Below are 1,153,433 nucleotides of genomic sequence, written 5' to 3'. Positions count from 1 at the left end.
TATCTATAAAATGAATAAGAGTATCTACTTCACACAGTTGTTGTAAAGATTAAAATGAATGAGTAAATGCCAAGATTTAGAAGAGTGTAAAGTACTCTTCTGAATCTTGTAAAAATGTAAAACTATCCATAGTTCATGGGTGGTACAAAAGGAGGCAGTGGCTGGATTTGGATCATGAACTATATTTTGCTGAAATTTTCATCTTCCCTTAAATTACCATTATCTTTGTATCAGAATCAAAATGTAAGAGTCAGTCTGGGAGCAGTGGCTCATGCCTGTAATCCTAGCACTTTGGGAGGATGAGGTGGGTGCATCATCTGAGGAGTTCAAGACCTGCCTGGTCAACATGGTGAAACCCCATCTTTACTAAAAATACAAAAAAATTAGCCAGCATGGTGGCACAAGCTTGTAGTCCCAGCTACTTGGGAGACTGAGGCAGTAGAAATGCTCGAGCCCGGGAGGAGGAGAGGTTGCAAGGAGCCGAGATCATGCTACTGCCCTCTAGCCTGGGCAACAGAGCTAGACTCTCATCAAAAAAAAAAGAAAAGAAAAAAAAAAAGTGGGAGCCAGAATGAAGCTTGAGCTATCCCTGCCCTGTCAAAACTATCTCACTCATTATTCAGATTAAAAAACTGAGACACAGTGAGGAACTGACTTTCCCTCATCACTTAATTAGTGACAGGTCCTGTATTGGAACTCGAGTTTCTGAGACTTCCTACAGTTACAAGCCAAAGGACTGAGATGATGCTTGGGACAGCATGGCAGGAGTTGACCTGAGATAGAATTGGTGAGTTCAGACATTTAGGTCTTAGTGATCACTTAAAAGGAGATCCAGTATTCTGGTCTGCTGCCTGAGTCATAGCAGTTGCAAGAGTTTAAGAATTACTCCTACAGGAAGGCATGATTTGCAATATGTAACTCTTTCTGTTCTAGGATCCAAACTCTCACAGGTTCTGTATTAGGTTGCTAAGGCTGTCTAAACAAACAACCGTGGACCAGATAGCTTACACAATAAAAATTTATTTCTTCACAATTCTGGAGGCTAGAAGTCAGAGATCAAGATGTCAGGAGGATTGGTTTTTTTCTGGGCCTCTTTTCTTGGAAGACAGCCATCTTCCCTCTGTGCATGTTTGTGTCCTAATCTCTAAGTACTTTGCATTAGGGCCTATCTTAATGATCTCATTTTAGCTGAATTATCCCATTTCCAAATAGTCACATTCTGAAGTCATGTGGGTTAGGATTTCAACATGTGAATTTTAGGGGAACATAATTCAGCTCATAACAGGATACAAATACTAATACTTAAGTATCTTGTACGTACCTAATTCTGTTACACACCGAGCACTGGAGAGTGTATTGGGAGGAAATGGATGGCAAGTCACTTCATATAATCTTTCCCTTTTCAGTGTTAGAAGTAAGATGGGCTTTCATGAGCAAGTCTCCCAGATACTCCATGGGTCTTAATTTTCTCACCCATAAATCAAAAATCCTGACCTAATTCACAGAGGCACAGTAGAAGTGAATAGATGTTTGCCAAGTACCTCAGGGTTCTAGAGGAAAGTAATTCCATCTGCCCAAAGCATTCGGTTATGTATTGTAGTTTCAGAATTATATTTTTAACCAAGTAATATTTCACAGGGATAACATAATCACCTAACGAAGTCCCCTTGAATGTTAATTATATAGAGAAATTGAAATGCACCAACATGATTTATTTTGTCTGAAATATCTTTTACTTTTTTTTACAATATAATTCAGAGCGTATTTTGCCTTCAGCACTCCATTCAAAGTCATCTTGGTCCTTCACAAACTTTTGTCTTGCTAGAAATGCATTTACATTAGTGCATGGTATACAGATTTTTATCTTACAGAAATTTGTGAGCATTTGTGATTAAAAATCAGGGTTAGAATAACTGTTTCTAGGAAAAGCGTCAAAAGGCAAACTTTTGTCTACATTACTCTATACTTCTCTTTTTATAAGAATCTCTTACTTTTGGTAAAGCACATTTACCTTCATTTGAAGTAGACTAGGAGGATATCTTATAGATGAGGAGATAGATGTTTAGTTATCTGCCCAAGGTCACAGAGTTTGTAGGTGGTCAAGACTAACTTCCACATTTGTTTGACTCTATTCTAACTCTGTCATGAAAACATATTGCTTTCTCTTTCAGAATCCTTTTCACTGGAAGAACCTTAGTAACCTGAAGTACAAAGAGTTTTATATAATGTATGTTGTATGTCTGTAAGTCTTGAAGTACCCCAAAGACTCTCCACTCAATGATCCTTACTTTAGTAGTTAATCCTTCTGATCATCTTCTCATATTTTCTTCCTCCATCTAATAACTTGCATTTCCTGCTTATTAATAAGAGCCAACACTTGAATAGCATTTGATGGTTTACCAAGCATGTTCATGTAATATTAACATCGAAATTGTGAAGTGGATTTCATTTGTGTCCCCATTTTGCAGAACAGAAGCTAATGTTCAGAGAGGTAAATATCCTTCAGCAAGGAGGTCCAAGGTCCTTCAGCAAGGAGAAGATAGAGACAAATCTGTACTCAAGTCTTTTATTTTTTCCTACTTTATGATAATGCTTTTACTCCAGCATCAGAATATATTCTTCAGTAGAGAAGAGAATTGTCCTCTGGGCTATTATGGTTGAAAGATATGGAGTGGAGCAAATGTCATGGAAATTTGAAATCAAAGGAAGCTATGCCTGAAAGATGGTTCATGCCCTCTTGTGGCCTTTTCAGTCTTCTCATGGGAACTCCAGGCTGCATTTAGGCATCCTCAGGAGCCAGGAGAAGAGGATGAACTGGAGAGCCCTCAGGCTTTCCCATCAACCAGCGGAGGTGCACTCTCATTTCTTTTACACATTGAACTTTGGCTGCGTGTTTTTTTAGATGCTGGAGTCTCCAGCTTAAAAGCTGCTGCTAAAGCAAATAAGCAAAAGAAAAAAAAAACAGAATGAAAAAGTTCTGGTCGTCTTCTAAACTTCAGACAGGTAAATAATTTTCCCCAAATCACACCGCTCATAGCAACATAGAACCAGCAAGGCCATAACCCAGTCCTCCCAAGTTCCATCTCAGGGCTCTTACTACCGCACCATGATAAATGCTACCTTCCTGAAGAAAAGAGTCATTTAAAAATCCATTACAGAAATGACAAACTGGGAGCCAGGAACAAAATCTTAAGAAAAAAGTAGGCCAAGTGCTGTATTGAGGTCTGAGAAGGCCATTTTAGCCTACTCACGCATGATTCAATTTTTCATTTTGGCATGATTTGAGCTTTCTTCTTTCTCATGTCCAGGTACAACTCTTTTTCAGGAAATTCTCTATGGATAATTATCTACTTGGGGAAATAAATGAGACTCTTTTTAATGGTGCTTCTTGCCCTGCTATGCAGAAGGATAAATCAGAATTTATCCCAAAAACAAATTACCAAAGACATGAAAAATATACTTTAATATTTACACACATCCCTGGGTAAATGTAAAATAAAATATATACATAATATGCATGGAAAATGCAAGTGATCAAAATTTAAAAAAAAATCATAAAATGCTTAATTTACTAGAATACTCAGGTAATGAAATAGGCATATTAATATAATTTTCTAGTGAACTGAAACAACTAAAAAGTGATTATTTCAGCCCTCACAAAAGTTTTTAATGTAATTTTCCTCATTCTTAAAAATAACTATAATACTCCTAATGTAGATTATTTGACAATATAGAATATTACAGTGCATTTGGATCATCATTCTGAATATGAATTCTCATTGAGTCCTTACAAGGTGAAGGAAACTGGACTTAATGAAGCTGACTCCAAAAGGATATTTTAATTTTAAAAATTTCTAAAATTTTCTCCTTAAAAGTTTTAGTTACTTTTCTATCTGGCTATGACACAAAAACTGATACCTGAATTGCTCCCTGCTCTGCAACCTCCATAGTAGAAAAACTAGAAAACTAGACAAAACATATTGAACAACTCTTTTCAGACATTGAGTAACAGGCAGAGCAAGATTGTGACCCTCTAAGAAAAGGAAAACAAATGAGATTATTTTGATAATTGCCCTAGATTTCTGGCTGGAGGCATTTTTCATACGGTGGCAAAAGTAAGATGGACCCAAACAGAGCACAGAGGTGTCACTGAATCGTGCAATCAGAAATCAGAGTTCAAGAAAGATGAAGCAGTTGGAATTTGGGGGTTGCTGCAGGAGAAGACGGAGTTGCCCGGAGTAGTAGCTGCAGAAATTTGCATAGGAATCCATTGTGTCTTTTTTTAAAAAAAATACTATGCTACATAATCATATGATGGAATTATACTGTAATAATCAGAGACTATAGGCACTATAAACAGATAATTCTGAGATCTGAAACAGGGCTGGGAAATGTTCAAGCTCTGACTAGCTTGATAGAGAGATCGCTGAGCAACTGAAACATTCAGTAGAGAACCTAGAAGGATCACTTTTTAACAGTAGGACTAAACCAAAACTAGAGTAAATGCTGCTCCAGTACTATGTTGAATAGGAGTTGTAAGAATGGACATCTTGTTTTATTCCAGTTCTTAGGGGGAATTCTTTCAACTTTTCCCCATTCAGTATAATGTTGGCTATGGGTCTGTCATATATTGCTCTTGTTATTTTGAGTTATGTTCCTTCAATGCCTAGTTTGTTGGAAGTTTTTATTATGAAGCGAGGTTGTATTTTATTGAATGCTTTCTCTGCCTCTATTGAGATGATCATATTTTTGTTTTTAATTGTGTTTACATGGTAAATGACAATTATTGGTTTGCATATGTGGAGCCATCCTTGCATCCCTGGAATAGAACCCATTTGATCATGACATATTCTTTTGATGTGTTATTGAATTTGGTTCGCTAGTATTGTTTTTGATAATTTTAGTACCTATGTTCATCAGGGATATTGGCCTGCAGTTATATTTTCTAGTTTGTCTTTTGCCTGATTTTTGGTATCAGGGTGACTCTGGTTTTGCAGAATGAGTTAGAAAGGAATCCCTTTTTTTTTTTTTGATTTTTTGGAATAGTTTCAGTAAGTGGTACCAGCTCTTCTTTGCAACATCTGGTAAAATTCTGCTGTGAATTCATCTGGTCCTGAGGTTTTTATGTTGGAAAATTTTTTATTATTGATTCAATCTCATTACTTCTTATTGGTCTGTTCAGGATTTTTATTTCTTCCTCATCCTATCTTGGGAGGTTATGTGTTTCCAGGAATTTATCCATTTCCTCTACATTTTCTAGAGAATTTCACAGTAGTCTCTGATAATCTTTTGAATTCTGCTCCGATTTTTGTTATTTCTTTTCTTCTGCTAGTTTTGGGTTTGGTTTGTCCTTATTTTTCTATGTCATTGAGGTGTGATGTTAGGTAGTAAATTTGAGATCTTTCTTTATGATGTGGGCATTTAATGCTATAAACTTTCCTTTTAGCATTGCTTTTGCTGTGTCCCAGAGGTTTTGGTGTATTGTGTCTCTATTTTCATTTGTTTAACATAAAATTTTAACTTTTGCCTTAATTTTGTTGTTTACTGAAAAGTCAAGAGCAAGTTGTTTAGCTTCCATGTACTTGTGTAGAGAGTTTTTCTTGGTATTGATTTCTAATTTTAGTCCACTGTGGTCTAAGGAGAGACTTGATATGATTTTGACTTTTTTGAATTTGATTAGACTTACTTTATGGTCAAGCATCTGGTCAATTTTGGGGAATATTCCAGGCACATATGATAGAAATATTTGGGGGTGCAATATTCTGTAGGTATCTATCGGCTCCATTTGGTTTGGAGTCTCTTTAAGTCTAGAGTTTCTTTGTTGATTTTCTGCCTTGATGATCTCTCTAGTGCTAACAGTTGGGTGCTAGCACCCTCCACTATTATTGTATTGCTGTCTGTCTCATTTCTTCGGTCTGTAGTATTTGTTTTAAGAATATAGGTGCTCCAGTGTTGGGTCATATATATATTTAGGTAGTTAAATCTTCTTGTTGTATTGAACTCCTTATTATTAAGTAATATCTTTCTTTGTCTTTTTAAAATTGTTGTTGGTTTAAAGTCTCTTTTATCTGATATCAGAATAGCTACTCTTGCTCACTTTGGTTTTCTATTTGTGTGATATATTTTTTTCTATCCTTTTTCTCTGAGTCAGTAGGTGTCTTTACCTGTTAGGTAGGTCTCCTGTAGTCAACAGATGGTTTCATCTCGGTTTTTTTTCAAATCCATTTGGCCATTGTGTCTCTTTTACGTAGGCCATTTAGGCCATTTACGTTGAAAGTTAATATTTGGTATGTGAGGTTTTTTTCTGGTCATAATGTTTTTAGCCAGTTTCTTTGTCTTCTCAATTGTGTAATTACTTTGTAAGATCTGTGAGTTTTGTACTTACATGTGCCTCTATGATGGTGAGTTTCATCCTTTCATTTCCATGTTTAGAACTCCTTTAACCATTTCTTATAGGGTCAGTCTAGTGGTTATGAATGCATTCATTTATCTAGGAAATGCTTCTTCATTTATGAAGCTTAGTTTCGGAGGATATAAAATTCTTGGCTGACTTTTTTTCTTTTTGTTTTCTTTAAGAAAGCTAAACATCAATTCCTATCTCTTCTGGGTTGTAAGGTGTCTGCTAAGAAGTCTGCTTTTAGTCTGATGAGGTTTTCTTTATAGGTGATTTGACACCTCTCTCTAACTGCCTTTCAGACTTTTTTCTTTCAGATTGACCTTAGATAGTCTGATAACTATATGCCTTGGTGATGTTCATCTTACATAGTGTCTTCTAGGTGTTCTTTGAATTTCTTGTATCTGGGTGTCTACATGTGTAGCAAGATCAGGGAAATTTTTCTGAATTATTTCCGCAAATACGCTTTCCAAATTTTTTACTTCTTCTCCCTCAGGAATGCCTATTAGTTGTAGGGTTAGTTGCCTCACATAATCCTGTATTTCTCAAAGGGTTTATTCAGTTTTTAAAATTCTTTTTAAAATCTTTTTATTTAACTGAGTTAATTTGAAAGACTGGTCTTTAAGCTTTGAAATTCTCTCTTCTGCTTTGTGTAGTCTATTGTTAAAGCTTTCAACTATATTTTGAAATTCCTTCAGTGAATTTTTTATTTCTAGAAGTTCTTTAAAAAAAAAAAGCACATCTATCTTGTCTTTCATATCCTGAATTGTTTTTCTAATCTGTGTTTGTTTTCAACTTTCTCTTAGTACTCATTAAGCTTTCTTACAATCCATATTTTGAATTCTTTGAATTCTGTCATTTCAGAATTTTTATTATTTTTGGTTAGGATTCATTGCCATAGAGCTAGTGTGATCCTTTGGGCGTGTTGAAACATTATATCCTTTGGTACTGCCAGAAAACTTGTGCTGATTCCTTCTCATCTGTAAAAGCTGTCACTTTTTCTTTTTGAAATTTCTGTCATTTGGATGAGACTTGTAAAGTTTTTATTCTTTTCTCTCTTGGGGGTGTGACTGTAGTGTAGGTTGTGTAAGACCATTTGGCTACTATTTTGGATTCTGTCAGGGGGCCAAGCTCTGTATGGATTCCTTGGTTATATATAGTTTTTTATGGTAGCAGATCATATGATCTGACTCACTATCTTCTGTGGGGCTGGAAGTGCAGAGGTCTCAGAAAGCTTATCTTGTATGCTGGCAGGTTTTTATTTGGTGATGCAGCTTAGTATCTAATCCAGTAAGTGGTACTTAAGAGGAAAAGTTGGCTCACTCTTGAGCACCCTGATGAAGAGGGGAAGCATCTACACTGATGAAGGTGGCAGGGGGAATTTGTGGTGGGATGCACTAAGGTCTTGGGGGGAATGGGAAAGGGGCTGCACCAGCTCCCCATCCTAGGCAGGCAGGGATACTATCCAGTTCCCTATCACCTCCCTGTCACAGAGTTTGTGACCTTCAGTTCACATAGTCAGTGTCCTTTATCTCCAGGCTGCATTACGACTGAGGTTCACAGGAAATTCCCATCTGGCAGCTTACTGCAGAAATGATCTCTGGGCGGAACCACTTCCCCCAGCCCAAAACAGACAGCTCTGTAGCTGGTCCACTTTCTATTCTAGGGATATTGCAACTATATGTGGGGAGGGGAAAATGAGCCCTACTCTTGTGTGAGCATGTGCAGGAGGCATACTTTCAGCAGGGATGCAGATGCTGAGAATAGCACTGGAAAGGCTGTCTCTAAGCGCACATAGACAGCCCCCAGTTGTGTGGGAGATGGGGGGTGGACAGTAGGAGGTGACCCTCTCTCTACATTTGTTCCTAGACACTGATGCTGCCTATCAACTGAGGTGCCACTGTCCCCCACCTTCAGAGATCAGCACCGTGACTGCATTTCCTTTGTTCCAAGGGGTGCTTTGGTGCCCCTTCCCCTAGAGGCAGCTTATGCTAAGGACTAGATCACCAGGGATCCTGTAGTTCACCAACAACCTACTGATCCTCTGTGGCTGCCAAAATCAGAGCAGATTTTGGGGTATGTTTGTGGGCTATTTGGTGATGCAGCAATTCAAGGGCTGAGATTCCCTGGGCAGGGTAATTGTCCATAATAGATGCACAACCACTTTGGTACCTGTTGCCTCTGTTTGGATTTGGGGTGAGTGTGAATGCACCTGCACAAATTTGCTTCCCAGTGCTCTGTCCCCAGGAAGTTCCTAAATTGCCACCAACAGGGTTGCCCAGACTGGCAATGGCAGAGGGGCTCTCCAACAATTCCAACAGTCAGCAGTTTGTTGCAGGGGTGAGGGGAATAAAGAAATACCCCCACCTACCCTTTTCATGGGACTCCAAGTTCCTTGGGGGTCAATCTCTGCCAGACTTTTGCTGCCTTCATTCTCTGCACTCCAGCTTCTTCTCATGAGTTCTCCAATAGGTTTCAGCATCCTTCCCTTAGAGTCCTGATGGGTTTCAGTTCTCTTTCCACATAGGCCATGACCATATACCTGTAACTTTGATCTTCTTTCTGAGGAGAGCTGGCATTCAATGTCTTTAGTCAGTCATCTCGAAAAACAAAATAAAAAACAAAACAAAACAAAAAGCCAATAGCAGTTCTTGAATTTTCATTAGAAATAATGCAAACCAGAAGACAATGAAACAATATAAAGTTCTGAAAAAAAAATCTGGCAACCTGAAGTTCTACTTATAGTAAAAATATTCATCAGAAATAAAGTGAAATAATGATATCTCAGGTAAACAAAATCTGAGAGAATTTAATTATTAACAGATCTGAACTATAATGTGAAGTCTTTCAATTAGGAGAAAAATGATAAAAGCTGGCAACATGAATCTGTAAAAAAGGAATTGAAGTCCTAGAAATGGTAAATGTTTAAGAAAATAAAAATGACATGTTTTTTCTTAATTAAAAAACATAATTGACTTAGAATAAGAGTTAGAGCAAGACTAATGTTTTCTGGGGTTTATGGAATATGTAAAATAAAATGTATGACAATAGCAGAAAGAACTGGAACACTTGTACATTGTGAGTGTGAATATAAAATGGTACAACCACTTTGGAAATTTGTTTAGCAGTAACTTCTGATGTTAAACATGTATTTTGCTCCTTATTATTTACCAGAAAGAAATGAAAACATGTGCTTCACAAAGACTTTAATGCACAAATGTTCATAGATGCCTTTTTCGTTTAGAACAAATGTGCATAGTAGCCATACAATGGAAACAAACCAAAGGTATATCAACTGTTGAATGATAAACATATTGTATTATATTCATGCAGCAAAATACTACTCAGGCCTAAAGGAATAAAGTACTCATACATGAAACAACCTGGGTAAATCTCCAAAATACTATGCTGAGTGGAATAAACTAGAGACAAAAGAGTAAATTCTGTAACTTCCATTTATGTGAAATTTTGGAAGAGAAAAAAACTAATCAATATTGACAGAAAGTAGATTAGAGTTACATGAGGCCAAAGTTTGTAGATTAACTACAAAGGGATCATGGATGAACTTTTGGGGTAATGGAAATATTGTATATCTTGATTGTTGTAGTAGTTAAATGGGTATAAACATTTGTCAAAAATCACCAAACTGTATAGTTAAAATGAGTTGTTTTTACGGTGTGCAAATTATAATCAATGAAGTTTATTTTTAAAAAACTAACATATAGCAATAGGAAGATCAGACACTTCTATTTAATGAACAATTTTCTTTAGAACAAGTTAATGTTATAAAATAGTTGAAATAGAAGTTTTACATTTAGGTTAAATGAGAAACTTTATGTTCCATCAGCATTCTTGTCTTTTTCATTAATAGATTTGTCTGAAATAACTCATATTCTGACCTGGTTGTATACCTCTGATTTTCTCATTTGATATATGATTTTCTGATTTATAAAGGAATATTTAAGTCAAAGCTGCAAAATAAATTTAATTATTACATTTTCCTTTTTTGATTGATGTGAACTTTATTCATTCATTCACTTTCTAAACGTTTGAATAAGACAGCATAACCTAGGTTTTGGAATCAGCCAATCAGACTTGGGTTCTAATCCTGGCCAGTTATTACTTACATGACGTTGGGTACCTCAGTCTCTTGTTGCTGTTGTTCTACACTATGGAGTCAATAGGTAGCAGAATAAGTCATAAAGAAAAAGGCACAGTCACTTCCTTTAAAAAGGTTATGCTTGGAGAGAAAGGCAAAGAAACAATTGTGAAATACTTTGGTCATTGTCAGGATGAAAGAATATATGTGGGCAATGGAGGCTCAGTGAAGGTCCATTTTAATCTTAAGGTATTGGAGAAGGTATCAGAAGTTCATATTTGAGTTCAGAGTTGAAGAATGACTAGTTCTTCAACTAGTTTACCTAGTTGACAAGCAGGCAGAGGCCATTTTAGGTAACGGAAACTAAAGTGCAAGTGGAGCAAGGCTTGAGAGGCATGATGTTTTCATGTTGTAGGGGTATAAATGTAAGGGTTGTGGCTAAAAGCCGGGGGAGATGAAGCAGCACAGGCAAACACACACCATATCATAGACGTCATTGCATTCTATCTGTTTGAGGGCTTTATGGGATAGGGGGCTAATTCATAGAAATTTTATCCTCCTTATCTGGATGCAGAGATAATCAGACAGGAATCACAATGCTGACCAACACAGTAAGCTATTTTTCCTTTGTGTAAATCTGCCAATTCTAGTAAAAGCTTCTACTAGGTTGTTTAAAGTTGTAGTTAATTGTTATAATTTATATTAAATGGTGCTAATATTTTATCCACATATCTACTTTGCCTTTCAATGTGTGATTTTAGAATTTTCTATATTGTTGGATGAACTGATTCCATTTTTCACTTCATTGAGAATAAAGTTTGCCAATTTTGAAATGATAGTTCATGGAAAAAAATTCAGTCTTATAAATGGAAATATAATTTATAAATAATATATGTACATAATAAAATCAAGTTCATGTTTAAAGTGGCTTTGAAGCACCACCTTCCTCATATTTTCCCCAAATATTTTAGAATTTAGTGACCAATAAAAGAAGGTTAAATTAGGCCCATTTTATCTAACGTCCCAAATAAACAATAGGCTTAAAACTCTGTTTTAAGACAAAACTCAGAAGGACAAGAAACCATTGATCAGGGCCATATCTAGAAACAAATAGTATTCACCAAAGTTCAGTGCAGGAAGTAGAACACTATGTATTTCAAACAGTAAGGGGTATAATATAGGGTATTAGAAACTTACATACATTATTGGAAAGGTTGGAGAAGTAGGAGTTGGGAAGTGACTATTCAATTAATGGGTTTAAGGATATATCACCATAACTTCAATCCAGGAGTCAGAAGGATGCTGCTATCTCATCCCCCACCACTGCAACTAATGCTGCCACCTGACTCACATAAAGCCAAAGACCAGACACTGAGAAGTTGAGTCCAGCCACCATAACTGCTTCTGCCCCATAATCATGATTGTCAGCACCCATTAACAGGAAGTTGCTCTCTAATTCTCTTCCACCTTCCAGACCCCAGAGAGTGCACCTAATTGGTACCTAATTGGCAGAAATTAATTTGCATTTATAGTTCTAGCTACGAAGATATCTAAGGAATGAAGATTGTAGTTTTCCTTCCTCAAAGTGCATAAAAAGGAAAACAGATAAAAATGAATGCTGAGGACCTATTAGACCATAGCCAACACCTCCTTTAATCCTTAGAATGTTATACCATTATGAGAAAATGTGATGATTTAATATTGAAATGGAACATAATACAAAGAAGCATGGTATTGGAGACTGATGTCCTACAATGTGAACTACAAAGTAATATCTCCATTAAGACTGTAGGTGAGCTCCTTGGGGGCAGGGTTACTATCTTATTGATCTCTGTATTTTTAATCTGATTAAAAAATACTTGATATAAGATGTATTTATTCAATAAGAATTTATTGAATAAATAAGTAGAATAAAATACATTACTCCAACACAGCTGACCAAGGCTGTTCATTTATTTATTAACATTAGAATTTCAACTACTCAGGCTAAGTGCAGTGGCTCACACCTGTAATCTTAGCATTTTGGGATACTGAGACAGGAGGATTGTTTGAAGCCAGGAGTTTGAGACAAGTCTGTGTAACACAGTGAGACCCCATCTCTAGAAAAATAAAAAAATTTATCCAGGCATGGTGGCATGCCTCCCAAGTAGCTGGTGTCATCTCAGCTACTGGGAGGCTGAGGCAGGAGTTTTACTTGAGCCCAGGAGTTTGAGGCTGCAGTGAGCTATGATCATGCCACTGCACTCCAGTCTGGGCAACAGAGAAAAACAGAAAAAGAACTTCAAATATCATAGTTTAAGTAAAAAACTTTTTTTTTGGTCATTTTCCCTCTAACTTACATATATGTAATCTATACATATGTATATGTATTTATATACATATGCATACATACACCATTGGACAGTTAGTTACTAATATTGTGCTATATTTATCTTCTAAGAATAGAATATTCTTCAGCATAAATAAATTTCAGGTATCAAATTTAGGAAATTGAGCTTTGATATAGCACTATTATTTAATATACAGTCTATATTCAGATTTCCCCTTTTGTTTTAAAACCTAGGATTTGATAAAAGGATCATATATTGTATTTAGTTGTCACTTCCCTTTAGTCTCCTTTAATTTAGAAGATCTCCAGTCATTATCTATCTATCTATCTATCTATCTATCTATCTATCTATCTGTTCATATCCATTTATTTTCATCTTTCATAACATGGTCAATTTTTTAGTCTAGGTTAGATATTTTGCAAAATGTCCTTTGGTTTGCATTAGTTTGACTGTTTCTTCATAATTAGAGTCAGGTTTACGTTTTTTACATTATGATCAGTAGTACTTTGTGGGTGATGTTGTATTTTCAGTGCATAACATAACATAAGAGGCATTAATGTCAGTTTGTCCTGTTATCAGTCATGTTATGTTTGATCATTTAGTTAATGATTATTAGTAATTTTATTTCGAGGCCTGCATATGTCCTTAATATAGGTGTACTGTCCTTGTGCCAAATGTCTCCTAGCTTCTAGCGACTTACCTACACAAAGGGATATGTTTTAAATTATTTCTCAGCAATATTAGAAAGTGTTAGGGAAAAAACTTTATATAAGATAATTTTGACAATTTTTACTTGAGCAAAAAATAGCTCATGAATTGGGCAGCACTCAAAACCATAAGAGGTACCAAGAGCTCTGCTCTAGCAGCATGACCAGCAAGATTTTACAAGTTGAACATGGAAGTAAAATGTAATTACCTGATTTGGCTGGAGCTAGATGTTTGCCTTATTTGAGCATGGTGTGATGGAGATCCCTAGTTATATAGCCAATGGCTGATTAGCTGTCTGTGATTGACTAAAGATCAATGCAAAATTAATCAGTTACAAGGAGTGCCTCTAAATTAAGTTTCTGTTTGCTTGTGGAAGAGTTCCGGTTGCAGAAACAACCCCAGGCTAACAGCATCCTGCTTATCTTGCTTTAACAGAGATAAATAGAGAATGTTTCTCATCAGCTATTTTCTCTAAGGTGTTTGGCACCCACTTATTACAGTACTATAACTTACAAATTCAACAGATAGGAGATTGAATAAAGCAGAAAACACTAATGTATGAAAGTTCTGAGCGATGCCATGAAAATTATCTCTGTAAACAGATTTTCAAGTAGAGGTGACTCTTCCTGGAAGCTTGTTTCTTTACTTCGGATTCTGTTCTTTGCCTCAATATTTAAATTGAAATGGTGATCTGCACAGAATTTCCAGACCCGAGCCAGGAAATAGCCAAGGTCTGCAGCATTTCCCACTCACAGGACTTTTCTCTAAATACTCTGATTGTCTTAATCCAGAACTCAGTTTGGATTAGTATTTTTTCCTTTTTTTTTTTTTTAAACATTTTTGGAAAATAGGTCTCTTTACTAGTAGGAAAAACATGCTTCTCTGAGATTTACTGTCCTACATATAACCCAGTGAACTAGAAGCATTTATGGAATGTTTAGAGCTAGAAACTAGCTTTGTCACAGATAGAAATTTCACTTCAAAGAGGAAGATTGATATAAATTTTTCTTTTTCTCAGATACACTAGTCAGATTTTCTGAATGTGTTTACAGAATGACTTTAAGAATACAGTTTGTGAGGAAAACTTAAATATATAAAGCAAATATTAGCAGAAGTGAAGGGAGAAATAGACAGCCATATCATAATAGTAGGAGACTTCAGTACTCCACTCTCAACAATCGATAGATCATCCAAACAGAAAATCAATAACAGAACAGTGGGCTTGAACAACACTATAGACCCAAATGGACCTAAAAGACAAACACAGAACATTCCATCAGGAGCAGATACGCATTCTATTCAAGCTCACATGGAACATTCTCCAGTACAGATTATAGGTGAGTTCACAAAACAAGTCTTAACAAATTTAAGATTGAAATCATATCAAGTATCTTTTCCAACCACAGTGATATAAAGATAGAAGCCAATAATAGGAGAAAAATTGGGAAATTCACAAATATGTGTAAATTAAACAACACACTCCTGAACAATCAAGAAGAAATCAAAAGAGATATTTTAAATATTTTCAGATAAATGAAAATGGAAACACAACTTAGCAAAACGTATCAGATACAGCAAAAGTAGTTCTAAGAGGTAAGTTTATAGTTATAAACACCTACATCAAGAATGAAGAAATATCTCAAATAACCTAATTGCGCACCTCAACAAAATAGATGAGATTGGGTGTGTCCAGCATGTATGACTATATACCAACAAAATAGAAAAGAAAGAACAAACTAAACCCAGGGTTAGTAGAAGGAAGGAAATAATAAAAATAGAAATCAGAGCAGAAATAAAGATTAGAAAAATAATAGAAAGGATCAATGAAACTAAGACTTGATGCTTTGAAAAGATTAAAAAATGGACAAATATTTAGCTAGACTAAGAAAAAACAGAGAAAACTCAAATAAATTTTATAAATGAGAAAGTAGGCATACAACTGACACCACAAAAATACAAAGGATCATAAGATACTACTAAGAACAATTACATACCAACAAATTGTATAACCTAGAAGAAATGAATAATTCATAGAAATATACAGACTACCAAGACTGAAACATACATTAAAAAAATAGAAAATCTGAATAGGACAATAATGACTACAGAGATTGAATCAGTAATCAAAAACCTTCCAACAAAGAATTGTTAGGGTAATGCTGACCTCATAAACAAGTTTGGAAGTTATCCTCTTCAATTTTTTGGAAAAGTTTGAGAAGGATTGGTGTTAATTTTATAAATATTTGGTAGGATCTGATGAACTTTAGGTTACCAGCATTACCCTGTGTATTAGAGCGTTCTCAGGCTGCTATGAAGAAGTACCTAAGACTGGGTAATTTACAAGGAAAAGAGGTTTAATTGACTCACAGTTCTGCATGAATGGTGTATTAGTCAGTTATCATGCTGCCAATAAAGACATACCTAATACTAGGTAATTTATAAATGAAAGAGGTTTAATGGACTCACATTTCCACATGGCTGGGGAGGCCTCACAATCATGGCAGAAGGCAGAAGAGGAGCAAAAGCACGTCTTACATGGCAGCAGACAAGAGGGCTTGTGCAGGGGAAGTCCCATTTGTAAAACCATCAGCTCTCATAAGACTTATTCACTATCACGAGAACAGTATGGGAAAGACCCATCCCATGATTCAATTACCTCTTATCAGGTCCCTACCACTACACGTGGGAATTAGGGGAGTTACAATTCACATCTCATGGTGAGATTTGGGTGGGGAACATAGCCAAACTATATCAGCTGAGAAGGCCTCAGGAAATTTACAATCATGGCAGAAGGCATCTATCTCTGAGCAGCAGGGGAGAGAAAGAGTGCAAGCAGAGGAAATGCCAGATGCTTATAAAACCATCATATCTCATGAGGCTCACCCATTATCGTGAGAACAGCATGAGGGAACCACCTCCATGCTCCAATTACCTCCACCTGGCCCCGCCCTTGATGCATGGGGATTATTGCAACAGAAGGTGAGATTCGGGTGGGGACACAGAGCCAAAGCCAGACAAAGAAACTGCAAGAAGCGAAAATTACAGGCTAACATTTCTGATAAATATAGATGCAAAAATCTCCAACAAAATACTGGCAAACTGATTTCAACAGCACATTAAAAGGATCATACACCATAATCAAGTGGGATTTATCCCTAGGATGCAAGGATGATTCAACATACGTAAATCAATGAATATAATACATTACATTAATAGAATGAAGGATAAAAATTATATGATTATCTCAATAAATGCAGAAAAAGCATTTGACGAAATTTAACATCCTTTCATAATAACAATTCTCAACAAAATAGAAGGAAAGTACTTCAGTGCAATAAAGCCATATATGACAAATCCAAAACTAACAGGTTTGTGCGAACATGAATGTACCTGCAAGATGTTATGCTAAGCGAAATAAGCCAGGCACAGAAAGACAAATACTGCATGGTCTCACTTTTAAATGGAATCTAAAAAATGTGAAATTCATAGAAGCAGACTGTAAAATGGTGATTGCCAGGGGCTGTGGGTGGGGAAAATGAGGAGATGTTGGTCAAAGAGTGCAAAGTTTCAGTTAGGCAGGATTAATAAGTTTTAAGATCTAATGTACCTGTTGGTGATGATAGTTAATAATCTGCTATATAACTGCACTTTAAATTTGCCAGGAAAGCAGATCTTAAATGTTCTCAGCACACACACACACACACACACACACACCATTTGAGGTACTGGGTATGTCAATTAGCTTGATTGTGGTAATCATTTTGCAATGTATACACATATCAAAACATCACATTGTGCATAATAAATATATACAATTTTAATCTGTCAATGGTTCCTAAACAAAGCTGGGGGAAAAGATAGTGAGACTAGTGGACTACATAGAAATTTCTAGCTTTCCATCTTACTAGTGGTGAGCCTGAGTTCCTCATCTGTAAAATGGTGATAATATGTACTTTCCTCGTGGATTATGAAGATTAATTAGATGATGTTCTTAAGGTGTGAAGACACTTCTAGTAATAGTGTCAGGCACGTGGATACCAAGAATACAGTAAGAATATTATCATAATCACCTTCAATTTAGATATCATTTCCCAAGAATGTGGATGGGGTCATGTCCAGGCTTTGATAACTCAAGCTTCTAATATGAAGATGTTACTGGTGATGTTAAGCATTAGAAAAGCCAATGATTTGGCAGAAACAGAACGTGATTGTTTAGGGGAAAGATTAGTGGGCTGTGGAATCTGACAATGTGAGGTATGATCTTTACCAGTGATGTCTGTGGGCATGTTATGTAACTCTCACCCTCAGTTTCCTAATATCTATAATTTGTAGGCTTGTTATGAATATTTGAACTAATGCATAAAAAGGTAAGAAGGACAACCTCTATGGCTCTGGGTTTTTCTCTTCACAGGGTAATAAAACTTAAGAACCTCCAGTCTCCTGACTCTTCAGACTCTCATGTCCTCCCTGGAAAAGGATTATACAGGGCTGCTCACCACCTCTGTCTTATACTCAGCCCTGTGACAACTCTGGAAAGACAAACAAATAACTTACATAGGACAGCACTGAACAGGTCTTTAGATCTTTCTGTTTCGCTTGATTTCCTATGAAATAATTGTCTTCTCTTGTTACTGTTTATTTATTTAGAGACAGAGTCTCACTCTGTTGCCCAGGCTGGATTGCAATGGAACCATCTCGGCTCACTGTGCCTCAGCCTCCCGAGTAGCTGGGACTACAGGTGCACACCACCACGTCTGGCTAATTCTATTTCTTATTTCTGGTAGAGATGTGGTTTCACTATATTGGCCAGGCTGGTCTCGAACTCCTGACCTCAGATGATCCACCCGCCTTGGCCTCCCAAAGTGCTGGGATTGCAGGCATGAACCACTGCACCCAGTCTCTTGTTACCTTTCAATGAGGGGAGAAACTTTGCTGAAATATATTGCCTTTTTTCAGTGAATAAAAGTTCATTCAAATAGTGCTTACAAGAAGTATTCAAGAGGAAAATAAGATTCCAAGTTTGTTTCTCTGATTTCTGGGGCTGTGGCCAGCTCCTAGTTGTTCAGTGATCTCAGAATACACACACACACACACACACACACACACACACACACACACACATTTTTATTAGTTTTGTGAAAGTTAATTACATTACAGATCTGAATATTTAAATATTAGAATTCCTAAATGTTCAAGGATCTTTGTATATGAAGAATTATTTATAAGCAGATCCCTAATAAAATCTTTTTCTGGATTTTTACTGAAGATGTAGATAGAAATCTACCATCTAAGTATTTATTAAGCATTTATGTATTACAAATGAATATTCTAAATTCTAAGGGGTAAGAAAGAGTAATGAGACATGAACTCTTCTGAAAGAGCATGTAATACAACTTAAAAGAGAAAGCAAACACAGGCAGATAAAATGATAACTGACAAGAGTTCTTGGAAGATAGCCTGATAGATATTCACTACGTTTCATCACCAAGCTTTCCAATCCCCCTCTTTCTGTATATCCAGTTCCAAAAATGGATAACTTATTGTAATCTTTATGATTTCATAATTTATAGACTAAATAAAGACTCCAGTGGCTAAGTTGGATGTAATTAAAATTAAAAACTTCTGCACTGTGAAGTACAATATCAAGTGAATGGGAGAACAAGTCACAGAATGAGAGAAAATATTTGCCAAAGACACACCTGATAAAAGACAAAATATACAAAGAACTCTTAAAATTCGGCCGGGCGCGGTGGCTCAAGCCTGTAATCCCAGCACTTTGGGAGGCCGAGACAGGCGGATCACGAGGTCAGGAGATCAAGACCATCCTGACTAACACGGTGAAACCCCGTCTCTACTAAAAAATACAAAAAAAACTAGCCGGGCGAGGTGGCGGGCGCCTGTAGTCCCAGCTACTCGGGAGGCTGAGGCAGGAGAATGGTGTAAACTCGGGCGGCGGAGCTTGCAGTGAGCTGAGATCCGGCCACTGCACTCCAGCTTGGGCGACAGAGCGAGACTCCGTCTCAAAAAAAAAAAAAAAAAAAAAAAAAAACTCTTAAAATTCAACAAAAAGAACACAAAACTACCCAATTTAAAAAATGGGCCAAGACCTTAACAGACATCTCATCAAGGCAGATATACAAATGGAAAATAAGCATCTGAAAAGATGCTCCACATCTTATGTTGTCAGGGAAATACAAATTAAAACAACAATGAGGCACCACTACACACCTACTAGAAAGGCCATAATCTGGAACACTGACAACACCTAATGCTAGCAAGGAGGTGGAGCAATAGGAACTCTCGTTTCTTGCTGGTGGGAATGCAAACTGGTGCAACCACCTTGGAAGACAATTTGGGAGTTTCTTACAAAACTAAACATATTCTTACCTAAGATCGAGTAACTGCACTTCTTCGTATTTACCCAAAGCAGTCACAAATTTGTGTTCACACAAAACCCAGCACATACATGTTTACAGAGGCTCCATTTATAATTGTCCAAACCTGGAAGCAACCAAATGTCCTTTAGTAGGTGAATGGATAAATATACTGTAATTCATCTAAACAGTGGAATATTATTCAGCACTAAAAGAAATGAACTATCCAGCCACAAAATGCCGTGAAGGAATCTTAAATGCATAATACTAGGTAAAAGAATCCAAACTGAGAAGGCTACATACTGTATGATTCCAACTACATGACATTCTTGAAAAGACAAAACTATAGTGACGATGAAAAGATCAGTGGCTGCCAGGGGATGGGGAAGGAATGAATAGCAAAACAAGAGGATTCTCAGGGCACTGAAAATACTCTGCAAAATGCTGTAATGGTGGATACATGTCATTATACACTTTCCCAAATGCACCGAATCTACAAAACCAAGTAGGGACCCTAATGTAAAATGGATTTAGGGTGGTTATGATGCATGTGTAAATGTAGGTTCATCAATTATAATAAGTGTACCACTCTGGGGTAATGGTGATAATGGGGGAGGCAATGCATGTTTAGAAGCAGGGAGAATACGGGAAATCTCTATACCTTCCTTCAAGACTGCTCTAGAAAAAGAAAGAAAAAAGAACAACCATGGACGAGTTAAAAGGATGATTAGCAAATTGGAAAAATATAGTCATATATGTTAAGTGGGGGTAAAGTACTAAAGTATTATTAAAACTGAGATGGCAGCCATGTTAAAAAATATATATGTTCGGAAAATTTGGCAATAAACACAACGCATTCACACACACACACACACACACCCCCCACACCCAAATATTCCCCAGCTAATATTCAATAGTAGTTGAAAAACAAAACAAACAAAAATCTCACTAAAGGGAGAAAAGGCAAGGAAACTTCAGGTAAACACCATATACTCGTCATCTTCTGCATCCTCTGGATAGGATAATAAAGTATATTACAGGAAAAGAGACATCCACGGGAGATAGTTTATCAGATCCCTTTCTGGGCATTAGAATGCATTCCCTGGCAGGAAATCTTGACTTCCTGCTCCAGGCTGGCTAGGTAGTTTTCTCTAGCACAGTATTTTCTATAGGTCCCTTCTTAATAGGGCACTAGGAATACTTTTAACCATGTATGTATGTGTCTGAATTGCCATAGTAGTTCAGTTGTTGGTGGTGGCAGTATCCACTGTATTCTGTCTTAGTTTTAGCATAAATGACAGATTCATCAGTCAGATGAATCAGTTATAAGCCACTACTCTCTAAGCTTGGGTTTTTTACTCATGTTTCAACCTCTTGAAACCTCCCCATTCACTTTAGAAACTCCATTTAATTTATTAAAAGCCACTTCTAGGGATCTCTGCCTCTCAAGCCATCCTTCCCAAATTCTGTTTGCCAAGCTAATTTGATTGCTTATTTTGAGGATCAAGCCTACTTTCATGGGATTAATCTTTGCTATTTGGGATCTGTTCATCCACATTACATGTTGTTCTGTGCTTAATGGCCCTTGTCTCAGGGCAGGGATGAAGGAAAATGGATTGGGAAGAAACAGATGGAGATTTTTTTGCTTAATTTGGCTTTATCATATTACCAGTCATTGCACTGAAAATCCCAAATCTAGTAGTAGAATAAGGTGGTAGAAGATTACTGCCTATCCACAATTTTCTCTTTCCTGCAGGAAGGGCAAATTGGGTAGAAGGAGAAGATAAATTTAATTTTGCTGGTTTGAATTTGAGCCTGTCAGCAAATTTCCAAGAGAAAATGTTTTGAAGATAGTTTGAAATAAGAAACCATAGTAGATGTAGGGGATTTGAATTTCAGAAATAGTTTTGGAATCTACTTTCAGCAGTTTTACAGTTGGAATTCTGAGTGTACTTAACTTCAGAGAGGAAGTAAATCAATGGTGAGAAAGAGTTTTGGGGAATCAAAGAGGTTAAGTAAGCTAGCATGTATCGTATATACTAAAGTGCAATGAAATATCGGTTTTGGTTTTATGATAATAGCTATTCTTATTAAAAGGAGGAAGAGGATACAGAAATGGATTACTTATAGGGAATGAGGAGAATAATGACAGTTAAAAAGCCAAGGGAGGATACTAGAGACTTCCAATACTGTCTCTAGTATCGAATGTGCCAGAAAGGTCAGTGTCACTGACTGACAGACATTCATGAGATTTGGTAAACGAGAGAGTCATCAGAGATGATGTTAGGAGTAAGAGTAAGAGTACACGAAATTACAATGAGAATTAAGGCCAGCAACGGAGCATTTGTTTAGATTGTTGGCATAAAAACGGAGGGTGCTATGGACTGGTAAGTAGAAAGGACATTAAAATGAGTGAAAAAAAATTATCAATCAGGAGGCATGAATATATTTCAGGATGGAAAGGCAGGGGAGAGAAGGGGAGATGCAGCTTGTAGTGAGGAAAAGATTGAACTGTTGTAGGGTAGGTAATCTTACAAAAAAAAAAGGAAGCAATTTTGGGGTTCTCTCAAGAATTCCCTTCATCGGAACTCAGCCAGAGATGGTGTGGAGCCTGCCATACCACACGAGAGCTTGTTCTCTGTCCACTCTCACTAGTTGATAGATATTCTCTATCTATTTCATAGATTTTGTTTTCTTTCAATATCAATTGAAACTTTCCACCTTGCTTTGGCATTGTATTTATATTCTATTTGCCTACACATCTCACAATATGGCTTGCTTATGCTATACCACATAGAATTGTGTCATAGACACATAAGAAGGGTGAAATAACTGTGCACCTCATGCCCAGTAATGCAAGTGTTTGCAGGAATTGAATGACTACGCTTACTCAATATTCAAATATATATAAAAAAACAATTCTTTTCATAGCTATACAGAAAGTCTTCATGATGAGTAACTTCAGAATTATGAGTAGATACAAGAAAAAAACGTATTTTATTCTTTTTAATGTAAGGGTTTTAAAAACAGGATTATTTTTCAGAATTGCATTATCATGTGAAGTTTTTTTTGTTTGTTTGCGTGTGTGTGTGTGTGTTTGACTCAAGTTCAATAGACTTCACAAAATCAACTTCAAATTCTGTTATTGCCCTCCTTCACTCACCTCCTAGTGTCAAAATATGTGCAAAGGCTGAGATTTAGGTTTAAAAACATGGATATACACTTGAAACATCTATAGAGATTATCAGAGGAGAGTGTATTTTCCTAACCCTCTGTGATTTTTGCATACAGTGTGGACATAGGGGATTTTAAGTTGGTGCAAGTACTTTTTCAATTATAATTAGAACTGAACAAAAACAACAGTCAATAGTTGTGTTTTTTTGTTTTTGTTTTTTTTACTCCTTGGGGCTATAAGACGTCTGCAACAGGAATTACATTGTGGGACAGCAATGTGAGGAAGTTATTTAGGAAAAAAATAATTAATTATAGCCATTATGATGATTTGATCTGAGCGAAAGAAAAATTTTTAAATAAACTTCTTATTTAATCCACCTGACTCCAGTCTTCTTTTGTACAAGCCCCAGAGGGATATTTTCATGTGGTTTATGTTATTCTCTCATGTTTGTTACTTCACAACTTTGTGATATTTATGTCAGTGCCAATGCCAATGACCAGAGAGAATTTGTTCACTCCATTCTTTCTCACACTCTGGATTGATTCACACAAATTGAGGCAGCATGTAGAAAAAGTTTCAGTAATTTCAGACAGGTCATGGATTGAAGAAACATATAGAGTGTTAATTGAAAATACTAGATTGTATGCTGTTTTCTTCCTAATTTTCTAGTTTAAAAGCTGGCTGGAGTTTTCTTTTTTGTCACATAATGTATGTCCACTCTTTTTTTACATTGGCTTTGGGTTGTTGCATGATTGAAACATCATACTGAAACTTGTTCTAAGCCAAATTATTATAAAGCATTTGATTGTGTGTCTCATGTGTCTACCACTTCTTTTGTCTTGATTATTTAGTTTGAAAAGATAAATTCAAGTTCACCTGGATGTAAGATAATTCTGGAGTCATATACCTAACAGAATGTCACAGTCTGTTTAAAAAATATTTTGTTGTACAGTTTTATGAGAAAATACGTCTATAATTTTTCATTTTATAGAACTATGACCTATATTTCTCAAAGAAAGCATTGGAAAACATAAGGCTTCTTGATCAAATGGCTATCATATTCATGGACCTTATAAATAATCCTGAATATGAGTGTGTATAGGGTAACTTTAAAAATATCTGTGTAAAAAGCTATAAATGTGAATTTAAAAAAATTATCTATTTTGTTTTTAATTAACACATACTAATACATATTTGTACATAATTGCACATATGTATGATGTTTCTATACATGTATATGTTGTGCAAAAATCAAAGGTATTTAGCATATCCATCACCTCATACATTTATCCTTTCTTTGTGCTGAGAACATTCAAACTCACTCTTCTAGCTATTTTGAAATATGCAATGCAACATTGTTAACCATGGTCACTATACTGTGCAATAGAACACCAGAACTTCTTCCTCCTACCTATCTATAACCTTTGTATCTGTTGACCAGTTTTTCCCTATCCTCTTTTCCTTCTTCCCTCCTAGCCTCTGTTAACTGCTATTCTACTTTCCACTTCAGTGAGATCAATTTCTTCAGATTTCACATTTTCGTGAGATCATGCCATATTTGTCTTTCTGCACCTGACATATTTCATTTAACATGATTTTCTCCAGGCTCATTCATATTGCTGCAAAGGACAGGGTTTCTTACTTTTTTACGTATGACTGAATAGTATTACATTATGTATATATGTCAGTTTTTTTTATCCATTCTCTGTTGATGGACACTTAGGTTAATTCTATATCTTGGTTATTGTGAATAGCAAGCAGTGTAACAAACATGGCAGTGCAGATATTTCTTGAACATGCTTATTTCATTTCCTTTAGTTATATGCCTAGTAATGAGATTATTGGATCACAAGATAGCTCTACTTTTAATTTTTTTGAGGAGTCTGCATACTGTTTTCCATAATGGATATAGCAGCTGACATTCCCAACCAAAGCATATGAGTTCCCCTATCACCACATCCACACTAGCTTTTGTTATTTATTTATTTATTTTTAATAATAGCCCTTCTCTTTGGAAGGAAGTGATAGCTCATTGAGGTTTCAATTTGCATTTTCCTGATGATTAATGATCCTGAAGATTTTTTACAATGTATCTGTTGATCATCTTATAAACAGATATGTCTTCTTTGGAGAAATGTATATTAAGGTTTTTTGCTCATTTTAAAATTGGATAATTTAGTGTTTTTGTTATTGAGTTGTTTGAGTTTCTTATATATTGTGGATATTAACCACTTGTCAGGTGCATAGTTTGCAAATATTTTCTTCCATTCTGTGAGGTGTCTTTTCACTCTTTGATTATTTACTTTGCTGTGCATAAGATTTTTAGTTTAACGCAATCACATTTTTCTGTTTTATTCTGTTGCCTGTGCTTTTGGGGTCTTATCCAAAACATTTTTGCTCAGATCAATGTCTTGAAGCATTTCTGCTATATTTTCTTCTAGTAGTTTTATTGTTTGAGGTCTCACATTTAAGGCTTTTTGAGCTGATTTTTGTATTTGCTGAGAGATAAGGATCTAACTTTATTCTTCAGCATGTGGATATCCAGTTTTCCCAGCACTAATTATTGAAGAGACTGTTCTTTCTCCATTGTGTATGCTTGGCAACTTTGTCAAAAATCAGCTAGCTATAAATGAATGAATTTATTTCTGTGTTCTCTACTCTGTCCTATTTTTCTATGTATCCATTTGTATGCTGGTACCATGCTGTTTTGGTTACTACAGCTTTATAGTATATTTTGAAATCAGTGTAATGTTGTCATCTTTGTTCATTTTTCTCAAGATTGCTTTGGCTTTTGGGTCTTTTGTGATTCCATAAACATTTTAGGATTGTTTTTTCTATTTCTGTGAAGAATGTCATTGGTGTTGTGATAAGAATTGCTTTGAATCTGCAGAGCGCTTTGAGTAGAAGGGCCATTTTAACCATATTAATTCTTCCAATATATGAGCATGAAATATTTTTCCATTTATTTTTATCATCCTGAGTTTATTTAATCAATGTTTTATAGTTTTCAGTGTAGAAATATTTCACTTATTGGTTAAATTTATGCCTAATATTTTATTTTTTGTAGCTATTGTAAATGGGGTGTTTTCTTAATTTCATTTTCAAATAGTTAACTATTAGTGTATAGAAACACTACTGATTTTTGTATGTTGACTTTATTTTCTGCAACATTTTGAATGTATTAGTTCTAAGTTTTTAGTGGAGTCTCTAGGGTTTCTATATATAAGATCATGTCATTTGCAAACAATTTACCTTCTCCCTTTCCAATTTGGATGTCTTTTATTTCTTTCCTTTGCCTAATTGCCCTAAGTAGGACTTTCAGTACTATCCTGAAGAGAAGGATTATAGATATTCCCAATTTAATAACGAGGAGGTTATTAGAGGTTTCAGCATTTCCCCATTCAATATGATACTGGGTTTGGGTTTGTCATGGTTTATCTCTATTGTGTTGAGGTACATTTCTTCTATATTTATTGAGAATTTTTATCATGAAGTTATGTTGAATTTTATCAAATTATTGTTGTGCGTCTATGGAAATGATTACTAAAAAAACCCATTTTTGTTTTTGGTTCTGTTAATGTGATGTATCATGTTTATTGATTTGCATATGTTGAACCATTCATCCCTGGAATGAATCCCACTTGATCCCGGTGAATGATCTTTTTAATGTGTTGTTGAATTTGGTTTGCTTATATTTTCTTGAGGATGTTTGCATCTATGTTCAGCAGGAATGTTGGCTTGTAGTTTTCTTTTTTATTGTGTCCTTGTCTGATTTCGGTATCAGGGTAATGCTGGATTTGTTGAATAAATGTGGAAATATTTCCTCCTCTTTAATTTTCTGGAATAGTTTGAGTAGAACTGATATTGGGTTGGTGCAAAAGTCATTGCTGTTTTTGCATTAAAAGTAATGGAAAAAACTCCAATTACTTTTGTACCAATCTAATATTCTTTCTTCTCTTAATGTTTGGTAGAATTCAGCAGTGAAACCATCAGGTCCTGGGCTTTTATTTGATGGGAGACTTTTTATTACTGATTTCATTCTGTTGCTTGTTATTAGTCTGTTCAGATTTTCTCTTTTTTCATGAATCAATTTTGTAGGTTGTATGAGCCCATGAATTCACCCATTCCTTTTAGATTAACCAATTTATTGGTATGTAATTGTCTCTTGTGCTACTTTGTATTTCTGTGTTATCAGTTGTAATGTCTCCTTTTTAATCTCTGATTTTACTTATTTGAGTCTTTTTTTTTCTTACTCTGGCTAATGATTTGTCAATTTTACTTATCTCTTCAAAAAATCATCCCTTTGTTTTATTGATCTTTTATATTTTTATACTGTATTTTATTTATTTCTGTTTTGATCTGTATTATTTTCTTATTTCTATAATTTTTAGGTTTAGTTTACTCTTTCTTGTCTAGTTCCTTGAGGTGCAATGTTAGGTTGTTTAAGATCTTTCTTTTTTTTTGATATAAGTCTTTATTGCCATAAACTTCACTTTTAAAACTGCTTTTGCTGTATCCTATAGGCTTGTCAAGTTGTATTTCCATTTTCAGTTGTCTCAAGAAAATTTTAAATTTTACTTTTAGTTTCTTTATTCATGCAGTGGTTGTTTAGGAGCATGTTGTTTAATTTTCATGTGTTTGTAAAATTTTGAAAGTTCAAGACTCTTAGTAGGTATATTACATATTTCTCAGAAAGTAAAAATTTTAATAAATGTTGTGATTACTTGAACTATAAAATATACAGTTTACTCATTTTTTATCTTCTGAAAATGAATAATTGAAACCGCTACATATTCAATGCTACTTGAATTAAATTGAACCCCTAGGGAACTTAGGTGCTTGCACCTGAAAAATCTATTTGCATTCTAGTTTGTAATACTGTAGTCATTTCAACTAAATGGAGATTACTAATTCGTAGAAGCCTGATAGAATCTTCTAATCTCCCCAGTCATTTGTCTTATTCAGGGTAGTGGACTTCTAGAAACGATGTTCTTCCATAATCTCTTCTGGCAATACAAACACACAGAGAAGTATCCCCTCTCCCCTCTTTCTTTGTTCCTTCCCTCAACTTTCTCCTCTTTGCTGGATCTCTCCCTGTTCTTTGTTAGTACTAGTGGAAATAGTTCTACTTTTTCATTTCCCTTTTTGTATCTACTTTAGATCTAAGTCTCTACTAGAACTTTCTTTAGGGGAAAGGGAGCCACAAGGGTGACCTTGTTTCCCACTTATGCAACCTACCTTCTTAAGGATTTCTCATGTGGCTGCCACTTTGTTTATTTTTGAAATGAAAACAGCTTTATGTTTTGTTTTAATTATTAAAATAATACATACTCATGAAAAACACATAATGTGAATTAGAAAAAATAAAATTTGCAAAACAAAATATAATAAAAATCAAAATAGAAAAAAATAAAATGTAAATTACCCAAAGATAAATACTGTTAACATTTTTATAAAAATCCTTAAAAATCTTGTAACCCAATAACATAATCCCTTTTCTGTAGGTGTGTGTGCCTGCACATATATATCTCTAGGCATGTGCAGACATACATATCTATAGAAGAGGGATTATGTTATTGGGTTACTTGCTTTATCCACTTGACAGTAGGTTATAGACATCTCTCTTTATCAATAAATGTCACTCCATATAATTGCTTTAGATTTCTACTTAGTATTCAAGAGTACTGATGCACCATAATTTGTTTAACTGAGAAAGATTAAGATTGTTTTCAATTTTCTCCTATTATAGACAATGCTGCTGGTATATCCCTGCATAGATATCTCTGCATGCATGTGTGATCATCTCCACAAAACACATTTCTACAAAGGGGATTGTTGTGCATAGGGTGTATTTTAGGATCACATTCAGCTTGTGTGTATGAGAAAATATAAGTAACTATAGTTTATCTGAGTACATTATTTGCTTGTCCTTCATAACAAAGTATGGAAGATGAAGTTCAGACTTGGAGCAGATATCGGAAGAACCAGGTTCATTTTTCTCTTCCTGTTCCACCAATTTAACATACAACTTTTTTCTTGCAATTGCAAAAAGGCTGCCTCATCTCTGAGCATTGCATTCCCATTTTAAACAGGAAAATAGTGGGAGGCAGTGACAAGGAGGAAAGGGAAGGATTTCTGTCTATATCAGGAAAACAAAACTCACAGAATCTCCCATGGATTTCTGTTTATGCTTCATTGACCAAAATAGTCTCACAAGACAAACTCTAACAGCAATGGAGACTGGCATACACACACACACACACACACACACACACATATATATGTATACACACACATATACATACACGCACACACACACACACAAAGTCTGGGCACATTGCCATTGAGAAGATTGCCACTGAAAGAACATTGGGGGTTCTGTTAGTTTGGAGGATGGATATAGACAGGTAGTTAGCAGCATCTGTTACAAAGGCTCTCTGTGTTAAACATTTTCCAACACACAATAGTCAACTATCGTGACTCTCGAAAGAGTGTCCCAATTTACCCCTCTCAGGTATTAGAGTGTGCTTCTGCTATGTCTGAAAGTATAGGAGTAGGAACAGAGTTCTTTAGTGAACTTTGTTCTTGAACTTTCGTGGGAGGAAACGTTTGCCACTTGGGGAGGATGATCACTGGTCGCCAGACATGAGGGCAGGTCAGTTTTTACGTTGTGTAAATTTTTTCTTCTTAAAGTTTTGGTTATTTATATTAGAAACAATGACACTGTGTACTCCTGCTTCTAATCATCAGTATCCTTGGTGCAGGCTGCAGTGGAAACCTAAAATGGAACTGAAGCAGAATCAAGGTGGTATGAGCTGCCAAAAACAGGACTTTTCTTTATTGGTAAGAAGTTGATGATGGGGAAGGCTATGTGGTAACATTTGGAAAAGTGTTCTAGGGATCAATAAGGTTGCCCTTCTCACCGATTCTAGACACTGTATTTAGGATTGCATTTCTTGCCAACCATTAAAGAAGCTTACACATATTTTTTGATTTACTTATATAATCATTTCTGTTTTGCATACAAAGGAATAATTGTGCATGAGAGAAACTATAAAAATGGTAACCACTTTAACATTCTGGTACATTTTTTCACATGTATAAAAACTTATCTGTGCACACACACATATAAACATGCTGAATCACGTTGTATATTTAATTTGGCATCTTACATTTTATACTTCACATTATTATAATAAGAATTTCCCCCAATTCTTATAATTATACTCTAAAAACATGATTTTAATGATTATATATTATTTTATTTCATTATTCTCGTATTGTTTGATTTTTAGTTTTTTCCCCTAATTTTTCTATGTTATTTAAATTTTAATATTAAGCATCCTTAAATTATAAAAGCCATTTAGTAGACTATTGGGTCAAAAGATAGAAAACATTCTGAAGCTGTATGTGGATACATTTATAAAATGTTGCATATACATAAATGTTGCCAAATCTTTCAGAAACTTTGTGCCAGTTTACTTTTTTGCTAGTAATGCAAGTACCTCTCTTTTTGCACTTTTGCACCCAAATATATCCATTTTAAACCTTGCTAAATTTGGTGTCATTATTTTTCAAATTATAAATTCTGTTGTTACCATTGAGTAGAAGTTTTTTCATTGTTCAACTCCCACTTAAGAGTGAGAACATGTGGTGTTGGTTTTCTGTTCTTGTGTTAGTTTGTTGAGAATGTTGGTTTCCAGCTTCATCCATTTACTTATTGTGTGAAGTTCAAATGACATATCTAAATTGGGACAATTTTTTTTTTTTTTTTACTTTAAGAAACTGAACACATTTAAATTGTTCATTTGAGTGTAGTTTTATTATTATTATTACACTTTAAGTTCTGGGACACATGTGCGGAACATGCAGGTTTGTTACATGGTATACACGTGCCATGGTGGTTTGCTGCACCCATCAACCTGTCATCTGCATTAGGTATTCCTCCTAATGCTATCCCTCCCCTAGCCCCCCACCCTCTGACAGGCCCCGGTGTGTGATGTTCCCCTCCCTGTGTCCACGTGTTCTCATTGTTCAACTCCCACTTATGAGTGAGAACATTCAGTGTTTGGTTTTCAGTTCTTGTGTTAGTTTTCTGAGAATGGTGGTTTCCAGCTTCATCCATGTCCCTGCAAAGGACATGAACACATCCTTTTTCATGGCCACATAGTATTCCATGGTGTATATGTGCCACATTTTCTCTTCTTTTTTTTTTTTTTTATTGTACTCTAAGTTCTAGGGTACATGTGCACAACGTGCAGGTTTGTTACATATGTATACATGTGCCATGTTGGTGTGCTGCACCCATTAACTCGTCATTTACATTAGGTATATCTCCTAATGCTATCCCTCCCCCCTACCCCCTCCCCACAACGGGACCTGGTATGTGATGCTCCCCTTCCTGCGTGCAAGTGATCTCATTGTTCAGTTCCCACCTATGAGTGAGAACATGCGGTATTTGGTTTTCTGTTCTTGCGATAGTTTGCTGAGAATGATGGTTTCCAGCTGCATCCAGGTCCATACAAAGGACACAAACTCATCCTTTTTAATGGCTGCATAGTATTCCATGGTGTATATGTGCCACATTTTCTTAATCCAGTCTGTCACTGATGGACATTTGGGTTGATTCCAAGTCTTTGCTATTGTGAATAGTGCCGCAATAAACATACATGTGCATGTGTCTTTATAGTAGAATGATTTGTAATCCTTTGGGTATATACCCAGTATGGGATTGCTGGGTCAAAGGGTATTTCTGGTTCTAGGTCCTTGAGGAATTGCCACACCGTCTTCCACAATGGTCGAACTAATTTACACTCCCACCAACTATGTAAAAGCGTTCCTAGTTCTCCACATGCTCTCCAGCATCTGTTGTTTCCTGACTTTTTATTGATAGCTATTCTAACTGGCTTGAGATGGAATCTCATTGTGGTTTTGATTTGCATTTCCCTAATGACCAGTGATGATGAGCCTTTTTTTTTTTTAATATGTTTGTTGGCCGCATAAATGTCCTCTTTTGAGAAGTGTCTGTTCATATCTTTCATCTACTTTTTCATGGGCTTGTTCATTTTTTTTTTCTTGTAAATTTGTTTAAGTTCTTCGTAGATTCTGGATATTAGCCCCTTGTCAGATGGATAGACTGCCAAATTTTTCTCCCATTCTGTAGGCTGCCTGTTCATTCCAATGATAGTTTCTTTTGCTATGCAGAAGCTCTTTAGTTTAATTAGGTCCTGTTTGTTAATTTTGGCTTTTGTTGTTATTGCTTTTGGTGTTTTGTCATGAAGTCTTTGCCCATGCCTATGTCCTAAAGGGTATTGCTTACGTTTTCTTCTAGGGTTTTTATGCTTTTAGGTCTTACATTTAAATCTTTGATCCATCCTGAGTTAATTTTTGTATAAGGTGTAAGGAAGAGGTCCAGTTTCAGTTTTCTGCATACGGCTAGCCAGTTTTCTCAACATCATTTATAAAATAGGGAATCCTTTCCCATTGCGTGTTTTTGTCAGGTTTGTCAACGTTCAGATGGTTGTAGATTTGAGGTGTTATTTCTGAGGCCTCTGTTCTTTTCCATTGGTCTGTATCTCTATTTTGGTACCAATATTATACTGTTTGGTTACTGGAGACTTGTAGTATAGTTTGAAGTCAGGTAGCGTGATGCCTCCAGCTTTGTTCTTTTTGCTTAGTATTGTCTTGGATATACAGGCTCTTTTTTGGTTCCATATGAAATTTAAAGTAGTTTTTTTTCTAATTCTGAGAAGAAAGTCAATGGTAGCTTGATGGGGATAGCATTGAATCTATAAATTACTTTGGGCATTATGGCCATTTTCACGATATTCATTCTTCCTATCCATGAGTATGGAATGTTTTCCCATTTGTCTGTGTCCTCTCTTACTTTCTTATGAAGTGGTTTGTAGTTCTCCTTGAAGAGGTCCTTCACATCCCTTGTAAGTTGGATTCCTAGGTATTTTATTCTCTTTGAAGCAATTGTGAATGGGAGTTCACTCATGATTTGGCTCTGTTTGTCTGTTACTGGTGTATAGGAATGCTTGTGACTTTTGCACATTGATTTTGTATGCTGAGACTTTGCTGAATTTGCTTATCAGCTTAAGGAGATTTTGGGCTGAGATGATGGGGTTTTCTAAACATACAATCATGTCATCTGCAAACAGAGACAATTTGACATCCTCTTTTCTTATCTGAATACCCTTTATTTCTTTCTCTTGCCTGATTGCCCCGGCCAGAACTTCCGACACTATGTTGAATAGTGGTGAGAGAGGGTATCCTTGTCTTGTGCCAGTTTTCAAAGGGAATGCTTCCAGTTTTTGCCCAGTCAGTATGATACTGACATTGGCTGTGGGTTTGTAATAAATAGCTCTTATTATTTTGAGATACGTTCCATTAATACCTAGTTTATTGAGAGTTTTTAGAATAAAGGGGTGTTGAATTTTGTTGAAGGCCTTTTCTGCATCTATTGAGAGAATCAGGTGGTTTTTGTCATTGGTTCTGTTTATGTGATGGATTACATTTATTGATTTGCATATGTTGAACCAGCCTTGCATGTTTCCCAGAGATTCTGGTATGTTGTGTCTTGTTGTCCTTGGTTTCAAATAACTTATTTATTTCTGCCTTAATTTAGTTATTTACCCAGTGGTCATTCCAGACACTTTTTTGAGAGTCAATGATAGTTAACTATTGTGTTGCTTTGAAAATTGCTTGGCCCATATAATGGGTTTACTTAATTATTACTCACTCACATGCACAGAACCACATCGCCAACACCCTCCAAAACACACACACACAGAGTACCCTTTGGATTGAAATCTAATTTTTTTTAATATTTAATTTTATAGTAGCTACATGATATTCTCTTACCTGAATGTTTTTACGAATCTCCTTTGTAATATATTTGGGTTGTTTCAAGTTTTTTCAAATTCTATATGTTGCAAATACTGAAGCAAGGAAGATTCTTGTGGTTACAGCTTTGACAGATTTTTAGTTATTTTCTTATGATAAGTTCACAGAATTGTTGAAATCACTTATTTTTAAAATATGCAAAATTTAATCATTTTATATGTACTCCCAGTTATAATACTACAATGATTTTTTTAATAATGTTAGTCACGTCTTTTTCCAGGTAATTATTTATTACATTGAGATTTTCCAATGTATTCACATTCTTTTATAATAATAATTATAATAAACACTCTATATTTGTTTCAGTGTCCTCTTTCTCATTTGTCATTCTTATTTCTTTCCTTCTGTTGTTCTACATTGACTTTTTAATAAGTTGATTTGGTTTATTCATTTATTATATAGCAGAAAACTTTTAAGGTTTATTAATTCATTTTTTATGTTTTTAAAATAATTCATTTATACTATTATTTGTGTTTATTTGTATTTTTACTTTCCATGGTGTTAACTTCATGATTTTTTTTTAACTTTTTGAGTTAAAGCTTGAGTTTTTAGATTTACATATTAATTCTATTTTTCTATTTTAAAAATAATTCATTTATGTTATTTTCTTTTACCTTATATTTTTTATTTCCTTGGGGCTTATTTCTTGTTTGTGGTAATGTTGCTTATTCTTATTCCTTGAGTTGAAAACCAATAAATCAGGATTTAATGACCATTAGGTATATGAAATTAGCTAGAAATTAGTATAAGGTTTTTATTTTTATTTTTAAAAATATTTAATTCTGTATCTTTATTTTCTGCTTGTTCCATTCACTGTTTATGGAGTATGTTTCAAATTCAGTTGTTTAGGATTTATATTAAAACTTTTATATTAATTGTTTAACTTCACTGTAATTGGAGAAAACTGTCATTAGGGTTTCTATATGGGCGAGGTGACATCAGCAAGTTGGTAGACTAGGAAGCCCCAGGCCCTGCTTCCCCCATGGAAACACTGATTCAACAACAATTCACGGGCCCATCTCCTTTTTGAGAAATCCAGACACCAGTTAAGAGGCTCTTGTATACCCAGGGGAGCACCAAAACAGTTGCATTCAGGTTGGTGGAAAAATTCACAGCACTCATTCTCCAGAGCCCCTATCTCTGGCATAATATGGTGACTAGGAGGAACCTTCCATCTCTCAGCTTCTCCTGGGAATGGAAAAAAAAGACTGGAATGTACACCTAATATGAAACTTTTCTGTCTTACCTGAATCTAAGTGGTGACAGAAATGAATGTCAGGTTGAGGGCCACTGAGAACAAAGGTGATGTGAACTAGCTACATACTCATTCACCATTGCCCCTTCCCCTAGCTCAGTGCAAAGTCAGCAGGAGAAAACCCCCAAGTTGTGGCTTCTTCCTGGTTAGAGAAAGAGTTGGAACACGTGTCCAACATTCCAACTTTTTGTTGGGGTAGGGGAGTGGCTGACTGAGGACTGGTTACTATCTTGCCTGACTAGGAGAGCTTATAGGACTTTACATGCCTGGGGCACTCTAAGAACAAAAAAAGAGCTGGAAAGCTTGCTGCTGCTTCAAAAGACTTATAGTATAATATACAGGCTGATACAGCTTGGTAGCTTCTCTGTTACTTTCCGGCTTCTGAAGGGCATTGCCTGAGGGATAGTATCTTACCTGCCTGGTGGCATGACAAAACCAGCATACTCTAGATGCCAGGTTGCCAGTGAGAGAGAGAGAGAGAGAGAGAGAGAGAGACAGAGATCTTACAGTAGCCCCAGGGAACTCAAGAGAGATACTAGGGGGTGCAAGAGATTGCAAGCTGCTGAAAAAGCAACTCTGCAAAACCACTCTAATTTGGAATTTACACATGTAAGTCAGAGAAGAATCATCCACAGAAAAGATTTGAGAGTCTGTCAGAATCTCTAATGGGGCTTATTGGTGAAAGTCTTTCCTTACAGAAAGCCAGTTTGTAAACACTGGGAGAGGTGCCTGTTTTTTCAAATGTCTATATCCCAACACAAAGTAATACAGCACATAAAGAAACAGGGAAACATGGTCCAAACGAAGGAACAAACTAACTAAATCTCCAGAAGCCAACCCTAACAAAACAGAAGTATACAAATCACCTGGCAACTAATTGAAAATAATTATCATAAAGATAGTAAACAAGCTTAGGAAAATGATGTATGAACAAAATGAAACTATTAACAAAGAAATGGAAAATATCTAAAAGAACCAAACAGAAATTTTGGAGCTGAAAAATATAATAACAGAATACCATATATCTAATAAGAAGTTAATCACCAAAATACATCAGAATCTCTTACAACTCAATAACAAAAATATACAAAAAACCCAGTTAAAAATTGGACAAAGGACTTTAATAGACATTTCTCCAAAGGAGACATATAAATGGCCAACAGGTGTATTTTTAAAATGCTCTACATACTAATCATCACAGAAATGCAAATCAAAATCACAATAAGATCTCACCTCACACTTGTTAGGATGACCATTATTAATAAATAAATAAATACACAAATAAATAACACATTTTGCCAAGGACATGGAGCAAATGGAACCCTTGTGCATTGTTGATGGAAATGTAAAGTGGTGTAGCTGCCATGGAAAATAGTATGTGCTAGATGCAGTAAGAAATTCTTCTTCAAAGGTTTAGCTTGTTTAAGTTTCCTTGTCCTTTGTTCTCTGCTATCAAGGCCAGATTTCTTTACTCTTTGTGTCCCCTTATCCTGGTAAACAACCTTTCCACCAGTCCTTATCTATAGAGCCCAAGTTCCACATCTGTTACCCACTCTGTGAATTACCCCTCCCATCGCAATGGCCCTTCCCGCCGAAACTGTCCTCCTGTCAGGGTAACCGCATTCCTGCATTTTCAAGTTAGCCAACTGGGTTCAACTTAGATTACGCGGTCCAACTCTAGCCAGTGGAGGCAGGACACAGTAGCAGGGACAAGTTTGTGTTAGGAATAAAACCCCTTCCCTCCTTTGTTCCGTGTGCTCTCCTGACGACCCAACCTATGAGAAGCACTCTTCTGCAGAGGTAAATTTGCCTTGCTGAGAGATCCTTTGTCTCAGTGCCAGTTTTTCTTTGTGGCACTGAGCATTTGTTTCCAACAGTATGATTTCTCAAAAAATTAAAAATAGAACTACAATATGATCCAGCAATTTTACTTCTGGATATTTACCAAAAAGAACTGAAAAGAGGAAGTTGAAGAGATATTTGCACACTCGTGTTTATTATAGCATTATTCACAATAGCCAAGAGGTGGAAATAACCTGTTTCCATTGTTGGATGAATGGCTAACAGAAATTTTATACATACACACAATGGAATATTATTCAGACTTTAAAAAGAAGGAAATTCTGTCATTCGCAACAACATGGATGAAATCTGAGAGCACTAATAAGCCAGTAACAGAAAGACAAATACTGCATAATTCCACTTATGGAAAGCATCTAAAGTAGTCAAATTTGTAGAAGTGGAAGATAGAATGTTGATTTTCAGGGACGATGGGGAGGGGGAAATGCAAATTGCCATGCAGTGGGTATAAAGTTTCAGTTATGCAAGATGAAAAAGTGCTGTTAGGTTGGTGCAAAAGTAATTGCCGATTTTTGTCCTTAAAAGCAATGGCAAAGTGGCAATTACTGTTGCACCAACCTAATATATAACGAAGTATACACTCTGCTATGTAACAAAGTGCATATAGTTAATACTGTACTGTACACTTAAAAATACAATAGGATAGATTTCATGTTATGTGTTCTTTACCTCCCTCAAAAAAGTTTTCTATATTTGAATCTTGCTGAGTTAAAAAATGGTTTAGTACATATTTAATGATTTTAAATGTCCTATGGATATTTAAAAAATTATATATATATTTAAAATAATTAGTAAATCTTATTACTTAATAAATCTTATGAAATCTATTATTTGAACCATGGATATCACAATTTTGGCAGCCGAGTTTTCTACAGATGGACAGTGGCTCATGAAAGTCTTCTATAGTTAAATACAGTCCATTTCTCCTGAAAATTTTAAACAGCTTTCCTTTATAATTTTATATTATCTGCCCCATTTAATGCTTTGTTTTGGCCTGCCTTCTCTTTTATGTTTTTGCCTTTTGCTCAATATGTATTTAATCATTCTTATTTCTTTTTAGCTTTATCTTTGCTGTTTAAACAGCATATAATGTGTTTTTATTTATTGTCTTTTGTTTTGTTTTGTTTTGAGACAGGGTCTCACTCTGTCACCCAGGCTGGAGTCTGGTGCCAGTAGCATGATCTTGGCTCACTACAACCTCCACCTCCTGGGTTCAAGTGATCCTCCTGCCTCAGCCTCCTGAGTAGCTAGGATTATAGGCATGTGCCACCACACCTGGCTAATTTTTGTATTTTTGGTAGAGACGAGGTTTTGCCATGTTGCTCAGGCTGCTCTCGAACTCCTGGGTTCAAGTGATCTGCCCACCTCGGCCTCCCAAAGTGTATTGTCAGTTTCAATATCTTACGTTTTCAGAGTGTTTTGTGCTTTCTAGTTTCTTTTTCTCTTCTCATAAGAATATTTTATTTATTTTTATTTTCTTTAATATTGCAGCCAGAATATACTCTATTCTAAATTCTACCTTTGGTTGCTTTTAACTTATCAAATAAATGCATAATCCCAATTTCTCTATTTATTAAAATCAAGAGCCAAATAGAAATGACACTCCCTTTATGTACTGAGGAATTTATGCCATTCTATTTCTTCTCCCTAGTGTAATTGCTGAAGGCTGAATGTAGAGTTATTGTGGGTGTGTTTGTGTATAATTTTTAATGTAATTATTGTAAAAGTATCTGCAGAAGTTATATTAGTTGGTTTGAATTTTGCAACTTTGCCATTCTTGATTTTTTAAATTTTGATTAGCTCTTAGTAATCAAGAAGATCTTTGAATAATTTTTTCTAGGGAGATTTGTAAGTGGCATAATTTGGGAACATCTTTTTATTTCATTTTCTTAGGTGTTAGTGTTGCAGGAAAAGTTAGAGGCTGACCTGATGTTTGTTCTAAGTAGGAAGCTTTGGTATTTGCAGAAATGTTGTTATCGCATAATTGGTTTTAGTAGCTGAGCTGTGGTGAGGTGTGTACCTTTTTCATTAACCATGTCTGGGATATGGTGAGCTCCTTCAGTTTCACAACACAGGTTTTGATCTCAGGAAAAGTTTCTCTGAAAACATCTTTGATTACTGTGTTCAATGACAATGAGAATGGTATTGGTAACAGTTATTCACTGAGTGCTTAAAATGCCTATGTAAAAAAATGTATATGCATTATCTAATGTAATCATAAGAATAGCTACTATTCTTTTTCTCTTAAAGAGAAGCAGACAAAAGTCAGGGATGTTAATTAACTTTTCCAAGCCTCTAAGTCAGTAAATAGCAGAGTTTCAACCCCAAATGCCTCACTCCAAATCCTAAGCACTAGGTCACTAGTTTATACTGTCTCCTCAAGGGTTCTAGGTTTCTGATGTTTTTCTTTAGGACCTATATGTGTATTAGCTTGGATCTCAGCCCTTATCTTATATCATATTGTGTTCATATTCATACCTGTATCAAAGTCATTCTTTTCAAATTCTAGTAGAGCATCTCAAGTTGAACCATTTCCTCAAATATTTGATTTTACATAGTGTAGCTTTGCTTTATATTGCTTATTTTTTTTAGATTTTAAACTATATTTTAGGACTCATTAAAATCCTGTCTTATTTCATCAGCCTCATTTTTGCCTGGCCCTGATTTAATAGTGTTTTTCATCATGCTTTGCGACCTGTTTCACGAAGGCCTTGTTTTACATCTTTCTGAGAGCACCAAATAGACACTCTTCTAAAATGGTCTTATGATTTCCCGAGTTTTCAGCATACATTTCCTTTTCTCATGTGTTGCTTTTTGTTGTTTACTTTTCTTTGGTTGGGGAGAAGACTCTCTCTGTCTCACATATGTCTGTAGACATGACATGGGGATGTATTTTTCGCAACCCTCCTTGTCTACTGGTTGTTGGGAAATTCCTCCTCAGATTTAGACCTTAGAGGCAGATTAGTTTGAATAATCTCTACATTTAGTTTCTAGCACTTATTTTTTTCAGGGTGGGTCTACTGGGGTGAGGTGAGATTTTTCTGTGGTTGGGATCTCTACCTTTGCTGGTGAGACAGCAATTCTTGGCACAAGTTTAGGATAGGGGAGACTAATCCCTGCCAGTGTACACTTGTCCCATTAATCTTCATGTCCCAGCATCTCATGGTACACGTTTTTTCGAGGTGCCTACCTCTCTGAAAATGCTGTACACCATTGAGTGTTCTCATCTTTTTCTGGTAACATTGTTTGTTGACTTTCATAGCCCCTGAATATGTAGAAAGTGGCAAGCATATGGAAGCAGGGAGAGACGCATTATTTTGGTCAGCTAGATTTTGTAAAGGCTACCATGTATATCATGGCTAAGGACTAATATTGTGAGTAAGTCAAGGTTGTTCTTACGGTTTTCTAGTGTTTTTGGTATTGTATATGTGTAATCTAAGAATATGTTTATGAACGTATAAGTCTCAGTGACAGATTTTTTTAAAATCTCCCCAGAATTTAACATATATGCTTTTAGGAACTTTGTTTTATACTTTTCTTGCCAGTTTTTAACTTTTTTTCTTTGATAGGACAATTTAATTGCAATATGCAAAGATGCTGTCTTCTATTGGGTTCCCTAAAAAGTAGAGCCTGGAACCTATGCTTTATTTAGATGGGGCCTTCAGATAGCAGGGTCCAAAGCAAGAAAGGAAGGAGAGCCATTACAAAGAGGGGTTATGGAGCTGGTCTCAACTACGGTGACAAGTTGATCAATCTTGTGGATAGCTGGGAAGCAAAATGAAATGTGTCTTAGCATCTAGTGTAAATTAGTTCCCACCTCTCATTAGTCAAAAGTTTAACCCATGGGACATTAACCCATTGGTTGTACGTGTGTGAACACTGACTAGGTTCCTGCGATGTCACATGCCACAGTATCAACCCAGGAACCCCAGAGTAAGAGGACAAGACATACAGCACAGGCCTGGGCTAGGTGCTGTCAAAATGCTCCTCCCTGAAGCAGATCAGGGTCCATGTAGAACCATCACTGACCAGGGGCTTGAGAAAGATACCGCTGAGGCTCAGAGGATGTGGAGTAATAGACAAGAGGGGCCTATTGGGGACATTTTAGGCTGCCCAGTAAAGGTTTGAAGAAGCATCAGACGTAATAATCTGGGATGAAGCATAGTTATTTTCAATTGAATTTAACATTATCTTGGATTCTAATAAAATTGAAATCGCGTACATTGTTCAGGCATTTGCTGATATTCTGAGATTTTTCATTTTCTGATATTGTATGAATTAAGGAATCAATACCACATCTATTAAATTCCTCTGGTGTGAGCCTACGTGCCCCATGACATCTCCTACCACTCTAAGTAGAGGCCTTCATCTTATCTTTTATGTGAAACACATACTGTCTTCATGACATCAGTTAATGGACAGAGGTGACATGGAGACTTTATGCAAGGGAATTTTAGTGTAATTCAAGCAGAAGGCTTGGGGGTAAGGACTGAAAATACTACGTTCTTAAGAAAGGAAGGCAAGAAGAGTGGAAATTCCTGTGCACCCATTTCAGATGTTTGCGTCACCCTGCTACCTGACTTTTCTCAATCATAAATTAATCCTGAATATAAGAGAGCTGATTTAGCTCTGGAGTTCAGACCCATGCAAAGAGACAGATTAGTTAGCAAAAATGAATTATGGAAATGCTTGTATACCATGTGCTGCTTAACCACAGACATTGAGCGATTTCTAACTTGCTGTGTTGCCTGATAGTGTAATTGTACCCCACATACAATTTTATGGCTGTCACTACTGTGCTGAGTAGACCAAAAGATTGGGAGGATTTTAAACTATTGTAAACCCGCATGCCTATATGTATTATAGAGGTGATTTTTAAAAACTTTTTGTTTTGAACTTATTTTAGATTCATAGAAAACTTGCAAAGATAGTACAGAGAGTAGCTATATATGCCTTATCTCACGTCCCCTAATGTTAACATGTTAAAAAACCATCATCCAATTGTCAAAACAAGGAAATTATTGATTGAATGCTCTTATCTAAACTTCATACCTTATTTTAACTTCCAATTTTCCCAATATTTGTCTTTTTTTCTGTTCCCGGATCCTATCCAGGATCCTACATTGCATTTAGTTGTTATGTCTTGTGTCTCTACATTCTGCAACAGTTCCTCAGTCTCTCTTGGTCTTTCATGATCTTTCCACTTTTGGAGAATACTGGTAAGTTATTCTGTAGAACGTCCTTCCATTTTTTTTTTTTTTGTCTAATATTTTCTCATTCTTGGAATAAACCTTTGTATTTTTGGCAAGAATACCAAAGAAATGATGTTGTATATTTCTGAATACATAGAGGTGATATTTTTATCTTCTCTATGTCTAGATAAAACTTGTGGAGTTTTCAGAAGTGTCCAAACAGTGACTAGTCGATGCTCAGGGATGTTGTCTGTAAGATTCTTGGCTTTAGATGTGAAATCAAAGCAGATAATTTCTAACATCCCTTTCTATTTGTCATATTTGACGATTCTGCCTTATCCATTCAGGCAGTATATATTTACTGAGAAACGAGTATTGGCCGAACACTGGAACATAGACAAATACTTACATTTTAAAAAATCCAATATTCCAGAAATACATACATATAAATACAGATACACATAGAGCAAAAACAATTAGTGTATTAATAGAGGAATGTGTAAACTTAATGGGGCAGGCAGGAGAGTTTGGGGTTAAGAAAATTAAGTTGGGGAATATTAGGGGAGACAATTATTCTTTCCCTGTTTCCCATCTTTACTCATACATAAATAAACTTCCTCTAACAATTAAGGTCTCTTGAGGAAGTTATGGGGAGGGAGATATATTAGTAGTTAGAGTTCTCCAGGGAGAAAGAACCAATAGGAAATAGACATACACATATATTATGTCTAATATATATATATTTGTATTGTGATTATACAGAACAAGACCTTTCAAGATCTACTGTCAACAACGTGTAGAAGTAGGAAAGCAGGTGGTACAATTCAATACTAATACGAAGGCCCGAGAACCAGGAGCACTGACCTCTGATGGTGGGAAAAGAGGAATATCCTAGCTCAAACAGTGAGAGACCAAATTCATTCTTTCTTTGCCTTTTTATTCTATTGAGACCTTCCATGGATTGGATGATGCCCAACCACATTGATGAGCTTAGATCTTCTTTACTCAGTCCACTGATTCAAATACCAGTCTCTTCCAGAAACACATTCACAGACACACCAGAAATAATGTTTTACCACTCCTCAGCTAGTCAAGCTGACATCAGAAATTGCCATTATAGAAGCCTCTCCCTTCTCTATTCTCTCAACTGAATTAACTCATTACTGAGATTGGTAAGAACCTGACGTTCTCTGGGTCTCACTTTTCCACTTGGCATTGATAAACTGTTTATGTATGATGCAGACACTTGATTTCTACAACTGGTTTCTTTGGAAGACACATACTTTCCTTATAATTTCCAGGGGGTCAGATTCTCAGTAGATCAAGCTCTGGGAAAGGATGAGGGAGATGACTCTTCTGTCTTTTTGTCTGTCACTAGTGTGTGTGCTTGAATGTGTCTGGGTAGCCAGTGGTTACGAGGCTCTACTCAATTCTCCAATCCAGACTTACCACTAATAACTGAACATTTCAAGCCCTGTTTTCACTCATGTGTCTAATACCTATTGTTTTGAAGAAAAAATGTAATTGGCATCCTTAAACTCTAATACGTTGACTGTCAGGACAGGCTTTATAGAGGCAGAGATCTTTAGACTAAGTTTTGCAGGTAAGACAGAGAATGGCAAGGGTGGAAGACAGGTACATATTTCAGGCGTAAGGGTATTGGAGTATTTGGAAGTGGCCAATTATAGCATCATTCTTCTCTATCTGGGATTTGGAACAAATCATTAAAAAAGACAATGGAGGCCGGGCGCGGTGGCTCAAGCCTGTAATCCCAGCACTTTGGGAGGCCGAGACGGGTGGATCACGAGGTCAGGAGATCGAGACCATCCTGGCTAACACGGTGAAACCCCGTCTCTACTAAAAAATACAAAAAAAAACTAGCCGGGCGAGATGGCGGGCGCCTGTAGTCCCAGCTACTCGGGAGGCTGAGGCAGGAGAATGGCGAATGGCGTAAACCCTGGAGGCGGAGCTTGCAGTGAGCTGAGATCCGGCCACTGCACTCCAGCCCGGGCGACACAGCGAGACTCCGTCTCAAAAAAAAAAAAAAAAAAAAAAAAAAAAAAAAAAAAGACAATGGAGTAGCAGATAGAGAAAAGAAATATATTTTTTAAACCAATACATGCCAAGTTGGAGAATGTAGCTTAATATAGGCTTGCTGACCAATCTCCAGAATTATACAGACTTATCCCCATGGTCATAGACAGTGATGAACTGGGGCAAGCCTCCTAACATGGATGGATGGATGTAAATTGTGTGTGTGTGTGTGTGTGTGTGTGTGTGTGTGTGTGTGTGTGTGTGTTTGAAGCAATAGAATGTGTGACTAGAAAGGACAATTGAAAGAGACTTAGCTCCTTAGTATATAGCCTGTATACTATTTTAGATCACTCTTGTGTGTGAGGGATGCTTTGGTAGGAGGGTAGACAGAAAGAAGACAGTAAATTCAATTCTCCTTTTATTGAACTAATTTAGAAATGAAATGATTAGCTTACGAACCAATACAATGGAAGTGAGGGTACAGTGGACAGAATAGGTTCAAGACAAGAGTTTAATAGAATAGGCCTGCTTGGTGAATAGTTAGATATGGAAATATGGGAGACATAAGCAGCCTCAATTCCTTCTTCAAAATTAACTGAAGTCTGATCAGATTTTACTGGAAAGTTTTTGTTTGGAATCTATGACATATTTTCAAAGGAAGAACACTCTTCATAATTATGTTTACTAGCCTCCTGGTGTAGGACCCAAATCTGTTCTGTGATTGCTATGCCGTCTCTGCTTGACAGCAGCATTGATCTTGAGTTTAGACAAATTCAGAAGACACTGTAGGCTTCATCCAGCATTATTTATTTGGTTTTCAGAAAGGCTACAGGATGCAATCACGGCATGAATGGAGTTAGAATTATAATCCTGAGGAGTCTAAGAGACTAACTAGTCTATGCAAGCTAAAAGGACCCAGAATTTATGGCTTTCCTAAACTGAAGTTGTCTGCATCTACTACTTCTTAAATAAAGTATCAGAGCAACAATAACATATTTCCTTAGCACTCCTAGAGTAACTTTGGCAACATTCTTATTTAGCTGTAATTCCTTTATAAGCAAATCTTCTGGAAATCAGCTTTCAGAAAGGGAGATCAATTAGGGAGTCCCTTCTAAATTCATCTAACTTTAGGATTAGGCTTGGAGGTGAGTAGGGTGCTTTTGGTGAGGTAGATTAGAGATGATTCACTTTATTTGTTCACCACTTGCCGTACATTTCTCTATGTGTGAGCTAAGGTTTTTTCATGTTCATCAGTAGGAATGAGCCCACCAAAGCCGATTAACTCACACCAAGGGTTTAAATGGAATGGAATAAAGATGGCTTATTTAAATCACACGCATTTTGAGGATCATTAGAGCTCTGTGTCCTATGAATAAGGACGATTAAAATTTAGCAGATTTTGTGTATTCTTAATATGCATTTAGTTTACACCACAACATTGTCTTTAACATACCATTATGCGGTGTGCTATGACTGCTATTCATAATGGCACACACTTGGTAATATGCATGATGATTCAGAATAAGTTTAAGTGTCTTTACATTATTCTTAATATAATAATGATTCCTAGGGCTACATGCAGCTGTGAGTGCATATTAACAGGGGTAGCCCACTGAGAATTATGAATCTATAACAAAATTTTCAGAAAAAGTACTTACTGTGTATGCAAAATAGTGACTCTTTAAAGCTTGAAACTTGGGCTGGTTAAAATTGCTCCTAGAAATATTCTTTAAAAGAAAATATTCCAGAGGTAATAAGTGAACTGAATGGATTTGTGGATGATTGCTATAAAGTCTTCTTTTTAAGGTAATAACTCACAAAACTGCAAAAGGAATAGAAAATTATCTTTTTATGTATGTGCAATATGAAATCAATTCAAATGAATTTCAGTAATAAATGTTCTTGATGTTTTTGCCATCTTAATGGATCTCACTATTTACCTTTTATTCTTGTTGACTGACTGATAGTGAGACATAAATAATCCTATTTCTTTGCTAATTTGATCTCAATTTCTACAAATGTAGACAGTATTAAGAAGTATTTTTTAAATGGTCATTTTTGACCTTATTTTAGGAATGTCCACTGTTACTTCCACTCCTCCCAAAAACCTCTCTAAAATTCTCATCATCCTATAAATCAGTTCAAACACTTGAACATCATACATGAAGCTCATTGTGAACTATCCACTACTCTCCCCCTACTCAACTTTCTTTACCTCCCATAACCTCACATAGTATACATCAGCATTTTGCAATTATTCATTATCTTTTGGTTCTGCACACACTGTTCCTTTATTCTGGAATGTTTGCTTGCCCTTCTGGACACCATTTTTTAGTTTCAAGACACAGTTAGTTAAAGCCCTATCTTCTCTACAAAATGGTCCTTGACCCTGTGGGTGTTGTACCTCCTACCCTAGCCCACCTCAATCATGCACTTAGTGACTCCCTTTATAATGCCATTGCTGGACTGGATAGACTGACCTCCATCAGTATACTTATTGGACAGCACGGTCATAAAATAGATAAAATAATACTCTTCCCATGGGATTGACACATGCTTGAAAACATGTGTAATTGACAGTATCTAGTACATATCATATACAGTACATATTAGCTATATTCTTATTGCTGCTAAACTGAATTTTAATTATTTTAACATATTAGTCTCTTCTACTAGTCTGTGAATTTCTTGAGGGCAAGGACTATGTTCTATTCTCATTTTACTTTCAGGACCAAACGTAATACTAAGCATAAAAGAGGTGATTAATGAATGCATGTTGAAGAAATACATTGAATATTTCGCTAAAGAATTTCATATTTTATCGAAGTATTTTACATGTAAATTGTTGTATTTCATGTATTTCATTAGTTCTAAGATTCACTTTTTTGCACATTTAACTTCTCAGAAATTAGAATGGATTGTCACAGCTTGATTAGCAGCACTCATTCTTTTTATTTTATGAAATATAAAATAATGATGTGTCTTACATTTGATGATGTCTTAAATTCAAAGAAATACGGTACTTCTGTTTCTTACTAGAGTTAATAAAATCAGTTAAAAACATCTAAATGTCTGTATTAGTCAGAGTATTTTAGTACCACAATAAATAACCAGGATGTCTCAGTGGCTGCTTATCAGAGGTTTAGGTGTCACTCATGTTCCAGCCTCATATGGGTCAGAGAAGGGATGAGGGGAGCCCGTTGCCATGCAGCCTTTCAGGGAACTATGTTTGTTGCATCTGGGGGCTCCCCCATCCTCTGGGGTGGGATATCCTCTGCTAGATTTTCTGAATGAAGGGAAAAGTGAGAGCACAGACAACTTCGCAGCACACTTACCAACCAGTCCTTCAAGTGGTACACATCGCTTGCTTTCACATTCCACTAGCCAACTCAGTCACATGGCCCAACCTAACTGCAAGAAAGACATGACATGGAATCCAGATATGTGCCAGGGGGGAAAGGAAACTGGGTGTGGTGAGTGCATAAAAATTTCTGCCACGTGTCCAGTGCTGCACAAGACAATGTTGAGAACCCACATAGAAGTTACCACAGCTCCTACCTACAAAGAGGAGACAATTCAATCTCTATGCTTATTTAGTCAATAAATGTCCATCAAATACCTCCTACAAGCCATACCGTGTGCTACATGATGTGAGACATACAGAGCTCAAGGAGATTTGGATCCTGCTGCTGAGGATTTTTATTATCTAAGATAAAATAGGCACATAAATAATTATAATACAAGATAGAAAGTGAAAAGGACCGTAAAATAGAAGATGCATCTAACTGGAGAAATCAAGGAATGATTTTGGAAGAGAGATGTGTAGACCTAGACTAACAGAAGGCTTTGAGCATGGATATTACTAGAAAGGATCCCAGGTAGAGGGATAGTCTTAGACTCAAACTGTGGAAGAGGATGAGGGCGTAGGCTTGATAAGAAGCATCCAGAAATTCTCTTGGAATAAGAAATGGTGTCAAAGGACAGAAACAAATCTTACTGAATAGAAGCCATCTAGAGAGATGAATTTGAGGAGCAGAGAGTATTTTGTCAGGTAAAGCTTAGGGAGGAGAGAATACAAAAAGTTAATGCTCGAGGCAAAATCTCTGTATTGCCCCTTGGTTTTGTCATTTCAGTAGCTGTGTGAACACATATCCTCCTTTGTCCACATCAGTACCGCCCAAGCAAAATAAGATATGGTGGGTCATGCTCCGTGGATGAGTCTGTTAAGAGCTCACTATCTTTTCCATTTGTATATCATATATATGTATAATATAGTATGATACATGTATAATGTATAATATAGTATGATAGCATCATACATGTGTAATGTGTAATACATGTTTACATATATGTGTGTGTGTATATATATATATACACACACAGTCATATTAGACTTTTAAAAATAACACTGGGCACCACAGTAGACTCCTTTGGTACCCAGTGTCATATCCTCTCTTACCATCTCTGATTTCAGCTGCAGCCATGGTGCACAGTTCCATGGGAACTGAAACTTTCATTGTGTTGGCAGCTTTCCTGCAAAGACTGTAGGTTCTGAAGTCAGGGAAAAGTTAACAGCCTTGGGGCAACCCTCAACCCATGATGGGGGTGGTGGTGGTGGTGGGGAAATCAGTGGATAAATGCTCATATGTATTTCAATTCAAATATTTAAAAACTCTTCAAAGAAATTTTTTGCAATCTATCTATCTATCTGACAAAGGGCTAATATCCAGAATTTAAAAGGAACTTAAACAAATTTACAAGAAAAAAACAAAGACTCCCATCAGAAAAGTGGGCAAATGATGTGAACAGACACTTCTCAAAAGAAGACATTTAAATGGTCAACAAACATACGAAAAAAAAACACCCCAACTTCACTGATCATTACAAATGCAAATCAAAACCACAATGAACCTCATACAGTCAGAATAGTGATTATTAAAAAGTCAAGAAACAATAGATGCTGGCAAGGCTGTAAAGAAATAGGAAAGCTTTTACACTGTTGGTGGGAATGTAAAATAGTTCAACCATTGTGGAAGACAGTGTGGTGATTCCTCAAGGATCTAGAACCAGAAATACCATTTGACCCAGCAATCCCATTACTGGGTATATACCCAAAGGAATTTAAATCATTCTACTATAAAGACACATGCACACGTATGTTTACTGCAGCACAATTTACAATAGCAAAGTCATGGAACCAACCCAAATGCCCATCAATCATAGACTGGAAAAAGAAAATGTGGCACATATACACCATGGTATATGATGCAACCATAAAAAGGAATGCAATCATGTCATTTGCAGGGACATGGATGAAGCTGGAACCCATCATCCTCAGCAAATTAACACAGGACAGAAAATCAAACACTGCATGTTCTCACTTACAAGTGGGAGTTGAACAGTGAGAACATACGGACACAGTGTGGGGAACAATACACACCAGGGCCTGTTGGGGAGTGGGGGGCGAGGGAGGGAACTTAGAGGACAGGTTAATAGGTGCAGCAAACCACCATGGCATACGTATACCTATGTAACAAAATGACATGTTCAGCACCTGTATCCCAGAACTTAAAGTAAAATTAAAAAAAAAGAAAAGAATTACTATAACTGGATTAAGAAAATGTGGCACATATACACCATGGAATACTATGCAGCCATAAAAAAGGATGAGTTCATGTCCTTTGCAGGGACATGGATGAAGCTGGAAACCATCATTTTCAGCAAACTATCACAAGGACAGAAAACAAAACACAGCGTGTTCTCACTCACAGGTGAGAACTGAACAATGAGAACACTTGGACACAGGGTGGGGAACATCACACACCAAGGCCTGTCGGGGGGTTGGGGGGCCGGGGAGGGATAGCATTAGGAGAAATACCTAATGTAAATGATGAGTTGATGGGTGCAGCAAACCAACATGGCACATGTATACCTATGTATCAAACCTGCACGTTGTGCACATGTACCCTAGAACTTAAAGTATAATAAAAAAATTTAAAAAAGAATTACTATAAAGCAATAGTCATCAAGACTATATGGTATTAGGAAAGGATAGACATATGAATCAATGGAACAGAATGAAGTGTTCACAAAATAGACCCACACATATATGCTCAATGGATATTCAGAAAAGGTGCAAAGACAATTCAACAGAACAAAAAGGATAGTCTTAATAATGTTGAAACAATTAGACAATCATGAAAAAAAGAGAACCCTCAATAGCCTAAATATGGAATAAATGTCATGTTCATTGATAAATGAATAAAGAAAATTTGTTATATATACACAATGGAATATTGTTCAGCCTTTGAAAAAAGGAAATTAGGCCGGGCATGGTGGCTCACGCCTGTAATCCCAGCACTTCGGGAAACTGAGGTGGGCGAATCACGAGGTCAGGAGTTTGAGATCAGCCTGGTCAACATCATGAAACCTCATCTCTACTAAAAATACAAAAAATTAGCTGGGAGTGGTGGCGGGCGCCTGTAATCCCAGCTACTCAGGAGGCTGAGGCACGAGAATTGCTTGACCTGGGAGCAGTGGTTGCAGTGAGCCAAGATCATGCTACTGCACTCTAGCCCGGGTGACAGTGTGAGACTCCGTCTCAAAATAAATAAATAAATAAATAATAAAATAAATAAATGAAATAATAATTTTTTTAAAAAAGGAAATTCTGTCATTTGCAACAACATGATGAACCTGGAGGGCATCATGTTAAGTGAAATAAGCCGGGCACAGAAAGATAAGCACTGCATTACAGTACTCATATGTGAAATCTAAAAAAGTTGAACTAGAAGCAGAAAGTAGAATAGTGATAGCAGGTGGGTGGTGAGGAGGTCGGTGAAATGGAGCGATATGGGTCAAAGGCTACAAAGTTTCAATTAGACAGGATAAAAATCTTTTGGAGATCTATTGTATAGCATGGTGACTCTACTTAATAATAACAACGTGTTGTATACTTGAAGATTGCTAAGATATTAGATTTTAAATGTTCTCATCACAAAAAATAATATGTATGTGAAGTGATTGAAAAAAATTCTTTGAGAAAAATAAGAAGTTTTCCTATCGATTGCTGGCAGAAGGAAGGAAATATTGCAGGTGCTTCAGGAATGGAGGAAACATTCTCCAGAATCATAGATTAAGAAACTTCTTACCAATGAATAAAGAAATTGTGATATATATACACAATGGAGTACTATTCAGCCTTAAAAAGGAAGGAAATCCTGTCTTCTGACACAATATGGATGAATCTGGAGGACATTATGCTGAGTGAAATAATTCAGGCACAGGAATACAAATACTGCATAATTTCACTTTTATGTGTAGTATAAACATGTCAAACTCATAGAAGCAGAGAGTAAAATAAATGGTGGTTACCAAAGGCAGTGGGGGAAGAGGAATTGGGGCATTGTTGGCCAAAAAACACATTTCAATTAGACAGGAGGAATAAGCACAAGAGATCTATCATACATAATGGTGACCACAATTAATAATATTTTGTATATTTGAAAATTGATGATAAGTGCTCTCACCACAAAAAAGTGTGTGAAGTAATGCATATGTTAACTTGCTTGATTGAGCCATTCCATGATGTATACATATATCAAAATATCATGTTATACACAATAAACGTATATAGTTTCTACCTGTCAATTAAAGGAAAAACACACTCTTTGTTATGGAATTTATGTCCTTTTGGAGATCTGGAAGGATCAGACATCTTCCAGCGTGTTTGGATTTTTATTGGGTTACTGTTCTTTTACCTTAATAAATGCTGACTCTGTAAGTCTTCCTTTAAATATAAAAGATAAGCCTTCTTTGTCTTACAGCTATAAAAGCTTATCAGCACCTTAGTAACCTTTACAGGTTTATTTCTATTTAACTCCCTTCATCTGATTTGCATTAGTCTTTTTAAAAGAAGCAATATTTTCTTGTGCTAGACACACTTCGAAATTGATGTGGTTTAAATCTTCCCACACATAACTGAGTGGTGACTTTACTGCTTTCCTTAGTTGCCAGCAGACTGAAGAGATGCCAATAATAATGAAAGAAAACACAGGCTTCCCTGCCTCTCCGTCACCTCAAAATTCTATAACTCTGAACGGCTAAAATAAGAAAATATGACAGGGATACCATCTGGGCTCTTATTATAAAAGTTAGCTGCAGAAAAAATTATTAGATGTACACACCTCTATCTTGACTTGCTGAGAGGTTTCCTGAAGCTCTGATGCTGGTTGATAGAATGCAGTTCACAATTTTAATATACCACATTTTGATATGGATGACAGCAATGATAAGAATATCAAAAAAGTTATACAGACTGAGTGTTTACTATCTGCTATGAAGTATGATACATGTTTATATGCAATTCACTTGTTCCTCAAAACAACCCAATGAGATAGGTACTATTATCCACATTTTATAAATGGAAACATTAAGCCTTAGAGAAAGACTAAGTAGTTTCCCTTAAAGTTACATGTTAGTAAATGGCAAGTCCTTTCAAAGCAGATCTGTTTGATTTAGACTGCATCGATCCCACTTGGTTGAAATGACAAACTGGCTCGTTCCTTCCCCTCCTTATTCTTTCCTTCCTTCTGTCCGTCCATCCGTGTGATTTTTCTTATTCTTGTATAGATCTATATCGAATACCTTTTCTGCCCTGGATTCTGGCTTATAAACTTTTATAGGCTTATCAAATGCATCCATTGGATAAAATCACTGAGGTATAACGAACCTAAAAGGGTATATAAGTGGTTACACTTCCCTCCAGATGCAGGAAAAAAAAAAATCTACATCATTCCAAACAGTTCTAGTTCCACTTGAAACCTTCCAAGCTCCGCCTCCCGGGTTCACGCCATTCTCCTGCCTCAGCCTCCCGAATAGCTGGGACTACAGGAGCCCGCCACCACGCCCAGCTAATTTTTTGTATTTTTTAGTAGAGACGGAGTATCACCGTGTTAGCCAGCATGGTCTCGATCATCTGACCTTGTGATCCGCTCACCTTGGCCTCCCAAAGTGCTGGGATTACAGGCGTGAGCCACCGCGCTCGGCCGGGAATTTAGTTCTTTTATAACAGGCCAGTCTTCAAATTTCAGCCTTAATCCTTTTCTTTAAGTGCCCGTGGTACTGAGGTTTTGTCCCCGTGCTCATCTAGAGCTGCCTGCAGGGGAAGAGGAAGCTCGTCTCTAGAGAAAACAGAGTTGCTAGACTGCTTTGGCTCCCAATCAAGTGGAAAAATGGGTTTAGAAGGGTCAATTCTAGTTGCCTTGATCAATTTCCAAATCAAGACAGTTTGACTGCCAGTGTCTCCTTTTTCATGTAGAGAACAGATATTTAAAATTTCTGATCTGCCGCCTGAATTTCCAAATTGATTGGGAGGGTATTTCTTTCTCTCCCTCTCCTTTTCTTCACCTCCTCCTCCATTTTCTCTTTGTTATCATCAGAAACCAACATAAAGTTTCCATCCAACTATTTGCCTATTTTATCCACAGTTTCTCTTAGGTATGTTTCTATCTGAAGCTTGTACTCTAGCACAACCTCCAGTGAAGGTAACTCTATATATTCTGATTTATTCAAATCCAATCAGCTAGAGTTAATGAATTCCTAAGGGCAGGAGATTAATCATGTGCTATTTATATTTAATTAAATTCATGTTGCCTCACTTTTTTTTTTATAACAACTTTAAAGCATTTGAGAAAAGTATATTTGTGATATACTCTTAGAATAATTTTTCTTATATTTTGATGGATTTTACTATACCAAATTCATAAAAATCTTACTTTCTTCAGGACTTTTAGGACATGCACACTAATAATACTTTTATTAGCACAAGAGGCCTCCTCACAAATTTTCTCATTTCCTCCAAGGTGGAATTGATCTCATCGCTGTATTTTGGTCTCAAATTAAACTCAATTGTAACAGTTTATTGCATGTGCTTGTTGATCTGTTTGCCTCTCTTTCTGGGCCATGAACTCCTTTGTCTCCCTATGTTTTTGTGTAATATGCTGGTTACACATAATACAAAGGGATATGTCAGATGAAAAAAAATTATGGCACAATATAGTTAACTGTGAATAAAATGAAAGCGTGCTATATAATCTATGTTCCTAGGCACTAAAGTTTTAGTATAGAGAAAAAGAAGGGCTCAGTTGGAGGAAGGAAACAGTTTGGTGGAAAAGTCGGTATACCTGTGTATAGAGGGAAGATTGAGAAAACAGAACCAGGGCATGAGAGACTCACATGTTTGAGAAGTTGGTATAACATGGACACAGGTTCTTTTTTTCATCAAAGACTCTCAGACTTCCCTTTGGTTGCTGTGCCAGTTGCTAATTTTCCTTCTCAACAAAGTAGGGAGACCATCTAGGGCAGGGGACTGCAAACTTTTTCTATAAAGAGCCATATAGCAATTATTTTCAGCTTTGCAGGCCATATTGTCTCTGCAGAAAATTCTCAGCTCTGCTGCTGTGAAAACAGCCATAGACTGAGGCCATGTGTAAGGGGTTTGATTAAACTTTACATACAAACTCAGGCATTGGGCTGGATTTGGCCCACAGGCATCATCTGTCGACTCCCGATCTAGCGTAGCGAGATCATAGTCTGTGCCTTCTGGTTCTCCCTCTGCTCTGTTGTGTTTTCATGGTTTGTCCAACAAATTGGTCTAATGTGAAATTAAGAACTTTCTTCGTGGAATGAACAAATCACATTTTGCTTGCTTACTAACTAAAATTCCTTAACAGAAAACAAAATATTTAATTTCCAATTAGCTATAAACTATTCACTATTCAAATAACACAATGTCTGAAATTTACTCACTAAAATATGCTATATTAATAAACCAAAAAATTCCAATGGCTGTTACTAAATCTTTTCTAGTATTCCAAAAGAAAAGAGACAAAGCAGAAATTATAGCTTGATATATCTGAGGTTGGGGAAGTGGTAGACATGGAAGTGGTAGGTAAATAAAAGTGGCAGAAAAGATTAATTGGAGGGGAAGAAAATCAACTTTGCTGTCCTCATTATTTGATTGAAATTTGGTCCAGTTTGCCTTAAACTCATCATAGAAAAACAGATGCCAAGTAGGAGGCATTTTTTTGGTCAGCCATGCTCTTAAGACTCTATGACTTTGTTTTTCAAGATTTCTTGAGGGGTGTATAGGGGGATGGGGATTGTTTAAACAATTCATCTGACCACAGGAAAAGATAATTATATTTCTAAGGATTCTAACTGTGGTGCCACTCCATTCTTTGGATTTAAAACTCAGACTAGAGAGGCAGTGATCTGATTGAGGTGGGGTTGAAAGTTTATGTATGAAACTACCTCCCTGCAACTATAAACGTATAGCAATGATAGCTATAAATAATATTTATGGAACCATTGTTGCTCTGGAAAAAAAATATAAATGTTTCTTATATAAAAACAGGAAAACAAAACCAAACCGCAGTAAGTTAGGCTAAAGCTGGAGATCTACTGCACTACAGGGAGGCTGAAGCTAGAGATCTACTGTACAAAGAGGCAGTTAAGATTTCAATTTCTGTGGGGAAGTAGAACCTAAGTCTTCCACACTCCAGTCAGAAGCTGGAGTAGGAAAAAAGCCAAAATCATTCTCAGGGACTATAGCCTATATTGTAGTGCTGGATGGCATGGCAGGAGGAAGCAGAGACAGCTGAATATGGCTCAAGCCATATGTTGACTTGGACCCTCAATTTGTTACAGCTCCCAGAATGGTAATTCTGAGCTGCCAATACAAGACTTGTTTCTGACTGGAGACTTGGGTAACCCAAATAGAGGCAACTATAAAAAGACCAGACATATAGAAGTGAGTGCCGAGAGAGAAATAGGGAAAAAAAAAAGTTAAAATAAAACACAAGGAAATTGTTAACTTGGTCTTGCAACTAAAATTCTATGAATGAAAACTAAACTCATAATAGCCAACAAATTTCATAAATGGTAAAATTCATTACCCAGAAAATTACAATCTTCTGAACAGGACATTAAAATGTACATGGTTAAAATCCTCAAAATCATATAGGAAAAATACACAGCAAGAGCAAGATATGAACAAATATAGATGATTCTGAATCAATTACAGGAGATGATTTTTTTAAATGTATAGGTTTGAGAAATAAAAAAATGTAATCACTGTAACAAACTCAGTAGATTGAATATAGCCAAAAAAGAAAGAGTTAACTGGAGGAAATATCTGAAAGTTTGACCTGTTATTCAGGAGAGATAGACAAAGAGATGGAAAATATCTAAGTAAAATTAAGAAGCACAGAGGATAGACCGAGGAGCCCAAAACTACATATAACAGTTCCAGAAGTAGGAAAAAGAGGGAATAGCAAAGAAGTAGCATTTCAAGAGAAATAGCTTAGTGTTTTTCTGAACTGAAGGCAAGAAATTTATTGTCACAAAATACACACTGCAAGCTGAAAGGGAAAAATAAAAGTAAATCCAATTAAACTCAGAACCAAAAAAAAACCTGTAAACAATGAAAAGGAAATAGAAAATTTTAAATGCTGACATAGGATAAATGACATACTACCTAAAAAAGAGTAAAATTAAATTGACAATAGACTTCTAAGGAGCAACAATAGATGTTATAAGTTGTCAGAGAGGGAAAATAACTCTCAACATGTAACTATAACTAGCTAAACTATCATTCAATAGTAAAGGCAAAATACCATTTTCAGGTACTAGGATTAAATGAATGTATTGCCCATATGTAATTGCTGAATGAAGAAATGATGAACTAGTGAATTCGTGAATCTCTAGGAAGATATCATTGGAATATGATGCAGCCTAATTACTGACTCTAAAAGGAATATTAATAGTCACTAATTATCTTAAGATTATTGGGAATAACAATATCCTAGAAAAAAGTGTTTGGAGGATAAAACAAACAAAAACATTTAGGAGTAAGAGAGAAATAGCAAAACTTTAGGTTTTGTTAGAAAAATATCAAATTAAGTAGGATTGAAAAAAATTTTAATGTTGCCACTAAAAGAATAGAAATACAAATGATAATTTCTAAATTAACATAGAAAGAACAAATAAATTTATCAATCAAACAACAGGCTGAAAATGTGTAAAAGGAAACAGTGGAAAAAATATGGTATACAGAAAACATAAAGGAAAGTAGCATAAATAAGTCTAAAGAAATCAGTAATCACAATAAATATAAATGGATTAAATATGCCAATTAAAAAGAGATGATCCAATTGCATATGAAAAATAAAAGCAAAACCTAGAATTATAGATGTATCGTTAGAGAGGGTGGTTTGAAAGAGAGTCCAAAGTAAGGCATTTTGGTGCCATTTGTGTTAATTGGAATTTAAATGACTTCAAAGTGATTTAGTTTACACAGAAAATCAGAAATAATGAAAGAAGTTAATACCACTGAATTTGTCAGCACATTATTAAAGCAACTCTGCTTTTCAGGGGTTTTGGAATGAGAGATGCTTAAGCTTAAATTCTTTCTGTACCACTTGGCTTTGTGACCCGGAATAATTATCTAAGATTTTTGTGACTATGTTCTCATCTATAATATGTTTTATTGAATCCGCCTCACAGGTTTGTGGTTAAAATTAAAATGCAAGATGATTTAAAGTGTTTATTACAGTTCAGTATATGTTAGTACCCTTCTTTCTCTTTCCCTGGTACTCTTTAATGTGCTTTAATTTTGAATCAGATGAAATGAAACATTTGGCTTGATTTGTTTCTATAAAGAAAACTTAGAGGCAGCAAAGGCTCATTTAATCTCAGTCTCCAAATATAGATGGTGTTGTACTTGGAAGCTCTACAGGAAATTCAAGATGATACAATATCTAAGAAATGGGGTTTTCCAGCTTGCATTTGCTATAAGTTATAAATTGTGGACAAGATCTTAGTGAACACTTAGTGCATCCCCTTCATTTTACCAGTAAGAAAAATGGAACACAAAAGATTAGTGTGCTGAAGTTACATAGAAGAATGCCTCTCAAGCTTTAATAATGTACACATTAATTTCTCAGTATCTTCTTAAAATGCAGATTCTGATTTACTATGTCTGGATGGAGCCTGAGTTTATGCATTTCTCACTGGCTCCCAGGTAATATTGATGCTGCTGCTCTCTGGGCCACACTTAGAGTTGTAAGGACAGATACAGATGACAGAACAAACATTAGAACCTAAATCTACTAGATACACATATGCTTTACACTGTGTCACACTTTAGGAAGTTTTTCAGGGAAGCAAACAAGAGGTTGTTTCTGACATTAAAAAAAGCACACAATGCAGTGATTTATAGTACAGGAAGAATATAATGTATATAGATATATGCTATTCTTGGTTTGTTATTGGGAATCAGGTGGCAACCCTATCTATACAAATCCAAGCTGAATTGATCAAAAGACTTGTTAGAGGAGAGACATCTGAATAATGCCACTTAAGAGTTCCCCCTTTGTGCTTTTTTGCTAACTTTTATGGTAAATTTAAAAATCAATCTCTATAAGTGTTTCCATTGAAAACTAAGTGAATTTCAAAGAATCTCCTTCTTGTCATGACTATTACTAGGTCTTTAAAACAGATAGAAGGTGACCAAAATCCAAACCAAAATTCCCTGAAACAAAAGGCATTGAACTGTTGAGTTTGGATTCAGGTATTTTTTTTATTTAGGCAATGTTTGTTTCACAAATACTTCTTCCTTCTGAGATTTGAATAAGGTTCTCACACTCTTGGGCTCTGTTTCCCTGCCTGTTCTAACACTAATTATTAAAAAAAAGAAAAAAGAAAGAAAGAAACAAGGAAACATTTAAAACAGTTCTTTAAGTGCTAAGTTCTTAGATTTATGGATTCAATAAAAAACAGTGCCTCTTCATTTTTCAGGGCTTGTGCTGATTTACATAGGCTTTACAGGCACAAAAATTAGATTAAAATTTTTTATTGAATCTTGTCTGAAATGCTGAAACTTGAAGGGAGACTTCAAGAAAGAAAATTCATTCTCCCAATTCTCTCATTAGATTTGGCTTTGGGAAAACAGAATGTGTAAGCATATTAGGCTGCTGGTTTATCTCTGGATGCACCCCAGTCTGCCCAACCCACCAGGGAAGAGGTTTCTTATCCTGTTCAGAACCTCACAAATTACATATTCTGCTTAGTATTTCAAGGTGTGGCACACTAATTACCATCTATGTAGACAGGGGTTTGAATTTTTACAGAATCCCAGCAGTTGAGTAGAACTCCTTTTGACTTGCTCATGGATGAAAAAATTTCAGGAGATTTCTTTAGTGAATTTGAAGGAACTTGTTTGTCAGAACTCAAAATTCAAATTTCTGTGTTGCAGCTTCCTGCAGATCTAATCATAGCTTTTCTCTGCTTGGTCATGATTTTCTTCATTTGAGCTCAGTTTGGTCTCCAGATGTCCAGTAGTGCTTCATGCACCTGGATGAACATTGAATCAGGAGGACAATTAAATAGCTGAGAACAATGAACTCAGGGATATCTGCCTTTCTTCTTTGTTTAAATTCAGGAATTCTTCTGGGCTTCACTTTCAGGATGTCAAAACTCTTTGGTTTTTACCCATCAGTTGCAGACTACCAGCAAAGTGTGGAATTGGTTTCATTATCTTGTGAGATTGCTGGCAACAGTGACTCATGCAGGGATGGTTATTTGCTTCCTGTGATTTTCCTGCCATGCAGGTGGTTGGTTATAAAAAAAAAAAAGAAAGTTATTTTCAGATATGTCTTGAAATAATATCACCTCTGTCGGGTTGCTTAAGGTAATAGGACACTGAAGGACGAGGGGTACTGGGGAATTGGGACTTGGTCTTATATCAGTGCATCAGAAAGGTGCTGAAATGACAAGGTACCTATTAGAATATCTACATGTAGAATGTAGTGCTATAATTGCTTATGGCTAAAAAAAATTAAAAAACACTGCAATAACATAATTATCTAGTTGGGTGAATTGGTTGACTGTGGTAGTTTTATTAATGTGTTTTTGAGTAATATTTTATTATGAAAGAAATTTTTACCATAAAAATAATTAAGCAGGAATTATGATACCTAGTCTTTGCTTTTTTCATGGTCACTCCACCATCCATCTGATCCCAAGAAGAACCCCCCTCCACCCAGTGTTTCCATTCTCTCATCTAGAACAGTGAAGACTAGGTTTTTGAGACATTTATTTTTAGCATATGAATTGTACATAATGCTTTTGAGGTGTAGGTGTTAAATGGATTTTAAATATTAGAACATTCCTGGAGCATTGGTGTATCCATACTACTAGTGAGTCAGAAATATTAAAAAAAAATCTACTGTCATCCATGAAATACATAGGTTTCTCATCCTGGCACAAGTTAATACTTCATTTCTTAATTTTCAAACTTGTGAATTTAGTAAGTGCACACTAAGCTCAGTTGTCCCTGTAAATTTAACCAATCAACAAATGCTCCTTAAGTGCACTTCCTCCGAACTACCATGAGGCCGTGTGGGGCTGTTGGCTTCTGTGGTGACAGCAAGGTCTTTGGATGCTATTTCTGTTTGCTAAGATCTCACTCTTTCTCCACCCAGCTTGAAGCCACCCAGGTTCTACGTGAAGGGTTTGGAGGCCATTATAAGTCAGGCAACAGCTTTCTCATTGACGTGGTCAATGGGATTATTCTGAGAAACAATGAAGCAATGGCCCTGGCTGCAACCAACAGAACGCCTGCTGCCTTGGAGTTGCTGTTTTTCAAAGCTAATCTTTTTTTCAGCTCATTTTTACACTTAGACTTTATTACTATGTAAAAATACAAATATCAGAAGAAGCATAAATTTACTCTGAGAGGATATGACTGACTTAATCTCATGAGATAGCTTGACTCCATACATTTATGTTCAGGTGTTATCAATTGAATATTTCATATTAATCAAGGAGGATATGATTTTACTGGAGGAACCAATTGGTGCTGCTGTCAGTTTTTCCTGTGTATGGTTCTATCATCGTTTTCATTTGAGGGTAGGAGAATTTCTTCAGACTCTGAGCCAAAATAAGATCTACGAAAAGGTGACATGATCTATATTCTTAATTTAAGAACCTGTTTCTAATGATCAATATCTGCATCAAAAGTGTAGTTTTTATGCTTTCACTTTAAATATAGATCAAGTAGCACTTCTCACTCGTGTATTTTCTTCATTAAGCATTTAATTTATTACACTTTTTATTTAAGGCTTGGGATGAAGAAACTATTAATTTATAAAATAAAATAAATTTTTGACTGAGTTTGAATTCTGCTGAGAGGAGGCAGCAAATTGGAGCTGAAACTGGACAATATGGGCACTTTGGTGGATTTTAGGTGAATAATAAGGTATGCGTGTTTGTTTAAATAATCACTAGATCAAATTTCCAAAGAATAACTTGCTTCTAAAGGGATAATTATTTGTTCACTTACAGTAAAAACACAGGGGAAGCAAGGTTAAGCACTCAGTGAAAGTTTCAAATCTATACTGGTGTTAGGACAGGGGTCCTCAACCCCCAGCGTGTTAGGAACTGGGCTGCACAGCAGGAGGGAGCAGCAGGCAAGTGAGTGAAGCTGAGCTCCACCCCCTGTCAGATCAGCTGCGCCATTAGATTCTCATAGGAACATGAACCCTATTGTGAACTGTGCATGCGAGGGTTCTAGGTTGCATGCACCTTATGAGAATCTAATGCCTGATGATCGGTCACTGTCTCCCATTATCCCCAGATGGGACCTTCTAGTTGCAGGAAAACAAGCTCAAGTCTCCCACTGATTCTCCATTATGGTGATTATGTAATAATAATAGAAATAAAGTTTGCAATAAAGGTAATGTGCTTGAATCATCCTGAAACCATCTCCCACCACACCTGCCCCCCACCCCCCACCTGTGAAAAAAATTGTCTTCCACGAAACCAGCCCCTGGTGCAAAAAGATTGGGGACTATTGCATTAGGGCATAGATATGAGCCACCCACAGACTGAGTTAAGGTAGGTGTTTCGTGTTCACCTTGTCCTTAGGAATTTAAGCAAGGTTACCATGCACCAAACAAATGGTACTTAAAAAAAGAATGGGACAGAAAGACACTTTTACTCATGTCTTTTTCAATAAAAACAGCCCAGTTCCTAACACGCTGGGGGTTGAGGACCCCTGTCCTAATGCCAGTATAGATTTGAAACTTTCACTGAGTGCTTAAACTCGCTTCCCCTGTGTTTTTACATAGTTCCTCAATAAAAATAATAGTTCCTCAATATTTATTACACAATTTCTACATCCTAGACACTGTGCTAAGTGAAGGAGCTCTGGCTCATTTTGGTAATTGCCTGATACCATCTAGCATGACCCCACCTTCCTCCTTACTGCTGGTCTACAACGACCAAGTCCCAGGCTCTGGAAAATGTCTTTTGGACAAATTCAGCTTTCCTTGTTTTGAACATCTGGGGGATGTTTTTTGCACTAGCTGTCGGGGTCTTCCTGCTCTTTTTTCTAGTTAGCCATCCATGTGATCAGCCCAGGACCCTAGTGTAGCTTGTCTAAATGGTGCTCTGATAATGGCTATGTCCCAATCGTTTTGGCAGTGGGATTGTATTTGTCTGGGTGTGGTTGTTCTGCTTCTACAGGACATAATAGAACCTGCAATTCATCAGAACTCTCAGCCCAATCAACTAAAAACAGATTTCCTCTAGCACTGTATACTTTTTTAAAATTTTTCTTTATTTTCAGGCGGAGTTTTGCTCTTGTTTCCCAGGCTGGAGGCCAGTGGCACAATCTCAGCTCACTGTAACCTCTACCTCACGGGTTCAAGAGATTCTCCTGCCTCAGCGTCCTCAGTAGCTGGGATTATAGGCATGCACTACCACATCCAGCTAATTTTTTAAAAAATTTTTAATAGAGACGGGGTTTCATCATGTTGGCCAGGATGGTCTCAAAGTCCTGACCCCAGGTAATCCACCTGCCTCAGCCTCCGAAAGTGCAGGGATTACAGGCATGAGTCACCATGCCCAGCCACTCTATACTTTTTAAACAAATTAACTTGTTAAATAAATACTTGTGAAACAAATTTTAAATTAAAAAAATTTAACTTGTTAAATTAAACTTTTTTTCTGAAACAAGCACTTTGCATTTGTTGAACAATACTTTTAGTATCAGGAAACTATGGACATGTAATGAATTTCCATAGTTTCCATAGAAATAAAGGCTTACTTCTTCAAGGGATTTCCTAGAGGAAGAGTGACAATGCCTACCTTGATGCAATTTGCTTTTCAGTGAAGATCTTTGCCTTAGACTGTCCCGAGCATAAGTGGACACTAAGCAGGAAAGAATTGTAAGATTTTTTTTCCTTAATCCTAGTTTTTTTTTTTCAACCATTTGTTTGGCAGTGTTCAGAGAAATATGGCCACTCATCATTGCCAAAATGGATACTTTTTTTCTTTTTAGCAGCAAATATTTTTTGAGGATTCTCAGAAACTTTTATGGTTTTTGGTTAAATTTAAAAAAAGATTTTAACAATGAATTTTCAAGTGTTTACTCTGACCTGTGATAATTAAAAGGAACTCAAAATATGACTATAATATATCAATTATTTATATCTGATATGTGTCTGAGATAAGAAGGAAAAGAGGGAAAAAAAGAAAATATTTTTTACTCTTTATTAAGCCACTCCTAAGTAAGTAACTCCTGTGTGTTGGTGTGTTAGTCTGTTCTTGAACTGTTACAAAAAATACCTGAGACTGGGTAATTTATAAAGTAAAGAGATTTAATTGACTCACAGTTCCATCGGCAGTATAGGAAGCATGACTGGGGAGGCCTTGGGAAATTTTCAATCATGGTGGAAGGTGAAGGGGAAGCAGACATGTCCTATGTAGCTACAGCAGGATGAGGGCAGGGGAAGGTGCTACACCCTTTTAAACAACTAGATCTTGTTAAACAACCAGATCTTGTGAGCACTTACTCACTGTCACGAGAGCAGCACCAAAGGGGAAATCCGTCCCCAAGATCCAATCACCTTCCACCAGGCCCCACCTCCAACACTGGGGATTACAATTCAACATGGGATTTGGGTGAGGACACATATCCAAACCATATCAGCCGGGAAAATATAATTAAAACCAAAATTTTTCTCCCAGCCCAGGAAACCTCTCCACAAAGGTAGTTTAAAGAGAAAACAGTTTTATTATTAAACAAGCATAAAACCAGAATGTGATGCACATCACAGACAATCCACTAAGAGGCTGCAAAGACAGAAAGAAATCTCATCCCCTTAAGCCAAGTATATACAACTCATTACATACACGTTTTCAAGATAAACAATAGCTATACTCAAGTAAGAGGACTCAACAGTATGAATTGTCACATTAGTTAATCCTAATTTTACCTAATAACTGGGGTGATCATATGTGTTAGTTAGTTTGCTTTATCCAGAGGAAAAACACATTTCTTCTATTCTTATGACAGGAGGTAGATTTGTAACTTGGAGCAAGGCGCCTACTGAAGTTAGGCACTTACATTTCCACAAAAGCTAAACGATAGATGCTATTTCCCTTGAGGTTTACATTTCAAAGAGAAGCATTTTAAATGTTCCAAGGAAAAGGAGGGGAGAGAAATCTGTTTCCCCATTTTCCACGGGAAGAACTGAGCAGCTTATTTTAAAATTGTATTTGTTCTTATGTGTGTAACCTTGCAGATAAATCATTATTTGGTTTCACAATTGTCTGCTAATAAAATCTACTATGTAAATGTTTATCTCTGAGTATTGAGACCATGTGCAATATTTATAACTTTAACTTTGATGAATGTAACCAGTCTACAAGCTGAGTTCCCTGGAAATTTGGAATCTCTTCCATAGCACAATCTTTCTCTGCATATTCTAAGGAAATGGAGTTGCTTTGGAAACAAAAGATCTGGCTTATGTGTTTTCTTAGGTGCTATGACCCTTGGTCATAATTCTGTGGCATGCCCAACTTTTGAGATCCTTAGTTAATTTGTGTAGAATTAATAATTCTTCTTTTGATCTTCTTCTCAATTTAGTTACTGTTAATGTAGATATTTTTGCCTCATACAATCCCCTTCTTGCTTTCATCTCCAACAATGGCTCTCAACACTAGCTCGATGTTATACCCACCAACAGACTTTCTATAAAATGGCAGTGTCCAAAGACTCCACCTTCAGAGATTCTAATTCAGTTGATTTGTGGTGGGACCCAGGCATCAATATTTTTGAAGAATTCTATTTTGCAGCTGAAGTTCAGAACCTCTGATCCAGAACAACAGATTGGTCCAATAAGCCACTAACCAACAGTAATAATTACTCTTTGTAAGCTGACCCCATGCTAATCTTTTTGGAATGCTGGGAGCTTTCACTTTACTGGACCTTTCATATAATGGCAGACACCTTATAGAGGAGACCCCATTATCTTCTACACCGTCATCACCACCACCAATAACTATAAATATAAACTATACATTGGAATCCTTGGTACCTTGCACAGAGCCTAATAGGCACTAGATATATCTTTTTTTTTTTTTTTTTTTTTTTTTTTTTTTTTTTTGAGACGGAGTTTTGTTCTTTTTGCCCAGACTGGAGTGCAATGGCACGATCTCGGCTCACCGCAACTTTTGCCTCCCGGGTTCAAGCGATTCTCCTGCCTCAGCCTCCTGAGTAGCTGGGATTACAGGCATGCGCCACCACCCCGGCTAATTTTGTAATTTTAGTAGAGATGGGTTTTCTCCATGTTGGTCAGGCTGGTCTTGAACTCCCGACCTCAGGTGATCCACCTGTCTCGGCCTCCCAAAGTGCTGGGATTACAGGCGTGAGCCACTGCGCCCGGCAGGCACTAGATACATCTTTATTGAATAAATAACAACTGCCTAGTTATTGAGCAGTATGTAAGAATCAAAGAGGCAGAATATGTACTTCTTAAATGTAAAGAAGATCTCTTCTGACATTCCAATCTTAGCTCTAGGGACATAGGATCATAGTAAAATTCAAGTACATGATTATTTGCTGTTGAGAATAAGGTGTGATCATGGTAAGCTTTAGGCTTTAGAAAAGGGACAAAAACTCAAAGCCAGAGAAATTTGAATGGTAATTGATTCCTGATTATTTAAATATTTTAGTTATAAAAGATCAATAAAAAGTTTTCTGCTATAACCTATTTATCTCTCCACTGAGGAAAAAAAAAAACTACATCTGGATGCTTTGTAAAGTTATCTCTATGTCTTCCCATCTTGACTTGGGTGGAAGGGTAATAGAAAGAAGAAAATAGATAAAGGAGAAAAATTAAGGAAATACATCTCCTCCTTTAGGAAGGAAGGGAAAAGAAAAATAAGTGAGTGAGGAAAAAAGGAAATTAATTAAGTGGACTTTTTTCCTCTAGAGAAAGGGATTAGAATAGGGCTTTTTTTTTTTTTTTCTTTAATACAGCACAATATTGTGTTAGCCTAAAAGACACCTAAACAATATTTTGGAACTTTCTGTCTTGGCATGCACCTTGTGCCATTAGCAAATGTGCTTCCTACCCCCTCCTTCCAGCTCCCAGCAGATATTTAACCTGGATTTTACCTATGAGTGATCCAGAGAACTCTAGTTTTCCCAAATATTCCACATTTTAAAAAAGAACTCCTGGGCAGGCAAGTCTGAAACACTAGGTGCTACAGTCCAATGTATACTAGCATATTAAAGGCCCAGAGAAGCCTGCAATAAAGAAATCTGGTGCACATTAACCTAGCATTCTCCCTGAAAGCAGGAACCCTAGAGTTACATAACACTAGCAGCCGTGGAGCAAGAGGTCTGTATTAGACATGCTGGGGATACATTGTTAACCCATTCCACCACATTTTCCATCCTATTACCTTAGTTTTATTATTGTGGGCTTCTATTCATTTGCGTCACAGAATACCTAAGACAGAGAGGAAAGAGGTTGAATTTAGGAAAACAAGTGGGAAAAAGAGGAAGGTGAATAAATAATAATAATAATAATAGTAATAATGGTAATAAAAGACCGAGAAAGATCTAGAGCAACAATGGTGTTAAAGTGGAAGCCCAACCGAGGTATATTACAGCTAATCGAGGACTTTTCACACGTAACATCTGATTAAGGGAGAAGGGAAGAGAAAATGAGGGACCAGGCTGCCTGGGTCACTGCATTTGTGATGACAGGATTCCTACTCTATGCAAAAACAGATGTGATCTAGTCTTCAGACACTCAGCCTGTTCAAAAGAATTGTGATGAAGGTGAGCTGAGCTTAAGATAAGCATTTTTCAAGAAGAGTCAATACAGAGAAAGAAATGTCACATTCTTTATGGTGATTTTAGAAAAATTTCTCTGATTCTTCTCTGGGACATAGTTATGACCCATATTACATTTAAAGAAAAATCTTGTTTGGCTAATATTATCTCTCAACGACCTCGTTATCTAGTGAAAAAATGATCATAACCAAAACCCAACTAACTATAACCTTGCAATAGCTAGAGAAACTTTCTTCATTATACCACACTTACAAAACCAAATGCCAACAAAAGAAGCTGACAGGAAGGATTTACAAGATGTGCAAAAATTCCTGCAGCATGAGTTTGAGTTCCAAAGTGCTTTCATTTTGAGCACCTAATTTGGTATAGACTGGGCAGTCATGATTATCTCATTTTGCAGATGAAGAAGGTCAAATGGTTTGTCCAAGATCACATCGCTATGATAGCTTTCTTCCAACTCCAAATTTTATTCTTGTTCCAATACATATGCAGTTTACTATACTATGCCCTTGACTTCTATGGTAAATTCATACTTAAAATTCAAAGAAAATGATCAGTTAAAAGCTAAAAGCCAATGATTATTGAGAACTTGCCTTGTTCCAGGCCCTGTTTTAACTTCTTTACACCATCATAGTTAATCCTAACGCTATTCCTAGGGAGAAGGCACTATCATGATTCTCATTTTACTGATGAGGAAGAAAGGCTGGCAGGGGTTGGTGGTTCTGGAACTAAGACTCAAGTCTGTTTGGTGTGGGAGCCTATGCTTTGCCACATTGTTGTTTGTCTTCATTATCTATTGCTCTTGTAAAAAATTACCACAAACTCAGTGCTTAAAACAATGCAAATGTATCATCTTATAGTTCTGGAGGTCAAAAATCCAACACGAGTATCACTGGGCTAAAATCAAGGTGTAAGGAGGGCTGCATTCCTTCTGCAGGCTCTAGGGAAGAATCCACTTCTTTGCCTTTTCTGGTTTTTTTAAGGCCAGTCACATTCCTTGGCTCCTGGCCCCCTTCCATCTTCAAAACCTGCAACGTTTACCAGGTTTCATGTCACTATCTCTGTTGGGTCTCTCTGATGTCCCCTTATAATGACCTTTGTAGTTATATCGAGCACACTTGATCCAGGCTAATCTCCCTGTTTTAAGGTCTGCTAATTAGCAATGTTAATTCCATCTGCAACTTTAATTTCCCTTGGCCAGGTAACCTGACATATTCACAGGTTACAGGGATTAGGACATGGACATCTTTGGTAGTTAGGAAGGGTGGGGGCATCGCTCCGCCTACCACACTGTTCTTTCTCTTTTTATAGAAGACAAGATTTAGAATGCAGTACTATATCCACTTAGGGAGAAAGTGTTACCCGAATATTTTAGAAAGGCTTTAAAAAATAGATCTGTAAACAAAAATGACTTGGTTGAAAATGAAACAAGAAAATATGATTTTAATTAAACAACCTGGGTTTGCAGCACTGTGCGGTTTACAAAGTGTTTTCACACACATCTGATCCTCGTAGATAACCTTTGCAGTAACTAGGAAAGATCTGACAGTTAACTAACCCCCTCCCGCCCTCCTTTTCTTGCTTTCTTTTTCTTTTTCTTTTTTTTTTTTCCTCCTTTGGTTCACAAATGTTTTTCCTAAAATAAATCATGCTGTGCAGGCCTAGTAAAAATTATAATTTTAACCTAAAATAAATATATTAAAATTTTCCACAGCTTTCTATTACTTTTTGGTTTAGTTTTCAAGGAACTCTGCCTGTGGGAGGAATTCTAAGTATCATTTGCAGATGGCAGTTTCTTGATCTGGTTTAATCACGTCAATGAGAGGAAAATGAGAAGAAGGTATTGTTGGGAGAAGTAAGAATGAAGTTGCTAAAAAGGGGGCACTTATTCATTTGAGAAAACCATATTGAGCACTTACTATAGGCCAGGTACTGTTCTGGGATCTAGGAATATAGTAATGAATAAAACAGTCAAGAGTCCCTGTCTAGGGAGCATAGGCATCAATTTCTAGAAGAAGAGCTTGATAATGGACAAATTAACAAGTGTGTATATATATATACATATAATATTTAGCAATGATAGGTGTTGGGAATTCTGGTGGCAGAATTGTTATTTAATATGGGATGGCCAGAAAAGACCTCCCTGGCAAAGTACCATGTGAACAGAGACCTGAAGAAAATAAAAGATACAACCATGTGTTTATGTGGGGAAGAGTGTTTCAGACACAGGGAGTAGCCAGCCCAAAGACCCTTAGGTGAGAATGTGTTTACAATATTGGAAGAAGAGCAAATAAAATGGAGCAGAGGAAGCAAACTGGAGAGAAATAGGAGATGAGTTCAGAGATGTGATGCGGACCAAACCATAAGCAAACATTTGAGGAATTTGGTTTTTAATCTAAGTGTGATAAGGATCCACTGGAGGATTTGGGAGCAGAGGCGTGATGTGATCTGACTTTAGTTTTGAAAGGATTGCTCTGCCTGTTGAGGATGGGGAAGGAAATAAGGGATGGGGAAGAGTGACCAGTTAAGAGGCTATTAAAATATCCTACCTGATGGTAGCAGCCGAGGTGGAGAAGGGGTCAGATTGTGAGTACATTTTGAAGGTCTACCTGTGAAGATGACTGATGAAGGGGAAATCAGGTATGAGAGAAAAGGAAGGTTCATATATAACATCAAGATTTTTAACCTGAGCAGCTGAAAGACTGAAGTTGATATTTACATAGATGAGTAAGACTGGGGACAGAGTAAGTTCAAAGAAGTGAATGAGGATGATATCTTTGAACATGTTAGGATTGAGTGGCCTATTGGGCACTTGAGTATCAGTATAAAAAAGAGTTGGATATGCAAGTTTGGACTTCAAAACTGGAAATACAAGTTGGGAGTCATCAAAAGATTGGTTCTTGGTGTGCATTGGTATTTAGACATTGGAGAACAGAGGAAAAGATCAGCTGAGGAGGGACCAGTGGAGACAGGAAGTCTCCAGTGGAGACAGGAAGTCAAGTGAAGAAAGTACTTCCAGAAACAGCGAATGAAAATGCAACTGGTAGGGGGAAAAACATAGGGCTGAAAATGAACCATTGAATTTTTAATATAGAGATTTTGATAACTTTGACAAGAGTTTTTGCAGCACGTGGCATGGTGAAGATGAAACTGATTGGGGTAAGCTCAAGAGTGATATGGGGGAGGAAGTAAAGACAGCAAGTATAGACATCTTTTAGGAATGATTTCTATCAAGGAGGCAATACAATGGTATAGTAATGGACAACATCATATTTCAAGGGAAATCTTTTCTAAAAATGGGAGGCTGATAGGAAAGAATGAATAGAGAGGAGAAACTGATGATGCAGGTGGAGGACAGTTGAGCAGGTGAGAGTGCACGGAGGGGCAGCCCAGGGAAGCATTGACCATCCCTAGGACCATGGAAAGCGACCAGAGGGAAGGCATAGGATGCCAGCACAGAGGCAGGTAGATTGGTGGATGTGGTAGGGGCATGTGGTACTTCTGAGAACTTCTGATAACTCAGTGAAATAAGATTTAAGGTCATCGGCTGACAATGAAAAGAGGAAATGGGATGTGGGGTGTTTAAGTAAAGAAAAGCTATCATGTAAGAGAGTAGGAAAGTGGGTACACTAGGAAAAATGTGATTTCCGCTAGCATGGCTGGTTAGATTTCAGCATGAGTCTGTTTTTCTTTAGCTTTTCCTGGTAAAGAAGGTTAAAAATCAATCGTAATAACTGGTGCTATAACATTTTTAAATTTTCAAAAATCCCTCTCTCTGGATCCTGATAAAATATTATGAGGGAAGTCTTTAATGTGGACCAATTTCTAGGGGTGTTTGCATTTTCCACAGTAGGAGAAACTCTTACCTAATACCTGGTGACTTGATCATGGAATTTCAGACTTTGGAAATAAGGTGGTTGGGGAAATATTTTTGGGGAGTGGTTCCAATTCCTGTTCCTGAAATACCAGCATATTGTTATCAAATGGTACACAAATTTGGAGCTTTACAGAAAAGCAGTTATAATTTCTGATATTTTTGATAGAGGCTATTAGTTAATGGTAGCGTGAGCATGCCACTCAACTGCTCTAGAAACAAAATAATAGGAACAAGGAAAGGTTTAAGGGGGTAGGATGATGGTAAATCTTTGTTACTGTCTCGTGGTTGCCTTTTAAAGCTGTGATTCTTTCCCAGGGTTTCTCACCAAAGAAAATGATAAACATCTCAATGATTCCCAATATTTTCTCTTTGTAGTCCTTTGGCTCATGATTAGGATGCCAAACTTCTAACACCTTTGTAAAATGAGAATATAGTGGTATCCTCATAGCACAGGACACTAATTCTGGTCACTGCTTCCATTTAATAAAGACAAGGAGATGTCTTTCTCTCTCTTAAATGGCAGAGCTAACCTTATAATCTGTCATAGCTTTGCTAAAGCAAGAGAAATCTGAAAAAATCTTCTGACACATTTTTCAAGACTTCTGGAAAAATAGTATATAAAGAACCAAGAGAGGCTGACATAAAATGAAGACAGCTTACTGTTCTGTCTTTTGCCTTAATTGGATATGCTGTTTTATAAGAAGCTCTATTTTATTTTCATGTACTGCAAGGAAGAGCAGCATAGTTTGATTAAACTAGAAAGATCTTCATTGGTGCTTTAACACAGTTATTCTATGTTAGAGCTCATGATGTGGACATAGAAGTCCAGAGAGGTTGAGGGGCATGATAGTGTTTTCTGATCCAGGCTACAGTGGGAGTCTTGGATCCTGACTGGACTGTTCCCAAACAGAAACCTAAAGGTAAATAGCATAAAATATAATGCAACACAAAGTGACATTCATTGTTTTTAACATTTATAATTTATTGGTTTTTCATCACTGAGTCATTATCTCATTTCTTATTTATTTATCCATCTACCCTATTAAACAAACATTTATTAAGTATCTACATGGTACTTAGACTTCATGCTAGATGCTGAGGATACAGAAGTTAGTCAGTGATAGTCCTTACTCTCATGTAGCACACAATCTAATCTTCCAAGGTAGCCAACAGTACTGGGATAAATCATGTCCCTGCCAAAGTTCACAACTCAGAATCTCAAAGTGTGACCTTATTTGCAAATAAAGTTTTGCAGATATAATCAAGTCATTGTAAAGTCAAACTGCATTAGGGTGGGTCCTAATCCAATGGCTGGTGTCCTCAAAAGAAGAGGAAAATTTGGACACAGATACATACAGAAGGAAGGTGGTTATGTGACGTCCAAGCAGAGATTGGAGTTAAGCTCCACAGACCTCTTGCCAAGGATTGCTGACAACGAGCACTAGCTAGGCAGAGGCAAACAAGGATGATCCTCTAGAGCCTTCAGAGAGAGAGAGTGGCACTTCCTACACCTTGATTTCAGATTTCCAGCCTCCAGAGCTGCAAGACAGTAATTTCTGTTGTTTTAAACTACTTAGTTTGTGGTCATTTGCTATGGCAGCCTTAGCAAACTAATATAGATACTTACATTTTGATACATTTACACTGATCTCCAAACATCTTCTTCCTGCCCTTCTTCTTTTGTGAAATCATTCCATTTAAATAGAAAAACTTGCAAACAAGTGCTTTGTTACAAGTTGATTTGAGCTGCTCTATGGAGACCCATCCTCTTTTTTCCACTCATCTTCATCAGTACTTTTGTCTTCATTCAGAGTGGATGCTTTTTTTTTTCTTTCTTTCTGTTTTTTTTTTTTTTTTTAAGTACATCTATTTGACAGTTTGCTTTCATAGTGAAAGTATTTTTGTGGTGGAAATAAAGGCTGTTAGTAGAAGACTTACTAGAAGCTAAAGGCTTTTTTTTTTTTTTTTTTCCCCAAACAGCATGTGAATGGTTTCAAATTCTTTCCCGAATTTCAAATAACTTTTTGTGAGAAGCAAAGATGGAAGGAAAATGATATCATGGCTTCTTAAAATTAAATGAAATTTCTACTTGGCCACGTCTTAATAAACAGAAGCCAGCTAAGCCATATTTCTTTTATCTGCACAAAATGAATGGCATTTCAATCAATAGATCCAACAGCAAAGAGCAAGCCATGGTACTTACAGCTGCCAATGTCAAATATAGTAAGTACTCAAGAATACATTGGCAGGGACAAGTTTTGTGCAAATGCTGTTTCGTGAAAAGCAAATTCTCATAGTAATTGTTGGTGACCATGGAGATCATGTTCTAAATTAACATTGTACGATTATTGATTTGGAGGTAGGAAATGCACTTATTCCAAAAGCTCACTACCTAGCAACCACTGAGGCAGAGTCACCCAATCAGAAATAATCTTTCTCATAGAACTACGGAAGTCAAATTGTATGTACAATGTGTGTGTGTGTGTGTGTGTGTGAATGTTCAAAAATGGCCATGAATATTCTGTTACATGCAGGTATATTACTTTTCAAACCTGTTCAAAACTAGATTGTTTTATAAAAATAAGAAAAAGCATTAAAAGCTCTATTAGGTGCTTGGGAAATGGAAAAAGTATAAATTACTTGCATAGGTTAGATAATTTTTATGTTTTCTTCAGGGACAAACCTTCATTCAACTTGTCTTTCCTACTTCCTCTCTTCTACTGTACACATACTCTCTTTTTTTTCTCTCTCTTCTCTCGAGACTAACCAGGTATAACATCTCAGAACTGAAATATACAGAACTATATGGCCAACACAACCTCGTTTCATGTGGTATTTCTTTTAGAATACTTCTTTCTGCGATAGTTTCCTGAGATAATCATACCCAAAATTAATCAGAAAATCTCAACTTGATGTAAAACAAAATGTAACTGGTTTTCCCTGAGGTGAATGATTTCATAAGGTACAGCCATTGTGAGGTGCCAAGTCTAAGTTTACTTGTTTAACTCATGGAATTAAATATTAGCCACAGGAAAATAATGTTCTTCAATGATGATAAATGTTTGTGCATCTACTTTAAGATTCTTCTAATTTTTCTCTTAGATTTTAATGTATTGGAAAAAAATTTGATGTCACTGTATAAAAGTGGAGATTTTTTTTGTTTTGGAGATCGCAGGGACACGTATCTTAAAAAATATGTTATAATAGACTACCACATGTAAGCCCTGGTCATTTTTTAACCAAATTTTTTTTTGAATATTTGATAAAACATAAGAATAAACTGAGCTTCCATAGTATAACTATGAGCGTAAAATACTAAAAGATCTTGACCTCCTTTACATAGTACACTCATAGAATTCTTATTGATGTCTGGTTAGTTTTGATCATATCTCAGAAAAGAAAATGGCTACTCATTAGGAAATAATTTAATTCTACCCTAATGCTTTGCAGAGGAATAGTTATGTGAACCACATGTGTAACTATATTCCAAACCCCTAGGAATTGGTCATAAATTTCTCAAAAGTTTATTTTTTAATCTGTTTAGATAACCTTAGCACACCTTTCATCATGTTTAATGTTAAAATCTCTTAGTTACTGTTGAGTGCCTACATGAATGGTGAAACGCTTGGAGAATTTGGGCTGACAATTTTAGCTATTAGTTATTAAGCTGGTTACGTTTATAACCACTGAAGTAACCACTGAATTAATTCTGTTTTTTTTTTTTTTTTTTTTTTTTTTTGAGATGGAGTCTCACTCTGCCGCCCAGGCTGGAGTGCAGTGGTGCCCTCTCGGCTCACTGCAGGCTCCGCCTCCCGGGTTCATGCCATTCTCCTGCCTCACCCTCCCGAGTAGCTGGGACTGCAGACGCCCGCCACCATGTCCGGCTAATTTTTTGTAGTTTTCAGTAGAGACGGGTTTCACCGTGTTAGCCAGGATGGTCTTGATCTCCTGACGTCATGATCCGCCCGCCTCCGCCTCCGCCTCCGCCTCCCAAAGTGCTGGGATTACAGGAGAGAGCCACCGTGTCCAGCCTGAATTCTTTACTCAATTTCTATCTTCTGTTTTAGGCACACTACAATTCGAGATGCTCTATTTAGTTTAAATAATATATCTCTATAAACACATAACTGGAAACACAAGAATATATATAACTTGAGGTTAAGATCCTTAGCTGACATTAGTGATGTGTTCCATAACTCATCCATTAACAAATATTTATTTGTTATTGGCAAATATAGAGGACCAGGCATTGAGAATTTAGTAGTTAAAAAAAAATATTCCTGCCTTTGTGTAGTGCACATTTCATGATGACTTTAATCGCATTGTAAACTAAATATTTAGTGAAAGGTGTATATAAGTTTGAGCAATGTAACTAGACTTCTTATTGAAGTGAAATTTATATATAGTGTAATGTAATGTACAGATAGGAAGTGAACATTTCAGTGAGTTTTGATAAATATATACACCTGTGTTAAGCACAACTGTTGTCAAACTACGGGACATTTCCAGAATTTTTCCTTGTGCACTTTACCACTGAGTTTATACCTCACAGGAGAGATTACCGTTCTAATTTCTATCGCCACAGATTGCTTTGGCTTGTTCTTACACTTCATATAAATGAAATTATAGAGTACACATTCTTTCATGTCTTGCTTCTTTCACTCAGCATGAGGTTTTTGAGATTCATTCATGTTATATCAGTAGTTCATTCCTTTTTATTGCTGAGCGTTATTTCATTGTATGAATATATCACAATTTGTTTATCCATTCAAATGTTGATGGACATTCGGGTTGTTTCCAGTTTTTGGTTCTTATGAATAAAGCTGCTATAAACAATCTGGTATAATTTTTTTTCCATACAAGTCTGTTGTCAGATATATGCACTGTGAATCTTTTCTCCCAGACTGTAGCTTGCATTTTCATTTCTTAACCATGTCTTTTGATGATGAGCAGAAGTTTCTCATTTTGATGAAGTCAATTGTCAATTTTTTTTTTATGATCAGTGCTTTTTGTCTCATCTTTAGGAAAGCTTTGCCTCCTTGAACCACAAAGGCATTCTGTTTTCCTCTAGATTTAGAGTTTCAGCTTTTGCTTTTAGGTCTATAAGCCAGTTCGAGTTAATATTTCTGTGAAGTGGAAGTTAAACTTAATTTCTTCCCCATCTAATTACTGCATCATTTTTGGAAGCAATTATTCTTTTCTCATTGAATTGCTGTGGGACATTTGTAAAAAATCCACATACTTGATCATATGTTTCCAGACTCTCTATTCTGTTTCACTGATCTTTTAAAAAATTTTATGCAATACCATACTTTTCATAGTAAACATTGAAATCAGGCAGTGTGAGTTGAAATTTTTTCTTCTTTTTTTTTCAATAATGTTTTGGCTATTATAGGATATTTTCACATAGATTTAAGAAACAACTTTGTGGTATCTACTTTAAAAAGCTCACTGGAAGTTTTATTGAAATCGTGTTGATCAAATTAAGGAGAATTGACATTGTAATAATATTTAGTCTTCCAACCCATAAACATAGTATATCTCTTCGTTTATATAGGTCTTCTTTTATTTCTGTCAGAAATGATGTATACTTTTAGATATCTTTTGGTAAATTTATTCCTATTTTCTATTTCTTGGTGCTATTTTAAATGGAATGAATCAGTTTAAATTTCACTTGTCAAGTATTTGCTGTTGATACATGAAAATTTAATTAACTTTGCATATTACCCTTGTATCCTTTGAACTTGGTCAATGTACTTACTAGCTTTGTTTTATAAATCCCTTAGGATTTTCTATGTAAAGATGATATTGTCTGCAAATAAAGACAGTTATAACTAAATTTTCAAAATCTTAGTAGGAACTAAAATGTTATTGAGGTACAAAAAATTAATGATGTAGTTATAAAAATGAGCCACTAAGCCTTCACCATTTCAAGGTTATGTGATGAATCTGAGACAGAGTTTATTTATATCCTTATTTACCTACATAAATTGAGTACTATCCATTAAAAATACAATGTATGGCCAGGTGTGATGGCTCACATCTGTACTTCCAGCAGTTTGGGAGGCCAAGGTGGGAGGATTGCTTGAGGCCAGGAGTTTGAGATCAGCCTGGGCAACACAGTAAGACCCCATCTATACAAAACATTAAAAAAATAGCTAGCCATGGCAACATACACCTATAGTCCCTGCAACTTGGAGATTGAGGCAGGAGAATAGTTTGAGCCCAGGAGTTCAAGGTTACCATGAGCTATGATCATAGCACTGCACCCCAGCCTGGGTGACAGTGAGGCCCTGTCTCTAAAAACAGAAGAAAAACTACAATATGAACCATATATGGAATTAAAAATTTTCTAGTAGCCACATTTAAAAAAGTAAACAGAAATGAATATCATTTACATTGGTATTGTATTTAACTCAAGATATTCACAATTATCATTTCAACATATAACCAGATGCAAATTATTAACGAAGTATTTTATGGTCTCAGTTTTGGTACTCAGTCTTTGAAATTCAGCATGGCTTTCGTATTGTACAATATAGATCTAGAGGATAAAAAATATATAGAAACAAAGAACTTGTAGTTAAATGACTCTATATTTTGTCTTTCTACAAATGCACAGAACCTGATAAAATAACTTTAAAATTTTACTTTCTTAAGGCACATGTTGTGATACTGTGGACACTTTTCGTTGTTAAGTACTATTTTAGGAAGACAATTACGGTAATTAAGAGCCCAAACTCTAAAGCTAGACTAATTGTTTTTCTAAGTTTCCTCCATTACTTACTATTTGAGCTTGGACCAGTTACTTATTTCCTCTTTGCATTCATTTAGAAAATGTTACTTCATCTCTAAAATGGGGACAATAATATTACCTATCACACAGAACTTCTGAGAGTTAAATAAGCTAAGACTTAGAGAAGTTAAAAGAGATCAAACAGTGCCAGTTTGCACTGGCACATAGTAAGCAGTCAAGAAATATTAGCTATATTGAGTATTCACTGTGTGTGTGTGTGTGTATGTGTGTGTGTGTAAACACCTTGTGTATGAGCTGGGTGACAAATGAATCCAGTGGAAAGATGTGTTCACTTATGTCCCTTTTGGTTGGTCTTATGGTTAAACTGAGCTGCATATATCAGATTGATATATTGAAGTGGAATAATTAGGAACATGACACTTACGAAGAATGTGTCTGTGGAACCGACCAAAGAAGCAGCTGCCTAGTCTGGTCAGCCAGGAGAGGTTCCATCTAGGGATCTCAAAATCACTCCAAATGGACTTTTCAGACATTTTCTATGGATACATTTGCTCTAATTTCTATTTCTGGTCCCTAGCTGCTAGTAACCTCTGCTGCCTCTATTGACATCTGGCAGCTCTCTGGATCAGTAACTTAAGTCAAATTACCTTTTTCTCTTTGTTTTAATAACTATTCCCTCATAGCCTCCTCTCTTGAAGCCAGAGACAGGACAGAATTTAAAAAAAGAAGCCCCTCTGAGGCAAAGTCTTAGATTTTTGAAAGAATCTATTTTGGACTCACTTTAAAATCCATTCATTTTGATAAATATAATCTAGCATGTGTCTGGAGCCAGACCAGTAAATTTGTGAAGATTCTCAGCTTCATCTCAGTACTCTCAGAGAGACAATAATTCTGTACTTCGGCAGCATAATGAGATTTATTTGCACAACTTCCATGAGTGTATCTATAGAATGTTCTTGTGGGGGAGAAGGGTTATTCAAGTGCTATCATCTGACTTTCCTGCTTTCAGTAAATGTTTGCTATTTGAGATATTTTTCTATGTATGTGTCTCTTAGAGTTTCTTTGCTTTGTGATGTGTTCTTCTCTTGGGAGGCTGGCAGTGTAAGTGGTTGACAAAAAAAAGCTAATAAATCTGAGGTTAATAGGGCTCTAGACAGCGAAGTACATAGAATAAGGAGTCTCAATAGCTGCGGAGTATTGGTGAAGAAGGAGCTGTCAACAGAAAGCCTGATTATTGTGAAGGGCAGGACAAAGCTCAGAAAAATTCCAGATCAGTTTTCAATGTGCTGAAGTAGCGCCTCACATCAGCATATATTTCTCCCATGGGAAGTAAAGTTGGAGCAAAAGGAGTCAAACAAAGATAAACTCTCTGTGTGATTTCAGACATCTTAGCTTGGATTTTAAGGTAGTATATGTATGTGGGATACCTTGAGAGGGCAAAATATACAGAAATGAAGAGTGTTCAGACTCAGGTGAACAATACACTTTAAACGTTGTGTAAAGAACTAGTGTATTAGTCGGGGTTCTCTCAGAGTGACAGAACTAATAGGATAGTGTATACATATAAAGGGGACTTTATTAAGTATTGACTTAATGATCACAAGGTCCCACAGTAGGCTGCCTACAAGCTGAGGAGCAAGGAGAGCCAGTCCAAGTCCCCAAACGGAAGAACTTGGAGTCTGATGTTTGAGGGCAGGTAGCATCCAGCATGGGAGAAAGATGTAGACTGGGAGGCTAGGCCCCTCTCTCCTTTTCACGATTTTCTGCGTGCTTTATATTCACTGGAAACTGATTAGATTGTGCCACCAGATTAAGGGTGGATCTGCCTTCCATAGCCCAATGACCCAAATGTTAATCTCTTTTGGCAACAGCCATACAAACATACCCAGGATTAATACTTTGTATCCCTCAGTCCAATCAAGTTGACACTCAGTATTAACCAAGGCAACTAGCATGGTGAAACCTGCATTTTGTAAGAGTTTGCCATCTGTGTTGCTTTTGAGGCTTCATAATTTAGTTTCTCTCTGTACCTGCAGGGAAATTAGGTACATTTAAATATTGACTGCTCGTGGTTGCACAGGCCGGGTGAACCTGCCCATTCAGCTGGATCTTCCGGCAGGAACTTGGCTGAATGTGCAGACAGTGACTGCTGACATTTGACTGTCATGGTGGCCACCTCAATATTGCTTCAGTCACTTCCTCAGGCAGCATGAGGGAAATGTGTTACTGTGGCGGTAGATGTGACTTGCTAGTGGGAAGAGGGTTTCTTTTCTTTAAAATCTGAGCATAGAATCTGTGATAGGGATAAAGAAAAGATCTCACAGTTTCTAATATGGACTATGTAAGAACAGTAAGTGGTTGAAACATTGTATATCTGAGGAGTGGAATCAGGAAAGAGCGCCTACAGTGTACCTCTGACATAGGGGCATACTTCCTGAAGAAGTTAGCTATCTCCGACTTATAACACAGGTGTTGGTTTCCCTTAAACTCAAGAAAACTACCTCTTCAAACATATACATTTCTTATATTGAAGAAAGAAAAGCATCCCATTTAAAGATTACATGTCAAGAATTGGAGTAAACCAAGGCTTCCATATAAATTGTAAGTCTCTCAACGTTTATTGAGTAGGCAATTTATGCCAAGTTTATTTCTAGATACAAGGTGGAAGCAGGGGAGGGTTCTAAACAAGCAGGGGCCAAATCCTGCAGTGATCTCCTCCAGCAACAACTCCTGGTCTACTGGGTGTCCAGCTTTGTACAAGGCTGGAAGAACAGATGGGTAGACCTTACGGAATCCGTGGGGGTGACTGACCAGTCCACATACACCTTCTCTGGAGACTGCCATCTCGCTCTGAGAGAGCGAGGGAAGAAAGGGAAGTATCACTGACAGAATAAGTGAGCACGCTTCGCCCCCGATAGCACTTCACCTTCTGCAGCCTGGCAGCACTGCTTGCCATTGGAGTCATTGGATTACAATTCTTTTCTAAGAATCAACTTTCCTTTTTGGCTTATACTAGTTTGAATGTTATCTTTATTTATTTCTTTTTTTTTGAGATGGAGTCTTGCTGTGTTGCCCAAGCTGGAATGTAATGACATGATCTCTGCCTTCCAGGTTCAAGCAATTCTCGTGCCTCAGCCTCCGAAGTAGCTGGGATTACACGGGTGTGCCACCATGCCCAGCTAATTTTTGTATTTTTAGTAGAGACGAGGTTTCACCACGTTGGCCAGGCTGGTCTCACGCTCCTGACCTGAATGGCCGCCTCGACCTCCCAAAGTGCTGGGATTACAGGCACGAGCCACTGCACCCAGCCTGGATATCTGTTATCTGTTATCTTTTGATGGAAGTCAGACATTTATTATTAAACAAAGGAAAAATGAATAAGTATAAAATTGAAATAGAAATAATCCTTTCTACTCTAATTTCCATCTTCTTGCTATACATGCGCGTGCGTGCGTGTGTGTGTGTGTGTGTGTGTCTTTTTCTGAGCTGCTCAGGGTACCCCTTCTCTTTTCTTTACCCTTTTTCTCTTTTTAATTTTCCTTGATTTCCAGGCCCTCATAATGATGTCCATGTAAATGAGTCCTTATTTTTGTCTTTCATTTCTGTCTTTTTTTAAATATACTTTAAGTTCTAGGGTACATGTGCACAACGTGCAGGTTTGATACATAGGTATACATGTGCCATGTTGGTTTGCTGCACCCATCGACTCACCATTTATATTAGGTATTTCTCCTAACGCTATTCCTCCCCCAGTCCCCCAGTCCCCAACAGGCCCTGGTGTGTCATTTCTGTCTTTTATGGACATTATGATGTGGTAAAATTGGACTATTCAGTGATATGACAGAAATCTATTTTACACATTAGTGTATTTGTTATTACTAAACAAATATAGCATTTATGTAAACCACAGCCTTTGTCTATCTCAATCTCTGCATGTCCAAGTCCTACCTATTTGAGTCAGCTTAAATGCTGCATCTTCAACATGTCTTTCTTATTCCTCTTGCTTACTTCATCCTTCTCCTCCTCCTCCCTTTCAAAACTATCTACCATGGCAAATAATGTCTCCCCTTGAATTTCCCACACTATTCTAAGTGTTTTATGTGTGATAACTCATTTAATACTAACCATACCCTATCATGTACATAACCTTGTCATGACCACTATTTGACAGATGAGGAAATTAAACAGCAACAGTCATAAAACTTTCCAAAGTTCATGCTATTAGTAAATAACAGATCTAGGGTTCACACCTAGATGTTCTGGTTCAAGGGTCCAGGTTTTTAACCTTATTCTATAATGCCTAACTATCTCCAGGGCCTTATGCCTAGTAGTGTTGATGAACACTGCCTTTCCTGCTACACGCTAATCGTCTTGAGTGTAGAGCAGCTGTCTGACTTTCTTTGTCTCCCACACATTGCTTAGCAGGGTGCCTTGTACATTCCAGAAACTCAATAAATATTGGGCGAAGGATTGATTCTCTTATTTGTTACCGTATCACTTTCGGTGGTTTGGTTGTCCCTAAATTTAACCAAACAACATATTAGTTGTTGGTCAATATGTTGATTTATCCAAAGCCTTATTAAGAATAGAGTAAACCATCTCCTTTGCATCTTTCATGCCACCTCTCACCTCCCCCGGCTGAAGAAGAATGGAATTGGTTTGACATGACAAATTTTGTGGGCTGCTTCCAAACAAGTTAATAACCTCCAGGATTTTACAAATTGATCTTTTTCTTAATGAATTGCCCCAGAAACTTTCAGTTTTGAGAGTTGGACTAACTGCTCCATAATTCATGAGCTAGTACTGATGCTCTTCTTATAGTGTAGGATGAACTGATTAATTTTTTGGACATTTTGGAAAATCTGATATGGATGACTAAGTCCCTGGCCTGTTTTGAATCTTATTTCTTAAGTCCTCTGGTAGGAATTATATTATGTCTCTGACAATAGTAGCCTTTGTAATGAGAACTGAAACAAAACAGGCATTAAACATGTCTGTGTTAGCCAAGGGCTTCATGTGATTTTTTTTAAAAGGATCAAATTATATTCTGAAGACTCAGACCTAATGGAGAGAGGTATTTTATATTTAATGATCATGTATTGATAACAAATAATGATTTATTTGCCCTATGGCAAAAGATTTAGCTATGGCATGCCTTTCCTGCTCTCAGAATCACTGTACAGAATCACTATTTTTTTCCCCTATTCATTGCCCATTTTTGAAATTCAACCCCAACTCTTGATATTTAAGCAAGTTCATGTTCATTTGTGAGCTGTTTGCACAGCAAAATTTAAACAAATCTTTAATGCACATTTGTCAAGAAAATGGCATTAAAAGTAATTGTGGAGCCCAAACTCTCTCTGCTGATTATGATTAAAGTAGAATCGTGTTCTATTTAAAAGGTCCTGAGACTGATTATGGGGCTTGGGATACTGTAGAGAGGATAGTGGTGGTGGCTGCAAGCAATACGCAGAGCCTCACACCAAATGAATGGTCAAAATGTTAATGGATGGTAATTCTGACAGTTATGATTCACTAATATGAATGGCCTTTGGGAAAAGTAGCTGTCTTGGACATTTGGATCATGTCTTTGTTTGGGCTGCTATAATAAACTACCACAGACTGGGTGGTAGTAAACAACAGAAATTTATTTCTCACAGTTCCAGAGGCTGGGAAGTTCAAGATTAGGGCACTGGCAGATTTGCTGTCTGGTGAGGACCCATTCCTGATTCATAGACAGCTGTCTTCTTGCTGTCACCTCAGGTGGCAAAAGGAAGGAGAGAACACTCTAGGGCAACTTTTATATGGGCACTCATTCCATTCATAAAGGTTCTGCCCTCATAACCTAATCCATGTCTACAATCGCCACCTCCAAATACCATCACGTTCAGGTTAGGCTTCAACATTTGAATGTAGGGGGAACATAAGCATTCAATCACAGCAGCTTGGAATGGTGTGTTTTTGTTTCATTGGTTTTAAATTTGTTCATAGAATTTGAAAAGTTATTTCACTAGTAAAAAAAAAAGTCCATGGAAGCAAAAATTTCCTCTAGTCATGAAAAACTGTAATTTTTTACACAAGTCTCAGATCTCATATTTATAAAAGGAGAATCTTGTCATGCAAGGTGTCTTTGAATAGCCTGCTGGGTGGATTTGAGAACTGCAGTATATTATAGGGTGAGGAAAAGAGTAAAACACACAAAGAGAAAAATAGACACAGAGTCTATCTTTAAGGACTTATATCCTAGTTGGTTTTTAAATGTTGAAAAGTAATGAACATATATAGCAGAAACACAAATGCGTCTACAATGAATTACAACTCTAGAAAAGTATCATGATGTCATAATGTTTGGCTTGAAGTGGAAGGAATTTTGTAAGTAGAAGCTATGATCATTTTGCTATCGAGGGATGGCAGGGGGATGACAAATCAAGGCCACAGCTACTACAGATATGATAAAGTAAGAGTCCATCTTTTGAGTCTTGTCCAAAAACCTGAGTTCAAGACCAGGTTCTTCCACATATTGGTTCTGGGATTGTGGGAGGTTTGTTTAAGCTCTGGGCCTGTTTTCTCATATGTAAGATGAGGAAGTCCAATTATTTGTCCCCCGAGGTGCCTCCTAGTTTTAATATTCTTTAACTCTACAAACTGATGGGACTGCCTGAAGGCCCACAGTTTCAGTGGTTTGATGAATCTGACCAAGTGGTTGGCTTACCAGATTCTGTTGGTTGGTTCTGGCGACCATGGTGCTAAGCAGGAATGTAGGTGAGGCAGGGAAAGGAAGGACTTTCTCTATATTTCTTTGTCATTGGAGCTGATCTCCATCTCTACCTCAGTCTTTGCAAACCAATTATGAATGTAGAGTTTCTGAAGCAAGGCTATAGCTATTCATGGGACTGCATCCACCTTAGGTAACAAAGAAGGAAACAAGGCTAGAGTATTCTGGCACCTTTTTGCCATAGAGTCAATGTAGTGCGGTAGGTAAAGCATTGACTGGCTCAGTGAGTTAGATAAATTGCTTACCCTCTTTGAGCCACATTTTCCTCATTGGTAAAACTTGCCTAATAATAGTATCTATCTCACAGAGTAGGCTTAAGGATTTAAGAAAATAATCTGAAAAATGGTATTAATTGAGTGGTACTAAAGCCAGGCACTTTGTATGAGCTTTGAACTCTTACTTAATCTTACTTATTTCTCCAAAAAAGTAATGAGAATGTTGAGTAGAGTCTGAGGTATGCTAAAATAATTAGTTGAAAGACCATTAGACTGGGGCAGCTCTAGTGCCCTGTGTTAAGTAAGCAACGTGAAACCCAAATCAATATAAGATTTCATATTCTAGGTCAATTAGAACCACTAATTACCCCTAACTAATGACTTTCCACTATTTAGGCTTAACCAATCAAAAGGTGCCAACTAACCTCTGACTAAGGACTTCCCACTGGAATGATCCCGATAAGGCAATTGCTCCACTACAACCAATCAAATATTTTCTTTACCTTGCTTTAGTTTATAAGAGCCTACCCCTCATGCTGCTTCTTCAGTAGAGCTCAAAATGGCCCACAGTCTGGAGCTGCCTGATTCATGAATTGCTGTCTGCTCAAATAAACTCTCTAAAATTTTAATGTGTCTTAGTTTATCTTTTAACAGGTGGTAGAGAGGGAGGAAAGAGAAGCACTAGAAACAATGTTTTTATAGTGTTGTAGCTTCTCCTAGATCTGGCCTCTGTCCCACATATTTGCCTCAGTTTTCTCATAATTCATAGGAAAATTGCTGTCAAATGTGTGACCCCCCCTTTAAATTTCCAGAGGAAAATAAAGAAGCAAGAGAAAGTTAGTGGACATGGATTAGTGGCTAAATATGAATGTGGTTCTATCATTTCATGTTCCAATAGATGCTTTTTTAACATTCTCTAATTCTTCTCCACATTTCAACTTGATAAAAATCATTTGCTGTCCTTATGTTCAGTTAGTGGATTTCTTCTGGGAGAAAAAGAGCTTTTAAAAAACCTACTGTAATGACCACAGCACAAGTGAATCCTCTCTGTAAATTCACTTGTATTTTTTCCTTGAATATTGTAATGAAATGTAGGAATAAATTTAACATCCCCGAGAGAAGCAATGGTCTCCTATTCTATTACTTTCAGGCCCACTCTTATATTGTTAATTTGTTTTTGGTCTCCATAGAGGGCAGCCTAAGACAAATTGCATTTAAAGTGAAACAGGAGTGATTTGGAAGACATAGGGTAAAACTGGCTCAGATGAAGATTTTGAAACACTGTGGTGTATTATCTAGAATGACTGAGATTCATTCCCTTGAGAACTTTGTAAGTAGACTGGCTTCCTCCTTGTTTATAATATTTCAGGGCAGTGATAGCTGAAAGAGTGTGTGTGTGTGTGTGTGTGTGTGTGTGTGTGTGTGTGTGTGTGTTGGGGGTGGGTGGGTATTCAAAGGCCCTTCCAGTCCAATTCTTCACAGTTTAATACCAAAGGGGAAGGGACCTTCACAAAGAGCCTTTATCATTAGAGCCAACTTAATGACAAAGAGCAATTAAGCATTTCTATGGTGGGTAGTATTCTGTGTCTGTTAGCTATTATTAAAACTTATTGAGTTTTTGAAGGGATTTATCTCTTGTTGCCTCTCTTTGCCTTTGGCTCAATAGGGCAATGAAATCGGAATTGCATGCCTGCAACAACATGGGGGCGTTGCCACAGGATGAAAGATGTTACCAATTTAGCCTGACGACCACTTCAAAGTCAAGAGGAGGAACAGATGGGTTGGCATTGGAAAATTCTCCCACTTGCTTAAATAAAAATAACTCGTAAAATACTAAAGATGGAAAATTGATTTTAAAAATTAAGCAAATACAATTCAATTTTTTGTTTCTATTGGTTTTTTTTGGACGATAAAGTTGTGTCTGATCTAGGATCAATCAAAAAATAGTTGTTGAGGGCCTAATATTCTATGTTATGAACTATGTAATACAAAATTAATGAGTGTTAAATATGTGGACTGCTTCTGAAGAGAGTATGTATGATTACCTGGACAAGCTACACTCACATGTGTGTATGTGTATATATGTGTGTGTGTGTATACATGTAAAAATATGTGTATATCTATCTATCTATACAATTATATTAGCAGCAGATTTTATATTGGAATTATATGTATATCACATGCAGATAAAACTAAATGTTAAATTGTGAGGTACTATCATGAAAAGAACTATAATCTGTGCAATATGCCATGCAGACACTGTAAAAGAAATTTTTAAAAGGAGATTAATATGAATGGAGGCATCAGGGATGACTTGATTGGGGCATTCAGTTGCATGGAGATTGATGGGTAGATGGGAGGAACAAGGCAATCAATCAAATATGACAAAGAGCTTAAGCCAAGGTAGAGGCTAGACTTGGGGAGGCAGTAAAGGGACTTGCTTAATAGAAGCTAATATTTCTTGATTTGAAATTGTAAGAGATAAAATAAACTAAGCACATGGGCTGAGAGAGCCAGACAGAGCTGGAATTAATGTGGTTTCCATTATAGGGTCCTAAATTGGAGATGGCATAAGATTTAGAGGTTGGATGAATTTGGAATTGAAGATAAGATCCACCTTCATCACTGTATTGTAAGGTTAGGGACTTGCTTAATGGAATTAATTTGGAATGATGGGAACCAAACAATTGTGTAAAATGCTATAATGGAGACAAGTAGAGTTCTAAGGGTGGGAAGGAATGTAATTTGACATAGAAATTGCCACAAGCTTGGTGACAACATTCATTTAAAAACATTTGTTAACACCAACTTTGTGCTAGGTACATCCAAAAGATAGGCTTCCCATTCTTCTGGAGTTTATAACCAGAATGACGTCCACATTTAATACTGTCCAAATTTAATACACACTACTGTTCTTGTGTAGAGGAAAAAGCAGCTTCTTTTTCTGTAACTTATTGCACATTGATTGTATTCCAGGCACTGTATTAAATACTTTACAAATATATCTGTAATCTTACAACAGACCTGTAAGGAGATACTATTATCTTCTTCTTATAAATAACAGAACACAGGCTCGGAGTGATTAAGTGATGATTAAGGTTAAGTGGCTGAACTGATGTGCAAACCCAAGCTATACAATCACAGTATTCTATAGTATAGGCATGTAGTGCATTTACACGGAAAAAGGACCAAAAAGTGGTAATGATAGAGAAATCAAGGTAAACAAGAAAGATGTAATTTGAGGAAAGCCTCTAAACACTTGTTGAACTCTCATCCCAGCTGAATTCAGGACCAGTCAGTACAGTTCATTTGTCACTGGGCTTGTCTACCTCACAAGCTCCCCATTAAGTCTTCTTGTGTTCATGCCATGGGTATTCCTAGGGTTGCCACAGCAAATAACCACAAACTTTATAGCTTACACCAATAGAAATTTATTCTCTCACAGTTCTGGAGGCCAGAAGTCCAAAATCAAGGTGTCAAGTGGGCCGCATTTCCTCTGTAGGCTCTGGGGGAAATCTTTCCTTGCCTCCTCCACTGGTAGCTCCAGGCATGGCTTGGTTTGTGGCTGCATAACTCCAGCCTCTGCCTTTGTCTTCACACGACCTTCTCCTCTTTCTCCCTGGGTGCGTCTACCCTGTGTGACTCCTATGCGGACATTTATCATGGGATTTAGGGCCCACCTGGATAATCCAGGATGATCTCATCTCATGGTCTTTAACTTACTTACATCTTCAAAGACCCTTTTTTCCAAATAAGGTCACATTCGCAGGTTCTGGAACCAGGACAAAGCCTTTCCTCACTTAACCATGTGTTTCATTTCAGAAAGCTCTTGCTTATGTTTTGGACAAATACAACCGAGAAAATTCAGCTTATTACCAATCTAGTTGTGGCCTCTTTACTCCTAGAGGCAGAAGACCTGCTCAGGGTTCAGCTCTGTTGTAGTTAAGGCTTCTGGTCAAGTGTGGGCAGGTGAAAGGTACACGGAGGCCCATGGGTTTTCCCCCTTTCTTAATTGGGGCTTTTGTAATATTACACAATTGATCAAGATCATACAATTTCCCCCTTCCTCCTTGGTAGGGAGAGATATACAAAATTCTCTGTTATGTTCTAGTTTGTACATAGGGCATCAGAATTTGTATTGTTATTGTACCTAAGAGTAAAAGTCTGTCTGGAACACAAATAATGGTTATGACTTGAAGATTATTTCTTTCTTAATTTGTCAGTGTTACTCCAATAAACCAAAGTGAAAAAGATCTTCACACAGCCCTGAGTTACCATATTCTGTTCTACTCATTCATACGTCAAGGCATAAATGATAAGGTATGATAGTATGTGTCTGGAATGAAGCCCTGTAATCTGACCTGCAGATCAAAAAAGTGCTAATAAGTGGCAATCAATCCATCAGCCAACAAATGGTCTTATTTTCACTCAGTATGGGTTTCACGCTTAAAGGGGAGATAGATAATTAAGACTTCATGTTTCAAAATATTAAATATTGATTTGTAGACATTTAGCAGCAGGCATAAAGCTCTCCTGAGGGATGACAACAACTGTCTAAAAGATTATAAAAGATTTTATTTCTCTTGGTAGAATTTAGCATTTATTTCTTATTTAAAAGATGTGAAATGAGAGTTAGTAAAATATTATATCAAGGAGATAGCTCAGAGCTCTGCAAATGGATGTCATGTCTGTGGTGTGTGGCTAGCCAGAGTTAAAATAAAACCATTTTGCTAGTTTCATATCGGCTTTTGGTTTATTGAAGTGTCAGAAGGTTTATAAGCTCTTCAACTCAAGTTTTGATTGTTTTATCCAACTACTGTCACTTCTTATCAGTATTAAAGGCAAAAATCAAAGAAAAGGCCCAAGGGAGGAGCACTTCCAAATGTTGCTTTTTGCTGTCACTGTTGTAGCACTGATACTCTCTTGACAGGCCCTTTTTCTTGACACCACAGAGTAATTAGGGGGATTTTTATAATAGGCTTCACCAATTAGTTAATACATTTTCTGATTAAACACTCCTTTGTCTCAGCCTTAGAGAAACTGCCTAAATGAGTAAGAGCTGGAGATTGGACCTATCGTCAGGGCGAGAAGGGAGACAGCATGGGGAGTGCAAGTGTCACCAGGGCTTTGATCTTCCCAAGACCTTGAGTCAGGAATACTTGTCAGTGCAGGCAATTGGGACATTAGGGCCCGGCACAATATTCAGACCTCACGGAGTAATTTTGCAATCAATAGACTCACGTTATGTGTGGTTTTCTAGCACCTTGAGGAAATTTAGTGTCTTTCAAAAGGTTTATTCTACTAATAAGCTCTTTTGGTTGAGGGACTTTGCAAGGTAGAGAAAATGTCACCAAATTGAATGAATGTGGAGAGGCTGACAAAACAGTCTCAAGGTTCTGGGAACACCCAAGATAAAAGATTTACAAAGCTTGCCGAACTTCCCCATGTTGCCATAGCATTCTCACAGAAGCAATTTGAGTTTCAAACTTATTTGTACTATTTAATATACAATGCTCCCCCAAGTCTTATGCCATTTGGTTGGTTGAATCAAGTTTTTATAGTTGATAAAAGTAAAATGCACACCTGTGGTCCCAGCTACTCAGGAGGCTGAGGCAAGAGGATGGCTTGGGCACGGGCATTTGTGGGTGTAGTGAGCCATGATTGTGCTACTGCACTTCAGCCTGGGTGTCGGAGTGAGATCCAGCCTACAAAAAAAAAAAAGAGTAAAATGCTGAAGTCCCAATTCTTTTGGCCACTTACCGCTGGGGGTTTGTCCGGTGGATCTGAGGATGTGGTGGATGTTGGGTCTTCTCTTTCCCTGGGTTTGCAAGTGGAATTTGGGTTGAAGTTTTTATAAAACCTCTTTTCCATTGAAGATAATCTAATGTTTGAGCATGCAGCTTTAAGCAGTTCCCTCTGTTTACTAAGATTTAGGTAGGTAACATTCCTACGGGTATAAACTATGCAGAGAAATGGGCAGGAGTTTAAAGCTTCCAAATTGTAGCCACAATCTCCCCAGTGGAAGGTGTCCTTGGATCTCCATGCCCAGTGTTCTGCTTCCTATTGTTGTTGTTGTTGTTTTTGTTTTTAAATCAATTGCTCCATGGGCTTTAGAATTGCTCATTAAGGAGGTTGAGAAAGAAACAAATTTGGTTCAAGCTTTTGTGCTGAAAATTTGTGCTCTCTAAGTCTGAAGTGCCCAGAGCTAGGGCTCTGCAGCTCTTACCTCATGCTTTGATAGCTCCATTGCATACAATCTATGGCAAAGTGGAAAATATTTAATGAACAGCCTTGTTGTATATGAAATTGATTTCTTTAGCAAATATTTGTTTGGGAGTTCCATGTGTGAAACTGACAAGCAATGTCACAGTCCATTTTATTTTGTTTATTGTACAGGTATATTCAATTTTCAAATAAAATATATTTGAAGTTTTCATTTAAAAGTTTGAAGTTCTTATGATGCATTTCAGAGCTATCTTTTTCTGTAATGAAATACTTAGAATTAAAATGCATTCTTTTAAAGGCACATCCTTTTTTTATTAGACATGTGAATGCATCACACCGTTTTATCAGCAGTAGTAAGTAGAGGATAGAATAGGGAAGTGACAGAAAATCCATCTGACAGAGAAAATAGACTCTGTTCATATGTGTATGTGATTGCATGTGTGTGAGTAACATTACAGCAATCGTAATATGGGGATAGATATCTTTTGGCATCATAATGTTGAATCATAAAATAAGATACAATTTTTAAAATGTGGTCTGTTTTGATCACTTGATTATTTCATACTAGCAGTAAATAGAAAATAGACTAAGACAAGAGAATCTACTGTAGTCGATTCTAAATTAAGTCCTAGACTATATCTCTTTTACAAGTCAAAGGGAATTGGAAAGGCAAGTCATCTTTTTGGGAAAGAAAAATAGACAATATATTTAGAAATAAACACTCATATTTTGTTTTAAACATATATTTTATAAAACAAAGAAGCAGCTGTGGTTTCCATAAGAGAATCATAGAGTGTACACTAAATGGAAAATTGAGGGCTGTAAAGTTGAAGTGGGAGTTCATACCAATTATCATTGCCTCTAATAATTTAGGTAGTATTTCCTAGTATGCAAGAAAATCTCTAAAGTACATGATCATGTTCATATTTATATTTAGCTTTGGAAAAACAGAAGAAAACAAAGAAAAAATTGTCTTTTTTTTTTTCTGAGAACTTCCAGGACATTTGTATTAGACATGCAAATTTTTCCTAATTATCAGGTGATCAAGGAAGTATTTGCCCTTTCTAAAATAGAAAACGTTAGATTCCGAATATAATGCACCCCGAAGAGGGAAAAACCTGGCACACTTAATAATGTATACTTCATTTACAGTTCTGAGAATATGCATTTTTCTGGCTATGACATTTCCCCCAGTCATGGTTCTGATGTATTTGGATCTCCAAGTACATTATAAGTAGAACAACAACTGAAGGATATACTCAACAGAATTCATGGAGAGGAAATAGACATATTTCAGCATGAGAGAATATTTATGCATTATTTAACAGCAATAATGTTTGAATTCATACATTATGCAAATGCAGTTATAATCAGGAAAATGAAAGAACTTGGACTGCTGCAACATCCTTAAACCCACCATTAGGTACCTATTTGTGCATAACATTTGATACTGCGCAACGCCTTATGATGCTACACCACGTCACTTGAGAAAAGTTATCAGAGATTAACCAGATATAAAATGAAAAGGTGATGAACCCCTGATCACTACCCGATATTGACTTCTATAAATTTATCATCAAACATGTGTAAAAGTGTGAATGATAATTAAAATGATACTGGAAAAAAATGCACTTTACTCGTATGTTGCCTACCTCTAAAGATTCTTCATATTTAGTCAGATATGAATGACTTCATCTTCTTTACCAAGAGAGGCCTACCTATGTGTAGGTACTGTTCTAAGAATTTTATAAGAATTACCTCTTTTATTCTCATAAAAATTACCTCCGAACAATGCTATGAGGGAGACACTATTATTTTTCCTACTTTACAGATGAGGAAACTGATCCACAGAGAGGAAGAATAGTTTGTCCAAGGTCACTGAAGTATTAAGTGGCAGAACTTCGGCTTGGAATCCAGGAGATCCAAATCTAGAATCTATACTCTAAGCCACTATGACACATTGTTTACATTACTATGATAGTTATTTGTGTTCTGCTTCCTTCTTTCCATCTGTAAACGAACAGCATAAAAAAAGATAATAATTGAGCATTTCTTATATCCCAGGCACTGTGCCAGTCACAGTGGATGCCAAGATGAGTAGGCATAGCTCCTGTTCTCCAGGGACTCACAGTCCAGCAGGGAAGATAATCATGAACTTATGCTGCATCATAGGATGTGCAGAGAGGGCATTAGAGAAGCAAAAGGAAAGGTATCCGATCTATCTGGAAGAAAGGTGGTAGGAAAGTGAGGAAAGCTAAAGGAAGAGTTCCTATGATTGGAGCTTCATCCTATCCACCTCATCCCTTCCTTACGCTCTGCACTCCTGGATGGAGTACTGTGCATAGTATGAACAAGTAAATCAATTTAGTATTTAATTTTATTGAATTAAGTCACTCTTTTGTAACACCAGAGAACCCAGTGACTTCCATACTGTTTGTCCCCAGGTGCCATGGAGTCTAGGCAGAGCTTGGAGAAGATACACTCACTCCCTGACTTTAGCTAAAAGCAGTGATTCCTCATGACTTAGAGAACTTTATAAAATTCATGACTCTTGCCCTAGAAAAAAATATACCTGAGTGAAATTCTGTGAAGTTTTATGGTTTTGTGAACTTTCTAAAATTCGCTCAGGACCCCACATTAAGGACCCTGTGTCTAAAAGAAAACAAGGTAGCGGAATAATGAGCCTACTAGTATACAATGACAATGAATGGGTGTACAGCAGCAGTTCTCAAACCTTTTAATCTCAGGACCTCTATATACTTTCTAAAATTATTGAGAACTCTCCTGATTTTTTGTTTATGTGGATTAAATCAATCTACACTTATCATACTAGAAATTAGAACTGATAAATCTAAACACATTTATTAATTCAAAAATTACAATAACAAACCCCATTACATGCTAACATAAATGTTGTTATAAAACATAAACAGGCCAGGCATGGTGACTGACGCCTGTAATCCCAGCACTTTGGGAGGCCAAGGCGGGAGGATCACCTGAGGTCAGGAGTTCGAGACCAGCCTGGCCAACATGGTGAAACCCCGCCTCTACTAAAAATACAAACATTAGCCCAGCATGGTGGCAGGTGACTGTAATCCCAGCGGCTCAGGAGGCTGAGTCAGGAGAATCTCTTGAACCCGGGAGGCGGAAGTTGCAGTGAACTGAGATTGAACCACTGCACTCCAGCCTGGCCGACAAAGTGAGATTTTGTCTCAAAAAAACAAAACAAAACAAAAAACAAAGCAAAACACAGCACATTTTCAAAGACAAGAAAAGTTAAAGACTAGTGGTATTATATTACATTTTTTTGTAAGTATCTTTTACGTCTGGCTCCATAGAAGACAACTGGATTGTCAGGTCTGATTCTGCTTTTAATCTGTTTGTATACGTTACCCCTGTTAAAGCATATGAGGAAAATCTGTTCTCAGCTATGTGGTGGAAAAGGGGGCATACTTTAATGGTCTGCTAAGATCATCATCTGTGTATATTCCTCTTTGATACTTCACCAAAAGTTAACAAGTGGTTATTTATTCAAGGTTACTTACAATGTCAAAGCTGAAATCACATTTCATACTTTGTTAATTAAAATCTCTTGGTCTGCTTTTAATTTTGAGTAACTGTTTTGCCTTCGCATGACTTTTGTAACATTTTTCAATGGTCATTTGCAAATATAAATTCAGGGAGTTATGCAGATCTTCCAAATGTTGACGTATTTCATTATACAATATAAAGAATGCACTCATTGATATCACCATCAATCTCATTAAACAATTTTCAAGTATTGGGAAGCAGCAAGCTTATCATTTAGATACAAGTTTCCAAAATTTCAATTTTCATTCAAAACTTTTAGTTTTATCAATGGCAGCAAACATTGTCAGTTGCTTTTCTTGACGTGCTAGGCTTATTTTCTTTCTTTTTGGGAAAATGTCCGCCAAATACACAAGATTGAGTAATCATGGCTTGTCGGTTATTCTTTCAAGTAAAAATAGTGTTCCACAAAGTGTCTTGTTGAGCTTGCAACTCAAACAATCACACAAATGCTTTTCCTCGACACGAAACTTGTATCTCTATATGCAGCAAAAGTGCTGCATGTCTCCTTCCTATTTTGTCATCTAAATTATTAAATACTGAGAGTTCAAGACCAGCCTGGGTAACATAGTGAGACCCCATTTCTCAAAAACAGAAAGAAAAGATTTAGCCTGGCGTGGTGGCACATGCCTGTAGTTCTAGCTTCTCAGGAGTCTAAAGCAAGAGGATCCCTTAGGCCCAGGAGTTCTAGGCTGCAGTAAGCTATGATCACATCATTGCACTCCAGCCTATGTGACATAGTGAGATCCTGTCTCTAATAAAAATAATAATAATATTATTAAATATTGTACTCAAAGATTCAGTTTTAATAAAATTAATGATTTTTATTCTTTTATCAGGATATTTCTAAGTGAAATGGGATTTTGCGAAAACTGTGTGAAGCAACTGAAAAGCACAATAACTATGTAATACAGTGGATGTCACTGCCTTGATTTTGCTAAGGCACCGGAAGTCTTACCCACCATTGCTTTTGCACAATCCATGCAAACAGTCAACAAAATGAAAAAGGTAAATGCTTTAGTATTACTATGAAAAAAGTTTTGACCTTGCAGATGCCCTGAAACCATTACAGGTTCATAGGAACCCTTAAGATTCTGCATTTCACACTTTGAGAACAACTGGTGTAGATGATACAAAGAGAGAACCAATGAGGGAAGGTTGGAATGTTGGGAAAACAGACTTTGCAGAGAGACAAGCAGGCTAATCAAGTCGTAGTATGTGCCTTAAGTAGTTTCAGTGCAATGAAAGGCTGCAGACATCTTGGATACCCAATACACCAATTTTAACGTTGGATTTCCCTAGGATAAGGATGTGCGTTTCCTTCGAGAGTCATTTTTCTAACTGCAATTTTTGAACTTAGTGTTTTGAACACAGCGATATCTATTTCTCTGGGCAGAATTTAAAGAAAGAGTGAATAGGAAATGGTGGGAGGGAATTACAGTCATCCAGCTGAAAATAGAGATTTAAAAAGAATCTCGCAAAACAAAGCCTTCTTAAAGAGCGAGCTTATATTATGAACACAGAAGCTTCAGAGAATCCAGGTTCAGAGTGGAGTGTTGACAGAGGCAGGACTAGAGAAGCAGAAGAAGGCTGTTCTGCAGTAATTAAAACTAAACTGAAGAAGCTGAAAGATGCTTGTAATTCTGTGTTTTCATAGCAGTGGGTTCAAGCTGCTACGGAAGAGGCTCTATTAGCATTTACATTACAAATCTCATTTCTTCAGAGGTCATAGCTCAAGCTGAAAATTCACTTCTAGTGAAAACTCCTTACCTTTGTGTTGGCCAGTGTCACAAATGGAATGCTGCTTAGGTTTATTTTAGTTGTCTAAATATTGTAGGGTTGCCTGGTAATAAATAAACTTCATGCAATGTTTTTCGGCTATTTATCCGTAATCATCTTGAAACACTAGGGTTTCTTGCATTTGGGTAGAATCCTGTATTATACACAGATCACTGGTAAAAAGATAATTTCATGTTGTGAAACAGGTTAATAAGAAAGAATATTACTAACCATTCATCTTTCTGCCTCCAAGGCAAAGCATATCTTTCAGAGAGATAGCCGTTGATGTCTTTTTTAAATGCAGTGGTAATTTCCCCCCCAAGATTATTGCCATATGGATAGAAACTTGTGGCAGAAAGTTATCCTAAGCTTCAAATTTCATTCATACTTTGCGATTTTCCTGGCATCACCATTTCTTTAAGCACAGTTAAAGTATATTGTGTAGAATCTTTCATATGGTCCAATATGCAGTTATTTCTGGGACAAAGTTAGCATTTGGTAGTATTTCCTGCCAAGGAATTTTGCAAAGGAAATTGCTATGCTGTGGTATTGCATGAAGGATGTAATTTGCTGGGGTACTGAATACCTACCACAATGAATAAAAATACGTACTCACAGCAGAAAAAAAAGCCTGGACTAGAAAAACCTGCCCTGTTCTTCTTCCCTCTGTGAGTCACAGTCAGGCTGGAAAGAGGACAAGTACACAGCTCTGGAGAGAAAAGTAAACGAGATCAGGTGCTCAGGTCATGAATACACTCGGTTGGAAGAAAATACTTTTCGGGTCTGGAATGTTCTAGACACCCACATGTGGCTTTGTAATTAATATGGTAATTGAACACATTTATAAAATTCCGGGCAAGGAATAGAAGATAGATTAATGGAAGAACTTTCCATTAGTGTAGTCTGCTAAGAAAACCCCAGAGATTTCTCAAAGTTCTTTTTGGAATATCTCATTTGGAAGCTTACATAAGAAGAATCATAGAAAGAAAACATCATAGTGATAAGGGATCTTGGAAATGGTTGATATCTAACCCTTCATTTCTTAGGCAAAGTGTATTTTCAGCATTTTAGAATCATATCAAATGAGAGTGAACCTCTAGGTGAAAAATGGGCCAGAGAACTTGAATTCCTTTTGAGCCCTAAGTTTTCATGTTTTAATAAAAATAGATATAAAAGTACTTTCATTGAAATAAAAGCCCTCCATAAATTCTAGAGATTTTAGTTATCTTAACTGTTGGTTAGATGCTATAGAGTGAGATAGTGACAATAAAACCAGATCTACACTGGCTGAAAAAAGGTTGTCTGTCTATGGAGCCTTTCAAGGGAAGTGAAAGCAGATCTGGCCTGCTGACTGGTCTTAACAGGGAGCAGTTGAAAAGAGCTTAGAATTTCCAAATCGACACAAAAGCAGTATAGGTGTCACTTCAATCTCATATAACCTTAAAAAAACCCTTGTTCTCTTTTTGAGTCTGAATGAATATGGCCTAAAAAGAGGCCATGGGAAAGAAGGATGATATTTGCGTACTCACCATGAAGACTGTACTTGTAATATATTCTTAATATTGAAGCCTTTGTTTTTAGAGAGGTGAAATACACCTCTCCCTCCCCTAATACATTCCAAGCTGAAACATGGAACCAAGAGCCTCATCCTGCACAGTTTCATTATTAATAGTGCTATCATTAATGCAAATGTTGACACATTATCTGCACAACCATTTTCTAGTAAGGAAATCCACAAATAATATTTGACATCTTGTTTACATAGCAGCCACAGTGCGTATTTTTCACTCTTCTTTATATCTTTACTGCATATTGGAGCTCCACATCATTTTGGCCTAGTTCAAAATCTTTTAATATGCAAACCTGAATCAACATCAAAGGACAAATCAGCTTCAAAATGATTTTCCCCACTAACGGTCTTGTGCATCTACACCAAATGTTATCACATTGATTACTACACAGTTTTAAGATTCCATGGTTTCATACTGCTTTTTTTGGACCATTAATATGATGTGTGGACTTTCACAATATGTTTCTTGGGCATAATTTTTAAATAAGTTTTCATTTTATTTTTTAAGATACAAACCCTTAAATGTACATTTTTTCATCATAATCTAGGCTTTCTAAGATCAGGGTGTTAATGATACTTCAATTATTTTAAACCATTGTTTGCAATGCAATTAAACAAGACATCGTGAATCTTTAACATTAAGATTTCCTCTGTATGAAGAAATTATATAACCACAAAAGTGCTATAAATTCGGCAGGATTTTAATCAGAAACAATCTTTTAAGAGCTATACTTCACCATAGGATGCAAACATCTTGTCTCCTAAGAAAAGCATTGTAGAGAGGGTTTGCTAATTGATTTTTCCTTAAGAACAATCTGTTTCTTTTCCAGTTTATTATAGGAAACACTGGCATTTGTCATTTTTCCAATATTTGGAGCTTGCTGCCTTAATAAATGCACATATCAGATGATGCTCTCTCCCTGTCTGATGGGCGGATGGTGTTGGGCAGAGGAAGGTCACAATGATGCTAAATTTGTTGCTGAGCAAAGGATCAAAGTGTAAATGGAATCCTGAAAGCTGGGAAATGTGAGTGTGCCAGTGTAAATAATCTATTAATTATTGACAGCTAAGAGACTGAAGATTCTTATTTAGTCATGACATCTTTATTTTCATACTGACTGAATCATTTCTGGCATTTTTAAAATTAAAGGTTTTTTTTTTTTTTTTTTTTTTTTTTTTTACTGTAGATATAAACTATTTCAATTTATAGTACATCTCTGCCAGTGCTTTCTTCTCCTTTTGACATTTTTGTCTGATTTCCACATATTAAAACAATATCAGATATGACAAAAGGCAAGAAGAGATCCAAGTATGAAAAATAGAACAATGGTATTAGCGTTGCCTATACATTAGAAAAAAATCTGTTCCAACATAGAGGGGAAACAAACCCCCAGGAACAAAGTAAGTGATGTTTGAGAAGCTTCAGGCATGTTAGCTATTTATAGAAAGCAAGTGACATTGAAGGTGCTGACACTTACGAGACCATTTAGCAGATGCTACAGGATTATAAGCCATTTTTCAAACATTTTCAAATATATCTAAGAAAAATACAAAGCAAACATGAAATACATTAGTGTCCTTGCTGTAAGTTTTTGAAATTATTATTATAAAGTGAACAATGATAGAATACCTTAGTATTTTCAGTTTTTATATCTATAACCTTATCAAAGTTAATTTTATTTTCAGAATTAGCTATTTGTTTAACTGAAGTAACTGACACTCTGCTCGTCACAGTTTAACTGGATAGAGTATAAATTTAGCCTAAAAAAAAAAAAAGGTTGGTACCACGCCAGACATTTGGGGACTTCTGAGGCACAGTGGGTTGGTGCCCCCGACACGTGGGGGAGCAGCTTTTATTAACAGCACACTTCCATTGGCGAGGTAACGTGCAGACCTTTGATAACTATAAAGGCCCTCTCTTCTGGGTTTCTTAACAAACTAAAAGGTTGAATCAGGTTCCCTGAAGTTTGTGAACCCCTTTTTGTACATTTGAGTCAAGTTTGAAGCCCAAATGGGCCAATTTATGTTTTCAGGTTAGTTTTGCTTTGAGTTGAGGAAATATGTTTCAACCTTCCATTCAACAACCAAACTCAAGGGGTGTGAATAACGGTGAACTGTTCACACAAGCCTCTGCACACCTCCACTGCTGTGTTTCCTACTGCTGGACTGCTGGTCCGAACTGGCCTCAAAGGACTTGACACCAGAAGGAGGTCTTTCATGTTTCTCTAGCTTTGATTTCACACTCTCGGCTACTGATCATTTATGATAAACTGGAGCCTTTTGAGGTGAGCAATGTCATGGTTACTGCGTAGATTTGAAATGACACTATATTGATGCATTTTACAACTAGAAAATATATTAAATATATATATATAGAGAGAGAGAATATGTATAAGATACATCCTTTTAAAAAGAAAGGTTTTAGATAATATGTCCAAGATAGAGAGTGAAAGAAAAAGAATAGGAAGAGTTCCCATGGAATACATTTCAGTGTAAAGAGTTTTATATGGTTTGTTTAAAAGAAGGCAGGAAGGGTAAGTAAAAAGAAAATATTATCAGAGGTTATGCAAATTGAAAACCGTTATTCCTAATAGAATCACATAGTAAGAATTAGTCTCTGTATCTTGTCTTTAGTTTGGATTTTTTTTCCTTAGGGAGATGCTGTGTGCTGTGTGTCCTACAACAAAAGCATCTGAATTGGAAAAATACGGATCCATCCCTACTGCCAGTAACAAGGGAGACAGCCCAGCCACAGCCCTCCTGGTGAAATGCTCATTCTGTCCAGCAGAGGGCAATAGCAACTAGTGCACACCAGTCAACACATTACGGTCTTTCCCGTATGATAAATAACCATATTTTCTTTTTTTAAAATTTAACTTAATTTTAAGTTCCAGGATACATGTACAGGACGTGCAGGTTTGTTACATAGGTAAACGTGTGCCATGGTGGTGAATAACCATGTTTTCATTACATCACAAGCCACAGTAGTGAGAAACACCATTTCCTTTTTTTTTTTTTTTTTTTTTTGAGACAGAGTCTCGCTCTGTCACCCAGGCTGGAGTGCAGTGGCACCATCTCAGCTCACTGCAACCTCCGCCTCCCGGGTTCAAGCGATTCTCCTGCCTCAGACTCCCGAGTAGCTGGGATTACAGGTGCCCGCCACTACGCCTGGTTAATATTTGTATTTTTAGTAGAGACGGGGTTTCACCATGTTGGTCAGGCCGGTCTCGAACTCCTGACCTCAGATAATCCGCCCACCTCAGCGTCCCAAAGTGCTGGGATTATAGGCGTGAGTCACCTTGCCCGGCTGAGAAACCGCTTCTTATTTTTGTTGTTGTTGTTGCTCTCACAACATAATCTCTTTCCTTTACCCCAGTGAGCATTTCAGATTCCTCTAGCTTCAATGAAAATATCAATATCCAATTCAAAGCACTCTCTCAATGTCCAGGATGGGTCTATTAAAACAAATCCGCACAGACCTTTCCACACTTCTGAATAAGATGAACTTTTCCTGACTTGCCTCACATGAACACTTATGCTCATTTCAGCAGGATTCCAAAGCAGAGAGACAGTATCCGGAATGCCTGAGATCTTCCGGTGAACGGAAGAGGTGCTTCAGAATGTTTAAGGCCCTTGGCTCTGCTACTGCCACTGCCGTAGGAACTTCTTAGGAGAGCTGATCAATGTTGAACAAACCTTGATTTTACAGGAACACTGCAACGTTTTTAAGTAGCCATATCTTTACATATTTAAATATTATTTAAGTAACCATCATGAACATATTCAAATAATTAGATTTATTTGAAAGTCTGCTGTATGTTGATCAGTATAATTCCTTGGAGAGTGACAAATATTTCAAATATATTGCCACAATATTATTGTAAAAGTTTAACTAAAGGAATTTGGCCTTTTTTATTGCCCTGAATAAGAATGTGCAAAACAAAGATGCAATGGACTGTATATATACTAACTGTTATATTACAGTCTATATTACAGAGGAAACTTACCAATAAAAGCCAATAGCAATATCTCCAGATCATTGGCAAGAAACAGTTCCTTGCAATATTTTTATACATTAGCATTATTGAATGATGGTTACATAAATATAAATTGTGAGAATGTTTTTACGGAAAGGAAAACTTACAGGGCATTTAATTATATTTATATATTGATATATACACATCTTTAACTTTGGATGTTTGTGATTTTTCTCTATCTTTTTCTTGCGGGGAAGTGGGGACTTAGACCCTATGGAAATAGATGGTGATTTAAAAAAATAAAAGCATGAATGTAAACTGCGTATCACTGAAATGACAGATTTTACTACAGAATTATACCTTCTATGGCTTCCACTAAAAATATAGAATACATTGGTTGATCGGTCAGAATTCTGAATGTTTTTTTTTTTTCAATCATTGGTTTATAAATAGCATCCATCTTGCTTTCCATCACAATCATGCCTGAGTGAGTGTAGAAAAAGTTGCATTCAGGAATATGGGAAACTGTTACAGGAAGATTTATGCCATTTTGAATGGATTGTTTCAGGTTGCCTGAATTTTTAATACCCCTTTCTTGTCACAGAGAAGAGAACTTTGTTATTTTTGGCTTTCATTAGAGTTCTCACTTCAGAGTTGGTTAGTATGGGTTTCTGCTTTCCAAGCTGACATCTCTTTTCTATTTAGCATCTGTTACATAAACAGGGTGAATAGCTACAGGGTTCCAAAATTGTGAGTGAAGCAGCTAACCCCCTTCTTCCTCACTAGCCAACATAACTGACAGCACTTAGCTCTCTCCATCCCTGCTGTCTTAGCTCTGAAGGGACTCTGTAGCGCTGCCTGCCTGACTCCGTGCCACTGACGGCAGGCAGTGTTGTTGGGAAGAGAGCAAAGGAAGGGAGTCTGGTGGTGTGACGACGAAGATAATAAAGGAAATTATTAATGAGGCTACAGTATTTTTTGCATATTTATCTTACTGATCCTCACACCATCCCTCTGAGAAACATGTTATTATTATTACCTCACATTTTTAGTATTCTGTGTACATATTTTTAAATTCTATGTACATACTTGTAAAAAAAAATGTAAGTAGAGGCAGGAAAGAAGAAATACTCTAGATAGGAGAATTTTTTTTTCTACTCTTTTGCAGACAGTGTTAAGGCAGGGGTTGGGCAAATCCAAATGCCTTAAACACAAAGGAAAATATTTATCTCACGCGACGAGAAGCTTAACATAGGCGGCTCTGGGGCACAATGATGTCCTCAGTATAAGCACTAGCTGTCATATTTCTGCTCTGCTGTCCTTATAGGGCACTGATTCATCCTCAGCTTGGGTCTTCATAGTCATAAGTTAACTGCAGCAGTTTGGGGGTCGCAGTCACGTTGTCATACAACACAGGGTCTAGCACAGGCTCTTGAAGAGAGCAAAGACTAAAGAAGTCTGGTGTGTCAAATTGAACTGCACCACCTCTGAGTTCCAAGGTTGGTTTAATTCTCTGGCTCCACATGGAAGCAAGATGGCTCTAGTCTTTCCTGCTGCTCAGATGCAAGCACATCATAAAACAAACAAACAAATCAAAAATTCCATGAGGCTCAGAGAGTTTAAATAATTTGTTCCTGGATTTTGAGGCATGTATGGAATATGGTGCCCATTTTCTGTCTCCAAGTCCGATGCTCTGCCGTGAAAGGTGTTTGGGTTAAGCGAAGACAGCTCTCTCAGGTATCTGTCGATTTGCACAGGCTTCTTTGTACACAGTAGGCACTCGGCATCAGCTGATTTGATTTTAGGCTTAAAAATGAAATTAAAATGGAGCTACCTTGGGCTGTTTGGCTTTGTTCTCTCTCTGGCATTTTCCTGTGTTAAGTTTAATTGAATTTGAACCAGACTCCACTGTTCTGGTTCAGGACAATGTCCAGAACCCAGATAGCTTTTTCTGATCTGTTTAACTCTCTGCTAACATCCACACAGATGGAGAAAATCAGAATCAGTAGACTCATTCTATTGTTTCAGGATCCTGGACCCACTCTGTAATCAGCCAATTAATCTACCCTTTTTGAGCACCTCCACAGTACTACTCCATTTTAGCTGCTTCAAAGTATACAAGATGTAGTGCTTTTTGTCCATGTACTCACAATGTATTTGGAGAAACATGTCAAGTACATATGAACGATTGGCTAACACTTTTAAGGTGCATTATATGCATCAGATAAATAAGCTCTATGGGAGGTCCAGTGCACAAATAGACATAAGATGTGAGCTGGCCCTTGGAAGATGAAATGGTCACAAGGAGAAGCTCTACTCAAATTTTATGAACACGGGAGTTTCTCAGATACTTGCCCACTGCACCATTTGGCAAGACTGGGATTGAGGCAAACCCAGGTGGCCTGGAAAATTAGAGCAATTGCTTAGAGCTATGAACTCTATGCAGTGGGATAGCGATTCAGAGAGTCAGCCTTGAGGGGCAAAAGAGGATTTCTATTTAGATAAATTTAACTAAGACATAAAGTTTGAGGAATATTTCCAAACAAAGACTCAACCAAGATGTGTACTCATTATGCCCATCCCAGAGCCCCCCACAAGCGACACAGCCCTCTTTATGACTTACTTAATAAACCTGATTTTACTTGCCTATAAATCTTATCAGGAGTAGGGGGTCATTGGACTTGACAGCAAGAATCTTCTGTTTTGTTACTGTTTCTGCACAGCCTCTGAAGCTTGGATTAGAAAGAGAGGTGCCGATTTGGAAGTCAACAACACAGAGGTGGCTATTAACACCAGAAGAGTAGATGAGCCATGAAGGCAAGAAATTCCATACAGAGGGGAAGGCTGGAGATAGAACCTAGAGTATCACCAATTTACAGTTCCTCTTAACCACGGATGTGACTCTGGTCTTTGATGCTTCATTTGTAGCGTGAGGACAATGATAGTATCTACCCCATAGAGCCTTTTGAAGGTTTAGTGAGTTAATAGATGCAAAGCACTGGACAATTGCATCATAGATAGACAACACTCAGTACTGTTATCAAGATGAATCAAACTCTCACTTCCCTTCTCCCATTCTCCCCTCTTTGCACATTTGTCCTGTGCCCAGGAAGCTGCCCTCCTGCCTGTAAACCCTCGCCGGATGTTTAGAACCCTCTGCCAAACATTTCTTGAGTGACGGGTGGACCTCCAGGCCTCTGTCTTTGCTTTCCACAGTCAGAATTTAACTGTTTCGTTTTAAATTCCTCTAACTCTACCATGGGTGTTTGCATTTTAACCAGACAATGCCTTCATGTGAAAGAATGTCTGTATTGCTGAGATTTTGGTCTCTAACAGTGATTTCTAGATACAGGATTCTCTCTGTACACCTTCCTCAAAACACACTTGTAAGCAGCCTCCTACTCATGAGACCTCGAACGTGGGAAAGGAGACAGCAGTAAGGATGATAAAGAAATAGGCACAGAGAAACCAGCAGGTGCCAAGGATGTCATCAAGTGATTTCCACAGAAGCAAGCATGGATTAAAAGAGAGAAGCCAACAAATTTGTGGTCATTTGAAGCCTAAAGACACATTTTAAAACACCTCTTAATTTCTTTAAGTTTCTCTCTTTTTTCCCACTATGGAAGAAATCTGCCTGATACAACATAAACCACTAATATTGTGCTCTAGGCAGAACATGGTTCCGTGAGCCAATGCAGGCTGGTTTCAGGGAAACTAACAACATTATTGATTTTAGTCAGGCTTATTAGAATCAGTGTTACATGCCCTTTTCCTCTACCAGATTGTATTTGGACTTCATTATGAAATCTCATTACATTAAGAGGAGGCTGCGATGAGTTCTGTAAATAAAAAATTTCCAGTGATGGATTTGTTAAAATTAGTATATCTGTGAAATCTGCTTTGGGTATCAATCTGTCAAGAAAGGGAATCATATATTTTCTGATTATACCTTGCTTTAAAAAAATATTGGGAATATTCACCAATTCTAGCAGCATACAGGAAAGCTTCACTTGTTTTCCTGTTAGGAACTCCTGTGCAACATATTGTTACACAACCTGGGTGAGACATCACATCACATAACGACTACAGACAGCTTGAAGGGATGAACATGGCTTTTTCCTCTCCATGCAGCTCAGTAACACAATAGGCTCGTGAATCCCAAACTGAGAGCTATGAGAATGGAGTCAAGTCTGTAGCTGGCAATGCCTGGGATTTTCAGTGCAGGAATACGGAGGACTGAAAGAGATTTGAAACACTCGACCCTTCCCATTTCTGCTTCAATATGTGGCATATCATTTGGATTAGGTGACTTAAGTGAATTGATAAAATTGATGAAAATGAACTGATAGAGGAAATTACTTTTCCAAAACAAACAATTGCAATATGTACTTTTCTCTTAGACAGTCACTCCTGTGTCTGTTTGTTCACTATCTGCATGCACAACCTTATAAATACTGAAGAAAATGATGAAAGCTATTTAGTCAGAGAGCTTAGTGCTTTCTTGTCCAAAATTATAACCACAAACTCAACACGAAACCATGTAGTGTGGCTTCGCTGAGAACTGAGAGAGCAGGTCTGGGATTTTCATTTAAGAAGCAGGGAATGATGAGGCATCAGAGGCGCTCCTGAACAAGTGCTGTCGCAAACCTCTTCCCTGCATCTCTCTATCTGCTGCCCTGGTAGAACCCTGTATCCCCTGGAGCCCAGAATGTTTCCCTCCCTTCCTCCCACCCCGGTGACATTTAAGACCTCTCTTGCTAGCCCGGCGCTGTGGCTCATGCTTGTAATCTCAGCACTTTGGGAGGCTGAGGCAGGTGGATCACCTCAGGTCAGGAGTTTGAGACCAGCCTGACCAACATGGCGAAACCCTGTCTCTATTAAAAATACAAAAAATTGGCTGGGCATGGTGGTTCATGCCTGTAATCCCAGAACTTTGGGAGGCTGAGGCAGGTGGATTACCTGAGGTCAGGAGTTCAAGACCAGTCTGACTTGCATGGTGAAACCTCGTCTCTACTATTAAAAAAAAAAAAAAAAAAAAAAAAAATTAGCTGGGCGCGGCAGCAGATGCCTGTAATCCCAGCTACTCAGGAGACTGAGTCAGGAGAATCACTTTATCCCAGGGGGCAGAGGTTGCAGTGAGCCGAGATCACGCCACTGAACTCCAGCAGGGGCAACAAAAGCAAAACTCCGTCTCAAAAATGAAAAAAAAAATTAACCCTGTGTGATGGTAGGTGCCTATAATCTCAGCTACTTGGGATGCTGAGGCAGGAGAATTGTTTGAATCCTGCAGAGGGTGCAGTGAGCTGATCACATCACTGCACTCCAGCCTGGGCAACAGAGCAAGGCTCTGTCTCTAAAAATATATATATATATCTCTTGTTCAGGGCATTGTTACAATTTATTGGATTCGTGCTGATATGGGAGAAAGACCTAAGCATGGAGATGCAGAGTAGAATATTACAGTGTGGGAGAGTCACGCAGACAAGTTGGGAGAACTCTAAGGACTCAGATCTCCTGGTGTAGCGTAGGCGTTGCAGTGACAGGTTGATATCTCCCATCTCTTCTGACATGGATTTCCCCATGTGCCACTCCCTGTAGATTAGTAGTGGGGTCACGAATGTACTCAAACCACACTAGCATGCTGGGACAATGTGTGTCTTTGTATTCTGTAATTGGTCTGAGTCTCCTTTATGAGCCCCCTCTCTCCTGAATACTTCGAGTTGCCAGTTAACTAGATAGCAGTCACCTCTGCTTTAACCAGTCTCACTTCAGCCTCTGGTTCATCCATCTGGCCTCTTCCCTGGGGCTGCCTTTGTGCTACTGATCCTGCACCATGGGGACTTGGTTTGGTTTCAAAGGCTGAGGATGTCCTAGAGACCTGGAGTCTCGAATAGCATGCTGGCACTTGTCCCATTGTTCCTGAGTTCCCTTATAACTGTAAGTTTTAAGTTATCATCCCCTCTTGGGATGTGACTCCATGACAGGAAGGGGGCAGAGGAGGAGAGTTGTCTGCATATCTAGATGCACTTGCACTCTCTATTTTACTTCTTTTCTTCCTGCTATGCTCAGTGCTGGCAAGATTGGGCTTTTATTTTACTTATTCATACTATTCGATAGGGACTTTTCCTGTATTCTCCTTGTAGACCCCAGCATCATAACCTCATTCCCAGTGATATTGTTTGGATATTTGTCCCCTTTATATCTCACCTTGAATTATAATCCTCAGTGTTGGAGGTGGGGCCTCGTGGGAGATGTTTGGATCATGGGAGCAGATCCCTCATAGCTTGGTGGTGTCTTTGTGATCCAGAACTCTGGATGGTGAAGATAGTGAGTTCTGACAATCTGGTCATTTGAAAGTGTGTGGTATCTCCCCCTATACTCTCTCTCTCACTTGTTCCTCCTTTCGTCATGTAAAGTACCTGCTATTGTTTCACCTTCTGCTTTGATTTCAAGCTCCCTGAGGCTTTGCCAGAAGCTGAACTAATGCCAGCACTATGTTTCCTTTAAAGCTTGCAGAACAGTGAGCCAATTAAATCTCTTTTCTTTATAAATTACCCCGTCTCAGGCATTTCTTTATAACAATGCAAGAACAGCCTAATACATCCGGACATCATTAAGATTTAAAGAGAGAAACCAATTCACCTGGAGAAGATTACAATTCAGCAGGTATTTCAAGGACATTAAAGGACATTAAACTCATTGTACACTGTTATGATTTTCGTAAGGGTGAAACTTTAATGGAATTATAAAATATAGGGGCTTTGTCTTTCCCATACAAGCCTTCTTCAGGATACAATTGGCCCCTATATCTGCAGGTTCTGAATCAAAATTGGTGAATAATAAGGGCCAACTAAGGAACTTGAGCATCTTCATGGATCCTGGAACCAATTCTCCATGAATACCAAGGGACTGTGGTATTCATTTTCCAAGACAGAATGGAGATGTCCGTTGCCCTAGATCTCATATTGTTCAGTTAGATATCCTGACATCATTAGAATGTCTTAAAATTATTTAAGCCACATGGGCATTTACTTTCATTTAAGTCATTACAGTATACTTGAAAAAGTGTGAATGAAATGGTAACATGAACTATAAAAGGTTATCAGTTCGATTGTCGTCAGTAGCACATTTATATTTATAAAATTTTCTTGCAGTGGTTCATTATAGCCCTTCAAAGCAAGGAAGTTCCTCATTACTAGTTTATAGAGTTATAGGCACAGAGGCATGAGGTTATGAAATTAGTTATCTAAGCTTCTACAAAAGGGAGAAATCTCCTTCTACTTAATACTAGTCAAACATTCTCTGGAGAATATGATATGATTCTGGATACAAGACATCACAAATTACTGCGCATCCTCAGAGGGCAACTGGAATTCAATCACTCAACAGATATGTATTCAAAAACCATTTCTTGCACTCTAAGTGCTAGCCCATTTTTTAGGTGCTGGGGATGCAATACTGTGTGTTAAATAAGGTAAACAAACTCTCTGCTTTGAGGGAGCTTGCATTTTGGCAAGCAAACTAAGAAAGAGGAATACAGGCAAGTATGAAGAATCTCTAAAGACCTTCAAGAGTAGACTTATCAGAAGAAGAGAAACCTTGGGGAAGGGAAACTATTTGATGATTGCAACTAGTAGAAGGTCTGAATTTTAGAAGAGGAAGGAACTTACGTTTCTATTGGATGTTGCTCTGTAAGACAGAACTAAGACCAATGGGGAAAGTTAGGGAGGCAGATCTTGCTCAGTATAGAAGAGGACTTACTGACAACTAGAGTTCTACTACATCTGAAAGTTACAAGTTCTTGAGAAAGTGTTCCAGATAAGGCTGGGTAGCCATCTGTCAGAGGCAGTCGCAGGAGGTTGCCTGCTTTGGGAGAAGAGTTTGAAGATGGTCTGTGTGGAACCATTCAAATCTATATCCTTGTGATCCTACTCACTTAGGTAATTAACTTTCGAATGTATCATGCTGAACTCATGGCATTTTGAAAAACAAAATATTTCAAAACGAAGACACACACCTAAGCACACAAAGTAATCACAGGTATTTTGGACAGCAGGCTAACACGAGGAGATCACATGGGCCTATTATAAAATCTGGGGTCTAAAGGGTTCCCAGGGGCTTACAAGAACGGATGAGAAGTAGAATTAGAGCCTGTGGAGGATGGAGCAGGGGAGAGGAAACAGTGTCAAAGGGTTGACAGGTCAGGGCCAGGGACATGGGTGCTGTCACTAAATGGCTGAAGCAGGTCACTTTAACTCCCTAGTCCTCAGTTTTCTTATGTCTAAAAGAACATTTTGCATCGATGGCTTCAACTAGATCTGATATTCTGAGATGGGAAGAGAAGTATACATCCCTTTTCCTTGCCACAAAAGTCTTTTGACTGGCAAAGCCGATAGTGAGTTCAGTAGGGAAGTATCCTATGCTATTGCTTTCACACAAGTTTACTCACATATTCATTTACTCTTATCCACAGCTCAGTGTTCAGAACTTTGGGCAGTATTAATAAACTTCTCCTTTTATGGCCATTTGCTAATAAGGTATTGCAGTTAGTTATTTGGTTTTAAAGTCTACTCACTTCGATGCTACCTTATAATAATGATTAAGATTCAGATATGGTCAACAAGAACAGGAAAAGATGTACGGCGTCACTAGTCATCAGAGAAATGCAAATCAAAACCACAAGATGCCACTTTGAACTCACTAGGATGGCTAAAAACAAAAAGTTAGATAACAGTAAGTATTGGCAAAGATAGGGAGAAATCAGAACCTTTATTCTTGCTGGTAGGAATGTGAATGGTGCAACTGCTTTGGAAAATAGCATGGCAACTCCTCACATGATTAAACAATTACCATATGGTCAGCAATTCCGCTCCAAAGTATACACTGTGGGGGGCAAAGATGGGCAGATCACTTGAGGTCAGGAGTTTGAGACCAGTCTGGCCAACATGGTGAAACCCCGTCTCTACTAAAAACACACAAAAAATTAGCCAGACGTGGTGGTGTGCACCTGTAATCCCAGGTACGCAGGAGGGTGAGATGGGAGGATCACTTGAACCAAGAGGAAAAGGCTGCAGTGAGCTGAGATAGTACCACTGCACTCCAGCCTGGGTAACAGAGCAAGACTCCATCTTAAAAATAAAAATAAAAATATAAAAAATAAAGAAAAGAAAATCTATGTTTCTGCAAAAACTTGTATATGAATGCTTATAGCAGCATTATTCATAAGACAAAAGAGGAAAACAATCCAAATGTCCATGAACTGACAACCAGATAAACAACAGACAATGGAATATTATTTGGCCATTAAAAGGAATGAAGTATTGATATCTGCTGTAATATGGGTAAACCTTGAAAACATTACGCTAAGTGAGAGAAACATGTTGCATGATTCTATTCACATGAAAACACAGAATAGGGACATTTATAATACAAAAAGTAGATTAGTGGTTGCTTAGGGCTTGGGGGAGGGGATAGCAGAGTTTTAATACTGAGTTTCTTTTTAAGGTGACAAGAATGTTCTAAAATTGTCTGTGTTGATTGTTGCACATATCTGCAAATATGCAAAAAGCCATTGAACTGTACACTTTAAATAGATGAATTTTATGGTTATTTGAATTATATCTCAAAAAAGCTCTTTTCAAAAAGTGATATTTGAATCCATGGTTTGACAATAGTCTCTAATAAAATACTTGACTCCCCAAACCAGGTTGTAGGACAACCCAAATTACAGCTGTAGTTCAAATAAGAAGAGAGAGTCCATTTCAGATTCCATTTGAGCCTTTAAAATCTGTATTTTAGTAAGTGAGGAACTCAGACCTTCAGTCTTTGATGATTTGGGGAAACTGGGTTTGCAGAAAAATAATTCCTATCCTTTTAATGTTTTCTGTGTCATTTGTCCTAGGTTCTCCCTCCTAAAGATGCAATTATAAGATGCAGAAGAGTGAAATATCTAAAAGAGACCCAAAAATCAGTTGCTACTATACACCCTCCAGTAAGCTTCTATCAAAAAGGAAAAAGTTTTAAAGAAAAATGTTATTTTTCTTTTATTTATTTATTTATTTATTTATTTATTTATTTATTTATTTTTTTGAGACGGAGTCTCACGCTGTTGCCCAGGCTGGAGTGCAGTGGCGCGATCTCGGCTCACTGCAAGCTCTGCCTCCCGGGTTCCCGCCATTCTCCTGCCTCAGCCTCCTGAGTAGCTGGGACTACAGGCGCCCGCCACCGCACCCGGCTAATTTTTTGTATTTTTAGTAGAGACGGGGTTTCACTGTGGTCTCGATCTCCTGACCTTGTGATCCGCCCGCCTCGGCCTCCCAAAGTGCTGGGATTACAGGCTTGAGCCACCGCGCCCGGCCTTCTTTTATTATTTTTAATACTATATTCTTGCAATTTAAAATAAGGAAAAAATATAAAGAGCTTCAAAATGGTATTGTCTCTTGTTACATGACATGACCAAAGTTTTACTTATTGGCATTTATGAGTACTCTTGTGCCTTAGGTGCTTTTGCATGCTTTTAATCATAATCCTGTTCAGGGTTACAGAAGCAGAGTTTGGAGAGACTGCAATGTGCCTCAAATTACACTGTTTTTGGTAAGCAGTAGGACCAGGATTTGAATCTGTATCTTTCAGTCATCAGAGTCTTTTGGTCTAAACTGCCCTTGAAGAAAATGGACCAACACCACAGCTTGACTCCTCCTATTGCTAAGGACAATAAAATAATACAAGACGTAAATAGGAAAGCTGGCTACTCGGAAGATCCATCCACAAAGTTTTCTAACATAAAGCCACCTCCTGAAGTAGTTATCTTTACTAATTTCTAAAAGGGTAGCATCATTGCCAAAAATCCTCACAATCCAAACTTTCTTACTTTTGTGCTAGCTGAATTCAGATGGCAGCACCTTCCCTCCCTTGTCATTTTCTCTTGCTTTCATCCTACACAAATTGCTAGTGGTTGAACTGCCAACACACTAGAGCTCCCCTAGTGCTTCTCACACATCTCCAGAAATGATGTCAGACCAGCTCGGCTCATGTTCATATTCTCCTTGGCTGATGAAATATTTAAGCCATGCTGATAGCCTCAGATGGCATTTTAGATGCAGAATACACCAGCCTGTTGTGCCTCTTTCCAGAGGAACAGTAGGCTGCAGCGCCCTGCCTCCATTTCTCTCCTATGTTTATGCTAAGAATGATACTTCTTCCTAATGGTATTTTAATCAAAAACAGCTCATCATCAATTTTTTTTTTTTTTTTTTTTTTTTAACAAAAAGAAGCCATTTCTAGTAGACTTGGCCGACAGAGTGTATACAATTAGTAAGACCTTTTGGAGAAAGAATGTACAGAAAATGCTCCTTTCGTTGACTTTCAATTAAAATAAGAGCAACAGATCAACTGAAAGGAAACCTGTTGCCATTCTGTCAGCCCTGTGGCAGGCGTGTGGTGGGGGAGCGAGGCTGTCTTTGCAAGCACAAGTGAGCAGGTCATTCTGACTGCAGCTTTCACACCCAAGCTAATTGATAAAGACATTCTCATTTTGACCCGATCCCATGGAAAACAGGCAAACAAACCAAAAGCACTTGTCAAACAGCTATGTTAACACAGGTAAGGTTAATAGGTGTGAGAGACTAGACTTTCCTTAATATTAATCAAAAATAATTTAGGCTTTAACACAACGCCCTTGCTCTTTAATTTTGATGGTAAAAATCAGAACGCTTCCCTTCAATGCCATTAATGGGGTCAGCCTCCAAGTCTGAGCTAGTAGCCATGTCGTCAGTCCCATGGAATCCTAAAACCATCATCATTTGTTTCTAAACAGATCATGAGCTATTTACCATCTCAGTGTTTTGTGCACAGCTGGGTGTCTGGCAAGTGTCCAATATCCATTAACATTTAAAAATTAGTCCCATAATGCATCTTTTCTGGGGTTTGAGACGTATACACAGTGACACATGGTGGGGACCAATTACACTTGCACTACCATTAGTCTGGCTGCATTCAACTTCCCAGTAAATGCGGGCTAATTTAGTTTCCAGAATGGTGTGTCTAAATTCATACAATAATCTTAGAGAAGGCTGCATATCTAAAGATTTATAGTGGAACAAACTGCTCAGCAAGAATATTACTTCTCACAGTGAAACATAAGAGCACATCACAGGACGATTCACTGAATTTCTGCAAGTTTTCTTTCAATACGTCCTTTCTAAAACTTCCAGTCAGGGGATGAGTCGGAGGGCATGAACGGACTAACAGTTTTCAGTAACCATTTCTGTTGCCTTGGTCTGCAGAGCTACAATCACTTTGTATGCTAACAGATAACTTTAAATGTGTCTTTCTCATCTTTGGAGTTGTAACTGGGTTACCTTAATCCATTTTTCCAGTGAATGGACAAATTCTGCCTTTGGAATACAGTACTTTGAACTCTTTTTGGGCATCATATTACCTTATTGCCCAAGGTGAGCAAAGCAAACCCTATAATTGGTGGTTTGGTAAAAGGTTGAATACAGAGAAATTCAGAAATAAATGCTGTCTAGAAAGTGCTATTCTCCAAACTTCCACTGTCTGGGACAATTTCTCTAATAATATCCAAGGCGAACTAGGGAGTCAGGTCTATTTGGAGAGCAGCCCAAAGAGAACCCCTTTCCTTGCTGGGTGTCCATTCCACTCTCAAAATCAGGATGGAGACTGATTAGCTTCTCTGGCTAATGATTCTGGGGCACATACTGTACCAAGCTTATCTTAGCTCGCTCAGTCTATGTCATGCTGCTTAATAAAGCTAAATTGCTCACATAAACAGAACACTGTGCCATGGGCTTTTAGGATTCAGAGGTGGTTTAAAAATATAATTTTTCACTAACATTCAACAGAACAATTTAGCAATAGCTTACAGAAAATTGCAGGAAAGCAGTAATTTTCCAAATGTGCACAAACTGATTCAGCAATTTACAAATTAGAGACTTTGGGGGTGGTTAGGATGTGCAGTGAGCTAGCAAAGTTGTCCTCTCTGAGGGCAGACTTCCCATGCCTCAGGCTGTGCTGGGGAACACCATTTCCTTTTTCTCTAGCACCTTGAAATATTTAATGTCAAAACTTTGTTTGGAGGTTATAACTGTTAAGTTAAAATTACGTTGACCGAATTGATTTAAATTGGAATTGATTCTAGGAAATGCCAAGGCCTCTGTAATTGAAGAGTAATTTTTAATGAGTTTGGGGCAAATACCAGGTCTCTTTCGGTGTGCTCTTATTTTGAGACGGTATATTATGTTTTTTGCTGAGATGCTTGTAAACAGCATCAAAAGTACACGTGCCTCATGAGGACTGTTGATTTGTGCACTTACTGAATTAGGAGTTTGTGGATAGCATTCTTTTCTTATTGTTTGGGAAGTATGAATCACTGCCACTGCTGCAAATGTATAGGATAGGCACTTAGGCACAGTATATTAAAATAATATAAACGTGCCAGTTGAGGAAAACAATGAAACCTATTATTTAATAAAACTGTCTATATTGTATGTTTCCAGATCGTTTTGTAGTGTGATTTTAGTGTAAGGATTAACCCAATTGGTGCAGATTAGATGAGGAGAGGCCTGATTTGAGTGATAATATTTTGTTTCAATAACCTTAAAAGGTATAGATTTTATCTATAATAGTTATTTGGATATGTGTCCTGCTTAAAATAGCTAGTTCAATCAGACTGGGGAAACACGTGCGCTTATCTTTTGTATAAAATGCATGCAGGGTTATGATCTCATCACAGATACAAAAAACCCTTTACAACTGGAATCATGAACAAGAAATGTATTTCCTTCAACTTAATTATTTAGTTTCCTACTAAGAAGTTGCTCTGCAGAGGTCAATTATCCTTCAGAGATATCCTGGAAGAAATGAACAATTAGCTTGATTTTCTGTTGAATTTGGAGCTTGAGACTCAGTATGTGATCTATTAAAAAAAGGAGATAATTCCTCTTAAACCATGTCCTAATCTACATGGGAGTCTTACACTGCAGGTAAGAAATCAGCAAAGTAATCCAATCCACCACCATGGGGCCAAGACTGAGTATCTTGATATACAACAATCATGGCTTCAAAACATTAATGGAAAGATCTCTCATGGGGAGCTATGAAGAATAACAGAATTCACTCCTCTTATGAAGTGTAAAGCCTTATGAAAGGGAAATGCCATTTGATTTTTTTTTTTTTAACTAAACAGAATTGCTCAAATCTGATTAAAGAGAGTAGTAGCAAACATTGTAATTTGGGGTAATCAGGAGAGTGTACAGTTTTATGGAGAGATGAAAGGCATGAGTATGACTTTCATAAGCTTCAGACTATCTAGGAGGCTGACTGTTACCTGGCTCTGCTCTAAAAAAAGCTTTCTTGCCCTGAGAAACAGAATTTAAAGTGGGGACTAAATTGAGTTAAAAAGCATCCTGCACAGAGCTTTTCAGAAAAGCACTGAATTCGCCTATGTAATGAATCTAGAGAAAAAATTATTTTCTCTCTGGAAATGTCTTTCTCTTTTTGAGTTATTTTAACATGGGAGTTGTGGTAATACAACATTCTTTTTTATTTTATTTTTTAAATTTGAGGATGCTAGTTTCAGCTGGCTCTATTTCCTCGGAAGTCAGGGCTATGCTTTAAGCTTAATACTATTGGATGACCCTCAAGACCTTTAAATCACCTTCATGTCACTGATTTAGCATTTCCCCTGAGGATGCATTCATTTGTTCTGTCTCAGTCCTGGGAGTCTGGCTTTAACAAACACGTAAACACACATGCACACACACACACACAGAGGAAAGAGACGAGACTATGCAAAGGGTTAAAGGAAGAGCTCAAAAGTATATTATGGAGTGGGAACTTGCTAGAGTTGTGTCATTTAAAAGATCATCCCAAACAAATAGTTTTATAGCCAGCTGCTGGTTTTCTTTACAACAGAAAGATCTGTTTTATCAAAAACCACTGAGTGGGTGGCAGAAATAAGTCTCTGCATGGAGATAGGGTAGAGCTCTCTTAAATGGTTGATACTTATGATACCAATGATAATTTGTAATAATGCATAACAAAGAGCTCCCTGAATTCATTTAAACAATTTCAATAAGATTTAAACACTTTTCACACATTTTCATTTACTTTTTTTTTTTTTTTTTGTGACAGAGTTTCACTCTTGTCATTCAGGCTGCAGTGCAATGGTGCGGCCTCGGCTCTGAGGTTGCAATAAGCCGAGATCACGCCACTGCACTCCAGCCTGGTGACAGAGTAAGAAGACCCTGTCTCAGTAAATAAATAAATAAATAAATAAATAATATCAGTAATCCTCTGCCTCCCGGGTTCAAGTGATTTTCCTGCCTCAGCCTCCTAAGTAGCTGGGATTATAGGCATGTGCAACCACACCCAGCTAATTTTGTATTTTTAGTAGAGACAGGGTTTCACCACGTTGGCCAGGCTGGTCTTGAACTCCTGACCTCAGGTGATCCACCCACCTCGGCCTCCCAAAGTGCTGGGATTACAGGCATGAGCCTCCATGCCCGGCCTCATTTACTTTTACAGCATGCTGGAGAGGCAGAGTGGGCAGATCTTACTTCTCCCTCTGCAGTGAAGAGATGTGAAGACCAGAGCTGAGAATATGTGAAGGGGTGTCTGGTGAGATAAGATTAGGTGCTTCTGATTGAACCCCTTTGAGTTATTTTTTTCTAATATATATCCCTTTCAACATTTTTTCTGTGTTCAATTTCACACTGTTTCCCTTCTGGCCTAAGTGGATGGGAGGGGAGTCTCAGGATTTCAACTCAATCTGAAAGATATGCTCTTTGATTTTAATCTTCCTTTTTCCTTAAACTCAACTTCTGCATACTACCGCGACATGACCTAGTAACCCCAAGCCATCAGACTGGCATCCAATGTGACCACAAGAGATTTTATGAGGAAATGTATGGTCTGACCACTCAGTATGGACCTGTATCTCCAAAACTAAGCACCAGCCTACTTGGCAGCTGAATGTATCCTAAAAGATTGGGTAAAGCTTTTGGTGTCAGACATACCTGGGTTTAAGCAATGGCTGATGCATGGTCTGAGTCCTCATTTCACCATCTGCAAAATGGAGATAAGATCCGTAATCACCTCAGAGGGTTATTTATTTATTTTACTAAAGAGGAATGAGATAATGCAAGTAAAACATGTCTGTAATGATAGTAGGCTCTCATCACAGACCCAGCCTGAACCAAGCAACTTATATCTTCATGATCCATATTTGCCTTCAACTCAGTGTTTTCTCCAGCCTGGTCTTTCCTGTGTACACTTTCTTAGTCAAAGCCCCCAAGTTCTAACTTTGTGTTATTCCATGTTGAATGTCACAAAGGAACTTTCCCAAGTATACTCTGTGTTTTGAAAATATATTACCTAACTCCTAAAGTCAGAAAGTTTTATTTGGCTATATAGCTTCTGAGGTTTTTCTGCCCAATTGCCCTCCAGAATGTGTAGGTTGAATTAGGTCAAGCTCACTGAGGAAACCAATTACTAATTTCTTTCCTATGGAGAAGTGAATTGTGCCACGAGAAGGTCTCATATCTCATAAAACTTCCTGTGACGGTGTAAAATGCATCATGGGAGTTTCCAAATGCATTTCTCTGCTTTGCTACCAGAATTGAAGCATCAGAGAATATTAACAGCAACTTGGAGCCCCAAAGTCACTGCTCAGCCCATTTTCCAGATGAAGACACCAAAACATAACAAGTCTCGTAGTTCTTCAGTTACCAAAAAGGAGAAGAGCCTTGAACTACTGACCTCTAGTGTTGTACCTTCTGTATCTCAGAATAAAGCACGATCTTCAATATATTATTTGTGAATCCAAGTTTGAAGGCAGTGTCTATTCATAAAACAACTGACCTAGTTAATCTAGACAATCAAGTTAATTAAACAATTCCTTGGCAGGTGAAAGGAGGGCAAGTTGCTAACAAGCAAAGGACTGCTAAATTGACTGTTTGGCCAATTGTCTGATGAAATCATTCTCAAGTCAGTCCAGTGGTCATTTCAATAGCCTTCTAGATACAAGACAGATCAGGGGGTGATCTGTCTCCACTGCTGTGCTGAGCGAATGGGCAGTGGTGGGCCATCCAATTTAATAGAATGAGATGGTTTTCATTCTTTGGGATTTACAGGATGCATAATTGTGGCTAGTCATTAATTTTAGCTTATTCAAATGGAGGTTAGTTCTTGATAAGCCATCACACCTTTCTTTCCCTTGCACAGTGATTTATTTCCTCCATTCATTTTTCCTTCAGTGACACTTTTATTTTGTATTTTTTTTTTTTAACTTTAAGTTCCAGGATACATGTGCAGAACATGCAGGTTTGTTACATATGTATATGTGTGCCATGGCAGTGTTTTGCACCTATTGACCTGTCCTTTAAGTTCCCTCCCCTCACCCCCTACCCGCTAACAGGCCTTATTCCCCACCCTGTGTCCACGTGTTCTCATTGTTCAACTCCTACTTTTGAGTGAGAACATGCTGTATTTGGTTTTCTGTCCTATGTTAGTTTGCTGAGGATGATGGCTTCCAGTTTCATCCATGTCCCTCCACAGGACATGATCTCATTCCTTTTTATGGCTGTGTAGTAGTTAATGGTGTATATGTACCACATTTTCTTTATCCAGTCTATGATTAATGGGCATTTGGGTTGGTTCCATGACTTTGCTATTGTAAATTGTGCTGCAGTAAATACATGTGTGCATGTATCTTGATTTAAATTCTTTTGGGTATATACTTGGTAATGGGATTGCTGGCTCAAATGGTATTTCCGGTTCTAGATCCTTGAGGAATCACCATACTGTCTTCCACAATGGTTGAACTAATTTACATTCCCACCAACAGTGTAAAAGCTTTCCTATTTCTCCACAGCCTCACCAGTACCCATTGTTTCTCCACTTTTTAATAACTGCCTTTCTGAGTAGAGGGAGATGGTATCTCATTTTGGTTTGCATTTCTCTAATGATCAGTAAAAGTGATGCATTTTCACAAGGCCTAACTATATTAGTCCATTTTGATGCTGCTGATAAAGACATACCTAAGACTGGGCAATTTACAAAAGAAAGAGGTTTAATGGACTTACATTTCCACATGGCTGGGGAGGTTTCACAATCATGGTGGAAGGCAAGGGGGAGCAAGTCACATCTTACAAGGATGGCAGCAGGGCAAAGAGAGAGCTTGTGCAGAGAAACTCCCATTTTTAAAACCATCAGATCTCATGAGACTCATTCAATATCTTGACAACAGCACAGGAAAGACCCACCCCATAATTTAATCACCTCCCACCAGATTCATCCCGTGACACATGGGAATTGTGGGAGTTACAATTCAAGATGAGATTTGGGTGGGGACACAGCCAAACCGTATTACCAACAAAAGATGGGCAACCAACTCAAGCGAAAAGTTAAATACAACTGTTCAAAGGTCCTTCTCCAGAAATCAAGCAGACATTTAAATGACAACCAGAATGACAGGTGAAATCAACAAAAGGTGATTTTAATTTTTTCCCTTTCTCTTTGCTTCTAGAATCATGCATTTTTTCCTAATGAACTGAGAGAGGTGAAGCTGCCTCTCTGATAGTAAGTTTTACAACACTCAGAAACACAAGATGGATTTGACTCCCATTTCTGATTTCATCCTGGCATTCCTTTTCTTTTACAGCCCTGTTTTTTTCTCATTGGTCTCTGAGAGTTAGGAAATGTTTCAAAGGCTATGGCATCCATTCCATATATCTTAGTTGTCCCCAAATGGGCTCTGCAGAATTATCTTCACTAATGTAGAGCCAGCAGTGAGCTCTGTGACAACTACTTATGCACCACATTTCTGGGTGCCTAACTACTCATATCACATGAAAGCCCTAGGTCGTCCACATGATGGCACATAAACAAGACTACTACCTGAACGTCACCAGCTCAGAGGCACCTCTTGCTCATTTGGGAATCCCAGTTACCCACCCCCCACCAACTTGATTCTCTAATTATGTGTGCAGGCCCACCCTGGGATACAGACACGTAGGATTTAGTCTTTCAAATTCTTTGCAAGGTGTTTCCCTAGCCTTGGCTGTGTCCTGAGGAGGAAGACTGCTCAGCTCAGCAGTAGTCTTGTAGTTTGGTAGCCTTTAGGGGGCTTGAGCTGCACAATAATGGGGGTGGAGTGGGGTTGGAGACTCACTAGTGGAGAAAGAAAAGGCCTTCTCCCCAAATCTCTGTTGTGCTTTGTCACCTGGGTTCCAGAGTAACTTAATTTCGGCCCCGTGATGGTTAATATTGAGTGTCAACTTGACTGGATTGAAGGATGCAAAGTGTTGTACCTGGGTGTGTCTGTAAGGATGTTGCCAAAGAAGATTAACATTTGAGTCGGTGGACTGGGAGAAGCAGACCCACCTTCAATCTGAGTGGGCATCATCTAATCAGCTCCTGGGAGGCTAGAATAAAGCAGGCAGGAGAAGATGGAAGAGCAGACTTGCTGAGTCTTCTGGCCTTCATCTTTCTCCTGTGCTGGATGCTTCCTGCCCTCGAACATCAGACTCCGATTTACTTGGCTTTTGGACTCTTAGACTTACACCAGTGATTTATCAGGGGCTCTCGGGCCTTTGGCCACAGAAGGCTGGACTGTTGGCTTCCCTATCTTTGAGGTTTTGGTACTCAGACTGATCCACCATTGGCTTCCTTGCTCCGCAGCTTGCAAGATGGCCTATTGTGGGACTTTACCTTGTGATAGTGTGAGTCAGTTCTCCATAATAAACTCCCTTTCATATATACATCTAACCTACTAGTCAGGGTCCCTTTAGAGAACCCTGACTAATACAGGCCCAGAATTGCATAACATCATCTATGAATAAAGCTCTTTTTGTCCTAAAGTCTCCCTCTCTTTGTGTTCCAGACTGATATCCACCAGACTAGTGGTGAGAGGAAAATGAGTGGGAGACCCAAAGACTACCATGCCACCACTTCTGCTTTCTCTTTTTCTATCCCAACACCCTTCAAATATACAATAACAACAGCCACACTGCCATCCCCCCAAATGCCTCTTTGAGTAAAAATTCAAGCCTCCTTGAATTAACTCATGGAAATGTATATACATGTGTTGGGGTAGGATGGAGAGGCAGATGGATGGCAACATTCTTACCTTGAAGTGCGTGAGCTCTATAAGAGAAAGGAAGAAAATGAAATGTTGGAGACAGCTGGTTAGGCCCTTCCTATACGGGTGTTCAGCTCTCTCCATCCAATGGACCAGGCTGTTTCCCAGGTTGTCAGAGGGTAGATCCTTTTCCTCATCGGCCAGTCCACAGTGTGGCTGACTGCAATGTCTGCTTCATTGACTTCCAGAACAAATACGCTGATGAACGTTTTCAGCAGCTCTTTGTTGAAGCATTCATGTAATTGCTCTCTAACCACAGAGTCAGGAGATGAGGGCAGTGAAATCGTGGTGCTTCTGCACTGCACATAGGCCTTCAAGATATTCCAAGTGTACATCTTATTGTTCACTAATTCGCCCCATTCTCTGTACCCATCCCTTTAAAGCCCTTCTCCATCTGTGTTCCCAGCATCATTCCTATCCCCTTCCATTTTCCTCCAATAGGCCTTGAAATTCAACACCCTGGCCAGAATAATGGAGCCATAGTATCCCTGATGTGTCCAGCAAATTCTAAAACCTTGGGTCTCAGGTCTCTCCTGCCTATCATGGCTTTCTCCTTCTCTCCAGTCTTTCCCAACCTACAGAATAAACTTTCATGTAGAGCCTGCTGGTTCTGCTGAAAGCACTTCCCCCTCCCCTCACTGCCTGCCTTCCTTACCCTTCTCAGATGCTTTCCTTTGTAAGACACCGTGCCTAATCTTTGTGGCAGGTTTATATTTCTCTTTCTCAACATACTTTTTTTTTTTTTTGAGACAGAGTCTTGCTCTGTTGCTCAGACTAGAGGGCAGTGGCGGGATGTCGCCTCACTACAGCCTCTGTCTCCAGGGTTTAAGCCATTCTACCGCCTCAGCCTAATGTAGCTGGGATTACAGGTGTGCACCACCATGCCCAGCTAATTTTTGTCTTTTTAGTAGAGATGGGGTTTTACCATGTTGGCAAGGCTGGTCTCAAACTCCTGACCTCAAGTGATCCTCCTGACTTGGCCTCCCAAAGTGCTGGGATTACAGGTGTGAGCCCAGCCTCAACATACCTTTGACCCTGGTATATTGTTTTGTTTTTGAGAATGTTCCTGGCCTTATTTGTTAAAGACGCACTTGATCCCTTCCTGCCTGGATTATATTCTGAAGTTCTAAATTTCCTTAGATTAATTCACATAAATAGCACCAACTCCAAATTTCTTTTTTCTAGTCCCCAAATTTCTTTCTGACACAGGACTGTGGGTGGAGGAGGGAGGAGGACTCACAGGTCAGTTTTCACCAGATAGCAGTAGAGGCCGTGCTACTGAAGGAGGGTGGGGTGGGATCTGTGACTTGAGAGTGCATGTGAAGTTTAACACATGTTCTTTCGTCTTACGAAAAAAATTACTGAAGACACTAAACCTTAGTCTTAGGTTGAGTCCCTCAGAAGCAGCCCCTGAGACAAAGATCAGAGCATAACTCATTCACTTGGAAGGTGGTCTCAGGAAACACTAACAGGGGAATGAGGAAGTGAGTCTGGAAGAGGATGAAAGGAAGCCACGAAGTGTGCAGGGCTCCCTCTCCTCCCAAACCCTGGGAGACTGAGGAAATTACCACAGAGGTGTCACTCAAGTGCTGTCACCCAAGGGCTGGGAAAGGTGGCCATTTTTCTCCTCCTCTATTATTGAGTGCTGTTCCAGGAAGGATTAACTCCCCCAGCATTTCTGGCAGACCCTGCCCTCTGTTAGAAACCAGACCTTGGGGCAGAGCCCTACGTAGTTGAGGTTAGGCGCCAATAGCTTCTATTAGGACATTCACAGCCTCAGCGGAGGGGAATGGGCAGGACACTCGCTTCCCCATCTGCTGTGCCCCTATTCAAAGACATGAATAGAAATGCACTTTTATACTTTACTGGTCAGTGACCCAGAAAGGCAGAGAACCCTCCTTCCCTTTGGTCAGAAACTACTCCACGCAGCTTGCTGGTGTGATTTTCAAAATGAAAGTGCTTCCCACACCCCCTCCACAGAGAAGGGTCCAGTGAGGAGAGAGGAAGGCTGCTGGAGTTTTGCATCACCTAGTCACTGGTCTTGATAACTCCTAAGAAAGTGGTTAGTGTCCGATTAATGAAAATAAATATTTATTAAATTGAAGAATAAATAAAGAAATTGGGATTGAAGCCAAGAACACCTGATCCCAAGAGCTATGTTCTTCTCATTTAATTCAGTCTTTACCTTGTTAGGGAGTCCCTGAGCTAGGGAGACTGGCAACAGTAGCTGCCACCAGTGGTGGCAACGAAGTGTCCCTCATTGGGAATTTGCAGCCTTGGCTGATAATGGCTTTTGTGTCTCTATGACTGGCACCTGTGAACTGACCTGCTAACCTCACCAGAATACAAAAAACTCTGCTCTATTAAGGGCTGTTGAAAAATCAACCAAAATGTCAACACACTTAATAACAGATCTATTAATAATTCAAATGTTTTAGTAACAATATAAGCATTTCCTCACATTATATCAGAAAATTTGACAATGTTTGCCCATATTTATAATTGTGATAGCTTTATTTTTCAGAAATAGTATGATTATTAAGCACAAATGCATTTGTTTCTGCACTGAATAGCCTGGCTTGATGAAAATCTTCCAAAGTCAATAGCTCTTATTTAAATAGATAAAATTTGTCTGGAAAACTTCTGAATTCATTCCAAGAAAAGGGAAGCTATGTTTAGCATAGAGCTAGTGGTGCTTATGTGTTTTTGTTTCTTATAATTATTTCGTAATTGGTTATGGATGGTAACATTCTATTCGGGATGCATTCTATTCCACTGGCTGTAATAGGTAAGAGAGTTTCCATGGTGTAAATTTGCATACACGTTATGTAGTCCACATGCATGCACATTTACACACTTACTACATTTGTTTATTCAACAACTACTTATTTGCTTATTAATGATTTTGTCATTAAATGTACAAACTTATTTGAGGGCCGCAATAAGATTATTGCTCTGTTAAAAAGGAAAATACAGTCTTTGTCTCAAGAAAGACCTAATTCATGAGCTGCTTAACATTGAGTAAGTGACTTAAACCCTTCAACTCTCAGTTTCTACATCTGTCAGATTGTGATAGATAATCCTTACTGCATGATTGATGAAGGTTAAATTAGATAATACCTGTCAGTAAGTTAATACTTAATTCTATGAATGACTCTATAAGGTTGATATTACTATGCATATTTTTTATAGAGAAGGCAATCAAGATTCTCCCAAATATCAGTCCTCCAATGTGCACAGAATGGCACCTAGGTAGCTAACACACTGAGGGTACATTCTGATTTTGCCCTCAGTGTGTTATTTAGTGGGTTACTGAGTGAGATCTGACATCTCACTTTAAGGTTTTCAGGGTTATATAGAAGTAGCAAGAAGATTCCTCTTATCTCAGGTGATGCCATAATTGTTCTTATCAGGGAAGAGACATAGAATCTCTTTTTTATCAATTAGATACTCATTAAGGTTAGCAAACTTTTATTGATTAGTGAAGGAATGTGTGGCTGGTTAAAGGCATAGTAGCAGCTTAACTGTTAACTGCAAAGCAGGGGACGCCTAACCACTTCTCTGAAAGTATTTTTATATATTTCTGGTGGGTTTTATTAAACATCCAGCAGCAAGGCCTAAGAAGGCTGTTTAAATATTTGAAAGAGGATTGATTGTATGTTTTGACATAGTTGTGCTTTTACAGGAGTAGCAGTGATCGTATGGATTGGTTGTCGGTTTGATGTACTTCTTGCATGAGTGGTGTTGACAAAGTCAGAATATTCCTGAAAGTACATGTTTGGTTTCACCAGCATCATTTTGTAATATTGGGGTAAATATTTTTCTTTGTGTGTGGGAACACATTTCTAAAATCACAAAGGAAGGCAGTGAGCCGACATGATTTTTGTATACAAATATTTATCTTATAGACAACTTTTCAGGAACATTTAGTGCATAAAGCCAAGTAGATCTATATATCAATCAGGCTGGCTGGTTTCCAGAGTAGGAGAACTTGATTCATCTCCCATAAATTCACTATTCTCTTTACGCTTTCAGGATTTTCACTGGCAGCATTTCTCCCAAGGCTACAAGGCCTTTGCCACCTACTTGGGCATGGGCGAAAAAGAAGAAAAAAATAATAAAGGAAGAAGGAGGCATGTATAGAATATTTACAAAGCAAAAAAAGTTTACCTTTGATATCTTTTTTATAAGAAACCTAGAAGAAATAATCTTCGTGTATTTTTCTTTGATTTTTGACCTGCTTTTGGCAAAAGAAAGAGGATAAGGCAGTGATGAGGTGGGTTTGGAGCTTGTCCCACCTGCACTCTCCTCTACCCTTTACTTGTCATCGATGTGGCCTGAAGGAGTTCTCTCCAGTTCTGAGTGCAGGCTCATCCCCTCAAAACTGGGTACAATTATATGCCACGTGGGGTTGTTGTAAAGATTAAAGAAAAGCACTTCGCGAACAGGAAGTAATTAATAATTTTTGGCTATTTTTAACTTTTAACAAGAGTATGATCACCTCTGGGAAGGCAGAATATCTACTAGTTAGAATATAGTATTAGAAGTGGGCAAGTTGCTACATTTTGTTTTTAACCTGACTATTGACTTTACCGTATACTTGGCATTAATAATGCAGTTGTTTAAGTTACATAGAAAATTTGATGTTGCAATTTGGTGATGATAACAGGTCCTAAAGTGTTTTCAGAAAGGGATTTGGAGGTAATGAGGGAGGTAACAGGTCACTCAGAGCCTTGTTGACCATTGTAGGACGTTAGCTTTGATTTTTACCACTTCAAGGCTGTAAGAAGAGGTGTAAAATGATCTGAATTAATTTTTTTAATGGACTGTTCTGGTTGCTGTGTTGATAGTAGCCTGTGACTGGTGGGAAGGGGAAAGTAAGGGAGAAGCAGAAAGACCTTTCGGGCAGAAAGTGCAGTAAGTAACGCAGTTGAGAGTTGACGATGGCTTGGATCAGGATGGTTGCAGTGGAACGTTTGAGAAGTAATCATATTCTTGATATATATTCAAAGTAGAGACAATAGCATTGCAGATGGACTTGCTGTAGGGTGCAAGAGAAAGAAAGGAGTCAAAAGTCACTTCAAAGTTTTTAGCCTATGCCACTGGAAGAATCCAGTTGCCCTCAGTAGGAATGGGAACTGAAGTAGAGGAGATTCAAGGTGGAAGATCAGGCGTTCATTTGGTACATACTATATTTTAAAATGTTTATTTAATTCGAGGTAGAGATGTCAAGTAGGCAGTCAGAGATGTGAAACTGCAGTTTGAAAACAAGGTCAGACTGGAGATATAAATGTGGAAATAGCTTGCATACAGATGGCATTTGAAGCTACAGACTGGATGAAATCACCAAGAAATATGTGTGGCAGGGAAGACAGCACCAAGGGCTGAGCCCTGGAAGAGTTTACTTTCATTAAATGATGTCTCCTGAAGATTAAAGGAAAAGCAGCACTATTCAAAAGAGCCCGTATCTACATTTGATCACTTTCTGGCCTTGTAATTGCAAAAGGTATAAGTCCTCCTGCTTTTGCCAGGGTTCTGCTGAAAGAGAGTCTGTAATGGGACTCAGAACACAATACCCCAAAGTATGACATTTTGATATGCTGAGTACTTTAAACTTAAGGACATTAGAAAGCCTTATGAGCAGGTCACTGTGACCTTCTCTTGCCCTTCTGTCTCCTGCCCCTGCTTCTCCCCCAAAAGGGAGACATAGAAACCAGAATTCCTTTTCCCCAATGCAGGTCATAGAAATTAGGATTCCTCTCCCTCAAAGCAAACCATAATGTCTACAAAGGTTACCCTCTCCCTCCTCCCTCGAAGATCTTTATTCCAGAGGCATCCTGCCCCACACCTGAGAGGAAGGAATGCTATGCAAGGAGGTCAAGGAGAATCTGAACAGACAGGTCTTGCTAGATTTTCCTCCTCAGTCTATTAGCACTAGATCATACCTTTTTGTGCAATCACATCTCTACACAGCTGTTCATTCTTCATTGAATCTAAGCATAAGAATCGACAGCTTTCCCTTCAGAAATGAAGATCTAAAAGCCCTATCTTCATTTCTGAAACTCTAAAAGATCCTATGTCACATAACACTTTGATTAACTACATCTGTTATGTTTTTCTCTTGTTAACTTGCTTTTTGCTATGGGAGTTTTGGCTATGACCCTTACGATGGGTGAGGAAAAGTATTAAACCTTTTGGCCCTTACAACAGTAAACACCAGATATAATTTAATCTCTTTGAATGTCTCTTAACTGTCTTGGACTTGTATCTGGAATATATAAAGAACCATAACAATTTGATAATGATAAAACCAACTCTCAAGTAAAAGATGGGCCAAAGATTTGAACTGAAACTTTTCCAAAGATGATATGAAGATGGCAAATGAGCACATGAAAAGATGCACATCATTAGTCTTTATGGAAATGCAAATAAAAATCACAATGGGACATCATCAACTAAAATGGTTAAAAAGTAAACACGCCCCTCCCCTGCCAAGAAAAGCCAGCAAAAACTGATAGTACCCAATACCATGGTGGATAAAGAACAACCAGGACTCATATATTGTTGGTTAGGAATGACAAAAGGCACAGCCATTTACACAGGCAGTTTTTTTTTTTTATAAAGTTAAACACATACCATATGTGTTTAGCTTTATAGAGTTAAACAGCAATCCATATTTAAACAGCAATCCATATTTACCCAAAGTGGGGGTAGAAACATGGTCATACAAAAACCTGTACACACATGTTAATAGTGGCTTTATTCATATTTGCCAAAAACTGGAAACTACTCAATTATCCTTCAACTGGTGAATGGTTAAACTGTGATATATCCTTACGATGGAAGACTATTTAACAAGAAATAGAACAAATTACAAATACACACAGCAATGTAGATGAACTCAAATGCATTATGGTAAGTGAAAAAAATCAGACTTAAACAGCTATATAGGGTATAATTGCATAAGGATAATCTATAAAGACAGAGATGTGGCTGTTGAGGACTGAGGTTGTGGAGAGGGGTTGATTACAAAGGGCACAAGTGAATATTTGCAGGAAAGGGAACCGGTCTACACCTTGACTGCAGTAGTTATATTATTGCATACCTTTGTCAAAACTCATGCAATGATACACCAACAAGGGTGAATTTTACTATATATAAATTATATCTTGGCCAGGTGCGGTGGCTCACACTTGTAATCCCAGCACTTTGGGAGGCCAAGGTGGGCAGATCACCTGAGTTCAGGAGTTTGAGACCAGCCTGGTCAACATGGTAAAACCTTGTCTCTACTAAAAATACAAAAAAATTAGCCCGGCGTGGTGGCCTGTGCCTGTAGTCCCGGCTACTTGGGAGGCTGAGGCAGGAGAATCTCTTGAACCCAGGAGGTGGAGGTTGCAGTGAGCCAAGATCACGCCACTGCACTCTAGCCTGGGAGACAGAGCCAGACTCTGTCTCAAAAAAATAAAAAAAATTATATCTCCATAAAGCTGATTTTAAAAAAATCAATAGCTTTTTAAATAAAACAATAAACAGCTACAAAAATAAAATATCAGAACAAACAAAAAGCCACATGGCTTTTAGTGCTGAACTTTTTGAGTTAACTACGTCAAAAAGTCAAGAGAAAGCGAGTTATCGTGCTGAAGTCTTTCCCAAAGGATGGGCAAGAGGTGGAGAGTTATTGTCCTCTTTCATTTGCAGCATCCAGGAACACTTTGAACAAAGCCAGTGATACACTTGCTGTGGACCTGTTGGATAGCACATTCGCCTCAGTGAAAGATGACCCCGCCTAATGTACTATAAAGTGTCAGCATACAACAAGCTTGTTGTATTTTTAGATCCCAGACTCAGAGACTCCATGTATGGTATTTTCACACGGGGTGAGGTTGACCCAAAACACCACAGGCAGATTCTCTGGAGTAAAAGACTTTTAACTACATGTCAGCAATGATTAGTTACAAAGGGAAAGAGAACTTGCCCCACTTGACACTAAATGACAGAACAATTTGACAAAAGCTAAAAACAGGAAAAAAATCAGTCCTTAAGACAAGAGGCTGATCCCCAGTAGTGTTAGGGACAAGTCTTTTGATTACATCTTTTGTCCCACGAATAATAAATCCCTACCCTCAAAAGGCTTTCTAGGCTGGTCTCCTAGATTTTGGCCCGGTGACCTCCAAAGTATAATTTGCAGAGTTAAAGGAATCTGACCTGCATTTAATATTTAGTTCCTATATATCTCCACAAAGTGTATTCTGGAGAGGGAGCCACAGAATTTCATTATCCCTCTACAAATCAGGTACAGCACAGACAACACATTCTATAGTTTTTTAAAGACCTGGGTAACCAGTTAAAGCCACGATTACTGAAGATGCTCTTTAAAACCTCTTGACGTAGTCTTCTAGCCTGGTTATTATTAATAATTGTGATGCTGACTTTCTGTGAAAGCTCAATCACAATATTTAGTGATAGTGTACAGAGGACATCAGACAGGCCCCTGTCATCAGGGCTGGCATTGGGGTGGGAAGAAGAAGGACTTAAGAATAAAATGATAATCCTCATAATGATAGTAATTCAAAGTAGAATAAGCCAAATTACAAATGTGTGGTAGGAAGAGCAAACACAGTAGAGAAGCAGCACATCATAAACAGAGGTTTGAGAATCAAATGGCTCTGCCCTTGAGTCCAGGTTCCATTCCTTTTTAGCTGAAACACTGGACAACTCACATAACCTCTCTAAGCCTTTGTCTCTTTATCTGTAAAAAACAGATACATAAATTTCACTGCTTAAACCTGTAAGAACTAAAGGGGATCATGCCTGTAAATGTTTAAGGACAGTGCCTGGCATGGAAAGCACTCAGGAAAAGTTAACTCTTGGTGGTAGAAGAAGCAGTAATAGGATTTGAAATAAGCAGTGATTTCTGCAGTGGTACATGGTGTGCACTTCCGGGGAGGTCTTAGGTGGAGCTATACATTTGGGAGTACAAATAGTATTTAAAATGATGGGCTGGAGGGAGATTATTCAAGGAGAGAAAGTAGATGAAAAGGAGGATAAGGTCTCGTCTGCAGCCCTTCAGCATTCCAAAGTTCAGCATTTTGGAACTGGAATTTTTTCCTCCTTTTTCCTTTTCATTCATTTTAGAATATACTTCTACAACATTTTACGAATTCCCCACAAATATCACAGTCGTGGAATTAGAGCTCTCTACCTAAATCCTGACAGGCTTCTCCACTCACTTTCATTTCTGTCACTATTAGTGGAACGTGAAAAAGTAAGTTACATAAACTTCCTTTGGTTTATGTCATTTTCGTCCAGGTCTCCATTGTCAGGTTAAAGGTTGAAGCAATTATCTGGATAATTCAGGCAGAACTTACCAGGCCTTTGGGACCCCTTTCTCTTTCTGCTACTTTTGCCTGAGTAACCAGGGAATCACTTCAATCCTTTTTCTGCTCATGTAACTCTGGTCTGACTATGTCTTTACCCACTGGACCTTGTCACTGAAATAAATATATCATATTGGAAACAAATACCAATGAGGGAAGGCATGCTCATTTCAAATGTGGGTGTATTTAATTTCCATATGGACTATGCTATGAGCCAGTGCAAAAGGCAGATCTAAAGCGTAAGGGATAAATGAAGGCAGACAATCAGGAATGGAGTCCTTGTCAGAATAAAAGGAAATCAAGCTCACAAAAGGAAAAGGAGATGAATTTTCTTGAGAAGAGCCTGTATTATCATTTATTGTTATTTATGGCTCTTTGGGAGAATAGCTAGAATACTAAAATAAAGAACATTTTGACCCATGTCACAAAACAGCATGTGAATTTATAGCCTCCTCGTTAGAGATATTTTTCTAATCAAGAGGCAGCACATCACCCTCATGAAAAAGGATGTGGCGGGGAGGAGGGCAGAAAAGAGATTTTTGATGGAAAAGTCTGGAAAATGTTACTTGTTTAAATGCTTGGGTTGGGATAAATAACAGCAGAGTAAATGAAAATCGCACCAGCAAAGGATACCCTCCTGTTTGTGTGACTGAACATAAGTCCATGAAACTTACGGTGGTGCCCAAATAAAGAGAAGCCACCAGCTCTAACTCAGCATTGACCGAGCCTGTCAGATCTTATCTTAATGAGCTACAGATCCTAGGACAGGAGAGGAACAAAACGAAGCTGTGTGATAAGGTACACAGTGCCGTAATTGGATCAAGCTGAGGCAGCGGTGGTCCTCAACAGCAGCTGTGGGTACAAATGAAAGGGCTGTCACTCGCAAATAATTTGCTATGTTTCAGTTTTCACTTTTGTCCATAGAGTTGTGTGTCAGAGGAAAAGTCTAAGAGCATAGCTTTCCCTTCTCCATTTGCCTGCCAGAATATTTCTATCTACACTTCAGCAAATTTAACAACACGACAAATCTCGAGATGGTTGAAATCCTTTATTTACATGAATCCAATATAATTCCTCAGATCTTACAACCTCACTCTGCATCCGGTAAATTCCCTGTGTTGCTAGTGCAGTGTTGCAATTTGCATTACATTTTCCACGATTTGCCAGTGTTCCCAAGAAATACTCGGTAAATACTGATCCTGGGCGCTGTGAAATGAGCCCTTCAGAGTAAACTGAGGTTTTGTTACAAATGAACAAACATTTAGCCTCCCATGATCCACAGCAATTTTATGACAATTCCATGGGCATTGTTTTAGTAATCTAACGTTGCATAACAAACTACCCCCAAATTCAATGGCTTAAAACAACAGTTGATTATTTCTCAATCATTCTGTAATCTGGATTGGACTTAGTGATACTGTTCTTCTGCACTCTGTGGTGTCTGCTGGGGCTGGAACCTGTAAGATGGCTTCTTTACTCACACGTCTGGCACTTCAGCTGTGCTGTTGGGAACAGGGGGTGGCTGGGCAGGCATTCCTCTCCACATGCCCTCTTCATGTGGAGAGCATGGTCTCAGAGAGTTCTGATGTGTTACATGGTGGTGGCTTACATGAAGGAGGAGGCAGAAGCTTCCAGTACTCTTAAGGCCAGGGCTTGTCCCAGTACATCACTTCTGACATATTGTACTGATTCAAGCAAGTGATGGGGCCAGCCCCGATTCAAGGGAGGGGAGATAGGTAGCGGTAGGGATAGATCCCCACCGTTAAGGGGATGAATGAGCAGTGTGTGTGTACAGGGAAGGAAAGAACTGTTGGTGGCTATTTTTAGAGGCCTCATAGATGCCTCTTGGACTGCTCGGTGGGGACTGAGGAGGACTGGAATTGGATTTGTTGCTTGTAACTGGTTTGTTTCTTGTTTTGAGCATATTATCTCAGAGGTATGAGGAACTCTAGACATTTAAACAGGGATTCTCAAACAATTTTGTGGTAATCCACACTGGAAGTTTTATGAAACAATGTTGACTCTTAATCTGTGCGTTGAATTCTGAAGTCCTTTATTCTGTTTCATTTTAAAGAAAGTTTGTCTTGACCCATGACATTGATTTCATTACCTACCAATGGCATAACACTGTGATTTGAAAAATACCAGTCTAATCCTCTCTACTCATTTTACAGATGAGGTGGCTAAGGATTAATGAGGTTGGGTGACTTTTTAGAGGCAGAACTAGTATGCAGGTCTTCTGACTCAGAGGTGATTAAATGCCCTATCAGTTTTCCATACTGCATTTATAAATACAGAGTAAGCGGTCATCTAATATGAGTTACTAATTTTGTTTAATCTATACTTACTTATTACGGTCTTCACAAGAGTATAAATGAGGGATTGTTGTTTTTTTTAATGTATTTTTTTCTTATTCCCCTACAACTTTACTGTGCTTAATATAATTTTTCAAGCATGAGCATTAACTCACAGCATTTCTGAGCACGTGTATAATGTATAACCTATTCTCTGCCCTCAGACTGTTTTTTTTTCTTTTTTCCTTTTTGAGGTGGGGAGTGTAGTTTGCCTACTTCACAACCCCAGGAGATATAAAAGAAATAAAAACCTGTAAATATCATCATATTTAATATTACAGTCAAGAGGAAAAATTTTCTGACTTTCATATAATGAAAAATTGAAATAGTTTTCTAAGGAAGATGGTGGAAAGGTCCACAGGAGATTTTGAGGAGCAGGACTGTCTTCTAGGAAAAGTTTTAGTGTATTTCTCCCTGGAATCATAGATTGACTGTAGGACCTACAAATCCAAATGTTACTCATTTTGGTTTAGTGGTGTTATGGGGCTTCATTAACTGATGGTTCCATTAGATTTCCAACAATAAAACTGCTTTGCAGGTAAACTAAACTACCTTTAAACTTGGGGCTACAATTGATAGTGAAGAATTGGATGGATGTTACTTTGGTTCTTACTGCAGATTGATGGTCTAGTAGAGCACTATTCAATAGAAGTATAATATGAGCCACACACGGCATTTCTAAACATTCTAGAAGACTCATTTTAAAAAGTAGAAAGAAATAAGTGGAAGTAATTTTTTTAAGTTTGTATTTTGAAGTAAGTTTAGACATTAAAAAGTTGCAAAAATAGTATGGTGTTCTAGTATATCTTTCACCCAGCTTCTTTTAATGTTAGCATTTTGCATAATCACGGCAAAGTTAACAACACTAAGAAATCATCATAGATCCAATATTCTTAACTAAATTACAGACTTTATTTGGACTAGTGAAATAATTAACTCAATAGATCCAAAATATTATCATTTCAACATGTGATCAACACAAAAAATTATTAAGATACTTTACATCCCCTGTCTTGCACCAAACATTTAAAATCTGGTGTGTGTTTTACTCTCACAGCACATCTCAGTTTAGCCAGCCACATTTCAAGCCCTCAATCACCACATGTGGTTGGTGGCTACTGTATAGGACAGTACAGTCCTACTGTCACAACTCAGAGAAGAGTAGTCATCAACAATCTACTTATTATGCATGTGAATTATCTGTAGGGAACCTAAGCACATGCAATGCTGATGGGGCCTGAGAGCCAGGCAGAGTGGAATTCCAGCTCTGCAATTTATCATTGGTTGTGTGACCTTGACACGTAACTCAAATTTTCTGGACCTCCTTTTCTTCATCTGTCAAAAGAAAAAAAAAAAAAAAAAGGAAATAGAAAATAAAGAAGATAGCACCAACTCATGGGGTAATCAGATGGACTGAATGAGATAACACATGTTAAATGTGAACACAGCACCTTACCTGGAGTCGGAACACATCAAATGTTAGCTTCTAGTGGTCATCTATGTCACTACCAATAGATCAATTTATGTGCACTTTCTTTGGGTTAAGTGCTATGAACAGACCAATTAGGGCTCTGGTTAATATTTTAGAAAAGGCTCAACAGATGCTTATTGCCAGACACTGGGCTGAGTGCTAGGAATATAAAGATGAATAAAAAGCACTTCAGGAGTTTACTATTTAGTAAAAGACAGATAGCATTTAAATAAGAATTCTGCATTTTCTGTGTATATGTGTTTGTGTATCTGTGATGGGGTGGAGGATGGAAATTGTTGTGGCAATTTAATTAATTTTTAAAATTATAAAACAAATATACCTTTAAGAGTTATGAAAACAGTTTAAAAAATTAAATATTGGTGGGACACGGTGGGTCACACCTGTAATCCCAGCACTTTGGGAAGCTGAGGTTGTGGATCACAAGGTCAAGAGATCAAGATCATCCTGGCCAATGTGGTGAAATCCTGTCTTTACTAAAAATACAAAAATTAGCTGGGCATGGTGGCACATGCGTGTAGTCCCAGCTACTTGGGAGGCTGAGGCAGGAGAATCGCTCGAACCCCGGAGGCGGAGGTTGCAATGAGCTGAGATCACGCCACTGCACTCCAGCCTGGTGACAGAGTGAGAGTCTGTCTCACTAAATAAATAAATAAATAAATAAATAAATAAATAAATAAAATCAGTAATCCTGTCATCTTCACGATTGGCTTTTTCTGTCTTTTAAGATATATATTTTAGAGTTTTTTCATTTGATTAACATTGTGTGTTTGTAATCATAGTGTAGGTATAGTCACTTAACTTCTATATTGCTAGATATTTGCTGCAGAATCTGAAAGACTATTTGTAAAGAGACAGTTACCTAAGGTATTTTTAAATAAATGATTTAAGCTGCATTCATTAGCAGGAATAAAATTTATTTATTTCTTATTACAGAAAGAGGTGGTGAACTCATGGAGGTGATTAGATGTGTTTAAGAAAGCTATCAGTGATAAGGATAAGGAGAGCTAATTTTTCCTGAGCACAAGTATTGTGCAAACCCAGCAGTATGACTCCAGAGCCCTGTCTTGTCTAATAACCTATACTGTCTTCAAAAAAACTTGTGTATTTGTTTTAATCTAAGTGTAACATATGTTGATTTCTTGAAGTCTGGATATATGTAGAGAACTAGAAAATCACAATAATGACTACCAAATGTGTAATTGTCTTTGGGAAGTTACACAATGGACTATGCACTTTCCTTCCTCCCTCCCTCCTGCCCTCCCTTCCTTCCTTCCTTTTCTATTCTGCATTTACTTTGTATTATGTGATCAATAATTTTAACTAAATTGTCTTTTTCTGTTATAGATACAATTTGAGGGATGAAATATCTTGAACTTTCAGAACGAGAACAAAAATCTCATTGATGTATTTTTTTTTTTTTTTTTTTTTGAGACGGAGTCTTGCTCTGTCTTCCAGGCTGGAGTGCAGTGGCACCATCTCAGCTCACTGCAAACTCTGCCTCCCGGATTCACACCATTCTCCTGCCTCAGCCTCCCAAGTAGCTGGGACTACAGGCGCTCACCATCACGCCTGGTTAAGTTTTTGTATTTTTTATTAGAGACGGGGTTTCACTGCATTAGCCAGGATGGTCTTGATCTCCTGACCTCATGATCCACCTGCCTCGGCCTCCCAAAGTGCTGGGATTACAGGCGTGAGCCACCACACCCGGCCTCACCGATGTATTTTTAAATATTCTATTCATTGTGTACTGGTCACAAGACACACAGATCTAGGTCTGAATTCTGGCTCTTATATTTGCTAAATATATTCCTTTCCGGCAGCTTATCTTCTTTGAGACTCAGTTTCCTTACTTGTGAAATGAGAACAAGAAAAATGCCTTTCTTCCAGGGTAGTTTTGAATTTTAAAAAAGATAATGTATGTAAAGCTTGTCCTATTACAAAATACACTTCACACACATTGACCACAGAAAGTGTTCAATAAATGGTTGCATAACAGTCAGTCCAAGACACCATAGTTAACTAAATGTGATCTTTATCTCACAGCAGTTATTTTGAAATCCAGGCTCTTTTTTTCTTTTTTCTTTTTTTTTTAAGATAAAACTGCTTTGTTTTGCCTCCATTCTCTTATTTCTCATTTATCTTTTCAAAAATCAAATATAGAGGATTTTAAGCAGGATGTTTCTTTTATTACTTAAAGAGGACTGCTCTTCTAACTCTAACAGTGAGGCCATGAGGCTTGCTGCCCTGGCATGGAAGGAAACCATGAGGAAATGGAAATGGAAAGCCAGAAGTTGGTCCCTTCTGTTCCAGGAGGATGTGGGGAAGAGGCAGACAGACAAAGGGTAGTGAGATCTATCTGCCCCTTGGTTTGGTCAGCATCTCATTGGCACACAGGAACTTTAGAATCATCCACATAATTTTGGGATTCTGAGAATGTGAGTGCTAGTGGTGTGGTATGTGGGGCGCGGAGTGCAGGCTCTTACAACAATTCTGATCTTTGCTATAGCCCAAATTGGTTTAGGAGTGATAGTGCTGTGGCTCTGAGGAATAAACTTGAGTGAGCACTCCTGGCTCTCCTTGGCCTGTGGAAGGCTTGGAGGAATTGGCCTGGTGAGGAACTACAGAGGCCACAGGATCCCAAGATGGGAATCAACGAAATGAATTTAAATGGTTGGGATTATGAACTTTAGCAATAAACACCAGAATCTCACTTTCAGCAAAATGTGGGATAGAAACATTATACCTCTACAGCACAAGCTCACCACACCATTTGTAGCAGAAAACACTGGGTGAATTTATAGACTCTGCTTCCCCAGTGCCAGCATTAGGTCACATTAGCTACGTTCTTCCACATGACAACATTTTAACAAGTAGCAGGGAAAGGATAAGATTGTTCAAAATCCTGAAAAGACACTGTTAGATCAGAAGAGGTTGTGCTATCTAAAGAGAATAAGTAAACTATTGGATCTGACTAAGTTTATCAGATTGGGTTAAAATTTATTTTTTCCTCTATCAACTGGAGGTGTGAGTGTATATGTTTGCATAGTTAAAAAGGATGGGAAGTTCCTTTTAATGAGATGGGTAAGATTCTGAGAGCCCGTTTGGTGACAGGGAGATCAAAGGTTCCATTTGGAACATACTAAATTTGAGATGCCTGTTAGATATCTAAATGGAGAGAATGGGTAGGATTTTAGGTATGTTAGTCTGACATTCACAAAAGAAGGCTGTGGTGAAGATAAAGATGGAGTTACAGCAAATAGATGGTGCTTTTGTGCCAGGTCATAGCTGGCCCTTGGCAACTTAAGTGTTTGAAGAACATATACCTCCCATTTGTTTCTTTTGGAAACCACTGCATGAATAGCTGGGGCTTGGAGGATGGAAGCTTAACTTATTGTCCCTTCATCTTCATCATAATCCTAAGGAAAATGGAAAAATGGCCATGGACTGCACTGGCCTGGAGGGTGTGTAATGCTGCTGAGTATGAAATTCTTAGACATATGCAGGGTTGTCCGTACAGAGGGGACTAAGGCAGGCCTGCCAACACTCCCATGTACTTCATGAAAGGAGTAGCGAGGACACTATTTGCACATCATCCAGGTTGATATTTTTAAAGGAAAGTCCCATTCTTTCGTCACTTCATGGTTTAACATGAATGCACGAGAAGGGATGACATTACAGGTCCTTTGCCTCTGACTGAACACTAACAAAAACCACTTACTTTCTACTGTTTCTTCCCAATAACTTATGATCCGGGCCTGAATATCCTTCCATCTGTCTATTGGGGTTTTCACCATCCTTGTGCCACGTTCATGCTTTATGATATGGTGACATTTAAGGCATGTAACTCTCATTTCCTTCCTTCCATTTGTACTATCCATGTTTACCTCTACTTCACATATCCATCTTCTCTAAGTGTGTTCAGATATGACGGTGTGAATACGTGCTCTATTTCACGTCACTGGAGAGGGATGCTGTCTTTCCAAGCAGATGGATTTGAACCAATCTTCTCGCCATCACCGGCATAATATACAAGTCCCACTCTGTTGAGGTGTCAACAGGTCCACTGTCATACTTGACTTGTTTTGAGTTGCTGATTCTGTGGAGTCTATCTTCTTCTTGAAACAAATGAAGTCTCCTTTTCTGAGTATCCCAAACAAAGTATAAGGCAAAGGCTAATAATTACCATGGCATTAATAACATTAATTATAATATTGATAGATAACACTTGTTAAATATTTTCTTACCTACTGGGTTACTGGGTTCATTTTTTCACAAGCGCTATCTTAGACACAGGTGAGGTAGGGTATGGGAGGCCATGTACAGAGTGGTTAGGACCCAGGATCTGAAGCCAAACTGTGTGGGTTGGGATTTTGGCAGTATCACCTACAAGTGTGTGATCTGGACCCCCTTTTGCCTTGATTTTTTAATATGGAATAATAATAGTGAGGAAAACAAGAATACCTACTGCACAGAGTTGTTTCATGGACTACATTTGGAAACACAGCCCAAAAAAAATCAGAAAAAAACACTTGGCACATAGGGATCCATAAATATCAGCTTTATAAGTATCAGAATGACATGTCCTCCTGTCAAAAATGAGAAAAATAAATATAAGCGATCCTAAACTGTACCATGATAGGTGGAATATTCAGACTTAAAGCCAGGTTTGTGTAAGGTGATACATCATCCAGTAATCTAGGGGCCAAGAGGCCCCCGCTAAGATACTTCTGATACTTGTATATAACTAATGAACGTTGCATTCTAATGTGAGCTAGTGGTAAACCTGTCACATGCTGTATCACATGAGTACCTGTTATATCATCTTCAAGACAAGAACATAGTACTTCCATTTTACTGGACTTTCTCACCAGTTGGGATAACTCCGATCCTTATGCAAACTACAAAAATAAAAATTACAAAAACAGCAGTTGTGTGGATATACCTGACTACTACCACATCAGTTCTTGGCCTATATATGTAAAAGCATTTTCTAAACTTTAAAGCTCTTATGATTATTATCCCAGGATGCCTATTGCGTGGGTACCAATACCTAGGAATATTTGTGCCATCTGGATAGAAATAAAAAGGCCCTGAAAGTTGATGCTATAACTCTCAACGCATTTTTTTCCCTCTATTTTTTTTTTTGTTGTTTCTAATGTTGACAACCACCCACATGGTATTCACTGGTTCTCAGTGCAGCCCACAGAAATGCCAGCTGGCTGCATGCCAGTGTCAGGGGGATGAGATTGTTGAGCGCTTCCTCATAGCAAAACCCTGTCAACGACAAGCATTGTTTCTGAATCTGAAATATTTTTCTTTTTCTGTCCCTTTGGTTTCTCTTCCCACTGGGGAATGGGACTCAGAATGGGTAACTAATTATATCATGGTAGCTGTGATGCCTAACAACACCAGTTCTCATATTTATGCAGCATCACTCACTTGGCTGTACCAGCTAATGTGCGGAGATTGGGTGAAGCTGTCAGCATCCACGTGCAGCGTCGAGGCAGCTCTGCTGTGCCTCCTTGTAGTTCCATGCTTGCTTTTAAAAATAGGATTTGCTTCCTCCAGGCCTGTCCAATGCACCACATTTAGAGAGAAACACGATGAAACCACAATTATAACAATCTTTTTCTTACATGAATAGAAATACCAAATTTTCCTGTTTGAGAACAAATGATCACCAAAATTCAATCACAAGCATTTGTAAACCAAAGATCTTTCTTCCATCCTGATAACAACTTCTCAAGTAGCATCACAGGTTCACTCTAAGGAATATTCTTTATCTGGAATCTGGTCTTGTGCACATTGGATTGCTGATTAGAGCAATAAATGAAGGAAGCTTGGAGAGCTTCACAGTACTTCCTAGACTGTATAAAAACACATTACCTTTTACTCAACAAGCATAATGCTTTAAAAATTGATCCTCACTGGCTTAAGGACTTTTGTTGGCCTCTGAAATCTCTCATGCAAAATTTAAAGGATTCAGACCGTATGTATTATGCACATAATGAAAATTGGCGAGCCTTCAACAAGTGTATGATTTGTGCATACCATTTTAATAACTTTATATGTTACTATGCTTATATTAGTCTGCCAGGAATGAGATCAGTTCACCAACTCAAGATTTCTTTAGATCATGGTGGAGCTAGGATTCATAGGCTTATCATTCAAGATACTCCTGTTTCACATTAGGTACTGTGACAGTTCAGAATATTGTGTTATCTCTTATGGAAGACAATCTCCTACCAAGGCTCCTAGAGACTGCCAAACTGGATTTCAAGTAACTCTAGATTTGAGTATAACAATAGAAGAGAATGATTGATTGATGATCCTCTTCTGCCATAAACATGAGGTTTCCTTGTGTCTGCAACTTCTGACCAAGTGATGTCCAGTAATTATGTACAATGCAGCTATGGTTTGGAATATTTCAGTTGTCCTTCTACATATGTGCATATTGTGCATTTCTTTGGTAGAACAATAGATGAATTAGGGTTTACTGAGCACTATGACTAAGCATGTTCTAAGGGCTTTACATGTGTTAGTCCATTTAATCATCATGCAGTCCTATGAAGTGACATTACTGTTTTTCTAATTTTTAGACAAGGACACTAAAACACAGCAAGGTTAAGTGATTTTCTTAGGGTCACACAGTTGGTAAGTGGTAGGAGGAAAACAGACCCAGGCACTCCTATTCCAGGCATAGTGCTTTTAACCTCTCTGTGCCCATAGACTTTGAGAGACAGCTTTTTTTTTTTTTTTTTTTTTTTTTGTAGAAGTAGCAGTAAGGGAATTTTTCAATATTAGGTGAATCCAGAAGAGAAGCAAGGACCCTCTGATTTCTGATGCATAAACTTCCTGGCTTGTTAGGTTTCTTTGCCTGATTAGTAACAGCTTGCAGGATTCCTTAATTTGGGGAAAATTCTAAGTCTACTGTAGCTACACAATTTCCCCTTAGCAAAAAATTTATTCTGAATGGGTAACATACTGAGAGCACGTGAAGGAACTGCAAATTGTAAATGGTATGAGCATAAAGATTTCCTTAACACGTGGCTGTGGTAGGATAGGCATTTCCAAAATGGGTACATCCACAGTTCCAAGCTTTCCCTAAGAAAGAAATAGGGTTCCACCCAAAAGGAATGTAGTGCTCCCAATAGTCAGTCACACTTCCTATCAGAGGAAGTGTGAGCATCACATTTTCAAGCTACATGCAAAGTTATAAGACATTTTCTTTAAATGCGCTGCATGGTGCATTTGATTAAGGACTGGATTTTCAAGGGATTCCTTTGAGTAGAGTGTTTTGATTCACTCCTATCAGGCCTAGCCCTGCCTCATAAATAATGGAACAAGTCTTCCATGCCCCTGAATTCTGATCTGTGGCAAGCATTTGAGGAAATACTGAGTCATTGAGATTCTCAAGAGTCCTAATGAATTGAGGACCAGTTTAAATTCTACCCTTGGGGACCTTTGCACAGACTTTACTTTGGTCCATGGCTAGGACACAAGAGGGAGGTGAGCCATTGGTTCATTTGTTTTCGATCCATACCATATTATTCCATATAACACAAGCCACTTCACTCTGGTATAGTATCAACTGCATTCTCTCCTTCTTGGCCTTAACCAGACCATGAGTCCTTTAGTGTCCCCTCCTGATTATATTCTCTGTTGCTCCATACAAAATCATTAGCAGCACTTGTGCATGATTTGGTTGATTCTCTTGCCTGTTTGGCTGCACTTAGAATCCTAGAGTAGTTCTGCAAATGAAAAAGTGTCCAAGTAAAGGCTCTACATGTTAGGATAATTCAGTAACTAATGGTTGCACTGTTAATTTGATTTTGCTGCTGATCAGAGATAGGAAGAGAATTGTAATTGAAATGCATTGCAACCGATTTGTAAATGTTGGTACACATTATCCGTCATTGTTATGCTATTATGCTATTAACATAAATTATCACATAGAGGTAATTTGAAATTGTGAACTGACACAGGTATATCTCATTTCTGGCAATAATTACACATAAAGGAAGGAGGTCAGGCTAAATGTTGCATAGTATTATTGTGTGAACTACTGATGGACAGTAGTGATTAAGTGATGTTAGCATTGAAAAATTAATTTGTTCATAGCATTTCTATTTTTTGTCATACATAAATTTTATGTATCACATTCAAATGAGTAATAGATTTTTTTTAAGTACACACTTTCAGGGCTAACTTTACTTTTTCTTTTTCTTTTTCTTTTGAGATGGAGTCTTGCTCTGTCACCCAGGCTGGAGTGCAGTGGCGCGATCTCAGCTCACTGCAACCTCCACCTCCCGGGTTTAAGCCATTCTCCTGCCTCAGCCTCCCGAGTAGCTGGGATTACAGGAGTGTGCCACCACACCCGGCTAATTTTCTTTGTATTTTCAGTAGAGACAGGGTTTCACCATGTTGGCCAGGCTGGTCTCCAATTCCTGACCTTGTGATCCACCCACCTCAGCCTCCCAAAGTGCTGGGATTCCACCCAGCCACCAAGCCTGGTCAGGAGTAACTTTTCTAAAGTCACTTCTGCTTCACACTGATACTGATTTTAGTGAGTTTTTGTTTCACATTTGTTTTTTAGTTTTATACATAGTGATAGGACATTTTCTTCAAAAAATTAGAGGACACAAGAAGACACTGTTAAAAAGAGAAGTTCTTTAACAGTGAATTCTTGGTTGACTATATGAACCACCAATTCATTTGTGTATTGATCAAGTGCCTTCCCTATTCTTAAAGCAAGTTAGGACAAAAACAATAAGCATATGCTTCAGGAGACGAGTATTCATTTTGACTAAAGGAACTGTGTATGCAGGCAGGTTCCATGTTGACTCTATACTATGGAGAAATACTTTCTGTTTTCCAGTGTAGTCTATCAGATTACATACTATATTTGGTCTTTGGGATCGATTAATGAAAAGAAAACTAAGATCGATTATATGATGGGAGACAAAGCCAGATGAGAAACATTGGATTCCTCAGATTTAGGCTTTGAAAATCTTACATGCTCGAAGCCTCTCTGCCAGAGGTTAAGTTGTCAATGGATACCGCAATGAAAACAGTAGACAGGTGTCACTGTGAGATCTTGCCACAGCCAGATGTCAAGAAAAAAAAAGTAAAATGACAAATGGACCCTTCACAGAATAATGTGCTATCATCACATCCCCTCCCAAAGAGTCCCATCAGTTCTAGGACTGTTGAGTCTATGAGAGTCATACAATACAACTATTTATGAGATGGAGATGACATAACACCACCTGTGACATTCTGGAACTGTGAAATGAGGGGCCTAAACGGGTTCCTTGAGGCTCAGGTGTGGAAGTAGCTGTACATAAACTTATAGAGAACATGCCATAACAATTCTTGGTTATTCTCAAATGTGGCATGCTAAATGCAGAGTCAGGACACAGGAGGTTTTTTTCTAAGTGATAAGTTTTACAATAATCATGAAGGATGAAAGACATATGCCATCAAAATGACCCTTGAAAATCTCAAGAAGATGCCATATTGAAGACTGAGACAATCTCTCAGTGAATCCTACACTTCCAGTTTTATTCCCAGGTTTGATAAATCAGTACATATTTCTGTGCACCAGATGTAGTAGGTGCCTTTCCTTTAGGGCCATAGAGTATGAGAAATACATATTTTTAAACACTAGAATCTGAGTCAACATAACACAGATACTTGCGTGATGAGGGGCACGTGAGAACTGGGGCTGGCTTGAGGAACAAATTTTCATATTCTCACATTCCACCTTCAATTCTCTCTGGGACATACCTTGAGTGAAATGGCCAAAATTGCAGTCTGTATTGCTTTTGTAAAATTTTTCCCTTTCACTATCTTCCTTTCTTTGCACTGCCTCTTGTTCTTTTCCTCTCCCATCCCCTTCCTTCCTTCCCCTCCCCTGTGAACTCTCAGCAGTTAGCATTATTTATATTTCCCCCACTAACTCTTTGAGATGGGGTAGAAAAATTAAGCCTTAAAAAAAAAAACCCAAAAACTTATATATGGTCTTTTCACAGCTCTAAGGTTTCTAGTTTCAATTTCTAGTTTAAAACCTGTATGTCTTATTTTCTGTTAGCAGGATTTCTTAACTTTTTATAGGCCAGGATTTTTGAGTAGTTGATGAAAGCAAAGGGCCCTTCCCCAGAAAAATGTACCATTTGCATTCAAATTCAATTTTTCAAAAATCAAGGTAAACTCATGGTCCTATAATCCTTAACTAAGATTCTCTAGAGTTTCTCTTTCACCACAAGTTTCTTTTTGTAATAGCAAGTGTCCCATGTTCTTGTAATCTAATATTCTATGTTTTAGAGGGAGACTATAATGATAATAATGATGATTATACTAGGAATAAATAGGTAACATTCATTAAGAGCTTAAATCTGTATAGGCATTAGGCCAAGTTAACTCATTTACCCTTTACCAAAACCCAGTGATGAAGGTGTTGCTGTTCTCATTTACTGTTAAGAAAACTGAGGTACAGGGAAGCTAAGGAGTTTGCTCAAGATCACACAATTAGTGAGGAGCTGAGTTATAATTTGAGCCCATTTGCAGTCTGGTTTGAGAGGCCAGTCTATGAACCATTTGGCAATACTGCTTTGCTATATATTAAAAGACACTGGGTTTCTTTCCTACCTGGCTTGGTAAAAAAGAGAAGAGAAGATGAGCATGGCCATGTTGTACCATCAGATTGTGACTCTCTAACACTGGTCCTTTCTAATCAGGAGAGCATCCCTCCTTAAAGGAGAGGATGTGCCTTCCCTTAGTACTTGATGCTTGCTCTTGACCTACAACTACATCGATCCAGTCTTAACGATCAGTCCTCCTGGTAGGCACTGGAGTCATTTCAGCAGTTTGATAGCCTGATTTTGGATTCTTAAAAATATTATGCCTACTTTCCAGAATAACTTAATCTCATATTGTAATTTCAGAGAATGTTTAATTAAAAAAGATATTATTGAGGCTTCAAGGATATAATGACTTTTCATACATATCAGAAATCTAACCTGCAGTATCTTAAGGAAGAAAACAAATTTATTAGATTGTGGTGTCCAAAGAACTACTGAATAGTGAAGTCGTGGGAGGAGCAGGGAGGCCAGGAGGTCTCAGGAACAACTCAGACAAGGAAGCAAGCACTGATAGGTCCCTCTGGTTCTAATCTGCTGTTCTTTGCATTCATTTTCTCTTACTGCCAACTCACTTTCTTCAAATGGCAGGAAACATGAATGACCATAGCTTACAAGTTTTATATTCTACATCTTATCACAAGAGGGTGAGAGTTTTGTCATTGTCTTGATGTCAAGTTAAAAAATCCAAGGCAATTTATTTTATTGACCTAACTTGGGTTAATTTCCCACCCCTAGAATAAATCAAATGTGACTTGAGATGGAGAAATAGGATCATTTGTGAAAACATGTCAGTCTCATAGAAATATGTGAATGGAATAGAAATGGAGAAGTTCCCAGGAGAAGGGACAGGGTGATGAATAGACAATACTGCTTTGCAGAAAAGTAAAACTCAACTAAATTTATTTGTTTGAAGTTAACATTAAATTATAGAGGTAACTATTAGACAGGGGGCTTGAAAATGTATTTCTTGCTTTATACAATTAGAATAATATACTGGGAAAATGGTGTGCAAATTGAATTTTGTTAATTTAATAAATAGGTAATTATATGGAAAAATTTCATTATGTCTTTCAGGAAAAGTAACATTATTGTGAAGTAAATAATATTATCGTTAATTTGGATTTTTAGATGAGTTCATTTAAAGTGAGATAAACTTGCAATGAGGAGCCAATGGGAATAAGAAGCACCTATCTTAGAATAGCTAGGGCCTTCAACTGAATGACTTCTGGAAGAATCCAGGACTATGATTAAGATAGCTTTAAGCAGAGAATGGAAGTGTACATGCAGAGTTCCGTGACTAAATTGTCAAAGTTTTTTGATGCTGTACCTGTCACCTGGTGCATTTTAACAAAAGGAGAAAAATAGAATTAGTATGCACAGGACATTGTGTAAAACAATTCTAAGATGTAGACCTGGGTCAGCTCTTAGAGGTATCTGAAATTTGCAACTGGGAAATATCACTGGTCCAGCTACAGTTGCCTTACATTGCTATAGTTGTACTGAGTAAAAGATCGTTCTGGATAAGCATCTATTTAGGAATTATGTCATTGAAAAAGGCTTGCATTTTGTAGAGGTCACATTTTCAGCATTGAACTAGAACCAAGATGGGAAGGAGAAATTTCTTTCTCATTCTTTTTTATTTGCATTAAGTGAGAAAAATACATTTACATTTGGGACTTCACATATTTGAAAATATGTGGAAGTCAGGTTGAAGATTTTCTTCCTGACCAGCTTCAGTGAGTGTGAGAAATAGTGTTGTGCTGGGGATGGGTACACGCGGCAACGAACCCCATTATTTGGAAAAATGAACATCAACAATTTTAGCTCAAATACTTCTTTTTAAAAGATGCTTTACATGTAGATTTATATTTGATATTAACAAATCTCTTTTGTCTAGCATGAACTCTGGGAACGTGATGATAATACTAGGGCTAATTTGTAGTAATGTTTCTTGCACCTGGGAATAAATGTGCATTTGTACAGAAAGTTGAAAAAGCAATTTAATGTTGAATAAATATAATCTCTAATTTTTGGTGATAGTAGGCTGTCCTAGTAGCTTGAAAGGACAAGCTGGCATATATGGGGAAAACAAGGAGCAGAAGGATGAGACAGCGTGAGACAAATGCAAGAAGGGGGCAAAATTGACAAGAAATGAAGTGTGCTTACATGGACTGTAATTGATCTAAATATATGCTCTAGCTGATAGACACCCTCCTGAAGTTGCCACCCTGAAAAAAAAAAACACTCTTGGTTAGTTTTATCCTTGTCCCACTTTCCTTCCAAGTCCTTCAGGAAGAACTTTCAGGCTCCTTTTCTTCTGTGCTCTAGCCACTAGGACAGGGGCAGGATATCTAGAAGCAATGAATTATGTGTTATTTGGAACTGATTTGAATGTAGAGTCTGACCCTTTGCATCTTTTGGAAATATTTCAAGAAATTCATAGCCAACTCCAAGGAAAACACATTTTTACCAAATCCCTCAGTAATAGGACAGAAAAGAACTTTAGGAAGAACTTAAGTACAGTTCTAATTTTTATTATGTCAAGAACATACGAGATGAGGTGGAGCCTCCAGACTGTCTTTATAACGGAGATAAAAATTCCCAAAAACATACCTTTTTACCTCCTGCAAATAATGACTTAGGGTTCAGCTAGAAACTTACAAACTAAAGGTTTTCCATCCATTGTGGAATAGTTTATTTCTTTTGGAAAACTTGAAAACCATCTCTCCATATGCAAAAGAGTGGAACAATGGTAGACAGAAGGGAATAGAAAAACAAGGAACACTTTGTCTTCAAAATAACAAATGGTTATTAGAGTATTGGCAAAGGGATAAGAAGATGCAAAGGACAGGGTGTGTGAAGAGAAAGAAGAGAATCACAGAAGGGTCAGACTGCCAGCTGTCTACCCCCTACAAACCTATTAGGGCAGACAGAGATTGGGAGAGGACTCTCTTCTTCACCCTTGCCCAAACACTCCAGAGAAAAAGGCAGGACTATTAGTCTTCTAGGGCTCCCATAACAAAATACCATAGATTGGGTAGCTTAAACACCAGAAATCAGTTTCTCACAGTTCTGGAGGCTAGAAGTCCAAAACCAAGGTGTTAGCAGGGTTGGTTTGATTCTGAGGTCTCTCTCTTTGGCTCGCAGATGGCCACCTTCCCATTGAGTCTTCAAATGGTCTTTCCTCTGTTGGCCCACACCCCTGGTATCTCTCTGTGTGTCCAAATTTCTCTTCTTATAAGGACACAACTCAGATTGGATTAGGGTCTAGTCCAATGGCCTCATTTTAACTTAATCCTCTCTTTAAATCCCCTATCTCCAAATGCGGTCACACTCTGAGGTACTGGAGGTTAAAGCTTCAACATATGAATTTAGTGTGGGTTAGGGGGACACATTTCTGCCCCTAACAGCAAGATAGCTCATCAGCCTGTCAGTCTCATAAATAGGCATTATTACAGAGATGAACAGAAGATTTTTGTTGTTGTTGTTTAATTGGAGCAATATATCTGTAAGGTAGGGTAATGCAAACTGTGGTCACCATTTACTTTCAGCTATCAAGACTCTGGAGACATAAGGTAGACAGTGAGTAAACTGGCTCTTTGACCCAGGTGTGGCCTGACTTTTGCATCAGCTCTTTTCATAGGAGACTGAAGTATTTAGGGACAAAATATTATCTGTTTGCCTGAGAATGGATTTCCTAAAAGGCTACCAATCCTGCTACAAAGGCTTTGCTACCATATACCTCTCATTGCTGTGTTTACTCACCACGGTGGAGCATTTCCAATCCTGTCAACTTGCCTTTGATTTTACATTTTTTATCGTAACTTTCTAGCCAAATATCAATGCTGCTGTCTATCTTTTATATGTTCAAAATAAAAAATTGCGCAGTGGTTATGTTTTTATTTTATTTAAAGATTATTTCTATTTTTGGCAATCTTTCACAGCTCTTTTCAGCACTGATGCTACAATAAACCTTTTGAAACTCTGGCTTTTATGAAGAACAAAACAAGCCAGAGAATTATTTCACCCCACAAAGTTGGGAGACAGATTTTATTTGCACCCTTTAGTGTTCATAAATCCTATATATCTCCATTATAGGTTTACCTTAAGAATGGAATTTTGTGTCTTGCTTGCATTTTATAAATTTTGTCTGGAGTCTTTCACATAAGGAAGTACTTTCATATCTTTTATTTAAAACCAAGACATCTTCTGGGCTAAAGAGGTGACTTTTAGAAATGGAGTTAGGACATGATAGTCTGCCCCAAATGAGAGACAAATCTAAAGTATGCTGAGCTAAGAAGCAAGACAGGTTTCAAAAACCTCTTACCATATTTATTTTTATACGTACATTTTATCTTGTGTTCATTCCCATATGATCTGCCATCAATTACCCAATAGTAATGAAAACCTCTATGTTTTTACAAGGTAGAGACACAATAAAACTAACTGGAGGCTGGCAAGGCTGCCACTTCAGCTTCTTTTCATATTACCTGTCCCTGCATACCCATGACTCCTTTCCTGTGACCTTCTTTCAAGTTTCTATATATATATATTTTTTTTTTCCTTTTTCATCTTTTAAAGTTTTTTTCTCTCATTTATTTTATTGGGAAAAGCATAGTGTTGTGTATCAAAGCACCCTGGACTCAGACTAACCAGAAATTGAAATCTCGGCTCTATACTTGCTGCATACACTTGGACAAGTTACTTACCCTTTCTCTGCCTTAGTTTCCTCATTTCTAAATTGGTGCAAATATGAAAAATAAATGAGACTGTACTTACAAAGCACTGAGTCTAGTGCTACATAGAATAGGTAGTCTTGGCTACATAGTGTGAATGAAAAGTTATTTTAATCTTTTTTATTCCCTCTCCTTATTGTCCTCTTTAAGTCTTTTCCTTCCTTTCCTTCCCTCCCCCTATCTCCTACTCTTCTTTATTTTCTTTTTGGTTCTTTATTGTCTCCAGTCTTTTCTTTCTTCCTCTAACAAAGACAGAGTATACACACTTACATATATACAGATATATATGTAATCAGATTATCATGTCCTAACTCCATTTCTAAATGTCACTTATTTGGCCCAGAAGATGTCCTGACTTTAAATAAAATGCATGAAATTATTTCCTTATTTTATGTGAAATACTCCAGAAAAATTTATAAAATGCAAGCAAGACACAAAATTCCATATATACATGTAATTTCCTGTGACCTAATCCAATGAGTTTCAAATAATTAACTATATTGGGAATCCTTATGGATTTTTAATTATTTCAAGAGCCTGAGGGAAGCCTTAAATTGATCTGCAATAGCACTTCATTGTTTCTTTTCTTTTGGTTCCAATTAGGTCAACTCAGTATAGAGAAACTGTCTGGTTCATGCTGATCAGAATCTCTGATGAGGAGTTATAAATGTCTTTGGTTTTAAAAAAGAGAGAAAGTGGGGGAAATGATCAACTTATACTTTTTCTGGTAATAACATCTTTCAACATGTGACGTTCATGGGTACCGGAGAAGCAAATGAACAAATTAAACTCCTTATAGCTCTGTTTTCTTATGTCTAAAATTAAAGAGGTGGACTAGATACTTTTATCTTTTCTGAATAATAGTGGTAGGACCATGTCAGAGTGAATCTTTAATTGAAACATGCTTTGGTGTTTCATGCCCTCGGCCCTTTCATTACGGTAAGACTATAAGAAAAGGTTTATAAATACTATCATCGTATTAGTTATTTAGGAATATTATTGAGGACATTTTCTAACCACATTATTGAATGTGGCTCTGGTGTGAAACCCATTTCACTATTTCACACTGGAATCCAGAAAGCTCAGAGTCAAATTCAAATCTTAACCACAGGCATTGAAGAGGTCTTTTTAGGCTAACTGTACTCTAATATCTCTGGTCCTGGAGTTTAAAAAACAATTCATTGATTTCCAGTTTCTGGTTTCATACATACAAAGCTTAGAGTTGCCACTCTATCCTAAAAACAAGTAAACTGAACAGACTGAAAAATCAACTTTTCTTAGGTCCGTCAGAGAGGTGAGGACACAAGGCAAACTGCTAAACCCAAGACTAGAGAGACAGGCAAATGCAGGCCGTCAAGGCCTGTCAGAAAAGAGACTCGGGAGAGGAAACAGACATGGGAACAAGATGTAGAGTAAGAAAACCCGAACTGTAATTTGTGAATTGCTAGAGGCTTAGTGTGGACAAATTTGAGTCAAAAACTCCAAGCCCCCCCCCCCCCCCAACGTTTTTGTGTTTTACCTCTAGGAGTTTAACTAGGTTTTCACAGTAAATATCAGAGAAAATGTCCTTGTGCTCTCGAAGGGAAAGGGAAAAGCAGCCATTTTGAAATATGCCAGAGCACTCCATTCTTCTGAATAAGGCCCACATGGGAAACTAGTTAATCAGAGCCCAACCTGCTGGGCTATTATCAGAGCCTAACTGACCTGGGGGAAGGCACGTACTCAACTCCAGTCAGCTTTAACTTTTCACATTAGAAAGGAAAATACCCAAATTTAGCCCACCTGTCCCACCTAAGGGAGATGGGAAATGAAGAATCACTAGTAAAGTGCCTAGACCAGAGACACAGGCTCATAAAATACTGAGACTTGATTATAAAACTATAGAATGCTTCCCCTTGCCCATACCTTATCACCACATTACTAAAGGCCTATGTACAATGGTTTCTGTTGCCTGGTTCATCATGCTTAGCTATCAATAAAAAATTACAAAAGAAGGGAAATAAACCTTAGCACCACATACACACAAAAAAATCACCAAACCACAGATATAAATAATAACAGAGGATCTAAAGACAGATCCTTTAAAAACCAGAAAAGGATTGACAAAGTTATAACCTCAGTAATAACCTTTATTGCAAATGAATCAAGTTATTCAATTAAAAGTTAAACAGTGGCTGAATGGATTTTTAAAGAAGACCCAACTATATGGTGCCTACAAAGGAATCATCTCACTGTTAAAGACAAACATAGACTGAAAGTGAAGAGATGGAAAAAGATACTGCATGCAAATGGAAATCAGAAGCGAACAGGAGTATTCATACTTACATAAAATAGACTCTAAGATAAAAACTATAAAAAAAGACAAAGGAGACTATTATATAATGATAAAAGGCTCAACTCAACAAGAGAATATAATAATTATAAATATATATGCACAAATATTGGAGCACCCAGATACATAAAGTGAATATTATTAGATCTGAAAGGAAGAATAGAGTGAAATACCATAATATTAGGAAACTTCAACAATGGACAGATCATTTAATCCCCCCACTTTCAACAATGGACAGATCATTTAATCAGAAAATCAACAAAGAAACATCAGACATAATATTCAAAACAGACAAAATAGACTTAACAGACATTTATATAGCATTCTATCCAAAAGCTTCAGAATACACAATCTTCTCAACTGTATATGGAACATTCTCCAGGATAGATCACAGCAGAAATAAACAAAATAGAGACAAAAAATCATTGACAAAAATGGAAAAATCAATCCTAAAATTCAAAAGGAACCACAAAAATACTGAATAGCCAAAGCAAACCTGAATAAAAAACAAAAAGTTTGAGACATCCTACAACCTGATTTCAAAATATGCTACGAAGATGTAGTAACCAAAACAACATGGTACTTGTGTAAAAACAAACATGTAACTTAATGGAATAGAATAAACGGCCCATAAATAAATGCATGCACCTACAGTCAACTGATTTTCAACACAGGTGCCAAGAACACAAATTGAAGGAAAGACAGTCCCTGAAACAAATTGTGCTGAGAAAGTTAAATATCCACATGCAGAAGAATGAGACTAGACCTCTACCTCTCGCCAAATACAAACATCAACTCAAAATAGATTGAAGACTTTAATGTAAACCCCAAATTATTAAACTACTAGATGAAAACATAGGGAAACACTTTATGACTTGGACTGGACAGGGATTTTTTTAATAAGATCTAAAGACCATCGGCAACAAAAACAAAAATAGACAAATGGGATTAAATCAAACTGAAACATCCTTGTGCAGCAAAGGAAACGACACAGTGATGATACAGCCTACAGAATGGAAGAAAATATTTGCAAACTATATACCTAACAAGGGGTTAATACCCAGAATTCCAAAGTATTTAGGGGACTTAACTGCAGAAAAATAAACAACCAAATTTTAAAAATGGCTAAAATATCCCAATAGATATTTATCAAAAGAAGACGTTCAAATGGCCAACAGGTACATGAAAAAATGCTCACCATGACTATTCATCAGGAAAATGCAAATCCAAACCATAATGACATGCAACTTCACTTCAGTGAGAATGGCTATAATAAAAATGACAATAGAAACAAGTGTTGGTGAGGATGTGAAAGACAAGGGAACACATACACATTGTTGGTGAAATTGTAAATTAGTACAGTCACTATGGAAGACTGTATGGAGATTCCTAAAAAATTAAAAACAGAAATACCATATGACCCAGCCATCCCACTACTGGGTATATATTCAAAGGAAAAGAAATTAGTATGTCAAAGAGGTATCTGCACTCCCATGTTTACTGCAGTGCTATTAACAATATCCAAGATATGGAATCAACACAAGTGTCCAGCAATCCAACAATGGATAAAGAAAATGTGGTGTATGTATACACAATGGAATACTATTCCATCATAACGTGATTGAAATTCTGTTATTTGCAACGACATGAATGAACACAGAGGATAACATGTTAATTAAAATAATCCAGACTTAGAAAGACAAATACTGCATGATCTTACTCATATGTGGAATGTAAAAAAACAAAACAAAACAAAAAACCCAAAACTAGATATCATAGAGAGCAGAACAGTGGTTGCTGGAGAAATGATAAATACATGGGTTTAATAGATATGCTAATGCTCATGCTAATACATGAGCTTTCTGGATCTACAGGTAGATGTCTGACATTAATTTGTTAAAATCTTCAGTTAATTTTTCAATGAATGTCAGACACTTACCCATAGATCCAAGAAGCTCAAAGAATGCCAAAAGGATAAATACCAGAAAATCTATACCTAGGCACATATCTTTCAAACTACAGAACACAAAAAATAAGGAAAAATACTGAAAAAAGCCAGAGGAAAAAATATCTTACCTTTAGGGGAGGAGCAAACACAGGAATTACATTTGACCTCTCTTCAAAATCATGTGAAGAAGAAGATATAGAGCAAGCTATTTTAAATAATCTCAACCTAGAATTCTGTCTCCTGCAAAGTTGTCTTTCAAAAGTGAAGGAGAAATTAAAACTTTCTCAGACAACCAAAAATTGAAGAAAGTTGTTACCTAGTAGATCTGCCTTGAAGGAAATGTTAAAAGCTCTTTAGAGAGAAAGAAAAGTAACATAAGTCAGAAATAAGTCTACATAAAGAAAGAAATCATATCAAAGAAGGGATGAATGAGAGTAAAATGAAAACTTTCATTTTTCTTATTGTCAATTGATCTTACAGATGACTGTTCACAATGATAATAGCAACAATGTATTTGAATATGTATGCTTACATATATATCTTGAGTGTGTATATATTAATATAATATACACACATATATATGTGCTCACATAGAAGTGAAATAAATGACAGCAATGATGCAAGGGATGGGAGGGAGGAATTAGGATTATTTTATTATTATAAAGTATTCACACTACCCTACCTGAGAAGTGGTATGTTATTTGAAGGTATATTTAAATTAGTTGTAAATGTATAGTACAAACTTTAGGACAGCCAACAAAAAAAGTAAAATATGAAGAAGAAGAAGAAGAGGAGGAGGAGGAGGAGGAGGAAGAAGAAGGAGGAGGAGAGAAGGAGGAGGAGGAAGAGGAGGAGGAGAAACTAATATGCAAGAAAAAATAGAAAATGGAAAAAATGCTCAAATCACAAAAGGCAGAAAAAGAGTGGAAGATAAAACTAGGAAGAAAGAATAAGATCAATAAAGAGAACATAGTAATAAATATGGTAGATATTAATCAAACTATATCAATAATAATTTATAGTGGCAATGATATAAATGCAGCAATTAAAAGACAAGGATTGTCAGAATAGACTAAAAAACAGGACCCAGCTATATGTTGTCTATAAGAAACATACTTTCAATATAAACTCACATACTAATTAAAAAGTAAATGAATGGAGAAAAATATACCATGCTAACATGAATAAAAATGAAATAAGAGAAGACACATTAATTTCAGACAAAGCAGCTTTCAAAGCAAAAAAGTTATTAGGGATAAAGAAGGGCATTACATAATGAAAAATTGGCCAACTCTCTAAAAAACATAATTCTTAGTGTGCGTGCACCTAACAACAGAGCATCAAACTAGATAAAGCAAAAATTGATAGAAATGCAAGGAGAAATAGCTGAATCCATTATCATAGTTGGATAGCTCAACACTCCTCTATCAGAAATGGACAGATCTAGCAAGCAGACAATAGGTAAAAACTAAGTTTAATTCAATAACATCATCAATCAACTGGATATAATTTGATTTCCATAGACTATTTATTTCAACAAGTATAGAATATATATTCTTCTCAAGCTCACATGGAAAATTCACCAAAGTAGAACATATTCTGGACCATGAAATCCACCTGAACAAATTTAAAAGCATAAAAATTAATGTCTGCTTCTGACGACAATGGAGTTAAATAATAATCAATAGCAAAAGTATAATTAAAAAATTTCAAAATATGTGGAGATTAAGCAATATGCTTCTAAATAACACATGAGTCAAAGAAGAAATCACTAGAGAAAAAAATGTTTTGAATTAAATAAAAATAAAATCACAATTTATCAAAATTTGGAATTCAGTGAAAGTGCTTAGAGGGAAATGTATAGTCTTGTGTGCATATATTAGAAAAGAAAAAAGATCTAAAATCAATTACCTAAGCTTCCACCTTAAGACACTAGGGAAAAAGGAGCATATTATGTTCAAATTAAGCAGAAGAAAGAAAGAATAAGAATTGAAGAAGAAATCAGTGAAATTGAAAATGGGAAATCAATAGAGAAAATCAACAAAACCAAAACCTGACTTTCAAAAAGTCCATAAAATTTATAAGCCCATAACCAAGAAAACTAAGAAAAAAAGGAGGATACACATTAATAATATCAGAAATGAAAGAGTGGATATCACAACAGGCCCTATGACCATTAAATGGATAGTAAAGAAATGATAAGAGCAACTCTATGCCTACAAATGTGACAATTTAGATCCAACAGACCAATTTCTCAAAAGATACAATCTGCCAAAACTCACACTCACACACAAATGAACAATCTTAGTAGACCTATAGCTATTAAAGAAATTGAGTCAACAATTAATATGCTTCCAAAACAAGAAGTACCAGGACCACGTGACGCCACTGGTGCATTCTACCATTCAATGAAAAAACATGTAAATTACTACAATCTATTTCAGAGAAGAGTGTTTTTTCCCTAATTCATTCTATGAAGCCAGCATTACCCCAATACCAAAATTAGGCGAAGACATTCCAAAAAAACAAAACTACAGAGAGAGGCAGATCAAGATGGTGAAATATAAGGTTCCGCCAACTGTCTCCTCTGGAAGGACACCAATTTAACAACTTTCTGCACACAAAAATAAACACCTTCATAAGAACCAAAAAAATCAGGTGAGCACTCACAGTACCTGCTTTTAACTTCGTATCACTGAAAGAGACACTGAAGAGGTTGGAAAAACAGTGTTGAATCGCCAATGCCACTCCTCCCCGCATCCTCTGGCAGTGGCAACATGGTGCAGAGACAATTTCTGGGAAGCAGGAGAGGGAGCGCAGAGCAATTGAGAAGCACTGAACTCAGTGCTGCCCCATTATAGCAGAAAGCAAAACCAGAACAACTCAGCTGATGCCCACTCACAGAGGGAGAATTTAAAACAGCTGTAGTCAGAGGACTCAGTGATCCCAGCAGTTTTTTTTTTTTTTTTTTTTAGATAGAGCCTCACTCTGTAGCCTAGGCTGGTGTACAGTGGCATGATCCCAGCTCACTGCAACCTCTGCCTTCCAGGTTCAAGCGATTCTCCTGCATCAGCCTCCTGAGTAGCTGGAATTACAGGCACCTGCCACCATGCCCGGCTGATACTTTTATTTTTAGTAGAGGTGGGGTTGCTCCATGTTGGCCAGGCTGGTCTTGAACTCCTGAACTCAGGTGATCTGCCCACCTTGGCCTCCCAAACTGCTGGGATTACAGGCATGAGCCACCATGCCCAGCTGATCCCAGTAGTCTTAACTTGAGTTCCCACAAACCTTGTCACCTTGGGCTAATAAACTTGAAAGGCAGTCTAGGGGACAACGACTGCAACTCCTATGTGAATCCTAGTGCTGAACTGGGCCCAGAACTGGTGAACTTGGGGGGACACATGACCTATTGAGATATCAGCTAGGGCAGCTAAGGGAGTGCAGGTATCACCCCTTCACAACCCCCAGGCTGCACAGTTTGTGCCTCCAAAAGAGACCTCTTCCTTCTGCTTGAGGAGAGGAGAGGGGAGAACTTTGTTTTGCGTCTTGGATACCAGCTCAGTCACAGCATGATAGGGCACTGGTCAGAGTCATGAGGCCCCCTTTCCAGACTCTAGCTCCCAGATGACATTTCTAGACATGCCCTAGGCCAGAAATAAACACACTGTCTTGAATAGAAGGACTCTGTCATGGCAAGATTCATCACCTGCTAACTGAAGAGCCCTTGGGCCCTGAATAATTAGTACTAACAGACTGCACTGAGGGCCTTGAATGAGACTCTGAGAATTGCTGGCTTCAAGTGAGATTCAGCACATTCCCAGCTGTGGTGGCTATGGGGCAAGGTTCCTTCTGCTTGAGAAAAGGAGAGGGAAAAGTAAAGGGGCCTTCATCTTGCACCTTAGATACTAGCTCAGCCACTGGGGGTAGAGCACTAAGCAGGCCCTTGAGGTCCCCAATTCCAGAACTTGGCTCTTGGATGGCATTTCTGGACCTGCCCTGAGCCAGAGTGGAGCCCACTCCCCTGGGATTCCCTGAAGGGTGAATCCCAGGCCAGGCAGTACTCACTGGAAGCTGACTTAGCTCTTGGACCTTAAGGGAAGATCAGCAGTAGTCTGGCAGTGCTCCCCTGTGTTCTGGTGGTGGCAGTGGCCATGGGGTGAGGCTCCTCTGACTTTGGAAAGGGGAAGGAATAGTAGGAAGAACTGTGTCTTGTGATTTGAGTGCCAGCTCAGCCACAGTACAATAGAAACCCAGGTCAACTTCTAAGGTTTTTTACTTTAGTTCTTAGCTCCTGGATGGCACCTCTGAACATGCCTGGGCACTGAGGGAACTTGCTGCCCTGAAGGAAAAGGCACAGACATGGCTGGGTTTGCCACCTGCTACTTGTAGAGCCTCAGGCCTTAAGGGAACATAGGTGGTAGCCAGGGAGTGGTTACAGTAGGCCTTGGGTGAGACCCAGTGCTGTGCTGGCTTCAAGTCTGATCCAGCACAGTCCTAGTGGTGGTGGCCCCAGAAATACTTGTGTCACTTTATCCCCAGCTCCAGATGGCTCAGAACAGAGTGAGAGATTTTGGTTCTTAAGGAGAAAATGAAGAGAGCAAAAGTCTCTGCCTAGTAATCCAGAGAATTCATCCATATCTTGTCCAAGACCACCAAGTTGGGACCTCTATTAGTCTACAAGAACCACAGTGTTACTGGCCTTGGGACACCCCCTAAAGCAGATACAGTTTAGATCACAACACCTAAGTCCTTTTGAATATCTGGAAAGTCTTCACAGGAAGGCTAGGTACAAACAAGCACAGACTGTGAAGACCAGACAGACACAGACAAACATCTACAAGTATCAAGTCCATCCAGGAAAAAATGACCTCACCAAACGAACTAAATAAGGCACCAAGGACCAATTTTGGAGAAACAGAAATATGTGTACTTTCAGACAGAGAATTCAAAATAGCTGTTTTGAGGAAACTCAAATAAATTTAGGATAACACAGAGAAGGAATTCAGAAATCCATCAGATAAATTTAACAAAGAGACTGAAATAATTAAAAAGAATTACACAGAAATTCTGGAGCTGAAAAATACAACTGGCATAGCGAATGAATTAGAGTGTTTTAATGGCAGAATTGATCAAGCAGAAGAGAGAATTAGTGAGCTTGAGGACATGCTATTTGAAAATACACACTCAGAGAAGACAAAGGAAAAAAAAGAAAAAACAATGAAGCATGCCTACACGATCTAGAAAATAGCATCAAAAAGGAAAATCTAAGACTTATTAGCCTTAAAGGGGAGGTACAGAAACAGATATCAGTAGAAAGTTTAGTTGAAGGGATAATAACAGAGAACTTCTAAAACCTAGAGAAATATATTAATATCAAAGTGTAAGAAAAATATAGAATACCAAGCAGATTTAACTCAAAGAAGACTACCTCAAAAGTTTCGATTCAACAAGAACAGCTCACTATCCTAAATATTTATGCACCCAATACAGGAGCACCCAGATTCATAAAGCAAACTCTTTGAGACCTACAAAGAGACTTAGACTCCCACACAATAAGAGTGGGAGGCTTTAACATTCCCCTGACAATATTAGACAGATCATCGAGACAAAAAAATTAACAGAGATATTCAGGACCTGAGCTCAGCTCTGGATCAAGGGGACCTGATAGATATTTACAGAACTCTCCACCCTAAAACAATGGAATATACATTCTTCTCATTGCCACACAACACTTTCTCTAAAATTGATCACATCATAGGAAGTAAAACACTGCTCAGCAAATGCAAAAGAGCTGAAATAATAACAAACAGTCTCTCAGACCACAGCGCAATCAAATTACAACTCAAGATTAAGAAATCCGCTCAAAACCACACAACTACATGGAAATTGAACAATTTGCTACTGAATGACTCTTGGGTAAATAATGAAATTTAGGCAGAAATCAAGAAGTTCTTTGAAACTGAAGAAAACAAAGAGACAACATACCAGGATTTCTAGGATGCAGCTAAAGCAGTGTTAAGAGGGAAATTTATAACACAAAATGCCCACATAAAAAATCTAGAAAGATCTCAAGTTAACAACCTAACATCTCAAATAAAAGAATTAGAGAATCAAAAGCAAACAAATCCCAAAGCTAGTAGAAGACAAGAAATAACAAAGATCAGAGCCAAACTGAAGGAGATAGAGACATGAAAACCCTTCAAAAAATCACCAAATCCAGGAGCTAGTATTTTGAAGAAATTAATAAAAAAGACCACTAGCTGAGTTAATAAAGAAGAAAAGAGAGAAAAATCAAATAAACAAAACACAATCAGAAATGAAAACAGAGATATCACCACTGACCCTACAGAGATACAAACAACCATCAAAGAATATTATAAACACCTCTATGCACATACGCTAGAAAATCTAGAAGAAATGAACAATGTCCTGGACAAATACACCCTACCAAGACTGAGGCAGGAAGAAATTGAATCCCTAAATAGACCAATAATGTGTTCTGAAATTGAGGCAATAATAGCCTACCAACCAAAAAAAACCTCAGACCCAGACAAATTCACAGCTGAATTCTACCAAAGGTAGAATTCAAAGAGACGGTGGTACCATTTCTACTGAAACTATTCCAAAATATTGAAAGGGAAAGGAATAGAAGGAATCTTTTGGAACAACTCCAAAAATTTGAGGCTGAGGGACGCTTCCCTAACTCATTCTATGAGGCCAGCATCATTCTGATACCAAAACATGACGGAGATACAACAAAAAAGAAAAACCTCAGGCCAATATCCCTGATGAACATAATGCAAAAATTCTGAAGAAAATACTGGTAAACTGAATCCAGCAGCACATCAAAAAGCTTATCCACCATGATCAAGTTGGCTTGATCCCTGGGATGCAAGTTTGGTTTGACACACAAAAATCAGTAAATGTGTTTCATCTCAAAAACAGAAATAAAGACAAAAACCACATGATTATCTCAATAGATGCAGAAAAGGCCTTTGATAAAATTCAGTATCCCTTTATGTTAAAAACTCTCAATAAACTTGGTATTGAAGGAACATATCTCAAAATTATAAGAGACATATATGATAAACCCACAGCGAATGTCACACTGAATAGGCAAAAGCTGGCAGCATTCCTCTTGAAAACTGGCACAAGACAAGGATGCCCTCGCTCACCACTCCTATTCAACATAGTATTGGAAGTCTTGCCCAGGGCAATCAGGCAAGAGGAGGAAGTAAAATGTATTCAAATAGAAAGAGAAGTCAAATTGTATTTGTTTGTAGATTACATGATCCTATACCTAGAAAACCCCATAGTCTCAGCCCCAAAGCATCTTAAGCTGATAAACAACTTCAGCTGATAAACATCTTAAGCTGATAAACAACAAAATCAATGTGTAAAAATCTCTAGCATTCCTATACACCACCAAAAAGCAAGCAGAGAGCCAAATCATAAATGAACTCCCATTCACAATTGCTACAGAAAGAATAAAATCCTAGGAATACATCTAACAAGGGAAGTGAAGGACCTCTTCAAGGGGAACTACAAACCACTACTCAGAGAAATCAGAGAGTATACAACAAATGGAGAAACATTCCATGCTCATGGACAGGAGGAAACAATATGATAAAAATAGCCATACTGCCCAAAGCAATGTATGGATTCAATGGTATTTCCATTAAGTTACCATTGACATTCTTCACAGAATTAGAAACAACTATTTTAAAATTCATTTGGAACTGAAGAAAAGCCAGAATAGACAAGTCAATCCTAAGCAAAAAGAACAAAGCTGGAGGCATCATGCTATCTGACTTCAAACATTACTACAAGGCTACAGTAAACAAACCAGCATGGTACAGGTACAAAAATGGACACATAGACCAATAGAACAGAATAGAAAACTAAAAAATAAGACCACATACCTACAACCATCTGATCTTCTACAAACCTGACAAAAACAAGCAACGGGGAAAGGGTTTCCTGTTTAATAAACGGTGCTAGGAGAATTGGCTAGCCATAGGCAGAAAATTGAAACTGATTTCATTTTTATATAGGGTGAGAGATGGAGGTCTAGTTTCATTCTCCTGCATACGGACACCCAGTTTTCACTGCACCATTTATTGAAGAGATTCTCTTTTCTCTAGTAATTGTTCTCGGCAGCTTTGTCAAAAAATTAGTTGGTTGTAAATATGTAGATTAATTTCTGGGTTCTCTATTCTGTTCCACTAGTCTTTGCATCTGTTTTCATGCCAGTACCATGCTGTTTAGGTTATTACAGCTTTATAGTGTATTTTGAGGTCTGGTAGTATGATGCCTCAAGCTTTGTTTTTTTCGCTCAGGATTGATTTGGCTCTTCAGGGTCTTTTGTGGTTCCATTTGAATTTTAGGATTTTTTTTTCTATTACTGTGAAGAATGTCATTGGTATTTTGAAAAGGATTGCATCAAGTCTGTAGATTGCTTTGGATAGTATTGTCTTTTTAACAATATTAATTTTTCTGATCCATTAGCATGGGATGTCTTTACATTTGTTTGTATTCTCTTCAATTTCTTTCATCAGTGTTTTGTAGTTTTCCTTGTAGAGGTCTTTCACTTCTTTAGTTAAATTTGTTCCTAGGTATTGTATTGTATTGTATTGTATTGTATTGTATTGTATTGTATTGTATTGTATTGTATTGTATTGTATTGTATTTTTTGTAGCTGTTGTAAATGAGATTGCCTTTTTAATTTGTTTTTCAGCTAGTTTATTGTTAGTGAATAAAAATACTATTGATTTTTGTATATTAATTTTGTATCCTGCAACTTTACTGAATATCAGTTCTAAGAGGTTTTCTGCTAGAGTCTTTTGGTTTTGCTATATATATATTTGACTTTCTTCTTTCCAGTTTGTATACTAGAAGAAAACATAGGGAAACACTTCAAGACATTGGTCTAGGAAAAGATTTTATGAATACGACCTCGAAAGCACAGGCTGAAATAAACAAATGGGATTATGTCAAACTAAAAAGCTTCCACAGAGCAAAGAAAACAATCATTAACCAAGTGAAAAGACAGCCTACTGAATGGGAGAAAAATATTTGCAAGCTACTCATTCAACAGGGGATTAATATTCAGAATATGCAAGGAACTCAAACATCTCTTTCTTTTTTCCTTGACAGAGTCTTGCTCTGTCGCCCAGGCTGGAGTGCAGCAGTGGCACAATCTCGGCTCACTGCAACCTCCGCCTTCTGTGTTCAAATGATTCCCGTGCCTCAGCCTCCCAGATAGCTGGGATTACAGGCGTGCACCACCTGGCCCAGCTAATTTTGTATTTGTAGTAGAGATGGTGTTTCACCATGTTGGCCAGGCTGGTCTTGAGCTCTTGACTTCAGGTGATCCACTTGCTTCAGCCTCCCAAAGTGCTGGGTTTACAGGCTTGAGCCACTGTGCCTGGCCATGGAACTCAAACATCACAACAACAAAAAAACAAACAATCTGATTTTAAAATAGTCAAATGATCTGAAGAGACGTTTCTCAAAAGAAGACATACAAATGATCAAAATACATGAAAAAATTATCAACATTATTGATGTTTCAGGGAAATGCAAATCAAAACCATAATGAGATGTTATCTCACCACATGCAGGATGGCTATTACCAAAAAGACAAAAAAAAAAAATGCTGCTGGGGATGCAGAGTAAAGGGAACTCTTATACACTGTTGATGGAAATGTAAACTAGTGTAGTTGCTATGGTGAATAATATGGAGGTGCCTCAAAGAACTACAAATATTATTACCATAGGATCCAACAATCCCACTATCGGCATTTATCTAAAGGAAATAAAAATATTGTATCAAAGAAATACCTGTGCCCACAAACTTTATTGCAGTACTACTCACAATATCCAAATAACGAATCAATCTAAGTGTCCAACAACAGACAAACGGATAACAAAAATGTGATATGTATACACAATGGAATACTATTCAACTGTAAAAAAGAATGAAATCCTATTATTCATGGCAACATGGGTGGAACTGGAGGACATTATGTTAGGTGAAGTAAGCCAGGAATAGAAAGTAAACACTGCATATTCTCACTCATATGTGGAAGTGAAAAAATATTGATCTCAAAGAAATAAAAAGCAGAACAGGGGATACTAAAGGCTGGGAAGAGCAAGAAGAAGGGAGAGATAGAGATTAGTTAAAGGACATAAAATTGCAGCTAGATAGGAGGAATAAATTCTAGTGTTCTATAACACTGCAGGATGATGATAACATATTATGTAGACTCAAATAGCTAGGAAGAGAATATCGAATGTTCCTAACACAAATAAATGATAAATGTTTGAGATGGAAGATATAATTACTTTGATCTTTTCATTATATATTATATGTGTTGAAACATCACTACATACCCCATGAATATGTACAATTGTTATTTTTCAATTAAAAATAAAAATAAAAATGACATGCAAAAAATAAATGAAAAAAGAATAGCTGAAATCCAGGACAACACCAAAAGCAGGCAAATATATGGAACAAGATATATGGAACAAAATGAACTCTCATTCATTGCTTATAAGAATGCAACATTGTATAGACATTTGGAAGACACTTTGGCATTGTTTTACAAAACTAATCCCACCATACAGTCCAGCAATAATACTCCTTTGTATTTTACCCAAAGGAGTTGAAAGCTTCTGTTTCACTCCTTTATACAAAAACCTGCACACAACATTTGTAGCAGGTTTATTCATAATTGCCAAAACTTGGAATAAAAAAGTGTCCTTCAATAGGTCAACAGGTAGATAAACTGTGGTTAATCCAGACAATGGAATATTATTGAGCACAAAAAAGAAGTGGACAACCAAAACTTGAAATGATATAAAGGAAACTTAAAAGCATGTTATTCAGTGAAAGAAGCTAAACTGGAGAAGCTACATACAGCATGATTCTAACTATATATGAGATTCTGGAAAAGGCAACACTATGGAGACAGTAATAATATCAGTGGTTTCTAGGAGTGAGGGTAGGGCAAGGGATGAATAGATGGAGCACAGAGAATTTTTAAGGTGATAATCATTATGGTACTATAATGAAGGATACATATCATTATACATTTGCCCAAACTCATGGAATGTCCAGTATCAACAGTGAACCCTAATGTAAACTATGGAACTTGGGCGATTATGATGTGTCAGTGTAGGTTCATCAGTTGTAACAAATATACCACCCTGTGGGGGATGTTGATCACAGGGGAGGCTATCTATGCATGTGTGGGAGAGAGGCATATGGGAAATCTCTATACCTTCCTTTCAATTTTGCTATGTACCTAAAATTGTTCTTTTAAAAATCCTTTAAGGCAATAAATAAATAAATAAATAAAAATAGAACAAAAAAACTCCAAAACCAAATTTATTCAGATTTCGATTTTATAATATCTACCTTAAATCCGCTGTAGAAAAACTAAGAATATACATTAATAAATAATTCTCATCTCTTCCTCTGATTTCTCTAACTGCTTAGCACTCAGATATTTCCTTCAGATGTCATTTTATTCACATCCCTTTTTAGGCTCTGTTTCTCTCTCATGGCAAAATCGTTGATTAATAATTTGTGCACATATATAGAAGGGAAGGGGGGTCTTTTCTTCTTCCTCCTATCATGACCTCTAATTTTTGCATGTAGATTTTGTTTGGCTTGTAGATATTATTTAAGAAGAGCAAATCTACTGCGATAACTCGTACCCCACATCATACATTATTTCTTTCTATTCATGATCTTCACTTTGCTGGTGAGAACTCTATTTAATGTTTTCTGTATTTCTCTTTTCTTTTGTCTGGTTTACTCTGGAATGTGCCATATTTTACCTTGTGGACATGAGTTCCAAACAAAATTCTTCCTGGAGGACTGTGTGTGCACCCTACCTAAAAGCAATTAGTTATTGCAACCCAAGTTACCAACACAATGTAACTGGATCATGCTAATTTCTGGTTTAGTAATTTACTGTAGGTTATTGAAATTGTTTGGCATTTTAATTTTTCAAAATTCTTCAAGAGGATTTTGATCACTTTATAATAATACTTTATTAAGCAAGACACACATATAGTATTATTTTATAGAAGAGCTGAGACACTGGCATGTGGTTTAGTATAACAGTGAAGGCCATGGACTCTGAAATGGGACTACTTGGGTTTGAGCTCTAGCTTTTTCACTTAACTACTATGTGAGTTTGAACAAATTACTTAATCCTTCTGTATTTCAGTTATTGATCTTGTTTTGTAATCTGTAAAATGGGCATTAAAATAGTATTTTTAACTCATAGATTGATGCAGATGTATTATTGCTTCGGTGATTTTTAACTGTCAGAATAAAACAGTCAAAACTAGCCTGTAATAAACTTGTACATAATTACATGTAATTGCTGTATCTTCTTGCCTCATGGCTCTTTGTTGTTGAATTTCCATTATCCAGAGAGAGCTGTCCCTTGCTCCCCAGCTCTTTACTTGGACTTTAGAGAACAACAACAAAAAGCTAGCATGTATAAAATGAAGCTAAAAAGAAGTTGATGATTTAAATAAATGAGCATGTTTCTTATAAAATTCAGGAAGGATAAAGAACTCCACTCAGTTCATTAACCAGTTACTAAATGGTGTTTGCATTATCCACATGAATACTAAATGAATTCATTATGATATGTGCTATTACAGCGAATAGCAAATGAACTCATAACTATGGGCTCCATAAAAATATTCCTAATGGAGAAGTTATGCATTGTCAAGCTGCTTTCTAGAGTAACTGGGGCTTATATTGAAATGGGTGAAATAAACAATACTAGGCACAACATTGGTTAGTTGGAGTTATTTTAATAGGTTCTTTAGAACTGAAAATACAGTTTATGTCTTGATAAAATGTCAGCGGCCTCAGATGACTCCATTATTTGTTTCTGTCCTTTATTACTGATGGCTGATGTCTAGCTTTGTCTTTGATTCAAAGAGAAAGATATAATTATATGCAGTTGGTCAACAGGAAAGCTTTGGTCTGTGATTAGATAGACTATGTGAAAAAGTCTTGAAGAGTCTGCAACCTTTTCTGCTCAGAGACTATCCAAAGAAATGGTTATCACACTTCATCAATCTCAGGTCAGTTGCTACACATAAAATCCAGTGAACCCCCTCATCTGCCAACTTTTTCTCAGTATAAGAATAAAATATATTTCAGAATTAACAGCATGATTGGTGTACCCTTGAAGTAATATTTGGATTTTATTGACCATCATAAATAGATTATGAAATCATGGCAGCAACAAAAGCACAGATGGTGTCTTATAAACCTGCAAACTACAAGTGATGAGCCTGAAGACCAGTCAGAGGGCACTCTTGGGCCATCAGTGGTCTAGAAACCACACTACACACTAAGATAACCTCTCATTTAAATGCAGAATTAATTTCTTAGGAAAAAAAAATGACACAGCTTCTTGGTTTCATGGTAAAATTAAAATACTTTCTATGCTGAATTTTCAAGAATCAACAGTTTTATAGGTAATACTAATCTATGGATTACATTTGAGCCTACGAGAGTAAAATTTAGCAAGAAGTATAAACAGTAGAAATAGAAAGTAAAACTTCACCAATGTAAGCAGTTTAACAATCCAGATAAAAGTACTTGCAGGCCTACAACGCCGAAGGCATTATGGGGAATGTACAAATAAGACACTGTATTAGTCTTCAAGAAATTTTTAATGTAGTCTATCATGTACCTATTTAACCATGATATAAATTAAACTGGAATAAGACTTAGAACCAATATACACATATGCAGTGTGAATAATAGCAGCAAAATAATAGCAAACACGTACATAGCACTTTCTATGTGCTGGGAGCTGTTCTAAGTAAGCACTGTACATAAATTTACTCATTTATGATACACAATAAGCCTGTGCTGTGGGCACTATTATTATCCCCAATTTACATGAGAGGATACTGAGCCGCAGATGGTTAAGTAACTCAGAGGTAGGTAACTGACCACAGCATTGTCATGCGTTACTTCCGTGATGGAGGGTTGTTGCTGAAAAGTAGCTGCTGCATGTAAGAATGATGAGGTTGTAGAAGAGGGGAGAGCCACAAAACTCATGATACCATGAGAAAGAATTTTTGCAGATTAGAGAGATCATGGAGTCTAGAGAAGGATTTTCCAAAAAGGGTTTTTTGTTTTTGTTTTTGTTTTTTTTTGATAATTAGAACATCATGGTGTTATTAAGTAAGTGGTAAATGGAAGTAGTAGGACATGGAAGTTATTTCCAGATTGTTTCTAGTTAAGGAAATACTAGGGCATAAAAAATTAAAGATGGTCTTTGAAGCCTTTTTTTTTTTTTAAAGAAGTTTGATCTTGAGGGCCAAGGGAGTAGGGATGAAATTAGTTTTTGGGTATTAAAAAAGGAGAAGGAGAGCTTTACAAAATAAGCATGAAGTAGATTTAAGAGTGATCATCAGAGAAGAGTCAGTGGAGGGAGAGAGATTGAAGATAAAATCATCCTCTATGAAATCATATGCATACCTGCTAAGCTATTGGCAGCAGAGAAAACTGATCAAAAATACAGGTTTTTGATTAATTACATTGGTTGGATATCACCATTTTGTGAAGGTCCATATGGTGTGTGGGTCATCTTCCCAGCTGAGAGTCGTCAGGTGGCCAAAGGATCAACTTTATTTTTTATAATGATCCACAGAGGAAAGGAAAAGAGATAATGACCAAGATAAAGAAAGAAGTGAACCCAGGGAAAATCTTCAGGGAATCTAAGAGAAGAGTTTTTTTAAGTTTTTCAATGTGTAGGCCATTTTAATATCGTGTCAATGTTTCCTGAAGAAGTTGTTGGCAATCTTTAAGATTCCTGGACTTAAAAAAAAAAAAATTCCTGGACTTTCACCAAAGAGAGTCTTAAAACACACACACACACACACACACACACACACACACACACACATTCCTCCATTCAATATTATAAAACACAAGAGTTGTAGTTTCAAACAATCTCCTCTATTACTTAAATACTTTATATGTATTATGGTTCAAATACCTTTGATTATTCTTAACTTTGTGAAAACATGGCATTAGAGCCCGTCTAACTTAATAATGACACATTTCAGGAATGAGAAAGCTTCTAACACAGCACCTAGTAAAGTGTTGAATGAATTAAACACAATTAACTAAGATTTGACATGCATTATCTCATTTAACATTCACAAGACTCCTGTGAAGCAGATGTTATTATCCTGTCTTATAGTTGAGGAAACATGTTAAGTGGCATGCCTAAAATAACAGAGGGGTAAGAGGAAAAGCATGGTCTTGAATAGATTCTACATGTCCTACTAGTATTTTCTTAGACATTATATTTGTTTCATTTGTACTTAAAATTGAAAGTGTAAGGCAAGTATAAACCTCACAGTGCTATTAAAAATTATTTTTTTTTTAGTGTAATGACATCTAGAAATTGTTCACAAGTATTTTACTATGGCTTACACCTCAGCAGGAATAGCTCTCAGCACTTTTGAAGTGGGACTATTTTATACAGTCTAGAAATGCTCTCCAATAAGGCTTCTTAGTAGCACCTCCATTGACAACTTCCTGAATGTAATGTTAAGTAAGACAGAATCTAGTCCAGGCGCAGTGGCTCACATCTGTAATTCCAGCAGTTTGGGAGGTCGAGGCGGGCAGATCATGAGGTCAGGATATCAAGACCATCCTGGCCAACATGGTGAAATCCTGTCTTTGCTAAAATATGTATATATACACACACACACATACACACACACACACACACACACATATATATATACACACACACACACACAAAACTTAGCTGGGCATGGTGGCGAGTGCCTGTAATCCCTGCTACTCAGGAGGCAGAGGCAGGAGAATCCCTTGAACCAGGGAGTTGGAGGTTACAGTGAGCAGAAATAGTACTACTGCACTCCAGCCTGGGGACAGAGCAAGACTCCATCCAAAAAAAAAGAAAGAACAGAATCTAAATGGAAAGAAATGTTTTCCTGGGAGAAAAATGCTATTATCATCCTTTTAGTCATCATGTACATGCCATGGTATCTGAAGAAAAAGCAATGATGTGGCTTTATTGATACTGGCCTCTACTTCCCCTCCTGGAGGTAATTGACAATCAATTGTTTAATTGTTCTCAGTATCTCTTCTATTTCTACCATAAATGTCAAAATAACAGCACAAATGTACTAATACAATCATTCATTCATTCAACAAACTCTTTTTGAGTAATTATTAGTTGCTAGGCATTGGGATTATCATTTTTGGATACAAAGAAAAATAGAGTACAGAATTCATTACCTCAAGGCTCTTGTTCTCTAGCATGTGTGTCTTAGGTATTTAAACATACGTTCACAGGCACAAAATATTGCACATAGAACTTTAAAATGCATAACATAATCATATTTGTGATAACTTAGTATTATGCTCCAAACTAACAGTTGTCCCAGATTATTCAAATTCTAAACCTTTCTGGGAAGAACCGCCGTATACAGCACTTCTCTTCCATCCTCACGTCTCCCTTCCCACCAATACAGTGCCTTGGGCTTAATGAGTGGCCCAAAATACTAGTTAAATTATTATTTGATTGGCCTTTTGGGAAATCTTCATTTTGTTAAGGTTTACATTTGGCATTTTTCTCATGGCAATTATGAGTTTTTGATTATCAGTTAGATTGATTTATTCTTTCATCAAACTCTAATGAATGCTAGATATCTTAGGTAGTTGCCATTGAGTTCAATTTACATCTAAACAAGTCTTGATGTTCCAGGGTCACTAAAGATGATTTGACCTCATGTCAAAATTATTTCTTAAATTCAGTAAAGCAGGCAATGTGTATATGATGCTACCCACCATCAAGCAATCTAATATTTAAATTCACATGATTGCTTTATGTTTGCCAATCCAGGGGAAGAGAAAAAAAATTGAGGAAACCAAAACTGTCTTGGTCATAGAAGGCAATTCATGCAGATAATGTCCTACCTCTCTAGGAAGCTGTGGCTTAAAATCAGATTGAGCGTAGCTAAGCTGATGATGTGGCTGATACTTCAAAATCGAAATGAAAGTCAGAACCTGATGAATCCCTTTATTTAAAAACAAAACCAAAGAAAGTTAAGTGACTTTAAGGGAAAAACATTTGTTTAGCAACCAGGTATGTACCACATGGAGTCTTGTGGGAAATTGGGGATGAGAACTTGCCTTGCATAATCAATCCCCCTGTTTTAATGGATGATTATGAAATCCAGGAAAATCATATTGTTGTCTCATTTTCATCAGGGTGTAAAGTAATAGAGTGGAACAAGTGTAAACAGCTCTAGGAAAACTGATGTCTACTTTTTAAAAATTATAACTAAGCTATTATCATACAGTTTAGATGATTTTTTTGTTTATTTTGATGAAAATTACTGTATTTTGTATCCATTAGGGTTTACTCATTCCTGAGAAGTCAGAATTATGTTGCCCCCAAAGTTTATGTATATTACAAAACAACAAAATTGGCCTGAAGAGTTTAAGGTCCGTTCATGATTAATTATATTTTTAATTAGCACTTCTTATGAAGGACACATTGTGATGAGTCTCACAAATAATCTTGAGTGAGTTAGAGAGACAGAGAGAGAGAAAGAGAGAGAGAGAGTCTGTGTTCTCACCTTTGCCCCATTTCTTTACTGTGACTCCTTAGGTTTCTGCCCCAGGCCCCTTTTTTATCCCTCCCCATATGTTCCCTGAGTAGGCTCCATGAAGATGTAAAAGAAAAATAGACTCGCAGGACTCCAAAGTCACTATGCGAAAGGGAAAGTTAAGCTTGGGAACTAAGTCATGCATACATGCATAAAATGCCTTCCTTTTGGTCTCAAACAAATAGCTGTAATTTCACATGCTTACTTCATCTTATGTAAAGTGTAGATTTATTGAGTGCCAGACAAATGCAAAATTGACTTTTCCTCTGCTCCTTTCTTTTACATGTAAAATGTAGATTCACAAAGCTAATCAGACCCTCACAAGAATGTAACCACTTGTCTCATTGCTTACCCACTCTCCTTTTTTTCTTCTCCTCCTGCTTGCTCTTTCCCCTTTAAATATCGAAGCTCCTAAAACCATCTTTTGAAAAAGCACTGGTCACACATCCTGCTATGACTTGCATTTCTTCTTCCCAGGAGTGTCTTCAACCTTGGCAAAATTAACCTCTAATTGATTGAAATTTGCCTCAGTCACTGTTCAGTTTCCAAAGTTACCCAGTTCTTCTGCTTAAATCTTTCTCTTAAGCTCCCTTTAACTGCCTTTACTGGACTTTTCTACCTTGTTGTTTCTTAGACATCTGAAGTTCAGCATATTAAAACCTAATGTCATGGATTTTTTTTTTAACATAATGATGTCCCTTTATTACTTCAAAAATAAAATACATACTTTATTAAGAAAATAAAACACAGCAAAGCAGAATTGAACATTTGAGTACTCTTTGCTTCTTCTTTTTCTCTAACCAGAAACCATCTAAAGAGATAAAGAATGGTAATAGTTTTCTAGATATGTTGAAAATATTTTTTTCTTTTCTTTCTAACTTTTATTTTAATTTCACAGGGTACATGTGCAGGTTTGTTATGGGTATACTGCATGTCATGGGGGTTTGGTGTGCAAATAATGTTGTTATCCAGGTAATCAGCATAGTATCCAATAGGTAGGTTTTCAGTGCTCACCCTCCTCCCAACCTTCACCCTCAAGCAGACCCTGATGTCTACTGCTCCCTTCTTTGTCAAGAAACTCAAAGTTTAGCTCCCACTTTTAAGTGAGAACATGTGATATTTGATTTTCTGTTCCAGCACTAATTTGCTTAGGATAATGGCCTTCAGATCCATGCATGTTGTTGTAAAGGATATGATTTCACTATTTTTTTAAGGTTGCATAGTATTCCATGGTATATATGTATCATGCTTCCTTTATCCAGTCCACCATTGATGGGCATTTAGGTTGATTCCATGTCTTTGCTATTGTGAATAATGCTGTGATGAACATATTCATCCATATGTTTTTATGGTGGAAAGATTTATATTCCTTTGGGTATATACCCAGTAATGGGATTGCTGGGTTGAATAGTAGCTTTATTTTAAGTTCTTTGAGAAATCTCTAGACTGTTTTCTACAGTCACTGAACTAATTTACATTCCCACTAGCACTATATAAGTGTTTCCTTTTCTCCGCAACCTCGCCAGCATCTGTTATTTTTTGACTTTTTAATAGTAGCCATTCTGACTGGTGCAAGATGGTATCTCATCGGGGTTTTCATTAGTGATATTGGTTTCAGTAGTGATGTTATGGGTTTCATTAGTGAAATGTGGTTTCGTTAGTGATAGTAAACATTTTTTTCAAATGCTCAATGGCCACGTGTATGTGTTCTTTTGAAAATTATCTGTTCATGTCCTTTGCCCACTTTTTTAACGGGGTTGTTAGTTTTTTGTTTGTTAATTTCCCTATAGATTCTGGATATTAGACCTTTGTTGGATGCATAGTTTGCAAATGTTCTCTCCCTTTCTGTAGGTTTTCTGTTTAGTTTGTTGATAATTTCTTTTGGTGTGCAGAAGCTCTTCAATTTAATTAGATCTTACTTGTCAATTTTTGTTTTTGTTGCAGTTGCTTTTGGAATCTTCAGCATGAAGTCTCTGCCAGGGCCAATGTCCAGAATCCTAGGTTTTCTTCTAGAGTTTTTAGAGTTATAGGCTTTGCGTTTAAGTCTTTAATCCATTTTGAGTTGATTTTTGTGTATGATGAAAGGGAATGGTCCAGTTTCAATCTTCTGCATATGGTTAGCCAGTTATCCCAGCACCATTTTTGAATAATAAGTCCTTTCTCTATTGTTTGTTATTGTCTGCTTTGTTGAAAATCAGAGACATACTAAGTGCATGTCTTTATTTCTGGGTTCTCTAAACTCTTCTATTGGCCTATATGTTTGTTTTTGTATCATATCATACTGTTTTTATTACTGTAGCTTTGTGATATAGTTTGGACTTGGGTGATGTGATGCCTCCTGCTCTGTTCTTTTTGCTTAGGGTTGCTTTGGCTATTTGGACTCTTTTTTTCTTTCCAAATGAATTTTAGATTTTTTTTTCTAATTCTGAAAAAAATGCCATTCATAATTTGACAAGAATAGCACTGAATATATAAATTGCTTTAGACAAAATGGCCATTTTAACAACATTGATTCTTCCCATCCATGAACATGGGATATTTTTCCGTTTGTTTGTGTTGTCTCTGGTTTCTTTCTGCAGTGTTTTGTGATTCTTGTTGTAGACATCTTTCACCTCCCTAGTTAGCTGTATTCCTAGGTATTTTATTCTTTTTGTGGCTATTGTGAATGGGATTGCACTCTTGATTTGGCTCTCAGCTTGGGCATTGTTGGTGTATAGAAATGCTACTGATTTTTGTACATTGATTTTATATCCTAAAACTTTACTGAGGTTATTTATCAGATCTAGGAGTTTTTGGGCAGAGACTATGGGGTTTTCTACGTATAGATTCATATTGTCTGCAAAGACAGATAGTTTGACTTCCTCTCTTCCTATATGGATACCTTTTATTTCTTTCTTTTGCCTGACTGCTCTGGCTAGGACTTCTAGTACTATGTTGAACAGGAGTGGTGAGAATGGGCATCCTTGTTTTGTTCTGGTTCTCAAGGTGAATACATCCAGCTTTTGCCCATTCAGTATGATGTTGTCTGTGGGTTGGCCATAGATGGCTCTTACTATTTTGAGGTATGTTTCTTTTGTGCCTAGTTTGTTGAGGGTTTTTAACATGAAAGGGTGTTGAATTATATTGAAAGCCTTCTCTGCATCTATTGAGATGACGAAGTGGTCTTTATTTTTAGTATTGTTTATGTGATGAATCGCATGTTTTGATTTGTGTATGTTGAACCAATCTTGCATATCAAGGATAAAGCCTACTTGATTGTGATGGATTAGCTTTTTGATGTGCTAGTGGATTCAGTTTACTTGTATTTTGTTGAAGATTTTTGCATCTATGTTCATCAGGGATATTGCCCTGAGGTTTTCTTTTTTGTTGTGTCTCTGCCAGGTTTTGATATCAGATGATGCTGGCCCATAGAATGAGTTTGGGAGGAGCTCCTCCTCTTTGAATTTTGGAATTGTTTCAGTAGGATTGGTACCAACTTTTCTTTATATATCTGGTAGAATTCAGCTGTGAATCTGCCTGGTCAATGGCTTTATCTTGTCAGTAGGATTTTTAAAAATTATTCTTAATGTCCCATTGGTAATTTCTGATTGTGTTTATTTGGATCTTCTCACCTCTTTTCTTTATTAGTCTAGCTAGCAGTCTGTCAATATTATTTATTCTTTCAAAAAAAACCCAACTTACGATTTTCTTGATTTTTTATATGTTTTTTTCTTACCTCCATTTCATTCACTTCAGTTCTGATATTGGTTATTCCTTTTCTTCTGCTAGCTTTGGAGTTGCTTTGTTTTCATTTTTCTAGTTCCTCTAGGTATGATATTAGGTTGTTAATTTGAGATCTTTCTAACTTTTTCATGTGGACAGTTAGCAATGTAAACCTTCCTCTTAACATTGCTTTAGCTGCGTCCCAGAGATTCTGGTATCCTGTATCTTCGTTTTTGTTAGTTTCAAAGAATTTCTTGATATGTGCCTTTGTTTCACTGTTTACCCAAAAGTTATTTGGAAGCAGATGTTTAATTTCCATATAATTGTGTAGTTTTGAGAGATCTTCTTTGTATTGATTTCTATTTTTGTTGTGCTATGGTCTGAGAGTGTGGTTGGTGTGATTTCAGTTTTTCTGAATTTGTTGAGAATTGCTTTATGGCTGAAAGCATGGTCAACTTTAAAGTATGTGCCATGTTCAGATCAGAAGAATTTATGTTCTGTGTTTTTGTGGGGATGAAGATCTCTGTAGATGTCTGTTGGGCATATTTGGTCAAAGGTTGAGTGTAAGTCCCAAATATCTTTGTTAATATTCTGCCTTGATGATCTGTTTATCACCATCAGTGGAGTGTTGAAGTCTCCCACTACTATTTGTGTGGTTATCTAAGCCTCTTTGTAAGTCTCTATGAACTTGTTTTATGAATCTGGGAGCTTCAGTGCTGGATCATATATATTTAGCATTGTTTAATCTTTTTGTTGAATTGAACCCTTTATCATTATGTAATGCCCTTCTTTGTCCTTTTCAATCACTGTCGGTTTAAACTCTGTTTTGTCTGAAATAAAAACAGCAACCCCTGCTCTTTTTTTGTTTTCCATTTGCTTGAAAGATCTTTCTCCATCTCTTTACTTTGAGCCTATGGGTGTCCTTGCATGTAAGATGGGTCTCTTGAAGACAGCATAGAGTTGGGTCTTGCTTTTCTTTCCAACTTGCCACTATGCACCTTTTAGATGGGGATCTTAGCCCATTTATATTCAAGATTAATATTGATATGTGCAGATTTGATCTTGTCATGTTTTTAGCTGGTCACTATGTATACTTGATTGTGTAGTTGCTTTACAGTCAATCGTCTATGTACTTAAGTGTGTTTTCGTGTGGGTGGATAATGGTCTTTTATTTCCAAGTTTAGCACTCCCTTAAGGACCTCTTCTAAGGCAGGTCTGGTGGTAACAAATTCCCTTAGTATTTGCTTGTCTGAAAAGGATTTTATTTCTCCTTTGTTTGAAGCTTAGTTTGCTGGACATGAAATCCCTGATTGGAGTTTATTTTCTTTAAGGTTCCTGAGTATAGGCCCAATCTCTTTTGGCTTGTAGGGCTTCTGCTGAAAGGTCCACTGTTCCATTTGTAGGTGACCTGCCTCTTTTCTGTAGCTGCTTTTAAATTTTTTTCTTTCAAGTTTACCTTGGAGAATCTGATGACTACGTGTCTTGGGGATGGTCATCTTATACAGTATCTTGCAGGGGTTCTCTAAATTTCCGAATTTGAATATCAATTTCTCTAAAGAGGTTGGGGAAATTTTCATGGATAGCCTTTTCAAATATGTTTTCCAAGTTGCTTGCTCTCTCTCCTTCTCTTTTAGGAATGTCAATGAGTCATAAGTTTGGTCTCTTGACATAATTCCATATTTCTTGGAGGTTTTGTTCAATTTTAAAATTCTTTTTCCTTTACTTTAGTCTGAGTTACTTCCAAGAACCAATATTCGAGTTCTGAGATTCTTTCCTCAGCTTGATCTATTCTGCTGTTAATACTTTCAATAATACTATGAAATTCTTGTGATGAATTTTTCAGCTCTATCAGGTCGGTTTGATTCTTTCTTAAAATGGCTATTTCATCTTTCATTTATTGAATCATCTTACTAATTCCTTACATTCCTTGTATTGGGTTTTTAATTTCTCCTGAATCTTGAGGATCTTTGTTGTCATCCAGATTCTGAGTAATTTCATTCTGGTCAAGAATCATTCTGAAGCCATTTCATTCTGGTCAAGAATCATTGCTGTGGAGCTAGTGTGATCATTTGGGATTAAGAAGACATTCTGGCTTTTAGAGTTGCCAGAGTTCTTGTACTGGTTACTTCTCATCAGAGTGGATTCATGTTCCATTAACTGTGGTGACATCTGAGCATAGTCAGTTGGTTTTGTTTCTGGATGTTTTCAGAGGGCCACAGCTTTGTGCAGGATCTTTGTGGCTGATTTCTTGTCCTTGGTTTCACAGATGCATATATTAGCAATGTATTTTTGGTGTTGAAGTTTGGACTGTGGTCCAGTGGATGGTGCTTCAGCATAAAGGCCAGTAGAAAGACTCTTACTCAGCCCCATGTCTCCTCTGTATTTTCTTGTGTTTGCATCCATGCTACCTCTAAATGCTCTGAAATTGTGGGCTCCTCTCCCACTGAAGTGCTGGCCATAGATCTAGGGTTGGCACTCCCAGGCTTCCACTACATCCCTGGGGTGAGTTAAGGCTTTATGTTTCCTCCCCAACTTGGTGGCACCAGGGTCAGGGACCTTTGCAGTGGCAGTAGCAGAGGACATTTCAGTTATCTCTTGGGACACCATTTCCACCCCAGAGAAATGCAGAGCCACTGCCAATTAGAATGATCAGCTGTGGGTGGGGCAGCTGTCCTATGAACCCAAGCTATGGGACCCTGCCTGGTGAAGAGCAGGATGGATGGGAGTCTCATGGGGAAGACAGTCTGGCCTCTTCTCCATATGGTGACTGCAATGTGCTGGAGGTATGAGTGAAGAACCGGCGGCTCTTTGTTCCTTCCCCAGCCCAAGGGCAGCAAGAGCCAGTACTGCTGCAGCAGCAGTGGCAGAGGAGTTATCCGTTGCCTCTGGGAACTCCACTCCAGAGAGACACAGAAGGGCTGCCAATAGGAAGGTTCAGCCAGGGGTGGACCTGCTGGAGCAGGGGGTCAGGGGCTCACAGGAAAGAGAAACTGGGCTCCTGTCTGTACGGTGGCTGCAATGTGCTGGAGGTGCAAGCAAAGCAAGCAGGTTCTTTGTTCCTCAACCCAAGGGCAGCAAGGATGGTACTACTGCAGCAACAATGACAGAGAAAGTCTGTGGGTTTTCTCTGGGTATTCCACTCCAGAGAAATGCAGAGTTGCCACCAACTGAAGTTATCAGGTGAGGGGAGGGCAACTGGGCTGGAGGCTCAGGTGAGGAGGTCCTGCCCATTGAAGAGTAGCAGAGGCAGGAACCCTCATGGAAAACGGTCTGGCCACTTTTCCGTAAGGCAGCTGCAGTGTGCTGGAGGCCTAAAATAATAGTTTTTAGCCTTTCTGTTCCCTCCCCAGCCTGATGGTAGTAGGGGTGTGGCCTGCAGCAGCAACAGCAAAGGCTGCAGTCCTGTTGGTTACCTCTGGGAGCGCCAACCCACAGAAATGCTGAGCTGCAACTAGTTAGCGTGCCCTGAGGGGATAGAGTAGCTGTGCTGGGGTTCTAGGGCAGTGGCCTTTGCCTGGGGAGATGCAGTGGAGGCAAGGCCTGCAGTCTGTCCACTCCTCAGCACTGTGGATGTGGCCTCTGTCCTAAGGGTGTTCATGAGAGCCTGGCCTCCCTTGTTGGTAGGGCTATGGCCACGGGTGCCAGGGTGCTCAGGGATCCAAGTTCCTTGGGGCTGTACGTGGGCCTGTGCTGCAGCTCTGCCCAGACTCTATCCAGCTCTTCGTTTCAGTCTGGAGATCCCAGGGAGAGTCAGTTAGGAGGTATCTCCTGTGCCCAGGGTTGCAAAGGTCCATGGCAGAAGTGTAGGTCTCTGGGTTCTCTCGCTCACTCACCCTTTCCCTACAGTGGGGAGCCTCCATTGCCTGCACACCAATCCCAGATGGGTGGCTGTACTGTCTTGTTCCTGTTTGCTCTACATGGGTCCCTTGGCTTCCCTGATGAATCCCAATGTGTCCCTAACGTTGTTATTTCCCTCCAAACTTTTCCCTTATCCTGTGCTCGTGATTATTATTGAATACTTGCTCCCCAAATATCACTAGCACAATGTGTTGATAATATAAAGTTCAGTTCATTATTTACCAAAGTAAGAGAGAACACCACCTTGATAGAACTTTGGCAGTGTCTGGGAAGTGGGAAAGCAAAATTTGAACATGTTGAGACTTTTGGTTTAAGATGGGTGTTTTAATGTGGAGACTTGATTAGGATTCGGTAAGGGTCACCATACAGCTGTTTAGGATTGGTGGAAACAGCAAGGTGAGGATTTTTGAGGGAAGGAATTTAAAGAATTCTAGGGTACAAACCGTTGATACTTTCCATTGAAGAGTTTAGTTGCTTCCAGAAAGTTTTCTCATGCAGAATCAAGTCATTTGTCTGAACTAAATTCTCCTGGAATTGTAAAGTCTTAATAATGATGACAATAGAAAAGTCATGCTGATATTGAGCATAAGTTAGGTTTGGAGGTGGAAGTGGATAGTTGCCATCCACATTGATATGGCACTTCTAGTTTCCAGAACAGGCAGACAATAAATTTCTGTTATTTTGAACCACCCAGTTTGTAATACTTTGTTACAGCAGCCATAGGAAACTACAACTAATGTTAATGAAACAGGTGTCTACACATTTTTTTAACAACAACAAAAAGATTACCTCTTATTAAGAATAACCACAAAATCATGAAACTGGATTCTTTCAACATGTATCTATTGAGCACACACAATGTCCAATCTGTGTGTGGAGGTACATGGTTTGTGTTCTCCTTATCTACAAACTTGCTTTAAACAACTGGGCAGCTGATGGCTATGTGAATGTACACTTGCTTCATATATTCGCTGTTTAAGCCTTAATAACATTAGACCTCTCTTGCAATTTGTTAGAAGAATTCATTCACAAATTATCATTGCTAATAAAAATTCCTTTTAAGACATATTTAATTGGATGATACTTATCTTGAACACCTAACAGTGATTTATATACAACCCCATTTGTGATCTTCTCCATGCACAACTCTTTGATCCCCCATTTACTTCAGGTACCTAACTGTATAAAACTATCCATGACACTCTAGGGCACTGCTTTACCTGTATTTTACATGGGCATTTTCCGTGATTGGCTGAATAACCTTTGAAAGCAGTTTTTAGCTTACTAGCTGCAGAACAGACAATAGGAGCTTATTAAATACATGTTGAAAGAATCCAGTTTGATGACTTTGTGGTTATTCTTAATAGGAGGTAATTTTTTTTTTGGTTAAAAAAATGTGTAGTGACCTCTTTCATTAACATTAATTGTAGTTTCCTATGGCTGCTGTAACAAAATATCACAAACTGGGTGGTTCAAAAAAACAGAAATTTATTGTCTTCCTGTTCTGGAAGCTAGAAGTCCAAAATCAAGTTGTTCGCAGGACCATGCTACTTCTGAAACCTGTAGGGTTGCCTCCTCCTGGCTTTTGATAGATTGCTGGCAATCCTTGGCATTCATGAGCTTGCAGCTGCATAACTCCAATCTCTGCCTTTGCCACCACATGGCATTCTCCTTGTGTGTGTCTGTCTTCATGTGGCCATCTTCTTACATTGTCACCAATCATATTGGATTAGAGGCCCACTCTACTCCAGTTATGACCTTGTTTTAACTTGACTGATCACATCTGCAATCAGCCTAGCTTCAAATAAGGTCACGTTCTGAGGTACTAGTATTCTGAGGTACTTTCATGTATCTATTTTTGAGAACCAATTCGACCTATAACACTGACTTATAGGATTCACTTTTGAACTAGAATGACAAATTATTGGCACCTAGTGGGTGCCACAAAATGATATTCCTTTCCTTCCTTCTTCATGCTGGGTTATAATTACAGTGACTATTCATGACTGATTTCTGTCTATCCCGGTGCCTTTATGCTTGTCAGAAAGTGTGCACGCAATGTGGTGAAAATTGGGTCACCCATTTACCTGTTGATCCTCATCAACTGGCAGGTGATTTCGGAGAACCTGGGCTTTTTAATGCTATTTGGTGATTTTGCTTAGAGAACCATCGGTCTGCCCCTCATGCAGTATGTAGCCACTGCTGGTTTCTTTCTTTGTCATTTTTTACAGTCTTGCTGCACTCCCTCCTACACCACACCACAATATGCTTTTGTGCAAGGAGCCAGCTCACTTCAGGGAGAGGAGAGGCGTCCAGCTGCCCATGGACCCCACCAGCACCAGCTCTGACATAGGAGGGGAAACAACCCCGAGAGGTGCGAAGTATTCTAAGTTATGGATGTTCATAGAAGGGTAGTTTGTTTTATTTGTAATTCTTTACTTTTGGCTGTGCTTGCCTCCTGCCAGATTTCTAACTCCCTTAACATTTAAGATTGCCAAATCAGGCCATCTGTAAACATGAAAAGTTGTAAAACCGGGGTCTTTCACCAAAGTGATAGTTTTAATATTCTGAACAGAAGAAAAACTAGTATTTTAGGTCTGAAAGTCCCAAATAATATAGTTTGGAGTGGTTATAGCCTCTCTGTTCTCCACCCTTTGCAATTCTCGGGGTTTTCTGAATGTGGGTGGATCTTGGTTTGAGGGCCATCTTTTTCTTTCTCTCTGTCAAGAATGTGCTTTGGCAACCATTGGAGAAGCCCAGCACAGCTTTTGTGAGCCAGAAAGGTTAAAACTGAGCTGACAGGACAGCCCCAGCTCTCTGCTGTTGGTGAGTTATTCTGTTTATTCTACATATGTTTCCTTTTAATTAAAATGTCATTTTTAATTAAAAATGAAATGTCAAGAAGGAAAAAAACTTGGCAAAGTCTGGATTATTGCAATGAATGCAAGCAGGAAAAGTCAGTAGAGGGAAATAACTTTAAAAGGATGAGACAGTATCTTATTCACCATTTTGGTTAAAAAGAAACAAAACAAAACAAAAACAAAGAGAGCCTTGGAGGGTTTTGAATGCTCTCTGCTGTTCATGGCAGACACACACACCCCCCCACACACATCTGCTTTATAGCTTGTTCCCATAATTAAAAAATATATATTTGATGTGTGGGCACATGCTTTAAGTTAATGAAGGATGCTGATGGGTGCCACATTTTTCATGAGTGACAGAGACACTAATGAGATGTAGCATTGACTGCAGAGGGCACCAATAAATTGTGTAAAACACCCCTGCTGGCCATTTATTTAATTTATTTTATGGAAGCATAATGCCTTATAGTTTAATATGGAGCTTTTATTTTGTTATAAAGACCCAAGTCTACAATGGAGTTTTCAAGAATTATGCGTCATTTATGCCTCCCATTTCAGCATGGCACCGATAGAGAATATTCTACATTATGATGAAATCCTCAAAGGGATGCTTCTATAGGCAAAAGCAACTGCACTAGAGTTCACATTATCTTTTCTGCAGAGTGGGAACTGACACGTGGTTAGGAGAGTGGTGGGGTGTATAGAAATCAGTTGCAGAAGAACGACAAAAGGTCGTTTTGGGATTGAATAAAGGAAAGACCAACGGGAAGTGAGTCTCTCTCCAGCAGGTAGTGTCTTCATTGGGTCTTCCATCTTTATCTTCTTATACCTTTTTTGCTCTTTTGATCATGCTGAGAAACTTCCTCTCCGTCTCCACATTTGACAACTTTGCCTCATTTTCTTTCCTGTATGGTGCCATTCTTTTCCCTGACTTAGGTCTTTGCTTATGTTCTTTCCTCTGAAATGTCATCATCCCACTATACTCTCCATGAACTCCCCGCCTAACTTCTCCTACTAGCTCTCTGAAGCTCTGTTTATAACATCAATTCTGAATGTCAATGATTTCTATCCTGTAACGGCATTCTTTTCCCTCCCATCAGTAGGTCCTGTGAATATTCTTTCGTAACTCCCTGGACTTCTTCCTTGTATCACTTACAGCACCTGTAATGAAATGCTTATTTGCCAACTTAATTTGGTTACGTTTTCTAGAATGGAAGCTCCAGGAAGGCAGAAGCAGTGCCTATCTTGTTTACAGCTACATCCCTAGCACCTGGCATGATGTCTTGTACCTAATAAATTTCAGATGAATGTTTGTTGTTGAATAAATGTTTACTTTCAGTAAAGACTGTAAGTATTTGGTTAGTATGGTTTGCTTAAAAGCAAGTGGAAAGTAGTACGGGTTCATGTCGATTGTGAAAAGGCTTTATAAACCATTATACATATCTCCAGTTTAGCTCTCTCTCCAATCCTCCTTGCAGTCTATGAAAATGAAACTAAGACTTAGAGTTTGATTCTCATAATGGTACAGAAAAAACTGTAATTTTATGGAAACATAATTCAATAAACCTAGACTGAAAGTCTACTATGTGCCAAACAGAGTACTTGGCACCTAATGTCCCTACAGTTAAGGAGCTTTCAGTTTAGTAAAATTTGTTGAGCAAGTAAGAGTTGAAAAACATTTTTATCTACATTGGCTGTCTTTTGTATTTCCCCACCAGTAAATGTTGTCTAAAGAAAGCCCAGTTCTTACAATATATATGACAAAATATACTTGTTTCTATCTACAAAACAAAAACCTGAAGGAAATTGAAATGCTATTCCTTGTTTACCCTATTAGCTTATTAGTATGAAAGTATTACTTTATTGAAAAATAAAATAAAATGGTTGAAATGATATTGTGTATGCATTATTTTCTGTCTAGTACTCGATTTTGCAAATATGAGTAATAAAAGTAAAGACATCTCTTATCCATTTCACTAGATTTTTTTACATTTATCTTTAAAAATTTATTGAAAAGATTCCCCCATTTTTCTTTATCTCCATGATAGTCAAGAAGTTCTGCTTTGTGTCCAATTGAAATCTCTCCTGCTTTATTAAACCAATTTCTGCTTGTTTGCACCTCTATGTCCATGGAGAACAACTGATCAGCATCCTTTATATAAACCTTTTATATTCTTGGAGACAGTAATTTCCTGTGAAATGTTTTGTTGAAAGTTCTATAAACTTGAAGAGAAAAAAGGGTTGTGGTTACTTTATACTTCAGGAAAATATTGTTCCAAAGCTTTGAATGTAAAGACAGTTACATTTATCTTTCTGTGTGACAAATTAACTTTAGCCCCCTTTTTAATCGCATTTTAGTTTCATCATGATACATTTAAATTATGTATTTCCTGTCAAATGTGGTTAATTGTTTTGAAAGTGTATGCATATAGGAACTCTCTTTGGCTTCTCTTAATTTCTTGGCAAATCTTTTTGACTGTATTTTACAATTTAAATTTATAATTGTACCAATATGAATTGATTTTGGCAATTTGATTCTAAAACCTTGAAATCTAATAATGGATAACCACTAAGAAAACATTCTCATGAGATACAGAAAAAAAAATTTCATTTTAGGGTTGAGTGATTTAATTGCATAAATAGGTTTTTTAATTTAGAAAATGTACTATCCCCATCATTAATTTCAATAGTCCATAATTGTCCACAGTAGTTTAAGAAATTCAAACAATATTTATGTAACGTGAAAGGCAAAATATCACTGAAACTGCAAACATTTGTGTGGCGATATTGAGGTCAGACATTTTCTGGGATTGACAGCACACGTGTACATGGTATTAACTATCTCATAATTTCTTCATTCTTTATGTCAAGGGAGCTCTTCCTGGAAGTTCTATGATTGGAGGGGTCTCTATATACATTAGCACAGTTCTGCCCAAGGTTTCCTTGGTTTTGGTGAAAGGCTGCCCTCTTGTGCAGAGATGAGAAGCAACTGTTAAAAAGCCTCATTTAGCCTATTAGCTGATGCAATTTCTGCTGGATTCTAAAATGGAAGTTAATGCTATGCTTGGAACCTGGTACAAGTCATCATTAAGAAATATCAAGAATTTACTCATAACCTTCCTCTGGACTCTTTGTACCTTAGCAGAGATTATGGTTCTCATGGTTCCTCTGTGTGATTTAGACGGAGATAAACTCTCACCTTCAATTCAAGGAAACAGCTCCCCATTAGGAACAGCCTATAGGGTTTTGCTCTCAACAAATAAATGATGTGTTTATTTCTAATTACAAAATATTCTGATCTATTACTGAATCATATAACTTAATGGAAAAGAAACCAGACCCACTCCTTTGCTGTCTATTGAAGTCTAGGTCTTGGCTTTGTCACCGTTGGAAGAGAAGAAACTTGAAGAATCCTTCACAATGTTAGCACTGAAAAGTGAAAAATAGAGTACCACTTGCTTCTATTGTTTTAGGTCTTATCTATCTAAGCATCTAGTTGAATTGAAGAAGTAGTATTTCAAAAATGTATATTTGATAGGTAGGTAAGATAGATTATTCTATCTGAGACTTTAATAATAAGTGTTATTTTATGTAAATGCTTTCTTGTACTTTTTAAATTTAGGGTTTTAAAGAGCTTCAATAATGAGTTGAATATCCTGTGAAAGTTGTAAGAGTGGCTAAGAACCCTGAGCAATGGTGTCTGAATTAATCACTCTGTCTCTAATGTATAACTCACAGAATATAAAAGTAAAGCTCTGATGTGATTATAGTTTAGAATTCCACAAGGTCTTTAGTCACCAGAGTATGTTTGAGCCCCACCTTTTTATTAGATAAGGATAACCTAAAACCAAACAGAGCCTCAAGGAAAATGAAAACATGTGTCCCCACAAAAGCTTGTATACAAAAGTTCATAGTGGGACTGTTCATAATAGCCATAATAGCAAAAACATGGAAAAAACCCAAATGTCTGTCAATGGACAAAATGTGATTTATACATACAATGGGTTCTTATTCAGCCGTAAACAGAAATGAAGTACTGATACATGCCATGGCATGCATGAACCCTGGAAAATATTACACTAAGTGAAAAAAGCCAAACACAAATGGTGTATAATGTATGGTTCTATTTTTGTGAAATGTCCAACATGAACAACTCTATAGAGATACGTAGATTAACGATTTCCTAGAGTTGGGGTGACGGAGGAGGGGAGGAGAGGGGAAGAGAAGAAAATGGTGACAATGAGCACGAAGGTTTTTTAGAGAGGAGGTGATAAAAAATGTTCTAAAATTGATTGTGGCAGTGGTTGTACAATTTTGTGAATATACTAAAAACCATTACCTTGTACTCTTTAGGTGAATTTTATTGTATTAGAATTATATCTCAGTTAAGCTGTTATTAAAAAAAACTAAAAATAAGCAAAAAAGTAAAAATAAAAACCTACCGTGTTCTGTAAAAAGTCTTTTCCTTATTTCAATGGTTGCTACAAAGTCTTTATTCAGTACTGAAAATTATTCATATGTGTGCAGTTAGCCTCACCAAACCATTCTTGGTTTAAAGATTTTATGTCTGATTCAAACCTGCATTCTTGTTTTATGAGTTTAATTATTATGAATAATCTTCTCTCAGACTTCCCCCCCCTTCCCAGGACAAAATGCCTTGGAGGGAATGTAAATATTTTAAGTGTTGTTACAATATTTATATGAGCAGAAACAAAGATTCGAGGGTGGTACTTTTCCCTAATGAATGCCAGCACTGGCTTTGGGATCAGATCTATTAAGATTCAAATCCCACTTACTCATTGTGAAATCTTGTACAAGTTCTCTTTGAATGTGAGTTTCCTTCGCTGTAAAATGAGGATAGCAGTACCTTCTTCGTAAAACTGTCGTTTTGTGTATTAAATGAAATAACATATTTTAAGTACTTTGCAAATTTGCTTAAACATGATAGGTGTTATATAGAAATTAATAATAATAATTTTGAAGAAAATAATTCAATTTATTTAAAGATAATCCTTATTTAGCTAAAGTGCATGAACAGAAAACAGAGTTAACAGATTCCTCAAACCATTTCAATGTTAATTGGGGAATTTTTGCATTGGTCTTTAGAAGTATGAATATTTATAGAGTTCCTTATTAAGAATCATTTTTTTTTTTCCTTCAAAAGAAAAGCTAGATACAAACAAGTAGGGAACCATTGTAGCTTTTGGGGAATGGGCAAAATTATTATCTTGAGGCATTATTTTCAAAATAATGGATTTTACTTGTCGTAGGACACTTTTTTCTGCCTTTTCATCACAATTGCAATCAGCACACTACCTGCTTTCAGCAGCAACAGAAACAGCTGGATCACCCATTTTGATGAGGGATTACTCTTCAGTATTTATAGTAACACCCATTTCACCAAGTGGGGCCGAAAAGAAGGAAAAAACAAACAACTGACTTTTCTTATAACAGGTAACTGTTTTCTTTTGTACTAAATTTTCTTTCCTATTGCTTTCACTAGCTTCAGATTCTGAAGCTCATTTCGCCACTCAGGGGACACTTAAAAGCAGCCAAACCAACGCAGCCAATAGAAATTTAATTTTAAAAATATAAGGCTTTGCTTTGAAAATCCTGTAGAAACATTAAGCAAAAGATTAAGGAATAAAAACAAGTCCAAGAGCATGCCAAAGGTCTTGAAATCTGAACAGGGACTACATTCTAAGTCAGACATGAGTAAATACGTGTCTTTTCTCACTGATATTAATGAAATGGTTAATTCTGTTGTCATGGCAACAAAGAACAGCTGTGATAAAAAGCTAAAGGTCTACACATAATGCCCAATACAAGGTCTCTAATTCTAAAGCTGATTTTCTTAGCTACAATAGAAGTGATGTGTTTTCAATATCATTCTAAGCTTTCACATCAAATCCTTCTAGTTAATCCAATAAATAGACCAGTGGCATAAAAAGGAATATATGTTTGCACATTATAAACCTTATAAAAGAAGTTTACCTATGTCCAATGTTAAGAGGGGATCTGAAAAGTAAATATATGCTCCTTCAAAATAAAAACCTACTCTGAGTGAAACCCTAAAAAATAGAATATGTTTGAATAAGATATCAAGGTAATTATCAAATGCATTATTTTCTAGCTAGTAAGTAGAAATGTTTTATATTTGGGATAACAACATCACTGCTACTATCAACAGCAACACAACAGCAAAAATAATTCAATTTTAAAAACTCACTAGAACATAGTATTGTAAGTGGCAGAGTTTGTTCTACAGGCCTATTAATGTTGTTTATAGGTCCACTGCAATTTGCCAAATGTATTATACCAGTAATCCAACCCAGGTTGTAGATGAATTTCAGGTTCTGATAAAGACTCATGTAATATTTCAGCTTCATTGATAAACCTCTTCCTTACCTTCTTTTTGGCCCTGCAAGGTGACCTAGATTTATTTGTCTTCCTCATCTCCCTTCTGCATAGGTCTCTATGAGAACTGTCCTCTTTACTCTATTCTATATTCTTAGCTCAGGTACTCACGGTTTCTCTCCCAGATTACTGTGATCAAACAGGCCTCCGATCCATTCTCCAGCCAAATGTCAAAGTAATCTTTCTAAAACGTAAGTGAAATCATGTCCTTTCTCTTAAAATCTTTTAGATTTCCTCCCTTTCCTGTCTGTGAAAAATCCAAAGTTCTTAGTATGGCTTAGAAGAGGCTTCACGTGAACCTTAGCAACTTCACCCTCATCTCCTCTGATGCCCCACTTGCTCTCTAGTCAAAAAGACCTTCTGAAGTTTTCTGAATGGGCATTATGTTTACAATTTCTGTATCGTTTTATAGCTGTCTGTCCTTTACTTTGAATGTCTCTTTTTGCTTTTCCATGTAATGATTTCCAATTTGTAGTTGTAAATTTAACTCACATTTTCAAGGGTGAGCAATATATTGCTTTATATATAATAGTTTTTAAAAAGGTCAAAATTAAAATATTCCACAAAGAAATTGTAGCACAGTCATAATATCAAGTCATTATATACCACTCTAGAGATACACATGTAGTGATATAAAAACTATTTGTTGCTCTCTTTTAAGGTTATTATTGGGTTAAAATCAGTATATTCAAGGTGATTCAATTTTTAAAAAATTAACTTTATTGATGTGTAGTTTACATACTATAAAATACTGACATTTAAAAAGTACAGTTTGATGGTTTTTTAAAAAGTGTATACTACCATGTAACCACAATCACAATCAATATATAGAATATTTTCATTACTCAAAGGTTCTGCTATTCCCTTCTGCTATTCCCTCATGTTCATCCTTGGCCCCAGGCAACCACTGATTTGACTTCTGTCACTATAGGTTGGGTTTTTTTTTCCTGGAGTTTCATATGAATGGAACCATAAAGCATGTTTTTTTTGTGTGTCTGAATTTTTTCTTTTAGCATAATGACTTTTAGATTCACCCATGTTGTCCTGTGTACCAGTAGTCCCTTTACTTTTATTGGTGAGTAGCATTCGATTTGGACATTCAGTAATTTATTCACATGTTGATGGATGCTTGGGTCACTTCCAGTTTTGGCCTATCATGAATAAAGCTTCTGTAAACATTCAAGTACAAGTCTTTGCATAGACATTTGTTTTCATTTCTCCTGGATAAATATGTAAGAGTGGAATTGCTCAGTTGATTGGTGTCTTAGTCCATTTGGGCTGCTAAAACAAAAATACTATAAACTGGATAGCTTAAAAAACAAACATTTATTTCTTACAGTCCTGGAAGCTGGGAAGTCGAGATCAAGACACCAATAGATTTGGTATCTGGTGAGAGCTCTCTTTTTAGTTTGTAGATGGCCATCTTCTTGCTGTGGCAAGGGACAAGGGGGTCTCTCTGGGGTCTCTTTTGTCAGAGCATAAATTGCATTCATGAAGGCTGATATGGTTTTGCTGTGTACCCATCCAAATTTCATCTTGAATTGTAGTTCCCATAATCCCCATGTGTTGTGGGAGGGACCTGATGTGAGGTAATTGAATCATGGGGTGGTTACCTCCATGCTGTTCTCATGATAGTGAGTCACTTGTCATGAGATCTGATGGTTTTATAAGGGACTTTTCCCTTTTGCTCAGCACTTCTCCTTGTTGCTGCCTTGTGAAGAAGGGCACGTTTGCTCCCCCTTCTGCCATGATTGTAAGTTTCCTGAGGCCCCCCTAGCCCTTTGCAACTGTGGATCAATTAAACCTCTTTCCTTTTAAATTACTCTGTCTCAGGTGTTTTCTCATAGCAGCATGAGAATAAACTAATACAGTAAATTGGTACTGGGGTGTGGAGTGCTGCTGTAAACATACCCCAAAATCTGGAAACGACCTTGGAACTGGGTAATGGGCAGAGGTTGGAACAGTTTGGAGGGCTCAGAAGATGGGAAGATGTGGGAAAGTTTGGAACTTCCTAGACACTTGTTGAGTAGCTTTGACCAAAATTGTAATAGTGATATGGACAACAAAGTCCAGGCTGAGGTACTCTCGGATGGAGATGAGGAACTTGTTGGGAAGAGGAGTAAAGGTCACTCTTGCCAGGCAAAAAGACTGGCAGCATTTTGCCCCTGCCCTACAGGTTTGTGGAACTTTGAACTTGAGAGAGATAATTTAGGGTATCTAGTGGAAGAAATTTCTAAGTGGCAAAGCATTCAAAAGCATGCAGAATATAAAAAATTAGAAAACTTGCAGTCTGGTGATGCAGTAGGAAAGAAAAACCCATTTTCTGGAGAGAAATTCAAGCCAGCAGCAGAAATTTGCATAAGTATCAGGTAGCCAAATTGTAATCACCAAGACAATGGGGAAAATTCAGAGGCATGTCACAGGTCTTCATGGCAGCCCCTCCCATCACAGACCTGGAAGCCTAGGAGGAAAAAATGGCTTCATGGGCCAGGTCCAAGGCCCCCGTGCTGTGTGCAGCCTTAGGACTTGGTGCCCTGCATCCCAGCTGTTCCAGCCATGGCTAAGAGGGGCCAAAGTATGGCTCAGGCCATGGTTTCAGAGGATGCAAGCCCCAGACCTTGACAGCCTCCACGTGGTGTTGAACTTGCATGCACCAAAGTCAAGAATTGCGGTTTGGGAAGCTCTGCCTAGATTTCAGAGGATGCATGGAAACACCTGGATGTCCAGGCAGAAGTTTTCTGTGATGGTGGAGCCCTCAAGGAGAACGTTTGCTAGGGCAGGGTGGAAGGGAAATGTGGGATAGGAGCCCCTACACAGAATCCCCAATGGGGCACTGCCTAGTGGAGCTGTGAGATGAGGGTCACTTTCTTCCAGAGCCCAGAATGGTAGATCCACTGACAGCTTGCACTGTGCACTTAGAAAAGCTGCATATACTCAATGCCAGCCCATGAAGTCAGCTGGGAGGGGGATGTACCCTGCAAGGCCACAGGGGCAGAGCTGCCCAAGGCCATGGGAACCCACCTTTTGCATCAGTGTAAGCTGGATGTGAGACATGGAGTCAAAGGAGATCATTTCAGAGCTTTAAGATTTGACTGCCTCACTGGATTTTGGACTTACGTGAGTACTGCAGCCCCTTTGTTTTGGCCAATTTCTCCCATTTGTAATGGGTGTATTTACCCATTGTATCTAGGAAGTAACTAACTTGCTTTTGATTTTACAGGCTCATAGTTGGAAGGGACTTGCCTTGTCTCAGATAAGACTTAGACTTTTGGGTTAATTCTGGAAAGAGTTAAGCCTTTGGGGGACTGTTGGAAAGGCATACTCGTGTTTTGAAATATGACGACATGAGATTGGAGAGGTGCCAGGAAAGGAGTAATATGGTTTGGCTGTGTCCCCACCCAAATCTCATCTTGAATTGTAGTTCCCATAATCCCTATGTGTCATGGGAGGGACCTGATGGGAGGAAATTGAATCATGGGGGCAGCTACCTCCATGCTGTTCTCATGACAGTGAGTGAGTTTGCACAAGATCTGATGGTCTTATAAGGAGTTTTTCCCCTTTTGCTCAGCAATTCCCTTTGCTGCCACCATGTGAAGAAGGATGTGTTTGCTTCCCCTTCCACCATAATTGTAAGCTTCCTGAGGCTTCCCCAGCCATGCAGAACTGTGAGTCAATTAAATCTTTCCTTTATAAATTACTCAGTCTGAGGTATTTCTTCATAGCAGCATGAGAACGGACTAATATAAAGGCTCTACCTTCATCACCAAATCACCTCCCAAAAGCCTCATCTCCTAATACTATCTCATTGGGGGGTTATAATTTCAACATACGAATTTTGGGAAGACACAAACATTCAGCCTATAACAATTGGAAAGTATATGATTACTTTACAGGATACTGTCAAATTGTTTTTTAAAGTGATTGAGTGATTTTATATCTTCTTTTGGTGAATGTCTGTTTAAATCTTTGGCCACTGTTAATTTTCCTTTTTCTGGAGTTGTAAAGGTTTTAGAATTTTTCTTTTTTTCTGAAAATAAGTTCTCTGTTTTATGTTTGTATCACTCAATATTATGTAATATTTTCTCCCTGTCTTTGGCTTCCTCTTTACTTTCTTAATACTTTCTTTTAAAAATAAGAAGGTTTTATGTGATTGTATTTTTGTAAAAAGTAAAACATAGACATGCACACACCCCTTTGAAATACAGAAAAAACCTGGAAAGATGTACACATGGTAAATACCTCTGGGTAATGAAAGTGATTACCTTTAGGTGGTATAATTATAGTTCATTTAAAATTTTCTTTTTTTCCCCTAACTTTCCATAATATACATTAATTCCTTTTATAATTCAAAAAATATTATATATGATACATGAATAACATTATAATAATTATATGTATATATATCATTAAGTGATACTCTTCCTCTTGTTGATATTCTTAATGTGTCTTTCTTTCATCTTCGTATTCCTGGTGACTCTCTCAGTATCTGATAGAGCTGGTGCACAATACAATTTGGTCAAATTTATTTAGCAAATACTAATAGAAAACCTACTATGTGCCAGAGGAATGTACTGGGTACTGGGAATGCAAATTATATATGAAACTCTGATCTCGCAAATAAGTAATTTATAATTGGATAATCTCTCTATTGTCTATTCCTATTATAATGCCTTACTAGCTACTTGAAAAATGTGTCAATGAATGAAATGAAGAGATTATAATTGAGTCTTGTATTTCTTAGCATGATATTTTTTCCCAGTAATATTATTGATTTATTTGACAATGATTTTTTGGCTTATTTATTAGGGTTCAGCATGAACAATTCAAATAAATTGTCTGTACACAGGTTTTTGCCTGAAATGGCTGAATCAAGTGGGCTATTATTCTGAGGTCTCTGAAGAGCTGATGAATTTTAAAAGGAGAGGTATAGGGAGGAGTCTGGAAGATGAAAAGTTTTTCATTATGTTTTTCTTGGTGAGCTTATCTTAAATAAAAGTAGAGTTTGAGTCATCTGCCTGGCATGGTAACATTTTCCTTTTTATTAGAAGTGGTCAGATCAGATCTCAAGTTACTTAAGATTATCTTAATTATTAGCACGACTACAATCATTCTTTACATAGATGTTGCATATGTATTACTTGGTCATTAGAATCAGGACAACAGTGTCATACACATAATCAAATTGAATGATTTCATTCTCTGGCTCCAATCTCATGATACCATTAAATAATTTCCTGTGAAACATAAACTCCAAAATATTGGATATATTTTTGTTGGTTACAATGTTTGGTAACTGAGTATGATATTTTCAGCTATGGTTACTGTGTTTGAACCTTTTTCTAATAAGGACCAATAGAAACGGTGATTGCAAGAAGTCTCAAGACCTGTGAATAAGGAAAATAATTGTTCTTTCAGCAGATACATTCTAGTTACCTAGCCACTTGTGTGTAAATAGAAGAAATGAGGGGCAGAGAAATACTCTTGGATAAATTGAACATTGACTACCTTTTTAGTAGTGGAATGTCTTTTTTTATAAGCTAGTATTTGAAGGGCAGGATTTTTGCATGTTAAGCATTTATGACTGGAGATTAAAGCACATTTACTTGAATTTTATGGTAGCATTCCACAGGGTGAGAATTTTTGCAAGTGTTAGTTTCATTCTGAATTTTACTTCTATCTTCCGTTTTGAGGATAAATCATTACCTGTAGGTGGAAATATGTATCTTAACACATTTGGTAATGACTTTGGAGCAGGAAAAAAAATTTTTTTGAGTACAAACATAAAAAATTCTCATAATGTTTAGCTTTTCTAGACAGAAACATGTTTCTAGGAAACACAAGAGAGTTGTCTAACTATTGGTGAGTTCTGAACTGCTTGTTAACTTATGTTAAATTGAACTAGGGTAATCCTTTAATATGATCAATAAATTGCCCTATTACATTTACTAAACCTTTTTATTAGAGGTTTAGAGCTAGCTTGCTGGCTAGCTCATGGTCACTGCTTTAGTCCTTTTATAGGGCAACTGATTATAAAGTTCCTTAAAGCAAGAGGACATTTCTTACACTTTCCAATTTCATCCAGTAGTTGATGGGAACAGTGATAGAAAGTCTGTGGAGCCACCAGTGAACTTTGTCTGTTTTAGATCTATATAAGAGAACTCTGAAAGGGAGACAAATGTTTTTCATATGGTTAGAAATTGCTGGAATAAGTCAATCAACCACTTGGGGAAAGGTGGCTTCTATTGTTCTGCTATAGTTTCCTCTAAAACTTAATGATTGAAGAGAGTTCTTGGAGGGAAGAAGGAGTGATGTAGATTTCTATCTTCAATAATTAAAAACCAATAAGCTGGGACCAAAGTCTAACCCAACTGTAACATTACCATCTCACCAATAAAGTCAGGATTTGTTTAAGTTTCTAAGCTTGTAAATTTGTAAATTAACCTATCACTACCTCAATATCCTTATTTATAAAATTGAGATAATCCTAGTATCTATGTCATTGACTTATTTTGCAATTCCATGAAATCATGTAAATAAAGCTGTCAGGACAATGGCTGACACATAATGACAGAATAAGTATTAATAATTATTATTACTATTAGTACCACTGTTACTGCTATTATTTCCCACTTTTATCATTATTACTATTACTGATATCTCACCAATTCACCTCCGGGTCCCCATAATGTTTGGCAGTAAAATTTGTAAAATCAACAATGCTCACGCTTCATTATTGAAGAAAATCAAAAGGTAGCATTTCCCTTCTGGGAGAAAGCATCCTCAAACATTAGAGAATGTTGAATCTCACTAAAGGAGTAGAGGAAAACAGTTTAAGCCTTCTGGGCCTGCGACTTGGAGGCAACAAGTGCCATGGGAACCTATCTGTGCCTGAGCCAAGGTCCTGAGGCACAACAGTGTTTCCCACTGGGCTGAGATAGCACTAAAGATGAGCTAAAGTTGGTGATAATCAATTTACATATTTATTTGGCAGTATAGGTCCATGATCTCTTTTCCACAATTCTGAAATCTAATGAACTCCAAAAATAAAGAGGGTTTTTGGGGGTAGGGGCAGACATTTGTCAGTAAAACTAACTTGACCAGCACTCATTTGGGGGCAAAATCTGAACTGATGTGAGTGTACTGTACAGTCTTCATTAACCTTAAAGTGAATATTATATGCAATGATTCAGAAGCAGCAATGACATTGCATATGGAGTGCTCCCCTAGACCCCACTGGAGGTATATATAACGTAAAGCATATGCATTTTTTTCCCTAAAGTGTGAAAAATTCTGAAGTTGGAAACCCATGTGGCCTCAACCTTTGTGGGTAGGAATTAAGAACTATACCTATTCACAGATTTACTTTGTTTAGTAATGTGAGCAGACCCAGTGTCACCATCATTTCCTCCTCCAGCCTCCAACTCTGAATGCCTTCTCCTTGAGAGGTTGTCCCTGATAGAGGTAGAAGGCATCTGTCAGGGACAGATGCCTAGGCAGATAGGTAAGGGTCCTCGGCAAAACCCCACCTTCAAGCCTAAAACAGCCTGAAGGCTGAAAGACCAGATGAAACCTGTGACCCAGAGGAAGAACTGCCCCTGTTTGCTTGCTCTTTCCCGACTGATTCTTTCTGAATAGTCCCTTTCAACCAATTGAAAGTTACCTTTTTCTATACTACCTATGACTTCTCTGGGCGTGCCTCCTTGCACACTGGGAGAATAGGGTAAAGCTACCAGGAATTCACACCTTATGCTGGGGAGGAACCTAGCCTCTTCAGCTCATATGTGAAAGTCCTAGCACTCCACTGTGAGATGGGAGGCTGCTGGCCAGACCCCTCTCTTTGTTGAGAGCTCCCCCTTTACTTAATAAATTCCACCCTCCTCACCCTTCAATGTGTCCATGTACCTAATTCTTCCTGGTCTTGAGACAAGATCCTGGATTTAACTGAGCTAAAAAGCAGAAAATCCTGCATCGTCTTTCACCTCTACACAGAGCCCTGATGGGCTCCCAGAGAAAAGGAAGGCCATTGAACCAAGGTCAACAGCCATGACAGACTGTGACTTTTTTTTTTCCTGCACTAGAGAAAGCAGTCCCTTCTTACTTTTTCGAAGCCAGGGTCAAAATTTAGAGACTGTTTGGATGATTATAATTCAAACCGAAGGATAATCTCCCCAGTGAAATTAGACTATGAGCCCATGGACCTAGCACTTTTGGTTCCAGCAGGCCTTTGCATGTTGGAGATTTGATTTCTTCTCTCTCTCTGGTTTTCAGTTTGGTGTTCAGTTTAGCTGTCCTAGTGTGCTGACTCTACCTTGTCCTACTTCAGTTATGCAGCTAGCTTTTGGGACAGCTCTGGGGTGACTCTCTGACATTTCTTTCTGCTCATCTTCAAAATTAAATACCTCTGAGATTTAGGTTGGAAGATCAGTATTTACTGATCAAACCAGAGATATAAGGCCATGGTAAAGAGACAGAAGTTTCCTAGGCCTAATTAAGGCATGGATGCTAACAATGACATGTTTTACAAAAGAAATATTACACTGGAAGGGCATTCATTTAGTAATGAAATCCCGGAAATAATTTCAAATGACAGAAATTGTTAAAATACCATGGAGGAAGGGAACCTTGGTCATGGGAGGTGACTTGCCAGCCTCAGTGTTCTGGACTTTTGAAACTGATGTCAGCAAACCATCTAACCAATTTCCCTTGCTTTATTGCTGTGTTTTTTCTGCCTAGAGGAAAAAAATACACTGGTCAGAAGATGTAAGAATCCAAGCTCCTCGGTTGTTCTAGTTCTTGTTTCACGTTCTATTTATATAACCACGTTTGTGAATTCAGGTAGTCAGAGTTTGCCCCAAGGCAGGGAACTAGTCATGGTGTGTGTGTGCTAACAAGCCCTCACAACTGAGAGGCTGAGGCTGTCACCCAGAGAGGACTTTTTGCAGGCAGACATGGCTTCTCCTGAAGCAACCTGCCCTTGCTTCCAGAGGGTAGATAGGTGGTCAGGTGAAGCAGACAACAGGTGACTCCTCTTGTTGTGCATCTTTTACTAGAGTTTTTCTTTCTGAAGCAAAAACATCTATTTTAATACTCTTTATTTGTTTCTGAGGTTAGACTACATCAGGTTGACAACAATAAGTCAAATAAAAAATATTTACTAAGTATCTACTATTTTATCCACATTGCACCAGCCTTAGGGGCATGCAAAAGAAGCAAAGAAATGTTCCTGCCCTGGAGAGACAAATCTAACAAATTTTGCACAGGAAGAAAACATTTCTGCAGCAAAACCAGGGCAGATAAATGTGGTTGTTTTGACTGACAGTGGGGAGAATCTGGGTCTAACTCGGTTAAAGGAGAGAGAAAGAAAAGCATGAGTTGACATGTTAAGAGATTCTAAAAACTGTAAACAGAGAGGAAACGTCCAGGTCTACAGGGGACAGGCAGGCAACTGGAGATTATGACTAAGGCTTTGTGTAGGTGGTGGGATGGTCGGTTGACCTGGAGAACTCACGTCCTACTTAAAGGGGCAGTTGCTTCAGGCCTAGCTCAGGGGTTGGCAAATATTTCCTTGTAATGTGACAGATAGCAAATATTTATTCTTTTCAAGACTCTCCTGTCTCTGTTGCAACTCAGCTCTGCACCTCTGTTACCCACGGAAGCAGTCATTGACCACATGATTGCTGGATGGCTGTGACTGTGTTCCAGTAAAATTTTATTTGCAAGAACTAGAGGCCATGGTGTGGTCACCATAGTTTTCCACCCTCTGCTCTAGAGCTGATGGCTGTTGCATCTGAGTTTTCAAAGGGATTTAGAAGTCAAGATTGTGATGTGAAATATCTTGATTTTAACATGTTGAATTAAAACATGTTTAATGTCATCTGATACAAGCAAGATCCTTTCTATGACCTCATTTGCAACTAATTTGCATACTTTGGGTAAGATTTGATAGGATTTTAAAGCTAAGTAGGGTTTGATAACTGAAGAGGAGAAAGGAGGGTTTCTGAGAAGGATGAATAGCATGATATTTAAATTAGCTTAAATTCATACTGACATTGTTTGATTACCACAGCACCAATAGTTCAGCTTCTCTATCCATCTGAGCAGCCCTCACTAAAATCCAGCCCTTCTTGCAATAGCTTTAACTATGCTTTGTTATTCTTTGGATGAGGTTTTCTAAGAATCTATTGTATTAGGGAGCCCCAAATCTGTAATTTCCTTCTAATGAGGCCTGTTAATTTGATGATAGCATAATCAAATATAAACACCACCCTTCCTTGGTCTGTAGGGTGCTTCATAATGAGATGGATCCAGAGGGGCAGAGAGTTGCCAGACACATTAAAGAAACTGGTGTCCCTAACTAAGGAAGGACTTATTAATGATTTTAGTCCCAAAGGAAGAGACACACAGAAAATCTTCAGAAAAGAGAAATGGCGATGGTGAAATCAAAGCAACCCAGATGGCCTATAAACAGGCTAATTATGTAGAAGACCCAAAAGCAGCTCTGAAGTTTCTTTCCCAGCTGCCTATGGAGTCTGCCAGGTAGCCAGATGCTGGCAGGGAAAACGTCTTCCACAGGTCATCAGCAAAGTGGTGCTCCACATTAAAGCAAACGATAACCCCAGTACTTTCCTTTACGCAACAAAAGAATATTTCAGATCTTTACGAAAAAAATTCTAGAGAACTTATAAACCTCCATATTATTCAATGAATAAGAATTATGCTGATTGTTTTTGTTGCTGGAAAAACACAATTGCAGAATACCACATATGCTTCTGTGCATGTACATATACATATTATCAGAGTAAAGAAAGAAAATGATTCTGGGGTATCTTGTTAATAAGTTGTAATTTAGAGATAAACGGCAAAATATTGACGAATAATGTCATTTCATGTCAGTATTTTCTTTATCATCTTAGAAGTACCAAGCTCAAAGCTTGGGTCAGATGCTGAAATAAGATGCTGTGATTGAAAAGCTCTGCTCGTTCTTAAGCCTTCCTTATAGCCTTTGGGACACCTTCTGCCAGACATCTGAAGTTAGGTAGTGTAGGCCTTTGTTGCTAATTGAGTATGGTGATTTCAGCAATATCTGCAGAGAAGCCAGGTACTCAGATTCAGAATGGAAAACAAGATAGAAGAGTAAAAAAGGGCAGCGTGGTGGCTTTTTATTTAAAGCTAAAAAAATTAATTTAACTATGACCAGGATAATATCATAAAAGATAATGGGACTTGTGTTTCAAGAGAGACAGTTTCCTAGCTATTTTTTATTTTTAATAACACTTAAGATTTTCCTCTTCTTAATTGGAGGAATCTCCATCTTCCTCTGTGCTTTTATTCTTGATGTCTATTAATTATTGAGAATTGCATATGAGTGGAGACACTACAGGCATTATGCAGGTGTCATTTTAATTATATATCATAGGAAGAGAGAATCACTGTTTGTAGTAACTCTATGTTCAATATCAGGGCTCTGTTTGGAAACTTGAAGAAGACATTCCTAGCCAGCTCTTGCACTCTTTCGGGCTCACACATTGTTATGTTGCATTGCCACTTTCTCATGTATCTACCAGTCTCCATCACAGTACTATGCATTCCCTGAAGGCAGAGGTGGGGTAGTATGGAGTTTAATTCTAAATTTTCTTATGAGGAAAAGATTGGTCTTTTCATCAAATGGGCTGGTATATCTGGAAATCTACATGCAAATGAATGAAGTTGGATTCCTACTCACCATCTAAAAAAAATTAACTCAAACGGATCAAAAACCTAAATGTAAAGGTAAAAATATAAACAGAGGAAAGCCTTGGTGTAAATTTTGTGAACTCTTATTAGCTAATAGTTATTTAGATAAATTATACCCAAAATAAAAGTAACACAATTTAAAAAAGTAGATACATTGGGCATCATCAAATTAAAAACTTTGTGCTTCAAAGGACACTATCAAGAAAGTGAAAAGACAACCCACAGAATGTGAAACGTTTTTGCAAATCATATAGCTGATAAGGGACTCGTGTCTAGAATGTACAAAGAACTCCTGCAACTCAATAATAAGAAAATACAATTAAAAATAAGCAGTCAATATGAGTAGACATTTGTCTTAAGAATGGACAGAAAAGCCAATAAACACATGAAAAGATGCTCAGCATCATAAGCTGTCAGTAAAATGCAAAACAAAGCTACAATGAGATACCATCTCATGTCATTAGGATAGCTATGATCCAAAGTACAGATAATAATAAGTGTTGACAAGGATGTGGATAAATCAGAACACTCATTCCCTGTTGGTGGCAATGTAAGTTGGTGTAGCTGCTTTAAAAGACAGTCTGGCACTTCCATAAAAGGTTAAAAAGAGTTACCACATGACCCAACAATTTCACTTTTAGGTATATATTCAACAGAAATGAAAACAAATGTCCATAACAAAATTTGTACATGAATGTTCACAGCAGCTTTATTCATAACAGTCAAAAAGTAAAAACAACCCAAATATCCATCAACTGATGAATGAGTAAATAAAATATGTCATATCCATCAAATGGAATATTATACAGCCACAGAAAAAATGAACTATTGATACATGCTAATATATGAATGAGCCTTGAAAATAGTATGCTACACAAAAGAAGCCAGTCACAAAGTACAGTGGTAATATACACACTATACTGCATGATTCCATTTTTGAAATGTCCAGAATAGGCAAATCCATAGAGATCAGAAGCAGATTAGTGTTTCCCTAGGGTTGGGCAGAAAGGAATGAGGAGTGATTGCTAATTGACTTTCTTTTTTCGGTGTCATAAAAATGGATTCTGGTGATGGTTGCGTAACTCTAAATGCACTAAAACCTATTGAATTGTACACTTTAAATGGCTGTTACATGAATTACATCTCAATAAAGCTGTTACAAAGGATAATTTATTATGTACCTAGGCTACTACATGCCAGACTCTGCACCTGGCTCTGGGAATGCAAAGATGAATATGACAACTGCTTGTAACCTGATGCACTAATAGGCATATGCACAAGGAATAGAGATATTACCAGGAGGAAATGATTAATTCTTGCAGTTGGGGATATCCTCAGAGAAGAGGTACCAGCTGCTTGAGGTAATATTTGAAAAAAAAATTTCCACCAAGTGTGGCATGATTAAGAGCAATGCATTATGAGGAAGTAGCACATGCTAAGACATGGAGGTATTTTATACATTTATTTTGATATAATTTAGTTTTGAAAAAATCTATGCTACAAAAAGGAAAAAAAGAAGTTTTTAAAAGCACTTTGTTGGGCAATTGCTTTAGTATTGATGAAAGGTGGCAAGGACGCAAGTTGAGGTCACACATGTGGGATGGTGTGGAGAGTTGGGAATAAGCAAAGGGCATATTTATAGAGCCCCTTCCTGTTCCTACAGGTCTTGCCTCTCTTTGTCTGCACACAACCCTATAAGATCTGCTTACTCTTCTTCATTTTATTGACAAGAGAAATGAGGCACAGAGAGGTAAGGTGACTTCCCCAAAGTCTCAAATGGCCAATTGGCAGAGTTAGTATTCAACCTGGAAAATCTGTCTCCAGAACCTGAACTCTCAGCCACTAATCTTATTTTGAAGGCATTATTTCAGTTTTATATTTCCTGTGAAACCTGGCCCAAGGCCTGGCCCATTGCTGGACCTTGGAAAATGATTATTGTTTGAATAAATCCATGCTCTCCTGCCTGTTTATTTCAAAGATTCCATGCTAAGAAGCATGAAGCATAGGCATGAGCATAGGCAATCCCACTGCCTACAACTAGAGAAGCTGGAAATGGAGGTCCTGGCTTTCTGCTTCAGGACAGCTGCTTTTTTCCCTCCTTCATACTCTTTATAATGTCTAACCAGCAGATCCTACCATTCAGTGACACTAATCTGAAGAGTCAATATTTATTAATATTTAATGTTACATTATGAGTGTAAAATTAAGCTAATACTTATCAAGCAAATTCTACATGCAGGCACTGTGCTAAGCACTTTACATGCATTATCTCCTTTAGATCTCATGATAATGCTGAGCAGTTGATCCTTGGGAAAGTGTCATATTGATCAACAGCATGGATTTGGGAGCTGAACTGCATGGGTTCAGATCTTAGCTCTGCCATTTACCAGCAGTGTGGTGTGTGAAATCTGTTTAATATATCAGTACCTCAGTTTCCTCATCTAATAATAGTACCTACTTCATAAGATTGTTGTGATGGCTAAATGAATTATTGGCTGTTGAGTATTTGGAATAGTACCTGACCTGGTGACTGCTAAGTGTTAGCTGTTATCAATAATTTTCTTTCTACATCTGTTTACAACAGAGAAAAGTGAAGTTTAAATTATTAAGTACCTTCCACACAAAGACACAGCTAAGAGGCAGAGTCAGGACTCAAACACAGGGAATTTGATTCCAGAATCTGCATTCTGAACCACCTCCAGAAGATTCAGCTACCATGGTGTATAACCTCTGTGAAGCATCCTTTGTCTTCCCAGACGAATTTAAGTATGGCTTTATCTCTACCTTCATAGCAGCACGTTCAACATTTTATTAGAAGTGTAGAACATGGTATTTCTATATTTTCCCTTTACACAGTGGCTGGCATCTAGTAGGCTCTTAATAAATATACGTTGTTAGTCTAAACCCTATTGCTAAATATTTCTTCAATCCATTCCCTCCTCCCTAACCCTATTACTGCTGCCTTATTAGTCCAGGCACTCAAAATTTCTTGCTTGAGCAGATGTAACAGCATCCTAATTAGACTTTGTGCTGCCATACCCTGCACCATACCCGGTGATATGAAATAATCTTAGTGAGTCTTTTTTCTGTGCAACCAAAAGAATCTACAGTTTCCCAGCTGATAAAATTGATCCAAAAGCTAAATGTTTATACATATAGCACAATAATTTCATGATAATTTGGGCAGCCTTGCCACCTGAAAGTCCTTAATAATTGCTATTTGTTGAGTGTAGAACTCTCTCTGCTATTTAAAGCATGGTGATGAAGAGTGTTGATTTGTAAACACCAACGTAGAAATAGCTGACCTGATAGTCATATGCAAAATATGATTTGTTTGTTTTTTACTGTTGCTGTACCAAATAAGTCATCTTAAAATTTTAACTATATGACAAGTTCCATGTGGGTCTGTTTATGATCGTGAACATCCTCTTTAAGGAAGCTGTCTTGGTCCATTCAGGCTACTATAACAAAGTGGCATAGACTGAATGGCTTATAAACAACAGAAAGGTATTTCTCACCATTCTGGAGGCCGAGAGGTCCAAGATCAAGTTGCCTGTAGATTCTGTGTCTGGTGAGGGCCTATTTCTTGGTTCGTAGATAGCAACTTCTTTTTTTTTTTTTTTAATATATATATTTTTTAATTTATTTATTATTATTATACTTTAAGTTGTAGGGTACATGTGCATAACGTGCAGGTTTGTTACATATGTATACTTGTGCCATCACTTGGACTCAGGAAGGGGAACATCACACACAGGGGCCTATCATGGGGAGGGGGGATTGCATTGGGAGTTATACCTGATGTAAATGATGAGTTGATAGCAACTTCTTGCTGTGTTCTCACACCTTGTAAGGGGCGAATAAGCTCCCTAGGGCCTCTTTTATAAGGGCACTAATCCCATTCACGAGGGCTCTGCTCTTATGACCTAAGCATTTTTTAAAAGACCCCACTTCCTAATACCATCACCTTGTTGGTTAGGATTTCACCATGTGAATTCCCCCTTGCCATGGTATTTAATATATTCACAGGTTTCAGGGATTAGGAGATAGGTAACTTTGGGGGCAGTGGGGCGGGGAGCATTATTCTGTCTACCATGCAGAACAATAAAGATAATATGAACTTTCAGCTACAGGGGTTACATGTGGCCTGAAAATAAAGCCGCATAAAGAAGAACAGAGAGATGAAGAGAAACAGTTCTGATGATGCCACTGTTTGAAATTCTGAATTCAGTTAAAACTTCAGTGAACTCTATTCCTGGGCTTTTAAGTTATGTGAGGCAATAAAATTCTTTTTTCTTTTCCTAAACCAGTTTGAGTTGGTTTTCTGTCACTTGAAATCAAACATCCTTATTGATATGGGGCAGGAAAGAAAAGGAAGAGGTAGGGGGGAAAGAGAAGAAAGAGTTCATTGCAAATTTAATGATCAATCCTAAGCAAATGCGAGAAGGCTGAAGCGGTTATACATGTAGAAGGCAGAGAAGATATGAACTTAGGAAGAGATAGAGTAAATTTTAGACATATTGAGTTTAGGGTTTGTATACGAATATACATTGTATTTGAATAAAATATGCATTTGTATTCAAATATATACATATAGGTTTGGGTTTCAGAGAAGTCAGGATGAAAGAAAGATTTGGGAACGTCTAATATTTTTCCCTTTATCTTTAATATGTATGTTTTTATCTATGGTGTTCTTGATTTTCTAGATCCTTGGATTCCTATACTTCCATGTTCAGCAGAGGAGAACATAAAGATATCATATTCTTGTCTTTAAGAAACTTTCAAAGTTTTAAGGGTTAGCTCATATTTATACTGTGATGGAAAGCATTGTTATTGGCCATAATTGTTGGCAAGACTGTGTAGTGTGATAAAAATTACTCATGCTCGTAGTCTCAAAAGAGAAAGAGAAAATGAGGTTACTGTTTCCCCCCACTCCAACCACATATGCTGGTTGAAGTCTCATTGAAACATCCTAGCCAATAAAAAAGAAAAGCAAGATGTGGTCTCCCAAATGTTGCAAAACTGAAGTGGAGTGTAAAAATATTATGATTTGTTTTCTACAGTCCTATCCCAAATCCCCCTTTCTACCTATTTTCCTCAAAAGCTGCTCTTCTAAAATTGAGGAAATAAGCATCTTTGAGTTTCCTGCCTGAAGACATAAATCAAATTGAAAGGTTCTTATCTTCCACTCAGGTTCTTGTGCTTCCAAGAAAAAATATGCAGACTTAACCTTTTCATTCATCTTAAATTTTAACATACATGTATGTATGCACACTCATGGATGTGTATATGCATATATATTAATATATTTGGTTTTTTATTATTGACCAAATACCTAGGTTTCATAGAGATGGCTACCATAGAAGGCAGGAAAGATGAATAAGCCAACATGATTAGTAGGCAGGTAGATCTCATTTTCAGTAGAAACACATAAAGGAAAATTACTGGTGAGAGAGGAGGTCTTGACCCATATGTTGATTAATGCAAATCTTTGAAAACTGCCAGCAGCGTATAAAGTTGAATGCATCAATGGTAGTGGAATAAGGAAGGCAGGGCCACAGAAAGACAGAAACAGACAGAAACAAACACCAAGGCTCTTGGTGCTTGCAGAATACAGCATATGAAAAAGCACGATATAAATTCTGTAAACAAATAACTGCACAGATTCATAAATCAATATGACTCACTACTATAGACTATTTGCCAGTGACAAAACAACTTGGATTCTTTTATCATGTATAAGTTTATAGTGCGTACTAGAAGAATAGTTAATAAAAGACAGTATCAAAGTTTATAAATGCTCTAGATCAGCTAATGAAAGGTTAACACACTCAACAAGACAATCAGCCATGCTTGTTTCCAATGCAAATAGCACTATCCAATTTAAAGACGTCATCTGTAATTTTAAAAATTTAAGCAGAAAGTCCATATTAATTAATAAAAGATGTGTCATATTAATTAATGCTACCATATTAACTAATAAAGGGGAAAACTACAGACTACAGGAACTTCCCAGAACCATTAAGGGTCCAGTTCAAATTTTCACCCAGCAGGCAGTTTGCTGAATTGTGCGCATATGTGAGTAAGTGGAAAATGTTACAGCTTTGGGTAGATAATAGTGTGTCTAATGGCTTTCCTATTAATTGGATTAACTTCATAGGATAGAAGCAGACCAGATCCTGCCAGGTAACATACTCATTCCTAAGGGCAGTACCTTTCAGACAATATTATTACATGATTTTGCCAGCCCATTTGCTGGTAACCTAAGACCATGCAAAAGTGAAAAACGCATCTCCAAATATCCATGTTACAGCAAAGTATCTAATGCTCAGAAAGATTATCTGACAAAGGGCATTGCCTGAAAATCAAGTCAACTTAGCTTCATTTCCAAATACAGTTCCAATTAAACATGCCAATTTATGTAAGTCATTTATTTGCTTTGTCTTTTAATATCCTTTTCTAAAAATATAGAAAGAACCAGCTTATAGAATTATGGAGGTAAAATGAGATCATTTAATATTTATATATTTTCATATTTGTATACGAATATATAAATAAATATGTTCATTTTAATCACATTCACCTTTTCAATTATATGTATGTTATATTTTATTACTAAGCTCTTTTATTTTTGACAGAATTGGTTAACTTACTCGCTTTTTTTTTTTTTTGAAGCAGAGTCTCACTCTGTTGCCCAAGCTGGAGTGCAGTGGCTCAATCTTGGCTCGCTGCAATCTCCGCCTCCCAGGTTGAAGCAATTCTCTTGTCTCAGCCTCCCAGGTAGCTGGGATTACAGGCATGTGCCACCACGCCCAGCTAATTTTTGTATTTTTAGTAGAGATGGGGTTTCACTATGTTGGCCAGGCTGGCCTCGAGTGCCTGACCTCGTGATCCACTCGCCTCGGCCTCCCAAAGCGCTAGGATTACAAGTGTGAGCCACCGCGCCTGGCCAGTTAACTTACTCTTAGAAAAAGTCTTGATCTTGTCATTGCATGGAATGAAAATCTTTTTTTCATGGAATGAAAATCTTTTTTTTCCAGATTGCCATTACAAATGTTAGTCTAGGAAGTCATACTATCAGTTACTACTATGACCATCTGACTTTGAGTCTAGCAAATGTAGATTTTAGTTACTGGCCTTTATCTTTTAAAATTGTATTTGAAATTTCTATGCTCCTGAACAACAGTAATTATATCTAACTTATTAAGTGTATGGCTATTATCTTCTCCATTTTATAGATGAGGAAATTGAGCCTGAGCACTGTAGTTAATGTATCCAAGGTCAGCAAGTGACAGATATGGATTCTACTCTCCTGTGTGTAAGGTGAATAACTATTTTCATATTAGTAGGAAGTTTTAAGAGACTCCAGTGAAGACAGGGATCATGTACTGTGGACTGTATAGTGAGTGATTGTAGTAACAGGTTTAAGTATAAACTCTGCCCTTGGCAATGTATGGTCTTGGGAAAATCACAGAAATTCCTAAGCCTTGTTTTTTCATCTGTGAAATGGGGCTAATAATCTCTACCTGACTACATTTCTGTGCAGTTAAATGAGCTGTTTCATTACATTTCAATTTCGGCATTTTTTTTTTGGTCAATGAAGTTTTAAAACAAAGCTAGAAGATTTTTTTTTCTGCATTATAAACATAGGATTTATATAAAAATTCTCAAGTATCTACAAGTAATTTATTTCTTGACATTATACAAAGTTAGCATAACATTTTAAGCCATTTCATTGTGTTGACAAAGCTCTACCATAAGTATTTTATAAGATAAACTTGTGATGGTGTCATAGGACAATATAACATCTTAGTTACTGTTTTCTTATTATTGAAACTATCTATTTGTTATAAAGTATAATTTGATTAGATGAGTTCTGATATAAACATTTTTTAACTGAATACATATTAAAAATTGTATTTAACTCATTATTAATGAAGGAGCCGTTAAGATTTACAAATAGTCCCAGTATGAACATTTTTAATCTTAAAAATACATGGGACAAAATATGAAATATATTCAAAACATTTTTTTAAAGTGTTTCACTATAGGATGTTTTTAAATAAGAAACATAGTAATTGAATACTTATTCATTTACTAGTCACTATTTTCATTTTATCTGCACAATAACCTTAACATTAGGTGGTACAAACTATTTTAATACCCACTTTACAGATTAGGAAGTTGAGGTTTGGATGTCTGAGGTGACAAGCAATTAAGTGGAAGCAGGGTATCAAACTCCAAGTAGATACTAATCCTCAAACTTTGGGGGTAAGAAAGGTCACATATAGTTGGAATAGTAGTGAGAGGCCTTCCTAGGAGGGTCTTGAATTCCATTTTAATTTGTTAAAACATGGAGAAATCTCGAGGGTTTTATAACATGGAGAAATATGATAGGATATGCATGTTGGCAAGCAATCTAGGAGAGTGCTGGCATGAGTGGGAGTGAGATATTACTACAAGAGCTGGATAATGCATAATGGAAGAATGAATCATGGCAGTGTGTACAATGGAAAACTGGAGAAAGCCTTAGGAGGTGTTTTAGAGGTAAAATTGTTAGACATGGTAACTAAATGGATGTGGGTATGGAACAGAAAAAGTAGGGAAATAACTATTTTGATATTGGAATTAAGCTAAAAATATTTAAATACAGCAAGTGCTCAGGTACTCAGAAGTCTAACTTAAAGGTATAGATGTTGGCATTAACTGTACAGAAAAGGTGATAACACCAGTCAGAGTGGGAGACGGGGAAACATCTCAAGGAACATCTTGCAGATTGCTTCTGGTTCATGGTTCCTATAGATTTTAACTATTGTCTTTTACTATCCTACCTCAGTTTACCTTTGTAGTCATTTAAGTAACTCAGGCTCTCCAATCTCTTGACCTTTAAAATTGCTGTTTCATCTCTGGAACACACTCTCTATTTTTCACGTGATTGGTTCCTTCCCATCCATCAGGACGTACCTGCCCATGCTAGGAGGAATAAGTGCCTTCCTCCGCTCCATCTCAGGAGTTGTTGTTACTGTCAGAGCACTTACCATAGTTTGCAGTTAATTTATTTGCTTGATTTTTGTATCATCCACTAAGATGCACTCCCAGTAAGGCAGGAGACACGTTTGTCTTGTCCATAGTTGAATCACTATCAACTAGGAAGTGCTTGGCATAAGGAAGATACTTAATATTTTTGAATGAGTGAACAAAGTGCTGATTCTGATTTCCTGAGGGATTCTAGTGTGATCCAAACCTGTCTCTCTGTCTCCGCCTTACTTCCAACCACATGTTCCTTTTGTCCCAGCTAAGTCAAGCTTTTGTGGTTTTCCGAACATTCCAGACTTTTCAAATCTCTGTGCTCTCTCTTGTTTTCACTGCTTGAGGTGTCCTTCTCTTGTTACCTATTTAGGAAATTCCTTTATGAGCTCCAAACTTGGCTTGTCACTTGGTTAAGAGAGTATGCCTTTGATGTCCCTGCTCTCGGGATTGCTTTCAACACATGTTACATACTATACCCTGTACATTAAGCACCTTGAAGCTAGGGAGTACCATGGTCTGAATGTGTCTCCTCAAAATTCATATGCTGAAATTTCAATATCCAAGGTGATAGTATTAAGAGGTGGAGCTTTTGAGAGGTGATTAAATCATGAGGGTGGAACCCTCCTTAATGAGATTAGTGCCCTCATAAATAGGCCCAAGGGAGCCTGTTCACCCCTCTACCATGTGAGGACACAGCCATAAGGTCCAATCTCTGTACCATAAAGCAGGCCCTCACCAGACCTCAAATCTACTGGCAACTTGATCTTGGAATTCCCAGCCTCTGGAACTGTGAGACATATTTGTTGTTGTTGTTGTTCGTTTGTTTTTTTTGCTGTTTATAAGCTACATAATTTATGATAATTTGTTACAGCAGTCTTAACAGATTAAGACAAGGAGCATTCATCATTCGAGTTCACATCCTCAGTCCTTAGTCCAGTGCTTGGTTCATTGTATAACAGTTGCTTCATAAATATTTGTTGAATGAATAAATGGTTCGTTGAACAAAAGAATGAAGGCACATAGCATATTAGACATAACCAAGGGCATCTACAAACATATCTAAACAGTTATATGACCTGGAACAAGTTAGACTCTTTAAGCCCCTATGTCTTCATTTTTAAATGGAAAAAAAAATAGCACTTACCTGTGATCCTTACGACATTCAAATATAATAGTATTAGTCATGTTGTATTAGTCATGATTGTCCAGAGAAACATGACTGATACATTTTATTTATTTAGTTAGTTTAAAAATTCATTTATTATTTTAAGGAATGAACACACATAAGTTTGGAAGCTTGATGAGTCCCAACTTTGATAGGGGAGGCCTGCAAGCTGGCCTCTTAGAAAAGAGCTATAGTTCAAGTCCAAAGGCAGTCTGATATACAACCAGAAAGAGCCAGTGTTGTAGATGAAGGCTGAAGGCAGTCTGCTGAAGAATTCCTTCCTGATGGAGGGAGGTCAGCCTTTGTTCTAGCCAGGCCTTCCAGTGGTTGGATAAGGCCCACCCACATTATGGAGGGCAATTTACTTTACTCAGAGTTCACTAATTTACACGTAAATCTAACCCCAAAACACACACCCTCACAGAAACATGAAGAATAATGCTTGATCAAGTGTCTGGGTACTGCGGCCCAGCCAAGCTGACACATACAATTAATTATCATATATGTAGAACATTTAGTACAGCTTCTCAGACATTCGTTAGGAAGTGCTCACTAACCACACTCTCTGGTCTGGTCTTATGTCCCCAGTCATGTCTGCAGGTAAAGTGCCATGAGAATGTGTGTGCTAGGGTCAATGGCTCCTGGTGTCTTGCTGGATGGGAATAATATGGTTTTCATTCTTCCTTATTCTGAGTCTCTCTGTAAACAACACATGTAAAATTGAGTTATGTTTTCTACAAACAACATGGATAAGAAACACTTCTTGGTATGAAGTAGAAAGTGAATACAACAGAAAGAAATGTGTGTAAGGAAGAAACTTGTATAAAATCATGGATTGCCATGGCCTAACACTGGTCACTTGTAGTTCCCCAAAGTAGTTAAAGAAAACAGCTAAAGCATTTTGCCCTTTCTTTCTCAGAAAAAAATGCAAAGGTCACAATTATTTCTTTAATCTCAATCAAGGAAATTTCTGCCTGGCATTTGGCATTCAGTATCTTGAAGAGGATTCAGGTGTGTACATGCATGGGATATCTTTCATAATATTCACAGAAGGCTACTAAACTCCCAGAGTGAAAAACTCTCATCAGATTGAGGTAGGGGGTAAGACATTATGGCATCCACGTACCCCTGGTAAATCTCTTTTCTAGATTACTGGAACTGTTTTCTAAGTGTTGCCAACTCCAAAAGTTAAAATCCCCCACCATGACAAGAATGCAAAGAGAGTCAGTTTATATGAGTCAATAATATCACATAACTATCTAAGCAGTAATATTAAGTGAGATGTGTACTTCCTATAGTGAGACTGGCACTTTCAGGCAGGCAGACAGGCTTCCACTTTCCATTTGTCCCTGCCCATGGGCCATTGCAAGAATCCTGGCCTGTTCCCAGTAAAAGATGCCTTTTGGCAGAGTAAAATCTAATTCAGTAGGTAAAGCTGGGTAAGAAGGACAGGAAGTGAAACATTTGAGTAATTACACTGCCTTCACCCTCATTTTACTTAAACTATCATGGGTTTTATATTTGGATGGAATGCTCTATAGGACTAACCCAAAACTGCTCTATTTCAAAATCAAAATGGTTTATATGAAATTGCATTTGCAAAAGAGGCAGCAAAAGACCATGTTTAAAATGCTTTATGATATTTTATTTGACATTATTCAATCACACAGGTTTTGTGGCAACTATGCATCTCTAAAAGTGCATAATCAAACATTTATTTTTCCAGCTCTTGAATTTGTCATAGAAATAAGCCATAGATTGTTACTTTCTGATTTACTACTTATAGATTCATATTGAAGTATGCCATGAAGAGGAGACAAATGAATTTATATGACACTATTTACTGATTACGAAAATAGAGAAATACAAAAATGCTATCTAATAATATATTTCTTTTTTATTCCATTACTTTTGAAATTAAACATAAACACTAAAATAGAGAGTAGTCAAACTGATTTGGCACATTTAATATATATTACCAATATTATATTTTTCATTCTTGAATAATGAAGCACATGATTCAGCATTGCATACTTTGGGCTTTGTTCAAACATTAGTCGCTATAATCATGAAGGTGACTATTAAAACCAGTCAGGGCAGGTGTGCGCACAGCAAAAGAGTGGCTTTCACCAGGCTCTATCCTATAATCTCATTTTGTTAGGAACATAGTTTAAAGAGAAATGCCATTGAAAGAGGATGAGTTTGGACACCCATCTCACGCATGAGTAGTGAATGGTATTTAGTTAGTGAATATTCTCACCATCCTCTATCCAACACCAAAAAGAAGCAATTTCAGCGAAGGAGATTTTACTTAATAAAGTTCTACAAACCCAATCTGAGGCTTTCTTTTCCTGTCATAGCAAATAATTTTTTGACTTTCTTCCTTTGTACTTTATGGAGCTAATAACATTTTCCTAGAAACAGCATTAAAATTAAAGGTAATTTTTAATGATAAAATGTTTCCTTGGATAGATTTTCTTGTATGCTAAAGTGTACTTTGTTTCAAAATGCTTAATTTCATTTACAATTAGAAGTCAAACATGGAGCACAGCATAGGGCAATTTGGAAATTGTCACACTAATTGCCACAAAAAAGTTAATTTTTCACATAAGACAACTGGCGGTGAACATCCAATTAACTGCCACAGTTATTTAAATACTAGCCTCAGAAAAGAATTATTCTATCTTATGACCATTAATTGAATGGTCATTGACATGAGACATTTTTTACACTTACAGATGTATTTTGAAATTACATATTTTTATTTAGAAAATATATATTTGTTTTAATTTGGAAAGAGCTGAACACAAGGATCATGATTTTAAAAGATCAGCGTATGTAGGTGACATGGAAGTTCACGGCAACTGTTTCACAAATCACCTTAACACACCGGATCCACAGATAAGGGTACGCCTCTCTTTGGTTCATAAGGTGTTGTCCTGGAAACCATTTTGATGCAGTCGACAATAGGGCAGACACTGAGACACAGAGTACAGCCTGTACAAGTGTCAGTAATGGTGGGCAGGTGGGTTTCTGGATCAAACCGTATAGCCTGCAAACAGAAGTAGAGGGTATTGATGTCACTGACCACAAAGGTCAAGAATGTCCCCATTTTAGCATCAACATTTTTCTCTGCCGCAGTGGAGCTGCACTGAGACAACGACGTCCAGCTCTGTGGTGCAACTATAGCAACAGTTGAGCTGACAGAGGAGCAAAAAAAGAGCCAGAAAAGAAATCCTTTTCAATTAAAAACGCAATGTTTAAAATTCCTTAGGGGTATTTTTCTTCATTGTGTGAGGAAAATATGTCATAACATAGTCACTCTCTAGTTTTCTTTGTTCTGTGCAACGTTCGGGTCTTTCCAGTTCTACCAGGATGGGGCGTCTTCTACCTGTGGATTTTGGGGGACTTTCACACGTCCTCCTCTTCCTCTTCACACTCTTTGTTCTTGACAGCGGAAAAGTGTTACTGTCAGATTCTGAGGCAATGAATACATTTGTTTGGATTTCAAATAATGCATGTAGTTCTTAGAAGAAAGCAGCAGAAAAAAATTAGCTTAACAGTCAGCTTTGAGTTTTGAAGATTTCCAAGCTGACTAGTCATTGTCCACCACGAAGGGGAAAAAGCACTGAATGGAGAGCCAGGAAAACTGGTGTCCAGTCCTGGCCCTGACACTACTGAGCCCAGATTACCACAGCCAGGCCTCCAGCTCTGAAACGGCTTAGGATTTTGAGAAATTTTACAATATTCCTTCCCCCGTCTTCCTCTATTCCCTCCCTCTCTTCCTCACTTCCTTCCTCTCTCTTTCTTTCCATGAAGCAATGTAGAATAAGCAATTAAAAATACCTAGTGTGAAATTCAGGATTGAGATTTTTTTAAAAAAAGATATGATGATTATTTTCCCATTAAAGAGACACATTTCAATAGTGAAAAACGACATGTAAGACCTCAGCGGAAGTTACAGAATTTCTATCTAGGACAGATTTCAGGGCAGCTATGTAGGGGTGGATCATGGTGTTGGAGGGGATTTAGGAAACTTGCCCGGCAGTCTCACTTGCAAAAAAAAAAAAAACAACAAGAGTTTTACTCAGACTGTGTACTACTTTGAAGTGACTAAGTTGGGGCTGAGGAAATTATAAGGGACGTTAAGTGTCTCTCCACCCCCAAGGTACCCCTTGAGGCCAGGTCTACAAATCTTACATTTTCAAGTAATTGCATTATTCTGATTTTTTTTCCTGTCTCATTCTCTAATGTTGTAATTCAATTATATATGTATGTGTGTGTATATATATATAATATATATATAGTTGTTTAAAAAATTCCCTCCTCCAAATGAAGCTACATGCAACTATATTTTTTCCTCTTTTATGCACACATAAATGAAAATAATATTTTCACAGTAAATCATGATAGTTGCTTAATATTTTTTAAAAGTCTGATCTTTAAGGAAATAAACATATATTTCAATAAGAACTATAGCTATAGCAAGTCATAAGAATATTTGTCCACACAAATTGGTGTTATGTTTTGTAAAACAACATTTTAAGGTACTGTTTGGATGAGTAAAAATGATTTCTCTTTCTTATGTACTCTTTCATATAAATGGAAACTCAATGAAGTAACTGATAAAAATTAAGACTAATGCTTAGAAATACAGTTTGAAAATCTGCAAACACATAAAACTTTATGTTCAATTAAAAATTTTGGTTTTCTATTTTTATCTTCTGAGACAGAAGAATCAAAGAACTTTCGAAGTCTTTTAACATCCATAATTGTGATTTTCTTTCTTATTACTAAGAAGGTTTTTACTAAAGTTGTACCAAGTCTAGAATTCCACGGTGGGAGCCATTAAGTTCTAAGATTTAAGACATTAGAGAGCTGATGCTATGATAGTTATAGGACTTTCTGATTGATCTCTGATTGGTTAATTAGAAAGATGACATGAAAGTAAATGTGATATGGTTAGCACTTTCAAAACAACTGTTAAGACACCTGTTAGCTAGAAAAAAAGTGATGAATTGAGTAAAAATTTGGTGCAGAACTGGGAAACTAGGAAGAAAAATTAATAGTTTTTTAAAAATTAAAATATGTCTGTCATAAGAATATGCAAAATACCACCATGAGCAGTATGGGATCTGCCCCTCAGTTGAATAAGGTACATAAACTTCTCTTTTTTAAAATGGGGACATTTCATTATGAATTTAGAACATTCCATTGATCATTTCTTAAAAAGATCTGTTTTTACTTATAGCTTGAAAAATACAATGAAAATAATATTGTATAGTTTTTAGCAACTTTGAACAGTTTGGTAGTTTTCCAAAACTTTAAAATTGTCTTTCTCCAAACTCTTTATCATAAGAAATTCTTTTACTTTCACAATAAGTCAGGGTTTTGAGAAGAAACTTATGTTTAAAAGCATTGTTATGATCATTTTTTTCATCCATTTCTAAAATTCAACTAGTTAAAAGTCATAGTTGTGCCAAACTCTTTAAAAACCAGCAGGTTATAAATATATAGGAAGTAAATGAAGAAGCAAATTATAAGTCAAAGAGAAATTCACAGAATGTGTTTTCAAGAGAATAACCCACTAGAAGGAGTCAAATCCCCAATTTCTTTTCTTTTCTTGTTTTTTCCCCCTCCATGGTAGACGCTCTGCTGAGGACTGAGGAGCTGGAAAGTAGCTATGGCTCTCTTCATGAGGGAAGAATACATCTCCTTGGCTTTTCTAGCTTCACAGGAATTCCTGGGACCAACTTACACAACTAGTTGGTGGGAACGTGCTTCTTTCTGACTGTAGTAAAAGCCTAATCAATACTGAATGGAAGAGAACTCTCTTTTGGCAAAAGGAATCATAGCCTTTCAGAGTAATGGCCATAAATGGTCATTCTTTTCCCTTTCTTCTGTGTTAAAGCATAATGCTTTCCTAGTATTCATAATTTTGTGTGCATTTCTCTTTTCAGTTGGATTTTTCTCTCTAATGTTGTGGGTGATGAAATGATATAAAAATAATTCTGTGCATTAAATGCTGGCATAGTTAGTAAAAATTACAACTTTCCTTTTAAAAAAAGACCATAGTACAAGGGTGACAGGACAGAAAGACGTACTGTTGCAGAAGAGCAATATTTGGCACCACCGGTTTAAATTTCACACTTAGCAACAGAAAATGCTTTCTGCCACAAAAACCGGAAGAAACATGTCTCATAGCATGCTAATTCCAGCAGGATTCTTACCTGGTAGCCCGAATCATTACAGGTCATGTAGCATTTACCACAGTTAATACACATTTCTTCATCGATCATAGCCACAACTTGCTCTACGTTGCTCAATTCACCAAATGTTCCAAGGTACTGCAGTGCTTTTCCTATTACATCCTAAAAATAGCCACTGAATTACTTAGCAAGCTCATTTTAAAACATTTTCATGTAATAATTAATATCACTCAGCATTTTCCTGTTTTTATACAATGTTGCATTATATTAACTTGGGAGACTTTGGATAGCATAATTCTCATAGATAAGCTTTTTATGATAATTATAGCTTAAATGTTTGTATTCTGAAAGATGGGCAATATGCATGCCTAGCTTAGAAATACGAGACCTAATTAACTGCATTCAATAGGTTTTTGACTGGATAATTGAAAACAGCATTTCTGTGGACAGAAAGAATAAATGACACCTGTTTGAGTTGTTATGGCTTACTTTTTTTCATTCTTGGACCTTGAAGGACTAAAAAGTAATGCAAAGTGACAAAGGGTAATACACTATGCTAGAAAATTAGACTGCTTATAATGAAGGGAATACGAGTGTGAATGTTATGCATTTATTTCACTGTATGTGGATTTTAGATTTTAATTTAAAAAGTGCTTTGATAGAATACTCACCTGTCATGTCTTGAAGAGTATATAACACTATTTAAAAATTCTAATTTATGTTAATTGATTAGGTTGATCCAATAGTTAAGTCAGATGCTCTTTTACTTTTAAAGAACTGGAATTTTCTTCATTCACCATTGAAGATCTTTCATGTGGTTACACATTGCTTTGTTCTTCATACTAATTGGGAGTGTGCTTAATATGTTAAGCACAGAATATGTTTCATCAACGATAAGAAACACTTTGCTTCATAAAACAAAACAAAAGAACGTAGCAATGTCAAATTAGCATGCTGTCAAGATTTTTGCTTTTGTTTTTAACTATTAACATGAGAATCTTCTTTGAATTCAAGGTCCATGTTCAAGGAGGTTTGACTCTTACTTAAAATCATCTTTCCATATTCTCTTTGGCATTGCATTTTCTGCTCTTCTTTTTATAATCTTGCTTACTCTTCTTTACTTTTTTTTTCTATTTGATCTCTAAATTACAATATACTCATTATAATGGAATTTCAAACTGAGACAAAGTTTACATTTTTATACAGTTCCTTTGTGTATCTCTCAAGTGATAAGATGCTGGAAAACTTCCAATATTGTCTTCCCTATTTTCTTTATAATGTGTTGAAGTCATTATTTCAACTACACTGCAGTCTGTTTGTAGGTGGGCACTTGATATCCAAATCAATATCTCCATTTTGAAATGCTTCCATAAACTCAAGATCTACATTTATCAGCTGCATAATGAGCATTGTCATTAGAGATTGGTACTTCAAATTCTCTACTCACTGAACTTATCATCAACAACATGAACTGGGTCTTCCTTTGTATTTCTTTAGTTTTGTGAATAGTGTTAGGATGTTTCCAATCATGGAGTCTTGGAATTTCACTACACAACTTGCTCCAGTATCTCCTATTTGTCATCAAGTCCAGGTTCTGGATGTGCAATATCTTTTGAATCCTTTCCATGTTTACTGCCATCTTTAAACGTTATTAATGAATTTCTCATTATTTTTGATGCCATTGTAAGAGACTACTTGATAAGTTTCATCCTCACATTCTTCCTTTCCCATTCTACCCTGTGCAATGCCGCCACCTTAATCTAGAATGTAAGACACAGACTAAATTTCTTACTACCTTATTCAAAAAATCTGTTGAATTAGGCACAGGCTTACCACACTGGCATTTAAGGCTTTCTGCAAACATGTCTTTTTCTGTCTTATTTCTCAGTTTCAAACACCATGCACTTCAGCTACACTGGAGGACACACTTTTCAACTGACCCATCTGAGGTCGAACATTAGGTTAAGTCCCCTGTCTAAAATACCTTTCATTCCTAACTCCACTTTGCAAAATCCTAAGCATCCCTCAAAGACATCTCAAATGCCACTACTTCATGATGATTTCCTTAATCCTTCCTTCTTCTTTCCTAACCAAATGTGAGGATGTGATCTCTCTTTCTTCCTCTTTCTCTCTCTTCTTTCTCACCTATTCCCCTTTTCCTCCCTTCCTTGCCCTCTCTCCTCCACATCCTCTTTCTTAAAAATTTTTTTTGATGGCCTATGGTATTATATCTATTATGTGGAACTAATGACAGCAGATAACTTTTGAGTCCTTAATATATTTCAGGCCAGTGCCATATTTTTTACACATTTTCTCACTTAAACCTCATGCATTTAATAGTTGATGATGTGACTGAGATTTAAAGTATATAATTAAGGAAATGATGAAGCAGGGATTCAGAACCAGTGTTGCCTGACTTTAAATACCATGATCATCAGCACTCTGCTACGCTGACTCATTTGTTAGTCTCTATTTAGCAAATTCTAATGCATGTTATGGATATTTTCTACATTTAGCCTCCTATGTTGTGGTCTCTTAGTAGGTTTTATTCATCTTTGTATCTCATGTGGTGTATCGTGTTTCTGGAGATCACTGAAACACAACGGGTACTCAAATATTTGTAAAATAAATACAAATTTTATGTATCTATACACTAAACATATAATATGGTAGTAGGTACATAGTGGGATGAAGTAATAGCTACTTTACTGAACATTTTTATTGATATGAGTATTTTAAATACAAAATAATCATAGTCAAAGTATCTGGATATGTGTAATATTTCCCCATACTATTTTAAAATAATAAATTCAAGAGGTCACTGTCTGGCTGTAAAAGGCCATTTATATGTGATCGAAAATAATTTTTTAAACCTAGTAAATAAATCAACCTAAAGAATTGTTTCACTGAATCAGATCATGATGACTAAAATCATCAATAAGTATTCAAAAGACGATTGTACAAGAAACTCCCTAGGCAGTCAACAAGTGTATAAGCCTTCTTCAAAAGAAACACTGTATACACTTTAGAAATTTTATGTGGAGCAAGTCCACATTCTGTGTACATTAAATATGCCTTTTCCTCTATATCGGAGATATGCTTTTGTCATTTATGAAAACATCATTGTTTAATGTCAAACCATTGTGGAGCCTCTAGAAGTTATTAGCACATGGTGTTAACAATTCATCCCTTATTAATTGCAATTTTTTAAGAAAATTATATTTATTTCTTCATCTGGAAGAGCACAAAATAGTGACAACTATTTTAAATCATTTTGGGAAAGAGTAGCAAAAAAAAATTATTCCAGGTGGCTAAGAATGTGGACATTTGTTTTAATCCCAAAGCCTCCAGGTAGTACTACCAGCTTATGAACACCCTTGAGTAGACATCTTGGAATCTGGAGTTGGCTGAAACATGCATAAAATCAGTAAATCACATATGGGTAGTCTCCAGTCCCTCTTGGACACCCATTTGTGGAGATCAGGGAACCCATATTTATGATTCCAATTCATGATTACATCCATTTGGATGTACAAAGGTTCAGCAGTATGTTGTAGCCATCCTGGATTAGTGGAAATGTTTATATGTAGATAAATATGTGGAGAAAGCTATGTTAAATCTTTTAAATTATAGATGATAACATTTAATTTTAATCTAGGTGTTCAAGGAACTGACGTTGCAAAGTACTACAGAATTCCAAGATCACATTATTATCAATTTATTACTTGTTTGAAATAATTAAAAGTTGTTGTTTTGTTTTTTTTGAGACGGAGTCTCGCTCTGTTGCCCAGACTGGAGTGCAGTGGTGTGATCTTGGCTCACTGCAAGCTCCACCTCCTGAGTTCAAGCGATTCTCCTCCCTCAGCCTCCCAAGTAGTTGGGGCTACAGGCGCAGGCCACCACACCCGGCTAATTTTTATTTTTAGTAGAGCCGGGTTTCACCATATTGGCCAGGCTGGTCTCAAACTCCTGACCTTGTGTCCACCCGCCTTGGCCTCCCAAAGTGCTGGGATTACAGGCATGAGCCACAGACAGCACCCAGCCAAGTTTTCTTTTTTTTTTTTTTAATAGACTAGTCAATGTTTCTGTTTGATATAAAAGTTTAAGGCCAAAGAGTGAGGAAGTAGACAGCCCTGATTCCATCCCTGATGTTTCATTCTGAATTTATTATGACTAATATTAATTTATTAGTTTTGGCCTATTTTTAATAGCTGATGGAATTATTTTCAAATTGTGATCATCTGGCATGTCAGCTGTTCTTTCTAGCTTCAAGTCTTCATATTTGATTAGCATGTATCATATCACTTTCTATTGCATGCCTATGGCTCTCGCCCTATCTTAAAGTAAAAAAAAGTCATAAGATGAACCATTGTAAGTCACACTATCGTAAAGTAAAAAAAAAAAAAAAAAAAATCATAAGATGAACCATTGTAAGTTCATAAGATGAACCATTGTAAAGTCAAAAAAAAAAAAAAAAAAAAAAAAAAAAGAAAAACCATTGTAAGTCAGGACCATCTGCACTTTGCACAATTTCTGCAAATAAGTGTCCTTCAAAAATCAGGACCCAGGACAGCATGCTGTGGGCAGTCATTATGACTTCTAAATATTGAAAACATTCAATATTTACATTATTTGGATGTAGCTATTTAATCATTTAACTATTTCCTTATCTGTACCATTACCAATGTCGTATCTTTTTATGGTATATTCACTTCTTGCCTAATAAATCTTTCAAAATAGAAAAATGAGATAATTTAGTTTGCTCTTACTGAATTTATGCTGATTTTTAACTTCTTCCTTTACTAATGATCCCAAATCAAAAGCTGAATGACCTTTGTAGGATTCCTTTGCCGTTAAATCTCAACCTTTCTGGTTTGTTTCCATCTTTTCCCTACTACCCCTACCATATCCACCTTTTTCTTTGGTAAAGAACCTGGAGCAACATTTCTTTTTCATCAGTGTAGTATAGTGATCTCTTACAAAAGCAATTAAAATATAGCAGGCACTTTATTGTGGATATTCTACATATGCCCTCTGAGCAGAAGGCAGAGACAGGTACTGTACAGTAAGAAAAAGACATCTTGAGTTTAAATTTGGTAGAACTCTAATAACTAAGGACTCAGCTTGAATATGCTGAGAACAGAGGGCAGAGACAAAGTATGATCCAGAAAATGAAGTAGTAGATTGGCCAGTAAGGGTGAGAGAAGCAAGTAAATCAAGAGATGGAATAGAAGCAAGTGAGACTCCTGGAACTAAAGTAGTGAGAGAGGGTTGGGTGAGAGGGAGATTATTCGTGAGAGAGTCAGATGGGTAAGGACTGGCTGGGAGCAAAGTTGGTTCAGTACATATCTGTGGCCCTGATCACTGTATTTTTTCTATCTGGGATGAGCTCAGGCTTTAAAGTAGTAATGTCTTGCAAGACACTTTGGATTTAAATTCATTTAATGAAGGTAAGTGTGTTTTTACAATATCCTTAGGTATCTTAGGTTTTAATTCTCAAATATATTTACTCTTTTCAGTTCTGGTAACATTGTTTACGGGATTCTAGAAAGATAACAGGAGTGAAACAGTTCTCTCTAATTATAATTTAACAGTGTACCACCTGCTCTAACTAGTGAGTATTAATAGACAAAATATATCTCTGTTTTTCCTAATATTTTCTCCAAACTCAGATCATTTGAGGCTTTAGCACTTCTGACCCATCTTTAAATCCTGATGCCACCCTTTTATTTTCATCATTGGTAATATGATCTGTCTTTTCTCATATGAGCACCAAACACTGAGTTATCTAAATGCATAACCTTTTTTTCACTTCTTAGAAAACGTAGTGATCATGTCATCAAATCTGTACTTGTCAGCTTCTCATTTTTCCTGATCCATCTTCAGGTTACAGTTGCTGACTATAAGATAATATCTATTGTTTTCTCTGAACATCCTGAAATTAGGTTTACTAAAGGTGGGATACTTGCATTTCTAAGCTCAGATTTCCTTTCATTGGCCTAATAAACTCTAAGTTAACGTGGAATGGTTACTTTCCTTGAAGGTTACTTTAGCTGCCATTTTCCTCAAACAGACATTTTCAGCCAGAAATAAGCCAAAGCAGCAAGTCCCCTCATTGCTTCTCTCTCTTTTGTGAGATTAAATTTCCAACAAGGCAATTCAATAATTTTTCCGATGTTTTGCCTTCAGTGGAGTGGGATTTCCATCTGAAGTTTGCAAAGGCTTTCATCGCTCCTCTGTCTTGCCTGTCCCTATTAACCATCTGGTTACAAGGGCTCTGATGCAGTCCCAGGGTAACATTTCTGTTTTTCTTTCATTTCACTCTCCTGCAGCTGCTTCCTCCATACTCCACCCTCAGGTTTGTGAATTTCCATGCGTATGTATACTTTTTTGATAGATACTGCTTCTCCCCCAACCCTTCCATCAGACCTATTTATTCCAAACAAGATACACCTTTCCATGCCATAATCTGGTCAGGAATCACATTTCTACAAATCCCCATAAGACTTAAGGGATTATTTTACCAAATTCTCTTCAGTTTTTAAAGTTCAGTGTGATAATTTTCATCTGCTATTTGTTGGTACAGGGGACAATTGAGAATATTAACGTTGTTCCCTGCCCATTTCTCTGGTACCTTTTGGAAATTGCTGGGCAAGTCCTCCACTATTTTTCTTTCTGTTCCCTCCTGTTTATGCTCCATAGTATCTAATACGGTCTTACAGTTTTATCTGAGTACTCTTCTCCTTCCTTTCACAATTCAATTGAAATAATAAAGCACTCGATCAGGCTGACTGGTGTCCGGCCAACACTGTCTTGCCAGTCTTATGAGATGCAGTCCATCTCTTACTAGAAGCAGCAGGAAGAAGACATGAAAACATCACTAGTGCCCCTAAACCATTCATTTTCCTACCCAGAAATTCAAAAACGTTAGAGATACATTCCTGGCTTCATAAAGAGAATGAGAATTCATTCTCATATATATCAACAGAAGTGGAAAGCATTCGGGGACTTTATAAGTCTTGGCAGACTCTCAAGTCTCTGTTATATGCTGCCTGGGAATAAAGCACGTTTCTCATTTAACTGGGCCAAATGTGCACACTGTCACTTCAGTTCTCTCGGCGAGGAATCGAAACTGCCTCCTGTAGGAGGCATTGTGTGTTTTCTTTTCTCTAGCACAGGTGAACCTGTAGAATATGTCAGGAGCTTCTTCAGAAGGTCCTTCTTCATCTTTTAGAAGGAAATCTTTATACTCATTGCAGGAGGCCAGGTTTCTTTTTCTTCTTTTATCTCATTCTTCCCCATCAGCCTTCCAGTACTTTTGATACCCTCTTCTTCCTCAGAATCTTTTTCTTTCTGCTTCCTTTATGGAATTGGTAGCTTCATAATATGGCAATATGCATGGTAAATGCTATGCTATCATGAATTGGAAATGAAGATATGGTGTTGATAAAAAGGGAATCATGCAGATGCCAGGCTGTCCCCGGGGTCCCAGATCATTCCCAGGGGTAGGACGGAGGGCCTCTGAGGCCATTTTTTTTTCCCTTTTTCCTTTCAAGGGGCTAGGAGAATCAGGATGTACATTGTCTAGCAAAGATTTCTGGTTCTCAAGGACCCTCTAGTCCCTGGATAACACTGGGCATAACCACGCTTGATGTTCAGATGAAATTCATAGCAGTTTAATCAGTTGACCCCATTGCTTTTTATATTATGTTATTAATACTGATTTATAAAACCCAGGTATTTTCCTCATTACTGCTTCTCAGTTCTGTGCTTTCTATGAATTCCAATTGAACAAAAGAATGAGTTTACCATTTTGATGTCACTATCTGCTTGATCCAAGGATTGTGTATTGGATTTAAGGTCCCATGGCTGTCAGTTATTACAAGTATGTTTGAATACTGTGCTTTGCAAACATACTGATTTGCTTGAAATGCCACCTTCCTTTTCTTTTTTATTTCTATTTTTCATGAGAGACAGCAGAGGACAGTGCTTAAGGCCCACGTTTTAGAGCTACCCTTTTGAATCAAATCTTGGCTTTGATATCTTCCTAGCTGTGTGACCTTAGGAAAGTTATTTAACCTCTCTGTTTATCAACTGCTTACTCCATAATAGCAGAGGGTTATTGTGAGGATTAAATGAGCTAATTCGCAAGCACGTAGCAATGCTTGAAACCTCATAAGTACTCAATAAATATTAGCTTTTATTATTAATTCTCTGCTTAATTAACACTAATTTATTAAACTCCACTTTAAATATCACCATCTCTGTGAAGCTTTCCATAATTACCCGAGGCAGAACTAATCCCTTTCACTCCTGTTTTCCCAGAGCATTTTGTACATATTTGATTGAACTGTAAATAATTTTTTTAACATGTGTCTTTCTCCCTTGCTAGACTATGAGCTCCATAAGGATAGACGTCTTTCTTTTTAAAATTCACGTTGTATTCCTAGTTTCTAGCACAATTTCTGGATTGCAGCAAGTGCATAATAAATATATGTTAGCACTACATCTCCATCGAAATTGCAAACATCCCTGAGCCTTGGACCATGCAGTGTCTGTTTTTTGAATCTCCTGCAGTCCTTAGCACATTGCTGGTCACATAGCAAATACTAAACACATACTTGCAATGGACTGATAGTGAAACTGCCTACCTCTGAAGAAACAGAACGTTAAGTCAGAGCAGGCATTTGAAAAGAAAAAAGAACAAAAGATGAGATCTACTGAGCATAGCTTGCTTAGAAATATTATTGTTGCATTCCTAACCAGGGAAGACGGGGTAGATTAGAAACTTGAATGCACGACTGAAAAACTTGTTCAGACAAGAGGGGCTTAGCTAACTTTGTGGGACACTGGGGTTCTTTCTACAGCAGATGGGGAATAATGTACTGCGGAAGCTGAGAGGATAAACAAAGCAGTGTCATGGAGTTTAAACTATCGAACAGAGGAATCTATAAAGAGGCCAGCAGAGAGGAGGGAAGAAACAAGCTAAAATAAACAGATGGGTGGACAGAGAAAATATAAAGCATGAAAACAGATAACCCAGGTCCTCCAGGAAAAAGGGAAGTAGGAAAAATGGTATGTCAAGAAAGAAGAAACACTCTAGGGGAAACACTGAAGTAATCGTGTAGCAGCAATTACATGGCGTGCCTGGGTGTGTGCTAAAAAACAGCAACAACCACCACAATAAAAGGACAAGAAGCAATGTCTGATGCATGTGCAGACAGAAAATGACTCTTAAAGGGAATGTGGCCGTTAATATCAACGTGAACTGAAAAACCACACAGCCACATCATCCAGATGGGGTCTGAAATAATGGGCAAAAGGGCAAGGACTTGTATAAAAATGACAATAACTGTGGCTCCTAGCATTTGAATAGAGCTGTGCTGTGTATAATACTTTCACACACATCTTTTCATTTAAAACAATGGAGTTGAGGCCTTCTGACATTATCCAGTATATATTTTCCCTCCTGTCAGTCCCTTGCCTGGATTGTTACAATAGCTTCTAACTGGTGTGCTTGTTTCTGCCCTTGTCCCTCTAGCATACTGTATCAACACTGCAGCCAGAAAGATCCTTTGCAAAAATAAGCCAGATCATATCAGTCTTCCTTTCTAAAAGCCTTACTGGTTTCCTGCCAAGGACTTTGCTATTTCAGGGTCTTTGCACTTTCTGTTCATTCTGAATGGAATGTTTTCCCCCCGGATACCCACATCATTCATTCCCTCACTTTTTTAGGTGTTTGTCCATATGCCATTAAATAGGCAGGTGTTCCCTGGCCAGTCTCTCTAGTAATTTGTATTCTCCTAAGCTTGTTCTATTTTCTCCATTACACTTGTCACCATCTGACATATTATGTATTCATTTGTTTATTTGTCATTGTCTGTTCCTCCCTCCTAAATTGTGAGCTGCATGAGAGCTGGGATTTTCACTACTGGATTGTGCCAGTGACTGTTACAGTACTGGAACATAGTGGTTGCACATTAAAGATTATTGGATAAATGAAGAAACATACATGGATGAATTTGACAACCGTTGCCAACTAGAGGTGGAATTTCATTGATTGCATATGTGAGACAAAATGAAACAACACAAAGTATTGGTAAAACAATCAGTGCTTTCTGATCTTGTGGACCACTTTCCTATTCTTAAGACTTCCTTTTTGGATTTCTTCTACACTATCATTTTATTTTGGTTATCCTTCTCTTTCTTTGATCGCTTCTTCAGATTTGTTCCTCCAGAACTCCCTACTCCTTCACAGAGTATTAGGTTAAGTAAGAAATAAGAAAATACATGTGTAGTTTCTATCTTGGGTCTGGAACACAGTGGGCGTTGGAAATGTCAGTTCTTTCTCCTTTATATCCTCCAGCATAGGCCCATAATTCCTTTGAGTTTATCAATTTCAATACACTCAAATCTAAGTTTTTCATGCTACACCCCAAAACCCCCTCAACCTAAAACACTAACATCAAAACCTAACTCATTATCTTTTATTTTTCTTATCTCAGCAGAACTATAAAAAAGCTGGACATATTAGTCCTCTTATTATCAGCTGTTTACTATACCTATGCCTAATATAATGAGAATCACTGACTCTTGGAGGAAGAATTAATAACACTTTATTAATTTCATCTCTGTTTCCATTACCATGGCCAATTACCAAATCCATGACCCCATTATGGCATATTTGAAATACTCTCAGTTCCCCATTTCCTTCTAATCTCTACCTAGTCTGTAGGGCTCCTTAAATGTCACTTCCTCAAGGAGGCTTTCATTGGCCCCTTCAATCTAAATTAGGTCTCACTATGAAAACAGATTCTATATATCTTGCATCATTTCTATGTAGCTCATATAAAAAAATAATTTTATCTTGTTAGTGTGATTCTTTAATATCTATCTCTCTATATTCTGTATGTTTTATGAGGACAGAAGTTGTGTATGTTTTATTTATTGCCCTGCAGATGCTCAATTCCTGGTGCATTGCTTATCTCATGGCAGGTATGCAATAAAGATTTCCTAAAAAATATATAAGCTTCTTCAAACCTTCCAACTTCGTTGGCCTCCAGAGCTTTATGTATTTCTATTTTCATTCTTCAGTTCATTTTATTGGACAAAATGGAAATGAATAGTCATCTTAACATGGATTTCTTTCAACCTATTCATTTCAAATATTATAGCTAATAGTAACATTTATTTAGGACATATTTGGTGCAGGCACCATGCTAAAAGCACTTCACACATCATCTAATTTATAACTCTATGAGGCAGATACTTTTATTATTTCCATTTCACAGATTAGTTAGCTGAGGCAAGTTCACACAGCTATGAAATGGCAATGCCATAGTTTGAACCTAGGCAGTGTGACAGAGTAGTCCCATGCCTAATTCAGGAAATTCCTTCACCATAAATATAATCTGCTAAAATTTTACAAACTTTGCTTTGTATTTCAATGAGGGAAATAGTTTCTGAAGACATTTTTATGGTCACTTTCTTTAAATATGTCTGCTTGCTAAAATGACACTGGGAAGTCCAAATTCAGCTTTATGACACGTCTCTCCTCTTATGCAAGATATCTTAATATATTGTTTAGACTCCTTTCCCTCTCTGCTTGCCAAAGATGTAGTTTCCTTAATCATGCCCTTTCTGGCAGCTTCAGCTACTCTCTTCCAAACATATGAAAGCATATGCAAGCCTGGATCATTCTCATATAAACAAAACAGTCTTTTCCTCTATTCCATTCCTCTTCTTATCCCTTTCTTACTGACCTTTCTCAAGTTACCAAAAGTGTATTCTGCACACTTTGTTGTTACTGTCTCAGTCTTCATTCATTCCTCAAATTATCACCTCCTGGATTCTACTTTTCATCATTCCATTGAAGTTGCTTCTTGGGACAGGAAAAGCTAAAATGTGATTGGTCTGAAAGTTATGCTAAGGAGCTTACCTTAGGACTATGGTTATGATGGGAGAATTTTAAGCAAGGGCTAAAACAAACAGACCTGCATTTTTAAAAGAGTCCTTCATAATAGTTGGAGAATGGATTAGATAAGGAGGACAAAAGAAAGCAGGACAGTTAATAGAATGTTTTAGAGTTCCAGGAAAGAATACGTAAGCAACACACTGAGGCCTCAGCAGTATGTAAAGAATGTAAGAGGAGGGAGATGTAAGAGATAAGAACAATAGTCATTGCTGACTAGCTTGTGAATAGGATGAGTAATAAGATGACATCCAGGCTGAACTGCAGCTTTTTGAGTTAGGTAAGATGGGGTTCATTGAGACAGAGGACTCAGGAGGAAGAGCAGGCTTGGAAGGAATGGGAATCAGTTTAGTTCTAAATATGATGGCTACTGGGTTCTTTGTTCAGACGATGCAGGTGGAGGTGACCCTAAGATAGAGCGACACAAGTCTGAAGCACAGAAAATAAGTCTGGGATGGAGAAGAGTTGAGTCATTGTGTAGGAAAAGTTTAGATTTATCATAGAGAAAGATTTTACAAAGAGAAGGAAGCAGAGAGGTGAATACAGACACTAACATGTTCTTTCAATCCTTTTCTACTTTCCCCAACCTGTTCCTCAGTTTCCATCATGAGGCTACACGCTGCTCTCTGAACTCAGTGATTTTCTCAAGGCCCACCTTCCCCTACCTTTTCCATGAGGTTAATATCAGAAGGAAAAAGGAATCATATTAAACATATTTCAAAGTAAAGGATCAACACTGCAGGACAAGAAAGAATTTTGCTTCGTAGAAGTGTAAAAGGGGTATCTTAGGTTTTGGTATTAATTAAATAAGGAGTTTAGAACCCAGAATTTTGAATTTAATTAGAAGTTTCCATTTATAAATATTTAAAAATTGTTTATTATTGGACAAATAATTACTTATGGCATAAAACTTTTTTCTAGAGATTGACCATCTTTATTAGAACCTTATCTAATTCATTTTTGATTTGCCCTTGAAAAGTTTTAGAACATTTTGAGAGGCTGACAATTTGAATATAAAGTAAATGATGCAATTTATGGTACATTTTTATCACTGAATCACAATTTGAGAGATGAAAGGGATCCCTTTAAAATGCAGATATTGAGGTCTTGGAACAACTGTCTATTTGGAAAAAAAATAAAGTTATAACTGTACCTGATACTTTAGAGCAAAACAATTTTAAAGAAATTCAAGTAAAATACAAACATTAAAATCCTAAAACAACTAGATGGGGTAAACATTGATATAATCTTATCAAGGTAGAAAAGGCTAACCTAAGCAAATAAAGAAAGGGCAAAAATCACAAAATCAGCCTTTGCTAGAGATGATTACACAAATTAAAACTTCTGTGTGTGTGTATATGTGTACATATATATGTGTGCATATGTGTATATATACACACACATATACACAGTTCTATAATAGAATATAAATATAAATATATATACACAAAGTTTTATATTTCTAATACAGTTATTTGTTATAACAAATTTAATCTCTAATTTTCCAAAGAGATATCTGCATTTATAAAAACTGAAAATGCTCCCTTCCCCCAAAACCTCACCACTATCAGTCACTATTTTGTTTTTTGACAGGGCACAGCATCTACCTAGAAATGACAACAGGTGGAATGAGTGTGGACATTCTGGGGAGAAGGCCAAGGTAGTGGAAAATCCACCAGACATTGAGAAAATCTACCACAGCTGCCCATTAAGATGTTGACACTGATAAGGTCTAAGATGCTGGTAAGATGGTATCTACAATGTCTTGAGGCTTGTGTAACATGTAACACCAAGGACATTCCACTCTGGATAACCTCTAAAGTAAAGAACCTTAGGGGAGGAACATAAGCTTGCACTATTTTTAATAAGATGCCTTATCTCTCTTTGATACTTCTGAAATCTTTATCTACATCCAAGACTTCACATTTCTTTGGTTTATTTAATTCTGAGTTTGATTTTTTTTAAATTTATTTATTATTATTATACTTTAAGTTGTAGGGTACATGTGCATAACGTGCAGGTTTGTTACATATGTATACTTGTGCCTTGTTGGTGTGCTGCACCCATCAACTCGTCATTTACATCAGGTATAAATCCCAATGCAATCCCTCCCCTCTCCCCCTCCCCATGATAGGCCCCGGTGTGTGATGTTCCCCTTCCTGAGTCCAAGTGATCTCATTGTTCAGTTCCCACCTATGAGTGAGAACATGCGGTGTTTGGTTTTCTGTTCTTGTGATAGTTTGCTAAGAATGATGGTTTCCAGCTGCATCCATGTCCCTACAAAGGACACAAACTCATCCTTTTTGATGGCTGCATAGTATTCCATGGTGTATATGTGCCACATTTTCTTAATCCAATCTGTCACTGATGGACATTTGGGTTGATTCCAAGTCTTTGCTATTGTGAATAGTGCTGCAATAAACATACGTGTGCATGTGTCTTTATAGCAGCATAATTTATAATCCTTTGGGTATATACCCAGTAATGGGATGGCTGGGTCATATGGTACATCTAGTTCTAGATCCTTGAGGAATCGCCATACTGTTTTCCATAATGGTTGAACTAGTTTACAATCCCACCAACAGTGTAAAAGTGTTCCTATTTCTCCACATCCTCTCCAGCACCTGTTGTTTCCTGACTTTTTAATGATTGCCATTCTAACTGGTGTGAGATGGTATCTCATTGTGGTTTTGATTTGCATTTCTCTGATGGCCAGTGATGATGAGCATTTTTTCATGTGTCTGTTGGCTGTATGAATGTCTTCTTTTGAGAAATGTCTGTTCATATCCTTTGCCCACTTTTTGATGGGGTTGTTTGTTTTTTTCTTGTAAATTTGTTTGAATTCTTTGTAGGTTCTGGATATTAGCCCTTTGTCAGATGAGTAGATTGCAAAAATTTTCTCCCATTCTGTAGGTTGCCTGTTCACTCTGATGGTAGTTTCTTTTGCTGTGCAGAAGCTCTTTAGTTTAATGAGATCCCATTTGTCAATTTTGGCTTTTGCTGCCGTTGCTTTTGGTGTTTTAGACATGAAGTCTTTGCCCATGCCTATGTCCTGAATGGTACTACCTAGGTTTTCCTCTAGGATTTTTATGGTATTAGGTCTAACATTTAAGTCTCTAATCCATCTTGAATTAATTTTCGTATAAGGAGTAAGGAAAGGATCCAGTTTCAGCTTTCCACTTATGGCTAGCCAATTTTCCCAGCACCATTTATTAAATAGGGAATCGTTTCCCCATTTCTTGTTTCTCTCAGGTTTGTCAAAGATCAAATGGCTGTAGATGTGTGGTATTATTTCTGAGGACTCTGTTCTCTTCCATTGGTCTATATCTCTGTTTTGGTACCAGTACCATGCTGTTTTGGTTACTGTAGCCTTGTAGTATAGTTTGAAGTCAGGTAGCGTGATGCCTCCAGCTTTGTCCTTTTGACTTAGGATTGTCTTGGAGATGCGGGCTCTTTTTTGGTTCCATATGAACTTTAAAGCAGTTTTTTCCAATTCTGTGAAGAAACTCATTGGTAGCTTGATGGGGATGGCATTGAATCTATAAATTACCTTGGGCAGTATGGCCATTTTCACGATATTGATTCTTCCTATCCATGAGCATGGTATGTTCTTCCATTTGTTTGTGTCCTCTTTGATTTCACTGAGCAGTGGTTTGTAGTTCTCCTTGAAGAGGTCCTTTACATCCCTTGTAAGTTGGATTCCTAGGTATTTTATTCTCTTTGAAGCAATTGTGAATGGAAGTTCATTCCTGATTTGGCTCTCTGTTTGTCTGTTACTGGTGTATAAGAATGCTTGTGATTTTTGCACATTAATTTTGTATCCTGAGACTTTGCTGAAGTTGCTTATCGGCTTAAGGAGATTTTGGGCTGAGACAATGGGGTTTTCTAAATATACAATCATGTCATCTGCAAACAGGGACAATTTGACTTCTTCTTTTCCTAACTGAATACCTTTGATTTCTTTCTCTTGCCTCATTGCCCTAGCCAGAACTTCCAACACTATGTTGAATAGGAGTGGTGAGAGAGGGCATCCCTGTCTTGTGCCAGTTTTCAAAGGGAATTTTTCCAGTTTTTGCCCATTCAGTATGATATTGGCTGTGGGTTTGTCATAAATAGCTCTTATTATTTTGAGGTACGTTCCATCAATACCGAATTTATTGAGCGTTTTTAGCATGAAGGGCTGTTGAATTTTGTCAAAAGCCTTTTCTGCATCTATTGAGATAATCATGTGGTTCTTGTCTTTGGTTCTGTTTATATGCTGGATTATGTTTATTGATTTGCGAATGTTGAACCAGCCTTGCATCCCAGGGATGAAGCCCACTTGATCATGGTGGATAAGCTTTTTGATGTGTTGCTGAATCCGGTTTGCCAGTATTTTATTGAGGATTTTTGCATCGATGTTCATCAGGGATATTGGTCTAAAATTCTCTTTTTTTGTTGTGTCTCTGCCTGGCTTTGGTATCAGGATGATGTTGGCCTCATAAAATGAGTTAGGGAGGATTCCCTCTTTTTCTATTGATTGGAATAGTTTCAGAAGGAATGGCACCAACTCCTCCTTGTACCTCTGGTAGAATTCAGCTGTGAATCCATCTGGTCCTGGACTTTTTTTGGTTGGTAGGCTATTAATTATTGCCTCAATTTCAGAGCCTGCTATTGGTCTATTCAGGGATTCAACTTCTTCCTGGTTTGGTCTTGGAAGAGTGCAAGTGTCCAGGAAATTATCCATTTCTTCTAGATTTTCCAGTTTATTTGCGTAGAGGTGTTTATAGTATTCTCTGATGGTACTTTGTATTTCTGTGGGGTCGGTGGTGATATCCCCTTTATCATTTTTAATTGCGTCGATTTGATTCTTCTCTCTTTTCTTCTTTATTAGTCTTGCTAGTGGTCTGTCAATTTTGTTGATCTTTTCAAAAAACCAACTCCTGGATTCATTGATTTTTTGGAGGGTTTTTTGTGTCTCTATCTCCTTCAGTTCTGCTCTGATCTTAGTTATTTCTTGCCTTCTGCTAGCTTTCAAATGTGTTTGCTCTTGCTTCTCTAGTTCTTTTAATTGTGATGTTAGAGTGTCAATTTTAGATCTTTCCTGCTTTCTCTTGTGGGCATTTAGTGCTATAAATTTCCCTCTACACACTGCTTTAAATGTGTCCCAGAGATTCTGGTATGTTGTATCTTTGTTCTCATTGGTTTCAAAGAACATCTTTATTTCTGCCTTCATTTCGTTCTGTACCCAGTAGTCATTCAGGAGCAGGTGTTTCAGTTTCCATGTAGTTGAGCGGTTTTGATTGAGTTTCTTAGTCCTGAGTTGTAGTTTGATTGCACTGTGGTCTGAGAGACAGTTTGTTATAATTTCTGTTCTTGTACATTTGCTGAGGAGTGCTTTACTTCCAATTACGTGGTCGATTTTGGAGTAAGTACAATGTGGTGCTGAGAAGAATGTATATTCTGTTGATTTGGGGTGGAGAGTTCTGTAGATGTCTATTAGGTCTGCTTGCTGCAGAGATGAGTTCAATTCCTGGATATCCTTGTTAACTTTCTGTCTCGTTGATCTGTCTAATGTTGACAGTGGAGTGTTGAAGTCTCCCATTATTATTGTATGGGAGTCTAAGTCTCTTTCTAAGTCTCTAAGGACTTGCTTTATGAATCTGGGTGCTCCTGTATTGGGTGCATATATATTTAGGATAGTTAGCTCTTCCTGTTGAATTGATCCCTTTACCATTATGTAATGGCCTTCTTTGTCTCTTTTGATCTTTGATGGTTTAAAGTCTGTTTTATCAGAGACTAGTATTGCAACCCCTGCTTTTTTTTGTTCTCCATTTGCTTGGTAAATCTTCCTCCATCCCTTTATTTTGAGCCTATGTATGTCTCTGCGTGTGAGATGGGTCTCCTGAATACAGCAGACTGATGGGTCTTGACTCTTGATCCAGTTTGCCAGTCTGTGTCTTTTAATTGGAGCATTTAGTCCATTTACATTTCAGGTTAAGATTGTTATGTGTGAACTTGATCCTGCCATTATGATATTAACTGGTTATTTTGCTCGTTAGTTGATGCAGTTTCTTCCTAGCCTCGATGGTCTTTACATTTTGGCATGTTTTTGCAATGGCTGGTACTGGTTGTTCCTTTCCATGTTTAGTGCTTCCTTCAGGGTCTCTTGTAAGGCAGGCCTAGTGGTGACAAAATCTCTAAGCATTTGCTTATCTGTAAAGGATTTTATTTCTCCTTCACTTATGAAACTTAGTTTGGCTGGATATGAAATTCTGGGTTTAAAATTCTTTTCTTTAAGAATGTTGAATATTGGCCCCCACTCTCTTCTGGCTTGGAGAGTTTCTGCCGAGAGATCTGCTGTTAGTCTGATGGGCTTCCCTTTGTGGGTAACCCGACCTTTCTCTCTGGCTGCCCTTAAGATTTTTTCCTTCATTTTAACTTTGGTGAATCTGGCAATTATGTGTCTTGGAGTTGCTCTTCTCGAGGAGTATCTTTGTGGCGTTCTCTGTATTTCCTGGATTTGAATGTTGGCCTGCCCTACTAGGTTGGGGAAGTTCTCCTGGATGATATCCTGAAGAGTGTTTTCCAACTTGGTTCCATTTTCCCCCTCACTTTCAGGCACCCCAATCAGACGTAGATTTGGTCTTTTTACATAATCCCATACTTCTTGCAGGCTTTGTTCATTTCTTTTTCTTCTTTTTTCTTTTGGTTTCTCTTCTCGCTTCATTTCATTCATTTGATCCTCAATCGCAGATACTCTTTCTTCCAGTTGATCGAGTCCGTTACTGAAGCTTGTGCATTTGTCACGTATTTCTCGTGTCATGGTTTTCATCTCTTTCATTTCGTTTATGACCTTCGCTGCATTAATTACTCTAGCCATCAATTCTTCCACTTTTTTTTCAAGATTTTTAGTTTCTTTGTGCTGGGTACGTAATTCCTCCTTTAGCTCTGAGAAATTTGATGGACTGAAGCCTTCTTCTCTCATCTCGTCAAAGTCATTCTCCGTCCAGCTTTGATCCGTTGCTGGCGATGAGCTGCGCTCCTTTGCCGGGGGAGATGCGCTCTTATTTTTTGAATTTCCAGCTTTTCTGCCCTGCTTTTTCCCCATCTTTGTGGTTTTATCTGCCTCTGGTCTTTGATGATGGTGATGTACTGATGGGGTTTTGGTGTAGGTGTCCTTCCTGTTTGATAGTTTTCCTTCTAACAGTCAGGACCCTCAGCTGTAGGTCTGTTGGAGATTGCTTGAGGTCCACTCCAGACCCTGTTTGCCTGGGTATCAGCAGCAGAGGCTGCAGAAGATAGAATATTTCTGAACAGCGAGTGTACCTGTCTGATTCTTGCTTTGGAAGCTTCCTCTCAGGGGTGTACTCCACCCTGTGAGGTGTGGGGTGTCAGATTGCCCCTAGTGGGGGATGTCTCCCAGTTAGGCTACTCAGGGGTCAGGGACCCACTTGAGCAGGGAGTCTGTCCCTTCTCAGATCTCAACCTCCGTGCTGGGAGATCCACTGCTCTCTTCAAAGCTGTCAGACAGAGTCGTTTGCGTCTGCAGAGGTTTCGGCTGCGTTTGTTATTGCCCTGTCCCCAGAGGTGGAGTCTACAGAGACAGGCAGGTTTCCTTGAGCTGCTGTGAGCTCCACCCAGTTCGAGCTTCCCAGCAGCTTTGTTTACCTACTTAAGCCTCAGCAATGGCGGGCACCCCTCCCCCAGCCTCGCTGCTGCCTTGCCGGTAGATCACAGACTGCTGTGCTAGCAATGAGGGAGGCTCCGTGGGTGTGGGACCCTCCCGGCCAGGTGTGGGATATGATCTCCTGGTGTGCCTGTTTGCTTAAAGCGCAGTATTGGGGTGGGAGTTACCCGATTTTCCAGGTGTTGTGTGTCTCAGTTCCCCTGGCTAGGAAAAGGGATTCCCTTCCCCCTTGCGCTTCCCAGGTGAGGCAATGCCTCGCCCTGCTTCAGCTCTCGCTGGTCGGGCTGCAGCAGCTGACCAGCACTGATCGTCTGGCACTCCCCAGTGAGATGAACCCAGTACCTCAGTTGAAAATGCAGAAATCACCGGTCTTCTGTGTCGCTCGCGCTGGGAGTTGGAGACTGATTTTTTTTTGATTAATGATCTACAAGCTTTCATTCAACCACAGTAGATTTTTTGTTTGTTCTGTTTTGTTTTTTGTCTAGGTTATCAGTATTTAAAATATAATCCCTGAAAGATTTGAGGGCTAGAAAAGGTCAAAATGCTTTCATAATCATCTTGCACTTCTTTTATTTCAAATATAAATAATATCTTCCTTCAGAAATTTTTACACCTAAGGAAAAGATGCCTAGAGATGGAGATCGTACATTTAATTCAAATTGATTAAGAAGAGAAAGCTGAGAAAATTCCTATTGAGAGTTGAAGTCAACAGGACTTCCTGGGTTGAGTGGGGACTTGGAGAACTTTTCTTACAAGAGGATTGTAAAATGCACCAATCAGCACTCTGTAGCTAGGATTGTAAAATGCACCAATCAGCACTCTGTAAAAATGTACCAATCAGGGCTATGTAAAATGCACCAATCTGCGCTCTGTAAAACGCACCAATCAGCAGGATCCTAAAAGTAGCCAATCGCAGGGAGGATTGAAAAAACAGCACTCTGATAGGACAAAAACAGAACATGGGAGGGGACAATAAGGGAATAAAAGCTGGCCACTCCAGCCAGCTGTGGCAACCTGCTCGGGTCCCCTTCCATGCTGTGGAAGCTTTGTTCTTTTGCTCTTCAGAATAAATCTTGCTGTTGCTCACTCTTTGGGTCCGTGCCACCTTTAAGAGCTATAACACTCACCACGAAGGTCCGCAGCTTCATTCTCGAGGTCAGCGAGACCATGAACCCACGGGCAGGAACCAACTCCAGACACACTGTATCTCCAAATCATATAGTAGTCATAGCCACAGATGGGGGAAAAAGGCTCATGAAGGGTTGTAGGTTCTGGCCTTCACATTCCATCAGTGTTCAGTTTGTTCAGTTCATACTTTCAGTAGCACAAAAATAATTTAATATGAACTCAAGAGATGATTTGGGGCTTTTATGCTGTTACAAGTCCCAAATGTTCATTTTATTTAGAATGATGGCATTGAAGTGTTGGTACACTTTGTGGTCAGCCACTCCCTTTGCCCTTGCAGAACTCTGTATTGCTTGGAACACTGAGTCTAAACTCCACTGTTTTTAGCATGAGACACATTTTTTTTTTTCTTCATAGGTAGAGGGAATTTTTAAGGGTTCCAATCTCCAGTTGACTGCTAAAGATGAATTTCAGTGAGGTCTACTTGCGAGCACATAAAAGCAAGCTTTTCAGCTGATGTTTCAAACAGAAAATGGCAATGTAGGAGTAGAGTGTCATCAAATACAGAAGAATGAATTTCAGTAACTGCAAAGTACATTTTAGTGATGATGATTTCAGAGAGAATGCCATCCAATAACACCTCCTTTTTTTCTCATTATGACTGCCTGGAAACAATACTGTCTTGAAGAGGGGCAGAAAAAAAGAAGGTGTGGTTACAAAAGGGCTACCTGAGGCATCCTGGTGGTGATGGGACTGTTTTGTATCTTGACTGTGGTGGTGGATACATGAACCTACATATATGACAAAATTGTACAGAACTATATGCAACACACACATAGAAGTAAAACTGGAAAAACTTGAATAGGATTGGTAAATTGTGTCTGTGTCAATATGCTGGTTGTGATATCATACTACAGTTTTGCAACATGTTACCGTAGGTGAAACTGGATAAAGGGTACACAAGACCTCTCTGTATTATTTCTTACAACTACATGTGAATCTACATTTCTGTCAAAATGAAAAGTTTAAGGAAAAAAGTCAAGAAAGGTAACATATACTCATAATCCCATCTTAATTATAATTTTTGTTATTACCAGAAAATAATCTCCTGAGAACCAAATAAATGTCCAGGCTTTCCAGAGGCCAAACCAGAGAATGTTTTCCCAAAACTTTCAAGGGATCACACTGATATTGATGTGCTTATTGATAACTGAGTTGTGCTACATACATGACTAACATAAGATTGTTGGAGTTAATTATAGATTAAAATAATTTTTAAATGACCATAAGAAAACAAGGAATTTCATCTTAATATCTCCTGACACATTTAATGTATATAAAAATTTTCAAGAAAGGCATGCTTGACAGTGTTCTAGAAAGTATAAAATATGCAAATAAAAAGGATTATTTTATAATTTAAATGCAGTTTTCACCATGGACAGATTTAAAAAAAAAAACTTTCATTGTATTTCTAAAGCCAAATTAGTGATACATTTAAGCAGTAAATAAACATTTTAGCTATATTTGTATAGTAAAGTAGGTATACTTATATAGTTGGCATAATTTTTACCTTGACGGTAGGAACAGGCCATTTGGGGATAAAACAGTTTCTCTTAAGTGGTGAAAAAGCTGCATTTTGTTCTTTCAGTCTAATCTTGTTTTCTGCTATGATTTTCTTGCGCTGTTCAAGATAAGGTCCAAAACTTGGCAGTTTCTAAAAGGAAAACACACAAATAAGAAAGCATGTTAGCTCAGAGAAGAGAAAAATGGGAAGATATAAACATATAAATATTATCAACAAACAAATGTGTGTCTAGGGATTATTTCATGTATACTGTAACTAGGTTTTCACTCATTGTTTTGGACCACTAGTCTTCTAGGTATCAGGTTCCATTAATTATTAAAAAGAACACAACAGTACAATACTTTTACCAAATATTTGTGTATTACATATACAAATGTTAATTAAAATACATTTCTAAATGGAAAAAAGTTCACAATGGCAAACCAAACCCATTCACTTAAAACAATAGCTATTAGTTAAACCATTTGTTTGGTTTATATAGACAGAAGGTGAAATCTATTGATGCTTTTTTCCCCTTCATCAGGTTTTTAGCATGATATAGACACAGTTGTAGTCCCTGACAAATGCTTTTGTCAATAGCAAAGGTACTTTGCCAAAGTTCTCATCTAGATCTCTATTTTATTGTGTTCAAATTCTTACTACATCTCTTTAAAGATTGTAACTAATGTTGATTGCAATTTACTGGAATAGCTGAAAAACAAAATGGTAAAAATATTGATTTCTCTACACAGAAAATAAATTTTATTTTACATGGAGGCAAAAACAGAAATGAAAAGGAGAGGAAATATTACAGTGCTTAAACAAACTCCATCAGTATTCAAAATCACATCACGGAGCTTTAAATTTCAAGGTTATTCAATTGTACTTTACAAAGTTCATTTAGAAAGATACCTGGGCGTCATGGAAAAATGCTAAGTGGTTTCAAGTTAACACGAAAATGCCCTCATACCATTCATTATCCCACAATTATTTTCTCTTCACTTTGTCCTTCCCCTCTTCTAGAACCTTTGATCTTCACTTTTACTGACACATACTGCTGGTGATAGACATCACTGAATTCCAAATGTTTTGTGTCGGCCTGTAACCTGGAATTGCTAGGTCTTTTTCATAAGACTGCAAAAATACACTCTCTCTCCTACAGAATAAAGCCCATTTATCTAGCTGATGGAGGTTTGGAAAACTACAGCACTCCAAGGTCACCCTGATCTCTGACCTAGCAAGTATTTTGGTGAAAAATCACACTTGTTTCAAAACACTGGCCTCCACATTTCATCTTGCATAACGCCCAAGGAAAATGAGTTCTCTGGTCCTCTAGAGACCTCAGTAGAGTAGGTAAGCTAAACTTAAACCATGTTCCAATTAAGCTGAAGTGCAAACTGCAACTGTAATTTATATTAGTGAAGAACATATTTATGTGGAAATATCTAAGATTGTTACTTCCATTATCAATTCATTATAATGATGTCAACAAGTCAAGTAAATGGGAACAATGTTATGAATGCCAAATTAATTTATATACAATTAGACTAGAACTGAGTACTTCATCTCTATACCTTAATGCTTTCCTAAATTGTAATATTTAATGGTTGCAGTAATATGAAATGATATGGAGGGAGATAGTATTTTGTATCTATTTTGCTATAAAACAAGTGATACTGACTTGCTAAAAGCATAAAATAAATAAGAGTATAAGACAAGTCCTCCTTATCACATATATAAGCATCCTTAATATAGAAAAGACAATGCTTTTTTGAAATGTCCTTTTATGAAGTGGCTTTTTCTTGGGGCATATGAGGTGTTAGGGATTACACTTGGTGCCAAAGACATGCCTTTGGGGTCTAGAAAACATCACATAAAGTGGTGAGCACATGTCCACATGATATAAATCTTCAGAATGTCACCCCCTGCGTGTTTCTCTTATACCTCAAGGCCATCTCAATCCTAATCTCATATACTCAAAGACCATCAAGAATGGTTACGTGTTGAAACATATGACCTCTGGTTCTAGCAGATGCCTCATGTTAGCAGGCTCCATGAAAATCAGAACCATTATTTTCCCTGTTGGGGTTTACATGATTCTCTGTTTGGGCTTTACCTTACTCAACATCGTCTAATGTCACCTAAGAGTTTTGTAAAGGCCATTCAAAATAAATCATTCTTGGAACTTTCAAATCTATCTTCCTTTAAGTGTACATCAGAGGATAGCATTTTTTTTTCATTTAGATTATTCTTTATCCAAATGCAGACAATGAATGGAGTTAAATTTAAACCATAATGATTTCAAATTGTTTCAACAATGGTAATAACAACAATAAATATTTGAAAATCTTTTGATGCTGAATATAATACAGCCTGTGTAAATATCCAACAGCCTGACACTTTCTGTCATTTTTTGCAATGATTGACCACATTTGCCATACATAAATTATGTTACACAGCCTTCCCCTGGCTAACATGCTAAGTTTCTAATGTGCTAATTGGTTTTATAATTAGTCCTAAAGAGAGAATCTCAATTTAACATAAAGATTCCTACAGGATTTTCTTTGTGCATTGGTTAGAAGAATTAATGGACTAAAAGGAAAACTTGCCAATTTTTTTTAATTGAAAGCAAAAAAATACCAAATATCAGTGACTGCTCCTTCAACCTTCCACCAAGAATCTCCAAATCAAATTGGGTTCATTTTTGTTTAATTCCTCACTGCTACGTGGAGCTCTCAGAGACTATGGCACAGTACCAGCTTCCAAAACTTCAAGGCTGCCGTAGACATTTTGCTTTCCTTATTAGTTTGAAAATTTAAGTGCTTTAAAAATACGTTGTATATATTAAAGTGGTCCTAAGGATATTTGAGTACCGAACATTTAAAAAATTAAGTTTTCTGAAAACAGAAAACATCAATTCCCTCCTACACCAAAGGAACACCCGATCACCTTTACACATACCACATTGAGGCATATGTTTGTGTTCTGATCTTGGGAAAAAAAAAAAAAAAAAAAAAGGAAAAAGCAAGCAAGCAAAACAAAGCTAAGAAAGAGTGAAGATGAATGCATAGTTGGTCACTGTGTGTGTGTGCAATCAGTGATGATTAATAAAGCATTTAGTTCAAATCTCTGCCTGAACATATAGTTAATTGATTTCCTATTGCAGGAGGAGAAGCAGCAGGACCTGACAGTGCCAGCAGCAGGAGCTTTTCCTCTTCATTCATTATTTTCTTACAGAAAAGTTGTAGCCTGCGGTAACTCAAAGTGAGAGGTTTTGAGCGTCATGCTATATTTCTTAAACAAAGGAAAAAGTTCTTTAGGACTATCAAAAGCTGCTTTGTAACTGATGAACTGAACAAAGCTCAGAAATGGTGTGATTTTTGTTTCAATAGTTTCTCCAGGGATTCATCATTGATGAATTTGTTCTCACCAGAAAGGCTAAATCCTACTCATTTAAAGATAACAGTATCTTACACTAAAACTGTCTCTATCCAGATATAAAAAGCATTACATTGCCGATAGAAAAGTGACAACATAATGAATCAACAATGATACCTTAAGCCAGCAAAGCTTTAAAGTAAAGAAGTCTATTTGGATTATAATTTATTCATGGATCAATCTAAAGGTAATTGAGCATATTATGAAGTAGAAAAGGGTTCTTGTTTGTAATAGAAGCAAGCACTTGCATCTTCCAGTTTAAATTGCATAATTTTTATGAGAATGGCAGCAAGTTGCCTAATAGCACTAGTCTGTAGTACTGTAATGGATCAACTCTATTTTCTTAATCACACTCTCTTATCTAATTGGAAACAATAACAGAAAGACAAGTAATTACTTGGATATCCAAATTGTAATATGTGAAAGATGAAAATATTTCAGGCTTATATCAGAATATATCACTCATGTATCAGATATATATGTATATATATGTATTTCATTCAGTATAAACCTGAAATCTATCTATCTATCTATCTATCTATCTATCTATCTATCTATCTATCTATCTCCTTTATACCTATTTCGTGTGTGTGTGTGTGTGTGTGTATACAACTGACAAAGGATAAGTTACATGTAAAGGATATCTAAAAGTTGACTTTTTTTCCCCAAAAGACATGTTTGCCTATGACATAGTTCTATTATTTATCAGTCTTTTGACATTTATTCAACAAATACAACATTTAATATCCACTCTGGGCCAGGAACTGTCTTGTGATACATTAAAGGCTAAACAATTTCCATACAGTGCAGTACAAAATATAATTGTTATTAATTTTATAAATATCTTTTGCTATTCATGAAGGGCTAGTGTCAGATTGAATTATATGTCGAATATACCTGGTTATTTCAGTTATCTCAAGGAATAATACGCCAGACTCCTTGGAAAACTGTTTGAACTCAATAAAATAACCAATAATTGCAGAGAAAAATGAAGAAAAAAAATGTTCAAAGAGTTGATCTTTAAAAACTCAAAAACCTAATTGAAGTAGTTCTTGGACACCTAAAATCAAAAATATGGGAACAGTGTGGTATAATGGTTGAGAGCATGGGTTCTCTGAGTCTGTTTCATTATCTATAAAATGGCCATTTTGAGGTTTAAATAAAGTAATCCATGTAAAGTTTCTAACTCACCCTAATTTCAGTCTCTGTGTGCTCAGCATGATTCAAGGTAGCACAGGAGATAGAGATGAGAAGTCTCTCTTTTGTTCTGTACTTTCTGAATTCAATTACTTTTCTTCTTTCCTCTTTTCAATTATGAAAGTAATCAGTTACTTACATTGGATGCTGTTTTTATTTCAAAATAAGTTTTAGCATGGTTTAGAATCAGAAGCTCAGATTTTCCCATGTGTAACTGGCATGTAATGCTTAATCACTGATATAACAGTACGCAATGTTTCATGATATTATCAAATTTGGACAGTGGAAAACAATAAAAAGACAGAGACAGAAAGTTCATCAACATAGTACATGTTACCATAGTGCTATGTGGTGCCAATGATGCAAATCAGGACACTGGCATTGGACATGTTATAGATATAAAATATGAGTATTAGTTTAACCTGATAAATATAAGCATACAACTTTTGATCAAATGTATGATATCTAAATCGGTCAAAAGAGATAGTTCATGTTTCACAGTGAAAGTAGAAAGTCAACATTCACATAGTGATTAAGGAAATAATTTAGAAGTCAAATTTGCATTAAAATCAGTTTTGCACTCATTAGCTGTGTGACTATGAGCCAATTACTTAACTATTCTGCCACTAATTTTCCTTATCAATGAAATGAGAATGACAGTATCAAACTCACGATGTTGGTATAAGCATTAAATAGAATAATATTTGCAAAATGCATGCCTGCCAATTTATTCCCATAAGCCTTAACTGCTTCTATTGCATTGTGTACTGTGCTCCGTGTTTCCATGTTTGCTCATGCCTCCCCTCTGCCAGAATACCCCATCCTGTCTTTTTCACCTAGTACATGCCAATTAAGCTATTTAGTTTCAGCTCAGTCTTCACAACACCTAAGTAATCTCCTTTACCGATTACCCTCCCTGCCCAGTGGTTTAGAATATCCTGGGCATATTTTCATCTCTGCACCTACTACACTGCCTTATCATCATTAGCTTATGCGTCCATCTGCCCAGCTTGAGATCCTAGACAGGCAGCTTTGATCCAGCACATAATAGGTGCTGAATATAATGTTTCAGAGCTTAATGAATGAATGAATACATGAATGAACGAATATCTTGAATATATTTACAAAACCTTTCTGGTTGTTTGAATTGTCAAACAATCCCAAACAATTACTTTCAGAAGCAAATTAAAGTATATAAATAGGTTTTTAAATATGACATGAAGTAAAAAAATCATACGTACAGAAAAGCTGTGTTTCATACATTCAGAAAACATTTATAAGGAGCCAGACACTTGAAATTTATACAGAAAGGATAGTGTGTGACCTTAAAGAGCCTATATTAATAACAATTGCAATACCCTGTGACAAGGGCTGTGGCAGAAGTGACACAAACTGTTATATGAGCAGTGACAATGTGTATCTAACCCAGGCTGAGGGGTCAGAGATTTTCTAGAAGAGGTGTCATCCGAGCTAAACCCTGAAGGATAAGGTGAAGGCAGGATGGCAAGTGGTGCAGGTGGAGGCGTGAGGTCAGGAAAGGGGAAGAGAATCCTCCAGGTGGAAGAAACAGCAGAGGGAGAAGGGTGACAATTTGGAAAAGGCACCAGGGAGCCAATGGACTGCTAACCCTCTGCTCCATCGTTCATAAGCTACAAGAGGGTGAGGCACTTCCCCTGTGAAAAGCAGGCAGAGCGCATGATGTTGTGAAGTGATGAAGTCAGATCATGAATTAGGAATAATGTCAATCAAGAGAAGAAAATCTAACATTCATGGAATGCTAGCAAAGGATGATGGAAATAAGGCTTGCTTCTGCTAAGTGCTGTGCAGGTGCTGGAGCCTAGGCCACAAAGAGGACCAGGAGGCTGTTCCTTCCAAAAGCAGTTCTTAGCCTTATGAAAATGATTGAGTCAGATTCAAAGGAACTGAGATAAGGAAATTATTATTTTAATATTGAAACAATTTAAATAACTCACATCAGGTATCTCTTTACAAACTGTAAAGAGACTTTTTAAAGTGAGGATTTTTCAAGAAATACCTCTAGGTTGGGATTTAGAAAATGTGGTATTGATGGCATGTTTTAGGAGAAACCAGAACAAAGAGATGGTCCAACCATTATGCATGGAGAAATGTAGAATTCTGAAGGAGAGGGGGAATAGAAAAGAGAGGAGAGGGTAAAAGAAAGTGTGAAAAGAGAGGGCAAGAGAGAGGGAGCAAAGCCTATTGTTATGAGGCTGAAGGACTTTTATAAACAGGGAGAGTCACTATTGAATTTTAAGATGTTTGCATTGCTCCAATCTAAATCCTCCTCCATAGCCTCTATCTAAGAACATCTGCTACACACTTACATGCCTTGGTGAGAAATTTGGAAGAAAATCGGGGAAACAGGGTTGAGTTTCATGGTTGGGTTGGCATATAGCTGAAAAGAATAGAAACCAACAGGAGGGAGATTTGAGGGAGATTCAGAATTTAATGATAGCTGGAATTTATAGCCAGAAGTAATCTAGAGAACAGAATCTCTGGGGATTTTGTAGCAATCTCCAGAAGGACAGGACTGGATGAAGTCAGCTGACATCTGGCTTACATACTTCATTGTAAGGAGAAATAAGATAAGTAGAGGACGACATACACAATCTGATGTAACCCAGATCCAATGAGCAATTAATTCCAACTCAGAGGTTAATACAATCTTTACAGTGAAGGAGGAATTTAAACTATGCTGAAAAATTCTGAAAGGGGAAAACAGTGTCGAGTTGTAGGAGGAGAAGAGAAGTAAGGGAATGAAGTGAAGAAACTATAAGATGAGCTTACCCTTATATGGCTAAAATATACTAAGTGACAGGGAGATAGTGGGGGACTAAGCTGGAATATCTATAGATAGGGCTCTGAATTTTGGGCAAAGTGTTTGGATTTTATTCTTTAGGGTATATGGGAACACCAGATATTTGAAAATGTGTGACCAGATCCTCATAGTGGCAGAAGGAAGGGTGGACTGTGGGATGATGGTGGTAGCAGAAAGGGAGAATGATCCAGAATGTTGGAGATAGGATTCTGGTAGTGGTAGAAAAGTGAACTAGATGAGTTCTAAGTTTATCATTATTTCCCTTTTTTTTTTTTTTTGAGACCGAGTCTCACTCTGTTGCCCAGGCTGGAGTGCAGTGGCATGATCTCCGCTTACTGCAACCTCCACCTCCCTGGTTCAAGTGATTCTCGTGCCTCAGCCTCCCAAGTAGCTGGGATTACAGGTATGCGCCACCCCACCTAGCTAATTTTTGTATTTTTAGTAGAGGTGGGGTTTCACCATGTTAGCCAGGCTGGTCTCGAACTCCTGACCTCAGGTGATCCAGCCACCTCAGCCTCCCAAAGTGCTGGGATTACAGGCATGAGCCACCACGCCCGGCCAGGTTATCATTATTTTCAAAGCTGTTATAGTAGAAAATTTAAAGAGGTTCTACGGTGTAATGATTAATTTTATGAATCATCTTGACTGGGTTAAAAGATGATGCCCAGGGAGCTGGTAAAACATTATTTGTGGGTGTGTTTGTCAGGGTGTTTCCAGAAGCGATTAGCATTCAGATCAGTAGATCAAGTAAAGAAAATATGCCCTGAGTAAAGAAAATGTGGGTGGGCATCCTCCAACTGGTTGATGGCCTGCAAAGAACAGAAAGGTGGAGGAAAGGCAAATTATTTCTTTCTTCTGGAGTGAGAGCTAGCACATCCATCTTCACACGCTCTTGGATATTAGAGCTCTAGGTTCTGGGGCCTTTGGACTCTAGGATTTATACCACTCGCCCAGTCATCTCCTCTACCACCTGCTGCCCCCCTCACCTCCCAGTCCTGAGGCCTGCAGATTCAGGCATAGAGTTAAGTACGCCATTGGCTCCCCCAGTTTTTAGGCCTTCAGAGTCAGACTGAATTACACTACAGGCTTTCCTTGTTCTCCAGCTTGCAGATGGCATGTCATGGGACTTCTTGGCCTCCATAACCATGTGAGCCAATTCCCATATTAAATTCCCTTTTATATACCTATATATAACCAATGGGTTACACACAGATATAACCTATAACCTGTTATATATGCTGTATTACATGCTATAATAACATAACCAATAGGCTGTATATAGATATATGAGGGAATTGAATATGGGTTATCTATATATAACCTATTGGTTATGGATATATAAGAGGGAATCTATTATGGGAATTGGAATTGGCTCTGTTTCTCTGGAGAACTCTAATACATGTAGTATCCAGGAAACAGAGACCCAACACTGACTACCTGTGCCCACACCGTAGATCCAACATTGATCTTCACTCCCACACTGCCTGTTGACTGCCTCACTGTGACTCACAATGGCTTCTGCCCTGAAACTCCTGCATGCTGTCATTCTTCCTGACAGACTTCTATTTCTATCTCTTTGCTGGTCATCTTTCTGTAGATGACACCTCCTTTATCACCATCCCCTGCTCAGTCAGATTCTTAACTTTTAAAATTACACAGGAACTTTGTTAACTGGGGGCTGCATAGTCTATGGGCTGCCAAAGAGTTACTTCTTAGTCAAAAGGAACATAAAGCAGTGTTGCTGGACGACCTGGGAAGGGTAAAATGACTTAGTTTTACTTTCCTTGCACTCTAAAGAACCTTTGCTTGTATTTTGTAGAGATGACGAGGTAGGGGAGGAGACACGGGGAAAATCAAGTTCCTCAAAAATAGCTGAGAGGGGATTACAAATTTAGTAAGGGAGATGGAAGGAATTGCACCATCATCATCACCTTCATCAGCTTATTAACTGATCATGGCTATATACCAGACACTTTGCAAAGCACATGAGTACATTATCTCTTCCTTATTGCCAAGAAGATAAAGAATACCCATGAGGTGGGTATTCTAGTATCCATTTATACACAACAACACTGAGGGGCAGAAAGACTAAGAAACTTGCTACAATTCTGACCATTAATAAATGGCAGAGCCAGGATTCAAATCCAAATCTGCCTGATGTGAGATTCTGTGCTCTGCTGTCACTCATATTTCTTTGTAGTCCTTACAAAGTTTTGTATAAGGTAGGTGTTTAATATACTTTTTATTTACATAAAGAAGCATAACACTTACACACTCCATTCCCTGAAATCGATGCTTCCTGTTTTTCTTATTCCACAAATTGTGAAGGGAAAATGTTTCACACAGTAGAAACCATTAAAAAAATGCTGAACACATACCAAGCAACATATCTGAATTAGTTTGGTCCTGTTTATTACTGGCCTCAAGTTTAATGAGCTCAACTTAATACAGGTGAAAGGCCAGGGTGTTACATGCAGAAGTTAATGAAATACCATAGAGCTGCTGAGAAAATGATTAGCAGCCAAATGTGAATTTAATATACTTCATCTTCAAGAAGCAATGCCCCGTGGGAGGCATCTTGCTGGGGGAGGTAATGTGGCATATTGGAAACAGTCCTCACTTGGGAATGAGGAGATGGGGCTCTGATCTTAGCTTTGCTGTCAGCTGGTTTTGTGACCTGTGGCAGGCTGGCGACTCTCTCATGTATCTCAGTTTTCTCACCGGTAACATGAGGGGGTTTGACTACATGATCTATGAGGTCCCTCCCAGTGATGCGATCTGTTTTGTTTTCAAATTCACAATTAGAAATCCTTAGGGTTTATGCCTAGGTGGCATCACATTGTCTGTGAATCAAACATTGGATTGAGTCATAAGTTATAACTCTTTCCATCCTACTTAACTATAGAACATTCTGAGTCTATTAGGCTATAACATAGGGATATCATGGATCATGTTTATCAAACTTCCAAGATTGGAGGGGTTCATAAACTTCATTAGTAAAAGGTAAAACTAAAGATATTATAGCTATTTTACCTCATTATTAAATAATGAAATCTGTACAGAAAATTAATAGAACTAAAAATATTTTAATGAAAGCTATTATAAATCTGTATGAATTGGGAAATTCATAGTTCATAACTAATATTACACTGTAATTATCTTGACAAAGTTTCATGTCTAGTTACAAACTCATCTGAGACGCACTCTATAGAAAATCAACCACAAATATTAGAAGTGAATATAAATAATAACAGGCATGAAATTACTAAAGAGGTAAGAATAAAATATAGATACACATGTGGTTGCATTTGCTATATATTAGAGTTTTAGGATTTGGGAGAAAAATAGAACCTTCTACTAAAACAATGTAATATGCAGAATGATCATGGATCTTAGGATGCAGAAACTAGCTGAATGACCTGGGGCAAGCCACTTGCCCTCTGTAAGCCTCAATTTTCATCTGTATAAAACAGAAATAACAATGATCACCAAGCCCATTTGTTCTTCACCACAACTATTTAAAATAGGAAAAGCATTAATAGATGATTAAAATACAGCTGTTACTATTTTGAAAACTCTAAAGCATTATAGAACCAAAGTATTATTATATTGTGCGTAAATCTCATTTATGCACAATGTAATACATAATGTAAAGATGATGTGAGTACTCTGAATTATAAAAATGTCACAGAGTATTAACAACACATAAAGAGCCGGGCGCGGTGGCTCAAGCCTGTAATCCCAGCACTTTGGGAGGCCGAGACGGGCGGATCACGAGGTCAGGAGATCGAGACCATCCTGGCTAACACGGTGAAACCCCGTCTCTACTAAAAAATACAAAAAACTAGCCGGGCGAGGTGGCGGGCGTCTGTGTTCCCAGCTACTCGGGAGGCTGAGGCAGGAGAATGGCGTGAACCCAGAAGGCGGAGCTTGCAGTGAGCTGAGATCCGGCCACTGCACTCCAGCCCGGGCCACAGAGCCAGACTCCTTCTCAAAAAAAAAAAAAAAAAAAAAAAAACCACATAAAGAAAGATTTTCTCAGCAACAGTCCTTCCAGTGCCTTAGGAGTACTTGGATGAAATAATTTGCTTTTGAAATCCACCTTCAAAATGCTACTGCTTTCATGGCTAAATGTTGCATAGAATGTCAAGGGCAAAAACCAATGAGGGAAAATGGAATAAAAATTGCCTTGCACAATGGAATGGAAGCAAAGGAAAACAGAAAAATGAGGTGATGAGGAAAATGGGGCTGCTATAAATACGGAGTAAAAAGTATACAGGATTCAGGCTATATTCGGAGCAAGAATAGGTTAATCAATTTTCTTCCACATTTATGCAATATGATACCTAACATCCTCCAACGCAGAAACACCTGGATGACTGTTTTAATCCCTTTTACAGCACAGGACATAAAGTATCACATTTTGATCCATCTAAAACCCTATTTAGAGTTACAGTTCAGGGCATACTGGAATAAAATGATCATTTTGAAAGTCAATTTTTAGTAGTTCTACGCTAAGCAGGAGATTTATATTGGAAAGAAAATAAAAGCAAGTGCAAATTTTTTAATGTAAAGAAAATATCTAATATAATTATCATACATGTATGAAATATTAAACTTGGGAAATGTATATTTTATATGTTTGGCAAAGTGCTCCACAAATAATACCTTCTCCATGCAACTACAGAATACAGTAACAAACATCCATAAATCAGAATTCATCTCAAATCTAGGTCTCCCAATTCCAAGCCTAGTGCCGCTCTCTCTACATTGGCCATGAACTTCCTGAAGTTTTTGGGCTACTGTTTTGCCCAACAATATCAAAGTTTTTGGTGTTTTAGGAAAATATACTGAGGGAAAGACCTAATAAACTACATTCTTGGGAAAGGCTCCTTCTTTCAGATGTATTTGTTGAGTATTTACAATTTGTCTAGCACATGCTATGGGCTGGCCATTGAAGGCATAATGGAGAATAAAACAGATGTGATCTCTTTCCTCAGGGAATATGTAATAACGTTTAGTGCAACAGGATTAAACATAAATCATCCCACCCATCTGCACTTTCACCCTCTGTCTTCTCTTCCACTACTAAGAGAAGTATCCTGTGCCCTTTTAAAGACTCCACTCATGGACTCCATCTCACATACCCTCTGATCATATGAAGGAATTTGTTTCTGTTCTTTTTATCTTTGACTATTCAACAATTTACCCTCATTTTTACATTATTTTCATTAGCACATAGATATACTTTAATCTCTCTCATCCTAAAAACAAATATACTAAGCATAACAAAACAATTCCTGTGACCCTACAGCCACTTTCAGGCATCATTAATTTACTTCCCTTCAAACTTCTTTTATCATTTTTAATAGTGTCTGTCCTCACACTTTCACCTCCTATTCACTCCTGAACATACCCTTTTCAGGAATTTGTCCTCCATTCCAAACAACTGAAATGCTTCCATAATGAAGTTAACAACAAGCTTTGTTGTGCAAATCCTGTGGCCACATTTTTGTTTGTGCTCATCTAACTTTATCTCTCAGCATCATTAAACTTAGTTGACCCTTCTTTCCTTCTTAAAACGCTATCCTATGGCTGGGCACAGTGACTTATTCCTGTAATCCCAGCACTTCGTAGGCCGAGGTGGGAGGATAACTTGAGCCTAAGGGTTTGAGACCAGCCTGGGCAACATAGAGATACCCCATCTCTATTTAAAAACAATAAACAAAACCCCCACTATTCTGTTTTTCATCCTACATCACTTCTAAGTGTCTCGTTTGCTGGGTAGTACATACACCTCAAATCTCTCTACTTTTCACCATTTCTACTGATATGGCTATAGTCCAAGGCTCAATTGCCTCATCCTTGGGCTGCTGCAATAGCCTCCTAACCAATCTACCTGCTTTCTCTTTTGATTTGGTATAATGCATCCTCCTTATAGTATCCTGAGAAGTTGTCTTAAATAGAAACTATGACAGATCATTCCTCTGCTTAAAATCCTTCAATGATTTCATTGCTTTTAGAATAAAATCAGAAAACATCACCATGACTGTAGGTTTATCTGGCCCCTGCCCACCTCTTCAATATATTTTAACCACTGTCCCCTTTACTCACTACACTCCAGCCATACTGTTCTTGCTATTCTTGAAAAGTCTTATAAGGTCATATGACCTTAGGGCCTTTACATTTACTGTTTTTTTTTTTTTTGGTCTGCATCCGGATCTTTGCATGGTTGGATCCCTCACATGTTTTAGGACTCAGATAAAATGTCACCTCCTCACAGAGGCACTCTTTGACCACCCAATCCACAGTAGGCCTTTCAAATCACACTCTTCACATCTCCTTTTAAAAAATATTCACATTGTTTATTTGCTTATTTTTAAAAATCTCCAACCCCTCTGAAAGGTATGAGCTACGAGAATAAAATGTTCACTAATCTTATTTACTAATTTCCAGAACCGTGAGCAATGCCTGGCTCATTGTACACTCTTGAATGAAGGAAGGTACTGGGTACATTTATACACAGTACAGTCTTGAACTTAGCTTGGCTTCCAATTCTGGCTCCATTTTTACTAGGTTTTTGACTTAGTCGTGTTTTGCTTAACTTTTGTAAGATCTCAGTTTCCTCACTCATAAAATGGGAAAAATATTTTATAAGGTTGTAAAGATTATATAATTTATATAAATTGTAGAGAGTGAAGCCAGAGCTTAATACACAGTAGGCACTTAAGAGGCCTCTTTGCCATCATTATAGAAATTCTTATCAACATTATTTTTGTTATAGAAATTCTAGCAATGTCTCATAGCTTTCTATTATTAACTTTGTGAATTACTCATGTACACAATGACACTATTTTAATGTATTTATTTTTTAAAAAGTGCTTTTAAAATATTTTGCTGTGTGCTTAATATTATGATATAGTAAACATTTCCCATTCCTTCAGAAAACCATTTCTCCAGCATTTATAAGGGAAGTCAATGGATTAAGCATGTTGTACGTGATGGAGAACTGCTTATTTCACATTTAGACTGCATACACTGTATAAAGTCAGGATTGCTCATACAGTTGTGTAATTTTGTGCTCCACATGTTTAAATAAGTAAAATTAAGAAAATGAAGATTTGATAGTTGACGAGTAAATGTAAACACTAGTGCTTAAAGAATGAAAGCAAGACCATTCTGTAGCCTAAACTAGATGCTGTCATCTGTGGGGGTTAGGGAAGATGCTAAGATCTGAGCCAGCTACCATGCTACTTCACGAACATCTTGCAGTCTGTCACTTCACAGGCAGCAACAACATCTTCTCTAAACAGCGGAGACTTGAATTCATCAGGGATTCCTGTAGTACAGTATATGCTTAACTTAAGTACCTGCTTTCCCGTGATTTCCATAGATTATCATATTCATGACACTGTGGAGTGAAAGCATTCTTCTCACTCTCTAACCAGAACATGAAAAAGAAATTAAAACATTGGCAGGCACTTTGTCTCCAGTTTGTTGGACAAGTAAGAAAAGGACTTTCCACCCATTAATGTAAATGAAATTCTGTCAACTTAGAGCATTTAAACAAAGATGACAGCAGCCTGTCTATTAATAAATTCCTGACAGGGTAACAATTACATTTGTAGTTGACTGTTTTTCTTTCAATAAATGTAGGTCAGTGGGTATTTTTAAAGAATCTGTTTAAAATAAATTTGCAAACCCCAATAACTTTTCTTCTCATCTCTATTAACCCAGAAAGTAACTTTAACATGCACATTCTTGCTTCTTAAGAGTGGGTTTTAGAACAGTGTGGTCAAAGCATTTTTAACACCTATAACTGTGTAATTAAATATGTGTGTGCCTACTGTGCATATACACATACATATACATATAATACATATATATAATACATATATGACATCTATATTCTACCTCAATATTTTGAATTGAATCCTATAGAAAGATTTAAAGCACAGTGGGCTCTCTGTTATCCAGGGATGGTTTTTCCATTTAGGGATAATCTGGGCCCTTCCGTTACTGCTTCTGACTATGTGCATTTCTTTCATTACTGACTATCAGAAAGGAAAGGTAAGAAAAGGTAACAAACTGATCCAGCTGGTTAGTCCTCTAGCCTTAGGAACCTAGGAATCTATTTTGTAGAGGAAGAAGAAGTGAATTTAATGAATAAATTCAGTTTGGGGGGATTATGTGTGGAATTCACTAATCCACTGGCCCAATATCCCATTAGTTAGAGTTGAGAAAGTAGGTTTCTAAACAGAATCAGGATGAGATTTTCAATTTTCTTTTGTGGAAGGTCTTTCCAAGAGAATGTGTTTTGTCTGTCTAGGGGAGTTTTGGAGATGGTATATGTTGATATATTTGAATATCAGTTATAAGTACTATTACCTTCATTTATTACCAATTAAAAGCACAGCTCTATATTTCATCACATTTAAGATGCTATCATACATTGTTTATTCATACAATAAAGAAGAAAATATAAGGAAAATACATTGTTTAAAACATTACTAAAACTTTTTCACATTCAGTAGCTGGTAATTTGAAGATATAATCAACTGTAAGACAAAATGATTCAGAGGTATTAAAAATGAAAAAATGCATGTCTCAGATTTGGTAAAATGCATTGTGTTTTCTAAATACTTACTGGCTCAGTTCTAAGTCTCCTCATCACTGTTGGTAGCCATAATACAGTAATGGCACCTCATTACTCCTAGGGCGATGCTACATGCAAATTACATCATCATTTCTAAAACCCTATTTATAAGTGAAAGTCCAACTTTTGGATGAATAAAACTTCAAAATTTACCATCATAGAAAAGCAAAGAATAAGCCTTGTTCTATTTCCAGCATTATCCCAGAAAAACGATGTGTGACTATCGCAAAGAAAGAGAGGTGAGGGTGGACATTACTGTGTGTTATTGTTAATAATTTAACTGCGTTAAGTCCATGCCTGAAAACTTCTGAGATAGGTGCCTTTATTGTTTCTTGACTCCATTTTCCTATCCATATCTCTTCTACTCTTCTAGAGGTATGTGGTGCTAAAGTTTTTTTTAAAGTTAAAGACTATGTACATTATATATTTGTATTTGTAACTTCTAATGTGAATTCAAGGATAAAATAGCGTAAGCAATATTTGTTCCTTCAAAGAAACTCAGGATGTCCTAACTATTTTATAAGAGAATGATTTCCCTCTTGTATTCCTCCATGAATGTCTTTGCATGAGTTAAATATTTGAAAGGTTGACAGACTTAGTTATTTCTAGAAGAAGTTTCTGTTGATCAGTGTGCAGGGGTTAATTCTGGCACTGCCCCTTAAAGATACTCTCTCTGTGGCAAAATGAGCCACAGAGAGAAAGATACATAGGACAGTGTCAATACAGCATCATTACATCATTTAATGGCTCATGGTGCTTATGGCAGCCAACAGTCTGAGGAAAGCAGGTTTTCCCTGAATGATGAAAAAAAAAAAACACACACATCATATTCAATAAAATCTTAAACAAATACCATATATTCCTGTTAGTCATCCAATGATGAAACTGTATGTGCGAATACACTAATGCATTCCTTAAATGCAAATTACTGCTAAATTCCTAAGTAAACTGTCTTCCACTTCAGAGCCATTGTAATCCATCTCTTATGTCAGATGAACTGTAGGACTTATCCTTCTGATCGCATAGGCTTTACTGCTTTTCGTCATTCATCTCTCACACTTGGTAATCCTTTTACCTCTCCCTTCCAAGTTTGTAATTTAAATGCAATCTATTCACAACTGAAAAAAGGACCCTAGTGTAAATAGGATGTCTTTAAGTTACGACCAAAGAAACCATTACTGCTCATACAATGGTGTGGGTTCTATTACACAGAGGACAATATGGGGAGGCTCACTCTTCACTTGCTTTCATCAATGTTTTGTGTCAACACACAGAATAAAGGGTGGGTGCTGAATTTGGGGTCTTCTCTTGCTTTGACTTGTTTCTTACGGTATTGCAGCATTTTGTGTTTGAGAGAAAAGTCTTTGAGTACCAGCATTGGCCCCCATGAGTTCTTCGGTTTGTCATCAACACGGATTCCGATTTGATTGTTTAAAAGTTCTAAAATAGCAAATTGGCAAAATTGGTATTCACTCAAAATCCTACATGGCCATTTGAAAGAGAATCATGTTTAGAAGAATTAAAAGGTGCATGTAAAATGCTTCCATAATATATTTTTAAGTGAAAGAGAAAGCAGGATTAGAGCAGCACATACAGTATGATCCTAATACAGTTTTTATTATACTTACGTATTTTCCTAATTTTCTACAGTGAGCACATACTACTTTTATAATGAGGAAAATGTTCTTAAAAGTATTGTCTTAAACGGCACACTAGCAGAAATTGTTATAAAAACCTATGCAGGAAGAAAATTACAATCATTATTATGGTCACAATTGTTACCTTATATGTTTTTAAAATATGAATCTCAAATCATAATTTAGAAGGGTAGATACCAAAGAAATCTATGCTGTAGGAGGATGCATATGTAATGACTACACAGACAGAAATGTGATAAGTAGACCTCAGGCCCACTTCTAAAATATGGTTAAATACATAATAAGTAAGAAATGTCCATTCAGTTCAGCAAAGCACTGCATATGTTTGAGGATATAGATTTTTTATTCCTGAGAATATGAAACTCCTACATTTTAGGTCTATATGGGATGTTGGCAAATTAATATCCTCCAAGAATTAAACTGCAATGCTAACATCCCAAGAATTAAAACTATAACGCCAGCTTTTATTAGAGTGAGTTCTTTTCCATTTGTAGCTCTCAAATAAGAAGTACATTTAGGTAGATATATATGTGAAAATATTTATATACAAAAACACAGATTAAAAGTTTGTCTTTCCAAATAAATTAAGTCAAACATTTAACTTAAACCAATGTTTGCTGAGCACCTACAATTTTTTAGGTATTGATCCCTTTAGCTGGCTCCCTATTCAACGAGGACACCCAAACTGCCTGCACCACAGCTGCCTTTTAACGGGAGACTACAGTGCATCTTACCAAGACACAGACTTAGGAGGTCCACATATAAACTATAGCTGATGTAAAATGACAAATTGGTCATGCACAGTGGCACACACCTATAGTCCCAGCACTTTGAGGGGCCAAGGAAGGCAGATTACTTGAGCCCAGGAGTTGAACACCAGCTTGGGCAACATGTTGAAACCCATCTCTACAAAAAATACAAAACTTAGCTGTGTGTGGTGGCATGCACCTGTAGTTCCAGCTACTTGGAAGGCTGAGGTGGGTGGATTTCTTGAGCCCAGGAGGTCAAGGCTGCAGTAAGCCAGGATTGTGTCACTGTACCCCAGCCTGGGCAGCAGAGCAAGACCCTGTCTCAAAATAAATAAAAATAAAAATATATAAATAAAATGACAAATCATGGATTTACTGTGGAAATGGGTAGCTTTTCTTACAGGATTAACTTTTGTACACAATCTCCTTTATGGAGTGTTTTATAGTACAGACAGATTCGAGTTGTCTTCAGATATCTACCCCTGAAAATGCTTAAAAAGGCAATTCCAGGCTGGTGACTCACACCTGTAATTTTAGCACTTTGGGAGGCCAAGGTGCGTGGATCACCTGAGGTCAGGAGTTTGAGACCAGCCTAGCCAACATGGCGAAACCCCATCTCCACTAAAAATACAAAAAAAATTAGCCAGGCATAGTGGTGTGTATCTCTAATCCCAGCTACTCGGGAGGCTGAGGTAAGCGAATCGCTTGAATCCTGGAGGCAGAGGTTGCAGTAAGCAGAGACCACACCACTGCATTCCAGCCTGAAAACAGAGCAGGACTCTGTAAAAAAAAAAAAAAAAAAAAAAAGCAACTCCAGACCCCTGGAATAAAAGTATATGACAGGTTGAATGTGCTAACAGTACAAAGTTTCCAAAATAAAATCTTTATTGATTGATTGGCTGAATGCCTTGTAATTATCAAGTGTCACTCATTTATCTGCTGCTTTCAACTATATGTGAATGTATGGATGAAGAAAGACTTCCTGAACAATCTTCACTAGAAGATAATTTCAGAACCATACGCTAAAGCAAGGCTTTTTTATTGCTGTAAAACTGCAGAGGACATTCACAGGAAGCTGGGTCAAGCACTCTTACCGTGTATCTCATATACTAATTCAACCTATTTCCTAAGGTTTACTCACATTCATTCTATGAAGTTAATACAGAGACAATTAGGAGACAGATAATCCATTGTATACACATTGCGAGAAACCTTTAGTGTCACTAGAACGTCGAAGATGCAATTTATCATACTTTGTTTAGAACTTTTGCATCTTTATTCATAAGTGAAAATGGTCTATAATTTTGGTCTGCAATTTTCTGGGTTGTACTACTGTCAGGTTTTAGTATTAAAGTTGGTCAAGGTTCATAAATTTATTAGGGAGTTTTCTGTACCTTTCTATAAGCTGTAATTGTTGAAATAACATAGAAACCCGATAAAACTACTAGCTATTCAGATGTGAAATCACTTGTGCCGACATCTTTTTAATAATAAATTTTAAAATTTGTTTCCAGTTCTATGGAGGATTGATTACATAATCAATCTGAGTAGTTTTTATTTGACAAGAAATTACTCCTCCCTCTAGATTTTCTGACCAAATAATTATATGTAACACTTTTTCACTCTTTGTCTCCTGTGTTTGAGGTAACAGTAGAGAATTAAAGAATTCTGTTTTCATTCTTATAGAATACATTTTTGCTTCCTTTTTGCTTGAGATTTTATTGTAATTGTATATATCTATTGCTCTTTTCTTTTCAAATGTCACCTTTTGTTTTATTTTTCCTGTTCTTTTGGTTCTTCCCAAGACTGACCTTGCCGATGCAAGGGGGAAGTGACATCCCTTAGAGACCAGCACATCTCCTCCCAGTCCAGGCTGGTCTTCCACCTGGACTCTGGGTACCCTGAGCTCTCTTTATAATCTTTAGATTTTATTCTGATAACACCTTCTTTTTCCCGCTTTTGTTTCCCGCCCTGTTCTTAACCTTCTGCTTAAACGCTCTTTCCATTTCTCTTTCTTTTTAACATATTTTTTTCTAAGCCAGAAACTTTTCCAGCATACAGAGCCATTTACAAATACACAGGTAGAAAGCAAGAGATAACTGTAAAGTAGATTCCATGCTTCCTGGCTTCTGCATGGGGCAGGAACTGAGGAGGGCATCAAAAAAACAGGGTCCAACAATATAAGCTGCATTGCTGTTTAAGTGCCTGGAAACAGCAGTGCCCATTGAAGAGTACTGAACGTGGAATCAATACTTAATAAGGAGATTCGGGTTCTAGGGCTTTGTTTAAATTATTTTTTCTGCCAGATTCAAAAATTAACTCTTATCTAAGGGATCAGTCACCAAATTTCCCCTTTACTGTCAACTCAGAAGTTTAGAGCACTACATAGAACCAAACGGAAGAAAAAAATTCTAAGTTTTATAATCACATTTATTTGCTTCAAAACTTTCAAAAAAACTTGTTTGTCTGTCTTTAATAACTCACATTTTGGTGGTTTGGAGCAGATCATCTGAGGATTGATGTTTAATGAGTAAATTACTGTTTCAGTTGCAAACAGGAAAGAAAAAAATAATGGAGGGGGTATGATAATATAATAATATTTAGTGATGAAGGGAGAAAATCCCTCATTTTTTTTTTCACAGGCTTTAGGGACAAAAGGTTCTTTCCTTCAGGTATTAGAAATTCTGAACAAAAAGTATTCATTAGAAAGCATACTAAGTGTGTGATTTATTGTGACTTCCAGTGACATTACAGAGCTTAAACAGAACAATATTTGAAAAAAAAGCCATGCGCCAGTGCATTCTACAATCCTGGCTTATAAATGTTAAGAAGTGAATTTTTAGGCCATCTACAGTGGGTCTCAGCACTTCAGTATGTCCCCAGAAGTCAGGTAACAGCTCTCCGTGCTAGAAAACCATTCAAAGCAATGACATGGAAATTAGCACACGAGTGTCCCGCTTTGCAGCCCAGTCCCTTGATTTCTGTGATTTGACAGGAAGATGATATCAAAGACTACAGGAAAGTGTTAAGGGACAGCTCAAATGCTGGTGTGTGTGTGTGTGGTGGAGCAGGTGAGCAGTTAGGATTGTGTGTCACGGGCTGACAGGAGAGGGAGTGTCAGGCTACCACGTGGGTGAACATGGGCCCTATCATAGGAAATATGCTTTTTGTTAGGACTCTCAATATCTAGAAGGAGGGGCAACCTTTCTGGCATGAATGTGCTACTGCTGTGAGGATCCAGTAAAAGGTCTTCTCAGGGTTTGTTTAAAAAGGTCAGCTCAGGAACTACTGACCCCTGTGACTTCATCCTGACAGTTTCAGCCCTCTCACAAAATCACTCTTGTCACTTCTAGCCTCCTGTGCTTTTCTGAAAACAAAACCCTCTACCACCTGCCGTCCATTATTCCACCAGCGAGCAACATGCGCTCTCTTCAGCTGATATTTCAATTTATTCGTGGTTAGATGTGCAGTAATCCTCCGACTGAAGCTGAGGGAGCAGTTTAAAGATTTAAAACAAAACAAAGCCAGTGCTTCAAACATCTCTTCATGCAAAGCTTACCAGATGCAGAAATGTGGCTAATTCTCATCTACACAAAAGCGAAACGAAGACCCGCAGATGGTCAGTGCCTGCCCTCTGCAGAGGGAGAGGCAGGGTTGGCTCCAAGTAACAAATAATTATCCAGGCCCTTTGTAAATCAAGTTGTACCACTTCTCCTGTGAGCATCCACAAAGACGGCTGCATATATTTGCTATTAGCTCCTTCTTTGTCTGGGGATTTTGTTAATGCCCCTTCTTCATATAAGTTTGTGTCGCCTTGTTCTCACATTTGACACCAACTGAAATAGCCTTGCAGAACCTTTGTTTCTATTTTCTTCAAAATGTGTATTCCTCAATGAGGTTTCATCTTAATCTCTTCTTTTCAAAAGGATATGAATTGAACATGCAGAGAATCAGCCTAACAGGACCGATTATCAATTTCCATTTCCTTTCAGCGCCTTTGCCACCCGTGGGCCACCTAGACAGCTTTCCTTGAAGACAAAGGGTGTCTGAAATGGACAACTTTATTTTATACACCGGTCTCTTAGTGGATGACAGAGACTCATCGCACATAATAAATCCTTCCCCTGACCCTTTTATATAATGCACAGCTGAGCTAAAAAGGAAATCAATGTTGCAATTTTAATTTAGCACTTTCATTCTGTTAATTTACCTAAAAAATCCTATGCCACGACTTTCCCTTGCCGAAACAGCCAATTCGTGTCAATAGGAAAATGTGAAAATGCTCTGAGTCTCTCCTCTGCATCCCCAACCGTGTTTTTAGTAGTATGGCTGTAAAAACCATGGGTCACATACTAAGCCCTCCATGTTTTCCTGTAAGTGCAAAGCTTCTTCTGCAAACAGTGTGAGCTCAGCAAGTTGAAGAAATATGGAGGGTCTTTAGGGAGAAAAGAATCTGGGACCACATTGTTTGTTAGTTTTGCTAAAGATGTTTGTGAAACTACTAAAATGGAATGCCAAGTGTCTACGTATGTATTAATGGTGATGCCTGAGCATATTAGTCAACTAGGGATATTAAATGGTGATTAATCTCTGGGGAGAGTTCTAAGTAATAAATAACACTGTGTTTTCTGTCAGGGCATCATAAAATAACTCTGGTTTTACTCTTTTCTCTCTGTATTTCACCACTCGAGAATAAGCCAGGGATAGAGACTTGCTTTACTCTGGGAATGATGCTGCCATACGGGAATGAGGTCAACTCTGCACCACACTGACTAGTGCCATGGTGGAGATGCAGAGGGGTGGAGCCCCCGAGCAGGTGAGGACCTGCTACCTTTCCAGTAGGAATCTCCTGTCAAGAAATTGTTTCTTCAAGCCTTTATTCAAATATCACATCCTCAGTGGGACCTTTCCTAATTGCCCCATTGATGTTAAAATTCTTCCCTGCCTCCTGCCACTCCTTGGCTCTCACCATATCCCTTCCATGACTTTTTCCCCCCTTGGCACTTCTGACTTTCAATATCACTTTATAATTTACTTATTTTATTTATTATCTAATCTCCATTCCAATGATATGTAAGTATACTGCTGTTCACTAAATAATCCTCAGGGTATGGGACAGTTTTTAACATGCTGCAGGTGCTCAAAAACATGTTTCCCAAAGAATTATCATGAGGTCACGTCTGGCCAGTTTTTTATTGGGTGCAGGAATGGCGGCATTGTATAGGTTGATGCACGTAATGACTCTGTTGGAAAGAAAACCACCTCTTGCTCTCAGGGGTCCTTGTGAATTCTACAAGAGCTGAACTTGGTACAGGAGAAGGAGCCAAACTCCAAATCCAGGGTAACGAATTAGCCCAAAGGTGGGCTTATAAACAGAGTCAGATCCTGGGTCTTGTGTGTGGATGAAATAAAAAATAAACCTACTTGGTTTGGGCTTGAAATAAGGCTTCAGCTATTAGCCCAGCATGGTGTAAGCAAAGTAATACAATAAGGGCCATTATAGCATAGGTACCATGCTTGGCACTGTAAGAGAGACAGCATCCTGGCCTGGGTCTGCAAGCAGATTATGATCTAGGGAAGTTAACATACATGTTTCAAGTCTAGAGCAGGGCATGGAATATAATATCATGGGAAATCACAGAGGGTTTGTCCAAGATTCTTGAATCTTGAAGGATGGCAATGTTTTTTGTACCAGAGATGAGATAAATGGCATTCAAGGCAATGGGAATGCTGTTAAGGGAAGCAAAATGCATTTGAGGAGTAGCAGTTAGCCTCATGTAGCCCATTTCCTTTGTGGATGTTTGCTGGAGTACACATGAAAAGAGATAATCCTAGAACGATAGGTAACTATCATATTAGAGGCTGGGTTTTACATGTTGTATTATTTTATTGGGGAACCACGAATAGCTCTTAAAGAGGAGACAGACTTCATTCAGAAGCCTGTGTTGTAGGAAGAATGCTTTATTTTGTTTTTTGTGGCAGTGATGGGGCTAGGGATAAATATACTTAGTAAAGTAAATAAGTATTTAGAAGTACTAGGCTATAAAGCTTAAGAACTATGAAATCTATCCAACTTATAACTGTAAAGCAGTAGATGTGGAATATTCTAGAATAAAGAGTCATACACTTATATTTCAAAGACTTACCATCAGAGACTGTAATTTTGCTCCTTATTCTTTCTAGTATTCTTAATCTGAATGGTTAAGAATTCTTCAAATGAAACTGCTTTAACTTAATTATAACTAATTTTATCTTATTTCTTCATATATGTAGGCAGATAATTACCATATGGCATTGCCAAAAGTCAGCCTGTTACATGCCTGATGATACTAAGCAAGTCTACTGTTCTTTAAAGAAATGTTGCTTTAATCTTTCCTTATATCACTTACTTTATCCCTTCAGTTAAAAAAAAGACACTCCCCTCTTTACTCCTTGGTATCTTTTTTTTTCCTGAATATTGACAAAAAAACTGGATGTTGACCTGAGAAGAATGTGACTACTGGAGAGACTAGTGGATGATCATTCCATGACTCTTTTATGCAATTGACTTTTTAGTTCTCAATTGCACTGCTCTGATTAGTCAAATTAAATATAAGGTTGCCTATACTCTCAGATATTTTTCTTCTATACTTGGATCTCGTTAGATCAGACCATCCTCTATTATCTTTATAGCAAAGGTTAACTTCCATGTGGCCAGGGAATAGTAAAACATGATGCTGACACATTTATTTCATTTTTAAAGGAAAAACCTCAGTTTTCAGCTGATGAAACATAGGCTGAAAGTCCTAATGCTAACCATAACATTGTAGGTTTTCATTTGAATTCCAAAAATTGGGTATTTTTATATAGAAGAAACATATTTACTCTATATGTCCATCAGTACTAATAGATACACACAAACAGTTTACCACACTTCCTCTAGATAAAACTTATTTTTTTCTAATAAATTCTGCTTCTAACATTAAGGTTGAATTTAACTAGTTCATTGAGACTTGGTTCTTTATTGTCCTCTGAAATTGGTATTATACTATCAAATAAATATGAGAAAAACAGTAAAAATTCACCTGAGTAGGGTTTGAAATATAGTACCTTCAATAGCCCAGAGGACTCGCTTACTTTTGAATCTGATAAAAAAAGTAAATATATGAAGAAAAATATATATGCTCCCTGGCATCACATTTATATACTAGCTTATTTACAAAATTTTTCTTTATTGGTCCTTTGAATGTAAGAAAATCCACAATCGAGATGCTTAAAAAATGGACGAGAACATTTATTAAGTAAGAAAATATACATGGACACATATATATGAATGCATATCAACATTTACTTTTGGTTTTAATTCTGTCATTTATCTTTCCCAAATTTATTTTATAGTCTATCTAATCTTTAACAGATTTTTTTTTGTTGTTGTTGTTAGCTTCATTACAACAACATTACATTACATCTGAAATATCCAATTTCCTCTATAGTGGCTGCTGTGTTTAGGCAGACACCTTTATTGAGTTATCAGAGGACTGTGCAGGTTCTGAGCCCTGCAGCATACAGAAGTAGCCTGGGTGATTCAGGTCAATGTGCAATAATGAATCTGGGTCCCTGCCACATATGGTCTGCCATTGTGAAGTTCTATCTCTCTGCATTTTAAATAGTGATGGGTTTTTGCATTTCACTTTTCCATGGATTTTGCTTCATTCAACAACTTTGGAAGGCGTATTTTGCATTCTCAATTTTTGCGTGAAAGTCACTGATTAACTGGCGAATTTATGGTTTGAAATGACGCAAGGCCTGATCTGTAGGAACCAGAGGAAAATTTCCTAATGGACTTCTTCCTGATCACTTTACCAAAGCAAATGCTCTCCACCCCCGCCCTGCTCTAAATAGCACAGATTTCTGGTATTTTAATGTGTCATTAGTTTGACCAGACAGATTTTAGTCCCTAACAAAATAATTCTCCGAACTCTTAGGTTATTTATTTCTTAATACTTTGCTGTGAGATCAGGCAGAAAGACATGCTAACTGGGCTGCAATGCTTCAACATTATGACTTTAGGAACTTTTCTGAGTAATTTTAAAAACATGGAGAGCTACAGTTACCCAAAAAAACAGTTCAAGGTAACAAAAGGGCTAGGTTTATTCCAAGCACAGGTTCAGTAGGTCAGTGTCCACATAACAATCTGTACTTTGTATTTTCCATTATTTGTTTTGACATGCTTTAGTGTCTACCAAGGATGAAAGAATATAGCCTCCATTGTCCACTTGGAATTTAACCTTCCTATTTGGCCAGCTATTAGGCACAAAATGTTTGGGTTCAGTGGATATAAGTCCACTGAGGAAAGTCAGATGCTACTAAAATTTTCCTGCATCTTTGCACACCCTGGACGATCTATCTCATCCCAAATATTTTTGCATCCACACAGTGAATAGTTTATCTGATCTCCTCATAGTGATTTTCTGGATTATCTTTGCTTTATGAATTTAAGAAAGTCACTGACTTCTTTTTATCTGCTAACCAAGGGTTCATAAATATTCTTTAAAAACCTGTGGGCTCTAACATGGCATGTTAGAGAGTACATACTTTTCCTAGTGGGTATGAAAGAAACACTCTAGGTTCACCCTGAATAGCATCTGCATGGACTGAATTAATAGAGTAAAACTGCAACTTCAAAACTTTTTTTTAGAATGTTAATTTAATTTTGAAACCTTTTTAAAAGGCTTAAAGGATTCTTTTTTTTAGTAAACTAACAAGTGGGGAAGAAATAAGCCACTTCTTTTGGGAAGTTATCAGTGGTTTCAGGACCTTGCAGTGGCAACTGGATTTTCAGAAAAGAGGAAATATTTTAACATAATCCCCCATTTTTGACTAAGGTAAGGACTGCTTGCTTGTGAATGAAGACTCAACATGTACAACTATGTCTCCTATTTATGTGGATGAATCTTGTTTTCAAAAGACTATCTTGATCACATGAGATCATTTTTCTCAACAAGAAAAAAAAGCATTACATCATAGATGTTCTGATGCATCTTTTGCCACTCATATCCAACACATCTCATTTGTTATAGAAAATTAAGTAGATTTTGGCCGGGCGCGGTGGCTCACACCTGTAATCCTAGCACTTCGGGAGGCAGAGGTGGGCGGATTACGAGGCCAGGAGATCGAGACCATTCTGGCTAACATGATGAAACTCCCTCTCTACTAAAACTACAAAAAATTAGCTAGGTATGGTGGCGGGCACCTGTAGTCCCAGCTACTGGGGAGGCTGAGGCAGGAGAATGGCGTGAACCTGGGAGGCGGAGCTTGCAGTGAGCCTAAATTGCACCACTACACTCCAGCCTGGGCGAGACAGCAAGATTCTGTCTCAAAAAAAAAAAAAAAAGAGAGAGAGAGAGAGAAAATGAAGTAAGTAGATTTCAGTAAAAAGGTGTTAAAAAGAAATTCCAGTTTTATGACTTTCTAGTATGTACAGTTATTGTAACTATGCTGAATACTTGCAAAGTCCTGGAGAATGAGATTCAATTTACTGAACAGGCCAGAATAAGCCACAGAAGGAATTGCTATGGTCTGACTGTGTCTTCCCCCAATTTGTATATTGAAATCCCAACCTCCAAAGTGATGGTATTAGAAGGTGGGGCCTTTGGGAAGTGATTAGGTCATGAGGGTGAAGTCCTAAAAACAGAAATTAATGCCCTTATAAAAAAGATCTTAGAAAGACCGCTTTCTCTTTCTACCATGTGAAGTTATAGGGAAAAGATGGCTGTTTAGGAACCAGATAATCAGCCCTCACCAGACACCAAACCTGCTAGCACCTATATTTTGGAATAAATTTCTGTGGTTTATAAGCCTGGTTTGTAATATTTTGACATAGCAGTCTAAACTACTAAGAAAGCAAAAAATTATTTTTACATGATAGGTACTTTTAAGGTAGTTAAAATGGTTAACTCTGTTTAGTTTAGAAATAATTTATATCATTTCTTTCTTTTGAGATGATTACGGGCTAAGTACAAAAAGTAATTTCAAAAGTAAAACTTTTGAGATTAATAGTATAGTGATAAACTTCAGCCATGCTCTTGTCTGATTTGTCAGATATTCCAAATTTTTAAAAACGAATGAAATTTACTGTGCATGTGAGGCTCTTTCCAGAACTGCTCTTTTGGCCTTCATTCTTATTGATGTGGTATTAAGTGGTGAATCCAACCTCTACACATGAGTATTTGATAAATTTGCTCAAGTAGAACTTCTAGATGTATCTGACACTTGTTCCCGTCCTAATTGCTTTTTAATTACCTATAGATTATAAGGCATTTTTATATACATGTCTTATGGAAAGCTCTGGATCTTAACAAAGCAAGCACTTGCTTGGATTTGCCTCCCTGGTCCCTTTCTCCACTAGTTCACACTCAAGCTCCTACCAAATCAAATTCCTTGCAGGCCCCTAATGTTCCATTACATATCATGCCCCTCAGTCTATGCACATGCATGCTGGGTCTCATATACCCTTCCTGCAACATAATATAATAGGTGAATCCTTACTATGTCCTAGGTCCCACCTTGATATGGCCTTCTCCAGGATGCACTCCCTGCTGACATTCACTTCTATCACACCTGAGATTAACCCATTCTTAGTATTTACTACACTATACTGAGTACCTGACTTTCCCTCAGGTCTAGGACAGAATCTTGTAATATTAATAGCATACTGTCTGTCAAAGAGAACTGTCCAATTACATTAGTTGAGTAAATGAATGGGTGAATGGTAGCTAAAACTTCATTTTCTCTTTAGTGTGTTTTTTGCACATGATTTCCACATTTCAGTTTTTCTTAAAATTCCCTGAGAACAGCATCTTGAAATTTTCTCAAATTTTATATTTTCTTTAGGACTTTTGAACCTTGCTCTGCCTGGACAGTCTTTTATTCATTCAACAAATATTTTTGAGTTGTGTTTATGTACAAAGTACTTTGCAAGGTTTTCCAAGGAACTCAAAGATAAATAGTACTTGGATGTTGCTCACAAAGGGCATACAGTCTAATTGAAAAGGGAAGACAAGCATAAACATAGAAAACGGCAAGTTTCATAGAAAGGAAGTGTCACATTCAATTGGAGGGATAAGGCAGGCCTTCTTGGACATGAACAAGGCCTGATAACATGTGCAAAGTCTGGACATCACAGCATAAAGAGAAAAGACATTCCAAGCCATGAGATGATGTGTGTGACAAAGAAAGAGGAAAACAGAACAAGGAAACTACAGATCAAAACCTGATTGGACCTCAGTGTTTATGAAAAAGAGTTATAATGCTGATGGTATGTTGAAAATGGAGCCTGGGTTGTTGGTCCAGGTAGGGGAGGGTCTTGGAAGTTACATTTGTGTAGGCAAAGGGGACTAGTAAAAGCTTCTGTGCAGAGTTGTACATCTCTCATTGGCTGACTCTTGCTTCATCTTCCTACGCAGTATTTCTGTATTTAATTCTTTTTTTCTATGAAGCTACGGAAACACCTCGTATCTCATTCCACCTCCTGTTCCTATTGTTTTATGACATTCGAATTCTAGAAATTCCAACTTGAAGGTTGCTAGAAAGGTAATCATCAACCCGTTTTCCCCCATCCTCATTAAGCTCTATTACTCACATCAGGCTCAAAATCCCAACAATTAGTTTCTGCAGTAGTCCCCTACTGGCATCTTTCCAGTACTAATTTACCTGCTACAGATTAGATACTTTTTAGTTATTTTGAGACCTTTGACATCAACATTTCCATTTCTGGAGTCATTTCCATGTTTTACAACTCCGGTATTGTTTCTTTTTTGAAACACCAACTCATGGCCAAACTCCCTTGAGCATCTTCTTGGATTATGGGAAGAGTGTACTAAACAGAGGCCATTATCTTCCACACATAGTTCTATGTACTGCAATAATAAACCATGTATGTATTGCTAATCTTGCACAGACCAAGTACATAGCAGTCGACACTCAATAAATTTGTTGAGTGCTTAATAAATGTGTGAATGAGTAAGTGTTGGTTCATGCTGGAGTGCAGGCTCCTCAGTATCGAGGATGAGTATTTCTGTTCTGTATCCTTAAACACTCTCACTGAAACAGGCACTAAATAATTCTGATTAAATGAATGCATTAATCCCTTCAGAAAAAGGATGCCTGTATAAAAATCCCAAGGAAATGCAAACAAGATGCAATGCAGTAAGTTTTCTCACCTCAAAATATGTAGAGCATCATATATATTATTTAGGCTATTACAGAAACGTACATATTCTTGAGTTCTCATTTACTGATGCCTGGCATATATGCTTTCAATAAAGTATAGCCATTGTTGATTTTTTTTTAAGCCTGACTCAAAGCCTTCATGTCTTTGAACTAAACAAGAGTTCTGGGTTTTTATGACTTGCACAAACAAACAGAAGCTGAGTGTGGTTAGAGTTATCCGTGCCTAATATTTTAATTCCATTGTTCAATAATTCCCATTCCTTTGCATTAGTTTTGCTTTATTATACCCTTATAATACTCTCAAATATATCTATAAAACTTTACAGCCCTTTTCCAATGGCATATGGTGTGTGTTCTGAAGAGAAACATGTTTATGAGCTGAAAGATGGGAAGAAAATGTAAAGTGCTCTTACGGGACTCGGGGAGGGATTGCTGCCTGCCTGCATGGCAGGAACACTGCAGTATATCAGACTCTTGCAGACTGAACAGAAGCCCTTCCATTTCAACAATGAGCAAAAGTCTGGAATTGTGCTATGCTAACTTTGATGCTACTAGAGCATTTTTGTTTTTTGCTTTTTTCTCTCCTAAAGATTAAAGTCAACAGTTCCTGAAACAAGATTTGAATACTGTATGTTGTAGAATAACATCAGTTGAGATGCAGGGAAGGACAGAAAAGTAGAGTGTGGATGGAGGAGTGACAAAAAATATCATTTTACTGTCCTCTCCCACTGAAGCCCACCCAAACCTTGTCTAAGCTGGAGTTTGCAACATTGTTCCTTACAGAGCTTATCTGTAGTTATTCTCAGAAACATGCAAATACTCATTCTAAAAGGTCTTGCTGTACTTTTAAAAAAAAAAAATTTTTTTTTTTTTTTTTTATGGAGTCTTGCTCTGTTACCCAGGTTGGAGTGCAATGGCATGATTTTGGCTCACTGCAACCTCCATCTCCCGGGTTCAAGCGATTCTCCTCCCTCAGCCTTGTGAGTAGCTGGGACTACAGGCACGTGCCACCACACCCGGCTAAGTTTTTGTATTTTTTAGTAGAGATGGGGTTTCACCATGTCGGCCAGGCTGGTCTCAAACTCCTAACCTCAGTTGATCCTCCTGCCTTGGCCTCCCAAAGTGCTGGGATTACAGGTGTGAGCCACCACACCCGACCCTGCTGTATTCTTAAAATGGTCATTTGTTGAGTGCTAGATTCAAATTTTCAGTTGCCTCATATATTCCATCTTGGTCTTCCTTATCACGATCATTGATCTATAGTAACACAGCTGCAGAGACTAGAAATCTTCATGTGACCTCTGACTTCTTTGCTGTTGCCCCTTATTGGTCACCAAGCACAGTCATTTCCCTCCCCCATTTCTCTCACTCACTCTTCCTCTTCATTTCCATGGCTCTTCCCCAGGTTTCCGGCCTTGAACTTATCTCACTTGACCTATTCCAATAGTTTCTTAGTCAGCATCTTTTAATGCTAGGCTTCCTCACTCAAATTACCCTCTAACATGCCACCACAAGATGGTTATTTCTTTTAGAAAGTCTACTGTCATTGCATCCTATTGCAGAATTTTTATTCTGCTTTTTATCATACTTTGCAGTTTTAACTCCTGTTTGCACCCAGTGACTGTAGACTGCATCTTCATGTCATCTTCAACATCTCCGTCACTCATTTCACAGTGTGTTTTAAATAGACTCATGAGTATCTTTACACAGAATGTTGGTTCTACTCATGAGGATTCTCCTGGCCCATATCCTGACATTTCTAAATGCCCAGCCTTTCCTATATTCTATTAAAAGGTAAAATAAAAAGGCACTGAACTATCTTTAAATAGCAATGTAGGAAAATTTCACTGCAGGTCAGGGAGGGTACTCTCATGCTGTCCGCCACCCAGTCTTGATCAAACGTACATGTGAAAATGAAATATTTAAGGAGAATACTTTGAAGGATCCACTTTTCTGAATTCTCTAAATTTTACTTTTAGGTGTTCTAAATTTAAGCTAGATCTTTAGAGATCTGGTTAGCTGGAGAGTCCTTTGCAAAATTCTTGCCAGGGTTAAGAGTGAAAAAAGAAAGTATAAAATGCTACATTATGAAACCTGTTGTTGTATGTGTATCAGAGACGTGGTTCTAGAACAAAATATCTTCTTTGTATGGACACATCAGACATTTCTTGAGGGATTCCTACCAGAAGGAGAGGCTCTTTACCTCTTCTATTGGTTTACACCTGTAGGTCCTGTGGTCTGCATGTGATCTATATGCGATTGCTCCACTTTTTGCATTAGTTGCTAGGCTGTTCAGTCTTATTTTTAACCTCTCTTTATTAGGGATATAATCCTTACTACTGATAATAGTTTACGACTTACATACACATAGATACTAACTCCATTCCAACCCCATTTTATTTTTTTCACCCTAATTCCTACCATCTGATCTTTTTCTTTTCCTCTCCTTTCTCTTCTTTTTTCCCTTCCTTCCTTCCTTCCTTCCTTCCTTCCTTCCTTCCTTCCTTCCCTCTCTCCCTCTTTCTCTTCTCTCTCTTTTTCTTTCTTTCTTTCTTTCTTTCTTCCTTTCTTTCTTTCTTTCTTTCTTTCTTTCTTTCTTTCTTTCTTTCTTTCTTTCTCTTTCTTTCTTTTCTTTCTTTCTTTCTCTTCCTTTCTTTCTTTCCTTCTCTTTCTTCTTTCATTCTCTTTCTTTCCTTTCTCTCTCCTTCCTTCCCTCCCTCCCTCCCTTCCTTTCTTCCTTCCTTCCTTCCTTCCTCCCCTCCCTCCCTCCCTCCTTCCCTCCCTCCCTCTTTCTCTCTCTCTGTCATCTATCTATCTAACTTCTACAGGCCCAGTTATGACTTAATTACTGAAAATAATTATGACAAGTTTTAAATATGAATTGTGTTTGGGGATAAATGAATACTCTAGTAAGTTCTATTTCCTGTAAAGTACCTAAGGCAGCACTTTACACACAGATGATACTCAAGAATTTCCTGATTGGATTCCCCAAATTTCAAAGCACTAAAATACACCAAAAAAACAAACAAAAACAACAACAACAACAAAAAAAACCAAAAAAAACAAAAAGGAAGGCCACAGGTCAGATATAATTAGTCATCTGAAATAACCTAAATTGGCTTTTGGTCAAAGTTGAGCACAATAATATGGTACTCATTCTTATTGGCGTTCATTTATTCTTAGTGAGTTATATTTCATAACTTGAGGTAAAAAGAGTGAAGTAACATGTGCGGTATGTTTCCCTGCTATAATCCTCATACAGAATATCTGAAAGAGAATGGTACTTTTCATGCATGTAATAATACCCAGGCACCACCATATCAGCTAACTTTGCTAGACAGCAGTCACAAAAAGGCCATTAATATCTCTCTTACCTCCATCTGAGAAAGGTTAGTGCTATGGGAAGTGCACAAGAAGAAGGTCAAAGAGCATGGATTGCTGGTCCCTGCTATATGTCAGAGCAAGACAACTAAAATACACTGAGAAGGTCAAGAGCAGTGGAAGTTGAAGAGACAACTATTTGTGTGTGTGTGAATGTTTATAGGATCTGAAGAAACCTGAGCACAAACGTCAGTCTTTATGACCTGATCACATATGACTCAATACAGAGGTGAAATCAAGGTGATCCTACTGAGGAGTTCAAAGTAGAGACTCCTGAAGAATGAGACTGCAATACATCAGGCATCCAAGTCCTAACAAGAAGAAAATCCGTGAACAAAACCAGCAGCAAAGAAAAGATCATTCAAAATGGAATAATTTTAGTTTCTAGGGTTACCTTTTTTTTTGGTATTTTTTACATAACAAAAACTTTTTGTCACTTATTTTCTTTTACTTAAATGATTTTAAAATGAAGATAAATGGTTGCCAGGGTGCCTACAATTTAAAATATGTCTGAAAAGATTTCTGTGGCAGTCCCAATTACTGAGCTATTAAAAGTAAATACAACTAAAAATGTGAAGAACATGGGGAAAGAAGCCTAAGAAAATGTTGATTTTGAAAAAACAAAAACAAACCACAGACAGATATTTTTAAAAACACACATACACAATGTAATTCCTTTATGATCCTCATCATATCTTCCTACATCTTAGCATTCTTTAGGTCAGTCAGTCAAATCACCGCTAAAGCTTTCATCAACAGGAACATCGTTCCTGGCGTTAATACTTCAGTGTAAGAACTGTTATTAACAATGAAATTTTATATACTAAAAATTTTTTTCCTTAAATGATATACAAATATCCCTATAGATAAATACAATGTTGTATCTTATCACTAATCTATTCTACCCCACATTCGTTAACATAGCCACAGTACAGTGTACAGGGTTAGGAAATGAATGAGATGGAGGAAATCTTCACAGCTCCATATTTCTAATATAAAATAAGAATTGTACATAAAAATTTTGTCTATATATATATATACACACACACACACATATATATATATATATATTTTTTTTAGTAGAGACGGGGTTTCACTGTGTTAGCCAGGATGGTCTTGATCTCCTGACCTCGTGATCTACCCGCCTCGGCCTCCCAAAATGTTGGGATTACAGGCGTGAGCCATTGTGCCCGGCGTCTTTATATTTTTCAAATATAACAGTAATAACTATAGAACATTTGACAAATGGAGAAAAGTAAACAACAACTACTACCACATAAATTTAACACTCTAAAAATTCTGTCATAAATTATATCATTCTTATTGGTCCTTCTTCCATCTTTTTCATGTGTAAATCATCAAGATGAAAAATGACTTGCGTATGTTTGCTCATTTTGCATTTTATCATTAAAACACCTGATTCAATAAATTTACTGTAATTTAATCAATTATTTTCCATATTGCTCCCAAGTTTTTATAATGACTACTATTTCATTAGTAAGCAATGATGAGGAGAACTTCTATATGCACATTAAAAATATATTTTGGATTATTTGCTTAGACTTAATTCAAATACTTTAGATTATAGAATTTCTTTTCCAAAGAGCTGAACTCTATTTCTAAAGTCATCAATATTTATGAGGTCAACAGTTTCAAACCAATACTTGATATTTCTTAATATAACATGAATATTATTTTTTTCTGCTATGTTAGTATGTGATGAAAAACTGAGGCCTTAGTTTTCCTTTCAATTTTTTGAAAAACTAGTTAGCTTGAACATTTTCTATGTTCTTTATTAGATGCATTTCTTGTTTTGTAACTTGTCTGACTATAAAGTACTAGGATATTAAAAAAAAATTAGCTTAGCCTTTTATGAAATAAAAGCATTAATTTTGCCACACTTATTATATTTTTCCCTAAATCTGTTGCTAGCCTTTTTGCATTTCGGTTATATATTACATACACAACTTTTAAAATTTATGCAGATAAATCTATTTGTTGGTCTTCTCTTTCTTTTTTAATTGCTTTTTAACAGTGATGACATACAACGGTATCATAGCTTTACTTTATTCTACATTTTTTTGTTTGCAAAATAACTTTTTTCTCTAACTTATGCCGGGAAATCTGCTTGTTAGTGTCTTTTTCCTTTTTGTTGCTTTTAAAAATTGATTACCTACAGAAGCTTGATAAATATTCAGTTTTATTTCTTCTACATGTACTTTGGTTTGTTTTTATATCTAACTATCTAATCCTTTGAAATTTGTTTTGGTATGTGGTATGAGACATTTTTGATCTTTTTCCTCTGTAATTGCTATACAATATCACAGAGCACATTGCAATTAAAAAAATCCTTTCCCACTGTTGTATGAAACCTTCTATGATAGACATTGACCTACTAGGTTACATTTTTTATTTAAAATTATATTCCAGGCCTGGTGCGGTGGGTCATGCCTGTAATCTCAGCACTTTGGGAAGCTGAGGCAGGCAGATCACATGAAGTCAGGAGTTCGAGACCAGCCTGGCCAACATGGTGAAATCCCATCTCTACTAAAAATACAAAAAAATTAGCCAGGCATGATGGCATGCACCTGTAGTCCCAGCTACTCGGGAGGCTGAGGTGGGGGAATCGCTGAAACCCGAGAGATGTAGGTTGCAGTGAGCTGAGATCACGCCACTGTACTACAGCCTGGGTGACAGAGCAAGACTGTCTCAAAAACAAGAACAAAACCAAAAAAACACATATACATATATGTGTGTGTGTGTGTGTGTGTATATATATATCTTTATATATATGTGTGTAATGTTTATATATGTGTATATATGTTTATATATGTATGTACATATATGTTTTTATATATACATATTCTAACTACATTAGATAGAGACTGTTATGGTGTAAGTGTGGGCAGCAATAATAAGCTGATAATAATTTCTTTATCTTTTAGGTAATGACTTATGGCCAAGCTAGGGTTTTATACAGCTGGCTCTAGGCTGACCCTAAGTTTTCAAAACACGGGAAGAACATCACTTTCAACATTTAAATTGAGTTATTAATCTATTTCCATAGTGAAAATAACTCTATTAAACCTGAGTATAAGTATTTACTTTCCTTTGAAAAATGATCAGTTTAAAATAAGCCAGAATTTTGTATCCTCACATCGTATATATGAGCATGAGTTCTGAAACAGATTGCCTGAGTCCAGCTCTCTGGTCTGCTACTGACAGGCTGGATAGTTTGGCAAATTATACAGTACCTTTGTACGCTACTTTCCTCATAGGTGACAGGATGGTAATAATAGTCATGACTTCTTGCAGTTGTGATAGGATTAAATGAATTGAATTAATATTTATGCCATTTTACCAAGCTTGGGAAGAGGAGGAAAAGTGTCAACAAAGGCTTCCTTAAAGAGGGTGACCATTTGGTTAAATCTTAAAATATCAGTAGATGTTCACTATTTGAATGTTCTATTTTGACACGACTTTCTGAAGTTGGTGGTGGCCCAGTTAGCAGAGAATTTTTACTACATACTTTTAAAGGTTCAGCCCAGTTCTGCAGGGCCATGCGGGATGCTGCTTCTTATCAGTAGCCCTCGGCCTAATGATGAAGTAGGTTAACGTTGCCTTTGACACTTACTTCCTCTCAGTGAAACCAAGGTATGGATTTGAGAGTACCTCAGTGTCGAGAGTTTAAATAGAAAAAGATCTGATAAAATAATTTACACAAAGGTGAACAGTACCTGGTGGGTTACTCTTTCTAGGTGGGGTCATATATATGTATATTATTTTAAAAGTGTTTTGAAGATAATTGATATTTTAAAAAATCAGCCTAAAAGACAGCTTAATCCACCATTTTTCTGACTTTCTCCAAGCATTAAATTTGGTCACCAAGAAGCAACGTTCTTAGATTTTATTAGCTTAGCTTCACTCGAGCATACTTCTTTCGAGTTGATTTAGCTAATCCTTGGCTTTCACTAAAAATTGATATGGTATAGGTATTTGAAAGACATTTTTGTATCTTTCACAAAACCCCGGTTATAGGCATTGTACAGTAAATTATTAAGTGTTCATTAAATATGGATCCATGTAACAAAATTTTCCCAATATTTACTGCCCGGAGCAAAGTGTTGTCTCTTAAGACAAACCTAGACATCCCCTTTTATCAGACCATGAGAGCTACAAAACTCATGAATTTCTTTAGTTTCTTGGCTACCAATAAGTTCACAGCTAAACATGGTGTCCTGTTTTAATAATATAGCTTATTTTTTGTTACCCATACAAGTACTTCTTGCTTTCTAAATAATTTCTGATTTGTCTTAAATTTTAACAATTTTATTATCTTTAATGTTTTAAATTGGTAAACTACTTTAAAAGGCATGTAGGAGCATGAGTGGAATAGTTGTTGCCTGTGTTCCTCATTTGACCCTTACTAAATATTAATTTTTAAAAACATAGTGGTTTGTTTTCTCTTTCAAAGTAGCTTTCAAGGTCTTATGGTAGAACAGGATTTCTTGTTTTCTATCTTCTATACTCACCCCACATAGGTACTCAATAGCTAAATTGATTGCTTGATAGCTGTCTTTTAAAAGGGGATGTCTAGATAGGATTTTTAATGATGGACCTCGTTAAAAAATGATAGACTAATAGTGGAAATACTAGGCTGAGAGAGTCCTTCTGTTATTTTTTAAATTCCTCCACAATGGACTATGGCTATTTTCTGTATGCAAGGAAGAACACAACCAGGATCACCGTTCTTTAAACCAGAAAGGACTTTGATAGAGTCCAGTTCCCTCAGTCCAAATGAGGAAACCAAGGCCCAAGGAGTTACTATCATTCCCAGAAATAGCGAGCTGAGTCATTATAAAGTTAAGACTGAAATTTAGGTCTCCCAGTTGCCAGTCTGATGTTGTTTGATGCCAATCCATTTATTCACTTTCTGCTTCCACACAAGAATGACTTGCATAATTTTAAAGGTTTGAAATCCAGCATGATCCTAAATCAGGTCTCCATTCATAAAACTCTAAGCTTTAAAAATGCTAGGAATCGGCCGGGCGCGGTGGCTCAAGCCTGTAATCCCAGCACTTTGGGAGGCCGAGACGGGCAGATCACGAGGTCAGGAGATCGAGACCATCCTGGCTAACACAGTGAAACCCCGTCTCTACTAAAAATACAAAAACTTAGCCGGGCGAGGTGGCAGGCGCCTGTAGTCCCAGCTCCTCGGGAGGCTGAGGCAGGAGAATGGCGTGAACCCGGGAGGCGGAGCTTGCAGTGAGCTGAGATCCGGCCACTGCACTCCAGCCTGGGTGACAGAGCGAGACTCCGTCTCAAAAAAAAAAAAAAAAAAAAAAAAAAAAAGCTAGGAATCATGAAACAAATAATATCCTGAGCACTCATTGTGCTACGTCTTGTGCTAAATGTGTTTATTTTTCCCGTATAGTCTTCACAATCACCCTATGAGGTCAGTACTATTATGATTCCTGTTTTAAAGAAGAGAAAATGAGAGGCAGGTCTCATGTTGAGCACTGGGATCCAGTGGCACTCTCTTACACTGTGTGGACTGCCTCGTGAATCCAGCCGTGTATACACATGTGTGTGTTTTTCCTTTTGGACATGTAATGAGATTTTTTTCCCACGCCAGACTGGGGTATCTTAGTATCTCTCTCATGGAATTCTCAATTCCTACCCATCTGGGTTTTTCCCTGGAAACTTCCTGCCATCAAAGCAGGAACGATATTTAGTGCTTCAGTACTAGAAGGTCACTAATTGTGCTGGAATCCAAGGGAGAATCATGTATTTGGATGAATCACGAAGGAATAGTCTGAACCTCCCCAAAAACACTGTCAGGAAAAATAAGGTGCTGCCATTAAATGACACCTACAAAGAATGCAAGAACGCAAATTTATGACAAGAAGAAAGAACTTCTGAGCCAAAACCAGCTAGATTTTTTTTTTTTCAATGCCATCCTTGACACTGGTAAAGAGTAGCAAGCTAGGTATTTGTCGACTAGAAAAAATAGTTAAAATTGACAACTAAAACTATCATCTTTACAAGTGACACAAATCAGAGAAATTGTTGGCTAACAAATCTCCTTATTCCATCACTGTGACATTTGCTAAAGCTGACCACCGATTAATTTTTCCAGTGGAGCCTAGGGATATAGCAAATGCCATGTAAATAGTTCAATCTGAACCAGGTTTATTGTTCAGCTGCTGGTGCTGTGGTAGTGTGCCGTGCTTGTGTCTTTTGTTGCCGTGGAATAGCAGGCCTTCCGGGAATGCTAAGAATACAGTGTCTTCCCAGAGCTCATTACACCAGACACAGGCCTCAAGGACGCATGGACCAGCTAACACGGTGCCACATAACTCCACAACGCTTTCAGCATATTCAGTCATCTGCCTCGGAGAGACTGAAAATATTACTATTGATTTGGCTTGGTGTTTAATGTGGTTGTTAAATTTTAAATCCCTGTACAATGACCAATACTTTGGGTTGTAATGTAATTCTTCCAGGTTTATCATCTCTCTTGAAACTTGACTATTTAGTACATTGTGTAGCATTAAATTCCAGACAGGGGAATAGGTTTTAATAACACAAACACTTAATAAAATAACTTTCCATGAGCTTTCTCATAATGGTATTAACAGGAAAAGACAATTTCTCTCATTGTGCTTCTCTGCAGACATTCTGTCGGCTCTCTATATCCATCAGTTTTTTCATAATGTGCTCTTGGCACACTTACTTTAATATTGCTGGTTTGAGAGCACTGTCTTTTTTATCCTTGTCACCAAATGTGATATTTTGAGCACTCAAGATGCGCTGCAAGCAGGCCTAAACTATTTATATTGAAACTACAATGGCAAAGCATGTAGGATCATCTACCTCCCTGAAATGAGCCTTTAGGAAAAACTTCATCTTGGGAACATCTCTGGCTATACAGTTGTAAAAATGAGCTGATAGTTAATGTACCAGGGAACACTCCTTTCATATTCACTGCTTATAAGCAGAGTGGTCGTGGTGGGTGCACACCTTAACATAAAGGAAGTAATACTTACATCTTGCCTTTGTCACACCGAGGCTGATATCTCCACTATGTACACATCCCTAATCTAAGACGTTAGCAAACACATCTCTTATCAGCTGTATGGCTTTCACAGGCTTTTTTCAGTGTCCAACAACCACTTTCCATTCTGGATAAAGGATATTAGCTAGGTAAGAGGCTAAGCACAGTTGCAATCTGGATATTCAAGCTGACCTAATGGTAGATGCTGGATGCACACTGAACCTGGCCTGGCGGAAACCTGTTCCTATATGAGAGTGGCATGTGGAAACAGGGACAGATGGTGGGGTCAGTAATAAAGAACTTGTTTGTTGTTGCTGATTGGAGGCCATTTCTTCTGCCAGCATGACTCCACAGATTTATCCTGGCATTGGTGACCAAGGGGAGACAAACAATGTTGTTCAACAAGCATTCTGAAAGCTAGCATATGGCCAGAAGGAAATCTCTGGAGAATACCAGGATGTGCTGTGTTGTGCTACACTGTGGTAGTATTGCTCTTAAGCAGTAGGGGGCATGGTGAGTTCATCCGGTTAGAAGTATAAATAGAAGTAACTGAAAACAGCAGGAAATATAATCCGGTGAGCTTGCAAGCTGGTAAGCAGTTGCGTTGTGGGCTGCTTTTAAGATTATTTGCTTAATAAACTGCATTAGTTTCATTCTTTTGCATTTTACTCACAAAAAATTGTTCATAAAGGTGGGGTTCTAGGGTGACAAAGTGTTGGGAAATTTTGTTGATTTAAAAAACATAAATATGAACTAATAAAAGAGAAGAATTAATGTTAGTTTAGAAACTTAGTTAATTGGGAGTCTCTGGAGGAGTCACTCAAGACAGTGTTTGCTAATTAAGGCAATGCATATTCCAGGGATTTGGAGAAGCAAGAGCTCTCCTCTGGCTTTCTGTCTGCTTGTGAGTTACTGTGCGGCACCAGTGACAAGCTTTCACTGATTCTAGTCACGTGACTGACTTGGGTAGATGGATTCCACTCTCATAACAAAGGCTTGTGGGTAGTAAATATTAACTATCAAATAAAACACCAAGGTAATTCCATGTTAACTCTTTTCAGGAATTCTAAAATTTTGTCATTGAGTTTGGTCCTTTTGAAAAAGAAGTCTGCCAGAATTGGATATTTCTTTTTAAGTTTTTGGGTTAGTAAATCTTATCCAAAATGTAGATTAATTTCCTATAATAGCTCCAAATTAAGAATCCTGCATTTCTGTTGATCCTATTCTGATCGATGCCAGATTCAGTTCATTGGTGATGAACAAGTCATGGTGCCTCAGATTCCTTCCATCTCATTTCTGATGCTGTTGCTGGATTTCTCTAATTATAATTGGATCATGCCAGTGGGATTTTTAGAAAACTGCAAAGTGTTTTTTGTTCTTCTGAGAAACATGTTATAAAAATAAAAAATTATGTATTCTCAAAATGACTTCAAGAGATGAATCTTTTAAAGAAAAATCAAAATATTATGAAAAACCTAATAACACTCATAAGTTTAGATATGCAAAAGAAAATGAAACAGTATTAAACCCAAAGACTGGGTTCTATTCATGGATTTAAACAATCTTGGACTTGTAATATTTAAAACCTCTATCTCTATAAAACTTGAGTTTAACCAACTGAAGTATCATTACATCCTTGGTTTTAAACGTTATTACCACACTACCAGATATTTCTAGACTGAAAAGATTTTTTATGTTTACGAACAACAGATTAAAGGCAAAGGCAACATTATTGTAATAGGATGTCATAGGATGTTTCTCAGTCTTAGATGAGGCCCCAACAATGAAAGGAATGTTGGCAAATCTTCTTTCTAAAGGTGGATCAGGCAGGACTTGGTGAAATGTGATTCAAATTTATACTGTAGGTCTGGGATCTTTCCCTGTCACCCATGTCCTGCATAGCTCTAAGGAGAGGCAGAAAAGACACTGGAGAAAAGATTATGTATTGATAGTCCAAAAAAAGTGCTGTAATATACTCTGCTCTCTCCTGTAGAATGTTCTGTTTCCGCTACCTCAAGCTAAATGACAGAAGACACTCTAAATACAATCAAGAGTGGGCTACTTGCCTAAAGAGGCAACTGACTTTTTTTTTTTAAACTCTGGGTTACCTATTTGCTACTTGGAAAAATCTGCCTTTATGGGACACTTACTGACTGTAGTGACACCAGTCTTAGCAAACTGAACATGGACATGCCCCTGGGTGTTTGGATGGGTAGCTGCGGAGGGTTAAAGTAAGGAGGCTGGTGTCTGACCACTGCTGAGAAAGGCCTGTATGTTAGAGGTTGGTTGTCAGGGTTCCCTGATAGTAGGGTCAGTAGAGATGTCCGCATATGATGACAGAGATGGGAGTTAGTTTTGGGGACACTCTGAAAAGCTGCTGCAATATCTTGAAAGCCCTGCCAAGGAGATGTAATCCCAGTAGAAAGAGACTTGAAAGGTGAAATGCTGAAGCATAGGAAATCATAATGGGCAGAGCAGAAGGTATGACCAGGGAGAGACAATTGGAGGCTCTGAAGATCCCACAGAGGTATCCTTTAAGAAAAAGAGTCGGCACCTGCTCTGCTTGTGTCGATATCAGGACCATGCCATAAGAGCACTACACAATCATATTTTAGCCTCACATACTTTCTCCTTTCCCAGCACACTGGAGGAATCAGAGGTGACATGGAGAAGCAAAGAAGAAGGATGGGAGAGGGAGGCAGAAGATAATCACAGACGACCTAAGCATCCAGCCTTTTCTCTACTGCTGCCATAGGCCCTAGTGCAGGTTAAAGCAGAGACTCTGTAAATAAGAGGAGAGCTACAAGTTTCCTGGCTGGACTCTTTATTATCTGAGGGTGTTCTAATGTCTGGAAGTGATCAGAAAAACTCTGGGATTTTATCCATAGCCAAGAAAAGGAGCTTAGTGGGTTTTAAGAGAATAAAGATGTTTGTGGCTTGTTTTGAAAGTGCAGCTCATTCGGTACACTATAATACTGTTTTTTTCCCCAATAATCAAGTAATTAATTTTTGTGTGATGACATGAAGCCAAATTTAAGTGTGAGCTGAGTGGGTTATACGTCTAATAGATCAGTAAACATGTGGAGGTAGGGAAAGCTTACTTCTGAGTACATATTACCTCTGCAAACCTTGTCATAGTGATCCAAAATAGAATGGGCAGTACTGAAGATGTATAATGATCTCGCTTCATATAGGATTGTACTTGCATTTTCTAGCACAGTCCTTGGCACATAATGGAAGCTTAATAAGTGCATGCCAGACCAAACTGGGAAGCTGGGGAGACAAAGCGAGGCAGGAGGTGCACAGAAGGTGACTAACAGGTTCTTGAATGAGAAGGGAACTAAGAGCATGAGCATGGCCACTATTCCTCTACTCTACCTTACATACTTCCCTGACTTTGTCTCTAATTACTCCCCCTATCTACTCTACTTCAGACATCCTACTCTTGGCTGATCCTTAAGGCTTTTTTACTGGCTATTCCTTCTGCCTGGAAATCTCTTCTCACAGACATCCACAAGGCTTATTTCTCACTTCCTTCACATCTTGCTATAAGACTTTCTCAAAAAGTTCCATACTCACTGCTCTCTAACCTTTAAACTGCAACCTGTCTCCTGACTCCCATACTTTTGAACTTCCTTGTCTTCTCCACTTTTCCTGTTTACACAGCCCTTATCACCAAATATACTATCATTTATTATCTTTATTGTTTGTTCATTTTTATCTCTCTTACTTAAATATAAGTTTTACAAGGGTAGACCCCTTTTTTAAATGGATAAATCCCAAGTGTGTAGAACAGTGTCTGACATATGGTAGGAATTTCAGTCATCATAGCTGAATGAATGGATGGCAATAGATGCCCAGAGGCACCTGTGTCATGTTAACTGGATTCCATTTGAGGTATCACAGAACCCTCCAAGGTCAGGGGAGGAGTTACTGACTCCTTTACCAAGTAGCTGCAGTACATATCCACAACCTTCTACCACAATCAGCATTCTGGGTATTCTAGAACCACACACGAGAACTGCTTAGGAACCTAAAATCAAGTAGTAGGTCAAAGAGCTCCTTTGATTTACTCTTTGTTAGGCTGTTTGGAGTGGGATGTACTAATTAGATTTGGAGGCACTCAAGGTTTATACTTTGAGCTTTATCCACATAGAATGCAGAGAGAATAGAAATGTTAACCCTAGTAAAAATTTTAAAAAATTAACAGAATCAATCTAGATAGCTTTTCAAGTCAACTTGCACTCAAAGAGTATTGGGCCTTTTTTTGGTGCAAATAATCATATTGTACAATAGGGATAAGTAAATCTATCTTCAGTTAGACTTTGGCAAGCATTTCTGCTGTTAAATGTGAAAAGTCAACTTGAAAATTCTGATAAATACATTTTATAGAAAACTTCAGGTAACATTAGAAAAGCAAAAGAAACTAGTTTCCTTCATATGGTTCTACTAGACATATAGAATTATAAATACATGCGAATCTGTCTTTTTCTCAAGGACCAAAGAAGAGAAATGAAGAGAAAAGAAAAACAAGAAAAAAGAAACAAAAGATTCCAGAGATGTTGTCAGTCTCTTTCAAACAGCTCATTCTTTGGAAAGTATATCTCCATCAGATTTCATTCTTCATACTTGTTTCACTTTCCTTCAACAGTAGTAGACTTAAAACACTGTTACTCTCTTTATAAAACTTTACATGGTAATCTGTTTTTTTTTTAACAGAAAAATAGCAATTCCTCCTCAGCCATTCTTTGTTGACTAAACTAATTTAATTTATTCTGTATGTTAAATAATGCCAGCTCTTTATGCCCTTCCTGACTTTCCTGCTTGGCACTTGAATAGTCTTGATTCTTTTAAATTTGGCTCTTCTAAGGCTATTTTGATGAAATATTTGATCAATAATTCTTTAGAGACTTATACAAAACTTTTGAAAGCTATTGCTTTCATTTTTAGTCTTTCTCAGTATAAAATAAACGTTCCTTAAAGAAAACTGAGGAAATATTGAAAAGAAAAAGAAAGAAAAATTACCAAGAATTTCTGCTTTCAGAAATGTCTGGTAATACATGGGTATTATCATAGCTTTTTTTCCTGTCCACAAATGCATGCTCTTTTTTAATAACAAAAGAGGAATTATATTTAGATATCGCTATATTTCTTTTTTTAACTTAATAACATGAGCATTTCTAAGGGCCATAATATACTATTATTAAAATTATTATGCTTATATTGAAAATAAGTTGCTTTCATTCTACCAGGGATGTTTGGAACAAGGTATATTTTGGAATTCCTTCTTGCTAGAATGGCTATATTGGAATCCTGTAGGGTGTCTTGACATCTGCTTTAAGCACACTGAAATGTTCAATGGCAAGAGTATTTAGGACTGAGAACATCAGAGTGAATAATTTGAACTTCAAAGTGAATTAACCCAGAAAAATGACTTGATAACCACTAACTAATAGTGATAGAGTTATCGAAACCACTTGTCCACAGGTGGAAAGAGTCTCCAAGGTAAGTGAATCTAGATTCCTGAGTAAGGAAATTTAGTATTACCCAGTGACTGTACCAATTAGATAGATCTTCCACCTAGAGACTCAGTGTCAACCTCTATAAAATAGTAAATATAATCCTCACCTCTTTTCACACAGGAGTTTCTTAGAATTTAAGTTTGGTAAACACTATAAAAAACAGCTCTAAGTCATAAGACATTACCATATTGCCAGGCTACTTAGCTATTCATTATCTCACACTTTTAGTGTCTGAGGTGAGTCAGCTTTAAACCAAAAAGCATTTTGAAAACGGATTTTACAGCCCATCTTCGTAAGCCCATTTCTTATATCTCATCTTTCAAATTTCATTTGACCAGAATTTGGGCAAAGAGAATTATTCTTAATACATGTGTAATGGCTGCTTTTCTGTGTCATCAAGAAGAGTCATTCACCAGCCAATGGTAACTGACTCTTCTAGTGTATGCTTTATCCCCAGTTACAGACCTTGCCAACAAGGAAATTATTATTCTGGCCATGGTCCTCTGGTCATCAAACCCCACTATGCATCATCATGAAACAAATATCAAATAAAGGATAAGTCTCAGGATAACCCCAGAACAAGATTTCAGTGATCCTGTAAAAGTATTCTCTGATTTTAAGACATTTGCTGATTCAAGTGACTTTTTAAAGCAAAAAGATAATAAATGGGTGCACTTCCTTAATGCAGAGACATAGGCAAACGCCTTTCTTTCAGCTTTACGCAAAAATAGAAGAATATCTTACATTCTGGGCAACCATCTGGAACTCTATTAATTGGTATATGAAGCAAGCTAAACTATAAGCTCAAATGTAACATGGAACAAACACACTCAATTAATGGAAAGTAAAATCACAGTCCCCAAATGGAAAGAACTACAAGTTCTCTGGTCATTCTACATGAAAAGTTCATTTTGACATTTCAGTTACATTAACAATCTGTTCCTGCTTTGGTGGTCTTGAAAGAATGAACAGTAATATTCGTAATCTCCACCATCAACTTCGTTAATTTTTTTTCCCCAAAGACCATCTTTATTACCCTGCAACTTTCACTACTTGAAGCGTTCTCATTTCTACAATAAATAGATTAAAATCAACAGAGAAAAGCTTCAAAAAGTGACAGCGTTGTTGGAATTTTTCTTGGGAGTGTTATGACTACTTCTTTATACACAGGTCATCTGAGTCATAGTGAAACATCAACTATTCAGAGTCATACGCTGTGCTTTGTGCCTTTGGTGGATCAGAAAAGCAGAGAACTTGAGCCCATCACTATAATCTGATGTAGCAAGGAGGAGTGATAACAATTATTCTTAGCTGAGTTATCATTTTTCCCTTACAAATTACTTTCTTATGCACACAGAACTGCCAAAATGGCATTAGTTCTCTCACTAAATCTTACAAATAAAACAGTATACCTTTCAACGTGGTGGCTAAGATTGTGTGATGTGGAGAAAAGGAAGATATGCAGAGATGTTAGCATGGCCACCGGGTGACGGTGGTGGTGGTGCTGGGGCAAGTGTGCACTACTAATAGGAGAAGATGTCAAAAAAAATGAAGCATAATAATAGTGCAATTTATCCTTGCTAAACGTACTGCAGTATGCTATAATTAAATATGAAAACCTAAATTTATCTCTATGTTCGGTTGTCATTAATTTAACAGGGAGTGCACATGTTCTAATCTAATGGTTGATTTTTTTTTTCTCCATGTGCAGCATATTAAAATGTATATTAGCCTCAAGGTGCATAAACACAAAATAATAGACCAAAGGTTTTGGCCTGTGGAGAAAAAAAATCCATGCTCAAAGGCCGTCAAGTAGCTGTGATGCAGGGGAGACACTCACTTAGCCTCATTAAGCCAAAGCTCTCTTTTGCTTGTCTTTTGTTCTGCATGACAGCAGCCTCTTTGTTGTATAATAATTCATTCCAAGTTCGTTCCAAGCTACCGAAACTGGTGAACTGTGGCCATTTTAATGAGAAGTATTGGTGGTATGCATAATCTGGAAGCCACGTGGGCCAGACAATCACAGAGCACTGCAGCCAGCAAAATGAGATATTGTCGAAATCACAAATTTGTCAAGTTGTTTTTGGACAGGGTATTATAATAAGCACTAAAATATGCATCCTATTACTCTGCATCTGCCAGTCAAAGATCACTGTAATGAATGCATGCTGCAGGGTATAACCAGGCCGTTTTCCTAAGTAAAACAAACCACAGAGTACAGAAAAGAATTATGTGTTTTTTTTTTTTTTGGCATTGTTTGACTTTTTTTTCCCCCTAATCCTTTTGCACCAGGAGTCAGGTTCTCCTGGCATGGTGTCCACTGCTAGCAGTGAATACACAGATCCTGCTGGTGCCAGGGAGTTAACATGAATACATTGCTTTTTTAATAGGTGTGCTTATCATCTGAGAATACAAAACCTCAAACTCAAGGCTTCAATTGAGTCTAATAAAGAATTCCTGGGAGAGAAAAGGGAAAAAGGAGGAGAAAAAAATATTTCTCTCAATGATCCTAAGCCTTATGTTTTATCCTTTTCTACTTCAAATGGCTTAGCCTTTGGGACTTGTTTTGTTATTTGTTTTTCTGTTTGTTTATTTTTGCTTTTTTGTCTGTCTGTTGATTTATTTGCTTTTTAGATGAACCTAAAGCTTTGGGAAGAAATGGGTGAGATGCTAATCTATCCCAATTCTATAATATTAGTAGTTTGTATAAGAAAACTTAATACAATGTTGACAAGGAGGGAGAGTCTTTTCACTTGCTCGTAAAAATGGTCCTTACGGAGAGTGACCATATACTTTATCATCTAAACCAGAACTCTTTTGGAAGTGAAAGACAAGGTATTATTGATAATTACAGGCACAAAAGTCAGGACTGTCAGAGATAATCCTGCCTATATCCTGGCCTATATGTTCATCCCAACCACAAGCTCTTGAATTGGCAAATGTAAAGGAAGTGCACCATGACCAAAGGCAGTACAATACATCCTGTTATTCTGGGCAGTCTCTATTAAATATTCAGGGTTTGTTTGTTTGTTTGTCTGTTCTGTTTTCAGCCAATGGACTTTCCATAAGGTCTGGATGGAAATACAATGATTGTTAAATCTAAGAATACGGAGAATACTCTTCCATTCTTTTCTAGCCATTTTTAAAACCTTACTGAACCTTTTTTTTTTTTTTAATGATCAGGAGGCATGATGTGAGACAGAGACATATAAAAGTATGGTCCATATGGTACTTATAATTGGGGCTGCAGTAGAAAGACAGGTAAAACCAAGTACAGTTACTCAAATAAACATGGATACGGATGGTAAATATGAATATATGTACATAATAGATGCTTTCTCAGTTTAGAGGAGATAAATATATCCAGTGGGAAAAATAAACAAAGCTTCCTGGGGTGGGTAATGACAGCACCTTGAAGAATTAGTAGAATTTCAATAGGCAAGGAAAATAAAGAGTCAGAAGAACTGCATGCCATGAGCCAATGTATTGAGGCTGTTATAGGAAGGAGGAGAGCATGTTTGAAAACCACTTTACTGGAAGATGATTTACATGGAAGGAAGTAACAAAAGTAAGACTGGCAAAATAGGCCAGGCACAGTGGCTCATGCCTGTAATCCCCGCACTTTGGGAGGCCGAGGCCAGTGGATCACGAGGGCAAGAGATGGAGACCATCCTGGCTAACATAGTGAAACTCCGTCTCTTCTAAAAATACAAAAATTAGCTGGGCATAGGGGGTGGGGGTGCTCCTGTAGAGCCCCAGCTACTCAGGAGGCTGAGGCAGGAGAATCGCTTAAACCCAGGAGGCAGAGATTGCGGTGAGCTGATATCACGCCATTGCACTCCAGCCTGGTGACAGAGTGAGACTCTGTCTCAAAAAAAAAAAAAAAAAAAAAAAAAAAAAAAAAAAAAAAAAAAGAAAAAAAAAAGAAAAAAAAAAGAAAGAAAGAAAGAAAGAAAGAAAGACTGGCAAAATAGGTTGCAGTGAGATCACAAAGAGCCTTGAATGCCAGATGAAAGCATCCCTTACGTTTGTTGGTCAAGAAATATCACTGAATGCTCTGAATCAGAAAATGAGCTTTGGAAAGAATAAACTGGCAGGTCTGGAGAAGGAGATATAAAAGGTCTGGAGAAAGGAGAAGGAGAAGCTGGGAGGAGAAAGCCTACAGTTACAGCGCAGAAGAGAAGAGAGGTCCTAAAAGCCTAAACTACGATATTGATATTTGAGATAAAGATAAGACTATCCAAAATGCTCCTTCCTTTTCCTAAATATTCCAACTGTAAGACTTACACATATTTCTCAAGTTGTATCAAATCTTCTCAGTGTCTTCTATGTCCTTAGCCCATCAGTCCATCTTATTTTCATGTTAAACTCTTCTGTGCGTCATGTCAGGCTCAATGATTGCGGAGCGAGTAATAGCTCTCTTATACTGTACTTTGAGATTCGGTAGAATCAAGAGGGTGAGTGCAATATTGGTTTATACAACTTGGTATAGCCTAAGTTGGTAGGCATTTTCTTTTACCCTAAGTTACAAAGTGTGTGCACTTTGGATATAGATACATGACTACTTTATTGTATAGACACAGGTTTGAAAAGGAAGATAAGTGTAAGGCAAGCCAGAGCCCTGAGTAGGTCTCAGGAGATGTAAACTAGAAACTCTGTCCATAGCCTAAAACATGGAAGCCTGCAACTGTAACAAATGTCCTGGGATGAAATGTCTGGAGCCTTAAGCTGTCATGCATGACAAGAACAGCTCTTTACTGCCAGAGGTCTCTGTCTCTGGGGCACTGGTACATCCCTCCATTGCCCATGTGTTCTTCTGTTTGGTGTATGTGTAGGGTGTGTGTGTGCGTGTGTGTGTGTGTGTGTGTGTTCTTTTGGGATATCTGCTTTGCAATTTCATCATCAAACTAGGCTTTTCCCTGATGAAAGTTCCATACTACAGAGAAAACATCCACATTTGCTTGCAGTTTGTGCAACTTAAACTGAAGACAGATGCGTTATGCAGCAACCAGGATATTTTCATTGATCTCTTAGTAGATTTTCATCTAGGAATCAAAAGTCTGATTTTATTTTTCAACTCTGATGATGAATACTAAGAATTATTTTAATTATAGATCTACTTCATTCTGCAGGAAATAAGGAGAGGCATTTTCAAGTTTTTTTCTTTAAAGACCTCAATAATATTTATCTTCTAAATGGGATTTTCATATATAGCATGACAATCTTATGGATTACTACATATTGGGAGACATCTACTATGGAATCCCTGGCAATATCTAGTTTTAATTAAAATGAAATGTCATAATAATGTCATCCACATTCTGGTGTCACGACAAACATCTTTGAACTCCCGTGATTAAATAAGCAGAAACACTTGATAAAACTTTTAATGATTCTTCTAAAGAAATGAAAAATTTTACAGTTCATATTTTGTATCTCCTTTACAAGTATATCCTTTCTCACATTATAGCTATTTAGATCTTAACTTTACACTCAATTATAAGCTCTTAATAGAAAATACCTGCACCATTCTAAGTTTACAACAGAGTCTTTTGTATGCTTTGGGCTTGATAGGTATTAATGAAATGGAAAGGTAAAGTTAAATGTTCCACGCTCTTTGGAATTCATCTCTATTATACATATATAACATGCAGATGCACTAACAGAAGATGACAAAAATTAGCAATCTTTTGAAAACTAGTATTTACTAAATGGATGTAATATGTGTTGATTATCATAAGTTAGGGCTGAATAAACAATTAAAATGCTCTACATGGACCAAATTGAAAGCCTATATTACTGGCAATCTGATACAGATTTATAGCTGTGTTTCACCTGTGAAATAGAAATAACTTTTTTCTTTTTCTTTTTCTTTTTTTTTGAAACAGAGTCTTGCTCTGTTACCCAGGCTGGAGTGCAGTGGCATGATCTCGGCTCACTGCAAACTCCGCCTCCCGGGTTCAAGCAATTCTCCTGCTTCAACATCCCAAGTAGCTGGGAATACAGGCATGCACTGCCATGCCCAGCTAATTTTTGTATTTTTAGTAGAGACAGGGTTCGCCATGTTGGCCAGGCTAGTCTCAAATTCCTGACCTCAGGTGATCTGCCCACCTTGGCCTCTCAAAGTGATAGGATTACAAGCCTGACTCACTGCACCCAGCTGATAACTTTTGTCTTTCTCCAGTGTCAATATCCTAGTTTATAACATCATCTTGCAACTAGATTTCCATAGCAGACAGTATTAGCTACATAATTTGGGGACCCAATGAACAGTAAAAATCCAAGCCTCCCGGTTTAAAAATTATTATGAATTTCAAGATGGAGTTGTCAGAGCATTAAGCCAAGAGCAGGACCCTTCTGAGAGGGAAGCTTTGTACTGTGGCACAGATTACATACCCACAAAGCCAGTCCTGCTAACCACCTCATAATGATGTCTGTAACTTCACTGCATCACATCTCCTACATATGTTCACATAGTAGCATGATGATGTATTTGTATATTTTCACCATTTCTGTGTAAAACCATTTGTCAGTTTCCTTTTGCACATTTAATAAAATCCAAATTCTTCGTCATGGTCAATAAGCCTCCACATAATGTGGCCATTATCAACCTTTCGAATACCATGTGGTGTTACTTCCACTTTTTTTCTCTAACTTGTGCCGCAAAGGCTGTCTTTCAGGTTTTTGCACACCTTCACAAATGCTATTCTCACCAGTGGAACGCTGTTTCCTGGCTCCTCATCCTTAACATCTCATTCCAAATATCTCTTTCTCACAGAACCCTTCCCTGATACCCAGATTAAAGTAGCTCCACATTCCCTAATTTTCTTCTAAGAATGCCTTTTCAGCCTGCAAATGTTTAGTACACACTGTATCTTATAAAAAAATGAACATAGTTTCTGTCCATCATTATTAGACTGTAATCTCCAAGAGAACAAGGACCTAGTCTCTCTTCTTCACTACAGTATGATAATGTTGTCATACTGCCTATTCCAAAGTAGGTGCTTAATAAACATTTGTTGAATGGATGAATAAATGAATGAATGAAAGCATCATTCAAATGTTCAATAACATTTTTCTCACTATTACTATTATTTTCATGTAGGTAAAATATAATCTGTTTGGTCAACAAGAACTATAATAAGCTCAGCAAGGCATTTTCTTATGGGCACTGGGCTCTCTCTGGGTTCTCCTCTGAAGAAGTCCTTTGCTCAGATATTCTATATTTATTAATATTTATTTCTTTTATACAAAAGAGGACCTCAGAGCTAGATACATCACTGCATCATCTTCTTTCATGACTTCTGGATGGAGTGAGATAGGCTTCTTTCTAGGTCCTTTTCTTTTCCATTTTCTATTTTACTTAAAGAGAATGAGCTGTTAACATGTTGAAACTAACCACCCTGTTCTTCTTTAGTTTCAAATAGAACTAAGGCTGTTTGTTTGTTGATTTATTTATTTATTTATTTTTTTGAGACGGAGTCTCGCTCTGTCGCCCAGGCTGGAGTGCAGTGGCGCGATCTCGGCTCACTGCAAACTCCGCTCCCGGGTTCACGCCATTCTCCTGCCTCAGCCTACAGAGTAGCTGGGACTACAGGCACCCACCACAACGCCTGGCTAATTTTTTTGTATTTTTAGTAGAGACGGAGTTTCACCTTCTTAGCCAGGATGGTCTCAATCTCCTGACCTCGTGATCCACCCGCCTGGGCCTCCCAAAGTGCTGGGATTACAGGCGTGAGCCATTGCGCCGGGCCAAGGCTGTTTATAAGAAACTACACACAAATAGAGTATATTGCATCTTCCTGGAATTCAAGCACATTATAATGACAAATGCTTTTCATTGCAATATTCATTGCATTATGTTCAATTGTTTTTGTTGTCGGTCTGGAAACACCAGAAGTATAATTACTAGCTTTGATAAAGTAATAAAGTCAATGGAATAAACTATGCTTGGATTATGGTCTCTTGTTATAAGATAAGCAAAGCTAAGTCAATACCTAATAAAAATTAATATTGATATCAAATCCAGCTATCTTATATTCAAAATGAGAAACCATTACTTTCTCATAACGTTCTTCTATGAAATGTGTTCCTTTTAAAACATTAAAACTGTAAAAACATTAAAATACTTTACACATATTTACATATACCTTACGGTATTTGAGAACATATATAGAGATTATACAGATATAATTGTATATACATATGAGCTCTTTTGATTCTTCACAACAGTGCTGTGAAGTCAACTGGGAAGATTTAATTATCTCCAGTTGCTAGAGGAGAAAACAGAGAATCAGAAAGATTATCTGGGGCTGGGTGCAGTGGGGCTGGGTGCAGTGGGGCTGGGTGCAGTGGCTCATGCCTGTAATCCCAGCACTTTGGGAGGCCGAGGCGGGCAGATCACCTGAGGTCAGGAGTTCGAGACCAACCTGGCCAACATGGTGAAGCCCCCGTCTCTACTAAAAATACAAAAAATTAGCCAGGCATGGTGGTGGGCGCCTGTAATCCCAGTTACTTGGCAGGCTGAAGCAAGACAATTGATTAAACCCGGGAGGCGGAATTTGCAGTGAGCCGAGATGTTGCCATTGCACTCCAGCCTGGGCTGCAAGAGTGAAAGTCTGTATCAAAAACAAAACAAAACAAAACAAAACAAAAAACCCCCCCAAAAAAGACAAAAAACAAACAAACAACAACAAAAAACCCCAAAAAAAGGAGAAAAGAGAAAAGAAAGATTATCTGTTACTATGCAATCAGCTATTAATACAGACAGAATCCAAATCTTCAAATCCTGTTCTTTCAATTTTACTGTCAATATGTTCCAAAATGCATTTTAAATTAAAAACATACTAATGGTCATACTCTACTATTCCATGGAAGAAATTAAAAATGGAAAGTTTTTCATGTAACAATTTTGAAGTAGTATATTATCTGAATTTGTCTAGTATAGTTTATTAAGCTCTCTTCAGCCTGTCCTCATCAAAAATAAGTATTACATTAACATTATAGTTATTTTAAAATTAACCTTTTCTAGGCTGGTTTAATTTTATGGATAATGTATTAATCAACATGGCTTGAAGTTTCCTATCAAAATGCAGTCAAGGCCATTTACACTGCTATTTCCGGGAAACTCCTTCTGCTAACTTTGTAAAGCATTTACTTCATAGGAAGCATTTCAAACACTACTAGTGGAAAAATACACTAGGCAATTATAGCCAAAGTTTCTAGGGATGTGGCTAATTTATTTCCTGGTTTAAGCCATCTCTAAATGAGATTTAAGAGTTTCAGAGCTGGGAATGAATGGACAGTTGGGTTATTTCATATTCAGAAGAGTGAGATTTGCAAAGTCAATGTCAGTATTAAATCTAGGTGTAAAATGCAAAGGTGGGAAGTTTGAATGATGCCTCCACCTTGTTAGGTGATGGCTGAATCACACACACACACACACACACACTCTTACATAAACACATTGAATATATACACAAATATATGCAGATATAGTTAATATCTATATCTATTAAATGATAATATTAATGTCACATAAAAATACACATATACCCATATTTAATAACTATTAAAATATACAATACATATAGTACTAATATTATATATAACACATATATGCAAGGCACACATGTAGATATTGCTGCACATATTCTGTAGACTAATATATTTATATATAATTATCATATTTATACAATATTATCATCATCATCAATGTTTTCATCAAGTTGTCACTCTCTCAGGTATAGCATACCTGAGAACTGAATACTTTCAAGTTGATGTTTAGATGGTTTTCATGGTTGTGTTTTCCCACTGATAAAGTAGAATTTTAAATATAACTTGTCTTATTTTTATCTGTCCTCAACTTGAGTGTGTCCTAGTTCATTAAATTTAGAAATTCCTTCTCATTGCCCCTCTGCCATGTAATTAATGGTCTGTAAAACACTTAAAAACACTAGAGGAGGCCGGGCGCGGTGGCTCAAGCCTGTAATCCCAGCACTTTGGGAGGCCAAGACGCGCGGATCACGAGGTCAGGAGATCAGACCATCCTGGCTAACATGGTGAAACCCCGTCTCTACTAAAAAATACAAAAAAACACAAAAAACAAAAAACAAAACAAAACAAAAAAAAACAAAACCCTAGCCGGGCGAGGTGGCGGGCTCCTGTACTCCCAGCTACTCCGGAGGCTGAGGCAGGAGAATGGCGTAAACCCGGGAGGCGGAGCTTGCAGTGAGCTGAGATTGGGCCACTGCACTCCAGCCTGGGCGACAGAGCTAGACTCCACCTCAAAAAAAACAAAAAACAAAAAACAAAAAACACTAGAGGAGTTCATTTTTTAAAAGGAGCTCCATGGAGAAGCCTGCTGAAATGTAAGAATCTTTTGTAATCAGCTATTTATTTACCTGTACTTTAAGTTCTGATTTTCATCTAGTAGAGGCATTCTTTGGTCAAGGCAAAACTGCAGTATGCTCTGTAGCTTAATATGAGTATAGCTGATAACATCATATTTTTTTCCATTACTACTATACTAAAACTAGTCTGGAACCTAATGAACTGAATTGCTATCCAAAGGAACAGGATTCAGGTTCAGATGGGGAAAAGAGAGTAACAGCTACGTCCATACTCCCTCCCACATGATCGTGTTCATGAACAATATGATGACCTGGCATTACATGCAACTTTAGGTCTGGATCTATAGCTCCAGGAGAACATGGCAAGGACAGTATTAAAAACGTGTCTATCCTATTCAACAAATGGTGCTGGGATAACTGGCAAGCCACATGTAGAAGAAGGAAACTGGATCCTCATCTCTCACCTTATACAAAAATCAACTCAAGATGGATCAAAGACTTAAATCTAAGACCTGAAGACATATAAGTTCTAGAAGGTGACATTGAAAAAACCCTTCTAGACACTGGCTTAGGCAAAGACTTTATGACCAAGCACCCAAAAGCAAATGCAATAAAAACGAAGATAATAGATGAGACTTAATTAAACTAAAAACTTCCTGTATAGCAAAAGAAATAATCAGCAGAGTTAACAGACAACCCACAGAGTGGGAGAAAATCTTCACAATCTATACATCCAACAAAGGACTAATGTCCAGAAGCTACAAAGAACTGAAACAAATCATCAAGATAAAAACAAACAATCCCATCCAAAAGTGGGCTAAGGACATGAAAAGACAATTCTGAAAACAAATGGCCAAGAAGTATATGGAAAAATGCTCAGCATCACTAATTATCAGGGAAATGCAAATCAAAACCACAATGCAAAACCACCTCACTCCTGCAAGACTGGCCATGATCAAAAAAAAAAAAAAAAAAAAAAAGATGTTGGCATGGATATGGTGATGTGGTGAAAGGGGAACACTTTTGCACTGTTGGTAGGAATGTAAACTAGTACAACCTCTATGGAAAACAGTGTGGAGATTCCTTAAATAACTAAAAGTAGATCTACCATTTGATCCAGCAATCCCACTAAAGGGTATCTACCCAGAAGAAAAGAAGTCATTATACGAAAAAGATACTTGCACAACCATGTTTATAGCAGCAGAATTTGCAGTTGCAAAAATACAGAGCCAGCCCAAATGCCCATCAATCAATGAGTGGATAAAGAAAATGTGGTACATATACATCATGGAATACTACTCAGCCATAAAAAGGAATGAAATAATGGCATTCATAGCAAGCCGGATGGAACTGACTATTAAATTCTAAGTGAAGTAATTCAGTAATGGAAAACCAAACATCTTATGTTCTCACTGATAATTGGGGGCTAAGCTATGATGATGAAAAGGAATAAGAATGATACAGTGGGGCCAGGTGCAGTGGCTCACGACTGTAATCCCAGCACTTTGGGAGGTTGAGGTGGGGAGATCACTTGAGGCCAGGGTATAAGACCAGCCTGGTCAACATGGTGAAACCCTGTCTCTACAAAAAAACAAACATTAGCCAGGCGTGGTAGCATGCTCCTGTAGTCCTAGCTACTCAGAGATTGATGCTGCAGTGAGCCAAGATTGCACCACTGCACTACTGGGTGACAAAGTGAGACTCCAGCTCAAAAAAAAAAAAAAAAAAAAAATTTAATACAATGTGGTCTTAGGGGAAAGGGTGAGGGGGGTGAGGGATAAATGACTACACATTGGGTACACGTTGGGTACAGTGTATACTTCTTGGGTGATGGACACACCAACATCTCAGAAATCACCAGTAAAGAACTTATTCATGTAACCAACACCACCTGTCCTCCCAAAACCTATTGAAATTAAAAATAAAAACAAAAACATGTGTCTAGGTAGCGTACATGGTAGGTGTACTCACCCTAAGTAAGTTAATGCGTTTTACTTGTGTCATTGCAAAAATGAAGCAAGGTAGAGCTATAAAGGCCGTCTGAACTTTTCTCAAGATCTGGTGGTGGGGTGAGGAGTCAGCTACAACTGGTTATTTTCTCTTTGTGGGGAATGTATATGTGGCCTGAATAGTTGAGCAGACAGACTTGGGCTCAGTGCTATTAAATATGTGTGATGTGTGTTAATATTCAGGACATATTTTTTCTGTTTGATTTCACTACTATACTTCAAATTTCATGCCTCCTAAAATCAAAGGCTTTTCACATTTCATATTTCCAAGTGTTGTCATAAGTCTGACTTTGGAATCATCATTTACACTATTCATAGTTCTTTTCATCTATCAAATGTTATAACCTGTTGTTCCCTGGATTCTGTAGGAAGCCAGAGCTGTTCTGCTTTTGTGTCCAAATATTCTCTCTGAATTTTCACCCGAGTCATTAAAAAAGAACCATTATCTGCCTCTTCCATGATTTGTCTCTGGATAGGAGGCCCCAAATTGCATTAGTTGTTTTTATTATCCTAATACCCTGAAATCCTGATTTTACTATAATTTGTTCTTCACTTTCATCCCAGCTCTAGGTCTCCTGATAATACAGCTTTCTAAATTGTGTCTATTAAATGTCTTATTTGATATTATTATTTCACAGATTCATATCATACATTTACCCAGGTTTCATTTCATTTCTTCTTTCTTCTTTGTAATCTCTTTAGATTCTTTTGTGCTAGTTATCTTTTTTTCTGAGAATTGAAAGTAGTTCCCAAATTACAGCCATCTACAAATTTCCTTAGTGTTCTTTTGACCTCACTTTCCAATGGTCTCACTAAATAAGACAGACGTGATGCTTCTTACATTGAGATTTTATTTTATTGTATTATCGATTCTAGTACGTCTCAAGCTTAAACCTACGTATCAATCACCTGGGGATCTTTTTAAAATGCAGATTGTGATACCATAGGTCTGGAGTTGGGCCTGAGACTGCATTTTCAACAAGCTCTGGTGATGCTGATGTTGCTGGTTTTGGTACCATGTTTTGAGTAGCATTGATCTAGATAATTCCAGTTGGTGCAAATAAATAACTTGATTGATTTCAAATAATGCTTTAAAGAAAATGTTTATATTTTTGGTCACAGAAATTTTTTAAATCGGTAGTTATTTGAAATGAATAATTTTTTTTGACCTTGGATTAGAGAATCGCACTTTAATATTACCTAAGAAGGAGACAGGAACTTGGTTTTCCCTTCTTCAGGCTCCAGGGTTCTATTCTTAGGTAGAAAAATACAAACTGCATTCTTTTAAAACCGCTTCTTGGTAATAAGTTATATCACCTAGTGTTTGCCCGCATTCAAATGCACATCACCTTTTCTGCCCATGCACACTGTTTTAGAGATCCCTTTTCAGTGTATTACCATCATCTTGCCTTTTTCTTATTGGGAAGACTTATCTACTTATGTGGGATTTTATTCCTCAAATAAGATGGGTTTTATTACTGACCCCTGAGGAACACAAATGCCCAGTTATCCCTATATGGAGTTTCCTATTATTAAGTCAGTTCTCTATCCAAGACAACAAAGTCCTTCTCATTTCCATGGTGACTGAATGGGGAAGCAATGATTACAAGGCATCAGCCAGAACATATGCGACAGAAAAAAGGAGGCTTGAAATTTCTCCAGACTCAGGAAATATGTATTCCATGGCACACAATAGAGTATTGCTTCTGAAATATTTCAATTTCTGTGAAATACAACTCTTGATGGATATATTTTCAAGTTGTACAGACATTCCCATACCTGTAATATGTGTATAAGCTCTCCTTTACTTTTGACACTTTATTCACCCTTAATGGTACATGGAGCTAAAAGTGATCTATTTTCCAGACATGGCTTGATTTCAGGTGATATATATCTGCAACTAAAGAATAAGATCCTTTACAATGAGCAGTGCTGAATAGGTGCTTCTATAATAATCAGGCATCACGTATTTGGACTTGACTGCTCAGGGTAACCATATATATTCTTATTGAAGTACTGGGTGCTTAAAAATGTTTTACTTCATTCCTCAGTTAACAAAAATGACCCTGAAAAGTACACTGATAGCAAGTAGTATTGCACCAATTATACCCTTCACTGCATTTGATTGTAGGGTTTTCTCTTTATTAGCTTAAAAGTGAGCAATACCAAGTCCAATTCCCCAGGGCTTTTTGTGCTTCTACAAATCATGTCAAGTTGCTCACAACCAGTGAATTCATTACTCTGATTTAGCGATGGCAGTACACAGGATGGGAATTTAAAAACAACAACAGCAAAAAACATTTAAGTCTTCAAATGTTACAAGTTTGCAATTGGAAAAAGTTTTATATCTAGGTGAATGTTCTTTCTATAAGGATTCTTCGTACTTTTATTTATGATAGACGATTTTTGAAGATTTCAACTTCTGGTAATGGCAGAATACCTCCTTTGGGCTTCTCCTGCAGATAACTCACGACACACACACACACAGGCGTGCACACATACACACAAACACACACACACTCACACACACACTCACACACATACACGCGCGCGTGCACACACACACACACACACACACACACACTATCCAAATGCACTGAAGAATGTCCAAAAAAGGGCAAAAACTAAAGGGGAACTGGCACCTGGGAGAAGGGAGCGACACTACACTATCCTTTTTGCCTGAGAACAGGCTCAGGGGGTGGTACCAAGCAGGGAGGTTAAAATTCAGAGAGAAATTCGCCTTCTGACTGGCTGAGAAATCAGAGTTGGGGCCATCAAAACATCTAGAAACTGGGGAGATATCCAAGAAAGAAAGATACAGAGAGGGAGCACCAGATTCTGCATATGTATTCTACCCAAATCACTGGCTGACATCTGAGCTATGCCTGTGCTTGGCAGATGCCAAGCAGCCCAGCTAAGATTGAAATAACTGTACAGATATTTCAGTCAGTTGCTAACTGCAGAAGGGGCAGAGTTTTGGGGTTTGCATTAAGATAAGTTAATTGTCTGCTAAAACAAACAAAAATCAGGACTCTTAGGTGTGGAGAGTCCAGAGTCTCTCTATAATGTATCATTTACACAGTCCAGTTACAATACAAAATTGTCAGCCATAGGAAAGAGCATTTTGACTGCTCTCAAAATAAAGGGCAATCAACAGGGATCAGTCCTGAGATGATCCAGATATTAGAATTAGAGGTCAAGGATTTTAAGTTAGTTATTATAACTATGCTCAGGATATAAAGAAAAATACACTGATAATGAATGATGAGATAATGAATATGGCAAAGAAATAAATGAGAAACATGAAGCAAAAAGAAATTCTAGATTTAAAAGATGTGATACTAAAATAAAAAGTTCACTAGGTGGGCTTAACAGCATAATGGAGATGGCATGAGAGGAAAGACTCAGTGAACGTGAAGATGGATCAATAGAAATTGTCCAATCTGAAAACCAGAGAAACCATTAAAAAATATTGAAAGAACATCTGGGACTTGTGGAACAATCTTTGAAGTTCTAATATATATTCACTTGGAGACTCAGAAAAGAGGAAGAAAGAATGAAACAGAAAAACTATTTAGAGAAATAATGACTAAATATTTCCTAAACTTGTTAAAAAATAAACTCACAAACCATACATTTACTAGTTTAAGAAGCCACAGAAACTTAAGGTAGATAAATAAAGGGTTCTAACATTTTGATAATATGTAGGAAGTAAGTTGCAGAAACTACTCGGGGGCAATTTTGAGACTGAATTTGTGGTATGTTTGTAGAAAACTGTAGCTAAGGAAATATGAAAAAATGGGAAAATAAAAATTAATTAGAAACGTATTCTGTTCCTTTTAATCTTATTAGAATATTAAATAGAAATATTAAAGGAATAAATTTATCCATTAGTTAACTAAAGAGACATATTATTCAGTGACTATGCCGATAAATAAATCCTATGATTTTATCTTCCTTCCTTCTCTCCCTCTTCCTTGTCTTCTTCTATCCCTCCTTCCCTCTCTCCTGCCCTTCTTTTCTTTTCTCCTAGAGAAAGACGAAGGAATCTTCTTAGTCTTTCTTACTGATACTATTATCGTTAGGATACCATTATCATTAGGAAGACATGCTGTTTTACTGTTTGGGTCAAGAGTCATTGTAATAACCAATAGTTTTATATTTACAGTGTTAATATTCAACTAATTTACCGATGATTTCCGTATAGTGTGGTGCTAGGCTTTCCAAGATAATTTTAGAACAATTCCTATTTAAAGGGCATGGAATTAAAGCAGAAAATTATTTTACAAAAATAGGTGATAAAGAAAAATAACAACAAAGACAACTTTTCTTTCTTATCCTTTCAGAATATTTCATTAGAATGGTAAGCCACACTTGAAATGCAAGATGGAATATTTTCCCTAAGCTCCTCACAATAAAATGTTGGTTATATATCCTTAACCAAACTAACACTGTATCTGTTCTGTAGTACTGATAAGAAAATTGAAAATGAACAACTCTTTAATATACTACCCGATAAATGTGAGATTAGAGAGTCCAGCAGAATTTTGAAGGCCAAGTAAGGGGTTGTTTGATGCTGAGAGATAAGCTAACTCTTTGAATAGAAGGATTGTAAGAGATTTACTCTCTGCTATTAGCTCCCCTCTAGTTCCCAGGGTTTAAAATCAATTACAATTTCATTGGTACTTAAAATTTCTCTTATTGTCACATAGATTGAATATCTGAATTTCAAAGAGAACAGGACAGACTTACGCATAGAACCAGTCAGTGGGGAGCAGAAAGTGTACAACCTAAATTGTTTACTTCATCCACAGGAGACTGCACTATGACTGGGATTCCACAATGTGATATCTGAATAAAGGCCTTACTTTACTTACTGACTTATTTTTCAAAGTTCAGTTCTTAACAAATTTTGAAAACAGAAATTCAGGCCTGGTCACTATTTATTCTTGAGTTAATTTTTCAAATAGTTTCAGGATAGCCTTAGTTAACTTGGCAAAATGCCCTGAAAAGTGAATTAGCATGTTTAAAACTTGGCTAATCACTCCCTCATTCCCATCCATAGCAAAGCCTGCTTAATTTTGAGCCGGCATTTTAGCATACAGTGGTCTAACTCCATCCTGCGCACATATCTTGAATTGGCTGATTTGGAAGCAGGCAGACTTCCTTCTGGATCTCATTCAATTTAGAAACAACAGCAGATTAGCGATTAAATCAGCTGAACAACTTCTGGCTCATATCAATTAATTTCTTCAAGGATTTTCCCTTAAATAAAGCATCTTACACAGCTACAGGGAATGTCTCAAACAGCCTGACTATATACACTACTATTGTTGAATGTTTTCATTTTTAATGTTAAAAGCTCTGTCACAGAAAACAGCCTGGAAACTCTGTGGGGCAATGTAACCCATCATTCTATCATATTGATACAAGTAAAACAACAATATCGATGTTCTAATACATTAGGACCCTTTATAAAGAGTTCTCGCCTTCTAAAAGCATCAGCAATCATAACGGAGCTGTGGGTATTTCTAAGCCAATCAGCAAACAGCCATAAATATACTTGGAATATACAGAGGCATTCTCCTACTTCACTTTTAATTCAACATGAAGTTTAAACCATGTGTAGTTACAGTGCTTTTCCAAATGGAAAGAAAACAATCTACTACCCAAATCAACACATAGTTTTCTGTGAACCATATCAGAAACGAATAGGATGATCCTCCGTCTTAGTCCATTTGTGCTGCTATAAAAAATGCCACAGACTGGGTAATTTCTAAACAACAGAATGTTTTTGTCTCAGTTCTGGAGGCTGTGAAGTCCAACATAAAGGTGCTGGCAGGTTTGGTGTCTGGAGTTTGGTTTCTGCTTCCCAGATAGCACCTTGTTGCTGCATCCTCCAGAGAAATGAATGCTCTGTCCTCGCTTTGTGGAAGGGTCAGAAGGGCAAGAAAGCATTCCCTTTTCCCTCAAGCCCTTTCATAAGGGTGTTAATCTCGTTCATGATGTTGGAGACCTCATGACTTAACCACCTTCCAAAGACCACATCTCTTACTACTGATGCACTGGGGATTAAGTTTTGACATCAATTTTATAGGGGATGTCGTCATTCAAACCACAGCACCCTCTTTTAGAAACAAGATTGAGAGACAACTTTCTAGTATTCACTTATTTTTGGTTCATAGAGTTCATTGAGAAAAAATAGCAAGTTGAAAAGTTGTGTAGTAACAAATAAAGAAATCTTCAGGCCAATATCCTTGATTAACAATAATTCTAAATTCTTCAACAAAATACTGGCAAACCAAATTCAGAAGCCCATCAATAAGTTAATCCACCACGACCAAGTAGGCTTTATCCCTGGGGTGCAAGGTTGGTTCAACACATGTAAATCAATAAATGTGATTCATCACATAAACAGAACTAAAGACAAAAACCACATGATTATCTCAATAGATGCAAAAAAGGTCTTTGATAAAATTCTTGTTTTCTTATTTATTTATTTATTTTTATTATACTTTAAGTTGTAGGGTACATGTGCACAATGTGCAGGTTTGTTACATATGTATACACGGTTTCTACATCCCTTTATGCTTAAAACTCTCAGTAAACTAGGTATTGAAGGAACACAGTTCAAAATAATAAGAGCCATATATGAAAACCCACAGCCAATATCATACTGAAAGGGCAAAAGCTGACAGCATTCCCCTTGAAAACCAGCACAAATCAAGGATGCCCTCTCTCACCACTCCTATTCAATATGGTATTGGAAGACCTGGCCAAAGCAATCAGGCAAGAGAAAGAAATAAAGAGCATCCAGATAGGAAGAGAGGAAGTGAAACTATCACTGTTTGCAGATGACATGATTCTATATCTAGAAGATCCCATAGTCTTGCCTCAAAAGTTCCTTCAGCTGATAAACATCTTCTGCAAAGTTTCGGGATACAAAATTAATGCACAAAAATCAGGAGCATTCCTACACACCAACAATAGTCAAGCCGAGAGCCATATCAGGAAGGCAATCCCATTCACAATTGTCACATAAAGAATAAATTACCTAGGAATAGCTAACCAGAGAGGTGAAATATCTCTACAATGAGGATTATAAAATACTGCTCAAATAAATCAGAGATGACACAAACAAATGGGAAAACATTCCATGCTCATGGATAGGAGGACTCAATATCATTGAAATTACCACAGTGCCCAAAACAATGTACAGATTCAATGCTATTCCTATTAAATTACCAATGATATTCTTCACAGTACTAGAGAAAACTATTTTAAAGTTCATATGGAACTGAAAAAGAGTCCAATTAGCCAAGGCAATCCTAAGGAAAAAGAACAAAGCTGGAAGCATCATGTTACCTGACTCTCAACTATACTACAGGGGCTACAGTAACCAAAACAGCATGGTACTGGCACAAAAACAGACACACAGATCAATAAAATGGAATATAAGCCCAGAAATAAGGCTGCACACCTACAACCATCTAATCATCAACAAAGCTGACAAAAACAAGCAATGGGAAAAGGCTCCCGGTTTGATAAATGATGCTGAGATAAATGGCTAGCCATAAGCAGAAGATTAAAATTGGCCCCTTCCTTACCATATACAAAAATCAACATAAGATGAATTAAAAACTTAAATGTAAAACTCTAAACTATAAAAACACTGGAAGACAACCTAGGCAACACAACTCTAGACACAGGAATGGGCAAAGATTTCATGACGAAGGTTCCAAAAGCAGTTGCAACAAAAGCAAGAATTGACAAATGGGAACTAATTAAACTTAAGAGCTTCTGCACAGCAAAAGAGACTCTCAACAGAGTAAACAGAGAACCTATAGAATGGGAGAAAATATTTGCAAACTATGTATCGAACAAAGGTCTAATATCCAGAATCTATAAGGAACTTAAACAAATTACAAGAAAGAAATAACAGCCCCTTAAGAAGTGGGCAAAAGACATGAACAAATGCTTTACAAAAGACATACATGTGGCCAACAAGTATACGAAAACAAAGTTCAATATTTCTGATCATTAGATAAATGCAAATAAAAACCATATTGAGATACCATCTCACACCAGTCATAATGGCTACTATTAAGAAGTTAAAAAAAAATAACAGACACTGGCAAAGTTGCAGAGAAAAGAGAACATTTACACACTGTTGGTGTGAGTGTCAATTAGTTCAACTATTGTGGAAAGCAATGTGGAAATTCTTCAAAGAGCTTAAAAAAGAACTACCATTCAACCCGGCAATCCCATTACTGGGTTTATACCCAAAAGAATGTAAATTATTCTACCTACCATACAGACACGTGTACACATAACGTATGTTCATTGCAGCACTATTTACAATAGCAAAGTCATGATATCAATCCAAATGCCCATCAATGGCAGATTAGATAAAGAAAATATGGTACATACACACCATGGAATACTATGCAGCCACAAGAAAGAATGAGATCATGTCCTGTGCAGGAACATAGATGGAGCTGGAGGCCATTATCCTTAGCAAACTAGCGCATAAACAGAAAACTAAACACTGCATGTTCTCAGTCATAAGTGGGAGCTAAAGGATGAGAACACATGAACACAAAGAAGGGAACAGACACACTGGGGCCTACTTGAGAGTGGAGGGTGGGAGAAAACAGATAATCAGAAAAAATAAGTATTGGGTACTAGGACTAGTACCTGGGTGACAAAATAATCTGTAAAAGGAACCTCCATGACATGAGTTTACCTAAATGACAAACCTGCACATGTACTAAAATAAAAGTTTTAAAAACATTAAGATGAAAAAAAGTAACATTGTATAGTAAAACTTAGGTGTCATACAAATGGGAAAAATTCACTTCCCTTTTAGGATTTCCTTAAGACACTTAATGGTTTATCTTTACCTTCTCTTCAGCCCTTGGCAGCTGCCCAACACAGCTACCTATTCCTTCCAAACTTCCCCTTCTCTTAATTCAGAGGTATAAATGCTTTTATGTGCCAGAAATTATATTTTATGTTATGAATTCTCCAGACATAAGCAAGAATTGCCAAACTTGCCAGATGGCCCAATACTTGTATTTCAAAGTTTAAAAAAGCAGAATTTAATGCAGACACAGGAATATTATCAAAGTACCATATTATTTGAGCATTTTGGAAAATATTTTTATTTTATTTTCAATAGTTTGTATTACCACTAATGTTGTTAATCACTTCAGAGAGTATATTAATGCTAAATTCAGAAATAGAATTTTTTTATAGCCAAAGTTTAGATTTATAAAAAATATGAGATTCTGCTTTAGATGAGATTCTTCATGAATAGATTTGCATTTCAGTTTTCCTGGTGGGAAATCTTGTTCTTTCCCTTTCAGAAGATATCCCATAAAAAGTGTATATTTTTCAAAAGTTTTAGTGTAGTTTAAAATCATTTTGGACATAGGAAGAGCACAATATATACTTCTATGGAATATCTACCTCATATTCATATACTCTCTCGATTTTATTTAGTGTGCTAGCATTAGATTTAAAAATTAAAGCACATATCACTCCATTTCCTGAAAGTTACCACTTCTTGACACTGTACAATTCTTGGACATAATTACTTTGAGTCTCTAGAGTAAGATCAGTAAGCAACTAATGAAAAATTCCTGGTAGAAGCAGATAGAATGAGACAATGACTATATAACTGAGATCAAATTATAACCACAGGGAGTAGGATGCTTTCTATATTCTACAAAAGTCTACAGTAAAAATACACTAATTTGGATGAATTGTGTGAAGAGTCCTTTTGAATTGGTGAAAAGACTGAATTACAGATTATTGGGAAAGAAATGCGTTTTTTCAGGTACATCCAATGGGAAGAATTGCTAACAAATATTTATTTAAAACAGCACATTCATTGTTGATTTTCATATGAATTTTGATAGCGTACTTGAAAGCTGTTAATTATCTTAAGTAGGCTAAACAATTTCTTGAAATGTGTTTATATTAATAATTCACTTAGTAAAGTAGAGCTTTTTGTCTGATAGCCTAAAGGTATATTATAGCCTAGAAAGAGTAAACAGCCTGCATTTTTAAGTAATTATTTCTAAAATTCACAAGTTTGTAGTTTTTTTATTACCAATCTTGGGAAAACTTCTAGACCTTTCTTTCAGAGGTCGAATGCTCTCATTTAATAATCATAAGAATATTATTTTTAATAAAATAACATATCCTGATGGAGTAACGTTTTCTAGTTTGGATGACGGATTTCTATAGTGGATGATAAACCTGAAGTTTTTATTCCAGTCATATATTCACAGATTCTAATTATAAATCTGAGGAACTCTAAGAACATAAAATCTTTTTTTAAGCGTGATATTCTCCAAACAAGTTAAGCTTTTCATAGGGAAATCAGAATATTATGAGGCTTTCTAGCTCTGTGATCCAACTAACAATCTTCTTCACAGTGTGTAACAGGCTATCATAGTCAGCTGTCAAATGCCTTCCAGAAAGCAAGATATGCCTTGCTGGCAGCAGCTCTTCACTCTATTGAGGGGATATAGAATGGTTTGGAATTTGGGCTTTCATTTCCTGTTGTCTGGGTTCAAATCTCAGCTGAACCACTTGTTTTATCATCAGCTAAAGCACAGGTATCAGGAAGACCTACTTCACAGGTTGCTCTGAGGGTTAAATGAGGTAACTAAACTAAAGCCCACTGCAAGGTATTAATATTTAGTAAGAGTTGGGTGAAAATTGTTATCTATTCCCTAGAAACATATTAAAAGAGGACAGTATGTTCATCTGGTATGAGTTATTCTCATTGAATTTTCATTCTCCCTATCCGTATTCACATACATTGCTTTACACAAATCCTGCTTCTAAAGGTACATTGCTTACTTTTCCTTATTTGGATTTTTTTTAACCAATGATATACTCTAGATGATATACTCTAGATGACCAAACTGAACTTCAATATTCATAAATTTTCAGAATTCACATTTTCCCTTTGATAAAAATGCATTTAACGTGATTAGGCACTATACCTGACTATGCTTGCTCACATAGATATAGGGCATCAATTTCCACTTAGTAATTTTTTTTTTGAGACAGACTCTCACTCTGTCACCCAGGCTACAGTGCACTGGCGTGATCTCAGCTCACTGCAACCTCCGCCTCATGGGTTCAAGCAATTCTCCTGCCTCAGCCTCCTGAGCAGCTGGGATTACAGGCACCCACCACCATACCCGGCTAATTTTTGTATTTTTTTTATAGAGATGGGGTTTCACCATGCTGGCCAGGCTAGTCTCGAACTCCTGACTTCAAGTGATCCACCCACCTCAGCCTCTCAAAGTGTTGGGATTACAGGCGTGAGCCACTGTACCCAGCAGTGATTTTGTTTTGCTCAAGAAGAATAATCAAACTGATGATTCTTCTTGGTGAAATATTAATAGTTCTACTTACTTTGTGTTACCTATAAACATTTTACAGTTTTACATTTACTTCTCTACGGAATGGTCTAATCATTACCATTTTCATCAGAGTGTTCTAAAATGTCAATATTTACCAATGATATCAGTCATCCATAATGTATTCTTTTCTTTCCAACTCCAAATGTTTACATATTAGCATTCTCTTTACATTTTGTCTTAGAAGGAGCATTTGTTTCTTTCCAAGGCGAAATACTTGAGAGAAAATGCCCTTAGTATGAAGATGTGCTTACAAATGCCCATGATAATTGATTAGATTTTTTTTTGATGTATTGGGCTAATTTTTATTTTATTTTATTTTTTTGGAATAGAGTTTTGCTCTTGTTGCCCCGGCTGGGGTGCAATGGTGCGATCTCGGCTCACCAGACACTTTCCTCTTTTAATAAACTTTACTAGCAACCTGTCACATTTGATCACTACCGAACTAGCCATGTTGTTTTAATCTGCATGCTATACATATTTAGCATAATAAATGAAAACTTCAAAAATCCTCTGGTAACTCTTGCTGTATGCTCACTTATGCTCTGCCTTGGATTGCTGACATTCTATGCTCATGACACTGGAATCACTCAGAAACATCCGTGGAGCTTTCCATCTCCACCTGCATCCCTTCTACTGCCTCATCTCACTTCACCCCAACCCAGGTATTTATACCTTGTGACACTCAATAAATAACTAAGGAGTAGATAAATATTTAGATCATTATTCTGGGAATTCTTCTTTGGTGCAAGAGTATGAGGCCAGGTATCCTCTAGGGAACTTCCAGAGAGAAATACGCAGGCATACATACAGAAAATATATTAGCATTACAAAGGCAGGGGAAAGAATCCACATACAGATCTAGAATACTTTCAGATGCCCCTCTTAAGTTTTCTCTTGGTCCTTTGCAGAACTGCATACATTATAATGCTTGAGTAAGGACTGTGTGAATGGAAACTTCACCTGCAGTTGTGATGAAGACACTCTAAGGTCCCTGGCAGGTATATCTAGGGTTTTCCTTGCTATTAAGTGTAAATCATTCAGTCATTGCTTGGTACCCTGGACAGTAATAAGAATTATAAGCCAATTGAAGGTTGCTTACTATAGTGGAATCTGAAGCCCATTCCAGTACTCAGTTACTGCCTAGATAGCTGATTTTATATGAAATTGAGATGACTGAAGAGAGACAGAAGGCAATGTTCACATCAACAGTTTGCTGGGCATGCAGCCAGGCAACCATACACATCTACATAGGCAATGCAGCTGATGAAGGGAAGGCCCAAAGCTAGAGAGAACAAGGCAATTCGCAGGGATCTATGCAGACCTCAGGATCAGGTTTCTCCCCATTGCCTGAAGGTCTTCTCTTCTTCATTATTCTCTGGCTCTCTTTATTTTAAATACTTTCTTCTTCTTCTTCTTTTTTTTTTTTTAATTTTTTATTTTGAGTCAGAGTCTCGCTCTGTGGCCCAGGCTAGAGTGCAGTGGCATGATCCTGGCTCACTGCAACCTCCGCCTCCCGGGTTCAAGCTATTCTCCTGCCTCAGCCTCCTGAGTAGCTGGGATTACATGCTCGCGCCATCACACCCAGTTAATTTTTGTATTTTTAGTAGAGACGGGGTTTCACCACGTTGGTCAGGCTGGTTTGAACTCCTGACCTCATGATCCACCCACCTCGGCCTCCCAAAGTGCTGGGATTACAGGCATGAGCCACTCTGCCTGGCCTATCTTAAATACTTTCAAAGACATAATCAACAGACCAGAAAAACTAGATTAATTGAGGCATTGGTAGGGAAAATATATGCATATAAATAAATACATGAAGTCATAACCCAAATTGGATTTGTTGTAGAAGAGCTAGAAGTCAAGTAATATAACATGTACAGGCAGAACAGAAGGAGGAAGACAGAGTCGGACCTGTGATCTCTGTCAGTAAACAGAAGGTCCATGGTAAGCATCAGCCCAGGATGGCAATGTGACTTGATGCCAATAATGAAAGGTTGAGGAAAGAAGGTGGCATGCCTGCAAAAGCAGTAATTTATCCTAAGTTCACTGAATACAGGTGAGTGAGCATTGTATTATTTCTACTACAACTGACTGTCATAGGTCACTGGGAAAGAGGTAAAATGTTCAACAATCTTGCCCACAGATTAGTAAAATCTTAATCTGCTCTCTGCCAACTCAGAATCAAATCCCAAGCATTAAAAACAATGATTCTCTCTGGACAGGATGACAAGTAGAGGTGGTAGAATGTAGTAGTCAAGTGTGGAGGTTCTGTGAGCACACAGATCAGGACCACAATGCTGCCTCTGCTCTTTCCAGCATGGGACCTGGGACAACTTCCTAATCCCTCTAAGCCTTCCTTTTCTCAACAGCATAGAGAATAACAATTCATACCTTACATAAATCATTGTAAGATTAAAGTAGATAACATAAAATGCCCTCAAATAACAACCATTGAAGGTTTTTAATTTGTATTATCATTATCATGATTATCAATTCTACTTTTCCTTGGACAAATAACCTTATACTCATAAACTGATTCTAACAGTTTTGTCTGTTTTATAGGATGAACACATACATCATTGCATGGAAAAAGCAGAACTTCACCTGGCTGTGCATTCTGTGGGTGCAGTTTACAGGCATCACCTGTCACTAGAATAGTAATATTAATTGTAATGCTAAGATATGGAAAGACAAAGATAAAGGTGTAAGATAAAGCTCACTAAAACAAAGGGATCTTGATGTGGAAATGTTAGTATTTAGACAAAGCATAAGGGTGCAAATAAGCAAAAAGAATTTTTATGTTTATGACCATGATACAAAGAGTTAAGAAATCCAGGTGAAAGTGGATTTTCCCTCCCACAGAATTTGAAACGCCCTCATTGTCACAAGTGTAGGCATCGCTGAAGGTGTTATCTTTCTTCATAGGCTTTCTGGTCTCTAGCCAGTGGGGAGAAGGAGATTTTGATTTTATAAACTCCAGAACGCATATATTAATGAGTAAAAAATGCTTCACAAGCTGGTCAACAGTGTTTTTTGTCATCCTTCAAGTAATAAAATACTTAAAACTCCTATTAGGTTCTGACGAGTCCAAAAATGTCAAGAGGAGGGAAAGACATGATTTGATACAAAGTATAGATCTGATTTCTGTGTACGGGAATTCATATGAATTTGTTTTTATTGCACTGATTTTGATAACCTGCCATAAAACTTTTGTTAATGCTAAGAGGAAAGACATAGCTAATGCTATAAATTCACTTAGATATCTCTGCCTTACATATTTTGGTATCAAATTAAATTTATCACTTCATTATCCCTTCCTGGCAGTTGGAAGTTGTAGACTTTAATGGAAGGTGCCAGGGTTGCTAATAGAATCTTCTCGTCACAGATGAAGGAAATGTAAAAGCAAAACTCACAAAGATTTGATAGGATTTATGCTAAAAGACAACAACACCCAAAAGCACAAACTAAGAATGAAGCCTGTGCCCTATCGGGAGAAGGAATTAATTATCTAACAGATTTGTAACTCTTTCTCTACTATAAATAAAAATGTAGCAATTTTCACAAATGATCATTTAGCCAGAGCCAGCCATTGCCTATAGAATGGAATTAATGAGGACATTTACATAAACCTTATAGTGTTTTCATCCCTCAAGACTCAGTTCATCTGTTGCCTCCCAAATGCTCCTGATGCCCCAGGTTGAGATGGACACTTGTTTCCTTCTAATTCCATAACTCTGATAGCATAATAGCAGTTATGTTGAGGAGCGGTAATTGAATGGTTACAGGCACAGTGTTTGCAATAAAAGAACTGGGTTTGCATCCCGCTTCCACTAATAAATAGCTAAACCTCTTTAACCTCAGTTTTTACCTTTGTAAAATGAGTATATCTATTATATATACACACACACACACACACACGTATACAAAAGATATACACAATTATGTAAAGTATTTAGAGTTTATTACTATATATATATATACCATTGATCATCAATGATAAAGAGTTTATCTTATTCATCACTCAATCTCAGTTATCTACTGCAGTGCCTGGCATGGAATACTCAATATTTGTTGAATGCATAGGTGTTTATTTAAATGATTAAAATCCAAACACTAACGTTTCTGAGGCAGGGATATGTAAAATAAATTCTAATTAGTACCAAAAACCAAAATCTGTCCAGAATTATGTGAGTTCAGAAAAGATGTGTGATACTTGTTTCCAGTTACAGTTTTTTAGGAGTGGCATCCTAGATAATAGGAAGTACAAAGGCAGAAACCTGAATACAAAAATATAGGCAGAATGAAAATATAGTTTTTGACTCTTTACCAATTTGCAATACTAATGCCCTACAAAATGCACAAAGTGTACCCAGAGTGAATGGGAATTCAACCTCGAGTGTTTGGTCTTCAGTTCTATAAATGTTATAATTTTATTATCCATTAATAATAATGCTATTACAAGACAAAATGTCAATGCATATATTAAAGCATTAGAAATGTATTTGATTTAAAGTTTCCAGACAAATTTCCCACTGGGTTTGTTTGTATAAGGGTAGGTAGGACGTTAGGGCAAGAGAGTCCAGCCCTGCATGTAATATCCTATCAGCAATCAATTTAAGGTTCTGTTCTGGAAGCTTTGGCCTCAGGCAAGGCCAGCTTTTGTTAACGGAGGCTGCAGGCACTGGCTGATCCTACAAAGCAAAGCAAATGGAAGGCCTACCAAAAGACCTAATCAAATTTTCCATTTTTAAGAAGCAGCTTCTCCTTTGAGTTGTGACACCACATCCACTACCTACTCCGCTCCTCAAGGAGCAGATGTGCCCCTTCTCTGTTTCTAGGTTCTAGCCAGCCTCCCTGATGTGAAAGGCCGAAAGTCTTCCAACTCCACACCCAGCTGCTGGCAAGTTGGCAGAGTAAAATGCATTTGTTTATGCCCCTAGCCATTCATTTTCTTTAAGCCGGTTTCCAGCCAAGATTTTTATCTAGGTACCAGCTATTCTTTTCCAGTAGTTAACTTCATAAGGTTTTTAGTTCCCAAAGGCTACCTGATTAAAAGTAATTTGGGCATAAAAAATGTCTTTGGTATTTCTTATATGATATGTCTTATTTTGTCCCTAGAAATATTACCAAATGCTTATCCTGTAGTTTCTTTCAGAGTGAGTTTGCATTTCTTGAAAAAATTAACAATGTATTTATAATATGTATGATTTATAATATGTATTTATAATATGCAGTATTTATAATATGCACACATTTTAAGTATACAGCTACATTTTAGACAAATATACACATTCACAAAATTACCATCCCAGTTGAGATATAGGATAAAAATATTACTGGAGAAAACTACTGTCTTGATTTCAAATAATGTAGACTTGCTACTCCCATTTTAAACTCCACATAAATGAAATTATTTGGTAACTGCTCTTTTGTTTCTGGTTTCTTTCCCTCACATGTTTGTGAGATTCAATTAACTCAAAGCCTTATGGATATGTGCTTTTATTTCTCTTGGAAAGATACCTAGGAGTAGAATTGTTGGGTCTTATAAGAAATTGCTGGAGAGTTTTCCAAAGTAGTTGTACCATTTTATATACTCATTAGCAATGTATGAATTTTCAAGCTGCTCAATATCTTTGCCAACATTTGATGTTTTCAGTATTTTGAACATTAGCTATTCCAGTGGGTGTGAAGTAATATCTCATTGTAGTGTTCTACCGTACTTTCTAATCTCACCTAAGCATTTTTCTCTCTTTTACCTAGGTTGTCAGTTCTTGTTCAGTGCTTTTCTTCATGTAAGAGAATACTATTCCCAATCAAAGGACAGACTACCAAAATTATGGTGATGTGCAAGGTCACCTGTGTGATGAAATATAAGCTGATTATGTCAACAGATGCATCTACCAAAACATTTCCTTGGTCTCCTCCTGTAAACTTCCTTTGGGTTTCTCAGGAGGGGCAGAATGAACCACTATCAACATGGTACCACAGACAGCCTTATCAGAATCTTGGTGAATTCATTCAACAGAAGTCTTCTCCATTTTGGTGCCAAAGCAACAAAGGAAGAATAAAGGCAAGGGTCTGCTTCTCAATTATACTTTATTTCCCTTATTCAACTGCCACCTTCTTCTATAAGCCTTAGCTCCTACCTAAACCAACTAATCCGTACCTCTTAGCCCAAAAAATCATCCTTGAAGCTCATTAGAATCAAGTGCATCTCTTATTAATTGATTCAAAAGTGGGAAAAACCATTTCACATAATTTAGGCTACATAAAATTTTTAAATACAGTGCAAATCAATTGAACTGTCCTTTCGTGTTGCATCTTTCAACAGCTGAATATTCTATATGGCATTTCACAGAACTATGATTTGATTTGAGAACATCTGCAGCAGTCTGGAACACATTTTCCCCTGTACTTGACTTTTAGCTCATTATAGCTCTCAGATGTTCTCTCGGCAATCCTGTGACATATTGGAGTGTTACTGAACAAACATCAGTGAAGCCTATGTCTTGAGTAGTGTCAATCTCAGTTGAAAATATTTCAGCTTTCTTAGCATCAACACTAGAAGAATTTAATTAACCCACTGAAACTTTCAAAATGATAGTTAATGCATGGAAGAAATGAGAAATCAGAAAAGTGGGGCGAGAGTGGATAAGCGCTTAACCTCTCACAAGCTGATGCCTACCACTGTCAGCCTCTGCTTAGGCAGGCCATGAGACGCCTTGCTGCTCTGTGTAGCCTCCCGCATTCTGCCATGAAACCTCTGGATTGCTCTATTGCCCCTATGGAGATGGAGAAGGTGGAGGTGGCAACTACTGCTGTCGTGCTCCCCTGGTCCCTACACAAGGTCAGCTTCCAGGCTCTAATCAGCTCTCATCCAGATGCTCTCATGTTTTTAGTAGGTGGGGCTGGGAGACCAAGGTCAGAAAAGAGCTGTCGGCAGTGACACGGTTTTTTTGCCCACTGCTGCTATTACATTAAGGAAGCAGCTGGTGAGATAATGTATGCCAAAGTGCTTTGTAAATTATAAAGTGCTTATATAATTGTCAGGGATAATCACTACTGTTGTTTTACTCTGAGGTTGCAGAAAGAGCACTGAACTGGGATGTTGGGTATTAAAATCCACCAGAAAGCTGGATATAGGAATGTGTAGGGTCCACAGGGAAGTCTTTGGTGAGAGTACAGATTTGGAAGATAACAATAAAGAGAGTCAAATTGGCTTCAGGAGTCAAATGAGCATACAGTAATATAAGAGCCACAGATGGAACAAGGGAATACCAGTATTTAAGAGACAAAAATGTGTGTGTGTGTGTGTGTGTGGGGGGGGTGTCCTAAAAGATTAACTCCAAGAAGTTTCTCTTCACACACAGAAATATTGTTTATCTCCAGGCCTTTGCCAAGTTTTATGCCTTATCCTGGAGTATTTTTCCCACTCCTACTAGACTTTGTTTCAGGTTATCCTGGAGAACATTCTCAAGCTCTTCCCCTGCTGTCTGTGTGTATCTCTATAATTGCAATTATCACACTATATTATAAATAACTATTTAAGTGTTCAATTTCCACACAGTCTGTGATCCTTTTAAGGGCACAATTAATTATATTATTATTAATGTTTGCATCTATAATGACCAGCATATACGAGGTACTAACGATTGTTTCCTTGAAAAAAGTAATAGAGACATAGGAGAAAAGTGTGTTTAAAAGTCAAAGAAGACATTTCATGTATGAAGGAGTAGTCAGTTGTTGAATGTAACACAGATTTTGCAGAATAAAGACTGGGAAGTATCTACTGGATTGGGTGATCAGTAGTAAACAACTCAACTTTAGCAGGAGCATGTTTAGTGATTTTGGGGGTTGCCAGTGGGTAGAAATCTAACCTTGATTAGCTGAAGACAGAAAAGCAAGTAAGAAATGAAGGACAGTGAGTAGAGATGACATTTTCTAGAACCTGAACTGTGAGGGGAAAAAGAAATTTGGACTATTATTTCTTTTTTTTTTTTCTGACATTTCTATAAGATATATTTGGATCAGGAAATACGGGCTAAGAGAAAGTATGTATATTGTCCAAGGCTTACTGCTTACAAGACAGAAACCATGAGTAAGGTGCACACTCTTCTTGGTTCCACAGTTGGATGAGGCCAATTGCTGGATATCCTCCTAACTGATTTAAAGTCAGGCTGTCTTAGTCTGTTCAGGCTGCTACAATAAAATACCATAAACTTGGTGGCTTATAAACAACAAACATTTATTTCTCACCATTCTGGAGGCTGGAAAGTTCAAGATTGAGACCCTGGGACTTGGTATCTGGGAATGGCCTGCTTCCATACAGATGGCACCTTCTCACTGTATCTTCACATGGTGGAAGGGGCAAGGGATCTCTCTGGGGTCACTTTTATAAGGACACTAATTTTAAGACCTTCCAAAGGCCCCACCTCCTAATAGCATCACCTTGGTAGTTAAGATTTTAACAAATGAATTTTGGGGGGACACAAACATTCAGACCATAGCATAGGCCCAATGAGGGAATAAACATCTTAGCTATATGTTATGGAAAGAAAGGCTATGTGGTAGCCTGGAGCACTCTGACAGGAGAGGTCAGACTACTAGTGGAGTGATATAATGGGAAACTGCACTACAGCACCAGCTACTTGCAGATGGGAAGGAGTGCAGGATAGGAAGTGAAGAACACAAAAAATGAGTGTATTAGTCCATTCTCACACTGCTATAAAGACATATAACAGAGACTGGGTAATTTATAAAAGAGGTTTAGTTGACTTACAATTCTGCACAGCTGGGGAGGGCTCGGGAAACTTACAATTGTGGCAGAAGGCGAGAAGGAAGCAAAGGCACATCTTACATGGTGGCAGGCAAGAGAAGAGTGAAGAGGGAAGAATCCCTTATAAAACTATCAGATCTTGTGAGAACATACTCACTATCACAAGAACAGCATGGAGGAAACTGCCCCCATGATCCAATCACCTCTCACCAGGTTCCACCCTTGACATATGGGGATTATGGGGGTTACAATTCAAGATAAGATTTGGGTGGGTACACAAAATCTAACTATATAAATGAACTTTCACCAGGTCCCACCCTTGACACATGGGGATTATGGGGGTTACAATTCAAGATGAGATTTGGGTGGGGACACAAAATCTAACCATATAAATGAACTTTCACCAGGTTCCACCCTTGACACATGGGGATTATGGGGGTTACAATTCAAGATGAGATTTGGGTGGGGGCACAAAATCTAACCATACAAATGAACTTTTCCATTTCATAATTTTTCACAGGGCTAAAGAGCCGGCTACCCCTCTGGAAACAGTTACAATTTATCTGGAATTCTATATTAATCCTCATAGGCTGGTTGTACTGTGCTAATAATAGACCCTTAAATCTTAGTGGCTTAACAAAATAAAAGTTCCTTTCTTACTCAAAAAAAGTCTGCTGTGTCTCTAGCTGTGCTAATACATGGTATCTGACCATCTAGGCCATCCATTTTATGTTGCCACCATCTCAGCATGAGACTTCAGTGTTCATCGTGGCAGAGGAAGGGAGTAGGGGGAACTGAGTGCTAGTGCTTAAATGCTTCCAGCCAAAAGAGTCATACACTACACTTTGCTCACATTTCATTGACTAAAGTAAGTCACTTACTTATATGGAACACCAAGGGGCATGGAGGTTTGCCTGTCTTATAAAACCAGAGGGGACAAAGAATAGAAAATATTAGCAAGCACTAGCAAAATCTACCACAAATGCCAAAAGCATGCAGTCAGATGGCCTTCCAGCCTTACTCTATATCTCAGTGAAGATTATACACATTAGCACTGGAATCATTTTATTTTCCTAGGAGGACTGGATTACCACAAATACCATGTGTTTGCCTTTGTTTGTTTCACTTGGGACTTACATTAAGTGGAAAGAAAGACTTGGTAACATTTAGGGTTTGAAAGACGCCCAGATCGATAGCCTGATCATGGGTGGGTGACATTCTTCAGCTCAGCTGGGCTGGGCTGAGCAAATGAAGAGACTAACGGCCAGCACAAGACCTAGAAAAGGCTCTATAGTTTGAGATGAAATGGGATAAAATTGATAAGTAGGGAAGACAAGCGAAATGCTTTAAAGATGTATTGCAACAAATCTTCAAAAGGCACAGTCTTGACAGTGAAACAATCCACAGCAGAGTGGCCAGCATGGTGTAAGGGCTGGGAGTGAAGGCTTCAGGGCACTTCCAGTCTATGAGGCACTTCACAAACAGTGCCTGAAGCTGCAAATCAAAGGCTTCTCAGTGTAACATTAGTCACATTTTCTGTGCACGTTGTAGTCACATCTTCTCAGACACATTTCGAGGGGTCACCTGTGACTAAGAAGCACAGAACTATTATAGGGCATGGATTTGAGCTACCAATAACATTGCTTTTTAAGATTATACTGCACAAAATAGAGTGGATATTTGATAATTAGGTGGTTAACTAGATCAATATGGGTAACCAAATAGAGTAACCAGGTTTCTAAGAAGAAAAGGAAAGGAGATGGATATTTCATCTGAATGTCTAAACTGATTTGGTTAAGTGTGAGAATGCCAATTATTCAGGGCAACTGAAGATATCCTCACCTATTCTTCCTAAGCTCCCAGGGTTTGGGTAAAGTGGTTCAATATCAGTTATGTTCTATATCATCTTGAAGCTAAAAATAAATTTAATTATGGTTTGTTTTGTTTGGTAAATTAAATCCCCCTTTTATTATTCCAAACAGCAGACATTTCAATTTTTTTCCCCTGAAATCTTAGATGAGGACAAATTGGCATAAAGCTCAATATAATTATAATTTCTGTTGACTCTTTACATTATCAAAATGACTCCTTTGACTCCTATAATTACCAGAAAATTATATCTTCAAACTAATATTCCCTTTATTCAAGTGAGCAGATAGGCTTAACGGGAGATATAACAAATACATGTTTTTCTCAGGAAGAGTATCAGGGGCATAGCTCAAAATTACAGAGAGGTATTTTCTTTACTCCATAAAATGAGGATTGGGAACAAAGCTAACTGGTTTGCTATAAATGTCCACTGATTTTGTAAAGATCATAGAAGGAAAGGTATAGCATGAATTCAAAGCTAGAATTTGAATTCAAGTTTTAACTTACACGGATATAGTAACGATTTCTTTTTAAATCTTCAATCTCCACCCAGAACAAGAACAATCCTCATTTTTTTTCATGGTTTAAAAGTAACATCAGAATTAATGTGGACAACTTGTGTTGAATATGAAAAGCACTTTTATACAAGTTTTAAGTATATAATTAATATTAATAAGGTGCATTCTGATTAAAGTAGTTATATTGGATGAAGTATGAGGAATTATACCTAACCACCTCCATGGATGTGACAAAAGAAGTAATTGCATTTGTATTTGGCAATTAGATATCAATTTGATGTAGTAAGGAGAAATGTGGAATCATAATTTGTATATGCATGATGGACAAAAGGAAGGAACTTATGGGAGAATGACATCACAATGAAAATGTTGTATGGTTTACATTTTATTTCAGGCATGCAATGGTGGATTGTGATAAGGCAGTTGTAGTGGCTACAGATTCAAAAAGCACATTGCTGCCCAAATTCCTAGACCCGGTGACCTGTTGGTACTCCACACTCAGACAGGAAAGTGGAAATCCATGTTCTGTACTATCTCATCCTATATCTCAATGTCCATGCAGGCACTGACAGTTGATCACACACCTCTGCTGGGTTAGGCTTTGCATCACAAGCTTCCTCTATACAGGGCTCCCAGCAGGTACTACCAAATGATTAGAGCTGTGCTGTAAAATGAACCAACTTACCCCTGGGATGAGAGAAACCAAGCTGGGGAGGCTTATAGGACTTCACAAGCTATTCTGGTTATAAGCAATGCAAAACTACCTCTTCCCATAACTTGAGGGACTCCCAACAGCCCCTCCACTAACGGTTCATGTTAAATTCAGATGTTAACTTTTGGCAACAGCAGTAGACACCTCCTTTCTGCCTATTTTAGGAAGAATGATGGACTACTTATGACAGTTCACTGCCCAAACCTAAAGTTAATTAATTTATCTCCATTTTACCTGGAAAGTGAACACTTCTGAATTATTTAGAAGCTTTTCGTGATAGGACGTGCTTCAAAAGACAAAGATGCTAACTTTTGATCAGATTAAACAAAACTAAGGTAGTAAAATCATGGTATTAATAGGTTAAGAGAACTTCTAAAAACAATTTGTAAGTACCACCTGAAAAATCTGCACAAAGGAGAGAAGAAATCAACTTATAAGTATTGCTGAAATGTTTCTATATACCCCAATATTACCAATATATTTTGGATATGAATATATCACATATTCAGAATTACCCCAAATTGCGTATCTATCTATGCATCTCCATGTTACGAATACTTATAATAGCAACTGCCATGTATTGATTGCTTACAACTACATGCTATATACTTTAGATACAGGATTTCTCTTTTTTATCACAGAAGACTTCTGTGTACATATACGATTTCTAATCTTTACAAAGTACTGCAAAATAGCTATCATCATCTCAGTTTGCTTTTACAAAATGGAGGATTGTGGGATCCATGTAGCTGTTCCAAGCTCACCCGGTAGTAAGGCATCACGCCTGGATTTAAACTCAGACCTGCTGGGTTCCAAGCACTCTCCTTCTGTGGTAAGCTTTTGACTACAGCACATTGACTTATTTGTGGGATCATCACACACTGATGAGACGATCAGAAGCTCAGAACAAGATGGGGCTGTCAAATTTTATCCAACATTTTTTGCTTCTAAGGAGGAATAATCACCATTTATAAAACAGGTGTCTATCTTATTTTTACAGGATATTTGACACTCCAGCATCCTACTTAAGATATTACTCAAACCATCTGATGATATTGAGATGTAGATTAAGTCTCCATAACATGTATGCCATACATTCTGATCTGATAAATTTGAACGTTTGAACTTTCAGGGACTGGTGTTTTGTTTTTTATTTTCCTTCCTCCTGCCCTATGAAATGAACTAAAACAATAAAAAATATGTAGCCTCATGTGATCTGACTACAATCATAGAAAGTGACCTCAATAATATATTTTATATCAAATCATTACCCAAATAACTGATAGAAATGTAAATATCATCTGGAACTTTTCTAACAATATAATGTAACTGTCTGACAGTCCCAGGGAGAATAACTGCGGGGACAAAGCTGCAATGGGAGAAGATAACATGGACAAGAAATACACGGCCATACAATGAACTTGAAGAAAAATGGCTTTCATCCCCTTCCCTTCTCCTCTTTTCTGGGTTAGCTCCAAGAACAGTCATTACGGTAAAAAAAAAAAGTCTCCCAAAAACGTTATCATAGACACATAGGAGTAAACTGCAAGAGCCTACCAGCAGGTCTTCATCATAGATTTTCCATTTTAAGATTATATATACTCATCGATAAAATTAAATTTTCTAATGATTAAAGTTTACATTTTGAAAACATTATCATACATTTATTCTGGGTGCAAGTTCTTCATGAGATACAAGTATATGAATATTTTCTCCCAATCTGTGACTTGAGTTTTCATTTTTTAAATTGTATCTTTTGATGAGCATAAGTTAATTGCGACGAAGCATAATTCATCTATTTTTTCTTGTATGGTTAGTGTTTTTTTGGTATCCTGTCCAAGACATTTTTCCTTTCCCCAAGGTTATAAAGATATTTACTTAATGTTTTCTTTTAAAAATGTACAGTTTGAAGGCAAGGAATATATGCCTTCTGTTCAATTTTGCTGTGAATCTAAAACTCTAAAAAAAAAATCGTATAGTCTTACCTTATAAAAGAGTTTACTTTTTGTATGATATATTTAAAATTAGTTTTTTGTCCTGTGAGAGGTAGATATGAGGTTCATTTTTTAATATGGGTATCCATTAATTCCAGTACTATTTATTGAAACAGCTTTCTTTACTCCATTGGATTGCTTTTGCAACTCTGTCAAAAATCAATTTAGTGTATATGTGTGGGTTTATTTCTGGACTTTCTATCCATTCCATTGATCTATTTGTCTACCCTGACACCCAAACACACTTGCTTGATTACTGTAGATTTATAGAAAATCTTGAAGGCAGATAGTACAAATTCTCCCACCTTCCACTTTGTTCTCCTTTTTCAAGATTGTTTTGGCTATTCTAGTTTGTCTGAATTCCAGTGTAAATTTTAGCGTAACTTGTCAATTTCTAAAAAACACATGTTGGAATTTTGATTGGGATTATGATGTGTATACAGATCAATCCAGTGAGAAATAACATCTTAATATATCTTACCATTGATTTAAGTGTTCTTCAATTTTTCTTCAGCAGTTCTTAACTTTTATTTTAGATGCAAGGGTACATATGCAGGTTTGTAATAAAGGTAAACTTGTGTCATGGGGGTTCTCTATACAGGTTATTTTGTCACTCAGGTATTAAGCCTAGTACCCAGTAGTTATTTTTTTCCTGATCCTCTCCCTCCTTGCACCTTCCATCCTCAAGTAGGCCCCAGTGTTTGCTGTTCCCCTCTTTGTGTCCATGTATTCTCATTATTTAGCTCCCACTTATGAGTGAGAACATGCAGTGTTTAGTTTTCTGTTCCTGCATAAGTTTGCGAAGGATAATGGCCTCCAGCTCCATCCATGTTCCCACAAAAGACACAGTCTCGTTCCTTTTTATGGCTGCATGGTATTCCATAGTGTATATGTACCACATTTTCTTTATCCAGTCTGTCACTGATGGCCATTTAGGTTGATTTAATGTCTTTGCTATTGTGAATAGTGCTGCAATAAACATACGTGTTCATGTGTCTTTATGGTAGAATGATTTCTGTTCCTTTGGGTATATATTCCGCAGTGGAATTGCTGGGTAGAATAGCAGTTCTATTTTTAGCTCTTTGAGGAACCAACACACTGCTTTCCACAATGGTTGAACTAATTTGCACTCCCACGGACAGTGTACAAGCATTCTGTTTTCTATGCAACCTCACCAGTATCTATTATTTTTTGACTTTTTATTAATAGCCATTCTGATTGGTAAGAGATGGTATCTGAATGTGGTTTTATGTGTATTTCTCTAATGATTAGTGACACTGAGCTTCTTTTCATATGCTTGTTGGCTTCATGTATTCACATGGCTGTGAAAGCAATTCTTCTTTCAGTGCAGATATTACATATATTTTAATTTGTTCCTAAGTATTTTATAGTTTTTAGATGCCATTGTAAATGACATGTAAGAATTTTAATTTTCAGTTCATTGTTCCAATTGTTCATGTAGAACAGAACTATTTTTGTATATTGTTTTTGTATTATGAAACTTCGTTAAATTCACTTATTATTTTAATAGTGTATTTATAGGTTCTTTAGTATTTTCTATGTATACAATCTTACCATCTGCAAATAAAGAGAGTGTAAGCCCATTTTTTTTCCAATCTAGATATCATTTCTTTATTTTTATGATCTTATTGCACTGGTTAGGACTTCCAGTACAATACTGAATAGAAGTATAGACGTAGAAAGAATGGACATTCTTGCCCAGCTCTTGATCTTAAGAGAAAATAATTTATCCTTTCAACGTTAAGTATGATACTAGCTATAGAACTTTTGTAGACGTTTCCTTCTATTAATGAATTGCTGAAGGCCATTATTATGTTTGGATTTTGGATTTTGTCAAATGCTTTTGCTGATCTAAGGACTTATAACCAGAATACATTAAGAACTCCTAAAACTCAATTAAAAAATTAAAAAATGGGCAAAATATTTGAATAGACACTCCACAGAGGAAGATATACGGATGGCCAATAAGAACATAAAGAAGTGTTACATCATCTTATTAGGGAGATGAAAATTAAAATCACAGTGAGATACCAATACATACGTACTAGAATAGCTGAAACTAAAAAGACTGAGAATATCAAAAGGTGGCTGGAACATAGAAGAACCAAACACCCACCCACAGCTGGTAGGACTGTGAAATAATAAAGCCACTTTGGACATCTGTTTGGAAGCTTCTTGTAAAACTTACGCATCCACCTTATGACTGAGAAATTATACTCCTATGTACTAGCTAAGAGAAATGAAAACATGTTCACAAAAAGAGTTATGCAAGTATGTTTATAGTAAAAATATTCATTACACCAAAAAATTAAAAACAGCCTAAATATAATTTTGAGTAAATAAATTGTAGTATTTTAATAAAATATAGTATTATTTACCAACAAAAATAAACTAATACCTACAATAATATGAAAAAATCTCCGCAATATTGTAGCGAATGAAAGTTGCCATACACACAAAAATACATATTCTGTAGAATTTCATTTATGTGATGCTAAAAAACATGAAACAACTAATCTACGGTGACAGGTGTTAGAAGGTATTTGCGTCTGGTGGTGGCAAAGGAAGAGGTAATGGCTGGAAAAGTGCACAAAGCATCTTCTGAGGTGTTGGCAATGTTGCATGCTTTGGCAGAGATGAGGATTTCACGGATATATGTGTTTGTCACAACTTGTCAAATGGTTCATTTAAGACCTCTGTATTTTTCCTCTAGGTAATTTATATTTCAATAAGGAAAAATAAGTGGCATAGAAGATACAAAACTTTTAAAGTTGTAAATAGGAAATTATAGTATCCTCTTGTGAGACTGTCATTATGCATTTGGTAAGGATCTTGCTGTTGACATTTATCCATTTCTTTGGACACTGCTTTATTCTCTGTGTTGAATAACTTGCCAGAAAAGAAAAAAATAGATAATTAGATATCTACATATAATATTACCACAACCATATAACAATAGTTTTATGAAATTGTGTTATTTCAGTTTTATTTTTTTATTAGTATAAATTTAAGAGGTACAAGTGCAGTTTTGTTACATGGAGATATTGCATAGTGGTGAAGTTTGAGCTTTTAGTGTAACCATCACATGAATAATGTACATTGTACCCATTAAGCAATTCCTCATCTCACATCCTACTTCTACCCAATTCCTCATCCTACACCCTGCTTCTACCCTCCCACTGTTTTGAGTCTCCAATGACTATTATTCCACACTCTATGTGCATGTGTACACATTAATTAGCTTCCACTCACAAGTGGGAACATACAGTATTTGACTCTCTTTTCTGGAGTTGTTTCACTTAAAATAATGGCCTCCAGAGGGCGCAGTGGCTCATGCTTGTAAGCTCAGAACTTTGGGAAGCTGAGGTGAGTGGATCACTTGAGGTCAGCAGCTTGAGACCAGCCTGGCCAACATGGAGAAACCCTGTCTCTACTAAAAATACAAAAATTAGTTGGGCGTGGTGACAGGCGCCTGTATTCCCAGCTACTTGGGAGGCTGAGGCAAGACAATCAGTTGAACCTGAGAGGCAGGGTTATAGGGAGCCGAGAACGTGCCATTATTGCACTTCAGTCTGGCTGACAGAGCAAGACTGTGTCTCAAAGACATAAATACAAAAAAAAATAAGTTAAAAAAGTTAAAAAAAGATAATGACTTCAAGATCCATCCATGTTGCTGTAAAAGACACTATTTCATTCTTTTTTTATGGCTGAATAGTATTCTACATTTTCTTTATTATCTGTCAATGTACATTTAGCTTTATTCCATATCTTTGCTATCGTGAACAGTGCTGCCATAAACCTATGAATGCAAGTATCTTTTTGATGTAGTGATGCCTTTTCCTTTGGATATAAACCCAGTAGCGCGATTGCTGAATTGAATGGTAGTTTTATTTTTAGTCCTCTGAGAAATCTGTATATTCTTTTCCACAGGGTTTAAACTAATTTACATTCCCACCAAAAATGTATAAACATTCCCTTTTTTTCCCCCACATCCTCACCAATATCTATTATTTTTTGACTGTTTAATAAGAGCCATTCTGACTGGTGTAAGATAATATCTCATTGTGGTTTTATTTTACATTTCTCTGATGATTAGTGATGTTGAACAGTTTTTCATATGCTTGATGGGGTTTGTCTTCTTTTGCAAAATGTCTGTTCATGTCCTTTGCCTACTTTTTAATAGGGGTTATTTCTTTGTTGTTGTTGACTTGTTCGAGTTCTTTGTAAATTCTGGGTGACAGTCCCCTGCTGGATACGTAGTTTGCATATATTTTCTCCCATTCTGTAGGCCCTCTGTTATCCCAATTATTTCATTTGCTGTGTAGAGGCTTTTTACTTTAAGTCCCATTTGTCTATTTTCAGTTTTGTTGCATTTGCTTTGAGGTCTTTGTCATAATTATTTTTGCCTAGATTAATGCCCAGAAGAGTTTTCCTTACATTTTTTTCTAGTATTTTTATAGTTTCAGATCTTACATTTAAATCTTTAGAGGGCGGAGCAAGATGGCCGAATAGGAGCAGCTCCAGTCTCCAACTCCCAGCGCGAGCGACACAGAAGACCGGTGATTTCTGCATTTTCAACTGAGGTACTGGGTTCATCTCACTGGGGAGTGCCGGACGATCGGTGCTGGTCAGCTGCTGCAGCCCGACCAGCGCGAGCTGAAGCAGGGCGAGGCATCGCCTCACCTGGGAAGCACAAGGGGGAAGGGAATCCCTTTTCCTAGCCAGGGGAACTGAGACACACAACACCTGGAAAATCGGGTAACTCCCACCCCAATACTGCGCTTTAAGCAAACAGGCACACCAGGAGATCATATCCCACACCTGGCCGGGAGGGTCCCACACCCACGGAGCCTCCCTCATTGCTAGCACAGCAGTCTGTGATCTACCAGCAAGGCAGCAGCCAGGCTGGGGGAGGGGCGCCCGCCATTGCTGAGGCTTAAGTACGTAAACAAAGCTGCTGGGAAGCTCGAACTGGGTGGAGCTCACAGCAGCTCAAGGAAACCTGCCTGTCTCTGTAGACTCCACCTCTGAGGACAGGGCACAGTAAACTAAACAAACTCAGCAGACACCTCTGCAGACGCAAACGACTCTGTCTGACAGCTTTGAAGAGAGCAGTGGATCTCCCAACACGGAGGTTGAGATCTGAGAAGGGACAGACTCCCTGCTCAAGTGGGTCCCTGACCCCTGAGTAGCCTAACTGGGAGACATCCCCCACTAGGGGCAGTCTGACACCCCACACCTCACAGGGTGGAGTACACCCCTGAGAGGAAGCTTCCAAAGCAAGAATCAGACAGGTACACTCGCTGTTCAGAAATATTCTATCTTCTGCAGCCTCTGCTGCTGATACCCAGGCAAACAGGGTCTGGAGTGGACCTCAAGCAATCTCCAACAGACCTACAGCTGAGGGTCCTGACTGTTAGAAGGAAAACTATCAAACAGGAAGGACACCTACACCAAAACCCCATCAGTACATCACCATCATCAAAGACCAGAGGCAGATAAAACCACAAAGATGGGGAAAAAGCAGAGCAGAAAAGCTGGAAATTCAAAAAATAAGAGCGCATCTCCCCCGGCAAAGGAGCGCAGCTCATCGCCAGCAATAGATCAAAGCTGGATGGAGAATGACTTTGATGAGATGAGAGAAGAAGGCTTCAGTCCATCAAATTTCTCAGAGCTAAAGGAGGAATTACGTACCCAGCGCAAAGAAACTAAAAATCTTGAAAAAAAAGTGGAAGAATTGATGGCTAGAGTAATTAATGCAGAGAAGGTCATAAACGAAATGAAAGAGATGAAAACCATGACACGAGAAATACGTGACAAATGCACAAGCTTCAGTAACCGACTCGATCAACTGGAAGAAAGAGTATCTGCGATTGAGGATCAAATGAATGAAATGAAGCGAGAAGAGAAACCAAAAGAAAAAAGAAGAAAAAGAAATGAACAAAGCCTGCAAGAAGTATGGGATTATGTAAAAAGACCAAATCTACGTCTGATTGGGGTGCCTGAAAGTGAGGGGGAAAATGGAACCAAGTTGGAAAACACTCTTCAGGATATCATCCAGGAGAACTTCCCCAACCTAGTAGGGCAGGCCAACATTCAAATCCAGGAAATACAGAGAACACCACAAAGATACTCCTCGAGAAGAGCAACTCCAAGACACATAATTGCCAGATTCACCAAAGTTGAAATGAAGGAAAAAATCTTAAGGGCAGCCAGAGAGAAAGGTCGGGTTACCACAAAGGGAAGCCCATCAGACTAACAGCAGATCTCTCGGCAGAAACTCTCCAAGCCAGAAGAGAGTGGGGGCCAATATTCAACATTCTTAAAGAAAAGAATTTTAAACCCAGAATTTCATATCCAGCCAAACTAAGTTTCATAAGTGAAGGAGAAATAAAATCCTTTACAGATAAGTAAATGCTTAGAGATTTTGTCACCACTAGGCCTGCCTTACAAGAGACCTTGAAGGAAGCACTAAACATGGAAAGGAACAACCGGTATCAGCCATTGCAAAAACATGCCAAAATGTAAAGACCATCGAGGCAAGGAAGAAACTGCATCAACTAACGAGCAAAATAACCAGTTAATATCATAATGGCAGGATCAAGTTCACACATAACAATCTTAACCTGAAATGTAAATGGACTAAATGCTCCAATTAAAAGACACAGACTGGCAAACTGGATCAAGAGTCAAGACCCATCAGTCTGCTGTATTCAGGAGACCCATCTCACATGCAGAGACATACATAGGCTCAAAATAAAGGGATGGAGGAAGATTTACCAAGCAAATGGAGAACAAAAAAAAGCGGGGGTTGCAATACTAGTCTCTGATAAAACAGACTTTAAACCATCAAAGATCAAAAGAGACAAAGAAGGCCATTACATAATGGTAAAGGGATCAATTCAACAGGAAGAGCTAACTATCCTAAATATATATGCACCCAATACAGGAGCACCCAGATTCATCAAGCAAGTCCTTAGAGACTTACAAAGAGACTTAGACTCCCATACAATAATAATGGGAGACTTCAACACTCCACTGTCAACATTAGACAGATCAATGAGACAGAAAGTTAACAAGGATATCCAGGAATTGAACTCAGCTCTGCAGCAAGCAGACCTAATAGACATGTATAGAACTCTCCACCCCAAATCAACAGAATATACATTCTTCTCAGCACCACATCGTACTTACTCCAAAATCGACCATGTAATTGGAAGTAAAGCACTCCTCAGCAAATGTACAAGAACAGAAATTATAACAAACTGTCTCTCAGACCACAGTGCAATCAAACTAGAACTCAGGACTAAGAAACGCAATCAAAACCGCTCAACTACATGGAAACTGAACAACCTGCTCCTGAATGACTACTGGTTACAGAACGAAATGAAGGCAGAAATAAAGATGTTCTTTGAAACCAATGAGAACAAAGATACAACATACCAGAATCTCTGGGACACATTTAAAGCAGTGTGTAGAGGGAAATTTATAGCACTAAATGCCCACAAGAGAAAGCAGGAAAGATCTAAAATTGACACTCTAACATCGCAATTAAAAGAACTAGAGAAGCAAGAGCAAACACATTCGAAAGCTAGCAGAAGGCAAGAAATAACTAAGATCAGAGCAGAACTGAAGGAGATAGAGACACAAAAAACCCTCCAAAAAAATCAATGAATCCAGGAGTTGGTTTTTTGAAAAGATCAACAAAATTGACAGACCACTAGCAAGACTAATAAAGAAGAAAAGAGAGAAGAATCAAATCGACGCAATTAAAAATGATAAAGGGGATATCACCACCGACCCCACAGAAATACAAAGTACCATCAGAGAATACTATAAACACCTCTACGCAAATAAACTGGAAAATCTAGAAGAAATGGATAATTTCCTGGACACTTACACTCTTCCAAGACTAAACCAGGAAGAAGTTGAATCCCTGAATAGACCAATAGCAGGCTCTGAAATTGAGGCAATAATTAATAGCCTACCAACCAAAAAAAGTCCAGGACCAGATGGATTCACAGCTGAATTCTACCAGAGGTACAAGGAGGAGTTGGTACCATTCCTTCTGAAACTATTTCAATCAATAGAAAAAGAGGGAATCCTCCCTAACTCATTTTATGAGGCCAATATCATCCTGATACCAAAGCCTGGCAGAGACACAACAAAAAAAGAGAATTTTAGACCAATATCCCTGATGAACATCGATGCAAAAATCCTCAATAAAATACTGGCAAACCGGATTCAGCAACACATCAAAAAGCTTATCCACCATGATCAAGTGGGCTTCATCCCTGGGATGCAAGGCTGGTTCAACATTTGCAAATCAATAAACATAATCCAGCATATAAACAGAACCAAAGACAAGAACCACATGATTATCTCAATAGATGCAGAAAAGGCTTTTGACAAAATTCAACAGCCCTTCATGCTAAAAACGCTCAATAAATTCGGTATTGATGGAACGTACCTCAAAATAATAAGAGCTATTTATGACAAACCCACAGCCAATATCATACTGAATGGGCAAAAACTGGAAAAATTCCCTTTGAAAACTGGCACAAGACAGGGATGCCCTCTCTCACCACTCCTATTCAACACAGTGTTGGAAGTTCTGGCTAGGGCAATCAGGCAAGAGAAAGAAATCAAGGGTATTCAGTTAGGAAAAGAAGAAGTCAAATTGTCCCTGTTTGCAGATGACATGATTGTATATTTAGAAAACCCCATTGTCTCAGCCCAAAATCTCCTTAAGCTGATAAGCAACTTCAGCAAAGTCTCAGGATACAAAATTAATGTGCAAAAATCACAAGCATTCTTATACACCAGTAACAGACAAACAGAGAGCCAAATCAGGAATGAACTTCCATTCACAATTGCTTCAAAGAGAATCAAATACCTAGGAATCCAACTTACAAGGGATGTAAAGGACCTCTTCAAGGAGAACTACAAACCACTGCTCAGTGAAATCAAAGAGGACACAAACAAATGGAAGAACATACCATGCTCATGGATAAGAAGAATCAATATCGTGAAAATGGCCATACTGCCCAAGGTAATTTATAGATTCAATGCCATCCCCATCAAGCTACCAATGAGTTTCTTCACAGAATTGGAAAAAACTGCTTTAAAGTTCATATGGAACCAAAAAAGAGCCCGCATCTCCAAGACAATCCTAAGTCAAAAGAACAAAGCTGGAGGCATCATGCTACCTGACTTCAAACTATACTACAAGGCTACAGTAACCAAAACAGCATGGTACTGGTACCAAAACAGAGATATAGACCAATGGAACAGAACAGAGTCCTCAGAAATAATACCACACATCTACAGCCATTTGATCTTTGACAAACCTGAGAGAAATAAGAAATGGGGAAAGGATTCCCTATTTAATAAATGGTGCTGGGAAAATTGGCTAGCCATAAGTAGAAAGCTGAAACTGGATCCTTTCCTTACTCCTTATACGAAAATTAATTCAAGATGGATTAGAGACTTAAATGTTAGACCTAATACCATAAAAATCCTAGAGGAAAACCTAGGTAGTACCATTCAGGACATAGGCATGGGCGAAGATTTCATGTCTAAAACACCAAAAGCAACGGCAGCAAAAGCCAAAATTGACAAATAGGATCTCATTAAACTAAAGAGCTTCTGCACAGCAAAAGATACTACCATCAGAGTGAACAGGCAACCTACAGAATGGGAGAAAATTTTTGCAATCTACTCATCTGACAAAGGGCTAATATCCAGAACATACAAAGAGCTCAAACAAATTTACAAGAAAAAAACAAACAACCCCATCAAAAAGTGGGCAAAGGATATGAACAGACATTTCTCAAAAGAAGACATTCATACAGCCAACAGACACATGAAAAAATGCTCATCATCACTGGCCATCAGAGAAATGCAAATCAAAACCACAATGAGATACCATCTCACACCAGTTAGAATGGCAATCATTAAAAAGTCAGGAAACAACAGGTGCTGGAGAGGATGTGGAGAAATAGGAACACTTTTACACTGTTGGTGGGATTGTAAACTAGTTCAACCATTATGGAAAACAGTATGGCGATTCCTCAAGGATCTAGAACTAGATGTACCATATGACCCAGCCATCCCATTACTGGGTATATACCCAAAGGATTATAAATTATGCTGCTATAAAGACACATGCACACGTATGTTTATTGCAGCACTATTCACAATAGCAAAGACTTGGAATCAACCCAAATGTCCATCAGTGACAGATTGGATTAAGAAAATGTGGCACATATACACCATGGAATACTATGCAGCCATAAAAAAGGATGAGTTTGTGTCCTTTGTAGGGACTTGGATGCAGCTGGAATCCATCATTCTTAGCAAACTATCACAAGAACAGAAAACCAAACACCGCATGTTCTCACCCATAGGTGGGAACTGAACAATGAGATCACTCGGACTCAGGAAGGGGAACATCACACACCGGGGCCTATCATGGGGAGGGGGGAGTGGGGAGGGATTGCACTGGGAGTTATACCTGATGTAAATGACGAGTTGATGGGTGCAGCACAGCAACATGGCACAAGTATACATATGTAACAAACCTGCACGTTATGCACATGTACCCTACATCTTAAAGTATAATAATAATAAATAAATTAAAAAAAATAAATCTTTGATGCCTGATTTTGGGTGCATTTTTAAATATGGTTAGTGATAGGAGTACAATTCAATTTGTATTCATATGGCAATCCAATCATCCCAGCACTATTTATTGAAAAAGGTGCCCTTGTTCTAGTGTATGCTTTTTGTCAACTTTGTCAAACGTCAGTTGGCTGTAGATATGTGGCTTTATTTCTGGGTTCTCCATTCTGTTCCATTGATCCATATATCTATTTTTATACCAGTACCATGCTGTTTTTGTTACTACAGCCTAATTGTATCATTTGAGGTCAGGTAATGTGATGACTCCAGCTTTGTTCTTTTTGTCAAATTTGCTTTGGCTATTTGGACTCTTTTTTGGTTCCATATGAATTTTAGAATTGTTTTATCAATAACTGAGAATAATGTATCTGGTCATATGGATATAATTTTGGTTTCTATTATCAAAACAAATTCTTGTTTTCAGAGTTGCTGTACAACCACCATGACAGCAGCATTTCTGATTTTAACCTAATGAGAGCCTCTTAATGAGCACAGATTATGTTCATTTATTAATATCACCAATATGTATTTCATCATTTTTAAATACCTACTGAAAGTACAGCAATTTGGCAGGCTTATTGTTTTCTTCTAAAATGACTGCTGCTATTCTTAAAAGGATCTAGCTGGAATTTTAATTATACATTGGCTTTCTTTTTTCCTCCTAAATAAGGACACAACAGGTAATTCATGCAATTTAATTCTATAAGCATGTAGCATTGTGTTAGGTGCTTCAAAACTCCAGTATGAATAAGATATTATCTTTCTTTCAAAATGCTTGTAATGACCTGCAGCAATGGACAAGAAGATATACAATTAAAAGAAAATGCAGTACTTGCAATACTAGCTATAGGAACCATGGGCTGTAAGAAAAAGAAAAGGAGTGATTTGACTTTCCTGGAGGCCAAGGCAGAGGGTCATAGACAGCCTTCCAAAAGAAGCAACATTTAAGGTAGATCCTAAAAATATATTAATGATTGATCAGTATGTTCAATTCAGCTACCATGCCATTACTCCTACATGGTAGACATTGCGTTAGGCACTGGCACACAGCCTGGGTTCTAGGACCTCAAGAAGCTTATAATCTAGGCATATTTTGCCAAGTCAAGAAGGCATAAAGGTTGCTCACCTGTCTATCTCACTCCTTCTATTCTGACTTTTTCCATGTTATTTTTACCAAACTAGACTCACACATAAAAAGGAACTTTAAGTTCAAAGGTTGTTTCTTTACACATTCTTTTCATTTCTGATGTAACGGAAAAAGTAATGGCTTGGTAAGTCAAGTGACTACTAATTCTTAATGTTACCAATAAGCTTTTTTCTTTCAACATTCATGTAGTCATTACTTCACTTCTTCAATCAATGTTTATTAAGGCATTACCGTGTTCAGTGCATGTCTAGGGAACTGGCATACAAAGATGGATAAGAAAAGTGAGGTTATTTTCTAGTAAATGAAGAGGACTTACAAAAATACAACTGCAATGTGATACTGGTTACAACTAAGGTTCAAAAAGAGAAGGAGACATTAATTCTATTGTAAAGGTCAGGGGATAGCTCAAAGAGAAAGTGATGCTTAAGAACTGGAAGGCCATTCCAGATGTCAGGAACAGTGTGTAGAAATGCATGCAGATCCCAAGTGATCATTAGTTTTTGGCCTCTGCTGTTTTTCTTTCACAACTGGTATTTAGGAGTCCTGTTCTCATCCCAAGCACCAAACAGTGAATACATTTTCTTCCATGCTATTCCAGTTGTAAAATTTGCTGTTCAAATATTGGACTGTTCAATTTCTTTCATGTTTGTTAGCAAGAATGTCAACATAACTCTTATTTCCCATAACTAAAAGTTCCAAATACTAATATTTTACCTTCTAAAATCACTAAAATATATACATTGCCTCCAACTCTATAGATGCATTTCTGGATAAAGTTATATTTGCAATTATATTTTCATTTTAGTAATCTTCACAAGCCCATAGTTAAAACCTTTGGAGCCAGATGTATGGATTTAAAAATATCTTTTGGATTTTAGAAAAGTAAAATGGTACATATACCAAATTTTAACAAACACTCCCTCTCCAGCCCCAGCAAGGTGTGGGGTAACAATCTGGAATCAAGCACATTAATCTCTCTGTAGTAAACACTTAAATGTTCTCTAAGAGGAATAAAGATTATAGCAAGTCTCACATCAGTTCAGGCCAGGTTTTCTGCCGAATGAATTATGTAAAACCATTTGGTTTCAGCATTTTTTGAATTTCAGAATTGTTAATGAGGGATTATGGAACTGTATTGTAATTATTTTCATTGTACAGTTTTATAAAAAAGGTTTAGAGAGATTAAGTAACGTGCCCAAGTTGTCTAGCTAATAAGGAAGCTTCACATAAACCCAGCAGTCTTACTCTTTGCTAATAACTGCTGTCCTACATGCAGTTTCTCCATTGGGTATTTCCAACCTCTGGCCATTCGGAACTGAGTGTGATGCTTCTCTGGCATTCCTCTCCTGCCTCTTTTATTTCACTTCTTTTCCAACTCAAAATTATTTATTGTTTACTTTCTCCATCAAGACAAGCTTGTGTTCTGCTCATTGCTGACTTCTCAATCTCTCACTTTTCTATTGCTATTCTCTTTTTCATTCCTTTTGACAATGCAGATTTTTTGATCCCTCCATGAGAATTACGATGTTAAAATGCAGATTCTCAACACACCTCTGACCCACTGACTCACGGTCAATGCTGGTGAGGCCTGGGAACCTACATTTCTCACGAGCATGCTGCATGGTTTTCAAGCACCAAGAGTTTGACATCAACAGCTCTGTTTTGTGCCAAAGCTGATGATGGTTCTTCTCAGGAATTTGCTCTTCTTGCAGGCACAGATTAAAATGGCTTGCATCATAAGTCTACTAAAATCTAACTACCTGCCCTTCAACAGCCACCTGAAGAAACACTGCTATGGTAGTTTGATCAGTTAATAAGTAAGGTAAGCATAAGGAGAGTATATTAATATGTTAATTACTTGAAAGATAACATGACATACTTGGCCAAATCCTTGTTTCCATAGCCCAAGTCTCATTTTCTCTCCATTGTCAAACACTGCACTGTAATGGGTTTCTTCTAAATATCTATTCTGGTTTATTGTAGCCTGACCTATGAGTGAATATCAGGGTAGCAACTGTACTTTCCAAACAAAATTTTCCTGTGTAAAGAAGCCAGATACTTCTAGAGTGTCTTTCTACAAAGGGTCTACATTTTCTCTCATCTCCTTATAGTATGCAGACACTGTGAGGACCACCATACTATTCTTTAGCTAATGAAAGGACAATATGAGTTATTTTCAGACACACACACACACACACACATATGCACATACATACACACACACACACAAGCAGCAGCAACATTAAGAGAGAACAATTAGGAAATCACCTGTATCCTAGATCCAGAGTACTTTGATTCACTATTAGGGATATTAATCTAAAGGGAATAATCATCTATTGTTTTAGTCATGTCAGCCTGCATTGGAGAATCCAGAAGCATAAATCTATTACCAGACCATCTGCTTATTCCTCAAGTTAGTGTTGAGAAATGAATCACTAATATAATCACATAGAAAAATCTTGCTTTTTTTTTTTTAACAAATGATAATGCTGAAAATTACACTTACAATTCTGATGAAAGCTGAGCTTGACAAAATAAAGTCTGAATCTCGATTCAAACTATTACCAAATCAATTTCCATTTATGTCATTGACACAAGTGCCTTCATCATTACCCATCTTTTATTTGAGTATGTAAGTTTTGAAATGAGTGTGAAAATCCTTTAAAGACAAAACATGACAGTGCAATGCAGCTACTTACATTTCAGCTCACATGGCAACCACCCAAATTTGAGACAATGATTTTATAGATGGTCATAAACTATCATGTCAGAGACAATTTCCTTGAGATATTTACATTGAATGAATGTAAAGCCATTTGTGAATTTTTTTAGTTATAAACAACCTTAGGATATTGATAGTCATTGATAAAGGCAAGAACATTAACTGTCTAAATACTGCAGAGTCAGTTTATGATAATATGATTAGTTACACTAATAATGCTGCTTAGGCACTATCTTGCTAATTACAATATTATAAATATTAATGTCACAGTCTTTCTGTTTGATTGCCACTCATGGAGTCATTCATCATGACATTTTCCTGGAACCCACATTGTAAGATTTTATTTTTTTCCTCCTTTTTTTTTTTTTTTTCATTACTGGACTTGCAATCATACACATTACTCTTGAAGAAGGTTTTTTTTTTTTTTTTTTTTTTTGCTATCTGTTAGGAGAGGGAAAGTGATATTTTCTGCTAAAGCTAGCCAAATATAAGTCAATTATATGATGTTTCTCTTATTCTTTCTGAGTCCCTAACCCAGTCATCCAAGGCAGAGTACCCAGGGCTTTTGTTTTCCATTCTTTTTCATGTGACCTGCTTCAAGTTAAGATTCATTTGAATTATTAAATGCTTCCTTAAAGAATCTTTTTATACTGCCTCTCTTTTTTTAAAGTTAATTATTGATGTAGTGACAAGCTGAAAAGACTAAGAATTATAATTTTTTCCTCCCTTCATTGAGGGCTCAAGAAATGTCTTCTGACAATGGTTGTCTATTTAGAATAATACAAAGGAAATACAAAGGCAAAATGCTGAATGTTGTTTTAGCAGAGTTGCTAAAATCACTGTATTATAGAAAATGTAAATGTAGTGTATATTTCTTGGAAAATAGCAGTTAGTGAGAAAGTTGGGACATAACCTTTTGAGCCCAGGTTTAACAACACAGCAGAAGGAGTTACAAAAGATACTGATTAGATTTTAATTTTAAAAACTTCCTTACATTATTCAAGACTACAGTGATTTGATTGTCTTGAAAATAGAAAGGTAATATTATAATTTCCAGAAAGCATAAAGAAATCTCCAGACTCCCACTGGAAAGAATGCCAGTCACCACCACAGTAAGCAAGAATTCGGAGGCACTTTACACTGCAAACTTCAGTCTTTTCCTTTTATATAATTCTGTGTTGTATTGGTTTTATAAAAAGGTAACTCACAGACCCATCATATGCCTGTAATCAAGTCTCCTTCAGAAAGAGTACACTGAGGAAATCACATCCACCAGGCACTGTGTTTCCTTTGTTAGTGAGAATGTGAGATGGTAAATAAGATCTGAAATAGAAACTGACCAAGGCTGAATTCTCAGGAATAACACAGGAGATTTAAGCACATACCTTGTCCATGAGTTCAGCTATACGTGGAACTGGTTTCCCTTTCTGGTGACTCACAGTAGCTGGACTCTGTCCATCCCAGTCTTGTAGTTCTTCAATGCTTTTCAGATAAAGCAGGGCTTTGAGGCCAGTGCAGTAGTCTTCGATCACAGTGAAATCCTGATTCTGAATGGCACTGCATACCTAGAAAAGACGGAGCAGTCAACCAAGTGTCAAACCAAGAGATAATTCTCCAAACAAATTCACTTTTATTTGATTCAACAAATATTTATTTTATGTCCCAGGCACTGTTTGAGGCATGATGGATCAGTCGCTGTCTGGAGGTGGGGGTGGTGGGGAGGAATGGACCAAAAAGGAACACAAGGAAACATCCAGGGACAATGAACATTTTCATAAACTTGCAATGGTAATGGTGTCACAGGTATATACAAGTTCCAAAATTTATTAGGTTGTATACTTTAAATAGGTACAGTTTATTATATGTCAGGCTCAAGGAGTCAAATTTGGCACAACATAATAAAGGACAATTTCAATTCTCATTGTCCCTCCATTGGGATGTGCTGCCTGCAGGCAGTTCTCATGTCTGAAGGTGGTCAGACTGAGGCTGGACTGCTGTTCATTCATTTAACTTGACCATCACTTACCCCTGCCTCTGTCTCCCTCCTCATCTGCTATTGTTCTCCTTGCTGTCAACTATGATCCAGTCACCCAAGTCTTTCCTCTCTTCCTCAAAAAAAAAAAAAAAAAAAAAGCCATAGTCTTTCCTTGCCTTAGGATCTTTTCACAAGGCCTTCTCACTGGGTAGAAGGCCTTTCTTTTCCACACATGGCTAACTACCAACCATTCCTCAGGTCCATGGTAAATGTCCCTTCTTCAAGGAGGCCTCCAGGAGCCCAGAATAGATTATGGCCTTTTTTTAATCAGACATTTGTAACTTCTAATTATTGCATGATTATTCAGTTGACAACTCACTTCCCAATTAGACCAAAGTTTCAGAAGGGAAGAAATGCATTTATTTTGGTCACTATATTATCCCCAGTGACTAGGACAGTGTTTGTCAGTTAGTCTGCTCTCCACAAATATATGATGAGCGAATAATGATGATATGGTTTGGCTGTGTTCCCACCCAAATCTCATCTTCAAGTGTAGTTCCCACAATCCCCACGTGCAGTAGGAGGGACCTGGTGGGGGTAACTGAATCATGGGAGTGGTTATCTCCATGGTGTTCTCGTGATGGTGAGTGAGCTCTCACACAATCTGATGGTTTTATAAGGGGCTTTTCCCCTTTTGCTTGGCACTTCTCCTTCCTGCCACCATGTGAAGAAGGATATGCCTGCTTCCCCTTCCGCTATGATTGTAAGTTTCCTGAGGCATCCCCAGAAATGTTGAACTGTGAGTCAATCAAACCTCTTTTCTTTATAAATTACCCAGTCTCAGGTATATCTTTTTTTTTTTTTTTTTAGAGTCTCACCCCGTCACCAGGCTGGAATGCAGCGTTATGATCTTGGCTCACTGCAACCTCCACCTCCTGGGTTCAAGCGATTCTCCTGCCTCAGCCTCTCGAGTAGCTGGGATGACAGGCACACACCACCACATCCAGCTAATTTTTGTATTTTTAGTAGAGACGGGGTTTCACCATGCTGGCCAGGATGGTCTCAATCTCTTGACTCTGTGATCCACCCGCCTCAGCCTCCCAAAGTGCTGGGATTACAGGCGTGACCCACTATGCCTGGCCTCAGGTACATCTTTATTAGCAGCATGAGAATGGACTATTACAAATGATTAAAAAGAAAAGAAAACTAAAATAAAAAATTCTAGAGTTAAGGAAGTGTGAATCAGAGAAATTAAAGTTCTTCCATTAAAAAACCCCTGGGGATTCTGTGATTGTGGCTGGGATTTAAGTTAAAGCTTGAAGAATGTGGATTTAGATAATTGCTTCTAGGTTGATTATTTCCAAAGATATCCCTCCAATTATGATATCACATGTAGACTCCAGAGATTCATTCACAACTTCTCCTATAGAACCTCTTCATCAACATGGCCCAACATCACATCAAATTCAAAATTTACAACATGGATTCAACATCCTTCCTAATTTATATTTCAAATTCAACCAATGAAGCAACCATTAAAACAACACTGAGCAAAGAAAAACTCATTTCTATCCTATTTTCCCAGGCATTGAATATCTGGTATATACCAGGGTGTCTGGCAATGGTAGCCAACAAAGAAAAATCATGTCATGCATGAATGAAAATGAAGGAAATGCATGAAAACAGAATAATAAGATTCTATTTCAAAGACTCTTAAAGCCTTTTGGGTCTTTGATTAAATACATTTTATTGTAAGCCTTGTGCCTAGCATGCTACCTGATACCTCATTGTTGTTAGGTTGGTTGAGAGAATTTATTGAAAACATACTAGGAGGTATGCATACTAGGAGGTATATATATATATACACACACATATATATATATATACCTATATATACCTATACATGCGCCTAGGAGTTCTCAGCAAGGAGTGGTAAGTGATTCCATGATATGTACCTTAAAAAAAAGGCCAAGTATGAAATTCTGGGAATGCTAGCACTTAAAAGGAAGGTTAAGGAAGATGATCATGAGGGACACCAAGCAGAAGAGATCCAAGAGAGTTAAGTCAGGTGCTGCAGATGCAGAAAGCACAGGAATATCAGAGCTTAAAGTGATGACTGGATGTAGCACTCGGCAATATACCAGAAAACGTCTATCTTTATAGGAGAGATCTGCAATGGAGTAGAAGCCGGTTTTTTTTGGTAGGCTGAGGAATGGATGAGAGATGATGAACTAAAGATATGCAGCCAGGTCATGTTTATAAGATGTTTGGCTCCTGTAAGAGGAAGAGGCAAGCTGGGGGTATAGGTTACAGGGTTTTGCATTTTGCTTTTTACTTTTATTTCTGAGACAGAGACTTGCTCTGTCACCCAGGCTGGAGTGCAGTGATGCAATCATAGCTCAGTGTAGCCTCAACCTCCTGAGCTCAAGCGATCCTCTCACCTCAGTTTCTCGAGTAGCTAGGACTACAGGCACACATCACCATGCTTGGGTAATTTTTTGGTATTTACTTATTTATTTAATGTTTTTTTTCTTATAGAGATGACGTTCTGCCATATGGCCCAGGCTGTTCTCAAACTCCTGAGCTCAAACTATCCGCCCACCTGGCCTCCCCCAAATGCTGGGATTACAGGCGTGAACCTCCATGCTTGGCCTGCATTTTATTTTTTTAAAGAATGAAAATAATTATGTTTTAAGGATATACAGTTATTTTACATTTCAGAATAGGACAGACTGATTTCTGTGTATGAGATTTCTGTCAAAATTGGCTGAATGACTATGTGATAAGAATGAAACAATGCAATATCTAACATGATGTGGGCTCTTCTTATGGGCCAGGCACTTTGTTAGCACTTTTAAATGTATTATCTTTTTTAGTCCTCAAGATAACCCTAAAAGATAGGTTTAATTTTCAGCCCCATTTTACAGATGAGGAAACTGAGTCTTAGGAAAATTAAATGACTTGCTCCAGGCCCCATGGTTAGAAAGTGGTGGCACCAGAATTCCTGACCATACAATACAATATGACCTAGATAACAGAGGAACAACTTTTAATATAACTACAAATACCTTTCTACACCTATTGCATGGACCAAACACATATGTTTTTAAAAATTTAATCAGGTTATCTTCAACTGAAATATAGCTCTGGTTTTGAAAAATCCACGCTTTTAGAAAAAAATTGTCAGTGTTTTCAATTTACCTTCTTACTTGTACAGTATGAGTAAGAATAACAACAAGCCAAAACCAAAATGCGGAAACAAAAACCCCTTCATTTTCTATTCTCAAGTGCTGCATGTCAGTACAATGTAGAAGAGGATAGAATAACTACTAAATATGAACAAGAACATTTTCTAGGAAGCCCATTTACATTAGAAAAAAAGTCTGTTTCTCAGGAGGAACAATTCGAACATTAATTAGGCCGGTTATAACTTTCTTAGAGTTGGTGGTAGGTTTTTTTCTCACAACAATTATAAGGAACATCATTATCATTTCCTCCACAGGGGTATTTTTTTTCTTTTGACTATAAAAGTCAACTGATGCTTTACTTAATCCTCTTTGCTCACTCTGAGATCCTATTTTTTGTAGTATATGCTGATGGGGATGCTTTACTATAGTCTTAAAATAGTTCACCATGTGAACATAAGAAATCAGATTTTGAAAATCACATAATGTCATGTACTTTATGGGATTTTCATGATTATTGTGAAATCCTGCTGCTAAAAGGAATCTAGAAATACTCTGCAAGGGATGAACAGTAAAGTGTAATCTAAATCATCCCTGATGTTTCCAGGAAGAAGATACAAAAGCTATGAATTCTCTCACTCCTCAAACATGGCACAATTTGTATACAGTAGATTCAGCCAAGGAGTGGAGTGATCAAAATGTAGACTTGGTGTCTTTTAACTGTAGAAGAACACGGGAGGACCCAAGGCTAAGAAAACTCCCTCTTTCCCACCCACTTGTAGGCTCTTTATCATACAGTGTTAGTGTTCCACATAATTGGGAGTTATACTGAGAATGTGAACTGAACGCAAAACCTGAAAAGCGGGGAGAGACTACAAGATACTTACTGAGCAAGACTGGGATATTGTGCAATGCTGGAAGCCCTAGAATCCACCATGAGACACAAGTGCTGGAGGGGACCACTTCAGATATACTTAATCACATGGCAAATGTCACACCATTTACATACCTTTCCAAAATGAGTAGTTTAATTTTTACTTCCAGTAAGATTAAACCTACTAATTTTCCTGATAGAATTTCTGAAAGTAGGAACTTTGCACATTGGTATTTTCTTTTAAAATTTTATTGTATATACAAATCAGGTGGGGATCTTTTTAAAATGCAGATTGTGGTTCTGTAGCTTTGGTGTGGGATCCTGGAGTGAGATCCTGCATTGGCCAAATTTTCAGGGGATGCTGCTGCTGCTGCTGCTTCTGCTGCTGGACCACACTTAGAACAATAAAGTCTTAAGCACTGGCAGGGGTGAATCTCATCTCAACTGAAACGCTGACTGCAAAAAAAAATTCTTCTAAACAAATAGGTTTCTTCTTAATTTTTACTATTAGATTATATCAACATTTTCCTAGCCTTTTAAAGAATGCACTACTTATAATAAGAAGTCATGTTTGAAGAAACAAGAATAATTTGCTGATTAAATAGTAATAAGACTAAAAATAAATCTTAAGATGCAAGTGCACCATTGAGAACAGCTTTGCCCATGGATTTGATCTCAGGAAATGGAATTACTCAGAAAGATGCCTTGTCCTTGCCTAACCTTTATACTCCATTGAGGGCCTTATCTCTATCTCAAAGGTAAATGGTTCCTGTTAAAACTCCAAACATGTAGCTGCTATGTCTAAATGGGTGTATTTTATATGACATCTCTTAATTGTTTGTTTAACAGCTCTGATTAGGACTCTTAATAGCTGTTAACATGTTTGCTTCGTATAATTTGTAAGTTCTTTATGGTGAAGGCTGGTTTATCTTTCTTCACAGCAGGGCATCAGGTGCCATTATAAGGATCGTTGCCACCATTAATTATTTCTATAAGTGTGAATATCCCTATAGTGAGCTATTTTAAAGAGAGGCCCCTAGATTCTCAGCAGGACCAGCCCTATGCAGGAGCTGAGTCGGTGGTGGCCCCCTGTGCAGTGTGATTTGACGTGTGCCATAAAGCGCCTAATAGTCTCCTCCAGGGGTCTGACACAATGCCCTGAATTTTTACTTTAGGTGCAGGCGCATTTGATCGAGGTCTGCCTGTGCATAGCAACTGTACAAATACCTGGATGGTGACAGAGGGTTGTGGGGAGCTATTCTTTTCTCATTATTTCTCATAAAATGAGATTAGCTAGATTATCAGTAAATTACCTATTTACGGAGATTTACGTCTTCCAAATCTTCTTTACATACATTATTTCTTTCAGTACTCAAAATAAACCTGACTTAGGCAGGAGAAGGAGTAATATTCTTACTTGAAAAATGGAAAGAGCTTGGACTTGAAGTCCTGTTTCTTAAAGTCACATCTTGTGGTTTCTATGCCATATTAAGTTAAGAGGCTGAGAGAATGCACACAGAAGTCAAGCAGAATCGAGTTCCAATTACATCTTAGCTGCGTAATCATGAGCATTTTTTTTTTCACTTAAAAATGGAGATTAAATACTTAGCACATAGGAAACTAAAAGGCAACATACTTAAATGCTTAAAATAGTAGCTTGTACTCAGCTAGATTGGCACCAAAATTAAATTTCATAATATGAATAAATCATTAGGGCATGAATTAGGCAGGATATAATTTTTTAAATGTAATAAGTTTTTGGTCAAATGTTGCAGAGGAAGACCACGGACCTACTTTTTTTTTTGCATTAAATAATGATCTCAAAAAAAAAAAAGCTTTGGTTTTGTTGTCAGAAGACTCAGGTCTGAGACCCAACTCTGTCATCTGGCAGCTGTGTAACTAGGGCTAGTCATTTAGCTTGTTGAGTTTCCTCTCCCTCCTTTAAATCTGAAAAAGGAGGATGATAACATCTTATTGTTGTGAAGATTAAATTATATCATGAAGGTGGAAGTCCTGTGGAAATTATACAGCTTAGACAGAATGGTACTAAACCTCATAGGTATTGTAGAATTTCAGGTAGTCTAGAATTTCAAGTGCCTGGCAGAGGCCAAAATGGGAAGTTTTGCCTGTTAAAAAGAAGCTAACTTCATCTGAAAAGTAAAAGAAATTTCCAAAAAGCTATCAAATAAAATCTAAATTAGATTGAAAATATTTATCCCAGGTAAATAATCTGGCAAAGAAGAGTTCTACAAAAGCAGGAACACCCTGAGACTGGCGCATGTTTTTGTGTAATCAAATAGCACATTTTTCAAATGCTATTTTAAAATATAACAAAGCTTAAAAATGAGATCTTGATCTATTAAACACAACTCAGATAAACCCATGACCATCATGATCCCCTTTTACTTCTTATCACACAGGTGGACAAACTACACATTCAGGACTTAGAAATATGTGCCTTCAGGTTATATGAAAGTAAAATATACGTTTACAATTTAAGTCTAAAGTTGTCTTAAAGTTACTGTAAATTCATTAGTAAAAGTTCTATTGGAGAATTACTACATTTAAGCAAAAATGGAAATTCTTCTGCAATGGTTATCACATTATAAATTGCATTAATAAATGAGTTGTATGTATCTGGAAGACATTCAAGAAGCCTCCTATGAATGTGGTTCATATATGAAACATTGAATAAGAAGCGTTGTTCATCCAATTCTTAAAGCTTTTTCAGGAAAAAGAAGATTATATTATCTCTTCTTACTAACCTACTTTGATAAGCACATATTTTGTTTAAACATATTCTGTTTAAACTATGCAAAACATCTGCAATATTTTATATAGCACTTTATAGTTTTCAAAGCATGCTGTCAAAAAGAAATATCTATAGAATAATTTACAGTTTTCAAAGCATGGTGACAAACAAGATTAAAGGGAATTTAGCCTTTTTTTTCAGACCAGCCTCCTCATTTCAGAGATTAGGAGTCCAGAATGGCTAAATGATCTGTCCATGGTACACAGCTAGTTGGAGGCAGTACTGGCAGACCTGCCTGGTTTGAAGCTCTTTCTGCTACAACACTGCCTGTCAATATCATCGTACTTATTCCATACATCAGTTCTAAGAGAAAGAGAAGGTGCTATCAATTGTTTAGTAAGTGAGGAAACTGAAACCAAACATTGAATGCAACGCCCAAAATCAAGATTAGTAACTGGGAGGGCCAACGTAAGACTCAGAACTTCTGACCTCCACAGAGCTTCTTAACTTTTCTTTGTATTATTATTTCCATAAATTTCAAAGTCTTAAATGAGATGAAAGTCTTACATATGTAAACAAGCATATATTTATAATTTTCATAAAAAGAAGCAAAGTGATTTCATATTTATTATTATGACAGAAATCCACAGATTTTTTAACATTTAAGGTTTTAATATTTGGATGACCCACTTAAAATTTCCTATGTTAAATGGAAACTAAATCTGTGCTGTCTTCAGATGGAAATGCAGTTTCTAATTCTATCTGTCCACACCCACTGGTTAAAAACATCAGATTTTCTGAAGGCACGGAATCAATAATTACTCACAGAATTGAGTTCTGACCAGTACTGACAAACAGATGTAGGAAATTACATTGTACTTTAAAAACTGGTGTACAATACATATAGATAAAGTAAGAATTCAGAATAACAATATCCCCCTATGAGCTTTTGGTACTACATAAACATGGCATGCCTCATGAATAAAACACCAAAATTATAATTTTATAAAAATATAGGTTAAAAGACAGCCCCTGGAGATACATAGTAAATAGGGAACTAGATGGGGATATATTTGTATATTCACATATAACCACAAATCTTAGTTGTTCTATCATATTAGTTTCCATTTGTTGGAGCTGTACAACATCAAAGTCATGATGTCCCTATATATTGCATTTAGCAGTAATGTAACGGACTACGTGAAGAAATCAAAGTGAGAGTTTCTAAGTAGTTTCCTGGCAATTGAGACAGCAGGCTCTTTCATCTGCTCTGTAACTGTGGCAGTGCATTGATTTAAACTCCTTCTGAGATCTCAAATGCTTTTATATTCTTAGGTCTCTCAAGCAGCTTTTTTTTTTTTTTTTTTTTTCCCAAAGTGATAAAATTCCAGCATTCAGCAGAATACCATCTTGTTTCCCCCAAAAGGAGAGGGCTTATTTCAGCTTTGCTACGAAACTGCACAGGATCACTAAGTAAAATAGCTGTCCAAATGTCATTCTACTAAGAAATCTGGCTTTGAGTTCAGCTGTCTATGTTCTGACCACAGCAAATAGGATTGGGAAAAAAAGAACAACAAATGAATAGCCCCAGAGATGTTGTTTTTCAAAAGTTCAGTTCAGAAAAGTTGCCTAAATGGATAAGTAGTTCTGCTTATTAAATATTTTCAAAGTTGTTTTTAATTGCCCCTCATTGATCAGTCCAAATGGTATAGGAGTCATTTATTTTGTAAATCATATATTTCTTCTCAGTACATTACTTATCCTCTTAAATGATACATTCTCTGATGAATTTTAAGTATATAAATTTCCCCCTTTTCTTCCAATTAAGAAGGAACTTTATGGAGCTTGAAAGTCTATTTTTCAGTGTCACTCTGTGGTCATTCTTTAATTAATTTCTTAACCCAAGATCAGCTAAAGACAGACTGAAGAGAATAAAACGTTTTCAAGGTATATTATACTGAGATCCAAACCACATTTTGCCAGCCCGAATATAATCATCAATTCTCCAAGTATTTTCTCAAAGGCAGCATAGGTGATGGGCCACCCACTCGACTACTATTCAGAAGAGCATTTGTGAGACTGAGCTTCTCTGTTGCACTTTGTTGATGACACAACTTCACTGAAGATGGCCTGGGCTGATTAGTCAAAGGGCTGTGCCCTGCAGGCGAGACTGCCCCTGCCCCCTTCCTTGTATCTGTCCTTTACAAAGTGAGCTCCAACTGGACTCAGATCTCAATAATGACTGCAACCAATAATAATAAGAACCATACAGAGACACAGCACCTCTGTCTGCCTTTTATGTGACACTAGAGATAAAATGGGTGAGCCAGGTACAACATGTAGGGCCAAAGAATGGTGATTACTGTTCTGTCTCTTCAAAGATATTGCTGTTGATGGCTCTGCTTCCCAACGGGCATAAATACAAGACTCAAAAGACTGAGGTAACAACTGGAGTCTTCTATACACTAGGATCCTATGCAGTCCATTCTTTGGTTAGGAAGTGTGGCTGCAGTTTGAGGAAGCTTGGCCACTGCGCTTCAGAGGCAGTAGGATTTTTCTACTAACATGGTTTCTCACCATCAGGCTTTGGTGCTGCATGAATTACCACAGCAATTTTCAATTACGCTGCAGTAACACAGGTGGTGGTGTAAGGGTTTGCATGGAGCACTATGCATGCTCAGCACCTCTCATGATAAGAGTGGGGCAAGAAAAGGAAACTAAACATCCAAACAATAGCTGTCAGATGACTCAAATCCTTAATTTTAGGCAATCTTTCTTTTTCAACAGAGTCAACACAGCTGGGAAAACTTGATATATCATATCATTTACTAAAATACCACATAGAGTTTGATCACAGAGGAGAAGAAGTCATAATGCCTAGAGAGAAAAAGTCTATAGGGGAAAATTAACGCATGGAATTTTTTTCTGAACCCTGAAGATAGATGAAGGTTATGTGGTCACTCAATAACTAAGCAGACATTCACATTCCAAAAAAGAACAATTCGCACACAATGAGAGACATTTGTTAACATGAAAATAACATCTCAAATAGCCCTGACTACCTCTTAAAGCATTCACAATTCAGTAGTTGGTGTGATGGTTAATCTACAATTGATAAAAACACAAATTTGTGACAGAGTACAATTGGGCTGTTATCAGTGAGTCAACAATTTTGACTGAGTTGCCAATGTATTCTGGGATACAAAAGTTAGAGTTCAGTTGATTAAGAGTGAATAAACTATGTAAGAGTTAAGCGCTATAGGAAAAACAAAACAACCTTACCAATGTTGAAGTTAATATATGGTAAACACAGTGCGTATTTATGGTAGGGCAAGAGAAGCAAAGCAATAAGGTTTGCACTTGTTAAAAGGAACTTTTAAAAATATTAAACTTATTTTTAATTCCTTTACCGTATATATGGAAAAGTAAAAGCTCACAAAGTTTGTGGTTTTGTGGAAAGACGAGGAAAATAAATTGTATGCTAGTATTTTTTTGGCTTTTTGTTTTAATGAAGACCAAGAACCTAAAACTAAAATGCCTGGTCTTCAGCTACAAAAGATGAAGCTACTGGAACATGGTTACAGACGCAAATGCAATGCCCAAAGAAGTAGTTTTATTTATGCCTTCTCACTAAAAGGGCACATATTTTATGATTTGCAACTATGACAACCTGAAGAAAGATTACAAACACCAGTAAAAGTTCTAGTATGAGAGTTTTAGAAGGATGCTTAGAGATGAGGATATAATTTACCATCCAAACTGTGACACTTTAAATGGGAAACTATTAATGAAAATACCAGGAGTAGCAGTATAAACTGGGATTGTCCTGTACCACTAGGACTTGTGATTTTCTTACTTAGAGGGTTTTTTTCTTTCTGCCTTTCTATTGGAGGGAGACTTTCACTTATCCTTCTGGAATGCATTCCAACATGCTCTGTCACTTTTGGTTTAGTTTAACATTCTGGTCTTTCAGATACTTATGCAGGCCTCAGAGCATTAACATTGGATCTAATTCACAAGGCTTTTATTACTTAGATGGGGATTTGGAATCTTGGAAACCTGACTTGATCCAATAACAGGACCCAACTTGATCCTGTTATTGATCCAGATAATCTTAGATGTAAGCGTCCCTTTTGGCCTCCAACTGAAAAAAAAAAAATTAATAGACTTTGCTTTTTAGTACACTTTTAGATTTACAGAATAATTGGGCAGATAGTACAGAGAGTTTCATATGCCCACGCCACCCCCACACTCAGCACCTTCCCCATTATTAATATCTTGCATTAGATGGTACATCTGTTACACTTAAAGCACCAATATTGATATGTTATTATTAAAGTTCATAGTTTATATTAAGATTCACTCCTTACATTGTACCTTTCTATGGTTTTTGACAAATGTATAATGAGATGTATCGTCATTAGAGTTTTTTTTTTTTTTTTTTTTTTTTTTTTTTTTTTTTGAGACGGAGTCTGCCTCTGTCGCCCGGGCTAGAGTGCAGTGGCCGGATCTCAGCTCACTGCAAGCTCCGCCCCCCGGGTTTACGCCATTCTCCTGCCTCAGCCTCCCGAGTAGCTAGGACTACCGGCGCCCGCTGCCTCGCCCGGCTAGTTTTTTGTATTTTTTAGTAGAGACGGGGTTTCACCGTGTTCGCCAGGATGGTCTCGATCTCCTGACCTCGTGATCCGCCCGTCTCGGCCTCCCAAAGTGCTGGGATTACAGGCTTGAGCCACCGCGCCCGGCCGTCATTAGAGTTTTATACAGAATAGCTTCACTGCCCTAAAAATCTACTATGCTGTACGTATTCATCCCTCTAACCCTCACCTCCCCCATCCCCTGGCAACCACTGATCTTTTTTTCTGTCTCCATAGTTTTACCTTTTCCAATATGTCATATAATTGAAATCATATATATGTAGCCTTTTCAGATTGACTTCTTTCACTTAGCAATATGCATTTAAGGTTGCTCTAGGTTGTTCTGCAGCAACAGAATCCATTCACCCACAATTTTTCAACTTTAGTAAGAACTTCATATCTTTTAAAATATAAAATCATTTTTCTATATAGCCAAAATAATATTTTCACAGTTAATAAAATAAATAATTCCTTAGTGTAATCTGATATCCATAGTACAATTTCCATAATATTTTTATAGCTAGTTTATCCAAGCCTGGGTTCAATCCAGGACCGAATGCTGCAACCAGTTGCTCTGTCCCTCGTTTCCTTTTATCTGGCACAGCCCCTTTTTCATTGCACCAGCCTGTTGTAGAAACCCTACTGCTGGGGTCTGGCTGCTTTGCAACAGTGTTCTTCACATTTCTTTTCTCTATCGATAGCTTGCATCTCCTGTAAACTTGTACTTGTCTTGAATCTTGCTGAACTCTCACACAATGTGTTCACGGGAATTGGGTCCTCAAAGGGCATCTTGAACGCTTAATGGGAACGGGGTGGCAGGGAATGAATGGTGGATATTGCCTGTGATCATGGGCTTGCTCCGCTGTCCCACTGGACTTCAGTTTAACTGTTTATGATAAAGGATACAACTCAGGAACAGCCAAATAGAAAAGATGCATAGGGCAAGGTATGAGGGAGGGGTACGGAGGTTCCACATCTTCTCCAGACACTCCTCGGAGGGTCTTTCAGCCTAAAAAAAAAAAAAAAACTCAAAAGGGACAGGAGAGGCAAGGAGCTACTCAAAATCCATATCCTTTAAGGGTGGAAAAGTTTGGTGTATTTTGGCAAACTTAATATTCTGTCCTTTTGTAACTTATTTCTTTATGCTTTACCCAAATTACCTTATGATTACAGCATTTTGGAATTGACTTAGGTTATTTATTATATTTTAAACTCTGTTCAAAACATGTCTACAGGTAGCACCACAATTAAACTCACAATAGCACCTTGGATAAATATTATTATTTTCTTCAGTTAGCAGATGGGTAAATATGGGGTCAGGAATTAAAGGCTTTGATTAAGATCACACAGCTACTAAATGGCAGTACAAAGATAAAAATTCTGGCTCAGTTTGCCCACAGGATCCTTCCTTGTAACCATAGTGCAATCCTGCTTTCTGTTTTGACCACTACTACAAAGGTAACTGGCTTTCATGTGAAAACAGGGAGATTATATGTGTGTGTGTATATGTATGTATGCTTACAATGCATATGTGTATACATGTTTATATGTTTATGTTAATGTACATGTTTACATATGTGTGTATGTTTATATATGTTTATGTATACACATATATACACACAAGCATATATACACACAATATTGTATATATGTATATATAATATATGTACCTATATTTATACATAGACACACTATATATACATATATATCTATGTATATGTAGCATAGATTTCTTATAAGTATTATATAAAATAAAACATAAATAATTATCTACTTCAGTGCCTAAATACATGTACAATAGGTATCATCATTTGGATCTCATTCACCAGATTTCAGAGACACAGCAAAAAGGACAGAGACTATATTTCTTTTGGTTACCATTGTACACCCAGTATTTACCACATAAAGATCTTTGCCTGGCATATGACTTATTCAATGAATGAATACATGAAGGAAAACACAAATATTGTAATAGTATCAGTCAGTGACAAACACAGTTCCCTTTCATTCCCTGTCAAGAATACATTTTTCTCTCCAATTATACAAATATATCATAATTAAGAATTCACACCAATCCACAAGAGAATACTTTTTCTCAACTTCTGCTGCATTCTATATCACTCATTGCACCATTTATATATTAATTTCTTTGCATTATTAATTACCTATTCTTTGGATATGCCAATGTATTTCAAGGATGCAAAGAAGTAGCTCTATTTCTTCAGTGTTCTTCTTGATATTAAAAGTACTATTTGTCACAGACAAAATGGACAAGGCCTGTATATAGATTTTTGCTTCTCTGGTGTTCCCAGTCTGGATACCTGAATCTTAACAGCAATTGTCATTTGATTATGTTTTCTCTTCTGATAGTTCCCTGTAACACTAACTGAAGGAATGTGTAATTAAGAATCCTATAAAGATCTCATTTAACAATGACTGAATTCATACCATCAAATCCAATATATACAGTGTTCTAATTTCACACATATATGTTAAAGCAATCTGGATCCTAACTATAATACAGGACAGATAAAACAGAGCCTGGAGAGGCTAAGGAAAAGGTCCTTCATCTTGTTTTGTGTCTGGACTCTCTTATCTAATTTTTTTGGGTTTCTGCATCACACACCAAGAAGTCAGTCCAGTATTCTTGGGGCAGGACCCGTATTTTTATTTTAAAGAATTCCCTCTCTATCTTTAATTATTTCAAGTTTATATTTTAAATTTAAAGTTCAATACTTCATCAAATTACTTTGAAATAGTTCAAAGTAAATGATCAAATGTATTATTGAGAAAATTTGTACAAATATTATTGATATTGTAAATGATTTGCTCCCTCTAATATAGGTCCTGCAAAACGACTGCACATGCCAAGTAAAGGCCTTCTCTCTGTTTGCTGAGAATGGAGCCAGGAGTGTTTAATAGATTATTCTGAATTATTACTAGAAGAGAGAAATTTTGTTTATTTTCCTTTTCCTTTCTTTCTTTCTTTCTTCCTCCCCCCCCCCCCCCTTCCTTCCTTTATCTTTTTCCTTCTTTTTTCTTTTCTTTGATACAGGGCCTCACTCTGTTGCCTAGGCTGAGTGCAGTGTCATGATCATAGCTCACTGCAGCCTCAAAATCCTGGGCACATGCAATCCTCCTCCTTCAGCCTCCTGAGTAGCTTGGACTACAGGTGCCTGCCACCATGCTTGGCTAATTTCTTAATTTTTTTCTCTAGAGACAGGGTCTTGCTATGCTGCCCAGGCTGACCTTGAACTTCTGGGCTCCAGCGATCCTCCTACCTCAGCCTCCCAAGGACTGGGACTATAGGTGTGAAACACTGTGCCCAGCCAAGAGAGCAATATTCAAACTCATCATTTCTTCGAAAACTTTCTCTATTACTCAAAAATTACCTACCAATTAATTTATTCTTTCATTCAGCACATATTAATTTATGCACTAATCCTCTGGTTTCTTTTCACATTCTATTATCAAACAAAACTGTTGACTGCAGCAGCCTGAGGTTATGCTGTTTGTTTTCTGTAGAATGAGCTTTCCATGCAGAGCTATTGTGAGGACCAAATGAGGTAAGAATTATTAAGTACTATATAGCAGGAAGGTCTGCCTTGTTGGTATACGTGTGACACAATGGGTTTGATTGAGAGGTAAGAATAACTAAGTGCTGAATTTTGTATCTGAGTGTGCAACTGGTGTCTTTTGAGGTGTGTGTGTGTGTGTGGTGTGTGTGTGTGTGTTTATACTGACTAATTTCTAAGATGAGTTGCTCCATTGAACTCCAGGACAAAAATGATCACATCTATGTTGTAAACAACTTAATCACACACAGATAAACATATAAGAGAATTTTGAGACAAGGAAATGACTGATTTTCAATTGTTACGCTTTGAGAGTATAAACCAGAATCACATTACCACTGCCTACCCGTAAATCAATATACTACGGGTTTTATATCAATTACTGAATATGAATTGGGTCAAAGAAAAGGTAAATAAGGTAAATGTAGGTAAGTTGGGTTTTTATGTGTTTTATATTCCAGTTTTGTCTATAAAATATCACACTCTGCTTATATTCTGAATCTGCTTATAATCAACATTATCTAATTAAATAATGCTCAGACATGAAACAGAATTGGCTTGTCTTTTTTAAACTCCCTCCAGGTTACTCACATTTATTTTGTGTGTTTTAGAGACATCAGGTCTTATAAATGTGCAATAGTATTCTTATGGTAGCTGTGTAAGACCAGGCGTGGGTAATGTGTGATGTATTTGGCCACACAAATTCACCAGTGATGAAACTGATTTTTTGCTTGTGTCATTGTTTTTAGGCTCAATGATGAGTCATGAAACTTTCCTCTCACCTCATATTCATTACTACATCTGGTGCCATCCAGACAGAGTTAATATCTACAATGTACTGATTGATTTAGGAAGATGATAATGAGATTATTGCTCATGCCCTTAAAGCATGACAACTGAAATTCTATCATTTTCCACATGAGGAAATATGCTAAATATTATAATATCTGACATGTCTATCACTGTGGGATTAAGCCAGCTATCTGAAACAGAGGTTTGATATTTTGATCTTTAGACATATTATCTTCTTTTGTCTTACAAACACAGAATTATTGATTTGGAGATAATGGCAGTTTATATTTGCATGCCTACATCTTTAATTCCACAAAATGTTAAGGTCCTCCTGGTTCGTATCTGTGAAAAGAAGCTAAGAGCAAGCAATGTTCTTTCCTCTGATTATGTGGGGCATGACCACAGAATAGGGGAAGACAGGTGTTTAACTTGGAGCATTTATATTTCAGGCCAGGAGAATCCAGTTTAAAAGTTTTCAAAAGACTGATGAGTCGCAAAAATATTAAATGTGTGGGAAATCTGACCAGTTAAACAAAATGAAGAAGGAATGTTTCCTGAATATTCAAAGAAGGCAAGTTATAGACTTGGATGAGCATGTTTTTAAGGCTAATAAGTGTACAGCGTTTTTTTCCCTCCCCCTTGGAGGGAAATGTTTTATAGACCATTTACTTATTTTATTTTAAAATGTACATTTGATGTGAATTTCATTTCTTTTACTCTTTTCCTCAAAGATTCATAATCTTCTAAAATTTAGCTTCAGGAACATACTTCTGAGAATGACAAGAGATTACTGAAACTGGCCTCCAAACCATTCAATACACAGGTGCTTATTGTCCATTTTTAGACATTCACTGGTTGAGACTTACAGTAAGCCATTCCTCTCTCCTGTTAGCATCTGTCCACAAGCAAGTATGCCTATATCTGCTTTGTGCCTAATATTATTTCAATTACTATGAGGCATTCTTAAGAAGTGATAATGCACATACATCCTAACTAGGAGATAAGACATACATTCACTTCTCTGCATTGGCTTGTACATGTATTTTCAGGCTTGAGACATGTCTAGAAAGTAGGATAGAAAACAAGAGATACAAGTGCCTATCTGACATTTTCACAGAGGTGTTTTCTAGGCATCTCAACTATAGCCAGAATACCATTCCTAGTTTTTCCACTCACTGCAGCCTACCACTCCACTAGTCCAAAATCTAGAAATCTCTCTTCCTTTCTTTTCATGTCCACTGCCATTCATTCAATCTCTCAGCAAATCTCATAGCACTACTTCAAGTATATATTGTGAATCTGTCTATTTGTTGCCATAACCACTGATTCTTGCAACTGGAATCAATCATGATATCTCACTTGCCCTACTGTAATACTTTCTTTATTCACTCTTGACCCTCCTTAATTATCGACACAACAGCTAGAATGATTATTTAAAAATATTAATTAGATCATAATTTACCACTGCATAAGACCAACAATGCCTTGCCTCACTTTGCAAAAATGGGAACACTTTCTACAAAGCACTGTGTGATCTGGTCCTGCCTCATTGGCCTTCCTTGAGTATGTTAAGCTTATTTCTGCCTTAGGTGCTTTGCTCTGTCTTTCTGCAATGCCTTTCTCGATACTTTCCCATAGCTGGATGAATCTTCTCATTCAGTTCTCAGCTTAAATATTACTGCTCTAGAGACGACTTCCCCAATCAGACAATGTATCCTCCCAGTCACTATCACACAGTCTAATTTAAATTCTAAGCTAATTTAAAGTACTTATCACTACCTGACATTTTTCTTATATATCTGTTTCTTACTAATGTGCCTGGTACCCATCAGACACTCAATAACTATTTGTTGAATGAATGGAAATGATGACTGCTACATAATACATTTTGATAACATGAACCTTATAACTGAGCTTCTCAGCAGATACTAGTTATTGACAGCTTCAAAGCCAATCTCTTCTTGATATACTGAACTTTTCTTAAATAATATGCAGTTTTAAAATTTAAATAACTTGCGCCATTCATAAACATTTACACAAAGTATGATTAGTGCTTATTTGTAAGGAAATACTCTAATTTTAACACTTTAATACATGGAACACACTTGAGAAATCTAGAAATGCTTCCTACCCGGGATGCCTTAATTAGGCGGACTTACTTAAATGTGCTTATTTTTAAATTTGGCAAGGTTCACAAACATTAATTTTGTTACACTGCAGATACTAAGAGTATTATAAATATCTTAAGTAAAGGTATTATGTCATTTTCCCATAAGGCTGAAGAAATAGAACTCCTAAACATGAGTGAAATCCCCCTTACTTGCCTGCAGATTTTTCTCCATTATGAATTGCTCCCAATTCAGATTTCAAAATTTCAGTATTTAATAACTTCATTACACATACTATTTAAGCTATCTCTAAGTATGTGGGTTTTAAAAATCATTATTATGGTACAATTTACATACCATAAAACTCACCCCCTACAAGTGTTTAAGGCAATGATAATCTGTAAATTTATAGAGTTGTGCAGCATCACCACAACCTGGTTTTAGGATATTCCAATTACCCAAAAGTTTCCTTGCCTCCTTTAGCAGCCACTATTCGCCACCTACCCAAGCTTCAAGAAACTACTGATTTGTTGTCCTCATAATTTTGTCACATTCAATCATTTCATATAAAGGGAATTTTATAATAACAAATATTAGTATTTTGTGTCTTTTTACCTTCATTTAGTATGTTTTTATACATGCTGAAATATTCTGTGCTTTATGGTGTTAGTCTATCTTATTGCTGAATAATATCCCATTGTATGGATGTACCACCACATTTTGTTTACCATTCATCGACCTGCTAGGGATTTAGATTGTGTCCAGTTTTGGGGTATTAGAAGCAATGCTGCTATGACCATCTGCATACAAGTCTTTTTTTCTGGATATATATTTTTGTCTTAGATAGGTGATGTGGAGTAGAATTTTCAGATTGTATGGTACATTTTTGTAACATTATAAGAAACTGCCAAACTGTTTTCCAAAGCAGGTGCACCATTTTATATTCCAACAAGTAATGCATGAGGATTCCAGTTTCTCCACATTCTCATTGTCATTAATTATTGTCTATATTTTGATACTAGCCATTTTAGTGGGCAGAAATGTCAACATAGTATATTGGTTAAAATAACAGATTCTGGGCCAAACTGTGTAAATTCATATCACAACTTGCCATCCTGTAACTTAACATTCCTAACTGTAGAATGAGGACAGTAATAACACCTGCCTTAGCCTGTTTGAACTGCTATAACAAAAATGCCATAGACTGGGTAGCTTCAATAACAAACATTAATTTCTCACAGTTTTGGAGGCTAGGAAGACCAAGATCAAGGTGTCTGCTGAAGACTTGCTTCTGGGTTAATAGATAGGCATCTTTTTGCTGTCTTCAAGTGGGAGAAAGGATTAGGCTCTCTGGAGTCTCTTGAATAAAAGTAAGGGCACCACCCTCTGACCTATCAAACCTTTGACTTATCAAAGGTCTACCTCTTAATACTACCAGATTGGGGTATTATTCCAACATATACATTTTGAGGGGACACAAACATTCAATCTATAACAGTAATTATCTCACAGGATTACTGGAGGTATAAATAAATTATTATAACTTTTAGCTTACAAAAGGTGTGTCTCATAGTAAATTTTATATAAAAGTTAACCATAATAATTTTTTTATTATCATAATTTGCAAAGTTACAAATTGTGGATTATAGTTAGGCTTTGGGACACTGTTTATGCCCTCTTAATGATCGGCTCCTTATATGATGTCAGCTTAAAATAGTTAAGATAGTTATCACAACATCCAGACACTAGAATATTAGGTACTGTGAAAATCAAACCACAGATTTTAAATGACAATTAGAATGGTTAAAACTTCTAAATTGCCAGATTGACCTGCCAGACTACTTCAGTCAAATATGGGACTTTGAATGAATGATTGAACCAGTGGTTTAGTTTACTCATAAAATGTACCTGTCCATGGGGACAAAAAAGGAAACTGCTGTAGGTAAGCTGTTTTCCTTTACAAAATTGTCAATTGTTTGACCATAAGGACCTTCGTCTTCTGTTTTCTTTACCCCATTTATTTGTTTCCTTGTCTTCTTTCTCCTTCGCTTGACTACATGGATGATTAATGGATCACTGCTGCTTTGACCAAGGAATAAATGGAGAAAGAGCAAAAGGATGATATTCCCCCTCTCGAGTTACTAAAATGTCCATTTTAGACACTTTTCTAGAAAGGCATATGTCCCATCTGCTTGTCAAATCCCTTTCTGATTAATAGCTTTAGATGTTTTGCATGCATGCTTGCCAGTTTTTAAAGCACATTACTAAAAGCATTTCAGAGCATTTCCCCAGGGTTTCCAGCAACAAGTAGGGATCAATTCTCCATGCTTAGGTCACTGCTGTACTAATTTCTCCAGGTTCCAGCAAGTCTTGGGGGTACCAAAAGAATTCCCTAACAGCAGCCAAATTTTACTGAGATCACCCAACTTAGCTTTCTGTATCGCATCCTGGGAGTGACTTGATTTAGGTTACGATATAGTAAAACTATTATAAAATTGCACACTATTTTCACTCACCTGTGTACCACTCATAGTCATATGAATATGACATTCAACTATTTATGGACTGTCAAGGTTTTCTCCATTTCTGAAAGTCTCTGTTACTATGAAAATAGCATGGATAGATTCTATCTAGTTTTAAAAAGAAGTAGACCAATGAATAAAAGATATATGAAGGCACATTCTGTCACTATGAATATTCAACCACGTTGGATAATCGCAAGTGTAGAAGAGAGTAATATAGTGGATTAAGTGTCATACTATGCCAAACCACAGGGTGTTGGAGAAGCTCTCACTAGATGATAAAATCCAGAAGGATTGGGAAGTGGACTCTTCAGAAGGAAGAACTTCAACCAATGCATGACAGAAGGCAGAAGGGGATAGAAGATATATTTCCTCTCCATTTTTTCCTGTGATGGATTACCCCAAGGCAGTGCTTTCTAGCTCGTCTATCAGGAGTTGTCCCATGTGGCCAGTTGGCTGTCTGTGTCTCATTGAAGTTGTGAAGCGGTGGCTAACTCAGTAATGCATTACCTTGTATTCAGGTCTCATCTTTCTCTGTCTCATTTCCATTTTCTTTTACTCTTGCTACCCTAGAATTTTATCTCCCAATGAAACATTAACACTTGACCCTTTCCTTGGGTTCTGTTTTCTACCACCCTGAGCTAAGATACATACTAGTCAAAAGCTAGAATAGAGGGCTGTACATTTTATTTTAAAACTTGGCATAAATGCATAAAACTACTAGCAGACTGGATGATGATGATGGCTGATGATAATTAATATCATGCATCTGTGGCATACATACTTTCTTCCAGATACTGTATGAGGTGTTTGCATAGGGTTGTGAATCCTCACAACCATACTATGAGGTAGGTAGTATTATTATCTCCACCTTACAGATAACAGAATTGAAGTATAAAATGTTCATACATCTAGTAAGCCCAGGGTCATCTAGCTAATGAGCAACAGAGCTGGGATTTCAACCCAAACGATCTGATGCTTTTTCATTTGGGTTGAAGCATTCATGAATAAAGTGGAGTTCTCAGCGACCTCCTGTTCTTATGTGGTGATTCTGAGACTGATATTACTACCTGCCCAGTAGCTTCTGGAAGAGGTCATCTGAGTCCTTGCCATATTACTTATGATTACAGTAAGGTCTCTAGAGAGCTGAAGTCCACTTTCTTTCAAGAATGTGTGGTTGTTGAGGCATCTGATTCTCTACCTCCCAGGCTACTGAGATTGTATGTTCAAAAGGAGGCAATGAAAAAAAAAACACACACTTAGTTGAACAAAAATCTCTCATACCTTTCCCTGTAGAGGAGGTTTATGAAAGGTCTACGTTATTTAACATTTAATTGAGGGCACTTGTAGTTTCATCCTTGAATCACTTTTACCCACTATCACACAGTGCATACCACATTCTTCCTGCACACAAACAGGCACGCCCATGCTTAGGCCCAGGACACTCATCATGTGACTGGCACTAAAATACAAACATTCCCATTCTGTGTGGTATAAGATACTGGTGACTGAAAGTGACTATACATGCTTTTTGCCTTTCTGTTGCTCTATTTAAAATAATCACTACAGACTCTCTTTCAACAAAAGGTCATTTGTGTCAATGGACAGAACAGAGGATCAGATCACCTGCGGTAATTGCAAATTAATGCTCTCCTGGTAATGCATTAACTACACACTATTGATCTACAATTGAATCATAGAGGCTACTGATAAGTGATTTTTAGTTTCCTGCTTTTTTGTGTGTGCTTTTATTGCTTTTTCCATAATGCATTTTTCTTTCAATTGGAATTTCCTCTAATTGTCTCCATTTTTAATTTCCCACAGTGAGATGACTTCTAACTTGTAATTAGAATCTGTAAAAATTCATGTCTCTGTCTCAAAAGCCTTTCAGAAATCTACTGAACTGTAACTTTGATGCCATAAACCACATATATGATGCACAGATACATAGTTTTAGAAAGTCAAGCTTTTGAATGATTTTTTTATTAATACTCATCAGATAAAACAGAAATCCATTTGGTCCTCTATACAAACTAGCAATTTGTTAAGCAGTCTGCAGTAAAACATTCAAAAGTTTCCCCTAAAAGCATTTTACTTGGAGAACATTGATGACGTGTTTTTCTTTCCAAGAGCAAACTTTTAAAATATGAGTAAACAGTTTATTCCAGAGATAATTTTTTTAAAAAGTGTATGAGAGAAGTGGGGCACAGTGGCTCATGCCTGTAATCCCAGTACTTTGGAAGGCCGAGACAGGCAAATTAAGGTCAGGAGCTCGAGAACAGACTGACCAACATGGTGAAACCCATATCTATTAAAAATAACAAAAATTATAGCCGTGTATGGTGGCGGGCACCTGTAGTCCCAGCTACTCAGGAGGCTGAGGCAGGATAATTGTTTGAACCTGGAAGGCAGAGGTCGCAGTGAGCTGAGATGGCACCACTGCACTCCAGCCTGGGTGACAAAGCAACACTTGTCTCAAAAAAAAAAAAAAAAAAAAAAGTGTTTGAGAAGAGGATGCAAATTTCCAGTTGAGTAAATATTTATACACATCTTCACAGCATACTTTTGACAATGTTAACTTTTCTCATGTTTATGTCAAAACCTTAATTGAGGGCCTGGCGCAGTGGCTCATGCCTGTAATCCCAGCACTTTGGGAGGCTGAGGTGAGCTGATCACCTGAGGTCAGGAGTTCGAGACCAGCCTGACCAAGATGGTGAAACTCCATCTCTATTAAAAACTTAAAAATTAGCTGGGCATGGTGGTGGGTGCCTGTAATCCCAGGTACTTGGGAGGCTGAGGCAGGAGAATTGCTTGAACCTGGGAGGCGGGGGCTGCAGTGAGCCGAGATTGCACCACTGCACTCCAGCCTGGGCAACACAGCAAGATTCTGTCTCAAAAAACAAACAAACAAACAAAAACAAAAAACACCTTAGTTGATAATAATTATTCTATCTGGTGGGAATAAACCCAAGTTTGTATTTCAGTGTTGTACTTGATCACGCTCCCTCGTCTACACAGAGGTCATTCAGCCTAAATCTTGTTTCTGAACTGTGATCTAGAAATCACCTAAAATGGAGAGAGAGTCTGACAGTAATTTCCTTCACTACTATTTGTAAACTTTAAGCTTATCATTGTTTTTCTATATTTCTAAATAAGAGACATAGTTGTGATTTCTAATAAATGTATTTACAAAAGTGTTTTCAGGCCTGTAAGAACTCTGATATTTTACTGTAATATCTTTTACAATCATTATTTGCAGCTAGTCACAATTAAATATCACCAAAATAAATGTGTGCCCAAATTGTTTGCTTATTTTTTATTCCTCAGTAAATCATGATTATCTGTACCAAAAAAAAAAAAAAAGTAATAAATGTCATCTGCATGGCTAGAATTACCTAAGTCTGATACTCTTTCTTTTATCATTTTATAACTAGAAACAGATACAATTAGAGTTGATATTCATTTTACAAGCAGTCTTAGGGTTGGACCAGAGTGCTGAAGGCTCCCTGATGTGCCAATCATTGTTGGATAATGAAAAGTGGGGAAGCACCAGGGTGGTTGGAGCAGGAGGGAGATACTCGGAGGACTGAGACTCTATATTAAATATCATTTCTGTCTTATTACAATTCAATGAGATAGGTAGTATAACTTCCATTTTATAGATAAATAAACCAAGGTTTACAGAGGTTAAATAATGAGCCCAAATTTATCCGCTAGTAAATGGTGAAAAAAGTATTATAAAACTTCAAAGCTCCTTCTCTTAACTACCATACTATACATGACAGTAGAACCACATCTGTATACATAATGATAGCACATAAATACTGTAAAGAATCTTCAAGCTTAGGATGAACTGAGATTTTTCAAAAATGTTAAAACTAACAACAGGGTTTCTTAATAGGTACAACATACATTAAAAGACTAGACTTCACTGTGAAATAAATCCATGTAACAAAACTTTACTTGTAATCCTTAAATTTACACAAATATAAAAGTGAATGCATTAAGAATGAGGAAACTGAACATACTGATTTATGAAGAAAAAACAAAAAACGACCAAAAATACACTTGGTATTAGGTATATAGAGGTATAAGGTAGAACAATTCAGCTTTAATTGTATCTCACTAATGAAAGCTACCCCACTCGCCTTTATACAGAGGTTCTCAGAGCGTGGTTACATTTTTGGTCTAGAGCTGGAGTCATTCTCCAGTCTAGCTACTGTCTAACATTGTCTTCCTCCCTCTTCCTCTTTTCTGTTCTGCTTCAGCCTTTAAACATCCTAGATCAAACCCAAAAAGCCAATAAATAAATCCTCAAATTTTCTAATCTTGGAAGGTGGTTAGGAATGGGAACTTTTCAAATCTACTCCATAAACAATAAACTCAGAATAAATCAGAAGTACACCAACAGAAGGAAAAAAGGAAAAGAAGAATAAAATAATGATATGCCAAATCGAAAGTGACGAGTGGACTTTCTGAGAAGAAGATAACATCAGAGGGTCTAGTTTGTTGTGAACACATTGAAAAGATGGTGACCAAACATGAGACTAACTGTAAATAGGCCTATATAAACACGAGTGTAGGTGTTAGGAGGATAAGAGATTTTAAAGTTTGGTTTGTTAGTACTGCAAAGAGAAACTGCCTTTTGAAAAGGCAAAGGTGCATAAAAAAATTAAAGGTACCAGTCTGAAAATAGCCCAGAAAAGTCTAAATTTGTTTTGAACCCTTTAGAGGAAAGATAGTAATCATCAGGTAGAGAGAGAAGTCCCTTAAAAAGGAGAGTGGCCATAACCCATGAGCTTCATTTTTATAATAAGCTTATAATTCAGTGTCATTTAGAAAATGCAATGAAGAAAAGTTATAAAGAATTGGGACAGCACACACAAAGAAAAACAGTGGAGTACAAAACTGAATGTCATGATTGGAAACTCTTAAGGAGGTAGATGCTTATGAGGGACCAACTGTGAAATGTATTTTTGTGGCCTGTATTTTCATTTTTTGTTGCAAGAGAAATACTTACAGTGGCACAATCTATTCTCATCTGAATCCTTGGGAAAAATTTTAAATATATTAAGCACATGATAGAACTAAATGATTCTGGAAAGGGATCTGTGTAAGTCTGAGTTTTGGATTAATATTTAATAATGTTTTCCCTTGTATAGAAAGTTAATGATGATGTCCTACCATTAACAGAACATGTGCTTTAGAGACATGTTTCCTCTACAAGTGATGAATTTGAGTTGATAAAGGCACACTTTTGGGGCCTGTCACCCTTGAGAGTAGTAAAACATATTCATAAGCAGCTAACCAAGGGTGAAGGAGGCAATGAGTAGCCCTAGACAAGAGGAGAATTAAAATTTTGGAGGATAAAAACCATTAATTAAAAATGAACACGATGCCCTGGAAGTACAAAGTAGAAAGGGTCCATTGAGCATTCGCTCTGGGATCTGAGGAAAGTGACGGCGGGTGTGCTGTTGGCTTGTGAAAATGTAAAGACCTTGCCACTCTTTGGCAACACGTCACTCTCCAAGTGCAGAATAACATCTAAAATCATATCGTGACCTGAAGTACTCCACAAGATTCACCTCTGCCCATGTCTTTCACTTCATCTCCTATCATTCTCACTTCTGCTCAGTATGTCTTGCCATGCCTGAAATAGGCCATATTTGCTCACACCCTTGTATAACTACACCTTGATATTTATGCTGTTGCTCTTTCTCTGGCCAGGGGGACACTCTTCTCTCAGTTCTCTGAATGGCTCAATTATTTTATCATTGCTATGGTTTGAATGTCCCCTCCAAAATTCATGTTCAGACTCAATCTCCAATGTGGCAATATTGAGAGGTGGGGTCTTGGAGAGATGACTGGATCATGACAGCTCTGCCCTCATGAATGGATTATTCCATTCATAGATTAATGTACCATCATAGGAGTGGGATTCATGGCTTTATAAGAAGAGAAAGACAGACCTGAGCTAGCACATTAGCAAGCACAGGTCCCTCATCACGTGATGCCCTGCCCCACCTCGGGACTCTCCAGAGAGTCTCTGCCAGCAAGAAACTCACACCAGATGCAGCCCCTTGACCTTGGACTTCTCAGCATCCACAACTGTAAGAAATAAATTCTCTTTTTAAAAAACTTGCCCAGTTTTGAGTACTGTATTATAAGTAACAGAAAATGGACGAAGACATCAATCCTTTGAGGGAGCTTCTAGCACGCAAGCTTCCTAAGGGCAGGTCTCAGATGTCTGAGAACATCCTTGTATCCTTGATGCTTGAGCCCTGCCTGGGATAGAGTAGGGCTCATTAGGTGATAAAGATGTCATTTTATGATAGTTCATTGAGGACATTATTTTCCTTTTGCTAGATACCACATTTCAAATGTTTAACTAAGATAAACTTTTTAAAGGAAGCTACGCTGTTTATCTTACTGTCAATTAAATTCCTCAATGGTTTTTCCACAAAATCTTCTCTTTGCCATGGTTGTCTCTACTTCAGATGTATAGTTAAGTCTTTGTACCCAAGAATAGGACCTTACTTTTGTCAATAATTAACTGTATCTTCTCATATTAGATCAATCACACATACATCTCCTGATTTTTCTGAATCTACTTTGCTCTTTATTCCAATTTTACTCTTTATTCCAAATGTACTCCAAATTTCATGTTATTCAAAAATGTGATCAAATAGATTTCTCTGCTTCCCCCAAGCAGAGCCCACTAGCCCCAGAGTAATCAGTCTTCTAGAAATCTCAGCACCTGGAAAGAATGATCAGAATTCAAAATAATTTTGGAAACTGAAGAAGTCAGGCATAAACTACTTAATAAAGACAAAAGCAAATATCTCATTTAAAAATTATATGATTGGGTATAAACAAACTACTCACAGAGAGAGCTCAAGAACTGAGAATGAATCAGCGATTAATAAGTAAAAGAGTAAGCTTTCACATGTTTTTAATGTTGAATTCCTCTTTCATTTTGCTAGCACATTTCTTGAGTATAGTACAGGAAGGGTGGGGGATGTAGAGACAAATTATAGAATAGAAATCAGGTAACATGGTTTCTAGTCCTACTGGAAAGTCAACTGATAAACTCAAGGAAATTACAAACTGTGAATATGCAAATCTATAAATGGGGTTAAAAATACTTATTGATATACCCATAGCTTTGTAAGAATTAAATAAATTAACATATGGAAAAGGCTTTTTTGAAAAAAATAGAAGATAATATTTATTAGATCATTAATACCCTTTATAATACATTTTGCTATGGTCTAAGAGCTCTCTAAATTCCCTATGCAGTCTAGGATTTCTAGATGTCTAACTTAGTACCAGAGTCTGTAAAACATTGACGAAATTTTAAAACAAATATCAAATCATATACATCAAAATTAAGTGGCCTTTTCAAAATAATCACCTGGGAAGATGTTGGCACTGCTCAGAACAATTTTGGAACATTTCCCTGTAATCTAGTAATTAAAATCAATTTATGAACTAACAGAAAAAAAAAGACTCATGACTTTGGTTACCTAATTCACTGAACAACCAACTTTGATCATTCATCTTGGCTCTCTTTAGCTTTTTAAAATGGGAAATGAAATCCATTCCCAATGTATAAAAAGTAGTTACCACATTACCTCCCCAAATAACTCTTTTTAATAGTCATTGGGATGAACAAGTTAAGCCACGGTTATTAAAAAATCAGATACTTGTCCAATCACAACTTGTTTCAAGTGACACTGATAAACCAGAAATAAAGGAAAGGAACAAAGATATTCAATGTTTAGAAAATAATATGTGAAATAAGAATATCTAAACAACTGAGATTTTCTTTTAAAATGAAGAATAAAAATAGTAGTTTAAGACTTTGGTCAAGCATATGAAGACTCTTTGAAAAAGAATTTAGACCGTTATTTAGCCACATCTCTACATACAAATTCAAATAGGAATGGACAATATAAAGGATTTGTCAGGGACAATAAAAAATTTAGGCAAGTACATTTATATAAGGTCAGGAATTTTCTGTAGCTATATGCCTGCAAACATCTTAGCTAACTCATGATTATTCTCTAACTGGAAATAGTCATTGTGCAATACTATATTTTTTTCTAAAGTAAGACTGTCTTTCAAAAATATTAGCTTGAGTTTCAATTAATTTCTCTTGAATCTAGATATTAATCTTTCTATCAAGTGGAGAACGTGTAGTCACTCAAAGACGTAGTTAAGTTTCCATTTAATTTATTCTCTTTGCTTATAAACAACATTTGTTGCACTGGAATCCAGATGCTTTTTAAAAATGAAAACCTCTTGAAAATAACCTTCCATTAAAGTAATTTAAAATAATGTGATAACTGACACAGCAATTAGAACATCATTGAAAGGATAAACTAAAAGCATTTTTTTCTTATATATTATTGTGAGACTAGTGAGTTTCTATTTTAAAAAATATCTACTTACATATTGTTCTTAAAGTTGTAAGTGAAACATTCATTAAAGCCAGGACACAAGAAATCGCATAATGGAAAGAAAAAATATTTCCCTTTTAACCAGTTACGTGAAATAGTTCTGATGCCGTTTCAAATAATTTTGAAAGTTGTCAACTATTTTTACTACCATTTATTGTCCTCTGGCCTGAAATGGAATGATTATGAAATAAAAAATTAGAAGTTATTGAATAAATATTTTCCATGTACCCAATGAAAATCTGTAATATAGGATGCAAAAGTTTTATCACCTAAAGACACCCGTCAGTAAAGTTGAAGCAATGAAGTCTCTGTGCATATGACGACCAAGAGATAATATGGGTAATGCATCCATCTGCACTCATGTGGAAACAGTGTCATCGTGCTGCTTCAATTACTTCTTTTTCTCTAATTTTAATAAAATAATACATTTCCTGATCACATTAAAAAATTCCATTTAGCTTGAACTAGCTCTATCAGAGCAGCTTTGATTATTGTTAAAAATTGATTTGGTTATCTGAGTCCAGAGAGCGGCCATCATGTGATCATGACTTTCCACAGCAAATGCCCACTATGCTTCATCTTTCTGTTATATTTCAGGATTTTCTATTAACTTTAGTGACAAACCCATAGAGAAAAATAGAATTAAACACACACACACACACACATACACACACACACACACACACACACACCCACCCACCCACCCATACAATCTCAATGAAGGCTCAGGTCATAATTGTTTGTGAATTAACTGATGGTTTCCTATAATTTTTGACGTTCTGAATCAAAGTCCTTAAGGTAATGAATTGTAATGGCAATATCATTAAATTAAATTATAGAAACCTATAGTCATTCAGTGAAAAAAGTCACATAGTACTTATATTTCTTATCTATAGAGGAAGGTGAACATTTTATAATGAAACCTATCACTGAAAGCAACTGACTCAGTCTGAGCTTTGGTTGTAATACAAATCCCTAAACAGTTTTCCAACAGAAATTGCAGTCTAGTACTTAAATACTAGAAAGAGGATACAGGACTTGTCGAGAAGATAAGATCTGGGACTAACAATAAAACCAAAACGTAAAAAAGCCAGTGTTAATTTATTAAAGTTCTCCCTTCAAACTGTTCTGAAGGTGAATTACTAGTTATTTATTTATTTTTCTCTTCATGAATAAATAATTGGCAGTCAGAAGCAAACTTCTCTTTTTCAGAGTAGCCCTCAAAAAGATTTCGAGACCTCAAGAGTTTATGAATAGTTTGAGAATATAATTTTACAGGAAGGCTTTTATAAATATCAGTACCTGAAATTTACTGATAATTTTCATCTGTCCTTTTCGTATTTCCAATTTGCATATTCTAACTAATGAAAGTCTGTCAAATAAGATTAAAAAGTCAGGGATTTCAAAGACACTGAAGTTCACTTAAATAAATTAGAAGTCAGTTGGGTTGTCTGAAGAACTTATAAGAGCAGTTACCCAGTAATGCAAGCCTGTAATCGGTTTTCAATCTCATTTCTAGGCCACAGTGTTACATCTGGTTCTATTGTAATAGTCATTTTCACTCCGAAGTTGTACTAGGAAAATGATCTGGAGTACCCAGATTACTTTCTAGCTAATTCCTTAGTTTTTATATTCAGCATTCATTGAAACATTTCATCCATTTTACAATTATATAGATTTAAGTGCACCGCATGATGTTTTGTTATACAAATACACAGTCAAATGATCACTACAGTCAAACCAATTAACACATCTGTCATTTCACACAGTAACTTTTCTTTTGGTGGTAAGAGTGTCTAAAATCTGCTCTCTTAGCAAATATCCAGTATATAATACAATATTATTAACTAGATTCCTTATGCTGTGCTTTCAATCTCCAGACTCACTCATCTGACATGACTGCAACTTTGTATCCTTGAACTGCATCTCTTTGTAACCTTCCTACTTCATGCCACCACATATGATAACCACAGTTCTGCTCTCTAAGTATTAAACTTTTTTTTTTAGATTCCACATATAAGAGAGATCATACAACATTTTCCTTTCTGTGTTTGGCTTATTTCATTTGGTATAGTATTCTCCAGTTTCATTTATTTTGACACAAATGGCAGGATCTTCTATTTGACAGCTGAACAAAACTCCATTGTGTATGTATACTACAATTTCTTTATCCATTCATCTACTGATAGACACTTTAGATTGCTTCCATACCTTGGCTATTGTGAATAATACTGCAAAGAATATGGGAGTACAGATATATGTGTATATATATATATACACACACACACACACACACAGTGCTGATTTCATTTCCTTTGGGGATTTACCCAGAAGAGGGATCACTAGGTCACATCGTAGTTCTATTTTTAATTTTTTGAGGAACCTCCATATTGTTTTCCATAATGGCTGAACCAATTTACATTTCCCCCAACAATGAACAAAAGTTGCCCTTTCTTTATACCCTCATCAACACTTGTTATCTTTTATCTTGTTTGATAATAGTTATTCTAACAGGTGTAATTGTAGTTTTGATTTGCGTTTTCCTGAAGATCAGTGATGTTAAGCATCTATTCAAATATCTGTGCCATTTATGTCTCCTTTGGTTCATTATTTACTCAGGTTCTTTACTCAAATATATTTACTCAAGTTCTTTACTCAAAGAATATTAACGTCTACACTAAGGAAACATAACTCTCATTCATTTTTCTATGATTTCACATTTTTTTCTTCAAAGATCCTGAGTAAAGCATTTTAAAATCATGTTATATGTTTTTTTTTGCTTTTGAATCGTGAGAGCTCCTTATCTATTTTAAATATTAACCCCTTAAAAGATATATGGCTTGAAAATATTTTCCCAAATCCATAGGAAGTCTTTTCATCTTATTGATTGTTTCCTTTTTTGTACAGAAGTTTTCAGTTTGATGTAGTCCTACTTGTTTATTTTTGCTTTTGTTGCAAGTCCTTTTGTGTCCTATTCAAAAAATCATAGCCAAGGCCAATGTCTAGGAGCTTTTCCCCTGTATTTTCTTTAGGAGTTTTATGATTTCAGGTCTTATGTTTAAGTCTTTAATTCATTTTGTGTTTGAGTTTCAGTTGAGCCCAGTATTACGCTGAAGCCAAACCCAGAAAAGGGTACTACAGGAAAAAAAAAGTATAGGCGGTATCTCTGATAAACATGGGTGCAAAAATCTCCACTGAAATAATATTGAACTGGATTCAACAGCACATTAAAAGAATCATTCACCATGATCAAGTGACAGTCATCTTAGGGATGCGAGAACGATACAATCTATGCAAACCAACAAATACGATAACACCACATTAACAGAATGAAGCACAAAAACCATATGATACTTTTAATAGATGCAGAAAAAGGATCGGACACAATTGAACATCCTTTCTTAATAAAAACTCTCAAAAAACTAGATATACAGGGAATGTACCTCAGCACACTAAAGGCCATATATCACAAGCATGCAGCTAACATCATACTCAATAGTGAAAAGTTGCTTTTCTTCTAATACCAAGAACAAGACAAGGATGCCTACTCTCCTCATTTTTACTCCACATAGTACTGGAAGTCCCAGCCAGACTAATTAGGAAAAAAAAGAAATAAAAGCATCCAAATCAGAAAGAAAAAGTTAAATAATCTCTGTAGATACCATGATATTATATGTAGGAAACTCTAACGTCTCCACCAAAAAACAAAACAGTCAGAATAAATGTATTCAATAAAGCTGCAGGATACAAAATTCACATGCAAAAATTAGTGGCGTTTCTATAAATTAACAAAAAATTACCCAAAAATGAAATCAAAGAATGAATCTCACTTATAGTAGCATAAAAATAAACACTTAGGGATAAATTTAACCAAGGAGGTGAAAGACCTGTACACTGAAAATTATAAAACATGGATTAAAGAAATTGAAGAAAGCACAAATAAGTGATAAGATATCCCATGTTCAAGAACTGGAAGAATTAATAGTGTTAAAATACCCATACTATCAAAAGCAATCGAAATATTCAATAAAATCTCTACAAACATTCCAATGGTATTTTTCATAAAAATAAAAAAAATCACTGAAGCATTTTTTAAGGTAAGATGATTGGATTCTTTACCATGGAAATGTTAACATCTTGTCAAAGCACATTACAGAATAAGATCATAGAAATAAACAGTGCCACTGAGAAACGATACATTCTAAGAAAAGCAATAATTGGGCCAGGCATGGTGGCTTATGCCTGTAATCCCAACCCTTTGGGAGGTCGAGCGGGTGGATCACAAGGTCAGGAGATCGACACCATCCTGGCCGACATGGTGAAACCCCATCTCTACTAAAAATACAAAAATTAGCTGGGTGTGGCGGCACGCGCTTGTAATCCCAGCTGTACTCGGGAGGCTGAGGCAGGAGAATGGCTTGAACTTGGGACGCCGAGATTGCTGTGAGCCGAGATTGTGCCACTGCACTCCAGCTGGGGACAGATCGAGATTCCATCTTAAAAAAAAAAAAAGAAGAGCAATAATTGCCCAACAAAATGTAATCTGAAACCCTAAAAGACATCTCAGTCTATAAACTGTGAGGTGGACCCTATTTAGCTGAGGTGATTATTATGCATTGCATGCCTATATTAAAATATCTCATGTAACCTATAAATATGTACACTTACTACGTACCCACAAAAATTTTAAAGAGTTTTAAAAAAGTGTATTTCCTTTACTGATCAATTACATTATACTAAAATATATTATGAAATAATTAGCGATAAATGCAACTTGGTTTTCTCAGCACTGCTTAAACGAGTAGTGAAGAAGAACCCAAACAATGGATTTTATAAATAAATTTCAGTGCATTTATAATATGGGATAACATGTGACCACTGAAGGTAGCACTGTATACAGCAGTATGTTGACTTGCAAAATGTATTTTGGTATATCAAGTAAGAATAAGGTTCAGTTTGATTATACATATGAAAATAAATGAAATTAAAAATAAACTGTGAAGTGATACACAGTATTTTGTGAACTTACATTTAATTCCTTAATTAGCAAAAATTTAAGCAAGTGATGCTGTAACCTAGGTTTTTTCTTCAATAAAAATTTTCTAGGATTCACAATTATCAATTTTTTTTTTTTTTTTTTTGAGACGGAGTCTTGCTCTGTCGCCCAGGCTGGAGTGCAGTGGCGCGATCTCGGCTCACTGCAAGCTCCGCCTCCTGGGTTCATGCCATTCTCCTGCCTCAGCCTCTTGGTAGCTGGGACTACAGGCACCCGCCACCACGCCTGGCTAATTTTTTGTAATTTAGTAGAGACGGGGTTTCACCGTGTTAGCCAGGATGGTCTCGATCTCCTGACCTCGTGATCCGCCCACGTCAGTCTCCCAAAGCGTGGGATTACAGACAACCATCAATTTTTAATAAAAATATTACCTTTACAATGAAGTCTGTTTTATCTCACAGCACTTATCATCTTATGTTAAATATCATATGCTTATATTTACCATTTATTGTATATTTTTCTGTCTCTGCTCACAAGAGTGTAAGCCCAATAAGGTAACAGACTTTAGTTGTTTTTTTTTAATTCACAGAAATATTCCAAACTTCTACAATAATGCTAGGTATATAGTAGGGTCTCAATACATATTTATTAAAAAACGAATGCATGAATTATTCTCTGTGATGCATATAAAGCAATAAGGAAGGCGTGCTCTATCACACTTATACAACTTATGAAAAAAATTAGCTTTCCATTCTTAAAATGTCATTACTCTTCTTAATGTCAGTCATATGGCTTAATTTACAAACACAGATTCATTTGGAACAGATTTTGAAATTACTAATTTGAGTATAAATCTTTATTTTAGTAGGGAACTCACTTATCCACGTAAGATTTTGAAATTACTACTTTGAGTGTAAATCTTAATTTTAGTAGTGCACTCACTTACCTACATAGTCTATATACATGATGGATAGTGTATGAGAAAAACCAGAGTCAAAATATTTATTTATATTGCTATTTCTATACTTATTACAGGACTTCTATTTCTATACTCCAGTGTATCAGCACCATAACCTAGGTATTTAAATAAATTTCATTTGTCTGGTCATATCTGTTATAAAGAATTCATTTTGTTGGTACACACTTCACTTGAGAATAGAAATCATTAGAAAGGTGGATTTAATAAATATTGTAAAACCAGAGAACAGAACTGGGTTGGGCAATGACAGCCAATGAATAGATGATATGAGAGAAATGGGAGGATGACGATCGAGAGGCTAAGGGCTTTGAGCTATATGAAAAATATTCGAACTAACTGCAAGAAAGAATTTGAGGCTGGGCGCGGTGGCTCATGCCTGTAATCCCAGCACTTTGGGAGGCCGAGGCGGGCAGATCACAAGATCAGGAGATCAAGACCATCCTGGCTAACACGGTGAAACCCCGTCTCTACTAAAAATACAAAAACAAACAAACAAACAAACAAAACTAGCCGGGCGTGATGGTGGGCGCTTGTGGTCCCAGCTACTCAGGAGGCTGAGGCAGGAGAATGGTGTGAACCTGGGAGGCGGAGCTTGCAGTGAGCTGAGATTGCGCCACCGCACTCCAGCCTGGGTGACAGTGCCAGACTCTGTCTCAAAACAACCAACCAACCAACAAACAAACAAAAACAAAAACAAAACCCAAAGAATTTGATGGGAAGTTAAAAAAAAAATAGACGAATAAAACCAAATACTGACTAGTACCTAAGCCCCAGCAGACATTAAACACTGTGTATTTGGAGTAAGCCCAACTGCAGAGTTATATTAATTTCTGTAATAATATTCAACAGCTTAAAGGTATACTGAATGAAAGGTTAGGTTAACTCAAGATTAGGGAGTGGAATGAAGTGAAATTCAGTTAGAAGGGAAGAAAGATGGAAATACATATTCTCTACTCTCCATTGTACTACCGAACTAAAACAATAAATTCAAATATTTCCCACCTTATGACCATTCTAAGTATATATATCTTAATACTGATTTTAGTTCATATTTTAGCTAATATTTGTTAAAAAACATGTTCTGGCTGAGTTAAAAATCTGACCCAAGCTAATGGCAGAGCTGATAAATAATCTTTAAATTTCTACAGATTTGATTGCCAGTTCTCCAGGCAATAAATTCTCTTAGGTGTTTTTTAGTTGAAAATGTCTTGATTTCCTCTTCATTTCTGAAGCAAAAGCCTATGTGTGAAACTTTACATTTTTAACAAAATCATTTGGGAACCAATATTTTAATAGCTGGAAAGTCTCTGGGCTATTCCCAGCTAGAGCTAAGAGGTAATGATTTTTTTATACCACGTGAATCCTTTTATCCCCTCTTCACAATTCTGGTAAAAACAGAACAAAACAAAACAAAACAAAACACCCATAACCAAGCACATTCATTTAACCAATTCATTCAACTAAAATTTAGTATGTTTCTGCTACACACCAAGCAGTCAATATATGGGGTAACCAATGGCTTATGATGGGGCCTGGCATAAAAAGATAAATTTCGGCAAACAGATATCCTCTCTTAGCAGTCTGAGCCATACCCAAAAGAATATAAACCATTCCATTATAAAGACACATGCATACGTATGTTCACTGCAGCACTATTCACAATAGCAAAGACACAGAAGCAACCTAAATGCCCATCAATGATAGACTGGATAAAGAAAATGTGGTACATATACACCATGGAATACTATTCAGCCATAAAAAACAATGAGATTGTGTCATTTGCAGGAGTGAGCTGGAGGCCATTATCCTTAGCAAAGTTATACAGGAACAGACGACCAAATGCTGCATGTTCTCACTTAGAAGTGGAAGCTAAATGATGAGAACACATAAACACATAGAGGGGAATGACATACTGGGGCCTATCAGAGGGTGAAGGATGGGAGGAGGGAGAGGATCAAGAAAAATAACTAATGGGTACTAGGCTTAATACTTGGGTGATAAAATAATCTCTACAACAAATCGCATGATACAAGTTTACCTGTGTAGCAAACCTGCCCACATACCCCGAACTTTAAATAAAAGTTAAAAAAAAGAAATCCAAGTCAACAGACAGTAAGCTAGTGAGACATGCCACGGAGAAATGAGAGCTAAAAGGCTACAATGTGGAGTGGGTCAAAGGGTCATGACAGCTATGTGAAAGAAGTTCAGAGGAGGCAAGAGTAAGTCATGGAGAGAACAAGAGTGGACAGAATTTAAGTTTCTTCTGAAGAAGAAATAACATGGCCCACAAAAGATAGTCGGCAAAGGTCTTGCCCCAGAACTGTCCCACTGGTTCTTGCAGTTCCAGTTCCAGGGTCCTTTCATGTACAGAATACAACAGGCTTCATGTGCATAGTCAGTGAGTTTCTGATTTTCCATCTAAGGGGAGCCTAAGTAGAAGCTGACATTTGAATAGTTACCTCACCATTCATTTCTGTGAGGACACATGGTACTCTATTGTAAATTTACATACAAGGCTCTGCATCCTGAGTACACATCCACACGCAGGACATATAATTCTCCTTTAGTTTTCTATGATTTCACATTTCTTCTCTTCACAGAATCTTGACTCTAAGAGCTAAGCTACAGTCTGAACATGTAAGCTTTGAGTGGGCATGGAATACTTGTGTATTACTAATATTTCCGTCTTACAGATTCTGTGAGGGAAGACAGGCCATGTGTCCAGTTGGAAGAGTATTTGTTTTGTGGCTGTGAAACTCTAGATGGGAATTCTGGCTCCATTGCTAGTCATGTGACTATAGTCTGTTCCCATGCTGCTAAATAAAGACATACCCGAGACTGGGTAATTTATAAAGGAAAGAGGTCTAATTGACTCACAGTTCCACATGGCTGGGGAGGCCCCACAATAGCCTGGAAGACAAACGGGGAGCAAAGTCTCGTCTTACATGGTGGCAGGCAAGAGAGCATGCGCAGGGAAACTCCCCTTTATAAAACCATCAGATCTTATGAGACTTATTTCACAGGAAAGCACATGAAAGACCTGCCCCCATGATTCAACTGCCTCCCACCAGGTCCCTCCCACAACATGTGGGGATTATTACAATTCAAGGTTAGATTTGGGTGGGGACACAGAGCCAAGCCACATCCACCACTTTTATCCACCAATCCTTAGTTGATGCCAATTAAAAATATAGATTTAAAAATTTCACTCTCAAGTAGGTTGTGGAAATACTGTATGTAGCAGCAGTTACTAGTAGCACGTGGTAGACAGCCAATAATCTTTACTTCCATGCATGACTTGCTCATGGTCACACCTGAGCATGAGCAAGAGTCTCTTCTGAAACCCACTCATAACTCAATTGTATGCTTCAGCCCAAGCATTTCTACATGTTCATGAAAATAAATTCAGGTGATATTCAAGCCTGGATACTCTTATCTTCCAGATTCTTTTTGAAGACACTGCTTCATATTCTTCCTTCCTTCTTGATATCCTAAGGTGCCTTCTTTTATCATTTCCTTTCTTCTGAAAAAGCTTCCTTTAGCCATTCTTTCAGTTAAGGATTCCTGGCAATACATTCTGTTAGTTTTTCTTCAGCTGGGAATGTCTTGATTTCTCGTTCATTTCTGAAGGATACAGGATTTTGAGTTGACAGTTCTTGTTTTAGCATTTGAAAAATGTCCCGCTTCCTTCCAGACTCCATGGCTTGTGATGAGAAATCCACTGTCGTTAGAATTGTTTGTCACCAATAAGTAAAGTGTCATCTTTCTCTTGCTGCTGTCGAGGTTTTATCTTTTTCCTCAGTTTTCAGAAATTTGACCATGATGGATTTTGGTATGGATTTCTCTGAAGCTGCCCTCTTTGGAAGTTTACCTTAACTTCTTGAATCTGCAGATTTATGTCTTTTGCAAAAATTGGAATATTTTCAGCCATTTTTTTTTTCCTTTCCTACTTTTTTCACCTCTCCTCTGGGACTCTAAGGACATAAATGTTACATCTTTTGTTATAGTCCCACAGTTCCCTGAGGGCTGTTTTCATTCTTTTCTTCAGTCTTTTTTTTCTCTGTTTTTCATATTGGTCAATTTCTATTGCTCTGTCTTCTAGTTCCCTGATTCCTGATTCTTTCTTTCTTTTTTTTTGAGACAGAGTCTCGCTCTGTCGCCCAGGCTGGAGTGCAGTGGCCGGATCTCAGCTCACTGCAAGCTCCGCTTCCCGGGTTCACGCCATTCTCCTGCCTCAGCCTCCCGAGTAGCTGGGACTATAGGTGCCCGTCACCACGCCCGGCTAATTATTTTTTAGTAGAGACAGGGTTTCACCGTGTTAGCCAGGATGGTCTCCATCTCCTGACCTCGTGATCTGCCCGCCTCGGCCTCCCAAAGTGCTGGGATTACAGGTGTGAGCCACCGCGCCCGGCCCCCTGATTCTTTCTTATGTTCTCTCATTTTACTATTGAACACATCAATTGAGTTTTGTATTTAAGTGACTGCAGTTTTAAGTCCAAAATTTCCATCTTTATATCTTCTACTACTTTGATGAGACTTTCTGTTGTTTCATTTGTTTCAGTCACACTTGTAGTTGCTTAATGCAATTTTATAATGGAGGCTTTAAGATTTCTGTCAGATAATTATAGTATCTCTGTTATGTTAATGTGGGCATCTATCAATTCTTTTTTAAGATCCAGCTTGAGGTTTTCCTGGGTCTTGGTATGATGAGTAATTTTTAATTGAAATCTTGACAATTTTGGTATAATATTAAGAGAATCTTGATCTTACCTAAACTTTCTGCTTCTGGTAGCCTTCCTTGGTGTCAGTCTGGCAGGGGAAGTGGAGAACGCCACCTCCTTAATGCCAGACAGAAGCCCAGGTATCTTACTTGGCTTTCTTGGACACCCGAGGGGCATGGCTTCTGGTTACTGCTGGAAGGAGGTGAGAATTCTGGCTCTCCAGCAAGCCTGCACTGATACACCCCTGGCTGAGAGGTGCAGGCACGCCTTGTTGCTGCTCCCTAGTTGGCCTTCACTGACACCGTAAGAAGGAGGAAAGGAGAGTGGCCTTATTACCACATGGTGATGATGAAGGTCCCCAGTCTCTACTAGACCTCCTCTACTACTACTGCAGAAGGGAGGAGGAGGGACACCTCATTACTCTCAGGTGAGGGTAGAAGTCCAGGCTTCTGACATGGGATGGGGGTGACGGCTCATTTTTTCCCCAGTGGGGATGTGAGACTGCTTGGCAAGGGTGGACATCTAAGATCCCTACTTGTCCTTTGCTTGCATGGATGGGTGTAGGGATGGAATATGTATCTGTGGTGTTGGGTGAAGTAGAGGATTTATGTCTAAAAGTTTTCTCTCTTGCTAGGCTGCCCCTTTCCTGCTCTTTGGTTAGAGAAAGCAGGCTTTTCGTCTGTGCCTCTTGTTGTTTCTGGGTTGTTGGGCTTCTTTGGCTCTAAGTGTGAGATATGTGATGAAAAAAATCCCAGGTAACCCACCACTGTGTTGTTTCTTGGGTCTTGAGATCCCTAGCCAATCTGCCTTCTCTCCACCTTTCAGTCTTCTTATATGAGTTTTATATATAAGGGTCTTTAGTTGTATAGTATGAGAGGCATAGAGAAAAGTAAATCTATTCCATCTTCTTGGAAGCAAAAGTCTGCCTCCGTTAGCTTTCTAATACATAGTATTTCCACCTTAGATTGTAGGTATTTCATAGGACAATGTTAATTCTGATTGTCAAATTAGCAACATGAACTCTACACTCGACCCTTTTGCCAGAGAATATGTGATGCTAAACTTTCTGCTTTCCAATTACCATCAATGCTAAGTAGTGAGAAGTCATTATTAATGGAGTATTACCAGAGAGTTCACAGTCTAGTCATATAAAAAGTTTTATCCGTAGGTCAATTCAGGCTACAAAACCTGAATGAGAAATTCTTATGCTAAAATGTGCTGATAGTACTAAGCCCATGTTGAGCAACATTATTTTTAAAAAGTATATGAATAATTTTTAAAGTCTAATTTTCATTATTTTAGGGGTGTTATTAAGAGTACAATCCACTACATCTCACAGCATCCCTTTAAGAGGACAAGGGAAGAAATTCCCTCAGCTTTGTACTACAAGAAGCTGAACAACCAATTTATTTTAAAATTTTAAAAGTTATAAAGCCAATAATTTCCTTCTTTGGCAATGGTTCCTGGATCCTTCAGGAACCTTAGGATCAAATTTGGTAATGACATAAGATTTTCATACCCTTGATTTCATTTTGTTTTTCAATTGAGATTTTACTTTTACCCAGATTTCCTCATGTGTTGTTTTTCCAGTAGGACAGTATGCATTTGGGTACCTGATCTCATTTATTTCAGAAACACATGGGTGAATAAATACATTAGAAAAACACAGTGGGTTCATAACCCCTTAAAGGACAGGAAACAAACCTCAGGTCTCTTCTTAACTCATCAGAGGAACTTAATACATGCTGCCATTTTGATCCCAAATGTCCTCCTTTTCAAGAGGCCCAAAAAAGAATATATATATATATATTTTTGTCACATAACTTACATTGTATTTGTGAGATGGAGACTTTTAAAAGGGACAGACAAACACAGTGATTACCTGGAGGACTGAAGCACCACTATGGAGAAACTGAAGACCACTTTCAGCAGAGTCAATTCCACCAGTAGCCAAAATGGGAAATCCAGGCAGAGCACGAGCAATGGAGGTCACAGCTCTCAAAGCAATAGGTCTGATTGCTGTCCCTACACAAAGTCAGAATAATCAATGGTTAGCACACTGACCACTTGAGTATACTGTCTTATATTACTTCTATTACTATCATGTGATGACGGTGTCATACAGGACAAATTTCAAATTACTTTATCTCTGTTTAAGATGTGTACATATGTAGTGTATAAAAGCTATGTTTTAAGGCATGTTAATTTGTCAATGGATTTTTTTTAATTTTAAGGACTTTGATACTAATATTGAATTTAGATATGTTATACAAGTAGGTGTAGCAAACACAGAATTCTCTATGCACACATATTATATGCATATTACATTTTGATATACAGTAATGTGTAAAAGACTGCATAGAACATTTGAGCATCGGTGGCTCACGCCTGTAATCCCAGCACTCTGGGAGGCCAAGGTGGGTGGATCACCTGAGGACAGGAGTTTGAGACTAGCCTGGACAACATGGCGAAATCCCATCACTACTAAAAATACAAAAACAAAAATTAGCCAGGCGTGGTGGCAGGCGCCTGTAATCCCAGCTAGTTGGGAGGCTGAGGCAGGAGAACTGCTTGAATCCAGGAGGCAGAGGTTGCAGTGAGCCGAGATCACACCACTGCACTCCAGCCTGGGTGACAGAGTGAGATTCTGTCTCAAAAACAAACAAACAAAAAACAACAAGGAACAGCAGATTTTGAAAAGAAAAACAATCACATATAGTGCATCAGTAGACATACAGCTATGTTATGTTTCTGCAGAGTACTAAGCAGCTGTTGTGAACATAGACTCTGTTAAAAAAGGCAAGATGCCGATGAACTTACAGATTCCATGTTGCTTTTTATATGTACTTCCCACAATTTGAAATAAAAATTGGGAGTCTAATTCAATTTTTCACATGTTAGAAAGTTTTAATCAAGTTAAAGAGAATTTACTAGAATCCAGTAGAGTGTTTGCATTTAGTTAAATATTTAATTAGCCAGACATTACCAGTATATTATTCCCTAATAGTAATAAAAATTGTATAGATGGAAAGAATACTTTGGGGCTATTTTTTAAATGAATATATTGTACTAAAGCTACTTTGAATTATCAAATGTTAAACATCCCAGAGTACATTGATGCTTTCATAATAAATGAATATAATTTGATATTCCTGGTGTTCCCTTATAAGTCAGGGGTCCTTTAAGCATTTTCTGAACTAAAGACAGTTCAATTTATGCAAGAATATGACATTGCCTTAAACCAGGGCTCCACAAACACCATAACCAAACAACTGGTTCAGCCTCATGTGGTGAGTTCTTTGTCATCACCTCCGCCACCACTAGTCACCAGCAATATCAATATGTATTTACTGGAGTGCTTACTCTGAGGTAGCACACACAGCTTTCCTTTAAAAACTGGCCAGAACTTAAAATTAAATTAAATTTAAAAAATAAAATAAAATAATTAAATAAGAAAAGAAACAAAAAGTTAAAAAAGCAAGCTTTCAATCTGAAAGGGCTAGATACCATATGATTCCAACGATATGACATTCTGGAAAAGAAAAACTGTGGAGACAGTGAAAATATCAGTGGTTGTAAGGAGTGAATGGGAGGGATAAATAGGCAGAGCAAAGAGGATTTTTAGGACAGTGAAAATCTGTATATACTATAATGGTAGATGCATGTTGTTATACATTTACACACACAAAAAACCCACTTAGAGAATGTATCTGTTACACTCGTAGAATGCACAACACCAAATGTGAAACCTATTGTAAAGTTTGGACTTTGGGTGGTTAGGCTGTATGTGTCAATGCAAGTTCATCGATTATAACAAATGTATCACTCTAGTGGGGAATGTTGATAATGAAGGAGGACATGCATGTGTGGAGCGGTGTATATACTGAATATCTGTGTACCTTATTCTCAATTTTGCTGTGAACCTAAACTGCTCTAAAAAATAAAGTCTAAAAAAGAGCCTGGGAGTGGTCGCTCACACCTGTAATCCTAGCACTCTGGGAGGCCGAGACAGATGGATCACCTGAGATCAGGAGTTTGAGACCAGCCTGGCCAAGATGGTGAAGCCCCATCTCTACTAAAAAATACAAAAATTATCTGGACGTGGTGGCACGCACCTGTAATCCTAGCTACCTGGGAGGCTGAGGCAGGAGAATCGCTGGAACCCGGGAGGCAAAGGCTGCAGTGAGCTGAGATCGCACCACTGCACTCCAGCCTGGGAAACAAGAGCAAGATTCCGTCTCAAAAAAATAAAAATAAAATAAAATGAAAGAAAAGAAAAGAATAGAAAATATAGGTGGCTTTCTTTTTATCCTGTTCATATCTGTTTCAGATAAAATCGAACCTTTTCACGACTAATGCTTTTGTACTCAACACAAAAATGTTTGTGGAAATGTCTACTTGTGGCTCCCACACCTAAAACATCTTCCTCTACATATTACTATAGTATTTCTTAGTTAGGAATATTGAGTACTGACACTTCAAAATTCATAACAGACATTTTGAATACAAAGTGTTAAGTTGCGCAAATTAGAAAATGGACATTAAGATTCTAATTCTATATTATCTATCAGTGATTCCTCACGGTTTTTATGTTTTAACCATAAAAAGGCTAATAGTGGACAGAATTTATAGTGAGAATACAAAAACACACATATGTATATACACATCTTTAGTTATACTAAAAAATCTACATAACAATAAAAGTTAAAGGAAGGCATTTTTAAAGAAATCTATAACAAACTTTTTGATAGACACACAGCTATCTCCGCACAATATAACTGACACAGTCAATACATATTAACCCAATGTCTTCTTTACATACACACTACTTTGAAGTAATAAAGAAATATTGTTTTTTTTTTCTCCCTTATTTAGTTGATCCAAGAGAGTAAATTTGAGCTAAGTAGATAAATAATTTATTTCTATCTCCACTGTTAGAAGACTATCATTAACAGTAAGGGGTAAAATTTCAAAGTGGTATACAGGGATTTGGCCACATATTCCAATTGATATTAATGGACATAAAATGGCAACACAGCTTTGAAAAATCAACCAGTGACACTTAAAGGGCAACATTACTACACAGGTGTTAAAAAAAATCAGCAAATTCTTATTGGCATTGGAAGATGTTCAATTAGGTCAATAAGACATTTTCTAATTTATGTTTTTATTCCTTTCTAAGAATTTGTATAATGTACCTAATGAACAGAAAAACAATTCAAAAATAAAAGTATTTTTTTAAAATTTAAGAGTAACTGTGTTCTCTGAGGAAATGAGATCCAAAAAATGAAGAAATGATCTCTCTGTTGCTGGACTATAGTAAAGTCAGTTTTTATTTCCATTATAAACCCAATTTGATTTTTTTATAGCTCAACTGATTTAATATGAAATATAATCTACCTGTTCTCAGCATTTTTATAAGGAATAGGTTTTAAGAATGACTTCACCCACTAAGAATGGTTTCTAGAAGGAAACTAGATCTTTCTAAATTGTTATACAGAATTCATTTTTAGTTTTAAAATGACAAATGAAATAATAATAGGTTCAAGATAAAAATAAAACTTTTGGTTTAAAAGAAAATACATATATCAATGCCATACAAAAGTGTACATATGCCAATTAAAATCATAAAGACTTCCTGAATTACATTTATTGAGATAAAGGTCTTTTAAAATTCTGTCACTGCTACAGCGATTAATGATTTTAGACCAAAGACTAGGGAGGAAGAAGCCAGTGTGAGAAGTTCAAGGAATGTGTATACGGGCTCTATCCTTAAGGAAACAACAAGGTTTAAATCAAGAAATTGAAATCCTATACACTTAAATGAACTAATAGGTAACATGCAATTTAAATTAAGCCCTCATCTACATGGGGTGGCCAGTTGAACCTAATGGGGAATTCAGTTACATCAAGTCATTCTGCTTCAACTGTGTGGAATCCTCCAATAAAAATCAAGCCACTGAGTTCCTATGTTTTGAAACAAGCTGCAGGTTCGAACAAACAAACAAAAAATAAACTGGACTTATGAGTTGCAACGTTGCTACCAAGAACTTTGATTTGCATTATGTGGCTCTCCTGGTGGACTAGACTGAACTGTAACTTTTGGTCTCTAATCAATCTAGGCCCTCCATGTAGTCACAATTTAAAATACAAATCAGTGTGTTGAATTCATAGATTGTCTTAGATAAACTATACAGAACATTTTTGGATTGATTCATGTTTTAGAAAAACATTTTAGTAATCCAGAGATTTTGAATTGTTAATCAATCTGATTTTGATGAAAAGTATTTTTCTTAAGAAAATGAACTCTCGTTTGTCAGATATCATTTTAAATACAATTTCAGAAACACTATCATTGGCTATAGTATTACATATTGATATGTGTGTATTAATGTATTATGACAATCAGGTTCCTTACTCAATCTTCATTTATCCATTCATCTGTCTATCCACAAAATATTTTTTAAGCACCTATGGCTTTTTTTTCCTGGTTCATCAGTTTGTGTCCTAACTATATATGTACGCTTGACTCACAAAACACCAGGTCTTACTGTTGTAGTAGGTTATTTCAAGGTAATAATTTGAATCCAGTTACTCATTCTCTACCAGTATTCCATTAGAAACAATTCACATTTGTTAGAGCATTATACATTTTATAAATACTATTAATATGAATTCTATCAAGAAGGCAATTTGAGGATGAACTAGCTACCAACATCAGACAGACAACTGGGTCAACTGCTGAGGTTCAAATCTTAAGTTCCATTTATAAGCTGTGTGACTTTGTGAAACATTTTAAATCTTACTGAATCTCAATTTTGTCATCTATAAAATAATAAAAAATATAATAACATCTTCATAGAACTGTTTTGAAGAATAAATTACATAATATATAAAAGGCCATTTATTATTATTATAAAATTATTAAAAGGCCATTTTTATTATTTTACATAATAAAAATTGTAGAAGTGTTTGCTGTTATAATTTGTACTACCCTCAAGGACAATTGCTTTCAGAGGCAGCATTTATGTAGTTTACTTTGACATTACCTTCTGTGTTCTTGTGTGTTTAGTGATGCAATTAAAACCAATTTTTAAATTGGAGACAAAAGCATGATGCCTATGATGACAGAACTTTATCCTCTGAAACCTTAAGAGGACCACACACATCCCCTCCTTTTTCTCTTTTCCTAACAGCTGCCATTTAGCAGTGTCATAATGTTGAAGAAGATTACTTTGACTCCAAAGGAAAAAAGTCTCAAAGGCTGACATCAATATATTTAAGAATTTTTTTTTTTTTGAGAAGCAAAATGCACATGGATTTTAATGACAATATCTGAACTCAAGTTTATTGGTGAAAAGGAGGCAGAGATGTACTTCGCATGACTAAATCCTTGAAGAAGAAAGGATTTTTTAATGAGCAAGAGAGTTTGGGACATATGCTAAATAACTGGAATTTTGAATAATTGAGTTTAATTCTGTTTGTTTTTTTTCCCCTAATCATTTGACTCCTAGGACAGCGACTGTTACACAATTAATTGTTAGAACTAAGTCCACAATAAACTCCCTGATAATAGCTCTAGCTGGCAATAAAACAGAAATTGGGTTATAGTACTCATTCGTGCTCACCGTGTATGCAAAAAGAAAATGTAGTTTTAATTTGCTTACATTAATTAAAATATAATGAATTAAGTGGATAACAAATTCATTAGAAATTGAACCTTGACTGTCTAATTGTTAATAGTTTTAGCATCATCCAAAAGAAAAAAAATTAGCAAATCAAGAATTTCAAGGATTTAGGAGGTGAGAGATTGATTTTTATAAACTACATATAAATGAAGCACCAACAAATTTATGCTTTACTAAAACAAGTGTAAAATGTTAATGAAGTTAATATACTAATAAATACATGAGACACAGCTATTTAAAAATAACATCTTTACACATGGATTAGAGTCCTCTGAGAATATTTGCATAATTTAACCAGAAACTGAAGTACTAAAAAGATCTAGGGTTATATGTAGAGATACGTAATTTAAAGAGAAGGAAGGGAAAAAATAAAGTTGATTATTTGATGTTATTTTAGTGTTTTTAGAAAAGCTAAAAATTTTCTTCTGAAAATGTTTTAATTTTAGTTGAATTTTTCATATTTTCTCCAAGTCTTCATATCTTCATAGCTATGTTTATCTGCTTCATAATGCATTCAATATGTTCCTAGTGGATTCACATTAAATAACTCAGTACCTAGCAAGTGCCAGGCATTTATTTTTAGCAAGAGAATTAATAATATTCACCAAAGAGAGCCATTCTCCGTTCTGAAAGTGTCAGCCACTGTTAGTGGAATGAGTAGGATCACTCATTCATAGAGTGATTTCCACGTGCAGACACTGAGGCAGGGTTTCATGTACACTGTGTACTTTAATTATAACTCTGAAGCTAGGCACTGTCCTCTCTATTTTGTACATAAAGAAGGAGAAGCTCAAGTTGAATAAATAACTTGCCTAGTGTCACATAGTTTAAAAAGGATGTAGTATGATTAAAAATCAAGTCTCTGTGACATGAAATTTCCCATTTTCAGTTATTATTGAGAAGTAACTATGCAGCAATTACAAAAAGGACCATCTTTGGATTGTTTTTGCCTAAGAAAACTAGTATTAGTAGGGCTTGATGCTATGAGAACACAGAATAAGTCCAACCAATTAGGTATAAATCTCAGACCATTTGCTTTATATAATTGTGGCTTTGACAAAGCAAGCTCCTCAACTGCCTAAAACACCAGTAATTGAAAAACAGGGACGTTAATACTAATAATATTCCAGGGAGTTGGGATGTATTAGATGATACAACTCATGGGAAGGACTTGGAACAGTGCTTAGCTTATACTGTATATAAGCTAATATTAGTGTCAAAGCCAGAGAAAATGGATCAGAAAAATAAACATTCAGCTATAACCATAAAAGAATAAACACTTAATTTTTAAGGGTTGTTAATATTTATTCCTAGATATAACATTTGGGGATCCTTTTGTAATCCATATGCTATTTCATTGATTTCAAAATTATGAATATTCGTAGCTTGAGTCTATGGTAGTAAATGTGTGTATCTGTGTGAATCAATCTTTATTAGATTTTTAAGTGTGATTTGCAACGTGTGTGTGTGTGTGTGTATAATATATACATATTCTAAGTCTTTTTTGCAGAATCTGTTCTGTTAGTGCTTAGACAGAAAATTACATACACACTGTGTTCCTGGAAGCATTATTTTCTGTAGCAAAATCGTGAAAACCAATCTAAAGTATCATGAGTAGCTACTCTATTAAATAAATTATAGTTTATCAATGTATGATATACTAGAAAACCTTTAAAATTGAGATGCAAATAGCTCTAATTTATAATGTTAAGAGTTAATCACAAGTAGCAGAGCAATATATATGGTATGGTACCATTGTTGGCGAAAAAGTATGTGATTACATTTATTATGTGTGCATGTAAATGCATGTAATGTTGAATTTCATATTGTTCACAGGTATCATCTCTGGAAAAGGGGGTGAATCCACTGTAAAGGGGTTGAAGACCTTTCAAGTATATATATATATATATATATATATATATATATATATATATATATATGTATACACACACACAAACTTTTTATTGTTGGATTCTTTTTGATAAAACGGTGTTATAATTTATTTCTGTAGTAAAAATATCTATTTTTATAATGTCCCTAAAATTCACCTTACAAGAACCATCAGAACATATGATGTGACATTTTTACATATGGGATATACAGTGATTCTATCCTCTATACATTACAAAGAACGTGTTTGGTTCTGTGTCCAATATTTTAGATAAAAGATCTACAAACACAACAGAGTGAATAGGATGACCTCTCTTGATCTTTCTTACAAACATATCGTATACTTCTATACAGTGATTAAAAGAAATCCTATAAACAGTCTCCAAATATTTGAAGGATAACCATGAAAAAAAAGGGCTTATCCTATGTAGAAAATTGGAATGAACATTTCAGCATACATAATTGATTTTATTATTCTTATTTTTATAATTAATTTATTGTAAATTCAGCAATGAAAGCAGCTACAATGGGACTTCCCTGTTCCTTGAATCTTGATGGCTACTTGACAGCAAGATGCGACAGAAAGACTTCTCTGTACTATAGGAAATATTGGATTAGTTTTTCTCTTCCTATTCAAAATTTGGGGATACTATAACTTCTTCTTGGTAGTTTACGAGCAATTTTACATGCTCTATAGTTTTCCAGTAGATATCAGTGATTGACTTGGAAAAGAAGCAAGTATGAGTTACAATGAACTTTTAAGATTAAATATGTTAAATATAAATGCTCCTCTTTTGAATATTTTCTAATTGACAGGTATTTTCCTACTTATTTTTGCATACATTGTACTGGTGACATTACTATGAAATAGGTATTTCTGTCTCTATTTTCATAGATGTGTAAACTGAGATTCAGTAGGGATAAATGCCGCATGCTCAAGATCACTCTGTTAGAAAGTGTGGGTCCAGTATTTGAATCAGGCCTACCTGACTCCCAATACCATGCTCTTAACCACAATGCTATGCTGCTTCCTGATTTTAAATGTTTGGATATAAATTAAGCTTCAGAAAGAAGAGTTAATAATAATAATTGTTATAATTAATAAAGATATATTATTCAGGTATGATAAAAGCATAAAAATTAACATTATATAAAATAGGCATGATATTAATTGTTGGATAAAAATTAAATTAGAAGTAGAGTAGTTAGTAATTGCACAACCAGAGTAATCATATAGATCAGTTTGCCCAGGAGAGTCCCAGTTTATTATACCCATATTTATTTGTAATTACATGATGGAAAAATAGCTATCTACCTTTGGTCTAAAAGTATCCCAGTTCAGATGATAAATTATAAAATCATAACAGCTATAACTAAAGATAATGTCCAACAATAATAGGACAAAGACAATTACAGAAGCAAAGTGAAATTTGTTTTAGATCCAAAACCAAATTTATCAGGAGCTTAGAAACTCACTATACTGTCCAAGTCTCAAAAGATGGCATGAAGAGCTAAACGTCTTTAAATGTCACTAGAGAGAAAAATATATGGCATTTACTAGGCATAATTAGTCTATACGTATGTTCTTTCTATATTCAACCTGTAGGTGGCCACCACAAGCTACACTTATTAAACAACTCATTAGTAGCATTTTCAATACTGTCATCTTCAGATAATTAGCAATTTATTTAAATAACCAATTTCTGTAGAAATAATTGCCATGAAATGCCCTGAACCTACTTTTTATAAACTATAATAAAAGTGTTAAGATAATCCCTGACATTTGCAAATGCCATTAGTTCACCTTTCCTTTTGATAGTGCTATGGCATTATGTTTAAACAATTACCCGATAACACAGCAGTTTAATGAAACAGTACAGTAAGCACATTCTTCAATATGGCCAGAGAGGACACTCAGATTTAGAAAGAAATCCAGTGTGCAGACATGTTTACTCAGAGGAAAAACACAGCTAAAAGAAAAAGAATTACTGAATTAAGGACATTATTGCTATTTCCAAGTTGGTTTAGTTTCCATGGTAGAGGCCATAACATATGTACTCTCTTTGGAAACAGAGTTTTTACAAATTGATTCATGTGATAGGCTGGTGTAAACTATAATCATATATATCTACGAATATGTATAATACCTTCATTGTATTATTTGCTCTATAACCTTGATGCAGGAACAAGTAGTAAATTTTTCTTACTATCAATCTTAAATGTGCTTTTACTTTAAAAATGGTGTGCACTTTCAAAGTAGAGGTATTGAGGAAATGCATAAATGGTTTTACATCGCGGTTAGTATTTATCATTTAAAATAGACCAGAGTTCTAACTCAGTTTCTTCCTTGCTATTCAGTTCCTTATACTACTAAGATCCATTGATGTGGGATTATACAGTGTGTCTTGGTTGCGAGTAGTAAAACTATTTGAAACCTTTATAATTTTTAAGCTGTTGTCCACTTCATATGAAAAAATGAAATTCGAATTCAAAGCCAGTGGCAATATCATTTTTATGGTTAGACTGAAATAACTTGAGAACCTATTAAGTACCAGTTGCTCTGCTAAATTATTCACTCGTTATTTATATCCTCACATCATTACAAGTCACATATACATTATCTCCATTTTACAGACAAGGAAATTCAGGCTCAAGGAATTAAATAGTATGTGCATGTAAGAAAGGCAGGGCTGCATGGTTAAATAATGCATTACAACAATAAAACAATTAGTCTGCAATATCACCATAAAATTCATTGCTGGGTTTGAATATGAGGGTTTTTCTTTATTTCCAGATTAACAAACACATGCCTCAGTATCTCCAAATAAGAGCTTCTGGCAATGCTTTTTGCTTACAAATTCAAAGGTTTACCTATAAGTATAAATAGAAGAACTATTAAAAAAAGACATATTTCCCCTGCCAAGAAATTATTCTCACCTATGACAGACTTAGTGGACTTGAAGTAACATTTCTCATGTGATTTTGCTTAAGGATGTCCAGAGCAAATGTTACAAGCATAAAAACTCACCATTCTATGTGTTTTAAAAAATGATTATTTGCGTAGAAGAAAGAGGAAGATTATAACGACAATGATAATGCCGATGACCACAGTTTCATTTTACTCTTGGGAGAATCCAGGATAACAAGTGGGCATTATTCTGAGAATATACAGAAAAATAACAAAAAAGAGGTTCCACATCCATTACGATCCTATTACTTCTTCCCTTGGAAAATCACGATTTCTTTTCTCTTTGAAATCCTGTGCTCTGTTTACTCTGTGGGTGGTTCTATGGCCAGGGTGTCCATGGCAGCACTTGCTGCACTGTAAAACCATTCCTTTCACTCTCAGCAACGCATTCTCTTTTCACTTTACAAAGAATTACATGTGTTAATCTCTATGCCCTGTGATAAGGCTGTGTCCCTCAGAGTCTACTGAAACACAGGCTGTACAGCAGTTGATGGCGTTTTGTTCTCTTCTTCAGCCTGGACAACTCTCAAAGATGTGGTGTGGACAAGGACCTGGGCCCTTATCTGAACCCTCTGAATCAATGCTCACTCTAAAACTGACCAGGCACTTTGAAAAAGAGAAGTTCTACTGTTTTGTTGCTCTCTCAGTTAGTTGACAATAACATTTCTTCCTAAATTTCAATAGGGTAAAAAATGAAAAATCATTTTCAATCAAAATTATTTCATGTACCCAGCACCATGGCTATTGCTCAAAGGCAGCAGAAGAGACGTCTCTTCTCAGCAAGCTTATAAGGCTGGGTCAATGAGATAAAAACATGGACAATCCATATTCACATGCCCGATTTTGTGGGTCACACAACAGTCACTGCTGAAACTTAGAAGACAAGGAGAGTCAGGAAATCTGAGGTGGTCTAGGAAGGCTTTGAGGAAGATGCAGGACTTACTTCAGCTGGACTCTTGAAAGCTAAGTGGGTAGGTCTGGGGCTAAAATTAGGATATTTCAAACTGTGGCAGAGGTTGGGAACAAGGTGAGAAAAATTGCAGATATAGTAATGAGCAAATCATATTTATAAAACACGTTAACAGCAAAACCGAAGCAGCCTCTCAGGTTGGGAAATGGTACACAGTGCATTACATAGTGTAGGGATGTTGCCTCTTAGGCAGGAAAACAGCCTACCCCCAGCTCTCACAGCTACCAATATCAATTTCTATATGATATTTTACTTTTCAAAAAGCATTAAAAATATTGACCTAGTATAAGAAAAAACAGGTTTAAATTTAAACAAAAGATCAAATGAGGGAAGTTCAAAGCTATTTACTGTTAATAAAAATATTGCTATTCTAATAGCAATTGTTAATTATTAATAAATTAATAAATATTGCTATTTACTGCCAACAAAAATATTTCTCAGGGGAGACTAAAGAGAATCTATACTCTTTATACATGTCCCTGTCTGTAGCCTTTCTAGAGATCATAAGGATCTTTCTAGTCTGATGAAAAGTAATATTAGGATTTTTATCAAACAGAAGAGATAAGAATTACAACTAGAATAGTATGATCCACTTTTTCAGAATACAGAGAGCTTATATAATGGAAGAGAACAAGTGTTCCACTGCATTCAACCATTCAGTAACTATTGCCAGTGATGTAAATTATCATTTTCACAGATGCATCTATACTTTTAACAAACATCATAAACACTGCAGGAATCTGTAGCATGTATTAAAAAGAACATATGACCAACTAGGAAAGGAAAAAGAACTTAAGACTACATTACTTCAGACAAGATCTCTTAAAGTATTACCTAAAGGAACTGTAATAGTACCCTAGAGCATGAGGATATAGAGCAGTCTGGCAACCTCTCAACATACCACAGGTCAGCTACATGCCAAAAATGGGAAGCTAGTTTCAAGTTGTGCATATCTATGTGGCCCCTGGGACCCCTGATGTTTTAGGACTTTGGACTACCAGTTGGGGATGTGCCTCAGTCAAATGGATGATAAAAACTAGTAGTGATTTGTATAGCCACTGAGTAGGCATGAATTTCTAATGTACCTCATACAGAACCAAATAGAATAAAATAGAATAATCTACGTAAAGCAGGCAGCACAGTGACAAGCACATAGTACATGCTTTAAAAATGCCATCATTACAGCTTCTAAAAATATAAAATGATAATAATAGAACAATATGAACAATGTTATACAATAAACTCAACAGTTGAAGTGAAATGGACAAATTCCATGCAAAACACCACTAACCAAAATTGAGACAACAAAAAACAGAAAGTCAAAATTAAAAATAGATCCATAACTATTGCAGAAGTTGAATTCATAATAAAAAACATTTTCACAAAGCAAATTGCAAGCCCAGATGGCTTCGCTGGTAAATTCTATTAAACTAAAGGAAGAAATAATACCAATCTTACACAAACTCGAAAATCTTACACAAACAGGAAAAACAAGACAATCTCAACTCATTTTATAAAGCCAGCATAATCCTGATATTGAAACCTGACAAATAAATTAAAGGAAAGTAAAATTATAGACCAATATCCATAAACCCAAATATTTGTATTAAACAAATTCAGCAATATATAAAAGGTGTAGAGCATCATGATCAAATAAAGTTTATCCCAGGAATACGAACGTAATTTGATATGGTTTGGATGTGTCCCCACCCAAACCCTGTCTTGAATTGTAACTCCCACAGTTCCCACATGTTATGGGAGGATCCCAGTGGGAGGTGATTGGATTATGGGGGCGAGCCTTTCCTGTGCTATTCTTGTGATAGTGAATGAGATCTGATGGTTTTAAAAATGGGAGTTGCCCTGCACAAGCTCTCTGTTTGTCTGCTGCCATCCATGTAAGATGTCACGTCATTTGCTCCTCCTTGCCTTCCACCATGATTGCAAGGCCTCCCCAGCCACATGGATCTGTGAGTCCAATTAAACCTCTTTCTTTGGAAATTGCCAAGTCTCGTGTATGTCAGTGTGAAGTGGACTAATAAATGCTTTAACATTTGAAAATCAATTAACGTAATTCACCAATGAACTGAATAAAAGAGAAAAGCCATATGAGTATCTCAAAAGGGTACAGAAAGTGCACACAGGAAAATCTGAAATCCATCCATGATGAGAACTGTAAGGAAAACAAGGGTGAGACTATCCTCAATTTGACAAAGAACATCTCTTAAAAAACCTATAGCTAAAATCAGATTTAATGTTAAAAAATTCTTTCTCTATATACTGTTTATACTTTCTATTCCATATACTCACAAGAAGCAATCAGAAAGTTAAAAAATAATATTCCCAATAGCACCAAAAAGCAACAAATAGGAGTACATTTAGAAAAGATATGTAAGATCTCTACACTAAAAATATTTTGTAAAATATTTCTGAGAAAAATTGATGATACTTAAGAAAATAGAGAGACATATCATATTCATAGACTTGTTGACTCAATACTGTTAAGATGTTAAACTTCACCAAATTGATCTTTAGATTCAACACAACCCAAAACAAAAATCCAAAAAGGTTTATTTGAAGAAACTGATAAGCTGATTCTTAATGTTATTAAAAAATACAAAGGATGTAGATTAGCCAAAACAATCAGGAAAGAAAATAACTCAAGGACACGATTTCACTTTAGGACTTGCTTTAAATTTATAATAATAAAGACAACGACATTAGAATATATGACAAGTAAGTGAAAGAGAACGGAGTCCTGATGCAGTCCCACAGATAAGGCCAATTAATTTTTGACCAAGGGAGGAAGTCAGTTCAATGAGGGGAAATCATTCTAACAAATGGTGTGAGAAAAGCAGGATATTTTTAAGAGGAAGCGGAGAAAAAGAAAAGAAAAGAAAAGAAAGGAAAAGAAACGAAACTATGGCCTCTACCTCACTTCATACACAGTTTTTTTAAAGATTCAAGATGAATTGTAAATCTAAATGTAAAACTTGAAACCATAAAGTTCCTAGGGAGAACAAAAGGAGACTATTTCTGTAACCCTGAATTAGGCAAAAATTTCATGGAAAGGATGTTAAAAGCAATGACTAATTTTTTAAAAAATTGATAAACTGGACTTCAAAAAAAGACATCATTAAGAAAATAAAGAAGCCGAAGTCTAGAAAAAAATATATTCACACAAATATATTTTAAAAAGAACTCATATCCAAATTATATAAAGAACTAGAAACCAACAGTTAAAAGATTACAATAGACAAAATACTTGAACAATACTTTAAAAAATGACATACAAATGATCAGGGAACTCAAAATTAAAATCACTATGAGATACCATTTTAGGTCCACGGGAATGGCTAAAAATCCAAAAGACTGATAACAGCAAATGTTGATGGCAATGTGGAAGAAAACAAACTCTCATATGCTGCTGGAAGGAGTATAAAATGATAAATCACAGCCAGGCACAGTGGCTCACGCTTGTAATCCCAGCACTTCGGGAGGCCAAGGCAGGCGGATCACGAGGTCAAGAGTTTGAGACCAGTCTGTCCAATATAGTGAAACCCTGTCTCTACTAAAAATACAAAAAATAAGCCGGGTGTGGTGGCACACGCCTGTAATCCCAGCTACTCAGGAGGTTGAGGCAGGAGAATCACATGAACAGGGGAGGCAGACGTTGCAGTGAGCTGAGATCATGCCATTGCATTCCAGCCCAGGCGACAATGCAAGACTCCGTCTCAAAATAAATAAATAAATAAATAAATAAATAAATATACAATAAATTAAAAAATAAAAAAAGATAAATCACTTTGGATAATTGTTTGACAGTTTCTATAAAAAGTCACATACATCTATCCTATCACCCAGCAATTTCTTTCCTAGATATTCACTCAACAGTGAAAACAAGACTAAAAAAGTATATGCACAAAAATGTTCATGACAACCTTACCCATAACAGCTCAAAACTGGAAACAACCGAAATATCCATTAACTGGAGAACGGATAAACAAATTTTAGTCAATTAATAGAATGAAAACGACTAGCAATAAAAATGAAATTTCTACTGATAAATGTGACAATATTATTTTAAAAATTATATTGAGCACATGAGGCCAGACATGTCCCCTCCTCTCACACACATGGAGGTAAGCAGGGAAGAAAGGTAAGAAAGAGAAAGAGAGAATCGAATGAATACTATTTATATGAAGTTTTAGTACAGATAAAAAGAATCTATGGTGGTAAAAGTCTCAGCCGGAGATGGAGAAACTGACTACCAAGCAACCCAAGAGAACTTTCTGGTGTGAAGGAAATATCCTCTATCTTGTTTCACATTGTGTCACTACAGATGTGTACCATTCTGTAAGCTAACTTAGGTGAACAGATATAATATCTGTGCAATATGTTGTATTGAACTACACTTCATTAAAAATAAAAATATATGAATACATAAATAAGAAGTAGCAAAACGCCCATCTCAAAAGTGAGCATCTCCTACATGAATTCACTTCTAAAAAATTCTTTTGGTGGTGAGAATCTTTCAAATACTTCATTTTACAAAATATGAGGACATCTTCCCATTTGCAAATAGAAAATGAATCTGTGAGGCCGGGCGCGGTGGCTCACTCCTGTAATCCCAGCACTTTGGGAGGCCGAGGCGGGAGGATCACGAGGTAAGGAGATGGAGACCATCCTGGCTAACACGGTGAAACCCCGTCTCTACTAAAAATACAAAAAATTAGCCGGGCGCCTGTAGTCCCAGTTACAACGGGAGCTGAGGCAGGAGAATGGCGCGAACCCGGGAGGCGGAGCTTGCAGTGAGCAGAGATCATGCCACTGCACTCCAGCTTGGGAAACAGAGCGAGACTCCATATCAAAAAAAAAAAAAAAAAAAAAAAAAAAGTAAAAGAAAAGAAAAAGAAAAAGAGAAAGAGAAAGAAAAGAAAATGAATCTGTGGCAGGGCGCTGTGGCTCATGCCTGTAATCCCAGCACTTAGGGAGGCCAAGGCAGGTGCATCACCTGAGGTCAGGAGTTCAAGACCAGCCTGGCCAACATGGTGAAAACCTGTCTCCAGTAAAAATACAAAAATCATGGTGGCGGGTGCCTTTCCAACTACTCGGAAGGCTGAGGCAGGAGAATCGCTTGAACCTGGGAGGCAGAGTAAGCCGAGATCACACCATTGCACTCCAGCCTGGCTGACAAGAGCGAAACTCTGTCCCCCGCCGCAAAAAAAAAAAAAAAGAAAGAAAAAAAAAAAAGGAAAAAGAAAAGAAATGAAGCTGTGAGCTTATATTATAAAGGTGAATAGTACATCATGGATGGTAAATCAATGTCAACTTAGATGACCCAGGGAGAGCAATTTTTATGGTGGTGTTGCCCTTGTTAATGTTTGTAATCTCCATGAAATTTTCTAGAGAGCAATGCTTTTAAAGAAGCCACATATATCACATATAAGCACGTACACACAAACATACACACACACACACACACACATTGTCAGTGATAAATCACTAGTCACTGAGAATAAGGACACATGGAGTACAAAATGATGCACATGTAAAGACAGGTATTACGGCTAGACTATACCTCTAAATCATAACTCTTGAATTAGCCAGGCATGCTAAAAATCACTCTATTTAGAAAGGCACAGCTTCAGCCAGCCACAAAAGCAGTTTGGCCCTTTGCTGACTATAGTGCTAAGTAAGACCCCAGAGCCAAATTTCAAAAAATGCCATCAACTGATCACAAATATTGTTAACATATAATGAGAATGTCTGTTTCTACACTTTATGCCCAAATTGGTATTTGAGTGTATCTTTACCTCTCCAAAACAAGACAGGAGGCACTCAGGGGTGTTATTCCTATTAAAACCTTGTAGTCATAAACTTAACTTCCCAGCTGAATCTTTAAGGAATATTTGGCTCATAGTTATGTCAAGTCTATGATGGGTTTGTAATGAAATATCCTTTCGCTATTGGCTACTTTTCCAATCTTTAATGTTTTCTGATGAAATTTCAGGCTCTTGTCAAATTGAGGTCATTACTTTGTCTACTGGCATGGATATGCAGGCAAATTGGACAGTGTGCAACCCTGGATGACTCAACTGATTGCCAAATGGTTCCATTTGCAAGAAGAGGAGACAGTCCATTGTCAGGACCAACTTGGTAGGGAAAGGATATATAGTCTGTATCTACTGCACATATCTAAGCAAAATGTGATGCATATATTTTTCCACATTCATAGATGTTCTTCCTTGTTTTTGTTTTTTCCCAATTTATATTGTTGACATAAGTGTCTCATCGTCCAAGTGCTTAAATTGTGTATAATGATTCCAAACAGCATTCGACCATTCAGATTTGGGCATTCAGCATCACAGATATGTTAAATCTAGTTACAGAGGCAGAGCTAGAGCATGGTTTCCATGCCTCGAGGGGAGTGACATATTTTAGTAACCTTTGCCAAAATCGCTATATACTGGTTTTCTCAACAGAGCTCAGAGACTCTTTGTAATTGTGCAGAAGTCAACAGAAATAATATTAAACTATAACACTTTCAGATTTTTTCAAGTATATTTACAATCTAGTGTAAATAGGGCCAACGGTCACAATGTATTTTTTTTTGGAACACTAATATTTGTTTTACTCTAGGCAAGTGTTTTCATAGCCAGTAACTGGTATGAAAAAAGATCTGTTTTCATTCTAGAAGATTATTTATTTATAAACTTTGAAATACAAATCATAAGACTCCCAGAATTCTAATTTACTAAATGCTGAATATATTATGAAGCAGTTCTTAAAATTTAAAATTTGCAAATGGAAATGTATTGAAAAGTTTCAGAAAAAAAAGATGTATTTCCCATATCCAGCAGAAACTGAACTAGAGAAACATATTATGATTGCCAAAAAAGGGCTATCACTCTAAAGGCTGTAGGCAAACAAAATACTAACAAGTTTAATTATTCACAATGGCACATTTATGGAGAGTATAATGTCACAATCAATGATTACAAGCCCACACAAATAGCACTGTAATAATTCTACAAGGCGTGTTCAGAAGTGAAATAATTTAGAATTTGAAATCAATAGCATTTATAGACATTGGAAAATGTCAAATGGAAAACGAATGCCAGTATTTGTATTCTTTCTGGAGCATTTTTACTTCTCAGCTTTTAATTATTCTTTAAAAGATTTTTTAGTACCTGAAAGCAAAAGCAAACATTTGCCCTTTCATGTCTCAACTAAGTCTTTCAGTAGACTTAGATATGTGAGGGTATTGTTTTATGTATGGAAAAATGAGAAGTCTTTGTGAGAGCTAAGGTTTTGCTAAGTGTTTCCCTTTAATTTCCCTTCTCTTGGCATCTTTCCCTTGTGCCATTCTCATCCTCCATCTCACAATGTTTTTGTTCCATTCATTTCCCATCACTATTAGCATTTAAATTCAGGTTTTGGCACAAAAACCATTCCAACACAAGGCATTACTTTGGCAAATTCTTAAAATACTCCTTGTAATTAGACAGGGTAAATTGGATGAGAACTATATAGGGATTCTCTACACTACCTTTTCAACTTTTCTGTAAGATCATTCAAAAATAAACCTTTATTTTTAAAAGTTTCCCCTATATAACACTCAGATTCTTCTTGCTCTTACAAAAATATCAGTTTACCTATATTATCTGGGAAAAACAAGGCCACAAACTTGTGAATATTGAAAATAATTCTTAAAAATATAACATTAGTAGCTGTTTTAATTAATTGCCATTTCCTACCAACGAGTAATAGCAATAACAATAACTATCCTTTGTTGAATGACCTAAATATGCACAAAGCACTCTATTAAGCCTTTTTATTAATATTACTTATGTTATTTTATCTAAATCTCACAGAATCTCCAGGAGCGATCACTTTTTATGCTAAAAATTGTTAAATATCTTGTCCTTATAAGAGTAACTGTAAGGTCTCAGATTCTACCCCAATATGTTGACTCCCAAACTAGTGCCGTTTTTCACAAACTTTTTGCCTTCCTTAAAGAAGCTGATATTTGTATGTACTTATTGACTGCAGGCATTGCACTGTATATATGCTTTTTATATACATACTTACTTGTATGAATGCTCAAAAATAACCCTGCAACAAGTTGCTATTAATTCTAAAAATGAAAGGAAAAATCCTGACATTTTCTAGTAAAAGCTGTTCTAGTTAAGAAAGCATTTAACTGTCAACTCTGGTCTTTGTTGACACTTTTTTAGATTTCTGAAAAAAAAAAAAACTGTATTTAACCATTTGTCCATTAATGGAGTGATGTCCAATCACCTTATGTACCATCAAATTACCTATCAACAGAAAGAGAAAGAGAAGAAAATTTAATTTCAGGTTACTCCAGAAACTATGGCAACCAGGCTGTTTGGCAGCCAAAGGGTGTAAAATCCAGATTAGATAGATGGATGTATTTACATATTCACTTTTACATTAAACAGAGTGGATGACACATCCCTGTATAAAACCTATTATTTAAACACTTCAAGTGAAAAGTGTTAAAATAAATGGCTCATGACTTATGAAGTGTTAAAATAAACGTTTATTTCAATGCTATACATGTCATAAGCCATTTATTTCAACACTCTGTACTTCAGAAGACTTACCCAGACAAGAAGAAAAGATCTCATTTGCTAAGTGTATGTCAAGAGGCCAAGACGCAGAAGATAAAACCAAAGTTTTGATGCTAGAGTTTTGGTATGTGGAAGTTCAGATCAGAAGGTAGAAGAGGAGGTTTGATGCTTAACATCTGGTAAAAGCTCTGTGGATGTGGTAAACTGTTCGTCATCACCACCTACATTGGCTTCATTTAGACATCACATTTATCTTAAGTCATTCTGAGAGTTTAGGGCATGCCTGAGAGTCAAATTATGAATGAAATGCACTGTTTGGGGTATTTCTGCAAAGATAATATATGTTTTATTTTATGTCTCCACTTATTAGAGAAGCCTCATGTAACCAAAGTCTTCAGGGAGCAAAGCTTCAGAGACAAAGGCCTAGTTTCGTAAGTGTAAGTGCATACACTTATACAGTGCTTCCTATATGACAAACTCTAGTGTAAGTGTTATACAAATATTAAGTAATTTAATCTTCACAATGTTTAGGAGGGTGATATGGTTTGGCTGTGTCCCCACGCAAATCTCATCTTGTATTCCCACATGTTGTGGGAGGGACCCAGTGGGAGGTAATTAAATAATGGGGGCAGGTCTTTCCCTGCTATTCTCATGATAGTAAGTCTCAAGAGATCTGATGGTTTTATAAAGAGGAGTTCCCCTGCACAAGTTCTCTCTCTTTGCCTGCTGCCATTCATGTAAGACATGGCTTACTCCTCTTTGCCTTCTGCCGTGATTGTGAGGCTTCCCCAGCCACGTGGAACTGTAAGTCCATTAATCCTCTTTCTTTTGTAAATTGCCCAGTCTTGGGTATGTCTTTATCAGCAGCGTGAAAACGGACTAATACAGAAGGGTAGGTATTTTTATTTCCGCCATTTTTTTTTTAAATGGGAAAACAAATCCAGAGTGGTTGGGTAATCTAACCACGGAAAACTGGTAAGTGGTGGCACCAGGATTTTACCCCAAGTAGTTAGTGCCAGAGTCCATGTTCCTCATCCCTGTGCTAGGTTGCGACTTTCAGCAGCAGAATAGCAGACTGTCTCATACTCTAGAAGTCATGTGGGCTTGAGAAGTCGAGTTCATCATTTCATTTTCAGGCAGGGTCAGCCCAAATGGGTAACAATTTCTCTCCTTTATAAACAAGATCTCCTAGATGAAAAGAATTAATGCTATTTCTATAAGAAATTGGTATTGACTAATGACTGCTGATAGTTGATTATGACAGCTTTCAGTTTTGCCTATTTTAAGACTTCATGTTCCTACCAAAAGTTGAAGGCCTATGGTTGAAGTGGGAACGTCTGAAAGTGACTGAATTATTTCCCTCCAGGATGTCTTTTATTGCCCCCTAATAAAAGCGCTGGTAAAACATTTCCATTGTTAAGCATACCCAATAACAGCAGTCTTTATATTCTGAAACAATGTTGTATTGCTCTCAAGCTTCTCTCTCCCTCCCTTCCTCATCCTTCCTTCTCTCTTTCTTTTATAGTTTCCTCTTGATACGGTTTGGCTGCGTCCCCACTCAAATTTCATCTTGAATTGTAGCTCCCACCGTTCCCATGTGTTGTGGGAGGGACCTGGTGGGAGGTAATTGAATCATGGGGGTGCGTCTTTCTCATTCTGTTCTCATGATAATGTATAAATCTCATGAGATCTGATGGTTTCATAAGGGGGAGTTCCCCTGTATAAGCTCTCTCTTTGCCTGCTGTCATCCATGTAAGATGTGACTTGCTCCTCCTTGCCTTCCACCATGATTGTGAGGCCTCCCCAGCCATGTGGAACTGTGAGTCCATTAAACCTCATTCCTGTATAAATTATTCTGTCTCAGGTATATCTTTATTAGCAGTGTGAGAACAGACTAACATACCTCTCCTCTTATTTCTCTAACAACTCTTCTTTCCTTTATCTCCCATCTTTATCTTACCTCTCCCCTTTCCTCAGACACCTTAGCACTAAGAACAAAATTAAGTGTGGATTGCTTAAAGTCCCTCAGTCTTTATAATTTTATAAATATATCAATAATTGGAACATATGATGTAAAATCATGTCATCTATCTGTAATACACATCCTTGTCCACAAACCAGGCTTTAAAATATCTACACCCTTCCACTGCCCACCCACCTTCCCACTTCATACCACACAATGATTACCAACCAGTTCCTTTGGAAATCACAAAGCCAAAAATCGGTAAAAGGAAATCAGAAGACTAAGTGCACTGTGACATACACAAAAAGTGCTTTTAACATACCACAATGGAAAGAAAAATTCTGAGATAATTTTTTATTAGAACATTTGGCATTTCAAAGGAGAAAACTAAATTGTTACAAAATTATGGAATGTACAGAACAAAAAAGTGACATAATTAAAAAACTAATAGGTTGGATAATATTAAAATATACTATATACTCACCTATTTATAAAATCTCTATATTTGCTCTCTTGTTATTAGAATCCAAACTACTCCAACTAGTAAAACATTGATATTTATTTATACTACATAAATGAGACCTATATTTTTATAATTGACACCTGAAATGTATTTTCTGAGAGCATATTTACTACTGGTACTAAAGTGTGTGTGTGTATATATATATATATAGAGAGAGAGAGAGAGAGAGGGAGAATTATGTAAATATACATATACCATATCTCTATATAGTGTGCATATGTATATGTGTGTATATATGTATATGTGTATATATATAGTTGTGTATGTGTATGTGTATATATATGATACAGGTATATCTTCCCAGTGTTTTTGCAACTTAAGAAAAGTTTCATACTATCAATTGGAAAAAAGTCTAAATTTAAAATTAATTTTTATGCAAATTTAAACTACATATTAAAAACGAAATATTTCCATTCATTAAATAAGTAGACATTTATTGAATGCCAGCTATGAAGCTGCCATTATGTTTGGAGGTAGTGACATAAACAGGAGTTAGACATTATCCCTGTCTTTAAGAAATTTACACTGTAGCTAAATGAATATATAAATAACTTATTATAATGTATATTAATGACTCCGGTAAACCTTAGAAAATGATCATGACGAGTCAGAGAAAAGTGTATTATACTTTGTCTAGTTGGGTCATCTTTACTGAAGATGAAATATGAACTATGTCTTAAAGGATAACCAGCATTTTAGAAGGCAGAGAAGGAATGGAGGGAATCACAGATAACTGCATGAGCAAAAGGATAAAGATCTCGTTGGAATGTTAGGTGTGTAGTAGGGCCCAGAGTAAAGATGGACTAGGAGAGAGACGAAGGAGACAAGCTAGATGGAGAGTGCGGCAGGTGTTTCTGGGACACATACCACAGCCTCCCGGACCACCTCTAATTCAACAGCAGCTGTTCTAGTCAGTTCCATGTTAGCTCTGACTGACCCCAAGGAAACAAAGCCCCACCTCATGCTTTGCTAAACTTCTTTGTACCCCCTGTCCCAGGGCCTCTGTTGCCACCACAAGAGCCTACTAAGGCTGTGTATCCAAGCCCCAAAAGTACAGGCGAGTAAATACTTTCAGGGACAGCCCTTAGGCCGCTCCCACCTTCCATCCTTCAGGGGGACCATTCTGTAAGGCCTCTGCACACTTCCTAGGAGTTCATAATTGTGATCTCAAAGTAATACCAGCTTAAGTTGCCTTTTGCTCCTTCTTTGTCTCGTGTTTCCTCCTCCCTGATGTTTATTTCCTGAGATCAACTCCCAAATAGGCCACTTGCATCCAAGTCCTTGTCTTCAGGCTTTGCTTTTGTAAGAACTCAAACTAAGGCAGAGATACAGTGAGGCCTGTTTGTGAAGGGTCCTATACTCTGCATTCAGCATTTTGGACACTTTCTTACAAAAGTGAGAGGGCCTCTGAGAATCTTGAGCAAGGTAGTTACCAGATAAGATTGTATTTTAGACTTTGTATATGATGGTGGTGTTGCATAAGGACCAGAAGGAGAAGAGAGTGAAAGTGATTAGCAAATGGTCATTTAAGAATTGTCTATAAACACAACAGCTTGGACTAAGTCAAGCCTATATAAGATAGAAAATGACATAAAAGATTTCATTCACAGTCAGAGATGGACTATATAAAGCTTTGTGACTAATTAAAAATACAGAGTAAAAGGGTCCATGGTGTCAAGAGGACTCAGGTTAATGCCATTTATTGTGATACTTTTTAAAGAATTTAGAGGATAACAAATTTGAATTTGGGTAAATACCTGAGGTTAATCAGATGGAAAACAGCTGAGCTACTTAAAAACATGAATATAAAATTCTCTTTTTTTATTGTATCTCTGTCAGGCTTTGGTATCAGGATGATGTTGGCCTCATAAAATGAGTTAGGGAGGATTCCCTCTTTTTTCTGTTGATTGAAATAGTTTCAGAAGGAATGGTACTAACTCCTCCTTGTACCTCTGGTAGAATTCGACTGTGAATCTGTCTGTTCCTGGACTTTTTTTGGTTGGTAAGCTATTAATTATTGCCTCAATTTCAGAGCCTGCTATTGGTCTATTCAGGGATTCAACTTCTTCCTGGTTTAGTCTTGGGAGAGTGTAAGTGTCCAGGAAATTATCCATTTCTTCTAGGTTTTCTAGTTTATTTGAGTAGACGTGTTTATAGTATTCTCTGATGGTAGTTTGTATTTCTGTTGGGTCGGTGGTGATATCCCCTTTATCATTTTTTATTGCAGCTATTTGATTCTTTTCTCTTTTCTTCTTTATTAGTCTTCCTAGCGGTCTATGAATTTTGTTGATCTTTTCAAAAAACCAGCTCCTGGATTCATTGATTTTTTGGAGGGTTTTTTTGTGTCTCTATCTCCTTCAGTTTTGCTCTGATCTTAGTTATTTCTTGCCTTCTGATAGCTTTTGGATGTGTTTGCTCTTGCTTCTCTAGTTCTTTTAATTGTGATGTTAGGATGTCAATTTTAGATCTTTCCAGCTTTCTCTTGTGGGCATTTAGTGCTATAAATTTACCTCTACACACTGCTTTAAATGTGTCCCAGAGATTCTGGTAGAGACTTAAATGTTAGACCTAAAACCATAAAAATCTTAGAAGAAAACCTAGGTAATACCATTCAGGACATAGGCATGGGCAAGGATTTCATGTCTAAAACACCAAAAGCAATGGCAACAAAAGCCAAAATTGACAAATGGGATCTAATTAAACTAAAGAACTTCTGCACACCAAAAGAAACTACCATTAGAGTGAACAGGAAACCTACAGAATGGGAGAAAATTTTTGCAAACTACTCATCTGACAAAGGGCTAATATCCAGAACCTATAAAGAGCTCAATCAAATTTACAAGAAAAAAACAACCCCATCAAAAAGTGGGCAAAGGATATGAACAGACACTTCTCAAAAGAAGACATTCATACAGCCAACAGACACTTGAAAAAATGCTCATCATCACTGGCCATCAGAGAAATGCAAATCAAAACCACAATGAGATACCATCTCATACCAGTTAGAATGGCAGTCATTAAAAAGTCAGGAAACAACAGGTGCTGGAGAGGATGTGGAGAAACAGGAACACCTTTACACTGTTGGTGGGACTGTAAACTAGTTCAACCATTGTGGAAAACAGTGTGGCGATTCCTCAAGGATCTAGAACTAGAAATACCATTTGACCCAGCCATCCCATTACTGGGGATATACCCAAAGGATTACAAGTCATGCTGCTATAAAGGCACATGCACACATATGTTTATTGTGGCACTATTCACAATGGCAAAGACTTGGAATCAACCCAAATGTCCATCAGTGACAGACTGAATTAAGAAAATGTGGCACATATACACCATGGAATACTATGTAGCCATAAAAAAGGATGAGTTCGTGTCCTTTGTAGGGACATGGATGCAGCTGGAAACCATCATTCTGAGGAAACTATTGCAAGAACGGAAAACCAAACACTGCATGTTCTCACTCATAGGTGGGAACTGAACAATGAGATCACTTGGAAACAGGAAGGGGAACATCACACACTGGGTCCTATTGTGGGGTGGGGGGAGGGGGGAGGGATAGCATTAGGTGATATACCTAATGTAAATAATGAGTTAATGGGTGCAGCACACCAACATGGCACATGTATACATACATAACAAACCTGCATATTGTGCACATGTACCCTAGAACTTAGTATAATAATAATAGAAAAACATGAAATATAACCTATTATTTATGTTTTGGTTTGCTATGCACAGTGTCTCCATTACTGTAGAAATGGGATTCTATAAATGCCTTATTTATAAATAGGATCCTAAAGCTCAAAAGGTTGTGACAATGCTGACTACTTGAAAGAGTTTGCTAAAATGTTATTCAATTGAAAACTGTGTGTGAACTTTAGGAACATAAAAACCTTGGTATACATTCTCCTTCCCTCTCTTAATAGTAACCACAAACTGGGTTTTACTGACTAAAAATATTATTATTATTTTTGAGTCAGAGTCTCGCTCTTTCACCCAGGCTGGAGTACAGTGGTGCGATCATAGCTCATTGCAGCCTCGAAACCCTGGGCTCAAGTGCGCCTCCTGCCTCAGCCTCCTAAGTAGCCGCGACCACAGGCAGCAGTTGAAAGACCAGTGACCAAGGACCAAAGTATTCAATCAAGGTTGGGCAGTGACTTAGGATTAGTGGATGAGATTAGGTGGCATAATGGGAGGCAAAATCAGTGTATAAGGTCAAGATGGTATAATGGAGGCAAGAACTTCAAAGAATAGTGAATGAAAACTGTACAATAATGATTTGGAAGAAGCAGTGAAATAATAAAACAATTATATTAACATCACCAATTTTGCTTAAATACAACAAGATTTTTATTTTTGCTTTCAATTTACATCCTTCTTCTATATCTGTACAAGTCAGACTAGCCAAACTGAAATTGGAAGATGATATGGACAATGGTTGACATAGACAGATAGATATGTACACATCTCTTTACATATAACATAAAGTTACCTTTCACCACTGTCATTCTTGGCAGATAAAACACTATAATCACTTTATGGTTGAATGGCATATAATGCAATGAAAGGTCTTCACAAGGAAAAAAATTTATGTTTTCACCTTTTTACTTTCTTTAGCAGTGATTAGTTCCAGAAATATAAGGTATCATCATTTCTCAAAAAGCGCTGTAGGTTATAAGATTGCTCTTCTGAAGTTGGCAACATGTAATAAATGTGCTTTATTCCTAAACATCAATCAGTTTCAAGAATGGCACTTGCTTGTAAAATGGTAATAATAGAAATAGTCAGCTAATAAGTACTATAGGCATTAAAACACTGGATGACAGATGTGAAGACTTCTTGTTATAAAAGAACACTCTCTTATATAATTATGGTTTTATAACTAGTTACATCAGTTTCTAAATATTTAGTTTTTAAGATTTCTGTATCTTTTTTAATAATGAAATTTATATGATAGTATTCTGTACTATCATATTTATAACAAATAAAATATAGAGATGTAGCCAAAAGTGACAATGAAAGTATTCTGGAGAGGTGTGATGGCTGTAGGTCATTTAATCTGAAGAGTAACAAATTTAAATAATTACTAAAAGTGTTGCTTGAGAAGATATGAATTTATTGTATAAGTATAGAATTGAAAAATATTTGTGTAAGTCTTAAAATTACCATAAAATTAGAATGTTTCAGCAATTTATGAAATAGCTACATGGATAAACTTTATTGAACGTGTGGTTTAGTAGAAACAAACAAACAAAAACACTCAAATACAAAAGAACACATGGTGATTTTCATTTTCCAAAGCAAAACTTCACTCTGCGTCAAATAGATAGAAAAATCAGATTCCTAACCTAAATGGAGTTATATTTTGCTGGAGAGAGGATCTGCAGACTGAACATAACTATATAAGGTACAAAATCTAAATGCCAGGGGAGTGTAGCAGACAGTCCAGAAGGAGTTTAGAGAGAAGGCAAGTTCCAGAAAGTACATGGAGGCAGTAAGCATTTAAAGTACAAAATCAGATAAATGGACCACAGGCGTATCAAACTTCAGAAATGTTTTCAAAGAAGGCATGCAAGTGAGAACACATATATTGTTTTCACAGAACAAAAAGATAATCGTTCACCATAAGTAAACAGTTTGCAAATTATCACTGAATTGTAGATGGGGGTGCAAATAGTTGCTGGATTGTAAAGACTTAGTCTAGAATTGTGAAGAAGTATGACAAACACATGACAAACAAGTCGTTGGCAAAATGTCTGGAGTTCTCTTTCCGTGCAGATTTTCGAAGTAGATTCAGAAAAAGCTTTTAATATAAATTTGAAAGGAAAGAAAGGGAAGGGGAGCTAATGAATGCCTCTATGTGCTGGGCACTGTGATGGACACCTTTGACTTTAGAATACATTATTTTTATGACAGATACTTTATTGTAAATATATGTATCTGCAATCACATCTATCCAAAATTAATTTAGAGATCCAACTGCACAAATAGGAGAAAATTAAGTATCAAGTGACACTTGCTAGTGTGGATGAAGTTATGATGACTTTCTCTGAGAAAAAGATAAAAGACTATGCATCTTTTAAAAAGACCAATTTGTGTCTCTCTCCTAACTTGCCAAGCAGGAAAATTACGAGGGAAATTGTTGCAAATGGCTATTTTACTTAAAGAAAATAGTTTGAGAAGGCAGTTCCAAAATTACTTCTGAAGGTAGCAAAGGGTATGAATTTGCTTAAGAGATAAAACTGTGTTTTAAGAATTGAGAACTTAGGCTAGGCAGGCATTTGGCATACATTAGCTAATTTATTCCTCATAATAGCTCTATGAAGTCTGATTTTTGGCATTATCTTCCATTCACAGTGAAGTTACAGAGGTCATCAGCTGGTGAGTGTGTTTCTGACATTTAAACTCAGTAAGGTTTTTTAATCATTCATGTGACTTCTACCTGATAACTCCTTAAACACTGAACTATTTGCTGTTTCTTGAAAATATCACAATTATTCACACATCTGTGTGATTTCTCCTGCTCTTCCTACTGCCTGAAAATTTTTTTTACCTTCTTCTCTTTGTTTGTTAAGGCTAATACCAAATATTACATCCTTTGGGGATCACTCATAGACCATCTTCATTCACCAGATTCCTTTCTTTTGTTCTCTCTAGCATGAGTGGGAACAACATCTTGAATAATAGCAATACCCACCTGCCTCATCTTTTAAAGTGTGAGCTCTGTAAGGACAGGAGAAATGTCTAGTTACTACTTTGACTGTAGGTATAAACATTGGAAAGGAACATAAAGGTAATCTTTAGGCAACACTGGAAATGACTAGATAAGCTCCTTAAGTTCTTTGAGCCTTGGTTTCCTCATATGTGAAATGAGGCCAATGGAAGTATCTATCTCATATGAGTTAGATGAGTGATTGCATGTAAAATGATCCACAGAGGGTTGAACACACTGTAAGCCCTTAATACACGTTAGTTCTTATCACCATCATCACCTTTATCATTATTATTCCTAGTAATTAACAATTCATCCTTCAACTTCCTGGACAATAAAAATGGGTTACATTTTCCACTAAAACTTGAAGACAATTAATTTTAACTTTTTAAAATTCTAAAATTTTGAGAGTAGTAATGAAAAATAATCTTTATTTCTTTTATGGTCTATATTTTGTCTTAACTTCTGAACAAAGCCTCTAAAGAATTAGCAGTTTGGGATACATTTTCTTTTATGGGAAGCTATATAAAGAACAATATAATTCTTCTTATTTCTTTTTCTTTATTTTAAGAGGTGAAAATTATAAGACATTTTCTGATAGAGAAGATAATATCAGACTTAGGTCTACAGCAGTTTCATTCTGGGTCCATGCTGGGAGAGAAAACAATGAATGTTACACTTCATTTATAATTTCCACTGTGAACATGATAAGGGCTAGTATATTCTCAAATCAAATTAATCCACAATTGTAGCATTTAAGATACAGTGCAAATCCCTAATTCAAGTATACAGTATCACCTATAAAGCCAAAATAAATGGGGTAAGATAAGAGTTCTCAGTGTTGGGTTATAGTGTCAATGCAAGACTTGAGCTGTGTTAATTCAACAAGCTTGATCTTGATTGCCAAAGCATGCTTGTCAATATTTAGCTCCCAGGGGGCATGTCAGGGGCCTTTACAGAAACTAGCTTAAATACAAAATACTATAGCAGGATTTGTGATCCTTTTCCTAATACTCAGATTAAACTGCTGATTTTTTTTTTCTTTTAGCTTTTTAAACCAAGAACGTGTTTTCCATACTCCTATGGTAACAAGAAGAGAAGAAATTGCATAGAAGACTTGTAAATGCTATTATTAGAGTTCCTTGAAACCTAGATAAAATTCTGTCACATGAAATCACTATAAAGCTTTTATCTGAGGTCTGAAATACCATTTCCCCACTATGATTACAATATAGAAAAAGGCTTGGAAAAAAAATGTTAATGTTTATTCAAAAACAAATGTAATACAGATGAGACGATGGGTAATGATTCCCATAAACTTAAAAACAAATAGTTTGCAGTTTTAATAACTCTGCACTTAGAATCTTCTGCTATAAGGATGCTGTGAGGTTTTGAAGCTTACATAGCCATTTTTATGTATTGCTTAAGTGTTGAACCATTAAAAGAATTAAACTTAAGAAAATATAGTGGGAATCAGTAGTACACTGATGAAAACCTATACCCTCTATGGTGATTAAGTATAAAACATGATGTGAAAAATAGCATTTTCCAAATTAACACATTGCTGTTTGCCTCCTAACTTTTATTCCTCATTAGATATGAAGTAATTAGACACCTACATTCTCCTTTTAATTGAACCTGACAAAACATTCTATGAGATTGGGTATGGTGAGATTCTGACCAAAATATTTCCAAAACAAACAAAATAAACCCTACCACCACAACAAAAAACATGTTAAACACATACCTCAGATAATTGAGAAATTATCCCCTTCATTTGATGATCAAAATTTTAATATACGTCAAGTACTTATAACATGGCTGAAAATAGCCCTTGATATTATCTATCCGTTTTTTTTCTAAAATAATGGCTAAAGATAAAATCAGATCAATGCTGCAACAATGAGAATCACACTGAAATGGAAGAGCCAGATCATGATCTAGATACTTTTGGTACCTACAGATAGTTATGATGGCCAATTCTGAATCTTAATAGCAAAATTCTGTTTTGTTTTTGTTTTTGTTTTTTTTGAGACAAGGTCTTACTGTGTTGCCCAGGCTGAAGTGCAGTGCTCATTGCAGCCTCATACTCTTGGGCTCAAGTGATCTTCCTGCCTCACCCTCTCAAATAGCTGGGATTATAGGCACACACCACCATGTGTGCCTAGTATTTTTTTGTTTTATGTTTTTTGTTTTTAATTTTTAGTAGAGATGAGGTCTTGCCATGTTGCCCAGGCTGGTCTTGAACTCCTGAGCTCAAGCAATCCTCCTTGCTCGGCCTTCCAAAGTGTTGGAATTACAGGTGTGAGCCAACCCTTCTCTTCCCACTTTATACTTCTGAATTGAAAATTCCAATGATTTGTTGAAACAATACCGTTTCCATTAATCATATTTGTTTTACTAAACTAAGACAAATGCATAAGCCACATCCCTAAATTCTATTTGAACTTTTACACAGTAATAAATTTTTCCATCATTGTCCCTAACTTAAGCTTCCTAATAAGCATGTTTATCATGCTTCTTGGAATATTTTTACAATAACTGTTTTAAAGTTTGAGATTTTTTGTTTGTTTGTTTGTTTGAGACGGAGACTCGCTCTGTCGCCCGGGCTGGAGTGCAGTGGCCGGATCTCCGCTCACTGCAAGCTCCGCCTCCCGGGTTTACGCTGCCTCAGCCTCCGGAGTAGCTGGGACTACAGGCGCCCGCCTAATTTTTTGTATTTTTTTAGTAGAGACGTTTCACCGTGTTAGCCAGGATGGTCTCGATCTCCTGACCTCGTGATCCGCCCGTCTCGGCCTCCCAAAGTGCTGGGATTACAGGCTTGAGGCACTGCGCCCGGCCAACTTAAGCTTCCTAAATGTCAACTGACCTTCACAATTATTACCGTATTTTGTAGATAATAAGTTGTGCTCAGATGGATCAAAACAACACAATTCAACACCACAAGGCAAAGCTAATTTATATTTAAAGCAGGACTCGAACCTGGGTCTGCTGATTCCAACCTTTTTGCTGTCTTTATCCACACATCAGATATTTCTTGATCAAGGCAAAGCTTAAATATAAAATCACTATGACTTCGAGACCTGAAAGTGTTTTTGTTTTCAGACAAATATTATTCCTCAGCACGTGTCAAACATATGGTTATGGCAAAGACAAAACTTTATAGTTTTCAGTTATATTTTGCCTTGTCCCTTTAATTTTACCCCAATAGATAATAATACCAAGACTGTCCCGTTCATCCGTGGACAGTGCCATTATTAGATACTGGGAATCATAATTATAAATTACATCATACCACTTTAACCTTGTTTATCATACTCCTGCCTCACTGATACTTGTTGTTTCTTAAATTCCCAAGCTCATTGTAGTAGGCCCTTTGCATGACCTTTTCCCTCTTCCTGGTGTTCTAAATCCATATTATGGCATGATTGGCACTTTTCATACAAGTCTTAGCTCAAATGTCATTTCTCAAAGACACCTTCTCTGATCCCCAATCTGAAGTCCCATCTCTTTTTCTATCACAATTATATCACCTAGATTTGCTATTTTCATAACAGTTAGAGGTATTTGAGATTATTCTTATGTATTTTTTTATTCTCTCTTCCCCACACCAACCCCTGCTTCCTGTCTGCTCAATGCTCTATGCTCAGAATTGAGAACAGCACCTGGCATATGGTAAGCTCTTTTACAGATACATGTTTAATGGATAAATAATTGAATCAGAGTATTTTAACATCCAGATGTAATGTATCCTACAAGAACTGTTTTAAGAATACAATTTGCCTTTATCAGCCCCACCTGTGGGAGTTTGAATGTGGTAGAATTTGTGTAATTGTGATGTACAAACAATCTTATCATCTGTTTTCTATTATGTAGTGTATAGTTTTTATATCAACACTGTCTGAGATAAATGTGACCTTTTAATCTTCTTATTAAACTTTTAAATACAATTTTTTCTTTAATAATTCCAGGTCTCTGACTAACATGCTCAATTTCAAACATGTACTCTATCTACTCATAAGTTAGAACATTTTGATATTCTCCACTTAGGTGACTAAGTGTCTAAGAAAACCCCACCACTCTATTGTGGTCTAAATTTGATTCCTTTACTCAGAATTTTACAAATTAAACTTTCTTTATGAGATGCATTCTACAGTATTTTAATTGAGAAATATATTGTGCTCTAAGTAAAGGTAAAAATTACTTTTAAAGTCACATGAATTTAGACAAATAGTATTACGGAATAAAGTTACTGCTGATCACCAGATTTTTTAGCTAACAGCGACATCCAGAAATAAATAAACTTAATGTAAGTTTCACGATAATTAGCTCATAATATTTTTAGTAGAATATGAATTTCAGGGATATCCTGTGTTATAAAGTCTGTGTCATTTGTTCATTTGAGTTCAGAAGGGTATTAATAATTGCCCCTAGGCAGCAATATCCAATTGGCTTTGCATATTCAGGGAGAATACTAACTAGGGAATGAAAAATAGCCCATTAGTGTTCAGCATGCTTGGCTATTAGGAGAAGATACCTCTGCATCATGGAGAGAGGGTACAAGGACATCAAGACAAAATCTAGGAGTGCTATCTAATATCAATTAAATAAATCATTGCTGTGTCCTGCAGTTCAGGGTTCTGTATCTTTGGTGTCTTAATCTGTTTTATGCTGCTATAACAGAATACTATAGACTAGGTAATTTGTAACGAACAGAGATTCATTACTTTTTTTATTATTATTATACTTTAAGTTCTAGGGTACATGTGCACAACGGGCAGGTTTGTTATACAGGTGTACCTGTGCCATGTTGGTTTGCTGCACACATTAACTGGTCATTTACATTAAGTATTTCTCCTAATGCTATCCCTCCCCTATCTCCTCACCCCACAAAAGGCCCCGGGGTGTGATGTTCTCCACTCTGTGTTCAAGTGTTCTCGTCGTTCAGTTCCCACCTATGAGTGAGAACATGCGGTGTTTGGTTTTCCGTCCTTGTGATAGTTTGCTCAGAATGATGATTTCCAACTTCATCCATGTCCCTGCAAAGGATATGAACTCATCCTTTTTATGGCTGCATAGTATTTCATGGTGTATATGTGCCACATTTTCTTAATCCAGCCTATCATTGATGGACATTTGGGTTGGTTCCAAGTTTTTGCTATTGTGAACAGTGCCGCAATAAACATACGTGTGCATGTGTCTTTATAGTAGCATGATTTATAATCCTTTGGGTATATACTCAATAATGGGATCACTGGGTCAAATGGTATTTCTAGCTCTAGATCCTTGAGGAATCACCACACTGTTTTCCACAATGGTTGAACTAGTTTACAGTCCCACCAACAGTGTAAAAGTGTTCCTATTTCTCCACATCCTCTCCAGCACCTGTTGTTTCCTGACTTTTTAATGATAGCCATTCTAACTGGTGTAAGATGGTATCTCATTGTGGTTTTGATTGGCATTTTTAAAAGTCTTTAATGTTTTTATTGGTCAAACTGTGCCTAGTTCATTCCATCCCAATGGCTTTAACCCATTCCAGCACGAACTCATAAGTCCAAAGTCCAGAGTGTCACCAAAGTCAGATATGGGGGAAACCCAAGGCACAATTCATCTTGAGGCAAATTCCCATCAGCCTGAGAAATCGAACAAGTTATCTACTTCCAAAAACACAATGGTGAGATAGGCATAGGATAGACATTCCCATTCTAAAAGAAAGAAATAGGCAAGAAAAAAGGAGTAACTGGTTCCATATAAGTCCAAACCACAACAAGGAAACATTACATTTTAAAGCTAGAGAATAATACTTTTGACTCTATGTCCCACCTCCTGGATACACTAGGGCAGGGGTTGGGCCCCTAGGGATTGGGCAGCCCTGCCCTTATAGCTTTGATGGGCTCAGTACACTCAGCAGCTCTCACAGTTTGGTGTCTTATGCCTGCAGCTCTCCTGGCTACAGGTGCATGCTGGTGGCACCACAGTTCTGGGGTCCCAGGGACTGCCTGACTCACATGGCTCTACTAATTAATGTCAAAGTGGGGATTCCCTGCCGTAGTCTCACTCTGGCACTCTGCTGGGCATTGCCCTAGTAATAGTTCTTTGCAGTGGCTCTGTGCCTATGACAAGTTTCTTCTTAGGGACCCAGACTGAGAGATCCTTTGAAATCTAGGTGGAGGGTGCCATGGCCCCAGAGCTCTTGTATTCTATACGCCTGAATAATTAGCACTATGTGGTCACTGAGAAGGTTTACAGATTTTACCTTCTGGAGTGATAGATCAAGGTGCACCTAGGCCTGCTTGAGCCACTGCTGGGGCAGCTGAGGGTGATGGACCAAAATTTAGAGAACAAGGTCTCAAGATAGTGCAGGACACCTAATGCTGAGGTCCGATATAAGCCCCTCTCTAGAAACCCTGCCTTCAAGGTACTAACTTGCCTTGAAGATCTCTGAAATGCCTTCATGGTCATTCTCCCATAGTCTTGATGAATAAAACCTGGATTTCTTCTATCCATATTAATCTCTTTACCAAACAGTCGATTAGCCACACACTTAGCATTCCCTCCTGAACACATTCTTTTATTCTTTACATGGCTAGGTTGAGAGTTTTTCCATTTTTTTCTGTTCTGTTTCCCTTTTAATTATAAGTTCCATCTTTAAAACGTTTTTCTCTCTCATTTTACTGTAAGCTACCACTATATAGCACCTTGAATGCTTTGTTGCTTAGATATTCCTTCTGCCAGATGTTTATCATTCTTAAGTTCTGTCTTCTAAGAAATCCTAGAACATAGATACAATTCTACCACATTTTTTTTGCAACTGCACAAGGATAGCTTTTTACTCAAGTCTCCAATAGCACATTCATTATTTCCATCTGAAATCTTATCAGAATGCCCCTTACCTTTCACATTTCTGCCAATATTCTGATTATGACCACCTAAGTAATGCCTAAGAAGATTTAGGCTCTCCCTGTAGCTCTTGTCTTCTTCTGAGCCCTCACCAGGATTGTCCTGAAAGCTCATTCATGGAAACCTAGGCTTTTTCTAACCTTCTCCTCCAAACAGTTCTAGCCTCTACTCATCACCCAGTTCCAAAGTCATTTCCACATTTTCAGATATTTGTTATAGCAGCAGCCACATTTCTCAGTACCAATTTCCTGTCTTAGTCCATTTTATAGTGTTATAACAGAATACCAAACACTGGGTAATTTATAATGAACAGAGATTTATTTCTTACAGTTTTAAAGGCTGGAAAGTCTGAGGTTGAGGTGCTGGTTGATTCAGTTCCTGGTGAGGGGTCTCTTCCTAGCTTGGAGAAGGCTGCTTTCTCACTGTGACCTCACTCACATAGCAGAGAGAGAGCTCTGGTGTCTCTTCCTCTTCTTATAAAGTCACTGGTCCTATTGCATCAGGGACCCGCCCTTAGGACTTCATTTAACTTTCCGAACCTCTTCACAGGCCTTATCTCCAAATACAGTCACATTGGAGGTTAGGAGGTTAGGGCTTCAACATATGAACTTTAGAGGGAGGGACACAATTCAGTCCACAGCGCTCATTATCTTTTCAGGTAAATTACTTCATCAGCAAATTTATGATAAGATTTAATTGCCCAAATTCTGTCTGAAAAGCATATGATATTATGTCACATCATTTGGCTCAAATGAAGAACTGTAAACTCTTCCATATTTCAGATGCTTTTCAGAGGGACATAGGTTATAAGCACCATGAAGGCCTGGGGCCATGTATGTTTCCTTCATGCCATTTCAGCAGAGTGGCATATAGAAAGCACTCTATTTGTTAAAGGAAGACAGGAAGGAAGAAAAGTAGTAAAGAAAGCAGTAGAATCACTAACAATCTGCAATTAGGAGTCTAAATTCATAAACAAAAGGAGAATTGGTTTAGTCTTCCCAAAGGAAAGATATATGGTCATCTTGTGGTTGAGAGGCATCATAATATTCCAGTAGAATGTATATAGACTATAATTTTTTGTTCTTCCCTTCCCCAACTCTGTGTCCTTGCAATATCTGAATCAAGTGCTGATATTTCTCATATTCAAGCTATTCCTTTGTGTTAAATCTAGAAGAATCTAATTACACACACACACACACACACACACACATTTTCTGTGAAAGATCATTAGCTACAGCAGGTACCCCATTCCCCATTCGTATGGACCTGTGCTCTAAAGGTTGTGAGAGGGTAGAACATGGGGCTGGTAAGTTCTGCTGCAAGTGTGGGGCCAGAAAATATTTCATATATAAACAGTTGCTACCTAAGGGTAGAGTTGGGGAGAAAAATGTTTGTCTCAGATGAAGAAAGGTGCCATGAACACCGGGAATTTGTCTGCTAAAAGAGGAAGTAAAAGTGAGAGGGACAAAGATACACTTTGTCCAGGTATGTTCTTCCAGAGCCATCCTTGCCTACTTAAACAGTTTAAGGAGAAGTTAGTTATATAAGTTATCTCACAAACTCTTACATATTTCGAGCAAATTTATTCAGGAAGATTTCTGCTCTTAATATCTGCCTCTTTTGTTCATCCCCCAAGTGTTTATTGCATGCCTACTACTATATACCAGGTACTTTGCTAATTCAAGATTTAAAAAATGACCAAGAGGACATTTCTGTGCTGAAAGAACTTTCAAACTACTAAAACAGAAATGCAGTAACCACACGAGATGATAAGTCGTTTGACAGAAACACACTGAAAGTATGTTTCCCATCAGAGGAAGCATCAAATTCAGCTAAAGAATTCATAGAGAAGGTTTGTTTGCACGTTGAAGGAAGCTGGGATTTCCCCAGACAAGAGATAAGGCAGGGGGCGTGGGGAGCATGGTGCATTGGAGAGTAGAACAGTTCGCTCTGACTATTCGCTCAGAAATATTCTATCTTCTGCAGCCTCTGCTGCTGATACCCAGGCAAACAGGGTCTGGAGTGGACCTCAAGCAATCTCCAACAGACCTACAGCTGAGGGTCCTGACTGTTAGAAGGAAAACTATCAAACAGGAAGGACACCTACACCAAAACCCCATCAGTACATCACCATCATCAAAGACCAGAGGCAGATAAAACCACAAAGATGGGGAAAAAGCAGGGCAGAAAAGCTGGAAATTCAAAAAATAAGAGCGCATCTCCCCCGGCAAAGGAGCGCAGCTCATCGCCAGCAACGGATCAAAGCTGGACGGAGAATGACTTTGACGAGATGAGAGAAGAAGGCTTCAGTCCATCAAATTTCTCAGAGCTAAAGGAGGAATTACGTACCCAGCGCAAAGAAACTAAAAATCTTGAAAAAAAAGTGGAAGAATTGATGGCTAGAGTAATTAATGCAGAGAAGGTCATAAACGAAATGAAAGAGATGAAAACCATGACACGAGAAATACGTGACAAATGCACAAGCTTCAGTAACCGACTCGATCAACTGGAAGAAAGAGTATCTGCGATTGAGGATCAAATGAATGAAATGAAGCGAGAAGAGAAACCAAAAGAAAAAAGAAGAAAAAGAAATGAACAAAGCCTGCAAGAAGTATGGGATTATGTAAAAAGACCAAATCTACGTCTGATTGGGGTGCCTGAAAGTGAGGGGGAAAATGGAACCAAGTTGGAAAACACTCTTCAGGATATCATCCAGGAGAACTTCCCCAACCTAGTAGGGCAGGCCAACATTCAAATCCAGGAAATACAGAGAACGCCACAAAGATACTCCTCGAGAAGAGCAACTCCAAGACACATAATTGCCAGATTCACCAAAGTTGAAATGAAGGAAAAAATCTTAAGGGCAGCCAGAGAGAAAGGTCGGGTTACCCACAAAGGGAAGCCCATCAGACTAACAGCAAGATCTCTCGGCAGAAACTCTCCAAGCCAGAAGAGAGTGGGGGCCAATATTCAACATTCTTAAAGAAAAGAATTTTCAACCCAGAATTTCATATCCAGCCAAACTAAGTTTCATAAGTGAAGGAGAAATAAAATCCTTTACAGATAAGCAAATGCTTAGAGATTTTGTCACCACTAGGCCTGCCTTACAAGAGACCCTGAAGGAAGCACTAAACATGGAAAGGAACAACCGGTACCAGCCATTGCAAAAACATGCCAAAATGTAAAGACCATCGAGGCTAGGAAGAAACTGCATCAACTAACGAGCAAAATAACCAGTTAATATCATAATGGCAGGATCAAGTTCACATATAACAATCTTAACCTGAAATGTAAATGGACTAAATGCTCCAATTAAAAGACACAGACTGGCAAACTGGATCAAGAGTCAAGACCCATCAGTCTGCTGTATTCAGGAGACCCATCTCACACGCAGAGACATACATAGGCTCAAAATAAAAGGATGGAGGAAGATTTACCAAGCAAATGGAGAACAAAAAAAAGCGGGGGTTGCAATACTAGTCTCTGATAAAACAGACTTTAAACCATCAAAGATCAAAAGAGACAAAGAAGGTCATTACATAATGGTAAAGGGATCAATTCAACAGGAAGAGCTAACTATCCTAAATATATATGCACCCAATACAGGAGCACCCAGATTCATAAAGCAAGTCCTTAGAGACTTAGAAAGAGACTTAGACTCCCATACAATAATAATGGGAGACTTCAACACTCCACTGTCAACATTAGTCAGATCAACGAGACAGAAAGTTAACAAGGATATCCAGGAATTGAACTCATCTCTGCAGCAAGCAGACCTAATAGACATCTATAGAACTCTCCACCCCAAATCAACAGAATATACATTCTTCTCAGCACCACATCGTACTTACTCCAAAATCGACCACGTAATTGGAAGTAAAGCACTCCTCAGCAAATGTACAAGAACAGAAATTATAACAAACTGTCTCTCAGACCACAGTGCAATCAAACTACAACTCAGGACTAAGAAACTCAATCAAAACCGCTCAACTACATGGAAACTGAACAACCTGCTCCTGAATGACTACTGGGTACATAACGAAATGAAGGCAGAAATAAAGATGTTCTTTGAAACCAATGAGAACAAAGATACAACATACCAGAATCTCTGGGACACATTTAAAGCAGTGTGTAGAGGGAAATTTATAGCACTAAATGCCCACAAGAGAAAGCAGGAAAGATCTAAAATTGACACTCTAACATCGCAATTAAAAGAACTAGAGAAGGAAGAGCAAACACATTCGAAAGCCAGCAGAAGGCAAGAAATAACTAAGATCAGAGCAGAACTGAAGGAGATAGAGACACAAAAAACTCTCCAAAAAATCAATGAATCCAGGAGTTGGTTTTTTGAAAAGATCAACAAAATTGACAGACCACTAGCCAGACTAATAAAGAAGAAAAGAGAGAAGAATCAAATCGACGCAATTAAAAATGATAAAGGGGATATCACCACCGACCCCACAGAAATACAAACTACCATCAGAGAATACTATAAACACCTCTACGCAAATAAACTGGAAAATCTAGAAGAAATGGACAATTTCCTGGACACTTACACTCTTCCAAGACTAAACCAGGAAGAAGTTGAATCCCTGAATAGACCAATAGCAGGCTCTGAAATTGAGGCAATAATTAATAGCCTACCAACCAAAAAAAGTCCAGGACCAGATGGATTCACAGCTGAATTCTACCAGAGGTACAAGGAGGAGTTGGTACCATTCCTTCTGAAACTATTCCAATCAATAGAAAAAGAGGGAATCCTCCCTAACTCATTTTATGAGGCCAACATCATCCTGATACCAAAGCCAGGCAGAGACACAACAAAAAAGAGAATTTTAGACCAATATCCCTGATGAACATCGATGCAAAAATCCTCAATAAAATACTGGCAAACCGGATTCAGCAACACATCGAAAAGCTTATCCACCATGATCAAGTGGGCTTCATCCCTGGGATGCAAGGCTGGTTCAACATTCGCAAATCAATAAACATAATCCAGCATATAAACAGAACCAAAGACAAGAACCACATGATTATCTCAATAGATGCAGAAAAGGCTTTTGACAAAATTCAACAGCCCTTCATGCTAAAAACGCTCAATAAATTCGGTATTGATGGAACGTACCTCAAAATAATAACAGCTATTTATGACAAACCCACAGCCAATATCATACTGAATGGGCAAAAACTGGAAAAATTCCCTTTGAAAACTGGCACAAGACAGGGATGCCCTCTCTCACCACTCCTATTCAACATAGTGTTGGAAGTTCTGGCTAGGGTAATTAGGCAAGAGAAAGAAATCAAGGGTATTCAGTTAGGAAAAGAAGAAGTCAAATTGTCCCTCTTTGCAGATGACATGACTGTATATTTAGAAAACCCCATTGTCTCAGCCCAAAATCTCCTTAAGCTGATAAGCAACTTCAGCAAAGTCTTAGGATACAAAATTAATGTGCAAAAATCACAAGCATTCTTATACACCAGTAACAGACAAACAGAGAGCCAAATCAGGAATAATTTCCATTCACAATTGCTTCAAAGAGAATAAAATACCTAGGAATCCAACTTACAAGGGATGTAAAGGACCTCTTCAAGGAGAACTACAAACCACTGCTCAGTGAAATCAAAGAGGACACAAACAAATGGAAGAACATACCATGCTCATGGATAGGAAGAATCAATATCGTGAAAATGGCCATACTGCCCAAGGTAATTTATAGATTCAATGCCATCCCCATCAAGCTACCAATGAGTTTCTTCACAGAATTGGAAAAAAACTGCTTTAAAGTTCATATGGAACCAAAAAAGAGCCCGCATCTCCAAGACAATCCTAAGTCAAAAGAACAAAGCTGGAGGCATCATGCTACCTGACTTCAAACTATACTACAAGGCTACAGTAACCAAAACAGCATGGTACTGGTACCAAAACAGAGATATAGACCAATGGAACAGAACAGAGTCCTCAGAAATAATACCACACATCTACAGCCATCTGATCTTTGACAAACCTGAGAGAAACAAGAAATGGGGAAAGGATTCCCTATTTAATAAATGGTGCTGGGAAAATTGGCTAGCCATAAGTAGAAAGCTGAAACTGGATCCTTTCCTTACTCCTTATACGAAAATTAATTCAAGATGGATTAGAGACTTAAATGTTAGACCTAATACCATAAAAATCCTAGAGGAAAACCTAGGTAGTACCATTCAGGACATAGGCATGTGCAAAGACTTCATGTCTAAAACACCAAAAGCAACGGCAGCAAAAGCCAAAATTGACAAATGGGATCTCATTAAATTAAAGAGCTTCTGCACAGCAAAAGAAACTACCATCAGAGTGAACAGGCAACCTACAGAATGGGAGAAAATTTTTGCAATCTACTCATCTGACAAAGGGCTAATATCCAGAACCTACAAAGAACTCAAACAAATTTACAAGAAAAAAACAAACAACCCCATCAAAAAGTGGGCAAAGGATATGAACAGACATTTCTCAAAAGAAGACATTCATACAGCCAACAGACACATGAAAAAATGCTCATCATCACTGGCCATCAGAGAAATGCAAATCAAAACCACAATGAGATACCATCTCACACCAGTTAGAATGGCGATCATTAAAAAGTCAGGAAACAACAGGTGCTGGAGAGGATGTGGAGCAATAGGAACACTTTTACACTGTTGGTGGGATTGTAAACTAGTTCAACCATTATGGAAAACAGTATGGCGATTCCTCAAGGATGTAGAACTAGATGTACCATATGACCCAGCCATCCCATTACTGGGTATATACCCAAAGGATTATAAATTATGCTGCTATAAAGACACATGCACACGTATGTTTATTGCAGCACTATTCACAATAGCAAAGACTTGGAATCAACCCAAATGTCCATCAGTGACAGATTGGATTAAGAAAATGTGGCACATATACACCATGGAATACTATGCAGCCATCAAAAAGGATGAGTTTGTGTCCTTTGTAGGACATGGATGCAGCTGGAAACCATCATTCTTAGCAAACTATCACAAGAACAGAAAACCAAACACTGCATGTTCTCACTCATAGGTGGGAACTGAACAATAAGATCACTTGGACTCAGGAAGGGAAACATCACACACCGGGGCCTATCATGGGGAGGGGGGAGGGGGGAGGGATTGCATTGGGAGTTATACCTGATGTAAATGACGAGTTGATGGGTGCAGCACACCAACATGGCACAAGTATACATATGTAACAAACCTGCACGTTATGCACATGTACCCTACAACTTAAAGTATAATAATAATAAATAAATTAAAAAAAGAAAAAACAAACAAGGATTGTGAAAATAAAAGAAAATTAAATGTAGTGTAAAGGATGGACAGGAAAAGGGAGAGAAATAAAATAAAATCAGGAAGAAGTTAATTGCAGTATTCCCAGCGATAATCTTGTGGAATTAGAATAAAAAGGATCAGCTCAGAAAAACTTTACGCAAGTAGGTTCTTTGGGCTTTAGAGATCAATCAGATATGGCGATACTTATCAAAGCCTCACCTGTCCTCTTAGAAGAGGTAATGTGCACTGGAGGAAAAATTGTAATAAAGATCAAAGAGAGATTGCTATTTTAAATTCAATCTTTTTCAAGAAATCTGCATATTCTCCATACTCTGCCAGATACTATATTTTGAAAACCCCATAAAAGCATGTTTTGTTAATGCAGATTAAAACAATAGAGAGAAGAAATTACTAGGGCATAAATATATAGATCATTTTCAATTTAGTCCCTATTCACTAATGTTGTCTACCTTACCACATCCTCAAATAGCTGCATTCTCCTTTCTCCCACTTGGTGAACTATTGAATCACAATATTCGAATGGAAGGACTTCCACACTTTGAATAATTGATCTCAAGCATGTTCCCTGATGATTTGACATTCACTCTGTTCTTCTCCCTGAAGTATATTTATATCAATAACTGCAGCTTCACTTGCCCTTATATCACAGTGTTCTTTTTAAGAGCAAACTGATACCATAAGATAATTGCTAGCCTCTTTCTGAAAAATTTTATTCTTTCTGCAATTTGAACTTAGGGCAACAGACTTTGTCAAAGGCAAACCAGCACATTTTTCTCTTTTAAAAACTCAAGTTTTGAACACCTGTGAAAGGTCTCGATTCAATTTGACACTCAGCCAAGTCCTAGGCAAATAAAACTCAGTCTTGTTTATTTTTTCTCTACTTTTTCTCCAACTTCCTCTATATTTTAAAAAATATTTTCTGGCCTCATGAATAAAAACAAACAAAAATACGGCAGAGATCACAAGCCTGAAAATTAATTTTTAGAATCGGCTGCATTTAGCTATTCTGTTGCTTCTAGTCTGAATCTTTATTTGCACAACAATCAGCTTTGGTATATCTTTTAACTGGGTAAGCGATCATCAACCTCTCCTAAACATGTTAAGGAGTTCATTTCCATCTGAATTCTCCTGACAAATGCTAAAATAGATAACCTTAATAAGGCACTAATGAGATCATTATAACTAGTTTTGTCTGTATTTCATTATAACTAGTTTTGTCTGTATTTAAAGTACAGATTTAAGATCTTCATTAATGATTAACTACTGGAAAACTTTGTTCAATCCCTTGAGTTATTTTTAAATCTCTATATACTATAATTACATATATTCAATCATAAAACTTTCCATGGTACTGAACACAATTGAACTTTGAATAAGAACAAGTACGTTACAAATCTTGGCTGTTTAAAAAGGTTAATCTTTAAGTAGATTAATGACATAGTGATCTTCACCCATTTCAAGCTTTTTTTCTTTTTGACTGAGGAAACGATACTTTACTACAAGCCATTTCATATCTTTCTGATGGAACTTACATGAATGACTCCTTTAGAATATTTAACAACCAGAACCCTGAACTTTCTATTATAAGGTGTCTCTGAGATCAGATAAATAGGATGTGGCCTATCACTGGTCTTTATTTTCAGTTGTGCTAAAATAAACCAAGTGTGTTTTCAGTTTCAGAGGAGAGTGGCAATTAAATGTTAAATTATATTTAAGCTGAGGTCAATGTGCAAAACTTTCAACCCTAAAGTTGCCTAAGGGAATCAGAAATAAGGGCATTTTACAGGTGGTACTATAAAATTAAAGAAGAGACAGAAATGTGGGATGTTTCCTTTCATTAAATGCCAAATAGTTGTTTCAAACAACTTGGAGATGACTGTATTTTAATGTTATGACATACAATTTTCACAATTAAATGTGTTTTAAGTCAAATCTGTTAATAGTATTCAGCAAAAAGATAAATTTTAGAAACATAATTCTCTAACTGTTCAAGCCTTTCAAAATGTAGTTTGCCATGGGCCCAACAAGGCCAAGGGTGAAACTCAGTATTTTCTGATCCTAAAATCTTTGCAAAAAAGGAATGCAGAAAATCAATACAGAATTATATAAAATATGTTAGAGGCACAGACTAGCTATTCATCTATACTCCAACTAAACTACTCCCTCTCACAAGATACCACTTTTTAATATAGTACAATTACCTCCATACTGACTGCAAAATGGCAGTTAAACCTTTAAAGTGTAAATCTTTGCTTTTGTGTGTTTACCTGCCAAGGACTTTAAACAGTGTGGAGAGAGGACTAAGGAAGGTGGTAAGCTATTTATAAATTGGAAAGTCTTTTTGCACTTATCTAGGAATATAGATATTGTCAATATGTGATTAAATTACTGCACCAGTTTTCCTGGAGGATTTGTATGTTTATTGCTTTTTTTGTAAGACATTTATCCAGCTCTCTCAATCCCATTCTCTTTCTTGCATGAGTTCACACATATTAAAATGCAAGTGTCTTGCTTGTCTGATATGTCATTTGCATTATTTGAAACCCTGAAGCCCCAATATTTCTTGATATCTGTACAATTCTGAAACAAAATTATTTAGTAATAATTTTCCAGGGATAAGGCAATGTTTAATGAAAGGTATATATGACAAAAAGTTCACAAGTCATCATTTCAATTTTCCTGTTGAATTTTCAGGGTAAAGTTGAAGGAAACATTTACTTTTGAAGAAAGAACAAGACTCTAAATTATTATCATCACAGCCTGTGAATTATTCTTTGATGCCTATTGTGCCAAACAGGAGATTTTATACACTATAAAGTTAAGGCAATATTTACTTTAGCAGCTTACATTTTAAATAATAAAAATGAGAAAAGTAAATATTAATTTGGATATATACATCTATATTCAAGGAACCTGGAACATGATACTGTTTGTATATTTGTTCCCTCCAAATCTCAGGTTGAAATGTAATCCCCGATGTTAGAGGCAGGGCCCAGTGGGTTATATTTGGGCCATGGGGGCAGATCTGTCATGAAGGACTTGGTGCCATCCCTGTGGTAATGCATAAATTCTAGCAATCTATTATTTCACACTCGAGCCGCTTATTTTAAAAAGCCTGGCATCTCTCTTGTGCCCTCTCTTGCCATGTGACACATCTGCTCTCCTTTTGTTTTCCCCCATGATTGGAAGCTTCCTGAGGTCCTCACTAGAAGCAGATGTCGGCACTATGCTTCTTTTAGAGTCTATACAACCATGAAACAATTAAACCTCTTTTCTTTATAAATTACCCAGCGTTAGGTATTCCATTATAGCAAGGTGAAATGGACTAATACAAAACAATATGAACCAAAGTATAAATACTCATTCATAATGGTAATAACAGAAACAGAAATCCATTGAGCATTTACTATTATGTTGGTGCAAAAGTAATTGAGGTTTCTGACATTACTTTCAATGGCAAAACACACAATTACTTTTGCACCAATATAATATGTTCTGTTACACAGGAAGTTGCTCTAGCGTGTCAAGAAGTGATCAGTGCTGGTAACCATTGTATCCTAGTGTGTGGGTATAGGCATCAATTATATGCCAGGCAAGTCCCTGATCCCTTGAAGTTCACAGACAAGAAATTATATATGGAATATGATGTAAACATGAGAGAGATGCACAGGATGCATAAGATGCATGGAATCAGAGGGAGAGGCTTCTAAAGTAGTTTGCAGACTGTAAGGAAAATACTGGACTGAGAGGCTGGTTCTAAAGGTAGAAATGCCTCTGTGTCTAAGGGAGCAGTATGTTTGTAGGTACCATAGGTATAGAAGCAAGAGCAAGCTTGGCATTAGGTAAAAGTGTGAGTAGCTCAGTAAGGTTGATCATGGCCTGGGGCAACGGCAGGGGATGGCAACAGATAAGGGGAGATGCAAGCTGGGACAAAATCATCCAGAGCACTGAATACTATGACTAGGTAATTTTTATCCTGGAATCATATTCCTTCTTCAAGTTTTAGTTAATTTATCTCTCCCACAAAGTCTTCCCTGATCCTTCCAGTAAGAAGTGATCACTCCCTCCATGGAGCTCCTACAGATCTTTGAATTGCTCCTTTGACAGGTACCAACTTTTCTATTGCAATAGGTGGTGGAGTGAAAAGAATAAGAATCTAGGATTCAGAAGGCAAGGGGTTCTACTCCCAATTTTGTCACTTTGCAGTGGTCTATTTGCCTTTGGGCAGATTTGTTTACCTTATTTTCCTTTACCTGTATACTCTGGGTAATAGTATTTACAAACATTTGTCACTCAGAGTTATCACGAGTATGTGAAAGTGGCTTTAGAAATTTTGAAATTTCTAAAAATTGAGTTGTTTGAGTAGATGTCATCTATTTCCTATAAGAATGCACACACCTTAAAAGGAGCAAGATTTAGATTCTAGAAGAGCTGGATAACAGTTTGCCAATTATTTATAAGCCTAAAACCTTGAAGATTAATTTATCTCAATCCTTCCTCTTTCTAGGAAACATTCCTTCAGTTCTTTTCTATGATGAGTCAGCTTCCTCTTAACTTCCTCTCTCCTTGGGGCATAGACATGTGCATAGCTATCTCACTGCACATGCCTTATCATGCCTTCTCCTGATCTTCTTCCTCTCAGCTTATTTTGCTACATCTTCTTACTCATCCTGTTCATATAATGCTAAAATAGTCATTGGACCTCTTTTTTTCTTTATCTGTATGCATTTCTTAGTTTATCTCAACAGGTTCCATGACTTTTTATATCATGTTTATGGCATGAAGGTTCAATTTGTGTATTTAGTTCTTTCTTCTCCTTGAACTTCAGGGTTAAATATCCAACTAATTAATCTGTATCTTCATTTGGATGTCTGATAAGATGTCTTAAGTCCAACATATCCAAAAAGAACTATTCTTTCCCAAGGCTGATATCCAGAATGGTGTTTCCCAGGTTTTCTTCTAGGACTCTCATAGTTTGAGGTCTTATATTTAAATCTTATGACTAAGTTCTCAAAAGCAATTGCAACAACAACAAAAATTGACGAGTGTGACCTAAGTAAACTAAAGAGCCTCTGCACAGCAAAAGAAATTACCAACAGTTTAAACAGACAACCTACAGAATGGGAGGAAATATTTGCAAACTATGTATCCAACAAAGGTCTAATATCTAGAATCTATAAGAAACTTAAACAAGTCAACAAGCAAAACATAAATAATTCCACTAAAAAGCTGGCCAAAGACATGAACAGACACTTCTCAAGAGAAGACGTACAACTGGGCAACAATGAAAAACTGAAAAAATGTTCAACATCATTAATCGCCAGAGAAATGCAAATCAAAACCACAAAGAGTTACCATCTCACACTAGTCAGAATGGCTATTAAGAAGTCAACAAATGCAACAGAGCAAGACTCGGTCTCAAAAAAAAAAAAAAAAAAGGAGTCAACAAACAACAGCCACTGGTGAGGTTGTGGAGAAAAGGGCATGCTTATATTTATATGCTTATACATTGTTGGTGAGAATGTAAATTAGTTCAGCCACTGTGGAAAGCAGTTTGGAGATTTCTCAAAGAACTTAAAACAGAACCAGCATTTGATGCAGCAATCCCATTACTGGGTATATATCCAAAGGGAAATACATTTTTCTACCAAAAAGACACAGGTGCTTCTATGTTCATCACAGCACTATTCACCATAGCAAAGACATGGAAACAACCCAGGTGCCCATCAATAGTGAATTGGATAAAGAAAATCTGGCACATATACTCCATGGAATACTATGCAGCCATAAAAAAGAATAAGATCATGTCCTTTGAAGCAACCTGGTTTCACCTGCAGACCATTATCCTAAGTGAATTAACGCAGGAACAGAAAACCAAATATTGCATATTCTTGTTTATAAGTGGAAGGTAAACACTGGATATACATGGACATATAGATGGGAACAACAGACACTTGGGACTACCAGAGGAGAAAGGGAGGAAGGAAAGGAGGTAAGGGTTGAAAAACAATTTACTGGGTACTATGCTCACTACCTGGGTGACAGGATCATTCATATCCCAAACCCCAGCGTCATGCAATTTACCCATGTAATAGACCTGCATGTGTACCCTTGAATCTAAAATGAAGGTTGAAATTAAAAAAAAGAAAAAGAGAACACAAAAAACACAAAACAAATATACAAACAAAGAAAATGCCCCTCAAATGAGAAATGAACTATTGATCCCCCTCCCTTACTCTTTTGCCATGAAGCTGTTCTCCAGAGTTTACTTAAAATGGCACTACTGTTTGTTCGAATGCTCAACCCAAAACTATCTGGAGTTATTCATAATTCCCTTTCCTCTTGTATCACACATTCAACCCATTGGTTAATCCTATTGACCTTCTCTAAAACATACTCTGAACACAATATTCTCCCTCTTCCAGTTCCTCCATTGCTACCACACTGGTCTAAACCATAACAGTCTCTTGCTTAGATTCCTGCATTAGCTTTAAAAATAATTACCCTGTCTCCATTCTTATGCTGTATAGTCTGTCTGCTACACATAGTCATGGTGCGCATTTATTTAGAAATTGAAATTAGATCATATAAGTACCTTAAAAATTAGACTAAATCCTAAAATCCATGCAGGGCCTACATGATCTCTGGTTAGTCCTCCAACCTCATTGTCAATTGTTCACTCTCCTATTCAACTTACTTCACAGCATGCATCCTCATTGCTGTTTCTGAGCATTCTACTATATTTAGCCCTTTTTCTTTGAGATTTCTGATCTATTTATTTAGTTTATGATTGCCTAGTTCACCTTATGTGACTAACTCTGACTAATGTGCCAATGTAAGTGTTTACTGTCAATTCATCTCATGACTCAGTCTGTTCCAGGAAATGCAAAGATTAAAAAGAATTTCCTTGATTGTGGTTTAACATTTTCATTATTCTGAAATGTTTCTTTCTGCCTTGAGCAATACCTAACTACTAGTAACTACCAGAAATGTTAAGGAAAGTTTGCCTACTCAGGGGCTTCATCTCATAAGAAAGTACCAGAAAAGCCCAAGGTAATGTGCCAATCTATAACAAATCTGTGTTTTCTGATAATCTAATTTTTAAAAGTTACATTTACTGTCTGATTGCCCCTTATCACATTAAAGTTCAGGGCAGAACAACCAGAAACTACAGAAGGTAAATGGACAGGGACAGAGATGTGCCATTGTTGTTGATAACGTGCTGGCACGTGACTACGCTGTTATAGTTCAATGTTTCTTCATGTTCTTAACTCAATGCCTAGACTTAAAAAGTCACAGATCAGAGCTACAATTATGTCAAATTACCTGGTGGTTTTATTAAACCCCAAACAGATTTCCTGTTGTTTCTCCCCTCTAAAAGTTTCAAAAATGTGCAGAGAAAAATGAGGACAGCCAAATGAGGATAATCTGATGTGTATAATTGAAAAGAAAGCATCATTTAGGAAGAAACAAAGTTTTCTGTTATGTGGTAATGATGTAAAGGGCTAGAGAAATCTATAACCCTGAATTCTGACAATACAGAGAATAATCTGCTTTTCTTGCACAATGAAATTTACTATCAGTGTATCAATTTGAATTGTGTGTAGATACATACGCACACACTAACACATATACACAAATATATATTATACTCTTACTGAGACAATGGTCTTTCATAAAAATTATTTTTTACACAGCTCTTTGTAGACACTAAACTCGAGCTTCTGAATGGCAGAAATTGACTTTTAAAATACACAACTCCTTAAAAAAAGTCAACTTTGATTCTAGATTCAGGGGATGGACATGCAGATTTCCTCCATGAGTATATTGCATGATGCTGAGGTTTGCGATATGAATGATCCTGTCACCCAGGTAGTGAGCATAGTGGTGAATCTGTAAGACATTAGATTCTGATATTACAATTTCCAAGGGATTGTTCTTTAAATTATATTAAGCATAACCCATACTTTGTTTAAGCATGGCAGATTCCCCACACGTATATGAGAAGTTTTGGAAGATGAAAAGCAGACTGTAAAATGATTACTGACTTAGCAGAAAAAAAGAACATTCAACACGTAGAACTCCCAAAAAGGCAGCTAAAGACAGGGGAACGGAGAGTACCGTACAAGCAGGGAGGCATAGTGGGCAAAATGGGAAGATTGTCTGAAGATGGTATGTAGAGCCAACTGGATCCCAGTTCCCACCACAACCCTGTGCAATCAGGTTTCTAATGGTCCACTGGAGACAGAGATTTGTTTGTTTGTTTGTTTGTTTATTTATTTGAGATGGAGTCTAGCTCTGTCACTCAGGCTGGAGTGTAGTGGTGCGATCTTGGGTCACTGCAACTACGCCTCCCAAATTCGAGCAATTTCCCTGCCTCAGCCTCCAAGTAGCTGGGACGACAGGTGTGCATGACCATGCCTGACTAATTTTTGTATTTTTAGTAGAGATGTGGGTTCACCATGTTGGCCAAGCTGGTCTCGAACTCTTGACCTTAGGTGATCCACCCACCTTGGCCTCCCAAGATGTCAGGAGTACAGGCGTGAACCAGAAATTAATTTTTATAGAAGTGTACTAGAGATATCAAACTAGTGGAAGGCTGTAATTGAGACAGGAAACTGAAAGCAGGGAAAGGAAAGTCTGCATATTGAAAGCTGGGACTACCATTCATCCCCCGAACTCTTTTTTACAGAAATGCACATTGCTTTCATGATAGGAGATCTGAGGATATTTCTAAGAAAGATCTGAAGATACTCACATTGTTAGCAACAGTGAAAGAAAGAGCTTACCACTCAATCTCCTCTGCAATAAAGCTCCCTAGCTGTTAAACTTCACTCACATACTCAAGTCTTCCAATCAACTTTTTAATGTCTCACACTTAAAAACTAAATTGAGGATGTCTTGAATCCCCAGACATTTCAGAAGTTTTTTTTTACATGAACTAGAGAAACCAAAACAAATAATCAAAATAAATAAATGAATAATGAGGGAGAAGATATAGAGATTTATATATGCATTGAAGAGAAACTGTAAGAAAAAAACCAAACATAGTTAACATCTTCAGAGACAGTATAGAATGCATTGCCTCCAAAAGATAAGAGTACAATCAAAAGAAACCACCAAAGAAAATGATATCAATATGCTGAAGAGATATCTGTGCTCCCATGTTTATTGTAGCACTATTCACAACAGCCAAGATATGGAATCAAACTAAATGGCCATCTATAGATAAAGAAAGAAAATGTGGTATGTACCCAATGGAATACTATTCAGCCATAACACAGAATGAAATCCTTTCATTTGTGGCAACATGGGTGAACTTGGAGGGTATTATGTTAAATGAAATAAGCCAGGCAGAGAAAGACAAATACTGCATGAACTCACTCACATGTGGAATCTAAAAAAGTTGATTTCATGAGAGTAGAGAGTAGAAAAGTGGCTACTAGAGACTGGGGAGGGGTCAGGGGAGCGGGGGCCTGGATAGGTTAGTCAATGAATACAAAGTTACAGTTAGGAAGAAAAATTTCTGTTGTTTCATTACACAGTAGGGTGATTACAGCAAATAACTATATAGTGTCTATCTCAAGATAGCTAGAAGATTTTAAATCTTATCTCCACAAAGAAATGATAAATGCTTCGAGTGATGGATATGGTAATTACCCTGATTTGATCATTATACAATGTATTTGTGCACTGCAACATCACCACACACCCCATAAAAATATACGATTATTGTTCGATTATAAATAAAAAAATTATTTAAAAAAACGATAAAAAAGTAGAAAGAGTTGTACAAAAGTTAAAATATAACAATCAATAAAAAATAAGTTACAGGTACGTTATCAAAGAAATCTCCCAAAAGAGAAAGCAAAATTCAAATAGGAGAAACAAAACAAAGGAAATTAGAGGGGAGAATGACTAAAAGAAAGAATGGAGAAAATGGAGAAGAAAAAATGATAAAAAGATAAGACTAGAAAATTTCCAGACCTAAAAATAAAATGCTCCACATAGAAAAGAGCTGAGAGTAAAACAAGAAATTAAAAGGAAAATCCAGGTTGTGAAAACCAGATCACAAGAGATAAAGAGTAGATCCTACCAAAAGGATAAAATAATTTGAAAGGGAGAAAATATACAAATATATATATATATATAATATATATATGTAATATATATATGCATGTGTGTATATATAATTTAAATCAAAGAGCAGATAACAGATGAGATCAGCCCTCTCTATAACTGATAGAAGAAACTGGAATACTGGCTATAAATACTTAATTAAAAATTGTTTTCAGTATAAAATTTTATACCCAAATTATTAAGTATGAGGATAGAATAAAAACATTTTCAAATATGCAAATTTTATCTAAAGTTTCTCAGAATGCTTCGAATATCTCAGGAAGTTATCAAACTAAGACCCAGAAAAATAAGTAAATATACTAAGGGTGAGAAATGTATGGGATCCAGAAATAGAGAGTTTAATACAGATAAGCTAAGGAACATCCCTAAATGACATCAGTTAGGCCACACAGGAAATAATTTTAATTTTTTCCCCCATGATGTGTAACAAAGTGCAACACCACGAGTAGGGTATAAAATTATCTACCCCATCATTATGTTTGAATTACACATTGCCTTTGAATATTTTACCAATTTGATACTCAAAAACAGCTCACCAATGCTTCACTTTGCATGTCTCTGCAAACTGAGTTTTAAGAGTTTTTGCACGTAAGTTATTGGCTTTTTTCCATCTATTGCTGAAATAACTTTAAAAATCTGTCTCTATTTTAAGCCAGAGCAGCTCAGAGTTGCTTTTATTGACTTACCACTTGATATTATGCTTGATATTAAACCTACACTGAGGGATGTTATAAGAGAAAACTCACTGGTGTTACTGTGTTGACTACAAAGCTTTTGTTGAGGATACAGCTATTTTATGACATGATACTCTCTGAATGAGAAGTCATAGACCTTGATTATGAAGCAATTGCATTATTGTTGTCTTATGAATACTGTTTTATATTCATCTTATAATTTTGTTTGTTTTTTTGAAATATAAAAATTTTAAGATAATATGAAGTCAAATATTTGCAATATTTTCACTGATTTTTTTCCATTTATTTCATCTTTACAAAGCTTTCCTTTACCACTTTCTCTTTTTTTCAGGGATGCAGAGGTTGTTTAATATTAGGAAATACATTAATACCATTTTATGACTCTAATAGACAAAAGCAGAAAATCATATATTTTCTAGATGCACTAGTTTATTTGACTAGACAGAAGCTAATTTGCTAGTATAAAATTTTAAAAATAAAATTCAACTTTTTTTTCTTGCCAACATTTATTTTAGGTTCAAGAGGTACACGTGCAGGTTTGTTACATTGATAAATTGGATGTTGCATGGGTTTGGTGTATGGAGAATTTTGTCACCTAGGTAACCATCAGAGGTAGTTTCTATCCTCACCCTCCTCCTTACCTCCTCTCTCTGAAATAGGCCCCAGTGTCTATTGTTCCCTTCTTTGTGTCCATGTGCACTTAGTGTTTAGCTCCCATTTCTGAATGACAGCGGTATTTGGTTTTCTGCTTCTGTGTTAATTTGCTTAGGATAATGGCCTCCCGCTTCATCCATGTTGTTGCAAAGGCCATGATTTCACTTGCGTATAGCTGTGTAGTATTCCATGGTGTTTATATACCACGTTTTCTTTATTCAGTCCACTGCTGATGGGCAACTAGGCTGGTTCCATGTCCTTGCTATTGTGAATAGTACTGTGACGAACACATGTATGCGTGTGTCTTTATGGTGAAATGATTTCCAATTAGGATAAACATACACTTATCTTTTTTCTCACTTTTTTAATAGTTTAATTTAGTACAATTGTTAAAATTTTAGTCTATAATTTATTTTGATATAGAGTATGAAGGAAAGTTAATACTTAGGCTTTTTTTCTAAATAAATAGCTAATTTATCCATTGATTATCTGTTTAATAAAACATATTTTTTTTCCCCTGACAATTGGTTTGAGTGTCTTGTTTTACATGTGATATTCTTGGAAATATCAAGACTATTTCAGAGTTTTCTGTTCCGTTGGTTTAATCTACTGGTTCTTGTGCCAGAAAACATTGTCTTAGTTATTATAGTTTTGAAATTGGTTTAAATAATCTGCTATGTATGTCCTTTTCCACCTTTCATCTAGTTGAAAAAGTTGCTTAATAATTTTTTCCTTCCCCTCTTGCTCCTAAATTTTAAAATAATTTTATATATCTTAGAAAAAAACCTCATTTCAATTTTGTAATTGACTTAATTTGAAATAAATGCCTTATTTATTTCTTAATTTGAACTAAATGCTATATAATATAACTTAATCTGAAATAAATGCCAAATTTACTATGAATCTTTTACTATAAGAACATACCGTGTTTTGCCATATATTCAAAGCTGCTTCTCCATGCTGAAGTAGTTATGTTGTTTCTTTCAGTACCATATATTATTTAAGGATGAGTGTTTTATACTTTGTTTTTGCTAGTTTGAATGCTGGTGTATAGGAAAACAATTGTTTGTATGTGTATTGTACAGTGGAACACTGGGTCCAAGAGTATAAGCCTTGGAATCAGTCAGATCTGACCTCAAATACCAATGAACCTCAGGCCTTGGTACCTGAGGTTTTTCTCATTTATAAAATTCTTTGTGCAAGCTGCCTAACTCAGAGCCTGGTACACAAAATCTCCTTAATAAAAGGCAGCTGATATAATACCTTAGGCATTACCATTATCATCTCACTGTCTTATACTTTAATTAATTCTGAGATTTAAAATACCTCTTTACATTTCCTAGGTATATGAACAGAGCATCTCTATTAACAATAATGGTATTTTCTAGAAAGATATGTCACTTCTTTCATGTTACATGTGTCAGACATAACTTTCACAATAATATTAAATAACAATATTCATGGTATATATCTTTGTCTTAACTTTTATTTTAATGGAACTATTTTTAATAGTAAACTCACTCATTAAGTGTGAGTTCGACTTTTGGTTTAAGATGTATATCCTCAAAATTAATATTTATCATAAACCACTTTTAGTTTTCTAAGATTTTAAACAGAAACTGATACTGAAATTTTAGGATGAGTTTCCAGATCATTTCAAAGGATTAAGTTTTTTCATATTGAATACAATTATATAGTATATTATTTTAATAATGTTCATAATATTAAGCCATCTTTGCATTCCTGGAATATTCTTCTTTGGTCAAGATGGTTATATCTTTTAATGTGCTGTTGAATTTAATTTCCTAGCAATTAATATAAAATTAATTGCTAGCCAATTTTTAAAGCATCAAATAAAAGTTTTAGATCAATTTCACTTATGAATATAAATGTATATTAATTATACTGCTCCCCCATTCCCATCCTGGAACTTCATCATGCATTCATTTTGGGTTGTCTGATTGTCACCTTCTCTTTCATAATTTTGATTACTCTGTCTTATTTTTCTACATTTTCTGGAGAAATTCCTATGGCTATCCTTAACAACACATTCAATTTTCCATGATCTCAATTCTGCTCTGTCACAACAGCAATGTGTGTTTTATTTGTGCTACTATATTTTTGATTCTGTATTTTCTTTCCATTTCCCACATATTTTCCTATCTGTTCTGTATCTTCTCATTTCAACCCAGTGTGAATTGCCCTGCTTTTCTTTCTGCTTGTTTGGGCTTTTCAGGACTAGAGACACACACAACATTGATGCTAATGGGTCTGGATCAAAGCAGACTTTCATGGAACTCTACAAGACTAAAGGTGGAGGGTTTTAACTTTTCCTCCTTGCCTTGACCTCTGACAGTGTATAGAAGGGATATATGTAAACTACAAAGTTCACAGTAAATAGACAGGAATCTTGAAGTCTCTGATTCTACTTGAAGATCATGGCTTCTGCAAATTAGACCTCTTAAACGTTAGGCATTGCTTCCAACAACTGCTTGCTCACAGAAACGAAGAGAAATGAAGGAGTTTCCTTCATAGTAGGTTCTATCCTATGGCATCAGAACAAGAGCAATTCTGCTTGCCTTAAAGTAGGTATAAAAGTGCCAAGTGCTTTATTTCTCTATTTTTATCTATTCGTAGTTTAGAAAACAAACACAAAAAACTAAACCTGAACCACTTATTATAGTATCCTTTTAATTGCTCTTTGATGCATATAAGCATCTATACATACTCTCAGAAATACCAGAAATTAGGAATAGTAAAGAAGGACTACTACTGCTGAATCCCATCACTCAAAGTTTAAATCCATATGTGAAGTTCACGAAATAGAATATTTGTGAAAATTTCTTGGCCATTCTGACAACTGGCTGAAAGTCCACCTTTTGTTGTTCCTTTAATTTTTTTTTTTTTGAGACAGGGTGTCATTCTGTCACCGAGGCTAGAGTGCAGTGGCATAATCTAAGCTCACCACAACCTTTGCCTCCTAGGCTCAGGCAATTCTCCCATTTCATTACATTTTTGTTTATCCTCTATGTCTTCATATATTTTAGTGAGACTTTTGGAGAGTACACCTGAGTGTCCAATCACTTAAAACCTAAATTCCTGTATTTGAATTACTAGTACTAGAATGATCATTGACTAAATTTAACCTACCAAAGATACATTTTTTCATTTCATTCTCCTTAAAACAAACCTCTTAAATTTTTATTACACAAAATTATATTACCTTATAATGTGTCATACCCCAAATTAGGTTTTATTTTTTTTTCCTTTCAGAGTGGGGACTAAAGTTGCATGTATCAGAATCCTCTGAGATGCTGATTGAAAATATATATGCCTGGCCTTAACACAGATCTACTGAATTAGATGCTCCAACTCCAAGAATCAGTGTATTTGAAAAGCTCCTCAGGTGACTTTTCACCTCTGCTGTAATCAGTACAACTGATGTACTGATTCAGTGACCTCTGCTGTATTATAAGCTGTGTTGGTCTGTTCTCACGCCGCTGTTAAAAGCATACCTGAGACTGGGTAATTTATAAAGGAAAGAGGCTTAACTCACTTACAATTCTGCAGGGCTGGGGAGGCCTCAGGAAACTTACAGTTATGGCAGAAGGGGAAGCAAACATGTCCTTCTTCACACGGTGGCAGCAAGGAGAAGTGCAGAGTGAAGTGGGGGAAAAGCCCCTTACAAAACCATCAGATCTAGTGAGAACTCACTCACTATCATGAGAACAGCATGGAGGTAACTGCCCTCATGATTCAATTACCTCCCATTGGGTCCCTCCCATGACATGTGGGGATTATGGGAACTACAGTTCAACATGAGATTTGGGTGGGGACACAGCCAAATCATATCACAAGCCTATATAAAAATGGTGAAACTAAAGAAAGGTCTTTGGGAGTGATTTCAAATAATGTACAAGGAACAAACAACCACACACACGCGCGCACACACACACACACACACACACACACAATTTCTACAAAATATTACCGCACCTTCATCTAGCATAAACTTGCTATTAAAACAAGGGTTTGGGGAACTGGGAACACTAGGGTGAAAATATATTTCAACGACACAAGGCATTGTTGTTGGCCTAACTCATTTCTATTATGTTTTCATTTTAAGTACTTAATAGAGAAATTTATAATTCCATTTTAGTATTGGAGTAAACTAAAGAAAAAGACCAAATGTTTGGAACTATTGAATAAAAATCCAACACAGAAATAATTTGATCCATTAAACCTTTGGCATCTGCCTTGAAAAGTACATATGTTTCTTTGTGTTATTTCTCAGTATATTAATATGAGAAATGCATGAAGCACAGAGGTTAATAGGAATATGGAGAGGTTTACTAGACCACTTACAGTGTAATTGTGACCTGTCATTACTGTGAATTTTTTAAAAACAGTGATTAATCTTAGTGTTATATTTATAGATTGTTTTCCATCAATTTTTTTGTTAAGTACAAAAGTGACTATATATTTTCATCCTACAATATGTTAAGACATTACAAAAGCTTAATAGAATAAATTAATACAGAATGAGCAAGGCAGAAGGGGCAGCTGAAGCACAGTGGTTAAGTGTACAGTATGAAGAGTCAGACAGTAGGGATTCCAATATACCTGGATACCAGCTGTGTGATGTTATAGAATTTACTTGACCTTTCTGTGTCTCAGTTAATCTTTCAATAAAACAGGCCCCAACTTTTGCCCACCTGATTGGTTTGTTGTACTGATTAAATAGCATAATATGTGAAAAGCTCCCAGCATCTGACACATAGTAAAATGGCCTATATTCTATTAGTTAGAATTTCTAACTAAGTTTCCAAAAGCTCAACAGCAAAATCAATATGGCTGGCAAAGATTAAAAATCAGTCCAGGCTGGTTGTGGTGGTTCACGCCTATAATTCCAGCACTTTGGGGGGCTGAGGCAGATGGATCACCTGAGCTCAGGAGTTTGAGACCAGACTGGCAAACATCGCAAAACCCTATCTCTACTAAAAATACAAAAATCAGCAATTAGCTGGCATGGTAGTGTGAGTCTGTAATCCCAGCTACTCGGGAGGCTGAGGCATGAGAATCGCTTGAATCTAGGAGGTGGAGGTTGCAGTGAGCAGAGATCACACCACTGCACTCCAGCCTGGGTGACTGAGTGGCACTCTGTCTCAAACAAAAACACCAGTCCAATCACTAAATCCTTCTGCTTGTATGCAGCTGAATATTAAGAATAAAATAGGGTTTCTTACATGTCTACTATGTGCCCAAAACTTTCACAAATTTTGGAGGAGTTGATACGAAGGAAACAATGGCTCTTGCTTTTAAGATGTTTATAATCCAAACAGGTCAGTCATCAACCAAATGTGCTAAATGAACTGAGACTAATTAGGAACATTCCTTGGACTTGTGGTTTCTGTTCAATACAATTCTTTTCAAATTAATACATACTAATTAACATTTCTCACACCATATCATGACAGATATGAGCTAAGACACTTTAACCTTCTTGTTTATTTTTGTTTATTTATATTATATCATGTTTTGTTGTAAACCAGGGGAAATGAAAAATAGTGTGAGCTCCTTTTTCACTTCAGAAAGGACTTAGTATAGGTTTTTTAAAATTTCAATTTCTTCCCTACCTCGCCATCTTCAAAATGTCCTTCTCTTTCTCCTCACCTAATGAAAAGGTAGCATATCTGAATTACTTACTAGGCTTTTGCAAGCTCAGTTGAAATTATAAAAGAGATGATGCTGTTTAGGGGAAAAAAGATGAATCTGTTCAAAAAGAAGGTGAGACATACGCAGGAACACAGGTATTTGTAACTTACTCAGGATTACAAAGAAGGGCATCCAAAGTTGCTCTCGGCATCACAGTTAGACTGAGTGCTCAGACGGTTTATCCAAGGCAGTAAGAAATAAGATATTTTTATTACTATATTGATGGCAGCTTCATTTCTAGCTGCATGCTTACACTTCAAGAAAAATGCCTGAATGATGCCTCTCATTTTTGTTCCTTGAAACGAATCCAAGAATGTTTCCCTAATTTACCTATCTGACTCAATTTTCCAAGATAGAGAGTGAGTGAAACAGGTAATATGGGCCCATAATTTTAACAAGGGTCACAGAAGAGTACACTGGCAGCTTTTCAAAACCAGAGAGAATAAATGTTAGATTAGTAAGTGACACTTGTAGACTATTAGAATTTAATGAGTATACTATATTTAGACAGATATGACAGATGTTAATCTCTGACATTAATAAAAATGCCTAAAAGTTCATTTTGGAGAAAGATCTGAGTATGAACCCAGACTATGAAATGTGGTTATGTAAACTCTGGCAAGTTTCTTAAGTATCTAGACTTGAGTCTCTAAGTCTGCAGAATGGGCCCAATGATATCCACCTCCCAGGGTTATTTAAATAAGAATGCATATAAAATGTTCAATAAAGCTCTGGGCACATAAAGATTGTATCATTCAAAGGGCTTGATATTCCCACACAGCTGTTATGCATTGCTTGAATAGCCAGTGCTGCTGAGGAATGCAGAAATGCTGATCAATTTTCTAGCAATACATAAGTCTATCAACATAAATTTCCAAATACCAAAAGAGCACATATTAACTTAAATACTGAGATTTATAAATCCATAAATCACTTTTTTTTTGGATAGGGTCTCACTCTTTTGCCCAGGCTGGAGTGCATGGGCGCAATCTTGGCTCACTGCAGCATCGACCTCCCAGACTCAATCGCTCCTCCCACCTCAACCTCAGGAGTAGCCAGGACTACAGGTGCATGTCACCTTGCCAGTCTAAGTTTTGTATTTTTGGTAGAGACAGGGTTTCACCATGTTGCTCAGGCTAGTCTCAAACTCCTGGGCTCAAGTAATCTGCCCGCCTCAGCCTCCAGAAGTGCTGGGATTACATGTGTGAGCCATCGCTCTCAGCCTGACAATTTTCTTAAACTTAACTAAGAGACATAGTTAAGTTTATATAAAAAGGAAAACCAAGGTATTGCTTAGTTGTCATAAAGTTGTGTGAAGATTAAATGAAATACGTTACTGGTTTTCTCAGACAGTATACACACTCAGAGTTACACTGTACACAGAAATTTATATATCCCACAAGTAAACTGATTTTAAGGGAATCATTTTCTAGTTCCCCAATTTCTATATGTATGATTTCTTAAGTTTTATATGCTTGAGAAACAATGCAATCAAGGCATCCCACTGGTTCTTCTGTCTCAACTCCTTTGTTTCAACAGTCCTTCCCCTACTTTCTAAAAAAAGCATATTTTTCATTGATCTCAAATATTACAATGACATATACATAGAATATAAAAATTTGGGGGTACCAAACAAAATAATCCAAAATATTGGTGTTGGTTTTGAGAAAGTGATTGATTCTAATGATTCAACGACAAAAATTCTTGCAAGTCAGGTAAATCCCAGGTTTCTGATTTCAATAAAATAGAAAAAGCAAGTCATCAAGTTGCCTAATCACTTTTGGTGAAGATTGCTAACTAATTTTAGGCTTACAATGGGGAAGGTGCTCAAATATTTAGGTAAAATGACTATAATAAACTCCTTCCAGTTTATTTATTTAGATAAACAAGGATTTTCAGTGTCCACACCTAAAAAAAAAAAAAAACCTGATGATAAACTCTATTTTTTTAAAGAATAATATGTCTCAACAGATACACAATCAAATTATTTAAAAAGCCATACATTTCTCATTAATAAATGGACCTTCAATAAAATTCACTTTTATTTTGAATAATTATCAATAGTTATGATATATTTATGTTGTTTTGATAAAGTGTAAATTATAAATTCTAACAATACAGGAAATAATTTATCATTTAAAGACTTAATCTAGGAATTTTTAAAATGTAAATGTCCATTTATACACATATATTTTGTTAAAGAGTACTTCCAAAGAGGATCGTTAAGATGTTCAAGCATTAAAAGAAAACATAAAAATAGGATAAAATTTGATGGAGAAATTGATTGAAAGTACGAGTTTCAGGAGAAATAAAAGATGCAAAACTCCCACTCTTTGTTAGAGCATGTTTATGAATTTTTAAATGGGTGATGATAAATATAAAAAAGCACAGTGGTGCTATTTATTCCTAGTAGGTTTATTTAAAAAATGCAAAACAATTTCATTTAAAGAATTCATATTTGCAAAACATGGGGGAGTATGTCTTTTGCTAGCACTTGAACTTACTGCTAAAATTCTCAGGTCAACTAAAATGAATGAGGAGTATATAGTTTATAAAGTTTTAATTGTAGGGTGTTTGTAAGCATAACAATTTGAAAACCACAGAAATAATGTACTGTATATAAAATCTACAGTACACTTTCCTATCCAACATTTCTTCACTGAATTGAGTTGACACGTCGGACTCTCCAAAAGCATAGCAAGTAAAGTTAAGCTGGCCTGACCAAATTCCTTTCTCTTTTCTATTCTGATACCAACTCTTATAATCACTCCTGTATAACCCTGGCAGTCTCCACCTTCAAGTATCAGATACCGTGTATGTGTCTCAAAGGTTTACTGTGCCCCACACTTAAGGACCTCTTGGAATTCGAGGTGTTTTCTACCAGGCATTCACATGGTACTAAATTGTTGGGAATGCACATCAGGACATTTGTCTGTCAGAAGAAGGTTTCAAGCAGCTTCCAGGATTGATGAATGATATCAAGAACAGTCTATAAAGAGGACCTTGGAAGAGCTCAGTGCATAGTGTAACAGTGCTAACAGCAGGGACACTGCATTGAAATAGCGTATCTCCACAACATTGGTTATCTCCTCCCTTCCACTAATAAGAGGATAGCATTGTTTGGGGATAGCAAGAAAGCAGTAAATTAAGAGAGAAGAGCAGTAAGCTACCAGTACTACTGTTTCCCACACTTTAAGGGTTTGAGAACATAAGTAGGTAAACTGTCCTAGAAGAGAGCTGTTATTACTCAATATGCTAGTGTCTATACAAAGTTAAGAAGAAAAACATAATATTTCCCAATCGTGAGCTTAATTTTATCCTTGTCTGACTCACACCTGTTTCCTTTCCAAAGGACTAGTGATATCCATAAATTGTCTTCAGTGGCACTCATAATAAATTCTCTTCGCATAAACAATGGTTTCCACTCAACATTTAATCTTAAATAGAGTGACACGTTCTTCTCTACTCTGAGACCTCAAAAAATGTGTTCCACTTTTTCTAAGAATTCTGACTTCATTTACTATAAGGTGTTTCAGATACTTAACTGTGGGCAGAGATTCTTAAATCAAATACTATGCCCTTCTAATTTTACCATTGCTTAAAGCATTTGACATTATTTTGGAAATAAGATATTCGAAGTAAAATGCTCAGTGATACTAATCTTTCTTCATCTACTGTTCTCAAAGTGTGGTTTCCAGACTGGTAGCAAAAGCATCATCTGGAACTTGTTAGCAGTGTACATTCTCAGGCCCTCCAAGCCTTATGTATCAGAAACTCGGGAAGAGGTCCAGAAATCTGTGTCACAACAAACCTTCCAGTTTCTGATGTATCATGCTAAAGTTTGAGAACCACTGATCTACTGGAATCTCACCTCACCAAGAGGATGTGGATATGTAAAAATTGGCTACAGTTTACAAGTTAAATAAAAATATTTTTCTTTACTAACATAGATGAATCCTGATCCATAAAAGACTCATAAAAATAAATCTTAAATCCCACAAACTAAGAGTTAATCTAATTTCTTCTTATGTAATCAGACATTTGCTTCCAGCAGGTTTCAAGATCTTCAACTACTGAGAGGCAATGACATTTTGATAGTCCTCTAGATGTGAGGAATAAATGTGTTGGCTGTATAGTCAGAGTAATGCTAGAGAGTTTGGTCTGATGCTTAGGGGTTTAGGACGACGAATGGATAAAGATGGTGAGGAATCTCATTCCAGTCATGCCCTCCTTTCCTAATTTCCCTTTTCACTGTTTGGTCTTCTTCCCCTTTTCCTTAGGGAGTCGAGTGATTGATAGCCTAATCCAATGACTGTATTACAGCTGCCTCAACTAGGACTCTTTTCCTTATCATTAGCAGTTAGCCTATGGTTAAATTCACAGCTCACTGCTTGGTACAGCCCCTGAGATTTAAGGGTCTGGCCTTTAGAAAATATTTAACATAAAACTGAAATCTTGACATACTGAGAACTCAGTTCTCTGTAAGGCTTCCTTAATTAATCCAATGTACTGTACCATTGTTCTGTATGAGACTGTGACACGGTGAACTGTTTCTGAAGCTTACAGAGATGTGTAGTTCTAAATTAAACAGCCACTGACGTGTACCTACACTGATTTTTTAGTACAGTAGATATGCATGAATCTGTGAATATTTAAATTCAAGCTCAAACAGTGACACAATACTCTGTAGTTTTACTTTCATAATAGAACATTTTTTGATTAATTTCAAGCTTGAAATAATTCTTTATGAAAAAACACACACAGAGGAAAGAAATTTAATAATTCATTACCACTGCTGCAAAGGTAAGTTTTCTTAATATGCTTGTCAGAATTCTTTGGTTTACAAAGTCTATCAAATATTTTCTTAGGAACTGGAACAGACATTAATTTATTTTCCTAATTTTGAACCAAAGGAAAATATATATAATATCCAGGTACCCATGAATTTGTTGGCTCTTAAATACTATTTGGTTCTACCATTTATCTGTAGGACAATAGTTATTTTAAAATACCTAAGGAAAGGATGTAGACCTTGATCTATGCTTTAAACCTTTGCCCTTGCTCCAGTCTGTCGATGAGCTGTAAGCGTCTATGAATATGGCAGCTGAGTCCCAGATGAAAAATTATGCATCTCATAAACTGCTATTCTGCTGAAATGTCAAGCCAAGGCAAGGCTGTACCTCAGACTCAGCACTTGGCATTTTCCTTCTGTCTGCTTTGTTGCCATGAAGCAAACATGAACAGTGAGGATTTGTGTAGGGCAGGTAGCAGGCGAGCTCACTGTCAAAAATCTATTATTAGGGCTCTGATCTCCTGCACAGACCAACGATGGCTAAACAGTGAGATGCTCAGGTTCCAGGAAAGCCAATATAATAAAAAAGGGGATTCTTTGTCAATCTGTACAGGAATATATTCAAATGAGCATTATTTAAATGAGAATATTTCTAATGGTGAGCCTCTCTCAACCAAAGTGATAACTTATAATAAAAATTGCAATCTAGCATCTTTATTTGAAATGCTTACTTTTGACTGTTCTGCAAATATAGTACATACATATTTGTATAACAAGGTCTTTAATAGTTTGATCAGTTAAACTTGTAATAAGCTAAGAATGTTTTTACATAGGTGAATAACAGGACAGATTTTTTGCATTATTTTTGTACACACAAAAAAAGGAAAAAGATAAGTGAGTATAAAAAGGAAGGCTCTCCTTTTAATTATTCTTTTTAGCATGAATTACCACATTTTTATTCATTTAAATTCTATCTTTATCTATCAGGTTACTTTAGATCTTCAATGTTAAAGCCTAAGCTCTTATCGATAAAGATGATTACAATAGATAGCTTAAATTTTATGACAGATAATAGGCGTGTTTTTCTAAGAGCAATTTATGCATCAATAATCATGTGATTGACACATAAAAAATCCAGCACATTAAAAAGATTCCCAATTAAAAAAATACCAACCCTGTATTTTATGATGGAATTGTAATGTGTGGTGTAAGAACTTAAAGCAATCCTGCCAAAATCTTCAGTTGCTGGCATGTGTGAAAATAGTTATTTAAAGAAAAATGTAACTAAAACTTCTGAGTTTCTAATCTGTTTTGTTTTGCCATCTCTCTGATTTTACATAAATATTCACTAATAAATACAACAAAATAAGTGTGTGATTAGAGTGGGTTACACTGGATTTGTGTTTATGTAATGCCCAGTAGCAGAGTGTATGCTGCCAAGTTATTATTGCATTCTAACAATTCATGCCTAAGTAACTATCTTAAAAACACACATAAACTATGCGATGTGAAGTCGATGCCTAAAATTCCTTCCTAAGCTACTATATTGATTCACATTTGTGCAAGTTTTCTAAATTATACGCTTTGTACTCACTTCTGGCCCTACACTGATACAGATCTACAAATTACTAGCTAAATTTCTAACTTGTACCTTCTTTTATTAGTATTTCCTATGTTGGTTTTACAATGAAAACACCTTTAGGAAGCTTGTAACCATACCAAGCCAGTGTCCAGTATCTCACATAGCTAGATTTCAAATCATTCATTATTTACTTGTAGACTCTAAGAACATTCATGGAATATTCCACTATAATTTATTTAGAAATACACAGTCATTTACTGGATTCTGTAATAACCTCTATGAGAGGAGTAACTTTGGGCTGAAATAGAGAGAAAATCTTAAAAGCCATCTTTTATGAATTATTCAGAAATCAATAATAAAGTTTATAAGTCTTAATACTGAACAAAATGTGTTCTCTTGTTGTAATTGTGTAAGTCAATACATAATTAATAACTTCAAACAAGCATTCAAAATTTGAAGTTAAGAACAAGAATTTCCTTTCCTTTGGTGAAAACAGAACAAATTTGGCAAATAAAATAATTTAAAACAGTAAGTTAGTTTTTCAAGCTCATGGGAAGTAAATTGTATTGAGCCTGAAGTGTCTATCATTATTTCAATTTAAGTGTCTTCTGCACTCTTTCCTGTGTGTGTGAATGTGCTTGTGTTTGTATGTGCAACACAGGAAATATATACAGGGCAATGAAATTCATTCTCCATTAATAAAAAACACTAAAAACACAAGGAACAACAACAAAAACCTCAAATGAATTTACCCCATTGAAAAATGCATGATTACTTTTTCTCCCGAAGTACCTGTAAATGAATAAAGGTTATCCTCACGAAGTCAGCTGCAAGAAAGACATCTTTAGTTTATGCCATGCAGGACTGATTCTTAGCCAGCTCTGAAAGAATCTTACCCACAGGGAGGATTTCATGTGAAAATGTCACACCACAGCTGGATAACACCATTTATATAGGTGATAGTAATCACTGATTTGGGGGCTATCTTAAGATGCCCTCATTATTTGGGAATGAAGTCAGAAAAAAAGGTCAAAATTTGAAACTATAACCAGACAAAAAAGAACTTAAACTAGGATAAATAATGAATCATGCACTCAAGGATGGAGTTTATAATTGTTACTGAGATTAGGGTTTTTTCCAACCAAATAAGTCAAAGAATTTCTTCTTCCTTTCCTCTCCCCAAACCCAATAAACTGTTCAACTGTGTGATGGTACATGAATTAACTGCTGTTTGATACAACAAAAGTTTTCTGGGTGGATTCTAGAAAAAGGAAAGGTCTTAACAACTTAGTATTAAGTCTATACTGTCCAAAGAAAGGTACAGAATTCTTTAGAATCAACGGTTTAGATGGAGTACTTACATGGTGGACAGCTGAATCAGCCATCTTTGATAAAAAATATTCCTTATGGATACCAAACAAGATTTCCTTTTATACTGTTCTCACTATGAAATCATCTGGTACATAATTCAACTTTTTAATGGAGCAATACTATGACATATTTCTCCCATAATTGAAATTCAGGTTTATAAATCACTTTATTATGAGTTTGTTTCATATATTTAAGCACCCCCCAAGAGTCTAATTGTCTGCAGATGAATTAGAAAAATAGTTTCTAAAATAGCAAAGCTGAGAATAAGACCTTGGATTGGGGTCCTAATTTGCTCTCTTGATGTAACTTGTAAGCTACAGCAGGTAGAAGTTATCTTTCTACAGTCTTACTGACCTCTTTTATTTAACAAAAGAGACCTCCCTCTGACATAGTAACTCTCAAAATATTTTGAAGTTAACTAAGTGAAAAGTGCGTTTTACATTATGGCATATTTAAGTGTATATTATGTGTATAACTGAAAAAGAAGTTTGGTCAAACAATGCTTATCCCAACCATGTGCAAAGCATTCTGACAATTCTTATTCTATTTCATTATTTAAAATGTTGATTACAGTTAACTAAACTTGATTGCATAGTATACTCATGAATTGGGAACCAACCTTTGAAAGACATTGCTCTCAAATCCAGGATACTTATATCTGCAGTAATTCAATTCACATTCCTTAGCTGAGATCCTGTTTTCCCAGGGCAAGTCATTGTCCCTTATTAGCTAATGCATTTTCTCTAGAAGAACATTCCTGAAATGTGCCCATTTTTCTACAGCAGGTATACTACTCCAGGTACCTCACTGTTTCCGTATTTAAACAAAACATAATCTTCATTTCAAAGAGCAGAAATCTTATTCTGAGAAAAAATAACAACAATTGAATAAACAGCTAAAGAAGATACTGAAAGGGGAAAATATTCTTCACTGGCAATGAAAAGTATGTGCTGTGTTCAGGTGGCTATGCAAAATTAAACTCTATTTAGTTTTCACTTTTCAAAAATCTGTGATTCATGCAGTGCCTCTGAAAGAAGACATTGCCATGCTCTGAGAGAACATTTGAGCAGATAGTAGCACTGTGCTATGGCAAATATTTTAAAAATCTTATAAGAATATCTAGCTTATTTTGTGTAATTTTCAGTATTAAAGCAGCATTTGAAGTCCTGACAACCATATTTGATAAAACTCTCGAAAATTTGAAACCATTGTTATTTAACACAATTTTGCTAGGCTGTTTTGCTATAACTCATACTGAAGGTACTCTGTTATAGAACTTGCTCTGCCCTAAAATATATTATCATTGCCTATTTAAACTGCTTTTCAGATTCTATTACCTTTAAACTTAAGCAAGCATTGCTTTAAAGGAGGGAAACTATATTAATTCTGTCGATGTGGAGAAAGGCTATTTTCAAAACAGATTGTTTAATGTGAAGAAACTTAATATAGAACCTATTAGAAATGAGGTACAAGTCCTTTAAAATGTTAGGGATTTTTTGTTGTTTAAAATGAAAGTTCCACCCAGGCTTAGCTAAGCTTATAGCCCAAGTGAATATTTATATATGGATTTATAAATCTTAGAAATAGAGTTTTACGGAAATGCTAACAGACCCTGAGGTACAGCTGAACTTGTTTTCAGGTACTGCTATAATTTCCAGTGTGTATATGCTTAAAGACTGCAACACAAAAGAGTGTTTCTAATGCTGTAATTTTGTAGTTTTATTAGACTGAGTTATAGTATGGAAGAATATTCAGAAATTGCAGCTTAAATGAGAAAACGTGAATGGTGTTACTTATATAAAATACTACTGCAATAGTTCTTTTATTAATTTTTAATGTTCAGCAGCCTCTGCGACCTCCTTTATTCTCTTGCTGTCAACATGGCAGGCTGGAAAAATTGAAATGGGCTGACAGAAAACATAGTGCATGTTACAGCCCAACTCTGGAGTCTCTTGACTCTCTTTCTGTGGCACTTGCTAGCGCGGTCCACGTTATTCTGCATTACAATAATATTTAAGGCCCTGTTTGATAGCTCCTGATAAAAGCGAGTTGTGTCTGGAGCCTGAGCAGGTGCTCCTCGTCAGCCTTCCTCTTTCTGACATTGTGGGAATGGCATTCAATTAAAAGCAGAATATAATCGTTTTTGTTCTTCATGGCTCACAGGCATACTTCATACTCTCAAAACAGAATACCTCAGCATGGATAGAGCTTTATTTGTGTCTGTCCAGCCTCTTCCAAAAGCACATTTTGGTCTGATTCAGCAATGCTTTTCTTGAACAGTGGGGCACTGTTATGTTATGTATATTTACCACTTTCTCTATCACCAAGGAGACTAATCCTCATACCAGTACAGTCAAGAACCTTACAGCATTGTCTTTGCAAGCCCAAGTTCGTGTTGTCACAGTCACAGAATGCACAGGGCAAAGATACTGAACGGGACCTTGAGATTAAAACCTCTCTTTCTTTTTCAAATTCAAGCGTATGATGATGAGAAAGAGTGTGCAAAGGTGTGAGGTCTGCAAATGTCTTGTCAGCTGATGCTTAATTCAGTGTTTTAATGGCTTGTTTAGGACAGTTGTGAAAGCAAGATTTTTGAAGATGGTAGATGTCTAAATTCCAGGACGAATGAAAACTAGTCCAGACTATGAAAAGGATATTGTAATGAGGGTGCCTATATTTTTCTCTCAGAGGGCCCTCATATTAACCCTTACTAATAAGTGGCAAAAGAACTGAGAGACAATGAGAAATTCTCAGGAAAGCATGGACCACAAGAGAACAGAATTTGTGCAAGACTTTATCTTGATATTCTCTCATCCTGTGCTGTCACTTGAGCTTTCACATTCAATCTGTTCTGTCATAACTATTATGAATATTGATCAGCTATGAGTTATCAGAATTTGGGATCATAAAGGACACAAAACTCTTGCAACATGACCTCCTGATTTTTCAACAACCTCCAAGAAAGCACAATGCAAGAAGTGGGCAACACCTACCAGACACTCCTCCATAGGTAGTTCGCTTTGCAATCCCCACTGCTGGCCAAGGTGTGCCATCAGATTTTAATCCCATCAGACCTGAGACAGTGTTGGTGGCTGTAACGCCATCGGCACCACCTGTGAAAGACACATCAACATTTTCATGCAGCTCTTATAAGACATGATAGTTAAAACCCATTCAAATCCTCACAACCCAGAAAAATGCATTCTACTTTATCTTGAGAACATGCTTTCTCCTCAAAGTTCTTCACCAATTTAACTCCTACATTTATGTTTAAAATTTTAAACACTAAAAAAGTTTTAATTACCACAACTTTATTTTCTCAATTATTACACAGACTTCTTGTTACCAAATGTTTTGTACTTAGTGTCATTTTCCAGGTAATTTTCAATGTCTTTGCAAGTCAGGGTGCAGTTTTCCTGGGATGGAACACAAGCATGCATGATTTATGTATTCAACAAATCCTTATTGGGCATGTGTTTAAGGAAGTTAGCTAGGCCCTATAAAATATAAAGAGAAATCATGAGAAATTTCACACTGTGAAAACTGAAATTTCTTTTTTTTTCTATTTTACTTTATTAAAGGTTAATATATTGAATTGTTACCATATGAGGCCATTTATTTTGGGCAGGATTGCTGTGACTGTGCTCTTTGTTCCTATAATGTGTGAAATAAGTGTTTATTAGGAAAAACTATAAACGATCTTGTGTTTCCAGATCAAAGTTCATGGTCAATTTGCTAGTGTGAGACCAGGTGTAAATCTCCTGTGTTTGTGGGATCAAGTGCTCAATTGGAAACTTTTAAAATTGAGACAAAAAAATACACGTTTGTATGAAAAGACATACTTGAGTATGGCTACATAATGCGAGTGAATATTTATAATAGTGGGCAACTGATTCAAGTCAAGTTCTTACCTTCCTTTGCAGCTCTTGCGATGCTCACAATATCAGTGACATTTGGGGTCAGCTTGGCAAAAAAAGGAATCTGAACAGCTTGCCTAACCCAGCGGCAGATGTTACGCACCAGCTCTGGATCCTGTTCAAATAGGTCGGTTAAATATAGAACATAATTAAAGAATTGTGATCAAAATGTGTACTGGAACAACAGCAAAGCTGGAGATGTGCAAGACAAATCCAACTTGACAATGAGCTACATGATATATTTCTCAAATTCCTCCTCAGTATTACACCTAGACTCATTAGGGAACTAAGGTTAACACACTTCAAGTGAACTGCAAAATCATCACATAAAGGTTAAATTCCTCAAGAGAGCCTTTAGAAAATAAAATTTCAAAGAACAAAATGGAAGACAGTGTTTCCCGCTTTCAGTTAAATATTATCAGGAATGAAACACAAACTTTTGATAGTAAATACAGAAAACATTACAAAATTTCTAGTGATCTCATTGGTTTAAGCAAAATAAAAAATATTTAAACTGCCGACTCTCAAGTGAATGATATTAAATCTAAAGCTTGTTGTTTTCATTATTAGACTTAGTCTTGATGTGTATTCAAAATAAAATCTATCTATGACTTCATCATCAATCTACATGTGATATGTAGCATTTGCAAATATGGAATAATTCAGCCTTGTATTATAATGAGCTGATCAGTGACTTTAATTTACTTTTGTAAATGTTATCAAGATCTGTGCAGCATTTTTCAGCACTCACGTACTTGAAAGAATTGATCAAAATGACAAAAATGAAATAAAATATCAAACGCTCATTTTAAAAAGCAAGAAACAGACATTTTCCTGTGCCTATTTTCTGTGATTTTCCAGGCCTTTATTTTCTCATGGGGCAAGTATCATTTAGAGGGCAAACACCTATCCTTTCCATTGAATAACTTAGCTACAGTACAGTAATGTTCTTTGATTTCAACACATACAATAGTCCTTTTTTTCATTACTTTTAGTGCGAAATTTATTCTGACAGGTACTGATAATGTGCTTTGATAAATTACCTTAAAGTATGCAATAGCAATTCATTATTGAACTGGGTAATATTATCTTAGCAAGTTAAAATGTTTTTGAATAAAAGAAAAACCCAGACAAATACAGTCATATATTTAAACTATGAAATAGTAGGCAAGCATATCATTTGTAATTAATATTTTTATATGTAAGAAAGTTGCTCTTTGCATTTTAACCTTTCGAATTCCTTTAAGATGAGATTTGTAATGTTGTAACCTTTAGAGAGAACCTTTTCACTTAGGTTTAATGTGTCTTGATCCATCATCCTGTATTACTCAAAAAGTTATGCATTTTTGTGCTAGGATACTGCAATGAGGTAATTTCTGTTGATTGTTATCGTCTCTATTAAGCAAAACTTAATACTTTTAAAAAGAAGTCTTTGACTTGGCTTGTTCTCTTTTTAGAACAGTAATTTCTTCATTAAACATAAATATTAAAAAAGTACTGTATGGAATGCTCTACAGGGCATACTATGCATTATGAATAGTAAAATGTGGAGACTTAGCTATACAAATTCTAACTCATGAAAATGGAGATCTGCCCCTGCCCATGCAATGCTCATGAAATATTTATAACCACTGCATTGGTATTATGAAGGCAGTTGCATCTTTGTGACTTTCATTTCTAAGTTATGAATTTCCATGGGACTTAGCCTAGAAATGACAGTAACTCTAGATGATATGAATTGCATGTCCTTTGTGGAAGCTCTCTTTAAGGTAGAATTTGACAATAATTTAAAGATCACTTGAATGGCATAATACATGGAATGCATCCTGGTAAGAATTACTGAAACAAATTTGAAATATTATTTAGTTCCAATAGAGTAAACACTAATAATCTGACATAGGCTTCTAAGCGGCTTTCAATACTATTGACCCCCATGCCATAATAATTTACTTTGAACATTTGTCAGACTTTTTTTTCTGATTTTCACTAGGTGACTGCTTTAAATGACTGCCTCTTACCCCATTGTTTAACAATTTGGAATTTGTTCAAAGTTTTTCAAATTCTTAGAAATATATGGGGTTTTTGGTTAGCAATGTGTACTTGAATCATCTGTCTCTATTTTGAGATAGCATAATTTGACCCTCCCATAGTTCCATGAGTAAAGTTGACGGTGTTCACATACATTTTTCTCATCTTCATACTTAGCCAAGCCAGCTGCTGACTAATCATCATAGTCAAGTGTAAGTACAGTTTGATTACCTGAAAATTTTAAAAACAACTTCTAACCAAAATTATCATAAAAATTAATGACTGTTCTGTACATTGCAATGTTTTCTTTGACAGGTATAATAGAGAATATTCTAATACAACCAGAAAGGTGGTGAGGTCAATAACATCATGAAATGAATCTATATGCTTTGGGGAATTAAAGAATAGACTGTAACTATTTACATTTTCCTGGTTTCTTCACAATTTTGATATGAACGTTCAAAATCTAAAAGCAATTAATAGTGTTTCTACATCTTGACCTTCTCATTTTCTAGTGATAGCATCAGATGGCTTTGCCTTTTGTAACAAGACAGTTTTTAGAATCTTATTGAAATAAATAAGTTTTAGACAATTTCCAATTCTTCTCCAAATCTTCAGGATCAGAAATATACAAAAGTACTCCTATCTCTCAGAGAAGTTGAGAGTTTACCATTACCAACACATACAAAAAGAAGTAGCAGAAGGAGAAGGAGAAGAAAAAATTATTGACTGCTCCATTTCTGGGCACTAAAAAATATCTGTTGTGTCAATGAATGAGGAATGAGTGAAAACTTGGCACTTGGCATATTTTCAGATTATTTACTTATATACCCATCAAAATATAAACCATGTCTAGATTTAAGAAAAACCCAGATATATTTTATGATAATGTCTAAAAGCATGAAATGTAGGAAGACTATTTTACAAATCAGTTGTTAATTCTGTGAAAAAGTGATAGATAATTAAACAAAATAGAATAGCTTAACAAATTTTTAAAAATGTCTAATACACAAAAACGTCTACCTAGATCACAAAGGCTTTATTGGTGCTTTCTAAAGGCATTAATAATGCTTCTCCCTGAACATGATTTGCAATTTCTGTCACAGTAGTTGCTTGTCTCTCTCTCTCTCTCTTTGTGTGTGTGTGTGTGTGTGTGTGTGTGTGTGTGTGCATGTTCTTCAATACCTGTTAACTCTTTTGTTATTCAGTGTGATCCCCAAAGAAAGCTCTGAAGCAACAAAATGATTTCCTGTGATGGAGGTGCATGGCATTATAAGCAGAAAGACACTTGAAGCCCCTAAGAGAATGAGCAGCAGATCTAGGGAGTAAATGGTGGTCTTGAGGATACTACATAAAGTGAAGGTACCAGACCAGACTTGTGAAGTGCTGAAAAGAGTTTTGATAAAAGCAAGCTAGAGGCAAATTTGGCCTATTTGAAAATTTTGATGAGGTACATCCCAGTGTCTGCCTGCAACTAATCTTATCAGGAATAGATTCCTATGAAAATCAAACAACGGTGACAATACAACTAGAAAATGTAATGCTGAGGAATGCAGATTACTTGCTGCAGTAATGTCCATTATGCAGAACTGGTTGTTTTTAAAGCTTAATTTCTAATCTGGGCCACAAGATAAGAATTTTTAATTCTAGTAACTACTCTGTATTTAGTAACACATTAAGGGAGTTCTATAAATGATCCATCCTGCTGCTTTTGAGACCCTGAAGATGACCCCTTCATTGTAGAGCAGGCATTTCCACCAATTACTTAGGGCATCAAACCTCACTGGTTTCACGTCCTCTGCAAAGGAAGAAGCACTACAGAATGAGACTGAGAATTTCCTGATAAGCTAAATTACAAGTGAAATTTTGACTTGAAGAAACATTTCTCTCCCATTTACCTAGTAATTTTCACTCTGTACAATTCTTTTCAAAATGGCTTTCTTAGAAGGTGGTATTTCAATGAATCCACTGAAAAATTTTACCAGTTATAAAATGTTTTTCACTAAGCAACTCTTAAGTCTTAATTCATATGACATGCCAAGAGGTGGCTAGAATTTTCATTACATCCGTGTTTCTGATGGAAAGAACTGGGGCCCAGAAGATCAATCTCAGTACCAATTTCACCTTCTTAATTTTCTTTCCCATTATCATGTCCTAAACCATCATCTTCTTTAGCAAAATTGCTCCCTAAAGTGAAATTCAGCCATCAATTGTAAACTAGAATTATAAAAGGCTTCTACTTCACTTATTCCTGTAAGACTAGAAGTAGCTGCAAAATAATGAGCAAAAGTGATGTATTATCCATCTGTGTCATTAAAACAGGACAGGCAGTCAACTATTCCAGGTACAATTATAATAGTAGTGAATGCAAAGATTATGTGTTGAAATGGATTTGTTTTTATTAACTTTTTTTTTTTTTAGCATGTGTCCTTCTTGCATCTGTTTTCCTGACTTAAGTATTCTAATAGTGGTCCAACCACTTTGGAAATTAGTTGTGCAGTTCCTGAAAAAGGTAAACATGGACTTACTAATCAACCCAGAAATTGAACTCTTAATTATATATACAAGTGAGATGAAAAAATACTTCTATATTAAAACTTGCACATGAATACTCATAGAAACTTTTTCAAAATAGGTCTAAATTTGACATAACACCAATATTCATCAATATGTGAGTGAATAAACAAAATTGTTGCATATCCACACAATGAAATATGATTCAGCAAAAAAAGAAACTAATGAATCATGCCACAACCTGGAATAAAACAAAATGATGTTGAGTTACAGAAGTATACATTATATGCATACATTTACTGAAATTCTATAAGAGGAAAAACTATGAGTATGGAAAGCAGAGCAGTGGTTGTTGAGACTGAGAATCAGGCATGGAGGAGGAATTAAGTGGAAACAAGTGTAACAAAATTGTTGAGGGTAATGGAAATGCTCCATTTTCTTTAAAGGAAAACTATTGATATATTTGAAGATATTAAAATTAAAATGTTAATATATTTAAAAACATTGTGAAAAGACAAGGCACAAAGTGAGACAAGATTCTGCAGCACAACTCATAAAGGAGTAGTATCCAAAATATATAAAGAACCACCTGCAAATTAACGAGAAAAATGGGCAAAACTTTAATATACTTCATTCAACATAACATACTTCATTGGATTTCATTCAAGATGAAATCCAAATGGCCAAAAAATACATGAAATGTGATCAGCCTCATGAACACCTTTCATATTTTTTTCAAATAAGGACAATGCTCATTTAAACCACAATGTGATGCCATTATATATCTACCAGATTGGGGGGTTGGGGGAAAGTCAATACACCCTGGGGAGAATGTAAATCAGTACAAGAATCTTTGGGAAACAGTTTGTCATGATCTAGGTTCCACTCTTATGTGTATGTCCTTTTAAAGATGCAAACTCCAGAATACATGTTCAAAATATCCATAATAGCACTGTTTTAAATAGCCCCAAAGTGGAAAAAATTCAAATTGTCCATCAAGAGTAAAATGAAAAATAAATGGTAATACATTCATACAATGGAATAAACACACTAAAGCTACATACAATAAGGATGAATCTCATAATGCTTAGCAGAAGAAACCAGTCTCAAAAGTATACAATATAATTTGATTCACATAAACTCCTTAAACAGAAAGTAAATATGGTCTTTAGAGACATATATACAGGGGATAAAACTACGAAGAAAAGCAAAGCAAAGAGTAGGGATGGTGTTAAAGTGGACAGAGAGGGTTGTGTTAGGGAGGGACATATAGGGAGCTTTTGAGGTGTTGGAGATGTTCTATTTCTTGGCCCAGTGGTCATATGGTGTGCATATTATGATTTGTTAAAAAATATATATGTATGTTTGTAGGTATCTGTTTTACATGCACACATATATGTTTCATGTACGTTGTCTATATTCCACAATAAGAAAATATACAGATGACCAGCAAATATGAGAAGACATTCAATCTCGCTAGTAATTAGAAAAATAAAAGAATAAACATGATTACCTATTGCGATTTGCTGAAAATGTAGACTGATAATATCCCTCTTTGCTGAGGTTGCAAAGAAACAGGCGTTCTCACAGGCTCTCAATAGGAAAGTAAATTAATAATTCCTTTTTGAAGAACAATGTGGCAATATGTATAAAAATGTAAAGCTCATCTTGTAAGTTTTAAATTCCAATTCCAAATATCTATCCTAATGAAATGCACATGCATGTAAGATATGTGTACAAAGATGTCTGCCATTCACTACAGCATTGTTTGCAGTAGTGAAAAAAAGAATAAATGTCAATAAGGGAAGATTTGTGAAAAGTATTATAATCCATACAATGAAATACTATACAGCCATTAAAAATAAATCTTCATAAACTGACATGGAAAGATATCCAAAACACATTAAGTGAACAAAAGCAAGATACAGAATAACACATACATAGTATAATCCTGTTTTAAAAATATAAATATGTGCATATATTTATATAGAGGTATGAAAAACAGACTACACATTTATGCTGTAACCTGTTAGCAGTGATTACCTCTGAAATGTTCCGTATTTTGAATGTGGTATAATCGGGTATAGACATTTGCCAAATCACAACAAACTCTACACTTAAGTGTGTTCACGCTAATGCAAGTAAATTATTTCTAATATAGATACATTTCATCTATTATTCTAAAAATAATTCTAAAGGCATTCAAATATAAATAGAAAAATGAAAGAAAGTGGCATTGTAGGTAATGTGGGTTCTACCCTTTTGGCAAATCTTTATTGACCATGAGCCACACTACAATTTTTCCATGCTGAATACTAAGATGGATGAAACTAGAGTCTGCAAGGAAATGCAAACCAGGCACACAATAAAATGGACATTTGATATTAGATGTCACAAAAGACATCCTGAAAGTGTTCTATCATTTCAGATTATTTCAGAGCGTGTAGTACAGAACCTGACACATAGTAGGCATTCAACAATATTGTTGAATTGATAAGAGCCTACACCACACAAATTGACACTGACTTTCTTATTTCTATGTACTTGGAGGAAAACTGAGAGTATAGTATACTGGGTCCAGGATAACCTAATAGACCACTGTTTTAGTTACTGTATTGGATAATACAGATTTAGAGATGTGTAAAATGCTATTCCTGTTCTTTAAAAACATAAACCAAAATACTTTATAATCTAGGGGAGACAAATGCATACAAAAAACACATAATGTGATTATAAAATGTTGTAAGTGTATATGCCTGGAATGTGTACATGTGTACGCGTGTGTGTGTGTTTGGCCACTTCCTTGTGCCTTAAGTAGAAGATGACATAGACCTGCTTGTGTGTCCTCTCCTCCCCAGGCACATAGCCTTCTCCATTCTGTTTCTCATTTCAAGCTTTTTATTTCTTTCTCTCTACCTGGAATGCCCTTCATTTTTTGTCCCTTGAATAACAGCCCTCAAAGCAGCCCTCCATGACAAATCCTTCCATCCCACTTCAGCACAGGATGGCTTAGTAAGTGACTGCCTCTTTAGTGCTCCTTTAATATTTCTTTATTACTGCATTTATCACAGTGTTTTATAGTCATCTTCTCTGTTTAATAATCAGTTTCTTTGTACTAGACTATTTAAAGTCTTTTAGGGGATGTATTTTACTCTTTTATCCTAGCAAAAAGTCTGGTACATGGAAGACAATAAACACCATGTTGAATGAAAGAATAAGGAAATTCTGGCTGGGCGCGGTGGCTCACGCCTGTAATCCCTGTACTTTGGGAGGCCGAGGTGGGTGGATCACAAGGTCAAGAGATCGAGACCATCCTGGCCAACATGGTGAAACCCTGTCTTTATTAAAAATATAAAAATTAGCTGGGTGTTGTGGTGGGTGCCTGTAGTCCCATCTACTTGGGAGGCTGACGCGGGAGAATTGCTTGAACCCGGGAGGTGGAGCTTGCAGTGAGCTGAGATCATGCCATTGCACTCCAGCCGGGGTGACAGAGTGAGACGCCATCTCAAAAAAAAAAAAAAAAAAAAAAAAGAATTTCTAATTGCATACCAGCTTTCCATCATGAACCACAAAACATTTGCATCTCCTCTTCCATGGAGCCAAAATAAGCTGGAGATACAGGATATTAGTAGCTGTTACTCCAGGAGCCAACTGAGTTTGAAAACAGTCTTTTGATGCTATCAGTGAGCTAAAATACTTCAAGAGAACTGTCCCCTACTGTGGCCTGGGAGTCCACGAGAACCCACCTAAGGGCCGGGATGACCATGATCCTTTCTGTCTTAATTTTTAATATATTGAGGGCTTTTCCTGAGTTTGTACCTCTGACCCTGACCCTGCCTCAACTCCCAGTCTTCAGTCCCTGGGACCTTGAGGGGAAGGGAGAGGCTGTCCATATTTTTATCAGCTAAAAGGAACTACATTCCTGTTTGGTTCCTTTAAATATGATTTCTGGTGAATATAACTTAATGATGTTTGTTTTCTTCCTTTCAGACAAAATTTCCCTAGTGTACCATTCCTCTGACATTCTTAGTGTCAATGTTCCCCATTTCACTTAGTCTCTAAAGCATTTTTTTTTTTTTTTTTTTTTTTTTTTTTTTTTTTACAAATGGACAAGAATTGCCATACACTACTCACTGTTTAGTTAATTCCTGACTGCCAGCATTCTTTCAGGCACCATTTTAATTCTCTGTGAGGACTCTCAGATTCTCCCCCGCAGCTCACTTCTTTACTCTCAAATGGCAGTGTTAATTGTAGAGATCAGCCCTGAAAGCTGTTCAAATTTCAAATCTCCTCTGCCACAATTTGTCCCTACAGAATCAGATTCAGATTTCATAGAATTATCTTGCTTCTGCTGGCTAATCCCAATAGGAAATCCACTGCCTCACCTGGCCATGGTAACGAAGTTTGAGAGGTACCTGCCCAAATAAACAGATCAATGAACACCTTCTGCCCACAGTTTCATGTGCTATTCTGGACACTGAGCCTCTCAGGGGCACTGTAGCACTATTGCTATCTTATTATGTAAATACCTTGTCTCTATTCCAGGAATCCCATATTGCATCAAAGAAATGGAAGCAGGGCTCAGACCCTGCATGGCAGAGGGTCTACCCTCTACATAACTTTCTGAAATGTTGAGGAGTCGCATAACCTTTCACCAGAACTGGTGAGTAGATATGCTAGGGTAATTAATTTCTGAAAAGGTCTTAGAAAAATACATGCAGAAGCAGGCAACTGCAACAGCCACAGACATGAACCACTCAGATCTACCTTCAGGAACAGACTCTGGCCCAGCTGCAAGAGTGTGGTGAGATGACTGCCTCTAACTGCTTCCTCCTTTAGGTACGCCTCACTTCTAAACTGGGGTCATGCTCCTTTCAGGGAGACCCCAGTGAATGATAGCAAAACTGTAGAACAAGGGTCTAGCTATTTCTGGTAAATGTGGGACTCCTCTAATAGGCACTCTTTGTCCTGAAGCTCCCTACTGGGCTGCCAAAGATTTTTCCTGTGTCTGTATCAGGGTCCGATGGCTCCCCTTTTCCAATTCTGCTTCCTCTTTTTTCCTTTCACAAGCATTTCTCTCCAATAAACCTTTTGCCCTCCTAATTCCCTCTCTGTGTCTGATTCCTGGAGGACTCAACTGACACGACAGTTCTCTACTTGAATGAAGAATTCTCCCTGTAAAAGGATTAGGCTATATTCTAGGAAAGTCAAAGAAGAAAAAAAACTTGCCCAAGTGACCTCAGGATATCTCACTGAGAGGAATTCAGAAAGCTTTCTCAAGTTTCTTCTGAATTCTAGTTCTACCTTTGGCTTGACAGAACAAGGTCTCTTAGAATGTCCTGAATACAGTTGAGCCTTGCTGGTGACCTACCCAGCAATAGCCAATATATGCTCAGGGGAAAGAAAAGGCCCAATCCCAGGAAGCAGGGCTATTGTTCTTCTAGAAAAAGACTGCTTTTAGGGACATGGTAGGAGACAGTGATTGAGTGACCTCTGCCAAAAGACAACTCAGAGACATCCCTAAAGAGTTTGGACACCTACTTGCTCTGTTGATTCACAACTTGCTCAAAGTCATTATTGTGATGTGGCACTCGGCTACTGTGCAGAAGCCCATGGATAAAGGAGATGATGATACCTTTGTGTCCGCAAGACAAAATTATCCATCAAGGGAGGATGGCCAGAGAAATCAGTGTATATACTAATCCTCATTCCAATTCTTTGCCTCTTACAGATACAATCAATGACAAACCTCTTAAAAACATCATTGAGAGGCTGGGCACATTGGCTCATGCCTGTAATCCCAGCACTTTGGAAGACTGAGGAAGGTGGATCACTTGAGGCCAGGCGTTCAAGACTACCCTGGCTCACATGGCGAATCCTTGTCTCTACTAAAAGTACAAAAAAGAAAAAAAAGAAAAAAATCCAGGCGTGGTAGCACATACCTGTAATCCCTCCTCCCAGGAGGCTGAGGAATGAGAATCCTTTAAACCCAGGACGTGGAGGCTGCAGTGAGCCGAGATTGCATCACTGCACTCCAGCCTGGGCAACAGAGCAAGACTCTGTCTCAAAAAATAAAATAGAATAGAATAGAATAAAATAAAATGAAACAAAATAAAATTTCACTGAGAGGTCAGATGAAACTTCTTCCAGGTGTGTTGAGCCTTCAGTGCCCTCTGTTCTGAACTGCACTCCATTCTAATGTCTGATTTAGCTTTCATAATCCATTCTGCTTGTTTGAAGTCTAGTTCTCCCTTCCCACTATCTGTACTCCACATTTCTAGACTTTATCCATTGTTCACTTCTTTCTGGACTGGATCCCTCTGAGCCTCCGTGCCTGCCTGAATTGACCTGAAGTTGCCCACCTTGCTCCCATACTTGATCCATGACTTGTCTGTCACTTAGGGGCAGCCATTCCTTTCGGCTTTTTAATGTTTTTCTTTACCTATGGTGTATATTTCCAGGTCTATTTCCCTTGTCTTAGCTTTTATCATGTTTTATTCTAAAACCAAGATTGACACAGGCTCCATAGGCTTATCTTCATAGGTAAACAAAAAACTCTTCGAGAGCCATACATTGGCCATATTTCGCAGTAATTAGGATACCTTCAAATTCTCTACATTAAAGCATTTCAGAATAGTTTATTCTTTTGTTGAATCCTTTATACTGAGTAAAAAAGGAGCTTGAACTTTCCTTATGTGTGGGATATTATTTATCTTTAAATTCAAATGCTAGTTTTATCTACCATACAAAAAGGGTGTTATCCATAGTTTGCTTATTAATGAGGGTATGCAGCATAATTTGGAAGGTCTTAATATATGGAGAAACAGGTCATGCACATATTTTCCTGATACCACCAGTAGGTGTTCAAAATTGTGGACCAGCTGAGCCAAAATGAACCCCAGCAGGTTTCCTAATCATTGCTTAGAACACATTAAAAAGACCTCAGTGGGTTATGAAATACAGGCAGCTGCTTGCCCTACTATGTATGGATTCATTTTGGATAAGGGCAAGTGTGTATTTAAGTGTATAATAAGGAGTTTTCATTCTTTGCAGACTTCAAGCAGCTTGGCATTTGTTTTCTTAATGCAAAGCATTAGTGTAAACAGTATAACAATTGATATTTTATACATCTGTTGGTCTATTCAGTTAGCTTATGTATTTCAGTGCTAGACTTATAAAACAACCACAAGCACAAAACCTCAGTATTTTTATAATCCCATGTTGAAGTGAATGATTAACCAACACAGGGAGGAAGCTAGTGTGAGGCAGCGTTCTGCCCTGGAGCACCCACCATGCTGATACATTTAGGATGAAGAGAGTCTAGGGAAGTCATGCTTCTGTCCTGGGAATGTTATGAAATCCAAGCAAGAAAGAATTACTATTGAGGCAATTTTAAATAACCTAGCAGAGAAAAACTGCAATCCCTTGGCAATGAATGGTTCCGACTAAGGAGAACTCATCCATAACAAGTTGGTATAGTTCTTTAAAGAATTTCCCCCCACTGCTGCTGTAGGAGCTAGAAACAAATATCTAGGCCATTTTGTTTGTTTTTGCTAGCTCTGTGGACTGATATCCCTTTTCGAGCTAAATACTCAAAACTAAATACTAAAGGAAAGAATACTACTAAGGAAATACTAAAGTGGGTGACTTTGGTAGAAGTCTTCGGTGAAAATGTGGGATAGAGAAGGCTTTAAACATGACCTTTTATAAGTGTGGTATTCACAAATTCAAAATGAAATTGATGGATACTGGATTTTGTCTAAAATCTTCAGCAATCTTGAACCTAAAATTCCTTATCAATGTATTTATTACACTCACGTGGTGGATTATAAGCATACATATCATAAGGGGTGCTTGTGTGTAAAAAGAGAGTTCTCTATTTTAATTTTTCAGGTGTCAAGGAAAGGAAACATGGCGAGGTTACCCCATTTTGGGTAGTTTATTACAACTATACCTGGAAAACTAAAAAAGTAAGTGAAATGTTTTACGTAAAGGAAGAGCTAGGCCTCTGAGGATTGGGACACCAACACTCATTTTGTAAGATGCGTAGCAGCTCTAAAGAGCAGCTCTTGTTTTCTTGTTGTTCCTTTAGGAATGGGTGTCTATTGTTTTAAGGATTAAAAACTTTGCAATATGAATATATCTGCTCTTATTTCTCAGCATCTCTTATTCCATTTCTACTTCTATTCACGTTCTCCATTTTCCTATATTACCTTTTGGCTCTCTCTCAATTTTTTTGAAAATTGAATTGAATTTCGTTTTCCAATTCAATTTTTTCACTGTTTTATATATATATATGTGTATACACACACATATATATACACACACATGTATATACACATACATATACATCTATATATACACACATATGTATATATAATATATACACACGAGTGTGTGTGTGTGTATATATATATTTAAAAACAAATCCACAGAGAAGAAGACTCAGTACAAATAGTGTTCTTTATATTTCGGCTATTTGACATTTCACTTCCCTTCCTATTTGTAGGAAATTTAAACCGTATGAAGCATTGGTAGGACACAAGAACTATCTGCATTTTGCAAGCATTTGAAAAGAGGGTCTTACTCTTTCTACTCTCTTGCATCCAAAAAAACCAGTACATGATCTAGGCCTAGCCAACTGAAGATCTAGCCCAAAGTTTTAACCTCACAATCAGAAAAGTGGTTAAAGTGTATTTGTGGTAGTGTGTGGTGCAGCATCTCCTGACAGTATCCAGTGATGGCAGTAGTGGTGGATATCAACCCTGGTAGAGGCTGTATTAGCCGGACAACTCTTGGTGTCCATTCTCCGGCCCTTTTTTGTTTTTTTGACCATTTTCTAAGCCTGCTATTCCTATCTTCTTTGATTCCATAAGCCATCTTGTATCCTGCCAATAAATCTCCTTTCACTTCTGACAGCCAGTCAGTTTCTGTGGCTTGCAATTATGAGTGTTAATTGATATAGGCAGTGGACCACTATCCAGTGTGGAGAGACATTATTGCCTGGGTTATGGCGTCACACTTCCTGACAAGTTGCTGACCTCTTTTTATTTGGTCTCCAAGTGGTTGCTTTTTGCTCAGGATACAATATCTGATCCAATAAATTGTGGTCAAGGTAGCCAGGACACACACTTTTACGGCAGGTATATGCCAAATACTGCTTCTGGTTACTTTTCTTTAGAAAGGAGCTATTGGCCTGCTGAGCAGGCCCTTAGTTTCATGGACTATGTGGAAATTACAAGAGTAAGGCATCAACTTCGTCCTCAAAGAACTTACAATCAAGTTATAGTTTCAGTTATGACACTTAAACTATGTCAGGGTCAATAGAATATAAAAATGGCCTTTAGAATTACAATATATCTCTATTTTTCTATTAATCGTTTAGCATTTTAATATGTCATAATGAGTAAGCCCTCATATAATTCAGGACACCCTTGTAGAAAGTAGTGATATATATCACCCAGATCCAGGAAAGCTTTATTTGAAATGTATTAACAGTGGCTATGATATCTACAAGATGGATATGTAGACAGAGAACAGTAATATAGTCCATAAGGGAAAATATCTTGAGGCACTGAAGTTAAATTAAAATATGATCTCCCTTTCATTCTCAATACCTGCATGATTACCAATTCAACAAGGATCTTTCATTTATCCCAACTCAACTTTACAGAACTGCCTGAAGCCTACATTGTTGATAAAACATTTGATGAAGTTTTCATGGGGGAAAAAAACTTTAAACTGCTTGATATACAAAAATCATATTAGTACTAAAACAGATGGGTATTTACTTGTGTAATATTCAACAAATGCAGAGTACCCAAAGGACTGCTAAATTTAGATAGTTTGAAACTTTGCTTTTTTTTTCACTTAAAAAGAAGCATACTATGGTGAACTTTGCTGGTTATGTAATTAACATCTAGAAGCAGTAGCACCTAATTAGATTTTTACATCATCTGGGCAAAGGCAACATCCAGCACTATAAAGAAGTCTTTATCTCATACCTTTCCAATTGCTACTATTCCTAGAACTTAACATAAAACTGCTAAAATCACAAATGCAACTCACAAATTTCCTAATGCTTTTTCATTTTTTGAAAGTGAATAATTTTGGGAATACTGAAACCTTTTGAATCTGGACCAATGTCCTTAAATGTAAGAGCACTTGCAACCATCCTGCATCTAACCGTGAAAGCTTTACAGTCTTCATGGTTTAGGCCATCGTTGGTTTGGTAAAATAGACAGACATAAAAACCATCCAAAACAATCTGTTCTACTTGAAGTGTCTACGAAGTGAATGGAAACTTAGCAGTGGAGTGATTACTTTTATTAACTTCTAGAGTGTGTGTGTATGAGAGAGATGTGAGGAGACAACAGTGAAGGTGATTGTAGTTTGGAATCTTGAGGGATTCACAAAATCATTTGCTGGAGTAGAGCCTATGGAACAGTGCATGACTAAAAAATACTTAAGAAAAGGCTCAAAAGTATAGGAATTCATGGTATCACATGAAATGGGAAGGAAACTAGTGCCTATGAAGGAAGCAGTGAGGAGACATGTCTACATGGTTCAGCTAGAGTTTAGGGTCAGTTTCTGAAAGATTTTGTGCCTTATCCTTTCGGCAATAAGAAAAGCCATATGTTTAGATCCATGTTTTAGAAACTTAACTCTTATATATGTCTGTGGGATGAGAGTGTCAGATAAGAGTCCAAGCAGGAGACCAGTTAAAAAGAGAAGGTATGGCTAATGTAAAGCAATGTCAGTGAAAATCAATCATTTCAAGTGGACAAGGATGTTATTTTAAAGATGAATGTTAAAAACTTTCAAGATAAGGACAAATCAGAGTTGGGGAATGAAAATTTAAAATTCTGTAGATCCCAATTGTTGGAGGATAGCACTGTCATCAACCAAGTGAGGAGACAATAGGCATTTAGAAGCAGGTTTTGACAAGGGGTAGGGAAGGGTGAATGAATTTTAGATACATTGAGTTTGAGGTCTCTATGGGACATCTACCTGAAAGAATCTGGTTGAGAGTTAATAGCAATTTGGATCTCAGGAAAGGATTTTTGGAAACATAGATTTGAGAGTCATTAGCATAACTCTCAGATTAAACTGTAATTAGTAGATGGCGGTTGAAGGCTTGTGAACGGATGAGAAGATGGAAGGAAAAGGGCTTAAGCTTTGGGATCATTAATACTGAGGTGCAGAATCCTTATAATGGTCAGAGAGAGAGGAGAACAACCAGGAAAAACAATATAAATGAGAAGACCACTTCCCCTAAAAAAGATGTGGATGAAATTATTGAGGTAAAATACTGCAGAGAAATTACGTAGAACGAAGACTGAAATGTAAGTAATAGAACATACTACTCAGAGTTATTGGCAACTTATGTGAATGTAGTTATAGACACCTAATAAGATGGAAGGCAGATTGCAAGGGGTTAAGGAGTTAATATTTGCAAACGTATAGTCAAAGAAACCTAACAATAAAATTAATCTGAACTATCAGAACCTATAACTGTGCTTTACATAAATGATGTATACAACAAATGTATCATTTAACTATCATTTTACAGTTCTCACAATTATAATTAATGACATGATGAAAGAGATCATTTGTTATATTACAAGGCAATAAATGTATGTAAAGATAAAGAGTTTATAAGATATTTTAAAATAAATCAATTGTGGTTTAAACAACATCCCTGAATTCTTACAATGTGAAATCAGCAACTGTCTGAGACACCAAAAATGAACTTTGCTAATTAAACACATAATTGAGATCACAGGCCTAAATAGGATCTGAAGAAGTTCCCAGACAATATTAAAACTAACATATATACCACAGTTAATGATTTACCAAGTCCTCTCACATATTAGCTTTATGGTGCTTAAATCATTCTAGCTTTCTTATTTTCTTTCAAATTATCCCTAGCAAGAGATACAGTAGACTCTGCTCCTCATAATATTTGTAATCATCAAATTCCAATGAATATCTTTCTTATCCTGCTACAGATTAAAATCATATCTACTTGTCTTACCTTGAATGAGAAAAGAAACAACTATTTGCCATAATTCATTCAATATTCCTACATTATATTTTTCAAGGTTAAAGAAAATATTTTCCTGATTATAAAAAAAAGTTCTCAATTATTGTGGAAGCAAATCCCAACTTGAATAAAGAAGAAAAAACTAAAATTACTAATAATGAAACAACTAAATAGAAACAAAATTAAAAAGGTCTATTTCCTTTGAGTAAGAAAATTTTACTCCTTTATTGAGTAAATACACTGTACTCAAAATTTAATGCTCACATTTTTAGTTGTATAGCCTTCATTTTTATAGAATGTGCATTCCCTGTGTCACTAAGCTTCTTTAAAAATACAATTTTAATAGGCAAATATTTCATATAATTTATAAATCATATAGATACATCCTGTTTTACTTATTTATTAATTTTTGCATGTTGAGATTATTTCCAGGTTTTATTATAAATAACACGGCACTAAATCTCTTCTGATGGGTGGTGCTCATAAATTGCCTTGCTTTTGATGCTAGGTGCTGTGTTTGTAGGCAAAACTCATATTATGAAAAGCAAATACATAACAATAGGCATTTAGAAGATGTAACTTCTTAGAAGACCTGGGTAATCAATAGCTTTGGGCCTGGCACAAGTAGGAATTTCGATGCTGTATGTTAACACAGGGGCAACTGATGAAGGAGATAGAAGTGGGTATTTCAGTTGATACATGATAACCAACCACAATTGGTCTTCAAATCCCCTCTGTCCTCTAAGAGAGAGTAGAGTATACAGGGCTTCTATGTCTCGCTCACATACAGATCTCCTCAGATGGCACATGCATAAATTGATTCATCCACAATGTATAAACTAAGCTTATGTTATTCGTAATAGAATTCCCTAAACCTTATATACCATAGAGATGCCTCTTAAGAAATAAAACAGTAATGCTATTATATTACAGCCACGGTTATTTCTAAATAAGAAAGAGACAATAGCCTATATGATACATCTAAACCATGGCATACAGTGAAAACTAGTCACTATATAGTATGTTAGGAAAGTCATATTAGTCTACTTATGTTTAACTCCCAGGCTAGAGTTTATAAATGTTGTTTTCTCCATCCACAATATCCATCCCATTCATATCACACACACTTGCTCCTGCCCTTAAGTGAATTAACTTACTCATTTACCTTTCCTTCAGATTTTATTCAGATTTTAATTTTTCTCAATAGAAATGTATTTAACAGATGAATAAATGAATACTACTTGTTACATAACTGGATACTATGATAAAATTATTTGAAAAAAGTATCAATAGTGTTATAGGTATCCAAAGATACATTAGTTAGAAAAGATAACAGAACTATATATTACTAGAAAAGGGAAAAATGGTCAGACTACGTAAAATATAGGTTTACTTTTACAAAGTATACTTAAGTAGTATTTTGTTAATCATTTCAGAGTTATATATTTACTTTTATGCAATTAAATGTACTTAAAGTGTGCTGAAATTTTACTGTGATTATGTTGCAATCAATTATTATAGAAAAGTTGTGAATATTCAAGTTGGTCTTATTGTATCAGCTCTTTACACCAAAAGGTTTTTTTTATCGTATGCTTTTGTTTTCTTTCACATTTAATTAAAGCTAATAATTTGTTTAAAGTTTGATTAGAGAAAATATTTTCCAAAGTGAGTGAGAAACAACTTCTGAATATTACTTCCTAGACTTTTGGGCAATTTGGTATGATGAACTTAAGCCTAAAGCACCTATTAAAGCAGAAGGAAAAGAAGAATAACAGTAAATATGAATTTTGTTAAGATTTCATGAATAAAAATGAGCATTACAAAAATATATTTTAGGATGTAGAAATGCTACCAATTTGAATACTGCATAAATTCATTGTTGTGGTGATGTCACTAACTTTGAATTATCCGTATTAGAGTGGGAATAGCCATTTGTATTACAAGCATATTCAAAATCAAGTATATTTCTCTTTGGGATGTACTCAGAGTTACAAATATACACTGCTAACATTATTTCCAGTACTTAATCCTGTATTAAAGAGATGTTTGATGAGCACTCTGTGGCTACTAACGGGTAAGGGTAAGAAATAATTTTGAGCCTGGGCGCGGTGGTTCACGCCTGTAATCTCAGCACTTTGGGAGGCCCAGGCGGGCGGATCACCTGAGGTCAGGAGTTCGAGACCAGCCTGGCCAACATGGTAAAATCTGGCCTCTACTAAAAATCTAAAAAACAAAATTAGCTGGGCACGGTGGTGTGTGCCTTTAATTCTAGCCACTTGGGAGGCTGAGGCAAGAGAATCGCTTGAACCCAGGAGGTGGAGGTTGCAGTGAGCCGAGATCGTGCCGCTACACTCCAGCCTGGGCAAAAGAGTGAAACTCCATCTTAAAAAACAAAAAAAGCAAGAAAGAAAGAATTTCGAGTCCCCATGCATGAATGGCACACTAGATAAATGTCTTACCCTACGTTTGAACACAAATTCACAAAAGAATGACTATCAGGTCATTTTTACCATGTTTGTGACTTTTGATAAAGGTTATGATTTATAAAGAATAAAAATATTTTGATATTTTATTTCTATGATATTTCTGGTCACTTCTACAATACCAAAATATGCAACATATTTCCATCTAAAAAAAATTCAAGTCCAAACTTGACTACAACTTTTGTTATTATGTGTGTGTATATATATGTGTGTGTGTATATATATATACACATATATATAATATAGATAAAATCCTAATATATAAGAAGCATTTTACTTATATTCTTTAATTCCTAATTAGATAGTGAAGAACTGTTTGGACATTAAATTTCCTGTATTTCGCCCTGATACAATATTAAGTGAATCAATAAAAATAAATACTGAGTTTCCTGGCTTTAAAAGAAATCAGGATGAGCTCAGAAGCAGCCCTAAAAAATAGAAAATTGAAAAGATGATCAGTTCATTCTCTTTTATATCTCTCCTTGTTGTGGTTCATTGTTATAACTGCTGTTTAATGAATATCTAAACTTGCATAATAACTAAGGTATATGCATGGTAAACAGAAAGGTATCATCAGCCATAATTACCTTATTTGCCTAGTAGTGGGCGGCATGTTGTATAACCAGTCTGTAATAATCCTTATTTGGTGATACTCGTTAATTCATTCACTCCACAAATATGTATTCAACTGCTACTCTATCTGCCAGAGCTTGACAGTAATAAGACAAAGCTACTTCTCTCATGAAGTTTTCATTATAGTGGAAAATACAATAAGAAAAAAATAAATATGTAATATAATTTCAAGTAGGTGATTTGAAAATATACAAAAGGGCAAGGGATGAGTGGGTATAGAGTGGTTGTAAGGCTGTGGTACACTGGGGATGAATTACCTTGGATAACCCTTTGGGAAAGTCAGAGTTAACTCTGTATATATTAACTCTCTATAACCACACAAATTATCCATTTGCTTTTACAGTCGCCTTAAAATTATTTTAATTTCATGAACTTAAATTTCGTCTTTGCTTAAGATTTTGAGTTGTTCAAAGTTAGAGAAGATGTATTTTTTCATCATGCAATATCATCCACAGGGACAATCATAATATTCGTACATGAAAGACACGGTAGATATTTTTGTTGACTTTGAATATTAATTATTGACTAAATATTCATTACTTAGATGAAACTTTTAAAAAATAAAATGCAACTGCAAAGCAAATGTAATGCTGAAATATTTTATATGATCATTGCCTGTCTACATGATCCAGTTCTATATATAACACAGTAAGAGGAAACTGAGATACAGGTGTGAGAAAGCTTCTAAGAGTTAGGATAACTCTTAGCCAAGTCACTGGCTCACATTAGCCTAATGATTCAAATTTTTGCAAACCTATGTATTGAGGATGGGTGTGGTGGCTCACGCCTGTAATTCCAGTGTTTTAGGAGGTCAAGGCAGGAGGATCGCTTGAGGCCAGGAGTTCAGAGCCAGCCTAAGTAACAAAGACAGACTTCCTCTCTACAGCTAAAGAGGAAATAAAAAAGTTAGCCAGGCATGGTGGTGTGTGACTGTAGTCCTAGCTACTCGTGAGGATGGGGCAAGAGGATAGCTTGAGCCCAGAAGAGTTCGAGGTTACAGTAAGCTATGGCTGTGCGACTGTACTACAGCCTGGATGACAGAGCAAGACCCTGTTTCAAACAAACAGACAAACCCCCCCAAAGACTGAGTATTGGTATATTTTATACAAGTTCATTCACCAATAGTTGAAACTGCAAATGTTTGCACTGATGTTCATATGGGTTATGGGTAGGTAGTGAGATTTTCTTCACAAAGGAGAAAAGGAAAGAAGGAGGAAAGAAAGACTAAAGAAGACTAGAGCTAATAATTAAATTATTAATAGCTCCTCTAAAGTATTATAACATTTAGCTTTTGCTACAAATTATATGATGATGCCATTTGTGCAGGGCAGCTTAAGAATAAAGAATATTTTTTCATGTGTCTGTTGGCTGTATGAATGTCTTCTTTTGAGAAATGTCTGTTCATATCCTTTGCCCACTTTTTGATGGGGCTGTTGGTTTTTTCTTGTAAATTTGTTTGAGTTCTTTGTAGGTTCTGGATATTAGCCCTTTGTCAGATGAGTAGATTGCAAAAATTTTCTCCCATTCTGTAGGTTGCCTGTTCACTCTGATGGTAGTTTCTTTTGCTGTGCAGAAGCTCTTTAGTTTAATGAGATCCCATTTGTCAATTTTGGCTTTTGCTGCCGTTGCTTTTGGTGTTTTAGACATGAAGTCTTTGCCCATGCCTATGTCCTGAATGGTACTACCTAGGTTTTCATCTAGGGTTTTTATGGTATTAGGTCTAACATTTAAGTCTCTAATCCATCTTGAATTAATTTTCGTATAAGGAGTAAGGAAAGGATCCAGTTTCAGCTTTCTACTTATGGCTAGCCAATTTTCCCAGCACCATTTATTAACTAAGGAATCCTTCCCCCATTTCTTGTTTCTCTCAGGTTTGTCAAAGATCAGATGGCTGTAGATGTGTGGTATTATTTCTGAGGACTCTGTTCTGTTCCATTGGTCTATATCTCTGTTTTGGTACCAGTACCATGCTGTTTTGGTTACTGTAGCCTTGTAGTATAGTTTGAAGTCAGGTAGCGTGATGCCTCCAGCTTTGTTCTTTTGACTTAGGATTGTCTTGGAGATGCGGGCTCTTTTTTGGTTCCATATGAACTTTAAAGCAGTTTTTTTCCAATTCTGTGAAGAAACTCGTTGGTAGCTTGATGGGGATGGCATTGAATCTATAAATAACCTTGGGCAGTATGGCCATTTTCACGATATTGATTCTTCCTATCCATGAGCATGGTATGTTCTTCCATTTGTTTGTGTCCTCTTTGATTTCACTGAGCAGTGGTTTGTAGTTCTCCTTGAAGAGGTCCTTTACATCCCTTGTAAGTTGGATTCCTAGGTATTTGATTCTCTTTGAAGCAATTGTGAATGGAAGTTCATTCCTGATTTGGCTCTCTGTTTGTCTGTTACTGGTGTATAAGAATGCTTGTGATTTTTGCACATTAATTTTGTATCCTAAGACTTTGCTGAAGTTGTTTATCAGCTTAAGGAGATTTTGGGCTGAGACAATGGGATTTTCTAAATATACAATCATGTCATCTGCAAAGAGGGACAATTTGACTTCTTCTTTTCCTAACTGAATACCCTTGATTTCTTTCATTTCTCAAAAGAAGACATTCATACAGCCAACAGACACATGAAAAAATGCTCATCATCACTGGCCATCAGAGAAATGCAAATCAAAACCACAATGAGATACCATCTCACACCAGTTAGAATGGCAATCCTTAAAAAGTCAGGAAACAACAGGTGCTGGAGAGGATGTGGAGAAATAGGAATACTTTTACACTGTTGGTGGGATTGTAAACTAGTTCAACCATTATGGAAAACAGTATGGCGATTCCTCAGGGATCTAGAACTAGATGTACCATATGACCCAGCCATCCCATTACTGGGTATATACCCAAAGGATTATAAATCATGCTGCTATAAAGACACATGCACACGTATGTTTATTGCGGCACTATTCACAATAGCAAAGACTTGGAATCAACCCAAATGTCCATCAGTGACAGACTGGATTAAGAAAATGTGGCACATATACACCATGGAATACTATGCAGCCATAAAAAAGGATGAGCTCATGTCCTTTGTAGGGACATGGATGCAGCTGGAAACCATCATTCTTAGCAAATTGTCACAAGAACAGAAAACCAAATACCGCATGTTCTCACTCATAGGTGGGAACTGAACAATGAGATCACTTGGACTCTGGAAGGGGAACATCACACACCGGGGCCTATCATGGGGAGCGGGGAGGAGGGAGGGGGGAGGGATTGCATTGGAAGTTATACTTGATGTAAATGACGAGTTGATGGGTGCTGACGAGTTGATGGTTGCAGCACAGCAACATGGCACAAGTATACATATGTAACAAACCTGCACATTATGCACATGTACCCTAGAAGTTAAAGTATAATAATAATAATAAAAAATTAAAAAAAAAAAGAATAAAGAATAGTGTTTTTGTTCAAACATGGATACAGGATAATATAAAGAATGCTAGTGCTTTTATTAAGAAAATAACTGTTTAAAATTCCACTTGGAAGCTATATATGTTTAGTTCAGGATGAAAAGTTCAGAGAAATACAGATCTAATGAGAGTATTAATGGGATATTCTCATCACTGTTTTATCTATTATCCAGAAACTTTTACCTTAGAAGAAAGAATGCTTTATTTCTCTCATATTCAAGGTTTATATTTCCAGGTTCTATGAATTCCATCTGAGATGCTATTGAGTTGATCATTGTTATCTTCTAATTGTGTACCTAGGAACAGTGACAATTCCCGTGGTATGTCTGAGCCTAGATCTACTGTCCAGAGTCATGCACCCTTCTTGCCCAGCTCTGCAAGTGGTGATCTGAAGTCTGAGCTGTTTCTCTACAACGAGGCACACATCCTGTCTATTCCTGTAGTCTCTGAGCTAGTTCTGCTTCTGTTTTACAATTTAACCACTTTAAATGGGCCAGATTGCTTTTGGAAAATTTAAAAGAGCTAAATAAAAATGTACATGTATAAAACAGAGTTATTTCAAGTTTCTCACACATGCATTCAATTTTTATTAAACACATAGACATACATGTATTTTTAGCAAATATAAGGGTGGTAGTAATATCAAAGTAGAACTAGGAATAGCATTACTGTAGGCAAATTATTGAACTAGGAATTCTGTGTTTGAAGGCTTGATGATTTCATTGAGTTCTGTGTCCTAGAAGCATCTTCATCTGCTCCAAGCCAAGTACTCTGTCTTCATACTTGGGCATGAATACAATTCAAGATAGTCATCAACAAAATGATAGTGGTGCCTTGTCATGTGATAGAAACTATATTGCAATTTTTTGATTCCTGACATAGTATGAATAGTAATATAAACCACAAACTCTGGAAAAATGAACAAAATGCATAATAAGTAAGTAAATTCTTCATTATTGTTGATGGATACATTGAAAAACACAAAAGAGGCTGAAATTAAAGAATCTAAATCTCTGAGAGTCATAGACTAAACATTTGCCGTTTCAACTATTTGTGAATGGTTGTAAAGAACATATTAATATGTAATTCTGTAAGAAACTTGAATCATGCAGTGAGGGTATGTGAATGACTCACAAGGCTAAGAATGAACTGAACTTTCAAGAGCTTCTCCAGCTAGCCCCTACATTGAAATATAGTGTTAACTTTTTTTTTAACTTAGTAGTTTAATTTTGTGAACTTTTATTTAAAAGACCCCCAAAGAAAGCCAACTGCTAATTCACTCTTTTTTTTTTTTTTTTTTTTTTTTTTTTTTGACAGAGTCTTGCTCTGCCACCAGGCTGGAGTGCAATGGCGTGATCTCGGCTCACTGCAACCTCCACCTCCCTGGTTCAAGCAATTACCCTGTCTCAGGCTCCCGAGTAGCTGGGACTATAGGCGTGCACCACCATGCCTGGCTAATTTTTTGTATTTTAGTATTTGGTATTTCTGGGCCTAAATCTGCTGTCCAGAGTCATACACCCTTCTTGCCCAGCTCTGCAAGTGGTGGTCTGAAGTCTGAGCTGCTTCTTTACAATGATGTACATTTTGTCTATTCCTGTAGTTTCTGAGTTCATTCTAGAGATTGAGTTTCACCATGTTGGCCAGGATGGTCTTGATCTCCTGACCTCATGATCCGTCCTCTTCGGCCTCCCAAAGGGCTGGGAGTACAGGCATGAGCCACTATGCCCTGCCCCAATTGCTAAGTCTTCAGATGTTTTTGTTTTTTGTTTGTTTGTTTTGAGATGGAGTCTTGCACTGTCGCCCAGGCTGGAGTGCAATGGCACGATCTCAGCTCACTGCAAGCTCTGCCTCCCAGGTTCAAGACATTATCCTGCCTCAGTCTCCCAAGCAGCTGGGATTACAGGTGCCCACTACCATGCCCAGCTAATTTTTTTTTGTATTTTTAGTAGAGATGGGGTTTCACTATGTTTTTAGTCAGGCTGGTCTTGAACTCGTGACCCTGTGATCTGCCTGCCTTGGCCTCCCAAAGTGCTAGGATTATAGGCGTGAGCCACCGCACCCAGTTGAAATTTTTTTTAAGTGAAACAGTTTTTAAAAGTTGATGGTCTTAGCCAAAAAAGAGAAGTTCTGGATAAATTTGATGGTGACTCAGACAAAAATGAGCATACCATATGTTCTATATGGAAACAAGAAAAAGTGATGTTTGGAAATGTTTTAGCCAGTGCTCAGTTCAGAATTTATGTTAATAGCATTATAAATGACTTTAGTTCTGTTTCTATAGACTCATTAGGGGTCTACAGGGATCATTTAAATATTTCAGTTATACTTTACTGCATTTTATGAGGAAAATTATATATTATAGTGATACTTGGGGATTTCAGAAGGTCTTGGGACATATCCCTCATGAATATCTAAGTCTCAGCACTAGCAGATTTACTTTTCTCCTATAATTTCTCGTTAATTTTTCAGTAATTGGAAAAGTTTGGCTTACTTAGCTTATTATGGAACTCTACTTTTTTTGAAGATGCAGAGTTTTCTTGCAAGTTATTTTAAATTTGACAGTAAAATGCCTAAAAACTTAAGAATTAAGATGCCAGAAGAGCTGCAACTGCTCCAGATGTACAAGTGCTAGCATGGGGTATGGCTGAAGTTATACCCCCTGCTCTTGCTAATTCCTGCTACATAGTCATTGTTCAACTAATCTGTCTACATTAAATAGCAAACAAACAAACAAACAAAACAATAGCAGACATTACAGGATTTGTAACATGCATATTGTGTGGTATGTGACCAAAAGTAGCTTTCAGGCTGGGAGCAAAGACAAAGTCCAAGTAATCAAAGTATTAATAGAAGGTGGTACAAAGTAGGGGCTGCAACTTGCAAAGCATATGAAAAGAATGTTGGCTTTGGATCAACTAAGCCTCTGTTTTCCTGGCTCTGTTAGATAGCAGCTGTATGATAGATGCTGACCACATAGTAGGAGCTCAATAAATTACAATTACAAGATCAGTGTCACAAACTACAGTAGAACTTAGAGGAGAGAACAGTCATTTTGGGTATCAGTGCTCAGTAGAACTATTTACATTTGTCCTTGGAGAAAAAATAGACTTGATAAGGCAGGCATTAGAGGGGAATTAGTGCCGCCACCTAAGTATGAACAAAGGAGACATAGGGAACAAGAGAGCCTGGTGCATATTGGGAAAAGCACAGCGTATAAGTGTGGTACCACGGAGGTTCTGTGTGTGTCGGGGCAGTGGGGAACAGATCCAAAGAGTAGGTTTTTAAAAAACGACAGAATGCCTGTCACTGTGATAAACTTCTAGAGAAAATATTTCCTGCGTTTTTCATCATGCTTTCCTTTGCAGCCTGCATAGAAAACTTTGCTGTCAGCTTTTGTAGAGGCTGCTTCCTAAATTTAATTAGAAGATGTTTCCTAACAGGGAAGCAGAGCTTCCCCTCTTCTTTCCATGGCTGCAGTTTATCTAATCAAACTAAGCTCATCAAATTCCTGGCTTAGTTGTTCTTCACACTGGCTATGCATCACAATCATTTATGGAGTTAAGTATACACACACACACACAAACACACAGGATGCCTGGGATCCAGAACTCCTGAAGAATCTCAGGAAAAAGGCAGTCCATGCATCTGTTTAAAAGAGCTTCACAGATTCCAATACTCAGAAATGATTGCAGGAGAACTTTGAGCTCATATCACCTTTCTTAGAAATTCTTTAAAACACGGTGTGAAGGTGGAACCCGTTTAGATACGATAATGCCCTGTTTCTCCATGGGATCACTGTATATTTTTCCTTAAAACAACTGAATACATCATCATCAGGCATTAATTGTAAAGATGTCAAAACTCAAAGAGGTCCATTTACCACAGCTCTCTCTAACTTCGTTGGGTCCCCATAGCCCTCTGCATTACCTTTTCCACTCAGCCAATTCAACAGATAGGTAAGAAAATAAATTTCTTGCATTTTAAAATAAAATTTTGGAAAAAAATAGCATAGTTGCTACATTACTTCAAAGAAGTCCACCCGCCTTTTGAAAGCAAAGACAACAGACTCAATTTACTCTTTCATATTTTTTGTCCTTCTGTTCTTCCCGCTCCATCCCAGTGTTCCAAGGCTACCCAGACCTCCTTCTCCCTTTGACTCTTGTGGGCATTTTCCTTTGCTCAGTGTTTTGTATCTTGTCCTTCGTGTCTTTCTCTCTCTCTTCAAGTCTCTCTTCAAGGTGACTGGTTTCATATTTTAGTCAGGAAGTTATAAACAGCTTAATAGTTTTTCCTTATAAAGAATACTCATATTTTAAAAGAAAACTCCGAAAAAGCAACAATGTGACAGAGTCTCCACCTCACAGAATGACTCAATAATAGTGCATAATTCAGACACCATGGCACAATAATAGAAAAGATACATTTGAGCAAGTAAGCCTTTATGGAGTGCCTCTTGAATTACATGTGGTAGGCTATTCAAAGCCTGACCCAGAACAGGTAAATGCAGCAACAATGAGCCCAAATCAATTTTGAAAGTTTTACAGCAGTTTTTAAAAAATAACTGCAAAGATTATTTAAAGAACTAAGTCCAGTAAACCCACCAGTCATCAAACCTGAGGTGTTGATACCTCGTAGGTACTCAGTAAGTGCTTGTAGAATGAATGGATATGCTAACATATTTAAATCATATCAAGGAAAGATGGCTGGGTGTGATGGCTCATGCCTGTGGTCCCAGCACTTTGGGAGGCCGAGGTGGGCAGATCACCCGAGGTCAGAAGTTCAAGACCAGCCTGGCCAACAAGGCGAAACTCTGTCTCTACTAAAAATACAAAAAATTAGCCTGGCACGGTTACGTGCGCATGTAGTCCCAGGTACTCAGGAGGCTGAGGCAGGAGAGTTGCTTGAACCCAGGAAGCAGAGGTTGCAGTGAGCTGAGATTGCACCACTGTACTCCAGCCTGGGCCACAAGAGCAAAATTCCATCTCAAAACAAACAAAAAAACAAACAAACAAATCATATCAAAGAAGGAGACGTGAACCAAGAGCTAGGAAAGCTGAGTTCTACTTCTGACTTAGGAACAAGATGTGAAAAGGGACCAGCATAGGGTAGAAACTGAAGTGGTCACAGAGATGAGATTGAATGGAAAAATACAATGTTAAAGAGGTTTCAAGGAGAGGCTATAAATAAGGTCAAATTCTGTGCAGTATATGTAAAGGGAGATGACTGTGAAAATGTGACTGGTGACATTTCTGATAGTGTTTTGAGCAGAGTAGGAGAAAGGACAGACAGAAAGAGTTTGGAGAGTGGAAGCAAAGAGTTTTCCGGATGATTGGAAAGGAAGGAATGATGAAAAATTGACAAGTATATTGAGAGGGTGGTAGAATCAAAGCAATTTTTATCATGCATGTAGGAGAATGGGAATGGACCGTGAAGAGGGAGAAATGAAAAATGTAAAAGCTGAAAAGAGAGTAAGATTTTTAAGAAGTTGATGAGGCTCAGAGTAAGCACATAAGTAGAGAAGTTTGTCTTGGAAATGAGAAGTTCTTCTATCTGATACTCAGCTTAAAGCAGAATGCTGAGTAGAAATAAATATTCCCAGGTGAGTCAGAGATGTGGGGAAGCAGAATTCCTCAGGACTCTATCAAATACCTCCTGTTATGCTTCCTGTCCAAACATAAGCTACTAATTTCTCACTCTCCATCCCTCTGCCCTGACCACCACATGCTGGCTCACCTCTGTAGTGTAACACATCCCATTCACCTAGGCCTCCTGAGACAGCCCTCTGATTTCCACTGTTCTAAGATAGAAGACCTTCAAATGAGATCTTAGCTGACGACTGACTTCCTAGGCCTTTTGCTAAGAAACTAACAAGGCTAAGTTGAAGGCTCATGACTTAACAAATTTTTTTTTTTTTTGGAATTGGTTTCCAGTTAGGAGACTGTCTCAAATGAAATCAATACAGATCTGAGTGGAATTCTTAAAAAGCTGTATTGCCAGAGACACTTTAAGTCTGGCAGAATGGCATGGGACTGCTTAACAGTTGAGCACCATTTAACTATGTTAACAGTTATGACTGTGCCAATACTGGGCAAGGCTTATTTCCCAGCAACAGGACCTGAAGCTGTGGCAGCCAGACTGGCTACACAAAGAACTTGCTTTATTTCAAGGGAAGTGAGTTTCCACTAAATCTCCCAGGCAGAGTGGGCTCTGTACTTAGTACCATTGACAACTTATATCTTGATTCTCTCCTCCTTTTCTAAATGTAGTGGTTCCTCCATTACTGTTTACTAAATGTATCTGTTATTATATAGTCTATATGTTATAGAGTTTTACATATGAAGTAGCAAGACATTATGGTGTCATTATTTTCACCTGCCACTTTAACTCCACAGATATTTTTACTGAGACACTGGGAAAATTAGATTCATTAGAAATAATCTAAGCAAAATTAAGGTGAAAATAAAATATTGTATGCGGTAAGCCTGTACACTTGGTGGCAATATTTAAAACTGTGAAAATGGATTCTAGGAAGATGGGAAGATGCCAGGGTAAGTCAACACTTAACTAAGCCAAATAGTACCACTGCAGCATTGAGTTTCCCGGAGAAGACAGCAAGTGTGAGGATTCATTCATCTGGGGAAGGGAGAAGAACGGAGGTCCCAACAGGTCTGAAGCTAATATACAGCAGATTCCTTGGCCACCAGAGAGTGCCCGGCTACATATGCCAGTGGAGCTTCCATCGTCCGAAGAAGAGCACATCTGTCAAAGTCTCACACAGTCCTTCAGGAGGCTGCCTCATGCTGCTGGTAGGCAGTCTTGGGAGGGCAGGGGTGACACAATAGGTGGGACAAAATGCTACAAGTATTTATATTTTAGAAGGCACTTTGTCCCACTTGGACCTAGAGAGTCTTAGGTCCTGTTCTTACACCTGTCCCAGTGAAGGGGTTCTGGTATGCTAGGGTGTAATCATTAGCTCACTAGACAAAATTGCCATTGCACCCAGCTTACCAGTACTCGAGAAAACTTCAATCTTGGCCTGTTTCTTGTGTGACAAAATCTACATTACAAGGATGTCAAAGAAAAATTGCTACCTATTTCCTGTACTCTTAAACTCGTGGGAGGGAGGTCAAGCTTGAACAGGTAACTACTATTAAGGAAGAGCTAATGAATGAGGTAGAGGAGAATGTCAGTTTCAATGTAATGAGTATTTTCAAAGAGATACAATTAGAAAATAAAAATAATAATTACTTGAACTAACAATAATGATTTTCACAGTTCTAAAATCAAACAGAGGAGGTAAAAAGAGAGTAGCTACTGCTGAGAACTGAATTAACCGTCTGGATGACCAAAATAAAGGGACAAAGAAGGAAATCAGTGATAAAATAAGTGATTTAGAGGAAGATCTAGGTGACATAACATGCAAAGAGAAGTAGTTTCAGATGGGGAAAAATTCAGCTTCTATCAAATAGAAGTCATAATCATGGAAATAACAGAACAAAAATTCTGTTGAAGAAAGGCTTGTGCCTTTTGAGTGAATGGGCTCACTAAGACTCAGACAGGATTAATCTGACAAAAAGCCACACACCTAGACATAATCAGGGGAAATGTCTGACCTCCAATGCTAATGATAAAAATTCTTTCTTCTACTCAGAACAAAAAATAGTTTTCTTACAAAAGAAAGATTATGTGACTATGTTATTAAAAGAAAATGACTGTGGCCCAAGAATCTTTAAACCAGCCAATATAATAATCAAATGTTAAGAAAAAAGGCACAATGGTTTTCAACAATCAAGAATTCAGAAAATATGCCACCCATGTACCGATACCTTATCTGAAGAAAATACTCAAGGAAGTACTCCCAATTTCATAAAGATTCTACCAGAAGCAAATCTCTTCTTACAAGAGCAAAGCACAATACAGTGCTAATACAGTGAATAAACACTGTTAACTTTTTTAGTTTATGTGATGATAATTCTATAACTAAGACTTAGAATAGAAATTATAAGACAGTGTTCTTAAAATTTATATTTGTGTGTATGTTTAATGAAAACCCATAACAAAGAGTTTTCAGCACTCAGCAAAATCCAAAAATTGTGGAGAAAAGAAGGAAGAGGAAGTAAGGTAGAAAGGAGTTTAAAAGTCTCTAAAAAGGTACAGGGAGTAGAGGTTCAGGAGTAAAATGAGCAAGTAGGCTGTCTTAGTGTGGTCATTGTCATTATTGAACTGGATATACTAACTGAGAAATATTGCTTCACATATTATTGTGAATAGCAGAAGAATGCAATTTCCAAATTAATAGAGTTTTTAAAAAGGAAAAAGCACCCAACACAGTAAATAAACAGTAAACACAAAGTATTAAGAAATAATAAGTAAATAGATCATTTACCACTATATATGTTAATGGGATGAATTATGAAAACAGAGAAAAGAAAAAAAAGAATGCAGGAATGGCAATATTAATGTTATGAAAACTCAGGTCAAAAGCACTAATGAAGATAAGGAGTGATATTATATAATGATTAGAGGCATAATTCCCAAAGCTATCTGCATAAACTATATATCAAACAAGAAAAGACATATAGGAAAAAAGTGGGAAATGTTATAAAAACACAACGATGGCCAGGCATGGTGGTTCCGCACTTTGGGAGGCCAAGGTAGGAGGACCACCTTAGCCCAGTAGTTCAAGACCAGCCTGGGCAACATAGGGAGACTCCGTCTCCACAAAGAAAGTAAGAATAAATTAGCCAGGTGTGGTAATGTGTGCCTGTGGTCCCAGCTACTCTCGGGAGGCAGAGGTGGGAGGATCCTTTCAGCCCAGGAAGCTGAGGCTGCAGTGAGCTGTGATTAGGCCACTGCACTCCAGCTTGGGCAACAGAATGAGACCCAATCTCAAAAAATACAATACAATAAAATAAAAACACAACAATAATAGGAAATTTTAATAGGTATCTTTTAGATTTTGACTTATCAGATTGAAAACAGCAAGTATGTAGCTAAGTTGAGTGACACAATTAATTTGCTTGATTTAATAGATAATTGTGAAATTGTGTAGCAGCATACGTAGCACATGTATTTTTCTCATATACTCATGTGAATTACTTACATACAGTTGGCCACAATAACACCTTGACAATTTCCCCCAAAACAGTTGTTTTATACATTGGGTTCTTTGACCAGAATTTAATAAATCTAAATCTAAACCACCAACAGATGACCTACCTCACCCCTTTATCAATTGCTTATATTTGCAGGAAAGTGACAATAAAGGCTAGCTACCAAGAGAAATTGATGGAGGAGTACCATGATATTAGGCCCTTGTCTCTGGTCTTCCCCATGTCAGGAGTACTGCCATTCCCACGGTTTGGCTCTGAGTCAACAATTTCTCTCACTGGGCTTAGGCTAGTTTGTTTTCCTTTCTGTTTCATCCCAAAATGAGCTGATTAACACAGAGTTCTCTCTTTTTCTCTCCCTCTGTCTCTGTCTCTCTCTACATATACATGCAGACACGTATACTGAATTCATACAAATACCTTAAATTATATCAACTTGAATTACAAGGACCCTAATTTACTGCAGATATGCTTAGATTGATATTTCTATGCACAAGACTTGACAAGTAAGATTTTTTCTCATGAATCCTTCTCTCTCCTAAAATAATATCATTTAAGGAACAGATCTTCTGAATACAGGCTATACATAGGAACCCATGGAATTTTCATCTCTCTAAATTCTGTTACTGAACAGAGACCACACCATTAAAGAGGAACAATTTGAGTTCTCTAGGTTAGCATTTTAAAAAGGTGAAATTTACATTAAAAACTTTTTAGTTTTACCTTACCAAGGATCCTTATTTCCATTATATCAAAGCAGATAATCACAATGACCTGATAAGAACAGCTGACTTTCTAGTCAGCCATTTTATCACTCTGTTTTTCTCTTTAAGGAAGATTAGCACATCCTTTTCTATTGTTAGTGTTCTAGTCATGCTAACAGTGGCTGCAGAATCGTCTTTCCTAGAGAAAGCTTAACTGTTTCACTGTTGTCCTGGAGTCAGTTCCATGTTGAGTGACAACAGGTCGGTAGCTTGAAATTGGCTATGGTAAGAGAATTCATAACATAGAAATCAGCAACAAATGCTACAAATAGATCTGTTTTCAGGAGAACTGCTTTACCAGCATAGTACTTGTTTTGTCCCAGGTAGGTGATCTGATGAAGTTTAGAATCTCATACTTTAGTGAGAAGAAATAAACTAGAGAAAAGACACATTAAAAATTATGTTCCTCTTGAGTAAATGAATTTCAGAGAAGTATTTTTTTTTTAGAAAAATAATGGAGTCCTTAAACCAATAATTTTGGAATATGTTAAGTGTGAAAAATTGTCTTATAAAATTGTAAGCTGAAAAAAAAATAGCACTTTTGCTTAAGGCAAGTTAGAAACATGATCTTTTCTACTTTCTTCTGTTTAATCTCCTATATTCTTGTTGTATTAAATCTTTCTAGTTTCCACTTCCAAGAACAACTAATTTAATTTTCCAAAGGAAGGTTGGAATGGCATTTCAGTGAATGAGAATATTTCATATTATGCCTTAATAAAACTTGGAAACCTGTTATTAATTATAAGAAAAAAATTACTAAGGCTTTTTCTTTTTTTTAAAAAAATTATTATTATACTTTAAGTTCTAGGGTACATGTGCATAACGTGCAGGTTTGTTACATATGTATACTTGTGCCATGTTGGTGTGCTGCACCCATCAACTCATCAGCATCCATCAACTCATCATTTACATCAGGTATAACTCCCAGTGCAATCCCTCCCCTCTCCCCCCTCCCCATGATAGGCCCCGGTGTGTGATGTTCCCCTTCCAGAGTCCAAGTGATCTCATTGTTCAGTTCCCACCTATGAGTGAGAACATGCGGTATTTGGTTTTCTGTTCTTGCGATAGTTTGCTGAGAATGATGTTTTCCAGCTGCATCCATGTCCCTACAAAGGACATGAGCTCATCCTTTTTTATGGCTGCATAGTATTCCATGGTGTATATGTGCCACATCTTCTTAATCCAGTCTGTCACTGATGGATATTTGGGTTGATTCCAAGTCTTTGCTATTGTGAATAGTGCCGCAATAAACATACGTGTGCATGTGTCTTTATAGCAGCATGATTTATAATCCTTTGGGTATATACCCAGTAATGGGATGGCTGGGTCATATGGTACATCTAGTTCTAGATCCCTGAGGAATCGCCATACTGTTTTCCATAATGGTTGAACTAGTTTACAATCCCACCAACAGTGTAAAAGTGTTCCTATTGCTCCACATCCTCTCCAGCACCTGTTGTTTCCTGACTTTTTAAGGATTGCCATTCTAACTGGTGTGAGATGGTATCTCATTGTGGTTTTGATTAGCATTTCTCTGATGGCCAGTAATGATGAGGAGCATTTTTTCATGTGTTGTTGGCTGTATGAATGTCTTCTTTTGAGAAATGTCTGTTCATATCCTTTGCCCACTTTTGGATAGGGTTGTTTGTTTGTTTCTTGTAAATTTGTTTGAGTTCTTTGTAGGTTCTGGATGTTAGCCCTTTGTCAGATGAGTAGATTGCAACAATTTTCTACCATTCTGTAGGTTGCCTGTTCACTCTGATGGTAGTTTCTTTTGCTGTGCAGAAGCCCTTTAGTTTAATGAGATCCCATTTGTCCATTTTGGTTTTTGTTGCCGTTGCTTTTGGTGTTTTAGACATGAAGTCTTTGCCCATGCCTATGTCCTGAAGGGTATTACCTAGGTTTTCTTCTAGGATTTTTATGGTATTAGGTCTAACATTTAAGTCTCTAATCCATCTTGAATTAATTTTCGTATAAGGAGTAAGGAAAGGATCCAGTTTCAGCTTTCTACTTATGGCTAGCCAAAGGCTTTTTCTTTCTAGTAAATCACTGAAACATTCTTATTACTTCAGACAGCTTCACAATGCTAGGCAAAGTCGACTTATGTTCTTAGTGGAATTAATCAATGTACAGCCAATTATAACTAGTATTAGGTTTAGAGTTGACAAATATGCACGTCGAAGTCATGTATGGAAACTTGAACTGAAACCCCTTAATTTGCATTCCTCAAATGTCCAGAAGAATAAAAAAAGTAAAAACAAAGTCAAAACTGAGCACTGAAAGTTTAGTACTGATGAATGTGCAGAAGCCTAAAAGATACATTTGTGTTGGGAGTTGAACTTGTGGTAACAGTGCTGTCAGTGGCATGCAGGGACCTGGCTTCAAGGATTTTGAATTGTTTTTATTTAGTGGCCTTTGCAATTACTGGCCTTGCCAGCTCATGAAGGAGCTTATCATCACTCCCTTACCACTTACCATCACCGCCACTTTGAGAAGAACAATTCAATTTATTTTTATGACAGAGTGCAATTTTTGAGCTCTGGATGAAGTTGGCTACATCTCCTGTATTTGACTTAAAATTTCAGGAGAAAAAAACAAAACAACAAAACAACAAAACAAAACAAAACAACAACATCAAAAAAGTACTCAAAGAAACAAACCAAAAAAAAAAAAAAAAAAACCTTTAAAAAAATACTGTGAATCAGTACATTTCCTTAATGTTATAAAAGTCTTTTGAGATTCTTGTGTGTGTGTGTTTAATTGTCCCAGCTATCTTCTATGAACTGAGAAAGGCCTTCTTTTGTTTGAATGTGACAGATCAGTTAGAACTGTGGCAACTACCATTTACAGCTATTGATTTCAATGTGACATTAAAGGCCCCAAATTCAACCATTATTCTCTTCAATTGTCACAAACAAAGGTTAATAATAGTTGAGTTTGGACTGAAGGAATCAAGTAAAGATTGCCAACTGAAATTACATGTTGTTTATCTCTGAGGCACAAGTCAGTATGAGGGTCTCCGCTCCCCAGGTTGCGTGTGTATTATCATTATTTTAAAAATATGCCTTTTGCTAAAAGTAATATTTAAAATATTGAAAATGAAAGTGTAGTATAAGAAAGTATGCTATTTAAAATAAATAATTTCAAAAATATACTTCTCCTTGCACAGAGTAAAAACATTTTGTTTTCTTGCTTCTATAGCAGCAAAATAATGTTTCTCATAACTGTAAAAAGTGGTATGTAGCATGATTAAACAATATTTCAACTCTTTAGTTCATGCAGAGGTTACCAGCTAGAGGGTAGAAAGGTTTGATTAGGTTTATGTCTTCCATGAGAAATTTTTTTAAAAAGCATACAACTCCCTTAATATATGAGTGCTAAAGCTACAAATGGCTTTCTTTTGCGGTCAGGTATGAAAGAACAAAGTCCCTTTACTACAATAAATACGTAGAAAAATAGCTAGTGAGATATTATAAATCTTCACAAAAGCAATGCCAAGTTAAAAAAGTCTGTAAGTCTTTAAAATTTTAACTCGTTTATATTTATATCATCATTTACTACCTATTTACTCCAATGGCAAATGGTAAATAGTTTCATGTGCTGTTTCCATGGTAAAACTTCTTAAACAAGCATTTTATTTTTTAAAAATTATACCAATAATTGTAATTATATTAATTAATACATCATCATCCAATATTTACATAGAACTGCAGAATTATAGTCATTAGTGGAAAATAGCTATTTTAAACTATTTTATGAAAAGGAACCGTAGATTAAGTAAATGAATTGATGATAATTTATTCTTGGTCATTATTTCTTAAAAATAAAAAAAAAGAGAGAGAGATAGAGAGAATCTTGCCGAAAGTACTCGTTAGTAGCCATTCTAAGGAATTCTAGAAGTAGGGCAGTATGATTCCAAATAAATATGGTTTATTCTTTGAATAGGCAGACCAACATTCACGCCTGAGTTAATTCTATGCAGTACCATTTCATAACTCAGAAGATAATAAAACACAGCAGTGTTGAGAATTGTTCCTATATAGACAATTGTACAAAGAAATGAAATTTCTGCTTTCCCAGTACCAGAGGTTCTAAACACTAGTAGTGCTGGTGTCTATTCTTTTCATTCTTTTAACCCTATGTTTATATATGTACATCTTTATATGATATAATACATATATTATTGTTATTTTAACATTTGATTGTTTTCTCTTTACATCATATATAATCTATATATATCAGACACCACACACACACACACACCACATTGATACATGTGAAAATGTCTTTTTTACTTTTTCCCTTTCATTAAAACATAGAGATCCACCTCATTGTTTTTTATAGTGACAGGGTATCCCATTGTTTACATGCCATAAGTTACTCAACGTTCTTTAAGGATGGACATTTGTCTCCAGCTGTGTTATTAAAAACAGTGCTAACCTGAACTACATTAAACATGTTTATGTATGTACTATAGTTTTTATAATTTTAGAATTGGCCTGCTGGGACTAAAAGTATATGCCATGAAATTTACTTAGATGCTGCAAAATGCTTTCCCAAAGGGTGGTACTGTTTCACTTTCCACTAATAAAATATGAAAGTGACTGCTTCCCCACACTCTCTATAGCACTAATGGTAATCACTCTTTGCCAAATTAGTTGGTGAAAAATGTAATATCTGTGTTGGTTTAATTTGTATTTCCATTCTGACCCGCTGGGTTGGATATCTTTTCATGTCTACTGGCCGTTGGTAATTTTGCTTCTTTGAATTGTTTATCCATTTTAAAAAATCTGGATTGTTTGTCATTTTCTTAGTAACTCACTAAAAATATTTTTCCCTAATGTCCCATTTTCCTCTGCTTACATGAAGAGTGCATGATCATTTTAGAACATACATATGGACAAAAAGAAGATGAAAACTGTCCATAATATTTTTGGTGTATACTCCGACATTAGTGATAATGATGAGATGGAATCATGCTGCCCATTCTATTTGTCTCTGTTTTTCTTCACTCAACAAAATAGCTCTACATTTTTCGTATACCCTTAAATGTTCATTCACAACTATGTTTTTCAAACTTTGTCATCAAAACAAAAGTAAGAAAACGTTGAAATCCTTTCACCAAGCAAAATTTCATTTTGAAAACACAAAAATGGAATCAAAGTGGAATGGCTCAATCACCTTTCCCTCATAACTCATATCCTAGGCTGGATAACGGTAACTGTCGGGATGCAAGAAAATGCTTTTTAATTGACAGGTAGAAAACAGCAGCAAGAAAAGTGATGGGTACCTCACTTGCAATTATGTGTGTAAAAAGGCTTCTAGTCTTCATTACAACTCCATGAGATGAATGCTGTTATTAACCCATTTTACAGAAGACAAAATGAGTGCAAAGTCACTTGCTTTATATGATAACACATAGTATGCACAGCATTTGAATTCAGCAATCCAATTCTGAAATATGTGCTCTTAATCACTATGAAACTTGCCTGATAGAAGTACAAAAACAACATTTACACTTGGGTCATATTATTTTAATGATTTTTTTAGAAGACTTTCCCAACACGTTGCAAGAATTGTAAAAATAGGTTTAAAATTTTGTTTAATGCAGTAAATGCAAAAGAATATTTATAATACATATGTTATGTGAAATAAGTTTTTATTTCTCATTCCTTTGCTTTTAAAAAAGTTTTACCATATACATTTATATCTCCAAAGAACATATAATTTAGTATTAAATGTTTTTATCTTCCATATATATGAAATACTCTTCCTTATTCTTCAGCAACTTCGTCAATTTGACATTGTATCACAGAGATTTATTATGTTTTCCATATAACCATATATCATTCATTTTTTATTGCTACAAAGTATTCCACTGTATAATTACAAGTCTTTTTATCTCTTCTACCATAAATGGGCATTTGGTTTTTTCTAGTTTTTATATTATTACTATATCTTCTCTTAAGTGGCTGCTTGATCCTTTGTTTTAATTTTTATATCGAGTTGTCTTTCGCTTCTGAATTTGAAGAAATGCACATATTCTAAATATCACTCCTCTGTCATTTGTTTGTAGAACAAATGTTTATTCCTAATTTATATCTTGTCTTTTCATTTTTCTCATGGTATGTTTTGATTAAGAAATTTTAACAAACTTTTATGATCTGTGTATTTTCTGCTTTGTTTAAGGAATCCTTATAGATTATAAGGTCCATAAGGCATTTTTCAATATTGTTTTTGAAACATTTATAGTACTGCCTATCACGTAAAAGTCTATTTACTTAAACTTAATTTTTATGTATAGATAATGATTGTCTTACTACTGTTTAGTTAATAGTCAAAATTTTCTCATTGGTTTGTAACGATAGCTCAGACAAAAATCAAGTTTCCATATCTGTCTGGGTATCTTTATGAGTTCTGTGTTCTGTGAGTTTGCTCAATCTATCTAACTCTGCGTCAAAACCCCTATCTTAAGAGCTATAGCTTTATAAGAATTGTTGAAGTTGTTATGGCCAAGTTAATATATGTTAAGTCCTTAGAACAATGTCTAGCATAAATGCTATGTAAAATATTTTCTTTTATTATTATTATTGAATGCCTTGGTGATTTGGGGCCTTTTAAACATCCATATAAATATATAAATCAGTGGATTCTTTTGGATATTTTTTATAGATTACCAGAAGATATGGGAATAATGTCATTTTTCCCAATCTTGATATTTTCATTTTTTATCTCTTTATTTTACATTCATTTTTCAAGCCTTACTGTATTGGCATTTTATATCTAGTACAATGTAGAATGAATATGCTAACAGCAGGTACCCTTGTTTTATTTCTGATTTTAAAGACACGCTTACCACATTTCAGTATTAAGTTTGATGTTTGCAGCAAATATTTTGAAAACATCTTTGATCACTTTAAGGAAGTTCCTTCCTATTCATAATTTTGTAAGATGTTTTTAAAACTATGAATGAATCTTGACTTCTACCAAACATATTTTCAGTACCTAGTGAGATGATCATATAATTTTTCTGCTTTAACTTGTTAATATGATGAGTTACATGACATGATTTTTTTTTTTCAGTTAAGCCAACCTGGATTTACTGAGATAAGCTCCATGTTGTCATGCCATATTCATCTTTTTAATCTTTTAATATGTTGCTGGATTCAGCATGTTAACATTTTGTTTCGTATCTTGCATTGATGCTCGTGAGTGAGACTGACCTATAATTTCTTTCCTTACACTAATCTTTCAATATCAAGGTTGTGCCGGGCTCATAAATTGAGGGAGTATTGTGGTTTTTTATTGACTGATTGTTTTTTTCAATTGACAGACAAAATTGTATGTATTTATCATGTACAACGTGATGTTCTGAAATACATATACATTGTGGAATGGTTAAATTGAGGTACTTATATGCATTATCTCACATAGTCTTCATATTTTGTAGTGAGACCACAATAGACATTCTCAGTATTCTCAAGAATACAATATATCCTTTTCTTTTCTTTTTTTTTTTTGCTTTTTTGCTATAATCTGTAACAGCTTAAAACCTTTCCTCTTGCATTTCTGACTTTTTAAAGCCTGTTTGGAAGCCCAGCTTTCTCTTGTGTACTGAAAAGCAATCTCACTGGAATGCTGGTCAGCCTTTCTACAGTTAAAATGGAAATTAGGAATCTTTTTGACTAATTAGGTTTCAAACAGCTTTTGCTTGTACAGTATATTCATGGATGTTAAGAAGGCATTGTCACAATTAAGGTTTTTGAGAAAATCCTTTCCAAGAGGATGTTTTCCATCAACAAACAGAAGAAAAATTAAATGCCCGATTAACAAACATAATGTCCTCTTTAATAATTCTCAGCACTCTGGTAATTCTGTTAATATTACTGTGCTATCTTCAGCTCTTTCCTTTTGTTTCATGTTCTGAATAATTCAATTAAAAGTCTGACAAAGCAATAACAAGGGATTGAATGTTGTCGAATTGTAATTTGAAATAAAAACATAAGCTCTTTGGGAACATTTATTTAAAATTCTGTAAAACCTTTTCAAGTATCTGAGATTGTTGCATTCTACAAAAGAAACAGTTAACTACTTAGCCAAGTTATCCTGCTTCCTTTTTTGTACCCAATTTCAGTAAATAAGGAAAACACAGTTGTGTAAAACAATGAAGTTCTTGCAAAACAGACCACTTTGTCTGCACCTGGCTTACGTGGAAGGAAGAACTATTCCTTTTCCCTGAATTTTGAGGAAAAACAGTGGCACAGCTTGAGTACTGAACAGTAGAATTGCCTGGAAGGCTCATTCACAAGGGCCTACAATTTCTGTTTTTTTATCTGGAAAAAATTATTAATATACAAGATAATGTGAGGGAAATGAAAAAGAATGTGACAAAGACCTTGCCCTTAGAAAGTGGCCACTCTAGTAACAGAGATAAGAGTTGTCATGTGTGACACAATCTCATGCAGTTGGTGGACAGAAGGGAGCCAGAAGGTATGGCAAGGAGAATACTGATCCAGATGTTAATGCCATAGGCTTCAACTTCCCCTCCCCCAGTGTAGACACTATTCTGCTTCAGTTCTCTGAACTGTCGTCGGAATTCATGATAAGGAAAGACACAGTGAGGAAATCACTTATCCTGACATCAAGATGAAAAGCAAGTAATATAACCTGGTGTCATTTTACAGAAAAGCTATGGAGTAGTGATTAAGTGTACAGTCCTGTAGTACAGAAACCTGTGGCCAATTTCCGGCTGCAGAATTTTGGCCAAGTTGCTTAACTTTTCTATCCCGCAGTTTCCTGATCTAGAAAGTAGGAATAATAGCAGTACTATCTCAGAGGGTTGTTTGAGGATTAAATAATATAATCTTCTTAAAATGTTAATCATTTCCTGTCATATAATAAACTCTCAAAAATTAGAATCATTTTATATTATCAATGTGAGCCAATCCCACAAGTTCTTATTGAAGAAAGTGGCAATGATTCTAAGAGAATTAAAAAAAAAAAAAAAATCATGGTGCAGACTCAAACAAGAAAAATGCTAAGTAAGCAAAAAGAGAAGAAATATGTAATTAAATAAATAGAAAGACAAAGTTAATTTTTAAGCAATATTGAGTGAGAGAAACCAGTCTCAGAGCTGAAGACCACTCCTCTTGTGGACTGGGAAACAGCTAGAGATAGGAGTGACAAAGAAGGAGACCAAAGAAAAAGAAAGGAAGCTATGGGAAAATTGAAATCTCCTTTTTAACTAAAAAGAATTAAACTTTATTGTAACATTGGCTGGGATATAGCTGTTAAGGAGGAAGATATTAAATAGTCAAACCATAGGCTTTTGTCCAAAATGCCTTATTTAAACAGTTTTCTAAAATGAAGTTTAGTACTATATACAACTGATACCTAAAAACAATCTAGTCATTCAAATGTACTTACATTCTTTCTATGCTTACAATTTAAAATGGAACGTGGGCTGCTCATAACATTTTTATATTTACTCCTCCATATATAAGACTGAATTTTTGTAGGCAGCCATCCCATTTGACAAATCCAAGGTGATCTAAAAGTTTAGGTTACAGGGGTCAGCGAAATAAATTAACTGATATATTAATGGCTTATTATTGGAGCAGTTGTGTTTAAATATGACAGGTTTTGTTTTAAAACTGTCACTAGTTAAGCACAGCCAGAATAGAGCTTCAATTATTAATAATGCTATGAGTCACAAAATCAGAACAAAATTAAAAACATTCTGACATAGTTGTTCAGGGTTGTTTTACATACTGACTTTAAAATGTAATCATTTACTCAAGTATTTATGTTACAACTGGAATCTGGTCAATAGAAATGCAATATGAGATTCAACAGCAACCGACGCTGTGTGCTTTTAAAAATGAATGTGCCATGTCAAAGACTTGTAAAAGGGGAGCAGTGTCTTACCGAGGCTGAGTCTTTTAGTAATGAAATGAATGAAACTCTATATGGTGAACTTATAGAAAAGCCACTATATTTGATGGAATTGGTTACAGGAAGTCGTGGCCTTCAGGAAAGAATCTGTGGGAGGTTTTCTGAATTTTGTATCTCTATTCATTCACCATAAATAATTTCCCTGTGACATTCTCTAAGGATGCAAGTGTCCCCATTATCACATTTGCTTATTTATTTTCAGTTTATTGTCTCTCTTTCATATCTTCACAGCTCTTTATATCTGTTCCTCCCTCTTCTACAAACCAAGAAGAGAGTAATTAAAAATTGGAAGCTTGAAATATGTAAGATCTAATACGAACATTCCACTGCATCTGGAAGCTGACAGAGCAACTGACTTATTCTTGCAGGTGCTTAAAATGAACTATAGACAAGTTGGAGAGTTTACTCTGAAAGCCCGATTAGTAAAAATAAAATAAGAGAAGATGCTCCCACGGCGTTTGCAAAATGATATTAAAAGAACCAATGTTCCTTTTAAAAATAAGCCTGATATAGGAAAAAGGTAAGGGGCAGAATTCAAAGTAGTAAGAAAAGAAAAAATAAATCATGGAATGAAAGAAACACTGAACTGGAAATTTAGAGATATGAGGTCAAGGGGAAAGGTTAAAATTATAAAGGACATGAATACAGAGATAGAAGAAATCATGTCCGTGGTAGAAGACAGTACACTAACTTTTTTGAGCTACTATACCCAATCTTATTTAAAATACTAACAACAAAAATAAAAACAGCATTAACCTTAGAATACAATAAGGCAAAAAATGGAGAATTAGCAAACACAATAGGGAAAGAAACAAAATCAAACGTGTTTCAGGAGAAACAGGATTAGAAAAGAGAATGTTTATAAAAGAGGAAATCAGGCAAATAAAAGCAAATGGAGAAAAACATTTAAAAGTAAGAAGGAACTCAATACTGTAAAAGAAGAATTGAATTGCAGATTTTGATGTGACTCACTTATATTTCATAACTATACACATCAATTCAATTTAATTCAGCTACTGCAAGTATTACAAAAATTTGTAGCCATACCAGAGGTAGCGGTTACTGTTTTTATTTAAGTGTGACATAAAAATGGGGTTAAATAATCTGGCACATTCTTTGGTATTCACTGCCAAGGAGGTATGAACTTTCTAATATGATGCAGTGAGATTTTCAAGCAGAAAAATTGGAAGTCCTTCTCAAATAACTCTAAATAAAAAGAAGGAGCTCTAGATCCAAAGGAATCAAGGAAGTGAAAGTGGAGGAGTTCAGACAGCAAGTGCCAATGTGACGTGTCCACACAAAGAGGAAAGAAAAATTGGGAATGAGGGACATGGCCAACTAACGAATGTAAAAGATTGAAGGAAACCTAAACTGATGACGCTCAGTGTCCCTAACATCTGCATGAGGCTTGCTACATAATAGTTGCTCAATTAATAACTAGTAAATTAAATGAATCAGTGAATTAATTGAATTCCACTTAGTGGAACTATGCTTTCAGGCTGTACTCATCAGTGGGAAACAATGAAAGAACGAGCAGATAGCTGGATTTACAACAAATAGTGTCAAAAAATTGTCACTTTGGAAAAGACTTGCTCTTGGAGAAAAGATGAAAATGCTGAATTATCTGAAATAGTAAAAAACCAAAAGTACAGATTCTATATGAACTGATCTACAGGGGAGAAATAGCTCTGCACTGTTTTCAAAAAAAAAAAAAAAAAAAAAAAAAAAAAAAAAAAACCAAAACTATTCTGGTGGTTTGATTTTTTTTTTTTCCCTTCCCTACTTTGTGGGATGATGTTTGATTGTTTTTTATTGCCATCAGTATTGGCACTCCTCCGGACATGTGTTTGGGATTCTTGGAACCAAAATGAATAGTACATAGAGTAAAGTGCACCTTTCGTGAAGGGAAAATGACAACTACATCACACCATGTAAAAGACTGCAGACAAAAAGAGAATTTGTTTTTCTGTATTATATGAGACAATAAGGCGGAAAGAGAAAGAAAAGTAAGGCAAACGACGCATGACAGAAAGGAGAACAAGGCTCAGAACACACAAGATCAAGCAAGGGGGGTGGGGGAGCCCATGAAGGCAGAAACAAGGTAACAAAAAGGACAAAACCAGCCGTAGAAAAGAACTGTCAGACACAAAACCCTCAAAACAATAGATACGAAAAAAAGGAATAAGATGACAGGAAAAGAGCAGCATGGAATCTAGTAAGAAAAAGAAACAAAAATTTCAAATAATGGATTTTCTAACACCCCCGCTGTTCCTCCAGTGCATTGTGTCACAGTCTCACAGAGCAGTGCATAATTTATTATGGTCACTCGCTGCCAGGCTGCTATAAAGGGCAATAGCTATATGAAAATACTCCCCACCGCCTGGATGGCTTAATGATCTACCCTTTGTAGAGGGGCAGGGCTGCGGAATGGCAGGCAGGGGCAGGAGGAGCACTTATGGGGCTGGATGGTGCTCTGCATATTTAGTGCTTCCCACCATTTTAAGAAAGGGTGTATTAACTCTCAAGACACCTCGGTGGGGGTTTTTACCCCTCTTAAAGCTTTTCTTAAATAATCACCTTCTGTCCAGAGCAGTTTCTTAATCTGATACTACATATACCCTCCTTTAAGGCAGGGGTCATGTCAAAGTAAACAACCACCAAAAGATGGATTGTAAACATAAAATCTGACTTGGACAATTAACATTAATAACTGGAAAACTGCATTCTGTTTTCATCATGTCTGGACATTTTTCTATGCTAGAGTTTCTCTTTAGAAATGAATTTTGGATGCAGAAAAACTTAAAAGTCTCAAAAAATAGAGGCCATACAAATCATTTTCAGCAATCATTTTCCAGAAACTGGACTTTTCAGTAGTGTTTATATAGAGGAACTTTCATAACGTCCATAAATAGCACAATCTGCAAACAGAAATGCATCATTAAGATATGTATCAATAATTTCTGTGATTGATAAAGTCAGGGATTACATCTTTAAAATCCTTCTTTGAGAGGCAGTCATGTCTGAGGGTCAGAAGCAAAGGCTCTTGAGCCAGATGGCCAAGATTTGGGTCCAGATGAGGCCAATGACTTGCTGTGTGACCCTACCATGTTACTTACACTTTCTGAGTTCCTTCATCTGTAAAATGGGAACAATAAGAGTAAATATATCAGAGTTGCTGTGAAGATTAAATGAATTAGCCCTTGGGTGACAGCCTGGTAAACAAAAAGCATGGCAGGTGTCAGCTGTTGTACCTGCTCTCAACAAAGCATCACAGGACATTAGGGCATTTGCAATCCAGAACCGTTCGCCGTTTGGTAATAGGCGTAGAGACAGGTGAAAAGTGCATCCCTTAATTCCACAGAAGGCCAGGCTAGGCAGTGTACTTTCTCTCTCTCTCCTCTCATCTTTGGATACAACCCTTGCTTATATAGGATAATAGATGTGTAAAAGGAAGTCACAGCCAGCTGTTTTGACATCTTTCATCCTCCAGACTCCTATAGTAAAATGCAAAATGCAAAAAATGCTCATTCTTAAACAAAATGATTTCTGAGTTCCAAAGATAAAATATTTTGAAAAAGATCACAGAAAATTGTTAATAATATGCATATATAAGTAGTATGTAGTTCTGGACAAACCTATTTAGGTTGGAGAAAACAGACATGTGAAGCTTAAAATAGTAGAAGGTGGAAAGATAGTAAAAAAATCAGAACAAGTTATGAAGAGTGGTCACAGAAAGAAGAAAATTATTTTGAAATGTAAGTTCTCAATTTAAAAAAAATTAAGAGCTACTTTCCTGGGTCATACTCAAGAACAATCCTGCTCAGGATCTTCTCACTGCCAATGACACGAAAAGACATTTTGTGTCAAAGGTGAATTCAATCAATTATCCACTCATTCATTCATTCATTCATTCAATCATTCATTCATTTGTCCCCAAATTATTTACTGAATACCTGCCATGTTCCAGAATCGCATTAATCCCTGGAGAGTCAATGGGGAACAAGTCACTCTAGCCTCAGTTTCTTTATTTGTCACGTGGAGAATATTCTATCTTTCCCCTCAAAGTTGATAGAGGAATGAATGTGATCCCATGTGTAGAAATAGGCACTATGCCTAAAATACAGTGGGAACTGACTGAATAAAATCAGTTTCTAATCACTATAAAAATCATTTATGAATTTATTATTTCGGGATACATTTACATCATGATAACTACACTTTTTTTGCAATCACGTTAAAATACACTTATTTACTACCTAAAGGGAAACTGTATTTCACTTTATGTATTCTAAATCTGTCATCTCTATAGGAATAATAGATATATGTTTAATAATCAAAATCTTTCATCTTTTTAATTTTTATTTTTTAATTATGATTGAAAAATTATAGCTGTATATGTTTATGAGTTACCAAGCGATGTTACAATTTATGAATACAACGTATTCATTAAAATTAAATCAAGTTAATTAACATATCCGTCACCTAAAATACTTACTTTTTGTGGTGAGAACACTTGAAATTTACTCTCTTAGCAATTTTGAAATGTACAATAAATGATTATTTACTATCTTCACCATGTTTTACAATATATCTCATAGTAAAAATAACTCTTATTGTTCCTGTCTAATTGAGGCTTCACATCCTTTCACCATCTCCTCTCTATTCTTTGTCCATTTTCTCCCTATTCTTCCTACTCCGAGCCTCTCGTGACCACCATTCTACTTTCTATTTATTTAATTTTAGATTGTTTCATCGTTTTAGAGTCCACATATAAGTGAGAATATGCAATATTTGTCTCTCTAGGCCGGCCTTCCTTCACGTAACATAATGTTCTCTAGTTCCACTCATATTGTTGCTAGTGACACAATTTCTTTCTTTTTTAAGGCTGAATAGTAGTCCATTGTGTATATACACCATATTTGCTTTATCCACTCATCTGTTGATAGATCTTAGGTTGATTGTGTAAGTCGCCTATTGTGAACAGTACTGCAAGGAACATAGATAAGCATGCAGACATTTCTTTGACAAACTGATTTCAAATCTATTGCATAAATACCCAGAAGCAGGATTGTTGGATTACACAGTAATTCTACTTTTAGTTTTTTGGGGAACTTTTATGGTGTTTCCATAACAAGTATACTAATTTACATTTCCACCAACAGCGTGCCAGGGTTCCCTTTTCTCCGCATCTTCTCCAACACTTACTATCTGCTGTCTTTTTGATAACAGCCATTCTGACAGGTATGAGTGATATCTCACTGTGGTTTTAATTTGCATTTCCCTAGTGATTACCAATGTTGAGCATTTTTTCATATGCCTATTGGTCATTTGTGTTATTTCTTTTAAGAAATGTCTATTCAGTTCCCTTGCTCATTTTTGATTGAAATTATTTGTTTTCTTTCCAAAGAGTTGTGAAATCTCCTTATATGTAATTTATATTTATCCCTTATCAGATTTATGGCCCAAAAATATTTTCTTCCAATCCATGGGTTGCTTCTTCACTCTGTTAACTGTTTCCTTTGCTGTGCAGAAGCTTTTTATTTTGATGTAATCCAATTTGTCATTTTTGGACTTGTTGCTTGTGATTCTGAGGTCAAATCTAAAAAATCATTATCTAGACCAATATTGTGAACTTTTTCTCCTACATTTTCTTCTAGTAGGTTTACAGTTTAAGATCTTACGTTTAAGTCTTTAATCCATTTGATAAGATTTTCATAGATATTTCACTGATTGTGTAGATTGCTTTGGGAGATAATATGGACATTTTAAGAAACCAATTCTTCTAATCCAGGAACACAAGATATATTTGTTTTTGTATCTTATTTAATTTCTTTCATTAATGTTTTACAATTTTTAGTGCATGGGTAAGTTTCTCACCTCCTTGGTTAAATGAATTCCTTTCGATTTCTTTTTTATATAGTTCATTGTTAATGTACAGAAACATCACTTATTTTTGTTTATTGATTTTGTATGCTGCAACTGTACGGTGGTAATTTATTAGTTCTAACAGTGGTTTTTTTGAGTGGAATCTTTAGAATTTTCTACATATAAGATCATGTTAGTAAACAGCAACAATTTAACTTATTTTCTTATTTGCATGCATTTAATTTCTTTCTCTTGCTTGATTAGTCTGGTAAGGCTCTTGCTTGTTGGTCTGGTAAAGACTTCCAGTACTATCTTTTAAAAATAGATTTAGGGGATACTAATGCAGTTTTGTTACATGGATATATTGCATAATGGTGAAATCTCAGTTTTTTGTATAGCCATCACCCAAATACTGCATATTGTACCCATTAAGCAGTTTCTAATAACTTAACCCTTTTCTACCCTTCCACTCTTCCGAGTCTCCAATGACTATTTTTCCACCGTCTATGTCCACGTGTACAAATTATTTAGCTCCTGCTTATGAGTGAGAATATGTAATATTTGACTTTCTGTTTCTGAGTTATTTCAATTAAGATAATGACCTCTAGGATTCCATTCCAAGATGGCCAAATAGGAACAGCTCCGATCTGCGGCCCCCAGCATGATCAATGCAGAAGACGGGTGATTTCTGCATTTCCAACTGAGGTACTCGGTTCATCTCATTGGTACTGGTTGGACAGTGGATGCAGCCCATGGAGGGCAAGCCGAAGCAGAGCGGGGTGTCACCTCACCCGGGAAGCACAAGGGGTCGGGTGATTTCCCTTTCCTAGCCAAGGGAAGCCGTGAGATATGGCACTGGAAAAACAGGACACTCCCACCCAAATACTGTGCTTTTCCAATGGTATTAGCAAATGGCACACCAGGAGATTATATCCTGCACCTGGCTCAGTGGATCCCAAGCCCAAGGAGCCTTGTTTACTGCTAGCACAGCAGTCTGAGATCAACCTATGAGGCAGCAGTCCGGCAGATGGAGGGGCATCTGCCATTGCTGAGGCTTGAATAGGTAAACATAGCAGCTGGGGAAGCTCGAACTGGGTGGAGCCCACTACAGCTCAGCAAGGCCGGCTGCCTCTGTAATCTCCACCTCCAGGGGCCAGGCATAGCTGAACAAAAAGCAGCAGAAACTTCTGCAGACTTAAATGTCCCTGTCTGACAGCTCTGAAGAGAATAGTGGTTCTCCCAGCACAGTGTTTGATCTCAGAGAATGGACAGACTGCATCCTCAAGTGAGTCCCTGATGCCTGTGTAGCCTAACTGGAAGACAACTCCCACTAGGGGCTGACAGACACCACATATAGGCAACTGCCCCTCTGGGATGAAGCTTCTAGAGGAAGGATCAGGTAGCAATATTTGCTGTTCTGTAATATTTGCTGTTCTGCAGCCTCTGCTAGTGATACCCAGGCAAACAGGGTCTGGAGTGGACCTCCAGCAAACTCCAACAGATCTGCAGCTGAGGGACCTGACTGTTAGAAGGAAAACTAACAAACAGAAAGGAATAACATCAACTCAACAAAAAGAACATCTACACCAAAACCCCAACATCAAAGACCAAAGGTAGATAAAACCACAAAGATGGGGCGAAATCAGAGCAGAAAAGCTGAAAATTCTAAAAACCAGAGCACCTCTTCTCCTTCAAAGGATCACAGCTCCTCGCCAGCAGTGGAAAAAAGCCAGATGGAGAATGACTTTGACAAGTTGACAGAAGTAGGCTTCAGAAGGTTGGTAATAACAAACTTCTCTGAGCTAAAGGAAGATGTTCGAACCCATCACAAGGAAGCTAAAAACCTTGAAAAAAGATTAGATGAATGGCTAACTAGAATAAACAGTGTAGAGAAAAACTTAAATGACCTGATGGAGTTGAAAACCATGACACAAGAACTATATGCCGCATGCACAAGCTTCAATAGCTGATTTGATCAAGTGGAAGAAAGGGTATCAGTGAGTGAAGATCAAATGAATGAAATGAAACGAGAAGTTTAGAGAAAAAAAGTGAAAAGAAATGAATAAAGCCTCCAAGAAATATGGGACTATGTGAAAATACTAAATCTATGTTTGATTGGTGTACCTGAAAGTGACAGGGAGAATGGAACCAAATTGGAAAACACTCTTCAGGATATTTTCTAGGAGAACTTCCCCAACCTAGCAAGGCAGGCCAACGTTCAAATTTAGGAAATACAGAGAACACCACAAAGATGCTCCTCGAGAAGAGCAATCCCAAGACACATAATTGTCAGATTTACCAAGGTTGAAGTGAAGGAAACAAAGTTAAGGGCAGCTAGAGAGAAAGGTCAGGTCACCCACAAAGGGAAGTCCATCAGACTAACAGCAGATCTCTCGGCAGAAACTCTATAAGCCAGAATAGAGTGGGGGCCAAAATTCGACATTCTTAAAGAAAAGAATTTTCAACCCAGAATTTCATATCCAGCCAAACTAAGCTTTGTAAGTGAAAGAGAAATAAAATCCTTCACAGACAAGCAAATGCTGAGAGATTTTGTCACCACCAGGCCTGTCTTCCAAGAGCTCCTGAAGGAAGCACTAAACATGGAAAGGAACAACTGGTTCCAGCCACTGCAAAAACATGCCAAATTGTAAAGACCATCAATGCTTGGAAGAAACTGCAACTAACGGGCAAAAGAACCAGCTAACACCATAACGACAAGATCACATTCACACATAACAATACTAACTTTAAATGTAAATAGGCTAAATGTCCCAATTAAAAGACACAGACTGGCAAACTGAAAAAAATTCAAGACCCATCAGTGTGCTGTATTAAGGAGACCCATCTCACGTGCAAAGAAACACATAGGCTCAAAATAAAGGAATGGAGGAAGATCTACCAAGCAAATTGAAAGCAAAAAAGAAAGCAGGGGTTGCAATCCTAGTCTCTGACAAAACAGACTTTAAATCAACAAAGATCAAAAGAGACAAAAAAGACCATTACATGATGGTAAAGGGATCAATTCAACAAGAAGAGCTAACTATCCTAAATATATATGCACCCAATACAGGAGCACCCAGATTCATAAAGCAAGTCCTTAGAGACCTACAGAGACTTAGACTCCCACACAATAATAATGGGAGATTTTAGCACCCCATTGTCAATATTAGACAGATCAATGAAACAGAAAATTAACAAGGATATCCAGGACTTGAACTCAGCTCTGCACCAAGTAGACCTAATAGAATCTACAGAAATCTCCACCCCAAATCAACAGAATATACATTCTTCTCAGCACCACATCACACTTATTCCAAAACTGACTACACAGTTGGAAGTAAAGCACTCCTCAGCAAATGTACAAGAACAGAAATCACAACAAACTGTCTCTCAGAACAGAGAGAAATTAAATTAGAACTCAGGATTAAGAAATTCACTCAAAATTGCACAACTACATGGAAACTGAACAACCTGCTCCTGAATGACTACTGGGTACATAATGAAATTAAGGCAGAAATAAAGGTGTTCTTTGAAACCAATGAGAACAAAGACACAACGTACCAGAATTTCTGGGACACATTTAAAGCAGTGTGTTGAGGGAAATTTATAGCACTAAATGCCCACAAGAGAAAGCAGGAAAGATCTAAAATCGACACCCTAACATCACAATTAAAAGAACTAGAGGAACAAGAGCAAACAAATTCAAAAGCCATCAGAAGGCAAGAAATAACTAAGATCAGAGCAGAACTGAAGGAGATAGAGACATTAAAAAAACCTTCAAAAAATCAATGAATCCAGGATCTGGGTTTTTGAAAAGATCAACAAAATTGATAGACTGCTAGCAAGACTAACAAAGAAGAAAAGAGAGAAGAATCAAATAGATGCAATAAAAAATGATAAAGGGAATATCACCACCAATCTCAGAGAAATACAAACTGCCATCCGAGAATACTATAAACATCTCTACGCAAATAAACTAGAAAATCTAGAAGAAATGGATAAATTCCTGGACACATACACCCTCCCAAGATTAAACCAGGAAGAAGTTCAATCTCTGAATAGACCAATAACATGCTCTGAAATTCAGGCAATAATTAATAGCCTACTACCATAAAAAGTCCAGGATCAGATGGATTCTACGAGAGGTACAAAGAGGAGTGGTACTTCTGAAACTATTCCAATCAATAGAAAATGAGGGAAACCTCCCTAACTCATTTTATGAGGCCAGCATTATCCTGATACCAAAGCCTGGCAGAGACACAACAAAAAAAGAGAATTTTAGACCAATATCCCTGATGAACATCGATGTGAAAATCCTCAATAAAATACTGGCAAAGCAAATCCAGCATCACATCAAAAAGCTTATCCACCACGATCAAGTCAGCTTCATCCCTGGGATGCAAGGCTGGTTCCACATACACAAATCAATAAACATAATCCATCACATAAACAGAACCAATGACAAAAACCACATGATTACCTCAATAGATGCAGAAAAGGCCTTTGACAAAATTCAACAGCCCTTCATGCTAAAAACTCTCAATAAATTCGGTATTGATGGAACGTATCTCAAAATAATAAAAGCTATTTATGATAAACCCATAGCCAATATCGTACTGAATGGGCAAAAACCGGAAGCATTTCCTTTGAAAACTGGCACAAGACAGGGATGCCCTCTCTCACCACTCCTATTCAACATAGTGTTGGAAGTTCTGGCCAGGGAAATCAGGCAAAAGAAAGAAATAAATGGTATTCAATTAGGAAAAGAGGAAGTCAAATTGTCCCTGTTTGCAGATGACATGATTGTATATTTAGAAAACCCCATCGTCTCAGCCCAAAATCTCCTTAAGCTGATAAGCAACTTCAGCAAAGTCTCAGGATACAAAATTAATGTGCAAAAATCACAAGCATTCCTATACACCAATAACAGACAGAGAGCCAAATCATGAGTGAACTCCCATTCACAACTGCTACAAAGACAATAAAATACCTAGGAATCCAACTTCCAAGGGATGTGAAGGACCTCTTCAAGGAGAACTACAAACCACTGCTCAACGAAATAAAAGAGGAAACAAACAAATGGAAAAACATTCCATGCTCATGGATAGAAAGAATCAATATTGTGAAAATGGCCATACTGCCCAAGGTTATTTATAGATTCAATGCCATCCCCATCAAGCTACCAATGACTTTCTTCACAGAATTGGAAAATCTACTTTAAATTTCTTTTGGAACCAAAAAAGAGCCCACATAGCCAAGACAATCCTAAGCAAAAAGAACAAAGCTGGAGGCATCATGCTACCTGACTTCAAACTATATTCCAAGGCTACAGTAACCAAAACAGCATGATACTGGTACCATAAAAGATATATAAATGGTGCTGGGAAAACTGGCTAGCCATATGTGGAAAGCTAAAACTGTATCCCTTCCTTACACCTTATACAAAAATTAATTCAAGATGGATTAAAGACGTAAATGTTAGATCTAAAATCATAAAAACCCTAGAAGAAAACCTATACAATACCATTCAGGACACAAGCATGGGCAAGGACTTCATGACTAAAACACCAAAAGCAATGGCAACAAAAGGCAAAATAGACAAATGGGATCTAATTAAACTAAAGAGCTTCTGCACAGCAAAAGAAACAGGCAGTCTACAGAATGGGAGAAAATTTTTGCAATCTACCCACCTGACAAAGGGTTAATTACCAGAATCTACAAAACTTAAACAAATTTACAATATAAAAACAACCACATCAATAAGCTGGCAAAGGATATGAACAGACACTTCTCAAAAGAAGACATTTATGCAGCCACAGACACATGAAAAAATGCTCATCATCACTGGTCATCAGAGAAATGTAAATCAAAACCACAATGAGATACCATCTCATGCCAGTTAGAATGGCCATCATTAAAAAGTCAGGAAACAACAGATGCTGGAGAGGATGTGGAGGAATAGGAACGCTTTTACACTGTTGGTGGGAGTGTAAACTAGTTCAATCATTGTGGAAGACAGTGTGGCAATTTGTCAAGAATCTAGAACTAGAAATATCATTTGACCCAGTGATCCCATTACTGGGTATATACCCAAAGGATTATAAATCATGCTGCTATAAAGACACATGCACACGTTATGTTTATTGTGGCACTACTCACAATAGCAAAAACTTGGAACCAACCCAAAGGTCCATCAATTATAGACTGGATTAAGAAAATGTGGCACATATACACTGTGGAATACTATGCAGCCATAAAAAATGATGTGTTCATGTCCTTTCAGGGACATGGATGAAGCTGGAAACCATAATACTGAGGAAACTATCACAAGGACAGAAAACCAAACACCGCATGTTCTCACTCATAGGTGGGAAGTGAACAACCAGAATACTTGGACACAGGGCGGGGAACATCACGCCTCGGGGCCTCTTGTGGGGTGGGGGGCAGGAGGAGGGATAGCATTAGAGAAATACCTAATGTAAATGACGAGTTAATGGGTGCAGCACACCAACATGGCACATGTATACCTATGTAACAAACCTGCCCACTGTGCACATGTACCCTAGAACTTAAATTATATATATATAAAAAGATAATGACCTCTAGTTCCATCCATGTTGCTACAAAAGACATGATTTCATTCTTTTTATGGCTGAGTAGTATTCCACGATATCTTTATCTATATCTATATAGACATTAAAAGAGAAGAGATACTATTATCCCTTCATATATCAATTTCTTCCATGTTACCCAAAACACAATTATAGGAAAAACAGGAGTGGCAAGTCTGCCATGTTGTTTACGGTTTTGGTGTGGTCAAGGAAAGAAAAAAAGTTGCCAAAGGAAAATTGCAACAAAGTTTTCCATTCACTTAATAGAGGGTTAGACATTTCACAAATAAGAGAAGAAAGCTGCATGTTCTTTTCTGATGAATCATGAACACATATTAAGGTTAATGGAATTTGCAACCTATCTATGAGGACTTTCAAATCTGAATAGACCCAGTAGCAACAAACAGGGAGAAACGGGCAAAAACTCAGGCAATCAACCCTAGAAAAAAAAAATAACAAATAACATGAGGAAAGAGTCAAAGATGTTTAAGACATCTTGAAGGGAGTAAAATTGTAATTCATGCTTTAAATTGATTTCTCCTTAAAGATAACTTTTTTTGTAGTGTACGTATATTCACTAAGCATAATGATACTTAAAGTGGTTTTTGGTGAGAGAACAAAAACAAAGTTAGCTATAAAACAAAATTGTCAATAAGATCTCTGCGATATAAATAATGTCAAGAGAGACATCATGTTTGTATGAAATCTGTGATTATCAATAAGCATCACCTCATGTTTGTCTGGGGGGTTGTAATAGTTCTCAGAGAATAGGGCTTCCCCAATGATCATGACAAAAGCCACAGAGCCTTCAGTGCTCAGCCAATACTCTTAAGTTGTAAAATGCCATCATTTTAATAAATTTATTTTCCTTGACTTACCTTATCTCCTTCTCTAGTCAGGCAAATCCACGCGCCTCCTTCCTGACAGCTCACCCATCCCAGTTGGAAACCTTAAACTGACTGCACCATAAAAGACTGACTCTACCTCAGCAGGAAGTGTGTACGAATTTCTCTCTAAGGTAGAAGTACCTTAATTTTAAGGTCGTTGTGAAGGTGGTGCCTCTGATGACTTCGTTTAATTTGTCTTATTCCTTATCTTCTCTCTTGCCTTATCTTGAACTCTGTTGCCTTTACTCTCAGCTACTGAGTGCTTACCGGTTTTCTGGTCCAATGTTACTTTTTAGCCTGATACGCTGCAGTCTCCTTTACTCTGGAGTCTTTTGTGGCTTCTAATACATGACTCAGTCTTGTCCACCAGTTCTTCCAATATTCTAGGCTCGTTGGATCACATAACTAGACCCTCCCTTTTGCTGCCAATATTCATTTCTTTTGACTCTGCCCTGACAATCTCTATTATTATTCTGTGACATTACATTACTTGAACTCTTTATGAAATCATGAACTAAGACCATAGCCTCTCCTCCATCTCACCTCTGTCTCTGTCTCTCTTTATGACATTTTTAGTTCATCCTTATGCTATAGTTAACAAATATGTAGAGAATTCTGCTATATTTCTCAAACTCACTGTGATATGAACAAATATTTGAGGGTGATTTTTTTAAAACTTAAAAAATACTTTTGCTGCTTATTTCTGGAATAAAACAAATGATGAGAACAATAAAAACCAAAATAAGTTAAAAAATACATAGTTAGCTGTTTTTCCTGTAACATTCACCAGGTTGGAGTGCAACTGTGTGATCTCAGTTCACCACAACCTCCGCCTCCCAGGCTCAAGTGATCCTCCCGCTTCAACCCCCCAAGTAGCTGGAACCACAAGTGTACACCACCACATCCAGCTATTTTTTGGGTGTGTGTGTTCAGCAGACACAGGGTTTCGCCGTGTTGCCCAGGCTGGTCTCAAACTCCTTAGCTCAAGCAATCTTCCTGCCTCAGCCTCCCAAAGTGCTGGGATACAGGCATGAGCTACCATGCCTGGCCTACGTATAATGTTTTTTTACTGCCACATAATGGTTGGGCTACACAGAAACAACAATATTTCCTGATCTAGAACTGATAATTCAGTTAGATTTAAAGTGTTGCTTTTGACTACAAAAATTATAATTTCTTAAAAGAAGCAAACATTTTTATATCATTACAAACATTAATAGCTATAATTGAAAAATGCATAGAAAACCAGCTGTAGGCAAAATATTGACAGTTATATAAATGTCTCTTACAGATCTCCTGTAGTTTATCTACTTATGTAAGCACCCACGTCTATTCAAATGGCTGAAAATTAAAATCAAATAAAAAGTTGGGCAACATAATATAGTACAAAGCAAATATTTCTTTTTTATTAGAGATAGTTTTTCTCATAAAAAAATCGATAATTTATTTTAAAGAACTTCAAAAATTATAATGCTATGAGGAAAATAAAATAGGATGAATCCACTCTATATGGCTAATATCAGATTTTAGTCACTTTTGCAGAAGCTTATATCACGCAGTCATTTCTCATGTTTCTTCACAGAACTATGTTATTTCATGGTGCAATGATTTTCAAACCTATGAAAGTGATGTCTCAGGGGATCATCCCACTGAGGCCAACCTAGTCTATCCCATACTTATCCAGCCAAATCATAGACCTAGAATTCCAACTCTCTAGCCCAAACCTACATGTGTCCATGCTGATTACGGCATAAACTAAACATCACATTCAGGATAATTCTCCACATACATAGCTCATAGAGGCTGAAGTCACAAGGAATGAGAGGAATCAAGAACCTGCAGAGGATGTCTCAGGAGCACATACCTAAGCAGTATGAAAAAGCGAACGGAACTCAGCAGTGATCCCCATCTTAGATTCCCCATGAGAAGCCAGGGAAGTTACTGTGGCTTCAGTTTGTTGTATTTTACAAGTGCTGGGGCTCCCACATTCTTTTCTCTAACCTTTGGGATTTCTTATACTCCCGAACTCCTGAGTTTCAACTCTGGGAAATATGGAAAATACTATGACTTCTCAGCTGTTTGGCTTTAAAAGAGTGTCTTCATATGGTCCCCTCCACAGACATCTATAGGGGTCTGATCCAAGCAGGGCTGTGGTCATTGCTCCCTGGACACTGCATTGCATATGAGCTAGAGGGTCTGTTAACCCAGCTGCTGAAGGAAGACTTTATTTCCCAGGGGACATTCTAGCACATCTGGGGCACTGTGGTCCTCACACTTGGTTTGGATTCTCTTCCTGATGACAGACGTCTGCTTTCTGGCAAGGGTAAGGGTAATAATCTGCGGTTAATGTCTAATGAAAAAATGTTGGCATGTTGAAACAGAAACAAAGCCTCTCTCTCTTTTTTAAAAAATAAACATACAGTTTTGTGCAAATTAAGTTTGAACACAGAACAGATCATGAAGGAATTATTAAAGTATTGCTCTGGGTGGTATTTGGAGCAATAATCTTTAAAACTCAATTTTAAGGTTTATCACTCTTAAACCTTTTATTCTGGCTTAGCTAAATCATCATGAAAGCAGGACTTCATATGTCTCTCTGATGACAAAACTAATGTTTGGACTGTTTGAGTTGAACATTCTAATATTTAAAAATTCTATGCATAGAACTGAACAATATGATTAAATGCAGGAAGGGGAATGTGAGTTGGCAAGATATAACAGATGATAACAGTGTTATTGCCATCTTTGATTAGGTCCTTACTCAGCCTGTAAAGCTACAGCAGTCTTCTCTCTGATTATACTATCATTTTTGAACTTTCTATCCAAAGAAATCATTACTAAATTAGTGTACACTAAATAGTTGTGCACTTTTTAGCAATTATACCTGCAATGAAGGCATTCAAACCACTGAACAATTGGGATCCATCGAGGGCTAGGGAAATAACATCTTTGTAGCCTCTTGCAACTGCTGGGTAAAGAAATCAAATTCTTTGACAGTGATCCAAACTCTAGGTCACTACAGATTCAGATGTGAGTATGCATTGGGTTTCTACCTTTAAACCCTTTCATATATATTATTCTTCCTTCCTCATGGAAAGTTTGGTTGACTGATAATATACAACCAGCCCATGAATTAGAATGTCATTTGAAATAGAATTAGAGAGGTGATTTCCATTTGGATAATTTCAGCTGAGAAGGTATAAACTCCAAGCAGAAGGAATAATAATTGTATGCAAAAAGTTATAGTAGGGAGTAGCCAGGGTAGTGCACTGACTTTTCCTTGCTTGACCAGAAACTTTGATACACCAAAATTACACAGTTGGGAATACTAGACAGAGCACCAGACAGGGGTCAGTAACAAAGGCACTAAAGCTGTGGGACTTGCTAGTTGGTTACCTTAGGCTAAGGCAGATTAGGCACTTTTCTGGTCCTTCATTCCTATCCTGTATATAAGGGAAATGAATTGGAAAATCTTTAAGGTTCTTCTCAGTCACAAAATTCTGTGCTTTACTACACCCCATCATCAACTCAAGGAAAAGAAGTAGGCAGCTTTAGGTTTTCTGATGGTAGCAAAAAGAAAATCATTCCAAGAGGATTATATGACTTGTATCGAGAAGTCCTGTGGAGCATGCTGCGTCTTGCTCTTCTTTATTGCCACATGGAAGATAAAACAGGAAGGCAACACTTCTTACCACATATCTCACTCCACTTACAACTCCTGGGCAACTATTTTTCTTTTGATAGCTGAAGGTAGGTCTAAGAATTAAAGGTACTGCTGGCCAAAGAAGGCAGCCCAAAGACAACAATGTCAGGAACTCAGAGGTTCAGTAAAACTCCTGGGGAAGGTTGGTCTTGATATGTAAAGGTGAATCAGAAAGAAATATACTGGTCAAATTCACGTTTGAGAATGAACACATATTCTTAGTCAAATGTTTGCTACTATTTACATGTACCAGAAACAGTGTCAGAGGAGCCTAATTAAGGTCTACCTTCTTATTGTTGCATGACAATGCAGGCCAGGGAAGACCATATCTTGTCATTATTTTAACAGAAATAATAGGATTTTTTTGCCACCTATTGTTGGCAATAATTTTAAAAACACAACAACACAAAGGCCTACTCGAGGTCTATTCAGTACTAGCCTGAACTGGGTAAGAAGGTTCTGCAGGATGGAAGTAAAAAATCTAATGTAATTTTAGTAGGCTAAAAGAGGGTTAGTACTCAATGTGATAAGAACATGTAGCATGTAGGAAAAGGGGAAGACCTCAAAAAGGTGTCATTTTGGCTGAATTTTATAGAATTGGTTATAACACAATTACATCTATTAAGTAATATGCTGTTACAGAAAATGGATTTATATAAATTGCATGTAGACAACTTTAAATCTGAATGCTAAGACACCAGAGAAGCACCTTTAGTCGCAGGAGACAGAACCTAAACAGTGGATTCACGTTTGCTTGTAGTTTCATATATTTAGAGAAATGAAATTGAATTATAAACAAACTTTAGAGCTTATGTAATCCTGCACTTAATTTTCAGTTAATAATACTGATACTTAACATTGATATTGGAATACCTACTTATTAGGAACAACTGCCCTTTATTCAGGCTACTATCAAATCAAAGTGCGGGTCTGGAAGCCACTGACCAGATCTTTGACCTGGGAAACTCGAGGGCCTCTGCTTTGGGAAAAATGGAATAAAAACTCATCTGGCTTCAGAGGGTTGTTGGGAGGGAATGGAAGAAGAGTTGTATTTTATTTTTCATGCTGTAATACAACTTTGACTCTTTGGAATGAAACTGAATGATATTTTCACCTTTGCTTGAGCCTCAGGGTTATTGACACCATTAACTAAAATGGAAGTGCAGCCTCTAGTATAAAAGACCAAGGGTTCTATCCTAGCCACTTTAAGTACAAGATGTGTACTTAACCAATCATAGCCTTTTTGAGCAACTGCTGCTTAGATTCTCATTCGTCAAAGTAAAATATACCAAAAAGCGGGGAGCATTAGTTAGGGTAAGCATTAGTAAAAACAAGAATCACAAGTAAAATACTGCCTTAATGCAGGCTAAGGCAATGTTAGTGTTTTTAAAAACAGCAACATATTTTCTTAATCCAGTCTATCATTGATGGGCATTTGGGTTGGTTCCAAGTCTTTGCTATTGTAAATAGTGCTGAAATAAACTTACGTGTGCATGTGTCTTTACAGTAAAATGATTTATAATCCTTTGGGTATATACCCAGTAATGAGATTGTTGGGTCAAATGGTATTTCTGGTTCTAGATCCTTGAGGAATCGCCACACTGTCTTCCACAATATACACCATGGCATACTGTGCAGCCATTAAAAAATCAAGTTTATGTGCTTTGCAGGGACATGGATGAAGCTGGAAGCCATCATTCTCAGCAAACTAACACAGGAACAGAAAACCAAACACCACATGTTCTCACTCATAAATGGGAGTTGAACAATGAGAACACATGGACACAGGGAGGGAAACATCACACACCGGGGCCTGTTGGGGGGTGGGGGGCCAGCGGGGTGAGAGCATTAGAACAAATACCTAAGGCATGAGGGGCTTAAAACCTAGATGATGGGTTGATAGGAGCAGCAAACCACCAAGGCACATGTATACCTATGTAACAAACCTGCACGTTCAGCTCATGTATCCCAGAACTTATTTTTTTTAAAAAAAGAGCAACATAATAGGCGTTTGTTTATTTCTTTAGTTGTTTTTGTTTTAATAATGCTCTTTAAAGGTAGTTTAAAAATAACAGTAGCCTGCTATTTTTAATGTTAACATTATCAGAATATTAAAGCTTAAAGGGGATTTCGAGATCATTTAGTTCAAATCCCGTATTTTAGAGATGGATACTTATCCTTCAGGAGAGCAAGTGGCTTGATCAAGGTGACACATGGCTGATGGAATGAACACATGAGACTACTTTTAAACACTCAGCCATGCTGAAGTGTTTTAAGATTTGATATGAAGCTTTGACTTGAAGGAATATACAATGCAATTTCCCAAGGTCAGCTTGAGATTCTGTTTCTATAAATTTCATAAATAAACATGGAACCTATAATGTTGTAGAGTATGGATTATGGCCTTCCCTCTTCAAAAATTTCATGATTTTTAGTCACTTATTTTACATATATAGGTATATATATGAGCCTATATATATGTGTATATATATCAGTGTTAGATCTATACAATGTTGATTACACACAGGCAAATTAGGTGCAAAGGCAGCATTTTTCACTCATTAAATATATGTGAGAAAATATTTGAGATAAAGGAGAACAAAATCAGGTATTTAGAGAGGAATGTGTACTGAACAAGAAGGTGTCTCTGGCAGATAAATATTTTAGCCATGGAACCAATAGCATGTCTAATTCTTGAAGCAAATATTGATTAGGCTCTGACCATGCATGCAGCTCTGTGCTTAGCACATAGTAAGTTTTCAACAGATGAAATGCAAGACCACATAGCAATGGGGAAGAGGGACTAGAATGACTCTTCAGTCCCCCACCACTGAGTATAAATTCTCCATCCCACCAATTGGCAAGTGTTCAAGACTTTGGAACTTAGGGAGGTAAAAGGAGAAGCAATGGGAACAGGAGGCAGAGAAGGGGTAAAAGGAACTAGAGGAAAAGGCGAATAAGCCCGAGTGTGTTAGTGCTCACTTCGGGAAGTCAGAGGCACAGGAAAGCATTTTTTAAAAAATGCACTAATATTCTAAGTTCTCTTTATTTAAAATATGGAACATTCATGTGTCCTCAGGCAGAGAAATCATTTAAAATATGTTGGAACAAAAATGATTAAATTAGCTTTATTCTTCAATTATATAATGTACAAGAGAATATCATTCAAAAGAAAATTTCTAAACTTGGCTGATAGGAAGAATTGGTTTCAGTTTTAGAGATTATAACTAATAAGTGAAATGGAAACGTTCCTAAATTTTCTTCAGCCAAGATATCATGGTTTTTGGAACATGTGTTTTCCAAGAGTTTTCAGAAAGCTTAATGATATCTCTGACTGCAAAGTTTTAGCATTTGGCATTCTCATTCAGCCAAAGGCTGTGCAAAACTTTATGTGGCTAAATAACTCTCTAGAAAGGATACACCTAAGACACTTAAAGGCTGAGTAAATTCAGATATGCTCATATAGCAAAAGTCTACTCCAAAAAATAAACTCAGGTGGGACTAGGGTAACATTTTCAAAATAATGGTCATATTTGTGGCAAGAGAGAAATATTGAATTGCATCCTCCCCTAACAAAGCAATCAATAGATTTAAAACCTCCATAGCTGTTTCTATCCATGTAACTAAAAAATATTTCAGTTCTGAGATTCAGAGACTGTGAAACGAGTGCAGGGACAATCTTGACTTGAGATGGGAAAAGAATACTAACTCAGCCCCCATTCCAGGTGTCCTTTAAGGAATCCTTCTCATTGTAATCACATTACCCATCTTAACATGCTAATATCTAACCATGTGACTCATAAAAGTCATGATTCGATGTCATGATATTTTCCCCATACTGGGTAGTTCTGAGTCTTGGTTCTGTTACCATATATCATAGTTACTGATCTTCTGGGCAACCTGTTGTGAGCGGAACAGAGAATATACTTGAAAAATATTTGACTAGACCCTCCTTTCCTGTTGTTACGTAACAATGGTTTCTCCTTAAGTCACAAATCTATTCTGCATGTTAAATATTTACGAAGTAGTTTAAAATTCTTCCTGACTGCTAATACAAAGATAGCAATCTATGTTCATTTGAATAAGCAGAAATGTTTGTCCTCCCAAATTAAGGGCCTCTGAGTTTAATTCAAATCAATTTGATGACTAGAGAGAGAAAAAAAAAAAAAGCTGGGCATCTACTAAGTACAAGGCCCTGTGCCAGACATGGAGATAAAAGTAAACTTTCCAAGACTAGACAATCTGTCCGAAATTACTACATTTCATACTATTTAATTCACACCATTTCCTTCTGGGCTTGAAAGCTAAATTATGAGATGCAAAATACTCACCTTTTTAGCATTAAGTTTTTACAGTGCTCCTTAACATCCAACATTGTAACTAGTTACATAAAGATGCAGTGTTTTCTATATATTAACATATTATTTCACATTGTGTTCATTAGGCTTTTGAAAGTATTTTAGTATGAAGGTTCCATTTATTGTATCCAAAATAAAAATAGCATCAAAGTCTTTTTGCAACTCCCCAAACACAGTTAGTGAATAATGATCATATGCTAAAAAATGTAAAATGCAATTTGTGCTGTGCCCCATTTACTACAAAATCACTACGAACAATGCATTTTGTACAGTATATTGCTCCAGGGAAACTGGATCAGCATCAGGAATGAATAAAGAACACTGCATTTGAAATCAGCTAATTCTGCTTCAGCGCTTTTAAAAACTATTTGTTATGATATTACTTCCTGTCAAGCACATAATGTGATATTTTCCTCAATAAAACTAAACAGTTGCTATAATTTCAGCTTCCCTCATTTTCCACTTTTTAAGCACTAAATATTTAAACAATGCAGACCTGGAAGTCTCTAGCCAGTCATCTGATCCATGCATCTCCTTGCCTAAGGTATAGTAACTATCCATACAGGGGCCTATTATGTCACACTGACATACTTAGTGGCAGCTGTCAAGGTCCTTACCTGCCCACAGGCCAAGCCCATTCCTCTTTCTCCCATGCCATGTGGACACGATAAATTTAACTCCAGGGCATCTGCTCCAGAATCCTTTAAACAAGAAAGGAAAATGAAAGAAAAGGCAAAGCTTTATTTATATACCAATAAGCTTTCACCATTGATAACAAAAGTCACATTTGTCAAGTGTTAACTATTCTGTTTTCTGTATCACAGCTATCTTGTGAGGTATATTCTAACTCTCTCAAATTAAGGTCTATGTAACAACCACCACCACAACAACAATCACACACCAAATATTTACCGAGTGCTTATAAGGGGCCACTCACTGCTCTATATGCTTTATGTTTGTTACCTCTAATTCTCATAATCTTTGTATTATTATGATACCAATTTTACAGGCAACTGAACTGAAGCATAGGGAGGTTAAATGACAAGCTTGGTTATTAGGTGACACAGTAGAGATTGTAACTCAGATCTGTTTGATATCACATTTATTCTTTCCTAAACAGCTTCTATTTTTATGGACACAAATCTTACTAATTTTGAATAATTGACGCTCGGAGTAGGCACACAAAGAAAAATGTAGTGGGCTAGCTAGAATGAATAAACAAAATGTAAAATGTTTTTAACTGAAAATCAACATTATCATATTTTAAAATAGTTTATCTAAGAAATAGGAAGTATTGATAGTTTTGTCTTAGTAGTAATAGGAATCCTTCTTGTTTAAATCATTAATTCCTTAGAATACAAATAGATCTTATATAAATGAACAACATAATTCATTCTAAGTATTCTTAGAATATTTTGAGAATCTTAGAATGTGTGGGAAGTCTTCTGTAAAGAACTTGAAGAATAAACAAAATACTTTTAAAAGTTATTACAGGCTGGGCACGGTGGTTCACGCCTGTAATCCCCAGCACTTTGGGAGGCCAAGGCAGGCGGATCATGAGGTCAGGAGATCGAGACCATCCTGGCTAATATGGTGAAACCCCGTCTCTACTAAAAATACAAAAATTAGCTGGGTGTGGTGGCGGGCACCTGTAGTCCCAGCTACTCGGGAGGCTGAGGCAGGAGAATGGCGTGAACCCGGGGGGCGGAGCTTGCAGTGAGCCGAGATCGCGCCACTGCACTCCAGCCTGGGGCACAGAGCAAGACTCCGTCTCAAAAAAAAAAAAAAAATGGTTATTATAGTGGCCGGGTGCAGTAGGTCACATCTGTAATCTTAGCACTTTGGGAAGCCCAGGTGGGAGGACTGCCTGAGCTTAGAATTTTAAGACCAGCGGGGCAACACAGTGAAACCCCATCTCTACCAAAATACAAAAGATTAGCTGGCTGTGGCTGTCTGCCTGTAATCCCAGCTACTCGGGAGGTTGAGGCAGGAGAATCGCTTGAACCTGGGAGGCAGAGGTAGCAGTGAGCTGAGATCAGGCACTGCACTCCAGCCTGGGCAATGGAGCAAGACTCCATTTCCAAAAAAAAAAACTAGCTGATTCAAATTTTATATTCTTTTAGCTAACTTCTATAATTTTTCCAGTGCCATGGTTTATTTTTCAGTAAGGCCAACTAGAAGCTTGAACTGATTACAACAGTATTTTAACAGGTTTATCACATGCAAAGGCTTAAAAAATAGTTCACTACTTTCTGCGTACACTAGACCTTTCTTTAGGGCAACAGTTGTTTCTTCTTTCTCTTTCCTTCCTAACTGTTTAAGATTTTAACCTATTTTTTCCTGCTCTATGAATGTTAAGTAGGACCTCAACAAACTTAGGAACTCCAGCTAGTCATTTCTCAGTTTATTTTCTTGCCTATCTTTATTCATTAGTGAGTCTGCTTTTTCTTCTGCACGTTTGTTAAAGTCCATTTGATCATTGAGCCTGTTTCTTAACATGGTTTCATTATGGTTTTGCTTTCCTAATCCGATTTTAAAAGGCTTCATGTTATTTGAGAATTGCTGAAAACCATGCTACTCTTTCCTTGATGGTTTGGTAGTGAGCATGGATGAGCACAGCCTGCGGAACCCTAAGTTCAAATCTTATGCCTGTAGCTAAGGAATTGGGGATGATGTGTACAAGTCAGTCAACCTTCTTTGTCTCCAGCTGCTCAAGTGTCAACTGTGGATAATATGACCTGTCTCAAAACCATGCCATGCAGTAATTACCAGCTTAGCGAAAAGACTGTATAGTGCAAATATATGCTTATAACATGTTTCTTATTATTTCCTGGTTACTTCAAATATTTCCTTTAGACTTCTCTATTTAACCGAAATGCAGCAATTAATAGCAAATCAATTCAACATCATTTTGGATTAAATAAGGCTTTGCAAGGTAGTTGTATACATATTTACATTATGCATATTGCATTTCAAACTTACACCTAGCTACCATATTACATAATAATAGCTAACATTAATGCAGCATTTACAACATGCCAGACACTTTACTATGTCCTTTGTATGTTTTATCTTACTTTATCCTCACAGCAACTCTAAGAGGTAGGATATATCATTATTTCTACTTTATAATTGATAAAAGTAAGACTTAAAGAGTTCAAGTGATTTATCCAACATCCCACAGCCTATAGCTGATAGTAGGGTCTTTAACCCAAGCATTTTGAGTCCAGGACCTGCATTTGTGCCCACTATTATAATTTACTACAAATCACTTATTTTATGGCTGGAGTTGTCATAGCGTGTTACGAAAAACGTAACAGCTCGATATCCTTATAGCTTCCAATTTGAAGCAAAAATTAAAACATTTTAAAATCATCTGTCCAATATAAAATTTTTTCAATGACTAATTATTACAATTTCCCCAACATTATACACATATACAAATGCCCACTCACCAAACACACCTGGAAAGGCCTTTGAAATGTGCATCCAAGTCTCAAAAACAGACAATGCTGTTCAAGTGACACCATGAGAACAGGAACATTCATGTGGCCTCTGCTTGAAAATTCCTGTCTCAGGATGCACACCACCTTAAAAGGCAGTTAATTCCATTTCCAAGCAACTCTAACCATTCAAAAAGCCTTAATTGCTGAATTAGCATGAAATGTTAAATTAACTGAAATTGGGCATGCATTCTGATTCTTGTTAGTCACAAGCTTTTTAGTTTAGTCACTTACCCAGAGTTGATTCTACCTCACCTAAATGGTTATAAAATGAAATAGCCTAGTGATGGCAGTGACATAGGAAATACACTGTTACTAATTTCCTACATTATCTATTTATCATCCACCTACATGCAGTAGAGTGTGTGTGTGTGTGTGTGTGTGTGTATATAGATAGTGTGGACTCTGAGCCAAACTATGGGTTTGAATCCCACTTTTACTCCATCCTATCTGTGTGAACTTGAATACATTATTTCACTACTTTTGGCCTTAGTTTCCTCAAAAAAAAAAAAAAAAAAAAAAAAAAAAAAAAAAAGGAAAACATCAAGTCAGTGATACGTTAGAACTCCAAAAAAAAAAAAAAAATTAAAAATAAAAATATATTAAAAAAGTGGAACGAAGTCACAGAGTTGTTGTTATAAGGTATAAATAAATTTGATATTTGCACAGAAAAATTCTAGGGAGATGTATTTTTAAATGTTTCCAAGGCTAATACAGGAAATGAGAAGTGCCAAAAGAGGAAGTTTATTTTTTACAGTTTTAAGTCAACTGAAAAGAAAAATAAGAGCTTTAACATATATAAAAGTTTAAAGAGGAGTGATAAAAACTAAGTAAGTAAATGACTTCCGGAATATAGTAAATATTATAAAGGTGTACTCTATCTATCTAAATACTTTATCTGTCAATCTACCTACCTATCAATCATCTATCTATCTAAATACTTATTTATCCATCCAACAAGACCTCTGACTTGTCCTTCCTCTGCCTTGATATTAAAATGATTTAAGAGAACTCATCTGGTCCTACATTGTCTATACCTCAGGAGGGAAAGGAAAACTATCCTGAGAAATTCTTGGAATATGGCAGTGGTATAATTTTTAAAATTCTCTGAACCACTTTATAAAAACACCCAGAGAAACTAAGGTGGCAAAATTACAAACTCTTGTGCAACATATACAACAAAATCAGGCACAAAGCACTTCTCCTCTCTTCTCCTTCTTTCCTTACCTCTTCCTTTCTTTCCCTTACCTTCCTGATCACTACAGCTCTGAAGTCATTGGTCAGGGCAAGGTAAGGCAGGTGAGCATGAGCATTTGAGGAGCAGCCATGAGGGCCCAGTGTGGGATGTCACAGCCTATGCAGAGCAGAGCCAGAAGGACGTCTACATGGCCAGTGGCATGGTGTGGTGTATCACAGCCCAAGTGGGAAGGGAAGAATTCCATGGGTGATAGGGGCTGGCAAAGGACATCAGAGCTCAAGTAGGGTGAGAACAGCGTACTGTAGTGGGGCATGAAAGGCACAATTATTGGATCCCTCTTAATTTCTTCTGTTAAATGAATACATGGGGTTAGATGTTGACTTTCTAAGTAGCAATGCTATCCTCTAGTCTCAACTATCCAAAACTGGAGTTAAAGTTCTCTGGGATCTTAAAACTCTCCGAGATAGACCTGGGACAGGTAAAGTACTCTTAGCTTGGGCCCCACTGGACATAAAGTCAGTTACTATCTCTCATCTCCAGCTGTGTGTCTATCTCCTGTGATTCCATTCTGTCCTGTTTACTGTCCCTGTTCAGAAACTTATATCCAACTGGTCCTACATATTTCTGTAATGTGCCTCTGTCTGATTTTTACCTCAAACTATTTGAGATTTCTAACTCTCACAGCTATTAAATTCATGACGTATTGCTGCCCAGATTCAGCTAAAAAAACTGATAGGAACCTGGCTTGTTAGTGTTTTATTTTGGCTCCGCTAGGAATAGTATGGGAACTTGGTTTTAGTGCCTGTGCCTTTCTGCTGGATCTTCCTTGTCTCTTCCTACCAAAGGTGGTCAGAACCTTGGCAATCCCTCATCAGGTACCTGACTTAAAATCATCATCATTGGATTTTAAACCCTTCAAGTTCATGGGTGCCAAATAAAATACCACTCTTCCCATTTATTCTGTAATGGCTTCCTTTTTGTTTGCCACATGGCAATACTCAAATTGTATACTTCTTTTCTACTTCATTCAACAAATATCTGCTGGTAGAGAAAGCCTTGTGCTTGGAATTGAGGATTAAGCAGTGAACCACACAGGGGTCTCGATCCCCATGGACATTATTTCACTATTTACATTACACAAATACATTATTTGTGTAATGCTTTCTAACAAGCAGGACAGAGGAACTATTAGTAATGACTAATGACACAATTGTTAATCACCATTTTATTATATGCTACAGAGGAAAAGCACAGGCAGAGGTAGATCCAGATTTTGGGGAGCCTAATGCTTAAGTAATTTGGAAAACCCTCTTTAAGGAAAAAACGATAACCAAACATTGTAAACACAGAGTTAGGTACAGGGACTTGGAAATGGTCCATGCAAGTAAATGCCCTGAAGCTTAAGCTTCATTAACTATCTGGTCAACTGGCCTCTGAAGACAGGGGCTTAGAATATAGGACAGGGAGGTTTAACCTATGTGGTTGGAGGCTCAGGGTTGAGGAAGAGAGAACATTGCAGGCCAAGGGAACAGCAAACTTTCTGAGTTGGGAATATGTTGGAGGAGGAAAAGAAGGCAGCAGGATCTGGAATGCAGAAAACAGATCCACAGTGACACTGGAGAGAGGCAGGCAGGGGAAGGGCCAAGTAGCACTTAATGGTCAAGTCAAGGGTTCTGAAATTAGGAAAGATGGAAAGAATTTGGATTGGTTGAGAGCAAGATGATTAGTGGAGCTATTGCTGATAAACTTGGTAATGATGCATTTTGGACCACAGCCAATTATATGCTTCCTCAAATTTGATGGCACCACTTGTCACCCAGGAATTTTGCCGCTACTTCAAAGGGAAACCCGAGTCCCTGTTGCTATCTTCACATCTCCTTCAGTAACTGTCCACTCTCACAGACTCCCTCCAGATGAGACTGGGTTGTGTCACAACCTCCACTGAGCCTGTCAAAGTAAGAGCTCCAGGAGCACCAGTGCCCACGCCCGATCAGGAGGCTCTGGCCTTTCCCTTCAATTCTGGGTTTAGATGAAGCATCACACCCCACGCTAGGAAATCTAGCTTCCCTATGGTGTGAAATGGGACCGGTGAGAGACAGGAAACTGAAGGAGCCAGTAGACTCATTCCTTCCACTTCCTTTCCTAGAAAGTGATGAGACAATGGGTGATTCTATCATATTGTGAGATGATGTGCTATTCCTTGTCCCATATAACTGAGCAATTGGCTGCATTTCCTTGTGAAGTTGTGTCCAGCTCTGGAACACACCATATTGTGCTTGTTTTCCCTTCTCCCCATCTCATTTTTCTTTTCTCCTCAGTCTTACTGCTCTGAGATTATATACTTCAATAAAGCTTTTTTCACATTAACTTTGACTCAGGCTCTATTTTCAAGGCTAATTACAAATTAAGAAAGAAATTGATTCAAGATGGACTATACTGGATTAAAGATCCATTGACAAGTGAATACTGTGAACCTTCAGCAATGGCTCAATTTGGCATATATCTGATTGCTCCCTATTGTTCATCTTTGCTTTGGCTGGTCAGGGACTTTATACATAGTAGGTGTTTCATAAATCTTCTTTTGCATAAATTTGGAGTATACTACCAAGGTTCCAGAAAAGCAAGAGAGCCTGTGGTCAGGTACGTGGACCAAGAAAGCTAACCAGATTCTAACAATGTTACTGATTTGACACAAGCAGTAGAAACTTCTTTATGGTGCTCAAAAACATGACAAAGTCAAGCCAGGTTGAAGAATATAGAAGACAACACGAAACGGGTATGCATTCTAAGGTTCTACTGCTCCATATGTGTCATTTCTGTTTCAGATAAAGTAGCAAAAAGCTGATAGCAGGTTTCCTCAGCTCTCTATTGTGTAATTCAAGAATTAATCGGCCATAAAGAGGGTTTTATAAACTTAAGATTTAGTATACATCATCACATCACATCATTAGCTAAACTTAAAACAGTTGGCATGCAAGAGTGCTGGTGTGGTGTCTCTGATTTCTTACATCCCTATGCCACCAAGAAATGTACATGTTAGGTAGTATAGTAACTTGGACTTGAATATGTTTTTGTTGGTTTTGAAGATTTTAATGTCGATTTTTCCATTGTAAGGAAATCTGTTTTAACCTGTTTTGAAACATATTCATAAAATCAAAACCAAATACTGATTCTATAAAATGTTATTGGGTGCCTACCATATGAACTGTGATGAAATCATGCTGCTTAATATTACCCTCCTAGAAGCTGTGAAGGCCTAGGGGATACTTCCTTCATGTGATATCTCCTGGGCTAGTCCAGATTTAGGATTATAGTGAAGATTTTTATTTTTTAATTGATATTATCATACCTTCTTGTTATGCAGACTGCTCTCCTATGGGGAGATTTTGCAGACCGTTTTGACTGAACAAAAGGCATACCTTTTCCTCCCTTCTTTCTTTTTTCTTTCTTCCTTTCTTTTTATTTATGTTTTTGCTATAGAGTAATTAGAAGGTGATATTAAATAAAACGGAAATTAAAGAAACTTATGAAATGTGAAAGATATCTTTAGGTTAGCCAGTTTGTTTATAATTAAAGGCTTTTGACTTATAAAAAGTAATCTTGCCTATTTAAAAATTAATGTCTAATATTGAAAAAAAAATTTTTGAAAAGTATTTTGTTCTTACAGAAAGGCAGAGAAGCAAGCGGCATGATAAAGCCATTCATCATAGTCAGCTTAAAATTGGCACAGCTCAAGCCAAGCACGGGCTCTGTGGAAGATTTCATGGTCAATTAGGTAAATACATGTATCAAATGAACCCAGCACGGAAGATCACGAGGCCAATTACTGATCATGTTTAATTTCACCCCTCTAAGTCCCAGAAGTAATTTTTTCCTTTCTCATTTTTAAAATATCCAAATAAAAGGTATAATCAACATTTTTGAACACTATAGAGAGCTTTGCAGTATTTTATAATGTAGCCTCAATTAGTTCATCGGTATCGTTAGATTTAGTCTTCTATATTACTGAGAGGTTTTCAAGAAACCCCAGCTAAGACTCTCCAGACTATTTTCCATGACAGCATGATGGACATAAGTGTATAATTTTAAGTATGTATTTTTCTATTTGAAATACAAATTTGAGGCACATGGTTACTTGTTTGCATTTGTGCAGGATTCAATTTATATTATGGAAAACCTGCTGACTAGTGTTCCATTCAGGAGCATTCTGTCCCACTCTTTTATGCATGTCTGTATTCAAACTAGAATAGTATTAAATGAACCTTTTATACTTTAAATATTCAAGAGTTTTATATTCAAAATTTCTTCTCTTACTGTCAAACTAGTTTGCCTAATGGCAAGGTAAGATCAAGTTAGACTCTCAAAGGTAGAATTAAATTTTATCATGGCATCCATCATAATATACAGTTTGCTTAACATGCAAATAAAGAGTGTATGGATCCAGAGAATAAAGGATTTTTAGGTAGTGAGTGAAATCCAAGGGACTGCTTTTATAGAATAAATTCCTTTTAAATTTACATTTCCATCATTTTAATGAAAACACAGGGTAAACAAATTATAATAAAAATGTTTTAAGTTACATTTTCAATTCAATTTTACTTCTAGTGCATTATTTTTCATGGCAGCTCTTTATTTAAAACTAATAAAAATAGGAGAGAAGAAATGAAATAAATATATACGAAAGTAACCATTACCTCAGACTTTTTGGCAAGTTCCATCCAGTCATTTTTATTGTAACTGCACATGATGCTAGCAATCACAATCTTTAAAAAGAAAAAGGGTATAAGTTCAAGTAGTTATGCAGTTGTACACAAAGATACATTAATATTTATATAAATTTATAATGGTACACTATATTATAAAATTAGTTTTCAAACTGTTAAAAAAATAAATCATTAGAAAACAGCAGGTATGATAGCAAAACACAGGGTGACATTTGGGGCTTTGGAATTACATTAGGAGACTTTCTCATTTAGTATCTGTGAACACGAGGGCAAGTTACTTAACTTTTCTGATCCTCAGCATTCTCTTTTTCAAAATAGAAATGATATTACTGACTTTGCCATCCTCTGAAAGTAGCAATGTAAATACATGCATGTATCTGAAGGGATTGTCTAATTATACAATGCCGTTAAAATGCTGTTTGTAATTACTGGTCTAGTGAAAAGGTTTTAAGTGATGGAAAAGAAAAAAAATTAGTGTTTCTTTCAAACATAACTCATTATAGTATACATAATACCTTAAATATTCATAGTGCATTATAGTTTTAAATTTTATTACATATTATTTAACTACATTATTACCAAAATCCCATAATGGAGACTGTATAGAGTAGTAATTACTAGTGCCTCCTCTGAAACTAGGATGCCCAGGTTAGAACCCTGACTCTGTCACTTACACGTGGCTCTGGTCAAAGTATTTAGTTTCCTGATTGGTAAAATATGAATAGTAGTGCCACTTATTAAGAAAAGTAATAACAGAAATTGGCCAGGCGTGGTGGCTCACACTTGTAATCCCAACCCTTTGGGAGGCAGAGGTGGGTGGATCACTTGAGGTCAGGAGTTCGAGATCTGGCCAACATTGTGAAACCCCATCTCTACTAAAAATACAAAAATTATCCAGGCATGGTGGCATGTGCCTGTATACAGCTACTCAAGAGGCAGAGACAGGAGAATTGCTTGAACCAGGAGGTGGAGGTTGCAGTGAGCCAAGATCGTGCTGCCGCTACACTCCAGCCTGGGCAACAGAGCGAGACTCCATCTCAAAAAAGAAAAGAAAAGAGAAGTAATAACAGAAATTTAACAGAAATGGCTAAGACTTATATAGCTCTTACAGTGTGCTTGGCACTGTTTCAATGGTTTTTACTTTATTAACTTATTTAATCATTCCCAGTGTTATTCTCCCCACTTTACAGATGAAGACGCCGAGGCAATGAGACCTGACAGTCATAGCTGATAAGGAGCAGAGCTAGGACCCAGAGCCAGGCAGTGTGACTGACTGAGAGTCTGTGCTTTTAACCACTAGGTTTTGCTAGCCCAAAGCAAATACTTACATGTAAGTAATTATTTCCTATCATTATCATTTAAAGACTATGAAATTGAGGCTGGGTGCGGTGGTTCATGCCTATAATCCCAGCACTTTGGGAAGCAGAAGCAGGAAGATCGCTTGAGCCCAGGAATTCATTACCAGCCTGAGAAACATAGCAATACCTTGTCTCCACAAAAAAACAGAAAAACTAGCTGGGTGTGGTGACCTGACCCTGTAGTCCCAGCCACTCAGGAAGCTGAGATGGGAAGATCACTTGACTCCAGGTGTTCAAGGTTACAGGGAGCTATGATCGCGTTACTGCACTCCGGCCTGGGCAACAGAGCAAGATTCTATCTCTATAAAGTAAGAGATTGAGACACAAAGAGTTTGTGCCAAGCTTAAAGTTGCAGAGTCTAGTGTTAAGAATCCTCTAAAAGCCATTATGCTCTCACTTCATAGAGCTTTTTTATTTACGTTGAGAAAAATCCAAAGATATGCTGTAAAAGTCAGATAAATGTTTTCATCAGGAGGATACAAAATTGTGACCATATTGGAGAGAGTTCTAAAAACCAGGGAGAGAAGTCTGTCTTTAAAGTTTTCCTTTTTTTTCTTTCCGGATAGACTACAAACACCATGAAAGCTGGGGCTGCTCTGCATTAGTCATCATTTATCTACAGTAACTAGCATGGTATTTGGCACATATCAAAGACTGAAAGAAAAAATGAATGAGGTCACCAGAGGTTTAGGAGCAAGGGGTTGCATTGTCAGCTTACCCTTTTAAGAAGATTAAGTAGAAATGGATATCATAAGTTAGAGAAGGGAAAAATAAACAATTGAAAACTGCTGGCGATGATATGAGTAAGAGTGAAGAGTGATTAGGGCTGATGAAGGTATCTGTCTTGGTGATGAAAAAATAATCAGATATTAAAATACACAGGACTAATCAACCAGAGAAGCAATTAAAAAGAAGGAAGCAAAAGATCTGAGAGTCTGAATCAAAGCCACTGAGAAATTCGCAGAACATTAGTCACACAAAGGTTAAACAACTTTCCGAAATATGGAAGCCAGGAGAAACAGCAATTTTGAATAGATTCCTTAGAGAGAGGAACAAAGAGAAGAAAGTAAAAGTAGATGATGGATAGAGAAAATTAAGCATGCCAAATTATTATTCATTGAGTTTAGGATTCAACTTTTTTCGTCTAGTGAAACTACAGCTTTTCAGAATTGGGGAGAAAAATGTAAGAATGCTTGTTCCATGGCCTTTTCTCTAGGGGCTAAAAGAAGTGAAAAGTCATACTCCAAGTTTCATTTGCAACCATAAAAGGGTCACCATGTAATTATGCAGTTTTAGTTAGAGATGCTTTCCACCCTTTCCAAGTGATCTAAGATCTTGCTCAGGGGTGCTATACCCTATTCTCCAGTTGGAAAAAAGATCAAGGAGAAATATCAAAGAGGGCACCAGATCTTCCAGGACTAGACCTAACACCTCTTGGTGTAGGCATCCCTTGCAAAACAAAGCAAAGCAAAGCAAAGCAAAGCAAAGCAAAGCAAAGCAAAACAAAACAAAACAGAAAGAGAGAGAGAGATTAAGGACCTTATTTGAAACGAAAAATCAACTGGGATGATGCCTGGGGGCAGGTGACAGCATTCTATTGTCTTCAGTGGCCACAAGGCAGAGGTCAAGTAAAAAACAGTCTGTTAATCTAAGGATTTAGGGAATGAGCAGAGCCCTGAGGCTTGTTGCTAGAACTTCAAGGGCAGAGACAGTACAAAGATACAGACTGAAGAAAAACAAAAAAATTAGCTATTAGATACTAGTTACCCTGTGGTGAAACTGATAATAAGCATACATTTTTAGGAAATTTTTTTCTTAAAACAAAATAAAACAACCACCACCACAAAACCCCCCACCTCCTAGCATAACAAAATAATCCCCTAATTCACATTCCCATGCAACTATGAAGTGGCTGCTCAATCAGCACAGTCACAGCATGTGTACCCCTCTCTCCAGCTCCCCTCTCAGGGTTCCATGGAGGACAAGAAAAACCTTTCAGGTGGGCTGAATCTAGCCAGGCAGATGGGTTGACCAAAGAAATCCACACAAGGGAAGCAAGGTTTACCAGCCTTGACAGTAGGATATGATATGTGCTCTCAACTAGGGGCTAACACTGTTTCTCTCTTTTACATGGCAATTTTAATTTTAACAGAGCTATTTTTCACTTCAAATTTATATTGACTGTGCCAGGGTTAGTTAAGATAATTGTTCGCCCTGTAGGTTGCTGAGAATCATGAGGCACTACAATTGGGCTTGATGAAGAAAAATAAATATCATCCAGAGAGTTGTTCAGGATATTGAGAGAATCATGCCATCGAATGCTGGTGGGCAGCCTCTGACTGAGGAGGGGTGGACACCGATGGGAGAGACATATTATGGTAAGCGGAGGTTTCCATTGTATGCTCTGAGCAGCCAAGCACTATCCTGTTCTCCTTTCCCTATCCATTGAAAGCAGACTCTACCTTCTTGCCCCCCCAAAAGAGAAAGTATCTCCACTTGCACTAATCACAGGAATTGGGTACTCTGCTCCTATCAAAATCCTTCAGTGGAACTGGGAAAGCTAAAGATTTTTTTTTTTTTTTTGTGAAGTTTGATTTTTTGTGTGTGAAGTTTGATTTTTGTGTGTGTGTGTGTGTGTGTGAAGTTTGTTCACAGCTGCTGGTGATCACTGACTCCTCAACCACTTTCCCACCCCAAAGCTTACTACACTGGGAAGAAAAGCAGAGACAGTGGAAAGTACACAAATACACGAGATGGAAAGAGATCCCCTTTGCACCACTTTTAAGGCCAGATGGCTCACTAACATATCTGTGTATTTAAATTAATAAATACCACATTTTAGCTTAAGGAAATTCTATTTTTACATTCTTGCTTTATGATTTAAAAGTCTTGACAATTACTACATGCTAAGCTACAATTGTCATGTTGCAAAGCAATTTTTTAAATCAATTAAATTTCAGGAAAAAATAACTTCATATTTATTTTAGAAATGTGAAATGGTCTAAGGATTTTAAATATCCTTATCTAAAACCAGAGGATGGTTTGTGAAAATATGTGGTAGCATTCTATTTCTGAGAAATAAAGATGACCAAAAAGTAATTTTACTTTTTATTAAAAGAGATAGCAATTTTTCAGAGTCAGGTGAAAGACATTAACGCTAAAAGGACACTGGACACAATTTAATATCTATTTGATGATTACAAGGCCCTTCAGTGTTTTGCTGTATTTTATTTTTAATCAAGCAGGAGGGAACAGATTTTTTTTTCCCATGAAAAAAACAGAATGATGGATATTTTATATCATGAGACATCATGCAATGTTATTAGAAATAAATACGCAATGAAATATATTCTTAAATCAAAGTAACCTTTTTCTATATCAATATTTCACTTAATTTATGCCATTTCCAGTGCTCAACTTTTACTGCTCATATTTTAAAACATTATTTGAATGAGCAGATAGTGAAACCCAGATGCTACATAATATTTGAACTTTGTCTCCCCCCATCCTACATTTTATGTTACACAGTCTGGTGGGAGATTCAATGTCACCTAATTGATTAATAAGCAAATTGAGCATCTACTATACGAGGAATTAAATGGCACACAAAATGGAGCTTAAGAAATTGACTTAGCATCTTCGTGCATTCAACTTCCAACCAATATTTCTTGAGCCCCACTATATGCCAATAGCTGTTCTAACTCAGAAGTGATGAACAAGACAGAAAAAGTCCCTGCCCTCCTGAAGCTTACATTTTAGGGAGGAAAATGTCATAATGATTAAAAAAGAAAAGATACATTAATTGGACCATTTTCAGTTCCAATTGTTAGACCTATTTACAATATTATTGTTAGGAAGACAGTAATAGAGGAGGAGAGCATGACAGAGAATCACCAGAATACATATATGCATATCAGATACATAGTCTGTAAAAACCTCCCTAAGTTGAAAACTGAGAGATGAGATGGCACCTCATATTAAATAAAATGCAGAAGTGAGTAAAAGCAGCCAGCTATGTAGAAGTAACTACAGGTGCAAAGACTGAGTTGGGAATGAGCATGGTATGTTCAAGGGGAAAAAAGAAGGCTTTTGTGGTTGTAGATTCATGAGAGGACAGGAATAGTATGAAAGAAAATGAGAGAAGCAGGCAATAGCCAGATCTCTGGGAGCTCTGAACCCTGTGGGAGATTGGGTTTTATTGTAGGTGTAATGGCAGGCCACAGAAAGGTTTAAAGGAGGGTGATAAAATAATCTGATGTACATTTTCAAAAGATGCTTCTTACTATATGGAATGGGATAAGGGGGTTAAGGGTGAAAGCAAGGAGTCTGATTATGTAGAAATAATGTGGCTTTCATGATATCCATGGAGATATAGAGAAGTGGATAGCTCTGAGGTTCTAGTTGGCGAATGCTCAGATTTAGAGAGACAGAGAAAAGTAGAAATTAAGAATGATCTGAGATATTTGGCTTGAACTACTGAACTGTGAATGCAAATAATTTACTGAGATAGAATAAAGTCTAATGAAGAAAGTAGTAGGGGAATATTGAAGAGGTCCAATTACAATATTTTACATTTAATACGTCTAAGTAAGCAGAGCATTAGTGAAGACATCAATTGTGCCACTGGATACATGAGTGGAGAATTCACTAAAGAGGTCAAGGATAAAGGTGCAAGTTTTAGAGACTTCAAAATATGATGGTATTTGAAGTCACCAGGCTAGATGACTTCACAAAAGGAAGAAAATAATACAGGGAAAAAGAAAGGCCCTAGGACTGACCTGGGGGCACAAGAGAGTGTGATGTCGTGCCAAGAGAAGGAAGTGTTCCAAAAAGTAAGGAACAATCAACCGTGATGAATGCTTCTGAAAGTCTGCGTCAAAGAGCAGAAAAGTGTCCACTGGATTTGAAGAGAGAAAAATCATTCATAACCTTTATAAGAGGGGTTTCAGGGAAGTGACAGGGACAAAAGTCAGGCTGGAATGAGTTGAGTGAATAGAATATGAAGAAGTAGAGGCAATACACAAATCTCTCTAAACGTTTTCTTGGGCTAGCTGAAAGACAAATGAGGGCAGCCTGTACAAGGTCATGGGAGGACTAATGATTTTTTCTTAATGGACTATATTTGAGTATGTTTTTACACTGGTGAAAATGATTTGAGAAAGAGAAAGAAGCTCTTGAAAAGGGAAGAGGGGATGATTAATCGAGAGTACAAGTGGAGAAAGTGGCCTTTAAGAGAGGCAGAGGCATTGTTTCTATTTAACAGGATAAAAAACGAGTAGAGAGAGAAAAATAACTATGGATACATTTAGGTTTCTAAATTCGATGTGGAAAAAGTAAAATCATTCTTCCTGGTGTCTACATTTTCATTATGAACTAGGATGTAAGGTCTCTTGCTGAGGGTAAAGAGAACTAGTTACGGGTTTGTGACTGTGAGGAAGAGATGAAAGTATGAAATAGTCTCTAAAAATGGGCCAAGCATAGTGGCTCATATGCCTGTAATCCTAGCTACTCAGGAGGCTGAGGCAGGAGGATGGCTTGAGCCCAGGAGTTTGGAGGCTTCAGTGAGCTATGATTGTACCTCTGCACTACAGCCTGGGTGACAGAATGAGATTTTGTCTTTGAAAAAAAAAAAAAAAAAAAAAGGAAGAAAGAAAAGAAAGGGAAAACAAATTTGCTAAGAATATGGTATGATTACTAGGTCAAAAAGGCAGATGTATTTAATCGGTGTTGACAATGTTTATGAAAATATGACTAGCAAAAATAAAAGGACAAGATGATTTACAAAATTGGAACATAGATTACAGTCCTCTTTATATTACTGAAAACATAAAATTGGGTTTTATAGATTGTCTTAGAGTTGAGGTCCATTTTATCAAGATGCTTTTAAGTGCTTCAGTCATTAAAATTTGATGTGCTCCTGAAAAGTCATTCTTTTAGTGAATTCTGCTTTGTAGAAAACACTTTTAAATTGGAGTATTTAATAGTTTTGACTTTCATTTTGACTAATTAATACAATTTAAGAAAATGTACATATTTTTTGTAAACATCTAATTTCTATGAGACATTAACATTTCGAAGCATATAAAATGCAAAGTATAATAATTTACTAATCAAGTTTTGCATATTTCTTTCTCTCTGAAAGGTATCTCAAAGGTGAAAAACAATGGGTAGATGCCTACTTGGTTAAAAAAAAAAAAAAAAAAAAGTAGTACTATAAGGCTTCCACTGTCATCCTTTGAATTTTTAAATAAAGGAATCAAATTTAATGGTCACCTTTTTTTTTGTTTTGACAATTCCATTTCCTTAGGGAATAAATAAAATTATTTTATTAAGTAGCTTTTAAAAACTGAATGTCATTAAAGCTTACACATTAAAAATTAAGGTGGAGAACAACATAAAACTTGCAATGGCTTACAATAACAAGCAGGCTGTCTTGTCAAATTCCCATTGACTTCAAGCCCATGCTTTTTAAAACACATTGACAACGCTGTTTTGGTATTCTGTAACCATACTGTGAACTACATAGGAAATCCAGTCAACAATTCAGCTTCAAGACAATCTAAATTTTTTAGTAGGGAAAAAGTGCAAAGTGACAGGGGTGAACAACTATAAATTACAAGTAGCCAAGTCAGGTTTTGTCAAACACTTTAACAAAATCATTGCTAAGACTACTGGGATTATATTGATGAGGAAAAACAGCATGAGACATTTGATTTTCAAAGACATTTAAACAAAGAAAATAAGTTTATTAAATGTTAATTAACCATACAACATTCAAATTTTAGATGTCCTTTATGTCTTAGTTCAAATATAGTGAAAGTGAGATTGGTGCAATATTCCTGAAATAGACACATTAACCATAAGACATTTAAGGTGAAATTAATAAGCTTTTCAAATTTTATTTGCTCATTGCTTATTTAATGGTCATAAATGAGACTAGTATGCTTACAAGCTGTCTTTTAAAATTATTTAAAAATTCAATTTTTGGTTTATTTGGGGGCTGACAAATGTCTTATTTACGAAACTATTTCAAATCCAGAAAAGTCATATTTAAAGTTAAACAATATACAAGATTTTCTATAAAAAATCAGAGATGTTTTCCAACACAACAGGAAACAACCACTGTACCAGTCCAGGAGCTACAGTAACTTGCTTTTTCCTCCCCTTTTGATCACTCCATATGTTTTTATTTAGTTCCTGTCCCCAGTATGCTTAGGAATTGATCTCCTCAAGGTTAACAGTGACCTCACCAAATATATTAGATACTTTTCAGCCCAGATCTGTACTAAACTCTCTTCAGCATTTAAGACTACTAACCACCTCCAGCTTCTTGAATCCCTCTTGTAACTGAGCTTCAGAGATACCACTTACTTTTCCTTTTTTTTTTTTTTTTTTTTTTTTGGTGTTCCTTTTTCTACCTCTGCCAATTTCTCACATGTTGATGCTCTCAGGGTCCACTCACGGTCCTCTTTTAGTCTCATTTCACATGCATTCACTAAACATCATATTTGCAATGATTATGAATAATATCTATTAATACATGCAGAAAATCCCAAAAGTGTATACCTATAAACTGCACATTTTTCCTAAGTGCAAGAATTGCATATATGACTACCTGTTAGCACCAAATTTCCATTTGTTCAAAACCAAACTTAAATTTCTCCACTCTAAATTTGCTTATTTATCCACACTAAATATATTTATGTTTCACTCTTTTGTCCCAGATTAGAAAACCAGGAATATCCTATCTTTGTCACCCACATCCAATGATTTACCAAGTACCGGTTTTCAAACTTGACTGAGCATTGAAATTATCTAGTGAGTTAAAAAATGATAACAATCCCAAGGATTCTGAGTTAACTTGTATGGAGTGAGGTGCAGGCATCAGAGTTTTTCAAGGCTCTCTAGGTGGTTCTAAAGTACAGGGAAGTTTGAGAAGTACTGCTCTAGTTTATTTCTCAAATATCTCCATGTTCCTCATTGTGACTGTATTAAGATCCTCACCATTTCTTCCCTGGATTACTGCAGAAGTTTCCTTATTAGTTGCCCCATATCTGATTTCAGCCTATGCTATGTGCCAAATTATTCTAAAGAGACAAACCTCCTCATATTACACTTTGGCTTCAAATCCAATTTCAGGATAAAATAATAGGCTATACAAGACCACAGTGCAACTTTTGCTTTGACCACACTGAATTACTTTGCTTCCTGAGTGTAATTTGCATGCTGAATTATCTTGATCATATTTCTGTTCCTTTTGTTTAAATGTATAAGGAATGGTCAAAGCATATGACATAATAAAGGAAACATGAAAATTGATACAAAAAATAACACTAACCAAGATAAAATAAGAGCAAAAGAAAGGGTAATCATTTGTAGCTGTGTGAATCAGGGAAGGCACCATACAACAGGAACACTCGACCAATTATGAAATCACCCATGGACACTTAGAAGTATACCTCGAAGACACTGCAGGTTTGATCCCAGATCACAGGTGTAACAATAATGAAGAAATTTGAAATATTGCAAGAATTACCAAAATATGAACACAGAAACATGAAGTGAGTGTATGCGGTTGGAAAAGTGGCACCAATAGACTTGTTAGAAGCAGGATTGCCACAACCTTCAATTTGTAAAAAAACACAATATTGCAATAAAATGAGGTATGTCTGTATTGGAAATTGATTTAAAAATCCAAGGAGGTAGAGTACTCCAGGTAGAGTGAGCAGCAGGAGCAAAAGCAAAGGATGATGTATTTAAGGAATATGCTATGTTTAAGAAATCTCAGGTAGTTCAATTTGGCTGACTTAGGGAGAAACAAATGGTTATATTTCACAGAAAATGAAGCAAGATACCTAAATAGGAACCTGGTTTATGCAGGCAAGGGACTAAACAATGGTTTCTAATCAGCTAAGCATTTGGATTTGAATTTTCAACCATTTTCTCTAGTAAATTCGTGCTTCTCATGTAGACGTTGCCTTCTGGGATACCTCTCCTGTGCCCCATTGCTCCCCTGACTTCTTTTGGCACTCCTCTTCTGAGATTCCTCAGTATCCTTTTCATTTTTCTGCTATGACATTTGTTATGTTGTATTTGTTTATACATTTTATATATTTTTAAAAATATATATTTTCATATACACTGTACCTTCTACCTTCTAGAGACAGAATAAGGAGGACACATAGATGGTAAAAGGTAAGGGGTTCTAGATTCTTTTATAATTTATAAAGTACATTTTATATCAAAAATAATTATCCATTATATTTGTTTCTATATTTACAGTTTAGTACAGATTTTCACATACATTATCTCATTTATTCCCCACAATCTTGAATTTAAGGAATCTTATACTGATAATAACGAGGCATGGATAATTTAAATTACTTTACCAGGGTCAAGTTAATCAATAGCGAAGGCAGGGATTAAGCTCAGGTCTTTTGATTCCAAGCTCCTTTCTACTACATCAAGACTATACCTTATTGATTTCCTATCCTTTCAATTTACATTAGAGATTCTAGTTGATTTTAGGCTTCAACCCTCTCATGGTAGATTGTTTGAAAACACTGTTACCTCCCTGTTGCCATGCCCCTTCGGAAGGACTCCCATCAAGTGGGGGCATTTATCTACCCAACCTTTGGGTGAGGACTGATTTTGTGACTTGTTTTAATCAACAGAACATGGTAGAGGTGATGTTGTCCAGAGTTAAACCAAAGCTTGAAGGGGCCTGGTGCTTTTCTGCTTCCTCTCTTGAAATCCTACCAAGCCAAGTCGACAAGCCAGTGTAGGCTGCTGAAGGATGACAGACCACATGACACAGAGACAAGCCATCCAGCTGAGGCTGACCTAGATTAGCCAGCCCCTAGCCTACTTGGAACTTGACCACAGATGAAGTAAGACCAGGTAAGACCAGAAGAACCATGCAGCATAGCCCAGTTAAGCAAATTGCTAACATCCACAATCATGAACTAAATTAATAGTCATTTTCAATCCTAAATTTGAGATGTTTTGTTATGTAGGAAAAGTTAACTGATGCCACTTTTACTAAGTACCACAGTAAGAACCATTACATGCTGTGTATTTGCATATGCTGAGCACTATGTTTAGAATTTCACATGACTTATCTCTAATCCTTAGAACAACACAGCATAGAAATTATTAGCCCCACTTTACAGACAGAAAAAGAATCCTTCAAGAAGTTAAATAACTACTCACAGTGGCACGGCCAGTAAGAGTAGATACAAAGCTTGATCTGTTTGACTATAATATTTATACTTTGAATGATTTTTCTGTGCTCCTTATACAACCTTTATAGAAAATGTGTTGGTTTACTTTTATAGATGGTGAATTTTATTCAATGTGTGTCAGTTTTTATTATATTCATTCTCAGAGGCTAACTTTATTTCTATGATCTTGGCCAATGAATTAGTTTACTATAGCTCTGTATACCATCTAAGCTAGACCACCAGATGAAACTGCCTAAGAAATCATAAAATTAGAGGAAAGAACAAGTGAGCAGGAACCAATGGCATGATACATAGCCACCCGACCATTAATGCATGTTAAGGGCTGATGATGGGGTAGTATTGGCTCTTTATAATCTGGCTCCAAATCACCTTGCTGCCCCTTATCTTGACATACCAAACTGAACCTCTTTTAATTTTTTTTGAGACGGAGTCTTGCTCTGTCACCCAGGCTGGAGTGCAGTGGCACGATCTTGGCTCACTGTGAGCTCTGGTTCCTGGGTTCACACCATTCTCCTGCCTCAGCCTCCCAAGTAGCTGGGACTACAGGCGCCCACCACAACGCCAGGCTAATTTTTTGTATTTTTTAGTAGAGATGGGGTTTCACCGTGTTAGCCAGGATGGTCTCGATCTCCTGACTTCGTGATCCGCCCGCCTCGGCCTCCCAAAGTTCTGGGATTACAGGCATGAGCCACTGCGCCCGGCCTGAAGCTCTTATATATACCGGCTACCACATACTACATGTACTTTTAGATTTCCATTCTTTTCCTGATGTTGGTCCTTCTTGTAGTGCCATCCTAGATGTCTGACTGTACGTCTCCTATCTACTTCTCAAGGTTTAACTCAGAGCTAACCTCAACCATATCATCCTCAATGATCTCAGAGACAGAATCACTGTTTTCTCTTGGTATTCAAGTGTGCTACGCCAACCACTACTCAGTTCCTGTTGGACTGTGTCAGATAGATGTTCATTTATATCATTCTCTTCTCTTGTCCCAATTCTCTTACCTCACTCAATGGGAGAACATGCTAATTATTATTCACCTTTAGTTTCTTATCATTAGGTGCAGCATTGCCTAGCACCTAATGTAATTTAGTAAATGTTGGTGGAAAGAAAGATGGCCTATTATTAATAGATGTTTTGAAACTTCTGTTTCATCCCTATGAAGACTGTAGTACTTGCTGCAAGTAAAAGTGCATGCATGAAACTACCATGACTAATATATATGTATGTATAAAAGACCATGACTACTACTGTGTATACTATAGTAGTCATGTAGTCATGTAGTAGTAGTAGCAGCTGTTATATACGTATGACATATATATATATATGGTATATCTTATGAACTTACATTGACATAGCATCATCAGACAAAGTCCACAGAGTTACATCAGAGTTCGCTCTTGCTGTTACACATTCTATGGGTTTGGACAATATATAATGACATGTTTGCATTGTTATAGTATCATACAGAGTATTTTCACTCTCCTAAAATTTTTCTGTGCTCCACCTATTCATTTTCTCTCATCTCACCCAATCCTCCTGGCTATCACTGATTTCTTTACCATCTCCATTTTCCAGAATATCAGACAGTTGGAATCACACAGTACATAGCGTTTTCATTATGGCTTCCTTCAGTTAGTAATATGCATTCAAGGTTCCCCCATGTATTTTCATGGCTTGGTATTTATACCTTTTTAGTACTAAATAATATATCACTGTCTATATGTACCAAAGTTTATCATTCACCTACTGAAGGATATTTTGGTTACTTCCCAGTTTGGGTAATTATGAATAAAGCTGCTGTAAACATCCATGTGCAGGTTTTGGTGGAAATATAAGTTTTCAACTCCTTTGGGTTAATACCAAGGAGTGGAGTTGTTGGATCATATGGTAAGAGTATTTGTAGTTTTATAAGAAACTGCCACGTACTGTCTTCTAAAGTGATCAAATCATTTTGTATTCCCACCAGCAATAAATGAGAGCTCCTTTACTCCAGACCCTCATCAGAATTTGATGTTGTCAGTGTTATGAATTTTGGCTATTCTAATAGATGTGTAGTGGTACCTCATTGTTGTTTTAATTTGCATTTCCCTCCTGACACAGAGTACTTTTTCATATGCTCATCTGCCATCTGTTTATCTTCTTTGATGAGGTGGCTGTTAAAGTCTTTGGCTCATTTTTAAAAATCTGGTTCGTTGTTTTCTTATTGTTGAATTTTAAGTGTTCTTTGTATATTTTGGATAACCGTACTTTCTCAAATGTGTCTTTTACAAATATTTTCTCCCAGTCTGTGGCTTGACTTCTCATTCTCTTGATATTATCTTTCACTGAGCAGAAGTTTGTTTGTTTTGTTTTGTTTCGTTTGTTTGTTAGTTTGAGACAGAGTCTTGCTCTGTCTCCCAGGCTGCAGTGCAGTGGCACAATCTCTGCTCACTGCAACCTCCCCCTCCCAGGTTCAAGCGATTCTCCTGCTTCAGCCTCCTGAGCAGCTGGGATTCCAGGCACCTACCACCATGTCCAGCTAATTTTTGTATTTTTAGTCAAGATGGGGTTTTGTCATGTTGGCCAGGCTGGTTTCGAACTCCTGACCTCAGGTGATCTGTCTGCCGTGGTCTCCCAAAGTGCTGGGATTACAAGTGTGAGCCACCGTGCCTGGTCAGAAGATTTTTATTTTAATGAAACCCAGCATATAAATAATTTATTTCATGAATATTGTCTTTGGAGTTATGTTTAAAAACACATATGTCATCAACATATTCAAGATCATCTAGGTTTTCTTCTATGTTATCTTGTAGGAGTTCTATATTTTTGTGCTTTACATTTAGATCTATGATCCATTTAGAGTTAATTTTGGTGAAGGGTGTGTCTAGATTAATTTTTTGTTGCATGTGAATATGCAGTTGTTCCAGTACCATTTGGTAAATGACTATGTACTCTCCATTGAATTGTCTCATTGCTTTGTCAAAGATCAGTTGATTTAATTATGTGGGTCTATTTCTGGGCTGTCTTTTTTGGTCGATTGATCTATTTGTCTGTTCTTTCACCAATATTACACTGCCAGATTACTGTAGCTTTATAGTAAATCTTGAGGTTAGGTAGTGTCAATCCTCTAACTTTGTTCTTCTCCTTCAATATTGTGTTAGCTATTCTGTGTCTTCTGGCATGCCTTTAAACTTCAGAATCAGTTTGTCAATGCCCACAAAACAACTTGTCGGGATTTAAACTATGATTACATTGCATCTATAGATCAAGCTGGGAAGAACTCACATCTTGACAGTACTGTCTTCCTATACATGAACATGGAATCTCTCTCCATTTATTTAGTTCTTGTTTGATTTAGTCCATCAGAGTTTTGTAGTTCTCCTCATATAGATCTTGTCATATTTTGATAGACTTACACCTATTTCATTCGTTTTGATTCTAATATAAATATTACGTTTCTTTTAACTTCAACTTTTTCATTGTTAGTACAGAAGAAACCAAATGACTTTTGTATATTAACCTTTAATCTTGCCACATTGCTATAATCACTTGTTAGTTACAGGATATTTTTTGGTCAATTCTTTCTGATTTTCTATGTACACAATAATGTCATCTGCAAAAACAGTTTTATTTTTTCCTTGCTAACTTGTATACCTTTTTCCCACCTTTATCTTGTCTTATTGCATTAGCTAGAAGTTCCAGTATAATTGTGAAAAGAAATGGTGAGAGGGGAAATCCTTGCCTTGTTCTTGGTCTCAGTGTGAAAACTTCTAATTTCTCACCATTAAATACGATCTTAGCTGAAGGTATTTTAGAGATATTCTTTATCTAATTTGGGAAGTTTCTCTGTATTGTTAGTTTACTGAGAGATTTGATCATGAATGGGTGTTGAATTTTTTTAAATGCTTTATCTACATCTCTTGATAAGATCATGTGATTTTTCTTTTTTAGTCTGTTGAGGTGATCACATTAATTGATTTTTGAATGTTGAACCAGCCATGCATGTCTGAGATAAATCCCACTTCACTGTGGTGTGTAATTATTTTTATACATTGTTACATTCAATTTGCTAATATTTTTTTGATAATTTTTGCATCTTAAGAGATATTGGTCTATAGTTTCTAGCATGTCTTTGTCTGGTTTGCTGTTAGTGTAATTATTAGGTATTAGGGCCTCATACAATCATTGACTGACGATGGGGTTAAGTCCTGATAAGCCTGTAATAAACTGGAAATATTGTATGTCAAAAGTGTGTGCTTCAACTTCTGAGATTTTCAACTTACACTGAGTGGAGTTATTTGGACATACCCCACTGTAAGCTGAGGAGTGTACTGAATGTATATTGCGTTTGTACCATCTTGAAGTTGAAAATTTCTAAGTTCAAACCTGATAAATTTGAGACTACATGTATTCCCTCTGTTCCTGAAAGATATTGAGAGAATTGGTAGAAATTTTTCTTAAATGTTCAGTAGAATTAATTAGTGAACCCATCTGGGTCTTTTGCTCTGTTTTGGAAGGTCGTTAATTATTGATTTGATTTCTGTAATAGATATAAGCTGATTAAGATTGTCTATTTATCCTGTGTGAGTTTTGACAGTTTCAAAGAATTAGTTCATTTAATCTAGGTCATCAGATCTGTGGGCATAGAGTTGTTCACAGTGTTCTTTATTTTCCTTTTAGTGTCCCGGGGACCTGTAGTGATGTCCACCCTTTCATTTCTGATATTAACTTACATCCTCTCTTTTTATTCATTAGCCTGGCTAGAGGCTTATCAGTTTTGTTGACTTTTTTTCAAATAATCAGATTTTGTTCATTTTCTATACTGATTTTCTTTTTTCGATTTCATTGATTTCTGCTAACTCTTATTATTCATTTTCTTCTGCTTACTTTAGATTTAATTTGCTTTTCATTTTCTATTTCCTAAGGTAGAAACTTAGATTATTAATTTTAAATCTTTCTTCTTTTTAAATATATGTATTCAATGATATAAATTGCCCTTTAAGTACTACTTTTGTAGCACCTCACAGATTTTGATAAGTTTTCTTTTAATTTTCATTTAGTTCAAAGTATTTTTAATGTTTTTTGACCTTTTGTTTTTGGCCCATGTGTTATTTAGAGGTGTGTTGTTTAATCTCTGTGTATTTTGGGATTTTTCAGATACATTTTGTTATCGGTGTCTAATTTAATTCCATTGTGTTCTCAGATCAGAGACTGTATGATTTCTGTTCTTTTCAATTTTAAGGTGTGTTTTATGGTCCACAATGTGGTCTACCTTGGTGAATGTTCCATGTAAACTTGAGAAAAATGTGTATTCTGTTATTGAATGGTGTTGTCTATAGATGTCAAATTATGTCCAGTTGACTAATAGTGTTGTTGAGTTTAACTACGTGCTTACTGATTTTCTGCCTGCTGGATCTGTACATTTCTGATAGAGAAGTGTTGAAGTCTCCAATTATGCTAATAGATGCACTACTTCTCTTTGCTGTTCTATTGGTTTTTGCTTCACATAGTTTGATGCTCTGTTACTAGATGGATACACGTTAAAGATTCTTATGTCTTCCGGGAAAATTGACCATTTTATCATTATGTAATACCCTTCTTTTGTCCCTGATAACTTTTCTTGCTTTGAGGTCTGCTTTGCCTGAAATTAATATGGCTACTCCTGCTATCTTTAGATCAGTGTTAGCATGATACATTTTCTTCATCCATTTACTTATAATCTATGTGTTTTTGTATTGAAAGTGCATTTCTTACATGCAATACATAGGTGGGTTTTTAAATTCACTTAGACAATCTTTGTTTTTTAATTGGTGTATTTAGATCATTGATATTCAAAATGAGTATTGATATAGCTGGATTAATATCTACTATATTTATTGTTTTCTATTTTTTTCTCTGTTCCTATTTTTGTCTTCTATACTGTTTCTGCCTTTTGTGGTTTTATTTCATTATTTTATATGATTCATTTTTTTTTCTACTTTTTTTTTAGCATATCACTTGTTTTTTTTTTAATTTATTTATTTTTTTATTTTTTTACTTTTTGTAGTGGTTGCCCTAGAGTTTACAATATACATCTATAGCTAATCCAAGTCCATCAAGTAACCCTGTACCACTTCACAGATGATATGAGCATCTTATAATAAAGAAAATCGTATCCTCCCTCCTGTCCATTGTGTCACTGCTGTCATTCATTGGACTTATATATAGGTATACATAAGCATATATATTATATGTAAGTATACACAATCAAATATATTGTTGCTATGATTATTTTGAACAAATTGTTATTAGATCCATTAGGGGTAAGAAAAATAAACATTTTTATTTTACCTTAAATTATTCCTTCTTTGATGTTCTTCCTTTCTTTGTGTAGGTCCAAGTTTCTGGCCTTTATAGTTTTCCTTCTCTCAAAAAACTTCCATTAACATTTCTTGCAAGGAGGTTTACTCTGAACACATTCTTTCAACGTTTTTTTGTCTGAGAAAGTGTTTATTTCTCCTTCACTTTTGAAGAATAATTTTGCAGAGTATATAATTCTACATTGATGGGTTATTTTTCTCTGAATACTTTGTTTGTTTGTTTATTTGCTTATTTTTTGTTTTTTTTTTGAGACAGAGTCTCACTCTGTTACCCAGGCTGGAGTGCAGTTCCGTGATCTTGGCTCATGGCAACCTCTGCCTCCCAGGTTCAAACAATTCTCCTGCCTCAGCCTCCCAAGTAACTGGGATTACAGGCATGCACCACCATGCCCAGCTAATTTTTGAACTTTTAGTAGAGACAAGGTTTCACCATTTTGGCCAGGCTGGTCTCTTAAACTCTTGACCTCAAGTGATCCACCCATCTCGGCCTCCCAAAGCTTTGAGATAAAAGGGGTGAGCCACGGTGCTTGGCCCTCTTAATACTTTAAATATTTCATACCATTCTATTCTTGCTCTTTAGGTCTTGTTAAGAAAAACAGAATGCTCTGCTGTATTTTGAAATGGTTCTTCTTCTCTTCTCCCTACCAGAAGCAGTAGGGGAATTTTCTCTAACATTCACTTCGAGAAGTTTGTGACGCTTCTGTAGATAAATCTCACAATATCCTTGGTGTTCCCTATGCCTGGGCCCTTCTGGAGTTTTTAACTCTAAGACTTGTTTGCACTGATCCTCCAGAAATTCATCAATTATAGTTCAGGTTTTCCTATGCTGGTCATGGTTCCTGATGTGGTTTCCGCTAGTGAGTCTCTGCTTCCGTAAGCCATAGTTCCCTATGTTTGCTTGTCTGTCTCTCTAACCTTGCGGTAGCAGTTTTTCCCTGAGTCCTCCCATCTCTTACAATCTAAGAAAAGCTGTTGGTTTTTAGTCTCTTTAGTTTTCTTTTTTTCAAATTATTTATTTTTTATTTTTAAGTATATCTTATTTATTTTATTATAGAATAAATAAAACCTATTTTAAAATATTCTTTTTTTCAGCCATCAGGTTTATTTATTTATTTATTTATTTATTTATTTATTTATTTTTATTATACTTTAAGTTCTGGGGTACATGTGTAGAACGTGCAGGTTTGTTACATAGGTATACACGTGCCATGGTGGTTTGATGCACCCATCAATCCTTCACTACATTAGGTATTTCTCCTAATGCTATCTCTCCCCTAAACCCCCACACCCCAACAGGCCCCAGTGTGTGATGTTCCCCTCCCTGTGTCCATGGGTTCTCAATAGGAATGCTTTTACACTGCTGGTGGGGGTGTAAATTAGCTCTTTCACTTTTTACTTGTTAGGATGGAGTGGCAACTTCAAGCACCTTACATGTGTAACGGGAAACAACCTATCATATATTTTCATGCCTATAAGCCATTCACTGTTTTCACAGCATGTGTTACTGACATTAATCTACAACAGCATGTTTGGTATTGACATTAATCTACAATGTCCAACTGGATTTGAGTTGTTCTATCACTTTTGAGCTCTCATTGAGACTGTTAATAAGTCAACTAAAGTCGTGAGATTTGAATGCACTATACACAAACAAAAAGGTGTATTTTCCACATAAAATTTGGCATGATATTTTCTTTGCTTTTATTTAAAAGGTCATGATATAGTACCTGCATGGATATGGTTCATTTAGGAATAGAGCTTTTCAATGGCACATAAAGAGGTTGATTTAAAATGTGTTATTATGTGTTTATATTCCAATTATATACTTCCTTTCAGAGGCTATAACAAATATTCACTTAATAAACTAACTTTCTAAGTTAAAAATGTTAATAATTAATGTAGTATTAAAATGTAACATAGGAATATAAAAAGAGGTTAACAATAAAATAATGAAAACTCCTAAAATAATTATATGGAATGATGCACAACATCAAATAGTCTGGGTACACTTTCCAAAACCATACATTTAAGCACATGGGTATTGTAAAGATTACTAAAACATTTTCTTTAAAGATTTCAAATTCCCAAAATAAAATTTTATGTAAATACTGTTATTGTAATTATTTTATGAGATTTAGCTCTTTGCTCTCATTAACTACGATTGCATGTTTAATGCATGTTCAATTAGATAATCCTGGTGGGTACATTAGTGGAACTGTGTCTTAGGCAATGGGTAGCAAGCTCGTAGAGGACATGGGCTATGTCTTCTAGCTCATCATGTCCCTGTGGCCAGGAACTCATCAGCCTGAAGCAGCTGGATTAACAGAATGGTGGAATGGCCTTTTGAAGTCACAATTACAATGCCAGCTGGGTGACAATGCTTTACAGGGCTGGGGCAGAGTTCTCCAGAAGGCCGTGCATGCTCTGAATCAGCATCCAATACACAGTACTGTTCCTCCCATAGCCAAGATACATGGGTGCAGGAATCAAGGGGTATAAGTAGAAATGGCACCACTCACCATCACCCCTAGTGACCCAGTAGCAAAAGTTTTCCTTCCTGTTCCCACAACATTAAGTTCTGCTGGTCTAGAGGTATTACTTCCAGAGGATATAATGCTGCAACCAGGAGACACAACGATTCCATTAAATTGGAAGTTAAGATTGTCACCTGACCATTTTGGGCTACCTCTAAGTCAACAGTCTAAGAAGGGAGTTACAGTGTTGGCTGGGATGATTGACCCAGACTATCAAGATGAAATGAGTCTACTACTCCACAATGGAGGTAAGGAAGAGTATGCATGGAATACAGGAGATCCTGCATCTCTCAATATTACCATGCCCTTTAATTAAGGTCAATGAGAAACTACAACAACCCAATCCAGGCTGGACTACAAATGGCCCAGACTCTTCAGGAATGAAGGTTTGGTTCACTCAACCAGGTAAAAAAACCACAACATGCTGAGATGCTTGGTGAAGGCAAAGGGAATAAAGAATGGGTAGTAGAAGAAGGTAGTCATCAATACCAGCTATGACCACGTGACCAGTTGCAGAAACGAGGACTGTAATTGTCATGAGTATTTCCTCCTTAATTTAAAAACATGTTTGTGCATGTACACACATGGACTAGAAAAATATCTTCATTATATTTCCTTTTTTTCCTTTATCATGTGACATAAGATTTATTGACTTCACATAAGCATTTAATTGTTGTTAACTTTATGTAATAGCATTTAGAGTAAGGATTAGTGTGCTTCTGGTTGTGTGAGGAACAGCTGTATTACGTTAGGTGTAATTATGACCTTATTATTGTCTTTTTTTGGAGATTATGTATGATTTCGGGGGATGTGTATGGGTTCATGTTGACAAGGGGTGGACTTGTGATGGTGAATATTGAGTGTCAACTGGATTGGATTGCAACATATTGTTCCTAATTGTGTCTGTGAGGGTGTTGGCAAAGGAGATTAACATTTGATTCAGTGGACTGGTAGAGGCAGAGCCACCCTCAGTCTGGGTAGGCACCATCTAATTGGCTTCCAGCACGACTAGAATAAATCAGGCAGAAGAAGGTGGAAAGAGCAGACTTACTGAGTCTTCCGGCCTTCATCTTACTCCCGTGCTAAATGCTTCCTGCCCTCCAACATCAGACTCCACGTTCTTCAGCTTTTGGACTCTTGGACTTACACTAGTGGTTTGCCAGGGGTTATTGGGCCTTTGGCCACAGACCGAAGGCTGCACTGTCAGCTTTCCTACTTTTAAGGTTTTGGGACTTGGACTGGCTCCTTTGCTCCTCAGCTTGCAGACAGCCTATCGTGGGACTTCACCTTATGATCGTGTGAGTCAATACTCCTTTATAAACTCCCCTTCATATTTACATCAGATATACATCTATCCTATTAGTTCTGTCCCTTTAGGGAATCCTGGCTAATACAATACATATAATCACATCGGTGTTGTAAACATTATTAAAACATTTTCTGTAAAGATTTTAAATTCCCCAAATAAGACTTTATGTAAATATTATTATTATAATTATTTTATGAGATGTAGCTCTTCGCTCTAATTAACTATGATTGAAAGTTTAATGCATGTTCAATTAAATAATCCTGGTGGGTATGAGAGTGGTAGTGTGTCTTAGGCAAAGGATGGTAAGCTTCTAGAGAACATAGGCTATGTCTTCTATCTCATCGTGCGCCTGTGGGCAAGAATTTGCTGGTCCTTTTTATCAAGGTACCTGATACATAGTAGGAACTGAGATAATATTTGTTGAATCCAGAACAAATGAAAGAATCATTGAGATGCAATTAATGTTTGTTAAATGCAGTGCTTTAAAAAGTCAAGGACTTGTACAAACACCCAACTTGCTCTTTTCCAACTATGTCTATCCTATTACCTCACAGAAATTCGCAGTGAAAGCTTAGATTCATTCACTGTGAAACATGTTGCACACCCTCCCACTTGAGAGACTCTACCTTGGCTGTCTCCTCAGCCTTAAATATTATTCCCCAGACATAGACATGGTGCTCTTCCATGTCTCCTTCAAGTCTCTGCTCAAATGCACTGTCACAGTGGCACTCTTTAAAACTATAGGGCCAGGCGCAGTGGCTCACACCTGTAATCCTAGCACTTTGGGAGGCCGCCAGCACTCTGGGATGCCGAGGCAGGTGGATCACCTGAGGTCAAGAGTTTGAGACCAGCCTGGCCAAAATGGTGAAACCCCATCTCTACTAAAAATACAAAAATAAGCTGGGTATGGTGGTGTTCACCTGTAATCCCAGCTAAGGCAGGAGAATTGCTTGAACCTGGGAGGCAAAGGTTGCAGTGAGCTGAGATAGTACCACTGCACTCCAGCCTGGGCAGTAGAGCAACACTCTGTCTTAAAAAAGAAAAAGAAAGAAAGAAAAGTAAAACTACAAACCACCTCCCCCCAGCTCTATTTTATTTTCCATAGAACTTTCTATTATATTATTTTCTTATTTAATATATTTATTGTCTTTCTCTCTGCAGCTGGAATGTAAGCTCCAATAAAGTGAGAATCTTTGTTTTGGATACAGAATACTGCTGGCATAGAGTAGATGCCCTGTAAATACTTGTGGAATGAATAGACACTAACATATCATTTGAATGTCTTTTGCATCAGCTACCCGATATATAAAATGAAAATAATTTGGTTACCATATTTATTTCATAAGGACTGTTCTGAGAGTTATATTGTATTATATATTTGACATTAAATAGTTTTCAATAAATTCAATGATTATTTTTATAACTGAAAGAATAATGTCGTATTCAGATTTGCCTTTTTTTCCACAATTTAGTTAGAGTGCAAACAATGACATTTTGAAATAGCAGAATACTTTGGTTTTAAACATCCAGAGATAAGACTTTTAAAAATATGTCACTGGAAAGGGTAAAAAGCATCATCTTTATATGCTCCTTTGATCTTTCTGTAGTGTCATATTGTGGGCACATGATATTTGTAAATTAATACAGTTTAAAAAAGAGGTAGAGCTATAGAACCAAAGTTTAGAGACAGATTTACATTTTATAAATATTTTAAAATTATTTTTAGATTTAGCCAAAATGCTAGAAAATTCACTAATATCTACCACCACTTTTTAGTAAATTATGTTTCCTAGTTGACATTGCTTGAGCAGAATTAATATTAAAATTTTTTCTCACCATCCAGGCTAACACAGCGAAACCCCGTCTCTACTAAAAAATACAAAAAATTAGCCAGGTGTGGTGGCGGGTGCCTGTAGTCCCAGCTACTTGGGAGGGTGAGGCAGGAGAATGGCGTGAACCTGGGAGGTGGAGCTTGCAGTGAGCCAAGATCACACCACTGCACTCCAGCCTGGGTGACAGAGTGAGACTCCATCTCAAAAAAAAAAAAAAAAAAAAAATTCTCCTACTAACACAGAAAAAGTTCTTAGAACTATGAGTCCCAGACATGCGGGGAACCCATAGAGGGCCACTACTGCAAACAGATGCCATGCCAAACATAGAATAGTGAGCTGAGACTGGCTGCAATGTTGGGTGAGGAAAGAATGGACAGTGGGGTTGAAACTAGGAATCATGCTCTTTACCTGAATGGTCTAAAGGGCATGCATTCTGATCACACAGCTGGATGATTCTTTTGCAATACAGGCTCTAGATGAGACATAAAGATTTTCATTGTCCTTATCTGTCTCCTATGCTTCAACAATACTCATCCTCTTTTTCCCCATGAGATCATCTCCTTCAGTACTGCATCTTCAATGCTCATCTCTGAGCTGGCGCAAAAATGAAGCTCAGTATAAATATTCAATGAATAAACTAATGATCCTGTGTACTATTCCTACACAAATCAAGTCATCTTCACTGTTTTTTCTGCTCTCCTTCCTCCCACTTTATCGTATTCCATCCTCACTACAATCTACCTCATCTCTATAAGATCTTTTTGTACAAGAAGGTATTTCCACGGTGAATTCACATGCTTCCACCTCCATTTTGAGCTACCAATTCTGCTAACAATGGGCACCTTGGTAAACAGTAATAGACAAAACAAAACAAAAACAAACAAACAAACAAAAAACCCCCCAAAAAACCCTCTAACACATCTCACTACTTTGGATAATGATTAATGATGCTAAAATAATAAAACATTCATTTATCATTGAATACTGATAAATCATTCCTTTGCCTTAATATGCTGTTGATGCTTAGGGATCAACCAAAAAATGTTTCCCACATTTTTAAAACATCACAGGGTTTAATCTTCATTACAAATTTCAGTTCAAAATGTTTCTTCTCAGAAGCATGACAAAGTGATTTACAGGAGAAGTAGTGAAAGGACCTTTTTCAAAGTGATTGGAACCTTTCCGGTATAGACGTTAAACAGCATAATGAATGTGTTGGCATTTGTTTCTTATTTGCATACTATAAAAATAAAACAGAGTGTACAACAAGCTCCTATTAAATTCACATTACCTGTTTAAATAAGGATATTCAAAAGGCAATGCGATCTAATTAAAATCAAGAAATGGTATTCGAGCCATATTTATATACTTCTATGATAATACATATACACTAATATTTGCCATGCATGCAAAGGGTATACACCTCATTAAGCATACCGGGAGGAAAATTCCCCAATTCCTTCAATTTAACTAGTCATTTCATAATTTTTTCTAATGTGAATGTTAGCTATTTCAAGTGCTGAACTAAGTCACATTTAACTATAATCATCAATGCATTAGCAGTTGTAGTCCAAAGCAAACTCTGAAGGACCTTCTCAGAGTCTAAAACTTGATGCATTTTCATGATAATACACTGAAAGCTTGAAAACAAACTATTTATTCTCTAAATGTGCCTTTTTCTCATTGTTCATACTTTCCAGCTTGCTCACAAATGCCCAAATGTTGATATCAATGCTGTTTCTAAGAAACTACAATAAGGTGTTTGTTTTGCAATCTTTTTTCTCCCTTCTCCCACACATAATTACATGATCTTTGAAACTTACAAAACAAACAGGAGAAACGTATCCTTTCAAAATGAAGTAATTGTATGGGTTTACAGTCCTCTAATTTAAGAGTAGATTATGCATTTTTTCTACCATAAAAATTTGCCAATTTGAAAGTTTGTTTAAAATATAAATGTATAAGCATACATTTGTCTTGGAAATTATTACATGAAAGTATGGACAATTAAGTTTTAAGAAAAAAGTGTACGACTGCAGTTTTGGGTCATTAAATGCATCCTGTTTTGAGAGTTGCTATGCATTTTCAAAGAGCATTATAAAACCTATAGCACTGATTGTTTTCATTAATTAGAATACAGCAAGAACAGCCTCTAGAATCATTTGATTTAAAAGACAAATTCTGGTTCAGAACCTTTGGATTTATTTACAACCAATTCCACTTGGTCTATCATTTAATGCAAGAACAGAAAGGTGTCCTTCTCCCATGCCATCCTAAACAAGTCATCATACTAGAATGCCATAAAAGCCTGTGACGAGGATTTTAGTCTCAGATGTAGCCTATGTCCCCACATGTCTCATAAATTCTTCTAATGCATTTTCACATGCATGATCGTGAATGCCTATTCAATGAAAGGGTTTACCATATGCTACACTTTTCAACTACCAAGAACAAAGGGTAAATGGTCCCTGGCCCTGTATTTGGAACAAAAAGTATGAAAGCAAAACAAAAAACCTCTTACATTTTTACTAAATAAAAGAATGAATGCAGACTGTAAAGGCTTAGTGGAAACTTCTTTTGGCACCATGCTGTTCTTTCTTGAGACCATGCTGCTTTTTCTCTGCTCAGTGAGGGACAGATAGAAAAAAAAGGAGATACAAATGTAGTTGACCTCATGTGTCACTCAATCCATCTTCTCTCTAGTAAAGAACTATTCACTACAGGATAGCATTAAATGTTTCCTTCAGTATGCTTTAACAGTAATGAGGATTTTTGCTATTTATTTAGGAAGAATTCACAACATAGTAGAGGTAGTTACTGTCAAGAATTTTTTGTTGTTTTTTTGTTTGTTTGTGGACTGGGTCTGGCTCTGCCACCCAGGCTGGAGTGCAGTGGCTCGATCTTGGCTCATTGCAACTTCTGCCTCCACGGTGCAAGGGATCCTCCCACTTCAGCCTCCCAAGTAGCTGGGACTACAGTCACTACAGGCCCATGCCATCATGCCCACCTAATTTTTTGTATTGTTTTTGTAGAGACAAGGTTTCCCCATGTTGCCCAGGCTGTTCTTGAACTTAAGCTCAAGCAATCCTCCCGCCTCAGCCTCCCAAAGTGATGGGATTACAAGCTAGTTTTTGTCTTTCAATTTCCCCCTCAAGCTACACGTAATTAGGCCCCAGTATCAGGCTAAACAATTTCTTATCCTCTTTTTTTTCAACATATTTTCATGACTCGGAGTATTACTTCTCATCAGATAACTAGTCAGCCAAGCCAGAGAGATTTATGCATTTGTTAAGTGCACACACAACATACTCGCACCAAATTATATGTAAATAATACATACATATGTATATATAGAAGTTATATGTAGATTATAATATATACAAGTACATATGCACTTTTCCTTCAGCCAACTGCCCCAGTGACTCCACTCAGAAATAGCCACCTATGAGACAAAATTACCCAACAAAAAGAAATAAAACAAAACAAGAAAACTAAAAGAACAGTAAAACAAAACAAAACAAAACCCCATATTAAAATTTCTACAAGTTGGAAGGAGATATGCCAATATACAAATTTGATGGTAAATTTTTGTCTAGTCTAGGAAAATGCCTTCTTTTCAAATTATAATTTATTACAATTAGTCTTTCTATCAGTTGGTTATCAGCCTTGGTTGAGTAGACAATTTCCATTCAAGGACTCACTGAATCAAAATACCATTAAAGGCAAATATACTGTAGATGCTGTGAAGCTCAGTAATATGGGATATTATCCCTATCTTATAGTCTTGAAGAAATCTCATAAAAATTATCGTTCAAAATAAATGAGTGGCTATAATTCATGTATTATAGGACTTGTACAGTTTTGGTCGAGCAGTGGTTTCATGGTGCCATTTTTTTGATGCTCATCAAAGGGGACTCAGAATAGAAAATTCATTTGGGTTTTTAACTATAAATGTAGGATGCTCACCTTCTAAAAATACTCTTGCCTTAACAATGTTTACTCTTCTCATATAGAATTACTCTGTCCCACTTCATTTCTTACTGGACTCTTACTTATCTGTAGAAGAGATTTTATTCTTCATTGAATGTGCTGTAGTTAGAAAATGTTTTAGTTAAGTCTTTCTAGGTGAAACATATGATCACAGCCTATATCTTACTAGTCATCCTAGCAGTAGGCAGTATTGAAGCAATAATATTGCCTGGCTTTGTTTTGGCTTTTAGTTTGGCTTAGAGGGCCAGCTTCCTCTGATCTATTCATCCTAAAGAACATTGTCAGCAAATCTTTTTTTTTAAGGCAACTGCAAATAATTTTTATTAGACTATCTCATTCTTTTTTTAAAAAAGTCATTATTTCACTTTTAGCTAATTTTTTCTTTATCAAATGACTTTCTGTATAAGTAGCATGGCTGTTTTTACTTCCTATGAAGCTACCCTTCCTAAAGCTATAAAAGAAGAAGGAAAAAAACTTTCCTTATGGGAAAAACAAACAAACTAAACCGAACAAAAGCAAACAAAACTCTATAAAACCAGAATAAAGGCAAACAAAACTCTAGGACACTGGTAGAATGAAAAGCTGGGAAAATTACTATTAACGTACATGGTTTTCAGAGACTGTCTTAATTTAAGTAAGTGTTGTAGGATAGTCATTGATCCTATCTAAATGAATCAGGGTGATCTTTCTCACAATCTCCAGCCTCAATGAAATAACACTTCATTTACAACTCTTACTATTATTATTATTATTAGACACTCACAGTGTCACCCAGGCTGGAGTGCAGTGGTGTAGTCTCGGCTCACTGCAGCCTCCGCCTCCGGGGCTCAAGCGATTTTCCTGCCTCAGCCTCCCGAGTAGCTGGGATTACAGGCGCCCACCACCACGCCCAGCTAATTTTTGTATTTTTGGGTAGCGATGGGGTTTCACATGTTGTCCAGGTTGGTCTCAAACTCCTGACCCCAAGTGATCTGCTCGCCTTGGTCTCCCAAAGTGCTGGGATTACAGGCATTAAGCCACTGTGCGTGCCTTTCATTTACAATAATTAAAAAATACTATGCTTCCTGAGTTGTCCATATTTGAATGAGGTACTTAAGAGGAATGTGGCATTTTCCATGCTCTAGTACTGATAAAATTGTTTGGACATTTCTGCTGCATCATCCATTCTCTGTGATATAGATTGTGGTACATCAACAGGTGTGTTTACTCCTGTAGCATGTGCAGCTTGTATAGGGTATGGCTTTTATGAAGTAATATCATTTTAAAATTAATTGTTAATTTCTATGTGTTTGTCCTGCTTTCCCAACATGTTTATACTCCTTTGATGGTGGGGTCTCTTTCTTATAAGTTCTATTTTCTCATGTATAATTTCTTATATGTTTATGCATTGTACTGATTAGTAGATATGGTAACCATTCAATAATACCTGTCTTACAATAAAAAAGATGAAGGAGATGACATGTCTAGCAAGAGAAATCCAGTAACATTAATGCTTAAGAACCATTGATGTTTTGGTTCTCATTTGTCAGAATTTGATATTAAATCACTTTTTGTCAAGAATCTGAAAAAACATGTCATAATATAGAATCCTTTAAAAACAGGACAATCTAATTCCCTATAGCTCGGAAAGGACTTCAAACTGTGTCATTCCATTTGCCAACAAGGAATAAATTCACATAAATTAATCTCTCATTCATGTAATGTAGTACAGAAACTTAGAGTCTTGTCAATAGTTCATGAGGAGCTGTACTTTGGGATAGGTAAAGGAAATGTATCCAGTGGCTGTGTATGGTGCTATATCCCTCCAGAATCAATGACTGAGAAAATGTTTTACTCTCTGATTTTCTTTATCTATTAGATATCAAATGTTTGGACTTCTCTCATTTTTAACTTTGAAAATGCTACTCTGTTTTAGCTCCAAGGTATACAGTGACATGTTTCCATCAGAAATGGATCCTAGAATACTTTGAAGCTACTGATATATCACTTCTCTTGAAGTATTTCTGTGGTAGTCAGCAGTTGGCATTGCCTGTGGTAGAAAGCTTCACATTATTCTTGGTGAAACAGAAAAGAATTCTATCTGGAAATCATTAGGGATCCATGACCTATAAAGCTCTTTGCAAACACCACACAATTTTAAACAAATGCAGAAGTCTTGCTCCACTCATCATTGAAATGACAGGATTAATTAACATCCTCCTGAGATATCCTTAACCCAGAGGTGCTCATCGAATCCCCTTTTAGGTAGACCCTGGCTTCATGTGCAGCCTTAAGGATGGGTTGTCAGCATTTACCCTTAAATAAAATATAGCCACACAAATATTAATTACGCAATTTTAATTTTCTGAAGAGCGTCTGGAAAGATCTGGAGCCAGATATAGGGAAGTCTGACTACTAGTTCCCCTGCTTGCTAGCTGGAGAAATATGTTCCTTTTAAAAATTATTACTAATGGAGGCACTTTATTAGTTATTTAAAGACGAACATATTTCCCTAAACCCTACAAGGGAGACCACATAATCTAGTAAAAGAGCGTGCGTGGGCTTTCACATTTACTAGCTGTGGACCTTGGGTAAGCTTCACAACGTCTTGGATAAGTTAACTAACCTCTGTGAGCCTCAGTCTCTTCAGCTGTAACATGAGGTTAATAAGAGTGGTCTCAGTGAACTGTTGAGTTGGTTTTTAAAGCATTTCTATTTGTTTATTTGTCTATTTATATCTCTGCCTCTATTGATATCTCTAACTCTATCTCCATTCCTTCTTTTATATCTGCATTTTAAAGTGAAAACTTAAAAACACTCAACAAATATTAGCTACTTCCTCTGCCTCTGTAATTATTTAAAATTATTATATATGTCTTGTATTCAAATAATCAACCAAATACGTAAATTTCAATTTCTACAAATAACATACCCTAATACACGCTTTTTACTGTTTAGTAAAATTGACCTGAAAGATGGAAGGAAATGTACATTTCTTTTCAACAAAGCTACACACAATAAGAAAAATATTCTTCAAATGGCCACACTGTGTTGCCTGATATATTTGATTTTGAATTTATTTTACAATGTTGTTTTCACTTTAATTTTTTTCAATATTGAAATACAAATAAGCTTCTTATTAAAAACTACCTAGAACATCGAGGCCCATACAGTAAGAGTGATAACCATGGTAAACCCTGTCATGTCTCTGAGAAGCAGAGGAATTATCTTGTTATCAATTTAATAATGGAGCATTGAAGTAAATGATGCCATCCACTGACACCAGTAACACTGTCTCTCTGGGGAAATTCATGTCTGTGAGAACTGTCAATCTAGATAGATACAGACATATTAAACGTACTCCCTTCAATCCGTAAATCTACACTTTCTGGGTTGCCTTAATAAAAAGATTCCTTATTTTGATAAAGACAAGCTATGCAGAATATCTTGACATTACTGATCTATAATCCCTTTATTTTAAAAAAGTATTTTGTGGAAGGATTTAGCAAATAATTTAACAAATTTTCATCTACTTCCTTTCTGTGCTTTAGCATAAGTTACGTGTAAACATGTAGGTTTTAAATTAATAAAGTATTAATAACTACATAGAGATGTGGGAAATAGATATAATGTATTTATTTCCACTATTTGCTTTGGCAAGTTTTCTTCAAAACACAGCTTACCTTTTTGTTTTGCATTAAAAATGCCTCTAGTTCTAACTGAGATAGATATAAGATGTTTTTTTTTTTTTTTTTTTGAGATGGAGTCTCACTCTGTCACCCAGGCTGGAGTGCAATGGTGTGATCTCGGCTCACTGCAACCTCTGCCTCCCAGGTTCAAGTGATTCTCCTGCCCCAGCCTCCCAAGTAACTGGGATTACAGGTGTCTACCACCATGCCCAGCTAATTTTTGTATTTTAGTAGAGATGGGGTTTCAGCATGTTAGTCGTGCTGGTCTTGAACTCCTGATCTCAGTGATCCACCCTCCTTGGCCTACCAAACTGCTGGGATTAAAGGCGTGAGCCACTGCACCCAACCTAAGATGATTTCTTATATTAAAAGTATCACACATTTTCCCATGAGAAAATATGACAAGAAAAAGTAAAAATTATCAACATAAATATATCAATGAAATACACAACAGTAGAACATAATGAAAATCTTCTCAGTGCAAAAATACACTGTATTATAGAACAAGCAAGAACCAAGAAACAAGTTGAGCTGCATTGTTAGTTACCAAAAGGTGTTGGTATATCTTAGTTTGCTAGAGTAGACTAAATTCCATTAATGGACACAGGTTTCAGCCAAAGCCTAGAAGCAGTGACACCCTAAAGACTGAAAAAGGAAAAATAAGTATATTGAAAAAAGGAAAATAAATCCAAGGTGGCAGCAGGGATTCTAAAAATGGCTCTTATAATCTCTAACTCATTTTGAACTGTTACTCCCAGACAATGCCATGAGATCATTTGACTTTTTCTTATCTAAGTGCTTCCTGGACAACCCAATGGATATCCCACAGGCACCAGAAACTCCATTAGGCAAAACCAAACTCTTCATCTCCCTTCGCAAATCTCTATCTCCTGGTGCACTTCACCTTTAGTGAATGGAGCCATCCAACACACAGTTGCTTAAATGATAACTGAAAATCACTGTATAATACTTTCTTCTTCATATGCAATACATACCCTACTCTTGCTACTCGAATAATCACCATCTCTGGTAATTCCAACCCCTATACCACTCAAAAACTCATCACCTCTTCCACTTCCATTACTCTGCTGTAGTTCTGGTTATCCCCACTTATTGCACTACAGGTCCTCCTATAGACCTGGTAGGTAATCACTATTATAATACATTATGATTTTTGTTATTCATAACAACCCTGTGGAATAGGCACCGATACTCCAATTTTAATGGTATCTTTGAAAAGTAAAAATAATTTTTGTTAAAAGTTAATTGAAACAGTTTAGAAGAATTCAATATGATGAGACAAAATCTACCTGTAACCCCACCCTCTGCCTCCAGGCCGTTTCCACTTATGTGAACACTATTAATGTTGTTTATCTTTATAAAATATATATTTTATGCTAAAAAGATAATATGCATACAGTTCTGCAACTTGCACTACATTAAAAAAAGTAAACATTGGTTTACACCTATGTTGGCAATTTTATCCACTGAGTGAAATTTTAATTGAGAGATTTCCAGGTCAAAGAGTGCATGTATTCAAAAATTTTACTGCTATGTTCAAATTGTTCTGTAGAAAGAATGTACAAATTTATAACCCTACTAACAGATTCTGACAATGCCTATTTTCCTTTATGCTCGCATATTCTTCAGAATCCTAGCAGGAAAGAGAAAGGACAGTCAATAGTGGATAAAATGAATAAATGTTATGGAACTACTTACAAAGATATAGCCTTGTGCAGGAAAACCACAAGGAACAGGAGAGGACACTGGGAGTGGCAGTAAGGACCCAGGACCATCTTAAGACCAGAGGATGGCAAAAAGTGCCACCAGACATGAGCTGCGATTTCAGTGACATCCACAGCTACTTCACAGTGACCCTGCAGTAGGCCTCCCCCTCCTCAGTCTCTCTGATCTGTCCTGACTGAGTCCAGCTGGAACCTAGAGGGCAAAGTGACCAACTTAAGTAGATCTGTCTTCCAGATGCAGATACTGCATGGAAGAGAGGAGAGTGGACCTGAGCAGCAAATTGAAAACATTAAGAACACTTTGTAATTTTCTGGGGTTGAAGATGAAAGAGTTCTGTGTTTAATATGAAAACCTGTAGATTTTTTTACTTTGCCATATTCATTTCTGAACTCTTATATGTTCCCTGGCTAACTGGTTTTGTCGTCTCCATCCTTACTTTCCCGTCCATCAAGTTTCTGCAGAGCCACTCAGAGATCTTTCCAAAATGCAAGCAGGATCATATAATTTCTCTGCATAAAATCTCTCATTAGTTCTCCATCTCTCCAGGGTAAAGCTGAAACTCCTAGGCAAGCATAAATGGCCCTTTGTAATTGGGCTCCTGCAGTCTCGGGATCTCTTTCCAACCATCATGGCTGCTAATCTCCCATCTGTATTCGGCACTCAGGCAGTAAGGAGCCATTTGTAGTTCCCGGTTGTGAAACATTTTCTCAAACTTGCAAGGGACTGCATCACTCTGCTGGTAATGCCAGTGCCTCCTCTGCCCACAGGTTGAACTTCTAGTGATTCTTCAAGATGTCAATCAAGAGTCACTACCTCTGGAAGGTCCTAATCAACTTGCTCTTGTGGTAGAGTTAGGTATTTAATAGTCTTAACTACTATGTGACATTGTGTGTTTCTCATCTGCACATAGTTTTCTGAACCTATTTAGTTGCTGCCTTCCCCCTTGAGATTGCGAGCACTGTGACAGCAGGGATTTGTTCCTTGTTCACTTTATTCATTTCTCTCTTCAGTATTCAGCACAGACTCTGATATCTTATGGACTATATATTATCTTAGTATCTCCACTAACTTGCCATGTGTACTTGGTAAAGTCCCTTAATTTCTCCAAGTTTCCTAGCTATAAAATGGATGCAATATTAGTGCTAAGGGTTTGGCAAATATTAACTCTTTTAACTTTCACAACAACCTTAAGAGTTAATTTTAGTTAAGCTCTTAGCAGTATGTCTGGCACATAAGTGCTCAAGAAATGTTAAACCTTCATGTATTGTATCAAACCGCCAAGGATCTTACTTCCAGAGATTAACTATTTGCATGAAAAGCCATTAGATTTCCCTAGAGAAATGTGAAAAGTTTTGGGGCCTCACACACTAAGACTCCTGAGGTTATCAAGCTTACAATTTCTGAGAAAAAAAAAAAAAAAAAAAAAGTGATTGCCCAGAAACTTTGGGTGTTTGAGAAATATAAGGATGGGTTCTTGGTCAGCTTCTGTTCATTGCCTAATCTAGAGTACACAAGAGTGCCTATCCCATAACAGATGACAATACATAACTGTTGGAAGAATGTATTGTGTGTGCTTTAGTTTGGGACACAGCTGCTTATCAATATGGACCAGTAATGTGGCCCAATGAGATACAGGCACCCTGTCTCCGTGCCAGGGGATATTACTGCAACTCCTCAGGGAGGTGGAAACACACCATTCAAAGAGCAAGGCAACACTCTGAGCATCTTAAAGACTATTATCTCTGGTGGAACATTCTCAGCTTCGAAGACCCCATGGCAAGAGCATTAGGAAGAATGTTTCCAAAAACTGATGCAGGGGAAATTTCTGGCAGAGGTGAGTTTCTGAAATGGCATGAGTGAAACAGTCAGGCATATAAAGCACCAGCCCCTGAGGATGGGAGCAGAGAAATACAGAAGAAGGGCAGTGGGGATTGGAGTTCTGTATTACAATACCCCTGAAATTGTTGTTTATTCCTATACCTTGTGTTTTCCCTCAGGAAAGCAAGAGATATGGAACTGTTCTCACCAATAGTTGAAAGTGATATTAGGAATTAAGTTTTTTAAAAAATCAAAGACCTAACCAATCTATCAGTATTGGTTTTGGGAAGTATTTTTAACATTATTATATTAAAAGATTAATATAGGTAGCAATATTTGAATATGGAATTGTTTACAGTTTAGAAAATGTGCATTTCACATAAAATAATGCACTTATTAGAGAGAGTTTTACAATTAAAGGGAAGACAGCTTTCACAATTTAATTGTTTAGTCCTTAACAAGGGACCATGGAAATGACTGGAGAAGCCTTCAGAGGACAAATGACTTTGAATTAGAGAGCTAAGGTCACATATACAGACTTACTCTGATAACATGTTTGCTGCTGACTAGAGATTGTGGTAGACTGACCTAGGAGAAGACCATGAATGTATGAAACGAAGGTAAGGTAAAGTACAGTAACCTTTATTAGAATGTATTTTTCTGGTCTGGATTTCAGATGTCTCATTTTCTACCTCCATGGGCTATTGGGTCACTGGTATTACTTCATACTGTACAGGTCACAGCAGGGACCTTGAGCACATGACAAGGTGGGGGATTCTGGGAGTTCATTCCCTGAGCACCTACTATGGACCAGGAATTGGACTAGATTCTGAGAATATAGTATTCAAGAAAACATATGTGACACCTGCATACTTCAAGCTTGTGATTTAGTGGAGAAGAGAAACATTCAAGGAACATAACACAATGGTGTACATTACCAAATGTGGTAAGTGCTACAAACAAGATGCTATCCAAAATAAATGAATGAGTAAATAAATAAGTGGTCTGTAATACAGTTCGCCCTTTCAGGCAATGACTCCATGTAGAAGTGACATGCAAGTGGAAATTTCACAGATGAGCTGGAATCTGTTTTGGGTGAACAATGACTCAATTTGAGTAAGGGGAATATCATACATCAAGGTCCACATGCAGTGAGAACTAGCCATGTTTAAACACACAGAAAAAGCCAGTATTGCTGGATGTTAATGACTGAGCAGGGAATGGAGTGAAGTGCTGTCATGGAAGCAGACAGTAGCCACATAAAAATGTTGGTCCTAGCAAGAGAAATCATATTGTAATGATTTTACTAGAAACAAGGTAGAAAACGCTCCAGTCTCCTATGCTGCCCATATGCCCATTTTCTTTGACTTGAAGATGGAGTTGAATAGCACTGAATTCTTGATTTTATTCAAGTCTTTGAGTAACCACATAACCTCTGAGCTCATTTTCTGTCTGGTTCACAGTCTGGCCAAGTGGAAAGAGGGGCGTGATTATGGCTAAGTAGGGTAGGTGGAAGGAAAGCAACAACTTCCTTTGTTCCTTCCCTTTCAGACCTGATATTATCCTAAAGAAGAGACTACAAAATGACATTGCATCCCTCCTGCTGGGGAGAGTGCAGAATTGGTCATGGGCAATTGCGAGCACTGAGCTGACATAGTACCCTGGTGACCCGAATGAGTTAATGCATTGTCCTAAAGCTCTAATTTACAACCAGGAAGAATTTGGGGCATTGAGAGGCAGATTGAATAGGTCCATTTTTACCCATTGTGATTTCAGTGACAGGACCAGTTTGCTCTCCTCTAAACTGGCCTACCAAATCATGCATTCAGACAATTGAATCACCAACCCCCTGACATACTGCAGAATCTCTGCAATGTAACACAGCACTGTCACTTCAGGTTCCAGCTTAACGTACCCTTTCCTTTCTAGTCCTCTTCTCTCTTTGGACATTTTGCACTGAAATGCTTCTTTGACACTGATTATAAAATAAAAAATTAATATTGTCATTCATCTTTCCACTAGCCTGTGAGTGCAAAATCTTGCCAAGAAGCCCACTATAAAACCAAATATGCAACCAAAAATACAACTAGTCCTCCTGATTCTCAGATTTGCACCTCTTAACACACCAACACTATGACACATCTGTTTGTCTTTTTATGTAGAACTTTCTTAGTATATAATGATTATATTTATTTTTATCTACTAATGATAACAAGAGACAATTCCAACAAAATCTAAAGCCAGACAATTAAACAAAACTACATTAAAAGCTGTTCATAAGTTTAATAAAAATGACATCTTGAAAGCTCTGAATATTCTGCAGATCAAAGGATATGTGGAAAGGATATGTGAAAACCCATTACACCTATAGTAATGGGTGTTCCATGGTTACATGGTAAGGCTCTAGAACTTTTGATAGGATAGTTTATGCAGAAGTAACCATAATTCTACATGATGGAAATAGGGTAGAAATGTCTCTTTCACCTCCTGAGTAGAAAAGACAACTGAGAGTGGTGGTCAGAATACTATTGGGAAAGAAAACATAGACACACTGTTCAGGCAAGACACAGTAACATAGTGTGAAAACAAGACCTGCTAGAATATGTAAGAAGCATCCTTTACTCCCATGGGTTAAAGAAGGTCACTAGAATCACAGTAAGGAGAAAATGAACACTGATTATAGTTGCTATGTGCCTTTATCATTTCTTATGCAAATATTTACAGTGATTTTCTCTATAACACTCATTATATAGTTTGGGCACAGTAATTCTTATAGGATACTTTTTGTCACCTTTGTAAGACTGATGTTTCTCCAGACACTGATACTAGCATCTGAGCTAGTATGAATCCTTTGAATATTATATTTTGGATTCTTCCGCCCACAGTCAACTGAAAACAATCCTTTTCTGAATGCTGTTTTATTGAAAGTTAAATTTTTCTCAGAGTTTTCCACAACATATAAACCCAAGCAATTAAAAGTTCCTAAGCTGGTCATTGTCAGCTTCTCACATTACCTTTATTTTAGTATGTTCTGAATTAGTTAAGCACAGGCTTAATCAATTCAGTTTTTCAGATCTGAAAATTTTTTTGTGTTAAAAATATATGAAGTTATAACAATAATATCACATCGATTTCATACAAATTGCACAGACTCTGCCCTAGAAAACCTAGGGTATATGATGACTATGCTTAGGGTATAGCATTATAAAATATTGATAAACATTTTTTTAGAAAGGATTAATTAATTTGAAATCCCCAGGTGATAAATATGTGTGCTTCTGGCATCGATATTAATTTTTAAGTCTATAAGAAAATCAGCAGTATAAATAGATGTTACCACATTTCAACTCAAGAAAAACAAAAAAATATCTGCCATAGGTCTCCTTCTTACAACAATATAATATAACAGATTATGAAAGTGATCTCTGGTGATTTGCCTATTTAGAATCTTTTGGTAGAACACAGTTAAGCAAATCGAGATATTTCAGCATAACATTATAAAGACAAAAACCATCAAAGTAGACCGAACAATTATTATTCTTTTAAATATTAACCAAGAATATTGTTACTAAAACTGTAAAAATGAAGAAAGAAGTGAAACTTAGAGATTTCTGCTTTCCTTTTATGACTACAACTTTTCAAAATTTTAGTCTCCTTTACTGACCCAGCACTTCATTACTCCAGAGGAAAATTTAGAAAAGGTCTTTTATAGAAACAGATGTCTATGAAGGCATCAATAACGATTCATATATGGTTAGGATCCTACACCTATAGTTGATCTTCAGAGTGAGAAAAGTACATCTGACATTTTGCAAATAGACTTTATCCAGTTATGCTATGGCTTCACCTAAATCCCCCAACTCTGGTCAATTCCCCTGCACAGGATTATAAACAAGTTCTCATTTGAACCCTGACAACATTCTTTTCATTAATGCCTTTTTCACAAATTTCACTTATTTGCATTTTAGCTGCACAATTTCATGCATATTATATATTTCAGCTTCGGTTTACCAAAAAAAAAAAAAAAAAAAAAGTCTGCATCTTAACTCTTTAAAACTATAATGAAAGAAGAAAGTAAAGCAAACATTTAAAAAAAAACTTAACATTTGTCAGTTCCGCGTGGTTCTATGCAAAGGTGTTATTACATTATTATTTTATGAAAATAATTTCCTTTATTTTTCATTTTTTCAAAATTTAAAGAAAGACATTAGTTGTCATTAGTGTTCATTAAATATGGGCTGGAAAAGGAGGGTAGCAGAATCAGAAATTGGCTGAGAATTAGAGCAGAAAGGAGGTACCAGGCAAGAGGTCATGAAATTGTCAAAAGTCCACGTGGTGGGAGATACAAAGATAAGGACTTTGGTTCAGATGACAGAAACACAACTTTCAAGACTGCAGAGGTGGCAAAATTCTTTGGGAAAAGAAGGGCAGGAGCTGTCTATGGACGAAAATGACATGATGGCAAAAGTAACTAGAGGATGATACGTGGTAACAAAGACCATAAATGCTGACAGCAGACAAAGATTAAAAGTAATATACCAAAGGTCTCATGAATATTTGGGGGTAAGGAAGAAGAAGAGAAAGAAATGCAGAATAATGACCCATGAAGCTGAAGGACAGAAAGAGTGTGGCTTAGTCTCAGAGAATATGGTTTGGTGACAGAATGCTGACTCAACCTCTCTCCAAGTGGCACTGGGAAGCAGGAAGAGTACTGGATGCAACTATTGGCTTAAAAAAACAGAGGAGTGGCTCTATAGTAGGGTGGGATGAAGGGTAGGAAGGGAGAATGGAAAATAGTGACTTCTATTTGAGAGATTTTTAAGGAATGCTACTCCTTTTCAGGGCTAATAGATATTTTAGTAAAGGCAAAAAGGTAGATACTAGGATCTAGAGAAAAAATTTAGGTTATCAAGAGATGTTAAGAGGATATGTTTCAGAGAGCAGAATCAAAAGGGAGGTGCTCTAGCAAAGAGGAAAGTTAAGCAATGATGCATGATTTTTATGATGTCACTAACTTTTTAGACCAAACTAGAATTTTATTTTATCTAGTGTCTCTGCAAATTTCTATGGCATAAGAGATTCAAGATTCAGAATTGGTAGAAAAATGACTTTACTTTTATGCAGCATATGTTAATTAAGTGGTTTTGAACCTATAGTATTTCTTAGTTAATCTTCAAATAAGTCCCTTAAGAAAATTCCTATCTGGCCGGGCGCGGTGGCTCATACCTGTAATCCCAGCACTTTGAGATCCACCAAGACAGGTGGATCACGAGGTCAGGAGATCGAGGCAATCCTGGCTAACACGGTGAAATCCCGTCTCTACTAAAAATACAAAAAATTAGCCGGGCGTGGTGGCGGGCGCCTGTAGTCCCAGCTACTTGGGAGGCTGAGGCGGGAGAATGACATGAACCCGGGAGGCAGAGCTTGCAGGGAGGCAGAGCTTGCAGTGAGCCAAGATCGTGCCACTGCACTCCAGCCTGGGCAACAGAGCAAGACTCCATCTCAAAAAAAAATAAATAAATAAAAAGAAAATTCCTATCTACAACTACTAACTCGGGATACTATGACCCAAAAGGAGGGCTATATGTCCAAAGATTTATCTTTTATTGTTTGTTTTTGAGATTAATTATCTGTTTATGAAGTTAATTATTTGTTGGTACTATCCATCAAAAGGTAAGTTTTCTGATATTGGAAATCTTAAAGATCAGACAAAAATGACCTTCACTTATTTTTTTTTTTTCCTGATTATTATCTCAAGAGCCAACATAAACCTACTCTTATTTCTGCCTGGCCAAATGACTGACATTTTTGTTTACCTAAAGATCTACACCTTCAGCACATACAGGCGATAATACAAAACTCCTGTTTGTCTATTCTAGGAAATTACTAAAAAAACGTAACCCCAATCCTTCACTCTATACTAGGTACCAAAATAATTTCACAGCTGATTTAAAACTCTTACCCTAATCTTCATGCCCCAAGTGCAATGTGACCTGTCTAGCCAGGAAACTAACAGAGCATTCTCTCCCTTCCTCTTTCGGCCTTATGTTCCCCAGCTCCCAGCAGTGGTCTGTTCCCATAGTTAACCTCACAGAACAAGATAAAGCTTTCTTGCCCAATGAAGCAAGAAAAAAAAAAAAAATCTCTCCCTGAAAATGCACCTCCGTCTCAAACATTTTTTCCAGAAATAGATATTAATCCTGCCCCTTTGCCCACTCAGCCAACAGTCAAAGAACCTCAGAATATAAAAATTCTCAGTAATTTTCTATGTTGCTCCCATCAAACCATTTCATTACATATGACTAAAATGGAGTAGGGAATAGAAAATAGTATGTATTCACCTCTGGAATGATCTCATATATTTTCCAAGCATGAGATCCCACTGGTTTCTCTTATGTGCAATTCAAAGATGCCTAAAAAATGGCTAAGTATTTATGGTTCAGTTAAAATATAAAAGCTTTTTCTTCTACTATTCAATACACACTGTAACAATACAATAAAAGTTATACATTATGAAAGTGATTTCTGAGCCTCAGTGAGAGGTCTATTTAATCAAATCACTGTCAGAGGTGTAGTATCTTTAGGAGAGTGACCTTGCCCAACCTCTTTGTTTATAGATGAGATTATGACTTGCCCAAGTTCATATAGTTGGTGACACAGCCATGAAAGGCTCTGGTTCTTCAACATCATGGTACAGTATTTAATCATTTATTTTAATATGCTCCATGATTTTCCCCCATAACATCAACAATCCCACAAATTACAGACTTCCTAATACAGAAGTCAGTTTTTTGAATCTATTTCTGGAAAGACAGGCAGTTCTTCAAATTCTAAACATGAAAAAGAATTTTTAAAAAATTTAGTACCCAGTGAGTATGTATGTAAATGAATATAATGAATCAGATACTATAGGACAAATTAGTAACATGGAAGCAATAGAGGCAGGAAAGTAGTAGGTTTTGTTCTTGGGAAGTTTCAGAGTTTAAGCTCATTATTTAGAAGTAACAGGGAGATCCTATGCTAGTAGGCAGCTAATACTAAGAAATCCAATCATCCAGCCAAGAAACAACCACCACTAAAAGCAAAACAATAACAACGAAACTTATTTGAGACTTTCAAAAATTAAACTTCATAACATCTCTTACAGACACAAATTATTCAGGTAAATTGAAAATGAACATGTTCAAAATTCAGCAAGTCTTTAAATTTTCCTTTTTTTTTTTTTTTTGAGCATGTGTAGGTGTTTTTTTGTTTGCTCATGTGAGTAACAGTAAGAAAGATTTCAAAATGTGAATATGATTATGATTAAACTGTAGTGTTAATTTAGCCTGAGAAAGTGGCCTTTTTGTTAACAGATTATTTGGTAAATAGGGTATTCAATTTTTTAAATCATTTAAAAAGTTTTATAAGGATTCAAATAAAATCAAAATATCTGTTCAGGAAGATTTAAGAGCTTAAGTAGTAAAATAGTGTGAGCATTTTTAGAAATGAACATTAGACATGAATTTGGACTTGAGGAGTATTATAAATTACAACACAAATTATTATGTAGTCTTAATAATTGTGTGGAGATAATGTTAAATATTTATCTCAAACTATTAACCAGGGTAACCTGATATACATCTTGGTAAATCCAAGTTAATGAAGAATTATTATTTGTTTTACAAAATAGGATAATATAATTGCACCATATGTAAGAGTAGAAATAATTTTATGCTTTCTAAGTTGTTTTATTTTGCATAATTTGATTTTCTATTTTACTTAAGTGGTATGCTTCTTAAATTTAAATCAATAGTGTATCTGTAAATAAATTTTTACTTAAGAAATAACTTTAGCATACATTTGTCTGCCTTAATCATAAACAGAAAGAAGTATCTTATTTTCTTTGTATTTTTTTTTTGGAGGTCAAGAAATATGATTAGGTAGATATTACATTTAACTGTATTGTATATATTAGAGACTGAAAACTTTGAGGTCCAATTCTTGGGTTTGCCACTTTTAGTCTTTTAATCTTGAGTAAGATACTTCTTATTTCTTAGGATTAGTTTCCACATTTGTAAAGTAAGGATAATAATACCTGCTGTCTAAAATTGTTCTGCGAATTAGTGATAAAGTATGTCTATTACTCAGTCTAGTAACTGGCACAAAAACAAGTAGCTTCTACTAATGAATTTAATCATCATTAATTATGATACCCTGGCTAATTGATATTGGCAACATATAATTCTAAAAGATGTGCATCTGAAATTTAATGCTATACTTTTGTGTTTTCTCTGGATTTAACAGGAACAGGGATGTGGAGAAGGGGGTTGTGGAGAAGGAGGGGTAATCAATAATCAAAAACATATTTAAGACAAGTAGTATGATGTGCTTAATAAATGTGGACAAACTGAACACTAGTTTGTACAAGTTTGTTACCAATATCTTTAACCCTTAGTTTTTCCCTTGGTAAACAAACAGACTAAGTCATATCATGCTTGATAATTAATTATTCAAAGTTTCTCTGGCATTCAGTGTCTCTATGATTAACAATTCAGTTACGTTTACTGAGAATATTAAATAATGGCAACTCACATTTTTCCTACTATCATTAAGACTGTCATGTTCCAGTGATGGCTGGGAGTAAATCTGAACATAAATCAGAAAATCGCAGGAGATGTGTAGTAGTTCCTTAGTTAGAACTATGAGAATGAAGTCATACCCTTGGAGAATTCTAGTGTGTGACTTGAAATATACTTAGTAATCAGTCACTGAAAGACTGACAGATTTGGTCACTGGTTTTTCAGATTCTGCCTAACAAGGCCTACGAGACATAGATTCTAAATGAGAAGAATAATTTTTAAAAAGTATTTTGACAGTTGCCTTTAAAAAAATAGAAACATTTTATAGCATGTGTCCTTTATTTATAAGACTGATTTTTATAGATTATTTAGCATGCTTGAACCCAGGAGGTGGAGGTTGCAGTGAGCCAAAATTGTGCCACTGCACTCCAGCCTGGGCGACAGAGTGAAACTCAGTCTGAGGAAAAAAAAAAAAAGATGTCCTCTTTCATGTGAAATTTAATAAAATATTATGATGCACATAAAAGAGAAGCAGTTGAACTGTGCTAAGCATGGGGCTTGGCCCTAGGAACACTGTGAGACTGCTCTCTTGTAAGGAAGCAGAGTCTTACATGCACATAATTACAAGATGCATTGATTCATGCATTAATAGAAGTATGATTATCCTTCCCCAACATCTGACTCCTCTTACTGAAATACTAGTTTACATCTACATACTTTTTATATCTATCTATATACCAATTTGTAAGCATTGCCTATATGTGAACCAAGCCTACTGAGAATTTAGTAGAAGTGGAGCCTGAGTTTAGATGGGGAAACAAAAACAAAAACAAAAACAAAAACAAAACAAAACAAAAAAACCAGATAGCAGAAGCAGAACAGGCTTAGCAGTTTTTTCCAGACAATCCTGGGGGAGGAAATTAAAAAATGGGGTTTTAGAATTGACCTGCAGGACAATTAATTAATTTATTTTTTCTTAAGAAATATTTATTGTGCTCCCCCTATGCACCAACCATTCTTCAAGGAGGTAAAGATTTAGGGGTAAATGAGAAAACAAGGCAAAAAGATTCTTACACATAGAGAAAAAATAAGTTTTGTGAGAAAAGAGACTCCATCTGTCTTGTTCAATACTAGGTTCCAAAATAATGTCTGGCATTTAGCATGCATTCAATAAATATTAGTAGAATAACAAGAAAAAATAAAGGAAGAATTTATACAGTAATGAGTATTACTGAGGCACTAAAACCTAGCCATGTGATAGAGAATGACTGGAGTCTGGCATAGGGGCCTGCTTTTAAAATGATGGCCAAGGAAGGCCACTGGGAGATGGTACCAAGTGAATTGATGATTTCTGCTCCAATCTCTTTCTTATCTCTTTATAACATTCAATTATATGAATGTTAGAACTTCTGATATTGTTCCACAGGTATTGGACACTGTGGCATTTTTTTTTGTCTTTGATTCGTCAGTTTGGCTAATTTGTTTTAATAATTTTTATGGTTATATAATAATTGTACATTTTTATGGAGTACCTATGATATTTTGATACAAGCATACAATGTGAGTACATATTTACGGAGTATCTATGATATTTTGATGCAAGCATACAATGTGTAATGATCAAATCAGGGTGATTAGGATATCCATCACCGCAAACATCTGTCATTCCAATTCCACTCCTCCAGTTATTTTGAAATAAGCAATTATTATTAACTATAGTAGCCCTATTATGTTACTGAACACTAGTTCTTATTCCTTCTATGTGACTATATTTTTGTAACCATTAACCAATCTCTCTTTATCCTTCCCTTCCCCTCCCCACTACGCTTCCCAGCCTCTGGTAATCTCCATTCTACTTTCTATCTCCATGAGATCAGTTGTTTTATCTCTCATATGTAAGTGAGACCATGCAATGTTTGTCTTTCTGTGCCTGGCTTATTTCACTTAACACAATGTTCTCCAGTCCATCCATGTTGTTGCAAATGATAGAATTTCATTCTTTTTATGGCTGAAAAATATTCCATTATGTATCTATACCACTTTTTTTAGTCCATTCGTCCATTGATGGACACTTAGGTTGAATCCATATATTGGCTATTGTGAATAGTGCTGCAAAAAACATGAGGGCGCAGATAACAATCTGATAAAGTGATTTCCTTTCTTTTGCATATATACCCAGCATCAGGACTGCTGGGTCATACGGTAGTTCTATTTTTAGCTTTTTTAGCGCATCCCCTCCACCCATACTGCTTTCCATAGTGCCTATATAATTTACATTACTATGTCTTCAACTTCACTGATTCCTTCCTCCATCTTGTCTAGTCTCCCTTAAGCCTGGCCAATGAATTTTTCATTTCTCATAAAGTTATCATTCACTTCTTTTATTTCCCTTTGGATCTGTTAAAATATTTATTTTACAACCCTCTGATAAAATTCCACATCTTTTCATGACTGTTTTTCCACTTCTTCCACTAGATCTTTTTTTCCCCACATTTATCATGGTTATTTTACGTCTCTATCTGATAATTCCAATTCTATCTGTGGATCTACTTCTATGGACCACTCTCAAGAATATTCTGTTGATGTTGGGCCACATTTTTGTTTTTCTCATGTCTTATAATTTTTTATTGAGTGCCAGATGCTTTCTGTAAAAGAGCAATAGAAATTTACAGAAATAATAGCCATCCCCAGAAAAGGGTACACCACTTCTCTTACCAGGCTGCTAATTATGAGACTGAGTGGATTAAGTCTATAGTTAAGCCAAGTCTGGGTTGTGCCGTGGCTTTAGTTAGATTCGGTTCTTCATTGCCTTCAAATGTGTTGAAAGCAGAACCTTCTCTTCAGCAGGACTTGGGACTTGAGTCCCAGAAAGACTCTAGAATCTCTTAATTTATTGTTAGTCCAGTAAGCAACTTTCTGAACCAAGGGATATCTCTTGCTGCTTTACAGGTCAGCTCCTAGGTTTTTGGGTTGCTCGGGAGTTCTCTCTGTTCTCTAGTTTCACCATGGCTTTTTGTGCTTCAGGGTATCTTTCTACTGATCTTCCCTTCCTCTAGCCTTCCAAAGAGTCACTGCAGTACAACTAGTGAAGGCCTGGAATGCGCTGGGGGGATTTCTCTCAAGGCTTTTTCCCTGCCTTAGCCTTCAGCAGACCCCTTTTAACTGGAGGAGGTCCTGCTTGCCTTAGGGGGGATCTCTCTCAGCTTGGCTGCCTTGGCTTTACATTTGGTTGACAATTCAGTGAAGTCCCATGAGACAGTTGGTTGGTGAGTCAGAGATGGTCTGTGCCTGGGTTTGTTGGAGATCTCACACATCATGCAACTCCAAACACATTCATTAAAAGTTCTTTACAATTTTAACTGGTGTCTCTATGGTGACATCTTCCTTTCACCATTTCTCTGGGGAGCAAAGCAGTCATGAGTTTCTGCTCTCCTTGTCACTTTCTGAAATTTAGTTCATTTAGGTTTATTTGCATTTTCAGATTTCAGGTAAGTTTTTTAAAAGTCTAATTTTGTGGCTTATCTCTTTTGTTATGGTTATTAGGGTAGGAGTAATAATCTCTCATAGCTTTCCACATCCTTACTAGAAGCAGAAGTCCTGCCTGAATTTCACAGCCATAACCTAACCATATGGCATCTATTATCCTAGTAGTCTGCGTTTGAGTTGGAAAGGCCTTGGAAGGTTTTAAGCAAGAGATTAGGCAACAACTGTGAGTCATAAAACATTTCATACAACTGTGCAGTTGAATAGTATGTATGAAAATATATGAAATGTAAAGCATTTGAGGAATAATTACAGTCGAGGTAACAGTAATAATTACTGTTATATGGTTATATGTCATTTCTCATATTGATTGCTACAGTTTCCAGTAATTTATTTAAAAACTTATTGTACACATAGCCATTCCAGCCTATAATTGTGTTCATTTCCTATATTAAGACATCGCCCCACCCATACTTTGTAACCCAAGAGCCATAAGTAAATTTACAATTTAAACTAAATCAGGCACAAAACAGTCACTGATCATTTTAATATTGAAGGTTTTAAAGGACACATTATGAAAAAATTAAAATGCAAAAAGCAGCACAAAGTTAAATTAAATTATTTATTATGGAAAGATTAGTCAATCTGGTTACTTCCCTAAATTTTGCATGAATAAAATATTACAGAAAATTTCCTTTTGGCTGATCAGTATATAGATCAGAAACTCCCCAAAGAAGATGTATTAATAAAATTAACTCATTCCTTATTAAAGCTCTAGGCATTTTAACAACATGCAAAGTGAAATATCTACCTCAAAAATGACTTTAATGATAAGTTATTTTTTTGCTTCATGTACATAATGGATAATTAGTTCAGGAAAAGAATCTCAGAGGGAGAAAAAATAGCCAACTGTGAAATTCACAAATACTTTCCTTGGATTGGGTACAAATGCTATTCAGGCTAATACCAGGGATGCATAAATTCTTTCTATCCTATTTACAATCCAGTCTTGATTAGTTAGGAGCTCATTTTCCAGTTTGTGAATTATCTAGGTCTTTGATTCTTCTCTTCCCTCTGGCTGATTACCTTTCCCATTTCTCTGCTCATTAGCACCTCCACCGAAGGAAATGAAAATCCAGGTGAAAAAGAAAAGTAAATCATTCATAGATAATTCTAAATAATCTCATGTTTGGCTTTAAAAAACAATCTTTTTATTGTGAGTAAGTATATATGCATAGTTTTATTTAAGATAATATAGTTTCTTAGTAGAACAGTGGGGACTGTGTGGTCAGATGTTCTGTTATCAATTTGAATTTCTACCGCTTACTATTTAAAAACTATCCTCAGGAAATTCCTTACCTTCATCCAGATATCAGTCTTATGCGATCGAGATGATATTCATATCTTTTTTGTGAGGTTATTGTGAGATCAATTCAGAGAAATACACATCTGTATTCTATAAATGACTATACAAAATTAAGAAATTGTTATGTTTTCAATTTGTAAAACCCCTTTGTCAATTCTTGTTTCTTCTATTTTCCTTAAGAATCAGTTTGCTTTGGGGAAAAGGCTCATTGTCAAAGTATATTCCTTTTCTTCTTCTTCTTCCTTGCTCCTTTTTAAAAAATCGTACCTTTTCTCTCTAACATGGTTATGAAATACACTGGTAGAAAGGTTGAAGAGATTGGTAAAAATATGGTTACATCTTTACCAACAAATTTCATTCACTGATTCTTCCCTGCCTCCTATTAAAATGGATGACTATTAGTTACCTGTTTTAGTCTATATTCTTACCAAAATGGCCCTCATTCTAATTTGTACTTTTATAAATTTTGGTTATTAAAATGAAGACATATCCCAAAGAGTAAAATTTTCAGTAAATTAGAGAGTTCATTATACACATTTAACTGCTATATCAAAGTATTCTTCATTTATCTTATTTTAAGGATGTCTGGTTTGCCTGGTGATTAAGCTAGTATTCCAATGTCTCCCATGAACAGTCTCTTCTTAATTGATTTACAATTAATTGGATCATATTTGTGGATCACAGATATAGTTTAAACTGAATCAATTACCTAACCAGAAATAACGATTAAAAAAGAAAAGCAGTCATTAAAATACAGTACATGAACCTTTAAAACAATAATGTGTTAAGTATTTGTTTTTTAAAAGCTATTTTAAACAATAAAGAGGATGCTTTCAAGTAAATATCTTAGAAGACCTCAGGGGGAAATGTGAAATTAGTTCTTTGTGAAAAATAAATATCTAAAGAGTATTCCCTGTAGGGTACAATGTAAAAGTATAAACTAGCTACTGGCAAAAAAGGAAGCTGGGGGAGAAAAAAAATACAGTTATCAATAAGCCCCAAAAAGAGTAAAATGAAACGAATAGTTTGTAACAAAGCTAATGCAGCACGTATACTTGTAGCATATTCTGCAAAATAAAAACTTTATATTGCCTCCTACATTTAAACCTCTCATAAAACAGTTGTGCATTTTTCTAAAATTGCTTACAAATTAGCAGATTAAATGGGCCCTTTGAGACAAAAAAAAAGGTACATTTTAAAGACTTGAGGGTATAAGTAGGAGGAAGATAATTGTTACAGGTTTCACATTATCCTTTCTTTCTCCTTCTTTCCCCGGTCCTTTAAGAGAAGATTGCATTAGAGTTGAGTTCTCAACACTGATTTTTATGAAATAGTACCAAATTGATACTAAGTAAGATGACATTAGAGTTGAGATCTCAACACCAATTGTTATGAAATATTACTAAACTGGTATTAAGTAAGCGAGCCTACTGAACAAAGCTCTTCAGCTCTTTGAATATGAATTTTATTTTCATTTTTTGACATGAACTGGGTATGTGACAAACATATGTGATTTATAAATTGTTTCCATTGCCTCTCTCATGAGCTAGTTTATACCAAGAAGGAATCTACATTCACTGCATCATTGCCATCCCTAGGGTCTCTTTCACACGGTTCAGTGTGTTAGATGCTATACTTCCAACCTGGAAAGACAATACTCTCACCCAAAAGGCAGCCTGACAAATTACAAAATGAAGGGGAATTTGAGAAAGAGTATGTTGTAGCCAGTAATGCTGTATAATGACTCTTTTAAAAGGTTTGATGGATTTTCTCAAGATTCTTCTTTTACTGAATGACATGAACCACCAGCATTTTAATCTTCAGCAAAGCCAAAGCTTAAAAATCCGACCAATATTTCTTTTATTTCTTAATACTATATAAGGTCATTTTTAACTTCATGTTAATTCCCATGACTCAGTATCAAAGTGAGGATGATCAAAATGCTAGAGGGTGTTAATTGACTGGTGTCTTGAAGAGTCGGGTAGGGACTGAAGAGCTAGGTAGCCAGGCTTTAGCGATTCAACCCAACCTAAAAGTAATTCCCAAGATGCATTCCAGGAAAAGAGCTATAATAATTTTAAGTTAAACTAATTTTTAAGCAGATTTATGGAAGCATAATTCTATATATGTTATATAAAGTATAAAATAATAAATCATTATATAAGGTATACAATAAATTATACATACTTAAAAGTATACAATTTTATAAATTTTGACATATGTAATACTTTGAGACCATTATCACAATCAAGATAATGAACATATCTATTTTACCCAAAAGTTTCCATGTGACTCTTTATAACTCCTCTCTCCCACTCGTAACCCCTCTGTCCATGAGGCAACCATTAATTTACTTTGTGTCACTACAGATCAGTTCACATTTTCCAAAGTTTTAGGACGACATAATAATACATGTATTTTTGTGAGATTTTTTTTTTGAATCTGGATTCGTTCACTCAAAATAATTATATTGAGATTAATCCATTTTGTTGTATGTATAATAGTTCATTCTTTTTATTGCTAAGTGATATTTCATAGTATGAAATATCATAATTTGTTTACCTTTTCAGTTGATGAAAATACGAGTTGGTCCCAGGTTTTTGTTGTTGTTGTTGTTGTTGTTGTTACAAATAAAACTTCTATGAACATTCTCGTACAAGTCTTTGTATAGATACATGTTTTGTTTTCTCTTGGGTATATATCTAAAAGTGAAATATCTGGGTCATATGATGGGTATATGTTTAACTTTCTAAAATAAACCTGCCAAAGTACTGTATCAGATATATGATTTGCAACTATTTTCTTTCAGTTTGTCATCTGTATTTTCATATTTCTTTATAATGAGTTTGAAGAGGAAATGTTTTTAATTTGTATCAAATCACGTTTCATTTTTTTTTTCCTCTTTCAAAGGCAGTAATTTTGGTAGGTTTCTGAAAAATATTTACCTAGCAAAGGTCAAAAGTTTTCCTCTTTTTTTTCTTCAAAAAGTTTTATAGCTTTAGATTTCTCATTTAGGTCTATGGGTATTTTAAGTTAACTTTTATATATCATGTGAGATCTGAATCAAGGCTTACTTTCTTGTAGCGTAAGAATACCCAATTTTTCCAGCATATTTGCTGAAAAGACTATATTTTGTCCACTGAATTGCCTTTTTGCATCTTTATCAAAAATCAGTTGTTCATATAAATAATTTGTGGGTTGTTTGTAGGACTCTCTATTCTGCCACATTAATCTATTTGCCTAGCTTTATGCCAACACCAGACTATCTGATTACTGTAATTTTAACATATCTTGATATCAGAAAGTTTTAGACTTCCAACTTTGTTCTTTATGAGTTGTTTTGTAAGTCCTTGGCACTTCCATATGAATTTCATGATCAGCTTGTCAAACTCCACGAAAAAGGTTTGCTAATATTTTGATTGGGATTGCACTTTATCCATAGATAGAAATGGGAAGACTTGGCATCTTAACAATAGCGGCCCCTCTGATCTATGAATACAGTATATTCTTCCATTTATTAGGTTGTCTTTAATTTCTCTCAGAAATGTATTGCTGTTTTCAGTGTTCTTGTCTTTCACATCTTTTGTCAGATTTATCTGTAGGTATTTCATGATTTGCTGCTACTGTAAATGATATATTTATTTCAATTTCCAGTTGTTTATTGCTTGCATATAAAAATACAATTAATTTTTACAAGGTAATCTTATATCCTGCAACCTTGCCAAACTCACTGATTATATAAAGTATTTTGACAGGGCCAAATCTAGGATAGGCAAGTTAGGTATTTATCTCAGGTGCAAAAATTAAGGGAATGGCAAACGTCGCAGTAATGATGGTGTTTTACTATAATAATAATAATAATAAAATCTAAAAACAACAGCTTGTGGGCTATCTGCCTGTTCCTGTAAATTAAGTGATGTTTTTTGGTTGTTTATTTCTTTGGTATATTCCATGGATTTTCTACAGTTTTACTTCTTCCTTTGCAGTCTTATTTTTTTCTTCTAATTGGACAGGGCAGAATCTCTAGCACAATGTGGAATAGAAGTTGGTGAAAGCAGATATCCTTATTTCACTTAGGAGCAAAGCATACAGTCTTTCACTATTTAGTATGATATTAGTTATAGGCTTCGTTGTACATGCCCTTCATCAAGTTAAGGAATTTTCCTACTATTAGTTTGCTGAGATGTTTTCCATTTTAACTAGAAATAGATTTTTAATTTTTTCAAAATTTTTTTCTATTGGGCTTATTGAGATAATATATTTTCTGATGATTATCACTATTTAGTTTATAACATATGAACTATGTTACTTTCAAATACTAACCCTACCTGGAGTTCCTAGGACATGCCTCATTTGGTGATGATGCATTTTTATTATATATTGTTGACTTTGATTTGTTAACATTTGTTTAGAATTCTTGCATCTGTGTTCATGAGGTCCTCAGTTTTCTTTTCTTGTACTGTCTTTCTCTAGTTGTGGTATTAGGGTGTTGCCCATAGAATGTGTTGAGAAGTATTCCATCTATTTTACATTTCTGAAAGGTATGTATAGAACTGGCACTATTCTTTTCTAAATAGTTTAGCGAGTCTACTTGTGAAACAATCAGGGCCTGAAGTTTTATTTTCTCTAATGTTATCTATTGTCTCTTGAATAAGCTTTTATAGTTTGTGTCCTTCAAGGAAATTGTCCAGTTCACTTAATTTGATTCATTTACATAATGTTGCTCATAATATGATGTTATTTTCCTTTTAGTATCTGTAGAATATGCAGTGATGCTATATCTCTCATTTTCTATATTGTTAATCTGTGTTTCTTCTTTTTGTTTCCTGATCAGTCTGGCTAAAGTTTGGTCAATATTTTTGGTCCTCTCAAGGAATCAGCTTTACCTTCATTGATTTTCTCTATTATTTTTCTTTTTCCAATTTCACTGCTTTCCCACTCTGATATTTATTATATCATTTATTTTATTTACTTTGGGTTTAAACTGCTCTTTTTCTAGTTTTTAAAGTAAAAATGTAGGTCATTAACTTGAGACTTTTTTCATTTTGATATATGCATTTGGTACTATAAATTTCCCGATGAATAATGCTTTTATGGCACACAAATTTTGACATGGTGTATTTTAAGTTCCATTTAGTTCAAGGTAATTTCTAATTTCTTTATGATTTTTTCTTTGATCCAAGGGTTATTTAGAAGTCTATTTTCTAAGTATTTGAGACTTTTCCAAATAAGTTCCTGTCATTGATTACTAATCTAATTCTACTGTGGTCAGAGTATATACTTTGTATGATGTGAAATGATTTAAAATTATTGAGACTTATTTTATGGCCAATAATATGGTCTAGCTATCTTACTAAATATTGTTTATGTATTTGGAAAGACTGTATTCTATTGCCATTCAATAGTATGTTCTATACATGCCAATTAGATAAGTTGGTTGACAGCATTTTTCAAATATTTGATAGCCTGACTATTATCTTATTCCTTTTTTTTTTTTTTTAATGGAGAAGGAATCTCACTACATTGCCCAGGTTGGTCTCAAAGTCCTAGGCTCAGCAATCCTCCTATCTTGGCCTCCTAAAGTGTTGGGATTACAGGTGTGAGACACTGTGCCTGGCAGTTTTATTGCTTATTGACAGTAAGGTATGGAAATCCCCAACTGTAATTGTGGTTTTTTCCATTTTTCCTTACAGTTCTATTGGTTTTGCTTCATGTATTTTGATGTTCTGTTATTAAATGCATAAATACCTAGGATTGTTATCGGAAGAAATGACTCTTTCGTCATCATAAAATAATCTATTTTTTTTTGCCTCTGGAAGTATTCCTTGCTTTTATATCTACTTTGCCTGCTTAATAGCAGACAAATATAAATACAAATATAGCATGTTTTATTGGATGACAGTTAGCAGGGAATATGTATTATTTGATTGCTTCAATTTTCTTCTATTTATGTCTTTATACTTAAACTCATTTATTATAAGCAGCATACAATTGACCTTACCTTTTAAAGATCCAATCTGAAGGCCAGGAGCAGTGGCTCACGCCTGTAATCGCAGCACTTTGGGAGGCCGAGGCAGGGGGATCACCTGAGGTCAGGAGTTCAAGACCAGCCTGACCAACATGGAGAAACCCTGTCTCTACTAAAAATACAAAATTAGCCGGGCGAGGAGACGCATGCCTGTAATCCCAGCTACTTGGGAGGCTCAGGCCTTGAACCCAGGTGGCGAAGGTTGTGGTGAGCTGATATCACACTATTGCACTCCAGCCTGGGCAAAAAAAGTGAAACTCCCTCTTAAAAAAAAAAAAAAAAAAAAAAAAATCCAGGCCGGGCGTGGTGGCTCAAGCCAGTAATCCCAGCACTTTGGGAGGACGAGACGGGCGGATCACAAGGTCAGGAGATCGAGACCACCCTGGCTAACACGGTGAAACCCCGTCTCTACTAAAAAATACAAAAAAAAAAAACTAGCCAGGAGAGGTGGCAGGCGCCTGTAGTCCCAGCTGTTCGGGAGGCTGAGGCAGGAGAATGGCGTGAACCCGGGAGGCGGAGCTTGCAGTGAGCTGAGATACAGCCACTGCACTCCAGCTTGGGCGACAAAGCGAGACTCCATCTCAAAAAAAAGAAAAAAGAAAAAAAAAAATCCAATCTGAAAATCTCTGCCCTTGAGGGGTGCTTAAGACTATTTACATTTTTCATGAGATTATTGAATGGTTAGGTTTAACTCTCTCATCTATATACTATATGGTTTCTATTTGTCTTGTCTCTTTTTTATTCATCTTTCCTCTTCTTCTGCTTGCTTTTGGATTAAGTAGTTTTTATTATTCCATTATATATTTATTGGTTTTTTGGCCATAACTCTTTGCAGCATTATTTTAGTGATTGTTTTAGAGTATCTTTAAGATACTCTTAGAGCATCTTTGAATGATCACAGCCTACGTCCAAGTAATAGAAAACTTTATAAAAGCTGTTAGAACCATAAAGTAGTATATTTCCATCTCTTCCCTCACAACTTTTCTACTATACTCATACATTTAGCTTTATATATGCTATAACCCCCACGTTATATTATTTTTTTGTTTAAACAACATATTTTCTTCTAAACTGAGTTAGTTAATGGGAAAACATCATATATTTACTCATGTAGTTACAAATTCTGGTGGTCTTTATTCCTTTGTATAGAACCACAGTTTGACCTGGCATCATATTCCATCTGCCTAAAATAGTTTAACATTATGTAGTGTAGACCTCCTTTTATTGTGCTTGAAAAATTATTTATTTCACTTATATTTTTAAAAGGTATGTGGCTGGATTTTGAAATCTAGGTTGATATTTGTCCTTTTCTTCTTTCAATACATCAGAGATGTTGCCCCTCTGTCTTGTAGCTTAGATTGTTTCTGACAAGTAACTGTTATATGTGTTTCTCTGTACAGAGCATGTCTTTATTCTATGGCTGCTTTTAAGATTTTCTCTTTATCACTGGTTTAATTAATATGATTACATTATACTGCCTGGTATAGTTTTCTTAATGTTTCTTATGTTTGGAGTTGATAAAGTTTCTTGTTTTTTTTTTTTTTTTGTGGAGGGGTGTTTTGGGGGGTTTGCAGTTTTAGGCAAAAGTGGAAGCTTTGCACTATTATTTCTTGAAATTGTTTTCTGTATTTCCACAATTTCCTTTGGGAACTCTAATTACACATATATTAGGCCACTTATTGGCACCAGCTCCCTGATGGTATGTTTATTTCTCTCTCTGTGTGTGTGCGTGTGCGTGTGTGTGTGTGTGTGTGTGTGATTTTGGATAGCTTTTATTATTATATTTTTAAGGTTACTAATCATTTCTTATGCAATGCTTTATGTGCTGTTCATAGCTTCCAGTGTACCTTTCATCTTATTCATTGTAGTTTTCATTTCTGGAGGTTTTATTTAGATCTTTTATCTATCTTCCATGTCTTAGCTTTTTGAACGTAAGGAATATAATTAAAATAACCACTTTATTGTACTTGTCTGCTAATTCTAACATCTTATCAGTTCTAGGATGGTTTTAATCTATTAATTTTCCTCCTATAATGGCTTATGTTTTTCTACTTATTTACATAACAGGTAATTTTTTTATTGAATGCTGGATATTGTGAATCCTATCTTGTTTGGTACTAGGTATTTCTGTATTCTTATAAATATTCTTCAGCTTTGTTTTGAGTTGCAGTTAAGTTATATGGAAACACGCTGATCCTTTCAGATCTCACCTTTAACATTTGCTGGGCACGACCAAAGCAGTGCTCAGCCTAGGGCTAATTATTTCCCAATACTTAATTAAGAGTCTTATTTATATTCTACTTCAATGCTTGTGGTCATAGGGTTTTCCAGTCGGGCTGGCAAGAACAGTCACTATTCCCAGATATATGTAAGAACCAAGGAGTAGTCCATGTCATTCATCCTTTTTTCCAGTCTCTTTGTTTACTCACATGCATGAGCTGATCTGTACTCTGCTGCATACTCAAGAGAAAACCTGCAGATCTCTGGAATTCTCTTCATGCAGCTCTCTGCTTTCTGGTACTTTATCTTGTGAATTCTAGCCACTTGCTCCATCTCCTCAACTCAGGGTCTGGGGCAAGTCCTTTGTTTTCTGTCTATCAGTGACCACTCTCCTTTATTGCCTGATGTTCCAGGTCTTAAAAGCTGTTGTTTCATGTATTTTCTAAGATTTCTGTTGTTGTTGTTTCCATTGGGAGGGTAAATCCAGTCTCCATTTCCATCTAGGATGCACTAACATTTTATTTTAAAGAACTACAAATGTCCTATGTCAAGAAAATACTTGGCTATGTGGAGTCGTAAACTAATCAGAGAACTGTGAGCCATATTACATATTCTGATTCATTTTTTGCTACCTTTGTTTTGTGAAATTACATATATTTTATTTTTTTTCTCTGCTTCTATGCTGATACCAAGAAAATAGTTGTCACTATTTAAGTGCTTTAATGAGAAACTGTTAAGTGAAATGAATGAATGATATTAAAGCATGAGAGTATAGTAAATAAAACATTAGACAAATAGTCCAAAAACTTACATGATACCAGGACATACAATGAGCTCAAATTGAAGGAATCACTGAAAAATATATTTAGTCAGTTAATGTTTAATTTTTAAATTGGTAACTATTTCTGAAATGAAGTTTTTTGTATAAAACCACTAGTTCACCAAGTTTTTGAAAATCAATTGGGCAATACACCTTAAAAGCTATACACATGCTGTTACCTTTGACTTGCCAAATCTCCCTTTCACAACATATAAAAAATATTATTTTAAAAGTAGGGATAAAAACCAAATGCACAAATATTCTATGCAATCTAATTTATGGTAGTGAATAATTACCATGTATTGAAATGTTATACACAATCTTTCACAATGTTTACAGCCACCTCTGAGGGTCACACAGATGAGGAATTGAGGCTGAGGGTGTCATAAAAAGCAACTCAGAGGAGATATTGAGATTCAAATCTGTTCTGACTCTAAGCCCTCTGCCTTTAGTTCCTAGACTACAATAACTCTAGAAAAACAGAGTTTTGTTAGGATAAGTGGTCATGGATGTTTTCACTCCTAACCACTCATTTTAAATTTCCACTACTATTATGATATATTCTTATTTTTTTTTGTAAATTAGAAGAATATTTTTAAAGGTCCACAAAATAATGTCACTAGATAATCTGAGTTAAAATTTGCCCTGAAGTTTGGCAATTTCTTTCTGGAGGATGGGATGCAAGTATATATTGACTCTAGAATTCATGAATATCAGAAAATCACTACATAAGCTCTAGTACAAAAAAGTGAACTGTTTCCTGGGGGTTTACTAGTCTTCCCTTCAATAGCTGCTTCAGCAGTTTCCTAATTTATTTAAAATAAATCAGCATGGGACTGTGTAGAAATCAACAGAAACAAGGACTTGACAAGCTCAAAAAATTCCAGAGGGAGAAAAAGAGGAGTCCCTTAAGTACAGAGACTCTTAAATTTCTCTTTGTGACTATTCTCTTTGGGGTACAAGGCAAAAGAACTAAGGTGACGTTCATGCTCTCTAAGTTCTTTGATAAGAAACAAAAGTATATGTGCCACATTTTCTTAATCCAGTCTGTCACTGATGGACATTTGGGTTGATTCCAAGTCTTTGCTATTGTTAATAGTGCTGCAATAAACATACATGTGCATGTGTCTTTATAGCAGCATGATTTATAATCCTTTGGGTATATACCCAGTAATGGGAGGGCTGGGTCATATGGTACTTCTAGTTCTAGATCCTTGAGGAATCGCCATACTGTTTTCCATAATGGTTGAACTAGTTTACAATCCCACCAACAGTGGAAAAGTGTTCCTACCAACATGGCACAAGTATACATATGTAACAAACCCGCAGGTTATGCACATGTACCCTAGAACTTAAAGTATAATTAAAAAAAAAAAAAAAAGAAACAAAAGTAATTATCTTGTACTGGCCATTGCTGGCCTGACAACAGATATAGTTTCAACTGTTATTAAATTTTATTTTTTTAAACAAGTTGTGTGAGTAACAAAAATCCCCCTATTTCTAATAAGTGAAACTTTAAAAACTTCAAAGAAATGGAAGTCTACTTTTGCTGAGGTAGTCTTCATGGAGATGGCAGGAAGACTGTACAGGGACTCTGGGCCAACATACACCCATCAAATAAGCAATAAGCATCCTCCTCGCTTGCAGGACACCTAAATTTGACTCAGTTCCCTGACTTCCCCTATTTTGGAATATAGAATTTCAGATAAGGCCAGGTAACAGCTCAAATCCAAGTCCAAATTGAGTCCCACTGACCCTATTTTCTATAGACAGCTACATCCTAGAAAGCATTAAGAGCTGGCCATAGAATGTCTTTAGTTGGGAGTCAGAGCAAGACAATGCTTGGCTGATAACATAACTTCTTTCTTTGTCAAATCATTTGGTTTCTTTTGTGAAAGTTTATATTTAAGAATGCCCATTTAAGAGGGTGGGAAAGGAAGGATTGGAATAACATATATTCTTAATTTCTCAGGCTACTTAGGGCCAAATGAAATATTTCTTCAAGGTGTATGGAAAGCCTTCCTGATCTAGTGCTTTCACTCACTAGCTGTGTGACCCAAGATAGTCAATGCAATATCTCTAAATGTCAGTTTTATCATGTGTTAAAATGGGGAAAAAAATCTCTGTTTCACAGATACATAAAGCCCTTAGCACAGTGCCTGAAACATATAAAATGCTCTTAATAAATTGTTCTGATACAGGAGTTTTAAGAATGTTTAATAATATAGGGCAAGGGCCATAAATAATGCTAGCTGTGTAGGCAGTAGGATCAATTGATTAACTTTGTAAAAAATACACACACGTATATACACACACATATACACACATACATACATACGTGTATATATATATACACACACACACATATATTCATTGTATCCATGGAGATTTCTGAAATGATTGAACAGAATAGGGCCTAACCATAAATACCTTTTTTAAAGCTTCTCAGGAGATTCCAATATCCAAACAGAATAGAGAGCTACTGGACACAGGTTCTTAACCTGCGGTCCAGAGACTATAGAATACAGAAATCCATAAACTTGGGTGAGAAAACATGTAGACCTTTATTTTTACCAATCTTCTAAACTTTGGCATTTTTCAATCATGAATGTATAAATTAAAAACAAAGCCCCTCAGGCCCCAGGTGAGACAGAATGGACTCTTTGTGTCAATAAGATACCAAATTATAAAGGAGACCTGAGGCCATGCCAGGCAAAGGTAAAGTCAAGCACCTTTGCACTTAAAGAATAAACTATTCTCAGTGCCACAAGGATTTTTTTTTCCTTTTCTGTGGCAGTTAAACAAGCGCTGGCCTCAAGATAACCAATATAAAAACAATTACAGCTCACTGATCACCAGACACCGACAGACTTCCCCTGTTCCACAAGTCATAACTACAGGTTTGATTGGACAAGAAATGGATTTTAGCAACTTTCTCCTGATAAGGGACTACCAACCATGGACTGGCTCTGGCCAGTTTATAGAGGCTGTGTACTGAGTGCCTTCATGTCTCTGCTTCACCTTTTGATGAATAGAGACCAACTGTAATACTTTCAAATGTTAAATCTCCACTGCAAAGTGAACATTACATGTATATAACACGGATGTTTGTTCAGTACACATGCATTAAGACCCCTTCATGAATATTCATAGCTTCTCCTATAACCTAATATGTAACTTAGATGTTAATGCCCCTTCATGAATATTCATAGCTTTTCATATAACCTAATATATAACTTAGATGTTAAGGCCCCTTCATGAATATTCATAGCTTCTCTTATAACCTAGTGTGTATACTTAGCCAACCCCTTCACCATAAATTCCTGTCTCACCCTTCTTCTCTTGAAGTTTCTGTCTCTGGCTTTGGCCAGCGGCCTGCTTCCTAGCCGATAGGTAGTAATACTTTCTAAGACATAAAGCTCTCCTTTCTAAATGTATAAATTGCCTAATTTTTTTTTTCTTTTGGAGATTGAGTTTCACTCCTGTGGCCCAGGCTGGAGTGCAGTGGTGTAATCTTGGCTCACTGCAACCTCCACCTCCCGGGTTCAAGCAATTCTCCTGCCTCAGGCTCCTGAGTAGCTGGGATTACAGGCACCTGCCACCAGCCCGACTAATTTTTTTGTATTTTCAGTAGAGACGGGGTTTCACCATGTTGGTCAGGCTGGTCACAAACTCCTGACCTCAAGTGATCTGCCTGCCTTGGCCTCCCAAAGTGCTGGGATTACAGGTGTGAGCCACCACACCCAGCCAATTGTCTGATGTTTTTAAGATAACAAATGCAATAAACCATAGTGGCACTATTGATATCTGTCACTTTGCACCAAAAGAAGTCACAGAAAATCACAGTAGAGTTGCTGCAGAAATCTCAAGTACTTATACTCACCAGGACATCAAAATTTTAATAGTTATTAGACCCACCACTAGATTGTTACTTAGTGCCTTAAAAAAAAAAAAAATATATATATATATATATATACACACATACATAGCTATATTGTATATTTTAAGGGAGATAGTGAGAATCCTTTGTAAGCCTATGAATTTTGTTTTATGCCTTCAAAAATATTCTGGAAAGAGGCTCCTAAGCTCCACCAGAGTGCCTAAGGAGTCCATGGTACACATAAAAGGTTAAGTACTCAATATTTAGAGGCTATTTGTCAGTAAAGCACCTTCAGGAGTGCTGATGTAGATCAACTTCTTTGGAGTCACTTTGAACCTAATATGTACAATGCTGATCTCTCAGTAATTAACTGAGAAAGTGTTTTCTACAGAAATGAGGTGTATTGTAATAGATGTATATTTACATATCAATTGTTCTTCCTTATTAATTTCTCTAACAAAGCCATCATTTCCTTTTCTATCTTCACTAGCTGATTCACTGCTGAAGCCCTACCTTTTGCTTCCTACTTTAGCTGCCACAAATGATAAAAAAAAATTCAGTCTTTGCTTCCTAATTCGGTGCATTCAAAGTGTAGCATGTATTTTTTGTTAAAAAAAATTTTTCCTCAGCCTGAAATATATGATTCATAAAGATTTTGCATTGAGAATAAAAGGATTCACTTAAAATTGACTTCTGCAAGCCCTAGTTATTCTGTACATTTAATAACAAGCATTACAGAATCTCAACTTAGGAACAAAAAGCTCTTAGTCAGTAATAAATTGTCACTACAATGATCAATGTGCCAAATTTAATTCACAGATAAATAAAAGGAAACCTTGAAAGCCAAGCAGAAGTCTAGTGTGAATGTAGGCTTTGGTATAACTGTGACAATTCAGAGATGAGCCCTCACAATATATTTCAGAGGTCTCTCTGCCTTTACATTCAAGAAGTTCATCAGCTGTCTCCTCTGGTTTATGGTCAACTGGTGCTCACCCTCTCTGGAAACAGAGACATTAGCTAGTGATATTAGCTGACCTATATCCACACCCAGCACAATTCTTTTTATCAGAAAAGTTAGCTTTTGCTTAGAAGCTGCCACAGTGGGTTGAATTGTCCAGTCCCTGTCATTAAAGGTGGCAGCCACGCAGTCGAGAATGATGTGAAAAAACTCCAGCAAGAGTGATAATTAAACTTGGAAAACGAAGGGTCACCTTCTTTCATTCAGCTCATTGGGCAAACGCATCAGAATAATTCCAAAACAGCGGGGGACTGTCTACTCTCAGCATGACAATATCTAGGTACACACACATATTTCTATGGGTTCAAATGGGAATGCCATTTTAATTGTATTTAAAATGTTATCTTCAATATGAGGAGTAAAAATGCTAGAAATTAGTTCTAGGAATACAGAAAAAGAAAAATGTGTATAATCTAAATAGGGAAAGAATCAGAAACAAGAAAACTATGCATTGTTTTCTCAAGAATAAGCATTATAAGAGAAGAAAATAATCACCAGGGAAATTGAAAAGAATATTAACTACATCTCTTCTTTCTACTTGACTGTAGAATCACAAAACAAGGGTTTCCTCTCAGCTTTCTTGTCCACTTACTGTCATTTCTTGGTGGTCATTATTACAACTCACTCCTACCCAAAAAAGAGAAAAAGTATCACATGAAGTTAAGAAAATCCATTGGTAGGAGTTATTTTCCAGGAAAATATTGTTTTTCAGACACATTAGCTTATCTAGATACTATTGAATCAGTATTTGGGAAATTATATTTCATACCATTCTCATGAGGCATTAAAATGTAATACTAGACTGGGAACAGTGGCTTACACCTGTAATCCCAGCACTTTGGGAGGCTGAGGTAGGAGGACTGCTTGAGTTCAGGAGTTCAAGACCAGCCTGGGCAACATAGCGAGACTTCATCTCTACAAAAAATTAAACAATTAGCCAGGCATGGTGGCAGGCACCTGTAGGCCCTGGGAGGCTGAGGCGGGAGGATCACTTGAACCTAGGAGCTGAAGGCTGCAGTGAGCCATGATGGCGCCAATGTAGTCTGGCCTGGACTACAGAGCTGGGGGTGTACCCAATCTCTAGTTAAAAAAAGAAAAGTAATACTCAATATTTAAGGACAACATAGGCAAATGCACTGGACCAGAGAACATTGTTATCAGACAGAAGCATGGATGGTAAAAACAAATTTCAAGTTCAAATTCTAGCTTCACCATATATTAGGTGTGTAATGATTGACATGGTATTTAATCTCTGTGTGCCTCAGTTTCCTCATCAGTGAAATAGAGACAATAATACTACCTATCTCATAAGGTTGTTCAAAAAGATCAAATGAGTTTAAAATAAATAAAACTTTTGTAACAGTGCCTAGCACAGAGTGAGTGCTATATGAGTGTTCATAATATATTATTACCATTACTATTATGTTGCATGTTCAGTACCTGGCAGAGTATTTAATACTGTACATCAGGTTTACAAACATATTATTTCTTTTTATAGTTGACCTTTTTTGTTGTCCTTATCATTCTGAGAAATGCTTCCCAAGAGACGTAGGTCCTTTAACAAACAAATAGCTCAGCATACCTCCTATATAGAATGTTATATAATGTGAAAACAGGGATAATTTTCACAACAAGTTCAGGAAGGGAAAGATTCCTAATAAGCAGAAACTAGAGATTTTAGATGGGTCTTGATAGTTCCCTTCACATCTAAACGACTGTCTTGAGGAAGATAAATTATATTTGTTCTATGTGCATGTATTTTATTTCAAATTAAGAGATAATTTTGAAATAATTAGAGCTATGTAAAACAGAAAAAAAAAACTTGATGGGCAAGGCAATCGTGTGATTTCTATATTCCTTTGTAAGAATTTGCAATTTATCAGTTTGTAGACAAACATTCACCAGTTTCAATAGATTTTAAAATATATCATTAGTATACTTGAGTGTTGTTTTTGCCTTTGAAAGACATGTGTAGGTAGAAAAATATTTTTGATAACATAAACACACGTATTGTCTCAAATCTCAACCTCCATTCACTACCAGTTCATTGAAAGAAAGAATGAAAGAAAGAGATATAAGTTGTGTGTATTCGAAAGAGACAGAGAATTGAGGAAGAGGGAGGGGAAAAGGGAGGAAGGAAGAGAGAGAGAAAGAGGGAGAGGGAGTAGGAAAAAAATAGGAAGTGGGAGAGGCAGGTGGGAGGGAGAGGGATTATACATGAATGACATTAAGGATAACTCTAACCAGACTATTGAAGAGAAAATATTATCTATTATATTTAAGCCTGATTTTACTGCAATATTTATGCATGGTTCTTTAAAAGAAAAAAAAATATTTTATAAAAGATAGTTGACTCATTTAGTATAGGAGTGCTAAAATTATTTGGTGAATTATTTCCCACTGAAAAAATATAAACTTCATAGGAAGATATGCTGCTTCTGCCTCAGGTTCATATTTAAAATGATTTATAGTCTGCAATTTCTTCCTAAGGTCATCACCTTCATAAATACCAGCCACATACAGTGAAAACCAACTCAATAAAATGAGTATTTCATTTCTCTTCCTTCTGCTTATGTAGATACTTCTTCCATCTTACATGGCACCCATTTATAACAAAGCTTCACATTGTGTGGATTTTTATGAGTTCTTGAGCTTTTCTTTCTTTTTTATCTTTCTATGCATCAGCAAAGCAACTGGCAGATTCTTTAATAAAATATACACATTAATATTTATAAGCCTATGAATTGGATGTTTAAATAAACATTCACCAACTTATGCCAATTCTCTTGTTTTAGATGTTAAATCACACTTACGTTGTCTGGAAAGTCAGCCTTTAGTTCAGTGACACTTTGACACCAATATGCAGCCGTTTTCTCACTGATGAGCTCAATATTCAGAAAGGAGCTTTGTCCAGGACCATACATGGGGCCAGAGGTGGTTCCCCGGATGATTCTGGGGGAAACATTTGTCACAATGTCCTGATGAAAGAGTAAAGATATTGAGTCTCCTTTTGACAAAGAAAAGCTATAATCTTTATTATCTGCTCATTTCCATATGACAATATTTTATGAAGTCTCTTCTCCCATTTTTGCAGAGGAATTTTTAATATACATTAAATTAGAATTGAACATAAACTACTTGCAAATAAAAAAGGTAAAATAAAGTATTTGTTAGCTTTAGCTAAATTACTTATTGTAATTCTAGGTTTAGAATACTGCAAAAATAAAAATATTTATATTCATTAACACTGATTTAGGGCATACACGTGTTAACTTGTTTGTGATTAAATAATAAAAACATGATAGGTAAAATGCAAAAGTTTATCATTTCTGTCTATTTAATCTAGGTATCTCCAATCACAGTTTAACTCCAATAAGAATTAATGTTAGTAAAAACTTTATTTTTTTCCTAAAAAAAGTAATTCCAATATAAATAAGTGAAGGAATACATATTAGTATTACTGGCTCATCAACCATTAACACATAGTTTAACAAACTGGCTAGGTCAAATTACTTATAGGATTATAACTATATATTCACATTCAATGAGAAGAAAGTCACTTTCTCCAAGACTGAAATGAGTATATCAATAACTTCCTGATACCTATAAACAGTAAACAGTAAAATTAACTTGCTTGTTAAGTGTAATTAACAATCCACAACTGCTTTTAAAGCTGTATTAACAAAGAAGAATAACATTCTTCCATTACTTAAAACTAAAAAGAAACAAAGAAGGAAAATGTTTCTTTTGCCAACTTCCAATTAAAATTAATTTTGAGTAAAGGTCATTTAGTTAAGGATTTATCAGAATTAGTCATTTAAGTACCCCTCCTCACCATCTTGTCACTTTTAGTAAGATAACATGAACCCCCATTAGTATATAGCAATTAAGGTCAATTTACATATTTTAATTAAGAACCACCCCATATAAAACAATTAGCGTAATAGGCATACTAACTGGATTTCATAACATTTGGAGGTTTTTCCAACTAGATAGACAGGAAACCTTAATTAGCATTAATTAGTGCTGATCTGCATATGTTTGATAAGGCATACCCTTGCCACAAAAGATTATTTATTCCTGAATCTGCCAAATGCTACAGTTGCAGAGGATAAAAGGACTTTTCTTCACATTGCATGTTAATTTCTGGTAATTTACATTCACTTTTACATTCGAATTAGTATATTGTAAAATAAATGGTATAAATGTTACAATAAGCCTCCTTAAATATGTACATTTTAACTTATAGGAATCATGCCAGTTAATTTTTTACTAATTAAGTCATTCCATTTCTATTGTAATTGTGTGCAACATCTCCAGTTTGCTTTGATTTGCTATTGTGAAACCATGTTTCACAATCTTAATGGGTAAAATGACAAATAGAGTTACTTCAGGAAGCTCAAGCCTAGTGCATCAATTTCCATCTTGGCAAATGCTTAATGTTCTGCCTCCCTACAGGTGGCTCTGTGAAGCTCATCCAGTGGTGTTTTCATGGTCTGAGAAGACAATTCTTGAAATGTTTCACTCAGATGAGGCTGGTTTTCTTCTATGTTCCAATTTTCAAGAGCCATACCCTTTAAGCCTTGAGATCCTCCTTTCCTCCTCTGCTTTACTCCCTACTCTAAACACTCTTCACCTAAGTAAGTCCAACCTAGGCCACAAGTTGTTCTCTACACAGGATTTCTTAGCCAAGGAGGAGTGAAATCTGTATTTAGTTCACCAAGTCAAGTGCCCTGGTACTGTGTTGGTGGGCAAATAATGGGGCATCTGGTTTTGATGACCATTTTTTAATTTATTGGTCTGGAAGCAGGTGCTTCCTGCTTATTCAACAAAACTGACTCATGTTAGCAGCATCCCTACTCCTGCCCCTTCTCCACGTCTTCACTTAGACTTCAGTTCCTTTGAGAAGTTTTTCTTTTCTGTCCAACTCCATTGAGTCTTAGTAACATGCTCTGACTCATGCCACCATAACAATATATACCTTCCCCAACTGGCACTCTTACTACCGCTTATTGTGATTGTCTATATTCCTGACTGTACCTTCCACTACAGCATAAGACTTGTAAAGAAAGAAACTATATTTTGTTTACTATTATATGCCCAGCTTCCAGCCTGGCCTTTAGTGGTGCTAAAGTATTGTATCTTGAATGAGTCTAGACTAAAACCATAGGCACTAGAATCAGTCTTGTCCTGAGGTATGAGAACCAAAGATACTTATTGCTGGCTGCATTCTGCTGCTGAACAGACCAGAGTTTGGGCTTTGATATAGTTTGGATGTGTAGCCCACTGAAATCTCATGTTGAAATGTAATCCTCAGTGTTGGAGGAGGGGCTTGGTGGAGGTGATTGATTGCATCATGGGGGAGAATTTCTCATAAATAGTTTAGAGTCATCCTCTTGGTACTGTCCTCATGAAAATGAGTGAGTTCTTGTAAGACCCGGCCCTTTAAAAGTGTGTAGCACCTCTCCCCTCTTTCTCTTGCTCCTGATTTATCATATGATCTGACTGCTCCCCCTTCACCTTCACCTTCTGCCTTGATTGGAAGCTTCCTGAGGCCTCCACATTAGCAGATGCTGCTGTGCTTCCTTTAGAGACTGCAGAACCATATGCCAATTAAACTTATTTTTTTTCATGAATTTCCCAGGCTCAGGTATGTCTTTATAGCAAAAATAGGCTTTTATTCAAAGTTCAGGATTTATTACTATGCTTAGATCTTTTCCTGCTAGTCCATTTCTCTAGAATTGGGGTTCTTGCTTGCTTCTTCTGATCCTTCAGGGACCCCTTTTTCTACAACTCAGAACACCCCCTCCCACGGCTAGATCCCTGAACCAAGTGCTGTGATACAAACCACCCACTGCTATAGGCCTTCTCACACAGCCTACTGTGACGACTGGCTGACAGAAAGCATGCTTGAACTTCATCACACTGCAGCTTCTAAGACCTTCCTGATTGATAGTCCTTAACTGCTGGGTATCGCTGATCTCTAGGATTTAAATAGAATGCCCCCATTCAGATACAATCCAACTCCCAGGCTTTTTTGGTTCATGTGGATGTGAATTCTTAACCTGATCCATGACCACCTAGGGTATTTCCTAGCTAATGAGCCTGTCCAACTACAGTTGTCTTTTATGTTTGTCCTGTATGCTAAGAACACATCTTAACAGTATACGTAGGAATTTTTAAAATATCATAGAATATAAAAGACACAGAATGGAAATTTCACCTATAACTAATAAGGAAAAAAACCTTACGGTTCAGAAATTCTAAGATATATGCTATATGCTATTTACAGTAACCCTACTAATAACCACAAGGCCAACATCTCACATTAGCCAAAAGGATCTATAAGCTGACAATATTTAATTGGAGGACTGTCAAGAAAATGCTTCTTTCTTAAGCATTTCCCCCCTCAGTAATAACTCAAAACCTACAATTCTACCTTTAAGAAATTTTTCTTTGTGTATTATGAGCAAGTTTCTTATTAATGTTAGAGCTGGTTTATTTTTCTCTTCTATGATGTGGTGTTAAACTGTAAATATAGCATAGGAGAGTTATCAATGATCTCCTTAATCAAGATAATGAATAGGAAGTACAAACCAAATCAAAGGAAAATTTATCTACTTTATAATAGAGAATGCTTAATCATTTGTGTTGATTTATAATAGAGAATGTTTATTTAAACAGGTCAATTTTCTCATTCCTTAATTCAACCAAACGTAAAAGGCCCTTTATAACTTCTCAAATTACAGATGCCTACTGTTGTAGAACGTGTTAACTATCTGTAAGGCATTTGTTAACATGATAGAAATTCAACATTTTCCAAATTCAACTAAAGTGGCAAAATTCCAGTGTATTCATCCAGTAATAAATGGGTAATATAAATTTTATTCTAGGTTTTCTTTCCCAAATTCAGTCATGTTTGCCACTGTTTTGCCAAAAACCTTCTCCACTGACTTGAGACTTTTAGAATTTTTAAATTAAGTGAAAGATGAATGAAAACACAGATATAACCAACTATCTTTGGTTATATAACTAGAGTTAGAGTTTCAATAATTGGACAATAACTTACTAAAGCTTTTGACCTGGGAAGACTAGAATTAGAGTGTGATTTCATAAGAGAATATTTTGCTTAAATATTTAATGGCTAAGTCTTATTAGCATTGCTTAAGGGAGTTAATACAACAACATAAACATATTCAAGAATAGTTAGAGTAGATAAGAGTTCATTCTCTATAATAAAAAAGACAAACTGCCATAGCTCTAATCTTCAGTGCATTAACAATATTCAGATATTTTAAAAAACAGATGTTTATAGAAAAGGAAGTGTTAGGTAATATCTTAGCTTTATGTAATATTATAACTACCATTATAACATCAAGTATTGGTGACCTTTTAACATTTGAAGTGATGATAGTGATTTTTTCTCTATCAGAAAAGAGATTTAAATGGTAAACTGACTAATCATATTTGTTTAGGTTCATTTACTTGACCTCTCTTATGTAAAAACTTATGATGTTTCCATGGTTACTACTGAATTAAAACAGTCACAATTGCCACAACTAACAGAAAAAGAAAACTTTGCAGAAATATCTGAATAAGAGGCTAGAAAAAGAACGGGGTCAAGCAAAGTTGGATGAAAACAGGAAATAAAATTTGCAAAGTGAATCATAGCTACATATACCACAGTGGATTAATTTTATAAACATCTTGTTGAATGAAAAGGGCACGTTCTAGAAAAATATGTAGAATATGACACACAACACAAAGCAATATATTGTTTAGTGAAACATACTGATAGGATAAAACTATAAATATAAGTAAGGTAACAACTAAAAATAATTCATGATAGAAGTTACTTCTTGGAGTAGGTAGATGCTGGAGGAGAAATAGGAAATGGTAGAGCAAGGAGGCCTTTCTGAAACTACTAGTGATATATAATTATAAAGAAACTTTACTCTTGAACTGCAGAAGTGTGGTAGAATGAGAAATCTGTTCAATGAGTTATGTGGCAGTATAGTGTATACTGCTACGAGTTGTTGATAAAGTTTTATCAGTTTACCTGAAAACCTGTAACTGAAATCGAAGAAACATTTGTTTTGTTTCCTTAACTTCCAAGATTCTGCTGCAAATATTTTGTCAAAAATATTTTAATTATTTGGTTTTATAAATTAGGAGTTAAAAAATTAAATGTACTTCCTGACAAACTGTTTTCTAAAATATATCACTTTCCTCATAAAATCCTACTGAGATAAGTACAACATAACCATACACTATTCCACAAAAGAGGAAAACCACTCTGCAAACAAGTCTAACAACAAATATCTTGTTACCGAGTCAGATTCCATCATTATAAATCTAACATACTGCTACCCTGGGAATAGCAAAAAGTGAAATAAAATTCAAGAGTGGCCCAGTTTCTAGAACAATTGCGCTACTATGAAAGAACTCGCTAACATTTTATTTTCTTCATGAACTATGTATATTAATATTTGATTCCTCCCCAAAATAAATTTTATAATGGTCAGAATAATCTCTACTTGGTTTTCTCGGAGGGACAAAGTGAGCAAGATGAGTATTTGTTCTCAATAAATCATTTTTTTTCTCTTGTAATATCTTATATAAAGATAGTACTCAATATCTGAATTAGTGACAGAATTTGCCCTTTTGTTATCAGGAACTTCAGACCTATCTACATGGAAAACACAATAAGCAAAAATAGCACTATTATCCTAGAAATAAAAGATAAATTATCAGAGAAGTTGTAGCACTGACATTGTAGAAATAATAGTATTTTAGACATGTATGGCACAAATCTTTCACATATATCACTCTTCTGAAATTATCACGACCTATCCATGGTTGTATATCTAGTAAGCATTAGAGATGAGACTAGAACTCAGGTGTGCTTATGTGATACGGATAATAATAATGTTGTTAGTGACTTCTTAACATTTAATATACATAATAATAATTAGAACTTATTTCAGTTGCAAGAAAAACAAATCAACTTGAATAAGTTAAATTTTTAAAAAGTGGGGTGTGGTCTATTTATTTTAAGGAAAAGGAGAATTTCACATAACATACACAAATATGCAACTATACTTCAGCTAGGAATGATTCTTTGTCTCCTCTCTGCTTCTGTTGGCTGATTTCTTCACTTTTCTTTCTGTCTCTCTACAGAGAGCTTCCTCTGTCTCAGTTCATAGGATAGAATATAACTCTCTGACAAGTCCCAAGTTCACAAGTTGTAGGGAAAGACACTCCTCCAAACTTGTAATCTCTTAGGCCAGATTTTAACCCCTGGTGACAGGGCCCTAATGGGCTTAAGTTGCATTAGTTAGTCATCCCTTGTTTAATGAACTATGTCTGGCAGGATAAATTTAATTAGGATTCACACAGATGCTCAGGTAAACAATGATGGGGTAACTGAGAGCTGGGCAACTAGTATTACAGGAATCCGTGACACCAGGACCAGTAGATTTAAATTCACCTTAGAAAGTTTAGAAGAAAATATACAGACACTGACAAAGGATAATTATCTAGGAAAATGGTGGTCAGACAGGCAAAATAATTATCATTTAGTGAAATAAAAACTCTCCATAGTCTTGAATCAAACATGATGATCCATTTCCTATTCCTGTGGCCCAAAACCTTGCAAGATCAAAATTCTAAGAATGCTTTGACATTCTCCAATGTTTTAGACTACACTGGGAATCTCTCATTATCATGTGTTAGTGTGTTGAAGACGGCAACACAAAATAGCATGGTGTGGTGTACTTAATCTCAGCCTTGGCCTAGGCTGAACCGACGGAATGAATAGATATTCTACGTAAGAGGGGAGGACAGTGGAAGAAGTAGGAAAGGAGGAACAAAGAAGAGCACATTGTTCTAAAATGAATAAGAAAACATGTATGACCTTATTAGGCTTAAAAGAGGGGAATAATAAATGAAAACTGACTAGACTGAATGTCTGCTATATGTCAAGGAAGGAGTTTTACTCACATTTTCTCCAGTGCTCACCCAACACCAAATGTTCCTCACTCTTGGATAGTGTGTCACATATATAAAGCATGTGGTGTCTTATACTGTAGAAATATGGAGATTAATTTTCTGAATTTTATTCATGTCTGACTGATAAAAATACTGGCTCATATAATCATGTAGCCTTTTGTTTTTCCTCTTGCCCTTTTTCAAAGAACTTATGATTTTGTAAACTAGATACTAAAAGCGGTTTGTTTTGTTTTTTGACCTTCTCATCTGCCGATCCGGATAACCATCACTCTGTCACAGAGAAGATGTAGGATATTAAATGAAGCAATACAGCACATGACTGGCATGTGGTATTTGATAAATAAATGTTTATTCATTCACCAACTCACTAGCTTCAGAAACAGTCAAAACAAAAGTTGTGAGAGTTCAGGTGACTGATTTTAACTAGTTCACGGCTAAAGCTGGGAAATAAACCGGAAATGAGGATGGGAGGATTAAACAGAGTTGGGTCAGATTGCAGAGTCTTGAATGACTGTTTTAAGGAGTTCAAACTTTTTCTGCAGGCTTTGAGAATCCATTGTGTTCTGTCTCCTATTCAAGTTATTAATACCAATAGCTCACAGCAGCTGTGCATTCACAGAGATAAGTTTTACAAGAAACAGATGAAGGGCTTTTTTAGTGCTGATATCAGATGGATTAGAACGTGATTAATCAACAGACAGACAATGATTAAATTATTGGGTTCACTGTTCAGATAAGAGGTTTTGGATACACTCTGCCAAACTGTAATTAACTTAGAAATTTCTGCTGGCCTGCTTATAAGGTGATCATGTGATATGCTTTGAAGAAATCTTTTAAGGCCCAGAATAGCAGCTGTGAAGGTGTAAGCATGAGTCAGTTTTAACAATTATTAATTATCTTCAAGTATTAGAACAGAATTTTCACTGGAAGTGATAAATACTTTTTAAAATCTTTACTTTTAAAAAAACTTGTGTAAATCTCTGGCTCTATTCTACCATCGACGGCAAATGAAATGACTACTATTGAAAGCAGTGTCTAAAAGAGTCGAGAGAGGAGTTTTCCATTTCTACAACATGGCTAACAAGATACTGAGAGAAATCCCTTGCAATATAACACATATAAACCTACTGGATAGGATTTTTTTTTTTTTTCTAAAAGATGCACAGCTGTACTGGTATCAAAACAAGGAAATTTCTGAGAGATCAGAAATAAGCATAAAGCAGAGATTCACAAGGGCTAACTAACTATTGGGTGGTGTTTACCCTCAAGGTTTTTGCCCATCCCTGGTGGCCTAGAAACTGAGTTACAGACTGAGATAGCAGACGAAGTCTAGGACTGAGCACGTTGTGAGGTAGAATAGAAATCTCCACATAAATATAGGACCAAGAAAGAATGATGCTCTCACTAGAAAATAACTAGAGAGCAATGGCGGGGCATGTGCTAGCTTCAGCTTTAGTAATCAAGGAGATAAATAAGTCTCTTCTAAGAATCTAAACCTGTGTGAGTGCCAAAATTTAAACTGCGAGGTTAAAAATTTGGTTTAAAAGTGGTTCCTAGTCATGGTGTCCTTAGATAACTAGTAAAAGAATTTCCTCTCTGGAAGAATTTACTTTACCTCAAATATTTCTAAATTCCCATAAATACATTTTCAAGGAATGTGAGCCCACAAGAGAATGAAACCACTAATGACATGAGAAAAAAGATATCATAGATGGGAGCCAGTGCAAAGAGAAAGCTACAAAATCAGATCTACCAAAAAATGTATATAATGGGATTATCAGATATAGAATATAAAAATTTTAATATGCTTAAAAATACAAGAGAGACTTGAATGTATAAATAATGAGAAACTCAAAGTTTATCATGAAGATGTAACATATGACCAAATAGAATTTCTAGAAATAAAAAAATATGGAAAATTAAAACCTAATAGTTTGGGGATGACATGATGATATATCTGGGCAAGTTTACCTGAAAGCACAAACAAATATGATGTAAAACATGATCAAGAGATTAAGAGACATGGAGAATAGATTAACAAGGTAAAGGAAAAATCAAATTGTAGTTCACAAGAAGCAAATGGAGAGAACTGGGAGGGGCACTATTTCCAAAGATATTGTCAGAGGTTTAATAGAATTGATGAAGGCTACCAATTCTCAGATTCCAGACACCAACAAACTAAAGAAAGTAAGTTTTTAAAAGAATTGATATCTAGATACTTTGTAGTATATAAAGCAACAATAAGAAAGGGAAGAATTAAAAAATAACCAGAGGTAAAAAAGACTACTCCAAAAATAAAAAGCAGATTGAAAGCTCACTTCTTGGCAGTACCAATGAAAGCCAGAAGAGAGGAGAATATTTCATATGAATAAGAAATGCTAATTGAGAATTGTATACCTAGTAGACTTATAACTCAAGGATAAAGATAAAATAAAGACACTTCCGACAAAAGGAATGGTGAGCAAATAGTATATGGTAGAGAAAATTAATGACTGATGCTAATTCTGCAACTAGGATTGATATGAAAAAACAAAATAATGAATAATAACAAGAAAAAAGCAAGCTGTGTAAAAATATAAATATGTGATTATGTTTATATGAAGCAAAAAAAAAACAAAACTAAACAGTACACTGTTTAGAAATACATTATGTGTAAAACATATGCAAAAGCAAGATGATTATCATAAAATCTAAAATAGTCACCTTTGAAGGGAGGCGAAAGGAATATAATTGAGGAGGTACACATAGAATCAAAGGCACAGGAATATCTTATGTTCTCTTATTCTGTGAAATGAGAAAAAGGTATTCATTTTTATTATATTTTAAACTATATAGTTTTTGTAGGTATGCAATTTTGATAGTAAAAAATGAAAACAAAGTTATTAGCAAAAAAAAAAAAAAACAGGTACAAATCTGAAGCTAACAGTATTTGATGACTCTAAGATTGTATGTTTTGCCTCAATATGACTGCCTCTGTTGACATATGGTTCTGAATGATGTTTTAGAAAGAATATTGATTCCAGGCATTCCTCTAACAAAATGATGAGCTTGTATGACATGATCCTTTGGGATTACAGATCCCTTGGTGGATCCCTAATCTACCACTGATGAGGATTTCAATGTCGTTTATCTATACAAATACAAAACATACAACCTGGAAACATCTCAGATTGGAGATACTGCTATCTGAAACCCTTGGCACAAATTTATGATTTAGAGGCATTGGGGCTCAAAAACGATACCCCAAAGTATGGTGCATTGATACGCTGAGTACTTTGAACTAAAGTAACAGCCTCAGAACCAAGGTCTCCCTGGCCTTCTCCCAAGCCCTCATCTCTTGATCCTTTCTCTCCTGAAGTGCAGGGGAGGCTTTCTCAGAAGTTTCTTTTATCTGACTAAAGGAAATCCTTCCTGAAGAAATGTCATTGTCATGAAGTCCTTGCCTGGAATCTACATAACCAGCGAAGACTAACTCTTTGCAAAAGAAGAGACACGGTGGCTCATGCCTGTAATCCCAGCACTTTGGGAGGCCAAGGCAAGCGGATCACCGGAGTTCGGGAGTTGGAGACCAGCCTGACCAACATGGAGAAACCTCATCTCTACTAAAATACAAAATCAGCCGGGTAATCCCGGCTACTCGGGAGGTTGAGGCAGGAGAATCGCCTCTCCTGAACCCAGGAGGTGGAGGTTGCGGTGAGCTGAGATCACACCATTGCACTCCAGGCTAGGCAACAAAAATGAAACTCCATCTCAAAAAAAAAAAAAAAAAAAAAAAAAAAAAAAAAAAAAAAAGATCACACTTAGGCTTTTCACCTACTCTTAAGGCTACTACCCAGGAGAATTTATCTGCATAAAGACAACCTTTGTTTGCAGTTCGTTTTCTCCTTTCACCCTTCTATTGCTTGTGCTGCCACCTCCCCTCAGAAGCCCCAATCCCCTACTTCATTCTGTAGCTCAAAATGTTATTTAGGCTTCCACAATTTGGCCTTCCTTTAGAGTCTCATATTTTGTGGGACTTCCGTGTATATGAAGGTGATAAATTTGTATGCCCTTTCTCCTGTTAAATCTGTCTACTTTCAACTTTATTCTAGAGATTCCAATCATAGAAATTTTGGAAAACAGGGAAAGCTTAAAACTTCCCTATAGAGGTAATTTCAAATTCCTATTAAAGTCAATTCAGGCAACACACACCTCTGTTTTGGCTACCTTAGGGAACCTTCCTCACCAATATCCTACTGTCTAAAATGGAAAGAAAAAAATGAGGAGAATAAAAAGTTTGTTTCTGCCAAGAATCTATGAAACTATTCAGCTAACGAAAAATCATTCATTTGAGCATATATACAAAGTCAAACTACCCTAAATATAAGTTAAGCAGCTATGAGATATAATAATTAAAATAATAAAATTTGAACTCTGTTTTCTCATCATTCTACTCAATAGCATTCTTTCATATATTAGGCCATAAAGATGCTTGTATTATAATTACAAAACACCATTAAAAAATGTATTATGTCCTACAGCACTTAGCCTTGACAAACAATTACTGGATCTCACATTCAACTGAATACAAAAAGCAATCTTTATCACAAGGTTAAAATTAGCCTTGGAACAATAAATGCTTTCAAAGCTATTCTAAACTCCAAACTGCTTTGCATCAGTCTCTTTTGAGGAACTGAAAACAAGTAAACTGAAGGACATTTGAAAAACTTCCTGTCTGTGTCCTCTCAATTTTTTTTGAGTTTTCTTTTTTTTTTTTTTCTTTTTAGTTTTATAGGAGACAATCATGTTATACCTGAAAGGTGATCCATATGGCCCTCACAGGGAAAGGTTTCATAAGTTAAAATCAAAACCAAACAAAAATAATTAACCAAGCAAACAAAGAAACCCTGAGAATTCTGAATTTCACAATGTGTTATTCACAATAGTACTCTAATTATCAGCATTACTTTTCAGGCATTACTATAGAAAAAAAAAATGAATAAATTTGATTCATGGAGGAGGGACCTGAGCAAATAGATTTGTTAGTTAGTTCAAACCCAGAATTCTAAGATAACACACTTCTCAGTTCATCCTTCAGAAGACAATATGATATGTAGAATTTCATCATTTAAATTATTTAGCAAATTATTTTAATCAGAGTAGCTTCTCTTTCTGTAAAAGGTGTTGTAAACTAAAAATAAAATTCTAAGCCTCCCAATCATATGAATAGAACCCCTCCTCTCAGTCAAGGGCATTACAAAGTTAACCTGAAAAACTAGTTCAGGCCATGATGGGAAGGTGGGGCTGGACATGCCTCATTCTATTCTCTTCCTTTTGAAACTCAGGCATAACTGTCCACTATTAACATTAAAACAGAGATCTTAAGACTGATGAAACAAACTTTTTGTGCAATAAGACACCAAATTCCAGCCTCACTCTAGTATAGCATCACATGACAGGCTCTGAAAGAAATTGAAGCATTTTACCCTAAACTATATTTCTTTAACATATTTTGAAATGGTCCTGCAAAGCTGTCTCTTGTGGGGAAAATCTACTTTCTGTGGAGAACCCCCTTCCTTTTCCATGTTTTTTCCCTGATCTAGGAGAGAATTAACTAAGAGTTTGGCACATTTTTAAGTCTGATAAGAAACATTTACAATCTATTCTCTCTGTAGCCTGCTACCTGGAGGTTTCATCTGCATAATAAGAATCTTGGTCTCCATAACCCCTTATCTTAGCCAAGAAACTCCCTTCTATTGATTCCAAGTCTTCAGCTAAACTCTTTCAACCAACTTCCAATTGGAAAATCTCTGAATCTATGACTTGGAACCCTCCCCCACTTCAAGTTGTCCTGCCTTTCTGGACCAAATCAATATACATCTTATGTGTATTGATTGATATCTTATGTCTCCCTAAAATGTGTTGATGTAATTTGGCTGTGTCCCCACCCAAATCTCCTCTTGAATTCTCACATGTTGTGGGAGGGACTTGGTGGGAGATAACTGAATCATAGAGCAAGTTTTCCCGTGATGCTCTCGTGATACTGAATAAGTCTCAGGAGATCTGATGGTTTTATAAAGAGGAGTTCCCCTACACAAGCTCTCTCTCTTTGCCTGCTGCCATCCATGTAAGATGTGACTTTGTCCTCCTTGCCTTCTCCTATGATTGTGAAGCCTCCCCAGCCACGTGTAACTGTAAAGTCCATTAAACCTCTTTATTTTGTAAAATGCCAAGTCTTGGGTGTGTCTTTATTAGCAGCATGAAACGGACTAATATAGTAAATTGGTACCAGTAGAGTGGGGTGCACATGAAAAGACACCCAAAAATGTGGAAGTGACTATGGAACTGGATAGCAGGCAGAGGCTGGAACAGTTTGGAGGGCTCAGAAAAAGGAAAATATTGGAAAGTTTGGAACTCCCTAGTGACTTGTTGAATAGCTTTGACAAAAATGTTGATAATGATATGGGCAATGAAATTCAGGCTGAGATGGTCTCAGATGGAGATGAGGAAGTTGTTGGAAACTAGAGGAAAGGTAACTTTTGTTGTTTTAGCAAAGAGACTGGCAGGATTTTGCCCCTGCCCTAGAGATCTGTGGCACTATGAACTTGGGAGAGATGATTTAGGGTATCTGGCAGAAGAAATTTCTAAGCAGCAAAGCATTAAAGAGGTAACTTGGGAGTCGTTAAAGGCATTCAATTTTAAAAGAAAAACAGAGCTTAAAAGCTTAGAAAATTTACAACCTAGCTGAGCATGGTGGCTCATGCCTGTAACACCAGCACTTTGGGAGGCTGTGGTGAGCAGATCACTTGAGATCAGGAGTTCAAGACCAGTCTGGCCAACATGGTGACACCCTGTGTCTACTAAAAATATAAAAATCAGCTGGGTGGGGTGACAGGTACCTGTAATACCAGCTACTCAGGAGGCTGAGGCAGGAGAATCACTTGGACTTGGCAGGCGGAGGTTGCAGTGAGCTGAGATTGCACCACTGCACTCCAGCCTGGGCACCAGAGCAAGACCCTGCCTCAAAAAAAAAAAAAGAAAAGAAAAGAAAAGAAAAAAGAAAATTTTCAATCTGACAATGAGATAAAAAAGAAAATCCCATTTTGTGAGGAGAAATTCAAGCCGACTGCAGAAAGTTGCATAAGTAACCAGGAGTCAAAAGCTAATCCCCAAGACAATTGAAAAAATGTCTCCAGGGCATGCCAGAGACCTTTGTGGCAGCCTCTCCTATCACAGGCCCAGAGGTTTAGGAGGAAAAAATGGTTTCATGGGCCAGGCCCAGGGTCCCTCTGCTGTGTGCAGTCTAGGGACTTGGTGCCCTGTGTCCCAGCAACTCCAGCCATGATTAAAAGGGGCCAAGGTACAGCTCAGGCTGTTGCTTCAGAGGGTGGAAGCCTCAGGCCTTGGCAGCTTCCACATAATATTGAGCCTGCAGGTGCACAGAAATCACACATAGAGGTTTGGGAAACTTTACCTAGATTTCAGAGGATATATGGAAATGCTTCGATGCCTAGGGCAGCAAAAGTTTGCCGCAGGGGTGGGATCCTCATGGAGAACCTCTACTGGGGCAGTGCAGAAGGGAAATGTGGCATCAGAGCCCCAGCACAGAGTCCCTACTAGGGCACTGCCTAGTGGAGCTGTGAGAAGAGGGCCACCGTCCTCCAGACCCCAGAATGGTAGATCCTCTGACAGCTTGCACCATGCACCTGGAAAAGCTGCAGACACTCAACACCAGACCGTGAAAGCAGCCAGAAGGAGGGCTCTAACCCTGCAAAGCCACAGGGTGGCACTGGCAAAGGCCATGAAAGCCCACCTCTTGCATCAGCATGACCTGGATGTGGGACGTGGAGTCAAAGGAGATCATTTTGGAACTTTTTAAGATTTGACTGCCCCACTGGATTTCAGACTTGCTTGGGGTCTGTAGTTCCTTTGTTTTGGCCAATTTCTTCCATTTGGAATGGCTGTATTTACCCAATGCCTCTACCCCCATTGTATCTAGGAAGTAACTAAGTTTCTTTTGATTTTACAGGCTCATAGGTGGAAGTGACTTGCCTGGTCTTGGATGAGACTTTGGACTTTTGAGTTAATGCTGAAATGAGTTAAGACTCTGGGGGACTGTTGGGAAGGTATGATTGGTTTTGAAATGTGAGGACATGAAATTTGGGAGGGGCCAGGGGTGGAATGATATGGTTTGGCTCTATCTCCACCCAAATCTCGTCTTGAATTCCCATGTGCTGTGGGAGGGACCCTGTGGGAGGTAATTGAATCATGGGGGTAAGGCTTTCCTGTGGCGTTCTCATGACAGTGAATAAATCTCATGAGATCTGACGGTTTTATAAAAGGAGTTCTCCTGCACAAGCTCTCTCTTTCTTTGCCTGCTGTCATCCATGTAAGTAAGACATGACTTGCTCCTCCTTGCCTTCTGCTATGATTGTGAGGCCTCTCCAGACATGTGGAACTGTAAGTCCATTAAACTTCTTTCTTTTGTAAATTGCCCAGTCCCAGGTATGTCTTTATTAGCAGCATAAAAATGGACTAATACATGTGTAAAACCAAGCTGTAGCTTGATTATCTTGGGCACAAGTCGTCAAGTGCTACCGAGGCTGTGTCATGGGCATGCTCTTAACCTCACCAAAATAAATTTTTAAATTTACTGAGCTCAGGAGTTCAAGACCAACCTGGGCAACGTGGGAAGACATGTCTCTACAAAAATTAGCTGAGCGTGGTGATACATGCCTGCAGTCCCAGCTACTTGGGAGGCTGAGGTGGCAGGATGGCTTGAGCCTGGGAGGAAGAAGCTGCAGTAAGCTACGATGGCACCACTGCATGCCAGCCTGAGTGACACGGAGAGACTCTGTTTTTAAATAAATACATAAATTGATTGAGACATGTCTCACATACACTCTGGTTTACAGTATAATCAAAATTATAACAACAAAAAAAGTTGGCAAATAGAAAATCTGGACACATCCATAAAATATTCTTACTGGTTGACCTAAAAATAAATTGATTCCTGTGGAAGGTTCTACAGTCAAAATCTTCCTATCACTTTGGTTAAAATACTGATTGAGGCCCTATCACTAGCTTGCTGAAGTAGCTTTGCAAATCATTAGGTGGTTATAAGGAACATTATCATGGTGGCAGTTTTCTTTTGGGCTGTAATCACAGTCTGACTTCAAGAATATATTCAAAATTAATTAAGTAGCAACAGTAACAATGACAACAAATACATTTTAAGTAACAATGGAGTCAGTCACTTAGATGCCTGTCTGGGTGCCGAGGTTGATAAAAGCATCTCCAAATGATAACTGATAGTTTTATAGTGCTCTATAATTATCATTTGTGCTTTTACACATGCAATACAATTTAACATTGTGAAACATCCTATGAAATGAGAGAACCTTTTTCAAAAATGTTCTTTGAGATATTGGGGGCTAAATGGGAAGTTATGTGACCACGTTATTTTGGGGAAACACCAAAGAGACCTCCTTCTGGTGATTCACAAGGTACCTAAGCATATTAAAGGCCTTCAGACATCCAGTACTAAAACTACCTGCATAATTTTCTATAACACATTATCCTTCAAACCTTTCGGATTCTAAAAGTTTTTTTTTTTTCATATATTACCCATAAATATCCCAAAGAACACTAACATTTTATAGAAAACAGGTTATTGAGATAGAGAAAGAACTCCCTTTAGGGGCCGTTGGTGGGGCGAAGGGTGGCAGCCCAAGCCTGGAAATAAAGGAAAATCTTGAGATCCTTCAGGAAAAATTCCAGGTACTTAGCTAGCCTTGAGAAGTAAATAAGCAAACTGAAAAGCAAGAAGGTAATAGTAACTTAAAACAATAGCCAAGGAAGCTGTAATCACAGGATGTTTGGTTCTGCCATAGAAACCAAAGATAAAATACGTCTCTAAGTTGTTTTTTCAGAAATCTGTACCTCCACCAAATGGATCTGCCTCAGATAAGGGAGAACAGAGGGCTGAACTTTGACCAAAGTTCTTTGTTCTACATTTCTTTCTGAGGTACCTAGAGAAAATCAAACCCAAGAGCCAGAGCTAACATTCTTTTTGCTGACCACAAATTTTAAAACAAAGTTCATCTTCCTTAACTGATTGCAAATCAGAAAATATCTGAATCTACCTATGAACTGTAAGCCCCCTGCTTCATGATATCCTGCCCTTTTGGGCCAAAACCAATGTGAAACCTCCATGTATTGAATTATTATTTTGCCTGTAACTTCTGCTTTCCTGAAATTTACCCTACTTTAAAAAATCCTCATCTGTAAGCCATCAGGGAGGTCAACATTTAAGTGTGAGTTGCCTGATGTTCCTTGCTTGGCGCCCTGCAATAAATGCTTCACTTTCTCTCGCTGCTATCAGGTTGTCAGTGTTTGTCCTTGCTGAGCCAGGTAAGCAGGCTTCTGATGTATTTACGCAGGTCAATGGTCTCTTAAATTATTTGATCATGTACTCCATCAACAAAGCAAACTTTTGACCTGCATCTCCAATGGAACATTTACAAAATAGAAATCAGAACAAAAGAGGAATATAACATAAAGATTTTCATACTTTCTTGCCATATCCCAATGCTTTAGGGATATCTGACCCACAATGGGCATTGAACAAGATTTTTCTGGAATGCAAAAGAACAGAACAGATCTAGAAAAGAAGCTATTTAGTTTAGTGCAACCTCATAAAAATCTGCCCTGACAAGGGAAGACTGTCCAGAACAGCGATTGACAAACTCCTATGGTAAAGAGTCAGATAATAAATATTTTAGAGTTTACAGGCACTATAATCTCTGTCACAACTATTCAGCTCTGCTACTGTCACAGGAAGGTAGTCATAGACAAGATTAATGAGTGAGTGTGTCTGTGTTCCAATAAAAAATTATTTATGGACACTAAAATTTGACTTCCATATGTATGTATATATTAATCAGCTGTTGTTTTCTTACTGCTACTTATATTAATTTCACATTATTTTCAAATGTAACAAATCTTCTAATTTATTTCCAGCCATTTATATTATGGCCTGAATGTTTTTGTCCCTTCAAAATTCATATTTTAAAACTGAATTACCATGTGTGATAGTTTTAGAAGGTGGGTATTTTAGAGGTAAGTAGGTCATGAGGGTGGGGTCCTTATGCATGGAATTAGTGCCCTTATAGAAGAGATCCCCAGAGAGACCCATTGTCCTTTCCATCATGTGAGGACACAGGTAGAGGGCATCATCTATGAAACGAAAAGTGTGCTCTCACCAGACACCAAATCTGCTAGTGCCTTAAACTTAGACATTTCAACCTCCAGAACGGTGAGAAATAAATCTGTTGTTACTAGCTAACCCATCTATGACATTTTGTTATAGCAGCCCAAATGGACTAAGGCAATTTACAAATGTAAAAATCGTTCTTAACTCATAGGCTGTACAGAAACAGGCAGGAGTCGGTCGGGCGCGGTGGCTCAAGCCTGTAATCCCAGCACCTTAGGAGGCTGAGGTGGGCGGATCACGAGGTCAGGAGATTGAGACCATCCTGGCTAACACGGTGAAACCCCGTCTCTACTAAAAATACAAAAAATTAGCCGGGCGTGGTGGCGAGCGCCTGTAGTCCCAGCTACTCAGGAGGCTGAGGCAGGATAATGGCGTGAACCTGGGAGGCGGAGCTTGCAGTGAGCCGAGATAGCACCACTGCACTCCAGCCTGGGTGACAGAGAGAGACTCCATCGAGAGAGAGAGAGAGAGAGAGAGAGAGAGAGAGAGAGAGAGAGAGAGAGAGAGAAGAAACAGGCAGGAGGCTGGATTTGACCCATGGGGCTATCATTTGCAGACTCCTTGTCCTAAGAATGAAGGATTACAGAGGGTGAGCTGAAACACCGTTTTGATTTTCCTGCTAAGTTTTAAGGATGAAGGTGATTCAGTTTCTTAAGGTTAGGAGGGCATAAGTCTTGAACTTATTTATAATAAGTAGCAGTAAGAAATTAGCAGCTAGCCAATGCATAACTGATTTAAAAAAATAGTTTCTTGAAAGAGTTCAAAACATTATTTAAAACATGATAGCACTTTTGACAAGTTTTTAGGAAACTCCAAAATTATCAGAGCTGGCTCTGTGATCCTAATGGCCTTGTGTAGATAGTCACCACTAATGTTTATCAGCAGGAATTGTTTCTGCAAAAATGGTATAAAGGAACAGCCTTTTAATATATCAAGCTCGTTAGTAACAAAATGTAGTACTAATAGCTGTAATGTTTGATAGCACTATATAAAATTATTTTCGAATTTAGGTGAGGGTTACACAAACATCATAGATCTCCAGAAGCCTTTTATCTGATAAATCTAAATGTAATAAAACCTCATGGTTCTGATAACCAAAGGCTAGAGAATGAGTGATTTATATACACTGCAGCCTTCCAGAATTCCAACTTGTTAGCTAAAGTAGCCCTAAGGGAAGCTAAAATTGAAAAAAAAAAAAAAAAAAAAAAAGACAAATAAATAAAATGCCAGTATTTCCTCAGAAACCTTTTTGGTTGTAGTTGGTTTTTTTAAAAAAATTATAATATTACTGATTTTTCTGGTAGTGAAAATAAAACAATAGGTATAAGCATCATTGTTTCATATTAGCTATACAGAAGAGTATGTTGAAATTCACTTGTTAGCATATTGATACGTTTCTGTTTCTCTGATAAAATTAAACTATACTAAAGGTTCCCAACTTAGAATGTAGATACTAACCATAACACCATATTATGATCTTATAATTGGGTTATGATGTCTTGGATCAATTTTGTAATGGAAGTAATTTCAAAGTAATCTTATTTTTTTTTAAATTGCTACAAATCTAATATACAGAGAAATGTGAAAGATTCCAGGTATCTGAACAATTGCAAGCAAGGTATCTGATTATTTACTTAGATAACATGGAGGATACAGGCTAGAGAAAAATACTTAAATGATTGTGTATTCACATGGAAAAGTGCTCCTACTATGTAAAAGCCCTCAGTCAGGTCATTTTCATCGTTCTTGCAAATAACAAATGGATAGCTAAATAGACTTGAATACAGACATAAGGAGATCATATTTACCAAATGTGTTGATGTTATTGAGAGGAATCAGGAGGTGCTCCAATGAACTGAGGGACTAGATTAAGAGATACAGATAGATATTGATTCTCATAAACTTCATCTGCTCCCCCTGCATTTTTGGAATCTTTTTTTTTTTTTTTTTTTTTAGACGGAGTCTCTCTCTGTCGCCCAGGCTGGAGTGCAGTGGCCGAATCTCAGCTCACTGCAAGCTCCGCCTCCCGGGTTCATGCCATTCTCCTGCCTCAGCCTCCCAAGTAGCTGGGACTACAGGCACCCACCACCTCGCCCGGCTAGTTTTTTGTATTTTTTAGTAGAGACGGGGTTTCACGGTGTTAGCCAGGATGGTCTCGATCTCCTGACCTTGTGATCCGCCCATCTCAGCCTCCCAAAGTGCTGGGATTACAGACTTGAGCCACCGCGCCCGGCCCTTTTTTTTTTTTTTTTTTTTTTTTTTTTTTTAAATATGATGGGGCAGTATGGTGTATTGTTTAAAAAAGAATGAAGTCAAATTAGCTGTTTCACATACTGGTTCTTTACTATCTATCCCACCCAGACAAGTAATCAGCCTCTTTCTATTTTACTTTCCTCATTAGTAAAATGAAGACAGAGATAACATCTCAAAAGTTAATTGACACAGCCATTAAATAAGGTAAAAGAAATAACTGCATTTAGTTTGGCTAAGGTAAAATAAGGGATATTTAAAGTGCTTAAAATAATGTGCGGCACAATACAAATGATTATTATGATTTCATGGTCTTCCATGCATTAACATTTTTACTCTCTCTATGGATGTAATATGTGCAATATAATACTGATGTACGCTTTATCTTTGGTGAATGGATGCTGGGTGTTTCAGAGGTTGTATATAGCTGTACGCAGTATAACTGTATGAGGATACCGGAAGAACTCTGATCTTTAGGAGGGCTTCCAAATGCTATCTTGCTGAAGCTGCCCATGTTAGTGACACAGTTAGACCTACAAAAGAATTATAAGGTTTCTAAATTAGGGTCAGGGGCAGTGGCTCACGCCTATAATCCCAACACTTTGGGAGGCCCAGGTAGTCAGATCATCTGAGGTCAGGAGTTTGAGACCAGCCTGGCCAACATGGAGAAACCCTATCAAGTGCAAAAATTAGCTGGGCGTGGTGGCGGGCACCTGTATTCTCAGCAACTCAGGGGGCTGAGGCAGGAGAATAGCTTGAACCCGGGAGGCGGAGATTGCAGTGAGCTGAGATCGCACCACTGCACTCTAGCCTGGGCGACAAGAGTGAGACTTCATCTCAAAAAAAAAAAAAAAAAAAAGTTTCTGAATTAGTTCTCCAGACTGCTTGATCTGGTAAAGGGAAAGGATTTGAGCTGGAGATTGTGAGTGCAGAATGCAGAACAGCAATGCAGAATAGGTCTAGGCCATATATCTTTTCTGAAAATGTAATGTAAGACCAGAACCTTATATGCCTACTTCACTGATGCCAGTATGTATAATGACATCAAAGAAATTTCCCTCCAACTTGCATATTGCATTGTCTGTATTTGCAATGTGTTTTAAAAGGGTCAATAGGGAAATTATAAAAATAAAGATGGGAGTCCTAGGACAGGGAATAAAGAAAACCCTGAAAAACAAAAACAAAGAGGGAGGGAGACCAAATATCTTGGACAGAGAATTAAGATCCAAAGATATGCTGTGAGGGACCAGAGCAATGGACTTACTTTAACAAATTAACATGTAACTTGGGGTCTAAAACTGCAACCACACAACTACAAGATAGAGACAGTACTGTTTATCAGCTGAAAACATTAATAAAACACTATGGAGCTTATATTTCAATACAGTCAAGAGAGAAATGAGTATTTTTGTAGCAAATTAGTATGGGATGTGATTGTCCCACTTTCTTTCTTTTTTTTTTTTTTCTTTCTTGAGACAGTTTTTCTTTGTCGCCCAGGCTAGAGTGCAGTGGCACAATCTTGGCTCACTGCAACTTCAGCGTGCCAGGTTCAAGAGATTCTCCTGCCATAGCCTCCTGAGTAGCTGGCATTACAGGTGCCCACCACCATGCCCAGCTAATTTTTGTATTTTTAATAGGGATGGAGTTTCACCATGCTGGCCACCCTGGTCTCGAACTCCTGGGCTCAAGTGATCTGCCCACCTCGGCCTCCCAAAGTGCTGGGATTATAGGCATGAGCCACCATACCCATCCCATCCCACTCTTTTTCAGAGATGCTCAAATTAGTGCCTCCAGTTTTTGGCAAACTAGAACATTTTAAGTGGAAAATGTAAAAGAAGAGACAGGTTTAGAGACTTAAAGTCAGGTCATATGAGAAACAGTTAAAAGAAACGAGCATATTTAGCTTGGATAAGGAAAAGAAGAGACATACAAAAAACTATTATTACTTATCTGAAGAACAGTCATAGAGAGGGAGTTTAAATGTATCTGAATCACCTTAAGATGGGATAATGGGCACAATAATTAGAAACTACTCAAAAGCATTTCAATTGTACTTTCGAACATCCAAAGCTATTTAAAGAGGCAATTGCCAGTCCAACTAAAGTGTTTGAGGATAGTGTAGTAGACACCTACTGGATTAACTATCCAGCACTCCTTTTCTGAGAATCGCCTTTTCTTTCCTTCATCCACCTGGTTGCAGCCTCTGCCACACCTTCATCTCCCTCATACACATCACTTTTGATAGGTTCAGGGGCAACAACCTGAGAAAGAGTCCATATACGGTTCCAATTTTTAGTACACTTCCCTCCTTACGCAAGTTGCTTTACTGTCATTGGGATGTGAGGGACATCCTCTTATATTTTTTTCAGTTGGATTTCTGTTGTGCAACCAAAATAAAACTTACATGCATATTAACCAGGGCAATAATTGACAGCAAGATGGGGAATACAATAAGCAGATGGTGGCCAGCAAGCCTGTAGGTTCACTTCCAACTGATACTTTGTATTTGTGTGACTACTCATTTTTAGTAAACATCTATCTTTAAGGGCAAGATTTGGGAATTTGATTATAAAACCATAAACTTTTCTCAAATTATATTAGCGTAAATAGCCATAATGAGAGAAAAATATAGGATCAAATGTTCCCCTAATTATTTACTGAATTTTTAAAATAGATTTTTTCAGCTTTATTGAGGAATAATTGGCAAAACTTGTATATATTTAAGATATGCAATGTGATGATTTCATATATCAAACATTGTGAAATGATTACTATAATCAACCTAATTGACACAGCCTTCAACTCACACAGTTGCCTTTGTTTTTTTTGTGGTGAGAATGTTTATGACCTATTCCCTTAACAAATTTCAAAAATACAATATATGCCATTATTAAGTATTGTCACCATCCTGTATATTAGATCCCTGGAACATATTCATATTAAAATTGTAAGTGTGTACCCTTTAATCAATGTTTTCCAATTTCCAACCCACTTCCCCCATCTCCTGGCAACTACCATTTTACTCTCTGCTTCTACAAGTTCAACTCTTTTAAATTCCACAAGTAAGTCAGATCATACAATACAGTACTTGTCTTCCTATATCTGGCTTATTTCATTTAGCATAATGTCTTCTAGGTTCATCCATGTTGCCCCAAATGTCACGATTTCCTTCTTTTATGGCAGAATAATATTCCATATGTATGTATATATAACACATTTTCTTTTTATATTCATTCATCAATGGACACTTAAGTTGTTTTCCTATCTTGGCTATTGTGAATAGTGCTGCAGTCAACATGGGAGTGCAGGTATCTCTTTAAAAATGGTCAAATGACACGAATAGAGATTCTTCTAAAGAAGATGCACAAAAAGCCAAAAAGTATATGAAGAGGTGCTCAATAGTTCCAGTCACCAGGGGAATGCAATCAAAACCACAATGAGATATCACCCCACACCTATTTGGATGGCTAGTATCAAAAAGTCAAGAGACAGCAAGTATTGGTGAAGGTATGGAGAAAAGGGAATCCTCATACACTTTTGGCAGTACTATAAACTGGAATAGCTATTATTGAAAACAGTATGAGCCAGGCACAGTGGCTCACACTTGTAATCCTAACACTTTGAGAGGCTGAGGTGGGTAGATTGCTTGAGCTCAATAGTTTGAGACCAGCCTGGGCAACATGGAAAAACCCCAGCTCTACAATATATATATATATATATATATATATATATATATATATATATATATATATATATATATATATATATATATATATATAAAACTTAGCTGGGCATGGTGGAACATGCCTGTAGTCCCAGCTACTCAGGAGGCTGAGGTGGGAGGATCTCTTGAGCCCAGGAAGTTGAGGCTGCAGCGAGCCATGATCATGCCACTGCACTCCTGCCTGGGCAACAGAGTGAGAACCTGTCTTTAAAAAAAAAAAAAAAAAAAAAAAGAAAAGAAAAAAAGAAAATACTGTATAAAAGTTTCTCAAAAAATTAAAAATAGGTTACCATATGATCCAGCAATTGTATTTCTGGGTATATATCAAAAGAGAATGAAACCATTTACTGAATTTAAAAAAGATGTTAAATACTTATGCAAGGTAATCAAAATGACACAAAGTCTACAATAAAATATTCTAACGATAAACAATGTTTTTTACCCAGAAATGCAATTAATTTGTATTCTAAATGTAAATATAAATATTAACACAATGAAACGTAAATGCCAATATAGCCCATTATACACTCTAACTAAACATATGAAAACATACCAAAGATATATTTATAATTAGATACAGATCAAGTGTTCTGTCAGACATATTTCACATTTAAAATTTCTGGGGACTGTCTCTAATAATGTTTAAATATTTAAAATCCTTTGAAAAGAGAGTTTAGGTGTTAAATCAACTTAATACAGACTTGCAGATTAATATTACTCCTAGTAATTGTATATTTGATATTCTGAATATACTTATTAATTAATTCATTCATTTAATAACAACTTAAAGTTTAGTTTTTCTGTACCAGTTTAAGATTAATAAAGAAACAAAAAATAAATGATAAACACAGGAGCTATATGTTACTACTATCTACGAACAAACTTGTGGTGGCATATAATGTAGAAAAAAGCATGTAGACATTTAATTTTGGCATTTTGAATATTCTTCCTAATTTTATTTCATCTGAATGAGATATATGTTATAATTATAACAAATGTTTTATCTAACTTTTATTCAGAATTCTATAATTAATAAAATGCAATTCCAACATAAATTCCTATCATTGACTTTTGGAATTACAAAAATATAATTACAACTTTTATCTATAACAATTATATCTTATATCTATAAAAGTTGATAGAAAAGTTAAGAAAATATAAAAAGAAGAATACAGGTCAATAATATATATGAAAATGTAATAAAAGTTAATAATATATATTAGCACATGTAATAAAAATCAGTAATTTAAACAGTATGGTTATGTTACAAGAAGCAACTGGAAGACCAATGGAGCAAAACAGCAGGACAATGATTGCGGGCATCATTTTTGTGGACATTCATTCATGTTTGAATCTGATATATAGTTAGGCTATAATATTCAATTAATGGGGAAATATGAGTTATTCATCTATTGACATAGGATAATTGATAAATAATTTAGTGAAAAACAAAGTTAAATCATGATGATTTGCTATATACCAAAATAAACTCTAGATACATTAAAAACATAAACAAAACAGAAGAAGTAGAAGAAAACATATGTTAACACATGCCTCAACTTTAAATGTTGGAAAACTTTTAAATATAAAAACAGTAACAATAAATGAATAAATAAATGACTTAATACATAAGTAAAGGAACAAATTGATGAGTAAAAGATGAATAGACTAAATAAAAATTCAAAATAGAGCTAGTATGGATTAATATTCTTGATATATTGGGAGAAAAGGATTAACAGCTGAGTTGTGGCCTTTCCTCAGCCCTGGGGTAGGCAAATTTTATTTGTAAAGAGCCATTTAGCAAATACTTACTCTTTGTGGATCTGTCTGTCATATCTACTCTGCAACTGTAACACAAAATCCACCTTAGACAATATAAACCAATGGGTATGGCTATGTTCCAGTAAGGCTTTATTTACAAAACTAGGCTGGAAGCCAAATTTGGCCTGTGTACCTTAGTTTGCTGACCCCTACTCTAGCCTCAGAGATGTGAAAAACTGGACCTTTGGCCTAATCCTCCTTGGCCTAATCCTCTTTGAAACAATAACTCAAAAAGTGAATACCTGATCCAAGATAAATCAGAGTCCTGCTGAGTTTACATTCTAGTCGCTGGATACCTATACATTGTTGAGTTTGGTTATTAAGTAATCTACAACTAAGGAGATACAGTTACATCAGAGAATTAACACTAGATTCCTACCCCTGAGCGGAGTCATGGGCTAGCAAGGTGACAAACAGTAAATACATCCCAGAGCTGATGGTTTCCCTAAACTGACAGACTACATCAATCAGTCCCTTTCCTAGCGACCATGGAAGTCTACGGTGCAGAATCATTTGGGGACACTGAGAGCGGTGCCAGAGTCACATACTTCCACTTTACTAATACTGCACATGCTGTAACAGACCCATCTCAGATCCTTCTTAAAGACAAACTTGATGCTACATTTCTGGGTTTGACTATCAATCAAAATCCAAAAATAACTGCTGCTGGGAAGAGCAAAATATATGTGTGTTTATAAAATGTGTTCAAAACCAATGAGAAAAAGATGACCCCTTTAGTAGAAAATGTTAAAAATATGAATAAACAGTTCACAAAATAGAAATTTATATGAAAAAGAGCAATGAAAAATGTTTTTTACCTCATTAGTAATCAGAGATAAAATGATCCAATTTTATACTTATCAAGTCAGAATTTATTGATAAAACTATGCACTGGTAGCAGAAAAAGGAAATAAGAATCTTTGTAAACTCTTAGTGGAGTTTACACTGGAAAACTTGAAAGTAATTAGGCAATAGGAAGTACCACAAAATGTACCTTTTGAACTACAATCCCAGTTCTAGGATTATTTCATAAATGAGTCATAGAACATATAAATATATATGCACATAGATACCATGTGTAGCATTATTGCAACAAAAAATATTTAAAAAAAAAACTGCTTAAAAGTCGACTACAGGTACACCTAGGAGATATTGCAAAAAAGTGAATCACACAATTATTTTTTGTTTCCCAGTATATACAATATAAACACTGTGCTGTAGTCTATTAAGTATGTAATAGCATTAGGTCTAAAAAATGTACATTCTTTAATTTAAACATTCTTTATTGCTAAAAACTGCTAATGATCATCTGAGCCTTCTGACAGTCAAAACCTTTCTGCTGGTGGAAGGTCTGGCCTTGATGTTGCTGGCTGCTTACTGATCAGGATGGTGGTTGCTGAAGGTTAGGGTGTCTGGCAATTTCTGAAAACAAGACGACAATGAAATTTGCTGTATCACTTGGCTCTTTATTTCACAAAAGATTTCTGTGTAGCATGCAATGCTATTTGGATAGCATTTTACCCAAAGTAGAACCTCAGTCAATATTGGAGTCAACATTTCAACAATGTTCACAGCATCTTCACCAGGAGTTGATTGTATCTTAATAAACCACTTTCTTTGCTCATCCCTAAGAAGCGATTCCTCATCCACCCTCGTTTTATCATGAGATTGCAGGAATTAAGTCACATCTTTAGGCTTCACTTCTAATTCTAGTTATCTTGCTATTTCTAAAATACCTGCAGTTACTCCCTCCACCAAAGTCTTCAACTTCACTTGAACTCAGTGAGAGATATGCAACTCTTCCTTTCACTTGAACACTTAGAGGCCACTGTCGGGTTATTATTTGGCCTAACTTCAAAGTCATCAATGATTATTGGAATCAACTTCTTTGAAACTCCTGTTAATATGAAGATTCTGACCTCCTTCCATGAATGTTCTTAATGAAAACTAGAATGGTAAATACTTCCCATTCTCCACTAAATGTTTTCAATTGACTATGCTCAGATTCATTAGAGGTATCACTATAGCAGTTATAGCATTAATGTATTTCTTAAATAATAAGACTTGAAAGTCAAAATTACTCCATGATCCATTGGGTGCAGAATGGATATGTGTTAGAAGGCCTCAACGCATTAATCTCCTTGTACATCTCCTTCAGAGCTCTTGAATAACCAGGTTCATTGACAATAAGGAGCTAGTAGGTCTCAACCTTGGGCTTAAAATATTCAGTAAACCATGCTGTAAATAGATGTGCTGTCATCCAAACTGCATTGTTCCAGTTAAATAGTACAGGTAGAGTAGATTTAGCATACTTCTTTTTTTTTTTTTTTTTTCCTTTGAGATGGAGTCTTACTCTGTTGCCAGGTTGGAGTGCAGTAGTGTGATCTTAGCTCACTGCAACCTCCGCCTCCTGGGTTCAAGCAATTCTCCTGCCTCAGTCTCCCAAGGAGCTGGGACTATAGCCACGCATCACCACACCCAGCTAAATTTTGTATTTTTAGTAGAGACGGGGTTTCACCATGCTGGCCAGGATGGTCTCGCTCTCTTGACCTCGTGATCCACCTGCCTTGGTCTCCCAAACTGATGAGATTACAAGAGTGAGTCACCACGCTCAGCCAATTTAGCATAATTCTTAAGGGCCCTAGGACTTTCCGAATGGCACATGAGCATTGGCTTCAACTTAGAGTCATCAGCTGCAATTAGCCCGTAACACGAGCATTAGCATGTCTTTTGAAGCCATTCATTTGCTATTCTACTTTAGCTGTAAAAGTCCTAGATGGCATCTTCTTCCAATATATGGCTGTTTTGTCTACATTGAAAATCTGTTTTCCAATGTAGTCACCTTCATCAATTCTCTTAGCTGGATCGGGATAGCCTGCTGCAGCTTCTACATCAGCACTTGCTGCTTCACCTTGTACTTTTATGTTATGGAGATATCTTCTTTCCTTAAATTTGATGAGCCAACTTCTGCTGGCTTCAAACTTTTCTTCTACAGCTTCCTTACTTCTCAGCCTTTACAGAATTGGAGCACATTAAGGCCTTGTTCTGGATCGGGCTTTGACTTAAGAGAGTGTTGTGCTGATTTGATCTATCCAGACAACTAAAACTTTCTCTAGAGCAGCAATCAGGCTGTTTTGATGCCTTGTCATTTATGTGTTCAGAGGAGTGGCACTTTTAATTTCCTTCAAGAACATTTCCTTTGTATTCACAACTTGGCTAACTGTTTGGTGCAAGAGGCCTCGATTTCAGCCTACATCAGTTTTCAAAATGCCATCTCCACTAAGCTTAATCATTTATAGCTTTTGATTTAAAGTGAGATGAGTTACTCTTCCTCTCACTTGAACACTTAGAGAACACTGTTGGATTATTAATTGGTCTAATTTCTATATTGCTATGTCAGAGGGAATAGGGAGGCCCTTGGAGAGGGAGACAGACAGAAGAACAGTCGGTTGCTGAAGCAGCCAGAAGACACACAACATGTATTGGTTAAGTTTGTTGTCTTCTATGGGCATGGCTTGTGGTGCTCCAAAGCAATTACAATATCATCAAAGATCATTGGTGTAACAGATGATCATAACAGACATAATAATAATAAAAAAGTTTGAAACATTGCAAGAATTATCAAAATGTGGCACAGACACAGAAAGTGAGAACAAGCTATTAAAAAGAATGACATCAACAGACTTGATTGAAGCAAGGTTGCCACAAACCTTCAATTTGTAAAAGAAAAAAAAAAAAAACACATGTGAAGAGCAACAAAGTAAAGCACAATGAAACAAGGCATGTTTGTAAGCTATGTTTGGAATAAGGTATTAGTCATATAAATTATGGTGAAACCCAACTCAACAGTTATTTTTCATTGCCTGTCCAATATCCAGTCCTATATTTGTTCTTACTAATGGGATCATGATATTATTTAGGGGGCAATGTGTCCAATTTAAAACTTGCCTTTCTAAATTCCCTTGCAGCTGGGAGAGACCATTTGACTTACATCTGGCTAGTGAGAAATAATCTGAGAATTTCTGGGGAACTTTTTTCCCTAATATAGAACTTGCACCTTCCTGCTTTTCTTCTATTTCTTTCTGCCTGAAAAATATATTTCTCAGTAGCAGCACTAAATGCTAGAAAGTAAGATGTAATGTGTTCAAACTTTTTAAGAAAAATAACGTTTTTTTTTACTCTAGAAATTTTAAATCTATAAGGATACTAAAAATACACCTACTATACATGCTTTTTGAAAAACCTCTGGATGACTGGTTTTAGGAAAATAAAATATCAAACTGAGAAAAAAAGAAATATGCCACATGGAGAGTGGCATAAAAGTAATTTGAGTACTCAGAAATGAAGCACACTTCTAGAATACGAACGACTTGTCTCCAGATGACAGATGGAAACTGACAGAATCTTTGGAATTATGTGTAAAATACGTATACACTTGTGACAAATCAGGTAAAATGAAGAAAAAACTAATGATAGTTATGTATAAGAGGAAGTCATTAGAAAAATGTTTAAATTGGAAAAAAATGAAGCGTAGTTATATTCTTCGGAAGCATAAATTTACAAATCTAAACATAGTAAGAATTGCAAGTATAGTTTAACAAGATCAAGGAAGAAGAATGTGAAAAGATGAGGCAGGGAATTGCTGAATTTCATCAAAATATTTTTGGTATTATTTAATGTTTAACCTCATGTACCTTTTACTTTTCTGGAAGTGAACTTTTTAGTTTTAAAATATTATAAAAAGGCTGGGCACCGTGGCTCACACCTGTAATCCCAGCACTTTGGGAGGCCGAGGCAGGCGGATCACCTGAGGTCAGGAGTTGGAGACCAGCCTGGCCAAGATGGTGGAACCCCGTCTCTACTCAATAATACAAAATTAGCTGAGCATGGCGGCATGCGCCTGCAATTCCAGCTACTCGAGAGGCTGAAGTAGGAGAATTGCTTGAACCCGAGAGGCGGAGGTTGCAGTGAGTCGAGATCACGCCCCTGCACTCCAGCCTGGGGCGACAAGAGTAAAACTCCGTCTCAAAAAAGAAAAAGAAAAAAAATTATAAAAAGCTGAAAGAGAATGTAATATGAAAAACTAATTTGTTAAAGATTACTATCTTCTATGTATAAAAGTACTCCTTAAAATGATAGAGGCAAATAATTCAATAGAAATGTAGTCAAAGGATTTGCACAGTTTCATAGAAGAAAAATATAAGTAATGATTTGAGAGGGTGCTCAACTTTACTAATAGAAAAATGCGCATGTGAAACAACCATGGGATGCCATTTTTTTTGCACATATTATTTGGCCAATATGACAAAGATTTTTAAAAGGTTGATAACATCCAGTGCTGGAGGTTAGAGGTACAGGCAGGGAGGGATGCTATCTTATATTATTTAGTGTGTGAACTGTTAAGACACTATAGGAAATTTATCTTCAGTTTCTCTCAAAATTGAAGACATATATATTTTTAAATGAATAATTCCACTTATAGGAGTCTATTCTAGAGAAATTACAGTATAGGAAATAAAATATGAACATTTCATAGTGACAAAAATTGTAAAACCCAAATGTTCATCAAGAAAGTAATGGTTAAGTAAATAATACTGAATCTAATCCATACTATGAGAATTATACAGCTATTGAAAAAGTGAGTTAATAATACCAAAGGGCTTTCCTTCATTGTTTTACATTATATTATGAGAGAGAGAAAATAAAAAGAAAAATAAAACCAAATATACTAATACAACTTTTAAATTGGAATATTAAAAATGACAAAATTCAAACTATTCCTTAAAAGTCATGATTCCTTTGGTTATAATGTTTCATAACTGATAGCTGCATTGGCATAGATTTTTACCTAACATATATATTTTAAATTACCAGTTCTTCAGAAAATTATAATCTCTATTATCTCTCTCTCTGTATATGTGTGTTCATTCACACACACATATATTTAGACACACATATACAAACATTTCTAGAGAAAAATATAATGCACTGATAGTAGATTATAAACCATCATTGCATTGAAAGTATCTTTTTTTTAGATTGCTTTTACTAAAGTACACACATTATCTTCTCCTATGGGAGTGAAGAAGAAAGGTCTATCACATTAAAAGTTATAAAAAAGTATATTACATGTCAACTTGACAACAATTGAACAAGTGTAGTGCTGGTATTGAAAGAGGAGTCTAAGGGGTATATATAACAAATCCTAGATATAAAGACTTACTGTCAATCAGTGAACTATACAGTTATTTAATATGTGGATGTATCCAGTTCTTCCCATTGCATTAAACTGTCTTATTCCTCCTTTAAAGTGGTGTTATCCATCTGAACACATATTCAATTACATTTTCCACTAACGATGAACTGCTAAAATCAATGTCACATCATAAACACCTGCATTTTTCTTTCTCCACTAGAGTTTAAGATTGCTACAATTCTATAAGTATTGACTGACATCATTAGATTATTTAGGATGAAGAACTTGAAGGAAAGATAACGTTTCCATGTGACTGCTAATGTAGAAAATACATACTTAAATTCTACCTTTTTTCTTCAAGTAAGGGCTGAATCAGGTTCAGGTACACATGGCTAAAGAACTTGTTTGGATAAAATGATACATCCAGGCCAGTTTCATTAGTGATAATAAGGAAGCACTTTTATTATTATATTGGGAATCAAAGACAGCAAATTTAGTTTTTATAATATGAGTAGCCATTAAAGAGAACAGTCAGCATTTCTGTGTTGATTGTGGATACTGAGAATAGGCCAGTTACTTTCGTACAGAGAAAGCACTCCCACCCCACCTCACCCCACCTCTGCCTTTGCCCCTAACTCCCTATGATGGAAGCTAAGATTTCAGCTCTTCCATACAACCTCTCAAGCACATTTATTCTCCTCAAACTTCCTAAAATATTTAACACATTTTCAGTTAAATCTAAGCTCATTATATTTTATGTTTGTAGCTATATAAATATTGGTCACAACAGAACCAAATAGCAGTCTGTAATCTCATTTCTTGTACTGCTCTCTCATTTCACTCTCACCCCAACTTAAATGTTCTTTCATTTACTTGGCTTTTCCTAAATCACAGGCTGTCTTCCCACAGACCATGGTAACTTCATAAAATGGCTCGTAATCTGACTTTCCACAAAGTCAAAGCTATCAGATAACTGAGCAGTTTCCTCTGTTTCCTGAGAAATTCCTTCTAGCTCTTGGTTACCTGATCCCAGACTGCTCTCAAGGTATACTGCGTAATTCTTAGCCTCGAATTTCTTTTGCAATCCTATCAGAATTTCTTTTTGTTGCAGTCCAGTGTTGGCTTTCTTCATTTATTTGCTCGTTTCAGATAAGCATACTCTCCAGTTGCTTCCTGAGAAAGGGCTCATGGAAAGTAAATGCATTTATCTGCACTTTCTATGGTTTGAATGGGTCCTTTCCAAAATTCAGGTGTTGCCAATGTCATAGTATTTCTTATAACTGGAAGTTGAACAATGAGAACACATGGACACAGGGAGGGGAAGACACTGACTGGGTCCTGTCGGGGGAGGGTCAGGGTTGGTGGGGAGAACATTAGGGAAGATAGCTAAAGCATTCTGGGCTTAATACCTAAGTGATGGGTTGTTACGTGCAACAAACCACCATGGCACAAGTTTACCTACGTAACAAACCTGCACATCCTGCACATATATTCTGGACCTAAAAAAAAAGAAAAAAAAGAAAAAGGAAATGTGGCTTTTAAGAAGTGATTAGGCCAGCAGGTCTCCTTACCCGTGCATGAGATTAAGGCTCTTATAAAAGAGACTGAAAGAGGCTTCAAGCAGCATTGGGCTAGCTAGCTTGCCTGCCCTTCTCTCTTCTGCCATGTAAGGACACAGCAAAGAGGCCCTCACCAGAGCAGATGGTGATTTCTTGATTTTGGAATTCCTAGTCACCAGAACTGTGAAAAAAAAAAAATTATCTTCTTTATACATTACCAAGTCTCAGATATTCTGCTGCAGAAGCACAAAGTGAATGAACTAAGACATGACATCTGACTGATATTTTGGTTGATACAGAATTTGATATTAAAAATAAATTCCAACCGAGCCCCGTGGCTCACACCTGTAATCACAGCATTTTGGGAGGACGAGGTGGGCAGATCACCTGAGGTCAGGAGTTTGAGACCAGCCTGGCCAACATGGCAAAACCCCGTCTCTACTAAAAATACAAACAGTAGCTGGGTGTGGCGGCTTGCACAAGTAATCCCAGCTACTTAGGAGGCTGAGGTAGGAGAATCGTTTGAACCCGGGGGAGGTGGAGGTTGCAGTGAGCCAAGATAGCGCCACTGCACTACAGCCTTGGGTGACAGAGTGAGACTGTCTCAAAAAAATAATAAATAAATAAATAAATTCCCTTAGATTTTCAGAGGTATTGATTGTGTTCTAACTTCCAGTGTTGCTTTTTTTGGTTTTTCCTTTCTTTATCAACCGCTTGCTTATTTTCACTCTAGAATTTTCTAGGATCTTCTGAAATCCATGTTTAGAAATCTGAAGACGATAAATATTGGTGTGGGTCTTTCTTATATCATTGTGCTCTTGTGGCCACCATGCTCTTCATTTCTAGGGACATCTTCTCATTTTATATTGTTGGAAATTCCCTCCTCTATTGGCTCTGACTTCTCCATGTAGCACAACTGTTTTAAAGATATGGAGCTATTATTCACAGTCTCTACTTTTCCTGTCTTTCCTTTCTTTCCTATTTTCAGTTCTGTCATTTTTTTCTTCTTTCTGAAAGATGTTCACAACTTTCCCTTTCAACTCTTAAAATACATATTTACTTTGTACTGTCACAGTTGTAATATTTCTTCTTTGATTTGTCAATTTTAATAGAATTATATTTTTATTCATGGAGTTAGTATATTGTACTATTTCTCTGTACTGATTATTATTTTTTTGCTCACTGTATTCACTCAGGTAACTATGAATTCATTTCTTGTGTCAGACTATTATGGTCTCTGTCTTTATGTCAAGGAATTTCCTTAAGCCATCTCTTTTCTCTCTGGCTACTTTTAAGGTCTTTTCTTTGTCTCTGATTTTCTAGTATTTCACTATGATGAGTGTAATGAGGAGTTTTCTGTTCATTTATAATGTTTGAGATTAATTGAGCTTCTTCAATGTATACATTAGGTCTTTCAACATTTCTAGACAGTCTCAGCTAATTTCTTTGTATTGGATCTTCCCTATTTTGTTTATTTACTAGAACTCTCATATACTCTAGTTTATTTATTTACTTATTTAGACAGAGTCTCGCTCCGTTACTCAGGCTGGAGTGCAGTGGAGCAATCAATCTTGGCTCATCGCAACCTCCACTTCCCGGGTTCAAGCAATTTTCATGCCTCCGCCTCCAGAGTAGCTGGGACCACAAGAGTGCACCATCATGCCTGGTTAATTTTTCTACTTTTACTAGAGGCGAGGTTTTGCCATGTTTGCCAGACTGGTCTTGAACTCCTGAGCTCAGGTGATCCACTCACCTTAGCCTCCCAAAGTGCTAGGATTACAGGTGTGACCCACTGTGCCCAGTCTGACATACTCTTCTTTAGAACTTCTCATTGTATTTTCCATGTCATTTCATATTTTATTCATATTTTATGTCTCCTTTCTTCAGATCACTACTTTTCTCTTTAGCTATTTAATCAGTTCATTGTATTTTTAAATTAATTTTGATTTCTAGTTTTATTTTGTTCATTTGCAAATAAATGTGGTCATTTTTCAGTTTCATTTTCAGGAATATAATTGCTGATACTCTGCAAAATTCTTCAGCTAATATTGACTTGAAGCAACTACAAGGCTGCCCCCAGATAGTTTCAGATATCCTCAGTCAGCTAAGTAACTTACAATTAGTACACTCATTTTCTGTCTTCTAATATTTTGTTGGCATCCTTTACTATGTTCAGTCTCCTGGTATGTCTGTCATTGTTAGTTTGCATATATACTATAGTTTTAAAAAAAATTTATTTAAATGAATGATATTGCAATATTGAAATGGAATAGAGATTAGGAGAATAAGTATGAAATATGATAAAACTACTATTTTTAACAGGAAGTTAATACAATGTATTAGTTAAAAGATATTACTAGTTATGTACAACCCCGAATATCCAGATTATGTGACAATTCATAATTTTAAAGAGGCACATCATAACGTTGTTATTGTCTATCCAGTGACTAATTAATGTATAATTTTTTTAAATGCTTGTTTTTGAAATTAAGTTCATGGATAATATAACAGTGCAGTTGTGATTGACTTGTAAAATAGGTAAGGACAGAATCTATTTGAGTACATTAATAAATTACATTGGCTTCCCATTTTGCAGTTTTTAAGGGCTGAAGAGAATACTCAATTTTTCATTTGTACTATACTCCATTATGTATAAAATAATAGACACACATTTTTGTTGTTGAAAATTGGGACCTCCAGGCCGGGTGCAGTGGCTCACGCCTGTAATCCCAGCACCTTGGGAGGCTGAGACGGGTGGATCACGAGGTCAGGAGATCGAGACCATCCTGGCTAACATGATGAAACCCTGTCTCTACTAAAATACAAAAAAAAAAAATAGCCGGGCGTGGTGGCAGGCGCCTGTAGTCCCAGCTACTCGGGAGGCTGAGGTAGGAGAATGGCGTGAACCCGGGAGGCGGAGTTTGCAGTGAGCCGAGATCGCACCACTGCACTCCATCCAGCCTGGGCGACAGCGCCAGACTCCGTCTCAACTAAAAAAAAAAAAAAAAAAAAAAAAAAGAAAAGAAAAGAAAAGAAAAGAAAAGAAAATTGGGGGATCCAAAACTTTATGACAAATCGTTCATAAGTTTCATGGTTCTAATGATTGGAAAAATAATATAGAACTTAAGCCATGGAGATTATGGTTAGAGAGTATAGAATTTATATCACATAAATCAGTATAAGATGTTGGTGTTTTAAGAGACTTTTACTCATTCCATATCCATTACCCAGATACATCACTTTAATTTAGAATTCTTTAAATTTAAAGTTTCTGTAAAGAATGGGAAGGTATATCTCTGTTAGTGCTATCCAATTCAAATTTTATATGAATTTATAATTAATTCAGAATTTCTAAAGCTCCAAAGGCATTGGGATATTTTCATTAATACATTTACTTTTGTTCTTATTTATTACATGTATTTATAACTCAGTATTTAAAACACTAGGCTACTGAAAATTCCTAGAATTGAGTAAAGTTTTCTTCTTTATATAAGCTATTTCTAAACATAAATACAGAATTTCTCTCCCTAAGTTATCAACTTGATTATTTTTCAAAGTTACTAAATAGCATTATTAAAATAGCAAGCATTAATTAATGAGTAAAAAAAAGATAAAACAGAAATAGCCATGCAAATATTAAAAATAAGGTGTTTTGGAGATTAGTCATCTTTGAATCATTTTATCTGTATGCTTAGGTCTTATTTCACACACTTTCTAAGAAATAAAAAGCTAAAACTTGATTAATTTTCTTAAACAAGGATATTTATTTATTGAACCACCTGAAATTAAGGATGACCAATTTGATACATAATTGATTATAGTATTTTGGTATATCCACACAATGGAAAATTATACATCAGTGGAAACAAAGACAAAGAAATATCTTCATATTCTATTAATGAGTGACCTCTAGGATATTTACTTAAACAAACAAAAAAAGCATATGGAGAAAGATGAATTTTACTAAGGAGGATATACAAATGGCAAATAAGCATGTGAAAAGATGTTCAATGCCATTACACACTAGAGAAATTCATATTAAAACCATAATGAGGCTGGGTGCGGTGGCTCACGGCTGTAATTCCAGCACTTTAGGAGGCCAAGGCAGGTGGATCATGAGGTCAGGAGATCGAGACTATCCTGGCTAACACGGTGAAACCCCATCTCTACTAAAAATACAAAAAATTAGCCGGGCGTGGTGGCAGGGGCCTGTAGTCCCAGCTACTCGGTAGACTGAGGCGGGAGAATGTCATGAACCCGGGAGGTGGAGCTTGCAGTGAGCCAAGATCTTGCCACTGCACTCCAGCCTGGGCACAGTGTGAGACTCCATCTCAAAAACAAACAAACAAACAAACACAAGGAGATATCATAACATGCATATGAGAACAGCTAAAATAATTTTTAAAAATACTGACAAGTGACAACATTAAATACTGGCAAGAATGTGGAAAAACTAGATCACTTATACATTGCTTGTGGGAATATAAAATGTCACAGCCATTCTGAAAAACAGTTTGGCACTTTTTAATCAAACTAAACATATACTTACCATATGACCTATTAATTGTACTCCCTTGTATTTATCATAGAGAAATGACAACTTATGTCCAAACAAAAGGAGTACACAAATTTTCATAGCAATTTATTATCTGTAGTAGCAAAAATCTGAAAATAACCCAGATATCCTTCAACAGGTGAATGGCTAAGCAATCTGTGGTATATACATACCATGGAATACAAATCAGCAAAAAAAAGGAACTAGCTATTGACATATGCAAAAACTTGGATGCATCTCAAGGGTATGATGCTGATTTTTTTTTAAAGCCAATTTCAAAAGTTTACACATGTATAAATCCATTTATATAATATTTTTGAAACTAGAAAATTTCAGATAGAGGACAGATTATGGTTTCCAGGCGTTAGGAATGCAGAGAGTGAGGGGACAGAAGTAAGTGTGACTACACAAGGTGATGTGAGGGTTGCTTGTGATGAGAGAACTGTTCTTTATCTTGGCTGCATGGTAAATACATGAACCTACACGTGTGATAAAACTGCATATAATTATATATACACACACACATACACAAAGCAATAAAAGTAAAACAAGGAAATCTTCATGAGATTGGCAAATCATATTAATCCAATCCAATATTTGTGCTCTTCTAAATTTAATCTGTACTTCATAAGCTAACCTCAAAGTACCGTGAACCTACAAGTGCAAAGTCAGAAAAATCATGGCTATAACTAGGTAACACTGAGGTAGGAGGCAGGACTCAACTCTGGAGGCAGGGTTCAGACACCAGACCGAATTGAGACCTAGCTAAAACAGGGCCAGGGCAGAAGCAGCTTTCCATAAGACAAGACATGTCGGCCAGTGTGCCATGTCAGTTTACCATTCCCATAGTAACAGCCAAATGTTACCGCCCCTTTCCATGGCAACAACCCGACAATCCAGGAGTTACCACCCTTTTCTCAGAAATTTCTGCATCATCTGCCACTTAATTTGCATGTAATCAAAAGTGGGTATAAACATGACTGCAGAACTGCCTCTCAGCTGCTGCTCCGGGCACTGCCTATGGGGTAGCCCTGCTCCACAACGAGCTGTGCCTCTGTTGCTGCTGTACACTGCTGCTGCAGGAAAAGTTGCTAACACCTCTGGCTTGCTCTTGAATTCTTCCCCAGGCAAAGCCAAGAACCCTCCCAGGCTGAGCCCCAATTTGGGGTCTTGCCTGACCTGCATCATCACCACTGTTTGAGTACAAAAAATGTAGCTGAAGAGACAACCCATAGCTTTGTTAAACTATTTACACTCACTGATATCAGGAATCCTGCTTTTAAGAGTAATCGTTGTGAGGAAAAATATATTTTCAGGGAACCACAGAATTTTTGGCATGTGCTACACTAAGCAAGCACACCAGGTTTAAAACCTGAGCTTATGTTCCTACCTTGAACCTAAGGCAAAAAGCTCAAATCTAAAGAATGGATGAATTTAGCACGGCAAAGGTAGGAAAATGTTGACCAGTCACGCTCACCTATATAGAATACTCCTAGAGGGTTCCATCCTCATTATCACTACATGTGATAAAACTGTCTAGACCTAAATATACACTGTCTAGATCTAAATACACAAAGGAATAAAAGTAATACTGGAAAATTTTCATAAGATTGGCAAATTTTATCAACATCAATATTTGTGGTAGACAATACACATGGTACACTTACACCAGGACACACCACAGCCTTAACCTGTGGTTATTGTCCTGGTTACTCCTGTCCTATTAAAATGAGAATGAAAAGCTACATTAACAATAATAGTCTTTGTTGAGTACTTACTATGCCCTGAGTACTTGCCAAAGTTTTACTTTTGTTACATGCTACAAGAGTACTTGACACATGCATGAACTCAGTAAATTACAATATTCTTATATGATTATAGTAATTTTACAAATAAGAAAACAAACTTAGCATTTTAAATAAAACTGGCACAAAGTCCCATAGCTAGTAAATTGCAGAGGTGGGCTTTATTCATTAGTTATTCATTCAATGAATATTAATACTTGATTATTGCTCTTTAACATTAATACCTATAATATTTTTTGAGTACTCACTAGAGGTTAAGAAATGTATTTAGTATTTTCATCATTACACCAAATAAACAACTATGTGTTACTGGTTGCACAAGTCACTAACACTTTTGTGACTCAGCTTCCTTTCTCTAAAGTGTTAATAATTATACTACCTCTACTCCATAGTGCTACTGTGAAAACTTACATGAAATGGTATATGAAAGATGCTTAGAATACTGCCTGCCACATAATAAGTGCCCCATAAGCTGTCACTGTCATCATCAAATCACTGAATATTGACAATTCCTTATAGTAGAAATCTCATCTGCTATACCACTAACAGTTTTATCAAGAACAATCATTCTGTCTCATGCCTTCATCCTTTATTATTATACTACTAATAATATAATATAGAATAATTATACAATAATAGAATATATTTATTTATAATATAATATATATAATTGATATAATATAGAATATATTTATTTATAATATAAAATATATAATTTACTATATATTATATTATATATATAATATATATTATATATATTCTATTATATTATTGTATAATTATTCTATACTGTACTATATATTACACAGTATATTATATTAGCATATATTATTAATATATATTATATATTACAATTATGTACATTAGTATAATGCACTAATAATTGTATAAGTATTATATAACATACTAATTTTATACTATAATAGTACATTGTATTATAATATGCTAATAATTAGTAATTATAATAATTAGCATATTAGTAGTATATTATAATATACTATTAATAATATAGTATATATTATTTATATTTAGAGGCTGCAGAGAGAAGGCAAAACGAGGATGCATCTCAGGGAATGTTGGATGTTTAATCTCTGGAATAAAAAAGAAAGAAAAGAAAAAATAGAAAAGCAAATTGCTACATCTGGGCCCCCACCAGAAGGTGAACTTAGGTGTACAGTTTCAAGAAGCATAACATGAGTGGAAAAGTCTACTGCCAACAACTGTTTAATATCTGCAATCAAGTGGAATTCCTCAATTTAATTTCTTCTCTGAATAAATTAAGATTCAGATTCAGACTTTGTAATACTATTGCCTTGAAATGTAATGCTAAAAAAAAAAAAAAAAACTTGATTTTCAAGCTTAGAAGATGGCTAGACCTTTCACTAAACACTTATTTTCCTATATTTGCTCTTCTTCAGTAAGCAGGTGATTTGCTATTTTTCTTAGTATTTAAAAGATGTAACTAAATAGTGAATATATACATTGCATATAAAATTCTGCATATACCTCTAAGATTAAAATTTGCAATTGTATTTCCATCTCTTATAAAATGATCTAACGACTTAAAAATATATATATAATATATAAATATGTAAAAATTTGTTAATACATAATGTATTAACCTAATGATATATTATTTAATAATATAGATACTATATAATAAAATATATATTATTTGTAGTATATTATATATAATTATTATATTATTACTATTAGCATATTTTATACCACTAATAATATAATAAGATATGATAATAATACAAATAGAATATATATTGCATAGATTTGTTGCAGAGGTTTGGTGAGTTAATTCCTGCATGGTGCCTGGGACATAAGTGCACAGAAATAGTTTTAAATCAGGGAAGCACCTGATGGATGGAGGAAGGGAGCAGATAGGAGTGGCTTCACCCTTGAAACTGAAAAATAACTAAATTTTGTATACACTGTGTAACTGTGAGGGCTCACTGCTTTTCCATGTCTTCACTTTCTTTTATAAGCTGCTTTTGAGGCCAATTTTAAGTGACATCTTTAATGAATAAGAGGAGACAGAGTTGTGTAGTAGAAAAGCATTGGCTCTGGAATTACACAAACCAAGGAAGAATTATATTATTAATAGTACATTATAATATACTACTAGTATGCTTATTATTACTAATTATTAGTATATTTAATAGCTGAATGATGCTGAATAGTTTACTTAATTCTCTGGTCCTCCATTATATTAACTATAATTTCAACAAATAACAATATAAACAATATGAAAATATTTAAAACTTCCATCTCTAAAGGCCATTAAAACTATTTTAGTTATGTTGTCTATTAAAGTTTTTAGATGAAAAGGGGGTTGCTTTACAAAAAGATTTGATCTTACGGTTTTGCAAAATCATATTAAACATGATTTTCCCCAATTGTAGCAAATTCAGTCAATTCTCCAACCAACTTTCATGGTAGCACTGCCATTGGAAAGGCATTTACAAGTTGGTTTAAATGTTACAGGGTTTATTATGGATACATCTCATGTATTCTGTGGCAGGTTTCCCTTTTATGTTTCAATGCCTCAAAAAGATCTCTTCTGATACTGTATTTTTAATTCATTTCCACTTGTCGAAGGGGGATATCAGGTTTTATTTCAAATTTGTGTCATCCCATTGCTATGTGATATTTGACATTACAAAATATAATGCAACTCTCCACATATTAAGCTCGATACACTCATAAATTTGCACTCCAAACCCTCATTGACTTCAATAGGGCTTGGACTTGTGGAATGATTGTAGATCAAGGCATTTTGATATAATGTAATTTTTTTAAGTAGCCTTTTTCCATAAGGAGAAACATGCTGCGAATAGCAAACTACCTGCACAGCACACACACAGCAGTCAGTACTCCTGCTCCTTGTCAAAACATTTTCTGTTCATATGTAAGTATTGACTGTGGCGAGAGACTTAAAATGACTTCAAGGAAAATCTCTGTGGCCACACTCTACTCCCTATTAGCATAACACAATTTGAGGAGCTTCATTAAAATCCATTTTTATAGAACCACGCCTTGCATGCTTTATTACATTAAACTAGCTATCAATTGGACTACTGACCTTCTATGTATGCAAATCATAGTATTTTTTCCATTATTTTAAAATGCTTTTGTTTCTAAATGAAGATTTATTTTGCCAGTTGATCACTGAATGAGCATGCCTGATAAATCATGAAGAGCACAGTCTGCAAATATGTTTCAAGTTCAAGCAGCAATGATCTGCTACTTACAATCCTGAAGATAATAAACATTTTTATCCAATCATCCAGAGTCTAAAGAAATTCAAAAAAATGGAAACTCTTTGAAATATACAGGCTTTTGGGTATCAAATTACCTCTGAAACCCCCCACCCAGAAGTATCTCTAACAAAATCCATTTGAAATACTGCTTCAATATTCTAAAAAATCAATAATTTAAACCACAGGTTGAACATTTTTACTGCTTCCACTGCAGACTGTCATTTTTCGAAATGAAAATGCTAATGATACCGAAGGGGAAAGCACTAAGCCGAAGAGATGCATGAATGAAACGTTGGATTGGCTAGACTTGCTGGTTTGATCTCTTTCTCCCTCACTCATCTGTGACAAGATGTCTTTTAAAATCAACAACTTTCATTTCAGTGTTTCTAAAAAATGCACTTCTCTGTTATACATTACATCCTTCTCTATAGGAAGTTAAGGAATATGCTGTAGCAAGACATTTTATAGTAAATATGAATACAGAATGTAATACCAAGTAGGCTGTATTATTTCAGTGCAAGCTATAATGTTGGGACACCTTTAAAATATTGCAGAGAGCACTGGAGAGAGGATAATCCCCTAGTACTAACGGTTTTCATATTCATACCACTGTACTAAAACATAAGCCATGAAGGAAGCCATGGAAATCCAGAGCCCAGAGGAGTTCAACTCAGAAAAACTTTTTCATTGCCTTTCAGATTTATTTGTAGTCTTTAAAGATTTAAGAAGTAAAGATCTGAGATCAGGGTCATTGCCTTCTCTGTAGGGTTCCTGGCTTTGAATTTGCTCTGCCTAATATAGGATCTTGCTAGTAAACTTGGTTAATGTCAGGGGGAGTAATTTTCATCCAAGAACTGGGAATTATGATTCATGAGATGAAAAACATCTTACTGGAGGGAAGACTAGGGAGGTGGAGAAAACAAAACAATGATTGCCAATAAATAGCCAAACATGGTCCCATGAGCTATGGGACTCATAAGGGAGAAAGCTGGTCCCCTAAAATAATGTAATTAAAAAGAGGCCCATAGCAAACCTTTTAACAAGTTTCTCATTTCTTTCCTAAAACCTACAGAAAACTAAATTCTACCTGCAGCAAAATGATAGCACCAAAATATTATTGATCAATTTCTATCATGTGATAAATCACATCATGTTTCCCTCTGGAAGCAAAATACTCTAACAAGACAGAAGAGGGCAATTCAGTCTTTGCTGAGCATCTGCTGTGTTCAAGGAACTGAGATATGACTGTAGGGACAGATAGAACAGAGGAATTAGAAATTATTAAAGCTCAGTTTATCCATGCAGTGGAGATTATGACATCTACCACAGTGAGTTGCTAATAGTAAAAGAGAAAATGTAAATTATATGGCTTTCAGAATGCTTGACATATAATATATACACAATAAATACCCAATGCTAGTTTCACAGAGGAAAATTGACCTAGTATACACATAACTCTAAAAAAAAAATAAAATGCTTTAAATTTTTGTTTTAAAGATAGGGTCTTGCTGTTGCCCAGGTTGGAGTGCAGTGGTGCGATCATAGCTCACTGCATTCTCGGACTCCTGGGCTCAAGCGATCTTTCTATCTTAGCCTCCCAATTAGCTGGGACTACAGGCATGTGCCACCATGCTCAGCTTAAAAACATGAATTAAAATTCAGCATGATAGAATTGAAAAGAGCTGACTGATAGCTGGTTCACCTATCTCATTTTAAAAGGCTTCAGAGTGTGTTAGTGGCAGTTTTGGAATTTCATTGCAATTTCTGTCTTTTTCCTCTTAACACAGGTGGTTCTAGGACTCCAACAGTTTATAAGAACACAACTTTAAGCCTGGGCAACATGGCAAGACCCCAACTCTACGAAAAATACAAAAATTAGCCAGGCATAGTGTCACACTCCTGTAGTTTCAGCTACTCAGGAGGCTGAGGCAGGTGGATCTCTTGAGCCCAGGATATAAGACTGCAGTGACCTGTAGTCATGCAACCGCACTCCAGCCTGGACGACAGAGTGGAAGTTTGTCTCAAAAAAGAAAATACACACACACACAATTTTAAGATAAAAGAAAGCTTCCAGGGTGGGTCACATCTAAGCTGGCTCCTGAGGATGAACTGTATTCTCAAAAGGCAAGATACTGGGCAGAGCTCTTCAGATACGAGCACATTGCATGCACAAGTGCTGGGGCAGAAAAGCACAAGCCATCTTCAGAGACTGTGCATGGCACCCACAGGCAGCTTTACCTTCAGTAGTGAGTGGTCTGCACATCCATGTGCACAAGCATAGTTTGTGGACTGAATAATAAAAACATCATGTGAAGTCTGCGAAATTTTATCAGGTTCCAAAGGGACACATATTTTAAACATGTTAAGGCTTCTGTTAATGTATCTCCTTTATGGGAAGAGGTTGGTGGGAGGAATTAAGACTAAGAGAAAGTTAAGATGGGAGAGGGAATTGTAGGCACGCTAAGATTTATGGCCTTTCTCCTACAGATAGGCAGGAGAGAGAGACATCAAAACATACTTTGGGGAGATAAAGTTGGATGAAAATAAGTACATTAATGTCTGTAATGTCCAGAAAGACTACAGAAATCAGACTTTTAAGAGTTTCAGGCAGTGTCCTTTCTCTGTGCTCCCTCTTCCCTTCATTGAAAGTTAAAAGTCAAAATGTAAATACAGACTTAAAAGGGTAAATCATTTTTTTTCAACTTTATTCATGTGAACTCAATGTTTTAATAAATTTCTCTTTCCAAGCCACATCAAAATGATTTGTTACAGTGTTGATTTTATTGTTATTGATTATATTATTATTACATTAGCATTTGAATCTGTGAAGTGCTGTAAGACAGTTCGTTAACAATTTGCCATGACACCTCTGCTGGGTAGGAGGATGACACACATCATTATCATTATGATTCAGATTTTCTTTTACAGCTGGTACCATGATAAATGATTTACAGATAAACATAGCAATACTCAAGTTATTTATATCAAGTTAATTAATCACACTGATCTAACATCCCGTTCTGTTATTTAACTTTTCCCCTTTCTACGTTAGTTTTAGATCTAATTTTAGAATAATTAAATTGAATTTTAAATTTAGAACTCTGCATTAGTACCTATATCACATCTGAAAAATTATTAACATTTTCAGATCAATTTTAATAACTGCAGTTCCTTTATTAGGATGACCTTTTCTTTCCAAATATTTGACATCATTATAGTTGCAGAATAAAAGTACTTATTGACAGTTTTCTTTTGATATTGAAAAGTCCTGCTTCAGTGACTGCACAGAATATAGTAACCACGTTTTTCTCATCTTATGTTCACTTCCTTTGCAAAACAACAATAAACAGCTGGCAAGTCAGAGATAGCAGAGTTCTTCCTAACTTCTCTCTTCTCATATCTAGCCTCACGCAGTCAGTCACCAGGACTGCTACTTTACTCTCTTTTACACATGTCAAATAGGTTCACTTTGCTCTAGATACAACTTTGAACCAATATGTTTTCTTCCCTACTGTATTTCACTGCAATCTCCATGAATACAGGGCCTTATATTCCTCTCCACTCTATCCTCCACACCCAAGCACACTGCCTAGAAATACAGTAGTTGGCTGTCAGTTACTTGTGCAATGAACACGTTCATCTGTTGTCACTCTTGTGACTATTTTCTACACTATTATCAGAGAATCCTCTCTGAAATGCACATCCAAACCTGTCTTATCCTTCTTTGCATGTAGTTCTTTATCCTTTAAGATAAAGTTCAAACTCTCTTTGGTGAACAAACAAGAGCGTTTATTATGTGGTTCCATTCTAACTCTTATTCTCACTGCATCATCCTTCCAGTGAAAGTAAACACTCATTTTTACTGGGCTTTCTTTTTCTCCCTGACTTCGGTCATGTTATTCATCCATAATGTATTCTCTATTCCTTGGACAGGCACTATGCATGCAGGGCAGCTGTTTGGTATTATCTTTTTTCCGATGGCATCCCTTGCTCTAGTTTGGTTTGGTGCTTCCTCTGTAATTTTATAGCTCTTCGTTTCTAATTCTCTCATAGCATGTTTTCTCATGCATATCACATCTAGATTTTAGGTTCTCTGAGAACCAGGATTGTATCTTATCGTTATACAATATATGATCCATAAAAACAAACAAACAAACTACACGGAGTATAAAATACTATTAAAAAATACAATGCTAAGAGGGCCAAGTATGTTAAGAGCACCCTATTGCCATCCAAATGAATTTGAACAAATCTTTTAATTAAAGACTAGTTTTCATTATCTGTAAATGAAAGCTCTTAGACTCAAGCTAGATCTGAGGCAAGTCTTTTTTTAACACTCACAGTCTGTGCTATTATATCTAGAATGATAAAATTACCAAGCAGGGCAGAAGTGAGCAGGGAACGACAATTGATTTGGACTCCTAGAATAATAATCTTTCTCCTTGCTAGCTACAGTATATTAAATGCTTTCCTTTTGGCTTCTAATTCTGTATGTTTTGCTCAAAATTTAGCTGGGAATATTTATTCATTCCTTTGAAACATATATAAACAGTAAGAGACTACTTATTGAATATAGATGATCCTGTAACACTTTCCTCCAAAGGCAAAGAACCTATATAACTAGCTATTCTTCGGAAGTTGTCTGTACCTCCAAAACTCTATTTTTAGATTTGCTATTACACCATGTTTCCAATAGAACTGGGTCAAACTGCCCCTGATGACCACACTTTCTGAACAAGGGAAAAGAAGATGGAAAGTGGCAACTACTTTAACTGTCAATTACATTAACCAGTTGTCACAACGATTGTTAATAAGAATATTAAGGAAATTATTAGGGCTTCATATTTTTACTTTTTCTAGTTATCAATAACACTAGGAGTCAATATCATAAGGGGAAACAACTTCATACCCACTATGAAGGTTATGATAAAAAAGATGAACAACAATGCTGGCAAGTATGTGAAAAAACTGGAAATATCATACATTGCTGGTGAGAATGTAAATTGGGGCAGCTGCTTTGGAAAACAGTTTAGCAATTCCCAAAAAGTTAAAAATAGAGTTACCACATTACCCAGAAACCCCACTCCTAAGTATGTTCCAAAGATAGATAGATATATGTAGATGTATCTCCACTCAAAAACTTACATATGAAGAAATATTTATAATAGGTAAAAGTAGAAAAATACCCCACAAAGAGTTAGTAACTAATGAATGGATAAACAAAAGTGGTATATCCACAGAAAGAAATGAAGCATTACATTGATAAATGCTACAACACAGGTATACCCTGAAATATTATACTAAATACATAAAAGAAACCAGACACTAAAGTCATATATTGTATGATTTTGTTTATATCAATTGTACACAATAGGTAAATCCATAGAGAGAGAAAAATACATGAGGCTGCGGGATGTGGGGAATGGGGAGTAACTGCTAAAGGATATGGAGTTTCTTTTTTTTTTTTTTTTGTTGAGAGGAAGTCTCCCTCTGTCGCCCAGGCTGGAGTGCAGTGGCGCATCTCCGCTCACTGCAAGCTCTGCCTCCTGAGTTCACGCCATTCTCCTGCCTCAGCCTCCCGAGGAGCAGCTGGGACTACAGGCCTCCACTACCACGACCGCCTAATTTTTTTTTTTTTTTTTTTTTTGTATTTTTAGTGGAGACGGGGTTGCACCGTGTTAGCCAGGATGGTCTTGATTTCCTGACCTTGTGATCCACTCGTCTCGGCCTCCCAGAGCGCTGGGATTACAGGCGTGAGCCACCGCGCCCGGCCTGGAGTTTCTTTCTTAGGGTTATAGAAATGTTTTGAAGTTAGATAGTGTTGATGGTTACACATTTGTGAATATACTAAAAACCATGAAAGGGTACACTTTAAAGAATGGATTTTATACGTAAATTATAAAAACAAACAATTCTGGACTTTAAAGAATGGCTTTTACACATAAACTATAAAAACTAATAATTCTGGAGATGAAGTTGATGGTTAAGAACACTAAATATTATATTTTTTTATTCTGAATTTTTAAAATTATATGGATAAAGTTTTCCAAGGGATTAAAAGAGAAACTATCTTTACACTAAATATACACGCGCAGTACTTTGCCTCTCTCTTTCTCTCTCTCTCTCTCTCTCTCTCTGTGTGTGTGTGCTTATTTAAAAGACAAAGTAAAGTATTACATGAAGTTCTCAACAGATGATTGCATAAAATCATGATATACAGAATTCACTCTTGTGATGGCTATATATTAATGGAAGCCAGCTACATTTAAAAAATTATTTTACATTTTTTATATATTGACAAATTATAGTTGCATATATTTATGGTACACAAAGTGGTGTTATGACTTTTGAATACAATACACAGAAAGATTAAATTAAACTATTTAACATATCCATCACCTCAAACATATCCATCACCTCAAATATTTAACATTTTCTGTGATTAGAACATTAGAAGTTTATTCTTAGTGATATTGAATGTACAATGTATTGAAACAGATTAAAATTTAATAGAAAATAACACTGAAATTTATTTGTAAACATAAAGAAATAACTTTTCTTGCAAGTTATGATTTATAAAAGTTATTCTCTAAGACCTTAATTTCAGTGATAGATCTACTTGATATTTCTTTTATGTAGACCTTTATTACTTATAATAAATAACTTTAAAAATTATTTTCAAGAGGCCTAAGATGGAAAGTTGAGTGGATCAAAATATAGATGGGTTGGAATTACAGCACTGACCTCTATCTGATTTTTCTTCCTCAGGAGATATATCTTTAAATAAACAATTTCAGTGTTTAGCCTTGTATTCCTTTGGTAAATTTAGTAAATTCATTTTTCTGCTATCTTGAACACTTTGTTTATGAAGTCTTCCAAGACTTTGTAACCTATACATCAAATGGAATGAATATAATTTTTCTACATTCTTGAAATAAATATTTTTATTTTACATCCATTTTTATGTCTGAGAACTAGTATTTTAAAACATTGAAAAACACCTTTTGTGTTAAAACAGTAAATATTTTCATTTAATATGCATATATCTCCAAGATTAATGCTAAGGCAAAGACATTTTAGAGACTGCATAATGTGTGTTTCTTTCTATCTAAAAACATATATAGTATATATACAACTTCAAATTCTCCTCAGAGAACGGGGGAACAAAAAAATATCCATATCTATCTAATCACATACAGACATACATTTTATTTAATAAGAAAGTCACAACAATTTTTGATACTATAATTTAATTTAGGCCTTCTTATCTCATTACAAATACAATTTTTATTTAGTAATCTAGTTTGGAAATGCTGAAAAGTTTTTCATGTTTTATTTACACAAAAGTGTAAATCAATCCAAGGGTCATCGTGAACTTGTGGTCCTTTGTTACAACTGCAACCTAATGTTCTATTCAAAATCTTATTTCAAAATACTCAAAATATGATAGAATCTGACTGGCAAATGGTAATAGAGGCAATCATTTACATTCAGGTCTCTTATGAAGAGGCAATGTGATGTACCTAACATCATCTATAAAGGACCTATATTCTCCATTGAATTTGTTTAATTTATTTGTCAGTATTTCAGCCATAGGTGACTTATTGAAATGAAAAGTTAAACTTCTTCAGCTACAAAGAACAACCAAAACAACAAAACAAACTTCTAGGCTTTTTATTTTTAAAGGCACTCAAGTTTTACAGGTAATTCATCAAACACCACTCACATCCACAAAGAAATCAAATACATTTAATTATGTATTGAAATATTTTGTTCTTACATCTTAAACTATAAACAAAATCCACTTGCATGACAAAACTGCATAAACAGTAAAACTAAAATGCTCTCATTACAATTTTATTTAGTCAAAATATCATCCAAACTTATATTAGTATCATGTCTAATATTTTTATGATTCACAGTGATATATAAATTAATAATTAAATAATGAACTCAAAGCTCTTATTGCAAATGTCTTCTAATCAGTCATGTTGTTATCTTATATTTTCACAAGAGAGGCATTGTTTTAGATGCATGGGATTATCCTTTTTAAATTTTTTGCCAAATATATATGTTAAAAGGAGGAACTGTAGAAGCACACAATGTGTAGATTAATATAATGTGAGATAGTGTATCAGAGGTGATACATGCCATGCAAGCAGCATATTTTACATTCTGACGCACATTTTAAGCCTTCTTTTACTCACGTAATTCAGGCTTCAGATGTATTTCTCAATTGCTCACTGCAGAATAGCTGCAGAACTGAAACAAAACCTTCAGTACAAAAATGACAACCCTTTTGTTTCCACTAAATCCGTATTCTGTCATCCACTGGCAGGGAGTTTTCCAGTTATGTTCTCTGCCAGTCCTTACCAGTTTGCCAATTATACAAGCTGCTTCCCAGACATCAGACACAAATTCCACAAGACTGCTGTGCAAGCGTACCCTAATTAACCATCAGCTTAATTAGACAATTTACTGTGTAATTAGCAGGCAATTAGTCAACACCTCTCAGATCTTATTGACTGCTGTGACAGCCTTTCAGTCTTTGCACATTCCAACATTCCAATACACAACAGCGACCATGTTTCTAGCACTCTCAAACCCTGTACGACATAGTTCTGGACGGAGAAGTGGGTAATATTATATAACAAAGGAAAAAAATCAATATGGACCCTGTCCAATTATTGAGCTGTTTATAAACTTGTCTTTAATACCAGAAGTCTAACATTAAAAATACTTTAATATCTGCTCCAAAATGGTTATAGAGCCAACTTCTTAATATGTTCTATTTCATGTTTTAATGTAAAACACTTTAAATTTACTATGAATTATACCCCATGATTGGCTATGCCTATAGTAACTTGAGTAAATTTTCAATCAGTGTGTCAGAGATCTACTCAATTAAATATCATTAATGCAGCTTGGTGCAATGACTCACACTTATAAACCCAGAACTCCGGGAGGTCGACACAGGAGGATCATTTGAGCCCAGAAGTTTGAGACCAGCCTGGGCAACATAACAACACCTTGTCTTTAAAAACAAAACCAAACAAAAACACATTAGCCAGGTGTCGTAGCACACACACCTATAGTCCTAGCTACTGGGGAGGCTGAGACAGGAGGATCGCTTGAGCTCAAGAGTTCAAGGACACGGTGAATCTACACTCCAGTCTAGATGACAGTATGACAACCTGTCTCAAAAAAAGAAATCTTACTCATGTTAATAGCAGTTGTAGACACAAATCCTACAAATACTGATAAAAAGTGCTCTGGGGTAGGGAAGCATTTTTTAGTTTTCTTTGACTCAGCTACGAAGAAATCACACCTCAGCATTTTAACGATTACGTTAACATTTTATGTGTGTTACATGATTTTAACATTTAAATTAACACATTAATTTTACATGGAAAAGCATGTTTACAAATGTATTCCTCTAAGGTTATGTATATGTCATATAATACCCACTGCTCTTTGTAATGCAATTTCTGACCCATATAAAATACTTTCCATTATCTCCAGATTTCATGACTTGTAACTAATGAGATCCCAGCAACTGTAACAAAGAATGATCCGGTATCACTTTTCTTTTCAGAAATATTACAGAAGAGGATAAATTTTATTGAATAATTTAAAAGTCATAAGATCTTCTGTTAACCAAAAAGAACAGGAAGGAAGAATTTGTGACCACTCCTTCATAGTTTAATTGGTTAACTGCCATGTACATTTTCTAACATCTGATAAACTTCCATAAGTTTAAAACCACTATGACAACAGAATTATTTCTGCATTACCTAAACTTTGTCATTAGCAGCAATTGTCTTTTTCTTCTTTTTGAATGTAAGGGCCTGAATATTACCAGCAAGAACAGTTATCGAAAGGCCAGAGGTTGGGGGAATGTAGAGAAGTCCACTGTGGCCTTATTGGTACAAGGTAAAGTAGAATGAGATGACGACTGAGAGACAGGCAGGAGCTGTTTGATGACATGATTTGTACAAAGATTCTGGATTTTATTTCAAGGGTTAAGAGAAGTCATTGAAATGTTTTAAGCAAAGAACTATGATCTGATTTAAGATGTCAAAGACCACTCTGGCTGTGGTGCAGAAGCTGGAATTTAGGATAAGAGTAGAAGCAGAAAGACTCTTTTAGGAAGCTGGTATAGTATTCTGTGAGAAATGATGGGTGCCGTGATGTGGGTGGTACCAGTGGAGATGGGAAGCGACTTTTTACCCTTTAATAACTGATTATATAACCATTAATGCTTTAGTCTGGCATACAGATTATGGTAATAAGAATTGTAAGTTTTATTGACAGGGTATTTTATATGTAATGAATCATTTTAATATCTTTATTTTTTTAAAAAAATTCAATCTAAGCCTCCCTAGAATATTGCAAAAAGGCAGAGCAGGTATTATGGTCTATTTTGTAATTGAACATGTGGAAGTTTAGGTAAGTTTACTAATTTATTAACAGTCAAATTACTTACAAAAGAGGTTACCCTCAACACTTTTCTCAAAACAAAGGGAGACAACTGTAACATTTCAATAATAACTAGTATGATTCACTGTGAAAACCATAATTTAAAACTTAAGAGCATATTGTGCCTCCCCAGCTTTCTGCATGCAAGCTTGTTTTTCTCTTTTCATATTATAATACTTAATAAGATAATATTTGTATACATTTTATTTATCTGTGGATCTCTGTTGTCTATACAATAATATTTCTCTTTATATTGATCAACACGAGATGTCCAAAAATCACGTCAATGTTTGTTTATTCTCCCCATTTAAAAACCATATACTAAGTGGCTGCCTACCTTATGCTGAGTATTGTAAAAGATCCAAATATCCTTGTGGCAATCTCACATAACTAACTCCAACTACCAAGAGTATAACTGAGCAAGGACCCCAGCTGCTGTGCTGCGAATGAATCCACACCTGCATTTTTATTGCAGCTATGCTTCCTGTGGCTTAGCCAATGACTGAGCAGGGCAGAGATACTAAGCAGGCCCCTTCCTGAGAGACAGGAAGACTCCAGATGGGTTTGTGGAAGCTTTCTTAGTCTGCAAGGCACTCTATGATGCTCCTACTCAACCTTTCTTTCTTCTCTCCCCAGTTTATGGCTTGACTTCTATTGCTGTCTTATGGCTCTGCAGTCCTCTTCAACCCCCTCCATACTATCTACCACAATTATTTCACCTAATCAAATCCATGCATGTTTAATCACATCTTGGCAACTGTTTCTTGGAAGATCTGGACTAAAACCTGCTGCTATATTAAAAAATTACATGTTACTGACAAAATCCAGAAAAAAAACAGTTGTATGAAATTTAAGGGTTTTTAAATAATGCACTTTCATATACTAAATGTCCATAATTAAAATTCAATATAGATATTATTAATGCAACAGAATATTAAAATATACATTTTGGGTGAGACCTTAAGGGGCATTGAGATAAATCACAAAAATAAATTTTCCCCTTACAGAAATGTTCAAGTAGATGACAAAAATCTGCTTAGGGAACTCTTACACCCTTCACTCCAATATGTAAACAAAATGTTAACAAAAAGTTAGAGGTACTGGAGATTATGATGTAGTTTCTTTGGAGCATGCTTCTGGGATTATATGAGTCCCACTGTCATCCCAGATCCCAAGAGACAGCTTTTAACATGGCACAAGTATACATATGTAACAAACCTGCAGGTTATGCACATGTACCCTACAACTTAAAGTATAATAATAATAAATAAATTAAAATAAATAAATAAATAAAAATAAATAAAAGGGACCCCTCAGAGCACTTTATATGTGTTCCTTGCAGTTTTATTTTCTCTTTTGGAGGTTGGTGCACCATATACAGCGTCCCACTCTGCTTGATAGATCGAAAAGGTCTGAGTTGTATCTTGCTAAAAGATGAGCTAAAAGAGATGCAACTGTACAACAACTAGCCTGTATTCCTAGAATTTGTCAGGGGAAAGGGAATGTAAGATTTTCCTGTGGACCAATTAAGGGACACATATTTAAATAAGGAATGTGAAGTCACCTTAAACTCTGTTCAATATGGTCCCTTGGAAGGGCAAATGTGTTGCAGCAGAGAAAACCTAAGTAACTCAAGAGCTTCCTAGGCGTTTCCTAGAGAGTAAGCTATGACCAAAGATTCAAAAGCACTACAGGGAAGAGTTCCCAAGTGATGGGAAGTATTTTTGAAGAATGATGGGAGGTACGGATGAGATAAAAGTTAGTCTAAACAAAAGTATGTCTCCTAAAGAGGAATATTATAGCTGTACAAAATTATATTTATCCATGAAAGTGAAAATACTCTTCAGGAGGTAATAATATTTATCAATTTAAAATTCATGATATTGCTGAACAATGTATTACATTCCAAAATAAAACTGTCTGGTTGATAAGAGGAGGGAGGTAGTCAGCAGGTTCCATTTGCAGGGCCTAGTGGTCACAAGATCTGATTTCCAAAGGCTTCCATTCAGAAAAGGGGCCAGGGGGTGGGGTGGAGTTTAAAAAGAATCCATTCCCTCTTGTGTCTGTTGAGTAAAATTCTATAAGAGCTCAGACAATGGAGAGAAGATAACCATTGGTTAATGTAGCTCCAGGGGACTTGGGTGGTCATTGGCCTTTTAATATTTGAATAACAATAAATGTCTTCTTATGGATAAAGAATGGTAAAATTAAGGTATATATGATGCAAACATAAACCTGGTGATAAAACCAGTTTTGTCAGAAAAGGGAGTTTGTATGAGGAGAGAAGTGAAAGTTACTGTTGAAATGATGAACAGCAGTTGTATTATGATTAATAGTTTCTCCCAAATTGAATTATGTAATTTCTTTGCTTAAATCTCTTAACAACAGGTTCCCTGTTTATACAATAATATTTAAATTCCTAACCCCACAGGCCTTTCTCACTGTCTCTACAGCTACTTACAGCATTTCATGAGACATTATGCTGCATCTTAAATATGCTTGTCTCTCTCATGACCACGAATATCCATGTGCTATCCCTTCTCCCTAGAATAAAGACAGTTCAAATGGGAAGAAAACAAACAAACAAAAAATATTGAAAATAAAAAAAATCATAAAACAATTAAAATGATAAAGTAACATAAAAAATAAAATCTTGCATATTAAGTAACATTTTAGTATAAGTAACATTTTAGTCTAAGAATTCCTGTGGCCTTAAGTCATCTTATATCTTTTGGTGTATATATTTTCTGAACTACCGTTCAAATTTTCTAAAGTAAATACCATACATACACACACACACACACACACACACACACACACTCGAAAAATAGTATATATAAAAGGACATTAGTAAGAGCTCTCAAAATATATCAAGTCTTGCCCAGATACCTAAAAATGGTACTCTCTTTAATGACATTTTAAGCTAATTTTTCACAAAAATAGAGGGTACATTTGGCAGCATAAAAGTGAGAAACTGTTTCAGACACATGAGATATCACAAAAAAACATGCAAATGAAGAAAGCAGGGCAGGATGAAAAAGGCAATGGGCTTAGCTGAAGTGAGAGAAGCAGATGCGGCAGTGGGGGTAAGAAAAGGTAATTGGTGTGTGATAGGGCAGTCTGAGTGAATATTTCCCTAACAGACCAGTAACTTCCTTGAGTTAGTGACATTTTATTTCTTATGACACCTCATTTCAGAAATAGTGGTACTTGAACATGAAGCACACATTGCTAGTCCTTTAAGAAAAAGGAGCATACAGAGAACTGTAATTTTACTAAAACAGAATCAGTCTTGTAACAAAATAGCCAATGTATGTATGCCTTAAATAAAACTTTGACAGCAAGGTAATCATGGTATAAAGTATTTAAAACGAGTTTAAAGAATATCATTACATAGTAATGACTAGAATCTTTTTAAAAAGCAATAAAGAAAATACAAAGGAAGGAGAATATTATGGAATTCAATCCTACTAATTTCAATCAAAGATTGTATCATCTAAACATACCCAGAATATGGAGATTTTTAACTGGTTAAATTTACAATTCACAAAAGAATTACGTGAGACAGAATAAGGGTAAAATCAGTTTCTCAAACAGCAGGACTGTACTTTAAGGAAATTTCCATTAGCCATAATTATAAGAATTTTCCATTAACCTTGACACCAGTTGCTTTTTTTAAAAAAGGAAACTGAATAAGAGGTACTTTCCACTACAAGTTAGATTCATCTACCAGCTAACCCAGATCAAAATTGTACACATCAATTTATATTATTAAAAAGTCTATTTGAGTTTCACTTTGACCACTCTACCAAAATGATTAACTAATTAACAGGTGTGAAATCACAGCCTGAAATGGGAAAGTGGTGAAGATGTAATTATATTGGAAAATTGATTAGTCTGCTTCATGGTTAAAAATATTACTTTGGCTATAATTAAAAGATTTTTACTTAATATTAGAAATACATGCATTAAATTGTGTTTGAAAGCATCTTAATCTATATTTTCTAGTTAACAGACTAAGTCTGGCAAACATGGTATGATTGTGAACAGAGACTGATTCAGAACTTGAAGGAGAGACAGTGGTGTATTCATTAAATTCTAACTTGCAAGATTTAGCTTCAATATTGAATGTGTACACATGAGTGTGCAAGCATACATACACATTCTTTTGTTGATGAAGAAATGAAGTTTATGCCATAGAAGAGCTTGCTAAATAGTCTTGAAGTGAACACTTGGATGAAATCTCCCATAGGACTACTATATGTGAACTGTAGCAATTTAATAGACAAATTCTTTATAATTTGAGGATGAGTCGATTTTATGAATTTCAAAAAAATAAATCTAAGTTATAAGAACCTAGCCAGGTGACAATCAAACTATTAGTACACAGAAGTCATCTCAGTTTTTAGCATGTTAAAAGTCTCCCAGATAAAAAGCTTATATTGAATTTGTTTAAATAATAATAACTCCTACTTAATGTATAAGTATATATCAGGAAAACAATATTATGCAATAATCATATAAAAATGGGAAACTAGAACTAGCAGCAAAAATAATGCACTGGACTACTGTTAATTTATTGTTTCATAGACTTTCATGATGAGGTAATACAGAAACTCTTAATAATAATTAAGTAAATCAGTTTTATTTAATCTTTTTAAAAAAGCCACATCTTGGCTTTCCAAAATGAGTTACAAAAATAAATTGTGATGTTCTGTATCGTAATCCATAGAGAATTACCCAGGCTCTAAAATATTATTACATGACATGTTTGTGAAATTTGCAACTTTAAATATTATCTTTAGCATTTATAGTCCTGACAATGTTATTCCTCAATTCTCATCTCGTTGATAGGTGCTAGCAATTTGTGCAATTTGTGCAAATGCAGGCGCAACTTCCTCTCAATTAAGATAATGTGGATTGAAACAAGTTTCTTGGAATCCACATGGGAGAACAGACAACCTATATGGTAAAAAGTCTGCAAACCTTATTATGAGAAGAAAAACAGAACTATTTAGAAAGGAAAAAGAAAAGGCTTATATGGATAGGACATGAGAGCTGTCTCCAAGTAACTGAAGAGCTGTCATGTGGAATTGTGGTTCAAATTAGAATACTATAATTATTCATTCATCTAACAAGTATGTATTGCATCCTTTCTATCTGCCAGACATTGTTTTTGGCACTGGGCATGCTGTGGTGAGCAAGAAAGACGGTATCTCTCTACTTACAGAGCTTACTTCGAGTGGCTAAAACAGAACATAAATAAGCAAACAAATAGATGACTAAGAGCATGGCAATTTCATATGGTGATAAGTGCAGTGAAGAAAACAACAACCAGGGTAATGTGGGATGGAAAGCCTGAGTTTTGAATGGTTAATAAGAACTTCTCTGAGGAGGTAACTTTTGATCTGTGAACTGATTAAGAAGAAAGAGCCAGTCACATAATTATCTGAGAGAAGAGAATTCCAGGCAGATCAAACACCAAGCAAAATGGTCCTAAGACAGGGAGGAAGTTGCCATATTGGAGAATTAGAAAGGGGGCCAGTGTGGCTGGCAAAAAAATTGGCATCTGATGACAGCAGATTCACAGAAGCTTTAAATCAAAATGCTCTCTTGTGTTCACTCTGAAATTGCACATAGAAATATAAAATTTCTGTGCAATTTATATTTCTCAATAGAAAGATAAGCATAGGTGCCACTCTATTTGAAGCACTGGGTAGAAAGTCCTCAGCGTAAATGCTCAGGCTGAACTGTAAGTCTCTGAAGAACATGAATACAGTCAAAATTCCTTCATTTTAGACATAAAGTAATGTGGTCCAGAGAGGATAAATTATGTAAAAGCATGATATAGTGGAAATTGCACGGATTTGTATCAAATAGGCCTTGGTTCAAATCCTGACGTGGTGGATTTCAGTGTTTTGATGGCAGGAGCCACTTCCATGCTGCTACAACCTGATCTGGTCTTGTGATGTGCCCTAACAAATGGAACACAATGATAATTATGTTGTGCAACTTCCAAGCCTTGGCGTCAAGAGGATTTGCAACTTCTCCTCCTGCCTTTTTTGTAGCACTGACAACCCGTGAACACGTCCAGTGTAGTCTTGAAGATGAGACCATATGGAGATACAGGCCTAGTCATGTCAGCTGAGGACCCAGGCATGTGAATGAAATCATCCAGGACCAGCCATCAGCCAGCCACCAAACAATCTGTCAACTGATTGCGAATCCATGAGTGAAAACAACTAATATCATGTGGAGCAAAGGCAAGTCAACCCAGCTAAGCCTTGGCCATATTGCCAAACTGTAGAAACAAGAGCAGAAAATGTGTTGCTGCTTTTGGTAAGGTGGTCTGATATGCAGCAATAGGTACATGATGCTGAAATAGGTTATGTTTGCTAGTATAACAAAATATAAAACATGTGGCCCTGGCTTCGGCATTGTGAGGCAGGAAGAGCCTTGAAAAACCAAGAGTAAGTTCTTAATAAACGCTGGAAGAATGGTGAACAAACTGTTAGCAGAGGCCTAAAATATGGTATGAAAATTGCTGTTGGAGGGTTGGAAAAGTGGCCTGTATTATGTGGTGACAGAACAATTGGCAAGAATGTCAGCAGTGATAATTTGAAAAACAGAAAGTGAACATAAAACGTCTTTAGAGAGAACACTGAACGTGTTCAGTTGAGTGTTTCTACCCAAGTATGATAAGGTACTATAAGAGAGAAAAGAGCTAAAGAAGGCTATATTTAAATTTGCCATGCAAAACAGACGGAATCCAAGGGACCTACGACACCCTCGGTCGGAAAATAAACTATTCTTTATATTTGGTCTCTCCTAGATGGAAAAAAGCTTCTCAAAATAAAGTACCTTAAAGATCCCCTCAAGAGTGTTGCAGTAAGAGAGTTTGTTAAGAATTTAGAAAGACTTAAGGCAGGTCCTAGTAGATTATCTCAGGGCTTCTAATATTCCTAAAGACATTGTACCACAACAGCAAGGCATATCCAAAAATAAAAGAAATCTGTTTAAAAAGAATTATGGATGTGACTTTGGGCATCAGTTTAGTCCTAAATAGAGTCAAAATTATGTTAAGAGAGTTTTATGATGGTATCACCATGAGTTAGGATTAAAAGAAACAATTCAAAGAAAAGAGAGGAATAGGGTGCTATAACTTTATTTGGGCAGGACCAGGCTGAGAAAGCTAATGAGCTGTCATCAGGGAACATCAATAGCCATTTACAAAACAATCAAACAAAGAACAAAACAAAACAGAAAAACTTAGAGGAGAAAATCAGTAGCCCAGAGAAAATCAGTGGCTCAGAGGGCAGAGCCAATAGTAGATAGGAACAATGGATTAGAGCATCCTTACCAAGGAGCATAAATGGACCCTGATTCTCCATCCCTGGAGCAAGAGGCCCTGAAAACATGTGTCAAACTGAATTTCAAAATTGCTATGGACAAGTGATTGCTATGTGCTTTCCATTTCTCCTGCTTCTAAAGGAGATTTTATCTACTGTGGTTTCTTGCTGTATCGTTTTGTGTTGGGTGTATGGAAGATAGAAAACATGTCTTTCTATATCACAGAATCCTCAATAAAAACAAGCTAAACCCAAATAATCTCATAGGCATTTGGACTTGATGTAGATCATAAGACAATGAACCTTGAGCCTAATGCCATGATTAGATGATATTTTGGGTGTCTTGGAAAGGAGTGGATGCAGTTTACATTTGGGAGGGATGTGAATTGCTCTAACCGGATGGCAAGTTAGGACTGTTTGCAAAGATGGCTGCAATAATCCTTCCCTAGTCATATGCATGTCCCTTTGTGATGTGGTTTTGCAGTTCTTCTCATCAGTAAGTGGATGGTATTTACCTACTTCATGAACATACGTTGACTTTGTAACATGCTTTGAAGAAAATATGGAAGTAACACTGTGTAGACTTTGGAGTCTTTGTGCCAAGAGATCTTTCAGCTTCCACTCCTGTCCTCTTGGAACACTGCTAGCCTTATGAAGTACCCTTATCAAACCTAAACCAGCTGCCTTGATAAGACATCGTGAGGCAAGAGAGATTATGAAGAGACAGAGAGAAGGGCTTGGCCATCTCCGCAATTATAGCAATCCCACGTGAGGCTCCAGACACATTAGTGAGAATATCTTGATCCCCCGGTATCCCAACAACCATCTGTAAATGCATGATTGAGGCCAGCAGATACCCTGTGAAGTAGAAGAACTGATCATATGTGCTGAACCCAAATTGCCAACCCACATGACTATAGTCAATTAGATAATTGTTGTCTTAAGTCCTGGACAATTTATTTAACTTTTTCAGACTATTATTTCATCTGAAAAATTATTTCATCTATCTTATAAGCAGATTGTGAGGATTAAATGAAATAACGTATAAAAACATTTAGTCTATACATCCTAAGCACTGAATATAGGGTAGCTAATAATATGAATAATGATAACAACTATACCAATGACCTATAATACTACACACGTCCAAGATTGTGATTTAGGAGCAGCTTTGGATTAAGACCAGGGCCTCCCAGGCCAAAGCACTTTCCCCCACACTATACTGTTTCTCCATATTTGTTGGACTTTCTCTAAGGTATTTATTTACTTGTGGAAAACAACAACAACAATATTTTAAATAAACAATTCATTTATATTAATGTTACTCTTATTTATTCCATGATGTATCAGAGGGCAGGACTATACAGAAAACATGGATGCAACTTATGAAAAGGCTGATGTGGCGTCAATAAAAGGAACATATTTCTAAAACAGATCTTTCTACAGTCATACAGGTTGCATTGCCTTAAAGTTGTAGTATATTCCTTGTCACTAAAAGCATTCAAGAACAGGTTACATTTCTTCTCTCAGGACTACCAACACATGCAGTTAGAAAGTTAGGCCAGCCGATTTTTATGTCTCTTCTTAATATTGTGGGATACTTGTCCTGTTTTCTCAAAAATCTTCTGCATTTAAAGGCTTATACAACAACCTAAGTCTTAAGCCACAATCTATACATTTAGAAATTTCATTGCCATTTTCATTTTTAGACATGTATAGATGCACTATAGAAAGCAACATAGAATGTGAAAATTTTTAATTGGCCTTTTCTCCTTTGATTGAGATCAATACTCAAAACAGTCAATTGTTTTATGTGTTAACTGTCTGTTCATATACTGGGAAAAAATAAACTCAATATGCTCTTGCCAAAAAATTTTATGTATTCATTTATCCAGTGAATATTTATGAAACATTTATCAAATCTCTCTTATACATTAAGCTTTGTGCTATGTGGTATAAGGTTGTATTTTACAGAAAGAGCTACAAGAAATACTTTGATGCCAAAAAAAGAGCCTTAAATATTTTCAGATTTTACTTCTTATCATTTTATAAGAGAGACCTATTATATGAATACTTATTTACCTAATTTGATACTTATTAAAACAAAATCTATTCATTTGAGACATTTTCATAATAAAAGTTAATCACAAGTTAATCTATGTGTAGAGAGGGCTTACAAGGGAAGTGAACTGTTGCTTGGGTTTAGATTTGATTTAGGATAGAAATAAATACTTCTTAGTTTATTTATCTGTGTAGTAATAAAGCTATGCAACTTGCAGTTTCATGTTATAGATTTGCAGTATATAATATGTAGTTCTCCAAGAGAAAAAAATTTATGGACAAGATTAATGAAAACAAAATGTTTTTATCTACTTCCTATCAATATAATATGAACACAGGTCAAAGGGTTATTTTATGTGAAGTCCAAACCATTTCTAATATTCCCTCTTAAACAGATCACTTCTCTGTTTTGTCATGATAATTTAGCTTTAATCAAGCTTGACAGATCGATTTCTCTCTCACCTTTCAAAATTTAAACTTGGAGCCCATACACATTTATATAGAAAAATGATTTCATAACTATATTTTAAATATGACTTTACTATCTTTATAAAACATAAATAGAGTCTCAAGAAAAGCAATCTTGTTATTTTGAAATTTTCTTGAAAAGACTGATTTGAGGGGGAAGAATATAGTTAATAGAAGCCATTTTTGATGTTATTTAATACAAAAGCAAACAGATCTTTTTATATTTGACATTAAAAATCTGATCATTTGCCTTTTTAAAGAAAGCACATACAGCTTTTATGTAGACTGCACAGTAAAGAATAATAATATTTCTGTTTACGGAGATATCAACTGGCATTTCACTGTAAGTCAATGGTCTATCGGTGCTGCAGCGTATTAGACCTCAATCTGGCATCTACAAATGTCAAGAGTATAAAAAATATATATGTAGGATGAAAATCAAAAGCATGTTCCGAACTCCCAAAAAAATAAAAATAGGGAAACAAAGTTCACGTAAACATATTTGCTGCAGAAATCAGTGCAATACTCAGCTGTCAATCCAGAAAAACAACGAGGGAGCCACACTGTCAGTAGGACAGGATAATAAAATTTCTAGCAGATGTTCAGTCAGGGCTCTAATTTTTATTGAACTCCCTTGGTAAGCATTTAATTTGTTTATCATATGCAAGCTTGGCAAATTGTACTTCATCAAAACTGTATTGTGAAATATTAATATTTCATATGATAACAAAACCCCATAGAATAACCTTTGTCATATTAAGAGCATCCAAATTTCACATGTCAAGATTCTGAATTTTAATACATTTTAAACAGATTCTTCAATTGCCATAATAAATTATAATACAGCTAATCTAAATTGGTATACTATAATGTCACAGAATGTATAGTACATGTAACACTTTAATAGACATCTTTAGTAAAAGGCTATGGGGAAAAAAGTATGTTCATACTACTGAGTTGTATATTACCAACATTTCATCAATAGGAAAGCACAGAAATAAGCACATAAGATGTAATTACAAATTCACAAATTTAATCACTAATTAGGAACCAGATAAGGAAACAAAAAAAGTAGACCTCTATGAGGCAAACGGACTACTCGGCAAAATCACATATGGAAAATAATCTTTTTTAAAAATGGCATTACATAAGCCCAAGGTGGCTTCATTATTTTTGTCATTGCAATTTGCACAAATATGTTTAAAATAGTCTGCACAATATTTTGTTGTACCCACCATCAAAGTAAGTGAAATAGGGTTTCCAAAAAGCCCCGCATGGTTACATTTCATGTGCCAAATTTAATTTCCATTTGTTCATAACTCCCCTTTTGAACCAGCATCACAGACTTCTAAATTGATAGATTAAATTCAAATTGGAGGTTTAGAAGTAAGTTAGCTTCCACATTTATTTCTGCTGGTGATCCTAATAAAGGCAAGTGCTACTAGGTTACTGAAAGACACAGCATCACAAATCAATGCATGTCACCAACAGCGTAAAGACTGATGTCTCTGATTAATCAGAATTCAATTATTGCAAGCAAAGAAAACATCAAATTCAAAGCAACAAACGCCTTTTTTTCAGCTATAATTCCTCACTTGTGCCCAATTAGCCACCTATTTCGGTTTACATATATATATTTTTTAATAGCATAACTAATATAGTCAGTAAATGGTATCTGAGACTCAGTTTTCTCCAACAGATTAAACATTTGACTATAGCTTCTCAGTAATTTTTAAACAATCAATTGAAACAAAGACAAATATACTATCAATATTCTACAAGGTTATAAACAATGGATTCATGATATTCTAAAGCTGAATCTAGTATATTCTGTTAATTTTTGCACTTTGTTTAATAAAATATTCAGTTGATTTATTTGAAAAAATAACTTCTCTTTAGATATCTAAATATAAAAAATCTTCATGAAGCATTTTTTTCCTGCACTGTTTTTTTCCTAACTTTTGAGAATTCTCTAGATTTTCCTGACCACACTTACACATTGCATCTTGTAAAGCTGTCAGAATCAGACAGCCTTAATGTTTTAGCCATAATAATGCCAGCTATTGATCCTAGTAAGAGGAAAAAGAAAGAGAGAATGTGCTTAATGGGGCATGTTTTTTCTCTATTATTTTCTTTGCCTAAGGATAAAGCTGATTCAAATAATGATACTCTTTTCTTAGTCACTAAATTCACACATTCATATACATTAATTATTACTACCAGTTAGTATTAAATACATTGAGAGGTTTAGTATTTGTAATTTATCAACAAACAGTCTAAAAATGTTAAAGTGTGTTGCTCTTTTCTAATTCAAAACCATATAAGGATGCAACCCTTTTGTTGTATATAGCATCCTACTTTAAAAACATGCATTTATATACTTTGTGTACTTTAAAGACTCAATCTCAATTTTAATACGTAGTTTATTTCCTACTAAGTATAAGATGGCCACTTCCGGGTAAGTAGAAAGTCATACTATTAAATGAAACTCAGGGTATTTGTTTTTGAGAAAGGTTTCTGTATTCCAAATTTGGGAAGAATCTATCCTATTACCAGTACCAATAAATTACACCGGGATTCTTTTTGACATAAATTGAATCCCAGAATTTTGTGCAAACCAAATCAATTGTGTCCCTATCTTTAAGCTGAGGCATCCAAAATAATGAAACAATTAATAATACAAAAATAAGAGTTTGTGATTATTAAATGAAAAACTCACTTTTGTAATATTTATATCTTTGTTGCTTCCTAGACAATACAAATGAGAAATGTATGCCTCCCCATCCTTCCATGGGACAGAAAGGAAGGAAAGAAGCTAAAGACTAATGTGTAATGATAGGTCTTGTCAAATAGTTTAGTAAGTTTCTTAGTAAAAAAAAAAATCATTATAATATTTATACCTTAATTAAAATATATGATAGACATTTCTATATGATTTCAATAATATTTTCTTACCTTATCAAGAGAGAAAGTTTTGGTCAGGGCAAAACCCCATCCAGCTTCAAAAGCTCTTCGAATCATTGATGTGCTGGTAGCTGGAGTTGCACTAGCAAGACCAAAAGGATTTATAAACTTCAATCCGGCCATTTCTACACTAATGTCCACCAGATCAATAGGAGTGTAAAAGAGGGGTAGTTCAGGCTTGGCAGAAATGGAAGCTCCATATTGTGACTGCAAAATACAAACCAATAATTGGTTTCATATTACATCTAAATTGTCCATAATAATATTTTACAAAAATCACTTCAACACAGCATCCGAATTAACATAGATTACAACAATCTGTTTACAATGAAAAAAACTGGCAAAAAGTCAGTTAGCAGAGAACTGAATTCATATAATATCCTATTTTAATTTCAAAGGCAGTATGAAGAGTATTAGCAGAAATAAAATCAATTAAATAAACAAACAACTGTATTTAAAACATACTGAGATTCAAATACAGAAAGGAATAATTTTAGAATTTTTCTCCCTGGTCCAACCCAGTCTATTTGTACTTAATTTATGAAAATACCTTTAGTGCTCAGAGATATGGGCAACGGCAAGTCAGGGGGCCTAAATTCAATTTCCAGTAATCTCACTACTGTTTAGGTGATTTTAGGAAAGCCAACTAATACGTCCCTGTCTTTTCTTCTCTATCGTTTTCAGTATAGCAGCAGGAATGCTGCTTGCCTAATTTCTACCTCACAGGAAGATTGGAAAATTCAGAAAATCATAAGCTGCAGGGAGATATTTAATTTGGAAAGTGGGTAGTGTACTCATGTGCATTATGGGGGTTTGTTCTTTTTCCTGAAACCAAATAGGTCCCAAACAGTTTATGTCAAAATGTTTGGCACTCAAAACTGTAAATTTACCTTTGTTAAATGATCAGTGTAATAATGCTTCTTTGCAGGATTATTGGAATGTTTTAATAAAAACACTTATTCTTAGCACATGGCACACTGAAACATCCTACATAGGTGCTTGCTAAATGTTGTCTCCTTTTCTGACTGGGGAGGTTATTAACGATTGCATCAGGCCTTTTGTTTGTAAAGTCTCTCTCTCTCTCTCCATTCCTCCCTCCCCTTCTCTCTCTCTCTGTTTATCTCCAAAAGACAAATAACACTGGAAAATATAAAAAGGATGAATTTTCTCAGCCAAAGCGGTTACTGAATGGACAGGGCTAGTTAATTCAAAAGTAGAAATCCTTTCTCTTGTGAATCATCACTCAAAAGAAAAGTTATTTGAGCAGAACTTTAATTTTATAGGAGTGTGTCTTGTGTAGATAAAGATTGCCATGACTTGCATAGAAATTATTTCTGGCCCTCCACCACTTACAATGCAAAGCAAAGTTCACTTAATATGTAAAAAGGCATCAAACTTGTCAATTGAAACACTAATGTGTCTCGGGTACATGCAAAGAGATGCCTGATGGGATCCAGGCTTCAGTTATGGCAGGCGCCTTCTCCCAGGGATGTTCTGGGCTTCAAGGCATATTTCTGAATATTGGTTAGTCTGGGTGTGACATAATTTTTCTGTCCTCACCTAGGATTGCTATACTATTAAAAGGATTATTAGCAAAGTCAAAAACTACAATGTAAAATATAGGAAACTGGGGGTTAATTTGAGGTGTGTGTATGTATGTGTGTCCACACATGGATGTTTACAATGACAACAACCGGTAAAAAGTCAGTTAGCAGTAAACTGAATACATACAATATCAATCTTTTTAAATTTCAAAGGCAGTATGGAAAGTATTATCAATTAAATAAACAAACAAACAACTTTATTTAAAAGATACTGAAATTCAAACACAAAAGGGAATAATTTTAGAATTTTTCTCCTGGTCCCACTAACCAGCCTCTTTGTGCTTAATTTATGAAAACTTGCTTGATGGTATTTTCTTAGCTTTGTGTAATCATAATATAAATTAAATCAAGCAAGTTTTAGGGATAGACTAAGGAAGAATTTCCTTACATTACAGGTTGATTCATATCGGTAAAAGTATAGAAACACCTTCCCTGCTTTAGAAACAACGTTGAGCCAACTTCCTTTGATTCCAATAGCAGAACTACACGTGGTCCTACATACCTGTACTTTACAAGGTGAAATAAATGACCTTATAAGTATTCTTCTCTTTTTATGGCTGTGTGTTGAAATATCTATTTTTCTCAGTCTTACGGACGAATTTTGGTTTGTTCATAATTGTAGCTATATATGGCATTAGGCAACAGCCCAAGGAGGCAGATATGTATGCATAGTTCAACTTGCATTGCTTAATTTATGTAGTTTTAAATAAATAAGTAATTGCTTTGAAATTCTTACAAAGGTTGCTGCCTTAATACTTAGAAAGAAAATGATTTGGACAAATTTTGCAAGATTTTCTTTAAGCTTCAAAACAAAACCAAACACATCAAAGCAAACAATAAAATACACACACACACACACACACACACACAATTCTTTCAAATGAGAAATACAGCTTCTTATATATTTTTTCTTTTATTCACAAAAGTGCTACTATGTATATGTGTTTGTAATATAATCTAAAATCTTCACATGCCATAGGCAGTCTTTTTTCATACTGTGCAACACAGGGCTATTTTTAGCTTTGTCTTTGTCGTGCTATAACAACTCAGTCTGTTCAACTTCATCATACATCCATGCCCTAATGTACATCTCCTTTTCTGAATTTTAAAAGCCTGTTCCCCCTTTGTACCCTTGCTCAGCAAACTCAAGCTTATCTACTTTCAGTTCTCATCACAAGGTTAATTCCTCCCAAATCTCAATTGTAATCTCCAAACTCAGATTTCCAAAAGACTTCAAGGTCTTTGGATGTAGATGCTTTGCTCTTACACTTTAATATCAACTCTTCTATCTCATCATATTCCCTCCTAACAAATATTTTATCTAGATTTTCAATTTTAGACAATACTATTTTCCCATTCATCCAGTAGTGTAGTAAATAACAGATACAAGGAAACAACCTAGGTGTTGAACAATGGGGATTGGTTCCATAATGGTCCTATTGTAAAAAGGAATGCTATGCTAGCATCAGAAATGATACAGAAGAAAATAATTTATTGACATGAAAGAGGGTTTATTATGTACAAAGTAAAACAGTGAGTTAATATTATAATATGATATGTAAATTCCAAGTTTTTGATGGAAAAACATGTATATCTATTTTGCTGTATGTTTCCATTTACCCGTCAATCACAAAAGATAAACATCAACATGCTAGGAGAATTATATCTCAGAATCAGGGTTTTAGATGACCTTTAATTTTTAAATTTTTGCTTACTATAATTTTCATATTTTCAATGATAAATACAAGTTAATTGATGAAATAAATAGATTTGAAGGTATACTAAAACAATTTTTAAAAGAAGCCATGTGTGTTATTTCATTTTCACACTGCTGTTAAAGACATGCTTGAAACTGGGCAATTTACAAAGGAAAGAGGTTTAACTGAACTTAAAGTTCCACGTGGCTGGGGAAGCCTCACAATCATGGCGGAAGGCAAGGAGGAGCAAGTCACATCTTACATGGATGAAATCAGGCAAAGAGGGAGAGTTTATGCAGGGGTACTCCTCTTTTTAAAACCATCAGATCTTGTGAGACGTATTCACTATCATGAGAACCGCATGGGAAAGACCTGCCCCCATGATTCAATTTCTTCCCAACAGGTTCCTCTCCTAACACATGGGAATACAAGATGAGATTTGGGTGGGGACACAGCCAAACCATATCACCATGATACTCTAAAATCCATTAAGTGAAGCTCAAAGTAAAGAGTTTGCCCTTTAGTTTCCTCCATAGACTGTCCTGAATCAACTTTTTCAGTTCTACTTATTACTATGTAGAGCTAGAACAATCGAAGAGACTACTTTAAAAGCTTTATTTTACAAACAGAAAACTAAAGCCAAAAGAGGCTAAATGAGTATCTGTAAGTTGCTCCATTACTGGTAAAGCCACAATAAAATATACAGTTTGCTGCCTTGTTGGCTTATGTTCTTAATCCACCCTCAGAAATAAAATAAAATAAAACATTCCTTCTCAAAAATACTTTGTGCCTCCCTATCTCTGCACTTTTCACATTCCATCTTTCTTCTCCACATGCTGAAAATTACCCATTCTAAAGTCCTTCCCTTGTCATTATAGAGAAATTATTTTATCTGAGACACTCATAGGTCACAAAAAGTATAAGTATTTTAATTTATTGATTACATTGAAAATATTTGGTTATACGTTTAAGTACTAAAATGCATTAACTTCCCCGTATTTTTCAGGAAACCAACTTAACATTTCTTTGCATGGCATAGTCTGATTTTTTTTTAATAATGTACTGCCAATATACCTGTTAGACTCAGTTACTAATGTTCATATAGAACTATTTTCCTATTTTCGTTCATTTATTTATTCAGCAGGTATTTGTTAAGAACTTGGGGTTAAAAAGATGAACAAAACAGACAAGGTCCCTGACATATGCAAAACAATACAAATAAATTTACCACCTACCACCAAACACACACAAAATTTACTACCGATAGTTCATCACACTGTTATGTCTCCATACATTATTTTATGCATTTTTTTACCTGCTTAAAATACAAATAAATTTAAGACTTTCCTCATGCATTAAACTCTTCATAATCCTTCCAAACTCAACTGATTCATTCAAGCATATACTTATTAGGACATTTCCTTACTACCATCTATACAATTTTCTGAAGTAGCTACCTCTTTTTTATTTACTATTCCACAATTTTACTTTATTATTATTCTTTAAGTTCTGGGATACATGTGCAGAATGTGCAGGTTTGTAACATAGGTATACTGATGCTATGGTGGTTTGCTGCACGCATCAACCCGTCATCTACATTAGGTATTTCTCCTAATGCTATCCATCCCCTAACCCCCCACTCCCCAACTGGCCCCAGTGTGTGATATTCCCCTCTCTGAGTCCATGTGTTCAACTCCCACTTATAAGTGAGAACATGCAGTGTTTAGTTTTCTGTCCCTGTGTTAGTTTGCCGAGAATGATGGTTTCCAGCTTCATCCTTGTCCCTACAAAGGATGTGAACTCATCCTTTTTGGAGACTGCATAGTATGCCATGGTATATATGTACCACATTTTCTTTACCTAGTCTATCTTTGATGGAAATTTGGTTTGGTTCCAAGTCTTTACAATTGTGAATAGTGCTGCAGTAAACATGCGTGTGCATGTGTCTTTATAGCAGAATGATTTATCATCCTTTGGGTATATACCCGGTAATGGGATTGCTGGGTCAAATGGTATTTCTGGATCTAGATTCTTGAGGAATCGCCACACTGTCTTCTGCAATGGTTGAACTAATTTACACTCCCACCAACAGTGTAAGTGTTCTTATTTCTCCACATCCTCTCTAGCATCTGTTGTTTCCTGACATTTTAATGATCGCCATTCTAACTGGCATAAGATGGGATCTCATTGTAGTTTTGATTTGCATTTCTCTAATGACCTGTGATGATGACCTTTTTATCATATGTTTGTTGGCTGCACAAATGTCTTCAGACAAACAGAGAGCCAAATCATGAGTGAACTCCTATTCACAATTGCTACAAAGAGAATAAAATCCCTCAAAATACAACTTACAAGGAATGTGAAGGACCTTTTCAAGGAGAACTACAAACCACTGCTCAAGGAAATAAGAGAGGATACAAACAAATGGAAAAACGTTTCCAAGGACAGAAAGAATCAATATCATGAAAATGGCCACACTGCCCAAAGTAATTTACAGATTCAGTGCTATCCCCATCAAGCTACCATTGAATTTCTTCAGAGAAGTAGAAAAAACTACTTAAATTTCATATGGAACCAAAAAAGAGCCTGTACAGCCAACACAACCCTAATCAAAAAGAACAAAGCTGGAGGCATCACGCTATCTGACTTCAAATTATACTACAAGGCTACAGTAACCAAAACAGCAAGGTGCTGGTACCAAAACAGATATATAGACCAATGAAACAGAATGGAGGCCTCAGAAATAAAGCCACACATCTACAAACATCTGATCTCTTTGACAAACCTGACAAAAACAAGCAATGGGGAAACGAGTCCCTGTTTAATAACTGGTGTTGGTAAAACTGGCTAGCCATATGCAAAAAACTGAAACTGGACCCCTTCCTTACACCTTACACAAAAAATAACTCAAGATGGATTGGAGACTTAAATGTAAGACCAAAAACCATAAAAACCCTAGAAGAAAACCTAGGCAAATACTATTCGGGATATAGGCATGGGCAAAGACTTCATGATTAAAACACCAAGAGCAATGGCAACAAAAGCCAAATGTGACAGATGGGATCTAATTAAACTAAAGAGCTTCTACACATCAAAAGAAACTATCATCAGAGTGAACAGGCAACCTACAGAACAGGAGAAAATTTCTGTAATCTATCCATCTGACAAAGGGCTAATATCCAGAATCTACAAAGAACTTAAACAAACTTACAAGGAAAAAAAAAAAAAAAAAAAAAAAAAGCAACCCTATCAAAAAGTGGGTGAAGGATATGAACAGATATTTCTCAAAAGAAGAGAATTATGTGGCTATCCCACAGTTTAAGATATGCTGCTACTCAGCTGTCATCACAGTTGGCCATACATGTTAATTTTCTCTTCAAATATAACATAAGCTCCTTGAGGACAGTGACCAAACATATCTTAACCAAATTATTATCTCCACAATTAAAAATATGCACCTATGCCAGGCGTGGTGGCTCATGCCTGTAATCCCAGCACTTTGGGAGGCTGAGGTGGGAAGATTATGAGGTCAGGAGATGGAGACCATCCTGGCTATGGTGAAACCCCATCTCTACTAAAAATATAAAAAATTAGCCAGGCATGGTGGCAGGCACCTGTAGTCCCAGCTACTGGGGAGGCTGAGGCAGGAGAATGGCATGAACCTGGGAGATGGGTCTTGCAGTGAGCTGAGATCATGCCACTGGACTCCAGCCTGGGTAACGGAGCGAGACTCCATCTCAAAAAAAAAAAAAAAAAAAAAAAAGCATCTGTATAAAATATTTACTCTTGAAGGCAATTCTTTCCTCTGTAGAGATACAGATAAATAAAATCACCTTTTCACTTGGCATTCCTCAAGTATTTTTTACAGAACTAACGTATACTTCCTACATCTCCATTTTTTCTCTATGCTAAACATTTTTATCTTTAATAATTACTTTTAATACAAAATGATCTTAGCATTCTAGTTATCCTTTGTTAGGTATCTCATTTACCTATATGCTATGAAATTGAGGAATCCGCTAACATGGTTGAAAAGGTTAAAAAGGAAAACTTGAATTTTTGTCATTTCCCTCCTTGCCTTCCCATTGTAAAGCAAGAATCATTTTATAACCTGGACATCACCATGACCTCTTTGATTGTTCAAAATACACTCAATGAAAACTAAAGAAAACTACAAAAGCAAAAGAAGCTGAAGTCCTAAAGAACCGAGATGAGAATGGTAAAAATGGAGATTAAGGAAAAGCTAAATGTCTAAGTTTTAGAGTGTAAAGATAAAGAGTAACCTTTCCTTTTTAAAGTCCCTCCTAGACATAAGAGAAATTGAAAATAACAAGGATGTCTAAAGACTATTTTTTTAAAGTTTGCTTTTTTCACCCTTAGAATTTTTGGGAAGAGACTGAGTAAAGGTTTTATTCACTTACAATAAAATTTCTAAAAATTAACTCCATGACAAGCATAGGCCATGAGGAGTCCAAAATATACATGTGTTACACTTAATTTTTCTCACTTCATTGTCATCTGCAAATTCCTTCAAGGTTCTTTACTGCATACAGAACAAACCATAACCTCAGCATTATATAATCCCAACTGTGATCTGGGCCCTTCTCCCTCCCCAACCTTTCTAATCTCATCTCCTACCTCTCCTTCAAAATATTTTATGCTTCCACTTATTGAACTAGTTATAATTTCTCAAATAAAACAATATCATTAATGCATCTTTGCATTTTGCCTTTTGTTTTTGCTCAGAATGTTCTTTCCTGCCGGTGATAATGCTTTGAAAATTCCAACGAAGCCTTCAAAAGTCAGTCCTGTTGTCATCTCTACTAAAAAACCCCCTTGTGTGTAAAAAAGGGAGACAGAGAGGGAAATGATAAACTACCATTTAATGAGCATAGTGTTTTAGTTTTGCAAGGTAAAAAAGTTCTGGAGAAACATGATACATGTGCTTAATGCCACTGGAACTGTACACTTAAAGATGTTTAACATGGTAAATTTTATATTATGTATGTTTTATCACAATTTAATCACGAATAATTATTTTAAGCTAAAAAAAAAAAAAAAAAAGTCTAGGAAGCCTCTTGACAGAAGATATTGTGAAGATATAGGGAAGGCCAAGGTTTAACTTTTAAAACCTAAACTGTGTAACAGGCCCTGTAAACGGGATGAAAGCCAAGAAACTTATGGTCAAGTTGAAACTCTCAAACTGCAGGAGTATAGTCTGGGGTCCCTTAGATGCAGAAAAGAAAATTTATTACAGTGAAGTATGTTTGTGTTCCACATGAGAAATAATTTTGAAATAGAGTTGTCCATTAGGGGAAGGGTCTGTCCTGGGAGATGTGAGATCATTTCCATTGGATATGACTCAAATTACCTATTAGTCAAGCCATGGGTGTGAAGTTGGAGCTAGATAACCTTTAAGATATTTTCCAAGCCCTAATTCCATGGCTTCGTGATCATTATCATGATAAACTCTGAAGTCTTGACTGGGCACATTTTCCACAAGGGGCTTGTTGGTAAAGTGTAGAACAATGAACTCAGAAAGGGCCTATTCAAAAATCAGAATTGGTCGTGTTCTAAGATATAGTCCCACAAAGCTCTCAGGCCAAGATAACTTACCAATATATATCCTAGAAATACTTCTAGATGTTTCAGTTACTGAGCATCCAGGAAGCCTCACCTCTGGACATTGTGTGCTAATTAGCTCTTCTTTTTCCCTTTTTTGAAAATAGTCTGTATCCATCATCAAACACCCCTAGGACGCTATCCCTTCTTGATGGACACATTACAGTTTATTCAGGATATAGTTTACACTCCCAAATTTCTATCTCTAACTCAGACCTCTCCTCTGATTAGATTGTTGCAATCAGTTGGATATTTCTGACTTGTATTTTAAACTTCTCACACTTGAATATCTATTAGGCTTTTTAAACTGAAAACCCCTGATGCGAATTTTCTGCCACCAAACCTGCTCCTTCTACAGCCTTGCCCATTTCAAAGAATGGCAACTGTATCCTTCCGATACCTTTGGCCAAAAACCTTACAATCATTTGTGCCTTTCCTTTTACACTTTATAGCCAGTCTGTCAGAAAAATCTACTGTCTCTTTTTTCAAAATATATTCCATTTCTCACCTCCACTACTACCTCCTGGTCCAAGCATGGTTATTTCTCACTGAATTTACCACACTAACCTTTTAACTTGTCCCACTGCTTCATGTCTCAGTCTTTCCCAGCAAAGGAACCACAGTAGGCTGATGGTTGCTACTCAACATTTATGGTGAGTGATTATGGTGATGGTTACATGACTCCATACATCTGTCAATACTCATCAAATGGTACAATGGAAATTGGCAAATTTTATTATATACAAATTATATTGCAGTAAAACTGATGAAAATGAAAAAAACAAAAAAACAAAAAAACAAAAAACACAACCTCCTCAGGTTCCCACAAGCAAAGCTGCTTCCTAATCATACTTTGTACTTGTTTGCTTACATATATGCTATCTCTCGCTTGATTTAATTTCAGCACCTAGTATAAGACTTGGCACAGAGATACTCAACATATTTACTGAATGTATTAGACTAGTGACCTTGGGTACTCAGTGTCTTTTTCAAATTAGTTCCCAGTAAAGTGATAATCAGTTTAGATGAAATAATCATTAACTTTATTCCAAATCTATAAAAGTCCATTATTCTATGATTCTAATGTAGAGTGGCATTCAAGCCCTGGAAGATTGCTGATTTTAGGCCAATCTCTCCAAGAACCATCTAGTGGGAATAGTAAGTAATTGCCCTGGGTAATTAAGTATCTATGTGTGTATGTGTGTATATATATATTCTATAATTCAGTCACATTAAATGACATTAAGATTCACCAACATCACACTTTTGCCAAGGTCTTGCCTAAAATAGAGCATTTTTCTTCCTACTGGAATTTTGACTTCCAGTAAGAATGAACTTTGGTGGCAAGTAACAAACTGGCCTTACCATGAGGTACAGGAGGATCTCATGAAAATCATGCAGAAATGCAGCCAGGCCTCCAGGAAGAGCTGGGAATTCTCGAGGAAAGTAAGAAGATTCTTCATGCTTTGTCCTTTTTCTTTCTATGTACAGCCACTTTATTCTTCTCCCTCTTCCAATTGGCTTCCCCTACTTCTTTATCCAGAATGATTTATATTGTATAGGTCTAGCCCAGTCACTTTTTTACTCTACTTATCAGAAACACGTAGAGAGTTTTAAAAACTACGATGTCCAGGCCAGGTATCTTCCTACTAATTATATCAGAATCCCTTGGAGGAGGACTCATTAATAGTATTTTTAAAAATCCCTCCAAAACATTACACAGAGCATTCAAGGATGAGATCACCTCTCTGGTAATACGAGTTCTCCTCCTAATTCCTAATTCTCAAGTAAGAGATTCGGGCTTGGCCAATATTGTGTTAGGTGTCTACTTTATTCAACTATGTGGCTACTGGGGGTCTGTTCAAGAGAACAAAGACTCTTTAAGTTCGGAAGATAGTCTAAAAGGTGCTCATGTGGGCCTCCCATCTGCTAATAAAGTGTCAGCTCTGACAAACATCAACACATTGTCCAAATGTTAAGGTCTACTGTAAAAATAGGTCACTTTTAAATTTTTTTTTCTTTTATTCTTAAGATCAACAAGATAGTTGTTCATTTGCAAGTAATATTTATACCAGACCCAGTGATAGGTATTTTTTAATCACAATTTTTAAGGTATGCATTATTCTCCTATTGAAGATGAGGAAAATGAGGCTCAAAGAAAGTAAACTGCTTGTGTAAAGATTAATAAGTGGTAGAGCAAGATTTGAATTGAAAGCTTACACTAACTATATTATATCAAGCTGCCCCCATCTTACATACCTTTTCTAAATTATTAATGTCCTCAAAACAAGAAACTAACCTGAAAGTTATTCATGATGGTTTGATTGATCACAGAGAGTACATATACACACACACTGAGACATCGTATCAAAAATAAAAACCATATACTGTTCAAATATCATTAAGACAATCAATCATAATGCCATTAATTCAAGAATAGAAATAAAAATACAGTCTTAAGCTACAATAACTCATTATTTTATTATTAGATTATTACTCATTACCACTGGTTTCTTCTGTTATACCTGGTTGGATCATGGAATTACAGCAGAGACATTTGGATGTATAATGATTATGTTGCTGGGGAAAAGCAACTTACATGATAAGTATGTATCCCAGTTGTATTCTCTCCTAATTTGTTTTGCTAGAATGAAATTTGAAAAAAAAAAAAAAAAAAGGAAGAGAAAAGCACTACTAAAAGCAATACTAGTGGTAGTGTTTGTTATATTTGATTGAAGAAGAAATCACCATCACTATGTTCCACCCAATTCAAAATAATCAAACAGCTTTCACTTACTCATTTTGTTTATATTTCATTGTGATATGCTACAATGGATCCTATCTTGGAGTACAGTTGCTATAGAAATATCCATTCTGAAATTATTTTAAGGAAAAGAATAAATAACATTGCGTAGCTGCTTGTGGCTAGATTAATTCACAGAATGGATTAATGCATTAATTAACTCAAGCTTAGTTACTTTGCTCTTTGAAGGAATATCTATTGAGGGAAAAATCTTACAGAGTAGAAATTAATTTGGATTAGCTGTTTCCATGATGGAAAGGCCTAGCTCCAGTGATTACAATTATAACATAAAAACAGATTTCACTTCTCCATTTTGAGAAATTATTATTCATAATAAAATTTCTTTCTGATATAAAATCTTTTCTGATTTGAGGCTTCAGAAGTTTCTACAAAATAATGATTCCATTTTACTCATTTCTTTAAAACACTATATTCACATTCCTCTATACTTGTAAACTGAGCATAAAATAAGACTACAAAATTAAATAACATTAATTGGCTCCATGGCATAATGGTCAGCATATCTGGACTCTGAAAATTAAATGATATTAATTCAAATCCATGTGCCATCTTTCTCCATCTCAACTCTACCTCTACCCCCAATTATCAGCTCTTTAACAACTTAAAACTTAATGTAGTATCATGCAAAAACTCCTCCTCCTTCAACCAAAAATAACTATTCCTCCCTGGTTTTCCTCCGTTTACTTTTTAACACTACCATCCATCAAGTTTAAGTTAAAACTTGTTAATTGTATTGTTTTTGATATTTCTTCTCTCTCAACTCCCATTTCTATTCTACAGCAAATCTAATTATTTTTGACTCTATTCTCTTTGTCACTATTATCTCTTACTGAGACTTTTTCTGACTGATTTCTGCATTCTCCTTACCTCCTACTCAAATTTGTTCTTTACTCTATACCAGAGTAGGGTCTTTAAAACAGAAATTTGATTGTGTTATGCACCTGCTTAAACTTTTCCTTAGTTTTCCATTGGATTTTGTTGATATTCAACTTTTCAGGATAGCCTACAGCTCTTTCATGATATGGTCCTGTCTACCTACCCAAACTTACCTTATGCCAATCTCTGTAAATATACATATCATAGTCACATGTGCCTTCTACCAAACTCTGCGTTTAACTGTACGTTTACACTTGCTATTTTCTCTTTCTGACATATTATTTTTTCATGCTTCTATTTCAATGTAAACTCTTCTCCCACTGCCACATACCAGCTCTTTTAGCAACCTGAGGTTGTATCACCAATGAGCTAAGTGAACTTGTAAAATATGCTTCCTAAACCCCATTTGTCCCATGATCGAAAATATTTCCTTAGCATATAAAATATATCTATAAAATCTATCAAGTGTATTCTACATGGCAGGCATTCTGTTCAGGAGCTAGGAGCACAACAGTTAACAGAGTACTTTGTCTTTTTCTTTTCTTTTTTCTTTAAGTAGTCGATTTTACTTATTAATGGTTAAAAAACTGCTTCACTAAACATTGTTTTGTTATTATTTATATATTAATATGCTGAGAGCATTATTATTGCACATCTTTTTTTTTTTTTTTTTTTTTTTTTTGAGACGGAGTCTCGCTCTGTCACCCAGGCTGGAGTGCAGTGGCCGGATCTCAGCTCACTGCAAGCTCCGCCTCCCAGGTTTATGCCATTCTCCTGCCTCAGCCTCCCGAGTAGCTGGGACTCCAGGCACCCGCCACCTCGCCCGGCTAGTTTTTTTTGTTTTTTTTTTTTTTGTATTTTTTAGTAGAGACGGGGTTTCACCGTGCTAGCCAGGATGGTCTCGATCTCCTGACCTCGTGATCCGCCCGTCTCGGCCTCCCAAAGTGCTGGGATTACAGGCTTGAGCCACCGCGCCCGGCCTATTGCACATCTTTTTTCCACAGGTTTATTGAGTTATAATCAGTCTACAATAAACATAATTAATGTATAAAATTCAGTGCTTTGGATATATGCATACACTCATGTTACTATCACTACAATCCATGTCATAAACATATCCATCACGTTCAAAAGTTTCCTTGTGTCGCTTTGTTATTGTTGCTTGCTTTATCTCTTATTTCCTTCTTTCCTTCCTTTCTTTTTCTTTCTTTCTCTTTCATTTTCTTTTTCTTTTTTCTTTCTTTCCCTCCCTCCCTTTTTTCTTTCTTTTTTTCTTTCTTTCTTCCTTTCTTTTTCTTTTTTCTTTCTCTTTCTTTCCTTTCCTTTTTTCTTTTTCTCTTCCTTTCCTTTTTATTTCTCTTTCTTCTCTGTCTTCCTTCCCTCCTGTCCTCCCATTCTTTCCTCTTTCCTTCTCCTTCCTTCCTTCCTCTTTACTTTTTGTGTCCTTCTTTCTTTCTTTTTTTTCCTTCTTTCTTTCCAATATACCCAACATCCCTCTCACCCATCTCCTGGAAACCATCATTCTATTGTCTACTTCTACACATTTGACTACTTTAGATGCCTCGTATACAGGGAATCACACAGTATGTGTCCTTCTGTGATGGCCACTTCATTTAGCATAATGTCTTCCAGTTCTATCCATTCTTTCACAAACAATACAGTTTCCTTCTTTTGTAAGTCTGACTAATATTCTCTTGGATGTATAAATCGGAATGTCTTTATCCATTCATCTATCAGTGGACATTTAGGTTATATCTTGGCTATTGTGAATAATGTTGCAGTGAACATGGGGATGCAGATGTCTCTTTGAGACAATGATTTCAGTTATTTTAGATATATACACAGAAGTGGGATTGTTGGATCATACGATAGTTCTATTTTAAATTTTTTGAGAAACATCTATGCTGTTTTCTACAGCAGTTCCACCATTTTACATTGCACCAACAGCTGAACAAGGGTTTCAACTTCTCCAAAAACTTGTCAAACTTTTGTTTTTCTGATAATAGTCATTGTATCAAGTGTGAGATGATATCTCAATGTGGTTTTGATTTTCATTTTCCTGATGATCTGTGATAAGACTTTTTTCATATACCTGTTGGCCATTTGTATGGCTTCCTTGAAAAAAATATCCATTTAAGTCCTTTGCTAATTTTTTAAATTGGACTATTTCAATATTTTGCTATTGAATTTTAAAAGTTTCTTATAGTTTTTGGAAATTAACTGCTGGTTAATTAATGGTAAATATTTCTTCCCATTCTAAAGGCTGCTTTTTCACTTGGTTGATTGTTTCCTTTGCTATGCAGAAGCTCTTTTAGTTCAGCTAATATAATAGTGTGTAATCCCACTTATCTCATTTTGCTTTTGTTGACCACACTTTTGCTGTCATATCCATGAAATCATTGTCAAAACCAATGTCATGAAGCTTTTCCCATATGCTTCCTTCTAAGGAGTTTTACATTTGAAGGTCATACATTTTAGTCTTTAATTAATTTTGAGTTAATTTTTGTCTGTGGTGAAAGATAACGTTCCAATTTAATTATTCTGCATGTGGATAGCCACTTTTCCCAACGTAACATTTATTGAAGAGACAATCCTTTCCTCACTATGCATTCTTGACTTTTTTTTTTTTTTTTTTTTTTTAATTTATTTATTATTATTATACTTTAAGTTGTAGGGTACATGTGCATAACATGCAGGTTTGTTACATATGTATACTTGTGCCATGTTGCTGTGCTGCACCCATCAACGCGTCATTTACATCAGGTATAACTCCCAATGCAATCCCTCCCCCCTCCCCCCTCCCCCCTCCCCATGATAAGCCCCGGTGTGTGATGTTCCCCTTCCTGAGTCCGAGTGATCTCATTGTTCAGTTCCCACCTATGAGTGAGAACATGCGGTGTTTGGTTTTCTGTTCTTGTGATAGTTTGCTAAGAATGATGGATTCCAGCTGCATCCATGTCCCTACAAAGGACTCAAACTCATCCTTTTTTATGGCTGCATAGTATTCCATGGTGTATATGTGCCACATTTTCTTAATCCAATCTGTCACTGATGGACATTTGGGTTGATTCCAAGTCTTTGCTATTGTGAATAGTGCTGCAATAAACATACGTGTGCATGTGTCTTTATAGCAGCATAATTTATAATCCTTTGGGTATATACCCAGTAATGGGATGGCTGGGTCATATGGTACATCTAGTTCTAGATCCTTGAGGAATCGCCATACTGTTTTCCATAATGGTTGAACTAATTTACAGTCCCACCAACAGTGTAAAAGTGTTCCTATTTCTCCACATCCTCTCCAGCACCTGTTGTTTCCTGACTTTTTAATGATTGCCATTCTAACTGGTGTGAGATGGTATCTCATTGTGGTTTTGATTTGCAATTCTCTGATGGCCAGTGATGATGAGCATTTTTTCATGTGTCTGTTGGCTGTATGAATGTCTTCTTTTGAGAAATGTCTGTTCATATCCTTTGCCCACTTTTTGATGGGGTTGTTTGTTTTTTTCTTGTAAATTTGTTGGAGTTCTTTGTAGGTTCTGGATATTAGCCCTTTGTCAGATGAGTAGATTGCAAAAATTTTCTCCCATTCTGTAGGTTGCCTGTTCACTCTGATGGTAGTGTCTTTTGCTGTGCAGAAGCTCTTTAGTTTAATTAGATCCCATGTGTCAATTTTGGCTTTTGCTGCCGTTGCTTTTGGTGTTTTAGACATGAAGTCTTTGCCCATGCCTATGTCCTGAATGGTACTACCTAGGTTTCCTCTAGGATTTTTATGGTATTAGGTCTAACATTTAAGTCTCTAATCCATCTTGAATTAATTTTCGTATAAGGAGTAAGGAAAGGATCCAGTTTCAGCTTTCTACTTATGGCTAGCCAATTTTCCCAGCACCATTTATTAAATAGGGAATCCTTTCCCCATTTCTTGTTTCTCTCAGGTTTGTCAAAGATCAGATGGCTGTAGATGTGTGGTATTATTTCTGAGGACTCTGTTCTGTTCCATTGGTCTATATCTCTGTTTTGGTACCAGTACCATGCTGTTTTGGTTACTGTAGCCTTGTAGTATAGTTTGAAGTCAGGTAGCGTGATGCCTCCAGCTTTGTTCTTTTGACTTAGGATTGTCTTGGAGATGCGGGCTCTTTTTTGGTTCCATATGAACTTTAAAGTAGTTTTTTCCAATTCTGTGAAGAAAGTCATTGGTAGCTTGATGGGGATGGCATTGAATCTATGAATTACCTTGGGCAGTATGGCCATTTTCACGATATTGATTCTTCCTATCCATGAGCATGGTATGTTCTTCCATTTGTTTGTGTCCTCTTTGATTTCACTGAGCAGTGGTTTGTAGTTCTCCTTGAAGAGGTCCTTTACATCCCTTGTAAGTTGGATTCCTAGGTATTTGATTCTCTTTGAAGCAATTGTGAATGGAAGTTCATTCCTGATTTGGCTCTCTGTTTGTCTGTTACTGGTGTATAAGAATGCTTGTGATTTTTGCACATTAATTTTGTATCCTGAGACTTTGCTGAAGTTGTTTATCAGCTTAAGGAGATTTTGGGCTGAGACAATGGGGTTTTCTAAATATACAATCATGTCATCTGCAAACAGGGACAATTTGACTTCTTCTTTTCCTAACTGAATACCCTTGATTTCTTTCTCTTGCCTGATTGCCCTAGCCAGAACTTCCAACACTATGTTGAATAGGAGTGGTGAGAGAGGGCATCCCTGTCTTGTGCCAGTTTTCAAAGGGAATTTTTCCAGTTTTTGCCCATTCAGTATGATATTGGCTGTGGGTTTGTCATAAATAGCTCTTATGATTTTGAGGTACGTTCCATCAATACCGAATTTATTGAGCGTTTTTAGCATGAAGGGCTGTTGAATTTTGTCAAAAGCCTTTTCTGCATCTATTGAGATAATCATGTGGTTCTTGTCTTTGGTTCTGTTTATATGCTGGATTATGTTTATTGATTTGCGAATGTTGAACCAGCCTTGCATCCCAGGGATGAAGCCCACTTGATCATGGTGGATAAGCTTTTTGATGTGTTGCTGAATCCGGTTTGCCAGTATTTTATTGAGGATTTTTGCATCGATGTTCATCAGGGATATTGGTCTAAAATTCTCTTTTTTTGTTGTGTCTCTGCCAGGCTTTGGTATCAGGATGATGTTGGCCTCATAAAATGAGTTAGGGAGGATTCCCTCTTTTTCTATTGATTGGAATAGTTTCAGAAGGAATGGTACCAACTCCTCCTTGTACCTCTGGTAGAATTCAGCTGTGAATCCATCTGGTCCTGGACTTTTTTTGGTTGGTAGGCTATTAATTGTTGCCTCAATTTCAGAGCCTGCTAATGGTCTATTCAGGGATTCAACTTCTTCCTGGTTTAGTCTTGGAAGAGTGTAAGTGTCCAGGAAATTATCCATTTCTTCTAGATTTTCCAGTTTATTTGCGTAGAGGTGTTTATAGTATTCTCTGATGGTAGTTTGTATTTCTGTGGGGTCGGTGGTGATATCCCCTTTATCATTTTTAATTGCGTCGATTTGATTCTTCTCTCTTTTCTTCTTTATTAGTCTGGCTAGTGGTCTGTCAATTTTGTTGATCTTTTCAAAAAACCAACTCCTGGATTCATTGATTTTTTGGAGGGTTTTTTGTGTCTCTATCTCCTTCAGTTCTGCTCTGATCTTAGTTATTTCTTGCCTTCTGCTAGCTTTCGAATGTGTTTGCTCTTGCTTCTCTAGTTCTTTTAATTGCGATGTTAGAGTGTCAATTTTAGATCTTTCCTGCTTTCTCTTGTGGGCAGTTAGTGCTATAAATTTCCCTCTACACACTGCTTTAAATGTGTCCCAGAGATTCTGGTATGTTGTATCTTTGTTCTCATTGGTTTCAAAGAACATCTTTATTTCTGCCTTCATTTCGTTATGTACCCAGTAGTCATTCAGGAGCAGGTTGTTCAGTTTCCATGTAGTTGAGCGGTTTTGATTGAGTTTCTTAGTCCTGAGTTCTAGTTTGATTGCACTGTGGTCTGAGAGACAGTTTGTTATAATTTCTGTTCTTGTACATTTGCTGAGGAGTGCTTTACTTCCAATTACGTGGTCGATTTTGGAGTAAGTACAATGTGGTGCTGAGAAGAATGTATATTCCGTTGATTTGGGGTGGAGAGTTCTATAGATGTCTATTAGGTCTGCTTGCTGCAGAGATGAGTTCAATTCCTGGATATCCTTGTTAACTTTCTGTCTCGTTGATCTGTCTAATGTTGACAGTGGAGTGTTGAAGTCTCCCATTATTATTGTATGGGAGTCTAAGTCTCTTTGTAAGTCTCTAAGGACTTGCTTTATGAATCTGGGTGCTCCTGTATTGGGTGCATATATATTTAGGATAGTTAGCTCTTCCTGTTGAATTGATCCCTTTACCATTATGTAATGGCCTTCTTTGTCTCTTTTGATCTTTGATGGTTTAAAGTCTGTTTTATCAGAGACTAGTATTGCAACCCCTGCTTTTTTTTGTTCTCCATTTGCTTGGTAAATCTTCCTCCATCCCTTTATTTTGAGCCTATGTATGTCTCTGCGTGTGAGATGGGTCTCCTGAATACAGCAGACTGATGGGTCTTGACTCTTTATCCAGTTTGCCAGTCTGTGTCTTTTAATTGGAGCATTTAGTCCATTTACATTTAAGGTTAAGATTGTTATGTGTGAACTTGATCCTGCCATTATGATATTCACTGGTTATTTTGCTCGTTAGTTGATGCAGTTTCTTCCTAGCCTCGATGGTCTTTACATTTTGGCATGTTTTTGCAATGGCTGGTACTGGTTGTTCCTTTCCATGTTTAGTGCTTCCTTCAGGATCTCTTGTAAGGCAGGCCTAGTGGTGACAAAATCTCTAAGCATTTGCTTATCTGTAAAGGATTTTATTTCTCCTTCACTTATGAAACTTAGTTTGGCTGGATATGAAATTCTGGGTTGAAAATTCTTTTCTTTAAGAACGTTGAATATTGGCCCCCACTCTCTTCTGGCTTGTAGAGTTTCTGCTGAGAGATCTGCTGTTAGTCTGATGGGCTTCCCTTTGTGGGTAACCCGACCTTTCTCTCTGGCTGCCCTTAAGATTTTTTCCTTCATTTCAACTTTGGTGAATCTGGCAATTATGTGTCTTGGAGTTGCCCTTCTCGAGGAGTATCTTTGTGGCGTTCTCTGTATTTCCTGGATTTGAATGTTGGCCTGCCCTACTAGGTTGGGGAAGTTCTCCTGGATGATATCCTGAAGAGTGTTTTCCAACTTGGTTCCATTTTCCCCCTCACTTTCAGGCACCCCAATCAGACGTAGATTTGGTCTTTTTACATAATCCCATACTTCTTGCAGGCTTTGTTCATTTCTTTTTCTTCGTTTTTCTTTTGGTTTCTCTTCTCGCTTCATTTCATTCATTTGATCCTCAATCGCTGATACTCTTTCTTCCAGTTGATCGAGTCGGTTACTGAAGCTTGTGCATTTGTCACGTATTTCTCGTGTCATGGTTTTCATCTCTTTCATTTCGTTTAGGACCTTCTCTGCATTAATTACTCTAGTCATCAATTCTTCCACTTTTTTTTCAAGATTTTTAGTTTCTTTGCGCTGGGTACGTAATTCCTCCTTTAGCTCTGAGAAATTTGATGGACTGAAGCCTTCTTCTCTCATCTCGTCAAAGTCATTCTCCGTCCAGCTTTGATCCGTTGCTGGAGATGAGCTGCGCTCCTTTGCCGGGGGAGATGCGCTCTTATTTTTTGAATTTCCAGCTTTTCTGCCCTGCTTTTTCCCCATCTTTGTGGTTTTATCTGCCTCTGGTCTTTGATGATGGTGATGTACTGATGGGGTTTTGGTGTAGGTGTCCTTCCTGTTTGATAGTTTTCCTTCTAACAGTCAGGACCCTCAGCTGTAGGTCTGTTGGAGATTGCTTGAGGTCCACTCCAGACCCTGTTTGCCTGGGTATCAGCAGCAGAGGCTGCAGAAGATAGAATATTTCTGAACAGCGAGTGTACCTGTCTGATTCTTGCTTTGGAAGCTTCCTCTCAGGGGTGTACTCCTCCCTGTGAGGTGTGGGGTGTCAGACTGCCCCTAGTGGGGGATGTCTCCCAGTTAGGCTACTCAGGGGTCAGGGACCCACTTGAGCAGGGAGTCTGTCCCTTCTCAGATCTCAACCTCCGTGTTGGGAGATCCACTGCTCTCTTCAAAGCTGTCAGACAGAGTCATTTGCGTCTGCAGAGGTGTCTGCTAAGTTTGTTCAGTTTACTGTGCCCTGTCCCCAGAGGTGGAGTCTACAGAGACAGGCAGGTTTCCTTGAGCTGCTGTGAGCTCCACCCAGTTCGAGCTTCCCAGCAGCTTTGTTTACCTACTTAAGCCTCAGCAATGGCGGGCGCCCCTCCCCCAGCCTCGCTGCTGCCTTGCCGGTAGATCACAGACTGCTGTGGTAGCAATGAGGGAGGCTCCGTGGGTGTGGGACCCTCCTGGCCAGGTGTGGGATATGATCTCCTGGTGTGCCTGTTTGCTTAAAGCGCAGTATTGGGGTGGGAGTTACCCGATTTTCCAGGTGTTGTGTGTCTCAGTTCCCCTGGCTAGGAAAAGGGACTCCCTTCCCCCTTGCGCTTCCCAGGTGAGGCAATGCCTCGCCCTGCTTCAGCTCTCGCTGGTCGGGCTGCAGCAGCTGACCAGCACCGATCGTCCGGCACTCCCCAGTGAGATGAACCCAGTACCTCAGTTGAAAATGCAGAAATCACCGGTCTTCTGTGGTGCTCGCGCTGGGAGTTGGAGACTGGAGCTGCTCCTATTCGGCCATCTTGCTCCGCCCCCGCATTCTTGACTTTTTATTGAAAGTCATTGTATATGTTGTATAGTTGACTGTACATGGCATGGCTGTAGCATAAAAGTTCTCTATTGTCCCAATGCTCTACATGTTTGTTTTTATGCCAGTACCATACTGTTCTGATTATTATTGCTTTGTAATTGTTTTGAAATCAGGAAGTATAATGTTTCTAACTTTGTTCTTATTCAAAATTGTTTTTGTTATTTGGGTATTTTGTGCATTCATATATATTTTAGGATTATGTTTTCAATTTCTGTAAAAAATGTATTTGGAATTTTGATAAGGATTTCATTGAGTCTGTACATCGCTTTAGGTGAAATGGATACTTTAACATTAGTTTTTCCAATCTATATTCTAAGAATATAAGATGTCTTTCCATTTAGGTTTGTCTGCTTTACTTTCTTTCAGTATTTTAGAGTTTTTATTTTAAAAGTATTTCGTGTCCTTGATTCAGTGTATTCTTAAGTACTTTATTCTTTCTAGTCTTATTGTAAATTGATTTTTTTCTTAATTTTTTGGATAGTTTATTGTTGGCATACAGAAATACAACTGCTTTTTGTATGTGGATTTGAATCCTGCAACTTTACTGAATTTGTTTATTAGTTCTTCCGTTTTTTGGGGCAGTCTTCAGGGTTTTGTATGTATGAGATCATGTCCTCTGCAAACAGTTAATTTTTCTTCTTGTTTTCTGATATGGATGCCTCTTATTTCTTTGGTTTGACATATGGTTTTTGCCCATCATTCTGTTAATGTGGTGTTATCACATTTATTGATTTGTGTATGTTGAACCATCTTTTCATCCTAGGGATAAGTCTTGCTTTATGGAGATTTATAGGTGATAGAATACAATCTTTTTAATGTGCTGTTGAATTTGGTTTGCTAATATTTCATTGAAAGTTTTTGTATCTATATTCATCAGGAATACTGGCCTGTAGTTTTCTTTGTTTATGGTATCTTTGGATTTAGTAACAGTGTGATGCTGACCGCATAAAATGAATATGGAAGTATTTAATCTTCTATTTATTTTCACAAGAGTTTAGGAAAAAAGGACATTAATTCTTCTTTAAATGTATAGTAAAATTAACCAATGAAGCCACCTGGTCCCAGGCTTTCCTGTTTGGATTGGGTTTTGATTACTGACTCAACCTCCTTATTTGTTACTGGTCTCTTCAGGTTTTCCATTTCTTCTTAATTCTGTCTTTATAGGTTGTATATTTTTAGGAATTTATCCAGTTCATCTAGGTTGTCAAATTTGTTCACAATAGTCCCTTATGGTCTTCTTTTTTATTTCTGTGGCATTAGTTGTAATGTCTCCTGTTTCATTTCCAATTCTATGTTTGAATCCTCTCTTTTTTTCTTGGTTCAGATAACAAATTGTCAATTTTATCTTTTGAAAAACAATTTTTAATTTTATTGACTTTTTTCTTTTCTTTTTTTTTTTTTTTTTTTTTTTTTTTTTTTTTTTTTTTTTTTTTTTTTTTTTTGAGACGGAGTCTCGCTCTGTCACCCAGGCTGGAGTGCAGTGGCCCGATCTCAGCTCACTGCAAGCTCCGCCTCCCGGGTTCACGCCATTCTCCTGCCTCAGCCTCCCGAGTAGCTGGGACTACAGGCGCCCGCCACCTCGCCCGGCTAGTTTTTTGTATTTTTTAGTAGAGACGGGGTTTCACCGTGTTAACCAGGATGGTCTCGATCTCCTGACCTCGTGATCCGCCCGTCTCGGCCTCCCAAAGTGCTGGGATTACAGGCTTGAGCCACCGCGCCCGGCCGACTTTTTTCTATTGTATTTTTATTCTTCATTTCATTTGTTCCTGCTCTAATCTTTTATTACTTCCGTCATTCTGCTAACTTTGAGCTTAGTTGTTTTGTTGTTGTTGTTGTTTTGCTGTTGTTCATCGATGTTTAAAGTTATGATATTTATTTCAGATCTTCTTTCTTTTTTAATGTAGACATTTACTGCTATAAAACATATCTTAGTACTGTTCTTGCATAAGTTTTTTCTTTTTATTAGTCTTTTGGTATTTTGTGTTTTTGTTTTAGTTTGTCCTGAGAGATACTCTAATTCTGCCCCCAAGATCCAGTCACCACCCACCATGCCCCACCTCCAACACTGGGGATTAGAATTCAAAATGAGATTTGGTGGAGACACAGATCCAACCCATATCACTGAATTATAGTAATACATTGGTTTCTTTTACATTCTACTAGTTATAATATTATCTGTTAATGTAAGAGCATATAGACTATTATAGCCTCTACTGCATACAAACCAAAGAGTCTGTTCAAAGAATAAAACAGTAAATGAACTTAAGGAAATGATTTTAAGTTAGAGATCCCCCTAAAATAATAAATAACATGTTGACAAATTTTCAAAAGTGTCAATCAAAAGGGTAACAATTGCCATATTGACAGGCCCAGGGGCAAAGGTGGTGATACTGCTGACAAGATGTCAATGACTAAAGTAATAAAAGCATGGTGACCAGCTCAGGGTGGTGCCTGACAGCAAATCCATGTAACATAAAGGAGTCAGTATGATCAAGGTGAGAGTGACGAAGGTAAATAAAAGAAGCTGACATTTAAGAAAGGTGACAGCAGTAATGTTAAATATTAAGCCTTGGAATAAGAAGCTCAAAATTGTAAGTCAACAACATATCAGCCAATACTTGCTCTTGTGTTAACCTATTACCCCTCATATTTCTAGAAGGAGAATTCTCTGAAATAGACTAAGGTGAGGATAGAGTGTGAAGAGAAAACCAGTGTAGTTGCCCAGAGGTCACTTCAAAATAGAAATAACAATGTCTATAGGGAAGGATGGTTGTGAAGATCAAATAAGAAAAACTACAAAGCCCAAGCATGCTCATCTGTATCCTTCTGTTTCCATGGTAACTCTACCCCACCATCAAGCACCAGATCTTTTAGTAATCTAAGGTAGTATTTATCACCAATGAGCCATGTGAACTTACGAAATCCATTTCCTAAACTCAATGTCCTCATAATCTAAAACATTTCCATAACCTACGCATTGTTTCAACTGTATTTATTAAGTGCCTACACATGGCAGGCATTTCATTGGCCAACCACCAACGATAAGGTAACCACTGTTCTAGGGATACAACAGAGAATAAAACTGACTAAAAATCTATTTGAAGGCTACATTCTCACAGGATGTTGTCTGCTATATAGTGACTGTTCAGTACATGGGAAGTGATCTAAAATGAAATAAGGTAAACTTTTGAGTACTGGTTCTAAGAATCACAAAAAGTCCAATACTTGTCCCCACTCCGGAACAGAGTTCTCTGATAACTGCTAGGAACTCACTTATGTGTTCTGACTTCCACATGCTCAGCTGGAGCTCAGAAAAAGAGAAAAGAACATCATGAGGAAAAAGCAAGCTGGTTATTGAAAAGAACAGTAGAACTGAGAACAGAAAAACTTGGGTTCTAGCCCCAGCATTGCTATTAACTAGTTTTAACACCTTAAGAAAGGCATTACATTTTTTCTGTTATTTTTTATGGATGTTATTCTTGTCTTTATCTCTTCGAGGATAGTTAAGATTTTTTACATCCTTTTCAGATAATTCTATTATTGTTGTATTCTTCTGAGTAAATTATCTTACTATGTGAATTTACTCTTTTAAATCCTGTTCCTCAGCTTCCTAACTCATGGCCAACTACATCTCAACCAAATCCAGCACAGTTCTCCATTTTTTATAAATGGGGAAATGGTTAATCCAGAGGTAATTTTGAGTATAAAGTGAATGCTAAACCTCTAAAAACAATCAACCATAATGGGTATTCAATAAATTAGATTTTTAAATTTTTATATATATTATTTGGGTTTTAGAACCATATAAAATTACAATTCTGCCCCTCCCATGAATGAAAATAATGAGGTTCCAGATAACGTATCGGAGATTTTAAAAGTTGTTAAGTCCTTGAGCTGGGAATTCCACCTCTATGATGACAATGTTCTGTCTCAGAGACATAAGTGAGAAAACCAAAAAGGCAACATGATATTCCCAAAAGTCTGAAGGCAGAATTAATGAGCAATTGGTTCGGGACTTGAACCCAGACTGCTTGACTTTCAGGTTGCCATTACACCATCCTGGATATTTTTTGATCTGATCCTTTACAACTTGTTTGAGATTCAACTTTACTACATCACTGAATTCAGAAGAACACAATTCTGGTCAAAATTTACAATGAGGTTAGTCTGTATTTAAATTTCCCACAGCAAACCAAAGGTTATGGGTGTTTTGTTTTATTGTGCTACATTGTCATTAGACCCAGAGGGCCCCATGCATTAGAGCGCTGAAAATTTGGCATGGGATGCATAACAGTTCTGGTCCATCTGGACCAGTTGACACTGTAGTGGTTAATTTCTTTCATACTCCATCAACATGAACTGAGGTTAGATTCCCTATGTATTGGATCAGATTTTTCAGTTTTTTTTTTTTTTTTTTTCTGCCCATTCTAATCTTCGGTTATCTCTGCCAGAAGTAGCAATCTACTGTATACTGGCAAGGAAATATTCTGTCTTTACAGAGACAATTTCATTTTAAATTACTTTTCAGGTCAAACACTGCCATTTAATAAAAGTTTGGAACCTATACAAAGTCAATAAAAGGCATTAAAATTACTTATTAGTCATGGTATTTTCTTCCTCTATCACCAACTAGATAGTTTTGTTTTGATAGCTCCATTAGGTATAGCCTCATTGCTCATTTTTTCCTTGACTTCCTTTTAGAACATATGGACGTTACAAAAAATAAATTCTCGTTTATACACAAAAAGCTTCACATTACTAGAATTTTTAATAGAAAACGTGTCAAGTCTCTGATGCATAATAATTATTTTTAAATATTAGCTAAAGAACACATCACAATTTAACCTGAATGTACTATCAAAGAGGAAAATTATGTGGAGAGTACTACAGGGTTTAATGTATGTTTGTTTATAAGCAACTGAAGATGACTTCATTTTTCAATAACTGTAAGCAAATTTGACTTTACTACTTGCCATTGCAAGAAATAAAGATGAGGTCACATACATTTCTGGTACTAGTTAAGCTAAAGGCTCAGTTTCCCAATGAGACTGACCTGAAGTCATCTCAACACGATGGTCCTGACCCAGTGGAAAAACTTAGCATGGAAACAGCATTTAGCCATGACATACTTCAATATTATTTTTTGGAGGCTATCACTATCTCAAACTGAATCCATTATGATTTAAAACTGTATTTTTATTGATATTCATTGTTTTTCAACCTGACAGTGGCCAATGATTTATATCAATCTTCTCTTAACACAGGAATTAAAGAGACTGCAATATATCTTAAACTGAAGGACACTTTTTCAATAAGTCTCAAGATTTTAATACAGTTGTCATTTCAAAAGCCTACCTCTTCTCAGTTGGAAAGGGGTTTAGAGAAGAAGAAGGCAGCTCTGTTGATAAGATTGTTTTTATCTGCAGCAGTAGAGGATTCGAAAATTAGTATGACATATCGATGATGCCATTTTTTCAGTCATTTTTATTCTTTAAGTGCAAGAACACTGCAGCTGGCTGTCAATCATCAAACCACAAAATGAAATCCTTTGCCTGGCTAGGAGATTTGCAACTATACCAATGCTGGTAAACTAAACACCAAATTATAGCCTTTTCTCCCGCTTCACCCAGATTTCACAGGGGCTGCACACCCAAATAAATGCCTCTTGGCTACCCATTCATCTAACAGCTGGAAAGATGACACTTGACATTTGGAAACTTTCCTGTGAAGATTGCTGCAAGGCTTTCCCATTAGCTTCCTGGTGAGACTGTAAGGTCGAATAAGCTGCCTCAAAACCTGCAAAGGGTAACGGAAATACTCTAATATTAAGCCTGTGCAATTTAAATTTCTAATTCTCAAATAATAGCTCTTCAGATAGTGTAGAAATCACTGGTATATTTCAGGGCAAAAAAATGCCTTTGAAGATGTGGAATTAAAGTGATATTTTAAGCAATGATAATGATAACAAGTGTCTTTTATTTAAAGTTGGGACTGAAGGTCTTCTAAGTAACAGGGACTTCAACACAGAGAAGTTCTTGTAAGTTTGTTTTCTAAAATCCCTGACTGTCATATTTTCAACAACTGTTCATTTTTGTCCAGAGCAGAAATCTTTAACATGAGGCAGAGTTATTATCATTCTTTACGTTTTTTTCCCACATCATAAGCATTATTCAAGGTAGCTTTAAAATTCTTACAATCCAGCATTGTGGATTCATTTTGAAAATCACTGACCCCAGCATAAAATAAAATAGTAAATATGCCATTATTAAAATGCTCTCATCTTATAAATTTTCAGGTATAAACATGTCTTTTTTCCTCTTCAGAAAGATAATTCCTTTCAAATGTCCCCAAATCAGAAATTGTTAATAAAATGACAGTTTATTAAAGATACCAGAAAGAAAAATTTCTCATATAATATCAACCCAAAAAATAACAGAAGGTAAAAAATTTCATTTATTGATATGAATGCACACAATTCAATTAGATTTTATCACAATGATCTTTTTGCATGGTACTCAATTTGGAATTCCATATCTTTAATTGTCTTTATAATTGTCTGTTCTTGTTTGTTAACTAAGTATTTTTCAAGTAAAAGATTAACAAGAATGAACAGGCCTCCCTAAATGTTCAGTCATATGTCCAAATTAGATGAAATTAATGTTATGATTAAAAAAGGAAAATGAAACCTTTAAAAAATGTACATGGAGGGCATTGAAGAAATGGGAGACATGAATGATGTAACTTTCAATCTTGAATTCAATATCATCTGAGTCTAAAATCACTTTTTAAAAGTTCGAGACCAGCCTGATCAACAAAACTAGCTGGGTATGGTGGCACATGCCTGTAATCCCAGCTACTCAGGAGGCTGAGGCAGGAGAATCGCTTGAACCCGGGACGCGGAGGTTGCAGTGAGCCAAGATCGCACCATTACACTCCAGCCTGGGCAACAAGAGCGAAACTACGTCTCAAAAAAAAAAAAAAAAAAAAAAAAAAAAAAAAGTCAATTTAGTGATGTTGAATTGTACCTCATTAGCAACAATGACAGACAAAGATTCCTATGGATGTGCACCTCTTGGTCCCAAATCACCGCATAAACCTAGTTTTCTCATGCCATTCCATTAACAAATCCACCAAAGGAAGCTCAGCTCACAGAAGATGGAATATCTAGCAATGACTGGACTTCTCATTTCTCTTCAAACTAAAATCATAGCTACCATTTGTACTCACTCTACTGCAGGTCTACGGCATGAATTTGTCTCCACTAGGTCTTGAAATCACAAATTCGTTTCACAGAGCCTATTGAACTGCCATCAGATGGTAATGACTTTCTGTCACTCTTGACCTGGGGCAGATTTGAACTAGTGACCAAGAGGTTAAAGGCTCTGTATCTCATTACCAATCCCCTGAGATACTTAGTTCCCTCAACCACTAGTGATTTTTTTGTGCCTCAGTCGAGCCAGAAGAAAATACCCACAGAAAAAATCATAAGCAGTAGAAAAGTAGGTCACCAACGCAAGATATCTATGATAGTTTTGATGAGCCTAATAAACACCTATTTCAAAATATACCCATATACTACATGCACCTGAGTAGAATCACAGTAACTGTTAAAGAACTTCAATATAACTTTCAATACTATATCACACAAGCTACCATTAAGCTGAAAAAACCCTGCAGAGAAAGAAACTGAAGATGCTTGTGCTTCATGAGCTTACAGGGTTGAGGAATGTATTTTAGATTCAGTATCATTCCAGAATATTTGTGTGTGTCTTGTGTATCTATTCTAAAATAATTCTGCCTCACAAGTTAGTTTCAGAAGGGGGTTGACAAATTGGAAGACATAATATAGATTCCTAAATGAAACAGTCAAAACATTTTCAAACACCTTAACATGGATACTTACTACAGGAATACAGCATATTTTAATAAGGATAAAGTTTGCTGAAGAAAACAGAAGAATAGTATTTAGGAACATGTATTTAGGCAAAATCATGTATATACAGTAGTAGAAATATTGAAGCTAAGCCAACAATGAAAAAATTAACTTTTTTTTTTTTTTATTGTTGTTGAAAGTTGACTTCAAATGCTGGCTGCCAATAAACAATATTCTGTAACTATCCAGCTGCAATTATTCTGTATGTAACTAAGTAGGTAGTGATTCCTGAAGGCACTTAGAAATGCGTACTCAAATTTTTTAAAAATTTAATGCCCCGATGCCTCCTTCCTTACACTTTGCATTTTTTCCCTTAAATGTTTGATTTTCATGGAATGAATCCTACCTGAAAGAAAATAGATCTTTTCCTTTTCATTTCTTACCTATATTTAAAATGATGCTCTATACAAATTATTTTATTTGGATTTCTCCCTCAACCTGTTGATTCGTATTTATCCTTCTATTAATAACCCTTATTTTTTGTCTCTCAATATACATATTTCTACTACAACTGCTTTTGTAGCAGCAACATGTACATTTAGTTATTCCCTTCCACTACTGGTAATAAAACTGTGGTTTTTAAAATGTTGCATCTAAAATATAGTGAATTGAAAACAATTCTTAACAAAAGAATAATGACATGGCAAAAATAACTCTAATGATACATCAAATCAGTGAGTTTCGTGATTATAATTTCTATATAGATCAACTTTATTTGACAAATAATGTTCCATGTTTATAAGAGCTCCTTCTCAGGACTACCATGACTACTGCAGGGACAATGAGCTTCTGATCTGGGATTATAATTTAGAATAATTTAGTTTGTGTTCTATCTCTAAATTTTCTCTCAGTGGCAGGACATAACATGATGAGATATCCATATAGCCTTTTTCTCTCCACTTTTTGCAACCAAATCTGTTTATATGCTAATACTAGAACAAAGTAAGTTCTCCACCTTCTGAATGCTGTGTGAGTGGATAAAACAAACTCAGTTTCTCTACTAAACTCTCACAACACGCTTCTGATACAAGGTGTGTGGGAATTTCTCCCTACCAGCAAGCAAGCAATCAATTCTGTAGCGGACACAAGCTGAATGTCTTCTAATTTGGCTCAATTCTGACACTATCTACCTGATGATAGCACCAGTTCCTACAGGTTGAGAGCTCAGTCTCCAAAACTGCCCCCTACTACTTCAAATGCCAATCGCAAGCCCCAGGTTATTTCACCTGTGATGCTGACCAACCAGTTATAAACTGGGATTCTCAAAACCCCCTCTTTGGGTTAGATTAAATGGTTAGAGCAGCTTACAGAACTCAGGGGAAAAAACAAAAACATAAACAAAACAAAACAAAAACCAAACTTTTACTAGTTTATTACAAAGGGTATTTTAAAGGATACAAACACAACAGTTAGATGAAGAGACACATAGGACAAGGTCTGAAAGTGCCCCCAGCGCAGACTCTTCTGTACCCGTGGAGCTGGGGTGTGCCACCTTCTTGGCACATGGAAGCGTTCTAGTTAACTATCCTGGAAGTACCCCCGTCACCCATATTTGGCTATTGGCAAGTTCTCAGAACCTAGCCCTTTTGGGTTTTTACGGAAAGTTCATTACATAGGCATGATTGATTAGATCATTAGCCACTGCCGATTAACTTAACCTTCAGCCCCTCTCCTCTCCCTGGAGGTTGGGGAGCACGGCTGAAAGTCCCAATCCTAATCCTGCCTCAGTCCTTCTGGTGACCAGCCCCTATCCTGTAGCTACCTATGGGCTGTCAGCCATCAGTCAACTCATTAGCATACATACACACACACACACACACACACACACACTCTCATCACTTTGGAGATTCCAAAGATTTTAGGAGTTGTATGCCAGGATACAGGGTAAAGACCAAAATTTCACAATATCACCATGTGTTTTTATAAATTGATAACATTGGATATTAAATCAGTCTTCTATTTGGTGCTTTTGTAATGAAGGTACTGAGGTCCTCTACATGCTCTCTTAACCAAGTTGGTTGCATCTGACAGATTTACTGGACTATTTCCTTCCCTTGTTTTCCTCCCTATGAGACACAAAATATGTAAAGATGATTCTTTACAACCAGTAGGACACCCCTGTATACTACGAACGTTCTGCTTTTACTAGTTGAGTTGTCTACATACCAAGAGTCAGTTGTATGTTTTTCACCCTGTTTCTGTTGGTTATAAATGTAAATAAACAACCATTAATTAGTTATATGGCTGCAAAATGAAAGAAGGTTGATTCTATGAAAACTAAGTTGAAAGTTCTTAAAGGATATAATAAAAATGAGTTACTTAAAAAATACTGCTGTCAAATTAGGTGTTGGTCAAATAACTGAAATGACTGCAGGACAAACATAAAAATCTGGAAAACTGCATTGTATGATTCTTGAAGGTCTTGCACAACTTTTAAAAATGAAAATGGTAGACAATATGTTATAGATAGATTTAGGCAAGATACATAATAAACCTCTGGCTATTTTATTTAAAAACATCTTGGCCCTGGATTTTGTTAAAAGAAAAAGGCAAATGAGAAAACATCTATATGCTTTAATTAAAATTATAAGCTTTGGTCATATGCTTCTTATGTAATAAAAAATAAAATAAAATGATGAGGTTAATGTATGTGTATACCCTTTTTACAATTTCACATTTTAACTTTTTCTGATTAACCAACAAATTATTAATTTTGGTTTCACAGGAAAAGAGAAATTAAGGAATTAAACTAATTAAGGAATTCATTTAGCTATAGTCATTCTTTCAGTTATAAATTCTTTCTTTAGGTACACTGTCAAAATTATCCTTCATATTCAGTAATTCTTATTCATTTGGTAGAAGAAAATAAATATGTCTGGACTCCACTAATATCACATTATGAACAATTAAGGTGAAGTCATATTGAATTATTTATTAGTACAAGTAATTTAAAAAGAGTAAATTTAATATTATAACATAATGACACTTAAAAAGGGAAATTCTGACAAACTGGAAAATACTTTTCTTCACATTAATACCAGATCTTACACTATCACTTCTATAGGTAAACAATTCCTACCACACTACCTACTCCAAATTAAAATCCTAGCTAGGCAGTCTAGCCCTGGTATAATTACTGACCTTTATCTCATTTTTCCTATATAATCTCTATATTCAGAGCTTCCATTAGTCCCCCCTATGCTTTTTGATGAAATAAAAAGGAGCGCCTGCACAGTGCAGAACTTACGGAGCAAGCAAAGAACATCTTTGTGAAAATTCAAGGAAGGAACTCCTTCCTCTGCATAGAAGCAGCACAACAAAAGGTTTTATTGTTTGGTTAGTGGAGTTTGGCCTGGATTTCAGCCAGCTTGTACCCTGGTCTGGGTACCCCTTGTGGAGTGGGCAACATATAAAAACTTATCCAGCAGCCTTCTTTAAATCTCAGCAAGTCTAATTACTCAGTATTATTCTAATTTTTCTTATTCTTTAAAAAATTTGTACCTTGTTGTTTGTGATGTCCTTGCTGATTCCACATCCTAATATCCACATCCAGATGGAATCAGTCATTGTCTTTTCCAGGTTACCTCTGTAACTTTATGTTCTTTATTATTGTGTTAAATATGCTGTATTAGGCTTACATTACACAACTCACTTCTTTACTAGACAATAGGATTCTTAATTGCAAATTTAAATCTAATATTTGGGGCCATCTATTATATCCACTACTTTTGAAAACGTATTTTCTGAATGAATGAATGAATGAATTCATGCATGGATGACTTGGATTGACGGGTGTATGTGGATGAATAAATTAATGGATAAATAAAATGCTTTTGTAATTATCTAAAGTATCCTATTTCAATATTCATCTGTTAAGACTCTATGCATCAGATTTCTATTCAAATTTCCTATTTGCCATTTTTTTTCTGATCTCATTTTAACAATCCAAGGTGAATGATTTCTAATAACCCACAACAATGGTATACACAGTAAATAGTCACAAAGCTTGGTCTATACCAAGAGCTTTCCATACTTTCTCTCATAATCTTCTCCAAGACCCAAGAAGACAGTAGCTCTAATTATTATTATAAGTAATAATAATAATTTATAATTGCTTATTCACCCCATACCCTGGAGTGCTGACGTAACCTGTCCGAGGTAATATGATTTGAAAGTGTTGGAACTGCATCTGATGTCTTCTCTGTAGTTCAGAGCCCAAATTTATAACCACTATATTATACTGCTCTTATTTATGCATTTTGGTACTCTACCAAAGTCAAGTGTTGGGCCCAACAGCTATTACTTAATAAGTGGTAATTGAGCAAATTAACTAATGAAATTTAAGTGAAGCTCTCCTCAGAGAAATTGCCTTCACTTTCTCCCAACATGGATGTCTTCAGATAATCACATTTATCTGAAAAAGCATATTACAAAGAATTTCTAAACACCCAATTGCAAGGATTAATACTATAACCTGTTTATAAAATCATATTTTAAAACAAGCGATCCAGTGTTACATTTTCCCCCAAAACAAACTAATGTAAAATATAAGACAAAATGTCATAAGCCTGAGCTGTGAAACATACTGCAGACATTACAGAAATTTTTCTTAACAAATGCTACATTTGTGAGAAAACAATATTATAGTGCTAATGAACTTATCATATAACAAACTCATTAGTTTTCTTAACTCCTCCTTAAATGTACTGAAGATAAATGATTTCTGTATATTTTTCCTATTTAATAGATAAATATTTTGAGAATACAGCAATACATAAACATGGTTCCTGGCTTGCGAAGAGACAGACTAGTAAGTAGGCTTCAAACAAGCAGCACACAGGAAGTTCATGTCACAAACTCTCTGGATGAGGAGGAGGGAGCCAACCCTGAAGGACAAGTGGGACTCAACCAGAGGGAAATGGGTGGAGTTGGGGAAAGGCCCTGATTCAGGAGAAATCTCCGGTATGCTCGGGGACATTCAAATCAGCATCACAAAGCTAAGAAGTTTGGCCTTTACCTTGAGTGTGAGGAAAAGTCATTGCCATTTTTTTTTCTGATCTCATTTAAAGGGTTTATAACCCCCATGATCGTGCCACTTGCATTTAAAACCCTCATGAAGGGTTTTAAATGAGCAAATTAGGATTCAACTGATACTCTAGAAAGATGACTCTGGCTGCAGTGTAGGGGTATTGGATTTGACAGGAGAGAAAGTGGAGGCAATTTCAAGAGAGGTGATAGAGACCAGAACTAAGTCAATGACAATGTGGAGAGAGAAAAATCCCACTTTGTCTATATGTACCTTGTTAGCCTTATCGCTGCTTAGCACTTTGCATCCAACACCCTGGCAGGAAGGTGGAAATGCTGATTTTACTTGACAGAGATTTTTACCTACCTTCCATCTCTACTCCATTTTAAAATGTAATTCAACACTTAGTTTGACAAGTCTGAATCCTTCAGCCAAATCCAAAACTGTTACATGGCACAACTTTTATTTTATATTTCAAACACTATCATTCCTATCAATATGTGTTTTTAAAGCACATGCATGTTTTCTTCATTATACCTAAAGGTCTGTTTCTCTCCTTTCTCTACACATCAGATTTCCATTCAAATTTCCTATTTGTCATTACATGGAAGTAAAATAATTGTTCTTTTTTTTTTTTTTTTTTTTTTTCATCCAAGCCCCACACTACTCAAAGATGCCAAGGAGGAGGTGGGAGTAGGCAGGTGAATCAAACTTTTAAAAGATGATGTAATCAGTGTCAAGTCCAGGCCCTACCTAGCAAGTAAGTACATCCTGTATTAGTTACACAAACATGAGAAGGACAACTAGAATAGACAAAACGGTCACGGAAAAGAGGAATAAATTAAAGCAAGCATTAAAGATAAAATGAATTTTGTTAGCATGTGGGAAACAAACAAGAGAACCAAAACAAGAGTGGTAAAAAAGCATAGTGTGAGCAGTCTTCCCTGAATAGGAAAGAAAGAATAAAAATTTTATTAACAAGAGCAAATTTTTCAGGAACAATTTACATAAATGAGGTAACTGTGTCTACATTTAATGAAATCATAGAACGAAAAGAACACAAATCATTTAGTCAGAAAGTAAGTTACTGAGATCTGACAGTTACACCTTTCTTCCTCAAGACCACAGTCACTGTGGCAAAGTATGCTCAACTTCACATCTCATCATTTCACATTCTGTATTTCATCATAAAACTAAGTTGTTTTTAAAAATTACAACTGAAGGGTGGGCATGGTGGCTCATGTCTGTAATCCCAGCACTTTGGGAGGCTGAGGTGGCGGATCACCTGAGGCCAGGAGTTTGAGACCAGCTTGGCCAATGTAGTGAAACCCCATCTCTACTAAAAATACAAAAACTAGCCGGGTGTGGTGGCATGCACCTTTGGTCCAAGCTACTCGGGGGCTGAGGCATGAGAATTGCTTGAACCCAGGAGGCACAGGCTGCAGTGAGCCAAGATCATGCCACTGCACTCCAGCCTGGGCATTAGAGTGAGACTCTGTCTCAAAAAATAAAAAATAAATAAATAAAATTTAAAAAAATAAGAATTGCAACTGAAATTCATCAAACGTTTGTCTTCTTTCCATTTAGGTGCATAGAGTTTGGAAAATAGATAGGACCTTATTGGGTCCAAATGAACAGATCAAACTACTTTTGGACTATGTAAGACTACAATTAATGTAGATTCTAGTATATGTCCTATAATATTGTATACCATCAGATTTGATAAGTGTATGATCTATGTATTTAAGGCAATAATAAATATTTTGAACACAACAGGACTAACGACTTCACAGTACTCAAATGGTAGGAATGCATAATACATTTTCTTTCTTTCTATTTTTTTTTTTTGGGACAAGGTCTATCTCTGTTGTCCAGGTTGAAGTGCAAGTGGCATGATCAGGGCTTACTGAAACCTTGACGTCCTGGGCTCAAGTGATCCTCCCACCTCAGCTTCCCAAGAAGCTGGGACCACAGGCATGTGCCACCATGCCCATCTAATTTTTTATTTTTTGTAGAGATGGGATTTTACTATGTTGCCCAGGCTGATCTTGAACTCCTGGGCTCAAGCATCCTCCCGCCTCAGCCTCCTAAATTGCTGGGATTATAGGCGTTAGGTGGCACACCTGGCCCGATTTTTAATCAATTAAACAGTTCTACTACCTAGTCTACATTTTAAAATTTTTATCCAAGTAAGTATGTATGTGACATATTTTATATATGCCGTATAGAAATGCTCTTATAGATAAGTATCAAAAATAAATGAAGTATTTATCCATTGGAAAAGAATTAAGTGGAAATGATGAAAAATGCCTACCTGTATATATTTGTGAATGTACCAAGAAGCTTGCTTTCCATCATTCACTGATTCCACTGTAGTGTTAGCCAAACCAATGACATCGCCACCTGCAAATACCCATGGTTCACTAGTTTGCATAGTTTCTGGATCTACTTCTGGGAGACCCCATCTGTTAAATTTTATAGGGCTCAAGGCTTCTTTTACTGGAAAAAAAGTGAAAAACAATAGACAATGACTAATCAACAGACAATTCCATAACAATAATTTTAAAATTAAGAAAAATTATGGTTTAATTATTATTCCAGGGATTCAAACAACAGTTTTTAGTAAACTGTAAAAATGAAAAGCTAACAAAACTTTGGCGTTAACAACACATTTGAAGTGCACTGACTTAACTTTACACCTCACATACAGGAATTAAAGACCACAGATTTGGTCAATGTTTCAGAGCAGACATTTATGTCTACGAAGTATGGATCTATAAAGAAGGAAAGTACAACCTTTTAAATACATACAAAATACGTTTTCTAAAACTTCATTCATAGCCATCATTTTTACAGATCTCTTACTACTCATATCATCCCAAACTTGTTCATGTGTGTCACTTTTGAAAGTTACATCATGAATTCAGGTCAATGGCTAATCTCCTTTTTACAACAAAACATTTTATAAAGCAAAATGAGACAAAATATTTAACATTTTCATTAAATTATTTGCACTTACTATCAAGCAATTTAATGGATCTAGTATATAGTTACATTTAGCCAGCAATTTCTGCTTTGTTTTGTTAAAAGCAACAAATGCAAACATTACCATTAATTCCTTGTGGAAATTACTCTGTAAAGTAGTTTCGCAATTATTTGCTAAATATGCTGCATTCCTATGAATTTAAAAGAGTCATGGAAGAGGAATGAGGTTGTGCTTCTTTAAGAAAAATATCTAACGAATATTTTGAAAGCATAATACTGACATTTGGAAGAGATCAATGGATGCAATTTAGAGAAAGGGTTGAACAAGAGAAGAAATGAAGAAAGGTGGACAACACCCCATTTGATGGAGTAAACTGAGTAAGCCAGTGTTTAGGATAAAATGTTCTCTCCAGGTAATGATGTCATAAGTTTTAAGCAAAGCATCTCAGACTAAGGGCCTTATTCTTTACTCCAACTCAAAAGAGAAAAAATTAATCACAACTTAAAGTAAAGGAGGAGAGCTTGGTAGATTTTGGAACAGAAAAGTTAGTTGTTGAAATGATTTATGAATCAAGTATAAGGCAAAATAGCCAAATATAAAAAAATGTTATTTTGACACCTAAAACCAGTTTCTTCTGAGTAAAATAGAGAAAAAAAAAGAAATAAAATAAACATTGGTATATATTTGTAGCTTTCTATTTAAAGAATGTTAGAGTTGTAGAAAATTATTGAGGGATTACTGTTGATTGTGTTTTTCCCACAAGACCACAGGTTCTATGAGAACAGGAATGTGTCCACACTGCTTGCCTCTGTTTTACAGAGCACACTACAGTTCTTGAAGCAGAGGACACTCAATTGGATTGATGGATGAATGAATGAATGAGTAGATGGGTCAATGATATCACACTCAGGTTTTTATTTTAAAATCTTCTACTGTTTCTATTTGTTTTTTCATCTTTCACTGAGAGAAAAATTAAATATTCATACAATTACTTTCAAAGCAGAATGGCATTTTGAGGAAATTTTTCTAATGTTTTTAAAGGTCACATGAAAACAGACCTTTATCATTTGTTCCCCATTGCATAACAGATCATCACTATCATCTGTTGACAGTTACTTGAGTTGTAAGAAAGTCAATAGTGAGTATGGCTCATCAATTCAACCTATTTTAATAATGGCAACTGTAACACACCATCATTGAATGATGTATGTAATGAGCTTTATAAATAGCAGCAAGGGGTAAAAATAAATTCTGTTCTATCAGAAATGACCTTATGTTTCCAAAACTTTGGCCTACAAGAGATATGAAATAAAGATAATTATTAAAAAAAGATTAGAAATTCAAAATTTTATCACTAGGAGAGCAAAGCTTTTTTTTTTTTTTTTTTTTTTTTTTTAAAGTATAGATTTCACTCTAAGCTTGAGCAGGATAGGAATAATTCCTTAGTCATCTCTGAGTCCCACGACATCAATTAGAGTCAAAGATATGTTTACAGTTGGCCCTCTGTATCTATGGGTTCACATCTGTGGATTCAATCCATTGTGCATTGAAAATATTTGGGAAAAAAATAGAATGTTTATGTCTGTACTGAACATGTACATACATTTTTCTTTCTATTATTCCCTAAACAATATAGTATATCAACTATATATACAGCATTTACATTGTATTAGATATACCATAAGTAATCCAAAGATGATTTAAAGTATATGGGAGGATGTATGTAGATTATATGCAAATAATACACCATTTTCTGTAACAGACTTGAGAGCATAGATGGATTTTGGTATCCACGGGGGATCCTGGAACCAAGCCCCCATAGATGTGAAGGGATAACTATATCGTGAAGTTACTGAAGCTTAAGTAGGGTCCCTCACTTGCATGGGACTCTTTCAAAGCCCTGTGCCTAATTTCAAATCTCTAAATTTTCCTTTTCTTAACGAAGAGCTCTCAAATTGTACAAGCTTCAGGCCTCATAACATTTGAATGTTCACTTGAGCACAGTGAATTGTACACAGGAGGTGCTGAATAAATGCTTCACAAATTGAAGTTCTTGAAGAATGTGCTTTATCATATTTTAGGATGCAAAAAATGCACATAGAACAATTCACTTTAACACTCCACCTGTCACAAACTCGGTTAATAAGTAGTCAGGAAATGTTACTCTGAGTTTAATAAGTAACTTTGCATTTCTTAAAATATTTAGCACCAACATCATAAGCCACCCTAGGGGCATTTATTTGTGAATTTAAAAGCACTCTTCTGTTCACAGGCATTTCTATTGTATATGCATTGTGTTATTATGTGTCCCTAAACATTCGTAATACTCACGTATACTTCTAAAAATAAGCTTTCTTTCCTCAATATATATTTACCCTTTGAAGTCTTAAACCTGAATATCAACTGTTTTAATTATTTTATCATTTGTAATATCCAGCTAACCTCATTAAAAATCAAACAATTCTTTGATACTCTATTCTAAAATAGAAAAAGGATCTTCTTTCATATTAAAAATCATCTCGGCCTCCTTTTGAAAATTAACTACCAAATTTCCTCCTGCTTATTTTGGAGACCTTCAAGTTTAACATGTTCCTAATTTCATTCCAGAAATAAAAAGAAAAACCAAGAGATCACACAGCTGGTTATGAGGTTACTAACATCAATCAAAATAGAGATCATCTGTATATATTTTAATGCCCAATATTTGGCTCATCAAATATCTACAAAAAGATCACTAAGAAAGTAGAACATGGACAACTTTTATAAATATAAGCAATGCTACAGCAGGTCAGAAATGTTTTCTTTCAGTAGCACTAAGCACCAAGAATGACTGTATCACAAGCACCAAGAATGACTGTATGACCAAGAATGACTGAACATCAAATGGTTAGGATCATTTCCTTGTACATACAGTGGACTCTATTTAAGCAAACATAATATTCATATATGATTCATACTATATATGAATTTACTGAAACTTTGTTAAATCTGATTATGGAGCTAAATACTTTTCCTAATTTCAACAGTTCTTTTAAAATATAGCCATTATTTTAATTATTTAATTGTTTTTTAAGCTTAGAACTAAAATCAAGGATTCAGTGAAAAAATCCACGTGCATGTTATTCATAATTTCTCAGAAAGGAATTCATTTATTTAGTTGCTCCTTATGAAGAAGACGCTCATCCTCATTGTAACTGTTCTTCTATGAACTCCCCACAGCTCTTTTACATCTCTGCTGATACATTTAACTTGGAATACAATAAAAATAAATCTCAGAAGCAAATCTTCTGTTCTGTCTTTACCCAGCTTGGAAGGAGTGAAAGCATAAGTGGATGAAAAATGTATATTTACATTTGCAAACCAAATAACTGCTTGCCATTTTCTCTGAAGTGTTAAATGAATATTAATAGAAGGATTGTATTATTCCTTTCTTGTTTATAAAATGGGGAGGGGGATTTTCTGTTATGTTCATGCACAGTTTTCTCACAGATTTCCATGAGATTGCTTCTTGATGGAGACTGTGGCATATGTCCCAGGAGCTCCATAGTTGAACAGAAAAAGAACTTGAAAAAGAATCCCAAAACATGCTTATTCACAGTCTATATTATTCTTCAATTGGGAGAGAAATTTGTTAAATGATATGGTGCCTGGAATTTTATGCAGTCTTTATAAAGAATGAAAACGTCCTTAATTCATACCAAACATTCAAGATTTATGTTAATTTCTGCTTTAATTACTACTATGTTCAAATGAGCTTATTTAAAAAACAAAGACACTCTGAGGTAGCTTTATAACAAGAAATCGTTTTGAAATTGGAACTTTTAGTCAATTTAATGTTATGCATGAAATGATTTTTTATACAGACTTAATGGTATTGTGACACACAAGTTCTTCAATAAGCCACAGCTTAAAATTGCAGAAACCGTCCCTCAGGGACACATCACTGGCAGATGCAGATTGCCAAGGTCAATTAAACTGATGTAGCTGTGCTGTCATATATGTAAAAGAGAAACCCACAAGCATATGACAAGTATATTTCTCAGTGTTTATAAAAAGATGTCAAGAATGTTATATTTTAGTACACAAATATAAATTAATTCTCCATACACAATAAAACAATACAACAGATATCATAATGAAAAAGGATTATTAGTATTCTTTGGAGAGTTTGGTGTGTTATAAAATAATGGGGAGAATAAAAACTTTCAACTTTTACAATAAAATGATACCTTGAAAACACAGATGAATTCATCTATGTCCTTGTTGTGTAATTTCTACATAACCTATGACTGAGTAGGACCAAAGCACAATGAAACTAAAAGGCGAGCTGAGGCAGTAATCTCAGTAAGGCAGTGCTAAAAGCAAAATCTCAGCAAGATCAAATAAATTCTAATTACAAGGCCAGGATATCAGAGTTCTGTTTAAATAGAATAACCTGGGGTAAGGAAGGGCCAGAACCAGAGAATGCCTCCAACTAAGAATATCAAGTCTGGATGGCTTGAGCTTTGTCTTCACATCTCCCTTCCACCTCTCAGTACTTTAATCAGTATGCTCTCCACAATGAAGATTCATCGTTTGCCTTCTGCCAGTCTCTCAAAAGGTAACCTTGATTCTGCACCTTCCTGCTCCTGCAGGTCCTCAAATACTGTCTCTTACTCTTTTTAGTAGATTGTATTTGTCATTTTCTCCTCTCCTATTTAAAAAAACTTTGTTTTTGACACGGTTATCTTTTCTCACTGACATCCTTATATCTTCCTTTACCCAATTTATCAGAGTCATATACTTGGACTGCTTACTTGTCTAACCACCAAATTATTCCTCAAATGAAAGTATGGTCTCCACGGTCACCAAATTCTGTGACCTTAGTCTTCGGCCCTTTTGCCTTTCTGTAGCATCCAACAGCTGAATGACATTAATTTGATCTCCTTCTCTGATTTGCAGAATGCTCTTCTACCCTGGCTCTGCTTATCTTTAAACGGTTCTTCTTGGGCTCTAGCCCTTCCTCACCTCTTCATTTTCCTCTTCTCAGCTCTCAAATATTCAGTCCACTGCACTTTCTCTGTCAGAAATCATAGTCATTTAGGGCCTTCAATTTCATCTCTATAAAGATGGCCTCGAACTCTCCCTTGAGCTCTTCCTTTTATTCTGGAACTTCTTGATGCCTGTTTAAGATTATAACTTGTATGCTCTAATGTCCCTTCCAAATCATCGCATCCAAAACTCAGTTCACATGCTTCCTCTGGACTTTCCCATCTCATGATTTATTATTGGTGACCTTACTTTTTCACCTCCTCTACTCATTGTGAGCACCAGTCTTACCTCTGCTTCACTCCTCAAACCTTCTACAGACCCAACTCCTTTCTCTTGCCCCACTGTCAGGAGAAGACCTTGTCCCACATTTCACAGAGAATATAAAAGCTATCACATAGGAACTCTCTTGTGTTCCCATCAGCAAAACTACAAACCTACTGGATCTATACATTCACTCTCTCTCTTCCTTTTTAATACCACTAAGGAACTCTCCCTCCTATCAGAAACCAGTCTCTCCACATGGGCCTAAGAATCCTCTCCTCTTACCTGGTAGGAATTTTGCCCCCATATGCTATATCCACTCTCTTCTCCATTACCAGTCACTCTCTGCAAATTAGAGGTTTCCCATATGTAGGTACACACATGTACAGTAGTACCTCCCAATTTAAAACCATTCCAGATCTGCATTTGCCTCCAAAGCTTCACTAAAACTTTTTTCACTGAGATGATTAATTGGTTCCAGGTTGCCAAGTTCAGTGATTCTTCTCAGTGATCATCTCGCTTCAGTGCCTGAAATAGGGTGAGGTGAGTGAGGCAGCCAAAGAACAAAATTTAAGGAGGTCCTTACTCTCAGGGTCATGCAAAGGCAAAGTTGGACAGGCACCTAATGTTCCTCCCCCTTGTGTTCCTTGATTTCTCAGCAAAATTCAACAGATAACCACTTCTTCCTCATGAAAGTCTTTTAGCTTTGCTTCCATGACATCATACTTTCTGCTTTTCCACCTGTCCTCATGATGAGATTTTAATCATCATGACTGCTTTTTCCTATTCCCTTTTTTTCTTTTCTTTTCTTTCTTCCTTCCTTCTTTCCTTCCTTCCTTCTTTCTTTCTTTTTTTTTTTTTTTTGAAGGAGTCTCGCTCTGTCGCCCAGTCTAGAGTGCAGTGGCGTGACCTCCGCTCATTGTAACCTCCACCTCCCAGGTTCAAGTGATTCTTGTGCCTCAGTCTCCCAAGTAGCTGGGATTACAGGTGCTTGCCACCACGCTCAGCTAATTTTTGTATTTTCAGTAGAGACAGGGTTTTACCAGGTTGGCCAGTACCACTCCTGACCTCAAGTGATATGCTACCCTCGGCCTCCAGAGGTGCCGGAATTACAGGCATGAGCCATCGCATCAGGCCCCAATTCCCTTCTTCAAAACTAAAAATAGAACTTACAAATCTTAGTATAATCCTTGAATCTTGTTTTCAAATATCTCAACATTCAGTCAGTTAACATGTTGTGCCAATCCATCCAATGAAAATTTTATCCTAGTTACTTCTTACATTCCATTAACGTCACTGTCAACTAAAGAAGAATGTTAGAAAAAATAATCAATCAGCACTTATGGATCTCTAGTACATGGCAGGCATACTGCTGCATATTTCCATAGAATATCTTATTAGATCACAAAAGAACCCTTGAAGGTGGATATTATCATCCTCAATAAAGCCAAGAGGTAGCAGAGGCAGTATCTGAATCCAATTATTTCTGTCTCCAAAGTCCTGCTGCTTCTGACTTTGGGTGCAGGGGCAAGAGAAAGTCAGAATAAATAGACTCACTACAGTCTCTTAAAATTCAGCATTGGGGATCATGGGAGTAACTAAAATGAAGATAGGAATAGCAAAGAATTCTAGTCTTGGCTAGCTTCACGGATTCAGCCTTGAGAGCATCCTTTCCAATGAAACCTTTTTCCTCCCGCTTTCTGGTGAATTAACCACTAACGACTTTCTGTTACACTAGGCACTATGTGACTTTATATCAATTATTTGTTTTACCTCTACTACTCCTAAGTTCAGATGATATATTTAAGTCAGCTACTTCCCCAGCATCTAGCATATAATTGGCACATAAGCGGAATCTAATATATGTCTTTTGGTCTAAAAATGTAGTATTTGTCCGTTCTATTTATTTAGCACTCATATTATTCAGTGTTAGTTATTTTTCTTGTAGGTCTTATTTTTACAATTAGAGAGTCAGTTCATTGTGTGGAGAAAAAGTGTTTCTACAGTGACAAAGAATGGGCACACACTGAATTTCTTCTGATCAATTTAACTATTTGGTTTCCTGACTGCTATGGTTAGATAATTTTCAGTTCGAATATGCTGGTAGAATTCAGGCAGGGTAAAGTATAGATCTGATATTCTCCCTCACCCTGTTCAGGATAAACTTAGGCTCCCTGAGTTGAATGGAAAAGATAGAAGTCAATAATAGCCTATGGCAACTCCTTTTGTGTTATTTGTATTCTATTGGGAATTTCATTTCCATTTCCTAAACTGACCAACAAACCGATTCAGAATTAAAACAGTCTAAGCACTTCACTTTGATTTGCTTATTTCTCTGAAATAATTCTAAGACACTGAACTCCTTCAACATTGGATTTCATTTTACCTGGAAGAGATCTCCTCCTTGAAGTTAAGTATATAGGAATTGTTTTCAAATTCTCTGTTGGATCCCCAAATGCTGTACTTTGATTTGCTTATTTATATTCAATGATACCATCTATTTAAGACTGCAAACTCCTTGAAGGAATAGATCATCCTTTAATCTGGTTTGGACCATAATCATTATAATTCTATGCACATTTGGGTGCTTAATATTTCTTGATAATTGTGATACAGTGAAAAAATAGAAAGGGTATTGAAAATTTTATGTATACTTCTCAGTGAACAAAATTTTTAAATGATGAATTATGTCATCAAATGATATAAACAATTACTGAAAGGGGTTAAGAAAAATGTTTCATATAAAATCCCCATTTGCTGCATTTAATGGAAAAATAAAAACAAATAGGAAACCAGCAGTAAATTATACTTGTAAAAATAATATTATTAAAATATAAGTGAACACTGAAAAATATTTTAATTAACAAAATAAATCAAATGGAAAAGATTCCCTAAATAGAGCTTTAAAAGTAAGTCTATGGGTGTCTGACTGCCATGACTAATTATGTATCCATGTAATGTGTGTTCAATTTGGGCTTATTTAAATAGCAGAAATGCTCATTAGCTGCAGTATATCTGTGAAGCTTCAGTAAACAGTTTAATGGTTTTTATGTTTAACCAATTTCATAAGTTCCTGTAATTTTAGCTTTAGCAGCTCATTAATGTTATTTTTTGATATCCATCTTACAGCTTTTTTTTTTCCTTGTCAATCGTCAGTAGGCAAACTCAATGCAAACTTAAAACACACAGTAGAATTTTGTTTAAACAATTTTAGTACATAAGTAAATGCGCAATTCAAAAGTATAGTTTCTTTATATAGAGAACTAGCTGTATTATCATGTACTCAAGAAATATCAACATTGGCAAAGGCTGTATCTAATAGGGATAAAACTGATAATAATGGAAAACATTTATTGAGTGCTTTCATCGGCATGTAGCTGGTTCTGGGCTACGCATTGTATATACTATCTCTTTGGATCCTCACAAAATAGGTATATCTCAATTTTATAGTTAAGTAATGTGAGATTTAGATAAGTTATTAAGGTCACACCCTTAGGATTTAAACCTCACTAGAAATCAACTACATATGTAGTTGGAAAATGCCTGAAAAATCCACAGAAGCATTTGGAGATACACACCTAGACCTCAGATGAGGGCACTGCACCTTGAGATTAAATAAATCACAAGGCTGGGTAAAGTTGCCAAAGAAAGAATACAAAAACAGGTGAAAACAGAATCACCCACTTATTTTTAAAGTGTCAGCAAGCATAACCTGAGCTAAAGCTAGAGAATGATTCCTCAGAGTTACATGAGAATTAAAATATATCTGAGCCACACAAGCCAAGTAAAGAGGTAATTTCAACAAGTATCAAATACAAAAGAAATATAATGTAGGTAAATAGATAGATGACCTGGAGGTCAATGAACCATAAAAAGGTGACACTTGGAGTTAAATGGTAAAGGCAAAAAACAGAATTCTGAAAGGGGTTAAGGATAAAGTATCTGGTAAAGACATAAGACTGTGTATACAGGCTATTCTTCCTAGGGGTTTGATAATTTTTAATAGGAAAAAAAGCAAGTCATTACCTTGCCTTCATTCATTCAATTAGCAAAAAGAAAAAAATTTTTTTTGATCCCTCATGTATTAAATCCTGGTGTAGGCACTGTAGTAAACCACAGATAAGAGACCTGTCCTTGTGTGTGTAAATTTCATCTGGCAGAAGACAAAAAATGAAAAGTGAACAAGTAAGTGAACTATATGATAGTGAAAATGGTTATGAATAGGGTTCCATGAAAGAGACTAGTATAAGATAAGGGAGGTGAGAAGCAGAAGGGGTGCTTTAGATCATGGCAATTATGGAGGGTCAGAGAGTGCCTCTTTGATGAGATGGCATCAGAGCTAAGACATAAAGGATAAGAATAAACCAGTCACGTTATGATGTAGAGGCAGATTATTCCAAGAAACGGGAAAGGTGGCAAGGGTATTAAGGATGAGATGCAGTTATAGCACGTGAGGAGTTGAAGGAAGGTTTTATGTGGGTTAAGGAAAGCAAGGAAGACAAGAGAGGAAGTCTGAGAAATAGGCAGGGGCCAAACCAATGAGCGTGTTATAAACTGTGGTAAGAAGTCTATTACAATAAAATAGGACAGCATTGGCGGGTTTAGAACAAAAACATGAAATTAAATAATATCTGTTTAGAAGCTCATTCTGGTAAGATTATATGGAAGTGAGAGTAGAAGCAGGATGACCAGTCTTAGGAAACCATTCTCAATGCAAAGTGAAAGCATCCAGCGTCTGACCATTCCCTCAACAGAAGGAGGGCTGGCTGGCCTTCATGACACCTCACAAACACAACACTTTCATATGCTTTTGACCTTACTGTTAATTTTCAGTACAGACATTTAGAATAAGTCACTTCATTCTTTTCATTCAACTATTTATTCATCTCTTCACTCATTCATCCATTTGGTGAATATTTATTGAGTTAAGGACTGCGCTGGATCTTTGGGTTAAAATATAAAGAAAGTACCCTGCAGTGGTACTGTCAATATACTTTAGAATATATAAGATATACAGAGTAAAATAGAAGAGCAAGAATCAAAAAGGAGAAGCATATTTAACTACATGGTCCCTATGTGTGTGTAGGAAACATATTTAATCTACATGCCTCTTTATATTTCCAGGACCACAATTCTGGAATAAAATTCACATAGCTAAACACTAAAAGCATTTCATGAATTAGCAATGATACGTTTTTCCACCCTTACTCTATTATTTCTTATATACTTTATAATCTAGACAAAAAAACTCCCCCATGTACTTATCCAGCCTGTTTAACTATAACTGGAATGTGCTTTCAATCCCTGTCTCTGTTCTCCTAATTCCTACCCAATCCTCAACTATTACAAATGTCACTGCCTCCATAAAACCTTTTAATTCTTGCTGCTGGAAGTCATCTCTCTACCCTGTATGTTACACCAGCAATTTATCTGTTTCTCCTGAGTCACTTTCTACCGAAAGGTAACTTCATTTGCATGCATCTTTCCTCCTTTATTAGACTGCAAGCTCCTGCAGATGGGGACAATGTACTTATTTTTGTGAACTTTAGAGAACCTAAAAGAATCTTGTATAATTAATACAAAACACATATAATAAATACAGAATGAAAGAATGGGAAGTAACATCCCACAAGTATGTAGGAGGGCAGATTAGAAGGATGTCAAAATTAAATTGAAGCATTTGGTTTTAATCCCACCATCAGGGAAGAACAGTTTTAGATTCCAAAGTATGAGAGTAATGTGATGAGACGGGTGATGTAAAGTTCATTTGGCAACAGTATGCAAATATAGGGAGAAACGCTGGGTCACGTTAAACCAAACGAATTGTAAATACACTTTGAGGAGGGCTTGGAAGATCACTGGATATTTTGCAAACACATACTATATAATATGCTTGTCATTCTTTCACATACTTGTATGGAAAAAATGGTTAGGTAAGTCTTGAAAACACATTAAAGAGCTTCAGAATTACAAAATATAACAAGTATGGTTGTTAAAGGGGAAAGAAAGGTTAGCACCAGATAGCATTAATCCACATACTGTTGGGCAGGATCCCCAAATAGATGTTAACATGAATACCAGTTTCCTCCTCCAACAATGGCAGTATATTACATTTGAATTGAGTAGCTTCCGTATTTTGGGAGTACATATTAAATAAGATTTAATGTAATTTTCCAATTTATACAATAGCATACATGCAGGTTAATGTCTTCTTGTTTTGAGACAGAGTCACTCTGTTGCCCATGCCAGAGCACAATGGCATGATCTTGGCTCACGGCAACCTCCGCCTCCTGGGTTCAAGTGATTCTCCTGCCTCAGTCCCCCAAGTAGCTGGGATTGCAGGCACACGCCACTACACTGGGCTAATTTTTGTTTTTTCAGTAGAGATGGGGTTTCACCATGTTGATTGACCAGGCTGGTCTCAAACACCTGACCCCAAGTGATCCACCCACCTCGGCCTCCCAAAGTTCTGGGATTACAGGCGTGAGCCACTACGCCCGGCCAAATGTCTAATTTAACCAGCGTATGTTAGATAGGGATGTTGTCCTATTTATATTGTGCTTTGAGCCAAGAACACAAATGCAAAGTAATTAACAATAATAATCTCATTCTGCAATACAAAATACATATCATTAAGAACCTTAGTATAATTTATATTATCATTTTATAATTTAATTAAATCTTACATCTTGATTTTACATCTCAGAGCGGCTTAGTTTAGTTTAACATTTCACCAGCATATTAGGTTTCAGAATAACCTTTTACTATACTATAAGCTAACTAGTATTTAAAAGAAAAATATTATAGACTGTGGTCAATAAAGCTCAGTTTATCTATTACACTGTCTGTATCTATTACATTAAATACATCTATTACACTCACTGTATGTTCAAAACTATTGGCTATGTTTTATGAGTTCTGTTCTCTGAGACAATTACGTGATTTCTGTTTCCATTTTCTATCTTCTTTCCCTAACAAAACTTGTTACATGCCACTGCTCTACTTCTTGTATGTAATCTTTGATTTGAGGGAAAACCACTGATTTATCCACTGTCTCCCTGTAAGAATGCATATGATATCAACCACTAGTGAAACCTGGAAAATAAAGATAAGGAAAGGCTCTGAACAGAGCTATTCACTGGGGAAACAAACCTATTCCTATGCAGTTATTAGAGAGAAGTAAAATAATTACAGAAATATCATGTTGTGCTTCAAATGGATATCTAAGGCAGTTGTAAGTGATGTGATGTTGATTCCAAATCACTTTCAACACTGTTATCAGTTTGACCTCCCTCCTCATCACCTCCACCCTTTTAAAATAATTCCAAAGAAAAAGTGTGCAAGGATTCCATTACTTTGGATAGTTATTCTGCAGAAATGCTAGTACTTACATTAGATTCCACTACTTCATCCTCACCCTGCACAGTATATTTCATAACAGAAAGATGAATAATCTTTCAACCAAGGAAAAATATTTCTGATAATAAGAACAATTTTTGAAACATGTACAGTGTTCCAATTAGGTTCCTGAAAATTCTTCTTGCCCAAAATATAATTAAAAGCAAGGCAATGTACAAAGAAGACAAAAATAGTTCATTTTCATCATTTGGCAATCGATACAAAGGATCTATCCATGTTATTATTCAGGCATTTTAAAATAACATGGCAGCACATGAGGAAATATGTGTATTAGTAAAAAGTGGACGGGAGGTAGAGAGAGTAACATGGAATAAAACTGTCCCTTGATGTCATAACCTCCTTAAAATATTTACTATCAGAAAATCAACAGTAACAAAAGCTGACTTTTTTTCTCTTCATATTATGGAATATGAGAGGCTTCTGGATTTCCAGAATCAATGCCTCATATACTCTTTTATCATACTTTTAAGAAGCTGTTATTTAAATGATAGGCTATAACACCTTTCATTAATTAATTAAATCAATGAATAGCTACTGTTGTAGGCATTAAGATACAGCAGTGAAAAGACAGGAAGATGATGTATAATAAATTCCAATGTATGCTTTCAGTCATTCTCTATTTCCTTAGTTCTAGTCCTCTGCTTCAGTTGTTCAACAGCAAATCCAAATTCAACACACCACCCTTTCACTCATATCTCTTCTATCTGCTACATTTGTGAGTTCTGTCAGCACTATAAACACCTGTTTACCTCCCAGCTACCTACCCCACATCCAATCCCTTTATCAAGCAGATAACCAAATCCTGACTATTCTACTTAAGAAATATATCTTGATTCCGAATTTTCTCCTGTATTTCCACTACCTCTAACTTAGTCATGGTAACTACTGAAAACAATTATTTTAATCATTTAACTAGTCTTTCTTAATTCCAGGCCATCTTTCCCAAAATTACTGACACTGTGTAGTTCCACACTCCTGATGCTGCCTTCCATGGAAAGAGACAATCATTTGTATAACATTCAGGGTGTTGCATTGCACCTTTCTCGCCTCTCTCCAAAACGCTAAAATAGAATTCAAATTAGTGAATCTGGAAGAAGAAATGAGGCGTATATAATCCACTCTGGTCAAACCTATAACTTGAGAGCTGCCCATCTGAACATAGGTTCTCTTTCTCCCCTTATACTGAAAATGTTGCTGGGCCAGCTTCTTATAACGGCATTTACCGTGTGGGATCATACCCTGTGACTGAATAACTCTACCTAATTCAGGAACCAAATTTAGAAAATGCATTTGCCGACTAATATGAACCATCTCAAAATGTGGTTGCTTATTTTCTAACCCCCAACTATTTGAAGATTATTACAAATGGTGCAAAATCCAAGCAGAGAGAGAGAAGCTCTAACACCTGCTAGAATTACCTCATTCAAGACAAAGAGCTCTTCCTTATTTAAACCTCCTCATTTGTCACCTGCACATCTACAGCATAAAATTCAAAATCCCTACTTTAGCATATAATCCTTTGACTCCACATATATTTTAGCCATATTTCCTGCCATCTTATCCCTACCTGCTCCCTACCCTTATGTAACCACACACCATCTGGTTCAGCAAAACAGAATGCCTCTCCATTGTCTGGGCATATGAGGTCATTTTGTCAGCCCATACTTCTGTATATGATGTTCTCTGTAACAGGGAAACTCCTACTCAAGCTCTAAAACCCATTCCAAATGTGATCTCAGATTAGCACACTGTGTTGCTATATATGTATTTACATGTCTGTTTCTCTCATTAGCCTATAGGTCCCTGAAGGGCAATGACTCTTTTACTTATGTCTGTATTCCTAGTGCCTGAGCAGTGCCTGGAACACAGTCGTGCATCAAGAAATCTTCATTGCACGGTGAATAATGACAGAATGAATAGTAGAAATCATAAAATAAAAAGTTCTATTTTAGAAATACAAATGAAAAATTCAGACCTTCATTTATGAAGATGAGAACATGCATGAAGTAAGTAGGCTGATGACAACTTTGTAAAGACATATTTTTTTTACAGCTTTTTAAAATGACTGTAAAATGACTATTTAATCTAACAGTGTGGTGTTGAGCAAATTGCATAATCTCCCTGTGGCTTCCCTCCCTTCCACCCCCGTTCCACCTGGAAACTCCTACACATCACTCAGACTTCAATTTACAACCCACTTCCTCTAGGAAGCTTCCCTGAATGCTTAGACTCTGTTCTGTGCTTCCTTGGGAATCTAAACTTCTCAAAGTACAATTTATTGTAATTATGAGTCTCCCCCATTAAAATGTGCATTCTTGGAGGCAAAGTTTGCATATCTCTTTTCACTACTTTATCCCTGAAACCTACCTTAAAAGAGAGCCTGCACTAGCTATCATATGTTATTTAAAAACCTGTGAAGTGAGGGGATTAGAATATATGATCTCTTAGGTCCCTTCTAGCACACTTAGAAATATAAATAAGGAAAATCCTAATGCAAGTTATTGTATTGTATCCAGTGTATTATACCAGACTGATTACTTTAGTTCTTAATATTAAGTAAGAATGTCATTCATTCTTACTTAATCCCTAATAAGTCCCTTCCTCTAATGTTTTGCCATTAGTCAAAAAGATATCCTAACTAGCAATATAGTGCAGTGTTCTTTAATCTGTTCTTTGAAACTTCATTGTAAATATTTATTAAAATGCATGCAACAGTGAAAATTTGACCAATTATGATAGCTTCTCAAATTAGTATTCCATTTCCCTCTTCCCCTTTATTTTTGATAAGAGAAATTTTGTAAGCTGAAGGCCATAAAAGTGGATAGTTGTTCAAAGAAAATTTTGTCACCAGTAGCTTCTACAAGAGATGTTTTGTTGTTTGAAAAATAGAACATGATGGTAACCAAAAACTGGGGTTTCTTAAAATGTCCTAGCTTTCTCAATTTCATTATAAATTACCGAATAAGTTACATTTTAATAAGGAGTAAATCAAATCAAACATACTGATTCCGGGTCTTTTAAAGCATAGGTAACTACCATTTCTGAATACCTAACTCATCTAGTGCTAACATTAAAACATTTTTCGTAGGTTTTTCCCAATACCTAAACGATTGAGAAAAGAAAAATGGACACATTTGAAAAATTCTTGACTTTTTGCATCATCAGAATCTTAGCAGGCCATTCCTTAACTAACTGGCAATTTCTAGTTCTGAGTTAGGCCAGAACAAGGCAAATTAACCCATGGCCTGCACCTTTTCTCAGTATGGGGGCAAGTGAATCAAAGCTACACTCAAAGCTGCTATTGACAGAATGTTTGATTTACCCCATGAGGCTTTCAAAAACTTTTCTGAGGACCTTCTAATAAGAGGAACTGATGAGTGATTTAAAAACCTTTTTTTTTTTTTTTTTTTTTTCCTGAAAACACTCCCTTATGGAACTAATTGCAATCAATGTTATCAAGGGAGTTGATTTCTGAGAGTTGCATTAAAGATTCAGAATTATCTAGGTTTTGTGTTTCCTTGTTATCTCTAGTTCCCAGTGAGTGAGCAGAAAGAAAATGAAGGCAGTGGGTGAAGTATATAAATTCCTTTCCTAAGAGAAGGGTCGTATCTTCCCTGGCTGTGCCCTGAGCTCAGTCACCTTGTCTCCGCTCTGCTGAGCAATGTGGTGCAACATGATGCTGAGTCCATCACTATTCATCCTAACGTCTTTCCTCTGAAAACATGGGTTTTTAATCTTAGTTATGTAATCCCATAATTTTCAAGCATTTAAAATCTCAAACTTAGCTGAAAATTCAAAACTGCCTTTCTTTCCTTAAAATACAAATGAACAATCCTTATACTAAACAAATAAAAAAATTTGGTCCAATTTCACCATTTCTAAGAGGAAGAACCAAAGTCATTTAAAAATATGTGCTTTTTACATATCGTATTTTTAGAAATTCAAAATGGAGATTTCTAACAACTAAAAATAGTTGAAAAATTGTTTTCAATGGCATGAAAAACATTAGAATTGATAATAGTTTAAAAATATACAGTACAGTTACAGACTGTTCAATCTTTTTTTTCAGGAAAAAAAAACTAACCAAATATATTGAACATTTTCTCATTAAAAAATCATGAATGTATGAGCATCTGCTTCACTTATTTACAAAGTCATGTTGACAGAGCCTCCAAGATTCCTGATGAAGTCTTGATATTCAAATGATTGTATTCCTAAACAACATGAATAGCTACATAAAAGTTAATATAAATCAATTTAATTACTAAAATGTGGTTTTGTTACAGATTAATAATAACATCTGTAACTTAAGCTTACTATATGCTAGGCCTATATGTAAATGCTTTACATATATTTTTAATTCATTTCTTCTAAATAACTCTAGCATGTTGATACTATGGTCATCCCCCTTACACCATGAGGACCATGAAGAACAGGGAGACTAAGTAATTCTTTAAGACGATGAAGTTAGAAGGAGGAGAGCCAGTTTTCCAGCTAGGCAGCCAGGCTCCAGAGACCCTACTCTCAGCCAATATACCAGGTAGACTCTAATTAGTGTAATATTTATTGTATTATGAAGAAAGCAACAAGTTATGCCACAACAAAGGAAAAATTTATAGCAATAGAATAATAGAATTATTTTTCTAACTTTTACATTTTCTAAGAAAAATAAACCAAGCAGACCGCATCATAGGAAAAAATAGTAACTCATAATAAAATTAATACCCTAACATGAATCAAGTCAAGTCAAATGCACTAATATTTCTGTGGATCTATTACGGGCACCCTAATACGTCAGTTGCTATTGTGACTACAGTTTAGTATAAAGGTACACTCCTTGCCCTCCTTGGAGTATATGATAATTTGAAAATAAAATAGATTCTGGTAGATCATAGAAAATAAAACTTTACAAAGTCAAAATTTCAAATAATGAAAGAGTGGTTGTGGTACAATGTATGGAAGAGGCACAGAATCACAGAATGAACTAAAGTACATTCGTTCAGTTGTCTGAAAGCATATTCAACAAACCGTACAATTATGTCATCCAGATCTCCTAGGAATGTGAGGACAAGGTCAACCTTATTGCCTCAGTTGTAAAAATGAAGCCATGAGATTAGTGAAAGGGGGAAAGAATTCTTACTAATTCAAAACTAGCAGAAATTTGGGCCCACTTAACAACTGGCAGTTTGGTTCCAACAAGAAAGAGAAGGAGAGACACACTGTAAAACAAACAATAAATCAATTAAACCTGACATTGTACCAACAAACAAAAAGAAACATAATTCAATTCAATAAATACTGACAATAGTGTTTAGCAGAAGAGGAAACATCCTATATTAGGAAATATATCTATTTATATCTTATATATAAATATGTATTCATATATTTATATTATATATATAAGTATAAATAAAATATACATATACATATTTTAAATAAATGTTTAGAACTTTCCAGTGAATGGAGAATATTTGTAAAGGAGAAACGCAGTTACAGAAAGTTTGTGTTTAATCTCCTGATGGCCTTTATAGTCTATCTAGAAAAATAAAATCCCAAGTTAATGTGATAAGATCTGGAATTGTACATTCCTAGAGGGAATAGAGGGGACGTTTTTTAAGTGGAACCGTTTTGAGTTTTTCACAAGAAAGATATGAAAGGCTGAGGTTACATCAATTGAGTCAGAAATTGGACACCATTGCTTTTAAAATTTGAGCTAGTGTTTAATGAAGTATTCAATTAAATTATGCTGATCAGCACATATATATTCCATGCACACGGATTTGGAATATGTAGTCTTTTGTTCCTACTTCCCACTCCCTGGTACTATCCAAAAAGTGATGGATGAAATATAATTATGTAAAGTAATGATGATTATTTATCACTCTTATTATCCTTAGTGGCAATGAAATAATTAGCAACTATAATCCCAAAATCTTACCCAAGTTTATTTTATAAATTTGATATACTTATCTTTTCCATAAGCTCTTGAGGTACTTATCATCTTATGACAGGAAATGTTTATTACAGATATATTAGGTGCATAACACTAAAAAAGTTATTTTACATTCTCCATTGTGAAACAAATTTAGAAACTTATAAAGATTGTATAATATCTCAGAAAATACTGACATTAAAAATGTAATCTCCTTTGAGTTTTCCAATTAGCTTACCTTTTCAGGTTCTTATTATTGATCTATTTGAGATTTTTAAAGTATTTTCATTTAAAATATTATTGTAATCAGACTGCTGAGTGCAATTTATCACTGTACTTTACATGTACTCTGTCAAGTTTACTTCATTACTTGAATTTTTCAGCACGCCTTTATGTAATGCATTTACCAAAGATTTTCTGTTTTACCACTATGGAATGTGCCCTGTGTTGGATGCTGGGAGGAATAATTCAACAGGGAATGGAAGAAAACATAGCTGGATACACAGAATGTATATAAGGCCAAGTGCTGATGTTCTCAAGTGTTGAGAAGTGGAAGCTTTATACTATCGTGTAAGATAACATTGGTACATTTAATAAATAATGTAATTAGAAATTTGAACTGGGGTAAAATTTTAAACTTTGGCTATGGGGAGTACTAATGGTACCATTTGCAACAATAGTAAAGTTGAGAAAAGAACTGTTTTAGGTAAATCTGCTAAGGTGAACTTTTTTTTACTTTGTGCAAATCTCTCTTAATGTACACATTCCTCATGTTATAATAAAATTAATTGATTACAGATCTGCCTCCACACCTAGTCTATGGAATTTTAAATTCCATGCAATGACTCGCTCATTTTCGTACTCTCTAGAATACATTTTGGTACTTGGCATTCATTAGGTACTCAGCAAATGTTTGTCACATGCAGGAACAAAAATTTAGTATGAAAAGAGAAGTGGGGAGTGGAAAACTAGATTTCAGAGTCATTTTTACACAAACAGGAAATAGTGCCTACTGTAAGTCTAGCCACTGTCTGGCACACAGAAGTTCATTTATATATCTTGAGGAATGAATGCACATACGAATGGACAAATGAAAGAATGAACAAGACATTCAGTTCACTGAAGAAATAAATATGTTAAGGACAGAAAATGAACAAATTCTGAACTTAGGAAAGTAAAAAGCTAAAGGAAGAAAAGCAGTCAATGATAGGGTTGGAAAGGAATAGTTAAAAGACAAAACAAGGAAATAAAGTGTCACAAACAAGAATGTGTTCTAGTTTTGTTTCCAAGTCTTTTATATTATTTCATTTTAATTCTGACAATAGTTCTGAGAGATTGAAAGATAAGGTATTATTATGCTTGTTTTTTCAGTAGATAAAGAAATTGAGCCTCAGAAAGTTTAAGTGACTTGGAGGAGAGCATTTTAAACAGAATTCTTAACATTATCAATTATAAAATGTAGAAAATATAATAAGGACTGAAAAAATGTCACTGCATTTGACATGCAGTTCATTGAAGTCTGTGCAAAGTGAGGTTGAAAAGGAGAAAAGTAGAGGGGTGGAAAGAGAAGTAAACATTTTAAGAGATGAATGCATTAAAACAGATATCACATATGTGATAATCACTAGGTACCACGCAGAAATGACATCACATAGTGCTAGGATGGGGCAGAATTTATGGTTGAAGACAGTTAACATGAATATCTTTTCTTCTTACCCAAATGGACAGCTTGCTTCCAATAAAATGCTTTTCATTGTATTTTACATATATGCGTGCACATGACAGTTTTCTGACTTTGAAACTTTAAGATTTTAAATTTATTGAGTAAGACCTTCTTGATCAAATTCTAACAAATACTGCTTCTGTGACTCCTTTCTTTAATGTTTTCCATCCAAAAGAACAGTATCGAAAACATTTGGATGGGAGTCCAGGAATGAATGCTATCTCACACTGCAGCTCTGCCAGCTCCCCTCTCACTTGGAGAATAACGTCTTATTAACGTAAACATGGAAGGCTCCTGGTAAAGTTAGTAATTCTACTTAAGGATAATTTCTACAGGCAGTTTATAATTTCAAATCAGAAGTGGAAAAAAAAAATAGCGAAGAAACATTTTTTTCCTTGACTTCTCTAAATGTGTAAGGGGTGGCATATGTGAAGTACTAGAAGAAATATACACAGTAAATTCTGTAATACAATGCATAAATTGTGAAATGACCTAGTCAAACTTGAATAGATGAAATTTTCTCCTTCATATTTTATATGCTAACTTAAATCTTTTATTCTTCATACATGCATACACAAATACACATGCCCGCGCACACACATACAAGCACAAGCTTATAAAATTGTATCTGAGATTGCAAAAGCTGTTTTCTGAGTCAAATCTGTTTAGGTTTGTTTAGGAAAAGATAATTTTTATTAATATTAGGATTGCCAATTATGGAACATAAGTTTAAATAGTTAAGCTAACCTTTTTGGATAGGCAAATAATCAACAGAATTGCTAGTTAAACATGATTCAACATTTACTCAACTTTTGGTGATGTACATAGTATTTAATAGAAGAATGGGATTTTTAAGATAATATAAGCACTTTACATATTGTTCTTTTTTCCTTCCTGAATTCAGTTAAATAAATAAACCATACTCTGTGTCTACATACCACATAAATGTCTACATAAAAAGTGACAAATTTAGGCCATCATCCAGCTATTTGAAAACATTTATCTTGATGACATTAAACATCTGGATGTTTCCAAATACCAAGATGTCTGATGTCCTGCAGATAAAATATCTGATGACTAGTTGAATCCTTTACTTATCTGTGGCATAAAAATATACATTTTCATGTATATATCTCTTCCAACTTCAGAGAAAAAAATGTAATTTTAGCATGGATATAGTAGGAAGTCATAGACAGGAATCATCAAGTTTAGAGAGATTTTTGGTATGGTTGTTCTCAATGAATCTCTGACCTAGAAAAACATATTTTATTTTCCCTTCACAGAACGACAGAGTTAACTGTCATTTCAATAATATGAATTAAAAGGTAAAAGGATTTGTAAAATGAAGGTACCTAGATACATAAGCTTTCATCTATAATGACCTACAAAAACACTGTATGTGGGAAAAGTATAATATAAAGTAGTCTAACTTGACTGAATCATTATTCAATTGAAATGTTATATAAAACATTTCTTTCTCGCATTATCTTTTTAAAAAACATTTTGTTTTTTCTTAGCATGTTCACTCATGCCATCCAGGTGAAAACGACAGACATTCAAACTTTCTAATTTGATAATTCTGACGTCTGAAGTGATGATCTGGCACAAGGATGGTAATAAACACAAATTCTATTTTTGGCCATTCATTAGATTTTAATTTGTCTGAATCATTGAAGACTGGCTGTTCCAACTACTCTGCCTCATTTTCTTACTCTAGTCTAATTGAAGAAAAAGCAATTCTTCTGTAAGAAACAAGGCAAATACTGTTATAGAGTAGAATATGTGTTTTAGTTATAAAAGAAAGATTAATGTTCTTTTCAATTCTTGCCACTTTAAAAATAATTCTGTATAAGCATTAAATACCATTTCTAAGCCTGTTGAATCAAGATTGCTTTTACTTCTTAACTAGAAAGAAAAATAAATGTTAAAGTGAAAAACAATTCCCTGAAAGCTAGAAACTATTATAGCACTAAAATAACAGACAATTGCATCACACATTTCAGCTCCCAGCACTGTACCTTTAGGATCACTCAGAACTGAACCAAAGGCACTGATGACCACATCGGCTTTCAGATGGACCATCTGATCTTCATCTTCGTTCCATTTTCCAGTTTCATCTTGCTCTGTCCGAACAAATTGCATAGCAGCAATTCTCCCACCTTTTACTATAACCTTCCGTGGGGACAGGAATGGCAGAAATTCACACTTTTCTTCCTTAGCAAGTTCCATCTAAAACAAAACAGAACAGAAAAGAAACTTGAAATGTTTCTTATTCCATATAGTATTTGATTTCTAATTGAATTATACATGCTAAACCTTATGACATTAAGTCAATATGCAGCTTTTTCTTTCACCAAATCTGAGTTTCAGTTACCAGTTATTTGCATTTTGTAAATCACTGACTCAGGGAGTCTTGAATTGGAGTAGTAATGTGGACGTTTATAGATCACGGCATCATAAGGTATTTCTCAAGTTTTAAGTACTGCATGCTCTACATTTGGTAGTTTGTGAGGTTTCTGACCATAGTAGCCTATTATTTTTACGTTTTCAATTCAGTAGATAAAGCTCTCTTTTTAAATCATGCTGCATATTAAAATAAATACTTCCGTTTATTACCAGGCTGCATACATCCAAGCTGGAAAAAAGTCAATAAAGTGGGTGAGCCAATCTGTGCAAGTACATGATTAGAATGGTAGGTAGGAGAAAAAGACTAGAGAAACTCTGCAGAACTAAGAAATTTAAAAAAAAAAAAAAATTCTTCCTTTTATAAAACCACAGAAGCAAATACTATAAATGAAAAATTGAAGACAGTGAAACAAGTATGTCCTCCTGATGAATCCCTAGTTCTTCCCCATTTCCAACATAATGCATTCTGCCATAAAATCTGGATACCCCGGTTTCTGTTTGTTTTCATATGCATAATGGAATGTTCATTGAGACAGAATATTAATATTGACTCATTTGCTTATTTTTCCATTAATTGCTTTTGGAGCAATCCAGACCCTTGTCAACGTAATCAGAAGTACTATGTTCAATGTTCTTTTTTTAAAAAATGCAAAAATGTCCTACTGAAGTGTTTTGGGATGTTCAGTCTTATTATTTTCCTTCACTCTGAAAGCCAGGCGGATTCTCAATAGGATCCCTGAGTAATGTTTCCACTGAGGTTGTGTGTATGAGGCTTCAAACGAAGAGTTATCTGGGCTTTGTCAAGATGGAAAAACTGAGACATAAAGTAATTAACTCAATGCTGTAATCAGGCCATGGGCCCATTTTTCAACAACCTGTCCAGAACTAGTGCCATGAATCATTATCACCTGGAAGGTTCCTTAAACCAGATTGCACAGGCCCGTTTTCAGAGTTTCTAATGAGGTTTAGGTGAGGCCTGAGGATCTGCATGTCTAACAAATTCTTCAGGTGATGCTATGCTTCTAGGGCACAGAAGATACTTTGTTAACCACTGTCTTTATTAGATTATAGCTGACTGGCTCAGAACTTGGTCTCTATGACGCATTTTCAAAGACAGTAATATTGCCCCTAGGGAGCAAAAATTATTCTTAGGGAAAAGAAAAAAAATCCTTAGATATCATAATGGTCTGGTCCCTTCAAAGAGCTGAAGTATATAAACAGTTATACAGTATATCTATGGTACTAAAATTATAGCAGGGAGGATTAAGAAAAATCTAAAGATACTCCCAAAAGGGGTAAGAATAAAATGGTTGGGAAACACTGATCTATACTATACATTATTATGAAGCTATTCAATCTATGTCTTATTTAGGATTTTGAAAAATATTGTCATTAAAGGCTTAAAAATTGGACCCACATACAAATTATTACACAGTCTTTCCCTTGTTATTATGAAAATCAAGAAATTAGCAATATAAAAAAATAACATGTGGGATGTTATGGTGGTGAATACACAAAACAGTTGATATAAAACTGCTCACTCCTCAGAAAGGAAGATTACAGGTAAGTGGAATCAAAAAAAATTTGAAATCTGCTCTGCTGTTTATTTGGGATAGTTTCCTTATATATAAAATGGGCAGAACATCATCGCATTAATTGGTATGTGCGGTGTTACTGAAAACAACTCCAAAATGTAAAATGCCTAAAGCAGAACTTAGTATCTAGAAGGCTATGTATTCATAGTTACTATTTTCTGAATTCACTTTTTTTTTCCTCTGAATCATTCTTCAGCTATTCAATATCACTTAGAAATGAGATTGTGATTTCAAGAGAGAGGTGGCCCAATAACAAAGGTTAGTACCTTAGACTCCTCTTTCATTTTCTACAAAATAAAAATGTGTGATTTCTGGAAGGCAAACTATTCCTTGAATAATTCAAATTACAAAATAAAGATGATTCCAATATGTAAAATATGTTTTCTGTATCACTTTTGTCACATTTATGCCACATATCACCTTGTAACTCATCAATATAAACCAGTTTATTGTGTTTCAAAATGGCAAGTGGTGCTACGTGTTAATGATAATGCCACACTTGATTGAATAACAACTCCAAATGTTTAGGGTTTGAATAAATCAATATACAATGTGTATCTCTAACAGGACTGTTTTCTGTGGAGGGCAGAAAGGAAACACTGCGCTACGCCGTACCCATTGGGAATATGTCTCACTGATTGACTTAGGATCTGTTTGGCCCCACTCTATCTTTGCTATCTATTAATACTTCTATAGTATCTACTATGACATAGAGATAATCTCTTATACATTTTGGCAAATTTGGCATTAAATTTGGAAACAAAAATTGGACATGACTTACAAATCAAAAACTTCTATGAATTTAAAATAAATATTATCCATCACTGAATGCCTCAGCATGTTTTAGTGATGTTCGCACCATGGTTTTGATTTTTGAGGACTTTGTATAACCATACATAGATATAAACATTAAAAAATGGCTTTAGTATATGCTCATCTCACATCGTAATTTTCTACGTGTACCAGGTTTCATTATATGTATTCAAACATCTAGCATTCTTACCAATTATCCGACAGTGCGCTGGGGATGGCGTGAACACTGGACCCCACAGAGATTCATCTGCATTTTTTTGCTTTTCAATCTTTAGAGATTTTCTTCACTCACTAATACATGTAGAATTAGACTATTAAGCAGCAGACGTAAATCACACCACTTTCTGCTATTTTGCTACTTGATAGCTAGATTTCCCATTTTACATAAGAAAGGGAAAACCGTTTAAAGAAAAAATAGTTATATCATTTGCATATATATATATATTTGTTTGGAAAGTATTAATATTGGGAGAGTGAGATAATGTTAAGATTTATCTTGGGAAATAGTGAAATATTAGGACAATGAAAATACAGGGTAAACTTGTATAGTGAATGCTTAGAATTTTATGCTGCCTTGACATCTATTTTAAATATAAGTTGGACTTCGTTATACCAGAAGAAAGATTCAGTTACCCTTGACACACACAGTTTCCGATTCTATACTCTACCTCCCTGCAGCAACCCCGTTTCTCAGTGTAGTGCATCAAGATATTGGCCTTATACACCTGCTCCCTGATCACCACTTCCCTATGAAATGAGTAGATGCAGCCTGCTGGACTGGTCCTGCTGACCCTCCACCCTGCATGGACTGTGCAGACACACCACAATGACTGCCTCTCAGTCACTGCTTGATGTCCTGGAACTTGTGCTTTGAACCAATCAGTTAAAATTTCCCACGAGAAACCCGTTTGTATAACGCCCTGGATCCACAAATAAAGGCACTGGCCCGCAAGTCCCATTTTCTCTCTTTCTTTCTCTGTCTCTCTCTCCATGCACCCCTGACCTCCGTATGTGTGACCTCTGTGCATAATGTGTTCCCCTTCAGGAACTGTAAGTAATAAAATCTTTATTTCTATTTTGAACCTATCCCAATCACTGAAGGAGTGCTCTCATCTTAAAGAATCCTAAATTAAAATTGTGACGTTATATGTGAAGTGAAATATACTTTGAAATATTATTGGACATCATAAAGATTTACTTTCACTATTTAACAAATCTATGATTTGTCTTGTTATAAATCTTGTTTTATTATTTTTATTTTATTTTATTTTATTTATTTGAGATGGAGTTTCGTTCTGTTGCCAGTTGCCCAGGCTGGAGTGCAGTGACACGATTTATTTATTTATTTGAGATGGAGTTTCGCTCTGTTGCCAGTTGCACAGGCTGGAGGGTAGTGGCAAGATCTCAGCTCACTGCAGCCTCCGCCTCCCTGGTTCAAGTGATTCTCCTGCCTCAGCCTTCGAAGTAGCTGAGATTACAGGCACCCACCACCATGCCTGGCTAATTTTTGTATTTTTAGCAGAGACGGGGTTTCATCCTGCTGGCCAGGTTGGTCTCAATCTCCTGATCTCAAGTGATCCACCCACCTCAGCCTCCCAAAGTGCTGGGAATACAGGCGTAAGATACCACGCCCAGCCACAAATCTTGTTTTATAACAAGATAAATAATAATAATAATAGGTATTTATAACACTTAAAAGTATTCTTTTCAGTGCTTTACATGTAATTCACTTAATCTTCATACAGAAAATACATATAATGGTTTACATGTAACTCAATCTTCAAACAGAAAAATGTTATGACACCCGTATATTTGTTACAATAAAAGTACTTAGTTTCAAACCGACTTTGTCTCCCTGCTGTGGTGCAAAAAGCCAAAAACCACACTGGGCATCAGCATGATTTTACACACTTAGCATACAGCCTTAGGCACACTGCTGCTTGCTGGCCTCACAAAGAAAAAATAAAATAAAATCTGTGGACAAGCATTATTTTCTTTCTACAGAGGAGAAACTGAGGCTCATAGAAGCCAAAAATACACTAAGGGATTAAAAAACTTATCTGAAATTAGGATCCAGCTGAAACTACATCCTACTTAGTCTTCATTATGTCCAAGAATAGCAACTGTAGTATATTTGAAATAATGAGACTGTATGATTCTAGTTGCTGAAACTCAAACAAAGCAAAATGGAAAAGGAAAAGCTAAAGTCAAAGATGAAGGGCTAGGCTAAATAAAGGTCCCTTTGTGGGAAAAGGAGACTCAAGCTTCCCAGTCTAAGCACATTTACAAGTACTGTAAAATCATGAAATACAGGAACCACGTGATGGACTTACGAACCGAATATTGTAAACGAGTTAATAGAGACACCTTGAATCCAGATAAAGAGTAAATTTAGAACAAAAAAAAGTACTACTTCACAAAGTGGATATTAGATACACAAAACAGACTATCTTAAAATACAAAATTGAAAAACTAACTTAGAATTTAAATAAGTTTGTTCAATAGTAAACTCGTTCTCAACACTCTTTAAGTAGAGGAAGAATATCTTATTGAACATTCTATCATTTATGTCCAAGAATGATATTAAAAAAGTCAACAATTGATAAGTATAAGCCCATGAACATTAAGATAAGACACCCAGAAAATCAGAATGCATGCCAGTCAATAAGTCAATGAAGGGGTATCAAGTGAATGTCACATGGAAGGACAGGGCATCAAGACTGGTCACAGCCCGATCTGTGTCTATCAAAATGATTGGCACACAATGGTCTCTGAATAAAGTTTTGTTTACTAGAATGAATGACGAATTATTATGAAAATCTGAAGGACATTCAAATTAAGGAAGGTATAACCAACTAGTAGTATACTGAGTGAATGGCTATTAAACACCCATCTCAATGTAAGTAACAGGACACAGCAGAAGACATGCTACTTGACCGGATCATCCTATGTTGCAAGGTTGAAATAAAAAAGCAAATGGTGTTCCTCCTCAGTTGTCATTTATGCTGCTATCAGAAAACATGGGCCAAACTGACTGGTGGTGTAACCATATGCAGCGTTACTGTTCAAAGTAACCAGCCTTCTGTGACAAGTAATTCACACATCTGAGTGTTAGTGCCTTTTAACACCTAATGTTTGTCAATAATCATTAATAATCAGTAACTCTGAATCTGGATATGAATGCTTCTCCTCATGGCACCCATATATCTTTATTTGATGGAGCATGTCCTTATGAGGGACAATTGGTATATCAAGCAAACATGCCGACCTCTCTTTTCCTAGTCTCCACCAATAAAGTAGTAAGCAGCTATAAGAGTCCATTTCTTACATTTGACAAATCAGGTTGTCACTTTCTTTTTACACAGTAGAGGGAAAGTTAAAAAAAATTCTCAACTTTGATTTTCACCTCCATATTCAGGAAAGATATGTGGCTCATGCTGAGTGAAATAAAAATAGCATGCTATACGCATGCAATAATGATCATCATTTTAATGATTAACTTTATGTAATGTGATGATTTGGTCTGATTAATATTACAGGCATCATACTCTAGAAATTACAAAACAACTTAATTTTCTATAATTAAAAGCATGATGTCAACTCACTTTTAGATTGCACATAGGCAAAGCAAGAATAGGTTATAAACTATAATGAGTGGAGCTCAAAACCAGCATACATTAAATTCTGGAATAACTTCTAATAAACTGACGTTTGAGAAGCAATACGAAGAAACAACATTCTTTGTAAAGATTACCCTCTAATACTAATTGATGATTTATCCATTCTACATGAACACAAAAACCTAAAAATATTATTTAGAAGCAAAATTATTTAGTAGTCTACTTTGGTCAGTGATAAACCTAGAAAATATCATCTCATTTCATCACTGTTAAATTATTGGATGTACAAGAAACATTCAGAGCCATGTGGTAAGAGCACCAGCCATCTAACCAAACATTTGTTAAATATTATGTACAAAAACAGTGCTGTGATCTACAGGTAAAATAAACTCTGCCTTAAAAATCTCATAGAAGCAGAAAACCAGCATCTATAGGTAATAATGTACAACAAACATAATTTGCTTGACCCAAATTTAGTCAGGTTCTGAACCTTTTCCTAGGACCACTTCTGTGCTTTTTTGTAAAATCCAGATTTAGCAAGAACCCTGCTAAGTCAGTTTAGCAAAATCCCTCACTCTTGATATTTAATCATCTTCAATATCTCATCATGTACCTCATCCTCCACTATGACCCAGGTGATGTCTGACCCTGGCCTGTCTTCTGCAAGAATCCTGTTAGATTGATTTAGCCAACAGGATAAAGCCTTACCTTGATGTTTCCTTTCAGTAATATTTTATCTACTAACTCACAACCTACTCCTTGGTTATTAATTTCTACCCTTCCATTCTGTTTTTGGAGTTTAACTCTCATTTGGGGGATAAAAAGTGTCATCAGATATTGAGAATGGAGGGTTCCTGCTAAAACCGGACTTTACAGGGAAGTACACAGGTGGGCCTTGGAGAAGGTTCAGAAGCCTGATTAAAGTTTGGCCTTTGGGAGGCCAAAGAGGGTGGATCACGAGGTCTGGAGATCAAGACCGTGCTGGCTAACAGGGTGAAACCCCGTCTATACTAAAAATACAAACAAACAAACAAAAAAAAATTAGCTGGGTATGGTGGCAGGCACCTGTAGTAACAGCTACTCAGGAGGCTGAGGCAGGAGAATGGCATGAACCCAGGATGCAGAGCTTGCAGCGAGCCGAGAGCACCACTGCAATCCAGCCTGGGCAACAGAGCGAGACTCGGTCTCAAAACAAAAATTGAAGGAGTTAGGAATCTTCGTCATGTGTAAAGGCAGTATACTCGAATGGCACATAAATGGGCATTTTGCCTAGCAGTAGTGCAGATCAAGGAAGGGCACCATTGCTGGGCACGGTAGCTCAGGCCTATAATCTCAGTGTTTTGAAAGGTCAAGGTGGGAGAACTGTTTAAGGCTAGGAGTTCAAGACTAGCCTGGGTAAAATAGAGAAACCTCATCTCTACTAAAACATTTTTTAAAAATTAGCCATGTGTGGTGGCATCTGCCTGTAGTCCCAGCTACTTGGGAGACTGAGGTGGGAGGATCTGTAGAGCCCAGGTGTTAGAGATTACAATGAGCTATGATCACGCCACTGCAATTCAGCCTTGGTGACAGAGCAAGATCCTGTTTCAAAAAAAAAAAAAAAAAAAAAGGGAAAAAAAAGAAAAAAATAATAAAGGGCAGCATGGAAAAGGTGCTGTATAAGCTAATCTTGAAGGAAACGTAAGAATTAATCACTGGAAAGGAATTAGTTACTGGGAAGTTCTTGTATGGAATCCATTCTCTCTCTTTGAAGAAGTGAGTGTGGAAGGGTAAAGGAGTTTATCTCAAGAAGAAAAGAAGGAAAGCAGCTTGGTTAAAGCTCTATGTAATATGTAAGCATCCTACTGGGAAACAAACTACTGTCATTTATAAGCGGAAGAGTCCTTAGCAATGGAATGCTTTTGGCATGGCCTATCTGTTAGTTTAGGATTGCTATAGTAAACAAACCCGGAAAGGTGAATTTAAGGGACATAGATCACTATAAAGAGTAATGCAAGTTACATAACTATCTGAGTATAAATTAGATGTCTCATAAGTGAAACAACTTTCTTTGATCTAAGTGATGGAGCTACTTACATGACCACATATTAATCCGGGTTAGAGCAAATCCTAATGCAGCAAGATAGAACCTCAGGAATTCTGTTGGTGGCAGTCCTGCACTTCTTGTTTACCTGACAGTTTGTTTTTAACTGTATCCTCGAAGTTAATAATCAAGTTTGATACACAGTGTTATTTAATTTATATGAGTTTGATTTCACAATCCAATCTTCTACTTATCTTGGTTATCAAGGACTTGAAGGAGGGTAAAAGAAGAGGCATCAAACTTGGCCCATTCACACTTGATCTCATATTCTTTAATTTACTAAACAGTTTTTAAAATATTTATTAATTTTTGACTTATACATATTTATGATGAGTGGTGAAATGTAGAACAATTTTTATATGTTAATTAATCTCTGGCCTGTACAAGCAAATTCTGCAATTATTCTTTCAATTAGGCAAAAAAAGTTTGCTGAGACCACAAATTGACATTCCTTCTTCTAGTACCTGGTCTTCATTTTAGGCTTCATTCACACATAGAATGTTTTCATTTTAAGTTTTTTAAAGTTGAAGAATCTTGAACATAAAAAAACATTTCTCCAAATGAGAGTTGTACTACACATTGGATAAATATAGTCATCCCTTAACTGAGTCCTTACTAATTTTATTGTGTCACTATTGTGCTGCAAAACCCAGATATGCAATGTAAGGAATAATTTAGAGGCTTTAGAGGCTTAAAATGCCTTGGCACAACTATCATTAAATACATCTCTTTTAACAAGAGTGTTTTTGTTGTTGTTGTTGTTTGTTTGTTTGTTTTTTGGGATGCAGTCTCACTCTGTCACCCAGGCTGGAGTACAGTGGCGGGATCCCCACTCACTGCAAGCTCCGCCTCCCAGGTTCATGCCATTCTCCTGCCTCAGCCTCCCGAGTAGCTGGGACTACAGGCGCCCGCCACCACACCTGGCTAAATTTTTTTGTATTTTTAGTAGAGACAGGGTTTCACTGTGTTAGCCAGGATGGTCTCGAGCTCCTGACCTTGTGATCTGCCTGCCCCAGCCTCCCAAAGTGCTGGGATTACAGGCATGAGCCACCGCACCTGGCCAAAAAGAGTATTTTTAAACACTATTCAATTACTATTGATGACATTTTCTTAAACTTGACTAACACTTATTTTCTTCATCTTAGATTTTGATGGATTCAAGCCTTCCTGGCAGCCGTTGGAATATCTCACAAAACTCCATTCTGTGTAACTTGGTGCCTTTGTAGTTCCTCCTTTAATCTTAAAATGCCTCCATGTACAAATTCTTTACAGATCAGGATCATCTGCTTTCTGCCACTTGCTAATACTCTCAGATTCTAGTAATCTTTATTATTTTTTGCTTTTTATATATTACTTGCTTGTATTTCCTTCTTTTTTTAGTTTTCAGCTATCTTTTAAGAGACTGAAAACTAGGGATAATTTATTTTTTTCAGTCTACTTTTAATGTTAGATTCACATAAAAATGTGATGCAATAATATTTTTTAACAGTTTAAAATAAAATGTGTACTTATTTAAAAGCTATCACAAATAATTTTGAAGTTATGTGTATGTATGTAAAATTATATATTTTGAAAATTTCATATGAACTTAAAGTTTTCCTAAGAAGTTTTCAATGCCTTTAATATATTGGTTAATCCAACATGCCTCACTGGTCTGCCACCTTGAATCAAAGAATGCACTATATGTTGAGTCAGATAACAAGTTGAATTCATCGATCCAATAAAGAAGCTTCTATTTCAGTTTGTGGAATAAGTATAAAGTAATAAGTACCCTATGTGATAAATTCTGTTAACAGCAGGAAGCATAAAGGGCTATAAAAGCCCACAGAGAAGAGAAGTTAAATTGGTAGGGAACTAAGGAAGCCTTCAAGAAAAAATGACATTTGGAGCAGACCTTGAAGGATGAGTTTTTGTGTAGTAGTTAGGGGCTCCCCTGCCACTAAGATATTAAGTACACCTCTAAGACTTTTATGATGACAGGGGGATGACATATTCCAAGGACCTGTATATGTTTATCTTTTTGAAACTTGTGAAAATTCAGTATAGTATGAAAAGGTAGAATGGAATTTTAGAATTTAGAAGTTTAGACAAAAATGTTTAAAATTTTTAACAAATCACTTTTTAAAAGAATGACAATTCTGTTTTTATGTTAATTCATGTGTATTTTTCATTTATTTTTGTCTTTCAAATAGCATATACAATAACTAATGTGTGTTTAATAGATTATACAAATTACTTTTTAATATTTTCATGTTATAGGACAAGAAAAGATATTGAAAAGCTGAAGTGAATATTTTTAAATGAAGAGGGGCTTCTAATGTTCACCTAAAAATGAATGAAGTAGAGCATATAGATCTCCTCCTACTTTCAGCTATGGCCAGGCAGTGGCCAAAGGGAAGTTCAACTCCTTTGTGACTTCTGATAGCAAGAAAGAGCCATAAAAAGAAAGTCAATACACTTTCCCATGTTCACACAACAATTATGTCTTCCCCTCTTTCCAAAGAGCTGAGAAAGAAGCACAATGTTTGACCCATGCCCATCTGAAAGGATGATGAAGTTCAGGTTGTGTGAGGACACTAAAAAGTTCAGCAAATTGGCAAAGTGGTCCAAGTTATAGGAAAATTTAGGTCATTTACACTGAACGGGTGCAGCAGAAAAAGACTGGACTAATAGGACAACTATTGGTATGGGCATTGCCTCAGCAAGGTGGCTATATTAGGCTGGAAGTGAACAAAACTCACAAAAGATCCTTGAATGGAAAGCCAAATCTCACCAAGTGGGAAAGGAAAAGGACAAACATAAGGAAGAAACCATAGAGATGGTGCAAGAATAAAGTAATCTTATATACAACTTTCATTATAAGCTACTAAAATGAAAAAAAAATACAGTAATAACAATGTATTGTTACTAAATATGGCCTGACAGTGACACACCAGGTAAAAATGTTCACTTTTAATGAATCTGTGCGCATATCTGTGAATACACACACACACACACACACACACACATATATGAAAGAAGATTAGTAAAGATTTTTTTAAAAGCATATAATTTTCAGTTCTACAGATATTCCTGGTCAACATAACACATCAACCTCCCTCAGAATTTTGAAAATAGTTATGCTTTTAAAATATGTAATCTTAAATGGGCACAAGCTTTTGTTGGCTCTTGGCCTATTTGCAGTCTTCTTTTTTTTCCACTCACCATCTGAATTATCACATGTACTATAGAATTTTGACAATTTCACCTGTCAGTTCTTTATACTCATGTCTTGAATATTGTAGATTTTACCTCAGCAATTGGCTGGGGATACATTAATTGCAATTTGTTTTAAGTGTAATGTTTATACATATTGCTAAAATTTTCAATATAGAGTTGTCACTCTGTGAAGAAATAGAGCCTTCCCGTCCAGATTCTACATCATTCATATATATTTCTCTGAATGTTAAAAATATAAAACAAGGAATGGAAAAAAAAAAACTTTAAGAAGCATATAATTACAACACTAATTTTATAGATGGGCATACTCAGACTAGGATGTAAATCAAGAACGAAGTGCTCCAAATGTAATTCCTTTTTGACTATTCCACTCTACCTTTTCATACTACACTGAAGTTTCACAACTTTCAAAAGGATATACGTATACAGATCCTCGGAATGTGTCATCCTCCTGTCATCATAAAGTGTTAAAGGTGTACTTTAATATTTTAGTACCAGGGGAGCCCCTAACTACTATTAATTAGCTTTTTGTGCCTAGAGAAGATTTTGTGTGGCTGTTTGTTTTCAGCTACCTTCAGATAGCAAACCATGTCAATATGTCTCTGATTACTTTCTATGAAGAACAGGAAATCAAATGATGTACAGGTGCCAAACATTGAAGAGCTGCTGTAAGCATCACCCTTAGTAAATCAAATTAAATTTGTCAGCTTCTGGGGGCTATTTTCTAAAAATAGTCCCAGATTCATATTTCTTGTAATTAAATTAAAACTAGAAAGCATCAGTTACTTGTAGAAAATGCAAGTTTACACTGGGCACGGTGGCTCACGCCTGTAATCCCAGCACTTTGGGAGGCTGAGGCGGGCAGATCACAAGGTCAGGAGCTCGAGACCATCCTGGCTAACACGGTGAAATCCCATCTCTACTAAAAATACAAAAAATTAGCCAGGCATGGTGGCAGGCGCCTGTAGTCCCAGCTACTTGGGAGGCTGAGGTGGGAGAATGGCATGAACCCAGGAGGCAGAGCTTGCACGGAGGCAGAGCTCTTGCAGTGAGCCGAGATTGCCAGGTGTGGGGGCGGGCGCTTATAGTCCCAGCTACATGGGAGGCTGAGGCAGGAGAATGGCGTGAACCCAGGAGGCAGAGCTTGCAGTGAGCTGAGATCGCACCACTGCACTCCCGCCTGGGAGACAGAGTGAGACTCCGTCTCAAAGAAAAAAAAAAAAAGAAAATGCATTTTTAGCCACAAGACATAGATGACAAAACTATCTATAGACATAGCTTTAACATGGTCATTTGATATTAAAAATATTTGAGAAGAGGCCTATAGGTCATGACACAAAAATGATCTATTATGGGGTATGCTGTGTGATGATGCAAAAAATCAGTTAAAAGGCTCATTCTTTTAAACGATGTGCTATTTCAAAGTTGTAGTACCAGATGAAGAAAATTTTGACAAGCAGACTGAGCAATCTGGTATTGTTATTTTTCTAATTAAAATAATAAAGTAGCATTAATTATCAAAATAGTTAACCCTCTCAATAGCTAAAATATGTAAAAACTGACATATCAAAGTTAAATCAGTTGCCATCTTGACAAACAAATAAAGGGAAGCCAAGGCACCCCAGGGAGTAGCACGCAGACCCCATAAAAATGTAGCAGAATTAATGATCAATCATGTTTTGCTGCTATTGGAAAACTGAATATGTGAACAACAGATTTTTGAAATATACTTTGTGTGTGGGATTGTGCTATTAAAAGTAATTTTGAAACCATATTCTTCTCAGTAATAATTAATAAGAACTATAAAGTCCTTCCCTAACCTTATCCTTTACATTTATCAACTCAAGCAGGTCTGTTGAGTCCTAACCTTCATGCCTCCTTTTAGGGATTCCCAACTGCCTAAAGCATTCTTGCAGTTCTATCTGATCTGTCAACAGCTTTTAATACCAGCATTTTGGGGGATTCTGTTATCCTGTGAAATTTAATCTCACCTATTTAAGCTTGCAGAAAGCACTGGAGGGAATTATTAACAGATTTTTCCTCATCTTCTTAGAGGATAGTGCCGAGTGATTGGCTGGTTTCCCTAAGGACCCATGGCTGAGAAGCACTAGTTTGTCAGTAGCATCCTATTTAGCATGTGTGTGAGGCCACAAGGGAGCTGGAAAGACATTTGGAATCAGAATTACATCAATATGCTGATGGTGCCTGCATATCTTCATTTCATCAAACCTATGTCCTTTAGTATTAATGCTTTCTTAGCCAAGATGGAAAGTACCTCCACACAGCACACTGTCTGTGACTCTAATTAGACAGCAGGAAAGCACGTTGATGATACATTAGAATAGTGGACCAGCAACCTCAGCACCACAAGGAAACTTGTTAAAAATGCAAATTCTCAGGCCCACCCCAGACGTATTGAATCAGCAACTCTAGGGACAGGGCCCAGCAATCTGTGTTTAACAAGCCCTCTAGGTGACTTAATGCACCCTAACGTTTGAAAACCTCTACAATGGGATGTGTTTGTCACTACAAGAGTCTGTTAGATGATGTCTCCTACTTTTGTGGATTAAAACATTCCTGAGTCTAATTATATAGTTCTTGGTTACTAACCACATAATATACATGATCTCAAACAATTCCATGTGATATGGTTAAGCTTTGTGTCCCCACTCAACTCTCATTTTGAATTGTAATCTCCATAATCCCCACCTGTCAACGGAGAATCATGGGGGTGGTTCCCCATGTTATTCTCATGATGGTGAGTGAGTTCTCACAGATCTGACGATTGTGTAAGTGGCTCTTCTCTTTTTGCTCAGCACTTCTCCTTCCTGCAACCTTGTGAAGAAAGTACCCTGCTTTCCGTCATGATTATAAGTTTCCTGAGGCCTCCCTAGCCATGCTGAACTGTGAGTCAATTAAATCTCTTTCCTTTATAAATTACCCAGTCTCAGGCAGTTCTTCACAGCAGTATGAAAATAGACTAATACACCATGTTAAATGTAACTGGCTTCTGTCATAATTCATATTTGTCACTCAAGGATAAGAAAACTTTGTATTTTTCTGTATTTCCCTCACTCAAAGAGTGAGAATTAGACTGCACCATTAGACATATACATGCTGACATGCCTAATGGTGAGGCATTTTATTGACAAACCATGTTATTTCCAAATTACACTGAAGAGTCCATGACCATTAAACAACACACATATTTGAGGAAACCTCTAAATGTCCCTGTTCCTCAATCTTCACTGACTCTAAAGTAACCAAATGTGACTGAAGTTTGTACTAGGGGAGACAGCATAGGAGAAAGAAAACAATTACCCAAGAAATTAGGTCCAATATTAAATTCTTCATGTTGGCTAAAAAATATGTCCGAGACCTAACCTTTCAAACCCTGTATCTTGAAGTAGATACATGATATTGGACCTCTACTCTCTAGATTTTCCAGTTTCATGAGTGTCAGCACTGCAATATTGTGGCTCCTCTTTTGATGCATAAAAAACCAAGCAACGGCCATAAAGGATTAACACTGAAACTTCTATGAATGCCAAAGTTCCCAATCCTTACATGGTATTAGCTCTGGTAAGTGAATCAATCCTGAAAACTTTGCATAATCTAATCATATATTACTTATTATTCCATCTCTTTGATAAATTTTGCCTAAACTTACGAGATAAACCTTCAAAGGCCTACGATTATAATATTTATCTAACTTGGAAGGTATTAGCCCCTGTAATGCTAGAAAGCCTTGGATGCTGATTCCCTCTAGTAAATGTTCATTCCACAATTATTTGTTGAATCTTTTATAGGTAGTACCCAATGTGCTAAACAGGGGGAAGGTAAATGTGACCCAGAGAGATGATCGTGGCCCTTTCTCTCATGAAGCTCCAAGTCAATTAGTTTTAATATCATATAAAATTTTGGTTAATTGTAAGCTAATAATAAAATAATTCAAACATTCAAACATTTGTTCTTCTAGTTTTAAATAAGACCAGACCCATTTGAGTTCTACTAAGCTCTACTGTAGGCAGGTTACCTATTATCTCAAGGATCTGTTGCTTCTTAACACTTTGGTAATCAAGATTCAGACAGCTGAGCTCTGGCCTTCTAAGGTGCTATGTCTCTACTCTGATCCTGTGCTTCCTGTAATCTACTCACATTAACCAATAGCTCACTGTTTTACTTAGCCCCTGACTAGCCTCTCTGCTTCTGACGCCACTCGACTACAGTCAATGTTCAGCAGAGTAGCCATTTTAAAATTTAAATCAGAGCTTGGCACATCTCTGTTCAAAGCAGTCCAGTGATTTTTCTCTTTCAATAAGAGTAAAAGCTAAAGGTCTTGTGAATGCCTATAATACATCATCTGGTCTGTCACATTTTCTGTTCTCTCTTACTTTATTCTGATGATATTGACATTTTTTCTATTCCACAAATCCAGAAGGCTTCCTCAATAAAGTGTGAAGGCATTTAGCTTGGCCTGCAATGTTTATCTCCTGGATGCCTACTTTACCTCAATTTCTTCATCTCTTTGTTCAAAAATCATCTTATCAGAGAGGTCTTCCAGGGCCACCCTGTTTAAAATTGCAAACCCTGCCTTCTCTTCCACCATACTCCACTCACACACACTCACTATAGTCCTATATTAATTTTTCTCTATAGTTCTAACTACATTTCAATATACTATTTATGTGACAGTTCATTTGTTTAATTATTGAGTATCCTCTCTCACTAGGTACAAAAGCCACGAGGGCATGAAATTCTAACTGGTTTGCTGACTGTTGTATCTAAATTGCCCAGAATAATACCTGGTACATAACAGATGCTCAATAAATGTAGTTTGAATGAATGAATGAATGAGTAAATAAATTCATACCACTACCCTCTTCTTATCAGGTCTCAGCTTGTTTGCATCTTAGTTCTACCTAAGACAGAAGAAATAGCCACTATTCATTTCCAGTGACCCTTGCAAATGGAAGATGACTACGACATAAAATATGAAGTAAATTGATACTGCCAATCAGGATCATCTTCCCCTTCCAACCCTCAAGAAGTCACCTTTGGTAATGAAAACTTTTCTAACACTGGAATTAGAAGGATAAGACTTAGGCCGGGTGCGGTGGCTCAAGCCTGTAATCCCAGCACTTTGGGAGGCCGAGACGGGAGGATCACGAGGTCAGGAGATCAAGACCAGCCTGGCTAACACGGTGAATCCCCGTCTCTACCAAAAAAGACAAAAAACTAGCCGGGCGAGGTGGCGGGCGCCTGTAGTCCCAGCTACCCGGGAGGCTGAGGCAGGAGAATGGCGGGAAGCCGGGAGGCGGAGCTTGCAGTGAGCTGAGATCCGGCCACTGCACTCCAGCCTTGGCGACAGAGCGAGACTCCGTCTCAAAAAAAAAAAAAAAGACTTAATATTTAAAATGTTTAGCTCAAAACCTATTTCTGAAGTACAAATTATGTGCCAGGTCCTGTGCTATGCACTGGAATACAAAGACCTAAATGTTTCTTTCTATGTGTAAAAAAAACATGATTATACTAATTATTGCCTAATACAGAATTCCAGAAAAAAAAAAACCCTATGATCATAAGACTACCTTGGATTTTATATATTAAAAAAAAGTCTAAAAAGGGTAGATTGGATGGAGAAAAGTCCAGAGAATAAACACGGCATTTGAAACTCAGCCATGAACCAGCGGTGACCCTGATATTTTGGTAAGATTAATTTGTAATGTGGGTAATCTACATATGACAAATTACCTATTGACTACGGCTATAATTCTTGCCTAGTACAGAGATTCCAAACATGTTCAGGCATTCCGAAGTAAGTCAAGTTCATAATACTGATTTGATTAAAATGAGTAATTTATCTTTCTATAAATACATTTGGTTCTTGTTCTCAGAACTAATATTCTTTATAAGGTATTATATTTCTCTAATAGCATTAAAATTTGAGAAGTCTGTAGTACATGTAAATAGCTGATAACTCACCCAAGACTAGTCACCAGTCACTGGTAAGAATGAAATTATTTTAAACAAGTTATTTTTAGTGTGTTAACCAATTACTAATTTTGAGTAATGCTTATCTTAGAGCTCTTTAAAAATATACATGACACCTTTTTCTTTCTGTTTGCTTCACAAATAATGAACTGACTGAAAGTATGACCAAGGTATACATCTTAGAATGCAGCTTGTAAATTGGCTTACGGAAAATCCCGAATATGTCTTATTACCACATTCTTCTAATATGCATATATATTGTGAAGAGTACCTACTATTCAGGATATAGAAGACTTAGCACTTTCCATTGTTACTAGCTAAATAGAATACATTTCAAACACATTAATACTAACAAGAAGCACTTGAATATTGACAAAGATTAAATTTCTCATTTTATCCAAATTACTATTACAAATTTTCTTTTACTTGGAATGTCTGAATTAGAAAAGAAACAATTATGTGTAGCCCCGAAATTTTTAAACTTGAATTTGACAGTTTCAAGATTCTAGCGATTTAAGCATTAACAGTTTAATCTCCTAAAATCTGTTGGAGTACAACTCCATATTTTCTGAAGGTTCCATTTTACCTCCTCAGGGACAGCTCTTATATTAACAAAGCCTTTTCTGAAGACGATGAACACACGGCGAGCTCCACAACGTAGAGCGGATGTTGCACAGTCAAAGGCAGTGTCTCCAGCTCCAAGTACAATCACGACTCCCCGTATCGATGGCAATGGAGAGTGACAAGCGCACATTCCTGAATGATGAAAGGAAAACCCCATTTTCAAGTAGAGAAACCATTTCTGCATGACAGCTCAAAAGATACTTGTACTCAAAGCAGTGTAAAATTGCATCTTGCAGTTTTCCAGGATGAAGTGTCACTATCAAATTATTCTGCTTCATTGAAAGACAGTTTTATTCCCATTTAAAAAATACGCTCATATATGTAATTTCATAGTCAGTACCTTTAGTTTCTTTTTTCTTCTAGGATTCCTACAACACATTTCAGGAGTGTAGGTCATAACAGACTGGAATCAATCAATTAAAACTCTCTTTGTCAAAATTGTGACATCTATCTTTAACTTAGCATAATTAAGTTTCTTTTTGCTAGAAGTAAAAAGTGATCCTTATGATCTGTGTTAACAGTTTGCAATATTTCATTATAATACATTTTTAATATATTACCTTATATAATTTCTAACACATACCTCTGTTATATATTGTGTTAACTTTGAATATTAACATGCTGAGTAAGTGTCCTTTATGTAACTGAAGAATTTCTGAGAACTATTTTCTTGAAATAGTTCAAATAAACCTTTCTCCCTTTCACTGCTTTCCTCGGGTTTTGTTTGTGAAATTGGGCAGTAAAAGAAATATGACTTTCTAAGCATCCATTTCTCAAAGTCATCTCTATTAAGATTTGGTGTCCATATGAAGATCCTTGTAAAAAAAAAGTAAAATACAAATATTCTTTATGTGTTAGGTAGCACTGTATAATCAGATTAAATAAAACTGTTCATAAGATAAATTACTATAATTTTTGAAAGGTACCAAGAATAGAATAAACCTATAATTTCAATAAGTGTAATCATTTTGCTTTTGGGACAGATTTTGTATTTGGGACACTCTGTAATTTTCAAATATAAGCTAGGTGCACTATGATCTTCCTCAGAAAGAGTTTCAGACATACAAACATCCAGTTCTACTGGGAGGAAGAAGGTGGAGAGGGCATGCATCTTTAGCTGTAATCTTCTGAAAAATAATTTAACATAGAATGTTTCTTACTGTTTTAAGTTCTGGGAGAAGCCTAAAAGTTTGTATCATTTCTACATGTAATTACTGTAGGAATAGCTGTGGCTCAGAACTCTTTAAAAACATATGTTTGAAGGATTTAGATTATCTAGCTTTGGATAAAATATTACAATTTTCCTCTAAGACAATGACTCCGGTCAAGCCAAAGCAAGGTACAGCCCTCATTCAGGTGGTTCTTCTTGGGGTGTATAAAGTGATAGGGTATCTCTCAAAGTATTTTATTTTAACTTCATAAAATAACTGTTTAAGACAAGACAGTCAAACTTTCTGCCTGTGTAGGTACAAATCATGTAAGATATGTGATGATTCATCCTATTTTAAAACAGTTCCCAAACTGAAGGTAATGCCATTTCTTTGAAAAACATCTTCCAATGTTTGTTAAGGACTTGCTTACCTCGAAGCAATTTTTCATGATGTAGTTTAGACATATATATATTACAGTGAAAACTCCTTATGATGATGCTTTATTGGAAGAATGAACAAACAGATGATTCTGGCAAACTGTTATATCTGGACTTTAAAAAAAAAAACTCTACATTGAGGTATTAGGCAAGGATGGGTGTGAGATCTGAACAATGTGCTGCTGAGCTTGATCTTGATATTAATTTATAATACATAAAATAGCATACTCACTATTAAGCATAAAAGACAATATGTTATACCTGCTTTACTGCCTTTGGCTACAAGTGGCAAAAAGTCTTTGGATGTGTAAAACCCCTGGTCCCGCGTCAGGCCTTGGAACATGGCATCTTTATTGGGTTCTGGCAAACCTAATTAATCAAATTTATAAAATATCATTAACAGGAGGAGGAGCTTTTCCTACTAGATATTAAAACAAAAAAGAAAACTTTGATCTTTGAAACAATGTTGTTCTTACAGGAAAACATCTGTAAGCAAATCTAAAATGTACATAACATAGTCTAACAGATCTCAGAGTATATCTTGTATATCTTTAATATATAACCAAGTACACATCATAAATCACACATTAACGTATACCTGTAAATTTATTCAAACATACCATGTATATATACACATAAATATATGTAACATTATAGGGAAAATCAGGTTATATTCTTTCCTCATGTCATAAATAAGTCAGTTTCAGTTATATTAAAGTACTAAATATAAAAGAAACTTTAAAAGTGGGTACATATTTATCTAATTCCTGAATAAGTAAAATCATTTCTTTTTTAATGAAGGAAAAAAATTAAAGGAAAAAATAATGTGTTTTGCCACAATAATTCAACCACTGCTAAATTTCAAAAATATAAATGAATTAAAATGAAAATTATTAACCAGGAAAATGTTTTAATAATTAAATGTCTTTACTGTATAAAAAGTTTCTCAAAATCAGTAAGGAACATATTAGCTTTTCAATGGAAACATAAAGAATAATAAAAATTGGGAGAAGAAAAAATATAAATCACTTATTAGCACTAAAAATATTAACTCCATTAAGTCATTAAACTGCAAATTAAAAGAATAAAATTATAACTTCCCTATAAAAAGAAAAATATTTAAGAAAATTAAACTATACAGCAAGGGTAGACATGGAACTTGTCATACTCTTTTGGTGGAAATATACATTGGTATTCAATATCTAGAAAACAGTTTTAAATCTATTTTTAGAAAATACTGACATATGCAAATAAAGGTTTAATGCACAAAAATGATTAATACAGAAAGAGTAAAATAAGATGAGAGAGTACCAGAATGCCAGGTGAATGAAGAAATTAGTTTTACCATATAAAAGAAAAAGACAACAGAACAGCGAATATTTGAGAAACATGGTATAAGATTGTAATCAAAATACAGTCTTAAACAAACCTGCAGGATTCAAAACTCTGTATAATTCAAATTTTGTAAAAAGAGTATTAATATAAACCATGTAATCGAAACAGAGATCATTTCTGCTGGTGGTATTAAGGATATTCCAATTTTTATTATTTCCTTATTTTCCAAATTTTCTACATTGTGCATATATCAACTATAAATTAGTAAACTCTTACCAAAACCTCGAAAGGAAAATGAGTAGCAGAGTAAATTTTTTCCAAAGTGTAAATGAAGCAAATCTTATAGCAGTCACCCCATCCAAGGCAAGTAGAGAAATAATTCATCTCAATTCCATAAAAGCAGGGGGAAATACATAGTTTTATTTTATTACTAAGACTCATTCTACCAATGGGTCATTCTAGAGAGGTAGGAGTTTATTTTACAATGAAATGAACGGCAATGGACATTTCCTGGTAGATACAGAGTAATAAGCATAGCTCAAGGATGACTTTTGTCGTATGAGATAAGGTGGATGCCATATCTGATCTGAAAGCTAAAGGTTTTTGTGGGTTGTATGTAATCAGCAACAAACTACCATTGTCTCTTCAGATTAAACCAAACATTTTTCTTCCCCATCCAGCACCCCCTGAACCTCCTTTTCCAGAACATTTGCTTATAAATTATTTTAAAAGACCTTTTGCTTTCAAAATGATTTCCATTATGTAATAGGATAGTTAGGGGAGCCACCTCACCTGCCTTTGCCTCAGCTTCTCTGTAAAGGAAATGGGGATAAGAACGTTTCTTCCTTTTATGATACAAAAAGGTATATTAGTAACAGAAATGATTATATAAATGGGTGGCTGTTTATGTGATTCTTTTAGAAAACCTGGGGTGGAGGGATGGGGTTGGTAAAAATAGCTGAATATGTTCTTGAAGGCTCTCTATGACAAAATGATTTCTTTTCAAATCTATTAAAAGAAGACTGAAGTAAGGGCAACATTTGACTATTCAAACCAACATATACATATGGTACATATGATTAGTTTTTCTTTGCAGGTTATTTAGCCACACCTCAGGTCACTCATAGAGCCTCAAGGTCCATGGAGCCCTCCTCCTCTACCTGGGTGACAGGTCATCCCTTCTGGCCAAGGACAGTGCATCTGAAGGTCTCCTTGTGGATACTCTGATAGCCTATGCTAATCATAATGCTGTGGGATAATGAGAAGCAGGGATTTTGTCAGCAGACAGACTTTGGTATGAATCCTTCCTCTCTCATTTACCAGTTCTGTGATCTTGTATAAGTTCCTGTGAAGGTTAGGTTTAGGTGTCAACTTGGCTAAGCTATAATACCCGTTAATCAAACACTAAGGTAGGTGTTGCTGGGAAAGCCTTTTGTTGATGTGATTAATATCTACAACCACTTGACTTTAAGGAGATTGCCTCAATAATATGGGTGGGCCCTATCCAATCAATTAATCAAAAGGCCTTAAGAACAAAATTGTGGTTTCCCTGAGAAAGAAGAAATTCTGTCTTAAGTCTGCACAATCAGCTCCTACTTGGGAGCTCCAGTCTCCTGTCCTGCCCTAAGGAGTTGGACTTACCAGCTCCCATAAATAAATAGCCCAATTCTCTAAAATAAGTCATCTCTATCAATCCATCTGTCCATCCTACTAATTATGTTTTTCTGGAGAACTCTGAAATTGAGTTTCTTAATCTGATCTGATTTTCCACTACTTCATTTATAAAAAGAGAGATAATAATTATACTTCTCTCTTGGATGTGATTTTTAAAAAAAATACTAAAAAATATTATAAAATTATAAAAATATTAAAAATATTATATCTATATGGATAAATCATATTATATATAATTGAGACCTGGCATATCATGAATACTCATTAAACATTAGCTATTAATATTAAGATAGGTTTATTCTGTAATTTATCAATTATTTCATACCTCATATTGCATGGCAAGGAAGGAATAAAAGCTTAAATCAAAATAAAGTATTAAACCTCAGCAAATGTAAATAAAGTTCTACAAGGAAAGAAAAATGAGGCAACCTTAAGTGAAATATGAAAGAAAATGAAACTTGCAAATACTCATCTATCAAAGGAAGACTTCTCTGAGAGTAGGTGGCATATTAATAAATAAGGTATGTGTCTATACCAGGATGATTTCAAAATGACACTGAAATGACTTTTTAATTCCCCTTTCAGTGTGAAAAACAGAGTTTATGAATAAAGATGGATTGACAAAGATTTGACAAACAAAACAGGTCAGCATAGTAGATACGTATAGTTTTTGTCTTTCAAGAAGGCCAGATAGTTTGTTTCTTTAGAATAGTTATTTAAGTTGTTGGTGTTTTAGCATGCATTTATACAAAGGAACACCTCCTTAAGAATTATTTTTAAATGGTGATTTTCAAGTTCTCTGAAAAAGAAGGGAGGGAGGGTGTGAGGGAGGGAGGGAGGGAGGGAGGAAGGAAGGAAAGAAGGAAGGAAGGAAGGAAGGAAGGAAGGAAGGAAGGAAGGAAGGAAGGAAGGAAGGAAGGAAGGAAGGAAGGAAGGAAGGAAGGAAGGGAGGGAGGGAGGGAGGGAGGGAGGGAGGGAGGGAGGGAGGGAGGGAGGGAGGGAGGGAGGGAGGGAGGAAGGATCCTGCTTATGTTACAGAAAATTTAAATTAACTTTTATCGACTACAGACACTATTCTAAATGCCTGGCCCTCAGGTGATTATTATATAACCCATTTTAATTCTCAAAATAATTGTATGAGACAACTGATGTTATTATCCACATTTTAAATATCAGGAAATTGAGGCATATAGGGATTAAATAATGCTGCTGAAGGATCACAGAACATGTAAGCAGCAGTGCCAATTTCTAACACGGACACTGGTTGTAGAGTCTATGTTATGAGTTCAAAATGGCTGCTTTTTTCATGTGTAAGGTTATAACTAGGCCAGGTTATAAAGTGAAGCTACATAACCAGTCGTATCTAAAGTAATCATTCAACATGTATGTATTAAGTTTCTCTACAAGGCTGCAGATATGCACACCTCACAGGATGTGCCTGCAGCCAGGTTCCAATCTAGTGACAGAGAAAGACCGGCTGCTTCTCTTGTGGGCATTTTTGTTTGGTGATTATTTTCTCCAGTACAATTCCTTTCTGAAATGTTTTCCTTCTTAAGTGAACTCCTCTTGGGTATATGCTGGTTATTTTTCACTATTTGATATTCTTTGAAATGTGTATCCTTGCTTTGTTGCCAAAGCACCTCCCTCTGGAACAACTACAGAATAAATAACAGCAGTATATATAGTAAATTCTTTCCTTGTGCTCACATAAAGTTTTGCACGACTTCAGTTAATATGAACAAGATATTAGATGTTCTGTTACACATTAAAATCTAGTAAGCAATAAAGAAGAAAAAAAGTTTTTAAGGCTTGCTTTCACAGCTATGGTAGGGCATGTTTAAGAATTACTCAGATTCTATAATGTTTGCTTGTGTTACTTCACCAAGCCACTCGTTTAGTGTTAACTGAATGACGCAAGCACTTGTGCAATGCTTCTTGTTCTTGAAAGGATTCACTTGAATGACAGCTAAGCCATCATGAGAAAGACAGTCATCTTTGGAGACAGCCTCACAAATCCCAGGAGTGAAGAAGATAGCACAGACCACTGAGAAACTACCTCAGGTCCCTGGCCAAAGGTTGTGGATCACAGAAATGAGTGGTGCTGGCTGGTCACGGTGGCTCACACCTGTAATCCCAGCACTTTGGGAGGCCAAGGTGGGTGGATCACTTGAGGTCAGGAATTCGAGATCAGCCTGACCCACAGCGAAAACCCATCTCTACTAAAAATACAAAAATTAGCTGGGCGTGGTGGCTCATGCCTGTAATCCCAGCTATTCCAGAGGCTTAGGCACAAGAGTCGCTGCACCTGGAAGACGGAGGTTGCAGTGAGCTGAGATTGCACCACTGCACTCCAGCCTGGGTGACAGAGTGAGACTCTGTCTCAAAAAAACAAAAACAAAAAGAAATGGACAATGCTCTAGTATACTGAACTCTAAAGGAAGACTAATTCTTATTATTTCATACAGGGGCTTTTTCAATGAGACTTTGGTAGACAAAACAACACTGATTATGTCACTACTCTCAAGTTCTCTGGATGAAATCAGCAAAATGTAGCAGATGGCAAATATCATAAGTTTTTCACCTTCCAAAGTACTTTTGTATGTCAGATCTCACATGTTATGTTACTCAGTCCTTATTTTCTAATGCTGGCTTGGGAATGGTGCTGCATTAGGGACAGTATTAAAATATACAGATTACACATGTATTTATAGAATAAACCAGGCTAACTTCCCCCTCTCTTAGTAAAAGAAAAATCCATGTAACAATTTTTGTCTTTATTTTTGTTTATTAAATCTTATAAAATATCTTAAGGCCAACTGACCTATTTCTACAATTATTTGTAAACAGTATACTGGATAGGACTAAAATTTCTGAAGTCGGACTTCCTGCATTAAAATTCTAATTCGAGCACTTACTAGCTATTATGACTTTGGCCAAATAAATTACTCTTTTTGGGCAACAGCAGCCTCATCATAGAACTGTTGGGAGAATTAACACAAAAAACAGGTATATAAAGCTCTTTTCATAGATGTTAAATAAATGTTTCCTTTTATTTTCATTTGCTTCCTTAAAGCCTTTGCTTGATTTAATGAAATGATACATTTGAGTAGATATAAGTTAAATGATCATCTAATCCATGATATACACAGTTAATATTATTACACATTTAAGTGGTCAGTATTAGATAGGGAGTATCACAGTCCATGAAACTTAGCATCTTTGGCTAAAATGAAAGGCTATAACCACATAAGAGTATTATTCTAACTTCATTCATTCTATAGACTACAATGAACTCTAACTACAAGAGCATCAAAACAAGGAAAGTATTAATAGCAAGATAAAGCCCACTCCTGTTCAAAGTGTCATTCAAACTGGAGCATTAAGAACAAAACCATGTCTCAGACAGCACTGACCTAAGAGTCTAAAGAACTGGGTTCTAATCTCATTATTTCCATTTTCTAACTGTACTTGAATAAAATTGCTTAATCCTGTGGCTCTCAAATTCCTTGATTTTATAATGCAGACAACCCTGCTTACTAAATAGGGTTCTTCTGAAAATTAAGTAGAAAAGTGCAAATAAAGCATTCTGGTAAATCTAAGATAACATTAAAATGTAAGTCATTATTACTGTCTTGGGTAAAATATAAGAACTATGGAGGAAAAAGGCTTATATGATAAAGAGATTCATACTAAACACTTTCAAATAAAGAAGATATTGCAATTAATCATAAGAAGCCATTTGGGTGGCTAGATACAGGATGTGTAAAAGTAGGTAGAAAATCACAAATATATGTTATCTATGTATGTATGCATTTATATATGTATTAGAGAAGATAAGCTATTCCTGATTCAAGCGCTAGCAGTTGAGATGACAATATGGAAGTAAAATATTCCTTTCAAGGGCCTAACTAAGCATGTTGCAATTCCACAATGGATTATAAAGTGTTTCATCTGTCACTTAAAGATCACTCAAAGGATTTATGTCTTACTTCTAAGGGACAATAGTGCCATATGGGTTATCATACTAGGATCTATATATTGATAAGAAAGAGAATAGATCAATGATGGCCTGTTGTGGTTCTTTTATCAATAAAACTCCCCATCTTCTTCCCTATGTGCCACTGTAAATACGTTTAGTACTGAGTGTTCAGACTGAATTTAGGAAAAAAAAATGGAGTGATTCAATATAATACATATGAAATTAGATCACCATGCATCACAATAATATTCATTTCATTGATTTTTGAAATCCTCATTAAACATCTGTTTCATATAACTGATGTCTATATTTTCTCTAAATGTGACCACACACATTAACTGTGTGTATCACACAATTGGTTAGAGAATAACAAGAAGATTTTTTAAAATGTTATGAATGGAGACACCATTTCAAATAATTTTTCCCATTACACAAGATTTTTTTTGTACAGCAGTTTATAACAATAAGTCCAGAACAAAGTGGATTATGGAGTATTATTATATAATATTGAAAATCTGATGCATGTTGAACTTCTATTTGTATTTAATGTATAAAACAGTACAATTTTAAAAAGCACTAGAAAAGAGAAAATAACCAAAGAATTTTTATGAAGTTATAAAGTATTTCAATTGGCTTCTATACTTCATATAGAAAACACACAAATTCTATCATGCCAATGTAATTACTTCATATAACTTCATATTAGAATTTACTATCAGACTCCAATTTAGAATATCTACAGCTGAGAAAGGATATGAACATATTCTTTACAACAAAGCAATGCATGTACTAAGAAGTGTAAGTACACATGAAATGAATTGAATTTGAATGGTTGAAATTCTTATAGAGGATTTTTTTTTATCTGTAATAAATGTCCAGTGATCTAATATAAACAAAATGAGAGTATGGGTTCACCATGCATTTTCGGTCTCATACTTTTTACTTCCTTTATACATCTGGAAAAAATATATACAGAGATTTTATTTTGTTTAATGAAATAATGGTTTTCTTTACAGAGATGGATAAAATATCCTTGAGTATACTGTAGTTTCATAACAAATCACGTGTATACTTAGGATCTGTTGCAACTTTTCTTCTATCTATAGGACGTTTTGACACAATCAGAACAACAAACCCTTTGAACAAAAAAAAAGAAGTACATTTTGTTTCATTATTATTTTATAATATTCCAATTTGCTTATAATTAGTAGAAGTTATTGTAATAATTGAAATTACACTTTAATGTAAGCATTTGGTTTAGTTAAAACATTTCTAGAAAAGATGTTAATGTAATTTCATATTTCAGCCATACATTTATCCTCATTACTCTGCTTTATGTGATTATTTATTAAAGTATACTTTGTCTCTTGAGCCTTTTCTCTTTTCTTTTTCTTTATTTCTCTCCCTTCTATTTTCTCTGTTTCTTTTTCTCATTTGGCTTTTGTTATAGAACAATTTCCTTAAATGTTAATCTCCACATTGTGAAGTAAGGGTAAGCAAAAATCTCAAACAATATGCCTCAGGCAAATATTTTTTTCCTTAATGATTGGAGTTCTTAGATAGTGTTAAGAAATTACTGTTTAGGACTGTGTAAGTATACTATATCCCAAAGTAAAGAAATCATTAATAATAAAATACTAAAAAGGAACAGTTATATTACAAAATAAATCTACCAGGCTTACAAAGAAAACAAATTTGCAACAGCCACCTGCTGTGGAGATGAGGCAGTAATCTCAACAGCAGGAAATAAAAGGGAAGAGAGGAGAAAAATACAAAAGCACAGACATTAAAAAAGTAATTAAAACACTTATCTCCATCGACATACATAACGGAAAAAAACCCTCAACCAACCACCTAAAAACATACTCTATTGAACTGCACAGTAGGAAACAGCATTAAAGCTGCCACCATAAACACACGTTCTGTAGAAGGAAGAAGACCCCTTTAAAAATGTAATTTCAAAAGTATTACTAATGTGTTAATCACCAGTAAATGTACCTCACATTCATTGTATTAGTTACTTTCTGGAAGGTGTTTTTAAAAATTGTACTTTCACATTTTTTACTCAAGTAAGTTCTTAAATACAGGCACTGAAAACCCCTTTATCAGTAATTGTTCTAGCAAATAATATAATCACATTGTGAGACTGAAATATTCTCTATTTGAAAAACTTTATGTAATAATTGTTAATATAACATGCATTTAGAGAATGCATTTAAACAGATTCCTTTGAAATAAACTGGCCTTTGCTATAGTACTTGAATAAAATAAGGTGAAACACAATGTATGAGTTAGGGTCATGGATTAAAATGGAAATGAAAGCTAAAAATCGTTCTGAATTACTCAGGTATGCTCTGGCCTTCAGAGCTCTGCAAAGTGAAACAATGCAAGACTGAGGAAGCAAGTGGCAGGCTTTAAAATAAAGAACATGTAGCCAGTGCGCTTGTGACTCTCTTAGTTGCTGGAACTTGTTTTCTACATCTATGCGATTTTCTCCAAGCATATATGTGAAACAATGGAGAGCTGCTCAGTTCAGAATGATATGATCTCTCTAGTGAGCTCTTGACTCTGTTACTTATATAGCTATACATAAGCATAAATAATTAAACTTAAAGCCTCAGTTTCCTCGTCTTTAAAATGAGAAGTTACAAAACCGTATTTCCATACTGAACTGTTATGTGGACAAGTAAACATAAAATAGCTCTGCACTACTGAAAGAACTTAATTCTATAGGTAGAAAATTTAATTCACAAACATAGATATTTGTCATGCTACCATATAATTATTTTATCTGGTGATAATATTCAAAGATCAGCGTCATTTCAATTCTCCATTTCCCTCTTTAAATGATAAACTTCTGTGCAAATTTATTTTATTTTACTCCAAGTCATTACTGTAATTTTATGTTTTCCAAAAAATTACTGTTCTCAATAGATTTTTACAAGAAATATGTTAGATATTAGAAAATGTTAAATTATTTTCATGCATAAATATACTTGGAATATATTTAGTATTACTGTCACATTGCTGAGACTTAAAATCACACTACTCTTCTAGGAATTCAGAAAATTCCACAAGAAAATCATTTTCTAAAGGGCATTCTTGATGGATGCACTTGGTCAACAATTCCAGAAATGTGTTTGACCTTTTTGCACCTCAGTTTCTTCATCCATAAAATAGGTGGATCATCTAGAAATGGAGTTCTGGGCCTTGTCTACGTTTTGTAGAGACTTCAAGACTATATAAAAATAGAGTACTTTTTATAAGTATGCATTTTACTGTGTACAGAGGGCTCACACATTTCATGACATCTTCCTAGGATCCTGTGACTCAAAAATAATTAAACAATCACATTTCCCCACTCTAATATTAAATCAATTACATTATACCATATCCAAATGCCTTTTCAAGTGTACAGACTATGGTTGTAAATGCCAGAGGCACTGCAATTTTCCATATCTAACAATCACTACATACCTGTTTATAAAAGAAAGAATACCTGTTTATAAAAGAATTTGTTAGAATATTGGGTCCAGTGTAAGGGTAAGCAATAGTTTTTAACATCAGACATCCTTATGTTCATATGGATATGTGATATGGTTTGGCTGTGTCCCCACCCAAATCTCATCTTATAATCTCTGTGATCCCCATAATTCTCATGTATTGTGGGAGGGACCTGGTTGGAGGTAATTGAATCATGGGGGTGATTTCCTCCATGCTGTTCTTATGATAGTGAGTGAGTTCTTATGAGATCTGATGGTTTTATAAGCATCTGTGATTTCCCCTGCTGTCACTCACTCCATCCTGCCACCTATGAGTTAGGTGCTTGCTTCTCCTTTAGCTTCTGCTATGCTGTTAGTTTCCTGAGGTCTCCCCAGCAATGTGGAACTGTGAGTCAATTAAACCTCTTTCCTTTATAAATTATCCAGTGTTGGGTATTTCTTCAAAGCAGTGTGAGAACCAATATACTACTTCACTATAAATACTAGCTGTGTAACCTTGAATAATCACAGTTATTTAAATTTTAAGTCTCAGTCTCCATAACTATAAAACTTGCTTTGCTGGAATATTAAATGAGATAATATATCTCAATAATATGATAATGGTTTAGCATACTGACTGGCATATGGAAAATGGTAATAGATGAATAGATTTTTATGTACTTAAACTTAAAAACCTATTATTTTCATATGTATACCTTTCTTGATATTTTTTCTTCCTTGATATTTAACACAATTATTATATAAAACACCATAACAACAACTTTAACAACAATGAAAACTATGGACACTTTAAAAAATTTAGTACCAACTGAGATTTCCTTGAGTATTGGTGATTAAGCATACAAAACTTGGCAGTTTCAATGTATAATCATTATGTATCTAGTTCTGAAATTTTTGTTACATAAAATTATTTTAAAATAATCTATCATATTCAACTTTTGGATTGGAAACCAGCTTAATTTTTTAAAAATTATGAGTACGATTAGTCGGAAATACAAATCCTAGGTATTTAATTTATTTAACCACTTATTAATATTTACTGAATGCCTACTATGTGCTAAACACCATATTAGGTGCTGGGAATATGTAGATAAATAGCTTCTAGGGTAGTAGGAAGAAGAAAATGTAATAAAAAATTTCAGAATAGAGCAAGACACCTGCTATGAGAAAAGGATGTATAGGTTACCACAGGAGTAGTTACAAAGGCACTTCACCTGGACTGGAGACAACATTATAAAGTTTAGTCTTAAAAGATTAATGTTTCCAGTCATAGAAAAAGGGGGAGTATGAGTTTCATATACAAGGGCATGATGGGGTATAAGTTCAATCTGACAAGAACTGGGGTATGACGAGGGGAGCAGATAAGAGGAGAGAGGAAGAAGCAAAATGCGAAATTTGACAAATAGGCAGGGTCCAAACTATGAGGGGTCATTCAAGTCACACCAAGATGTTTGGATTTTACACTGAGGAAACATTTTAGGAAATGATATAATCAGTTTTGTATATTAGCAAGGACAAATTGGTAGCAGTATACAGAAATAATTTGCAGAAAATAAGAATGGAAGAAGATGGATATAAGGGGATACTGCATAAATCCAGATAAGAAAGGAAAACTTTTCTTCTTCTTAACCAGGATTACTAGTAACCTCCACTAAAATGGCATTGCAGTGGGTATCCCCAGCTTAGTATAAACACAGCTTACCCTCCTGGGGTAACAATTTCACTAAAGATAAGTAATTTAAATTATAGTGTTTATATTAAGACAAAAGTGGAGAGACTGAGAAATGAAATGCAAATTTTGAATGAAATTTTAATACTTCAAAGAAATTATATATATGGCATTCAAAACTGTGCCTCCAGATTCCCTAGAGGTATGTTTTCATTCTATTCTCCTATTACAGTAACTTAAATGGGAAAAAATGGCACTTATACTAAGATACTGACAGTGGGGATGCAGAAGAATAAAAATATAATCTCAATATATTTAGGAATTAACTTTATAGGATTTGGTCCCTAGTGGTTATAAATGGCAAGGTCAAAGCTGAGTCTCAGCTTCCTGTTGCATCTCAATAACCTAGACATCCTTCTCTCATAGTACATGTCTTGCTCCATTCTAATTTTTTTTATTACATGTCCTTCTTCCTACTACACTGTGATTCAGTATAGTGGAAGAGGGACAGATTCTAAGGGAAGAGTGTTGTTCCTTTTTGGACATATTTAATAGAGTGTGGAACAAATGTCTGAAGCTCATGAGGGAAATTTAGTCTGGATAAACAAACAGATTTGAAAATTATTAGCAAAAAAAGAATGGTGCTTGGAGTCAGAGATGCTAATGAGCTAATCCAGGAAGAGTGTATACAGTAATCAGAAGAGAAGGCCAAGAGCGGAGCACAAGATAACACACATACCTTATGGAAGGAAAGAGGAAAGAAGCTAAAGTAGATATTGAGGAAGGACCAATCAGTTAGGAGGAGGGGTACAAAAAAGTGGTATGCTGGAAGCCAAAAAAAGAGAGGTATCAGTTCAAACTTTCTTGTTATCACAGAGGAAAAAAATTTAAAACATTATACAATGTATAACACTATGTACACTGTAAAGCACAAAGAAACAGTGTTCAAAAGAATACTTTTGATTTTAGGAGTCATCTTTCTTGATTTTTCAGTACAATACAAGGCCACCAGCCTACAATTAATTTTAGAAATAATATAAACAAAAAAGATTGAAAGAGAATATTGAACAGAACAAAAGCAACAAAACACAAATACATATATTGTAACTATTAGAATCTATTTAAATGAGCAAAATCAGAAGAGGAAAGGGGAAAACTCTCTAACAGAATACACATGGTGAAGTATTCTAGTAGTAATGTCAGACAAAGTATGAAAAGAATGAATTAGCCAGAGGGAGAATACATCACATGCCTTCCCAGGAATCAGGATAATGGAGAATATATTCGCACTGGAGTGCTTTCTCAAGAAGTAAAAATTAAGTCAGTAATGGCAACTGCACATCAATTATATTCTGAGTAAATAATATAAAAGGGACATAACTTAATTTGTATAATATTTGTTTGATTAAAAACCACATTTAGAAAATCTTATCTTACAATCTTAAAGAAATACATCAAAACTAAAGCCCTGAACAATGGAGATGTTGTTTTTCTACTAGTGGGTTTGGAAATCCCACACAAGGGTACATTCATGCCTGGTTCACCCTACCACAAATTTTCTGACCTCCGAAACCAAAACCACATTAAGACTCCTAGGCAGTAGAAATATATGGCTAAGGTAGTGACACCTAGATTTGCTCTCAGTTTCCCCAACTAGCTTTGTGATGTATGGCAAATTAGCTTACTTCCCTGTGCCTTAGTTTCCTCACCTGTAAAATGAAATGTTTAGTACTTCCTCACCTGACGTGTTTTAAATGCTCTTGAATTATGAAGCACTTTGATATGAGAAATTTAATAATAATGAAAATTATTTTCATTTTAATTGGAGCACATTAAAATGTATATTAATGTGCATTTAATAAAAATTTAATAATACACATATAAATGTGTATTAATGTGCAATAGGCAAACAGTCATGTTTTCATTTATCCCACTACTAGGTGAAGAATCTATAGTAATTATGGTGGTTTAATTAGGGAGATCAAATAGAAATTCTCGGTTGCTGTTTAGAAACTATTTAAATTCACTGTAAACTATATAATATATACCAATTCACAAATTATACTAACATCTGAACCACTCTAATGATTAGTATAGAGAGCATATATTTTGATAGAATCAATAAAAATCTCACATTTTTTAAGTCAATGTAAAATATCTAATTACATTCCAAATGCCTTTGGTTTAATAAGCTGAGCAGTCTGCTTTGATACTTTCTTTTCAGTTTCTGAACAGGTAATTTCTGTGATGACATATGGTTTTAGGGCCATTTTTAATCATTTGTAACTACGTTTATATTTTTTAAAGAAGGCATATTCTAATGCTAAGCTATGTGATTCGTCCTCTTAGACCATGCTGTATAAAGGGCCACTATCGACAGTGGAGTCTAGTCCAATCAGTTTATATTCCAGTCACAATCTAGACTCTTTTGAAACCCTAACTTGCTGTTTTGCCAATGTATTCTAGAGAAGATAAAGAAAAAGAGAGAGAATCTAGTTCAGAAGGTCTTTCACCACTATCTTAAATATAGGCTCAACATTATACAAGCTCAGTAATAATAAATATTTTAAAACTCTGCATTTGTAAAGTGATTTATTACTTAAAAATATTTCCTGTATATTTGAGTCCCACAAAAACACTATGGGCTAGGTATCCTTATGCTCATTTATAGATGACAAACTGAAGTTCACGGCAGTAAAAAAAGCTTTCTATAATCTCACAGACAATAAGTGGCAAAGACAGATTTAAAATAGCAAAAACTCTTAAATACATTGTTTCTTCCATCATTTCATAAAATATACTTTAGGGCAGCATTTAATCTTTATTGTTAGGGAGAAAAAAATGGAGGCTTAACCTAGTCTGAAAATTCGGCATACAATGCTATGTGGTGCCTGAATGTTAATATAGCTATTTTATTCATAAGAAAGAAAAAACATGCTTTAAAGATTGGTGGGTAATTACTCACCCATCATACCACCTACACTACATTTTGGAATGATTTTAGGTAAACCACACCCACTTAAATTTAAATGACGTCTGGTAAAAGTATCTTCTAAGCACTATTCATTTGCTTAAAGCACAGATCTACAATGACAAACATCATCAATTCATTTTGAGAAAGAGGTAATAATTAAAGGGTTATTTTTCTTCTTTCATTGCAAGTCATTTGACCTATGTTAAATCAACTATCAAATTTTCCTTCATTATTTCTACATGAAGGATTTTGCCAGCTCAAAAAAGTAAATCTTCATTTGTCAAATTTAAACTATAACTGTCCCAGATGCTATCAGGCCTCATAGTTCTTATCCCTTAAAAACAGCAAAATATTGTCAAGCCACACCACCTCCCCATACCCTCAGATGACCCCTGGAATCAATAGTATTTGTAATTTGTAAGTGCACGGTTAAGGAGAACAGAAGGCAAGTGTTGTCCTCGTTAACCACATTGAGCTGTGATACTACAGCCGACTCCCTTGTGTGGCCTGTGATCAATTTTAATCTCCTGACCAAGAATAAAAGAATTCAGACTCCTGATTCTGGATTCATCTTGAAAGGAGATTATAGATTTGTATGTCTGTAGTGGGAATGAAAGATTTAATTCAACTGGCATTTCAGGAAAGAATACATCTAAACTATCATTCCTCCTCATTACCCTCACTGCTTCCAGGTCCTCTACTGACAGAACTAAATACTGAAAAATGTGTACGCAATGGGTTAAAAAGCAAAGCTGTCTTCGTGGACATATGATCAACTAACTACAGAAACAGATTCCATAGTGGTTTCACTACATGGTTTCAGATGGAATCAGATTTTTGTATCTCAGATTTCTCTATAAAGATTACAATTTTTTGCCCAACTTCTTTATGTGAAAATCCTATTTCTTAAGCAATTTAAGAATTCATTTTTCACTCAAATCATGATTAGCTGCTTACAAAATGCATATATCCAAGTACATCGGTACATTTGGGGAGCTTTTCAATGCAAAGCAACTTTGATGTCAGAAAGAGAAAAGACACTACCAGTTTAAGTATTAGTTTTATATCTCTATCTGTAACTATATATCCATGTGCGTGTGTGTGTGTGTGTATGTGTGTGTGTGTGTCTGTGTATATACGCACAGACGTACATATAATAGATATATTCATCCATTTTCACACTGCTGATAAAGACATACCAGAGACAGGGTAATTTACAAAGAAAAGAGATTTATTGGACTTACAGTTCCATGTGGCTGGGAAGGCCTCACAATCGTGCCAGAAGGCAAGGAGGAGCAAGTCACATCTTACATGGATGGCAGCAGGCAAAAAGAGAGCTTGTGTAGAGAAATCTTGCTTTTAAAACCATCAGATTTGGTGAGACCCATTTACTATCAGGAGAACTACAGAGGAAAGACCTGCCCCCGTAATTCAATCATTCCCACCGGGTTCCTCTCACAACACATGGGAATTATGGGAGCTATAAGATGAGAGTTGGGTGGGGACACAAAATTTCATTTGGGTGATAAACCATATCAATGAGTTTATACAAAAATGCACAAATCTTATTTTTCTATCTAAATGAAAAATAAAATATCTTATTGTTGAAAGTCAAGTAAATATAAGGTGTTCTAGGAGGTTACAGGGGCAATCCATGCAACTGTAATTTGAAAATTCTATAAGTAGTATTAAATAACTTTTTCAATACATCAGATAACATTTCCAATTCCACATCATCACCACCATCATCACAGCAGTTTTCGAACATTCACAATGCATCATGTACTGTGCTAGACAAATCTGAGCCAGAACCTAAGTCTGAGTACTGACTCTGCTACTTTCCAGCAAGCTAGTTTTACCACCTTTTTCTACAGTTTTTTTCATCTACAAAACAAGAATAAGATCCTTAATAGCACTGAGCTTATCAGGATTTTTTGTAATGATTAAAAGAGATAATATAAGCAAACCTAGAAGTAGTGCTTGTGGTAATTAATAGTTACTACACAGGTGTTAGTTGTAGCAAAATGTATTCTGATTCATTCATTCATTCTTTCATAAACATTCATCATTCCCCATGTTGCAAGGACTGCGTTAGGAAACAAAGAAGAGCCCAATACTCAACAATCTGACCTTGGCAAGTTGTTTTAATTTCCTCTAGGAAACAGCCTTCTCATTTGCAAAATTAAGATACTAAAATTTATCTTGGTGCACTGTTGTGTAGATGAAATAAATGAATTATGTAAAGTGCCTACCATAGCACCAGTTACATATAGAAATGATCAATCAATGCTTACTGAATAAAGGAATACAAAACAGAATGAATGGATAAGTGGATGGATGGAAGGATGGGTATATGCTGTGCCTTAAATCAAATAAAAATAAGAGTGAATAAATCAGGTATCAGCTCAGGGCACAAATTTACAGGTAAAATTAAAATATCATTATACATTAAAAATGAAATAAAACAGGTAAGGAGTTTTTACATGAACCCCTGGTAAAATGTAAATGTATCCTGTTTCCTCCAATACAGAAATCAGTGTCCAGTGGAAATGTCAAGGACATGAATATAAAAACACACATTTATATGAATATATTTCTTTTACAGAAGCTAAGTTATTTCTCTTTATTAATTGTCAGATAGATTTGAGGCTCAAAAAGCCCAAATTTGGCAGTAGTAATGAACTAATATTATAAAACGAATATGACAATTTATGGTGCTGTTTACCCACCAGGGGTTATTATTTTACCACTTGATTTTAAAACCCTTAATGTAGCCCTCAAAAAACATTGATTGGTTTGAAATGTCCCTGAAAAGAAAATAAGAAAATATAGAAGTGGGAATCCTTTAGACATTTTGATTTTAAGAGCAATGACTCTACCTTAGACAACAGAAGTAAATTAGTAATGGAATCTGTTTCTTTATGCAAATGTTAGTAAATGACAATTATATTTATTCTGTTTCAAACTGAATATAATCAGATAGCTTAAAAACATGAATTCGAAAGAACAGTAACGTTTTAACCTGTCCATTTTAACTAACCTGATAAGTTTTAAGGAGTTGCCAGTGATTAAGATAATACTATTAGCCATTCATTTTTTTTCCATAGATAATGTCATGCTAAATTTAGTGGTAACATGGGAAACCAGGATTCTGCCAGCATCGTAAATGGTAAAGATATTTTTGAACGTCAGACTTAGTCAAGTGAAAAGTAGAAAGATAAATCTAATTGCACTATGTTCAAGTACAAGATACCAAGGGTCAAGTGAAGCTGCACGAAATTAAGAGTCCAGAGCTGGCACAGATTGACACGGGGGCAGAACAGAGGGAAAGAGACTGGACTCCAGAATAAAACAAAGCAGCTCTTCTTTTACACTGAGTGGCTCAGGGAAGCTTTTATAAAACTAAAACAATTATTTTAGATATCTTTGTCACTATCTAACAAAAAGAATTGCTAGAGATTTGCTAATATAAATTCCATATTATGGGTGAACCCTGGGAGAGTGAACTCATGAGTTAATTGATGACAAACTTTGCATATGTGTGTATGTATCATATATATAATATATGCATGCACACATTCACAACGGTAGGCCCACAGGTAAGACCTACATCTATCTGTGTATGTAGATGTGTGTGTGTGTTTTAGAAGCACTGATTAATATAAAATTAGCGTAACTTTATCAAAACATTAGCCAATTAATTGACTTACATGGATCTCACTAACAGCTCAAAAATCACTCAGAAGAATCAGTAGGCGTAACTACTTCAGACAGAATGACCTCTCTCCTCTCCAATTTTTCTTAACTCCTACTCTCTCTTAACCTTCCTCAGGAGAGAAATCTCTAAGAATCTCTGACTATCATTATCCAAGGTGGTTCAAGTACCCATAAAAATTAGGGACAAACCAGCTACAATGTCAGGCTAAGTTTTAGCCAAAAAATTAACTGGTTCATTACCAAGTTGTTTATAGTTAATGCACTACCTTATTGGTCTGTGCCCATGCTCTGCTTGTTATTCAGTATTTGAATGTCACTCCCAGGATCCATTCAAATTAAGAACGTGCAAATGAGAGGCCAAGAAATAGTTCCTATGCTAACATGGAAATAAGGTGGGGTGAGATGGGGTAGGGGAAGGAGTCACAGAGAAATGAAAAGACACAGAATTATTATGCCTTTCCAAAATATTTAACAAAATCTTACAGTGCATCTATTTTTCACTGACTCCTGGAATCCTCTTCTAACAAATAAAAGCAAACATTATCATAACTTTATTGTTAACATAACCTTCAAGCATTAGTTTATGACTAGAAGATGCATAAATGGCTCATGTGTAATCTGGACCATAACGACAAATATTTAGGATGTATCCTATTTCCACAGATCCTCTTATGCCCCATATTGATAGTAAGTGGTATTAAAAGTAGAAAGGGTGAAATAGACCAACTTAATATGGTTTTGCATTTTTAAATTCAGCATATAATGCAATATACTATTGTCTCTGTGGAGTTTCATTTCACATGATAAAAGAACCAGGAGGGATCTGATCAATAAATAGAAAATCAAGTTGCATGTTCCCGTTAGGCTGCTCTAACAAGGATTAATCTCAGAAATGTTGGTGAATGCCTAATGCTGTGGCTTTTAATCTTCTCACACCAGTGGGTCTAAAATACTTGCTATTAGCACTAATGTAAAAAAAAATTAATACTTTACATATGGCAATCCAGTGTACTCAAATGAAGGGGTTAATGGTAAAATAAGCCTTTAAAGATGTAAATGATTCCTCCCATGTGGCTGCAAAATAGCTCAAGTATTTGCCATCTAAAATTATTAACATATAGAAACATTATTATCTCTGCAGTTAATATGCACCTCAATGAAAATCTCATGGATGCAACAATTAAGGAAGGCACCATCCTTAATGAAGTTATAAAACATATATCATTTATTAAGCAGCAAATAATATCTTTAATTTTGACTTTAATATATCTTTAATTTTAGCTTTAATGATTACATGCAAAATGTTTTCCAAAACCCCAGGACAAATTATACCATAGCAGTTGGGCTTGTTTCTTCAACCCCTCATCCTCTATGCTGCCCCCAGTGCTGAGCAAGAGTTGTCATTTACCTGAGGCTTCCTTTCTATGAGCATGCGCTTCTCTGAAGTACTGAGATAATCAAGGTCAGGGCAACACTACATAGATTGTTTTTCCAGTAAGAGTTTGTATCTAATTTTGACATTTTCTGATTATTACACAGTTTTGAATAATCCAGAGGGAATGTAATCCATCAGAGTTTTATTACTACCCGAAAATGCTAAATAGTAGCATAAAAATATTGAAACCAAATTGGGCAGATATGTTTTCTCCCTCTCTCTCCCTTTCTCCCTTTCCTTTCTTCTGCCCTTCCCTTGATTCTTTACTTCCTTCAATAAATATTTATTAAGCAGCCTTTCTTTAACAGGCATTGTTCTGTAGGCAAGTTATCTAAATTTGTTTAAATCATATACTAATTGAATGTAAAGTCTATTTGTACAGTCAAAAGATAATTTTAGTTGTTAATAGTCAATTGAGTTTAAGTCTGGGAACCCTCTTTCCTAAGGAAAATATTTCCTTTAGCACACTCTTTGTTCAGTGTGCTCATAAACATCAACCAAACCTCTCTGAAAATGATTAGAAAAAAACAGTGGACATGTCACTAAAATTTTTAATACATTTTTTACTCATCTGCATCCTCGTATTTGTCATCTGTTTTACATAAACTGCTGGGTGGCTTCACTCACAAAAAGCCCTTAAATGCTCACATCTAGAAATCTGGGGCACACCGAGTATGCTGGTGAGACTTTCCAAAACACCTCTTTTCAGTGCATGATCTGCCAATATGTGTTTAAATTTATTCAATTGTTTAATATATATTTACTAATTATAATTATAAATGGAAAGAGCTAGAGTATGAATATAGCATATATGTAATAAAATGAATCCTAATGTATAGATTTTTAGGCACAAAGGACATGACAGAAATAAGATAAACAGACAACAATGAGTATGATTATGTAGCAACAAACATCGACAACTAGTACATGCACAAGTAGAAAGGATAATGTCATAGTGGCAGTAGCTACAGAGACCATAAAAGTGGCAGTTCTACCATGTTATTTTCCTTTGTGCATATATACAATATTATAACGGTCTTTAAATTTCCTTTACTAGCTCATCCTTTATCTAATTATCTGGCTCATGAAGAGCCAGGGGGAGGAATGATCTAGGAATGGATCCTACTTGTAATCTCAGCAATCTATCTCATTGAGTTGATATTCAAATAACTGAAAAATGGAAATTTTATATAGCAGCTACTGCAGTTCTACACATGGTATTGGGATACAGTGACTTAAAACTTAATATTTTTAAATAAAGCAAATCTTTAAAGTTTATTGAATTCTTTTTAAAAGTTTTATGACAGGGTGTGTCAAACAGAATCCCTACAAAAATAGATGTCACACTTAAATTAGGATAACTCCAGATTTTATTTACAAAAGAATAATTACATAGGTAAGGTGTTAAGGTACTACAAGAGTTAGAGACTTGAACTAAAAGAATTAGTTTAACATCAATGTTTCTCATGAATAATTTAAATAATTTTAGTCTGTGTTTTCATTAGATAAAGTGTTGCCTTAATAGATATTACAGCATGTGATATTTACAAAACTCAGATGATTTCTCCCATAAGTTTGACAGGATAAAATCAAACATAAATACTTTTAATAAAACCATAGTAGACTAGAGATAAAAGGTATGTCAAGGATGACTGGCCCCTAGAAGGAGATTAACAAGCCCAAAATTTTATAGCTAATTATTGACAAAGATGAGGCCTAACTAAATCCAGTTAGTTAATTCTAAGTCCCACTTCATTTTCATTAGCAATGGAAGGAAGCATCACGACTACTCACTAATGTAAATCAACTATACATCCTTCCCACCCATCAAGATGCACACTTTTCAATATGTATTTTAAAATCAGGTTTAAGTATGAATATACAGGATTATTTAATGTTACAGGTTGAAGAGACATTGGATACCATGAAATATCATTGTCTCATTTTAGTATTGAGGAAACTGCAGTCTAGAAAAATTTACAATTCTTAGTGACTAAAATCTAGTTAACAGCAAAGTTAAGGCTTACAGATCTTCTAATTCAAAAATCAATGCTCTTTCCACAATCAAAGCTGCCTCTTTTGTCTGCCTTATTTATTCCTTAAGACTGCAGGCTTTTAAAATCCAGGGCAATACCTAGTTGTTCATACACGCCTAAAAGATCTAGCTTACAGTTAAACTATGCAACACTATTTGAATACTAGTGCTAACTATGATTAAAGTTAGCATGCATTTGGAGACTTACATAACACTGAGAAGGTCTCTAATCATGAAGAAGACATAATTCTTGTTTACCAAAATAAAAATTCATAAATCCATATATCCATATGTCCAATTGCTTACTGAACATCTCCCACTGGTTGGGCTAGTAACACAACAAATTCAAGATGTCCAAAATGCAATTCTTCATTTTCTTCTCCAAGTGTTCTATTATTCCCACTTTCTGTCTTATTGAACTATGAGATGATCATTGATTCAAAATATATTCATAGAGCACTTACTATGAGCTAGACACTATGCTGGGTGTTGGGAATCTATGCTGACCAATGGTGGGGTGATTCTGACCTTCATGTAAAACATGACAAAATAATTGCTTAGTACAAACCACATACCAGCTATGCAGATTACCAAGTAACAAACGGAACCATCCTACACATCTCCCTCTCCATCAAACTTCATTCCTATAAAATGACCAAATCCTATTCTTTTCACTTAATAATCTTTCAAATTAATCTCCTCAATCTCACTAATATTGCTCAGGCCCTTATCATTTCTATCCTGGCTGACAAAAAAAAAAAAAAAAAAAAAAAAAAAAAACCCTCCCAAACTGATCTTCCTGCTTCCTTTCTCTCTGTTGGTATCACTTCCCCATCATGCTGGTAGGTAAGTTTTTCTAAAATGAAAAATTCGAGGGACTCTCCAGTGTTTCACTCCTTAGCATGGAATATAAGGCCCTTCATTATTTGAACCTCAGTCTCATCTCCCGCACCCCTCCAGCAATTACACTTTATTTCTGATAAATCAATTTGAATTCCATCCTATAGTGCACTCAATATAACATTCGCTCTCATTACCCCTGAGGTAAGATTCCCTCTGATTAGCATGCCCCTCCTTCCCTCCTTTGCCTGGCTTCCTTTTACCTTGATCCTTATGAAGCACATGATGCGTTAACTCCTCTGAGAAGATTTACAGACCACTGTCACTCCCTACCCCAAACAGAAATAGCAGATTCCTACCCTGTGTTCCTCCTCTTCATTATCCTTACACCCAAGATTTGAGTCTATTTTATTGGTATTTACACTGCACTCTAATAAATGATTTCTTATTTTTTTGTCTGGGAACTCTTTATGGAGTTCCTGCTTTGTTCTTCTCTGTATTTTTTCTGCGTAGGACATACTAGGTAATCAATTAATGTTAGTCTAATGAAGGAATGGTAAATTCAATTTTCATTTGTTCATTTTTTATTTACTGTCACACTTTTCTCAGCATCATAAAAGAAAGGTTCCACACATATGTGAATAAATCATCCTTTCCTTTTTAAATATCCGAAGATCCAAATGTAATTTTAGGATAATGAGATTGAAAATTATTCTAAGTCAAGAAGAAAATTCTTATTCAAAATATTATCTTTTTGAGACAGATAGGATTACATTCAAAGACCAGAGGGACCATACAGAGATGCTGGATACTTACCTATTGTTCACTTAATTATTCATGCAAACTACTTGGACGTTTTACTAAAACCAAGATTTGCAAGCATATTAATATTATAAACCCAAGAATCACAAATATTAAAAACCGCCTCTAACCATGTAGCTCAAATTACTTAAGTGCTTAGATAACTGTGATAACACAAAAAATAGAGAACTAGTTCATACAAAAAAAGAAGAAATATAAATCCCAGGTGAATGACTTGTACAATACGAAACACAGCAATTACCATTTTTAATTTCAATTGTTTATGTTACGTACAAAAAGAAAACCTGAAGAATGAATATTCCACTATTGCATTAAAATTCCTAAGATTATTAGAGTAGGATTTGTCCTAAAATTAAGGCTATGAAAGCTTTCCTTGAGAAGAAGTCTCACTCTGTCGCTGGGCTGGAGTGCAGTGGTGTGATCTCGGCTCACTGCAACCTTCGCCTACAGGGTTCAAGTGATTCTACTGCGAGACCATCCTGACCAACATGGTGAAAACCCATCTCTACTAAAAATACAAAAATTAGCTGGGCATCATAGTATGCGCCTGTAGTCCAAGCTACTAGGAAAATTTTCTTTCTTTCTTTTGTAAATGATCCAAGGTCCTAATTCCCACACGTTCAGATGGGGCATAAGTATGAAGAAAACACATACACAAACACCTACACATACACACACACAAACACCCAGTTCATGTTTACAACCTCCAAATATTCTTCATCAGAACCACAAGACTGTTCTAAAATGTCTATACAAAAACACTCATCTATCCATGCCCAAATAAAGGTAATTGGCTAGGGACTACTGATTTCAGGCAAATATACTTTTATAAGAGTTACAAAACACTAAGCAACAGTGGCTGTGTCAGACCAGTCAGCCTGTCCTACTCATATTTGTAAGTTAGTAATTTAAAAAGCTATTTGGCTTAAATAAACTTATATGTACATTGGAGTTCTTAGAACTTTAGCATTGCTGGATCTTTGGCTTCTGGTGGTCTCTAGGTCCAGTGAAAAACACCAACATTGAGAGTAAGTCCAGGGTGAGGATAAATAATCTCCTACGAACTAGGGAGGAAGAGCTACAAAAAATTTGCAGGGAGATTCTATCTCTGAGAGAGGTGCTGTGCAGGGGATGGGGGTGTCTGCTGATAAGCACTAGGTGGAGTGCATACCCGGGAAACAAGACTTGTCAAATCATCACTACCAAGCAAGGTCTGCAAATCCGCAGCATCAGCATCATGTGAAAAATGCAGAAACAGACTCCACCCCTCTTAGTCAGAGATGGATGCCCATCTCCAGGTGATTCCAATACACATTGAAGTTTAAGAACTATTAAACCATAAGTTATCACCTTGAAATACGCAGAAACTTTTATGAAAAGAAGGAAAAAGTCTCAAGCTGCTTTCTCTTTTAAAACTCTCCTAGTTTCTCTCAGTTTGCCACTTGGCTCCCCAAAATGTAAGTCATACCAGGGTCAGATCTGCTGTAGGTCTGATAACTACATAAGAAACCAAATGGGCAACTATGTAGAGAAATAATTTTTATATGGTACAGTAGACCCCTCTAAGTGTTGTCACCTAAAAGGTATAAAAATAATTGCCCTGCCTTGCTTTTTGTCCAATTTTAATGATAAGGACATTAAAGTTTTGCCTTAGTACTGTTCTAGATCAGTATTTCTCAGACTCTCCATGGCAAGGGACTGGTCTTCATTCATTCCAATCCTTTTCAATTATTTTTTAAGAAAACACAAATAGATTACTAGAAACATAAATTGAAAAAAAAAATCACAGGCATAGCATGCCCTGATATTTTATAACTTGATTCATTAGGCATGTAATTACTCTGTGAAAGGATTTTTTGTGTTTTTGTTTTGTTTTGTTTTGTTTTGTTTTGGATGGAGTCTGGCTCTGTCACACAGGCTGGAGTGCAGTGGCATGATCTCAGTTCACTGCCACCTCCACCTCCCGAGTTCAAGCAAGTCTCCTGCCTCAGCCTCTCAAGTAACTGGGATTACAGGCATGTGCCACCATGCCTGGCTAATTTTTTTGTATACTCTGTCGAGTTTCTATACAAGTTTCTAAATACAGTGTGTGAGCTTATCTCATTACAGACCAGTAACAACCAGTTCATAGGCTGGTACCAGTCTATGGATACACAACCAGCAGCATTGCTATAGATGACACAGAATTTGAATTTAGGGAGATGATACAGAATTTGAATTCAGGTAGTCACACTTCCGAAATAAATGTAGAATTTTAATCCAGGCAATCAGGCTTCAAAACTAACAGTTCCAGCCAAGGTACCATCACAGATTAATGAGACTAATGAAGGGCACAGGGCTCCTTGCTCATAGCTTAATATGGAGTTTTAGTGAGCTCACCAGATAAAATCGAAAGCAGTATAGATAGAAGAAATAATAATACACTAGAAACATCCAGGATGCAGTCTTGTATCTCATTTCTGCAATAACAGTAACTAAGCTTGGTGAAGATGTCTTTATTTATCCTCATTCTTTTTTTATGACTTTTTTTGTTTCTATTTGATGTGGATATCCACCAGACTGTAACTGGGGATAATATACCACATAACCAGGTTGTTATGAGGATTATATACTTTGGTAAAATTTTGTTTTATTTCATACAGATTGGTAAAATTTACAAAATCTTAGATACCATCTCACACCAGTTAGAATGGCGATCATTAAAAAGTCAGGAAACAACAGGTGCTGGAGAGGATGTGGAGAAATAGGAACACTTTTACACTGTTGGTGGGATTGTAAACTAGTTCAATCATTATGGAAAACAGTATGGCAATTCCTCAAGGATCTAGAACTAGATGTACCATATGACCCAGCCATCCCATTACTGGGTATATACCCAAAGGATTATAAATTATGCTGCTATAAAGACACATGCACACGTATGTTTATTGCAGCACTATTCACAATAGCAAAGACTTGGAATCAACCCAAATGTCCATCAGTGACAGATTGGAGTAAGAAAATGTGGCACATATACACCATGGAATACTATGCAGCCATCAAAAAGGATGAGTTTGTGTCCTTTGTAGGGACATGGATGCAGCTGGAAACCATCATTCTTAGCAAACTATCACAAGAACAGAAAACCAAACACCGCATGTTCTCACTCATAGGTGGGAACTGAACAATGAGATCACTTGGACTCAGGAAGGGGAACATCACACACAGGGGCCTATCATGGGGAGGGGGGAGGGGGGAGGGATTGCATTGGGAGTTATACCTGATGTAAATGACGAGTTGATGGGTGCAGCACACCAACATGGCACAAGTATACATATGTAACAAACCTGCACATTATGCACATGTACCCTACAACTTAAAGTATAATAATAATAAATAAATTTAAAAAATATATATATATATATATTCTAGAAAACTGTAATCAATTGTTTGGTTTCAAATCAATTAGGTAATCATAAAATACTTTCTTTTAGGATTGCTAGAGATTCCTAATAACATTATTTCTACTTTAAACAATTTGTACCACATTATATTTAAGCATCTTATTTATACCAACCTGACAACTACTAGCTTATGATCAAAATGGAAATGCTGGTTGACAGGATAAAATACCATGTTCTGTTTGATTCACTTGTCTTTAGCATGTGGTAACATATAGAGACAACAAGTTAGCAACTTTCCATGAAATTGGACTTAAGCATATGTTTATACTTAATTGTTCAGAATGTCACATGAGAATCCTGAAGGAATAATCTGCTTTTCTTTCAAATGTATTGCATATATTAAATTCACATCCACGCTTTTATCAATGCAAGGGAAACACTGGTTACTATGTTAACAACTATTGCTTCTATTTTCATAATACTGACTAGAATCAAAAATCAAGCAATCATGTTTCTTATAACTTTAAAAACGTTAGTTTTTTTCCTTGCTCTTGGTATCTTTTGTGATTTTTACCATTATACAAACTATCCAATTTCACTTAGTTTCTAGGAAATTTGAAGGTAACTTTTAAAAATGGATATATTTAATAAGAAAACATTATTTTCTGGGCTTAAGGCCTTAAAGTATTGCCAGTGGCATTTGTGCCTATACTGTTTGACAGCTTTTTCTCATGTTGAAAAATAGATTTGAGGAAGTTAAATCAAATTCAAACATCTGTGATTGCCATGACTGATTCTAAATACAAAAAAGCTGAAAGCTGTAAGAACTGTTTTTAGCCATTCTGTTTTATTTAATTTTAAAGTTCGGCAAAATCTCCTGGTATAAGTGAAAAAAAAAAAAAAAAAAAAAAAACATAAGCACTTTGGAATTATTAGCCTGGGTCACACTCAGATTCCAGTGAGATTTGGTTTCAATCACTATTCCAACTGATACACAGGGCATTCATCTTAACATTCTGCCATTTACTGGTGTTTCCATACCCATTTTGAAGGCATTTATATTTTCTTTTTGTCCTTTTAAAAAATTTTTTTGAGACAGTGTCACTTTGTTGCCCAGGCTGGAGTGCAGTGGCATGATCGTAGCACACTATAACCTCAAATTCCTGAGCTTAAGCAATCCTCCAGCCTCAGCCTCCCTCCTAACTGGGACTATTGGCACATGCCACCACACTCCGCTATATATTTATTTACTTGTAGAGATAAAGGTCTCCATATGTTTCTCAGGCTAGTCTCAAACTCCTGGCCTCAAGTGATCCTCCCCGCTTGGCTTCCCAAAGTGTTAGGATTACAAGTGTGAGCCAAGGCACCCACTCTCACATTTAGATTTCCTACTGGCAACATCTCATGGGTTATTAACCACTTGCCCTTTTAAAATTAACTTTTTAAACATAGTTGGCCAAAATTTATTTCAGTGAAGTTTCAGATAGCTTAAAATTTCTGATATCTGGCCAGGAATCCACATTTACCTTTTATATTGTTCGTAATTTTATAAATTCTATTAGTATATGCTCTTTCATTCTTTACTGTCCCAACATGTGAAAGTCCAACCTTCTTAGCCTTCCTTCATACACCTGCCCCCATCTAATCTTCCTTTAGCAACTTCTGGTTCCATTTTGATGATCATTTTTTAATTTAAAAAATCAGCTTCCTACTTGTAAATGGATTACAGCTTTATATAACAATTTGATAATTAGATAATACTTTCATCCTCTTAAGAGATTTATCATGAAATAAAAAACAGTTTAGCATTTCATTCAAACTCAGCTGTCTAACAATCAGCATATTTGTACATATACTGTACAAGTCTGTCTAATTTCATAATGATGGCCATGTCAGCACTGCAAGAGGCCATAATGTCTTTAGAATATCAAAAGAAATTTAGATTTGACTGAGTATAATATTAACTATTTTGGAGACCCATCAATAGCATATAGGACCTACTATAAATTCATCATTATTCTAGGTCCTTTCAGTAGTACAAAAACATGCTAAGTATTTGGCACTTTTATATCATTTTAAACAAAATGAATTGGAATGGTGGTATGAATTAATAATTTTAATACATGTAAATAAGAACTGAATAATTAAGTAAACTGATGGTAGATTATGGGAGTCAGGTGTTTTCACTGTTGTATTGGGATGTTAAATGTAAATAAGAAGAAAAGGATAGAAAGAGGCTACAATGGTCTATGTGGTGGTGAATTAGAGTGGAAGACATCAGTATATATGCATGTTTAGTTTAACATAGATACATATGGTTAAAGAAATATGCATGCATAGCATTTTATTCAAAATCAGCTATCTAAAAACGAACATATTTGTACATAAATAGTATAAGTCTAATTTCACAATGATGTCCACATATATGTATATGCACAGTTTAGTATACACATATATACTCCCTTACTCATCAGTTAGGAGGGCCTAACAAGCAATAACATCACAGTAGCAATGAGCACACTTAGCTCCCAGATCTTGATTTCTAACACCATTATCCAATTAAAGAAATCAGGGCCCCTTGCACATATACACCATGGGATACTACACAGCCATAAAAAAGGATGAGTTCATGTCCTTTGTAGGGACATGGATGAAACTGGAAACCATCATTCTCAGCAAACTATCACAAGAACAGAAAATCAAACACCGCATGTTCTCACTCATAGGTGGGAACTGAACAATGAGAATGCTTGGACACAGGAAGGGGAGCATCACACACCAGGGCCTAATGCAGGGCGGGGGGAGGGGGGAGGGACAGCATTAGGAGATATACCTAGTGTAAATGACGAGTTAATGGGTGCAGCACACTAACATGGCACATGAATACATATGTAACAAACCTGCACGTTGTGCACATGTACCCTAGAATTTAAAGTATAATAAAAAATAAAAAAATAAAAAGAAATCAGGGCCCCTTGGAGAAATACCTGAATCTAGGACTTAGGAAGGAAACACACAAGATAAACCTAGAGCATCTTGCAGGGCCAGAAATTAAGTACTAAAAAAAACACACACACTAATGCATGCATGTGCACGCACACACACACATAGATATATTAAAGGGACACAGGGGTAAACTAAAAGAACTCCCAATGGACACAGCCAGAACAATTTGAGCAACAAAACAAAGTAATATAAGTTTACAGCAAAAGGTAAGAAATAGATATCCATGAGTCCATCATACTTATATAAATAAATGACTGAATAAATAAATGGGCAGAATAGACGAATTCCCATGCAGATGAATCCCAAATGATTTATGTAGATACGCTATTCTCAAGGAAGTGGAGCATAATTCCCAACTCATTAAGTGTGGCCTGCTCATAGTGGCTTTCTTCCAAAGAACATGATATGCAAAGAGTCATAAAAGAGTAATTTTTTAATTGGAGAAACCTGACATACACTATGTTAGTCATGAAATCAAGGTTAACATTAATCATGACAAAGCATAATGATAGTATATAATACAAGGTGATTTAAATAACCCTTTACCTCTGTGGTCTTCTGACCCAAAACCCATAACCCCAGTTTAATCATGAGAAAAAACACATATAAATGTCATTTGAGGAACATTCTAAAAAAAAACTTGACTAGTAACCCTCACAACTGTCAAGGTCATCAAAAATAAGGAAAGTGAAAAAACCACTGCAACCAAAACAAGCATAAGAAGACATGGCCACTAAATATAACTTGGGATCTTGGACACATTTTAGGTAAAACCGACCCTAGATAAAAACTAAGGTAATCTAACAAACTTACGGACTTTAGTTAATAATAACGTATTAATTTTGGTTCATTAATTGAATTTTGGTTCATACACATACTATATTAACGTAAGCTGCTAACAATAGAGGAAACTGAATGTGGACTCCAGCGATTCTGTAGTGCCTCTAAAGTAACTCTGTAAATCTAAAACTGTTCTAAGATAAAAAAGTTTATTTAAAAAGATACTGAGGAATAAAAGACTAAGTTGCATGAAGTATGAGTTTCTATACAAGACTGTATATAATTAGATGTTATTTTATGCAGTTTCCAGTGTGGTGAAAGTGAAGAAGAAAGGCAGGCAAACAAGATCTGAAGGAATCAGGAAATAGTTTCATGAAAAGAATGGAGTTTATACAGAATAAGGAGAGCTAAGATTTGCATATGTGAAGTTGAGAAGGGAATATGATACTGAAGGGCAAAACAGATGCAAAGACGTCAGGCAAAAATTATTTAAAACCACTTCTCAAGAAAGTGGGTATGAGATAGAACTCTGGTCATTCTAGTTTCCATCAAGCTGGGCTATGTTGAACATGAATGGAGTTAGTCCAAGTATGATATCGGCAATGACCAGTGACTCAAGAAGCAAAGGAATGCTCTGAAGAATCATGACCAAAGACTGTGAAGCAGAGAGGTAAGAATTAGGTGTAAACTGAGGGATGTCCCCCACAAAAAAAAGCAATATGAAGAAAGCAGTCTGAATAACAAAGGCAAGCCAGTAAAGATTCCTCATGAATTTGCCCCACAAAGGAGAAAACACATAATCTTACTCATAAAGCTACAGCTGGCTGTTAAATGTTGTCTTTTATGGAAAGTAAAAATGATGCTCAATCTTCAGCAAAGATAATTCACTGCAGAATACCAGGAAATAAATTTGGGAACCCAGTGTTCAATTCTTAACAAGGTCTCCAGGGAGTCAGGCATAGGTGATAGAAACATTTTAATGAGGGGGTTTTGATCAAAGTCATAATATAATGAAAATAACTACTGACCAAAGGAATCTACAGAATCTACAGATTCAATGCAATCCTCATGAAAATTCCAACTTTAATTTTCATAGAAATAGAGAAAACATTACCAAAACACATATGGAACCATTAAAAAATCCTGAATAGACAATGCAAGCATGAGCAAAAAGAACAAAACTGGAGGTATCACATTACCTGATTTCAAACTATACAACAAAGCTAGAGTAATTAAAACAGAATGGTATTGGCCAAAAAAAGTAGACACATCAACCAAGGGAACAGAGTAATAAACCCATGTATATATGGTCAATTGATTTTTGACAAAGGTGCCAAGAATAAGTAATGGGTAAAGGATAGTCTCATTAATAAATGCTATTGGGAAAACTGGATTTCCACATGCAGAAGAGCAAAATTTGACTTCACACCATATAAAAAACCAACCCAAAATGGACTAAATACTTAAACATAAAACCAGAAACTCTAAAAATGTCAGAAGAAGGAATAGGAGAAATGCTACATGACATTCGTCTGGGCAATGATTTATTGGATTTGATCCCAAAAGCACAGGCAACAAAAGAAAAATAGAGAAATGGGATTACAATAAAATTAAAAGGCTTCTGCATTACCAAGGAAGCAATTAACAGTCTGTAGAGACAACTTACAGATCAAGAGAAAATATTTGAAAGTTGTACCTCAGATAAGGAGTTAATATCCAAAATACTTAAGAAACTCAACTCAATAGTAGTAAAACAAAAATCCCAATTAAAAATGGGAAAGGGATCTAAACAGACATTTCTCAAAAATGACATACAAATGGCCTAGAATATATGAAAATTATGCTCAACATCACTAATCATTAGCGAAATACAAATTAAAACAATGAGATATCATCGCACACCTGTCAGAATAACTTTTATCAAAAAGATGAAAGACTGAAAGACAGCAACTGTTAGCAAGGATGTGGGGAAAAGAAAACACTCTTGTTGGTGAGACTGTACATCAGTAGAGCCACTATAGAAAGCAGAAAGGCAGTTCCTCAAAAAACTAAAAATAGAATTACCATGTGATCCGGAAACCCCACTTGTGGGTATTTATCCAAAAGACATGAAATCAGTTTGTTGAAGACATGTCAGCATCCCCAAGTTTATTACAGCACTATTCAAAATAGCTAAGCTTTGGAATCAAACTAAGTATCTCTCAACAGATACATGGATAAAGAAAATGTGGTATATATACAGTATGAAATACTATTTGGGCTTAAATAAGGGAAATTTTATTGTTTGTAACAACATGGGTGGAACTGGAGAACATTACACTAAATGAAACAAGCCAAGCATAGAAATACAAGTACTGCATATTCTCATTTGTATGTGGAATCTGAAAAAGTTAAACTCGTAGTTGCAAAGAGTAGAATGGTGGTTACAGAATTTGTGTGTTGGTGAATGGGGTGATGATGTTCAAAGGGTATAAAATCTCAGGCCAAAAGTATATCCTTGTTTCTTTTTTTGAGTTATGCTGCACAGCACGGTGAATATAGTTAGTAACAGAATACTGCACATTTCAAAATTCCTAAGATATTAAGTTCTTAGGCTCTTACCACAAAAAAGTTAAGTATTTGAGGCTATGGGGATGTTAACTAGCTTGATTTAATTGTACCACATACTATTCGTAAAATTACAACATCATCTTATGCCCCATAAATGTATACAATTATAAACTGTCAATTTATAATAAAATTTTATAAATCAAGAAAAGAACTATTGAGAAATAATTCTAATTGGAAGGATTAAATGTAAGAAGAAATTCTGAACAAAAGGCTGTCTTTAAAAGAAAACACTGTTGTTTATAAGCGTCTGGATTAGAGTAGTATCAGCAGCAATAGAATAAATGGATGTAAAATGATGACAGAATGATGATAGATGACATATCAGTTGGTAACTGTTGTGAACTGAGTAGTATCCCCCTGAAATTGATATGTTGAAGTCCTAACTCCGAATACCTGACAATGCATTTCTATTTGGAGATAAGATCTTCAAAGAAGTAGTTAAAATTAGGGTCATTAGTCAGAGTGGGCCCTGATTCAATATGACTGGTGCCCTAAAAACAGGAGGAAATTAGGACATAGGCATATACAGATGTGACAGCATGTAAACACACAGGGAGGAAATGGTCATCTACAATGCCAAGGACAGACACCTCAGAGGAAAAGCCAACTGTGCTGCCCCCGTGAACTCAGACTTCCTGCCACCAGAACTGTGAGAAAATAAATTTCTGTTGTAAGCCACCCTGTCTGTGATACTTTGTTATGGCAGCCCTGGCAATCTAATAGGATGATAAAGCACTCAGTTTTATTTTTTGAAGCTTTGCAACCTTATACAGTAACTGTGACATCACTGACAGAGACTGGACAAAAGAAAGAAAAGGTCAGGTGGGCTTTGGCAGATGATGAAGCTGTCAATACAAATAAATCATTGCTCCTTTTGGGTCATGTCAAGTATCAAGGGTAGGGAAGCTTGTCCTCTTGACTCTGGTACCTACTAGGCTACGGGCAAAGTGAGGTCAGAGACCACTTCTTTCTTAATTGTTCACTCTATCTGTGATGCTTGAAATACAGCATTAAATACTTAACTATTTGTTAAATAAATAAACTCATACTTCCCACAGTGCCAAGTCCAGAGTCTCTTGCATTTTCTCAGTGTTTCTTTAATGTTTGTTAAAACAAATCAATGGGAAAAATATCTTAAGCTCTAATCTAAGTTGTAATTACTCTGAAATGTCAATGATACTAACAAAAATGAGAAAACCATTAATATAAACAGAAAATTCATATAAATATTCAGTTACTTCAAGTATTTTGTTTTAAGAAGATTTTATTCTCAATTTAAATTGGAAGTAAATATTTCCAATGACTACAACTGGTTACTCCAAAGACAAGAAAAAAACGAACAAACAACAACAACAACAACAAAAAAAAAACACACACAATGACTTCCCATTTCCTCCAAAAGGGGGCAAGTTCCTCTGCCTAGCTGAAAATTGGTTCACATTTTGCCTCAAATTTCTACTCCCATCTATAGTTTCTGAATGTGATGTATACATTTCACAAAATAAACACTGGTCTTCTAAAACAATGTAAAATAAATATCAGTTATTATTTGCCTGATTATCATAGGTGGGAAATATAAAGTCTCAGCATGTCTTCCTTCTGTATTAGCCGACCATTATAAAAATAAAAGACATAGTAAGGAAAGAGAATGGAGGGAAACTTTAATTTCTGAAATACATATTACATGTGAAGTATTTTCGCAGTGACTTAAACTACAATCCCAAAGCATCTCAATAAAATATATTAGTAGTTTTCTTTCTTTCTCTTTCTTTCTTTCTTCTTTCTTTCTTTCTGTTTCTTTCTTTCCTTCCTTCCTTTCTTTCTTTTCTTTCTTTCTTTCTCTCTCTCTCTTTTTTCCCTCCCTCCCTTCCTCCTCCCCCTTCCCTTCCCTTTCCTTCCCTCCCCTCCCCTCCCTTTCCCTCCCCTCCTCTCTCCTCCCCTCCCCTCCCCTTCCCTTCCCTTCCTTTCCCTTCCCTCCCTCTTTTTAACGAGGGAACTAACTAGAGCTTGAATAGACTGAAGTACCTTTCCATGGTGTCTTAGTCAGTTCCGGCTTCTATGTCAAAGTGCCATAAACTGGGGGACTCATAAACAGCAGAAACTCATGTCTCACAGTTCTGGAAGCTGGAAATCTGAGATCAGGGTGTCAGCATGTCGGGATCTGGTGCAGGGCCTCTTCAGGCCCAGCTCTTTGAGGCCCCTTTTATGAGGGCACTAATTCAGTTCATGAGGGCTCCATTCTCAGGTCCTCATCACCTCCCAAAGACCCCACCTCCTAATACCATTACATGAAGGGTTGGGATTTCGACATATATAGGGAGACATAAACAGTCCATAACACAAGGTAAATCATCTGCTGAGATGCAGATCCAGGATTTGGATTCATATCCTACATAATTTAACTTACAACATATTGCCTCCAGGATTAATGACATTTTATATGTAAATATTACCAACAATAATTTCAGAAACATTATTTCTAGAAACAGAAAAGTTTTCAAATATCTCTTCCAAGTAAGAGAACTGATGCTACCGCTTAATCTCCAGTGTTCCATTGTGCACTAAGAGCACGAGGAAGCCAGTCTGTGGCAACTCACTGTGCTTCAGGTAATTTTCCCTATGGCAACCTCCTGCTCTGCAATTCCCCAGGTTTTCTAAGAACCAAAAAATGTACGCTTCTTTTTCATTTCTTGTTAACAAAGAACAAGACACTGTATTAGGATGCCTCTATCATATCCACTTATGCTATCATCTGCCATAGGGCCAGCAACTTGTAAAATTCCTCAATTTTCACCTTGCTTTTAATGGAAAATACTGCTCTAAATAATACCAACTCTCTTCTCTCCAAGTATTCTATCTTGAAACATTTCTCCAGCCTAGATGACCTAGAGGAGTTGAACATTATTAGCAGATTATCATCTGATATAACATTACTAATAGTATTATATATTAATGTTATACAAAACACATATATTATACATGTACAAAAAATAACACTATAATACTATTAGGTTCAGGAAGGCAAAATTATAAAGGGTCTTTTGAGCCATGCTAAAGACTTTAGATGCTATCCTCAAAAAGACCAGTTTGCAAGCTGAGTTGTAACTATCTGCTAGCAAAAAGACAATTGCTTGGACAAAGATAATGACAGTAGGAATGAAAAGGCAGGTTCCTATTTCAGAGACATTGAGGTACAGACTCTTCATGATATGAAAACTGGTTGGATGTTGGGGGAAAGGGAAAGGGTCTTCCAAATCTTGATCACTTTCATGGACCAAATCCTCCTCTGATAAGTACTTGTTTCCTAGCTCTATTCATTCTATTGCCCGGGCTCTCCAACACCCTCCATGTATATTCTAGGGACCAGGTGGACTCTTTGCTGTAAGGACCTATTTCTAAATTCTTCCGACGTGTCCTCATCATTCTTCCCTATACCTTGATTTCAAGGCAACTCAAACTTTGAATAATACATACCACATTCCTACCTACCACTCAGTGTACACAGTGATTTTTCTTGTTGTGTGTGGGAAACAGAAAATATTCTCAGACATTAACAGTTAAATTACCATTTGTAAATCAGCTAGTGAAAAGAGAGATGCCTTTGGCATCATATATGTTTTGTCTGTTTTAGGTCCTGCAATCAAGCATGTAGTAATATTTTCCAATAATTATATCAAATAACAGTTATAGAAAATTCAGTACAACTTAGAAATCTTGCCAATAATAATAATAATAGTAATATTACCTCTTAATTTTTATGAGAAGGATCATGATTTTTGAAATGATAGCCAAGTCCTACTTAGACTTACAAAATACTTTATATACGCATGCATGCAAAAAAAAAAAAAAAGTGGCTAGAAGAAGAAACATTCAGCACTACCTCTTCATCATATGCAAATAGAACTAGTAAATAGGAATGTAATATGTATTAGTAATATGTCTGGATGTATGTAAATATGAATGTATGACCACACTGTTTTATACTATGTACTATCTGTGCAAAGGAGGACAGTGGTTTTCTGCTCAGACTTTAAAACTAGATACCCTGAGTTCAATTTCCAGCCTCTACATGCTAAATAAAAGAACCCAGACTCATAATGATGGAGCTTTAGGGATAACTCATACGATTTAACACGTGCAACGGGAGTAGATGAGTGCCTGGCAATTAGTAAACAATCACACAAGTTGGATGTTATTACGGCTCCTTTTAATAGTTACCATTTTTTTAAAAAGTCATTTATTTATTTGATTTTCTGTTTTCCTCCTACCCCATATCTAATCTATCAGTAAATCCTATTGGTCTCTCTTCTACACGGCATGCTGATTCTGATGAATTCTTACCACTTATATTGCTACCACTCTCTTAGCTTGGGTTCTTCCAGAAGCAGAGTCTGAGTTCTGATCTTTGACAAACCTGAGAGAAACAAGAAATGGGGAAAGGATTCCCTATTTAATAAATGGTGCTGGGAAAATTGGCTAGCCATAAGTAGAAAGCTGAAACTGGATCCTTTCCTTACTCCTTATACGAAAATTAATTCAAGATGGATTAGAGACTTAAATGTTAGACCTAATACCATAAAAATCCTAGAGGAAAACCTAGGTAGTACCATTCAGGACATAGGCATGGGCAAAGACTTCATGTCTGAAACACCAAAAGCAACGGCAGCAAAAGCCAAATTTGACAAATGGGATCTCATTAAACTAAAGAGCTTCTGCACAGCAAAAGAAACTACCATCAGAGTGAACAGGCAACCTACAGAATGGGAGAAAATTTTTGCAATCTACTCATCTGACAAAGGGCTAATATCCAGAACCTACAAAGAACTCAAACAAATTTACAAGAAAAAAACAAACAACCCCATCAAAAAGTGGGCAAAGGATATGAACAGACATTTCTCAAAAGAAGACATTCATACAGCCAACAGACATATGAAAAAATGCTCATCATCACTGGCCATCAGAGAAATGCAAATCAAAACCACAATGAGATACCATCTCACACCAGTTAGAATGGCGATCATTAAAAAGTCAGGAAACAACAGGTGCTGGAGAGGATGTGGAGAAATAGGAACACTTTTACACTGTTGGTGGGATTGTAAACTAGTTCAATCATTATGGAAAACAGTATGGCGATTCCTCAAGGATCTAGAACTAGATGTACCATATGACCCAGCCATCCCATTACTGGGTATATACCCAAAGGATTATAAATCATGCTGCTATAAAGACACATGCACATGTATGTTTATTGCAGCACTATTCACAATAGCAAAGACTTGGAATCAACCCAAATGTCCATTAGTGACAGACTGGATTAAGAAAATGTGGCACATATACACCATGGAATACTATGCAGCCATAAAAAAGGATGAGTTTGTATCCTTTGTAGGGACATGGATGCAGCTGGAAACCATCATTCTTAGCAAACTATCACAAGAACAGAAAACCAAACACCACATGTTCTCACTCATAGGTGGGAACTGAACAATGAGATCACTTGGACTCGGGAAGGGGAACATCACACACCGGGGCCTATCATGGGGAGGGGGGAGGGGGGAGGGGGGAGGGATTGCATTGGGAGTTATACCTGATGTAAATGACGAGTTGATGGGTGCAGCACAGCAACATGGCACAAGTATACATATGTAACAAACCTGCACGTTGTGCACATGTACCCTAGAACTTAAAGTATAATAATAATAAAAAAAAAAAAGAAAAGTGGAAAAAAAAAAAAAGAAATCAAATGCAAGTATTTATTTGGGAGATAATCTCAGGAAACACCAATAGGAGAGTGTGCAAGTGAGACAGGAAAGGAAACAAAATAAAGCATATGTTAAAAAGTCATTCTAAAAATTCTAGGAGCCAAAGTAGGACACACAACTCAAAGCTATCCTACCCCAGTGGTCAGGCAGTTGGTACATGAAGGCGGCATTCATTGTTTGAAGGCTGCTCACAGAGGCACTAGTTCTTTCAATACACCCTCCGCGAATGCTGTCATCTCTTTTGTCCCCTTACTTAGTTTGATATAGCCATATTTTATCAGAATACAGCCAACAAAACTGACACCCTCACTTCTTTCAGTTACTCAAATGTCCCCCACAGAGAGGCCATTTCTGATAATCCTATTTAAAATAGTGTCTCTCCAAAAACCAAAAAAAAAAAAAAATGCACAAAATGCTAGAAATTTTTGCCCTATATCAATATATTCAGCAAATTCTATGAGTGTGTTTTAGAAATTAGGATTTAGACAATGTCATGATCTATGCAATCATTTTAATTTTATTCACCTACGTAATGGGAATAATAAAATTTATACTGGGGTCTGTGAGAATTGAATTAAATAATACAAATATAAAGCCCTATATAAATAAAATAAAATACAAATGTATTATTCTTATATTGGACATTTTTTATATTTTGCCCTGAAGTTTTCTGTGCAATTTGTTTTCTTTCATTTCCAATTTTCCTTCCCAACCAGTTACTTTTGTTTTGTTTTTTTTACCTCCAAAACTCCTTGAAGTACTTTATGTGCCTCATCATCTCTCAGTGTTTAATTTGGTGTTGCTCTATTTCTCCATGCCTTCTCTCTAACGCTCTTTCTAGCTCCCTCCACATCCCCCTCTCGGGGGGCCCATGCCTTCCTCTGAGCACTCTGCCAGTGTTGTCTTTCCTGCAGCTTGAAGCTAACAAGACCCTGAACTGCTGCTTCTCTAGGACCTCAGAGCTTAGTGTTTTGTCAGCTTCAAGCTGTTTTGGAGAAAGTGTTGGCTTATTTCTCAGCTGTAGCATTGACTTAGCAAGTCTTTCTTCTAAACTTGTAAATAATTCATTTCAGGTCAAGTTTTGCTACCAGAAACTTTTCCCGGTAAATAACAAGTTTCTTTATCTCCAGTAAGAAAGTATGGTTTTGTGGTAATAGTGGTGAGCAAATTATTAATAAAAGATAAGTTCTATAATAGGAAGGGATAAGCCTTCCACTTTGGTACAACTCTTATTTTGCTACTATTTTTTGATAGAGAGCAAAGTAAAGAATTATAGTGGTAATACAACTTCCTGCCCTTTACAAAGCCCATCAATAGGAAGTATTATCAAAAGCTTCAAGAGATAAGCCGAACCTCAAAAGGACACTAATACTCCTGTTGTCTTGATTTGTTTCATTCCAGGTCCTCTAATCACTTAAATAATTGAAGAAATGGAGGTAGTTGAAACAACAAAACATAAGCACATAACAGGCTTCTGAGAGGAAGCTTACTGATTTTCATTTGCTGATACTACGCCAAATGTGGGCTATGGCATCTCAACAGGATTTCCCAGTCACTTCAAACTGTCATTGTCTGAGCTGCCCCAGTGACTGGATTGAGATCAGGAGTTTCAGGCATTCTGTTTGGGGAGTGATGGCTGCAAGGCATAAAAGGGTACAGACTCTCTGTGACTAGCAAAATTGAAAGCCCAGCCAGCCACAATCAAGCTGGCTTAAAGCATAGTTTATTTTCTCTTGTCAATCTCAGCAAACCCTATTTGTTGTTGGCATTTCAACAAGCAAGACTTATTAAGGGTGAAATGTCAATCTTGAGCCTTGCTCCACCTTGTCCCAGGTCAGTAGGCAACCAAAGTGGTCATTCTAGCAAGTGGCATTTTGCAATCATAAGTGCTTATGTGAACCCAATCTGAGAAATGATTTATGTTGACAAAAGAGTACGAGAGCAAATGCATAAAGCAAAAAAGAGATGGACAAAGACAAAAGTGCTTCAAAGGAATATTCCATTCAAAACTAAGCCAGAGGAATTTCATATATAAAAATATATATGAATTAATTTTTATATGTTTTATTCAGGAAAAGACACATATACATACCACAAAAATGTGAGAATAATTGAAGATAGAGTCTTCTTGAAACATATTTAGGAATTTGAACAAAGGTCTGTTCTTTAAAGTTACAGGAGTGGGTAGAGCTTTATAACACTGTGCAGGGATATGGGGGATACAGGAGTCGTAGAAACCATAACATTAAACAGATGCATAAAAATAATATTAGAGTATTTTATGGATGACACAGTTATAGTTTTTAAAAATGATTTTTAAAGACCCCTTTGAAATTGAGATTTGAATTATACATAAATATAGCCACAGGGCTGGACTTCTAAAATTCTACACCACCGTTCGATTGTAATCTAAAAGTGATGCCAAGAGTGCATAAGCAGAAGCCCATGTAACTTCTTCCACAGTAAAAATTACTAATATAACAGGGACTGAAATGAAAAGAGCTGGCAATGCATTTCCCCCCCAGCATATCAAGCAGGTTTTCATAAGGAATCTGTGGTCATCAATCACTACCTCATTACCAGCCCGTCATCTGGGCTTAGGCTAAATGTATTCTGGCTGGCTGCCATACTAAATGTTCAATGAAACATCCTTAAGGCTCTCTACAAGTTCAGCTGAAGTAGCACATGCTATACATCAAAGAGGAACATTAGCGTTATCATAGCTTAATAAATAGTGCCATTCCAGCGATGTAATCCTGTGTTCTAGAGTTATCTACCATCCTCAGTATTCTACTGCTTAAGTAAACAATCTTTCTGTCTCCTGTGAGGTTTATTTCATGATAAATACATGTAGAGATAATTAGTCATACTACTATATACAAACGTACTTCTAAACTTGCTAAAACCTGGACATGAATGGGAGTAACAAAATATTTTAAGACACACAATACATTTACAAAATCTGTCTCGGAATATTAATATACACGTATATTGCTATTCATCATTGATATTTTGACTCTCACTGGAAAAGTTTTAAGCCAAATAATGACCCCAATCTTACTTGTGACTTCCCCAAGTTCAACTGTTTGAGAAGTTGTTATGCAATAAGCAACCATTTCCTTACTGAAATGGTCAGTAAGGACCTCAGTTAAAACAATGGTCTCAGGATTTTTAATATATTTACAGGTGTCACTACCTTCATTTGTATAAACTGTATCCTCAGATAAAAAGGCTAAAAGATGGGTTTTTTAAAAGATGAAAACATAGACAAAGCTGTTTTAGATCACTCAACATTTTTACAATTGCTGGTCTATCTTAGATTGGTCCTTACAGCCTAAAGATAGAGCCAACATTCACATTACTAAATAAAATGTCCCTGGCTTCTCTCCAAGTTTCAAAAACACATCTAATCTAACACAAAATAGTGGGGCATACTTTTCAGACTGTATCAGATTTGCTCAGGCCACATGGCTTTCTTTAGTTTTCCTGCTAATTACATGCTATTGATTAAGAGTCTCCAAAAAATAATATTTGAGAGACCTGAAAGGTGAACCTAAAATGTGAAATAAACCATGTTTACAAGAATTTTGGGTCAAGATAGGATATGACAACAATAAGTTATATTCAATAAGAAAGAAAAATACAGAATTAGGGTCAACTATGAGATAAAGATTATTTTAGGCCATGAAATGAGACAAAAATGTAAAGTAGCAAGCAATCTTAACGCCCCTATAATGTAAAGGGTGCTAAAAATGACACGGGGATCTGGAACCAGGTTTCCCCTGAAATCCTGGGCCTACGGTAGTATTAACCTGACAAAGATAAGTGGCCAAAACTGTTGCCAACACACTGACTGGAACTTTGACTTTATTTTAAAATGGGAACCTAGAGATAGTGGGAGGGCATAGACACAGTCTCTTCACTATTAATCAGACCAAATCATCAACCATTTTAGACACCACTGTGGGAAGAAGCCCCCCGACACATTATTAAGATGTCGGGGGGAAAAAAAAAAACTTTTCTTGTATCTTCATAGGTTCTGTCAAGGGGGACTGCAAATTAAACTAACAAAAGATAGGTAAGATAAAAGGTCTAAAATTTTTATTAATGTTTACAGGGATAGGAATTCAAAGAAAAGAAGTAAAATTCAAGTAGTTAGATTCAGGGGTTTGTATACTTTTTAAAAGGGGGCATTAGGCTTCAAGGGATGATAACTCATGGGGAAGTGGCTAGACAATATATGGGGGAATTAATGGAATATAAGGGTTATATTAGTAAGGTTTGTTCATGCAAACTCGTTTCAGCATTGACTCCCCATTCTCAGTGATAAGAGTTGTTCTTCCCTTCTTGCTGCCAGGCTAGGGAGGGAGAGCCTTCACAAAGGAAAATTTATGCCCTGCTTTTAGACAGATAAGGGGAAAGCAGGTAACTCTTCCTGCATCTTCTGCTTCTCAACTGGCCTTCAGCTCAAAATCATCCTTATGCCAAAGTGGGATATTTTGCAGTAGATTCTTCTTGAAGACCTGATAAGAACTAGAGTCCTAAAGGAACAGGTGAAGAAACTGCTAACCCACTAGATAAGAAGGAGTGTTTATAGATGAGGAGAGAGAAGAAAGTAAAGCCAACATGAATTTACAAATTCCTATTAAAAATAAGCCTGAGAAGCCAAACTCAAATCCTGTGGAAGATTCTAATGCTAAGAACAAAAACCAAGTAAGTGAATAAGTGAATCATGAATTCACAGAATTTAAATTAACTTTAAGGAACACCAACAAAAACTTTGAAACAAGTATGTCAATGCTTAACATGGAAACTGACATACTGGCTTTTCTCAAAATGAAACATCAAGTTATGACACAAAAAGAAAAATAATTAAATATAAAACAACAGATTTGAAGAAAATAATATATAACAATAGAAAAATATATAATCAAAATAAAAATAACTAAAAAGGTAACTCTTGTGCTGAAGATGTCAAAGCAGTAACTAGTGATGATACTGAGAAATTCATACACAAGGTAGAGGCAAAAGGCATGAACAAGTAGGCAGAAGATACAAAATAGATCAACAGCTGTCTTATAAGCCCCAAAGAATAAAATAGAAAGAGGAGCACCATTTGAAAAAATTGTAGGTGAGCATTTTGCAGTATTTGACACTGGTGGCCATAGTAGGCACACAAGTTCCTGCAAAGCTTATAGAATAGCATCAGAACAAAGCCTATTCATGTCTGGATATAGTAAAACTGACAATACCAGGAGTTTTAGGGACAAAGAGAAGCCCCTCAAGACCAAATCTAATCTTATCCATCTAGTTGCAATTGCTTGAAATTCCTTTAACTGGAGACAAAGCCTTTCAATCTATAGCTAAAGGGCTTAAAATGCAAATAACCAGGGAGAAAAAAATGTGTATAGTCCATGTTCTGTTTACTTCAATGGAGTGTTCAAAACAGTGAGGAGGCACAGAACTGCCATTGAGAGTGATGCCTCTGAAGAGAAAGGCTAGCACAGGCTAGCTTGATCCTTGGCTCCAGAGTTTAAAAAGCACTGGCCATAGAGGATATTGCTCTTCTTTCGCTGTACCTCAGGATGAGGAATTCTGTAGGGACTGATACATAGGCCCACCTCAAGCCCACATCTTCTTTCCTCCCATTTAATGGTAGGAATTCCATTCCCAAAAGGCTGAACGTGTTTCCAGGGCCTTTGTGAGGCACAGCCTACTCCTTAGTGTTCCATCCCTAGAGTCACGTCTGCATATCAAGAGCTAGGGGTGGCCAGGGTGCAGCTCTTGGGATGGGAGTTGGATGTACTGCCTACTTCTCCCTCAGTGCCTCCACCATGGGATTATGTGTTAACAATGTAATTGGCATCCACAGTTTAAGACCACCAGTGTGGTTTTTGCCTAAATAATGAATTTACTTACAAAACGCACTGATATTATTATCTAGCTATTAAACACATGGATGTGTTTCTTAATCAACTAGCATGGAATTCTTCAAGGGCAAGGAATATGTATCTAAAATCATTCAACTATCCTCAGTGTCTATATTGTACACATAGAATGTATTCAAAAATTAATGTCAAACAATTTAAAAGGAAAGATACTGACATTACCATTGACTCAACTCATCATGTCTAAAGTTGAAGAAATTGTCATCCTTCCCAAAAACTCGATATTATTCTGTCCCTCATAATTTTGTTTGTTTGTTTTTGAGACAGGATCTTACCCTGTTACCGTGGCTGAGTGCAGTGGTGTGATCATGGCTCACTGCAGCCTTGAGTTCCTGGGTCCAAGCAATCTTCCCACCTCAGCCTCCCCAGTAGCTGGGACTATAGACATGCACCACCATGCCCAGCTAAGTTTTGTATTTTTTTGTAGAGATGGGGTTTCACCATATTGCCCATGCTGGACTCGAACTGCTGGACTCAAGTGATCCACCCACCTTGGCCTTCCAAAGGGCTGGGATCACAGGCATGAGTCACTGCACCCAGCCATAGTCCCTCATAATTTCTATTAAAAAAAAATCATTAAGCCAGGCTCACTTAGCATCATTTTTGGCTTCATTCCCATCTCTCACTCCAAGCATATAGTAGTTACTAAGCCAATCATCAAAGTAATAATATCAAAGTAATAATACCAATTAATCAAGTCATACTGTTGATCCCATTTCATCCCTTTTTTCCACTTTAATTTCTATTTCAACTGGCCCCACTTTTCTCCAGGTCTCTATTTCTTATGCCTAGCACAGATTAGAGTCATCATATCTGGGTCCTACTGCTTACAGCTGTGTGACCTTGGGCAAGTCACCTGACCTTTCTAATTTCATGATCTTTATAAATAAAATATAGATAAAAATCCACCAAATAGAATTGTGTAATAATTAAGTATGATTTATTTACATTTCTTAGTGCCTGACAAGAACACTTTTAGGATTGATTGCATTCATCATTTCTATATGAAACAGGACATGAGCAAATGAAGACATAATATGTGAATTATCATTTTTATCATTATTAAAAATCATCATTAATAACAAACTTTTGCTTCCCCATTTCTCTGAGATCAACACTGCTTTACAATGTTATTTTCTACTGAGGAGTCTTGAATGCCTTCCCAGTAATGTCTGAATTCTTTAATTTCTGTAACAAGTGAAAAGTTCGTATTCATATTATCCTAACACTAGAAATGAGAAGTCCAGTCAGTGAATGAGGGCATTGTCTCTCCCATGAAATGCCTTGACAAACCTACCCAGGGACAGTAAGAAATCCTGTGAGCATGGATGCTAGGCATACCATGTTGCAAAATGCCAGGGACCTTGATTCACTGTGTGGGAACCCACTCAGGTCCCCAGAGTTGGTATAAGAATTGAAATTGAAGGCATTTGAGATTCAACCAATGCAGGAAAAAAAAAAAAAAAAAAAAATTGTTGGAGCTTCCCCAATTTCTAAAAGCAGAAACTTCTGGGAAATGAGGCTGCCATAAATTCCCTCTTCTGGGTGGCTTCTACTCCCAGGAAGAAGACTAAGAGTAAAGCTACCATAAATCCTCTCTTCGGGAGAGTTTCATGGCCATGAAGAAGAAGGAAAGACCACACACGCCTCATAAATGAACATTATCACAAACTTTATCTCCCCTCTGTTCTCCTCAAAACCAATTTGTCTTTCCTAAAGAAACCTACTTGTTATTCCCATAGAAGACTTCCCCCATTCCCCTACTCAGTTGGGTATGTTAGGCTTTAACTTTAACCATTTATCCAGCTACCTACTTCTTTTGTTAGCTCCTTTATGCATATGAATAAACCTTTTTTTCCTCCTGATAATATGTTTTGGCGGTTGATTTTATAGACTCCCCAGACACTGAACATAAGAGAATAAAGGAAAAGTTTTCCCACCACAACAACATAAAATGCCCTAAGGTTGGGAAGTGCCCAGAAAACCAGTCAAAGGACTAAAGAGCTTTGCCTGAGACCAGGAGACATATATATATTTTCAAAACAAAAATAACTTAAAGTTAATCAGACATCAGAAAATCTATCTATCTAGTCTTCATATATAACTGACAACTCATTAAAATGTTTAAATACATACGAGTGAAATCAAGTTACTTAGTGACTTACAGATTTAAAGGGCACAAATTCTTCTATCTGTTTTTAAGAAAAAAATTCTATCTAAGAAAATGGCATTTTCCAAATCCAATTGTTGCATTTAAATTTTTTTTTTTTTTTTAGTATTGCTTCCAGCTTCTTGTAGAAGCATTTTTACTTACATATTTATTTTATTTTATTTTATTTTTATTTATTTTTTATTTTTTGACGGAGTCTCTCTCTCAGGCTGGAGTGCAATGGCGCCATCTGGGCTCACTGCAACCTCCGCCTCCCAGGTTCAAGCAGTTCTCTTGCCTCAGCCACCCAAGTAGCTGGGATTAGAAGCGCCTGCCACCATGACAAGCTAATTTTTGTATTTTTAGGAGAGGCAGGGTTTCATCATGTTGGTCAGGCTGGTCTCAAACTCCTGACTTGAGGTGATCCTTCCACTTAAGCCTCCCAAAGTGCTGGGATTACAGGTTTGAGCCACCGTGCCCTGCAATTTATTTACTTTCTGTTAGATTATTAGAGTCTGCAGTTGTAACAGTTACATAACCACACCATGGATTTACCAGCTTGAGGGCTTTTCCTGAAAGATGAGCAAAGCGTGGGACAGAGCCTGAGTTTCCTACAACTGCTACTGCCATGAAGTTCCTGCCCCTTTACACAAGCAGTCCATCATAAAAATTTCCCCTGGGTGAAAAAAAATGGTCACTTCAATAGAAAAGTCACAGAGGCCAAAACAGTGATAGAAGAAAAGTATGACTCATACTTGGCCCTGTTGCTTGAGGCACCAAGATATGACACTTAGTATAAATAATTTGTTTATTCTTGGCTGCTATGACTTTAATGGGTGGGCCTTCTAGCATAAAATGCTTCTAGCATAAACTTTTTCTCTTCAATTTGAAAAGGGAGCCATAGGCTCCCAGTTTTTCTTAGATGAAGGATATGACTACCTGTCTGGCACATGGATGGAGTGTAAAAAGCTCTACTGCACCGCTGAGACTGTCCTTAGGCTTGCATGGGGGAACATACCAAATGATCATTTCTTACAGCTGATTAGATGGGAGATGAATGCCTAATCTAGTTCCTGATTTCTGACAAATCCCCCCAGATACTGTACACAGTGAGTAGTGAGGAATTTGGTTGAAATCTCATGCAAAGTACAGCACTGAGAACTTCTTTAGGAGACCTATATAATGAGCACATATAAGGTGCAGAGGAAAGCAAGGGGATGGAGACAGAAGAAACAAAAAGTGACGCATCAGATATAAAAGACTTTCTGACCACCAAATAATGAAGGATTTTACTTCTACTCCTGATATTTTCCAGTTCCTTTTTCATTTCCTACGTAATCCATCACATAAACAGAACCAATGACAAAAACCACATGATTATCATAATAGATGCAGAAAGGGCCTTCGATAAAATTCAACACCTCTTCATGCTAAAAACCATCAATAAACTAGGTATTGATGGAACATATCTCAAAATAATAAGAGCAACTTATGACAAATCTATAGTCAATATAATACTGAATGGGCAAAAGCTGGAAGCATTCCCTTTGAAAACCAGCAGAAGACAAGGATGTCCTCTCTCAGCACTCCTATTCAACACAGTATTGGAAGTTCTGGCCAGGGCAATCAGGCAAGAGAAAGAAATAAAGGGTATTTGATTAGGAAAAGAGGAAGTCAAATTGTCCCTGTCTGCAGATGACATGATTGTATATTTAGAAAACCCTATCGTCTCAGCCCAAAATCTCCTTAAGCTGATAAGTAACTTCAGCAAAGTCTCAGGATACAAAATCAATGTGCAAAAATCAGAAGCATTCTTATACACCCATAACAGACAAACTGAGAGCCAAACCATGAGTGAACTCCCATTCACAACTGCTACAAAGAGAATAAAATACCCAGGAATACAACTTACAAGGGATGTGAAGGACCTCCTCAAGAACTATAAACCACTGCTCAAGGAAATAAGAGAGGATACAAACAAATGGAAAAACATTCCATGCTCACAGAGAGGAATAATCAGTATCGTGAAAATGGCCACACGGCACAAAGTAATTTACATATTCAATGCAATCCGCATCAAGTTACCACTGACTTTCTTCACAGAATTAGAAAAAACTAGTTAAATTTCATATGGAACCAAAAAAGAGTCCGTATAGCCGCACAAAGAACAAAGCTGGAGGCATCATGCTACCTGACTTCAAACTATACTACAGGGCTACAGTAACCAAAACAGCATGGTACTGGTGCCAAAACAGATATATAGAAAAATGGAACAGAACAGAGGCCTCAGAAATAATGCCACACATCTACAACCGTCTGATCGTTGACAAACCTGACATGAACAAGCAATGGGAAAAGGATTCCCTATTTAATAAATGGTGCTGGGAAAACTGGCTAGCCATATGCAGCCTGTATTCCTTCCTTACACCTTTGACAAAAATTAGCTCAAGATGGATTAAAGACGGAAATGTAAGATCTAAAACCATAAAAACCCTAGAAGAAAACCTAGGCAATACCATTCAGGACACAGGCATGAACAAAGACTTCATGACTAAAACACCAAAAGCAATGGCAACAAAAGCCAAAATTGACAAATGGGATCTAATTAAACTAAAGAGCTTCTGCACAGCAAAAGAAATTATCACCAGAATGGACAGGCAACCTACAGAATGGGAGAAAATTTTTGTAATCTATCCATCTGACAAAGGGCTAATATCCAGAATCCACAAAGAACTTAAACAAATTTACAAGAAATACGCAAACAACCCCATCAAAAAGTGGGCAAAGGATATGAACAGATAGTTCGCAAAAGAAGACATTTATGTGGCCAACAAACATGAAAAAATCGAACATCATCGCTGGTCATTAGAGAAAAATAAATCAAAACCACAATGAGATACCATCTCATGCCAGTTAGAATGGCAATCATTAAAAAGTCAGGAAACAACAGATGCTGGAGAGGATGTGGAGAAAGGAATGCTTTTATACTGTTGGTGGGAGTGTAAATTAGTTCAACCATTGTGGAAGACAATGTGGTGATTCCTCAAGTATCAAGAACCAGAAATACCATTTGACCCAGCAATTCCATCACTGGGTATATACCCAAAGGATGATAAATCATTCTACTATAAAGACACATGCACATGTATGTTTCTTGCAGCACTGTTTACAATAACAAATATTGATCTCTGTACAATAATTTTGAACCCCAATCTTACTAAAGTTTTTCTCTAACAGTTTCACTAAGAACAGTCCCGAAAAACAATCTTATCTGAGTTCTGAGAAATTACTTGTAGATTCTGTATTTGAAGAAAATCTTAGCTGAATATCAAATACTTGACTCACACTTTATTTCTCTAAATATCTTGAAGGTTTTGTTTCAGTGTTTTCCGTTACAGAATGATGCTGTGAGGAGTGTAAAGCCAGTCTAATATTTTCTCTTCAATATGACTTGCTCATTTTCCCTGTATGTCCAAGGAAGTTTTATTTTTTTAAATCCAATAGTTTTCCTAGAATATTTCTGTCCTAAGCATCCCAGGGCAAGTCTTTTCAAAGTATAATTTCAAACATTTCATTTCACACAAAAAGATTTTTTGAATTATAGTTTCAAATATTTATTCTGTTCCAGCACAGAGAGAGGTAATCCTCCTGAAGTACTTCAATTATGCATATGTTGAATCTGCTTTGATTGTTTCCTTTGGTTATTATTTTCTCTCCCTATTCTTTACTTTTATTTGTATCTATTTTTTTCATTTTTCTCCTTTCCATATCAAATATCCTCTACAGGGCTTTATTATCTTTATCCATTCTTATGCTTCTCCCATTTTGTCTTTATTTTAGTGATTATGTTGTTTTAACCCACATCTTCTTATATTTTGTCAACTCACTTTCTATCTCCTATTTTTTCTTATTTTGTTCTGAGTCTTATGCTTTATGGTTTTCAAAAACACTCATGGTAATACAACATTAAGTTTTCTTATTTTAAATAAAGATCAAAATGTTTTGTTATTTTCTTTATTTTTCATTGCATTTTTTTTTTTTGGAAAGTATGCTTATCTATTGGTAAATTAATTGCCTCTTTTCCATAAATTTTCAATAGTAGTTTTCTTTTAATGCCATGAGAATATCTTATTACTCATCATGTAATGAGTTAACTTTGCTTAATTGGTTATTTGCAGGATGTTCCTGCAGAGGTGTCTATGGTGAGGGGCAGAGTTCTCTCCTTTTTTGCTGCCACAGCGATAGGATGCTACTTGCAAATATGGCTTATTTGTACTGGATTACTTGAGTAGTTTCACCTACTCTGTTTTTCTGAACAAAATCAAGTTCAGAAAGCTCTTGGTTGTTCTTGCTTCTTCCCCCAACCAGCATTACTCATCTCAGTTCCCACACCCATCCATTTAAAGAAGAGCAAAGTGCCCTTCTATCTGAGATATACCATTCCTGGGTTTCCGAAGAATCTAAAATACTTATTTTCACTTTCTCCCCTGTAGTTATTGCCTGATATCATCAGCTGTGGAAGCTCCTAAATTACATTAGAATATACCACTTGTATTTGTTTCCCGATTTCCTTAAAAAAATGCATTTTTTTTAATATGGCTGTTGACTTTAAGGAGAAATGAGAACTAGCTTACTAGAAAATATAAGTTTCAGTATTTTGATGTCCTTTCCACAAATAAAAATTTAAATACCCATATATTCTTAAATTTTAACATTTATATATTTTATTATAAGTAATCTCATATTTGGTGGCCCAAAGTGATGGGGAGATGAGTACAGAGCCAAATGTCTATCTGACTAGAAATGAAAGATAAATCCTCTTGGGTTGAAATAACATGTAGGAGATCATGAAGAAAACAACAATAAGAACAGTAACAGAACCAGTATAATATATAGTTTTTATTCTAATGTAATAAATACCTATCCAGCATGAATGTTTCACTAAAAGCGGACAACTTTAAATCCAAAATCACATATGCTTTTGAAGGGAAATATATATACAATGTATAATAAAATAATATTGAGCATAATTTCATTCAAAAATACTCTATCTTTATAATGTCTCTGAATGAGCTAAGAAGATTATCTCTAACTACTGACTTGTTATCAAACAATATTATATCTGCAGAGTATCTTTGTATAATTATATAACTTCTGAGAAAACTGATATATAAAATACTTCATATTTGAAGTTTTCCTAATAAAATATTAAGATCACTAAATGTCAAGACTATGATAACCAAAATTATGTCCAAAAAGGAGGTACTAAAATAAAAAGTTACTAACTGCAAAATCTCCTCTAGTTTTTCCCAACTCATACATCTGATATTTTGCCAATTACTGATGACTCAACTCTGCCCTTTCTCTCTCATCCATCTTCTCATATTCATTCCTGCTGCTACTACCAAATCAGATTTTCATTAACTTTCACCTTGGCTACAGCCTTACAGAAACGCAGAAAGTTATTATTGAAAGAAACCTTGTAGTCATAATAAGCCTACTGAATGTCAAGTCTGGATTTAAGTGCAAGTATTATTAGGTGGTAGTTTGAGACAACCGTTATAGTTTTGGTCTGGCAATCAGAAAAGTATACTGATAGCCTCACTATAACCATGGTAAGGAATCTAGATAGTGAGATTAAATATGGATTCAATCAAGCAGTCATTATCTAGAACATCTAACCTTAGAAAGTATGACTGTGGAAATCACTCTGGGGCTAAGAGTAAACGTCTAAGGAATTATAGGCAAACTGACTTAAAACTAAGGTAAAAGTGAACCCAGTCATGTAGCCCATGTTAACGTAATAGGAAAAGGAATTACAGAGCTGAAACCTACAGGCAATTTGGTGTTTGTGGATCATCTCAATAGATACTATGTCATGTGTTTAATAGGAAGCTAAACACTTGGGGAATAAACTTTGCTTTCCTCTTGTATGATTACAGTTAAAATTAGTATTTTGACAATGAGGTTTAGAAATAGTTACTAAAAGAAAACACTTTATAAAAAAACAAGATAAATCAAGTAAAAGCGTAATCAGAATTAGGAAAGACACTGATTTCTGCTATAAAGACACATAGTTTTAGTCACTATTGAAAGGTGTGAATACATTATAATAATAGCTAACACACGTTAAGCATTTGTTTTTTGCCAGGCATTATTCTAAGCATTCTCGCTGTGTGAAATCATTTAATCCTCTCAATGATCCTGTGAGGCAAATTATCTGATTATTCATAACTTTAAAAATATAGAACAAAGAGTCGTTAAGTAACTTTTTAATCATAATCACTTGGAATGTAAGACTCTTTGAAACTATATATAAGCATACGACTACTGTTACTTCATTTCAGTCAGAGAAGATTCCCCTTAGAAGATCCTCTACAGACCCTCAGTGTCCTATATTGAATCTAAATTCGTATTATATTTGTAGTAAGTACACCCAGATCTTAATTTTGTTTTACATATGTTATATCTACATAATTAGTAGGAAGAACAAATCTCTACATGTCCTTTGATGTTAAGCATGTTAGGCTATATTAATATTTAACATCTAAGCAAGGAGCTGTAAAAAACTCCTAAATCAAGAAGGTTTATATTTTCCTATGTTTGCCTACATATTGCAGTATAATTAAGGAAGCAATTTTTAGTCTTTAATTAATTGGAACTGTAATTATTCAGCCTAGAGAAGTAAATACTAAAAATCAATTTAATAAAGATTTTCAGCTACATAAGGAGCTCTCAAGATGATCATGACTATTTCCACTTAAAAACTGGATTTATATGACAGCACAAAAGATGAGTGAAATATTCCTGACAGTGAGGGTTAGCAAAGTTTAGAAAATAAAAAGGCTGTAGAAATTCTTTCTATAAATGTGTTTTAAAATCTTGTTCATATTTATCGTCCTACTTATGATTCTATCTGCACATGAACAGGTTAGTTAAAATACGTTTCTTTTTCTATTTTGAATGATTTTGTGGTTGGAAATAACAATCAATGTGCTTAAATCTGCTCATACTACAATTAGTCATGTATTTCTCTTTGATAATGAAAATATTATTATTTTACATTTTAGTGAAGTCAAAATTTGGAAAACATAAAGTCTTATTAGAACTGTGTTACTGCCAGAAGAATACCACTGTGTTTAACTTACATGATAATTAAGACTCGCATACAGGCGGATCACGAGGTCAGGGGATCGAGACCATCCTGGCTAACATGGTGAAACCCCGTCTCTACTAAAAATACAAAAAAATTAGCCAGGCGTGGTGGCGGGCGCCTGTAGTCCCAGCTACTCGGGAGGCTGAGGCAGGAGAATGGCGTGAACCCGGGAGGCTGAACTTGAAGTGGGCTGAGATCGTGCCACTGCATTCCAGCCTGGGCCACAGAACGAGACTCTATCTCGGGGAAAAAAGAAAAAGAAAAAGACTCGCATACTTGTAAGTTTAATATAAGAAAGGAAAGTAGGAAGTTCCAAAAAGTAATGATGAAAGACACTCTTATTTTTAAGCCATGACCATTCCTGGAAGAAAACAGAAACTGGGACACAGGCGAAACACTGAGGTACCATAGCTGGCAAAGATTTGTGTGCCTGGATAGATTAGAATCAATGCATTACCTCCTGTTCTTATTGACAGCCCCCTTGCTAAAGCCTCTTAAAAGGTTTCTCACCTCTACTCTGCCATCCACCGAGGCCGACAGAGTAACCTTTTTTCCAAATGCAAATCTGATCATTTCACTTCCCAACCTAGCTATCTACCATCTCCTGCCACAGCCTCCTTTCTTTGTTCTCTCCAAACTCAGCTTGCAGGATCCCTCCTCCCTCCACTCAGGAGAGGTTCCCTTAGAATGCACCCTCATAGGCTCTTACACTTCTGCTTTTCAAAAGGTTTCATTATGTGATGTGGTATACTGAATGTCTGTCTCCTACAGGATAGGAGCTCCTCTAGAACAGGGACTATATCTGTCCTCTTTACTGTTATATTTCAAGTGCAGCCCATTGCCTGGCATAGAACAGGTTCTCCATTACTCCAGTAGAAAAAGAAGCAAAACTGCTAAGAATAATGTTTCCTCTTCTAATCTTGTAATGTATTCAATCATTCAACAAAGCATTTAGTGAAGATTTAGTTTTACGCTAAGACCTAAGGCTACAATGGTCAAAAGAGATACATAAACCTTGCCCCAATTCAGTTTCTAAGTTATTAACAAATACACATGCAGTGTGAAAGTTTCATAATTTTTAAAAAGACATGTTTTTCCCATAGATTTTAGTTTATGACGGTGATTATATTTTCCTAAATTCTGTTGATCTGGAGTGGAGCTGCTCATAATTAAAACACCCAACTTCACAAAAGTGCCTTTTAGGGGCAACTTAAACAAACCAGATAGATACATCTCATAAACCACAAAAGAAGGAATTAGTAGTCCCTAGGGCGTAACTCTAATATAGATTATTCTAAGTTTATTTTTATATTCTTTATCATTCCTAGTATGAATATTATCAGTTTACTTGTTTCTTGAAAAAAATTTAAATCTTGTTTCCACAGTGAATAATTCAAGATGTGTATACACACACACGCGCACACACACATACACAGGAGAGCTTAAATAGTAGTACTTAAGATAGTACCTTTCCCTTCATTATATTCTATTATTTGTCATATAACATGTCACCTAACTAAAAATTGTTCAATCATAAAATGATAGATTATTCAAATGTCTAGCCACAATAGTTGCAGTGAAAAGCCTTAGCTCTGAGTATTTGATGAGTGTTCAATTAAGACCTCAAACCTTGTTTCTCTTTGGGCACTGTTATTTTAAGTAGCTACAATTTATTCATCTTTATACATAAAACATGTACAATTTTAATAGTTGTATATGATACAAAATTTGAACATTTAAGGAATGTTACACCACATTAAGTTTAACCCTCATTTATGTCTTGGATGATAGATGCAAGAATTCCAACTGAGGCGATTTTATGAACCAGTTAAATGATTTGTATTCAGAACAGCATTAAAAATCCCCATGACAAAGTGTACTTGAACAAAAATACCCTGCTTGTGACACATCCTTTACAAGTAATGTGTTTTCATTTTTCACATGTTGCATCTCATTTATTTTATTCAGGCACACATACTTAAATCGGCAAGATACCGCAAGCTTCCAATACCTCTGAAATAATAAATCACTTCTTGCAGATGTTTTCACCCGCTGCAAGGCTGCCGTTCATTAATCAAACATTATCATTTTCTATCAGTGCCCAGTGTTAAACAGAAAAGGCACTTCATTTTGAGTTCTGACTTTCATTCACTGGTTATACCCTGACCCCACAATACTTACTGCTTGCATTTTGGAAATGTGAAACCTCCTACAGCGTAATAGATTTTGCAGCAAAAAATCCTAAATGGTATTATATTTTCTGAATTCAATATGCTTTATCAGGAGCTAAATCAAATCAGCTTTTAAAAACGCCAAATAAAAGCAGTCATAATAAGCATTTAAAATTAGGTCCACAATAATAATAAATTTATAATGTAAGCTCTTTTTCTATGAATATATTTAATATCTAACACATCAAATTGCTAGAACAAAGATTCAGAGATATATTTTTTAATTTAGCTTAAGCTATTAAAATCATTTCAGAAGCCAAAGAAAGGCAATTTATCTATCCACTATAATTTTTAAGCCCACAAAAAGAAAATGGAACAAAGTGAGAGACAACTGTAAAATCCTTCTCAATTTGTTTTTATTGTCTAAGTAAATAAATATTAGAAAATGATCAATTTATAATACAAGAAATCACAGATGATCTTACGGATCATGAGTCACTATATTCATTCTACAAATAGTCATACAACCTAAAGAAAGGACAACTGATTTAATCTAGATTGCTTTACTGCTTTAAAAACAGCTCAAGAGTACAGATGCTGCAAAAGAGAATTTTAGAAATCACTTTCATTTTCTCTTAAAAAATTCTCATGTTATTCATCCTCTTTGACTAACATCTCCTAACCTATAAGAACATAAAGCCAACATTCACTTCAAAATCTGACCTGATAATGAATTCATAAACTAGAAATGGCCATGCAATTGAATAAAAAGGAAATAATTTATAAGTATTTTGTTTCATCATTATGATTAGTATCATTACTGATTATTCACAAAGTGTCTCCTATTAAGGTGTAGTGCTAATAACTATACACATGGATATGGCCCCCTTCCCAGTAAATTTATAATAAACATTATGTGAATTTCTGCAGGAGAATTTTCCAGAAAAAGATCTGAAGAATTCAGAGTAAATAACAAAAGCTAAAAGCAAAGCATATTATCATGATTTCATTCAGGTCTCAACAAAACCCACAGAATTTTAATTTGAGGGCAGAGGGTGAGGCACATTGCTATTGCAATATTTTATATGGTGAAAATCCTGAGCATGGTAGGCCTAAGGCAGTTTCCTATGATATCAATCACGAAACTCAGATGTTTTTCCACTGTCTCTAGGATAAATCTGAACTCCGTAAACTTCTTAACCTCAGACATATGACCCATAATTGTTTATTTGTTTCCTATCCCCATGTCCTATCTACTGTTATTTACTCTGTCCCTCCCTCAGCATGCTTCCTAGGCATATGTCATCCCATAAGTATCACAGTTTTCAAAATTACCCTCTTCTTTCAAGTCTCCGTGTTATGGTGGACACCACTTTATCTGCCAGTGATGATCTTGCTTCAATTTTTCTATCTAACATACTTCCACCCCTCCAGATTAAAGACTCAATCCTCTAGATGGTCATTTATCTATCTTCTCTGTCCTCCCTTTATACTTCACTACAATAATATTTTCCCCTTTGTCGTATTCAAAAATACGACAAATCATTAAATAAAAGAATAGAATCAGGTAAAACTGGCTTTTCATAGTCAGAATTTCAATTTCTTTCTTTCCTTTTTTTTTTTTTTTTTTTTTGACACAGTCTTCCTGTCATCAGGCTGGAATGCAGTGGTGCCATCTCGGCTCACTGCAATCTCCAACTCCAGGGTTCAAGCAATTCTCCTGCCTCAGCCTCCTGACTATCTGGGATTACAGGCATGTGCCAACATGTCCAACTAATTTTTGTACTTTTAGTAGAGATGGAGTTTCACCATGTTGGCCAGGATGGTCTCTGTCTCCTGACCTCGTGATCCGCCCGCCTCGGCCTCCCAAAGTGCTGGGATTACAGTCGTGAGACACCGCGCTCGGCCAAAATTTCAATTTCTTAGTTGTCTTATATTCTGTTGTCTTTGTATTCTCATAATTTTTCTTGTCTTTTTATATTTTCATGAGACCAGTGTCCCCCTTTTCCTTCTCTTCTATTCTCCCCACCTTCTCCTCTTACCTCTTTATAGGAAAGGGTCTGCAATATTTTTGAACTAAGTGTTAAATGAGTAATAAAGCTAAAATTCTATCCTTCCAGACACACACACACACACACACACACACATATTTAACAAATAATAAACATAAGGTATTACCCTTATACTAAATAGTAAGCCTTTAATTGTGAAACTGTGGGTATAGACTGAAGAGTGATAGAGAAAAATCAGAATCAGATCTCTATTGAAGTCTGAACTTTGTATCTAGCAGTGATCAATATTGTGTGTGTGCTCACCATACACGTGCACAATAACTTATCAAGGTGTCATCTACAGTTTACAACCCCCATCTTATCTTAGTTAACCCAACAATCTCAAAAATTAATGAGCTAAGTAAAGATGCCATTCACAGAATTGCACAGGACCAAATAGATTACAGAATAGGTAGCTATAATATATGCTTTCCTGCTTCCATAACACATTTGAGATAATCTAATACAATGGATAGATAATTACAATGATTGAGCACTGAAATTAACCCTCAGATTTTTGCACTGAAGCAAAATGAAAGTATTAGAAATTACATAGATATCAATATCTGATGAAAGAAAGCTTACTGACTCATTAGGAGCCAAACTATTTTCCTATCACGAAATTCTTTAAGGAATTCTATGATATCAGCCAATATATAAAGATTTACTGACCAATATAATTTTTATAGTGATTTCACAAAAGATAGATTTCATTATGTGATACTTTAATATTAATAAAAGTTCAGAGAATTATAATAAAATAATATATATTTCCATATATTTTCACGATTATGTGAGGTATTTTACTGTTTATACTCTTTCTGTATAGAATCTCCAATATGTATTACTTGACATGAGCAGCAAAAGCATACCGTTAGAAAGAATAACTTGATCACTACATTGATCTATTCATCAGAAATGTCCTTTATAAAAATAAAGACATACTATTAAATGGTAAATAATAATAAAAATAACGTGAAAATAGTCAATAAAAATCAAATATGGGCTAGGTATTAGTCTGCTATCATGCTGCTGATAAACATATACCCGAGACTGGGTAATTTATAAAGAAAAATGGACTCGCAGTTCCATGTGGACTGGGTTCGCAGTTCCATGTGGCTGGGGAGGCCTCACAATCAGCAGAAGATGAAATGTATGTCTTCCATGGTGGTGGTAAGAGAGAATAAGAGCCAAGAGAAAAGGGTTTTCCTTATAAAACCATCAGACCTTGTGAGACTTATTCAGAACCACAGGAACAGTATGGGGGAAATTGCCTCCATGATTCAATTATCTCCCACCCCATCCCTCTCACAACACATCGGAATTATGGGAACTACAATTCAAAATGAGGTTTGTGTGGGGAGATAGCCAAACCATATCAGCTACCATAACAGAAATAGTTTTCTAACTGTCGTGACCTACTTGAATATACACAAGCATACTTGACACTTGCATTTCCTAAGAAAAAAACTTTAGCAATTAATTTAGTGATGAGGAATTTTGAAAATGAACAAAATCCTCTGTGATCCCACAAAGAAGTGTCACAGACCTGATTTTAAAATTACTGCACAGCTCACACAAAAGTATGTACATCTTTTTCCTTAGAGGCTAAGACATGGTCTCTTGAAGCTTAGCTCTCCTACTCTGTTAAGCCTCAAATAGAGCGAGACACATTTGTGACTGCTGTTTCGGCTCTCAGAAGATGCTTTTTTCGAGTTCCTTCCACTGTTGCCTGCTGAAATACATCCAGCTTCCCAGATCCAAAGTAATAGAAGTAATTTCTTATGGAGTTAAATTTGTTTTGTTTTGCTTTGCTTTTTCTTAAACAAGTTGATTTCTAAAATTCAGCTGGGACAAGGAAAATAAAATTTTGGTGACAACAATAAAAGTTAAAATACTTAAAAACAGTCTTTTTATAGCAGAAGCAATCAAATTAGAATAACAAGCATAGGAATACACAAAACACTGGTGCAGAAGACTCTGCCTCCACCCCGCCCCAACCAAGGGAAACAAAAACTTTAAAAACTGTACACATTTGATATACATTTGAATGAACTCATGTTAGCTTGTGTTGTGAGCCAGTTAACAGAAATATTGACTTTAAAGGTTCCTTTTGAGTCATTTAGCTTTCACTGCTTTGGGGGAAATCAGGATGAAAAGGGGTTAGCATGCCTAGGAAACGAAAAAGAAGGACACATTTTACTTTTTAATTTTTAATAAAAATAACTGCTAAAGAACATCACTATTTATTATGTAAATATAAGGGCTTAGAAGACAGGGACTTTTCAAAATACCTACATTTCCTGAGCTCTAATGTTGTCATATTTCCATTTTTATTTGTAAATCTAAATGTACCATTTTCCAGTAACTAGCAATCTTATAATTCACAACAACACATCTTATGCAACAAATAACCAAGCCAAACTGTCATATTCTACCTACGGAGCAGTTGTTCTGGCAGCCCAGCAAGAAGAAGGAGAATAATGTTCTCCACTTGTAGCATGCAGAAATTCATTAATCCCCTTCTTTTCTTGGAAGATCTTTCTCTCTTGTGTCCTCTGGTCTAGACATGGGGTTTATCCTCTTTATTGAACAACAGACATCTCAAGCTACTCAAGATGAAGGAGGGAATCAAGGGGTCTAGCTATTTTTTTAATAGACTCTTCACAAATCCCCCAGTTTTTGGCCTTGTCTTCACTCTCATTTCCACAGCTACCTGGTATTACCAATCTTGAAACTTCAAGTAGGTTCAGTAGTACACATGATGATACTTCTCCAGTCTGGTTAAGGATTCAGCTTTCTTCAGTCTGCTGAGTCCAACTTCATGCAGCCATCTGTTTTTCAACTTCCAAAATGTTGTCATTTCCGCTCCTTTCTATTCTTTTTTCCTTCTGGGCTTATGATTTTTGACAAATCCTATGCTTTCATTTTTTGTGACAATCCAGGAGAGGATAGAGAGATACACTTGCATTTGGTCTGCCATTTTTAAATGAAATCCTCATTTAACTAATTTTATAAAGAAGAATTTCAATTGGTAAATTGTATTTTACTTTGTCTTAATACTTAGGAATTTTTAATTGCTTTTTTTTCAAAAGACTGATTGGATCGATAAGATTTATTTCCAGGTGTGACTTTGCTTACTATGAATGGTCAATATTTCAAGAATGAACTTGAGCTTGATTCAAAACTCAACTACAATTTCTTAAGTCTGCTGCACAATTTTATTTATTTATTTATTTTTCTTTTTGATGAAGTTTCGCCCTGTAGCACAGGGTGGCATGCAGTGGCGTGATTTCCACTCACCACAACCTCCACCTACCAGGTTCAAGCGATTCTCCTGCCTCAGCCTCCACAGTAGCTGGGATTACAGGTGCAAGCCACTGCACTCAGCTAATTTTCTGTATTTTTAGTAGAGACAGGGTTTCACCATGTTGGCCAGGCTGGTCTTGAACTCTCAACCTCAAATAATCCACCCGCCTCGGCCTCCTAAAGTACTAGGATTACAGGCATGAGCCACCATGCCCAGCCTCTATTCTTCAGGACCTTCACTGTTCAATTAGCCTGCCAGTAAGCAAGGCTTAGGGAAAACAAAATGAGTTATAACTTTCTGTAGATATTTATTTACTAAAACTTCTAAAGAATATTAAAATTTTTATTTTTAAATTAAATTTCCACATTCTAAAACAGGCAGTCTTGCTCATCAGTTGCCTCACTCTTATGACTTATAAAGTTGTCAATATTTTTTGTGGGCAAATGTAATATAAAGCAAATTATTTTTTGACAGTGTTGAATGATCTCCTCTCAATCAGTGAAAACACATTCTCTTGCCATTACTGACTAAGCAACTGGTTTTATTTTTAATACATCGTGTGTAAATGAACAACCATCCATCTTCTTGTAGTCACAAATATATCTGATAAAACATGATTCCCTAACAAAGGAACCATGGGAATCTAGAAATAACAGTTTATGCTGCAATTTTTATCTTAATAACGGTATCAGAAAACTGATAATTCAACATCAATAATATGTTCCAATTAGAAATATATTTATTATATAACTAGCAGAAAATGTTGAAGACTGGTAGTTTCTGAAATTCTCAGAGATCATGCGCTAGAAACAATCGAACCACAGATTTGCTAATCAGAATTATTCCTGAAAAATCATTAAAACAGAGAGCAACTTTTGTTTTTGAATTTCACATGAATATTCAAACACTTTTGAGGCCAACAGATAGTTGAAACAGACCTATAGGAACACACCTACAGAAATTAAAAGGTATTCAGTTGCTTGTTTCTATTCATGAGTACTAGTTACATTCTATATATAGTACTTACAGTTTGCAGCAAATAAGCCAAAAGAACAAGAAAACATCTTGGTTGGTTATACCGGAATTCAATGGTTGTTAATGCTCGATTACACACTTCAATTAGTTTTATGTTTTAGTTTTATAAATTAGTCTTCTCTACATATCTAAATATATATTTCCTAATGAGGTTTAACGTTCAAGGAGATAAATATGAAAAAATGCTTTGAAACCAATTGTAGGAATAATCTTATATAATCTGCAAATGCCGCTCAAAATACATCATTTCTACAATATCAATACTGGGAAAATATAGTTTTATTAGGTTGAAAATAATTATTTTGACTTTTATGATAATGGTTAGATTTTATTACATGTACACAGAGATAAATTCAACATTGAAAACACTAAGCCACATAAATTTAAAACATTGTGTAATTCGAACAGCTACTTACTAGTGGTTAATTTTTAATGTTCTCATTAAAGTTCCTGATATTAAATTATAAGGAAAAAAGACCTAAGAATTTAGACTTAAATATTAATTAATTACTTCAGCATTTGCCCAAGTTCAATCTCTAATCATCTCTCTCCTGCACTGTGTAACCTCTGCCCAGCCCATCTCCACATGTCCAGCCTCATCACTTTTAAATTCATTGTCTACCCAGAAAGCCTACACTGCATAAAACCTTTTCATCACTTTTCATATTCAGGAGAATAAATGCCCAACTTCTCTAACCTACTAACAATCCCTCTATGACTGTATGACTTGCTTCTTGCCTAATACTTCAGCCTAAAGACTCAAAAATGGGAGTGTCACAGACTCCAGAAACACTAGAGGTTTATAATGCTAGTTCACTGAACACCTGGCTCTCTGGAACCGTCTTTCAGAAAAAAAAAAAAAACCTTCTCCCTCTAACTTCTCTTTTCCTGCTAACTCCTAATCATCTTTGCAACTCAGTAAAGACACCACTTCTTCTAGGAAGTTTTCTATGGCTCTCTCCCTGACCCCAATACACATCCTCACACTTAAAAGCCACCCAAGGAATGTTGGACCTACCCATTGTGCACCCAAAAATCTCTGGGAATCTCTCTATCACTACTTACGTTATTATCATATTTTGTTGTAATTATGTTACTTTACACCCAATGAATCTTTGATTTTTATGAAGTCAAGGAAAATGTTTTCCCCTTCATCGAATGCTTAATAACAGCTACCTATGGCAGATCATGGTAAATGTTGTTAGAATTAATATATAAATTTGATATAATTACATAAGTCCAACCAGACTGCTTATAAATTGGCTGTCTGGAAATTCAAGGGAAAGCTTTCAATGATAATTATTAGATTACAAATACAGTCTGCACATTTGTATAAGAGTGGTATCAGCTCAACATATTCAGTGATGGATGTTATTTGGTTATCTGTATTGCTCTGAACAGTATAATTTAAAAATATCAATCCATAACAGGAAGTATTTTCCATGCCATCTATATTGAACTATTGTTCTTTAATATATGGCTAATTAAGTCTTTGATAGAAATCAGTACTTACTTTTTCCTTCAACTAAAGTTGAAAGCTTAGCTTAAAATGAATTACTTCATTCCTCATGTAACAAACCTGCACGTTATGCACATGTACCCTAGAACTTAAAGTGTAATAATAATAATAATAATAATAAAACAGCAAGTTAAATATTTCAACTTGCTATTTTTTTCATGTAATGCTATGAAGTTTACCTGAAATTTTTAAAAGTGCACATAGTATAAGAACTCAAAAGTTTTTGAATGAATGCTAAATTACACTTCCCTTCATTGAATCTCATATACATTTTCTTGCTCTCTTTTGTTTCTCCCCATTCACCTTCATTTCTTCAATTTCCACCTCACTATATATGAGTATTGTATATTCATATGGTCATCTGATTCTGAAATAAACCCAGTGTACATAGCATAATATGCTTACGGGTGAATTCAACTTCAACTTTCAACTTAGAAAATGCCCTATATTCTTTCCAATAGTAATACTCTGTACTGGCATGGTGGTTGGTTCTATCACTATAGTTAAGTAAAATAAAAGTAGCTGCTAAGGACTAACAATTTGCTAAAATGCCACTGTCCCTGTATTTTAACAACTAATATGCTTGTCACAATAATTTACTAAATGAAGCTATTTAATAACCTGATAGGATTAACTTCTTTTCAAAGCAATTAATTACAACCTGAGTATTATTATAGCTCAATAAAACTGGCTCAAGCCAGCTTTGTGTGTTTGTTGATCTTATTTTTGTATGCTTGAAGGGATGATAATTTTGTAGGTTTCCCAGAATATCCATTTGATAATCACTAATTTCACTGTAAAAAGTACAAAATTTTTACTTTTATCTTAATTATAAACAATAAAACTAATGTTCAATAAAGGTATCATCCCTAGTTGTTCCCTCTGTTATAATAAAATGCTTTATTTATTCTTCGCTTCCTTACACCCCATAAACTAGTATTAAGACCCATCATAAATGTAAAATTAATTAAGAAACAATGTAATGTTCCTTGTCTATACTTCTCTACTATGTTGTACAGTTTCTTCACCCCACTTATCACTTTCTGTTCTGTGTGTTCCTGGAGATGACTCAAGATTCTTTTTCTCTCTCTCTTCATGTCTCCCCACCAACCTTTAGCTTCTAGTAAAGCCTTCCTACTCAAAGGAGTAAATAAAATCTTACTACTTCACTAAGAGGCTAAAGCAAAGTGAACTCACTTGGCTGACATGTTCCACCTTAGAACTTTTTCTGTCTTCACCAAATGAGTTAAGTGTCAATGGGAAAAAAAACATCCTTTCACCTTTCAAAAGGGAACATTTCTGTCTATGTTCTTCTTTTCTGGTCTCTTTCTGTTTTGCTCAATCCCTGCTTAAATTTAATTATCATCTCAAACATCTGTTTTCTACTCACTTCTTTATTTTGCCATAAAATGTGTTCATATTTCTCTATTAGAAAAACAAAACCCAGACAACAAACTCTCACCTCTTCTTCTCCCTTAAGCCACTGTATCATGATTTACCTCTCCATGATTATTGCATGAGTTACCTCGGAAGGTTGAGAAAACCACAAGTTTGGGTTTCTGGTTCTTTCCTATTACATATTAGGGGAGGGATAATTTAGCATAATGCCAGTTATGTTTAAAAATATCTGCTCATTTAACATATACCATATATGTAGGTATAAATATTAGAGTTGTAATGAACTCATTATTACAAATTCATTTGAAGAAGGTAAACATAAATCCGAAGATCAAAGACTTGCCTACAATGTTCTCTCCACCTCCTTCCCCCTCATTTTCTTGTGTGTATACCAATTAGCCTACAATGGTAGAGACCATATGTTCAATTATTCCGCATTATGGAAACATACAGAATTGAGGAGGACTGATGTTATGTTTCCATAATGCATAATGCATATTTTCTTCCCCTACTTTAGGAGAATACAATATTTAACTGTGACTATGGGAAAAAGTTAATTTTAGAGACCCATCTAGTTGATACTCGCCAAATAAGATAATTTTTAAATGTGTTAAGACATATACTATGCTTTGATACAATAAAAAAATATAGAATTCCAGGAACAAAGTTCTATGGAAGAAGCAAACTTAAAGTCAATCAAATTGCAATAAATATTGAAATTTCTCTTGCAGAATAACTTTACTGGTTCGTAAGAAAAAAGGAATGAATTTACATCTCACTTTTATGATGAACATGTCTCTGTGAAATAAATCATCAACTTTTATAAAACATGCTATATGTTAATTATTATTAAAGAAATTTGGTTTTTAAAAGGCCCCAATCTAATATTTCTAAGTAAAAGATTTTCTTCCCCCATTTGTCTCCTTTTAAATATGTATATACATATATACATATATACACACACATGTGTATATATACATATACACACACACAATACCTTTTCTTTTAGAAGCTATATTTTTACACAAAGGAAATATTTACTATTTCCAAGTCAATTCTTTTTTTTTTTTTTTTTTTGACAGGGTCTCGTTCTGTTGCCCAGGCTGGAGTGCAGTGGCACGATCTTGGCTCCAGCTCACTGCAACCTCCACCTCCCAGGTTCACACCATTCTTCTGCCTCAGCCTCCCCAGTAGCTGGGACTACAGGCGCCCACCACCACACCTGACTAATTTTTTTGTATTTTTAGTAGAGATGGGGTTTCACCATGTTAGCCAGGATGGTCTCGATCTCCTGACCTTGTGATCCGCCTGCCTTGGCCTCCCAAATTGCTGGGATTACAGGCGTGAGCCACCACACCCGGCCCCAAGTCAATTCTTTAGCAGGCTCAATGGTATTCATGAATACTGGCTGTGTACATCAAACAGCTGATATTTAAACATAGTGCTCACTTTGGGAGGCTGAGGCGGGCGAATGATGAGGTCCGGAGATACAGACCATCCTGGCCAACATGGTGAAACCCCATCTCTACTAAAAACATAAAAAAATTAGCCGGGTGTGGTGGCACGCGCCTGTAATCCCAGCTACGTGGGAGGGTGAGGCAGTAGAATCACTTGAATCTGGGAGGCAGAGGTTGCAATGAGCCGAGACTGTACCACTGCACTCGAACCTGAGTGACAGAGCGAGACTCTGTCTCAAAACAAAAACAAAAATACAAAACTGTGCTAACAAAAGTTAATCATCATGTGGACTAACCTTTTTTGCCATATTATCATGAAAATTGCTCTAGCCACACAGAGTTATCTAATATATGATCTGGTGAAAATAAAGATGGGGCCAATGGCAACACCAAAGCACACTATGAATAAATCATGTTGAGATAATATTCTTAGATACGGAATTAGAGCATATTCATTTCAGTGTGTGAATATCACACTCTGTGGAATTGGTAGTCATACAGTTTCACTGGGCTGTAATTTTTTCTTATTCAGAAAAGGGTGGTTATGAAAACCAAATATGTAATCTCATCAATGCCATGGCATCTTACTGTGTGCCAATTTCAGTGAAAACGTAGTTTATATTATTTCTATTACTCCCAACAACCATGAACTATAATATACTGATAGAATTTAACTAGCTTCAAGATTCATACTATCAAATACAGAGGAGATACTGCCACTAGCATCATTTGCTACAGCCAAGGATACCAAATCTACCTCTCCTGTCCACACTTCTCGTATGATTTCCCCAGAACCAGTCAGGTACACCTAAGAGCTTCCTGGATATTTCCACCAGGTTGTCACAAGGAATCTCAAACATAAGACATCAGAAAATATCTCATAATCTCCCCTTATTTTATTTTATTGGGTAATTGTCACCACCGTCCATTTATCTGGTCAAAAGAAGTGTTGAAAACATCCCCTGACTTGTACCTATTTCTTAGATCTTTACCCTGCCTTCTCCTTCTGACTCCTGTCCTTCACTAACAGTATCTAATCAGTAACCAAGACTCATTCATTGTATTTCCTTATGTTTGTTTCCTGCTCTCAGCTCTTGCAGCCCTACCTTAGGTGCTCAATTTTTTCTTGCTTGAATTAGTCCAATAGCCACAACGTAAAAATCACCCAGTGCTGGTCTTGCTCTTCTGCAATCCATTTTCACAGTGCAACCAAATCAATCTCTCTAATCTCTTACCTCTCACATCAAAGTAAACATTCAATAACTACAGATAACTAAACACATTTGCATTACCATGTGAAGTCTCCTGATCTGGCCCTGGTTTATCTGTTTGTCCCTATTTGTCAGCACATGTCTCTGGAAGTGAAAACTCTAGCAAGAACACAGAGCTGTTACATATGACATTCCCTGTATCTGGGTACACTCCTAATCCCTGCCCCAGCATGTCTCCTGAATTACCCTTTTCCTACAGAGGTTATAGTCTAGGATGAATGAATAGAATTATACACATGTAAGTAAACAAATATTTTTGGATGCTTTCATATTGTCTTATATATTGTGGGAAAAAAGGAATAAAGTCACCAATCAGAAAATATTTACATGTCTGTCTCCCCCCAAAACTATATACCTCTTGATAACAAGGGCATATCAATCACAGAGCAGGAACTTGGTATTTACTGAATGAATAAATGAAGTTATATTAGCAATAATGTGAGTGAAATCCTTAGCATTATTAAAATTATGAGAATGAAGATGATTTATTACTATTTTAAGCACACGGCTGTTGATATTTTATCAATGATAAAGTTGGATTCTAAGGATAACTTATAAATATTAGATTTTTCAAATAGCATTTTAAGGTCATGAGGGCATATATATGTGTGTGTATGTGCATATATATGTGTGCGTGTGTGTATATATATAGCTATAGGTATAAAACTATTCAAAACATATATGTGTGTGTGTGTGTATATATATATATAGCTATGAGTTTAGTATTTTAAACTATAGCTTAAAGTACCATTTCAAATATTATTTTAAGGTTGTGAGGGAATAATTAAGTAAAACACACATACAAATATACATGTACATATCATCTATCTACATAATATGTATATAACTATACATTAGTTTTATACCTTTGGTATAAAACTATTCAAAACTAATGTTTTTAATATATGTTAAATCAAAAGTTTTCTCAATCACTGCCTTATTTTACTTCCTCTTATTAGAGGTCTTAGTAGTCAAAAACTTTTAACCTCTTTAGGGAATTTTGCTTCTCATATAACTTGTTGATTTCAGGCTGCTTTCTGATCCTACAGAAACAAAGGTCTTTGAGTGAAAATAACTTTAAGCTTATGGTGCCTTTATGAATTTTAGTTTTTCCTTACTCTGCCACCTCAAGTTTCCAGTTTTCAGAAAAATGACTATAAGTTGTAAAAGGCTGGAAGCTAGAACACAAGCACGCACACACACATACACAGGGGAAAAAAGAGCATACTTAAATATAGTGGAAAGCAGTTGTAGAAAAACATAAGATTGCTTTACCACTAAAAGTCTAACACATTTCAGTCTCTACCACTGTAACAGAAAACCTCACAGATAGACCAATCACTAGAGACTCATACTCAGTCTTTTCTAAGCCCCATATGATCTCATATTATCGCCCAGAATGTTTCTGTCAGAAATTCTGGTAATATAGCTACCAAAACCACATTAGAATGGGAAAGAAAGGCACAAACATAACATTGATTCAACTTGCCCTAGAGTACTCCATTAACCAAATATTTCTACAGTCAACAGGAGAGGAAAACAAACATACACACAAAATCCCAATAATGTATTTACTTGACTGTGCCAGAGTGGTTTGCTTTAGAAAAAAATTTGAGTCCATATACTTAAAATGTTTATATTTTAGTAGTTACAAATAGACAATACAGTAAGTGATTATGCCTCCCATAAAATAAAAATAGTATTCTTCATTATCAATCCTTTTTCACATTGTTTTTATTTTTGCTTTTTCTATTTGCATTTTTCTAAGTAGCACAAAGGCCAACTTGCATCCAGTTTAAGGCAAAAGGAATAAAAGACTGAATTAGTCAGTCTTGAATTTAATATATTTTTACAACAGATCAAACAGATTTTGAATTAACATGTTTTGATCCACCATAAAAGAATGCATTTATACCTAATCACATTATCATCTAAATGAAGAAAAATCACAAATTCTATTCAAATATCCAGGTATTTTTCTTATTCAGTATTCAGATGAGTCTATCTTTAATTAATTTATCAGTAATACTTTTCCTATGGTTTTTAACAAATTTTGCTACATAACAAATGTGCACTTATTTGTCATTTATAGCAAGATGATGAATATGCTTGCATAAAAAGTTAAGGACATCTTCTAAAATAATTCCAGCGTACTGCCCTGAGCACCTTGAATAAAAGGAACTGTGGTCTGGATGGCTTTTTGTTATTTTCTGGCTGAAGTCAACAGCTGCTAATTGTTAGAATTCATCAAGATGAATCCAGAGACAGAACAACAAAGTGAAAAGGAAAAGTTAAAGAGGTTTTATAGAAGAAGTCCTAGCCTAGAGGCAAAGATAAATTTTTTTGTATATGTATATTTTCTTTTTTCTTAAGTTATCAAAAATTGGTAAGAAAAATAAAACCATTCATTAATAGTGTCTAAGATATACTTTTAGAACCACCATCACTGACTAGAAACTGACTAATTTCAGTTCTCATTTATTCCTTCTGTGATTTATTTTATTTTATTTTTAGAACCAGAGTCTCGCTCTGTCACCCAGGCTGGAGTGCAGTGGCACAATCATGGCCCATTGCAGCCTTGACCTCCGGGGCTCAAGTGATTCTCCCACCTCAGCCTACTGAATAGGTACATGGCACTGTGCATGGCAATTTTTTTCTTTTTGTAGAGAAAAGGTCTCGCTATGTTGCCCAGGCTGGTCTGGAACTCTTGATCTCAGGCGATCCCCCTGCCACACCCTCCCAAAATGGTGGGATTATAGGCATGACCTACCCTACCTGGCCCCTTCTGTGTTTTCACTCTTGGTCATGTGTGTGTGTGTTTTCTTTGATTACAAAATCAAGTATGAACCTATTTATTGAAGATGTACTTTAAAAGGATAAAACATTACACTTTAGAAATAAAAACAGCAGCTTTACTCATGTTAGTAATATTTTTAAAAAATTAACACAAGCATGGTATCAGGAAAATATATTTTTGGATAATTTTTGGATACACCTTTCAAAATAAGCTATTTGCTAAAATATTAAGCTGTGAGAAACATGGTTGGTTTCATGAACACCAAAATGTGGGGATTCACAAAAATTCAGCTATTTTAAAGGCTAGTACACAATAATGAGTGATAGATATCTCTTCTGCTACCTATGTTGGCATTCTTAAGTGATTTCCACAAACAGATGCGTGCACGCAAAACAAGTTACGTTCTATTAGATAAAAGTTCACTTGATTTATATTTTAACTGGACTTCCACTTAAAATGTTTTTTCTTAAAACGAAAAGAAATATAAGCAATTAATGTTCTTATGTAATTTTTTGGTGCATCATCTGCTGAGTAAATCTGCTCCTCTACTCATTTTTTTAAATAAAGCTTTATTGGCACATAGCCATATTTATTTTTTTACATATACTCTAAGGCTGCTTTCACATTACAAATGTAGAGAGTTGAATATCTACAAAAGAGACCATACAGCCCACAACATATAAAATATTTGATAACTGTTCATTTATAGACAAATTTTGTAGACAAATCACTTGTTTTATTAGAAATTTAAATATAAGATATTCTGCTATCTCTTAATAGTCCTCTCTACAATTTGCCACTTCAAAACTGATCTTCCTACTGAATTTGTCCCTCTCTCTTCATCCCTTTGGCATATAATCTAATTGAGGCCCTCAAAATACCAAAAAATATGAATGCCATTTAACTTTTATATGAGAGGTTCTTATTTTCTAGTTCATCTTGCTGATTAATCATATATTTGCACACCTTTTAAAATTTTTTTGTCCATATATTATCACTGCAAGTTTCTGTTGGTAACAAGCAGGCTGCAAATGAAAAGTAAATTAACAATCATTATTTACTACTTACAGCCATTAGGAGAGCTACTATCAAAAAACACACAAAAACAAACTAGCAAATGTTGGCGATGATGTGAAGAAACTGGAACTTTTTTTCACTGTTGGTGAAATGTAAAATGGTGTAGCTACTTTGGAAACAGTATGTTGGCTCCTCAAAAAATTAAACAGAGTTGCCAAATTATCTAGCAATTCCACATATGGATGTGTGGCCAAAAGAGATGAAATCAAGGACTCAAAGAAATATTTCTATAACCTATGTTCGTGGGAGCATTATTTCCAATATCCAAAAGTCAGAAACCATCCAATGTCCATTGATTGATGAATGTTAAACAAAATGTGATATATACATAAAAGAATATTATTTAATCTTAAAAAGGAATAAAATTGTGACACAAGCTACAACATGAAGGTTGAGACATTATGCTACGTGAAATAAGCCATTCACACACAAAATATATAATGTATGATTCCACCCACACCCATAGGACCATATGAATAGTTAAATTCATAGATTCGTTGCTTAAAAGGTATAGTTTCAGTTTTGCAAGATGAAAAGAGTTCTGTGGATGAATAGTGCTGATGGTTGCACAACAATGTGAATGTACTTAATCCCACCATTCACTTAAAAATGATGAAGATGGTATATTTTATGCTATGTGTACTTTACCACAAATTTTTAAAAAATTAATTTAAAATATTTTTAAGAAAACATAAAATAAATTTTAAAAAATGATTATTTAAATTCTGCCAACTTAATGTATTAGCCAAGAGTAGGGCTTTGGTTTCAGAGGGGCCTCAGTTAAATCCAGGTTCTAGTACTTGAGAAGGTTACTTAATATCTGTTAGACACCATTTACATAAATGTGAAATAGAGATATGAATAATACCAATCCAAAATTACTTTGTGAGAATTAAACATGACTTTGCACAGAACTTCAATAAATGCAGCTACTCTATTTATTTATTACATTTATATGCACAAAGTTTGTATTTTTAAAATGCATTAGTTTAATTACTTTTCTAAATATATCATAACCTCTTTAATTTTTCTGTAATATATAATTGCTAGCACACTGCTAGGTATATTGCAGAAGCTTAAAAATACACTTTAAAATGTGATCAACCAACAGTGGCATTAAAAGAGTAAGAGAAGTGGAAAAATACCTGACTGTGATACAATCTCCATTAAAGACAAAAGAAAGGCTATTTTTTTCCTGTAAAATGGAAACTTAACCAGAGAAAAAATAAATAGCAACCAGTTTTAAACTACAATATTCTAGGAATGATAAATTCATCAGTAAAATATAGATAAGACTCAACAGACAAAACTACCAAGTAATTTTTTTTTTAAAAAAAAGAAAAAATAAAAACACAAAGTAAGACCTGAAAGATCCAAAGAAGCAATTTTCCAATTAAATATTACTTTATTCTCATAATGGATATGTTAATATAATCTTTGATTAACCCAAATATCAATATCTTATTCTCTAAATTTAACTTATGAATTAAGAGTTGGATGTACAATTTATCTCAGTAACACAAGCAAAATGAACATCTGTTAACTTTCTGCCATGTAAGTTTGTGTATGGTGGGGGTGGGTGTGAACAGAGCCTCTGATGTGTAATGTTCTTTCCATCTGCACACCAGGTGGCACTGCATGGTTAATCAGAAGATGATAACACACATCAAGATTCCTTACATATTTGGAGATAGGAAAGCAAATAAATCAAAACGTTGTTTCAAATATAAAACTTTCTCAGATGTCCACAGTATTAATGCTTAATAATGCATTTAAGAGTTTATGTTTCCTGGCCGGGCGCGGTGACTCACGCCTGTAATACCAGTACTTTGGGAGGCTGAGGCGGGCGAATCACGAGGTCAGGAGATCAAGACCATCCTGGCGAACACGGTGAAACCCCGTCTCTACTAAAAATACAAAAAAAATTAGCCGGGCGTGGTGGCGGGCGCCAGTAGTCCCAGCTTCTAGAGAGGCTGAGGCAGGAGAATGGCGTGAACCCGGGAGGCGGCGGAGCTTGCAGTGAGCCGAGATCACGCCACTGCACTCCAGCCTGGGCGACAGAGCAAGACTCCGTCTCAAAAAACAAAACAAAACAACAACAACAAAAAAAAAGGGTTTATGTTTCCACTTCATATTGTAATCATTCTTGCAGTATTGTTTTCCCTATATATTAATTCCTGGCATAACTTATAATAGTGCTACGTAATATGAGTTTAAGAAACAGAAAAAGTAATATAACCAAACTAGACTGTATTTGGGAAGTTGGGAACCATATGACTGTTTTGGACACCCCTTAAACCATTCAAAGGCAAGATCTGAAGGAAAACTGATTTGATATAAATTTCAATTGCATTGCTTCTAAAATAGATTTGTTGTTTAAAATATCTAATGCAGTCCCTTAAAAGCTTTGGTCTTGCTTTAGAGTATATGGGTATTAAGCATTTAGAGTCAAAAAAGCTGTTTAAATGACAAAGAAAGAGATTATTAGATCACTTTATCTAATCCCGCTAATGAAAGATGGCATAGCTTAACTTGTATGTACAGGAAATAAGGAATGGATAAAACACAAATTATCCTCCAAAATTTCACATTTCTGTACTTTGGTAAGATTTTTCTAGAAAGAAATATATATCATATATGGAAATATGCCTAGTTTCCTCCAACTTGTATCAATCCCTGCCATTTCCACACCATTTTCCTTTTCTCTTACTAACCCCTCTTTCCTTCTGTGTATGTCTTCTTCAGTTCACCAAACTTTACATAGCAGCAATTTGTAAGATAAGAGCTATGTGGTTTGCAATGTGAAAACAGTTATCCAATAGTACATCTCCTAGCTCTATTTGAAAACCACTGTGTACTATGCACATGAATACAATGTAGTCTTGAATTCTCCACATTCAGCTTCATTGAATTGTGGGAGGTGGAGGGGAAGGGTTGTGTACTGTGATGTTCCAAAGGTCTTGACGATATCCACTATCTCAATAACTTCTAATTTTATTAAGTATTCTAAAATTTATCCTTCAACATCAATATTCTACCCCTAGAGGACAATGCAGACCGATAGTATGATTACCAAATGGAAAACAAAACAAAACATCATGATGCTCCTAAGGACAAATGTCACATGCTGAAGCCCTAATCTTAAACGTGATGGTATTTGGAGATGGGACCTTTGGGGTGTAATTAGTTTTAGTTACATTCATGAAGGTGGGGCCCCTATCATGTTATTAGTGCCCTTATAGAAAGAAGAAACGTCAGAGGTCTTTCTCTTTCCATGTGGATAAACTAAGGAAAGGCCACATGAGAACACACAGGGAGAAGGGAGAGATCTTCAAGCCAGGAAGAGGGCCTTCACCAGAACCCAGCCATGTTGGCATTCTGATCTCAGACTTCTAGACTCCAGAATTGTGAGAAAATAAATGTTTGTTATTAAAGACACCCAGTCTATGCTATTTCGGCATAGCAGCCCAACAAGACTAAGATAATACCCATAGTATATGTTCAATAATAACCCCTTCCAGGTTCAAATGACAATTAGCTCCCACAAAAAAAATGTAACTGGCAGCCACAAACAGCAGTTGAAAGACAACATTTTGCTTAGTTCAGTAATTTTCCAGTTCTCTTATCAACTTCTCTTTAAGAGTTAATTAAACCATTGGAAACTACTAAAATTAATGCTTAAACAATGAAAACACCAAAAAGAATTGTTTTACTTCTTTAATTTAGGTAACTACCATAAGTATGTCTTTATTCCACGAAACACATATAGAAAAATATAATAAAAATTCCTCCATGTCTCCATCCAAAGAAATACAAAGAAGATAAATGCAAAGAAGGTAAATGCAAAGAAGATAAAATATGTTAAAATATAATTTGTGCTTTTTAATAAAAGGTCCTTTAAAATAAAAATATAAGCTACGGAAAGTTAAAATAACCTTATTGATTAATAAATTATCTCCTTTTTACAATAATATGGAAGACATAATGAGTTAATAGGGTTAATTAAAGTTAATCATTAATTAATTAATCAATACTTCAACAGATATTTATTGATCATCTACAATATGTAAAGACTTCTACAAGTAGAAAAAGCCATGATTTTTAAAAATGTTTCCTTATATCATCATCTTCATCACAAAATGTTCATTAAATACCCTAGCGAGTACTATCATTAAAAATTAACAAAAATACTTAAAGAAAATATCTGATATTCAGCACAGTAATGTAATACTTGACATAATTATAAGGCATCAAAGTAAGAATGACTTAAGAGTGCCTTTGAGTCGTTAATCAGAACTAATGAATATGTCTTTGCATTCTGTCAAAAACAAAAAAAGATAAAAGAGGATGCTTGGAAAGATCCATGAATTTTAAGCAGTGAAGTAATCATGTATAATCTCAAAATTTCTCAACAAGTTATTACATTGCTTTTCATTTCTTCAATTGTTTCTTTTTTTAATTTTCCAATGATTTAACTTCAAAAAACTTTATTGATGTTCTATTATATGTTCAGAAATGTGCTGAAATATGGAATTCAAGGATAAAAACCAACACCACCTCTCATAAATGTTTAATATACTGTGTTTGTGTGGGTGACAGGAGAGGGATATATGCACACAACCAAAAATAACAAAAAGAAAACTATATTCTTTACTATAAATGACATATATTTCATTATATATGAACACAGAATAAACTTTTCCTTTCTTTTGTCTTCCTTTCTTTTCTTTCTTTCTTATTTATTTATTTATTTATTTTGAAACAGTGCCTCACTCTGTCATCCAGGCTGGAGTTCAGTGGAACCATCTCACCTCACTGCAACCTCCCCTTCCCACACTCATCTCTCATAATCAAACTACTTAGGAATCAGTGGCAGTTTGGTGAGTTTGGAATCAGAACAAGGAGATTCAGAGGTCTTTAAAATGGACTTCTCTGTTTATGTTATGACCTGGGCTCAAAGAACTCCTGGTCCATTGATTCAGGTGCCTTAAAAGAGACACTGTCAATATTTCTGATATTTCTGCAGGTTCCTTTTCTTCCTCAACACTTCTAAAGATGACCAGCCCCCACTGCCTGCTTCTGCAGATTAATATGTGCTTTCTATAGATATGTTAATATGATCAAAGAATAATTGCCCTACATCTATTTTATCTCCTTCTGGGGCTTTGCATGAACTCATTAAGTAATGATTTAATGAACTCTCAGCTGGAATTCTATTTCCCTCATTTCCAAATTCTTGGGAGCCATTTTACAATTATACCCAAGTACTTACAAGTGACACTAGATTAAAAAATATTACAAATAAAAAAGTAGATTGGCAAAATACTCAAGACTTGCTTTTTGCTTACAATTAAGTCAGGTTTATTTTTAAAAATAATCTATTCATAGTTGCGGATAGTGACTAAACAATCTACATTTTTATCTGGGGATAGAAGTAACGTGAATGGTCTAAAAACTTTATTGCATTTTCCTCTAAATAAATAGAAAGTATACACAACTATGTACAATTTAGAAATTCCTGATTAAGAAGCCAATTAAGAGTAACTGTTATAGAGAAGAATTCTGGCTTTGTGAAGGCATGAGAGATTTAACTAAAGGCCACTCTGTAGCAAATTTAATACCACAATCTATCAATGGATTTTCTTAATTATAATTATCTCTTCTTTGTCTGTTATAATATTTGGGAATCTTCACACTTAAAAAATATTATTTTCTGATGGTAACTAAAAGAAAACCAATTTGTGATAACAATGAGAAAAGTGAGGCTAAATATAAAGACTAATTCTTCTTGAGTATGAGCTTACCCTCTTTAGAATCTTAAGTGAGATGCTGAAATGTAGACAGAGTCATATTGGCTTAGAGTCACAATTGAAGTATGGATATTTGCACTGGTTTTTTTTTTCTTTCTTTATAAAACTCATTTTCCATGCTTTAGTTGCCATTAACTTCTTTTCTGTTACCTTTGATAGTCTTAATTTTCTTATCCATAAAAGAGTGTTAAGAATATCGACCTCAAGGACCATTTTAAGAGTTAAAAGGATAGATCATGTTAAGAATTGAGCCTGGAATAATATTCACTATTACCGCTGTTATTACCAATATCACCACTTCTAATATCACTATTCCTATTTGTTTATTTCATTAATAGTGTAATACCAAAATTATAATAATGTAAAATGTATTCCCCCTGGGTTTGGGCAATGTCATAATCCTCCAAAAATTGCCAACTTTGTTAAACCACCTATAAATTTACTTTACAGTCAAAAGAGTTGCATTTTAAAATCAATAATTGAAAATACTTATAAAGTTCCTACTATGTACCAGCCACTTTGCTAGGCACCAAACATTTGTCAATGAAAAAGTCAGAGAGAATCTACAGTCTTTAAGAAGCTTAACTTCTAGTGGTGGAAACAACCATGTAACTAGTCAATTATAATAAAGGGGGTGAAGAAGTGCAATACTACAGTAAAAGTCCAGTCTGAACATGTAGAAAGAGAGCAGGAACATAGGGTTTGTGTGGGGCAGGGGGTGAGGAAGATGATTCATTAATCCAGGCTAAAGTATGAAGGTATAGAGTAGATCATTACAAGTAAAATAATTGTATCAAATAGAAAAAAGGCATCTAAGTCAAGAATATAAATATGAAAATAAAGATAGCTCTAGACCCATGTCCAAAAGTGGAGGTTAAAAAAACTTTAGATAAGGTAAAACTAAAAACAGTTCAGAATGGCTGAATCACATAATTTAATAGGAGAAGTGACTAGAGACACAGCTGTGACCGAATCAAGAAGAGCCTTGAAAACCTTTGTGGGACTTTTCTTTATCTGGAAGGAAATATGGAGTTATGGAAGAGTTTTAGTGAGGAATGATGATCAGATCCTATTTCAGCATGATTACTACTTTTGTTGTGTGAATAGTGGTGGCCAAAGAGACTGATTGAGGCCACAGCAGTATTCCAGTGGCATTAAGGGAGGGGAGTGGTGGTAGCAAGAAGTAAGTTCAAGGGAAATCTTTTGGGTAGACACAAGTAAAGCACTTGGTGTTGAAAAAGTGACTATTCATCTCTATAACATCTTCCTGTAGTTCCTGCTTCATAGTGACTATCATAATGGATTTTACTGCATTTTCCCTTTAACCCCTTCTTTCTCATGTACTCTAAAAACAAAAATTCAAAGAAAGAAAAACTTGTCAGAACAATATATAAAGTTTGATCAGTTACCTAAACGGGTCTTACTGGATGTTCTTTCCCTTGCATGCTTGTTTAACCTTTTTGGTACTATCATGTTTTATGAGGCTATGAGAGGAAATCTATCAGAAGATGGACAATCAGAAAGAGAAAAAGAAATGGGCTCCTTTAAAACAAAGATCAAAGGTCCGTCTCTTCAGTTATCTGTAACAGTGATTCTTAAACTTGGCTCTAGAGTAAAATTACCCACAGAACTTCAAAAATAAAAAAAATAAAAAAAAACAAGGAATTATACCCATGTCCAGTCCGTCTACCTGACTATGTCCCACTCCTGAAATTGTGCAATATGGTTGTTCTTTTTGAATGTCTTATGATATTTCTGACTCAATTTAATACAAACCTAAACACTTAATTCAGATTTCTTTATTGTTTTTTAAATTCTTAGCACAGTGTTTGGGACACTGATTGTAGTCATTCAATACTTATTTAACTCACTAATAGCTACTTACTGATAGGTGTTGAGTATACTATGGGAAAAAGGTGTTTAGTCCATCAGGGTCCTCACATTGCATAGCATTGACTATCAAACTTTAGAGCCACATTTAAAAAATACATTCTATTTTATTGCAGTGTGTATGTGCAAGCACACACATCAAACACACACACACACAGCTGAAAAACATTTTTCACAAAATAACACTTGCCCTAACCATAGCCAACACACTTTGATATTTTCTATTCTATTATTTTCTGGTTATTTTTATAAAATAAAAAGGAAGAAACAACGGTTGTAACCTATTATGTCAATTTCAATACCAAACAAAGAAAGCCATCCAATATTTTTAAAAAGCCTTGTATAGTAGATGTTCCAATTCTACTTCTCAATACTGTCAGTAACATGCTGTCCAGGTGCTTTGATTTCAGTAAAACTACCAAAATTTTAGAGTCTTTAAAAAAGACTCCATTATTGTGAAGATAACAGACTGATTTTGAGTAAGACATAGGGCTTTATCTTAGTACTTAGAAGAAACTAAACTTCTCATGGCTCAAGAGACATAAATCTTTAGAAGTAACAATGATGTACATTCAATGAGATAATTTCCTTAATGAACTCTGGTAGTATTAGTTAGAGAAAACTCTAAAAGTGAGATACTTTTCATGAGCAATGTCACACACAATAGTTAAAATCAGGAAACATGCAAACAGACTTATCTTAATACAGTGGGCTTAATGAACTATCTTCATTAAGTCATAGTTAATTAAAAATATTTTTTATTTTACACAATGTAACATAGAACAAGATGGTAGTTATAAATACACAAGATCAATAACTATGGCATTTCCAACTACAGAAAGAGAAAGCATCTCCTTTTTTTTTTCTTTATTTTTTTTTTAGACGGAGCATCACTCTGTCGCGAGGCTAGAGTGCAGTGGCAAGATCTCGGCTCACTGCAACCTCCGCCTCCCAGATTCAAGCGATTCTCCTGCCTCAGCCTCCCGAGTAGCCGGGACTACAAACACATGCCACCACGCCTGGCTAATTTTTGTATTTTTAGTAGAGACGAGGTTTCACCATGTTGGCCAGAATGGTCTCGATCTCTTGACCTCATGATCCGCCCACCTCAGCCTCCCAAAGTGCTGGGATTACAGGTGTGAGCCACCATGCCCAGCCTGGCATTTCCATTTTTAAAAACTACCTATGTAACCAACATGTATGCACCAGGTACTAAGAGTGTTTTCTTTGCTACTAAGTGCTTTACTGATCTCATGTGTCAAACACTAATGATGATGCACACCTGTAACAGAGACTTTTATTTCTATCCTCTCTCAATATCTGTCATCCCCTTTCCCTATGATTCTAGACATTTGATGGAGATTATGTCCATCCAGCAAAAGGCAATACTTCCCGGCACCCTCTGCTGTTGCCATGCTGATATGATCAGTTTACAGACAATGAGATAAAAGAAGAATTGATTTGTGTTACTTCTGGCTCATAAATATAATAGTAAAGGAGCTGCTTCCCTCTTTCCCACTTCTATTAGCATGAATGTGAACATGGTAACTACCCATAGACCAAAGATGGAATTCAGGTTTGAAAATGGCTTACACTGTTACATGAGAAAGAACTAAATGTTTATATTGTTTTACCCTCTATTGCTTTCTGAAAGCGCCCAAACCTATATCCTAAATAATATGGAATTCCTATTCTACATTTCCTCCTACAAAGTCAGTGAGAAAGGGTAAATAAAATAAGTGAGTAAAGTTTAATTACAATATGGAAGCAAGGTTAATGAACAAAAGCATGTAAGGTTGTGTGGCTGTCCAAGTAATCGACAGTTATATGGTAATACAAAGGTCATAAATTCCCAAATCGACACACAAGTGTCAAATAAACATTTCCTAGAGAATACGGCTACTTGTCTTCCACAGACTGAAGCTTTTCTTTTTTGACATGATGAATTTTTTTGTGTATGTTTCATACAAAATACTGAAATAGAGCATAACTGCATTCCTCACATCACTACACCAAAATGTCAAAGATTCACTTCTCAGCATGAAAATGCACAGCACATAAATATGAAAGGACTCTACATTCTAAATGCTGTATTCACACCTCAGTGCAGAATCAAATGGAGACAACTGTATTGTGAACCAGTATAGCATTATCAAATAATATATTTATGGGGACATAATAGAATAAAATAAAAAAGTTGAAACTATTGATTGTTTCAGTTAGAAGGTGTTTCATGGTTGTAACTACTCAGAGTGTTGAACAATTTAATTATTCCAAGTTTTTGGAATAATTTGCTTCTTATGTAATTAATTTGGATATTTCAATGTATTGGTTACTTTATTGTTCCACATTTCTTCAGTACAGAGATCCTTTGTAGATGAAGTTCTTACAGATACATGTCATAATAATTGTATTAGTATATACTCAAGTAATGGAAAACATATCTCTTAGTACAATGGTGAATTTCAAATAGTTATTTGATAACATTATCAGTATTGCAGACCTAAAGCCTGATGAAATTTTCCACTTATTACTGACCAAGCATTTTTGATCATGTGTTTATTGACAGTAATTGGAACTTATAGACACCTGCCCAATTTCTTTACATTAAATTCTCAATACAAACGTAATGTTGAAAAGTAAAGCTAAAGTCAAATATAATATGCCTAAAAATAGAACCTAGGGAAAATATCAGATCTTGCCTCCTTCCTACTTTTGATATGCACAATAATTATAATATTGTAATTAAGATCATATAGACAGATACTAACGGCAATAGCACCCAAAATTTTTGAAAGGAAGGAGGTTCAGTTGAGACATTTAGGAGCTAGATGACAGTGCAAATTTATATTGCTTTCCATAATTTTTCACCTAAAAAATGGGGCTGACAGACATGGTCTCAGATACGACATTCTGATAAGAAAAGTTTAGTGGACAAAGAAGCATTAATAATGACTGCACTCCCGAAAGACAATAAAAAAGGAGAGCTGCCAAACGAACATTACTCAGTGTGTGATCACTTAAAGTGGTGATATTTAGAACTTCACATTCTGGGTGTGAACCGCCAAAGAGACAGACAAAGTAAAATACAAGAAGAAGGGTTTATATTAAAAATGAGTAACAGTTTAACACATTGCTCCCAACCATTTTAGTACCAAGGACCAGTTTCATGGAAGAAAAATTTTCCATGGACCAGGTTGGAGAAGAAGGATGGTATCGGGATGAAACTGTTCCACCTCAGATTATCAGGCATTAGTTTTAGATTCTCATAAGGAACATGCAACTTAGATCCTTCACATGCCCAGTTCACAATAGAGTTTGCACTCCTATGAGAGTCTAATGCCATTAGATTCTAATCTAATCTAATGCTGATCTGACAGGATGCAGAGCTCAGGCAGTAAGGCTCACTTGCCCACTACTCACCTCCTGCTGTGTGGCCAGGTTCCTAACAGTACAGTACGACTTCATGGCCCTGAGTTTGGGGATCCCTGATTTAACATACTCAATTTATATGCCATAATTGCCCATAGTACAAATCATATCAAAGAATGAGTATGACATGCATGAGGCAAAGACTAAGTCAAGTCAACTTACTTGTTCTCTTTGGTCTCTCAGTAAACACTAAGTGGAAGAAAAATGTTAGAAAACTCATTCCCTATAACAAATTTAGGCAAAATATGAGAAAACAGTATACATTGAGTGCTTCAGGAGTAATACACTGTCTATGGGACTTTCACAACACTGATGGAACATTTAAAAAATGCAACCAAATAAGAAAAGTCTTAGAAAATTTTGAAAAACGAATAGCAAAAGGGAACCAGCCAACTCTGTCCTTCATTATCACTTTAGACAATTGTTGTATCATAAAAAGAAAGCTAAAGCCTCTAGACAGATTCTGAGTTTCCAGTGACATGACTTGAAAATATTTTCTTCCTAGAGATTCTCACTGGTGACAATGGTGTGGTGAAAGAATGGGAAGATTAAAAAAAAAAAATCTTGCCAAAATCTCTCCATAATTAAGGTGAAACAACACAACTACTTGTAAAATAGAAATTTAGTTACTTGGCCAAACATTTCTATCTGTTATTCCCTGAATAAACATAACTTCCATCATGAAAATGTCTGAAGGCAGTCATTCTTCTGGATATTGCTAGGAAATAAAAAATATATTATAAGTAAATATATTTAAGAGTAAACTACTCACCTATTCCAATGAAAGCAGCTTTGTAGCCTTTTTCTTTCAAAGTGCTAAGAGTCATGTCATTCACTGAAAGGCTTTTACCACAAATTATCTATAAGAAACAACATTTTGCATAAGAAAATTTGGCAGTTGATTAATTAAAATCTTAACATCTAATGTCAAAAAGAACGAAAAGTCTGGCAAAAATTCTATGAGACTCTATATAAAATGTGACAACATTTTTGTCTTTTAGTATACAGGTTTACATACATAAAATAGCATATAAATAGAACAGGAATATGTTCTATTAAGGGCTAAATGCAGAAGAAAAGCCAGTGTCATTAAAATCATCAGTAAGCTTCCATAGCTTGCATAATATGTTCAAAGCACAACGTGGGGCATTTAAATAATAAGATGATAAGATAACATTTCCAGCATCAATGTACAGTCAAGTAGGGGCAAATACATACACAAAAAATATAATATAAAACAGGCTATAATCACCACATGTGTATGAGAGTTCAGAGGCTGGGGACATTCATTTTACCTAAGCTTAGAAGATCAAGAATACAGAGAAGTGGGATTTCAAATAAGGCCTTTAAAAGGAAAATACAGGATTTTGATAGGTGACATTGTCAAAGGAAAATGAACAAAGTCTGGAAGCAGAGGGTAGTCACCCCTATTAAAAGTCACAATACTTGGGTCAGTTCTCAGACGAGACAATTTTCACTTCTGGAACCTGCTAACCAAAGAGGTGTCAGGGTCCCTAGGAATAAAGACCCTGAAACATCCCAGCAAGTCAATACTGTGATTCCCCTAGTCCTTTCCCAAAGGAAACTATGGTCATTTATCCAGGCAACTAAGCCCTGGAAAAAGGGGAATAATCGGACATTTCAAGGACTACCAAGTACTGGTTGTTCAGTAACATTGATACTTGGAGACATAAGAGCGGGTACCTATGGGGCAAGGCAAAAAATGGAGCCTGACTGAAGTCTAGTTCACAGTGGACCCCCTGAAACCACAACCCAGTCAGTGATCATTCTCCTAGTCTCTAAGAGTATAATTGAAATTGTTACGCTTGTCAATTGAAGTAATCCCTACACTGGGTCTCTGGTCTGTGAAGTAAGAGCTATAAAAGCTATCGTAGTTGGGAAGGTCACATTAAAATATCTGAAAATCCAGCCAAGAGATTAAATCAAAGATAATATCCTATCCTGGGTGCAATGGGATGAGGAGAGATGGTAGTGGTCCCTGTCATATCCCCATTTAATCCACCAGCCTATCCCCAGCCAACACCAGAGAATTTCTGGAGGATGACTATAAACGTCTGCAGGCTTAACTAAAGAGTAGTCCTGACTGCAGTTTCTGTTACAGATGTGGTATTATTGCTAGAGAAGTTTTATAAGGCCACACATACACTGCATGTGGCCATTGATTTGGCAAATGCATACTCCTTCCACTCCAATTAGAGAAGGAGATCAGAAATAGTTCAGAGTCAGAGTATAGATAAGAATATTCATTTACAGTTTTGCCTCAGGGATATGTCAACTCTTTTCAGTAATAATATATGTAATCTGAAGCGATCTGGACATCCCACAGAACGTCACAGTGATTCATTACATTGACGACATCGTGCAGATCAGACAGCATGAACAAGAGGTGGTGAGTATGCTGGAAACTGTTAAGATATCTGCCCTCCAGAGGGTGAAAGATTAACTCTATGATGAGGGACTGGCCTCTCGAGTGAAGTTTAGAGATCCAGTTATTAAGTATGTGCCAGTAAGTCCCCTTGAAAGTAAAAGACGAATAGCTGCATCTCACATTTCCTGCCATATAAAAGGAAGCACAATGCCTGGTAGGTTTGTGTTCTGAAGGCAAAACGTTCCTAAAAACAAAGTCTCTAAGCTGAGTCATAGAAGAAGAGCAATGTATACCCATGAAATGATAATTACAGCTACACTGAATAGTGCACCTAAGTGTACAGCTCTCTTCTAAGTACTGCATATACTGACTCATTTAATCCCCACAGCAGCCCCATGAAGTGTTATCAGTATTTTCATTTTACAGATAATGATACTAAAGGACAAGAGAGCTTACATAACCTTTATTGCAGTCACATATATAGTCTAATTTCAGAGCCAACATGCATAATTGCTGTGCTCTTGTGCCTCTTGAGGTTAGAGGACAGAGCTGGCACCATCCTCAAGGGCAAAGAACAGCATATTGTATGTGAAGACATACTAAAAAGGTTGTGTTTCAGGAGTATAAAGTGCAAAGCAAGCAATGGAGCAAGAAGCTGGAGAGAAGATGACTGGAACTGGATCATAGAGTGTCATGTTTTGTCTTCCTAAAATAGTAATTCTGTTTTTATATTGGCAGATATGGTAACTGTCAGAAAGTTTATAATAAGGGGACAACCAAGGTGAGTTGAGAACTAATATTGAGAACTCTGGAAGGTATCAAACAACATTAAACTGGAACATTAATTAAATATGTATTATTCAAAGCATTTTATAGTAGTTAATAGTGTTACTATTAGAATTAGTAGACTTTGATGCCATTAAAATTATCTAATAGTGAGGCTTTAGAACTTTAATGTGTTCTAACTTTTAAATAATACATATTTTATTGGAAAAGGAAAAGAATTTCGCTGTTTGTTTTATGAATCAAATGCCCTTCACACCAATATATAATACAGGTTAGACATAAAAGAAAACACCAGGTCCAGACTTGCTAATAGAATATTAGCAAACTGAATAAGAATGCCATTTTCAAAGTTGAGCAATGAGTTAATTGGTGGAGGTGATTCTCAAAATACTTAATCTTAGGTTTACTTTATTCAGTGCCTCTGCAGGAAGATTCAAGAAGACCTCCCAACCTTTTTGAGATGGGTATTTGTGGGAGAAGGCACAGTAGTTTAGTTTAATAGTGACTTTTTGTGATTTATCAAAGAGGAATGAAGACCTCCCAGTCCTTCCACCACAGCAGAGTGAGCATGTCTTTGATTTTGTAACATATAAGAAAGATGCTCAGACATTTTGTATTTCTACAGTCTGATTCTACTGTAATACATAATAGTGTGCAAATGGGAATGGAAAACAGTTGAGTTTTCCTTTTGTGTATGGAAAGCTGCAAAGACAAGTATCTTGACTCTTGATATGAATCTACTGGGAAGGAGACCAGCAAGACGACTTTACCATGGACAGACATTGTGGGAAAGATGGAGGACGGTCATCATTGGGCAGCAGATCCCTGGTAGAAATGAGGACAAAGCAATAACAAGAACATTCCATGGAGTGACAGGCACCAGACTTCTTTCCTTTCTGTGAATGAGAAACTATTCAAATTTCCCTTTCCTAAAAGCCTGAGGCCCCAAATATTTGCCATGCAAGAAATGATCTATTCTTAAAAAGAATTAGAAGAAAGATTCCTTGACAACAAAGGTAAAGCTCTGCTTACATTATGCCTTGGGAAATTGAGATGAAATGTGTGTTAACTAAAACTAGAATTGCAAGACAACTACAGCTATCAGGAACATCACGTTGGCTGATAAGCTATGAAATCTCAATGCCATTTGTTAAATAGATATGATGCCAGAAAAATAACATTATGGGCATTTGTTTGGTGTTTTTGTTTCTTTATTCCTGGTACTTTTATATATGTAATACTTTCTGTCTTGACTTTCTTAGATACGGATAACAGTACATATTCTACCTTCCTCTAATAACTTTAGTAATGTATTATTAGATATTTCCTACCTAAATTCGGAATACAAATTCAATCTATTTCAAGTTCAGTGTAACAGTCACTACTTTAGTCCAACAGTTCTCAATGTCATGTACCCTGAGCCAAAGTTCCATCTAATAGTCTCTTAGGGATTTGATGAAAACTTTCTTTTAATACTATAATATGTATTTATACACATAATAACATTTATTATGCAGTATAAAGGCTTACAACTTTTTTTGTGCAGTATAAATCTTCAGATAAAATAGGTGATGCCCATTATTTTTAAAAATCAAATAAAAACACACAGACTCTTCATGGTTTTCTAATAGAAAATTTGGTTAAATAGACCAAATATTTCCAGATGCTCTAAGATAGAAAATAAAATGAAGAACTTTTGAAAGTATTTTGCTTTCTTTAGAAATGAAAATTTAGTGTACATGTTTCCTTGTAGGAGAGAAATAATATGATTTTATATTTATTTTCTAATACTACCTCACAATCACAGATATTCTTGGTTCAAATAACCATAGTGAAAAACAAGATGTTATTAGAGGTTATCAAGAAAAAGATAATACCTGTATTAGATATTTCATCTCAAACTATGAAGCAGAAGAAATGTATAGAAATTACAATTAAGTTAATCAATTAGAATTATATCAGAATACTTTGGGAAATGACAAATATACATATTTTAAATATGCAAAAATACAGTATCTTCATTCATATTTTATACTTTTAACTTTGAAAAATTAGAATATAAAGACCATGAAACAAAAATATGTATTTCTACTTAAATTCTGAGTTGCATTACCAAAAAAAAGTATTTAATCTAAGTGATTTGTAACACTGACACAAATATCACAAGAGATTCTACTGAAGTGCATCTTAGCTTAAAAATAATTTGTAGGGGTCTATATTAGAATTTTTATTACAAAATTAAGAAGTTTTCTAAAAATAAACATCAGCTAAGAAGCCATTTCTCCTAAAGGGAATACACAATTTTATTACACTATAAATGATCCTTTGGTGTGAAATCAATTGAGAGTATACTTGGTAAATTAAAAAAATGTAAATATGGCTAATAAAGTGAAAAAAAAACTGAATTCTACACAAGAATACAGAAGCAAATGAAAATACTATCCTACATAACTGTTGTCTATACAGGGAAAAATATACTACTTTCTGAAGAAAAATAAAAATAATAAAATAATGAAAACACATAGATGCTGACAAAGATTTTACTGAAATTAATAACTTCAAATGTTTTCATTATTCAATCTATAAAACGAAAATGAAATAAGTATACAACTCAAGATTTTAAAAGAAATAACAAGTTCCACTCTGATCTTGGTTATTTCTTCCCTTCTGCTAGCTTTGTGAATATTTTGCTCTTGGTTCTCTAGTTCTTTTAGTTGTTATGCTAGGGTGTCGATTTGAGACCTTTCTAGCTTTCTGAAGTGGCATTTAGCGCTGTAAATTTCCCTCTTAACACTGCTTTAGCAGCATCCCAGAGATTCTGGTACATTGTCTCTTTGTTCTCACCGGTTTCAAAGAACTTCTTGAGTTCTGCCTTAATTTCATTGTTTACTCAGGAGTCATTCGAGAGCAAGTAGTTCAATTTCCAATTGTGTGGTTCTGAGTGAGTTTCTTAATCTTGAATTCTAATTTGATTGTGCTGTGGCCTAAGAGACTTTTAGTTATTATTTCAGTTATTTTGCATTTGCTGAGGAGTGTTTTACTTCCAATTATGTGATCGATTTGAGAGTAAGTGCCATGTAACTCCAAGAGCGGAACTGAAGGAGATAGAGACATGAAAAACCCTTCAAAAAAAAAAAAATGAATGAATCTGGGAGCTGCTTTTCTGGAAAAAAAAAAATATATATATATATATATACACACACACACACATATGTGTATGTATATATACCAATAGGTAGACTAATGAAGAAAAGAGAGAAGACTCAAATAAACACAATAAAAAATGATAAAGGGGATATGACCACTGACCCCACAGAAATACAAATAAGCATCAGAGAATAGTATAAACATTTCTATGCAAATAGACTAGAAAGTCTAGAAGAAATGGATAAATTCCTGGACACATACACCCTTCCAAGGCTGAACAAGGAAGAAGTTGAATCCCTGAATAGACCAATAACAAGTTCTGAAATTGAGGCAGTAATAAATAGCCTACCAACCAAAAAAAGCTCAGGGCCAGATGGATTTACAGCTGAATTCTAGCGGAATTACAAATAGAAGCTGGTACCATTTCTTCTGAAACTATTTGAAACAATTGAAAACAAGGGACTTCTCATTTTATGAGGCCAGCATCATCCTGATACCAAAACCTGGCAGAGATACAACAAAAAGAGAAAACTTCAGGCCAATATCCCTGATGAACATTGATGCAAAAATCCTCAATAAAATACTGGCAAATGAAATTCAGCAGCATATAAAAAGCTTATCCATCACAATCAAGTTGGCTTCATTCCTAGGTGCAAGACTGGTTCAACATATACAAATCAATAAGTGTAATTCATCACATAAAGAGAAATAAAGGAAAAAAAAAACCACATGATTATCTCAATAGATGCAGAAGTCCTTTGATAAAATTCAATGTCCTTTCCTGTTAAAAAATTCTCAATAAACTAGGTATTGATGAATATACCTCAAAATAATAAAAGCCATTTATGATAAACCCACAGCCAATATCATACCGAATGGGCAAAAGCTGGAAGCATTCCCCTTGAAAACTGGCACAAGACAAGGATGCCCTCTCTCACCACTCCTATTCAACACAGTATTGGAAGTTCTGGTCAGGGCAATCAGGTAAGAGACAGAAATAAAGAGTATTCAAATAGGAAGAGAGGAAGTCAAACTGCCTCTGTTTGCAGATGACATGATCCCATATCTAGAAAGCCCCATTAATCAGCCCAATAGCTTAAGTTGATAAGCAACTTCAGCAAAGTCTCAGGATACAAAGTCAGTGTGCAAAAACTTCTAGCATTCCTATATACCAACAATAAGCAGACAGCCAAATCATGAATGAACTCCCATTCACAACTGCTACAAAGAGAATAAAATACCTAGGAATATAGCTAACAAGGAAAGTGAAAAACCTCTTCAAGGAGAACTACAAACCACTACTCAAAGAAATCAGAAAGGGCACAAACAAATGGAAAAACATTCCATGCTCATGAATAAGAATAATTAATATGAAAATAGGCATCCTGCCCAAAGCAATCTATAGATTCAATGCTACTCCCATTAAACTACCATTGACATTCTTCACAGAGTTAGAAAAAACTACTTTAAAATTCATATGGAACCAAAAAAGAGCCCACATAGCCAAGACAATCCTAAGCCAAAAGAACAAAGCTGGAGGCATCATGCTATCTGACTTCAAACTATACTATAAGGCTACAGTAACCAAAACAGCATGGTACAAAAATAAACACACAGACCAATGTAACAGAATAGAGATCTCAGAAATAAGACCACACAAACAACCATCTGGTCTCTGACAAACCTGACAAAAACAAGCAATGGGGAAGGGATTCCCTATTTAATAAATGGTGCTGGGAAAGCTGGCTAGCCATATGCAGAAAATTGAAACTGGACCCCTTCTTTATACCTTATACAAAAATTAAATCAAGATGGATTAAAGGCTTACATGTAAAACCCAAAACTATAAAACTCTAGAAGAAAATCTAGGCAATACCATTCAGGATATAGGCACAGAAAAAGATTTCATAATGAAAACGTCAAAAGCACCTGCACGAAAGCAAAAATTGACAGATGAGATTTAATTAAACTAAAGAGCTTCTGCATAGCAAAAGAAACTATCATCAGAGTGAATGGGCAATCTACAGAATGGTAGAAAATTTTTGCAGTCTATCCATCTGACAAAGGTCTAATATGAGAATCTACAAGGAACTTAAACGACTTTACAAGAAAAAAACCAACCCCATTAAAAAGTGGACAAAGGAGGTCAGGCACGGCGGCTCATGTCTGTAATCCCAACACTTTGGGAGGCTAAGGCAGGCAGATCACTTGAGATCAGGAGTTCAAAACCAGCCTGGCCAACATGATAAAATCCCATCTCTAATACAAATACAAAAAATTAGTCATGTGTGGTGGCGGTCACCTGTAATCTCAGCTACTTGGGAGGCTCCGGCAGGAGAACAGCTTGAACCCAGGAGGTGGAGGTTGCAGTGAGCCAAGATAGTGTCATTGCACTCCAGCCTGGGTAACAGAGTGAGACTCCATCTTCCATCTCAAAAACACAAACAAAAAACAAAAACAAACAAACAAACAAAACAAAAACTTAGGCAAAGGACATGAACAGATACAAGAAATAACAGATAAGAGAAATAAGACATTTATGTGGCCAAAAAAACTTATGAAAAATGCTCAAATTCATTCAATCATTGGAAAAAATGCAAATCAAATCCACAATGAGATACCATCTCACACCAGTCAATATGGTGATTATTAAAAAGTCAAGAAACAACAGATGCTGGTGAGGCTGTGGAGAAATAGAAATGCTTTTACATTGTTAGTGGAATGTAAATTAGTTCAACCATGTGGAAGACAGTGCGGCGATTCCTCAAAGACCTAGAACCTGAAATACTATTTGACCCAGCAATCTCATTATTGGGTATATGCCCAAAGGAATATAAACCATTCTGTTATAAAGATACATGCATGTGTATGTTCACTGTAACACTATGCATAATAGCAAAGATGCGGAATCAACTCAAATGCCCATCAATAATATACTAAAGAAAATGTGGTACATATATATACCATGTAATACTATGCAGCCATTAAAAAAATTAGATCATGTCCTTTGCAGGGATCTGGATGGATTTGGAAGCCATTATCCTCAGAAAACTAACACAGAAACGGAAAACCAAACCCTGTATGTTCTCACTTACAAGTGTAAGCTGAACAATGGGAATACATGGACACAGGGAGGGGAATAACACACACTGGGGTCAGTTGAGTGGGGCAGGGAGAGGGAGAGCATCAGGATAATTAGCTAGTGTATGTGAGGCTTAATACCTAGGTGATGGATTGACAGGTGCAGCAAACCACCATGGCACATGTCTACCTATGTAACAAACCTACACGTCCTGCACATGCATCCCAGAATGTAAAATAAAATAAAATAAAAATAAATTTAAAAAAAGAGAATAACAAATAAGAATAGCAGGGGAAAGCATTATAAAGATATAGTCAGCAATTAAAGAATAAGAAAACAAAACTTTGATAACTGCTTATTTTAAAGAAAATATTAACTAGATAAGAAAACACAAAGTAAATTTAGAGATGCAAGAGCAAATATAATCATAGGCACAGATGAGATATTTTTATAGTATACTGAAATAATAGTCTTAAATTTTTGCTAATAAATTCAAAAACCTTAATGAAGCAGAAATTTTTCTAGAAAAAATATATTGGCAAAATTGACAGAATAAAATCAGTGGAAAAAACTTATAGAAGATATGGAGAAAAATGGTCATAGTTCTATTTCATAAGAGGGCTTGGAGAAGATGACAACTTCCAAATTCAGTAAAAAAGATGTGTCAGGATAATATTCTTACCAATGAGAAAATAATAAAATGCTTAGAAGTTTAATTTTATAAGGCTAATATCACTCTATCATGAAAAACTCACAAAATAACAAACAAAAATAAAGCAAAACAAAAATAGTCTTTGTACATTCAAAACTTGTAATGAACAATAATATTTGACTGTTCCCTGCTATATTTCCAGTTTTAATATCCATTACATAAATAAATGAATGCAAAAGAAAAAATTTTAAAAATACTAACAAATTGAATCTGAATTACATGTACAGAAATAAACATGATGCCAAAATTGATATATTCTAGAAATTCAATGATTAGTATAATTCAACACACAAACTGAACATAAGTATTTACAAAGGGGAATTTAAAAATTTAACACACTTTATTAACTTTTTTAATTAATAAAATTTATTAATGTAAGACTAGAAAAATATTTATTCAATATGATTAAAAATTCTATTTCAGAGAGAAGAAAAAGTATTCCATGAATTATACCTCTTTTGTTAACATGCTAGTTATTGAAATCATGGAAGAAAAAAATACATACAAATAACAAATAAAATTATCTTCATTTTCTTGTAACATGATATTTGACTCGAAAAAATTAATCTTAGAACTAACAAGGACTGATTGGTTAATAAGTATAAGACAAACTGAAATTAAAATATTCAATAGGAAATGCAGCTAAAAAAGATAGTTGGGAGTGAAGATAATGTAATGAAACTGAACTGGGTTCTGGATATAATCAGTTTATGTTATTAATAATATGCTTATTAAACTACGAAGCATACAGGACTGGATTTCAAAAAAAGGATGGATCTACATGGTTCTAGTCCTGGCATATTACTTGGCAAAAATAAGTTCTGAACAATTATTTGTTGAGTAAATGAAAAAACCTATTTGGGAAGTAGAGAATAAGTAGAAGAAAGAAAAATTAGAAGAATAAACAAGATAATGCTAGGCCCATGAAAAGTCAAAGTACATACATACGTATATAAGAGAACTTATGTATCACATGCTACATGGGAGTCAAACAGTATGAACCCACAAATATAGTTCACTTCTTTGCCAGGAAATCATTGTTGACTTTAAAATATATAATACTAGTTGAGAGGGACAAAGAGAAGGAATTATAAAAAGAACCTCGGTGATGACTTTTCAAAAGGAGGTAACAAGCATAGACCACGTTTTGAAAATGTACCCTCTTATGGCTAAAGTTCATAAGTCATAAAAGCTACAAGAGTATCTCATCAACGGATACAAATCCTCAAAGTGAAAAAGAATCTCACTGCTATCTTTCCTCAGAATTGTATATACAGTTTATTGTTTACAAAGCAAATTTGAAAACACCATTTCCTTCACATCTTAAAACAGCTTGAGAGATGGACAAGACAGTACTATTAGCTTTCTAATTTAGGTTCCATTTTTTTCCTCAATAATGTAACAGATTCAGAGTTTAAAATTCAAGTGCATAAAATGTTGAAAAAATTTTCCCACACCTTCTCAAAGGCGATCTGTGCTATCAGATTCTTATAACTTTCCAGAGATATTCTTTGCATACATAAACAAGTATTTCACTATTTTGTAGAAATATTAGTAGCATACTTTTTATTTGAGCCGATTTTGACCAATGTTCGAGATATTAATAGACTTTGCCAAAGATATCTGACAAGAAAATAAAAAGTGGCATGACTATAGCTAGGATATTTCTTGGCACTCAGTATATTGCCTACTACTGCGCCTTGATGAGTTTTCAAAGAGCAATGGGTATGGTCTAATTTATGCAATATATCTGGTCCTGTGAAAACTGAATGCAATTTTGCAATTTTATATAAGATAAATGTAGAAATAAAGCCTAATTTCTTTTTTATTTTTTATTAACATATAATAATTGTACATATTTATGGGGTATGTGTGATATTTTGATATATGCATACAATGTGTAATGATCAAATGAGGATAATTAGTATATTCATCACCTCAAACATTCCCCATGTCTTTGTGTTGGGAACATTCATCTTCAATTCAGTCATAAATACCAACTCTAATAGTTGGAAATTTCAATCATCATTTCCTTATTTAATGAGATTTAGAGAAGAACTTGTATTCAAAATGAAAGACATTTTAAAACTTTTCAGAATATACTTCTGTAAAATAATCACCCCTCAATTATCTATCTTGAACACTGCAATTTTGAACATTAAGATTTTATAAAGTTGCCCAAATCTACACTGTGTGTTTTTATTCCCAGACATCTTGTTTAGTCATTTTGTGTGAATGTTTCATCACCCGACCACTGTCAAATAAAATGTAATTATAAATATAAACCACAAAATATTGTTTTGAGTGTCTTCTCTTCCATTGATTCATTTTAAGTTTTACTGGTAAATGCAAAAGGTATGAGTAGTTTGTTAATCACTTTTCAAAATATCTTCTGCATATACTTACAGCATGTATTACGTAAATCACAGTACATTACTAATCTATTTTGTTATATCTATTATGAAAAATTAACATTTTTGAAACAAAAATAGCAGTATGTTCAAGTGGAGAGCTAGAGTATAATGCTCTTAACAGAAAAGAAGAGAAATATTTAAAGCTATATGCTGAAAATAACAATGTGCCTAATTTTCAACCATCTCGAAAAGAACACCACAATATTTATTTCACAAAATAATAAAAAATACGAAGCTGTTGCTTTTTATCCCACTGATTTACTCCTTGTGTTGAGAAAGGATTATCACATTCACACTACTGACATGATGAATATAATAAATAAAATAAATCTCCATAAGAAATTATGTTCCAAATTGTGAAATACTAATGTTTCAGAGTGCACACAACTTGCATGAAAAAACGTGATTAAAGAAACCAAATCCTTCTATTAGCTGCACTGATCCCCTAAAGCAATTTAGGAATTTGTTTCTTACAGACAATTAATCACATGCAGGCATGCCAGATGAGAACTATTGATTGCCCTTTTCCAGGCTAGTGGCATTCAGACAGTAGACAGACAAATGCCCTAAGCAAGGGGAAGCATCTTTGTGCTTCTGCCTGGTGTAGCTTTTAATTGTTCTTTCCTAAAATGCGTGACATTTGCTGTTAATCTTTGCGTAGAGCTTACTCCTCTCTTTTTGAGCAGTACACAGATAGGTGTTTTTCTCATTTACCTTTACACCAAGGTCCTTCATTAGCTCAATCTCAAAATTCACTACATCATATGGCAGCCGGAACTGAGGGATTTCAGAAGTACTGAAAAAAAAAAAAAAAAAAGCAAAAGAAAAACAGGCATCAGTAGAAAAATGACCAATCTTAAAAAAATGTAACATGTCTTCACGGACTAGTAGTAAATAAATATCTCTTCTAAGGATATTTATATATCACATAAGATATGCATGAGGACATCTACATTTTTATTGACATAAAAACATTACATGGAGTGAAGATACAGTAGAAATTGATATGAAAATAACTAAGTTACAGCAATAGAAAATGATAAACATAAAACTGGCCAAAAGAAATTTCAATACTTTTAAGTTCAATAAAGTATTTGGTTGATTTATTTAATAATAATTCTATAAATACCTAAGATAAAAAAAAATCTTAAAATCTATTAATAAAGCTAGTTGGAGATACAGATTTTAATATATGTGTACACATATATACTAATATTCATACACATATTCTATAAATATACTTCTAGCTTGCTCAAATGCAAATGTGTAACTGTATTATCATACTGTTTAGAATATTACAAAATCAGTTCCATGTGATCTACAGAATATTTTTACAATAAATTAGTCTTCTGTGAAAGCAAAGAGTATCCCAAAAGGTTCAGTCATGAAAAAACAATCCTATTGTATATTAATGCCTATTGCCTTCATTTAAAAAAACAATCATGAGGTCTATAGCACTAGTATTCTAGTAGTATAATAGAGTATTAAAAGTAAGCTCAAGACACTTTCCAATGTTTTGTTAACAATTATGAAGCTATGTATGTGCATGAATACACAGCAATCCATTCATTCATTCACTGATTCATTCATTCACCTACTCATTAAAAGTGAATAGTGCCAGGCACAGTGTTTACAAAGTGCCAGGTAAGTGTAAGCTGCAATGATTTGATGGTGAATTGTACCAAATTCTCACTGTTAATAAGTTATTTTTTCTGATCAGGGAAAGCTACATAAAAGATAATTACATTTAGAATGTGGTATGCACAATGAGCTAAGTATAGCCACTATATCTTTAGTGTGTGTGTGTGTGTGTGTGTGTGTGTGTGTGTGTGTGTGTGTATAAAATAGCAATTATATTTTAAATATTACAAAGATTAATTCGTTAAATAAAAAATTGTTGAAGATGAATCTTCTGGATCAACTGAAAAGTCTTCCAAAGTACAGCCTTTTCATTCCTTGATGACTTAAGAACTTGATTATTCAATTAATTTTTATATATCAATCAGCAAGACATCATGCTCAATGCTATAGAAAACGCAAGGTATCAAACACTATAAAATCAAAGCTGTACACTAAAGGAGCTTCCCTCTAGTTAGAAATATAAAATTATGTTTAAGAATGAATTCAAGCATAGGGAAAAGATAAAAATCTCTTAAGACGACTTGTGAACTCCAGTCACATTACCTCAAGGTAACGTGAACGCGCCAGAATGCTCTGGGCACCAAGAAGGCTTCCCCTTCAAAGTCTAAGTAGAAAGGTTCTTAACAACTATGGACGTATGTGGACACAAACAGATACCCAGACTTGATAGACATGTGGCTCCATGAGAGAGAGATTAAATATGGACTAAAATCGGGCACTGATGCAGATCCTCAAAAGGTTGAACAGGAAAGCAAAACCAATGGACTATGAACAAAGAATTTCAGCCAAATAAACCAACTACAACAAGATGAGAATCTTAAATACATCCAGATATATCGTGAAGCTGAGAACCTTCCAATGAGTCAGGTCAACTCTTGGATTTTTATGGGATATAAGTGGAAGCACATGGAATAAAAGGGAAAAAAAAATGGTGTGAGTGCAAGCCAGTGATTCTGACTTAAGAAAAAACTCTGAAAGAGCATGTTAGAGAAAACAGGGACAACTTTTCTGATGGCCAGAGAAAAAGAAAGGAAGGAACACCTAACCTAGCAGTAAGAAACCTTAGAAAGGAGGAAGGAGCAGGCACCACCCATGGCAGTATAACTTTGAACAGATATAGGCACCAGAGAAAATGGAAACCAGGCTGCTGGGCTTCAGCAGCTCTGCTTAAAAACCCCACGCTGCTCTGAAACCATTGTCACCAACACTTAGCACAGTGTTAAATGAATAAGTGTGAGAGAATCCATTTCCCAGCATCTCCTAAAGTAAATCAGATAAATGTGAAACACTGAGAAATGTTAGTTAGATTTAGTTACACTTAGGTAGGTAGGGGTGGGTGGAAATTACTGATTGTGAAAAATGTGATGTATTTATATTCATTAATAGATGAAGTCAGCAAATAGATGAAACACATAAGCACATACATAAGCAGAACAAAATGACAAATGTAAAACACCAAATCTGAACAAGTGTTTCAAAGGAGGGAAGGCTTATTGTGGGATGATATAAGTGGGTAGGAGAAATGTCTTAGGACTTTAAAATATCATCAGTGTGTGATGGCTTCCACATTTTTCTTCTTAAATTCCAGACTTTTACGTTCACTTGGGTGTCTAACAGGTATCTCATATTTATCATGCCTAAAAGTAAGCTTTGGTTCTTGCATCCCAACACTGGTCCTCAGACAACCCCATTTTATGAGTTGCTCAGGCCCCAGACTCAATGTATCACACACTATTCCCTTTCCAGCACCATACCAAGCCCAGATGCAGGCAGTAAGAGAATGTGTTCTTTTTAGACAATTTAAAAACCATTATAAAACTTACTAAAATGGGCCCGTTTTATATTATTTTCATCAGCTAGTAATTCTAAATAATATCACTAATATCCTAAACAATGTCTCCGCCAAAAAAAAAAAAAATTCTCTGGTGGGTCTAAATTATAAATAATAGCCATAGTTGTTTTTGAGTTTTAGTAATATATATGTAAGCTTTCAATGATCCCGTTTTTATTACCAACTCTTTAATTAAAATTGTGTTCTACAGGAAAGTTAACTTGCAGAACTACATTAAATAGAGGCCATCAGCACCTGCTGATTCAGCTACAGGCATTCCTCATTCCAACTCCCCGTGGGCGACATATGCCTCCACTCTGTGATACTACAGATTCCAATATGTGAAAAGTTGATTTGGAATAGATAAAATGATAGGACATGAAGCAATATGAATTACTTCAATTCTGTCATTTTGTATGATCACATGGAATTTTTGTGTTTAAAATTGAAAATAGCTATATCCTTAATATTAAAATAATTTAATCATTAATTTTTTGTTTTACAGGAATAAATTAAAAATAATTATTACTGGTTATTGTATGATTCTTATGGAATTTTATTGTATAGACCAGAGGATAGTATGTTAAAAAAATCTATTCTGAGTACCTAGTATACTAGGTATACCACTAATCCATCATTTTTTAAAAAACTTCCTCGTTTATCATCACCTAATATATTCTATATTTGGTTTATTGTTCGTTTATTGTCTGTCTCCCCATGACTAAAATATAGGCCCCATGAGAAGGCATTTTGCCTTGTTTACTTTTATGCTCTAAATAGAGCCAGAAATCATGACCAGCTCATAGTCAAGTGATTGATATATATACTGAAGGAAGGAATGGAGGGAAGGAGAAAGGGGAAAATACAGGTAGATATCAGGTCTTGGAAGGGTTTTTATGCCAGGCCAGATCCGTTATCTCTGAGGGTAGGAGGAGTTGTTGAAAGGTTTCAAGTGGAAGAGTAATAAAATCAGATTTGGAAACTAAAGGAAGAATGAATCTGAAAAGACAAATCAGGAAGGAGGTTACTGCAGTGGTAAAGAAAGTGAGAGGTGGCCCGGCACAGTGGCTCACGCCTGAAATCCCAGCATTTTGGGAGGCCAAGGCGGATAGATCGCTTGAGGTAAGGAGTTCAAGACCAACCTGGCCAACATGGTGAAACCCCATCTTTATTAAAAATACAAAAATCAGCCAGGCGTGGTAGTGCATGCCTATACTCCCAGCTATTTGGGAGGCGGAGTCAGGAGAATCTCTCGAACCCAGGAGGTAGAAGTTGCAGTGAGCCTAGGTCTCACCACTACACTCCAGCCAGGGTGAAAGTGCCAGATCCAAAAAAAAAAAAAAAAAGGAAATTGAGAGGTAAAGGATATCAGAGGACATTTTTTTTACAGTGTTTGTAAAACGGAATTGCCAGGATACTAAAGAGTAGCCCAGATAATCCCCATTTTGGTGATGCCATCCCCTGAGATGGAAAACTCAGGAAGAGAAGCAACATTGATCATTGATATGAAGTTTATGAAGAGATATCTAGGATTTGAATGTATAAATCTGTTGCTCAGAATGGAGAAAGAGGTCAGAGCAGATAGGGATTTTTAAGAAATTTGCATGTAGGTGGTAATTGAAACTATGAGAGTAAATGAGATTACTCTGAAGACTGCATGGTGAGAAAGGAGATAAAAGGACAGAAGACAGAATTTAATAGGAATGATTATTTTCCAAGTTTGTTGTGCTTAGGAAAACAAACTTTTCTTCTATCTCTGATCCTGTAACAATCTAAGGTTTTGAAAAAAATTTTTCTTGTAATCATAAATCCTTTAGTATAGTCAGTGGAATGTCAAGACAACATGAAAAAAAATCTTTCTTCTATTTTCATGTTTCTTTCATGTAATGAAATGTATCTATAACAACTTTCAATTCTTTTTAAAGCACAATTCTCATACTCTGACAGAGGTATGCTTCAGTTCATTACCATATGGATAATAGACTTTAAATGTGTATTACATCACACATTCTCAAAATATTTCCTATTGCTATAACTATTTCACCTAGACTCCATTTCTCTTTACTGTCAATCAACAAGAAAAGTAATAGGCCTAATAAAAACGATATAAAATTTGAAAGAGGTAAAGCAAAGGGCAGCATTGGCCTCACTATCCTTCCTAACAATAACGTCAAAATTCGTATATATTAATTTATAAGCAAAAAGTCAGAAAGTATTTATGTGAATACATTCTTAAAAATCTCTTAACACTATTTTGTTTATCTTTGTTATAATATCAAACCCTTTTAACCCTGTTAAATTTGTGCCCTGATAAAAGAAGCCACTGTTAGAGGAAAGTAAAACTACTGATTATTTTATGAATTTGTTGCAACATTAAAAATAATTGATGTGCTCAATGCAATAGATATTAATCCTAGATATTTTTCACTGACTCTAGCGATTTCTTAAAAAGTTGTTGTGATACTAATTCACCAGGGATAAAAGAATCTGTTTGGATGCAAAGCAGAAGGAAAGATAAAACTTGACATTACTTCCTTAAGCAATTGATTTCACATACAAAGCTAATTTAATCTTTTTCAGCCACTTTGAAGACACAAGAGAATAAGAGGCAATCATAAGTAGAAAATAAATTAACAGGAAAGTTTTGTGATTGTAATTCTGGTTAAATTCCAGCGTCAGTTTTTATAATCCTGTAACAGTGACACAGAATGCCTTTACCATGGGACAGTACAAATGAGATTGATTAAATATTTCATATTGTCTCTACACACTGAAAAGATTCAAAGCCAAAAGAAAAAATTTAACAACTTTAAAAGAAAAACCACCATGTTTGGTCATGAATCCAAAGAAGTCTGTCCTCACTAAAACATGTTCAGCAAATAAATTTAAAAAACCAACTTTAGTACTAATTTATATTAATTACAAATATCTATCCTGCATTTGAGTTAAAAAAGAGATAGGCTAACAACAGTAATCTTCTACCAAAATTGGCAATACAGAGTAATTGATAAACAGGGTGGGTTCCATTTTAGCCCTTTTGTGAAAATGCAATCAAGTGGCAAAGAGATTTTTCCCAGCTTACCAGGGTGCAAAATTAAGTTCATATTTTAAAAGTTAACTCAGATATTCACTGATGTGTATAACTGAAAAAAAAATACAATGCTTATACATATATTGTTAAGAGACTATGTCTTTTTCTAATTAATAAAGCTGTGGTAAATGCCATTAACATGATAGTCTAAATCTTTCCAGCAAAACAATATATAGGACATTTTACTTTCCAGAAAAATAAATTCATAAAATACATGTAATCTCTTGAAATTCAGAGTAGTGGAACATCAATACAGAAGAATAATTATTTCTTAACAATCAGGTTGTTTATGTTTCATATCCACACTAAAGCGTCTTCCTATTATGTGATATTTTTGCTTGATGATTCAGTCAAGTAAGATTATATTAATGATAGCTTATACATCAATATTTATGTCAATAAACATCTCAACATATTTCTATCAATGATACAAATAATTGATAATTTTGTATTATCTTGGGCTTAGCATATTGTTGTTTGAGTAATATTGAAATTTATACATTTACTAACATATATTCAGAGGTGCCAAAAAACGTAAGAAACTTCACAAATTTTAGTAACAACTTGATTAAATGTATCCTCTGTGATTATTGGGTATGATTAATTTATTGGTTACACATAGGGCAGTAGCCATAACAAATTTAAATGTTAAGCATAGAAACAGATTTTTATAATCCACGATTTTTTAATAGTATATGCAGGGAAAATAAAAATCAATTGAGTAATATTATTCAGTTACCATCTAAATTCTTTACTTTGTATCAAATGTTTTAAGCAATATCTACTCCCTAATCATAATAAATTTTATTTCTTTATGATAATGAAATATATGTCTAGTATAGAGTTCTGTTTATTTTCAATATATATTCCCATTCCCATGTATAAATCTTCATGGGAATAATATGATTACATGATTTTAAAAATGTTATATTTAAATACATTTCTAGTAGTCAAAAGTAAGACTTAAGAAATTTTAAACTGAAAATATGTAAGACAACATATCTAATTAGACAACACAATGAATAGTCCAATATTCCATGGAGCTAGGTTTTCCCCATCACTAATATCCATGATTTTCAGGTATATCTCCATTAAAAGAAATATTCACAGGGCTAAAACCATCTTTCATATGGTTGGTTCTCATAATCAAAAAATAATTTGCAGAGATTTCTCTTAAATTCACAGAACTAGAGAGAAAATTTCTTAAATAAATATTGCTTCAAGCCAACTGCAAATTTTAAAGTGAATAATGTAATCAAAATGTGAACATTTGGAAAAAGAACATTTAAAATACCATCTGTGAGCCTGAAGTTTCTATATGATCTACATGAACCAACAATATTCATAATTGTTTTGCTCCCTCATTTCTGACACTATAAACATGAAATAAATGTAGGCATTACCTTAAACCACCAACATATTCTTGTTTTTCAAATATAGTGATGTCAGAGTACCCCAATCGAGCCAAAAAGGAAGCACAACTTATACTTGCAGGCCCAGCACCAAAAAGAGCAATCTTTGCAGAATAGGCTTCAGACATTTTTTCTGGGGGAGGCAGGGACGGATTTCTGATCTGTGGGATACTCATTGCCTTGAATACCTATGGAGAAATCAATTGCCATTGTTAAAATTTTGAAACTAGCTTACATCCTCAAACATATTTTTAATGTTTCAAATTAATTCTTGTTTTAAATAGCAATGAGCAATACATTTTCAGTATTAATATGGTACACTTACAACTTTTATTGTGTCAACTAGATGAGGATTTATGGCTAACTCTCAATCTTTCCTTTCTAGAGTCATGCCTCCTCTAGGAAACACTTCTGGGGCACATTCCCTACTCCCACCTAGAGGGTAAGTTAAGTGCATCTCCTCTAAGCTCCTACAGCATAATCCATATGTCTCTACCATAACCACTTACCAACCTATCTGTGGCATGTATTATGTTTCCATGTCAGTCAGTAGAATGTTAGTTCCTTGAATCAGAAAACATGTCACATCACATGTAAACACATTACCCTTGCATTAGAGGAGTTAGCATTACCATGGCACACAGTAGACATTTAACAAATAATTTCTTGAATTCTGCTTTTGATGATGATAGATTAACTTTGGGAGAATAATGATTTAAAAAAATAGTTGAAGCATTCAATAACTACTGATGCAGGCATCTTGGAAGGGCTAACATCTCAGAGAGAAAGTAAGAACGAAGTTAGGTGACCAGAAGTCACTTTTCCCCTGAGGGATTTGCCACTTCTTACCAAAGGGAGGAAGGATAAGAATCTTGAAGAGAACCACAGCTCAGAAAAGAGATGTTGGCAGTCTTTTGAAACCAGAGAGACACAGAGTTTTGGAAATGTAGGAGGCCATTAACCTGGAGCAAAATGAAGTGCAGAAAAGTGAGCTTAAATCTTAAAGTGCATACGACAAAAACCTAAGGAAATAAAGAGAAAACCAGATGGTCCAGGAAAAACAAAAACTGGAGTGACTAAATAAGAAAGAGCCCTAGTAAATACCCCAGCGTACAGCTGAAGCTTCTGGAGTGCTACACTCTATAAGTAGGGCAAATGAGGGGTAAATAGCCAATCCAGCCTTGTCAACTCGGCCCTGGATTTAAATGACAGTGATCAGTCCTCACTCTTATCTATCTACCAAATGATAGAATACACTTTCTGTGAATAATAAGTCGACCACAGTTTCTACAAATTTTTTATAAGATGTTTGGGTTTTTATTTTAAAAAGTCCAAGCCTGCAAGAAAAATAAACCTAAAAAAATTGAAAGGGATACATACATAATCTAGTAAGTGTGGTTATCAAATGTAAATTTTAGAATAACTATGATTTATATGTTCAAAAATATATAAGAAGAATGTAAACTTCAATACAAAACTGGAATTTGTTAAAAATAAAAAAAATTAAATTTACTAAGTACATTTAGTAAAATATATTTAGCAAAATTCATAACTAGCTACTGTGGAAGGAAGGAGTGGGATTTAAAAATATATTATCAAAATGTATTAATTAAAATTATTATAAATAGGTGGTAGAGGGTAGGAAACAAAAAAAAATGGTAAGATGGTAAATATAAACATAAACATGAGAAATTATATTAAATGTAAATGGACTAAAATTCCAATTGAAAGACAAAAGTTATGGAAGATAAACACCTTAAATGTAAGAGCACAGATAGATAAGTGTAAAGTTAAAGACTAGACAAAGTTATACAATACAAACACTAACCAAAAGAAAGCTGGTACATATATAACAATATTAGAAATATTAGACTTTAAGGCAAGATACACTACTAAATTTGAAGAACATTTCATAGCAAGGAAATGGTCAATCTTTCAACAGGATTTTATAATTCTAAATCTATAGGCTCTAAATTACAATTTTAAATATATAAAGGGAAATTGATAGAACTAAAAGCAGAGGAAATAAATCACAATGGTCTCATTATTCTACTCTCATCAAAACCTGACTACCAATAGAAGTGGCCAATGAATAAATCCATATTATAGGTAAGTTATTTATGCTATCTAATGGATTGGCTCACAGAGTTGTTTGCATTTAACAGGTCAAAGCAGTAACTTTCTCTCCTGGAAACCCAGAGAGACATCGATAGATATAAATATAAGTTTTCTTAAGAGTGAGGAATAAAGGTGACAGGACTTTACATTTTCTTAACCTCATCCCACATGTACCACCAACTACTGTAAATAAAGTCAAAACACATAAGGCACATCCAAATGGTCTTATTAAAAAAAAATTAAAGAGGGTATTATCAACAAGTATTATAGGGTCAATTTCTCAGCATGAGATGAACGGCTCTGATAAATGGTCTCATAATATTTTGTCATTTTCATTCTAATAATTTGTAACATTTTACTGGTTTACTTATCTGTTTCCTCTCTTAGACCATAAATTATTTAAGGGAAGACAACATCTTTGAATTCATATTTTAGTATTCAGTGTTTTTACATATAAGGGGGAATATATGTTAATTAATGAGATTAAATTGATAATATAATAATTTATTCCCAGCTACAATTTGCATTATTTACAAATTATTAATATGCGTTCCTTCTCTTCCCTGTGCTATCCAAACAGCACAGATTTTCTTACATATTATTTTTGAATCAACACATATTGTTATCTTTTATTCCTTTCTAAGCAACATGAACAGGGAACTAAATTCCAATTCTAAATTAATAAATAATTTTATATGATCATTAATTAAAATGTAGTTAAAATATATTTTACATTTCCCCAAAGAAAGGTTTCACATACTTTTCATAAATATTTATTTTATTAGATCATTAATTAAAATGTAGTTAAAATATATTTTTTATATTTCCCCAAAGAAAGATTTCACATACTTTTCATAAGTATTTAAAACATACATTTAACGTGATCAAGGATCTCTGATCAGGAAACAGAGATACAGCTAATTCCATTTAGGGATTAAATAAATACTAATTTCTTTCATATTTAGTTGAATAATTTTAGCTTTGTGAACTAATAATTAAATATTTAACTTTCCCATGTTAAAATCTGCTAACATTTACAAATAACACTGCATTTTAACAAATCTTAAATGAAGACGTTCATGATTTAAGTATCATTTATATATGACATCTTTTACAATGGAAGCAGATTTAATATGACTACTAAGAATTGTTTTAGGCTACAGCATTCATTATAATGTGAATAACCCTAGTGTGATAACCAAATGGAATAGAATTTGTGCTCAGCATTCACTCAGAAGCAAGAAATAGGTAAGTTCTGAAACACCTAACATATCTGACACAAATTCTAGGTAATTGCATGCAAATAATAAAGTAGAAATTACCAAATAATAAACCATATGTATGTATCTTCACCTAAAATATTTTAATTTTTTGAATAAAACTTTTATGACTTCTTTTAAAAAAATTATCAAATGCAAACATTGAATTATTTTAAAAAATGTTTACTGAATCCGTACTAAGTACCCAACACAGAGTTAAAGACTCTTAAAGTGTTTTAAGAAATGAAAGCAAGCACACTCTGCAGTACACTCAGTATCATGAGCACATACTAGAATGTAAATTGTTAGCCCCTGATTTGCTTAACCCCAGGCACCGCAGCTTAAGAGTTGTTCAATACATGCTCATTACATTGCTTGGCTCAATAAACTAATCTATCAATTGGTATCCCTTTGCCTGCTCTGTTCTGGGATTTTTTCTTTACAACCTTTTATTGCACTGGGTTTTCCCCCTGAGTTTTACAGGAGTTTGGATTAACCTTAATGCAATTTTTAAGGTAGTAAATAATTGAATCACACTTTTGTGAATTTCAGCACAACAGGTGGTATATTTTTAAAAGTATGGCATTGAAACTAGACTCTTGGGGTTGAGTCTTGACTTCCATCATTCTCATGATGTATGGAATTGAACAAGTCCTTTAACATTTCTACACCTCAGTCTCCTTAATAAGGTGGGATTAATAAAATATATTTCATAGAGAGGCTTTGAGGATTTAATGAGCTAATTATATCTTGAAAGTGCTTTAGGAAACTGCCTGCCCATATAGCAAATGTTATTCTCATTTCACCTAGCATTCAAATTCCATGAGACAGAATGTATCTAAACTCAGTGTCCAAGACGGAATCCACTAGCCACATTTGACTAACTTCAAATTAAAATTAAAATTAAATAAAATTAAAAATGCAAAGACCTCAGTAGCACTAATCATATTTCAAGTGCTCAACAACTACATGTGGCTAGTGGATAATACATTGAACACATCCATTACTGCAAAAATTAAAATTTCAAACATATGATGCAATAGATATAAATAATCTCATGAGCATAATTAATGGGAAATAAATAATTTAGAGGCAGTGAGTTTGTAGTCTTTGTTATAGTTATTTTAATATGATTTTTATGACTACATGTTTATATACTTTAATTTTTCACAATTACTGTGTTTCACAACCCATTTACATAATTCCTAAAAATTTAATCAGTACTAGAGCTGGTCCAAGCTGGCTTCAGCACACTATTGCACCTAGGTAATACGTCAGCACTCATTCAATGTTTTTTTAGCCACTAATATTCTTCTATCATCAACCCTAAATTCTGAAATATATGTTACATTTTCCAACTTAATACAGACCTGAAGGCATAAGTGGCCCTCTACCCCTTTAAAACATCAGCAACTAATTCTTTTTTAACTGAAATACAAATAATGGATTACTTCATGTATACACAGTATACTTCCATGAATGCAGCCTAATTCTGACAAAATGAGAGTAAATGGACAAAAAGCCAAATAAATCACTCCAAAAATATTTTGTGGGTGAATGGGGGGTAGTGAATATTATGAAACTATGAAAAGTGAAATCAATTATAAATCTAGAGTTGGCATTTTATGAAAAATATAAAGTAACTAATAATGTAATACTTTAAACTGCCAATGAATAGATTGTGTAAGTTAAAAAAAAAAACAGAGAATTAACTTAATTTTGTTAAAAATAAAAGTTTGGAAAAGTTAGTCAATTAAAACAAGTTATACAACTCAAAATGTCCATAAATATGAATAATATTTTTCAAAAATAATATTTTTCATTCCGTTTATTAAACTACATCAGTCTTCAGAGAAGTGTAACATAAAATTACAAATAAATTATGCATAAAAGATACATTAGGTCCAGTTATTTACAGTATCAAATTCCTAAGAGATATATCTTAGAATATAGTTCCCTGTTGTTTCATACTGTAACAAAAATATTCTAAAATAATTTGGCTCTTTTCATGAGAAAGACCCCTCTCTTTTTCTTTTAAGCAAATGTCAGTTGTCCATCAACTGACTAATATTCTACCACTTAATTTTTAAGTTGAAGGGTCAACTGCCGAAACAATATAATAAATGAAATAAACTTGTTAATATCAGAAGAGAGTAACTGAAGTATTTAAAGATGAATGAAAAGTATACCTAATATGTATTTTCCCCACAATAATAAGAAGGCAAATATTTTTTGAAATATATCCTCTGTTCCAGGCTTTATGTTAAATCTCTATCATTTAGTCTTCAACCCTCCTTTTATGGAGGTACAATTATTAGATCCATTTCCTAGATGAAAAAACTGTGGTCAGGTTCATATGCAAAAGATTTTATCCTAAGGCTACTTGACTCCAAAGCCTGAACTCTTAAACTCTGTTATTATCACATTTTCACAGTAATTGTTAAAAAGTTCATTATATATCTCTAATTTTCCAATAAGAAATGTATAACTGAAATAAATATATGAATTTGTCATTCCTAACCCACTTAGAATGTGTTATATTTTAATATATTAAATTCATATGTTCCGATAAAATATATTTTGATATAATATATTCTAGTCAATCTACTAACAAAAATAGCTAGTTATTATAATTAATAAATTAACTTTACAAATCAACAATTGTTCATGAAGTGTTCAAAAAACACTGAACTACCTCATCTTGTTTCCCACCATGCTACCCGGACACCAGAGAACTAAGGTAGTTGGTACATTAAGAGAATTGACTCCCTATTATCAACGTCCTCTCCAGAGTGCTACATTTGAGTACATTTATTACAACTGGTGAACCTTCAATGGGTTTGCAAAAATTTTATTATGAAAATAGCATCATAGGACTACAGCATCATACACAATAGTTTCTTTCACTGTCCTAAAAATCTTCTTAATCTCCATATGCATCCCTCTCTCACCTTCTCCCCAGCAACCACTGGTCTTTTTAGTGTCTCCATAGTTTTGCCTTTCTAGAATGCCATATAGTTGAAATCATACAATATACAGCCTTTGCAGATTGGCTTCTTTCATTTAGTAACATACATTTAAGTTTCCTGCATGTCTCTCCATGGCTTGATAGCTCCTTTCTTTTTAATCCTGAATAATATTGCAATATCTGTATGTACCGTAGTGTATTTATGCATTCACTTACTGAAGGATATCTCAGAAATTTTGGTGATTATGAATAAAGCTGCTATAAATACCCAAGTGCAGGTCTGCATGTTAATGTAAGTTTTCAACCCTTTGGGGTAAATTGCTAGATCATATAAGAGTATGTTTAATTTTGCAAGATACTGTCAAACTGTCTTCCAAATTGTCTGTACCATTTTTCATTCCCATCAGGAAAGAATAAAGTTCCTATTTCCCCTCATCCTCTCAGCATTTGGTGTTGTCAGTTTTCTGCATTTTGGCTGTTCGGTCTCCTCTGAATGTTTGTGTCCATGCCCCCCCCACTGCAATTCAATTCATATGTTGAAAACTAACCACAAATGTTAGAAAGGTTGGGTTTTTAAAAAGTGATTAGGTCATGAGAGCCTTAGGAGGTGATTAGGTCATGAGGAGCCCTCCTCAATTAGATTAGTTCCCTTAAAAACAGCCCCAGGGGAACTACCTTGCCCCTGCCACATGTGAGACAGGCACAATAAAAAGCCTTTACCTATGACCAGAAGGCAGGTTATGAGCACATTATAAATCTACAAACACTTTGATTTGGAATTCCCAGCATCTAGAACTGAGAGAAATAATTTTTGTTGTTTATAAGCTATTCAGTTTATGGTATTTTGTTATAGCAAACTGAGCAGACTAAACATTGTAATAGTATAGTGGTATCTCACTGTTGTTTTATGTTGCATTTCCCTAATGACATATGTGAAGCATCTATTCAGATACTTATTTTCCATCTATATATCTTTCTTGGTGAGATATTGCTAAGGTCTTTGTATCATTTTTTAAATGGGTTGTTTTCATATTTTGGGGTTGTAAGAGACTTTTGGACATTTTGGATAATAGTTCTTTATCAGATATGTCTTTGGCAAATATTTTCTCCTAGTCTGTGGCTGGTCTTTTCATTTTCTTTCAAGAAAGTTTCCTGCAGAATAGAAGTTTTAATTTTGTTTCTGTGTTTGTTTTGAGATGAGAGTCTCACTATGTTCCCCAGGCTGGTCTCAAACTCCTGCACTCAAGCAATCCTCCCTCAGCCTCCTGAGTAGACAGGACTACAGGTACATGCTACCACACCAAGCTCAGAATTTTTTATATTTGATGAAGTCCATCTTATCAATAATTTATTTTATAAATGTAGTCTTTGATGTTGTACCTAAAAAGTCGTTGCCTAACCCAAGGTCATCTAGATTTCCTCCCATGTTATTTTCTAAGAGTTCTGTAGTTTTGCATTTTACATTGAGGTTTATGATCCATCTTTAATTATTTTTTTAATGGGTGTACGTACGGTCTGTTTCCAGATTCACTTTTTTACATATGGAAGTAGGGTGGTACAAACATCATTTGTTGAAAAGACTATCCTTTTCCATTGTATTGCCTTTGCTTTTTTGTCAAAGATAAGTTGGCCATATTTATGTGTGTCTATTTCTGGGCTCTCTATTCTGTTTTAGTGATCTATTGTCTATTACTTTAACAATACCACACTATCTTCATTACTGCAGCTTTACAGTAAGTCTTAAAGTCAGTTAGTCTGAGTCCTCCAAATTTGTTGTTCAATATTATGCTCTTTTGCCTCTCTATGTAAACTTTAAAATCCATTTGTCAATATCTATAAAATAGTTTCCTGATATTTTGATTTGGGATTGCACTGACTCTACAGATCAAACTGGGAAGACCTGACATCTTGAAAATACTAAGTCTTCTATTTGGAAATCTGGAATATGTCTATATGTCTCCATTTACTTAGTATTTTTTATTTATTTCATCACAGTATCATAGTCTTTCTCATATACATCTTATACATATTTTATTAGATTGATATCTAAGCATTTCGTTTTTAAGAATGCAAATGTAAATGGTATATTTTTAATGTCAAATTCTAATCATTTATTGCTATCGGAAAGGAAAGTGGCTGACTTTTGTATATTAATCTTATATCCCTTTTTGCCATAATTGTGTATTAATTTCAGGGGTTTTTCTGTTGATTCTTTGGAATTTTCTACATAGACAATTCTGTCAACCGCTAACAAAGACAGTTTTATTTTTTCCTTCTCTGTGTATATTTCATTTCCTTTTCTTGTCTTATAACATTGTATTTGTGTTCTTTTTAAGGTGTTCCCTTCCCCACAAATATTGTATCGTGTGGACTATTTTAAGATTATTTTAATAGGCACTAAGATTTTGATTAATTTCAAAATTCCTGGACTCCAGTGATATGCTTAAATAAAGTAGTAAAAGTCACCAAGGAAAACAGTTCTACCTTAGTGATAAAGAAGAATAATTATTTAAAAGTGAATATCCTTTTTAAAATTTAACTTATTTTTTTTACTTTGTAAGTGATATTTTTTTTTTAATTTTACTTTTACGTTTTTTAATATTGTGGGTACACAGTACACCCTTCAGGAACATGTTTAATATTCATTTTCTTGCATATTCATTCTGTGATTTCTCACCTTTCATTCATCTAGAAAGTGCATTTATTTCATCAGTCCAAATCGACTTTACCAGTATTTTCTCCATAATTTTCACATTACTTTGAAGCAAGGGAGAGATTAAACTGATACTTAAAATGGAAAGATTGCAATGCAGAGAGGAGCCCTAAGTCTCCTCACCTTCTGGAGACAGAAACAGTACAATTTTCTATAGTGCTCTATAAATGAAAAAGGAGAAAGCATTGTAAATAAAAGTATATCTACCAATTCAAATTTGACGGTAACTCTTGCTCGTTTTAACCTTTCTTGTTTTCTATAACAGTACATAATGAAAATAAACATAAATGTTTGATAGCTGTAATTATTCCTCAGTTACTCTGTTTGTTCTAATTAAACAAACAATAGCAAATACATGCTATAGGGAAGTCATGAGAAGTAAAATATTCTTGGAAATTTTAGAATATCTCTACTAGTTGAAGGATGAATTGTAACAGTATGGTAGTATTCTGCATACCTCATAAGAGGATTATACTCTTGCAAGTGTTTAGCTTGATTTCATTATAAAACAAAAATAATTTCTGGTAATTTCTAAAGGAATGTTATTTCATCAGTGTAGGTCTAAGATAAATCTTAATAAAAATATTACATCAGTTTTTCTTTTGCTAGTTTCAGTTTCTTGAGTTACTTAATTAGTGGGATGAATGTCTCATTACCTTTTGAATGCCTGAATGGGGAAAGATTGCTATTTGTGCATCCAAAAGTAAGTTACCTGAAATTACATACCTTCTAGGAGATGCTTCTATGTAATTTTCTTTGTTATTTGTTTCCTTTTGTAAAACAAGTCAAAGGAAATACTGAGTACATACTAATCACTGCATTCATCCTTTGAAAATAAATATACTTGGGCTCCTTGAGAAATAGTTTTCTTCACAACAATTAGACCAGGAACACCAAAAGTGAGAACTGTGTTTCAAATGTATTAGAAATGATAAAAACTTCATGTCATGTCAAATTTTTAGTTATCAAAATTATTACTGTATTAGTAATTCTCAAAAAATTTTTCCATAATTTTCATATTATTAAAATAGACATTGAGAGGTACAACTGACAGGTTAAAAATACCGTGTTAGCTGAAATCAGAATATTCTTTCATTCAATTTCCTTTTCAATTTGGTAGGTATTGTTTATGTACCTTCTATGTCCTAGACACCAGTATGAATAAAAACATAGACTCTCCAGTAAGTAGCTCCCTGGATAATAGAGCACTAATATGTCTTATTTTTAATAAAATATATTACTGATTACTGTGCAGCCTGTCTGGTACAGGGTTAATTTTCACAAATGGTGCTCTCAGAATATTCGAGAAGGTAAAACCTACCCGGAAGAGAAATTGACACATAAGTCAAATCTTAAAAACAACAACAAAAAATATATATTAGAGAGTACTTTGCCTTTCTAAATACCAATTCTGAAAATTAAAAGAGCAATGATTACTTCAGCAATTTATTGTGAGGGTTAGAGTCAATGGTGATAGCTTCTTGTGATGAATGTCTTCTCTTTACAAGGCACTCTCTGGGTAACTTAACATTTGTATTTCCAATCCTAAAAATCTTTGACTTTAGGTATCATTGTTCATTTTCTATGCAAAGGAACTGACTCACAAGATTATTCGAACATTAAGTCCATGTTATTATGACTATACAAAGGTTATATTGGGGATTTGATAAACAAATTGAATAAAATGGTTTAAACTGACCAAAGATAGTTGAAAACGTAAGTGTTTATAGTTTGGTTATGACAAACTTTACTCATCCAAAATCATATGTTCAGGACACTTACATTAGCCCGCAGATAGGCAAAATCATCTACCACAAAGCCTGTTATAGAATAAAGTGCTGAATATTTCATGTAATTTATCAAATACAGTACTGAAAGTTAAAAATAATGTAGTTGAATGAGTATTTGAAGTTAGTTTTCTACTAAATGTGTATCACTTTTACACCATTTTAAAGTCAAAAAATCTTAAGTTGAATCACTAAGTTGGGGACTATCTGCACACTTATAAGTCACTGTTTTTTAGTACATGGTCAGTTTTGATAAATGGTCTGCAAGTGCATGGAAAAGATGCACTTGTTCTATGTTAGTCAGGCTCAGAAAACTATAGATTTCTTAAATCAATCTAATAAACTTTATACAAATAAACCTTACAAATTTTGAGTAAGGTTATGTTGTCATGTGTATAAATGTTTATGAATATTACACCTTTTGATTTTTTCTTTTTATTATTTTTATCTTCCAAAACACTTCCTTGTCAATATTATAAAACTTTTTTCATATCTTTATTTTTAAAACCTCAAAATAAGTTATTATTATTCTGGGATCAATATTTAATTATATTCACAACCATATTTTTACACATTGTTTCTTTTCTTCTTTTTTCCACATTTGTTTCCTTCCTTCTAAAGAATAACTCTTAGTAGATGCTGATGAGAAATCTAAGGTCAGAGTAATTGTCATTTGGTTTTTCAAGTAATCTGCTTTCCCTTTATCTTGAAGTTCTGATTCTCATTATCTTTAGTATTGCACAATATTACCACAACCCTGTGTCTAGGTGAAGACCTTTCATCTTTCCTTTCTTCTGGAAAATTTTCCACCATAACTGCTTTAAGGCTCCTCCTGTGTCAGTCTCTCTCTCTCTACTTTAAGACCTCCCCTTACATGTGTATTGGAGACTTAGAAGCTTCTGAACTTCTCTATTAAACTTTTCATTTATTCGTATCTCTTTATTGTATTCTGGTTGAACACTCAGATAATATTTTTATTTTTTATTTCTTTAGTTCTGCAATTTGTGCCTCTATCCAGCCCAAAACTGACCTTTTCTATTGAGATTGTCATTACAGTGTAAATCAAGTCAACTATTCTTTATATTAAACTCACTGCTGATTTCTTTTTATTTTATCTCATTTTAGGATATTAATTTATACATATTAATTTTAAGGGCCTGATTATAATACTATTTGTGTTTCATTAGAAAAAAGTCAGGTACCATCAGGTAAGTCTTTAAATTATCACTGATAAATTATCTTTCCTAACGTAGTAGTTTCCACCTTTTTGTTTCTCATTTACACTGAGTGAATTTTTTCTCTTTCATTGCACTCCCCCTATGGCTTCATATCAGGTATGTGGTGGCCTTCAATCAACAATACTCCTATCCCTCTCTCCCACTGCAGAACCAAGTTTCGTAAAGTCCAGGGTTCCAGTTCAAGGTATTAGAGGTATCACAGAACCAAATCACTGTGCCATAGATACATGCCCACAACACCTGCTGTACAGCTGTCTCTGCTTCTTTCTGCAGCTTTCTATAAGCCCCAGCTCTTTACAGCAGTTGCACCTATTTTTTTTAAACTTTCTATGAGGTGGAGTTGAGTCCCATCCTCTACCATGCAAGATGTTTTGGGCGCTTATTACCCTAGACCACTCCCCAGCAGAAGTTAGCAGAGAATAACTAAGTCTCCATGTTTTTATACCATTTCTGGCCCAAAAGGTATTTATATTTCCTTTTCAGTTCACCTCTTATTTTTTTTTTCTACTTTCATTAAATTTTATTTATCATTGTTATTTGGAGATAAATGGGTGGCTTTAAATGTTAACTTAAAAGCATCATGCCTTTTACAAGTGATTCATGTTGATACAATAATATTGCTTTATACTACTCTATATTATCATTCATCAAATATTTTTATGAAAGTATATGTTTTTAAGTTGTTGAAGCTTAAACCAATGAATCTTTTAAAACTGTAAATTGCCCATGAAATTGTATATATTTACATTTATTTTTAAAAACTAACCTAGAAAAAACTAACAGCAAATAATTTTAACCATGCAATTTTGGTAAAATTTAAAGTTATTGCCCCCAAATCACTGTAGCTTATTTTTAAGCTCTGAATATCAAGATACAGTTTTAAAGCAAACTAAAATATTGTGATGAAAATCATCTAGCAATTCATCTGGCCCTATAGTTTTATTATAAGTCATTGTGCCAGTAAGGACTATTTTAACAGATTTCTAAAGATTTCTGGAGAAGAATGTCAGATATTTAGTGAATTCTATCAAGACATTATTCTTTTCTATTAATCACTTCATTAAGAGAAAAAGGAGAGACACAAATCAAGTCTTGAAAGTTGTTACTTGTATTTGCATTCCAGACAGACACATTTTACCCAGGTAAAAAATACTTATTTTATTAGTGCTTAATGCATATTTTTCATCTATATCTTACTTCCCTCAGAAATAATTCACCTTTGTGTTTGAGGGTTGGGTGTGGGTGAAAAACATTCATAAATAATTGATAGAAGTAGTATAGAGAAATCTATATTAAAGCTATTTTAAATAGAAGTAGTATAGAGAAATCTCATTTAAAGTGATAAAACTTTGGGATAATAGGGCAAGTGTGACATGCAATCAATCTAACAAACTATAGTCTAATCTATATCCTATTTATAAATGACCTGAAAAAAGTTATTAGCTATATATATTAGTAATTTTTCATTAGATTACAAACATGAACTGATAGATTTTATTGATCAGTTTGTCAAACTGTATCATAAATGTGCCAGGTTTATTCCTAAATTTACTTGTATACCACCTTTCACAAAATCACACTTAGGCATTCCAAAATAAAATAAAACTGCAGATAAACACTTTACGCTTCAAAGTCCCTCATCACACAGACCTCCCTATTTATTTATTTATTTATTTATTTATTGAGATGGAGTCTCACTCTCTCACCAGGCTGGTGTGTAGTGGTGGGATCTCGGCTCACTACAACCTCTGCCTTCCGGGTTCAAGTGATTCTCCTGCCTCAGTCTCCTGAGTAGCTGAGACTACAGGTGCACACCACCATGGCTGGCTAATTTTTTATTTTTTTATTTTTATTTTTTTTAGTAGAGACAGAGTTTCACCATGTTGGCCAGGATGGTCTTGATCTGACCTTGTGATCTCCCTGCCTCAGCCTCCCAAAGTGTTGGGATTACAGGCATGACCCACCACGCCGGGCCTGCATAGATCCCTTTTAAGGCCTTGTATTTAAATTTTTCAGTAGTGCTATAATGTAATTTCTAAAGAAGGAACCCAACATTTTGTTATCTGAAGCACCATAAAACTTAGATTCACTCCTGGCTACAGAAGTTAAAAAAATAAAGAACAACAACAACAACAACAAAAAACACTACTAGACCATATGTGTTGGTCTTACCCAACGTATTTCAATGTAGTTGCTTCATATCTAACAGAAAAACAACGACTTGTGAGGTATGGTGACTAAGTATATTTGGCTAGCCTAGGAGATGCAATCGTCGCCTTACAGCTAGAAAACCGGGGTTTACAGTGAGGCTCTGCCTTTGACTAGTAACATTATCTGGGGCAAGTTAGAGTTTGCGAAATAATGAAAATTAAACCACTAGCCTTGTATTCTAGATTTGCCTCTCACTAGATGTGAGATTGTGGAAGTTAATTAATTTCATGGAGCTTTCTGTTACTCATATGTAAAATGGAAATAACAACATTACTTTGGAGAGTTATTTTGAGGATTAGTCAAGCTCTAAATAAAGTACTTAACATTGTGCAGGACACTGGGAGTTTATTTAACATTAGCTGTGATTTTGTAATCACTTCGATTCTTAGTTTCCTTATGTTCAAAATGGAAAAAACATTACCTGGTTTGCATGCCCTCAAGCACTGTTTATCAGCATTTTAGAGTGAGATATTACAAAAATGTACCGAAGCACTATGCAAATACAGTATATCTGCATTTTCTCCCTGCCTGATACTTTCATTTGCACTAAGGTCTAATCACCTCCTAAACCATGTGACAAAAATTAATGAAAATTGGACTATAAGTCCAAGGATGCCAATGTAAACATATATGTCTTATTGCATTTACCACATTATTTCAATTGTTGGCTTTGATTATTTCCTGAGAAACTACAATGTTTCCTAGGACTTGTAGTAAAGAAGCAGTGTACAACAACACATAGTACTGATCGATGCCCAATCAATGTTAGTTTGATTAACTGAATCCTTACCTAGTGGGCTCTTATTACACTGGATATTCACATAAGCCAGTTTGCCTGGGGTGGTCTTAGTTTACTCCTGCTGTACTGGACTGATTATTAATAATGTCCTGATCATTCTCTAACCTATCTCGGTCATTTGATCATCTTACTTATAAAGCAATCAACATAATACACAGCTAGAGTATTTCCAAACTCACTTTTCAGTTTATGCACAAATACTCATCTCTTTAGTGACTGTTTTAATATGGGGCTTGCACTTAATATTTCCGTCTCCACTCTTCTATTTGATAGATGAAATTTATCACAGAAATACATTATTTCAGAGCAGACCTGCAATACTCTATTGTTCATTAGAATACATATTTCTATATTCTCCTCAAATACAGTTGTAGAACACAAAAGTTTAAGAATTTCAGTGACTTCCATATCCAAGGTGAAGATATGGTAGAAGTAATATTTGCTGTACTAAAACAATCATAACTAATTTGAGTGAACAAGTTCCTTCTCCATTCCCAATTCTTCAAAACTATTATCGGGTTTAAACAAAACATAAATGTTGATGTAATTTAAATAATTGTTAAACGTTCTTTAATATAGCCTCATAACACTTGACATATTTATTGTATTAGTGTATATTTACTGGACTAATTTAACTTGAACTGTATCTACCCTTGATAAAATATAGAAATAAATGTTTACAGTCCCTTAGAATATATAGTATATTATTTCTTTAACCCTTAAGAAATATCCCATCTTCATATTATTAAAGCATAAGAATAGTTCACAAAATTATAAAAATGGTAAATCAAGAATAAAACACCCCATCATATATAAAAATATAAAACTGTAGCAATTAATACATTTTGCATCAGTGAATGGATGCATAAATAGATCAATGTAAAAAAAAAAAACCAAAGAGCTCCGAACCCTGTCAAAAAAAAACAAAAGCAGACAAATTCACACATATTATCTTACCATGTAAAATAAGAGTTACTACAAATCAGTCTGGAAACAAAAAACTACACAATAAATGGAACCGAGTTAACTGGCTTTCTGTAGAGAATCTAGGGTGAGTGTGTTATATCAATAGATCCCTCCATCACCACATATACCACACAATGTTCAAAGAATAAATTTTTTTAGAAAAGATGAGGAAGATGAATTGTCAATAAACAAATGAGAAAGTTTCTAAACTTCAACATTCATTTGAGAATTCCACATTATTTGTGGAACTATAATTTCTTAGGAAACATAAAACATAGAGCAGATTCATCAATTAATCAGAGTACTTGACTTGGAAAGAGAATATTATGGCCTTTAGTATTTTATCTATAATATATGTTCAATCCAAAGCAAACAAAACAAAGTACATTTTATCAATTACATGAAAAAAATTCTTCAATTTTTTATTTTTTATTTTTAGTTATTATGAATACATTCTAGTTGCAAACGTGTATGGTGTACATGTGAAATTATGATAGATGCATACAATGTGTAATGATCAAGTCAGGGTAACTGGGATAGCCAACACTTCAAGCATTTGTCATTTCTTTGTGTTAATGAAAAATCCAATTTAATTCCAGATAGTTAATGGGTACAAAAATACACTTAGATAGAATAAGATCTACTGTTCAGTAGCACAATAGTGTAACTGTAATCATTCATTGTATATTTCAAAGTAATTATTGCATTACTGCAAATAGTATATGCTGATACGACAAGCATTGAGTAAAGTCAAATGAGAGGTGATAGTTAAGAAACCTGTTGAGAGACAAAAGGTAAAATAAAAAAAAAAATTTTAATGTAAAAAAGGAAAATCTAAAGATAACTCTTTTCTGAATGAGTCACCTGATTTCATCTAGAATTGCATGTCAGTTCCATTCTCTTTTTTGGCTTAAAAAAGCAGAAATTTCTTACATTTAAAAATATTTCAATAGTTTTTGGGGAACAGGTGATTTTTTGTTACACTGATAAGCTCTTTAGTAGTGATTTCTGAGAATTTGGTGCACCCATCACCCAAGTAGTGTACACTGTACCCAATGTGTAGTCTCATCCCTCATCCTGCCACCCACCATTTCTCTTCCCCCTAAGTCCACAAAGTCTATTGTATCATTCTTATGCTTTTGTGTCCTCACAAGTTAGCTTCCACTTATGAGTGAGAACATATGATGTTTGGCTTCCATTCCTGAGTTAATTCACTTAGAAAAATGGTCTCCAACTCCATCTAGGTTGCAGCAAATGCCATTATTTTGTTCCTTTTTATGGCTGAGTAGTATTCCATGGTGTGTGTGTGTGTGTGTATGTGTGTGTGTGTATAACATTTTCATTATCCAGTCATTGACTGTTGTGTATTTGGGCTGGTTTCACATTTTTGCAATTGTGAATTGTGCTGCTATAAATGTGTGATCAAGTATTGTTTTCATATAATGAGCCAGTAGTATGACTGCTGGATCAAATGGTAGATCAACTTTCAGTTCTTTAAGAAATTTCCAAACTGTTTTCCATAGTGGTTATACTAGTTTGCATTCCTACCAGCAGTGTGAAAGTGTTCCCTTTTCAACACATCCATGCCAACATCTATTTTTTTTTTTTATTTTTAAATTATGACCGTTCTTACAGGAGGTGGTATTGCATTCTGGTTTTAATTTGTATTTCCCTGACGATTGGTGATATTGAGTATTTTTTCACATTTTTGGTGGCCATTTGGATATCTTCTTCTGAAAATTCTCTATTCATGTCCTTAGCCTACTTTTTGATGGGATTTTTTTTTTATCTGATTTGTTTGAGTTTCTTGTAGATTCTGGATATTAGTACAATAAAAGTATAAAATCTAAATAAAAGTGCTCAGAGGTATATACCATAAAAAGGTATATTTCATAGATATTAGAAAAATCTTAAAAAATGTTTTTGTGAAATAAATTATATATTTAGATGCCAATATCATAATCCAGTATATTCCTAAAAATTCAGTATTGAGGTGGTAATTTTAAGTATGAATTTTCCAGCTCTCATTCATTTTGACACAGAAATTCTGGAAAATTAGAATTTTTTAATTTTAGTATTTCTAAATTGCCTCCATAACTTTTTAATCAGCAGAAGAGAACTGATTGACATGCAGCTAAATTTCTATGTAAAATTTTTTTTTCAAACTTTAGACAATGGGTAGAAAGATGCATTCTGATTTCCTTCTGCTTTTCCAACAATTCATTAATTAAACTTCAGAGGCAATGAGAGTCTAGGTGGTCTATTCAATGTAAATAATATATGATTCTTTCAAAATTCCAATAAATACACACATTTCAAAATAAAATTGTCAAGGGTTATATTTGTACAGAGAAGTTTAAAAACCATCATGAGATTGATAAAATCTATACCAAACTATTATTTCCAAGTTATTTTATTGAAACAATGTTATGATAGGATTAAAATATTACTAGGGAAAAAAAGTGCCTCCTAGAGTGAGTCACAATCACCCCAGTTGCCTGTTTATGGCATGAACACACCAGTGTGTGAAGGAAGGTCGCTTTTTAACACTGCAAATGTTGAAACAGCAAAAAGTTGAATAGTAATGACAAAACAGGATCCACAAAAAAACCCGCAAAGAAAAAAAAAAAAAAAAAAAGCAGCTGGCCTCCTGATTCTATGACAGGCTACATGCATCATGTGATGTATTCGTTTTCCTCCAAATCACGTGCTCATGTTCAGCTGGAGAAGAATAAAGTAGGTACCTAACCAATAATGACAGACTACTGAGTTGGTATTTTAAAAATCATTTATAAAGTCACAGGAAAAACAATTTTGAAAAATACCATACTGTTTTAATCTGCTTTCCTAACCTTTGCTTAATTTGGTTGAAAAAACAGATTTGTATTTCTTTAAAGGTCAAAAATCATTGTTTTATCAAACAATCAAAACATAAAATTATTTGCATCATGTACTTCAACTTAAATACTCATGTCAGTAGTTTAGTAGTTTGAAATAACATTGTGCACTTTGTACTTTTTTCCATGAATATTAGTGAAAAAGGAGTTACTCGTGTTGTTATTTTTTTACCTTCCTAACAACTTTGAGAGTTGGGTAAATTTAAGTAAACCACACACTGACCTAGGGAATACAGGACTTTCTAAAACCAGGCACCCTAATCAGCCAACCCCAAAAGAAGGACAAAAAGCTTTTCTCAGTAGTTCCCACAAGGACATTTTTTATTTATAATTTGATACTGAAATCACAGTTATACAAAGTATAACTGGAATTAAATAGGCAGACACATTCCTATTCTAAATTCCTTGATGCACTTAAAATGCATCTATTGCAGTCCTAATCTGTGCATAACTCTTCATTAGATGATACTTATGGCAAGACCTAAGTAGGACCACTCTCAAATTTTACTGAGTTTCTAATAAATTCTGTACTGAGGGCACATATCTCTGTCTTAAATAGACTCCACTCTGGGAATGAGTGGTAGAACCAAGCAAGGGTTCCCAGAGGGATAGTGTTCCCAAAGAAAAGAATTAAAACCATGTGGGAGTTTCCAGAGGAATGGAATAATGTTTCTCTCTCTCTCCCTCTATCTCTCTCTCACACACACACACATACACATCCTTCTCATGACCAGATCAATGACAAACTAATGATATCATTTTAATTCATTTTGTTTTAAAATGCTGTGATAGTTGATGACCGTTCACTTACTGCATCCTGTGAAAGCTTGCCCCTGCCCTGGTTTAATGAAGAGGGAATGGGTCCCCAAAGAAAGATCAGGAGGAATTCAAGTGAATCTTCTCCATCAACTAAGGATTTTCACAGGTTGTAAAGATTATACTTCATACAGGTCAGGTAAGCCTAATGCAATTGTGAATTTGGTAAGAAAAAAAATTAAATCCCAGAATTTATTGCAACAATTCACAACCTCGAATTGTTTCTATTTTCTTATTCCCAGGAGCTCTTCTTTAGAATTAACCTGTCAGAAAGCACGAAGGGAACAACCCTAATTTATTACTAAAAGCAAAGTGAGACTTAAGCTTGAGGAATATTATGGGAAGGGTCCTAAAATAAAAGAACACATTGTGTTTACGTTGACAAAACCAGATCGGTAAGTCATTAACTAAAAATCTAGTGTTGACAGGCATTTAATTTGACTTTCTAGCCAACTACTCCCCAAAGATTATAAAGTCTTACAATATCCTTCATATAAGCTGATCATTTAAATGATACATGGGAATTAACCTGCTTGTTGACTCCAAATAGGAGACCTCAGAGAGTCCAAGAGTGTCTGGAGAATCAAAGCCCTTTACAAATGATTCATTAAAGAGAAAGCCAGGATCAAAGTCTATGGGATAAACAGAAAAAAAGTGCTTTCATTTTATTTCATTATACATTTTTTGTCCAAATAAAAGACCTGCTTCCAATCTGTAAGTTCACAAAATCTAATGACATTATTAATGTTGCTTAATAACATTACTCAGTTTCAGGGTTTCTGAAAATTCTCTAACCTTTATTTCCCAAAGAATGCAACAAAATATGCTGTATTTCAAGCTTTAAGGAGATTAAGGTGAGTTTTGGGGAAAATAATCCATTAAGGAAGATAGCCTTTTCATAAGAGGGTCTCCTTGCCATACTTCCATATAAAGTTAATGAATAAGTTCTATTTTTGGATCATTTAATTTATATAATTTCACTGAAAGTATTTTAATAACCTGCTGGGATTGCAACTAATTTGACATATGGTTTTATAAACTTCATTTTTGTAGCCAAGCTGCTAACAAAAATAAAGTTCATTGTACAAAACATATTTGAGCTGTGTGTCACACTAAAAATGTTGGGTATCAACAGAGCACCAAGGATTAAAGTTATTTTAAGATACTTGTGCATGATGATGGCAGTGGGGGGATGTCATGTCTATATCATACATACCTCAGTAGCAAATTGCTGCAATCCACCAATATTAATGGGTCCCTCTTCAGTGGCATATAAATTGCATCCACCTACACAAAGATCAGAGGTTGGACATACCATTCCACAAGTCAGACCAAGTGGGTTGTCAGAAAAAATCATCTTAGCAGCTCCATAATAGTTCTGCAAAATTGATACAAAATAAAATTTTACTACTTAAAAAATATACTTTAAACAGCCAAATTATGACAAACATTATTTCTTTTACTAGGTAATCAGATCAAAGAGAATGATGTGTATAAGATGCATAGGTTTCACTACCACTATCAGAAACCATCAGTTAAAACTTAGCAGAGTATTTGACACACAGGAATATTCAAAGCACAGTACATTGATAAATGCATAATCAATTTTGGAAAACTGAAGTTTAAAATACAAATGTGCTGTAAATAATTTACATTTATAAGTCATCTAACTGTATCTTGTCACAAATTATTCATTTCATTTTTTAACAAATGTAAATTAGATGGGATTGTTTGAAGAAATTCAAAACCTAAACTTTAAAACAACAACAAAAATAGTTGTACTCAGGTTATCCTCCATTTAACTAAATTAAAAGTAGCCAGAGCTTTCATTATTTTTGGAACATATTATTTCCTGAAAACAGAATGAATAATAAGCTGAATATCTGGGAGAATGTTTTCCTGTAATCAAAAGGAAGAATTGCATCTGACCAGTACTCTTGAAAACTATCAAGTACATCAAAAACAAGAAAAGTCTGGCAAATTTTAACAGACAAGAGAAGCCTAAGGACACATGACAAATAAATGTATAGCGGTGATTTTTATGATATCCTGGAACAGAAAAAAATGTAAAAATTAAGAAAATCTGAATAAACTAGGAACTTTAGCTAATAATCATGGATCAATATTATTTCATTAATTGCAACAAATGTACCACACTAATGTAGGGTGTTAATAATAGGGGTAATTATGAGTGCATATGGAAACTCTCTGTACTACTGTCACAATTTTTCCATAAATCTAAAACTGTTCTAAAATACATTTTAAGAATAGAGTTGATAGAATACACTGAAAAATATACACATAATGCATTTATGTTTCCTTTGGCTTTTATTTATAATAATTTTGAAGGTCTTTCAAAGCATAGACATTGCTTCCATGAAAAGCCTCAGACATAAGTACAAATTCCTTGTGATTACAGAATACTGATGATAACAAAAAGCAACAATGACATTTACTATTTAATGATTCTTTAATATATCCTCAGCACTTTTTTTAAAAGACTTTTATTTACTCTTATCTCCAATTATTTTATTTACTGTTATCATCTCTCACTATATAGGATGCCCATTGCTTGATCAAAAATTCCTAGATGCAAGAAGAGACAGGACCAAATGCCTGATAATAATAAGAAAACAATAAATAAAAGAAGCAAACTCCTAGGTAATCCAGAAATTTAAGTCAGAAAAAAAAGACTTTTAAAAATAACCTTGATGAAAATTCAGGAAAAGAAAAGACCAAAAAAAAAAAAAAAATGAAACAATTAAAAATAGCACCAGAATACTGGAATCTGTTTGAAAAGAATCAAACTGGTATTTTAGAACTAAATAAACATTTTAAAATAACAGCTAATGCACAGCTTTCACAGCATTTGTGGTGGTTTAACAGTATTTGTGTTGTTCAGTGTACCTTCAGCAATGAACAGTTACATCTGCCATGTAAGAATGGTTCTTCTACATATATTTTCTGAATATATAGTAAGAATGTGGTATGAAATTAAATTCATGAGTAATAAAACTGAAATATAAAGGGTAAATAATTAGCAAGCAAAGGATCATAAAGCAGATAAGTGGCAGAGGCAGGATTTATACTAAAGCATACTGTTCATGGCGCAATAGATTACAGAATCTAGTTACAGTGATCTTATTCAGCTATGGTCCATATCTTGATGTAAACACACACACACACATACACACACACACATTCATACACATACAAAAGTTCTTTTCAATATAAGTTGGAGGACACATAGCTAGTCCATTAGATTCATTACACTTTATATTAAGTAGTTTTTATTACATAGTTCTTTTAGTTGTGGTCTTTCCATCAGTTCAATGAAAAGCTTAATAAGTTAAAAGTCTATTTCTTTTAATCAAGAGATTAGGATTTGTTTCTTCCCCCAGATTAGATCAGATTTATCACTGTGTTTGTCAGTCTTTGGTAGTGTCTCTAAAAGAAGTTAATAATAAATCATTAAGCTGTCAAAGTATAATATCCAAAAGTCAACACAGAAATATCTTATACACACAGAAGAAAAATGTGTGAAAGATTATATTTACCTCATCAACAAATAAAGAATAAAGATAGTAAAATCTGAGTCAAGGGCATTTGAGGCTGCCATGGCTTAACTGGTGAATTCTATAAAACACATAATAACAATTTATGCTAATTTCTCACAAATACTTCTAGAACATACAAGAGGGATTTACTCAGGAATGCAAGGTTGGTTTACATCAAAATATACCATATCAGTAGAATAAAAGACAAAAAAAAAATCACACAATCATATTAAAAGATGCAGAAAGGGCACTTGACAAATTCAACATCCCTCATGACAAAAGCTCTCAACCAACTACAAATAGAAAGAAACTTCTTCATCTTAATAAAAGGCCTCTACAAAAACCCACAGTTAACATCTCACTTTACAGTGAAAACTGAATGCTTTCCTCCAAGATCAAGACAAGAACGTTTACTGCACTGGTCAAGGAGTCAAAGTTCCCCAGAGACCCAGAACGAATAAGATGTATGTGGGGGGGGGGGGGGTGTGTGTATACGTGTGTGTGTGTGTGTGTGTGTGTGTGTGTGTGTGTGTATAAAATATGAGATTTATTATAGGAAACTGGTACACAATTAGGAACCTGCAAATTTCCAGGATCTGCAATTTGAGTTTGCCAGCTGGAGACACAGAAGAGTGAATGTTTTAGTTCAAGTCTCAGTTGGAAGGCCTGAGAACCAGTTAAGTTTTAATTTTAGTTCTAGTCCAAGAGTAGGGGAGAAAGCCAATGTTTCACTTCAAAGGTAGTCAGACAGGAAGAATTCTGTATTTTTCAGGACACAGCTAGCCTTTTTGTTTCATTCAGTCCTTTAACTGATTAGATGAGGCTCACCCACACTTGGGAGGGCTATCTGCTTTACTAACCTGATTTAAATGTCAATCTAATTCAAAAATACTCTCACAGAAACATCCAGGATAAAATTTTACCAAAATACTTGGGCACACAAAGGTTCAATCAATCACACACCTAAAATCAGCCATCACACTAACTTTTACAACTTCTATTCACCATAGCACTTGAAATGTTTACTACATAATTAGGCATAAAAGGAAGGAGGAAGTGACAGAGTGGGGAGGGATGGAGACCGAGAAGAAGAGAGAGGGAGGGAGGGAAGAAGGAAGGGAGGAAGGGAGGGAGGGAAAGAGAGAGAAAGAGAAAGACTGAGAGAGAGAGAGAGAGAGAGAGAAGTTATCCAGATTGGAAAGGGAAAAACTATTTCTATTTCCATGTAAAATGCTCTTGTATATACAAAACCCTAACTAATCCACTAAAATACTATGAAAAGTAATAAAAGTACAGCAAACTTACAGGATACAAGATTAAGATGCAAATTAATTGTATTTCAATATGTTAGTAAGGAACAAATGAAAAATAAATTAAGACAATTCCATTTACAACAGCAACAAACAAAATAAATTATTCAGAACTATATGTATTAAAAACTATAAAAAGTATCAAATTTATACTCTGAAAATTATAGAAAATTGTTGAAAGGAACTAAATAATATCTAAATAAATGAAAATACATCTCATGATCATGGGCCAAAAGACTAATTACTGGGATGGTTATACTATCCAAATTTATCTAAAATTTCAATACAATCCCTACTAAAATCCCTGCTGATTTTCCAAAAATTGACAAGCTGATCTTAAAATTTGTATGAAAATCCAAAGGATCCAGACTAGCTAAACTGAAAAATAAGAATGAAGCTAGAGGACTAACACTTCCTGATTTCAAAAATTACTGCAAAGCTAACATAACCAAGATAGTATGGTACTGACATGAGGATAAACATGTAGATCAATGTGATATAAGTGTGAGTCCAGACAAAAGCCTTCACATTTATGTTCAATTAATTTTTGAAAAGGGATATAAGACAATTCATGGGAAAGAATATTCATTTCAAGAAATGGTGCTGGAATATCCGAATATCCACATGCAAAAGAATGACGCTTGACCCTATCTCACACCAAATACAAAAATGAACTAAAAGTAAATAATAGATCTGGGGGTCTGAGAGGGAATGGACAATAACTGCTAATAAGTATGGAGGGTTTTTTTAGGGGTGATAAAATTGTTCTCAAATTGATTGTGGTGATGGTTGAAACTGCAAACGTACTAGACATCAGTGAATTATTAATTTCACTTACATGAACAAGTATATGGGAAGTGAATATATCTCCTAAAAGCTGTTATGTTTTAAATCATGCATTTAAAGGAGGGGAATTATATGCTCAATTTAATAAAGGAATAATTGCATAAAATAGCTAGATTATATACAAAACTAGACAATGACCTGTAGGGCAATAAAACATAACTTTTGGAGTCATTTTTCTTCTGAACAGAAATTGCATCTCTACTTGACACAAATGTACTAGGTAACATGTATATTCATAGGTTGAATTTTTAACAAAGAATAAACAAAGAAGTGAGCCAATGGTTCTTTCTGCTAGAAAACTAAATAGTATTTAGTTGTTCCCTTGTATTTAAACAATACTTTAGTATGATAATAAAAAGAACTATATGTAATAAGACTATTTCTATTTCCATGTAAAATGCTCTTATGTTCATCTCCTTGATGTTTCTTTCTGGTTTTGGATAATTTTACTTAATAATAATGAAAATGAGCAATTACTAACTTAGAATTAATCAGTCTATTCCTAAGCAAACATACTTAGTTCCTGCTGAAGCCCACTGATCTCTTCACTTAGTAAAAGCAACTGAGCAGGTCATCACTGTTAGAAATAATCTCAAAGTCACTTTCAGTATTCTTTCCTCCTCTTACATGACACAGAAACACTTAATGTGATTCATTAATAAATATTTGTTGACTGCCTCCATGACTCAAAATTTCCATTGTATAATTAGAAGAGTCTTTGTAATATAAAAACAGTATAATGCAAAAAAAAAAAATGTGATCTGCAATTGGTAGACCACTTTTAAGGATACTTAGGGTAAAGAAGCACAGAAAAAAAACATAATCCAATTAAACACCTAAGCATCTTTCCACAAGAATATTGTTTCATGAGCCCCAAATTGGTTTCAAGATTGCACACAAAACGATATCACAAGATGAAAAAGAGACACATTTGAAAAATTGCAACAAATAAAATATTTAAAATTATACTTATGGCTCATGATTTTTCTATATCTGTCAAACTACGAGTGCCAGATCTACTACTGCCATGAAATTGTCTAATAATTCTTAACACTCTCATGACTCTTAAGTGTTAACCTTTTCACCAAAATAAAATTTGTAGGAGGTTAAAAAATTGTTTTAGGTTAGTAAGGACTTATTGAATGTCTTCTAAATATAAAGCATTATGTATATGTTTTTTTTGAAAAAACAAGTATATGCTTCCTGATATCAAGATGCTTTAGCATCAGAGTAAGAAGTCATTTCAGCTAAGATGTCCAGCATCAGCTTTAAGTGGGTGACAGTCACAATGATTCTGCATGTGACTTGTCTAAGATAAGAGAGAATCATAGCCACATCATTCTTGATTGATATGAGTAAATATTCAAGAAAGTTCACAATAGGGCTTGGTGTAATGACTTGGCAATCTGGTTGAGGTAATTCATTCACTTGGAAAAGATTATTAGAAGATGTATTTGAAAAATATGCACGAACTAAATTATGGAGGATTCTGACTGGCAAGCTGAGGGATTAGTATTTAATTAAAGCTTTTTAATAGAAGGGTTCCAGTATTAAGAAACTAACTAGGAAAAATATTGAATAGATGATGTGGAAATTCTCAGAAAGGAAGGGGAAAGGTAGGGAGCCTGAGACAGGTTACACAACGATGCCCAGAAAGAGGAAAGCATAGGCATGTATCATAGAATAAAGAAGCATGATTTTGAAAATGGGTTGAACCAACATTAAGCAATGATTCAGAAGTCACCTTTGCAATCTTTCTATTACAAATAACTTTGAAGAAACGGTAGATCACTCCATTGTTTAGGGATCTTAGTACTGAGAGCCAAAGACACTTAGAAACCTATTAGAAGGGGAACACCTCCTCAACTCTTCCCACAGAGAATGTCAAGATCAATATCAATTTTTTTCTCTCATAGCAAGTGGGAAGATTTCTTGAGCCCTCCTTCTACATGAGAGGTTTGATTTCTATTCTGTGAGCTCTTCATTCTTTTTAAAAGTAAAGACTAGAAAATTTAAATTTAGAAGGGTACTTTATAGACACCCCAGCAGTCTCCTTCTAGAAAATACACACTACTTCAACTGGTTCATGTTATTCAATCAGTTACAAGCATTTCAGTGTTCCATCATGTGAAGAAAAATGTACAGGGCTATGTCAGGAGGGATACAAAATACATACCTGATTTTTTTGTGCATAGAGATATTTTATGTACAAAACATTAGGACTTTCAATCCTTCTAGCAAACATCTAAAGACAAAAATAATATTTGAAATGTTTGTTGTTTTCAAATCAACACATTAGGCATTGATTGTTCTTTGGCCCACTAATTTACCCGCAATTTGCAGGTGTTGAATTTTCTATTAGTCCTTGGGGTTTTTAAAGCATGTTCATAAGCACAACACTTGCCATTTAGGTGAGTTAATTTTAAAATAATTTAACTTCTATACTTTGCTTTTTATTTTAAAATTACAGCATGAAACTGCATTAGTGTCATTCCTCCACAATTTAATGATTTCTAAAGTCATTATCAAGAAATGGAAAACTCACAAGCCGCTACCCTGTCATATGGTATAACTAATTTAACAAATAGTCCTATCATATTCAAGTCTTCATATCACTACAAGATTATCAATACAGCTGGTGGATTTATTTTAAAGTGTTCTTCCTTCTTCCAATGACAGTTTTCACAGATGGAAGCACCCTTCCAAGATAAACTCCAATCTGCTGCATTTAAAAAAATACTTGGGCTAAACTTCAAGAAGTTTGCATGTGTGAGAAGGGTGAATTAACATTACTTTTATTTCTGGCTCAAGCTGTAATGGTGAATGTACTGATGTACATTAATTGAATAGAAAATGTCTCTAGCACCACACACAGAAGGTACAGGCACACAGAACACTCTTTCTGTCAAGCTATCACCTTCCCTCAATGAACAACCTGTGGGTCCTCAGATATTTGGCAAAGGAGAATGTAGATGTATCATGAACAGAACACATGAAAATTCCTGCCCTCATCATACTCATACTCTTATAGAAAAAAAAATGGAGATAGACGAATAGGTTTGACTAGCTTTATTCTGAAAAATTCTCTTTTCATATCTCAGATATACTACATTTTAGATCAGTTTTATACAATATGATTCATTTTTAGAACTATACATTTAGTTCAGTGAGCCTTGTTTAAGCCTATACATGTAAGGAAATTAACAATCATTCTTATAGAAGATAAAGTTTTTATTGATCCTGAGACATTTAACTGGAACAAAAACACAGGCACATACAAGCGAGCAGGCACGTGCACACACACACGAACTTTGCAATCATCAACTGAATTTGAATTCTGCTTATACTATGCACAAGCAATACGACTGGGGAAATGTCATATCTCTTAAGTCTCAGTTTCATCACTTGAGACATGAAGATCAAAATTCTTTGTCAGGCGTATTTATATTATGTATATATTTTTTAACTTTGCATGGATAAGATGCCTATTCCATTACTACTATAGAATAGATTCAATGAACTTATGTCCCCACTCTATCCCTTTAGGCTTTCTGTTCCTAAAAAGATTTTGTTAAATGTTAATACTGTGAGTTTAAGATTTTAGTATTTATTAAATAAAACTCGTGTTCGGAAGTAGAATAAGATATATAGAAAGAAAGAAGCAACAAAGTATGTAGAGAAAATCACCAATCTACCAAACCATAAAAAATCAATGACATAGGGGCATATAAATGGTGATGTAATTTTTTATATAGAACCTATATAAATTTTAAGTGACTTCTATTACTCCTATTTTCTGCAACCTATCCTCCCTGCTTTATTTAATGAACTTGTGAACTTACAATTTTCCCCACGAGTTAGTAAAAATAACTGAGTCTATGTATGCACATGTATTCAATTCATTATTCATCAAATATGTGAAAGCGGTTTTGGTAAGCACTAGATAGGAATGAAGAATCAATATTGTTGCCTCTATATTGTTCCAGCTAAATGAAATAAAACTTTCTTCTGTATCAAAACCCATTCTTTTCATACTTTATATCAGGTAACATTTCTTTTAAAGACCTTTATCAATACTTCAGCTTTTTTCCAATTGGAAGCATAATGCCAGAAAGCACTTCGTACAACAGAATTTTGATGATTGTGTTTGTTAATATATATTCGTGATAGTCTTATATTTTTTATGACATGTCTTATTTTTTGTTTTATTAAGGTCTAATCAATCCCTTTTGGCTGTAAGCATGTAGTCAACTACATATATAATACTAGAAACTGAACTACTGATTACTTCTTATCGTCTTCTTTTTAGACAGAGTCTGGCTCTGTCACCCAGGCTGGAGTGCAGTGGCGAGATCTTGGCTCACTGCAACCTCCACCTCCCAGGTCTAAGTGATTCTATTGCCTCAACCTTCCGAGTAGCTGGGACTACAGGCATGCACCATCACGCCTGGCTAATTTTTGTATTTTTTTAAGTAAAGATCGGATTTTGCCATGCTGGCCAGGCTGATCTTGAACTGCTGACCACAGGCAATCCAGCCACTTCAGCCTCCCACAGTGATGGGATTACACGCATTAGTCACTGTGCCTGGCCTACTTATCTTTTAATATTGAAAATGAACATCTCTATAAAAGGCAAAAATAAGAAAGTGCTTTATAGTTTTTCAATTACCAATTAAAATTAAGTAACATGAATATATGTTCTAAAATTATAAAAGTCCCACTTTATCCAGGGAAAATAATTATAAATGCAATAAATTTTATAAGAAATTTAGAGACTTAAGATTTTCATCTCCAGTAAGTTATTAAGAAATTCGAAGAGAGAAATAAAAAGATGAAATATTGTTTTATTTAGTGTAGCAGAGTTTGTATAATTTGCTTCAAAGACATAGGATACTTTTCTACATCTAAACACTAATACAAATACAAAAACAAAGATGTCAAAGCTAGTCATCATTAGAGTTGAAAAAAGCATTGGGCATTGAAAGAGTTCTACAATTTCATTTATGAATATTACACAGCTTGCAAGCAAATGAGAATGTTTACGTTTGGGAAATTATTGAACGGTAAAGATTATTATTCAAAGAATCTCCCATGTTAATGTAAAATATATATATATTCAAACACATATAACTTACATATAAAATGCCAAAAACTTTTTATTTAATGATTATTTATGCCATGCCAAAAGACACATGATTATTTATGCCATTAAATCTAGACTGTAATATCACACCATTTGTGCGATACAAAAGATGTCAGACTATAAAGTGAGAGTTTGCTCTTTATTGATAAGAATATGAGTAATTCCTTAATTGACAGACTGCTGTGATGCATAGTACAGTGTGTTAATTATATTCTACAGTGGACATAAAAATGTTTTTCAAAAAAGTCTCCATTCTAAGTACATTAATTTAAACCCATTAATAGCTTCAAAATATAATTAATATCGATTCTAATAATTTACTTTAAAATTTTTAATTTTTCGAAGTAGTTTTCAAAAATACTAAACCCAAATTTCTTTAACACGAAGTCTATTACATTATACTTTTTACCCAACATTCAAGATGTTAATAGCACTTATAAAATTCAGTCATGATAGCAGATGTTCCAGCCTTTTATATTTTAATAATAGCTCATAATCTGCATATTTGTTAATATCGATAGTATAGCATAATACAAAGGCACACTGAACAAGAAATCTAGAAAATTCAGTTATGCTATCAAGCAGCTGTGTGATTAGCTTTGCTGGGTTTCAAATTTCTATACAATGAGATGCCTAGTTCAATTACATTTTCTTTTGGTCTATATTCTGTTACATTGATTTTTACTTAATAATATTAAAAAATACCCAAACTAGTATCCTATGTGTTTCTTTATACAGAATTTTCCCTGTCTTAATATTGTAAAAGAAAACAGTTGTGATTCCAATTTAATTTACATATATTTATTTAGTTTTTATGTCATTAGTGTGTTTAAAAATAATTTAAATTTTATCAAATATTTACAAAAGCATATGTTTAAATTTGTCTATACTACACACAACTACAAACAATATGTTACTTGTTTCATATAAAATTTGCTTAAGATGTATAATGAAAATCCTTTCTCATTTATACTAACATGACTCTTGGATCTTAAGTTGATTACATTTTATAACTTACAATTGACTAACATTTGCTTTGAGCTACAGGCTTTTCAAATCTGAATTTCCTCTATTAAAGCAAAAGTGAATAAAATCAGTGACCATTATACATTGTATCAGCTGTGGTTAAAAGTAAAAATGAACCAGGAGCCATAATCCCAGCACTTTGGTAGGCCGCAGCAGGTGGATCATGAGGTCTGGAGATCGAGACTATCCTAGCTAACACGGTGAAACCTCATCGCTACTAAAATACAAAAAATTAGCCAGGTGTGGTGGCACACACCTGTAGTCCCAGCTACTCTCGGGAGGCTGAAGCAGGAGAATCGCTTGAACCCAGGAGGAAGAGGTTGCAGTGAGCCAAGATTGAGCCACTGCACTCCAGTCTGGCGACAGAGCAAGACTCTGTCACAAAAAAAAAAAAAAAAAGGAAAAATGTAACCTTGTGAAGTTTATATATATATATAAACAGAAACAAGATAGATTTTATATAAGCATTAATAATTCAATAGATAATGTTATATCCATCTATCCTCTTCGCACCATATATTAATTAAGATGTGCTATTTTAAAAATAATACTCCAGTCCTTTGTCTTTAACTCTAGTAAATTTAGTATTCCACAATTTGCCAGATTCAAGACTAGGAAGTTATTTATTAAAATTAAAGTCTGGATTCTGGAAAATTTCGTTAATCGTTACATTAACTACAGTAACATTAGTGATAAATGAATGAGTCAAAGTGTGCATACATTTACATTAATAATTAGAAATTAATATTTCATTATAGTCTGAATATTGTGCTCAATATTTATTCTGTAGAACTCTTTTTCAGCTTACAAAGCTAGTTTTACATGCAGAAAAAAGCTAGGATACTTTGAAAATAAATGTATTATCAAGGAGACACTTTTAGTTAGTAACAAAATATACTACACAGCATAGGAATTAAAAAAGCTTGGTCCTGTTACATATAGATAGGTAGGACAAAGAAGATTTGAAAACAGATCTAAATAAATATGGAATTAAATAGGCAATAAAGGTGGCATTAGTATACTAGAACAATTATTCAAAAATCATATTTGGAACTATTTTAGCCATTTGGGGGAAAAATCTTGATCTTTCACTCACTCTTTATACCACAATGAAAACTCAGAATAGGGTCTGTCATGTGCTATTGTAAAACCTCTCAGTTTTATTTTATTTAATTTTACTACTGAATTTTAATATATTATTTTTATTATAAAATATATGTTCATTATAAGAAGCAAAGTAATTTAGAAATTTATAAGGAAAATGTTAGAAATCTAGCTTCACCCTACACTAACCTCAATCAAATGAAGAAACTAAAGTTAAATTACATCCTACCCTTTTTTGTTTATATACAGATGAACTTTTTTTCTAAAAATACTGTCATGCTGTTCACATTACTATGCATTTTGTCCTTTTTCACTTACTACAAATATACTTTTAGACCAATAAATACAAAATGCACTTTTAAGAATTGCTTCTTACCCTTCCATAATATAAATATAACTTAATAGATTGAGCTGATACTGAAGTCTTTACCAATTTTTTATTACTCCAAACGATGCTATAATTGCTTTAAACAAAATCCTTGTATATGTGTCCCTTTACGTTGTGATTACTTTATTTCTCTACGTAGAACAAATTAATAAAGCATGCTGCTGAAACAGTACATATATCTTTAATTCTCAAATATATACCCACCACATAAAAGTTCTTTCCTTCCACCTGAGTAATATAGGAGTTTACTTTCCAACTTCAACAATTTGATGAGAGAAAACTGGTATCTCATCTTTTCCCTTACATCTTGCTGACTAATATGCAAGTAGGCTAACTTCAATATGATTAATAGTCACTTCCATGACTTCTATAATACTAAAATCTTTGCCCATGCCTGCACTGAGTTATCCAAATTTTCAGGAGCTCTTTGATTAACGAAGACGTTAACACGTGGACTGAAATATGTGTGGCAAACAATTTTTCACTTGGTCTCAAGTGTAGTTAGTTTTTTGTTTTAAAATACATTTTTAAAATGCAGGTAGTCAAATTTGCTCTCCTATACTTTATAGCTGAATGTAATTTAAATTATACTTAAATACGTATTTTTAATATGTAGAAGGTGAGTCCACCTGAAAAGTATTCTAGGAGATAACCTATGAACGATTGTAAAAGTAAAGTCAAAATTATTCCAGAACTACTTATTGAAGAAGTCATTCATTTTCCACTGAATTGAAATATCCTCCTTATTATATATTACATACTCATATTTACTTGGTTATATTTATAGATTCTCATCTGTTTGAGAAATGTATATTCCTGCACCAATACTACATTGTTTTGATTACAGTAGCTTTATAGTATCAGTATCTGATATAATACATATTTTTGCCTTATTTTTTAAAGTTTCTTTCTTCCATACATCTCCCCAATTATTATTCCTATATTTTCCTACAAAACCTCTGGATTTTTATCCATCTAGACTATCCACTCATTCTTAAATATCTATTGCTCCTTTCCAGGGCATATTCAGAACTAGTTATCTGCTATGACTCTTCTAATTAGAAATTAAAATTATAGGAAAATAGCTTTTAAGTCATCTTAAATGTACCCGTGAATAGGCATGTCCAAGGACTGAAAATAACAAGGCAGTAAGTAGACCAGAGAAATCAATGGGAATCATCTTAAAGGCATTTGCCAAACCATGTAAACAAACGCTTCTGTTTTAAGGGTCTCTGAGAACATACGTTTTTTTAAAAAAAATCCAAGGTCCACCTAAAGTCTGAGTCTAACATAAGACTCAATAATAAAGCTAGGATTGCATAAGTCCACATCACCAGAAAGAGAAATTAAAATTAATCCTACCTAGGTCCCACCAGGAATTGCACAGAAACTTTTCAGTCTTAAACTTGGGTACACAAGAAAAAGAGGGAAAATAATGTCCTCAGCAAATTAAATTTATGATTTTTATTTTTGGCCTTATTCACACAATCTTGGTGACTTGAAAAAAAAACATCAAGTGTGGAATTTAGTTTAAGGTGGTCCCAGAGGACTGGTGGTAAAGCCACTGCTTGAGGAAAGCAAATATAAATCCCTTGTAAAGAAACATGTCCTCCCGAGTAGCTGGGACTACAGGCGCCTGCCACCGCGCCCAGCTAATTTTTTGTATTTTAGTAGAGACGGGGTTTCGCCGTGTTAGCCAGGATGGTCTCGATTTCCTGACCTCCTGATCCGCCCGCCTCGGCCTCCCAAAGTGCAGGGATTACAGGCGTGAGCCACCGCGCCCGGCCCCAAACCTTACTTTTATTTAAGCTGTCAGTCAAGAACCAGGCAATTGCCACATTACTGAAAGAGAATTAGAACAACCTGCCTGGAGTTAAAGTCCCTTAGTTAACGTGAAAAACAAACATTCCGGAGGGCGGAGCAAGATGGCCGAATAGGAACAGCTCCAGTCTCCAATTCCCAGCGCCAGCGACACAGAAGACCGGTGATTTCTGCATTTTCAACTGAGGTACTGGGTTCATCTCACTGGGGAGTGCCGGAGGATCGGTGCTGCTCAGCTGCTGCAGCCCAACCAGTGAGAGCTGAAGCAGGGCGAGGCATTGCCTCACCTGGGAAGCGCAAGGGGGAAGGGAATCCCTTTTCCTAGCCAGGGGAACTGAGACACACAACACCTGGAAAATTGGGTAACTCCCACCCCAATACTGCGCTTTAAGCAAACAGGCACACCAGGAGATCATATCCCACACCTGGCCGGGAGGGTCCCACACCCACGGAGCCTCCCTCATTGCTAGCACAGCAGTCTGTGATCTACCGGCAAGGCAGCAGCGAGGCTGGGGGAGGGGCGCCCGCCATTGCTGAGGCTTAAGTAGGTAAACAAAGCTGCTGGGAAGCTCGAACTGGGTGGAGCTCACAGCAGCTCAAGGAAACATGCCTGTCTCTGTAGACTCCACCTCTGGGGACAGGGCAATAACAAACACAGCCGAAACCTCTGCAGACGCAAACGACTCTGTCTGACAGCTTTGAAGAGAGCAGTGGATCTCCCAACACGGAGGTTGAGATCTGAGAAGGGACAGTCTCCCTGCTCAAGTGGGTCCCTGACCCCTGAGTAGCCTAACTGGGAGACATCCCCCACTAGGGGCAGTCTGACACCCCACACCTCACAGGGTGGAGTACACCCCTGAGAGGAAGCTTCCAAAGCAAGAATCAGACAGGTACACTTGCTGTTCAGAAATATTCTATCTTCTGCAGCCTCTGCTGCTGATACCCAGGCAAACAGGGTCTGGAGTGGACCTCAAGCAATCTCCAACAGACCTACAGCTGAGGGTCCTGACTGTTAGAAGGAAAACTATCAAACAGGAAGGACACCTACACCAAAACCCCATCAGTACATCACCATCATCAAAGACCAGAGGCAGATAAAACCACAAAGATGGGGAAAAAGCAAGGCAGAAAAGCTGGAAATTCAAAAAATAAGAGCGCATCTCCCCCGGCAAAGGAGCGCAGCTCATCGCCCACAACGGATCAAAGCTGGACGGAGAATGACTTTGACGAGATGAGAGAAGAAGGCTTCAGTCCATCAAATTTCTCAGAGCTAAAGGAGGAATTACGTACCCAGCGCAAAGAAACTAAAAATCTTGAAAAAAAAGTGGAAGAATTGATGGCTAGAGTAATTAATGCAGAGAAGGTCCTAAACAAAATGAAAGAGATGAAAACCATGACACGAGAAATACGTGACAAATGCACAAGCTTCAGTAACCGACTCGATCAACTGGAAGAAAGAGTATCTGCGATTGAGGATCAAATGAATGAAATGAAGCGAGAAGAGAAACCAAAAGAAAAAAGAACAAAAAGAAATGAACAAAGCCTGCAAGAAGTATGGGATTATGTAAAAAGACCAAATCTACGTCTGATTGGGGTACCTGAAAGTGAGGGGGAAAATGGAACCAAGTTGGAAAACACTCTACAGGATATCATCCAGGAGAACTTCCCCAACCTAGTAAGACAGGCCAACATTCAAATCCAGGAAATACAGAGAACGCCACAAAGATACTCCTCGAGAAGAGCAACTCCAAGACACATAATTGCCAGATTCACCAAAGTTGAAATGAAGGAAAAAATCTTAAGGGCAGCCAGAGAGAAAGGTCGGGTTACCCACAAAGGGAAGCCCATCAGACTAACAGCAGATCTCTCGGCAGAAACTCTCCAAGCCAGAAGAGAGTGGGGGCCAATATTCAACATTCTTAAAGAAAAGAATTTTCAACCCAGAATTTCATATCCAGCCAAACTAAGTTTCATAAGTGAAGGGGAAATAAAATCCTTTACAGATAAGCAAATGCTTAGAGATTTTGTCACCACTAGGCCTGCCTTACAAGAGACCCTGAAGGAAGCACTAAACATGGAAAGGAACAACCGGTACCAGCCATTGCAAAAACATGCCAAAATGTAAAGACCATCGAGGCTAGGAAGAAACTGCATCAACTAACGAGCAAAATAACCAGTTAATATCATAATGGCAGGATCAAGTTCACACATAACAATCTTAACCTTAAATGTAAATGGACTAAATGCTCCAATTAAAAGACACAGACTGGCAAACTGGATCAAGAGTCAAGACCCATCAGTCTGCTGTATTCAGGAGACCCATCTCACACGCAGAGACATACATAGGCTCAAAATAAAGGGATGGAGGAAGATTTACCAAGCAAATGGAGAACAAAAAAAAGCGGGGGTTGCAATACTAGTCTCTGATAAAACAGACTTTAAACTATCAAAGATCAAAAGAGACAAAGATGGCCATTACATAATGGTAAAGGGATCAATTCAACAGGAAGAGCTAACTATCCTAAATATATATGCACCCAATACAGGAGCACCCAGATTCATCAAGCAAGTCCTTAGAGACTTACAAAGAGACTTAGACTCCCATACAATAATAATGGGAGACTTCAACACTCCACTGTCAACATTAGACAGATCAACGAGACAGAAAGTTAACAACGATATCCAGGAATTGAACTCAGCTCTGCAGCAAGCAGACCTAATAGACATCTATAGAACTCTCCACCCCAAATCAACAGAATATACATTCTTCTCAGCACCACATTGTACTTACTCCAAAATTGACCACGTAATTGGAAGTAAAGCACTCCTCAGCAAATGTACAAGAACAGAAATTATAACAAACTGTCTCTCAGACCAGAGTGCAATCAAACTACAACTCAGGACTAAGAAACTCAATCAAAACCGCTCAACTACATGGAAACTGAACAACCTGCTCCTGAATGACTACTGGGTACATAACGAAATGAAGGCAGAAATAAAGATGTTCTTTGAAACCAATGAGAACAAAGATACAACATACCAGAATCTCTGGGACACACTTAAAAGCAGTGTGTAGAGGGAAATTTATAGCACTAAATGCCCACAAGAGAAAGCAGGAAAGATCTAAAATTGACACTCTAACATCACAATTAAAAGAACTAGAGAAGCAAGAGCAAACACATTCAAAAGCTAGCAGAAGGCTAGAAATAACTAAGATCAGAGCAGAACTGAAGGAGATAGAGACACAAAAAACTCTCCAAAAAATCAATGAATCCAGGAGTTGGTTTTTTGAAAAGATCAACAAAATTGACAGACCACTAGCAAGACTAATAAAGAAGAAAAGAGAGAAGAATCAAATCGACGCAATTAAAAATGATAAAGGGGATATCACCACCGACCCCACAGAAATACAAAGTACCATCAGAGAATACTATAAACACCTCTACGCAAATAAACTGGAAAATCTAGAAGAAATGGATAATTTCCTGGACACTTACACTCTTCCAAGACTAAACCAGGAAGAAGTTGAATCCCTGAATAGACCAATAGCAGGCTCTGAAATTGAGGCAATAATTAATAGCCTACCAACCAAAAAAAGTCCAGGACCAGATGGATTCACAGCTGAATTCTACCAGAGGTACAAGGAGGAGTTGGTACCATTCCTTCTGAAACTATTCCAATCAATAGAAAAAGAGGGAATCCTCCCTAACTCATTTTATGAGGCCAACATCATCCTGATACCAAAGCCTGGCAGAGACACAACAAAAAAAGAGAATTTTAGACCAATATCCCTGATGAACATCGATGCAAAAATCCTCAATAAAATACTGGCAAACCGGATTCAGCAACACATCAAAAAGCTTATCCACCATGATCAAGTGGGCTTCATCCCTGGGATGCAAGGCTGGTTCAACATTCGCAAATCAATAAAAATAATCCAGCATATAAACAGAACCAAAGACAAGAACCACATGATTATCTCAATAGATGCAGAAAAGGCTTTTGACAAAATTCAACAGCCCTTCATGCTAAAAACGCTCAATAAATTCGGTATTGATGGAACATACTTCAAAATAATAAGAGCTATTTATGACAAACCCACAGCCAATATCATACTGAATGGGCAAAAACTGGAAAAATTCCCTTTGAAAACTGGCACAAGACAGGGATGCCCTCTCTCACCACTCCTATTCAACATAGTGTTGGAAGTTCTGGCTAGGGCAATTAGGCAAGAGAAAGAAATCAAGGGTATTCAGTTAGGAAAAGAAGAAGTCAAACTGTCCCTGTTTGCAGATGACATGATTGTATATTTAGAAAACCCCATTGTCTCAGCCCAAAATCTCCTTAAGCTGATAAGCAACTTCAGCAAAGTCTCAGGATACAAAATTAATGTGCAAAAATCACAAGCATTCTTATACACCAGTAACAGACAAACAGAGAGCCAAATCAGGAATGAACTTCCATTCACAATTGCTTCAAAGAGAATAAAATACCTAGGAATCCAACTTACAAGGGATGTAAAGGACCTCTTCAAGGAGAACTACAAACCACTGCTCAGTGAAATCAAAGAGGACACAAACAAATGGAAGAACATACCATGCTCATGGATAGGAAGAATCAATATCATGAAAATGGCCATACTGCCCAAGGTAATTTATAGATTCAATGCCATCCCCATCAAGTTACCAATGAGTTTCTTCACAGAATTGGAAAAAACTGCTTTAAAGTTCATATGGAACCAAAAAAGAGCCCGCATCTCCAAGACAATCCTAAGTCAAAAGAACAAAGCTGGAGGCATCACGCTACCTGACTTCAAACTATACTACAAGGCTACAGTAACCAAAACAGCATGGTACTGGTACCAAAACAGAGATATAGACCAATGGAACAGAACAGAGTCCTCAGAAATAATACCACACATCTACAGCCATCTGATCTTTGACAAACCTGAGAGAAACAAGAAATGGAGAAAGGATTCCCTATTTAATAAATGGTGCTGGGAAAATTGGCTAGCCACAAGTAGAAAGCTGAAACTGGATCCTTTCCTTACTCCTTATACGAAAATTAATTCAAGATGGATTAGAGACTTAAATGTTAGACCTAATACCATAAAAATCCTAGAGGAAAACCTAGGTAGTACCATTCAGGACATAGGCATGGGCAAAGACTTCATGTCTGAAACACCAAAAGCAACGGCAGCAAAAGCCAAAATTGACAAATGGGATCTCATTAAACTAAAGAGCTTCTGCACAGCAAAAGAAACTACCATCAGAGTGAACAGGCAACCTACAGAATGGGAGAAAATTTTTGCAATCTACTCATCTGACAAAGGGCTAATATCCAGAACCTACAAAGAACTCAAACAAATTTACAAGAAAAAAACAAACAACCCCATCAAAAAGTGGGCAAAGGATATGAACAGACATTTCTCAAAAGAAGACATTCATACAGCCAACAGACATATGAAAAAATGCTCATCATCACTGGCCATCAGAGAAATGCAAATCAAAACCACAATGAGATACCATCTCACACCAGTTAGAATGGCGATCATTAAAAAGTCAGGAAACAACAGGTGCTGGAGAGGATGTGGAGAAATAGGAACACTTTTACACTGTTGGTGGGATTGTAAACTAGTTCAACCATTATGGAAAACAGTATGGCGATTCCTCAAGGATCTAGAACTAGATGTACCATATGACCCAGCCATCCCATTACTGGGTATATACCCAAAGGATTATAAATCATGCTGCTATAAAGACACATGCACATGTATGTTTATTGCGGCACTATTCACAATAGCAAAGACTTGGAATCAACCTAAATGTCCATCAGTGACAGATTGGATTAAGAAAATGTGGCACATATACACCATGGAGTACTATGCAGCCATCAAAAAGGATGAGTTTGCGTCCTTTGTAGGGACATGGATGCAGCTGGAAACCATCATTCTTAGCAAACTATCACAAGAACAGAAAACCAAACACCACATGTTCTCACTCATAGGTGGGAACTGAACAATGAGATCACTTGGACTCGGGAAGGGGAACATCACACACCGGGGCCTATCATGGGGAGGGGGTAGTGGGGAGGGATTGCATTGGGAGTTATACCTGATGTAAATGACAAGTTGATGGGTGCTGACGAGTTGATGGCACACCAACATGGCACACCAACATGGCACAAGTATACATATGTAACAAACCTGCACGTTATGCACATGTACCCTAGAACTTAAAGTATAATAATAATAAATAAATTTTAAAAAAAAATACAAAAAAAAAAAAAAATTAGCCAGGCATGGCGTGGTGGCGGGCGCCAGTGGTCCCAGCTACTTGGGAGGCTGAGGCAGAAGAATGGAGTGAACCCGGGAGGCAGAGTTTGCAGTGAGCGGAGATCGCACCACTGCACTCCATCCAGTCTGGGCGACAGAGGAAGACTCTGTCTCAAAAAAAAATTAAAATAAAAAAATAATAAAAGGCTCAAAAAGATTAATAAAAAGCTGGCAGATTAGAAAAAAAAAAAGCACCAAAAAACTCTCAGAAATGAAAGATATAATTGTAGCTCAAAACTCAATGGACCATTTTAACAGCATATTTGAAACTGGTGAAGAAATTATTAGTAAACTTCCAAGTAGAATTGAAGGAAATTATCTATAATGAAACCCCCACATTATAAATAAAAAGACAAATGTATGAAACATAAGAGTCCTTGAGAACAAAGTAAAAAGATTTAACATGTATCTAATAAGAGCTTCATAAAGAAAGAGAGACAGTGAGTTATTTCCCAAAATGATGAAAGAAATCAATCCAGTTTCAATAATTCCAAAGAAAAATAAGTCGGACAAGTAAAAAGAAATATGGACTTAGATAAATCATGATAAAATTGTTGAACATCAAAAACTAAAAGATCTTTAAAACAGCACACCAAAGGCATATTAACCTCAAATGAACAGTAATTAGACTTCCATTCATTTTTCAATAGTAGCATTGTTTGATAAAAGGCCCCAAAATGGTAAGTTCTATGAGGTGAAAAAATAATAATAATCATTGCCAAGCCTGAATTCTACAGTTAGTGAAAAAACTTTTCAAAAGTAAAAAAATGGAAATAAAAATAGTTCAGAAACAAAAATTAAGATAGTCTGGCAATAACAACAAAAAACCCTTTCTGAATAAAATTTTATTTATTCCAAGTAGAACTGCTTCCACATGGAAATTGCGACATTGAAAAAATGGACAAAAATGTGATTTATTCACATTTAGAATTATTTAGAATTAAATTATTCACATTTAGAATTATTCTATGACACAAAACCCACTCACACTGATATTCTAAATGACACAAACCAACCCATAATACATACGCCAAAATTGGCAGGTCATCTGTAATGAAAACTGGCACATGAGTTCAGAATTACTTATTTAAATCACATGGCACACTCAACTCTGCAACTCTGAAGGATTATAGCCTGTGTACCTTCTAAGAATGTAACAGAGATAGAGGTGGGTGGGTGTGTGTGCATGCGTGTGCATGTAGAGCTTCATTAAGATCTAATTCACATATCATATATATACCAATTAATTTAGAACACTGATTTTTGATCACTCAAAACAGATACTCCATCACCACTGGTAGTCACTATCCACTTTTATAAATACTCCTCACCTATTTTTGCCCAAATCTCCAAACCAAGTCCCAGGAAATCACTTATCTATTTTCTGTTTCTATATACTTTTCTATTATGGACATTTTCTAAAATAGTCCTCCTAAGTGTAATTCTGTAACTTTGGAGACATGCTGGTCAAAGGAGATAGAGGTTTTCTTTTGTTTTGTTTTAAAGCTTTGTTCTCTTGAGCACCATCTTATGGCAGATAGATAAGTCAATACTCTTGAAATGGATAGAGGGGTAAATACTTATTATCCAACAATAAAGATGAAGGAACTGACCTCGTGTACCAAGGGAAACCTGAAATCTTATCACCACTTTTTGTTGCATATAACTAAATCTTTACATTTTTAAAAATTACTGGGTGATAAATTATGAACTTTCTAACATTTTTTTTCTTCTACTTACTTCTTTAATATAATAGGAGAAAACTCAATCAACTTACATAGTAGATTATGTATTTGGACATTAGCTTCTAGGCACTGGGGAGCAACTACAGTTACTGAGCAAGGAAGTCAGAATTTCAGCAAAGCTTTAGAAAATTATTCTGGAAATGATTAATACTTTGTTTGATAAGAGTATAAACCATTCAGCCATTGAAACTAAAAGGCAAGCTGGAAAGCAGAACCACCAAATCTATAGGTTACATTTCTGCTTACATTTCTGCTTTTCTGCTTTGTAACAGCTGTAATATATGTGTGTGTGTGTGTGTGTGTGTGTACAATATATATACAATATAGAGCCCTCTCGATCATATATACATACACACACACATACAAACACAAACATATCAATGTAACTTTCTTATAAATGCAAACATTATTATCAATAATTTCTGCTACTTCGATTTTGTTATTCCTTTAACTTCCAGTTACTTTTAATAAGGATCTATCACAAATAAAAAACTTTTCTTTTACATCGTGTCATTTAGTCAGCTTTTCTGTAACATATATTATACATTTATTTATCTATACACAAAAGCCACACTAATCTGAGTATACAGATTTTATAAACACATGCAAAATCATGGAAAATCGATGGCTTACAATTTGATGCAAAAGTTTTAAAGAGAACATATCGCTATTGTTTTAAATAAAGGATCTCGAAATCAAGGAACACTGTTTAAAACAGCCATTTATTTCACTATATTATAGACTGATCGCATGCATTCTCATATAAAGTAGTGTTTTTTAAAAGAAAATCTATCAAGAAATATAACCCAGTATTCACAGTTTGATGAATCTGAAATGTGTACTTCCAATTGAGAGATACAATTGCAAACAACAGCCTGCACAAACCAAACAGAGAAAAACTGACTGAGGGGGGACAATAGCATTGAGTGTACCTTTCAAAACTAGAGCTGTAATCCAGTTTGCAAGAAAATGAAGAATGGAAGTATTGGCCTAACCTCCACTGAATCTCAGAAGCCTAACACAATACAAAACAAGTGACATCCTTTTCTCAAAGAGGCGCAAGGCTCATTGAGTCTGGTGATTCAATTACTCTCTCAACCTGGAAAGAACCCCCTCCTGTGTTGAGGTCCACTGGCAAAGCAATGTGGGACAGACTACATTGTACACAGCTGGTAAGTATCTAAAAAGCTACAGGCTTTAAAGAACAACAATTTTTGACCTTTTATAATTGCTACAGTGATTCTCCAACAAAAAATTACGAGAGTTTTTTTTTTAATGTTTAACAACATATTATCTTCTCAATTAATCATCTTCAAATATCTCATATTCATATAAAAATATTTTAAATAGATATCTAAGCACAATGTACCATTAGGTAAAGAATATGAACAAATTAATGAAACAGAAAGTGGATTTCCAAAAATAGAGATGACTGTGATCTTGCTTAGACATTTTATAAACTTCTCTAAGAATCCCTTTTGTCTTTTTTTCTACATATTGTGTAGACCCTGAATAAATGAAGTGTGTACTCAAAATAACTACTGATTCTGAAATATCTACGAAAAACCTCGGAAAGCATGGATCTTCTAAGATAGGCCATCATAATTCTCATATTTCCTCATGCTTGATATGAAGAGTGTGAACTTAGATATATGTTTAGCGAAAATACTTTAGACTTCAAACTTTGGACACTCCTTTTCTGATGAGATCTTTATTAAAAATATGATTTTATAAATAACAATTTATTTCAAAAACAGCAATCACTTCTATAGTATTTACCATATTGAATGACTAGGGAAACTAATAATTCCACATAAAAATTGTTGAGTAACCACTATATTAGACATTTTCATATGAAAATATTATTCAGTTTATACTGCAACTCTGTAAGTTAGATGCTACCTTTCCCTTCATAAGTGAAAGTAAGGAGGTAATTTTCCCCAGTTTCACAATAAGTGGTTTATCTAAAAGTTCAAACCAGACTTCAAATCCTAACAAATCTGACAATTCAGATTTAAATCTGACCATGCAGGAATAATTTTTAAATTCTTTCAAAACCCTAAATTGATATAAAAGTATTTATCACTTTTCTCCTAAATTAACTATTTTAAGTACTTGAAATATTAAGAACAAATCTTTATATGTAAAAAGGTACCTGGCTGTTGAAGGAGTAAGGAGTTAAGGTATCTTTACAGCATTTTAGAAAATTAGTGTTAAACGTTGTGAAAGGATTCTCTGTATCTTTATCGGAGACTTTCTTCAGCCTTTGTTCATCCTTAAAGGATCAGACACTTGGGCAAGAGCTCACAATGCCCTCTTCACAAAAACAATAGGTACTATTAATTATTCAATCAATCAACCATTCACTTCGTGAATGAAAACTGGACTTAGACTTATATTGAGTTTTTAAAAAATTAAAGATCAAAATTCCTTTTGTTCTTCTCAAACCCATATAAGCCATTTTTTTTTCTAATTTTTGTTGTATTTTTTTTGCTACAACTCTACGAGTCATTATGAATTATTTCAAATCTTAAACAAATTAACTGAATTTTATAGATAAAGTCTATTCCCTTGATATATCTGTGTGCTAGACTTACTATCAAAGCATACTTTCATAGATGTTTCACAAATCATGTGTTTTGATGATCAATGACAGTTCCTGTCTATGAGTATTTAGCAAGCATAAACTAAAGTGAATCTATTCAGGGTCCTGAATTTTAAAAATCAATTCATTTTAACACAAACTAATTTTCAAAACAGAAAACAATGAACATGGATTTTCATGATAAATCACAACTTGGAAGTGCTTAATTAATAAATGTGCCACATTTTTAAATGCCTATAGAAGTCATATTTAATGCTTTAACTGGATTTGCTAAGACAAGCTGTTATGTTGTACCCACAGATAATAATAGAGAACAAGATCAAATACTGTTATTATTTTCATTTGTGGAGTTAAATCTGAATTTACCTTGTTTGCAATACTTGTGATGAATGATTTAATATCAAGATTAGTTGGACAGCTCTTCTGACAGGGGGCATCTGCACATTTCAGGCATCTAGGAAATAAAATAACTATGTTAAGAAACTACAAGTGAGATAATCTATATATTTTCTACCTTATACTCATTCAGAGTGTGTGTCTAGTAAGTATAAATAAAATTGTATCATTTTTAGGTACAAACATTTTTAAGCAATAAATACAAAGTTTCTGTGTTTCACCTTTGGCACTCCTCCTGGGATGCATAAATGAGAATCATGCTGGCTAGTAACTGCCCCTCCTCTCAGAGTTCCTTCTTGATTTTAAGAGAATCATACCTATTTAGGACATACTATTCCCTCACTCTATCAGTTTTGTTTGATCCTTCACTATGCTGACAATACTTGCACGCAGTTTTTTATGATAAGGTTTGTAATTCTTTTAGACCAAAATTATTATACAAATGCAAAGATCAAAGGTAAAGTCTTATTTTACCACTTGAAATATCCTTTCTTCCACACTTCCCTCCTTCCAGCTTCCCTCTCTACCTCTCTCTCTTTCCAATCTTCTGAAGTCTTTCAGCCTCCATCCCTTTCACATGACAACTGAGTTCTGAAATAGATGCTTCAAAGCATAGCCCAGATCCACCCCCTTCAGGACCAAAGCTCTATTCCCACAACTGCCTTCCCTCTGCTGCTGAAGAGAATGGGCTCCAACAAGGTCAGCCTCCTTTCCAGTAGCAGCACACATCCAATTCAAGGCCAGTGAGTGGGGTTACAGGATCGCTACCCATTCCCATATTTGGGGAACTAGTCTGCAAGGAGCCACTGAAGCATTTATTGTGACTATTTGCTCAACCCCACTTCCTTCACTCTTCTACAGATGTTAACCTGCATATAAACTTCCTGCATATTAATCTCATCTCAGACTGTCCTTCCTGGGGAACTGGTCAGAGATTACATTTCAACTTTGTTGCACCTAAGAACCACCTGGGAAGCTTGATAAATGGCACAGACTTCACAGAGGAGCCCCTCCTGAGTCCAAGTGACTGGCCTGGGAATCTGCATTTTGAAAAGGGCCTCTGAAGTGATTCTAGTGTTCACAGTTGGAACCACATTGTTAGAACCACATTCTATAATTATTCATTCAGGACAACTAAAGCCAATGGCCAGACTCATCCTTTATTTGCACATTAACTTGTATGTGTTTTTCTTCATTTATTCATTCATTTAATACATATTTAATAAGCCTCCATTACATAGCAGAACCTGGGATATGAGAATATAAAAGTGTTGGGAAAAGATCACCATGGTCCTGATATCACAGAACATGCAGTTTGAATGAAGTACAGACACAGAAAAAGTCACACATTGTTCAATGTGGTCAATGAGAATTTGGGTGAAATATAGCATGCTAAGGGAACACAGATGAAAGACAGTAGTCCTGGAGGGAGATAGGACACGCTTCTTGGGAGGAATAATACTGAAATAGAAGCTTGAAGAATGAGTGGACATTAGGAAAGCAAACGACAGTGGGATTCTGAGTGCAGGGTCATTCAGGATAATTAACCAAGAATAGAAAAAGTATGCACCAGTGCCTGGAAAGAAAAGAACGTGACAGGGTAGGTAAACTAATGAATTTGGTTTAGTATAAAGTGAGAGTGGGAGTAGAAAGAAATGAGTGTGGAGATAGACAACTAAGGAAAATATACTACTGCCACATGTGTCCAAAAAACAACATTCTCCAAGAATTTCACTAAGAATGAATCCTACATTGCTCAGTGACAAAGGTGACTAGCTAGCTCATTTTCTATACACTTCCATGTGTAAAGACCTTGGTTCATTTCCTTCATGAAAACAATACCAGTCTCCTTGTCATTCTTTTGTGAGCAAGAGAGCCCTCTTCATTGTCTGAACCAATTTCTCAGTACCTAATTAATATCTTGTTTTTAAATCTGATCTCTTTTTTCTGGTTTGTGCCCTTAGCCTTCTCTCTAAATTAAATTTTACACAATGAGTACCAAAGGCTTTTCATAATCAATTGTCCTCTCTGAAATGTAGTCATTAAACCTCTGCCCTATCATTTCTGTAAATGCCATTGTTAGATTCACATCTATCATTTAGTTGAATTCCTGTCTGCTCATACTTAACGTTTTTTCCCTGAAACACTATGGTTGAGTTCAAAATAATTTCTTCAAAGTATAATCTGCAGCATACATTGCAAACAATATAAAAATCTCCATAATGTATGGCCTATTTGGTCCTTGATGTTAAAATGAGGTGATATTTATATGTGTAACTGTCATGTGGATAAATATACTGAGCATTAATAGTGGTTTGAAAGGATTTTCTTTTAAGCTGCAATATAAAATAGCTAAAAAGAAATAATAAGCCAACTTAAATATCTTACTATTGAAAAAATGTCTTTTCAACAGTTGTAAAAATATCTGCCATTACACAGGAGTAAGCGCGCACACACACACACACACACACACATATATATATGGCACATCATATGAATTCTGGTTATCCCTATGAAGTCACAAGTTTCCTGCTTTTCTTTTTTCTAACACCCAGCTTGAATAATAACACAATTAAAAAATAAAGTTACAATGTCAGCAGGTATAAGTGAACGAAATTAATGTGCAGTGTGTTTTTCTGTTCTTCCAGAGAAATCTTATATTCAACATAAACAGATTCACTTAACAGCATTGACAATGTAAGGATTTTTAGCTGTGGTTATTAAGCCTCTTTACCAAATAATTCTCCTTTTATTATTGAGCTAGTTCACAAATAACAGCTGTTGAAAATGTCAGATGTTAATGAGGCAGGGCCACGCAAACCTGAATTGTAGCATTCTTTTTTCCTTTGGTGTCATGAATATGCCAGAATGGGCAGACTCTGATAATAATACCATCTTGCAATTCTCTAAGCGCTCTGCAGACTAAAGTGCATCAGGCTGCCATTAATCCCACTTATCACTCTGACAGCTCAGTAATTACACTACTGCTATAGCCAGGTAGTCCTAATAAAATATCAACCACTGCACTGGAATGCATACTGGTGAGATGTTTTATTAAACTTTGAGGGGTGGGGGTTGATCATCAAGTGACATTAGTGTTGACCTATTTTTCTATTTGACAATAAATTATCCTTTGACCATGCCATAATAGATATTACAGAGTGCATTTACTGTACCAAATCAGAAAGGTACTGCATTACAATGATATAGGCAAATGGTGTAAATAAAATAGCAGAAATGCATGTCAGAATGTTATTACCTAAATTGCTTTAAATGATTGATACCATGAAAAATCACAGACACAGTACTTAGGGGAATATGTCAACAATTATTGTAAACCACAGTTCCACATAAATTTCTCCTTAAAAGTAAAATTCAAATTACACTTGTTTTCATCTTTAGTCATTTAATTCCCCTTTTACCTTTCAAAGTTACTCTCTTATAGTGCTGTTTATTTTTAAATGCATAAGCAGCAAAAATTAATTCAGATAAACAATTATGTCATACTTTTTCCCCAAATAGTTGTTATAAAGTTAAAGAAGTGTATTCGATTTTTTTAAACTACAAGGAAACAACTTAGAGTTTTCACTAGTCATACACTTTTTAAATTTTTGTATTTAATACAAAGCGTAACAATGAATTTCACTAAGAGCAAAATATAGAATACTTAATCAATGTTAATCTTTCATGATTCGACATGACCATAAAAAAATGTACGAAAACTTAAGTACTGTTACTTAAAGGCCAAAAACTATTAAAGATATATTTATCCGTGATATTTCTCTAGAGAAAGAGAAATATGATTCCTCTTTCCAAATATCAGTGAGGCTAGACAGTTTGACTCCATAGTATGACACCAAAAATATTATAGTGAGTAATGAAACAAGCGGCATTTCATTCTTCACACATCTGAGAACAGATGCCTGCTTCTTTTATTGGTAACCATCCACAGCATTTGGGATTGTAACCTATACTTGTTAAAGAATTTTCTACTCATGAGTTTAAATATCTGAATTAATTTCTTTCTCAGTTAAAAAATAATAGTAATGATAAAGCACATACACACAAATCTATCTGAAACCCTTAAAACTCCCACTGCATTGTCTTAGCTTTGCTAGACTTTGGTTTAATTGAATCAGCACTGTTTCATCAGGCTATGTAAATATACATTAATCTATATATAATGGCATTAAGCAAGAAAGTACATTAAAAATTAAAATATTTTCCTAATATTAATAGTGCATTTCCTTAGATATTTAATGTTCAATATAATCATTTGGAAAGTCTACCTAATTTAGATGTATCAGATGGATTTAAAACCTTGTTTCCCTACCCTATAAGCACCAGTGTAGGAAAATATATAGTTTAGTATCTTCCCCAATGGTGCAGTATGTCTGCTGAAAACCGGGCAGAATCAACTATCAAGTTGAAAAGAAATGTGAATAAAGAAATCGAAGTTGGAAGTGTCATACATGTATGAGTTCCACGACTTCTATCCTTTGCTTCCAGATCCTACCATAATAAAAAGAGACAAGAAAGATGGCTAATATCTTTAAAACATGATGGGACTAACTCCATGTTCTGATCCATTAAGCAGTCAAAACAGCCAAAAGCCATCCTCAGCTTCCAATAATTATCTGTCTATTTATACCTCTGTGCTTCTCTTAATAATCCATTAACAGCCCTTCCTATGTACTTCTGACTCTGCTTCTCTGATTACACCACAGGTTCTTAACAGCTTAGGGCTATCTGGAACTAACTTTGAATATTCTTAAATATGCATCTTGCCCCAGCCTTTATTATACTGAGCTGGAATCTATGATAACATCAATAAAAATAACTGAATTTTTAATGCTGTGCAGCATTACGCCTTTTAACCACACCTATGATGTTCGTGTTTTGAGGCTTTTAATATTTATTTACATGTATAAGTTAATACCAAACATAATTTTAAATAGCTATTTATCTACTAGAAATTTCCTTCTGCACATGGGTGCTTCAAAAGGATTCAAGAGAAGCAAATTTAGAACAGAACACAATTCACACAACTGATGCTCAAAATTATTTACTGGATGATAATAACCAGGAAGCTGGAAATAAAACATAGTTGAGAACTTTCCTACAAGTATTTTCTGAAGTCTATGTCAGGGGATTATTGGTTTTACCATATAAAAGCTTTAAAATGTATAGTTTATACTTTTTTGCATATTTTGAATTAAATGAAGGTACTTATATTAAATTCTATACTCTTTATTTATCTTCATCCATAACAGATTCCTAAAAATTTATAAGATACTTCTATCTCTACCTCATAGATGAGGCTCCAGTCATCTCCCACAAGCACAAAAGACCAGTGGCCAAGGCAGTGGAGGAAACGACTAAAACACATTTAGTATCTTACACCCAGGACTATCCCATCTACGTATAAAAACAGGTTAGAATTTTAAAAGGTGGTATTCTACTGACCCCATCTCTTGATGACATCAGTGCTTCCTTGCCAGAGTAATTTGAAGACTGAGAAAAAAGCAGTTAAGAAGTCACAGCTAGAAAAAGACTACAGTATTATCTCTCCTGGAGTCCAATTTTAGTTTAGGGAAAAAAAAGTAAAAGGTAGTCTTGACTGTCTCCTCAAGAGGTTTCTCAAGTCCAGATGAAAAGGTTGGGTTTTACAGTATCACGCAGTTTTGAAGGCTTACCCAACCTTAGTAGTCATTGAGGCACTATGACTCAGAGAAGGAAAGTGACTTATCCTAAATCTTCCTCAGAGTTTATGGCAAGCTTTTCTAACTCAATCCATTGTCTGTTCTAGTCTGTAACATTTATTTTCTTCTAATTCATGTGCGATTATTAGGAAGCTAGTTTTATTGCAATTTTAAGCAACTGTGATTTAGCCATTTGTGCTGAAAATATACTTTGATTAGCATATCCTTATTAAAAACTTAAATATGCCACAAAAATCCTCAATAGCATAAGAAACCACAACCTCAATCAAGTCCTTCATGCTGTCTTACAAGCAAATAAAATATCTTCATAAAAACTTAGTACATATCACCTTTTATAAAATTTTAAACAAAGATTGCCCTGTTTTACTATACAGGAAAAAGATATCTTTATGATTGTTAAAGACTGTTGCTCTTAAACGTATTTGTTTTGCTTTCTTACCTTGAAAGAGATCTGGACAAAGAAGAAAAAGATTCAAAAATAGGCTTTTGGCATACAGTGGTGGAACAAGAAAGATGTGATGGAAATGGTATACATTAATAACCGCAAAGGAGTCACTGGGAGAAAATACACACATCATGAATACAGGTACAGACAGTTATAACCAGGAATGAAAACAGAACAGAGCCCATATAAAGAAAGTAGCGTCAGTACTTAACACTTTCTGAATCTACTGGGGCTCTCACTTATTGGAAATATAAACGCTATATAAATGAAAAGATTTAAATAGTAACACTGAACAACAATGACCAAAAGGCCAAAAGAAAATGTTTTTTTTTGTTTTGTTTTGGGTTTTTTTGTTCCTAAATGAATGTACTGACAATTATGCTGAAAATTATGGGATTGAATGAAATTACTGTAGGTTGCAGCATGAAGGAAAAGTGTCCCAATTCTGACTACTCCCTGTTAGAAAGTTATTTATGGAGCATAAGATCGTGGTTTATAAACTGAATTGTTAAAATTGAACAAAAATAAGTTATTAATTACAACTATTAGAAGTAATTAAATATTAGCTATTGACCAGTTTTTATATATCAATAATACAGAAACAGTAACAGTAAAGTCAATGAATACAGGAAAAAATACGTAAAAGCATTCATTAAATGTTTTCCTGCCCAGTAGATATCTGAGCACTAAAATAGCTGATATAATTTGATCCCTGTCACCTGCAGCTACAAGTGAGGTATACTCTAATCAAGAAAACCAGAGAATACCATAGATAAAAGCTCTGCTTTATGTCCTGGAGGGACGGGCTTGTTGGCAACCCTCTCCTAGGAAGCCATTCTTTATTCACCTTAAAGATGGTGGGGACTGAGAGTATGTACTTAAAGGGATTGAGGAAGATGGCATGATTCAAGAAGATCAAAGTTTCTTCTGTCTTGTAGTAATGAGGAAAATAGCGATAAGCCATGTACCTAGGATAGGATGCTTTATAGAATCTGTCTATATTTAGCATAAGTCAGTCAGATAATACATAGCATATATGTATTTAGTGTGTGCATTCACCCAGACTTTCATGTATGCTAATATTAAGTGCTCAAATGTGCTTGCTCATCCACAGCCTTTAAGTGTATTAACTCAGAAAACGTAACATTGAGGTTAAGAGTACAAGCTCCGGTGCTTGATTGCTCATATTTAATTGTTGACTTCACTTTACTGGTTTTAAGATGTTAGGCAAACGACTTAAACTCTCTGAGCATGAGTTTTCTCACTTGCAAATGGGGATAACTTGTACATCAAATTGTTGCAATAATTTTTAAAGATTATACCCTTATATGCATTTCTTTAGTAACAGGTATTCTCTATAATCTTCAACATATTCTGAAAGTTATATATTGCTTTATCTTCCTTAATGTGGAAGGAGGTAGTGAAGTGTCAAGGTGTAATGTTTTATAATTATTTATGTACATTTAACATAGCAGACATCTGACAAACATACACATATGCTTTAAGTCTTCATTTTCTCCATACAGGATTTCAGAAGAAGGAAAAGTTATTTTCCTCTCAGGAGAACCACAGAAGACTTCTTAGACTGAGAAACTTATGCTGACAGTTGAGGAACAGGTAGGATTTGACCATGTAGAGATTAGTATAATAGAAATGAATACTGAGACCAAGTTATCAATGCTATACGGTTCTTTTTATTCTACACAGCAGCTGCCACCACACCATGTACATTTTAACTGCTCAAAAATGTGAAATGAATGAATAAATGAATGAAAAAAATACAGGGAAAAGAAACTATTGCCTAATGCAATCCATTAAAATAGATCATGCCGTTGCCAGCACACCATGTACATTTAACTGCTCAATAATGTGGAATGAATGAATGAATGAATGAATGAATGAATGAATGAAAAAACACAGGGAAAAGAAACTATTGCCTAAGGCAATCCATTAAAATAGATTATGCCGCTGCCATCACATCATGCACATTTCACTACTCAATAATGTGAAATGAATGAATGAATGAAAAAAATAGAGGGAAAAGAAACTATTGCCTAATACAATCCATGAAGATAGATTATGGCTTCATCCAGGACGAAGACTATAATTCAGCCAGGCGTGGTGGCTCATGCCTACAATCCCAGCACTTTGGGAAAGGTCATGGTGGACCGTTCCAAAGATTATGAGGTCAGGAGATTGATACCATCCTGGCTAACACGGTGAAACCCCGTCTCTACTAAAAATACAAAAAAAATTAGCCAGGCGTGGTGCCACACACCTGCAATCTCAGCTACTCAGGAGGCTGAGGCAGGAGAACCGCTTGAACCCGGGAGGCAGCGGTTGCAACGAGCCGAGATCACGTCACTGCACTCCACCCTGGGTGACAGAGCGAGACTCCATCTTAAATAAATAAATACATAAATAAATAAAACAAAAGACTGTAATTCATCTTTGGTTCTCAGTGTATATCCTAGATGGCACATGTATAGGTGCTCATGTGTGTTTAGGAAACATTTCTCAGTCACTGTACTTCAGGAAATCAAACAACAAAAATACATGTCAATCTCATCAGTGGTCCAATATTATTTACATTGTACTGTATATGGAATCCTTTCCTGTTGAGGCTTTTGGTTGTTTCCCTATGGTAATGGTATGATGTAAAAAATATTCTCCTAAAATAATTAAATTAAAAATGATAGGTTGAACAACACAATGTACTGTGAAACTTGTACTGTTGAAAATGGCTACATTCTAGCTAAAAATGTGACTGGTCTTTATTATGGGTTTGAAAAGTATCTGAAGGATGCAACTGGTAAGTATGAGGATATATGTGACAAAAGATGCTTTCCTTTATTCCTGCTCCACACATTATCTCCTAGCTATTCTGTACAGCCTATCTCCCTTCCTTTTTTAATTGTTGTCATCTTATGATATGGCAACAAAATATTTCTTATGTTCCAGGGTAGGGTAGCAAATTTCCCTGACAAAGTAGGCTATCCATGTATAAATATGGTCTGTCTTTCTGTAAGTTCTGAAAGTTATATATTGCTTTCTCTTCTTTAATGTGGAAGGAATTAGTGAAGAGTCAAAGAAAAATGTTTTACAATTATTTATGTACAATAAGCATAGTACACATCTGACAAACATATACATATGCTTTAAGTGTTCAGTCCAACGATTTTTACATTTTGCACTGGTCATATGAATTAACCAGGCAAAAGCAAACCAATGATACTCCCATATATGCATTTCGTTTCTCAAAATCCTTCCAGAGTCTTACAAAGAATTCAGTTAAGAGTTTTAATAGAGAAGAGTTTTAATAGAAGAGTTTTAAAGAGTTCAGTTCACAGTTTTAATAGAGAAATACCTATATCTTATATACCACATTAATTTGAATATGTTTACATAAATGCAACCACATATATCCATAATATATAATAGTTACACATTTAGTTAACATGTAGCCATATTCAGAAGCCCATTCAGAGTAACTTTTATAATCCCATCATTTTATAGTTACTATTTTTAATTTAACTAAAACAAGCCATATGTAATTATTTTTTGGAAACCAAGATATTGTTGCTTGCTCACCACCACTATGGTTCCCTTCATATTCTAGACAGCTATTACATGATGCTTAATACACTTTTGATCCTTCACAGACCATGATGACAGTACTAACAGTTTTTATTACAGCTTTCCTACTGCACTGTAATCTTATTTCACCTGGACCATTTCCCCACTAGTGTTATAAATGCTTTGCTTTATATCAAATAATTACCCAGACTTCACAGAAAAAAAAAATTTTGTGTTGCATATTCACATGCTATGCAAATTATCTTCTTAATTTTTGAAACACCTGTTGTATGTTTATCTTAATTTCAATGAAGCCCCTTAGAAAAGTTTAAAAAACTAATATATATTTTTCATAGATGCCCTAGAAGTAAACTTTTCATCAAACTTCAAAACTGAGAAAACTCTATATTTTATGACATATTTGCAGACAATTTCAGAAATAATATATTAGTAATAGTAATCTGACATATAGATTTACAGTGCATGTACCCCAGAACTCAATGAAAAATAAAAATTTTAAAAAAGATGTGAAAGTCTTTTTAAAAAAGATGTGAAAGTCACATTGTTAAATCCACAAATAAAATAGGTTATTGGTTCCTATACAATTCCTAGATGTATGGAATATGTTTGTTGTGAAAAAAACAGTATGTAGACAAATACATAAACCTACCTTAGGGCATGTGGACTAAGATTTGGGATAGATTTTACTTTTCACAATGCTGTATTGTTTGCATTTTTTGCAGTAAGTAAGTATAACTTACACTATTAAAAAACAAGACATAGATGTTGACGAAAATCACATTATCTTAAGTAATTTTTACTCTTTGCACTGGTCATATGAATTAACCAGGCAAAAGCAAACCAATGATACTCTCATATATGAAATTCCTTTCTCAAAATCCCTCCAAAGCCTTACAAAGAATTCACTTAAGAGTTTTAATAGGGTGACCATAATTGATATACAACTGACCATAGGTTTGAACTACATGAGCTCACTTACACATTGGCTTTTTTTTCAACCAAACAAGGATTGAAAATGCAGTATTTGTGGAATACAAAATTTGCCTATAAGGAGGGCCAACTGAGGAACTTGAGTATGTGCAAATTTTGGTATATGCAAGGGTCCTGGAAACTCTCTAGCATATACCAAGGATAACGATATTTCTGAGTATTTGGTGGCTCATACATCTACCATAAAAAAGGGCTGAGGTGGATGTAAAGAATACTGAGTGCAAATGCAAGTTCTGGAGGCACTCATTAATTAAGCTGAAACAATAGTAAAAAAAATTTGGCCTTAAAATTAAAAGATAGTATTCATCAATAATAGAACCTTGAAGTAAATAAATGTTTCCACATATTAGTCATCTAGGTATAACTGAATAACAAATAATTCAACTCAAAATTATTAAAAGGTTCTGTGTTCTAAGTCTGTGATGGCAAAAGGGAGGAGTTACTAGAACTTACTTAGAAGATGATAATATATTGGACACATACTTCATGGAGAGGGCTTTCAAAATATATATATATACACACATATATATACACATACAAACATATATGCATACACAGACACACACACACACACATATATAGAAGGGGACAGTGGCTCATGCCTGTAACCTCAATGCTTTGGGAGAGTTACTTCAGGTCAGGGTTCCATATCAGCCTGTGCAACACAGAAAGACCCTGCCTGTACAAAAAAAAATATATATATATATGAAAGAAATTAGCCAGGTATGGTGTCTCTACTTTAGGCACAGCTACTCTATAGACTGAGGCAGGAAGATTGCTTGAGCCCAGAAGGTCAAGGCTGCAGTGACCTATGATTGCACCACTGCACTCCAGCCTCGGTGACAGAACACTGTCTCTAAAAATGATTTTTTTTAGATAGAGTCTCTCTCTGTTGCCCTGACTGGAGCGCAGTCGTGCCATCTCAGCTCACCGCAACCTCTGCCTCCTGGGTTCAAGCTATTCTCATGCCTCAGCCTCCCAAGTAGCTAAGATCACAGGCCTGTGCCATCACACCCGGCTAATTTTTGTATTTTTAGTAGAGACTTTCACCATGTTGGCCAGGCTGGTGTCGAACTCCTGACCTCAGGCAGTCCACCCACCTCAGCTTCCCAAAGTGCTGGGATTACAGCTGTGAGCCACTGTGCCTGACCTAAAAAAGATTTTTTTGTGTGTGTAGTTTTTTTCTTTAAAAGTGCAACAGTGATTGCCATTATTATAGAGGCTGAAATAGCACATTTGGAAAGCAATGGCCGTATATGAATTGTATTCCTCTTAGAACTGTTGAGTTTCACGTGTGGCGTCCATACAAGTTTATTTGGTAGTTTTATTCCATAAAAATGGTGCCACTCTCCCATTTACAAAAATAAAAAGCAAACCTTCACACACACGCGTGTGCGCGCGCGCACACACACACACATTAAATTTAAATTAAATTTAAATTTAAATATTCATTCATTTTACTTAGCTAAATCTATGTTGATTATGCCAAATGAAAGGATAATTTATTCAGCACAATTTTTTTTCTAAAGTTTTAATGCAATCCTGGTGATCTTTTTAAAATCCCTATCTGATCATGATATTCTCCTTAAGCGGAGAATCTTGGTACAATATCATCTCTGAGCCTCGGCTTCTATTGAATTTCCACAGCTAGAGCTGCAACACCTGCCCGATGCTAGAACTCTGCTCGTAGTTCCATGTGTAGGTCATTTTCAAACTGTGCATTCCACATGCTCTTCCCTTTCCTGAAGAGCCATACTTCAAGTTTCCATCAGAATTCAGCTCAGATGTCTCCTGTGGAAACCCCTGGCTATCATGCTTGGAGCCATTCTGATCTCTCATAGCACCCCATGGGTTCCTTTATCAAAGCAATTATCACATTGGACTGTAACAGCTGATTCACTTTTCTAGTCTATCTTCTATTTCCTCCTCCAGTGCGAAAATGGTTGGGTTCCTTTGTCTTTGAGGTTAGTCTACTTGGAAATAGATTAATTTGAATTCAGATGAAAAAGTCAGAATTTTGGCAATAATCCAGTTTTTGTACAGTTAATGTTTGGTAAAAATTATTTGTAAATAATTGTTCTTCAAATTTATGTAAATAACAAACCTTTATAATTTAAACATTATATTTAATTTATTTAGTAGGTATTTATGCAAGGGGTTACTATATACTAGCATTGTTCTATGTGTTTTATGTTAACTCACTTAATTTTCATAATCACTCAATGAGGTAGATATAAATATTAACTCCTATCTTTATAAAAACCCGATGAGGTAGATACTGTTGTTATTCTCATCCTAAAGAAAAAGATATTAAGGCACAAAATTTGCTCCTCTGATTTAGGTTTGAAATATGTTATTGCCTATTTGTATGATCCTGGTAATCATCAAGTAGTTAATAAAGATCTCCTAAAAATCTATAATTCTGGTTAGTTCTGCCACTTCCTCAGAACAGAGTATGGTGACATCAGGGCTTGTCTCATAGTTTGTGAAAGGTAGATTCAGGACTCCTAACCAGGTTTGACTTGCTCTACAGACCAGCCTGTGAGGATCATCATTTCATTTCTGCAATAGTTCTCATAATGATAACCAGTAATCCCAGAGAACTTGAGAAAGTTTCCTGAAATAACACATTAAAACCATGTATATCATAGTCATTACTATGTATTTTATAGATGACTGATTTTAGAAACAAGCAAACAAAAACTCCTCATTTATTTACTAGGAACCCAGCAATAATACTTGCAGATCATGTAATTATTTACAAAGCATTTTCTCATATGTAAATTACCTGTAGAAATCAGTAAGACCAATCATTCCAGTAGAAATAATAGACAAAATAAAAGCAATTAGAAACAACATGTATAGGCCGGGCGCGGTGGCTCAAGCCTGTAATCCCAGCACTTTGGGAGGCCAAGACGGACGGATCACGAGGTCAGGAGATCGAGACCATCCTAGCTAACCCGGTGAAACCCCGTCTCTACTAAAAAATACAAAAAACTAGCCGAGCGAGGTGGCAGGTGCCTGTAGTCCCAGCTATTCGGGAGGCTGAGGCAGGAGAATGGCGTAAACCCGGGAGGCGGAGCTTGCAGTGAGCTGAGATCTGGCCACTGCACTCCAGCCTGGGCGACAGAGCGAGACTCGGTCTCAAAAAAAAAAAGAAACAACATGTATAACTATCAGAAATATGAGGCATAATAGATACAACAAAAATACATATATAATAGATAAAATAAAAATACATATCCAACCTGTATAACCATGACTCTAAACTAATTATGTCCCTATCGAGCATCTGGAATATTATATAACATGACAAAAAAGTAGCTCAGAACAAAACTGTCCCCATTAAAACTATTGTGTGGAACACTATAACCTCATGCAAGCTTTTGTATGAAATGGCTTAAGACATGATTTTTGTTCTTAGGCATTTAATGCCTAAGGATTAATGCTGATGTTGCACATAAAGAATATGTGGAAATTTCAGGAAATTAATGAATATGGGTGAAAAACAGATAAGAATATAAATGTTTAATCTTCTCAATTTAATTCATATCTTAAGGTAGACCACGTTTTCGGGCAATGGCACTGCTTGGAAAGTGAACTAATATGAAGATCTATTCATTAAGAGAATATTTTTTTGAGAAAATTAGCCTAGAAGCTAAAGGACACAATGTTCAGAAATAATATCTTGAATAACATCATTAAAATTAGCTGCCTAGAGCTTAATATGATTTAAACTTGAAAAACAGGAAAATAAAAAAGCTAAGGGTAAATAATATATAGTTTTGTAAAAATGGAAAATTCCCTCCACTATGCTCCTAATGAAATGCATAAGAGCACTGACAATGCTGTCACAGTATGTCACATGCTCCATGAATTTAAGAAAGCTGAATGAAGAATTTGAGCGAAGGTAATAGTACTTAAATGTGTTTGTGTTCTGCGGAATCTTAACATGTTATTTGCATTGTTCCTTCATTCTTTGTTTTCTTCTTTCCTTCAATCAACAAATATCTATAGAGCACTTAACTAATTTCTTGAGATTTTTCTAGGTGCTGGAGATAATAGGATGAATAAGTTACAGGTTCTGCCCTCAAGAATCTCACAGTGGTGGAGTCAGATCAATAAATGCTCATCCTCAGATTATATAGAGGTGGGGTAATAGAAAGATAAGAGATACAGGGTGTCTTTTTCTTCAATACAAACCCAAGTTTAGAGGTACGCTCATTTGTTCACTCCTCTATCTTCAAAGCCTCGCATCATGCTAAAGACACAATGACTGTTCAATTTTCATTTGTTGACTAACAGAATGGGGTATTTATTTGTTTCTTCAGGAAGAATGAGAGAGAGAGAGTGTGTGTGTGTGTCTTGTGGACAGGCCAAATAACACATGGCTTTAAGAAGACACAGAATGTGAGGAATTGAAAGCATTTGTTACTATCCTACTGAAAGTGGCATAGAGGTTGCAGGACAGTTCTCTGAATGGCCTTGCACCAACCCGGTTCTCCCCTCTTTCCTGCCTGTAGGTCTCAAGAATAACTACAGCATGTGCTGTAAATGCAGCATCCTGAGCAAAGTAGCACAGATCAAGCTCTGTTCTAGTCTCCTCTAGAAACAGAGTCCTTCAACACATTAGCCCAATATGTCCTATGACCCTGGGGTATAAAATCCAGGGCAGGCTGCTTCCCTGAGTCCCTCAACTCTGATGCCAGTGGGATGCCCCCATTAGTGATATCATCCACACCTAGGCACCTTTCCTAAACCTTGGAGGACTGGCTCATAATGAGTCTTAGACTCCTGTTTTCTCCACTGTATATCTGTAAGTAATAAACCTGCTTCATGCAACTTGTTGCATGTAAGCACGTTTTGTCTCACCAGACTCAGACAAGCTGGTAACAGTGCATGACGAATCTGCTTCACAGAGCTTTCTACCCAACTACATTTAATTCACCCTCACTGTAAACAAATCATCCCTTCTTTCAAGTGATCTCTCTTCTTTTATCCACACACCATACATTTGGTACCCACCACAACACAATATCATAAAAGGCAGTATGGTTTAATGGATTCTGGATTTAAATCCAGCTCTATTATTAGCTTTGTGATCTTGAGAAAGTTATTTAAATCCTTTGTGCCCCAGTTTCCTCATCTAAATTGCTAATTATAGTCTAGACATTATACCATTATAGGGAGGATTAAATAAATAATACATGTGGAACATTTGGAACAGTTCCTGCCATTAATGAGTGCTCAATAATGTAAATCATTGTTGTAAATCATTTGTATTATAATCTAGGCACAATGGAGAATACAATGTAGGAAATGAGCGCTGTTTTTTAATAGCTACTGTGAAGTATAGAGCTATGGTGAAAACTGTAAAACAGTGACTGCCACATCAGTTACTGTGAAAATAAATGAGATAATTATGACAAGCACCAACATCATATTTATAGTAGCTGCTCAATAAATGTTAACTAGAAAACATGATGAAAAATATCTCAATCTTCCAAGCCAATCACGGAGGAACACAGAAGGGAAGTAGTATCATGTTGAATAAAAATAAACTGTGTAACCGAAGAGATTATAAGAATAAAATTGTAAATGCCACGTGCATCCATTAGGATTATAATGAAAGCAGCAGCCATACCACAAAGCCAAACACAAAGTGATCTCCATAGATACTACACTTGCACGATGAGTTACATTACACAATGACTTGAAAATCATTATTATCTTATTTCTTCAAGTGACCTCTTCCTTAGTTCATTAAAGGTTTTGATGGGACTGCTTCAGTAACAAATTCTGTATTTCGGTAGTGTAGATAAATTTTTATGTCAACAGTAGAAAGAAGTACTGAAGCCCAGGGTTGTGGGAGCAGGCAGGGAGGCCAATGAATCTCCCTTTGTCAAAGGAAGATCTCTGATGGAAGTTTGAGTTTTGCCTCTTTTATTCCTCACATCTAAAATGGATATTTTTCCAAAACATGAATGCCTTCCATATGATGAGACAACACTAAAATTTCTGCTTTAATTAAACAGAAAGAAGAAGAGAAACATTTTAAAATAATATTACAGAAATTTTTCTTATGTGCCACCTTTTCATTAAGCTGTGAAATTTCTCACCTGCTCCCTACTTGGCATTTTTTTAAGGTGAACTTTTCAGAACAACCCCACCGAGAGGAAATTGCTTTGCAAGCTAGGAAGATATTAATCTGTTCTCCCAGCATCATGGGTGCATAAATCCCTTTTTATTGAAGAGGTGTTGTTAAAGTTCTATATATAAGATGACAGTACAGTATTGATTTTGGTAATGCTAATACAAAAGCAGTATTTTCAGTAAAATATGCTATATTCTTTCAATTTTCCTGCCTTTGCTCTTGCTTTTCCTTCAATACAAAATACGTGACTGCTCATTCCCACTCCCTATCTGGCAGGTTTCTGGGCATCCCTCAAGATACAGCATTAGGTGTCATCTCCTGTTGAGAAGCTTTCCTCAACTACCACCCCCCCACTCCTCCTAAAGGTTATTTTTTCCTTATTCATATCCCCACATTTTTCAAACTATAATATAATTAATTTGTAAGCTAACTGTATCCCCAAATATCCTGATAGGTCTCAGGAGGACATTCATTCATTCAATAAATATTGTTTGAGTACCTGTTAGGTCCAAGGTCAATGGAAAACGATGGCAAGTAAAACAGAGACAGATTCCTTCTGTAACTTAGAATTAAACAAGTGAACAAACAAACATTGCATTGTAGACTAAGTTTAAATCATGAGAGCACAGCACAGTGAGATCAGGGTATCAGGGAGGTCTTCCTGCTAAGTCAAGAAGCAGCAGGAGTTAGCCAGGGTGAGGAGACACGTGGAAGAAGCAGAAGAGATGTGCAAATACCACGAGATGGCAGGAGGCCCAGCATTTGGAGGATTTGAAAGAAGGCCCTGGTGACTGAAGCAGGAGGTGAGTCCAGGGAGGCTGAGGAGGGCAAGGAAAATGCCAGGTTAGTCTTTCATTTTCAGCAGCAGCTACACCAGGTGTTCAACAAACGCTTTTTGAATAAATAAATAATAACACTAACAAAGATAACTATGCCATTGCTTGGTTTTTGAGGGTATGAGTTCCTATCTTGAAAAAAACTGAAATTTTTAGAAGGTAATTTACCTCCCATTACTATACATAGGAATATTTTTGCCTTGTTAAGACTTTCCCCTTTTCATACACTTAAAAATAATGTCAAGAGCTATAATTCAGTATTAAATACAGAATATAAAGTATTTACAATGCAAGTAACTAGAAAAACACACATCTTACATACATCAGCTTCCAGGGCAAGTACTCATATTTAAGAAGTTTCACTTTGGATCCAAGGGGATGTAAACCATACAATCTCTTTAGGAAAAAAATGATCATCATTTTCCACATCGTGTTACCAAATGAATACCCAATAAAGAAGCTTGGCACTAACCATTTCTTTTGTATGCATTACTGAATTCCCATAATATGCATTGCCTGAGAAATGGAGCTCCAGCCCCTTTTTGATTATCTCATTTTTAGACATTTCCTATCACAAAATACTTCAGTCATGGGGCAATCAAACATACCTAAAAATAAACTCTTAAGGGAAGACAAATTAGAGAATCTAACCCATAATTGTCCTTCTACATTGAAAAAAAAACTGGACAAACAGTGCTGTCTGGCTGCCATTCTGTTAATCAACAAATTATATAACCCTGAACAAACTACCTAACCTTTGCTAAGTGAAATCTCAGTTGTTTTAGCTACGAGCAATGGGTGTATGATTAGCTGGTCTTTAAAGTGCCTTCCAACACACAAGGGCCATGACTCCATGTCCTCTTCACATGTGTCACAAGTGTTATCAGATTATGAGAGCAAAAACTTTAAACAAACAAACAAAAATACATAGTTTCATTTTAGGGGGAAATTGATAATCACCAAAATTTTAAACTCTGAATGTTTCTTTACACGAGAGACATTAATCTTTCAGTAAGAACGTAGTTGAGGCCTCTCCTAAAATTTCATTAGCAGTGAAACCCTTATTTTAAAAAGCATGTGAATAACTTGAATGAAATCCAATCCACAGCAGTAAAAATGGTAAAATATTTGACAACCCTAATCTGGTCCAAAATATTTGGCTACATTAAGTGATTAGGATACAGAATGTTTCCAGTTTCTCCACCCTGTATTTCTTGGCAACCCGACTAGCAAAATTTTGGAGTAAGTCCTTAAGAGAGTTATATAAGTTCATTTTTGAGAATCAGGCACTGACCTTCACTATAGTTAGCAATTTCTCATTTATTTCTATACCTATCATGTCGTTTTAGTCTCCTGCACAGGAAACATCAAGCTTCTTTCTAGAAAGTATGACAGAATAACCAAAAGATCTGGTCTGGAGCCAGAAAATAAGAGTTTATATCCTGTCACTGCTACTTGGAGGCTGCAGGGCTTGGCTAAGCCACTTAATCTTTCTAACATCCTCCATTTGGGAAATGAGATAATATTTACCTTAGAATCATGAGAACCCAATAAAGTACACAAAGTGTTGGGGCAAGCAGCTATTCAAGACACAGTTATTTATTCACTTGTACATGGTTTGCTGTGTTCACGCCCATTCCACCAACACCTTAACTGCAGTGTACTTTTGTGGGACTAAATTTTTTGGCCTGTGTTTTGCTTACTTGCTTCCCAGTCTGTACACCAGTATGACTGCATCCTACCAAAACAAATCTTTGCTGCATTGGTGTTCAGAAATATTTCATTAAATATCTTAAAGTTCTAAAAGTCCAAGGCATTTGTTGACTAATCATTAGGTCAGATTTCTTATTCCTCTTGCTACTTCCCTTCCTGTTTCTGGTTAATGCTTCTTAAAATTGCTAAAATCTTGGCTTTTGAGTCTTTACTGCCCATTTAGCTTTTAACATTATGCTCACCTACTCTTAGGTAATCCAACACATTTATCCATACGGCTGCTTCTAACCTCACAACTATCTTTAATATTTCTTTTTCCTGCTAGCCATCAAGTTACTCATAACGGTGGAAAACAGCACTTATCCAAACTAACATTGAAATACTTCTCTTAGAAGACAAGTATATTTTTGTTTATTATTGTGTAGAAACCACTCAATACTGGTATGTTTTAAACTGTGCTTTGTTTTAGATGAATATTTGTAAAACAAATAAATATTACATTCTACTGCCACCTTCTACAATCTTTTGTATTTTTTTTATTTTCCTAAATTGATATACTGTTATTAAAGACATGATTCTGATTTAATTCACTTGACAATTACATATTTATTTATTGAACGTTTCCTAGATACTTACAATGGTGCAAACACTATACTATGCACCAAAGTTTCAAAGATGAACAGAATGTGATTCATAACTTACATAATAACCATATTATAGGACAGCCAATATTTAAATATCCAATTATGGATATATGGGATGTGATAAACTAAAAGCATGTGCAAAAGACTCTACAAACACGAAAATAGGAATGAGAAGAAACAAGAGAAATGTCCTATGGAAAGTGGCTTTTGAGATGAATCTTAAAGAACAAGAACAATGTCTTCGACAGAGAAAGGAAGGAGGCATTTTGGTGGAAGCAGCAGAATGGGCAGAGTCATAGAATACAGAAGTACATAAAGCAGTCAGGGAAAATCTCTGTTTCTCAGAAGAGTTAGGATAACAGATACGTGAGAGAGCGTAGCTGGAATGAAATTCTAGTCTGTATTGGAACTCAGTTTTACTAGTCCTCTAAGAATTTTATTGTAAAATTTTTATTGGAAGCCCATCTTCATTCCAAATATACAGCCATATTTGAATCTCTCTCTCTCATACATACACAAACACACCCCACACATATACAGTTGATCCTCCCATATCAGTGGGTTTCACATCTGCAGATCCAACAAACTATAAAGCAAACATTCAAAAATAAACTTCAAAAAATAAAAAACAGCAATACGACAATAAAAATAACATGAATTTTAAGATATAGTATAGCAGCTATCTATATTTGTATTTACATTTTTTAGGTATATGAGTAACCTAGAAATGATTTAAAGTATACAGGAGGACGTGGGAGGATGTGTGTAAGTTACACCCAACTATTAAACCATTTTATATCAGGGACTTGAACATCAACTGATTTCAGTATCACTGGGGGTCACAGAACCTTAGTGGATGACTGTAATGTCAAAGTACAGAGGGCACCTAAAGAACAACTGAGATACTTCAGGGATCAGAGAAGAAACAAAGACACAGGGTAGCAAGCATAACTGAAGCTACAGGTCTGAAGTGCTCCAGGTTCTGAAGCAAGCAGAGGTAGCCTAGAATCAACTCAGCTAGTGTAATTGAGAAAAAAACATCCCCTGCCTCGGGTGAGGGACTGTAGTTATACTCCTTGCCTAAAATCATGGGCCAAGTGGATAGGACTGATCTTCCCATGCAAAGTGTTAGAACAACACTGGAAGTCATACTAATTAGGATAATATAAAACTGTATGCCAAAGAGAAAGGAGGAACCCAACACAAATGCAGCTTGAATCTAAGATGTAGGTCCAGCCACCCCTCGTGTGGTTTCCATAGATAAACCATTAACACAATATCAATATGGGACCACTCCCAGAGCCACCAGTTTAAGACATGATTCTACATCAGGTGCCTTGATGTCCATGTTGAGGCAATCACAGACTTGTTAGATGGGAAGGAGAAAGTTCGTCAAGATAAACACAAATAAACACAACAATCATTCTAAATGCACAAATTCACAAAATTTCTAAAATGATACAAGGAAAAACTAACATCATAAAAAAGACTGCCAATTATAAGAAACAAATTTATTACAAAGTGAAAAAGGAGCAATCTGAAAATGTCTAAAATTACTGTTTAAAATTCTCATAAGAAAAGAAAATAAAGGCGGTACTACTATCCCTTAATGACAAAATAAGAATATATGAAACAAAATGAGCAGAAATTAAAGAGAAATGGAGGGTACTAAAAAAAAGCTAGAAAATTCTGACATTACAGCTATTACTAAAAAGCCAAAAAGTAACAGATGCTGGCAAGGTTGCTGAGAAAAGGGAACTCTTACACACTGGTGGTGGGAGTGCAAATTGTTCCAATCATTGTGGAAAGCAGTGTGGCAATTCCTTAAAGAACTGAAAACTGAACTATCATTCAACCAAGCAATCTTATTACTGGGTATATAAATCATTCTACCATAAAGGCACATGCATGCGTATGTTCACTGCAGCAGTATTCACAATAGCAAAGACGTGTCTTCAACCTAACCATCAACAGTAGACTAGATTTTTTTAAAATCATTATATATACACCAGTGAATACTATGCAGCCATGAAAAAGAATGAAATTGTGTCCTTTGCAGAAATATTGATGGAGCTGAAGGCCATTATCCTAGGCAAACTAACACAGGAAAAGAAAATCAAATACTACATGCTCTCACTTATAAGTGTGAGTTAAACATTGAGTACATATGGGCACAAGGAAGGAAAACAAGGACACTAGGGCCTACTTGAGGGTGGACAGTGGGAGGAGGGTGAGGATCAAAAAACTACCTATTGGGTACTATGCTTATTACTTGGGTGACAAAATAATCTGTAAACTAACGGCCAGTTTCACACAATTTACCTAAACAACAAACTTGCACATGGATTCCTGAACCTAAAATAAAAGTTAAAGAAAATTCTGTGATTGAAATGAAAAATAAAAGATGAGGTACATTCCAGAGAGGACATAGTCAGAGAAAAATTTAGGGAATTGTAATATGTTACTGGAGAACTCATATAAAATGTACCACAGAGTGACAAGATTAACACCTTTATATCTGAGGATAAGAATTTTAGATATTATTGTACAGAAAAAGGAAAGCCATTAAGGTTATTATTCAGAAGACGCTGTAGAAACTCAATTCTGGTGTCAGTATAAGGAATGAGTAGCAGGTTATTGTCATAGTTCTGCCAAGGAATGAGAAAGTCATGAACAAGTAGCTGATAGAAGGAATGGAAAGAGACCCATTATTTCCCCCTGCTTTTCTCTGTAACTTCATTAAGTCAGCCTTTATATTTTAAAACTGCTTAGATTTTGTTAAAACTTGATCAGTCATTCTCTAAATCCTCTCCTCTTAGTCTTAGATTCTCTCTCCACATGTATTCCTATCTTCATCCTTTCTTTCCAATCTGCTTACCAGAGAACTTCAGTATTTCTTGACTAGAATATAATTGTCTCTTTTTTTCCCAAAAAGATGTACACCTCCAATTAGTTTTAAGCATAGCAGCCATAACATTTTCAAAGAACTGTCAAATCAAGCTCACACTCCAGAAATAGGGTAGTAGAAATAGCAGTATCTTAAAAGTAAAATGGACTTAGATTCAAATCCTGATTATTCTACATACTAAATATGCGTCAAGTCGCAACTGCTGTGAGCCTCACTTTCTTAACCTGTATTAAGTGGCAAAAAAACTCCTATTTCTTAGAGTTATTATGAGGAACAAAGGAAATTAAGTCTCTACAGAGTCTAGCAAAGTGTTTATAAAGTAGTAAATGCCCAATAAATATTTTGCTATCCTCATTAACACTCAGCATGAAAGGCATTTCCTAACATTCTTAACTGAGAAAGAAAAGACCAATGCCTCCATTGTGCATTACCTTTCTCTGTTTATATATTTGATTAAACTAATTTACATACACATCTATCTCCCCCTACTAGATTATAAAATCATTTCAGAGCAGTGCCCATATGGTATTCATTTTGTATCATTCTATTTCTAGCACAGTGCCCAGTTAATAGGAGGGGCTTAATAAATGTTAGATTAACAAATTATTGTAGATAAAGTCTAATTTATCTTCCACTCAGTGCCTATACATGCAACCACTTTTTTTTATTTGCACAATACAAACTTCTTAAATTACTGTTACCTTCTCTTCCTCTTTTGTTCTGTTTCTCTTATTCCCTTTAACTTTCTTCTTCTGGCAAAAGCATACCCAATCTACCTTGATTGTGTCCATCAAAGCTGACATACCCCTTCTCTGAACTCCTCCATGAAGAAAGGAAAACAAAAGAACTTTAACTATTATATCCAACAACATAGTCTTGTTCTCTAGTCAAGTTTGTCATACACAGTAGGAACTCAGATTTGTCGAACTCACCTGAATAGTCTTGCCTATTGATTAAAATAGTTCTTGCATAGCAGCAAAATGCATCATATAAAAAGGTAATGTATCTTTTAAATTATGATGATTTATTAATTTATTTTTGATTTATGTTAGGATATTTGAAAAGAATATTTTAAAATCCAAAAAAGCATCAAAATTCTCAATATTCATCCAAACATTTGTTATGAATCTTCTTTTTCTCTGAAAGTAAATCTTCACACTAGCTTAGTTAGCATGCATTTATTGTGTGTGAAAACATCCTCAAGGATTTTCGTTTTCTTCCAGTCAGGTCACAATTGTTTTCATGAATAGCTACTACACATTTTATTAATTCAGAATGAACATAAAGTAGGATATCATCACTGTATTCAAAAAATAATAACAACACTGCTGACAGAATCTTTTGTGGTAAGAAGATGGCATGAGACAGAGTAGGAAAGACAAGGTTGAGAAAAAGGAAACAAGGGTCAAAGCAAACTGAACAGGAAAGAATCAAAACTGATGAAGGGGTGAATATAAAACAAAAAGTGAAAAAAGGAGGGAAGATTACATAAAGAGAAAAGAGAAAATTAGAGAACAAAGAAGGAAACAATTTTAAATGCATAGTTAGATCCATAAAATTCTAGCACTAGGAAATTAAAATGTAGTATAAGGTAAAATGACTCATTCTTCCCAACATAGAGCTTTTTAATATTTTCCCATTCCCTACTCAGAAATTCTTGTATAATTCCAAAACACTTAAAAGGAGATCCGTATTTAGATTATAACTATCTATTTGATTTAGTACAAAGGTGACATTACATCTGCACTACATGTTCAAGTTAATAATAATGAATACGTTTTAGCAGTTGTCATTCAGTTCTAAGCAAAAAAATAAACTTTTAACTTGATCACTTTACACAAAGTTAACTGTCCAATTTTCAGTTTCCACATTTTATGTGAAAATAAGTATAAACTAGTTCTATTCATAATTAACTTACACTTTAAAGAATTTTTAAACTCTAGGGAAAATATTTTTTTCGTAAGAATAAACTTTTATGATACTTTATAATGATTTGCAATGCTGAATTATAAATAGCTTTACCATATTTTATGTACCGTATTTGTTTTAGAGATTTATTATGTACTTCTCCTTGTAGACTGAAAATTATTTGAAAGCAGTATTAATTTTAATTTATATCTCCCATCCTATGAACAGTGCCCAACAATTTACACATTCAACGAATATTTGTTGAATGAATTAAGGAATAAATCAATGAGATGTTATAGTTTAAGTATACTTTAAGTTCTATGTGAACTAATCTTCTCATATGTTTGACATATTTGTATGTATTTCTTCCATTCGAATCTACCTATTACTACCAGACCAATCTTCTTTAAATATTTATTTCATAATGGTATTGCCCCTTTCCTAAACATTAAGAGGACCAATTCTTTCTACAGCTTAAAAATCTAAATGCCTTGACCTTTTCCAGTCACAGATTTTCACGTTCTATATAACACCTTCACTCTTGAGTTTTACTTTTAGTTTCAAGCATTGCCATAAACTCATTGTGGGAATTGTTTATAGAGTTTTGGGGAAGGAAATGCTTTTCCATTTCATTGCTTGGATATCTAATCCATTTATCAACAAAGTGTTTTCAGAAATTTCCTGTTAATACATTTCTTTGGTCTAAGGCTATAGAGAGGCTACTAGAGCCCATCAGCCATTACTCTGAGGCAGATCACTGGAGCTATTTGGGTATAAGCTCACGGGACACAGAACCAGCTGCGTAGGACAGCAGCTAGGAGAATCAACACAGTGAATCTACACCAGGAATTCCTGTTTTTACTCAACAACTCACACTTCCCAGGTGGGTTTAGAAAATGAACAGAATAGTTTGACAGCCTTACTCCTGAGGAGGTACTGGCAACTCATTAGAAAACTGGCTGAGATCAGTTGAGCCCAGTGTAGACCTGCAGGACTGTTCACCTCACCCTTAGACTTGTGAACAGTAATACATGCACGTTGTTCTAGGCCACTGGGTTGGGAGTTGTTTCATCCACAACAATAGCTAGTTGATGAAAGACTGTGCCCACAAGTACAATAATACGTAACAGAAACATAAAATATGTGGCACTGGCTCTAGGATCAGGTAGTAAGCAGAGGCTGATAATTGATGCAAAAGCTACAAAGATGATAAGTGAACTATTATCAAAGGTTGAGTAATGAACTGATTATGTGTGCTGGAAGAATGGTGACCTGTGTTATGCAGCAGCAAATGTAAAACTGTTGCAGCCAGGCGCGGTGGCTCACGCCTATAATCCCAGCACTTTGGGAGTCCAGGGCGGGCGGATCACCTGAGATCAGGAGTTCGAGACCAGCCTGACCAACATGAAGGAACCCCATTTCTACTAAAAACACAAAACATTAGCCATGCGTGGTGATGCACGCTTGTAATTCCAGCTACTCGGGAGACTGAGGCAGGAGAATCGCTTGAACCCAGGAGGCAGAGGTTGCAGTGAGCCGAGATTGCGCCATTGCACTCCAGCCTAGGCAACAAGAGAGAAACTCCGTCTCAAAAAAACAAACAAACAAAAAACAAAAACAAAACAAAAAACTGTTGCCTGTGGTAAATTTAAGTAAGATAATATACCTAATGGATATATGAAGTATGGTAAGATAATTTTTTAGGTATTATATTTAGAATGTCAGTTGATTTGATTACATGTGATAAGGTATATTGATAAGGAGAGAGTCAAAAAAGCACTCATCCATTTGCAAGCAGATTTTAAAGGGAATATAGAGAGGCCAAGGATTGCTCAGTTGGAAAATAAATTGTTTTTCCTTATAGTCTTCCCATTTGGCAAAAGATCATCCATGTAAAATGAGGCTTAAAGACTATGATCAAAGTAAGGCTGTGACCGTAAAACCCTTTGTTAACACCTCTGAAAGAATTAAGTGGTGCCCAATAGGGGAAAGGAAAGGGAAAGAGTGCTTCTAGAAATCTTGAAGAGAGGTCCCACAAATGTCAAATCCCTAAATAGCAGTAGGTTAAGTGTGTACAAAGAAGTATTATTGAAAACAATTGTAGTATGGCTTTTGCAGCAGAGAGTAGAGTATAACCAGACTTAGAGAAAAGCCACCAAGTTTTACAGTAAGTTTCATAGGTAAAATAGCCATCAACTAAATTGTCTACAACTTTCTATAGGAAAGAGTAAGTCTAAGAAAACTAATCAGGTGCCAAATAGACCATTTCTTCAGAAGTAGCTCAGGAGAGTGATAGACTACAAAGGTCATCAGGGAGGGTAGAGCAAAAGGGTGCCATGTGAAAAAATAAACAGGGAAGTTACTCGCAGCAAAGGCAGGACTTAAGAAACATTTCCTGTTGTGGAGATGAGGGACTTGGTAACATTTTTCTAGCATGATTTCAGAATTACTACTGATCGGTGATTGCTAGGTAGCTCCTGTTTTTCCCCTTTTTGGAGTTACATCTGAGAAGCCACATCAGAACTTCATGTAGTATAGGAGACCCTGGAACTAACATGATGTTAGAACTAGATTCAATTTCTGGGTTTGGACTGAGCATATTTTTCCTTTAGGAGAGACATGTATAACTGAGACCAGGGGTGGTAGTCTTTGATAGACTTGAGACAAAATGAGTCCATTTCTTTACCCTTCCCTGTATCCATAACCTTTGCAATGGGATTTTGCAACTCTTCTTATCAAAGGATAGGCTTTTTCCCTACTCTGTGAATTTAAATTGACATGAATTTCTTTGACCAAGAGAATGTGGCAGAAATAATGGTATGCTCATTCTAAACCTCAGCCTCAAGGAACTCTGCATGTTCGGTTTCCTCTCTGGAACCCTGCCATTCCTATGTGAGAGACTCCTAATTTGTCTGATGGAGGATGAGAGACAACAGGGAGAAGAGACCACTTGATGAAGCCAAATCTACCACAGACTACTCTACAGGCAGCAAATCCCAAATGTGTGAAAGAGTTCAGTCAAGATAAGCAGAACTACCTACACAATTCAGCCCTGACAGGATGTATAAGTATACTCAAGTAATAATACATGTTTATTATTTGAAGCCACTGAGTTTGGGGCTGGCCTTTTTTTTTTTTTTTTTTTTTTTTTTTTTTTTTTTTTTGCAGCAGCAGCAGCAGTTGATACATGCAATGATCCCCTGCAAATATCAACTGCAGACTAACAAACATCCAAATTTTTAAAATATCTAGAATTAATTTCAGCAATCCTCCCTTTAAGTAGGGCCAGAACTAGATAATCATTTTAGGCTCTTTCAACTTAAGACTGTGTTTTTCCTGCCAACACACCAAGGAAACGATGAGATTTGTCAAAGTTAATACAAAATCCACTACTGCAATAGAAGAGTATCTGATTTTTACTTAAATGTTTCCATGAATAAGTTTACAATGCTCAAGTTAAGAAGGACATAACCCAGAGAGACAACAATCAGGTCCTCAAAACTTTTGGGAATCTGAGTAGTATTCTCATAAATATGTACATGTACCTCTTCCTATTTATGAAATATCTTGAGCAAGCAGCCTCTCATGTTCAAATAAATTCTGATTTTTTCAAATAATTGGAGTCATATAACATACAGATTTCTGAAAGTTGCTGTATGTCTGTATGTATATTTTTGTGTGTATTAAACAAAAATAAAAATAAAAAAATTTTCCTTATAATGAGGCCATAATTCTGGGACCCAGGAAACACGAACTCGTGTCCTGAATGTGCCCTTGCCAGAATTTATCTCAATGTTAATTGATTCCAAATACACTTTTTTGCAAGCATTGTCCAACATCATTATATAGGCAAGAATTTGACACAAATCACTGATTGACAGAAAAAGAAATTCACTTCTCTCTTTTATTGTCATTTTAGAAGATACATTAAGATCTGTAATGATAATGTAAGGACTTTAAGTATTCTTTCACATTCCAAACTTAGTCATTTTCTTTGTAATTTAGATAGTTGAACAGTTATTGTGATGTGAAACCTGGAATAATTCAATTATAAAAGCTAAATTCCTGCTGCAAGACAGATAAATGCTCCACATTCTTTGCTGTGGCTAAAAACTGATTTCATGAATGTAGGGCTTCTAAACCCAAAAATATTATTTCAAAATGCATCTTTTTCAAATAAGAAAAAACCCACATTAGTCTACCAGGTTAAATAAAAAGGCTAAATGAGAGAGCTCTTAAATAGAGCAAAACAAATTTCACAAAATACAATTTTAAGATACAATAAATATTTGTCATATTTTGGCAATAAAAGAAGTGGGAAATAAAATTATAATGTTAACCATAATATAATCACAAAATCTCCACAAAGTAAAGGAAAAAACACACAAAAAACTCAAGAGTATTAAATTTTAAGAGTGAAAATTTCATTTGGTTTTTCATATGAGATTACAAAAAGAAAAGCATTTGCTAAGATATAGCTTATAAGAGGCCTTCCTATAACTAATCATCTTTCTATTGACAGAATATCCCAGATTCTTACAAACTATTTAGAAATTGCTGGTTTTGCCTAGATTTCCATTAAGTAGCAGTTTTCTGCAGAAAGGAATAGGACATTTTGGAAGGAATAAAGTATTATTTGGCATAATGATTTTCATTCCCAAAGAATATAAGAGCTGGATACAATCATACAAATTTTTCTAAGGCAATGGAAAAGCAATAGTCAACAAGGTGGTAACAGGCTCCTTCTTTACCTTGAAAAGACACTATTTTTAACATTTTTCAAACAGAGAATAATCTCTATCACGTATTTGAGTTATAAAAAACCATTTAACATATCATGCTGGAAAACATTTGTCATTATATAATGATTTCATTTTAAATATTTATAAGAATATTTGTGGTGGTTAAAACACTTCATTTTTTAGATTAGAAAAACAGTTTTGTTTTGCTCTAAACATTTTCAAAAAGTAGGACAAGATTTCAAATCTAGTCCTCCAAATATTTCGTGGAAAATATTTCAAAGTCAAATGTGAAGTTGATTTAGAAATATTTCTGTTAAAATATAAATACATGTATTATCAACCTTGAACATATTAGCTGTTTATTCTACCTGTACCACAGCTTAAACATTTGCAAACATTATCTCCATAAATTATTTTTAAAATCACTATCCAAAGAAATAAAACAGAAAACAGGAAACAAGTAAAAGAAGTTATCCTTCCACTTCGGAACTACCATTTAGGGTGGGAATACAAGGTGTGAGGACATGGGAACAAATTAGTGAACAAATGAATAATCGAGATGATTTCACCTCTGATTGTGCTGTGAAATGAACAAAAAACTTGGTGATTGATTTATAGAAGCAGAGATCGTTTAGATTAGGTAGTGAGGTTTTTGCATAGGACGCCACTATTTACACTAAGCCTGAATGATATTAAAAAGTCATTCAATGAAAGATCTGAGAGGAAGGACATTTTGGCAGAAGGAACTGCAAATGCAAAGGGCCAGTGCTTATTAATACGTTCATGCTGTGCATCCACAACTAAACTGCGACCTACCTAAGTTCGAAGCTCACAAGTCTTAGTTGTTTGCTGTAAAGATTATTATCAGTAGGACTTTACCTTCTCAACAATTAATTCATAAAAGTCTGTTATTTAATTAAAACACAAATTTGGCCACTTTATAGGGATATGATATATGACAGCACATACTGATTTTAGCTGTTAGAAATAAGTAAGATGTTTTGACTTAAGTTATGTAAACAAAGAAATGCCCAATGTTTTTCAATAAATTAATTCAATAACAAAACTCAAAGCCTTTTAAAAAACTTTTCCATATGTTTTTTTTTTCTATGAGTGCCAAGATTTTCCAAATAAGAAAAGGGAAAAAACATTTGAATAGTGAATGCTCTGCACGTAAATGAGAAAAACTGTTTGGAATATAAAGATATTAATAATTGTAGTGATTAACACTGTACAGGAGAACAAACTGTTTTGAGTAACTAGAAAACATACTAAGTTTGCATAAGTGCTTTTTGATATAGATTCCATACAGGCTGACTAGATACTACAACAATTACTTTTATTTCATTAAACTGGGAAACTTCATAATCCTCTTGCAAATAAAACATTTCATTGTAACAATTTATTTGCTGCACAAGTCTCTTTCAAATATTTTATTTTTTAACATTCACTAGTTCCTTAATATATCTTATTATAATCTAAAAATGATATGCATGTGCACACACATACTCAGGATGTTTGTGAGTATGTAGCTAAAATAGACAATATCATAAGTATTATAAACTGATCATTGTGAAAAAATTCAAATGTTCATCCAACATATGAAAAAATGTGTAATCTAGTATTTAAGGAAATTAAATCAAAATGTACATTTTCTCACATGAAATTTGCTAACATTAAAAAGAAAAATAGGCTGGGCACAGTGGCTCATATCTGTATTCCCAGCACTTTGGGGGGCTGAGGCGGGCAGATCTCCAGAGGTCAGGAGTTCCAGGCCAGCTGGTGAAACCTTGCCTCTACTAAAAATACACAAAAAAATTCCCTGGGCGTGGTAGCACGCACCTGTACTCCCAGCTACTCAGGAGGCTGAGGCACGAGAATCACTTGAACCCAGGGGGTAGAGGTTGCAGTGAGCTGCACGCCAGTCAAGGTGATAGAACGAGACTCCGTCTCAATTAAAAAGAAAAAAGAAAAATATTAGTGTTGGAAAGTAAATGAGAAATAAGTATTTTAATATACTGTTAGCGGCTGCATCAACTTTAAAGAGCTATTTCACATTTCTAGTAAAAAATGCGTCTGCCTTTTTAACCAGAAATTGATCTCTAGTAATATATCCTATAGAGACATGCATATATGTGCACAAAAAGACATGCATACACATTTATTTCAAATAAATAAAGGAGATGCAATTAACAAAAAAGTATATTGTCACTGTAAAGCAGTATATCTTATTTAAAAGCACACATTCTAAAGAAAGAAAATTAAATCATGGTATGATTCTGAATAATTGTATATGGCATCATATTCTCTTACATCTGTTTGATTCAAAACAGTTAGATGAATGCATTAATCTTCTTTAAAACTAATCATATAACCCATATTTGGGGATTAGGAATGTTTCTGACTTCATCTGTCAATGCGTAGACAGTACAATAGCTCCACAGATTTTCTAAATAATTACAAAAACATTCATATTTAATGAATAAGGAAAAAAGCCATTGCTGTTTTAAAATGAATAACTTGTGTGCTTGATTACATAGTCTAATAATTTTAAGCACCTTTGTTTTATCTTACAAAACATTTTATATTATAAAATATCATCTGCTATAAGGTCTTTTCTTGTGCTCAACTTATTTCCATTTCTTAATAAAACGAAAAGACTATAAAATCTAGTAAGCAGAAAAATAAGTGAAAGGTAATTATTTTTAGTATTCTTTCTTGTATTCTTTATTGTATTATACAAAAATAAAAATCTTTATTTATCAAAGTCCTCTTACTTTTTCCAATGATATTGATTTAAATGTTTTTATCTCTCTAAACTACTCTCTTGCTTCCTCATTCTCATCAGGGAATACAAGGGAAATGGAGAAAATAAGACAAGATTTTCTCAATTTTGCCACTCAGCATGCTCTGTATTCAGTAACTACTTCTTGAGTGTCCTCCATAGTCTTAGGCACTGCACAAGGTCATAAGGATACAGCGGGGGACAAGTCAAATCCACGTTTGACCTTAAAGAACTCAGAAATTGTACTTCTTTCTTTTATTAAAGGAAAAGTTAGCTATCCAGACTGCTCAGTTAACAACAGCAGTATTCCACCTCTCATCCTATCTTGTCTCCACAGAGAACTGTAGAGAAGCTACTTGAATTTGGAGAACTCCTCGATCATCCATAAAAGTAAAATTTCAATAGATTACATTGAAGGCAGAAGTGTAATTTCATGGGTTAGAAGGAAGCATTTGATGAGGAAGCAGATGCATTGTTTTCACGTGCAAATTTGTTCAAAATAGGCTGACTTGTGAAAGAAAGAAGATAAGTAGAATGATAACTAGGGAGAACAGCAAAGTTGAGCCAAAGCATATTCAGTATAGAAGAATCCCACACATGCTTATGAATGGAGGAAAACTTGTAAGTAGAGAATGGAGACTAGAATAACAACAACAACAACAACATACAAACATATATGTGAGGGAACAAGGTGCTGAAGGAGGTAAAATAGTTTGATTGAAGGCATAGCTTAAAAGTAAACTTACAAAGAATAGAAATATTTCTTCTAAAAGAGATAAAGTTGAAAAGTTGAAAAGTCAGATTTCTGAAGATGATGGATGGTCTCTGACAGAGCTCGGTGCAGATGATTTTTCCATGGCCTCTATGATTTTTGATGGCCTCTAGAAAATCAGAAGTCTAAATAATTAACTAGCTAAGAAATTTAAAATTTGTTTTGAACTAACTTTTTTAGAGCCCTAAGGAAGAAATGTGAGAAGTTTTATTCTATCTCTAACAATGGTCTCTGAAATAAACATTGAGTTCTTACAATGCCTACACCCTGCTAATTTTCAATAGGGCAACTTATGTATTCTTACATCAATCCTGGGAGGCTAATGCCATTTATCAACTGATTGCACAAATGAGACAACTGAGTCAGAAAGTGGTTCAAGTAAAATTTCAGTCTGAGAAGTTTAATTCCAACACTCTTAATCGTGAATATATATTTCCTCTGAGCTTATTTCCACAAGACATATTAGGATACTAGTAAATAAGTTTAATTCATATTTACTAATGATACAGGAAAAGGGCAGGGAAGTGCTGGTTACAGAATGGCGTTGTCCCTGGTGAGGGTCCACCCTCGGGCCTGTGCCCACGGACCTAAGTGAGAACAGCACTTCTGTTTTCGCGCCCAAATGTTCCATTTTCCAAGACTACTCTGGCCCACCAGGCCCCCCATCCTGTGCCTATAAAAACTCTGAGACACTAGCAGGTACCCAGACACAGGCAGCTGGACATTAAGAGGAACACACCAGCAGAAAAGCACACCAACAGATGCTATGTTTGCCATTGATGGCAGAACGATGCAGATGACATGGAATTTGGCCGAGGGTGGTCAGAGAAGAGCCTAGCCACTGAGCCCACTGAACTGCCTGACTCCAGGGGAAGACCACCTTCCTACTCCATCCCCCTTCCGGCTCCCCATCCATCTGCTGACAGCTACTTCCACCACTCAATTAAAAACTTTGCACCCATCTTCCAAACCCACGTATAATCTGATTTTTTCAGTACACTAAGGCAAGAACCCAGGATACAGAAAGAAAGCCTTCTGTCCTGATAAGGCAGAAAGTCTAAGTGGGCTGATTAACACAAGCCCCCTGTGGACACATAAGCTGAAAGAGCACACTAACACGTTCACTGGGGCTTCGGGAGCTGTAAACACTCAACCCTAGATGCTGCCGTGGGGTCCACATTCCCCACTACCTGCCCAAATGCATGCTTCCCCTAGGGGTTTGAGCTTTGGGACAACAAAAAAGTGAGCCACATCACCACTGCACACCCTGTGAGGGGGGATAAGAGAACTTTTCTTGTTTCAACTGAGGGCTCATCCAGGATCCTGGAAGGTGAGCATGAAAGCACAACTGCAGAATCTGCCTCTTTTCCAAAACACTGCCACCTCTCTCTCTTTCCTGTGAGTAAAAGGCTCTGTTTCCCATCATGGAGTTTTAACCACTCTAACCAGGCTGGTTAAACACCCCAGACTTCATTTTTTGTCTCTCTCTCACTGTTTGAAATGGCTCTTATCTCTTCCTTTATGATATTGAGAGTTCTGTTACAGGCTGCGGCAATGTTACTAAGTAAAATGAGCATTTGATTTAGCCGCCAAAAGTGCAAATCAGACCAACTGTAGAGGTACACTGACAGCCTCTACCCAAAAAGCCACAGGCAAGCATGGCTCCGGATACCTACGCCTTACTCCTCCTCCCAGGTCAGGTGCCTGGGCATGTCCACAGCATGTAAAGGCCATGCTCAACAGCCACATTTATATTGCTTTGCCATTTTAAGGGACACATGAAATCACACTCTACTGAGAGTTTCAAGTGTGAAATAAGCAATAAAAAGTATCTTCGGGAGAGCACATGGAAACAGCACCTAAATTGTACCACCTTGAAGAAGTTAGTAACTGGGAAAGAACTAGGAAAAAAATTCATGTATATCAGTACTGTGGGAAACAGTTTGACCATTTTGAACATTTTAAAGAACATTATTGAAAACACACAAGTGAAAAACGTTTTGACTGTCTAAATCATCATTAATGATTTGCTAGAAATACCATCCTCAAAGGTCACCTCATTGCATGCCAAACTGGAGTAGGGGCAAAAAAAAAAAGGAAGAAGCTCTATGAATGCCAGGTCTGTGACAGTGTATTTAACAGCTAGGACCAGTTCAAATATCACTTGATAATACACACTAGACATAAACCCAACCATTGTACTTTATGTGACTTGTGATTTATGCAACAAAATGAATTAAGGAAACATCTTAGTGATACTCAAATATTTCAGAGCATCTAGTAACAGAAGAAGTTCTTTCAGAAGAAGCAGGTGTGCAAACTGAACCTGTAACATCAGTGACTATTATGGAACAAGTTGGGAAGGTACATGTGCTACCATTGCTTCAGGTCCAGATGGATTCAGCACAAGTGACTGTGGAACAAGTCCATCCAGATCTGCTTCAGGACAGCTAGGTACATCGTTCACACATGAGTGAGCTTTCAGAGCAGGTCCAAGTGAGTTATCTAGAAGTGGGTCAAATTCAGACTGCAGAAGGTCTGAACTAAACTGAAGAAGACTGAAGAAGGTACATGTAGAGGAGCTGCATGGTGAACAGGTAAATCAGATGCCAGTGGAAGTACAAACTGCTCTTCTAGAAGCAGATTTGGACCATGTGACCCCAGAAATCATGAACCAAGAGGAGAGCAAGCCTAGCAAAACAGATACTGCTGAGGCTGCCAGAGAAGATCACGAAGATACTGAGGATTTACAGACCAAGCCAACAGTGGATTCTGAAGTGAAAAGGCAGAGAATGAGGACAGAACAGCTATGCTGCTTTTAGAATGAAGTAACACATGAATATATTTTTTTCATTTACCTGTCGGAGTTTTGAATGGATTATGAGCACTATGACTGTCCTTAAGCTAAGAGGCAAATGGACCAATGTTAAGCTATTTCCTGGTGTGCTGAACTGTTTCTGCTAAAACAAATTGCTTCCCCTCCACCCAATTAATGCCACAGAGGAGGAGATTTTTCCATAACTGAAGGGGAATTTTGAGAAGTATATTACTAGAAACCTAAATGGATTATATTCTTATTATATAGATGGGTACGAATGTATCTACTTTCACTGTGGTCAAAGTTCTCCCTTTTCTCTTCCCCAGGTCATGTCCATTCTCAAATTTTCCCATACTGTAAAGTCAAACTTAAATCATTAGAATGCAGCTTTATGTATTCAAGTGCATGTTAGAAAATTGAATATATAGGAAACACAAGGCTGCATCATAAAAACTGCATTGTTAATGCAAGGTTAAATTTTGGCTTCCGGATTTCTTTAGTTTGAAAAAATGTTCCTGTCGATCCCAGTAGTCAGAGATGACATCTCTGCAACAGAAAGAGGTGGAGGCAAAATTTCTAGAATGTTAAACAAAATACAAACACCTGTGCCTTTTCCAAATCAAATAAGTTCTATAAAGCATCTCTGGTTCTTTAAAAGTTTATGTTGTAGAATAAACATTCTTCTCAGCACCACATCACACTTACTCCAAAACTGACCACATAGTTGGAAGTAAAGCACTCCTCAGCAAATGTACAAGAACAGAAATTAAACTGTCTCTCAGACCACAGTGCAATCAAACTAGAACTCAGGATTAAGAAACTCATTCAAAACCGCTCTACTACATGGAAACTGAACAACCTGCTCCTGAATGACTACTGGGTACATAACGAAATGAAGGCAGAAATAAAGATGTTCTCTGAAACCAATGAGAACAAAGATACAACATACCAGAATCTCTGGGACACATTTAAAGCAGTATGTGAGGGAAATTTATAGCACTAAATGCCCACGAGAGAAAGCAGGAAAGATCTAAAATTGACAACCTAACATGACAATTAAAAGAACTGGAGAGCAAGAGCAAACACATTCAAAAGCTAGCAGAAGGCAAGAAATAACTAAGAGCAGAACTGAAGGAGATAGAGACACAAAAAAAGCCTTCAAAAAAATCAATGAATCCAGGAGGTGGTTTTTTGAAAAGACCAACAAAATTGATAGACTGCTAGCCAGACTAATAAAGAAGAAAAGAGAGAAGAATCAAATAGACACAATAAAAAAGGATAAAAGGGATATCACCACCGACCCCATAGAAATATAAACTACCATCAGAGAATACTATAAACACCTCTATGCAAATAAACTAGAAAAACATAGAAGAAATGGATGAATTCCTGGACACATACACCCTCCCAAGACTAAACCAGGAAGAAGTTGAATCCCTGAATAGACCAATAACAGGCTATGAAATTCAGCCAATAATTAATAGCCTACCAACCAAAAAAAGTCCAGGACCAAACAGATTCACAGCCGAATTCTACCAGAGGTACAAGGAGGAGCTGGTACCATTCCTCCTGAAACTATTCCAATCAATAGAAAAAGAGGGAATCCTCCGTAACTCACTTTATGAGGCCAACGTCATCCTGATACCAAAGCCTGGCAGAGACACAACAAAAAAAAGAGAATTTTAGACTAATATCCCTGATGAACATTGATGCAAAAATCCTCAATAAAATACTGGCAAACCGAATCCAGCAGCACATCAAAAAGCTTATCCACCATGATCAAGTGGGCTTCATCCCTGGGATGCAAGGCTGGCTCAACATACGCAAATCAATAAACGTAATCCAGCATATAAACAGAACCAAAGACAAAAACCATATGATTATCTCAATAGATGCAGAAAAGGCCTATGACAAAATTCAACAGCCCTTCATGCTAAAAACTCTCAATAAATTTGGTATTGATGGAATGTATCTCAAAATAATAAGAGGTATTTATGACAAACCCATAGCCAAAATCATACTGCCTGGGCAAAACCCGGAAGCATTCCCTTTGAAAACTGGCATAAGACAGGGATGACCTCTCTCACCACTCCTATTCAACATAGTGTTGGAAGTGCTTGCCAGGGCAATCAGGCAGGAGAAAGAAATAAAGGGTATTCAATTAGGAAAAGAGGAAGTCAAACTGTCCTTGTTTGCAGATGACATGATTGTATTAGAAAACCCCATGATCTCAGCCCGAAATCTCCTTAAGCTGATAAGCAACTTCAGCAAAGTCTCAGGATACAAAATCAATGTGCAAAAATCACAAGGAGAACTATAAACCACTGCCCAGTGAAATAAAAGAGGACGCAAACAAATGGAAGAACCATGCTCATGGATAGGAAGAATCAATATTGTGAAAATGGCCATACTGCCCAAGGTAATTTGTAGATTCAATGCCATCCCCATTAAGCTACCAATGACTGTCCTCACAGAACTGGAAAAAACAACTTTAAAGTTCATATGGAACCAAAAAAGAGCCCATATAGCCAAGTCAATACTAAGCCAAAAGAACAAAGCTGGAGGCATTACGCTACCTGACTTCAAACTATACTAGAAGGCTACAGTAACCAAATCAGTATGGTACTGGTACCAAAACAGAGATACAGACCAATGGAACAGAACAGAGCCCTCAGAAATAATACCACACATCTACAGCCATCTGATCTTTGACAAACCTGACAAAAACAAGAAATGGGGAAAGGATTCCCTATTTAATAAACGGTGCTGGGAAAACTGTCTAGCCATATGTAGAAAACTGAAACTGGATTGCTTCCTTACATCTTATACAAAAATTAATTCAAGATGGATTCGAGACTTAAATGTTAGACCTAAAACCATAAAAACCCTAGAAGAAAACCTGGGTAATACCATTCAGGACATAGGAATGGGCAAGGACTTCATGACTAAAACAGCAAAAGCAACGGCAACAAAAGCTAAAATAGACAAATGGGATCTAATTAAACTAAAGAGCTTCTGCACAGCAAAAGAAACTACCATCAGAGTGAATAGGAAACCTACAGAATGGGAGAAAATTTTTGCAATCTACTCATCTGACAAAGGGCTAATATCCAGAACCTACAAAGAACTCAAACAAATTTACAAGAAAAAAACAAACAACCCCATCAAAAAGTGGGCAAAGGATATGAACAGACATTTCTCAAAAGAAGACATTCATACAGCCAACAGACACATGAAAAAATGCTCATCATCACTGGCCATCAGAGAAATGCAAATCAAAACCACAATGAGATACCATCTCACACCAGTTAGAATGGCAATCATTAAAAAACCAGGAAACTACAGGTGCTGGAGAAGACGTGGAGAAACAGGAACACTTTTACACTGTTGGTGGGACTCTAAACTAGTTCAACCATTGTGTAAGACAGTGTGGTGATTCCTCAAGAATCTAGAACTAGAAATACCATTTGACCCAGTCATCCCATTACTGAGTATATACCCAAAGGATTATAAATCATGCTGCTATAAAGACACATACAAATACATATGTGTGCATGTCATACACATACATATGTGTGCATGTGTCCTTATAGCAGCATGATTTATAAACCTTTGGGTATATTCCCAAATGATTATATATGTGTGTGTATTGTGCAAACATATGTTTTATTGCAGCACTATTCACAATAGCAAAGACTTGGAATCAACCCAAATGTCCATCAGTGACAGACTGGATTAAGAAAATGTGGCACATATACACCATGGAATACTATGCAGTCATAAAAAAGGATAACTTCGTGTCCTTTGTAGGGACATGAATGCAGCTGGAAACCATCATTCTCAACTATCGCAAGAACAGAAAACCAAACACTGCATGTTCTCATTCATAGGTGGGAATTGAACAACGAGATCACTTGGACACAGGAAGGGGAACAACACACACTGGGGCCTATTTTGGGGAGGGGGGAGGGGAGGGATAGCATTAGCAGATATACCTAATGTAAATGACGAGTTAATGGGTGCAGCACACCAACATGGCACATGTATACATATGTAACAAACCTGCACGTTGTGCTCATGTACCCTAGAACTTAAAGTATAATAAAAAAAAATTTTTTTAAGTTTATGTTGTAAGGAACAATGTAGACAATGCTATAATACTTTATATTTTTGCTTATAATGACAACCATCAGTTCTTTTTCACCTAAGATAGGTTGAGAAATTTTATTTAACGGCAGCTGAAGAGTCATTTTCAATTGGGAAAATTCATTTACATCTGTGGTAAACTTTATTTTGATTAAAAGTTGCACTGGTATTTTACCACCAGATAAAAAAAAAAACCATGAGTATCATTTAAAACTTTATGTATTTAAAATAAAGTACAGAGAAAAACATTTATATAATTATCAGGCTTTGTTTTGAATGAAATCTTTTCCTCTGATCCTTAATGCAATAATTTTGTGCTATAACTTTTAAAGCCATACAAATAAGAGTGCTAAACTGTGAACTTAAAAGGAGGTGTGTAAATATTTTTAATCAGTATTATTTGGAAAATAAAATATAACAAACACATAAACTAATACACTATTTTCTTTACCTATTAAATATTGGGAGTTATTTACATTTTTAAAGTAAAGTTTAAAATTATGAAAAAATTTACATAATATTGTTATCCTGAAAATAATATATTTTATGGGATATTCTAAGACAGAAAAACACATAGAAAAAGATGATCAGTTAATAACAAAAATCACTTTTAATTGCCACACAGATAATTTGGGTGTACACTTTTTCTAATTTTTGAAGCCTATAAGCACATACGCAAACATATATATTACAAAAAACTCAACTTACACTTTTTTAAACCTTTTTTTGCATTTAAGACATTTTTCTATGTTGATAAAAATAAATGTTATGTCACAATTTTTAATGGCTACTTATTATTACATTTTATAGCATTATGAAAATTAAACAGACTCCTATGTTGGACACATGAATTGTCACTTTCTATATTGCTATTATCAACAATTATGTAAGAAACAATCTTTATAATCATCACTATCTGTCAGATTATGTCCCTTATAGTTTCCCTTTATAATTTTATAATACATAAAATAATATAGGTTTTTGGTTCTGCTCCATTAAACTTTATTTTTAGAACTGTTAAATTTGTAGCTTTCTAAAATGTTTTATCTTAAAGACTAATATCTTAATGACTCACTCATTAGCTTTATTTTTCAAATATTTAATTAAAATTAAATTTTATAATTGTGATTTTTTTGCACTTCCTTAACCTGTATGTATTTTACTTTTAGATTATTAAAATGTGGCCAATAATAACACTTACTAGTTTGGTTTTTGAGAATATTAAGTGGGTTAATATATTCAGGGGGCTTAGAACAGCTCCTGGCACATAATCAGCAATGAAATACATATTTTTAGTTATACTATATATAGTTATATAAGTATGGCATATATATACACACATACATGTACATATACATGTATTAATATATGTAAGTATATAACCATATAACTATACAAAAAGTTATAAGATATATATATATATGCACATGAACTAATGAATACTTATACTTAACCTGCTTCTAAACATTTTGAATATCATCTCTGACTACTATTATTCTTTTAATATACTGCTGGATATGATTTGCTAATTTGATTTAAACTTTTTATTAATGTAAGTAAGCTCAATTTTAATGTTCCTTTTGTGCTATTTTATTCAAGTGTTGTTATTGAGTGTTTTTAGAATAAATTATAAATCTCATGTTTTCCCATATTCCAGAAATATTTAAATAACAAAGGAATTATTAATTATAATCGGTAACTGTTACTCTTTAGGACTGGCAAAGATCACCTATGAAACAGTATATTAGTATAGCAACTCTTCTGTAGTTAAGACTTTTTTTCATTTTCTCTTTTTTTTTCTCCTTCCTATTTCCTCCATGGTTATACGTTTGGTTATGCTTTCCAATTCACTGAATTCATCTAATCTAAGTATAATTTAGAATTCACTTATATTTTCCTAACAGACTTACAGATATTTCAAAATTTTAGTAGTCTAGAAAGGCTATAACCTTTTTTTTTTTTTTTTTTTTTGCCATCTCTGGATAGATCTGCTCCTCATTCCTAATGCTTTGAATTTGTATTTCATATCATTTACTTTTATTCATTTGGCTTGTCCTGTGTGAATAATTGGATAATTGATTTGCACTTTCAAAAAACTAAATCAAAAACCCAATTCAAAAAAACAGTTTTCAAAAAGCCAATACTTGACTAAATTATCAGTTTTTCATTTTTTTATTTGATAAACTTTTGTTTTTTTTATTTTATTTTTATTTTTATTTTTTTTTTTTTTTGAGACGGAGTCTCATGCTGTTGCCCAGGCTGGAGTGCAGTGGCGCGATCTCGGCTCACTGCAAGCTCCGCCTCCTGGGTTCACGCCATTCTCCTGCCTCTGCCTCCTGAGTAGCTAGGACTACAGGCGCCCGCCACCGCGCCCGGCTAATTTTTTGTATTTTTAGTAGAGACGGGGTTTCACTGTGGTCTCGATCTCCTGACCTTGTGATCCGCCCGCCTCGGCCTCCCAAAGTGCTGGGATTACAGGCTTGAGCCACCGCGCCCGGCCTGTTTTTTTTATTTTTTATTTGATAACCATAATTTTTGCTGACTTGCCTACTGCTATATCTCTCACTATCACCGGTTTTCTAGCAAGCATTCTTTCCAGTAGTTTTCACATTATAAGTGCTATGTCAATTGGTGTGTAACATTTTTCTTTATCTGTCTCCCCAATGTCTTACAAGGCACATACCTTGCTTTTAAATTTTCTAGGTGTTCTTTTTGTCTTTTAATTAGAGGAATAAATTAGCATCTTTTTCTCATGGTCAGATAAGATTAGAATTGTAGATGTTAACTTTGATGCGAGATATTTAGCACATATTTACTGTCTTTCATTTCCCTAATCCACAGTTACTCAGTCTTCATTTTGATAGTCTGGGGTTTACATGCAGATTATCATCATTATATTGCCATACTCATATTATTATCTACTATTTTAAAAATATTTGTCTTTTATATTCACTTGTACAAAAGAATTTTAAACCATACTCTCAATCTCTAAATTGTTTTCCATTCAAGTGTAAAATATTTATCAGGTTTTTTTTCCTAATAGGTTAGATAAATGGTATATTTTCTGAACCCCTGAATGTCTAAGAATATATTTATACACCAGCATACATTAACTACCTTGCCTCTACATAAAACTGTCAGCCCACAACATAATTTCTTTTAAAATTCCACAGACAAAATTTCTATATTATCTTCTGATATATGGAAGTGAATAGGTGAAGCCACCTAAATTTCCCCCCCTGCTCTTGGTAACCTATTTGTCCCTTTAGCCTACATATTTATTGGCAGGACTTTTCTTAATTGTTGTAGTATAATAACTTGACTAGATAATAGTAAACTCGGAAAATAAATCATTTGGAGTTATACATGCAGGTAAAGAAAAAACTCTCCTATGACATCTCCGATTATTGGTTATACTTATTTAACTTTCTCTGTGGGGTATACCTATTTCTGCTGCCCTACTCTCGATTCTTTGCTCTGCTCTGTTTTTACTCAATATGTTATCATCTCCCAACATATTATATATATTCTTGTGTCCTAATGTTTATAATCTGTCTCCCTCCTCAGGATGTCATCTTTGTGAGAGCAGGTGTAATGTTTGCTTTGTTTATTGCTGTGTTTCCAGAACATTGAATGATACCATAGCTAGAATGCAAACAGTTTTTGACTGAATTCAAGAAATTCCACATTGGGTCATCATTTATCCTGAATATTACTGAGGTTTTTTTCACATTATTGTATCTTACTTAACATTTAGAATTTTTTTAAATATTTTTCTATGATTTGTTTCATTTTCTGTTAATTTTTTCATTTGTATTTATGGTGGGTGCATATTAGGTGTATGTATTTATAGGCTACATGTGATGTTTGATAAGGTTGGGAAGGAAAGTAGGTGGGGAAAGGTGGGGATGGTTAATGGTTACAAAAATATAGTTAGAATGAATAAGATGTAGCATTTGATAGCACAACAGAGTGTCTCACATAATTTTAAGCTTTATGATTTTCATCTGCATTGTCAAGAGCTGATCAAATTTATTCTTTTTCATTTTACCAGTGATTGTATTTTTCTTTAGCTGTAATTCTATTCATGAATGCCTGCAAAGTGGAGTTTAATGTTTTTAGATTCTTAATTCTGTCTTATCTCTTTCCTTTGTTTTATCTTAGTCTGTATTTTGCTCCTTTTTCAAAGAAGTCATGCTTTCATGAACTGTGCTGAAGTCCTAAAATTATGCCAAGATGTGTCCACATCTCTGAAGTTATCACAAAGGTTAATATTTTTTGGTATGCTCCAGGATGTTAGAAGATAGTGGGCAGTAGTTGCAGGCACTGCTACTACTGCATCTGCATCACACAACCTGCAAGTCTTTATTTTTTGAGGTGATCCTCCTAAAAAGGTTTTATGATTGGATTATTTTCCCATCTCTCTAGTTTTTCTACGCTTTTCAATATCTGCCTGCATGTAGAAGAAGAAGTAGTGGAGACTCAGGAAAAAGTCCTCTGTTTTGCCCAGACAATCTAGAAAAAGATAGAGAAACTGATACTCAGTTTCCTCATGAACAAAAGTGTAAGTTCTCCAGGCAGAGGCAGAGTATTGAAGCATTTTCCTTCCTTTGTGTTAGGCAGTCTGTGTGTGATGTAAATCTGGAGTACAACAAAAATAGGAAACGTGCTTAAAATTTTCTTATGGAAATTATTTTTGATGTATACTTACTATATTTTTCTTTAGGATTTTACTGTCAAAATTAGTTGCTATTGTTATTACAAGGTTAGACATTTTCAAGTGTATCTGAGAATTCATAAAGGCTCAAAGCTACAAATGTAAGTTTTAATTAAAGTAGTATTCAAACTTTTTGACAAAATTTATGTACTCTAAGTGAAATTATCTAAAAATACTATAGGAAGTGTGGATATCATTTACCATGATGGAACTACTAATAACTGCAATAACTGTTTATCTATATGTCTTTTTTTCTCTGAGTATTCATTATTTACTACCTAACACCTAGCTGTAAAAATTTTAAACGTTTCACTTTTTCACCCAGATCATTTATAACATTAAAATTTTAAAAATTAATGCACTCCAGGCTTTTAAATATTATGTGTGTATATTTTTTCACTTACCTTAGAGACAAGATTATTTAGTCATGAAAATGACTATAGATTCACTTATGAACAACTACAAATCTGTTCCTTGCAAATAAAGCCAAAGAGACTGCAAAATACTCAAGGCCACACTAATTTCTCTTCTCTTTGAAAATCTACTGTATGGTGTTTACTTATTAGAAAATTCATAACACAAAATATTCTGTGGATAAAACTGCCAGAAGGGACCTTACAGATGATCAAGTCCAATGTACAAATGAGAGACCGGAACCACAGAGACCTATTCAAGATTTCAAAGCCAGCTAACCCTAGAACACAGGTCTTCCCATTTCGTATCTAGTTTTGCTTTTTCAGCCAAACAGAAAGGTATTTAAGGACAGATATCATGTCCTCTGGGTCCTAGTAACCTCCTCCACACATATAATATTGATAGGAAATTTAAAACTGCTTTAATGTTGATACATGATGGATGATGAACAAGACATGCTTTTCGGTTTTTTGTTCTAGCTTGACTGTGTGGTGAAGTAGCCATTATGTACTAATCTCTGGTGTGGCAAATAAAAGTGACAACCCTCAAGTTTTTCTCTCAAGATTACATCAGAAAATAGATATAGGAGACAGGTATAGTGGCTCACACCTACAATCCAAGCACTTTGGGAGGCCTAGGCAGGCAGATCACCTGAGGTCAGGAGTTCGAAACCAGCCTGGCCAACATGGTGCAACCCCGTCTCTACTGAAAATACAAAAATTACCCACCAGGCATGGTGGCATATGTCTGTAGTCCCAGCTACTAGGGAAGCTCAGGCAGCAGGACAGCTTGAACTTGGGAGACAGAGATTGTAGTGAGCCAAGACTGCACCACTGAACTCCAGCCTGGGCAACAGAGTGAGACCCTGTCTCAAATTAAAAAGAAAAAGAAAAAGGAAGGAAGGGAGGGAGGGAGGGAGGGAGGGAGGGAATATATTATTGGGTTATAATAATAATTAGAAAACATCTCAAAATTTAGAAAGCATACCCATAAACATCATCTCATTAAATTCTTCAACAGCCTTGCATGGTAAACATTATATTCTCTCTAAATTATTAATACGAAAAAAATCCACAGCCCAAGTAACTAGCTCAAGTTTGCAAAGCTAATGAGTGTGAAGGCAAGAAATTAAACTTACTCTATTTCATTAAAAAGTTTAAATTATATTACTTCTCCATAGACTAATGCTGTTTATTAAATCCTGTCAAAATACTTCTGCATTCAATGCTACCAAAGTCAAAGTTATAACTATTACACAACATTCAACAGGACTATAACCTAAAATGTTACATCTTAAAACATGTAAACTCACTTACCACTTAAATGTATCAACGACCACAACAAAGACATTTATTTTCATTGTTATATCACTATATATAGGCATAGATAGGGTGAAGGAAAAGGTTTTATTTTGTGCAGCAGTAAGTAATAATGAAAATCAAAAGAGTAGTATCTTTGATAATTTCACACATTATCACCTAAGAAATAGCTGCTCAATTTTTCTCAAAAAAAATCTACAGGGAGTTTTCATACAGAGCTCAAACTAGCTAAGGAACCACTTGGTTCAACAAGCTCTCTTTCTATACTCATGGTTAGCATTGAAACATACTGCCACCTTATGACAATTCTTTTTATATCTTAATTTTCAGAATATTCTGTTTTAAAAATAAATTCACCAGGAATATGGCCATAATGTCTAGAAATTATCTGGAATTTATTTGAGATTTTTAAGTTATTAGCGCTATTGAAAGCAACCTGAGAGAAAAACACTACATTTAAAAGAGTATTTTTAGATTTTGAACAAAACAATAATTTTGACATGGTTTCACAAGGATTTTTAAATCCAAGAATCAGGCATATAACTGATTACACGCTGGCAATTGATCTAAAATTTAGAATCTATTTTTCCAATAACAGTTTAAGAAGTTATATTCAAGTATTTGCCCTTATTCTCTCTATAATTTTGCAAACACACACACACACACACACACACACACACAGAGAGAGAGAGAGACTTACAAGCTGCAATAGTTTAGATTTGAAGAAAGTACAGGGAAAATAAAGACTAAACTTTAAAAAGGACTGTAAACATAAATACATTAGTGTGGGAAATTTACAAGAAGACAAAATAAAACTACTACAAAATTACTACTACCACAAAATAAAGTATCTGCCTATATATAAACCTCTTTTTGAGTATCCACAGTAGAAATTTCCATTGTACCATGACACATGAAGCTTTTATACAGGGGCAGGTTTATTTTTCTCTATGGATCCAGTGATTCATGTTTGTAATGGGTTCTCTGTTTCCTTTTTTGCATTAGTTGCTAATGTACTTATATAATAATTTATTTTTCATCTTTATCAAGTATATAAGAAATCATTGCATGCATTTTATACAGTATTATCACTCCCGGTCGCATCTTTTTTTTCTGCCTTATTTTCACTTTGGCCTGGTAGTACCATTTACTTTATGTAATAACTTGGTTCTATGGAAAAATAAGAATTTAGAAGTTGAACAACTAGAATCAACTCTAACTTTGACTAGCTCTAGGGCCATGATCAGTTACTTCGTCTCTAGGATAAACTATAGATTGTATATTCATAAGTTGTGACTAAAAATACCTTTAGAGATATCATATTTATTGGGTGCCTAATATATAACGGATACTTACGTAACTTAATTTCTACATTGTTTGATTTCAGTGAAGCTTCTAAAATCAACTTATGTTTTCTAATTACTTTTAATGCAGTTGTGTTCTCCCACAAAAGCAGTTTTTAAATCAATGATGTCTTGGAATTGAGGAAAAAGACTATTAACTTACTGTACCGTACTTTTGTAATCACCTTTGTGTTCTTTTCAAAGTAAGCAGAATTACTAACAAAAACATTTCAATAAAATGCTCAGTTGCAGTTAAATCATAAATGGGGAAAAATTAGAAACTGCTGAACAAATAAAGGCTATGATTAAGACATCGACATTCTTGTTTTGAGAAAAAAGTTGACAATTCACTAAACTTTTCCATATGTCATGAACACTGAAAATTCACTAAAACTTGTTTAAACTTCATGCACAAAGGGACAATAAATTTTTTAAAAGTCGTGCACAATAACATAATGCTTAGTTTAATTACTGATTTGCTGTCTGCCCAAAGTTTTAATCAAGAGAGTTCTTACATGTGGGTAACAATGATGACATCTGTAAAAGTTAGTGCCACGTTTAACTCCTCCAGGCACTAGAGCACCTGGTGACGCCACAGGGAAGAAATCATGGATACTTCTTGAACATACTGCAACAGCTGTCAACTCAGAAGGAGGTATATTCTAAGTTCTACCAAGCAAGTAGTACTCTACAAAACCTCATTCTGTCCCTTCTTTTAACTGAACAGAAGCCAGATGGAAACATGCAACTTGTCAAATTGCAAATGAAGAATTACTATAAATTGTATTGCATGGATCTCTGGGTGTTCACCATTAAAAATTTGGTCGCTCAATTTGCAGAGTAATTTCACTGACATTTAAAGAAAACTAAAGATGCTTGATGCTATTTCAGGTAAAGACACTATCATATTTTTAAGAGAATACACCAAGATAAAGACTATGAAAATATGAGTATAACTTTAACGTAATAGCAGGACAAATAACTAACAAGCATCATTCTGGAAGCTTCATAATGTCCAGAATGACTACAACTGCAGCTCTCATGAGAGTTAATTGGACAATCTGCTTGGAGCACACAGCCACGGAAAACCAAGAAGACAAGCTGTATTACTCATGATACAGCAGTCTTAGCTATACTGTTATGGCTGGGTAAACCTCCACCTGTATCTCCATTATAGACTTCTATTTCCATCCATTGTATGTGATTACCACAAATGTTTAAACATTTTGAGGAAATATTCATTGTAAGTGTAAACAAAAGTCAAAACTAATAATTTTGCTTTATACTTTCGGTACAAAAATTACCAATGATTTTAAGACTACCATTTGTTTGATAAAATTAGACATATGTAGTTATTTCATATTTAGAGTGTAAGCATTACTATTTCTGAGATGCCCCAAGGAATGTTTTTATTTGCTCATCCATTCTTGTATGTCTACATATAAACATCCATTGAGCATCTACTGTATGACATGTTCCATGCATGTTTAGTTACATAAAGACATCCTTTCAACATCATTAAACCCTTCTTTAAAAACTAGAGTCTTGTTTAGGGTAGAAAAAATGACCTGCAAGTTCTGAAACAAAATGATTTATATCAACCTGAATCACATCCTAAATGTATATGTGATCCTAGTGATGTGATAAAGATCACTGAGCCCCTGAGAGTATCCATTAAACACATCTCCCAAAACTGTGGAACAAGTATTTCTTAGCAGCTTTAAATGATACACATTATTTACTTATCTTCTAAATAAACCCTAAAAATTATATAAATGATTTTATCAAGTCACCTCACATTTTTTCTATACCAATAATGCATTTTAATATGGTTAATCAGCACTAAATAATATTTCAAATGCTTATAAATTTAGATACACCTTAGCTCAATAACCACACCATGCATGTCCACAGAGGAGAAGACTGAGTCTTAGCAAAGGTTGAAAAAGCTGCTTAAGATCACACAGTAACAGGATGTGTGGTTCTGACTGATTTGCTTTAGCATCAGGCCTGTGTCTCATTCCAATCCTTTATTCTTTGATAAATCTCTTAGACCAAAAAGTGCAACACTGAAAGGTATTAGTCCAAGGTAATCATGTAGGGACAGAAAGATAAATTTTAAGTTGTTGAGGAAGTAAACTCAGACACCTTTTACTGCTCTCTCTCTTCCTCATCCTCTCACACTAATAGACATGATTAAACCACTGCAAACAAAGGTCTATGGAGGATGCTTTCTCCATACCGCCTGGTTCCCTGTGCATTACATAAATCATGGTGGTAGAACTACTGGCCTATACCACCTCTGTCATCTTCATTTCTCTACAGATTTGCCTTTCTTTCAAACCTACTATCCCATTTTATTCTGTAGCCTCAGACAGCTGTCTTTGCAGCACAACAGACAGCAGTCACTGAGACCTTGCTTGTGGCATGTTCTATGGAGGTCCACATCCCTTGCAGCTGCCTTTCCTGGATCACGGGACCCCATCACAGTGAGATCTTCCCTATCTGCAGGTAGAGGACTGGGAATTATACGTTTGCTGGGGGCATTGCCGTGCATACTCACTTTAATTCCCATCTTACCAAACTGTATTCTAATTTTATTCATTTCCCTGTTTAGATTTAAAATGTTCAGTAAAAGCACAGAAAGTAAAAGTAGTATAAAGGCAAGATCAGTGAATGAAAAACAACTCAGAAATTGACTACAAATTCAGTGCTACTTTATATGCCAATCCCTTCTATCTTTAATAGTATTCATCAAATGTCTCAGTCATTTATAAAGAGTAAATTATTTTCCTTTGATACATTTGACAGAATAAATGGTCAAAGTCCTTTGTTACTTTTGTCTGTAGGAGTCAGGGCTGAGAAAGTTCCCTGGATATCAGGTGGCAGTATCATCAGGGTGATACCATGGTTCACCCTGATGTGAGCCATGTGAGCCAATACAGTAAAGGCACAGTCCTAGGGGAATGTGCAATACTGTGGTGGGCACTGGATAATTCTGAAAGCATGGGGTAGGAGTGTGTTGGAGAGAACCACCAAATGCTAGCTGTTATAATCCCTGTGTTACTCATCTCTCAAATGTCCCCTTTCTATTTCTTACAGAGCCAAAGCTGTTGAACAGAAAAAGATAGAAAGCTGATTTTTAACAAAAGTATTATTCGAATGATCATGACTATAAATAATTGGCCTCTTCCAAAATGAAAAAGAACTCCATGCCCTAGTTGTACAGGAATAGGTATTGATCATTCTACTTAAAAGTAATACTTTTATACAAGATGACTTACACCACAGAAAATCAGATGTGCTTTATCGGGTTTCGCAAGTAGGGACTGCTACCCCAGGGGAGATGTTTCCAAATAAGGAAAGAATACAGCTTTGTTATTTTATTTTTTTATTTATTTATTTTTGAGACAGTCTTGCGCTATTGCTCACACTGGAGTGCAGTGGCATGATCTCGGCTCACTGCAACCTCCACCTCCTGGATTCAAGCGATTCTCTCACCTCAGCCTCCTGAGTAGCTGGGATTATAGGCACCCGCCACCACATCTGGCTAATTATTGTGTTTTAGAGATGGGGTTTCACCATGTTAGCCAGGCTTCTGACTTCAGGTGATCCACCTGCCTTGGCCTCCCAAAGTGCTGAGATTACAGGAGTGAGCCACCACACCCGGCCTTATTTTATTTTTAATCAAAGACAAGGAGGCATCATTTATTAGAGGTAATTTCCAACAAAAAAGTTGCAGATTTGGAAGACAACTCATTCAAAGAAAGGCCACACCTTTCTTATGGTCAGTAATTTATTCTAGATCCCAAGTCTAACCCAATATCATGGTAACAGAAAGCATCAGCTTTTCCCTGCAATCTCTCATTCTTCTAGTAAAACAATGGTTCCCATGACAATAGATGTTACCTCAGCAGAAGCAAGTTCAGAGTAGAGGCAGTAAACATATCTTGGCTTAATAACCAGGGAGAAAACTACACTGGCAGTATTTTCCTCTCACTTTATTTTTGCTGTTAGTAATAGAAGTAATAGGTTATAACAGATATTAGTGACATTATCAGTCATCTAATATGCAATACTTGACTTCATTTGATTTTCTATTCCAAAGAGACTATGAGTGTTAAACATACGAGGAATACTAAAAAGCAAAATGGAGGACATGACAATTCCTGCTAATTGCCATTCATTACCTCTCCAAACAACTGTATTTCCTTAGATATAAGCCATGCTTTTCTTTCTTTTTTTTTTTTTTTAATCACTCTTACAGTGTAAATAAAACCAATTTCTCAGCTCTTTATACCAACAGTTGAGAGTGTAGATATCTATTTAGTAACCGAGCCTCCCTGGCAAGAAGCTCTAGGGGATATATGAAGTAGATCTCTAGATGAAGAGGACATAAAGAACAAGAGAACACACTTAAGTCTCAAGTGTTTTAAACAAATGTAAATATATGAAGTTTTACAAGGCTAAACTATCTTTCTCAAGAAGTGTAGTACAAAATGTTCTGGGTGGTTCCCATTTAACAAAATAGGCCATTACTTTACCGAGAAAGTAAATCCAGTTTATATTTCCTATTACTCACATGGGCACTATGGAAGCACTCTCTTTCATAAATGATCTGTGTTCAAATCTACCTACCTTTCTCTTACTTCCTTTTCAGAAGGTCTCTTCTAACTACTGTGAAAAACATGTGAGGGATGCATATTACCAGATTAACCCGAGCTATCCAATGTGACATTGTAATGAGACTGTGATTTTGACTGTCATCTATATCACCTTCATTAGAGCTGATTTTTTACAGAGTTAAATAGACACTAACAAAGGTAGCCAATACATAAAATTGTATGTCCAGAAGAATTTTAATGACAAACAGAAGCTAGGAAAACAATTCCTGCACTGGTTACTTTTGTGTCAGGACATAATATGCTTAAAAGTAAGAAAGACAATAAGCTATTTGTAAAATATAATTTTTTTATAATTTCATGGTATTCTGTTTTTAATAAATGCAAATACATTTATTCATTTTTTGCTGTCTAATGAGAACTATTCACATCCTGTTGTTTAGTAAAGTCATTAGATTATAGCTAACACAAACTTTAATTTGTAGAAAGAAAAAACATAGCAGCATAGCAAAATATACTTGCATTTTGCATAAGCTTCAAACACCACAAAGTCCATTGAACATTTAATTGAGTAATCATGCATATTTAATTTGTTATTTTGATAATGTATAACATATAAAAGTAATTTACTGAATATGAGAAAGGTAAAAATCTCCCTGAGATACAGTATGCACCACACAGATTTCCTCTGTGTCTTCTTCATACTGTCATATGAATCAGTTTGGATCACTGTTTTATGTTATGCATATTATTCAATTTGAATATATATTTAAAGTGGTATTTTACAAATGGAAGAAAATAATTACTTACACACATATTTGTGATTCGAAGCTTTCAACAGGCAATGACACTCATCCATCAACAGTCTTCAGTGCCATATGTTTTTATAGCAGTTCTCCAAACATGAATAGAACCTAAATATGCAGTGAGTTTCAAGCACATCACACACCCCGTGTTCATTAATAGATCTTTATACTGGCCACAAGAGAGATTATCTTTTCTTTTGGGTCACTGACTCTTCACTGCAAAGATATCTTCCCAATTTGGCCTTTAAATCTTAGGTCGACAATATACCTCACCCAAATAAAAAAAAAAAAAAAAGAAAGAAAAGGGATTCAACTTCTCTCCCAAAATACTCAATTTAAGACAATCAGAGAAGATGAATGGCAATTAAATCCTATTACTCTAAAAAGAACAAGGGCAAATTTTAGAAAAACATTCCTCTCTATTTTACATGTTTATCAGTAAACAACACTTTACCAATTCTAACAAGCTTGATGATTGGTGCCTTAGAAAATTTACATTTCTAATGAAATTCATGGATTCTTTTAATGTACAGATGAAAAAAGTGTGATATGTAAAAATGTGGACATTTGTGACTTGTAATTGGCCTTCACTTTTACGCAAAAGACATCACCCTTATAAATGATTTTTTTTTTTTTTTTGAGATGGAGTCTCGCTCTGTTGCCCATGCTGGATGGAATGCAGTGCCACGATCTCGGCTCACTGCAAGCTCCGCCTCCCAGGTTCACACCATTCTCCTGCCTCAGCCTCCCAAGTAGATGGGACTACAGGAGCCTGCCACCACGCCCGGCTAATTTTTTGTATTCTTAGTAGAGACGGGGTTACACTGTGTTAACTAGGATGGTCTTGATCTCCTGACCTCATGATCTGCCCGCCTCAGCCTCCCAAAGTGCTGGGATTACAGGCGTGAGCCACCGTGCCTGGCCATAAATGATTTTTTTTTTAAAGCACAAAGATAAAATGTGCTTAATCCATTCTGAATTATTGTAATGTTCTCATTTAAAAGCCACCATCTATCAAAGATTATCTTACTTTATATCAAAGGAACATCCATTAAATATTTATCCTTCTCATCCTGGAAATGTGCTCACACACAAGATGAGGGCCCTACCTGAGGAGACATTTCTATAAGTCATTTTATTAGCTCATCTCTGAATAAAATAGAATAGACACCGGAAGTTTACACCTAAAGAGCAGCACTCTTTTTAGGCTGAAGAGTGTGATTTCTGAAGGCCAATATTAAATTACACATTCTGAAGCCAATGAGTTAACTTATATTATCTTGGAAACAAGGAGTTACTACTTATTTTGTTTGACCTAAAATTAGCAAACATTTGCAAAAGGAAAGCTTGTTAAAATATAGCATATACCTGAAAGAATTTGGGTGGAAATAAAAAGCTTAGTACATAACTAGTGAGGGATAAAATTGTGTAAACTGTTCTCTTTTTGCATGGAAGTTCCTAACTTCTAGACTAGTTAACCATTGCTTCATATTTTATGCTTTATTTCTCCGGGTTTGAGGAAAAAAAAAAAACACACAAACAAACAACAACAACAAAAAAACAGGTCACTATGAACTAAGAACAGTCCTTAGAATATTCATGCATTCTCCTATTTTCTATACAATAGTAATGAAAAAAAGTGAACATTTGGTCAATTACAGAAAATACTACTACAAATTTCAAGTTATATATGCACACAAATAATACCTAAATTCAGAAAGAAAATAAAGCCTCTCATCTTGTTTTACAGATTTCCCAGTAGGATACTTCATATTGGCAGTGAAAATATTTGAAAGCATAACTTAATAAGCCATAATTGCATCAACATCTAAAGTAAAATGAAATAAGTGAGACTTTTATCCTAAACAGTGAAATAGATCATAATGAAAACACTTCGGAAATAAAGAAGTTTCAAGATGCTATATCACAACTGCTGGCTTAAATTGTCAACCTGCATTTCTAGCCTGCATTTAGAATAATGGCAGTCATCCATGGCAAAGTTCCCCTGCTAGTCTGTAATACATGAAGAAGAAGAAAGAGGTCTATTTACAAGATTCAACTTACCCTTAGGCAGAGAAGTAGCAAACACTTTAAAGAACAATTCTTGGCAAAGACTGCAAGTCTAAGGCAAACCATTTAAAATAACGATCCTTCTGCAATTTTTATGATGTCCTCCATTTGTTCAAAAAAAAAAAAAAGCTGAATCTTAAGGGAAATTCTGAACAAACAGAAGTTCCATTGAACTAGGCTATGACAATAATAGAGCACTTTTAAAAACCAAGTTAATCTCAAAATTTTCTTTTCTGAAAAGAGGTGAAGATATTTAAATGTAAGTGCTAAAATATAAGCATATATAAACATTGATACTATCGTAATCAACAGCTTTGACATGGAGATCACTCTACCATTGACCTTTATTGGTCACCTGCTGCATTCATACAAGAGACAAGATTTAGTAATAAAACTTCCTCTAGAAAAATCACACTGTAGTAGAGAGGTAGGTAGGTTAAATTATCATTGCAACACAATGTGAAAACTACTTTATTCATAGTAAGTGGTAGCTTTTCTTCAAAGATGGTGCCAACAATCCCTCCCATCCCTGTCTATGTCCGTGATGTTTATCCCATGAAGAGATACATAGAACCACAACAGCAGCCCATGAGGTGTGTGCAGGAGGTGGGGCAGCTTTGGGGAAGAAACAAGGCTAAGAAGGAGCCACATTGACAGAGACTTGGGACCTACATTCCCTTCCCTTGAATCTGGACTACTTTGTGAGTTTCAATGACCAATAAAATGACGGCAGAAGTGATGCTGTATCAGTTTTGAACCTGGTTTTAAAGAAGCTTGGTAACTTCCACTTTTGCTCCTTTAGAATCCAGACCTCTAGGTTGTAAGATACTATTTAGCCTACCAAAGGAGGAGAAGCCATATGAGAAAGAAGAAAGATACCTCAGCTGACAACCAGTACCAACTGTCAACTACATGAGAGACCGTCTTCGTGCTGCCAGCATCAGCGGTGCTCCCACATCACTGAAATAGTTTGAATGAGCTCAAGGAAGACCAATGGAACTACCCACTGAGTCCAGCCAATTGACACACTTGCAAAAAATTGTAAGTTTTTATTGCATTAGGTCACTGAGGTCTGGAAGGTTGATTATGTAGCAATTGATAACTAACATGAAGTGAGGAAAAAGTGATCAAGGAGTACATAGGCCTATAGAATCTAACCTGATTTTCCCAAGGCTAATCAGCTAATAAAGGACAGAAAGGCAATTCCCCTGAATTCTCATCCAGGATTGAATAATATTGCAAAGGCAAAAACACAAGCTGTATTCTTTTTGTTGTTGTTGTCATTGTTGTTGTTTGTTTGTTTGTTTCCAGGCAAACTCTGGCTGTATGGCCCAGGCTGGAGTGCAGTGGCACCATCTCAGCTCACTGCAACCTCTGCCGCCCAGGTTCAAGTCATCCTCCTACCTCAGCCTCCTGAGTAGCTAGGACTACAGGCATGCACCACCATGCCTGGCTAATTTTTGTATTTTTTGTAGAGATGGGGTTTCACCATGTTACCCAGGCTGGTCTTGAACTGGTGAGCTCATGAGATCCACCGCCCACCTAGGCTTCCCAAAGTGCTGGAAACAAGTTGTTTAATGCAAACACCTGTGGCTGAATAAAACCTTAACCCAAGAAATAACCTGCACTGGGGTACACATTAGTACCTTCATTCAAGAATAAATTCATAGTGACCCAGAATCTGGCTAATGTCCACATAACAGCCCTAATTTGAGTATAAAATTAATATACTAATTACCCAGTATTAAAAATTTGAAAGCAATATCCATATATTACATATTTCAGAAGCAAATATAACTGATCACATGAGCTGACCCTCCCTCAGAAATGCTTTATATGAGACACAGTTTAATGATATGGCTTCTGACTATACTGGGAGCATCAATTATTTAACAGCATTTCTTTCTTTTGCAAAATTGAATCCAAAGCTATTATTTGCATGCTTACTATTGATCAGTAAGATACAAAACCCTGCATTGTAAATTCTAGTAGTTTGAATTCTGGGAAATAGTTTAGGAATATGAATTTTAGGCTTTAGCCCTCAGAAAATAAATCACATTATTTATTATAGATGATAAGGAAAATTTTAAATAGCCTTGTTTTTTCTGTGCTTTTTTTCTCACCTCCCACACTTCCCGCCAAGCCCATATGACCTCATGCTGGCCTAAGTTCCTTTGCTATTTCATAATTTTCTCAAAAGCAATATTTGAATAACAAAATTAAGAATAACATAAATATGTCTTCTTATATATACCTCGTGAAAGACTCCGTGTCCACAAATCACTCAGCTCCCTTCCTCGAATCAACATGCTCAACCTCCAAGTACAGCTGATCTCAGCTAGTTATTAGCATGCAGCTTTAACACAATATGATTATTTTATATACTGCTTTAAGTCTTTGATAGACTTAGAGAACGATGGTTTTGAAAAACAAAAAAGGAAGCCCTTCAAGATTGCAAGGGAGAAATATCAAGTTAAGCAACAGAGAAAAACCACAATAGCATCACTTGAGGTATCTGTGGGAGGTGGGGCAGCTTTGGGGAAGGAACAAGTCTAATGAGGAGTCACATTAACAGAAACCTGGGACCTACATAGTAAACTTTTCATCTACCTCCCTCGAGAAATCATCTGGAATCCCCACACTGCTTACCATTTTCTAAGAGCGAACTCTTTCTGGTATTGGAGAAAAATGATCAATTCTGTCTCAAAGTTGGCCTAGATTCAAAACGAATATTCTTCATGGACCCAGCTGACTTCAGGATCACATGCTTTTTACACAGAAAAGTTGCTGCTGAAAGAGGTCACTTTTCTTGCATAAGAAGGAGAGCAATGATACTAATATGTGAATCTCTAATAGTTCTTTCTTAAACATACTGAAAAGGATGATACAAAGCCCGGAAGGATTCTACACCAGAGGACCCTAGAGAGAACTGATTTTCTACAGAATTTACGCATTTCAAACAAAAATACAATGTTTTCATGGAGGGCACAGAATAGTCTGCAACAATGTGATTTATATGGCTCTCTTACTTTTCTGACATTTGTTTCAGAAAACTTGCTTGAATACATTCTATTTTTCTGCAAAATGTGGATAATACCATATGTTGAAAAAGTAAAAACAGTGTGGTTATTTTCTGTGTTCTCACCATTTGGATATTATTTCTTACTCTCTTCACATCTCTTTTTTACTCATCTTTAGAATTCTTCAAAAGACTAGGCTCATGTTAGGTCACATATTGGAAAAAGTAGAATTACTAGAAAGACATTCTGTTGAGTTCAAAAGATTCAATTAGGAAAAAAAAAATCAACAGGTAATTTTAATCAAATTTGTAGGCATGATTAAAGATTATCTACAATTTTCACATGTCCTTATTTGCTTTAGTATAAGCTGCTATCGAAAATAAATTTCCAGTTATCTATTAAACTACTGAAAGACATTTTATGAATAGGTAAGTTATTCTGTTGAGCTTACAGCTTATTTATTAATTTTTATATACTCAGTAAGAAAAAAAGGCAGTTGGTTCATCCAAAGTTACGTCTAAGTAAAAGTTTAATACACAAGGTACATAAACACAGATTTTTCTCATAAGACATCAGGATTACCCACAGTTCTCAAGTGGCATGATTCACATTTTTAAGGAATATTTAATGCTTCTCTTTTATTAAATGCTTTCCACAACATTGTGGGATGTATTGTATTTCTGACCCCTTCCTACCAAATGTCAGAGAACCTACCAATCATTGTGACAATCAAAAATATCTCCATACATTTCTAAATGTCCCTCAAAAGACAGGAACACCCAGTCACCCAGTTAAGAACTACTAGACTCACAATATGATTCAGGAAGGAAAACATCTTCACAAAATTAAAACCACTGAAACCTCTGCTTACTTTGGAAAGCGTGATTTGCTTTTGCAACTGTAGCATTAGAGTAGTGGAACAAGTTTTGTGGTCTAGTGTATATTCATACTACAGGTGTGCTAAATTTGAATTATGTGTAAATTTTTTGAAGGAGTCAGTAACTTGCATTTTTGATAACGCAGAATGTCTCCAGGGAAGCCATGTTTAAGTCTAGTAACTAAATGTGATGGTCTGGTTGTGAATCAGTTGACCTCAGATACAGTTTCTACTACTTTGAAAACTCCTTTCTTCTGAGAAAAAGAATAATTAAATGACAGTGTATCGACTAACCTAATTTATCCTATTCAGTTTCCCACACTGAGGACAGAGAACAAAACAAGCATTTTATACACCTGTCTAAAGCTATTCTGATCACTAAAATTTGTACACTCAAATATTTAGCTACACCAATATTGTAATGGATCTTTTTTATGTTACATTGTAGGAAAAGACAAAGAAGTAGAAATATAGAAAAAAGTTAGCAATGGGAAAAAAAGAAAAAACCAAAATACTGTCAATATCCTATTGCTCTATGAAGCACAGTGCTCATAATATTTTGAGTCTGAGAAACCAATTACAAAAAAACTATATTTTTAAATGCTTTCGCTGATGGAATGGATTCATGCTTCTTAATTGTTCTAGGTCTAAGAGAACCTTTCACCTGCTAACTTCTATTACGCATAGTCATAATGCAGTACAGAGTGAAGATATTTCCATTAACAACTATTTTTGGTATGCCCATTAGACACGAGGAAGGATAGTGCAGTAAAAAGACCTTAACCATAGATACTCCCGACACCAAACTAGTCATATGGCCTTGCCCATCTCCCAAAGAGAAAAAGAAAAATACTGGTACTGAGCTCTGTTTTTTTTTTTTTCTTTTTTTTTGAGATAGAGTCTTGCTCTGTTGCCCAGGCTGGAGTGCAGTGCTGCGAGCTTGGCTCACTGCAACCTCTGTCCCCCAGGTTCAAGCATTTCTCCCTGCTTCAGCCTCCCAAGTAGCTGGGACTACAGGAGGCCGCCACCACACCCAACTAATTTGTATATTTTTTAGTAGAGAAAGGGTTTCACCATGTTGGCCAGGCTGATCTTGAAATTGTGACCTCAGGTGATCTGTCCACCTTGGCGTCCCAAAGTGCTGGGATTACAGGCATGAGCCACCATGCCTGGCCACTACTGAGCTCTTTAGTCTGCATCAGACCTTCTTAATGCTAAATACTTTACATGCATAGTTTTCTCACTTAATGTTTACTGCATGCCATCATCATTATCTCCATTTTACAGATGATGAAACTAAGCCTCAATCATATCAAAATGCCCATAAAATTTCATGAAAATAAGAGAATGACACTTCATCTCAGTGCTTGTCCTCTCAGAACCAGTAATCCCAGTCTAATCATGAGGAAAACATGAGACAAATCCTAAGTGAGGCACACTCTACAAAATACTTGACCAATACTCCTCAAAAACTGTCAAGGTCATCAAAAATGGGTAAGTTGGACAAACTGCCACAGCCAAGAGGAGCCTCAGGAGACATAATACATAAATATAATTTGGTATCCTGGATGGAATTCCAAATCAGAAAAAGAACATTATGTAAAAACTAAGGAAATACGAATAAAGTATGAACTTCCATTAATAATAATGTATCAATACTGGTTCATTAATTGTGACAAAGCACATTTATATAAGATGTTAAAGATAAAGGAAACTGACTTGGTGTAGGTGGGAAATCTCTATATAGTGTACTATCTCTGCTTTTTTTCTGTAACCCTAAAACTATTCCTAAGTTTTAAAATATATTTTAAAAAACTACCATGCTGAGAAAAAAAAATTAAAGTCCTTACAAGATGGAAAGATATACTATGTTCATGGGTCAGAAGACTCAATTTTGTTAAGATGTTGATTCCCGGCCGGGCGCAGTGGCTCAAGCCTGTAATCCCAGCACTTTGGGAGGCCGAGATGGGCAGATCACGAGGCCAGGAGATCGAGACCATCCTGGCTAACACGGTGAAACCCCGTTTCTACTAAAAAATACAAAAAAAAAAAAAAAAACTAGCCGGGCGAGGTGGCCAGCGCCTGTAGTCCCAGCTACTCGGGAGGCTGAGGCAGGAGAATGGCGTGAACCCGGGAGGTGGAGCTTGCAGTGAGCTGAGATCCGGCCACTGCACTCCAGCCTGGGCGACAGAGCAAGACTCTGTCTCAAAAAAAAAAAAAAAAGATGTTGATTCCCCTCAAGTTGATGTATCAAGTCAACACAGTCCCAATCAAAATCCTAGCAGACGCTTTTAGTAAAAATAGACAAACTTATTCTAAAATTCGTATGGAATTTCAGGTGACCTAGAATAGCCAAACCTTATAAAAAGGAAAACTAACTTTGAGAACTATAACTAACTGCTTTCAAGACTCACTGTGAAGACAATATGATACCAGTGTTAACACAGAAAACAGATGAATGCCACAGAATACAAAGTCCAGAAAGAGACCCACAAATATATTGACAACTGGTTTTCATAAAAGTGCAAAGGCAATTCAGTGGAGAATAGAGTCTTTTCTACAACAGTGTTAAAACAATTGGATGCCCATACGAAAAAACAAAAAACAAACAAACAAAAAAACTTTGATCCATAACTCATACCATATATAAAATTTAATGTAAAATGTAACCTAGAGCCAAATGTATAACACAAAACTATAAAACTTCTAGAGGAAAACATGGCAGAAAATCTTTGCAACCCTAGGGAAGACAAATATCTTTTTAGATATGATACCAAAATACACATCATAGCACAAGAAATTGATAAATTTAACTTTATCAACAATAACAATTTCTGTTCTTTAAAACATCTGGTTGTTGTATTTTGTTAGTTAGTTAGTTTGTTTGTTGTTTGAGACAGGGTTTCACTCCAGTCGCCCAAGCTAGAGTGCTGTGGTGCAATCATGGCTCACTGCAGCCTCAACTTCCCGGGCTCAGGTGATTTTCCTACCTCAGCCTCCCAAGTAGCTTGGGAATACAGGCATGCACCACTATGCCCGGCTAATTTTTGTATATTTAGTAAGGAGAGAGTTTCACCATGTTACCCAGGCTGGCCTCAAACTGGGTTCAAGCAATCCACCCACCTCAGCCTCCCCAAATTTTGGGATTACAGGCATAAGCCACCAGGCAGGGCCAAAAGACATTCTTAAGAGAATGAAAAGACAACCCACATACTAGGAGGAAATATTTTCAAGGCACATATCTGATAAGAACGTGAATCCATAATATTTTTTAAATTCTCAAAAATCAATAATAACAGAAACAAGCTGACCAAAAAAATAAACAAATGTCTTAAACAGACACATTACCAAAGAAGACATACAGATGGCATAAAACACCTGAAAAGATACTCAACATCATTCACCATTATAGAAAAACAAATTAAAAATGTTAAAGACTGATCATACATGTTTACAGTTAACATATGTTATTTTTGTTTTGTTTTTAAATCTCTATTTTAAAAAGCTTGTTTGACCTATATTCCATTCACCTAAGAGTACATACTATCAACATGACTTACTACCATTGATGTCAATCTTGATTCCCTGGCTGAGGCAGTATTTTTCAGGTTTCTCGTCTGAAAAGTTACTCTTTTCCAACTCTTTACATACTATACTTTTCGGAAAAAAGTCACTACACCTATTTCACACTTAAAAAGTGAGAAGCCAAGCTTCACTTATTTCAGGGCAGGGTACATAGGTTTGTAGTACACATGTCTTTCACATCTTTCACAAGTCAGATTTATCCCTAGTATTCTATAATTTTTATGCTATTTTGAATGGCATTGTTTTTAAGTTTTAATTTTCAATTATTTGTTGTGATTAGAATATATTTGATTTTTGTATATCAATCCTGCAATATGTCTAATCTTATTTGTTCTAGTACCTTTTTGTAGATCACATTAGAATTTCTTTGTAGAGAACAAATAAGAGTAGCAAATAAAATAATTTTACTTATTTATTTACAAAATAATAATAATAATGTGAGAAAGCAGTCTTAACTAATGGGATGTGCAGAGAGCCCAGTTAAAGTCATACTTCTTTATGTAAAGTTACCAGCGTTGGGTAACTTCAAAAATGGGTGGCAGAAAAATTTATGTAAGAAAATGATTATTTTTAATTTCCTACCCTCTCTAAAAAGACATTTAGCAATGGGAGGCAGTTTACTACATATTCACCATATTTCATTCATTCATTCAACAAACATGCGTACCTAAAAGTTTCATCAAATTATTTTATTCTATCATGTATCAATTTTCTAACTGCTAAAAGTATATGATTTATAGTGTTAGAATGATAAATACCCAATCCACTACTCAACATTTAGTGACAGATATTAACTGTTAGCTATATGCTGATCTTACTAACAGAATACATAAAATACATTTAAAAAGCAAAATAACATAGAATGGAGACTAAAGATCATCATGTACATTGACGCAACTAAAAACAAACATTCCTACATAAATTCAACTCATTTCTATAATTTTACCTTTGTCTTAGCAACTCCACTTTTTGGCATAGTGAACAATTCATATTTCACATGCGTTCACCATTGTAGCTTTTTAAAAAATAATGGACATACTATACACACTCCTATAATATTATTTTATATTTCACTGCTGAAATTTTAATTAACATATACACATAATAAAAACAGTAAAAAATATGAGTTTCATTCTCTGGAAATTTCATTATTAAAATTACTGTCATTTTACAATGGTAACATCTCATTTTGCTGTGCCCTAGGTATACTGAAACGCTATTTTTATTACAATAAAATGCAATAAAAACAGTTCTTCCCTGTGTTACTGTTATTTTGAAATCTCCTTATAAATTTTCTCCTAATGAGGGTAGGCTGTCATCAATAGATGCCCCCATTAAAATATGACAATGATGTTAATAGCTTAAAACTTGTACTGTACAGTTCAAAATTCACTTTTACACATATCTCTTTTCATCTACATACCAATTCTGTTAGGTGAATATACTTATCCCCATTTTACAGATGTATCCCCATTTATATGACAATGATCATAATAGCTTAAAACTTTTATTGTACAGTTTAAAATTCACTTTCACACATATCTCTTTTAATTCACATAACAATTCTGTTAGGTAGGCATTATTATTATCCCAGTTTTATAGATGTAAGTACTAAAGCTTAAGTTGTTTTCCTTGTCCTAAGCTACACAGCTAAGTTCATTTTTCTCCACTGCTTTTAATCACATTAAATTGATGATCCTTCTATTCAACATATGGAGTTAATGTTCTATGAAAATAAAACTGGAATCTCTCAGTCTACATTGATCACAAATTGAATGTATCCTCTCAACACACTGTTTCAGTCTATTATATCTTTGATAGAAGTGAACATCCTAATTATGCCCATGAGTTACATATATGAAATGCCTTCACCCCACTTTAATAAAACTCTTTGTTAATGCCAATATAAAAAATACTCTATATGAATTGGTAATTGTGAAAAGAGAGTCAGGGAGAGAGTCTGAACCAACAAAAGAGGAAAACATAGGAAGGAAAGGGAAAGACAAAGAAGGAGGGTGAGACAGAGAAGAGAGAACAAACATCCAGGAGTAGTGATGTGAATTATTTGCTTAGTTACCACAAAAGTAATAATTACACTGTAACTCTGTGGGAACAATGGAAATTTCACAGTAGCTCACGTTACTGTTATCACCTTATATCCTGATAACTGTGAAATTAATTTGTGGCACTACTGTATGTGTCGGCCATAAGCTGTTCCCTTGGTAACAGTATTATGCTACCATAGAGAAGGAATGTTTGGCAGTAAAATGGGCAGCAGCAAGCTGATTACACAGGGAAAAGCTTCTATCTAAATACACATAGCATAACAATCACCCCTGGAAAAACTACATGGCTTACCAAAAGAGTTCTCTCTGTTCACTGTCCATTATCTGTTGGCTGAACTAGTTCAAATGAATAACAAGTAATGATCAAATTACCGGTTTATATTTTACAACAGAGTCTTATCTTTTAAAAAAAAATGCAAGAAGGAAATACAAAAATGTAATACATTTCTCTTGCTTTCTTTTCTATTTCCTCCCCTGAAATTATTACTATGCTATTAGAAGCCATGCAAACGCATATATACACAAATATACATATGCTTCAATGAAAAGCAGGCATGCAGCTGATAGCTCGGCAACCCTGAGGTATAAACAAAGATACCAGACATATTTTTTAAAATAATTTTGCTTAAGGAAATTCATTTCAGTAGGAAGATCAGTTACTCTGCTGTCTCCTACCTACAAAGTTACAGAAGGAAAAGTTCAACATTTGGCCAAAAGGATAGTAGCTTACATTTCTTCTTCTTTTTTTTTTTTTTTTTTCTTTTTCCAGCACATAATTTTGAAGAGAGAATACACTAAAATGGAAGAACATAACTACATGACATCATAAGAAATCCTGAATTAGAAGTGTATCTTTGAAAGGTCATGCATCCTGAGCTGCCAACGGCTTAACAACCAGAGGCAGAGGCCAGCTTTGCCAGCTCACTGCTTCTACTCATCTTTCATGATACTAGCCAGGCTGAACATAGTTCCAGGATGATAATAAATTGGCTGGGCATGCTGTTTATATTAGTTAGTATGTACTGCCTGTACTAAACCAAGTATCATGAGGCCAGCACTATTTTGCCATTTTTCAGAAAGAAAATATGAACCCTTCAAAACACAGCAAGCCTTTTTAAAAGTATATATTTGATTTTGAGATAATCAGTATGTATGCAGGGATATGACTGCATCTTAAGATTTATGATAAGTTCTGATGAGTAATATTTTCTTTCTACATGCAAGGCAAAGTTAATAGTAACTAGAAAGTCTTTATTTGGCATATCATAGATTTCTGTCGACCAAAACAACTAACTCTGGGAAACATAAGGTTCTGACAACTTTAGAAGAGTTAAGTCACAGACAAAAGTTTATTGGATCTTAGTTGGCTCCTACCCACCAATTCTTTCTTTTCCAAATAGAACATAATAGATTTTCAATATGTGTTAAATAACTGAAAAAATATCCTCAAAAGTCTTTTTTGGCCATCTTCCCAACAAGAACATGGTCCTAATCTATATGTAGAGTCCTTTGCTCTGACATCTATTCCTCCAGAATTATTCTCCTAACTCATATGTCTGGATGGTCTTGCTGAATTGTTATAGAAAACTAAGAATGTGAACTATGAAATGTATTTTTAAATTTTTATAACCATCTAGTCATACACAGAATAACCACAAACTGAGCTAATAAACCATGGTTTCACAGAATTCCTTGTGACAATCAAGTAAATAGTGAAATAGTTTCTGCTATTACGATTTTATCACTTATTCAGTGTATGACCATGGGCAAACATCTTCACCTCAATCCTGTGAGGTGGGTACTATTATTATACCCATTTTAAGTATAGATTTCCAATATTTGTTAAATATTCAATATTTGTTATTATAAAATGGGTGTAACAATAGTACCTACCTCACAGGATTGAGGTGAAGATATTTGTCCGTGGTCATACAAAATGAGCATAATAATAGTACCTACCTCACAGGATTGTTATAAAGAATAAACAAGATAATCTATACAAAGTAACACATTATTGAAAAATTAAATGATCAAAATAAAGCTTGATGTTATTGTTATACTTTATTTAAGAAATACGTCTCAAGTATTTTAAAATGTATTCACTTCAGTTATTTGAAGTTTCATCTGCCATATCACAGAGCACATATATGTTCAGAAACATCTGTTAAGTATCTCTATGTACCAGATAATAAAGGTGGTATCAAAGACAGAAAAGGCATTGTATCAGGCAGACAGGAGTATAAAGTCCAGCCTTGCCACTTATGAGAGTCCCATCTTCAAATTATGGAACCTTTCTGAATCTCCATTTTCTGTCTATAAAAAGGGGTAGACATTATGTCTCTTACCTGCTTATCATTAAATTAAAATTCATATTCCTTTCTATGGCAAGGAAACAAGTCCTATATAGTCTCGTAACTCATCTTCCTCCACCAAGCTTCATCCACACTGCCTTCTTTAGGTCAAGCTTGTTCCTATATCAAGGTGTGCCTGGAAGTCTTTACACTGTGCTACAGTGCTACACCTCCTCTAGCCCTATAGAATGGAAAATGGAAGCACAGAGACATTATACAATGGTTAGCCAGTCACATTACATCAAGTAAAAACAATAAGTTCCCATGAAGTTTATTATTATTGGAGTGGCTTTAGTACTTCTTGGGAAGCACTAATGATGACCCTGCTTTGTATGATCAATCAGCAAATTTTCAAAAAGTTTACTGAGTACATGACAGTAATTTCTAGAGGCAAAGATATACCTGCATGAATAAGCTTTCATCCTGAAAAAAAAAAATCACCTTCTGAAACTCCATGCTAGTTATCTGAAACAACAAAGGTGAAGTACAAATTATGTGATCTATCATAACCTGAAATAAACATATATTGCTACTCTGTGATTTTGGTCTTTATCTCAGTATGACCCATTTATTGAGACTGTTACCTCAAGATGCTCTCCCATGGAGCTTTCACTGAGAATACTTTAATCCATTTTCTTAAAAATCCATAACAAAATTACTAGGATCTCAATGTCTTATCAAAACTTTTTTTGTCTCAAAAATGATACATGAAAAAGATAATCTTCAATAAATGTAGGTAAAGTATTTTATACCTGCAGCGTTGAATTGTTCCACTGGAGGGTAGCAGGGGGAAAAAAAGTTCACGTTGCCTAGAACAGAACCTTGTTGTTACCTTAAAGTATGTTCTTTCTGGATTTTCTAATTCAATCATCCTCCTCTTCCAATGCACATCTCCAAACCTCCCATTTCACTTGTTCAATTCCCCCATTAATAGTGATATTTACGCTCCTCAGGATCTCTGTGTAGCAAAGTCATTTAGTGGAGGCACCAGAACTAGACTATGGAAACATTCAAATCCCATATTTGCCATTTATTTTTTGTATAAATGTAGATGTCTTCATGATATTAACTGTAAAATTAAAGTAAGAATAATACTTTAAATTTAAGTAATAATACCTACTTCATAGGAGTGTCGCAAGAATTGAGTAAATACACGTAAAGTATTTAGAAAAGTTGTTTGCACATAGTAGGTGAGCAACAAATTATAGCTATAATTATTATTGATTTCTCTTATTTTTTCTTATCTATTTACTTCATCCAAGTTTTTACCATTGAAATTCTATTTTTCATCACCTCAAATAACTTTTTATAAAGAGCCCACTTGCAGTTCTTCCATCATGCCTTTTTTTTTAGAATATCCTAATTCTAGATGAAAATATCCATGTCCACAGTGAAAACCTGTGCAGAAAACTAGCCTCATAGTCTAAACTCTTTCATTGATTGAGCTCTCAACACTGCACAGCAATGGAACTTAACTTCTTTGGTCAAACTCCCACTCTCCCATTCCCCAGAACAACTCTTTAAAACTTTCTTCCTTCTCTTCCAATTTCCAAGCCAGTCCTATTCCATTACTTCATCCTCACCAGATAACCTTTCTTTCTACTTCTGTGTCAGAATCAAAGTTTTCCAGTGGCACTCCCAAATAGTGCTGCCACCATCTCTGTGAACCTATTTGTAACTGCCACTGTCTTTTTTTCTGCCTGTTATCATGCTGGTGTTTCTGACCCTCCTCCTAGTAAAGAGAAATCCCTACAAGTGTAATTAGATTCCATCTCCTTCCACCTTCTGTAGAGTCACATGCTTTTAACTTTCATCTCTTCTGTTGTTTCTTGGAGCCTCCTTAATATCATTTAATTATGTTTGATTGCTCCAATCTGGTAACATTTCTCCCTGAGTCTTAACATCTCCTTCCTCCTCTGCATAGACAAAAAGTAGGAAAAAAGTTTGTCATCTATAGTGACAATCTCCATTTCCTTTCTTTGCATTCATCCAGCCATTCATTCTACAACCTATTCCAATTGCTATGGACTGAATGTCTGTGCCCACCAAAATTCACACGTTGAAGCCCCAATCCCATTGTGAAGCCTTTGGGAGGTAATGAGGTCATGATGATGGTGCCTACATGGATAGGATTAGCATCCTTCTAAAAAGAGGGCAGAAAGCTAGTTAGGTCTCGTTCCACCATATGAGGACACAGCAAGAAGACAAAACTCTCTGTAAGTCAGAAAGAGGGCCTTCACCAAGAACCTCTACTGGCTCCTTGAACTGAAACTCCTAACCTCCAGAACTGTGAGAAGCAAATGTTGGTTGTTTAAGCTACCCCACTGATGGCGTTTTGCTATAGCGCCAAAACTGACCAAAGCACCAATTTAGTTTCTGCTTCTACTCTTCAAATGGATACAGCTTATGTCACTAATTATGGCCCTGCCACGACTTATATTTTACTGGGAGAGATGCATTAAAGATTTTTAAAACGTAAGATAATATAGCATATTAGATAGTTTTAAGTTCTCAGAAGAAAAATAAATTAGGAAAACAGATCAGAAGTGTTAATGCTATAGGTTGAGTTCCAATTTTATATGGTAGCCAAAAAAGGTGAACCTGAGAAGCTTAACATTTGAGGAAAGAACTGAAGGATGAGAGGAAACATCTGGGGGCATAGAAATATCTGGGGGCATGCAAATATCTGGGGGCAGAGGGAACAGCAAATGGAAAGGCCCATTTTTTTCTCTCTCATGTTTCTTTTTTCCTGTATTCTGTGAAACTGTTTTACGGTTTGCCTCCTCTCTCCCTTATTGAAATTTCAACCATGTAGAGTAACTATTCACTGCTCAGCATGCTTTTTTTTTTTTCCAATTTCTGTAGTTCTTGTCTCAATTGTTTAATTTAAAATATGTGATAAAGATTATTTATTTTATTATATGAGTAGTAGTGTCTAATTTTCATACAAACTTAAAATATCTCCTTTTAATATTTTAGAAGTGGGATATAAAATATAAATAACAAATTAAAATTAAAATACATCAGTGTGTCAATTGAGCTTTTACTTTGTAAAGGGCACTATGTCTAACAGAAAAAAATGATGCAAAGAAGCCAGATTGTAGTGGGTTGAGGTATGACTGGGAGGTAAAGACGTGGAGTCACGCTGTTCAGATTACATATTCAAAAAGCTTGGCAGTGAAATGCCTTCCAGATAAATTTGTAGTTGGATACAGCACAATTCTGACAGTTGGCTCTAGCAAATTCTTTCAGGTTTTTAAAACTATTTAATTATGAACATATGAACATAAGCCTTAATTAAGACAAATCTTTCTTCTGCCTGAATAAGAACTGCCAAGATGTCAGAGGGCAAGACTAAAAGTTCCTGTCTGAACTCATTTTACAGTCTCCACATTTGCAGACTGTATAATGCTCCATTCTACCAGCAATCACTCAGCACATTCTCACACTGTTTCAGGGTCACCTCTTCTGCAGTAGGAACTTTGGACTCGTACAATAAGAAATATACAAGGAACCACAGAGTCAGAAGCAGTTTGTACTACTCAAAGCACAATTTTCCTTCTGGAGCCTCAGATCTATCCCTCAGATATTTCTTTTACCAAGACTCCCAACTATATCTTTTCAAGATTCACTGTCAAGAGACATCTGACTTGTGAGGTCTTATCCTCCCTTAGTATAGAAGTCCCAGTTCTCCCACTTATCCTTCTTGCCTTGGTTGACTTTTCTGAAACCTAGATCTCTTGCCATTAAAAAAAAAGTGTCAAATTTCCACAAATCCACAAAATCAACCCTTTTTCTCCTGTGCTATAGTCCAAGATGTTGGTCCTGAAGTAATTTCTGATTATTTTTCAAAAGTTCTATTGGATCGTATGTCAATTTTTTTTGTAATGTTGTTGTTTGTTTAATTCATAACATCTTTTCCTCAAACTAAACTGAACTGGCAAGAAACAGATACCTGCAAAAAACTGAGACAGGCAAACCAGCCTTTAAATGATTCAAAGTTTAGTTCTTACATGCCTTCAACATAAAAGTTTATTAATCTTTCAAAATGAACATATTTTCTCAAACTGAAGGTATGAAATTATTACAACAAAAGCAAACTAAATATATTAAATGCTGTATAATTATCTCATTTATATGGCTAAGGTTATTAGCTTATATATGGTGTCTTTAAAGTAATTCCCATTTGCAGTTACATTTCAAACTGCCGATTTGACGCACCAGTCAGGAGGAATGCCACAACTCCTGCTGTGCTAAACTTACTGAAACAAATAGAAAAAACACTTTATTGTGTTTTGTTCCTGTTTTACTATTTTGTAATTGGACTACCCTACAGGAAATACTCTTCTTTATAATATATCACTAAGTTACTATAATAATCTTGTTTCATGTTCTTCCTTTATATATATTTCTGAATTGTCATTTGTCATTGGTAAAAATACTACGAGAGAAAAAAATTGAGACATTAATCAAAAAGATGTTTTAAAACTACTGATAATGGTGATTGCTCCTAATTACATGATTGAATGTATATTCGGAGAATGAAAATATGGACACATATACTTCTATCCAAGTATCTATGAAATGGGACTATACAGACAGATGAGAAATATTTTGAAAAATGTGACATCCAATTTTTTAAGAAAAAGATTAACAGCATATATCTCACTACAAAAAGACTATGAAGTTCCCTTCTAATTATTAAATGAAACATGGCTGAAAAATCAAAATTTCCTTGTATATAAAGGAGTCTTGAAATTCACTCCTGTAAACTATGACTTAGGGGTATATTCCATTATGCTTATTTATTACCATGCGTTACACGGTTGGTTTTGCCAAAGCAAATAACTTTTATGAAAAGTGCCGATATCTTTCTTGATGAATTAAAAGTGTTAATTCAGAAAATACTAGGCAACTCCACTTCATATCTACCTGGACTTAAAATATCAAGATCATTTTTAAAGTGAAAATAACTTTGAAAATATTTTGTCACTGAAGCAGTACAATTCATTTAAATGGTTTTAAATCGAAGTAGTTTTATGAACAATTGTACTGAATAGCAATGAAATTTCATTTCTAGTGAATAATGAAAAATATCATCACAGTCTATTAAAAAAACAAAATTTGTCATTATATTAAATGTTATTTTTCTTGTCCCGAATTCTCATTTGTTATGAATATCTTTGAGGGAAAAACAAGAGCCTATGTAGTGGGATATAACATCCGATTTAGAATTTTATATAAATAATGCCTGTTCTTTATGTATTATCACCACTTACTAAGGATCAAACCACAAGAATACTAAAATATTCTATTTTACATAAAGACACATATAGAATTTTCTCAGAAATAGACACATTTGTGAGTAGTAAAAAAATTGAAAGGAATTAAACATAATCATGCAAATTACTTCCTATAATATAATGTCCTAAAACTATTTGTGAGATCTCAAGATGTTAAGATGCTATACAAATTCATTAAGAAAAATAAATGAAAGTATTTATTTCATAAAACATTAATTAGACAAATTCTACAATGTATTTTATCTATCCCTACAGTATCTCACTGATATTTATCTTCCTACACCAAAGTCAAAGTCATTTGATTGTGTTCACCCAGGTACAGCATACTCAATGATACAAAACTCTCTCCAGAGAAAAGAGGGAATGAAAGAAATTAGAAGATAACAGGTTGCATATTCTAGCTGTAAAAACAGACACTTTAGGATAGGTAAGTGTTTAAGTGGTCATATAAAAAGCTCAATTAAAACTAATTTAACTTCATCTCTTAGGATTTGTAAACCTATACTTTTGAGCATTGAACTGAGTTGACAGGACAAAGTTATCCTTAATTATTTTTTATTTAACTAGATCAATTAATAACTAATTCTTACCAAAATAATAAATTATTTCATTTATATATGAGGTAGCTGCAATATTCTATTATGGTTTTATAAAAAAGATAAATACTAATTTGGCACTTGATAAAATATTTTGTTTAAACAAGCAATAATCTAGCTACATTTTGATTCACTTAAATGAAATATAAATTGAAAAGCAAGGATCACAGAAATTAAGGGGCTTACTAAAAATTACAGTCAGTCCCACTGACAGAGCCAGAAGTAGAACTGTGAGAATGTAGGAGACCAACTGAAAGGCAAAGCAAATGAATTTGGGGATGTAAATGTTGAGTCTGAAGTTCTTAAAGAATAATAAAATATCAAACAAGCATTTAAAACTGTAAGTTTGAGATTCAAGAGGGTGACTAGGGCACAGAATACATACCCGAGAGACACTAATATACAGAGTGGATAAGAGCCAAAGAATAGAACATGAACACAGAGTGAGAACAGGCCCAGGCATGAAACTTTCTTACACGTACAGATTTTAAAGAAAATATAGGGGAAAAAGACAGCGGGTTAAATATTTTGCTTGAAATAAAACGGAAAGTAACTTATTTTTAAAAAACACAGTTTTGTCTTCCTTTAAACATGGTATGTAGTTGCTTATATTCAATCAATCCATGACTTTGATTACCAAAACAATGTGCTGAGTTAGACACAGAAAGGAACTTCACTTTCTAGGCAGAATGTAGTAAGTCACAGGAGGCCAGTCAATGTTCTCTCTGCTAAAATCTAGAAAAAGCTGGATAAACCGCAACATCATATTTTTTAGAGGCATAAGACATCTGAGAAAGCAAGAAGTAGACAAACGAAAGTTCCTAAGACAGGAGAACTTTCTCAAGATGGGCTAAGGAGAAATCAGCAAAACATTTAGTGGTCACTGGCACAGAGGGAGGGGTGTTATAATTGGAAAATTAAGAGAACAAACACATCTGTTTCCCCACTGGACACATACTGCATTCAAGAAGTTTGTAGGAGGCTAAAAAGAGAGGCTAGAAGCTTCCAAAATACAGAAATAAACAAAATGAATGAGGGCTCAGGAGAAGCATAAAATGTAAATTGCCAGGACCCGAAAGAAAAAAATTGACCAACCTCAAATCATAGTTGGAGATTTTAGCAACCCTCCATCAGAATCATAAACAAATAACAGTAATGATACTGAAGAGCTAGATAAATCTATTGCCTGAATTTAATTGATATTTATAGAACACTAAATCCAACAATTGCAAAATAAACATTCTTGTCAAGTTCCCACAAAACATTCACCAAGAATAGACTACATGCAGGTACAAAAATCAAGTTTCAAAAGATTATAATCTTATAGATTTTATTTTCTGGCCATAATGGAAGAAAATTAGAAGTCAATAACAGTAAAATCTAGAAGAAGATGTTTCACATCTTCACCAAAATTTGAGTTTTGCCAGTGTTCTTAATATTCATCATACAAGTGTGTATAAAATAGTATGTTACTGTTGTTTTAATTTGTGTTTTCCTGATGGCTAATGATGTTGAGCACACTCTCATGTACCTACTGGATGTGTATATATCATCTTTTGGGACATTTTTCTACTCAAATATTTTGACTATTTTAAAAAATTGTGTACTCTTTCTTTTTTAGATTAGTTTTAGGTTCACAGTAAAATTCAAAGGAATGCATAGAGTTCCCATATTTTTCCTACCCCCACACAAGGAAAACTTCCCTCACCATCAACATTCTGAATCAGAGTACTACACTTATTACAATGATGAACTAACACTGACACATCATTATCACACAAATTTCACAGTTTACATTAGAAATCATTCTTAGTGTTGTATATCCTAAAGCCTTTGACAAATATACAATAATATGGATAGTATCATACAAACTATTCTCACTGTCCTAAAAATCCTCTGTGCCTCACCCATTCATCTCTTCTTCCTAAACCCCTTCCAATCCCTCATATTTTCACTGCCTTTTTAGTTTTGCCTTTTCCAGGATGTCATACACTTGGAATAATACAGTGTGTAATCATTTCAGATCAATTTCTTTCATTTAGTAATATGCATTTAACTGTCCTCCATGTCTTCTGTGACCTGATAGCTCATTTATTTTTAACTCTAAATAATATTCCTTTGTCTGGATGTACCACAATTTATTTAGGCCTTCATCTTTTAAAAACATATTGGTTAGCTCAAAGTCTAACAATTATGAATAAAACTGCAGTAAACATCCGTGTGCAGGTTTTTGTGTGGACATGAGTTTTCAACTACTTTGGGTAAATGCCAAAAATGCAATTGCTGGACTGGATAGTAAGAGTATGTTTAATTGTGTAAGAAAGTGCCAAACTGCCTTCCAAAGTGGCTTTACTATTTTTGCATTCCCAGCAAAAAATGAATGACAGTCCCTTTTGCTCCACATTCTCATCAACATTTGGTGGTGTCAGTGTTCTGGATTTTGGCCATTCCAATTGTGTAGCGGTATCTGTTGTTTTAATTTGCAATTCCCTAATGACATATTTTCACATGGTTATTTGCCATCTGTATATCTTTCTTGATGAGGTGTATGTTCAGATCTCTTGCCCATTTTAAAATCAGGTTATTTTCTTATTGTTGAATTTTAGTGGTTCTTTTTATATTTTTATGTCATTTATTTATCTGATATGTTTCTTTCATAAATTTTTTTAACCAGTCTGTAGCTTATCTTTTCATTCCCTTGATAGTGTCTTTTGCAGAGCAGAAATATTTAATTGTAATAAAGTCTAACTTATCAATTCTTTAGTTCATGGATCATGCCTTTGGAGTTGTATCTAAAATGTTATCACCAAATCCAATAACATCTATATTTTCTCTGTTATCTTCTCAGAATATAGTAGGCATGTGTTTTCTACTTAGTTCTATACTTCATTTTGAGTTAATGTTTGTGAAAGGTGTTAGGTCTGTGTCTAGTGTGTCTAGATTTCTTTTTAGCATGTTTATGTCCAGTGGTTCCAGTATCATTTATCCATTGAAATGCCTTTGCTCCTTTGTCAAAGGCCAGTTGATTACGTAGGCCTATTTCTGGGCTCTGTATTCTGGCTCATTGATCTTGTCTATCCTTTCAATAACACCACATTGTCTTGACTAGGGCACCTTTATAGTAAGTCTTAAATTTGGGTATTGTCAATTCTCAGATTTTGTTCTCCTTCAATATCATGTCAGTTATTCTGAGTCTTCTGCTTTTCTGTATAAGGTCTGGAATCAGTTTGTCTATAAGCAAGATATAATATCCTGAGATTTTGATTGTAATTACATTGAATCTTCAGAACAAGTGGGAAAGAACCAACATCTTGAGAATTGTGAGTATTCCTTTCCAGAAACATAAAAGATGTTTCCATTTATTTTGTTTTTCTTCAATTTCTTTCACCAGAATCTTATAGATTTCCTCATATAGATCTTGTACCTATGTTATGAGATTTATTAAGTATTTCCTTTTTTGGTACTAATTTAAATGATATTATCTTTTAAATTTCAAATTCTAATTGTGCATTGCTGATATATATGAAAACAATTAACTTTTGTATATTAATCTTGTATCTGGCAACCTTGTTTATTAGTAAGGAACTAATAATTGCTGATTAGTTCTATGAACATTTTTGGTCAACTTTTAGGATTTTCTACATGGACAATCATATCGTCTGTGGACAAATGTAGTTTCATTTATTTCTTCCCAAACTGTATATCTTTATTTTCTTTTCTTTCCCATCACATTAGCTAGTGCTGCCAGTATGATGCCAAAAAGCAGTGGTCAGAATGAACATCCCTGCCTTGTTCCCAATCCTACCAGGTCTTAAATTGGGGTTTATATTGTTTTATTATTTAAAATAATTATATATCCATAATCTTTTAAAACTATAATAAATATATGGAGTAATTTTATTTTGTAAAAAACTGCCAAACTGTCTTCCAAAGAGGCCATAAACTTTCTTTTAAGTGATTTCTTCACTGCATTTGAAAAGTTTTCATGTTTAACTTCATTGTTCAGTTCAAAATATTTTTTTTAATTTCCCGTTATTTATTTTCTGACCTATGGTTATTTTGAAAAGTGTTAATTTCTCAATGTTTAGACCAGTATGGCTAAATATGAGAGATAAATTGAGTTCTAAAATATAAAGTCACAGAGGCAGTAGAGGGGATCAGAAACACACAGAGCATTGTCACAATTTTGACTTTTACTCTAAGTGCAGTTTGAAATCACTAGCGGGTTTTGAGCAGAGGAGAAATATGATTTGACCAAATTAAAAGATCACTCAAGCTCCTGTGTGAAGAACAGTCTTTATGGATACCAGTTACAAGAGTAATCTTCAATCTTGACTGCATTCTGAAATTATCTGCAATGGGATGCTTCAAAAATACTGATGCTAACTGCTACGTCTCCAACACATACACATACACATGCACATACACACATAGACATGTGATTCATGCATGCCTGTAATTCTCATTTAATTGATCTGAAGTTTGGGTTAGATATTGGGATTTTTTTAACCACCCTCACCACACCTCCAGCCCAAGATGTCAGCTGTTACAATAGCCAGCAATTATGGTGGCTTGGACTGAAGTGGTAGTCTTAGAAGACGTCAGTCTCTTAATATTTTGGATATATTTTTAAAGGAGAGTCAACAATAGTTTCTGATTAACTGACTGTAGAATGCGAGAGATAATTTTAAGAAGACTAGAAGAGTCAAGGACTACCTAAAATTTGGGGCAAGCTAACTTCTGTAGAACTACAAGATAAATCAGTGGTCGTGAGGAGATGTAGGGTGGCAGAGGTAAGATGTAGTATACACAATAGCACAGAATTAAGTGTCTGAGGTAATTGTGAGAGTAGGTGATGGATTAAGGTGGAGAACCAAAAATACTGGGGGAGAAAAATTCAAGGAATAGAGGTCAGGTGCTGAACGCCTCACCTATGTAGGATATTGAACTAACAAAGAATCAGGACAAAAGTTGGACAAAGTGAGCGAAGAGATAAATTTTAAAGAATAAGGAATGTGACCAAAGAATCCACAGGAGGCTATAGGAAAGATGGGTGACAGGCAATATGATGTAATGGGAATCACATTTGATAGATTTCCAGAAGAGAAAGGTAAAATAAAGAAGCATCAATGGCAAATAAAAAGGGCACTTACCCACCTAACTTAGTAAAACAGATATGAAGAGAAAACAGCATCATGTATTAAATAATTATATAGGATATCATCCTATTATCCCTTTAATTACAGATTAAGGGGAATGAACATTTAAATTTGATATTGTCAAATAACCCTGCAAAGAAACAGTCTACCAATGTACACTCTTACCAATAGTGTTCCCTATCCATCCAGTTACACCAGAGACCTGACAGTTAATACTCTTCTCCCATCCTTCACATTTTACATCCTAAACATCTATCCAATCCCTGCACACTACGAGAGCTCTAATATGCATATTATCTCTTACCAAAACAAACATGAAAGCCTCCCATGCGGACACTCTGTATTCATTGTAGAACCTTCTGAACCTTTTTATTTCAGCCAGTGATATTTTTTAAAATTCTACAATTATAGTTACGTATCTCAAAAGCTTAATTATTTTAAATACTTACTAGGATACGAAATTCTCCTAGTATAAAGACAAAATTTCTCAGTGGGGTTTCCCAAGGTTGGCCCCTATCTACAGCTTCAACCTCATCTCCCACAATGTACTTCCATGCCCTCCATGCTTAGTCATATTGGTCTTCAGTTACCTTCATCAACCACAGGCCTACAAAAACTTTGCGTCAGAAATCTCTCATTTAGGTATTGGCCTATTTTCTTAACCTATATCCACTTACCCTTCTTTCAGACTTCAGCTTGATTTACTCTTTGTTAAAGACTTCCCTGTCAAATCTTCCTATAATTTACACTCTTAGCAACATTTCTTCGTCTTTGTAGAATTATCTCAGTAATAATTTTATATACATTTGTGTGGTTATTTGATCAATGCCCACCTGCCTGCCCATTATCAAATTTTCATGAGGATAAAGCTCATGAAAATTTGTTCATAACTGTATCCCCAGTTTCTACTTGTACTTTGCATATGTAAGAACTCAATAATTATTTGAAAGACTAAACCAGATGTAAGAGTACCTCCACAAATTTTCAATGCCACTGTGTCGTCAATGGCCTTACACTATAATTCTTAAACTAGTCATCCATTAGATATAAATGCTAGTAGTATTCACAAATACAAACATTTCTCAAAACAATAAATATTTCAATGTAATAACCCGTCTTTCTTAAAGAAATTCTCTAAATGTTATAGATTAGATCTAAGCCCCTTGCATATAAAAATTACTTCGTTTCTAAACTTCAATTAATTTTACAATCAACCAGTATTCTTAATTCCGTCTTAATACACATACTAAAATTTAAAATTATATTAAAATACATTATCATGTTGCAAATATATAACTTTTCCTCTATTATAATCTCCAAGTTGTAGGTTGAAATTCAAAGTGTATGTGATGGTGCACTGTAACTGTTAGCTACAGATAGTTCTTATAAAGGCTAATACCCTTTAATTACTAATCACAGATAAAGAGTCTGAGGTCATTAAATAAATTAATTTAAAACTATAAATAAAAATGTGACACATACACATTTGAAGGTATCATTAACATTAGAAAATCACTATAAGTGAAAATTTTAGAAAACAATACAACAGTCATCCCTTTCCGGTGGTAACTTCTTTCTTTCCTTATCAGTTATTAAATAGCTGTGGCTATTTTCAGACTTTCCTTTACCCACTGCTTCTTCCCCACTGGTTTTGCTTTAATCTTCTCTCATGATTTTAGAATTAATAAATGCATGCTGATGACTTAAAACATTTTATGCACATCACTGGCTTCCATCTAAATACTTTCAAAAAACCACCTCTTTTGATGGTAAATCTACCCCTAGGCACTAAGCTTTGAAAGCAGGAATTGAGGGCTGTTCACTCTTATACTCTAGCACCCAGCCTTGTGCCTGGTATTTGACAGGCCTCATAACCAAACTGAATTTAATGATCAAGAACAGAAAAAGATTTGCCTTATATTGTTTTTAGTAAACATATATGGTAACTACAATCACTTTCTGTATAATTAGAGATAAACCTGAAATGTGATAAGCCATTCAAAAATACTCAATTTGAATCATGGTACAAGGAATGTGTATGTATAATATTTATATATGTCTTCAAACACTAAGGATTTTTTTCCAAAGTGCATTTTTAAGGCTGAGTACCCTAACAGTAACACAATCATATAGATTTAGTCAAGTCAAAGTAATCTACTATGTTATATATTTATGAAGATATAAAATACAAAACTTGGCTTATAGAGAGATATTCATGGTCCTAAACTATTTTGCAATTTAAAAAATATTTCTATGCATCATCATATTTAAAAAGTATTTGTTTTTATAAACAAGCAGAAAAATCATAATCACAGGCATACAATGATTTAGATATGTCTGGAAATTATTAGTTTGCTCATATAATTAGAGGTTTCAAAGAGTGTACGTTAGTATTGATATAGTCAAGAAACCCTTCTTCAATAACTATGTTGTCTATAGAAATATGTGTGACAAAAATATCATGCTCTTTAAAAACAGACAGGTACTTTGGTGGAAGTACTGAAAGGAAAATCAATTCTCAAAAAATTTCAGAAGAACAGAATATAATCCTGGGTAAATATGAAATGCAGGACAAGTCTTATATTAATGCCAAAGAACAACAGACTGTCATTTTGGTGGAATGCCCCATACAGGGAACAACTTTCAGACTGCAGTTAATGGTAGTGGCTGGATCAAACTGGCTACCCAATGTCTATAAATTATTTAATATAGTTTCCTCATATGCAATCATTTACCTTTAATTATGTGTCAAAAATAGTAATTATTTTCATTCACAGGAAGAAAATTCTTATCATTTTCTCACTATTAAAAAGAAAAAAAATCTGATTCCCCAAACAGCTTTTTCATCCAAGCTGTTTAAATTTCAACCCAATTCTTACCTCTGGGTGAGAAATGTCTCAAGCAATATTCCCTCCCAGAATATGAAATTATAAACATCATCTAAGGGGATGAAAGAAGCAATGAAATACGAAGAAAAAATATGACAATGACAAATATAATGCCAGTAAGTAATTTAACCTTATTGTAAATCATTTTTCTTTCCCCATCTAAAAGAAAAAAAAGAATTACTCTAAACTCTCCTGAAAGATAGAGAAAGATGCTAGCAAGATAATTGGTTTGTAAACATAGCACAGATATCGACTAAAAGTATTACTTCTGTGGTCCAATGACAAATACCCATTTCCACTAAAAGTTGATGTTATGGAAGATCTCTAAATAAAATTACTACTATTACTTCTTCTATTCCCAAGCCAAAGTAATGGCCCTTAAAATGGGACAGAGCTATAAGCCTTAAGTGAGAAAATGTACTAAATCAAACTAAATTTCCTAGACCCCTTAGGAAATATTAGGAAGACTGATCTTTAAATATCTGCATATAATTCCATGATATCTACCATTTTATTCCTTTATTCCTTTAATGAAGCTTTTCTCTAATATGTGTGTAAAGTGTACTGACAAAGTACTTATATCCCATGGCCTAGATAGGAAACATACACACACACACACATACACAGACACACACACACTCCTAAAAATTTCTGAGAGGTAATGAGTTCTGCAAGAGGAATGAGTCTGGGTTCAAATTCTGGCTCCTTCAATTTTCTGTCATATGCCCAAATTACTTTACCTCTTTCATTCAATTTTATTCACCTAGCATTTACTGATCCCTTTTAGAAAAGATGACACTGAAGCTGAGAGCTGAAGAGCAAGGAACAGCAAGGCATGGAAGAGCCCATGTAAGAAGGAGCCCAGATAAGCATCAGGTCCAAGCCCGGAAAGTTTTAGGGATGGAAAGACGGTTGGTCAGAAACTTTGCGAGCAAGGATGAAAGAGGTTAGACATATGGTTAATGAGTCAGAGGAAGATCACAAAGGTATTTGCAAGAGAAGTTAGGAATACGGAATTTGTCATTTATTCTAAGTAAAATAGCAAGCCTTTGGAGAGAAAGGTCACAACTTGGTTCATCTTGGTGATCTGTGGAAAATGGATGTTTAAAAAAAGTGAAAAAAAGAAAATCAGTAGTTCAGATGAGAGGTAAGGAGGGTATCAGGGGAGAAACAAAATTGGATTCCAAGGATATAGCTGTAATAGGAATTTTTATACAACTTTCTTTTTGATTAGATGCAAGTGTGAGAGAGAAAAATTTTCCATGAATTCCAGATTTGTAGTTCAAATAACTAAAGATGATGCTACTATTCTTTACTCAGATAGAAAGACTAGTGGACGAATTAGTTCAGTGGAGGATTGTGGTGAGAAATCCAGGAATCTCCAGCCTGGCCAACATGGTGAAATCCCATATCCATTAAAAATACAAAAACTAGCCAGCTGTGGTGGTGCGTGCCTGTAGTCCCAGCTACTCGGTAGGCTGAGGCATGAGAATCGCTTGAACCTGGGACAGGGAGGATGCAGTGAGCTGAGATCGTGCCATTGCACTCCAGTCTATGAGACGGAGTGAGACCCTGTCTCAAAAAAAAAAAAAAAAAAAGGAAAGAAAGACAGAAGGAAGGAAGGAAGGAAGGAAGGGAGGGAGGGAGAGGAAGGAAGGAAGGAAGGAAGGGAGGGAGGGAGGGAGGGAGGGAGATCCAGATCCAGATATCACCTTTGGATATGTTAAATTTGAGTTATTATTTACATATTGAAGTGGCTAAGTCAAGTGTTTGACTGAAGTATAAAGCTGAAGTTTAGGGGAGACATCAAAACCAGAGACGAAAGTATGACAGTTATCAAATAGATGGTTATTTAAGGAAAGAGTTGATAACTACCTAGGAACAGAGGGGAAAATAGTAGAAACAAGGCATTCCAATACTATGTCCTCTAATATGTTAATATGTAGACACTGAAAAGAAGAAGACATAGCTGCCTAGGAGAGTTAAAAGGAGTGGCCAATGAAGCAGGGGAGGAATAAAATGATGTTGAGTAACTTAAGCCTAGGAGGAAAAATGTTTCAAGAAAGGATAGTCAATTGGAGCAAATGCTGCAGAGGAGTCAAGTACAAATTACAGATTTGGCAACACAGAACAGTCTCACTGAACTGACAGCAAGAGATGTCCAGGTGGAGTGGATTAAGGGAGATCAGAAAATGAAAAACCTTTATTGACAACTCTTTCATTAGGCGTTGAGGGTGAGGAGCAAAATGGAGTGGCACCTGGAAAGGAAAATATAGATAGGTTTCGTTTATTTGTTTGTCTTTAAGATGCACTATATGCAAGTATGCAGATGGAAATAATCACATAAAAGCAAAAATTAGTGCTTCAGGAGAGAGAGGATTATTACACAAGGGAAACTTTTGAAAAGACTAGAGGAAATGGGATCCAGATCACAAGTGAAGGTGTTGGCCTTTGACAGGAGCAAGGCCTTTCCAGCCATCATAAGAAGCCATTGAAATTAGGGTTTATTCCCAGTTCACTGCATATCTGAACACATCAGAACAGCTGTCACCAAATAACATCTTGCACATCAAGAAAACACCAAGAACACTTACATTTTTAATATTTAATTTAATTTTTTAAGAGATGGATTCTCACTGCATTGCCTAGGCTAGAGTGCAATGGCTATTCACAGGTGTGGACACTGCACACTGTAGCCTCAAACTCCTTGCACCTCAAGTGGTACTCACACCTTAGCCTCCTGAGTAGCAGGGACTACAGGTGCCAAACACATTTTTTAAATGGAGTTTAGAATATCCTATACGGCATCTCCTTTCACCCAAAAAAAGAGAGAAAAAAGAAAAACAAAAAACCCTCTCTGTAGACTACAAGAAAAGTATTTATTCAAAATTCACCAATTTATTAAATATGCATTGACTAAATTTTTAATAAAAGTAATTAATTCTTTAGATAATTCCATGGGTACAAAACCTACAAAGGCATTAAAATAATAGACCACAATCAATATTTCTTCAATCAATATCAGATATCATAGATGTGCCTGAGTAGGTACCATGATTCATCTACTTAAAAGAATCATAAATAAACTAAAACATCACAATGTTGTCTTTTTATAGGTACCGCACTATAGAAAGCTAATTGTCCAACTAAGAGCAACATTATACTATTTCATAATGTAAATAGTTCATTGGTGGTTATTCCACATTGTAACTATAAAACGTAAACATGAATAATCAAAGCTAATTAATTCAGTGGCACTGGACCTATGTCTGATGTTTGTTGCATATTGGTGATTTCACAAGCTAGATTGTCTGTTTAATTCTTAATCGCACTTAATTATTTGAATGAGTAATCTAGGAAATGTAACTTATTCAATTTCAAACAACAGCCTAGAAATTAGAAGATAGGGCCCCTCAGTAAAGTTATAGTCATGTTCATTGATGAAACTGGAAGAACTTCATAGTATTTGTATTAATCTATCAGAAACAATAATATATTCTTAAAATATTTCTCCAAAAATTGTTTGAAATTTATTCTAATGGACTTAAGTCATGTTTGCTCTCAACCAAGGGTCTGCAAACTACAACACGAGGGTTAAATCCAGATGGCTGCTGGTCTTTGTAAATAAAATTTTATTGGAACACAGCCACATCAACACAGCCACACCCATGCATTCACATGTGGTCTACAGATGCCTTTGTATGACATCAGCAAAACTGAGTAGTTGTGACAAAAATTATGTAGCCCAGAAAGCTAAAAATGTATGCTATCTGGCCTTTCACAACAAAATGTTTCCTTACTTCTACTTGATTTTCAAAAGAGGCAACACATTTTTTAGAAAGAACTTGTCAGAATGGGAGACTTTTTTCCCCAAAATAAAATAAACACAAATACCTTCAATGGAACGTATTTAGTACACATCACAGTAACCCATAGAAATGCTAGATAAGAAATGGTATTAATTTTCTTCTAAATGTAACAAGCTGATATATGAGAAATCAGAAATATTATAACTAAATTTCAATGTATATCTTCCAGAAGAGATGACTTACCAAAAAAAAAAAATCAAAAAACCTAGGGACAGCTATTTTATTATAGTACATTGTGACATATATCCCAAATAATTAGAATGAGCAATAACAAAAAAAAAGCCAATGTGCTTATAAACAATAATCTATTATCTGTAAATCTATTAGTCTTCTTAAGTTGTAGAAAACAACAAATATAATTACAAAATACGTATTCAAAACATGTAAACTACTAATTTTCCACTTGTAAAAGCCTGATTCAAAAAGCAATTTACTTTATGGTTTACTTAAGCTTTGCAACTACATTAAAATATGATAGTATATACACAACAGCTTGTTAACAAGATTATCATAACATTAAAATCATAATGTGGCACTTCAATTATGGATACTTAAAATTAAAGCTAATCCTCACAGTACCAATTTTTATCTCCTAAATAATTTTAGCTATTAGCTGCTCATTCAAAGTCTGTATCTAAAATGATAAGTATTCTAGAGTAACGACTTAGCTCTGCACTTTTCTTTGGTAGCAAAACAAAAGCTGCATCCCTTCTTTCCTAGTCTTTAATACACAATCTTTTGATACTAAGGGGAAGATGCAATATTTTCCTAACCTTGCTTGGTTCGGTGCTTCTTACTCACGTTGCTGTTGTCAATGCTCTTGTTTCAAATAGATACATTCTGCATATCAAGGGTACATATTTTCTTTTTTGGTCTTATCATCCCAAATATATCAAACTGTTACTTGCAATATTAATTTGATTTTTTTCTGCAAATACTGTGTTTGAACAAATGTCACCTAGTACATACTAGGCACCAGGTGGAACAAACCAATGCTTAGATTGATGAGTATTATAATGCATTTCATAAATAAATAATTAATAACTTAATTAATCGTGTTAAGCTATTAACTGATTTCATTTGTTCTACTGTTTCACCAGATTTGTACTTGATAATTATGTAATCAATATTTCTCACATTCGAATTCTAATTCGTTTAAAGTGAAGAAAAAGATTCTAAAGTGACAGAATTCTGTTATTTATAAATGCCAGTTAGTAACAAATCCATAAATAATCCAGAAGCATTGTTGCCGACTATATGGTTGATTTTACTAAACACTGGCAACAGCTAATATAATAGTTTTCTTCTATTTCCCCTATTAACTATATTTGGACCATCTAAAACTGAGTGTCAAATCTTGCTTTCACTCACTCCTGAAGTGGGTGAATGGAATAGCCTAATTTACATGGCGAACAGATAATACCAAATGTATGTATCCATGTGTGTCCATGTGTATATATGTGTATCAAGACATATACATACATTCATATTACAAAATGCACATGAAATTAATTATATAAATTACCAAATGTGTGTATCTATGTGTGTGAATGTGTATATATGTATATAAAGACATACATTCATATTACTCAATGTACATGAAATTAATTACATAAATTACAAAATTATGTAAATTCATTACATATATTTTCTGACCTGTATTTCAATGATATTTATTAGGACAGGTGCATGATTATCTAAAGTAATGTTGCACTTTTGTCTTTTGATTTCAAAATATCTGAAAGTACTCATCCTGATTGACTTATTCATGTGTTAGGTGGCATAAACCAAATCAAGGAACCTGCTCTGGGCATGGTAAAATATGTGTTTTTCTATAATAGAAATGATAAAGATAACGGATTCTCTGTGCATAGAAGACAAGAGTACACTCTTCTCTGCTGATTTGGGGAGTGAGGCTTTCAGGAGGTTCCTGCTGATCTATTTAGTGATAAAAAACTTGGAAAAACATAATTAAGATAGAATTTTACAAACGATGACAATAGAAAAGAGCTGAAACATTGCTTCTGAATCCAATCTCACTGCTCAAAACTTCTCACGTAGTTAAAATATACCCTTCTACATGGGCATTTCTGATTATAAAGGAATTTGTTTTTGAACACTTTGAAAACAAAAAAAAGTTACAAATGTTAAATCATCTATTATTACTTGCATCATTACATAACATTTTCAGAATGTTTAAAAAATTATTTACTTTCCATACTATTAAACAACCTGCTAATTTCACTCAAAGTATTTTGTTAATACTTTCTCACTTTATTTATTTGATATTCTTCTTCAATGCCACTTCGATTTTTCCCTAAGAGTTTTATATTTCCTTTGTAAACTAATCAATTCACTAATCTCAAATACTTAGGGTGCCTTCTCCTTCCCCTCTTCCATTTTTAACTATTTTAAAAGAATTTCATAGAACTTCCTTGTATCTTTGTAATCCTAATGAATACACCTTAAGGGCAAGGGAACTCCAAACTCCAAATGCTGTCATGGTGCAAGTTTTCCTTGACTGTAAAGGGGAGATTTTATAGAGAAATATATACATACATGTAGTATCTATATAATACATACCACATACAGAAATATGCATATACATGCACACACACAAATCTCTAAGAATAAGATAAAGTAGAATAATTATCATATTCTTATCTTTAAATCTTATTCAGACGAACAAAATTACTCGGTTCATGGTTTACTAATCACGGCTTACTTGGAGTCATGGTTTGTGTAGAAGTATCAGTTAAAGTATCAGTGTAATTCAACCATTATATTTAGCAACAGATGCAATATTAACATAACCCAAATCATAAACAGTTAAAATAATACCTAGGTTCCAGTAGTAACACAACCCTTAGGTCAGATGGTAGTCAGCACCAGTACTACTGAACACTAACAGAGGAGTGAAATTAAAGACATACATTAGACTATTACACACAGATAGGACATACCTGAAAAGCTGAAAAATTACCTCTTTTAAATGTCTTGGAATCTCTTTTCAGACCTCAGCCTTTCAATAAAAAGTTAGATTGCTATTTATATTGCTTCTACGTCTAAAAGTCCTTGAGTTGAAGGTAAAGAAACAACGACATTAAAGCAATTTTAACCTTTTGACTCAAACAGTATTTAGAAATGTTAGACCTCTTAAAAGCTACTTTCCAAGTTTACATGGTTATACTTTCATATTTAACTGTGTATAAATGGATGTTTATGAAGCACCCACAAATAGTATTACACACACCAGTAAAAAAGCCAGCACAGATAAACTGTGCAACTCAACATCACCATCTAGTGACAAAATTCTTAACACGTGATGAAGCCAAACGAAAAAGAATACATTTCAGAGACATTATGTACTGGTAGTTCATCTTTATGGTACTAATGCAAATATACGGATCTCACTAAATAAACTTGGCTCTGCAAATAAAATCATGCCTAACTGGCAATGTTAGCACTCCAAAAACAATTTGTATTCTTGCCATAGAGGTACACTCATATATCTATTAACAATCTATATTTTATGCATATTAATTAAGACACTGTAAAAAAACTCCCAAAAGCATTTTTACTTTTTTTATTGAGTATATTCTACATGTACCTCTTCTTTTTCAGAATCTGACGTCGCCTTTTCTCAAGTTATTCAATTCAAACACCTTTCAATTGCATGTATCCATTACCCATAGCCCTCTACTGCCTGTGAGACTGAAAAGGGACAAAAAGGCAACACATGGGAGGCCAAGGAGGGCAGATCACCTGAGGTCAGGAGTTCAAGACCAGCCTTACCAACATGGTGAAACCCCGTCTCTAATAAAAATACACAAATTAGCCAGGCATGGTGGCACATGCCTGTAATCCCAGCTACTTGGGAGGCTGAGGCAGGAGAACCGCTTCAACCTGGGAGGCGGAGGTTGCAGTGAGCCAAGACTGCAACAATGCACTCCAGCCTGGACAACAAGACTGAAACTCCATCTCAAAACAAACAAAAAAGAAAAACTACAACACAATGTTAAAAGTGGCCGCATCTTTCCTCTTGTTGTTCAGGATTTACCACAGGGGCTAAAACAGGTAGGAAAAATGATAGTATAGAAATTAAGTCACCTTGGCATGATTACAGAGTTGAATCAGCCAAGATAAACAAAAAATATGATGAAAAGAAGTTGAGAATTTTACCTCTAAATTCATTATCATAATATAAACCAGAGATTTGACCTAGAGATGATGCACTTTTTTTCCTGTCCTTAAAATGTCTTTTCTTTGATTATCATTTCCAGAAATCCTGTATAAGGTTTCCACACTCATGGCACTACAATGGACTATGAAGAAGTTGGAGAAGATATACTGCTTCTAGTGTTCTATATGCTAAGACTGCAGTGAACTTTTCCATTGAATTCCATTATTTATGTATTACACATGTAATTCTTGTAAGCACATACATCATTAAAAGGAAATAATGTATACAAACATATTTTATACCTTATTTTTATTTTTCATAAATTACAAAGCATTCTCTCCTATATATCCTAGTTCCTCATATCCTAAGAGATTTTAAATCCTATTTTACAAAAAAGTAAGAGTAAGATAATTAATTTACCTAAAATTACAGTTGGAGTCTCAAATTTGATTCTTACTGTTGATTCTAGTATTCATTTCATAGTTTTAGTTTTCTCCATTTTTCCTTCTCTATTTTTCTAATTATTCATAATATATTCCCATTACAGAAAATATAGAATGGAAAAGCATAAGCCTCAAAAAATTATCTGTACGCCAACCAGCCAGATGTAACAGCCACATTTCATTCCTATTTTTTTCTCTGAATTTTTTATATTCAGTTGAGATAATATTCCACAAGCAATTTTGTTTCTCTCTCCATATATATACACACACAGATTTATTTTAAATATATGTAAATCTGTGTATATATCTGTAAATATAAATATATTATATATCTGTACATATACAGTTTATATAATTTATAAATTTATAAATATTTTAATATTATAAAGATGAATATATAAATAATAAATATACATTTATATGTAATATATAAATTTGTATATATTTATGTTATATATGTATATAATTTCCTTGTCTATTGCCTCAATGGTAGACAACTAGTTTCTGTTCAATTTGTTCATGGTTATATTTGATAATACGAGTATCGCATTCATATTATCCATAATTTCTATGGCTTCTGTATACTATATTCCTAGAAGGTAAATTAATACAAAAAGGTATGTTTGTTTTAAGGTTCTTAGTACTTAGTGACACAATCCTTTCCTTAAATGCAGCAGTAATTTTCAGTCCTCTGAGAATGTGAGAATGGCTGTCTCACCATTCCATCTCTAGCCATCTGTGAGAATGGCTGTCTCACTATTCCATCTCTAGCACTCAAAAACTTCCTTCCCACCAAACTGCATTAGCAGCAATAAGCAAGAGATCAGTGTATTTTTTATGAAATTTACACTTTTTGTTTGCCATTAGAGTTGAATATTTTCAAGGGTTTCTTAATCATACTTTGCCAATTATCTATTGAGCTCCCAGTTTTTAAAATCTGTCATACATATGGCAATACAGTACATTGACGTCTTTTAATTTTGTGATTTTCCCCATTTGCATAAGCTTTATAAGTTTGTTTTTAATTGGCACATAATAGTTGCACATATTTATTGGATACAGTCAATACATATTAGATTGCGTAATGATCAAATCAAGGTAATTAGCATATCTATCACCTCAAACACTTATCTTTTTTTTTTTTTTGAGACGGAGTCTCGCTCTGTCACCCAGGCTGGAGTGCAGTGACGTGATCTTGGCTCACTGCAAGCTCCACCTCCTCGGTACGCATCATTCTCCTGCCTCAGCCTCCCCGAATAGCTGGGACTATAGATGCCCGCCACCATACCCAGCTAATTTTTTGTATATTTGGTAGAGACGGAGTTTCACCGTGTTAGCCAGGATAGTCTCCATCTCCTGTGACAACACTCCAAATTCTCTCCCGTTATTTTAAAGTATACAATATATTACCGTTGACTACAGTCACCCTACTGTGCTACAGAACACCAACTTCTCATTTCCACTCCACATCACTCTCCCAAGCCTCTGGTAACCACTATTCTACCCTCTACTTCTATGAGACGACCGTCTTTAAATTCCACATATGAGTGAGATCATGCAGTGCTTGCCCGTCTGTGATTAGCTTATATTCACTTAACATAACGTCTTCTAGGTTGGTCCATGTTGTTGCAAATGACGGAAGCTTTTTTTTTTTTTCTTTTTTCTTTTTTCTTTTTTCTTTTTTTTTATTTTTTATTATTATTATACTTTAAGTTCTAGGGTACATGTGCATAACGTGCAGGTTTGTTACATATGTATTTTTTTTAATGGAATCAAAGCTTAGTGATTTCTTAACCTACTTGTTAGTGTATCATCTGTTCCCCAATCTCAATCTCAAAGAGTCACTTCTATATTCCACTGGACTCTGGCTGTTTCATTTATTTCCTTTAGCTCTTTAAAAACGCATGAAATTTCCTTTGGGCCATGTGAACTGAGACTATAAAGTCTTTTTTTTTTTTTTGTCCAAACAGCAAAAACAAACAAACAAGCAAACAAAAAAAACAAAAAATCTTTTATACCATTTACTGGGGGATTAAACATGTCCTGAATTACTTGTGGTACTTTATCATACAATAACTTCATCAGACCTTTATAGTATCTATTATCAATTACAGACACTATTTGTTTTAAGTAACACTTACAGTAACTTAAGAATTTCCACCTTCATTTTGAATATGATCACATTAAAAGATGTCAAATTCTTAGGGAAGTTTTGTTGTTGATTCTGTTGGGCTTTCTATGTATAAATCATGTCTTTAGAAAATAAGAGCTACCTTGTCTCCTCTATTACCAAATCATATATTTTAGTTTTGATTTTACATCTATTACCAGGTTATGGATCTACCTTTTACTGTTAGTTTTCTAAGAAAGTAAGTGTGTCTATGTGTGATGTGTGTGAACATGGTTTAGCTTCACTCTGGCCTCTCCATTGTTGAGAACTCTGTTAAGTGAGAGGCAGTCAAGTATCACATTAGCAACACAAAAACATCCCTTTAGGGCACCACAGACCAAACCACAGCCACTAACCACATATAAGTGTTTAAATTTAAATTAATAAAAATTAAGTAAAATTAAACGTTCAGTTCTTCAGTTACACTCATCGCATTTCAGGTACTCAGTGGCCATATGTGGCTGATGGCTCTCCCACTAAATGGAGCAGATGGAGAACATTTCTCTCATCACAGAAAGGTCTTCTGGGCAGCACTGGTCTAGCTGTCTCTAAGAGCCACAGAACAATGGCCAGGAATTCCATTCCTCTATCCTTTTCTTTTTAGGCACATTATATTTCAGTATAGTCTTACTGTGTTAGAAAAGGTTATTCAGAATTTTAAATCCCAAAATATGTTTTTTCTGGCACATATTTTCCTAAGCCCTGTATTTTCTTAGACATCTGGCTGGACTCTCCTTCTTTCTTATCCCAATGCACTATTCTTGGAAATCATATGCCTTCCCTTGGCTACAACAAGCATCAAAATACTAACAAGTCTTAAATGTGCACATCAACTCTCAGTCTTTTCCTTGAGTTTTTGCATTCTATTTTCCCTCTGCCTATTGCACATTTACACGAGTTAACCTTAGCTATCTTGCAGTCACCTGAAAACCCAAATCTTCACTAATCCTTTTCTTTTTCTCTCCCTACCTCAGTTAATGTATTTATTTAATGTTTTATTTAGCTAGTATATTCCAGAGAAGTTGTAACCCCTCGTCCTTTTTACACACCAGGGCTACAGGCTCAGGGCATCCTTAAGACTGGGATCAGGAGGAAGCATGGGAGGGATCTAAAGTGATTTGTAAACTCGGATACTGACAACAGACCAGATTCAAGACTGCAGAGCAAAGACTGACCAAAAAGACAGACTGGATGAGGTGGCTAAGAATCCTCTCTTTTCTCTTCTAAGCTCATAGAAATAGTAAAACCCTGATAAATAAGGAGGTACCCAAGATGGTGAAAGGCCCCCCAACACTGCTGCCACAATAGGACAATCTTCAGACGTGGGTCCAGTTCTGTTCCAGTTCCTCCTGGCTAGACACACTCAGGACAAGAACACCACTGTGGGCACCTGGAGCCACTTAAGGGCTGCTAAAGAGATCAAGCTAATAAGAAAAAGGGATGCTCCCATAGCCAAGCTATGCCAGTCCAATGGACTAATAGAGAAGCTACCATGAAATGTTCTGGACTAGGGAAAAGACTGAAACACTCAGTCTCTGGGTCTTCACCTCAAGCATATTCCAAACACATTTTAAAAAGCACCTGACCCACCATATACTAAATTGTTGTATGCTATTAATTACTAAATTATTCCACTGTGTTTAATGAATCCAGACATTACCAATAATGTGTGTGTGTAAAATATATAACTTATGCAAACAAGTACATTTCATAGCCATAAAATTAAATCCTCATTTAAATAATCCAAACTACTGCTTTGTCTCATAGTATGGGTGGTTGGGAGGTTATTCCAGTCAGGTAATACTTGTTTTTCTCATCACTTCATCTCTAGTTTTTTTTAAAAACAGGACATCCTGGTATGTTCTAAAATGGTATGTATTACAAAACTTGGCAGAATTTAATAATCTCTTCATATGAAGTTAATTCTTATAATTCAATTTGTTTTTTTCTTGAGGACAAATTTCCTACACTGATTACATATCCTTTCCTTGTTCGTTGTATTTTCCTCTTTCACATCATTTTTCATTCACATTGCCTCTTTTCAGTTCTTTCTGTCTCTCTGGTCTTCAGTTCTTTTATTCAAAACATAAGAGGTGGCACCCTCTTTGTCTTCCTGTTTGTCTATGTATTTACTTCAAACTAAATAGATATAAAAATATAGAGTATAACTGCAGTTTTCCAAGTAAATATTGACATGCATGTTCACTGCATTTAAACTTATCATAATAAGCATTTACAAAAATATGTTAAATTTATAGCAGTGGTAACTTTAGGATAAACCACTAGGTATGGTGAAAATCAGAAATTCATTCATAATTTCTGCATTAGCCTTTTCCAAAACAAATATTTTACATCTTATTTTTAATTTACTAAAATTTTCAATAACTTCAACTTTCTGAGAATATCTGATTGTATTTTACATAGATACAAATTCTCTATTGTGTACTCAGTTTTATTTTTCCCTCTTTTTTTATTAGTAAAGACATTAACAATAAAATAGGCTCACTTGCTCCAGCTGGTAATTTCTCATACTAGTAATATATTATTCCTCTTTTTGTGACATCATAATCATCTATACAGAAGTACCATGTATCTTTGTGTAGAAGCTACTGTTTCCATTAAATTTAATTACCTCCCCCTGTGGTTTTAAATAGAAGTGGCTTCAAAATGAGGGCAGCTTCTATTAAATTTAATTACTTTCTCCTGCTGCTTGCATGGTAAAAGGAAGGTTACTAAATGAGAGCAGCTTCTAAACTAAAGTATATGGTAACTGTGTGCTGGCAATAACAAAATTGTATCTAAACTACCTTTCTAGGAAGCCTCTTCGGTTTATCCTTTCTCTCATTTTAATCTTTTTAGCCTTAACATCCTTGAAAAATGAGCATTAAGACAGAAGAAGGCATATTTTTACAATCTATTTTAATTTTAGAGGCTAAATAAATATAAATATACTGTTTCTTTACAAAGATATTGGAAATTATGCTACTCAAATATCCAAGCTCAGAACTTTTAAGACTACTATCATTTGTTTTTTTCTCACTCTAAGGATGATGAGTTTTATTTCCCACACATTTTTAATGTCTAGTAAAAAGCCTTTCTGGATTCTGATCAAATAGATTTGAAAAATGCTTCACTAAAAGTTATTTAAAAGGCATCAAATTTGGGACAATTTCATATAAATATTCAGAATTACTGATGTTAAGAAATGAAAAAAGAAACAAGTCAGGGTCATTATAGACCACTGTAGTTGAAAGGAAGTTAATTATATGCTTTGTAATAGTGCAAAAATATAAATCACTAAAAATACTATAATATAATGAAATCCTATAAAATGTTATAGAAGATGAAAATGTAAGTACCTCTCTTTAAATTAAATATGAATTAGGAGGAAATACTACTCAGTTAAAGCACCACTGTACAATTTTTTTTTATATATACAGGCAGAATTTAGATGAACAATATTTTCATTCAATCACACAGTTTAGTATAAATATAAAACAAGACACCCCTTAAGCATTTTAAGTAACAAATTAAACATTTACATTTTTTACTGTGCACTGAGGCTTAACATTTATGCAGCTTCAAAACCAAAGTACAGCCTCAAGGGAAGTCTCTCCACTGACAAATTAATACCTTAGAGAACAGAGCTGAATGGTGGCAATGAACTCATTTGTTCCCCAAATAATGAAGAATGACTTTTTCTTTACCACATCTGTGACTGTTGCTATGGTGACCCAGACTTACCTCATTGCTTCTCGGAGAGCTCCTCGCTCACCAAGAGTCGTGTGCTTGATGTCATCAAAATTATTCTCTAGCTTCTCACAGTTCTGCAACATATTTAAAAATTGCATTAATTCTCTAAGATCCTGAGAAAAATTGTATCTATGCAGTTATGCAAAAATGTAATTGATTATATTGATCATGGACTCATGAAAAATATGCATACCACTTTAATTGGGTAGGATTCATTAAAATTGACAGTTAAATCCAACAGAAACAAAATAAAAACATTTTATGATACAGCTGTCACAGAAGTCTCATTATCAATTTTTCAGAGTGGAGTCTCATTATCAATTTTTCAAAGTGGATAAACACAAGAAATGAATTTATAAAAGAAGGAAAACTTCTTAAGTTTGGAGGAATAAAAATTAGTTCTCTAAAATAATCTTAAGTATAGAAAATCCAATTTAAACTCAAAAGAGAAAACCATTAGAGTAAGTTTTAAATCACCATAAACAGTATACAATACCAAGTTCTAAACAAGTTAGCACTGACTAAGATGAAGGTATAGAGCACAGATATAATAATAAAAGTATCAAAATTTTTGAATCAAATTTTATAATCAGATCTTTAAATAACAATGTTAGGTGTAATATTTACAACTGTGCATATATATATATATACACACACACACACACACATATATTTGAAACTAAATAAGTCCAATGCTTAAAATTAAGTGAAAATTAGATCAGGTTCTTAGAAGAATTTTAAGGTTGAGTAAATATGACATAAGCAGTTTACATTTCATAAGTGTTTCTACTTTTTGGTATAATACTATAGCAATACTAGACAGAATTTTCCAAAAGTACTTTAAAAAATTTTTACTACAATTCTCAATATAATTATGTAAACTTAAAACTCACTTAATCTGACAGTACTCAAGTTTTGAGGGCATAAATTGCAGAAATTTTATATTTATATATTATATATTATAATATAGATTATATATTATAATTATACATTATATATATATGAATCTTTTGGCACCCTAGATTTCTTATGGAATTTACTGGTATTTAGGTAACAAAATAACTGGATTTAGTGTATTAGTTAATTTTACAAAAAGAAAAACTAAATAACAAAATTTTAGTATTAATATGTTCTTTCTATTCTTGCGTAAGTATGCTGAACTCTGCAAAATTACAAAAATTATATTAATAATTCCCAATGTATAAGAATTGATTTGAAATATATTGGTATATAAGCCACTATTTTTAACTTTGACATTTTTTAAAACTAGGTCAAATTAAGGCAAAGATCCTTTTAACAAACACATACAGTTGTATACTGCTATAATTAAAATCTTTGAAATTACCAAACTTAATCTAAAATATTTAAAATTATATATTTTTCAAGAATCCTTTTTGGGTGTATACATTAAAAATATCCTCTTTTGTTTCTTGTCTTCTCACATTTTTAGAAGTGTCTTTTCATGAAGAGAATTGCTTAGCTGAGATCAAATTTGTTATTTTTCTAATTTAAGTATAGTGTATTTGTGTCCTATTAAAGAAATTTAAAAACTGTCTCAAAGTTATAAATGTTGTTGCTTGAGACCATTAAGAAAAAATAAATACAATTTTTTGTTTCTTTTTGCCCCTGAAATTCCCCATCAGCTTCCCCCTCTTTGCCAATCCTACAGCAATTTTTTTATTTTTTATTTTTTTAAATTATACTTTAAGTTGTATGGTACATGTGCACAACATGCAGTTTTGTTACATAGGAATACATGTGCCATGTTGGCTTGCTGCAGCCATCAACTTGTCATTTACAATAGGTATTTCTCCTAACGCTATCCCTCTCCCAGCCCCCCACCCCCAGACAGACCCCAGTGTGTGATGTTCCCCACCCTGTGTCCACATGTTCTCATTATTCAATTCCCACCTATGAGTGAGAACATGTGGTGTTTGGTTTTCTGTTCTTGTGATAGTTTGCTGAGAATGATGGTTTCCAGCTTCATCCATGTCCCTACAAAGGACATGAACTCATCATTTTTTATGGCTGCAGAGTATTCCATGGTGCATATGTGCCACATTTTCTTTATGCAGTCTATCAATAATGGACATTTGGGTTGGTTCCAAGTCTTTGCTATTGTGAATAGTGACACAATAAACCTATGTGTGTATCCTACTGTAATTTTTAACTTTACTTGGGCTTCTGCCACTGTAGAGGAACAAATTCATAAAATAATTAAAGAAATAACAAAATTAGTGGACATAAATTTTTTAAGATCCATTCCTAGCATAAACAGCAGGGTTGGAAGATTACTTGACTATCTAGTTTTTCTAGCCACAGAGACAGGAGATAAACGCATTCTTGGATTAAAATAAGAGCAAGAAGGCTGGGCGCGGTGGCTCATGCCTGCAATCCCAGCACTTTGGGAGGCCGAGGTGGGCAGATCACGAGGTCAAGAGACAGAGACCATCCTGGCCAACATGGTGAAACTCCATCTCTACTAAAAATACAAAAATTAGCTGAGCGTGGTGCACGCGCCTGTAGTCCCAGCTACTCAGGAGGCTGAGGCAGGAGAATCCCTTGAACCCAGGAGGTAGAGGTTGCAGTAAGCCAAGGTCGCGCCACTGCACTCCAGCCTGGCGACAGAGTTAGACTCCATCTCAAAAAAAAAAAAAAAAGAGAGAGAGAGAGAAAGTGGACATGTGGACACACAGAGCCTGTAGTAGCCACACTGAGTAGCCACACTGAGCTCTCAGAGATGCCAGGAATGGAGGACAGCCAAATTTCTGATTCAGCTGAAATATCGTGTTCCAGAGTACCTTCACTATAATGAGAAGCAGCCTCAACCTTAATAATAACTTTATCAGGAAGTGGTTAAAATGGCATATTCTGCCTTGATGTGGAATGGGAAACCCAAAATGAGTATTAAGCTAACTAACAGAAGAACGAAAGCTCCATGTTTCACACTTTGTGTCTGCATAAAGTTTATTATGCCCAACAGAACAATAAAGGAAATAAGTAAGCACTGCAGCATTTAAACAGTTAACTATTACCTTGAATAAAAATACTTCTGTATACAAAAATTGAAATCAAATCTATTTTTTATGCTTCAAGAACCATATATAGAAGCACTAAGTAACAGACACATGATTTGAATTATATTTCAGACAATATTAGACTCTTGCCATATAGAATAAGTATTTCAAGCAACTAACATCTTTATCTGCTCAAACTTCTCCATAAATAAAAGTAAGCATCAAATATCCACTGAGTAAAGGGCAAACAGATTCACTGTCATGTTCACCACCAATAACACTTATCTAACATTAGGGACAACTGTAGTTTGTAACATTGAGCCAGCGGCCTCCCATCAAAATCTGTTCTCAGCCCAGTTTATGTGAGCATGGATCTGAGAAAAACTGTAAATTATTTATAATCAACAAGTATTAATGTTATTCATTCTTGGAGATTCTATAGGTTAGTATAGGACTGTCCCAGAATATGATTTCAGTGATAAGTATGACATAGGGGACTTACTTTACAGGATAGGAAAGTTCACAAAAATTCAAAAAAGTTATCTTATTTGTGGTAGTTGCTTGTGATTTCCCCCCTTCAAGTGCCTCCTAATTTCCTTTGACCAATATAATCGCATGAGAAACCTACAACCATCAAAGCAGAAAAAAGGAAAAGGCAACGGGTAAAAAGAGAAAAGGGGACAGAGAGAATGAACGAATAAACTCCTGAGAACAGCAAGCAGAAGAACAAAAATAATCAGTGATTAGTAATCAAATACTGGAACAAAAAGCAGGCCTGCTAGCCTAGACAACATGGAGCAAGAAAGTGGGAATACACAGGAAAAATGGAAGGTCACAAAGGTATTAAATTTAATGCTGACCAGACATGCCATATAATATAACAGGCACAGGTTAGCTCTAATTAATTAGTAGAAAACTGAAAATTCAAAAAAAATTGTAGCAGCAACCATGGTACGCATTATACCTTTAATATATAATGTATTTTTTTTTTGTGTGTGTGTGTGTGTGTGTGTGTGTGTGTGTGTATTAATTATAGTAAACCAGTTAATATTGAGTAGTTACTCTGGGTTAGGTACTTTTTCTAGGAAATCTAACCATTTAATCTGCATGACAACCATATGTATTCCTATTTTACAAATGAGAAAACAACCACAGGGGAGATTAAGATAACTTGCCCAGGGTCATATAGCTAGTAAGGGATAAAGCAGGGATTTGAACCCAAGTAGTCTAGCCTCAGAGCCAGACTCAAACTCCTCACGAGACTGCTTCTAAAGAGTAAACTGCATAAGCGAATATAATAAAGTTCTGAATAGGCTTTCCTCTAGGTGTCGTCAAATTTAAATACTGAGCTGGATGGATAATAGTTTACTAGTAGAGTCAAACGGAGCAGAAGCTCTTGCAGGATTCTGTCTCACATCTGTCTGAAAGTGCTATACTTTATAATGTAGAAAAATATGGAATCCAATATACACATTTAGGCCAAATTAATACCCATAAATATTTTGCATGCAACAGTCTTTATTTGGGTCTGTGACACCACCGTGACAAATATAATGAGCAATTAAATTCCTATGTCTTCAGATTTTGGCAGCAATTAAAGTAGAAACTGGAAACTAAGCATCAAAAAGAACTGGTTTTGGTGGCCTCCTGCCAAATGAATCCCCATGGGTTGAGGGAAGGTCTAGAGTTTCAACTGTGATAGATTTCATAGTATTTTATATCTCATCTGTGTTAAGGATTCTATAAAAGTATAATGAAACAAATAAGTAGAACACGAACAGTCACAAGAAAGAAAATAATATACAAGGAAATTTATGAACGCTGATAAATTTAAATAAAATTCACTGAGTTATCTTTGCTCAAATTATACCAAAAAAAAAAAATCACAAAATTCAACCAAATATCTACAGATTCTGGAGGTAGAAACAGGTGCAAAAAAAAAAAAAAAAAAAAAAAAAAAGAATAGCTAGCAAATTAGATTATTAAATAAAACAAATCACTGATAATTCCAAAGGACTTTATTTCCATGGGACTGCATTTTTTATGTTTTAATTATGATAACTAAAACTAAGTCAGATCTAAAATTTATATACTATCTAAATTAAATAAATTAGGAAATCAATTTTAATAAATGAAAAGTCACAAAGAGTTAATGGCATAGCTATTGGAGTTTAAGTCTCAGAATTACTAAGTAACAAAGGCTCAAGTTAATGAATTAAATTTCAGTTCAGAAAAAAAAAGTCTTGAAAATCTACTACATGTCAGGGATAATACTACGCACAGGGATATGCAGGTAAGTAAGACAAGACCTCAACTTGCTCACATGTAGTAAGAATACAGAGGAGCGAAAGGAAGTAATTCTCTTGGAACAAGAGATTACTATGAGTTTGTTACTTCCAAATGTGTCTCTGAAATGATTTAAAATTTTCCAGACTAAGAGGAAAAAAAAGGGCGGGAGGGCTAAGGTAATAAAATTGGCTCTAGCCTCAGACCTTACCATCACTGTCTACCAGCTAAGTCCTCAGGCAAGTTAATTAACTCAGTTTCCTCATCGTGAAATATACTTACCTTCTAGAGTTGTCAGCAAGATTAAATGAGGTAATATATGTAAATCCATTAGGACCTGAGCAATGACATTTTCAATAAAGGTGGAAAAAGAGGAAAGAATAAACAGAAGAAGAGTATCCATGAACCCCAACTCAATCCTAATGGATCAGATTTTATATGGTGAAATAGAAAAAAATGGGCATTTTTCATGTTTACCAGGTGATTTTTATGAATAATAAAGTAAAAGAAAAAGAGTCGTTATGGAATTTTTTAAACCTTTTGGTCATAAGACTCCTATGAGAGCATAATGAAAACCATGACGCTTTCCCTTAAAAAAATACATTTGCACAAAAGTACATACACACAAGTACACAATATGCTATGCTACATACAATTTCAGTGGACCAATACAGCCCCTGAAGCCCATCTATGGCCCAATGTCTATGTGCACCAAATTTTAGTATCAGAGAGGATGATTTCACAATGGACCTAGATAGTTTAGATACGGAAGTTACAAATATAATCAGTAGTCCAAGAACCTCGTGAAACAAGGGGTCCAAAAATTGGCAAATTTTCTATTGCTGTTTGACAATAAAGCATCTTAAGTTCAAATATTAAATTGCTAATTAAAAAAGATATAAAAGTCAATCCTGTTGCCAAGCTAGAAATGAAAACCAGTCATTCACTCATTCATTCATTCAATATTTACTTAGAACATAATGGGAGCTAGATAGTATGCTAATCACTGAGACACCAAGGTTTAAAAACTTTTTTTAACTCCTTATTTTCAAAAAAAAATAGCCAATAGAGTAATTGCTGTAAAGTAAATATGCCTCACATCCATTGCCATGTATTGTGATATATTAGTAATAATTACAAATCTGAGTGGTTGAAAACCCGCAGGATACTAAATTTTGAAGGAACCTCAGAGAATTATCACAAAGGAAACCACCATGGAGGCAATGATACATTTCATATTTTAACATATGAGGAATATTTAAGTAAAATGGCACACTCCAACATGTACTGCTACAATTCTAAGGCAGTTCAATGTTGGTTAATACAAAGCTTTTCTTTAGGACATAAAGTAAATTGGGAAAACGTAATACAAGTACATGCATTTCTCATGTAGTTAGAATTTCCTAAGGTCCAGGTTCCTCTAAAAAAAAAAAATTGAGTCAATTAGGTGAACTTACTCATCCTGGAAAATGTTGTATCTTAATTTTTGCACTCAACAAGAAGTCTCAAAATTAGCCCTGCCGAAGTTCTTTACAAGTAAGAAATAATTACTATATTCATATTTTTTAAAATTCTAGATGAACATTCTACTATCAATATATGATTTCCAGTTCTAATCAAGAGATTCATATTTCAATAGATAATTGCTTTTCCCTTTGGTGTGTCTTAACTAGTCTAATCCTTTCAGGGAACATTAAGAGGTAATCATATTTAGCTAATGTCATTTCACTAATTGTGGGCAGCTTACAGTCAGGCCCTGTCTAGAAGAATCTTACATGAGTCACAGTGAAATACAATATAATGCAATAGGAGAGGTAGGAGCTATGCAGAGAGAAAATTTGTTTTTGAGTTTCATCTCTGCAACTAAACAGCTTATGTTCTTAGGAAAATGCTTAACCTCTCAGTCTGCAAATAGTCCTTCATAAAATGAAGGTTTCACTGAAGATGATGAAAGTATTACCCACTCAAAGTGTTATTATAAAGGTTAAAGTAAATGAAAACATGTATGTAAAAATATACACATGGTTCAAATATTATTACATATTTTTTAAAAGATAGAATGAATCTCATTTCTACCTTCATAGTCTGAAAGCATGTTAATTTTATTTGAAATATTTTAAGATTTCATCTCTCATACACAGTAAGAATTAAGTAATATTTTAGTACTTCTTTGAGATAAACTAAAATAAAAAGTTTAGCTACAGTATCCTACCTGCTAATAATTCATTCCTGTATCTATGAGGGGTCAAGAAAATTCAGGATAAAGTATTGGCTTTTTAATCATAATTTCATATTTAAAATTACAATGCATTTGATTGCATAATGTATGGTTATGTTTTGACTGAGTCTCATATGGTTTACATGATAATCAAACGAAACACAGTGTCATTATTTCAACATATATTGTGGAGTTCTATGTCCCAGGTACTGCCAACCACATATATTGTGGAGTTCTATGTCCCAGGTACTGCCAACCACAAACTATTATACAAATATTGATATTTACTATTTTGGAAGCCATTATAATTTACTTATTCACTTAATCTTGACAAGAGGAAAGGCTTTCCAAGAGTAATTTAAAAATGAAAATCTACTATTTCAACCAGGGAAGCCTGTTCACCTTCAAGCTCTGAACAATCCCCAATCTCCACTAAATTAATTAGCACCACAGGGAAACCACAGCTACAGGATTGTTCTCTAGGATATTATCCCTATCAGGATAAAAAATATTATGTAATCTAGATGCTTTAAACCTAAAACAATCCCTTGTCCTTGATGGAGTTGTCGCTGAAGCATCTGGCAATCCCTGCTAGACTAAGTGGTGTCTAAGCAAACGAGGAAAACTTTGGTATCAGGGATAGGGTGGGGGTGGCAAAGTCAAATAAATCCACTGTTACTACTTGAGCATCAGTGGTGTTCCTCTGTGTCTCAATTTTGGATGGTTAAGTTTTTCATCTATGTTTATAGGACTATCACTCACTTAAGAATATTAAACAAATGTCTCATTTACTCGATCCAATGAGTTTGTTCATGCATTTATTAATAACACAGAAAATATGTTATTCTTAGTCTTTGGAAATCAATTTTTAATGCTTGCTTAATTTAGTTAAAATATACAAAAGTCTATTTGGATGGTATGGCTGTGTAATGCAACGCGTGACGTACTGTAATAACACCACACAGTGTGTGTAAGATGTAAAGTTAGACACAAGGTAAACTCCCAGATGTAAACAGTCTTTTCTCTAGGACATACTTAGAAGGATCACTTATTTTAAAAATCTGTCGTTTAAAAAATAATTAACATTTGAATATGTATTACCTTAAGCTACCTCAATTCTCTGTTTGGAAAAAAACCTTGAGATCATAATGGAGTGGGTCAGTTCAAACAGAAACAAGGAATTTACTAGATTAGGACTCTAAAAATTAACCATCTTTATGTATCACGAATTTTAAATGTACATTACAAAGAAAAATATGCAAGCCAATTTAACATAAGTCTCAATAAATAGTGCCTAAATTGATGAACTGATTTTTGTTTACAAAGAAAAAATATGCCTAAGATTTCCATATACTGTACACAGTTACAGAATGGTTGGTACTAGATAGATATCAAATAAAAAACCTAAAATAGTTATTTCTGATCATTTATCTTTAAAAGCACATGTGTGCATTTTAATACATGAAGAAAGATTAATAGAACCATTTAAGTTTTTGTATTAAGTCAAAATTCAGAGAAGTAATCATTTTTAAGTCACAAAAGATAAAGCCTTCTAATATCCTTCTGGTTTTGGAGGAATAAAGGCTTTTACTTGACAGTTACTTACATGAATTTGTATCAAAAAGAGAATTTGGCAGAGACTTCTAAATTCATAACAATTGTCTATTAGTCTGTTTTTAATAATTTTTCTTTGGCATGTAATCCTCTTTAATTAGATTCCACTCTCTGTTGTTTCAAGACTCCATAAACGGGTGTCTTATGTACCAGCTGCTAAAGCAGGAGTTACTGTCTAAATGATATTCACAATGAGTATTTAGAAGGTTTACAATTATACCCTTGCTAATAAATTGTGCTATTTTCCCCAACAATTTTAAGTGCTAATCTTCAGAAGGCATTTTAAAATTAGCTAAAATTCTGTCAAGAGATTTACAAAAATTGTTAGCATGAAGATAATTATGTCACAGTCCTTGGACTCCATCTCTGATTGTGTGCATAAATCAGAAAATGTCAGCTGTGTTTTCCCTTAATAATTATCCTTGCAGCAATATATTATAGTCTAAACTCCTATTATAATTTTTGTTTCTGGTTTCTAAAACACCAGACAGTTATTTCAAAAGTTTGCAACTGAATAAATAATTCATATTTCCCAGAATAATAAGTGATTATCAGTTCTAAAATTGTAAGTATTAGCAATAAATAGATCAATACAGAAAAGATAAACGCTGTTTCCATAAACTCTCCATCCGAAAAAACCAAATGCTTGAATGTGATAATGACTTTTTAAAAATATTAATTAGGTAAAAATCTAACATAGCAGATAGTAGGCAAACAGAAGCAGAGATCTGAATAGAATTCTAAGGCACCCACTTTTTTTTATTTCAATAGCACAGACACTTGAAACACAGGTGTCTGAAATACATATCAAGTTGCTTATCTTCTGTTACTATCCAATTTTCTATATTTCTTATTAAATATATAAAATTTTGACCCTCATTTTAGAAGATACAAAATAAAAAAGAATTTTCTCACTTTCATCCAAATATCAAAAATTATAAGTATGTTTTGATTTTCTCTGGTTAAACAGATTAGACCAGAAATATAATTTTTATATAAGCTCAGTAATCATATTAAAAACAAGTCTCAGAGAGTAGTCTTTATAATAAATTAAGCATTTTGTTTAGTATGTTTCTAATACTATCAAGCATTTCAGAATTCGCAAACATAAAAAAATCCAGTTCTCTAAATACTTTAATGTTGTAGCATATCAAACTCAGGTTTATTATATAAACCATATAAATCCAGATATAATAGTAATTGTATGTGGCTCAGAGTTGTGGGCATTCAAAGACAAATGAAAAACACAATATATTTTCCTAGAACATTAGGTTCACAAAAACTATTTTGGAAAAAGGTTTTAAAATTTTGCTCATCAACTATAATCAACAGAGTCAGATTTTTCAAGTTACTCAGTATTGTGTTATTTCCAATTGTATGTTTCCTTGGAGTAGAAACAGTTATGTAACTTGAAAATAATAGAACTTGAGTTTTACTACTAAAGTTAACATTATAAACTTTTCAATCACATCAAATGAACAGGACCAATGCTAGAACAATAGGGACTACAGGAACCAGAATCAGTGATTTCCGCAGATCCTCATGAATCAATTTTCTGAAAAATAAGTTTATAGTCTTGAATCAGACTTCTTTTATACCTTGGTTAAACCAACCGGCACACAAAACTTTCTCCTACAAAATACATCCACTTCTTTCCAAAACCACTTCCTTTAAAAAATGTTTTAGTAACAAACACACTATTAACCTGCCTTCCTTTCACAGTAAAGCATGTCGAAAATTATGCATATTGTAAATGGTTTAAATTTTAGCTTCAAATCTTAATATACTCAATTACAAAAGTAATATATGCCCTTTTATAAAAACTGAATACAAAGTTATGTAACAATAATTTTCTGTCTCCAACCTAACATCTAATTCTACTCCACTGAGCTAGATTACTACCTTTCTATAGTTTTCCATGCTCACACAACACGTTTTATGTTGTGTGTGTACTTGCTGTTTTTCAATGGGGTCCACTTACTTCAAAAAAAATCAGTCAGCAATTCTTTTTTTTTTTTTTTTTTTAATACCACAAATAGGTGGATCTACCACCAGGTCAATAAATACGTCTATAAAATTCCAAAAACTTCTTAATATTACATATTTTACTCAACATTGCTAGACAATTCACCACAAGTTTGTAGTAATTCACAATCCAGTAGCAATGTATGAAAGTGCTTAGTTGCCTGAAACTTTGCCAGTGCTAGATATTATTAATCTCCTACATATGCCAATTGAAGACTGAAAATCATTTTATAATTCCCTGGATACTAATGAGGTAGAGCATCTTTTCATGTGTTTATCAGCTATTTACATTTTATTTTTAGATATTGCCTATTCGTATCCCTTGCCATTTTTGTCATTTATATTATAAATATATTCACAATAATTTTCCTTTCACTTGTGTAGGGTAACTTTGGCCACACAATAGTTTGATGCTTCTCTTTAAAGGATATTAAGAATAACCAAAAAATGACATAATGTTGGCGATAAAGCTATAGTGGATTTTTAGAGGAAAATGTATAGCGTCAAAAATATAAATTAGGAGACAACAATAAAGTATTGAATATTACAAAGTGCTTTTTTAAATGCATGACAGAAAAATCCAGAACGCCGTCTCCCTTGATCAATGAAATAGGAGTAATTTTTTAAGCCCAATGCTGTAATATTTTAGTTGAATCTGCTTTGGGCCAAAGTGAAGCATCCAAGTGGAAAATGGGGTTGTTATTCATCTAAGACTAAACCATAAAATTTAATACACAGAAATAATTTCTGAATAACTGGTTGAAAATGGAGGTTAACCAGATACCGTATTTTTCTGGGATTAAAGCATGAATATCAACAGTTTTCCTTATTCTTTGCCACATTCACCATTTCATCCCATTATTTTTTATGATGTCTTCATTTCCCAAATAATTAAAGTTAAAATATGTGAAGAAAATTTCAGTAGGGTAAGTTTTTCTCTTATTTTTTTAATTATTAAACAAATACATTAATTGCAAAAATGAATGGCATTATGTGCACAAATGATGTGAAATCCATGAAAGGCAGAAATAGAAGGGGATTTCACTTCATCGAGGCCTGGCCACTTTCCAAATTCCAAGGAGCAACAGCCTCATTCTCAAATTATACTTTGTCTGCAAGACTTTGTTTTTTCTCAATATGTTTATTTCAGTGATAAAACAGTTGGATTACATATATTTTAATGTTTGAAGTTTCCATAATTATATCTTTTAGTTCATTTTAATCAAATGGGCATGAATGTGGATAGTTTGCTCTTCTGACCTTCACTGGAAGACAGTGTAGGTATAAGAATTTTTCTCCATGAAGAAAAAATGATGCTCTATCAGAGGTTAAAAACTACAAGTAAAACAACTTAAGTTCATTGTTCACCCTAACACAGACGTTTGCACATTTGGTCCATTTAAGTATTCTTACAACTTTGGGCATGATTCATTTTTTAAAAAATGTAAAGAAACAGTATATTTATGGTACATGACCGAAATGCTGCAATGAAAATGAAATTTGAAAATTGAATGAAGAGAGTTGATTATGTAGATTGCAAGGCTCAGATAATTTACATGTGATGAAAATTACAGTATCAGTGTTAAAATTAATGGCATTATCACTCATCATTATTCCCTGAACTGATCCTTTTATGAGATTATCACAGAGACAAGAGAAGATTGACCAAAAGATTAGTGACCCTTTCATCTCATCATAATCCACAAGTGGCTTAACTTGTCATCAAAAAATATACTTATCAAAATTTCTATCAACACAGCCTGGAAATATTCCACTGTACTGCTTCTTTGACTCAATTCTGAGTATCTCTTACTAGTGATTATGTTGATATATTTTACAAGCAGTGAAAAAGGAAACTGATGGCATCTCTCCCCCCATGACTGTATGCAATCTTCAATGCTATGACAGCTCAGGAATGATAATCGCCTCATTGCTTAAATGAATATCTGACATAAGTATTTAATTTAAACCAGTTTCCTGAACCTGATAGGATCATAGAAAGAGTATCTCACCAATTTATCCAAACAGAGTAGCAGGGGAAAAAAAAGTGTTTGATCCCAGATATGGAAAATTCAAATATCATTTTAATGTCAAAATGAAGAAAGCTTATAGGAATCTAACATGCTGAACATTATGCTTATTTTTTGTTTGTTTGTTTTTATCATTAATTTTATCAAAATAGAATGTAATATCTAGGAGACAAGAAATTTTCCTGTATTTTGTTCACTTCTGTATCTGAAGAGTTTAAACAGAGTCTGACCCATACTAGAAGTTCAAGGAATAAATAAAATATATATGTGGAATACAAAATTTGCATTATTATTAAAATTAAAGACTTCATAGATATTGCCTTTTGTGGGCTAAGGGCATGGATCTTCTCTAGTAGTCAGAGGATTGTTTTTTTTCCATTAGTGGATTTTCACTGGAAAATTTGATATATAGTCTCTTGTTGATAAAATTCTTAAAAACTGACTTGCTACACAGGGAAAGATGTTAAGTATATTTTAATTTTGTTTTTAATCAACACTGGCAACATATAAAGTAATATTTTTATTAAACATATTAAATATTTCAACTTGAACTGAATAGCTATATTGCTATCCTTGTTAGAATAAATACTGGCTACAATCATTAATAGAATAACAAGTATAAAAAAATTAAATTGTCAGTGCATATGTTAATTGTAAAGAGGAAAATATTCTTCTAGAGCTTAGTTTCCAAATGGCCTTTCAAAGGAAGATCATAGTAGGTGGCAATTCAAGTTGATTTCCTCTCTCACTAGTATATATTTATTTCTATCAGAAGATATTTTAATACAATTGAATAATCCAAATATTTTAATGCTTTCTACAATTCATACAGGAACTTATATTGCACAACGATTCTACTAAATGCAACTATTAATACCTTTTACTCTTCTACTGATTTCATTAATTATTATAACATCATGATTATTATTTTAAATAGCTTAAATGGTAACTAGTTCTACAAAGCTATCAGCCCTCTATTCACTGACACATTGCTGAAATCATTAAACTGGAAGGGGCTTTAAGAATGCAATAAACGTTTGTTAAAGGCAATTGACACTAGTGCCTATTTATAAAGTTATGAAGAGAAAATCTATATTGTTTAAAAGATCTCTAAAAAACAAAATTCACAACCTCTCAAGGAATTAAAATCTTCATCTTAGTATATTCTTTAGTTCTCATCTAAAGCACTTATACTTCCCATCCTCTTGTTCTGCACTTGGTGGAGATGTTCAATAAATATTTGTTAAATCCCATCTTCTTGTTCTGTCCTCACTGGAGATGGAAAACAGCTAGTCCTCTTTCTCTTATAAGAACCCTTCATCCTTAAAGACTGTTATTAACTCCCCACTCTTCCAGTCTCAAGCCTGAACAATCCAATCCTTTAGCCTTACTTCATCATTCTGACTTGTCTTAAGTCTCAATTTATTCAGACACCTATCTCAGAAAACCTATTCAGGGTCTCAATTTCCCTCCTTATTAATTGAGCTTAAAATTGGAAAAGTTACCCTATGCATTTAACCAGTTTTTACCATAATCAACAAAATATTGCTTTACAGCTTCTCACTATAGCAATAACTCCCCCCTACACCTCTCTCTATATATGTTCTTTTGAATATAAATAACACTTCAACTCACTAAAACATTCAGATTTATTAGGAGAGGCTATTTTACCTCACAGCAAATAATATGTTTCTCTTCAGTACAGTCAACAGGATTTTATCTTAATTTCCCTGAGCATAATCTGATTGTCTGGCCCAAAGCCATCATCTATGGAGCCTTCTGAACAATCCCCAGTGGACATTACAATATCGACTGTATGAGAACTTTTATTTCCCTAGACAAGTTAGAAATGTGAACTTGGTTTTCTTTAACATTTATTTAGAGCATACAGTCAGACTGAGCTTGTTTGGTGGAATACCTAGATTAAAGGATAGTCATGTTTCTTTCCATAATAAGTCAAATGTTCATTAATTTAGTGAACAATACTCTAAACACTCCATAATTATTTTCACACGTACAGCATTTGTATGAATTTGATCCGTCTGAATTTCCTAGAAAAAAATTTAAAATGCTTTTAGAGTTTATTCTAAATATTATAGTCATCTGCCCTCATAAGCTTACATTTTAATGAATAGGGGAGAAATGATTTTAAATATATATTTAAAATATCTTTTTTAAAATATGAAAAATATATATACTTCAAATGTCTATTTTTAACACTATGTGATAACCTCAGATACTATCAGAGTTTATCAGATAGTGTTAAACACTATAGGGAAAGAAAGAAGAATAAAGTGATAGGGAAATAAAGATCTAGTATAAACAGAATGGTCAGGGAAGGCATTTTCAAGATGTTAACAAAGGGAAAGGAACTGCAAAGACCCTAAAATGCCTATGAACTTGGAAAGTAAGAGAATCAGTATGCCTAAAATATGATAATTAGGTACATAATAGTACAAGGAAAAATAGAAGACAGGTTTCAGATCACAGAGAATCTTGCCAAACCACTGTGATACTGCAATATAATAAAAAATACATATTTTGGTTTTCATCCCTGTTTTCTGGCTCCTATACGCTTTGGAATCTCAGAAGTCATAAGTGTCTTTTTGTATGCTGATGAGATGACTGATGCCTGGAGGCTCCTGTACAGCTTCAGAATGGGGGATGGTTGCCAGCCAATCAACCATGTAATAAGAGAGTTGGAACTTTTAGCTCCATCCCCTATCCTAGGAGAAGGGAGAGGGGCTGAAGTTTGAGTTACAAATGACCAATAATTTGATTAATCATGCCTACATAATGAAACCCTTATATAAACAAAATAAAGGGGCTCACAGAGCTTTGGGTCAGTGAATATGTGGAGGTGCTGGTGATAACAGCCGTGGACCATCTGAAGTGGCCACTGTGAAGACACCAGCTGCAGCTGGGGAGGTATGGCTGGAGGAAGCATGGCCAGCGCTACATGCTCCATAGGGCCAGCAGGAGTCGTGTACAGGTGGTAGCCCCACTCCCTTCTGAGTTGGCAGGGTGGGAGCCTTGCCCTCTTGGGTGCAGCTGCAACCACCCAGCTGTGGCTCCAGACCTGGGCCATCCTGCCTTCTCAGGGGCCTGGGAAACCCGCCACTGCCCCTACAGGCTCAGAAGTACCTGCTCCCACTACCTGGCCTCTCCCCACCCCCGGCACTTGCTCTGAATTTGGAGCAAACTTGTGGCTGAGCCCAGGGGCTGTCGCAACCTGGCTGGATGTGCACACATTTGCAGCAGTGCTAACAGGCCAGCTGCCTCTCACCTTGTCCCCCTCTGGACTTTGGGCACCGATGAGCAAGAGGGTAAAGCAGGGCCTGCTGAGGGCGGCTCAGCATGGGCCTGCAGGCACTCTTGGCACAAATAGCCTGGGCACTGTGGATGACATCATCAATGGCAGCAGTACGCAGACATCCTCAAAAGTGGAAAAGGATGGGTCCCCAGTGAAGTCCCACCTTCAAGCCAGGGACTTCCAGAAGCATGGGGACTGGACTGTCAGTTCCAGGTGGAGTCCCTGGAGTTAGAACTTACGGTGCTTTTTCCGGACCTGCCCACAGCCACCTATTTACCAATCAGCACACACTCCCTTCTGAAGCCCATAAAAACTCTGGACTCAGCCAGACTCAGAGACATCAGGACAACCAGTTGTGGAAAGGAGCTCCCCAATTTGGGTCTCCACCACTAATTGGGACAATCTGCCTGCAGAAAGAAGCTACCCACTCCAGGTCCCCTCTCTGTTGAGAGCTAGACACTCATTAGGACGACCTGCCTGTGGAAAGGAGCTACCCACTGTGGGTCTCTTGAAAGCTGCTCTGTCACTCAGTGAAGCTCCTCTCTGCCTTGCTGTCCCTCCAGTAGTCTGCATACTTCATTCTTCCTGGACGTGGGACAAGAACTCAGGACCTGCCAAATGGTGGGACTGAAGGAGCAGTAACACAAACAGGGCTGAAACAGAACCCTCCTACTGCTTGCCATGTTGTGGGAGACAAGAAGGAGAGAAGAGCTGTGGCCCTTCAGGGAGGTCAGACCTAGGAGGTCTGACCTGAGCCAGGGCTGTCACATCTTCTTTGGGGCTCTGTGGTTCCTGACGTCTCCATGCCTCTGGGAACCATCACATTCCCCTCATCCACATGTGGGTGCATACAGCAAAAGCTGTGTGTGGTACATCTGGTCCAGCTACAGCCTCACATGGAGCCAGGAACTGTGCCAGTGCCTGGAGCTGCCCACCCTGCCGCAGCAGCCAGCATCCCTGGCTGTGTGCAATGGGTGGACCCCACACTCACTCACTCACACACCTCTTGTCACTCCACAACTGGCTTGCCCTTGGCAGGCATGGGATCCAGACCAGTGATGCCAGCCGAGAATAGTGGGCTGGGCCAAGTGGGCAGAATGAGCCCAGCAGACATGGGCAATACTCAGGCAGAAGGCTCTGTTGAACACAGAGGTTTCTGGCTGGTGAAGTGGCACCTCAAGGATCACATGACACTGGGATGGTGGCACAACCAAGAGAGGACATGGAAGCTCCATTTCTTTTATCCCCATACCTTGCTCTGTGCATCTCCTCCAATTGGTTGTTCCTATGTTGCATTCCTTTATTTTAAAAAACTGGGAATCTAACAAATAAACTGTTTTCCTGAGTTCTCTGAGCCATTCTAACAAATGATTGAACCCAAGGAGGGTGCTATTGCAACATCAGATTTATAGATAGTTGTTCAGAGACACAAGAGACAGCCTGGACTTGTGTTTGGCATCTGACTCAAGGGAAATCTTGTGGGACTGAGCCCGTAACCCACAGGATCTGATGCTAAATCCAGGTAGATAGTGCCAGAATTAAGTTGTAGAACACCTCGTTGGTGTCCTCAGAGAACTGGAGAATTACTTGGGGTGGGAAAACCCCACACATCTGGTGTTAGAAGTGAAGTACTGAGATTGGTATGAATATAAAGAAGAAACAATATTTGTTTATTCTGTTCAACCATGATAACATTTGCATTTATTCAAATTACAATATGAAGTCTTTACAGGGAAATAGCTATGTAGCCTCATTGTCTTAAAATCACAGGAAAAAAATCACATCATACTTTCTATTTTTTAATGACTATTCTTTGTTCACCTATTTTTAACTTCTCAAAATATAGAACTAGTAAAACATTAGTTCATCATATGCTTTGGTAACAGAAATATTCAGTAAGAAACACAGATTTTTCAAAAAAACAGCACTTTTCGGTTGTGAAATTCAAAACCATAAAGTGGAGGGAGGGATGGCTGCCCCAGGTATCACTTTTTGCCATTCACACTCACATCCCACTTACACTTTGGAACTCTAACCTAAGAATCAGTCTTATGTTTCCAGCGGACTGCCATGAATTTAGAACCGGACTACGTGAATTTAGATCTGGATGTGGAGTTTTATATTTTTCCTCAAAATAAACGTCTTTCCTCCCAGGAACCACAAAATACATTTGGAATACAGGGATTGCTAAAAAATAAGACTATAATCTCTACAAAAACACGTCAAATAATTATTCAGACAAAAACTCTCTCCATTTACATAATTTCTCAAATGGAAGGAATATGTAATATACAAAAAAAAATGAAAAATAAAAGTGTTACAAACTTAAGCAAATGGCATTATGTCTTCAACATACCTATGAAGCTTAATAAAAATATTTAAAATCATTCTTTGAAAAAGGATTCCTAGTGCCAAAAAATAAAAAGTAGGACAGATTTCAAACACAGGCATATCCTAACAAAATAGCAGAAGGTATTGCTAGGCAGGGAATAAAGGCAAGCTAAATCTATCTGCTTAAATGAAGGGACTCAATGGAGCCTGACTATTTATTGACTCTGGTACTTACTGACAATTATTAAAAAAAAAAATTCAATTATGTTTAAACTTTAATATTAAGTACTTACAGAATCAAAATATAGTGTATGACATTAATCAGGAGAAAAACTTAAAATTTCGGCAAAAACAACAAAAGAAATAAATACTATAGACGTGGTAGGGGTGGGCTGGCAGCTAATACAGCATTTGAATGCAAGTCCAAATATGTAAATTAAAAATAAGGATAAATTTTTCTATTAAAGGAAAACATTCTCAGAATAAAAATTAACCAAACAAGGCTTACTCTGTCATATACAAGCTATATCTCTATATCAAATGCCAGAATTCAAAAATAAAAGGATGGACTAGGTGAATGCAAAGCACACGATTGTTTTATATTCATAAACGGTGAAACCCACAAAGAACATACAATAATAGGCAACTGAGGTGAAAATACAGCATTTAAAATATTAAAATATTCAATGTCAATGAAAATTGTTATACCTCTCTAATCAACAAGAGAAAATATTACTTTTTTTGTTTGTTTGTTTTTGACAGGGAGTCTCGCTCGCTCTGTCACCCAGGCTGGAGTGCAGGGGTGCGATCTCGGCTCACTGTAAGCTCCGCCTCCCGGGTTCACGCCATTCTCCTGCCTCAGCCTCCGGAGTAGCTGGGACCATAGGCGCCCAACACCACACCCAGCTAATTTTTTGTATTTTTAGTAGAGACGGGGTTTCACCATGTTAGCCAGGATGGTCTCGATCTCCTGACCTCGTGATCCACCCACCTCAGCCTCCCAAAGTGCTGGGATTACAGGCGTGAGCCACCGAGCCTGGGTGAGAAAATACCACTTCTATTTAGAAAACATTTAAGAGACTTTTAGTGGCTATTTTCCAAAAATGTCATATTGAGTAAAGTAAATTAAATTCAGTTCATCTTTCAAGAGGATGTGAAAGTTTTACTTTAGAGAAGTCAGGAAGTTGGACTGTGAAATGCAATTATATTTTATGTTATTAGGGCAACGGATGTATTAGGAGTTTTCTTTTATGTGTATCTGGAATGTAAATATCAAGCACAATTCTTATATACAATATTGCTTAATTTGATACGAATCAGTATTGTGTCACACTTATGAAGGAAAGACTATGTTGTATAATTAAGTATAAGCAGAACCTCCCTCTGCATGGCACCATTAACCAGTATCTTGAGTACTACACTTATTTTGGAGAAGCTCAAATAAAGAACAAAGGTTTTCATAGGAAAACAATGAAGAAAGGTTTTGGGATTTTATTCTGTGTATTATAAGGAGATTAGGAATCCTATGTCTCCAAACATTTGAAATTGGATCAATTTCAGCTTGAGTTGTAAGTAATAACTGAAGTTTAAATATTAGAAAGAAAATCTGTATATATCTTAAGGAAATACTCTTAAATACGTGAAATGATAGTGATTACAATTACACCAATTGAGGCATTGCTTATGATAGCAAAAAACAAAACAAACAAAAAAACCCTGTATAAAAATTTAATGATCAGCTCTAGAGCATTAGATAATCAAATTACCATATTATTGTGATACTGAAGTCCCTTAAATAATGTGTAGTATAATACAAGATTATGCAAAACATTTGCATATTATTTTAAATGAACAAAGTTACAAACTAGGAATATACACTACAATCTCATTTTTTAATAAAAATACAGACGCATAGAATAAGACTGAACACACTTCAAAATGTTATTGACTCATTTCTGGGTGGTAGGATTTCAAGTGATTCTATTTGCCTTTGTTCTAGGTATATGTATTTCCTAAATTCTCGACGCTAAAAATCCTTTAGCAGTTAATTCTTACTGAGTTCTTACTCTATATTGGGCATTGTTCTAAGCAAGTGCTTTATATGTCTTAATTTGTAAACACTTCAACAACCCTGTAAGAGAGCCATTTCTACATTCATTTTTTTTTTTTTCTTGCCAGCTGAGAAAACTGAAGCCCAGAGTTTAAATGACTTACCTAGGTTTCCTGCATAGAAACTGACAGAGCCTAGATGTGAATCTTAGAAGTTTGGTGCCAGAACCAGCAAACTCCAAGCACTCCACAAATCAGAACTGAATTATCTTTCGTAATTTTCAAAGAATCTTAATAATAATGATAAAAGGTATATATTTGATTAAAGTCTGCAACACTTGCCATTCATCACAAAGATCAGTTCTATCGTTATTTCTACAAATTTACAAATTTTATTTCTACAAAATTACAGGAAACGATACTGGCCAATATTCCTCAGCAGTGTTTGAATAGAGCTTTTCCTAAATACATGAGTGTCTTCTAAACTTTTAATTTTGTGACTTTAACAAAAACAAAATATCACATGTTGTTGTTGTCCTCAGGAGCACTAAGAAATTTCCTGCCTGAGAAGTAAATGACTGAGGGGAAAAAAATTATAGACCATTATGGCATGCTAATAATCCAAATTAGATAAACAAACACAAGCAATGGAAAGGAAGAAAGAGCAAATGCATTCAGCAGAGAATGGTGATAAAAAGTAATGGACAGCTCGTTCTCCACAGCTAAAATTGCACAAGCTGAGCTGTCTAAGGGAAATGAGTCATCTGTTTCTCAAGTTATAAGGGAATCTTACAGAATATTTTGAGTTTGAATAGCTAACACCGCAGGCAATTGAAATAGGTCTCCAAATATCTGATTAAAGTCATGCATGATTACAGCTGGTATAGAATAATTTTGTACCTTTCTTGCAAATGGTAAAACGTAGGTTAAATCTCCAATTTGCTCTGTTACTTAACTTCTAAAGTAGGTATTAATTAAAGAAGTAAATTAAGATATGCTTAACTAAATTCTTAGATACAATAATGAAGTATAAAACTTTTTATTAGGACATTATTCACTTTTACAATGCTTCTTAATGAAATATTTGGTCCTTTGATTCAACAGTCCTTTTATATCATATGAATTCTTTAACACAAATGGATTTTCTGGAGCAGAATCTGGTTTTAAACATCTAAAATATCAGCCTCAGAATATCAGAGTGACTGAACAGAAAGAAAAAATGAGAAGAAGAAGGGTGCTGTGCAATCATGACAGATAAAAACACAGGAGATCAAAGTAAAAATAAAACTACCAATGGTGTCATCTATAGAATTCGGTCACCTATATTTTCCAACTTAATTTGATCAAGTTAATTGCCTACAAAAAACCATCCAGCAAGGTGATTTTTGTATTTCATTTTATATGTCTTAATTTGTAAAACACCTTATAACTATAAACTCCACCATCTGTTCTATAAACGATATATTAAAAATCAAATCAATGGTTATTTTTAAAACACAAGTCCTTTTTAAGAATATGATATATTATCTTCCATGATTCCTTACCAATTTTCTACTTCACAGAAAAAAAATGAATTGTCCTCTGGTTTCTTACATTGTTTATGTAATAAAACACAGTAACATATACTATGAAAAGCTGAGGGTAAAACAGAACTTTAGCGTCTTTCATAAGTTAAATGTCATAATATTTTATCATTTCACAAAGCAATGATGCTCAAGGAGATAGTCTTTGAAAAAGGGATAGCCATAATCTCTATTAATACAAAAATATATATGGAAGGATATTTTCATTTAGACTTTTATATACGATGATAAGTCTCCAACAATTTATAATTTTGGAACCTACATTATCATTGTCTAATTCCCATATATGTCACTTATGTTGTCCTTTATTTAATATTCTTATTGAAATAAGTAAGTGGAAAATATTGCTTATGATGAGGTCAGATTAGGATTCTCCTTATATTTATGCTAGTGTAATATATCACTGCATTCTTTATTCCTTTCACCAACTATACATATTAAATCTCCTAGATGCACATATGGCATATAAGGTCAAGGTCAAATAAAGGTAAAACACATGAATGGCATACAGCATCACGGAAATTCAAGAAAATATAGTTATAATTTAAATATGCAGGGGCATTCGGACCTCCCCTATGTAGTCTTTTCAAATCTCTACATAATCATAACATTTTACAGAAAGTTTCTGTCCTGAAGTCCAAATATGATATTTAATCCTAGTCCTCCAAATTCAGCAAGTAGCAGGCCAACTTTTGAAATTTCTACCTTGGCTAATGGTGACAGTAGCAAAGAAAAAAAAAAAAAAGAAACTGGGCTCTAGGCTCTAAACAAATATATGTGAAAGTTTTCTATCAATGATAATGCACTATACCTGAGGATTTTCTGTCTACATATGGCTACATGTTTATGTTTGTGTTTAATTCAGGAAAACCAGGACTGTAAAAAAGAAAATGCTTAAAGCTTGCATCTTTGAACCAGACAGAAGGTGTAGCGGACCAACATGACACATGTATACCTATGTATCAAACCTGCACGTTGTGCACATGTACCCTGGAGTTTAAAGTATAGAGGAAAAAAAAAAAAAAAAAGACATACCAGAGACTGGGCAATTTCCAAAAAAAAAAAGAAAGTGCAACTACATGATGCCTGAAGGAATCCAAATGAAAGAATGTGGAAATTAAGCCAGTTTTCGCAAGCATTCAAGGACCAGCACTAGGAAATTTCAAGTAGTTATTTCCTAGATTTTAAAAATCAGAAATCCTTACATTAAAATCTAATCATCTGAATTCTGTTTTAATTCACTTTCTATTTTCTCTTAGGTGGAATAATCATACCTGATAAATGCTATTATAACTTAATAGTGCTTATCATGTGTCAGACATAAGGAGTCACATTGTAATTATTATTTACTGTTATTACTAATATTAGTGTATATTACTTTCATCCTCATTTTATAAATGAGGAAATTGAGGACTAGATAGTTGAAGTAACCTCCCCAATATCACAGAGCTGGTAATTTTCCAAAACTCAGTTTTGCCATCTTTAAACTGGAGAATAAAACATAATAACATGGAATCTATTACAATAATTCTTATTGTATTAATGATGTTATCCAAATTGTACAAGTGGAGTGTAGCTATTGAGCAATGAACACTGCATTTTTAACAGTAATTTCCACTGCTAAACTGCTTTGTATAATGCCAACTATTTTTCATCTTACTCAAATTCAACTGATCTGATGCTCATATAGCAACTTTCTGAATACGATTTGACTCCCAAAGGATTTTCTTTTTCAGGGATGATGATTTCTCAGGTTAAATCAACAACATATTTATAATGATGATGTGTTACCCCATGAAGCTGAAACACAGGCAGAAAATGATGTTCATTGCAATTCAAATACTCATACATATTTTCCTCATTATAAATTAGTAAGCTGGCACACTGGAAGCTATTTTAGCAAGACGTATTCAGATATATTTCCCTTAGAGATACTTCACCAATTTATTATTGAAAATCAATTGGCTGTCAATATCCAAACCCCTTTGTATCATGACATCACTTCTAGGCAGAAGCCTCCTCTGATACCCAGAGAGTCCATTCTGAGAAATAATTGCACAGAAGGGCACCCCAGCACTTGGGCATCTGTCAAGTTGTTTCTCTTGTTTTACTGTAGCATTCTGTAGGTCTCCCTCCTGCACTAAACATTATGAGGGCAGGAACTGTCTTCTATGTATAAATGTCTGGTGCATAACCCAGTGCTTGTTCTATTGTAGTTTATTATATGATAATATCAGTTTCCTGAATTAATGCTCAATATCAATGTACTGAATTAATGATTGATTTATATTTAAATCAATCCTTCAGAAACTTATATGCTGTTAGTTTAGTTATGCACAGTCTTAAGCATATAAATTCAACAAACTCTCTGGGTATTGTCATACTAAGTTTCTGAAGCAGGTGAACTGCTCTGATAAAAACAATTAAGATTGTGTTGCCAAATGTGGGCTTATTTGATGAGCATCAGTGTTTATGGTATTGCTGAGCACAACCTCAAGGCTGATTTTGTTCCTAACCAAGTGTGATGCATATTACACTACATGTGGCCTAGAGTCTATAACTAGAATATTACCCAAATGAAGATTGTTAGTAAATCTATTAAACCATATGAATAAATTAACAGCTATGGTTTATTTAACATTTAATGTTTTCCAAAATGTTTTACACATCATCTTCAATTATCTTCAGACTAACACTTTTACTAGGAAGTAGACAGAAGGACATGATCAGATAACAAGAGATGATCAGATAACGCACAGAAGTCAAGTGACTTGTCTAAGATTGAGTAGTTAACATAAATAGTGTTCTCCCACTTTCCAGTATTGTTTTGCTTTACAAAACTATACTCAGACAATTAAAAGAAAATGTTATAATAAACCAGTCCATGTGGAGGCAAATCTGTCTCATCCTTGCAAAAAATACTTATGGCCAAAAAAGAATCTCATATAAGAAAAAAAATGAAAAGACATTTCTTATAGCAACAGAATTAAAATATTGCTTTGTCTCATCTTCCTGTCTGTTGCTCACACATTTGACTACTGATTATATTGTTAACTCGAGAATAAAAAGGAAATACCAATTCACCATTTCTATTATTCAGAAAATATGTACATAAAAAGAAAACATTCATGTTATTTAATTGTTTGCCTTTTTTTCTTGATTTTTCAAGCCTCTATGCAAATACGTTTTGGAGAAAAGAGAGAGATGTACACGATTCTCTGATAAATTTAGAAACAAGAGATTTCTGCAAAGGAATTCATGAAAATATCTGTATTTGCAGATTTTTTTTACAGATGTTGAGACTTTAATAAGCAGCATCTTTAATATCATACATCAATTTTCCAAAGTTTATTTAGCTTACTGCATATTCTCTAATCTGTCTGATAATCAATAGTAGCTAAAAATAACATATAACACACTTATGCAATATGTGGTTATAGTTTGAAGGGCCATCTGCTACACTGAGAAGCAGCTCAGGTGCCCCAACACTCCTACCAAGGGAGCAGAGAGAGTTCTATTCAGTATCAAATGTCCCAAGTTTAAGATTCTGAACACTAGCATGTAGAAAGGTTTTTGTGTCAGAAAACATTGTATCACATTCAGGAAGAGTTTGAAAATCAACTTAGATAGCACATTGTTGATAATGTGAAAAGTTTGAAAACTCTACTGAATACTTCTCTTCTGTAGTTTTGAAAGCTGGTATTAATGAAGTAAGTTGAAACTCTTGGTTCAGTCTTCCAGACCACTCCCATACCCGCTGCTTAGGTACATTCAAGGCCAGCCAAATACAGACAGAAGAGGGTACAGAGTTAGGAGATTCTTGTGTCTATCATGAGCGGGGTGAGATATCTATGGCCACAGAATGAAAAGTTTATTAAGAGAAGGAGGAGCACTGGCCAAGCCTAGGAGCTGCAAATCCAACACAGTTTAAGCTTCCCAACAGAGAACCCATGAATGCTTTATGGGTACAAGACCTTGATCCCATCAGCTAAGCCCATCACCTCAGCCTCCTGCATATCTCAGGGGCCAGGTGATTCTATTATAGTCTCTGAGTGCCAGGATGTGAAGGAGGTGGGAAAGCTGTGTTCTACTGTTTGCTTCCCCTTCCCCACCCCCACTGAGTTCTGTCCTCATTGCCAGGCACTTGTTTGGTTCAGGGAAGAATAGTATATGTGTGTTCTCAAAAGTTCATAGTGTTATGCAGGCTTCTGGTCACCTGAGATAGCTCAGCAGTGGCCTCAGGGGTCACAGAGAATGTGTTGTTGGCCATGGTGCTGTGTGTCAAACTGGTCCTAGAACTGCTATGACAGGTGATGGTAGTGCTGCTAGGGGCCCTAAGCCCAGGCACAGGTCACTGCAGATTGCTGGATGCAAGTAGGGACAAAGAACAGACTACTGGAGTTTTTGTCACTTTGAAGGAAAAGACCTATTTATGAGAAGATTTGTCTCATTCAGAAAAAAAAAAAAAAAAAATGGAGGCCTTAAATCAACTTTAGTAGAAGACAAACTCAATAACAAATTATTAGAAATTCACAAACTGGAAATCTTTAATAAAGCACTAGAAAGCCCCAACTCTGTACTTGAGTTTATATTAGAGACTCTCAGAAAAGGACCAAAAAAAATCTAAATGTTTAAAACAACTTATGTTGATAGTTTAAGGACAGAATGTTTCAGTTTTTAGGAGATTCATCCAAACGCAATTCATATAGCTGCAACCAAAACAGCCTTTGAAATACATCGGAACAATGAAGCACAACTTCAGACAGCATTGAAAGGCACTTCAGATAAAAATTCCCATCTTCAGGGAAACACAGAGCTGCTTTCACAAAAAGCTGAAGAGAGGAAAAGGGAAGACGGAGCAAACATACTAAGCAGAATAAAATGCTAGAAAATTCCAAAATGTGTAGGAAACAAGTTCTAAAACATGACAAATGTCTGATCAAGCTCCTGTGTGAACACTAGTTAAAGGTGAGAGATTGGGCTACTGTTCCTGGAGAAGACAACATGGATGGTAGGAACTTGGATATAAAAATGCAACAGAAAATGGAGACATCTTAGAAGATGAATCAAAATTTTGAAGAATCTTATTAATGCAGCTGAGTTACATATTTAGAAAATCTTGATTCAAAAAATACGAATGCTCACTAAATTAACTGAAAGAGGGAAGGTCATATTAAAAATCTGCAAACTGGGAAAGCTTCACTGTACTCAGAAACAAACTAACAAGAAAATGCACACAGAAAGGAGAGGCAAAACTGCTGGTGGAAATTTCAAGTCCTTCTTGAACTGAATCAAAGAAATGAAATATATTTTCATAAAATATCCTATTTAGACTGTGTTTACCCCATAAAGATAGAGGAGAATCTTCCCAAGGGAGGTGAAAAGATCAGTCAGGCATGTGAAGAGATGGATATCTATAAAATATAAGCCTAAAAGCTTTTAGAGAAAAAAGTCATTGGCTAATTATCAAAGCCAGATTATTTCCAATGAGCAAAATACTCAAATAACAGGTTGAGAGTTCTGTTGTCTAAGTGAAACCTTAATCACGTAAGAAAACAAAATGCCTGCATGTAAGACAAATTATCAACAATTTACATATTTCAAAAAAATCCTAATATCCTTGATATTCCAAGTGAAACATTTAGCAGAGACTTCTGAGGACCACCAGGGCATGTTCTGGCTGACCAGATCTCTGAGGAAGGAGGAGTATCAAGTTGTGAAGGTGTGCAAATGCAACGCCTCATGCGTGATACAGACCGGATGCCACCCACTACCCAGCACAGGCTCAGGACCGCATAAGCAGGGTCCTTCCAAAAGACCACTCCCACTAACATGGGAGGTCCTCCATAAGCGCAAAACTTAGTTTCTCCTGGTATCCCTGGCATTGGCAGATGCTGCAGACCTCCTTTGGGCCCAACTCTCCCACTGATGTGGAGTTTCTGGTTCAGGTTCTGGTGCTCTGAATCTACGTTCATTCTGTTAGAAGTCAGCTATTACAAAGGGATCCCAAGTGGCAGGTACTGAGAAGAAGATCCTCTCCCCAGCCTCCTATTCTATAAAGACGAACCCCTCCAAGAACCCTATTTCCCAGAAACTTGCCTCGCCCAGTACATCCTCCCCTGACAACAAGAAAGGTCTCAATACCAGCACTGGATTTTGTCTTCAGACCCCCATAGCCTGAAAAATAGAAGTGAGTCAATTTCCTAGCTATCATGGAGTATATGTCTTCCTCCATGTTTCCTGGCATACAATTCCTAAAAGCCTTAGAATCTCCAAAGTGTTGTCTTTTTGTATACTAATGTTGACTGATAGCATCAGGATAAGGCTGGTTACCAAAAAGACCAAGCCATGATTAAAGGATTGGAACTTCCAGCTCCACACCCCAACTTCCAAGGATGGGAAAAGGAGCTGAAGGACAAGCTGATTACCAATGGCCATGGTGTAATCAGTCACGCCTATGTAATGAAGCCTCCATAAAAACCCAAAACGAGAGGATTCAGAGAGCTTCTACACAGCTGACCACATGAAGTTTCATGGAGGGTGTTCCCAGGGAGGGCATGGAAGCTGCACACCCCTTCTTCTGTAGCTTACCCTGTGCATCTCTTCATCTGTATCCCTTGTAGTATCATTTACAAGAAACAGGCAAATGTAAACAAGTATTTCTCTGAGTACTGTGAGCTGCTTCAATAAATTAGTCAAACCCAAAGAGGTGGTCATGGGAATTCCAATTTGAAGCTAGCTGGTCTGAAGTTCTGGAGACCCAACTTGATACTAGTGTCTGAAAGGGGTGCAGTCTCGAGGCCTGAACCTTCAGCTTGTGGAATCTAACACTATCTCCAGGTAAATAATGTCAGTCTGACTAGGAAGAGACTCAGCTGATGTCAACTGCTGGGGGTATGGGGCTTCTTGGTCAAACAAGTCTTCTGTGTGGATGATTGCTGTGTTGTATGAGAGCAGAAGAAAAACAAACACTGGTTTGGGAGTTTTTCTGAAACATAAGTTGTTCCTCTTCCAATGAGTCTGTTTCTAAAGATTCAGAATTAGAGCAAAATGCTTTTCTCCTCTGTTTACTAAAGGAATTTTAACTTCTTCCCTTTTATTTCTTCCACTATTAAGTGATTATACAATGGCTCAAATGGAAGCTTGATAGGACTGGAATCTGTAAGATAATATTTTGCAACTTTAGATGATTATTTATATATGAATTGTATAACGAAATTGCTTCAATCTTATTTGATTTGTAGACCATGAATTCCAGTGTTTTTGTTAAGTCTGCTAAAATAATCCAGAAACACAGCAAGCATCTTCAAAAATAATTATGATTTTTTTGTTTTTTTGTGTTATGGCTATTTAAGTGATTATGAAAACTTGATAGGATTACAATTCTAGGATGCTGTTTTAATATATTCAGCTTATTTAAAAGTGAATTTTATGAATCAATTGCTTCCTTTCTTCTACTTCCAGATATTATAAAGATAGTACATCTGTTTTTGCTGTTTGACTAGTCCCATTAACACCGGCTGTAATAAGAATTTTGTCAGAGAAATCTTCAGTTAAGATGCTTGAAACTCAAACCTTATATCTATATACCAAAGACTAAATTTAATCAAGTTATGAGACTAATATATTTACCAAAATAAACTGGTTTTTAAAAATTGAAACTACATAAACATACAAGCCTTTGGGGAAAAAACAGATATTACTATCTAGTACTTCATTCAATTAAGTATTATCAAATCTTTGCTACTGTCAAAACAATTTTAATAGTAGTCATAATATATGCTTAATGAATATATACATGAAATCTTTAATCCCAAATGCAGAATGTGTTTGACAAATATTATGTAGCAGTAGTACTTAATTTTGATTCAACATAACATGTTACGTTACAGTTCTATGAATTTACGTTTTACATCTACTATCTAATTTTACTTGGTTTTCAAATTTTTCCTCAATTTTTTCTCCTCTGTTATTTCTAGTGGTGATTTTTGATAATTTCCCTCCTTTTTGAATCATTTCCTTCTTTGTTCTTGAAAAGAAATGATTTTTTGTTATGTTTTATTCTTCAGATTTAAGATTTCTATCTGTTTGCCTATTACACAAATAACTCTAAGCAATACTCTTTTTAAATATAAAATATGTAAGCTTAAATAAAGAATCGCTATGGTGGGATTGTGTTGTCTAGCAACACCATTCACCACCCTTTTCAATAAAGAGCAGTGTATGGCAGATGCATCTGACAGCAATAACTAATGTTTATTTGGAGTTCCAACCTAAGGAATCCAGCAATGATCAACCTGGAGATTCATCCCTTATCTATAAAGAACATCTGAACCTGGCCCCTCATGGGGAACATGGGCTGTACAGGGGATCAAGGCCCTTTGTTTCAGGTTAAAGATTGTCAGATGGAGGATGCTAGGGGGAGAATGCTAAGTGAAAATGCTATATAAACTTCATGTTTTTTACAAGCAGTAGCAGTTCTCCTGTCCGGCCCGCCACCACTGGACCACCCTATATGTAAGTTCTCTTGGTAAACCCTATGTGTCCTGGCTCCAGTTCTCTTCTTTGGTCTCTTGAAAATGGTGCTATCACTACTGAAGTCAACAGGCTCCAGCAAGACAAGCAACAATAAGGATTCCTTTCTTTAAGTTTCTTCAGTATACTGGTATGCAAAACCTTTCTTTTACTGTGTATATTTACTCATTATAAACGTAAACAAATATATAAATGACAAAGATAGTTTCCACTATGAATATATATATATCTGTAACAATTTAATAATTTTTCCATATTTTTCTCTGATGGGTCAAATGAGATACCTTAGATTTTCATAAGTATGGGAGATAGAAATTCTAGGCTGGGTGCGGTGGTACATTATGAATATAAATATTTGTAACAATTTAATATTTTTCCATATTTTTATCTGATAGATCAAATGAGCTACCTCAGATTTTCATAAGTGTGGGAGATAAAAATTCTAAATATTAGGCTGGGTGCGGTGGCTCACGGCTATAATCCCAGCACTTTGGGAGGCCAAGGCAGGTGGATCACTTGAGTCCAAGAGTTTGAGACCAGTCTAGGCAATACAACGAAACCCTGTTTCTACTAAAAATACAAAAATTAGCTGGGTGTGGTGATGCAATCCTATAGTCCCAGCTACTCCAGAGGCTGAGATGGGAGGATCACTTGAGCCCAACAACAAGACCCTGTCTCTACACAGATAAATAAAATCCTAAACATTTTTTGAGATCACATTTAAAAATATCTTATTTACTACTGGAAAACAATTACAAAGAGATATAAACCATATTTGTACTTAAAAGTATAAAAGAGAAAAACATAACAAAATTAGCTTACTGTGGGACGTAAGGTATTATGAAATATTCTAAAACAAATGAAATAAAACATATCTATAGTGGAAACCAACACATAGCAGAGAATTATGCACAAAGTAAAAAATTAAATACATAAATTCCAGTAAATATGAGGCACCTAAGTACTGGACAAATCTTTACATAAAAAATAAAATATAACCAGTGACATTCTCAATGCACAATGACATTCCATACAAATGACAAACCAGAAACTGAAATTTGCAACTGAAATAATAGATACAGTCAGTTAACAAAAAATGGGTGAAACTATTTCTAACCTGAAATACTGAAAAAAAAAAAGCCATATGAAAACAACTGTAGTAATAAAAATAAATCTCATTATATGAATCATTGGAAAGCATTACTCTAAAGATAATTAAAACACAAAGAAAATGTTTTGTCTTCTCAAATGACAAAAAGCTACAGGTTATAAAAAAGGAAGGACTTAAAAAAGAGATAAGGATAAAATTTTTTAAGGTTTATATATCTTTTGAGATAAAATCTAGCTAAATAAGATGCAGATGGCATGAGAGAAAGGCACTTACAGAAAACTAAAATGCAATAATAGTAACACAAATCCATTGTAAGCATTAGAAAATAGAACTGACGTTACAGGCAGAAAGACAATTTACTAGTATCACAGATCAATTTGAGATCATTTTTCAAAATACACTGCAAAAAACAGACATAAAATAAATTAAGGGAAAATGATAACTATTTTGTACTAGTAAAAGAAATTCAATATATGGATAGAGGATATCGTAAAAGCATAAAACATAACAAATGATGCAGAAACAGTAAGTATAGCAAAAGAAGATGCTCCTTAACTCAGGAGGAAAAAACGACTTTGTATCATTGTAAAGACTTACCAAGTTTTACACAAAATTAGTGGGAAAACATCATTTTGAGATATAACTTCAATGAATTTTAAACAAGAAATTAAACAATAAATGTAAAATAAAAGGGTGATAAATTCAACCAAATTAAAAATAAGAACATTTATTCATCAAAATATAAAAAGTGAAAAGATATGCCACAAACTGAGTGAAGATATTTGCAACACATAAAGGTAAAAATTACATAATTTATGTCATATAAAGTGCTCTTCAATATCAATAATAAAAAAATAACAACAAAAAAATGCACAAAAGACAGGAGTTATGGCACACAAGATAAACATGCAAAGCCCTAAGCGTAAAACGATGTTCAAACTCATTAGATCCATCCCTTACTAGTAATTTGGGAAAAGTCAAATTAGGAATGTATTGAGATGAATTTTACACATCAATGTGAACCAAAATTTAGAGGCTGACAATACTAATTGTCGGAGACAATGTGGAAAGGGATTAGGATTATTTCTAAAATATTGCTGCGGAAGTATAAACAGCATAAACAATTTGACATTCTGCTACAATGTTCTACATTTGCAGCCTCTATGAGCCCCGTATACTCTAAAGAACTCTTTTCCACATATGTACCAGGAGAAATGTATGAACGTAAATAAAACAAAGATGTCATAAAGAAATGCAAAACGATGCAAATATTCATGAATAGAAGTGTAGATACTAAAATCCTTACTATTATTTACTGCCTTAGAAAATTAGAACAATCTCAGTTTAAACATAGTTAATAAGGTCTTAAAGATAACCACTATTATTTTTTAAAGGGGAATTTTCCTCCCAAATCACTACAGAAGACAATAAAATATACCACAGTATATGTACAAGAATATAGAAAACAGTGAAAATATTTTTTAAAAACTCATAAAAGTACTTAACACTTGATAGAAAACACATTTATCATTTATTACTATGAGTTTAACTGGTTTACAGTCATCAATAATAGACAACATTTTTCACCTTGAATTATATTTAAATTCAAACATACACTAAGGAGAAACAAGTCAGACACATGCTGAGAAATCAAATTACAGATAAAAGCATGGAGAAAAAAATATATTAAATAAGCAAACAAAAACAAAAGTCACAATACTATACACCTAAGTAAAATACAATACACAAAACTTGAAAGAGTTTTAACTATGACAAAGATACCTCTTTGGAGACCATCCAACCTAAATTCCCTGACCAGTCAGCAACTCTTACTTCTCCCTACTTTATATTCACCAGTATCTAAAATTTTGTCTATTTGTTTATTTCTTTATTGTTCATCTTCCTTATCTAGACTGTGCACACTATATGATCTGACTTGTTCAAACAGAGACCTGACAGTATTGTTTAAACAATATAACTCAAAAATTCAAATTAATTGGCATATGTCAAACATAATATCCCACAATTAGGGGATATACTTTACTCTCAATAAACATTAGAACATTAAAAAATAATTACCTAATATTATATCAAATTAAAAACATTTTATAGTCAATTCAAAAAAGGCAATTATTCTATACTTTCTCACTACCATGTAAGTGAATGAGAAAATAACAAATATAACAACAGGAAAAATATGCTCATTTAGACAAAATCATCACATCAGTCTTGAATATCTACTAGGCAAATCTGTAATAATAAAAATACTCTTCAAAAAAATAAAATGAGAAAATGTTTATACCAAAGACCTATCCAAGCTGTAATCATTATTTTTTCAATCTTAGTGGTGTATTTTACTCGAGAAGTTAAGATTGCTAAAGCAAGAAATGATAATAGTGAAATATAATAATGATATTAATACTTCGGATAAAATTATATGTGATACGGTATGCAAGGAAGGCATCCAGCAGAGGAACATGACCTAGGCCACAGATTCAGAGGTTAACGTACCCTTCCTTTGATAAAGAAATGCCATATGATCATCAGAATATGATTACACACACATAACAACATTTATATCTATAAAGGAAAGGTCTGAAAAAGGGAAGGGAAACAGCCGTTACTATTTGGGAGATTATAAATTGGTAATGCCTTTCTAGAGAATACTTTGTCAGCATTCACTGTTTAAACCAACAATTCCACTTCTAGGAAGCTATATTAGAGAACCATGCAGATATATACATAAGAAGATATATACAAAGAGGTTACAGTCACATGGAAGTATAAAATGTCCTTATAAAAAGATGATTAAATATATAATTACATATGTATATTATAGAATATTATGCAGTCATTAAAATTAATGGACTAGATCAATATGTACTGCCCACAAATCAGTTAAATTCTGTCTTGTATGTAGCAACTAACAGAAGACTTTTCTAGAAGTCTTAATATGATGAACAATTCATTATAATGCTGTTATAATGTGACATAAAATTATACATAATATTGGAGGGCAACCAATTAAAAAACCCTGAAAACTAGAATAAAAATAAAATAATTAATGCATGTAACACAGTAATATAGATCTGTCCAGAGGCAACTTATCTTTAGAGTCTTAATAAAGCAAGAAGGTGACATTGGACTAAAGCTAATTTATATAAAACCCTGGAATACAGACCAGCCTAATTTGGCAAGAGCACTCACTGATTAGTGTGAAAGGCAGATTCCAGAGTCAATAAATATTTTTAAGCATACAATAAAATGCCAGGCACTTAGCAGGTAAAGGAACTAATATCCTTGGGAAGAAAGACAAGTAAATGAGCAATATTAATACTATGTAAGTAAGTTTTAAAACTGTATAATGTAATTATTTATAAGTGTCTGTTGTCTGTCTTTCCATGACTAGAACGAGTCTCATTAAGCAAAACTTGTGGTCTATTTTGTTGTTTTCCAAATGGTAAGGCAGTGCTGGGCACTTAATAGGCCCTCAACAGAGATCACTTAATTGAAAGAAAAAAGGAGAAAGAAAAGCAGAAGGGGGCAGAGAGGGCTATATTAGAGGGAGGCTCAGGGGGCTGGGGACCTGGGAAAGATTCATTTTCCAGAAGGTATGAAATTTTTGTTGAAGCCTGAAGGTCAAGATTGGATTCAGTAAACATATTTGAACGGTGATTGTTTTCAGGCCTGAGTCACAGAGATGACTCTAGGCATTAAGGAATGGAACTGATTTGGAAGAAATGAAGTTACATCTGAAATAAGTCCAGTAGGCATCTCTCTCTTTTCTTTCTTTCTCTGTCTCTCCCCACCGCCCCCCCCCCCAACCTCTGGAGATAAATCTTGATAAGAGAAAGCTTAAGAGAGATGTTAGACAAAAACTGAGGCCAAGGAAGAGATGGGCAGAAGGAATACTGAATGGTGAGGATGGTGACTTGAGAAGCTGTTCTAAGAAGAAAAATACTTCAAGAAGGAGGGTATCCACAGTGCCAAATTATACAAAGTTCTGGTAAGTAAACACCTGGAAATATTTTCACTGGATTTATTAATAGTAACAAAGAGGTCATTTGTAACCTTCCTAAGGGCAGTTTCACTAGAGCAGAGGAGGGGAAAGCCATATTATGGTGGGTTTAAGAGTAAGACATGAGAGCCTGACATTTTCTAGAGAATGGAGAGTGTTTTTGAAGCCTGATTCTTGGTGAGGGCAAGAGATTTATTTAGCTGCTTATATATCTGTGAATGCTTCTAGTTGTAATAACATAATTTCACCAATTTTTTTTTTGAAGTAACAAACCTAGGCTATGTGTTTGTTTGTGGAGGAGGAAATATTGTTGCAGAAGTAGAGGGAAAAAATGTCTACTGCATTGTACATGTCTGCTTCTTCCATAGGCTTTGGGACATTTTCACCAGGGGGTTTGAGAATCAAACAGTATACGACAACTTACACAACAAGTTGGTCAGGTAAGGACTTGTCTGCCTATTATTTGGATTTTACAAGAAATTTAAAATAAACAGTTCTAACAAGCAGAGTAAGCTTGTTGACTGAGCCACATGAAATGCATTTAATTTTTCTCACCACAGGTGTTCTCAAGTTTCTATATACTCTGTGCTTTTGGTTGTTCTAAGACAGTATTTCTGAAAATAGGGAAATATCTCTAGAGATATTTGAAAATAATTTATTTCAAAGAATATGGAATGTTAAGACCTAAAAATCCATGATTTATTCAATACTGGGTATTCATTCATTTATGTAATGGAAAATTACCATAGACTTTCCATCTACATTTACTTATTCCATCTTGTTCTGTTCCTTCAAGTCATCCTCCTTTACCCTCTGATTAACCACATGGTTCCATTCTTCTCACAATATAAACGCAGTAAATTTTTTTCTAAAAATAACAGTGCGTGTGTGTTTAACAGTATAAGAGGTAGATCTCAAATGAGCATAAAGATCAATAACAATTATGTGCCAATTATACTATGAATATGTAATTGGCAGAACTGTATGGGCAGACCAAGAAAACTGTGAGCAACCACGATTCTGATCAAACCATACCCTAAATGTCTCTACCTAAAACCCCAGGTTTTGAAAAGAAGCCTAATACAAACAGATACCTAAAATAATTAAAAATATCAACACTGGAATACATTTGAAATTAATATATACAAGACAACTTCGTTTTTTCATTATTCATTAAACTATTGAGCTACAAGTGGTTATACACACATAAGTGAAGCAAAGAAGACTAAGACACAATTCCTACTCTCTAGTAACTCAAATTATCTTTGAATCAAGAAGAGTTTACTACATTGTGAGGTTTTCTCTAATCTGATAATAAAAGAGATGGAAATGCATGCAGTTACATGGCCACAGATAGAAAACTTCCTTACTTAGCATTGGGATAAATCCTCAAAAACTAATTCCAAAAGTATATCTAAAATAAACCTTTATTTTCCATTCATTCTCCTAACCACCTTGCTACAGACTTTGAAGTGGAAGACTCTTGGTTCAGGTGAGAAATGCCACAGGAGGGCTTGTGCAGAGCATTTATACGTGGTGGCTAAGTATGGCTTCCACAATAGAGTTTCTTTACTGGCCTTCTGTTAATGAGTAGAGGTATGACAACAGATACTGATGGATGTGTTTAAAGAAGCAAATGAATTTGAAAAACCAAACTTTAAATGTGAACTTCAATTATTATATTGTGTGACTGTATTTTTTATATCATTGATTAGATTTGAGATAGTAGCATAATTTAGTCTCTAGAATCTTCGTTTCATTCATTTAAGTAGCCACAAGGCACCAGGTATTGTTCTACGCCCTGAAGTTAGAGTTGTAAACAAAACTGATTGAGCCACTGCTCTCAGGAAACTTGAACCCTAGAGATGGAAAGAAGCATTAGGCAAAACAGTAAAGACAGAGATGATAAGAAATTCTTTAGAGAAAATAAAATGTAGTCAGGAGTAATAAAATGTGATTAGGAGCAAAAAGGAATGCTGGATGGGGCATGTTACATATGATGTTGCGTGTTAGGAAAATTCCCATTGATTACCTAGCATATGATGAAAGTAAGGAAGTGCAGTATGTATATAACACGAAGCATAAAGAAAAGGTAGTGCGCAAATGCCTTGAGGCAGAAGGCTGTGGGAAGTGTTCCTAAAAAATCAAGGAAGCCAGAAGACAGTGACTAGGAGACTGGGAAAACAAGCAGCAGGAGATAAGGATAGGGGCTTGTAGGCTATATAAGGACCAGGTTTTACTCTGAGTGACATAGGAAGACAATGGAAAACATAATCTCTTTTGGGTTTCAAAATAACAATACAGTTGGGTGTTTTTTAATGTCTGAGGACAAGGGGAGAGGCAGAGAAACCAGATAGGAGAATATTAGCGTTCAATACTGTCATTAGACATGAGCAACAGAGGGTGACTTTGGAGAATCTCCATATCTCAAACATAAACACAATAAATTTATTAAACAAGTGCCTGCTTCTTCAGTCTGATATTGGTATTAAGAGCTCACATAGCTCTAAACTCTGTCCTAACTCTAGACCTCAGTTCTCACAACCAACCATTCAGTCTGCAGTGAACACTCCTCTACATCTTCTGTCTTATGTACTCAAAAAAGGAAGAACCATATGAATAATTATGGATTATGCCACTGTTGACATGAGAAGAAAACTGCTTTGAAATGAAGGAAAGATTTGAGTTGTAGAAGACTTTAGGTAAGTGCAAAAGCAAAAATTAACTACTCAACAAAACACTAACAAACCAAACTCATCAGCACATTAAAAGGATCATTCACCATAGTCAAGTGGTATTTACCCCCAGGATGCAAGGATGGTTCAACATACACAAATCAGTAAGTGTGATATACCACATTAACAGAATAAAGGACAAAAACCATAGGATCATCTCAATTGACGCAGAAAAAAACACTGGACAAAACTGAATATCCTTTAATTACAAAAGCACTTTAAAAATTAGGTGAGAAAAAATGCACGTCAACACAATAAAAGCCATGTATCACAAGCTCACAACTAATATTATATTCAATGGTAAAGAGCTGAAAGCTTTTCCTCTAAGATCAGGAACAAGACAAGGATACCCACTTTTACCATTTCTATTTAACATAGTACTGAAAGTCTTAGCCAGAGCAATTAGGCAAGAGAAAGAAATAAAAGGCATCCAGAACGTAAAGGAAAAGGTTAAATTGTCTGTTTGCAGATGACATGGTCTCATGTATAGAAAACCCAAAAGCCTACACCAAAAATTAATTCAAACTAATACATTCTGTAAACTTAAAAGATACAAAATGAACATACAAAATTCAGTAACATATCTATACATTAACAATAAACCATCCAAAAAAAGAAATCAAGAAAACAATCCCATTTATAAGTAGCTAAAACATATATAATTAAGAATAAATGTATCCAAGGAGTTAAACTATTTATATTATGAAAACTATAAATCTTTTAAGAAAACAATTGAAGAAGAGAAACAAAAAGTGTAAAAGTTGCCAGAATCTAAATGGAGTCACCTGCATTAAATACCTCGACTAATGGGGCCAAAGTAGGCCATAAAGGAAGGGTTCTCACACACACTCTTGATAACAAGATACTATCTTGATAACAAGAACTATTACGAAAGACTTCAAATAATATCTGTAATTTATGACTAAAAGATAAAATATTATTCAAAGAAATCCAAGCTAAATGCTTAATCATCTGAACCAGAAGTCATTCCCAATATTTAGGCAAAACTAAAACATTAATAATGAAAAGTACTACTTAGTGAGCATTTACCATGTGCTAAACTTTGTATTATACCCTTTTTAAATTCCTTAGTTCTCAAAATAATGTAGTTAGATTTCCATAATTATCAATATTTCTATTTAACAGTGAAAGAAACTAGAGCTAGCTAGTTAAGATGAAGAATCATACCCAAGTTCAAGTTAGTAAATGTAGAGACAATTTCAGTTTGGGCATGTGTGTCTGAGCCAGAGCTGATTATATTATACCCTACTGCCTCACACAACTTAATCGTAATTTCAACGTATTCCATAAAAATAAAACACCTCTGGCTAGGTCATTAAAACTTGACATATAGCGCTGTGCTCCTTAGGATTTTTTGGTTGTCTGTATCTCAAACTTGTTTACATAGTTTAAGCCAATAAAAAGAGTCTATCCAAGAGTATCTCACAAAACATGAAGTTGCAAAACTCTCCCTATGCAAAGCTATGAGAAACCTGCATAGCTTCTTTCTCTACAACTGCCTCTGTCTTCTCTCTCCTCAGCGTGGCCTTTTCTGATTTTTAGTACATGTCGCAAGTGGAAAATGGCCACCCTGCAGCACCAAGCTTTCATTTTTTTCCTGCTCAAACAGTCCAGAATGAAAAAGGATCTCTTGTCATAGATATCTAGGAGAGAACCTGATTTACCCAGCCTGGGGCAGTTCTCTCCATCAGATTCAAGTGGTCAGAATCAGGGCCAGTTAGGTGGTACAAAGAAAGCTTCAAGGGTGTATACCAATAAACTTGTGGATTTCTCAGGCAGGTACCTTCAGAACTATATATCACAGTCAAATTTATCCAGAATTTTTGATAAATATTCATATCTTGTAGGAAAGAATACTATAAATAAGAAACATAATAAAGGAAACAATCCAAAGAGGCTGTACATGAGGGGGTCAGAATACGTCACCCCAAAATATGCCACCTTGGCATAAGGACCATTTTGAGCTGAAGGCACTTAAGAAATAAGAAACAGCAAAAAGAGCTCTTTGCTCTTTGCTCTCTCCCTATCTGCCTAAAAGCAGACATAAATTTCCTTTTGTGAAGGTGTTCCCCTCCCTTCTCCCATACCAGGAGGAGAACAACCCTTATCACTCGATACAGAAAGTTGGCACCAAGATGGATTTGCACAAACAACCCTTACTAAAATAGCCCTTATCTTCCATTAGTATCCCTCATATATTTATCTTCCCACAATTTATCACCCTTAGAATCCCAAACCCCTTTTCCTTTGTGTTATCACTTCTGCACAATTTATCTCTCTTTATTAAAATGGTATTGTAAGTCCCTGGGTTTAACTGCTTCTTTCTGTCTTCATTTCTTTCATGTGAAGGCTTTGTGCACATATCAATTAAAATATGAACATCAAATAAAATGTGTATGCATATTCTCCTGTTAATCTGTCTTTTGTCAGTTTAATTCACGTGCCCCAGCCACTGAACATAAGAGGTTAAAGGAAAAACTTTTTCTTCCCCTACATACATTACACATGTATGTAGTATATACAGTTATTGATATTTGGAGCTCCATATTCAAATATTGACGTAGGAATTTTAACTACTGATTCAATTTGCAAATGTTGGATAGATACTAACATTTTTAGGGTAAATCACATGACATATTCTGGGGAACGGGTTAGCAAAATCTAAATAGATATTAGAAATTTGAAAGAAAAGAGAAAATAATCCATTCTGTCTCACTAACGACTACTGAATCAAAGCATGACCATGCAAATAGGGTGTAACACATTTCTTTTTTTTTTGTAATTAAAGCAACTTCAAGAAAGGTAACATTAAAAATATCCTGGCTTAATGAAAACAAAAATATGAAATGCAGTTAGGATGTGTGGATCTTTATCATGTTATATAAAAATACAAATATTTCAAAATTCATAAACTTCAATAATGGAGAGCTATGACAGCAGAGTTCCACATTTTTGTTCATATTCATTTTAAGTGCATGACTGCAGGAAGGTGTTTCTCATGTTATTTCTCTATGGTCCCTGATATTCAAAGTAGTACATGCAATATTAATGATCTCACTTTTGTGAGTATACAGCATACACCACATTCCCACCTAAAGAAAAGCTCCTCAATTCCTAATCATTTCAATAGGCTCTAATGTAATATTTCCTACACTGGAAATCACAGCACTTTATTTAAGGAAATCAGTTTGGCCAAGTGAGCTCTGTGGAGTGCAGCCTGCACAGACGTCAGTTCAAAGGATCAGATGTCAAAGTGCTCCCTCTAATGTCCCTTAATCATCACTCCGATTAGTGCATGAATGGGACTGTGATTAAAAACGCTGCTGCCATTGTCTACCTATTCAGGCGTCTAGCATTCTACGTGGGTTCCAGCGATTAGTGTTTGAATAGAGGAACGATTAGAAAGACAGCTGCCATTGTATGCCCATTCGGGAAAACAGCAAAACTCACATATTTATTTGCTATGAGCACCAAATAAATGTTTTGCAAAGGTAAAATATACCATTAGACTCTAAAGACAATTTTGCTGATTTCTTTTGTTCAGAGCACTGTATTTTCCCATATGCAAAGACATTTCTTATTTGCAAATACTGTAATATGCTTCATTAATATCTTTTAAAATATACATATTTTGTTTTTATAGAAAGTCTTAACACACATCTGCTTTATTATATACTACTTATTGACCTATAATACATCATAAAATTCCAGCTTAATATTTATGATTATGCAAAGAATTTCTGTGTAAACAAATTCAATCTATTTGGTTCCAGATCTTTTGGATCCCTTCTCAATATTCTTGGACTAATATGTAGTCTATAAGAACAACTTCTTCTCCCAAGAGAAATTTCCTTGTCAGACACGGAGAATAAATATTTCACTCTTGGGCCATTATAAGAGAGGGAACACATTTCAGGTTAGCAGTTAGTAGCCCCGCAGGAGCTCACACAAGAGAGCTTCGGCCAGAGTGGAATTCCCCATGACAATACACACCTCTAGCCTATGATAAAAACTCTCCAAGACCAAGGCATCATGTTGAGGCTTTTTGGAGAAGGGAGAAATACAGCCAAAAAAAAAAAAAATCATAGAAAAAGAATCCATCCATATGTACATATAAGACACTGCTCAAAAAAATTTTGTGGCTGTTTCTCTCTCTCTTCTTTCTGTTTCTGCCTGTCTCTGTAGAAATAAGCTACTAGGAAATTTCTGGGCAATAGAGGAAATACTCTGTCTTCCATTACCATCCTCAGTATCTTGCTGCTCAGTACTTTTCCATGGTTTTTCCATACACATTGTTCTTCTCTATCCACTATCATGATAGGCTTCCATATGTAGTAACAGAAACCTCAGAGCATCCCCCTTATAAATGCTGATACTGATAAGCAATAATACTTATAGAAGGTTTTATATATATATGCCAGCCAGGATTTTAAGAATACTATGCACATTCACTCATTTACTCTATCAGGTAGATATTATTATCTTCACTTAGAGATGAGGAAATGGAGACAGTAATGGAATTAGAAATTTACTCAAGGTCATACTCTACTAAATGGCAAAACCAATAATTTGAGCTAAGCAGTTTATCTCTAGAGCTAACTCTCTTAACCAACCTCTCTACTGACAACTGAGCTCTTTAGGTTCCACTGCTTTCCCTCATAAAAACTCAACCTCAAAGATAAGGAAGCTGTGAAGGAAAAATTTTCCTTCTTTTGCAAATAAAGCTAATTGAAATACACCTTACTTAGGGGAAAGTTTTTTCCAGTTCAATTTAAACCCTGAGTAGATAACTATACTTCATTAAACATAAAGTTGTTTAAAAAAAATAAAGAGCACTCTGCTTAACCATTATTAAAATTTCAAACAAGTGAAGAACAAAATAAAAGTAACAAGGCTGATGGCTGACAATTACAAACGAGTTTAATTTGTGTGTCACATGGATGCAGAGAAAGTAGTAATCAGTCTGAAATAAATAATTAAAGCAAAGCATTTTTGTAACAGCCTCAGGAAATTAAGAGTTAACACTTTTATTCTTTTTAGTCAATTACCATCTTATTACATATTTCTGCCTGGAGAATAAATCTCTGACAATACTAGTCCATGTGTGGAATGAAGCACTAGGAAAACACATACTTTTAAAGAGGGATACTAATATATATAAAAACTCTAAATTACAGCATATCACAAACAAAGAATGTGCCTTTTAAACATATAGCAAGCACTTATCAATGAAATAACCAGACTATAGAACTTCTCTAGAAAAAAATATTTATCATCATCATCATTGTCACTACTCTGTGGAGAGGTCCTCAGCATCATCTCTTGATACCTTCCTTCATGCTCCAGTCTATGACTTCAGCCATGCAGTACTGATACTGTTTTAGTACTTTAACTTCAATCAGTATGCTCCGCTCCCCCATCTTCAGACTTTCAGATACAAGTTTTCTACTCTCGTGAAATTTCTCTTTTTCCCTCCTTTCTTCCTTCCTTCATCTTTATTTTCAATTTAAATTCTGGTTTCTCGGGAAGGCCAACCTTGAATCCTGAGACCAGGCTATGGTACTTCAGCGATAACTCCCATGGAAGGCTGCACTGACAAAACCTGATTGTGGGATTGCGAGGTGACAATGTGCTAGCAGCCCTCACTCTCAGCACCTCCTTGGCCTCAATATCCACTCCGGGGGTTCTTGAGGAGCCTTCAGCCCACCACTGCACCGTGGGAGCCCCTCTCTGGGCGGGCTGAGGCCGGAGCCGCCTCACTCTGCTTGCAGGGAGACGTGGAGGGAGAGGCCCAGGCCAGAACTGGGGCTGCAAGTGATGCTGGCAGGCTAGTGCGGTTCTGGCGGTCCTGAGCATGGGTTCAGCGGGCGTGGGCGTGGGCTCGCCAGCCCGGGCCAGCAGCTGCAGAGGGTGCACCGGGTCCCCCAGCAGTACGGCCTGCTGACGCTGTGCTCAAGTTCTCGCGGGCCTCAGCTGTCTCCCCACGGGGCAGAGCTCCAGACCGGCAGCCCATCATGCCCGAACCTCCCTCACCCCCCACCCTCCCCCAGCAGTGGGCTCGGTGGGGCCCGAGCTTCCCCGATGAGCGCAGCCCCCTGCTCCCCGACACCCGGTCCTATCCAGAGCCCAAGGGCTGAGGAGTGCAGGGGCAGCTGGGGACTGCCAGGCAGCTCCTCCTACAGTCCTGGTGCAGGATCCACTGGGTGAGGCCAGCTGGGCTCCTGAGTCTAGTGGGGACCTGGGGAACTTTTATGTCTAGCTAACAGATGGTAAAGCACCAATCAGCACTTTGTGCCTAGCTCAGGGTTTGTAAATACACCAATCAGTCTAGCTCAAGGTTTGTAAATACACCAATCAGTACTCTGGGTCTAGCTCAAGGTTTGTAAATACACCAATTGGTACTCTGTATCTAGCTAAGGTTGTATCTAGCTAACCTAGTGGGGACTTGGAGAACTTTTCTGTCTAGCACTCTGTGTCTAGCTCAAGGATTGTAAACTCACCAATCAGCACTCTGTGTCTAGCTCAAGGATTGTAAACACACCAATCAGCACTCTGTCAAAACAGACCAATCAGCTCTCTGTAAAATGCACTGATCAGCAGGATGTGGGTGGGGTCAGATAAGGGAATAAAAGCAGGCTGTCCCAACCAGCCAGCAGCAACCCACTTGGGTCCCCTTCCACACTGTGAAAGCTTTGTTCTTTTGCTCTTTGCAATATATCTTGCTGCTGCTCACTCTTTGGGTCCATGCTGCCTTTATGAGCTGTAACACCGCAAAGGTCTACAGCTTCACTCCTGAAGCCAGCAAGACCACGAACCCACTGGGAAGAATGAACACCTCCAGATGCGCTGCCTTTAAGAGCTATAACACTCATCGCGAGGGTCCGCGGCTTTATTCTTAAAGTCAGCGAGACCATGAACCCACCAATTACAGACACAAAATTAGGTTAACACCTGTGCAAATGCCCAGTTAGTTGTCTGGGCAAAAACCGTTTTGTCCCTTTCCCATGACTTATCACAGCGGCTGGCACATGTTAGATCTTCCATTAATATTTAGTAATTAATATATATGTACAATTTAGATTCAAATATTTATACTATATAAGTCTTAAAGTGAAATAATTTATATGTAGTGGTGTTATAGAAATGAAAAGTGTGATGCAAAAAATTAATTCTTTAAGTGGGTTCATTACTCTGGAAGGTAACATTTCCAGCAATTGAATTATTGCCCAAAATGTTCAGGAGATGATACTCAGAGTTCATACTTCATACATACATGTATATATATAAACAATGGAAACCAATCAATAGCTTCATATTTTACTTGCTATTTCAGGGTACACTTTTTTTTTTTTTTTTTTTTTTTTGAGGTGGAGGCTCACTCTGTCGCCCAGGCTGGAGTGCAGTGGCGCGATCTCGGCTCACTGAAAGCTCCGCCTCCCGGGTTCACGCCATTCTGCCTCAGCCTCCCGAGTAGCTGGGATTACAGGCACCCGCCACCACGCCCAGCTAATTTTTTGTATTTTCAGTAGATATGGGGTTTCACCATGTTAGGATGGTCTCGATCGCCTGACCTCGTGATCTGCCCACCTCGGTCTCCCAAAGTGCTGGGATTACAAGCGTGAGTCACCGCGCCCGGCTACACTTTGTACTCTTATAGAAATCTAGGTGTATGTTAGTAGAAGAAACTACATAAAAGTTCTTCAAAATAATATCAAAATACATTTTTATATATGTGTAGATTGAGCAATTCACTTATCTCATCTCCTCCAAGCTTCATATTTCCCATTAATAAAAAGAGGATAATAATTATAATAATTAACAAAATAACAGTAATAATTCTCATCCACCAGAATATAAGTTCTGGCAGAGTAAAGTACACGGTTGTATTCTCAGCACCAAAAGCAGTATTTAACATACACTGAGAACTCAGTAAATATTCAATTAATTGTTATTTATTGCATACTTACTATATGTCTGGCACCATTTCAGGAGCTGACGATACAGTTGCGAACAAAACAGGTCTTCATAGACCTTACATTCTCATGGGGAGAAAATAACTAAACAACCGAACAAGTAAAATATGAAAAATAGTATGTTACATGGCAATATGTTCTATGAAGAAAATTAAAGCAGGAAAGGGAATATAAGGAGTAAATGCATGAAGTAATACTTGCTTCATAGAGTTGTTCATCAACTAATTTAGTTATTATAAAGAGCCTGGTTCACTATCCACCATCCTCATTGTCTTCATCATCACCATTATCATCATTATTACTTGAGGTACTGTTACAGAGTATAGCACTGTGTCACACAGCTTAATCCTTTGTTAGATGCACTCCCTAAATTATAGAACTTCAGAAAAAAATAAGTGAAATGTAGTTGCTTCTCAGCACAGAGATGGAAAGAATATATGAGAAACTGAATCATGTAATCTAAATTAGGCATTTATATCAGATACTCAAAAATGTTTTGTGTACAATAAATATATCATAAATTCATAGGAAGGAGAACTACAAATATTTTACAGATCATGAACATTTATGCCACTTATGTTTACATAATTTACTTGCAGAACTAGGTGCATACAGGGTTTTTCTCAAATCAAGATGCCATAAGCAAACAGATCTTTCTACACAAATGTCTACCAATTTTCAGTTAAATTAATTTGGGACATGGAAATAATATATTTGAGAATCCTTAAAAATGATGTGATTCAGATCTCAGAGGAATTGCTTTTTATTCTGTAATTTATTATTACAAGAGAAAATTATCCTAAACTAAGTTGAACTGCATTCTTGCAGTTACTAGGACCATTGTCCATATACCTATGTTTTTATTTTCAATGAGTTTCCTTTTCATGAATTTCCAGCGCTATGAAAAGCTACCAACAGATCTACCAACAACATTAATAAAAACTGAAGAACATTTGCTTTAGTCAAAATATTTTCTGCCTTCTCTCCATACATGCTTTATTTTATAGCGCTAAGACAATACAGACTGTTAAGTATGTCATTTTTACATACTAACAACAAAAAATACTGCTAAATAAACTGATACAAACTTTCTTATCAGATTAACTATAAAATGAAATTAATTCCAGAGATGTGAAACTGTGATAAAATACGCATCAGAGAATTGATCAAACATGGTAAATATGGCAAGTTCCAAAATGCCATACTGATTCATTGTTCCATGCAGAAATGAAATCCAAATGGCATAAAAACATTAAATGAATGCATGTTATATATTTAATTGTCTTCTTTTATTTTATGTTAGTTATAATACAGTGTTGTTGATAATAGCATTTTTAGTGTCAAGAATTGCCCTGAGTTTTCTTGCCTAGATGACAAAGTGATTATTTTTGCTACCAACATAACAAAAGAAAATCTGGGCAGCAACAGGCATGAATAATTTGGTTTTTGACATAGTAATAATGAGAAACCAATACAATATCCAGGTGGAACTATCTTAAGAAGCATCTGGATACAGACGGGATCTTGGATGGAGATATTCATTCAGCTGTTAATAAACACATAGATGGGCATTAAAACTATGGAGTGAATGCAGTTATCAAGAGAGGCATAATTGAGATTTTCCACTGTTGCCATCTTGAAATCTACAACTAGACTCTAAACTTTCTACCCAAAATGCCTTTGTATAAGCAGCCAGTTATTATTTTAAAATAAATATTTGTTATATGTCAGAATTCATACAATGAAAGACTCCACCTCAACTTCAAAATTACAAGGTCTACAATATGTGTAAATGACCACACGGTAAGGTTTTAACCTCAGTATCCCTGTTCTACTTAAAGCTTTATACTTTGAAGGGATTTCTAGGTAGTCACTTTTCACAGTATATTTTTCCCTAATTTTTTTCCCTCTGCTGAAATTTTAAGCTTGCATTTTCTTTAAAGTGTTATTTTCTTCAATTTTCCATATGCAAAATTAATTACTAAATTTCACATTAATAACATCTAACATTTGTTAGAAATAAGAAAGCTGTTGCTCGGTAATGATCACTTAAAATATATTTACTTCAAAATAAACTTTTATTTTTCTAATTCATTGCAATGTTCTCAACAAATGCCACAGGACAATTGTTTTCAAAATGTATGTATGCCATTTATGCTTACATAATTTACTTGTAGAACTAGTTGAATACAGGGTTTTTCTCAAATCAAGAGGCTATAGGCAAACTGATCTCTTTATTCAAATGTCTACCAATTTTGAGTTAAATTAATTTGAGGACAGGAAAATAATAATATATTTAGTAATATATTATTAACTGGCCGGGCGCGGTGGCTCAAGCCTGTAATCCCAGCACTTTGGGAGGCCGAGACGGGCGGATCACAAGGTCAGGAGATCGAGACCATCCTGGCTAACATAGTGAAACCCCGTCTCTACTAAAAATACAAAAAAACTAGCCGGGCGAGGTGGCGGGCGCCTGTAGTCCCAGCTACTCGGGAGGCTGAGGCAGGAGAATGGCGTAAACCCGGGAGGCGGAGCTTGCAGTGAGCTGAGATCTGGCCACTGCACTCCAGCTTGGGCGACAGAGCGAGACTCCGTCTCAAAAAAAAAAAAATATATATATATATATATATTATTAACAGTAAAATCATACCATATCAAGCGTTCCAAAACACCCAATAATGTGTCATGACTGGTAGTGCAATTCAGAAGTTAATGTAATGACCAGGAAATCCCACACAGTGAGCCAGCAAGTACTTCTGAATCAACCTGGACATCCAAATCCATCTGGGTCCCTACTGTGGTTTTGGGGTTGCTACTGAAGTTTAAAACCTGCAGAGACATTACTGGGTCCTGAGGCTGGCTGGTACCTCAAGAACAGTGGAAGAAGCCCTTTGGGCCAGTAACAGGGTGAGGTAAGTGCGGCACTGTGTTACTAAATTTAAGTTGGCCCTCAGTTTTAGGATCATGCAAGCAAGTGCTGTCCCAGCTTCCCAACATGGGGTTCCTCGGGCATTGCCTGCCTTCGCCTACCTTTCCATAATCTTTCCCATCCCAAATAGGAACTTACTCTGCCATCTCTCCCTACTCCACCAGCCTTCATTTGAGAACTTACTGGATGGAGGGCAGGAGATGATCATCATTCCTGATAAACTCAAATTCAAAATCAGTCTTTATGGGGTGGTTGTAGTTATGCTACCATCCCTTCCCATTCCTCCTATAAATTTATACCTATTAGGCAGAGAGGCCGCTGGGTATTCATTTCTTGAAAGAAAGAATACAACTACAGAAAGCAGAGAAACAAAGGGTGTTTCTTTTGGGCTCAGAATTTTAGAAGTCACGTTTTCAGAAAAATTGAAAGGACTTCAGTGATTGACAGTGGATTTAGGAGGAAATGGGTGATAAGTTAAAAGTTACTTTTTCTTCCACTCCCATCCTTCCCAGTCAGCCTATATAAATATTTAACAGACAGAGAGACAAAATGAGGACCAAAAGTAAGGGAAGGGCCCAGAGATATTGGCAGATCTTGGAAAAAGAGCATCAATGCCCAGCTCCTTAGGCTACTCTCAGAGGGCTGACAAATACCAGGTGTGGGAAAATCAAAGATGGAGAATCTGTGACTCATCGACAAACGAAGCCCTAGGAGAGCAGATTGAACCATGAACTTCCCTAAGCCCCAGTGTTGAGTGGAACATCAGAATGACTGTCACCTTATCAAGAACGGCTTCAAAGTAGTAGAGATGCGAGGGATAGAAAGGGATCTAATGAATGAAAATGAAGGATGACTCCAAAGTCCCCATGATGGTGACCAGTGGGAAGATGGCATGAAAAATCAGCTGGGCTTACCTCACAGCCCACACTTGCCAGCAACCCTCGTAAAACTTAGATATCCGCCCAGAGAAATAAGGGGTGAGGGGGACAAGTAGGGAAAAATGAATCCTACAAGTGACACCCAGGTTTCCACTCTCACAAATACTCACAGTACAATTAAGTTCAGTTACAAGAAAATAAAAGAGGTCATGTTACTTGCACGCATGAGTTTCTAGGTGGATATCTGTATTCTCTATACAAACCCTGCATTTTTCACATACTGAAAGAGATATTTAGTTGCAAATAATCTGTTTTTATTTTTTTATTTCCGAAACTCTTTCAATTATTGTCTATTTTTGGAAGAAAATAATTGTCAACAATTAAAAAACCAAGCTCATGCTTGAGAAAGTATTTTCAAACATACAACAAGAGGCAAGGGTAGAAGAGGTATTGCTTTCTTACTGGGTATCTGGTGAAAAGTTTATTTACTTTGGAGCTTAAAAATAAAAATTCACATTGTGAATATGATATGTCAATGGAGGAACATATATTCTCCATCAATTTTAACAGATCCCAGTAGCTGGCTATCCATCAAAGAGTGAATGAGATTGAATGCTAAGTGGATTTCATCTCTTAATAGCCATGTAAACTTGAAAAGGAAAAATGGTGCCAGCAGACAAGGCAAACCTTAAGTATAATTTCCAAAAGTATAAAAATCAACCATATTTGGAACATAAGAAATAATATATTATTAGAAAAACATATTAACTTATCCTTCCTCCATGGAAGTCCCCCACTATGCTCTTGCGGTTCTCATCTCACCTCTCAAAGTGCTTATTAGCTAAATTCTCATCTCTGCCTGCCTTTTCCATGCTATGTTCAGTGCCATGCTGAGCCACACTGGAGCCTGAGGCAAAAGGAAAAAGGTGTGTACCTATATATATTTATTATTATTTTTATTTTTCTTGATTACTGAGTCTTTTGTTAGTCCCTTATATTTTACACCTCAGGCCAGTGCCTCACGTGCCTCACCCTAATTTCTGCCCTAATCCCAAAGGTCTAACCTGCACCCTCTTTCCACTTTACACACTCTTCCTGGGTAACTCTCCCCCTAGGCTTTTAGTTATTTATGTATATCCTGATGATTCAAAAATTATTTATCTCCATCCCAGGCCCTTTACTAATCTACAACTTTTGCAGTGATCCACAGGCACAAGGATTTCAAATAATCCAAAAGTGAGTGTAGTATTTACCCTCAATTTATGCTATAAACAAGTAAACATACACATAAAGTCAACTCTCAAGTCATACGTGTTTTATCTCCTAAATAAATTCAAGCTCATCCTCCCTCCTGGTCTTCATCATCTGTCTTCCAACTTTTTAAATCCAGTCCCAGAGACCTTGCCTCCAATCTTTTCATTAAATCCATCATCCACACTGAAAGCTAGACTGATTCACCTAAAGGCAAATATGATAAACTCACAACGATCATTAAAATTCCTTAACTGTTCTTCCTTTGAAAGAGTATTATTACTATTTATTGGTATTTCAGCCTTCTTCAAAACAACATGAGAACTTCTTGGCAAGGCCTGTGTCACACCAATTCCAATGTGGCAAGTGGCACAGATAATAAATGTGAAACAAACGAGTGACTGAGATTGTGAAGCTCATGCAAGAAAAAAATATTTATCAAAACCCATATATCATTTAGTTATTTTCATTGTCTACAAGGAAAATAAGTCAATGATTTTTTTTTATTTCCTTATTCAAAAAACTTCTACTAAAAGAGCTCTCTGGCAATTGCATGGGTTCAGTCTCTAGTTCCACCATTCAGTTGTGGAACTGTGAATAGGTTTCGTAGGCTTCCATGTGCTTCAGTTCCCTCATCTATGAATGGATGATAAAATATAATATCTACCTGACAGGGTGCTTCTGAAGCTTAAATGAATTACTTCACAACAAGCATTGAAAATTTTTAATGTATACTATAGCTTATTCTCATTTTATTTTTTTATGGTGAGCACCTTGTATGTGTCATGCATTTAGAACAAATTTGCTAAAATTCTTAAAAAAACATGTCTAATACTTGGCTAATTGGCGGTCTTTAACTGCCTTTCCTTTTAATTTTCACCCAGCATAAGTTTTCTGATTTGTAATATTTTCTGGTCTTCAAAAATTGCTGAGGGAAAATGAGTACAAAATATTTATATAATTAGGATAGTTCAACATTTTCAAAAATGGCAAAAATAAACAGCAGTTACGGAACACCTGCTTAAACTATACTGGAAATAACTGCTTCATGCTTCATTAACCAGTATAAACATGTTTGCCAGTTTAAATCCCCTACTGAAGTCAGAATTTCCAATTAGTACTATAAGAGTATTAAACTACCAAGTGAAGATAGTCCTGGGCAATAATTTCAGAACTGCCATTCTTAAGGCACTTTTACAGGTCAAACAGATGCTTATTTTCTAAGAAGCCTATAATTTACTTATTAAGTCACATTTGTGTCTATTTTAATAAACGATCTTAGACTACTTATTTTTCTGGATTTTATTCGCCTCTGAGAAGCATTCAATACAGTGCCTGAAATATAGATGCTTCAAGCACCAAATAAATAGAAAAAAGGAAGGAAGAAGGCAGATAGTAAGAGAGGACTATATAATGCCTGAAGAAAAACTTTTCCAATTGTTGGGTCCAATTATAACTCTGGTTTTGGTAAGTAAACATAAGAAAAATATAGCAGATATAGATATAGATGATATAGATATATAGATATAGATATAGATATAGATTGAGAGACAGTAATGCAGGCTAGAAATATAAAGGAATCTTCAATCTAAAGATAGTATTACAAGTAAGGAGATAATAAGATAACCAATGTAGTGACTATTTTAAGAGAAAGAAAGAGTTTGAGCTCTGGGCACTGAAATATCTAAGGGGTGAGAGGAGAAATAATCAACAAAGAAGTGAAGAAAAACAAGATAGGAGATGTCAGTGAGGTAAGAAGAAAACTTTTTCATATCTCATCAGTTACTGGTTACTGGCTAGCTAGTGGGGATAAAAGTTCCGGCATCCTATTTGGGTCTTTATGAATTGAAAAACAAACCATATATTTTGGTGACACTTTCATTCAATTCTTTATGCCACCATGAAGAGGATAATAACAAATGGGAAAGGAACAGTATTATTTAACCACACTGAGAATAACTTTCAACCGTAGCTTCATATTTCACTTTTGGGAATAAACCTCACTGCTCTGAGAAATTCATGAATGTCACAGACAGTCTTCAAACTAATAGATATCAGTGCAATAAATCTGACCTTATAAATTGAGATTATCATTTTAACACAGATCTAAAGTTTCCATTTTATTTTTATACTAATACTCATAGAAGACGTGAAATATACAAAAGTGCCAAAAAATATATAATCAATATTAACATTTCAGTATTTTTTTTGTTCTTTGTAGATATATATAAAGGTATGGTTATGTGTAAGTGTACACAATCACTATTGAATAGTGATGTTAAATCCTTTTACCATGTAATGCAGACAGAATTTATCCAGATTATTTCAAAAACATTTTAATGATTGCACAATATACCACTGAATTAATTTACTCTAATTTGCTTAACCATGACCCACTGGTTGGAATTCAGTGGGATTTCCCCTACATTTGTCTCCACTGAATAAATAATGCCTAAGATAATCCTCTTTGTACTTAATTCTTTACCTACATTCCTAATTCTTTCCTTCAGATATGTTATTAGAAAATAAATTACTGGTATAAGTGATAATTTAAAATTATTGTTATGAACTGAACTATATCTCCCCAAAAATCTTATGTTGAAGTCCTAACTAACCCCCCCTGTCTCAAAATGTAGCTATATTTGGAGAGAGAGTCTTTAAAGAGGTAATTAATTTAAAATGAGGTTATTAGCGTATGTCCTAATACAACATAGCTGATGTTCTTATTTGGACACAAGCACACCCCAAGTGAAAACTCAGGGAGAAGACACCATCTACAAGCCAAGGAGAGAGGTCTTGGAAGAAATCACCTTGATCCGGGACTCCTAACTTCCAGAACTGTGAGAAAATAAGTCTCTGTTGTTTAATCCACCTAGTCTGTGGTATCCTGTTATAGCATCCCTAGGTATAAATAGCATCCCTATGTAAATTGCTTTTATAAATATTTGTGTCAATATATATTTGACAGAGAAAACTGACCTCACTGCGCCTTGGTCATTATTTTTAAAACGATAAAATAACCTCAATGTATAGGATCACATTATGAGATACAAATGCTAATTTCCATAAAATAACAACAACAGCAATCATAATAAAGAAAGTCTCCATTTCAAAATAAAATCCTGACCATAAATAGTTTGAAAACTTATAAATATGAGACATTAGGGAAGTCACATAGTGTCTCTTGATCATAATTCTCAGACCTTTAAAAATTAGAGATTTAGGCTTGATAGTCTTTAAGGGCTTTCAAGTTTAAAAATTAGGAGATTCTTTTTTCAGTGTTCTTCAATTGTTCTTATCATTATACTGGGTTATGCCTTGTAAGCGGCCTATTCCTTGAACAACTTGAATCACACTGTTTTCCTTTTAGAGACCTCTACTAGAAGTATCATGGTAGAAAGCAAAGCTCCCAAAACTGGACCAAGAAAAACTGAATTCAAAATCGAGGTCTGTAATTAAGTGTCTATGGGATCTTTCACGCAATATTGTTTCTCTGTTTCTATTTCTTTTTTCATTCAAAAAATTTGCCCTGTGGCTGGTGATAGAAAAACTAAAAATTAGATAAATACAAGTACACATGAGCACACACCCTCAATTCCCATCCTCAAAGAGTTCAGGATATAAGAAGAAGGAAAGAAGTACATAAACTAAAATCATACATTCTATAAGAAAGTATATACAAAGTTCCAATAGAGCTAATGTTAAGCTAATACTACTGTCTCACTCATTAATTTGGGAATATTAATTTGGGGTAAATTAACTTGGGGAAATCAGGTAAAAAGGCATTTCTTTCAAAATTTAAAAATGTATATAACCTTAAGATGGAATTTCTAACATCGCCTTTAAGGTTGTACTTATATCCCATCTATGGTCTCACAGTTCCAGCTCTATAATCACCTTCTAGATACAGTTAAACAAAGTTCTAGCAGTAATCTCAGAGAAATGCTGTTTTGCTCCTGTACCTCACCTAGAAATATTAGGTGTTCATATTATTAGATGTTCATAGAACATCTAATGTTCATATATTCTGTAAGAGTGTATTTTTAAAGTCCACAGATACCAGTGTATCTATAACTTCCTTCATTTAGCCTATATCATTAATATGAAAACCCTTCTGTATCATTGTGTCAACAGGCAAAACAATTTTGAGACTAATTTTAAAGATTTTGAGAAAAGAAATTTTGGCACCAAACTAAATTTACAGGTTGCATATCTCTTATCGAAAATGCTTAACACCAGAATTGTTTCAGATTTGGGTATTTTGAATTTTCATATTTTGGTTACTCAACCTGCATATAATTTGTTTTCAGGAGATTTTTTTAAAGCAATGTAATTAAAAATACACTTTCAAACCTGTTCAAATATTAAATATTTAAAATATTTTTTAAATCACAGCTGTACTTTAATCCCTAATTGGATTTCTAAGTGCATGTAAAATCTTGTCTTACAATGTGTGGAGTGAGATAATTTTCAGCATGAAATAGTGTATCTGTGGTACTTACAAAGCAGTTCTTATCAGGATTTCTTTTCCAATGTTTCTTGTCTAATTTCTTGGCCGAAGTGGAACGCAGAGTTGCATGAGTTTGTGTTCGAGGATTTAAAGCCAGGATGCTCTAAAGATAGCATAAACAATGTGTAAATACACAGAAATATGTTGGCATTCATTTAAACTTATTTTTTTTTATTTTATTTTTTATTTTGAGACAGGGTCTCTCTCACTTTGTCACCCAGGCTGGAGTGCAGTGGTACAATCTCAGCTCACTGCAACCTCTGCCTTCCAGGCTCAGGCAATCCTCCCACCTTATCCTCCCGAGTAGCTCGGACTACAGGTGCATGCTACCACCCCTGGCTAATTTTTGTATTTTTAGTAGACATGAGATTTTGCCATGTTGCCCAGGCTGGTCTTGAACTCCTAGACTCAAGTGATCCACCTGCCTCAGCCTCCCAAAGTGCTGGGATTACAGGCATGAGCCACCTTGTCTGGTGGCATTTTTAGAAATCAAACTTTATCTAGGATTTCCTCCTACAGGCCCCTAAAGAAAGGGTGAGCTAGGAAAGAAAACTTAGGAATCTCACACACACACACACACACACACACACACAAAGATTATATGTAAATCAGAAGAATCACCCCAAATTTGCAAGATCGTGCTTAATAAAATCAAGTGAGAAATCCTATATTTGGTTTTAAAAAAAAAAGTTCAGTATGGGAAAATCCTAATACAATGAAAATTTACATGGAAAAAGTGAGAAGATATACTTTTCTTAGGAGAAAATCTAATAATGTTATCATTGATATAATGATATCATTATATCAATGTATATCATTATACATTGATAAAAAGCTAAAATATATGTTTAAAATGTTGCATGGATCTCAAATAGCTTACATTAATAGACTAATACTGGGCAAAATATGAATGAAGTAATGTCTATTATATTTTCTAATTAGACAGAAGCAATTCTTGACCAGAAAAAAAATTCTTCACGAAAAACAAATAAATATCAACAACAACAATGAACAACATACTGTTGTTTCACCAGAGAGGAGAAACCATGGTAGCAGCAAATGCTTCTGTTTAACCAAATTAACATTATTACCTACCATCTTTCAATAATGGTTACGTGTTGAAAAGTTAGATGCAACAGCTGAAGAAAAGCCTGGAGAAAAGATCTGGGAGAGACACAGTGTATTTCAGTAGGTGAAGAGCTTTCACACGGAAGAGAGATTTAATTTGTTTTGTATTAATACAGAACCAACGCTGTGAAAATTAATGGAGGAAGATTTGGATTCAGATATAAATTAAAAAGTGACAGCTGAGATTGCATTAGAAATCATTCTAGCTGACATTACTGCAGTCATTTTAAATGATGTTCGTTTCAAAAGTCGTCTTCTTCCATGAAGTTACCCCTAAATAATCTAGATCCATTTTCTGTTCCAGATCACTGAAACATCTCTACCACAGTATTCCAATCTAAACAGTAACTGCTGCTTTAAGAATTTTTCTTCCCTTCTGAACTGTGCATGTTTTGAGCTGAGGGATTCCTGACTTTTTAAAAATCTTTCAGTTTATGATATACAGCACCAGGTAGGTAGCATACGCTTATTCCTGTAAAATAGTGATTCAAAAATCATGAATCTAATTTTTAATTCCTAGTAGTCTTATAACTTTGAGTAAACCATTGATCTTTTTGATCTTTGATTTCCTCACATGCAAAATACAGCAACACCTGAATCGGAAGTAAAAAATAAATGAAAAGCATGATACAACATGTTTTCTAAACTACCAACACCCTAAAAATTGAAGTGTAGTGAAAATGGAATCTAGCGGCTATGTGCAACAGTAATCCTCTGTCCATGATTTGTTCATGTAGGGGATAGGTAAGAATTTGACAGGGGACCTAAGAATGCAATTCCTACTAGATTTGACCAAATCCAAGATCACTTTCCAAATCTAGATTCCATGATTCTTTAAAAATTATTGGATCATGTTCATCATTTTCACATATAAAAATGAACTCTTATTGAGATCCACAGAGAACTATCAAAAAGACCAAAATAAATGGACAGATAAAATAATTATACTATTAATACCAGACACAAGCTAAAAATGTTATTTTCCCCCTCTACTATTGAAATTCCACAATCAACATATCGAGAGTAATCATTTTCTAGGTGATATCTTAGCCGATTTTATAAGAGTATCACATGCTAATATGAAGAATTTAAAAATCATAAATGACTTTCTAAAATAAATGTTATACTTAGTATTCGTAGACAAGAATAAAATCAGAAAAAGTCACTTCATTTCATTCGGCATTTGATTTAAAGTGGTAATAACAATCCTCTGTGTTTTAAATTTTTAGAGTTTAAAAGTTCAAAAGCTTTCACATCCATTATGTAATTTAACTTACAAACAGCTACTACTATCTCAATACTTAGGATGAGCAAATAAATTGAGGGTGGTTAAGTAACCTGCTTAAGATCTCACAGTTTATATGCAAAAAGAATTGAATTGGAATTCTGTTCATCTGAGTATGGGACTTATATTGAACCTGATCCAAAGATGAGGCCTATATTTAAAAGTCACTTTTTGAGATATAAGGTAGGAAACATTTTTAACCACATGTTTAAATAATATCAATTTGTACCTGAGTAGCTCAATGAAAAATTAATTTCAAACCCTGTTTTGAGCAAGCCAGTAAATATGACCATTAAGAAGTCACCTCTGGAATGTTAGAGTAAGGACCTCTGCAGACTGACACCCATAAAAATAAACATAACTGCAAAAATAGTAAAAATAAAAACCCTTTAAAGTCTCTGGAAATTTGCCTTAAGGCAAACAGCAAATGAAGAAATAATAATACATGAAAACCGACTAAAACTGGTAAGAGGAGTGAAGGTCTATGGCATCTGAAGTATAACCCACACCATTTCAGTCCAGTGTGACAGTCATTCTACCTCAGATGGGTATAGCTCAAAACACAGAGCTCGCTCCACCCCAGCCACCAGTTGAGGGCTACGGTATCTCCCAGGCAGGGGTAAGATGCCAGCATTTCTCATTTTCTCTCTCCCCCATTCTACACAGAGACAAAACTGCAACTGAGTGCAGCTGAGACGAAAGTGCAGCTGACAGGTCCAGAGTTCTGTTACTCCATCCAGCCTCCACTCAAAGAGCTAAGGTTTTACCTCAGGAATATCAAGCCAAAAACACCAGGGCCCTGATTATCCTTGTCTCACCTCACTTACTGGATAGAGTTTGCACACGAGGCACAGCAAGCTGAGAGAACTAGAGGCTATTGCCTATACCTAGCACCTTGCTCATAAAAGCAGAAATATAACTCTGAGAGAAGTGGACCATTGTCACTACCCTCAGCTCTGGAGCGGTGGCCCAGAGAATTTTTCCCAGAACACACAAGTCATAAGAACAGAAAGGTCCCCCCAAAGGAACTGACTTTATTTGAACCTGTATGCAGAGAAGTTCAAACCTAAGAGTACTCTTACACACAATAAAAACCTTCATGTCAAACAATTAAGAAGAGGGAGGTAGCTTCCTGAAAACAATAAACTAAACCATAAGGCAGAGAGTTCATAAGGGAAAACCAGGGAAGGAAATATAAGATGAGTTCTCCCGGAGTTACAAAAAACCTCAAGGACTCACTTCAAAAACTACCACTGAAAAAGGGCCCAAATTTAACTGAATCACACTGTGGAACAATTCATATTCCACAGCAAAAGTAATAAAGAAATCAACCAGAAGCCATTGGAACTAAGATCTGGGTGTGACATTAATACAGGCAGACAACTTAAGAGAGAGATCACAGAAAAAGGCAAAGAGACACCCGATAAAACCATGGACACCCAAGAATGACTACACATATCCAAGGCTGCACCCTGTGAGAATGATATCAGTGTTTCATACTAGAGGAAAACGTACATCCCTAAATAGCATATCCAGGCCAGGCATAGTGGGTCATGCCTGTAATGCCAGCACTTTGGGAGGATGAGGCAAGTGGATGGCTTGAGGAGTTCAAGACCAGCCTGGGCAACACGGTGAATCCCCATGTCTACAAAAAATACAAAAATTACCCAGGCATGGTGGCATATTGCCTGTGGTCTCAGCTACTCAGAAGGCTGAATCAGGAGGATCACCTGAGCCTGGGAGGTCAAAGATGCAGTGAGCTGTGACCATACCACTTTACTCCAGCCTGGGTAGCAAAGTGAGACTCTGCACAAAAAAAAAAAAAAAAAAAAAAGTATATCCAGTCGCCAATAACAAGTCACCCTCCTCTAGAAGGGAGTTAATGTCCAGCAAGAATAGCTATATTATGTAAGATGCTCCGTCTTCAACTTATAAAAGTATGAGTCATGCAGAGAAACAGAATTGTGTTATCCATATAGACACACAAAAAAAGCAGACAACAGTAACACCCATTAATAGGGCCCACGTGTCAAATTTAACACTTTGATACGGTTTAGCTGTGTCCCCACCCAAATCTCATCTTGAATTGTAGTTCCCATAATCCCCATGTGGTCATGGGAGGGACCCGGTGGGAGGTGATTGAATCATGGGGCCGGTTACCCCCAAACTGCTGTTCTCATGGTACTGAGTGAGTTCTCACTATATGTGATGGTTTTATAAGCGGCTTTTCCGTCTTTGCTAAGCACTTCTTCCTGCTGTCATGTGAAGAAGGACGTGTTTGCTTCCCCTTCTGCCATGATTGTAAGTTTCCTGAGGCCTCCCCAGACATGCAGAACTGTGAGGCAGTTAAACTACTTTGCTTTATAAACTACGCAGTCGCAGGCAGTTCTTTATAGCAGCATGATAACTAATGCACACTTCAAACCAGCCATTACAAGGAAAGTATGTTGACAATGTCTTAGAGAGTACAGAATATCCATACAGAGATATAAATTATTTAAATCATTTTAACAAAAACAACAAGCAGGCATTCTGGACTTGAAAAATACAATAGCTAATATGAAACATTCACTAGAGTTCAATAGTAGATTTGAACTAGCAGAAGAAAGAATCAGCAAACTTAAAGACAGATCAAGAAAGAATCTTGAAGACAATCTGAAGATCAAAGAGAAAAAGAATAAAGAAAAATTAACAGAGCCTCAATGATATGTGATACACCACTGAGCAAACCAAAATACTGTAATGGGACTGCCTGAAGAAGAAAAGACAAAGGAGGAGAAAACACAGAAGTTATACCAGCTTAAAATTTGCCCAATTTAATTTTTTTATAAAGCAGAACAAAATATTAAACTATACCTTCAGGAAGCTCAATGAATGTGAAGTATGCTAAATGTAAAGAGATCCACACTAAGAACATTAGTAAAAGTGCTGAAAGTCAATGCCAAAAAGAAAATCTTGAGTATAGCAAAAGAAAAAATAATTCATCATGTACAAAAGAATTTCAATAAGTTTAACAGTGAATTTCTCATTATCAACCACAGAGACCAGGAAGTGGGATAAGACATACACAGTACTAAAAGATAAAAAATGTAAACCATGACTCCTATACCCAACAAAACTATCTTTCAAAAAATAAAGGTAAAATAAAGCCATTCCCAGAAAAACAAACAATGCGATAATTTGCTATTAGCAGATGCGACTTATAAGAATTACTAAAGGAAGTTCTTGGCCAGGCATGATGGCTCATGCCTGTAATCCCAACACTTTGGGAGTCCAAGGCAGATGGATCACTGAGGTCAGGAGTTCAAGACCAGCCTGGCCAACATGGTGAAACCCCGTCTCTACTACAAATACAAAAATTAGCCAGGCATGGTGGCAGGTGCCTGTAATCCCAGCTACTTAGGAGGCTGAGGCAGGAGAATCACTTGAACTCCAGAGGTGGAGGTAACAATGAGCCGAGACCGCACCACTGCACTCCAGCCTAGGCAACAAGAGTGAAACTCCATCTATAAATAAATAAATAAATAAATAAATAGTGAAAAAAATAAAATTAAAGGAAGTTCTTCAGGCAGAAAGTAACCATAACTTCCTATTCACATGAAAAAAACAAAGGTCAACAGTAAAGTACAGGTAATTATGAAATTATAATAGACAGTATAAATGTATACTGTCAGACTAGATAAAAAGCAAGATGCAACTATGTGCTGTCTTTAGGAGACACACTTTAAATTCAATGACACAAATATGTTGAAAGTAAAAGATGGAAAATGACATATCATGCAAATAGCAGCAGCATGAAAGCTACAGTGCCCATACTAACATCACAACAACAAAGTTTTAAAGAAACAAAAAAATTTACTAGAAATAAAGAGGAACATTTTATCACAATAAAGGCTCAATCTACCAGGAAAATATAACAATTATAAACATATATGTGCCTAACAACAAGGCCCAAAATACAAACAAGTTTGAAGGGAAACAAACCTTTAAACAATACTAATTAAAGACTTCAATACTCTACATTAAATAATGGATAGAACAACTAGGCAGGAGACCAAAAAGCAAACAGAAGACTTGAACAACAACTATAAATCAACAAGACCTAACAGACATCCACATAACACTTTAAAAGAGCAAAATACACATTCTTCTCAACTCTATATGGAATCTTCTCTAGGATATACTGTATGCTAAATGAAAACAATGTCTCCACTAACTTAAAAATATTAAGTCATACAAAATAGTTCTCCCTCTTCATTGGAATGGAATTAGATATCAAGAACAGAAAGAAATTTGGGAAATTCAAAAACAATATGATGAATATTATAAACATTATGCTAAGTAAAAGATGTTAGCTACAAAATATGACATATTGTATGATACCATTTATATAAAATGCCCAGAATAAGCAAATCTATAGAGATAAAAAGTCTATTAGTGATTGCTCAGGCTGGCAGATTAGGGAGAAATGAGACAGCTACTATAAAAAGGATATGATTTCTTCTTGGAGTGAAGAAACCTATTATGGTTATATTGGCATAACTCTGAATACACCAAAAAATACTTTGAATTCTATATTTTACATTGGTGAATTATTGATTTGTGAACTTCATATATCAATAAAGCTGTTACCAAAAATAAAATCCTATTAAAATTCTACATTCAGTCGATTTAGCCACATACTTTATCCACTCTAATAAACAGCACTAAAACTTCCTTTATTAGCTCAATATAAATGTAACAAGATTATTTTTAGTAACTCCTAAATATTACAGAAATCATATTTCTTCAGTCTCTCAAGTTAGATATCTGTGTCTTTTTGAAGAAAAATATACAATAAAGCTGTAATTTTAAATGGTATATTCCTTATGATGAAATAACACTAAAACAACCTATTTTACAAAGCCAATATTAGAAGATTCAAGTAATCTCATGCTTATAGAAAAAAGTGAAAACATTTTCTTATTCCAGAATATAATGTTTGCTTATCTATTCAGCTTTCAACCATTGCTAACTTCATCTATTAATTCAAATTGAGAAATACAAAGATACATTTTTTTAAAGTAGTTATTGTAACATTTAAAGCAAGCCAACCAGGTAACATGCAAGAAAGATGGCTGCATTTATTTTAGTTTTCATTTCCATAATCCATATTGTGATAAATGATCATGTTTATCTATGTCAGCATAGTAATATAACTTTTGAGAATAAACATTCTGAATGTAATTTATTGGCTACTTATCACAGCTACTTTTCTTTCACATAGCATAAGTAGAAAGCATAACATAACATGAAATATTGGGTTAACCTTTTGCAAAAAGGCAGTGAGTTGAATTCAATGGATCTTGGGTAAAAATAAATTGGATTGTGGAAAATGGTTACCAAAGATTTGGCTTAATAATATCCCAAATGAAATGTGATATAAAATAAAAATACAAGACATGAGTGGTTCAGAGCTGTTAAAAATAATTTTCCAAAGCAAGACTTTCAAAAACTAAAAGTCAATATCATCAATAACTAAGCAGCTGGCAGATAATACAGGAGAGTTCTAAATTGCATTTTTCCTAAGAAATGGCCAAAGCCAGATTCCAACAGGTCACAGGGTCCCCTCTCTGGATAAATTGAGCACTTTAAGCAGCCCATTAACCCTTTCAGATACAGGGTATATTACTTATACAGGGAGATTTTTCTCTCATCAAAGAATGTGACCTTTGACTTTACCAAACATTTTCAGTAACACAATAAAGAAATACTGGTTATTCTAAAGGCAGAAAAACAAAATCAGAAAAAAATTTAACTGTACTAATTTTACTTAGTTTAAGAAATGATAGAATATTATCCAGGGCCAAGTATAAATTAAATCAAGTGAGAGTTATATACTGTCACTGTTCGGTCTGTTAACACTATTCTATGAAGCAGTGGAATGCTGAAACATACAAACTAGAATTACACATCTAAAGAGAGTTTTTCTGTATTACCACTGAGGGCAAAAAAGAGAAGCCTGTATTGATTACAATCACAGGCCTTCATGTCACAAATAAAATCACCAAATCTTAGGCCTAAAACATTGGAGCTTCGGTATTATTCAAGAGTTTGAATTCCAATTGCAAGAAGCCACTTGACCAACATGTCTTCTTTCTTAACATGTGGTTTTGTTTTACATCACAATAGTAATTATCCAAACATAGTATACCATTAAGCTTCCTTTATCCTTAGCATTTGAAGTTATAAACAAATTTTTCCTATTCAATACTGGTAATTACTTACTATAATTCTGAGCTATTAAAACGATACGCATGTTGCTGACATTTTGTACTTACATGCTTAAGATGATAAATTTTGTCTTATTTAAATTATGCTTAAATTTTTCTTTAATGGCTTATTCTGAGTTCTCTATAAGTTATTTCCTACTTTCCAGTGCATCAAGTAAACAATAATAATAAACATGTTTTTCCCATTTCTTTCATAATTGGGCATAAATACTTTGATTTCAATATAACATTGTACTGTGCCGCCAATTTTTTATCACTAAATATTCTCAGCTAACAGAAAAACAGAAATATCTATCGATTAATGTTTTTGATGAGTATTCATTGCCTTATCCAGATAACAATCTAACAAAGGCTGGTCAGTGGAGAACTAAATTTTTCAGTTTATTTGCTTAACAGTCTCTTGTGTAAAAGCCCCAGTCTCAGCCAATTATCCAACCCTTCTCCATGTCTCTCATTAGTCATAGTACTGTAGAGTGATTTAATTAATATCTTAGAAATTCACAGAGGTACCTTTGGTTCTTGAATAAGCTCAGAACTGATATGGCCCATCTCCTGCTAGGTAGAGAACAGAAGAGAGAGAATGTGGCTTTATTTTGCATCCTAGGTTCACATTTGAGATACAATTAACCTTAGAGTCTACAAATTTTAGAAATGCATAGTAATCAGTCCTGGTCAAAGACTTACATTTACCTAATAATTTTTTTAATGTACTTCCATTCTTCACCTAGACACAGGTTTCTAAGCCCCTAGGTTGTTCTACTTTTCCAAGTAACTTATCTTACTTTTTTTCCCATTTTACTAGCTCTGTACAAAGGCTAATTTTCCCTTTATGCACAGTGGGTAACTCCCTGCCGTTTATTAAAAATGTATGAAGAAAAGAATCTCTGATAGTCCCAAATCTTACAACTTTCATTTTGTTAAGCATTCACTAAGCAATATGCATAGTGTTTGAGATTAAATTTGGGTTTCTATCTTAGCACTACTATTCTTGTTGGTTATTTAAACTCTCAAGCTCTCTACTCCTTCAACTGTAAAATGGTGATTAGTAATATAGGGTTGTTTTGATGATTGAATAAGATAATGTAAAAGATGTTTAGAGTGGTGCAGGCAGTAAGTGCTTACCACATGTTAGCTATGTATGAAATAGAACTAGGTTTTAGCCACTATTAACCCAATGTATATTCATATTCCTATATTGTCAATTCTGAATGTATACATGGGAATCATTTTTAAAAGTAGAGGAATATAAAAAAAGGATGAAGACAATAGGAGAGAAAGTATCTATAAATAAGGTAGTACAAAAAATAGAGATGTATCTCAGAGGAAACCAAATCACCAACTGAGTCATGGGTCTCGGAACTTATCATTGCCCTAAGCCCTGCAATTTCAAAGGCAGACTGCCTGAAAATACAATATGCTTTTCACAAATTAATATGGCAGTGTGGAAGGGTCATGAAATTCAAAAACAGATTTTAATATCCATTGCATATATACAGCAATGTAGGTATCATTCTATAATCCATAGAATTGTATATAACTCATGGGTCTTTGGTCCCAACATGTTTAGGTAAATTTACATTACATTTCCTTCCCAGGAAGGGCATGTCAGATGAAAAATGATGAATTTGTAAAACATCAAAAAATGTTATCAACTGAAAACAAATGAATCCCTTCAGAATGCTCATCATATTGCCTGCAATATTTGATTCACTTCTACTGAGCATATAGTAAACACAAATAGTTTACACATTTGAAAATATCATGTCTATTATGTCACTCTCACACTCAACAAGGTAGGTCGGCCAGACAGAGGAAGCTCTTTGTCTGTCTTTGCAAGGCCCACTGTGTGACTATCCTTCACTTCTAAAATACACACCACACAACAGGTGCCTAAATGATCTCTAAATGAAAAAAAAAAAAAGTCTTTTCATTGTCTTTCCAAAAAAATGACAACTCAAACATAAGAATAACAACATCTGATATTAACTTCACAATTCTTAATACAGAATAGAGCATGTCAAAGGTAGTAAGTAATTCTGTAGATGATTTAGTCTGTTCAGGCTTTTATAATGGAATACCATAAGTTGGGTGGCTTAAACAACAGATCTTTATTTCTCACAGTTTGAGGCTGGAAAGTCTAAGGTCAAGATGCCTGACAATTTGGTTCCAGGTAAGAATCCTTTTCCCTTTTCTGACTCACTGACAGCCACCTTTTTTGCAGTGTGATCATGTTGCAGAGACAGACAGCAAGAATGAGAGAAAGCTCTCTGTAGTCTCTTCTTATAAGCAGCACTAATCCCATTATGAGGGTCCCACCCTCATGACCTCATCTACCCCTAGTTACCTTCTAAAGACTCCATCTTCAAATACCACACATTGGAAGTTAAGTCTTCAACATATGAATTTTGAGGGAACATAAACAGTTCATAACAGACAAGGAAAGGATTCTACCACCTGAGGAAGTATGCAAATACTATTGGGCATCAACTTAAAGACACCTTTAGCCTAAGAGTTCAAATGGTATCACGTTGACTTTTTATGATACAATGGTATCACGTATCATTTTATTTTATGATACAATGATACAATGGTATCACGTATCATTTTATTTTATCAAGAAGAAACGTCAAAATAACCAAAGGAGATATTTTAAAGTATTGCTTAATTTAAGAAAAGAAAAACAATATTACCAAATAATTTAACACTAGCTATTAATTATATATCTTTAGTCTTTAAGCAATTTAAATAGCAAAACATTAATAACATATATACTTTATATATATACAGTTTGCATATTATTATAGGATTTGAGAAATACAGTGTCAAATGAAAACACTTATAAGGAGATATCAAAAATATATAAAATGTGGTAATGCATACTGTATTTTTTTTTCATTATACCTTAAGTTCTAGGGTACATGTGCACAACGTGTAGGTTACATATGTATACATGTGCCATGTTGGTGTGCTGCACCCACTAACTCATCATTTACATTAGTTATATCTCCTAATGCTATCCCTCCCCTCTCCTCCCACAATAGGACCCAGTGTGTGATAATCCCCTTCCTGTGTCCAAGTGATCTCATTGTTCAATTCCCACCTATGAGTGAGAACATGCAGTATTTGGTTTTCTGTTCTTGCAATAGTTTGCTGAGAATGATGGTTTCCAGCTGCATCCATGTCCCTACAAAGGATATGAACTCATCCTTTTTTATGGCTGCATAGGATTCCATGGTGTATATGTGCCACATTTTCTTAATCCAGTCTGTCACTGATGGACATGTGGGTTGATTCCAAGTCTTTGCTATTGTGAATAGTGCCGCCACAAACATACGTGTGCATGTGTCTTTATAGCAGCATGACTTATAATCCTCTGGGTATATCTCCAGTAATGGGATGGCTGGGTCAAATGGTGTTTCTAGTTCTAGATCCTTGAGGAATCGCCACACTGTCTTCCACAATGGTTGAACTAGCTTACAGTCCCACCAACAGTGTAACAGTGTTCCTATTTCTCCACATCCTCTCCAGCACCTGTTGTTTCCTGATTTTTTAATAATGGCCATTCTAACTGGTGTGAGATGGTATCTCATTGTGGTTTTGATTTGCATTTCTCTGATGGCGAGTGATGATGAGCATTTTTTCATGTGTCTGTTGGCTGTATGAATGTCTTCTTTTGACAAGTGTCTGTTCATATCCTTTGCCCACTTTTTGATGGGGTTGTTTTTTTCTTGTAAATTTGTTTGAGTTCTTTGTAGGTTCTGGATATTAGCCCTGTGTCAGATGAGTAGATTGCAAAAATTTTCTCCCATTCTGTAGGCTGCCTGTTCACTCTGATGGTAGTTTCCTTTGGTGTGCAGAAGCTCTTTAATTAGATCCCATTTGTCTATTTTAGCTTTTGTTGCCATTGCTTTTGCTGTTTTAGTCATGAAGTCCTTGCCCATGCCTATGCTCTGAATGGTATTACCTAGGTTTTCTTCTAGGGTTTTTATGGTTTTAGGTCTAACATTTAAGTCTCGAATCCATCTTGAATTAATTTTTGTATAAGATGTAAGGAAGGGATCCAGTTTCAGCTTTCTACATATGGCTAGACAGTTTTCCCAGCACTATTTATTAAATAGGGAATCCTTTCCCCATTTCTTGTTCTTGTCAGGTTTCTCAAAGATCAGATGGTTTTAGATGTGTGGTATTATTTCTGAGGGCTCTGTTCTGTTCCATTGGTCTGTATTTCTGTGTTGGTACCAGTACCATCCTGTTTTGGTTACTGTAGCCTTGTAGTACAGTTTGAAGTCAGGTAGTGTAATGCCTTCAGCTTTGTTCTTTTGACTTAGGATTGACTTGGCTATGTGGGCTCTTTTTTGGTTCCATATGAACTTTAGTTTTTTTCCAATTCTGATTCTTCCTATCCATGAGCATGGTATGTTCTTCCATTTGTTTGTGTCCTCTTTGATTTCACTGAGCAGTGGTTTGTAGTTCTCCCTGAAGAGGTTCTTTATATCCCTTGTAAGTTGGATTCCTAGGTATTTTATTCTCTTTGAAGCTATTGTGAATGGAAGTTCCTTCATGATTTGGCTCTCTGTTTGTCTGTTACTGGTGTATAAGAATGTTTGTGATTTTTGCACATTGATTTTGTATCCTCAGACTTTGCTGAAGTTGCTTATCAGCTTAAGGAGATTTGGGGCTGAGACAATGGGGTTTTCTAAACATACAATCATGTCATCTGCAAATAGGGACAATTTGACTTATTTTCTTAACTGAATACCCCTTTATTTCTTTCTTTTGCCTGATTGCCCCGGCCAGAACTTCCAACACTATGTTGAACAGGAGTGGTGAGAGAGGGCATCCCTTTCTTATGCCAGTTTTCGAAGGGAATGCTTCCAGTTTTTGCCCATTCAGTATATTGGCTGTGGGTTTGTCATAAATAGCTCTTATTATTTTGAGATACGTTCCATCAATACCGAATTTATTGAGAGTTTTTAGCATGAAGGGCTGTTGAATTTTGTCAAAGGCTTTTCTGCATCCATTGAAACAATCATGTGGTTTTTGTCTTTGGTTCTGTTTATATGCTGGATTACATTGATTGATTTGCATAAGTTGAACCAGCCTTGCATCCCAGGGATGAAGACCACTTGATCATGGTGGATAAGCTTTTTGATGTGCTGCTGGATTCTGTTTGCCAGTATTTTACTGAGGATTTTTGCATCGATGTTCATCAGGGATATTGGTCTAAAATTCCTTTTTTTGTTGTATCTCTGTCAGGCTTTGGTATCAGGATGATGTTGGCCTCATAAAATGAGTTAGGGAGGAGTCCCTCTTTTTCTATTGATTGGAATAGTTTCAGAAGGAATGGTACCAATTCCTCCTCATACCTCTGGTAGAATTCGGCTGTGAATCTGTCTGGTCCTGGACTTTTTTTCGTTGGTAGGCTATTAATTACTGCCTCAATTTCAGAGCCTGCTATTGGTCTATTCGGGGATTCAACTTCTTCCTGGTTTAGTCTTGGGAGAGTGTAAGTGTCCAGGAAATTATCCATTTCTTCTAGGTTTTCTAGTTTATTTGCATAGAGGTGTTTATAGTATTCTCTGATGGTAGTTTGTATTTCTGTGGGGTCAGTGGTGATATCCCCTTTATCATTTTTTTTACTGTGTCTATTTGATTTTTCTCTCTTTTCTTCTTTATTAGTCTTGCTAGCTGTCTATCAATTTTGTTGATCTTTTCAAAAAATCAGCTCCTGGATTCACTGATTTTTTGGAGGGTTTTTTATGTCTCTATCTCCTTCAGTTCTGCTCTGATCTTAGTTATTTCTTGCCTTCGCTAGCTTTTGAATGTGTTTGCTCTTGCTTCTCTAGTTCTTTTAATTGTGATGTTAGGGTATCAACTTTAGATCTTTCCTGCTTTCTCTTGTGGGCATTTAGTGCTATAAATTTCCCTCTACACACTGCTTTAAATGTGTCCCAGAGATTCTGGTATTTGTATCTTTGTTCTCATTGGTTTCAAAGAACATCTTTATTTCTGCCTTCATTTCATTATGTACCCAGTAGTCATTCAGAAGCAGGTTGTTCAGTTTCCATGTAGCTGAGCAGTTTTGATTGAGTTTCTTAGTCCTGAGTTCTAGTTTGATTGCACTGTGGTCTGAGAGACAGTTTGTTATAATTTCTGTTCTTGTACATTTGCTGAGGAGTGCTTTCCTTCCAACTATGTGGTCAATTTTGGAATAAGTATGATGTGGTACTAAGAAGAATGTATATTCTGTTGATTTGGGGTGGAGAGTTCTGTAGATGTCTATTAGGTCTGCTTGGTGCACAGTTGAGTTCAATTCCTGGATATCCTTGTTAACTTTCTGTCTCGTTGATCTGTCTAATGTTGACAGTGGGGTGTTGAAGTCTCCCATTATTATTGTATGGGAGTCTAAGTCTCTTTGTAAGTCTCTAAGGACTTGCTTTGTGAATCTGGTTGCTCCTGTATTGGGTGCATATATATTTAGGATAGTTAGCTCTTCCTGATGAATTGATCCCTTTACCACTATGTAATGGCCCTCTTTGTCTCTTTAGATCTTTGATGGTTTAAAGTCTGTTTTATCAGAGACTAGTATTGCAATCCCTGCTTTTTTTTTGTTTTCCATTTGCTTGGTAGATCTTCCTCCATCCCTTTATTTTGAGCCTATGTGTGTCTCTGCATGTGAGATGGGTCTCCTGAATACAGCAAACTGATGAGTCTTGACTCTTTATCCAGTTTGCCAGTCTGTGTCGTTTAATTGGAGCATTTAGTCCATTTACATGTAAGGTTAATATTGTTATGTGTGAACTTGATCCTCTCATTATGATATTAGCTGGTTATTTTGCTCACTAGTTGATGCAGTTTCTTCCTAGCATCGATGGACTTTACATTTTGACATGTCTTTGCAATGGCTGGTACCTGGTGTTCCTTTCCATGGTTAGTGCTTCCTTCAGGATCTCTTGCAGGGCAGGCCTGGTGATGACAAAATCTCTAAGCATTTGCTTGTCTGTAAAGGATTTTATTTCTCCTTCACTTATGAGACTTAGTTTGGCTGGATATGAAATTCTGGGTTGAAAATTCTTTTCTTTAAGAATGTTGAATATTGGCCCCCACTCTCTTCTGGCTTGGAGAGTTTCTGCCGAGACATCTGCTGTTAGTCTCATGGGCTTCCCTTTGTGGGTAACCCGACCTTTCTCTCTGGCTGCCCTTAACATTTTTTCCTTCATTTCAGCTTTGGTGAATCTGACAATTATGTGTCTTGGAGTTGCTCTTCTCGAGGAGTATCTTTGTGGCGTTCTCTGTATTTCCTGAATTTGAACGTTGGCCTGTCTTACTAGGTTGGGGAAGTTCTCCTGGATGATATCCTGCAGAGTGTTTTCCAACTTGGTTCCGTTTTCCCCATCACTTTCAGGCATACCAATCAGACGTAGATTTGGTCTTTTCACATAATCCCATACTTCTTGGAGGCTTTGTTCATTTCTTTTTACTCTTTTTTCTCTACACTTCTCTTCTCACTTCATTTCATTCATTTGATCTTCAATCGCTGACACTCTTTCTTCTAGTTGATCGAGTCGGTTACTGAAGCTTTTGCATTTGTCACGTTCTCGTGTTATGGTTTTCATCTCTATCAGTTCTTTTAAGGTCTTCTCTGCATTGATTATTCTAGTTATCCATTCATCCATTCTTTTTTCAAGGTTTTTAGTTTCTTTGCGCTGGGCACATAGTTCCTCCTTTAGCTCTGAGAAGTGTGATCGACTGAAGCCTTCTTCTCTCAACTCGTCAAAATCATTTTCCGTCCAGCTTTGTTCTGTTGCTGGCGATGCACCACGTTCCTTTGGAGGGGGAGATGCACTCTGATTTTTTGAATTTCCAGCTTTTCTGCACTGCTTTTTCCCCATCTTCGTGATTTTATCTGCCTTTGGTCTTTGATGATGACAACATACTGATGGGGTTTTGGTGTGGGTGTCCTTTCTGTTTGTTAGTTTTCCTTCTAACACTCGTAGGTCTGTTGGAGTTTGCTTGAGGTCCACTGCAGACACTGTTTGCCTGGGTATCAGCAGCGGAGGGTGCAGAAGATAGAATATTGCTGAACAGCAAGTGTTGCTGTCTGATTCTTGCTCTGGAAGCTTCGTCTCAGGGGTGTACCCTGCCGTATGACGTGTGAGGTGTCGGTCTGCACCTAGTGGGGGATGTCTCCCAGTTAGGCTACTCAGGGGTCAGGGACCCACTTGAGCAGGCAGTCTGTCCGTTCTCAGATCTCAACCTCCGTGCTGGGAGATCCACTGCTCTCTTCAAAGCTGTCAGACAGGGGTATTTACCTCTGCCGAATTTCATTACTTTAATTATAAACTATTTCAATTTAATATAATGTGGCATAGCATCCATGTATTACATATTTAAATTAAAACCAATATGTAGAAAATGTGTATCTATGAAAATACATGTTGGAATATCTTGTGTTTGCAAAAGTTGAACATATGTATAAATATATACAAAATCTCAAGACAAAATTCTGTGAAAGGGAAGTTGATAGGGATTATATATTTTAAAAAATTCACCAGTTCACTGGGTAAAAAATCTATATTTTAGCATTTAGACTTTTTTTCATTCAAAACAAATTAGTCAATTTACCTCAAAACTTGCTTTACAGAAATTGCCTGGTTCCTATGTAAAATTGGCCTTAGAGGGCCTTTTCAAATAGTATGAAAGGTATTATGATTTACCTTTAATCTAATAACTTTTGTGTATAAAATACACTCATTTACAAAAGACACTGCTCACTAGACCAAGGGTTATTTAGTTCAAAAGAGGATAAGTGTACACCAGCATGCTAAAATTAAATAATACCAGTCAACAAATAGAGAAGCTGGAAAACAAGACTTCAATGGAAAGATGAAAGCAGAACCTGGGCTAATTGAGTTTAAATTTTTTACAAATTAAGGAAATAGAGCAAGTAGCATGATTTTCAGGTTCACAAAACTGTAATAAATCATAGCTTGACTAGTTGCCCTTCATCTATATGGCTAACAGCTAAAAGGAAATATATATATGGGCTGGCAAGTAACTTATGTTAAAAATCAGAACGGATATGATAAAAATGAGTTTTCATTTCTGGATTTTATTAATTGAAGGATTATCATAAGACATCTATTTTTTGAGAAGGATCAGAGTAGAGCAAGGAGCTGAGGAGTTGAGGAATTGGGTGAGTTGCGGCATTGAACTATTTAAAATCATGAAAATGCCATATTTTAAAACATGTGCTATTATTATGCTATTAAATCTTAGTTTAATTTACAACTCTCCATGATTAATTTTATGCAGTATTCAATACTGTTGATTCTTCCTTCTATCCAAAAACTCTCATCAGCTTTGGTTTCCCTATCATCGTGGCATTAAGACTCCTCTTTCTCTTCACTGGCTTTACTGTTGTGACTTGCACTATCCCTCTCAATCACAATTCTAGGTTCTTGAATCTTTACTGCATGCCCCTCTGCTCTTCTTCCTTGGAAACAGTCAGTGCTTGGCATTAATGATTACCTTTCTGCAGTTAACTTTTACATATACATCCCAAACCTCAAGACACTTTCCTTGATCTACTGTCATCCACGTCATTGAAGGCCAAATACATAACCTACTTCAGTGTGTTCTGTCATGACCTCAATGTCTTCACATCAAAAAACAACATTCCCCTTCCCCATGTCCCAAACTTTTAACTCTTGTTGATTTCTGTCAGTGATATCACCACTTCTCTTCAAATTAGGTCTCATATTGTGGTCAATCTATAGCTATTACTTCTCCTTTGTTCCTTGAACCCACATAAAAGTCCATGTTAGTCACATCTGGCCGGTCCTTTGTATTCCCTACTTCTCTAACCTATGGAGCATCCTTCTTGCAGTATGCCAGGATCATAATACAATAGTACTCTCCTAATTAGACTACTCACTTTCTCTCTCTTATTTGACAGATATCCTTCATAAATGCACACATGTGCATACACACGTGCACACACGTGCACACACATGCACACATACACAGAGTTGAAATGGCTCCCCATTAAATACATCATACTAATAAAAACTATTATCTTGCAGGGAAATCTGCTACCCACTTGCCACTCCAACCTACCTCCACCCTAACCTATTTGTTGTTTGTTAAATCTATGTACACTTCTATTTCTACACCTTTGTTTGCATCATGCCCTATGTCCAGGATCCAATCACTCTATGTTAGTCTAAATGCTAGTTTTCCTTAGGCTGTAAATAAAAACCATTTCATCCAGAAGTTAAGAGGTGGCTCTTCCTCTATGTTAGACTGTACCCAGGAACTTCTAGAGAAGTTCTTGCCACTGCCACTCATTTGACATATAGGATAAGATATCAAATAATTATTAATATATCTGTCCTTTCCCATCAAACTGGTCAGTAAAACTCTCAAAAGCAAGGACATATTTTACATATGCTCCTGTCCAGAAAACCAAGCAAAATACTTTCCTAGAGAAAATATATTTTTTTAAGTTGTTAATGAGAAAAATTCCTTACCAAGGTAGTCAAAAAAACAGCAAGAAACTTCTGTTGGAGAGTAAAAGGACTGTAAAGGACTGTCATGGCAGCAATACAAATAGAATTCTGTTTTCTTCTTGGTGGTCTTTCTATTTCAGAGGACAAAGGGAACACCATGCAGTACTTGTCAGTAGTTACAAAGATTTCAAGCCATATAATCATTAACTGCTCAAAAATGTGAGGTCAGTGTTCTCCTCACTTTCATTTGGAGGTTTAATCATGCAACTGACTTGCTGAAGCAGCAGTGAAACACTTCAAACAGAACATCAGCAACAAGTTCTGTCAAGAACACAAATGAATCACTTATTATTCACTCTTAATGTGTTACAGGATCAAAATTTCAAACTTTAGGCCAGGCGCGGTGGCTCACGTCTGTAATCCCAGCATTTTGGGAGGCTGAGGCAGGTGGATGATTTGAGGCTAGGAGTTTGAAACCGGCCTGGCCAACACAGCGAAACCCCGTCTCTACTAAAAAAACAAAAATTAGCTGAGTGTGGTGGTGCGTGGCTGTAATCCTAGCTACTTGGGATTCTGAGACACGAGAATCATTCCAACACTGGAGGCAGCGAAGGCTGCAGTGAACCTAGATCACGCCACTGTACTCCAGCCTAGGTGTCAGAGTAAGACTGTCTCAAACAAACAAACAACAACAACAAAAAATGGACTTTATTGTACAACACACATACCTCAACCTATGAAAGACATGGTCCCTGCAACAAAAGAAGCTGCAGGAGGCAATCATAACAATAAAAACAAAGTGGCTAAAGTATGTTCATAAAGTAATACACAGGTGCTACGTGAGCCCAGAAGGGAAGTTTGAAAAGGATAGATTTAAAGGATGTGTTATTTTACAAGGACTTCTATTGTAATCTTTAGAACAAGGAGAAATCAAATTTATATCTAAAATAAGATCAGTTCTATTAGAAACATAATTTAATGAATTAAATAAATATTTTAAATAATTTAAAATTCATGCATACAATTACAGTTTAAGCTACTTTTATTTTCTTAATAAGTAATATTTTGTATTCTTAATTAATACACTTTGTTTGAATGCCTAGAGAGAATGCTCTCCATTTAAGCACAGTATTAGCTAGTATATGCAGTATGGAGTCACATCAAGATATCCCAATTTTTTACCAAAAACAACCTAGGAATTCCAATTTAAGAGCACAAATATCTCACTTAAAATAATTTAAGTTTATACCTACAGGAAGATATAAAAATACAATGCCCAATCTTACACTGTAATTACATACTAGTTGACCTGATCTAGCTTCTTTCCAGGGATTAATAACTTTAAATCTGCATCTTTTTTGGGTCCCTAGGATTTAGTATATTACAGTTGGAATAGACTCTTAGAGATTAACATTTGATTTCACATCCTATTTAGGAATCCTGTTCCAAACACTCATTGAACTGTATCAATCAAATTCATCAAAAATGACATAGTGTTAGTCTCTAATATATACAAAGCTCACACAAATTGATAAGGAAACAGAAAAATGTTATCAGATAAGCAGGAAAAGGGCATGAGCAGATCACAGAAGAATGCATACATATCTCCAATTTAAGAGTGAAAAAGAGAAACATTCAGCTACCCACTGAGTCTTCACTTTCCTACCACTACTGAAAATGCTCTTGTCAAGTCTCGCTGATGATGTGCATGTTACCCAACACTCTTCGTGCATTGTGATATTTTACCTCTCCCCGCCCCATATTTAAGTGACTTTAATTTTTTCTTCATAGGTAAATTATTACTTTTTTACAATAGCTTTATTGAGATATAATTCACTTACCACCTGATTCACCTATTTTAAGTATATAATTCATGAATTTTAGTATACCTATAGAGCTGTGCAACTACCACCACAGTCAATTTTAAAACATTCCATCAAACATATTCCTGCCAAAAACATGTACCCATTAGCAGTCACTTCCCGTTTTCCCCAAACCCCCAGATTTAAGCACCATTAATCTACTTTCTAACTCTTTGGATTTGTCTGTTTTGGACATGTCATATAAATGGAATCATACAATATGTGGTTTTCTGTAAATGCTTTCTTTCACTTAGCATAATGTCTTCAAAGATTATCCATATAGCATTTTACTCGTATATGTGTTATAAATCCCATACTTTAATTTAAATGACCAATTCTCTTAAAGAGATTTAAATAGTAAGTAAAAATCATATATCTACCTATGTAGTTACCATTGTTGCAGTTATGGAATCCTTGGTGCCAACCCCTATTTTTACCTACTATCGTTTCCTTTTGCCTGAAGGATATGATTTCTTTCTTTTTTTTTTTTTTTAACCAAGTTTCCCAGTTATTTTAAAATCAGTGTTAATGGGCATGCATACATTTTATGTTTCTTTCATTAACATATACATTATAATTAGTATTCTGCTTTTTCCAGTTAACATTATTTACGTTAGAGGTTTCCATGCATCAACCTATGCTTATTGTTTTAGTAAAAGTAATAGTATTAGTAGTAATAGAAATAATACTGGTGATGATGATAACTAACATCAGTCAAGTGCCAAGTGTTGTACCAACTACTTAATGTATATTATCTCATCTAATAATCATAATATTTAATGTGTTGTCATATCATATTTAGCCATTTTGAATATTTGAGACTTTCTAAGTTATCATTAGTATAAAAAGCACAGCTATGTAAGTGATAATAAAGAATAACTTTTGAATATGGAATAGTATTATTTTCTTAGATTTTATTACCTATAGTAGAATTAAAGGATATAAGTAGCTTTATAATTAAAGGATATGACTGATGTATCCTAATGTACCATCTTTACTCTCTCATTTTAATACTATTGAAAAATTAAATTAGGCCAGGTGCGGTGGCTCATGCCTGTAATTTCAGCACTATGGGAGGCTGAGGTGGGTGGATCACTTGAGGCCAGGAGTTCTAGACTAGCCTGGCCAATTTGGCAAAACCCTGTCTCTACTCAAAATACAAAAATTAGCCGGGCATGGTGGCACACGCCTGTAATCTCAGCTACTCAGGAGGTTGAGGCACGAGAATTGCTTGAACCTGGGAGGCTGAGGTTGCAGTGAGCCGAGATCGCCACTGCACTCCAGCCTGAGTGACAGAGTGAGACTCTGTCTCAAAAAATAAAAATAAAAATAAATTAAAATGAATACTTATCATTTCCATGCATGTTATTATAAGAACACTGCATATCTATATATCTATACATTATATATGTTATAGTTTTGCAGGTTTTAAAACATCATATAATAATAATACACAGTGTGTTGCCTTCTGTGACTTCCTTTTTTTTCTGTTCAATATGCTGTCAATATTAACTTTCGGTAAGAATATGGCTTTTTTTTTTAATTTATTTATTATTATTATACTTTAAGTTGTAGGGTACATGTGCATAACGTGCAGGTTTGTTACATATGTATACTTGTGCCATGTTGCTGTGCTGCACCCATCAACTCGTCATTTACATCAGGTATAACTCCCAATGCAATCCCTCCCCCCTTCCCCCTCCCCATGATAGGCCCCGGTGGGTGATGTTCCCCTTCCCGAGTCCAAGTGATCTCATTGTTCAGTTCCCACCTATGAGTGAGAACATGCGGTGTTTGGTTTTCTGTTCTTGTGATAGTTTGCTAAGAATGATGGTTTCCAGCTGCATCCATGTCCCTACAAAGGACACAAACTCATCCTTTTTTATGGCTGCATAGTATTCCATGGTGTATATGTGCCACATTTTCTTAATCCAATCTGTCACTGATGGACATTTGGGTTGATTTCCTTTAACACTTCTTGTAATGCGGGTCTGCTGCTTATAAATATTTGCAACTTTTGTATGCCTGAAAAAGTCTCTACTTTGCCTTGGTTTTTGAACGCTAATTTCACTGGGTAATAGAATTCTACATTGAAAGTTTTTGTTCCCTGATACTTTAAATGTCTTCTCACTTGCATTATTTCCAACAAGAAATCTGCTATTGCTTTGTCTTTGTTCTTCTGTATCCAGTACACCTGTTTTTTTCTTCTGGCTGCTCTGAAGATAAACTCTTTCACTAGTTTTGACCAATTTGATTATGATGTGCCTTGGTGTCGTTTTCTTCATATTCCTTCTGCTTAGGTTTCATTGGGCTTCTTGGATTTACGAATTCATTTTTACAAATAGTTTCTTCTTCCGTCCTCCCACTGCTTCACTCTCACCTCTTTGGGGAAATTCCATTTACATGTATATGAGGCCACTCGAAGTTGTTCCACAGCTCACTGATAGTCTTTTCATTTTTCTTCCCTCTGTGTGTGTCATTTTAGAGTTTTTATTGCTGTGTCCTCAAGTTAACTATCTTTTCTTCTGCAATGTCTAATCTGTCTTTAATATTATCCATGTTTTTCATCTCCTTACAGCTGCCATCTTTAGAAGTTCAGTTTGGGTCTCCTATCTATCTTGCACACCTCTACTTCATTTTTTGAACATATAGAATACAGTTTTAATGACAGTTTTAATGTTCTTCTCTGCTAATTTAACATCTGTGTCAGCTTTGGATTTGTTTTGATACATTAATTATTATCCTCATTATGGGTGGTATTTTCCTATATCCTTTCATGTCTGGTTATTTTTAACTGGTCGATAGACATTGTGAATTTTACCATATTGGGTATATGATAGTTTTGTATTCCTATAAATATTTCTGAGTTTTGTTCTAGGACATAGTTGAATTATTTGAAAATGATTTGATCCTCTCAGGTCTCGGTTTTAAGCTTTGCGAGGTGGGAATCAAGCAGCATTTGCTCTGGGGCTAATTATTTCTCACTACTGAGGCAAAAAAAACACTTCTGATTACCCAATGTCCTATGAATCATGAAGTTTTCCAGTCTGGCTGGTGGGAGGAGGCATTATTCCCAGACCCATGTGAGTGCTAGTTCTGTCAGCCTGTTCTTTACGCAGCCATGGGTCATTTTCCCACATGCGTATGCTAATCATTACTCAGTGGAGTACTCAAGGGGAACCCTCTGCAGATCTCCAGGTTTCTCTCTGAGCAGCTCTCGCCTCTCTGTTGTTCTGTTCTACAAACTCTAGCTTTCTTGGTCTCCCTAGATTTTCAGCTCTCTCTCTCCAATTGAGGGATTCCACCAGGCTTTGTGTAGTTTCCCTATCCTAAGTTTCAACCTATAAACTCTCTCAAGAGGGTAAACTAGAAAAATATTAGGGTTCCCTTTATTTGTTTATATTTCTCAGGGAACACTCTATTTCATTGCCTGAGAGCCAGTATCTTAAAAATAACTGTTTCATATATTTTGGGTTTTTTTATAGCTTCAGGTGGAAACATGTACAGGAAAGAATTAACCTGATAGGCCAGAGTTGCTCCAATCCTGAGTGGGAGTCTCATTAAAGAGAGAGGTATACCTTGTTTTTTCTGTTTTTCTCTGCTTTTGGAGCTCTAGCTTCTAACTTCAACAAAGAGGTGAACTTGATCTCAGAATGGAAAGACAGAAACCTGTTGACAACAAAAAGGTGCTACACGCACTCTAGTATGTATATCTGGACTTCTTTTACATGAGGAATAAATAAAGTTTTGTCTTGTTTAAGCCACTTTTAGCATTTTTTTCCATGTTACACCCCAACACCTGGTTTTTACAGTGCCCAAGGTGATTCTGGTGGCCAACTAGGTATGGGAAGCACTGACAGTCCAATCAACAAGGCAAAATATTCAGAACCAGGGTGCATAGAAACTTCAAAATAAAAGCATTTGGCTTATGTATTTAAAAGACAAGTGGGAAATCACATCAGTTTAAGTATTTTTCTTGAAATCCATCAAAATGTCAAAAATCCTAAACCAAAAATTACTCATTTCAAAGAATGATCAATGGAAATTTTATCGTGCCAGCACAAAAAAAAAAGTAATTCATTTTCATCTCCATTCATTGACTGCTAATAGGTTTCTCCATTTTAACTGACATAAATTTTTTACAATATAGCATAATGATGTGAATAAAATATATCCAATGCTCCTCTGTAAACTGTTTTTTGAAAATCTCCCATGCACACAACTCCCTCCCCAAAACCCCCACTTCCAACCTATTGATAAATCCCTCCTATCAAGCCATAACAGATAACACATTTCGGTGCTCCCAAGATATACCATGCAGAACACCCTATCTCTATCAATATTCTAACTTAATTTCTGGATGTGTTCTCAGTCTAATATATACTTCAACAATAAGACAGTTTAGCTACTTTCTCAAAATTTTATAATGTCTTTAATTTGAAAAAAATAAAGTTAGACACATTGTTTTAATGTTCCTGTATCATACAACTGTTTGGTAATACCTGGTGTTGAATGAGAGTTTATAGCATGCCAGGCACCCCGTCAAGTGTTTTTCAAGTCGATCTTTGCAATATGACATTAGTATTATTATTGCCAGTTTACAGATGAGAAAACAAAATCACAAGGAGATTGAGTAACTTCCCCAGGAAGTAACAGATATTCTTAACCCACATATTTTGGCTTCAGATTATGGACTGTTATTCACTACTCTGTACTTCTTCTATGGGCAGCTAATGTTAGTTTAATTTTACTTTTAATGTAGTAACTCAAGGATTGCTGCATATTCACTATAAATACTGAAATCAGTTTTGCGCTGGTGCAGATAACTACAGAAACAAGACCTGAAATAAGTCAAGACTTGAAGAAAAGTCTATTATCTGCTGATTAAGCCACAATATATACCAAACTTCCTGGTACACGTTGGTTATATAGTGTTACTTGAAATGAAAAGAAACAGACAAACCACAGAAATATCATTAAGGAAGCTCTAGCAGGACTTGATGAGAATGCGTATAGGTTGTAAAGAGACAGAAAAGTAAATACACCCCCCACATCAACAATTTGTGATTATAAGGGGAATAGTATCCACAGAAAATAAAAGCTGGGATAGAAAATTGGCTTAGGAAAAAAATATTTAGTACTGTTTGGCTCATCACTTGAATATTGGTGTCATCTTACAAATGACATATAAGCAGCAACAACAACAAAAAACTGACTGTGAAATACAGCATGTCTCCAGTGCCTTTCAATTAATTGTGGGATTTTAATTAAGTTCAGACATCTTGTCTAAAAAGCTAAGATTTTTCTTTAATTGTAAAAAAATCACAGAGGCTCTGGTATCAAAAATACATTTACTATTCAGAAATGTCAGGCAATTCTACTTCCATTAAAATAGAAATTCTGGGTTTAATATTTATCAATTTATAAAATAGTTTACACATATTATTAAAACCTCAAATTCTTGTATTCCAATTGAAATCCACACAGTCTAAAATTCTCTGCTTATATGCCTGTCTGCCCCACTAGCCTTTCAGCTTACTGAGTATGATGACTAGCTATTACCCTTCTCAGAATCTCCAGGAACTTATATAAGGCATAAATACAGAGACTTGCAATAAATTGAATTGTATCTCCTTAGAGTGTAAGAGCCACAAGGGACCTCTATTCACAGATGCACCTAGTGAAGTAAAAGAACAACCCACATTAAAGACTGAGTCAAGATTAGAACCAAGTCTCCCAACTCTATCACATCAGCACACTCACACGAAAATATCACTACAACAAGGCTCCCGAATATTTTGAATTATCCATGACTTTACATTGCCTATGAGCTTACTTCTGATAAGAAACCATATAGGAAAGTAGCATAGGAGCAAGAATTAAAATATGTATAAATAATATAGACCAGTGAGAGGCGTAAGAGGTCAGAAGTTCAGTGTTTCAGATTTACTGGGTAAAATGGATTTCTTTTATTTCCACAGGAAATATTACATGATCTCTATATGTCAAGTAATTCTTTAATCATTAAGTTTGCTGTTTCCACTGAAATATTCTTCATCTCAAAAATAAGTAAATTATCATCATCACTTTAATACAATGCTTCCTACACTTCCTCTGCCATTTTACCAATTCAGACTGAAAATAAATTTAAAGCATGGGTATGTTGCTGCATAATAAGTGGTAATTTCATTAAATTAGTAACATTCAGATTCTAATGATATTTCTTTATTATTTTATTCATAGAATATTTTGTAAAAGGAGCATGCTAAACACAACAATCTACCTTTTAAGACTTTTCTTAAATGGAGCATACCACTAGGAAACAATCAGCTATTATTTCCCATTTCAATCTAAGTAACTGCAATAACTTCCAGGTGTTTAAAAAGAGGCATCTCCCATCACTGCACAGTTCCATGCTTTCTTTAAACCTTCCTAACACTTAAAACTTACTCAAAGATACAAACATTATTCCAAAGGGTGATCAATATTACATCGTAATTAAGGTTATTGGGCTGGCATGGAAGAGAATTTGACTTAATAGAAGACTTCTGTGATGGAAATTAACAAGTTTGCCAATTAATTACAAACAGTATGGGTTGTGAGCAACATTCATAATATTTACACACTTGTTAAGATTTAAGAAAAGACTTGATAATTAATACATCACTTATAGTATTTACTATGAAGCAAAATTAAAACTTAAAGAACTAGAAACAAACTATGTTTAACAATATCACAAAGAATGAAATAGCTTCGATTTCTTTTGCTTTAAAATGTGTTTTACTGAACATAATGCATTTTTATTTTTAAAAGTTTTAATGCAAATGAATGATAACCCCCTAAAATGCAGGTTATAGAGCTGGATGAAGCATGTGAGAATTTTAGAAATATATGTAAATGGTGTTTCTCACAATTTATGGATCAGTTCTGACTATCAATTCCAAATTCGAGTTTTTGCCATAACCAGAATCTTGAAATGAGTAAAACATGTTGGTCTAGCAAAGTAATATCTAAAATGGACAAGGATGAGGAAATGTCCTTGGTTATTAATTATGTATTAACATATAAATATGTTTAGTATCAACAGTATCTTTTTAAAACTATTCCTTGGAAAATTTTTCTTGATACTATCTTACAATTCATCTTTTTTCACATTCAGGCCCACTATTTGGTAATTTTAAATTACTTCAAACTATACTAGAGGAACTAGGAAATCCAAATATCTAGAGTTTTAAAATGTTAATTCAAACTTTAGGCAGCCTTTTAAAAAGCTGCCTTTCCAAGACTGCTAGGCAAATGGCCAACAACAACAGTTTAACTGTCCAAAAATCTGACGGCTGAATAAAAATTTGAATTTTACTAGCAAATGAATTAAAAGAGAAATAGCTAAAGTGTTGCTTCTAGAAAGGGAAACAGGAGAAGATGGAGAGGGGTGAGGAGAAAGCTAGACCCAGTGGGCACTGGAGAGAGGATTGCTAACATCTATTTCCAACTCCATATTCTTAGGGAAGGCTTAAAATCAGCAACAGAGGCTGCAGTTACCCCAGAATGATCAGGAAGGGCTACAAATCAGGATGTCCCTTCTCTGCACCATCCCTCCTCCAACTCCCATTTACTAGTTTACCATCATGTCACTGGGAGGAACAGAACTACTATTCCTTAAAGTTGTTTGTTTATTTTTAAATGTTTAAGATATGCATGTACTATCATGATGGAAATTAAACACGCTTAAAGATGTCATTATTAAAACAATGGAATAATTCAGAAATGATTACACAGGATCCACCGAGTGGCAAGGTAATCATAACATTTCAGTGACAATATCTTAATCACAATGGAAGTGTGGGAGACCAGAATATACCTTCCCGAAATATGAAGGGTTATTGCACTGAAGGCAGTTAAGAAGAAACACAGGAGAGCTCTCTATCCTCCCTTTATGTGCCTAAAAGCAGGAGATAGATTTACAAAGAAAATGGTATCCTGCGCCCCTCTCTACCAAGAAGAAAAAAGATTAACCACCAAAGACAGCTTTAGACCATTATCAGCCTAGCAACAGTACCAGAGGAATTTATATTAACAAGTTTTACTAACTTTTGTCTGCCATGTATTTGCCTTCTCCTCAAATTGCCATCCTTTGCCTTTTCAGTTCTCTAAAAATGTACTGTTCTTTGTCGAAGGTGCTATTTCAAAACCACTTCTGGGAAAACTACTCATTCTCTGGGTATCTCCCATGTAGTTGTGAAATATACATGTTAATCAACTTGTTTATTTTTCTCTTGTTAATCCATCTTTCATAATAGGGGTATTTTCCAACTAAGAACCTATTGAAAGTTGTTATTACTCCCTTACAGTTTGTATTCAAAATTCCATATTAATCCAAATCAGTTGCCATGGGTATTAAAAGGCACTACTGATCTTGAGTAGTAGCATGGGCACTTGCATAGTCAATGTAATTTAATTTCTCCAGGAAAGTTGACTTAAACAATTAAAGCTACCAAACCTAAATTTATATTTATTTGTAAGTCCAACATATGTTTTATGGAAGTACACTATTTTAGAATTGATAAAGAATGTCACAGATCCTGGATTTATTTCACTTTCAGATTAACTGAGAACTAGACTAGAAATGCTTTGTTTCAAACACTGTAGTGCAAATTATAATTACCCAATATGCACCTCTAACTATTTGTTCCTGTAGTATAATTAATTCAAAATTATACAGGACTAAAGATAAAAAGGGGGCAAGGGTTAGGCTAATATAAAATTAACCTTAGATCATACCCTTCTCATTATATTTTTTTAGTCCTCAATATGAACTGGTTGTCTTGACAGTGACATCATTATCGTTATAAAGTAGAAAGAAAAATGTCCTTCAGTCAAGGGCTCCAGTGAATCAGTTTTATAATACATCTAAATGTATACGGACTTAAGAAAAGAAAACACGATATACAATCCCAAAACCAATTCCAGTCCAGTAATTAATTTTGCCTATTTCTTTTTCCAAATTTCCCCAACAAATAAAGATTCTGTCCCGTCAGCCGCCAAAGTAGCCTGGCAAAGGACAAAACTGGTCATTTGACATGATGTAGAGAAGTGATTGATGATATCTCATCAGCTCCCTCCATTGCAACCATCTGGCCTGTGGATTAGACGCCATTCATACCTTGCTTCATTTACACATGTGAAGGACTCCTTGAAGAACCGAATATTAAACATCTTACTGAGAAACTCAGTGAATGCATACGGTCAGGAAAAATGAGGTAACTTTTGAAGGACTTCCCACCACTATACCTCTATGATTCCTCATTTTCATGTCATGTATTTTAATGTCTGAATAAACAGCAATGTAAAACTGAGCTCATATTCATGGATTTTAGTTTTCAGTTCACTACTGACTTTAATCAAACCATTTAACCTTTCTTTGTCCTTGGTTTCACCACTTCTGAAACTGATACATCTTCCTAAGATTGGAACCATATTCTTAAGGAACAAGAGAAAAAAAAATGCTCTGTACAAGAAAAAAAAAATGCTCTGAGTGCATAGATCCACAATGATCCCCATTAACTCTAACTCTGCCAGCTCCTGTACTTACACCTGCCTCGCACCTGACCCATTTCAGCCAGGACAGCCTTCCTCCACCTGTCCTTGGAAAGTGATAACCTAATTCATTTTCTGGCCCCTAAATTACTGGATATTGAGGTAAAGGGAAACTGTAACAAAACTTATATGAATTTCTTTACCATTTATTAAATATAATCTAAATAATGGTGTAAAACTAAATTATTAAGTTGCATGAATGTGAATTTATAACACGCATATTTTAACTCTTACACCATAATTCCGAATTATCATCCCCAAGTACTCAGGACTTTCTGTCTTGATATACAATTCTTGGTGAATCTGCCTCATCTTCTGTTCTGTATCAAAAGCACATTTAGAGGAAATGCATTTATCTTTCTAACCAGACTCTAAATGGTACTTAATATAGTTCCCAAAATACAGCAAGTACTTAAAAGTTACTTATAAAATTGAGTGATTGAATAATATGTTTTGTTGGTAACTTAAACTTTGGAAAAATATATACAAGAGTCCACCCTAATCCACGGGGATATGTTCCAAGACTCCCCGAGTGGATGTCTGAAACTGCAGATAGGACTGAACCCTATATATATATATATTTGTTTTCAATGCTTTTTCCATCATAACTGAGCACTTCTCACGAACTGTAGCTGTAACTTTTATAGCCTGTGGTATAACTGCAGAACTAACAAGAATTTCTTTTTCCCTCTTCACAACTTCAGGGACAGAAGATTCATTCTTACCAAAGATCTTGGCAATCTCTGTATCTTTCCTTAAGTCAAGAACTTTCACCTTTTCACTTAAGGAAGCACTCTACTGCTTCTCTTTGGCATATATGAATTGCCTCCATCACTACTCTTGCACTCTAGAGCCATTATTAAGTAAAATACGAGTTTCTTGAACACAAAGGACTCCAATATTGCCACAGTCATCTGAGAACTAGGATGGTGACTAAGTAACTAGCAGGCAGGGAGCTTGCACAGTGTGGAGACCCTGGCTGGACAAAGTAATGAGTCATGGGCTGGGCAGGAAGGAGCAGGACGATGCAAGATTTCATCACAATACCTAAAATCATGCAATTTAAAACTTATGAATTATTTATTTCTGGAATTTTACGTTTAATACTTTCAGAACTAAAACTACAAAAAGCAAAAAATTGGATGAAGGGGAACTGCTGTGTTTAATTTTTAGTGTGGGTTTTTAAAAATTATCTACTTGGTTCTTCTCCATGTTTAATAACAAACATCTTTTCCCTTCATATAAGGACTGTGCATATCTGTAAATTAAGCAACTTCATGATAATAACAGCTTACATTTGCATTTGTTGTTAATGTATTTCTACCAAACAACAACACTGTAAGATAAACAGAACAAGGATCATGATTTCCAATTTATAGTTGGGGAAATAAGCTTAAGTTCACAAAGCTCAAAAGTGCCAGAACTAGGGTACTAGGATTTTAATAGCATATTTAGGAGTCTTCATATTTAGGAATAGTCAACCTCAATTACTTCCTTAAACTACGAATTTGAATTTAATAAATACTGTCTCTTACAAATGTTAGTTATCCCCAGTCTCATTTGTTCCTACTATCAAAGTATCTGAGGTCCTCCCCTGCTTCTTCCTCCCTCCCTTCCTTACATTCTTTGTCCTTCCTCTTTCGTTCTTTCCTTCCTTTCTTCCTTCTACAAATACCCCAGCTCCTTTGCAGTTCACATCAAAATTTGCATTCATTTTCTTAGGCTGCCATTAAAAAAAATCACACAAACTTAGTGGCTTAAAACAGAAATTTATTGCCTCACCCATTCTCAAGTCTAGAAGTCTAAAGTAAAGGTGTCAACCTTGCCATATTTCCTCTGAAATCTGTAGGGGAGAATTCTTTTGTTGCCTCTTCTAGGTCCTGGCAATCCTTGTTATCCTCTGGCTGGCTGATCCATCACTCCAATCACTGTCTCCATAGTCATATGGCTATCGTTGCATATTTTTCCCCTCTTTCTTTATGGAGACAAGGCTTCACTCTGTTGCCCAAGCTGGAGTGCAGTGGTGCAATCATGGCTCACTGCAGCTTCCATCACCCAGGCTCAAGCAACCCTCCCACCCCAGCCTCCCAAGTAGGTAGAATTACAGGCATGCACCACCACACCAAGCTAATTTGTGTGTGTGTGTTGTAGAGATGGGGTTTTGCCCTATTGCCCGGGCTGGTCTTGAAATCCTGAGCTCAAACAATCCACCCCACTTGGCCTCCCAAAGTGCTGGGATTCCAGGCGGTGAGTCACCATACCTGGCCTGGCTGTCCTTTCTTATGTATCTTCCCATCATATTTCCTCTGTGTTCTACTTCCTATAACTCAGTGCTTCTGTCATCTACCAACCCAAGGTGGTTGCCGCCACACCCTCTACCCAAATTCAGTGAGAATTTAACATCTAATTCTCTATGTCTTCAACTCCATTCTATTTTGTACACCGGTCTTAGTGACTTCAACAGACTTCTTGGCTCATTTAGCACCTGCCTCTTTTTACTCACCATCTCACCACGAATAATTCTTGTTTTTCCACCCCATTGCAGCCACCATCACCCTTGGTTATAGTCTTGACTTTACCATGATTATCGCACTACCTCTAAAAGCTTTCTTTCAAACATACCACTCCAATCTTTATCTCCAACAACATTCCACTTTCCAAGAATTATCTGACCTTACTGAAACCATCAATCCATGGAGCATGTCACTGGTGTTTTCAGTAGTCCTCTCATTCTCCTATGCTGACTTCCCTCAGATCAGCTTCCAGGATACAATGTTATGACTTCTTCACAACATCCTTAATTCCCTATTCTTCTCTCACTCCAACTTTGTTGCTCAAGCAAAACTAATCCACTTAAACCTATCTCTTTACATCTTCTTTGCCTGAACCCAAGCAGTGAAAAGTGGATGGAGAACAATCCACAATTATGTTCACTGCTCTCATGTTCAATTCTTGACTGCAAGTATCATGTAGAAAACAAATACTGCCTAACAATCCTACTATACTTCTATACTTCCTCATTATTTTCATTATCCTACTTTCCAGAAAATCTATTCATACTTTCACCTGTTCTTCAAAATTTTACAGCCTGTTTTCCTCTCACCCTCAGTTGGAAATTCTGCCTCATACTCTTACTGAGAAAATTAAAACCATCCATCAGAAGAGGGAACTTATTGTTCCACCACCCAATGTGTCACCTCTTTGTCTCACCACCTATTCTAAAACTTATATTATCAATCCTGTTCCCTCTCACCAAAAGAATCCCTTTATACAAGTAATTATCCCCTCTATGTCCTTCAACTCTAGTTTCCCTACGGCAACTCTTCCCTTAACATATATATGTGCTCTGTTATCCCTCTCCAGCTACTTCCCTATTTTCTGTTCCCCTTTACAGGAAAACTTTTCTCTAGCATTTCCCAATGCCATTGTCTTACTTCCTCATATTCAATTTTCTTCTCAAACCATTTTTATTAGGCTTCTTTCCCCAGTGGCTATTGTCAAGCTCACACTTTTTCAATGTTAACAAGTTAAAAGAAATCTTTATGCCCTCAACTTATCCTCCCAACAGCAGATAAGAAAGTTGACTACATACACATCCTTCCTCCTTCCTTGATTTCTTGACTATCTTCTCCTCTTCTCAATACCCAAAGTCCTCAGTCCCTTGTCGAGCTATGCTGCCTTTAAGTATTAAAGACTTTAAATACATCTTTATGTCAATAATTCCTCAATTTCTATCCCCAGCTATGGCTTCTTTACAGACCTCTAAAAGCTTACTCTCAGCTGCCTATGTGATATCTTGACTGTGCTATCCAATAGTGATTTCAAACTGAATGCCATTACATACTACATTTGTGTCCCCCACACCTGTTACTTCTTTTTGTTTACCAGACTAAATTTAATCCCACCTCTTTGATTTACTTTCATTTTTCATCAAAAGCCCCTAGCACACTTCTATTGATCTTCTAGATTTCAGTTCAAATGTCACCTCTATAGGGAGGCCTTCTCTGACTACCATGTAAAAAAAGACCCTACTAGCCATTCTGCATCACATTTTCTTTGTTTATTTTTATAAAGGCTCATGAATTATCTGAAATTACTGTAAATTAAAGAATTTTTTCTTACTATTGTTCCTCCATTAGTATGCAATTTTATTGACTGCAGAATTCTTTTCCGTCTTGTTTGAAAATGTGTTTCCAACATCTAGACCAGTGCCTAGCACATTAGGAAAAAATTAATATTTTAGATTTTAAAAAAAAGAGTAAGGTTTCTGTGTTTTAAAGAAGACTAAAATAACATTGTCAAAGAGATAAAAAAGTCACTGAAGTCAAAACAATAGGTGGTAGCCATTATTAAAAATTTAATACTTAATATTAATTGCATACTTGCCACATGCTAGAAGGATTAAAAAGGACGAATCTGTAGTATTTTCTTCAACCACACAACAATCCTGTAATGTAGGTATGATTTCTATCCCCACTTTTACAATGAGGAAACTGAAACATAAAATGTTTAAGTTGTTTGCCAAGGTCAAAACTAGTAACTGGCAGAGCTAGGATGTGAACGTTAGCACTCTAATTCCAGAGCCTATACTCTTAACCACAAATCTATGCTGTCCTTTCACTATAATCAGAATAAATATTAATTATCTATTACTCATTATCAATAAATATTATAAGGGACTGAGGTTATCAGTGTACTGCTGTTTCTGAATTTATCTGAGGTTAGTTTGGGTAGATTTTATGTTTCCAACATAACATTTATTTTGTTGTGATTTTATGACACATTAGCATCTAGTTTTCTTAAAATTTGTTATACTTCTACTTTTCTTATTTGTATTCTTATTTACTTTTTTTCTTATTTTACTCTTACATTAAAATATTGTTAAAAAATAATTTGTTTAAAATAAAACCCAAAATATTTTAAAATGTGGAAAAAATGTTTAAAATTTACCAATATTCAAACAAATGCATATTAAACCAATCAGACAAAATTTTCACCTAATTGTTTATTTTTTAAAAAAATAATTCTTATTAACACTTGAAAGGGTATCATTTTATACATACTCATACAGCTACTAGCAGTTCTATGAATTAGTAGTACCATGTAGACATCAACTTGAAAATATTTCAAATCCTTAAAGCAGTCATACCTACCATTGATGATTCCCTTCTAGGATCCTGTAATATTGTGATCTTAAGTATAAAGGATGTTTTAGTTTTGTTTCTTACTGTCCAGTCTTGGAATAGAAGGGGTGATGGGCAGTCCTTTTCATGAGCCCCATACCAATTTTTCTCTGCAAATGTTTTTATCTCTTTTGGAAAAGACGGAGCCTTGAGCATACCAATGTCTGGAGTTTGGGCTGCAAGTAAACTTTAGCTTTAAAATGTAGCAAAAATCAAGAGTCATTTTGGATAACACAGCAGAGGAAGAAGTATGTTTTGCTTCATTTAATTTGTATGTGGGAGAAAAATGTGTTGAGTCAAAAGTAGTTACACTCATGGACCCTTTCTTCTCTGAGTACCAGGAAGGAAAAAAAGGAAAATGTACACACACATGCTTGTGCATATGCACATGCACACACATGACAACCCATACTTCTAAAATAAAGGCAGGCTAGGATAAAATAATTCTTTGAGAATCTGGTCTGCCAGAGTGGTCTGTTCTTGGGGTGAGGGTGGGAAGGCTGGGATAATATAAAAGTTTCTATCACATGATGAGACAGCTGCAGTTAGTATTACATTTACTCATTCTAGATAACAACCTGAGATTTATCCATTCACGACCACAATCTGAGATTTATGAATGTTCCATCCAAGATAACAACCTGAGGCTCAACCTCACTCTTCCTTTTCTCCAGGGCGGAAAAAATAAGGAACCATGCAGGCTGTCAAGCCATTCTCTAGAAAGAAACGCTATTATCAGCCCTGAGTTAAAAGGAAATCACATCCCTATCAAAGGGAACTAGATCCAGATGCCTGCCTGTTCTATTACCTAGAATCAGTGTTAGGAAGATGAGGCAAATGAGTAATTGGTTCCATTTCTATTTTGCCCTTTCTGTCTTTGCACCCCAAAGTGGCCCCCTTTTCCTTTTTTAAAACGTATTTTCAAAGACACTTAATTCAGTTGAAGCACACAGGTGAGAAGGGCAGAACCGAAATGCACTATATATCATTGAGCCAACACTCTCAAGTGTATTTCCAGCACAATGCTTTAAGCAAATAAAAAAAAATTGTGCTGAAACATTGTTCTTAATAACTGACTACTAAAAAACAAGGTAAATGCCTGACAGTAAGAGGGAGACTTGAATACATTTTGATATCTCCACCCACAAGGAATGTTATGCTGTGACTTAAAAGTGAAGTTAATAAGAATGCGAAGAAATGCTTTTGATAGGACAAGAAAACAAATATCAAATTATGTATGACTAAAAGTATTTAGGGAAAAATTACCTGGTGCACAGGAAAGAAACGTACTACAACAATATTACATGGATGACTTGAGTGGGATGACTGTGTACTTTTGGGGTCAATTTTTGATTTTAGTTTTCTGCATTTTTTAAATCTTCTGTAATAATCATGAAAACTAAAGCATAATAAAAGTTAACACCTTTATTACACTACGGTTACACTAAAAGTTAACAGGAATGAACATTTTGTGGTGAATGGTAACACGCGTTAGCCCTAGGGATCTGTGAGGGGAACTGAATGCCTTTCTTCTTTGAACTGTGAAGAAGTTTAAATTATTCCCCCGGCACTCTTCAATGTTTGGCATAGAGAGACATCTGAAAGAAGGCCCCGCAAAGCTCTCAGGTCCACTGTGGCACAAGGAGTCAGATTAGTATAGCTTGAATTCTGGGGACCCCATTGCTTATGCCACAGTTTTCATCTACAATCATCAATCAACAAACACACTGAAGAAACTGGCATAGAGTCCCATCTCCTTTTTTTGAATCTCTGGTATTAATTTCTAGTTAAAGACAGCATAATCCAAAACATACAAAATGTAAATTTATTAATTCCAGATCACCCTTACACAGAACTCCAGCAATGTAAAGTAGGATTGAACTTTTTTTGTATTCTCAGGTGAAATTTAGATTTAGCTTGTCCATTAGATTAAAAAAGAAAAGGCAGCAAGCAGACATATAAAAAGTTTAAAATCAGGTGAATAAGTATATCAAATTCACATAGCTGGTATAAATAGTACACTCAGACCTACCAAGTTTGTAAATTGAGGAGCTAAGATCTCTGCATTTCCTTAATATGATCACACACCAGGTCACATTTCCAAACAATTTCACCATTGCCATGTTTTATTTCAAACCATCCTTAAAAGACTCATCAATACGAAATTCACTGAAGAATCAGCAAACTTCACAGTGGCTGAATGATTCCCACAAGGTCAGACAGCAAGGCATCTATGGCATGAAGAAAAATTATCCCCAGGCTTATCCTGTATCTTGGGAAATGTACTCATTTTAATTGACAAATAGTAAATATATATTCTACTATTTTGCTGGCAATTTTCATATGACCTTTTCATTAGGCATGGTAACATTTTTATAAATTTTATCATACTACAATTTTTCATGTCAGTCTTAAAGAATTTCATAAAAATTAAGATCTACCTGGTGAGTCAATCTTGGGTAGGTATACTGAGTTGTAAGTTGGAGGATAAAGTTTTTGGAGAGCAGTAAAAGTGCTGGGGGTTTTGAGGAGTGGAGGCGGAGGAGAACCAGCAGAGAGAGGTGAGGGATAAAACATGGGGGGAGGAGGAAGTGCAGTCAGGGCTTCATCCATGATCACCTCCTATATAAATCAGGCCAGGAGTTGACATGTAATTTTGTGTGGGTCCCCTGAGAAGTGGCCCTCAGGGATTAATTATTGATGAAGAGATTTTTCTTCAAAGTGGCCCAGTCAAGAGTGCCTCAAGGGGACATTCATAAGTGCTTATAATATCAATTTCCAAGCACCTGGGAGGTAGGGATACAGATTATCTCTTTAATTATTATGATGGAGGTAAAGTCTAGCAAAAATGTTGTTATGTAGCCAAGGTAAAATTCTCAAAGAAATGAAATTATTGTAACTAGTATAAAAAGTTTAATATATGAGCCATCTCTCGGTAAGATCACACTTTACCTTTTCCTGGTGCAAAATAGGTTATCTCCAACCAACTCTTTCCTTTCCTAGGAGCTAAAAGAGTTATTCATAAGCAAATGCAGTGTGTTTAGGGATGCTTAAAAGTTTAGAAAAAAATTGTCTTTGAAGCTAGTATGTTTGCTTAGAGAGAAGATAAGTTTACTCCAGTTAGCACACGGAAATATAGGGGTTTGTTTTAATTATGTAGGAATTTCTTTTCAGAAAAAATTAATGTCAACTGCCTTCTACATTTCTATGAGAATGCAAAAAAAAAAAAAAAAAAAATTCACCTATGCACTAGCCCTGACCTAGTCTCAAAAACACTCAGAAAAATGCAGAAGAATCAATCCATATTTATGTTACAGTAAAAAAAGTAAGGATAGGGGCCAGCCTGGATTTGAATCTCACTAACCTATGTAATAGATGTGAATAGTCTTGTATAAACAAAACCTAGGCCATATAGTTCCTTTGTATCACCTGAAAATTACACCAGTGGGCTGGCAGTACAACCGGTACTAAAAACATATTTTTAAACAGAAATGAAATGAAATGGGTCTCTTTAAATTGATCTGAATTTCAGAAACTCCCCAATCTCCCTCATAATATTGACAAATGTTAATTCAGTAACTTTTTCATAATAGATATATGCAACATTTATGAATCTACAATGCACCTCTTTCATAATTCTTTTAACTTCATTAACTCTTCCCTTTCTCATAGATTCTAACAGACTTCAATACCACTAGTTGATTACTGGAGTAAAAATAAATTCTTGCCAATTGATGTTCATATAGTATACATGATAGATGCAGTAATAACATTTAAAATAAGTGTAACCAATTTAAAAAGCATATATTTACATGACAAATGCTGTCTGAAGCATTCCGTGTATGTGACTCCAATTAATCGTTACAGCTACTGCATGAAATACATAGGATTAAATTCAATTCACAGAAGAAAAAATGACAGTCCAAGAAAGAAGTTGACCACAGTTATACAAATAAAATAAAAGAGTGACAGGATTTTAACCTAGGTCTGTTTAAATACAATGTTTTCTTTTTGTACTAACCATGAAATGAAGCTTGATTTGGGGAAATACAAAATAAATAACTTCATACAAAAGCACTCAATTCCTGACATCAATACATATAAATACATATGTATTCATGGTGAACTGGCTAAAAGTTATATGTTGAATTTAAATGCAGATGTTTCATATCTACTAGTGTAACATTTTAATTAAAAGCAATGGAAGCAGTAATAATTATAAACCACAGGAAAGACATAATCCTATTAAGAGTTATCTCAGTAGTATAATTGGCTCCAGGATATCAGTGAACACCCACACGATTGATATTTGAGGCCAAAAACACCTTCTGTCTTGATATGGAGGATTATGAGCAAATGAAGTCCAGAAGGTAAACATGTCACATTTTAAAATCAAAGTCTCAATTATAGATAAAGGTATAATCTTACAATGCTTTATTAAATATTTTTAATTAAGGTAGAATATAAACAAAATAAAATTTTCTTTACAATTTTAAGGACTGAAGGGCTCTGCAACACATTTGTCATGCATCCATACAGCAGAGAGGCAGAAAAATAAATTGGCCAATCCTGCTTTTTGATCTCCTCTTTAGCTGTATTGAAGCCTGGATTATATCAAATCTCTCATCAGATTTTCTTTGTCATGATTTTCTATGACAATCTTTTTTCAGTCTCACTGTCTTTTAGTTTTAGTGTTCCAAACCATCATTTATATTTATGCTAATTATTAGAATTCTCCCACAGTGATCAGACATCTTTATTTTACTAGGAGTTCCAGCTTTCAGCCCTTGTGTTGTTGCTAGTTTATACAGAGTTCAGTAAGATACTGTATTCAAATAGTTAAAGAAAAGTATGATAGCTTAAAGATCTTCCATAACTGCATCAGTATTTTGACTCTAGATCTTCTCAGTGTCTTTATCAATTCCTTACTGTTAATATTCATCTTTTTTAAAGTAAATTTTTCTTCTAGAATGTAACAAAGGAGGCTACTGAATTCCAGCACTTTACAATTAAGCAATCAGTCAACATCATTTGCTATCATTAAGACTAAGCAGATCCAATCTAAAAAATCACCCTCCATCAAGATCCATCATTAGTCATTAATCTCACAGATTTTGGCCGGGCGCGGTGGCTCAAGCCTGTAATCCCAGCACTTTGGGAGGCCGAGACCGGCGGATCACGAGGTCAGGAGATCGAGACCATCCTGGCTGACACGGTGAAACCCCGTCTCTACTTTAAAAAATACAAAAAACTAGCCGGGCGAGGTGGCGGCGCCTGTAGTCCCAGCTACTCGGGAGGCTGAGGCAGGAGAATGGCGTGAACCCGGGAGGCGGAGCTTGCAGTGAGCTGAGATCCGGCCACTGCACTAGTGGCACTCCAGCCTGGGCGGCAGAGCGAGACTCCGTCTCAAAAAAAAAAAAAAAAAAAAAATCTCACAGATTTTAATTGAACTACCAAAACTGTTCATCTGAATTCATGTTCAAGGAATGGAATTTTTCGTTAAACTGCCCAGAACTTTGGTGGGCCAAGCTGAAAGGTTCACTTGAGCCCAAGAGTACAAGGCCAGCCTGGGCAATATACTGAGACCCCCCATCTCTATTTTAAAAAACTGCACTGAAATACATATCAACATGCTCAACTATAGAAATATGCAGTACCTTAAAACTACAGGAAGCTACCATTAGAATCAGTGACTCCTCAAATCAGATAATCAGAAACATTTCTACCGTCCAGCTAAACTCCTTAGAAAGGAGAAACACTTCAAAGTAAAACTATGTCCCACAAAACAGCTTAAAGTAGGAAGTACGAGGATGTTTTCAACAACTCTAACTCACAAAATAGGTTTAAAAAGTTAAAGCTTTAAAAGTCTTAATTATTTAAGAATACATTTCCATAAGATCTGCAGTGCCCAATCAATAAAAGGAAGGAGAAAAGAAATGACTGTTACTTAGACATTCAGTAAAAACATAGCCATTTAAATAAATAAACAACTCATGGCTTTCTGTAAAGTAGAATCTTTATTGTCTTTTTTGGATCCATTCTTCTTCTTCCTCCCCAGCAGCAAAGGCAATTATGATAAAGGGTGTTCTGAAAATTTTTTTGCCATCTCTGCCAATTCATAACCCATGATTCTTCTTGTTGCAAAATTTGTAAAGTCCACTTTCTCCAAGTCTTTCCCATTATGCTTCTATTTTCCAAATTCGCTATTTTTAATCTCATTTTCCTAGTTAATCATACAGAAAATTCCCAATTACCTTTTCAATGAATAGAAGTCATAGTATCAGCAATTCAGAAACCATTTCTGTTTGACTCAAAATGCATTTGATTTTGTGGACAATGGACTAAAATCCCCTTTTCATTCAGGGTAAATGTGAATTGAGTTTATAACCCTCTAACATTCACTAACTGATAATTCAAGGGATGGACCTTGTGATTGTGACTGTGGGAGCAGTAGAGTAACAGACAGCAACTTGGTTTGGCTCTAAATATTTATCAAAATTACTAGTATTCAAATAGTTAAAAGTTTGCTGCAGCTGCATACATTTTCGTTTAGATATATGCTTTCAAAGTCTATTCTCATTATCCTTGCCAGTAGAGGGGAACAAGGTCTTGAACAAAAGAGAACTCTTTCAAAATAATTCTCATTTCCTTTCAAATGTGCAGATATTCACAATACACTGGTTGTCAATTCAATCTGAATGAAGTACTGTGAAGTTACTGCTGAGGCCTGGGAAAGCGACCAATGTCCAACTCTAACCTTCTTTGAAACAATCCCAGGAGAGTCTGTATTAAAGTCATCGTTGACAAAATTCAGACTGTATCCAAACAGCATGCTCACAAAGCAAAATATCTTCTAAAAGCATATAAGTACTATTAATGGACTTTAAAATGCTAATCATTTCATTGGAAGTGATTTTCCTGAGAATAAGATATATTTTTCTGTTATCTTTATTTTTTAACATGTTGGCCTTTTTTTCCAACAAGATGTTGTCAACTTATGACATTTGTTGATTATCCTTACTATTATTATTTTCCTTAGCAGATTTTCCATGTGCAATTCAGAGAGGGTAGGTAACTTGCCCAAACACACAGCTTAAAGTTAGACCTCAATCAGAGGCAGTTGGTTTCAGAAGCCAGGCTCTGAACCACATTAATATACCTGAAAAAAACTTGATTTTTCATGCAACTTCTATGATTACAACAACAACAATTCTGAGTAGATGAGCTAGGTCCTATCACCAAGTAACATATCCTATCCTTGCCTATCTCCCAGCCCATGGATATTCCAGCTATGGATTTTGGTGATCTGATTGTTTTCCATGTTCCTAACCCTCAAATCCTGATGGAATATTGGATTCAGACTAGAAATTATGAAATAAGCACACAAAGCGCCTTTATATATACCTCAATAACTTTTCCACCAGAAACAAAGATATTTCTTGGCTGTTTCACTGAAACATGAGGTTCTATAGTTAGCTCATAGAGAAAAGTCAGTTACTATTAGAGTAGGTTGTTATCACCTTCTGTTCTTTTAACAATTGTCAAGTACTTTTCACATTTATCAATGTGTTCTTATCACATTCATTAACCACTTCATACCAATATTTTAAAAATATTACTTGCTTATCCATGTATTTGAAGCTAAAACAATGATCACAATCAGATCAATCTCTAGACAATGGTTGTAATGAATTTGTTCAAGAAAAGCATTCAAATTTGATGGAAAACTGAGCCTTTATAATTCATTCTACTTCTTCAACACAAAAATGAACTTTGGTGAGTCAAGAGGATCAACTGAGGCATTTATGCTTGAATGTGCTCCCCTAGGCTTAATGTATTTTTCCTCACTGCATTATATTTTAATGATTAATTTCATGCTCTTTCATGGTGTTTCAGCTCATGAATCACGGGTATTACTTTGAGGGAAAAGTAAGGTGCTGTGAGTGATGAAAGATGTTACTGATTAAAGTGTTGCACATATGAACTACATAAGAGCTGAAGGTGTTTGAACACCAGGAATCTAGACTAAAAGTAGTATTAGGCAAACTGGCCGTGTGGACTAAAGTTGAATTCAGTGGAGGGAGTGGAAAGGATGTGATTCTTAAATGTTCTTAGTTGAAACAATATATGAAATCAAGCTGGGCATTCAATGTTTCACTGGCATCTTTCTCCTCAGTAGAATGTAAGAACTGATTTCAAAGACAACTGCAGAGAAGGAAATCAGTTAAGCAGACAACACACTATTCGGAAATTAAACAGCCAAAAGCCACCCATCCTAAGACAACTCTGATATCTGAAATCAATACTGCCGTAATACTGCCAAAAGTTTGTTTTTCAACTTATTAAAAAAAAAAAAAGTTAAGTCAAAGTCACAAGGACCAAAAAGGAATAGACTACCCTAAATGAAATACAGAAAAAGACAAGTATCTCTTATCCTGCACACAGATGAACAAATATCTGCTAAATATATCATATTGCTCAATATCAAAAAGTCAACTCTCCATAACAGAAACCAAAAGTAAACTAACTAGAGATGTCTACATAATACACTTTGGCTCTTGTTACTAAAATGATTTTTCAAACCAAGTTAGGGAGCCTGGAGAAAACAGGACTACCTCCTCCCAGAATATAAAGTTTCTTCCATCAATTACAGAGGCAAAAGGTGGCCACAGCAGCTATTTTGCAAACAGGTGGTTTGCAAAACTTTTACTTAAGCCGCCAAAAGGACTGACGAAAGGAAAATTTTGTTATTTCTAAAGAAAACACACACACACACACACATAATTTTCTACCAGAGTAGAAGACTCAAGTAAAGAAAAGCCCCAAACAAAACGGAAAACTAAAAAGCAGTTTGTCTTAGCTCAAAAGTGCTGACTTTGGTTTAGTATGTGTAAAATCACTGTTTATAATTAAATCCTTTTCATCGCATGTATTAAGGTACTAGAGAGAAAGGCAATGCCATGTCGTTTCAGGTAGGACCTTATTTACAGAAAAAAGAAAAAAAAAAAAAGGTGATTTTTTTCTTTTTAACAGAAACGGAGTGCAAGAGGGAATCAAAAACCGTTGAGAGGAGAGAAAAATACAATTTGTTTTTCTGAGGGCACTGCATTTTTCATGTTCTGAATACTTTGTTCCACTCTCTCCATGTTAAATTATTTCATAAATAATACTATGGCTAGAGGCGACTGCTACAGCTGACACACAGATGTTTTATTTCTATATTTCACCTTTGCAAACAGCAGGATTCAGCTACTGGAGATGGGGGCAGTGGAGAGGTGTCCAGAAACGACATACAGGAGGTGAAGGGGTAAAACGTGTGGGAAACAGGAGCTCCTACCCCCTAGAGTCCACCTCTCTGGAATTCCGGTGCTTCTTCAGTCACTGACATTCGGGGCAGGACAAGACATGATTCCTGAAATCTCTTCCGAAGTAAACAGGTCCCGACGCAAAGGGCACCCCCTCCAGTTGCGGAAAGTCCTCCCCTTCGCTCCCCGCCTGCCCACGCGGGTCTCTGGCTCCGCGCTCTTCCGCCTCCCCCGCAGATCTCCCACGGGGGAAACTTTCCCGCGTCTCTCACTCTCCAGGCCGCGGTGGCCGCGGGGACCTCCCCGGCACCGACCAGCAGGGCACCCCCCACCATCCCGCCACCACCGACGAACCAGGCGAAGTCCGTACCTCGATGTCCGCCGAGTCCTTACTGAGCACAGGGGCCATGGCAGTGCCTACAGTCTCGAGTCTGCCAGTAACAGACCCTCCTTGCGTCCTCAAGCTCCAGCCAGAGAGCCAAGTGACAGCAGCCGGAGCGCGAGTGGAAAATAGGCAGACTAGGGCCGGCGGCGCGGGGGCGGAGCGGGCGCGGAGCGGGCGCGGGGCGGCAACGCCCCCGGGGCGGGGCTGCGCGCTCGGTCCTGCGGCTCCCGCGCCAGGCACAGCAGCCGCAGTCCGGCCTTCCCAGTTCAGCCCGCTCCGCGCCCCAGCCTGAAAGCTTGTTTTCCTTCTGCAAGCGGAAGGGAGGGAGGGAGTACAGCACCCGCTCCGGGGACTGGCCTTTACTCTCTAAACTGCTAAAAACTGAGCTAGGCAGGCGGGGCCAGATACGAGGGATCCCCGGGATTAAAGGTAAAAGCAGTCCGCGCTCCAAGCAACAGCTTGCACTTTTTCTTTTCTTCGGCACAAACCCCGCGAGATGTAGATACATTGTCGGAGGGGCAACTGCATCTTCAGGAACTCCTCAGGGATGAAGTAGTAGATGTTCCTCCATCCATCCACCAAGTAGGCGGGCGGGGTTTGAACTGCAGTGGAGGATAACAGAGCATGGGTCTTCAGAGAGTTCACAGTCCCTGCGGGGAGGGGAGGGAGGCGAGCAAAAACATCCACAGCCCGCAGCAGCATACAGGAAGTGCCGCAGGTGGTACATAAGGTTGTCTTTTTGCAGGAAAATCCCATTTTAATGGTCATTTTTAAAAATATATTTTTATTCTAAAATGTGAAGCTCTTTTGAAAAGTTGCTCTTCATTTTTGCTCCAGAGCTTGCTGAGGAAAAGGGAGAGATTTCCTGTAGAGTTGGTCCCAATCCAGAAAACATTCACCTTGTTTTTGAGGATCTCTGTACTCCAGACCTCTCTCCTTTTCTTCCCGTCCCACCCCCGTTAGATGCATCCCACATCTCTTCTACCATAACACTTTCTGTTAGGACATTTGCGGCACTCCTTCATGCTTTTGGCTAGACAGTGACACCTTGGAGTCAGGTATTTTTCCCTTATCATTTTTTCATTAGGTCATTCATCGCTTTATTCAACAAATATGTTTATTGAGCATTTTCAATATGCCAGTCACAGACACTGTGCTAGGTTCTCCGGATATAATCTTCAGGAATACACATCACTCTCATGGAGATTATACTCAGAATAAGCAAGTAAGCAAAATGTGATGCCTGCTTGTAAGATGAAAGAATAATAGGACAGAATAGCTAGGGCATGGGTACCTTGAGTGGTTGAGAAGGCTTCTCTGAACCATCAGATTGCCTTCCAGACCTGGAACTTACTAAGAGATGGATACATTTTTCTTGAATCAAATATTACGAGACACTAGAAAGTTAAATGGAAACCTTAGAATCATCTTTGACTCCTTTATCCTCATTGCCTCATTTAATCTATGCCCAAACTCTGAGGAGTCAACCTCCCAAATAGATTTTGAATCATTAATTTCTCCATTTCACTGCATCCACCGTGGTCCAAGCTACTGGTATTCCAGTTTCTATTATTACCTCATCTCCACACCAGATTGAGCTTTAAAAAGTATTAACTGGCTCATGCCATACAAAGATACATCCACACACCCAGGTACCCATGGTATAAATCCTTCAATGGTTCATTGCAGTCAGAATATTATACAAACTCCCTAGTGACCTCTGAATGACCTGCTCTACCTCTCTTCTCTGCCACTCTTGCCCTGACTCATTATGTTCCAACCACAAGGTAATCTTTTCATCCTCCATCCACTTCTCTACCTTTGCACATTGCCTTCCACTTGGAGCTCTTCTTCCCCTTCTACTTATCATTTAGATCTCTCTGGAGTCTTTCTGATCTATCCCCATCACCAACAAAATTACACCCACTCTGTCTTTTTCATTCTATTTCGTCTTCATAGACGTCTCAAATGTTGTTTAAATATTTATTTGAATGTCATTTGTTTATTGTATGTCTTCTGCTTAGAGAGGAAACTCCAGAAAGAGGGGGCCTATGTCTACTTTTGTTGTTTACTGGATACTCAGTTCCTAGCTCAGGACTGAAACATAATACACCAAGAACACTTGGTGATTGAATGAACAGAGTACATTCGTGTATACACTGAGCAGTTCATTTTAGAAACTTTAGTTTCACTGCATCACATATTCTCTTCGTCCTGCTTATTGCTAAGAAATAGGTCACAATACCTATCAATGAACTTGTAGTTAAAATGGGTCAAAATAACTACTTACCATTTCATGGAGTAACGTTCCAAAGTCAGATGTTCCTGCATCTCCCTACAACCACACCTTACCCACTTACTCTAGATCCTCCTGGAGAGAGAGAGAGAGAGAGAGAGAGATCGATATCTATTTCCCTATCAGTCTAAATATATAAACACACATATAAACACCCAAATACATACATACATATACACACATATGTATATATTGAGAAAAAATATGCACATATAAACATATATAAATTTACAAATATGTATAATTATAATACACATGATTTCTTCTACAATTTAATCAGTCAGGTTCAATGTCCAATTTCCTAACCTACAGGGAGGGATTATTGCTTATTGTTTATTGCTCTTTCAGGTTACACTTTAACATAAATCTTATCAGTTAGCAGTTGATCATTTATGTGTACAAGAATCCAATTTATCCTTAAGAGTTGTACAGTGTATTTTCATATTCGTTTTCTGTTATTATAATTCTCCTAAGCAACCGTGGAGGATAAGTCCAAAATATACTGGTTTTCCAAAGATAAGTTTCATCGGTGATAGTCAATAATCAAATATAAAATTCAAATGCTATTTACCATCCCCCCAACTTGATCAAACAGATGTATCCTGTTCTGACATATTAATTAAGGCATCTAATCACATTGCTCATGTGCCACACCTATGCTCTGTGATCAGTGATTGAATCTAATAATATTTTAAATTCATTGAAATTGCACATTAAACACAGTTGTACCTGTAAATAATCCAAGCTGTTTAAAGTTTACTGCAAATGCGTTTGCACCACACTTTTTAAAAGTTGTAAATTATGATGGCATTTGTCAAGCTGTCCCTCCATCTGGAAGCACAGTGAAATATCAGGTGTTCCACATTAATTTTTTGTAGGCTTTGGAGAGACAGCTTATCTTTCAACCTAATAGTTTACAGTACATAAATGAATATTATTACTACCAAAGTCAGAAGTAGGGCTTATGAGTCATCTTTAATTTCACATCAAAAAGTTATTCAATATTACAAATTTAGAAACACAATAATAATTCAGATTTCCATATGCCTTTATTTTCCCTTTGCAGTGTAGCATTAAAAGATTTTTTTGGGGGGGACACTTCTTTGAAAATGATTTCCTCTCAAAAAGTCAGAGGCCGAATGATCATGAGATGCATTTTTTCCACTATCTGATTTTCAAGGGCCAAATTAATTCCTACCCATATTGACCAGTAGGATAATGACTAAAGATCAGTTAGGCCTAGATATTTCCAGCATTCCTGTTAAAAAGACCATAAGGAATACGTTGGTTCATATTTCATGGAACAAACACTATAATGTGCTCAACAACATGTGTATCATATTGTATATATAGCTATGCAATATATCAGGATGTATTATGTAAATGCCAAAAAAGCACAGGTAACATGGAGAAACTTCAAACCTCTCCCATAAATTTATTTAGCAATTATTTATTGAGTGCAATTGTTTCAGACACTGTGATAAGCATCAATGACATCTCAGTGGACAATAAAGACATTGTGTCTATTACCACAAACCTTTAGCCACTAAGTGAAAAACAAAAATTGCCGCTTAGTGATTTTGAATGAGTGGTTTAGCTGAATGGATTTTTATCAGAGTCAGATGTCAGCGTGTATGCAATAGTGTTTTGTAAATTGCACAGTGTCATATAAATCAAATATTACAAATTTAAAAATATAATCTTTCAATGCCCACGTTCTAGAAAAATGCTATTGATGCATGATTGCCTATGAAAAATTTTGGGTAAAAAGGAGTGTCAGTGGGAGGTTTATAGACTTACCTAACTTAAATTGGTGGGGAAACCATCCTTTAGAATGAATGTCCCCTGAAATAATTTGCCTCACTACTTAGAGGTCTTTTCCTTGGCCTTGTTGGTTTCCTCTCACCATCAAAAATTGACGTAAATCCAAGAGCTGGCATTTAAAGTGGTTTCTTGTTTTATTGCTGTAATTTTATTGTTTTTTAATTTCTAGTTCATTTACATCTGAGCAAGTTCTTCATATCCTTGCCTTAAAGTATGTATTGTCCCTTTTGGTTATCTGTAGCAGATGTTATGATGTGCTTCACAGATCACCACCCATCCCCCAACCCATTCAAAACTGAGGCACTCATTCTCTCAGCTCCTGGGATTGTTAGTGGTTGACAGCTGTTGGCTGAGTCCATCTCTGGAAATTGCCCCTGGCTAAGAGAGCCATCTCACTCAAAGTTCAAGCCCTTTCCTGGGGTAGCAGATATCCAATTGCAGCTGATGTGGGAATTTAAAGGCTGGGCCCTTACCTCAATTCAAGACACCCTTTAGGGGCCATCCCACCTTCAGAGGTCCCTCAAGGGATTAGCTGGGACATACGTTGGGACTTCAGTAGAGTTCAGCTTCTCCCTTTGTCCATCCTGCTTTATTTCCTTGCTCTCACTGGGCCTCATCCAGACAGCACTACACAATGAACATACTTCCTGCACACACATTTCTATTGCAAAGTCTGCTTCCTAGTGAACCTAAGCTTCATTGTTACCGTTGTGTGTTGATTAATGAATAGACTATACTGCATGTAAAATGTGCATGCTTATTTATCATCATGCCTCGACATAAAAATTAACTTATATTTTAAAATCTCATCATTTATTTCATTGTTCTGAGATATTTCTGTATTTGTTCATTCATTCTTATCACTGATAATTATGTGCCGAACACATGCTAGGTTCAGTGAAAAACACTAGAGGTACTATGATGAGTAAAATAAAAGTGAACTCTATTCTCCTGTGCTTTGCAGATGAGTTAGGGAGATGGACATTTGCAAAATAATCACACAAAAATATATTTATTGCAAATAGCAACATCAATGAAAAAAGGCTGTTATAGTAGAGGGTCCTGGGAAATCAATGGAGTCATTGAGGGAATGGCCTTACTGCTGAGACCTAAAGGACAATATAAGAGTTAAAAGGGCAAAAGGAGGTTATTAAAAGACTTCCAGGAAAGGAGAGCAAAGCCTAAAAGCTCCAGGGTCAGAGATATCCCGATAACACGGAAAGAAGGCCCTGATGGCTGGAGTTTAAGCAACTAGTGCAAGAGTGACCCAGGGTGAAGCTGCAGAGATAAGCATGCCATGTTTTCTTTAGTCTTTGTTTAGGGCTTTGAACTTTATTCGCTAAGAAATGGGAAGCCATGGAAGTTTTTTGTTTTTTTTGTTTGTTTGTTTGTTTGTTTGAGACAGACTCTCGCTCTGTCGCCCAGGCTGGAGTGCAGTGGCCGAATCTCAGCTCACTGCAAGCTCCACCTCCCGGGTTTACGCCATTCTCCTGCCTCAGCCTCCCGAGTAGCTGGGACTATAGGCGCCTGCCACCTCGCCCGGCTATTTTTTTGTATTTTTTAGTAGAGACGGGTTTTCACCATGTTAGCCAGGATGGTCTCGATCTCCTGACCTCGTGATCCGCCCGTCTCGGCCTCCCAAAGTGCTGGGATTACAGGCTTGAGCCACCGCGCCCAGCCGGAAGTTTTTTAAAGCAGAAGAATAGTATGATCAAATGTGTATTTCGCAGTATTACTCTGATTGCAATGTACGTGTAATTGTATATTCATATACTCACTTGGTTGAATGTGTGAAAATCAACCAAGGCAAGTGATTTCTGGAGATGGGCTCAGTCATTTCCTGGGCATGCTAGCCTGGGTGGTAATCATAAGTGCCATTAGAAACCAAAATAGTGCATTTCTACCATATATTAACATCATTGCTATTTAGCATGTTGTGGTACTTAAAAGGCAGATCTCTGTTTTTAATCAGAAGCCAGAAAGAAAACCTTACACTCCAGAAGGATTTCCGTCTCTCAGTCAATGGGTGTCTTTCTGTTTTCCTATATAAAATTATAATCATCAATTTTTAATCACCTGAATAATGAATCATGTGCTGTTCTTGTTCTGCAGTTTGTTTTCATAATTTCCACTACCCCTACCCCTACACTACCCCTACACTGTAAGATCCTTAGTGGGTCTTATATTTTTTAGTTTTTAGTGGGTCTTATATTTTTATCCTCTGTGCCTAACATAGTACCTAGTACATGGCAGGTAAATAAATATTAGGAATAATTATCATATTTTTATCTTAAAACTTCAATGCAGATCATTATTTAGCATTACTATTTTTCAACATGACAGAGAGTATAGAAAGCCTAAGGGGAAAAGCTTTCTAGTGATATACAAATAAATAAAGGGCATCAATGGCCAACTCACAAAAAAGGGAATAGAAGCAGTTAATGAAAATGTGAAAATTGAGTCAACTCAACCAGTTTTCAAAGCATTGTCAAAAAATTATAATGACATAGGGTTTTTCACACATCAAACTGGTAAAGATTTTTTAAGGAAATGAGGGTGTAATAAAATTAACAGGTTCATAAGATTCTATAATGAGTAAAAACTTAGTACAGTATGTAGGTAGGGCAGTTGAGCAATACATAGCTTTCTTAGTCCATTTGACTACTATAACAAAATGCCATAAAGTGGGTGGCTTATAAACAGCAGCCATTTACTGCTCCCAATTCTGGTGGTTGGGAAGTCCAAGATTAAAACATGTGCAAATTTGGTGTCTGGTGAGCATCCACCCTCCAGTCCATGGATGATGCCTTCTCGATGTGTCCTCAGATGGCAGAAGGGACAATGCAGCCCTCCAGATCGCTTTAATAAGGGCACTAATCCCATTTATGAAGGTTCTGCCCTCATGATCTAATCACCCATCAAAGGGCCCACCTCATGATATCCTCACATTGGTGATTAGGTTTTAACATGTAAATTTTGGGAGGACACAAACATTCAAACCATAGCAATAGCCAAATGGTAAATATGTGCATTCTCTGAGTCATCAACTTTTATTTCTGATTTTTTTAAAAAAACAATATTTTTGTTTGCAAATGTATCCAAAAATATGTTCATTCTGAAGTTGTTCATACAAAAATAAAACAACATATATGCCCTATAACAGGTGATTGATTGATAACTGATGATTAATAACTGACATTGGCCAAGCATGGTGGCTCACACCTGTAATCTCAGCACTTTGGGAGGCCAATGCAGGTGGATCATGAGGTCAAGAGATCAAGACCATCCTGGCCAACATGGTGAAACCCCATCTCTACTGAAAATACAAAAATTAGCTGTAGTCTAATTTTTAGTGTGATGCCACATGCCTGTAGTCTCAACTACTCAGGAGACTGAGGCAGGAGAATCTCTTGAACCCAGGAGGCGGAGGTCATAGTGAGCTGAGATCATGCCACTGCACTCCAGCCTGACAACAGAGCAAGACTCCGTCTCAGTAAAAAATAAATAACTGACATTAATCTGGTGAATTCATAATTCAACTTTATGCAGGCATTAGAAATGATATTGTAGAAGAATACTAACAACAGAAAAAAAACATGGGTATTTATATATATATGTATATAAAAGAATATATCTGAATAAATCAAATAACATGATATAAGATCTAAATATTCATGGACAAGTAACAAACACATATTAGTTAATTATACAAAAAAGTAAAAGTTATTTTACAAGCTCAATTGCACTATGAGCAGGTAGACCAATACACATACCTTTTATAAATGTGTATGTGTGTACATGCAGGGTAAAAACCTCATTACTTCCACCCTTGGCACATATTAGGTCCTCTGTAATTTTTTATATCTAGTATTTTATATGAAAAACTGAATACCGAATTTGTCTATATTCTATAGTCCATTCTTTGCAAAATTATCATCAGTCTGGGGCAAATTATTTTTAAGAGTTATAGAAACGGGCAAGTAGCACAAACTCCTTAAGCTTTATCTAACTAGGCAAAATAATCTGAATATGTGGAGAATGTCCTATTACAAGATAGTTGTTTGAATGTTTTGATGTATTTAATCTATGAAACAGCAACCCTGTCATTCTCTCGCTCCAAACCCATCATGTCTTCCCATTTCACTCAGTAGGAAAATGTATGTACAATGGCCTGCAAGGCATGTATGTATATATCTAGCTTTTTGTTTCTTCTCTCCTCCTCATTCCTGATATTCTTGTTTACTCCAACTCCATCCACAGAGGTTTTTCCACTTGCTGTTCCCTCTGTCTGCATTGATACTCCATACTAGGTATTTCAACAGATAGCCGTTCATCAGCTTCAAGAATTTGCATAATGACCACCTTCTCTGTAAGGTCTTCTTGAATACCATATTTAAAATTGCAGCTCACATTTCTCACATACACTGTCCCCCTTTTACTATTTTATTTTTCTCCCTAGCAATTGAATACAAATGATGTTCTATTTATTTTAATGATGTATGCGCTCATTGCCTGCCTTCTCCTAACAGAATGTAAGTTCCCTGAGGCTGTTTTGTTCACTGCTGTATCATCAGTGTCTGAACTAGTGCCTAGCATATTGTAGATGCTCAATAAATGTTTTTGAATAAATTAATGAAACGGATTGTAGGTTATGGTCTCTTTTCATACTTACATATTAGCATCCAATATTCTACATTTATGTGTCTGTCTCATCCACCGGAGAGAACTGTTCAAGGGCAAGGACTACATCTTATTAATCTTTGAATCCCTCAGCTTAGACAGTGTCTGGATTTAAGTAGATGTGCTCTAAATATATGTTGATTGAACAAGCAAATGGAATAAAAATCAACATGTTTGTATACTTTCCCAAAAGCACCCACCTCAGTGCCTCTTTAGATATTCAAAAATTGAAATTTATCATGTATGTCAATCAGATAAACTCTAAGGTAAGAGCTTGCTCTGAAACACATTTCTCATTCTTATTCTTGTCTTAACAACTCACTTGACAATATTTGATAAATACAGTCATTCATGCAAAGGACTTTGGTATTTCCAATAAATTTGAAAATATTTCCAATTTCCTTGTATCTTTTCTTCAACACATTCAAAGAGTTTCATTTGTTTTGTTGTTTCAAATATTCTGAGCAGTTTCTTCTCCATTTATTAAAAATTTTATTAAAGTTTAAAGAGTAGTCACATCTTATTTGCAGAATTTAAGGGAAAGATTATTTGGTACTTTGTATCTTGACAGAATAACCATTCTGAAAGTATTTTGACAATCATTTAGAAGAACCAATATATTACATGTTTATGCCATTGTATGTGTTGTGTATATATAGATATATACATGCATGGGTGTATGTATATTTTAAATCATTCATCATACTTTTTCCAATTGTTGCTTTAAATGAGTCATCACTGGATTCATTAATTCAACTATCTTGTTTTAGGCTTCAATTAAAAGAGCTTATAGATTTTTCCTTTTTTTATTTATTTTTCTTTTCTGGGGGTTGGTGTTGCGGGGTGCTGATTAGTATCACTCTTCCAAGTAGCACAAATACATTTCACAATGTGAACTTTGATAAATGTCCAAATGGATTTTAAAACTAAGCAAATTGAACTGCTTTTTGAGTCCCATAATTTATTCCAGCCATCTGTGTCACACACACACGTTTGTTTCTTAAAGCCTTTATTTTATTTTATTTATTTATTTATTTTTTGCCTGTCTTCCAAACCAGCACCACCTTAGGATATAACAGCATTAACATATTTCAGGATTGACTTTGGCCCCCTGAAGAATATAATATATCTTTCCATTGAGAAACATTTTTCATCTTAACTATTTTCAATTTGGAGATTAAAAAGTGTAGAACCAAAAACATTCTTTTGGCATGATACTTTCTATTTAAAGGCCACCAAATGTTTCTTTCTGAGAGATTGTATTGAGCGGTTAGGATCTTGGCATCCACTATTGTTCTAGGGAAAGATTTTCCTGGCCCACACTTGTTGTTCCTGGATAATGAATGACTAAAGTATATGGACAGAGCCACCTTCCCATCTGTACTAGCTTTAACTACCATCGATTGCTTGTTGCATCCTCTGTTGAACCATGCATGCTTAATCATTAATTTTACTTAGAGCTAATAAAAATAGCTGACTTTATTGATCATCTACTGTATGCCCAAGACATTACACATAATCTTTGATTAATTATCACAATAATCTGAATTTAAAATATAGAAACTGACACGTATTTTATTGGCATTTCTGATACCTAATTTCTTTCTTGGAGGGGGTAGGTAGGAGTTATTGAAACACCACCACAATATTGTGAATTTTATTTATTTATTTTAAATGCAGTGTGCTTTATAAAGAGCATTTTTTGGTTTTATAGATGTCCAAATAGATTTTATTTGGTTTTATTCATGGAACTAACTTTTAGAGTTCCTATTTCGCTAAGCAATGTATTAGACTTTGTATATTAATTACCATATAGTTAAGAAAATTGAGGCTTCACAACGTTAACGCTGTATCTTCACAAGACTAATGGGTGGCAGATATTGGATTCTTGCCCAGGACTCCTTCACTCAATACCTTCTATTTTACATTTCTGCATTGAAATAGAGTAATATGTTCCCTTACAGAATTTTTCTATTTTGCTGTTCTATTCTAGTCTAATCTGTGACCTATGAGAATCCTGATTAAAGAATGAAAATATCTATTTCATGGTTTTTCCGTGTTACAATAAGAAACAAACATATGTATATACATATTACATATGACTAAATATATTACATTTATCACCCACATCCTAAATAAATATGTATAGTTGTAGTTGATACGTGTAGTAAATCCATGCCTAGGCGATGAGTTGTATCACAGCTCACAAATATAATGTGTTAAATACTTTGTCATCTTCCTCCCATCATTTTAACTAAGCTAAATTGCTAAACATAGAACATAAATTTCTGATCAACTCATATGTGCTTTGATACAAGAAGCAATTCATACTTTAAAGTAGATAGTTCTGGGCATAAGAAAAATTTGACTAAAGTGATAAAAATAGGGAATGATTAAAGAGTTTCAGATCCTTTAGCTTAGAGAAGACAAAGCTGGCTGCGTTTGAATAAATTGTTGTATTTAAATAGTTTTTATCAGATTTGTGAGCAATTGTTTTCTATTTTGACATCAGGTCATGAAATAGGTTTAATAAATTGAGATAATTTAACTGGATATAAAAAATAGCTTCTTTATGTCAAAGATAAAATATTAGCGGGGACCACCAGGGATGATACGAAGTCTTTATCCTGGAAATCTGAACCAAGAACGTAAACAGCCATTTATCCCAGCCACAAAAAGCAAGCTGATGGACAATGTGATCCTTAATAGTCTTTTCTAATATTTTGTTTTTATAGACATCATAACTTTTTCTTTGCTTTCCTTTCACATATCCCTGCCTTTTATGATAATAGTACCTTAAAGCAGGAGCGATTTCTGATTTTTTAGTTTTAAACGTATCTGACTATAAGATATTAACTGCAGTTTCTCTTTTACATTAAATTTTCAATAAGTGAAAATGGTAATATATTAGCCAGTTCTTCTGGAAAAATGCAGATTTCAAGGTAGGTCACATTTCTATTATCTCCCATAACATACATACAGCAACTAGATTGATGGTTGAAAAACATATTTACATCATAACATTCCCCTGTTAACCTATCAATGGATTCTCATTAAAATTAAAGTAAAGCACACATTACTTAGATTGGTCTACAATGACTATACCTCTGTGTATCTGTGATCTCATGTCATCTCCATTTTACTCCAGCTTATACCACATCAGCCACTGTGGCTTTACTATTTATCCAGCATATTAATTCTAAGCTCTTTCTATTCTTTGTACTGGGATGAATATGAAAATGGTATAGAGCAGGCAACTGTTCAATGATGTTGGATCAGGATATTACATAAGCAGGAAAAAGCAAGTGCAAAGTCATTGACTTCCCTTTCCATCATTTTCCCCTGAATATGCATAGGTACATATACACATCAATGCCCATCAGTTTCTCCCAATCATTGTATTTATTTTATATACACTGTATCTATATGTGTATACTTGTTTATTGTCAACTTCTTCTTCTCTACCATGAGTATTGTGTGTTCTTTGCTGTATTGCCTACACCTAGAATGGTGCCTGGCACATGATAGACACTTAATAAATAAACCTTTCACTTCACTTCCAATTTAAAAGTAGATATTACTTCTGCAATGTCAAAATATGATGAAAAATATTGTTTATAGTTGTGACTATAGCCGAAGTCTATATACTTGTGAGTGCATATTATACTTTCCACCCATATGGTTTGTCATCCTGGAAAGAGAGTTGTAGTCTAAAGGTGAAGTGGGAAGTACAATTTGCAGAAATCATTACCATTCCTTTCTAAATCTAAATCAAGGCTTGTTGTCTTTGGGTAAAGACGTATTATTTTAAAAACTTGTACTGAAGTTCTTATCTCCATATGAGAAAACATTTCTGTTAAAAAGATGTGATTCTCACTCTGATGTGAGGAGAATGTATTCCATTCCTTCTTTGAGAATTTCATTGCCATTTGCATGTTGCCTGGAATACAAATTGTACTGAGTAATCAATCATTGTTTAATTGCCGCTCAAGTAAACCCTTGTAATCAGACTTGCTATAAAAATGTTAAGGTGTGCAAAAAGCATAAGGTGGCATTTTCCCCTCCTTCTTATTATGCCTGTGTGACTTCCATTAATACTAATAGGAGGCACAGCTGGTCGTCAACAGGAGATTACAGGTTGCTGTTTAAATCGTATTTTATTTTTATACCTTGGCAAGATTTATGTATTGAAATCAGGTGGCCAGATTTTTGCTGTTGTTAAGAAATCTTTTACTCTGAAAGAATGAGATTGGGGGGTGGGAATTGGGTCTCACATTTTTTATTTTAGGAATATAAAGACTCGAAATCCAAGCAGCAGCTTGTCCTTATACAGCAAGTCTGTCTTATTCTTTAGCACCAGCTGGAGTCCCGTTTCTAATTTGCTGTGAAGAATTAAGTGATTTGAGACCCATACCCTGGAGTATTTGACCTCCAGTGTCAACCAGCTATCTTGCAATTCCCTTGGCTGGAAAGTTTCTCCAGAATTGATTGGAACTAACATCAGTTAAAATACTCTGAAATATGGTAGTAAATATCATTGCAAATCTGAGTATGACTTTATACAGCCATGAAAATAAACACACTGTAGAATATTAAAGAAAAGAGTTTAGGAACATGGAGAGCCTTGAGGATCAGAAATGTTGTGACAATGGAACGTTTCACCTCAGGGTCATCAGTTTAAGTCTGGCACAGTTGGTTGTCTACACTGTCTGAAGATGGTTGTTTGTAGCAGATGTGAACTGTGCCAGTGCTCTCAAATTCATTTCGTAGGGTTCAGGTCCATTTGTCATAAAACAGTTATTCCTGTTATTTTCAATTGCCACAGTGTTGACAATCCTAGAGGAGAATAGAAAGACTAATAAGAACAAAGTTAGTGCAGTATCTTCATTACCCCAAGCACAGGCCAGTCTCCTTTCTCCCAATCTTCATTTTCTCATCCTGTTGCCCTCATCCAGATTGTCTCCATTTTTTTTCTCTATACCTAATCTAGTCCTTTAAATTGTCTAATGCATTCCTTCTCCCTCTCCATGAAACTACTCCCAGTTATTCCTGTTACTGGTAGATTTCTCTCATTCCTGAACTTGGTTGGTACCAACAACTTGAAATTGGATATAATACCACTGCAAGTAAGTGATAAGGTCAATAATGCTAGAAGGAATGGTAGGTAGAAGGACACTATGGTAGCCAGAAGAATACATATCAATGTCCCCATAACTCTTCTGAAACTCCTCAGTCCTTATTCTCTCTTCATTTTTTCTTTTTCCACTTTCACCTCATTTAATTAACCACATCATATGAAACCGTATCCTGCTCCTTACCCTGAAATCTCTGGCTTCGCACCCTAGAAACACCACCTGCTAACAACCTGCAGTGCTGTTGTCCATCTTTGGCCACCACCTATCCTAACTCACTGGACTAGCACCCTAAGTCAAGAAGAGTACAACAAACTTATGGGGAAGTGAGTCCTACCCACATGAGACAATGAAATGGATGGATGAGAAAGTGCATAGAAAGTGCCAGCCATGAGTGGAGATCAAAACGTGTTAAGTGCAGCTGGGCACGGTAGCTCACATCTGTAATCCCAGCACTTTGAGAGGCTGAGATGGGAGGATTGTCCAGGAATTCAAGACCAGCTGGGGCAACATAGTGAGACCTGTCTCTACTAAAAATTTTAAAAAGTAAATAAATAAGCCAGGTGTGGTGGTGCATGCCTGTATTCCTAGCTCCTGGAGAGACTGAGCCAGAAGAATTGTTTAACCTCAGGAGTTCCAGGCTTCAGTGAGCTATGATCGCCACTGCACTTCAGCCTGGGTGACAGAGAAAGACCCTGTCTCAAAACAAAACAAAACACCCAGGTGTTAAGTGTGCATTCTGGTTGGAAAATTAAATAGCAATTACCTTTCACAACCAATTGCCCACATATATTACTTTCATATGTTTATTGGGGTACTTGGTACATCTGATACTATTTTTCAAGTACACTGTGAGCTAATTTAGCCTTATGACTTTGTGTAATTTCCAACCTTGAACTTGCATGTTTTTCTTTTCCCATGAGCAAAACTATGTGATGGGACTGAGTAATAAAAATAGCCACCTAGCCACCATTTATTGAGAGATTATGTTATGCCACACACTGCTTTAAGTGCATGATGTACATTATGCATACATTATACATACTCATACAATACTTGTCAATCCAGAAGATATTATTATGCTTATTTTACAGTTCAGGAGAATGGGCCTCTAGGAGTTTAAGTTCCTTGACCCAAGACACTACGTAGTTAGGCACATAAAGACCTAGCCTGAGATTCTGCCACAATTTATCAAATTTGCTGCAAGAAAGTATTATGTTTGTGCATTTAACTCAGTACTTTATCATATATAGTGGAAGAAAGGAAGGCTGTTTATATGCTATTGTACACCAATTCTTGCTTAAGTCTTTTGTTACTAGGTCAGATTTTGAGTGTAATATTCCAGTAATTGATATATGCACTTCCTGTTTGTCCTTGACATTGCATGACACCTCATTATGCACTGAATAAATATTCAACGAATAAATACATGTAGCTTTGATTTGATGTTCTGATAAAATTCTGGGATCCTGTTATTCCTTTTATTTTTAGTTGCCACAGTGTTGCAGCCCTAAAGAAGAATCGAAGGGCTAATAAGGACATAGTGCAGTAGCTTTCAGGGAGGTGAGGTTTGAACCCCTTGGTTTAAAATTGAAAGAAAAATATTTCCTACCCCTATTACAGTACCGAAGACTGTATACAGTACACATCCTGGTTTTCTAGTTTTAAAACCATTTTAAAAACTTAAAATGAAGTTTTAAGAGATATGTGATCACTTTCATTCACATGGTTTTTTTTCTGAATATGTGATAAGAAAATCATAAAACACAAAACATTAAAGGGGAAAAATACAAAATACTCATAATTGTACTATCAACATTTTAATTTATATCAATTTACGGAAATTTTGACTTGTTGTCTTTTTTACTTAACATGAAATGTGATTTTTAGTAGATTCATATTATTCTAAATGTAGGATGTTCCCTAACATGTTAGTATGTATAGGCTAGGTTATGCTACAATAACAAATTACTCCAGAAATTTCAGAGGCTTAATGCCACAAAGATGTATGTCTTGCTCATGTTACACATCCCATGTGGGTTGGTAAAAAGCTTCTGCTCTATACAGATACACAGAGATTGAGCTGCCAGAGGTTGCAATTTCTTTTGATTACACCTTCAGGAATATATGGCCTCCTCAGTCCATAAAGATGCAGAAATTTCTCACCTAAAAGTAAAATACTTAAATAAGAAATGACATTTGTCACTTGTGGCCAGAACAAGTTACATTACTGTGCCTAATTGTAAGGGGTCTGCAGACTGTAAAGGAACACATGGGATATTTTATGTAATTAGCCCTCCTCAATTTCTTTCTTAAATAGATGTCCCTCCATTTTATATTTAGCAGTGTTTTCTCAAAGTTCAGGGTATAAAGAAAGGCATCCTTCCTTTTTTCAGCTATTGATAAATCTGTAATAGTTACTAGCCTTTAGACTTCAGACTTAGTTTCACTCAAAAAATAACTTACCTGTTATAATAAAAGTTAATATCTATTTTGAATTCTTAATCAGCCAAGCGGCAAAACAAAATCTCAGCCAATCTAATACTTCTTCTCCCATTCACCTAGAGTTTCTTCTAAATTTAGGCACCTGGGCCCAGTCCTTTGCATGTTCCTGTGTGGTGACTGATGAGATGAGCATCACCCATTCTATTTGCTGGTCCATTTGCATGAGTACAAGAAGCTTCTATTTCCTGAAGACAAGACTCTCAAAGCATTATGTTCTCTCTCAGTTACTGCTGTGCCAGTGTGGGCCTCATATTCTGCTCTGAATATGTCAAATACGGGGTGCAGGCAAGGGGATGTAAAACATTAGGGCTGATTCTTTTCTCAGAGTCCCAATAGTGACTAGTTTTTCTCCCTTGATAGGGAGGATAGGAAGTGTAGAAATTGGCTGATTGCATACTCTCCCAAATCTTACGATTTACCCCAACTTCAGGATTTGAAATCAAGAGGCTAGAATTTGACTTTATTAAAACTTGTCTTCTGTTTTAATAACTGCCAGCTGAAGCTATAATCCCACTGACTGAGTAGAGGCAAAATGAGGAAAAAAGTTGAAAAATACATACCTTTCATCAAAATATCATTCTGTGAAAGAGATACATATATATGTGTGTGTATGTAAATATGTGTTTGTGTGTGCGTGTGTATTTGTTATTGTTGTTTACACTGAAATAGATAATGCTGCCTACCAAACTAATAAGTCCCTTCTTGGAGAAATTGTCAAACCTACAGACCAACTACTCAGGTTTCCTGTGTGTATGGTGGTCATATTCTGCACTATGCAACTATATTATCTAATAAAACCTGACTATCTAGTGTTTATTTGCAATCCCAGAGCCAAAATTCTTCTTTAATAATATGCATCCCAATCATTCTTAACTTAGTATTTTACCTGGAGACTTAGGTGTTCCCAGAAATACATTTTTAAAATGTATTTTAGAGGTAGTGGTGATGGGATAGGGGATTATTATTTATATGGTCATTTGTTGGTTAGCTGTGGCTTTAGAAGAGCCATTTTGTCTGCCACTGGAGGAAGGTGACTCGCTGGTTGTGACTGTAATTCCCTCCCTTTCTATATCCAGTTTCCAAGAAGGAAGCCTTGCCAGTGTGTGTCTAATGAGTTATTTTTTAATCATGCTACCCATCAAGCAAAGATAGATGAATAGATTATTTTTTCATTTTTGTGGATAGTTTTTCTTTTTTTTTTTTTTTTTTTTTTTTTGAGACGGGAGTCTCGCTCTGTCGCCCAGGCTGGAGTGCAGTGGCGCGATCTCGGCTCACTGCAAGCTCCGCCTCCCGGGTTCACGCCATTCTCCTGCCTCAGCCTCCCGAGTAGCTGGGACTACAGGCGCCCACAACCGCGCCCGGCTAATTTTTTGTATTATTTTTTTTTTTTTTTTAGTAGAGACGGGGTTTCACCGTGGTCTCGATCTCCTGACCTTGTGATCCGCCCGCCTCGGCCTCCCAAAGTGCTGGGATTACAGGCGTGAGCCACCGCGCCCGGCCCATTTTTGTGGATAGTTTTTCAACCCAATAAGCACTTCTTCTTGAGACATTAATCCACTTTATGAGAGAGAACAGGACCAGCATAGTGGAGGGCTTATGTTTTGGGAGGCGGTTGCAGTGGGTGGGGGATAATGAGAGAGTTTCCTGATTCGGAAATGGGAAGGAGTGGAAAGGAGAAAAGAAGTACAGGTTCCACAGAGTAGAGGCCCCCTGAATATGTAGATTCGTGGAAAGAAAAGACTCAGTGGGTCCCTGTAAAGACTTAGCACTTAGTTTCACTGTTTTGAGGATCTTGGCGAGTGTCTCCCACACAACTAAGCCAGGCAAAGAGGACGTTCATCTTCCACAGGAGCCACAGCCATCATAAAATGTTAGAGTGGAATGAGCATTGAAAGAGTGGAAAATGCAGTGGATGAGTAAAGTTTAATAGTGACAGTGTGTAATCCCTAGATGATCTCTTTATTTTTAATAGACTTTTATTCTTAGAATAGTTTTACATATAGAGAAAAGTTTCGAAGATAGTACAGAGAGGTCCTATTCATCTCGTACCCAGTTTCCATTATTATATCTTCTTACATTAGTATGGCACAAACGTTACATTCATGAACCAATGTTAGTCCATTATCATTAACTAAGTTCCTACTTTACTCAGGTTTCCTTAGTTTTTACCCTTGCAGGATCCCACCAGCGTACCACACTACATTTACCGGACATATCTCTTTAGGTTCCTTTTCGCTGGGGCAGTTTCTCAGATTGTCTTTGTTTTTGATGACCTTTGAGTAGTACTGGTCAGATATTTTGTAGAATCCCTTAATTAGATTTGTCTGGTGTTTCTTAATGATTAGATTGGCTAAAGATTTTTAGGAGGAAGATTTCAGAAGGAAAGTTCCATTTTTATCCCATCATAATTCAAGTGTGTGCTAGCAATATGACTTATCACTGTTGATATTAAATTTGTTCACCTGGCTGAGATATTGTTTTTCAGGTTTCTCCACTGTAAAATTACTCTTTTCTTCTCTTTCTTTTCATAGTGTATTTTTTAGAATGAAGTCCCTTATGAGAAGATCACATATAATTATCATAAATAAGAAAGATCGTCAGGGCGCAGTGGCTCACGCCTGTAATCCTAGCACTTAGAGAAGCCGAGACGGGTGGATTGCCTGAACTCAGGAGTTCGAGACCAGCCTGGGCAACATGGCAAAACCGCGTCTTCACTAAAAATATATTAGCCGGGCGTGGTGGTGTATGCCTGTAATCCCAGCTACTCTGGAGGCTGAGGCAGGAGAATCACTTGAACCCAGTAGGTGGAGGTTGCAGTAAGCCAAGATCGTGCCATTGCAGTCCAGCTTGGGCGACAGAGTGAGACTGTCTCAAAAAAAGAAAAAAATAAAATAAGAAAGATCAGTGGTGGTAGGGAGGAGTGACCAGATTGGAGAATAATATAAAATAGAGTTTGATTTATGCTTTGGAAAAAAGGTAGGGTTTGGATAGATAGAAGGGACAGAGGGGGGGAGTTATGCTCCCCCTCCTTATAGCCAAGTACCTACATAGATTATTTGGAATTCCGCATGAAAGCTCTGTTTATTCTCCCCTATTTATTTACTTATTCAGTGATTTATTTATATTAATATGGACTGATGGATATTTATTTTATACTTTGAGTTATAATCCACACTACTTTTTTTTAGTTGTTGCTCAAATTTTTCCAGCATTTGACATTGAGAGCTTTTTCATTTGGCTCCAGTGTCCCTTTGATATGCCCCCTTCACCCATCATTATGTGTCTGTGTTGTGTCTCTGTGTGTGTATGTGTGTTTTAACACTTGCTTACTTTTTGGCACTACAATATGCCCCAAGCTTATCTGGTATATTCCCAGCCTCAGTTTTGGAATCAACCATTTTCCCAGCGTCACTTGTTTCCTTCAATTGGGGAAAGTACATTAGAAACCAAGATCTGGGCACTAAGTGTGCTTATTGCTACTGGAGTGTCATTTTTCTAGGTCTTCTCACCTGACAGAGCAAAAAAAAATCTGTGTATACTAACCCTTGTATGTACACCTATCTGTAAATATTTCCATAATCCACCTGTAATATATAAATGAAATTAAATAATATGCTAAATTAAACATGAGTTCATACTAATGTCTCCAACTTTAACCCATTGCCACATCGATCATTCTAATCACCCCTAGTGTGTTTGTAACTTTCCACTCCAACAGTGAGAAACCTGACTCCCACCATCCATTTACTTAATTCTTCAGTTCCAGTGTACATGTATGATAGTATCAGAATTGTTAACCCATAACCCTGTGGGAAGCAACTTTGTCAACTACACTACATTGCTTAGGTACAGTGTCTTTTGTCTGTAGTTTTGTGGACTCCACGAACTTCTGAAGTTGCTTCTGTCAGTACCTTTTTCCCTACTTTCTTCAGTGAGGTTGTTTTATCCACTTGTAGTAAGAGTTAGATTCTTTTGTCACACGTTACCTTCCATCATGGGATTTCTTGATCTCCTAAATGATTTTGTTTTAATTTACATGTGTTGAGCTTTACTGTTGGTACTATAAAGTTCTATGGGTCTTGACAATTTAATTGTCAGGTATCCACCATTATAATAGCATACAGAAAAATTTCTTGCCCAAAATATCCCCTGTATTTTATCTATTTAAGCCTGCCCTCTCCTGGAACCCTTTGCAACCACCGGTCTGATCACTGAATCTATAGTTTTGCCCTTTCCAAATGTCGTATATATTGAACTATAAGTTATGTAGCCTTTCAAACTAACTTCTTTCACTTACTAACATGCATGTAAGGTTCAAGCATATTTTTGCATAACTTGATAGTTCCTTCCTTCTTATCACTAAATAGTATTCTATTGTTTGGATAAACAACAGTTTGTTTAACCTTTCACCTACCGAGAGACGTCTTGGTTGCTTTCAGTTTTTGGCTATTATATATAAGACTTCTAAAAACTCATGCACAGATTTGATTTGCAGCTTTATCATTTAATTTTTTAAAATTTAGATATAATATACATACCATAAGATTCATCTTTTTAAAATGTATATTTCAGTGTTTCTTAGTACATTCACAATATTGTGCAGCCATCACCACCATCTAATTCAAGAATATTTTCAGCACCCCAAAACCGTGAACCCAACAATTATCTCCCATTCTCCCTTGCATCTGACCCACTAATCTACTTTCTGTCTCTATAGCTTTGCCTATCTGAACATTTCCTACAAATGGAATCATATGATACATTACCTTTTGTGTCTGGCTTCTTTAACTTAACATAGTATTGTCAAGGTTCATCCATGTTGTAAATATGTGTCAGTCATTCCACTTTGTGTCTGCATATTATTCCATTACATGGATATACCACACTTCATCTTTTCATCAGTTGTTGGACATTTGAATTGTTTCCACTTTTGGCTATTAAGAATAATGCTGCTATAATCATTTATGTACACATTTTTGCATAAACATATGTTTTCATTTCTCATGGATATATATCTATGACTGTAATTGCTGGGTCATATGGTAACTTTATGATTAACTCTTTGAGGAGTTTCCAAACTATGTTTGAAAGCAGCAGTAATATTTTACATTCCCTCCAGCAATGTTTGAGAGCTTCAATTTTGCCACCTCCTCACTAACACTTGTTATTGTCCATCTTTTTTATGATAGCCATGTAATGGGTGTGATTTGATATCTCATTAAGATTTTGATTTGTATTTTTCTAATGACTAATGATCATGTGCTTTACATGCAGGTTTCTGTATGTTCATAAGTTTTAAAATCGGTTTGGTAAGTACCTAGAAGCACTATTGTTGGATTATGTGAAGATGATGTTCTCTTCGTTTTTAGTCAATGGAATACATGTAATCATCTAAAACAACCAATATTCATGAACTCTTATCTGTTACAATGATAGCTAGCTAGTTGTTAGCCAGAGAGGAGATAGAAAACTCATGTTGCTCTATGTTATTCTTCCCTGAGTGTGGGTAGGAGAGACACCACCTTCTAGGGGAGATGACAACGTGCTGGGGTACTCTCAGGAGTCACAATGAGCATGTGTGCCACAAGCATTTAGTGTCTGAGGATGGGTCGATATTGTGCAGTGTGTGAAAGAGTCTTGCACAATTAAGAAATGTTCTATTCCTAATGTCACTGAACATCCCGGGTGAAATTAGTAGACAAATGTAGGAGTCAACAGAAACTGAAAGACAGAAAACATAAAGGGTAGAGTTCAAAATTTGTAAGTGAAAAAACAAGTATGGAAAGGAAATAGTGGTTAACTGACAACTTTCTGGGACTGATAAGATCTCCTTCCTGAAATATTTTGAAACTTAAGTCATCTCTGGGACCTATATATGTCACAGTCTTTGAAGTTGATGTTTTTCTTTTTTATATTTTGCATCTTCATCCTATCTAACATTATGTAGATTACCTTACTGAGTGGCCTTTGCAATCAAAAGATGCTAACCAGCACACTTTTTTTTTTTCTTTTCTAAAAAGATATGGACAGGGTGGAATTTGAGGGAGGTGTTAAAGTTCCCACTTTACTCTGAAGTTATTCATTATAAGCTGTTAGGACTAATATTTGCATTGTGGTTAAAAAATGACAAGTAATTGTGGTATCTTTAAACATTAACCTGGCAAGCTCATTATTTGGGATGCTTTGATTAATTACTTTTCTTTGTGATGCTAATGAATTGCTTTCTGAGGTCACATGAAATTATGAAATTGAAGCTAACATAAAATCAAACATTTGGGTAGGAGAAAGAAGCAAATGCTTTGCATGCTTATTCCAAGTATGCGGAATATTATTCTAAAGTATTATTCAGCATTATAAACCAGGAATTAACACAGAAAATCTTAATTTAATTCCCATTGGTAGGATATTGTGGTGAAGTGGAACTTTGTCTAAATAAATAAATAAAATTAAAAAAAAAAAAAAAGTCACACTCTGTACATACCAAAGTGTTTAATTTCCATTTAGTTGATTTTTGCATGTTTCCAAAATGCTAAATTCATTTTCCCCCAACAATTAAAGAATAGAATACATTGTTCTATATTTCTCACAGCCAACTCAATAAGCAGTGATTAAGCCTTCTGGCAGTCTGTTCCGTTCATGGACCCCAGTGAACAAGTTTCCTGGTATTCATCCCCTTGTATAATTCTTTCCCGTCGAATCTGGGCTGGACCAATGACGTGCTTAATCAAAAGAACATGTCAGAGTGCCAGTTCCAGGCCCAAGCTTTAAAAAGTCTGGAAGTTTTCACTTTTGCACTCATAGGAGCCCTGAGCCTCCAGGCAGAAATATAGCTATGCTTCTGGAAAGGGCATGTGAGAAGCACCAAGGAGAATGAGAGGAACTGTGACTACATGGAAAAAGAAAGATGCCTAGCTCTCTCAACTTCCTGACCTGCCCACAGCAGAGTTGCCAGTTGAATTCACCCACAAAAGTGACCAGCAGCAAGACAAGCAGAAGAATCAGTTGCTGAGTCTAGCACAGACTGCAAAATTGTAAACAAATTAAATAGTTGTTGTTTCAAGCCAGTAAGTTTGAGAATTTCATTTTGAAGCAATGAAAAAACCAAGGCACCTACTGTATATCCAGCACTACATAATTTGCCAAGAAGTAAAAAAAATAGAAAATGAAGGAGTGATGCACATTTGACTTCCAGTTGTTGAGCTGAATTGTGATTTGTGGTATACATCTTTTCTTTTTTACTGTCTTTTTTTTTTTTTTTTTTTTGATGGAGTCTCTCTCTGTCGCCAGGCTGGAGTGCAGTGGCGTGATCTCAGCTCACTGCAACCTCTGCCTCCCGGGTTCAAGCAATTCTCCTGCCTCAGCCTCCCAAGTAACTGGGACTACAGATGCGCGCCACCACACCCAGCTAATTTTTGTGGGTTTTTTTTTTTTTAGTAGAGACGGCGGGTGGTTCACCATGTTGGCTAGGATGTTCTTTATCTCTTTTTTTTTTTTTTTTTTGAGACAGAGTCTTGCTCTGCCGCCCAGGCTGGAGTGCAGTGGCGTGATCTCGGCTCACTGCAAGCTCCGCCTCCCGGGTTCACGCCATTCTCCTGCCTCAGCCTCCCGAGTAGCTGGGACTACAGGCGCCCGCCACCTCGCCCGGCTAGTTTTTTTGTGTTTTTTAGTAGAGACGGGGTTTCACCGTGTCAGCCAGGATGGTCTCGATCTCCTGACCTCGTGATCCGCCCGTCTCGGCCTCCCAAAGTGCTGGGATTACAGGCTTGAGCCACCGCGCCCGGCCGATGTTCTTTATCTCTTGACATGATGATCTGCCTGCCTCAGCCTCCCAAAGTGCTGGGATTACAGGTATACATCTTTTCATAAGAATTTTGGAAATTATGTTTTTATCAGTAATATGTTTCAGCTACATTTCAGATTATCCAAAATATGGCTTGAATATTAATTATATTTAGCATTTTTTAGGCAAATGAATTCTTCAACTTCCAACAAGTAACTTATCAATGAACTTTGGGAACATATTAATTTACTGGGTGTTACTGGTATCATGACATGCAATCTTTCAAGGAACAATTTACAATTAGTACAATAATTCAAGCAAGGGAGAAATTTGGACTTACCTGTGAATATAAAAAAGATGCAACACACTCAGTTTCAGGAAATGATAGGAAGGAAAGGGTCGGAATGAGCCAGGCACGAAAGAACACCACAAACGTTGTAGTGGAGGAAGCCGCCATGTTAGAAGGGTAGATAGGATTTGGTTTATAATCACACTGGATGGTGAAAAGGATTTTTATGAAAATACTCAAAGATAACAAGGAAATTACATGGTTAGGTCATGTTTTAGAATTATGAATTTGGCAGCAATTCATAGTAGAAGAGGGAAAGATTTGACAAACTCTTTAAAAGACTTACTGACATCCAGTATTTTCATTAGCTTTCTCCAGTATTCAAAAGATACTATTTTAGTTCACATTTTATATTTTCAAATGTAAAATAATTAAATAAATGGCAGTAAGTACACTTATTTTCCAGTTTAGCCAAATGCTTTCATATGATGTCATAATATTGAATTTTCTTGACTAAAAATCAAATTATTTCATCAAATAACTTTGATGATCCCCTGAGCTTATCCATGATATATTAAATAAAGAGATGTATAGTTTTTTTACATGCATGACCTTTGATATCCTGAAAAACATTTTATAATGACTTTCCTTAGCAATATTTTTGTGAATATATGTATATATTTTTCTCTTTTCAATTTTTTATTCTGAACATTATTTTTAATATTTTGCCAAGACAGTAAATAGCAGAGCACTATCTTATGTATTTAGGTATATTTTCTTGTGAGGAGAAAAGATTTTTAAGAAAAAAATCAGTTGGATATTAAAGAAGCAATTGAGTCAGGATGAAAAAGAAATGAAAAAATCCTCTCCAATTCTTTTTTTAGCCCTAAATTTCTTTTAGAGTATCTTATGTCAATGTACTTCACATTGTTATTTGCAGTTGCATAGACTGTATCACAAGAACTAGAGAAAAATATCTTGTTGGGCTTTACTGCCACTGTAGTCTTTGTAAACAAATAATTTGTTTATACACAAATATATTATCCAATGACCTGACACTGTGCCTAGTAAACAGTTACGGCCAGAGTTAATGCGAGAAAAACAGATCCATAAGGTCTGTTCAATTTATATTTCTAGGAGGATGAGCTGAGTTTGGATTCCTTCTAACATGTAACTTGGGTATATTGTTCTATAAAACTTTACTGAAATTGGGGGAAGTCTTTCCAAATTAGGTAAAGTGTTTTAGAGGGCTTAGTGCTTAAATTTCATGAATTGGTCTCAGTGCAGATCTAGGCTTTAGTGGCATATGATAACTACGTCAGGCATTTTCTATGGCCAGAATTGATGTTATATATGCTTCTGTGATTTGTACTGTTATGTCATATCACTGGATTACAGGCAATTGATTTCCCATTGAAATATGTAGCCATGACAGGCCTCAGTGGCTCATGCGTGTAATGCCAGCTCTTTGGAAGGCTGAAGAGAGCAGATTGCTTGAGCTCAGGAGTATGAAACCAGCCTGGCCAACATGGCGAAACCATATCTTTACTAAAAAGTCAAAAAAAAAAATTAGCCGGGCATGGTGGCACATGCCTGTGGTCCCAGCTACTCCGGAGGCTGAGGCGCAAGAATCACTTGATCCTGGGAGGCGTGACTGCAATGAGCCTAGATCGTGCCACTGCACTCCAGCCTAGGTGACAGCGTAAGACTCTGTTTGAAAAAAAAAAGAAAGAAAACGAAAAAAAGAAAAGAAATACATAGCCACAAACTTCAACTGAGTAAAGAATGAATCAAATAAGAAGCATGGTGAATGTTTCTAAAATGTGAAGTCTGTATTTATTTTTAGGTTTGTGTACATTAGAATCTATATTATAAAATATGGAAATTCTTTTAAAATCCAGAAATGCTGCATGTTTTTGAAAAGCATTACTCAAAATGGTATAATTTAGGTTTAAAGTATTGTTTGTGATAAAATATTAAAGGTAGTTTTTGATTTGAAATATTTAAATTAGATATGTCTGTAGATTAATTTCAAAATTAAAACTAATAACAGATATTAATTCTAATTATTTTTAGTGTCATATAAGTGTAAAATTGTATTTTTATCTCTAAGGTAGCATAATGAACTGTGAATCTAAGATTTGAAAAACAGTGTGCTAATGAACTTATAATTCCTTGGTGCATATGTTGGGGGGGACCTTTTTCAAAGCATATCTGAAAGTATAAAGAATCTCTTTTTAGTGTTTGATTAGCAGCAAAATTAGTGGGGTAGAAACATTATTCATAATATAATAGAGATGTAGGAGAGTTGGAAACTCTCCAATTGGATATTTGGAAACAGGGACAACTTAATTGTTCTGAGGTTGAGAGACAAATTGCTGATTACATTTTCTCAATAAAGGGTTCTTTTTAAAATGAAAACTAAATTTGCTTATATCTTTTACTAAGAAAATGTTCATCTCCTCCTTCATAATGGTTGTCACATAGTAGGTGCTCAATAAATATTTTTAAATTAATTCTAAGTGCAATATGTCCATTAATTTTAAGTCTATTGGGAATGCTGCTTATTGGAACTTGGTGAAAATTATGGATTCTATTTTTTCTATTTTATGGATTAGACACAGTCAGAAGGTGTGAATGTTGATGCCATTTTTGGTGATTTTGTATTGAAATAAAAATAGATAATAATGAAATTTAAAATTTAAATTCTAAATTTGTGATTTATGATATTTTGACTCAACATTTCTATTTCTAGTGTACAAATTATGTCTGATTCCTGGGAAGTATTAAGGGTAATTTGTTGTATATCAAATGTTTTATCTTTTTTTATAATACCTCTTAAACATGCAGTTTTTGAATATAAACCTTAACAATAGAAGAAAGAATGAAAGTGCCTACTTATTAAATGAAATATTTAGAAGAGTATTTCTTAAGCTATATCCTCTCAAATTGAAGGTAAGAATTTTCTAGGCAGCATAAGAAATTATGCTAAAATGAGTTCCCTCTGTGCATGTGAGCAGGTATATATTTACATTAGTGATGTATATCTTTTATAATAAATGGGAAAACTAAATATTTCTTGTAATTGAGTGGAAACTTCATTGTCCCAAGTTGTGTATGTATTAGACAAAAGAATATTTTAAATATTCAAACTCAGTATTATATGTATTAAGGACATTCTTCCAATGTGTGGAAGAAGCATGCTTATGCAAGCCTGGAGTCGGGAAGGGAAAAATAGGATCAAGGATGACTAAGGATATAAGTAAGGGTAGCCATGAACTAACTAACCACAAGTATGAAAATACTTTTGTTATTCATTGGACAAGAAAATTACAGAACCAGGCATTTGGAAAATCTTCACATACTGACGTGTAGTTTCAGTTTAAAAGGTGCTGCTAAATAGAGACAGAAACAAGCTCAAATATTCCCAAATGATGCTTGCATCTGGAAAAAGAGGCAGATATGTCAAGCTTTATTCTAATCTACCACTAAATCTGTCTGATCTCATCATCAAAAAGTATTTATTAATAATCTAACATTTATGTGTGCACAATACTATGTTAAATGACAAGAAGACAGAGAATCATTAAGTATAATGTGCAACAATCTTAAGTTGTATAATATTATTACAAAGCCAGGCATCACCCATAGACAGTAAACTCTGATATCATCTGCTATGTTCCAAATATGTGTAAACAACAACAAAAATGCTATATTCAGCTATTATATAAGGTGAAATATGATAATTGTTCAAACCAAATAGCTTTGGAACCTAAAGGTGGAGAAATTAAAATTGGGGAAGAAGTCAGATTTTAACAGTCTGAGATTTGATGTAAAGGATATAATGAAGTAAAGGCACTAATATTAGAAAGATGAAGTAAGATGAAGGAGTTGCCCTGACTGAGCATACAACAGTATAATGATACAGTTTCAAATATTGGACTGAAGGATACTAATTCTATTAAATAATCCTATAAAACTATCAAAAGAGATCTTGAGTTTTAGGAAAGAAACTCTGATAGAGGTCAGTGAAAAGAATGGAGTGAAGGTGTGGGAGACAAGTTGGAAAGTTTTAATAATCCAGCTGATCGTTGTAAGACTGTGAAATACGACAAGAACAGAATGAATGGAAAGCAAGAAGTAGACGATGTTGCAGAGATTGAAACAGTACTGCACACACAAATAGAAGTTTGGACAGATAAAATTGACAAAGATCTTAGTAACTAGTATTTGTTACAGGTTTTTACATCTATATTCATGAGTAATATTGTCTGAAATTTTATTTATTTAATGTCTCGTCTGGTATGGGTGCGGGATAATGCCAGCCTTATACCGAGTCTAAATGTCTTCCTATCTCATCTGTTTCCTGCAAGGGTTTGTGAGAATTATTACTATTTCTTCCCTGAATATTCAGTAGAATTCACTAATAGAATTTGATTATTTAATAGATATAGAACTGCTTCTTCCTGAGTGAGCTTTGAAGGTTTCTGTCTTTCAAGGAATTTGCCCATTTCATTGATTTATCAAAATTATTGGCAACAGTGGTTCATAATATTTTTTCTTCTTCCTTTATTTTCATGGCATTGGTGATTTGTGTGTTTGTTCTATTTTTTCTTGAACAGTTTGGCAAGAAGTTTATTAATTTTGTGGATCTCTTCAAATAATTAGCTTTTGATTTCACTGATTTTCCTCTATTGGTTTTCTGTTTCCTATTTCAATGATTTCTGATTTTATCTGTATTATTTCCTTTCTTTTGCTTTCTTTGAATTCAAATTATACCTCTTTTTATATATTGTTAAGGTGGAAATTTATAACAGTAATTTGAGACCATCTTTTTTAATAAAAACATTTGATGCTTTAATTTCCTTTTAACCACTGTGTTAGCTGCACCCTGAAATGTTTGATATATTTGTTTTCTAAAGTTCGTAATTTCAAAATAGTGTAGGTTCCCATTTGATCACTATGAAAATTATTTGGCCTTGGTGGGGAAGATATAATTATTATATAGATTACAACATTCTAGAAATGAAGATTCAGGCAAATCAAATACTCAGATCTGGGTTTTCAAACCAGATAATCTGCTTCAAAGCATCTTGCTCTTCACACTATACCACATGGCTTCGTGGGCTACTTTACAAGTTCTCAAGTGTGGAAGACTTGAAGAAAGTTGAGTATGTCAGCCAAAGTTTTGAATACAGAAAGAGAAACAATTCTTTTTTTTTTTTTTTTTTTGGAGAGGAAGTTAGTTGTTTTATCCTATGGTGAGCTGGAGCTATTGATGTGAGAAATAAATGGGCTATCTTGTTAAATGCTCATACCTTGAAACATCATGAAATCTGCCCCTAGAGACTATTTCATCCAGAAGAAAGTCATCCAAAAGAAAGCCATTTTCTATTTCTTAGCTACCATTAATTGAATTGGACTAAATATTGTTTCATTTACCTCCCACCTACAGCTTTCCATATTCAGGTAGAGACTTCAGTTCTAAAGAAGCAAACAATTGGAAATAGGATCCTGGAAATGGCACAGTGGTTTTCAGATATATAAAATCTATGAGTATGTCCTAGCAGGAAGTTGTAGAACCCAGAAAAACTCTGGTCACTATACATCCTAGTCAATTACATGTTATACAAAGATATTTACATTATTATGGAGTATCAAATTATCAATCAAGGGTATAAAAAGATGTCCTCTCAAAGTAGGAAGCAAATAGGCAAAACCTGATAGAAACTGAAATGTATGGGAAATATACATGTATTATCCTCCCCATCAAATTTACATCTGAAAAGGTTTTTCAAAATCGCTGTTGGAAAATGTGCTGGGACAAAATGGTTTGCTCCCCATCTTAACTGACACACTTTAAATGTAATTAGTTATTGTCTTCTTTAAGAATTAGGAAAATAAATAAAATAAAGGCCAAACTTGAATAAGTGAAATAACAATACAAAATAATAGAAAGGAAACAGCTTCTGGATAACTCAGTAGAAGAATTTTGTTTCTCAAATGATTTGCTGCAGGAACCAGAAAAAAAAAAAAAATTTATATTAGAAAACAATTCGCACTCACAAAAGTACACAAGAAAGCATTATTTTTTTAAAAAGCAGGAGAAAGCTATGTTAAGAGACAATGTTCCTATGAAATGGCAAGAGAGTAACTTGAAATATTAAAGGATAGTGATGAAATTTTAAATTATATTAAAAGGATAAAAATCCAAAAAGCTTAATAATGTACAGACCGAACTTGGAGATCAACCAGAAACAGAAGAAAATAATATTAAAACAGTAGAAGATTTACACTATTTTTTGTCTCTGATATTTCAGTTAAGTATAAAAACACATATGTAGAAATATGAGAGTCAGATATAGTCCATGGGTCTTCAGAAAATATGTACAGATACACAAGCGTATACACATAGAATTCATTTCCAGGGATATAAAGCACTTCTAAATGGCATTCTTATATCCATGTTAGGTGAAAAATTCCCAATATGCAGCGGAGCTAAATAATCTAGTTTAACATTTCCAAAACCAATACTCCCGTGAACACATCATTTTCCCCCAACTGGTTATGACCACTCAGATTTAAGTTTTGGAAATGCTAGGGTAAGTAATATTAAGCAGATTCCATTACTTCATTACTTTTCAGAACCTCTTATAGGCAAAGTCTCAATATATAGCTGTTTCAAAATGTGCTTACTCTCTGCCAGGCGTTCTAAGTGTTTCACTAACAATCCTATCAGATAAGTACTATTATATTCTGTATTATGCATGGAAACTGAGGAAAAGCGAGATTAAATAACTTGTCTGGTCCATGCAGCCTGTACATTGAGGAAGCTAGGATTTGACAGTATGGTCCAGAGTCTGTCATTTACCACTACAATAAAAACAGGAAGCAGAGCACACAGGGACCATTAAACTTTTTATTTTGAGGTGACCCTATCAATATTCCATAGAAGCAGTGCTTTATAGAGCATAGTATGGAAAGTAGTAAGTTGTTTGATTAGATAGATTGAACCACATATAAATACTTACGAAACTTACATGTACACACACAGTTAAATAACTTTTAAAATTAACTAACAATACAGAAACTATTTACAAAACTTGATCATCTATGAGGTAACCTAAGATATCTCAATATATTCCAGGCAGATTTCTTACAGTGTATATTATTTGATAACTGCAATGAAACTAAAAATTACTAACTGTATTAGTTATAATTACAGTTGCTGATGTAGGGGTTCCAAATAAAGGGTTTTAAACGAGATAGAAATTTATTTCTTTCTCACGAACAATTATTTTGTAAACATAGAGCAGCTCCTTGGTGTCAATCACCCAGGCTTCTTCTATTAATACTTGCTTACTCCACACACTTCGACCAGCCATCTCCACCCTGGGGTCCAAAGTAGCTGCTCCAGCTCCTGTCTCCTTCACGTCTACATTTCAGGCATTAAGGTGAGGAAGACACACTTTTCCTTTCAGAGTAAGAGTTTGCACCATTTTATCATTCCATCACTTTCACTCATATCTCCTCGTAATTTAGTTACATGGCAAACCCAGCTACAAGAGAACCTGGGAAGTAGTACTCTTAAGGCTGGTGGTGGTGGTCTCAGCTAAAAAATATGTCATCATATAAGAAGAGATTAACTGATACTGAGGTGCTGGAACAACCAGTAGCTTCTGCTGAACAGAAAGGTTCTCTTAACTCAGATAAAAGATGAAATCAAAAGTATAATTACAGAAGGATTAAAACTAGTAAAATATTGCCAAACCTATACTCCAAAGAAAATTGAATGCTTTAATGAAGGTATATTAAACATGAAAGAATGAAAATGAATGAGTTTATCATTCAAGTTAGAAGCTAGAAATAATTCTTCTGAGTATAAGAAAAGCAAGGAAGAATTAATAAAGTTACAAATGTAGTTTAATAATTTATAAATGAAAAACAAGTTGAATGATTAAACTTGGAACACGGGCTCTTCAAAAGGCCATTAAAAGAGACAAACTGCAGAAAATACAAATCAATAAACAAGAAGATGCATATCTTTAACATTATGTATTAAAAATAGAATATAACCACAGCTATAAAAGAAAATTAATAATCATAAGATCAATAATTATGCCAGCACCTAGTACAGTGCCTGGCAGAGTACCTGACATAAGTCCTAGGACCTTAATTATTACTTAATTACTGAATAAACTCTGGCCTACAAAATTCTTGCCTATAAGAGAACTAATATAGAAGTCTATTACAATGACAAAATCAGCTTAAGAAAATCTTGAGATACGAATCACCAAAGCAGAGAATAAGAAAGGAAATCAATCTTTTTCTGGCACATTATATGTACCAGGTGTTTTACATAATTTGTGTCTTTTATTTAAGCTTTGTAACCCTGTAAAGAAGGAATACTACATTTCAAAGCTTAGAAAGCTATGATTTTAAAAAGTTCAGTCTCAGACAGTAAATGATTGAATTGGTGTCTGTACTAGTCTGCCTAATCTGGATGTTGGTGTTCTTTCTCTGCATTTTTTCATTATTTTTTAGACTTTTCTTTCCCAAGAAAATCCTACCAAGTTGCTTATATATGAGCAGGTCCCTTTTATCTATTTTACTGGTTTAAATAATGGGAATTTGTGTGAGACTTTTTTTGAAAAAGGAGTTTGATTCTTACAAAATATTTTTTTAAATGATTGCATCTGTGTGGAGGGGACCTTATCTATGCAGATTTCTCTCATGATTCAGGACAAACCATATTGTTTCTAATCAACTGGTCTTTTTTATCTTTCAGACATTTGTGGGCATTATAACTAACTGTGCTTTTCTCTCCTCTTGGCTGGTGGGAAGATAAAAAATGCAGAGGCCAGTTTATCTCTAAAACCCTGTAACACAATATCCCATGTATGTTTTTTGTGCTAATATTATCTCTGATTTTATTTTCCCCCTACATTTTTTATTTGACTTTTTGCATCTTTATTTTATCCATGATATTTTGAATAATTTTGTAAGTCATTTAAAAGTGAATGTGTACTAGGGGTTGTGTGTATAAAAATATATAAAACTGATAAACAATTTTCCTAATCACTCTCTTATTTTTGAATATTTAGTTGCTTTCATTATACTTTTCTGCTTTTCTAACATAGTTTACTAGTTTGCTTTGGCACTAGCAATGTTTGAAATTGCCAGTTTTACCACTGACACATTTGGTGGAAATTATCATAACCCATATTTACTTTAATATTAGTAATAATATGATTTTATTATAGAAAGAGAAGAAAGTCAGGAATGGGAAGGCAAAGGATAAATAATTCATTTGATCACAGAGTGAACACTAAGAATGGTGGTGAGCAAATCAAATCATGATCGAAAGCGATATGGCAAACTCAGACTTGATTTGTTCTGGGAGTATCAAAGTATAAGCTAGTACACTGGAACAGAGTCAGCAGCAATTTCAAGATGATAGTAATTCCTGTGGTAAGGTAGGTGGTGCCATCAAGATTTCAAGGCACTGTTTTTCAGTTTAAAGCAAAATTCAGCTAATTGCTAGCAGTACAGATCAGACTCCGGTGCCTAGTCCAGAGTCTAGCAGTCATCAGAGCTGATTTGATGGGGAAAAATCTACTTATTTTAATTCTCATTTTTGATAAGCTCATCAGCCTAGCAGGTTCTTAAACATTTAGTTATTACACTTACCTCCTCATTAAAACTTTTAATAAACTATCCAGCTAGCTATTGAGATATTAATATTTTAATTATTAGCTTCTATGACCTCTTTGTATAGATATATACAATATCTATCTATAGATATTCACCTTTTTTATTTTTGCTGAAAATATTTTCCTGGTTTTTTGTTTAAATATATGTGTATATTTACAACTTGGAGAACTTGTGGTTAGATTTTAAGTGTTTCCTTTTGAATATATTGATCACCTTGAGAGATACTGCTTCAGATGTAATTCCAGTTATTGGCATGGTGGAATGCCTTGCAATCGACCAACATTCCTGTTGAGAACAATAAATGGTGATTTTTTTAAATGCATATGAACTCTGCATTTTCTGCTCAATTTTTTAAAAAAATCTAAAATTGCTCTAAAATAAAGTTTATTAATTAAAAATATACAAGTGTTCTATGGTCTGAATGTTTGTTTCCTCCTCAAAATTTATATGTTGAGATCCTCACCCAAAAGACGATGGTGTTAGGAGGTGAGGTCTTTTGTGAGGTGATAGGGTCATGAGGGCAGAGCTCTCATGAATGAGATTAGTACCTTTATCAAATAGAGCCACGGGAGCTCCATCTTTCTTTCTACCATGTGAAGACACAGTGAAAAGACAGTGTCTATAAGCCAGACACCTTTTTCCTTGGTCGTGGACTTCCCAGACTCCAGGATTGTGAAAACTAAGGTTTTGTTGTTTATAAACTACTCAGTCTATGGTATTTTATTGTTATAGCAGCCTCGAGGCACTGGTGAACTGCAAGCATTAACAGGACTAGGGAGACTCAAGATTTTGGATGGAGACAAAGTTAAGAGTGGTAAGCTCTTAGACTGATCATAGTTTTTTCCTGAGGATATTTGCCAATTCTGGTTTTGGGAGAAACATCTGATAATCCAGGCTTTCCTCCTGCAGCAGGACAAACTCCAGGGACAGAGGAAAGAGCAGAGCTTTGGTAGACTCCAAGGCTTAAAGATGAAATTTGAGACCTATGAGGATAAGATCCTGGCAAGAAGGGAGGGGTAGAATGACCCTGACACTTGACAAATTTTCCTCACTGGATATTTGCCATTTTCTGAAGCTACACAGGTGAGAGCCAAGAAACTGAACAGCTTCTGAAAAACAGATGGGAGATTTCTGCACTCTTGCCAAATTGAGTAAACAACAACAAAAAATCATTTCACAGCCTACCAGAGAGAATAATGTAAGCAAATAAACTAAGTTCTACTACAAAAGTTGTAGATGGATACACTGAATGAGAACAAGCCAGAAATAGAAAAAAAAAATCATGTCAAAGCTGTAACTGATTTTGACTTAGCTCAGCCCCTGATTAAATCAAGCCCTCACTTTACTCACTCTGTCTTCCTGGCCAAAAAATAAGGTAAAGTTGAACCCTCTCTGCAAGAAGATAATATTAATATCATATGGAGATGCTAGAGTGACAAAAATTTATGAATGACAAACATTCAATTATAAATTACCAGACAGGTAAAAACAAGAATATATGAATTTTTAAAATAAGATTAAATACTGAAAAAAAGAATAATATATGATAAATACATTAGAAATTAACAAACAAGAACATCTACGTAAATATAATTAATATATTAAAAGAATTAGAGAAAAAGAGAAAACAGATGAAAAAAATTGAGAATTTCACTGGCAAATTAGAATATGTAAACATAAATGAATAATAATTTTAGAACTGAGAAATATAATAATTGAAATGAAAAACTTCAAAGATGTGTCTAAAAGAAAGCTAAACAGTTGAACAGAGGATAATGAACTGGAAAATGAGTTAATGAAATCAGGCAAACTGAGGTACAGAAAAAATGAAAATACAGAAAAGCAGAAGAGAATGTAGGACAGTGTAAAGATCTAATAAGCATATAATTGGATCTCATAAGAAAAACACCGAGAGAATGGGATAAGAGCAGTATTTGAATACACAATGGCCACAAATGTTTAAAAAATGATGGAACACATCAACCATTGAGTTCAGAAGTTTTGGTAGACCTGAGAAGGATAGATGCAATAGTAAAGCTGCTTCACATAAAAACAAAAATACAATCATATAAATAGTCACAATAATAGAAACATTGCCTTAAAAGAGCATCAATACATTCATAAAAGAAACAATAAAACCAAAAGACAATGAAACAATATCCACCTGATCAAAGAGAATCCTATTCCCAGAGAAAATATCCTTTGAAAATTAAGATGAAATAAAAATTTTCACATAAACAAATGCTGAGATAATTTGTTCCTAGCTGTACTAAACTAAAAAAAAATCTGATAGAAGAAAAATTACCTCAAAGGAAAAAAATGAAGAAGAAAATGAATAAAAGAAGGATAAGTATACAAGTAAATATAAATGAATATTGATGTTAGATAGCAATCATACTTATGGCTTGGGGGCTTTACAATGTATACAGAATTAAAATGTATCATATAACACAAAAGGCAGAAGTGGAATAAATTGAGTCAAACCATTCCAAGACCCTTACATCGTCTGGGCATTGAGAAAGTAATAACTTACATTCAAATATGCATGTTTTAATGGTTACCCACAATAAGACAAAAAAAGAAACTAATAACTAATAAAGTAGTAGAGGGAAAATCGAATTGTGAAAAATAATTGATTAATTCTAAAGAAGGTAAGAAAAAACACAAAAAATATAAAACAGATAGATTATATAGAAAACAAATAGTATGCTAATACCTATCAAACCCCCATCAGTAATTAAATTAAAAGGGATAAAGTATTGAGTAAAAGATTAAAAAATAAAACCTAACTATGCTGTTTATTGGAAACACATTTTAAATATAAGAAAACAGATTTATAATCCTTTGGGTATATACCCAGTAATGGGATGGCTGGGTCATATGGTACATCTAGTTCTAGATCCTTGAGGAATCGCCATACTGTTTCCCATAATGGTTGAACTAGTTTACAATCCCACCAACAGTGTAAAAGTGTTCCTATTTATCCACATCCTCTCCAGCACCTGTTGTTTCCTGACTTTTTAATGATCGCCATTCTAACTGGTGTGAGATGGTATCTCATTGTGGTTTTGATTTGCATTTCTCTGATGGCCAGTGATGATGAGCATTTTTTCATGTGTCTGTTGGCTGTATGAATGTCTTCTTTTGAGAAATGTCTGTTCATATCCTTTGCCCACTTTTTGATGGGGTTGTTTGTTTTTTTCTTGTAAATTTGTTTGAGTTCTTTGTAGGTTCTGGATATTAGCCCTTTGTCAGATGAGTAGATTGCAAAAATTTTCTCCCATTCTGTAGGCTGCCTGTTCACTCTGATGGTAGTTTCTTTTGCTGTGCAGAAGCTCTTTAGTTTAATGAGATCCCATTTGTCAAATTTGGCTTTTGCTGCCGTTGCATTTGGTGTTTTAGACATGAAGTCTTTGCCCATGCCTATGTCCTGAATGGTACTACCTAGGTTTTCCTCTAGGATTTTTATGGTATTAGGTCTAACATTTAAGTCTCTAATCCATCTTGAATTAATTTTCGTATAAGGAGTAAGGAAAGGATCCAGTTTCAGCTTTCTACTTATGGCTAGTCAATTTTCCCAGCACTATTTATGCACACGTATGTTTATTGCGGCACTATTCACAATAGCAAAGACTTGGAATCAACCCAAATGTCCATCAGTGACAGACTGGATTAACAAAATGTGGCACATATACACCATGGAATACTATGCAGCCATAAAAAGGATGAGTTTGTGTCTTTTGTAGGGACATGGATGCAGCAGGAAACCATCATTCTTAGCAAACTATCACAAGAACAGAAAACCAAACACCGCATGTTCTCACTCATAGGTGGGAACTGAACAATGAGATAACTTGGACTCGGGAAGGGGAACATCACACACCGGGGCCTATCATGGGGAGGGGGGATGGGGGAGGGATTGCATTGGGAGTTATACCTGATGTAAATGACGAGTTGATGGGTGCTGACGAGTTGATGGGTGCAGCACAGCAACATGGCACAAGTATACATATGTAACAAACCTGCACGTTATGCACATGTACCCTAGAACTTAAAGTATAAAAATAATAAATTAATTTAAAAATATATATATATAAGAAAACAGAAAGCCAAATAGTAAAAAGATGTGAAAAAGATATACTATAAAAACACTACTCAAAAAGAAGCTAGGTGTTACATTAATGTGAGGCAAACTAGATTTTTAAGACTAGTTAAATTTCTAGAGAAATGCTGATAAAAGGTCTAACTAACAGAAGCATATAAAATTATAAATTTGTATATACCCAGTATTTTAACATGTTACTATAGATGGATGATAGATTAGATAGATAGATAGATAGATAGATAGATAGATAGATAGACAGACAGATTGACACACAGATAGAGAAAAGTTGGCAGAAGAAAAAAGAGAAATAAAGAATTCCAAAATCATTGTAAAGAATTTAACTCACCAATCTTCCTAGCCGATTAAAAAAAAAAACATGTAAGAATAAAGAATATCTAAACAACACAACAAATAACTTATTGGCATAAATTGACCAGTGCATACAAATATCGTAAAATGTATATTATCTTTAAATGCATACTCAATATATACTAAAAACTATTATTAGCAAATGTTAACTGAATAATACAGAGAATACGCTCCTGGCCACTACTGAATTAAATTGTAAAATAATAGCATAAATAACTATAAAATCTGTAACTTTTGGAAATTAAGCAATACACTTTTCAATAATGCATGGGTGAAATAAGTCACAATGGATATAGAAAACCTTACGTGCTAAATAGAGTGTGATACAGTATGCAAAACTTTTGAAATACCAAATATTGTTTCTTAGAGACTTGTTTACAGTCTTAAATTCTTGCATTAAAAACCAAAAAGAGCTGATAATCAATATCAAGATTCTATCTCAAGAAGCAAAAGAAATAAACAGCACATTAAACCCAAAAAGTAGACTGAATGAAGTAATAAAGATAAGAGCAGAAACCAATGAATTACAGTAGAAAGCAAACACACTACAGAGAAATTGAACAAAATACAAAATTGCTTTCTGCTTTTGAAGATTAAAATTTTTAATCACTTACAAGGCTGATCAAGTAAAATAAGAGAAAAGCCACTTGCCAATATCAGGAACAAAATAGGTCTATAGGTCCTGTCTGTTGCACAAAGAAACATTCTTTCAAGTTGACTTCACCAGTGAATTCTTCCAAATATTTAAGAAGAAATAATGCCAATCCAGCATAAACCCATCCAGAGGGTTAAAAAACAGGGAAAACACTTTCCATTCTTTTTATGAGGCCAATATAACCTTGGTATCAAAATCTGGCAAAATATTACAAAAAATTAATATCACACATTAAATCAACCTGTTTCAGGAATACAGGTGAAAAAAGTTTCTGAACAAAATATTAGCAAATCAAATAGAACAATATATTAAAAATATGGTTTTATTACATGAATTGTAATGGTGTTTTACCAATAAAAAATAGATAAATATAATCGACACGAACAAAAAAGATGAATAATACATAAAATTACATCAATATATTACAAAGTTAAATACCATTTATTGAAAAAATCCTATTAGTAACGTAGGAACAGATGAGATCTTCTGTTCTACATAAGAGCTTCAGATAAAGTGTCTACAAATACCATACATAGTTAAGTGTAAATTGTTGAAAGCATTTTCAGAAATTGAAAATGAGACAAAAGTGTCTGGAGGTCTCAACTAGTGCAAAAAAGCATGATAAAAGAAATGAAAGAGAAGGATGTTATAGGCAGACATAAAACCATCATTTATGAAATGTATGATTACATATGTAGCAAATCCAGAAGAATATCTGGACAAATTATTGAGATTCATAAGTGACTAAAACAAGGTCACAAAATACAAGGCCAATACACCAAAATCAATTGCATATCTATATCCTAGCAAGATAAAAGATAACATAAAAATTTAAAATGTAACTTTTATAACAGAGTAAAACAGGAGCTATTCAGAAATAATTCAACAAAATATGTACAAACCCTGTGTCCCGGAAACTACAAAACTTTGTTGACAGAAATTATAGAAGGGGTAAATAAATAATAGAATAAAGCATGCTCAAGAGTTGTAAGAAATAAGTATATAAGAAGGTCATTCTCCACAAAATGATCTAGGGATTCAATGCATTCCCAATCAAAATCCCAGACAAGTTTTTATTCCGGTGGAAATTGATCATCTGATTCTAAAATTTTTATAGAAATGCCAAGATCTAAGAATAGTCAAAGCGGTCTTGTAGGAGAATAAAACGGAAGGACTTTCATTACCAGTTATCATGTCTTATTGTCAAACTGCAGTAAATATGACAGTGTGATATTGGCAAAAAAAAAAAAAAAAAAAGACAAATAGAAAAAGAAACAAATGAGAGTCCAAAAAGAGACCCACATTCGTGTGGCCACATGACAAAGATGACATTGCAGGGCCAGGGGAAATAAATGTAATAAATATTACTGATTCCATTAAATATTCATATTGAAAAATTGCAATTTTTGAAAACTACCTCATGCCATACAGAAAAGTAAATCTCAGAAGAATTGTAGGTCAAAATTTTAAAATTAAAACAAAGAGATTAAGAAGATACATAATGGATTTTTGTTGGAAGAATAAATGATTTATTAATCAGTATACAGACCACATTAATTTTACATAAAGAAAAAAAATGATAAAATTGATAATAGAGTTAAGTGTATAAGTGTTATTACAATAGGCTTAAGGATGTTCAATAATCAAAAACATAGAATCAAAACCAAGACACAATGGTAAAAAATATTTACACACACACACACAAAACAAAAGACTTATATAGAGTAAACTAAGAACATCTTCAAATCAATTTTTTTAAAGCATATAATCCAGTAGAAAGATTAGCAAAGGACTTGAATAGACAATTCACAAAATATTATATCCAAATGATCAATGGATGTGATACAAGATGCTCTTTTCAGTGATCATCAAGTTAGTGAAAATTAAAACCCAATTGACATGCCTACTAACCCACTAACCCACGAACATAAAATGAAAAATACAGATAATTCTAGCGTTGGTGAGGATGTGGTGCAACCAAAACCTCATGTAGTGCTAGTGAGAATATGAACTGGTACAAGTACTATAGACAATTGTTAAACAGTATCTTCTGAAGCTGCATATATGCATTACCAACAATTCCACTCCTTGGTATATCCAACAGAAATGAGTAATATATTCACCCTTCCCCAAAAACAAACATTCTAATGATCACAACATATACTTATGACTATTCATTTTAGCAAAAACCTGGGAACAACCCAAATATTCATCACCAGTAAAATGAGTCAATCAACTGTGGTATATTCACATAATTTAATACCATAAAGTTATGAAAATAAACAAACTATTGCTACTTACACCAACATGGGTAATACCCAAAGATACAATGTTGAGTAAAAGAAACCAGACTAATAAAGACTGCATGACTATATTATATAAAAACCAAAAGCAGGCAAAACTTATCTATGATTTTAGAATGTGAGATAGTACCCTTGGGGTTATTAAATCCTTGAAGAGAACATGAAGAGTAATTCTGGGGTGCTGGTAATGTTCTAGTTGTTGGCCTGGAAGCTGGGTACACAAGCATGTTTAGTTTGTAGAAATTCATCAAGAAGGATACTTATGACTACACTTTTGTTTTATGTGTTACATACATCAAAAGATTACTAAATAATTGAAAAAAAAAAGAATTTCTCAGAAACATATCCCACCAAAGTCTTGATAACATACTGCATTCAACTTCAATTGTTACATAATTTTCTTTGTGTACTATGTGAATTTAAACTGATGTTATATAACTGCTAAGTAACTATCCGTACAGCACTTACCATAAATCTTTTCTACTGTTTAAACATATACTTTACATATTTTAATCATTTTTTATAAAAGGGCTTTCTATTATATTCTGTATTTGTATATTTCCAGTTTTTTTCAATATCTTGTTGTTTTATTTTTGGTTGATTTTAAAATAGACTTAATTTTCAGAGTACTCCTTCATCAGTCTTCATGATTTGCTTATATTCTCATGTGTTTATTTTTCCACATGAGTTTTATCCATACTATTGAAATAATTATTTTCCTTCAGTTATATAAATAAAAGGATAAATCATCAAAACTTTTCATGCAGGATTTGACCCAATCGTATTAGTGCCATAAAATGAATACATTGATATGAATAAGAACTGGAGGTAGAAAGACTAAGTACGGAAGCAAATTTTAACACTGAAGACAATATGTGACTAGTACATGAGAGGAACCCAAGAGTGGCAGGAAGAAAGAGTGGTAAAACACCCGAGAGAAGTTCATGAAGTATAATCAGTGATCAAATAAATATGAAGAACATGACAGAAGGAGGAATTAAGGGTAATTCCACCTTGAAGTATTTGGCAGATGTTGATATTAAAAGTTCTAGATTTTAAATGGAAGGAGAGAGATTTGGGCTATAAGATAATGACCCTAACCTTGTAGCATTTACCTCTGAATTGCTTGTCAGATGCCCAAATGAAAATATGACCTGGTCGGGCATGGTGTCTCACACCTGTAATCCCACACTTTGGGAGGCCAAGGTGGGCTGATCACCTGAGGTCGGGAGTTCAAGGCCAGCCTAGCAAACATGGTGAAACCCCGCTTCTACTAAAAAAGACAAAAATTAGCCAGGCATGGTGGCACACACCTGTAGCCCCAACTACTTGGGAGGCTGAGGCAGGAGAATCACTTGAACCTGGGAGGCAGAGGTTTCAGTGAGCCAAGATCGCGCCACTGCACTCCAGCCTGGGTGACAGAGTGAGACTCTATCTCAAAAAAAAAAAAAAAAAGAAAAAGAAAAAGAAAAGCATCATCTCCTCCAGGTCATTTTTTTTTTTTTAAGTGTCTTGCTTTGTCACCCAGGCTGGAGCAGTAGCATGAACTCAGCTCACTGCAGCCTGAAACTCCCTGGGCTCAGGTGATCCTCTCACCTCAGCCTTGCAAGTTGCTGGGACCACAGACACGCACCACCACACCCAGCTAATTTTTTGTACTTTTTGTAGAGACGGGGTTGTGCCATGTTGTCCAGGATGGTCTTGAACTCCTGGGCTCAAGCAATCCACCCACCTCAGCTTCTCACTGTGCTGGGATTTCAGGCGTGTGCCACCAAGCGCTGCCTAAATTCTTCTCTTATTTTAGATTTGAGAGCTATCAGCATGTATGGATAAGAAAAACCATTAAAATTACTTTTTTGCAATAAGGGAAGAAAAAAAGACACATACAAAAAATCAAATTTAAGAGCTGGTTAGTATCTTAACTGGCTGCTACTTGTAGCATTAAGGGGAACTTCCTCCAAGGCGAAGTAGGCAGGAATGCTCTCAAAAACCTCTGCAGCTAGGGTCCAGGTTCCTGGTCTGTTGCCTTGGTCCCAGTTTCGGCATCTTAGCTGTCAAATGGATGTGTTGATATTGTTTTTACTTGATTCCAAGCTTACCTTTGCATTCTTGACTTTCCAATCTTTCTCTACTCTATATTCTAACATCTCTGAGTAACTTTCACTCTATCCCTATAACTAGGGCTTTCTTCCAGAACACCAGCCCAGGAATTGCCCTCAGAGCCCCTCCTTTGCTTGGAAGAAAAGAAAAACTAAGGTGCCCGTGAAGCAGGCAGAAAATCTGCAATCAGAGAAGAACCCCACTGGTTGAATGGCCACTGCTTTTCTAATTGTCCTAATTGTCCTGTCACTTTTGTATCACCAATCATTTATCCCACATTGGTAAAAACTGATCCTAGATATACTCTCCTGGCATCCTAGATATTGCTCTCCTGGCATTGTTCTGGGCATACATCTATTATCAAAATAATTAACATATTTTCAGACACTCTGCCAAGGAAGAAAGTTCTGATTGTTAAAGTTCCTGTTTAACACTATGCCTTGTCTTTGTGGTAGTCTTGTAATGTTTATCAGAATAGTGTCATCTGAACTCTTCACAAAGTCCTCCAATGGTTTCACTTCCTTTGTCCCTTTCCTTTGCTTCTCTATTCCCTTTGTTCCTTCCCAAAGTTCAAGAATTTCCACTTATGCCCATAACTTTATAACATACAATACTATTCTCAACCCCCTTCCACTAAGCTTGTTTTTAAATATATTTAAAACGCTTCTATTCTCTCTTCTACTAGTGAATTCCATTTCATCAAGCTGTGTCCATAAAACTTTTTTTTGATTAACATTTCAAAGTGATTCTTGTATTAAATATGAAATCTGGAACAATTAGCTTTCTGGTTGTTTTTCTTTTTCCTTTCCTTTATTTTTTACATTTTTTTACAGTAGCTTCACTTCACACCCTCTTCAGAGTAGAACTGTGAGAAACTTCATTACCTAATTGGCATTTTGCTGCATGATGTACCGCCCATAAGAGAATCAGTTTTAGAAATTACACAACAAATCCATTCTCACTGCATTTAGGCGAGGTTAAAATATATATTTTTCATTCTAAAAGTATTCATGAAGGGATAAATGTTAAAAAGATCAATTCCATAATAAGTAGAAAATGTTTGACATCTGGTTAGTGGGAGGGGGGATGAAAATAAGAAAAAAACTAGAGATGATATAACTTCTGAATCCTTACAAGTTTTAAATATTCGAAACCTAACATAATGCCATCTTCTCTTCTCTCTGAATTTCTCTCTCTCTCTGCACTTTTTCTTCCTTAAATCCTTTAATTATAGCCCTAGACCAGCTGCAGTAGTGCGGACTGTAACTATGATTTGCTAACACTCTTAAGTTTCTTGGTTTGCTGCAACTGGCTACCTCCTAAAAAAGATTGGACTTGCACCTCAGCTCTCAGATAAAAAGTGAGAGCACTTGTACTCAGACGAAAGTGAGTGCAAGCAGAGATGGATTGTACTAGGCTCAGTTTACGTGCTACCTGAGTTCTGCCTGAAACCACCTACATCACGAGACCTCAGCCACTTTCCTCTCTGGTAGAGCTAGAGAGGCACTAGCGGAGGCTCACACCTTCCACAATTGCGATGTCCTGGATACTGCCACTGGTACTGCCACCTTCATCACCACACATTTAGGAGCCTCCACACACTGCATCTACTGACATAGGGACATAGAATCTACCCGTTAGCTGTATTGGTCACATGGAGGCTTTGACTTCTCCAAAATGTATCTGAAGGGCGAGCTAATACAACCCAGAATATGGTGACATTAATGCTAAATGAATAGACTTTAACCAATAAAAGGGAGAAAATGGAGGGGACCAGCAAATAAATGTTTGCCATCCCTTCCTGTGATTATTATTTTTATAATAGTTTCATATAACCTCTCTGGAGACCTCCTGCAACAATTAACAATCAACTGTGATGCAAGGCTGTGAAAAAAAAAATCAGGAACATACTCCTTAGACTTAATCTTTCCTTTCCTCTTGCTTTTCTAAAATTCTATCCTCAAGACAGTTGTAACACATGAACTTTTGCCTCAAGGTCTGTTTTCCAGGGAAGCTTATGCAAGATAGGCTAACTCTCAGGGAAAATATATTTTACATTGGCTAGTCTAAATGACGACAACTAAAACCTAAGGTTATGGAAAATTTGAAAGAAGTACGAAAATATATATAGCAGGCAAATAGTAATTTTTTAAAACTACTGTAGTTCTATTAAATAGAGATAAAATACATTTTAATGAATAAAAATCTGTAAGTAATAAGATGGATAAATACCCAATTATATAAAACAAATTTACCAGAAAGAGTTAATAATTATTTTGTGTGCAACTGATAAAATACCATCAAAATGTATACAGCAAAAATGACTGAAACAGCAGTAACAAAGTAACGAATTCTCAATCACGGGAAGAGACTTCAATTTACTTCTTTTAATTGTTGATATGTTAACCAGAAAGGAATTGGGAAATATAGATAATTTAAACGCATTGTCGACATATTTCTAATAGCAATTTTCGAAAACCTAGAATGAACCAAAATATCATTTGACTGATGACCTGAAAAGAAGTTGTATAGTCACTCAGAGAAATATTATGTAGCCATGTAAATGAACACATTACAGCTGTGTGCAACAACATGATGAACCTAAGAAACACAACCTTGAGTGAGAAAAGCATGTTGCAGAACACGTTGACTATGATACCAAACTAAGAAGTGCAAAATCTAGAGATAAATACATTTGTAATAGAAACTATTTCCAAAAGCAAAGGAACAATAAACCTAACATCTATGATACTAATTTTGTTTTGGGGTTGGCAGAGGGATGGGATTGGGAGAAAAGTATAGATACAGCCTCAGTGCTATTGGTAATATCTACCTCATAAGCTGGTTGGAGGGTTAGTGACTATTTTATTTTCATGCTTCTTTACTTTTATGTAAGTTGCATATATTATTTTTATGTATCAAACATTATAAAATAAAATAATATGTAAAATTTAAAAATTGATTTTAAAGTATATGTCTAGTAAGTAGAGCAAGGCATACCATTAACTACTGAAAAAGTTATTCACAAAAAAATGAGTTTTACCAATTTTGCTACCAAGCTTTACTTACTACAGATCTTGAATTTGGTCTAGAGATCATACTACACTGAGTCTCTTAGATTCTCCATCAAAAGAACCATAATTTTAAAAAGCATAAACATTGATTCAATTTAATGAGCTGCTTTCCAATTTTACTACATGATTTTTTTCAATATGGAAGGGCTGTATGGTAATGTCCAGGGAAATTCGGCATGTTTTATTTAATTGTGTTCAGAAATGTAACTATAATTTTGAAACTACCAGTGAAAATGTGCTAAAAATGTATCAGTGTAGAGGAATGCCAGCATTACTTGATGTCATTTAAATATTCTTCCTTAAATTACCATATGCTATGTATATATACTGTATACTGTTACATACCCCAGTCCCCAACCTGCAAACCATTAGTATAGTCAGCACACAGAGTGACAATATAAGTGATAACCCTAGAGAACATGAATTGCTACTCTGTTCATTTTAATGCTACATACAGCAAAATGTCCGTATATAGTCTATATCTCAATTATCCACTATAGAGACCTATAGTGATTACTAGTTTGTTCCCAACAGACTTGAATTTATTCACTTACTATCTGTGGGACCATGGCAGTTTTATTATTGCTCTGACATATTTTCTGCATTTTAACAACAGTGATATTGTGACTCCCCAATTTAGAGGTCTGTAGTGAAGATCAAATAAAGTAATATATGTAAAATTCATAGCACGATGTCCTCTCCATTCATTGTGAGCACTCAATAATAGTAAGCTGTTGTCATCATCATTACAAGCTTGGGTTAGTGCTCACATCTGTGACTAGCTTCTAGCTCAAAAGAAACAGTGTTGGTATGTTATTTTTCCTACGACTTTGGACTAGCCAGACTCTACAAGAATATAGAGTTCATACACAGAGAGATTATAAATAAAAGAATGATGAGTATATGAGTTTCAGCTACAAGAAACAGAAGACCCAACTAAAAGTGCCTTAAATAATAAAGAAATTTTATTATTTCACATATTAAGAATTCTTTTATAGAGGTAGGGTGGTACGGGGTTCATTATTCAGAAGCTCATGAATTTCACCAAAAGCCTAGGCTGTTTTTATCTTTACTTTCTGCTATCCTCAATGTGTCTGTTAGTCTCCCCAGACTTGCCAAATGGCTACAGCAACTTCAGGTAAGCTTCATATAAGATTGTTCAAAGATTGGCTGAAAAGATATCTCTTCCTTATGTCTGAAGACTATGGGAATGTCTTCCTAGAAGATGTTGCCTCATGTTCAGTGATCACAACTGCATCTCTTGTCCATTCACAGAAGTTGGGAGTGGAAAGGCTGTTAAGAGTAGGTAACTGACAGTATCTGTTACACGGAGGATGAGAAGTAGGTGTTGGAAGTGGCATTGGAAAGGTTAATCGATTAACAAATAATTACTGTACAGCATCTACTACAGAAAACAGTTCTATGAATATTTGAGAAAATTAAAAAATGAAGATGGCAATATGCAGTTAAGAAAAATAAATGATAATTTTTATGAAAAAAGCAAAAATACCAGCAGGGACATAGAATTAAGTAAAATAAGAAAAATTTACAGAATTTTAAAACAATATTATCTTATTAGTTAGGTATAGTGAATGTCATTATTCTATGCATATCTCCCCTTTATCTTTAATTACATTTCCCTCAAGGGAAACAACACTCATTTTATTTTCAGTATTAGCATACCACACGGCTTAGAGGCTTTTGTTTGTTTGTTTGTTTGTTTGTTTTTTCTGGTTGCTACCTGGACACTAACATTTTAAAAATAAACGGGAACCCTAGAAAAGTTAAATTATCTGCATTACACAATTTGAAATTCAAGAGGAAAATCATAATGATAAACTAAGCACTTAGCATGCATATATAATATTGTGCTTGCATTCTTAGGCTTACTGACAAATGATAAGTATACAAACACTTACGCAAACAAGGAGGCAAATTACACTTTAGTTCAAAGCCATCACAGAAGCCATAAAATTCCTGCCTGTGCATTTTTGAACTTGAAAATATTGATGATTTATATATACCATGTATTAAATCAAAATAGTCATCAAGAGAGTGACCGGTAAATATTTAATGGATTTGTGAACATTAGACCTATTATTTTTAACTTGTTTCCATTATAGTTAAAAGGAATATTGAAAAAAAATTCACAGTGGTGTTTTCTGCTGAAGACACCATGTTTTTTAAAGGCTCTGAACTCATAAAAATTTTAAAGCTAATAGCAACCTTATAAATTATTTCATCCTGCCTCCTAATTTTACTAATGAGATCCAGGTAGATAGAGGTTGAGAGACTTTTTTTCAGGTCATTTAGCTGGTTAGCTGCTTGCTAGGACTGGCTTCCTCTCTTTGCAGCCTGCATTTGGACCTTTTTCACAGGATTTTTCTATTTTCTTCTCTAATGTGTTATTGTTCTTGATTTTTTTTTCTCTTTCTATGTTAGACAAATAGCATATATTAATATTTTACTTAAATTTAAACAACTTCTTGTGGAAACATAACCATGGAGAGATGAATTTTGTTTTAGTTATTATGTTTCACTTGTGCTCTAATACCTGTGAAGAGTATTTCCCCCATAGCTGGGAAATCTAAACAACAGTGCTGTTTCTCACAAGCACCCCTTCCTCAGTGTTATCCAAAGGAATATTTAACATCATAAAAGAATGAGTACCGTAATTATATTACTGAAAAGAAAATCAAAGTGTTTCAAAGTCCCTTTCCCAAAAGCTGTGTATAGTCCCTGCAGGAAGATTGGTCTGAATAAAGACCTTACCTTCCAATCCTTGTCCCTGCACTAAAATCTACCACTTCTCTTTCCTTCAAAGTAAAATGCCCACAAGGGGACATGGCCCAACATTATCTTCTGAATACACCTCTGGGTCTACATTGCTTAAGTCATCTGCTTGATATGAGCACATCCTTTAGGCAGTTTCCACTTTGTCTCATTACTGTTCATGTCCATTTCCTATGCTGGTAAAATCAACTAGCTATTTCCCATTCAGTGATTCATTCCTTCAACAAATATTTGTTGAACACCTGGTGTATTCCTGGCAACCTAATAAGCTCTGGGGATATTTTGGTGAGCAAGAAAGACACATTTTCTTTCCTTACAGAGTATTTAGTTCAACAGGGAAGGCAGGCAATTAGATATCTAAGCTCAACGTGCTATTTGCTCTGAACCAGAAATTATGGAGTATGATAAGAGCACATAACAGTGACACCTAATACAACTTCCAGAGGAAGTTACTTTTAAATTGGATACTGAAGGCTGAGCAGGGAGTTCACAGGCAAAACGGGCCAATTTCATTTTCACAATTTTGTTTTGAACTTCTTTATTTTTCAATAAAATCATTCCTAAACTAATATTTTAAAATCTAGAAGCTTTTCATTTGGAAACTCTGTTAAGTCTTTTGCACCAGGATTTTGCTGCCACATCTTGATTTCTGCATTTCCTAGAACTGAATCTGAATATCTGAATTCAATTTCTGCTGTGGCTGTGGTTTCTCAAAGAAGGATCACTAAGAATCACTTAGGCCAGGCACGGTGGCTCAGGCCTGTAATCCCAACACTTTGGGAGGCCGAGGCGGGCGGATCACGAGGTCAGGAGATAAACACCATTCTGACTAACACAGTGAAACCCTGCCTCTACTGAAAATACAAAAAATTAGCCTGGCGTGGTGGCACGCACCTGTAGTCCCAGCTACTCAGGAGGTTGAGGCAGGAGAATCGCTTGAACCCGGGAGGCGGAGATTGCAGTGAGCTGAGATCGCGCCGCTGCACTCCGGCCTGGGCGACAGACACTCCGTCTCAAAGAAAAAGAAAAAGAATCACTTAAAGTAGTATTTAACTTTGAGATTATAGGGTCCACTCTAGTTCCACTGAAGTATAATCTCTGGGGGACGTGGGAGAGCCCTCAAATTTGCATGATTAACAAATTCCATTCATACACACTGAAGTTTAAGACTTATTGGCTGCCATCATTGAATGTATATACAGAATGTAACTAAACTCTTCTTCCCCAATTTTCTTCTAATTGTCTCAAAATGGAGTATATTTGCCCTTTCATGGGAAAGCTATGTCTGGCTGTCCAAATGCCAAAAAACTTACCTTGATTATTTTCCCATTGCATTACCCTAAGGCACTATGTTGGTATATAAGCATTTCTTGGGACTAAAATGACACATGCCTAGGGCAATCACCGGTTATTGCAGCCCTCCTACTTGGGAGAAGTAGCAACTAGAAAGATCAGTGTTCGAAATTCCTGTTTCGCCTACCTGGAGTTGTATATTTTTATCTAGGAAAATAAAATCACAGTTACACTAAGTAACAAGCCTCCGGCCAACTCAGAAAACTGGGGCAAAGTTTATCAAAGTACCCTAGAGTTTTTGATCCAAGATCTAATAGTTTACCAACTAAATCATTATGATGCCAAAGTATATTGTATAAAAAAATTACTTTAGTTAGGATAAGAGTAGCCTGCTATGAAAATGGCATCCATTGATAATTCAGTGACTGAAGGAAGATTCAACATTACAGTGTTTTAAGTTGGGGAGAATCCCTGCTCTACATAGTTTTTAAGTGATCAAGCTTCCTCTCGTTGGTGCTCCTCCTTTCTCTGGGACATTTTAATTCTCTGAATTGTAAGTCAGGTTGCTATAGATTCCAGTTAGTGGGGAGGAGAAGAAGAGCATGGAGAAAGCCCAATAAATCCATGCATGATTTCCATTCATAATCTAGAAGTGAAAACCTAGTCTTGTGGTCATACATAATTGACATAGAAGCTCAGAAATGTAATCCCTGACTGGTTGGGTGGATGACCAGCTCCAATTGTGGAAAAAGGGAAGAAACAGATAGTGGTATAAAACTAGCAATCTCCATAACTGTACTTTAGGGATGCAAACTGAATCGTTATGCTTTCGCCATAGAGGGGATTACTGGCCCTGCGAGGGGTAGAGGGGGTGCGGCTTGTATTTTTTTAGAAGCATAGAAATTAATTCATTTAATAAAAAATGGGACATATTCCCTTCTGTAAAATAGTTCTGTGCCATTTATCTATTGCTGCTTAACAAATCACCTCAAATCTTAGTGACTTAAAACAGAGATCAGCAAACATTTTCTGTAAAGGGGAAGAAAGTAAATATGTTAGTCTTTCCAGGCCATATGGTCTCTGTTGTAACTAGTCAACTCTGCCACTGTAGTGTGAAAGCAATCTTAGACAATACGCAAGATCATTTAGTGGACTGGATTTTGTCCACGGGCGGCCAATCCGCAGTTCCAAACAAAATTTTTATTTTATTTTTGCTCATGAGTCTGTGGGTGATAAATTGGTACTCCAGTTAGCAGACAGGTCATCTAGGGCTGAATGGTCTACGGTGACCTTGCTCATATGTCTGGTGTTTGGTCCAGGGAGCCTCAGCTGGTATGGTTCATGTACACCCAATGTGGTCACTCCTCCCAGCAGCTAGCTCAAGCTTTTTCACATGGCGGTCTCAGGGCAGCAAGGACAGCAAGCCCTAATGTGCACATGTTTGTCAAACCTCTGCTCTCATCGGGTGTGCTAGTGTCATATTGGCCAAAGCAAGTCAGCTGGCAAAGCCAGATTGAAGGGGGAGGGAAATAAAGTTTAGCTCTTGATGAGAGGAACAGCAAAGTCATATTGCAAAGATGTGTTCATATAGGGATAGAAGAAATTGTTTCAATTATCTTTGTAAACAACCTACCATAAAGTCTTTGAAGTAATGAAGGACTTACATTTCAATTCAGCTTCAGTAGTTCTTTTTCTCTACTAGAAAATTACTTAGATTCTTAAAATATTTTTAACAATAACATGATCTTTACAATTTATAAGCTGTATCAGAAAATGCCTATGTATGACATTTTAAAATATTACAAATAATTAAATTCCAAGGCCAGAAATGAAAAAACAATCTTAAGAATAATTCACATTGAAGACTACCTAGATGAGAGTTTTTAAGTAGGCAACTAAGCAGGGTTATCTCTAGACTGTTTAATCTTTCCTTAAATTTATTTCCTGCAGTGCCTACCTTTAAAGTTTCAAGTTACACATACTGTCTGTCATCATGATAGACACAGTGGCCTCCGGCTCAGAATTTTCTGTGAGAGCTTTCTGAACAGTGGGGCATACAGCTAGCATCAGTCCTCATATTAACTTATCAAGAAATTTTGAAGAACTGAAGCCATGAATTTAATCTAATTCGGGGGAGTGGGTTAAAACTTTAAGAAGTGCCCTTAAGCTTCTCTCTCTATATATATATATGTGTGTGTGTGTGTGTGTGTGTGTGTGTGTGTGTGTGTATATAGAGAGAGAGAGAGACAGAGAGAGAGCTTCTCTCTATATATAATATATATATTATATTATACATATATATATATATATAGAGAGAGAGAGAGACAGAGAGAGAAGCTTATATACATCACTGTAGGAAATGGAGTTTTTCTAAACTAATCATACAGAAGAAATTTACTATTCAAGTATTAGTAACAAAAATCTAACAATATTTAGGAGAAACCATTTCATCTATAAAGTCAGTAAACTAATTTTTACAAGTCCTCCTCTCCTGGAATTTTGATGAACTATTTGAATTGCTTTCTAGGATGTTAGAAATGTGAAACTGTTCTATGTTCTATATACAATAGATTGAGTTATAATACTACAGTGCTACCATTATTGATGTTTACTATGTACCAGGAATCATATGAAATATATCATCCAATGAAAGGTTTTCAGAATCTTAAGTGAACTTGTCATATTTAATTTTCCGTTTCAGATGAAAAAAGAAAAAAAAAAAACCTTTAGATTCATAAAGGTTAGGAAACTTGTCCAAGGTCCAGCGGTGTTCTGGTAAGCTGGCACATAGGGAATAAAACCATGATTGTCTGATTTAGGGTGCCAATTTTAGAGGTGTAAATAATCTCATCTTGGCTGATTTCAAACTACCAATTATGTCACTGAGCACAATGTTGGGAAGAGATGCACACAATCAGCTATCATAAACCAGTAGGAGGTGGCTCTAACACACGACTGCCAAGATCACAGATATAATAGGAAATAGGAGAGCCAGGATTTGAGCTACCAGTAGTCTACAAAGCCCATCCTCTAAATCATCATACAGTGATGCCTTCCCAACATAATAAACTACTCACCTGACAAATCATAAAAAATTATGAATATCAATAGCATTTTTAATTTCAGAAACACAGATATCTTTTTACACTATTTTGGAAATTAATACAGGAAATGGTTTTTCAGAATTATACAAGTTATATGATAGAGGTCAAGGAAAAGTTTTATGCTTCCTTCATTCCATTATCCTCTTTTTTCCTTAAGCTTTCACAATTTATTTGTGTTATTTCTTATTTGCATTTTATTGCCACATTTCATCTTGAAATTCTTATGTTTGGCCCCCAACAAATTTCTTTGCTGTTTTAAACTGTTGGCTGCTGCTGTTTCTTTCCTTTTTCATTTTCATCACATATTTATTTATTTTTTTCTTACCTTATGGCACAACTTTCACACTTTGACTTGTTGATTCTTCAACATTCTGGTTTGAGCAAGTAAGAAGATGGATAGGAAGTCCTCTTACTAAAATAAGGTGGGCTTACATTTTAAAAATTGTTTACCCACTCTGTATCAGAGATTTTTCATCTGCAAATGGGGATGACATAATACTTACCTTGTACTGTATGAGTGGTTGATCAACTAAAATAAAACAAAACAATAGACTATACAAGAAACAAATATGGAAACCCTGAGATAGGGGTGATGCCTTGAGAATGAATGAGATCCAAAATTATTTGATCCAGATACAAAAAAATCATGTGATGATAGATAGGGACTCATTTTAACAATTTGGAAATAATTGAACTTTTCAAATTGATAGCATTTTTTTCACAACATAAATAAAATTGTACTTGGATACTTTCTTCATTTAACCGATTTTACACCAAAAATTTTTATCCTTTGTCAGAGTAATAAAGGTACTCTAAAATACCATTTGACATTATCATGGATTGAAAGAATGATAAATGAGAAAATCTATTTTTCCCAAATTATCTTATATGTGTTAAGCTTTAAAAAGTAAGAAAAACGATTTTGCAAATTGGTATGAATTTCTATCTGATTGGTTGAGGGGAAATTGATGAAAGCATACCTGTGATGATAGATCAATGCATGGTTACACTACACCAGAGCAAGCCAAGGGTTTTAAAACTCATCGGAATTTTCATAATTTCTTCAAATGTTTGAACTGAAGTGAGTAGATACCGAGCAAATTTTTCTCATATGCTTCTGTGAAAATATAAAGGTATGAATTAAGTGGGTTCTTTTTTTATAAAATGAGTTTCATCGTATGTTTTTTTCCAATGTAAAGACAGAATATATCCTGTGAAATAGCTAGTTGATAACGGATTATTATCACGGTAAATAAGTTAAAAAAAAACTTACCTGTTGTCTGATGTGTTATTTTTATAAATCCATGGCAAAATCGAGTGGCATCTTGATTTTCTGTTGAAATTACTACTTTTATTATGTAGATTATGTAGCGTATCCTAGAGTTTTGAAGAGTTTTACAAAATGGTGAGTAAGAATTTTTTTTGCCTAATGCATTTGCAAGTACCTCTAGGCAAATGCAAAAAAAAATGGATAAAAAATAGAGACAATTTAGAAGATTGAGGTTCGAATATATTAAAACCAGCAATAGAAGCAATATGGAACTCTGAATCAGGAAATACAGCCAGGAGTGAATTCGATTTAAATAGTGGTTAATTATAATTAAACTTCAAACAAAATTTGTGAATCATGTATAAGGCCACTGAATGGAATATATAACAAAGTTTGGATTTTGTGTCTTTTTATTTACTTTTTCTTCCTCAGCTCCCATCCTGACATTGGTGGTGTCCTATGAGAGGCCCTTTCGTATGACAAACAGAAGATAGTTTAAGACTATAGTAATGTTAGGGGCTAGAAAGGAATCTTGGGGAGAAAAAAAAATCATTAACTCAAAATTTAACCAGTATCCTTCTAAAAGATGGAAAGTGATGATGATGGCATAATTGCTGCCTCAACCTAAAGAAAATAAAGCTATTGAACAAAATACCTCTGTTCTTTGCAACGCTAAGTGATTTTATTTACTATTCAAATGGCTTTACTTGTTAATTTCATCGCTCAGCAGACAGAAAGTGCACCTTGGCAATAACATCGTCATATTGGCTTTTTTCCTTTACAATTAAAGAATTTAAATGTTTCTTCTGCATATCACATTACACTAGACAAACATGTTATTTCTCTTAAAATTTTGTTGTTACTATAAGGTGTGAGCCTCACTTATTAATACATGGTAATCGACAGCTTTTTTTCTTTATTCAAGGAAAGTATGGGAATGATCAGTTTTTGCATAAAACTTTAGGCTGTAGTAAATCCTGTTTCTCTCATAATTCTGGGTTAGATTTTATTGACCTGTAAAACACATGACATTTTAGGAGCTTGTAGTAATTTATTTTATCTGTAGGAAAATGTATCACCGATGAGTATTAAATCTAAACATATTCTAGTTTAAACAGATGGTAAAACAGAAGTAGTGAGAAAGCTAAATAAATAATAAATAAATTAAAGAGAAGTCAGGATTAGTCACAAAGTGAAAATGAAAGCTCTAATAATGACAAGGTTGTGAACAAAACATTTAAAGAAAATGCAAGACACATAGCTTAGATATCTAAATTCTATTTCTTCATAATTTTCTTGGCTTCATTTTATTATGAAATTATCAAATTTAGTTCAATGAATATAAAACATGCTGAACTTATGCGGAGTGATACCAAGATGATCTTGCAACATAAACATCGGTTTTGTAGGTCCTTAATATAACCTCTATATTGTCAAGATGTTATATTTAATAGTTTTAATCCTTCAATGAAGACTACTATAATTCCCCAAAGTTAACTTTATTTGTTTATATGAACAACCCATTTTAATATTAGACCATGCTTTTTATTTTAAGCATTTTATTTTTATATTAATTTCAATTTCCAGAAAACAGTTGATAATGTTTAAATTGATCATTTTTAGGGAATGCATGATTTGTCATAAGCAACATAAATAAACACATTAATTGCCTTATCATACTTTTATCTGACAGATGGGTCCCCAGGCATAGAGCCTAACCTTTTATTTTGACACCTGCCACATTTTGCCAGCCCTGACCCTTTTTTCTTTGCCAGAATGTCACTGTGTTCACCATGGTTGCACTAATCTCCAGCTTTTAAAAGGCATAATATTGGAACCCTTCTGAGAATCACTGCTATCCATCAGCTGATACTACAACATAAAGATTTCACAGATCTATCCAACACCCCTTCTCTCCTGTGATTCAAGCACATTTTCTTTTATTTCTATGACCTACTGGCTCAGTAAGATTACATGGAGCTTGTTTTAATCTAAAGCCACATATTGTTAACATCTGACACAAACCATTTAATTTAGCAGTAATTTAAAATTTAGAATTTACTGAAGAATAAAAAAAGAAGCTATGATTTCATTTTTGTACTAAAAGAAACTTTTTGACTGTGAAGCAAATATGCTATTTTAATATAGCTAAGGAGTTAAAATCTATCTGAACATTTTCCTTTTAAATAAAAAGCATCAAGGCAATAAAACATGTTTTGAAAATCACTGTGCACTCAATCTCATACCTACACCTTTGATTTCTGGTGTGATTCCAGAAGCCATTAATATATGATATGTGTCTGGGTTAGTACAACTAAAAGCACATGTCTGGCCCATTAAAGAGTGGGGTTTGGTTCTAAAAAGCTCTGCAAATCAGAGAACATACAGAGGGCAGATAAATTGTGGGAGCTCATCCATTATTGAGATAATTTGGTATAAATTTCAAGATATTTCCTCCTTGAGCAAAATCAGACTATAATTAACTATGAAAAATGTTGTAATTATTATTTTTTGTGACTAAGTTAGAAACAAAGAAATAGAAAAGTAGGTATGTAGGGGATAGATTCTAGTAGTAAACAGATAGTTCCACCAGATCAACACAGTTTGGTTTACAATCTCATTGCAGAGATGTGGATGCCAATAACTTGTCTTTCAAATACAGCTTCTATTGGTTCTGAAATAAGCTTGTTTGGTATAACAGGAAAAGCCTAGGACTAATGTCCTGGTTAAGCTAAGCTTCTTGAATAATTCAGACATATTTGTGCCACCTAGGATATAGATGTACGTTGTAAGAAGTGTGGGATCTGTATCTTAGGACATTCAAAGAAAATGATGTTTCATGTCTTGGGCTAAAGGGTACTGGGGATAATTCTAGAATTCTAGCAACTTTATGTATTTCAGCCTCAGCACAGTTATTTAATCTTTTTGTTGTTGTTGTTTTAGATGGAGTCTCTCCCTGTTGCCCAGGGTGGAGTGCAATGGCATGGTCTCAGCTCACTGCAAACTCCGCCTCCGGGGTTCAAGTGATTCTCCTGCCTCAGCCCTCCGAGTAGCTGGGATTACAAGCATGCGCCTCCAGGCCCAGTTAATCTTTGTATTTTTAGTAGAGATGGGGTTTCACCATGTTGGCCAGGTTGGTCTCGAACTCCTGACCTCGTGACCTACCCGTCTTGGCCTCCCAAAGTGCTGGGATTACAGGCGTGAGCCAGTGCGCCTGGCCCAGCAGTTCTTTAATCTTAAGTGATCTACTATTAATACGACTCAGCTGCATTGCACATATTCCTCTTTCTGCCCTGCCCCAATCCAGCTTTCATGGATTACTCAAAGCTTCTGCTCGTTCCCATTTTAACTATGTCCCAAACCTTGGACTTTCATACAAATTTTTTTCTTCACATATTATATGTAAGTCCAGAGACAAAAATATTGATGAACCCAGCTCATCTTTTGCAGCCTGACCACACAGTTCAAAAATTGCTGGCCAATCTATTTTTTGGCCCCACTCCATTCAGCTGTAAATTTAAAGAGTTAGTGTTTGGGATGGGTTAGCGTTAGGGTTAGATCCTGTGTGAGTAAACATAGCAATTTAGATGGCAGATGTTCTGGATAAGGATGATTCTTTTAGAAGGGATATGTCATGATTGACACAAATAATACTCAAAGTGTGATCCAGAGACTGGAGCTGTTCCATGTGCTATTTGTTATCCATCCAAAACAATAAGCACATTGAGATTAACAATTTAGGAACTCTTAGAGCTATTTGTTAAAGTAATTAAGTAGAGGTTTAATCTAGTAACAAAATATTTGGACTTGTGTTTTGTTTAACTTATTTTTTATTTTTCTAGTAATTCAGTTATATTACAAAAAAATAATGGTTGGCAGCATATTGGGGGTGGGTGGGAAGCTGGTCTTTCACTGAAGGTATTTTGAGAGAAACCGGATTAAAAGACTCCTAGACTCTAATTATGGCGCCTTCTTAACCAATTAATAATGATCAAATCTTTATTATCAAATTATAACTCTCTGAACACCAGTTTCCTCCTAAATAAGCAAGGACTATAATGGCAGTCACTCACCTTTCCAAGTTATCAGTCATGAGAAGACACAGTAGAATGAATTTTGAAAAGCTGTAAGAGGCTAATCAGAATTAAGTTATCATAAAGTTTCTTTATAAATACAAGCATACATATACATCCATATACATGTCACATGGGAGAATTAACATCCATACTCAACATTATCGTAATAAATATATTTACTTTAAATCTTATCGCTTTCCCATATAAAATGTAAGATATGCGCAGTGTGGATTTTATTGCTTGTTTCTGTTGTATTTACTAGTTTTTACAGAAGGCAATTAGAGAGCAAATTGATAAAGATGAACTTAGCACTCTATTCTCAAAAAGTTTACAGTTTAGATGATTGCATATAAAAGTTAAATAAAAAATATTAAGCAACATAACTCTAATACCTATTAAGAGAATTAACATATTTAATAAATTAATGATACAAATATTAAAGACCAAAGATACCCAGAGGAAGGAGAGAGGATTTAATGCTACTGTGGCCAGAGAAGCTCAGGCAGGATTTATACAGTGTTTTGAAGAATGGATAAGGTTTAGAAGGATGGAAAGGATGAATGGGGTTATTCTGGGTAGAACAAAACTTTCAAGCAAAAGTCAGAACATCTATGTAAACATATGTGTGAATATGTCAGTGTGTGTTCTGACAGAGAAAGGTCAGAAAACATATGAAATTAGAAATATAAATAAATTTTAAAATCCTAAAAATCAAATTGTAAAATGCAAATTTATTTTTTTTAATTTTTTGCCACCAATGGTGTGATAGTAAGTTATTAAAACTGGGCTCCTTGAAATAAAATTCCCTTTGCATATATGTATAATTTGCTGTCATATATGTGAAATGTAAATGTTACAAATGAAAAGTAATGTAGCAAAGAATTTTCTCCAAATAAAACACAGTACATTATGCTAAATGATTTTTTTAAATCTCGTAAACAATGCAAAGAATAAAAACACAATTTAAAAAATATTAGCAAACTTTCCAGTGACCTTCCAACATTGCAGTCTAATGCAAAAACACTAGCTAAATAACAGGAATTGCTTCTTCTGATGGGCAACTATATAACCTTAGCAATTTTATTACTTTACAATAGAGTCACAATAATTAAATTACAGAATATTTCAGAAGTTTATGTAAATTTGGACCACTGTACCTACAGTGCCTCACTTAGAAAAGTCCACCTAGTAAAAATACCATTATTTTAAGAAGTACTGTGATATTAATAATTCAATCTAGTGATTTCAATACAGGCTTTCAGTATTTCAGCATTCAATCATGTCATATTAATTTGAAGTACCAAAGTACTGGTAATTTTGTTAGTATATTGTTTTATTATTCTGACATTTATTACAACATACAAGTAAAATCAATGATTTAATTGTTCAATTTATACAAAAAAGACAAGCAGACAAATGGTCCACACATAATAAGCAAACATACTGTGGTGCTGCAAACTTGTTTTGCAGGAATAATCCTACTCTGATGGCACATGTGTAAGGCAGTGTTGGTAGGGAAAGCGGTAACTCTGCATAGGTATCTCTAAGTATAATAACAAAAGATGTTAAGTACAAACTGGAAATGTTAAAAAACATAGAAATAAAAATTATAGGTCTAACTGAATTTAAAATATTGCACTTCTTGAAAAGAAAAAAGGTAGAAACAAAGATCTTGCATTTATGAAAAAAGTAGGATTATCTGAAGACGAAGGAATCAAAAGAAAACATGCAGAAATAGTTTACAGTGTGCTCTACATCATTTCTCTGAGCAGTGTAGATGTGAAAAGAATTTTTGGAGCAGTTAGAAAAATTACAACAAAATTTGGATCAAGTGAAGCTTTGCTTCTTTACATCACAAATTTATAAAACCAAAGAACATTATTTTGCTTTCAATTATCTTGTTTTTTCCACTTAATCTAGTATTTGGTTTGCTATTTTAATAATACTTTAATTGAATCTATGAATAATTTATACTGGAATGACATTTAATATTCCCATACTATGTACTATAAATTTACATTTTTGCTTTTTGCATTCCTCCTTGTAATGTATTCGTAAACGTTTGCATTTGACATGCATGAAGTATTTATTTATTTTTATTTTTTATTATACTTTAAGTTCTGGGATACCTGTGCAGAAGGTGCAGGTTTGTTACATAGGTACACACACGCCATGGTGGTTTGCTGTACCCTCCAACCCATCATCTACGTTAGGTATTTCTCCTAATGCTATCCCTCCCCTAGCCCCTTACCCTCCAACAGGCCCCTGTGTGTGATGTTCCCCTCCCTGTGTTCATGTGTTCTCCTTGTTCAACTCCCACTTATAAGTGAGAACATGCAGTGTTTGGTTTTCTGTTCCTGTGAAATATTTAGTTAGCTTTTTTTCATTGCTTCTTAATAATATTCATATAAACTACAAGAATAAATACTTACATGGTTTGGACAAATAATGTAGGTTATTAGAATTTGAAAAATCAGTAATTTAAAATTCTTATAAATAAAAAAGTCACTGGAGGCTTTTGGACATGACCAGAGTTATGTTTTGCAAGAAGGAAGTATGTATAGAGAGTCAAGTTATATCACTGTATTTATATTCTAGACCAACATTAAATAAGAGACTATAGGCACAAAGTGAGAATCCAGAGGAGGATAAGGACGTAAGGAATACTGTTGAGGGAAAACCCACACAATTTGTCAACTCAAGACATGTGGGAAGGAGTCAGAGCCAGGCTAATATCCAAGCCTGGTTTTCTAGGATTGTGGTCCTAATATCCAAGGACTAGGAAAAAGTGTGCAGAGAAGACAGAAGCTTTTGGATGTGTTGCTTTTGAGGTGATGGTGGGATATCAGATTGGTCTTATTTTTTTCTTGTATATCTTTTAAGATAGCATTTCACCTGTCTTTTCCCCCTTATACTAGACTCTTAGTCACTGGAGAACTAGGACTTTGTGTTATTGGTTGGTGTTCCCGAGATCTTCATATAGCACTTCATTCTATCATCTCAATATATATGTTGTCAGGGTGAATGAACAAATGACTAAGGTAGCTTTTACTGACATCTCTTTATCCCTGAAATTCTGACATCCCAGAGTAGGGGATCTTAAGATCAATGCTAATAAAGCTAATAAAAAGACTAGAATGTTGGTTCTCAGCCCTGGATGCACACTGGAATCACTGGGAGGATTTTGAGAAACACTAATGCTCCACCTACAGAGATTCTGATTTAATTGCCCTGGGTGGGATTCACTAAACGGTATTTTTAAACGTTCCCCCAGACAATTTGAAGTACACCCAAAGTTAAAAACTTTTGAGCTACAGAGTAAGTGTAGGCTGGGGAAACTTGAATTTTTAATTTAGTTTAAGATTAATTTTCATATACTATATTTACCCCAACAATCAAATCCACCCAAATTAATCTTCTCACTGTCGCTGTGCAATGGAATTTAATACCTAATAGATAATGTACATAGAAGAAAGAACTGATCTTAATAGAAAACTTGACTTTTAAAATCTGTATGTAATTATCTGAGATTAGAATATTCAAAAAGAATATGTTACAGGACCAGAAAGCAAACCATCACAATATATGCTTAGATTTTTTATTCTATTCATGCAGTTATCTATTCATTTAACCAACATTTATATCAATTATGTTTTTGTTGGTTAAAATTGGAATTTTAATTAGTACCAACATGATTCCAAATCAGGCTATTTTAAATTTTAGAATGTATTCGTCCTTAATACACATTATGTGATTATTAACAGTATTGATTATCTGGAACCCTGGTAAGACCTTCAAGGTCATTATGGATTTTGAATCCTCGAACTATGCTTTAAAGACCATTACACTGCACTTACTGAGGGAGCGGATCCAATTGAAGTAGACGTTTCTAACTTTTTAACGTGCTTAGTATTTTGTCTTGCTCTCTCTTTAAACACAGATATAACACGTATTTCGAACCACTTTTTACATTTTACATCTCACCAAGCAGTCAATGAATATTAACTAATCCTTCTTGTTTTAGAAAACAATTGAATGTTTTTAATAACACATTGCTGACTCAGCAATCCATTAATTCATTTTGAAATATTAACTGATTTTTTTCCTTCCTAGGTTCCTGAAGTGAAACAAGAAAATATTTAGTTTTTTTTTCCTAAAATCTGTCGAAAAAAAATCTGAAGCCTTTTGGGAATGGAGAGGACTCAGACTATACTTAAATATTTGAGAGGGCAATTCCTTAAAATCTAACCGTGTACCACTCCCCAACCACCGCCCAGGCTTGCTGAGTGTGTAGTAGGTAAATGGAAAATGCTATAAACAAGTTCTCCCTCTTTAAAAACATACAAGGGATGGAGTAAAGTGAGCCACGACAAAGAGGAAATCAGCCAGGAATAAGAACTATGCAATAGATGGTTGCAAGCATGGGCGTAGAAGCTAGGCAGCCTGGCAGTGGTTGGCTAGAAGGAAATCTAGTATGGAGACTGTGTGATCATCTCAAGGGGAAAAGTGAGGCTTCCAGACCTGGGGCCTGGGCAGAATCTGGGATGCCTGGTCCAGTGCAGAAGACTTGGGCATGGGAGCCAGGCAGCCTGGGTTAAAATCCCAGCTCTGACACTCGCCAGATGCGTAACCCAAAGTCAGTTATTATTGTCTTTGTAGCCTAAACTATAAAAATGGCAATAAATGGACTGCCCACCTCATTAAACTGTTGTATGGATTAACTAAGTTGTGGGTGCTGGAAAGAAATGGAATCTTACCAAATCTCCCGTCTCCCCACATCCTTCACATTTTTTTCCTACCTGGGCTTCTATGATGCTGCCTCATCCTTATTCCCTACTACCACTTTGATCATTCTTCAAACTCAGCTTGTGCAAGACCACTGTTTTTAAGAGCTATCTTTTGGACGACTCTCAATGTCATGGCATCCTATGAAGTCCCTACCACCTGCTTAAGAAACTTCAAGCTTTGTCT

General features: G+C 35.8%; 1 protein-coding gene, 3 long non-coding RNA genes and 1 pseudogene across 9 annotated transcripts; 3 read left to right on the top strand and 2 right to left on the bottom strand.

Moving 5' to 3' along the window:
* Positions 1–84,522: 84,522 nt before the first annotated feature.
* On the top strand, positions 84,523–87,005 carry LOC139356759 (uncharacterized). The gene is made up of 3 exons (XR_011609152.1): positions 84,523–84,635; positions 86,359–86,498; positions 86,835–87,005. It is a non-coding gene; the product is annotated as an uncharacterized lncRNA (long non-coding RNA).
* A 101,661-nt stretch (positions 87,006–188,666) lies between these two features.
* Positions 188,667–325,667, top strand: LOC112427362 (uncharacterized). Its single transcript, XR_003018888.2, has 3 exons — positions 188,667–188,934; positions 231,599–231,748; positions 316,639–325,667. It is a non-coding gene; the product is annotated as an uncharacterized lncRNA (long non-coding RNA).
* Positions 213,449–1,089,262, bottom strand: LOC105485445 (dihydropyrimidine dehydrogenase). Of its 6 annotated transcripts, XM_071074711.1 has the most exons (24): positions 1,089,086–1,089,250; positions 1,088,638–1,088,791; positions 1,043,565–1,043,675; positions 987,137–987,219; positions 891,381–891,468; positions 866,352–866,513; positions 845,355–845,551; positions 838,103–838,184; positions 825,631–825,718; positions 741,125–741,232; positions 739,238–739,407; positions 720,940–721,150; positions 697,884–698,068; positions 661,125–661,340; positions 594,179–594,343; positions 529,119–529,187; positions 520,341–520,424; positions 455,302–455,422; positions 454,384–454,503; positions 382,778–382,920; positions 340,706–340,885; positions 240,370–240,513; positions 218,056–218,196; positions 213,449–214,877 (listed from the first exon to the last, which is right to left on the bottom strand). In XM_071074711.1, exons 4-24 carry the CDS (start codon positions 987,139–987,141, stop codon positions 214,707–214,709), a joined length of 2,850 nt encoding a protein of 949 aa, XP_070930812.1. In that variant the 5' UTR covers positions 987,142–987,219; positions 1,043,565–1,043,675; positions 1,088,638–1,088,791; positions 1,089,086–1,089,250; the 3' UTR covers positions 213,449–214,706. The 6 variants fall into 6 exon arrangements, with proteins under 6 accessions (XP_070930812.1, XP_011746103.2, XP_011746105.2 ...); XM_011747801.2 differs by lacking the exon at positions 1,088,638–1,088,791 and having other exon boundaries at positions 1,089,086–1,089,262; XM_011747803.3 differs by lacking the exon at positions 987,137–987,219.
* On the bottom strand, positions 906,811–974,298 carry LOC139357473 (uncharacterized). The gene is made up of 3 exons (XR_011610687.1): positions 959,614–974,298; positions 956,517–958,962; positions 906,811–915,240 (listed from the first exon to the last, which is right to left on the bottom strand). It is a non-coding gene; the product is annotated as an uncharacterized lncRNA (long non-coding RNA).
* Positions 926,397–927,454, top strand: LOC112427361 (zinc finger protein 131 pseudogene; annotated as a pseudogene).
* Positions 1,089,263–1,153,433: the final 64,171 nt, after the last annotated feature.

Source organism: Macaca nemestrina, chromosome 1 (genome assembly GCF_043159975.1).
Source record: "Macaca nemestrina isolate mMacNem1 chromosome 1, mMacNem.hap1, whole genome shotgun sequence".
NCBI lineage: Eukaryota > Metazoa > Chordata > Mammalia > Primates > Cercopithecidae > Macaca > Macaca nemestrina.
This window is presented reverse-complemented; position numbering and strand designations above follow the sequence as displayed.

Coding starts and splice junctions, on each gene's coding strand:
- LOC105485445 (XM_011747801.2), bottom strand. CDS start 1,089,124: ATGGCCCCTGTGCTCAGTAAGGACTCGGCGGACATCGAG. Junction 825,719..838,102: donor TGAAGGACCTTGGTGTAAAG/GTAAATGAGAAA, acceptor TGTTTCTTATAG/ATAATTTGTGGTAAAAGCCT. Junction 529,188..594,178: donor AGGCTGACTTTCCAGACAAC/GTAAGTGTGATT, acceptor TTCTTTTTAAAG/ATTGTGATTGCTAGCATCAT.